The following is a 995622-nucleotide window of genomic DNA, read 5'->3' on the forward strand; positions in this document are numbered from 1 at the left end:
GTGCATTTGGAATTATTTCAAAAGAAAAAAAAATTTCCCTGTACATTTTGAGTAAGATAACTTTTGTTATCTTTAGAAGTCTTCAGTAATTATTTTAATTGATTTCTAAATATTCTACATGGACGGGATAACTTCAAGGCAAGATCAAGTCTTTTGCCTCTCTGTTGTTAAAATGATAGTGTTATATGTCAGGAAAAGGAAAAATAAATAAGAACTAAATAGGAAAGAACCGGGCAAAGGTCTTAAAGGGACAATTTGCTGACTGTAAAGTATTCTAAACTCTTAGTTATCTTTAAACTCTTTAGTAGTCAAAGAAACTCTTTTTTATTGATACATAATAGATGTACATATTTTTGGATACATGTGATAATTTAATACATTCATATAATTTGTAAAGATCCAATCAGTGGAATTGGGATATCCATTACCTTAAATATTTGTCTATTCTTTATGCTAGAAACATTTGAATTATTCTCTTCTAGCTCTTTTGAAATATACAATATATTATTATTGAAATGGTTTGGATCTGTTTCCCCACCTAATCTCATGTCAAATTGTAATCCCGTGTTGGAGGCAGGGCCTGGTGGGAGGTGATTGGAACATGGGGGTGGTTTCTCATGAATGGTTTAGCACCATCCCCCTTGATACTGTCCTAGAGATAGTGAGTGAGTTCTCACAAGATGTGGTCACTTAAAAGTATGTAGCAGCTCCCCCACCCCTCACTCTTGCTGCTGCTTCTTACATGTAAGACGCCTGCTCCTTACATGATTGGAAGTTTCCTGAGGCCTCCCCAGAAGCAGAAGCTGCCATGCTTCCTGTACTGTCTGCAGAACTGTGAGCCAATTAAACCTCTTTTCTTTATAAATTACCCAGTCTCAGGTATTTATTTACAGTAATGTGAGAATGGACTAAGGCAATTATAAACTATAATCCCCCTAGTGATAGATCAAACACTAGGTCTTATTTTTTATCAAACTGTGTATTTGTACCCACTAATCAATCAAAGATGCTCTTTAGTACTCAAGAAAATGCAAATCAAAACATATATGTCGGGCGTACATTTACAATTATATACACACGTGTACATATATGGCCATGGTTTCAATATCCCCTGCAAAACTCATGTGAAACTTAATTGCCAGGCCAGGCCCAGTGGCTCATGCCTGTAATCCCAGTACTTTGGGAGGCCAAGGTGGGAGGATAGCTTGAGTCCAGGAGTTCAAGACCAGCCTGAACAACATAATGAGACTCTGCCTCTACCAAGTTTTTTTTTTTTAAATTAGCCAAGCATTGTGGCATGCACCTGTAGTCCCAGTTACTTGGAAGGCGGAAATGGAGGGATCACTTGAGCCCAGGAAGTCGAAGCCAAAGTGAGCCAAGATCACATGACTGCACTCCAGCCTGGGTGACAGAGCGAGACCCTGTCAAAAAAAAAAAAAAAAAAAAAGGAAAGGAAAGGGAGGGGAGGGGAGGAGAAGAGAAGAGAGGGAAAAAAAAAAGGAAGGAAGGAACGAAGGAAAGGAGGGATGGAGGGAGGGAGAGAGGGAGGGAATTTAATCACCATTCTAATAGTGTTGAGAAGGGGGGGCCTTCAAGAGGTGATTAGGTCATGAGGGCTCCACCCTCATAAATAGATTAATGTCATTATAGTGGAAATGGGTTAGTTATCTCGAAAGTGGGCTCCTAATGAAAGAACGAGTTCAGCCCAATTTCTTATCTTTGTCTGGTGCACACTGTTTCTCACCATGTGGATGCCTTCGACTATGCTATGACACAGCAGAAGGCCCTCACCAAATGTGCCCTTTCGATCCTGGACCTCCTAGACTCCAGAACTGTGAACGAAATAGACTTCTATTATTTATAGATTACCCAGTCTGTGGTATTCTGTTATAGCAACAGAAAACAAACTAAGACATATACATGCAAACTGATGTGTATACGTATATTTATATAGAAAACATGATAAAATGAAAATATCACTCCTGTAATCCACTAGTGGAAGTGTAATTCTGGAAAGAAATTAGTGAAAGTATGAAGTCTTACCAATCATTTCACTCTAGAAATCCATCCAGAAAATATATACAAAAGATATGAGTTACGTCCTCAATAAAGTTATTCATTGCAGCATTACTTATTATAGCAAAAACTGAAAACAAGCATCTAACAATAATAGATAAGTATTTCTGAGTTATGATATATACGTAGATGGAATATTATACATCTAAGAAAGTGATATTATAAAGGAATCTAAAATAATATGGAAGGCTGGGCACAGTGGCTCATGCCTGTAATCCCAGCACTTTGGGAGGCTGAGACGGGTGGATCACCTGAGGTCAGGCATTTGAGACCAGCCTGAGCAACATGGTGAAACCCCATCTCTACTAAAAATACAAAAAAATAGCCAGGCATGGTGCCGGGCGCCTGTAATCCCAGCTACTCAGGAGGCTGAGGGAGGAGAATCGCTTGAACCCGGGAGGCAGAGGTTGCAGTGAGCTGAGATCAAGCCACTGCACTCCAGCCTGGGTGACAAGAGGAAAACTCTGTCTCAATAAATAAATAAATAAATAAATAAATAAATAAATAAATAAATAAAATAATATGGGAAAAAAGACTCTTGGAATAATATTAATTTTTAAAAATACATTACCAAATTAGTGAAAATTAGTGGAAAATGGAAAAATACATCCCAAATATGTGAAAAATGCATATATTATACATACGTTCATTATTTTTAAAGATTTGAAGAAATACCACAAATGTTAGCAGTAATTGGGATCAAAGATTAGGGCTATATTTCTTTTCTCTTTCTACATTTCTTTACATTCCACTTTTTACAAATATGTGCATAATTTTAATGGCTAGAACAAGAAAAGTACTCGTTTATTGCAAAGACAGCCAAGTCTCTCCTTCCCGGGATTTCTGTCTCTTCCACACCATGCCTGCCAGCACTACGTTAACGCTAGGCCCTGATCAGCCTTCCCCTTGCTCCTTCCGGTGCCTTTTGAGAGCTGAAATTGTAAAATATTAATCAGATGTTCTGCTTTTAGCATACTAAAATTCTGAGCAGCTATCCAGAGAGTTGGATTGTGTTATCACTGGTACATTTTTCTGTTTTGCCTGTTTTATAATCTGAGCAATATGTACAATTCATAACTTCAGCTTAGCTGTGTAGTCTGTTGACAATTCCCACAATAATATCACTTAGCTGCTCTTGTCTTTCATCCTCACCCACCTCTCTCCTCTGAGCTCCACTTGTAGATATTTAAATAGTCCCCTGAATGCCTTCTTTACTTATGTCCTTACTATGCCACTACACTATTCTCTCCAAACTATGACTGATTTATTCATTTATTCAGTTATTGAACTTCAACACATTTTTTATTATGGAGTACCATGTGTAAGGCACTGGAGGCACAAAGATACAAAAAAAGTAAAATCTCCTTGTCTTCTGTAAGTATACAATCTGGTGGGAAGTCAAAGAAACAAGCAAACAATCACAATATTCTAACACTATTGTTTCAGTGGAGGGCTGTGTAAACATCAGTCTGAGCACTGAAGCCTTCCCTAATGGGGAGTCAGGAGAAGCTTTGCCAATGAAGTCAGATTTCAACTGACTTTAAAAAAGGGGGCAGTTTGCAAGATAGACAGTCAGGCTACAAACAAAAGAAACAGCATGTTTGAAAACAAGTAGGTCAGATTGTACTAGAAGCCCAAATGGGAGCAAGGGAGGATAGAGGGGCAGGAAACATTAGGAAAGAAAGAAGAGGTCACCTCATAAAAGCATATCTCGTATTTTTTCACTATTCTTTTCTTGTCATTAATCCCACCCCATCCCAGTAGTGGCCTGGGGCAACCAGAATATGTTACTTTAAAGCTGTTCCAGCCCAACACAGAAGAAATGAGACACAGCAGTTAAGAGTCAGCTGCCAGAAGTTTCCTGATCATTGACAGGCTTGGACATCTTACTCCTGCCCACTCACCCACCTGATGTATAAGAAGCATGCCATGACACTATTTCCAAAATGCCATCCTTTGCAGTGTGCCATCTAAGCAAACAATTGTTTCCCCCACTTTTACTCTGTTATCTAGTCCTGGAATATGTTTTTTTTAAGCCCATTGATTCCATAACCTACTAATTTTTAAAGCACCAATGAAATCTCGATTCTTTATTCTTAGCTACCTTATTATTTATTACTAGTAGAATAAGTTACATGGCATCTCTGAACTTCAGTTTCTTCAACTGCAAAACAGACGCGATAGGCTGGACACAGTGACTCACGCCTATTATCTCAGCAACTCGGGAGGCCAAGGGAGCAGGATCACTTGAGGCCAGGAGTTCGAGGTTACAGTGAACTATGACTGTGCCATTGCACTCAACAGAGTGAGAGCCTGTCTCAAAACAACAACAATAAACAAAACAAAACAAAGAACCAAGCTGCACAAACAGGATTACATCCCAGAGGAAAATAAAGATTTTTTAATAGATAATAATAATATTTACAATTGGGAATTATAGCTAGAGGCAGTGAGTACAGCCTAAGTTCTGAATAAAAGCTGTAGCTAGAATTATAATAGTTATTACTACTATTAGTATTATTATCACTATTCAGTGCCCTCTTCATAAATACTAACCCTCACAAGTTATGACACTGGAAATACTGAAAAATCATGCTAACCTGTTTTTGTTGTTAAAATTTTGGTTCATTTCTTGTCCACAATCCACATAAGTCATCTTCCCAAAACCTATTTGCTCCACACACCTGAGATTTATTGAGTTGACGCTGCTACCTCACATTGTGCTCTGTGGGTATGATTTTCTATCTTAGAATTTCTTCGTATCACATTGTTCTCTGTGAGTATAATTTTATATCTTAGAATTTCTTCTCCATCTCAGGATTTGGTTTAAAATGTTCTCGATTAATCATTTTGCCAAATATATGAATCATCTATAAATTTCGGATTTATACCTGTACTCTCTCAGAAAACAGAAAATCTGGCGTTATGTAGTTCAAACAACCAAACCAAATTAAACCAGACAATGCAAATGCTGAAGATGATCTTTCTCTATATCAAATATTAATATCCGTTCTTATCAAAGAAACGGAATAAGTGAAACGGATGTTATCTGGTCACTTATTACTGCTATATGTTTTTCAGCCTATGAGAACAATTCAAGAATCTCTTGGGAAATTCAAAACCACGTTCAGTTGTATCTTGAATTTAAATTGTGCCAAGACTTTATCTATAGAGGTGATATTTTCAAGCAATTTAAACATTCTCACGTTCAAAGCTCTTCTCTACATTTGATGAGTCACTCACAAATACTTACGTTCCAGATCAGTGGATAGTGACAGAGAGCCAGATCATTACAAAAAGTGAGGCTCCTTATACCTCTGTTCTGTTGCAGCTGACGAACACTTCACCATCATGCTCAGCAACCAGATGTCAAAAAACAACATCTGATAGAGTTTTCTGTACTGAGCAGACTACAGTCTTGGTTACTGAACCAAAAATATTTGAACATAAATAGCTAGTTAAAATTTACATAATTACTCCTTCAGTGTTTAGTGACTGGCAAAGGTAAAGAACAAATGAAATAGCTTTGGAATAATAAATTCTTCATCAATTTTTTGACCAAACTCAACATGAACTATTTAGTTGGAATGACTTTGCAGAGATTATATAAATTGCAGGCAGCCTGCAAATAGATAACTTCACTTAGCCACTGGCTGTAACGTATGGGAGGGAGGTGGTAATAATATTTTTATTTATAACTGAAATGAAGGAATGAATAACAATAAAGATTTTCATAATCTGTGAAACATTTCTAGAATGTAGGAAACCTGGTCTTGCAGCTCTCTACGTTCCTTTCTAGCAAATCACATGGGAGGAATCCCTTAGAAAAGGCCACTGTACAAACATATTTGAATTAATGAATTAATAAGGCTTTAGTTACCATTAAAGATGTACAAAGAATCAAAACATAAAGAACTACAAATTGTTCTGTTCTGTTCAAAGGTGAGTTGGAGATGAGGTGGAAGGTACAACGTCTTTAAGAAGTGCCTCAGATGGACCTGATTTATAGCCTAAGGTATTTTTCAATTCATATTCAGGTGCTATATCCAGCCAGACTTAAGCCATGCTTGTGTGTTGAAAACTCAGTCCTATGCTTTTCCTATGACTGGCACCTACACCTCATGGGTACCAATCAGAGGACTTTTTTCTTTCTTTTTTTTTGATGGAGTCTTGCTCTGTCACCCAGGCTGGAGTGCAGTGGTACGATCTTGGTCACTGCAACCTCTGCCTCCCGGGTCCAAGAGATTCTCCTTGAGTAGCTGGGACTACAGGTGCATGCCCGGCCCGGTTAATTTTTCTATTTTTAGTAGAGACGGGGTTTCACCATGTTAGCCAGGATGGTCTCTATCTCCTGACCTCGTGATTTGCCCGCCTTGGCCTCCCAAAATGCTGGGATTACAGGTGTGAGCCACTGTGCCCGGTCAGAGGACTTTTTTCTAATCATCTATCCTGCCCAGGAAACTTTCTGTCTTGCTTTGGGCCACGATCCAGAGCAAGTTGATGCTTCCCTCTAAGAGTTTAAGGTCCTTATAATTCTGTTCCAGTCTCTGACTAGCCTCATAGTCCACCCTGCTCAGAGCAGCAGCTGCCAAAATTTCAGGCAAAATGTTTCCAAATTTAGGAAGCAGTCCTTGAAAATTCGATGTATTTCAATGACAGCAAATGCTACAGCCTGTTTACCTCTTGGTGGAAAAAGAACGAGATAGCTTGATAAATAGTCAGCTCTTATATTTACATCAATTGTACCTTTCCAAATAATACTGTACTGTTGATGCCTAGGATAGGATTTATGCTGTAAATTCAATTTACAGGCTGAAGTGAGGCAAGTATTTACAATGTTTCACTGAAAACTTCCTTCTCCACCCCTACCCTATGACCAGGCCTATGCAAGTTAGTAAGCATGGAAGAGGCCAGTTATAAACCTTACTCATTCAATGATGGCCAATCGCAGGCTATCCCGTGTACACTAAACTGGGTTTGAGCAGTTGAACAACAGTCGTTCATTTGTTCATTCATTCATTGCTCATTCATTCAATATTTATGGAATGCCTATTTATTATATGAGAGTTATTTCAAACAAATATTTAGAAGAAAAGGTAAAATAATCCTTTAAATTTGTTTAGACCATAAGATCCCATTTAATTCCCTGCTAAACACTGTATTTACTGTTTGATCAACTCAGCCAAAAAGTTGGAAAATTATCTGTGATCAAATAAACCACCTATGAAACTCCGTATTTTTTTTTATCATACTTTAAGTTTTAGGGTACATGTGCACAACGTGCAGGTTAGTTACATATGTATACATGTGCCATGTTGGTGTGCTGCACCTATTAACTCGTCATTTAACATTAGGTATATCTCCTAATGCTATCCCTCCCCCCTCCCCCCACTCGACAACAGGCCCCGGACACATGGACACAGGAAGGGAAACTCCATATTTTTTTACTACAACTGCCTGAAATAACCCCATTAAGTATTAAACTAGTGGGCCTTATGCATTATTCTACGAGAAGAATAAACAGACACATGCAAATCTACCCCACTGGTATATGTGAATATGTTCACCCTTGCGTGAGTTTATTAAAGGCAAAGTGGTTCCTGGATCTCAATATAAAGACAGAGACCACGGAGGACTCCATTTCCAACAGTGTGACGGTTAAAAACCCAGAGAACTCTTTCTCTAAAAACAACTAAGAGGCTAGTTAAATTACTAAAAGCTTATTTTAAGATTTATCAAATGGAAAACAAAAATGGTAAGAAATATCCAGAGGCCAAAAATTAAGTGGAAACAGGAATTCAGAGACATGAGCCACTCACTAGAGCCAGATTTTGTCCTGAGGCATGTCAACACTGGTGAACTTGAGCTTCATTTGTCATGGCCTCTGGGGGACTGGGGGCAGAAGATAAAGCCAGGGCCCTTCAAAGGCAAGGAATCCCATAGAAGACCCCACCACATGAAGCTGACTATCCAACAGCTACAGCCCCAGGGAAAGAGTGAATTTCAAATAAACCCACATACCTCCCCACGCCAAGCACAACAAAAAACAGTGCCTGCTGAATTTCAGTGCTGAGTGGTAAGGAAAAAGTTTGCCCTTAAAAGTCCTTAACTACAAGCCAAAGCCAGCCTTCACAGAATTTTGTAACCCAAATTCACACTTCCTTAATGGCCTGTAAACCCTCACCAAAGAATTTTATGTAAAGTAGTATTTGGTTGGAGTTTCCAGAAGTGCCCAGAGAAAGGCAAAGAATTGCCTCAGATAAAGTACCCCAAAAATTGAGTCCATAGTCAAAAACAATAAAACATATAAGGAAATAACAAATAGAAAATTAGATCCAAGTAGATCAGATGTTGGAATTAACAGACATATAAAATACTAGCTAAATTTATTATATAGTATGAAATAAAAAACCTGGAGACAAGTGAAAAGGAAAAGTTATTTCTAAATGATCAAGAAAATTTGTTAAAGAACAAAATAGAACTTGTATCTACTTTTGGCAATGATAAATGTAGAAGGAATGACATAATAGTTAAAATATAATTGATTAGAAACCATAGGAAAAATAGTTGATTTTGGCAAGAATCATCAACGGATGTTAAAATTATTACATAAAATTTTGATAAATTACAAGACATTTACATAGTCTAAACATTTCTTTCCAATGATTACTTATTAATTGTATAGGAAAAAATGGAAAACTTTACAGTGGAAAAAATCGTATAACACCATCTTAACCAGGTAAACAAAAGTAACCAGGTAAAAAAAAAGCCTCAATAATAACAGAAACTGACATTTTGATATTAGGCACTGAGAAGGGAATGATGTAACTTACCTAACATTTCCATTAAAAATGCAACTGGGCCAGGCGCAGTGGCTCACGCCTGTAATCCCAGCACTTTGGGAGGCTGAGGCAGGTGGATCACAAGGTCAGGAGATCGAGAGGAGATCGAGACCATCCTGGCCAACATGGTGAAACCCCGTCTCTACTAAAAATACAAAAATTAGCTGGGTGTGGTGGCGCGTGCCTCTAGTCCCAGCTACTCGGGAGGCTGAGGCAGGAGAATCGCTTGAACTCAGGAGGCAGAGGTTGCAGTAAGCCTACTGCACCACTGCACTCCAGCCTGGTGACAAAGTGAGATTCCGTCTCAAAAAAAAAAGCAACTGTATCCACATTGAAGGGTATTTCACAGAAACAACTGCCCTGTACTTTCAGAGATGTCACTATTATAAAAGACAAGGTCAGGTGCGGTGGCTCACACCTGTAATCCCAGAACTTTGGGAGGCCAAGGTGGGTGGATCACGAGATCAAGAGATCGAGACCATCCTGGCCAACATAGTGAAACCCCATCTCTACTAAAAATACAAAAAATTAGCCGGGTGTGGTGGCGAGTACCTGTAGTCCCAGCTACTCAGGAGGCTGAGGCAGGAGAATCACTTGAACCCGGGAGGCGGAGGTTGCAGTGAGCCAAGATTGCACCACTGCACTCCAGCCTGGGCGACAGAGTGAGACTCCATCTCAAAAAAAAAAAAAAAAAAAAAAAAAAGACAAAAAAACTGAGAAAGTGTTCCAGATTAAAGGAAACTAATGAGATGTGTGACCCTAGATTGGATCTGGAAACAGGGAAATAATGTTGCTATAAAAGACATTATTGGAACAACTGTTGAAATTTGAAAATAAAATATATAGTAAATAATAGTGTTATATCAATATAAAATTTCATTACTGTGATAATTACATACCCTGGGATATTCTTGGGTAAAATGTCACAATATCTGCAACTTACTTTCAAATGGCCCAAAACAGAATAGATATGTTGAAGAAGAAAATAAAATGAGAAATGCCATAGCAGACAACAAAAAGTATTTTGAATCTATAGCAGTAAATACAGTATGCTTCTGGCAGAACAGAAAACAGACAAAAGGAACAGAATAAAGAGGACTCCAAAAAAGATCCTCACTCATATAGATAGATGTAATCAGGATGTATGGCAAATATGGCACTACCAGTCCATGTGGAAAGGGTGCTTTTAAAAAAAAAATGATTCTACAATAGTTGTTACTCACATGGAGGAGGAGGGATGGAACTCTCACATAATGCAAAGTCAATTCCAAAGAAACTGATGTGAAAATGTTTGGGGGAAATGTAAAATAAAGCAAAACTATAAAACCTATATAAAAAGAATAGGTCACATTCTTTATATGTGACCATTGGAATCAAAAAGGATTTCTTAATGCAAGAAGTTCAAACAATAAAGGAAATATGGATAACTTTAAGAACATTATAATCATGATCTTTCATTCATCAAAAGACTCTTATAGAAGAACGTGAACAGGCAAGTTATGAAAACGTGAAGATTAATTCAATATATAAGGAAACACTAAAAATAAAAGAGAAAAAAACCCAATGGAAAATGGCCCAAAGATTTGAACAGAAACTTGAAAGGGTAATAACTAAAAAGATACTCAACTTCATTAGTGATCAATTAATACAAAATAAAGCACTATCAATTACCATTGTAAATTTATGAGGCTAAAAATAATTTATATCTGGTTATCAAGAGTTGAAACGACATGCAGCAACAGGGATTCTTTTTTGGCACGATCTCAGCTCACGCAACCTCCACCTCCCAGGTTCAAGCAACTCTCCTGCCTCAGCTTCTTGAGTAGCTGGGATTACAGGTGTGCGCCACCATGCCCAGCTAAATTTTTTTGTACTTTTAGTAGAGACGGGGTTTCACCATATTGGCCAGGCTGGTCTCGAACTCCTGATCTTGTGATCAGCCCACCTTGGCCTCCCAAAGTGCTGGGATTATGGCGGTGAGCCACCGCACCCAGCCGCAACTGGGATTCTTCTACACTGCTGCTAGTAGTAGTTAAAATCACCTCACAAAATAATTTGGCATTTATCCATCCAGATGCATATCTATGACCCTTCAATTCCACTCAATCCAAAAAACATGGATAAGAATATACCTATCACTGTTCAATAACTATAAACACACACACACACACACACACACACACCATCAACAGTAGAATGAATCCATAAATGGTGATGTATTCATACAATGGAATACTACACAAATAAAAATGAATGGAATACAGTTATGTGCAAGAGCAAGGATAAATCTCAATAACATAATGTTAAGCAAAACTTAAAAGCATATTGAAAATTAAAAGCTCAGTTTGGTTTCTTTTATATAAGGTTCAAAAACATTGAAAACTGAATAATTTATGTAAGATGGAAGGGAAAGGTACAGAATTAGTAAAGATAAGTAAAAAGCCTTCAAAATTTCTAATAACTTAAGTACACAGTATAGTTAAATAGCCTGGCCTCACTGAACCCATAACCAGGAGTCCAAGCCAAAATGAAAGGCCTGGTGTTGGGTGATAAGGACAGGGTTGTGTGCATACAGGGAGAAGTGCTTAGAAGTAGTGCCTGGAGGAAAATAAATCAGGAAATGACAGTCAGTGGAATAAGTTTTGTAGTAGAAGATGAGAAAATTAGTCTAAGGGAAAATGGGAAGCAAGGAGAGTACATAATACAATTTCTTTTAAAGGGCTTTGCATGTGGTTGATATGATTTGGCCTTTTGCTCCTTCTCTAGATTTATCTCCTACCACTGCTCCTCTTGCACTTCCTAATTCAAGCTGCTTCCAACCACTAGTGGTTGTCTAAAAAGGCCCTGTGGATTCTTTCCTCAGTGCCTTTGCATGTACTCTGTCCTGTGCCATGGATGTCCTTCCCATCCCTCACTCAGCCTTCAAGAGTCAGCCTCAGCCTCCCTTTGTGAAGCCTCGAGGGACCCCCTTTCTGCCTTGTGATCCACCTCCATGGGAAGGCCTGGATCTCTGGACCACTGGAGAAAACATCTTCCTTGTTTTCTTATTTTTCACTCATCTATAACACAAACTTCCTCAGCAAGGAGACCTTGCCTATTTCACTTTAACAATCCCAGTGCCCAGTACAATGTATAGCTCATAATACATACTTCAAAAATATGAATTGATGAAACAAATTGAATTTCATGAAGATTTAAGATGACCAGTAAACAAAATAGTAGGTCCTGTATGTTCACCAACCCCAGACAAAAGACTAAAGCAAAGTGTCATCCTACTAAAAGATCAAATAAATATATTAAGCATTTACTATGGAATAGCACTAGAAAGAAAATTTCTCTACATTCTCACATCCAACGCACGGTCCAACCTTAAATGTAAAGCAGATCTTCCTCCAGCTCCCTGTTGCCCTCCACCCCACGTAGAGTCATCTTTCTGCCAGAACAGGCCTTTCATGTGAGTCTTAATTCATCTTACAAATGCAGCATGAGCTCAGCTATCATAATGCTTCTGTGTTTTGTCGGCCCCATATTTTGCTCTATATTTAAGCAAACACAGAATAATGACCAAATATATGTGTGTAATTGTCATTTTATTCTAAAGCACTACTTGTAGCTGAATTTTATTGAAGGGTTTTAGTGATTATGATCTGACGTTAAGAAAATGACAATTCCCCTAGGTTCTCAAACAGGTTTTCCTAAACAAAACAGGTTTTCTAGTAGGTTTTCCTAAATAAAAAGGCAAATTTTATTTTAGACTGAATACTGCTTAGGGCAGACTCTTTACAAATCTTCTAGGGGAACTAAGGAGTTTATTTAAAGTATTTAAGTACTAATAATGTAGTAGAAGAATTAAACTCAGAGTGGTTTCAACGTATAAAACAGCAATGAATGGAGATAAGTTAGCAAATGACAGACTTTAGCTTAAAGTAAGGAATAACTGTCCTACAATTAAAGCTGTCTAGCAACAGAAGGGGCTGAATTCCAAAGCAGAAAATTTATCAAGAGTCATAAAAAGAAATATTCCCGTAAATTGTATGTCTTCAAGATATTACTTCATTAATGATCATGGCATTTCGAAATATGTAACAAAGCCATAGGTCTCCTTTTTGTAGATGAAGAAATTGACAGGCTTAAATGATTTGCCCAGGGTCACATATTGATTGATGTAAGTCTGATGTTCTCTTTGTAATATTTCTTTATTGTCTTAGGAAATAATAAGCTTCCTGCAATTGCAGGTGATGTTACTTATGCGATTCAACTCTTGATCTTCTAAGCAAAATTCAAGATTTTTATTATCTGAGAGTTGGCCTTCTTGGAACCTTTTAATAGATAAGGCTTTTATAGTTCTGCAAATTCTTAGCATGGCACTTTAATTAGTTTCAACCAATTTTGCATTGAAAAAGTTAGATGATAATGATTAGCCTGCAAATTGGTAGATCTTCTGTCACAAGTGTTAAAACGTTAAATGTCAATATGTTATTACAAATACAGTGGCAACCAAGGAAATAAATGTCAAAGTTTTCATTATTTTGTTTGAGAGTTTCAGTAGTACCAACCAATGGTATCTGCAGTTAATACCTCAATCTTTTTGTTAAGAAAAAAGTACTAGCATTGAACCACAGAACAAAATCAGATACACATTTCCCTCAGCTCCCTGAAGTTAACAGGGCACTCTTTCTTCCATAGAAGGGTCACAATTCCAAATTAAGTTAGCATTACAAATCTATGGAGATGGGGAAACTAAGATCCTTAAGGAGGAAAAAGGGGGAAAATAAATAGTCAATTTAAAGAATAAAATTACAAATAATCAACCAGGCGTGGTGGCTCATACCTGTAATCCCAGCACTTTGGGAGGCCGAGGCGGGCGGATCACGAGGTCAGGAGATCGAGACCATTCTGGCTAACATGGTGAAACCCCATCTCTACTAAAAATACAAAAAAAATTAGCTGGGCATGGTGGCGGCCACCTGTAGTCTCAGCTACTTGCGAGGCTGAGGCAGGAGAATGGCGTAAACCCGGGAGGTGGAGCTTGCAGTGAGCCACTCCACTCCAGCCTGGGCGACAGAGCAAGACAGTCTGTCTTGCTCAAAACAAAAAAACAAAAATAAAAAACAATCAATCAATAAATAATAAATAGTCTTTTCTTCCTTAGTAATAAAAGAAATAGAAAATGAAATTACAGCAAAATACAATGACTTTTACATATCAAACTGAAAGGTTTTAACAACATACAAACACTCCAGGCTGGTGACGATGCAATGAAACTAGAGCTCCGTGGTAGGTGGCCTCTCAGATTGTCCCTAGTGATTCCTGCCTCCTTGAATTCATGCCTTGTGTAATCCTCACCCTCATGAGTGAACTGGACTTAGTAACTTGCTACTAACAAACAAAATAGAGCAGAAGTGGGAGATGTCATTTCCAAAGTTACCTACAAAAATAAATAAATAAATAAATAACCCATGACTTTCATGTTGCTTCCTCTCTCCTACTGTCTCCCCTGCTCCCTCTGAGAGAAGCAGCTGCCATGTTCTGAGCTGGCCTATGGAGAAACCAATGTGGCAAGGACCAGGTATCTCCGGCCAACAACCAGCGAGGACCTGAGGTATGCCAACAGTGACCTGAATGAGCTCAGAAGCAAATTCTGCCTCAGTGGAGCCCTGAGATAATTCTCCGGCCAAGAACCAGCGAGGACCTGAGGTATGCCAACAGTGACCCGAATGAGCTCAGAAGCAAATCCTGCCTCAGTGGAGCCTTGAGATAATTCACCACTGGCAGACACCTTGATTGCAGTCCTATGAGAGACCCTGAACCAGAGGAATTGAGTTAAGCCACGGCCAGATACCTGACCCATTAATAAATGCTTATTATTTTAAGCTCAATTTGGGGGTAATTTTTGTACACAGCAAAAGACAACCAAAGACAACTAATACATATTGTTAGTATGTATTCTAGATTCTGGAAAGTTAGTGTGAAAGTATGCATCAAGAGGCTTTTAGAAAATTAATTATTTTTACCCAATAATTCTACATCTAAGATTCTTTTATAAAGAAATAAAGCAGAATGCAATGAAAGATTATTTGCAAAAAAAAACCCAAAATTATCTTGATAGTAAATCTTAAAACCATTGCTTATAATAGTTAAAACTTGGAAATAAACGAACTTGGAAACAAACCAATGTCTCAAAATCTCGGACTACATAAAAATACCAACAAGATTTTTTTAAAGGAGACAATTCTGAAAAAGAAGAGTAACGAGGGATCACCAGTCCTACCAGATGACAAACCATATTTAAAAGTTACAATAACTGAAACAGGAAGTATTGGCACATGAATAGATGAATAAATGGGTCAGGACACTCCAAAGATAGACACAAATATATACAGAAATTTGAGATGATAAATATGATACTCAAAACAAGCAAGAAAAGATGGATTTTTTAATGTATATGTATACTACAGTCAAACTAAGTCGCCATTTGAGAAAAAAATATTTTAACCAGTGCTTCCAATTTTAGCCAAAGTAAAATAAAACAAAGAATGAAAAATAGAAGACAAATAAAAGTTTTTCTATATAATTTTAGAAGGAAGAAGGTATTTCCACAGAAAACAAAATCTAAACTCCACACAAGAAAATGCTGATAAATTTGATGACACAAAAACTTTAAGAATACCTTCATGGCACGCCAGGTGAGGCTGGGGGAGAACATCATTAATATTAAAAACACTCATTACAAAATGGAAAGGAAAAAACAATTTGCAAGCACATTAGAGTCAAAAGGCTATGTTCTTTACTTTAAAAGGTGCCTAAAAGTAAATGTTAAAAATATGACAGAAAATATAGAAAAATGGCTAAGAGATTGAGGAGTGAATACAAAGAAAATGAAATTAAAATAGTTTTTAAACATAGGAAGAGATGTTCAAACTCTTTCATAATGAGAAATGCAAATTAAATGATATAACAAGTATCGCCTATTGGAATGACAAGGTCCAAAGTGTTTGATAGTATGAGTGTGTGGGAAAGCAGACAGTTTGAAACTTTGGTGATGGAAGTATTCATTGCTACAACCTCTCTGGAGAGCAATCAATCAAATTTACAAATGCACATTCTCTGACCCTGCATTCTGCTTCTAGAACTTTCTCTTACAAATACACTCACATGTGGATAAAATTATATCATTCAGGGATATTCAGTGCCCCATTTTAAATAACGAAACATTTAAAACAACTTAAATAGGCATCAATAGAACACTAAACACCTTCAGGGACTACAACACAACAGAACACTGCACAGCCTCTAAAAAGAACAAAGTAGCTCTACATATGCTGATATAGGATGACTACATGATATATTGGCAAATTAAAATAAATGTAGAATTGTGTGAAAACGCTATCACTGTGTCCAACAAAGAGAATATATATACTATGCACATACCAGCATATAATTTATCAGTGATTGCAAAAAAAAATTAATGGTTATATCTGGATGGAGAAATTACTAATGGTTTTTATTTTCTTCCTAAATCTTTTCTCAATTTCTACATTTTCAAAAATAACCATATGTAACATTCACAATGAAAGAAAAAAACTTTAAAATACCCATATACATATTAGAAAATATTCGTGCTAAACATGTTCAGTTGACTCGGGACAGGGAGTCCCTGTTTGTAAAAAGGAGTCTCGCTCTGTCGCCCAGGCTGGAGTGCAGTGGCGCGATCTCAGCTCACTGCAAGCTCCGCCTCCTGGGTTCACACCATTCTCCTGCCTCAGCCTCCCGCGTAGGTGCGACTACAGGCACCCCCACCACGCCTAGCTAATTTTTTGTATCTTTAGTAGAGACGAGGTTTCACTCTGTTAGCCAGCATGGACTCCATCTCCTGACCTCGTGATGCACCCGCCTCGCCCTCCCAAAGTGCTAGTATTATAGGCATGAGCCACCTCGCTCAGCCCCGTTTGTTTTTTAAAGGTTCTCACGACTGAGCATTTTCTTCATGTCGTCATAAAAAATGAACAATATATTGACTTTCACAAATGTCATAGAAAATTGATAAGGACAGGGAAATGGAAGAAAAGGTATAATCAATCTTCCAGGTATAACAGTTTGCTTTTCTGTTAAAGTGTCTTTTCCAAAAGCAATTACTAAGGATGGAGTGAAACTTGCACCAAAAGAAAAACAAACAAGTCAACATAAACCTTCCTACGCTTTCGGAAGTTAAACCACCTTAGACTGGGCACGTAATTTTCTCTCCCTTTGGAAACAGAGTGCACGACAGAACTGTGTATTTTGTGGTTTGTGATTTAAGGTCCATGCTAAATGCAAAAATATTTACTAAGTTCAATCTGCCAACAATGCAAAAAAAATCTATTGGTCAATGTATAAAATGAAATGGTACACTATTCCTCATGTTTATAAAGGTATTGAAATACACGTATTTATAGAAACACCTCTCAATTTGGCATCCTGCACTGATAAACTGATCTTTCTCTGCAGGATCCTTTTTTTTTTTTTTTTTGAGATGGAGTTTTGCTCTTGTTACCTAGGCTGGAGTGCAATGGCACGATCTCCGCTCACGGCAACCTCCGCCTCCTGGGTTCAAGCGATTCTCCTGCCTCAGCCTCCCGAGTAGCTGGGACTACAAGCGCCTGCCACCATGCCCAGCTAATTTTTTGTATTTGTAGTTAAGACGGGGTTTCAGTATGTTGAGCAAGCTGGTCTTGAACTCCTGACCTCAGGTGACCCACCTGCCTCAGCCTCCCAAAGTGCTGGTGTGTCCGGAATTGGTTCCTTCTGGTGTGTTCTCGGTCTCGCTGACTCCAAGAATGAAGCTGTGGACCCACACAGTGAATGTTACAGTTTCTTAAAGATGGTGTGTCCGGAGTTTGTTCCTTCAGATGTTCAGATGTGTCTGGAGTTTCTTCCTTCTAGTGGGTTCGTGGTCTTGCCGACTTCAGGAGTAAAGCCGCAAACCTTCACAGTGAGTGTTCCAGCTTGTAAAGATACTGAGGACCCAAACATGACCAGCAGCAAGATTCATTGCAAAGAGCAAAAGAAATAACCTTCCAGAGTTTGGAAGGGGACCAGAACGAGTGACCGCCGCCGACTCGGGTGGCCAGGTTTTATTCCCTTATTTGGCCCCACCCACATCCTGCTGATGGGTCCATTTTACAGAGCACTGATTGGTCCATTTTACAGAGTGCTGATTGGTCCATTTTTACAGAGTGCTGATTAGTGCATTTACAAACCTTTAGCTAGACACAGAGCACTGATTGGTGTGTTTTTACAGAGTGCTGATTGGTGTCTTTACAAACCTTTAGCTAGACACAGAGCGTTCATTGGTGCATTTACAATCCTTTAGCTAGACAGAAAAGTTCTTCAAGTCCCCACCAGACCCAGAAGCCCAGCTGGCTTCACCTCTCACTGGGATTACAGGCGTGAGCCACCTAACGGCCCCAGGATCCTATCTTAAGGTTAGTGTAGGAGGGGGGTTCAGGAAGGCAGGTGCCACAGGCAGAAAGGTCTGTGTTTTGTGGTAGTGATAGGATTGATCAATTTTACTGATGCATGGGGAGAAGAGAGAGAAAGTCAGGAGAACCCGGGTGTAAAATGCACAGGATTTGGCATAGCAAAGGAGGGATACTAGATAAACTGAAATGAATTGAAGGGCTGTGGGCAGGGATTGCCCCAAATCATGTTTGGGACTCTGAGAAATGATTGCTTCCCAGAATAATCCCAACCCATCTGCACATACACTGGTGGGAGAGGGAGTGCTCAGCTTTTTTTAGGTAGGTAGAAGGCCAGAGCCCAGCTTCTTCTGAGTTAAGAGAGGTTTCCAATGTCATACCCCAAATGTCCAAAGTAGAGTCTGGCAGCCCATATTTTGGGAAAGCTTCCTATCTGATTCTGAGTTATGAGGACTGTCATCCACTATTTAAGAATGGCTTCTCAGCCAGGCATGGTGGCTCACGCCTGTAATCCTAGCACTCTGGGAGGCCGAGGCCGGTGGATTACCTGAGGTCGGGAGTTCAAGACCAGCCTGGCCAATATGGTGAAACCCTGTCTCTACTAAAAATACAAAAAACTAGCTGGGTGCGGTGGCTGCAGAGTGAGACTTTGTCTCAAAAAAAAAAAAAAATGATTTCTCTACCATATCTTAATCAGAATGACTCTTGTATTGTTCACCTCATTCTTTTCATTCTTTTCTTAGTCTTTGAGGGTGTTATGTTTCAGACCAATGCATTGCTCTGATAGTCTAAAACATGGAGAACCATCTGAAATTTTTCACTGGCCAATATTGTATAAATAGTTGCTAAAGAATTAAATCATGATTATCAAAAGACAAATTTCAGTAATATATCACTCAATTAAACCTAAACAAAAGGTAGGATGGATGAGCAATCAATATTTGTACTCCTTTTTTTCTATCAACTACAGTTTTCAAGTAGGAAAATCAGTATGTGATTTTATTCTGAGTCACCAAGGAAGTAGAATAACAAATTGTCATAAATGAAAGGGAACCTAAAAGTCATTTAGTTGAACATCCCTTCTAATTCCTAAGTCTCTACTACAGCTCCACTCATAGGTGATATTCTGAGCTAGTACATTCCAGAAAACAGGAATTTATTAGTTAATGCAGCAAGTAGAAAATATAAGCCTGCAGATGAAAAACAAAATTATAAACACTTACATGGAAGCAATTTCAGACCCAGAAAATTACAAGGCTGAAGATTCGCTCATGTTTTCCTGATGTTAATTTGACGTGTGATTTTAGGGTTTGCCTACACATAAGGGTAGCATCAAAGCACTAAGACTATCCACACAGAATGGGGCTTCCTTGAAATCTTGCCCTCACACTTAGGCAGAAATAGCATAATCACTATGAACTTCACAGATGAGAAACAGTTCTAAAGTTGGCCGCTCTTAGATAAAAGCTCACATGCTTATTGCACTATATGTCTCTTGAAAAAGAGAGAGAAATGGGCAAAGGGTGGGTCTGTGCTGGCCATTACAACAATTTAGTAGATTAAACTAAGGCAGATCCTTGCAGCAATAAAGGTGGCGATGGCCCTCCCTGATAACCCCAGTGTTTGGGCCAGGGTAAAGCAGGTGAACCTGTATTGAGAGAAATATCCTTAGTAGATATTAAATTTTATGCTTCCTAAACTACAAATATCTCGAGAGGCCAAGAGAACAGTTCACCCAAGGTAGAGGCTGTTAGTTGTGCATCTCTGCCACTTACACAGTTTCTACACAATCCAGTAAAGATGCACAAAGAAAAAATCAGTCCTAAAGTCAGGTTTTTAGATAGACAGTCCTTGACTTGCAAATTTTCAACTTAATGATGGAGTAAAAGTGATATACTTTCAATATATTATTCAACATATTACATGAGATATTCAACACTTTGTTATAAAATAGGCTTTGTATTAAATGATTTTGCCCAACTGTAGGCTAATGTAAGTGGTCTGAACACACTTAAAGCAGGTTAGGCTAGGCTGTGAAGTTCAGTAAGTTATGTGTATTAAATGCATTTTCAAATTACGATCTTTTGAACTTAACGGTGGGTAATTCAGGACAGACTCCCATCATAAGCAAGGAACATCTGTATAATTCTTAGTTGTTTAAAGTTGACTGTAACCACATGGCCTTTCTCCTGTATACAATAAGACAAGTCTGGTGTTAGGCAAATTACTTAACCTCTCTCTCTCTCTCCTCAGGTTCTTCCCATGGAAATTATGATCTAAAAACATGACACAGTGTTTCTTCCCCATGGTAATTTTTTTTTTTTTTTTTTTTTTTGAGACGGAGTCTCACTCTGTCGCCCAGGCTGGAGCGCAGTAGCGTGATCTCAGCTCACTGCAAGCTCTGCCTCCCAGCTTCATGCCATTCTCCTGCCTCAGCCTCCCAAGTAGCTGGGACTACAGGCATCGGCCACCACGCCCAGCTAAGTTTTTGTAGAGACGGGGTTTCACCATATTAGCCAGGATGGTCTCAATCTCCTGACCTCGTGATCCTCCCGCCTTGGCTTCCCAAAGTGCTGGGATTACAGGCGTAAGCCACCACACCCGGCCCCCATGGTGAAAAATTTTAATGGCTCCACACTAACCAGACAAAAAAAAAAAAAAAAAAAGCACAGACAACCGAGTTCAAAACTGGTTTTCCCTTCCATTCATTCTCAATTTACTCTTCTAGCTGAGACTACTTATCCCCTGACAATGACTTGAGCTTTTATACCTTCAGCCATCTGAAATTCTTTTTTTTTTTTTTTTTTTTTTTTGAGATAGAGTCTCACTCTGTCACCTAGGCTGGAGTGCAGTGGCATAATCTCGGCTCACTGCAACCTCCACCTCCTGGGTTTAAGCGATTCTCCTGCCTCAGCCTCCTGAATAGTTGGGATTACAGGTGTGCTCCACCATGCCTGGCTAATTTTGTATTTTTAGTGGAGGCAGGGTTTCACCATGTTAGTCAGGCTGGTCTCGAATTCCTGACCTCAGGTGATCATCCCGTCTTAGCCTCCCAAAGTTCTGGGATTACAGGCATAAGCCACCATGCCTGGCCAGCCACCTGAAATTCAATCCCTTCCCCATGCACACTTTTTTTTCTTGTTAGAGAGATGGGGCCTTGCTGTGTTGTCCAGGCTGGTCTCAAACTCCTAGCCTCAAGTGATCTTCCTGTCTCAGCCTCCCAAAATGCTGGAATTACAGGTGTAAGCCACCACTCCCATGCACACTTTAACTCTGCCTATTGATTCTTTGAATGTAGCTGAAGTTTTCTAATTTTTTTTTTTTATTTTGAGATGGAGTTTCGCTCTTGTTGCCCAGGCTGGAGTGTGGTGGCACGATCTCAGCTCACTGCAACCTCCACCCCCAGGGTTCAAGTGATTCTCCTGCCTCAGCCTCCCGAGTAACTGGGATTGCAGGTGACCGCCACCATGCCTGGCTATTTTTTTTGTATTTTTAGTAAAGATGGGGTTTCACCGTATTGGCCAGGCTGGTCTTGAAGTCCCAATCTCGTGATCCACCTGCCTCAGCCTCCCAAAGTGCTGGGATTACAGGCATGAGCCACAGCGCCTGGCCAAAGTTTTCTATTTCTGAGCTCATTGTTCTATGGCATTTTCCTGGCCCTTGTGAGGAGCTGCCTAGTACCAATACAGGCTGCACAGGTGACTCCATCCTCCCAATGAGGCTGTTTACTACTTGAGTTAAGGCATGTTCCTTAGGGTCTAGTGTTACCAAATAAAATTCAACTAGTTGTCCAGTTAAATTTGAATTTCAGATAAACAACAATTTTTTAGTGTAAGTTTGTCCTGTGCAATATTTCAATTTCAAGTTCATTCAGGGTAAAGGTTGTCAGCTGAGTTGTACATCTGGCACCCACACAGTTTCTATACAATCTAAAAAAAAGTTTCCATGCAGTATTTAGAACACACACTAAAAAGTTATTGTTTCTCTAAAAGTCACTTAAACTGGGTCACCTGTGCTTTTATTTGCTAAATCCAGCAACTCTACTTGGGACACCTGTATCACTTTAAATGCTCAGAACAGAACTTCACGATACTGAGTGCTCAAAGTGTATGTTGATTAGTTGAGCGACTGTAATTTAATCTAGACAAACTTGAAGACGGCTATTACAGAATACAGTGTTTCCAGCACTCAGCCTTTGGTGCCTCCTTGTTCCAAGGGATCAACCGTCAATTCATCTGACACCTCTTCTGAGTTAGCAGGATAACCCGGAGTCTGACCTAGGCTGGGTTAGTTTTCAAGCAGTTGCAGTGGGGCATGGAAGTTGGAAGGATTGATTCAATGCTGAGACCCAAGGAAACAAGTTCCAGACCCAAGGCAAGGCAGGATCCACAGCACCAAGTGTGGATGAGAAGGGAAGGGTCTATAGCAGAAGGGTGGGCATGACTGAGAGAGTGCGTTCAGGGGTTGCCATGGAAGAGGTCCTGATGCAAGAGCATGTGACTGAGATAATCTCACAAAGCAGCTGTAGCCACACGGATAGCACTGAGCCCATTTGGACAAAACCCTTCCTCCCGTTTACTAAAGCAATCTTCTACATATTTACCTTGACTGTTCTCTGTGTCTTCCTTTAGACTGTTCTGTGTTAGCTTTCTCCTGAGAATGAAATAGTTGTGTCTTTCTAAATTTGTGCCACACCAAAGACAGAGGTGGGAAAAGAGATTCATGATCTTTAAAAGAATACCAAGGTGGTAATGCTTCCAAGGTGGTAATGCTCTAAACAGACGCAAAGTTTCCTATAGCAAACATGTAGAGGGAGGCACAATCAGAAAGTCTGCGGCACCCTGTAGGAGAATGGCAGGAGGTCTTGAAGGGAAGTCACAAATGGAGGAGGTGGCCACACAGGTGCTTTTTAGACCAGCCTTTTGTTTGTTTGTTTGTTTGTTTTTTGAGATGGAGTCTGGCTCTGTCCCCCAGGCTGGAGTGCAGTGGCACGATCTTGGCTCACTGCAAGCTCCGCCTCCTGGATTCATGCTATTCTCCTGCCTCAGCCTCCCGAGTAGCTGGGACTACAGGCGTCCACCACCACACTCCACTAATTTTTTGTATTTTTAGTGGAGACAGGGTTTCACCATGTTAGCCAGGATGGTCTCGATCTCCTGACCTTGTGATCCACCTGCCTTGGCCTCCCAGAGTGCTGGGATTACAGGTGTAAGCCACCACACCCAGACTTTTTGTTTGTTTGTTTGTTTGTTTTTGGACACATAGTCTTGCTCTGTTTCCCAGGCTGGAGTGCAGTGGCACAATCTTGGCTCACTGCAACCTCCACCTTCTGGATTCATGCAATTCTCCTGCCTCAACCTCTCGAGTAGCTGGGATTACAGGTGCTCACCACCACACCTGGCTAATTTTTGTACTTTTAGTAGAGATGGGGTTTTGCTATGTTGGCCAGGCTGGTCTCAAACTCTCGGCCTCAAGTGATCCACCCACCTTGGCCTCTCAAAGTGCTGGGATTACGTGAGCCACCACACCCAGCCTTAGAGCAGCCTTTTAAGTGTCACCTTCCCCATGAGATTCCTGAAGCCCTTCCAGCAGTACTCTATGGTTGCTTCATCCTCAGCGATGTGCTGACTCACTGGATATTTTCTCTGGGTTTTCACCAAGTAAACCAAAACCACTGGTAAAGAGCCAATGGGCCACAGAACAGTGTTGCTGCCTGGCTGACGGATTGGCCCTCCAGAGTCAGTGGTGCAGCAGGTATTGCCTGGACCTGCATCAAACCCATCTGGGCCAAGAATAAAGGTACTTAGCCTTTTTGCATCTCACCCTCAAAATCTACAAAACCTTCTTATGTGGGGGTGCTGCCTGTTGAATAAAATAATTTTTTTTTGAAACCGAGTCTTGCTTTGTTACCCAGGCTGGAATGCAGTAGTGTGATCTTGGCTCACTGCAACCTCCGCCTCCTGGGTTCAAGCGATTCTCCTGCCTCAGCCTCCCTAGTAGCTGGGACTACAGGTGCACACCACCACGCCCAGCTACTTTTTGTATTTTTAGTAGTGACAGGGTTTCACCATGTTGGCCAGGATGGTCTCGATCTCTTGACCTCTTGATCTGCCTGCCTCGGCCTCCGAAAGTGCTGGGATTACAGGTGTGAGCCCCCATGCCCAGCCCTGAATAAAAAAAATTAACATATTAAAACATAATAACTCCATGAATGTTGCCCTAGCCTCTACAACAATTTGACAATTTCTGGAGATGGAGGGGCATGTCCATCTTTAATACTGAAAGACTCTAAATATGGACAATTAATAAATAGGAATCATCTTATAAAAATAATTTCTTATGGAAAAGTAAAAGTGAAGGAAGACATAGGAAAATCTAAGAAGCATGCATGAATTAGCAGATCCAGATGACACACAAGGTAAAGTATTAATAAAACTGACAGATGCGTCCACAGGGTCCTTTCTCATTTTGCCTCAAAGACTTCTGTGAAACTGCAATGATGGGTGGAGTGCTGAAGTGTTAAATCTTTATATCTTAATGAAGACCTGGGAGATAGAGTGATCAGTAACTTAATGAGATTTTCTGGATGTTTCTAACCTGAGAGATGTTGCAAATACCAGTAAGCAAAGGTAAAATAACGCAAGTATATTTATATAAAATAAGCTTGGAAACACAGGTAAGACACAGCTGTATAAAATTCAATGTAAAAATGCTAACTCTTTCAACTGAGATATTCACCATGCCCAAGGGACTGGAAGAAATAGGAAACTAATAATGATAAAAAGCACCAAGGGGCAAACAAGAAGAGCAGATTAGAAAGAAGTTTATATTATGAGCTAGGCCAGGGAGGAAAACAAATGCCACTGTTTGGGTACATATACAAAATTCTGTTATTCCTCTGAGCAAAGAAATAGTGAGAATCTAATGAGATTTCTCTGAGGATGATGCACCAGATTTGGGGCTTCAGAAGGCCACAAAGTCATGTCTGAAGTGAAGGGAGCGCGTGACAAGGAGTAGTAAGAGGAACGCTAATTCTCCGAGAAACAAGAAAGAGTAGCTGAGTGGCTCATAAGAAATGGGAGGCTCATAATATTAGTCCATAAGTATGTGCAAATGATGTGTAATGGGGGATTGCAATTTGTCTGAACAGAAATTAAGAAAAGAAGGGATTTTTAAGAAAGAGGAATAAAGTGCAATAACCTGGCAAACCCATGAAGAGTGAAGCCATGAATCTACAGCTGCCCAGGGAGCAACAGCAAGTCCATGTCTCTAGGCCTTTAGCACCAGCTGGGATGAGATGCTAGACTGTGTCCTTCCTCCGGTGATAACAGCCTGTTGGTGTAATAGACCAAACGACCATAGAGCTCTTCTGAAGCAGAGTTTATGATAGGAAGAAACATATATCCTGCTCTCAGAGGAAACATCTCTCAAATAAGAATAAGGCTGAAATCCTGGTTCCCTGCAGTTATTACGTGTCCCAACACCCAGTTTCAGCAGCAACCCAGATCCCACGGCAATTCAGCTTAATACGTGACACTTCCACTAATGAAGAGGACATGTGGCTTCAACACATTTCTTCTACTTAGAAAGTTTCTGACAAAGGTCAAGTGATGTAGGAGAGTTAGTGATGTGTTCCAGGACTCCAGAAAAAGGAATAGTTGCATTACTAAAAAATGAATTAACTGCTAACTATTATAATGTCAAAAGTACCAGAATTATAAAAGTTATAGCTGAGAGTCTTGGGGTATAGGGAGAAAAGGGCAGGGATTCCATTACATTCGAGAAGTGAGAGGCAGGGTCTTTCTGTAGTCAGGCAGGACAGACTGGAGTAAAGGGAACTCAATAAATGAGTGCAAGAAGGAAGGAAAGTAGAAAAGCAAAGGGGAAAAAAGGAGGGAAGAATAAAGGACCTGTACTCTGATTCTGTGACATTTACTGGAAGCTCCCAAAGACTGCAGTGAGTAGAGCCAAGGGCCTCACTGGAATTCTGACCTAGAGGATCCAACGGTGCTTGAACTGTCTGCAGAAGAATAGATCATTGTAAGGACCTTACAGTTACCCCCAATGGGAAAAGTGACCTCAAGTATTTCGTAGTAAAATCATGCACTCTTCGTTAAATAACTAATTCTCATTTCAAGAAACAGCTCTTGACTTGCTATTTAGCCCTGGGAGAGACTGGACGACTTATCATAGGAAATCAGGCGACATGGAAACTAGGTATTATTTGCTTTCAACAATCCATAAATACAGGTGTGCCTAGGAGCACTCCATTTTCAAGTGGACATAGTATTTATGAAATCAGGCTTGAGGATGTCCTGAAGGCATAAGTCAGTGGTTCACACTCATGGTGTATCCACTGCAGAAGTCGTACTCTTACAGGCTATGTTATGACCTCTCCATCTACAGACTTAAAGTTTGGCGAGAAGTTTGCTACGGCCAGTTGACCAACAGGACATTTTAAGCCTGACTTACAGATACTTCTATCTAACCTGCTGGCACCAGATGTAGACTGCTGCAGCGAGTGGAACTTTAAGCAGTTCTTCCTCTGGGCCACTTGCCGAGAAGCAGAGAAAACCTAAAATAAGAATTTATATCAATTCACGGGCAGTGATTAGTAGTTCCACTAGATTGTCAAGAACTTGAAAGGGTCTGGGCACTGTGACTCAAGCCTGTAATCCCAGTACTTTGGGAGGTCAACGCAGGAGGATCACTTGAGGTTGGGAGTTCAAGACTAACCTGGGCAGCATAGCAAGACCCCATCTCTAAAATAATTTTTTTTAATTTTATAAAAACTAAAATTAGCCAGGCATGGTGGTGTGGGCCTGTAGTCCCAGCTACTCGGGAAACTGAGGCAGAAAGATTGCCTAAACCCAGGAGTTCAAGGCTACAGTGAGTTATTATCATACCACTGCACCCCAGCTTGGGCAAGAGCATGAAACCTTGTCTCTAAAAAAGAGAGAAAGAGAACAAAAACTTGAAAGGATCAAGTTCCTTGGAGGATTTTGGAATAAGATATTTGAGAAAGAGCTGTATGTACGTGGATTTATCACAATGGACCCACCATGAAGTGATATTTTTTGTTCCATATGAATGATGACCCAAAAGCTCCCACTGGGAAGGAAGCTTTCTATAAACAGTTATTTGTTCGTCTCTTTCCCCTGCCAACCCATGCTTGCTAATTAGGTTCATGAACAGGATGACTGTGAAGATAGGAATGGAGGTTATGCAGCAGCATAGACTTCCTCTCACCAAGGCTGACACTGTTGCATATCTGTGGGTCCTACTAGCTAGTAGCAGAGACCAACACTAAGTCCTGTCTATGGTACCATATCACAGGGGAACAGCCAGATACCTGGCGCTCTGATTTCCTTATATTCATTCTATCATGGAGGGAGAAGGTATTGGTGATTACTTTGCCCTCACTTATTTTGGATTCAGATTTACTACCCTTGATCACAATGTCTCTGGTAGCTTCTTTATCCCTGGACTTACCGAATGCTATAGTCACCATCATTATATAATACATACATAGGCTGGGCGCGGTGGCTCACGCCTGTAATCCCAGCACTTTGGGGGGCCAAGGCGGGCGGATCACGAGGTCAGGAGATCAAGACCATCCTGGCTAACATGGTGAAACCCCGTCTGTACTGAAAATACAAAAAAATTAGCCGGGCGTAGTGGCGGGCGCCTGTAGTCCCAGCTACTCAGGAGGCTGAGGCACGAGAATGGCGTGAACCCGGGAGGCGGAGCTTACAGTGAGCCGAGATCGCGCCACTGTACTCCAGCCTGGGTGACAGAGCGAGACTCCGTCTCAAAAAAAAAAAAAAAAAAAGAACTATAAAATACATACATACATACTATTGCTTCTAATTGAGGAACTCACTTTGCAGTGAAATAAACATGACAGTGGGCCAATGCCCATGAGATTTCTCATGGACACTGAGGAATTGAGTCAGGGTCTCACTCTGTTGTTCAGGCTGGAGTGCAGTGGTGTGATCATAGCTCACTGCAACCTGGAACATCTGGATTCGGGCAATCCTCCAGTTTTACTACGTACGCCACCCCACCCAGAAGCAGCTGACCTCACAAAACAGTGGGATGGCCTATTGAAGACTCAGTTTAGATACCTGTTTGTGAGATTGAGGTGCTCTCCAACAAGATACAAATATACTCTGAACCAGAAACCGATATGTGTGGGTGGTTGTCTTCTCCGCTAGTCAAAATATATGGATATATTCAAACCAAGAGGTAGAAGGCAGGAACACCTCTATTACTCTTAACAAGTCATCTCAAAATGTCTGCTTCCCATCTCGTCCACATGAGCTCAGATGATTCAGAGGGAGTGTTCCTCAGGAACCCAACAATAGCAACATTGAATTGGAAGCTGCGACATCTCATCTGGGGCTCGTCAGGAGGAAAGGCAAAAAACGAGTATTAGGGTGCTGAGTAGGATGAGTAATCCTGATTGTCAAGGGCAAGCAGTGTTATTGTTTCAGTATGGGGACAGTTTCCCTGAGGGACTTTATTATAGTTCCATATTCAGTGGTAAAATATACTAGAAGACAACAGCAACCCACACAGATAGGTTTTAGAACCCTCAGGGATACAGACGGAAAATGCTGATAAAGGATGCTGACCAGCTGAGGTGGCTGAAGACAAAGAAAAAGTATCAACTATGGCCTTGGGGTTAGTTCTAGAAATAAGGAATACAGTTTTGTAGGCTTGCAGCCCTGATATTTATTTATGAGACTCTTTTCTCTTATTTCCTCTTCCTTTCTCCTACTCTTTTATATATGGTGCTGTCACAGAAGTAAGCTTTAGAATTTAGTCCAGAATATTGAAGAATGACCTAATGGAACCAGAGATGCTGGTTCTGGGGCTAGATATAGTAACTGTTGTGCCTTGACCACATACCACCTGGATGAGGGGCGCTAACATTACTAGACAGGTACATTTTTTATTGTTTAATGTTAATAAGGGGAAAAGACAATATGTTAACATTGTACAGCCAAGTGGGCTACAGCGAACAACCATTATTCTTTGTGTTCTCCAACATCTGCACACTGTTACGATGGCTGGAGATACCCCAACTTTATAAGACTGACCTCACCGCTCACGAGTGAAACTGAAAATGCCGGACACTCACTTCCCAGATTCCCCCTCAGACTTTGGGAAGGTGGCTTGAAGAAGCAGGGATTGCAAAGAAGCTATTCTGGTGAGAGTAACAGCAGGCATGGAAGCTGCACTTGGCTTCCAGAGGCGGCAGCAGGTATGAATCTATCAGTAGCACCCATTGTTCAACATTGGTACGGTAGTATTAGGTTGCTGCAAAAGTAATTGCAGTTTTGGCCATTGCTTTCAATTGACCGTTGCCTTCAATGGCCAAAACTGCAATTACTTTTGCACCAACCTAATAACACTATCTTCACAGGCTGTGTTCTGATGCATAATGTGAGCACTGTGCTGGCTACAGAACCTCCAAGCCTGGATTTCCAGACTTATCAGAGATTCTGAGTCACCACCATATTTCAGCAAATCCCCTTTCTGCTTCAATTAATAAGAGTTGGTTTCTTTTGCTTGTAACTTAAAACCGTGACTGATGCTTTCAGGTTCTGGAGGAAGTAAGATTTTATAATTCTCAAATCCGGTAAGGACTAACTTTCAACATCTTCAGTTGAAACAACCTTTGTTCATTCTCTTCATTACTTCATTGATTTTGTTCATTCAGTCATTCAGTCATTTAGTTGTTCATTCATTCATTCAGCAAATACTTACTGAACCTTTACTCTGTGCCAATTGGCAAAAACAGACATGGTCCCTCCTCTCATGTACATGTAGTTTAGTAGGCAATAATCATACAAATAAATGTAAAGGTGCAACTGTGATAACTGTTCAGCAAAGAGCCATAATATAGGGAGAATTAATCATCATCAAATCCAGGGAAGACTTCTTTGAGCAACTGATGACTGAGCTGGAATCTGAAAAAAGAGTGAAAATTAGCTATGTGACAGGGCAGGAGTGAAAGATGTTTCAGACAAAGGAAATAGTATGAGCAAAGGCTCTATAGCAAGTTGAGCAAAGTGTCTTTGAAGAACTGAAATAAATTTACTATGGCTACAAATAAGAGAGCAGAGGGAAGCAGGCTGTGAAGAAACAAGTTTGTGGAGTCGGTGGAGACCATAACATGGCAAGCTTTGTAGCCCGTATTAAGGATGTTCTCCTTTATCTAAAAGAAGTAATGAATCATGGTAGTATTTTAAGTGGTAGCTGGGGAGGTGGGAGAAATGTAACATGCTCTGCCTGCATGTAAAATGTTTTGGAGAGGAGCAAGAGTAAATACAGGGAGACCGGTCAGGGGATCCCAGTAGCCCAAGCAAGAGGTGATGAAGCCTGGACTCAGAAGCAACAAGTAAGTGGCAGATGAGAGGATGGATGGGAATCATATTTGGAAGTTAACATTTTCAGGATTTGTGGTTGATCAAGTGTGGAAAGTGAAAGAGACAGAACAGTTGCAGTCACCATTCACCAAAACAGGAAAACACCAGAAAAGGACCAAAAAGGAAGAGAACTGTCTTTGGAGAGAATCATGGCTATTTCTTCTAATGTACTATACTCCTCAGCCAATCACCTCAGAATAAACAGATTTTATTTTCAGTGATCAAAAGTAGAATCAGGCTCTGACCTCAAAAATATCTGCCCTCTGCTCACAGATGCCTAGTCTTTTTACAGTAATGAAAGGCCAAAGCCTGAGTCAGCACACTCCACAATTAGAGATAGTGTTGTATTCAGTTTCCTAGAGCTGACAATGTTGCCACAGACCAGGGAGCTTAAAACAAGAGAAATGTATTCCTTCACAATTCTGAAGACTGGAAGTCCAAAATCAGAGTGTCAGTAGGGCCATGTCCCCTCCAAAAGCTCTCAGAGTGAATCTCTTTCGGCCTCTTCCAGCTTCTGGTGGCTCCTGGTGTTCCTTGGCTTCTGGTAGCATAACTCTAATCTGCCTCCTTCTTCACATGGCCTTCTTTCTGTATGTCTCTGTGTCTCCTCCTTTCTCACCTTTTATATGAACAGTCATTGAATTTAGGGCCCATCCTGAAGCCAGAGTGATCTCATCTTGAAATTCTTAATCTCACTATACCTGTAAAACCCTATTTTGAATTGCGGTCATATTCACAAGTACTAGGGGTTAGGATTTGGACATATCTTTTGGGGGCCACTATTCAACCCACTGCAGATGTAAAATGTTAACAGGTTGCTTAGATACACGTAGACGAGTTTTACCTGAAACAGCATTTCTCAGAGTGTGTAAGACAAACATTAGTTCCTCAAGATGCTCAAAAAAATTGTTACCATGGTCAAAGCTTGGAAAACACTGAACACTCTATACCCTTCTTATGATTCCTAATTTACATACACACATTAAAGTTTCTGAAAAGTCCTGCAGTAATGAAACCCATTCAAGTTGCTCAACCCAGAACTTTACAATCTTATTTGATGCATAATCTTTTCCTTTTGGTGACAAAGCACCCGCCCACTGATATCTGAAACACTGTCCAAGGGCCATACTCACAGTATGCTAAGATACCATCAGTTAGCAATCAGTGATAAATAGTTTGGGGTTCTGGATTCTTCTCAGTTTTGGTGAGGAAGAAAAATGAAAGAAGGTCTTAAACATTGAAGGCTGGGGAGGGAATGACCACTGGATTCAGGAGGGAGTGAGTGCTGGGGTTGACTGGGCAGAATGTTAGCAAGTAACAGAAAGGTGTGACTGGTGGCTCAAAAGAAATTTTGCTCAAAGAATTTTTTGTTCACCTCACACTGTGAGGAGACAACACAAGCTGGGAAACAGGTTTTTGGTTGATTGCTTGGACTTTTTATTTGTTGGGTATTTCAAGTCAAGTAAAAGCACGTACAGGCAACTTTGTGATTTATAGTCGTTTTTGTTTTGTATTTTCTCAAGCATGATGATTTCCTTGTAAAAGGGCATGTTTCCCATGGGTTTTATTAATCGAAGTGCCACTGTAACTACATTTCTGTCATCCTGAATTCCCCCTGTAGTTGCTGTGAAAAGCAGTCATCTTTTTTCCCTTAGTTTCTCCATTACTGAATAAATGTAACAGAGCAATGTCTTGGTCAATGAGAATCCTGATGCTTCATGAGCTATAAACCTATGCGTGAGCTATAAACCTATATATCCCTGCCTTGCAGCCGATGTGAGCAAGCAAGCCCAAGCTATCAGGAGATCTGGTCACTCCCCAAGCAGCCAAGATCAGACTGGGGGCCAAGGTTCCAGAGAAAACACAATTCTCTCATCCACCGTGATTCCTTCCTTGGCCCCTTTGATTCTTGCACTTCATGTGGGGCTGTGGCCCCACCTCCTGTGCCGTGCATTGTCTGGGCAAAAAGGACACAGAAGATCTCTAAGCCTCTGGTATCATTTCTTCTTTTGCCACACCAAAGCTAGGGCTTAACTTCCTTTTTCTGGGCTTACTGTCAACTATCTGGGAAGAAAAATGTGTGTTCTTCACTCTTCATTTGCTAAGAGCTTCTTTCTTCTCCTCAGTGGGCCAGCTGACTGAGCCGGCAGTCAACAGATGGAGGTACAGGCCCCTCCACTATATTCTTTATGCACTTCCGGATTTTAGCCAGCACTGCTGGGCATTAAGGTCTGTGTTGGGTCATGTGGGCGGATCCTTCATGAATGGTTTGGTGTTGTTCGCCCAGTCACGAATGAGTTCTTGCTCTTTTAGTTCCTGGGAAAACCCATTGCTAAAAAGAACCTGGCCCCTCCCTCCTCTCTCTCTTGCCTCCTTTCTTGACATGTGATCTGCACCTGTCAAGAGTAGAAGTTTCCTGAGTCCCATGCCAGAGTGGATGCTGGCACCATGCTTCTTGCACAGCCTGCAGAACATGAGCCAAATCAACCTGTTTTCTTTATAAATTATCCAGCCTGAGGTATTTCTTTATAGCAACATAAAAGGACTAAGACATGTGTGTCCCAGCAAGCTTAAATACACTATGTCAGGGTTTCCCAGTGTGGAGGTCCTGTACCATTGAAGAGACACAAGCTAATTGTATTTGATACAAGAATAAACATATTTTATGAGTTATAAATTCATCTTATGTGCATTGGGGTGCTGGGGCAGGGAGAGGGAACAACCAGCACACAAAGTCTGTGATTCCATGAATGTGATTGTTTGGAATAGGCCTAACTTTTTAAAGTAAATTTAAAGTTTGTATTTAATGAAAAACATTAATAGTAATACAGGTGGTACATCTCTGGGTTAGTTTTTGCCTGACTGAGATTCAGGAAGGACCACAACGCCATATCCTAGTGGCCACCACAGAATCTTAGCCTGAGAGGCACGTTAGTGGCAGCCCACAGAGCAGGACTCCCTTCTCCAACCTGCTTTGACAAATGGATTCTACCCTGAGTTCAATCACTGTCAACGTAGGAGAAATGCTGGTGGAGAGACTTTTCCATCACAGACAAATCCTTATGGAAGAAGGATTGGCAATGCTTTTTTTTTTTAAGAAAAAAAATTAAAAATAAGCCAAATTACCCTAAAGCAGGAGCCAAGGTTGACAAATATCAGGTCCTAGGGAAAAACAGCAAAAGATTTCATTTCGGAAGTTGTAACTTCAGAGAGTAACAGTAACAATCCAATGATTCAAATTCATAGAACCTTTGCTTCAGAACACTTCTGAGCAACTTAGAAAGAATAGCCACAGTGCCCAATTGTCCATGAATAGAATAGCCCTTGCCTCTTCCTTTAAACATCTCTACTTTGTTTTTTCCTGAACATATCCCCCAACACAAACACACACACACACACACACACACACACACTTTGCACATGTGCTATACATGCTGTCGCTCAGGGGCTCTGAGGACAGCAGGAACAATGGGCTCCTTCCTGTTTGTCCCCAACTGTCCCCACAGGCCCCAGGCTCTCCCCACCTGTAGATTTTTCCACCCTTCTGTCAGTGTGAGCCTCCTTTAAAACAAACAACACTTTCAGCTGATCATAAGGTCAAGAGATCGAGACCATCCTGGCGAACAACGTGAAACCCCGTCTCTACTAAAAATACAAAAATTAGCTGGGCATGGTGGCGTGTGCCTGTAGTCCCAGCTACACAGGAGGCTGAGGCAGGAGAATCGCTTGAACCCAGGAGGCAGAAGTTGCAGTGAGCCGAGATCACACCACTGCACTCCAGCCTGACAACAGAGCGAGACTCCATCTCAAAAAAAAAGAAAAACATTACTCATGTATGCCCACAAGGAAACTTTTGATGGATTTTTGTTACCCAAAGGGCAAAGTTATTTATCTATTCACTGAACATTTATTAAATGTGTAGCATTTGCCAGACAATGCTAAGCAGCCTCCTCACTGCTTAGACCTACTTGGTAAAGGGTAAGCATCAGTGTAGAAGCAACTTGGAGTTGAGTAGAACTTCATGCCTAAGAGGCTACTCGGCACTTGTTGAGAATATTCTTCTTGTTCTTACCTTCCTGGAAAATTTCTATGCAACTTTCAAGAAACAATGTTATCTGTCCTGTGATACCTTTTTGAATTCATCAGATTATGTGTTTTTATCTTCTCCAACAATATATTAGCTCAAAATAAGAACTTTGCATTCTCATCTATATATTCCAGTATCTAGAACACAGTGAGCATGAACTTATTTCCTGAATATGTAAAGTGCTAAAAGAATAAAATGCAATCCAAAACTCAACAAATACTTTAGTAACTAAACATTGTGTGGGGTTAGTCCTTCCTGCTATATAATCACATCAATTTTGAAGTAATCATATTTGCCCAGGTAAAACAAAAAAAGAAGGCCAGGGCTTGAGCTCAGGATAGACATAAAAATGGGATCAAGGGAAGAGCCATGAGTTTGGAAAAAGCAAACATACTCAATCAGAAGGGATGTGTTAAACACTTACACAAGGGAGTATACAAAGAAGCACATCTTCCCTGAGGATGTAGCAGTTCAGTCATTTGGACATTCATTCAAACATTAAATGATGTTTTATGGAATGTTCACTAATTATAATTACTTCAACATCATGTTCAATAGACTATTAGGAAACTTCTAATTCATTTGTTCCGTTAAAAGAAAAACTTTAGACAAATTAAATTTATAGAGTTTAATAGAGCAAAAAACAATTCGCGAATCAGGCAGCCACCAGAACCAGAAGTTCAGAGCAACTACAGGGCTACCACATGGTCCAATAACATTACGGGACAGAAAAAAGAAGGTGACCTACGGAAAACGGAAGCAAGGTACAGAAACAGCCAGATTAGTTATAGCTGGGTGTTTGCCTTATTTGAACCTGGTGTGAACAGTTGGCTACCTGTAATTGGCTGAAACTTGGCTACTTGTTACAAAAGAGGAGGTTACAGTCTGTTTACACATCAAGTTAGGTTACAGCCCACTATGTATGCAGAAACCATTAAGCCAAACTTAAAATACAAAGGGAGGTAGCTTTGAACCAAACTTAATACCTTATTAATTCATTTAATGTTTGATCATGTACCTTCTTTGAGTCTTGATCTAGATGCTGGAAATAGAGGTGACTCAGACAGACAAGGTCCCTACTATTAATACTTTGGAATTCACATAATCTTATGAGTAGCTGTGAACAGATATCTAAACAAGACCAGTATCTAAAACTAGAGACAAGGTGTGGTGGAGTGGAGAAGGGAAGAAAGAAAAAGGAAAGGGAAGGGAGGGGAAATACTCGATGACCATGAACACTATGCACAGAATTGAAAAGAGAAAGTGAAAGGGAGTGACCAGTAGCTATTTTTCATGGATCATCAAGGAGGGGCTCGCTAAGGTCTGAGTGACAATAAGGAGCAGCCAAGGGTGATCCTGAGCATTCCAGGGAATACCTAGCACAGGACGGTAATTCCTAAAATAAAAATAAAAAGCACAATTTAACAACAAAACATACACAAAGAGAAAAACATAAAGTTGCTTAAATTTCTAATGACCAGCCAAGCTTGGTGGCTCAAGCCTGTAATCCCAGCACTTTGGGAGGCCAAGGCAGGCAGATCACCTGAGGTCAGGAGTTCAAGACCAGCCTGGCCAACACGGCGAAACCCCTGTCTGTACTAAAAATACAAAAATTAGCTGGGCATGGTGGTGCATGCCTATAATCCCAGCTACTCGGGAGGCTGAGGTAGGAGAATCCCTGGAACCCAAGAGGCAGAGGTTGCAGTGAGCTGAGATCACACAACTGCACTCCAGCCTGGGTGACAGAGTGAGACTCTATCTCAAAACAAAACAAAACAAAACAAAACAAATTATGACTATAATTTCAGACTTCATTTGAAATTCCAAATTAAAAATCTCATTGCTTAGTGATGTAAAAATTTTAATTGAAAAAAATTCTACAATGAGCATTGTAAAACAATGAAAAAAAAGGGTAAGGAATCTTTTGTTATTTAAAGTAACCTAGTCTGGCCAAAATATGCTACCTTTAAAGGAAACCATAACTTAAACCTTGAAATGTTTATTTCCCTACCATTGTCTCAGTCTGCAAAAAATTGAAACTTCCCTTTGGACTGATTACCAGCAGGCTACTGAAATCCTGATCCAAGACTAAAGTGAACAATTACAAATCCTAGCCAAGTTTGTAGAACCCCAGGCTTTCTTCATAGATGACATCTGGTGAGCTTACATTGTCTCATCAATCATCACAACATCTATTAGACTACAAAAATCATCATAGATAAAGTTTCCAATTCCATAAACAGATAATCAGAAGCACTGAATAGCCAAGTTAATGGCTGACTTATAATCACTGATTAAGACATTGGCAAATCCTTGAAGAAAATCCCGGCACTGAGCCACAACCCTCTATTTCACCCTATATACCCACAGCTTTGCTCTAAATACAAACCAGACTGCATTAGACGTAACTCCAGTGTGCTCCGCTCCTTGCTTTGTTCCAAGCAAGATGTTGTACAAATGGGATAGTGAGGGTTACAGAGATTTGGGTCTATGTTGTTCTTTCACCATCCTGGACATTTTGGTGCAATAAAACCAATTAAATTGAAATGCCACAGGATCTCTGTAGCTCAGTTTCATATGTTTTTAACAACCTCCATTCACAGAAGTCATTTTCCTTCAAATGTAGGAAAACAAGATTGGGTTAACTTCAAAGGAACTTAAAGTAGTAAATGCAGAGTGCTGAATTTCTTATTACAAACAAGCTCTAAACCTAGACCATGAGTGATGGCGGACTTGGGAATACAAAGCTGGAAACTGGAGGGTGAGAAATTAAAAGCAAGATCAGTAACAACTTGGAAATTAGCTAAATTCAAGAGGTTCAGAAACTTGGCTAAAAAGGCTGAGAGTACAATCATGTATCCACAGAAACATGGGTCCCATAAGTCAAAAGAACATGAGTCAAAACCCTGTGGATTAGTCATGAGTTGAGGACCTCATGAAGTCTGGAGTGTCAGATATCCAAACAGCACACCCTAGTACTAGCAACAGGGAGTCTTGGAAATGGAGGTGACAGCTATCTCAAACAGTTTCATAAATATGTCCCATAGGAACAGTTGTCTCATTATTTATATTTTGTCTTAGAATAACAACTTGAGAATTTTTGCTAAAAGGTGACAAAATGAATGCACATTTACTTGGTTCCTTTGCCAGAAACTCACTGAAATGAATAACCACCACCAAAAACAGAGCCAGAGAACCATCACTCATGGTGAAACTAGAGAATGGTGAAAACGGCATAAAAGACACCATAATGAATATCTGTTCATGCCAAAATTCAGGACAAGTTAAAGATGCGTGGAAACCAACATCTGACTCCACACCCCATAGGAAGAATGTCAATTTCCCTTACAAAAAGCAAGAGCCCTAAAGTGCCCACACCAAAATTCTATGGATGTGAAAATGGGAGCAGGAGTTGTGAACAGTCAGTAGGAGGAGCTACAACAATCAACTCAACAAATATTTATTGAACTGTACATGCTAAGAGGAGTGGCTGCAAGACAGGGAAATGAAATCATGCTTCTTTTTTTTTGTCTTACTATCTATTCATTAAAAATCCTTGAGATGAGGACAGACAATAAATGGAAGCCTATACATTTGCTTGGCTAAATTAAATGAACTCTAATCAGCAAACAAAAGGTCTTGAAACTGAGTCCCAGGGTTACCACTCACCCAGACTCCTGCCAGAGTGAACCACAGACCTAAAGTGGGAAATGGACAGAAGCTGAGGGGTGATGGGCCGCAGAACAGAGGATCCATCATATGTAATTACAAAGAATGTGAAGACACTACACCTAAAATAAGATTCCTTATTTTGTCCGTCTGTCCCTCAAACACATGAAGGACTAAACAGAGTTTAACTTTCCACCTTAGAGTCCAGTAGCACAATTTTAAAGTTTGCAAATTTATCTGGAGAAGAATACATTCAAGGGAAAGACAATTCCACTCTCCACGTCTTGAGTAAATAACAGGCCAGACAGAAGTGCCTGCATTCAGACAGACAGAATAAATAAGATGAAGTTTCCAACGTGGCACCTATGCAGAGTTCATACCAAAACAAAAACAAACAAAAAAAAAGGAGGAGTTGGTGTAAGGAAAAAAAAAAAGACTCCACTAAACAAATAGGAGATAAAGACTATTGGAATATTGGAAGAACAGTTATTCCAAGAACAGTGCCTCATAATACAGAACTCATTTATATATTAGAACTTCTCAAAGTATTGGAAAAATCAGAGAAGACAAAGACTTTACAAAAATTGACATCAAAGAAGATTCAGATTCATGATGCATCTGGAACTGGTGGGTTCTTGGTCTCAATGACTTCAAGAATGAAGCCGCGGACCCTCGCAGTGAGTGTTACAGTTCTCAAAGATGGTGTGTCCGGAGTTTGTTCCTTCAGATGTTCAGATGTGTCCAGAGTTTCTTCCTTCTGGTGGGTTCGTGGTCTCGCTGGCTTCAGGAGTGAAGCTGCAGACCGTCGCGGTGAGTGTTACAGCTCTTAAAGGCAGCTCATCTGGAGTTGTTCGTCTCTCCAAGTGGGTTCGTGGTCTTGCTGGCTTCAGGAGTGAAGCTGCAGACCTTCCCGGTGACTGTTACAGCTCTTAAAGGCGGCACTCACCCAAAGAGTGAGCAGCAACAAGATTGATTGCAAAGAGTAAAAGAACAAAGCTTCCACAGAGAGGAAGGGGACCTGCGGGTTGCCACTGCTGGCTCAGGCAGCCTGCTTTTATTCTCTTATCTGACCCCACCCATATCCTACTGATTGGTCCATTTTACAGAGAGCTGATTGGTCCATTTTGACAGGGTGCTGATGGGTGCATTTACAGTCCCTGAGCTAGACACAGAGTGCTGATTGGTGCATTTACAATCCCCTAGCTAGACATAAAAGTTCTCCAAGTCCCCACTAGATTAGCTAGACACAGAGCACTGATTGGTGCGTTTACAAACCTTGAGCTAGACACAGAGAGCTGATTGGTGCATTTACAAACCTTGAGCTAGACACAAAGTGCTGATTCGTGCATTTACAATCCTCCAGCTAGACAAAAAAGTTCTCCAAGTCCCCACCAGATTAGCTAGATACAGAGTGCTGACTGGTGCATCCACGAACCCCGAGCTAGACACAGAGTGCTGATTGGTGCATTTACAATCCTCCAGCTAGACATAAAAGTTCTCCAAGTCCCCATCCAACTCAGGAGCCCAGCTGGCTTAGCCTAGTGGATCCTGTGCTGGGGCTGTGGGCAGAGCTGCCCACCAGTCCCACGCAGCACGCCTGCACTCCTCAGCCCTTGGGTGGTCGATGGGACTGGGTGCCACAGAGCAGGGGGTGGCGCCCGTCGGGGAGACTCGGGCTGCGTGGGAGCCCATGGGGGTGGGGGGACTCGGGCATGGCAAGCTGCAGGTCCCGAGCCCTGCCCCGCAGGGAGGTGGCTGAGGCCCAGCGAGAATTCGAGCGGGGCACGGGCGGGCCAGCAATGCTGGGGAAGCTGGCGCATCTGGGTGCTAAGCTGCTGACCTGGGTGCTAAGCCTCTCACTGCCCGGGGCCAAGTGGCGCCGGCCAGCCACTCCAAGTGCAGGGCCTGCAGAGCCCATGCCCACCCAGAACTCGCAGTGGCCTGCAAGCACCGGGCAGCCCCGGTTCCCGCCCATGCCTCTCCCTCCACACCTCCCTGCAAGCAGAGGGAGCCAGCTCCGGCCTTGGCCAGCCCAGAGAGGGGCTCCCACAGTGCAGCAGCAGGCCGAAGGGCTCCTCAAGCACGGCCAGAGTGGACGCTGAGGCCGAGGAGGCACCGAGAGCAAGCGAGGGCTGCTAGGATGTTGTCACCTCTCAATGAGATCAACTAAGAGGTAAAACAATAGAAGAAAATGAAAAGGAAAAAAATAAGATTAATAAAAACATTACATGGTGAAAACCACAATGATGGCAGCAAGAAGTCAAAATTAGCAAAAATAGTCAGTGATATGAAGGACTGGGTAGAGGAGAAACAGAATGCAAAAGGAAAAGTAAAATGTATAAAAGTGATTAGAGATAAAGATGATAGGCATGAAATAAAGATAATGGACATCTAACATCTGAATTGCAGTCCTAGAGAAAAAAGTAGTGTCAGTGAAAAGGAAAAAAATATAGAGTGATAATAGAAAACCATTTTTCTGAAATAAAAGAAGATAGGAATGCACATATTGAAAGGGCTCACACTATACAAGTAAAATTATTAGCAAACCATTGAAACAGAAATATAGTCAAGCTATTGAATGTCAAAGAAAAAGTCTGTAAGTAATTAAACAGAAGAAACAGAATCTACAAAAGAAGAAAAAATCAAGCTAAACTCATACATTTCAGCAATATTAAATGCCAGAAGACAATGGAATAATGTCTACAGATTGAGGGGAAAAAAATACATTATGAACTTTGAGAATCGTAATGTTCAGCTTTTGTGGTCTATCCTGTAATCAGTCTTTGTAAATATTCCATGAACTTTTTTAAAAAGACAAAAAGTGCTCTCTAAAGGTACTGTGGAACATTTTTGAATGAGTATATAATACATAGTAAAGGAAATCTTAATATAATTTTTAACAGAAATAGCACAAAACAAATTTCCTGATTATAATTAGTGCAATAAAATTAGAAATCCAAAACAGAGGTAGAAATTAAAAACGCAGATTCTTGCAAATTTTTGAGACAGATTCTTCTATATAACTTGTGGGTCAAAGTGTGAATCAAAGTGCAACAGCAGAGAAATTAGAAACCATGAGCATGAAGGCAACGTTTACTAAAACCTAAGGGGAAAACTAACACTGCAGGCAAAGAAAATCTATGGCCTGAAACACTTATATGTTACCGAACAAATATGAATAAAACGACTGGGACATTTGAGTTGGAAAAATTAAAAAGTGTACATAAAAACAGAATTTAAATCCATTTTAAATGAATGGATACACTCAGTAATATGAATGAATTAAAAAATACATGTTGGGCCGGGTGCAGTGGCTCATCCCTGTTATCCCAGCACTTTGGGAGGCCAAGGTGGGTGGATTGACTGAGTTCAGGAGTTCGAGACCAGCCTGGGCAACGTGGTGAAACCACGTCTCTACTAAAATACAAAAAATTAGCCGGGCATGGTAGCATGCCCCTGTAGGCCCAGCTACTCAGGAGGCTGAGGCACGAGAATTGCTTGAACCCGGGAGGTGGAGGTTGCAATGATACAAGATCGTGCCACTGCACTCCAACCTCAGTAACTGAGTGAGACTCTGTCTCAAAAAAAAAAAAAAAAATGTTGAGCAAAATAAGCCAGACACCCCCACCCCCCGCCACCCACACACACATTATAATGTAATGTAATTCCACTTATTAGAAGCTTAAGAACAGTCTGTTCTAATTTACGGCCATAGAAATCAGCAGAGGGATTATCTTTTAGGGTGAGGTTAAATGGTATTAATAGGAAAAAGGCACAAAGGGACTTTCAGGAAGTAATGAACAGCTCTATAACTTGACCTGGGTGGTGACCACAAGGGTAAACCTGAAGGTAAAAATTCATTAGGCTCCACACTTAAGCAGTGTGCATGTTACATTGGTAAATGATACTGCAACTTGAGGAAAAACTTTTAATTAAAAAAATAGTAATTAATGAATTGGAAAACAAAAAAGAAGTGATTGATAAATACAAGAGCTAGTCCTGTGGGAGGTGGGGGTGGGGTAGGGGCATAAATAAATAAACTAAATACACCACTATGCTACCAAAGATCTGTAAAAAGAGATAAAACACAAATACACAAATTTAAGAATGAGAAAGATAAGTGATAACTGATACAAGGAAAACTAAGATAATTTTAAAGTGCATATATTTTCTTTCTAAAAATGTCGAAACCCTCAAAAAATTAGAAAAAAAAAAAAACTAAAACTAAAACATGAAATTCCAAACAAGAATTTGTGTGTATGTGTTTGAATAAACACACACACAAACAAGTAAGAACCCAAATTTCTGCCATAAATTTCCAGAAGAAAAGAGGCAAAATGCTGGTATGGTGTGGCATGGTGCAGTGGGACCTTTAGTCCACATCACAAGAGGTGAGAGGGAGTTCAGGTGCAAGATAGGTTGAGAAGTTACACTAATAGCCCCAGTTCACAGACAAGCGAACTGAGTGACCGAGAAGACGACATTCCCTGGAAAGACTTGAACAAACTAATTCTGAGGGGAAGAAGCCCTGGCCAACTTTCTCTAGGCTCCCAGCGAGGTGGGAGGAATGCAGCTACCATCTCCACAGGCCAGGTGAAACGCAGACAGGGAAGGTGTATTTATTACTTCCACCTAGACTTAATCATCCCCAGCAAGGAACAAGGACTCAGCAGGGTTGAAACAGATGAGAAAATTAATGAAATGAGATCGTCTGAGAGAATAGTAAGCCAGGGGAGAGAAGGAATATTGCAAGGCCCCAGGCAAGTTCTCTTCACCCACTCACACCCCACCTAAGGCCAGAAAACAAGTAGTACCTAAGGTTGCCAGATTTCGCTAATAAAATCACAGGATTTCCAGTTGCATTTGGACACACTTATACTAAAAAAGGACTCACTGTTTTTCTGAAATTCAATTTTAAGTCACATGAATAGCCTCAATTCACAGAGAAGTGGACTGAGTGACTGCAAGATGACAGTATCATGACAGGGTATCTGTCTACCCTAATAAGACCAGAAGCTGAGAGATGGCCTTATTGTTTCCCGTTTGTGATCAGAGAGAGTGGGAAAGGCTTTGGGGAAGAGAGGGGTGGGTGAAAATGTGGATACAGGGGGTCCTCCTCTCTTACAGAAACTCTAAGGTATCATTAGAAAATAATAATAAAATGAGATAAAACTTAAAAACGGATGGCCTAATAATAAAATAAAATGAAATGAAACTTAAAAACAGGATGGCCTTAGACCTCTCCACAGAAATATTCACTACCAGAAGATATTAACAATATATGCAAAGTTCTGCGGGAATGTGAAAATCAAGAACCTATCCAGGAAGAGGTTGATTAATTATAATGTTCTCAACATGAAAGAACTCAGGGAGTTCAGCACCCACAAGACTTTCTTGCAAATTCTCCTGAACAGTGCAAACAAGGCAACTGAGATGAATAAAGAAGGCTTGTTAAAAGGACGACTGGTAAGTACTGAAAGCATTAAATTATGGTAATACAGCTAAAGCAAACTGGAAAATGAGTAAAGAATAGAAATTAAGCAAAATAAATATAATGTAAAACAACATAAAGCTAATAGAAAATGAGATAAAAAGAAATTATTTAAATGTTATCAATCAATTCCATCTATAAGTTGAGTAAAAAGTAAGTAAAAGTAAATGTAATAAATCAAACCTTCCTTTCATCATGCCATTGTTTTTCTTGAACAATATAGGGCTCTTTTAGAAATTAATACTTTACAAAAACAAAACTTTACCTAAATTTCTAAATTGCCTACAGTTTCAGTTATTTCAGTTATTTATTTTCATTTTTGTAAAATTAATTTTGTTACTTTTTATTTAAAATATATATTAATACAATTTAAAAATAAAAACAGAATTTAGTTTGACTCCATGTTTGCAAAATTCATTCCATCTAATGTTCTACTTGTTCAATCAACAAATATCATTACTTGAGCACTTACTATGTTCCGGGAACAGTTTTTTATACACACACAGAAAAACAATACACACACATACAGAAAAACAATACATACACATCAAAAAATATCTGGTATGTCCATCTAATATTAATGACAGTTATTTTTGAATGAGTGATAGAATTTAGAATGTTTCTCTTTTGTTTTTCTTTCTTTTTTTTTTTTGAGACAGAGTCTCACTCTGTCACCCAGGCTGGAGTGCAGTGGCACAATATCGGCTCACTGCAAGCTCTGCCTTCCAGGTTCACGCTATTCTCCTGCCTCAGCCTCCCGAGTAGCTGAGACTACAGGCTCCCACCACCATGCCTGGCTAATTTTTTGTATTTTTAGTAGAGACAGGGTTTCACCATGTTAGGCAGGATGGTCTCTATCTCCTGACCTCGTGATCCGCCCACCTCGGCCTCCCAAAGTGCTGGGATTACAGGCATGAGCCACCACACCCAGCCTTGTTTTTCTTTCAAACTTGAATTACTTATAAGAAATAGTAATCATTTTTATAAAAACAATACATTATCAAAGAAAATGGAGAAAGGAAGAAACAACACTTAATTTTTAAAAGCCAGCATATCATATATCAAAACCTGAAAAGGAATGCACCAAAAAAAACGCAAATTTCATTTATAAATATTAGAAAAACCAATGAAAATATAAACTAAGAAGGTTAGAGAGTATAGTGAAAGAATTACATGCTACAACAAAATAGCTTCATTCCAAGAATGACAAAATAGTCAATACATATTAATAGATTCATCACAGTAAGCATAAAGGAGATAAATCACATAGTCTTCCTGTGAGATACTAAAAGACATTTTACAAAATGCGTCATCTTTTATGGCCTAATCACCTCTCAAAGGTCTCACTTAGTACCATTACCTTGAGGTTTAAGTTCCAACATATGAATTTTGGAGTTATACATGCATTCGAACCATAGATCATCAGAAGTGAGAAAGATCAAGTACAAGAAGTCAGGATGATGGCTTTCCCTTTCTGTCTCACTCAATGCAAACTGCAATGTCCCTATTGTGATCTACAAGGCCCTATATGCCCTGCACTTCCATCCCCATTAACACCTTGACTTGTCTCCTCCTACCCTTCCTTCCATTCCTCTGTGAGCCACACTCACCTCCTTGCTCTTCCTTAAATCTGTCAGGGACATTTGCATCTCACATTCCTTTGCGCTTGCTACCTTGGCCCAGAATTTCCTTCCCACGTTACCATCTCATTGCAGATGTCACTACCTTACCTAAAGTTGTCCCATCACACCTCAACACTGCCTATTCCCCTTCCTTGCTTTACTCCATTACACTTATCACAATCTAATGTATACATCTTACTTAAACATATACAGCTCTTTTCTTGCTTATTCTCTCTCTCTCCCAGTAGCACATAAGTTCCTGAGAGCAACGATTTTTGTTTCTTTTGTTTAGTGCTATAACCCTAGCAACTAGAACAGTGCTTTGTACATAGTAGGTGATCAACAAGTATTTGCTGAGTGAATGAAGGAGAGAGAGATGAGTAAGGAAAAGAGTGAACAAAGAAATACACAGAGCCCTAAAGGCTTTGCTGAAACTGGGGAAGACCTAGCTTAATTTCAAAATAAGATAATATCCTTTTAATGAAACATATACTTTTACATAAAAGTTTAGCATCCTTCAAAATATCCTATTTTTGAGAAATATGTCCATTAAAAGTGAAGAAATTTCTATACGACATTTAAAAACCTCCCCAGGAATGTTTAATTTTAGCTATTTCACTCTCAGCCTTCATCCACCTCTCTGAGCCATGCCTTAAAAATACTTTTCCCAGGAGTCTCATGTAGTTTTAAATGAAGTACACAAGTTCCAATAAGAATTAGAACTGCAAGCAAAATCTAAACTTAGAGTGTAGAAGTTTTTATTTTAATTGTTAAAGTATACATCCAATATCATTTTTTTTAAAATCCAGGTTTATCTAATGCATCCAGTCTAACATGAGGAGATATCCAAAGAATGTTCAAATATAGATCTATAAGATTAAATAACCTAATGAATTTGTTTTAAAATTCAAGGCTGTTCCCAAGCAAGAGAAAAAATGTGGTAGATTCACACATGGAAAATATGCAAAGGAGACCACAGTTAACTAAAGTTTAATGCTAGTTATCTTCCAGTGTTCTCATAACTGCATGTACATTAAAAGCTGATCCACATGTTTAAGAGCAACACAGAAATAAGCTAACTTTTCCTCATTAGAAGAATGGATAAACTGTGGGCTTTTCGTGCAATGGAATAATAAGCACCAGCTAAAAATGAAAGAACTGAAAAGCTAAAACACAATTTCCCTCTTCTCATTTCCTTCTTCTCCTCTCCTCCACTCCTCTTCACTCCATTCATTTTCCTCTCTAATCCCCACCCTTCTCCTGCTTTTCCCTCCCTTCATTTCCCTTCCATCCCCTTCCCTACTTTTGGATCACAACCCTTCATTCCCTTCTTGGACTATTCAGTGTAAAAGTCATTAGGTGACACCAAGCAGAATGCCCAACTACCCTTCACACTAGTGATAGGAGTCCACACTGTTTGGCATAGGGTGTCAGACTCTGAGCAGGGCAAGGAGAGCTTTAGCCCAGTAGATTCCTATTGATCTTCAAATTCCAATCCAGAAGTCACCTCCTCCAGGAAGTCTTCCTTCACGAACCAAACACAGGAAGAATTAATATTCCCTGAGCTCCCAGGACATTTTGCACTTGCCTCTAATCATGCACTTTTATTAAAGTGAGTTGTTTAAGCTGGTTCTTTCTGCTGCTGAATGGTGAGTGCTTCAAGAACAGTTAACATATAGAATACATTTATATCTTCAGATCCTATAATGTTTTGAATTTGTAAAATGGAGTTGAATAAGAGAGAAGTTGTGGTGGAAGCATGGTATATGCTTACCACATGGTTGTATATGTCAAATTTTTCCAACTTGTAACTCACATAACTATATAATATTCAATACACTTTCTCAAATTACTTGTATCTCCAGGCAATTATTTGCCCCACTGGACCTTGTGCCCTCAGTGGAGAATCACGGTACAAGAGAGCCTTAGTAACAGGGCCTGGGCTTGGAGGGGTATCCCCTGAACCCATTCCACCCCAGTCATCTCGGAAACCAGCAGATCCTCTGGAAAGACAGAAGTTATCATTATAACCAAAAAGAGCATCTCATTAAATCTTCTAACTCTTTAAAAACTGAGCAATCTGTCACAACTAACCCTAAGTGATCAGGGAAGTAACCATTCCTCTTCAGCATCAGCAACAGTTCCTTGGTTTTAAGCAATCCAAACTGACTCTGGATATTTCAGCCATAATCCATGTAAACCCAGGAAGGACAGAAATCAGTGTAGCCCAAGGGATCACTGTCTAAAACACATAGACTATCTTTTTAAGGCAATTCCATTGGAATAACAACTTCCTTCTAATAATGTGTCCCTCCCGTCAAGGTACAAATTTCCTAGAGAAGTCAGCTAGTCCTAGTTTGGGGCATGAGGACACCCACAGGCCATGTATGTAAGACACTGCTATTGACAATCCCACTAGACCACATGGAAGAGGGAGGCATAGCTCCCCATAGGAAAAAAAAAAATGAGATGAAGAAAATGAGAATTGGATGAGCAAAACCAGTTGTCTACTGCAACCCTTCTGTTCTGAGCAGACTGCTACAATGTTGCAGCAGTATGAGGACCAAGAGAATTTGCGACTAGACCATCCTAGGGAATCTACACCAGAGGAAGGGATTTCCAAGCAGCACACTGGCCCCAGGAGACCATCAGCCCAGATAAACAGAGTCCCAGAGCAAAGCAGCAACGTCTCCTCACATGGAAGGCATCTTGGAAGCAACGGCGTGACATGGACTAGCCCAGGAGCACAAAGGAGCAAAAGAGCTGATCTGTGAGAACATAGAAGACTTCTTCTGAGAACTCTAAGAAATACATAAAAAGTAGAAAGCTTTAAAAGTGGGCTGAGGTCCACCTGTGAGTCAAGCAACAGCCAACGAGCTCATGAAATTCAGGAACTAATGTTGACGCATGTTTGACTGGGAAGACTTCAAGTGTCTCATTTTTTTTTTTTTTCTGTTCAAGAACAGAGGAAAGGGAACTTGATTCCAATGTCACACTTATTTATCCATGGCTCTTATAATAGAGCGTTGCATCTAATAAGTCAAGTAGTTCTCCCTATCCAAAAGATTTAGATATTTAAGCGTAACTGACTCCATGAAGAGAGCTGCCTCATTCCATGTCTCTCCCTCCTAAAGTATGAAGGAATAAAAATCAGATAATTCTCAAATTCAGAATCTTTCCTCACCCATACTGCCTATGAATATAATTTTCAAAGACATGCTACGTCCATAAGTCAACTCAAAAGGATGAATGGATAGACACTGCTATGAATCACCTACTAACCTCACGTTCTTGTCTTTCCTCAGTCATGCCCATACACACACACATTTTCCTATCTGCAAAACTTATTCAGGATGATTATCTACAGTAGGATGAAGAGAGAAAAAACATTTAAAAGTTATAAAAACTGCAAACAGGAAATGAATGAAAAGCAAGAGGTCACCACACGTGCACACATACACACAAACTCAGTTTGCCAAAATCATGGAGGTGTTGGTCACTGGGTTAGAGCATAATGGAATAAACATCAACCTTAGGTCTTTTCTGAACATCGGTTAATTTAGCTTCCTTTTTCTTGTCACCTGGGACCTTCTTGAATCTCCACGTGGCTGACCCCTAGCAAAATAGCCCCTACTGGGCAAGCATCTGGGGCAGTACTGCCAAAGACGGCTTCCCTCCACTGCTTTATTCAAGTCCTATCTTATTTTTAGAATGTATAGTAAATAAAATTCTCATATTGCAGATGAGAGGTTGTTCCAAATAAGCCACTGGCAAATGAATGATCCATTGTTTCTTGCTTCCGCCCCAAAACATTTGGGTAGACCAGTTAGAGAATGTGCTTAACATGGCTGTTTCTATAACCAGTCATATCATATACCAACAACCTGTCAAACGTAAGAGAATGTGAACGTTTCTGAGCACTGTTTAATACTAGCTCCATGTTACTGAGAGGATCACATTAACTTCTAAAAATATTCTTCTATTTGATCCTGACTTTACTTAATTGGGAATCTTTTGTTCTGGTGAAGACCTTAAACTCCGTTTCAACTCTATATTTAGGTTTCACTGTTTACAAAAACTTAGCTTCTATGTTTGGGGCAGCTAAATATTTGCCATAAGATTATCTGCAGATTATCTATCTGCAGATCAGAATCTAGTTTTTCCAGGCTTTAAAAAGATCATGGCTTCCGACATGAATACTTATGGAAGATCAGTTCTCAAGCCTTCTAGATATCAACCTGTGGAACCCTTGAGAACCAAGGAAAGCCAATTTAAAAAATGAAAATTAGAATTTAAATCACATAAAAACCTAAGGGTTTCCTCATGCGGAGTTAACAACAAAACAAATAGCAAGTCACTGCGTTCATAAGTTCTGGGAAAAAATAATGAAAGATATTCTACACGTTTTATATTGTTTTGTATCTTTTTTATTGCTGTAGCTTTGAGTACTAAGCAACTTTGGATAATATCTTCAATAAAAGTACATGTAGCCCATGAAAGCACTAATAGTCTATGTATTTAAAAAGCAACATTTCATAAGAAACACGCAGTTCCATTAGATGCAGCACACTCTTTGGGACCTTTATGCTTTCCAGCAGGATTCTGAAATAATTGTGGGCCTGTTAGTGTTTGTAGTTTCACCAAATAAGGCTCGGCTGTCTCATAATTATTACTCAGGGGGTTTGATGGGCTCATATAGAATTTGTTGTATTCTAACACACACATAAGAAACTCATTTTAAATCGTCAATAAATACAAATACAAAATTTTGCATTGTACAATACAGAAAAAAAAAACCCCTCCTTACAAAGGAATACAAAAGAGACAAGGGTTGCTAGGCAACTGCCTAGCACAGGCCTTAGCATTTAAAGTAACAAACTACACTGCTGCCACCACCTGAAGGGTCTGGCTTTCAGCAACGAAAGAACACTGACAGGAAGGAGTTGAAGTACAGCTCAGAACAACCACCATTCTCCCAAAATTGTATGTGAGCATATTTTACCAATTATAATACGTTGATTTACAAAATAAGTAAAATAAACCTTATTTGGAATGCATCCAACTTTTAAAATTCACCTGGATTTATCTTCTGCGTTCTCAAAAAGATGGACTATGCACAAGCTTTTCTTTAAATAGAGTCAATGGTAGGGAAAATGCCTCCAAGGTGAATTTGTCTCCAGTGCCCTTCAACTTTGTCACCTCTCTTCAGTGTGCGCTAGACCCCCAGACATCCAATATCTGAGGGCGGTTTTATAGGATTAAATTGTTTCAAAAATACAATAACATCTTGGTGAGAATTAATTCAGCCGTCTGGTGTCCTGTAAAATTTCTGCCCCTTAAAAGAGGACAGCTGAGAGAACAGCATGAAGAGGAAACTTCAAAGGGTTGAATTTCAGACAGAACAGCCCCTGGATGAGGAGAACAGAGTTTGCCAGACCACCACCCATGACCCCATCAAAAGCCCAGCACTGCTGACATAAGGATTACAATCCTTTAGATCTACGATGCGGAGGAGTGTATAGTTAAGCACACAGTCTTGAGTTAAGCTGCCTAGTTGAAGTGCTGGTTCTACCACTTACTAACCTTGTAACCTTTAGTGAGATGCTTAAATTGCCTAAGCTTCACTTTCCTCATTTCTAAAAAGGGGATTTAAAAAAAAAAAAAAAAAAAAACTTCCCTACCATAATGGTGTTCACGTGTTCATTGAAATAACGTATGTAAAGGCCTTTGCTTAGTGTTTGGCATGTAATAGATACAGAATAATGCTTATATTCTTCATAGTATTATGAAGGTCAATAACAAATAATGCTCCATCTCATTTATTTAACTAAATACTCTCAGGATATTTATTAACTAAATATCTGTTGTAGGAATTTTTTGTTCCAGCATACAACGTAAACATATGCACAATTTAGGAATGAGTGCCACAGAGCAAGAACATAGAAATGGAGTTGGATCAATGTGATAAAAGGCCATTGAATACAGACCTAAACTTTTTAATCATCCTGCATTGCCTGGGGCCATGTTATTACAACAACAGAGACATAGATAAATGGCCCAAAAAACAGTGTGGTCTGTGTATCTTGATCTTCTCTGAGTTCCTTGTATTCACACATGGGATTATGTACACGTAAGTCACCACAGAATTTCAGATATTGAAGCTACCATCTAAAGAAAGAATACATGTAGAACCACAAAGAAAATGTCATCTATATAAAATAAAAAGACACACTGGAGCTCGAAGTGTCTCTAAGGGCTCAGCCACAAGATCTCATACACCCTAATTCCAGCTATGTCATTGGAGTGCTTGGTGACACACCTCTGCTCTCTTGTGCGTCACAACAGCTTCCTGCTTCAAGCAGCTTCCTTGTGTACTCACAGCTTCTGTTTCATGACATTAACTCTGTGTGCCTCATGATGGCCTCGATGGCCCCTTCTTCACAGTGACTTTTACTCTCTCCCAAGGACAATGATAATGCACACTTTGTTACCCAGTTTAAATCCCAAAACAGAGATTCAAACTACAGCCAAAAGATGAAAAGAGCTGCAGTGGGCACTGAGCTGTGCCACCCAGATCCCTTTCAGAAATGAAGAGATTTCCGCCCTAGCCCCTGGGAGTGCTGCTGGCAGATAGCCCCCAGCTGTCAGCCCCCTACAGAGAGGTTGCTTCAGCTGAAGAGAGCTGCCTCATCCAAAGTCATGTCCCCCTCCAGGGCAGCTGGAACTGACTGAGAAAGAGGATAAAGGCCCAGTCCTGTTGTCCCAACTCAGGACACCTCTGAAGGGTCATCTCAGCTGTAGGACCTGCTGTGGTATCTGCTCAGCCCTGAATTGAGACTACATCACCATTCAACTTCTCCCTCTGCCCACTCCTGCTCCTATCCCTTCCTGCTACTCTCTTCCCCTCCCTTTCCCTCCTCTCTTCTTGCATAGATGTTGATCTCAACAGCACTCCTGATAAACTTCCTATACACTGATCTCCCTCGCAGAGTTAGCTTCCCTGGAGCCCAATCAGGGACAGAAGCATGCCCCAGAGGTTTATGCATCGTATCATTAAGCCAAGCCATACAGGTGGTCACCAACCAGATGAAATACTGGCTACCCTAGATAAAAGTGCCCACTCCTAATCCAATAAGCTATGGCCAGGAAGATATGTTGTATGCTAGAAAACACCATTTTAGGGCAGTACAGGTTCTAGGCTGTGTGCGGCTCTGAGGGGATGGCATTTTGATACGTCTGGTACATTCTTTTATCAATCCCAGACAGATAACCCACAGGTTTGTCTCTTTCTTTCCATAATCTGGAAAGCAATCTGCATCTTTTTCTCTTCAAAGCTGTCACCACCTCCTCTGCTTCTTGGAGATCCTGGCCTACGCAAGAACTTGGAGTGAAAACACCTCCTTAATTTTGCTATCTAAAAATATTCACTCTTGAATACTGCTAATCATGACAGGAAAACAGAAAGGAGATATGTAAAATAGCAAACATAATTAATACATTAAAAAGAGTTGCTAAAGAGATTTGTTTTAGAAATTCAAGCTTTTGCATTAATTAAAGATATTCCATAATACTTATAATATTTTTTAAAAATCTCTGCCTCCTCACATTAGTAATGACTGTAGCTTTGTTAAGAACAAAGCCTTTATCATTTTGTTAAAAATGATGTGTGCTCATTATAAAAATTAAACTGACATAGAAAAGTCTAACAAAGAAAAAAGTTATCTAAAATCCTACTTCCTAAAAATAGCCAGAATCAACATTATGTGAATATTATTCTAGTTGACTGTCTATTCATATATTCAGAAAGGTAGATCAACTTTCATTAAAATTAAATCATTACATAAATGCTATTTTAAATTTAAAAATTCTTTAATTTTATTTAACTACAAAAAAACTGAAGCAAAATTGAAGTGATTCCTGAATATTAAAGGAATATTTCTCCACTGTAAGTATTTCCTAAAAGATCACTCTTACCTCTCCCTCCCCCTCCCCCTCCCCCTTCCCCTCTCCCTCTCCCCATGGTCTCGCTCTCCCTCTCTTTCCACGGTCTCCCTCTGATGCCTAGCCAAATCTGGACTGTACTACTGCCATCTCCGCTCACTGCAACCTCCCTGCCTGATTCTCCTGCCTCAGCCTGCCCAGTGCCTGCGATTGCGGGTGCGCGCCGCCACGCCTGACTGGTTTTCGTGTTTTTTTGGTGGAGACAGGGTTTCGCTGTGTTGGCCAGGCTGGTCTCCAGCTCCTAGCCGCGAGTGGCCTGCCAGCCTTGGCCTCCCGGGGTGCCGGTATTGCAGACGGAGTCTCGTTCACTCAGTGCTCAGTGTTGCCCAGGCTGCAGTGCAGTGGCGTGATCTCGGCTCGCTACAACCTCCACCTCCCAGCCGCCTGCCTTGGCCTCCCAAAGTCCCGAGATTGCAGCCTTTGCCCGGCCGCCACCCCGTCTGGGAAGTGTGGAGCGTCTCTGCCTGGCTGCCAATCGTCTGGGATGTGAGGAGCCCCTCTGCCCGGCTGCCCAGTCTAGGAAGTGAGGAGCGCCTCTTCCCAGCCGCCACCCCATCTAGGAAGTGAGGAGCGTCTCTGCCCGGCCGCCCATCGTCTGAGATGTGGGGAGCGCCTCTGCCCCGCTGCCCCGTCTGGGATGTGAGGAGCGCCTCTGCCCGGCCGCCCCGTCTGAGAAGTGAGGAGCCCCTCCGCCCAGCAGCCGCCCTGTCTGGGAAGTGAGGAGCCCCTCCACCTGGCAGCCACCCCGTCTGGGAAGTGAGGAGCCCCTCTGCCCGGCCGCCATCCCGTCTGGGAGGTGTACCCAACAGCTCATTGAGAACGGGCCATGATGACGATGGTGGTTTTGTCCAATAGAAAAGAGGGAAATGTGGGGAAAAGACAGAGAAATCAGATTGTTGCTGTGTCTGCATGGAAGGAAGCAGACATAGGAGACTCCATTTTGTTCTGTACTAAGATAAATTCTTCTGCCTTGGGATGCTGTTGATCTGTGACCTTGCCCCCAACCCGGTGCTCTCTGAAACATGTGCTGTGTCCACTCAGGGTTAAATGGATTAAGGGCGGTGCAAGATGTGCTTTGTTAAACAGATGCTTGAAGGCAGCATGCTGGTTAAGAGTCATCACCACTCCCTAATCTCAAGTACCCAGGGACACAAACACTGCGGAAGGCCGCAGGGTCCTCTGCCTAGGAAAACCAGAGACCTTTGTTCACTTGTTTATCTGCTGACCTTCCCTCCACTATTGTCCTATGACCCTGCCAAATCCCCCTCTGCGAGAAACACCCAAGAATGATCAATTAAAAAAAAAAAAAAAGAAAGAAAAAAAAGAAAAAAAAAAATTACTTGCCAAAACCCAAAAAAAAAAAAAAAAAGAGATCACTCTTAGGTCAAAAGGTGATCATGAAAAGCTATAAGTTGAAATTATTTTAATTACATTTCAACTTAAGATGCTTCCAGTGCACTGGGTACCTGCTAGAAAAACGTGAGGAAGGAAGCAGATCACATCAGCTTCCCCCACCCTCCCCACCCTTTGATTCAGGTTATATCATTATTTTTACATTATCAAGTATGGCAGAAACTGCTTGGTCTTCGTCAATCTCTGTTTTCTCCTTTTTTCAGTTATAATACAAGTTTTGGCTGAGCATAAGACTCCCCTGATAAAGATTACATTTCCCTGCCTCCTTTGTAGTTCGGTGTAGCCATCTGACCAAATCTGGGCAAGGAAATGTTGGAGAAGGAATGGATGCAATTTCCAGATTGTGCCTTCAAAGAGAAGAACCGTACCCTTGCCTCTGTCCCCTTCCCACCTTTCTCCAGGCTAAGACACAGACACAACAGTGACAGCTAAAGCATCCATGTGGGTACATAAGATGAAAGCCATATGCTGATGATGGCAGGACAGCAAAGTCACAGACGTCCGGGTCCCCAGTGCCCTTGACATCCAAACCAGTCCTGGATTGTCTATGCAGACTGTGATATAGGAATGAAATATATTTCTACTTCATTCGTGCCAATTTATTTTTAGGTTTCTTTTTATAGAATCCTAACTGCACCTTGACTAATATCTCAACTAATATATCAACAGACTATATAATTATTGTGTACACTGAAATGATAATTCCTAGAGTTAATTTGTCTGAGTTCAATATTTAAAAGCATTCAATGTTCCCTGACAATGCCTTTTACCAGGGTGTCCCTATTCCTGAATTCTTGGTGATTTCTTCTTTTGTTTTTCTTTGGTTGGTTGGCTTGGTGGCATATTAGTTTCCTATTGCTACTATAACAAATTACCCCAAACTTAGTACTTAAAACAACACAAATTTATTATCTTATGGTTCTGTATGTCGTAATTGCAAAATAGATTTTACTGGGCTAAAATCAAGTTGTTGGCAGGGCGACATTCCTTCAGGGGCTCTGGAAGAGAATCTATTTCCTTGCCTTTTCCAGCTTCTGAGATAGGAGGTGGACTCGGACACCAGACCAGATTGAGGACTAGCTAAAACAGGGTGGGGGCAGAGGCTTTCCAATCATACACATCCACAAGTGTGCCATGTCAATTTACTGTTGCCATGGCAGCACTCAAAGTTACTGCCCCTTTCCATAGCAATGACCCAGTGGCCCAAAAGTTACTACCCCTTCCCTAGAAAGTTCTGCACAAACCACTCCTTAATCTACATGCAATTAAAAGTGGGTACAAATATGGCTGCAGAACTCCCTAAGCTGCTACTCTCTGCCTATGGGGCAGCCCTGCTCTGCAGGAGCAGTCATAGAGCTGTAACACTGCCTCTTAACTAAAGCTGTTTTCTTCTATTTCTGGCTTGCCCTTCAATTCTTTCCCGAGCAAGGCCAAGAAGCCTTGTAGGCTAAGTTCCACTTTGGGGCTCACCTGCCCAGCATCACCCCTACAGGCTGCCTGCATTCCTTTGCTCATGGCCCCTTCCTCCATGCTCAAAGCCAGCAGTGTAGTATCTTCAAGTATCTCTCTGATTCTGACCCTCCTGTCTCCTACTTTTGCTGATAAGGACCCTTGTAACTACACTGGGATCACCAGGATAATCCATAGTAGTCTCCCCATCTCAAGATCCTTAATTGTGTCTGCAAAGTCTCCCCTGCCATATAAGGTAATATATTCACTGGTTCTGAGGATTAGAATGTGGATATCTTTACAGAGGGGAGGGGATGGATAGTATTCTTCCTACCAGAGGGGGGTTGATTTTGTTCTATTTCTCTAATTTCATTAAATTTTGTTTTGTTGTTTTTGGAAAAGGGTTCATGAGTGCTTCATTGCCTGAAGTATTTGGTACAATATTGAGAATGCATGTTTCCTTTATACTTGAACAACAACTCACCTGAAAATTATAATATGAAATCATTTTGTTTCCAATGTGTTACTTAGTGTTACACTGAAAAACCTTGAGGGCAACATGTTACGTTTTTCTTTGTATGTGAAGCTCTTTTTTCTGCCTCCAGGCCTAAAGAAGTCTTTTATTTTTATTTTTATTTTTTATTTTTTGAGATGGAGTCTAGCTCTGTCCCCCGGGCTGGATGCAGTGGTGCCATCTTGGCTCACTGCAAGCTCCGCCTCCTGGGTTCACGCCATTCTCCTGACTCAGCCTCCTGAGTAGCTGGGACCACAGGCGCCCGCCACCACGCCCGGCTAAATTTTTTTTGTACTTTTAGTAGAGACGGGGTTTCGCCGTGTTAGCCAGGATGGTTTCCATCTCCTGACCTCGTGATCCACCCGCCTCGGCCTCCCAAAGTGTTGGGATTACAGGCGTGAGCCACCGTGCCTGGCCAAGAAGTCTCTCTTTATCCCTCAAATTACACCTAATCAGCATATGGCTTGATGTCAACTGCTTTTTACTTTCACCTAAGATGCAGTAGCCTTTTCCAGTATACTTATTCACTTCTTTCTTTGTTTCAGGGAATTTTCTTCTATTATATAAATCTCTGAATACTTTTTCAATTCCATCTGTTGGATTATGTATTTCAGGGTCATCAGTTATCTTTACATTGGATTGTCTTTGTCTATTCACCATGTCTATTACTTTATATTCAATTACTTCAATATCATATTTTTCACCTGCATTCATTATCTAAAGCCTTTTCTGTATATTAGCATGTTTATTTTCACCTATGCTATCTGTTCCCTGATTTTCAAATCACCTTGTTGGTTCTGTCATGTGTTGGTCTGATCCTTAATTTGTCTTATTTACTCTGTGGCATCCTCATTACTATCTGTCATCTCTTCCCTGAGACACCATGTGATTGTCACCTTTATGAAGTTGCTAAATAATGCAGAGCACTTGTGAGGAATTTTCTTTTGTTCTGGGTCATTGTCATGGTGCCTCCCAGACTGGATTATTGTTACTTTTTATTTTTGTTCATACTTGTGTTTATTGCAGCTAGAGTATGTTTCCATCTTTGTGTTGACATTTCTCCTCATGATACTATGCTCAATCTGAGCTGCTCTATCCCAGTAATTTTTCTCTGATATAGTGGGGTTACCTCCCTTTTACGACTGTGCCTAACACCTGTTTGTTTTCTCTTCTCAGCTACAATTAGAGAGTTGGACATCTCATGTTCAGTCATAGACTGAGTCACAGCAGGATGGAGTGAGTATAAGAAAAGAAGGAGGTCAGCTGATGCTATGTACGGGCTCTGGAAGAACACATGGGCTCCATTTTTCTTCTGAGAGTATTTGCTCCATCCATGTGGGAAAGGTAGTGAAGGTGGTGGCTCACACCTGTAATCCCAGCACTTTGGGAGGCTGAGGCAGGTGGATCACTTGAGGTTCAGGAGTTTGAGACCAGCCTGGCCAACATGGTGAAACCCCGTCTCTACTAAAAATACAAAAAAAAAAAAAAAATTAGCCAGGCATGGTGGCATGCACCTGTAATCCCAGCTCTCAGGAGGCTGAGGCAGGAGAACTGCTTGAACTCAGGAGGCAGAGTTTGCAGTGAGCCGATATCATGCCATTGCACTCCAGCCTGGGCGACAAAGTGAGACTTTGTCTCAAAAAGAAAAAAAAAAAGGAATAGATCTGGATTTTATGAGACCTACAATTTATACAATTTGATGGGTTTTCTGTAAGAAAAAGAATACAAGTTATGGTCCAAATTCTACATACATTTTTATTCAGAATGAAAAAGGAAACCAAAACATTATGAGTATTAAAAGACTAGCAAAACCCACAAAACTATTCCGGAAGAATAGTTAGCTAACTGCCTACACATTTCTATAATACTTTTTTTCTATATTTATGGACACAATCTTTCATTTACTCCTTAACATGACAATTTTTGTAAAATCATTTTTAGTAGGGAGACTAGAGATAATTTAGTGTCTACTGGCATATTTACCAAAATATGCTTACATTGTTATTAGTTTTATTGCTGAGAATTTCTTTTTTTTTGAGATCGCTCTGTCACCCGGGTTGGAGTGCAGTGGTGCGACCTTGGCTCACTGCAGTTTCCACCTCCCAGGTTCAAGCAATTCTTCTGCCTCAGCCTCCCAAGTAGCTGGGACTACCTGCGCACACCACCACACCCAGCTAATTTTTGTATTTTTAGTACAACAGGGTTTCACCATCTTGGCCAGGTTGGTCTTGAACTCCTGACCTTGTGATCTGCCTGCCTCGGCCTCCCAAAGTGCTGGGATTACAGGCGTGAGCCACTGCGCCCAGCCAAATTTCTTTAATCATCACAATGTTTTCTTGGTGTGGTCATATAAGCTTTGGGAATTATCAAATTTGGGGTTCTCTGCCATTTTTCTTTCATATGTAAACTATCATATTTGAATCTTTTTCCATGTTCTAACTTCTGGTTCCAAACTTTTCAAACCTTGTTTCTCCTCTAGCACCCACAAATTTCCACTGCCAGGTACAACAGGACACTTTCGTATCATTATACAGCCTCTGGCTCTGCAGTTGCTTAAAATGACTCCAGTTGAGCTTACACAGCAGAAAGTAGTGTTCCTGGAGGCAACTTCTACACCAGGAGGGCTAATAACAATTTCAATATTCATGGATGAAATTGTGAGCCACTTCAATATATCCTACTAAATCCACTCTAACTATATCCGCAGCTCAACATTCCCTTAGCTAGTTCCCAAAAACTGTTGTTGGCCGCTCTATTGCCAGCACAAGGGAAAGCTATAATGGAAAAAGCAGCTCTCTTAACTGATTGAAGTTAAAATAGTTTCCTTTCACAAATTTTACAAAAACACATGATGATGTGAAAACACTGTGCTAAGGCCCCTCTCACAGCATTAGAAAGGGCCTGGGCAAGTCAGAGTCTCTGAAGCTCAAGCTTTTTATCTTTACTGTAATCTGCGTCTGCATGAATGGGCATCCTCAGGTCTTACGGTGTCTCTCCAATGCATGTGAACCCCTGGGCCATTCCCTTCCTTGTATTTCATCCTCATTCTAATACCTCGAGTCAGAGGAGGGAAAAGATAAATCCGCTTATTTGGTTTCTTTCCAGATTTGGAGGTAATAGACATTGCTGCTATAATGTAAGTATGTTTTTCTGATAAACTTTATATTCTGCAAAATTATGCTTCAAAAATTAGAGACTTTATGGGAAAAAATAAAGTTGGAACAGATCACTCAAAACCTGCACAACTTTGTAACCAGAGCATTAACACAAACAATCCCAATCCAAATAAAAATACTAGCACAGTTAAATATCCACTGGCATTTATTGGGAGACAATTCTCCCTGGATTCCTCACTTTCTACATGGTTCAGACTTTCTGAGCAAGGGGCACTGACAAGTTTTGTTCAAGGATAATTGAATAGCAACCTTAAAACAGAGAACATCTCCTTCTCCAAAGGCATTCCAGAATAGTCAAGGTTTGCTTCCTTCCCAGAGGATAGTTCCTTAGTTCCAGGGTTATGAGGAATAGCTCTCCAGAGGGAAGAATGGCCAGATCACCAGCAACCCTAATAAAAGCTAGAGTCTCCTAAGTTCAGGGTTTGTCTTCTATAATGAAAACCCAAGGCATGCACAGGCAGAATCTGGCCCTCATTCACATCTCCCTGTGGGAAATTAAAATGTGGGGAACTGATGCAAGATGCTACTCTGACTACTATGCTATGAATAATAAACCATTTGTGTCTCTGGCTCAAGTGCCTTATGAGATATAGAGATAGAGAGAGACAGAGATAACAATAGAGATAGAGATACATAGATATATCTCCTATGTATGGCAAACTAACTTATTAGCTTACAAGTAGGGTAAAATCTCAGACTATTCACCATTTCTGACTTAATACTAGTTTAACATCATTGCACCCAACATCATAGTTATCCACACTCTTGGATCTTGGGAATTTCTCTTTGCCCTTGAGATCTGGGTCCTTAAGAGACCAACTGCACCAAATTTAAAAACGTAATCCAGTGTATAGCCTTTTTCAATAATCAATTTTAACACAGAAGGTAATATCTTTACACCTTCTTCATCTCACTCACAGCTTTACCAAAAAGCTTCATGTTTTAGGAAACACAGCAGTTCCTAAAGCCACTAAACTAGCTATTATTTGCATTCGAAGACACATTTACGGGCCAGGCGCAGTGGCTCACGCCTGTAATCCCAGCACTTTGGGAGGCCGAGGCGGGCAGATCACCTGAGGTCAGGAGTTCGAGACCAGCCTGACCAACATAGAGAAACCCCGTCTCTACTGAAAATAGAAAAATTAGCTGAGTGTGGTGGTGCATGCCTGTAATCCTAGCTACTCAGGAGGCTGAAGCAGGAGAATCGCTTGAACTCGGGAGGTGGAGGTTGCTGTGAGCCGAGATCACACCATTGCACTCCAGCCTGGGCAACAGAGCTAGACTAAAAAAAAAAAAAGACACAGTTACAAGACTTGAAACTCTTTTCTTATGGTTTTTATGTAATGCCTCAATTTTCTCTTTAATTGTGAAAAAGTATGCCCCTGGTCATTTCAAAATATTAACAAGTTGAGAGGAAAATCACACATGAACTAAAAAAAATTCTATCATTCTATATTAACAGATTCATATTTGAAAAACTAGTCTTATAGGCCAGGCACGGTGGCTCACACCTGTAATCCCAGCACTTTGGGAGGCCGAGGCAGGTGGATCACGAGGTCAGGAGTTCAAGACCAGCCCGGCCAAGATGGTGAAACCCCAAAAACTACAAAAAAATTAGCTGGGCACAGTGGCAGGCACCTGTAATCCCAGCTACTCAGGAGGCTGAGGGAGGAGAATCACTTGAAACTGGCAGCAGAGGTTGCAGTGAGCCAAGATGGCGCCACTGCACTCTAGCCTGGGCGACAGAGTAAGACTCCGTCTCAAAAAAAAAAAAAAAAGAAAAGAAAAGAAAAACTAGTCTTATAACAAAGAACATTGTGTTAGGAATAAGTCTCAGGTTTTTGGATAGGCTCTTTTTGGGGGGTATGGAGGTAGAATTATCATGATGTAGTTCTCTCTCATGTTTCAAAAATAATTTTTCAGTAGTTAGTCATGATGTAATATAGTACAACATGAATAACAACAGGCTAAAAATTAGGACACCCTGCCTTTATTCTATTAATACTTTTTGCCAAGTATTAAGTGGGTAGTTGAAAGATCTCAATGAATGTCCATGGGCCTCAGATGTCCATCTGTAACATCTTTGAAGTTCTGTTATGAATTGAATGTTTGTTTTTCCCCCAAATTTTTATACTGAATTCCTAAGCACAAATATGATGGTATTTGGAAATGAGGGCTTTAGCGGGTAATTAGGACTAGATGAGGCCATGAGAGAAGGAACCTCATGATGAGATTGGTGCCTTTATAAGGAGAGATCCCAGAGAGCTTGTTCTCATTCTCTCTTCACTATGTGAAGACAGAGTTAAAAAACAGCCGTCTGCAAGCCAAGAAGAGAGGCCTCAACAGAACATGAGCGTGTTGTCATCCTGATCTTGGACTCCAAAGTTGTGAGAAAATAAATTTCTGTTATTTAAGCTACCCAACCTATGGTATTTTGTTATGGTAGCCCAAGTTGACTAATAAGTTCTTCCCAGTTTGAAAAGTCTATGATCCAAGGAAAGACAGCGCAAACATATTTTCCCCTAGTCCTTCCCCTAAGTACAGCTAAAGATCCTGGAGGTCATAAAACAAACATGAGAAGACCTGAAAGATGGAGAAAAGCAGGTAGACAAGATAGAGACCTCATACCTGAGGAATGTTACTCAGTGGTGAGTTCCCTCACTTTTCTTCTTGCCTCATACATACCCAGATTGGGTACTGAGAAGCTAGCAACCCAGAAATGCCAATGGGCACAGACAAATACGTCAGTTCCCCACAGACCAAAAAAAAAAAAAAATCACCCCAAGAAAAGCCTGCTACCTTTCTCTAGCCAAAAGATCAGGAAAGAGGCAACCCAGCAATACAGAAAATAAAACTTTCAGATAATAACTGTTCTACTGCTCAACAGCAGAATCAAGAGGATAGAGGAAAGAATCAGTGAACTTGAAGATAGACAATAGAAATTATCAAATCTGAACAATAGAGATAATATAGGAAAACAAAATAAAGGAACAGAGACTCCAGGAACTCTTAAACTAAAAAATAAAAAAAAAAATCTAACATTTGTATCACAGGAGAAAGAGAACGGACTAAAAAGTATTCAAAGAAATAACGGACGAGAATTTCCCAAATTTGGCAAAGAATATAAACCTACATATTTAAGAAACTGTATTAAATGCAAACAGGATACATCCAAAGACATACATCATAGTCAAACTTCTGAAAACTAAAAACAAAGAGAAATTTTGAAAACAGTGAGAGAGAAATAACACTTTATTTAGAGGGGTAAAACACTTCAAATGACAGCAGAAATCTCATCACAGAGACCAAAAGGAAATACACAACATTTTTCAAATGCTGAAAAAAAAACCTGTCAATTCCTAATCTTATATCCAGCAAAAATATCCATTGGGGTGAAGGAAAAATCAAAGAATTCTCAGATTAGAAAAACTAAGAGAATTTGTTGGAAGCAGGCCTGTCTTAACAGAATATTTAAAGGTTTTTAAACAGAAAGAAAACAATAAAAAAGGAACCTTGAAACATCAGGAAAGAAAAAAACATGGTAAGCAAAAATATGGGTTAAAACAACAGATTTTTTTTCTCCTTTTGGGTTTTCTAAATTATGTTTGATGAATAAAGCAAAAATTATAACACTGATGTGATTCTCAATGTATATAGAGAAAACATTTCAATTATAAGTGGAAGAGAGTATAGAAACATAAAGAGAGCTAAGGTTTCCATGAATCACTCAAACTGGTAAAATGCTGACAGTAGTAATCCAAGATAAATTATGTCAATGCAAATTAACACCTGTAGAACTACTTAAAAAGTAATACAAAGAAATACACTCAAAAACACTAAAGATAAACCAGAATATAATTTTTTCAAAAAGTTCAAGTAACCCACAAGAATGCAGAAAAAGAAAACAAAAACAAAAAAAGAGAAATGAAACAAAAAATAAAATTTCAGACTTAAACCCCAACATATGAATATTATACTTACTGTAAATTATCTAAATACACCAACTAAAAGACACAGATTGGCAGAGTAGATTAAAAATATGACCCAACTATATGCTGTCTACAAAAAAACTCATATCAAATACAATGATATAGGCAGGTTGAAAATAAAAGTACGGAAAAAGACATAGTATATGAAATTTAATCAAAAGAAAAAAGAAGTGGCTATATTAATATCAGGAAATGTAGACCTTGGAACAAAGAAAATTATCAGACACAGAGAGAGACATTATTATGTAATGATAAATAGATCAATACTCCAAGAAGACATAGCAATCTTAAATGTGTAAGCAACCAAACCACAGAGCTGGAAAATAATTGAGTTAAAGTTGACAGAAGTAAAAGCAGAAACAGACAAATCTACATTTATAGTTAGAGAATACAACAACCATCTCTCAAAAGTGGATAGAACAGGGACCAGGCACGATGGCTCATGCCTGTAATCCCAGCACTTTGGGAGGCCGAGGCAGGTGGATCACGAGGTCAGGAGATCGAGACCATCCTGGCTAACACGGTGAAACCCCGTCTCTACTTAAAAAAATACAAAAAATTAGCCGGGCTTGGTGGCGGGCGCCTGTAGTCCCAGCTACTCAGGAGGCTGAGGCAGGAGAATGGCGTGAACCCAGGAGGTGGAGCTTGCAGTGAGACGAGATCATGCCACTGCACTCCAGCCTGGGCGACACAGTGACACTCTGTGTCAAAAAAAGAAAAAAGTAGATAGAACAACGATATAAAAACCATCAAGGATACAGAAGAACTCAACAACACAATCAGCCGACAGGATCTAAATGGCATTTGTAGAACATTTTACTGACAACTGAATACGCATCCTCTTCAAGGACCCATACAACATATACCAAGATAGCCAAAATTCTGGATCATAATCCCATTTCTCAAGTCAATGTCCTCTCCCTTGACTCACAGATAGGCAATCAAAGAATGTATGCAACACACGTTTTCAAGCAACCTCTCTTCATTCAAACTTAGACAGGGATGTCATATATATTGAGGCTTTAAAACATTCTAGTCACCAGATCCCGTACAGTAGAAGAGAAGAAAAGGTAGAGGGGACTCAAATAAACCTCCTCAAAAGATACAACAACACCTGTATTCACTCTAAAATTCCATGACTTGTTCAGGAAAGCAGTGGGATTAAACAGAATCTTAAATCCAAACCTTGTAAATGGCACTGACCAGAGCTATTGGGACCGTGAAGTCCCCACAGAGGACTTACTCCTCTGTGTTCAGGACCAGGACTGATCAAACATGAAAATTCAAGTGACTGTTGCTATAATTAGATTAACCAATGAATTTTATTGTAAAGAATGAGCTTGAACCTATCACTAAGAAAGAGGCAAATTATTCTCTTTCAAACATGCATTAATTCTAGGATAGCATTTAGAAAATTACCCCATCCGATGTACTAAATGACACCCAAATTGCCCAGAAGAGTTATTATATTTTCCCAAAGTGAGCGATGTATTCTTTTCTAACCAGTTGCATCAAGTCCAATTAGAAGCAGAGTATAACTTCTGAAATATTTAAAATAGGTCAGTATGATGAAAGCCAGCTGAGTAATTTATAGGCATTTTGTAAAATACTGGTAATATTCCATCAAGATAAGTTAAACTGCCATTTGGAGAGTAATTTTCATTATATATAAAGATATAATCTGTACCTTTTTGTCTTCACTGACTCTCCACAAAGAGGCTTTGTGCATGTGTGTTACTGTCTGAATTGGACAGAAATGTATCAGTCATATCCGAAGTGTTTTGTTGAATTATTCTGTGTCATCTTTTTTTCTTTCAATGTGTTTTCTCCATATTATTCATATGCTATGACATTGTAGAGCAAGTACATCAGCACTCTTTTCCTCTTATGTAAATTACTAAGTAATCAAAATACAAACAGTGCTCTCGGGAGACAAATCTAGATCATAAATCAAGCTTTCTCCCTGATTTTACCTAAAGTGCAATATGAATTCATAACAAATGCATTCCACTGGGAGTTAAGCAACAAGAATGCAAACTCAGTTTATCTGAGGCCTCAGTTTCCCATTGCAGAATGTGAGTTTAGAGATCATTCTTTTTTCTGTCTCATCAGGAATCTGTGCAGCTTAAATAGACTCATACATGAAGTACTTTGGGTCCCGTGCATTGGGAGGATAATGTAGAAATCTGTAGTCAAATTATTTATGATCATAATTTTATCGTCTTTCATCCAATAAGGCCTTTACAAACCTTAATCAGTTCCCTTAAACTCCTGTGGATAAGTTGCTTCTTGTTCATTTCACAAGTTAAATTCAGACAATGGGAAGTTGAGTGGTTTGCTCCAATTGTGTAACCCCCCAGAATTAGAGCAAAGCATTCCTGGTACCCATTGCTATGAGGGAGGAAGCAACATCAGAGCATCCGTGGGCCTTCTGAGCAGTCTCACTGTGTAGGAGCCTTAATGTGTGGTTGGGCTATGTGCCTCTGCTACAGGGAGACAGAAAGGTTCTTTTTTTTTTTTTTTTTTAATACACTTTAAGTTCTGGGATAGGATACATGTGCAGAAGGTGCAGGGATTTTTGTTTGTTTGGTTGGTTTTGTTTTTGTTTTTTTTGAGATGGAGTTTCACTCTTGTTGCCCAGGCTGGCCTGCAATGGCGTGACCTCAGCTCACTGCAACGTCCACCACCTCAGTTCAAGGGATTCTCCTGCCTCAGGCTCCCAAGTAGCTGGGATTACAGGCACCTGCCACCAAGTCCGGCTAATTTTTTGTATTTTTAGTAAAGACCAGGTTTCACCATTTTGGTCAGTCTGGTCTCAAACTCCTGACCTCAGATGATCCACCCAACTCAGCCTCCCAAAGTGCTGAAATTACAGGCGTGAGCCACTGTGCCCGGCCAGAACATGCAGGTTTGTTACATAGGTATACAAGTGCCACAGTGGTTTGCTGCACCATCAACCCATCATCTACATCAGGTAGTTCTCCTAATTCTATCCCTCCCCTAGCCCCCAACCCCACCGACAGGCCCCGGTGTCTGATGTTCCCCTCCCTGTATCCGTGTGTTCTCACTGTTCACCTCCCACTTATGAGTGAGAACATGCAGTGTATGGTTTTCTGTTCCTGTGTTAGTTTGCTGAGAATGATGGTTTGTAGCTTCATCCATGTCCCTGCAAAGGACATGAACTCATCCTTTTTATGGCTGCATAGAATTCCATGGTGTATATGTGCCACATTTTCTTTATCCAGTCTATCATTGATGGGCACTGGGTTGGTTCCAAGTCTTTGCTATTGTGAACAGTGCTGCAGTAAACATACGTGTGCACGCGTCTTTATAGTAGAATGATTTATAATCCTTTGGGTATATACCCAGTAATGGGATTGCCGGGTCAAATCCTTGACCTGGTTCTGATTATAGATCCTTGAGTAATCGCCACACTGTCTTCCACAACGGTTGAACTAATTTACACTCCCACCAACAGTGTAAAAGCATTCCTATTTCTCCACATCCTCTCCAGCATCTGTTGTTCTGACTTTTTTTTTTTTTTTGAGACAGAATCTCACTCTGTCACCCAGGCTGGAGTGCTGTGGGGTGATCTCAGCTCACTGCAACCTCCACCTACTGGGTTCAAGCAATTCCCTGCCTCAGCCTCCCAAGTAGATGGGATTACTGGCGCCCACCACCATGCCCAGCTCATTTTTGTATTTTTAGTAGAGACAGGGTTTCACCATCTTGGTCAGGCTGGTCTTGAACTCCAGACCTCATGATCCACCTGCCTCGGCCTCCCAAAGTCCTGGGATTATAGGTATGAGACACCGCACCCGGACCTGACTTTTTAATGATTGCCATTCTAACTGGCATGAGGTGGTATCTCACTGTGGTTTTGATTTGCATTTCTCTAATGACCAGTGATGATGAGCTTTTTTTTCATGTTTGTTTGGCCGCATAAATGTCTTCTTTTGAGAAGTGTCTGATCATAACCTTCGCCCACTTTTTGATGGGGTTGTTTTTTTCTTTTAAATTTGTTTAACTTCTTTGTAGATTCTGGACATTAGCCCTTTGTCAGATGGATAGATTGCAAAAATTTTCTCCCATTCTGTAGGTTGCCTGTTAACTCTGATGATAGTTTCTTTTGCTGTGCAGAAGCTCTTTAGTTTAATTAGATCCCATTTGTCAATTTTGCTTTTGTTGCCATTGCTTTGGGTGTTTTACTTATGAAGTCTTTGCCCATGCCTATGTCCTGAATGGTATTGCCTAGGTTTTCTTCTAGGGTTTTTATGGTTTCAGGTCTTACGTTTAAGTCTGTAATCCATCTTGTGTTAATTTTTTTTTTTTTTTTTTTTTTGAGATGGAGTCTGCTCTGTCGCCCAGGCTGGAATGCAGTGGTACTGTCTCGGCTCACTGCAACCTCCGCCTCCCGGGTTCATGCCATTCTCCTGCCTCAGCCTCCCGAGTACCTGGGACTACAGGTGCCCGCCACCACGTCCAGCTAATTTTTTGTATTTTTAGTAGAGATGGGGTTTCACCGTGTTAGCCAGGATGGTCTCGATCTCCTGACCTAGTGATCCTCCCGCCTCGGCCTCCCAAAGTGCTGGGATTACAGGCGTGAGCCACCACGCCCGGCCTCTTGTGTTAATGTTTTTAATAAAGTGTAAAGAAGGGGTCCAGTTTCAGATTTCTGCATATGGCTAGCCAGTTTTCACAACACCATTTATTAAATAGGGAATCCTTTCCCCATTGCTTGTTTTTGTCAGGTTTGCCAAAGATCAGTTGGCTGTAGACGTGTGGCATTATTTCTGAGACCTCAGACTGGGAATTTTTCAATTGGTAAAAGAAGAGAGAGAAAGAGAACACTGAACAGCAGGATCAAAATAATAATCTCGGTTTTTAATAGGAAAGTGAACTTAAGATTTTACCTTCTATTGCCCCTGCTTGAAATCTTGCCCAGGGGAAAGTGCCTCCTTCTGACTAGCTGGCACATGTGCTTTGTTTTAACAGCTTGACTCAAACATTCTCCCCTTTCCACACTCCCTCTAACAAAACACTGTATAAAAGAAGCTACTACTGGAATGAGGCATGTATGATTCCTAGCTGAATGGTTAAATATTGACTAACTGGATCTGTAAGAAGAAAAAATGTACTATTTCTTCCCTGCATTTTGGGATTCTCATTTACAGTGGGAGGAATTCTAGTGAGTTGCTACTAAGGAGTGAAATGGGATGCTGTTTCTGGTTTATTTGCTGTTCTCTCTGCTGCCTATTGCATGCATGAGTTGTGGGCCTTTACACAGTTGGGTAGTGTAAAAAGAGTGAAATCAACACAAGCAGTAAAACAACAGTAGCCCTCAAACCATTTCCCTCTTGCTTTATGTTTTTTGTGTATGTGTTTATTTTCTTGCTTTTATTTTCTATTCTTTGGCAACACAAGAAACAGGAAGACTGATAGGAAGTATTAAACTTTGTAAAGCTTCAAAAGAAGCTACAATTTCGTTTATATGTAACTTGCTATTTTTTCAGTAACCCAGGCACTGAGAAGTACAGGATTTGGAAATGAGACAGAGAACAGGGAAAGCAGAAAGATCTCCCTATCATCATCCTTTTTTGTGCTACATATTAGGCCATTCTCACATAGCTATAAAGAAATACCTAAGATCATGTAATTTATAAGATAAGAGGTTTAATTGGTTCACAGTTCTTCCGGCTGTACAGGAAGCATAGCAGCATCTGCTCCTGGGGAGGCCTCAGGGACCTTTTGTTCATGGTGGAAGGCAAAGCCGGAGAAGGCATCTCCACATTGCTGGAGCGGGCGGAAAAGAAGAGGAAGGAAGTGCTACACAGATGTTTTGTTTTTTGTTTTTGAGACAGGATCTCGTTCTATTGCCCAGGCTGGAGTGCAGTGGCATGACCTCGGCTCACTGCAAACTCCATGTACCCGGTTCAAGCAATTCTCCTGCCTCTGCCTCCCAAGTAGCTGGGGCTACAGGTGCCCACCATCATGCCTGGCTAATTTTTGTATTTTTTTTCAGTAGAGACGGGGTTTCACCATATTGGCCAGGTTGGTCGAACTCCTGACCTCAGGTGATCTGCCCACTTCGGCCTCCCAAAGTACTGGGATTACAGGCTTGAGCCACCATGCCACAGGTTTGTTTGTTTGTTTGTTTGTTTGAGACGGAGTCTTGCTCTGTTGCCCAGGCTGGAGTGCAGTGGCGCCATCTCGGCTCACTGCAAGCTCCGCCTCCCAAGTTCATGCCATTCTCCTGCCTCAGCCTCCGGAGTAGCTGGGACTATAGGCATGTGCCACCACAGCCGGCTAATTTTTTGTATTTTTAGTAGAGACAGGGTTTCCCGCATTAGCCAGGATGGTCTCGATATCCTGACCTTGTGATCCACCCGCCTCAGCCTCCCAAAGTGCTGGAATTATGGGTGTGAGCCACTGTGCCCAGCCACTGCGCCACAGTTTTAAACAATCAAATCTCATGAACTCACTCACTATTGTGAGAACAGTACCAAGAGGGAAATCCACCCCCATTCATCTAATCACCTTCCTTCCACCAGGCCCCAACTCCAACACAGGATTACCTTTCAATATGAGATTTAGGCTTGGACAACATCCAAACTATATCACTCCACCTTGGCTCATCCCAAATCCCATGTCCTTTTCACATTGCAAAATACATTCATGCCTTCCCACTAATCCCCAAAGTCTTAACTCATTCCAGCATCTACTGAAAAGTCCAAAGACTCATTTGAGACATGACAAGTTCCTTCCACCTATAAGCCTGTAAAATAAAAAACATGTTAGTTATGTCCAAGATCCAATGAGGGTACAGGCATTGGGTAGTTATTTCTGTTCCAACAGGGACAAATCAGCCAAAAGAAAGGGGCTACAGACCCCTCACGAGTCCAAAACCCAGCAAGGCAGTGACTAAATCTTAAAGCTCCAAAATAATCTCCTGACTCTATGCTCCATATCCAGGGCACACCGATACAAGGGGTGGGCTCCCAAGGCCTTGAACAACTCTACGTCACCTAGTGGTCTTTTTCTACCTGCCCTGGTTGCTGAAGACAAAGGATATAATCTCTTGGCAGCTCTATGGCCCTGCCCACTGCCTGCGAAACCTGAATACTTAACCAGGAGACCCTCGGGCAAGTTTGCTTCCTCTCTATAGTACCACAGCTGATGCGCTCTTGAAAGTGCCACCTCCTGGCTGGATGCTAACCAACACAAAACCAGTGCACTAAACAAGAGTACAACCAAGGACCCTCACAGAGTCCACTTCACTCCCTTGCTACCTCCACAGGAGCAGATGCTGTTATCCACGGCCAAAAGGCCTGAGGACAAATCAGATCACAGGAATCTTTGCTCAACACTCCCCAGTACCAGCCCAGAGCCTGATAGCTCTGCTGAATGGCTAGACTCAGAAGAGCAAAAACAATCACTACAGTTTGGCTCTCAGGAAGCCCCATTCCTAGGAAAAGGGGAAGAATACTACATTAAGAAAGCACCTTGTTGGACAAAAAAATCTGAACAGCAGCCCTTGAGTCCCAGGATCTTACCCTCTGACATAGTCTATCCAAATGAGAAGGAACCAGAAAAACAATTCTCGTAATATGACAAAACAAAGTTCTTTAACACCCCCATGAGATCACACTGGGTCACCAGCAATGGATGCAAACCAAGAAGAAATCTCTGAATTGCGAGAAAAAGAATTCAGAAGGTCAATTGTTAAGCATATCAAGAAGGCATCAAGAAAGGTGAAATCCAACTTAAAGAAATCAAAAACATGATACAGGATACAAAGGGAAAATCTTCAGTGAAATAGATAACAAAAAACAATCACAATTTCTGGAAGTCAAGGACACAGAGAAATGTAAAATGCTCAGAAAGTCTCAGCAATAGAATCGAATAAGCAGAAGAAAGGACTTCAGAGCTCAAAGACAAGGCTTTTGAATTAACCCAACCCATCAAAGAGAAATAAAAAAGGATTAAAAAAAAAATGAACAAAGGCTCCAAGAAGTTTGGGACTATGTTAAGCATCCAACCTACGAATAATTGGTGTTGCCAAGGAAGAAGAGAAATCTAAAATCTGGAAAACATATTTGAGGGAATAATTGAAGAAAACCTCCCAGGCCTTCCTAGAGATCTAGAAATCCAAATACAAGAAGCTCAAAGAACACCTGGGAAATTCATGGCAAAAAGATCATCACCAAGGCACATAGTCGTCAGGTTATCTAAGGTCAAGATGAAAAGGAAAGAATCTTAACAGCTGTGAGGCAAAAGCATCAAGTAACCTATAAGGGAAAACCTATCAAAGTAACAGCATATTTCTCGGCAGAAAACCTACAAGCTAGAAGGGATTGGGGTCCTATTTTTAGCCTCCTTAAACAAACATTTTTTGTATCCAGCAAAACTAAGCTTCATAAATGAATGAAAGATACAGTCTTTTCCAGACAAACAAATGCTGAGAAAATTTGCCATTACCAGGCCAGCACTACCAGAACAGCTAAAAGGAGCTCTAAATCTTGGCTGGGCGCAGTGGCTCACGCCTGTAATCCCAGCAGTGTGGAAGGCCTAGGTGGGCGGATCATAAGGTCAGGAGATCAAGACCACAGTGAAACCCCGTCTCTACTAAAAATACAAAAAATTAACCAGGCGTGGTGGCAGGCACCTGTAGTCCCAGCTACTCCAGAGGCTGAAGCAGGAGAATGGTGTGAACCCGGGAGGCAGAGCTTGCAGTGAGCCAAGATTGCACCACTGCACTCCAGCCTGGGCAACAGAGTGAGACTCTGTCTCAAAAAAAAAAAAAAAAAAGGAGTTCTAAATATTGAAGCAAATCTTGAAATACACCAAAATAGAACCTCCTTAAAGCATAAATCTCACAGGACCTATACAACAATAACAAAATTTTTTAAAAAGGTATTAAGGCAATAAATAGAATAGTACCTCACATCTCAATACTAACATTGAATGTAAATGGAATAAATGCTCCACCTAAAAGATACAGAATGGTAGAATGGATAAGAATTCATCAACCAAGTTTCTGCTGTCTTCAGGAGACTTATGTACTCACATAAGGGACTCACATATACTTAAGGTAAAGGGGTGGAAAAAGATATTCCATGCAAATGAATACCAAAATACCAAAAGTGAGCAGGAGTAGCTATTCTTATATCAGACAAAACAAACTTTAAAGCAACAGCAGTTAAAAAAAGACAAAGAGGAACATTATACAATGATAAAAGGACTAGTCCAACAGGAAAATATCACAATCCTAAACACATATGCACCTAACACTGGAGTTCCCAAATTTATAAAACAATTGCTAATGGACCTAAGAAATGAGATAGATGGCAACACAATAATAGTGGGGGACTTTAATCCTCCACTGACAGCACTAGTCAGGTCATCAAGCCAGGAAGTCAACAAAAAAAACAGTGAACTTAAACTATGCCCTAGAATAAATGGACTTAACAGATATTTACAGAACATTCTACCCAACAACTGCAGAATATATATTCTATTCATCAGCACATGAAGCATTCTCCAAGATAGACTATATGACAGGCCACAAAACAAGTCTCAATAAATTTAAGAAAATTGAAATTATTTCAAGTATTCTCTCAGACCACAGTGGAATAAAATTGGAAATAATTCCAAAAGGAACTCTAAAAACCACACAAATACATGGAAATTAAATAACCTGCTCCTGAATAATCACTGGGTCAACAATGAAATCAAGATGGAAATTTAGGCCGGGCTGGGTGGCTCACGCCTATAATCCCAGCACTTTGGGAGGCCAAGGCAGGCGGATCACCAGGTCAGGAGATCAAGACCATCCTGGCTAACACGGTGAAACCCTGTCTCTACTAAAAATACAAAAAATTAGCTGGGCATGGTGGCGGGCACCTGTAGTCCCAGCTACTCGGGAGGCTGAGGCAGGAGAATGGCATGAACCTGGGAGGCAGAGCTTGCAGTGAGCCGAGATTGCACCACTGCACTCCAGCCTGGGTGACAGAGCAAGACTCCATCTCAAAAAAAAAAAAAAAAAAAAAAAAGGTGGAAATTTAAAAATTCTTTGAACTGAACAATTGAACAATAATAGTGACAAAACTATCAAAACCTCTGGGATACAGCAAAAGTGGTACTAAGAGGAAAGTTCATAGCATTAAATGCCTACATTAAAAAGTGTGAAAGAGCACAAATAGACGATCTAAGGTCACACACCTCATGGGACTGCAGAAACAAGAATAATCCAAACCCAAACCCAGCAGAAGAAAGAAAATAACAAAGATCAGAGCAGAACTAAAAGCAATTGAAACAAACAAAAAATACACAAGATAAATGAAGCAAAAAGCTGGTTCTTTGAAAAGATAAACAAAATTGATTAGTGAGATTAACCCAGAAAAGAAAAGATTCAAATAAGCTCAATTAGAAATGAAACGGGAGATACTACTACTGACACCACAGAAATACAAGATTATCCAAGGCCACCATGAACACCTTTATGCACATAAACTAGAAAACCTAGAGGAGATGGATAAATTGGAAATATACAACCCCCCTAGATTAAACCAGGAAGATATAGAAACTCTGAACAGATCGATAATAAGCAGCAAGATTGAAATAGTAATTTTAAAACTGCCAACAACAACAAAAAATCCTGGGCCAGATGGATTCACAGCTGAATTCCATCAGGCATTCGAAGAAGGAATGGTACCAATCCTACTTACACTATTCCACAAGATAGAGAAAAAGGGAATCCTTACTAAATCATTCTATGAAGCCAGCATCACCCTACTACCAAAACCAGGGATGGATATAACAAAAAAAGAAAACTACAGACCAATATCCCTGATGAACATAGATACAAAAATCCTCAATAAAATACTAGCTAACCAAATCCACCAGCATATCAAAAAGATAATCCACCATGATCAAGTGGGCTTCCACAGATGCAGGGATGGTTTAACATAAGTAAGTCAATAAATGTGATACACCACATAAACAGAATTAAAAACAAAAATCACATGATTCTCTCAGTAGCTGCAGAAAAAACATTTGAAAAAATCCAGCATCCTTTTATGATTAAAGCCCTCACCAAAATTGGCATAGAAGGGACAACCTTAAGGTAATAGACATCTAGGACATATTTACAGCCAACATGTAAACTGAATGGGGGAAAATTTAAAGCATTCCCCATGAGAACTGGAACAAGACAAAGATGCTCAGTTTCACCACTTCTATTCAACATAGTACTGGAAGTTCTAGCCAGAACAATCAGACAAGAGAAAGGAATCATAGGCATCCAAATTGGTAAATAGGAAGTCAAACTGTTGCTGTTTGCTGATGACATGATCATATGCCTATAAAACCCTAAAGACTCATCCGAAACGCTCCTAGAACTGGTAAATGAATTCAGTAAAGTTTCAGGATACAAAATTAATGCACACAAATCAATAGCTCTGCTATACACCAATGGTGACTAAGCTGAGAGTCAAATCAAGAACTCAACCACTTTTACAACAGCTGTAAAACAACAACAACAACAACAAAAAAGTAGGACTATACCTAACCAAGGAGGTGAAAGATCTCTACACTGCAGAAAGAAATTATAGACAACACAAATGGAAACACATCCCATGCTTATGGATGGGTAGAATCAATATTGTGACAATGACCATACTGTCAAAAGCAATCTACAAATTCAATGCAATTCCCATCAAAATACCACCATCATTCTTCACAGAACTAGAAAAAACAATCCTAAAATTCATATGGAACCAAAAAAGAGCCCACATAGCCAAAGCAAGACTAAGCAAAAAGATTAAACATGGAGGCATCACATTACCTGACTTCAAACTATACTGTAAGGCCATAGTCACTGAAACAGCATGGTACTGGTATAAAAATAGGCACACAGACCAATGGAACAGAATAGAGAACCCAGAAATAAAGTCAAATACTTATAGCTAACTGATCTTCAGCAAATCAAACAAAAACATAAAGTGGGGAAAGGACACCCTATTCAACAAATGGTGCTGGGATAATTGACAAGCCTCATGTAGAAGAATGAAACTGGATCCTCATCTTTCACCTTATACAAAAATCAACTCAAGATGGATCAAAGACTTAAACCTAAGACCTGAAACCATAACAAATCTAGAAGATGACATTGGAAAAACCCCTCTAGACATTGGCTTAGGCAAGACTTTATGACATAGAACGCAAAAGAAAATGCAACAGAAACAAAGGTAAATAGATGGGACTTAATTAAACTAAAAAGCTTCTGCACTGCAAAAGAAACAGCAGAATCAACAGACAACCCAAAGAGTGGGAGAAAAATCTTCACAATGTATACATCTGAAAAAGGACTAGTATCCAGAATCTACAAAGAACTCAAACAAATCAGCAAGAAAAAAAATCAAACAATACCATCAAAAAGTGGGCTAAGGACATGAATAGACAATTCTCAAAAGAAGACACACAAATGGACAACAAGCATATGGAAAAATGCTCAACATCACTGATTATCAGGGAAATGCAAATCAAAACTGCAAGGTGATACCACCTCACTCCTGCAAGAATGGCCATATTCAAAAAATCAAAAACTAATAGATGTTGGCATGGATGTGGTAAAAAGGGAACACTTTTGCACTGTGGGTGTGAATGTAAACTAGAACAACCACTGTGGAAAACAGTGTAGACATTCCTTAAAGAACTAAAAGTAGATCTTCCATTTGATCCAGCAATCCCACCATTAGGTATCAACCTAAAGGAAAAGAAGCCATTATACAAAAAAGATACTTGCACACACACGTTTATAGCAGCACAATTCATAATTGCAAAAATATGGAACTAGCCCAAATGCCTACCAATCAACAAGTGGATAAAGAAAATGTGATATATATATATATATATATAGAGAGAGAGAGAGAGAGAGAGAGAGAGAGAGAATTATATCCTAAGTGAAGTAACTCAGGAATGGAAAACCAAACATCGCGTGTTCTCTCTCACAATCGGGAGCTTAGCTATGAGGATGCAATGTCTTGCTTTAAGAAATAAGTCCATACAATGGACTTTGGGGACTAGGGGGAAAGGGTGGAAGGGGGGTGATGGATAAAAGACTACACATTAGGTACGTGTACACTGCTTGGGTTATGGATGCATCAAAATCTCAGAAATTACCACTAAAGAACTTATTTATGTAACCAAACACCACCTACTTCCCAAAAACCTTTTGAAAAACAATGTTTTTAATACACTGAAAAGATTTTTAAAAAGGCAGCGACAGACGAGAATCAATTTCTTGGTTTTGTTATTGTACTATAATTACTATAATAAGATATCAGCATTATTGGAAGCAGGATGAAGGGTATACAAGGCCTTACTCCCCTTTTCTTGTCATCTTGTGAATCTATAATTAGTTAAAAATGAACTGTTTTGAAAAAGTCTATAGTAGTCTCTATATCTCTCTAACGCTATGCTAGTAGAGTAGCCAGTAGATATATGTGGCTATTGAGCATTTGAGATGTCTTTTAAGTGTGAAATATATACCATATTTAGTATGACAAAAGAATAAAATAATTTTTGTATTGATTGCATACTGAAATTATAATGTTTTGGGTATATTTTGTTAAATAAAATATATTATTAAAATTTTAAAAATAAAAATATATCATGGGAATGGTTGTATAACCTTGTGAATATACCAAAAATCACTGAATTATATACTTTTAAAAAGGTGAATTTTTATGGTATTATATTACAGTTTTGCAGTAGGGACCCTTTTTATCATCTTTTAAGATAGGTCAATATTAGTTTTTCTCTCATAATATTGTTGTGATAATAAACTTAAATTATTCAAGCAAAGCACATTAACACAGTTACCAGCACATAGTACAGGCATATTTCTAAGGTTATGAGGGTTCCATTCCAGACCACCCCAATAAAGCAAATACCTCGGCTGGGCATGGTAGCTCACGTCTGTAATCCCAGCACTTTGGGAGGCCGAGGCAGGCAGATCACCTGAGGTCAGGGGTTCGAGACCAGCCTGACCAACATGGCAAAACCCTGTCTCTACTAAAAATACAAAAATTAGCCAGGCGTGGTGGCAGGCGTCTGTAATCCCAACTACTCAGGAGGCTGAGGCAGGAGAATTGCTTGAACCCGGGAGGCGGAGGTGGAGGTTGCGGTGAGCCAAGATCGCGTCACTGCACTCCAGCCTGGGTGACAGAGCAAGAATCTGTCTCCAAAAAAAAAAAAAAAAAAAGCTACAGATAAATGAAGTTCTCAATCGTGTCTTGAATCCATCAGTGTTGCAGTGAACACATGCCACTTAATGGTATGTCGATCATGAAACAAAGATCTGTCATGATGAAGTGAAAATGGAAGGAACTGTGAATATTCAATGAGCTGGTTGCTGAAATTTAAGAAAAAACATGGCAAAATTTTTTTCAATTTGTGGTGATTAAGCATCAGCTGATTACAAAGCAGCAGAAAAATTTATTGATGAGTTTGCCAAGGTTGTTGCTGATGAAAATCTGACACCAAAACAAGTCTATAGTGTTGATGAAACATCACCATTTTGGCATTATTGCCCCAGAAAGACACTTGACTACACTTGAGGAGATAGTCAATAGAGGAATTAAGGATGCCAACAATAGAATAACTGTGCTGGGATGTACTAATGCAGCAGGCACACATAAGTGCAAACTTGCTGTTAGGCAAAAGCTTGCATTCTCATTGTTTTTGAAGAGTGAATTTCTCACCAGCCCATTTTTACACTAGCAAAAAAGCATGGATCGCCAGGGACATCTTTTCTGATTGGTTTTACAAACATTTTGCTGGTGCTCACTACAGGGAAGCTGGAGTAAATGACAACTACGAGACTGTTATTCCTTGACAACCGCTCTGCTCATCCTCCAGCTGAAATTCTCATCAAAAAATAGTGTGTATGCCATGTACTTTTCCCCAAATGTGACTTCACTCATTCAGTCATGTGACCAGGGTATCCTTAAATCAATAAAGAGTAAATATAAAAACACTTTCTTGAACAGCATGCTAGCAGCAGTGAACAGAGGCATGAATGTGGAAGGTTTTCAAAAGGAGTTTAGCATGAAGGATGCCATGTATGCTATTGCCAACTGTTGGTACATAGTTCTAACTGAAGACACAGTTGTGCATACCTGGCACAACCTCTGGCCTGCAGCTATGTTCAGTGATAATGATGAACAAGGTGGTGATTTTGAAGGATCCTGTATGTCAAGTGAGATAAAATAATGTCTATCCTCCTTACATATGCAAAAAATAGACCCTCACAGTGTGTCAGTGAGCTGGAGGACATGGAGATCAAAGAAGCTTTTTTTTGTTTTCCTGTTTTGTTTTTGTTTTTTTGAGATGGAGTTTCACTCTTGTTGCCCAGGCTGGAGTGCAATGGCGTGACCTCGGCTCACTGCAACCTCCACCTCCCGGGTTCAAGCAATTCCTCTGCCCCAGCCTCCCAAATAGCTGGGATTACAGGCACGCGCCACCATGCTCGACTAATTTTTTGTATTTTAGTAGAGACGGGGTTTCACCATGTTGGCCAAGATGGTCTCGATCTCCTGATCTCATGATCCTCCCAGCCTCCCAAAGTGCTGGGATTACAGGTGTGAGCCACCGTGCCTGGCCAATCAAAGAAGTTTTTAACATCAATAATGAAGCCCCACATGTTCATTCGCTGATGGTAAAATAACTGAATTAGTTTTGGGGTTTTTTCTTGTTTTTTTTTGGTGACAGAGTCTCACTCTCACCCAGGCTAGAGTACAGTGGTGTGATCTCGGCTCGCTGCAACCTCCACCTCCTGGGTTCAAGTGATTCTCCTGCCTCTGCCTCCTGAGTAGCTGGAATTACAGGCGGCCACCACCACGCCCAGCTACTTTTTGTATTTTTAGTAGAGTCGGGGTTTTGCCATGTTGGCCAGGCTGGTCTTGAACTCCTGACCTTAGGTGATCTGTCCACCTCAGCCTTCCAAAGTGCTGAGATTATAGGCATGAGTCACCACGCCCGGCCTGAAATAGTTTTGAATCAAGTGATCATAACAGTGATGATGAAGATTACATTAACACTGCAGAAAAAGTGCCTATAGACAACATGGTTAAAATGTGTGATGGGCTTATTGAAGGACTAGAGCAGTGTTTGTTCATAACAGACCAAGAAATAATGTCAGTTCATAAAATCAAAGGAGACTTTCAAGACAAAAATGTTGTTAATGAGGCAGATGACTTTGGAGGAATATTTTTAAAAGACATCCAGCAGAATGCCTTCTCATCCCTAGAGGACTCACTTCCTGGTCTTTCAACTGATTCTGATGTTTCCTCTTACAAAGAAAAAAAAACAGTATATAGTAACTATTTAATCAAAACATAGCATCATAGGTGGAGACTGAAAGCCTGTCACTTGTTATTGCTGATTTTTAATAGCAGATTACTGGTATTCTAGTGATGCTACCGGGCTGCTTACCTACCCTGAACACATTTTTTCACTGTATTAATGATATATCATACTTTTTATGGTTAAGTACTTATATGTGAATAAGTGTGAGAAAATGATTGCTTATCAGTAGCATATAAATTCAGAGTCAGGAATTATGGTGAGGCCAAACAACCACATATCGTCCAAAAGGGTTGCATTCTGATGGATCGATGCACACACACTTTGTTTCATGCATGAAATTATTTAAAATATTATATAAAATTACCTTCAAGATATGTATATATGATACATATAAAACACAAATAAACATTATGTTTAGACTTGGGTCCTGTCCCCAAGATATCATATTATATTAATATATATGCAAGTATCTGAAACTATCCAAAATCTAAAACAATCTACTCCCAAGCATTTCAGATAAGGGATATTCAACCTGTGTAACAAGTGTGCAGTGGGTTCTTATCTAACTTTCACATCTCCCCCACTATAACCCAGCATTTGACCCTAAGCAGTGGGATGCTAAGTTCAAGTCGAGTCTGCAACTTCTTCTACAATTCTCTTGCTTATCTTGTTCCACAAATGGAATGACCAGATTTAGTAGGTAATGATAAAGGAAATGCCATTAAATTTGAATTTCAGACAAACAACTAATGATTTTTTACCATATTATGTCTCAAATGTTACATTTAGTATATTTATTTATATTATATTTAGTATAAATGTCTCAAGTGTTATATTTAGTATATTTAGTTTTATTTAGCACATACATAATTATGCAACATTTATCACATACTTATACTAAAGAAATTATTTGTTGTTTATTTAAATTTAGCTGAGTGTCCTATATTTTATCTGGCAACCCTACTCCCATGAGGTCTGCACTAGGCTGGAAGGCCACCTTCTGGCCTCATATCCCTTATTATGAAGACTTAGTAAGTGCTCATGTTCAAAACACAACCACAGGGTACTACATATTTATTGACAGATTTCTACTGGAGCCTTGACCCCACTCCAATATGGTTAAAATGTCAATTGCCAAAAACAAACCTATAGTCTTTAAGAATATAGTAAATATTAAACATACAATTGTGTAAACATAATAAATCTATCTGGAATTTAATATTCAAAAGCAGCTCATTACTATTCAGTTTGGTATTTTCCCATTCTTTTAGAAATTTTATTCAATCAGGAGGTTTCTCACCTTTTTAGCAAATGTTTCAACACTGTGAACCTCAGAGACAGGTGAGAATCTGAATTTTTTTCACAGCAAGCAATTGTCTCATGTCAGTCATGGACTACTCGAATCATAAATTATCCTATTGTCTTTAATCTCAAAAGTATCACTAACAGGACTAGCTACATAATTAGCAGAACCCGGCCCATAATGAAAATGCATTAGGAATTTCAAGATGGTGAGAGCAGAGCACTAAGCCAGGCACACGGTGCTCAGTGCAACTTTACAGGTAACATGCCCAGGAAGCAGCCGTGACCACAGAAATTACAAAAGCTAAACTAGGTCAACACTTTGGGAGTGCGGTTATTGGCATTCCTCTTTCCCCATGCCAAGTGTTGAAATCATCTGATAAATTGTACTTATTTTTTCTTGATCTCATTTGATGGTTTCACCTAATCCCCAAGACCCTACAAAAAGACTGAGTGTGGCCGGGCGCGGTGGCTCACGCCTGTAATCCCAGCACTTTGGGAGGCCGAGGAGGGTGGATCACGAAGTCAGGAGATCAAGATCATCCTGGCTAACACGGTGAAACCCGGTGTCTACTAAAAATACAAAAAATTAGCCGGGCATAGTGGCCGGCGCCTGTAGTCCCAGCTACTCCGAAGGCTGAGGCAGGAGAATGGCGTGAACCCGGGAGGCGGAGCTTGCAGCGAGCAGAGATCCGGCCACTGCACTCCAGCCAGGGGAAAAAAAAAAAAAGATTGGGTGACATGGGTTTCCTCTGGCGGAGGAACTGGGTGGCTGTGGGACAGAGATGAGAGGAAGATGTTTACTGTATGTCCTTTTGCGCCTTGTGTGTTTTGAACCATGTGATGTGAATATATCATCTAGTCAAAAATGAATACATACATTTAAAGAGAGGTTTGGAGTCTCAGATCACATCCAGATGAACAAACCATAGATATTTTGAATGTACAATGGAGGTCACCATTTCTGTGTTTTACTTTTCAGTTTTTCATGGAGTATGCCTCAGTGGGAAGATAGTCATAAAATATTCTAGGATGCCTTTAATCATGAACAATCATAAAATATTCCAAGATGCCTTTAGCGAAATTTAAAGGATAGGTTGTATAAGGTAAAACTATTTCTGTGCTTCACAAATTGCTTTAACCCATAATGCAGGGTACGTTTTCAGTTTGAGATTATTGCGAATTATGGGACAGAACATCGTTCTCATTTTGATCTAGCAGTTCAGGGCCTAATTCAAGTTCAACATTCATAACCGTTGGGGCCATCTGGGCCACATTTCTGTGTTTCTAACGCTTTCCCTTAGGTTTAAACTCTTATCTTAATCAGGATTTATTTTTCATGATTCCATTTTGATTTGTCTTTTTATTTTCTTCTTTTATTTTATGATTCTTTTAAATCATAAGAACTACTTCATGGAATGAGGTGGACTATTCTCAGTATTTATTCCAGAAAGTAACCAGGAATATAGGAGAATACACTTGAAAGGTTTTGTACTTTTTTCTACAGTATTATCTGGTCCTTTTTGGGTCTTAAAGAGTAGCTCACTAAACAAAGAAGTAGAATACTGAATTAAGAATATGACTACATTCACTGAAAAACTGATTGCTGTGTAATCTTAGGAACAAACTTCAAACCAAGCTACATATTAATCATGAGACAAAAGTTAGTCATAATGCATAAACTTCTAACCTTCTACTAACTGTGAGGGGCAGAGCCTGGGCTAGAACCCAGTATGTCCTGAAGTTAAGCAAAGTTAAGGACATACTGGAACCCAGTATATCCTGAAGTTAAGGAAAGGCAGATGAGAGAAGTGATGTGGGAGCCAGAACCAAAGACAGGCAGAAAAGATAGACTTGGGAGGAGGCCACAATCCATATTAGGATTAGCATGTTGGAATATTATCCAGATTAGGATTTTGCCATAATCCAGATTAATACCAACATTTTAGAATACTATTAGTACCAACTATAAATCACACCAGCACTTACTTTCTATTTATAACATTGTGAATAATTGCAAAAAAAACTTAGGAACAATTGAAATGACCAAACATAAGTGACAGATGGTAAACTATCTATCCAAAGAACAGAATGTTATGCAACCACTAAAAATAACTATTTTTAAAAGTATGATGAGCCAGGCACAGCACTATGGGTGGCTGAGGCAGGAGGAGCATTTGAGGCCAGGTGTTCAACACCAGCCTGAGCAACATAATAAGAGCTTGTTTCTAAAAACAAATAAAACAAAACAAACAAAACAAAAACATTATTTAATTAGCTTGGAGTGGTGGCATACCCCTGTAGTTTCAGCTACTTGGGAGGCTGAGGCAGAAAGATTGCTTGAGCCCAGGAGTTCAAGGCTGCAATGAGCTATGATTGTGCTGCTGCACTCCAGCCTGAGAAACAGGGCAAGATCCAAGACCCTGCCTCTAAGTATATATATATATATACTTATTATATATTATATATATAAACATATATAATATATATACTTATTATATATTATATATATAAACATATATAATATAAATACTTATTATATATTATATATAAACATATATTATATATATACTTATTATATATTACTATATATATAAAAGCTGCACAAAGCAGATGCATATATATAATGATATGGTTAAATTTTCAAATATAATGCTGAGTAAGCAAAGAGAGTATAATTTTGTTAAATTGATCCAGGGAAGAGGTGTTAAGGGAGGTAATAATTATGTGTGTTTACATACACAGTCAGATTGTAATTTTATTTTCTTTTTTATAACTTCTTCTAGTTGCAAACATTTTACAGTAAATATCTATTATATCTTAAAGCTAGGAAAATTATTTTTTAAGGTTTTCCAATACAAAATCCTTGACTACAATAAGTCTGCCAGTGTGCAGGCATCCTTCCTGAATCACAGGTCCATTCTGGTCCCTCAAGGTAGAGATAAGAACTAAACTCCTAATGCTTGACAATATAATGCACACAGAAGATGTGTCTCAGAGATCTATAGAAACATGACATCAAAATCAAGGCAACATATATGAAAGCACTTCTTAAAATCAGCAATGTAGGTGAATATCAGATACATTTAAAAAAAAAAAGCAAACTGACCAAATTGAACATGTTATAATTGTCAGTAATGTATTCTCATACAAATGTCTTTTAAAAAGAACATTGGTGAATAAGGGCATCTTTTGTAAACCAGGGCCTTCAGATGTTCTCTTTAGTCACTAGATTCTACATAAAAAGGACTGGAAGAGCTTTTGCAGCAACTTTGCATTATGTGGGTAACACTAGCAGCAGCCTGTCACTTCCTGCAGCACCCAGTTCAGTGACCATATTGAAAGTCCGACCTAGATTTTCTGAACATCAATGAGCAAGAGCCTCAGTGGTACAAAAGCAACAAATACAAGTTTACAAACATTCCTCATCCTTTTGCTCTATGGAAATAACATTTTCTACTTGGGACTTCAAACCCAGCGACTCAACTGAAATTCTCACCCCATGTAAGCTGGTCACACCTTCAAACAAATAATGTATACTGATCACGGCTACCTGCCCAATAATGTGATGAACACAGATGCTCGTTTAATGTAAACATACAGTGAAGAGAAGTAGCAAGAGCAAGTGTCTGCCATGTGCTGGGCAGAGCCTTGGCTCTGGAGTCTGGGTGCTGCTGGTATCTCCTAGTACCCCAATGAGGCAATTGCTCCCACACATGGTTTGGACCGTGAGGGTTTCCATAGCATTTGTAAACTGTCATGGCACAGGTGGGAGTGTAGCAGTGAGGACGACCAGGACACTCTCATCACCATCTTGGTTTTGGTGGGTTTTAGCTGGCTTCTTTACTGCTTCCACAGCCTCTCAGAATCAACATGCAGTTTTCTCTGAGGTCTTTCCTTCTTTTAAAAACACGCTTTCACTCTCAAAACAGCAGAGAATGAAACTGTGGTTGTGTTTATATGCTTGAATACAATTATTTCTGCCTCAGGAAACTTTTCAGTATATTTAATTCCTAAGTATCGCTTTGAATGAGGAAGTACATAAATGAATGAATTTATGAATGAATGAACAAATACATGAATATGAAACTGGGGTCTATAAGAGAGCCAGGGCACTTATTCATCCAAGGGCAGATGGCCTGAGAGAGTAGAGCTGCACAAAACAGATGCAAAGAAAGGGTGAAGGTGAGTGCATGGCTTCTCAGCCACCCACTTCCCCACAGCCTGTGGCCCCTAGAGACTAGGCTTTGGGTGTGGACCTCAAAGAATGACAAGCAACAGAATGAATGTATGACTGCAGATTTTCCTGGAGCAAGTCTTGGCCATAGATCAATAATAATAACAACAGCCAGGCATGGTGATTCTTGCCTGTAATCCCATTGTTACCAGAAAGGGGTGCCGATCTGGACCTCAAGAGAGAGTCCTTAGATCTTGATCAAGAAATAATTCAAGGACAGTCCATACAGTAAAGTGAAAGCAAGTTGATTAGGAAATTAAAGGAGTAAAAGAATGGCTACTCCAAAGAAAGCAAGTTGATTAGGAAAGTAAAGGAATAAAAGAATGGCTACTCCATAGAGCAGCCCAGAGGGCTGCTGGTTGCCCATTTTTATGGTTATTTCCTGATTATATGAGAAACAAGGGGTGGATTCTTCATGTCTCCCCTTTTTAGACCATATAGGGTAACTTACTGAGGTTTCCATGGCATTTGTAAACTGTCATGTGCCGGTGGGAGTTTGGCAGTGAGGATGACCAAGACACTCTCATCACCATCTTGGTTTGGGTGGGTTTCAGCCGGCTTCTTTACTGCAACCTGTTTTATCAGCAAGGTCTTTATGACCTATATCTTGTGCTGACCTCCTGTCTCATCCTATGACTTAGAATGCCTAACCTCTTGGAATGCAGCCCAGTAGGTTTCAGCCTCATTTTACCCAGCTCCTATTCAAGATGAAGTTGCTCTGGTTCCAACGCCTCTGACCCCAGCACTTTGGAAAGCTGAGGCAGGTGGATCACTTGAGCCCAGGAGTTCAAGACCAGCCTGGGCAACATGGCAAAACCCCGCTTCTACTAAAAACACAAAAAATTAGCCAGGCAGGTGGTGCCTGGTGCCAGTAGTCCCAGCTACCTGGGAGGCTGAAGTGGGAGGATCACCTAAGCCTGGGAAGTCAAGGCTGCAGTAAGCCCTGATCGTGCCATTGCACTCCAGCCTGGGCAACAGAGTGAGACCCTATCTCAAAAAAATTAAAAAATTAAAAATTGTTAGGCTGACTTGAAGTCTTTATAAGAAGAGAGAGTTGGGCCTTGCTGGGCCGCTGGCCCCTCAGCGCTGCCCCAGGCCCTGCCACCACCACCGCCTGCCCCCTGCCAGAGCGGGGTTACCATCACACACGTGCCCACGCCTGCCCGGGGTGTGCACTTCCGCTGCATTTCCTCGGCCGCAGCCCACACAGGTAGTGGAACCGGTGGAAGGAGAGGGGCGGGACTTCTCCAGGTCAAGGCCAGGCCTCTTCCGTGCTCGGTGCTATGTTCCTGTTCCGCGGGGTGGCGGGTCCTGGGAGGGAGAAGCCCAGACCCAATGGACACTGACATTGTCTCTCGCTGTTCCCAGCCTTTTCCAGGCGTGTGACTTAATCCATTTCCACAGCCGACCTTTTCTCCGTGAGTTCCTCAGCCAGGACTGCTGCCATGCCGGTGACTGTTACCCATCCAACCGTCACGACCACCGTGAGGTCCCCCACCGTCGTAGGGTCCTCTAGGTCCCTGATCCAGCCCCTGGGCCTCCTCCGCCTGCTGCAGCTGGTGTCCACCTGCGTGGCCTTCTCACTGGTGGCCAGCGCAAGCGCCTGGAAGGGGCCTGTGGGTAACTGGTCCATGTTCACCTAGTGTTTCTGCTTTGCCATGACCCTGGTCATCCTCCTCGTGGAGCTGGGCGGCTCCCAGGCCCGCTTCCCCTTGTTTTGGCGCAACTTCCACATCACCTTCGCCTGCTATGCGGCCCTCTTGTGCCTCTCGGCCTCTATCATCTACCCCACCACCTACGTGCAGTTCCTGTCCCACGACCGTTCCCGCGACCACGCCATCGCCGCCACAGTCTTCTCTGGCATCGCCTGTGTGGCTTACGCCACCGAAGTAACCTGGACCCGGGCCCGGCCCGGCGAGATCACTGACTACATGGCCTCCGAGCCGGGGCTGCTGAAGATGCTGGAGACCTTCGTGGCCTGCCTCATCTTCGTGTTCATCAGTAGCCCCTACGTGTACCACAACTGGCCGGCCCTGGAGTGGTGCGTGGCGGTGTACGCCCTCTGCTTCGTCCTGACGGCCCTCACTATCCTGCTGAGCCTGGGGCACTGCACCAACATGCTGCCCATCCGCTTCCCCAGTTTCCTGTTGGGGCTGGCCTTGCTGTCCGTCCTCCTCTATGCCACTGCCCTTGTCCTCTGGCCCCTCTACCAGTGCAACGAGAAGTATGGTGTCCACCCCTGGCAGACGAGAGATGTGAGCTGCAGCGACAGAAACCCTTACCTTGTGTGTATCTGGGACCGCCGACTGGCTGGCTGTGACCAACCTGACGGCCGTCAACTTCCTGGCCTATGTGGGCGACCTGGTGTACTCTGCCCACCTGGTTTTTGTCAAGGTCTAAGAATCCCAAAGGGCCCCGTTTGCCTCTCCAACCTCTTCATCCTGCCCCCCCGCCCGAGTTTTCTTTATTGAGTATTCATTTCCTGTGTTTTCCTCTTCCCTATCTCCCCTCCTCCCCCTTTTTCTTTCCTTCCCAATTCATCGCACTCTTTCCCAGTTGTCTGATGTATGTTCTTCCCTTTCCTCTGCTGTTTCCTTCCTGTTTTGTTCTGTTGCCCACAACCTGTTTTCACCCCTAAGCTGCTTCTCTTTTTCCACTCTCTCTTTTGTTTCCTTCCTCTCATCTCTTTTCTAGGTTTCCTGTTGGTTTTCTTATCTGCCTATTTCCCGACCATCTTCTCCTATTTCCTGGGGAGCCCTGAGGCTTTTCTTCCGCCCCCACCCACCTCCAGCGGTGATGAGCTCCACACCTCCACACCCATTGCAGCTGTGGCGCCACGTCCTCCCAAGGGGCCTTCTGCCCGCCCTCGCCCTAGCTGTGCCTTAAGTCAGTGTGTACTTGTGTGTGTTTGGGGGAGTGGGAATTGGGCCCCGTTTCTCCCAGTGGAGGAAGGTGTGCTGTGCACCTCCCCTTTAAATTAAAAAATATTTATGTATCTCTGGAGGTCAATAATCTCCAGTGAGCAGGAGGCTTTAAGCGCAGACCCTGGGTCCCTAGACCTCGCCTAGCACTCTGCCTTGCCAGAGATTGGCTCCAGAATTTGTGCCAGACTTACAGAAAACCCACCGCCTAGAGGCCATCTTAAAGGAAGCAATGGATGGATCCCTTTCATCCCAACTGTTCTTCGCGGTATCAAAAAAAAAAAAAAAAAGTCAGGCAAAGAACCATAGGATCTTGAAGACAACTGTTTGAAGTATTTTTGAGGGACAGTGATGTGGCCTTCCAGCCTCAGTGTTAAAAATAACATTTAACACTGTGTCCTTTTAACACAGTGTCCTTCAGAGCGTGTGGAAAGAGATAATAAGTAAATAAATAAATAAACAACATGTCCTGCTTTGGCAGAGAGGAGAAAATGGCCACTTCCGCCCTTCAAGGCAGTATCAGCTTGGGTTTTTTTTCTTTCTTTTCTTTTTCCTGGTCATGAGGGCAGAAATTACTGGGTGGCCTTTAAAAAAAAAAAAAAAGAAGAAGTAGTTTCGGCCCGGCAGGGTGGCTTACACCTGTAATCCCAGCACTTTGGGAGGCCAAGGTGGGTGGATCACTTGAGGTCAGAAGTTCGAGATCAGCCTGGGCAACATGGCAAAAATTCGTCTCTACTAAAAATACAAAAATTAGCCCAGCGTGGTGGCGGGCGCCTATAGTCCCAGCTACTCAGGAGGCTTAGGCAGGAGACTCGCTTGAACCCAGGAGGCAGAGGTTGCAGTGAGCCAAGATCACCCCACTGCACTCCAGCGTGGGCAACAGAGCCAGACCCCATCTCAAAGAAAAAAAAAAAAAAAATGACCGGTCACGGTGCCTCATGCCTGTAATCCCAGCACTTTGGGAGGCCAAGGCAGGTGCATCACCTGAGGTCAGGAGTTCGAGACCAGCCTGGCCAACGTGGTGAAACCCTGTCTCTACTAAAAATACAAAAATTAGCCAGGCATGGTGGTGGGTACCTGTAATCCCAGCTACCCGGGAGGCTGAGGGACGAGAGTCGCTTGAACCTGGGAGGCAGAGGTTGCAGTGAGCCAAGATCATGCCATTGCACTCCAGCCTGGGCAACAAGAGTGAAACTCAGTCTCAAAAAAAAAAAAAAAAAAAAAAAAAAGGAGGTTTCTTTTTTTCTATTGTGAGCTGATGGGAAGGTGAGGATTGCTGCTGCCCTAGCTGGAGGAATGGCTTTGCTTGAGTGTGTGGTGCACATGCCCGGGTGTTGCTGTGTGCTAGTTGCTTCTTGCTGCTGCTTCCTGCTTCTCTGGGACTCACGTGCATAGTGCGACATATATAAATGTGTATGTGTGTGTATATATATATATATATTTTTTTAATTCCCTGGAACTTTTGGTTCCCATCAGCTCCTGCTGTTAATCATAGAAAAGAAGGCTTGCCCCTTCCCACACACCCACACCCATAATTTTTTTTAATATCAATATAAAGGTAAAAGCAGGAAAAAAGAATAATATAACAATAGTGATGGCCATAGTTTTAGTAATAATAGGTAACATTTTTGAGTGATTACCATGTTCCAGGCACTAAATTAAGCTCATTTCCTCAATCATCTCAACCAAGCTTCATTATAATCAATTAAAAGGTACTATTATTAGCTCCATGGTACAGATCAAAATTCTGGCACAGAGAACATATTTAGCCTAAACTACACAGCTAGTCTTATGCTATGCATATAGTAATTAAATTACAAGGTGCCAATTATATTTTACATTTTATAAGGAATTAGATTGTATCAGTGTGGTCAATGTTTCTCAACCCAGCTGCACATGAACACCACCTAGCATCCTTCACACTAGGAGTTCTGTGCAATGATTCTTACATGTCAACTTAAAGGACTTCTATTCAGCAGTGCTCAGATGATTCTGGGTCCTAACCTTAGTGCTGAGGCAGGACTACCCTTGAGGGAGTCAGCCAGGCCCTTGGGTCACAGACACACTGGTCAAGTAACTGACAGGCATTGGAGACCACCCCTTACTTGCATATAGACTCACAGCCCAGCTAACACCAAAACTGCCCTCCTCTCCAGCTCTATGTTGTTAGAAACCTCAGATACAAAATTGTGATGTTTATTTCTTCAAATTATCTAAATAATGTTTACATTGAAAAATAAGGGAAATGCCACCAAAAGTTTGAATAAAAAGACTGCAGTATAATAGAAATTTCCTTCCAGGGAAAACACACTGAAATAATTCATAGACTGTGAAAGCTGGTAAAACATGCATAGATCATCCAGTCTAATGCTCTCAATCCTGGCTGCACAGTAAGATCATTTGGAGAAGCTATTAAATAATACAACTGCCAGCTCCCACCCCCACAATGTCCGATTTAATCGATCTGGGGCAGTACCTGAAAATTGGTACTTTTAAAAGCTCTCGAGGGGATTTTTAATTTTTCAGCCATCATGGGGGAGCACTGATTTAGCCCAGCCCCTCACTACCTGTAAAATGGCTTGCCTGAGGCCACCTAGAATGTCATGGGCAGGGCCACATATATCTCTGTAGTCTTCTTTGAATCTATATTGAATCAGAACTATCGTTTCTTTCCGAAAATACTCAAAAAATCTTCTTAGAAAAAGTGCTAGCTATAAGACAATCAAAATCAAACATGATTACAAATATATATACTAATACCTAACATACCACAATTTTGACTTTTCAGTGAGTCAGTGTGTTAATTGTAATTGCTCATTAAAGGTGTTCTATTTTCCTTGCTTCAGTTATAGAGAGTGTGAAATCTTTCAGAGAAACCACATGGAAAGGTGATTGTCCAGATGCTGGCTAATGGGCAATGTCTTTGACCACATAGGGTTACATGCTCTGTGTGATGCTCTGAAAACCATTGCAGTTAATGAGCTGATCCAAATTGTGCTCATTTTCCAGCAACCCCAATAAGCTTGTATCCTGGGAGACAGAATGTGTTTCTGGTCACTCATTCTAACCCAAGAAATCAAGGAAAATAACAGACTTCCACAGAAGCTAGACTGACCAGGCGATACTGTGACCGGGCAAGCATGGGCTTTTGACAGTAAATCCCGGAGAGGAACAGAGAGATGCAGATACTTGATCATTCTTTGCCTATAAACACAATGGTTACATACCCCCAAATCTGACCGTGAGTATATGTTTCAGGCAACTAAAATAAATATTTCTGTTTGTAAGCTAGAGAAAATAAAATATCAAGAGCTAAATCCTACATGAGCTTACTGTCTTCAGTCAGCCACATAGAAATAGGTCAGTTTTGTGTGGAAAATGTTTCAGACAAATTAAGAATATTAAAAACAGTGAAGTTAAAGGTAATGTTTAATTTTACTTTCCAGACCACAAATTTTTAAGGCTTCTAGCCCAACCATTTATGCAAAGTGCTAATTAAAAATGTTATCTGTATATTAAAGGGGTTTCTTGTATAGTGTTAGAAACCAGTGCATTCAGCAAACGTGGATTGAGCGTTTACGACGTGACTTATTGAAAATATTATATAGCAGGATGCCAACTGGGAAATTAATTTGTGCTTTTTTTGTTCCCAGTTGCTGTAGATCTATCTGAAAGGAAGGAATCAAGCCTCTGTGTTCCTGAAGTCAGGTCCTTTTCACTCCCAAAAACACAGGTTCATTTGTGGTGGATCTGAGGCTAGCTGCTCTGGGTTATCTAGTGCTTCCTGAAGCCCTAGTTTTGAAAGAAGAAGCAGGATGAATTTTTCTGTATTGGGGAGACTGGAAGGGGAGAATTAGGCTTTGCTCCACTAGATAATGCAGGATTGTGAATAAGGACAAGGTTTGCAGATTCTGCAGCAGCTCAGGGGCAGGGTCTTAAAGGTGTCAGGCACTTAAAGGGTACAGGGCAGGACATCAGGAGCCCAGTCTGGGGACCTACCCAAGATGCTCTCATGTGGAGTTTCTGCAGAACGTGAGCAAGGACCTGGATCTGGAGATGTGGAATAGCAATGTTGGGCCCGTAAATGGGACCACAAATGGACCCAGCATCTGAGCCACAGCATCATGTGACCATAAGAATAACAGCCATAATTGCAACCCTGGATGAGACCAGGGATTTGCCCCACTCAAGAACTGAGAGGCTGCAGGACCATTTTATAAGGATGACACAAGCCTACAGCATGACTGTACAAAACAACGTTGGACGTCTTTAAAAATGATTAATATTGGATTTTTCACTGGTTTGCACATGTGGGAGCTAATACCAGTTCTCATAAAATCCTTCTCAAGAAAGATAAAATTATTCCCTGAATGTCAGGAAAAAAATTGGTATCTATTACATATGTGTAAGAAGCTTTATTAACAAATAATTTGTGTCACTAAATCACATGAATGTAACGCAATTATATTTTTTCAGCCATAATCTAATTCAGATGTTTTGTGACAATGCAAGGAAAAAAAATGGATGTCTGGGTGGATATCATTAAAGACTCTTCTCCACATAAATCCCTACCTCTCATTGAATTAGAAAAGGATTTCCTGAGATCTTGCTAAAAAAATCTAAAAGGTAGTTAGTTTAAATCTGAACACTCTCTCATACACAATCTCATTTATTTATTCTTTCAACAAATATATGTATTACATTCCCACTGCCTGGTAGGCATATCTGTATTCAATTCTTCTTTGACGCTGGGCTGTGCAGTTATTGGAGTTACAATAGAGAGAAAGAGAAAGATGGTTGCTTTCCTCATGGAGCTTTTAGTTAAGTGAAAGAACAAGAAAACTTATCAAAAAACTAAAATAAAATGTGGTAGGTACCATAACGGGAGAAGTACGTGTTCTGTATTAGCAAATAGCAGAACATAATTTAGATGAGGGTGGTATCTCAAGGAAGTGATAAACTGAGAGTAAAATGATAGGAAGAGTCAGCCAGGCGACCATTGCATAAGTTACAGCTTCTCACTATCTCTTCCACTACCAAATTGAGAACATGTTGTGAATTTCAGCGTTATAAGATCCTTCAAATCCAGGTAAGCATCCATATCAAGAATGTATTTGAAACTAGGGAATTGTCCAATAGGATAAAAGAGGGGATGCTGCCTCATCCAGAGCCCAAGCTCTCTATTAGCCATGCTGCCCTCTGTGTCACTTCCCTCAAGAAAGACCCTCCACTTGAGCTATGAATCACATCCTCTCTGGCCATCTCAAGGCTTTACTTCTTGAATTCTCCTATCTCTCATACCTCAACAATGCCTCCTCTCTACTGGGTCATTCCCTTTGGTGGCACACATGTCATAACAACATACCCATGTTTGTTTTTTTTAAAAGAAGAGGAAAAGAAAGCAAAACAACCTCCTTTGTCCATAGGTAGACACACACACACGCGCGTGATACCCTGCTACCACCTCACTTCGCTGCCCCCTTTCACAGCAAAACTCCTTGGAAAAGTGCTATGTATTTACCACCCACACTTCCTCATTCCCTCTCCAACGACTTTAATCAGGCTTTCTACTCCTCCACTCCATGGAAATGCCTCTTACCAAATCAGCAATTATCTCCTTTTTTCCAAAGCCAGTGACAGTTCTCAGTCCTCATCTTCCTCATCCTCTTGGCCGCATTTGATGTGCTTCTCTACACTCTCCTTGAAACACTTTCTACATCAAGTTCCGACACCCAAACCTTCCCCTGGTTTGGCACTCTTCGGTCTCAGGCTGGCTCTGCCTTCTCTACAAATCTATGAATGCTGGGATGTCCCCAGGGCTCAGTCCTCAGGTCTCACCTCCTTTCAATCTAACCTTACTCCCTCAGAGGTCCCATGCACTTCTTGGGTGCAAATCACATTCACACACTGATGACTCTCAAGTTTCTATGTCAGGATTACTCCTCTCCCACAAACTCCAGATTCCTCAAACCTCCTGCCTCCTTCACAGCCCTTCTGTAAAGTGAGTGGCCAAAACAGAACTGTTGATTTCCCCTATGCTGTAAATCTACCCCCCTTTCAACTAACCATCTACATACTCCTAAATCTCCTTTGCCTTGCCACACCTTTTATTTTTCCATAGCACTTATCACCATCTAACATAGTGTATGATTTTATTTATTTAACTCATTATTCATTGTCTACCTCCAATAAAATGTAAGTTCCACAAGGGCAGAGATCTTTGTTTCATTAGCTGTTATATCCTAAGAGCCTAAAGAATTGTCTTATATATAGTAGACTCTCAAATATTAAGTATATGAACTAATGAGAGGTAAGTGGCTTGCCTAAGGCAGTACACATTGCATTATGTAAGAATATATCCAGGGATTTCTATATATTACAAAGATGTAAATCAACACAAATTTAAGACTCTGACTGAGGCCCTAGAGAAAGGCAGAGATAAAAGAAAGGAGTATGAGTCCTTAAAAGCTACCCTCCTGCTGACCAAGAACAACCACACTGCTGTTATATGAATAAAAAATAAAATTCCATTTGGTCAAGCCTCTGAAATTTTGGAATTTATTTGTTACAGAAACTAGCTAATACACATTTGAACATGAAATTTTTTAGCATGAAATGAGTTCATGTGCTTTGGGGGAATTTACATTATTCATTCAACAAACATGTTGAGCTCTTGCTGTGGGCCAAGAATTCTGATGGGCATAGGGGGTTCAAAGATGAGTAATAGAAAATCATTTCCCTTCAGGAAACCCAAAATTTACAATATCATGCTGCAAGTTTTATTTCAGAGGAAAGGAAAAGGGGCTGTTTCAGCCCAGAGGAAAAAGCCTAATTCTGTCAGGCAGAGAAGAGACGAATCAAAACAGGGGATGTGACATTTGGACTCAGTTTTGAATTGTGAGCATGATGAAGAATGAAAAAAGAAAATATGTCACTTTTGTAAAATGTTACTTGACAAATTTGATTCCAAATTATTTGGCCTTTTCACTCTGTACAACTGCTCTTAGAGTTTCATTAAATACAATTCATATTCACTTCAGAGGTGAAATTGAACTTTAATGTAGATATATCACTCAGATAGGGATATAATATTTTTCTGCTTGATAGTACAGTGGTAACATAAGGCAATAGAAAATATCAAAGTGCAAAAGACTGTCCCTCATTATTGATATTTTCCAAATAGTTAATTTACCCCAAAAGATAAATAAAAACCCTTTTTAACCATCAAAGACAGCACCACTGGGTATTTCACAATCCTTTACACTGGCTAGGTGATAAGCTGCACTGTTTTATGGGTCTTACAGTATTTGAAATCTATGAACCAGAAAGACCTTTTGTCTTCCAAATGTCCTATGACATTTGTTTTAATGATGTTTACAAAGGTTTTCCTAACGAAAACCGTTGTATGCTTTCAAGAACTAGTTAATTTCAACATTTATTAAGTAATTGCTTTTACTTAAAGACTGATTAAGATTCAATGAGGACAAATACTACGTAATACACCAAGTAAGGAAGAAGTTTCTGCAAACACATATGGGATAATAGCTGGAAGTGGTCCAGCAGACATCCCATGGAGTGGTGTGTATAGCAAAAACAAATCTATCTCATTATATCTGGCACTGATTAGATCCTTTGTTAATATGTCTTACCTTGTTTTCCTTTTTACAAATAAGAGAAATATATGGAACTTAAAGTGAGGGCCAAAGAAAACATAAGTATAATGATTATAATGACATAAATCCCTTTTGAGAGACCTTTTTCTCTCACAAATATTTTTATATTTGCCATCTCATTTGTTTTTCATACAACTTGGAAAAAAATATTAGAAGATGGAGGTAAAAATATTTCCTAAACCTATTTTTTTTTTTTTTTTTTTGCGACGGAGTCTCACTCTGTTGCCCAGGCTGGAGTGCAGTGGTGCCATCTTGGCTCACTGCAACCTCCGCCTCCCGGGTTCAAGCTATTCCACCGCCTCAGCCTCATGAGTAGCTGTGATTACAGGCACATGCCACCACGACCGGCTATTTTTTTGTATTTTTAGTAGAGAGAGGGTTTCACTGTGTTAGCCAAGATGGTCTCGATCTCCTGACCTCGTGATCTGCCCACCTTGTCCTCCCAAGGTGCTGGGATTACAGATGTGAGCCACTGCGCCAAGCCGCCTAATTTTTTTTAAGTCCAACTCTCAGTCACATTCCAGTTTCCAAAATCAGAATCAAGCATTATCTCTTCCTTCCACTGGTATAAACACTGGACTGGACACTTTGGGGATAGGAGGATCTGCAAATACAGAGATGAAGCATATTCTCTCCTTCACTATGCTTGTAGTTTAGTGGGGAGAGTCAGAAAAAAACATACGCAAAACAGCACATTTTGGCTTGCATTATTCTTTTATATCCTAAAAGAGGAGACAATGTTCCCATTTCAGTGAATCAACATCCACCCCTTTGAACAAGCCATAAATTCAGGAATCTTCCCTCATTATTCCCTCTCCCTTACCAGATCCAGTCCATCAAGTCCCGTCAATTTTACTTTCTAAATATTTTTCACGTTCTTTCCATCACCATTGCCATAGCCTGAGTTCAAGCTGCCATTATCTCCCATAGGCATGAATTGCACTGCCTCCTAAATAGCCTCCCTGCTTCCATTCTGAGCCTACCCAATGTTCTCTGCACACTGCAGGTGGAGTGATGTGGTAAAAATACAAATCTAGTCATAGGTTTTCCCACTCAAACCACTTCAGGAACTTTACATTAGCCTTATGGTAAGGTGCAAAATTCCTTAATTTAGACCACAAGGCCTTGCTTGATCTAGCCCCTGCCTAACTCTCCACTCCCATGATCTGCCACTGTATCGCTTTGCTCTCTTGTCACTTTGGTCTTCCTTCAGATCATCGGACATTCCTCAGTCCTTCACACTTCCTAGATTTTCCCTTGTTCTTCCCTTTACCAAGAATGCTCCATCCCCTCCCTATCTTCACATTGTAGCCCAAACGTCACTTAGGTAGGGAAGACTTTGTTCACTTTTTAGACACAATCGGTTCTTCTTAATGCTCATCACAACTCATAGCTAGGTATTTATTGTGTCACTATTTAAATCTGTCTCCCGCTTCCATCCTGTTCCCACTGCACTGTAAGCTCTATGAGGGCAGGGACAATGTCTTTGTTGCTTACTTTGTATCCCTGTAGCCTAGCACATTGCCTAGCACATGCTAGGAGCTCCGTAAATATACAGTGAATGAGCAAAAAGATGACTATATGAATGAAGGAATACTGAAATAAAGATTTCACGAAAGAGGTCACCCTGGAAATGAGCACTGAGGGGGAAATAAGATTGCAATAGTCAGAAAAGGGTAGGGAGGAACTTCCATGCTCTAAGAACTGTGAGAAACAAAGACAAAGAGACAAGAAGTCATAAAGCAGGAGAGGGAATCATGAAGAATCCATACTTATTTAATTGAATGTATACAGTAACGGAATATTAGCCCAGAAAGATGTACATTCATCACGAAGATCCTAGAATGCAGGATAAAAAATAGTATTTAATTACATAGTGATTCATTACCATTTTATGAGCAAGAAGTGACATGTGCGAAGTGAAATTTGGGCAGTATTCTATGCTTGTTCATAAAGAGTGTAAGCCAATTAAAACCATAAACTAATATTACCACAGAGAACAAAGTTATTTTTAAAAGCTATTAACATCATACATTTGAAAAATAATAAAGATACTGACATGTCCTTGGTAGATAAGAGATTTCTAAGAATGAAATTCATGGATAAAGATGATGGATTGAAGCAACCCAATTTATAACACAGAATCCCCCAAAACCTGAGGAATTGGCAGCACCAGGTACTTATAGAAACAGAGTTAAAAATAAGAGGTACGTTGGTTCACACCCATAATCCCAGCACTTTGGGAGGCTAAGGTGGAAGGATCATTTGAGCCCAGAGTTTGAGACCAGCTTGGGTAACATAGGGAGACCTCGTCTCTACAAAAATTTAAAAATTTAGCCAGGGATGGTGCTGCATGCCTGTAGTACCAGCTACTTGGAAGGCTGACATGGAAGGATTGCTTGAGCCGTGGAGTTCCAGGCTGCAGAGAGCTGGGATCATGCCATGGCACTCCAGCCTGGGTGTGAAAGAGAGACCCTGTCTCTAAAAAAAGAAAAGCTGGGTGCGGTGGCTCACACCTGTAATCCCAGCACTTTGGGGGTCCGAGGCGGGCAGATTGCCTGAACTCAGGAGTTTGAGACCAGCCTGGACAACATGGTGAAACTCCATCTCTACTAGAATACAAAATATTAGCCAGGCGTAGCAGCATGCACCTATAGTCCCAGCTACCTGGGAGGCTGAGGCAGGAGAATTGCTTGAACCCAGGAGGCAGAGGTTGCAGTGAGCCGAGGTTGCAGTGAGCCAAGGTTGCACCACTGCACTCCAGCCTAGGCAACAGAGCGAGAATCTGTCCTCTGTGTCAAAAGAAAAAGACTGGTTGGAAGTCTGTTGTTTGAGAAATAGTTCACTAAAACCCCTCCTTCCTTGCAAACAAGAGTTTTATTCTCTAAAAAAATAAAATACAGGGTCTCCACACTGAGGAGTATGTAGCACAGATAAGGAAAAGAATGTGATTTATGGAAAATGAAGGCGGGAGTATGAAATTAGGGTTTACATGTCCAGTGCTAAGATTTCCAGCTCCCTTCTCCAATTTGGATCCCAGAATTCTAGCAATACACATAAATTTTCTAGACAGGAGATGAAAAGATTCTTTTAGGGTGAATTTGACCAGCTCAAAAGGAAAAACTGATACTGGAAGATATGCAAAGGCCCAGCCAAATCATCCTGTGGTGCATCCCATAAATGACAACCAACAACCATCCACTAAGACCAGTAAGACTTTCTCTTCTTTTCTTTCTTTTGAGACAGAATCTTACTCTGTCACCCAAGCTGGAGTGCAGTGGTGCAATCTGTACTCACTGCAGCCTCCACCTCCTGGGCTCAAGCGATCCTTCCACCTCAGCCTCCCAAGTAACTGGGAGTCAAGGCACATGCCACCACACCCAGCTAATTTTTGTATTTTTTGGAAGAGACGGGGGTCTTCAAAACCCCGGCTTCGGGCAATCCTCCTGCCTCGGCCTCCCAAAGTGCTGGGATTATAGGCATGAGCCACCATGCCAGGCTTTGTGCAGATTTTCTATACAAGTCTAATTCCCTACTCTCACACAGGAGAATCACCAGACACATGAGGAAAGTAACTAAGCTGAATGACAGAAACCAAAATTTAATCAACTGATTAAGAAAAGCAAGTTGGGGGAATGAACTCTTGAGGGAACATGGGGAATAAAACTAATATTGATTAACTTAGAGAAATAGAAGGGGATATTATATCCATGAAACAAAAACAGAATGCTATTAAAACAAAATAAAGAGAAGAGACAAAATAAAGCATTAAAAATCCAAGGGTAGAAATGAAAAACTCAGTAGACACATTGGAAAATAACAGTGGAGAAGTCTCCCAGAGAGGAGAGCAAAAAGAGAGCTGAAAACCAGGAGAGGAACAACAGCAACATCAGAGAGCCAGCGCAGGAGATTCACCAGCCAAATAGTAGAGTTTCCAGCAGAATAGAGAGAATGGAGGGGAGGAAACCATTAAAGGAATGATTCAAGAAAATAGCCCAGAGCTAGAGGACATGTTTTTCTAGACTTTAAAGGCTTAATTCACGTGGCCAGCACAAATAATAAAAATAGATGAGGACTAAACTCCGATTTTTTATCTTACCCAAATTCCTACCTAAGGGGTCTAGGGAGTCATGCTCTACAAACCATAAGTTCTCATCAGATGGGTTTTATTTGACCTTATATATCATGACTTATACTTTTCAATCTGACTCTGGCATAACATTATAAGACAAGCAAAAAAATATTTAACCCCAAAATATATTCCCTTGCCATACCTTAAAATTGCCCTGCAAAGTCTCTTGTGGGAAAAATCCACATTCTATAGAGAATCCCCTTCCTCCTTTCTTTTCCTTCCTTCCTTCCCAGATCCAGGAGATAATCAACTAAGAACCCTGTTAAGTCCGATAGCAAACAATTTACAACCTGCTCTCTCTAAAGTCGGCTACCTAAGAGTTTCCTCTGCACAATAAAACTTAGTCTCCACAATCCTTTTTCTTTAACCTGAACATTCCCATTGATCCCAAGTCTTTAGACAACATCAACCAATTGTCAACCAGGAAATGTTTAAATTTACCTATAGCCTGGAAGCCCCCCCAACCTGCCCTGCTTTGAGTTGTCCCACCTTTCTAAACCAAACCAATGTATTTCTTTTTTCTTTTTTTTTTTTAATTGTACTTTAAGTTCTGGGGTACATGTACAGAACATGCAGGTTTGTTACATAGGTATACACATGCCGTGGTGGTTTGCTGCACCTATCAACCTGTCATCTACATTAGGTATTTCTCCTAATGCTACCCCTCCCCCAGGATCCCACCCCCCAACAGGCCCCATTGTGTGATGCCCCCACTCTATGTCCATGTGGTCTCATTATTCAACTCCCACTTATGAGTGAGAACATGCAGTGTTTGGTTTTCTGTTATTGTGTTAGTTTGCTGAGGAGGATGGTTGCCAGCTTCATCCGTGTCCCTGCAAAGGACAAGAACTCATCCTTTTTTATGGCTGCATAGTATTCCATGGTGTATATGTGCCACATTTTCTTTATCCAGTCTTCAATCCGAAGGTCACGAACATCAAAAATGAACCAATGTGTTTCTTAAATGTATTTGATTGATGTCTCATGCCTTCCTAAAATACATAAAACCAAGCTATACCCCAACCACCTTGGGCATATGTCCTCAGGACCTCCTGAGGGCTGTGTCACAGGCGATGGTCACTCATAGTTGGCTCAGAATAAATCTCTTCAAATATTTTACAGAGTTTGACATTTTTCATCAACATAGATGTCACTGTACAATTTCAGGATATTCAGAGAGAAGAGAAAATCTTACAGGTTTCCAAGGCGGTAGAGGAGAGAAAAACACGGTTTACATACAAAGTTTTGGGAGCCAGAATGACTTAGTTTTTTAACATTAACCATAAAAAGCAGAAAATAACGCATTTAAAAATCTAGGGGAAAACTATTCTAGAATTCTACCTTCAGTCAAAAGTTATCAATCAAGTATGAGGGTAGAAGAAAAACATTCTCTTCTGAAAGTCTCAAAAAATTTGCCTCGAAGAATCTTTCACTGGAATCTTGTGACTCTACCAGAAATGAAAGTGTTATAAAGAGTCAAACTCAGTAAAATATCGGAAGAGGTTTACTCTGAGTTAAATATGAGTGACCATGGCCTGTGACACAGCCCTCAGGAGATCCTGAGAACATTTGCCCAAAATGGTAAGGGTGAAGCTTGCTTTTCTACATTTTAGGAAGACATGAGACATCAATCAAATACATTTAAGATATACATTGGTTTGGTCCAGAAAGGTGGGACAACTTGAAGAGGGGCAAGGACTTCCAGGCTATAGGTAGATTTTTAAATGTTCTGATTGACAATTGGTTGATTTATTATCAATAGAAAGCAATGTCTTAGTTGCATAAAAGTTTTATCATGCACATGAAGCTTCCAGGTAGCAGGCTTCAGAGAGAAAAGATTGTAAATGTTTCTTATCAGATTTAAGGTCTGCGTTGCTGCTAAAGGCTGGTGGGCTTTTGCTGAATTCCAAGAGGTAGGAGGGCATAATGAGGTGTGTCCAACCCCCCCACCCCCTGCCACCGCCCCACCTTCTTGTCATGGCTTGAACCAGTCTTTCAGGTTAAATTTGGAGGGCCCTGGCCTAGTGGAGGAAGTCCATTCAGATGGTTGGGGGGCCTTCAAATTTTATTTTTGGTTTACAGAGTCAACCAAGAAAGAAGACATGGGATACAGGAAAAGGTTCTACAAAGTAGGCCTAAGAATCAACAGGGAAAGGAAAATCCCAAGATAGGATGTTAGCTGTACACCAGCTACAGAGGCAACCAGTCCAGACTGCAGCAGGCCAGAACAAGCCAAAAGATTCTAGGAGAGCATTTATTCAAGAAGATAACATCAATAAATTATCTGACACACCTAACTAAAGAATTGAGAAGAGACTTGGAAAAATGTAGAAGAGTTTGGGTTTGAATTAATGATGTGTATGTCTATAGGAAGCAAAGAAACTACACACACAAACAAAAAGCATAATTATTAAATCCAAACAAATTTTAAATCATGAAGGAAAATGCAAACTGTGTGCCTCAATTGTAAACAGTCATAATACTGTAAGACTGAGTAATGCTTTAGCCTAAGTTATAACACAGTGGGAGAAAGGATGAGAAAGGAGGTAAGGAAAGTGGTGAAAGAGAATAAAATCCTTATTTTCCTAGTGAGAATTCAATAAATCATGCCGAAATATAAAAAATCAATACCTAGAAATATGAACCTGTTATGTAGATGTATGATGATATATACCAAATGGAACAGTGAAAGGAACTTACAGTGGTTGCCTGTAGAGAAGAGGAAATGAAGGGTGAGGGACACTTTTGTTTTAACTGTGTGTATGTAAAAGTTTCATAAAAATAAAAACTAAATAAAAGACTATTTTAATTTAAAAAATCAACAGATCAAGGATGAGGGAGAGACGTGCATGAGAAAAAGAGAAACAGAGACTGATCTATAAATAACTTATAAGTTTCATATTTAAATGTCTAGGAAGATAAGGAATTCCAAAGGAAAGTTTGAATTTAAAGAGAATAACAATTACAATTTTAAAAGTAAAGCATTTATCACAACAAACAACTATCTAGAGACACAAAATCATGGAGAGCCACTCTCTGTACCCACAAAACTTTAAGGTTGCAAGGGCCCTTAGAGATCAACTTGCTTCTGTTTCCTGAATTTTTTCTAGGATACTCTTTGCAAGGGCTGTACATGCTCTATTTGAACACCTATAGTGACTGAGCGTTCGCCATGTACTGAGGCCCCACTCTCTACTTGAGCTTAATTCTCTTTTTTTTTTTTTTGAGATGGAGTTTTGCTCTCGTCACCCAGGCAGGAGTGCAATGGCGCAATCTCAGCTCACTGCAACCTCTGCCTCCCAGGTTCAAGCAATTATCCAGCCTCAGCCTCCCGAGTAGCTGGGATTACAGGTATGTGCCACCACACCCGGTTAATTTTTGTATTTTTAGTAGAGATGCGGTCTTGTCATGTCAGCCAGGTTAGTCTTGAACTCCCGACCTCAAGTGATCTGCCTGCATCAGCCTCCCATAGTGCTGGGATTACAGGCATGAGCCAGTGGCCCGGCTAAGGTTCTCAAATTCTTCTCTTTTCTTTTTTTTTTTTTTCTTTTGCTCTATGGCCCAGGCTGGGTGCAGTGGTACAATCTTGGCTGACTGCAACCTCCACCTCCCAGGTTTAAGTGATTCTCCCACCTCAGCCTCCTGAGTAGCTGGGACTACAGGCACACACCACCACTCCTGGCTAATTTTTGTATTTTTAGTAGAGATGGGTGTCACCATGTTGGCCAAGATGGTCTTGATCTCTTGACCTCGTGATCCACCCGTCTCGGCCTCCCAAAGTGCTGGGATTACAGGCGTGAGCCACTGCGCCTGGCCTCTAATTCTTTTTTTTTTTTTTTTTTTGAGACAGAGTTTCACTCTTGTTGCCCAGGCTGGAGTGCAATGGCATGATCTCGGCTCACTGCAACCTCCACCTCCTGGGTTCAAGCGATTCTCCTGCCTCCCAAGTAGCTGGGATTACAGGCATGTGCCACCATGCCCGGCTAATTTTTGTATTTTAGTAGAGACACAGTTTCTCCATGTTGGTCAGGCTGGTCTCGAACTCCCGAGAGTGCTGGGATTACAGGCGTGAACCACCGTGCCCGGCCTGCTTCTCAAATTCTTAAATGGGACTTCCTTAGGTAAAGCCAAATCTGCATACCAGGCACTGTCTCTTGTGCTACCCTGCAGTTCTTGACTCTCTTCTTTTGCTTAAAATACTGCAGATCTGCCCTAAGTATTCTCAGTGCTTTTAATAACTACCAAAATGTTGCCTGTTTTTCTCTCTGGACTCTTACTTGTATCAGAGAACCCAACATTTTAGTAAAAGAATCTAAATATTTAAATATAAGTAAAAGTGAATGTATAGTAAATGATATCCATTCATTCCTGGCTAGTGAAACGAACTGGAATAAATGACTTCCAGAGATTCCTTCCATTCTTCTTAAACAAACACAGGAGTGTTTCCTGGACTGGGATCACTATGTAAGGTACAATAACAGGGATGAAGCAGGCAGGGGAAGGCTAAAGGAAGGGATAAGAAGGGCTCTGCCTCCATGCCTTGCTATCTTCGGCCCTTCTGAAGTCAGCAGTTGTCATGAGGCTTGACTCAAAATCTGTTTCTAAGAGATGGAGTTCAAATTAAAGCCAAGTACCGCAGTGTTGTTTCCAGAATAATTTGAGTCTTCAAGCTGTACTAAGTGCCTTTTTGCCTCTACACATGAAAATTACTACATTTTTCAGTTTGTTTCTATTTGAAGGAAGATGGTTTAGATGATTATAGAGGAGTAGCTGGTCAATTCTACCCAAATTCCACTCGTGATTTCTATGTTGAAATTCCAAAAGTCTCTTTTAGATAATTTATGTTCCTCTAAGATAGTTTTTTTTTTTTTACAATAATAAAAGCCCTCAAATTTCCCAGAGGCAAAAAAAAAAAATTATACTCAATGTGAGATCTTAGAGCTTAGCTCTTGACAGAGGCCTATCCGTTTCACATGATCGAGAGATATTCTCCAGTAGTTCTCTGTGGGTGACTGAAAACTGTATAAGAGTGGTGAAACACATATTCTTTTCCTGGACTTGATTTTTTTTTTCTTTTTTTTTTTTTGAGATGGAGTTTTGCTCTTGTTGCCCAGGCTGGAGTGCAATGGTGTGATCTCGGCTCACCGCAACCTCCGCCTCCTGGATTCAAGCAATTCTCCTGTCTCAGCCTCCTGAGTAGCTGGGATTACAGGCATGCACCACCACACCTGGCTAATTTTTTGGTGTTTTTAGTAGAGAAGAGGTTTCACCATGTTGGTCAGGCTGGTCTTGAACTCCTGACCTCAGATGATTCGCCCGCCTCAGCCTCCCAAAGTGATTACAGGCATGAGTCACTGCACCCAGCCTGGACTTGATTTTTTACCAGTGTCAAAAGCAAAATAATTTCTCAAAATTTGTTATTTGAAAAATTCTAATTTTTCTGGTATCCATTTTCTTAAATTTCATTTTTATTTATTTACTCATCGAATATTGATTGTTCATCTACTACGTGATCTGCCCTGTTCTGCCTACAGGGGATGCAGCAGTGAACAAGACAGAAAAAGTTCCCTGGAGCTCACATTTTAGGGATGGGAGGACAGATAATGAGATTTATATTTATCTTATTCCACTATATAAAGAAAAGAAAACAGGGTGATGTCCTAGACAGTGACTGTTAGGAGTGGTGGCTGATTACACAGGGTAGTCAGAAAAGCCTTCTCGGTGGAGATATTAGAAGTGAAAACCAAGTATCAAGAAAAAATTCAGCAGCATAAAAGATCCGGGGAAAGAATAACCAGGCAGAGGAAAAAGCAAGTGCTAAGGCCTAAGAGAGTCTGTACATGAACGTGATTACGCTACAAGAGTGTACTCAGGGGGATTTTAATGTCTTTAGTGATAGTGGATGCCCTCTTGCATCTGATCACTCGGCTGAGTTCTCATAGACTAAAGCATTCATTCCCCCAGTTGCCAGACTATTGCAGCTGATGTCTTTTAGCTGAATCCCACTCCAGGAATTGCCCAGAGCCTAAGACAGTCTCTCCACTTCCCTGGAAGCAGACCACATCCAGTGACTGGCCACAGAGTTATAAAAATTCAACCCCTTGCAAGAGTCATCCAAGTCCTTAGTGCCCCATGGGCTGGCTTGATTCTTCTGTCTTGATTGCAGCACAGCCCACCTCCTCTCTCTGCCCAGTCCTGCTTTCTTCACTGCCCTACAGGTATTGATTTTGAGAGCAATTCTCCACAGATTTCCATCTCAGCATCTCTTTCCCTGGGGCATCCAGCTTAAAACCAAGGTTGATCAATTTAGTCACTTATAAACATTAAACTATGACAGCAGGCCTAAGCAACAAAGCAAGACCCCATCTCTACCGAAAAAGAAAAAAAAAATTATCTGAGTGTGGTGTCACACACCTATAGTCCAGATACTCAGGAGGCCAAGGCGGGAGGATAGCTTGAGCCCAGGAGTTTGAGGCTGCAGTGAGCCATGATTGCATCACTGCACCCCAGGCTGCACAACAGAGCAAGAGTCTGTATCAAAAAAATAAAACAGCAGCACCATCACCAAATTTAGAAATCATTTAAGAGTGCCAGTGTTTTGGCTGGGTGCAGTGGCTCACGCCTGTAATCTCAGCACTTTGGGAGGCCAAGGCAGGCAGATCACGAGGTCAGGAGATCGAGACCATCCTGGCTAACACAGTGAAACCCCCTACTAAAAATACAAAAAAATAGCCAGGCGTGGTGGTGGGCGCTTGTAGTCTCAGCTACTCGGGAGGCTAAGGCAGGAGAATGGCGTGAACCTGGGAGGCAGAGCTTGCAGTGAGACGAGATCGAGCCACTGCACTCCAGCCTGGGCAACAGAGCAAGACTCCATCTCAAAAAAAAAAAAAAAAAAGAGTGCCAGTGTTTTTAATCCATTTGTAATTAAAGATAATATGACATGAAGTCCTAATTGGTGTCCATTCTTTTAGTTTTGTCACTCTAAAATCTGTCCCCACACTGTTGAGTATTGCTTCCTAACCACAAATCTGATCATGGCAATCCTTTGCTAAAGCCCTTCAGTGGCACTCAGTGGCCTTGAAGACAATGGCCGAGCTCCATGGTCCACAGGTCTCTTCACAACCTAACATCTGCCTTCCTGTGTACCCCTTCCACTGACCTGATTCAACCCTGGACCCATGGCATTTGAGTTATGCTGTTTCACATCCTCTTGCCTGCCTTTGAACCTGTAGTTTTCTCTGCTTAGCAAATCCCTTTTTATTCTTTAACGCCACCTTTTCTGAAAGCCTTCCTTAGCCCTCATACCCAGAGTTCCTAACACCCTCTTGTGCCTCTACTCTATACTGTGCACTTTTTATTGTTGTACATATCATCATAAACATCTGCCCATTTCTGCTGCTCAACTGCACTATCGTTTCCTTGAAGTCAGGGACTATGTCCTATTTAATATCGCCCCCTTCAGTGCCAAGCCCTTCGGAGACACTCAAAAAGCCTGCCTCACCCTGATTTCATCAGGAAAATAGTATAGACAAGACACAAAACATATTTTTAAAACTGATGCCTCACTAGCAACCATTTTACAATTATGAAATCCATCATAGTAGAAAGGTTACCTTTCACTAGGCCCTAATAAAGGAGGGTCTATTAGTCCATTTTCACACTGCTGATAAAGACATACCCAAAACTGGGAACAAAAAAAGATTTAATTGGACTTACAGTTCCACATGGCTGAGGAGGCCTCAGAATCATGGTGGGAGGCAAAAGGCACTTCTTACGTGGTGGCAGCAAGAGAAAAATGAGGAAGAAGCAAAAGCAGAAACCCCTGATAAACACATCAGAGCTCGTGAGACTTATTCACTATCACGAGAATAGCACGGGAAAGACCAGCCCCCATGATTCACTTACCTCTTCCTGGGTCCCTCCCACAATACGTGGGAATTCTGGGAGATACAATTCAAGTTGAGATTTGTGTGGGAACCCAGCCAAACCGTATCAGAGGGGCAGATGTACAATGTTTGTATTGTAAATGTAGCTGCCGGGCCCCAATCTCCGCCAAGTCTCAGAGGTCTACAATCTTAAGGACTCCCACAGACTACTACATTTTCATACTCACCCACTTCAGTTAAACCCTCTAATTAGCAGTTTCCACTCTGTTAACAACTTGTCATGAGTATTTATTTGTCTTCCGGTTGACTTAAAATGAGAGAAAACACAATTGGCACATCAGAGCAACACCTGAGTGAACTGCTTATGTTCACAAGTGTGAAAGCTACCAAAGCCATCCATGAATTGAAGAAGAACTCTTGGTTTGCCAATTAACAGAGAACAAGAGTATGCTTCCAGAAACCTTCCTGGGGGGTGCTGCATTTTAAAATTGACCATTGAGAACAGCAATGATGAGCTCAACAAGAGATATAATCTTACCCTCCTGACAATTTGTGTTCAGAAGGGACAGTGTTCTAGCAGAAAAGTCAGTGACTTTCAAGTTAGAATACTTGTGTTTCAATTCTCTTAAGAGCATGTGGCCTTCAGGAAGATATTTAACTTCGCTTAGCTTGACTCTCCTCATTTGTAATACAGAATTATCTGTAACTCACACCATCCTTGTGAGAATTAAATAAATAAGGTCATATGTGAGAAAGTGCCTAGTCTAGGCTCTTGCCTGATTAAGGTTTGAATAACTCTTCACTCAAAGCAACAAGTGTTTTCACCAAATGCATTTTCCTTATGTTGTAAAACCCAAGCACAGCAAATCAGAAGAAATTGATTCTTATGGATTAATATCATCATTCAAACTCACCGGCATGAGTTTAAGATATGTTGATTTTGAATTTCTCATGTCAATCTTCTATATAATCAGAAAATCACTTTAAGAAGCTAAGACAAACTGCCAACCATATATACGAGGCTGAAATACATTTGATTTTTTTCCCTAAATAAGCTGTTTGAAGAATGACACCTAGATAGTAAAAAAGAAAATCAACCCCTCTGCAAAATTAGTAGCTTTATATACCTTTTCATCCCAGAAAATACCTAAGCAGATTAAAAGCTTTCTACACTTCTGAAAAGCCCATTTTGGTCTCACCACCTGTGTTCTAAATTGTACAATAATGGAATTTTAAAAGGTTGTGATAGTAAATCTCTCCAATCAACGTATTATAAAACCAACCCCACCAAAAATTTACCTCCCCAGCACAGTATGGAAAACCAACTGCTCAGATCTGAGAAATGTAAAATGTTGAGCTTATTTTTTTAATCATGTTACTCATTGATTGTAAGGTTGGTAATACTTAGACACAATGCTTGAATTGAGAAAAAAATAATCTACAAGCTTTTGTGTCTTTTGGTATGCAAAATGATAAGTCCTGTCAAGTAGACTAGAGGATAAAGCAAATCTTTATTAAATAAAAAAAAACTATTAATCGGCCTTTGGTGTAGCCCTGCTTGATGCAAATTATATTACTTGTCAAGACTTTTGTTTAGTCACAAATAAAAGGTTTAGCGGATAAAGGTTTGGCCTTTCGCTACAGGTTTTCTGCCAAACTGTGACCTGAAATGAATGAATTGGTATTGAGTGGGGCCTCCTGACTCTGTAATTTAATGCTGACAGTAATTAGCTAACAAGGTGGTGTTATAATGAAAGCCCAGGGCATGGTGTTTATGTGATTTTACACAGCTGCAATAGATGGCACCTCCTTTTTCCATCTTTTTCATTTACTACCTCTGAAAAAGAAGAAGGTGCAAGTCATAAAAGATACAAGCTGCTTGACTCTGATAAATCTCTGGACAGTGAAGACCTTGGCTTTAAATTAGCTGTCAGGCTTCAGCCATCTTACTCACTAGCTCACTCTGGAGTTAGCAACAGTGCAAAGAGATTATAAATGGATGCCTATGTCTTGATTAATACCCTCTTTAGTAAACAGACTTTACACATAGAGCTGTGGCATAGCAGATGCCCTGTTATAAAGGTTAATCTTCACTTCAATAGCACATTCAAGACATCATGCTTTTTCACAGTTCTTCTCTTTTCTTTTTGAATTTCAAATTCTCTTAGAATAAATGAGAAAGAGGAAAACTAATAGCAGAATCAGGATCTATTGTTAGAAACTTCCTGTGTAAATAAAGGATCATTCCTGAACATCTGACTGTTTCACAGGACAAAGGAAATCCTCTGTACGAGTCCAAATTGAAGACTTTCCTCCTTGGCCCGTAAAAAAAAATTGCTTTAACAAGGAAGGCCCACACATAAGTGACCCCTCTGTGCTTCTAGCTTGGGATAATTAGCTTGATGGAATGGAGCATCAGGCTGGAAAAGAGGTTTTGCATCAAGTAGTCTAATGTTAGGTGCCAGCAAGTAATCCAACTTTATAACCAAACATTGAGAATCCATTAGGGGGCCTGTCCTTTTCTAACTGCTGCCCATCTTTGTGTTGCCTGAATGTCACTTCGTTACACAGGAAAAAGATGGGGAGAAATGAGCATGCAAAAAGATAGAGGCAAAAAGAGTGTGCTAATACATTTTTACTTTATCCAAAGGTTTAGTTCCAGAAGAAATGTTGATATGAGATTTTCATCACGTCAATGAATCCCAATGAATTGGAAGCAAATCTTCCTTTCATGTGTTTATTGACATTGTCATTTACTCAGCTTTATAAAGTGTTTTGTTGACGTAAATTAGATCTTTGTTTACTCTATTCCAGACAGGAACAAAAATAAAATTCTCTCATAAAAACAAGTCTTTAATTACTTTGCTATCCTAGAAAGTAAGCAATTCTGCCTAAGATTAGTAGGTTACATTAGTCCATTTCCAAAAGGAAAATCATAACAAAGCAGAAAGAATGTGCAGAAAATTGGTTAGGAATTCCAATTAATTCTAGTTAGTTTTTCAGTCGTTTTATTCTATATACAGATAGTGTTTGCATAATTTAATTTGGATTTTCAGAACACTAATCCTCCCCATGTTTAAATGAAATAGACAAATACACATCCCCAAGATTGAGGGATTATATGGCCATTTGCCACTGTTCACCTCCAATTACTGCATGTTCTTACTCTGTATCATCTTTCTTCTTCTGAAGTAAAATCCTGCTGTAGTAAAGAGACTTCTAATGTAATCTGAGTGAAATCAGTGGTCAGTTGATAGAAAGATTCATGGTGCCCCAACTACCCGCTTGTCTTTATCGCTAAGAACTCAGAGAGGAACGATTATCCCCAATGAAAGAACCATAAGAACCAGAAACTGGCAAGCAAAAAATACCATGGGAACTCTCCTTCCTTGGGAAAATAGGGACCACTGGGGTTAAGCAAGGTCTAAGAATGTGGAGCAAAAAGGGCATATTTTAGGACCTGGGGAGCAAAGAGCCCAGTCCTGGTTCCAGTCCTCTTACTATAGCAGAGTTGCAGACCCTGCTTAAGCAAACAAAATACCACCTATATGGGATTTGAGAAACAAGATCAACCAAAAGCAGAACAAAGTGTTAAGAAGAAAAAGAGATAATACTTCTTTTGAAGAAAAATTAGGATATGTCTTTTTAAGAGTTAAGAGTATTTGTGTTGGTTGGTTGGTTGGTTGGTTGGTTGGTTGGTTGGTTGGTTGGTTGGCTGGCTGGCTGGTTGGTTTAAATGTATCCATAGCACCAAGATGCTTTATGCCTGGGAAGTTGAAGCACTTTACACCATATAAACAGGGAACATCCCAGAAAGGGTGACAGTTGCCTGAGTGTCCTTTCTATAAAATTTCATATCCAAAGTTGGTGATAGGATAAACTTTGCATTTTGGACAGAAAAGCACTGGCACAAAACAGAAATAAGGTAGTGCCTTTGAAAAGAAATGTTTTATATATTGTGATAAACTGAATAATAGCCCACAAAGATATTCAGGTCCTAATTCCTGCAACCTGTTCAAGTTTCGTTAAATGGCAGAAGGAACTTTACAGATATGATTCAGTTGAGAATCTTATAATAGAGAGATTAGCCTGGATTATGCAGGTGGGCCCTAAATGTAACCATAAATTTACTTATAATAGGAAGGTGGAGGGAGATTTGACAACACAAGAGGAGAAGGAAATTCGATGACAGAAGCCAGAGATTGGAATGATGTGAAGAAGAGGTGAAGTCAAGGAATGCAGGCAGCAACCAAAAGCTAGAAAAGCAAGGAAACGCATTCCTCCCTCACTACCACCACTCCAGAACCTCCAGAAAACCCAGCTAGGGCCACACTTAGACTTTAGCCCAGTGAAGCTAATCTCAGACTTTTGGCCTCTGCAATGGTAAGAAAATAAATGTGTGTTGCTTTAAGCCACTAAGTTTCTGGTAATATGTTACAGCATCAATAAGAAACTAACACAAAAATGTTCTGGGTTTAAGTTAATATGAGGCAGCCAAAGACGTAAGAAAGGTAAAATATAAAAATAAGCAAAAATATAGTAGTAAACTCTCTAGTATTTTAAAGAATGAATCTCAACTTCTAAAGCGCATCCACCCAAGGCTAAATTTACCAGAAGTGGATGGCTTCATGTAAGAAAACAGTACAACATTCCTAGTGTTATTTCATCTGATTTGTAGTTGGTTAAAATCTATAATGTTTATTTTGATCAGTACTTCTATTTTTTTTTTTGAAACAGGATCTCCCTCTGTCACCTAGGCTGGAGAGTGGTAGCAGGATCATAGATCACTGCAGCTTTAAACTGCTGGGCCCCAGTGATCCTCCCACCTCAGCCTCCTGAGTAACTAGGACTACCAGCACTTGCCACTACCCCGCACTCTTTTTATTTTATTTATTTATTTTGAGACAGAGTCTCGCTCTGTTGCCCAGGCTGGAGTGCAGTGGCGCGATCTTGGCTCACTGCAAGCTCCACCTCCCGAGTTCACACCATTCTCCTGCCTCAGCCTCCCTAGTAGCTGGGATTACAGGCGTCCGCTGCCACCACGCCTGGCTAATTTTTTGTATTTTTAGTAGAGACGGGGTTTCACTGTGTTAGCCAGGATGATCTCGATCTCCTGACCTCGTGATCTGCCCGCCTCGGCCTCCCAAAGTGTCATTTTATTTTTTTTTTTTGGTTGAAACAGGATCTTGCTATGTTGCTCAGGCTGATATCCAACTCTGGGCCTCAAGCCTCGGCCTCCCAATATGCTGGGATTACCAGCGTGAGCCACTGTGCCTGGCCAGTGCTTTCATTTCTGAAGTCATGTTATACTAGCTACCGCTTAGAATTATTTTAGCACTCTCCTGTATTCTCATACTGCAGGGGCGAGAAGTTTGGGAGCCACATTAACTCAGAATCCCTTGCCGGTAGGATTTCAGTTGAGATTCCACCAAAGCGAAGACTTACAGGAGATTTAAAAGGCAGAAGGGAATGGAATCTCTTCTTCCTTCCACAGAAGTTCAGACTTGGGAGCAATGCCAACAGCAGCTTCCTTTTTGGGTCTTGTGGTCTGCAGTCAGGCTTCAGCTGAATGGGGGCAGCACCTGCCTACAATTTCCTAGTTTGTAGGAGGACCTCTGCCTTCTGCTTTCTCTTCTTCTGGTCTTTCCTACAATTTTGTAAGCACCCTGCAAAACATTATTTTCTCCTCAAAAATCCTGGAAATGCCTAGGATGATTTATATTTTTCTCATTGAACTCTGATTCTTACAAATAACAGGCTGGGTGCGGTGGCTCACACCTGTAATCCCAGCTCTTTGGGAGGCCGAGGCGGGCAGATCACTTGAGGTCAGGGGTTTGAAACCAGCCTGGCCAACATGGTGAAACCCCATCTCTACTAAAAATACAAAAAAATCAGCTGGGTGTGGTGGCGGGCACCTGTAATCCCAGCTACTAGGAAGACTGAGGCATAAGACTCGCTTGAACCCAGGAGGTGGAGGTTGCCGTGAGCTGAGATGGCACCACTGCACTTCAGCCTGGGTTACAGAGAGGGACTCCATCTCAAAAAAGAAAAAACAAACAAACAAACAAAGCAAAACAAAAAAAACCAAAACAATGTTATTGAGACATAATATAAAGTTCACCTTTTTAAAGAATATAATTCAGAAGTTGTTAGTATTATATTCACAGAATTATGCAACTGTCACACTATCTAATTTCAAAACATCATCACCATTAAAAGGAACTTTGTTGTTCCTTTGATTACTCATTAGTAATCATTACCCATTCCACTTTATCCCAGCTCCTGGTAAACACTAATCTACTTTCAGTCTTAATGGATTTGCCTATTCTGGACATTTTCGTAAATGAATTATATAATAGGTACACTTTTGTGATTCGTTTTTTTTAATTCAGCATAACATTTTAAAAATTAATCCATGATGCAGCAAACATCAGTGCTTCACTTTTTGTTATTGCCAAATAATATGTGGTCATATGGATATACCACATTTTGGTTATTTGTTAATCAATTGGTGGATATTTGAGTTGCTTCCATTTTTCAGCTATTGTGAGTAATGCTGCTATGAACATTGGCATTCAGGTTTTTTTACAGACATGTGTTTTCAGTTCTCTTAGGTGTATACCCACTTAAGAGTAGATTGCTGAATCGTATGTTAGCTGTAAGTTTAACATATTGAGGAACTGTTAACCTATTTTCCAAAATGGTTACACCATTGTACAATCCTATCAGCACTATATGAGGGTTATAATTTCTACAGATCACTGCCAACACTTACAATTTTCTTTTTTCTTTTTTTTTTTTTAACAGGGTCTTGCACTGTCACCCAGGCTGGAGTGCAGTGGCACAATCTCGGCTCACTGCAAGCTCCGCCTCCCGGGTTCATGCCATTCTCCTGTCTCAGCCTCCCAAGTAGCTGGGACTACAGGCACCCACCACCACGCCCGGCTAACTTTTTCTATTTTTCAGTAGAGACGGGATTTCACCATGTTAGCCAGGATGGTCTCAATCTCCTGACCTCATGATCCACCAGCCTTGGCCTCCCAAAGTGCTGGGATTACAGGCGTGAGCCACTGCGCCCGGCCAACACTTACTATTTTCAAACTAGTGGGTTGGAAGTAGTATCTCATTGTGATTTTGATTTGCATTTCCTTAATGACTAATGATGTTGAACATCTTTTCATGCACTCATTGTGCATTTCTATATATTCTTTGGAGAAATTTGTTTCTCTAAATTCCCTGCCCATTTTTTTGTTTCATTTATTTAACTTCAGTTATTTTATCTTGAATTGTAGGAGATAATTTTATATTCATTATCAAATCTATGGTCCAGTGTCATATAGTTTATATAAGTTGTAAATATTTTCTTCATTCTGTGGGTTGTGGTCAGTTTCTAAATGGTGCCCTTTGAAGCACAAAAGTTTTTAATTTTGATGAAGTTCAATGTGTCTGTTTTTCTCTTTTGTTATTTTTGTTTTGGAGTCATATCTAAGAAACCATCACTTGTTCGAAGGACACAAAGATTTACCCCTGTGATTTCTTCTAAGAATTTTATAGTTTTAGCTCTTATATTTAGGTCTTTGATCCATTTTGAATTAATTTTTAAATATGGTGTGATGTGGGGGTACAACTTCATTCTTTTGCATGTGGATATCTAGCTATCACAGCAGCATTTGTTGAAGACTGTTCCTTCTACTACTGATTTGTATTGGTACCCTTGTCAAAAATTTGACCATAAAAATAAAAGTTTATTTTTGGATTCTCAAACTATTTCACTGACCTATCTATTTAAATGGCAGTGTCATGGCACCGTGATTATTATAGCATTGTAGTAAATTTTGAAATCAAGTAGTTTGAGTCACCCAACGTAGTTGTTTTTCAAGACTGTTTTGCTTATTCTGGGTCTTCTACACTTTCATGTGAATTTTAGGATTATCTTTCAAATTTCTGCACAAGAGCCAGCTGAGATTTTGTTAAGCATTACACTGAATCTGTAAATCAGTTTAGGGAGTATTGCCATTTTTAAAAAGTTAAGTCTTTCGATCAATCAATGTGGGATGTCTTTCCATTTATTTAGGTCTTCCTTCATTAATTTCTTTCAAGAATGCTTTTGTGGTTTTCAGCATACAAAGCCTACGCTTCTTGTATTAAAGATTTTTCCTAAGTATTTTATCCTTTTTGATGCTATTTTAAATGGAATTCTTTTCTTTTGTTTTAATATTGTTCATTGCTGGTGTATAGAAATACAATTGATTTAGGTAGATTGATATTGTAACTTAAAACCTTGCTAGATTTGTTAACTCTGATAGCATTTTTTTTAACTTTGAGGTTCAGGAGTACATATGCAGGTTTATTATATTTTTTAAATTGCATATCACGGGGGTTTAGTGTACAAAGTGTTTTGTCATACAGGTAATTAGCATAGCACCCAACAGGTAGTTTATCAGTCCTCTTCCTCTTCCCATCCTCCACCCCAGGTAGGCTCTGGTGTCTGTTCCCTTCTTTGTGTCCATGTATACTCAATGTTTAGCTCCTACTTATAAGGAGAACATGTGGTATTTGGTTTTCTGTTCCTGCATTAGTTCATTTAAGATAGTGGCCTCCAGATCCATTCATGTTGAGGCAAAGGATATAATCTTATTGCTTGTTATAGCTGTGTAGTATTCCATGGTGTATATGTACCACATTTTCTTTATCCAGTCTACTGTTGATGAGCATTCAGGTTGGTTCCATGTCTTTGTTATAGTGAATAGTGCTACAACAAACATACAAGTGCACGTGTCTGTAAGGTAGAATGATTTCTATTCCTTTGGGTATATATCCAATAACGGGATTCCTGGGTCAAATGGTAGTTGTGTTTTGAGGAATTGCCACACTGCTTTCCACAATGGCTAAACTAATTTACATTCCCACCAGCAGTGTATAAGCATTGTCTTTTCACTGCAACCTCACCAGTGTCTGATATTTTTCAACTTTTTAGTAATAGCCATTCTAACTGGTATAAGATGGTATCTCATTGTGGTTTTGATTTACATTTCTCTAATGATCAGCGATATTGAGCTTTTTTTAATATGCTTGTTGGCATTGTGTATGTCTTCTTTTGAAAAGTGTCTGTGTCTGTGTTTTTTGTACACTTTTTAATGGAGTTGTTGGGTTTTTGCTGGTTAATTTGTTTAAGTTCCTTATAGATTCTTGACGTTAGATCTTTGTCAAATGGGTAGTTTGGAAATATTTTTCCCCAGTCTGTAGGTTGTCTGTTTACTCTGTTGATAGTTTCCTTTGCTGTGCAGAAGCTGTCTCGTTTATGTAGGTCCAATTTGTCAATTCTGTTTTGTTACAATTGCTTTTGGCATCTTCGTGACGAAATCTTTGCCAAGGCCTATGCCAGAATGGTATTCCCTAGGTTTTCTTCTAGAATTTTTACAGTTTTAGGTTTTACATTTAAGCCTTTAATCTATGTTGAGCTGATTTTTGTGTATGGTATGTGGAAGGGGTCCAGCTTCATATCTTCTACATATGGCTAACCAGTTAACCCAGCACAATTTTTTGAATAGGGAGTCCTTTCCTCATTGGTTGTTTTTGTCAACCTTATTAAAGATCAGATGGTCATAGGTGTGTGGCCTTATTTCTGGGCTGTCTATTCTGCTACATTTGTGTATGTGTCTTTTTTCTACTAGTACCATGCTGTTTGGGTTGCTGTAGATTTGTAGAATAGTTTGAAGTTGAGTAACACGATGTTCCCTGTTTTGTTCTTTTTGCTTAGGATCACTATGTGAGCTCATTTTTGGTTCCATATGAATTTTAAAATCTTTTTCTTTCTAATTCTGGCAAGAATGTCATTGGTAGTTTGATAGGAGTAACACTGAGTCTGCAAATCGATTTGGGCAGTATAGCCACTTTAACAATATTGATTTTTCCTATCCATGAGCATGGAATGTTTCTCCATTTGTTTGTGTCACCTGATTTCATTGAGCAGTGTTTTGTAATTCTCATTTTACAGATCTTTCACCTCCCTGATTAGCTGTATTCCTCGGTATTTTATTCTTTTTGTGGCTATTGTGAATAGGATTGCATTCTTGATTTGGCTCTCAGCTTGGATGTTGTTGATATATAGAAATGCTACTGATTTTTTACATCAGTTTTGTATCTTGAAACATTGCTAAAGTTGTTTATCAGACCTAGGAGCTTTTGGCCCGGGACTATGGAGTTTTCTACATATAGAATCATATCATCTGTAAACAGAGATAGTTTGATTTCTTCTCTTCTTATTTGGATGCCTTTTCTTTCTTTCTCTTGACTGATTGCTCTGGATAGGACTTCTAGTACTACTTTGAATAGGAGTGGTAAGAATGGGCACCTTTTTCTTGTTCTGTTTCTCAAGGGGAATGGTTTCAGCTTTTGTTCATTCAGCATAATGTTGGATATGGATTTGTCATAAACTGCTCTTATTATTTTGAGGTATGTTTCTTCAATGCCTAATTTGTTGACAGTTTTTAACATGAAGGGATGTTGAATATTATTGAAAGCCTTTTCTGCATCTATTAAAATGATTATGTGGTTTTTGTTTTTACTTCTGTTTATGTAATTAATCACATTTATTGATTTAGGTATGTTGAACCAAACTTGCATTCCAGGGAAAAAGCCTACTTGACTGTGGTGGATTCGCTTTTTGATGTGCTGCAGGATTTGGTTTGCTAGAATTCTGTTGAGGAACTTTGTATTTATATTTATCAAGAATATTGATCTCTAGTTTTTTTTTGTGTGTTGCAGCCAGATTTTGGTGTCAGGATGATGCTATGCTGGCCTCATAGAATGAGTTAGGGAGGAGTCCCTCCTCAAATTTTTGGAATAGTTTCAGTAGGAATAATACAAGCTCTTTTGTTGTTGTTGTTGTTGTTGTTGTTTTATTTTTATTTATTTTTTTATTATACTTTAAGTTTTAGGGTACACGTGCACAATGTGCAGGTTAGTTACATATGTATACATGTGCCATGTTGGTATGCTGCACCCATTAACTTGTCATTTAACATTAGGTATATCTCCTAATGCTATCCCTCCCCCCTCCCCCCACCCCACAACAGGCCCCGGTGTGTGATGTTCCCCTTCCTGTGCCCATGTGTTCTCACTGTTCAATTCCCACCTACGAGTGAAAACATGCGGTGTTTGGTTTTTTGCATGTCCAATAATGATAGACTGGATTAAGAAAACGTGGCACATATACACCATGGAATACTATGCAGCCATAAAAAATGGTGAGTTCATGTCCTTTGTAGGGATGTGGATGAAGCTGGGAACCATCATTCTCAGCAAACTGTCACAAGGACAAAATACCAGCTCTTTTTTATACACCAAGTAGAATTCAGCAGTGAATCTCTCTGGTCCTGGGCTTCACCTGGCTCATAGACCTTTTATTACTGATTCCATTTTGGACCTCATTATTGGTCTTTCCAAGGATTCAACTTTTTCCTGGTTCAATCTTGGGAGGTTATACATTTCCAGGAATTTATCCATTTCTTCTAGGTTTTCTAGTTTGTGTGCACGGAGGTGTTCGTAATAATCTATGAGAGTTTTCATATTTCTGTAGGTTCAGTAGTAATGTCCCCTTTGTCATTCTGACTATGTTTATTTGGATCTTCTCTCTTTTTTCTTTATTGGTCTAGCTAGTGGTCTATCAATATTATTTATCCTTTCAAAAAGACAGCTCCCAGGTTTATTGATCTTTTTTATGGTTTTTTTGCACCTCAATTTCCTTCAGTTAGCTCTGATTTTGGTTATTTATTGTTATCTGCTAGATTTAGGGTTGGTTTTCTCTTGTTTATGTGTGATATTAGGTTGTTAATTTGCAATCTTTCTGACTTTTGGATGTGGGCATTTAGCACTATAACCTTCCCTCATAACACTGCTTTAGCTGTGTCTCAGAAACTCTGGTATGTTGCAGCCTTTTCTCATTTGTTTCAAAGCATTTCTTGATTTCTGCCTTAATTTCTTTGTTTGCCCAAAAGTCATTCAGGAGGAGGTTGTTTAATTTCCATGTAATTGTAGAGGTTTGAGCTATTTTCCTATTATTGATTTCTTTTCTTTTCTTTTTTTTTTTTTTTCTTAGACAGAGTCTCGCTCTGGCACCCAGGCTGGAGTGCAGTGGCACCATCTTGCCTCACTGCAAGCTCTGCCTCCCAGGTTCACACCATTCTCCTGCCTTAGCCTCCCAAGTAGCTGGGACTACAGGCGCCCGCCACCATGCCCAGCTAATTTTTTGTATTTTTAGTAGAGACGGGGTTTCACTGTGTTAGCCAGGATGGTCTTGATTTCCTGACCTCGTGATCCACCCTCCTCAGCTTCCCAAAGTGCTGGGATTACAGGCGTGAGCCACCGTGCCCAGCCTGATTTCTATTTTTATTGTGCTATGGTCCAAGAGTATGTTTGGTATGATTTTTTTTTTAATTTGCTGAGGATTGTTTTGTGGCTGATATGTGGACAATTGTACAGTATATTCCATGTGCAATGAGAAGAATGTATGTGCTATTGTTTTGGGGTGGAGAGTTCTCTAGATGTCTATTAGGCCCATTTGGTCAAGTGTCGAGTTTAGGTCCCAAATATCTCTGTTGGTTTTCTGCCTTGATAATCGTATAATACTATCTGTAGGGTGTTGAAGTCTCCCACTATTATTGTGTGGTTGTATAAGTTTCTTTGTATGTCTCTAAGAACTTGCTTTATGAATCTGGATGCTCCTGTGTGGGGTACATATATATTTAGGATAGTTAAGTCTTCTTTTTGAATTTAACCTTTTACCATTTTGTAGTACCCTTCTTTGTCTTTTTTCACTGTGGTTGGTTTAAAATCTATATTGTCTGAAAGCAGAAAAGCAACCTCTGCTCTTTTCTGATTTCTGTTTACTTGGTAAATTTTTCTCTATCCCTTTACTTTGAGCCTATGGGTGTTATTGTATGTGTCACAGCATAGAGTTGTGTCTTGCTTCTTTATCCAACTTGCCACTCTGTGCCTTTTAATTGGGGTATTTAGCCTGTTTACATTCAAGGTTATTGTTGATATGTGCAGATTTGATCCTGTCTTCCTGTTATTATCTGATTGTTATATAGATTTGATGGCATATTTGGTCTGGTGGTAACAAATTCCCTTAGCATTTGCTTGTCTGAAAAGGATCCTATTTCTCCCTCACTTGTAAAGTTTACTTTATCTGGAAATGAAATTCTTGAGATGAATTTCTTTCCTTTAAGAATACTGAATATAGGCCCCTAATCTCTTCAGGATTGTAGGATTTCTATTGAGAGGTCCACTGTTAGCATGATGGGGTTCCCTTTGTATGTGACTTGCCCCTTCTCTCTAGCTGCCTTTAACATTTTTTCTTTCACATCAACCTTGGAGAACCTAGTAACTATGTGTCTTGAGGATGGTCATCTTGTATAGTATCTCTCAGGGGTTCTCTGCATTTCCTGAATTTGAACGTTGGCCTTTCAAGCAAGGTTGGGGAAATTTTCATGGACAAGATCCTGAAATACGTTTACCAAGTTGCTTGCTTTCTCTCTTTCTCTTTCAGGGATAGCAATGAATCATAGAGTTGGTCTCTTTACATAATCCCATATTTCTTAGAGGTTTTATTCATTCTACTTTATGGTTTTTTTTCTATATTTTTGTCTGACTGAGTTGTTTCAAACAACTGGTCTTCATGCTCCAAGATTCTTTCCTCAGCTTCGTTGATTCTGCTATTAGTATTTGCAATTGTGTGATGAATTTTTTTTTTTTTTTTTTTTTTTTTTTGAGATGGAGTCTCACTCTGTCACCCAGGCTGGAGTGCAGTGGCGTGATCTCGGCCCACTGCAAGCTCTGCCTCCCTGGTTCACACTGTTCTCCTGCCTCAGCCTCCTGAGTAGCTGGGACTACAGGCGCCCACCACAATACCCAGCTAATTTTTTATGCTTTTAGTAGACATGGGGTTCCACCATGTTAGCCAGGGTGGTATCAATCTCCTGACCTCGTGATCTGCCTGCCCCGGCCTCCCAAAGTGCTGGGATTACAGGCGTAAGCTACTGTGCCCCGCCTGTATTATGAAATTTTTGAAGTGAGCTTTTCAGCTCGATTATGTCAGTTTGGTTCTTTCTTAAAATGACCATTTCATTTTTCATCACCTGTATAATTTTATTGTATTCCTTAGCCTCCTTGGATTGGGTTTCAACTTTCTCCTGAATGTAGACGCTCTTTGTTCCTGTCCATATTCTGAACTCTATTTCTGTCATTCCAACCATTTCATCCTGGTTAAAAACCATTGCTGGGAAATTTGCATGGTTGTTTGGAGACAAGAAAGCACTCTGGCTTTTGGAGTCATTAGAGTTCTTGCACTGGTTCTTTCTCATCTGTGTTGGATTATGTTCCTTCAATCTTCGAAGTTGCTGTCCTTTGGATAGATTGTTTTTCGCTTTTATCTTCTTTGATGCCCTTGGAAGTTTGATTGTGGTATAAGGTGGGTTCAGTTGACTGCATTCATTTCTGGAAGACTTTAGTAGGCCAAGGTCCAGCTCAGCACTCCTGGTCTGTGTACTCTAACTCTGTGGGCTGATACCAGGCCTCCAGCTTTGTTCTGTGGACCCTCACGGTTAGGAACCTGCTACGCTGGAGGGGCTCAGGTGTTCCTGGTCTGCTAGCCACAATACTATGAAGGGTGGTGCCAGCCAAAGCACTTCATCAGGGTGGTGGCAGTGGCATCCATGCTCACTCACATGTGCCCACAGCCATGGAAGCATGGCAGGGTGCATGTGCATTGCCAGGGATGGGGAACCAGCAGAAACAGGACCGTGGTGTTCGTGCATGTGCTTGCGCCAGTGACTGGGCACAGGTGGAAGTGATTGCTGGTGTCCATACTTGCACTTGCAATAGCAGTGGTGGCAGTCTAGGCAAGGCACTAGAGGGTGCAGGCTGCTGGCCTCTGTGCGCATGTTCACAGAGGCAGCAGTGGCAGTGTTGGTGGGGAACAGACTGCCAGCCTCCATGAGCACATTTAAGCCAGTGATAGTGTTGGTGTAGGAGAGCAGGGCTGCTGGAACCTGTGTGTGCATTTACACTATTGGTGTTGTCATTGCAAAGGCAGTGGACACGGACCCTGGTGTCTGTGCACTCATTTACACCAACAGCAGTGGTGTGGAGTTGCTGGTGGAGCCGTGGAGTTGCTGACATCCATGAGTGCCCATGTGTCAGTGGAATGTAAGCAGGTTGCATTCATGCCAGCAGCAGTGGTGGAACAGAACGCATGTGCACATGCATGTCAGCGGGGGAGGAAAGAAGAGATCAGCCTGTGTACATGCTCCAGCAAAGCAGTAAGGAGGTGGCCATGGGCAAGCATGTGCTGGCAAAGCAGCACAGCGGAGGCTGCAGTGGGAGGAGGGTGCAGGTGGGCTGGTGCATGTTGATGGAGATTGCTCTGCTGGAGCTCTCTGATGATCAGGCAGAGTCTTCCAGCAAAAGAGCTATAATGAGGGCACCCAGGAAGCACCCTGGTTGGGCAGCTGAGGCTGGGCTTTCTGCGAGCATGGCCAGGCTGGGGCCCTGAGAATGGCCTGGGCACTCAGATAGGACTGGATTTATCTCACCAGAGAGCTTGTCCTGCTCTCTCTAGGTCAGACAGTCACCCTGTGGCCAAAGTGTCCTAGAGAAGCATGGCAAGCCTTGGAAGATGGGTGTCCCTGGCCATGTTCCACTGCAGACATTCCCTCACCAAAACCTCTGGGCTCCACGCAGCCTGGAGTCCTGCTCCTACCACCTCTTTAAGCGGCTCTCTTTGCCAGCTCAAGTGTCCATGCCAGCTCAAGTGCCAGTCAAGTTCCAGAGGTCTGTGGCAAGAGTTGGCCATTCCTGGACTATTCAACTCACTCCTTCCCCAGAAGTCGCTGAGAGCCCAGAATGAGTCCCGGTGATCAGTAGCTCTGTGCAGGGTTCCCAGCTTCCTCCTCCTTCAGCCCAGTGTCTGCATCCTCCCTCTGTCCAGTCTCAATGCATTCCCTTCGAAGATCTGCTTAGAGTGTGCCAATGCCAGTCTTCCCAATGTCCTAGTCTCTCGGTGGCAAATGTTTTTGCTGGCTGTGTCCAGTCCACCATCTTGGCTCGAAATTATGATAGTATTTTAGTGGATTTTTTAAGATTATCTATACATGCCTTCTGTGAATAGGGAGAGTTTTATTTCTTCCTTTTCGATCTGGATGCCTTTCATTTATAATTCTTGCCAGTTACCCTGTCTATAACTGAGAGTCCAACGCTGAATTAAAGTGATAAGAGCAGACATACTTAATGCTGTTCCCAACTGTAGGGGGAATCATTCATCATTTTGCCATCAAAATATAATGTTTGCCAGGAATGGTGGTGCATGCCCTGGGCAACATAGACCCATCCTAAAAAGTAAAAAAAAAAAAAAAAAAGGTAAAAATACAAAATCGGTGTTACTGGGCCAAATCAAGGTGTTAACAGGGCCATGCTTGCTCTAGCGACTCTAGAGGAGAATCCATCCGCTGCATCTTCCAGCTTATGGTGGCTGCCAGCATTTTCCTTTTTCTCTTGTGACTGCATCATTCAAATCTCTGCCTCCATGGTCATATTACCTTTTCTCTTCTGTCTGTTTACCCCGCTCTTTTATGAAGACACTTACGATTGCATTTAAGGCCATGCAAATAATCCAGGATCATCTCTCCATATCAAGATGGTTGATTTAATAACACCTCAAAGACTGCCATGTGAGGTAATATTTACAGGTTCCAGGAATTCAGATGTGAATTTTTTTGAGGAGCTATTTTTTCACAAATTTTGGAAGAATTTGTGAAGCAGTATTCATTCTTTTTTTTCAACATTTGGTAAAATTCACCGGTGAAGCAATCTGGAGAGAGCTCCAGCAAGCTTTTCTTTATGGCAAGTTTTAAAATGACATATCCAATCTGTTTACTTATTACATGTCTTTTCTAGTTTTCAATTTCTTCTTGAGTCAATTCAGTGGATTGTGACTTTTTGTAATTTTATTCATTGTATCTAAGTTACCTAATTTTTGTTATATGGTCATTTGTGTATTCCCTTATAATCTTTTGTATTTCTTTAAGGTCAAAGTGATTTCCTCTCTTTCATTTCTGATTTTAGTAATTTGAATTTTATTTCTTTTTTTCTTGATCAACCTAGCTAAGGGTTGTCAATTTTCTTGATGGCATAAAAAAACAAACTTCCTTTTCATTAATTTTTGTATTGCTTGTCTGTTTTCTATTTATTTATTTCTACTCTGATCTTTATTATTTATTTTACTGGTGCTCTTTATTTCTTCATATGGATTCAAGTTACTCTACAACGTCCTTTCATTTCAGTTGAAAGACTCCCTTCAGTATTTTTAGTGGGGCAGTTCTGCTAGTAACAAACTCTCTCCATTTTTATTTATTCTTAGAATGCCTTAATTTCTTCTTCATTTTGAAAGGATAGTTTTGTCAAATATTGTATTCTTGGTTGATAGTCTTTTAATTTCAGCACTTTGAATACATTAAACCTCTGCCTTCTGGCCTCCCTGGTTTCTGCGGAGAAATTAGCTGTTAACCAAATTGAAATTTTTTGTATGTGATGAGTTGGTTCTGTCTTCTTTCTATATTCTGTCTTCTTGCTTATCCCTCAACAGTTTGATTAGGATGTGTCTAGATATGTATCTCTTTGAGTTTGTTTTACTTGGAGTTTGTTAAGCTTTTTGGATGTTATATTAGTCCATTTTCACACTGCTGATAAAGACATACCCAAGACTGGGCAGTTTACAAAGGAAAGAGGTTTAATGGGGAACTCACAGTTCCACATGGCTGGCAAAGCCTCACAATCATGGTGGAAGGCAAGGAGGAGCAAGTCACATCTTACATGGATAATGGCAGGCAAAAAGAGAGCGTGTGTAGGAAAACACCCGTTTTTAACCTTATCAGAACTTGTGAGATCCATTCACTATCATGAGAACAGCATGGGAAAAACCTACCTCTATGATTCAATCATCCCCCATCAGGTCCCTCTCACAACACATAGGAATTACAGGAGCTAAAGATGAGATTTGGGTGGGGACACAGAGCCAAACCATATGAAATGTGTAGATTAATTATTTTCAGCCAATGTGGGAAGCTTTGAACGTTATTTCCTCAAACATTCTTTCACCCTCTTTCACTTTCTCCCCTCCATCTGGGAATCCCATTATGCATTTGTTGACATATTTCATGGTGTCCTTCTGTCTCTGAGGCTCATTGTTCTTTTTTCTTTTTGTCAAACTAGAAAACCTCAATTGATCTATCTTCAAGTGAAAAGAGGCTGAGAATAGAGCAAGTTAAAATACCACAAAGCTCACTGTTTTACCAAGATTTAGTCACTTTTCTTGAATAACTGCTCATCAAATGTTCACATCCTAATTAATTTCCAAATTTCTGAAAATATTGATTTTGACCATTTTTGCCAACATTCTCATTGCTTCTACAGAGAAGTTGATTTTCCAGGATTATTACTCCACTATTTTGGAAGTGCAATCTTAGATCATATTCTATTAAAGGAGCATCTGTCTTCTTCCTGACTTTAAGTTACATCACCATGCCCTCTCCTATTCTCTTTGGCATACGAAGTATCAAGCCCTGCTACCCCTTAGCAGATCTCTGATATTTTGGGCTTTAAAAATTTTACTGTAACAGGTATGGAAAGAGCAAGTCAAACACACTCAGTTTTTATCTTTCTTTTTTCTCAGCAATTAGAAAGTAAATATAGAGAGAAAAGAAAGAAGGAAAAGCTAAATTCAGATAGTCTTTCTTTGCTATAGACTTGGGATTTTTTTAATGAAAATTTGTCCAAAAGACAGTTCTGTTTGCATTACTGATTTTCTGTTATCAAGCCCAAAACTGTAATTGGATCAAACATTGTATCTATAATTATACGTAATATATATAACATAAATAGTAAGCATGTGTAGGGTTAAACTGTAACATACCTAAAGACATGATGAAATTGAGGGGAAAAAATATAATAAGATAGATTCCAATGACATGAAAATTGAGTATTTTACATTTTGCATCAGTTAAAGAATAAACTATAGCAGTAAGCCTAACAGTTTGATGTTGCCTATCTATATCTTATCACATCCATGACAGCATTGTTTAATTTATTGCATACTTGTATAACCTTATTTTTATGAATCTGTATTCTATATAGTATCCTCTTAAACTTGTACAGTATAAAACACTGTGTTTCTCTGTGTGTCAGCACCACCAAGAGCTAGAAAAGACAGCCTTTCCTGACATTTGATTATTCACTAAGACTAATATGGCATGTGATATGGACAAACAAAGGCAGGCTGAGTTCATTCCACATCACCTTTCAAGACAGAACAAAGAATCTGCCTTTTTTTAATCAGCTGATGAAATATGGTATGATCATCACTGAGGAATATGAAAGAAGCAAAATGATGCTATCTTAGCATTCTGAATCTTTACCTAGATGAATACATGAATATAGCTGCGAGGAGGAAACAGATACCAGCTCTGTAGTTAAACCTAACTACAGGTTAAAATTAAAGATATCTTGGATAAACAATATAAAACATGGCTAATGATTGCTTATTATAATCACTTATACAACTTTAAAATGTTCGTAGGAAATGTCATTAAATATCCTCTCAATTTGTGCTTCTATCTGCTAAATATATGGCTTATTTGTCTTTTTAGGTCTTCTACTTATTCACAGTTTTTTCCATTTATAGCTGATTTGTTACTTTTCGAAATTTCAAATCATAAATTTATTTGGACACTGTAAGGTGTGCAATACTCTGCTAGATGGTCCACAAAGGAAAATATAAGTTAGAGCTTCTCTCATCAAGCAAACTAAAATCTCAATGTAGAGGGACAATATTGGCAGTGGGAAATAAGAAACATTTATTCTGTGTTTTAACGCTTACACAAAAATCTTAGGATGTTGGTTCAGGACATTTGCGTACCCTCCCCCTCAAAAAAGAAAAAAAGAAAACCGTTGGCATGTTTCTCTCCCTAATCTCTAAGAGTGACCTTTTGTCTGATTTTCAAATATAGTCATGGTAAGTTAATCATTCTTGAATATGTATTTTAGATAATAGTAATTAAAATACATGTATTTAGTTTCTAAACATAACATTCCCTCAAATACTCTCAGAAAATACTTATGAAGTCACTAAAAAAAGAAAAAACTCCAGGCCCAAGGAGAACATTTCTGAAAGCAGTGGCACAGAGATGAAAAGTCCTTTGTAAGTGTTGATTGGTAGAATGAAATTTCACTTATAGTATGAACTTTTTTCCTGGTACCTAAGAAAGCTGAAGAAATATTTACATGCAGACAAGTAAGATCTTTAGAACCAGACATTATTTAAATAAAGTGTATCTACAAATAAAATACAAAACATTTTATTTGCTTATTGACATATTAGGTGAAACTATAATGACATAAGAGAACCAGAAAAATGTTAAGATGAAAAAGAAATAAAAGATGACAACAAAAAATATTTATAGAGGAGGTGACATTAGCAAGATGGCATAGTAGGGAGCCCTAGACCCTCCTCCCCCCAAAAAACATACTGACTCAGCAACAAATTCACTTTCTGAAAAGTTTACAAATTCCCTTTCTGAAAAATTCAAAAACTAATTGAAAGGCTACTGCACCCCAGGTAAATGCAAAACCAGACTCTAAAGTTGGTAGGGAGATTTGGGACACCCTCTCACCAGAATCCCTAACCCTGGCACAGTGCTATATGATCTGGAAGAGACTACCTAGCCCCAGCTTCCCTCAGAGTAAAAAAAGAAATCATGTAACTGAAGAACACAATAACTGAACTAAAAATTTTACTAGAAGGGTTCAACATCAGATTAGATCAAGCAGAAGAAATGATAGAAAACTCACATACAGGTAATTGGAAGTAGCTTAGTTAAAGGAACAAAAAGAAGAAGGAATTTAATAACTATCAGAAACTACTATGAACACCTCTATGCACACAAACTGGAAAACCTAGAAGAGAAGGATAAATTCCTGGACACATACACCCTCCCAAGACTGAGCCAGGAAGAAATTGATTCCCTGAACAGACCAATAATGAGCTCCAAAATTGAGTCAGTAATAAATAGCCTACCAACCAAAAAAAGAAAGCCCAGGACAGATGGATTCACAGCTGATTTCTATCAGATGTACAAAGAAGAGCTGGTACCACTCCTACTGAAACTATTCCAAAAAATTGAGGAGGAGGGACTCCTCCCCAACTCATTCTATGAGGCTGGCATTATTCTGATACCAAAATCTGGCAGAGATACAACACATACAGAAAACTTCAGGACAATATCCTTGATAAACATTGATGCAATAATCCTCAACAAAATACTTGTAAACAGAATCTAGCAACACATCAAAAAGAGTATCCACTGTAGATATGGTTTGGCTGTGTCCCCACCCAGATCTCAGTTTGAATTGTATCTCCCAGAATTTCCACATGCATGTTGTGGGAGGGACCCAGGGAAAGGTAATTGAATCACAGGGGTTGGTCTTTCCTGTGCTACTCTTGTGATAGTGAATAAGTCTCATGAGATCTGATGAGTTTATGAGGGGTTTCCACTTTTGCTTCTTCCTCATTTTCTCTTGCTGCCACCATGTAAGAAGTATCTTTCACCTCCCACCATGATTCTGAGGCCTTCCCAGCCATGTGGAACTGTAAGTCCAATTAAACCTCTTTTTCTTCCCAGTCTCAGGTATGTCTTTATCAGCAGCATGAACACAGATTAATACAGTAAATTGGTACCAGTAGAGTGGGGCATTGGTGAAAGAGACCCAAAAATGTGGAAGCAACATTGGAATTGGGTAACAGGCATAGGATGGAAAAGTTTGGGGGGCTCGGAAGAAGACAGGAAAATGTGGGAAAGTTTGGAACCTCCTAGAGACTTGTTGAATGGCATTAACAAAAATGTTGATAGTGATATGAACAATAAGGTCCAGGCTGAGATGGTCTCAGATGGAGATGAGGAACTTCTTGGGAAATGGAGCAAAGATGACTCTTGTTATGTTTTAGCAAAGAGACTGGCAGCATTTTGCCTCTGCCCTAGAGATTTGTGGGACTCTGAACATGAGAGAGATGATTTAGGGTATCTAGCAGAAGAAATTTTTAAGCAGCAAAGCATTCAAAAGGTGACTTGGGTGCTGTTAAAAGTATTCCATTTTAAAAGGGAAACAGAGCATGAAAGTTCAGAAAATTTGCAACTTGATGCTGTAGAAAAGAAAAACCCATTTTTTGAGGAGAAATTCAAGCTGGCTGCATAAATTTGCATAAGTAGCAAGAAGCGTAATGTTAATCCCCAAGACCATGGGGAAATGTCTCCAGGCCATGTCAGAGACTTTCATGGCAGCTGCCACCATAACAGGCCGGGAGGCCTTGGAGGAAAAAGTGGTTTCATGGGCCAGGCCCTTGGTCCTGGTGCTGTGTGCAGCCTAGGGACTTGGTGCTCTGTGTCTCAGCCACTCCAGCCATGGCTGAAAGGGGCCAACATGGAGCTCAGGCTGTGGCTTCAGAGGGTGGAAGCCCCAGACCTTGGCAGCTTCCATGTGGTGTTGAGCCTGTGGGTGCACAGAAGTCAATAATTGATATTTGGGAACCTCTCCCTAGATTTCATAAGATATATGGAAACACCTGGATGCCCAGGTAGAAATTTGCTGCAGCGGTGGGGCCCTTGTGAAGAACCTCTGCTGGGGCAGTGTGGAAGGGAAATGTGAGGTCAGAGTCCCCACACAGAATCTCTACTGGGGCACTGCCTAGTGGAGCTGTGAGAAGAGGGCCACCATCTTCCAGAAACCAAAATGGTAGATCCACTGACAGCTTGCACTGTACGCCTGGAAAAGCTGCAGACACTCAGCGCCAACCCATGAAAGCAGCCAGGAGGGAGGTTGTACCCTGCAAAGCCACAAGGGCGGAGCTGCCCATGACCATGAGAGCCCACTTTTTGCATCAGCATGACCTGGATGTGAGACCTGAGTCAAAGATCATTTTGGAGCTCTAAAATTTGACTGCTCTGCTGGATTTTGGACTTGCATGGGGCCTCTAACCCCTTTGTTTTGAACTTGCATGGGGCCTATAACCCCTGTGTTTTGGCCAATTTTTCCCATTTGGAATGGCTGTATTTACCTAATACCTGTACCCCCATTGCATCTAAGAAGTAACTAACTTGCTTTTGATTTCACAGGCTCATAGGCAGGAGAGACCTGCCTTGTCTCAGATGAGACTTTGGACTGTGGACTTTTGGGTTAATGCTGAAATGAGTTAAGACTTTGGGGGACTGTTGGGAAGGCATGATTTGTTTTGAAATATGAGGACATGAGATTTGGAGGGTCCAGGGGTGGGATGATATGGTTTGGCTGTGTCCCCACCAAAATCTCAACTTGAATTGTATCTCCCAGAATTTCCACATGTTGTGGGAGAGACCCAGGGAGAGGTAATTGAATCATGGGGGACAGTCTTTCCCATGCTATTCTCATGATAGCGAATAAGTCTCTTGAGATCTGATGGGTTTATCTGGGGTTTCTGCTTTTGGTTCTTCCTCATTTTCTCTTGCTGCCACCATGTAAGAAGTGTCTTTCACCTCCCACCATGATTCTGAGGCCTCCCCAGCCATGTGGATCTGTAAGTCCAATTAAGCCTCTTCGCAGTCTCGGGTATGTCTTTATCAGCAGCATAAAAACAGACTGATACAACTGTGATCAAGTAGGCTTCATTTCTGTGATGCAAGACTGTTTCAACATATGCAAATCAATAAATAGATAAAAAGAACTAAAGACAAAAACCACATGATTATCCAACAGATGCAGAAAAGGCTTTCAATAAAATTCAACATCGCTTTATGTTAAAAATCTCAATAATCTAGGTATTGAAGGAACATACTGCAAAATAATAACAGTCATCTATGACACACTCATAGCCACCATTACACTGAATAGGGAAAAGCTGGAAGCGTTCCCCCAGAATTCCAGCACACGACAAGGATGCCCTCTCTCACCACTCCTATTCAACATAGTATTAGAAGTCCTGGCCAGAGAAATCAGGCAAGAGAAAGAAATAAAGTACGTCCAAACAGGAAGAGAGGAAGTCAAATTATCCCTGTTTGCAGATGATATAATTCTATATCTAGAAAACCCCATAGTCTCGACCCAAACCTCCTTCAGCTGATAAACAACTTCAGCAAAATTTCAGGATAAAAAAAATCAATGTACAAAAATCACTAGCATTCCTGTACATCAATAACAGCCAAGCCGAAGACCAAATCAGGAACAAAATCCCATTCAAAATTGCTACAAAAAGAATAAAATATCTAGAAATATAGCTAACCAGAGAAGTAAAAGAGCTCTACAATAAGAATTACAAAACACTGCTCAGAGAAATCAGAGAAGACCCAAACAAATGGAGAAACATGTCATGCTCATGGATAGGAAGAATCAATATCATTAAAATCGCCATACTGCCCAAAGCAATTTACAGATTCAATGCTATTCTTATCAAACTACCAGTGACATTCTTCACAGAACTAGAAAAACTATTTAAAAATTCTTATGGAACCATAAAAAGAGCCAAGGCCCTAAGCAAAAAGAAGAAAGCTGGAGGCATCACATTACCTGACTTCATGCTGTACTATAAGGCTACAGTAACCAAAACACCATGGTACTGGTACAATACAGACACATAAATCAATGGAACAGAATAGGGAGCCCAGAAATAAAGCCAAACATGTACAACCATCTAGATTTTGACAAAACTGACAAAAACAAGCAATGAGGAAAGGACTCTCTATTCAATAAATCGTGCTGGGACAACTGGCTAACCATATGCAGGAGATTGAAACTGGACTCCTTCCTTACATCATATACAAAAATCAACTCAAGATAGATTAAAGACTTAAATGTAAAACTGAAAACTATAAAAACCCTGGAAGACAACCAAGGCAATATACCGTCCTGAACATAAGGACAGGCAAAAATTTTATCATGAAGATGCCAAAGCAATCGCAACAAAAGCAAACATTGACAAATGTGATCTATTAAACTTAAAACCTGGCCGGGCATGGTGGCTCATGCCTGTAATCCCAGCACTTTGGGAGGCAGAGATGGGCGGATCCCGAGGTCAGGAGTTCGAGACCAGCTTGACCAACACGGAGAAATTCGTCTGTACTAAAAATACACAATTACCTGGGTGTGGTGGCACATGCCTGTAATCCCAGCTGCTTGGGAGGCTGAGGCAGGAGAATCATTTGAACTCAGGAGGCAGAGGTTGCAGTGAGCTAAGACTGTGCCATTGCACTCCAGCCTGGGCAACAAGAGTGAAACTCCGTCTCAAAAAACAAACAAACAAAAAAAAGCGTAAAAGCTTCTGCACAACAAAGTAAACTATCAACAGAGTAGATAGCCTACAGAATGGGGAAAAATATTTGCAAACTATGCATCCGACAAAGGTCAGCATCTGTCCAGCATCTATGAGGAACTTAAGCAAATTTACCAAAGAAAAACAAATAAACCCATTAAAAAGCAGGCAAAGGACATGAACAGATACTTTTCTAAAGAAAACATACATGTGGTCAACAAGCATATGAAAAAAAAGCTCAATATCACTGATCATTAGAGAAACACAAATCAAAACCACAATGAGATACCATCTCACACCAGTCAGAATGGCTATTACTAAAATGTCAAAAAATAACAGATGCTGGTGAGGTTGCAGAGAAAAAGGAACACCTACACACTGTTGTTGGGAGTATAAATTAGTTCAATCATTGTGAAAAGCAGTGTGGCAAATCCTTGAAGAGCTAAAAACAGAACTATCATTTGACCCAGCGATCTGATTACTGGGTATATACCCAGAGGAATATAAATCATTCTACCATAAAGACACATGCATGTGAATATTCATTGTAGCACTATTCACAATAGCAAAGACATGGAATCAACCTAAATGCCCATCAATAACAGATTGGATAAAGAAAATGTGGTACATATACACCATGGAATACTATGCAGCCATAAAAAAGAACGAGATAATGTCTTTTGCAGGAACATGGATGGAGTTGGAGGCCATCATCCTCAACAAACTAATGGCTGGAACAGAAAACAAATACTGCATGTTCTCATTTATAAGTGGGAGCTAAATTATGAGAACACATAGACACAAAGAAGGGAACAACAGATACTGGGGCCTACTTGAGGGTGGAGGTTAGGAAGAGGGAGAGGAGCAGAAAATATAACTATTAGGTAATAGACTTAGTACTTGGGTGACTAAATAATCTGTACATCAAACCTCCTAACATGAGTTTACCTATATAAAAAACTTGCACATGTATCCTTGAACCTAAAATAAACATCAAAAAAGGAAAAAACAATGAATTTAAAAGAGTAGAGAAAACTTAAGGGACTTATAGTACAGCATCGAGCAGACCAATATACACATTATGGAAGTTTGAGAAGGAGAACAGAGAAAGCATATTTAAAAAATAATGGCTGAATACTTCCCAAATCTGAGGAAGAAATGAGCACCCAGATCCAAGGACCCCAAAGGACACCAAATAAGAGAAACCCAAAAAATTCACACCAAGACACTTTGTAATCAAATTGTTAAAATCTAAGACAAAGAGAAATTTTTGAAAGCAGCAAGAGAAAAGTATCTTGTCACATAAGAGGAAATCCCCAAAAGACTATCAGTGACTTTTTCATAGAAACCTTGCAAGCCAGACGAAAGTGGAGTGATGTATTCAAAGTGCTAAAAGAAGAAAACCTGCCAGCTTGGTGCAATAGCACACACCTGTAGTCCCAGCTACATGGGAGGCCTAGGTGGGAGAATTGTTTAAGCCCAGGAGTTAAAGACCAACCTGGGCAACATAGCAAGACAGCATCTCATAAATAAATAAATACTGTCTGCCAACCAAGAATACTATACCCAGCAAAACTATAATTCAAAAATGAAGAAGAGGCTGGGCACAGTGGCTCATGCCTGTAATCCCAGCACTTTGGGAGGCCGTGGTGGGCAGATCACTTGAGGTCAGGAGTTCGTGATCAGCCTGGTCAACATGGTGAAACCCCGTCTCTACTAAAAATACGAAAATTAGCCGGGCGTAGTGGCAAGCACCTGTAATCCCAGCTACTCGGGAGGCTGAGGTGCGAGAATTGTTTGAACCTGGAAGGCAGAGGTTGCAGTGAGCCAAGATTGTGCCACTGCACTCCAGCCTGGGCGACAAAGCAAGACCTTGTCTCAAAAAAAAAAAAAGAAAGAGAGATGAAGACTTTCTTAGGCAAACAAAATCTGTAAATGTTTATCACTAATAGACTGCCTTGCAAGAAATTCTACTGGGAGTTCTTCAAGTTAAAATGGAAGAATACTAAACAACAACATAACAGCATGACAAAGAATAAGACTCTTTGGTAAAGGTAAATATATAGACAAACAGAATACTGTATTACTGTAATGGTGGTAGGTAAATCATGTCTAATTCTACCATAAAAGTTAAAAGACAAAACTGTTTAAAAAATATATAACTAGAATTATCTTAAAAGATGCCCAATGTGAATAGATGTAAATTATAACTATAATAACATAAAATGAGGAGGAAGATATTAACGTGTAGAATTTTTATATGCAATTGAATTTGTTATTAGCTTAAAATAGACTGTTATAACTAATAGACTGTTATTAGCTTAAAATAAACTGTGGTTATCTTACCCAAAGGTAACCACAAAGTCTATAGAAGTTACACAAAAGAAAAAGAGAATAAAAGAATAAAATAAAAGCATTTCAATACAAAACTCAATACAACACAAAGGAAGACAACAAAAGATAAAAAGACAGACCAAAGAACTATAAGATTCAGAGAAAACTAACAAAAGCAAAACTAAATCCTTCCCTTTCATAATTACTTTAAATATAGATAGATTACACATCTCAATAAAAATAAATAGTGACTAAATTAATTTAAAAACAAGACACCAAAAATATTTGGAAACCAAAAAACACACTCTTGAACAGCCATTTGGACAAATAAAATTTTTTTTAAATTACAAAATACTTCAAGAGAAATGCAAACAAAAATATAACACAACAAATCTTATAAAATTCAGCAAAAGCTGTATTAAATAAACACCTATATTTAAAAAGAAGAAATATCTCAAATGAACAACCTAACTTTCCACGTAAAGGAGTTAGAAAAAGTAGAACAAATTAAGCCTGAAGTTAGCAGAAGGAAAGAAATAATAACAATTACAGCAGACATAAACAAAAAAGAAAATGGGGGTAAACAAATTTTTAAAACCAACAAAACAAACATTTGGGCTTCTGAAAAGATAAAATCAACAAACCATTAGCTAAACTAAGTAGGGAAAAAGGGTGAAAACTCAAATATAATCAGAAACAAAGGAGAAAACATTACAACTGCTGCCACAAAATGAAAACGATCATAAGAGACTACTATCAAAAATTACATGCTAGCAAACTGGATAACCTAGAAAAAAACGGATAAATTTCTAAAAACACACCTAACCTAACCTAACCTAAGACTTAATCTTAAAGAAGTACAAAGAGAACAGACTTGTAACTAACATAGAAATTAAACAGTAATCAATAATCTACCAACAAAAACAGGCCAGGACCAAATGCCTTTACTGGTGAATTCTATTAAACATTTAAAGAAGAATTAATGACAATTCTTCCCAAACTCTTCCAAAAAATTGAAGAGGAGGGAACATTTCTAAATTCATTTTAAGAGGCCATTATTACTTTGATAGCAAAGCCAGACAAAAATATCACAAGAAAAGAAAACTGCAGATCAATATCCCTGATGATTATAGTTGCAAAAATCCTCCACAAAATACTAACAAGCCAAATCCATCAGAACATCAAAAGGATCATACACTATGACCAAATGAGATTTATCCATGAAATATAAGGATGACTCAACATACAAAAATTAGTTAATGTGATACACCATAATCACAGAATAAGGAATAAAAGTTACACAATAATCTCAATAGATGCAGAATAAGCATTTGACAAAATCTGATATCATTTATTGATTACAAAAAGAAAAGTCTCAACAAACTAGGAACAGAAAAAAGTGCCTCAACATAATAAAGGCCATATATGACAAAACCACAGCTAACATTACATTCAACAGTGAAAGCCTGAAAGCTCTTCCTTTATGATAAGGAACAATGCAAGAATGCCCATTCTTGCCACTTAGTACTGGAAGGTCTAGACAAAGCAACTGCAAACAAATAATAAAAGGTATACAAATCAGAATGGAGGAAGAAAATTGTCGCAATCGCAGATGGGATATTCTTTTATCTAGAAAATCCTAAAGACTCCATAAACATTGTTAGAACTCATAAATGAATTCAGTAAAGTTTCAGGATACAAAACCAACATACAAAAATCAGTTGTGTGTCTATTCACTAACAATGAACTATCTGAAAAAGAAATTAGGAAAACAATCTCATTTACGATAGCATCAAAAAGAATAAAATACTTAGAAATAAGTTTAGTGAAACAGGTTGAAGACTTGTAAACCAAAAACTAAAAAACACTGATGGAAGAAATTAAAGAAGACACAAATAAATGGAAGGATATCCTGTGTTCATTAATTGGAACCTTTAGTATTTTTTAAATGTCTCTATTTCCCAAAGCGTTCTAAAGACTCAATGCAACTTCTACCAAAATTCCTATAGCATTTTTACAGAAACAGAAAAATATATTCTTTTTTTTTTTTTTTTAGACAGAGTTTCGCTCTGTCGCCCAGGCTGGAGTGCAGTGGCACAATCTTGGCTCACTGCAAGCTCCACCTCCCGGGTTCATGCCATTCTCCTGCCTCAGCCTCCTGAGTAGCTAGGACTACAGGCGCCCGCCACCATGCCCAGCTAATTTTTTGTATTTTTAGTAGAGACAGGGTTTCACCGTGTTAGTCAGGATGGTCTCAATCTCCTGACCTTGTGATGTGCCCGCCTCGGCCTCCCAAAGTGCTGAAATTACAGGCGTGAGCCACCACACCCAGCAGAAAAAGATATTCTAAAATTCATATGGAACCATAAAAGACAATGAATAGCCAAATGAATCCAGAGAAGGAAGAACAAAGTTAGAGGCATCAAATGTACTAATTTCAAAATATATTACAAAACTACAGTAATCAAAACAGTATGTTACTGGCATAAAGACAGATAGGTTAATGAAACAGAAAGGGACCAAAAATATACCCACTCATATGCAGTCAAGCAATCTTCAACAAACCAATAACGAATAATGAGATTGAAGTCACAATTAAAATCTCCCATCAAAGAAAATCCCAGGGCCTGATGGCTTCACTGCTGAATGCTACCAAACATTTAAAGAAGAACTAATACCAATCCTACTGAAACTCTTCAAAAAATCTGAAGAGAAGAGAATATTGCCAAACTCTTGCTACAAGGTCGACATTACTCTGATACCAAAACCAGATAAGGGCAGAACAAACAAAAAAAAGAAAACTAAAGGCCAATATCACTGATGAACATAGATGCAAAACTCCTCAACAAAATACTAGCAAATGAAATTCAACAACACATTAAAAAGATCAATCACCAGGGTCAAGTGGGATTCATTCCATGGATGCAAGTCTAGTTCAATGTATGTAAATCAATAAAATCAATAAACATGATACATCAGATTAACAGAATCAACAAGAAAAACCATATGATTATTTTAATAGATGCTGAAAAAGCATTTGATAAAATTTAACATACCTCTATGATAAAAACCCTCATCAAAATGAGTATAGAATAAACATACTTCAAAATAACAAAGAACACATATGACAAACCCACATCTAACATCATATAAATGGGGGAAAATGAAGGTCCTTCCTCTAAGGGCTAGAACAAAACAAGGATGCTCACTCTCACCACTATTACTCAACATAATAGTGGAAGTCCTGACCAGAGCAATTAGATAAAAGAAAAACATAAAGGGCATCCAAACTGTAAAGAAAGAAGAGAAATTAGCCTTGTTTGAAGATAATATGATCTTATGCCCAGAAAAACTAGAAACTCTACCAAAAAACTCTTAGAGCTGATAAACAAATTCAGAAAAGTAGCAGGATACAAAATCAACATGCAAGAATCAGTAGCATTAAATACACCAACAGTGAACAATCTGCAAAAGAAATTAAGAAAGCAATTAGATTTCCAATAGCTACCAAAAAATAAATTACCCATGAATCAATCTAATAAAAAAGTAAAAGATCTATACAGTAAGAACTATAAAACAGATTTTTTAAATGAAGAAGAAAAAAATTGAAAGATAATCCATTCTCATGGGAGGAGAAGAATTAATATTGATAAGTGACAATACTACCCAAAGCCATTTACAGATTCAATGCTATCCCTGTCAAAATACCAATGACATTCTTCACAGAAATAGAAATAAAAGCTGTACAATTGATGTGAAACCACAAAACACCTCGAATTGCCAAAGCAATACTGAGCAAAAAGAACAAAGCTGGAGGCATCACACTACCTGACTTCAAAATTTATTACAAAGCTAAAGTAACCAAAACAGCATGTTACTGGTATAAAACAGGCACATAGACCAATGGAACAAAATAGAGAACCTGGATACAAATCCATGCATTTACAGCCAACTCATCTTCAACAAAAGCACCAAGAGTATACAATGCGGCAAAGATAATCTTCTCAATAGTGATGGAAAAACTGGAGAATTATATGCAGAAGAAAGGAACTAGACCCCATTTCTCATTATTCATAAAAATCAAATCAAAATGGACTAAAGACTTAAACCTGAGACCTGAAACTCTGAAACTACTAGACGAAAACATTGGGGAAACACTCCAGGACATTGGCCTGGGCAAAGATTTTTTGTATAAGACTTCAAAATCATAGACAACAAAAGCAAAAATAAACAAATAGGATTATATTAAATTAAAAAGCTTCTGCATTGCTAAGGAGACATTCAACAAAGTGAAGCGACAACCCACAAAATGGGAGAAAATATTTACAAATGATCCATCTGACAAGAAACTAATAACCAGAATATATAAGGAGCTCAAACAATTCAATCACAAAAAACAAATAATCTAATTTTAAAACGGGCAAAAGATCTGAACAGACATTTCTTAAAAGAAGATATACAAATGGCCAACAGGTATAAGAAAAATGCTCAGCATCACTAACCATCAAATGCAAATCTAAGCCGCAATGAGATATCTTACCCCAGTTAAAATGGCTTGTATAAAAAACAAACAAACAAAAAACAGGCAATAACAGATGCTGGCAAGGATGTGGAGAAGGAGCATCCTCATACGTTGTTGGTGGAAATGTAAATTAATAGAGCCACTATGGAGAACAGTATGGAAATTCCTCAAAAAACTAAAAATAGAACTACCACATGAACCAGCAATTCCACTGCTCGGTATATACTCGAAAGGAAATCAGTATATCGAAGGAACATCTACATTCCCATGTTTATTGCAGCATGATTCACAATAGCCAAGATACAGAATCAACCTAAGTGCCCGGCAACAGGTGAATGAATAAAGAAAAGGTGGTGTATGTACATCCATATGACAACATGGATGAACCTGGAGGATATTATGTTAAATGAAATCAGCCAAGCACAGAGAGACAAATATTGCATGTTCTTAGTCATATGTGGGAGCTAAAAAAGGGGATCTCATGAAGACAGAGAGTAGAATGGTGGTAATCAAAGTCTAGGAAGGGTATGGAGGAGGGAGGAATTAAAGGAATTTTTTAAAAAGAATATAAATACATTTATTACCACTGAACTGTATACTTAAAACAATAAAGATGGCGAATTTTATATATATTTTGACCTCAATAAAAAGTCCAATTTTAAAAAAATCATGTACATTATACATTTATTCATTTCTCAAATAATTATTGAGTACCTCCTCTGTGCCATGTACAGTTCTGCATTCTAGAGATAGGCTCACAGAGCAAAATCACTGCGTGCAGGATGATGCTTACATTTCAGTGGAGGGAACAGATTAAAAGCAAATAAATACACACCATAAGGCCAGATGGTGAAAAAAGAAAAGCAATGCAAAGGAATGGTAGTAGAAGAGCAAGTGGTGCTATTTGCCAGGAAAGACCTCTAGTTTTTTGCCATCTGAGTCTAACCCAACCCTTTATTTGGGAAGTGCCAAGGTCAAACAATATAACTCCTTCTCAGTTCGTTTCTATCAACCTTGCAACAAGGGTACAAAAAAAAATCTCCCAAACTCCCCAGCTGAGTATAACCAGTATAATCTTGAGTATAATCTTGAATACTTAGCCTTGCCAGTTAAAGCCAGCCAATTTTTGCAAAATATGCAATCTTTATCCCAAAGCCAGGTTGGGGAACCAAGAAGAAAGATTAAAGACATGGTCACACCCTTTGAGTATCATCAGGTGCTGCCCAGCATACTCCTCACTCCTATATGACACTTTTTATTTCTCCAGCTTGCTTAAAAGACTAGGTGGCTTTATATAGATACAGAATAGAGGTAGAAAAACAGCCTGCGATTCAATATATGTCTTATAAACTATTCTGTTGTTTTGTCTTACCTGTTTACAATACACTATTTATTTATTTATATTTGTACAAGACTTCCCGTAATACACTTTAGTCCAGGCTTTCGTGGTGTGAGAACTTAATATATAGAAATAAAACTCAATATTTTGATATATTCAATTATATAGAAATGTTTTCACCCCCCAAAACGTGCCCTGGGAGAAATACAAGATTCTGCGAGCTACACTGTTTATATCTTTGTTTGTCAGAGCCACTTGTAAGCTGCAAAATAATCCTTACTCTTTTCTTGCTATCTCTTAACATGGATGAAAATCTAGCATATGACGTATATCTTCCACCAAGGAACAAATAATCCCAGAAGGCAGAAAGTCTTTGGTTTTATTTGCATCTATCTAAATTGACTTATGCAGAATTTGTGTTCCCTCCCACCATTTTAATAAGTGTTTACATACTATCACTCCCCAAAGACTCAGCTGATAAAATTCTGTCTTGGAACTAATTATACTTCAAGACAGTCCTACTCTCCACGGATATACTTGAGACAGAAACTTCCAATCCTGATATTTAAAATGAATTCAGAGCTCCTTCTTGTGGATTCCATATGTAAATGCTACTACTTCCTAAACAATGATCAATTCACTAGGGAAAAAATAACCTAAGTGGTACCATTCTTTGTAAAAATATTCTCAGATTTAGGAAACATAAGTGTGTAAAATTGGCATCTCTGCCTAGTGTATAAACTTTACTGGCTAAATGAATGCTCATTCATGTATTTAATTTCAGATTCGATCCTGTTGTTGGGTTGTTTTCTTGCTGTTTCAATATTCAGTGAATACTTTCGCATATGCTACCGCTTTGAATACTGTGGGGTTCTGAGACTCAATGAATATGCAGCACCACCACTCGTGAAGAGTAACATAATGTGTTATGGTATCGTCCCTACTTTTTATTTTAAAGGATTTTCTATCTTGGTGTGAAATGCTGTACATAACAACCAGGACTTAGGGATGCATGCAGGGGCTGCTTCCTGGGCCAGTTGCCAGTGCAGCCGCCCAGGGATTCCCATTCATAACAGCCTCTCGTTTGGGGTTTAATGCGCTGCAGTCTTTGTCTTAAAATTCTTACCAATGTTATCTTCAAATTCGTCTTTTTGTAAGTAAAGTCTGATGGGACAATCGAGCATGTGCCAGAGGACTTGAAGCCTTGGCTCCAGAGCAGTCCTGCCTCCCACTGCCTTTCTGGGACAGACTCTGGCCTGCCAGGCTCCTATCTCCAGGGTGCTCTGAGCTCCACCCAACCCTCCATTTCCATTCCCATCACCACTCAGCTAGTGCTGCCACCCTCCACCTGCAGTGGAGGCCTGGGTATGGGCATGAGGAGCCTTCAGAGTCATGCATATGAGAACGCACTTGCCCATATGTCAGGGAGGGACATGGCAGTGGCCAGGTCCTCTTTCTGGGCTGGCAGCTCCACAGCACACTTAGTAGGAGACGTGGTGGGGGGCTAGGCTTTTGCCTAACCCAATCCAGGTACCTTATGTATCACGGTGAGGAGGTTGCAATCCCTTGGGGATCACCTGTCCACTGTTGGTTAAAGCAAATGTTCCAGAGGAAAGGGAAACAGATTTTTCTCAGTGGTTTGGCGCTAGTGGGAGGGGGACCCCGGCAGCTGGTGGGCACAAGCATAAGTCACAGGATGGCGTCCCTCAAGTGTCTCCGTGCCTGAGGCAGTACAACATGAAGTAGCAAATAAAAGACACTGTGACAGACCAAGAGAGATTGTGGAAGAAAAGGGAAAGTTTTTTATTTTTAAACAAGGGCCCTGCATTTTCATCTTACACTGGGTTCAGCAAGTTGTGTAACCAGCCTTGATTATATGCTTTCGCCAAACTTTTCCCAAAATTCTGTATCTTTTTCCTGTCAAATTATTTTTCTAATTGGATGTAGAGAAGCTGTTATAGATTACAAATGTATGAAAAGAATGATTCATTACTGGCCAGTCCAGAGGATGTGGTCTATAACTCAACCCCACAAGATAAAACTCTAGCTTCTGAGATCACCTTTGTAGCTTTGATAAAATATTTCATGGGCTAGAACCAGTTGCACATAAAGAACCCACCATGCAAGCACGTGTAGGTACCTTAATTCTTTTCTGAGATGTTTGCAATTGTGAATCCTCATCTGTATGTAACAGAAGTGTTAGCACTGACTGGGGATATGCCAGTTGGTTGAGGCTTAATAGCCCACATTTTCTAAATAATTAAGAATGAGGCAGGGTGCAGTGGCTCACGCCTGTAATCCCAGCACTTTGGGAGGCCAAGGCGGGTGGATCACCTGAGGTCGGGAGTTCGAGACCAGCCTGACCAACATGGAGAAACCCCATCTATACTAAAAATACAAAATTAGCGGGCGTAGTGGCACATGCCTGTAATCCCAGCTACCCAAGAGGCTGAGGCAGGAGAATCACTTGACCCTGGGAGGGGGAGGTTGCGGTGAGCCGAGATCGCTCCATTGCACTCTAGCCTGGGCAACAAGAACAAAACTCTGTCTCAAAAAAAAAAAAAAAAAAAAAAGAATGAGCTATAAAAGGTATGGAATAAAATCCAGGATATGAGGTGATGTTTTTAAAGCATTAAAGAAGGGAAATAGTGGAGAAAGACTGAAGCATGGCTTTCAGATGGAATAAGGAACAGACTTCCAGGAGGTGCAGAGAGAATAAGAAAACATATCTTGGGATATGAGAACAAAATTATATTGACAAAATGCTGACTGCATCTGAAGCATTGATGAGGAGGAAAACAGGGAGGCACTGAGATTCAGGGATTAAAATGGCATAATCTCAGTGACAAGTTGGCTGATATTGCATTTAGTATTGAATTAAAAGAAAAAAAGATTAATGAGAAAATGGTGATTGGCACAACTCTAACCTAATGTGAAAAGATAGAAACTTTAACCCATAATAGAAAATTAGTTTCATGGTCTATAGCCATAGATAGATAGATAGATGATAGATAGACGATAGATAGGATGAATAGATGATAGATAGATGATAGATAGGATGAACAGATAGATGATAAATAGGATAGATGGAGATAGATATAGATAGAGATAGAGATGATAGATAGATAGATAGATAGATACATAGATAGATAGATAGATAGATAGATAGATAGATAGATAGATAGACAGATAGATAGAACCAGGGACTAGATAACTAACTTGGAAAGGTACTAACTTGGCAACATAGAATAAGAGACGGAAAACTCTTTTCTGAGTTTCTGATCAATTCTGATCAATGTAATGCAGAATTTCAAGGACTGAGCAAGAAGAGTGGAGTAAGTATGTTACCAGTAACTCTGAGGTGCATTATTAGAAGAGCAAGTGTCTCAGAGACTGAGGAGAGAAGCTGCAAAGAAAAATAAAGGTAATGCTTGAAGGGGCAGAAACATGCCTAGAGCATGAGCCATTAGTGGAGCAGAAGGAGAGAGTTCAGGGCCCTAGCAGGAAACCTGGTGATTTTCCACATGCAAATGAACCACGGTTCACAGGAGGCCCCTACATTACAATACGCTCAAGCTTGCCCTAAGTGTTCATGCCTGGATTTCTCCAGCAATAAATCCTTCTGGATGAAGGGCACTGACCCCACACCCAGAAGCTCTAACTTTCTCACTGGTGAACTGTACAAAATGAGAACTTGGCACCATAAGCTTTTTTTTGAAAACAGAGAGACAATCACATTTAACAAATAAATAAATTATTAATGTCTTTACAAGATCAAGAAAAAGTAACGCAGTGTTTTCTACCAAGTAGACAAATCATAAAGCTCCCTTCTTTCCTCCGTCAACTCCCCTAAGTTTTTAACTGGCATTTTTAGCAAGAAAGAGAGAGAACCAAGAGAACACATTGATCATAGAAATCTTTGCCGAGGTTCATAGTTAAATTGGAATGAGATGTGGGCAATGTTTAATGAAACACATGTTTAAAGTTATAGTCACAGATAATTGTTGCAATGTCTATCAGAAGTATGTCTACCAAGACAACATTTACTGATGATTCTACAATATTCCAGTAATTTGAAGTTAATAGTGTAATTGATTATGGCCTGGTTTTCTCAGTGTCCTTTTATATTTTTAGGATATTGTCTTATACAATCATGCATTGCTTATCAACAGCGATATGTTTTGAGAACTGTGTTGTTAGGCTATTTCATCATTGTGTGAACACCATAGAATGCAACAAACCTAGATGGTATAGCCTACTACATGCTTGGGCTATGTGGTATAAACTATTGCTCCTAGGCTACATAACTGTACAGCATGTTACTCTACTGAATGCTGTAGGCATTTGTAACACACTGGCAAGTATTTGTGTATCTAAATATATCTAAACATAGAAAATGTGCAGTATAAATTATAAAAGATTTAAAAATACTACCCCTGTGTAGGGCACTTACCACGCATGGAGCTTGTAGGACTGGAAGTTGTTCTGGGTGAGTCAGTGACTGGAGAATGAATGTGAAGCGCTAGGACATTACTGTACACTACCGTAGACTTTATAAACACGGTATACTTAGGCTACACTGAATTTATTTACTTATCTATTTATTTATTTATTTATTTATTTATTTATTTATTTATTTATTTTTGAGATGGAGATTCGCTCTTGTTGCCCGGGCTGGAGTGCAATGGCGCGATCTTGGCTCACCTCAACCTCCGCCTCCTGGGTTCAAGCGATTCTCCTGCCTCAGCCTCCCGAGTAGGTGGGATTACAGGCATGTGCCACCATGCAGGGCTAATTTTGTATTTTTAGTAGAAACGGGGTTTCTCTACGTTGGTCAGGCTGGTCTTGAACTCCCAACCTCAAGTGATCCGGCCACCTCGGCCTCCCAAAGTGCTGGGATTACAGGCGTGAGTCACTACTCCTGGCCGCTACACTGAATTTATAAAAACATTTTTTCAGGCTGGACGCGGTGGCTCATGCCTGTAATCCCAGCACTTTGGGAGGCTGAGGCGGGTGGATCACGAGGTCAGGAGATCAAGACCATCCTGGCTAACACAGTGAAACGCCGTCTCTACTAAAAACACAAAAAATTAGCCTAGCGTGGTGGTGGGTGCGTGTAGTCCCAGCCCTCGGGAGGCTGAGGCAGGAGAATGATGTGAACCCAGGAGGTGGAGCTTGCAGTGAGGCGAGATGGTGCCACTGCACTCCAGCCTGGGTGACAGAGCGAGACTCTGTCTCAAAAAAAAAAAACAAAAAAACAAAAAAACCGTTTCTCAATAATAAATTAACCTTAGCTTACTGTAATTTTTTAACTTTATAAAATTTTTAATTTTTATAACTTTTTGACTCATTTGTAATAACAGCTTAATATACAAACATATTGTACAGCAGTATTCTATAAGTATTTTTGCATTCAAGAAAAAAATTTACTTTTAAAATTTTTTCTTAAAAAATTAGCCGAGCATGGTGGCTCACACCTGTAATCCCAGCACTTTGGGAGGCTGAAGCGGGAGGATCACCCGATGTCTGGAGTTTGAGACCAGCCTGGCGAACATGGTGAAACCCCATCTCTACTAAAAATACAAAAATTAGCTGGGTGTGGTGGTGGGCACGTGTAATCCCAGCTACTTGGGAGGCTGAGGCATGAGAATCGCTTGGCAGAGGTTGCAGTGAGCCAAGATCACACCGCTGCACTCCAGCCTGGGTGACAGAGTGAGACTCTGTCTCAAGAAAAATAAAAACATAAAAATAAATAAATTTTTTTCTTAAGAAATAAAATATAAGCTCACACATTAGTCTAGGCCTGTCATCACTAAGCAATAGGTATGCTTCAGCTCCATCATAATCTTATGAGACCACCATCATATATGTGGTCCGTTGATGACTGAAACATCTTTATGCAGGGCGTGACTGTATTTTACTGGACAAACTTTTGACTCTATTACTGGTATAAATTTTTTTTGATGTTTCTTAAATGTTTCTTAGCTTCTTGAAGTTACCTGGACCTGTAAGTTAATGGAGAGGTTAACTTCAGTCTAGCCCCTCAAACTTTAAATTGCTTTAGGGGAAGTGAATACTAAGAAATAAGATTCCTGCCTTTTTAGTTCAATTCTCAATCTCATTTGCTACAGAAAGTTGAAAGTCAACTGCTCTGCATTTAAAAAGATTTTGCTGATAAATTTAGAAATCCTGAATATTGTCTTATTTGAAATAATCACCTTCTAAATTCACTCCTGTAGCTAAATGGGAGAATCATCACAGATTCTATTCAAGGTCATCTACCCTCTAGGTCAGTCATACCCTTGGATAGCACCTTCCAAAGGATGCTACATTTTTTTTTAAGGAAGAGAAGCAATGCTTAGCTTAGCCAGAATGTTCTATCTCAAAATATGACTTAGAGCAAATTTTCTGAACATTTTTCTATTATGTATCTCTATGGTGGTTTGGTGTGAAACTTATGAACCCTTGTCAGAATGATATTTTCAATTGCATAAAGTAATGTACAAGATTAGAAAGGAAACAATTACACTGAAATATGGTAGTCAAATCATTTCTAAACTACTATAGAATAACGCATTTTTCTATTTATTAACATATTAATAAGAAAATTCAGCAAAGAACCAGACCATCATAACTTTAAAGTATGATTAACAGGAAAGATATTTCGAGATGCTGCAAGAAATGTAATATGTCATGTAAATGTCTATGATTTCTGTTGATGTTAAAAGCACTGGTACTAATAATACTTCCACGGTGTATTGTCTACATTCACAACCAAAGGAAATGCTGGATATCAATTAGATGTAATTCTTCCACTCAAAGCTGCTGGACCCCTGTTTCTATCCATGAACACTCAAGGGATTCATGGACGAGGTTAAGAACTCCTAATTAGAGGAATTTAACAGCTTAAAGAAAGGGGGCTGTGTGTGGTGCTTTGGGAAGCCAAGTCAGGAAGATTGCCTGACCCCAGGAGTTTGAGGCTGCCGTGAGTTATGATCATATCACTGCACGGCAGCCGGGGCAACAGAGCAAGACCCTGTACCTAAAAATAGAAAAATAAAAAGAGCTTAAAGAAAAAAATGCAATATTAGCTCATCATTAGTGTACATTTCCTAGTACTTAAATAACTGTAGTGACTTTGGTGCTGATATGTATAATTGCTGCTTTTAATACAAGTATAGAATTATCCTTTACATTCAAGCCTCTGAATTCTCCATATGTTCATTACTTTAGTGATTTGTAGATTCTGTTATAATGAAACTATAAAGTAAATTCTATTCTTTTTTTCACCCAGGCTGGAGTGCAGTGGTGCAATCTTGGCTCACTGCAGCCTCCACCTCCTGGGCTCAAGTGATCCTCCCACCTCAGCCTCCCAAAGTGCTGGGATTACAGGTGTGAGCCACTGCACCTAGCCCGAAGAGAATTCTATATGTAGCATGCTCATCTTGAATTAGTTCCAAGGATTCTTCCAAGGATATTCCAAGGTAGATCTAGAACATGATACTGATGAAAATATGACAAGGAGGCTTCCATGTTGCTGCTCCACTAAGCCAGATCTTCTCCTAATTGCATAATGTGTAATGTTTAGACTTTCCCAGATTAGTGGTTGATTTCCTGGAAAAACTTTGTAAACACCAAATAGTCAATAAATTGCCATCTACAAAGCAGGAAATTTCAAATCCACACCAAATACAATTTCATTCTCATAAACACCAGAGTTTTTTCTGAAAGGAGCTCAGTTTTCAAATATAACATGTAGTTCACAATAGTTTACGCACATAATTTACTAGATGACTGCTAATTGATTGCCTTACTCATTTATTTTGCAAGGAGTTTATCATAAATCTTAATAATGACAATTTACTTCCTCACGCTAGACCAAGTTACATCATTAATCAAGCTGCTACAGTTTGAAATGAAAAACAAAATATTTCAGTAAGCAGTTAACACAGAAGACAATTTCAGTGTATTGTTTTCATTATGATCACTTATGTAATAGTACCACCTAGTGGATTCTCAGCCATAACACAGGAAACTAACAAATTCTAAGCTCTGATTTAGGGAAAGTGTACGTTTCTTTTAAAAAGGTTTTGTTGTATGTTTATTTAGTAGACTTCTTACACCCTCACCAAAAGTATCTGGGCCAGGGGCAGTGGCACATGCCTGTAATCATAAGACTTTGGGAGGCCAAGGTGGGTGGATCGCTTGAGCTCAAGGGTTCAAGACCAGCTTGGGCAATATGGTGAAACTGTCTCTACAAAAAATATAAAATATATCTGGACGTGGTGGCACACTCCTGTAGTCCCAGCTACTCGGGAGGCTGAGGTGGAAGGATCTCTTGAGCCTGGGAGACAGAGGTTGCAGTGAGCCAAGATTGCACCACTGCACGCCAGCCTGGGTGACACAGCAAGACCCTGTCTCAAAAAAAAAAAAAAAAAAAAGTATGTGGGTAGACATAACCAACAAAAGACATGAAGGTAACTAGAAAACACATTGCTTACCACACCATGAAGTTTTATTTTATAAGACAGAGATGGCTAGTCTGAGGAATACAAAGCAAATATATAGTTATTAAGTCTTATTAAATTTCTGTTGTCCACACTGCAGCATGAGTATTCCAAAAGAGCAACATGCTAACACTGATGACTGCATAACACTAGCCAGATAAGGCTACAGATATGTTCAGGAGACAGTAAGTTATTGAGCAACCAGTATGACATGTATTGTCCTAGGAAGATAAATATGAATAAGATAAATTGTATGACCTCAAGGAGTTCAAAATATCATTGGAACACCAAATAAAAAATTACAAACCAGTGTGACCAAAGAGGTATAGAAAAGCTATACTGTTAGCATAGAGGATGATAATACAGATTAGCTCCCTAGCAGAGGATCAAGTAAGGCCTCCTAGAGGAGTAACAGAAAACTTGACTCAAAGTGGCTTTAGCAATAATACTTCACATAACAAGAAGTCCCAACATACAAAAGCCCCAGGCTAGGTTAATCTGGCAATTAATTCAGCATTAATTTCACGATGTTATCAAAAGTGAAATATGAAGGAAGATGCCAGTAGGTGCTGTCCACCCTGGTAGAAAATGATATTTTTATCACTGACATTGTTCAGAATGCCTGGCATATGGTGATCATCAAAACCAGATAGACTTTAGTCAATTTTATTATTGTTTTTAAATTCTCTACAGACAATCCAGCCTTTTTTTCTTTTTGCCTTTATTGTGTAGTATCCCATAGTAAGGAAGAAAAATCGATGAAAGTAATCTTTCTTTTAACTAAAGGAAGAGAGAGAGGGAACAGAGTACAGTAATCACTAATTGATGGTGCCTATTTTACATATCCTGCTGGACAGAAATGCAAGGAAACCTTATCATAGCAACAGAGAGAGTCCCCCTTTGGTGACCCAACTGTCACTCTGTGAGTCTGTTTCCTGGGAGGATCTCTCTTGTCCCCTGTCCACCTGGACTTCTGGTTTTACTCTCCAAGATGATATTTTTATCCACTGTCTTCCTAACTACATGTAATGGGGTGAGATGAATGCCTTCTTGAGCACTACACATCTTTAGCAGACTAATGCATCCTGATTCAATTACTGGTCAAGAAACATAATTGATAATGTTTGGCTTAATGAAACAGATGGCCATTTACAGCAATGCGTATAACACCTCACAAATTGGAATTTAATAGAAGGGGGAAAGGAATAAGGAATGGGTTACAGTAGGCAAGTAGATAAATAGTGTCTGCTACAGTCATTCTGTGGAGGATATTTTAAGGGTAAGCTTGTATTTTTTATGCATAGATTCATGGAAACCAAGTAGGGTTTATTCTGGAAATGCACAGTGTGTTACAACTCACCATATTAAAATATCTACGCAGGAAACTTATATGACAACTATCCTAAATGCTGAAATAGAAATAGGTAGATATTTCCAAAATACATTATATAGTGATGTATTTATATTTATTATATGTTATACTATTTAAATATTATACTTATAGTTCTATTTCAATCCCAAATCCAACATGTCAGGACTAAAGGCAATCCTATTAGAGTCAGGAATAATGCCAGAAAGGCCTAATAGTGTGAAACAAAAACAAACAGAAAATAAAAATAAGACAGGGAGGGTACCTGTCCAGGAATCTATCAGAATGTAACAAGGTTCATTTGGGGGACTGTTTCTCCAGGGCAAGCACCACAGTGCTCATTCTCTACCCATTGAACAGATTGTAGATTCCAACTAGAGATGCAAGGATTTATTTTTGGTGCTGTACAGGTTTGGCAACCCCTTGTATATGAACTGCCTTTAACTTAGCTGATGCATCTACAACCAGAACCAGGTATCCTCAGGAACCTGGGGGTACTGAAGCCATCAGGAAAGCCGAGTCCTTGGCTCCAAAACATGCAAAGAGAGGGTGATTAGATGCTTTTCCCTTTACCTCTGAGATGCCTTTAATACCTGGTTTACTTCTTCCATGCATACACCACTTTCACTTAAAAATGGATGTTTCTTGAGCCAGCCACTTTGTTGGGGTTCTCATTCGGGATTCATCAAATGATAAGGAAAACAGAGCTTAAGCACGCATGACCTGCCTATGTTACTCTATGTCTACCAGCCCCCATTAAAAAGCAAGGAATACTCTCTGAAATGAGGTGGTGGTGCCAGGAAAGTGCTACTAACAAATTCCAAAGGGCATCATTGCCTCATGGCCACATGTTTTTCCCATGGGTTCTGTTCTATAAAATGCCATCACTGAAACATGCTGTCTAGGTGACTGGCCACAGTCTGAAGGAGTCTGTACCGATCATTAGAGAGTTTCTAAGGCATGTTGCTGGTCACAGTGGATGCCTTTCCAGTAATCTAATGGCTGGGCTGAGGAGAATCCCTACATGAGGTAAGAAGCACATCCAAAATACTGAAAAAGTTTACCACAGGCACTGCAAAATTTGGGTTTTGGGGAGGCTTTTCAGCCAAAACTCAGACAGTTGACTATTTATCTAGGACAGATAGTATGCTGTCCCTATCTCTAACAATAAGAATTATGCCGTTCTTGTAATGGTAGCAAGACAGCTCTGGTAAGGTTTGATTGTTTCCTGTGTCTCAGCCTATTCAATGGTGAAAAATCAAGAGAGATTTAAAGTTGTTTTAAGGCGCATATTGAATATGAGTTGTAATCCAAGTCCCGTGAAGTCAAACAGTGTCTGATCGTAAGGATGCAGTAGAATCTGAAGAAAACATTAGTATGTCCACCAGCATGAGCCAGGCTCCCCAGTCCACCCAATGGACTCTGTAATTATTATATCTGGCAGTGCAGGGACAAGGAGGACTGCTGCAGCAAAGAGCTTGAGGCAACCCACAATGAGGCATCAAATACCATTGGCTTTTTCACCAGCCACCTAGTGGTGCTGTAGGGTGGAAGAGTCTCTTTAAGCATGCCTGTCTCTACTAGTTTCTTGTTCAGTGTATGGACCCCTTTTCATCCTTTGGCCCAACCTGGTATCCTACACTGCTTTACTGATACCTCATGACTGAGCTGGGAAAGCCTGGTGAGTCTCCGGTTGCCCATTTGTCCTACTACCACTGTTCTAATCATAGCATTTCCTTATTAGGAGCATCCCTTACAATCAAAAGAAGATTTACATAAATGATTCCAACCACAATCTACTTAGGAAAAAGAAAAAAAACGAATAAGACAAGGATTTTCGCTATGCTCATTAGTTTTTAATATTGTTTTAGTAGGTATTAGCAAATTCAATTAGACAGGAGAGAAAGTAAAAGAGTCATTTAATTATAAATGATATAATTGTAATACTTGGAGAACCAAAAAGGTTAAAAGAAACATCACAAACAATAAAATAATTCTCTAAAGTGGGTAGGCTCAAAACTAATGTATAGTTATTAATAGCCTTCAACGGTCAAACAGCCAATTAGCAGATATATTGGAAAGAAAGAGATCATTTAAAACAATAACAGAAGAGATTATTTATGTAGAAACAAATCTAAGAACTGTATTGGGCCGGGAGCAGTGGCTCATGCCTGTAATCCCAGCACTTTGTGAGGCCGAGGCGGGTAGATTGCTTGAGGTCAGGAGTTCGAGACCAGACCGGCCAACGTGGTGAAACCCCATCTCTACTAAAATACAAAAATTAGCAGGGCACGATGGCTAGTGTCTGTAATCCCAGCTACTAGGGAGACTGAGGCAGGAGAATTGTTTGAACCCAGGAGGTGGAGGTTGCAGTGAGCCAAGATAGCATCACTGCACTCCAGCCTGGGCAACAGAGTAAGACTCTCATCTCAAAAAAAAAAAAAAGAACTGTAATAAAAATATACAAAAACTATAAAATGTTCATTGAGGTTAAAAAGACTTAAACATATGGAAAAATATCACGTGCTTGGCTTGGAAGACAAAGCATCATAAAGATGTCAAGTATTTATAAATTAACCTAAATTTAGCATACTCTCAACTTTAAATTCCAAAAGGATTTTTAAACAAGCAGATTCTAAACCACATTGAAAAGTAAGTATGAAAATGAAGAGAAATGAGCAAAAATTTGACCTATCAAGCTGGAACACTATGCAACCATAAAAAGAATGCAAGAGGCTATTTATATACTCATATGGAATTATCTTCCAAGATATATCATTAAGAAGGAAAAACAGGGGTCAAAGTGGTATCATATTGTGCTGCCAGGGGAATACATAGAAAAACTATTCTATTAAAACATATCAAAAAATGGTTAGCTTTTAGTAGGGAAACTCGGTATCTGAGGAGTAAAACTGAAGTATGACTATGAACATTGAGAATATTCTGTTCGTTTAATGGAGTGTTGTCTGTCTTCTTAGTTTCAAAGCATAGTCCAACAATGTTTGAGTAAAGTCCAACAATGGTTGAGTAACTAGGTCTCACCTCTTTATTTACTTATTTATTTTTATTTTTATTTATTTATTTATTTTTTTGAGATGGAGTCTCACTCTGTTACCCAGGCTGGAGGGCAGTGGCGCTATCTCGGCTCACTGCAAGCTCCACCCCCTGGGTTCACGCCATTCTCCTGCCTCAGCCTCCCAAGTAGCTGAGACTACGGGCGCCCAGCTAATTTTCTGCATTTTTAGTAGAGACAGGGTTTCACCATGTTAGCCAGGATGGTCTCGATCTCCTGACCTTGTGATCCGCCCGCCTTGGCCTCCCAAAGTTCTGGGATTACAAGTGTGAGCCACCGCCCCCGGCCCTCATCTCTTTTTTAACAGCAACAAAAACAAATCTGGATCATTAAAGACAGATCATCTAGTTCATTAGAGATAGATGATCATCTAGATCATTAAAGACAGATCACCTATTTCATTCAAAAGTCTCAAATTACACATAACTCCAAAATCATATCCTCCCTTTAAAGACAGTCATTTGGCACTCCCGCAGATACAGTATTTTTGTGTATGAATAGTCAGGGAAGGCAAACAAAAAATATATGTTAAACAAATCAAGTCCTAAAGTGTTTCAAGGAATACATTTTTGCTTTTTAAAAACTAATACATTATCCTAGTTTTCACAGTTGCTTTATTGTTTTTTCCTAGTTTATTGAATATCTAACTTACTTATTTTGATTTTTCCAAGCATTTGATACTATGAATTTTCTGCTGTGTGCAGCTTCAGACATACTCCCTAACATTATTTTTTTATAGAGATAGGGTCTCACTATGTTGCCCAAGCTAGTGTCAAACTCCTGGGCTCAAGTGATCATCCCACCTCAGCCACCCAAAGTGCTGGGATTACAGGAGAGAAACACCACGCCCAGCCAATTCCCTGACTTTTGATGTTAGTTTTCTCATAGTTTAAATATGTAGACTATAATAGAAGTTTGAATATTTCTTTGACCCAAGCTCAAAAACTTACTTTATGACATAAAATACACATAATTTAATATTTCCTTTGAATTAATTATAATATTAGATTTATACCTGTAATGCAGGTCTGAAGAACAAGGGACATATGTATGTATCATCAAATCTTACCTTATTGAAAAAGTTTCTGATCACTGCTGATTTGTCAATATCTGCATCTATTTAATGAAGTCAGTTTGGGCTGGGTGTGTTAGCTCACACCTGTAATCCCAAATTTTGGGAGGCTGAGGCAGGAAGTCACTTGAGTTCAGGAGTTCACGACCAGCCAGGACAACATGGAGAGCCCCTCATCTCTACAAAATTAAAAAGGTAAAAAAATTAGCCAGGCATGATGATGTTCACCTGTAGTCCCAGATACTCTGGAGGCTGAGGCAAGAGGATCACTTGAACCTAGGAGATTGAGGCTGCAGTGAGCCATGTTCACACCACTGCACTCTGGCCTAAGTAACAGAGACAGACCATGTCTCAAAAAAAAAAGTCAGTTTTGACATATAGGGGGCTGAATCCTGAATCTCTAGGGTGGTGTAACATGGCTGATTTCTGCAAAATTACTAAATAAAATTACTAAATAAATTACTAAATAAAATTACTTTTATTACTAAATAAAAGATTTACTAAATAAAAGAATAAAACAATTATATCATGAGTAATGATCCTACCCCTCAGGCAATCTTCTTTACTACTCTGGTTTTCACAGTTTTTGACCTGACAGCATCATTATAAACATCATCTATTATTTATAAATCATTCACACAATGGACCACAGAGGATTCTTTGTCACAGCCTCTCACTTTTTATCTTCACTGCATTTAGCTTATTGATGGAATGCAAAGAAGCAGTAGCCCTAACCATTCCAGGAATCCATGCAGGGGTGTTCTGCATGAACACTTACTCCAAAAGCTTTTTATTCTTTTATCAACAGAGGATGACTTGTCACAGAGATGACACTTAAACAAAATAGCCTCCAGATTTCACTTAATAAATGAATTTTAACATAACTCCATAGGCAAGAAAATAATTTAGATGTTATTTCTAATATTACATTGCCATGCTGGGCTGTATTTCTGAATTAATTTCTTTTTAAACAGCATGTCAGAGTCCAAATAATAGTGATGCAGGATTTTTCTCAGCCCTTTTGCCAGGCTTGCAGCAGGGGGCACCCTGTCTACTCGGTCCACTGGGCCATGTTTGGCTTGCACTATGGCCCACGGCTCCCATGGCTGCTGTGACAGCGCAGCCTGCATTCAGTGGTCTCCAATTCTCGTCCAACATCCAAGAAGAATGAGGTCACACTGACAATTGAAGGGTGATGAGGGCAGATAATTTTATTGAGCGATGAAACAGCTCTCAGTGGAGAGGAGAGGGGAAGTTCAGGTTGTCTCTCTCTCCTGCCTGAAGGCAGGCAGTCCCCACCCCTGCCCAAAGATGGACAGTTTCAAAGTGTGGCTGAGTTCAGGGTTTTCATAGGCACAGAATGGGGAGGGCGTGCTGACTGATTTGTGAGTATGTAAAAAATGTTAAAACTAAGGAACCACTCAAAGGTGGTCACAATAGTGTAAAAAAAAATTATGGAAGGGTAGGTATATGTAAAATAGATGAAAGGCAGGGCTCAATCAGAGGAAAGTGCACCAAATAGGAAGATAGGTTCTCAATCCAGTCTGTGGATTTAACTTGTGGCATGACTTTCAGGCTTTAAACTGTCTTTGACTTGGAGGTGGGGTTTCACTAGGGACTCATCCCTATCTGCCTAAGCATTTTTCTGCTTCCTACCTCTATCATTCCCTCCTCTGAAGAGGTACATCTAACTTCCATTAGGATAAGAACGATGACCAATTTTAACTACTTCATGCTGACAGGGGCTGTTATTTTGGGAAAACAGCAGTCAGATATCCTTCAGAGGCCTATCTAAAAGTCCCTGGTAAATAGGAGCCATCATCCAAGGCTCTGGTTGCATGAACATTGGAGTTTGATGGCCTGAAAGCAAGACGAGACAAACAGGGTTATTAGAAGACATGGATTAAAATGGAACAAGCGGATAAGGACAGCTCAAAAATCCCCAGGCTGTTGACATGCTGTATTAATAGTTATGCCTGCTAAGATTTGGGTGCATGGGAATTTGCTTTGGTTAGTTAGCTGATTTGGTCTTATTTTCCCAAAAAAGAAACCTCCTGTTATGGGCACCCTATTTACTCCTATCACCTGGCAAGATTTGCAAGATAATTGCCCAGAACTAGAATATTTGATTCAGATTTTTACATTACCCATTCCTTCTGTTCCTTCTGAGCTGCAGGTGGAGATCACTGGTTGGTTCACATGAATAAGCAGGGTTAGTCTAAAATGTACATGAAAACTTAAAAACAACTGATGTGACTAGAATTTAATGACAAAAGTATAAGTTTTGAAACATAATTTTCTCTCTACAGTCCTCATTTTTGTTTAAAACAAATCATGATAGGACTGATTTGCTTGCAAAATAAACTTTAGTCTTATACTTGGCCTGATTATTTGCATAAAGTGCAGCAAAAATAATTATTTTCATATAGGCTTTTTAAATGGGCTCTGATGGAACTCTGTTCCATAAGGAATCTCAGACAAGACTTTTTAAAGCCAAGCCCAGACATGGGTTTGTATCCTCAAATACCTTTGAGTTTCCAAATTCCTCTCTTGTTGGGGTCCCAAGATAACTTGGGGCTCCTAAGCCTGTTAGAAAGTTACATTCTTTACTCACCACAGGTTAGCAACCCTGTACAGGAACTGTGTAGACAAGATATGAGGCCAGTTTTCCCAAGGGGCTTTTATTGGCTCTGCTAGTAAAGCTTGGTTCCTTAAAGGGAAGCACATCCTTCTAGTTGAAGCCTTAGTAAAACAACCAGTCTTTCCAATTGCATCCTGTTGCAAGAGAAAATGGATTCTTATTGCACTTATGCAAGCAATTATATCATCGTAAGTTAAGAATACTCACAAATAGTTTCCAAATTCTAGAGAAACCAGGCAGAGAGAAACAAATATGCTCCAAATTTTGTTCACAGGAGTATACTTTACCCAATTGTTAAATACTGTAGCTAGCTCAGAAGAAAAGTTTCCTTGACTCTCAAAAACAAAACAAGGTTCAGCAATGTTTTAGGCAAAAAGTTAAAAAAAGATTACTTCAGTTCTCTGTTAGTTCAGTTCATTCAGTTAACTCTTTTCTGCTTGATACTCATGAACATTTCATCTCTTCATGAGTCTTGGACATTTTTCCTTTATTCCAATGCCACAATCTCCAAAGACATCAGGAACCTGAATTTAAGACCTGTCAAAGTTCTATAGCTGATTATAAACCATCTTTTGAAAAGGATCAAAACAAGACAAAAAAAACATGATTGACAAATTCAGTTATTTCTGTGGTTTACAATAACTTAACATAGTAACCTTAATTATGATTAGATAGCATATACTTAGACATTAGAATTTTAGAAATCCCATAAAATTTTGGAACATATATTAGTATTATTCACTAAAATATAACCTGAAGAAGATTAAACATTATTTTTATTCTGACAATCCCGTGTAACTAAATATGTAAAATAATCCTGTTTACCTCTCTGTTAGATGCTTCAGGAGCCCTCTGTAGCATTCAAAATTCAGGAGTCAGAAAAGACAGTTTCAAAGCTGAAATTTGATTTTGGGAAGCCTATGAAATATGTTAAAGGTGAAAACACTTGATATAATGAAATAGAATTCCAGGTTACCATAAGTCATTTATTTAGCAAAAAAGATGACTCAAATTTTTTTTTTTTGCAGTTGCAAGATTTAATAGAGTGAAAACAGAGCTCCCATAAAATGGGAGGGGACCCAATGGCTCGAATGCCTCGGTTTATATCCCGATCATTGTCCCTCCCCCGTGCTCTCGGGTGATAGACAATTGGCTATTTCTTTACCTTCTGTTTTAGCCTAATTAGCATTTTAGTGAGCTCTCTTTACTACCTGACTGGTCAAGTGTGAGCTAAGTTGCAAGCCCTGTGTTTAAAGGTGGATGTGGTCACCTTCCCAGCTAGGCTTAGGGATTCTTAGTCGGCCTAGGAAATCCAGGTAGTCCTGTCTCTCAGTCCCCCCTCTCAACAGGAAAACCCAAGTGCTGTTGGGGAGGTTGGCCGACAACCGCTTTAACTGCTTCTTGCTGAATTGGGGCATAGTAGGGGTTGTGCAGTTGAGATTTCCTCAGGAAGGGTGCCTTTGATGTCATCAACATTGGAGCATGGGTTAGCAGGCCAGTCCAGGGGTCTGCAGTAGATCTTAGTTGTGGACTGCATTGTGGCTCCATTTGAAGAACCATTTGTAGTTTTACAGCTTCGATTCTGGAAGAGACAAACTTAACAAAGAGGTTAAAGATACAGGGATTGAAATGTGTGGCTGCAGTGCAGGGGATTATTTCTTTGGCACACTTCACAGGCTCTGACTATCTGCTTGATAGTTTTGAAAAGGCCTGGTCCTGTAAATAATGATTTGGCTATCTGATGGGTGCTATCAATGCCTAAGTGAAAGGTTTGGTGAAGGGTTTTAAGTAATTTCCATTGGTTAGCTGCAGTCAAAAGTATTTTCCCTTCTTCTGTGGCTAGCCATCCTGAGGGGAGGAAACTATGTCCTTGTGAAGTTCCCCATCCTATTTCTCCTGCTGAGTACTGGGGCTTGGTTTCCCAGAGGGGATTACCCCACACTAGGGGTCCTTCTATAAGCATTTCTAATGGAGGGTCCCGCCTTGTGGCTCTTTTGGCTTCAATATCCGTTTGGTGGTTCCCTTCTATTTCCCTTTCCTTTCCCTTCTGATGACCCCAGCAGTGTAAGACTGCCACCTCTTTAGGTTTCTGTACAGCCAATAATAATCTCCTAATGGCTTCTTGATGTTTGATAGGTGTTCCCTCGGAAGTTAGGAATTCCCTTTCTCTCCATATTGCTGCATGGGCATGGAGGACTAGGTAAGCATACTTAGAGTCTGTATATATATTTACCCTTTTTCCTTCTCCTAATTCTAGTGCCTGAGTGAGGGCTATTAGTTCTGCCAGCTAAGCGCTAGTTCCTGGAGTGAGGGGATTACTTTCAGGTATTCCATTATCACTGACCATTACATACCCCACTTTTTGAAGTCCTTTTTCTACAAAGGAACTTCTATCAGTATACAATTTGAGGTCGGGATCAGTCAAGGGAACCTCTAGAAGATCTCCTTGAGCGGTGCAGGTTTGAGCAATTACTTGTTGACAGTTATGTTCTGTTTTTTCTTCATTGCCTGGAAAAAATGTGGCTGGATTAAGAGTTGCACAAGTGTGCAGTCGCAGCACTGGTCCTTCAACTAATAGAGCCTGATATTTAAGCAAATCGTTGTCTGACAGCCACAAGTCTCCTTTAGCAGTGAGTATGCCGTTCACATCATGAGATGTCCACACAGTAAGATCTCTTCCCTGTATCATTTTAACTGCTTCAGATACTAAGACTGCTACTGCTGCCACTACCAGTAAACAATGAGGCCAACCCTTTGTCACTACATCAGTTTCCTTACTCAAGTATGCCACGGGTTGCAAGCTGGTCCCTCAGACCTGTGTAAGGACTCCTAGAGCTATTCCTGTTTTTCTGTGACATATAAAGGTCTAGCACTGTTGGCAAGCTTAACACTGGGGTTTGGGTTAGGGCCTTCTTTAGGGCCTGGAAAGCCACTTCTGCTTCAGGTATCCATCTTACTAAATGGGTATTGGCTTTCTGAGTTTTCTTAATTAGTGTATATAATGGCCTGGCTATTTCGCTGTACCTGGGAATCCATATTCGGCAGAAGCCTTTTATGCCAAGGAACCCTCTTAGTTGCTTTAGTGTTTTGGGATGAGGATAAGCCAGTATAGGCTAGATAGGTTTCTTACTGAAGGCCCTGGTGCCTTTGGATAATTTTAGCCCTAAGTATTTAACCTGCTGTGAGCAGAGCTGAGCCTTTGGTTTGGAAACCTTGTAGCCACAGGTGGTGAGGAAATTTAAGAGTGCTTGGGTGGGGCTGGGTGCAGTGGCTCATGCCTGTAATCCCAGCACTTTGGGAGGCTGAGATGGGCAGATCACAAGGTCAGGAGATTGAGACCATCCTGGCTAACACGGTGAAACCCGTCTCTACTAAAAATACAAAAAATTAGCTGGGCGTGGTGGCAGGCGCCTGTAGTCCCAGCTACTTGGGAGGCTGAAGCAGGAGAATAGCATGAACCCATGAGGCGGAGCTTGCAGTGAGCCAAGATTGCACCACTGCACTCCAGCCTGGGTGACAGAGCAAGACTCCATCCCAAAAAAAAAAAAAAAGAGCGCTTGGGTGGCTTGATGGCACAAGGTTTCTGAATGGGCAACTAAAAGTATATCATCCACGTGCCGAAGGACAAGAGTGTCCAGGTATGAGAACCAGCTCAAATCTTGGGCTAATGCATGGCCAAATAGATGGGGGCTACCCCTGAACCCATGGGGTAAAACAGTCCAGGTGATTTGAGACGTTGGGTTCGAAGGATCTTCAAAGGCAAACAAGAATGGAGAGTCAGGATGTACAGAGATGAAAGGCATCCTTAAGGTCCAGGACTGTAAACCACTGTGCTTCCTCTGGTATTTGGGAAAGCAGAGTATAAGGGTTAGGTACAGCTGGGTATAGAGGGACAACGGCCTCATTGATAATCCTGAGATCTTGCACTAACCTCCACTGTCTGTTGGGTTTCTGTACTTCTAAAATTGGAATATTGCAGGGGCTATTTCATGGTTCGTGGTTTACTAGGCCTTGGGCTTTTAGGTCCTTAACAATCTTTTGGAGTCCTTGTTGGGCCTCGGATCTAAGGGGGTACTGCCTTTGGTAGGGAAAGGAGGTGGAATCCTTTAGATTAACTTGAACAGGACGGGCATTCTTTGCTCGTTCATATTGTTCTTCTGTTGCCCAGACTTCAGGATTAATTCCTTCCTCAAGCAGGGGACAACAAATGGGTGTTCCTTCTCCTATATTCAGGTGTATAATGGCCCCTGCTTTTGCTAGAATGTCTCTCCCTCACAAGGGAGTGGGGCTTTCAGGCATAATTAGAAGAGCATGTGAAAAGAGTAAAGTTCCCCAGTCACAACTTAGTGGCTGGGTATCTAATGACTGGCTGTCCTAGGACCCCTCAGATAGTGAAAGATCTGGAGGACAGTTGTCTGGGACAGGAGAGTAACACTCAGAAGGCCGTGCCAGTGTCCAGGAGACAGTTAACCTCCTGGCCCTCAATGGTCACGCATACCTGGGGCTCTGTGAGGGTGATGGCATGGGCTGGCACTTGCTCCGGGCACCCTCAGTCCTGCTGCTGGATCAGCTGGTTAGTGGCTTCTGACTCATAGGACTTTCGTCTGCTGGGGCAGTGGGCCTTCCAGTGATTCCCTTGACATAAGGGGCATGGACGAGGGGGCAGCTTATTTCTATTTGGACAATCTTTTTTAAAGTGTCCTTGTAGACCACACTGGAAGCAAGCCCCATTAGGCATTCAATTTGCCCAGCCTTTCCATGTTCCAGAGCCTCCAAAGTCTGCTTGCCTGAGGGCCATGACTAAAGTGGTGGCGTTTTTTGATCCCATTTGTCCCGTTCCGCCTGCTCTTCCTCATCTCTGTTATAAAAAACTGAGGTTGCCAAGTTCAACACGGTTTCTAAGTTTTGCTCTCGGCCTAAGGCAGACTTTTGAAGTTTTTTTCTAATGTCTGCAGCTGACTGAGAGATAAACTTATCCTTTAAGATTAGTTGGCCTTCAATAGAGTCAGGTGACAGAGAGGTATGTTACTTCCTTAGTCTCTCCAGAAAGGCAATAGGAATTTCTTCCTTTCCCTGTGTTATAGTGGACATCATTGAATAATTCATAGGCTTCTTCCTAGTTTTCCTTAGTCCTTCTAGCATACAAGTTAGCAAATGTCTGTGGCACCAATCTCCATGTTCTGATTCTGCATCCCAGTGAGGGTCTACACTGGGAACTGCCTGCTGGTCTGTGGGGAATTGTTCTCTTTCCTCTGTTGTCATCCTATCATTGACCTGACTGAGATGCCAGAGATCGCCAAACTCTCATTTGGGGTTAGTGTCTGATTTAGCAGTAACATTATATCTCTCTATGTCAGATCAAAGGATTGTGCTAACCCTTGTAAAATGTCAATATAGCCATCAGGGTTACCTGAGAATTTACCTAGGTCTATTTTAATTTGCTTCAAGTCTGAGAGGGAAAAAGGTACATACACTCTGGCTGGGCTGAATTCTCCAGAATACATCTTAGGGGTGTTTTTGCCTTGAGGGGAACATTTCCCATCTGAAAAAAGAACATAGAGATGCCAGCACCCCTAGTCATTTTCTGATAAGCATTAGTCCTAGAGCATCCTCTGTGGTCCTAATGCTTATTATTCCTTTCCAGGGTGTGTAACCACCCATGGACTTCTTCTTATTAGATTAGTTACACTCACCGATGTAGCAGTCCTGCACCTGTATTCCCACCTTTCTTGACCACAAAGAAAGGGGTCTGGGCTGCTGGATTCTAGTGGACCTTTACCAGCATGCCCAACATTGCCTTTGAGCTCAAGGGTGAGTTCTAGAGATGGGCTGGGTTCCTGGGTATTTCATAATAACCCAGTTGCCCCATCAAGATGCATTCCTACAAACAACAGTTCTTATGCAAATTCATTTCAGAGAGGGTATGGGTAACCTTTTGAGTCAGGATTGAGATAGAGTTTTTTGATTCTGTAAGTACTTTAAGGCTTGGCTGAGTGCAAACAGCTCGCAGGTTTGAGCAGACCAATTATTAGGCAATTTTCTTAACTCTGCTTCTACAAAAGTTTCCCTCAATGATTGAATGCCCATTGTGGGTTTTTTCTCAATCACCTGGGAGGAACCATCTATTGTCCTGTCCTGAAGGGAGTTCCTCCTAGGTCTGGTCGGACCTTTGTATGGTAATTAAGATTTAAATCCGCTGTTAGGAAATCTACTGGGTTAAGGGAATTTTCAGTGGTTAATGTTAAATTATCTTTCTCTAACAGAATAGCCCCATACTTTAAGATTTTTTAGTTAGTAAGCTATCTTTTTGCTTTTTTGACTTAGGATAGTTCTGAACTGGTGAGGTGTGCTCACAATGAGGTTTCCTCTAAAGGCTAATTTTCTACTTTCTTCTGTTAGCAAAGCAGTTGCCGCTACAGGTTGAATGCATTTGGGCACCCGTGGGTTCCTGGGTTAAGGATTTTTTATAGGAAGGCTATTAGTTGTCAGTGGCCTCAGTGCTTTCAGGCTATGCCCTTATTTACACTGACAACAAAGTGGTATTGGAGTGTTATAGGGTCACGGAGAAAACCTTCAGTTATCAATTATAGGTTTTAACTTTACCCTGGCTTTTAAAGAAATAAGGTACACTGTTTTTTTCTTCACTACTTTTATCTTTCTCTTTCTCTCTTACTTTTTCCTTTCTGTCTTTGTAGATGGATTTTTGGAAACACAGTGGAAGGACATTCGCTCATTGCCCCATTTGCCACTATAGGAATATGCGTCTCCCTTTTATTTACTCAATTTGCTTTCATCCTGATTATGTTGTTGTAGAACCAGTTCCAGTTGTTAAAGTACTGGGTTATCAATTCTAAGGCCCCGGCAAGGGCGGTGGGGAACGGGTCCCACATAACTGCCCATGTTGAGAGCTGTATGCCTAAATTGGGAGGGACACCAGGGATAAGACTCCCTGGGTTCATAGCCTAGGGGCCTAAGGGTGCAGCATAGATCTTCCTTAGAACCCTTTGGAAATACAACCTGCTGTAATACTTGGGAGAGGAAGTGAAAGTCTGAAGCATCATGATTTAGGAGGCAGGGATCAGAGGAAGTAGATTCAGAGGTAAGGAGAATTTTGGGGCTACACTTTCAAGAAATTTGTGGTCAGGACCCAGAAGGTATGGGTCAGAAAGAAAGGCTGGGGCACACGCATGGGCTACTGTTGAGTAGACTTCTGGCTGTGCCATAATCTCAACCGGCTAATGCTGGGAGTTCCAGATGACAGCTTTCTGCCTCTAGTCTGCCCTCAGCTTCCCCAGGAAAATTGAAAGTGCAAGCTGGTTCCAGGCAGACCATGCTTCCAACGCAGAAGGGTTGGGGGTTGTTAGAAAGCCCTTTCCCAGACAGCCTCACACCTGAGTCTTAAGTCTGGTGGCCATGCTAATCGTCTTTAACTGGCCAACAGGTGCCTGGTATTTTCCTCCAATTCTAAGGAAGGATAGGACAGGATAGCAAGCGAAAGGGTCCAATATTACTCACCGCTTTGGAGGTCCCTTCATGGTCACCAAAATGTTACCGGTTGGGGTGGGGGCTTGTTCTTAGAGCTCCCAAGATGGTGGCAGCCGCTCTCAAGATGGCAGCAAGCCTCTTGTTCTCTGACCTGGGGTTTGGCCTCACAGATTCCAAGGAATGGAATCTGGGCCATGCAGTGTTATAGCTCTGTTAGACGCTGTGGGTCACAGAAGATAACCGTGGAACCCAGCAACTAGTGTTCAGCTCGATTAGGATGAACCCGGGCACTTAGCCGTGCAGGAACAATGGCAAGTCTTTAGCCCAGTCCGGGGTGGTGAAAGGAGCCAGGCACATTCCTCAGCCCCGGGCTCAAAACAAACAAGCCCAGTACAAACACATCCCATCTTCCCATCTCACCACATATCGCCATATATCTCTCAAACTTCCTGAGCCCAGTACAAACACCACCAGGAAAGTCTCCAATAAGGGGACAGCCGTTCAAAGTTTTACTGAAAAAGTGGGAACCAAAAGAATTCCTTTGTTCCCCTGTAACTCTCAGGCTATAAAAAGCAAACACTCGCACTGTTCAGGGCCCTCTTGTATGCTGTGGAATGGAGGGACCAGGTTCGAACTTGTAGTAAAGATCCTTGCTGCTTGGCTTTGACTCTGGACTCTGGTGGTCTTCTTTGGGGAACAAATGGTCTGGGCATAACAGTGGCAATGGGCGCCTCGCTGGATCAGGAGCACAGCAGACACCCTGCCAGATCTGGAGGGGTGAAAGTCAGCAGCGGGTCTGTGATGGCGGCAAACAGCAGTGGTAGATGGCGAGTGAAAGCTCAGCTCAAGCTATAACAAACACGGACCAGAAGAGTGTGCAGTTGCAAGATTTAATACAGTGAAAACAGAGCTCCCATAAAATGGGAGGGGACCCAAAGGGGGTTGCCCTAATTAAGCTGACTTTCAACCATAACACTCTTTCAAAAAAATATCCTTCTAAATCCCTTATTACTCAACTTTAGCCACACCAAGTGGCCAATATTTCTGGCTTTTAAACTTTGCCAAAAGTAACTTCATAGGTGAAACCAACAAGCCTCAACTAAGGCTATGACTTAACCGTGAGTGTACAAGGTATTTTCAAACAGGTGGTAAGCAGTTTTTACAAAATCTAGAATCTTTAAAGGTAACTCAGAGAAAGGAAGATTTAAGAAAGGAAGCTATTATGGAAGTTGTTCATGGAGGGGAAGAGAATCAGCAAATGGTAAAAGTCACACAGATTTTAACCAGAAAGTACTCATTCCCTAAGCCAGGATTGAACCTGGGCCACCACTGTAAAATGGCAGAGACCAAAAAAGTATTGCCATATGGTTACAAGGTCAAGCTCCCAAGTACGTAAAAGAAAACGGAGACCTCATCCCACTTTTTTTTCTTCAGAGACCTATAGCAAAATTAGTTACTGACCAGTTTGTCAGGCTGACTTGAACAATGGGCATAATTATGGGGTTCTAGACCCACATTTTTTTTTATTATACTTTAAGTTTTAGGGTACATGTGCATAATGTGCAGGTTAGTTACATATGTATACATGTGACATGCTGGTGTGCTGCACCCACTAACTCGTCATCTAGCATTAGGTATATCTCCCAGTGCTATCCCTCCCCCCTCCCCCCACCCCACAACAGTCCCCAGAGTGTGATGTTCCCCTTCCTGTGTCCATGTGTTCTCATTGTTCAATTCCCACCTATGAGTGAGAATATGCGGTGTTTGGTTTTTTGTTCTTGCGATAGTTTACTGAGAATGATGATTTCCATCTTCATCCATGTCCCCACAAAGGACATGAACTCATCATTTTTTATGGCTGCATAGTATTCCATGGTGTATATGTGCCACATTTTCTTAATCCAGTCTATCATTGTTGGATATTTGGGCCTAGACCCACATTTTATCCTAAGGTACCCCTCTTTCTGATAGAAAGATACAGAAAGAGAAATTCTTAGCACAAAGTATCACAGATTCTCTATAGCTTAAGACTCACCTCACAAATCCTTTTTCCATTAATCACAACGTTTCAGAGTATATAAACAGTGATTTTTATCATTCATTCAAACAGTTTGCACAGAGAGAGAGAAAAGCCAGAAGTCTGACGGGTAAAAAACTTGTACTCGTTTCCCAGCATGTCAGGCTTCTGGGTTCCCTTCCCCCGAGCTATGAAGCCCTTTGACCCTGGAGTTCTGTAAAGAGGGAGCAGACAAATAGGTTATTTGCATACTGTAAACATTGTCCTTCCTCAAGAGATTGCTCAGTTAGAGTTTTCCCAGTTCATTATTTTTTTTAAGTCAAGTGATTTAAGGTTTGTGGAAATTAAACTTTTCACAGAGGGGAATGTGAGTTATAATGTCTTCCCAGTTCATTTTTTTTAAGCCAAGTGGTTTAGTGCAGAAATTAAACTTTTCACAGAGGGAAATGTCCTGTGGTATGGAGACATGATTATTCATCCATGAAGAGAGGACAGAGGAGGAAACAGGAAGAAGAAGGTTGATTTTCTCTTTTCAAAGGACTCCCAGTGATTCAGGATGCATTGGAGAGACATACAGACTGAAGATGGTTGGTTACCCATCTGGAAAGAGGAGAAAAAGGTGCCCCTTAGGTCTTCTCTCTTCCTAGCAAATACCCAGGGTATGTGAGGGAGAGAAAAAAAGGTATCCCCTTTTTTCTTCTGTCCTTATATCCCCAAGTCCCAGCAACCTTGGCAGTTGCTGCCCATGGGTGCCAATGTGGCTTTCATCCATGTAACAGGGAGGCCTAGAGGGTAGGAATTATCTGCACCCACCTACGTGCTAGCCTATCATCCCTGCTGTCAGTAACTTCATCTATGCCATGCATACAGGCATGACCTCCATCCATGAAATGAGGGGTGCCTAATTGGCAGGAATTAGTCAGGCTCACCTACGCTGTGCCCCTTAGCTTCCATTGTTGCCTGCCTCTGGATCCCTCAGATCCAATTTTCCTTTCTAAGGCTTCAACCTAAAGCTTGGAATTGAGTTTGGGACAAAAAGATGCCTCAGGAGGATGCATGGACTCATAAAGTTAAGTCCCAGGTGGCCCTCTCCAAACTTGCAGCCAGCAGCCAGTGGGAGCACTCCTCTGTTGCTTCCTTATTACAAGCAGAGTGCTAAGGTGAAGCTGTGGAACCAGGTTGTCCTCAAACAATGGAGAGAAAGGGGACCTAGCCTAATAAGATGCCTTCTCAAAGGAAAAAAAAAATCTCTTGCATAGAAAAGCTCCCTGTATTTACAGGGCTATGTTAACTCCTAACATGGTGGAGAAAAGAAACAAAACAGCTTAAGTGCAGGGAGGAGAAGGTGCCTGGGGGAGTAAGCCTCTTGCTCTTCTGCAAATGGGATCCTTCAACAGGGAAAAAGCTCTTAATTGCTGCCTCTTCCCCATTTCTAAGAATGGACAGAAACTCCATTGTTCTGAATTACATTTTTGATGACTGGGCCAAGTGCCCAGTCTACCCAGTAATATTTCTGTAGTATGCAACAACACACTTAACATTATAAAAGAGAGGTAGGAGCCATCATCACCATGAAAGAAAGAAAGAATATACCATAGGAAAGACTGGAGGTCTTGGCCAACAACCTATCGGGTGGTCAGAGACTGGAGTCAATCCAGGGGCCTTTGGATAACATTGAGGTGTAGCCTCAACCAGATGCCTTCAGTTGCCCCAGGACTTCCTTCCATTCCTACGCAATGGTTAGACCTCCGTGAAAGGAAACAAAGCCACCATTCCCAACACCTGGGATGACAGGTTGGTGGAGGTAGCAGGGTCCACATTCAGTCACCCTTCCAACAAATCCCGGACAAGCCCTCAGATACAATGCAGGATTTTTCTCAGCCTTTTTGCCAGGCTCACAGCAGAGGGTGCCCCATCTACTCAGCCTACTGGGTCACGTCTGGCTTGCACTCCAGCCCACAGCTCCCGTGGCCATCACAACTAAGCACTTAGTACCCATGTTCAGTGGATCCCAAATTTTTGTCCTGCATCCAAGAAGAATGAGGTCACACTGACAATTGAAGGGTGATGAGGGTGGAGAATTTTATTGAGGAATGAAACAGCTCTCAGCGGAGAGGGGATGGGAAGGTCAGGTCATCTCTGACCTCTCGCCTGAAGGTGGGCAGCAGTCTCCCCACTACCCAGAAGTGGGCAGTTTCACAGTGTGACTGAGTTCGGGGTTTTTATAGGCACAGAATGGGGAGTGTGTGCTGATTGGTTTGTGAGTATGGAGAAAAGGTTAAAACAAAGGCCTCGCTCAAAGATGGGCATAACAGTGTCAAAAAACAGTTAGGGAAGGGTAGGTATAAGTAAAATAGGTGAAGTGGGGAGATCAATCAGAGGAAAGTGCACCAAACAGGAAAACAGGTTCTCAATCCAGTTCATGGATTTAACTTGTAGCTTGGCTTTCAGGCTCTAAACTGTATTTGACTTGAAGGTGGGGTTTCATTGGGGACCTGCCCTTATCTACCTAGGCATTTTTCTGCCTCCTGCATCTATCAATACCTTGACTTATGGGTTAAATTGATGAGGTAACACTGACAGACAAGATAGTGCCAGATAAATAGATAAATAATGATTGGGCCAGGCATGATAGTTCACACCTGTAAGCCCAGCACTTTAGGATGCCAAGGCAAGAGGATCACTTGAGCCTAGGAGTTCAAGATAAGCCTGAGCAACATAGCAAGACCCCCATTTCTACAGAAAAAAAATCAAAAAATTAGCCTGGCATGGTGGCATGCACCTGTAGTCCCAGCTACTAGGGAAGCTGAGGAAAGAGGATTGCTTGAGCCCAGAGGTTCAAAGTTGCAGTGAGCTATGATCACAACACTGCACTCCAGCCTGGGAAATAGAGTGAGACCCTGTCTCAAAAATGAATAAATAAATATTGATTGATTGATTGGGGAGACAGAAAGAGAGAGAAATTAGATTAGATAGATAGATGATAGATAGATAGATGATAGATAGATAGGTAGATAGACAGATAGATGATAGATAGATAGATAGATAGATAGATAGATAGATAGATAGATAGACAGACAGACAGACAGACAGACAGACAGACAGACAGGTAATTACCAGATCCCAGCAGGGTATCTTCTCACTGGGCTCTGAAACTGTTTAGTATGGAACAGCTTTGAAATCCTCAGATCAGCCTGTGACTCTCAATTCTCATCAGAGTTCCAAAAATACTTCTTCCTCTATTAAAATATTAGCTTACTCTAAGTAGCAGCTACACATATGGTTATAATTTCCAACTATTGAAATTTTGCATTTGTAAAAGGGCATTCTTGGCACCCTAAGCACCTCCTTTGCCTCACTTCTGTGCCAGCCCTGTTGCTGGGCTACAAAGGGATTGGGTGAAGTTCAGAGCTGTAATAACATGGACATTAACAAATTTCCCACCTGGTATTCACAGTCCAGTGAAGCCTGCTCATGTCAGTTATATTTTATAGAAATACATAAAATTCATCCATGTAAAAATAGTCAAATCCTTTCAAAGCCCTTTAATAATCTGCAAGTCTCACCAACTAGGCCCTGGATTGCCAGCCACTGCTCAGCATTGAAAATGATGTGTAAGAAAAAACTCAAAAGAATATTATCTGTAGCTCTGTGTTTTGCTGATAACTTCTTGGTAGCTGCATCTAGTATTCAAATTCAGGCTTTGCTTTGAAATAGTAAAGTCTCACAAGAAGAAAATAAACAAACAAAATAAACTAAGTAGCTCAGAAGATAATATTTCCTCACAAAATAGCTCAAAAATAGTCATTTTCTACAGAATCACTTCTCCCCCAGAACTGTGAGTATGCTCTGATATTATCAGAAGGAATCTGAACTCAGTTGAATAGGATGTTACCTCTCGTTCTGTTCAGATGTTATTAATAAGGATAACAGCTATCATATTCAGTATATACATTTTTTAAACAAATGCACTTAACAATGTATGTTTATTGTCTCTTACCCTCCTGATAACCTTGTAATGAAGTTAATATTCCCTTTCCACAGCTGAGGAAGCTGATGCCTAGGAAGGTTAAGTGACCTGCCAGAGGAGACAGAGTTAGAAAATGGCAGCACTACCATCACATTGAGTTGTGTCCAGTACCAAAGCTCTGTCAATTTTGCTACACCTTCCAGTCTGGTAAAGGCAGGGACCCTACAGTTCTTGTCCAAGTGTCTCCTATGACAGATGGACACATCCCCATGGGGCTTTTAAGAATTTGAAGAAACACCAAAATATTTGCAGGAAAGTGAAACAAATAGTACCAGAGGCAACACACATAGAGGTGATCATGTTTCTTGCCACACTTCTCCATGATAGATCATCATCAGTCAAATTATTCCAGGCCATAATTGAAATTTGATATAACATAGATTATAATTAACTTGAAATGCTTTAGCTAATAACCTGCACCTTTCTCGCACTCAAATATGAATCACAGAATACAGAAGAATGAAAGTAACTGTGGTAGAGGTACAACATTGAATACACTCTAAATTATCATTAATGTTAAAGCAAATCATTTGTAAGCTTTAATAGTTTATTTCTAGAAATCAATTTCTTGTGACATACTTCACAACTAATTGTGATATATCTCTCTGTCAACACCACAGTTAGGAACTACTCATGTGGCATACAGTAGGTACTCAAATTTTAATTTTTTGGATGAAAGCTATAATTTTCCTTAAATTAATGTAAGTATTGAGATCAAGCATGTGAGTAGCAAAGATTGCCTCCTTGACCAAACCATAGTCAAGCTCTTCTGAGCAATCTTTTTCACTAGGCCCAATTTTGGGTTCCTTTGGACTTCTTTGTGGAGTCCAGTTCTAGTAAAATTCCTGCCAAGTCATTTTAGCCAGAATCCCCCATTCATGATATCTGATCATCCTCAGTATCTATCAAGTTTCTCAACCTCTACCAACCACCATGTGATGTCTGATCATCCTGGCCTGTCTTCAGCAAGAATCCTGTTAGGTTGATTTAGCCATAAACCATCCTTCTCTTGATGTTTCCTCTTAGTAATTTTCCATCCAATGGACTCCACCCTGCTCCTTCACTCCAAATTCCCACTTTTCCTTTCTATATTCAAAGGTGAGCCCGGTCTCTCTACCATACTGCAAAACGTGATTGAAATGGTCCCTGTACCTATCTTGATGGTCCTCTACAAAGTCTACTTCCCCATGTTTTAACAAGTGTCATGAATAATTTTTTAAACTTTTAAGTTCAGGGGTACAGGTACAGGATGCACAGGTTTGTTACATAGGTAAACGCGTGTCATGGGGGTTTGTTATACAGATTATTTCATCACCCAGGTATTAATCCTAGTATCTACCAGTTATTTATTTTTCTTCTTTAACATGAGAAAGGGAGAAATCAAAAGAGGGAGTAAATAAGTGACTTTGTCATCTAGTCAATGACTCAATATCTCCAAGGACAGGGACTTTACTACCTCTTTAGGTGGCCCATTATAATATTAGAAACTTACTTAGATTTTGAGCCGAAAGCTTTTTCCCTAAAACTGCCACCCACTCAATGGTGCATGTTCTATTTCCTGCAACCACACAGAACTACTTCACTCCTACTTACATGTGACAGTACTAAAAATATTTGAAGAAAGTTATCACATTCCTTCTCTCTAGGCTAAACATTGTCATTTCTTTCAACCATATCTCCCACAGTGTAATTTTTTTAATCACATTATCCTGGTTACTCTCCATTTTTCTTGCTCTTGTTTCCTTTCCTTTAATGCTTCCTCCACATTTCTTCGAATTCTTCCTGTGAGTGTTGACTTCTGTATCCTTGACTACTCATTAAGAGTGTCTTTTTCATTCTATGGAGCAAAACAACTCAAAATTCTGTTCTAGTGTTATCGTTTGCCTGTTGGCTTTTGATATTGCTGCTGTCATCCTAAAGTGGTGATTTTCAATCTGTGTTCCTGAAAACTGGAGAACTCAGCAGAAGCACCTCCAGGTAGTTGAGGAGGAGCTAAGAGCTGGGAGTGGAAACCTCCCACATCTCTGCTTCAGCTAGAGCAACTATACTTTTATCCACCTCTATATCCAGCTTCTGCATGGAATTGCATTTGAAAGATTGTTCTGGAAAAAAAAATTACAGTTTTCACAGCATCACCTTAGAATAGAGGTGGAATAGTACAAGGATGTGCAGAAGACAGCAGGATTCCTTGAAGCCAAAGAGGTTACCATAGATTTATTCGGGCAGGAATACTTTGTCCTAGGAACTCAGCTTCTTCTAAGCAGTCTACCAACTTGAGATCAAATTTTCAATTGCATTCAGATGGTGTTGCTTCTGTTCTTAATAGCACAGACACGTTCATCTTCCCCACTAAAATGAGCTCCTGCCTGGCATGACTGTGTGTAGCCAGCTCAGTCTACTTAATTGGCATTGGGAGCACAAAATGGGGCAATTCCGTGGTATATGGGAATGGAATGTCCTCAAATTCAGAATATGTGATGCTGTATTTCCATTCCCAAAGGATGGGATGAAGGTCAATGGCCAGTTTCTCCTAGGTAAGGATAGAGTCATTATTTGGAGGCATAATTAAGAACCATGTCCATGCAAGGGTTTAGGAAATTGGTCCTCAATTTTAACCACACATTAGAATCTCCAGGGGAATTTAAATAATATCAGCGCCCAGGCATTATGCTGAGAGACTCTAATTTAATTAATTTTGGGTAGGACCCTGGCATCAGTATTTTTTAATCTCCCCAGGTGATTTTGACATGTAGTCAGAGCTGAGAACCTCTCATTTAAGATAAAACTAATTGAACATGATTTAAACAGGAAACCATTTGTTCAGGTATGGAAAGGCAGTGGAACTAATGGTTGAAGTGACTGAGGGATTTAATGAGTCTGAAGAGATTATTCTGCGGTGAGCAGGAAGGGAAGCAAGTACCAGGAAGTAATTGTTTCATTTAGCATTTCTCTTGGGCTTCAGAATGATATATTTGCATATTGGAAGGATATGTTTATGGTACTCTCAATATGCACCTCAGAAAGATTTTTAAACCATCTCTTGCAGGCATAGACAAAAGGCCAGCCACAACCAGAGGCTTGCTAGCCAATTGTTGTCTTAACCATAGTAGAATCAAGGAAGGATTTGAGTCCAGGGAACTGAGACAAGGGAAAGCAGAACAGACTCCATCAAACTTCTCTCACTCTCTCTCTCTCTCTTTTTTTTTTTTTTTAATAGAGACAAGGTCTCGCTCTGCTACCCAGCTGGAGTGCAGTGGTGCAATCATAGTTCACTATAGCCTCGAACTTCTGGGCTCAAGCAATCCTACCACCTCAGCCTCCCAAATAGCTAGGACTACAGGCACGAAGCACTGCATCCAGCTAATTTCTTATTTTTGTAGAGACAAAATAAGAAACAGCCTATGTTGCTCAGGCTGTTCTTGAGGTCCTGGGCTCAAGCAATCTTACCACCTCAGCTTCCCAAGATGCTGGGATTACAGCTGTGTGTCACCACACAGAGCTCAAACTTCTCTCTTGTTTGTACTCTCAACTCCCTGGACCCTTATCTTTCCTTTTTTTAAACTGTATTTGTTGAGTTTGTATGTATCAGGTCAGATGTATTGAGTACAGAAAATAAAAAAGTGAAGACATTAACTTACGGCTTGATTGCCAGTATGAGAGCTGATAGTCTAGCTTTTCCTTCCTTCTCATTCAAGTTTTTTAAGCAGCATATTACATTCCATCTGTCAGCTTTCCCACCTCCAATTCAGATCAATCTTCCATCCTTTCCATTGCCCTATAACTTGTAAAGTTTTAATCACCCAATGGGTTCTTCCTGTCCACTGCACAGACAAAATCAACTCACTGAGACCAAGGCATTGCAGTAAAGAGTTTAATTAATTCAAGTCCACCCATGTGGCAGATGGAATTATTACTCAAACTAGTCTCCCCAAAGGCTTGAAGGTTAGGATTTCTATGGCAATTTCATGAGCAGGGGGCTAGGGAATGGATGCTTCTGATGGGTTGAGGATGAAATAATAAGAGTGTGGAAAATGGTCCTCATGCACTGGGTCCACCTCTGGGTGGGACCACAGTACAGTTGAGTCTGGGTGGAGTCAGTCTGAAAAACATCTTTAAAAAAACCAATCAGGCCTGGCGAGGTGGCTCATACTTGTAATTCCAGCACTTTTGGAGGCTGAGGCAGGTGGATCACCTGAGGTCGGGAGCCTAACCAACATGGAGAAACCAGCCTAACCAACAGGGAGAAACATCATCTCTACTAAAAATAGAAAATTAGCCAGATGTTGTGGTGCATGCCTCTAATTACAGCTACTCGGGAGGCTGAGGCAGGAGAATCACTTGAACCCGGGAGGCGGAGGTTGCAGTGAGCCAAAATCGTGCCATTGCACTCCACCCTGGGCAACAAGAGTGAAACTCCATCTCAAAAAAAACACAAACAAACAAAGAAAAAAACCAATCTTGGGTTCTACAATAGTGATGTTACCTATAAGAACAATTGGGGAAGTCACAAATCTTGTGACCTCCTGCCACAACTCCTGAGCATTTAGGGATTATAGAAACTACACCTACAATGAATGTGTCAATCAAATTAAAATTAAAATACATATAACTGTTGAAGAAATGGTTTTCTAGGAAAAAAATAGAGTAAAATATTTTATATCTTTTTTTTTTTTTTTTTTTTTTTTGAGACAGGGTCTCACTCTGTTACCCAGGCTGGAGTGCAGTGGTGTGATCATAGCTCACTGCAGCCTTGAACTCCTGGACTCAAGCAATCCTCCTACCTCAGCCTCCCAAGTAATTGGAACTACAGGCATGCACCACCATATCCAGTTTATTTGTGTTATTTTTTGTAGAGATGGGATCTCACTATGTTGCCCAGGCTGGTCTCAAACTCCTGGGCTCAAGCAATCCTCCCACCTCGGCCTCCCAAATTGCTGAGATTACAGGCATGATGAGCCACTGCGCCTGGCCAGGTTTTATATCTTTTTAATGAGAAAAAGAATTACAGGTCAATGAGATGCTTAAGACAGAGTTTGAATCTCTTCCGTTTTTCCTGAGTCTGATATAACAATCAACATCCTTTATAGTCAGTACTTCTGGGAGAAACCCAAAAAAGAAGCAGGAAGAGAGGATATTTAGAATTTATTTCTTAAGATATAATAAGAACAAGAGCAATACATAGAGCAGTCTCTATGTGTATTTGCATAGAGAGTATGGCTCATCAGCTGAAAGAAACTCAGACAGTATAACAAACTTTCCTTGCATTTCTCAAGGTACTTTATAGAAAATCCACTCATAACTCAAAACAAAATTTCTTAAATCCTTTTTTTTTATTCTTCCCAATTTTTTCACACCTCCCCACCAAGAAAACTGTCTCTCTCCAGCAGCTAGCTAGGTACGCACCCCCCTACACATCTTCATCGCTTCCTCCCACTCATCTCTTAGTTTCCCAACTTACTATTTTCCCTCTTCTCTAATCTTTCTTGTCTTATACCTATCCACTAGTTTTTCAAATTCCAGATACTTTTTTTTAGACACAGGGTCTTACTATGTTGCTCAGGCTGGTCTCAAACTCCTGGGCTCAAGCAATCCTCCCACCTTGGCTTCCCAAAATGCTGGGATTATAGGTGTGTGCCATCACACCCAGCCCCAGATAATTTTAAAATCCTGGAATCACACTGGTAGAGACAGAACTCTCCTTAGACACTAAAAAGAGGAGAGAATCTGTGTAAATGAATATAAAATTACCTTTAGTTAGTAAAAGGGTGGGAGAACTCATTCTTTATGAATAAATCTTGTTTCCACCACATTCATTTATATAGTATGTAGCTGAATGGGAACTCATCCACACCATATGCCCACTGACTTCTAAGTCTGGAGGGAGGCAAAGCAACTCAGATTCAGAGTTCTCTGTCTCCTCCATAAAAGTAAACTGCCTCTAACATATCTCTTCCACAGCATACATAGCACCAAGAATACTCTAAGGAAGTCCCTTCAATGTTTCCAGCAAAAGTCAAAATAGAGGATGACTTCTGGAATGCCAGTGGAGTGAGGATTTTGCCAGGACTACTCCCCCTAAAAACCAAACATTATAAGCATGCAACAATTTAATGTCTCTTCAAATTTCCCTAAGGAAGGGCATACAGCAAATGAAGAAATATACTAAACATTGGTAAGAACAGCAAGAATCTATGGCATTTAACCCATGACCCACTCCCTCCCTCACCCCCTGAGCTCAACTTAAGGAAAGTTTCAATCTGGGTAGGTGAGGCTAAGAACACAGGGCTCCCTGTCTCTCGAGTTCCCAGTCAGAAGCTATGAAATCTTGCCAGGAGAGTCATGTTGCTAGCATTGCTCATCCCCCAACTTCGAGCTTCCTGTGACAGAGGCTAAATTCTAGGTGAATATAGCCAAGACAGTGAGGGCTCCCTGCCTCCACCCAGCTTCCACACAAAGGGTGGAGGGTCTACCCCAGTCTGGTATAGCAGGCCAAAAACACTGAAGGCCTAATAACCCTCACTGATATGGTTTGGCTGTATCACCACCCAAATTTCACCTTGAATTGTAATAATACCCAAGTGTCAAGGAGAGGGCCAGATGAGATAACTGAATCATGGGGGCAGTTTCCCCCATACTGTTCTCATGGTATTGAATAAGTCTCAGAATATCTGATGGTTTTACAAATGGGAGTTCCTCTGCATAAGGGTGACACCAGTCTGGGGTTGGACAGGTAGTTGCTGGGTAGGTGTCCTTGAAGAATTATTACTTTGTGTTTAAGATTATCATGACCTTTGTATAAGGTTGTGGTTTTTGCAGAGTCTTTTGTAATAGTTTTTATCAAGCATTTATGCATGAGAACCGTACCTTCATGGCGTTCCTCAGCTCTATTTGTCAGATTGTTTGTTTTGTTTTGTTTTTAACACAAGGAATTCATTCCATTTTTATTCTAATAACCTTCACATGTAACTCACACACAGGAAAAAAAAGGCAGGCAGCAAAAAAAATGCCTGTGACAAAATTCAGATATAATAGATAAGGACTTCATATGAGCCATTATAAATATGTTCAAAGAACTAAAGAAAACTATGCTTCAACCAGTAACGGAAGGTAGGATGCCACTGTCTCATGAAATAAAAAATATCAATAAAGAGATATAAATTATTTTTAAAGGACCAAATGGAACATCTGGAGTTGAAGAATGCAATAACTGAAATAAAAAATTCACCAACAAAGCTCCACAATAGATCCAAACTAGCCGAAGAAACAGTGACTGTGTAGATAGATTAATAGAGATTCTGCAGTGAAAAAAAAAGACAAAGAGATTAAATAATGGTGCAAAATGAACAGAGCCTCAGAGAAATATAGGACATTATTAAGAGCAACAAATACACATAATGAGAATGCCAGAGGAGAAGAGAAAGAAAAAGGAGCAGAAAAAATATGTGAAGAAATAATGGCTGAAAACTTCTCAAAATTGATAAAAAACATAAATCTACATATCCAAAAAGTTCAAAACCTCCAACAATAAATGCAAAGAATAAATGCAAAGAGACACACTTCATAGTAAAATGTTGACAGCCAGAGATAAAGGGTACATCTTGAAAGCAGAAAGAAAAAACTACTTATAAAGCAGTGTTCTCCAACCTTTTCAGCACCAGAGACCAGTTTCATGGAAGACAATTTTTCCACAGACTGGGAGTGGGGGTTGGGGGTGGGAGTGGCAGGGGTGGTTTTGGGATAAAACTGTTCCACCTTCAATCATCAGGCATTAGATTCTCATAAGGAGTGTGCAACCTAGATCCCTCACATGTGTGGTGCACAATAGGGCAGGTGCTCCAATAAGAATCTAATGCCACCACTGATCTGACAGGAGGTGGAGCTCAGGCGGTCATGCTTACTCACCTGTCACTCACTTCCTGCTGTGCAGCCTGATTCTTAACGGATCATGGACAGGTATTGCTTGGCTACCCAGGGGTTGAGGAGCCCTGTTATAAAGTACAAGGGAACCCTAATAAGATTAACAGCTGACTCCTCATCAGAAACAATGGAGGCCAGAAACAATCATGTGATTCATTTAAATTGCTGAAAGAGTAAAACTTTTAATAAGGATGATATATCCCACAAAACCATCTTTTAAAAATAAAGGCAAAAGAGGCCGGGCATGGTGGCTCACACCTGTAATCCCAGCACTTTGGGAGGCTGGGGCAGGCGGATCACCTGAGGTCAGGAGTTCGAGACCAGCCTGACCAACATGGAGAAACCCTGTCTCTACTAAAAATACAAAAAAATTAGCTGGGTGTGGTGGCACATGCCTGTATTCCCAGCTACCTGGGAGGCTGAGGCAGGAGAATCGCTTGAACCCGGGAGGTGGAGCTTGTGGTGAGCCAAGATTGCATGCCATTGCACTCCAGCCTGGGTAACAAGAGTGAAACTCCATCTCAAAAAATACATAAATAAAAAAAATAAAAAATAAATAAATAAAGGCAAAAGAAAGACATTCCGAAGAAAACAAAAACTGAAATAACTTGTTGCTAGTAGACTAACTTTACAAGAAACACTAAAGGAAGCTCTTCAGGCTGAAAGCAAGTGATCTCAGACAATAATTAGAATGCACAGAAATAAACAAAGAGCACCAATAAAGGTAATTTTGTAATTACAGAAGATAGCAAAAATGCATTTTTTCTCCTTTCATGTCTTAACTTATTGGAAAAGCAAATGTACAAAACAGTATGTATCTTTTTGCATAATCAGGCCTACGACATATGCCAATGTAAAGTGTCTTAAAATAACAGAACAAAGGAGGGGATGGAAGAGAAGCTGTATTGGAAAAAAGGAAATAATACCAGATGGTAACTTGAATCAACAGGAACAGAGAAAGAGACCAGAAATGTTGTAAGTAAGAAAGGTAATATAACACCATCTATAAATATATTGTTGCTGTCCTTTATTCTAGCAGCTTCTTTAAAATACACAAAATTATACAAAGTAATAATTATAACAACGTATTCTTGGTCTTGTAACATATAACTAGAACATGTATAACAATAATACCACAAATAAGAGAAGCAGGACTAGAAATATATAGGAGTAATGTTTCAATATCTCACTGGACTTAAGTTAGTGTAAATCTAAAGTACAATTGACCCTTGAACAACACAGGTTTGAACTGCACAGGTCAACTTATATGTGGATTTTCCTATACCTCTGCTTCCTCCACTTCCAACCTGAAGACAACAAGAATGAAGACCTTTATGATGATCCACTCAATGAATAGCAAATATATTTTCTCTTCCTTATGATTTTCTTAATAAAATTTTCTTTCACCTAGCTTACTTTAAGAATACAGTATATAATAAATGTAACATACAAAATATATGTTAATTGACTGTTTATGTTATCCATAAAGCTTCAGTTCAACAGTAAGCTCTTAGTTGAATCTGGGGGGAGTCAAAAGTTATACATGGATTTTCAACTGCACTGTGGGGGTGGCTCCCCAAACCCCACATCATTCAAGGTCAACTGTAGATACCATTGAGTTATGATGTGCATGGTAAGCCCTAGAGCAACCACTGAGAAAATAAATGTAGTGAAAAAAATCATTAAAGGAATTAAGTTTTTCCACTAGAAAATATTCACTTAGTACAAATGAAAGCAACAAAGGGTAGAAGAACAAAACAGCCATGAGACATATAGAAAACAAAAAGTTAAATGACAGACATTAATTTAATTGTATCAATAATAATATTAAATATAAATGATGAAACAATCAAACTAAAAGACAGAAATTATCACACTGGATTAAAAAAATAAGATCCTATCATATGCTGTCTACAGATGCAAACTTTTGAAGGAAAGATACAAATGGGTTGAAAATAAAAAGATAAAAAGGATATATCATGAAAAGGGCATGTAAAAACTCTTGAACATGGCCGGATGTGGTGGCTCACACCTGTAATCCCCGCATTTTGGAAGGCTGAGGTGGGCAGATCACTTGAGGCCAGAGTTCCAGACCAGCCTAGCCAACATGGTGAAACCCTGTCTTTACTAAAAATACAAAAAAATTAGCCAGGCATGGCAGTGCACGCCTGTAGTCCCAGCTACTCAGGAGGCTGAGGTGAGAGGATTACTTGAGCCCCGGAGACAGGGTGCAGTGAGCCAAGATTTCTCCACTGCACTCCAGCCTGGGCAACAGAGCGAGACTCTGTCTCAAAACAACAACAACAACAACAACAACAACAACAACAACAACAACAACAACAACAAACAACTCTTGAACAAGGAGATTTGATGAGTTTCACAGGGAGGTGCTGGGGGTGGCCTGTCCAGAGAACATGGAAACTCAGTGTTCCTCTCCCCTACACCTTGCATCTCTTCCATCTGATTGGTCCTGAGTTGTATCCTTTATAATAAACCAGTCAATGTAAGCAAAGCATTTCTCTGAGTTCAGTAAATGTAAAGCATTTCCCTAAGCCATTCTGTCAAACACAGAAGTGGGTCATGGGAGCCCTTAATTCATAGCTAGTAAGCCCTCAAGTTGTGGAATCTGATGCTAACTCCAAGTATATAGGGTCAGAATTAAATTAAATTGTAAGATACCCAATTGATGTTCAGAGAGTTGGAGAAGTGCTTGGTGCAGAAAAAAAAATTCACGCATCTGGTATCCAAAGTGTTGGCTGAAAGTGTAGAGAAACAGAGCGTGTTTTGCTCAACCACGGACAATTGGAGACAAATACTGCACCTTCAGCACTACATAGAACAGTTATGCAGAAGACGAACAAGAAAACAGAAGACTTGAACAACACTGTAAACCAACTAGACCTAGAGACATCTATTCAACACTTCACCCCAAAACAGCAGAATACACATTTTCCTGAAACACAGAACATTCTCCAGAGGAGACCATATGTTAGGCTATAAAACACATTCCAATAAATTGAATAGGACTGGAATCATATATGTTATCAGATCACAATGGAATGAAATTAGAAGTTAGTAACAGAAAAAAATTGGCAAATTTATAAATATGTGAAAATTGCACAACATACTACTAAATAATCAATGAGACAGAGAAGAAACCACAAGCAAAATTAGATAATAAAATGAATGAATAAAAAGACATAATGCACCAAAACTAATGCAATGTAGCTAAATCAATTGTAGGAGCCAAGGGAAAAACTTCCCTTTCACCCTCTGAAGTTTTGCTGAAAAGTCAACTACTCGCAAAAGGCAGATTAATTAGAGAAAAGGCATACAAATGTATTAACGTGTTTACAGAAAGAACCACAGAGTGATCACCCATCCACCAACAGAGTTCAGAAGCTTATATACCATTTTGAGGTTACAGAAAGAATGGGGCTTGGATCCTGGCAAAACAGATCATGGGAGAGAGGAGAAAAAGAATTCTGTTGAGGGGCAATAAAGAGGAACAGAGATTAACTGGTACATAATTCTCTTTGGATTTGAATGACCCTGGGAGAAAGACATTATCTTGTGAAAGGGTCTGTTCAGATCTTGCTTCATGCTTGGTCTTACAGGGAGAAGAAAAAACTGGTTTTTCATTTGTTTGTTTGTTTGTTTGATATGGGGTCTCACTCTGTCACCCAGGCTACATTGCAGTCACATGAACACGGCTAACTGCAGCCTTAGCCCCCTGAACTCAAGTGATCCTCCCTCCTCAGCCTCCCAAGTAGCTGAGACCACAGGTGTGCACCACCACACTTGACTAATTTTTAAACTTTTTTTATAGAGACAGGGTCTCACTATGTTGCTTGGGCTGGTCTTGAACTCCTGGGCTGTAACAATCCTCTCACCTTAGTCTCCCAAAGTGTTGGGATTACAGGTGTGAGCCACCACACCCAGCCAAAACCATTGTTTTTGTTGTTGTTAGTCAGGATTTGGGGCAGATAAAGGAGCTCTGGAGAACAACTTCCTCAAGGCTTTGTGAGAGTAGGTGGTAGGGGGAGGTCAGAGAGACCATAAGCCTTCTTCTTCATTTCAGCATGTCAAAGCATCACATTTTGGGGCATAGTTTTTGAGCCCCAACACAATACTCAAAGGGAAATTTTAAGCTGTAGACATCTATATTAACAGAGAAGAATAATAATCTAAACTTGCAGCTTAAGACACTGGAAGAAGGTCAGGCATGGTGGCTCTCGCCTGTAATCCCAGCACTTTGGGAGGCCAAGACAAGAGGATCACTTGAGGTCAGGAGTTCGAAACCAGCCTGGTCAATATGGTGAAACCCCGTCTCTACTAAAAATACAAAAATTAGCCAGGCATAGTGGCACATGCCTGTAGTCCCAGCTACTTGGGAGGCTGAGGCAGGAGAATAGCTTGAACCTGGGAGGCAGAGGTTGCAGTGAGCCGAGATTGCACCACTGCACTCCAGCCTGGGCAACAGAGTGAGACTCTATCTCAAAAAAAATAAATAAATAAAATTTTAAAAAAAACTTGGAAGAAGAAGAACAAATTAAATTGGGAGCAAACAGAAGAAAGAAAATACTAAAGGTGAAGGCAAAAAAAAAAAAAAGAAAAAATAGAGAACAACAGAGAAAATCAAAGAAGCCAAAAATTAGTTATTTGAAAAGATAAAGAAAATGGAATTTTAGCTGCACTGACAAAAAATTAAGAGTGAGAAAACACTCAAAATTTTAAAATCAATAATAAAAGAGGGAACATAACGATCACCTTATAGAAATCGTAAGAGTTATAGGTGACTACCATAAAAAACAGTATGCCAACAAATTAGATAACGTAGAAGAAATAAAATTTTCTTTAATATATACATATATTTTTTGTAGAGACAGGGTCTCACTATGCCACCCAGGCTGGTCTCAAACTCCTGGCCTCAAGCAATCCTCCTGCCTCAGCTTCCCAAGCACTGGGATTATGAAAAAATTCTTTAAAAGACACAAGTTGTTGTGGCCGGGCTCAGTGGCTCACGCCTGTAATCCCAGCACTTTGGGAGGCCAAGGTGGGCAGATCACTTGAGGTCAGGAGTTCTAGACCAGCCTGACGAACATGGTGAAACCCCATCTGTACTAAAAATACAAAAATTAGCCGTGTGTTGTGATAGGCACCTGTAATCCCAGCTACTCTGGAGGCTGAGGGATGAGAATCACTGGAACCCAGGAGGTGGATGTTGCAGTGAGCTGAGATTGTGCTCTGAAGCACAAATCCCATTCTGCCTTGAGGCCAGGGCCCAGTCTTTTGCATGAAGGGTTGGTCAGTCATCGTCTTTGTGCTGTCTGTAGGAGGAAGTAGGGGCTAAGTGGGCCAAGGCAATGCTCTGCCAAGCCCATGTTCTGGAGAAAGGGGGTAGCAGTGAACACTAAGCAGCCAGCACTCACTGTAGCAGGGGCCTGGGCGGGCATGGTTAAAGGTACTGCACTATTTGTTCAGGAATTAATATCTCTTAAGAAATGGCTGCCACCCTTTCAGTGATTACGTACCAAGCACTGTACTCAAAAATGGGCTTAGATTTTCTCATTTAATCCCCACAACACCATGGAGAGATAAACAACTTTTTTCCTCCTTTTGCAGATGAAGAAACTAAAGCTAAGTAACCTTAAATAATGTTTGATATTACAGATAATAGGCCAGGTGAGATGGTTCACGCCTGTAATCCCAGCACTTTGGGAGGCCAACGTGGGAGGATCACCTGAGGTCAGGAGTTCAAGACCAACCTGGCCAACATGGTGAAACTGCATCTCTACTAAAAATACAAAAATTAGCTGAGTGCAGTGGCAGGCACTTGTAATCCCAGCTACTTGGGAGGCTGAGGCAGGAGAATCACTTGAACCTGGGAGACAGAGATTGCAGTGAACTGAGATCATGCCTCTGTACTCCAGGCCTGGGAGACAAACGGAGACTCCGTCTCAGAAAAAAAAAAGAAATTACAGATAATAAGAGGCAGAGCCTGGACGAGAATCTAAGGTGATTTACTCTAATGTCCAAGCTGTGAACCACCATTTGGTCATTATAATGAGTCTATAAGTTTCATATCCCCTATCTACAAATAAGGTTTTATCAGATCCATTAATGTACCTGTACTTATGTAACTGGTATGTACTAGACATTGATGACACACAGATCATTAAAATGGCACGATAAAACATATGTTACACCTGACCCATTTCACTGAGTGACAGAGCAAGATCCTGTAACAAAAAAAAAAAAAAAAAAAAGACGACAAATTCACAGAGTTCTAAAAGAAGCATAGATGAAAGATATGGATTGGTTTGGTACCAGTAAGGATGATTTCAGCTGCAAATAATAGAAAACCTAATTTTACCTGGTTTCAACAATAATTGAATTATTGATTCAATTATTCAGTTGATTTATTGTCTTACATATCAAGTAGTCTTGAGGAATGACATTTCCAGGGCGATTAAGTCAGTAACTCAATGTTAGTTTCAAAGTTCCAATTATTTCCATCTTTCTGTTCTTCCATTTCAGCCGTTTGGCCTTTCTCTTAGGCATGTCCCCTCATGATCACAAGAGGACTGCCATAGCTCTACATGTCACCTCCTCACCAATAACATCCACAAACTAGAAAAGAGATATTTTTCTTAGGCTCTCTCAAAAAGAAAAAAAGACACATTTATTCAGTGCCATGATCAGACTGTTACATTTAGCAATCAACAGCATGGATGCAAATTTTAAAAAATCTACATTAAAACCCTTTGTTGGAATGCTTTACACTTTCCACAGAACAGAAACTAAAATAACCTGTTATACAATTAGTCACAAATACAGTCCTCAAGTTTTTTGCCCATACACATGAGTATTTGTCTAAAACATGTCTTCTTTGTAGCAGCTAGGTCCTGCCACCACTGCATTTGGCTGAGTTCACAATCTGTTGTAACCCGTAGCTTCCCTGTCACTTCTCTAGCTCTCCTCTCCTGCTAAACTTTGTTTCCTGGCAGTAATTAAAATTTTCTGACACTGCCATAGCTACTACTGCTACTAGAATGGCCATATCCACCTTGGTTTTGTGGTTTGGCACATTATTGGCCTCCACCACCATAGGGGCCAGAGCTTCTGCTTGCAAAGTTTCCTCCCTTCAAGGGTCCAAAATTTGAAGACTGATTGTTATAATTGCCAAATCACTGTAGCTTTTACCACCTCCAAAATTGCTTCCATCATTACCAAATCCATTATAGCCATCCCCACTGCTGCCATATTCAACACCACCACGGCTGCCACTAAAGCCACCACAACCACTGAAGTTTCCTACATGACCAAATTTGTCATTCCCACCAAAACCACCTCCACAACCACCACAAAAGTTTCCAAAACGACTTTGACCTCTTTGGCTGGTGAAGCACTAGCCATCTCTTGCTTTGACAGGGCTTTCCTAACTTTACAGCTGTGGCCATTCATAGTATGGTATTTTTGAATGCCAATCTTATCTACGGACTCATGGTTGTCAAAGGTTGCAAAGGCAAAGCCCCTTTTCCTGCCACTGCCTCGGTCAGTCATGATTTCAATCACTTCAATTTTTCCATACTACTCAAAATAATTTCTTAGGTGATTTCTTCAGTGTCTTCTTTAATGCTGCCAGCATATATCTTTTTCACAGTTAAGTGGGCACCTGGTCTTTGAGAATCTTCTCCTGAGACAGCTCTTTGGTTCCACAACTCTTCCATCCACCTTGTGTGGCCTTGCATTCATGGCTGCAACCACCTCCTCCACAGTGGCATATGTGACAAACCCAAAGCCCCTGGAGCACTTGGTGTTTGGATCTCTCATGACCACACAGTCCATGAGCATTCCCCATTGCTCAGAATGGCTCCTCAGGCTCTCATCAGTTGTTTCAAAGCTCAGCTCTCCAATAAAGAGCTTCTGCAGCTGTTCGGGCTCTTTTGGAGACTCTGAGTTTGACATGAGGGCAGTGGGAAGAGAGACTTTAATGATGCTTCCTCGGTGGTGTCCACAGGCAGAAAGCTAAGCTTCCTTTTTAAGGTAAGAAACACTTTCCCAGAACCTCCCAGCAGATTTCCCTTGTGTTAGTAATTAGAATTACATCACATGATTATTTCTAACACAGTCACTGGCAAGGGAAACAGAATTATTACAATTGGCTTAAATCAGTCAAGATTCAACCCCTAGGTCCAGGAAGAGGCCCCTGCCACTTCCGATGCATGGCACCACTAAAAATATCAGAGTGTTGTTAAGTGGAAAGAAGAGAGGATATGGGGAGGCAGCTGAGTTCTGCCATGGTGTGAAACAAGGAAGATGCCCTAGATAAGGCAATCCTTGAGCTAAATTTTAACATGCTAGTAGAGATACGCCAGATTAAGTGAACATAGGAAGGAGCGGCTTGAGGAGCAGGCAGGGCTAGAGAGGGGCATTCTAGACAAGGAGACAACATGAACAGAAGCATAAAGGCTAAGGAGAGAGTGAAAAACTATAAGCTATTTGCTGAGTTATAAAATGAAAAAAGATGAGATTATTGAGCTAGCAAGTCAAGTCAACTAGGTTTGTCTGTCTGCAAGCAGAATTGTATTAAACTAGAAGAGATAGGTCAAACCTTCTTTGGATTTTCGTCAGACAGATTTTCAACAAATGGCCAGTTTCCCTAAGATATCAAAATGAAAAATTTAAAAACTCACAAGTTCAGATAATAGCTTTAAAACAACCCTCCTGTTCTTCCAAAGCACCTCCTTTTACCCATCTAGTAGCCAAATTTCCACATTCTCCCTCTCTTTCTCTCCTTTAGGCAGCACAGGTATGCAAGACAGGGCCCAGATCTTTCAATAACCTGTGGACACTGGACTGACCACTTCTTGGAGTGGCTTGGGATAAAGTGGAAGGTCTTGCCATAAGACATCCCATTATGTGTGAGGCTCTTTTCCTTGAAAGCATTTTTCACGTAAGCTTTCCTGGCATACCTGTATGTTCTCTTACTTTCACTGAATATATATGACTGGGAAATTGGAAATAGCTTAGAGAAATTGAAAAGGGAGACATGAGGCTGCCTACTAGTAGAATCGAGGCCCTTTCCTAACTGACTTTCTCCTCCTACTGGGCAACCTTTGGACTCATGGTGCTCTTATGGAATCATACCTGACCTAAAATTCATGATTTCAAGAGTGATCTCCAACTGCCCTCCCCACAACACCTATGTAATCTAATAATTTGGGCTTTGACTGTAATCACAAATTCTCTCCCTCTATTGGCACCCACTATGGTCTGAATGTGTCTCCAAAAATTCATGTTGAAACTTCATTGCCAAAAGAGGTGGGGCTGGCCGGGCATGGTGGCTCATGCCTGTAATACCAACACTTTGGGAGGATGAGGTGGGCAGATCATTTGAGGTCAGGAATTCAAGACCAGCCTGGCCAACATGGCAAAACCCCGTCTCCACTAAAAATACAAAAATTAGCCAGGGGTGGTGTGGGTGCCTGTAATTCCAGCTACTTGGGGCGCTGAGGCAGAAGAATCACTTGAACTCGGGAGGCAGAAGTTGCAGTGAGCTGATAGGGTGCCACTGCACTCCAGCCTGGGTAACAGAGCAAGACTCCATCTAAAAAAAAAAAAAAGAAAAGAAAAAAGAAAAGAGGTGGAGCCTCTAGGGGGTGATTAAGGCATGACAGCAGAGCCCTCATGGATCGTATTAGGGCCCTTATTTTAAAAAACTTGAGGAAGTGGATTTGCTGTTTTCCATTCTTTCACCATGTAAGGACACCTAGGCAGGGTCATCTATGAGGAATGAGCCCTCACCAGACACCAAACCTGCTAGTGCCTTGATCTTAGACTTCCCAGCCTCCAGGACTGTGAGAAAATAAATTTCTGTTCTTTGTAAATTACCCAGTCTCAGGCATTTTGTTCTAGAAGCACAAATGGACTAAGACAGGACCATAGCTATGAACACCATTCCATAAACTGCCTAATAGAAAACTGCATGATTCTCACACCAGGATCTATGAAGACAGAGTGCAGCCAGGGTCCACAAATGCACATCCTCTGTGTTCCTGCTCCTGAACCTGGGGAGGAGTCTCTAACCAACTGTAGATGGTGAAAGATCTGTTTAATATTGAGTCTACATGTCACCTTATCATCTTATATACGTTCAATGCTCCACAAAGCCAAAAACTATTTATCAGACATGGTATGAAAAAGATCAATTTTCTGTCCTATACTAGTTAGGCAGTCCCATCTGTAGGGATAAAAGGAATGAAGGGCCTGGGAATAGGCCATGTTATTACACAAGGTGCCCAAATAAAAGGAACTTGGTTTATGAAGTGCTGACAAGAAGTGACTGAGTAGCACAAAGACAGAAGAACTCTTTCTGGTTGGGGTGATCAGGAATCACTGTTTTGGCTATGGTAAGGATGACTAATCTTGGGATTCTGAGTCAAAACGCCATTTACACCAATAATAATAATATGCTGAAACTAATTAATACTTTATTCCAAGTCGCTCCAGGCATCTAAATAATAGGAAAGATCGATTTTTAAAATTATTTCCAAATTCCCCACAAGAGAAGTAAAAACCTATAATCACTGAAAATTTCTAATTTAATAAGAACAGAAAGCAGATGAAAACACGTTTATAGCTCATGTCTGCCAAAGAGAATTAACTACTATGCACTTTAAAACTCTTCTTTCACTGGGAGATTAGGTGCAATAAAGCCCAGCACATCTTGTCTCAACCATGAAATAAAATGATCACCTGCTTATCTATCATTTACTTCACACAGAGGGCTCGCACCAATAAAACTGAAATTTTATAGAGCTATGAAGGAAGACAAAATCCATAAAACATTCCATACACTTTTATAGCTTAAAGATGCCTCTCAGAAAGGTGAACCACATATTTACAAACAAGCCTACCTTATTGTCGTTTCTTTCTTCAGACTGCCTTTTTTCACAGTATAGTAATTCCCCAGGTATTCGGAGGTCAGATTCCAGCAGCTCTTTAGGTATCTGAGCATGATCATTGTGATTGGAATTTTCTTATTAGGAGGAAAATATTCTCAGCACTGTTGTCTAATGTCTGCTGAGCAGAGGCAGCCCTGAGCTGAGAGTAGGTAAAATTGCCACACCGAGGGAATCTCTTTGAATCTGCTGTGATTCTGGAGGCTGCCCGATTCAAAACAATAAAAATAAAAATGTTTTAAATTGCCAAACCCCCTACTCACTGAAGCAGGAGAAAAAGAGATAGGAAGAGAGATCATAAGGAAGAGTTGGGAGGTTTTTCTTCCCAAACAGACAAGCAGCCTCTCTTCTGGAACCAGCACGCACTTCGGGGCCTTCTTTTGCTGAATCTTTGATCTTTTGGCCTCTGAACTGTGTCTGTTCAATTCTATGGAAATGTATTTAACAACACTATAATCCAGGCATTGGAGAGATAATGAGGCCCCTCAGGAGCTTATTGAGTGGTAGAGAAACAGACAAGCAAACAGATGATTCCAATGCAGTCTGTTATGAGTCAAATAGAAACAGGCACCAGCTGTGGTGGAGGATGGGGATGAGGTTAACCGTGTTAGAGAGTGAAGGGGTTGTGGAGATATTATGGAAGGGTTCTCAGAAGAGCTGATGCTTCAACATAATTGAATTGATGTATTATGATTTGTTAAATACTAACATTTCATATCTATTAATGAGATTAAAATATATATAGACTACTTAATTTAAAAAAAACATAATGCCTGTTTTCTCATAAAATCATATAAGAAAATACTACCTACATGAAACCACACACCTTGACCCTATTGTCATCATGGAGAGGTCTCTGATTACTTCTTTTATCCCTTCAAAGGATTCCTGCCCTGGAGGGGAGAGAGATCAGAAAATGCAATTAGAATAATGTGGGAGATAAAATAAAGTTCCAGGTAACAAGAAGAAAGGAAGGAGAATATACTTTTTCGTGACTTCAGACTTTCCATCTGCAGCAGCATAAGCTGGAGAAACGAAGATGATTTCACTTAAAACCAAGATGAAACATTTAACTATGACACGGAACTGGAAAGCATCTTTGGTTATCTGAAAATGATGAGAAAAGCTAGGGGAATGGCATTAAATTTTATACAAGGACAAAGAAAGGACTAGCTGCTGACTGGGTACAGTGGCTCATGTCTGTAATTTCATCACTTTGTGAGGCCAAAGGGGGAGGATTGTTTGAGGCCAGGAGTTCCAGATAGGCCTGGTCAACATAATGAGACCCTGTCTTTATTTAAAAATTAAAATTAAAAGAACTAGTGCCACAGAATAATAAAAGGGGAATAGTAAACATGATTAAATTGCCTCATAAACTCCAAAGCAGTGCTTGTTCAACATAAGAAATGCAGGCTAAGTCAAGGAGAAGGAGAAGGTGAAGGAGGGGAAGAGGGAAGAAAAAGGAGGAGGTGGTGGAGGAGGAGGAGGAGGAGAAGGAGAAGACATAACATAATGACACTATGCTAAGTGAAATAAGCCAGACGCAAAAGGAGAAATAGTGTATAATTCCACTTATGTGAGTATGATGGTTAAATATTTTGTTTACCTTTTGTTTTTGTAGAGACGGGTCTCACTATTATTGCCCAGGCTGGTCTCAAACTCCTGGACTCAAGTAATCCTTCTGCCTCAGCCTCCTGAGTCACAGGGATTACAGGATGAGGATGATTAATTGTATATGTTGACCTCAGTTCTTCCCCGGGTCTCCAGCCTGCTGGCCTTGCCATTCCTGAAAATAAATCAATCTCTCTCTCTCTCAATCAATCTCTGTCTCTATATGTGTATGTGTGTGTGTATAATGTATGTGTACACACACATGCACACACACACACGTGCACACACACACGCATCCTATTGGTTCTGTTTCTCTAGAAAACCCTAACTACTATAATGAGGTACCTAGAGTGGTCAAAATCAAGGAGACAGAATGTTAAACAGTGATTGCCAATGGCTAGGGGATGGGGGAATACAGAGTTATTGTTTAGTGGTCAGAGTTTCAGTTTTGCAAAATGAAAAGAGTTCTAGGGATGCATAGTAGTGATGGCAGCACAACAATATTAATGTACTTAATGCCACTGAACTGTACACTTAAAAATGGTTAAGGCAGTAAATTTTATATTACATGCATTTTACCACAATTTAAAAAACAAACAAACAAAAGACACACATACACACACACAAAAAAAAAAACAGATGAGAGGACATTGTTATACTTAAGTACATGAAGCCAGAGACTGGAACAGACTACCAAAAGCAGAACAGGGAATGAGAAAAGACCCACAACCCAGTCATATAATTATGAAATTCCAGAACACCAAGGTTACAGAGAAGGGTATGAAAGCTTTCAGAAAGAAAAAAACGTAAACATGTAAAACGTCATTTATAAAGGTTTGAAAAAAACACAGAAAAAAACAGAGAAACAGAGAGACTTAGTATCCATGAAACAACATGGATCCAAAGGTGTGACAAAAAATATTCCCAGAGGATGGCTGTACAACAGGCTGAGAATGCCCACTTTCACCACTGTTATTCAACAAAGTACTGGAAGTCCTAGCTAGAGCAATCAGACAAGAGAAAGAAAGAAAGGGCATCCAAACTGGAAAGGAAGAAGTCTAATGATCCTTGTTTACAAAGAACATAATCTTATATTTGGAAAAACCTAAGGACTCCACAAAAAAACTTAGAACTGATAATAAATTCAGTAAAGTTACAAGATACAAAATCAACATACTAAAATCCGTATCATTTCTATATGCCAACAGTGAACGATCTGAAAAAGAATCAAAAAAGCAATCTTATTTATAATAACCACAAATAAAATTAATACCTAGGAAGCAAGCAAAGAAATGAAAGATTTCTACAATGAAATTCATAAAACATTGATGAAAGAAATTGAAGAGGACACAAAAAAATGAAAGATATTCTATGTTCATGGATTGGAAGAATCAATATTGTTAAAATGTCCATACCACCCAAATAAATCTACAGATTCAATACAATCCCTATCAAAATACCAATGACATTCTCCACAGAAATAGAAAAAACAATCCTTAACTCTAGCCAGGGACCCGCCTTTCTCCTTCCAGCACTTCCCGCCCCCTCCTGTATCATTTTTACCATAAAAAAAAATGCAAAAAGAAAATGTGAACAAATTCAGATTACTATTATAACATATGAATATAATAATCTAATTTTTAAAAGCGTATCATAAAAGGAAATTACATAGAAACTACTCTAACAGTAGTCTACGTGTAGTGAAGCATAAGCAAGTAGAGCTAGTATGGAATCATGGAAAAAACACAGACATGGGGAGTTCTGGTTCCAGCTTTGAGTCTGCATCTGAGTGATCTTGGACATGTCAATGACCTCTTATGGGTTCCATTTTCTTCCACTGAATCACTAAGGAGTTGTGCTTGATCAGCACTTGCCCAAGAATGATGAAATGTGAGCCCCACAAAATTATACATTGGGGGGAAAAATGAATTTGTGGTCCAATCACCTTGGGAAGCAAAACATTGCCTCTTGGACACCACAATCTATATTAGCATTTTAAATGCTATATGGATATGTGAAATATTATAATAAATAAAACTTTATGTGTTTAACCTGCCCCATAAATCTATCAGGCCAGGTTTTCTCCTCATCATTTTTTTCCTTTGAACTGATTGGCAGTTCCCTGAATCATTGTTTTGTGGAAAACATAGGTTATTAGTCTGTTCTAGCACCGCTATAAAGAAGTTCCTGAAACTGGGTAATTTATTTAAAAAAAAAAAGGTTTAATTGGCTCACCATTCTGTAGGCTGTACAGGCTTCTGCTTCTGGGGAGGCCTTATGAAACTTACGATCATGGCAAAAGGCAAAGGGGAAGCTGGCATGTCTAATATGGCAGGAGCGAGAGGAAAACAGAGTGAAAGGGAAGGTGCTACACACTTTCAAACAACCAGATCTCATGAGTACTCTAACACAGGACAGCACTAGGGGGATGGTGCTTAAGCATTAGACACCACCCACCAATTCAATCACTTCCCAGGCACCTCTTTCTACACTGGGGATTACAATTCAACATGAGATTTGGGTGGGGACAGACAGCCAAAGCATACCAATAGGGAAACACTAACCTAAAATAATTTCTAAGATAAACATTCTAAGATTCTTTCATTATACAAGACTCCACAGCAATACCCATACAATGGCCCTTGGATCAAACAGTGATAGATTTGGGAAATGCATATATTTACATCATTTATTTCCATTATTCCTTTTTTCAGTGCTACGAAATAACTTCACAAGAAGTCATTTAATATTAGATTATGAATGTCATTTCAGAAATAAAATTCTCATAAAATGAAATGATAGTTTCAAAGCACAGCTTGGATCTAGAATTATTTCCACTTAGAAATAATTCTAAAATAGAATTATTATATCTACAACTTTTTCTATGACATAAACTACATAACAGATAAATGTCTTATCTTCTTATAAAATGAATAAACACACACAGAGAGAGACACTGACTCAACCCACCCTTACTAAGCAAATAGCAAATCTTCCTCTTTTGACAGAAGCAAATCTGGACAAGGAAAATGTAATGTATTATTTCATAACTAGAAACTAATTTTCTTATGAATTTATGAAAAGAGCTGGTGAGAGCCTCTGTACGTCAATGCCACAACACGGAAAACACTTCTCCTTAGGAGCAGAGAAGAAAGAACCTGATTAAAATGCAGTTGATAAGAACTGTCCATCATACATCATACAGAGCTGAGAGGAGCTCTTGCTTTAATGTCCTGGCAAACTGTGGGAGCAGATGCTGTCATTGGCTCAGGGGAGTCATCGAGGAAACATTAATATAAAAGAGCAGTTTTGCAGGAATGTTTAAAGGCCTTGCTGTAGCAGAGGGAGAATGGGTCTTCAAAGCATATCTACCAAGATAAGACACGAGGGAGAAGTCTGGATTTATAACAGTCATCAGCCGTAGAAGAAGCCGGAGACCTTGACATCATTAGCAACAACTCTGTGTAGATTTTTCCTCTGTGGGAGGTATTTATAGGTGAATTTTCAGTCATTATTCCCAGTTCTTCCAATTAAGGTTACATGAAAAATCTAACCTGCCAGTATTAACATTCTATGGAGGCTTGTCTTCCTGAAATCAGCACCATAGCCAAGGTAGAAAAAAAAAGTATTTCTGTGTAGACCAATTTAAAAATAAATTGCCATCTGCCATCAGCAGGGAAACTTCACTGGCCACATAACAAAGACACTATTCCAAGGCCATTGTTGAGTATCTGCTGCAGTATAGAATTAAAAAACTAAGTGTCCCCATAGGCTATGGACCCATAATTATTTAAACAAAATACAGATATTTTCTACTTCATTAGGGCTTAGTCAACTAATCTTTTGTTTTCTCTAGATTCATAGGCACACAATTTACTTGAAAATGATACTTTCTCTAAATTTTATCTTTCTAGTTAAAAATAACAATAATGTAATCCAGTCTTCAGTAGATATTAGAATACACCAATCTGGGCTGGGCATGGTGGCTCCTGCCTATAATCCCAGCACCTTGGGAGGCTGAGGCGGGCAGATCATCTGAGGTCAGGAGTACAAGACCAACCTGGCCAACATGGTGAAACCCCATCTCTACTAAAAATACAAAAATTAGCTGGGCATGGTGGCACAGGCCTGTAGTCCCAGTTACTCACGAGGCTGAGGCAGGAGAATCACTTGAACCCAGAAGGCAGGGGTTGCAGTGAGCCAAGATCGCACCACTGCACTCCAGCCTGGGCAACAGAGTGAGACTCCATCTCAAAAAAAGAAAAAAAAAAATAGGATAGACCTATCTGATGAGCCATCATGCAGCTACAAACATGTCAAGCAGGAAAGAAAATTGTTAAGATTTTTAGCAAGTAAACACTAAAATCTAAAGATCAGAAAAATGAAAAGCATGCAGCTAAGCTTTCTTCATGTGAGTTAATTGCATTTTCCCATCTTATACCAATGTATCACATGGGCTACCATTGGTAAATTGACATAAGAATTTATTCCTGCTATTGGCTGAGGCTTCAAAGTAAAGGGAATTCCAAGATCACAAAGCTCCTTTATCCATGATCTAATTGGAATGAGCATATATGTAGGGTTAAAATTACCTGTGGTTAGCTATCTAGGGAGATTGGGGGTATTTAGATTTTTTACATTGAATTTTAAAGTGAATTATATGTCAAAAGAGACAGGAGATAAACTATTTTCTGTATATTTTTAGAATTTGTTGTATTTTATAATGTTCAAATAATTTGGTCCTTTGTGAAGGGGACCAAAATATGACACTTCAAAATATGCCATTGTGTCATAAAAATTATTTTGAGATGAAGGTATTTTAGCTCTGGAAATCCTTTATCTGCCCAAAAGTAGAGCCTCCCAAAATAACTAATTGTCATAAATCCTCTCTCCAGAAGCAACTCTAATCTCAGAGACTAGGAGTGAGTTTGACACCACATCTAAACAGACATTGACACAAGATTCAGATCTCTTATCTATTCTCCATAGAGCTCATTTATGCTGCTAAAAAGTTATTTGTTTTCCCATAGTGCCTTTCTATTCCTCCCCTTTATCTATTAAAATGGTATATAAGCCCCAAATTCTAACCACCCCTTTGAGTTACTCAGCACTGAACACTCTCATGTGTATGTACTTTGCAAGAATAAATAAACTCGGTTTTTTTCTCTTGGTAATCTGTCTTTTGTCAATTTCATTCACAAGCCCCCAGTTACTAACCCTGAGTGAGTAAAGGAAAAGTTTTTTCCTCTTCTATAGTTCTCAGACAGAGGCCTAATTTGTTTTGGTACACACAGAGCTTTCTACTCAACAATATGAACACAAACAGATCTAAAAACCCATAACTTCTTTCGTATGTCCAGGCCTCAAATCCTTCCTTCTATTGGCCTCATTATTGGTAACATATGGCCTTCAATAACTGTTTAGAGTCTCCGATTTAAAAAATTTTAAAAATTCAAAATGATGATAGCCGCCTCTGGTGCCAAAGTTGAGGCACAATTTACCTAGGAATAGATTGTCTTGTTATGTGAGCTATCTCTTGAATGGCAGCTCATTTAGTGATGCAGGTATAAGGCAGACATACAGCCATTGTCCCGGGAGAAGATGTAACAGAATCCTGTGGGTGTGATAAAGGAGCCTCCACCTAAGACCCCTTTGAACGCACTACTCAAAAGGAGAAATTGACCACTTTGCTTAAGGATCCCAAGACCCGAAGGGGTTGGGGGAGGTGTGGATACTGAAGCCTCATTTGACCCAGGTGGACCTGGGTGGCTTAAACAGTAGTCCACTAGTTTAAAAAGATGTCACGAGCCTCAAAGTGAAACAACTGCAAGGAAACAGGGAGTTTCGGCTGGTAGCATGGGCTCAACTGAAAGGCAAAGTGTGGAGGTTGACTCTTTGAGCATGTAAACGTAACCTTGGAGCCCAACTCCAGGTCATCAATAGCAGCTTTTGCCAGGATCTGTGCCAGGAAGGGTATCAGTGAAATAATGTACAAGAGTTCATCCGGCTGTCCAAGATATTCAGTAGCGTAACTGAGTGACAGCATCCAAAGCAACCATCAACTATTGGGCTGATTGGACTTCCCACCTTGCGCTCTGCCTGATGTGTGGAAGCACTCAAGCTTCAGTCCAAAGATTCTTGGGCAACTGGGAAGAGCAGAAGAAAATCAAAGTGGGAGATATTTAAGTTCTTGCCAAGTAAGGTGTGTGGAGATGAAAATATGAAGTGATTTTTCCCCGAAGCTGGTGAAACAGGTCATATCAAATACACAAAGAAAATCATTTAAGTCATTAGAGCTAATAAAAGTATATCTCACAATTGTTTATTTAAATGAGATTGTTAATTATTTTTAAATGATGAAGTCTAGCAGTCATACAACTGCCCCCTCCATTCACACAAGAAGGGGAAAAGGTTAACTGATTTAAGAAAAACAACTCATAAATATATCTTTTCTTTTTAGGAATATAGAGATGTCAATTTCAACATTATTATCAGAACAAAAAGAACAAGTAAGAAAACTAATCAGAATTACATGTTTCTCTTTGAAGGTTATTTTCCTGGGATATAGCACCATTTTCTAAAGTCTGCAATTTTACAAGTTCTCTTTGTTTAAATTTTGCTTTCAAGGGCAGATTAACATAAGCAAGAAACAAGTTAGAAACAGTTATAAATATTCACAGGAATCTCTTTTATTGCACAGAAAAGCAAGATTAGGAGTCTAATGAATGTTTCTAGTGCTTTATCAAATTACATTATTCAAATGCTTTCAATGATACAGAAAGTACTCTCACCCAAAAGCTACAAAACAGAGAAGATCTCTCTTTCTCTTCATCCTGAGCCTCTTTCCTTAAATAGAAATATTTGTACTCACTAGAAATGTAAGCAAAAAGAAGGTTGTAGAGGTCAATTTTGTTGTTAAAAAGGGGGTGAGAAATGAATGAAATTTTACTTGGTAACAGTGGAAAAAAGGGGAATATAGTGTAGGGGAGAAAAAAAAACTTTTCCTCTACCTCCTTAGGTTTAGTAACAGATCTGTAAATTGAACTGACAAAATACAAGTTAACAGGAGAAAAGGTATACAGATTTATTGATGTTAATATTTTTATATGCACAGGGGCTTCACAGAAAAGAAGTGAAAACCCAAAGAAGGAGTTAAGACTCAAGGTTTATATACCATTTTAGCCAAGGGCAATAATCATGGAGAAATGATGAGTCAAAGGAAAAGAGGTTTGGGCTTCTAGGGCCAATAAATGTGGAAAAGTGACTAGGAAATATATGGGGGAGACTAGTGGAAGATAGGGGTTATTTTAGTAAGATTTGTTTATGCAGACTCATCTCAGTGCCAGCTGTCTCATCTTCAATGATAAGGCCTGCTCCCCTCAACCTGGTACAAGAGATGGGGGATATTTACGCCCTGCTTTTAGGCAGTAAAAGGGAGGGCAGAGAGTTCTTGTGTTTGCTGTATCTCAACTGCCTTCAGCTCAAAATCAATATGCCAAAGTGTCATATTTAGGGTGGCATATTCTGATACCTTTCAATACCATTAATCTTTCAATTTACTAGGTTAGAAATTTTAAAATTACTTTAGGTGACATGCAAATTAGATAACCCATAAAAATATGGGTACCTGGCCTCTAAGTATTTTGAGTGAAAGATCATAGGCAGAGAGACAGAGAATCCACTACTGGGATTTTATTTCATTAGTACTACCCAAGTTATCGTTGTTGTTTTTTGACTTTTATATGAAGAAAAAGATATAAGAGAAAGTTGTGAGTATAATTAACCTTTATTAGTTCTGCATAATAACCAGAACTATCACAAAAGACTCTACAAATACCACAACCTGGCGCAAAAAAATAATTCTGCAGGCCGAGCGCATTGGCTCACGCCTGTAATCCCAGCACTTTGGGAGGCCAAAGCAGGTGGATCACCTGAGGTCAAGAGTTAGAGAACAGCCTGGCCAACATGGTGAAACCTCATGTCTACTAAAAATACAAAAATTAGCTGGGTGTGGTGGTAGGCACCTATAATCCCAGTGCCACTTGGGAGGCTGGGCCAGGAGAGTCGCTTGAACCTGGGGGCAGAGATTGCAGCAAGCTGAGATTGCACCATTGCACTCTAGCCTGGCAACAAGAACAAAACTCCATCTCACAAAAAAAAAAAACAAAAAAAACAAAAAACTTCTGCAAGGACATCTGCCCAGGAACTGCCTGCCAACTTCAGACTGGCCCCCACTTGTTGTTGATCATTGTAACCAATAATCAATGTTAATTATCACAAAACAATCATTTAATCATTCTCACTTTTCCTTTAAAACTTTATCTTCCTTTACCTCCCTGAATACGCATATAGTTTCATATAGCACACATATTCCCATTACAGTGCCCATTCCTAAATGAGTATCATTTTCTTTTTTTTTTTTTTTTTTTTTTTGAGATGGAGTCTCACTCTGTCGCCCAGGCTAGAGTGCAGTGGCCCGATCTGGGCTCACTGCAAGCTCTGCCTCCCGGGTTCACACCACTCTCCTGCCTCAGCCTCCCGAGTAGCTGGGACTACAGGCACCCGCCACCATGCCTGGCCAATTTTTTTTTTTGTATTTTTAGTAGAGAATTTTTAGTAGAGACTGGGTTTCACCGTGTTAGCCAGGATGGTCTCAATCTCCTGATCTCTGCCCGCCTCGGCCTCCCAAAGTACTGGGTTTACAAGCATGAATCACCGCACCTGGCCAATATCATTTTATTTTAGAGAGTCTTTCTATGTATGTTATTTAGGTTGACATCCCCATTATCAACATTCCCCACCAGAATAGCACATTTATTACAATTGATGAACCTACTCAAAGAACTTTTTAACTGGCACATTTTTTAAACAAGTAATTGGCCAACTGAATTGTCCATGTTATTCAAGAGGAATAACTCTTACTACAAATTTCTATCTTAGGAAGGCTTAGTAATGGCACCCTGAGTAAATATAAAACAATAACTCTGGCCGGGTGTGGTGGCTCACACCTGTAATCCCAGCACTTTGGGAGGCTGAGGAGGGCGAATCATGAGGTCAGGAGATCAAGACCATCCTGGCTAACACAGTGAAACTCCATCTCTACTAAAAATACAAAAACAAAATTAGCCGAGCATGGTGGCCTGTGCCTGTAGTCCCAGCTACTCGGGAGGCTGAGGCTGGAGAATGGCGTGGACCTGGGAGGTGGAGGTTGCAGTGAGCCAAGATCGCGCCACTGCACTCCAGCCTGGGTGATAGAGTGAGACTCCATCTGAAACAAACAAACAAACAAAACAAAACAAAAACCAATAACTCGTTGAGCTTCAATTTCTTAACTGTAAAAAGGAGCCATGTTTTTCTTACTCATATACACAGTTTATAGAAAAGAATTGTAAGCTTTTTTTTTTTAAACATATCTGGAAAATAATAAAAACATTTACTGAGAGCTTACTATATGCCAGGCACTGTTCTAAATACATTGCATAGATTGCCTCATTCAATCCTCAAAACAACACTATGAAGTAGATTCTATTATGGCAGCAATTGTACAGATGAGGAGGCTGAGGCATGAAACAATCTTCTAAATTTCCTAAAATCACACAGATAATAGATGAGACAGCCAGGGAGTCTGTTGCTAGAACCCAGTCTTTTAACCACTCTATTATACATAAAAAGAGAACAGTTAATACTACTCTGCTTTTAGGAACTTCACATGTAGAAATAAAGAAAAGTCATATTTTGCATACTGCTGTTAATTGTGGTTTAGAGCTTGGTACATACTTAGTAAAAGGTATAACGATGAAATTCCTGATATTTAATTCCTTTATTCATTAAACATCTATTGAACACTAACATTGTGCCTGACCCTGTTCTAAGTATTTAGAATGGTGAACAGGCACTTGATATTATAAGCTATCAGGGAAGTAAAAATTAAAACCACAAAGAGATAAAATCATGACCACCTACCAGAATGGCAAACATGAAGAAGACAATCACGAGAGCTGACAAGGATGTAGAACAACTGGAATTTTCATTTACTCCTAGTAGGGGTGTAAAATGCTACAACTTCTTTAGGAAATTCAGTAGTCAAAAAAATTAAACAGGGCCAGGTATGGTGGCTCAAACCTGTAATCCCAGCACTTTGAGGCAGCAGGATCGCTTGAGTCCAAGAGTTTGAGATCAGCCTAAGCAACACAGGGAGACACCATCTCTACAAAAATTTTTTTAAAATGGCTAGGCATGGTAGTGTGCATCTATAGTCCCAGCTACTTGGGAAGCTGAGGTGGGGAGATTGCTTGTGCCCAGGAGGTCAAGCAGTGAGCTGTGATGGTGCTACTGACTGCACTTGAGCCTAGGTGACAGAGTGAAACCCTGTCTCAAAAAAAAAAAAAAAAAAAAAAAAATTAAACATAGCCTGTGACCTTATAGCCCTACTTATAGGTAATTATCTAAAAGAAATGAAGATATAAAAATAATAGATGTAGATCCACCCGCAAAGACTTATACAAAAATATTAATAGTATAGCATACATACCGAAAAGTGCACGTCATAAATGTAAAGATTGATGCATTTTCAGAGAATGACAATGTAAACAACACTAAGATCAAGAGAAAGAACAATACAACCATTCTCAGAAATCCCATATTTCTTCTCTTCTCAATTACTAGCCCCCCAATGGTTACCTATCTTGACTTCAATGATGATAAACTAGTTTTGCCTGTTAATGATTATATAAATGGAATCATACACTTCTGTATCTTGCTTTTGTTATTCAACTTTATGTTTGCGAAACTCATCAATATTGTTGTATAAAGTTGTGGTTTGTTCATTCTCATTTACGTAGAGTATTATTCCAATGTGTAGGTGCATATTTGGCCGTTTTCCAGAGTAACTGTTCACAGAGCAGAGGGAATACTCACGACTGTGCGATACAGAGTCTGAGCTGACACAGGTATTAAGGGAACCAAAATGCCATCATGCCTACCACAGTTTAGCATGGGAGCATATGGAGACCAAAGAATAAAGGAAGTTATCAATCAAGTCCATCTCACCGTTAGTCACATAGACACACTCTCTGCTCTTTTCCCCAGCCCCTAAATGTATGATAGCCACCCTAAGGATGGCTATACTCAGTAGCTGAAAAAATGCCTCCCATTGGCTCTCTGACCATTAGACAACAGCCTTTCTGGTGGGAAAGGCACAGAAGAAGCCTCTGAAACTGCCACCTTGACCTTTGGCTTCACCCTCTAGGAGATTCTTCCTTTTCTGTCACCCTCCTTGGCTACACTTGAAGTGGAATTGGATAGAAGCTCCTCCTTGAGTACTAAGAAGCTTTCTCAGGCTACTTCCTGCCCATAGCAGGTTGATGACCCAGGGTCATTGTTAGGTCTCAGTTAGTCACGGGCTTCTGGTTGACCATGTGGTTCTTTTGCCAGATCACTCCTTTATTTTTTTAATTTTTTATGTATTTCGCTTTTTCTTTTTTTTTTTTTTTTTGAGATGGAATTGCTCTTCTTGCCCAGGCTGGAGTGCAATGGCACTATCTCGGCTCACTGCAACCTCTGCCTCCCAGGTTAAGCGATTGTCCTGCCTCAGCCTCCCAAGTAGCTGAAACTACAGGCACACACCACCACACCCGGCTAATTTTGTATTTTCAGTAGACACGGGGTTTCACCACGTTGGCCAGGCTGGGCTCAAACTCCTAACCTCAGGTGATCCGCCCACCTTGGCCTCCCAAAGTGCTGGGATTACAGGCATGAGCCACCACCCCTGGCCTATGTATTTATTTTTATTAGAGACAGGGTCTTGTCCTATCACCCAGGCTGGAGTACAGTGACACAATCTTGGCTCACTGCAGCCTCGACCTTCTGGGCTAAAGCAATCCTCCCACCTCAGCCTCCCAAGTAGCTAGAACTACAGGGGTACCCACCATGGACAGCTTTTTTTTTTGCGGTGGGGTGGGGGAGGGTGGTCTTTCTATGTTGCCCAGGCTTGTCTCAAACTCCTGGCCTCAGGTAATTCTCCTTGAGGGATTGCTCAAAGTTGGATTACAAGTGTGAGCCACCATGCCCAGCTTATCAACTCCTTTAAACAAGCCCCTTATGTTCTGACTCCTGTCAGTTCTACGTCCCTAGGTTTTATTTTTCTCCTTAGACAGGGTACTCAGAATGCCTACGTATTTGCTTTCTTTCTTTTTTTTTTTTGTGGCGGAGTCTTGCTCTGTCACGCAGGCTGGGGTGCAGTGGCGCCATCTCGGCTCACTGCAAGCTCCGCCTCCCGGGTTCGTGCCATTCTCCTGCCTCAGCCTCTCGAGTAGGTGGAACTACAGGCGCCTGCCACCATGCCTGGCTAATTTTTTGTATTTTTAGTAGAGATGGCGTTTCACCGTGTTCGCCAGGATGGTCTTGATCTCCTGACCTCGTGATCTGCCTGCCTCGGCCTCCCAAAATGCTGGGATTACAGGCGTGAGCCACCGCACCCGGCCCTGTATTTGCTTTCTTACATTCAAAATGCTCTCTCACAAATTAATTGTGCATACCTGCTGTTTATAAGGCTGCACAGGGATTGCCTCACATTTAATCTCTTTTTTCTGAGTCACTAAAGGTATTTATTTACTGGGCTGGACAAATTTGGCCAGACGCTTACTCTGAAACATCTTATTTCATTCAGTTGTTTTAATATCAGTGGGTTTGACCCTTGACACAAAGCTTAGTTTTAATCAGCTTTTGTTATTCGGAAGCCTTCTTAGTATTAGCTTTTTCTAGTTGAAGTTGAAAAGCCATTGCTTCTTCCAAGAATAAGTCCCTGAATTTCATAATTGTCTGTCCTCCTTTTAATTCCTGATTCCAAACATAGTAATTATTTTCTGAGTTCATCTCTTTCTAATAATGTCTGGCAAATACATCCAATAGAAACCCACATAAGCTTCTAATATTCTATTTTTCCATCTTGTCGTCTAAAGCTAAACTTTATTAGATATACGATACTTCTCCCAAGTTTTTGCAGGAGATAGTTTTATCCACTGTTTCACCACTGCATATCATGGATTACCATCCTTCCAGCCTCTAAACCTTACCCACACCCTAATATTTTGGATCCTCTCCACTGCCAACCTTTATAAAATATCATTTTATGATATTAAGTCCCACCCTTATGGAGGTAACTCACAGATTTACAGACCTTGCCACTCAATTCCAGACTTTTATCCAATGGCTTTTTTTTTTCTTTGAAACAGGGTCTTGCCCTGTCACCCAGGCTGGAGTGCCATGGCGCGATCTTGGCTCACTGCAACCTCCACCTCCCGGGTCCATTCTCCCACCTCAGCCTCTTGAGTAGCTGAGACTACAGGTGTGTGCCACCACACCCAGCTAATCTTTGCATTTTTTGTGGAGATAGGGTTTCTTCATGTTTCCCAAGCTGGTCTCAAACTCCTGGGCTCAAGCAATCCACCTGCCTTAGCCTCCCAAAGTGCTTGGATTACAGGTGTGAGCCACCGTACCTGGCCCTAGTTGGTTATTTGATAGCTCCATTTGAATTTCTCAAAGAAATGTTTCAAAATGCTTCCACATATCCAAAATTCATCTCATGATCTAGTTCCACAGATCTGTTCCATGGCTCTACGTAGCAACTAAAAGGCATCACCCTCCATTCAGTCACATAAAAGTCATCCTAGAGGGTCATTCTTCATACTCAATCTTGCTCAGTCATCATATCCAAGTGATGTCAGTGTCACCGTGATGTTGTACAAGCTTGTCAATGGCAAAAAGTGACCTAGAAGAATCTTCAGACTTTAAATGTATAAAAGGATTAAATGCAAACCTTAATTGTGATCCTGTAGTACATAGAACTTTTTAATGTGAAAAAGAAATGTACATGCATGTCATGCAGTATTTTTGTTTCCCCAAAATCTGTTATTTTATTGATAGAGTATCTTATGATCAATTGTACAACCAATTCAATGCAATCAAAGAAGTATTTTTACATACAGAAACCCCCCCGATAAAAAACAATAAACAACAACAATAATGCACACACAAAAAGTGAGAATCAGAAACTATGGATTCGGGTGTTGAAAACAGCCCACTTGTCCCATAGAAATGATATTTAAGGCTTTTTGAATAAACATAGAAATTGACCCTCCTGGTGCTTAAAACTTGAAACTTACACATCTGAGTTCCTTCCTCAGGAACTGAAACCCATCAGCTCTCCAGATCCAGACAACGAGGCACCAAATTCTTTACTCATCATGATTGCTTCCTAACCCTAATTCCTCCCCCTATGTAGCTACATCACTTCCTCCACTATATAAAGGCCCCCAATTTTAGTCAGTCAGAGAATGATCTTACATCTCCTTGGCTGCAGCAACCGATTAAAGCCTTCTTCCCTGTCAATACTTGTTGTCTCAGTGACTGGCTTTCTGTGTGGCAAGTAATGGGACCTAGATTGAACCCCTGGCATTTCAATAACAGTATCAGTTCATCACCTCTCATGGACTGAAGCAGGTCAGTTCACACAAACCAGAAACTCTCTTTCCTAAGTAACTATACTGCCCAAGACATATTAGCCTGATGAACAATTAACAGATGGTGAATTACCCCAAACAAATTATCAGTCTTCAGACAGTCCTCATTAGTGAATCCTGGAGTCAATCTGTTCCCATCTATTAGCTTGGTTCCTGACATCACTTCTGGAGTAACTGTGGTGCCCATCCTACCGACATTTTCATCCATAGTTTTCCCATTTCCAAGGCCACTACAATAACATGAGCCTTTTCTCCCTGATTATCACCTCCCCCTACCCCCTTCCAGGCCTTTGGGTCATCAAAGGCTTCCTTGTAGTCTAAATGTCTGTCATACACCTATAGTGGTAACTTTTTTTTTTCCTATAGTTCTTTATCCTCAATTTTCCTTCTTCATGAATCAGGCCCGGTTTTCCTTTGAACTAGGCTGAAAGTCCACTTAAATGTCATTGCCTTATAATATGCTCAGAATCCTTCCTCTGTAAAAATAAGTCATTTAAAATCTAAGCTGTTGGAACTTTAAAATATCTGAGCCTTAAGGGAATGTGATTATGGTACCTGAGTCAACATAAGCAGGCAGCTGTCACCTAGGCCAATGTGATTTTTACTTCTCTGTTATAGATTAACTTTTTTCCTTACCTACGTTGTTTTGTAAAAGACAATAATTAACTGAAGGGCACCAGAGAAGACCCCTATTGATCCTCATTACAGATTATCTTTTCTTCTTCTTTTCTTACACAAAGACTTCATGACTATCACATTGTCTAAGATGGAGGGTTAAACACACTCTTTTAAATTAGAAAGGAAAAGAAAAACAAACAGTACAGAAAAGAAAACAAACTGTAACTAATTAAATTGTTGTGGTGAGGGTAGGTGTTGACCCCAAGGGGAGGAGAGTAGAACTGCTTTGCAACTGTCCAAGCATACTCACGCAGGCCTGGCTGGGGTTTCAAGGCTTGCATGACAAAGGTGTTAGTGTTGTTATCTATACTAACATCTTTCAGTACAGCATTTAAGTGGACAGTGTCCTATAAAGTAAATAATGAGTTATAGGATAAAAAGCGCAATTCCCAGTTTTAAAAGTAAAGATTTGAAAACATTAATTTAGGGACTTGTAGCCCACAAAAATATTAGGATTTAATCTAAATTGCAGAAAAAAAGAAAAACTTAAGAACATCTAGCAACAGGTATCCTATAGTTTTTCAAACATCATTTTTCTCTCTCCAGTTTTTCATTTTTACTAAAGACAAATAATGGAAACACCAACTTGCTTTATTATACTTGGCCTGATTATTTGTATAAGTGTAGCAAGAATAATTATTTTTCATATGGGCTTTTTAAACTGGCTTTGATGGAACTCTGTTCCATAAGGAATTTCAGATAAGACTGTTTTAAGCTGAGCCCAGCCATGGGTTTGTACACTTAAATACCTACAAGTTGGGTAAATTCTTCTGAAAGTCCCAAGATAATCTGGGGCTCCCGGGCCTGTTAGAAAGTGACATTCTTTACTTACCACAAGTCAGGACGAAACCACCTTTGCAAAATTACGACTGAGACAGTGAAAGAGATCTAACTTAACCAACTGCATCTTGCTTCTAACTCCAAGCTATCCTTGTTTATTCCTGCACTTAGGCTGAACTAACTTTGGGAAAAACTTATAGTTTATAGTTTAAACAAAGATGGTAATAGCCCTTTCCCAAAGCAAACCTCCTTCTTGCCTGGGGACTACATTGCCTTTGTAGGACTAACATTAGCCACAAGATTAGAAATTATGGTTTAGGAGTCATGCAACTGGAGGCTACAAGATTCTGACCCTCCCTAAACAGCTCCTAAGATCAGTGCTTGAGACATTTTTCAGACCCTGCACTTGATGGATCAGTTGGCACCACCCAGATCAATAAACCGGCTGATCTGATCTTGTGGCTCCAACCCAGGAACTGACTCAGCACAAGAAGACAGCTTTGATTCCCTGTGATTTCACTTCTGACCAATAACCACTCTTGGCTCACTGGCTTCCCCCCACTCACAAAGTTATCCTTAAATGCTCAGGGAGACTGATTTGAGTAATAATAAAACTCCAGTCTCCTGCACAGCTGGCTCTGCATGAATTACTCTTTCTCTATTGAAATTCCCGTCTTGATGAATCGACTCTGTCTAGGCAGTGGGCAAGGTGAATCCCTTGGGTGGTTACAAGGATTCCTGTACAGGGACTGTGTAGACAAGGTATGAGGCCAGTTTTCCCAAGGAACGTTTATTGGCTCTATAAGTCAGGTTTGATTCCTTAAAGGAAAGCATGCCATTCCAGTAAAAGCCTTGGTGAAACAACCAGTTTCTTCAAAAGGAAACATTCTTAATGCACTTATGCAAATAACTATATTGCCATAAGTTAAGAATACTCACAAATAGTTTCCAAATTGTGGAGAAATCAGATAGAGAGAAACAGATATGCTCCAAATTTTATTCACAGGAGTATGTTTTACTCAATTGTCAAAAGCAGTAAATAGCTCAAAAGAAAAGTGTTCTTGGCTCTGGAAAACAAAAAGGAACAGCAATGTTTTAAGCAAAAAGTCAAAACAAAGATTACTTCAGTTTTTTATTAGTTTAGTCCATTCAATTAACTCGTGTTGTGTTTGATATTCATGATCACTTCAGCTATCCATGACAGTCCTGAAAGTTTCTTATTTTATTCTAATGTCATAACCTCCAAAGTTATCAGAAACTTGCATTCAAGAGCACCTGCAAAAGTTTTATACCTGATTATAAAACCGTCCTTCTGAAGAGAACCAAAATGAGACAACAGTTGTCTGTGGATGACAAAAACATTTTAGGGCAGCCACAAAGGCACAATTGACAAGGAAATGTATTACCTCTGTGGCACAAAAGAATTTAACATAACAATTATAATTATTACTGATAACATATACTGAGGCGTACCAGAATTATAGGAATCTTATACAATTCTGAAACAGATACTAATAACATATATGTATGAGCATAACCCAAAATTAAACACCATTTTATATTTGACAATTTACTGCATGATTTTAATACATTAAATAAGATGAATATGTCTTTTTGGACTTAGGGGACCCAATTATTATGTTAATAACTTAGAATTTGGTCTTGGAAGGTTTGTCAAATATCAAAGGTTTAAAACACTGGATATCACAAAATGGAATCCAAAATCACCATAAGTCATTTATTTAGCCAAAACGATAACTCAAAAGTTTTAAAAGAGACAACCCTTTACTCTGCTAGATGGGAGACTCAGTTTTCCAAACAAGACCCAATAAGATAGCATAAAGCTAACTGAATCTGTCTCTTCTCTCTCCAATTCCCACATTTTTTGTAATTTACTTAAAAGGCAAACAAAAATCTTTCAGCATTTCTTAGTATTACATAAAAATCTTTTTTTTTAAAAAAAAGAAGAAACCAACTTTTATGTTTACCTTAGTGCATCTTAAATGCAAAAGCTAGTTTTAAAAACATATTTTATAATCTATCCAGTTTTAATTAGTTTGACCATAAGGTAAGATTTTTGTAAACTTTTTTTAGAATGCTTTACAATTTTTTTATTAACCAGCAAATTAATTTTCTAATAAAACCCTGTTATTTGGACATATGGGCCCAGATTCTGACCCCGCATCAGTGTGCTTTTATTCTAATGTTTAACCTATGGAAAAAAAATTAGTCACCATTGTATCTTAGCCAACTAGCTTATATCCACAGAACTTTTTGTACAAGAGCAGTCCTCTATGACCCCTCTTTAATTCTCTTAAGCCTTAAGTTTTGTCCCATTACTCTTTTAGGGTAAGAAATCTATAAAACCCTCTGACAAAATTACATTTCCTTTAACAGAAACTATATTCTCATGCCGTCTTATAATTTTTTTTTACCAAAAATACATTTTACTTTTCTTATACACCCTGTATGTAAAACTGGTTTTCTTAGTAGTCTTAATTACATGTTACAATGTTGACTCTTAGCAAATTTTATTTTTGGTGAAATACCTGATAAGTAAGCAATTTTACTCCACATGTCCCCAGGCCTTATCTAGAATTTAATGCTTCAAAGTAGATAAATTGAACAATTTTCAAAAGTCAAAGAAGCAGTTTATGACCTTAAAGCATTTAGCGAATTTGGTATTTGACCTTAATTTAGACCAAATGTCCAAATTTTGAAGACATTTTTATTTTACCAATCATCTTTAAAGCTGTCTTTATTTCCAAATGATTACTAAAGTCACGTGAATAAAAAGGCATTGTTCTAAAGTTTCTATTTTTCTGAAAAAAATATTATTTAAGCGCTTATTTTTCTAAGCCAATTAATCAGATTTCTTCTATATAAACATCACACACACAACACATATAAATACACAGACAGACAGACAGAAGATCCAGCAGTTGTAAGATCTTCCTTTTGCCAGTTTCTTAATTGGATTACTGACTTCAGAGTGGAGCCCTTGGAGGAACAGAACCAGGAAAGCTTGCAGTTTCTAGGACCTAATAAGCAGGCACAGCAGGAAGGCAAAAACAAATCCCCAAAATTAAGGGTGCCATTTTATACTGGATCATGGATCCCCAAAAAGGAGGGGAATACTATGGGAGAAGATAGTGTTGTGCTTCTACCATGCATTTTATTGCAAGGCAACTCAAAGACAGTCAGCCCATTTTGTAATCACCTCATCCCCCATGGGAGTCTTATCTCTCAGTTGGGGGGATTGGGATGTTTCCATATCTTCCAGGTGGCCAAGAGCATGCTTCTCTGATCCAAGTGTGCAAAGAGCGAAGTATTTCTCCATAACTGCCTCAGCCATCCCTTAAAGTATATTTTCTACCTAGTTATTATACACCAAGGCTAAAATGCAAAGTAATTTGATACCCCCAAATGTCAAAATCATCAGCTAATGCAATGCAAAGTAATTTTTGATACCCCCAAAAGTCAAAACCATCAGCTAACACAGTGCAAAAGAGAACAGAGCCTTAGATTTTGAGAGGGATTTATTTTCTTTCAATTCCTGGGGTTTCATGGGAAAACAGAAGTTTTTCCCAGAATGGGGTCCATGGTACCTCCTGTTTTTCCCCAGGCAGCCCAGGCTGTTAGTAATTATCTTATGTTTTCTCATGTGGGCATCAACAGTGGCAAGAAGACAAAATGAAGAAAAACAGGTTAGTTGACTGATAAGAAAAACTTTTTTCCCTTTTTTTTTAGAAGAAAAACATGATTCAAGAAAAGGAAAAAAGTCTTTTAAATATATATAGCTTGAATATCCATTTTTAATTAAGCCAATTTTAACCACAGAGTTCTTTTGTTAAAAAATTCTTTTTTAAATCTCTTATTACCAGACTCTAGCCAGGACAGCCAATATTTCCGGCCTTTGAATTCCACCCCAGGTAACCTCCCACATGAAATAGTAAGTCTTAACTAAGGTTATAACTTAACCATTAACGCATAAGGTGTTTTAAAGAGATGGTAAGCAGTTTCTTTTTTTTCTCTTTTTCTTTTTTTTTTAACAAGATTTAGAATCTTCCCAAGGTTAGTTCAGAGAAAGGAAAATTCAAGACAGGAAATCAGAAGCTATCCATGGGGAGAGGGAGGGAACCTCCATACATGGCAAAGTTACACAAATAACAAACCAGAAAGGAATCATTCGGAAGCCAAGAATTGAACCTGGGCCACCGCTGTCAAAAGATAAAGCCTTAGCTACTAAACTACACAGCACTGAGCATTGTTTCTCCCAGAAGAAGTCTACAGCAGCCAATTTCAAGCTTGCAAAGACTTTTAACTGCTCAAGGTAATTTTTAGGGCTGTGACATGAACCCCAAAATTCCTGTCCTCTGGATGGTGGAGACCAAGATAAAGTATCCCCACATGGTCACAATGTTAACTTCTTAAGGACACAAAACAAGACAAATTTCATCTGGTATTGGTTTCAGGGACTCGCAGCAAAGTCTGTAACGGACCAGCCTGCCAGGCTGGCTTGAAAAGTTGGCTTACAGGGGTCCTAAGCCCACGTTCTATCCTGTGATACCCTCCTCTCCATTACAGAAAGACAAATTGTTGGCACAAAGTGCACCAGATTTGCTATAGCCTATGACTAGTCTCACAAATCCTTTTTTTACTATTAATAAAACCCTTGCAGAGGAGACACAGTGATGTTTATCATTTACGATCACCCGACATGCAGAGAAAGAAAGAGAAAGAGAGGCAGGCCAGAAACTTGACTGATAAGAATTTCTTACCCTTTTTGCTGGTATACCAGGTTTCTGGGTCCCCTTTCTCTGCAGCTTCCAGAAGAATGGAGAGGCTTTTGATGGCCCTGTTCCCTGTGCCATAGCTGTCGGCGACCAAGCCCCATTACAAAAGAAAATCATCCTTTTCTGTTTTACGAAACCATCAGCAAAAGCTTCTCAATTATGCAAGATGCTGACCGATGAGCTGCATAGGGAACCAAATTAACATTTTCCATCCCAGCAGAAGCAAAATACACATAACACAATGGACACTGGTCACCTCGCTCAGCACCCAACATCAACCTGGCAATGCTGAAACTTTTTCCCATTGGTCCCTGTTGTCTTTGATCCACTCAAGGTGGGGAGGGGTGACCTCCAATCCGGAATTCAATGGGTTGTTCTGGGCAAGATGAAGAGCAGTTACCCTCAATCAGGCCTGTTAAACTTCTTTTGGGACTCACTGAATGTGACCAGATAGATAAGGAGGGTTCTCTGAGTTAGGCCTGCTAGACTTCCATCAGCAATTCCTTCAGAAATATTCTCCACATATACAAACACATACACAAAGACAAGATGGACAGAAGGCCTTCCAAATCAAGATCCCTAACCAAGAATTCCAGAGTATACCTTCCCAACTATCCTCCTATTCTCCATGTGAGAAATCTCCCCGAAATCTTCCTGATTGAGGAGAAGTCTCCTCAACCAATACCCTTCCTATTATTTACGGAGAGCCAACCAAGGCCTTTCAGGAGCCAAACCAGGACAGACACCCCATGGTGGAGCAACAGACACCCTGTGCAATGAGGCTACAGACAGACACTCCACCATGGGGCGAGAGAACCAGTCAGGAGAAGGAAGGAGGCATTGGCAGTGCCTAGGATACTCACCAACCCAGACACCCTGCAATCGGCCTACAGAGAGACACCCCATGATGGGGATACAGTTATGGGACGTCTCCCCAGGACTACTTCTCTATTGCAATTAGATCCTTGCATGTTGGGTTGGCAGCACCCCATCAGAAGAAACAGGACCAGAGTTAGCCTCCAGTCCAAGAGAACTAGGTGGCTGCTTGGGCTGGCCTCTGAATCCACCGCTGGAGAGGGGGCTGCTGAACCATGGGCAGACCCACAAGGGCAATTCCAGACGAGCCCCCAAATTTGTAACTGCCCAGTGGGTTCACCTTGCCTGCTGTCTAGACACTGGCAGTTTATCAAGACAGGGGAATTGCAATAGAGAAAGAGTAATTCACGCAGAGTTGACTGTGCAGGACACAGGAGTTTTATTATTACTTAAATCAGTCTCCCCAAAAACTCTGGGATCAGGGTTTAAAAGGATAATTTGGTGGGTAGAGGGCCAAAGAATTGGGAGTGCTGATTGGTTGGTTCGGGGATGAAGTCACAGGGAGTCAAAGCTGTTCTCTTATGCTGAGTTGAGAGACAGGACTAGCTGGATTTCCTAGGCTGACTAAGACTTCCTAAGCCTAGCTGAGGAAGGTGACTGCACCTACCTTTAAAACACAGGGCTTGTAACTCAGTTCACACCTGACCAATAAGGTAGTAAGCAGGGCTCACTAAAATACAAATTAGGCTAAAAGCAGGAGGTAAAGAAATAGTCAAATCATGTATCGCCTGAGAGCACAGGGGGAGGGACAATGATCGGGATATAAACCCAGGCATTGGAGCAGGGAGGGGCAACCCCTTTTAGGTCCCCTCCCATTGTATGGGAGCACTGTTTTCACTCTATTAAATCTTGCAACGGCACACTCTTCTGGTCCATGTTTGTTAGAGCTCAAGCTGAGCTTTCACTCACTATCCACCACTGCTGTTTGCTGCTGTCGCAGACCCACCGTTGACTTCCACCCCTCCGGATCCAGCAGGGTGTCCCCTGCGCTCCTGATCCAGTGAGGCGCCCATTGCCGCTCCCAATTGGGCTAAAGGTTCGCCATTGTACCTGTGCAGCTAAGTGCCCGGGTTCATCCTAATCGAGCTGAACACTAGTCGCTGGGTTCCACGGTTCTCTTCTGTGACCCACGGCTTCTAACAGAGCTATAACACTCACCGCAAGGGCCAAGGTTCCATTCCTTGGAATCTGTGAAGCCAAGAATCCCAGGTCAGAGAACGAAAGGACTGCCCCATCTTGGGAGCAGCTGCCACCATCTTGGGAGTGGCCCCCACCATCTTGGGAGCTTGAAGAACAAAGACCATCCCGTAACAGAGTCAGTTCCTGGGTGGGGGCCACAGAACTGGTTGGCAGGTCCAGGTGGGACCATCTGGTTGTTAGAAATGCAAAACCTTGAAAAGACATCTTAAAAGGCGATATTAGGTTCACAACAGTGATGTTACCTCTAACAGTAATTGGGGAAGTTGTGAATCTTATGGCCTCTGGAATAATGGCTGGTAATATTTAGAATTCCAGCCCCTCTCATTCTACCTTGGTGGCTGGTGGCCTTTCATTCATTTTACAAGAACAGTTTAGCTTTTGGGAAGGGCTATTGCCAAGACCAGCTCGGTCGGGGAGACCTTAACCCAGAGGCGCTAGAGGAATTAAAGACACACACACAGAAATATAGAGGTGTGAAGTGGGAAGTCAGGGGTCTCACAGCCTTCAGAGCTGAGAGCCCCGAACAGAGATTTACTCACGTATTTATTAACAGCAAGCCAGTCATTAGCATTGTTTCCATAGATATTTGATTAACTAAAAGTATCCCTTATGGGAAATGAAGGGATGGGCCAAAATAAAGGGATGGGTATGGCTAGTTATCTGCAGCAGGAGCATGTCCTTAAGGCACAGATCGCTCACTCTATTGTTTGCGGTTTAAGAACGCCTTTAAGCGGTTTTCTGCCCCAGGCGGGCCAGGTGTTCCTTGCCCTCATTCCGGTAAACCCACAACCTTCCAGCGTGGGCATTATGGCCATCATGCACATATCACAGTACTGCAGATATTTTGTTTATGGCCAGTTTTGGGGCCAGTTTATGGCCAGATTTTGGGGAGCCTGTTCCCAACAGGCTATTACTTAAACTATACACTAAATTCCTTCCCAAAGCTAGTTTGGCCTACATCCAGGAATGGACAAGGACAGTTTAAAGGTTACAAGCAAGATGGAGTTGGTTAGGTCTGATGTCTCTCACTTTCATAATTTCCTTAGTTATAATTTTGCAAAGGCAGTTTCAAAACTGTTTCAGGGGTGTGTGTGTGTGTGTGTTCCTAAGTGTACTGAGACATGATGTAAAATGAGTTTCTTATTGATTGGCATGAGCTTTTCAAACAATGTAAGAATTGGTCTAGATCAGTGGTTCCTAAATTATGGTCCCTGGCCCAGCAGCATTAGAAATACCTGGGACCTGGTGATCATTAGAATTGCAAATTTGGAGGCTTTATCCTGGACCTACTGAACAGGGACAGGGCCTGGAAATCTATGTTTTAAAAAATGTCCAAGAAACTCTGATGCACACCAATGTTAGAAAACCACTGGAATCTAGGTAATTTAGCCTTTCTCAATCACAGGAGAGATTGGAGCTTTAGAGAAAATTATTTCAGTGACTCTTGTCATTTCTCCCAAGTAGAAAGCTGGCATTTTAGAAGATACTGGGAAATAAGTTAGTTATTACATACAATGGATGCCTTAGGGCAGGAGGGCTTAATTCTCTCTTAGGAGTGGTTGAGAAGGGAAAAATCTAGAATGATCCCCCAAGGTTTTCTTCAGAGTAAATTTGCATGATGTCAACAAAAATAGTCAAACTCTGTAAAATATTTAAAGAGATTTATTCTGAGCCAAATAGGGGTGACCATGGCCTATGATACTGAGAACATGAGATCCTGAGAACATGTGCCCAAGGTGGTTGGGGTGAAGCTTGATGTTATACATTTTAGGGAGACATGAGACTTCAATCAAATACATTTAAGACACACATTGGTTTGGTCCACAAAGGTGGGACAACTTGAAGGGGGAATAGGGGGTGGTAGGGGTGCTTCCAGGTTATAGGTAGATTTAAAATTTTTCTGGTTGACAATTGGTTGAGTTTATCTAAAGACCTGGGATCAATATAGAAAGGAAATATCAGAGTTAAGGTAATGTACTGTGGAGACCAAAGTTATTATTAGGCAGATGAAGCCTTCAGGTAGCAGGCTTCAGAAAGAATAGATTGTAAATGCTTCTTATTAGACTTAAGGTCTGTGTTGATGTTAATGCTGGAGGGTATAATGAGGCATGTCCAACCCCCACATCCCATCATGGCCTGAACCAGTCTCTCAAGTTAAATTTTAAGAGCACGCTGGCTGAGGAGGAAGCTCATTCAGATGGCTGGGAGGTCTTAGAATTTTATTTTTGGTTTATAGAGACTTAACCCAAGTTTTCCAAAACATAAAGTAATCTAGCCAAGGATTTGAAAAAAAATCGTTTTGGCTTAAAATGTATTTTCTTATCTCTATTGTGATTACAAACAATGATCCTATTGTTATAATGAAGAATTTAAATATATAACTGTTACTAAGAGTTGGAAATTATGATTTGCTGAGGACATTCAAAATCAGCCTCTAGTTCATTTATCTAATCATAATGGTCATATTTGCAAACTCTCTCTAGGACAGTGATTCACAGCCGCTATTCTGATTTAACCCTGTTTTGTTCCCAGTACACCCCTAATCAGTAGCATCTCTCATCACAATGCTGTGATTCTCATGGGGACTAGGGGGGCTGTAGAGCATGAAAAGTCTCATTGAGGATTCTAATGCACCCCCTCCCCCACATAGACACCAAAAAGAATCTCTGCACTAGGATAAAACACAAAGTTGCTAAGAACAATCTAAGTCAGCAGAGAATATATCATCCTCCCAGAATAGCCAAGTTTTAAATAGGCATTGACTGAGTTCCAGGATGATCCAAGAGCTCAGAGCATAATTCATTATTGTATACTTATTTATTCGCTGCAAAGAACCACTATTCTTTCAGAAGAGAGCAAAATCTAGTTATGAAAAAAGGAAAATTTTCTTGTCAATCAACTAATCAATATTTTTTTATGGCTGCTGGATAGGCATCAGTGTATTAGGCACTATGTAGGACATGGGTGGGTTGAAACCGCCTTTGCAAAAATTGTATCAGTGAGAAAATTGTGGCAGTGGGGGAGATCTGATCTAGCCAACTCCCCTCCTGCCTTTAGCCTTCAAGCAATCGAGCTGCCTTTAATTATTACTAGACTAGCTTTGGGAGACATTTAGTTTATGGTTTAAATGATAATAGCCCTTCCCCAAAACTCAAGTGCCTTTGTAAAGCTAATGAGAGGCCACCAGGCTAGCAGGAGGGGAGGAGCCTGAATTCTGCTAAGGTGTAGACATAAATGATTGCCAGTCTTTATTCTGGAGGTAACAAGATATACAACTTCCCCAATTACTCCTGCAAATAACATATCTATTGTAGAATCTAAGATTGGCCTTCTGAGATATCTTTTCAGGGTTTTTACATGTCTGACATCTACGCCTCTGGCTCCAACCTGGACCTGCCCACTGCTCCTGTGGCCCCACCCAGAAGGGTTTCAGCATGCAGAAGGATCATTTCCAAAAACCCTATGATTGCATCCACCATCCAATCAGCAGCCACCCCCACCACTTCCCCCAGACTATCTTTGAAAAGCACTAGTCCCTGAAATCCCAGCTCTCACGAATTCAACTCCATTGCAATGTCCCTGCCTTGATAAGTCAGCTCTATCTGGGCAGCAGGCAAGAAGAACCCATTAGGTGGTTACAGTTTTACAACCACTGGAGAAAAAAGATCACAACACATGAAATAAGCAACATAAAAATAAAACAGTAATAAATGATAAATTATGAAAGACTACTTATGAAGCTATCTGAAGTGGTACTAAGAAATACAGATTCCAGCCAGGCACGGTGGCTCACGCCTGTAATCCCCAACACTTTGGGAGGCTAGGGCGGGCCGATCACTTGGGCCCAGAAGTTCAAGACCAGTCTGGGCACAAGGTGAGACCCCCATCTCTACCAGAAAAAAAAAAAAAAAATTAGCTGGGCATGGTGGCGTGTACCTGTGGTCTCAGCTACTCGGGAGGCCTGAGGTGGAGGGATCACTTCAGCCTGGGAGGCAGAGGTTGCAGTGAGCTGAGATTGCCCCACTGTACTCCAGCCTGGGCAACAGAGCCAGACCCCGTCTCAGAAAAAAAAAAAAAAGAAAGAAAGAGAGAGAGAAAGAAAAAAAAGAAAAGAAATATAAAAACCCCACCCCATAACTGCTGTGCTACGTCAGAATGCCATAATATCAGAAATGCTGACATAGACTCATCAGAGGCAGGGCCTGGGAATCTGCATTTAAGTCTGCCAGGTTGTTATGCTACTCAATCAAGTTAAGCACCGCTACCTCAGAAATGCAGAAGAGACGAAAATTAATTTTAACCAGTACTATCAGAGAACAACTTTTTTGTGGAGCAGTGAAGCTGAGATGGGGCCTGAGTGAAACCACCTTTGCAAAATTATAAAGAATGAGCGAAATCTAACAGGGCTAACTCCATCTTGCTTCTAACCTCACAGGCTAAATTGCTTTTTTATTTATTCTAGCACAGAGGCCAAGATAACTATGAGAGGAATTTAGTTTATAGTTAAACTTGGAGGCAAGGGAAACTAACTCCCCCCTGCCTCTGCCTTATCCTACCATGCCCACACACACTATCCAGAGATTGAAGCCACATTCTTAAGACACGGGTAAAATTATGGTAGGGGCTTGAACTTTGCTAAAGAATAGGCATAGTTAGGCCGGGCGCGGTGGCTCACGCCTGTAATCCCAGCACTTTGGGAGGCCGAGGCGGGTGGATCACGAGGTCAGGAGATCGAGACCATCCTGGCTAACACAATGAAACCCCGTCTCTACTAAAAATACAAAAACTTAGCCGGGCGTGGTGGTGGGCGCCTGTAGTCCCAGCTACTTGGGAGGCTGAGGCAGGAGAATGGCGTGAACCCGGGAGGCGGAGCTTGCAGTGAGCCGAGATGGCGCCACTGAACTCCAGCCTGGGCGACAGAGCGAGACTCCATCTAAAAAAAAAAAAAAAGAAAAATTGGCATAAACAATTACCTGCCATTGCTTCATGGGCTTTCCTACAAGTTGCTAACTGACCCAGAGACACGTAACTGGGGCCACAACATTTATAACTTCCTCTACTACTCCTATAACCTTACTATTATGAAACCTAAAGAACTGGGTCACTGAGATATTTTTTAGATTCAGCACTTCAGTACCACCTGGTCCTGAGAACAGACTAAGCTGCATGAAGACAGTTACAGACACTGTTGTGATTTCACCCCAGCCAATCAATTGTTTCAGGTCCCCAGCCCCCTGTCAGTCAAAGTACCCTTTAAAACCTTAGCCTCTGAATTATCAGGGAGACAGATCTGAGAAATTTCTCCCTGTTATTGCTTGGCCAGACCTACGATTACTAAACTCTTACTTTGCTGCAATACCAGTTCTCACTGGTTCTTTTAGGGCAGCAGGCAAGAAGAACTAGTCGGCCTGTGATATGAGGACAGGGTAAGACGTGAACCAAGTAGTTGACAGAGCAGAGGGTTTATGTGTGTGCTCACCTGAAGCTGCCTGTGCCAAAATGCTAAGGAAGGCTTGGGAGGAGAGAATGAGTGCCCAAGGCAGTTAGAGAAGGCTTCTCCCAAACTGAGTCTCAAAGACTGAGCAGGAGGAATCTGCCAGGCAGAGAATGAGGGAAACAGGATTCCAGGCAAAGTTTGTACAAAAGTATAGAGGCATGAAAGGGCAAGTTATGTTAAGTGACCAGGAGGAGTTCCATGAGACTGGAATAGGCAGAGAAAGGAGGAGAGGCCCATGGGAGACAGGGTAGAAAAAGTGATAGACCTGCTTAAGAAGTAAAAGACTAAACAAGGTTGGAAATCCCAAACCATAATGCAGGGCAAATAAATGCCTGGATGTTCACACATATGACATAATGTGTGACTTACAGGGTCCAGAAAACAGAGGGAACTGGTAGATCCATACCCCATGTTGAACGGGCAACCTGCTCAACCCAAGCCAATCATTGCCTTTATGGGCAATGAGTTTCCTCCAATGCTGCCAAATCAGCAGATGTTTTCTCCCCCAGAAAAGCCAGACACTCAGATTTTTAAAATAAAATCTCCAAACTTTTAAATGTAAGCTCAGTTCTTTAACTTATTAAACAAGCCAAACAAAATACAACACTTGGTCTGGTGTGAAGGCTAGTTTATTACCTCTAGGCTACAGTCTAATAAGCTCTTACTGCATCCAAATTAGATGGGTTTCTATCTGGTTCACTGTGTGCCTGATTGCAGAACATGGCAACTAGGCTGAAGCTTTGTTGGGAGAACAACAGAAATCAAATTTGGAGCTTTTATTCTGGAAAGATCTGGATATATCTGTGTGTGTGTTTTTGTATATATATACACATTTGTGTGTGTGAATGTGTGTGTGTGTATATATATATATACACACACACACACCACTTCCTTTGTTTAGTTTAAACACAGGCAAGATGTTGTTCTCAAACTTTGTAATATTCTCTAAAAATTGCCAGGGCTCAGAAACTATACTAACATAGCCAGAGGAATGATTTGAAAAAGCAGCATTCTTTAGTAATATAAAGTATTTGAGACCATACAAGATTTAATTCTACATGCTAACTTAAAAAAAAAAAGAGTTGTGCTTTCACTGTGCGAGCTGAAAAGGACTTTATTTAGCAACATACACAAACTTGCATTTCTGAGCAACACCAGTAAATCTATGATCTTTCTATTTTCTCCTTGCTGGAGGGTCATTCTAAAGATAAATTCATTAAAAATGGAAAATGCTGCTATTTTTCAGACAGTGTTCTTTTATTTTTGATAGAAAGTTATTTGTTTTAGATGCCTATTTAATCATCTCTTAGAAACCAATCCATGACAAATCTTATATTTTGAGCTTATACCTACCTCTTTTCCATGATAAAAAATTACTTCTAAAGATGCTAGAAGTAACTTTCTTAAAGATGTCAGCTGCATAAATTTTTAATTACTATATAATTAAAAACCTTCTAATAATTTTTAAGGTTATGACTTATAAAACATGTTCCTCTGGAAACTGAAATCAGTTTTCAATTTTCCCATTTACATTTCTTTCACAAGTGAAAAAAATAATTTGTCTTTATTCTTTTCAAGAAGAGCTAGAAAAGGCTGATCTTTAAGATCATTCATTGTTTCTAATCTCCAGGAAAGGCAGTGTGGTATGGACCCCCCTCCCCCGAAAACTATCTGCATCATAATCGTTGGAACATGAGAGTATGGAAAAAGGGACTTTGCAGGTGTGGTTAAATTGAAGATCTTGAGGTTGGGAGATTATTCTGGATTATCTGGCACAAGGATGGGGGTCCTTGTAAGTAAAAGAGGGAGGTAGGAAGGTAAGAGGGCATGACTACCATGTAGCAGGGGTCGGAGTGGTGTTGCTGGTCTTGATGAAGGAGGGGGAGTCACAAGCCAAAGAAGGTGGGTGGCCTCTAGAAACCAAAACAGGGAAGAAAACAGATTCTCTCCTAGAGATTCCAGAAGAAATGCAAACCTGCCCATTTTTGCCAGGTGAGATCCATTTCAGGTGTCTGACCTCCAGAGCTGTAAGATAATAAATCTGTCTTGTTTTAAGCCTCTAAATTTGTGGTAATCTGTAGCAGCAGCAGTTAAGAATATGGACAGTAACCAGACTCCCTCAAAGATGGGACACTAGAAAAGCTTTATTTTATATTTTATTTTATCTATAGAAAACAGAAAAGTGATTTATTCCAAAAGATGGCAGAAATGAGAAATTCATACTAAAAATATACCTTGGGCCGGATGTGGTGGCTCATGACGGGGCGCAGTGGCCAAGGTGGGCGGATTGCTTGAGCCCAAGATTTTGAGACCAGCCTGGGCAACATGACAAAACCGTCTCTACCAAAAAATTAAAAAACTTAGCCAGGCATGGTGGCCAGCGGCTGTAGTCCTAGCTACTTGGGAGGCTGAGGCAGGAGGATCACTTGAGCCCAGGAGGTTGAGGCTACGAGATCACCACTGCACTTCAGGGGGAGCGACAGAGCAAAACTCTGTTTAAAAAGGAAGAAAGAAAAAAAAAAGAACACATAATTTGGTGTAATTCTGTTGGGAGAGCTCTTTCCTCTGAACGTCCTCTCCTACTGACTGCCCCACTGGAGTCTTGTCAGGCAGTACGTTCTAAATAGTTCACTGACTCCCATGTTATGAGAAGGCAGGAGCCATCTACAAATCCACAAATTCCAAGGACATAATAACACATTTCTCAGAAGAAAAGCATCTTCTCTCTCAAAAGAGTGCATTATCATTTTGAGGAGTTGGCACAGTTTAGGTTAAGTAGGCACATAATTCATTAAAGCATAAAAAAGTTGAAGAAAAAAATGCTGCATTGTGTTAGACATTCAAATGTGGTGTGAATGTTTAAGGCAGCTGATGCCCAAAATAAGCAAGTCAAGAAAAGTGGTGTGGTTTGGATTTTGCATCTAGAAGGAATTCTTTTCTCATGACTGCTAAGACTGAGCACTGTAAAGCCTGTCTTGCTCAAGGCCAATGACACTTCGGATACCAGATGATTTCATGTTTCAACTGCAGTCTGAAGAGAGGGTTGAGTTGGCCAGGATTGCAATCAGCCAAAAGAGACAGCAACAAACTGAACAGGTCACCAACATGGTAATGATAACTCCCTAGTTAGGACCCTTAGGGATGAACCAAGGCATGAAGAAACCAGTGAAGCCCTAAAACACGCTCATTGCAATGAGAGGTATGGTGAGGCCCTGATATGCCATGCTTACCGCTGGTCTGCCAGCCCCTGCCCCTCTGCCTCACTTGGGTCCCACCTGGAAGTCATTTTTAATTAATTTTTTTTTTAACAGAGACAGAGTCTTGCTATGTTGCTCAAGCTGGTCTTGAACCCCTGGCTTCAAGTAATCCTCCTGCCTCAGCCTCCCAAAGTGCTGGGATTGCAGGTCTGAACTACCGCGCCAGACCCTAGAAGGGTTTTAAGTTGGTATTTTATATTCTTTTTTGAGAAAGAATCTAGAATCAAAGTCATCAGTAAAACGGCGTGTGCTGGCACTTGTGGGTGTGCCTTCTCACAAGAGTACCCTTAAGCAATTATTCAGCCTCTAGGTGAACACCTTCTAGACAGGAAGCTCATCATCTCTCAACGATACCTAAGTCACTTTAAGACTACTCTTAGAGTGTTAGAAAATTCTTTCTTATACTGATCTGATGCAAAAACCAGAGCTTCCTCACTTCCAAATCATTGTTCCTTTCATTCTAGTAAACTCAGTTTCAAAGAGGTCTTCAGATATCAGGTTCCATTATAAACATAAATAATTTCTAAATAAAATGCAAAAGATTCCTCGTAGATCCCATTAAAATGATGACAATTTTTTTTCTTTCTTTCTGAGCCTGCCTGGTAGGGAACACAATTTTGTTTAAGTAGTATTTAAAAGCTTTTTTTAATTGCAGAGAAAGCCATTGTAGAATTACTTTAAACCATAATATATAAAAATTTCATATCAGCAATCCTTCATTTAAGCTAACGATGTGAATTAGAAAGAAAATACTATTCCTGCAAAAGCTGGATTTTTTTTAAAGAAAGAAAGGGAATACTAATACTTTTAGGGAAGTCATCACTCGTTCATTCACTAATATTGAACACAATATTATATTCAATATTAGTTCAATATTGAACACAGCTTACATCAAAAGTGAGTCAAGAATGAAACTCTTTTTCTTTCAAAATTGATTTTTGTATTAGGCATGACTTTGTTTAGCACCTTCAACAACCCTATGAGGAAAATAATTATTCCATTATTATAAGGTAATTATGTACAATATATACAAGTTTAAACAAATTCAACTAGCTAAATTTTCCTCTTTTCACATCCTGCGTATAAATCCTTATTTGACTAGTCAAATAAGAAGGAATATGGATTTAGATATACCTCAATCTCAAAATCTAGTTTCATACTTACAGGCATTAAGATTGCTGAAGATTATTAAGCCACTCAGCCTTAGTGTCCTCATCTGTAGAATGTGACTAATATTCACACAGCCTTATGGTGACTGCATCATAATGGGCCATATCAAGTGCACATGGTAAGTGCAGAAAACCTACCCCCACTTCAGATGATGCAAAATAAGGAAACTGAAAAAGGTACTACTGGACGGGCGCGGTGGCTCACGCCTGGAATCCCAGCACTTTGGGAGGCCAAGGCGGGCGGACCACAAGGTCAGAAGATCGAGACCATCCTGGCTAACATGGTGAAACCCCGTCTCTACTAAAAATACAAAAAATTAGCTGGGTGTGGTGGTGAACGCCTGTGGTCCCAGCTACTTGGGAGGCTGAGGCAGAATAATGGCGTGAACCCGCGAGGCGGAGCTTGCAGTGAGCGGAGATCGCGCCACTGCACTCCAGCCTGAGCGACAGAGCAAGGCTACGTCTCATTAAAAAAAAAAAAAAAAAAAGAAAAAGGTACTACTAAGGATAGGAACATCTATCCATCAGACACAAAAATGCTTGAGAACTATAGAATAAAATCAACAGGTATCAATATGAAAACTCTTTAATTAAATGCCTACACGATTTAACAGTATGCCAACTTAGGTTAAATATAGTTTTCTAAATACGCCATCACTTTGAAAACATTTCTCATTTTTCAGTAATTTCTAAGCACACCCTCAGTAACTGCCAAGATATCACAACACATCCACATCGTGAACTCAGTGTTTCACCCGGGCAAATAATGTCAAAAGTAATGACAGTACAGCCAAAAATTTTATTCACTGTCTAAACTACGTGGATTTAAAAATATTCTATTCTATTTGCTATGGAGTGAAGCTCACCTTCTCCTTAAAATAACATGCTTAGTGTCTGGGAAGGGCTTTAGACATCAGATAGAGAATGCATGAGGGAAAACGACCCAACTTTCTGAACATCCATAGTCTACGGAAAGTTGGCTCATCCCTAACCCTGAAATAAAGCTACTGCAGCCACGAGGAAATCAAATGGCACGCTATCTGCCGTCTGCACTTGGCCCGCACCCGCGTCCTGAAGACGGGAGCGCAAGAATTCTCCCTTTCTCCACGACCTGCAAGCTAAGGCTAGCACATGCCGGCACCCTACGAAGAGCCACGCGATCTCCTGTCTGGGATGCAGAGACTCGGTTTCACAGCCGACTCCACACGAGCCCCGAGACTCTCCAAGCTCCTTCACGGCCCGCCGCGCCCCCTACATTCGCACATGCGTACACCCAATAAAGAGAGCCGAGAGCGCTCCCCTTCGCGTGGTCGCCACGCCCAGCTGCCACGCAGCCGGTCCTCCTGCCCTTCTCTGGGCGGCTGACTTCACTATCCAGTAACGCGCATGTGCAAAACTGCGGGCCTTGTAATTCTTTAGTGGGCAGGGGTGGGGCGGTCGGTGGGACCAAGTTTCTTGCGCACGCTCCGGACATGCGCAGTGCGGGAGCTGAGGCGCCAGCTGTCGATTTGGAAGTTCCGGGGAAGTCGCGCATGCGCGAGTGTACGCGTTGCCGGCGAAGAGGGGAGCCTGACGACTCGGAAATTTGAATACCACAGTAGCATGGAGTGTGACCTCATGGAGACTGACATCTTGGAGTCGTTGGAAGATCTAGGGTAAGACTGTCAGGGCACGGGTCTCCCAAGCCCCACGCTGCCGGCCCCCTGGGAACACCTCCTGCGCCCCAGTCTGAGACACCTGCCTCTCCACGCCGCACCCCGTGGCTCCTGGCTGTCGCTTCCCTTTGGCCCCGGCACCCCCAATGCCACGTCCACTGTCTGCACTGCTAGCTCGGGGTCCCCCAATCCCAACACCCCTAGGCCTGCCCAGTGCTCCCTGCAGGCGAGCTACCCGCAGCGTTTGTCAGTCATGCGTGTCATTGTCTGGGCTCTGGTTCTCGCCACCCCCACTCCCCGAGCTTCTCTCCTCGCTTCATCCTCCTGCCCTACCCCTTAACCCCTCAACTCTAAAGGTTGCCAAAGTTGATTCTGCTTTCCTACTTGTTCTCCAGATTTCCTACTCCCATCTTGAGCCCCTCCTCCTACCCCACCCCAGTTCTCTCAAAATTTCTCCTTTGCCCAGTCATCTCTGCATGCACCCAGGCTTCGCTAAGCCACTTGTATGGGCGCTGCATCTGTTCCGCTGGCCAGCTCACTTGTGCATCTAACCTATCACCACGTCCCTGGGAACCACCAGCAGTTTGCTTTGACTCTGTGATACTCTGCCTCGTTGAGCCCCATTAGACCAGGGTCGTCTTCACCCACGAAGAACCTGCGTATTTGTTTTGCATTTTGTCTCTCCTTCTCCTGATAGTTATTCAACCATAATTCATCAGTATCTAGAAGCTGGAAATAGGGTTTGTTATCTCACTGGGTCACCCAGATCAGTGTACTCTATTAAACTTGAGAACGTGGACCCTCTTGGGCTAAATGTGGTTCCAGAAACAAATTGTATGGTTAGATACTTACCTACAGGTACGGTATCAAAACAAAGTACAGATTTAGCTAGCTGTATTTCTAAGTAACAAGTTCTTTATCAAAATTTTCTCTCAGGTTTTTCCATGACAAGGAAACCTTTGAGAGAAACCTTTCTTTAGGAAAAAACACCTTGAGGATTCCCAAAGTCTGCCTATTTGAATAATTTACTACCCTAGTAGAAATTTTTAGGAACGAAGTAGTCTTGCTTATCATCTCTCTTTGTCACAGTGAAATACTATTGTTCTTTTCTTGGAAACTTGCTCTAAATTTTTATAAATATTCCAGACTTTAGGGGGCTTCTTTCTTTCATTAGGGCATATGTTAAAGTCATTCAGCAAAATAGTCTCTTTAGTTGACATCTCAGACTGAATCGCTTGTTCACACATGAAACCATTCATTCATTAGGACTTTTTTAGGAACAGTTGCTTTGTGGCAGTGTTGGGCCCTTAGGGTACAAGGTGAGGTGGAAGAGGGGTTCACAGGATACTGGGAAAATATGCTGTGAGGAGCCCTGAGGAGGGTCCCTTTACTGGGAAAGGAAATGAAATCCTAGAAGCTTCTTTCTGGAATAAGTGACACTATAGTACTGTAGTGGAATGAGTGGAATGAAAGAAAGGGGGTAGACCTTATTAAATGTAGTCTTTCTGCATGGATAGTGGTCACTTAAGAATTGGCCACGGATGCTGTTTCTTCCCATTATTGTCTTTTTTTTCACCCTCCTTTTTTTAACTTTTTATTCTTTTGGGTACTGTACAAGTAATTGTTACTGTAGTAATTGTAATCACATAACTACTTGAGATAGAGTGTAATGTAAACCATGGATTTTCTGAAAACTGTTATAAATTTTAACCTTAACTACTTAGTTTGGTGGCATTCAAACATTAAAAGTCAGCCTTAATTAATTGAAATGTACTTTTAAAGGATTCACGGAGAAATACTAGAATTGAATGACTACCTTTTCTATTTATTTATTTATTAAGAGATGAGGTCTCGCTCTGGTGACCAGGCTGGTCTCGAACTCCTAGCCTCAAGCGATCCTCCCACGTCAGGCTCCGGAGTAGCTGGGACTACAGGTGTATGCCATTGATCCCGGCAAATGACTATCTTTTATCTCTTACCTGGCACACAGTAGGAATTCAGTAACTACTTGTTGAATAAACTAATGAAGTCTAAATGTGAAACTCAAGGAGAAACTTTTAGGCCTAGTCTTTTGATTTCAGTGTCTAATAGTACATAGTTTATAAATCTAGATGCCAGACTACATGTGATCTCATTTTTTTATGTATGATTTGTTTTCATTTTGTTGCATATACTGTGTAAACCTATAATCATATTTTAAAGGGATTGAGAACTGTCATTTCTCTAACATACCTGTAGTTCTCAACATTATATTATCTTTTTTTTTTTCTTTTTGATGCGGAGTCTTGCTCTGTCGCCCAGGCTGGAGTGCAGTAGTGCGATCTCGGCTAACTGCAAGCTCTGCCTCCCGGATTCAAGCCATTCTCCTGCCTCAGCCTCCTGAGTAGCTGAGACTACAGGCGCCCTCCACCATGCCTGGCTAATTTTTTTGTATTTTTATTAGAGATGGGGTTTCATCGTGTTAGCCGGGATCGTCTTGATCTCCTGACCTCGTGATCCGCCTGCCTCGGCCTCCCAAAGTGCTGGGATTACAGGCGTGAGCCACCACGCCTGGCCTAAACATTGTATTATCTTAAGCATATTTATTGTATCATCTTAAGTAAGCATTATTATCAATATTTAAGAGAATGTAAAGCAATCTGAATAATATGTATTTAAGATTACTTGGAGTGACAGAAATCTTATATTTTAGAATATTGGTGATTGGAGTTCGTTATGGCTGTCATCTTTTATGAATGTTTGAACATTTTTAAATTTTAAAAAATTATATTGGAATCACTTACAAAGGATTAGGATTCAGATGCACCAGTTCATTAACTGCCAATATTTATTAAGCTAACCTGACGTTTCTTTGGTACTAGAATGTCTTACTAGTCTTAACTGGCATTAAATTTATAAAAATGATATAAATGGTTAACCGGAAAGTTTTTACTTTTAAAGGGAGTCATTAAAAACCTAACTAAGCCTGGGCAACATAGTAAGACCCCTGGCTATTTTATAAAAAATAAAAAAAAAGCCAGGTTTGGTGGCTTGTACCTTCACTGCACTTCAGCCTAGGTGACAGTGCAAGACCTCATCTCAAAATAAAAACATAATCTAGTTGTTTTCTGGAAAATTTTTAGAAAAGATAACCTAAGTTTTATTTCTGAAATAAGTTACAGTATAATTAGCTATTACTTGTTAATTTGCTTTTAATACTCAATTCAATTACAGTAAGAAAATCTTTTTACAATGGAAGCTTTTAGTAAATGTACGGAAGTTGACATAATTTAGTAGTATATGCAATTCTGTTAGATATTCACCTACATTTTGAAAGGTTGAAATGCAGCTACCATTTAGCTGCTTTTTGTAATGGTTCAGTATAGTTCTAAATTATGTTTATGTTTGTCCATTTAAAATAAAGATAAGTATTAACTTATCTTTATTAAATTATTGCTTATATAAATAAGACATAGATATGTTTTATCTGTACTATATTAGGTATGATTGTATTTTCTTCTGAAATGTAATTTCTTGCTCACCAGTTACAAGGGCCCATTGTTGGAAGATGGAGCGCTCTCTCAGGCAGTCTCTGCTGGAGCCAGTTCCCCCGAGTTTACCAAACTCTGTGCTTGGCTGGTGTCTGAATTAAGAGTGCTCTGTAAACTAGAGGAAAACGTGCAAGCAACTAACAGTAAGTAAACATTCACTTTTAGGTACAAAGTATAAAAATAACATTGAGGTATTGTCAACTGAACATTATCAATACTAAAGCTGAAAGTTGCAAGTTTTTGTAAATGTAAAAAATTTGTAAAGAAGCCAAGATTTTTTTTCCCTCCGTTGTTTTTAGAGGTGATTCAGAAGTTGAAATACCAGAATAAAGTCATGTAACTTAAAAATTCGTGGAGGCTGAAAAGACCCTATTACTGGGATACAGAGAAATGGAGACCACAAGCATAGAATGTATGAACTTCCTATATTTTGTAAGATGTTAAATGTAAGATCCTAGATTGATAGCTAGAACTAGATACTGGGATATTTTTCTTTTAGGATTACCAGATTATTATTCTGTTATGCTTGGGGAGAAAGAGAACACTTTGTTAAGACATTTTGTTTATCATAAGAATGCGTCGTTAGATACATCACAGTGAGATCCAGGACAATCAAATTTATGGATCTGAGAGCTGTTCTGCATTTACCAATTTTGTTTCCACTGTTGCACTAGTTTGTCGACACTGCAAAAGAGGCAAAAGCTTGGAACCTACCACTCTACCATCTGGTTCCTTCCTGCTGTAGGTAAACCTATAATAGGAGACCAAGGAAAATACTCACCTGTTAACCCACCCTTATGGAGAGCTATATGTATAATTCCTTTTTTTCCACATAATCACATTTTGAAGAGCTCACCTTCTTGCATGCTAGTGTGTGTGTGTGTGTATATATATGTGTGTATGTATATGTGTGTATATATATGTGTATATATATGTGTGTGTATGTGTGTGTGTGTGTGTGTATATATATATATATATATATATATATATATATATATATATTTTTTTTTTTTTTTTTTTTTTACTTTATGTTCCGGGATACATGTGTAGAACATGCAGGTTTGTTACATAGGGATACGTGTGCCATGGTGGTTTGCTACACCTATTGACCTGTCCTCTGAGTTCCCTCTCCTCGCCCTCTAACCCACAACAGGCCCGGGTGTGTGTTGTCCATGTGTTCTCATTTTTTAACTCCCACTTAGTGGTGAGAACATGTGGTGTTTTTTTTTCTGTTCCTGTGTTAGTTTGTGGAGGATGATGGCTTGCATGCTAGTATATTTAATGTGTACGTGTTAGTTGCATTCAGTTCTAATTATTAAGGAGAGTATAGTGTAACAGTAACGATAGCAACAGCTTACATTTATTGCATACTCACTGTGTTCTAAACACTTGATATGTGTTAGCTCATTAAACCTCAGGGCAACCCTATGAGGCAGGTTTCATTACTGTTATACCTTTAACAAGAAAGCCCAGAGAATTTAAATACATTGCCTGAGGTCATACAACCTGTAGGGGTGAAGCCTGGTTTCAACCCCAGAACAGTAGTCAAGTTCTGAGCCAGTGTGCTTGAACACTGTGCTATACTGCCTCTTGACCAGATGTTTCAGAGACTGTAGGAACCTTTGAAAACACCAGTACTAGATGATACCTCTTTTTAACCTGGAGCCCCTTTTTCTCAAATGAAACATGATACAGAAGCTAACATGTAAAACAGGTTAGAAGGTATTCTAACAAAGTAGAGACGAGGTACCTTTAGCCCAGCTCTTTCCTCCTCATCCTCCCAGCTGCCTCTAAAAGAGCTCTTTGGAACTAAAGGGCTCACAGATCACAGTTTGCAAAATATTCATAATGTAGGCTTCCTGTATAACAGATTAGAAAATGGACTCAGGTGATCAAGTGACTCTCTCAGAGTTTGTTAATTTCTTCCCCTTTGTGATAGTGAATAGAGAACAATCAAAATAATGAAGAAAGAGCTTTGTTTTTCCTTTGGTTCACCCAGTGAACTCTATACCTTTTTTTATATGCTGTGGGAATATAAGACTGTAAGTCATGTTTGCTGTCTTCAAATTTTTTCTAATTGAGAATGTTAGGCACAAATTAAACAACTGGAGATAAGTACAGTCCTTTCGTTTGTTTGTTTTTAGACAAGATTTCACTCTGTCACCCAGGCTGGAGTGCAGTGGCATGATCTGGGCTCACTGCAACCTCTGCTTCCCAGGTTCAAGCAATTCTCCAGGTCAGCCTCCGTAGTAGCTGGGACTACAGGCATGTGCCACGACAACTGGCTAATTTTTGTTATTTTTCTTAGAGACGGGGTTTTGCCACTTTACTTAGGCTGTTCTCAAATTCCTGAACTCAAACCATCCACTCGTTTCGGCCTTCCAAAGTGCTGGAATTACAGGCATGAGCCACCATGCCCGGCCAAGTACAGTACTTAAATGCTGAACCACTTTGTGGTTCACAGAGAGAGGAAATCAGCAAGTACGAGGGTAAAGTTTCAGCCAAGTACAAGGAAGGTTTCTTCAAGGAGCAAGGCCACTGGGCTTTGATGGATGGGTGGGATTTGCTAGAGGGGAAGAGAGTAGAGGACATATCTGTCACAGGGAATAACTTAAATGAAGGCACAGAGTGGAAATAAGACTGGCTATTCATGGGACAGTGAGGAGACTGGCCTGGCACACACAGGAAATATTTGTGGAGGGAAAGTAGGTGATTATAGCTGAATATGCTGGGAAGAACAAACCTAAGCAGCTATGAAGAATCTTGAAAAGCAGACAGAAAAAAATCAGATTGGATGAGGGAGAAATTAGGGAACCATTAAAGACTCCCAAATAAGAGAATGACCTAATGAACACTGAGAAAGAAAATTTTAGATTGGGAGCAGTGGCTCATGCCTGTAGTAATCCCAGCACTTGAAGACACCAAGGTGGGAAGATAACTTGAGGCCAGGAGTTTGACACTAACCTAGACAACATACTGAGACCTAGTCTCTACAAAAAAATTTTCTAAATATTAGCCAGGCATGGTAGCGTACACCTGTAGGCCCAGCTATTCCAGAGAGTTAAACAGGAGGATCCTTCAAGCCCAGGGGTTTGAGGTTACAGTAAGCCCTGATCACACCACTGCACTCCAGCCTAGGCCTCAGAGACCTTATCTCAAAAAAGAAAAAAAAAGAAGAAACTTTGCAGTGGTGTAAGAAAGGATAAATTAGAAGGGGAAAAAACTCAAGTTATGAAAATCCTATTAACAATTTCAATTATATATAATAATTGTTATGCTAATGGAAAAATAATCACTATCATTAAATAAGATTATTTTAATTCTTAAAAGGTCCGAGTGAAGCTGAAGAATTCCAGCTTGAGGTGAGTGGGCTACTAGGGGAGATGAACTGCCCGTATCTTTCACTGACATCTGGAGATGTGACCAAGCGCCTTCTCATTCAGAAGAACTGCCTCCTCTTGCTCAGTAAGTTCATGGCTACTAGAATATAGCTATCACTTTCTGTTTATGTTTTCCATGACTAATAAACTGACCATGGTTTTTTGTTTGTTTATTTCATTATGGATATAATTCAAAATTCATTTTAAAATAAAACTTTCTTAAATTTCCAATTTAGGAGCTGAGGGTAGATGTGTGCACTGGTAGCATTATTGTTTTTGTAACTGATACTCTTTCAATATTTCAGCCTCAGTGGTACTCAGGCTGTTGTGCTTCTCCTAATGTGATCACTGGTAGTTTTGGAGTGTTGCTCAAGTGTGTGATCATTAAACTTGCATTTTAGACTAGAAGCACATTTTTAAGTATACTAGGAAGATAGTATGGAAATAATGGAGATTTTGTTTAGAAATTAATTTCTTTGAGGAGAGTAAGCATTTATAATAGTAGACACAGTTAATGGTTAATGTAATTTAAAGTATTTTGTCTTGTTGCTATTTCTTTGTGGTTGGGTAATTTGGGATTTTGGTTTTGTTTGTAAATATTCTGGAATAATACTTGCATTGTTCTGGTACTTATTCTGAGAAATGAATTTTTATGAAAAGTTCTTTCCTTCCATGTTTTTTACATACTTACTACTGTTTTGTCTCTTCACACTGAAAAACAGTAAGTAGATTCAAAAATTTTATTGCCTTCTATAAACTTTCCAATAAATACAACCTATAGTCTTAACTCAGAATTTATGTAGCATTCTGAAGCACATTTACATTAAGCTTTGGTTAACTGGCTATTATAGTTCTCATTATGACAGACAATTCAGAGGATTTTTAAAATCTTTGTCTTTACAACTCTATTATGGTTTCTGAAAAAATTATATAACTTCAGTTTTTAAGGTTCTGTTAAAAAAAAAAAAAAGTGTTCATAGCCATTATACTTAGGCACTAAGTTATTCCAGAATCACTTTTGTAACTTCCCCTTTGTCTGTCAAATGATTGTTATTGTGGGAATGTGGACGTAAGGTTAGGTGTTGCTTTAGATACTGATATTGCTGCTGGTAGTTCTTACATATTCATTTAATATTCTTCATATTGTATAATTTCTGTAACTTATTCAATAGTAGTATACTCAGCTGATTCTTCCTTTATAGCATTGCTTATCCTTTACCAATATTTGGCACTTAGAATATGTTATCTACATAGGAAGATAATAGCTGTGTGGAATGCTTACTAATGACCCTGAATAGCTAATTCTTCCAGAGAGCTCAGAGTTTGGCCTTTTTAGCACTGATACTTAATACAAACCACTTGAATGTAAGTATAAAATGCCTTTCACACTTTTCTGTTTCTTAAGCAGACTTAAGTGAACATTATTTTGGACTCAGGGTCATAATTCTAGACTTTATTTTAATGTGCTATCATCACCTCAAATGCTTTTCAAGAATATACAACTATTTGCTCTTCAATTAAATGACTAAATCATCTAGAGGTCACTCACTTTTTATATTCTTCATACATACATATATACACACTGTTTCCCTCTTTATCTTTGCTTCTGCCGATTCTCCCTTTCTAAAGTATTCTCCCCAGTTTGTAACCTCTCTTTCATTCTAGCATTTACCTACATGTACTCATTTTCGACTTGGTCTATGTAAATATTTCTCATCTTTTGAAGTATCAGTTGTCACATCTGGATGCTATAATTTTACTTTTCCAGCACCCTTACCTCACTAACTTGAATCTTTTATCACATTGTATTTTAGGGGGGAAAACAAACCAGCCTCATTAGAATTGTTGGCAAAATAGAATAGCCTTTGAGTGAGAGGCTGAAAAGCTCTCATGTATCAGATTAAGGACTCTGTTTGGCTCTTCATTGGCCTTTTATGGTTCTCAGAGTGTTACCCTTACGTAAATTAAGTAAGATGTCTGAGTTCCTAATAGATGAAGAACTATTCATCTTTTATTTTTGCATATATTCTTTATTCCTAACTAGATTATCGGAAGAGATCATCTTTTTGATGTTTTAAAAAATGTTATCTTCAGTGCCTTTCCCAGTGCTTTGAACATACTGATTACGATTAAAGTTTTTTCATGATAATTATATTGGCAACCTAATTTTGTGAATACCTGAACTATGTTATCCCAAATTTACAGAACCAATATATTAAATCATATAGTATATGATTTTCTAGAACAAGAGTTGGCAAACTTTTTCTAAAAGGGCCAGATAGTAAATATTTTTGGCTTTGTGGCCCTAAGTTCTCTGTCACAACTACATACCTTTGCTGTTACAGCATGAAAGCAGCCATAGACAATATATAAATGAGTGAGTGTGGCAGTGTCCTAATGAAACCTTATGTACAAAAACAGTGGTTGTTGTCTTAACAGTGGGGTTTTACTGTTTTGACGTTTTAACTCATAAATACAGTTTGCTGTATGGAACATGTTAAGATTTTACAGTGTCAAATCCATTTAGAATGACCTTTCCAGAAACAGCTGCATTTATTGTTTTAGAACAGGAGTTGGCAGCCTTTCAGAAATGATTTGCCAAAATTATGGCCTCTGTCCTTCTAGCATTACATTTTGGGTATAGGAAATTTGATACACAAGTTGACTTTTTTCTACTTCTAATAGGACCTGAGGGCCTTGAAAATATCTTTTCCCAAAACTGGTTTCGTTATATTGTCAGAAGAATCTCACTTTGTCACATAACCAGAAATCCTAAGATTCAAATGATTCTTAATCATCTTTTATAAAAATGGAAATGTCCTTGGGAATGTTAAAGGAATGAGATTGAATATTTATACCTTCAACTGAATTACCTGAAACAGATTGCAGCCCCCATTATACCAGGCTGAAATCAGCACACAAGGGGATGATACTGACACAAAGGGAACGATGCCAAGAAGTGCTTTGAAGGTTTTATTGTTGTTTTGAAGGGAATGGGGTGAGGAAAGTAGGGGGAAGGGAGTCCTGAGAAGAATATAGATGAAAGAGGGCTCTCTTTGATTAGCCAGAGGGCAACATAAGATTTGGAGACCATGGGAAAGGAACTCTGGGGTGCCTTCCTGCTTCTCCTGTGAGTTAAGCTTTGACTTCTTATAAATGTTGTTTCACACCTCTTCTGGACAGGCTCCTAATTACTGGGAGACAAGAGAGCAAGGTAGTTGTGTCATTGATGCTCACAAGTAGTGAGAAGTAAAAAAAAAAAAATTAATTGTCATTAAAAATTGGTCACCTGCCATCTTTTGCAAAATTTTTAACAGATGCCAACCCCTGTTCTGGAGGTTCCTTAATACCAGAATTCAAGAATCCAAATTTTTAGATGTTACTTACCTCGATCCTTCGGTTTCAAAGAGAATCGCTTATTTTAAAATTAACATTTAAACATTATATATCGCTTAAATAACTGAATTACATAACCAGTTTATTTCTTATTTCATTTGCAGGTAAAAGTAGTTTTTCTTTCTTGTTTTTATCCATTCTTGCAGCTTTAACAGTTACATATCAATAGGTCTATATAGTTGTGACTCCAGACTTATGACTATAACTATAGCTGTATCTCATTTTGAAATCTTATTTTGTTTACTTCAGCATACCTCATCTCAGAACTAGAAGCTGCCAGAATGCTCTGTGTGAATGCTCCTCCAAAAAAAGCTCAAGAAGGAGGCGGTAGTGAGGTCTTTCAAGAGTTGAAAGGCATATGTATTGCTCTAGGAATGTCCAAACCTCCAGCCAATATAACTATGTTCCAATTCTTCAGCGGGATTGAAAAAAAAGTAAGACCTTTAGTACCAAATTGTAGTGTATTAAAGGCATAGTCCTACATTTGTTTGAAATGAAGCAATTAATTTAATTTCTCTTAATGGGAACCTAATGTGCATATATTATTAAGTAATTGTTACGAAATGAGTTTTGGGTTTTAAATCCTAGATGCCTTAAAGATAAATTAGTATTTTAGTATTTTCCTAAAAACATGTTAGCGTGTTTCTTTTTCAAAAAGGAAACTTTACACTGGTTTGTAAGCTAAAGTAAGCTAGATATAATGTAAAAAGGATTAAGATTTCAGTCCTTTTAAAAATTATTTTATCATTGAACTTTGATACAGTCAATTTAAGTTCTTTATCACTAAATGTTACCACCCTCCTCTCCATTGACTGGACAGAAAGGATATTAATATTTTTGTTTTTTAATCCAGTCACTTCAAACCTCATGCTTCAATTGACAAAATAGATTTGTTGACTGCTAACATAATCTAGTATGTGAAAAGAAATTAGAATTATTTTTATACCACACATTATCAGTTAAGATTTTCTATATAATTAATTAGGAACAAGCAATTTTAACAAAAATGAGTAGAAGAGAACGGTATTTGTTATAGCACAGTTATTCCCTATACGCTTATCTGCTGGACTCTTAAGAATTGGTACATTTGCATTGTGGGGTAGACCAGCACCATGATGCACAAATTTGGCTGAACTCTACAGGGGAGCAGCAGTGTTTCCATAGTCCATATTTTCCTGTGTGTTCATTCATCCATTCAGCAAATGTTCATTGAGTGCCTACTGTTGTCAGGCACTGTTCTAGGTGCAATGAAGGACTTCTGTAGGCGTGAGGAGTGGGACCAGTATGTGTCTTTATCTTGTGGGTCTTTTACATTTGCATTTCAAAACATCCTCCACCTTTGCCTCTGTCAGGAATCTTCTTTTGATGGCAAGATATGATGGGAATTGGGAAGATGAGGATGTTTTACTTTTAGAGTTTTTATTCATTTATTTATGTTTTTGTGTCAGTTAAAGGAAACATTAGCAAAAGTTCCACCTAATCATGTGGGAAAGCCTTTACTGAAGAAGCCAATGGGACCAGCCCACTGGGTGAGTAGTAATCATCTTGAGTAAACTTTGTAAAGAACTATAGAGTTTGTGATTTTCATGTCAACACTTACATTTTGTGCTTTTTAAATTATGTTTTCTTATACATAGTTTTCTGGTTGAACACCCTTAGAATCATTTTGTGAATCTCAGGATTTCTGCAGAATAATTTTATTTGTGTAAGATTAGAAGCACTTTTCTCATACTTTGTAAATATTTCACACAGCTGATAAAAGTAAACTGAAATTAAGTATGGTGCATGTTTCTCGTTGCCAAATGGATTGCCTTCAAGCCAAAAACTTCACTGGGCTGAGCTTCACACAGTAAATTATGGGAAAGATAAATAAGAATTGTGTACTTCACATACTCTTCATTATGTTTTGCGAATCAGCTTTTTGTCACCTATCATTTCATTAATTGTTAGTATATTACATGGAATAAGAACTTTTGACTGTTAAATGGCCGGGATCTCAGTTATGAATGACACAGACGTAGTTTTTGCCCTTTTGGGACAGAGAATCAAGCAGATTTAAACTCTAACTAGTCTTTTTAATTTTGCTTCAGGAAAAGATAGAAGCAATTAACCAAGCCATAGCCAATGAATATGAAGTCCGGAGAAAGCTGCTAATAAAACGTTTGGATGTCACTGTACAATCCTTTGGCTGGTCTGACAGAGCTAAGGTACACATTAAATAATTTAAAAGAGCAGACTATTTATAGACATGATCCCTGAACATCTAAACAATTTAGCTACTTGGCAACTATGGGAGAAGTACATAGAAGACACACATAGGGATTTTTCCTTAGTGAGTTATTGAGTAGTGGCTCTTTCAACTATTCAGCAATGACGAAAACATTTATTTTTCAATTTTCTATTTTTTAACAAATCTGAATTTTACAGTTCTTATTGGAGAGAGAAGTTCTTATTGTGAGAGAAATGGAGTTATTCTGAAAATTACTAAAATAATAAATTGATTTCAAATTACTTGTCTACTTTAAACAATTTAATTTGCTAATAGAAGTTAGAAATATTGGATTTGGTATGATTTTATAGACAATTGGAGAATTTGGTAAGACTTAAGTTTTTTTTCAGCTAAATGAGACAATCCAGGTAAAGACCTTGGTCATTCAGCAGATAGTTATTACCTCATAGAAACCAAAGATAGGAAAATTAAAAAGCAAAATTGTTGAAATAGCTTTATATTCTTATATTTAAATAGAAAATGAGTATGTTTGATCTGAGACCAATGATGGGGGAACCTTTTTATCACGTTGGCCTCATAACCCTAAAGGGGCACCTTCCCACTCCACCCCTGCCTCCACAGTCCCTGTCACTCCTTGTTGTGTCAACAAGTCTGGCAGCTGTACTTTTAAGGTAGTTCTTGACTATGTAGGAGCAGTAGTGAGTATATAACTTTTCCTACCATCTAGAGCCTAGTAAATATCATTATCAGATATTTTGGAGACCTTTAACTTATTTAATATGTGTTTCTTATGTCATTTTGAAAATTGACATTTCTCTTTGAACACTTTTCTTTCAACAGAGCCAGACAGAAAAATTAGCCAAGGTTTACCAGCCAAAACGTTCAGTCTTATCCCCTAAAAGTACTATTTCTGTTGCCCATCTTTTGGCTGCAAGGCAGGACTTGTCAAAGATTTTAAGGACAAGCAGCGGCTCTATAAGAGAAAAGACTGCCTGTGCCATCAATAAGGTGATTAGAATACCTTTAATTTTTTCCAAATGCATTTATTTCTGTTCATAAAATAAAAGTTTAAAATATCTTTCCTATTCTGTAGGTGTTGATGGGCAGGGTGCCTGACAGAGGTGGTAGACCCAATGAAATCGAACCTCCACCCCCAGAGATGCCACCGTGGCAGAAGAGGCAAGATGGCCCCCAGCAGCAAACAGGAGGCCGAGGAGGAGGGAGAGGTGGCTATGAACATTCCTCATACGGAGGACGAGGAGGTCATGAACAAGGAGGCGGGAGAGGTGGACGTGGTGGCTATGACCATGGTGGCCGAGGGGGAGGAAGAGGAAATAAGCATCAAGGAGGCTGGACAGATGGAGGGAGTGGTGGAGGAGGTGGCTTCCAAGATGGTGGTTATCGAGATTCAGGTTTCCAGCCAGGTGGCTATCATGGTGGCCACAGCAGTGGTGGCTATCAAGGCGGAGGTTATGGTGGCTTCCAAACATCTTCTTCATATACAGGAAGTGGATACCAGGGTGGTGGCTACCAGCAGGACAATAGATACCAAGATGGCGGGCACCATGGTGATCGTGGTGGTGGTCGTGGAGGGCGAGGTGGTCGTGGAGGCCGAGGTGGTCGTGCAGGCCAGGGAGGAGGCTGGGGAGGAAGAGGGAGCCAGAATTATCACCAAGGGGGTCAATTTGAACAGCATTTCCAGCATGGAGGTTATCAGTATAATCATTCTGGATTTGGACAGGGAAGACATTATACTAGTTGAGGCTACCGAACCTTACATTTTGCTAGAGCTCAAGTAATAGAAACTTAGTTTCAGAATCCTGAATTCAGCACCTATTTTGAATTAATGTGAGACCACAGGTGGCAGGCAGATTCCTGCTTGGCATATGCATTTGTAGGTCTTCATTCAATTCTGTTAGATTTTTTTATTGGACTTACATAATGCCGTTTATTTGAGAAACACATAACATCTCTCCTTTCTATGAAAAATTTTTTAAAAGGTGATTAAAATTGCCTTTAATTGACCAGTAGACTAATTCCACAGTCAGAACATGCATACTTTTTTGAAGAAATTACTTGAATAAGTAGTTTTCATGTTTTCAATATGCAGTTTTGAAAATGAGGATTCACCTAGACTTTTTTAGATTTACTACTAGGAAACCTTCCTCATATGAATAACCATTTATATGTGTTTTGCTTAAAGTATTCCAATGCCTATTTTCCAAGCACAGTTCTGCCCCTGGTTGACTTTTATGCCACGTGTGCTTCATGATGGAACTTTTAGGTCAGTTCCTATTAAATGAGCTCTTCTGCAGATAGCACATTCAGTAGCCTTATTTTGTTGATGGAATACTGTATCATATGCTCAACTCTGAAAACCGTGAACACGGCCAAAATCCATAAAGATTATAAAAGCAAACTAAGTTGTGAACCTATAGTACATGTAGGCATTTAGTTAAGTATAGCAATTCAAACTGACCTGCATCCATCCAAAACAAATTCCTCCTTCAACCTTATTTTTACTTGAAATTTGCTAGAAGAAATAGCAAACCGAAATTTGTTTTATGCATGAGTTAATACCACTGGCTCAGCAAATACAAGTTAGTTTGCTTTAAGCAGGTAACTTTTTTTGTAATGGAAGAAATGCACTACAAAGTTAAGACAGATTTTTGCTAAGTGCAGGAGGCCCTTTATTATTGCTGCAGAAAACAAAAGCCTGGCTGAGTTGATGTTTTACATTCTCCCTTACTGAAATCTACATGACATGATGCTTCTTGCTGGGTTTTTGTACATGTAAACATTGTCAAGCTGTGAAAGAAAATGGCTGGAGGTGTGCTTTGTGTGAAAGGTGAGCAATAAAGTATCTGTTAAGTTCTCTCTTTGGTTTGAGTTTTATTTTAGCTACTGAATTATTCTGGACTCTTGCGTCAAGCTAATGAGCTAAGGCTTTTGTTCCCAAAGATTCTTGAGTATTTCCTTAAAACCTAATTTTAGTGAAAGGTGACTTTTATCCTAAAACCTTAAATAAATGGAAAAATGGCTCTTTCCAGGTTTTCCTTTTATAATAATATAGCTAGAAACCGTCACCACTCATCTCTGGCCACTGGGTGTAGCTGTTGCTACACATACTAGGCAAAAATGTTTTTAGGGTTTTTTTGTTATTTGCTTCTCCATTCTTCCTAAGATTGGGGGACTTTTTTTAAAAAAGGAAGTAACTGAAAATATAAATATGTTTATCAAAAGAGAAATTGTATTTCCTTTCTACTAAATTGGGCTTTTTTAAAGAATCAACTCATGTCATGCCATTTAAAATAATCTACTTGCTCCTGAGATAAGCACATTCTTCTGATAACTAAAACCATCTTTGAAAACCCATGTTGATCCTTTTAACTTTACCTGTTTATTTTTCAGCTAACATTTACAATTATTTTAAAATGTTCAAATTTGAAGACAATTTCAAGTGTTTTATCATTAAAGTAAGTTAAGGTTTTAAGTTGTCTTGAATGTTGTGTTGGTTTCTTTAAACTGTTAAGTAATTATGTTTATATAGGATTTCCTATTAAAATTGTCAAGGTTTCATATTTTAAATGTATCATATCTTAGGATGTATTTATATTTAGTATTTGCTTTGATCTGTTTTGTAGCCTCAGACTCCACAATATAGCTAATGAATACAGGTTTCATTCTTTTGAAAAATATTTTGACTTATCTTTATGGTTAATAGATTGCTTTTTCGAATATAAGCATGTAAGAACACAAATGATACATTTCTCCCTGACAGTTCTGAAATCTGCAGCTCCTGCTTCAAACTGGATTTTCCCCCAACATTTTTATTTTTTAAAAAACTTCTGTGTTCAGGGGTACATGTGAAGGTTTGTTATACAGGTAAACTTGTATGCGGTTTGTTGTACAGACTATTTCATCATCCAGGTATTAAGCCCAACACCCGAAGGTTATCTTTTCTGTTCCTCTAGTTCCTCCCACCCTCCACCGTCAAGTAGACCCCTATCTGTTGTTTCCCTCTTTTGTGTTCATGGGTCCTCATCATTTAGCTCCCACTTATAAGTGAGAATATGTGGTATTTGGTTTTCTGTTCCTGTGTCAGTTTCCTAAGGATAATGGCCTCCAGTTCCAGCCTTGTTCCTGCAAAAGACAGGATCTCATTCTTTTTTATGGCTATATGGTATTTTATGGTGTGTACATGTACCACATTTTCTTTATCCAGTTGGTCATCGATGGGCATTTAGGTTGATTCCGTGTCTTTCCTATTGTGAATAGTGCTGCAGTGAATATATGCGTGCATGTGTCTTTATGGTAGAATGATTTATATTCCTCTGGATGTATATACCCAGTAATGGGATTGCTGGGTCGAATGGTAGTTCTGCTTTTAGCTCTTTGAAGAATCGCCATACTGATTTCCACAACGGTTGAACTAATTTGCACTCCCACCAACAGTGTATAAGTGTTCCCTTTTCTCTGGAACCTAACCAGTGTTTGCTGTTCCTCCCCCGCCCCTCCCCATTCTGAAACCATAAAAGAATTGAGTTTTTTCTCTTGAACATAGATCAAGTTCTCTAGAAACAGGATATTTCAAACCACCAGTTAGTTTTATTGTTATATTAAAGTTCTTAGGTTTTGTATAGAGAGTATCTTTTGATCTTATATGCATTCTTAACCTTAACTTGTAAATAATGATTTACTGGAATAGGGCATATGAGAATTTCTTGGAGAAACAAGCGAAAAATATTAGGAGAGAATTTTTAACATGAAATCTTAAACTGTTATCTCTTAAAATGGATACAGTGAGACAGAGAGTACCTTTAGTTAATGTTCTGTTTCCTCCTACTACTAGGAACTAGAAATAGGATGTCAGTATTCTCTATGAAAACTATTAAAGGTGTACCACTATCATTTTTACTTCTTGCTCTAGATCCAAACTAATCTAGTGTCCAACTGTGGCAGACATAGAATAGACAAATTCTTGCTGAGGGGGAAGGCATTTGAATCATTTCTATATATACTTAATTGATTTCCCAGTGCCCAGATTACCTCCATCCTTAGACTTAAATATTTTTAGGTTGTGCCCATTGTATCTTTCTGGATACTTTGTCTACCTATATTACATCCTTTTGAAAATAGTTTTTAAATATGTTTATATTATTTAATCATACCCCCGCCTCCCACTTTAGGTAATTTGGATAGCATTTGATCCATTTGTTTTTTAACAGAGAGGGTTACCTAAATAAAATTTAGGTATTTATTTGTATTTTACCTAAGTAAAAAAATGAGTTTACCTAAATAAAAAAGTACATTCATCACAGAATACTTAGCATTTTATGACTTCTTATTTTCCTGTTTTTCTTGTTTTTCTCATTCTTCATTATCATGGTAATAACTAGAAATGCTTTTTTTTTTCCTGTGGTTTCCATATTTGTATACACTAATGTATTCCTAGGGTTCAAATCACTGATTCAAACAGGTATGCATGTCAGTGTTTGAACTCACTTTCCCCTTGCACAATTTTAGTCACCTGCAGATGTGTGGTTATAAGTTGGAGTAAACATAACTGTTGGTATGAGAACTTCCACAGTAAATCATTCCCTGCCCACTAAATGTAATAAAGAGGCCGGGGGCAGAAATAGATAGGGAAGAAAAAAAAAATGTTTCCTAGGAATTTGGGTCGGGGAGAAAAAAATCTCTTAAAATGATCGGTATTTGTTAAATTGAGTTATAATTTTTTCAAGAAGAAAAAAGGCCTGGCCAGGCACGGTGACTCAGCCTGTAATCCCAGCATTTTGGGAGGCCAAGGTGGGCGGATCATCTGAGGTCGGAGTTCAAGACCAGCCTGGCCAACATGGTGAAACCCCATCTCTACTGAAAATGCAAAACTTAGCTGTGTTTGGTGGCGGACGCCTGTAATCCCAGCTACTTGGGAGGCTGGGGCAGGAGAATGGCTTGAACCCGGGAGGCAGAGGTTGCAGTGAGCCGAGATTGCACCTCTGCTCTCCAGCCTGGGCAACAGAGGGAAACTCCATCTCTGGGGGGGAAAAAAAAAAAAAGAAAGGCCTGTAGTTCAGTTCAATAAAAATGAGTGTCTGCTATATTCTAGCACTGTGCTGGGCTGAGGTAGAAAGTCCATGCCTTGAGAAATGTCTCAGCATGGACTGAGTGACAGAGCCAGAAACATAGGTAATTGTAGCATAAATAATAATGAAAATTACGTGTGGGTACTAGGAGAGCATGGTGTTTCCGTATTGCTTATATGGGGTGGAAATTGGCAGAAATTGGAAAGATTGCAGGGGTCAGGTAATAGAGGGCTCTCCATGCTGTCCTGAGTAACTTGGAGCTACTTTGTGTACGGGTAGTATACCAATAACACGGCATATTCAAGTTTGGCTCTGTGTAAATTATTGGCTCAAGAGTAGGGGATAGACTCGAGGAGGGCAAAGATTGGAATCAGAAGTGTAGAGCTTAAACTAATGTGGTAGATATAGTAAGGGTATAGAAGGGGCAGATTTGAGAATTATGTCGGAGGCAAATATTATAGGAGTGTATTAGAACAAGAAATGTAGTATGAACCTTGGTTTTTGGTTTTTTTGGTTTGTGATTGAGTAGATGATGAGCTACCAATTGAAATCGAAATTAGAAGAAGGGGGAAAGGTCTGCTGGGGGAAATGATTTCAGTCTGAAACTCCAGAAAATGCCTGGAGATAGAAGTCTGGGAATGATCAACATCCACTGATTTTTGCATTGAAACATTTCATCAGAAAAATGATTCCAAATTAAACCATCCAAAAAGGGAGGAAAGGGGCAGTGGACCAAGGATGGAATCTTAAGGATTAATCAGTTAAGGGATAGATGGAGCAGGGTCACAGAGTAAGAGGGACACCTAGAGAACAGTGTTGCGGAAGCTTGGGGTTGGTAGTAAGAATGGTAATTTATTACTGTTATTACTGTTTATTGAGAGCAACATGAGTACTACTATTAACCCTCTTTTCACATGTAAAGAGTATGAAGCCAGGATAGTTGAGAAGACTTGCCCATATCCATATAGTTAGTAAGCGGGGGAGCTGGAATAAACCTAGGGCCATCTGGCTCCAGAGCTCAGTAATGCACAATTCCAGATGCTACAGAGAAATTCAACGAACTAGAGTTGAAAAATAGCCGTATGTCTTGCGGCGTTTTTGTGTTGGTGTTGTTTTCTTGTGGCATTTTCAAGAGCAGTTTCAGAATAAAAATGAGACCAGTTTTCTGGAGTTTAAGGAAAGAATGAGAAAATAAACCATAAATTTAGATTATAGTTGACCCTGAACAACAGATCCATTTATATGAGAAAGTTTTTCAACCAAATGCCACTGGAAAATACAGTATTCACAGGATGTAAAGACCTCCGTATAGGGAGGGGCTGATTTTTCATATATGTGGGTTCCACAGGGCTGACTGTGGACTTGACTATGTGTGCATATTGGTATGTGCATTAGTTCAGGGGTCCTGGAACTAATCTCCTGTATACCAAGGGACCACTGTAGTTCTAGAAGCTTCACTGAGAAAGGACTGAGTAAAATAACAGTGTAACATTTAGTGGAATGAAGTGATGTACTCTGAAAGGTTACAAAAAGCCAGGGAAGTCTTAAAGAAAATGTAATTGAAAATCTTTAAGAACCCAAAAGTATCAATAATAGAATTATTTAGGGGTTCACATATCTAGTACTCTCTCTTTATTTATTGGTTTATAAATGAATAAATGCATGAATGACAGGCCTAGACTAGAGTGATCATAGCTCACTGCAGCCTCGACCTCCCAAGCTCAAGTGATCCTCCCACCTCAGCCTTCCGAGTAGCTGGGTCTACAGGTGGGCACCACCACACCCGGCTAAGTTTTTTCATTTTTCATAAAGCCAGGGCCTCGCCATGTTGCCCAGGCTGGTCTCAAACTCCTGGGCTGATGCGATCCTCCCACCTTGGCCTCCCGAAGTGCTGGAATTACAGGTGTGAGCCACAGCGCCTGGCTTCTTACTTTTATTTATGAGGCATTTACAAAATGGTCGAGATAACAGGCTTATTTTGCAAAATGTATGAAAAGTACTATCAAGTCCTCAGAACAGGTAAGTTTATTCCCAGTTATGCAAAATTTCCAGCACTTATCAAGGCCTTAGTCAACACCAGCTGTAGTATCTCTCAAGGTTTAACTGCTTCAGAATTGTTTCTTTTCCAATAGAAACCAATTTATGTGATATGGTGTGGAAGATGATCAATCACAAGTTAACTACACGAATGTCTAACTACAGAGAAATTTGCTTCATTCTAACCCTCAATTAGTAGAAATTAGTGAAAAATTTTCTAATGAAACAAACAAAAAGTAAATTACAACCTAAAAGGATGAGCCAGGGCTTTTTAGAAAATCTTATTTGTAATGATAATGAAATGTAATAAATTTAAATTTTGTGGTGCCACTCTTTTAAGGTTAACACCTTATCAAGTTATTTAAGTGCTTACTCTGGAAAAAATACAAGTAATGGAAAGCATTTTTCCCCTAGATACCTACTGTATAACAAACTAGGGCAATGAAATTTGTACCTATGTTAAAATTTGAGAGCAATGGGTGGATGCAACAAATACTTGACTAACAATTCATGTAAATTACCAGGAAGCAGTCTGGTACACTAGCCACGTAATGTTGAGCAAGTTATTTAACCCATCATATTCCAATCTCTAAAGTGAAGTAATTCCCACCTTCTTAGAAGAGCTGGGAGGATTAAATGTGATGATCCGTATAAAATACCACAATGTATAGCACATAATATACACTCAGTGTTTACTATCAATACAGAGGTAACTAATATTCAGGAACTTCCTAAGCACAATCTTAGGGAGAAATCTCTTTACTCCTCCTGGTTCAGATTTGGAACAAATGTTGCAGAGAAGGGCATAGCACTCAATTGTTTCCCCTTCCTACAACTTGAAAACAGCCTAAGATATCCTGAGTACCCAGACATAAAGAATCTATGTTGGGCAATTGGCTATGCATCTTTTTGCTTTTTTTTTTTTTTTTAAACTACAACATGATGTTCAAATTTGCTTTTGTATTCTAGCTTTTTCTCTAATAAATGGTTTTTCATAGTATTCAGTGTGTGACTATGTAGAATAAAGCTGCTCTGTAAGTGCATTGTTAAGGACAACAAAGGGAGTGAGCTGAAGATTGGGCGACTTCGCTCATTGGCTCATGTTACAGATTTTTTTCTTCTTTTTTTGAGACAGAGTCTCGCTCTGTCACCCAGGCCGGAGTGCAGTGGTGCTATCTTGTCTCACTGCAACCTCTGCCTCCCGGGTTCAAGAGATTCTCCTGCCTCAGCCTCCCGAGGAGCTGGGACTACAGGCACATGCCACCACGCCGGCTAACTTTTTGTGTTTTAGTAGGGACAGTTTTTCACTGTGTTGCTAGGATGATCTCGATCTCCTGGTGTAGTGATCCACCCGTGTCGGCCTCCCAAAGCGCTGTGATTATAGGCGTGAGCCACCATGCCCAGCCACAATTCTTTTTATGTCCCTTTAGAACATTCCCTCTCATTGGTCACACTTTTATTTTCCCATCAAAAACAAAATAGGCTGGGTGCAGTGGGTCATACCTGTAATCCCCGCACTTTGAGAGGCCAAGGTTGGAGGATCACTTGAGGGCAGGAGTTCAAGACCAGCCCAGCCAACATAGCAAGACCCCATCTCTAAAAAAAAAAAAAAAAATTTTTTTTTTTTTTAAATTAGCCAGGCATGGTGGCACATGCCTGTAGGCAGGAGGATTGCTTAGGCCCAGGAGTTTGAGGCTGCAGTGAGCTATGATTGTGCCACTGCACTCCAGCCTTGGCAACAGTGAGAACTTGTCTCTAAAAAATAAAAACACGGCCGGGAGCGGTGGCTTACCTGTAATTCCAGCACTTTGGGAGGCTGAGGCAGGCGGTTCACCTGAGGTAGGAGTTCGAGACCAGCCTGGGCAACATGGCGAAACCCTATCTCTACTAGAAATAAAAAAATTAGCCGGGCATGGTGGTGTGCACCTGTAATCACAGCTATTTGGGAGGCTGAGGCAGGAGAATCGCTTGAACCCGGGAAGGGGAGGTTTCAGTGAGCCAAGATCAGGCGGCTGCACTCCAGCCTGGTTAACAGCGAGACTCCATCTCAGAAAAATAAAAATAAAAAATAAAAACACAATAAAAAGATAGAATGATGCCTATGATTTAGCATAGTGTTTTCCAAAATGGAGTAAGGAATAGTGCATGAAGTCACTGCAAGAGATGTGCTGCTAAGTCAAGTAAATTTAAGCAAGGGAATCGGTTTCTAGATCATCTTCCACAGTTACTTTTTCCCAAAACTAGCTGAGAAAACAGCTTTTCCCAATTTACATAAAGAAGGCATTCTAACCCTTTAAATCCTTTTGTATTGTATGTATTTCCCTTAAGGATCAAATTGACCTGTCTGGGGATATTCTGAATTCAGACCAACTAAAACAATATAGGTTAGTGATATGGGTTGTTTTCAATATAACCAAAATATTTTATGAAATCCAAATCTATTAAGATAAACTAGATAAAATAGGTAAACTGATATATGACTTCTTTCACATTCAGTGACCTCTATGCAATAAGCTAGTTAAAATCTATGCTATCAAATCATCATGAAATATTTATTCCAATCACAGTCAATGCTCGTTTCATCTTATTGCGAACAATAAACATTTAAATTTATGATGAAATATTTTGTATATAAACTTTAAAACAATCAGGTAAGCACAAGGGCTTAAAGACCACTAATTTGGTAAATGCCTTTATGTGTGTCTGAGGGATACTTCATTATAATGCACTGTCCCAGACCAGAGAGGGGTTTCTCTGAATATGGTATACCAGATCAACCTTTTTCAAACTATAAGCTCTGCCATTTTCTGTGATAGAACACCACCTTCGAAGTCATTTTAGCTACAGGAAAAATAAGAGTGATGGAAAGAGGATTGTATTAGGAGTTTTTAAAGGCTTCTTGTCTCAGTTCTGCTAATAACTAGTTCTGGGTTTTTCTATTTCATTAAGTGATTATCAAAAGGATAGCTGCACATTCTGCTGCAGTCAGTCCTCACATTTGTCATTGTTACCTTGCCTCCCTTTGTTCCTCTGTGACATAGACCCTAAGGAGGATCCATACCATTCTGTTACTATTATTATTAATATTATTATTTAATTTTTTTTGAGATGGAGTTTCACTCTTGTTGCCCAGGCTGGAGTGCACTGGTGTGACCCCGGCTCACTGCAGCCTCCACCTCCTTGGTTCAAGTGATTATCCTGCCTCAGTCTCCCGAGTAGCTGGGATTACAGGTGCCCGCCACCATGCCTGGCTAATGTTTGTATTTTTAGTAGAGACAGGGTTTCACCATGTTGGCCAGGCTGGTCTTGAACTCCTGACCTCAAGTGATCTGCCCACCTCAGCCTCCAAAAGTGCTGGGATTACAGGCATGAGCCACCACACCCAGCCATATTATTATTTAATTTTTAAATGGTTATTCATAGTTCAGAATTCAAAATGAAAAAAAAAGTTATTCAATGAGCTCATCTTCTCACTTTTGCCCCTCAGCCACACAGTTCCCCTCTCAAACACAATAATTTATTAGGTATGTGGTGTTGTCCTCTCTCAGAGTTGTTTTAAACATATAAAGGGAATAGATATATTCATTATTTCCCTCATTTGTATACTGATGATGACATATAATACATAATGTTTTACATCTTGGTTGTTTTTAAAAAATTTATCTTGGAGACTTCCTATCAATTTATATAGAGTTTCATCTTTGTTTAAAACATCTGAATGGTATTACATTGTATGGATATAACTATTTAACTAGGTCTATATTAATAGATTTTTGGTTATTTCCAGTTATTTCCAATCCTGAACAATACCCTTGTGAAAAACCTTGTTTACTTGTAATTTCTCTTATGTCCAAATATAGCTTGAGAGATCACAAGTAAAAGCATGGATTCCGGACACAGACTGCTGGGGTTCGAACCCTGGCTCTACTTATGAGGTGTGTGTCTCTGGGCCTGTTACTTAACTTCTCTGCCTCAGTTTCCTCATCAGTAAGAACTTTAAGGTTAGTGCAAAGATTTGGTGACACGCCCTGTGTAAACTACTTAGAACAGTGGCTGACATAAGCTGTAACTAGTAGTTACTGCTATTACTACTATCGTTATTGTCATTCTCATTTTCTTTAGGACAAATTCCCATATATGGACTTACTAGGTCAAAAAGAAAGAACGTTCCTAATCTTTATGGATGGCCAAAATGGTCTCCATCAAGGATATACAAATTTACATTCCCAGTAGTGATGTATGAATAGAATGTCTGTTTCTCGCACTTGTGCCAAGAGAGTATTCACATTTTTTTAGTCAGATGAGTGAAACTGTTATCACAGTGTAGTTTTGTTGTTTTGTTTGTTTTTAAACAGAGTCTCACTCTGTCACCAGGCTGGAGTGCAGTGGCGCAATCAGGGCTCACTGCAGCCTCGACCTCCCCAGGCTCAGGTGATCCTGCTGCTTCAGCTTCCCAAGTAGCTGTGCACCACCACGCCCAGCTAATTTTGTATTTTTGATAGAAATGGAGTTTTGCCACCAGCCTGCTGCCCAGGCTGGTCTCAAACTCCTGGACTCAAGCCATCCGCCCACCTCGGCCTCCCAAAGTGTTAGGATTATAGGCGTGAGCCACCACTACCAGCCCACAGTGTGGTTTTAAGTTGCACTTCTTCTTTGTGAGGGATGTGATGTGGTTTTATGAATCCCTTGGATTTATTTTGGATTGTCCACTTAATTCATTTGCCCATTTTATTTGAAACCAGGACATTAGATTTCTTATGAATTTGTAGCTCTTTATATATTAGGTAAGTTAGCTCTGTGTTAGTGATAGGATTTGAAAATGTTTTAAAATATTTTTGTCTATTTTTCCCTTAACTTTTGGTACAATAAGCCAATCAGACCTTTTATATCGCAGATTTTTGTCAGTCTTCTTTCTTATGGCTTCTGGGAACTGTGTCACACTTAGAAAGGCTTCCCCTGTCCAAGACAGTAATTAAAAATAATTTTCATGCTGTTCATTTCTATGGTTCTATTCCTTTCCATTTAAATTACTCATTCATTTGGAATTATCGTGGTATAAGTTTTCTGTTTTTTGTTTTTTTGAGGTACAAATTCAAATTTATTTTAAGATTGCTACCCAATTGTCTCAAATCGTTCATTGAGTAATATTGTTTTCTGAAATGTTATGAGATGCCCACTTTAGCATATGTTTAATTACTATATTGCTGCTTCTGTTTCTGGACTTGCTGTTCTATCTATGCAGGCATCTGTAATACACTATTTTACTTGTTGAGACTTTATGTTTTAATATCTGGCAGGGCTAATTAATCCTCATTACTCTTGTTCAGATATTTCCTAGCTATTTGTGTTTGGATTTCCTCCATGCATTTTAAAATCAATTTGATAATGCCAAAAACAAAATCTTCTTAGTGTTTTTGGGGAATCACAGTATTAAATTCAAAGGTTAACTTGAAGAGAACTGAAATCTTCATGATGATTTCTTCCTAAGAACTTGAAGCCTTTCCATTCCTTTTAGTCTTCTTTTGTGTCTCTCGTGAACATTTTAAAATTTTCTTCATATAGCTTGCTTGTTTCTTAAGTTTATTCCTTGACATTTTGTCTATTTTTGTCACTGGTCTTTTATTTATGCTTTCTAACTGATTGCTGTCTATATTATGAAAACTATTGGTCTATTAATTTAATGCACAGCTACCTTGTTGATTTTTCTTACTGTTTGTAGTAAGTTTTCAGTTGATTTTCTTGGGTTTCTAGGTATAGGATTATATTACAGTAATAATTTTGCCTACTTTTAAATATACATCTATTTTCTTGTTTATTTATTTGTAGTGTCTAGTACCTCCAAGGCAATGTTAGATAATCATGATGACAAGCCTTGTTATCTTAGACAAGTTCTTAGTATAAATGCTTGCATTATTCCCTCATTAACAGTCTGGGGTGGAGCATGGTAGCTCATGCCTGTAATGCCAGCACTTTGGGAGGCCAAGACAGGCGGAGCCCAGGAGTTAGAGACCAGCCTGGGCAACATGGCGAAATCCTGTCTCTACCAAAAAAGATACAAAAATTAGCTAGGGCATGGTACAGGCACCCGTAGTCTCAGTTACTCAGGAAACTGAGGTGGAAGGATTGCTTGAGCCCAGGAGGCAGACGTTGCAGTCAGCTGAGATCATGCCACTGCACTCCAGCTTGGGCAACAAAACGACACTCTGAAAAAAAAAATTTTTTTTGTAAGGGATCATGATGGTTTTGGGGTTGAAATAGATATATTTTAATCACTTTTAGAAATTTTTATTTTGACTTTTAAGAATTTTTAAATCAAAATATATGCTGAATTCTGTCAAACATTTATTTAGTATTTATTATGATCATATAGTTTTATTTTTATATTATTAGCATACTTATATTCATAAATATATGAATATTGAGCCATTCTTGAATTTCTACTAAGAATTTTCATATTTTTACTGTATTTACAGCATTCTGATTTGCCTTGATATTCAGAAATGAGATTATTCCAGTTCTCTTAATTTGGACAATTCTTACTGGGTTTTGGTATCAATGTTATCTTTTCTTTTTGTTGTTGTTATTGTCGTTTTATTTTTTATTTTATTTGTTTCTTCACAAACAGTCCTATTGCAGAATAATGTTATATTCCCTTCATTTAAAAGCTTCTAGAAGTTTTTTCTTTGTGTTTTAAAACAATGTAAGTTACACTGAAATTATCTACACTTTAAAAATTCAATAAAATTTTTCTGAGCCCGATGATAATTTTGGACAATAGCTCTTCAATAACTGTACTTTTTTTTTTTAATTCTTTTTTTTTTTTTTTTTTTGAGACGGAGTCTTGCTCTGTAGCCCAGGCTGGAGTGCAGTGGCGCAGTCTCGGCTCACTGCAAGCTCTGCCTCCCGGGTTCATGCCATTCTCCTGCCTCAGCCTCCCGAGTAGCTGGGACTACAGGCGCCCACCACCACGCGCGGCTAATTTTTTGTGTTTTTAGTAGAGACGGGGTTTCACCATGTTAGCCAGGATGGTCTCAATCTCCTGACCTCGTGATCCACCCGCCTTGGCCTCCCAAAGTGCTGGGATTACAGGCGTGAGCCACCATGTCTGGCCTTTTTTTTTTTTTTAATTCTTAGATCAGTTTTTGTAAATTATATTTTCCTAGAAAATTATTCACTTGTGGTTTTTATTTATTTTTTGGCTTGGATTTGAGAAGTTTAGCCATTTATTTGTACTCTTTCTTGTCTATGAACGTATTTAAGACTAAAACTTTTTCTCTGAGTAGTGCTGAGGCTGAATCTTGTAGTTATTCTGATCTGTATTTTCATGATCATTTGCTAGACTTTGATTTCCTCTCTTATTCAAGAGTTCTTTAGAAGAGGTAGGTTTTGTGTTGTTTTGTTTTCATTTCTGAACTTTAGCTACTTCACTTTTCTAGTTTTGCTATCAAGTTCTAATTTTATGGCATTACAGCATAATTTTCCTCTGTATTATTTCGCAGGATTGAAACTTGATATTTCTCTTGTGGCCTAATCTGTGGTCAATTTTTGTGGCTGTCTTACTGAAGATGGAACAGGAGATGTATCTTTGTTTTCAAAGGACAGAGTTCACTATGTACATTTATCAATTGTAGCATCATGGTTTAGAGTACAGACTCTGGAGCCAGATTGATGAGAACCAAACGTCAGATTCACTACTGTGATCTTATGCAAATTACTTCATTTCTCTGTGCCTCATTTTCTTCATCCATAAAATGGCTAATGGCTATAATAATAGCATCTACCTCTTAGGGTGTTGAGAGGACTCAATGCATTAATATGTGCAAAATATCTTGAACAGTGTCTGGAATGGAATAAATACTATATATGTTTTAGCTGTTGTAAGTATTTAGATCTACCTTGTTAATTAGTTCTAGAGCAGCATCACCGTCTTAATTGAAATATAATACAGGCCACACATTCAATTTCAAGTTTAAAATAACTGTGTTAAGGAAGTTTTTTAAAAGTGAAATTTTATTTAACCCATTATATAAAAACCATTATTTTACATATATCAATAGAAAAAATTATTAACAACTTATTTACCTTCTTTGTTTTGTGCTATTTGAAATCTGGCATATTTTGTACTTATGGCACCTGTCAATTTGGACTAGTCATATTTCAAGTGCTCGTTAGCCACATGTACCTAGTGGTTACCGTGTTGAATGCCACAGGTCTAAGCGCCTTATTTTTTGTGTACTTGGTACTTGGTTATATCATGAGCTGAGTGAGAGGATAATACATATTTTATACCACTAATATATTTCTGTGTATCTTTGAATCATCTATTCTTTTTGTTCTGTAAATGATGATGCTCTATAATTTGCTACAAAGATATTCATAATTATATTTTGATTGTGATCTGTATCCATTAGCATTAAAATGGGCCTACTTTTGTCTCCTTTTTTTTTTTTGAGACGGAGTTTCTCGCTCTGTCGCCCAGGCTGGAGTGCAGTGGCGCAGTCTCGGCTCACTGCAAGCTCTGCCTCCTGGGTTCACGCCATTCTCCTGCCTCAGCCTCCCGAGTAGCTGGGACTACAGGCACCTGCCACCACGCCCGGCTAATTTTTTTGTATTTTTAGTGCAGACGGGGTTTCACCGTGTTAGCCAGGATGGTCTCGATCTCCTGACCTCGTGATCCACCTGCCTTGGCCTCCCAAAGTGCTGGGATTACAGGTGTGAGCCACCGCACCGGGTCCATTTTTGTCTCTTTTTGTGCTTTTTTTTTTTTTTTTTTGAGACAGAATTTTGCTCTTGTTGCCCAGGCTGGAATGCCATGGCATGATCTCAGTTCACCACAACCTCCACCTCCCGGGTTCAAGTGATTCTCCTGCCTCAGCCTCCCCAGTAGCTAGGATTACAGGCACGTGCCAGCTCGCCTGGCTAATTTTGTATTTTTAGTAGAGATGGGGTTTCTCCATGTTGGTCAGGCTGGTCTCAAACTCCCGACCTCAGGTGAGCCGCCTGCCTCGGCCTGCCAAAGTGCTGGAATTACAGGCGTGAGCCACCGCGCCCAGCCTTTTTTTGTGCCTTTTGCCTTGAATTTAATTTTGTGTGATACTATATTTATGATCAATGTTTTCTTTCTGCTTGCATTTGTTTGGTATATATTTGCCCATTTAAAAAAGTTTTCAGCCACCTGAATCACTTTACAGCAGGTCTCTTGTGCACAGCATAGAATTGGGGTTTTTTGGTGGTGGTGGTATCAGTCTGAGTACCCTTTAAAAAAAAGTGAGTTTAGCCCATTTATATAACAGATGTTTGAACTTAGTTCTCTTATATTAAGTTCTGTTTTCTGTTTTTATAACTTTTAACTTTCATATAGAGTCTCTTTGCTTTGGTTTTTTCCATTTACTCTGATATTTAGGAAGACTTAAAATTTTGCTGTAATGTGGACCTTTATAACTATGTAGAATTGCCTTCACCTTACACTTCTTTAGAAAGAATTACAAAAAAAAAAAAAAAAAAAAAGGGACCTAAAACCTGGAAATAAGGCAGAAGATGGCTGTATGTCCTCGGGTGTCATTCTGCAGCAGTGTCTGACAAGCCTGCTTGAGAGCCATCTGTCTTTCTAGAAGCAGTTCTCAAGTTCAGTACCCAACTAGCATCATCCGCGCCAGCGTCACCTGGGAACTTAGAAATGCAAGTTCTCAGGCCCCACCCCAGACCAACAGAATCAGAAACTGTGAATGAGGCCCAGCAATCTGTGCTTTAACAAACCTTCAGGTGACTCTGATGCATGGACAGTGGTTCTCAGCCAGTAGCAATTTTGTCACCTAGGGGACATTTGGAAATGTCTGAAGACATTCTTAGTTATAAAGGAAGTGCTAATGGTATCTAGAAGGCAGAGGCCAGGGATGCTGTTAAATACCCTACAGTGCACAGGACAGCCCCCTTCCCACTTCCCAACAAAGAATTCTCTGTCCCCAAATGTCAATAGTACAGAGATATAGGAACCTTCTTTAGAGGAATGTATTTTTGTTTCATTTACTATTTACTATGGATTAGGGCTTGGTTTCTAACTTCCAGAAAATGGGTAAGATACAACAGATTTTTATCGGGTAGAGGTGTAAATTATTTCTATCTAGTAGAGAAGATAACCTCAAAGATTATGGTTTAATTGCCTTGTAGGATATTATATTCATGTGTGCTGTGTAGCAAAATACCCTAATACCTAATAATATAAAACAATAAGCATTTATTATTACCATGATTTCTGTGAGTCAGGAATTCATTAAGTAGCTTTAATTCTTGGAAAAACAATTTTCATATGCTCTGTAGCAATTTTGTTTTCTGGTGAGTTTTCTGACATCTGTTTAACTGTCCCTTTTTTTTTCTTCTCATATCCCCTTGGTTTTGGTTTTACCTCTGTTTTAATTTTGAGCTTTTATTCAAAATCTGTGGGAAGTTCCTGTAGGGAAGGAACCAGAGTAGAGTTCAGGCCAGGTGAAATTTCTCTTATTATCCTAGGTTTTGAGTGTGAGTTCAACTAGTCTTAACATCTTGCTGGGCACTGGCAACTATGGGATTTTTTGTTTTTTTTTATCATAAAGAGCCTCTGGCATTCTGCTGTCACAGAGACAGATTGCTTCTAGCAAATATTTCTTGTCAGTGTGCCCTGGCTCTCCTGCTTCTCAGAACCAAACAGGCCCAGGAAGCTCCTGCCACCAGCTAATATATCCTTGTTTCTTCCGTTGTTGTAAATGAAGATTGAGGATTTGCACTTCAGAGTGTGCCCTTCTCTCTGAGCGGGATATTTGCTGCCGCCGGGTGTGTGTGTGTGCGTGTGTGTGTGTGTGCGTGTGTGTGTGTGTGTAAGATATTTGCTGCCGCCTGGTGTGTGTGTATGTGTTTTGAGGCAAAGCCTCACTCTAGGCTGGGGTGCAGTGGTGTGATCTTGGCTCACTTGCAACCTCTGCCTCCTGGGTTCAAGCGATTCTCCTGCCTCAGCCTCCTGAGTAACTGGGATTACAAGTGCATGCTGCCATGCCTAGCTAATTTTTCTATTTTTACTAGAGACGGGGTTTCACCATGTTGACCAGGCTGGTCTTGAACTCCTGGCCTCAAGTGATCCACCCACCTTGGCCTCCCAATGTGCTGGGATTACAGGCATGAGCCACCGCACCCGGCCTATACTCCATATTTAAATCTTTCCAGTTGTCCCCCAAATACCTGCTTTACTTTCCTTTTCTTTTTGTTTTTTTTTTTTTTAATCCAGACGGTGTCTCGCTCTGTTGCCCAGGCTGGAGTGCAGTGGTACAATCATAGCCCGCTGCAGCCTTGAACTCCTGTGTTTAAGTAGTCTTCCTGCCTCAGCCTCTCAAAGCACTGGGACCATAGGCGTGAGCCACTGCTTTCTTCAAAATTTGACCCAGAATCCAATCAAGGTTTGTAACATTGCATTTCACTGTTGTGTTTCATTCAATCTTTTCTGATCCAAAATTGCCCTTTCCCTCCTTTTTCTGTTGGTGATATTTTATTTTTGAAGTGTTCAGGCCAGTTGCTTTGTAGAATACTCCAAGTAATTCCTTCTTCATGCTCCTGTGGATAAACTGCATGTCACTTAGATTCTGAATGGGTATGAATTCCAACGTGATATGCTAGTAACATTTTTGAAAGACAAGATAAAGTAATCATTTTTGTTTGAGGTCTGAGTGCTCTCTAGACTTAGGCCAGCAGGTTTTGGATGCAGCCAGGAGGAAGCCATTTCCTGATTAAGCCTTAAATTCCAAGTAGTTTTCTATACTTACCCACCTTCAATAGTTGTAAAATACATTCCAGTTATCAAGTAAATGCTTTTTATTTTAAAAAGTAATGTTGGTTTTCCTCCTGTCTCCCTGTGTAAACTAATAAATTCTTTTAAGAGGCAACCTTTGTTGCCCCTTTGTTGTTCAAGTGTTTGTAGTACTGTATATTATTCATGGTGACTGGCAGTAATGCCCGATATACATGGCGGTTATTGGTGGGTTAGCCAATACTTGGGTGGTACCCAAATTTGCTTCCCCATGAAAGAACAGAGAATAGTTTAAATTAGAATGCTAGCTTTGGGTGCTGATGGTGAAGTCAAGAACTTTTTCTCTGATTTGCCCTTGGAAGGAGGTCTTCGTTTCCGGTTTACAAGACTGGTGTATTGGCCTATACTACAAGGGCAGGCTCATTTGAGTATTTTGTGTTCGATTAGGGAGATGACTGGTATTAGGATTAGGATTGTTGTGAAGTATAGTACGGACGCTACTTGTCCGATGATGATGAAGGGGTAGCTTACTGGCTGCCCCCCGATTCAGGTTAGGGTGAGGAGGTCTGCGATTAGGAATCAATAAAGTAATTGGCTTAATGGGCGGAATATTATGCTTTGTTGTTTGGACATGTGGAGAATAGGAATTACTGCTAGGATGAGAATAGATAGTAGTAGGGCTAAGATGCCTCCCAATTTACTGGGGATGGATCGGAGGATTGCGTAGGCAAATAGGAAGTATCATTCGGGTTTGATGTGGGGTGGGGTGTTTAGGGGGTTAGCTAAGGCGTAGTTGTCTGGGTCTCCCAGGAGGTCTGGTGAGAACAGTGCTAGTGCTATTAGGGTGAGAAGAAAGAGGAATAGGCCTAGGATATCTTTGATTGTGTAGTAGGGGTGGAAGGTGATTTTGTCAGAGTGGGAGGGGATGCCTAGAGGGTTGTTTGATCCTGTTTCGTGTAGAAATAGGAGGTGGAGAGTTGTTAAGGCTGTGATAATGAAGGGTAAGATGAAGTGAAAAGTAAAGAGTCGTGTAAGGGTAGGGCTATCTACTGAGTAGCCGCCTCAAACTCATTGGACTAGGTCTGTTCCGATGTATGGGATGGCGGATAGTAAGTTTGTGATTACTGTGGCTCCTCAGAAGGATATTTGGCCTCATGGGAGGACATAGCCTATGAAGGCTGTTGCCATGGTTGTGAGTAGGAGGATGATGCCGATGTTTCAGGTTTCTCGGTAGAGAAATGAGCCGTAATACAGGCCTCGGCCGATGTGCAGAAAGAGGCAGATGAAGAACATTGAGGCGCCGTTAGCGTGGAGGTAGCGGATGATTCAGCCATAGTTTACATCTCGGGCGATGTGAGCGATTGATGAGAAGGCGGTTGAGGCGTCTGGTGAGTAGTGTATGGCTAGGAATAGTCCTGTGGTGATTTGAAGGATTAAGCAGGCACCAAGGAGTGAGCCGAAGTTTCATCATGTAGAGATGTTGGATGGGGTGGGGAGGTCGATAAATGAGTGGTTGATTAGTTTTGCTAGTGGGTTAGTTTTGCGTATCGGGGTCATTGGTGTTCTTGTAGTTGAAATACAGCGATGGTTTTTCATATCATTGGTCGCGGTTGTGGTCCGTGCGAGAATAATGACATATGCTTTATTTCTATTGAGTGTGGGTTTAGTAATGGGGTTTGAAGGATTTTCTTCTAAGCCTTCCCCTATTTACGGAGGTTTAATGTTGATTGTTAGTGGTGTGGTTGGGTGTGCTATTATTTTAAATTATGGGGGAGGTTATATGGGTTTAATGGTTTTTTAAATTTATTTAGGGGGGATGATGGTTGTTTTTGGGTACACTACAGCGATGGCTATTGAGGAGTATCCTGAGGCGTGGGGGTCAGGGGTTGAGGTCTTGGTGAGTGTCCTAGTGGGGTTAGCAATGGAGGTGGGGCTGGTGTTGTGGGTGAAAGAGTATGATGGGGTGGTGGTTGTGGTGAATTTTAATAGTGTGGGAAGTTGAATGATTTATGAAGGGGAGGGTCCAGGGTTGATTCTGGAGGATCCTATTGGTGCGGGGGCTTTGTATGACTATGGGCGTTGATTGGTAGTGGTTACTGGTTGAACATTATTTGTTGGTGTATATATTGTGATTGAGATTGCTCGGGGTAATAGATTATGTGACTAGGAGAAGGGTTATGAGGAGTGGGAAGAAGAAAGAGAGGAAGTACAGTTTGATCATACCTTTTTGGGTGGAGGTAGTGATGGAGGCTGAGACTTGGTGTTGTGAGATTGTCTTAGGTAGCAGCTTTTCTAGTCAAATTAGGTCTAGGAGGAGCAGGGGTAGATTTTGACTTGTGAGAAGGCCTAGATAGGGAATTGTGCAGTGTATGACATTGGGATAAAATCCGAGTATGTTGGAGAAGTAAAATGTGTGTAGTGGGTGTTTTATTTTGAGTTTGTTGGTTAGGTAGTTGAGGTCTAGGGCTGTTAGGAGTCCTAGGAAAGTGATGCCTAGAGCTGTGAATTTTAAGTAAAGTGGGATTGTCATCTGGGGTACGGATGTGGGGAGAATATTGTTGGTGATGAGGAACCCTGCGAATAGGCTTCCAATTGTTAGGCGTTTAATGGGATTTAATAGGGTGGGGTTGTTTTCGTTGATGTTGGTGAGGGTTGGGAAGCGAGGTTGACCTGTCAGGGTGAGAAGGATTATTCGAGTGCTGTAGGCGCTCGTTAGGGAGGTGGCGATGAGAGTAATAGATAGGGCTCAGGCGTTTGTGTATGATATGTTTGCGGTCTCGATGATGAGGTCTTTGGAGTAGAAACCTGTGAGAAAGGGTATTCCTACTAGTGCCAGGCTGCCAATGGTGAGGGAAGTTGAAGTGAGGGGTATGGTTTTGAGTAGACCTCCTATTTTCCGGATATCTTGTTCATTATTAAGGTTGTGGATGATGGATCCGGAGCATATAAATAATATGGCTTTGAAGAAAGCGTGGGTGCAGATGTGTAGGAATGCCAGATGCGGTTGGCCGATGCCAATTGTGGCTACTATGAGTCCTAATTGGCAGGGGGGGTGGGGGGGGGTTGAGGATTGTGCTTGCTTGTAAGCATGGGGGAGGTTTTGATGTGCGGGGGGTTTTGTATGTACTGTAGGTGTTCAAGTTGTTGTTGTTCTGTTGTTGTAAATGAAGATTGAGGATTTGCACTTCAGAGTGTGCCCTTCTCTCTGAGCGGGATATTTGCTGCCGCCGGGTGTGTGTGTGTGCGTGTGTGTGTGTGTGTAAGATATTTGCTGCCGCCTGGTGTGTGTGTATGTGTGTTTTGAGGCAAAGCCTCACTCTAGGCTGGGGTGCAGTGGTGTGATCTTGGCTCACTTGCAACCTCTGCCTCCCGGGTTCAAGCGATTCTCCTGCCTCAGCCTCCTGAGTAACTGGGATTACAAGTGCATGCTGCCATGCCTAGCTAATTTTTCTATTTTTACTAGAGACGGGGTTTCACCATGTTGACCAGGCTGGTCTTGAACTCCTGGCCTCAAGTGATCCACCCACCTTGGCCTCCCAATGTGCTGGGATTACAGGCATGAGCCACCGCACCCGGCCTATACTCCATATTTAAATCTTTCCAGTTGTCCCCCAAATACCTGCTTTCCTTTCCTTTTCTTTTCTTTTTTTTTTTTTAATCCAGACAGTGTCTCGCTCTGTTGCCCAGGCTGGAGTGCAGTGGTACAATCATAGCCCGCTGCAGCCTTGAACTCCTGTGTTTAAGTAGTCTTCCTGCCTCAGCCTCTCAAAGCACTGGGACCATAGGCGTGAGCCACTGCTTTCTTCAAAATTTGACCCAGAATCCAATCAAGGTTTGTAACATTGCATTTCACTGTTGTGTTTCATTCAATCTTTTCTGATCCAAAATTGCCCTTTCCCTCCTTTTTCTGTTGGTGATATTTTATTTTTGAAGTGTTCAGGCCAGTTGCTTTGTAGAATACTCCAAGTAATTCCTTCTTCATGCTCCTGTGGATAAACTGCATGTCACTTAGATTCTGAACGGGTATGAATTCCAACGTGATATGCTAGTAACATTTTTGAAAGACAAGATAAAGTAATCATTTTTGTCTGAGGTCTGAGTGCTCTCTAGACTTAGGCCAGCAGGTTTTGGATGCAGCCAGGAGGAAGCCATTTCCTGATTAAGCCTTAAATTCCAAGTAGTTTTCTATACTTACCCACCTTCAATAGTTGTAAAATACATTCCAGTTATCAAGTAAATGCTTTTTATTTTAAAAAGTAATGTTGGTTTTCCTCCTGTCTCCCTGTGTAAACTAATAAATTCTTTTAAGAGGCAACCTTTGTTGCCCCTTTGTTGTTCAAGTGTTTGTAGTACTGTATATTATTCATGGTGACTGGCAGTAATGCCCGATATACATGGCGGTTATTGGTGGGTTAGCCAATACTTGGGTGGTACCCAAATTTGCTTCCCCATGAAAGAACAGAGAATAGTTTAAATTAGAATGCTAGCTTTGGGTGCTGATGGTGAAGTCAAGAACTTTTTCTCTGATTTGCCCTTGGAAGGAGGTCTTCGTTTCCGGTTTACAAGACTGGTGTATTGGCCTATACTACAAGGGCAGGCTCATTTGAGTATTTTGTGTTCGATTAGGGAGATGACTGGTATTAGGATTAGGATTGTTGTGAAGTATAGTACGGACGCTACTTGTCCGATGATGATGAAGGGGTAGCTTACTGGCTGCCCCCCGATTCAGGTTAGGGTGAGGAGGTCTGCGATTAGGAATCAATAAAGTAATTGGCTTAATGGGCGGAATATTATGCTTTGTTGTTTGAACATGTGGAGAATAGGAATTACTGCTAGGATGAGAATAGATAGTAGTAGGGCTAAGATGCCTCCCAATTTACTGGGGATGGATCGGAGAATTGCGTAGGCAAATAGGAAGTATCATTCGGGTTTGATGTGGGGTGGGGTGTTTAGGGGGTTAGCTAAGGCGTAGTTGTCTGGGTCTCCCAGGAGGTCTGGTGAGAACAGTGCTAGTGCTATTAGGGTGAGAAGAAAGAGGAATAGGCCTAGGATATCTTTGATTGTGTAGTAGGGGTGGAAGGTGATTTTGTCAGAGTGGGAGGGGATGCCTAGAGGGTTGTTTGATCCTGTTTCGTGTAGAAATAGGAGGTGGAGAGTTGTTAAGGCTGTGATAATGAAGGGTAAGATGAAGTGAAAAGTAAAGAGTCGTGTAAGGGTAGGGCTATCTACTGAGTAGCCGCCTCAAACTCATTGGACTAGGTCTGTTCCGATGTATGGGATGGCGGATAGTAAGTTTGTGATTACTGTGGCTCCTCAGAAGGATATTTGGCCTCATGGGAGGACATAGCCTATGAAGGCTGTTGCCATGGTTGTGAGTAGGAGGATGATGCCGATGTTTCAGGTTTCTCGGTAGAGAAATGAGCCGTAATACAGGCCTCGGCCGATGTGCAGAAAGAGGCAGATGAAGAACATTGAGGCGCCGTTAGCGTGGAGGTAGCGGATGATTCAGCCATAGTTTACATCTCGGGCGATGTGAGCGATTGATGAGAAGGCGGTTGAGGCGTCTGGTGAGTAGTGTATGGCTAGGAATAGTCCTGTGGTGATTTGAAGGATTAAGCAGGCACCAAGGAGTGAGCCGAAGTTTCATCATGTAGAGATGTTGGATGGGGTGGGGAGGTCGATAAATGAGTGGTTGATTAGTTTTGCTAGTGGGTTAGTTTTGCGTATCGGGGTCATTGGTGTTCTTGTAGTTGAAATACAGCGATGGTTTTTCATATCATTGGTCGCGGTTGTGGTCCGTGCGAGAATAATGACATATGCTTTATTTCTATTGAGTGTGGGTTTAGTAATGGGGTTTGTGGGATTTTCTTCTAAGCCTTCCCCTATTTACGGAGGTTTAATGTTGATTGTTAGTGGTGTGGTTGGGTGTGCTATTATTTTAAATTATGGGGGAGGTTATATGGGTTTAATGGTTTTTTAAATTTATTTAGGGGGGATGATGGTTGTTTTTGGGTACACTACAGCGATGGCTATTGAGGAGTATCCTGAGGCGTGGGGGTCAGGGGTTGAGGTCTTGGTGAGTGTCCTAGTGGGGTTAGCAATGGAGGTGGGGCTGGTGTTGTGGGTGAAAGAGTATGATGGGGTGGTGGTTGTGGTGAATTTTAATAGTGTGGGAAGTTGAATGATTTATGAAGGGGAGGGTCCAGGGTTGATTCTGGAGGATCCTATTGGTGCGGGGGCTTTGTATGACTATGGGCGTTGATTGGTAGTGGTTACTGGTTGAACATTATTTGTTGGTGTATATATTGTGATTGAGATTGCTCGGGGTAATAGATTATGTGACTAGGAGAAGGGTTATGAGGAGTGGGAAGAAGAAAGAGAGGAAGTACAGTTTGATCATACCTTTTTGGGTGGAGGTAGTGATGGAGGCTGAGACTTGGTGTTGTGAGATTGTCTTAGGTAGCAGCTTTTCTAGTCAAATTAGGTCTAGGAGGAGCAGGGGTAGATTTTGACTTGTGAGAAGGCCTAGATAGGGAATTGTGCAGTGTATGACATTGGGATAAAATCCGAGTATGTTGGAGAAGTAAAATGTGTGTAGTGGGTGTTTTATTTTGAGTTTGTTGGTTAGGTAGTTGAGGTCTAGGGCTGTTAGGAGTCCTAGGAAAGTGATGCCTAGAGCTGTGAATTTTAAGTAAAGTGGGATTGTCATCTGGGGTACGGATGTGGGGAGAATATTGTTGGTGATGAGGAACCCTGCGAATAGGCTTCCAATTGTTAGGCGTTTAATGGGATTTAATAGGGTGGGGTTGTTTTCGTTGATGTTGGTGAGGGTTGGGAAGCGAGGTTGACCTGTCAGGGTGAGAAGGATTATTCGAGTGCTGTAGGCGCTCGTTAGGGAGGTGGCGATGAGAGTAATAGATAGGGCTCAGGCGTTTGTGTATGATATGTTTGCGGTCTCGATGATGAGGTCTTTGGAGTAGAAACCTGTGAGAAAGGGTATTCCTACTAGTGCCAGGCTGCCAATGGTGAGGGAAGTTGAAGTGAGGGGTATGGTTTTGAGTAGACCTCCTATTTTCCGGATATCTTGTTCATTATTAAGGTTGTGGATGATGGATCCGGAGCATATAAATAATATGGCTTTGAAGAAAGCGTGGGTGCAGATGTGTAGGAATGCCAGATGCGGTTGGCCGATGCCAATTGTGGCTACTATGAGTCCTAATTGGCAGGGGGGGTGGGGGGGGGTTGAGGATTGTGCTTGCTTGTAAGCATGGGGGAGGTTTTGATGTGCGGGGGGTTTTGTATGTACTGTAGGTGTTCAAGTTGTTGTTGTTCTGTTGTTGTAAATGAAGATTGAGGATTTGCACTTCAGAGTGTGCCCTTCTCTCTGAGCGGGATATTTGCTGCCGCCGGGTGTGTGTGTGTGCGTGTGTGTGTGTGTGTAAGATATTTGCTGCCGCCTGGTGTGTGTGTATGTGTGTTTTGAGGCAAAGCCTCACTCTAGGCTGGGGTGCAGTGGTGTGATCTTGGCTCACTTGCAACCTCTGCCTCCCGGGTTCAAGCGATTCTCCTGCCTCAGCCTCCTGAGTAACTGGGATTACAAGTGCATGCTGCCATGCCTAGCTAATTTTTCTATTTTTACTAGAGACGGGGTTTCACCATGTTGACCAGGCTGGTCTTGAACTCCTGGCCTCAAGTGATCCACCCACCTTGGCCTCCCAATGTGCTGGGATTACAGGCATGAGCCACCGCACCCGGCCTATACTCCATATTTAAATCTTTCCAGTTGTCCCCCAAATACCTGCTTTCCTTTCCTTTTCTTTTCTTTTTTTTTTTTTAATCCAGACAGTGTCTCGCTCTGTTGCCCAGGCTGGAGTGCAGTGGTACAATCATAGCCCGCTGCAGCCTTGAACTCCTGTGTTTAAGTAGTCTTCCTGCCTCAGCCTCTCAAAGCACTGGGACCATAGGCGTGAGCCACTGCTTTCTTCAAAATTTGACCCAGAATCCAATCAAGGTTTGTAACATTGCATTTCACTGTTGTGTTTCATTCAATCTTTTCTGATCCAAAATTGCCCTTTCCCTCCTTTTTCTGTTGGTGATATTTTATTTTTGAAGTGTTCAGGCCAGTTGCTTTGTAGAATACTCCAAGTAATTCCTTCTTCATGCTCCTGTGGATAAACTGCATGTCACTTAGATTCTGAACGGGTATGAATTCCAACGTGATATGCTAGTAACATTTTTGAAAGACAAGATAAAGTAATCATTTTTGTCTGAGGTCTGAGTGCTCTCTAGACTTAGGCCAGCAGGTTTTGGATGCAGCCAGGAGGAAGCCATTTCCTGATTAAGCCTTAAATTCCAAGTAGTTTTCTATACTTACCCACCTTCAATAGTTGTAAAATACATTCCAGTTATCAAGTAAATGCTTTTTATTTTAAAAAGTAATGTTGGTTTTCCTCCTGTCTCCCTGTGTAAACTAATAAATTCTTTTAAGAGGCAACCTTTGTTGCCCCTTTGTTGTTCAAGTGTTTGTAGTACTGTATATTATTCATGGTGACTGGCAGTAATGCCCGATATACATGGCGGTTATTGGTGGGTTAGCCAATACTTGGGTGGTACCCAAATTTGCTTCCCCATGAAAGAACAGAGAATAGTTTAAATTAGAATGCTAGCTTTGGGTGCTGATGGTGAAGTCAAGAACTTTTTCTCTGATTTGCCCTTGGAAGGAGGTCTTCGTTTCCGGTTTACAAGACTGGTGTATTGGCCTATACTACAAGGGCAGGCTCATTTGAGTATTTTGTGTTCGATTAGGGAGATGACTGGTATTAGGATTAGGATTGTTGTGAAGTATAGTACGGACGCTACTTGTCCGATGATGATGAAGGGGTAGCTTACTGGCTGCCCCCCGATTCAGGTTAGGGTGAGGAGGTCTGCGATTAGGAATCAATAAAGTAATTGGCTTAATGGGCGGAATATTATGCTTTGTTGTTTGAACATGTGGAGAATAGGAATTACTGCTAGGATGAGAATAGATAGTAGTAGGGCTAAGATGCCTCCCAATTTACTGGGGATGGATCGGAGAATTGCGTAGGCAAATAGGAAGTATCATTCGGGTTTGATGTGGGGTGGGGTGTTTAGGGGGTTAGCTAAGGCGTAGTTGTCTGGGTCTCCCAGGAGGTCTGGTGAGAACAGTGCTAGTGCTATTAGGGTGAGAAGAAAGAGGAATAGGCCTAGGATATCTTTGATTGTGTAGTAGGGGTGGAAGGTGATTTTGTCAGAGTGGGAGGGGATGCCTAGAGGGTTGTTTGATCCTGTTTCGTGTAGAAATAGGAGGTGGAGAGTTGTTAAGGCTGTGATAATGAAGGGTAAGATGAAGTGAAAAGTAAAGAGTCGTGTAAGGGTAGGGCTATCTACTGAGTAGCCGCCTCAAACTCATTGGACTAGGTCTGTTCCGATGTATGGGATGGCGGATAGTAAGTTTGTGATTACTGTGGCTCCTCAGAAGGATATTTGGCCTCATGGGAGGACATAGCCTATGAAGGCTGTTGCCATGGTTGTGAGTAGGAGGATGATGCCGATGTTTCAGGTTTCTCGGTAGAGAAATGAGCCGTAATACAGGCCTCGGCCGATGTGCAGAAAGAGGCAGATGAAGAACATTGAGGCGCCGTTAGCGTGGAGGTAGCGGATGATTCAGCCATAGTTTACATCTCGGGCGATGTGAGCGATTGATGAGAAGGCGGTTGAGGCGTCTGGTGAGTAGTGTATGGCTAGGAATAGTCCTGTGGTGATTTGAAGGATTAAGCAGGCACCAAGGAGTGAGCCGAAGTTTCATCATGTAGAGATGTTGGATGGGGTGGGGAGGTCGATAAATGAGTGGTTGATTAGTTTTGCTAGTGGGTTAGTTTTGCGTATCGGGGTCATTGGTGTTCTTGTAGTTGAAATACAGCGATGGTTTTTCATATCATTGGTCGCGGTTGTGGTCCGTGCGAGAATAATGACATATGCTTTATTTCTATTGAGTGTGGGTTTAGTAATGGGGTTTGTGGGATTTTCTTCTAAGCCTTCCCCTATTTACGGAGGTTTAGTGTTGATTGTTAGTGGTGTGGTTGGGTGTGCTATTATTTTAAATTATGGGGGAGGTTATATGGGTTTAATGGTTTTTTAAATTTATTTAGGGGGGATGATGGTTGTTTTTGGGTACACTACAGCGATGGCTATTGAGGAGTATCCTGAGGCGTGGGGGTCAGGGGTTGAGGTCTTGGTGAGTGTCCTAGTGGGGTTATCAATGGAGGTGGGGCTGGTGTTGTGGGTGAAAGAGTATGATGGGGTGGTGGTTGTGGTGAATTTTAATAGTGTGGGAAGTTGAATGATTTATGAAGGGGAGGGTCCAGGGTTGATTCGGGAGGATCCTATTGGTGCGGGGGCTTTGTATGACTATGGGCGTTGATTGGTAGTGGTTACTGGTTGAACATTATTTGTTGGTGTATATATTGTGATTGAGATTGCTCGGGGTAATAGATTATGTGACTAGGAGAAGGGTTATGAGGAGTGGGAAGAAGAAAGAGAGGAAGTACAGTTTGATCATACCTTTTTGGGTGGAGGTAGTGATGGAGGCTGAGACTTGGTGTTGTGAGATTGTCTTAGGTAGCAGCTTTTCTAGTCAAATTAGGTCTAGGAGGAGCAGGGGTAGATTTTGACTTGTGAGAAGGCCTAGATAGGGAATTGTGCAGTGTATGACATTGGGATAAAATCCGAGTATGTTGGAGAAGTAAAATGTGTGTAGTGGGTGTTTTATTTTGAGTTTGTTGGTTAGGTAGTTGAGGTCTAGGGCTGTTAGGAGTCCTAGGAAAGTGATGCCTAGAGCTGTGAATTTTAAGTAAAGTGGGATTGTCATCTGGGGTACGGATGTGGGGAGAATATTGTTGGTGATGAGGAACCCTGCGAATAGGCTTCCAATTGTTAGGCGTTTAATGGGATTTAATAGGGTGGGGTTGTTTTCGTTGATGTTGGTGAGGGTTGGGAAGCGAGGTTGACCTGTCAGGGTGAGAAGGATTATTCGAGTGCTGTAGGCGCTCGTTAGGGAGGTGGCGATGAGAGTAATAGATAGGGCTCAGGCGTTTGTGTATGATATGTTTGCGGTCTCGATGATGAGGTCTTTGGAGTAGAAACCTGTGAGAAAGGATATTCCTACTAGTGCCAGGCTGCCAATGGTGAGGGAAGTTGAAGTGAGGGGTGTGGTTTTGAGTAGACCTCCTATTTTCCGGATATCTTGTTCGTTATTAAGGTTGTGGATGATGGATCCGGAGCATATAAATAATATGGCTTTGAAGAAAGCGTGGGTGCAGATGTGTAGGAATTCCAGATGCGGTTGGCCGATGCCAATTGTGGCTACTATGAGTCCTAATTGGGGGGGGGGGGTTGAGGATTGTGCTTGCTTGTAAGCATGGGGGAGGTTTTGATGTGCGGGGGGTTTTGTATGTACTGTAGGTGTTCAAGTTGTTGTTGTTCTGTTGTTGTAAATGAAGATTGAGGATTTGCACTTCAGAGTGTGCCCTTCTCTCTGAGCGGGATATTTGCTGCCGCCGGGTGTGTGTGTGTGCGTGTGTGTGTGTGTGTAAGATATTTGCTGCCGCCTGGTGTGTGTGTATGTGTGTTTTGAGGCAAAGCCTCACTCTAGGCTGGGGTGCAGTGGTGTGATCTTGGCTCACTTGCAACCTCTGCCTCCCGGGTTCAAGCGATTCTCCTGCCTCAGCCTCCTGAGTAACTGGGATTACAAGTGCATGCTGCCATGCCTAGCTAATTTTTCTATTTTTACTAGAGACGGGGTTTCACCATGTTGACCAGGCTGGTCTTGAACTCCTGGCCTCAAGTGATCCACCCACCTTGGCCTCCCAATGTGCTGGGATTACAGGCATGAGCCACCGCACCCGGCCTATACTCCATATTTAAATCTTTCCAGTTGTCCCCCAAATACCTGCTTTCCTTTCCTTTTCTTTTCTTTTTTTTTTTTTAATCCAGATAGTGTCTCGCTCTGTTGCCCAGGCTGGAGTGCAGTGGTACAATCATAGCCCGCTGCAGCCTTGAACTCCTGTGTTTAAGTAGTCTTCCTGCCTCAGCCTCTCAAAGCACTGGGACCATAGGCGTGAGCCACTGCTTTCTTCAAAATTTGACCCAGAATCCAATCAAGGTTTGTAACATTGCATTTCACTGTTGTGTTTCATTCAATCTTTTCTGATCCAAAATTGCCCTTTCCCTCCTTTTTCTGTTGGTGATATTTTATTTTTGAAGTGTTCAGGCCAGTTGCTTTGTAGAATACTCCAAGTAATTCCTTCTTCATGCTCCTGTGGACAAACTGCATGTCACTTAGATTCTGAACGGGTATGAATTCCAACGTGATATGCTAGTAACATTTTTGAAAGACAAGATAAAGTAATCATTTTTGTCTGAGGTCTGAGTGCTCTCTAGACTTAGGCCAGCAGGTTTTGGATGCAGCCAGGAGGAAGCCATTTCCTGATTAAGCCTTAAATTCCAAGTAGTTTTCTATACTTACCCACCTTCAATAGTTGTAAAATACATTCCAGTTATCAAGTAAATGCTTTTTATTTTAAAAAGTAATGTTGGTTTTCCTCCTGTCTCCCTGTGTAAACTAATAAATTCTTTTAAGAGGCAACCTTTGTTGCCCCTTTGTTGTTCAAGTGTTTGTAGTACTGTATATTATTCATGGTGACTGGCAGTAATGCCCGATATACATGGCGGTTATTGGTGGGTTAGCCAATACTTGGGTGGTACCCAAATTTGCTTCCCCATGAAAGAACAGAGAATAGTTTAAATTAGAATGCTAGCTTTGGGTGCTGATGGTGAAGTCAAGAACTTTTTCTCTGATTTGCCCTTGGAAGGAGGTCTTCGTTTCCGGTTTACAAGACTGGTGTATTGGCCTATACTACAAGGGCAGGCTCATTTGAGTATTTTGTGTTCGATTAGGGAGATGACTGGTATTAGGATTAGGATTGTTGTGAAGTATAGTACGGACGCTACTTGTCCGATGATGATGAAGGGGTAGCTTACTGGCTGCCCCCCGATTCAGGTTAGGGTGAGGAGGTCTGCGATTAGGAATCAATAAAGTAATTGGCTTAATGGGCGGAATATTATGCTTTGTTGTTTGGACATGTGGAGAATAGGAATTACTGCTAGGATGAGAATAGATAGTAGTAGGGCTAAGATGCCTCCCAATTTACTGGGGATGGATCGGAGAATTGCGTAGGCAAATAGGAAGTATCATTCGGGTTTGATGTGGGGTGGGGTGTTTAGGGGGTTAGCTAAGGCGTAGTTGTCTGGGTCTCCCAGGAGGTCTGGTGAGAACAGTGCTAGTGCTATTAGGGTGAGAAGAAAGAGGAATAGGCCTAGGATATCTTTGATTGTGTAGTAGGGGTGGAAGGTGATTTTGTCAGAGTGGGAGGGGATGCCTAGAGGGTTGTTTGATCCTGTTTCGTGTAGAAATAGGAGGTGGAGAGTTGTTAAGGCTGTGATAATGAAGGGTAAGATGAAGTGAAAAGTAAAGAGTCGTGTAAGGGTAGGGCTATCTACTGAGTAGCCGCCTCAAACTCATTGGACTAGGTCTGTTCCGATGTATGGGATGGCGGATAGTAAGTTTGTGATTACTGTGGCTCCTCAGAAGGATATTTGGCCTCATGGGAGGACATAGCCTATGAAGGCTGTTGCCATGGTTGTGAGTAGGAGGATGATGCCGATGTTTCAGGTTTCTCGGTAGAGAAATGAGCCGTAATACAGGCCTCGGCCGATGTGCAGAAAGAGGCAGATGAAGAACATTGAGGCGCCGTTAGCGTGGAGGTAGCGGATGATTCAGCCATAGTTTACATCTCGGGCGATGTGAGCGATTGATGAGAAGGCGGTTGAGGCGTCTGGTGAGTAGTGTATGGCTAGGAATAGTCCTGTGGTGATTTGAAGGATTAAGCAGGCACCAAGGAGTGAGCCGAAGTTTCATCATGTAGAGATGTTGGATGGGGTGGGGAGGTCGATAAATGAGTGGTTGATTAGTTTTGCTAGTGGGTTAGTTTTGCGTATCGGGGTCATTGGTGTTCTTGTAGTTGAAATACAGCGATGGTTTTTCATATCATTGGTCGCGGTTGTGGTCCGTGCGAGAATAATGACATATGCTTTATTTCTATTGAGTGTGGGTTTAGTAATGGGGTTTGTGGGATTTTCTTCTAAGCCTTCCCCTATTTACGGAGGTTTAGTGTTGATTGTTAGTGGTGTGGTTGGGTGTGCTATTATTTTAAATTATGGGGGAGGTTATATGGGTTTAATGGTTTTTTAAATTTATTTAGGGGGGATGATGGTTGTTTTTGGGTACACTACAGCGATGGCTATTGAGGAGTATCCTGAGGCGTGGGGGTCAGGGGTTGAGGTCTTGGTGAGTGTCCTAGTGGGGTTATCAATGGAGGTGGGGCTGGTGTTGTGGGTGAAAGAGTATGATGGGGTGGTGGTTGTGGTGAATTTTAATAGTGTGGGAAGTTGAATGATTTATGAAGGGGAGGGTCCAGGGTTGATTCGGGAGGATCCTATTGGTGCGGGGGCTTTGTATGACTATGGGCGTTGATTGGTAGTGGTTACTGGTTGAACATTATTTGTTGGTGTATATATTGTGATTGAGATTGCTCGGGGTAATAGATTATGTGACTAGGAGAAGGGTTATGAGGAGTGGGAAGAAGAAAGAGAGGAAGTACAGTTTGATCATACCTTTTTGGGTGGAGGTAGTGATGGAGGCTGAGACTTGGTGTTGTGAGATTGTCTTAGGTAGCAGCTTTTCTAGTCAAATTAGGTCTAGGAGGAGCAGGGGTAGATTTTGACTTGTGAGAAGGCCTAGATAGGGAATTGTGCAGTGTATGACATTGGGATAAAATCCGAGTATGTTGGAGAAGTAAAATGTGTGTAGTGGGTGTTTTATTTTGAGTTTGTTGGTTAGGTAGTTGAGGTCTAGGGCTGTTAGGAGTCCTAGGAAAGTGATGCCTAGAGCTGTGAATTTTAAGTAAAGTGGGATTGTCATCTGGGGTACGGATGTGGGGAGAATATTGTTGGTGATGAGGAACCCTGCGAATAGGCTTCCAATTGTTAGGCGTTTAATGGGATTTAATAGGGTGGGGTTGTTTTCGTTGATGTTGGTGAGGGTTGGGAAGCGAGGTTGACCTGTCAGGGTGAGAAGGATTATTCGAGTGCTGTAGGCGCTCGTTAGGGAGGTGGCGATGAGAGTAATAGATAGGGCTCAGGCGTTTGTGTATGATATGTTTGCGGTCTCGATGATGAGGTCTTTGGAGTAGAAACCTGTGAGAAAGGGTATTCCTACTAGTGCCAGGCTGCCAATGGTGAGGGAAGTTGAAGTGAGGGGTATGGTTTTGAGTAGACCTCCTATTTTCCGGATATCTTGTTCATTATTAAGGTTGTGGATGATGGATCCGGAGCATATAAATAATATGGCTTTGAAGAAAGCGTGGGTGCAGATGTGTAGGAATGCCAGATGCGGTTGGCCGATGCCAATTGTGGCTACTATGAGTCCTAATTGGGGGGGGGGGGTTGAGGATTGTGCTTGCTTGTAAGCATGGGGGAGGTTTTGATGTGCGGGGGGTTTTGTATGTACTGTAGGTGTTCAAGTTGTTGTTGTTCTGTTGTTGTAAATGAAGATTGAGGATTTGCACTTCAGAGTGTGCCCTTCTCTCTGAGCGGGATATTTGCTGCCGCCGGGTGTGTGTGTGTGCGTGTGTGTGTGTGTGTAAGATATTTGCTGCCGCCTGGTGTGTGTGTATGTGTGTTTTGAGGCAAAGCCTCACTCTAGGCTGGGGTGCAGTGGTGTGATCTTGGCTCACTTGCAACCTCTGCCTCCCGGGTTCAAGCGATTCTCCTGCCTCAGCCTCCTGAGTAACTGGGATTACAAGTGCATGCTGCCATGCCTAGCTAATTTTTCTATTTTTACTAGAGACGGGGTTTCACCATGTTGACCAGGCTGGTCTTGAACTCCTGGCCTCAAGTGATCCACCCACCTTGGCCTCCCAATGTGCTGGGATTACAGGCATGAGCCACCGCACCCGGCCTATACTCCATATTTAAATCTTTCCAGTTGTCCCCCAAATACCTGCTTTCCTTTCCTTTTCTTTTCTTTTTTTTTTTTTAATCCAGACAGTGTCTCGCTCTGTTGCCCAGGCTGGAGTGCAGTGGTACAATCATAGCCCGCTGCAGCCTTGAACTCCTGTGTTTAAGTAGTCTTCCTGCCTCAGCCTCTCAAAGCACTGGGACCATAGGCGTGAGCCACTGCTTTCTTCAAAATTTGACCCAGAATCCAATCAAGGTTTGTAACATTGCATTTCACTGTTGTGTTTCATTCAATCTTTTCTGATCCAAAATTGCCCTTTCCCTCCTTTTTCTGTTGGTGATATTTTATTTTTGAAGTGTTCAGGCCAGTTGCTTTGTAGAATACTCCAAGTAATTCCTTCTTCATGCTCCTGTGGATAAACTGCATGTCACTTAGATTCTGAACGGGTATGAATTCCAACGTGATATGCTAGTAACATTTTTGAAAGACAAGATAAAGTAATCATTTTTGTCTGAGGTCTGAGTGCTCTCTAGACTTAGGCCAGCAGGTTTTGGATGCAGCCAGGAGGAAGCCATTTCCTGATTAAGCCTTAAATTCCAAGTAGTTTTCTATACTTACCCACCTTCAATAGTTGTAAAATACATTCCAGTTATCAAGTAAATGCTTTTTATTTTAAAAAGTAATGTTGGTTTTCCTCCTGTCTCCCTGTGTAAACTAATAAATTCTTTTAAGAGGCAACCTTTGTTGCCCCTTTGTTGTTCAAGTGTTTGTAGTACTGTATATTATTCATGGTGACTGGCAGTAATGCCCGATATACATGGCGGTTATTGGTGGGTTAGCCAATACTTGGGTGGTACCCAAATTTGCTTCCCCATGAAAGAACAGAGAATAGTTTAAATTAGAATGCTAGCTTTGGGTGCTGATGGTGAAGTCAAGAACTTTTTCTCTGATTTGCCCTTGGAAGGAGGTCTTCGTTTCCGGTTTACAAGACTGGTGTATTGGCCTATACTACAAGGGCAGGCTCATTTGAGTATTTTGTTTTCGATTAGGGAGATGACTGGTATTAGGATTAGGATTGTTGTGAAGTATAGTACGGACGCTACTTGTCCGATGATGATGAAGGGGTAGCTTACTGGCTGCCCCCCGATTCAGGTTAGGGTGAGGAGGTCTGCGATTAGGAATCAATAAAGTAATTGGCTTAATGGGCGGAATATTATGCTTTGTTGTTTGAACATGTGGAGAATAGGAATTACTGCTAGGATGAGAATAGATAGTAGTAGGGCTAAGATGCCTCCCAATTTACTGGGGATGGATCGGAGAATTGCGTAGGCAAATAGGAAGTATCATTCGGGTTTGATGTGGGGTGGGGTGTTTAGGGGGTTAGCTAAGGCGTAGTTGTCTGGGTCTCCCAGGAGGTCTGGTGAGAACAGTGCTAGTGCTATTAGGGTGAGAAGAAAGAGGAATAGGCCTAGGATATCTTTGATTGTGTAGTAGGGGTGGAAGGTGATTTTGTCAGAGTGGGAGGGGATGCCTAGAGGGTTGTTTGATCCTGTTTCGTGTAGAAATAGGAGGTGGAGAGTTGTTAAGGCTGTGATAATGAAGGGTAAGATGAAGTGAAAAGTAAAGAGTCGTGTAAGGGTAGGGCTATCTACTGAGTAGCCGCCTCAAACTCATTGGACTAGGTCTGTTCCGATGTATGGGATGGCGGATAGTAAGTTTGTGATTACTGTGGCTCCTCAGAAGGATATTTGGCCTCATGGGAGGACATAGCCTATGAAGGCTGTTGCCATGGTTGTGAGTAGGAGGATGATGCCGATGTTTCAGGTTTCTCGGTAGAGAAATGAGCCGTAATACAGGCCTCGGCCGATGTGCAGAAAGAGGCAGATGAAGAACATTGAGGCGCCGTTAGCGTGGAGGTAGCGGATGATTCAGCCATAGTTTACATCTCGGGCGATGTGAGCGATTGATGAGAAGGCGGTTGAGGCGTCTGGTGAGTAGTGTATGGCTAGGAATAGTCCTGTGGTGATTTGAAGGATTAAGCAGGCACCAAGGAGTGAGCCGAAGTTTCATCATGTAGAGATGTTGGATGGGGTGGGGAGGTCGATAAATGAGTGGTTGATTAGTTTTGCTAGTGGGTTAGTTTTGCATATCGGGGTCATTGGTGTTCTTGTAGTTGAAATACAGCGATGGTTTTTCATATCATTGGTCGCGGTTGTGGTCCGTGCGAGAATAATGACATATGCTTTATTTCTATTGAGTGTGGGTTTAGTAATGGGGTTTGAGGGATTTTCTTCTAAGCCTTCCCCTATTTACGGAGGTTTAATGTTGATTGTTAGTGGTGTGGTTGGGTGTGCTATTATTTTAAATTATGGGGGAGGTTATATGGGTTTAATGGTTTTTTAAATTTATTTAGGGGGGATGATGGTTGTTTTTGGGTACACTACAGCGATGGCTATTGAGGAGTATCCTGAGGCGTGGGGGTCAGGGGTTGAGGTCTTGGTGAGTGTCCTAGTGGGGTTAGCAATGGAGGTGGGGCTGGTGTTGTGGGTGAAAGAGTATGATGGGGTGGTGGTTGTGGTGAATTTTAATAGTGTGGGAAGTTGAATGATTTATGAAGGGGAGGGTCCAGGGTTGATTCGGGAGGATCCTATTGGTGCGGGGGCTTTGTATGACTATGGGCGTTGATTGGTAGTGGTTACTGGTTGAACATTATTTGTTGGTGTATATATTGTGATTGAGATTGCTCGGGGTAATAGATTATGTGACTAGGAGAAGGGTTATGAGGAGTGGGAAGAAGAAAGAGAGGAAGTACAGTTTGATCATACCTTTTTGGGTGGAGGTAGTGATGGAGGCTGAGACTTGGTGTTGTGAGATTGTCTTAGGTAGCAGCTTTTCTAGTCAAATTAGGTCTAGGAGGAGCAGGGGTAGATTTTGACTTGTGAGAAGGCCTAGATAGGGAATTGTGCAGTGTATGACATTGGGATAAAATCCGAGTATGTTGGAGAAGTAAAATGTGTGTAGTGGGTGTTTTATTTTGAGTTTGTTGGTTAGGTAGTTGAGGTCTAGGGCTGTTAGGAGTCCTAGGAAAGTGATGCCTAGAGCTGTGAATTTTAAGTAAAGTGGGATTGTCATCTGGGGTACGGATGTGGGGAGAATATTGTTGGTGATGAGGAACCCTGCGAATAGGCTTCCAATTGTTAGGCGTTTAATGGGATTTAATAGGGTGGGGTTGTTTTCGTTGATGTTGGTGAGGGTTGGGAAGCGAGGTTGACCTGTCAGGGTGAGAAGGATTATTCGAGTGCTGTAGGCGCTCGTTAGGGAGGTGGCGATGAGAGTAATAGATAGGGCTCAGGCGTTTGTGTATGATATGTTTGCGGTCTCGATGATGAGGTCTTTGGAGTAGAAACCTGTGAGAAAGGGTATTCCTACTAGTGCCAGGCTGCCAATGGTGAGGGAAGTTGAAGTGAGGGGTATGGTTTTGAGTAGACCTCCTATTTTCCGGATATCTTGTTCATTATTAAGGTTGTGGATGATGGATCCGGAGCATATAAATAATATGGCTTTGAAGAAAGCGTGGGTGCAGATGTGTAGGAATGCCAGATGCGGTTGGCCGATGCCAATTGTGGCTACTATGAGTCCTAATTGGGGGGGGGGGGTTGAGGATTGTGCTTGCTTGTAAGCATGGGGGAGGTTTTGATGTGCGGGGGGTTTTGTATGTACTGTAGGTGTTCAAGTTGTTGTTGTTCTGTTGTTGTAAATGAAGATTGAGGATTTGCACTTCAGAGTGTGCCCTTCTCTCTGAGCGGGATATTTGCTGCCGCCGGGTGTGTGTGTGTGCGTGTGTGTGTGTGTGTAAGATATTTGCTGCCGCCTGGTGTGTGTGTATGTGTGTTTTGAGGCAAAGCCTCACTCTAGGCTGGGGTGCAGTGGTGTGATCTTGGCTCACTTGCAACCTCTGCCTCCCGGGTTCAAGCGATTCTCCTGCCTCAGCCTCCTGAGTAACTGGGATTACAAGTGCATGCTGCCATGCCTAGCTAATTTTTCTATTTTTACTAGAGACGGGGTTTCACCATGTTGACCAGGCTGGTCTTGAACTCCTGGCCTCAAGTGATCCACCCACCTTGGCCTCCCAATGTGCTGGGATTACAGGCATGAGCCACCGCACCCGGCCTATACTCCATATTTAAATCTTTCCAGTTGTCCCCCAAATACCTGCTTTCCTTTCCTTTTCTTTTCTTTTTTTTTTTTTAATCCAGACAGTGTCTCGCTCTGTTGCCCAGGCTGGAGTGCAGTGGTACAATCATAGCCCGCTGCAGCCTTGAACTCCTGTGTTTAAGTAGTCTTCCTGCCTCAGCCTCTCAAAGCACTGGGACCATAGGCGTGAGCCACTGCTTTCTTCAAAATTTGACCCAGAATCCAATCAAGGTTTGTAACATTGCATTTCACTGTTGTGTTTCATTCAATCTTTTCTGATCCAAAATTGCCCTTTCCCTCCTTTTTCTGTTGGTGATATTTTATTTTTGAAGTGTTCAGGCCAGTTGCTTTGTAGAATACTCCAAGTAATTCCTTCTTCATGCTCCTGTGGATAAACTGCATGTCACTTAGATTCTGAACGGGTATGAATTCCAACGTGATATGCTAGTAACATTTTTGAAAGACAAGATAAAGTAATCATTTTTGTCTGAGGTCTGAGTGCTCTCTAGACTTAGGCCAGCAGGTTTTGGATGCAGCCAGGAGGAAGCCATTTCCTGATTAAGCCTTAAATTCCAAGTAGTTTTCTATACTTACCCACCTTCAATAGTTGTAAAATACATTCCAGTTATCAAGTAAATGCTTTTTATTTTAAAAAGTAATGTTGGTTTTCCTCCTGTCTCCCTGTGTAAACTAATAAATTCTTTTAAGAGGCAACCTTTGTTGCCCCTTTGTTGTTCAAGTGTTTGTAGTACTGTATATTATTCATGGTGACTGGCAGTAATGCCCGATATACATGGCGGTTATTGGTGGGTTAGCCAATACTTGGGTGGTACCCAAATTTGCTTCCCCATGAAAGAACAGAGAATAGTTTAAATTAGAATGCTAGCTTTGGGTGCTGATGGTGAAGTCAAGAACTTTTTCTCTGATTTGCCCTTGGAAGGAGGTCTTCGTTTCCGGTTTACAAGACTGGTGTATTGGCCTATACTACAAGGGCAGGCTCATTTGAGTATTTTGTTTTCGATTAGGGAGATGACTGGTATTAGGATTAGGATTGTTGTGAAGTATAGTACGGACGCTACTTGTCTGATGATGATGAAGGGGTAGCTTACTGGCTGCCCCCCGATTCAGGTTAGGGTGAGGAGGTCTGCGATTAGGAATCAATAAAGTAATTGGCTTAATGGGCGGAATATTATGCTTTGTTGTTTGGACATGTGGAGAATAGGAATTACTGCTAGGATGAGAATAGATAGTAGTAGGGCTAAGATGCCTCCCAATTTACTGGGGATGGATCGGAGGATTGCGTAGGCAAATAGGAAGTATCATTCGGGTTTGATGTGGGGTGGGGTGTTTAGGGGGTTAGCTAAGGCGTAGTTGTCTGGGTCTCCCAGGAGGTCTGGTGAGAACAGTGCTAGTGCTATTAGGGTGAGAAGAAAGAGGAATAGGCCTAGGATATCTTTGATTGTGTCGTAGGGGTGGAAGGTGATTTTGTCAGAGTGGGAGGGGATGCCTAGAGGGTTGTTTGATCCTGTTTCGTGTAGAAATAGGAGGTGGAGAGTTGTTAAGGCTGTGATAATGAAGGGTAAGATGAAGTGAAAAGTAAAGAGTCGTGTAAGGGTAGGGCTATCTACTGAGTAGCCGCCTCAAACTCATTGGACTAGGTCTGTTCCGATGTATGGGATGGCGGATAGTAAGTTTGTGATTACTGTGGCTCCTCAGAAGGATATTTGGCCTCATGGGAGGACATAGCCTATGAAGGCTGTTGCCATGGTTGTGAGTAGGAGGATGATGCCGATGTTTCAGGTTTCTCGGTAGAGAAATGAGCCGTAATACAGGCCTCGGCCGATGTGCAGAAAGAGGCAGATGAAGAACATTGAGGCGCCGTTAGCGTGGAGGTAGCGGATGATTCAGCCATAGTTTACATCTCGGGCGATGTGAGCGATTGATGAGAAGGCGGTTGAGGCGTCTGGTGAGTAGCGTATGGCTAGGAATAGTCCTGTGGTGATTTGAAGGATTAAGCAGGCACCAAGGAGTGAGCCGAAGTTTCATCATGTAGAGATGTTGGATGGGGTGGGGAGGTCGATAAATGAGTGGTTGATTAGTTTTGCTAGTGGGTTAGTTTTGCGTATCGGGGTCATTGGTGTTCTTGTAGTTGAAATACAGCGATGGTTTTTCATATCATTGGTCGCGGTTGTGGTCCGTGCGAGAATAATGACATATGCTTTATTTCTATAGAGTGTGGGTTTAGTAATGGGGTTTGTGGGATTTTCTTCTAAGCCTTCCCCTATTTACGGAGGTTTAGTGTTGATTGTTAGTGGTGTGGTTGGGTGTGCTATTATTTTAAATTATGGGGGAGGTTATATGGGTTTAATGGTTTTTTTAATTTATTTAGGGGGGATGATGGTTGTTTTTGGGTACACTACAGCGATGGCTATTGAGGAGTATCCTGAGGCGTGGGGGTCAGGGGTTGAGGTCTTGGTGAGTGTCCTAGTGGGGTTAGCAATGGAGGTGGGGCTGGTGTTGTGGGTGAAAGAGTATGATGGGGTGGTGGTTGTGGTGAATTTTAATAGTGTGGGAAGTTGAATGATTTATGAAGGGGAGGGTCCAGGGTTGATTCGGGAGGATCCTATTGGTGCGGGGGCTTTGTATGACTATGGGCGTTGATTGGTAGTGGTTACTGGTTGAACATTATTTGTTGGTGTATATATTGTGATTGAGATTGCTCGGGGTAATAGATTATGTGACTAGGAGAAGGGTTATGAGGAGTGGGAAGAAGAAAGAGAGGAAGTACAGTTTGATCATACCTTTTTGGGTGGAGGTAGTGATGGAGGCTGAGACTTGGTGTTGTGAGATTGTCTTAGGTAGCAGCTTTTCTAGTCAAATTAGGTCTAGGAGGAGCAGGGGTAGATTTTGACTTGTGAGAAGGCCTAGATAGGGAATTGTGCAGTGTATGACATTGGGATAAAATCCGAGTATGTTGGAGAAGTAAAATGTGTGTAGTGGGTGTTTTATTTTGAGTTTGTTGGTTAGGTAGTTGAGGTCTAGGGCTGTTAGGAGTCCTAGGAAAGTGATGCCTAGAGCTGTGAATTTTAAGTAAAGTGGGATTGTCATCTGGGGTACGGATGTGGGGAGAATATTGTTGGTGATGAGGAACCCTGCGAATAGGCTTCCAATTGTTAGGCGTTTAATGGGATTTAATAGGGTGGGGTTGTTTTCGTTGATGTTGGTGAGGGTTGGGAAGCGAGGTTGACCTGTCAGGGTGAGAAGGATTATTCGAGTGCTGTAGGCGCTCGTTAGGGAGGTGGCGATGAGAGTAATAGATAGGGCTCAGGCGTTTGTGTATGATATGTTTGCGGTCTCGATGATGAGGTCTTTGGAGTAGAAACCTGTGAGAAAGGATATTCCTACTAGTGCCAGGCTGCCAATGGTGAGGGAAGTTGAAGTGAGGGGTGTGGTTTTGAGTAGACCTCCTATTTTCCGGATATCTTGTTCATTATTAAGGTTGTGGATGATGGATCCGGAGCATATAAATAATATGGCTTTGAAGAAAACGTGGGTGCAGATGTGTAGGAATTCCAGATGCGGTTGGCCGATGCCAATTGTGGCTACTATGAGTCCTAATTGGGGGGGAGGGTTGAGGATTGTGCTTGCTTGTAAGCATGGGGGAGGTTTTGATGTGCGGGGGGTTTTGTATGTACTGTAGGTGTTCAAGTTGTTGTTGTTCTGTTGTTGTAAATGAAGATTGAGGATTTGCACTTCAGAGTGTGCCCTTCTCTCTGAGTGGGATATTTGCTGCCGCCGGGTGTGTGTGTGTGCGTGTGTGTGTGTAAGATATTTGCTGCCGCCTGGTGTGTGTGTGTGTGTGTTTTGAGGCAAAGCCTCACTCTAGGCTGGGGTGCAGTGGTGTGATCTTGGCTCACTTGCAACCTCTGCCTCCCGGGTTCAAGCGATTCTCCTGCCTCAGCCTCCTGAGTAACTGGGATTACAAGTGCATGCTGCCATGCCTAGCTAATTTTTCTATTTTTACTAGAGACGGGGTTTCACCATGTTGACCAGGCTGGTCTTGAACTCCTGGCCTCAAGTGATCCACCCACCTTGGCCTCCCAATGTGCTGGGATTACAGGCATGAGCCACCGCACCCGGCCTATACTCCATATTTAAATCTTTCCAGTTGTCCCCCAAATACCTGCTTTCCTTTCCTTTTCTTTTTTTTTTTTTTTTTAATCCAGACAGTGTCTCGCTCTGTTGCCCAGGCTGGAGTGCAGTGGTACAATCATAGCCCGCTGCAGCCTTGAACTCCTGTGTTTAAGTAGTCTTCCTGCCTCAGCCTCTCAAAGCACTGGGACCATAGGCGTGAGCCACTGCTTTCTTCAAAATTTGACCCAGAATCCAATCAAGGTTTGTAACATTGCATTTCACTGTTGTGTTTCATTCAATCTTTTCTGATCCAAAATTGCCCTTTCCCTCCTTTTTCTGTTGGTGATATTTTATTTTTGAAGTGTTCAGGCCAGTTGCTTTGTAGAATACTCCAAGTAATTCCTTCTTCATGCTCCTGTGGATAAACTGCATGTCACTTAGATTCTGAACGGGTATGAATTCCAACGTGATATGCTAGTAACATTTTTGAAAGACAAGATAAAGTAATCATTTTTGTCTGAGGTCTGAGTGCTCTCTAGACTTAGGCCAGCAGGTTTTGGATGCAGCCAGGAGGAAGCCATTTCCTGATTAAGCCTTAAATTCCAAGTAGTTTTCTATACTTACGCACCTTCAATAGTTGTAAAATACATTCCAGTTATCAAGTAAATGCTTTTTATTTTAAATAGTAATGTTGGTTTTCCTCCTGTCTCCCTGTGTAAGCTAATACATTCTTTTAAGAGGCAACCTTTTGAATATATTTATATTTTATCCCATTTATGTATACCCAATATATGGATTTTTCTCTAACCTCATTTACATTTTACTCATTTGGTTTCTTAATCTTGCAGGCCTGTTTTCAAACAGGACAAGACTAGTCAGTGTTACAATTAAACCAGAACTAATCCTACACACACATAGTGCCAGAAATAAGAAAATCTCTTTTGACTATTTTCATTAATACTTCTGTTTAATCTTTTTTTTTTTTTTTTTTTTTTTTTTTTACAGAGTCTTGCTCTTTTGCCCAGGCTGCAGTGCAGTGGCGCCATCTCAGCTCACTGCGAGCTCTGCCTCCTGGGTTCACGCCATTCTCCTGCCTCAGCCTCCCAAATAGCTTGGACTACAGGTGTGCAGCACCATGCCCGGTTAATTTTTTTTTGTATTTTATTACAGACAGGGTTTCACCGTGTTAGCCAGGATGATCTCGATCTCCTGACCTTGTGATCTACCCGCCTCTGCCTCCCAAAGTGCTGGGATTACAGGCATGAGCCACCATAAATCTTTTTTTAACAGAAAATTTAGTTAAATATTGGGTTTAGAGCCTCCAAATATACAGCCATATAATATAGAGAAAATCTGGGCTCTTGAGACAGTTTTAGAGAAGAATCCTGCTTAATTGTAAAATTATAATAACATAAGGTCTTTACAAATACTTTTACATATATTATCTGACTTGATCTTTACCAAAACTCTATGAGGTAGTTGAAGAGGGTGGTGAAATCTCTTTTTTTCAAATGAAGAAATTGAGGGCTCAAATAGATGTACCTGACTTGCCCAGGATTCCATGACTGTAAGCAGCCAAGATGAGATTTCAGTCTGGTTGGGAATTGCATGCTAAAAGTACACTTCTGTGGTACAGTTTCACTGAATTGATCTCCTCAGTCATTCTAGAGCTTTATATGTTTTGGGAAAATTCACATATTTATCTTAGGAATAATTAAGCTTCCTACCATCAATAACAGTTTGACGTTCTCTTCTGCAGAAGTCCTGCCTTCATTTTTAAATTGCAAACTCCTCTGTCCATCGTAGAAACTTACCATGAAAATCTGGGCACATTATTGCTTCAAGGGATATCCACTCAACACAAGGGTTCAAATAACCAATCATGGCTCCTGTGGTTTAGGCAGGTCTGAGAAAGCATCAGTCAATTTGTAGATGCTCCAATGAAGATGCAATTGAAGCATTTAATAAATCCTGCCTTCATACCTCATTTTCATTGTTCAGAAGAGTTTACTTTTGTTTTTCCTTTCAATTTTCAGGGCGACAGTGATCATCAGACCGGCAAAATGAAGGTGAGGAGTCAATTGTGATTGTTCTTTTTGCCCCATCGTGGATTTGCCTATTTTGTTTATTTTACTGATGATGGGAAATTGATAGATTGGAAACATCAGAGTCACTGGTTGTCAGTAAATGATATAATCAATCATAATTATAAGGCAGTTTTGTTATAGACTTAAATTAGTCTTCAGCAAAGTAATAATGGGGGGGTGTGCGTGTGTGTGTGTATGTGTGTGTATACAGTAAGTCAGTCCTCACTTAACATGGTCTGTAGATTCTTGGAAATAGCAACTTTAAGTCAAATGAAGTGTTCAAACTGGTCCTCCACAAGGTAATATCATTCAATTTCCTTTCGTTACAACGTTGATAAGAAAAAAAGTTGGTCTTGTTATAGTTGTTTCAAGACCAACTTCAAGTTGTTAAAGTAGCAGTTTCCAAGAATCTATGGACAAATGAGGACTTACTGTGTATATACACACACAATATACAGGCCCATATGTAATTTAGATATGTATATACATAGTTACTTGTTCTTTTTTGTTTATTTTTTACTCAAGTTACATTTAATATCTTTATCACAGGAAGGCTGACAATATAAAACTTCCTATGTATGAAAACTCAAAAATAACCAAAGTGGCAAGTGAATAATTCCTTTGAGAAGCAAAAGAACAGTACAATGTTTATTAACGTTTCTTCCTGAATTTTCTTCAATTTTTTTAAACACACAAAAAGCTTTTCTGTACTTAGATTGCTGTTTGCTGTTTTTAATGTTGTTAACATGCATATCATTGCATTTATGGATAGTAGTAGATAGTGTAATATACATGAAACCAACATCTAGGGATGGCTGCCTTCTGAGTGCTTTACAGATGGCACGTTCTCTTATTATCCAGCTTAATCACATCTCCTTCAACTGATAACTTCACATCATCTGCAGTATTTCCAATCTGTAAATCTGGTTCGCACAAGTTGGTTTTAGTGTATTTGGAACCATATTTTAAATCACTGGAACTACTTTGCCTTAATGCCCATGGGCTGTCAGCTCCCAAGGGCTAAGACCAAGTTTTTCTTAACTTTGTGCATATAGCGTGGGACCTGCCCAGAACAGGTACTCAACAATTTTGCTGAGCAGAACTGTCCTCAATGGAGAAAAGAAAGGAGAAAGGCTTTACTGAAGACTGCCCCAAATACAAACAAACAAATTCCATTTTAAATGGAATATATACACTTTAGCCCCCAAATGCAGACCAGTGCACCTCTGTGTAGTTTCCGACTAGTCACCTGGTAATAGATCATTCCTGTCATTCACGGGCTCAGTCCCAGCTCTATTTTTCAGTATCTTGAATCAAGTTCTCTCTCCTCTAATCAATCATGGAAGAAATAGACCCATAACTAGTTATTTTGGGTAAATGGGAGCTATTTAAAAGAAGATTGATATTTTAAAAGCTTAAATGAAATGTTAATCAAATATGATTTATGATTATTTTCTTTCTATGAGTATTCTTTAATTGTGGAAGGCAGTTTCTTAGGAAGAGAACAAGGGTTCTGTTTTACAACCAAAAGTTTGGTGGTGGTTTTTTTTCACAAAATTCTTGAGTTTAAAAAAATTGATGGTTGTTTTGCATTTCACCTAGTAGCTTATTCAATGGTTTGTTTTTCTGCTAAATGTTGTTAACCTTCAAAACTTGAATTAATTTCTTAATTTCTATTTCTACTTCAGGAATCTTAAGAAAGATGGCTTAACCCAGTCAGAAGGGACAAGCATAATTTTCTTCCATGGCTATTGTAAGTAAGTATTAGGAGAGCTTTCACGACCATGCTATAGCTTCCTAGTGACGCAGAATTGGTAAGACTTGTGTGATATATACATGTGTGACTTGTTACATATCATAGCAACTGTATAGTGGGAACAATGTAAACAGTTTCTCCTTGCAGTTGACCATCATTAGAAGAATCACTGCATTCCAGTGTCTGATGAGCTTTCTTGTCCTCAGGAAAATGTTAAGTTCTGGTCCCATCCAAAAAGCACACCAAGAAAAACAAAACAAAACAAAACAAAACAAGAAAAACAAAAAATGAAAAAAAACCCCTCTAAATAAACTCCTTGTTAACTGTTCCCTGCCACAGCACACACAAAAGTTTATAAAAATATTGAAAGGATAGTCTCACAAAAAAAGCAAAGTCTGAGTTTACAGACTGAGTATCAAGTACATGCAAAAAAGCTTTCATTTCACCCGTATATAAATGGTCTAGAGAAAGATACATGAGAAAAGTACTGACTACATAACACAGTCTTTGTGGCACTTAACTAGGGGTAGGGGAGGAGGAAATAAATAGTTCATAGTTAGGGTCAATTCTTTGTCCCATAGTCCAAACATGGAGATCCCACAGTGTCCCAAGGCAGTAAACATCCAGGTATCTTTCCAGATAACTTCCTGAGAGTCAGAGCTTTCTTCAGAGTTTCTCGTCTTTCCCCTTCCGAAAGCCATTATTATTGCCTTCAGTTTCCGCAGCCTGAAGTCAGCCATCCTGAAACACAAATTGGAACCTATTGCATGGCTGGATCTCATGTAACAAAATAAGAGTGTTCCTAGAAAGCAGTTTTTCAGATGACTTTGAGGGAACATCTGAAATGATCAGTACCTTGTAGTCTCAGGATTTAGTGGGAATTAGGAGATCATGTAAGTAGCTGGGTGCAGTGGCTCACACCTATAATCCCAGAGCTTTGGGAGGCTGAGGTGGGAGGATCACTTGAGGCCAGGAGTTCAAGACCAGCTTGGTAAATATAGCAAGACCAAGTCGCTACAAAAAAATAAATAAAAACCAGCTGGGTATGGTGGCACATGCCTGCAGTCCCAGCTACTTGGGAGGCTGAGATGGGAGGATCACTTGAGCCCAGGAGTTCGAGGCTGTGGTGAGCTATGACTGTACCACTGCAGTCCTGCCAGGGGGACAGTGAGATCTTGTCTCAGAAAAAAAAAAAAAAGAGAGAGAGAGATCATGTAGTTCACCCAGCATATGAACTCTTAAAGACTCCAATATGGAGTCCAACTAGGATGTTGACCTTAAAGGGTGTACCACAAATCATTAGTCCCTTGAAATGGTCCTTGTTAAAAGGTTTCCCTCTTAGAAATCCACAGTGTAAATTAGTGCAAGAGGGCACTGAGAAAAATCTGTAAATCTACATATGTATATGTACATATGTATGACTATGTATATTACATATATTCATAAACATATTCCATTTTATTTAGTCAGCATTTCCCAACCCTTTTATGATAAGTATTTGTTGACTAAATTTAATTTAGTAGAAGATAAAGGAAAACAAAAGAAGAAGTTTAAAGGAAATACATGTATTCTTACTGCCAAGAGAGTAATCTTGAACTGTTTTGACATGTAGTGGTCATTGGGGAGATGACATACACTGCCATAGAAAATGTTCGTACCCTTATATTTTAAAACGAGCGTAAATCCTGGAACTCCGTTGGAGGAAATACACAGATTACAAACACAAGTACCTTTTCTGTGTTCTACAGTCTTTAACTACAGGACTCACAAACACCATCTAATACGAAATAATAAATGTGTAGGTCAGTGCTCCTAATGCCATTTATTGGTCTTGCCCGGCAAAAAAAAAAAAAAAAAAAATCTTAAAAAATTTGCAAACTCCTTTGTCTACATATTCAACCACTGGGTATAATTTTGTCATTTTTTTTCCCCTTCTTCCTTATTCCCTAAACAGAGCAAACATCTCATTTGTTACTGATTTGAATGGTACTGGAACTGTATATCATACATATGCATTTCATATAAGAGCATACTTCCTTCATTAATTAGCACAGATGAAATTAAATACTTGTGGTCAGTGAACCATCCCTGTGCTTTAAGAGATAAAAACACAGCTGGGCGTGATGGCTTACGTCTGTAATCCTAGCACTTTGGGAGTTTGAGACCAGCCTGGCCAGCATGGTGAAACCCTGTCTCTATTGAAAATGCAAAAATTAGCCGGGCATGGTGGTGCATGCCTGCAGTCCCAGCTACTCGGGAGGCTGAGGCAGGAGAATCGCTTGAACCTGGGAGGCAGAGGTTGCAGTGAGCTAAGATTGTGCCACTGCACTCCAGCCTGGGTGACAGAGTGAGACTCCGTTTCAAAGAAAAAAAGAAAAAAAAAAAGAAAAGAGATAAGAACACAGAAAGGATAAGAGAACATTTGAATATAAAAGTTCAATTTCCAGGAAACAAAATTAAATTTTTTTAAAAACCCAGATGCTTGTTTATATTTCCTTATAGAGATTAATGATCAAGATATCTTACCTATTTGACTGTCTTACACCCAAAAGGCTGTGAATTTCTCCTAACTCAGAAGCACAGTTTTTAAGTAACTTGAACTGTGAGAGGCCAATAGTAATGAGCTCATGGTCAATTTCACTATTTGTTAAACAAAAGCAGGTTCTCCTCTGAATTCAGAGATGCCCATGAGGTGGGCGCCATCCTGAGCACTCTGGTAGGCGTCCTACCATCTACCTGGAGAAGCTCTTTTTCTGACATTCCAGGGGCAGCTACAGCACCCACGGAAACAGCCTCTGCAGGCTGAATTAGTGTACGGGGTGACTAGACAGGGAATCCAGAAAATCTTCTTGCACAATGATTCTTTGCTTTTTTGGATCACATACCCCCAGGAGAATCTGTTTGTTTAATGCATGGACTCCTCTTCCCAGAAGTGACCATATGTCCATGTATATTTTACACAGAGTATAAAGTACTGTCATGAACACCCTAAAGCCATTAAATAGACCTCGGGTTAAGAGCTGTTGGCACCTAATCATGATCTTTCTCTTACTCTCGTTTATATTCCCAGCTTGAACTGTGCTAGGCCAGTAAAAGAAGTAGGGGGATAGGACTGATACAGTTGTCAAGATGATCAGTGGGGGAAATGTTAAAAATAAAGTGGGCATTGCAAATCTATAGAGACAGAAAATAAATTAGTTGGCTGGGGTGAGTTGGGGGAGAATGACTGCTCGTGGGTGTAGGATTTCTTTTTGGAATAATGAAAATGTTCTAAAATTAGATTGTAGTGATGGTTGCACAACTTTGTGAGTATACTAAAAGCATACTGAAAGTATACTAAATTGCATACTTTTAAATGGGTCAGTTTCATGACATATGAATTACATCTCAAAGCTGTTTTTAAAAGTGGATGTCATAGAAACAAAAAAAGTGTTTCAGCAGAAACTTACAATAAACCTTGTATGACCAGAGATAATGGGTGGCCTCCTTATGCACTGCCTTCAGTGAGGAAGGAACTAGGGGGATTTCTGGCTAAAGGTCATTGGAGTTTTTCTCATCACGGGAAATGTATGGAGATGTGTGTTTAGGTCTCCTGAAGAGTGGAATGTGGAGGACCACCCATAAGACTAAAGAGCACTGGCTTGATCCAGTAGGATCTCTGCCTAACCCAATATTCTGTTTATGAGAACAATTCGACAGGGTGGCAATGGCTGTCCTCCATGACATTGCTTTAAATGTTAGGAATATCATGCCAATTTTCTCAAATCCTTTCTCTTAATACACTGTAGACTGTTAACTAATAAATTTATCTAACTCCATCTTGAATCAATTTCTGTGTCAGCATACTCTAACAAATTCCATCTGCATCCTACTTTGCTTTGCATGATTTTGCTCATGCGGCGGCAGAGCCTGGTTTAGAGATCCTCAAGGGCCTCGTATCTCTGAATCTCGCCACCCCCTTTTCCATGATGCTGTCAAAAGCTTCTTTTGAGCAGAATGAAAAGTTTCCAATTCTCCTTTATCTAAAAGTCTTTTGCTTCTACTGCCTTTCTTGAGTCTGGGCCCTGGTTCTAGCTTGGAAAACCAAGCTGATCTGTATCGTGTACTGGTAGTTTGGATATATAGTCATGGGTTTCTGGGGCATCATTTCAGTATGCACACATGACAGCCTTCACTAGGTTTCAGAACTTGATCTGGTCCAATTTTTTTAAATCATGATACTGAGATCCATAAAGAAGAAACATATGTCCAGGGTCACATAGCTAGGCAGTGGCAAGACTAAAAGTGATACATGTCTTCATTCCCAACCATTCTGCTTTCAGAACTACCAGGCTGCCCCCCAGACCCTCTGTAAGGCTCATCTCAGCACTTTCAGCCTCCTTCTTCTGGTTTTCTTTGTGGGTTGACCTAGCACTTACCTCACCATCCTGTCTGGTCTCTTCTTCTTCATCCTGGTCAAGTTCAAACTCTGTGCCCCGGTCTACAACATCCACACCAGCATGTACCCTGGGCTTCTCATTTTCCCATTTGGCAAAGCCTTTGTCCTTTGCTGCTTTGTCATGGAACTTGGATTTCATTTTAGGGAAAGTGTGGGACCCTGAGTCCCCCCAGCCAGCCTCTGACCAGACAGGTTCAGTCTGGGTGGCCTGGCTGGTGGTGGCCCTCTGTAGCCTCACAGAGATCTTGCGAGAAGAGCCTGTAACCAGTGTGATGGCTCTGCTGTCTAAATCCCTGTGTCCAGCAGTGACTCCAGGGAACTCAAACACCTCATCCTGCGCTGGAAGTGAAAAAGGATAGTGATTATTTGACATCTGACTGCCTGATAGCAAAGCATCAAGGTTAGTGCAAACAGCACGAGTCTGGCATGCAACGTTCTAGAGGAACCGACAAGGGACAGAACTCAATTAGCTGCAGGCAAGTTACATGTTCCTGAGACTAGAAAGCAGAGAGAAGCAAGGATGATTCAAGGGTTTAGCCACTGCTGCTCACCCTAAAGAAGGCCTTAGTGTTTAGAGTGACTGACCAGGTTTAGACCCAGAACCTAAATGAGGTCCAAGTGTGAGGAGGCAAGCAGAAAGAGACCATGGCAGCAAAGAAAGCAGAGGGCATTACCTGGGGGCAGCGAGGGGCTTCCAGGCAGTGACCCATGACCACTGCTCAAGGAGGGCGCCCGGGCAAATCTCCTGCAGGCCAGAACCAGGAGGTCTTTGCACTGTTTGTGACAATTGGCTCCACAGTCTGAAAAATTCCAAAGGTGTTGCAGATGATTAGTGTGTCTGATGTTGATTGAGTTTCCAGGCTGGCACTTGATTTGTCAGCCCTCCCATCCCCCACTCCAGTTTCTGCGTTGAATTTCAGAGTTGAGCTCAGGCCCATGGGGTGTGTCTAGGATCTGGAAAGGGGCCATTGGTCTGCACTTGCCTTCCTGAGGTTCCGAAAGTTCTCTTAGATTTGCTCAGCTTGGTTCTGTATGCAACTGAGGACCTAATGAGCAATTGTACCTAGGGAGTAAATAGAGTCCAGCCTGAGAGGTCAGTTGCCTTTGCCCAAAACTAAATGCAAATCAAATGGGGTTGAGAGTCTTTCCCAGGCTTAGACGGAATCCCCACAAAGAGAGCCTAAGCCAGCATTAGGGCAAGAAGCCTCAGCTTCTAGTCTCTCCCAGGCCAACTGCCTCTGATCATTTACTGTGAGGTGTTCCTCCATTCAGCACTTGTCTGGATTTTTTTTTTTTTTTTCGAGATGGAGTCTCGCTCTATTGCCCAGGCTGGAGTGCAGTGGCAGGATCTCGGCTCACTGCAAGCTCCGCCTCCTGGGTTCACGCCATTCTCCTGCCTCAGCCTCCCAAGTAGCTGGGACTACAGGTGCCCACCACCACACCCGGCTAATTTTTTGTATTTTTTAGTAGAGACGGGGTTTCACCATGTTAGCCAGGATGGTCTCGATCTCCTGACCTCGTGATCCACCCACCTCAGCCTCCCAAAGTGCTGGGATTACAGGTGTGAGCCACCGTGCCCGGCCTTGTCTGGATTTTTTTACTCTTCTTCATTTTCCAAAACCTTTCAGGGCCAGTGATTATATCTTCTGCTTCCAACAGAACACAAGATGGGCATATGCTCAGTAAATATGTTCTATATTTGCTTATGGCTTTGAAACAGCGTGCAGCAGAGTCTGTGAAATTGCCCATTAGGATGTTTTAGATAAGACAGTAGAATGTTAATTACTACTTGGGGTAGAAAAATGTGGCCACTTCAGATGGTGGTTCACAATTATTTCCTATGATGAGGGTCCTGCACTTCACTGAGAATCATTGAATAGAGATGATCATTTCTCTACCATCAAGGAGGACCTTTCTAACTATTTCTAGTACCCATTTTCCCCTAAGTGACCTTGTTTCAAATAGTCTTAATGACATATTCAATCTATTTTAATTCGTTTTTTTTTCACTTTATGTGCCATTAAGAAAATACAAGAGATAATCCAAAGGTGTAATAGATTTTCATCTTTATAAAATTGCATGTATGTGTGTGTGTGTGTGTGTGTGTGTGTGTGTGTGTATTTTAGGGTATGAGGATAGAAACCAGAATAAAACTAATGACTCACTGCTGGGCAATAAGATCTTGCAGTATCTTTGCTGCTTGAAAGTAAAAATCTAAGTTAGACCAAGGCAAGTGATAGAGAAGCACTAATGGGAAGGTCCCTCTGAGCACTAAACAGTGGCTTCCATTGAGATTTGGGAAGCTTTTTGTTCATGCAAAATGAGGACGAAATACTGGAAAACGACTGGAGAAAAAAGGCATCCCTGGGGAACAACATTCATCTGAAGGTATTCTGTGATTAAGATGTTTCTTTTTGTAGTTTTATTATATTTTTTCAAAAGCATTATAAGATTCTTAGAAGAACCATATAAACTGTCCACATAAAGTGTCCGACAACTTCTTAAACAACAGTAATGTATACTTGATCATATATGTACAAGTAGCAACACATTCCTAAATGCTTAGTATACATGCATATTGCATTTGTCAAATATATCTGATTCAATTGTTTATAAACTTAATTAAATGGGAAAGATAGAGGAACGCATTCATTGAAAAGGACAAAATTACGTTTTAAGTTTTCTCCTCGTTTTTTGTCACCATCTATGTGATTTAGTAGAGAAAGGAATAGCTAAGTGTGAGTGGGAAGAAGTGCCTGTGCATTAGAGAAATAGTGTGTAGGTGTTTTTCTTTGAAGGAAGAAGTTCTTATATTCAGTATTTTAGCTAGGCTTGTCCCACTCAGAATTCCCACCTTAACTGGATGCTGCTGATTCCAAAGAACTAGATTTATGTGTGTTGATAAGAGTGGTTTGTAACAAGCTATAAAATTCCAATTTTAGCTCTCCAAAACTCCAGAAACTCCTCCTCAGAGGCAATCATTCTCAGTTGCCATTGACCCAAAAGACTGAAATTCTGAATAATGGCAAGAGCTTTTGTAGTTTAACCAGACAAATTTGATTCTTACCCAAAATGTCACATTTTAAAAATTGTAACAAAATAACATTGATTTACCTTTGCATTTGTATCCTTGCTTGATTATGCCCCAGAGCTGTAACAAAAGACAAAGGAATGTCAGGGAATCTGAGGATAGATCTGGAAGGAAAACAAGGCCACTGAAAAGGAAGTCCTGGAAAGCTTCAGGACTGGCCAGGCACAAACAGGATGTAGCCACTCTTAACACCCTTCCTGCCAGATAGAAGAACCCTCTCCCGGCCCCTTCCAGCTGTGGTGATAACATGAGTTTCGTTTCCCTTTTCTTTCTGAGAGCCAACTGGGAGCCGGGATGGGAAACTACTAAAGTTTGATGCACCAGACTTTGGCCTGTTGCGCTCTCAGCAAAATGTACAGAGGAGATGGCCACTTGGTCTTTGGGAGCCCCTGGCTCCCTCTTTTTAATGACACTAGCTGCTCTTAGTGCCCACTACAGGAAATGAAACAATGGAAGAAGCGCACCTCATGTGAAAGCATTTGGATTTTGCTAGGCTATTTTCTGAGTAGTATTTGTCCCGTGGAAAAATACAGAAGAGGAAATGATCTTAGTTATTCATGTCTTCATTCTCCACATTTGCTCTATGTTTGGCCTGTGCCAGGGTTGTAGGAGATGTCGAAAAAGCTCAGATTCTGCCAAGCAAGGAGTCTGTGACATCCTCGTGGTTAACAAGTAGGAAGTGACAAATCCCTGAGGGGAGATGTGAGGGCCTGCAGTTCCACGAGGGAGCGTTTGCCCAGGGGGTTCAGGGACATCCTGGTGATGGTGTCTTCGCTCTCCAGACAGACTCCTTCTAAACACCATAAAGAAGAGACCCTGGCCGGGCACGGTGGCTCACACCTGTAATCCCAGCACTTTTGGAGGCCGAGAAGAGCAGATCACGAGGTCAGGAGATCGAGACCATCCTGGCTAACATGGTGAAACCCCGTCTCTACTAAAAATACAAAAAAAATTAGCTGGTCATGGTGGTGGGCGCCTGTGGTCCCAGCTACTTGGGAGGCTGAGGCAGGAGAATGGCATGAACTCAGGAGGCGGAGCTTGCAGTGAGCTAAGACTGCACCACTGCACTCCAGCCTGGGCAACAGAGCAAGAGTCCATCCCAAAAAAAAGAGAAGAGGGCCTTGCCATGCCCTTCTGTGCCTCCCCACACCTCTTGCATGGGGTGACAGATTCACCAGAGGCATACAGTATGGGTAATTAAATGGGCTTAGCTCAAGTTGGAGAAGAACTATTGCTAACCTTTTCGTGTTTGGGTTAGGTGGCTATTATCTACTTAATAAAATAATGTTGAAAAAGCAGGGCCCACTGGGACTGACGGGGGTGCCGTTCACAATGTTCACAATGTATTATAAGTGAGCAATGCCCCCACATGTGGGCAGCATGGCCCGCTCTTCCAGAAGAGTAAGTCACAGCCAATGTGAAGCGACTCGAGAGTACACGAAGACTGCTCCTTACTTCTTTTTGACAAGGAACTTCCACAAGTAGAAAACTCAAGGATTCCTTTGAGCCTTAACAGCTATTTGGTCCTTCGGAATACATATTAAAATGCAAATGTCAGCCGGGCGCGGTGGCTCACGCCTGTAATCCCAGCACTTTGGGAGGACGAGGCGGGCGGATCATGAGCTCAAGAGATCAAGACCATCCTGGCCAACATGGTGAAACCCCATCACTACTAAAAATACAAAAATTAGCTGGGCGTGGTGGTGTGTGCCTGTAGTCCCAGCTATTCAGGAGACTGAGGCAGGAGAATCACTTGAACCCGGGAGGTAGAGGTTGCAGTGAGCCAAGATCACACCACTGCAGGCGACAGAGAGAGATTCTATCTCAAAGAAAAAAAAATAATAATAAATAAATAAAATGCAAATGTCTCCTAGGACAGAGCAGTATTTTGTCTTAGGGACAGGAAGGATTATCTGACAATTAAGTAGAAGCAAGCATGGCTGGAAGAGAGAGGGGCATGATCCAGAAAAGGGCAGTGGTGGCCAGGATCATCACAGCTTGATCTTTATGATAATATAGTTTGCTTCTCTTTTGTAAAAGGTGAATGTGATGATCCAGGAAGTTAGATAATTTGCAATCTCCCACAACCTGGAAATTCTTTCTCCAGAGCCCTTGGTAATGATAATAGCAATAATAATGATGATAGTTAACATTTCTTGAACTCTTGCTATGTGAAAGGCACAGTTAGGCTCTTTATACATATTAGCTTATTTAATTGCTCATGATGTCCTTATGGTGTAGATAATAATATTTTTCTTATTTTTACAGATGAGGAGACTGACCTACAGAGAGGTAAAGTCCCTTGGCAAGGTCTCATAGCTAGTGAGGGAAAGAAGAATGTGTCACTTGAGGGAAAGACAAGAAGCCATTGCTCCTGCATACTCTTGTGTGAGCAAAGGCACTGAGGTGGGACAAGAAAGGATAAGATTTAAGAAAAGACATCCTAATATCCAGATATGTTACATTATTAGCATTGCTGCAGGAACTGCTGAAAAAGATACAGTCAAGCAAGGGTGCTGGGGGTGGGGGGGTGGAGAGGTAGGTTTGCTAATGCTTACTTAATAGCCAGGAACAAACAGTAGCTAGGAAGAGGCACTGGGTCAGTGTGCCTGCCAAGAACAGTAGAGGATGAACTCATGTGGATGGGTATGCGGGAGTATTTCCCACAGTCCTTTGATCTGAGACCACCGGCTGCTGTCATATTTGGAGTAATTGTGGTGTAAGGCGCACTGGACTGAGAGTCAGGAGACTTGGGTGTGACTCATGGTTTTGCTGCTAATGATCTGTGTGACCTTGGGGGAAGTCACTTAACTTCTCCAGACCTCAGTTTCTTCATCTACAAAATAAGGGAATTACTAACACTCTTTCAGTTCTGGAATTCTAATTCTAAAGTAAATCTTCTGCAGAGCAAGTCTGTTTGTCTTCCTTAAACTTAAAATGGAATTTATTTTAAAAGCAGATGGTTCCGGCACTGGAACCATTCTCCCACAATTCCTTTCAATGACACATCTATAGAGCTATAGTTATAAATTCCTTTGAAAACCAATGGGCTTTTTGACATGAGTGTCAGTAAAGATCAAATCAAATCGTACCAATAAAATTAAATATATTTTAAAAACAAAAACAGCTGTAAAAATTTTAAATGAGTTAATTTCAATTAAACTCTCAAAGTATCAAGGAATACATAAAAAATGTGTACTCTGAGCCGTGTAACGTGCAACGTGTCTAATAGTATTTTATCATGCAACAACATTGTGGGTAAGTATTAACTCCCTTTTACAGATAGAAATAGACCCAAAGATGGTGAATAACTTGGTCAAGGACATAGAGTTAGCAAGGGCAAAACTTTAACCCAGGGTTCCAGACTCCAGGTCCAGAGCTTTCTACTTCATCACAGCTGCATCAAGAATGTAGCACCAGCAGGTCTGCTCCAATGAGTCAGGGAGACAGGTGTGGAATTTCCAAGAAAGTCTACCTTGCTGCTCCTACAGAATCAGGGCCTCTGTAAAAGGGAGGGACAGGACAGAAGGACTAGAGAGCAGAGATAAGACCTTGAGTTTGTTTCTCATTTGTTTGTTTGTTTGTTTGTTTGTTTTTGAGATGGAGTCTTGCTCTGTCACCCAGGCTGGAGTGCAGTGGTGCCATCTTGGCTCGCTGCAAGCTCCGCCTCCTGGGTTCACGCCATTCTCCTGCCTCAGCCTCCGGAGTAGCTGGGACTGCAGGCGCCCACCACCACACCCTGCTAATTTTTTGTATTTTTAGTAGAGACAGGATTTCACCGTGTTAGCCAGGATGGTCTCGATCTCCTGATCTCATGATCCACCCGCCTTGGCCTCCCAAAATGCTGGGATTATAGGTGTGAGCCACCGCGCCTGGCCGAGTTTTTTATTATTATATTTAGCGATGGCAGTGGCAGGTGTCTCTTTATATTGCCCAGGCTGGAGTCGAACTCTTGGGCTCAAGCTATCCCCCTGCCTCAGCCTCCTGAGTACCTGGGACTACAGGTCCATGCCACAGCACCTGGGACCTTGAGATTTGATAAGGGTCTTCTGACTCTCACAGCCCACCAAAAGACAGATGCATCATCCTGACTTTTGGCTGAGCCATACCATGGCCCAGCAGCCTGACCTTTTGTTTACTGGGTCCCACTCTGTAGGAGCGTGTTATGCACGGCCCCATCCCACATCAGAATTTTCAGGTCTAGGTATTTCCAAAAATTTCCATCAGAATAGAGAAACATGAAAAAGGAGACCATTTTGTTTTGTTTTGAGACTGAGTCTCGCTCTGTCACCCAGGCTGCAGTGCAGTGGCATGATCTTGGCCCACTGCAACCTCTGCCTCCCAGGTTCAAATGATTCTCCTGCCTCAGCCTCCTGAGAAGCTAGGATTACAGGCACCTGCCACCACGCCCTGCTAATTTTTGTATTTTTGGTAGAGACGTGTTTTCACCATGTTGGCCAGGTTGGTCTCAAACTCCTGACCTCAGGTGATCTGCTTGCCTTGGCCTTCCAAATTTCTGGGATTACACACATGAGCCACCGCGCCTGGCCAACCATTTGTTTTATGATAAAATGGTCTGGTCATGCAATCCCAGTGGAGATACTAAAGAAGAACTTCACCTTCTCTGCAGTGAATAAAGAGAACTAGTTAGACTGGCTTTCCCCTGTGTCACATCAGCTGCTATGACCACCTGGGGCCGTCTTTGAGGAAACGGCTGCCTCTTATTTACCCATTCTCAGAGGAGTGTGTGCTTGAACACAGACTCCTGCATTGGGCTCCTGAAAGCCAGTTCTTTGAGCATGGGATGGGAAAAATGTAATTTCTGGTAGCGTATAATATCGGCAACAAATTCAGTATGGGTCAACGAGTCAACAGGAGGACATGGCTGCCAAATAAAGCTAACATGACTGAGCTCTGGCATCTAGAAAAAGGGGCGATTGTCATACTCCTCTGGGTGCTGGGCCTCCCTCACCTGGAATACCACATTTCCCATTTTATTTAACTTGGATTATCAACTGGAGACATTCAGGGCCCAGGAGTTTCTGTTAAGGCCAGGATCAAAAACTGACCTTGGTTCCCAAAGAATTATCAAAGGTGGGGGAAGGAAGCATGCAGTCTTCATTTGTTGCAGTGGTGTAGGTGAAGCACAGGGCTGACAGTCAGTACACCTGTGTCGGAGTCCAAGCTCTGGTAATGATTAGCTGTGCAATCCTCAGGAACCTGGGTTATCCTCTTTGAACCTCTATCTTCATAAGCAAGATGGTGAAAGTAAAATGCCCTCTTCAAGGGCTTGCTATGAGGATTAGTTACCATAATGTCTATGGAAGTACTTTGTTACCATCAAGCATTGAGTAAATGTTATTTATTATTATAACCAGCTTCTCTCCAAAAAGATTTTTTCTTCCTTTTTGAGTTGTGAATTATTGAACCATGCCATGATGGATTTCTGGTCACTAATACCACATGAAATGAAAACTGGAACGAACTCGCTAAGATAAATGCACCTCTTAATTGCAACCACTTATGAATATTAGTGATGAATGCCAGGGCTCATTGGGCTGACACTTTTCCCTGGCAGGGATTAATAAACAAAACCACTGTCTTGAGTTAACAGCCCTCACCAGCCTTCCCTGTTTTTGCTAGCCCTGCATTCCTAGAAAATAACTAAACCTTGCCTTTGGTGTTTAATCTTTAATTTCAGGGAGCCATCACATTTTACTTCTGATTCAAAGCAGACAGTGAACTTTATTTAGTGTATCATTTTCCTACTTTTTCAGAATGCTACACAAATAACTGCATACATAAGAAAACAACGGAAAACAGACTTACAAATCCCGCACAGTGTTCGCAGAAGGTTGGCTTGAGATAGGTCATCTCCTGAAAATTATGGATAAATCCTGGTCCCATTTTACAGTGTAGTTGGGATTTAGCTCTCAGGAAGTAAGCCATCATTTCATCTTTACTAATTAGGCCATCCCTGTTAAGAGAATCAAAGAAGGGAGGGAATCTTTAAATAACAGGTTGCTAAGTAGTTGCCACACTTTAATCACCCACCTCCCAAACCTTTGTGGCCAAAAGCAGTTGAGGAATATTCACTTCTCTATTACATCTCAGAGAAGGAGCAAACCTCAAAAGGCACCTTCAGGTGTTCAAAGCCTTTTTCAGTAAGCAGAAAATTGTGTATGTGTGCACCCTGCATGTGTGTGTGTGTGCAGGAGCATATTCATGTAAGCGCACATGTGGCCTGTGCACCGCAGCACAGAAAGTCTTTATTATGAAAAGCAGCTTCCTGAAGGACATCTTTCTAGTCCTTGCCTAGCTGTAAGGTTGCAAGAATTAGGATGATGGAGAAAGGCAGAGAACTGTATAACTGGGCTGACCATTCTCAAATTCATTCAGCTTGATGCTGTCCGGGCTCCTTGGTGATATTTTCACTCATATCTTAGTGGCTCATAGCCCATTCACTGCGACTGGCTGGGAGCAATTCTTCCAGATCTACTCCACACAGAACAAACCTCTGGTCCTTCCCACCTTCCTACCCCTACTCACCACATACGCTGACTTCTTGTTTATCAAAAATGATCAAATTGGCCAGGTGCGGTGGCTCATGCCTGTAATCCTAGCACTTTGGGAGGCCAAGGTGGGCGGATCACTTGAGGTCAGGAGTTCAAGACCAGCCTGACCAACATGGTGAGACCCCATCTCTACCAAAAACACAAAAATTAGCTGGACGTGGTGGTGTGTGCCTATAATCCCAGCTACTCAGGAGGCTGAGTCACGGAGGCAGAGATTGCAGTGAGCCGAGATCACACCACTGCACTCCAGCCTGGGCAACAGAGCGAGACTCTTGTCTCAAATAATAATAATAATAATAATAATAATAATAATAATTGGATCCACTTGACACAGGTGAGCTCTATCTTGCTTCTTTGTCCATTAGCATGTGCTGGCGATCACACCTTTCCTTTCCAGTTCAGAACTCTTTTCTACCTCCTATGTCCTCTCTTGGGACTCCTCTCTCAGAGGAAGAGTTGTGCCATCCAGCACTCTCCAGCCTCCCCGGGACTCTCCTCCTTCCAGGTTATGCTCAGTCTCTTCCCCTGTTTCTTCCTCTGTTCACAAATACGCTCAGGACTTTCCTAGCTGAAAAATCCCCTTCTTCAGTCCTGCTGCCATCTCCAACAGATGTCTTTTCTCTCTACCTTCTTTTACTCCGGAAGTTTTCAAAAAGAGAAATCATTAGGTTCTTTTATCATTTCCTCCAGGTACTGTTTATGCCACTTGGGTTTCTAACCCTACAAATCTGTCACCAAGAACATCCTCAGTGGCCTTTTCTCATTGGCAGGAGGTAACACGGAGACATGTTTCCTTCTTTTGGCGCTCTCCCCTTAGGCACCCTGGAATTGCATGCCACCCCGCTTCTCCTCCTTCCTCTCCAGCTCCCCCTTCTCCAGCTCACCTGCAGGGCCCTCTGACTCCTTTCAATGCCTGCATGTAGGAGGGGAGTCCCTGAAGGCTCATTCCTCAGGCCCTGAGCTCACCTCCCTCTAAGAGTTCCCACCAGAGTTTGCTCACAAGATCGAGACTCCAGCTTACAGTGGGGCTGAAGACTTAATCTCCATCTCCGGCCCTGACTGTTGTCCTGAATTTTTGCACCGCATCTTTGACAACTTGCTAGACCTCTCTTCCTGATGATCCACTCTCTGTCTCAATCAACGGATCTAAGTCCAACTTCATCTCTTTCTTCCGTGTAATCCCTGCCCAGGCTTCCCTATTACTGTTTGCTGTGCCACAATTTTCCCCCAGGCTTGAGAGTTTAAGATCCCTTTCTTACCTCCTATGCAAAATAACTTTGATTTTTGTACTTTATAAGTATTATTAAAGTTATTTTGCATAGGAGGCAAAAAAAAAAAAAAGGATTCTAAATTCTCAAGCTTGCAGGGAAATTTGGCACAGCCTAGCACCTAACAGTTATTTTTTCTGCTCCTCCAAACATCCGCCATCAAGGAGGCACCAGCGTCTAGTATTCCCTTCTTTGTGTTCTTGAGTTCTCATCATTTAGCTCTCACTTAGAAGTGAGAACCTGTGGTATTTGGTTTTCTGTTCCTGCGTTAGTTTGCTAGGGATGATAGCCTCCACTTCCATCCGCATTCCTGCAAAACACATGATCTCATTCTCTTTTTTTTTTTTTTTTTTTTTTCCTGAGACAGAGATTCGCTCTTGTTACCCAGGCTGGAGTGCAATGGCGCGATCTTGGCTCACCACAACCTCTGCCTCTTGGGTTCAAGTGATTCTCCTGCCTCAGCCTCCGACATGTGTCACCACACCCGGCTAATTTTTGTATTTTCAGTAGAGATGGGGTTTCTCCATGTTGGTCAGACTGGTCTCGAGCTCCCGACTCAGGTGATCCGCCTGCCTGAGCCTCCCAAAGTGCTGGGATTACAGGCATGAGCCACCGTGCCTGGCAATCTCGTTCTTTTTTATGGCTGCATAATAGTCCATGATGTATATGTACCACATTTTCTTTATCCAATCTGTTATTGATGGGCATTTAGGTTGATTACATGACTTTGATATTTGAATAGTGCTGCAATGAACACTCATATGCCTGTGTCTTTACTGTAGAATGATTTCTATTCCTCTGGGTATATACCCAGTAATGGGATTGCTGGGTTGAAGTGTAGTTCTGTTTTTAGCTGCTTGAGGAATCGCCATACTGCTTTCCACAATGGTTGAATGAATTATACTCCCACCAACAGTGTATAAGTGTTCCCTTTCCTCTGCAACTTCACTAGCATCTGTTATTTTTTGACTTTCTTTTTTTTTTTTTTGAGACGGAGTCTTGCTCTGTCGTCCAGGCTGGAGTGCAGTGGTGCGATCTTGGCTCACTGCAAGCTCCGCCTCGTGGGTTCACGCCATTCTCCTGCCTCAGCCTCCCGAGTAGCTGGGACTACAGGGGCCCGCCACCACGCCTGGCTAATTTTTTGTATTTTTAGTAGAGACAGAGTTTCACCGTGTTAGCCAGGATGGTCTTGATCTCCTGACCTCATGATCCACCCACCTCAGCCTCCCAAAGTTCTGGGATTACAGGCATGGGCCACAGAGCCCAGCCAATTTTTTGACTTTCTAGTAATAGCCATTCTTGGCTGGGCACGGTGGCTCACGCCTGGAATCCCAGAACTTTGGGAGGCCAAGGCAGGTGGATCACCTGAGTTCAGGAGTTCAAGAACAGCCTGGCCAACATGATGAAACCTCGTTTCTACTGAAAAAAAAGAAAAAACAATTGCCTGGCGTGGTGGTGCATGCCTATAACCAGCTACTCAGGAGGCTCAGGCATGAGAATCACTTGAACCCAGGAGGCAGAGGTTGCAATAAGCCGAGATTGTGCCACTGCACTCCAGCTTGGGCAAAAGAGCGAGACTCTGTCTCAAAGAAAAGTAATAATAATAATAATAGCCATTCTGACTGGTGTGAGGTGACATCTCATCGTAGTTTTGATTTGCATTTCTCTAATTATCAGTGATATTGAGCTTTTTTTCATATGCTTATTGTCCACATGTATGTCTTCTTTACAGAAGTGTCTATTCGTTCCTTTGCCTACTCAAAGGAATGGGCGCAGATTTCATAATGAAGAGGCCAAAAACAATCTTTATTATATATATGATAAATGAATTTATGAATGCATTGTCCCACAAATTTATTACATCATTTGGTACATAAATTTGTCTAACAGTGCATTAGCTCATCTCCCCTCCTAGGGACTCACAGTGTAACACACCAGCCTATTAAAAGCTTGGGAAGTCACACAGTAAAGACACCTATTTAATGAGATTTAACCCTGTGTTTCTCACATGTGACTAGTTAGTTCCTTTTTCAAAAGTACTAATTAATAGCTACTTCTGTGGAACATCGTTTGCAAAACAGTACCTTAGAGAAAACATCTTTTTGAGACTTTCTAGTATTAACCACTCAAAACTTTAGTGTCATGTAAGCAAGATATGAATAGTCCAAACCTTCATTCATAGAAAACAATTCTATAGATATCAATAAGTAGAGATAAGGATGATATAGAGATAGAGATAGACACAGATATTTACTAGGACAATCTCAATTATGTCTCTAGAACCAACAGATAAAAGAAATGAAGACTAGGAAGTTATTTTAAGTCAATGTCCTATTTACATGTCACTAATAGTAACAAACTAAGCAAAGAAGTGGGTAGTTAGCAGGCAATTTAAATTTTACTTTGTAAAGGAAGTTAATGTTTCTAATTAAATTTATTTTAAAAGTATTCTTTGTTCCGGGTATATAATGAAGATGAATTTAAGATTTTAAGTTATGTTAATGTGTCAAGACTTTCCTTGGTGTGTTGAATTACAGATTTTATTTTTTAAATTCAATTAAAAAAAATAGTTAGAGACAAGGTTCCCACTATGTTGCCCAGGCTGGTCTCAAACTCCTGTCTTCAAATAATCCTACTATCTCAGCCTCCCACAGTGCTGGCATTACAGGTGTGAGGTATCGCACCCGGCTCCAGATTTCGTTTTTTAAGAATTCTCATACCAGCAAAAATATTAGAGAATTTTAATGTAATTTAATTTGCCCATTTTACCAAAACAAAATCCAGCATTTCCTTACAGGTGATTTTTAAATTAGGAACTAATCTCATACTATTAACAATTAATCAAATTATTAATGCCAGGATTTCTCAGCAGTTTTTTTTTCAAATCATTATTTTCTTTTAATGAGTTGGGTTTTAGTCTCTAAAGCGATTTAATTTTTAGGAATCATTTGACGCTAAAAAGCAATATATTTTTTCTTTATCAAGACAACCTTTGATCAATCAAAGAAAAAACAAAGCATGAATGCTTCTTGGCTGTCTGCAGCGATCGTCTGCTTTAATGAAGACTATAAGTAAGTTTTATTTTTTTTTTTGAGACAGAGTCTCGCTCAGTCACCCAGACTGGGGTGCAATGGTGCTATCTCAGCTCACTGCAACCTCTGCCTCCCAGGCTCAAGCAATTCTCCCGCCTCAGCCACCCAAGTAGCTGGGATTACAGGCCTGTGCCACCATGCCCAGTGAATTTTTGTATTTTTAGTAGAGACAGAGTTTCGCCATGTTGGCCAGGCTGGTCTTTAACTCCTGGCCTCAAGTGATCTGCCTGCCTCAGCCTCCCAAAGTGCTGGGATTACAGGCATGAGCCACCATGCCTGGCCAAAATTTTTTTAAAATCTTCATGAGTTTTAAGATTGCTTCCAGGTCCACTAATTTTGAGGACTCTCCCAGGTTAGATCTAACACTATTTCTCCTCTACTCTTTTTTGGTGGAGATTTTTTGAGGTCGAGAGCTAAGCAATAGAAGCAATATAGCAAATGGAGTGCTTGGATCATTTACAAATGTGCACTTGTGTTCAACACTGACAACATGGTCTTCCCTGTGATTCCATTCAGGTCATGTTCATACACACCAAGAAAATAATCAGTGACAAATTAAACCTGGCTCATCAAAGCACTAGGGTTGAAGCTGTCAAGATGTAAATTACAAGTTTCCCTTCTCTCCTCTGATAATAAATTTCTGCTTTAGGATAGTTGCATTAAAATAAAACAAAATTAAAACTTACTGATCTTTGTCCAGAACACAGAAGGAATCCAAGAAGGGAAAATTGGCAGCTATACTTTCAAAGTCCTCTTGGGAAATGTACCCATCATGGTCGTGATCATAGTTTCTAAATACAGACTGCAAAGGAAAGATAAGTATTTATTGAATGACTATGAGGCAGGCTCTGAACTTGTTATTGCGAAAGCAATGATAACTAGCATATGATCCTTTCTATCAAGGAGCTTAGAATCTAGTGAAAGATAACTAAGTCAAGAAGCCTTTATAATATAACAAGACAAGTGGTTTGCTGAGGATAAAAACAGAGTAGTGGTTGGATGTGGTGGCTCACACCTGTAATCCCAGCACTTTGAGAGTTGGAGGCAGAGGTGGGAAGATCACTTGAGTCCAAGAGTTTGAGACCAGCCTGAGCAACATAGAGAGACCTCATTGCTAAAAAAAAATTTTTTAAATTAGCTGGGCACGGTGGTGCATGCCTAGAGTCCCAGCCACTTGTGAGGCTGAGGCAGGAGGCTTACTCAGCCCAGGAGTTTGAGGTTACAACGAGCCAAGATCACACCACTGCACTCTAGCCTGGGCAACAGAGTAAGGCATCATCTCTAAAAAATAAATTTTAAATAAAATTAAAAATAAAACTTCGGCTGGGCGTAGTGGCTCACGCCTGCAATCCCAGCACTTTAGCACTTTAGGAGGCTGAAGCAGGTGGATCACCTGAGGTCAGGAATTCAAGACCACCCTGACCAACAGGATGAAACCCCATCGCTACTAAAAATAAAATAAAATAAAAAATTAGCTGGGCATGGTGGCATATGCCTGCAATCCCAGCTACTCAGGGGGCTGAGGCACGAGAATCGCTTGAACCTGGGAGGAGGAGGTTGCAGTGAGCCAAGATGGCGCCATTGCACTCCAGCCTGGGCAACAATAGCAAAACTCTGTCTCAATAAATACATAAATAAAATAGAGTGATATTGGTGGGGGGGGGGGGGGGGAAGAGGAAGTGGATTAAGAAAGGTTTCCTGGGAAAAGCAAGGTTTAAACTGAAACCTCAGGGTTGAGTAGAAATTGGCTTAGTGAACTTACAAATTCCAATACCATGACAATAGAAAATAAAGTTTTAAGGTGTTATCTCAAAAATTAAAGCATACATTTAATGCAGTTCCAATCAAAATCCCAGTAGGGATTTATTTTAAATGAACAAATTGATTACAAAGTTCAAATCAAAGTGGGTATGTTGAAAACAGGCTAAAAATTATTTTAAATGAAGAGTAATGAGGGGGAACATGCCCTTTCAGAAATCAAATATTCTACACAGCTACATTAATCAAAACAACATGATACAAATTACCACAGAGAGTGGAGTCCTGAAACAAACCCATGTATATATAGGAATTTATCAAAAAGTATCTTTTAAAATCCACAGAGAAATTATGGATTATCCAATAACTGCTGTTGAGTTAAATGACTAATAATCTTACAAAATAAATTACCTCCAAACTAAATTCTAGATGTATTATATATTATTTATTTTTCTTTTTAGAGACAGGATCTCACTCTGTTGCTACAGTGCAGTGGCATGATCATAGCTCACTACAGCCTCAAACTCCTAGAATCAAACTCCATCCTCCTGCATCAGCCTCCCAAAGTGCTGGGATTATAGGCATGAGCCACTGCACTAGTGTATTATATAGTTTAATGCAAAAAAACCCAAAGCTATAAAAGTACCAAAGATAAATAGATGAAAATATTTTTCATGTTTCGTAATCTTTGTGTGAAAAAGGCCTTTTTTGGCATGACATCAATGTCAGAAGCCATAAAGAAAAATATTTTATTTAATAAAATGCAAAAAAATTGAACCAAAAAAGCTTAATTAACAAATTTTAAGATAAATGTCAAACAGAGCAAGTTATTTGCAGCATATATGAGAGCAAAGACACAAAAGTCAAACAGGCAATCACCAAATAAAAATACAAATGGTCAGTACATCCATGGAAAGTTATTCAGCTCAGCTAATCATTACAGAAACATTAATGAAGCTTTTTTTCACCTCTCAGATTAAATAAAATCTTAAAATACTGTAATCGATCATCTTCTAGGGTATGAGACAACAGGTACTCTTGTATCAAGTTAGTGACGTAAATAGCCACAATATTTTTGGAGGACAATCAGGAATTTTAAGTGCCTACTCTCTGACACAGCAATTCCACTTCTAGGAATCTGTCCTAAAGAAATAATTGAACAAAGTTGCATAAGATACACATGTATATATGTATGTAGTATATGTGTGTTTATACATACGTAGAGATAGAGAATAAAGTCATATTAGATAATCTACAAATTATCAGTGGTTATCCTTGGAGAATAGAATTACCAAGACCTGAAAGTAAAGCTTTTTATTTTCTATAATTTATGTAATGCTTTAATATTTTTGATGATTCTATCTTCCTTTGTAATCAGAGAAGAATAAAAAAAGTTTCCCATTGCCCTCTGCAAAATTAGGTTTTCAAAAAAATTTGTAAGTTCTTTCTGCAAACACATGTATACAAATTTATATTTGATTTTGATTCCAGTTTTAATTAATCTCCAGTTTTAATTAATTCCCAGTAGTTTCTGTCTATTCTATCTATCGATATTGCCCTGTGTTGCAAGTATTTCGGGAAGTAGGTAAGGTATAAATGAATGAATTAATTAAAAATGTGACTAAAATGAGCCCATCTCAAGCTTTTTCATAGGTAACAGAATTGTGCAAAATCAGAAAACATTACCTTTTTTTTAAATTCCAGTATCATTACTTAGCCATAATAAAAATAGCTTAAAAGTTAACTATTTTGGAATGCCTACTATTTATAGCTTAACATCCATATTTATACCACAAGTAGAAGATTTTTTGCGGAGTAAAATTCATCATAAAATCCTGGTCTTTTATTTGACTGAACCAATGGTAAGGAATTTGGAGAAAAGCGGAGAGAGAGAAGGTAAGGAAGACAGAATGAGACAGAGAGAGAGAGAGAAATTCCCCAGACACACACACACACACACACACACACACACACACACACACACACACACAGAGAGAGAGAGAGAGAGAGAGAGACAGAGAGAGAGAGAGAGAGAGAAATTCCCCATGTGGACTGAGGAAGTCAGTATGTAGAATGAGACTGGGAGAGGGAACAGCTCTGCCTTCCATTTCCTGGCTTCAGACATTCCTGAGCTGCAACTCAGTCCTTGCATTCCCTGGGGACCCCTGGATCCTTTTCTCACCTTCCCCAGCTCCAAGCTGGGTCTGTTACTACCACGGGCTCCACTGGACCTTATCTCCTTCTCAGCCCTTCCCTCACTAATATTCCCCTTGGCACCACCATTTTCCTGCCTGCCTCACACGCTCCGCAAAATTTTTCTTTCAGCACCTCCTAGTTTTCTGAGTTATCCAAGATGTAAGACATTCTTTCTTTTTCTTTAAATATCTTCTCCCAGCAAAAAGCACATTCTATCCCAAAGACTCAATTCTGTTGCACCAGCAGATGTACCTACCAATCCATTAAAGTAGACATTTAATTCAGGATCGCAGTTTCCTGTACCCGAGATGTTTCCGTGTTCCCCCAACGGCACTTCTACTCTTTTTTCTTTTCTTTTCTTTTCTTTTTTTTTTTTTCAGACGGAGTCTCACTCTGTCGCCCAGGCTGGAGTGCAGTGGCGCGATCTCACCTCACTGCAAGCTCTGCTTCCCGGGTTCACTCCATTCTCCTGCCTCAGCCTCCTGAGTAGCTGAGACTGCAGGCGCCCGCCATCGCGCCCGGCTAATTTTTTGTATTTTTAGTAGGGACGGCGTTTCACCGTGGTCTTCATCTCCTGACCTCGTGATCCGCCCCCCTCGGCCTCCCAAAGTGCTGGGATTACAGGCGTGAGCCACCGCGCCTGGCCCTACTCTTTTTTCTACACGGAAAACTCTGACAGAGCCTTGTCCTACATTAGGTGATTTTTCTAATCTCAATAACATCGGGCTGCTGTGTCATAAAATTCCAAAACTATACAAAAGGAGAAACTATCCAACTTACAGGATTTCTTTCCTGCCCTTGGGTAATCAATTTATTGGGCATCTTAGTGGGACCTATGTGGGTTTTTCATGAGTGATTCTAATCCCCAATCCCTTGAGCTGTTGACAATGACAGAGGTGGCAAATGCCTGAGAAAGAGAGGAGCTGGAAGTAGCTGAGAGTATCTGGGCAAGAGAGACAACAAAGGGAAAAGGGCCTTTCTGATCGACTCTCCCCAGGACCCAATGCCTGGTAGGACTAAGTGCCTGCTAAATTGTTCCTACCTGCCAGAGGGTTGTTTTCAGGGGTTCCATCAGATTCCTGGACAATCGCAGAACATTCTGGAAAGAGAAAGGGTCTTCTAGTGCCCTCTCTTTATTCTCCCTCAACCACTTACCTCCACTAATTTCCTTATGTGCTTGTTGATGACCGTGGGGTCTGGCTTTGGCATCACCCCTAATGCCCACTCCAGGGGTACCACAGGCTTGTTGGGTGTCGTAGGGGAGGTAGGCTGCTGATAAAAAAAAACCCACATATTTTTCAACTTTATTATTATTATTATTTTGAGACAGGGTCTGGCTCTGTCGCCCAGGCTGGAGTGCAGTGGTGTAATTTCGGCTCACTGCAATTTCTGCCTCCTGGGCTCAAGCCATCCTTCCACCTCAGCCTCCCAAATATCTAGGACTACAGGTGTGTGCCACCACGCCCAGCTAATTTTTGTATTTTTAGTACAAATGGGGTTTCACCATGTTGCACAGGCTGGTCTCTAACTCCTGGGCTCAAGCAATTCTCCGGCCTCAGCCTCCCAAAGTGCCGGGATTATAGGCATGAGCTACCACGCCTGGCCATATTTTTCAACGTTAACTGGGGCCTTGAACAACTAGGACCAGGGACACTGAGAAGAATGAATAAGTTTTGTATACTCATAATACCAGTAGAAACTTACATTTATATAGCTATTAAATGCTTATAAAACAAGCATCTTATGTTAATGGAATCTAATCTGTAACTAAATGCATGTTTAGATACTGCCTTTTGTTTAACAGCAACTTAAATTCTATTATTTTATTTTTATTATTTATTTATTTATTTATTTATTTATTTATTTTTTGAGACAGAGTCTCTCTCTGTCACCCAGGCTGGAGTGCAGTGGCATGATCTTGGCTCACTGAAACCTCTGCCTCCCAAGTTCAAGCGATTCTTGTGCCTCAGCCTCCCAAGTAGCTGGTATTACAGATACCCACTATCAAGCCCAGCTAATTTTTGTAATTTTAGTAGAGACGAGTTTCCACCATGTTGGCCAGGCTGGTCTCGAACTCCTGACCTCAGGTGATCCACCTGCCTTGGCCTCCCAAAGTGCTGGGATTACAGGTGGGAGTCACCACATCCAGACTAAATTCTACTATTTTAAATGGGAAAAAAGCAATGCGCTCCCAGTCCATCCAAAAATCCTATCCGAGTTCTCTAAATATCACTAAAACTTTTATATAACAATCCATCATGGATTTTTGTGTAATACAGGATACAAAAACACCAGTTATCTAATTCTCTAATACTTAGTGATCAGTTATGGTGCATGCAGCAAATGGGTACCAGTGGGTGGCCAAGTTTATGTCCTTACGTCTGCACCTTGCTCAATACGCTTAAGCACTTCTGACTGTTCTGCCAATCATTAGGTCTCTCTGGCCCTCTTTGGTGAACTTTCTTTCTCCACAGATTTTTCTGCATTCTTACAAGACATTTGCATATAAAATTGTGGGGAAGATGGTAGCATAATGCATAACATGCTTGGACAACACAAGCACAGAACACAATCCTTTCAGGAGACCAGCCAAGACTGGTGTTCACTTTATATCCTCTCCCTGAAACCTTCATAAAATGTCAACATTTTTGCTGGTGCACACATGCAAATCTATTTTTTTCTATCTTTTCTTTTTAATTTATATTTATAGAGGCTGGGTACAGTGGCTCACACCTGTAATCCCAGCACTTTGGGAAGCTGAGGCAGGTGGATCACCTGAGGCCAGGAGTTTGAGACCAGCCTGGCCAACATGGTGAAACTCCCTCTCTACTAAAAATACAAAAAAATTAGCCGGATGTGGTGGCACATGCCTGTAGTCCAAGCTAGTTGGGAGGGTGAGGCAGGAGAATTGCCTGAGCCAGGGAGGTGGAGGTTGCAGTGAGCTGAGATTGCCATGGCACTCCAGCCTGGGAGACACAGCAAGACTCTGTTTCAAAAAAAAAAATTACATTTATAGATACATATACTTGTGTGTGTGTGTGTGTGTGTGGGTGTGTGTGTGTGTATTTTAGAGACAGGGTCTCACTATGTTGCACAGGCTGGAGTGCAGTGGTTATTCACAGGCACCATGTATATATATATACATATCTCCTATTAGTTCTGTCCCTCTAAGAGAACCCTAATACAATTATCTTCCCACTCCATCCCCTTTCCAGCTCCCCATCCTACTAAGAGCCACCTCTATCATTCAATAAAACCTCTGCATTCACCATCCTTCAAGTCCATGTGACCTGATTCTTCTTAGATGCCAGACAAGGACTCAGGTACCAAGAAGGTAGGGTGTAAAAGGCTGTCACCCTGACTCTCCACTGAGCTGGTTAAGACTTAGCCATCCATGGACAGCAACTGCTAAAAGAGCATTAACTGTAACACACCCCTAGATGCTGTCTTGGGGCCAGAGCCCAAAAGCACTCTCCCCGGCCCCCACGCCTGCACCCACTTGTCTGTATGTTCCCCTCCAGCAAAGGGCTTGAATGTGGCCACATCTCTGTCGCAAGTCTCAGTGAAGGGATCCAGGGAACTCTCCCATCTCAACAGGACATGTCAAATAGGCTGACACTCCACTTAGAGAAGAGACAGAAAGAGACTGGGAAATGTCTTGTGTTAGATTCGTAGGATTTTAGCACTTAGAAGGGACTTTCAAAAGCTTCTACTCTTACAACAAATAAAAAGACTTTTCTATGTTTGATGGAAATATCTCCTAAAATTGGAAAAAAAAAAGATCCTGAAAATAAACTAAAGTAAAACTAAAGGCACACAAGGCAGGCAAGTGTGGTAAAATGGCCATTCCTATGTTGTTTCTGAGATGAGGGATGGTAGAAACATCACTGGGATGGAAGACAGGCCTGACACTGAATCCCAGCTCTCCAACTTAGCAGCTGTTTGATCCGAGTGAGATACCTACTCTCACCAGACCTAGTTTTCTTTCTTTTTTCTTTGTCATTTTTTTTTCTTAATTTTTTTTTGAGATGGAGTCTTGCTCTGTTGCCCAGCCTGGAGTGCAGTGGCGTGATCTCAGCTCACTGCAACCTCTGCCTCCCGGATTCGAGTGATCCTCCCGCCTCAGCCTCCTAAGTAGCTGGAACTACAGGCACATGCCAGCATACCCGGCTAATTTTTGTATTTTTAGTAGAGACAAGGTTCTCCATGTTGGCCAGGCTGGTCTCAAACTCCTGACCTCAAGTGATCTGCCTGCCTCGGCCTCCCAAAGTGCTGGGATTACAGGTGTGAGCCACTGCGCCTGGCCCAGACCTAGTTTTCTTAACGGAGTTAATAAGATAACCTGTGTATGATGCTCTGCCAGGCATTCAACAGCTGGAAGCAATTCTGGTGCCTAATTGGTGTCAAGAGGTGGAAATTCTGTATGCACACATACAATAGGGCTTAACACACCATGGCCAGGTTCATCATGACAAAACTATGGAATTAGGGAGGGGCTTACAAATTCCTTTTTGGTTTTCAATAGCTTTGGCTTTCTTGCTAGCTTTCTTACTCTTGCTAGCTTTAAAGAGTCTGGGTCCTCACTCCTACCATTGCATGTGCCATATCATCCCGCGTGGCTCTGTTCTGCAGTATTTTCAGGAGATGAGCCTCTAGGGACTGGCAGGAAGGAGAACATGCTCATGGAAGCATATGCACTATTTTAAGAACAGATGCTACCAGGTCAACTGACTCAGGCTCAAGTGCATGCCCTGCCAGGGCCAGAGGACGGCTCTCACTGCCATTCTGTCTCTTTCGGTCTGAGGGTTCAGAATCACAGTAGGTATTAATAAACTTAGGGGGCATAGTCACTGCCAATATGTTATAGAGTTCAGCTGGTAAGGATGAGATCTTTATAAGAGAACTGATCTCAAGATGTGATTATAAGAAGCAAGCATAAGCATTTTATCTTCAACATGCAAGCCTCAACCTCATTATAAATTTTAAACTCATCCAGGCATTTTGTATTAGTGCAAAGCATATCTAAAATATAGTCCATCCACTAAAACCAATGAGTGGTGTATATTCAATAATGCAATTTCTTCAATCTCATTATATAATGTTTATTTACTAAGCGTTTGCCATCTGTTAAGTGAGACACCATCCAATGTGACATCCAAATTCTGAGTTGAATCAATGGTTAGTAGAGAAATTTGTAAATTATGATCGAGATGTTTAAAATTTTAAATCTAATTTTATGTTGAATGGAGCTTTTTTAAAGCCTGAAACAGTCTAAATGATCTTTAACATTAAGATGAATTATTACTCCTTTCCTTTCTTTTTGGTCCTAGGTGTATTGAGTTCTTAGCAGGAACACAACAAATAGAAGATCAATTATAAAACAGAGTAATGAGAATGATGTTCTTCCTCTTTATTAGCCTCTGGTATGAAGACGTAATTCTCAAACTGACAGGGCTAAGCCGTCCCATTGATAAAATGGGAATAATGGCCGGGCGCGGTGACTCACACCTGTAATCCTAGCCTGTAATCACGCCTGTAATCCAAGCCTGTAATGGCCACGGCAAGCGGATCATGAAGTCAGTAGTTCGAGACCAGCCTGGGCCAACATAGTGAAATCCCCATCTCTACTAAAAATACAAAAAAAAAAAAAAAAAAAAAAAAATTGCTGGGTGTGGCAGTGTGCACCTATAATCCTAGCTAGTTGGGAGGCTGAAGCAGGAGAATCACATGAACCCAGGAGGCGGAGGTTTCAGTGAGCCGAGATCGCACCATTGCACTCCAGCCCGGGCAACAGTGCAAGACTCCGCCTCAAAAAAAAAAAAAAAAAGAATAATGTCAATTTTTAAAATTCTTCCATTTTAGAACATAAAGCAGCATTGTAATAGCCAATTACTGTACATGACAAAAAATAGTGATTGGTACTGATTCTTGGAGAGAAAATAATACCTACCGATTTAGAATTTCTAGGCTCCAGCACCAGTGACAGTTTGTAAATATCATCTTCAGTGTGATAGAGGTCCAGGGAGAGCTACAACAAAATTAGAAGGGATAAAAATGTCGGATTACATTTATCTATTTATTTACGTTGCTGACTTTTTTTTCAAATTGAATGTTTTAAGTTCACTGTCTAATAATTTGAGTAAATGCAGAACAATAAAAAGACAGCACGCAGAGATGGAAAATGAAATTTAAAAGAGAAAACGTTAATCCTGGTTAATCGTCAGTATTGACGAGAACCATCAACTCAATTCCTCAGCAATATTTACTGAGCAGCTCCCAGGTGCTCAGTGCTGAGTCACGGATGAGGGATATCTGATGTTTCCAGGCTGGAAGTGGGGACAGATGCAAACAATAAGACTTGTAAATGTAATAAATGCTGCCTTTGAAGTTTGATTAAAGAACTGTTGAAATAAAGGAGCAGTTAACTAGGTTCCTATTATTTGAGAGCATTGTGCTAAGTCCTAGTGAGGCAAGCTGATATAAAATAATTTCTTGCCCTCAAGGCCCTGATAATTTATTTGAATAAACAGGGCCTGAACCTAAAAAGATGTGTTCGTAGCAATAAAACAGCACATGCTGAGTGTGAAGTAGTTGCTCCACTTTAAGTGCTCCAGGAACCGGTCAGAAATCAGGGAGGCAGCATAGTAAATACACGAGGGCAGAGGCTGTGTGGTCAGGCAGGGCTGGGTTCAAGCATGCAGCCTGCCACTGGCTAGCTCTGTAACCTTTAGCAAGTAATTTCCTCTCTGACACTCAGTTTCTGCATCTGGAAAATGGAAATGATCATAAAAGTCCCTACTGAGTTGGATTTGTGTCAGGACCAAATGAAATAATGCATGTAAAGTATTTCACACAGGACCTGGTACACAATAAAATCTCAAGAAGTGTTATTTTATAGTGTTAATGTTACTGTTATTATTGCATTTGTTATTAGTTATATTATTACTGTGCATAGGGGCCCCGGAGACAGAAATGATCATGACGGATTCATGGAGGTCCTTGTGAATTGGGACTTAACCAGGAGGATTGGGACTTAATTTGCACAAAAGAGAGTGGAAGATCATTGTAGGCAAGGACAACAACACAGATCCAGGTGGGAGAACATGGATAAACTCTGTAAAGCCTTACAATGCATGTTTCCACTCACCTAAAACAGAAGTCATGAGGCTTAAAATAAGCCTGAACCATTCTCACCTAGTCCTTTAAAGCTAGGACACTCAATGAATCACATCACTTCCCTGGCCATGAACATAACCAGTGCGGGCTCCCTTCTTTGACCATGTAGGAATGAAAAGTTTTCTTTAACATATTTTATCTAACATGTGTATGAGGTGGAGTATGGGGGAAAAGAAATAAGGAGGAAGCCAGAGAAAACTCAGAGGTGAAGATGTTTTCAAAGATTCCTTTTCCTGTTCTACTTCCTTTAAAAAAGAAGTTGGTGTCATAAAATTTCATTTTCAAATCATTCATTCAACAAATACTTATCAGTAATCTAGTATGTGCCAGGGACTGTTCTAGTCACTGTTCTAGCAGCTGCTTGAATATAACATTTAAATTAAGGACTTCATAATCAGGTCACATTTCTTTTACCTGCACTTTGTCACAAAGTTTTTTTTCTAAACAAAATAAAAATGACTTAACTGTAAAATCTCCCCAGTATCATTTCAAGATCATGACAATCCTGCTTACAAAGAAGAGACATCGTATTTACCTTCCCCTGAACAGTAATCACTCCCACCTCCCAGGCTCTGCCTTTTTACAGGAAAGGAAACATCCGCATGTCACCAACAAATGCCTTTGGGAGCCATACCATTATATAAAAGAGCCAAGTAGGATGTGTAAAAGGTACATTTTGATAGAAACGTCTTATTTGGAAAACAGAGTCTTTGCAGATGTAATTTATTTAGGGATCTTTCCCCTTAGCGCCACAATAAAAAAAAAAATGTGTGATGATAAGTGGGACCTGACACCACTCTCTGTTAGGGAGGTCACAGGGAGAGGTTTGGTTTGTGATGAACATCACTGCTCAGTGATGACAAATTGCTGTCAGCCTAACGTTGGACCTTGAGTTGCCAAGTCTTCTGATTTGTTAAGAGAAGCCAGAAATCTGGAGTTTTAGATAAACTATCCCAATTTTCAAACACTGGGAACTAACAACGACAAAATTTTAGGATTCCGTATGGGCCAAATAAAATACATCAGCCGTGGGCAGTTGCCTACTATTTTGTAATTCCCACAACAGACAACTGTGCCAGGCTCTAAGCCTCATGAAAGTGGGCAGCACATCTGTCTTTTGCACCTCTGTACCCCCAGTCCCAGCTTGAAGCCTCGCACTGTGAAGGTTACATAAATAAAGAGAGAAAACCAAGTGACTCCTTCCTTCTGAATTCCCTGTTATCAGGAGTTAGTCCAGACTTGGAGGAGCATGTTCCCTTCCTCCTGACTCAGCTTCCAAGTCCTGTGATGACTGGCACCAGCATCTGCTGGAGATGAGATGACAGAAGCACTACCACAGCCAACCAAGAATCCAAATAAGCCACACAGTAAGGCGGGGAGATGCTCTCTCAAGAGAAACAGAACACCCTTCGGTATTTCCATGTGTCAAGTGGATAACTGGCTCAGTGATGGAAATGTTTTGGTAGTCTCCAAATACTTGCTCTCTGCTTATTAGTAGTGTGAGCCTGGGCATGCAGTTAACCTTCCTGAGTCTCAGTCTCCTGATCTGTGAAATGGGAATCATAAATAATAGCTGCCTCCAAGAACGATGGTGAAGATGAAATGAGCTAATGGGTGTCTGACTAAGGTTTGTTTAGAAGGTCACAAATGCAGGGTTTGGCTTCCAGTCAATGCACGAGTCAAATGCCACTGTGCTTATCCGTGAATGTAAAGCTGCCCTCGGGGTTACTCCTAGCATCTCTTCTTTCCCAGCCATGATTCTACTTCCTCTCTCAGATCTCCTCCGGGCTTTACGGACCTGCCCAAAGGGTGATCTGTTCTACTTTCTACACAACTTTTTTATAATATGGGCTGCTCGTCAATGGAATTGCAAGAACATTTGCTCTTGTCAAACATATTTTGAGCCTGGCTGTTTTTTTCTGACAAATGTTCTGATCCACTGTTCCAAGTTGTTGCATTTACCAACCTATCCTTTCAGCAAAGTTGGTTGCAGATTCAGTCTTCATTAGGATCTACATTGGCTTGACTGTTTATCATAAAATAAAACACACCTGGACATCAGACTGCCTCTACTCACCATTTTTGAAACTCTTCTTATTCTTCTTCTTTTTTAAAAATGAGACTAAAATTAAAAATACAGGGGCTTTCCAGTTATTTGCATGTACTCAAAATGGTAAAAGTAACTGATAGGGCTAAAAATACCATGAAAAGATTCAAACTATTTCATACCCCACGCAACAGAAGCATCAGCTTTTAAAACTCCTGGTTATGTGAATTGGGATGTAAGACAAATGTCCTCTCCAGATATTCCCTGAAAGGAGGAACAATACAAATCCCAACAGTTTGGTGGCATGGTCCTCCTTCCCTCAACATGCCTGGTGCCGTATTCAAGGGGCCAAGGATACAATGACAAAAATGACAAACATAGCCCCCACCCTCACAGATTTTGTCCTGTAATTACTTCCTTTACTGCACGTCATGAAGAGGGGGAGAGAGCAGTATTAATTAATTTTTACAGATGTGAAATAAATGAGCTGTCAGCAGTGTGCCCACATGAGAGAGCAAATGTCCATTTGAGGGGAACCCGGCCCAGGCTGGGATGCAGAAGTTTGCTCCCTGTCCTTTGTAAATCTCAGTTTCTTCTTTTGTTAAAAAAAAAAGGAAGGGGCAGGGGTGATGTTACACTCACAGCTCTGCCCAGGCTGCATTGCAGGGTATGTGTGAGAATTTACTGAGGAAATGTATGTGAAAAGTGCTGTGAAAATTGTAATTAACTATTACAGAAAGTTAAAGCACTGCCCTACAGCCTACCACACGGAGTAGGCATTTCATAATTGCTGATGAACATAAGGGTTCTCTTTTTCTGTCCTCCAGGGCTGTCCATCATATATAGGCGACCTCAGCTGGAGCCATGTTTAGATGAAAACAATCACTTCAGGAGAAAATTTAGAGTCCTGCGGCAAAATGAATCACCCCTTCCAATGCTGGCATGTGGATGCCTTCGCATGCATTGGGGCAGCTGTGGTCAGCCATATGGGTCTAATCCAGATATGTGTGTGCTTCCTAAAATGGCCGCTGGGCTCTAGTGACCACAAGATGGAAGCCTCCTCAGTCCTCATGTTGAGGAGATTAATCCTCAGGAGTCAGGAAGAAGGAATGTATACTGCTATGCACTAAACTTTCTTCTTGGCTGTGGGGACAGAGAAAGGATCTTGACTAGAAGTTTGGTGACTCATACACAGGATTGTGCTATTGTGATGAGCTATTGGGCTGGTACTACAGAATCAAGTTGACTCTTGGTTCCTTATTCTTAAGGCTCCACTGGTTCTTACATCTAGAATCCTAGAAGTTTAGAGCTGGAAAAGACCTCACAAATGAGCATAAAACCCTTGTTTAAAAAAAGCCAAAGTCAAGGCTGTTAGCAAGGAGACAAAACCAAGCAACTGCTGAGGGAAGGCTGAAAGCAAGGTCTCACATCTAGGATTTTGCCACTACACTATGCTACCCAACACTGCAGTTACTAAATACAGTGCTTGATGGCTTCTAAGTTTTCCTTCAATATGAGAGACAGAGAGAAAGATTCCTCCCCAGCAAAAAGGAATTTTTTTCTTAGCCTTTATTTCTAGAGTTCAGATGTTTTTCATTTGTACTCCTGAAATTTTTTTTTTTTTTTTTTGAGATGGTGTCTCGCTCTGTCGCCCAGTGCAGTGGCACCATCTCGGCTCGCTGCAAGCTCCACCTCCCGGATTCACACCATTCTCCTGCCTCAGCCTCCCAAATAGCTGGGACTACAGGCACCCGCCACCATGCCAAGCTAATTTTTTTGTATTTTTAGTAGAGATGGCGTTTCACCGTGTTAGCCAGGATGGTCTCGATCTCCTGACCTTGTGATCTGCCCGCCTCGGCCTCCCAAAGTGCTGGAATTACAGGCTTCAGCCACCACGCCCGGCCAGTACTCCTGAAATTTTATTGAAAATCCTTCAACGTTTCTCTAAATATCTTTGTCATAACATTGCTTGTTTCATTTATAACTCAAATTAATTTCCCTACCCCATTATTATCTTTTAGCTCTATGAGAAATTGCCCACGGGTAGGCACCTGCTCTCTGAAGTTATGCTTGACATCGTGGACAGCTTGGACACAGACACTGGAAGCCTAGGCTCCACATGGAGACTGGTCTGCAGACATCACCTGTGGCTGTAGGTCTGCAGTCTGACTGGGGCTGCAACTCTGGTCACTTATTCATGGAAACAGATTTACATGGCAAATCATTAATAAATGCAGGTGCTTGGATTATTGTGAGTTGTGTTCCCTGCCCCCAGTAGAGAAAGTCTGTATATTTACTATTTGTCACAAAAACTCAACTTTAAGAGATCTGTGTTTCTGTGTGTTGGCCACTTCTGCTTTATTTGAAGGGTATAGCTGCATTATTGCCTACACTTAGGGGTTTATTCTTTGGTAAACAATTACATGGTCTAGGAACATTTGTGAGGAGGGTGAGAAACCACACTCCTATTCCAATGCAGCAGACCTAGGGGATTTAGGCTCTCAGAAATTAAGAGGAGTTATTGGTTTCATTTTCCACAGCCATACAAGGAAAACAGTTAATTCAGTATTGCAGCTGAGTTTCAGATGCTACAGTGTTATAAACCCAAACAGGGAAGTTGCCCCTCTACTTTTGTTTAAGGAAGGGCGAGTGAATTTTGTTATGCCTCTTCTTCCCACAAAGAAGCAGCCAGTGGGAAATGTTCTCTTCTATACACCTGTTGTGTCTAAAAGTTCTAGGATGTGGAGACCAGCTAAACATGTGTGCCACAAATGCCAAAAAACTATGAGTGGTAGGTGAACTTCTTTTGTCTAAGCCACATCATTCCTAAATACAGCACGCAGTTCATTTATTGAGTTCCCAAATATGCCACGAACTGTGAGAGGTGCTAGGGATATGATATGTAAGGCAGGTAAACAGAAAAAAAATCAAATAAAGAGTGATACCTCCTATAGTTAAGGAAAATATAAAGTGCCAGGGTGACGTGACAGATGCATGACTGCTTTGGAGGGGGAGAGAGAATACTCCAGAAAGACAGGCTTTTGAAACTGAACTTGCCACATGGATGGATTGGGATGGGATTCTCCAAGCAAGTCCAAAGGCCAGGAAGCAGAAGACAGCATTTCATGGGGTGGAAAGTACAAGAAGTTCAATATTTCTCAAAGGCTGGTAAAATGGGGGATAGGGTGATGGCAAAGAAGGTCGGAGACTGAGTCTTCAAGAACCTCGAATGCCAGACTGTAGACTACATCCTGGAGGTTTGGGAGGTTCATAATGGGAACAGGGGGATCACAGATAAGGTCCTTGCATTACTCCAGGCTTCAGCCAAAGCAGTGCAGTGAGGATAAAGAGGAGCAGATGACTGGAGGACATACAGAAGGATGTGATAAGTTGGATGAATGTAGTGAAGGAGAGTGAGGGCTGAGGCACAGTCTGGAGGAGCCTAAGAACTCCAGAAGTGGAGTCATATGGCAGAGACTGGGCTCCTCTGAACAAAGGTAGATTTCTTTGCCCCAAGATTTGCTGGTTATGGAAAATATTAATCAGGGCTCCTTTTCCCTTGTTCTATGAGATTTCCTCTCATCTATTGACTCTGAAACCAATTTTCCCCCAGAATGAATTGCTGGCACACATCTTCCTGTGTCTCCTGGAAAGAAAGGTGCAGAAGAGTTATTGAGCCCAAACTTGGCTCCTTGGAACTCACCGTGAGCAGGTTGATCAAATCCATGTTGGGTTCTAAGTGGTGAGAGGCATTCTGCAGGGAGACTAGTTCACTCAGGGTAACGGAGAGCTGGTGCATTTTCACAATGTTCACTTTGTTCTCCTCTGTCCAGTCTGGGAAAATGACATGGACAGCTATCAAGTCTTTCAAGTGTACTCCAAGGATGGGGATTTTGAAGCCATCGCAGTCGGCAAAGGCCTTGCGGTAATTGCAGTAATTGCCGTTGGAGGAGACCAACTCTGTCATTTCATTCCAGTTCTGGGAACAGATGGAAAAGTAGAATTTTCAAACAACTTTCCCTCCTGCACACCCCCAGGCCCTGCAATGTGTGGCTAGGAAATTCCTCAGCTACTGAGAAAAGTATCACTTGCACCAATGTTGCTGCAGGGAAATATGAATCAGGAAAAAGAAAGTTAGAAAAAGTACTAGGCCTGGCTATGCATTGAGCAGCCTGTTCCATTTTGCTATAAAATGGAAATAGCCTACACGTCTGCCTACCTACTAGGGATGTTGGGATATTAAATGGCATCATGTATACTTAAGTGTTTGGAAATTTATGAAAATATTACTGTCCGCAAATTCAAGCATGTCGAATATTAAAATTGTTTCGTTGTTCCAAGAAAGTTGCATTCCAGATATTACTCGAGGTTAATCTGGGACAGTATGGGGTAGAGAAAGTTGCAATGCGATGTGACATAGCTGTGGTTCTATATTCTGCCTAACTAGAAGGGTGACCTTGAGCAAGTCACTTCACTTTTTTGGGCCTCAATTTCTTTCTCTGTAAGTAAGAGAAGTTCCAATACATAATTTTAAAAGATGCACTGGTAGTTCTCCAAGCCTCTATAAACTTCTATCAGATTCTTATTCTTCACAACATTTAAAATTTGTTTTTGCTTTTTACTTGAGATCTGGTACAAAGCTAAAAGAAAATGAAACACCTATTACCTAATAAGTTCCATTATACTTGGAATGAGTACAGAGTTTGAGGTCAAACAACGGTACTTCTGTGGCTTACTTCCTGTTGTTTATATGGACAAGTTATCATTGGTTGCTTCACAACAACCAGACCTTTCTAGTAGACCCCAATTTTGATTAGTCTGCTCTCTCCAAAGGAGCCCTTGTGACTCAGACAGAGTCTGTTTCCATTTCCAGAACCAGGAATGGGTTTTGATTTATCATCAGAGTAATCGCATCCTTCTAGTTTGTGATTGGTTCAGGAACTCAGGGTTAAGCCAATCAGTACATTGTATTACTCTGGCAACTGTTATTGGTCCAGGGATGGACCTAAGACCTGAGTTGGCTCAAAAGGTCTTTAATTCTGTGGGTGAAGAATTGAAGTGAGAAGTCTTCCCTATCTTCAACTTTCATGAACAAGGGAACGTAATTTTTCGATTGCTACAGACAGCCCAATTAGGAGAGAAACAGTTTGATGAAACAAACAAAAAAACAAAACTCTCTGATACTCAGAGGCAGGCAGAGCACCTGAGTCAGAGGTCTGATCAGACCGTGCCTGCTCTGTCTCTGGACTTCCAGGTATGTCTCCCAGGCTGGAGTGCAGTGCTATGATCCTGGCTCACTGCAGCCTCAAACTCCTGGGCTCAAGAGATCATTCCACCTCAGCCTCCCAAATAGCTGGGACTACAGGCACACACTGCCACACCTGGCTAATTTTTTTTTTTTTTTTTTTTTGTAGAGACACGATCTAGCTATGTTACCCAGGCTGGTGTCGAACTCCTGGCTTCAAGCAATCCTCCCACCTCCACCTCCCAAAGTGCTGAGATTACAGGTGTGAGCCACCACGCCTGATGGACAATACATTTGCTTATTGTTTAATTGCTGTAGAAGTTTTTTTCTTTTTCTTTTAAACTCACAGCTAAAAGTGTCCTTATTGAAGTAGCAAAGTGCACTCTTATATGAGAATCTTTTCATAAGGATGAAATGCTCCTTTTTGCTCAAGAAGAAAAACGACTATCATGTCGTGAAAATAAATGTGGCAGAAACGCTCAGTTTGGAAAATGATCACTGTTTTTAATATATATATGTATTTTCATGACAATTCAGTTATAAATCTGAGGATTTCTATACAAGGCCTATGTCTTCCCCTTTCTATCTTCTGATGTGCCCAACACAGTGTTATGAATAGAGTAGTCATTCAATGACTTTATTTCAGGAGGTAGGGTAGGAACTATTTCTGTCTTATTTACCTTGTGTATCACAATGCCTATCACATAGCAGGACCAAATAGATACATGTTGAATATTTACCACTACAATATGTTGGGTTTTTGTTTTTTGTTTTTTGTTTTTTTGTTTTTTTTTTTGTGAGACGGAGTCTCGCTCTGTCTCCCAGGCTGGAATGCAGTGGCGTGATCTTGGCTCACTGCAAGCTCCGCCTCCCGGGTTCACGCCATTCTCCTGCCTCAGCTTCCCCAGTAACTGGGACTACAGGCACCCGCCACCACACCTGGCTATTTTTTTTTTGTATTTTTAGTAGAGACGGGGTTTCACCGTGTTAGCCAGGACGGTATAGATCTCCTGACCTTGTGATCTGCCCGCCTCGGCCTCCCAAAGTGCTGGGATTACAGGCATGAGCCACCGTGCCCAGCCACCACTACAATATTCTAATGGTATGTCAAAGCATTCTTCCTAGGACACTTACCATCACCTCCAACCTGTTTTTCCAGGTGGACTCAGCTGGTGTGATTATTCCCTTTCTACTTTGTCCCCAAGTATAACCTACCACTGGTTTAAGAGGAAAACTTTCCCACTCTGAGTGACATTTGTTAGGCGTATACTAAACCTGAACAATTTACAAATGCATTTTTTTACTTTTGATTAGGATCAAATCTACTATACCTTTGTAACTTCTGAAGAAAGATGAGAATGGGTCTCTTTGAGGCGTGAAATGGAACTATGACTGAGGCCTCCCACCACTGCCATCAGGGTGTTAAAATTTTTGAGCTGAAGGAGCTTCTGCAATAAAAATGCATCAATGCTTTTTAAGGATTTTCAAATTATTCTAAACTTTCTGAATTACAAGTAAATTTATGCACAATTTTAATAACAAGAAGCTAAGGAAAACATTACATCGATTTAAAATGAAGCACAAATAGAATCAGAGAAATATATCTATTATTTCACAGAAAAATAGCTACATTAAATGCTTCTAAGCATTGCTTTCTGAAAGCAATCTTCTTGCATGACAAAAATACGATTTGTTCATTAGACATCAGCGAGTAGTTTAGTTGTCCGATGCCCTTATACTGTGAACGCCACATTTCCTCAATGACTTTTCTCAACAGAGTGAACGAACATCTAGAACTCAAGAACCCAGTCTGATTACCAGACATACCTTTGCAACATTGATAAACTTTGTGATGACTTCTGCCCTTTGCTGGGGGGTTGGTTTGCTAAGAACCATCAACTGGACCCACTTAGAGATTCCATTAAATAAAGCAATCGATCTTTCCAAGGTTGGATTATTCTCCAGGCAGCCATGGATGACATAGCTTTGGTAATCAGTGAACTAGGAAAGGAAGATTCAGAGACTCTGAATTATAATAGAGCCTTTTTAAAATCAAAAATTAGAATATTGCATAGAAAAGGTGAGATATTGTTTCATAACAACACAATTTCTTTTATTTCACATTTACAATGGCATCCTAAAAGTTTGAATATACATGTGTCTTTAAAATGTTATTTTGCTGCTTTTCAAACCCCACTACTCACCCCACGCACAGACACCCACTACTACACATCACAGCTTTGGTGGGAGGAGAAAGAGGCAAGATTCAAAGCTTATTCCAATGAGTTCAAAATTTAATAGGTGATAAGATTCACCTGTGGCACTTGGTAAAATGCTGGTTCCTGGGAACACTCCAGGTGTAAATGATCACTATCTTCAGAAGAAAAACCCAAGAATCTCCTTTTTTTTTTTTTTAACCAAGTCTTGCTCTATTGCCAGGCTGGAGTGCAGTGGCGCGATCTCGGCTGACTGCAATCTCCGCCTCCCAGTTTCAAGCAATTCTCCTGCCTCAGCCTCCTGAGTAGCTGGGACTACAGGTGCAAGCTGCCACACCTGGCTAAATTTTTTAGTATTTTTAGTAGAGATGGGGTTTCACCACGTTGGCCAGGATGTTCTCGATCTCTTGACCTCATGATCTGCCCACCTTGGCCTCCCAAAGTGCTGGGATTAAAGGCGCACCCGGCCAAGAATCTCCATTTTTAACACACTGCTGGTGATTCCAATCAGGCAAGTTAAAGATATAATGGTATACAATAAAGACGAGGAAATGAACGTAAATATAATGATTTCAAGTTAGCATCAGTTGTAAAGTTGTTTCAAGAAAAAGAAGACAGAAGAAAAAAAAATCAGTTGAAGTAAGGCTGCTCTTTAGCAAGGCAAATACATTTTCAGAATGTTAGCGTGGATGTCAAAAAATACATACGAGCTTTCTATCATATAAACAGTGCAGGGGACTCCCTCCCATGGCCTGCCTGTGGGGAATTGTTAAGGTCCTCTCCAAGTAGGATTACTTAGTGAAAGAATCAGTCTTTCAGAAATTCATGCTTCTAACCAAGACAGTCTTCTTTGCAAGCAATAATGTAATTCATTCTCTGACACCTTGGAAAAGGAGGAGGAGCGACTTCCCCAGAGCTTGGCGAGACAAAGCAAAGTGGCTGGCTGATTGTGAACCAATGGGGAAAATGTTATCATAACGGGAGGATAGAGAGCAGGAGGCTAAGAAATCACAGGCCAGAGAAAGAAAAGGGGGAGTTAGAGAAGGAATGAGGCTCCATCAAGATGAGTAGGAAAGAAAATTTAATTCAGGATCTCTATCTCTGGGAAAGAAACAACCTGATGTTGAGATTCTCCTTAAAGTCTACAATTCCTATTTTCAACCTACACCCATAATTAGCCATTTATACAAATCCGAACCTAACTAAATATTTTTTCCCAAAAACGAAGGGCCTAGCAAAACATGTTCACTTGGGAGAAGTCAATGGAGCTAAATCAACCTTGAATGGTTAAATCTCCACTGACTGTTTAGAAAAATCACGCTTTAATCCTATGAAAGGAGACATTGAAAATAGCGACAGAAATATAGCTCCTGAGCCATAAAATAAAGACAGGATAATATTTATCTTTGGTTAAAAGGGATTGTTCCTGTGAATTAAGGGCACTTTTCCAGCAGAGCACAGTGATAGAAGCTGCCAACACTTCAGAGTATGAAAATGCAGCTCTTGGGAAAGTTGGCATGGTGGTTGTTATCCTTGGAAGAATAAATGTCAAGTTTCTTACTGAGATCCTTCTAAAAGATTTATGCTCCAGAAAAGTGAGGTGCTCAGCCAATTCAATGGGCTCCAGATGGTCAAACAGCAGACAGGCTTTTCCTTTCTTGGATACTTTTTTCCTCTGTGTGACTCTTCTCATCCAGTCATAGGAAGGACTATAAAAGAAGAGTGAGTCCGGTCAATGTGTTGAAAGCCCATTTCACTCAATGGAAGTTATTAACCTACTGACTCTGCAACTCTTGGCTTGCTTCCAGGGACTTGTGCAAAATACATGCCCTGTCTTTCATACTGGAAGAGAAAACCACTGACCAATTGCCAACAGAACGTAAACTTGGAGTTGTTTTTCCAGACAGAGTAGGTTTTGCACTGATCCATCCAGAATTTCTCACTTAGTGTCTTTGTGACCAGCAATGTCTGGATCGTACAGGAAAGGTCGGGGCTAGTATATAAATTTGGGAGTTTATCAGGATATAGGTGGTGATTTAAGACACATGGAAACCACTAGAAGCTGTGGTTCTCATACTTTAGTATAACATGAACTATCTGAAAAGCTTGTTATAAAGACAGAGGCCTGGGCCTCGCTGCCAGAGGTTCTGACTTATTAGGAATGATCCTGAATAATATGTATTTTCACCAAACATCCCTTATAATTCCTGGATCATTCACTATTGATTACTATTGAAGAAGTATTCAATAGTAATCGACAGTGGAAAACAGAGTAGACTATGAATACGTAACACACAAGAACAGACATTTGCAAGATGGATAGCCATATTTAGGATCATCAAATAGTCTTCCCTGTGCAAAGTTACCTAGTTGATATGAAAGTGGCCTAATTGCACCAGTTACCTAATAACTGAGCTAACCAGCTCCTGGCACATCTATGGTCAACCACCATAAGGTTGTTGTTCTGAGGCCAACCTCAGCAGCACCATGGTACAGAGCTTCTCAAGCTTGCATGTGAATCACTTGGGGATCTTTAAAGTGCAGATTCCAATTCAGGTTTAAGGTGGGGCCTAGAGGCTGCATTCCTAATGAGCTCCCAGGTAACGCCAATGCTGCTGGTCTGCAGACCACACTTTAATCAGTGAAGGTGTAAGAGACATTAAGTAGATTCAGACTCAGTAACTAATACTGAGCATCTATTGCATGCCAAATCCTTTCATGTGCTATCTTGTGTCCTTATTGAATGTTCATAATAATCCCATGAGAAAGGTATCGTCCACATTTTACAAATAAAAAAAACTGAAGCTTGGAGAGATGAGCTGTGTCCCGTATGGCTTGCGCTCACTGCAGCAAGGCTTTCCTCACAGAAGCAAACCTGGATTCAGGAGTGGGATGGACTCAGAACAAGTGGGGTGATCACTACTTCCTCCCCTAAGTGGTGGACTTATTGGGTGTGAAAGACGTCGGTGCCACTCTTACATGCTGGATATGTCGATGAGGCTGACATGTTTTTCATATCCTAGTTGACTAGCTACTTCCCGAAATTCCTCAGTCATATGAATCAAACCAAGATCCAAATTAAACTCTGCAGGAAACTTCAGAATCCAGTACCTGAAAGGCATCAAATATTTTTGGCAGCTGAAAGATTGCAAGTTGGTTATCTATGGAAACGATTGTACCGTTTTACAGACTACGTTTAACACCAAGTCCAGGACCATCCAGGACCATACTTCAAATTAGCCATCTTCTGTCTCCAAACCCCCATCCATCACATGGAGCCTCTCTCTGCCCTCCTTCAATGTAAAACCGCTCCCACTCATAGCCTCTCTTTCAGTTGAGAGGAAACCCTTCCTTCAATTCGTGGTGAGTAGATGGGAATGGGTGTGGTGAGGGAGTAGAAGAAAATAAATCCACCCTTTCTAAGAGCTCCTTTCATTCCGTAATCACATTTACTACTACTTGATCTCTAGTCCAAAAGATAGTTCCCCCCACCCCACCCAACAGAGGAGAGCCAATTTTAACAAAGTTGGTGGGAGGGGTATCAGAGTAGAGTCTGTTGTCAAACTAGGTCTGCAGCTTGGGGAAAGGGAAATTGTCCACGATTCCAGAACTAGAAACTACAACCATGCCAGAACCAGAAACTACAAGAAATTAAATTTGTAAATATATTTACCTCATGAAGTAGCAGATCTTTAATCGAAATTCATTGCAGCTTTCTCCAGTGGCATTTCGATACGTAAACCAGTTAAAGAAAAAAATCCTTGCACCTCCTTTCCTTTGCACACCCCTGCAGCTGTGCCCTCAATGCATACCAATTCCCAATAAGAGGACCATGCTGGGGACATTTGGGGTTATATAGACACTCAAATACGGAGAGAAGTGGCCTCTGATGACTTCAACACTGAACAATTGAGACTTGATTTATTATAGCTCTGGAATGCATTTTTTTGGTCTGAAGAAGAAGCCACTTACAGGATTAGTTTTGCCTTCCTCCACACTTATTAACCAATAACTGCCAACTGTAATTACAAATAGACTGGCAACTACACATAATTAAAGTTGATAGTACAGAGAAACACTACATTGTTTTGAGACGGAGTCTCGCTCTGTTGCCCAGGCTGGAGTGCAATGGCACCATCTCGGTTCACTGCAAGCTCCGCCTCCCGGGTTCACACCATTCTCCTGCCTCAGCCTCCCAAGTAGTGGGAGCCCGCCAACATGCCTGGCTAATTTTTTGTATTTTTAGTAGAGACGGGGCTTCACCGTGTTAGCCAGGATGGTCTTGATCTCCTGACCTTGTGATCCGCCCGCCTCAGCCTCCCAAAGTGCTGGGATTATAGGTTTGAACCACCGCACCTGGCTGAGAAACACTATTTTAACCAAAAAGATTTTGTATTTAGGATTAATGCCTTATACAGTTATGCACCACATAACAACGTTTCAGTCAATGAAGGACTGCATATATGACAGTGGTCCAGTAAGATTATAGTGGGATTGAAAAATTCCTATTGCCTGGTGACATGGTAGCCAGCATAATGTTGTAACCCAATGCATTACTCATGTGTTTGTAGTGATGGTGGTGTAAACAAACCTGCTGTTGTGTGAGTCATATAAAAGTCTAGTGTGCACAGTTATGTGTAGTATATGATACTTGAGAATAAATGACTGTTATTGGTTTATGTATTTACTATATTATTTTTTGTTGTAATTTTAGAGTACTCCTTTTACTTATGTAAAAAAAAAATTAAAAAGTTAACTGTAAAACAGCCTCAGCAGGTTCTTCAGGACCTATTCCAGAAAAAGGGATTGTTAACATAGGAGATGACCAGCTCCATGCCTGTTACTGCTCCTGCAGACCTTCCAGTGGAACAAGAGATAGGGAAGACAGTGATATTGATGATCCTGAGCCTGTGTAAACCTAAACCTAGGCTAATGCATGTGTTTTTGTCTTTGCTTTTAACAAAAAAAGTTTAAAAAGTAAAAAAAAAATTTAAATAAAGTTTGTAGAATAAAGATATTAAGAAAGAAAATATTTTTTACAGCAGTGCAATATATTTGTGTTTTAAGGTGTTATTACAAAAGGACTAAAAAGTTTTTAAAGGTTTATAAAGTATAAAAGTTACAGTAAGCTAAGGTTAATTTATTATTGAGGAAAGAAAAATATTTTTATAATTTGGTGTAGCCTAAGTGTATAGTGTCTATAAAGTCTACAATATTGTACACTACTGTCGTAGGCCTTCACATTCACTCTCCACTGACTCACTGACTCACCCTGAGCGGCTTCCAGTCTTGCAAGCTCCATTCATGATAAGCACCCTATACAGGTGTACCACTTTTTATCTTTTATACCATATTTTTACTGCACCTTTTCTATGTTTAGATACACAAATACCCACCATTGTGTTACAATTGCCTATAGAATTCAGTACAGCGACATGCTGTACAGGTTTGTAGTCCAGGACCAATAGGCTGCATCATATAGCCTAGGTGTGTAGTAGGCTACAGCATCTAGGCTTGTGTGAGTGCACTCTATGATGTTTGCATAATCATGAAATCATCGAATGATGAATTTCTTAGAACGTATCCCCGTCGTTATGCTATGTGTAACTGTATGGGTACTCTAATTTCTTCTTTAATATTTGAAAATGTCGTTTTCAGGTATATTAATACTCAAGTTGTGTTATTTACTTGTAAGTGTATTTATTCATATTCTTTTTAACAAATATTTATTGAGCTTGTGTATATGCCAGGCACTGTGGATATAGCATGAGCAAGGAATCCAAAGGGAGGAAAGTTTATAGAAATGTCGATTCACAGGCAGTCTTCAACTTTCCACATTAAACGTTACTATGCCTAAATATCCCTTTTTATTTGTGTTTCATGCATTGGTGGCCATGCTAAGGGTGAGAATGCTGTTGGTGGGTACATTCTTTGGACAATGTCTAGGTTGTCAGGAATATGGCCAGACTGAGTCAATGCCCTCCATTCTTACCTATTTTCTACACCTCAACAGTGGAGTCATATGACCCTTGGACCACTGGGACCTAGGATCTTGCTCACTTCCACAGACCTTATAGACTGTATAATATCCTTTTCTGCTCTGAGGTTGTGAGGAGGATGAAGAGAAGAAGTAGAAAGTGGAGGAAGCTTGAACTTAACAGGTGGACACCCTACTGGCTCCAGAAGCCTTGGCAGGCCCTAATAACACTCGATGGTGCCTCTCCCTCTAAGGCTGCACCTCTCTCTCTAAGGCTCCCCCTCCCTGTAGGGGTTCTCACTCATCTCCAGGGCCTCATGGGCTTGAAGAAGGCAGAGACTGCAGGAACTGACATTAGAGATTGTATAATAAGCATTGGCTCTCAGGGAATAGAACCTTTTACAAATGGGAGACTGCATTTTCAGTCATTTGGCTTTCAACCACTTTTCTGGACTGCATTATGTAGAGAACTGGTAGACTGCTAAAAGCCTTCATTATGGAATGGTGTTTCTAACCATGTGGGATTTTTTGTTTTCATTTCAGAAGAAAATCTAAAATTAGTATCAGTCAACAAATTATAATAAGTCTGCTAGAATGTTCATTGTGTCTTGGCAGCAAGTGGAGATGTGAAAACTAAATTGATGTTTGTGCCCAAGTAAGAGCATATTATTTTGGCTGTATTTCCATACGATTAAGCTGCATCCTCTATGCCCACCATTTTGTCATCCCAGAAGAAACAAATCTGGTCTTGAATCATTGTTAAATATTCTCTCATTGTTCTAATAACAGAAATGTTTAAGACAAGTTAGAAACATCCAGCCTACAGTTCCTGCTTCATTTTACATCTTAGTGATTATTTTCAAGTACAGTCAAAACATCCAGATGGAGAGTCAACTATCTGGTCTATCATCCAGATGTGTTTCGTCTAGACATCTACGTATATCCACAAAACAGCTGGATAACCAAAGACTATTTATTCATCTTAATTTACTGGCTTTGGATAGACACTCTATCTAAATACAGAGCTTGATTTATGATTGTAAAAATTACACAGTAGTTGAAAAGATATATGCAGAGAAGTTTTCCTGCCAATTCAGTGGAAGATAAATACCATCGGTGCATCAGTAGAACTATTCTTGGCAAATAACTATTATCCAGCTCTCCATTGTCATCTGTTAGAAAAATAAAACAAGAAGTGAGGAGATAATAGTGCTATTCTTTACTTTTTCTAACATCAGTAGAGACGCAGTAGTGTCATATGTCAAAAACTTTTCATAGACAAATGATCTTTTATTTTATTTCTTTTTAAGATGGAGTCTTGCTCTGTCACCCAGGCTGGAGTGCACTGGCATGATCTCGGCTCACTGCAACCTCCACCTCCCGGGTTCAAACATTTTCCTGCCTCAGCCTCCTGAGTAGCTGGGACTACAGGTGCCTGCCACCATGCCTGGCAAATTTTTCTATTTTTAGTAGAGACGGGGTTTCACCATATTGGTCAGGCTGGTCTTGAACTCCCGACCTCATGATCTGCCCACCTCAGCCTCCCAAAGTGCTGGGATTACGGGTGTGAGCCACTGCGCCTGGCCGACCAGTGATCTTTTACCTCCTACTTCGGCTAGTATTTCCTTGCAAGTAAAGGTGGGTGGGTCTTACCCTTCCTCTGGTCTACAGTTGACAGTTTTAATAAAATTCAGGACAATCAGTTAAATTTGAATTTAAGAGAAACAATGATAAATTTCTGTATTGTAAGTATGTCCCAGGCATTATTTAGGTCATACTAACACTAAAAATGTTTGTCAGAAATTCAAATGTAACTGGTCATCCTGTATTTTATCTGGCAACCCTGCACTGGTTTAACTCTGGTGTCTATAGTAATCAATTTAATAAATAACTACTCCCATGTGGGTTGACTTTCTTTGTGCAACGGATAACCCAAAATGCTGAGGTGGATACGAAAACAACAACACAAGGAGCATACAGCTGAAAAGTGTATAATCTAGTAGCAGATATGACGTGTATGAATGTAGAATGTAGTCAATTGTGCTACTCACATTCGTCTGAGTCAAAAGACTGAGTCAAAAGACCAAGAAACAATTACAGAGGCATATGCCATGTGCTATAAGGAATTACAATGGGATATGGGATGGGGGAAGAGGCAAGCAGCATTCCTGACCAAGAAGACTAGGAATGGTACTATGAACATCTGAGAGGGCCCTGAAGCAGAATTTCAGTGAAGGGAATATGACCAATGGATGGTGGTAGAAAGGTGCAGAGAATGTTCCAGAAACATTAAGTAGACAGTTTGACTGGGGTATGAGCTGTGGGTAGTAAAGGGAAAGAAATATGGAGGGCAGTGAAGCTGGAGAGACAGACCCGGGTCCATCCGAAAGGCCTTAAATACCAAGGTACAGAGACTGAACTCTGTTCTGCAAGCAACTTGCCTCTGAATAGAGGAAAGTGAGAGCATCGAGAGATCCAAAAGAGATGAAAGGAGAAAAGGCTCGTACCAAACATCTCAATGCAAGTGCGCAGCAGTTCATCTAATGTTGCTGCTTTCCCAAGGCCACTTGATCCCATGGTTATTTAGCCGTTGTCAAAAAACTAGAGACATTTTCAGCATCAGATAGACCATCTCCATAATCATGCAAGTCAGCGATGTTAGTGCCTAGTGGTGACCTCTCCTTAGTTGTACTTCAAGAAAACTCTAAAAAAAAAAAAAAAAGAGAAAGTTATTAGACTAGAGTTCAGACCCCATTAGAGCATCACTTTCCTACCTGAAAAGATAATGACTTCCATTGACTGTATCTTTGTACAAGAAAAGTATCATAGTGACTGAGATTACATCAACCTTTTATGATGCCAAAATACCTGCTAAGCTGTTCCCAGGGATGGATGCTGCTTGGAGACCATGGAGATGTTCCCTGTTATATACCATCCCACTTCACTGCTGAAATTTTTTAATGCAATGTTTTATACTTTCCTTATATCCTTTTTTTTGTCTGTTTTTGTTCTTGTTTTTGAGACAGAGTCTCACTTTATCACCCAGGCTGGAGTGCAGGAGTGCAGTAGTGCGATCTCGGCTCACAGCAGCCTCGACCTCCCGGGTTCAAGCAATTCTCCCACTTCTGACCCCCAAGTAGCTGGGACTACAGACACACACCACCACTCCTGGTTATTTTTTGGGTTTTTTTTTTTTTTTGTAGAGATAGGGTTTTGCCATGTTGCCCAGGCTGGTCTTGAACTCCTGAGTTCAAGCAATCTACCTACCTCAGCCTTTCAAAGTGCTAGGACTACAGGTGTGAGCCACTGTGCCCGGCCACCTTTCCTCATGTTCTTAAGTGATAAGATATTCAAGAATATTATGAATGTTACTTGGTTTAATATTAATAAAAGAATATGTAAGGAAAAAATTTTTAGAAGCAAATATATTTATAAACATCCTCAATGATTACATAAATATTCAACAACTGTAACAGATTCTACTTGCCTAAGAGTAAGATTATTCTTTGTAGTGGTAAAAATACTACTGTTAATTTATTGAACACCCACATTATGTACTATGCACCATTCCGAATGCTTTGTGTGTATTATTGAACTTGACCTTCACAACAATGCTGTAAGGTAGTAATTATTATTCCCAGTTTACAGATGAGGTGATGGGATTCACAGTGATTTAGCAACTTACCCAAAACCATGCAATTATTAAGGCCTAGAATCAGGACTCCACTATAAAATAAAGCTTCTGTGTTCCCTTTCTTCTTATTACTTCTACAAGCATGGATATCACAAACCATCATAGTTTTGCCTGCTAATCTAGTGTAAAGGGTATCACTCCTCCACATCATCTCAGAAAGAAGATGTAAGACAGATTATCTGTTACAGAGACAGAAGGAAAATGTGGGGATGACAGCTATCCCATTTGCCAGCACTGTCATGTGGAAAACGTGATTGGCAATAGCCTCTTATAGTTGCTTATACTCAAAAGCATCGCTGCTGGATAGACATCATCACTTTATTTTACAGAGCAGGTCCTTGATGCCAGGTCCCCACAGGACTTGGAGCAGGAGCGAGGCTGTCATGTTGTAAGACATTTATCCACTTTAGACATTTTAGTAGGTAAATGCAGCCATTGAGGATTCATCTCGTGAGCTGTTTAAAGTCAATGTCTATTTTACTCTTGAACTTTATTTATTCAACTGGCAATCATTGAGCACCTGACCTATGCCAGGAACTTGGTTAGGCATTGAGGCTGCCAAGATGAACAAATCATTGTCCCATTCTTACCTTCAACAGGCTCATAGTCAACTTCAGAAAACAAACATGTGAATGAATAGGAAAAAATACCTAATGTCCATATGTATGGTTGTATTAGTTCAGTGAGACCACTGGAGTGACATTGGAATGAGTCTGTTCACCAGGCACATAACTCTGGGGAAAAAATGTTTGCCCTCTATTAATTCAGTGAAAGAACCAGATTCTTGTGCTGAAGGTACTACCACTCTTAGAACATAAAATAAAGGGTTATTTCAAGTGTTCAATAAAAACAGCAGAAACGCTGGATCAAACGCTTTCCCAATTCTGCTGCTCAAATGATTTGTGAAAGCAGATTATTAAAGTCATCTGGAACTAAGTTTTTTATATCTTTTAACAAAGTTACCTTATCTGTAAGGCCTTTCCTGACCTATTTAAAACAACGCACCTCTCAGCTCTCACCCACCTCTCACTTGGCATGTCCTACCGCCCTTCCTGGATTTATTTTTCTTCATAACACTTAACACCATCTGACAAACTATATATTTTACTTGTTTATTTGTTTATAAATCTCTATAGTGCCATAAACATAAGCTCCAAGATTGTAGAGATTTTTGTGTTTGTTCTCTGGTATACTCCTTAACACCTAAGGTTTTGCTTCTCACATAAAAGATACTCAAAAATTATTCACTAAATTAATAAACGAGTGGATTAATAGGTGAGGAAATGAATATCATGAAACTTGTCAGAGGTTTGTCATTGAATATGAGTGTATTTATGTGAGTGTGTATAGATACCATACATTTTTAAGAGACTTTTTGAAGTTTGTTTACTAAATCAGCTTCAAGTAAACATCACTGGGACAAAAATTTCTGCCAGTTTTCTAAACTTAATAGAATCTGCCTGTATTCATCATTAGAACTTGCCTTTTCCAAGACATTCTGGGGCAGAACTTCTCTGATTCCTCTAATGTAAACTCTATCAGTACCCTTAAAAGTCAAGATTGAACAATTAACAAGTTTGATTACCTTCATGTGTATACAGACATTTTTTTTTAAGCCTGTTACTCACGGAACAGTAGACATATTACTTAGAACAAATAGGCCTAGACTAAACTGGTTTCTCAATTCAAAACCAAAATTACTCAGCTGAGCTGTCTGGGGAAGGTGTTCACATCCCCATAAGGGGTTAGAGATAACCTGGAACCAAAGACTCATCACCATGTTTAGGGTTATATTTCTGATCTGCCAAGAAACTGGCACACGACAGGCCAGGTGGGCCGGGCTATCAGGTTACAATCTGTTTCTGCAATCAGTAGATGTGTCTGAGTCTCTGCTCCATCTTCTGTCACCTGCACATTTACCTGAGATCTCATTTCCTATGTGTGGACATTATTGTGTCTACAACTGCCTTTTTCAAAATAAGGCTTCTTTATCACAAAAGCAATATACACTTATTATTTAAAATAGGACATTAAAGAAAAAGTTATCCCTAATCTCATCATCCAAAGATAACTCCTATTAACATCATAGCACGTTTCTTTTAGTTTCTCTAGGCATATTTAATTTTTATTAGAATTCTTACATAATTTATGACAATTTAAGGAAATACTTACCTGTTGTTTCCATACAGATAGAGTTCCAAATCTGAAAGAATTTTAAGGGCAGTTAGCGTCATTGGGAAATGCACGGAAGAAGCAGTCTGTAGAACTGGTTTATTCAACCTGAATGATAAGTATTTTGGAGAACCTGACAAAAGAACAGAAAGAAACCCCCATATAGAATTAGATCATGATAACCCCAAAGAATCCACATTGTGTTAAAGCATTTTCAAAAACTTTGAGTTATAGGTGGTATTTGAGATTTTGTCTAAACTTCACCCACAACATCAATTAACAAGAGCAAATATTCAAAACAGTTATTTGGTAACACAATTTTTTTTTAAATCAAGTAAGCTTTTTGCAGCCTATTAAAAACCCACATATGCGACAAAACCAAGTTCTATACACATAGTATAAACCACTATTTCATGCAAATATACTTATATCAGTGGATTACTCATTAAGAATTTCCAAACATTGACTTTGAAATGTTAGTAAATCCTTAAAACAATCTGTGGTCGTGATCACTAAACTCTGACCCTAAATCACTACTGATTATCTCAACATGAATGTCAATGTTATTTTAGAGCAGGTTGTTTAGTCTCCCAATGGGGACTTAAGAACTTGCTGTTTGTTTAGGACTTGCTGTAGTGTTGATAGGTACTCTCCAGCGGCCATGAAAATTATTGTTCTCCAGCATATACATTTTCTCCCAAGTCTGAAAGGGACACAATAAGCCACATTTCTCCAGGGGTTTGAATTATTTCTAAAAGAAAAGTGTTATTTTTAAAGGGCAATAGAGTTTTGTTGGGTGTGATTTCAAAGGCTACTATATGTTCTTGTAGCAAAAGGACGTTCATTAACATGACTTGTGAAGCCTCTATTGTCAAAAAACATCCTTCTGAGGTTGCCTAGGACACTAAGAACAGTGCTCCCAATTTTAGAAATAATAAAAGGTAGCCAATTCCATGTAACTGTTCATTAACAGATATAAATGAGCATACCAGGCTCTTGACTCAGAACCTCTCCATTAAAAAAACAACTGGGTTTCAACATTAGGTAACTGAATGGGGAAAGTCTGACTTATCTCTGAGTAAAATGCCATAATGCTGCGTACTTTACTAGACTGTTTAAAGACTTAGTGAGGTCACATAAAGTGAATCCATCACGGAGCCTGCAGAACGCTGAGTGCTCAGGGAAAGGGTCTCCTTTTACCTGCACTACTTCTTCCCCTCCCATATTAAAAGTCTTTTAAGTTGAGGCCTGAAGTAGAGGACCAATTTGTAGAAGCGAAAGGGAGAGAGGTGTTCATTTAGAGAAGAGAAAAGATATTCGAAGAAAAAATACGATGACACTGGAGCACCTATTAGGGGGCCAAGCAGCCTCACCAGCAAGGGACTCCAATTCTCAAAGGCTCTCAAGCCAAAGTTAGGTCATGACTGTCAGAGATGTTGTAGACTAAATTCCCAGACGGTATCTAGGAAGTATGCCAAAATGACAGGGAAGCTTTCTCTTGGCTCTAGAATTGCAGGATTTATAAGGTGAAATATTGTAACTAGTAAGTATTCAACAAATCGTTTTGAAATGATGTCGGCCACATTAGAACTTTCAACAATTGTCTTGTCTATCACATTATCTCTATTCCAAGATAAAAGAATTTCTTGAAGATCCTTCCCTGCCAATGGCAGTTATTATCTTTATGCATAAATGACTACATAAATATCTTTACATTCATATGACCTCCATATGGAGACAAAGAGGTTTCTCTAAATGACTAATCCTTCATGAATACAAGTGGTAATTGTTACAAACCTTGAAGTCTTAAAGATTAATGCAAAAGATGTCAGCATTCATTGTTCTGGAAATATGCAAACTTAATTTCTCTTTATCACCACAGACATGAGATTTTTTTTAAAAGTGCTGTGATTATATTACCTGATACTCCATAGGAGAATTAAGATTGAGGTTAGTAAATGAAATAATAAAAACTCTGAAAGACAATTAATTTATTTGATAAATACTTACTGAGGATCTACTAGACACCAGACACTGAACAGAATACTAGAGTGGCTGGTAGAAGGGGTTGGTGTTGGGGAAGCGAAGGATAAATGGATAAGCAAGACAGATACAATCCTTGCCTCTATAGTCTAGCAAAGAATTAAAGGAACAATGACAATAAAATATCTTATGGAGCACAGAGCAGGTAGGGAGGGGCACTAATTTAGTCTAGAAGCCTGAGGAGTTTTAGCTTAGTAATGAAGATGGCAATTATGAGAAATCGAAAAGACATTTAGAATGACTAAAGTGTTATGGCAAGAGATGAGACTAAAACGTCAGTGGAAGTAGCTCATGACAGTATTATAAGCTTTAGTAAGGAGTATATCCTTTATTCAAAGGGCAACGGGAAGCCATTGTTTGAAAGGAGAATGGCATGATCATATCTGGATTTTTTTTTTTTTTTGAGATGGTCTTGCTCTGTTGCCCAGGCTGGAGTGCAGTGGCATGATCTCAGCTCACTGCAACCTCCGCCTCCCAGGCTCAAGTGATTCTCCCACCTCAGCCTCCCAAGTAGCTGGGATTACAAGCATGTGCCACCACACCTGGCTAATTTTTGTATTTTTAGTAGAAACGGACATTTCCCCAAGTTGGCCAGGCTGGTCTCGAACTCCTGACCTCAAGTGATCCACCCACCTCAGCCTCCCCAAGTGCTGGGATTACACGCATGAGCCACAACACCCTGCCTGATTTTCTTATTATTTCATTTCCAATGGTATCTTAACGTCCTCTTCACCATATCAAGCAAACCTAGGTGAAATGGGAGCTAGGATCTGTGCCCTGGTGAGGACACCACCTAACAAATGCCAGCCTTGCTTTAGTTCTGAGGCTCAGACTTATGGAAAGTGTAACTAGACCATAACAATAGAAACTCATAATTGCTTCTTGAATGCAGGGGAGATTTGCCACAAACATTGTTCCAGAAGTTTTCTGAAGTAATTTTAGAAACATGACATGGGTAGATGATACAATAGCCCAAAAAGCAAGGAACACTAAACTTCCTCTCAAAAACAACAACAACAACAACAATAAAAAACAAACAAATACCTCCAGGAGAAGAAAAACATCAGCCTTCTACTCTTGACAGAAATAATCCTGATAATTCTGGTTCCTTTCTTCTCTTTTCACAATGGCTTTTGTACATTTTCTCCTCTCAATAAACCTCAGAACGGTATCCATCATACCTTCTGGCAGATGACCGTGTCTCCTTTTTAGAGTAAATGGAAGTTGCCAGGCAGAAACTTCCTTGATTTCCTTCCATAAAAATGAGAAATTTACCCACATGGACGCCCTTTTTGGGGGTCTCTCCTGCTATTGCATTGAAAGAAGTGGCCCTCTTCTTTATCCAAGGTCAATCCCTCCACCTGTGCATGGATCCCTTACTCTTGTCCTCCCAGGGACCACATTACGTGAATTAACTTCTCACTCTTCTGCCTCTTCCTCCAATATTTTTTTTCCTGCTAATTCTTAGCACTTAAAGATGCCCAGGTCTTAACTCAGAAGTCTGTAATGGATATCTAGAAGTTAACTCAAAATTTCCCCTTGATATGATCAAGGGAAATCATTTAAAACAAAATTTCTCCTTGGAATCTCAGGCATCTCTAAATCAATACTGCCAAAGTGAACTCATCATTTTCCTCCCACAAACTTGTTTCTCCTCCCCTCCACTCTCAATTTCTCAATCGCAGGGGAATGGCACCATCAGCCAACCAAATATCTAGCTAGAAATCTGGGAATTATCCTTGATTCTGATCATTCCCCATAGACAATGGATCAGTAAATCTTTCTGAATCTATTTTCAAAAGAAATTCTGCCACCAACCACTTCTTTCCCTTCTCCATGGACACATGCTGGTTTAGACAACCATCATCTCTTGCCTGAATGATTTTAACCAATTACTAACTGGTTTCCCCATCCTCAGTATAGGTCTTTACTATAATCTATTCTCCATTCTGCAGCTGAAAGAATCTTTTAAAAATCCAGATATGGGCCAGGCACGGTGGCTCACGCCTGTAATCCCAGCACTTTGGGAGGCTGCGGTGGGTGGATCACTTGAGGTAAGGAGTTCGAGACCAGCCTGGCCAACATGGTGAAACCCCATCTCTAATAAAAATACAAGAAGTAGCCAGGCGTGGTGGCACGTGCCTGTAATCCCAGCTGCTTGGGAGGCTGAGGCAGGAGAATCGCCTGAACCTGGGAGGTGGAGGTTGCAGGGAGTCGAGATCCTGCTACTGCACTCCTGCCTGGGCAACAGACAGAGACTCCGTCTCAAGAAAATCATTTCTCTCCCGTCCTTTGACTTGATCCAAAATATTACATTCTGGTAACTACCACCTGAGCCACCTTTCTTATGATCCCCACCTTCCCCACTAGGCTTTCTGCATCTCTGCCCCACCACTCACACTCTCCAATGCTCTCATTAACTGAGTCTTGCTCTGTCACCCAGGCTGGAGCGCAGTGGTGTGATCTCGGCTCACTTCAACCTCTGCCCCCCAGTTTCAAGCAATTCTCCTACCTCAGCCTTCCGAGTACCTGGGATTATAGGCACACACCATCATGCCCGGCTAATTTTTGTATTTTTAGTAGAGATGGGGTTTCACCACATTGGCCAGGATGGTCTGAACTCCTGACCTCAAGTGATCTGCCCACCTTGGCCTCCCAAAGTGCTGGGATTACATGTGTGAGCCACTGTGCCTGGCCTCAGTTGACTATATTTGAAATTATTTGTTTATTTCTGCATTGGTCTTGTTTCTGTTTAAATTTTCCTTCTCATTCCTTTTAAGTTCACTCTTCTGTTCTTTGAATTTTTCTTTTTATTTTATTTTCTTCAATCAGGTGTTCTTCCCAGTGTGCTCCACCAAAGTCATACTGTCATCACTGTCAAACTTGTTTCTATCACAAACCTACTGGGATAGTATGAATATAAGAAATGGGCCTGGTGCTTATGGCAAAGTTCATTCATTGTAAATGGATCACAACTGATGACATGAAGACTAAAATCCCCCATAATTATGGATGGTGAGGCAGTATCTCCAAAGGTTATTTAACAATGACAGTAGGAAGGAGCCACGCTTAATACTGTAATTTTCAACTCTAAAATAATTTTTTTGTCCTTCTTGCATTGGATGTGTTTATTTAATGTGATAATAGGATTTTCCTAGATTTAAAAATTTTTTTTGTCTGTCTGTTTTATCCTGAAAAGAGATTTCACTAAGTTAATGGGGAATTAATAATCAACATTGTGCTGGATTTTAGAAAATGAAGTAATAACAGCATCTAAAAATACCATTTGTTGGTGGCAATGTAATGTGACAGATATAATGTTGGGAAAATTGCCTATATTATCTTTCAATCTTTTAACACCCCGAAAGCTAAGGTCTTATTATCTCCATTTCATGGATAAGGAAATTGAGGCCTAAAGAAGTTAAATTACTTGTCCAGTATCATGTTACTAGTTAAGTTGCAAAGCCAAGTCCAACTCCAAAAATTTATGTTTTTCTACTACCCACAAAAATTTCAGCTGTTGTTAAGGCCTGCCCATTAGATCAGTTTCTAGACATTGTCTAGAACAAAGGTTTGTTATTCTCTGTGTTTGGCTGGTAAGCATTCTATCACTGGCCCTATTGTCTGAAAATGAATAACGTTCACTATTACAGCAAGCTTGGCAACTCAGGGAATCACTGGTACCAAGTACTGAACAGAAGTCAATAACCAGCTCAGAGCTCATCTCACAAGGCCTTGTTGCATTTTCTGCTAACAAGTAACAAGGCTTAACTGCATTTTATTTATGTTTTCTTGGTTACTGGTATTGAATATTGGCAACCAAACCAACATATTTACAGCTACCTGACATAAGTTGAACAAGAAATGAGAATCTTAGAGAAGCTTTAGTAATAAATACCATGAAATTCCAAAGTCCCACCAAGGGGGTATTTTCCTAGCATTTGGCTGCAGCCGAACATAGCAGGGAAATGATATATATACATGCTAGACACCTGCAGCTGTATGGCTTCCAGATGGACACATTCAGCCACATTGAAGGATTATGACTTACTATGGCAACTCGAGTGTTCACTTTCTAAATAATGCCTCAAAGTTAAGACCCAGAACTAGGAAACTTGAGCCTCAGAAGTTAAAATTTTAAACTTTGGGAAAATCATTTTTTTAAAGATCAATATTTTCTTCTCTCAAAAATACCAATATTGTATTCCAAAGAATCCTGTTGGCATGGTGGCTCACGCCTGTAATCCCAGCACTTTGAGAGGCTGAGGTGGGCGGATCACCTGAGGTCAGGAGTTCGAGACCAGCCTGACCAACATGGAGAAACCCCGTCTCTACTAAAATACAAAATTAGCCGGGAGTGGTGGCTCATGCCAGTAATCCCAGCCACTCAGGAGGCTGAGGCAGGAGAATTGCTTGAGCCCGGGAGGCAGAGGTTGTGGTGAGCCAAGATCGCGCCATTGCACTCCAGCCTGGGTAACAAGAGCAAAACTCCATCTCAAAAAAAAAAAAAAAAAAAAAATCCTGTCTGCGGTCCTAATGCTCTGGAAGTACCTGGTCTCAAATTACCTGAAATAAAGTCACATTCCTTTACTCCTTTGTTGTTCCACTTAATTCTGAGTGGATTTGATGCTGATAATAATGGTGGTGGTGGTGGTGGTGGTGGTGGTGATGATGATGATGATATGGAGGAGGAGGAAGAGGAGGAATCATTTAGGTGCTCTTCATGTTGGTCACAGTGTTGATATTTTTCCCCAACAAACTCTGGGAGGCCAGGCTCCTCCCATACAATCCAACAATAACTAAAATGTGGCTAAATCTTGCTTTTTACTTAATTCTCACCAAAAAATGCAATGAGGTCTTGTGAGATGAGCTCTGAGCTGGTTATTGACTTCTGTTTAGTACTTGGTGCCAATACCAACGTGCTCTGCCTCATGTGCTCACTATGAACAGGAAGGAATTTTTAACAACTGCATAAGTAAAATTCTTAGGGATCATCCCACTGCATCCTGATAACAATCTCCAAGGATAGAATCTACACAAAAGAGGCTCCAAGGGAATGAAGACATTACATGGAAAGCCTCTAAAAAGCAAGAGAATGTGAACAGAAGGCACAGCCTGGACTACAAAATCTCTCCTAAACCACCATCACTCTAGGCTAGCAGTGGAAGCTGACTGTCGCTAAAAACAAGGGAAAGGATTTGAAAACAAGAATTTTAAGTTGCTACAGAGGAATGCAGCAAGAAGCACCAACATAATGAAAGACTGTCTTTAAATGGACCTCCAGGTTTTCAGAGAAAGGCATTAGTTTGGTTGGGCACAAAAGCCAACGTTTATTGTCTATTAAACGTTAAGCACAATGTTTATAGCAATAGGCTGGAGGTGTAGAGAGCCCATTCTCAGCAGCATACAATCCCATGGGGGAGACATAATATAAATCAGTTATTATAAACCAATGAGTCCATTAAGTCTGGTGACAGAGACAGATGCCCAGGGCATTGCGGGAGCACAGAAATGGGACCAAATTCCACCCAAGGAGATCTAGGAGGCCTTCTTGACAGGAAAGATACTAAGCTTTATGGGTCACAAAATTACAATAGAAAATACAGGCTAAGTCCAATAGTGTCAGACAGTAAGGTGGTTGGAAATATCTGAACATGATTCCAGAATTAGGCATAGGATAGACATATGCAATTTGCACTCCAGAAATTTATCACTACGTGAAAAATGAATAAGAATACACATGAGACAACAATATTTAGATTAAAAGCTGATGACAGAGAAAATGATTGGGGTCAGGTAGGGATATATTGAGTTCTGAACCACCTTTGGATTTTTTTAAAGGCACAAATAAATGAAAGGATTGCAAAAAGCATAGGGGTTGCACAATGCTGCTTTATTTTTATTATTAATTTTATTATCCAGTTTCACTATTGACAGTGATAAGCTTTAATAAATAGATTTCCTTTACCATTTAGACACTAACTTTGTATATATAGATACTGAAGATGTAATATGAATTTCTCTTTTCTAAGAGAAACTGTACTATGTTATCATCTAAGTGAAGACATTTTGCTCCTATTTAGAAAGCCATGTGTTTATAGTACTCTTTTATGGGATGGTAACGTCTCAGTTTGAAATTACTTCTGAAATCAGGGATTTGGAGCTAGACTTTTTATTGGAATCAATTAACGGTAAAGTACAGGAACCAAAAAAAAAAGTGTGTTTAAAATTATTTCTGTGCTCTCAAATAAAGTTACACAGCTTGAGGCCCATAATTAGAAGGCTCCACTTAATGACTTTGTCATTCCCTTTTGTTTCAGATGTTTTTCCTGCAGCAAATGGTCCTTCTTTTCTCTAAAAGAAAAACAAATCTCAAGAGCCAACGATATGTCTTCCTCCCATCTAAGACATCAACTAATTTCACCTTATTCCTGAAATGAAATCACAGTCCATACCTACAAAAAAAGAAAATATAACTGACTAGAAAATTTATGTAGTATCTTAGGTCCCATTTAACTTCTCTGAGGCTCACTTTCATCATCTCTGACTTGAGATAAATACTACGACTCTGCCCTCCTTATCAGAACAAAAAAAATTCATTTCAAAAATGTTTTAAGAGCATAAATCACAGTGAGAAAAAAGGAAGTCCTAAAATTGTGAAATGTTCCCAACTAAATTTGTAAAGTGGTTGAAATTTAGAATATATATTTTCCATTAGAACAATATTACAAATGGATTAATAACAGATTTACGTATGGGAAACAGTCTGTCAAAATGCTAAAAGAGAACTTTGGGAGTTCTTAAGAATTTTAGAGGTTGATAGACTGGTTTGCTACCATGCCAGATTAGCTTTCAGAAATGCCACAACTCTGAGAAACTAGGGTTTCTGATGGGTATTTTGGACTCATTAGTGGATCTAGAGAGACAGAGAATGAGAAAGAAAGAGGGAGAAGAAGCTAGCTTTTCATAAAGTAAAGGTTAAAGAGTTAGAGGAAGGCTGGGCATGGTGGCTCACACCTGTAATCCCAGCACTTTGGGAGGCCAAGGCGAGTGCATCACCTGAGGTCAGGAGTTCGGGATCAGCCTGAACAATATGGTGAAACCCTGTCTCTAATAAAAATACAAAAAAATTAGCTGGGTGTGGTGGTGCGTGCCTGTAGTCTCAGCTACTTGGGAGGCTGAGGCAGGAGAATCCCTTGAACCCGGGAGGCGGAGGTTGTAGTGAGCAGTGAGCCAAGATTCTGCCACTGCACTCCAGCCTAGGCAACAGGGCAGCAGAGAGAAATTCCATCTCAAAAAAAAAAAAAAAAAAGAAAGAAAAAAAGAAAGAGAGTTAAAAGAGACCAAGGAATGGGAATAAGGATGTTGTTGGTAGGTTGTAAAAGGAGGAATTAATCAATTGTAATTTACTAAAGTGTGAGCAAATTAAGACAAATGAAGGGAAGCCCAGAGTGAACTAATTTCCCTTGACCTACCATATGAAGGTATCTGCACCCCCCAACCCCCACCCACCTCCACACGCAGAAACAGCACCATGCCTTTCTTCTCTCTTCACCAGTTCCTTGGTGTAACTGTCTAGAGTTCATGCGTCTTACCACTTCTCCTTCCTCTAGCTTGTAACTCCCCTTGTATTTCCTCTACATAAATAAATGTGAGGTGTCTTCTGGCCAAAACCAAACACTAACAAACAAACAAAATTTAGCAACCCTCTAGTGGCCATCTCTCCCATCCCTCACAGCCAAGTAGAATTTGCTGGTTCTATTTGATCCTCTCTTCAGACCACCCAAATCAAGCTCTGTCTAACTCCCCTTCTACTTCCTGCCCTCATACTCTATTCAAACTACTCTGGCAAAAGTCATTACACCCGCTAAGCTCTCTTCATTGTTTTCTTATGCTAAGGCTTAGCCACAGTGTAGTACTTCTTGACCACACCCTCCCTTAAATTCTCCTTTTGGTTGGTTTTCCTGGCAACATCTCTTCCCTGGTTTTTCTTTTATGCCTCTGGTCATACCTCATCGTCTCATCTGCAGACTCCTTTCCTACTGCTGGCCTCTAAACTGCCAACGGTTCTCATGTCTCCATGCTGAACTCATCCACAGAAGTGGCTTCAGCTACCACCTCTACGTTGATGACTCCAAACCAGAGACCAGCTACACGCAAACTGCAGAGGAAGGGAGTAGGGTTTGGAGACAGGTGGACTTGGGATTGCATCCTAGCTCTTCTACTTACTAGCATGTGACTTTGGACAAGTTTTACTTAACATTTGGGTAAGTTTTCGTATCTCACCCTCATCCATCGCTAGTGGAAATGTATAATGGCACAGTCACTTTGGAAATGAGTTAGGTAGATCCTCAAAAACTTAAACATAGAGTTATCATATGATCTAGCAAATTCATTCCTAGGTACATACCCAAGAGAATTGAAAAATGTTCATAGCAGTATTATTCATAATTTCCCCAAAGTGAAAACAACCCAAATGTCTATCAATCGACAAATGGATAAACAAAATGAAGTATATCTCCATACAATGGAATATTATTTAATGATGAAAAGGAACAAGGTACTGATACATGCTACAATATAGATGAACCTTGAAAACGTTATACTAAGTGAAAGAGGCCAGACATAGAAGGCCACATATTGTGCAACTCCATTTATAGAAAATATGTAGAATAGGCAAATCTATAGCAACAGAAAGGAGATTAGTGGTTGCCAGGCACTGAGGGAAGGCAGGAATGGGAATTGACTGCAGTGGGTTCACCGTTTCTTTTTGGAGTGATAAAATTGCTGTCCAATTTGATAGTGCTAGTTGTTAAAGAACCTTGTGAATACACTAAATACCATTGAACTGTGTACTTTATTTTATTTATTTATTTTTTTGAGATGGAGTCTTGCTCCGTTGCCAGGCTGGAGTGCAGTGGTGCGATCTTGGCTCACTGCAACCTCCGCCTCCCAGGTTCAAGCTATTCTCCTGCCTCAGCCACCTGAGTAGCTGGGATTACAGGTGCGCGCCACCATGTCAGGCTACTTTTCGTATTTTTATTAGAGATGGGGTTTCACCATGTTGGCCAGGCTGGTCTCAAACTCCTGACCTTGTGATCCGCCTGCCTTGGCCTCCCAAAGTGCTGGGATTACAGGCGTGAGCCACCGCACCCACCTCCTTCTCACTTTTTTAACCTGCTATATCTCCTATATTTCCCTCCTTGGTCTATGGCTCAACCTGCCTCCCAGTATTCCATGCCAGAAACTTGGGACTCACCCTAGATTTCCTAGCACTCTCTTTTGCCATCCCTCATGCCCAAGTCTGATCACCTATTTCCCAGTTGTTTCTTCTCCTCGCCCACTGCCCTTCATCTCCACCGCCTGTCCTGGGTTCAAGCTGTCGTCCCGTTTCCCCTGGCCCACCGCAATGGCTCACTTCTCAGACTTCTATATTGGTTCTCAGTTCCTGTTTACCTCCCCTCTCTCCTGGGCCCAAATCAATCTTTCCAGATTATCAGATTGATTGCGGAACTCCTGTCTCCAAAATTCTTCCACATTTCCCTGTGGTCTTACATAAATAGAAAGTCCTTTCCATGGCATACAAAGCCTGCCCCCTGCATTCCCTCCCTCCTCTTTCCTCTCTTTACTCCGGCACATGTGATACTGCTGTGAAAGGGAACTCTGGTTTCACAGACCCCATGCTTTGCACACATTATTTCTTTATTTTTTTGAATGTCTCTCCTCTCCCAATAGTTACGCTTGGCAATCCCCTACTCCCTTTTCCAGAATTCTCCTCTTCCCTCCTCACCCTTCCAGGTGGATTTTGGCACTCAGCGTACTGACTTCCTTTAGCTTTGTAAAATTTATGTTACTGAATGGTTCTGTCGGTCTCTCCACTGGCTTAAGAATAAAACTGTATTTTTTCTATCCCCTAGCCCAGAAGTATGCCTGATATCTTTATATGACTACTTTTCTCTGCCATCATATTCTTTTGACATGGTCTGTACACTTCAAATTGGTTTCTTCTTTAATTTTCTTCTCTAATCTTATCCTCTCTCTCTCTTTTTTTTTTGGATTTGATATTTTAATGGGGCATGTAATTCTCTGAGTATAGCTCAAGACACAGGTGATTTGATCCAAATCAGTTGACCCTTACAAGTGATTTGGGTCAAATCATTTATGTAAATATTTCAGATTTTTTAAATGCCGAGATTTTGCTACTTGATTAACATTGTGCATTGAGATACCAAAAACTGGTTTTGGTTTTGTTTTGTTTTGAGATGGGGGTCTCACTCCATTGCCCAGGCTGGAGTGCAGTGGCGTGATCTTGGCACACTGCAACCTCCACCTCCTGGGTTCAAGCAATTCTCCCACCTCACCTTTCGAGTAGCTGGGACTACATGTGCGCACCACCACACCCAGCTAATTTTTGTATTTTTGGTAGATATGGGGTTTCACCATGTTGCCCAGGCTGGTCTCGAACTCCTGAGCTCAGGCGATCTGCCCACCTCGGTCTCCCAAAGTGCTGAGATTAAGCCACCGCACCTGGCCAAAAACTGGGGTTTCAATCACTGTATAGAGTGAGGATTAGGTGTCTGGACAAAGCCAAGGAGACAGGTGGTTCGCCTTAGGGAGGGACTCACTGTCCAGGATTGGGCTAGGACCAGGGATGGGGTGAATCTTAGGAGAGGAACAGAGGTCAGAAATGGGAGGGGGTTGGGGATGAGTCTAACCTTATTCTTGTCTTGATGTTTCTCTTTTGATTATTGAATACATTTATTTCTTTTATATTAACAGGCTCATAATGGAATTTCAAGATATGCTTCCCAATTTTTAGTATTACAGATTGTTAAAGAGGATAAAATTACAGTGAATACTTCTCCAGTCACTTTCTTGTCTGTTGAATAAACACTTATTTCTGTGCCAGACACTATGATTAACACCATGGCGGAGGTACAAGCATATGTCAGGCACAGATTGTGATCTCGGAGGCTTGAGGATCTAGAGAGGGGGCACACATGGACAGAAGTTATGATCAGGGGCATTATGAAAGTGTTGTGAGAGAGGTAAAAACAAGGTGACTCATAGAACCGAGCTGTGCCTAGCCGCACAAGCAGGGATGCACTGGGCAGAGAGAAGAAGGAGAACGCTGCACACAGAGAAAATGGCACTGAAGAAGGCAGGAAGGCATGGAAAATCAGGAATGCTCACAGGATGGTGAGGTCTTCAAGTTGGGATTAAAGTATATATTTGTTCATTCTTTCACTCAAAACCATTTTGAAGGGGAGAGAGGGACTATCATGTTCTGAACATCATAATGAAAGCTTCTGTGAAAGCCCACGTGACATAACCCAACATAGTCCTTCCTTGCTGGCCTTACACATTTTACTCGTTCTTTACTGAGTTCTTTTCTAAGTACAATGTAATGGTAAAGAGCATGGACTCTAGAGCCAGACCACTGGGATCAAATTCAACTCTTGAACTTTCTAACTGTGTGGTTTGGGGGCAAGTTATTTAATTTACTGTGTGTCTATCTTTATCTGTATGATAGAATAATAATAATGTCTGTGTTGTAGGGTTGTTATGAGAACTAAGCAAGTTAATAACAGGCAAAGTGCTTATTAACTGACACATAGTATTCCCTCAATGAGTGTTAGCTGCTGTTATTATTTTCTTGGTAAGGGACCAAAAAGTGCCCTCTACTGAGGGATGCAATGATTCCTATTTCTGTCACTCCTCTCAAATTCATAAGCCACATACATTTTACCTACATATACCCATTTTGCAAAGAAAGGAAAGAAAGAGAGAAGGGAGAAAGGAAAGAAGGGCTGGAGAAAGGGAGGGGAAAAAGGCAGTGTAGGCTAGAAATCTGTATCATGAAATGAGAACTAGTTTAAATCCCATTTCTTCTATGACTTAGTCCATATTTTCTTAAATGAAAATTCTATAATATGCTTCTTACTCTGTATTATTCATTATTTTGGTAGATTAAAACTAGCTATCTCTGGGCATACCACCCAAACCATTCAATGATATCTTTATTGATCAATTTACAATCTAATTTTTAAGAAGTATTTATTAAACACACACAGAAAGTACTCAAGGGAATACAAAGACACATATCTTCCTGCAAAGAGGTTAAAGAGCAGGAGATTTCAGTAGATACATTTAGAAATGTCAGTAATAGACCAATGAATCTTGAATGGGATCCAAGTCTGGACATTGCATTTATTCTTCTGTAGAATGAAAATAAATGCATGTCAGGTGATTAATGTCCCTAAAACAATTTGGGGGAGTAGATATTACACAAAAACATTTCCACCAGAAGTTTTGCTAACAGATCTACTAGTCATAATAAGGATGCTGAAGAGTTGAAATAGTAAGTGAAACCAAGCTGGGACTAAAATTAAAAAGAGAACCTCATCAGCTTCTGTGGTAATTTGTGGGGATTTCACAAGTCTGCAAGTTCACAGTTTTAGAACCTTGCCAATCTTTATCTCACCACAATATCTCATTTCTACTGGCTTCTTTTCAAACTTTGTTTCTCATCTCCAGTTCAGGAAACAGAGCATGTATATATTTATTTATCTTAGCACCCTTTAACTATTAATCATGCAAAACTTGAAAGTATTCACCAAGCATTTAGGTAAAAAGATACTTCTTTACTACTAAATGCAACACAAAATATTTTATTGTATTATTAAAACAGAAAAATACAAATTAAAATGTACAAATCTCACATTAACTTATTACTACGTACTTGAATTGGGAGAAAAAGAAAAAAGCTACCATTAATCAATGAGTAGGAAAAAAATGCTGAAATATCTAAAGCTGTATTTGCACTTGAAATGTCAAGAAATACTCAAGACCCAAAACGTATTGCTTTCATGCATCTAAAGCAATGTGATGGGAGTACGGGTTTGTTTTTTTTGTTGGTTTGTTTTGTTTTGTTTTTAAGATAAGTTCTCACTCTGTCACCCAGGCTGGAGTGAAGTGGTGCAATCTTGGCTCACTGCAACCTCTGCCTCCTGGATTCAAGTGATTCTCCCATCTCAGCCTTCTGAGTAGTTGGGACTACAGGCATGCGCCGCCACACCTTGCTAATTTTTGTATTTTTTGGTAGAGACAGGATTTCACCATGTTGCCCCGGCTGGTCTTGAACTCCTAACCTCAAGTGATCCACCCACCTCAGCCTCTCAAAGTGCTGGGATTACAGGTGTGAGCCACTGTGCCCAGCCCAAACATTTATTTTTTGACAACTAGAAAATTCCTCATGTCATCTAGATATATCCAGATCTCCATATCTTTGTTGTAACATAGGCCCTATCTGAATCATTCTAATGAATTCTTTATTAAGGACCATATTCACAGCAAGATGACTATAGATGCCATAAGCCTGACATCAGCAATATCTTACTTCAGTGTGCTGTGGATCCTAAAGTAAAATCACGCATTCTGTATTAACCCAAGAACTCTGGCTCTGATGTTATAGGAATGAAATGCAAGAGCAGAGTTCCTGTCCACACACTATAAATATTGTCCTCAAATGCCTTGCTTTTTAAACTTTTTTCTCTTTATCTGATAAAGCCTATTTAAAGACATACAAATAGTGAACCATGAATCTTTGTCCTTTCTCCAAATCGAAGATGGTGCAAGCTAATAAGTTCTACCTCACTCAGCAACTACAGGTTATAAACAGATTTAGCCCCTAGATGTATATTTTTTGTTAGGCCCATACAGGATTGGCTCTTACAAAGCTTCAAAAATTTTGAATTAATTGTGAAAATGTACAAATCTGAACCTTTACTTTAAAAATCCAGTTTTCTAGATTCTTGTGGAAAAATTGGTTCTCCTCATTTTAGGGCTGCATCCCCATGAGGCAACATTTGGATGGAGCTGAGCAGCAACTGACTGACTCCCAGTTCCCCAAAGTCCCTCCTACCTTCGGCTGTCTCCCCAAATTGAGACCAAGTGACATTACCATTTACCATCCCACTAGGTGCCTTTTCTCTTTCAGTAGATTTAAGAGGAAAGTGAACTATCACTTGTTTCAAACGGAGAAAGAATTGTTCTTTTTTTATTTTAAGAGATGAAGTCTCATTATGTTTCCCTGACTGGTCTCAGATTCCTGGGCTCAAGCAGTCCTTCTGCCTCAGCCTCCCAGAGTGCTGGGATTACGAGCATGAGGCACCATGCCTCGTCCAGAATTTTTCTTATTCCTAATTCATTTCACTCATTACATCATTATAATATCTTCCTGGTCCTGTAAACCAGGGGTCCCCAACCCCTGGGCCATGGCCTGGTTCATGGCCTGTTAGGAACCAAGCTGCCCGGCAGGAGGTGAATGCGGGTGAGGGAACATTACTGCCTGAGCTCTCCCTCCTGTCAGATGAGCTGCAGCGTTAGATTCTCACAGGACCACAAACCCTATTGTGAACTACACAAACAATGAATCTAAGTTATGTGCTCCTTATGAAAATCGAATTACTGCCTGATGATCTGAGGTGGAACAGTTTCATCCCAAAACCGTCTTCCCAACCCCCACCCCCTGCCCTGTCCGTGGAAAAACAGTCTTCCACGAAATCTATCCCTTGTGCCAAAAGTGTTAGGGATTGCTGCCGTAGACATCTGCACTTACAAGCCCTACCTCAGACTCACTGGGCTACCTACTGACACCACAGAGGCAAAAGCTAAGGAGGATCTTTCAAAGTGCAGATCTTTGGAATGTTACTGTTTGTGGAGTGGACAAGGAAGAATGACAAGACAGTTACTATGCTTACTTAAGCCTTCTGACACATGTTTACTTTAAACGTAATTTCAAATTGCAAGACAAATTTCACCTCTTGCCTGAACAAGAAAGTACGTTTGGAGATTTCTGCAGCATTTGTCAAGCTTGGTTAGTCTAAGACATTAGCATTTATTTCCACTTGTAATATCCTCTAAATGTCTAGATTGCCTTCAAGTTTTAGAGTTTCCTCAGATTTCTGGTTTATTCTTTTATATTAATAGAAAAAGTTCTCAAAATCAGCAAAATAGTCATTAATGATTTCTAAAGAGCATGGGACTGGGTGCCAATGCCCCCTCAATACTTTACTTTGTAAAGATTTAGAGAAACTAGAATGTACGCTGGGCTACCTGAGAAAAAAATATGTACCTATTCGTGCTTAGAGGCAAACATTTTCAGATTCCACACACTATAGTGAGTATACAGTTTCACTCTCTCCCACTTCCTCTCTAGGTTGGTTTGGATTTGTTGACTACGAGTCACAGCTTACTTTTCCATGTCAGACTCAAGGAAATCACAGATATTCATCACTGTAGACCCTTCAGGATAATTTCCTGTAGGATAATTTCTAGCCCTTAGAATGAGTCACTTGTATAATTAGTGACTATACAAGTTGAACTGGTACTCTACTTTTGTTGTTGTTTATTACTCTAAAAAGGAAAACCAGAAACCAGGGAAGGGTTATTTACTGATCAGTGCAGCTGCGAGCCTTGGTCTCTAAGCACCTGGTTTCATCATCTTGGTCATTCACGTCTTCTGATAGTGTTTTTAGTCTACTCACAGAAAACCGTAGCTCCAACAGAGAAAGAGGTTGTGCTAGTAGGCGACACAGAATATTTCCACTTTTCAAGGGGAATTTTTACTTAGTTGCCAGTTTAACTACCTCATTCTATAAAGGAGAGCCCCAAGGCCAAAATGATAAGGTGATTTGCCTAAGTTGTAAATAGTGAGTTAGTAAAAGAAAGGAAAATATTCCATCATAGTGAGCTTCTATAGAATACAGACTCATACTGGGGTCTCTAAGACATAAAAAGTATATGAGGCAGTAGGCTGATTTTGAACTAATGCATTTGCTTTAAAAACATCTGGGTTTTCTGACACGAAGCCACCCTTTGGCCATTTTGATATGGAGAAATGAAACAGCTATATGCTATCACCAGTCACGGAATTTCTTCTCACTGGCCTGATTTTGAGGGCACCTATTTTTTTTAATTTTGTAAAGATTATTTCAATCTGGTCATCTCTCCTTGTCAAAAGATTTTTTTTTTTTTATTCATTCAGGAGCTTGGTCTAAAACGATAGCAGGGATTTCAATAAAAAGCTCTAATCCCTGGCTGTTGGGTGCCGGGCATCTCAAGCAGGTCTGGATGTCTGTGAGATGGGTGAAGGTGACTTGGTGGAGGTGAGCTTGAGAAGGTGGAGTCTGGGAACTCTAAATGGGTCTTGGCACAAACCATTGGTTCTCTGGCTCCAACACTTGGGTCCTGACACTGTTCATTTACTCCTGCCACATTGAATCCCACAGATTTTGCTGGTTTCTTTTAGCCACTCAAACCTTGGCTTCTCTTTTTAACTCTTCCAGAAAAGACTTTCAAGTACTCCTCTGCCCAGTCCAGACTCACTCTGACAGCACCACTAGGGACTCTGCCCCTGCTCTCCCAGGTGTTGGACCAGCTAGTCTGCATACCACAGCTCTCACTGTTGTCCCCAGATTCTACCCACATCAGACAATGGCAGCTTTCTCAAGAAGGATAGGGATGGGATAAGTGGATTTGTCTGGAGCAAATGCTTCCCACATTGTCAGTTGTTTAGGGCTCAGGTAGCTCCAATCTTAGCCGTGGGGAGATACTTGCCTATTTTACTAAATGGATGACTGTGTCTAGGAGGATGCATGCCTCTTATAAATAGCTTGAAAGAAAATTCAAAGAGGCCCCTTGGTTCTGATAGACAACCTGCCCAGTGAAATGAACACCTAAAGAAGAGGTACACACTCAGCATGATGGCACATCATTCTTCTGGATGACCTTTATACTTCACCCTGTCACTGCAGACTCATGAAGCCTGGGCAGAGCGAGCCAGGCGTGGTACTACTGGCTGACCTACTTCGGTGCACCAAGGCTCCCATACGCGTCCCCAGAACATTTGCTCACTAGAATGTTCCCCTCCCCATCCTGATGCCTCCATGGATCGGTAAGCATGAGCACAGCTACATTACGGGCCAGGGCAGCTTCCAGGGTAGAGGCCTGTCTTAACAAGCTGGTATAACAAAACACCATAGACTGGATGGCTTAAATAACAGAAATTTATTTCTCACAGCTCTGGAGGCTGAGAAGTCCCTGTGAGGACTCTCTTTCTGGCTTGCAGATGGCCACCTTCTTCCTGTGTTCTCACATGGCACAGAAAGAGAAGTCTGGTGTCCCTTCCTCTTATAAGGACACCAGCCCTATCAGAAATTACAGCCCCACTCTTGTGACCTTGTTTAACCGTAATTACCTCCTTATAGGCTCTATCTTCAAACACAGTCATATTGGGGGTTAGAGCTTCAACATATGGATGCTGGGGGTACAAAATTCAGTCCACATCTAGGCCCTCAACCAAGGATTGTAGATCTATACAACCCTGAAATCACACACAGAATTTTGTGTATTTGTGTCCATGGGCTTCTTTCTGGGGTAAAGGCCCATAGCCTTCCTTGGGGGCTCGAAGCAGGTCTGTAATAAAAGTTTCATAACCTCTTCTCAAACACACAAAGGTCAATTGCCCCAGAGGATTTCTGAAGAAGACAAAGGGAAATCAAAATTCCTGAGGTTCTACCACTCGATGTCATTTTTTATTACATTAAAGCAAATGGACTTGCCCAATGCAAAAGGAGAAGAAAAATAACTTCACCTCCTGATTCTCACCATCAGTTGTTTGGAGTCACAAAAATTTAAGATACTGAAATTTTCATCTCCTCCCAAGATTCCATGAGCAACCTCAGGCTGAACATTCAATTCTGAAAACAGGTTTTCTCTTTTGCAGAAGTATCTATGATCCTGTCCAGGTCTAGATCTACTACTCCTGACTCCTGCCCATGAAGTTGCTTCCTACTCCACTTTGTTCACCCCCGTTACCCTTCAGCACCTTGGCCAGATGCCAGAAAGTCCATTGTGCCCTAGCCTAGGCCTCAGCCAGGGGCTGCTGTGCTGTGCTGTGCTGTCCACCAGCCTCACCTGGCACCTCTCAGTGCAGGGCAGCTGAGAGATGGCTGCGAGGCTGCATAGACAATTATATAATTCTAGCCACATCACAAAAACACTATCCAATGGTAGCCTTCAAATAAAACTTATAACAATGAGGACTGATGATATTTTGTTGGCTCACAAACCACAAGAGTTCAGATGCAAACGCAATGCAGTCCCCAGACTAAGGAAACTGATAATACATGCAATCTCTACACCATCTTGTGTGCAATTTTGTATGTAGTTAATGTCTTTCTCCACAGGATATTAAAAAGCAATTACCTTTGTCCTTTAAAATGATTTGGCAAATAATAGCATTATTTCTATGTTATAAATAAATAAGTTGGAATACAAAAAGATTAAGTATTAATACATTTCCAATTGATTAATCAATCTATCCATCAACCAGTAAGCAGTTATTAAATAGTATCTTGTTTCTTTTTTTTTTTCTGGGTGACACTTAAGTTTTACTTTTTTTATTTTTAATTTTTTTGAGACACAGTCTCGCTCTGTTGCCTCAGGCTGGGGTGTAGTGGCACGATCTTGGCTCACTGCATCCTCTGCCTCCCAGGTTCAAGTGAGTCTCCTGCCTCAGCCCCCCAAATAGCTGGGACAATAGGCAATGCACCACCACGCCCAGCTAATTTTTGTATTTTTAGTAGAGACGAGGTTTCCCTATGTTGGCCAGGCTGGTCTCAAACTCCCGGCCTCAAGCAATCCGCCTGCCTCGGCCTCCCAAAGTGCTGGGATTACAGGCATGAACCACCGTGCCTGGTCTAAATGTTATCTTTTAATCTAATAAAAGTGTAACTCTGACAACAAAAACAGCTAACTCTTACCTTGTCACAGAAAAAAATGTATCTGTTTTAGGCCCAGTATCCAAATCATTCTTTACTGGCTCAACAAATATGTCTCTACCTTCCAGACATTATGCCAGGGCCTGGGTATCTGGCAGTGAACTAAACAGGCCAGATGAGAAACTCTATGTGTGGATCTTGAGTTGCAGTTACATATACAATTTGGAGCTCCAGGGAAAGATCTGAGATGCAATTTACAATTGGGAGTTATCACCAGGTGAACAGCATTTAGCACCATGGCAATGGCTCAGATCGCTCTGGAAGAAAGTATAAAGAGGCAGGACAAGAGGACCCACTCTTAAGCCTTGGGCTTTCCAACATCTAGAGGTCAGAGAGGGGAGGAGGAGCAGGCAAAGCATCTTGTGGAGCTCCTGTCAGAGAAAGAGAAGGAAAACTTAAAAGCATGCTGTGCCATGAGGCCAGGGATAGAATGGAAGCTGAAGCTGTCAATCATGTTGAATGCTACTGCAAAGTTAAATAAGAGGAGAAAGGGAAATGATCTGCTTTTTTAGAACTTAACACAAGGAGGTCACTGGTGACCTTGACAAAGGTAGTTTTACAGAACTGTGGGCAGAGGCTAGGTTGGTGTGAGTGCAAGAGTAAATGAGAGGTAAAGAAACAAAGATAACGTGTGTAGAATATGAGCTCAACAAGTTTGTTTAGAATTGCAGTGAAGAGAAGTTGGCAGAGGTTGTGGCAAGCAAAGGATATTTTTAAAAGATGAGAGTTACTGAAGCAGACCTATGCACTGATGAGGAGAACATAGTAGAGGAAGCTGAAAACTCAGAAGGAAGAGAAGATAACCAAAGGGAAGAAAATGGGTTCCAGTTATAATATGAAAGAAGGAAGAAGAACATGGTTACAAACATGGATAATAGTTATAATTAGTAAGGGGAACATGAGAAAGAATCACATAAATCAGAGATATACAGTCATCAGGTTGGCAGCAAGAGTGTATCAAATCAGCCTGCTCTGATGCCCTCAGTTCTCTTTTCCTGAGTTTTTGAAGACGAAAAAAGCCAGAAACAGAGAAATGAAGTTCCAAAGTCCCAGGATCAACTGTCCCATGAATTATGACCTAAAGATCCCTTGTTCTGTCCTCATCAACAATTTGTCAACTGGGAGCAGTGGCTCACACCTGTAATCTCTGCACTTCGGGAGGCTGAGGCGGGAGGAGTGCTTGAGCTCACAAGTTCAAGACCAGTCTGGCCAACATGGTGAAACCCCCTTCTCTACAAATGATACAAAAATTAGTCGGGTGTGGTGGTGCCTGCCTGTAGTCCCAGCAATTTGGGAGGTAGAGAGGTCACAGTGAGCCGAGATTGCACCACTGCACTCCAGCCTGGGCAATAGAGCCAGATCTTGCCAAAAAAATAAAAAATAAAAATAAAACCCACAAAAAAATCTAAAGAAACAACAATGTGTCCCTCATTGCTTTGAATATTTTCTGCTGACTAAATATCAGTATCCTTGCCTGCCAACATTTGATCTTTTGGACACCAAAGAGTGCTGTCAGCCTGTGTTGTGAACCATTCAACTTGGCTTTTCATTCTGAAGGACTGGCCATTTGACATCTCATCCCCACCCTGACGCCGATGCAGCAGTATTTCTGCAAGTGTATTAGGCCATCATCACTTACTGCTCAGCAGCAGACAAGCAAAAATGTTGCATGTAACTCATCTAAAGTGTCTTTGAAGGCATGTTTGCGTGAGATTTTTAATTGTTTCACATAGATCGGGATTTCTCAACCTTGGTACTACTGACATATTTGGTTGGATAACTGATTGTCATGCAGGGCTGTCGTGAGCATTTTGGGATGTTTAGCAGCATCGTTGGTCTCTACTAACTAGATGCCAGTAATACTCCACTGCCACTCCCAGTGTAGACTACCAAAAATGTCCCCAGACATTGCCAAATGTCCTTCGGAAGGCAAAATCACTCTCATTTGAGAACCACTGATATAGACTGATGCCATAACATCAAAATGGAAACCAAAAAAAAAATCAGTCAAACCCCTAAAATCTTTTCTAGTATCAGAATGTCTGTTTCTTGTGTAGGCAAATGCCTGGCTATTTGACTGAGTTTTTCAGTTTCCAAATGAATACTCGATATCTTCATCAACAAAAAACATTTGAATGAACATGTCTTTTAGACATCATCTCAACTTGATTTTTAATTCTTGAACCAATCAGCAAAATTTAACATGTCAGAATTTGACATAATTGAGAACATTTTAAAGCTTTCTAGGTCCAAATGTATTCCCCGCCTGACTAACTGGTGGATTTTGGCCCTTGTTTTATTCCTGTGTTAATCATTTTCAGTTGTGTTTTATTTTTGCTTTTTGTCATCAGCTACTTTAATCCTCTTCTGGAGGAAGTCAGAGGATAAATATGAACACAGGCATTTTTTTTCCATTGCGTATGGAGAGTTCTTTTTTTGTGAGAGCATTTTACCTCCTTTCCTACGGCCCAACTACTTGGTCCCATTGAGCCTTGAGCAATCTCACAATGACTTGATATAGAAAGCATTACCTTTTTACTAATAAAGCATCTTCTATGTTCCATTATTACTATTCAGAGTTGTTAGAGGTAAGGAGTGATGCTCAATGAGAAACTATTAGAAGTAATTTGTTCTAGTACCAGCTCTGTCAGTTACTGGCAAAAAGCTTGCATTTCTAGGTGTCAGTTTCTTTACATTCAAATTCAATTAACACTTATTGAGAGAAACATGCTTTGCCAGGACAATACTTGATAGTTACTCAAAGGCTGTTTTGTAGTAGGATGTGGCTGCTCTGTAGGGCAACAACTTTTGAAAATCAAGAGGTTCTCAGTTTCTTGCTTTCATAAATAATCGAGTAAGAATCAGCCATGAATTGTGTTAATCTTTCTTGAATCATGGCTTTTCCCATTGAGAAAATAAATGTATAAGTTTAATCTCTCTTGTATGAAATATAAGTTCTGCAATAACTAACTCTAGTTGGTAATATACATATATACATGATAAAATGTTTAGCAATGAAGTGTACTGCTGTCTGCAACTATGTTGCCCAGGCTGGTCTCGGAATTCCCGAGCTCAAGTGATCCTCCTGCTTCAGCCTCTCAAAGCGCTAGAATTACAAGCATGAGCCACCATGGCTGGCATTAATGGCTTTCTTAAGGTGCAGCAATCAGAATTATTCCAAATGCTCTGAGTCTCAAAGTTTTGCTGTTTTCTTGAGATGAGGTCTCACTATGTTGCCCAAACTGGCTTCAAACTTCTGGACTCCAGCAATCCTCCTGCCTCAGCCTTCCGAGTAGCTAGGACTACAGGTGGAAATCTCAAACTTTTGTTTGAGGGTAATAGGAAGATATTTTTTGATTTGTTTCCTGTAGTCTCTGTATAATGCTGAACCAGGCTAACTGCTTTTCAAGGAATCCTTTCCCTATATAGGCTAATGGCATATTCATATGCTGATTATTCAAATTAAAACCTCCAAAACTTCTTTAACTCCCTCCTTTCCTGCATACCCAAATACAATTAATCTCAAGAACTATCAACTTTACCTTTTAAACATTTTGAAAATTCTTCCACCCTCTCTATTATCATTGTCTTGGTTCAAACCTATCTTTGAAGTCTTCTTTTGGTATTTGGTATTTTTCTTTCTCTGATCTGTCCTCCTTATTGCCTTCAGAAATTTTTTTCCAGAATGCAAATGTATTCATGTCATCCCTCTACTTGACAAACTACAATAATAGTTAAGAATTATTATTAATTATTTTGGATGTCTGAATGACGTGAACTTTTTAAGAGAACTTATCTTTTAGAAACACATACTAAAATATTTACAGATGGAATGATGAAATATCTGGGATTTACTTCAAAGCTAATATGGGAAGGGGAGAACATCGGTAGGGATATATAAATTAAATAAGAATGACCATGAATTGAAAATTGTTAAAGTTAGATAATAAATGGGGGTTAATTATCATTTATTTTGTCTATCTTTATATATGGTTGAAATTTGCCATATATAAATCGGTTCTCAAAAATACTGACATGCTTCAGAAGGGCAAACACTACTGTTAATCACCCAGAACCACCTTATCTTTGCTCCTTTTCTCCTGTCCCTCTTCCAACATGTAATCTATGATTCAGCTCTATCAAGTTACACATTAGTCCTGGAATGCACTGTTTCAAATATAGTCTTTTTCTACTTGAACAATGACTTTTTATCCTTTTATACCCAGCTTAAATGTCACCAACCCAAGGGAATCATCCCTGATTCATCCTGATATAGTTAGTTATCTCCTTTCTCTGAATTCCCACAGAACATTTTGGAAACATTCTCTTTTACAGAATATACATTTACGTACTGTAAGATGATTATTGTAACCTTTTAAAAATATTGATCTATTTAACTAAACAGTAAAATCCTATGGGATAAATTCTATATTCTTCATGTTTGTGCAATATGCAGCACAAAAGCATATGTTTAGAAATACCAAGTGAGGACAGGCGCGGTGGCTCACACCTGTAATCCCAACACTTTGGGAGGCCGAGGTGGGCAGATCACTTGAGGTCAGGAGTTCAAGACCAGCCTGGCCAATATGGCAAAACCTCATTTCTACTAAAACAAAATACAAAAATTAGCTGGGTTTGGTGGTGGGCACCTGTAATCCCAGTTACTCAGGAGGCTGAGGCAGGAGAATTGCTTGAACTAGGAGACAGAGGTAGCAGTGAGCCAAGATTGTGCCACTATACCCCAGACTAGGTGACAGAGTGAGACTCTCTCTCTCTAAAAAAAAAAAAAAAAAAAAAAAAAGAAAGAAAGAAAAGAAATACCAAGTGAATCATCTTGTATGAAAATATGTCCTGGATGTTGTCCCTTACTTTTGTTACCTACATGGAAATCCTGTATTCTACTAGACTGTACTTCCTGAAGTTTTGGTTGAGAAAAATTTCTAAAACTGGCGATTAAAGCTCAAAACAATTTTCCAAATATATTAGCCTCTCTTCCACAAGTTAGATGTGAGATGGTGTTCCAAATAGTTGCAGAATTTTGTGCATGACACATGTCTCAGTCATCTTTGTAGCTGAAAAAGACAAACCTTCAATTGTTACGTAATAAATCCACCATCATTGGCTTAAGTCAACCAAAGTTCCCGCAAATTCCAAAGAGAGGTTGAAAGCAATATTCCTTCTAAAAACATAAAGAATTAAAACAGCATGAGATATTTTACACTGGTTCTGCTTCAAGGTCTGCTTGGCCCTTTTATCTATCTGTAATCATGGCCCCAAGAAACATTTCATGGGAATGAATATGATTGTCCCTCTTGGTGCCAATATTATGTCACTTCTTATAAAAACCAAATATATTTTAAAGCAAACTGTCACTGCTAGTTAATCAGCTAGTCCAACAGTCAAGATCTTTTTCATACCTGTCACCATCTGAGATAGTATAATGATTTTTGGGTGTTGCCAAAGGCTTAGCTCTGCAGTAGCACCCTGCCAAAGATGCAGAGCAGCACAGTTGAGAGAACACCTCAATAATAAAAACTGAGTGTGTTCTGGGTAGAAGCTAAAAGAAGACTGCAGGGTGCAATCACAAATCCAGAGTCCAGGGATATTTGTCCTACAGCATCCTTCTAATAGAAATGGGTATGTATTAGGCATGACAATGACATAATGTCAATTGCATGACAAGGACAGCAGAATCTCACCTCCACAGAATGGCTTCCCTTTTCATAGAGTTTTGTTGTTGTTTTGAGACGGAGTTTCACTCTTGTTGCCCAGGCTGGAGTGCAATGGCGCAATCTTGGCTCATCGCAACCTCTGCCTCCTGGGTTCAAGTGATTCTCCTGCCTCAGCCTTCCAAGTAGTTGGAATTATAGGCATGCACCACCACACTTGGCTAATTTTGTATTTTTAGTAGAGACTGGGTTTCTCCTTGTTGGTCAGGCTGTTCTCAAACTCCCGACCTCAGGTGATCCGCCTGCCTCAGCCTCCCAAAGTGCTGGGATTACAGGCGTGAGCCACCGCACCCGGCCAAGGGCATCAGCTTTAACACAGACATAGTGAGAGACAGTGTGATTGGATGAAAAAGGCACCTACTTTGTTTCCAGGCAGACTAGGACTAGACTCTTACTCACTGGCTTGTGACCTTCTACAAGGTATATGACTTCTCTAAAATTTATTTTTCTCTTCTGCAAGAGTGCTAATGCTGTCTACCTCTGAGTGATGTGAAAATAAGCGTTATTTTATTTCCTCTCTCAATAGCAGACACAATTTAAATGCCTACAAGAGAAGGAAAGTAGAAAGAGATGGATTAATTTCAGAATCAAGAGTGACTGGAGAGAGAAATGGATTACAGAGAAATCTCCAGCACCACCATTCTACCATAAAAAAAAAAATGATCTCTAAAGCATCGTGTCAACTCATATGATTTTGAACGGCAAGCATTCCATGCATAAATGGAATACTTTCTACTTTTAAAAAACAGAACTGAAAGCTGAGCAGAATTCAAAGTTCAGTCAAATTGAACTCATGGTATGAGTTTTCCAGAACCAAATATGGAGATTATACCCAATTCTTATTTAAAACTGTTTAAAATTCTTGAGTAGTTTATGAGCTCCAGAAATCTATATTAACTTGAGACTTGAAGAGATTCATCCCTGACAGTCACAAGCAAGTTGTTAGAGTGTGGCCAGAAAAGAACATTTCTTCTTTACTCCTTTCATTCCAGGTCTAGGGAGTTCTGTAAAAGCAACCCATGTGTGCACATTCCTAGGAAAGAATTCCTCCTGGTATCTTCCCTAACTTAATTTAGGTAAAAGACTCCAAGGAAACTTGGTTCAGCCAAATTTGAATTGCTGGATGGAGAGGAAATTTTTACTTTCTCAAAACAAAACAGAGAAGTGACTAAGCCAATTTTTTTTTTAATGGAGTCTGATTCCATCACAGATTGATCACCTCTCTGTCTGAGTTCTTCCATAGCTTGTCGCTCCTCCTTTTGGTCAATTCATTAACTATTAAGGTCTCTAGCATAGTACAAACACCCCAGATGGGAAAAGGACAAGCAATTAAAACTGCATACATACACTCAAATGTGGTTATTTGTCTGTGATTTTGAAACAATTCAACAACAGAAAAGTAGTGACCAGGCCGGGCGCAGTGGCTCACACCTGTAATCCCAGCACTTTGGGGGGCCGAGGAGGGCGGATCACTTAAGGTCAGGAATTCAAGACCAGCCTGGTCAACATGGCAAAACCCCGTCTCTACTAAAAATACAAAAATTAGCCAGGCATGGTGGCAGGTGCCTATAGTCGCAGCTACTCAGGAGGCTGAGGCAGGAGAATCACTTGAACCCGGGAGATGGAGGTGGCAGTGAACTGAGATTGTGCCACTGCACTCCAGCCTGGGTGAAAGAGTGAGAATCCATCTCAAAAAAAAAAAAGATAGTGGCTAAAACATGCCTCTGGGATTAGATATGAATTTAACTTTTTTCCATATTTTTTCCCCAAGTTACTAGTTCTCTGTCAAAGTTGCAGCTGGAACATATTAAGAGTTGAAACTCTGAGAACACTTATAATACTTTAGCAAATCAATGGCATAATGATCTTTCCAAGGGGCTTAGAACCTATTGTGGGGTGGAGATCGATCCACCTGAACCAACAAAGATAAGGCAGCATTTGACAAATAGGGAAGACTTCAGAAAATAAAATTACCAATCTATTCAAATAGAAACTTAAAAGATGGGATATCTACAACCACAGAAATCATTTATACATTGAGTTGAATTCTCCATTTACAATAGGGGCATCAAGGTTTCTATTACCCTACATTCTATAGACCATAATCCAGGAAGGTATACTTTTAACTTATGATTTCATATTCTTTTTTTTTAAATTATAGTTGTTCCCTTTTGTCCTCTTGAAAGGTGAAGAAATTTCTGATTATTACAGTAATCACTAAAGAAAAATGCTCAAGTCAGCTCAGACATTAAACATTTTTCAGAATATTTTTTAATTCAAAGACGGCTACCTTTCACATTCATACTCAGAAAAAGTTACTTTAGAAAGAAACACTATAAGAGAGACTCTTGTCACAAAGCTGTCCACATGTTTTTCCCCTACCTCTAAGCCCTGGCCATGACAATATGCACTGTAAAATCATCAGGCAACATGCACTGCCATTTTTATGATCTTGGCAACATTCTGATGATGCTGTCATACAATGAACTGAATTGCCATATTGGGAAACTGACAGATAGTGAAGCGTCCCCATTATTCTAGCAAGTTAAGACTCTCTCAGTTGTGGGCAGATAATCGTGCAGAGGGAAATGATCACAGTGGACACTATTCATGGTAGTTAGAATGCACAATACCTCCACAGGAATAAAGGTGCTATACTCAGGCAGAACTTTCAAGAATGCCAATGGTTTTGTTGGGCAAGGAGTGTGCACACTGAAGAGCAGACTGCAGTTTTCATACCTCAGGAAACAACCAAATTGTCTCTAAAAGCTGAATGTTACATCATGCCATAGTTGGTATAACTCCAACTTGACTACATGAGTCTTCAAGACAGAAAAATGATCACTAAGTTCCTTTAAAAACATTACCCTAAGCTGCGGCCCGGCACGGTGGCTCACGCCTGTAATCCAAGCACTTTGGGAGGCCCAGGCGGGCAGATCACGAGGTCAGGAGATCGAGACCATCCTGGCTAACACAGTGAAACCCTGTCTCTACTAAAAATACAAAAAAATTAGCCCGGCATGGTGGCGGGCACCTATAGTCCCAGCTACTCGGGAGGCTGAGGCAGGAGAATGGCGTGAACCTGGGAGGCGGAGCTTGCAGTGAGCCGAGATCGTGCCACTGCACTCCAGCCTGGGCGACAAAGCGAGACTCCATCTCAAAAAAAAAAAAAAAAAACATTACCCTAAGCTAGCCAGGCACAGTGGCTCATGCCTATAATCCCAGCACTTTGGGAAGCCAAGGTGGGTGGATCACCTGAGGTCAGGAGTTCGAGACCAGCCTGGCCAACATGGTGAAAACCCGTCTCTACTAAAAATACAAAAATTAGCTGGGTGTGGTGGTGCACGCCTGTAGTCCCAGCTACTCAGGAGGCTGAGGCAAGAGAATCGCTTGAACCTGGGAGGCAGAGGTTGCAGTGAGCCAAGATTGTGCCACTGCACTCCAGCTTGGGTGACAGAGTGGGACTCCGTCTGAAAAAACAAACAAACAAAATTATCCTAAGCAAATACGGTGTCTGAAGACTAAGCTGACCCTGTTTCCAAAGTCAAATGTCCATAGGCTTTGGAAATATCATGAGTGGCATGTCACAAATCGGTTATCCAGTCACTCTTTGCCTATCTGAAGAGAATACAAATTACACAACTTTTTATCACCAAAGATAATTCCACAGATTATGTAAGTGCATGGTCATGAAATAGTTGAAATTGGTCTTTCTTTGAAAGATAGCATAACTAGGCCAGGCGCAGTGGCTCATGCCTGTAATCCCAGCACTTTGGGAGGCCGAGGTGGGTGGATCATCAGGTCAGGAGATCGAGACCATCCTGCTAACATGATGAAACCCCGTCTCTACTAAAAATACAAAAAAATTAGCCAGGCGTGGTGGCAGGCGCCTGTAGTCCCAGCTACTCAGGAGGCTGAGGCAGAAGAATGGCGTGAACGCGGAGCTTGCAGTGAGCCGAGATCGTGCCACTGCACTCCAGCCTGGGCGACAGAGTGAAACTCCATCTGAAAAACAAAAACAAAACAAAAGAAAGATAGCATAACTAACAGAAAAAGCCTGGCACTTGGAGTCAGTAGACAAGAGATATAGTTGAGCTCTGACAGTTACTTTTCCCATGACCATAGACAAGTCACTCATTTTCTCTCATCCTCTATTTCCTCTTTGAAAACAATGGTGATGATACCCTCCCTCTTTCATGGGATTATGGCAAGGTACAAGAAAGTGCCTTATGCCAGCATATATAAATGCAGCGGTTCGACTTCTCAATACCAAAGATGAGCTCAAAGATCAAAGCACAGCGACTCTACACACCACAGACTGTGAAGCTATAATAATCACCTGAAACAGCAAAAAAATCCAAAGACTTCAAATCCCATAGAGCAGTGGAAACATGACACAGGAGCTGTTAACTCCAGGGACTATAAGTGAGCAATCAATACCAAGGGAAAGGAGGATCCAGGAAAGTTAACTTTTTGGAAGCAGATGTCTTTGAAACACACAACTGGGCAAAAACAAAGAAACAAAATAGGCATTGTATCACAGAATGTGTTTCCTTATTGTAAAAGGACCCCAAAACGAATCAAGCATTTTATTTTCTTTCAAATCAGCTCCAGAGTATGACTTGTGGACTCTGTCGTGATTCTGAGTCCACTTCACGTGTACCCATATAACACCCCCTGTACAAAGCCAATTTCTACGGAAGTGAGCAATTCCTAGCAAGGATTGGAGGCAATTCCCAGTGGTTGTGGTCTAGCAAACCACATCACTGACTACTACTGAGTTGGGCTTAGTTTTAGAGGCAGCAGGCAGGTGGCATTAAAGATTAAAAATTCTTCTTTCATGCGGGCTGGGCGCAGTGGCTCACGCCTGTAATCCCAGCACTTTGGGAGGCCGAGGCAGGTGGATCACCAGGTCAGGAGATTGAGAGCATCCTGGCTAATACAGTGAAACCCCGTCTCTACTAAAAATACAAAAAAATTAGCCGGGCATGGTGGCGGGCACCTGTAGTCCCAGCTACTCGGGAGGCTGAGGCAGGAGAATGGTGTGAATCCTGGAGGCGGACCTTGCAGTGAGCCGAGATCGCACCACTGCACTCCAGCCTGGGCGACAGAGCGAGACTCTGTCTCAAAAAAAAAAAAAAATTCCTCTTTCATGCTATAAATAGCTTGATCTTCAAAATGTGTAATCTTGCCAGAACGACCTTGCAGAAACACTGATAACTTCCTCAGAAATATCCACACATGGCATACTTGCTTGATTTTCCTCCTGATTAATCAAAGGTCCCCTGCTGATTACATACTACCTGGTGCTCTTTCCCATTATCTCCAACCCTAATTTTGACACTTAACCTAAAGTGGAGGAATGTGGACAGCCAAATGACATTTTTAAAAGGATTCAGGAGGCAGGTTTCTTAAGGGCTCTGCATGTCTGATGACCCAGAAAATCCACAGGTTTATGGCCCACCCGTGACACAGTCAGAGCTTTAGATATGCAACTGGTGTGTGGAGAAGTATGACTCAGGGTAAATGGCAGGTGCAGGCAGCGAAGAAAAGCATACCTCTCCTCCCTCACCACTGCCAGCTAGTCCCCTGCCCTGTGACCCACCCCTTACACCCACAGCTCAAAAAAACAGAGCAGAGTGGCAGAGTGCATGGTTTCTATTCATCAACAACCTACTCAGACAACCAACCTTCCAGGCTGAGCAAAGGGGATGGGTCTGATAATAGCTTTATCAACACTAAGCCAGCTATTTGGGGTGGGGCATGGGTGGAGTGGCTGTCCTCCAAAGGAAAGGAGTGACAGGAAAACTGGAGGGAAAGGCCAGAAGGGGCATGGGAGCCGTGTGCTGGAGGTTAATAACAAAGTTCCCAGTTGCTGTTCTTACCAACATCAAGACCGTCACTGAACTATTTTCAAAGAGAAAAACATGCCACAAGCCAGTGATCCTATAGAGAGAGCTTGGGCTTGGACGGTCACAGGGGGAAACCTAGCCCTTCCTGTCATGGAGAGCTCAAAAAGGGCATAACACACATTGTGTGTGTAATCATATTGTGCTGGAAATACTCTCATTTGCATGTTGTGAGTTTTTACATTTAAATGTGTGGGATTCCACTTTTATTTTTTAATGTATACAGGTTCTACAGTCAGATCCAGGTGTCCCTCCTGTCTGTGTTACATATGGTCAAGTAACTAAGGGTGTCCCTCCTGTCTGTGTTACGTATGGTCAAGAACCTCAGTTTCCTATCTATAGAACTGGAATAATAATATATAACACATAGAGTTATTGTGAGGAGACTATGAAAATAAATACACTTGTTTAGCACATCATTTGGCAGAGTAAGTGCACAATAAACGTAAGGGATTGTTATTAGCGTTGAAATTATGATGGAAGCCTTGAGCTCTCTCTTCTGGCTCTGCACCGTAACTCCGATAAATTTGCTACAGTTTCCTCATCTTTGAAATGAAAGAGTTAAATCGCACATTCTATCATTCCTATCTAGGTCAAAAAGTCTTTGAGTCAATGGATGTACTATCTGCAAGTAAAATCATTATTTTTTATTATTTTGCTATTAATATTTTGAAAAGTCATGGGTTTTTCAAAAGAGTCTGTTGGCTCTCAAAAATACAGCAGTTGGATAATTCAACTGCTCCCATTTAGACATTCCATTTTATTATGGGAGGCTCGATGATTCCAGAGACACAATTTCACCAGAGGGTTCTCTTCCACTATCAACCTGTGGAAAATCTGAAACTATACCAGGAACAAACTCCCTAAAGAATGACTCAGGAGGAACCCCCTCCCCCAGCAGTCAGACAGGGAAGTCACAGACCACATGGCCGCGGGCTGACCCAAGGACCTCACACAAATGCCACACCGAGGAACAGAGAAGTTGGGACTATTTTTCCTCATTGGCCACTCTACATTTTGTGGATTCTTCCACATTTGAAGGAAAAGAAGGTGGAGAACTTCTCAATGTCAGACTAGCCATTTGTTTAGACAGGGCATCCGAAACTGCTTCCATCAGAGAACATTGGTTGGTGCGGTACTCAAGACCCACCGTGTTGAGGGAAACTCGATCGCAGAAGTGCCGTGCCCTGGGTCATTTTTAATCCATTCTCCACAAACAACAAAGGATGGTAAGGGTGGGGAGAGAACAGTGTTCCCTCATGGCAGGGGGCAGAGGGCGAAAGAAAACCGTATAGCTTGAGCCTGTACGAGAATCCATTTGTCACACGAGGAAACAAGCGCACTCCAGGTTGTCCTAGGCTTATCACAAGCAAAACAACTATTTGGTGAGACTTCAGATAAAAACAGCCCCTCTCTGCCCACCCTCCTCAAGATCCATGCAATCTCCAGAAACAGGAACGTTTGGTTATCTCCCTGCAGCCTCTGATTCAAAGACCTCTCACTTTCAGAGCTTTACGTCATCAGTTTAGAGCTCTGCCCTCTCTCTTTTCCCCTTTTGCCTTTCCTCTGAAGCATTCTGTCTGGTGACTACTAAGGAAGGACAAAAGTCACCGAACAACAGCTCAGTTCCAGCATGGTGCCTGCTTTGCTGCTCGCCCAAGAGCAAGCACCATTACTGCTGAATGAACCTGAGAAGGAGCCGGTCCTCTCCGTAATTTGGATGCCAGGCCTCCCAGAGTTGATCATCAGCTGCAGGCAGCACTTTCCCAGTCAGGTCATAAACAAGGAAGAAACAGCCTGAGTATCACAAAAACACTAAAATAAGGAAGACCAGGGGCAACTGAACAGTTTAAAGTAATGAAGGTGAAGGAAGACCAGGGGTAACTGAACATTTTAAAGTAATGAAGGTGAATTAGCTTGTTGGGGGGAAAAAAAGTCGCTATAAAATACAGATTTCAATTAGTTGGAAACCATGCAAGAAATCTAAATATGATTTCTAATGTGAATCTAAATATTATTTTGTCAGTCTTCTATACTGCAGACAGTTCTACACAGTTAAATGAGATATTCTCAAAAATAGAATAGGAAAAATCAAATCAGCCATACAATAAATTCACAAGTTACTTTAAACAACTACGTTTTCAGGTTTCAGTGGTAGAAACAGATTAAAATCAAATCTAGTCATCAACTCACTTCAATGAAGTCTCTACTTCATAACCTGAATCTTGACTTTGAACCTAAACACCATGGACTAGAAAAATCTTGAACACTGGGAAACAAACTTTCTGTTTCCTAGACAGGAATGAAGCCATATGCCCCATTCATCCGCAAAGTTACAAGACACCGTTGCCGAAAATAACAGGTTCTAAAAAAGGGCTGTGAAAACGCCAATGGCTGTTAACAGGTACAAATAAAATATCTCCTTCTATCGTGTCAGAGGGAAACCAAAATCAAAATAAAAAGTTGTTGGTGGCTTGCAACACCCCCCCCCCCCCCCCCCCCACACACACACACACGGAGAGGGAATGAAAGAGAGAGAGAGAGAGGAAAGTTCTCCAGTTACTTACTAGGGTGGTTTTGTCGTGGTATTTTTCACATCAGCACTCTGCCTGTCCAGCTGCCAAGTGCCGGAGCACGCCGAGAGCAGCTGTTTCCTTCAAGCTGGGGCTCTGAGTCTTAACCAGTCACATGTACCTCCTGATAAATACCGCCCGCCACCGTGCCAGGAGGTCAGAAACTGAAGATCATTCTTCTCCTCACTCGCAAACCACCTCATAACCCCTGAGTTGGCTCAGCCATCTCATGAGCATGCAGAGCGGGATATTCCACAATTTGTTTTCCTTTAGTGACAAAAGCCAAACAGCTGATAAGTCACATTGAAGGGCAGGTCACTGCAAGTGGAAAGTTAAATGTGTTTGCGTGTGTGTGTGTGCAGAGGGGGAGACTGGCAGGCTCCATGCTCTCTCATCTCACTCAAGTTTTCACTGGGGCTCTCGAACAGCAAGAGAAAGGATCACCAACTCGCACAGCAGGTGGAAGTTGCTCCGTGTTAACCCCGGAGTACAACTGTTTGGTTTCGTTTTCTCAGAATCTCAGGCTCCAGTTTGTTAGACGAGCCACAAGCCTGACTAGGTGGCTGGTGCTGGGGAAGGCAGACCCTCACTCACCATCTAAGAATGCTTAGGTTGGACTTCAAAGGCCGGGGCTGCTAAGCCAAGGGACGCTGAGGGGCAAATATGGGAGGGGTTAATGAAGACTATCAAAGGCAGCTTTATCTGAAGAGCTCTTGGAAGTGATTTCAGGTAGCTTTAGACCAAACTTCCGCATTGTTATCTGTGAACTGCATCGAGCAGTTGAGATTATCAGCCAGAGAGTGTGAATGCAAACAGAAATTATCACCAAGTTGACAACGCACTTTACAGACGCACTACTGCCCCCTTTGGTGTGCTGGGAACTTGGAGCAAACTGCCGTTTTCTGTGCTGCTCGCAAACGTGGCAAACCATCCCTGATGTTTTGTTGAATTCATATGTCTCACCTGAGCTGATGTTCCCACCCTTCCCTTTTCATCCTCCCTTCCAAGGAAAGGCCTTGAAGTATCTGACTTTGCCTAGTGTCTGACCTTGGATGTCTGACTTCTTGGTATAGTAAGGGTGACACCTCCCCTAATCAGTGTCTGAGCCTGCCCTTCAGGTAGAGATATGACATAGAGGCAGCCTATTTGGCAAAGTGAACATCCAGAAAAGATGGTTGAAGTCCCCCAGGGGATTTCTGAACCATAATGTGCCTGTTAAACTATTAACCCTGATTTTTAACACATAATATCTTACTCAATGTAAGAGCCTGTGTGAGTAATCTTTTATATTTAGGCTTTGTCTCATAATTATTTACAGTGTTAATCAAACCAGAAATTTCCTCCATATAGAGGATACAGTGTTTTCCAGAATAAGAGAAAAAGACAAAAAACCCTCAGTCTCACCATACTGTCAGGGCAGTAATTTGTTGTCAACTTGTGAGAGCCCAAAGAGCAAATGGGAGAATTTTGTAAGCACCAAAACAAATCCCTTCCTCAGCATTTTAAGTTAGTAACAGAAATAAACTTCAGATATAAAAATGCAATGCATAAAATACACATTTCCCTCACAGGCATTTTTGTTTACGTGTTGATGTGACAATCTTCAATTAGAAACAGAAAAAAAGGCCTACTGAGGATTTGAAACATTATTTTGATTTACTTACCCCCTTGTATTTACAGTAATAGAAACTTCTGTGATCTGATGGCATCCATCAATCACTTTGTTTACCATTGACTGGGTTAATTATTCTGATGATCCATTGCATGCCACATAAAGAAACAGGGACTTCTAGAAACTCTTCAATGCCCAACAGCGACAACAGCCTCAGGAAAGTTAAGTTGTATTAGTCCATTCTTGCATTGCTATAAATACTTGAGACTGGGTAATTTATAAAGAAAAGAGGTTTAATTGGTTCATGGCTCTGCAGGCTATGGAGGAAGCATGATACTGGCATCTGTTCGGCTTCTGGGGAGGCCTCATGAAACTTAGTGGGAGCAGATGAGTCACATGGCCAGAGCAGGAGCAAGACAGAGAGGGGGCACTTCTAAATGACCAGTGCTTGCCAGAACTCACTATCGGCTGGGTGTTGTGGCTCATGCCTATAATCCCAGCACTTTGGGAGGCTGAGGAGGGTGAATCACCTGAGGTCAGGAGTTTGAGACCAGCCTGGCCAACATGGCAAAACCCTGTCTCTACTAAAAATACAAAAATTAGCCGGGCATGGTGGTGTGCTTGAACCTGGGAGGCAGAGGTTGCAGTGAGCCAAGATCAAGACCGCACCACTGCACTGCACTCCAGTCTGGGCAACAGAGTGAGACTCTGTCTTAAAATAAACAAATAAATAAAAGAACTCACTCACTATCATGAGAACAGCACTAAGAGGATGGTACCAAACCATTAATGAGAAATCTGCCCCTATGATCCAATCACCTCCCACCAGGCTCCACCTCCAACACTGGAAATTACATCTCAACATGAGATTTGGGTGGGCACAACATCCAAACTACATCATAAGTGTAAAGCAGGAGTCCCCAGCCCCCATGCCGTGGACAGGTACCTGTCCATGGTCTGTTAGGGGCCAGGCTGCACAGCAGGAGGTGAGCAGCAGTCAAGGGAGCATGACCATCTGAGCTCTGCCTCCCGTCAGATCAGCTGTGGCATTAGATTCCCATAGGAGCATGAACACTATTGTGAACTGTGCATGCGAGGGATCTACACTGCATGCTCCTTATGAGAGTCTAATGCCTGATGATCTGAGGTGGAACAGTTTCATCCTGAAATCATCTCCATCCCCTCCTTCCCAGTCCATGGAAAAATTGTCTTCCATGAAACTGGTCCCTGGTGCCAAATACATTAGGGACCACTGGTGTAGAGTTCTTTTCTAGTTCTATAGCCAGGAGAGGAAGGGATGGATCCTAAATCCTCCCTATGAAGCAAACTGTTAACACAGAGGCCAAGACCCAGGACCCTTTCAGTCAGAGTCCAGGAGTGTGACTAAAGGTTCTACAATGACACAGCCTTGCAAAGAAATGAGGGAGATCCCATCTTTCTGCCCACACTCCCTACCAGTTCCAAGCATTGCCTTCGACTCAAGAAGAGGTGCCCTCTTCCTGTCAAGAGGCTACCTCCTACCTCTGCTTTGTGTCTCACCCTGTGTCTCCCACCTGCTTAGGACTCTCGACAACAACCACGCCATCTCTTGCTCTCAGCGTGTGCTCCTCATTAGCTAAACATGCTCACGTTCTCACATTGTCTTTATATCCTAACAACAGTCTTTCTGATTTTTTGCTTTTTTTTTTTTTTTTTTTTTTTTTTTTTGAGACGGAGTCTGACTGTGTTGCCCGGGCTGGAGTGTGGTGGCATGATCTTGGCTCACTGCAAGCTCCGCCTCCCAGGTTCAACCCATTCTCCTGCCTCAGCCTCCTGAGTGGCTGGGACTACAGGCACCCGCCACCACACCCGGCTAATTTTTTGTATTTTTAGTAGAGACATGTATTTTTAGTAGTAACATGGGGTTTCACCATGTTAGCCAGGACGGTCTCGATCTCCTGACCTCATGATCTGCCCGCCTTAGCCTCCCAAAGTGCTGGGATTACAGGCGTGAGCCACCGCCCCCAGCCAGCCTTGCTCTTTTAATTACTGCCCTAACTCCTGCATTCCCTCCACAACTAAACTCCTGAAAAAATACTTGTCTTCACCATCTCACATCCCATTTAGTCTCAACCTCCTTGTGGCTTGGCTTTTTTTCCCTCACTTCATTGAAACTGCTCTTTCCAAGTCCCCAAAGACCAAAGGCAACCGACACTTTTTGCTTTTGTTTTTTTTTTTTGAGACGGAGTCTTGCTCTGTCACCAAAGTGCTGGGATTATAGGCGTGACCCACCGCGCCCAGCAATTTTCATGTTTTTAGTAGAGACGGGGTTTCACCATGTTGGCCAGGATGGTCTCGAACACCTGACCTCGTGATCTGCCCGCCTCAGCCTCCCAAAGTGCTGGGATTACAGGCGTGAGCCATCTTACTTGGCCTTTTGGCTCTATTTGTCCCAACTGACTTGAAAAGCTCTCCCATGGCGTCTATAAAATTTTACTACTACCTCCTTCATCCTCGGGTCTGGACTTCTCTTCTGGTATCTGCCCCTTAGGTGTGAAAATCGTCTCTTCTCATCTTGCACTCTTACCGCCCCTCATATGTTCTGATTTATTACTGAAGGTCTGCAGTGATTTCCTAATTAATCACCTTGCCTCCAAAAAGCCTGTCTCTGCTCTCAATGTATGTTTTACACGCTAGGACTGAAAGCCTCTCCCGGCCATCGTAGGCAACTTTGCATTCCCAGAACCTTCAGGGCTTCACTCCCACTCTAGCTGCCTGCTGCTTTTGTACATTTCGCTGCGGTTGCATTTCTTTCTGTATTATAATTAGGTCTACATATGTCTGTGTTCCATCCAAACTTTATCAATCTAAGACAAAGCTTATGACTTACTCATTTTATACCCTGCAATGCCTAATACAATGCCTGGCATGTATGAGACACATGGTGGAAACAATCCTCGATGAATAAATGAATAATTAAAGAGAAGGACCTTCTGTCTAGCCCATTAAGGAAAAAATATAAGAAAAGTTTGCAAAACTTGATTTTATATTAGGCTACCAAAAAAAAATTGTAAGTAATTTCTTTCCAAAAGAAATTGGCCATATTCTGTGATCACACTGTAATAAAACTATACATTAATTACAAAAGTGTAAGTCAAAAAGACCCCAAGCTCTTGGGGAAACTTTAGAGTTCTTAAAAAAAAAATCATTGATTGGAGAATAAATTAAAAACACAATTACAGAATGAATGCTTAGAAGGTTTCAGTGATGAGAATACCACATATCAAATATTGGGAGACATAGCCAAAATAATAATTAGAAGCAAACTGACCCAGGAAGAAGTCAAAAAACAACAGATCAGTAACCATGGAAAAATGTAAAAGTTAATAAGGAATTATTTCCAAAAAAAGCTCTTAGTTCAGATTACTTACACAACCAAGTTCTAACTGAGCTTCAAGCAGAATTAACTCCTATGGTATATGAAGTGTTCAAGTGGACAAAAGTAACAGAAAGCTAACATAATACCCTGTCTTAAAAAAAAACTGATAAAGCATAATAAAGAAAATCACAGACTAACTTTATACGTAAACATAGGTTGCCCTAAAGATGTAAAAAATAAGGCTGGGAATAGTGACTCACCCCGGTAACCCCAGTGCTTTGGGAGGCCAAGGTGGCAGGATCACTTGAAGCCAGGAGTTTGAGATCAGCAGGGGCAACATAGCAAGACCCCATCTCTACCAAAAAAAAAAAAAATAGCCCAGTGTGATGGCAGATGCCTATAGTCCTACCAACCTGGGAGGCTGAGGCAGGAGGATCACTTGAGCCTAGGGGTTCAAAGCTGCAGTAAGCTATGATCACACCACTGCACTCCAGACTGGGCAACAGAGAAAAACTTTTGGATTGCCACAATAATCTTGAAAAATCATTCGATAAAATTCAATATCAATTTTTTAATTAATAAAACAAAATTAAAAGACTGATTCTTAACATGATACTCATGTTAATTCAAATCTCAAATCAAACATAGGCATCATACTTAATGGTAAAATACTGGAAGTATTAATGTTAAAATCAGAAACAAGAAAAGCATGCTCATTATCACTACCATCCATTTAGCACTGTTCTAGACATTTGAGCCACTGCAACCAGGCAAGAAAAAGAAACTAAAGAAGAATTTTATGAGAAAAATGGAGACAAAAGTATTCAACCTGCAGATTGAGTAATATTCATTTTCTCAATAGAACAAACTAAAATTTGCTTCTAAATAATTAAAAAGTGAGGTGAACAGTTACAAATAAATATACAAAATAAGTACACAAAATTAATTGTTCTGGCCACAGAACAATTATATGGAAATACATGAAATTTTCCATATAACCCACAAAAACTTAGAAAACATAATAGAAAATAATTCTTGGCCGGGCGTGGTGGCTCACACCCATAATCCCAGCACTTTGGGAGGCTGAGGAGGGTGGATCACAAGGTCAGGAGATCGAGACTATCCTGGCTAACATGGTGAAACCCTGTCTCTACCAAAAATACAAAAAATTAGCCGGGCATGGTGGCAGGCACCTGTAGTCCCAGCTACTCGGGAGGCTGAGGCAGGAAAATGGCGTGAACCCGTCAGGCGGAGCTTGCAGTGAGCTGAGATCGCGCCACTGCACTCCAGCCTGGGCAACAGAGCGAGACTCCATCTCAAAAAAAAAAATTCTTAGTTATAGTATTATTTATAATAGCAACAACAACATTTCTAGGAATAAAAAAAGTGAATAACCTATTTAAAAATGTAACTTTACTGAGAAAATTAAAAACAGTTTGATACATTTCTGTATTGGAAAGTTTTTCTGTATTGGAAAACTTAACATTGTAAATATATTAATTCTCCCTCAAATTAATTTATAAATATAATCAAATTTTGCTTAAAATCCCAAAGAAATTTTTCAAACAGGTCAAAAATCCTAAAGTTTATTTTAAAGAATAAAAAACTGAGAATGGTAAAGAAAATTTTAGAAAAGAACCACAAGGGAGATATTAGGTACTAAATAGGCTAAAAATAATGTGAATTTAAAGTTTGGTACTAGTGCCAAAAGAACTAGAGCAATGGAACAGAGCCAAAAGCCCAGAAATACACATAGAAGAACTACAGTAAAATGTTTATTATATTTGTTCAATATGGTTTTTAAACCCAGTGGAAAAAGAATAAACTATTCAATAACAGGCTAAATCACTACTATTCAGAAAAATAAAGATGCAATCATTACTTCATGCCATACACAAAGTAAAAGCATGTTAGACTAAAGAGTTAAACATAAAAACGCTGTACAGCAGCACGGTGGCTCATGCCTGTAAACCCAGCACTTTGGGAGGCCGAGGTGGGCAGATCATCTAAGGTCAGGAGTTTGAGACCAGCCTGGGCAACATGGTGAAACCCCTTCTCTACCAAAAATATAAAAAATTAGCTCGGCATGGTGGCCCATATCTGTAGTCTCAGCTATAGGGAGGCTGAGGCAGGAGAATCACCTGAGCCCAGGAGGTGGAGGTTGCAGTGAGTCAAGATCGCGCCACTGCACTCAGCCTGGGTAACAGAATGAGACTCCATGTCAAAAAAAAAAAAAAAATCACATACAAACTTGAAGAGAATCACGTGATTGGTTTTATAATCTTAAAATTGTTTTAATCATGATTAAATACTTTTGTCCTGAAAATGTTTCAATCACAGTCACAACAGAAGGAGCTATGAAGATAAAAGTTCAATATTTAAACCATAAAATATAAAACTTATATATGTAAAATATAATCCAACTGTAATCAAAATCAACCTACAAATAATAAAATGAGATTAAAAAGTGAAATACGTATGGTAAAGGGTTAATAGTCTTAACATATAAATAGCATTTACAATTAACAACTGGATATTAATAAATAGTTCACAAGGGAAGAAATATAAATGACCAATATACACATGAAAAAGTCAGCTTCCCTAAAAAAGGAGTATAAATTAAACAATGATAAGATACAATTTATTATCTATAAACTTGACGAAGATGAAAAAATGAAAATTCTCAATGTTGGCAGGAGGTTTGGAAAATGGCACCTTCATACTCTACCAGAAAGAATATAAATCGCACAACATAGGAGGAAGATAATTTTGTAATGTATATCAAAAGCTTTTTAAAATGTGAATACCCTTTAATTCAGCAGTTCCTGTTCTAGAAATATATCCTAAGAAAAGAATATGGATTGCATATGTATAAGGATATTTCACGCAGCATTACTTATACTAAGAAAATATTAGAAAAACATCTATGTGCCAAAAGTAGTTGAATAAATTAGAACATATTCATAAGATATGGCACTATGCAATTATAAAATAATGTTGAAGTGGCTGGGTACAGTGGTTCACACCTGTAATCCCAGCATTTTGGGAGGCCGAGGCAGGTGGATCACGAGGTCAGGAGATCAAGACCATCCTGGCCCACATGGTGAAACCCTGTCTGTACTAAAAATACAAAAATTGTCCCGGCATGGTGACGTGCGCCTGTAGTCCCAGCTACTCAGGAGGCTGAGGCAGGAGAATCGCTTGAACCTGGGAAGCAGAGGTTGCAGTGAGCCAAGATCATGCCACTGCACTCCAGCCTGGGCAACAGAGCGAGACTCCGTCTCAAAAAAAAAAAAAAAATGTTGAAGCATATTAGTAACATGGAAAAATATTCAGCATCGATTAAGTGAGATATAAAAGTTACAAAAGTTTATTCAGTACAATCCCATTTTTCTAAGAAAATATGTGAATATATTAAAAATCTGAAACATTATATATCAAATTTTTAATAGTGATTATTTCTGGGAGTTGGGGGGTCACATATATTTCCTCCTCCTTTATGCTTATCAGCATTTATCTACTGTTTCTATAATAACTATTTATTAGTTCATTTTTTAATGAGATCTTTTGAAAATAAGAAAAGAGATACTGGACTTACAAAGACACTTAAGTACTTCAATCATCTACACAAAGAGAAAAAAACAAATCATCTACACTAAGAGAGAAAGAAAGAAAGAAAGAAAAAGCCTCACCATCCATTAGAAAAACCAGTCACTTTTTCCCAAGTCTTGCTTCTTTAACTTTCTGGTCAATATTTGACAGCAAATCTCTGAAAGGTTTCAAGGATACAGGAAGAGGGCGGAAGTGTGGTCTTGCCTGAGCACCTCTTATTCTGTTTCTCAGGGAGGTCCCAATGGGCCTTTGTGCCTATCTGAGCCACCGCCTTAGGTAGAAATTCCCAAAAGGTACGAATCTCATATAGGCACTGTCAGATAGTACAACTTCCCCTGCTAGCAGCTCCCTCCTGAAGCTGTGGGTCCATTTGCCCTACACCAAATTCCACACAAGCTGCGTCAAGTTGGGACGCAAAACCTGCTGTTAATTTGAAGCACTAACACATACCACGTCTCATCCCATCTCTGCCTTCCTTTCCTTTCAGGAGACTTTGTATGCAACATTCTCTCATATTCCTCCAGCTCAGTAAATTCTGTCTTGTGCAATCTCTTTTTCAGACACATACACTTTTTTGATACCTTCTCTTTTTTTCTTACAACACTTGTCTAAAAATCATGGGAGATTTCTCTACCCTTCTTGTTCTTCCCTTTGAACTGTGTGTGGGCCTGGGTAAGCACCCAGTCACAGTCAGTTCATTATAAGAGTTGTGCTAGCTACATGCCTGTAACAAATAAAAAGAAAGAAAAATTTTTGAAAGCATCAGAGAGTAGAGTTTGCAACCTCTGAAGCTCCTGAATCAAACAAACCAATATCAATAACTGAAAAAAAATAGTGTCTGTGTTCAATGTGCATTGCCTTTAGGAATTCACCAAAGTACCTGAAATCTCTCTGGGAGAAAAGAGGAACATGTAGAAAGGCATATATAAATAATCATAATTATTATATATAATACCAAGTAGAATTTATTAATATATATATAGTTAGTATGTTACTAATATATAATAAGCTAACACCTGTGCAAAACACTCATTTAATCCTCATAGTAATGATCTAAGGAGATGCTATTATTACCCCTAGATGACTTTTTGTGAGGTTAACTAGCCTGCCCACAACTACTGAGCAGCAAAGAGGGATGTAAACCCAGGTCTGTCTGACTTCAAACCCTGAGCATTTACCTCCCCAGAATGACTTAGCAGCCATAGAAGTTTTCCTAGACTTGCTCATCCTCTTCTAATTAAACCCGGGTCACGGAAAACTTTTAAAATTATGTTTATAGTATACTGTAGTCTATTAAGTGTGCAACAGCATTATGTCTGTTTCCCCTGCATCTGCAGTTACCTCCTCCGCTGAAATCTTTTTTTTTTTTTGATACAGAGTTTCCCTCTTGTTGCCCAGACTGCAGTGCAATGGCACAGTCTCAGCTGATTGCAACCTCCACCTCCCAGGTTCAACTGATTCTCCTGCCTCAGCCTCCTGAGTAGCTGGGACTACAGGCACCCACCACCATGCCCGGCCAATTTTTGTATTTTTAGTAGAGACAGGGTTTCACCATGTTGGTCAGGCTGGTCTCGAATTCCTGACCTCAGGTGATCTGTCCGCCTCAGCCTCCCAAGGTGCTGGGATTACAGGCCTGAGCCACCATGCCCAGCCCCCTCCACTGAAATCTTAAACCCCTCAAAGTCGTCCATGAGGGTTGGGGTAAACTTCTTTCAAACTCCTATTAATGTCAATAATTGGATCTCCTCCCATGAATCACGAATGTTCCTAATGGCACCTAGCATAGTGAATCCTTTCCAGAAGGATTTCAATTTATTCTGCTCCTTTCAATTTACTCTGGTCACATCCATCAGATGAATCACTATCTATGGTAGCTATAGCCTTACAAAATGTGTCTCTTAAACAATAAAACTTGAAAGTTGGAATTACTTCTTGATCCATGAGCTGCAGAATGGATGTTGTGTTAGCAGGCATAAAAACAACATTCATCTCTTTGTACATCTACACTAGAGCTCTTGGGTGACCAGCTACAATGTCAATGAGCAGTAAGAAGGAATCCTTCCTTTTTTTTTTTTTTTTTTTTTTGAGCAGTAAGTCTCAACAGTGGGGTTAAAATATTCAGTATACCAGGCTATAAACAGATGTGCTGTTATCCAGGCTTTGTTGTTCCATTTATAGAGCAAAAGCAGAATAGATTTAGCATGATTCTTAAGGGCCCTAGGATTTTCAGATTGGCAAATGAGCATTGGCTTCAACTTAAAGTCACCAGCTGCATTAGCCCCTAACAAGAGTCAGCCTGTCCTTTGATGCTTTGAAGCCAGACATGGACTTCTTTCTAGCTATGAAAGTCCTAGATGACATCTTCTTCCAATTTAAGGCTGGTTCAACTACGTGGAAAATCTGTTGTATAATGTAGCTACCTTCATCAGTGATCTTAGCTAGCACTTGTGGATAACTTGCTGCAGTTTCTCCATCAGCACTTACTATTTCATTTTGTACTTTACTTAATAACATGTTCATTTATTTATTTTTGACACAGGGTCTTGCTCTGTTGCCCAGGCTGGAGTGCAGTGGTGTGATCATAGCTCATTGTAGCTTCAAACTCTTGGGTTCAAGCGATCCTCCCTCTTCGGCCTTCCACCTTGTACTTTTATGTTATGGAGATAGTGTCATTCCTTAAGCCTTATCAACAAACCTCTGCTAGCTTTAAATTTTTCATCTGTGGCTTCCTCCCCTCTCTCAGCCTTCCGAGAATTGAAGAGAATTAGGACTTTGCTCCAGATTAAGCTTTGGCTGAAGGGAATATTGTGGCTGGTTTGATCTGCTGTCCAGACCACTAAAACTTTCTTCATATCAGCAATAAGGCTGTTTTGCTTTCTTGTCATTCATGTATTCATTGGAGTAGCACTTTTAATTTCCTTAAAGAACTTTTCCTTTGTAGTCACAATTTGGCTGTTTGGCACAAGAGGCTTGGCTTTCAGCACACCTTCCTCACTAGGCTTTATCATGTCTAGCTTTTGATCTAAAGTAAGAAAATTGTGACTCTTTCTCTCACTTGAACACTTAGAAGCCATTGTAAGATTATTAACTGGCCTAATTTTAATACTGTTGTGTCTCAGGGAATAGGAAGGCCTGAGGAAAGGAAGAGAGGTGGGGAAATGGCCAGTTGGTAGAGCAGTCAGAATATGCATAGCATTTATTGATTAAGTTTGCCAGCCAATATGGGTGTGTTTTGGAATGCCCCAAAACACTTACAATAGTAACATCAAAGATCACAGATCACAGGCTGGGTATGGTGGCTCACATGTTTAATACTTGGAGAGGCCTAGGTAGGAGAATTGCTGGGGCCCAAGAGTTCGAGACTAACCTGGGCAACATAGTGAAACCCCATCTCTTCAAAATGTAAGAAAAGAAATCAGCTTGGTGTGGCGGCATGTGCCTGTAATCCCAGCTATTCGGGTAGCTAAGGTGGGAGGATCACTTGAGCAGGGGAAATCAAGGCTGCAGTGAGCTGTGATTGGCCACTGCACTCCAGCCTGGGCGACAGAGCAAGACCCTATCTTTTTTTTTTTTTTAAAAAAAGATCACTGACCACAGATCACCAAAATAGACATAAAATATAATAATAATTTAAGGCCAGGCACGGTGGTTCACACCTGTAATCCCAGCGCTTTGGGAGGCTGAGGTGGGTAGATTGCCTGAGCTCAGGAGTTCAAGACCAGCCTGGGCAACATGGTAAGACCCCGACTCTACTAAAATACAAAAAATTAGCCAGGTGTGGTGGCATGTCCCTATAATCCCAGCTACTTGGGAGTCTGAGACAGGAGAACCACTTGAACCCAGGAGGCGGAGGTTGCAGTGAGCCAAGATAGCGCCACTGCACTCCAGCCTGGACAACAGAGCAAAACTCCATCTAATAATAATAATAATAATTTAAAAGTTTGAATATTGCAAGAATTACTAAAATGAGAAATGAAGTGAACACATGCTAATGGAAAAATGGCCCTAGTAGACTTGCTTGATGCAGGGTTGCCTTAAACTTTCAATTTGTAAAAAAACATAGTATCTGTGAAGTGTAATAGAGCACAGCATGGTAAAATGAGGTATGCACATGTACAAATAAAAAGAATGAAAGGGCTGGGCACGGTGGCTCATGCCTATAATCCCAGCACTTCAGGAGGCCAAGGCAGGCGGATCACGAGGTCAGGAGTTCGAGACCAGCCTGGCCAACATGGTGAAACCACATTTCTACTAAAAATACAAAAAAATAGCCAGGTGTGGCAGCAGGCACCTGTAATCCCAGCTTACTTGGGAGGCTGAGGCAGGAGAATCGCTTGAACCTGGGAGGCAGAGGTTGCAGTGAGCCAAGATTGCACCATTGTACTCTAGCCCGGGCGATAGTGCGAGACTCTGTCTCAAAAAAAAAAAAAAAAAAAAAAAGAATGAAGGAGCAGACAGCCTCTACCAGAGGAGGGCTGCCGGAGGCCTCTACACCCCAGCCTCTGTGGGCCCCCTTTCTTCAGCATCCTGGAGAAACTCCCAGATTTCCAGACAAATTGGTACAGATTAACAATCATCTTCCCCTTTCAGTTCTCTTTCTTTTCTCTGTCTTTTAGCTCTTCTCTTTTCTTTCTTTTTATTAAACTTCATTCACTTTTTAAAACATACTAGCTTTAGCATAAACGCATTTATTATAATTCACTTGAATTTACCTTTATGGCAGTGTTTCTCTCTTAACATTCTCTGTCCATCTAATCATCTTCTATAAACTAGCCTAGATTTCTAGCTGAAGCTGGATTCAGTAAAACCTGAGAAGGAAAATTTAGCGTTCATGCCACAAAACACCTTGTTTAGCATAATTACTTACATACAGCTTTCTCCCCCAGTTATTTTTATTCCAAAACTATTTGATTTGACAGCAAGTTTCATTCATTTTTGAGGCTCTCACTCCTATAAACGCAGATGAGTGGTAAAGTTAATCTGAATCTAGATCTTCTGAAATGCCACTGTTGATTCTAGGATTCTTTTCATTCTTGAAAAGAATTTCTTATAGTAAAATAAATAAATAAATAAAAATCCTGAGGCAACCTCTGCATTTTTCTGAGAATCATTTTAGTGTGCAGAGAATACTATAAGGAGAATTTTCAGAATTATGATTTCCTTTCTATTCAAGCATTAGTATAGTTGCTATTTCAAAGCAGAACTACAAAGCTGATTCAGGGATAAATGACACAAAGTAAATATTTAAATTCTTTTTCTTGAAATGTGTGATAGCTTAATGCATGAGGTGGGGGTGCAATTTGGTCTTCGTGAGAATCACAGGAAAAGTGCAGTTAGAAACTCTACATCTGGCCGGCGCAGTGGCTCACGCCTATAATCCCAGTACTTTGGGAGGCTGAGGCGGGTGACTCACCTGAGGTCAGGAGTTTGAAACCAGCCTGACCAATATGGTGAAACCCCATCTCTACTAAAAATACAAATCTAGCCGGGCTATGGTGGCGGCTGCATGTAATTCCAGCTACTTGGGAGGCTGAGGCAGGAGAATCTCTTGAACCCGGGAGGTTAGGTTGCAGTGAGCCAATCGCACCACTGTACTCCAGCCTGGCCAACAGAGCGAGACTCTGTCTTAAAAAAAAAAAAAAAGAAAAACAAAAAAAGAGTCTACATCGTCTTGTTCTCAAATGCGAACTCTAGGCTTCTTCTGCCTCTTCTCATCTTTGCATCACAACCTCACTCTAAATCAACAATCAACACAGGCCTCCTTTTGAGTCCACTAAGCTGTTCTGGGTTCACATGGCAGCCCACTAGCACTGGCTGGAGAATGATGCTCACTTTCTTTCTTCATTTGTTTTTTTTTTCCTCTTTCCAAATGAATGAATTTTTACATCATGGCTGTAATTATAAAATAGCCATGTTAATTTGATACCAAATCCATCTGCTCAACATTGTGCATAATTCTAAACAATGTCAATGTTCCAGTTAATCGCTTTTGCTCTTCACTTTAATTACCAGATTATCCAAACCCAGCTAGCTAACTACAAGTCCTGTTTTCCAGCCTTAGTGCCAAACCCCTTGCTCAAGTTTTAATTCAACCATCACAGCCTCTTGGTTATAACCTCGTGAGGCCTGGGCTTTTAACCTCATTTCCATTATTCCATGCCTTTTCTGAAGTATCACTCCCTTTGTCATACATTTCTTAAATAGCACCATGATTTACTTACACTGTATTTGCTCAATCTTTTGGCTGCAGTCTCGGTATTACTTATAACTTCGTGTGTAGAAAACTTTTGGATAAAATATTCTTATGGCTTCCTGGGAATCCATAGCAGAGTAAGAATCTGCTGAGGAATGAGGATCTAACATTATTGCTACAAGATTTCTTATTTGTAGATCATAAGGCATAAACTAAGAAAGCACTTTCAGAAACGCATTTTAAAAAGTGGTAGGAGCTGGGCACATTGGCTCACGCCTGTAATCCCAGCACTTTGGGAGGCCAAGGCAGGTGGATCACTTGAGCTTGGGAGTTCAAGACCAGCCTGGCCAACATGGCGAAACCCCGCCTCTACTAAAAATACAAAAATTAGCTGAGTGTCGTGACGGCACCTGTAAGTCCAGCTACTCAGGAGGCTGAGGCAGGAGAATCACTTGAACCCGGGAGGTGGAGGCTGCCGTGAACAGAGATCGTGCCACTGCACTCCAGCCTAGGTGACAGAGAAAGACTGTCTCAAAAAATAAAATAAAATAGTGGTAGGGAAATTTCCAGTTTTCCCTAACGTTTTAATTTAAAAAAGGAGTCTTCTCAAAGCTCATCTTTGTGATTGCCAGTCTCATGAATAAAAAGTAATAGATAAGTTTAGGTTGGGGTAAAACTTCTCAAATTGAGAGGCAAGGGATTGGAAGTGAGGGATGGGTGTTGATTCCTTAATATAGACCATCAGCGGTATAAAGCTCAATAAATCTTCTTGCTTGATGGAAATAAACACATGACAGTGAGAAATCAATGCAGAGGAGCATGGATTGCAACACTTGAAAACTATCAACCTAAGCAGTGAAGTTTGATAGGTATTTGAATTCCTGTAAATCCTTTTAGACTTACATACTAATGGCCAGAATACTCACATTATCACATTGAAGGACAGTCTTGTTTCCTTTTATAAAATAAGATGAGCAGGACTCCTGTGTGTGTGATTTATGTTATAAGATACTTAAATCTGGCTGGGTGTGGTGGCTCACGTCCATAATCCTAGCACTTGGGGAGGCTGAGGCAGGCTGACTGCCTGAGCTCAGGGGTTCAAGACCAGCCTAGGCAACAAGGTGAAACTCTGACTCTATTAAAATACAAAAAATTAGCTGGGCATGGCAGCTTGTGCCTGCAGTCCCAGCTACTCAGGAGGCTGAGGCAGGAGAATTGCTTGAACATGGGAGGTGAAAGTTGCAGTGAGCCGAGATCGCGCCATTGCACTCCAGCCTGCGTGACAGAGCAAGACTCTGTCTCAAAAAAAAAAAAAAAAAAAAAAAATTTATATCTAAAAAACAATACATGCCCACTGTAGCAAGTTGAAGAGTACAGACATATACATAAGGAAAAATGTAATAACCCTCTTTCCTATCCATTCTCATTTCACTGAGATAACACACATCTTTCTCTATCCTGTATCAAAATGCAATATAAGATAGAAAAAGGTATCTCCTACATATATATGTATGGGGTTCTATTTTCAAATATAACTTTCAAAACTCCACTACTCTGTAAATTGATTTTTCCCTTAATAATGTATCATGGCCATTTATATTGGCTCCAAAGTCAATCATATAGATTGGATTTATTCTTTTTAATAGTTGCATTCTACTCCACAGTATAGTTATATCATAGTTTATTCATTATCTGAATATTTGAAATGTTCCCAGTTTTTACTTCTATGAACAGTGTTGCACTAAACATCCTGGTACATGTATCTTTAGTTGCTAGTGCTTTTATTTCCATTGTATAAGTTCCAAAATTGGGAGTATTGGCATTGCAAAGTTATTCATTTACAATTGACAAAGATTCTTTCCTTGACCGAACTCTAGCCAGGCTCCTCTGAGCTCTCTTCTCAACTAGGCCTCAATCCTGGCCTACAAAGACTTGAACAAACTCTAATATGGAGTTTGGAGAGAACTGGAGAGAACTCAAGGCTGCCAAAAAAATTTATTGCTTGCTCCAGTCAACACCAGAGGATAAGGCCTCTGTCCCCCAGTCTCTCTGGAAAGACAGAATCCTAACTTTAGCAACTTTCAGCTAGCAGACACAGCTGGCTTCATTGCATTTACACTGAACAACCCTTCGTAATTTTTCACTTTCCTGACTCTACTGAAGCCCTCCTTGTCCCCTCACCACTCCCTTATTCTCCCTTAAAAATGCCCAGTCACTTCTGTACAAATCAAAGTTGAGCTCAGTTCACACTAGACTGTTTTCCCTATTATAATAGTTATAACTGATTAAAATCTGTCCTTACCACTTTAATTAGTGTTTGGCTTTGTTTACCTTTAATGCTCTATATTTCCAGTTATTTTTCCAAAAATGAACTAAAGGCAATGCAAAGTTATAGACTTAAAAAGTCTTGGCTGGGTGCGGTGGCTCACGCCTGTAATCCCAGCACTTTGGGAGGCTGAGGCAGGCGGATCATGAAGTCAGGAGATCGAGACCATCCTGGCTAACACAGTGAAACCCTATCTCTACTAAAAATACAAAAAATTAGCAGGGCGTGGTGGCGGGCGCCTGTAGTCCCAGCTACTTGGGAGGCTGAGGCAGGAGAATGGCTTGAACCCGGGAGGCAGAGCTTGCAGTGAGCCGAGACTGTGCCACTGCACTCCAGCCTGGGCAACAGAGCGACAGAGCGAGACTCCATCTCAAAAAAAAAAAAAAAAGTCTGAGAAATGTCCACTTTGAGGATCAAGATTGTAATATGAGAGGCATTAAAATTTATTTCAGCATTATATCCCACCAGGCATATTTATGAAATCATTTATGTTAAAAATGTTAGCTTTTTTCATGTAGAATCATAATTTTTTAAAAAAATATCTTAAATCTGATTAAAATTTGTCAAAGTTAAAAGTTAGAGTCTATTCACCCCCAGTTAGTCCTTATTATCTGCACATACCACAATTTCGATGAACTCTAAAGATCACTGAAGCCATGGAATCAACTGCCGAGTGGGTAAAAACAATTTTTTTTAATGAGCAAATGTGAACTGATGTGCTATTAAGGAGAAAAATGTTAAGGCTGGACTAAAAATACTTTGTTATACTTTCACAGCATGCAATGGTGCTGGTGGAAAAAGGGTCAGTTACCTTCTCACTTGTTTCTACCTTATTTTCTGCACTGTGGCCTTGGTAATTGAAGAGCCAGCTCTTCCACATACCGTCTGAGGCAGGAATAGGGTCCACTATCTAAACAGGGACAAGGGGCACCCAGTGTCTACAGCTACACTCCTCCTGGTATGGAATTTTATCTGTACCCACCTCTTCTGAATTACATGGCTTCACCACATAGTTTGATTTGGGGCTTTGTAGTGAGAGGTTGCAATATATCTGTCTATATTTTTAATAGCATATATATTCCATGTTACTGTTAACTGATATGGCTACACCAGCCAACACGCTCTAAAACACAAACAACTGAGCACAAGTTTCCCTGCTGCACAGAAAAAAATCATAAATTATATTCAACATAAATTAAGGGAAAATTATTCACATTGCCAAAGCATTCTTTGTTTTAGAAAGCTACTCATTAAAGGATTACAAGAAATGTGTGCACCCCTGGTGCACTAAAAATGGCATTCAACCAACCAAAATTCAACTCATACGATTCAAGAACACATTTATTAAGTAAAATAAACATAAGTCCGATTTTGGACCCAACTTACTGGCCCAGATGGTCTGTATCCTTTCTTTCAGAACAAAAAAAAGTGGGCAAGCAGTTCCTAGCTGCCTGTGATAGACAGCTATTTCACAACCTCCCCAGGGTGCACAAAAGTCACCTGCTATAAATAGCTCCTCAGCACTCACGTCAGAGTCCTCAGTTTAAGGGCCAGGTGAAAATATAAATTGCCTGAAATATGTCCCCTGCATTCTAATTCCATAGGCGACTATTTGCTGAAAATTCTCAGTAATCCTCCTGACAATTTCACTATAAATATACTTAAAAACTTTTTTAAACCATTTTCTGAACTAGTAGGAGAGGTAGTGTGGTGAGGGGTAAGAACGCTGCCCACCAGGAACAGGAAACCAGGATTCTCGTTCCCCAATCAGTCACGTAAGAGCCAAGTAAGTCACTTAAGCCTTTAAGAATAAAATTTCTCATTTGTGAAAAGGAAATGATAATACCCAACTCAAAGGGTGGCAGTGAGGGTTGCAAATAATGCATTCCGCATCAGGATTTTATCTTATAAAAATGACATGACATTTGTAATATCAAAAAAAAAAAGGAAGGAAGGAACCTAAAAAAAAGAGGCGATTCATCAAAACAATCTTAATGCATTCACTCAAAGCTGTATACATCATGTAGCCATGAAAAAGATGTAATGGAAAGATGGTCTTGATGTAGTAAGTTTAAAAAGTGGGCTGAAAAAAACACTACGCATTTAGCCCCATTTTTATTACAATAAAGCATGTTTTCAAATGCACATAAAATATCTGCAGTGACAACAAACCATAAACATATATCCACTTTGAAGAAAAAAAGAGGGTTCCAGGTCTTTTTTAAAAAAATGACTAATTTTAGTTGAGTATATTCATTTATAACAAACTTGGATTATGTCTATAATTAAAAATTTAAAACAATGAAGAAAACAATGGGAAATAATTAGCGTGAAGAAAGCACTTAGCGGTCGGGCATGGCAGCTCACACCTGTAACCCCAGTACTTTGGGAGGCCGAAGCGGGTGGAACACTTGAGGCCAGGAGTTTAAGACCAGCCTGGCCAACATAAGGAAACCCCATCTCTATCCACACCTGTAATCTTAGCTACTTGGGAGGCTGAGGCACAAGAATCGCTTAAACCTGGGAGGCAGAGGCTGCAGTGAGCTAAGATAGGCCACTGCACTTCAGCCTAGGTGACAGAGCCAGACTCCATCTCAAAAAAAAAAAAAAAAAGAAAGCACTTAGCACAATGCCTAGTAGACTTTGACGAATGGTGATTATCATAGTTACTTTTGTGTAGAAGCTACAGAACTCTTTAAGTAAAACAAGTTTATATAAAACTAGCAGACCTTGGTAACGTGCAACCAGTTATGCCTGTGTGTGAATTGGATTAATTATTTTTAGAAAAATGAATTTTTAAAAAATCGTGGTGATTATCTCATGGGTATATAAATATGTCAAGACCTCAAACTGTGTACTTTAAATATGTGTGGATTATCATATGTCAATTATACCTTAACAAACTTGTTTAAAACAGAGTGGAACTAAAATTTTCAACAGGAGTAAGATGGAAGACTGAGATCAGAATTTAAAGTTCCTAAGGTCTTTATGCTATTCAGAAGACTGAATATATTAATATTAGACTTTGTTAAATCAAGTATATATTTTAAAGTTGCAAGTACCACCACTAAAACAAAAGATATAGATTATGTAAGCAATTGAGGGGAAAAATTGGAATAAAGAAAATTTGAAATATCCAAAAGAAGTCAAGAAAGAAAGAATGATAAATCGAAAATTAAAAATAACATTAATATCTCAATAATCACAGTGTAGATGGTCTAAACTCACCATTAAAATGTAAAGACTATCATTAAATAACAAACGAAAAGATAGATCCATTTTTACTCAGTTCAATTCCACAGGTGTAGGGCTATATGTGTGTAGTAAGAGGATCAAATACCTCTCCCCAACTCAACTTCTTTTAACTGCTTTTCTGAAGCCTTGAAATTAATTGAAGGAAAGTTCTTTATACCAAAAATAACAAAGGAAAGTAACTTTGGTGGGAAGAGGAGAGGGTGGGAGAAATGGAAAGGGGACAAAGAGAACTGGCAAAGAAAAATAATGTTTCCATGCCATAATTTCAGCAAAAGGGTAAATTAAATGCACGTGAAATTGTCTGATATCCAGCTGGTTTATTGAAAATGATGTATCACTTGCTACCTAAAATGAGACACTCGGGGCAGGGTGGGGCAAACCTCTGGGACCTCCTAGCTGCTCTTCCCCCCAGGAGGTGTCATGGTGAAGATTCCTTTCCTGAATAGTGGAGCTAGAACTCCTTTAAGGAATTTGAACTAAACCAGGCCAGATGATACAATTCATTGGTTCTTTCATACAGTCTGCAAAACTTGGTTAGATGGTTTTAATCAATCTTATCGGGAAAACAGATGGAAAGTCCTTCCCAGAAGTTAATCCTTCAGTCTTATTCCAAAAGTAGGCCACATGGCTCCTCGGGCGGTCTGCATTTGGCAGCACTTTCCCAGTCTCCATCGATTTTACACGTGTTGGGACTGATGTTGAGGGAATTGTGGGTGAGATACTAGGAAACTATGGACATTAATGAGGTTCATTGCCTGTAAGCAGCATCTCTCCAGATATCATTCCCAGCCCAGTTATCTACGAATTTGTGATCCCATCCTGATCACTGGGATGATAAAATAAAAATTGCACAGGACTAAGAATCAAAAGATGTGGCTTCTTATCCAGCCCTGACTTAATCCACTCAAGGGACAGTAACTGAGTCCAGAACATTACTACTATGAGTTCACCTCAATGATCAAGCAACAAGATGAGAATGGCAATATTTGTTTCATGAATTTCTTAAGAAGAATTGAAATAATATAGAAAAATCTTCTTTGAAAAACCATAATATATGGTAAAATGGACTTTTTTCTTACATTCATAAGACTGTTTTAAGCTTTCATGGATCTTTGCCTACATGACATCATCTCCTATAGAAGAGGGTGAGAAGCTATAGTTGACATCTATGACACTGTTTTCCTGACATTCCCACTCTCCTCCATCACCACATTCAACCACCCCTTATGCACCCCCTACCTTGGCCCAGATGAGCATGTGACTCAAACTGAGCCAATCATAGTCCCTCTCTTTTTTTGGCCACATTTGAGTATTCCAGGAATAAGCATGTGATTGAGGTGGATGATTCCCTAATCAAATGACTCCCTTCCCCAAATTTTTAGGACATAGAACCAGAAAATCCTTTTTCTGTGGCAAATATACAAGGTATAAAACCTACAACCTATTAGCAGTTATATTTTCTGAGGGAGAACTTTTCAGTTAATATTCCAGTTTCAAGTGTAATATGTCTGCCTTTAGGTGGCCCTGGTCCAGAGACCAGGGTCCCCCAGCCTAAACACCCTATATTTTACCCTGTTGAGAGAATAAACTTCCAGCCTTCTGCTATGATGAGAGATGGGTGATCTCCCACTTGGGCAAAAACCCTTTGATCTCTTCTTAATGGGGTTTCAAAAGGAAACAAAGGTAGATAATGTGTGTGTTAAGCCCGTCTTCAGCTGGAAGCTCAAAATCTTTATAATACACTCATTGCTTTTTATAATATTCTTAATCCATTTTGATGTCACTGGCCCTACCTACTGCCATGCCTACCCCAGACCCTCTACCTTGGTCACATCTTTCCAGTCTTATGCTCTATATTTAAAACCATCCCTTCTCCCATAAAAATTCTCCTTTCCTTAGTTACAGGGTTACATCAAACAGAGAAAAGTACAGATGCATTGATGTGTCATATCAAAGTAACAGAAATTGACTCACTCCTCTCTGGACTATGTATGGCTTTTTAAAAAATAACTTTACTTAAAAAGTAGAAGAAGAAGACAGTGAAAATACAGCCATCTCAATCCACAGAGACAACTTAAAAAGAAACCAAACCTGCTGACACCTTGATCTTGAACTTGACATCAGTGTCAAATCAAAGTAACAAGAATTGACTCACTCCTCTCTGGACTATGTATGGCTTTTAAAAAAATAACTTTTACTTAAAAGAAGAAGATGACTGTGAAAAACACAGCCATCTCAATCCACAGAGACAACTTCAAGAGAAACCAAACCTGCTGACACCTTGATTTTGAGCTTCAGCCTCCAGGATAGTGAAAAATAAATTTCTCTTGTTTAAGCCAAAAAAAACCCCCACTTTTATTGATTTGTATGTGTGTAATTTCAAAAATCATAAATGTTTATCATAAAAAACTTTTAAAGTATAGAAAAGTATAAAGGAGAAAAATAAGATCAATTTTAATTACATCTTTTATAATATTATTTTGGCATATACGTGTGATAATCTGCAGATGGCCTCCCAAGATCCTTACATATCCTCATGTAGTCCTTGCTCATGCTGAATCAGGACTGACCCTGCGTGACCAACAGGATACATGAAAAGTGATGACGTATGACTTCCAAGGCAAGGTCATAAAAAACCTTGCATCTTTCATCTTGGTTTCTTGAATCTCTCACTCTGAAAGAAGCCAGTCAGATGCCACCTTATAAGGGTATTCAATAAGCCCCATGGAGAAGTCCACGAAGAAAGGAACTGAAGTCTCAGCTAACAGCCAGCACCAACATGCCAGCCATATAAGTGAGCCACCTCAAAAGCAGACCTCAGCAAGATGGTGGAATAGTATTTTCCAGCACATATCCCCTTACAGAAACACCAATTTGAACAACTATCCATGCATGAATGTACCTTCTCAAGAACTAAAGAATCCCAGTTGAGATCAAAAACCCTTTGATCTCATCTTAACGGGGTTTCAAAAGGAAACAAAGGTAGATAATGTGTGTGTTAAGCCCATCTTCAGCTGGAAGCTCAAAATCTTTATAATACACTCATTGCTTTTTAAAATATTCTTAATCCATTTTGATGTCTCTGGCCCTTGGGGCCCAAATACTGCCATGCCTACCCCAGTACAGAAATAAGAAAAGGCACATTGAAGAGGGTGAGAAAGAGTGTCATATTACTCATATCATCCCTCCCCCAAGGGGTGCACAGCACAGAGAAAGATACCTTCCCTGTGGGGGAAGGAGAGTGAACTGAACACCCTACTTTGCTATGGACCACAGCATCGGGCCTAGTTCAGTGAAATCCAGTGCCAGAGCAGCCCTCATGATCCCAGGCTCTAGGCTAGCACCTGTGGATAAGGGCATCCAGGGCTACCCTAATGCTGGGCCAGCCCCTATGGCCCCAGGCTGCAAGCAGGCCTCTATAGCATCAGGCTTCAGCTCCATTCAAGCACCACACCAATACAACAGCACTAGGCTCTACACCCAGAGGCATGTCTGCCACAGCAGCTCAACCTCTAGGCCAACCCCTGCAGACACAGGCTTTAGACAAGTCCCAGTAACCAGGCTAGCCCTTGTGTGGACTCAGGCTCCAGGCCCATCCTAGAACAAAGTGGGCCTCTATGAACTCAGGCTCAAGGTCCATCTTATGGACAGGTTGGCCCCCATGAACCTAGACTTCAGGCCAGCCCCTGCAAACACAGGATCCAGATTCACTCCCATGAACCCAGAATCGAGGCCCACCCCAGGAGATCCAAGCTCCAGGCCTTCCTGCCTGCTGACTCAGGCACCAAGGCAATTTGCCTGAGAATACAGGAGCAAGCCTGCCCTCAGATTCCACCAAACAACCCACCCAGAATCTCTAGATAGACTGACTGGTGAGAGCTTTCCAAAGCCAATATGTAAAAGGTAGAACAAGTGCTTACTTCTTCATATGCACAGACATCAATATATAGCCACATAGATAGTGAACAATAAGGGAAACACCACCACCAAACAACAAAATTAAGTAACTGACCCTAAATAAATGGAGATCTATGAACTGCCTGTCAGAGAATTCAAAATAATCATCTTAACAGAGCTCAGTGAGCTATAAGAGAATACAGATAACTAAATCAAATCATGAAAACAATATGAAAGCAAAATAGGGGATTCGATGAGGGTATAGAAACCATAAAAAAGAACAAGGCAGAAATTCTGTATCTAAAGAACATAGTGATGGAACTGAAAATTCCATAGAGAGCTTCAACAGTAGCCTCAATCAAGCAGAAAAAAGAATCAGTGAGCTCAAAGACAGATCATTTGAAATATTCAGCCAGAGAAACAACAACAACAACAAAGAAGAAGTAAGAATGAAAAAAGCCTATAGGATTTATGAAACAATATCAAGCAATCCAATATATACATTAGAGGATTCACAAAAGTAGCAAAGAAAGGAAAAAGAGCAGAATGCTTAGGTAAAGAAATAATGATAAGAAACTTCCCAAATCTGGAGAGGCAAGTGAGCATCCAGATCTATGAAGCCCAAATAGCCCCAAGCAGATTAAATATAGAGATCTTCACCAAGACACATTACAATCAAATTCTCAAAAGACAAAGAAAAAACTTTGAAAGCAGCAGTAAATGAAATCAAACCCTTATGTTACATACAAAAATGAACTTAAAATAGATTAAAACTTAAACTCAAAATAGATTAAAAACTTAAACTTAACACCTGAAAACTATAAAACTACTACAAGAAAAGATAGGGGAATATCTTCTTGTCATTGATCTGGGCAATGATTTCTTAGATATGACTCCAAAAGCACAGGCAACAAAAGTAAACACAGAGAGTTGAGATTGCGTCAAACAAAAATGCTTCTGCACAGCAAATAATCAACAGAATGTAGAGACAGCCTGTGGGATGGCAGAAAATATTTGCAAACTATGTATTATATCTGATAAGGGACCAATATCCAAAATATGTAAGGAACTCAAAGCAACTCAATAGCAATAAAACAAATAATTCAAATTTTAAAACGGATAAAGGACCTGAAGAGGTATTTCTCAAAAGAAGAAATACAAATGGCCAATAGGTATATGAAAAAATGCTCAGCTGGGCACGGTGGCTCACACCTGTAATCCCAGCACTTTGGGAGGCTGAGGCGGGCAGATCACGAGGTCAGGAGTTGGAGACCATCCTGGTCAGGAGATCGAGACCATCCTGGCTAATACGGTGAAGCCCTGTCTCTACTAAAAATACAGAAACAAAATTAGCCAGGCGTGGTGGCAGGCGCCTGTAGTCCCAGCTACTCAGAAGGCTGAGGCAGGAGAATGCTGTGAACCTGGGAGGTGGAGTTTGCAGTGAGCCGAGATCGTGCCACTACACTCCAGCCTGGGCAAATGAGCAAGACTCTGTCTCAAAAAAAAAAAAAAAAAAAAAAGAAAGAAAGAAAAAGAAAAAGAAAGAAAAGAAAAAAGAAAAAAACATTTAAAATAGAACTATCATATACTTCAGCAATCCCACTTCTGAGTATTTATCCAAAGAAAATGAAATCAGCATGTCAAAGAGATACCTACACTCCATGTTCATTGTGGCATTATTTATAATAGCCAAGATGTGGAATCAGCCTAAGCATCCATTGACAGTTGAATGGATAAAGAAAATGTGGTATATACAATGGAGTGCTATTTAGCCTTAAAGAATAAGAAAATTCTGTAATTTGCAACAACATGGATAAACCTGGAGACTATTACGGTAAGTGAAATAAGCCAGACACAGAAAGACAAGTTCTGCAGGATCTCATTTTTTGTGAAATCTAAAAAAGGTGAACTCAGTAACAGAGAGTAGAATGAGGGTTGCAAGGGGCTGGGAAGAGGTGAGAACGAGGCGGTTTTGATCAAAGGGTACGAAATTTCAGTTTGACAAGATGTATGAGTTCTGTTTGTACAGCATAGTGACTACAGTTAATATTGTATTGTATACTTGAAAATTGCTAAGAGAATGTGTCTTAAATGTTCTCACCACAAAAATAATGATTGGTATATGAGGTGATAAGTATGTTAAATAGCAGATTTGATCTTTTTGTAATGTATACATATATCAAAACATCATCTTTTACATCATAAATATATACAATTTTAGTTTGTCAATATCTTAATAAAGCTTGGGGGCTGGAAATAACGATAAGAAAAATAAATCTCTAGTCCCTATTGAGTCTTCCGAAGACTCTAGTCCCAAGTGACAACTGACTGCAACCTCACAAATGAAACTCCTTAATCTGACCTTCTCCTGAATTTCTGGCCCAAAGAAATCATGTGAGGTAATAAATGATTACAGTTGTTTAAAGGCACTTAGTTTTGGAAGATTTGTTACACAGAAATAAGTAATAAAATATCTTTCTTATCTTTACTAAAATGCATAATGGTCAAATATACAAAAGTTTGCATTTTGTATTTGCTATATATCATAAATATTTTCACTGTATTAAATATTCCTTTTTTTTTTTTGGAGACGGAGTCTCATACTATCACCAGGCTGGAGTGCAGTGGTGTAATCTCGGCTCACTGCAACCTCTGCCTCTCAGGTTCAAGTAATTCTCCTGCCTCAGCCTCCCTAGCAGTGGGACTACAGGCAAGCACTACCATGCCCAGCTAATTTTTGTATTTTTAGTAGAGATGAGGTTTCACCATGTTGGCCAGAATGGTCTCAATCTCCTGACCTCATGGTCTGCCCCCCTCGGCCTCCCAAAGTGCTGGGATTACAGGCATGAGCCACCACGCCCGGCCTAAATATTATTAAATATTCCAATGTCATGAAATATTCTGTTGTATGTCATCAAACATGGTTTTTTCTAGATTCCTGCACAATATTCTATGCTATCTACATAGTATAATGTATTATGTCTTAAAAGTAGATGTATGAAAAAGTAATGTCTCAATTGCAATGATGAAAGGTTGGTTGAGAAAAAACATATATGCATATATATGCAAGGTAACTCTGCATACTTTGTTAATACTTTCATTCATTCATTCACCAAATTTAAGACTAGGAAGTTGGTATGTGTCATGCACCTGATCTTATGTCTGGTAATCTGGGAGAGGTAGAAATGATGAAGACATTGTTTAAGGTCTCAATCACACTTGCACAGCACTTGGCTTTTGTCTAAACCTACCTAAAGCCCCAAACAGAGAGTAATCATGTTATACCTGGTATGCATAATTTGAAAAACATGTCTAATCTCTACCACATGTAAATTTGTGTCCTAATGAATCTCATTACAACAAATGATACAAAATATTACTTAAACATTTATTATATGTAAGGTTATATCTGGTTCCCAGAGGGATTTCTTTAAAATAGGTTTATTGAAACATAATTCACATACCATACAATTCACTGGTTTTGCTATATTATATAGTTAATTTTTAAATTGTAATAAAATATATATAACATAAATTTGCTATTTTGACCATTTTTACGTGTACTATTCAGTGGTATTAATTACATTCACAGTGTTGTGCAATCATCACCACTATTTGCAAAACTTTTTTATCACACCAAACAGAAACTTTACAACTATTAAGAAATAACTCTCTATTCTCCCTTTCCCCCCACCCCCAGCCACCTCTAATCTACTTTCTGTTTCTATGGATCTGCATATTGTAGATATTTCACATAAGTGGAATCATATAATATTTGTTCTTTTGTGTCTGGATTATTTCACTTAGCATGATGTTTTCAAGGTACATTCATATTTTAGCATATATGAGAACTTCATTCCTTTTTATGGCTGAATAATTTCCCATTGCATGTCTATGCCACATTTTGTTTATCTCTTCATCTGTTGATAGACATGTGGGTTGTGTCTGGTTGTGTCTGCCTTTCAGCTATTATAAATAATGCTGCTATGAACATTAGTGTACCACAGAGAGATTTTTTTTAAAGCACAAAATAAGGCCTAGACATGAAGGAATTTATAATTAGGTTGTTGAGAGAAGAAACTCTTGGAAAATTAACCACAGAGGCAAATAGTAGTTGAATAAATTAAAGAAACACCACCAGACATGGGATTAAATATATAAGAAAGTATTTATATAGTATTACAGTATATAAATGTTATATTCTGAAGAGGGCAAATTCATTCAAGACTGGTGACAGCTTCATCATCAAATGAGGAAGAAGAAAAACGTTGTTCACTTCATAATTTACAAAGTTTCTGACATCACAGTTTCAGTGGGGTTGAAAACATGTGATCGGATTTTGTGTTTAAAATCTGAAAGAGAATTGAGAAAATAAAGGTGGTATGTGATGGAATACTCACTGAGAATTTTGGCAGTGAAATCAGAGAATCCAAATGGGTCATCAGAGGGGTGCCGCAGGTTCAGGTAGATTGGGTGTAGTTTCCATGGCAAAGAAGAGATATGGATGTTTTAAAAGAAAATATCCTAGAAACAAAAGAAATTGAGAGAAGACATTGAAGAAGGATGCATTCATTGAAGGTGAGGAGACAGTTTCAGATAGAAAACACAGACGTGGGCCGGGTGCGGTGGCTCACGCCTGTAATCCCAGGACTTTGGGAGGCCAAGGCGGTCGAATCACTTGATATCAGGAGTTCAAGGCCAATATGGTGAAACCTCGTCTCTACTAATACAAAAAATTAGCCAGGCATGGTGGTGCACGCCTGTAATCACAGGTACTCAGGAGGCTGAGGCAGGAGAATGACTTGAATTCAGGAGGCGAAGGTTGCAGTGAGCCAAGATCGGACCACTGCACTCCATCCTGGGTGACCGAGTGAAACTCTGTCTCAAAAAAAAAAAAAAAAATGTGCACACTCCAAGGTTGGGGCACCTCTTTGAGTAGCATGTGGCACAACTACCCTATGTTTTCTCTTTGTCTTTGTAGTTGTAAAGTTTCTGTTTGGTGTGATAAAAAAGTTTTGCAAATACTTTGTCTTTACCAGAGAAACAGCCTTACTTCCCAGCAGAAGAAATAAGAGAGTGTTCCAGAACAGTCTGTCTCCCTGGCCCAGCCTCCTCCTGTTCCTTGGGCTACATACATAATCTCAACTCATTTGTAGGTCCCTGATTCTCACTGTTTTGTGAAATCAACCAGTGGAACCACTCAACTCAGATTTCTTGACCTTCCCTGAAGGCCCATTCATGCCTGACTTGGTCACTGCTTCCCCGTCTTTTTCTTTTTTTTTTTTGAGACGGAGTCTCGCTCTGTCGCCCAGGCTGGAGTGTAGGTTCACGCCATTCTCCTGCCTCAGCCTCCCGAGTAGCTGTGACTACAGGCACCCGCCACCAACACCTGGCTAATTTTTTGTATTTTTAGCAGAGACGGGGTTTCACCGCGTTAGCCAGGATGGTTTCCATCTCCTGACCTCGTAATGCACCCGCCTCGGCCTCCCAAAGTGCTGGGATTACAGGCGTGAGCCACCGCACCCGGCCCAGTCCTTCCTCATTTTCTAGTGATATTTTTTTTTAATGGTAGTCTCTGCAGGATCCAACAGTTAATGGCACTCACCAAGAGATTTTTCTTTAACTGACTCGGAAATTTGTATGTGCAATTTGAATGTGAAATTGGACACATTCCCTCCCTTCCTCTTCCCCATCCTAGAGGCTGTTGAGGATCATTTCTTGAGGCTCAGTCTCTAGTCTTCCTCACCCTTTCTCCCAGGAGAACCGGACAATCATGCACAATTCTCATGTGCCTGCATATTTAATTCTAACCATTCTCTTCACTTTCCTCTCTTCTACTTCTTAGCCAAGTGTTACTTCACAAAAATCTCACCCTATTTGGGAACCAAAAAAAAAAAATCCAAAAAATTTCCAAAAAAAATTGCCCTACTTGGGCCGGGTGTGGGTGGCTCACGCCTGTAATCCCAGCACTTTGGGAGGCCGAGGCGGGTGGATCATGAGGTCAGGAGATCGAGACCATCCTGGCTAACATGGTGAAACTCCATCTCCACTAAAAATACAAACAAATTAGCCCGGCGTGGTGGCGGGTGCCTGTAGTCCCAGCTACTCGGGAGGTTGAGGCAGGAGAAACGTGAACCCAAGGGGCGGAGCTTGCAGTGAGCCAAGATTGCACCACTGCACTCCAGCCTGGGTGACAGAGCGAGACTCCGTCTCAAAAACAAAACAAACAAACAAACGAACAAAATTACCCTATTTGGGAACCAACAAAAAAGTATGGCTACACATTAACAGCAGCGCTAGTCGTACTTTGTCCTTCAGGAAAAGGCAAGCACAAAGTTTAAAGTAAAATTAGACATAAAAGCCTAAAAAAGGTCTCTCTACCTAAGGGTCACTTAGATAAGGCAGTCCCCTTTAAAAAAAAGAATTCCATCTACTTCCTCAGTTTTCTTTGGTAAATTTGCTTTTCCTCCAATATTAAGAAACAAGATAAATATGATTTATCTCTTATGCTTGTCCCTGACTCTAGTACAGCACCTGGCACTTCCTGGATTTTTTACTAGTGTTTGTTGCTTTGAAATCAAGGTGGTTTTGTTGATCCAGTATATACTTTTTCTGTTTGGTTAATTAACATATTAATATATTAATGTGATATAATTATTAGCATATTAATATACGATATAATGTATTAATGTAGAAATAATACATTAATAGATTTCATTGAATAATTTCAAATGCATACATATTTAGAATAAATAATATATTATAAATACATTGTAATAATTTCGTTGTAGATACGTGGCATTTTAGGTGCAGTATGCAGTCACTATTTATAACTTTGTTTCTATGGGGAAAATGTAAAGTGAATTCAGAGGGCCAAGAAAATTATTAAAAACAAACTTTTGGACCATTACCAATTTGTAAATCATGCAATGAATGGTCATTATTTATATATGTCTTTAACTTTTATTTTGATTTCAGAATTTTCTGACTGGTTAAACTCTAGTTTCATAACCAAACCCTCATGGAATAAGACAAGAACCAAAAATATGATCATTCCAGTTGGCTGCAACTCATTGCCAGGATTTCAGAGACCTATGTTTCCAGGTCTCTGCCATTGGTGGGGCCATAAGAACCTACAGTGTCTTCTGATTTTATCCACTTCCACCACTTCTATTTTTGTATCTCCGTATTTAGCACACAGAAGCTATCTTTATCACCCCAGCTGACTGGCATGAGAGTCCCCAAGGCATAGTAGTTATAGAAGATTATTATAGCATACTTCCTATCCTTCAAATAAGACAATGCAAAATGCAGAAAAGACATCAGCAAGTGGTCACAATGTTGGAAGTATGTGCGTGTGTGCATGTGCACTTGCGTGTGTTTCCATTGCTAAAGATTTATTTCTTTGTACTAAGTTGTAGGCACTATTAGGAGCATAATGTATATAATGGTTTTTGGAACTCGATTTTAGGCTGTGTAATTGAATCTATTCCTATACCTAAATTCACTTGAAAACATTATGATAAAGTCTTACAAGCATATCATCCAGATTTCAAATTTGGATAATGTTTAAAAAAAAAAAAAACTTCTATTGCCCTAATTCTCAACTGAGGAATCCATAGTTACCCAGCCCAGGTGAAGAGCTGAATCATTCTAATAAGCCAAATCTCCAAAACTGCCAGTCCTTGGCTTGCTATTCAACTATTCAATTTTACTTGATATAGAATGTTCAGCTCAATGTTTCAGAATGGAGATGACTGTGAGTACAGAAAAGGTAGCAATATCTCATAGTCTAAATTTCACATTATTTATGTAGCTGTGGGTGGCACCGTAGCTCTTCTGTTTAGATTTGCACTGTCTTATACAGTAGCCACTAGGCACCTGAAGCTATCAACTTGAAATGAGGCTAGTCTGAGTTGAGACATGCAGTAAGCATAAAATACACACTGGGTTTCAATGACTTATTACAACAAGGGAATATAAAATTTTTATTAGTGGTTTTTTATATTGGGTGCATGTTGAAATGTTATCTTGGATATATTTGGTTAAGTCAACTATATTATTATTATTATTTTAGAAAGGGTCTTGCTGTTGCCCATGCTGGAGTGCAGTGAGTGGTGCAATCATAGTTCACTGCATCCTCGAACTACTGGGCTCAAGCAATCCTCTCACCTCAGTCCCCTGAGTAGCTAGGACTACAGGCATGCACCACCATGCCCAGCTAATGTTTAAAATTTTTTTTGTAGAGACAGGGTCTTGCCATGCTGCCCAGGCTGTTCTTGAAATCCTGACCTCAAGCAATCCTCCCACCTTTGCCTCCCAAAACACTGGGATTACAGGTGTAAGGCACTATCCCCCACTCCTTAAACTATGATATTAAAATTCATTTTGTCTGTTTCTTTTTATTTTTTTAAATGTGGTCACTAGAAAATGTAAAATGAACTATGTAGGTCACATTAGTGGCTCACATTTTATTTATATTTTATTTTTTATTTTACTTTATTTTTTTAATTTTTTTGAGACAGGGTCTCACTTTGTTGCCCTGGCTGGAGTGCAGTGGTGTGATCATAGCTCACTGTAGACTTGAACAACTGGGCTCAAAAAATGTTGCCAACTCAGCCTCCTGAATATCTAGGACTATAAGCACGTACCACCATGCCCAGCTATTTTTTTTTTTTTAAAGACAGGATCTCACTATGTTGCCCAGGCTGGTCACCGGGGTTCAAGTGATCTTCCAGCCTCTGCCACCCAAATTGTTGGGATTACAGGTATGTATTTCTACAGGACTGTGCTGTAGGGTGTTCCATAATAAATAGTAAGAGCAGTAAGTAAAACTGCTGGAACTGGAAGTCAGAGCTGCTGCCGAATTTTACTCCACATCAGGCTAACCAGAGAAGAGTATGACTTGGAGTGATGTAACAGCCCACACATGTTTAGTTTCCCCATCCAAAGAATTCTAGTAATACCCAACAAGACAACTATGAACACAGGCTGCTAAGAGAAATAAATAAATGTTACCACAGCATAATACCTGCCTTACTTAACTGTTTCCTAATTGATAACACATCCCTCATTTTCATCTAAGGGATGTGCCCATTTCATGGCATGGAAATTAGATATTGAATCATTAATTCACTTGTTTTGAGCTTTTGTTGTTTTATTCTCCTGCCCATTGCTATTAAAATGAAGACTAGGGACAATTTAAAAAATAGAAACATGAATTTGCTATTTATAAATGTAATAGAAAGAAACACTTTTAAGATTCTATGTCTGGGCAACAGGGAGTTATTCAGAGGCAAGAAAAGTCACAGCAATATCGCTGTGCATTTTACTAGCTATGTGCACAGGGAGGCGTTCACACTGACCCTGAATATTAATAAACATAAAAAGTTCAGCACCAAATCCCTGTTGTGGGATTACCGGATTACTGAATTAAAAACACATTGGAAGTCATTGCTGCCAGCAAAGAATTGTGTAACTGCTGGTAAAAAAGAAAAAAAAAAAGCAATAGTGATTTCTGTAGGAGAACAAAACAATAATATCTTTGTAATGTTCTAAAATCGCTTCATGAATAAAGCTGAGACGGGCTCCCCTGCATTTCCCAGTTTGATTTACTGACCATCTTGTCTGCCCATAATTGTTTTCTGCCATTCATTTCCTCCAATTGTCAATTATTACTAAAACAATTATGAAAAAAGTGCATGTCTTTGTTTCCTGTTGCTGATGAATGCAGTGAAGTCATAGAACAGGCCAGTGCATCATAATCTTTTCCATTACAATGGATTATGCTGTCACAAACAGGATATAGCCCTTTACTTGGAGGAGAGGCCGTCAATGGCAATGAATTAGCATGAACATATTGTCAGCCATGACAGCAAGAAATCAGAACAGAGACTTAGCTCTGTACATTTTGAAAACATACTGGGTTTTGTTCCTGATTATCAAAGTAGTACATGCTTATTTATCCTGGAGACAAAGTAGAAAATCAAAATCACCATTACCCCACCAACCAGAAATTTTTTTTCGAGACGTAGTCTCGCTCTGTCACCCAGGCTGGAGTGCAGCGGCGCGATCTTGGCTCACTGCAACCTCCGCCTCTTGGATTCAAGCAATTCTCCTGGCTTAGCCTCCTGAGTAGCTGGGACTACAGGCACATGCCATCACGCCTGGCTAAGTTTTGTATTTTTAGTAGAGACGGAGTTTCACCATATTGGCCAGGCTAAGAAATTTCTATTGTTAACAGTTGGTGTATGACTTTTTAGCTCTTACTTCTTTTTTCATATGTACATATATATTTTTTAAACAAATGGGGTCACACTATATATATAATTTTGTAGACTTCTTACATTCACTGAATGTAAGTGTAAATGTTCACTTAACATTTACTATGAATAGTTTCCAATGTCATTAAATATTATAATGTAATTTAATGTCTATAAAATTTCATATTGTGGAATGTTATTTAATAATTCCCTTTATATTTAGGTTAGTTACAAAATGTATCTGTTATGAATACAGTCTTTTACACATGCATTATTGTCTGAATTTATGATGTTTTTAAGAATAGATCCCTAAAAGATAAGACTTTTTGCTTTTTACTAAAAAATATATTGTGTATTTTGAAGTAAATATTTAGAATCAAAGATCTAGGAAATCTTAATAAAAAGGCACGTATGTGCATTGAAAGTTTAGTAGCCAAACATATGTGCCTGCCTAAAATGGTAAACAGGTGAAGTATTTTTAATGATTAGAAAGTTTAAGATAAATCTAAAACTGTTCTATTCATAATGCCTTTCAGGCCAACAAGCTGTAAGGGTGTATGTAATTCCATGGAGTCTTCTTCCAGAATTTCCTAGCACAACTAGCCTTCTTGAATTTGCTATTTAGAGATTCCTAAGGAGCTTGCTTCTAGTGCCTGGCTCTGCTGTCTCTGGGCTGAGCGTTGTTTTCTGGTATTGCCACTAGAGAGCAGCCAGGGACAAGGAGAGGAGGTTGACACCTTTGGTCTTTTCTCTTCAGCATAACCTTTTTCTAAAAATTGCACGATCTAATTTATATGTGGAATATTGTTTAAACCCTAAAACACAGAGATACAGAATGAAACAGTGGCCACTAAGGGTGGGAGGAGGGGGGAAAGGGAAATGGGGACATATAGGTCAAAGGATACAAAATAGCAGACCCTAAAGAACAAGTTTGGAGGCTGGGCGCCGTGGCTCACGCCTGTAATCGCAGCACTTCAGGAGGCCGAGGCAGGAGGATCACTTGAGGTCAGGAGTTCAAGACCAACTTGGCAACATGGTGAAACCCTGTTTCTACTAGAAAATACAAAAATTAGTGGGTGCAGTGGCGTGTTCCTGCAGTCCTAGCTATTTGGGAGGCCGAGGCACAAGGATCACTTGAGCCCTGGAGGTGGAGGCTGCAGCAAGCCGAGGTTGTGCCACTGCATTCCAGCCTGGGTGATAAAGGGGGACCTTGTCTTGAAGAAGAAAAAAAAAAAAAAACAAGTTTGGAGATCTAATGTCCAACCTCAAGATGAAATTTAATAAAATTGTATTGTATTCGGGATTTTTGTAAAATAAGTATGTTTTAGCCACACATGTCATACAAAAAAAGTAACTATATGAGATTATAGATTCTTCATCATAATCTTTATTTCACCAGATGACCAAGGGAAAATTTAAATGAGCCACTAAGGGGAAAAGCGATTCAGGAGGTTAATAAATAAGGAAAACCTCTGGGTATAAATGATTTCCATTTTCTCAGACAGAGTAACCAAAAGATGGAGAATTCTACGAGGGCCATCAAAGTTACGAACAATAGAAGACCTGGAACCTGGCTAAAAACTGGGTTCTAGCATGAGCAACTGGCACCCTTAGCTCTTTGCAGATGGAGAAAGTGAATCTAGAGCCAGAGGCTCAACATTCTGTATATGAGTCTCAGTTGTGAGGGCTTTGGCCCCTACACATGGTGGTTCAATTTTCCATCTGCCTCTCGTTAATGATGTGATCATGGACATGTTACTTAATCTCTCTGACCTCACTTTTCTCAACTACAAAATGTGGCTGGCAATGGAACCTGCCGATAGATGGTTGCAGAGGCAAAAGGAGATAATGGAGATAAAAGGCTTGACATAGAGTAAGTGCTTAATAAATGTTGTCGTTTTTATTTCCAGTTCTCACCTCCCTCCTAAGCTGTTTTCCATTCTCAGCTGTTCGCTTACTATTTCTATCTGACTATTCCATCATTCCCTCAAATTTCCTGTGTTTGAAACCAAAATCCTCATCCCTCACACTAACTCCCTGACCTGCTGCTGTCTCTTTGGCCATTTCTTTGAATGGAGCCATAAAACATAACATCCTCTTGAACACATTCTCTCCTCCTATAACCATACCCAATTAGTTTGCAAAATGCGTCAATTTGTTCTCAGATGTGTCTCCATTGGGCTTCTTTCTCTCTGTCTTCATCAGAACCCAGGCCTCGGCGCCCTGATCTCTCCCCCAGCAAGTTCTGCCTCCAACCGGCAGAACTTATGCACGCCATTTCCCTTTTCAGAACTTCTCATCGGCCCCAGGTGTCTTTAAATTCTTGACTCCTTAGTTCACCATTAAAGTCCCACCACCTTCTGAACCCAGCCTCCTCCAGGCGCTTCTTTCCTGCTCCATAGGCTCATTCCCTCTGCTGCTGTCAAGCTGGCTGACTCTCAGTTCCCTTGAAGAGTTGCCAGATTTGGGAAATCAGAATACAGGGCCCCCAGCTAAGTGTGAGTTTCTGATAAACAGCAAATACTATTTTCGTATAAGTAGGTCCCATGCACTAAGTCTCATACACAGTCATGCAGTAGGGCACACTTAGACTAAAAAAGTGTTTGTTGTTTATCTGAAATTCACATTGAACTGGGCATCCTGTATTTCATCTGACAGCCCTATTCCTTGGGCGCAGGAAGGCCATTCCTGTCTCTGCTCATGCTCACAGCTCCATTCTTATCTTAGATGTCCTCATCTCCCTCATCCATCAGCTCTCCTCCCGCTTACCAAGACCCAACTCAGCCTCAGGCCTCCATGAAGCCCGTCTGGATCAGGTCTTCCTTAGGTGGCACTCATTATCTACATCATTAATTTGGCTCCACATATAGGATGCTTTGTGTCCTGTATACTTCCCTTTTTTCAACTTAACATTGAGTTTTTCAAGGATAGAGATTATATTGTAAGTTAGAAAACTTAATAAATAGGTGTTCATGGTGTGGTGCTGCTTGTAGACCTGTAATACAGGATGAGACAGTAGGAGAAAAGTCTCCAAAAGCCAGCTGTCTGAATTTAAGGTGCCTGTAAATACACAAGAATCATCGTGCAATACCCCTCTACCACACCCAGCATCAGGCCAGATGGCAGGTGGGTGTAGTTTCCAATCTGAAGAAGAAGACGACCTTGGCATGCTTCTCCCACATCCCTCTTCAACACATCTCCCAAGTTGTACATTGTATTTGGTGACATCTAAATTTCTTGCTGCTTCATATGGTCTCTTCAGTAACCTGATTTTACTTGTATTTAAATGTGAAGGCCAGGGTTGGCTCTATTATGTAAACTGTAAACACATGGTGATTGTAGGAGCTACTCTGGAAATAAGGCAATACATTTCTATGTAATTAATTAAAAAGCTAAAAAATTGATAATTTTTTTCAAAATTAGCTAACTCTAACTTAAAATGTTCTCAGCAACTTGTAGATACATAAAACAATCTGTAGAACTACTGTAGAACTATTAAGCAATTTCTAAGAACTGTATTTTAAATACCTGGCATTTCATGAATACGATTTTTTTTTTTTTTTTTTTGGCGATGGGGTCTCACTCCATTGCCCAGGCTGGAGGGCAGTGGCGTGATCCCGGCTCACTGCAACCTCCACCTCCTGGGTTCAAGCGATTCTTCTGCCTCAGCCTCCCAAGTAGCAAGGATTACAGGCATGTGCCACCACGCCCAGCTAATTTTGTATATTTAGTAGAGATGGGGTTTCACCCTGTTAGCCAGGCTGATCTCAAACTCCCAACCTCAGGTGATCCACCCGCCTCGGTCTCCCAAAGTGCTGGGATTACAGGCGTGAGCCACCACGCCTGGCCCCACGAATACATTTATAAATCTATGGTCATCTGGAAACCAATGACCAGCAATGAGCCTTTTACAAGTGAAAAAATATATTCTTGAAATAATACATCTAACTCATAATTTTATCTTTCTTAAACCTTACATACAGTTAAAACATTTTCATTCTCATAATGTAAACATGTGAATGTGTCAAATGTGAACGTTGTTTTGAAACTCTAAGGGAAATGAGTTCAACATGATCAGAAATCAGAATTGCTGTAAGCAACATTGCTGTAATTAGAGCCATGTGGCGTGGCAATTAATTAAGTCACCTTAGATTCCACTCTGTGGAAGATCTAAAGTGGACTCAGAACTGACTTTGCAGCACTGGAGTGTCCTGAAAATAAATGCTGAGGGTTTGTTTGTTTCTTCAGATCTATCATATTTATTCAGATTAATTTCATTTCCCTCTCTTTTTTTTTTTAACCACTTAAGTTCAGCTAAGAAATCATGCTCTTTCTATTCAAACATATTATACTTTCTAACAGTTTCCATGGAATTTTCTAATCAGTAAAAAATAACCCTTAAATTCTCCCAGGAAAGAAGACGGCCAGTGGGATCCACACTGAGCCTGAGCCGAGTCATGGCCTCCTGTGCCAGTTCTAGCTGGTTCTGCTTTTCTGGCTTCCAGCTTTGCTATCTTCTTGGGACAGATTCTAAACATCCCTATCTCAAACAGGGATAGGGCAAAAGAAATAACAGCCACACATTTCCTTCTGCTCTTCCTTTTCAATAATCCACCAGAACCGTATTCCTCTGTTAGTCATTGTGGTAACATTAATCAAGTTACTCCAAGACACAAATGTGGTTATTATCAGCAGCGGATGCAAATATGGTGCATCATTTAAGCAAATGTGCTTGTTTAATGGCAAAGAATGTTAAAAGAATTTGGAATGTCCCTAGTAGCTTTCCAAGTTTTTGTGGGCAACATCAACTGTTCTTGGATTTAATCCATTTCCTTTCAACCTTACCATTTCCAAACCCAGTGACATTTTTCAAGGTACTCAAAACATAATGAACGAATGTTTGGAAATCATAATTTAAATCTACATAACTACTATGAACACTTTCTATCACTGGAAACTATTCAGTGCTGTTTTTTGTGGTTCTAGAAGATTCTCCATTTTCTGAAAAATGAATGTTCAAGACAAAAAACCTGTATTAAAATTTTTTTATCTTTGCTTAATTTTATACAAAATTTAAATTTTATATATAACTTTTATACAATTGTCCATTTCTGCTTGAAGGCCTATTTATTAAAAGTATTCTAAACTATTATTCATCAAATAAATTGTAGGTGGATTATTAATCAGCAATTTGAAAAGGGCAGACAAGCAGACAAATATCAAAAATATATTTTTAAAGGTGATCATCAATGAAATTATTTATACTATCTAAACCCCTGATAATAATGAAACTGAAGAGAGTTCGTAAAGTTATTGTCAAGAAACAACTTTTTAAAATATTTATTGTAAAAACCTGAAGATGTCATAACCAAGGTTGATTTCTACATTTCTTCAGAGATATGAGCAAAGCATATTGAAAAGTTACATGAGCATCGGACCTCAAATCATATCCATTGTCTGTGGCTAATATCCATAGTTCATGAAGTGCATTAAGACGCAACAACAGACAGATTTTTAAATGACACTTACCTTTGCAGAACTGCAATAATGTTCATCTCTATAGTGAATCGTCTTTTTCTTTCCACTTCATCACCTCTAGCAAGTTTCTCTTCAACGTGCCTAAACACCTAGAATTCCTGTTCTGTCTTCTAAAATGCTGTCATCACCTCCATTGCCCAAATCTAGTTCAAAAGTGAGGAGAGAAAAAAAATTGAAATTTGCAAGCTGTTTATGCCTAACAACAACATTGAAGCTGCTAAGCTTTGAGCTCAATGAATTAAAGGTTGTTTGGCTAAATGGCAGGCAGACTTCCTCCTATTCTTTCCGAACTTAGTTTTCCTGCCTCCAGTGGAGCTTTTTCCTTTCCTGGGCTATAAATAGGCTGGTGGTAAGAGTACTGAGGAAAGAAGAAGGCAGGAAATGTATTTGATTTCAGAAAGCAGCCTTAGGTATATGAGTGCATGTGTGCTTCTTTCAAATGAATACCAACAAACAAACTAAAAATTTGGCCTCAAATAATTCAGCTTTGGTCTGTGCAGCATAGTCAACATTTTCTTTAATTTCCTATGGTCTCAGTTTTACTATAAGTTGTCATATCCTATAGACACTTAAATATGGTTGATTCTTCAAGGTGGGAGTGTATGTCTGGAATGAAGGGACAGTTTAATTTGTGACATACATATTTTTTCCCTTTCAAATATTATACTGTGTATGCCATGCTTTAAAAACATTAATTTTAAAGACAATTTTTAAAACTGTTATTACTTAAGGTTCTTCATATAATTCTATTAGATGTCTATGTATTGATTTGTTATCTAACAGTCATCTATTTATCTGTCACCTCCCTCCCTTACTCTGTCATTCTACACTTACTGTCTGTCAACAGTGTTTGTTTTAGCCACCCAGTAAGTGTTTGTTTTAGCTGCTCTTTACGTGAGTAACACTTTGAGAAGAAGCACAAGGAATTTCTCCATAGGAGGGGCTACTTAAAGAGTGGTCCAAGGACCGGCCAGGCGCGGTGGCTCACGCCTATAATCCCAGCATTTTGGGAGGCCGAGGCGGACGAATCACGAGGTCAAGAGATGGAGACCATCCTGGCCAACATGGTGAAACCCTGACTCTACTAAAAATACAAAAATTAGCTGGGCATGGTGGCATGCACCTGCAATCCCAGCTACTTGGGAGGCTGAGGCAGGAGAATGGCGTGAACCCAGGAGGCGGAGGTTGCAGTGGGCTGAGATTGTGCCGCTGCACTCTAGCCCGGCAACAGAGCGAGACTCCGTCTAAAAAAATTTAAAAAATTAAAAAAAAAAAAAGACAAAAAAAAGTGGTCCAAGGACCAGTAGCATCAGCAACCCTGGATCAGAATCTCTGGGGCTGGGGCTCAGACGATTAAATTCAGGTGATTCTGATGCTCACTAAATAGGAGAAACATGGATCTACATAATTACTTTGTGTGCATGTTTATTAATATCCCTTCAAAAAGGAATTTAAGAGTAGATTTTTTTTAACGTAAGAATCAGAAAATAATGTGTATGCTTTTTATGCTGGTAACCTCCATCTAGATGACTAGAAGAGTTTTTAGATCTAATGTTAAGAAGACACACTAATTTCCTAATTACTTGGAGAAGCTACCTAATGTGAGGCAAAAGCAGTGGAAAAAACAAAAGGATAGTATTTAAGAGAGAGACAACAGCACTCACACATGGTGAAGAGTCATCCTACATATAGATAAATTCTAAGCAAATTTTACTAACAGCTATATCTGAAAATTATAAGTTGTCTGAAACAAAACCAAAGTAAACAGTGATGAAGCTTCTAATGGAAATACAATGTCCCAGCCCCCACTTGTTTTGTTTGTTTGTTTGAGACAGAGTCTTGCTCTGTCACCCAGGCTGGAGTGCAGTGGCGCTATGTTGGCTCACTGCAACCTCCGCCTCCCAGGTTCAAGCAATTCTCCTGCCTCAGCCTCCCAAGTAGCTGGGATTACAGGCATGTGCCACCACGCCTGGCTAATTTCTGTATTTTTAGTAGATATGGAGTTTCACCATGTTGGCCAGGCTGGTCCTGAACTCCTGACCTCAGGTGATCCACCCGCCTCGGCCTCCCCAAGTGCTGGGATTACAGGTGTGAGCCACCGTGCCTGGCCCCCAGCCCCTATTTTTGTTTAGTGATTTGATTATTGTTTTGAAACCCAGCCATTTCTTGTCCATGCTTGGGTTTCATACTAGGCCCCCGTATAATAGAAGCAATAGGTTGAACAATGAGCTCAAGCCAGAGCTGATAAGGAAAAAGTAAGGGTGTCCACATCCTAAGTACAGATTGGGAGGAAAATGTTTCTTCAGAGAGAAAGAGAGAGACAGAATGGGGGGGGAGAGAGAAAAAAAGAAAAAGAGAGGTGAATGACTTCCTTGTAATAGCAGAAAGGAAGAAGGAAGTCCATGGTGCTCAGGATATAACAGCTGCAGTGTATTGAAAGAGCTAGAAAGTACATGAGTTGACTTTGGCAAGAAAATGGCTGGCAATGGGGTAATATGTTTTTGAGAGCAAACCGTGCTCCCATGTGAGAAGAATGAATGCTTCTAAGAAACTCCAAGTACATTTACTAGGCTTCTTTCATTGTCCTCTGGAAATATTCCTTCTATTTTTTGTGGGGAAGTATTTTACTTGGCAAAAAGAACAACGTCACAGAACTCCCCGTATTGCCCATCTCTAGAAATGAATCATTCAAACATCTACGGGAACAACAAGGCTCTGTATTCTTAATCTAAAATTAATGACAGACTCTCTCAAAAGGCATAGTGGGAAAAAGTCAAAGGCCTTGTTAGGAAAGATAATGTGTGACATTCTTCAATTATTTTGGTTCTGTCAGTGGAGGAAAATACAGTTTTTAAAATTGAAGTCCCTTAAAAAGTTTTCAATATATAAAATCTAGAGAAAACCTAAGCAAAAGTTCTCAAAGAAAACGCAAAAAAGAGTCTGCATATTATTGCTTAACTGAGATGAATGCACTTATGCATCTGAGCCTGTATGTCCCATAGGTATTTTTAATAATAGCTTATCTTTATCCCCAAAGTGCAGAAGCTCTAGATAATGACCAAATTGTGGGCTATGAACTGTGTTCCTTTGACTTGAATTGTTGCATCATACTAATGAAAATAAGTCAAAACTGCTAGAATAACCACTCAAAAGAACACAGGTTAAGGATGGCTCTGTAAATCACAGCAGGAATAATGAAAAGGTGGTTGAAAGTTAGGAAGGACTTCTCCATCTTAAAAATAAAATATAAGAGTTACCAACTCTTTGAAAGAGCTAGAAGACTTAGTGGGATAGAAAAAAAGCTTTTCCATTAATTTAATTGAAGCTGATTTGTGTTCATCAGTAGTTTATTTAGACTGATTCTCAGCAAACATAATGTTAAAGTTACCTTGCAAAGTACAAAACTCTTGGCACAAATAAAACAGTGCACAATATCTCCCAAGAGAAGCCCAGCCTTGGTAAAGTTCAGTTGGAAAATCTAAACCAGACTGCCTCCCCTGCACTAGACTTTGGTTTCTGTTGGTATTCTGTCACTCTGCCATGCACCTAAAATAAAACAGCACGAGTTTTTGTGGAACAACAACAACAAAAAAGACAACTTGAGACTTGCCGATAATAAAGTCTAGAGCTCGTTCAGTTTTGTTGAAGCTAAAATCTGATGTCATAATAACTAAAGGAAATTCTAATTGGTGTTATGGTAAAAGTTTTCCTACTAATTCTGAAACATAGACTCTCATTTTGCTGTTTCTGCTAGTTGTATATTCCTTTGGGAAATGCCTTTGGACTCAACGCTAAGGTTGTTTGTGAAGCTTTGGAGGCAAAGAAGAGGCAAAACCATCACTGGGAGTAAAATACACAGGAAACAAAACAGACCGTGGTAGAGACAGCTCATGGCACCCATCTGAAGGCAAAAGGAACTGCCATGGGCGCCGACAGCACGCGCACCTAAATATTAGCTGATTGTGTGCAGTATTTGTAAGGAAGGAGGGAAGAAACGAGGGGAGAGAGCAGGGCAATGGAACTGATTTATCCAACAACAATTAAACTTTTCATTTTGGCAGTCACTGTAGTCGAGTAAAAAGCCAAGCAGTAGGTTGGTTACTGAGTTAATAGTCTATACAGGTTCCTTACTTATACAATAGATTAGTTCAAACTCACAATGGGGTCAATATACTCCATACTCCCCTGAAACACATAATTACACAATTGAGTTTATATTAAGACTGGCAAGGTGAACACAACCATCAGCTTTATAATTCTAACAAATTGTAGGGTGCAAATTCACACTGGTTAGATGAAGCAAGTTAAAAACAACTGAGTATTCAGAATGACCAAGAAAATCTCTCTTCGTTGCTGCCACTGAAGAAGCCAGCTGCCTATGAAGAAGACCACTTGGTAAAGAACTGAGGGTAGCTTCCCTCCAACAGCCACCAAGAAACTGAAGCCCTTTAGTTTGACAGCCGGCAAGGAACTGAACGTTGCCAATAACCACATGAGCTTGGAAGCACATCATTCCCCAGTCGAGCCTCAGATGACCAAAGTTCCAGCTAATACCTTCTTGCAGCCTTTTAAGACCATGAGGCAGTGACCCAGCTAATCCATGTCTGGCTAAGCCAGCTATAGGAGAGGAGCTCCTATCAAGATGATTTGCAGTCTTATGTAAGGTAATCATGTACATGTGATCCTGGACACTCAAGTCACCTTTGTTGCATTCAGCTGGCTAGAAGCAAGTCACAAGTCCTTCCTGTGATCAGGTGAGGGATCAAGGCTGTGACTACCAAGAGTGGGATTGTGAGGGCCCCGTGTTTTCTGTCTGACACAATGGATGACTGACCTAGAAAGAAGAAAGTAGACATTATACAGACCATCCTGGCTAACACAGTGGAACCCCATCTCTACTAAAAATACAAAAAATTAGCTGGGCGTGGTGATGGGCACCTGTAGTCTACCTGGGAGGCTGAGGCAGGAGAATGGTGTGAACCCGGGAGGCGGAGCTTGCAGTGAGCTGAGATCGCGCCACTGCACTCCAGCCTGAGCGACAGAGAGAGACTCCGTCTCAAAAAAACAAGCAAACAAACAAACAAAAAAGAAAGTAGACATCATACACCAGGTGGTTAATATAGGACAGTTAGGGACAGTGCTACCCAAAGGTAAAATAGACAAAACAACTTAAGTTTTCTTCTTTCACACCAGTGGGAAGTGCACTGCCTTGAGAAAGATCAGGGCATCTCTCTACCGTTACACACGCTTGAGCAACTCAGGGACCTAAATGTCCTCATGCTCTATCTTTGAGGTCCTTTCAGTGCTAAGCTTCTGTGACCTCAGACCTTCCTTTCCAAGCCTCTCAAGACATTTTGGAATGCCACAAATTCTGGCTGTATTCATACAAAGTGCTGTGATAACCAGTGTGTCACTGTTGACATCTTTATAGAACAATACTGAGGAGAAAGAAAACATTTAATAGATCAGTCCTCTAGAGAAGTTAAAAGTCAAATCCATTACGGTGTTACCCTCTGATCCAATTTTTGATTTTCCATTTGTTTATATTTCTAAAGCATGATGTCATATAAAAAATACACAAGACAAAACCACTATAAACTTCACTTTTTACAGGCAAATTTGGGGCTAAAAATTATGTTCTATGTGGGGAGCAGACTACATTTCACATCCAAGTAATATTGAGTACATCAAGAAGTTACTTTGGCAGTGTAAACTCACACCCTCAGGATTAGAAAGGGCTTTCAAAGTCATCTTTTTAGCCACCTATCTGACAGGCAAATATCTTCCAGAACATGAAGAACAAATTATCTTATTATTTCTAAGTAGAAACAGATAGACTGTCATTATACTTCCTTGTGATGTCATAAATGTAAATGACTCTGTTAAAAATAAAATTATGAATTTAATCTACATAGGGCAAATCCAAACGCTTGCTCAATATATCAGTGAGCTCTTTCTTCAGGCAAAACATTAAGTTCTAAAGTGTATGGAATTTTAAACATATATTCACAGTTATTCTTCTGTGGACAGACTACACAATGACATTATAAATATTCTCTAATACCTCATTAAGAACACAGATTAAAAGCTGTAAATCAGGATGAAACTAGGCAGGCTTAATTTCCATTTAGAGGCTGAAGAGAACGAAAAGTTTAAGAAGGAAATGACTTTTTAGAGCTATATGAGATCAGAGCATCTAAGAGTCTAGATTTAAAACACTAAGCACTAAAGTCACATTCTTGGAACTCGTATCATGTTGTAGCTCCTTAATATACAGCTTGCTCAAATATCAAGTATTAATGTGCAATTAATTCTGAAAGAAACCACATGCTACAAATTGTATTTTATTTGGACAATGAGGCCAGCACAATTCTTTTTTATAAACTGTATTTTTTCAACCCCATGTAAGTCCCTACTAAGTACAAAGCTCTGAGCTTGAGCCATAAGAAAAGAAATAAAATTAAACATTTGGCCTTTCCCCCCAAAAGAAGCATACTTTCTAAAGCAGAATTTCTCAAGTCATGGTCCAATGACAGCCTGTATAAGAGTAATGTAGAGAGGGCCGGGCATGGTGGCTCATGCCTGTAATCCCAGCACTTGGGGAGGCCAAGGCGGGTGGATCACAAGGTCAGGAGATCAAGACCATCGTGGCCAACATGGTGATACCTTGTCTCTACTAAAATACAAAAAATTAGCTGGGTGTGGTGGTGTGCATCCGTAATCCCAGCTACTTGGGAGGCTGAGGCAGAAGAATCACTGGAACCCAGGAAGTGGAGGTTGCAGGCAGCTGAGATCGTGCCACCATACTCCAGCCTAGGTGACAGAGTGAGACTCCGTCTCAAGAAGAAGAAAAAAAAAAGTAATGTAGGGAGTTTATTGAACGTGGAGATTTCTGAGCACAGTACTCTAGACTAGGTGACAAAGCGAGACTCCACCTCAAGAAAAAAAAAAAAAGAGTAATGTAGAGAGTTTATTGAACATGCAGAATTCTGAGCCTCGGCACCAGAAGATTGCTGGTTTAGTACGTCTAGGGTAAGCCTTGGAATACGCATTTATAATAAGCCTGTGATTCTTATTGTACACTGAAGTTTGAGAGCCAATTATAAGGTGTCATTGGGGTGACCTAGAGGTAAAAACACATCTTTTAAACTAATACAACAGAGTACCCAAAGGAAGAGGTTATGCAAGTATTGAGTGAATTCTGATTATAGCTGTAGCCAACATCAAGGTTCCATATTGGAATACACGTTATGGTGTAAACTTTCTTAGAGTCTGTTCTAATTTGTCCTAATAGTAGCAAATTTATTTTGAGTTTCCTAGAAAAGGTCTGAATGGAGGGACCATTTCTCTTCCCGAGTGCATTAAAATTTTTTTTTGCATTTTAAAAATTGTGGTAAAATATACCTAACATAAAATGTACTATTTTAATCATTTCTAAGTATACAGTTCAGTAGTGTTAAATATATTCACATTGTTGTGAAGCAGATATCTGGGACTTTTTTTTTTCATCTTGTAAAAATGAAACTCAATATCCTTGAAACAACAATTCCTCTTTTTTCCCTCCCTGTAGCTGCTGACAACCACCATTCTACTTTTTGTTTGTATGATGAATGGCCCATTTAAAAAACCCAATACATGACAACGTGTCAGGTACGCGAAAAAGGAAGAAGAACTGAGTATAAACATCAAAATCAGGGGGTTTGGTTTAAGAAATGAGATCAGGTCGGGCACGGTGGCTCACACCTGTAATCCCAGCACTTTGGGAGGCCGAGGCGGGTGGATCACGAGGTCAGGAAATCGAGACCATCCTGGCTAACACAGTGAAACCCAGTCTCTACTAAAAATACAAAAAAAAAAAAAAAAAAAATTAGCCAGGCATGGTGGCGGGGGCCTGCAGTCCCAGCTACTCAGGAGGCTGAGGCAGGAGAATGGCGTGAACCCGGGAGGCGGAGCTTGCAGTGAGCCGAGATTGTGCCACTGCACTCCAGCCTGGGCAACAGAACGAGAATCCGTCTCAAAAAAAAAAAAAAAAAAAAGAGATCATAAAGCCGAAAGGGGTAAAGCAAAGACACTTGGATGTATAAGTAGAGGTGTTTTTCAGAAATGAGTTGATACAGTTTGATCATCTGGCTATGGGAAGTGGGTATCAGGTAGATGTGTTTTCTAAAGCCAGGATATGAACTACAGGTCACTACCAGATATCAGATCGAATTCCTATATCGTTGATGGATTGTGATTAAAGTAGATGGGAAGTAGGTCAGGGGATAAAGATTAGGGATTATAAAAGGTATTTACCACCACCAAAATTTGTTGCAGATTTGGGAAGTGGGTATACCTATGATAATCCCATCATGATAGTTAACTAGGATTGGATTGGTTGAGGCAGCCCTTCGGGCATTGTGGATTTGGGCACACATATCATAAATATTATGTATTGAAAGGCATCTTACAACCAGGTGCTGTGGCTCACGCCTGTAATCCCAGCACTTTGGGAGGCCGAGGCAGGCGGATCACGAGGTCAGGAGATAGAGACCATCCTGGCTAACATGGTGAAACCCCGTCTCTACTAAAAATACAAAAAATTAGCCGGGCGTGGTGGCCAGCGCCTGTAATCCCAGCTACTCGGGAGGCTGAGGCAGGAGAATGGCATGAACCGGAAGGCGGAGCTTGCAGTGAGCCGAGATCGTGCCACTGCACTCCAGCCTGGGCGACAGAGCGAGACTCCGTCTCAAAAAAAAAAAAGCATCTTACAAATGCCAAATCCAGAGCCATTGGAAGTTCTGGAGGGCCACAGTTAATACTTTGGATGGGCCACAGTGACCCAACAGGATTGAGGAGATGGCCTGAAAGAGTTCAAGAAGTTTGATGAAGGTGTCTCCCAAGGTATCAAACTAAGCAATCTGGTGGACGAGACATCTCTTTTACTGTGTATGCTAGGGTGGAACCTCAGCCAAGTCATGCAATACGAAAGCAAGCATGGAAAAAGTAGAAAGAACATGTGTTTTGGAGTCAAATCTGGCTTGAAATTAAACTGCCTCTTACCATCTGGGTGACCTTTAAACCATCTTAATATTATATTAATTTCCTCATCTATACTACATATTAAAACAGTACCTATGTTTTAGCATTAAAGGTAACTATTCAATATACCAGCACAATTGCTAGCCCAAGAGCTTTCAGTAAGTTGTTGTAATGGTTATAACTACGATGATGACAATTGGTCTCCCGCTCTTGCTATCAGAATAGCATGCCAAGCGGTTCCTATTATTCTGTTATTCTGATGTGCAGGATAGGAGACTTTTTCAGCTACTTTAGCTATCTAGCCCATAATGTATGTGGAATTCAAAGATGGGGCTTGGGGGCAGGCTTATTTCTGCTTTGTTTTAAATGATGCAGACCGAGTCATCATAAGGAATCTGGTCCTTTGAGGTGGTACATTTGTACCTTGAACATGGTTTTAACTATTATCATATTTAATTAAATCTATGGTCTCATTATTTAATGTGCCCTTACAAATGAAAACAAAAACTTTGGGTGCGGCTTGAGGCAACGGGTCCAAGGATGTTAGTCATTCTCAGGCTGGCTCTGTTCATAGTCAAGAGATGGTCATGGCAGCTCCAACCACCCCTCCTCTCACATTCAAATCTAGTATTGAAGAGAGAACACCACATTTCCAGAAGGGCCAGCCAAAGTCTAACTGGCTTTGACTGGATTAAGTTCTGATTGACTACTTAGGCTGGGGCACGTGCTTCACTGCTGGAGTCAAGAGTTGAGAAGGAATGTTGGCAGGTGTCCAGGGCAGGAGGACTGAAAATGAGAGAAGAGTGAAGTCCCTATGGCTCTAGTCAGCAACCTGCCAATCCCTTGCTGCTTCTGATCCTGCATCTGTACAGACTTAAGGTGCTGCACAGTTTTGCTCACAGAACAATAGGGAATATTGCCTTATGTTTTGTGTCCTCAAAAGACCATCATGGTTCCCCAGAATGAAGGGAGTTAGTACAAAAGGTAGTAAGATTTTTACTTCTGGGAACCCAAATCCCCAGAACCTGTCCCTACCCATGAAAAATTATAACGGAGACCCTAATGTGATTCAAGATAACTGACATGATCAAGGATCAGCTTTGTGTGTGTGTGTGCGTGTGTGTGTGTGTGTGTGTGTGTGTGTGTGTGTGTCTCGCTCTGTCACCCAGGTTGGAGTGCAGTGGTGCAATCTCGGCTCACTGCAAGCTCTGCCTCCTGGGTTCACACCATTCTCCTGCCTCAGCCTCCCGAGTAGCTGGGTCTACAGGCGCCCGCCACCACATCCAGCTAATTATTTGTATTTTTAGTAGAGATGGGGTTTCACTGTGTTAGCCAGGATGGTCTCGATCTCCTGACCTCGTGAACCGCCTGCCTCAGCCTCCCAAAGTGCTGGGATTACAGGCGTAAGCCACCACACCCAGCCAAGGATCAGCTTCTTTTAGTAGTAGACAGAGGGTTAGATGTCAAGAGTGAGGTAGTTTTTTTAAATGAAATGAATCAGTCACAATTCATGGCTGCAAGGGACAAGACATCCCAAATTAACTGGCTTATATGAGAAAGGGGAATTTTATGAACTCATTAACTAAACTTTAGGAGAACAAAGGTGGAGGAGCATTAGGATGTCTGGAGCCAACACAGAGCACCATCATGACTCATTTCCTCTAGCTTTCATCTCTACTTCACACTCAGACTGGATTCTTCATGAGACTAGAAATGGGTCTCTTCTGGACTCACAACCACACAGCCTTCACAGAGAGGAATGGGGCCCCCTCACTCCACCTCCAGTGAGAAAACTCTTAAGGCAGGACTCAGATTGGGTTGGGTAATATGCCCAGCTCTTGTAACAATCACTGTGACCAGAAGTAATACAACTGGCCCAGCCCACATCTCTTGACCATGACCAAAGTCAAAGAGGCTGCGTGTGGGAGAGGAAGGTAGGAAGGGTCTGGACAGACAAAGAAATGGAGATCTAGAATGTGCTTCCCACTCCTATCCAGATACCAAAGGCACTGATTCTAAAGATGAGGGAAAAGCCTAGATCAAGGTAAGCCAAAATAAAGATGAAGAACTTACAGTTCTCAGAATTCTGGTCTGGTGGTTAGCCAAAGATCGCTCTTCTCCCTTTTGTTGTATGGTTAGCAGGACATGAAAAGTGGGAAATTGGCACCAAAGTTCTGGGCCTAGAAAACCTCAGGAATTAGCTGATGACAAACAGGGAGCTTCTTCTTCAGATCTGGGGATAACAAGGCTAGAATCTTTAGCTGCCCTTGCTAAACATAAATTAGCTCAGGTATTCCACTTCTGTTTTTCTAAAAAGATATTTTTCAGGGTTAGTCTATGGAAGATGCTATTGCAAATTGGATGGAGAACACACATGCCAAGAGTTCATATGATTTAGGGCCAAACACCAGTTTTCTCAAAATAGGGGCAACATGAAGATGTCTATATTCTCTAGAAAAAAATATTTAATTTTGGATGTTATTTAAATAATGACAGTCTTTATAAAGAATTAATATACAGGCCGGGCGTGGTGGCTCATGCCTGTAATCCCAGCACTTTGGGAGGTCGAGGCACATGGATCACGAGGTCAGGAGTTCAAGACCAGCCTGGCTAACACACAGTGAAATCCCATCTCTACTAAAAATACAAAAATTAGCCAGGTGTGGTGGCATGTGCCTGTAGTCCCAGCTACTCAGGAGGCTGAGGCTGGAGGACCACTTGAACCTGGGAGGTGGAGGCTGCAGTGAGCCAAGATCATGCCACTGACTCCAGCCTGGGTGACAGAGCGAGACTCTGCCTCAAAAAAAAAAAAAAAAAAAAAAAAAAAAGAATTAATGGCCAGGCATGGTGGCTCACGCCTGTAATCCCAGCACTTTGGGAGGCCGAGGTGGGTAGATCATGAGATCAGGAGATCGAGACCATCCTGGCTAACACGGTGAAACCAGGTCTCTACTAAAAATACCAAAAAAAAAAAAAATTAGCCGGGCGTGGTGGCAGGTGGCTGTAGTCCCAGCTACTTGGGAGGCTGAGGCAGGAGAATGGCGTGAACCTGGGAGGCAGAGCTTGCAGTGAGCCCAGATTGCGCCACTGCACTCCAGCCTGGGCGACAGAGCGAGACTCCGTCTCAAAAAAAAAAAAAAAGCATTAATATACAAATATTTGGATCATCTGATCACCACCTTTTAACCAAATGTTGTCATGTGATTTGAGAGAATAAATTTATGTAAGTAAATAAGTAGAGGACACATTTGTACCCAGAAAATGAATCAGTGGAGAACTATACGAACCAAAATTTATAATATTTAGAAGACAGAACAGTGATTAAAGAAGCAAGACAGACTTTGAAGAAAGTGCACCACAGCAGACAGTGCAACTCATATGAGTGCAGGACAATTTAATCTTAAAAAATGTCATCTGTCACCTTAAATTAATGCTATTCATTTAAATATATTCATTTCACTGTTTCATTTGCATGTAATTGGTATTTGTTTTGGTTTGTACTTGCAAAAGAACAATAAACATAGGGAGTTCATGTTTTATGTTTGAATATGTAAGTAACAATAAAAAGGAATAGTTCAGCACTGGGAAGTCACAAGGAGAATTTTTAGGCTGAATGTTTGTAATGGGATGACTATGGTACCCCAAAATTCATGTTCATCTACAACCTCAGAATATGACTCTATTTGGAAATAGAATATTTGCAGATGTAATTAGTTGAGGATCTGAAGTAGAAGTTATACTAGATTTAAGGTGGGACCTAAATCCAATTACTGGTGTTCTTATGAGAAGAGGAGAGGGCACACGGATATACACAGAAAAGAAGGCCACGTAAAGACAAAGGAAAAGACTGGAGTGATGTGGCTACACTTCAAGGAACATCAAGGAATACCTGGAGCCGCCATAAGTTAGAAAGAGGCAAGGAAGGATTCTCCTGTAGGACCTTTAAAGGGAGCACAGTCCTGCCAACATCTTGATTTCAGACTTCTGGCCTTCAATATTGTGAGAACACATTTCTGCTGAGTTAAGGCATCCAGTTTGTGGTCATTTGTCACCACTGCCCTAGCCCTATGGCAGTTCCTAACAACTACACAATCAAGGTTTACAGGTTGCCAAGAAAGAGATGCCCTCAGCTCTGTGGAAAGCACGATGGGGTTTAAGGTCAGTTGACTCCCAGTAAAGCAGAATCTTCTTTTTATCCAGTAGGCCACACACCTATTATTTGTATATATTTTTAAAAGTATGAGCATGTGAAAAACATTTGGAAACTCCTCACAATAGTTCTCTGCAAGCACGGTATCATGCAGGTCCATGAGTTTTCACAGTATACCACTTACTGGCATTCACAAAACTGCAGGGACAATGCAAAGGCCACACTCATTATCAGACAGAGAGACACACCTACGATGTGACTTTTTTTTTTTTTTTTTTTTTTGAGACGGAATCTCGCTCTGTCGCCCAGGCTGGAGTGCAGTAGTGCGATCTCGGCTCACTGCAAGCTCCGCCTCCCGGGTTCACGCCATTCTCCTGCCTCAGCCTCCAGAGTAGCTGGGACTATAGGCGCCCGCCACCACGCCCAGCTAATTTTTTTTTTTTTTTTTTTTTTTTTGTATTTTTAGTAGAGACGGGGTTTCGCCCTGTTAGCCAGGATGGTCTCCATTTCCTGACCTCGTGATCCACCCACCTCGGCCTCCCAAAGTGCTGGGATTACAGGCGTGAGCCACCGTGCCCGGCCCGATGTGACTTTTCATTTATTGCTGTGGCTTTTTGCCTCTGTCTTTGTTCAGGCTGCTATAATAAAATATCAAAATCTGGGTAGCTTATAAACAACAAAAGTTTATTTCTCACACTCCTAGAGGCTAGGAAGGGGATGCCTACAGATTTGGTGTCTGGTGAGGGCCTGCTTTCTCATAGATGGAACCTTCCTGCTGCATCTTCACATGGTGGAAGGGACAAGGCAGCTCCTTGGGGCCTCTTTTATAAATGCACTAATCCCATTCATGAGGGTAGAGGCCTCAGGACCTCATCACGTCCCAAAGTCCCCACCTTCTAATCCCATCACTTTCGTGATTAGGTTTCAACATATGAATCTGAGGGAGACACAACCATTCAGACCATAGGTCACCTCAAGATTTAGACCATGTTCCCTGCCTTCTAAAGATACAATTTCATGTATCTGTGGACCAGGTGCCAAAGAGTAGTTACAGGCATCAGGGATAAGACAATGGATACAAGTGTGGAGAAGAATTATCTTAGATGCAGTGGGTGGATGGGAAGAGTTGTTGTTCGTATTCATTATAAAGAACATTGGTTCTTCCAGGGGGGAGGTGGAGAGTCTTATTAACAGTCAACACAAGTTGTGTCAGTGGAATTGTGGAAGTCTTAGGCTCAAAAATCAAGCACACTCATGCAGCAAAAACATGCCTCCTAACTGCTGTGTAACATTGTGAGGATGCTCTCCTGGTGCACATCATCTCCATGATGCAAGCCTCCCAGAAATAATTGCTAAGGATCTCAAGGTTAATAAGGAGCAGGAATGTGGTAAGGATCTCAGGGTTGATAAGGAGCAGGAATGTGGTAAGGATCTCAAAGTTGTTAGGAACAGGAAAGGCAGGGAAGTATATGGAGGTCTGAGGTCTGTACGTTTGCTAATAGATCATTAGGCTTCTTTAGCCATGGCTTGATTTTTTTTTTTTTTTCTTGAGACGGAGTCTCACTCTGTCGCCCAGTCTGGAGTGCAGTGGTGCGATCTCGGCTCACTGCAACCTCCACCTCCCAGGTTCGAGCTATTCTCCTGCTTCAGCCTCCCAAGTAGCTGGGATTACATCACCACGCCTGGCTTATTTTTGTATTTTTAGTAGAGACGGGATTTCCCCATGTTGGCCAGGCTGGTCTCGAACTCCTGACCTCAGGTGATCCGCCCGCCTCGGCCTCCTAAAGTGCTGGGATTACAGGAGTGAGCCACCGCACCTGGCCACCATGGCTTGATTTTTAAAACATCATAGTGGCCCAAATAATGGCACCAATAGGTGACCTGTGTAGGCTTTTGGCACCCATGACATCCACTGGCCTCCACCCCTGAAGTTATCCCAAATAAACATACACTCAAAGTAAAATAGGATTTGTGTTATATGAAAGCAGCTTCCAGGCAAACTCCTTAGCTCCTCTTCCCAACCCACTTGTTACTCCCAAGCCATATACAGAAATCTGGTGCTACCACTCCTACCTCTAATTCTATCATGGCTCAAACCTGTAGGAAGGCACCAGTTGCTCTGATCTTCATGAATGGAGCCTGATCAGCCTCATTTTCCCAGTAGTGGATGTTTGCTGCTCAGGCCAGACCCCATATTTGATGTGATATGCCCCAGCATAATACATGGACAGTTATGTGCCCTCCTGGAGGTGCCAGCAGAGAGTGGCGACTATAACCAGCTGCAGTGGCTTGCGGTCTGCCCCAGAGCTTTGTAGATTTGACATGGAAATTAACTCTTCAGGCAACAATCCTAAAAGGTCTTCCTGGGACCAGTCAGGAAGCACCGATGATTCTATCTCTGATCCTGGACCAGCATGAGGACTGTAGTGTCCAGGCTGAATGTCCCTTCTTTCTGTTGTTTTACATATTCATGTGCAGGAAGGAGAGCATGCCACATAGTATAGTCAGGAATCCTGCCTGTTTGAAAGAGTATAATTCTAGATATGAGAAAAACAATGGTTCAGAGTTTCCCACAAACCCTAAGCCAGAGGTGCCGCTTGTGGTTTTCAAAGTGCTTGCAAATTCTTTGACACCCTTCCCATCAAATAGTAGAGTTTATGTTCCCTCCTCTTGAACTTGGGTGGGCTTTTGTAACCGCCTTGATGAACAGAATGTGGCAGAAGTGAGGATAATTCTGAGTGAAGTTAGACATACAGCTTCTCCTGGCTTCTCTGGGGAGAACTGCTCTGGGGGGCATGGGCTTCCATGTACAAATCAAGATACTCTGAAAAGGACCACTTGGAGAGTCTAAATAAGTAGACCGATACCTAAGGAGCCCCAGTTGTTCCTATCCCCTGCTTCTGGAGTCTTCCCATCCCAGGTGCCAGAGCTTTCAAGATGACCCCAGCCTCATACACCACATGACTACAGCCTCATGAGAGACCTCAACCCAGCTCAGCCAACCTGCTTCCTAATTTCCGATGCCTTGAAACCATAAAAGACAACAACTGCTTGTTCTCGTTTCAAGCCTTTACAATTTAGGGTGATTTGCTATGAAACATTAAATAACAAGACCACAGCCTGAGTAAATGAAGCTGCTGAAGGGAGCCCAAGAGAAACTCGGAATTACCTCCAAATTTCTCTGAAGAAAGGATTCGAGGTAAGGAAAAGATCTGCAGCTGCTTGTAAGGCAGATCATCTGTCTTCACCATGCTGAAAGAGCAAGGTGGACTCCTGCTTGAAGAGCACTGTAATTTACTCATGCAGTAATGTGGAATCAGGAATGGAAAGTGATAGTAACAATTTGCTTACAATTGCCAGGGCAAGGGCAGAGACTTGGAGAACACAGTGGGAAATGAATGGTAAATATGTCATTCTCTACTGGAGGCAGCAGTGGGAAGTACTTAGCTGGGGAGGAGTGGGAGCTGGCTAAGGTCAGAAACAGAATTGGGTTACAATGGGCCAGAATAAGAGTGAGGCTTACAGCATTATTATCTTTCAAATTCAAATACACTTCTATACCTCGCTTTGGGTTGCTGGGACAGAAACTGCAAACGACATTTCTATTTTTCCAGCCAGATACCTTTCAGGCTCTTTAGGGGGTGGTAGAGGGAGCCTGCAAGGCTGGAGGAAGAAGAGAGAATTTGCTGCCTCCTGTCTACTTCTTATTCCTGTGATGTCACCTGAGCAAAGCTTCTTCATATGGGCAGAGGCACGGCCTTCTCACAGCAGCAGCTGAATCTACTTTTCAATTTTGTCCCATTTATAAAACACGCTCCTTTGTACCCACTCAGAGACATTAGCCCCAGCCAGCCAGTACCAACTCCTCAGAAAACTTGAGTCTCCAAGACTCCTACTCTACGTTTCCAAGTTTAATAATTCCAATCTCTTCCCTCTTTTCCCTCAGTTGAAAGGGTGGTAGCTGATGACTGCAGTTGCCACTTACCTCTGTGATACTTTAGAGATCTTTTTTCCCTTCTCAGTTACCTAGCTAATGGCTTTTTACCTAGTTGCAATTCTTCATATTAAAATTTTCCTTTTCCTTTACCTGGTGTGGCTTCTTTCTGCTGAATGGATCCTGACTAATAAAAGGTATTTCTTCCAAAGAAAAATCTATGATGGCAACTGAGGTTGGGGGTAACTGAAGGTTCAAATAGCAGGGAGATCAAGTTCAAATACCAAATGCAAAGACCACAGACAGAATTTGAAAGAGTGACCACAAAGTTAGGAGGTTGAAGGTGGGCAGAGACATAAGCAAAATAAGAGTAGGACTGGAACAAGATAGAAGGCTTAGGGTGATTGCTATGAAGGTGGAAATTATCAACCCATCCACCTACCCTCTACCCTCCCCCAGTCAGTAGGATGGGTAAAGCCGACTTAAAAACCTCAGGCAAGGCCAGGCGCGGTGGCTCACGCCTGTAATCCCAGCACTTTGGGAGGCCAAGGTGGGCAGATCATGAGGTCAGGACGTTGAGACCATCCTGGCTAACATGGTAAAACTCTGTCTCTACTAAAAATACAAAAAATTAGCCAGGCGTGGTGGCATGCGCCTGTAGTCCCAGCTACTCGGGAGGCTGAGGCAGGAGAATCACTTGAACCTGGGAGGTGGAGGTTGCAGTGAGCCGAGATCGTGCCACCGCACTCAAGCCTGGGCGATAAAGCGAGTCTCTGCCTCAAAAAAAATAAAACAAAAATCTCAGGCAAAAGTGGACATTAGTTGTCTAGATTTGGGGTTGATGAGGGTTTTTTACTGGAGGTGGGAGTCGTTTTGTTTTGTTTTGAGACAAGGTCTCACTTTGTCACCAGGTTGGAGTGCAGTGGTACGATCTCTGCTCACTCCAGCCTCACCCTCCTGGGCTTAGGTGATCCTTCCACCTCAGCCTCCCGGGTAACTGGGATGACAGTCACATGCCACCATGCTTGGCTAATTTTTAAAATGTTTCGTACAGATGGGGTCTTGCTATGTTGCCGAGACTTGCCTTGAACTTGTGAGCTCAAGTGATCAAGTTCTAAGAGCAGCTTATAATATGATTTTTAATGCATGTTGTCTATGATCATAGAGTGAGATAGACATGGAAAGAAAGAGGGCCTTTTCTGCCTTGTGCCTTTTTCCATGTCTATTCTAAGGACCAGGATTGCCTTGAGACCAACACTGGGAGAGCCCTGACTCAGTATCCACAGATACTCTATCTGCACATTGCAGAGCACTAAGCCAGTCCGCCTTCTCAGCTCCAGACGAGTCAATTTCATGGACTTTCAGCATCTCTGTGTGGATGTTTTCAGGCACCTCAAACTCACCATGCTCAAGGATGGATCTAATCTCTTTTTTCATTCAGATTTCCCCCCTGCCGCCACCATGGAAAGCAGGTAGGAAACACTGGATTTCTTCAATGTAGCCCCCCAAAACAGAAACCTGGTTGCCTTTTCTTTTTTTTTTTTTTGAGATGGAGTCTCATTCTGTCACTCAGGCTGGAGTTCAGTGGTGTGATCTCGGCTCACTGCAACCTCTGCCTCCTAGGTTCAAGCGATTCTCCTGCCTCAGCCTCCTGAGTAGCTGGGATTGCAGGCGCCCACCACCTAATTTTTGTATTTTTAGTAGAGACAGGGGTTCACCATGTTGGCCAGGCTGGTCTTGAACTCCTGACCTCAAGTGATCCGCCTGCCTCGGCCTCCCAAAATGCTGGGATTACAGGCATGGGCCACCACGCCTGGCCCTGGTGACCTCTTAGCATCTTCCCTTTTTGCTTCTTCTGGCTTCAAACTATTTGAAATACTCTGTGTGACACATCAGTGAACAAAATGAAGTCTTGTTGCCTAGTTGGGAAAAATGGAAAATCAGCAAAAGGTAAATCTGGGAAAGACTTTTTATTTAAATTATCTCTCTTTGAAGGGACTCATGAAAAATTGAGAAAATAGGGAGCGGTACTGGTCATGAGGAACGCGGGGAGGGAATCCTGAAATCTCCAGCTCTGATTTGCACAGAAGGTTTGAGAATAAAGAGCTCCAAGAGCTGTTTGACTCATGTTGCCCAATCCTGAAATCCAGAAGTCCCCTGGCAGGAAACCCTCTGGAGACGACAGACTAAACCATCCTGCCATTGTCAGCCTCACAAGGGGCTCAGCAACTCAGCAAAAGGAAGCTGTTTTTTTGTATTGCACTTTTTTTTGTCTTAAAGAGATATCCTTCTTAATAGTTACATTAATATCTTGAATAAAGATGGAGAGTGTATGTCAACTTGGAAGAGACAGCAACCATACTGGAAGTCAGAATCAGAATCTCAAAACATCTTAACATAAGGCTAAAAGTAAGGGACCAACAACAGAAGAGAAATTAATAGGAGCAAAGGTAAAATTTTGTACTGAGGTTCAAAAAGCCACTTGTAGAAGTGCAGAATGGGGAGATGTGGCTGAACAGGGCCCATACTTTTCAAGCTTGTTCTTGATGTTCTCTCAGTCAGGGTATGCTAACTGTTATAATGACAGTGCCCAAGTCCCAGTGATTTCAAGATATCCTGTGGAGAAAAAAGTGTGGAAGGGGCCAGGCACAGTGACTTATTCCTGAAATCTCAGGACTTTGGGAGGCCAAGATGGCCAAGCGTGAGCCCAGGAGTTCAAGACTAGCCTGGGGAACATAGCGAGAACTTGCCTGTACTAAAAATAAAAATAAAAATAAATCAGCCGGTCATGGTGGCGTGTACCTGTAGTCCTAGCTGCTCGGGAGGCTGAGGTGGGAGGATCACCAGAACGCAGGAGGTTAAGGCTGCAGTGTGCTATTGTCGTGCCACTGCACTCCAGCCTGGGTGTCAAAGTGAGATTCTGTCTCAAAAAAAGTGTGGAAGGGATAACAGTGCTGGCTCAATTGATTGCTTCCTGTAAGACTGGACATTTCCATTAACATGTGCCCAGCAAAGGGATTTTTAGATAATATTATCTAATTTTAACTAAGTTAACCCTCATATTGGAAAAATTGGCTTTAAAAATATTTCTGTAAAAAAATAGGTGAAAGAAAGACAACAGTAAAATAAACCTAAAGAAAATGGCAGAGCAAACCCTTCTACTCTAAATATAAATTCTAAATCAGCCACAATATGAGGTTAAAAAAAAAGAATGGTAGGATAATTAGACCAGCAGGTAGTCCCTTCAAATCCAAAGTTATCAAGAAGACCATTTAAATTATGAATTTATATCCACTGCCATTAATGATAAAATTCTTCCTAGTTGGCTGGCATGTTATGTCTTAAGATGTTAACTAGTAATAATATAAAGTTATTATGATTAACGAGATATTTGAAAGCCAAACATTCAAAATGGAAGAAAAATTTCGCAGCTTTTTGAGAAATTTCACAAAACCTACTAATAATTGCTCAGAAACTTCTTTTGAGGTTTTTTGTTTTACAGTTAAGAAACAAAAGCCACAAACCATTGGGGTCTCTGGTTCTCCCTGCCACAACAAAAAATGTTGAAATAATTATAAAACAAAAGGCCAAAAACTAAAATTCACTCTTTTGTCAGCAATTTTTTTGGAAGTCACATAGTAAACATTACGGAAGATATGAAGAAACAACTTAGTATTGGCCATGCATTTGGGTGAAAGTATAGGTATTTCTATCATGTCTCAGCTTATGGCATTTTTTGGATTCTATTTCAATAGTTACATTCTTGAAGAACTGCTTTTTTTTTTTCTTTCTTTTTTTTTTTTTTTGAGACAGAGTTTTGCTCTTGTCGCCCAGCTGGAGTGCAATGGCGCAATCTTGGCTCACTGCAACCTCCGCCTCCTGGGTTCAAGTGATTCTCCTGCCTCAGCCTCCTGAGTAGCTGGGATTACAGTCACCCACCACTAGGCCCAGCTAATTTTTGTGTTTTTAGTAGAGATGGTGTTTCACCATGTTGGCCAGGCTGGTCTTGAACTGCTGACCTCAGGTGATCCACCCGCCTTGGCCTCCCAATGTGCTGGGATTACAGGCGTGAGCCACCGTGCCTGGCCAAAGAACTGCTTTTTAATGAAGCACTTTAAAGAAAAAATCATACTGGAAAATCAGACTAAAGAATATCTCAATGATAAATAATTTTTTTTAAAAAAACAATATTTTATCAGAAAACTTTTAAAGTATAACCACTGAATTTATAAGAATAAAAGGTATTCCTGCAGAGGAACAACAAAATTTCCAGAAACCTTGACAGAGATATTCATCTCAGTGGTGTTCATCCAATGTGTCATTCAATGGGGAGCTAATGCACCAAGAAATTGATGCTGGAATGTGCATAATACTCTTGATATCAACAATGCAATTCGTTTCAAAGAAAACCTGTAAGCAGCAGAACTTTAGAAGGTTATAATGAGATAGAAAGTCTTTGAGACTGTATCATAATCCTTCTTCTTCTTCTACCCAATATTGATTTTCTTCTCTTCTCTTCTAGGGGTATTTTCCCAAGAACACTCCCTAATTCGATCCCTACGTGCTAATCTCCATCTCACAGTCTGCTTTCCAGAAGACCCACTTGCAATGGTGGCAGGAATGGTCCAAGAAAGCACATGCCCATGTGAGATTCTGCAGCTGCCAACCACCGGCCAGCTAGCAGTGAGAACCCAGATAACCAAGGTGTCCTTGAAAAAGTGACAGTTAATGTGACACCCGAAGGGGCATTTAGTCAGACCAAGGAGTATTGGTAGGAAGAAGAGAAGTATTCCAAGCAAGAACCAACTGTGGCCAAGTCCCAAAGGGATAAAGAGTGACTTACAATCACGGAATTAAAAGAAATTTCTTGCGACTATGTGTCGGGTTATTAGAGGGAGACAGCAAGAGGGCACACAGCCCAAGATGAGGCTGAGGAGGCAAGCAGGGGACATGCAGATTTATCTGGAAGAGGCCAGGCACAGTGGCTCACACCTATAATCCCAGCACTTTGGGAGGCTGAGGTGGGTGGATCACCTGAGGTCAGGAGTTCGAGACCAGTCTGGCCAACGTGGTGAAACCCCATCTCTTACTAAAAATACAAAAATTAGCTGGATGCAGTGGCATGCGACTGTAATCCCAGCTACTCGGGAGGCTGAGGCTGGAGAAACACATGAACCCAGGAGGTGGAGGTTGTAGTGAGCCAAGATTGTGCCACTGCATTACACTCCAGCCTGGGCAACAGAGTGAGACTCCATCTCAAAAAAAAAAAAAAAAAAAAAAAAAAAAAAAAAAGATTTATCTGGAAGACAATGGAAGGGGAGATGAGGCGAAGGGAGTGGGGAGTGAGTGACTTTCAGAGTGTGAGTTGGACAACTAGACAAGGCAGAGATTATCTAAACTCCGTGGAAGCAGGAGCCTTGTCTGTGCTGCTATATTCCCAATGCACAGCACTAGTCTGGTAGGTCTTCCATAAATATTTGTTGAGTAAATGAATGAATGCGTAGATGAATAAGCTGGGAAGTTGAGATGATAAATTCACTTTTGGACACAGAATTTTTTTTTTTTTTTTTGAGATGGAGTCTAGCTCTGTTGCCCAGGCTGGAGTGCAGTGGTGCGATCTTGGCTCACTGTAACCTCCACCTCTTGGGTTCATGCCACTCTCCTGCGTCAGCCTCCTGAGTAGCTGGGACTACAGGCGCCCACCACCACGCCTGGCTAATGTTTTGTACTTTTAGTAGAGACGGGGTTTCACCATGTTAGCCAGGATGGTCTCGATCTCCTGACCTCGTGATCTGCCCGCCTTGGCTTCCCAAAGTGCTGGGATTACAGGCATGAGCCACCGCGCCCGGCCTTGGTCATAGAGAATTTTGAGTGCCCGTGGGTCCTCTTTTGAAAGTGTACAGTGGGGATTATACAACCTTTTGTTCAATTCTGAAGATAACCAGTGAAAAAATAACTCCTGTGTCCTTATTTTGAGACCATTATTCTCCCCCCACATTTAGAAGTTTGAAGTCCCCATAAGACCTGTGTAATCAATACCTAATCACCTTGAACCAAATGTGATTTTAAAAATGAGAGTGGCTGAGTATTGATCTTAACTAATGGAGAAACTGCCTGACTCTTGTGATCATCCAAATCCCTTTATCTTGTTTTAACCATAATGCACATAATTATCTTTTTTTTTTCTTATTTTTAAATTTTGGAACTTGAGCCTAACATGTCATATGCATATCACATTAAGGTGTTCTGGTCAAAGTTAACTGTAAAAGTATGGCACTTTTAAATGGACAAAAAAGGCTAGCTAATGGGTAGAAGGAAAATGAAAGAATAGACGGGAATCCAAGGATTTTTACTGCCATCCAGTGGTGGAGCTCTCAGGCAAATATGATGTAAAGCCCCCAGTCAGTCTTCATGTTTTCCACTGCCAAGTCCCAAATGCATTCATTCAAGCTTAGTGACTAACTTGCAATGCTAGCCTACCATACAAGTTTGTATTGTGTTTTCTTGATTTTGAAAGTAATTGGTTGGTCCTCTTGTGATCCTGAAGAAGATCATAGCCTTCCATAAGCAGCCAGTTTAAGAGTTACATGGGCTGGGCGCAGTGGCTCACACCTGTAAACTTTGGGAGGCCAAGGCGGGTGGATCACCTGAGGTCGGGAGTTCAAGACCAGCCTGACCAACATGGGCAAACCCCGTCTCTACAAAATATACAAAATTAGCCAGGCGTGGTGGCGCATGCCTGTAATTCCAGCTACTCGGGGGGCTGAGGCAGCTGAATTTCTTCAACCTGGGAGGCAGAGGTCGTGGTGAGCCGAGATCATGCCATTGCACTCCAGCCTGGGCAACAAGAGTGAAACTGTCTCAAAAAAAAAAAAAAAAGAGTTACTTGTACTTGATGAGGGGAGAATCTGACTCATTAATGCCCTCATGTTGCCAGCACACTCAACCCCTTCTTGCTTTCCCAAGCCCACCGCATATTCACACCCTTATGGAGAGTGAATCTCACAGATTCACCTTTAAGTCCCAACTGGCCATTTCCAAGTTATTTTTTATCTGTGATTTTATAACTGTTGGCTCCTAGATGGACAGCTTAGAACCCATGGAAACAAAAAAAGGAATGGAAGAAACCCTAACTCACTGACATTAAACAAGCAAGCGCCTTTGCCAACCTGCTGGAGAAAAATAAATAAAATTGTTATCACCAGATTTAGTCTAAAAGAAAAATAATCGGCCCAAGCATAGCATGCATGTTTTACAAACTGCACTTTTTTGGCCTTGACAAACACCATCCAGTTTACCCAAAGTCCATAAAAGGTTAATGTTTTCTACTTTTGAAATGCACATATACTGTTCTCTGTGTGCTAATGATGTGGCCTCTTAACCAGGGTTTGATTTTTCTGTGCCCATCCACCAATTTGCTCAAAGTCGTGGTCTCAGGCAGTGACGTCATTCCTTGACACTAAAAACAAACACCATCCAGATCTCTGTTTACTTTCTCCTGCAGGTTTATGTCCATCGAAGCAGTGCCGATGGGAAAGGGCACAGAGACCACAGGGTTTTGCTTGTACCCAGTGGTTTAAGCAGCTGGTTCCCAGGGACTGGCCCAGACCAAAACAAAACAAAACAAAAAAATAAATTCCAGAGAATGCTATGCAAAGTACATAAAATTCTTAAGAATGTGAAGATGAAGGCACACAGTTGGCATCCAGTATAAGGTCAATATCTATATTTAGTCTACATCTATATCTATATTTACTTATTTACTGAAATATAAGGCTTGCCAATTTTACAAGGAAATTCTGGGGGAAAAAAAATCAAAGTAGTTTTCTTCCCACTTGTTTTAAACATTGTTTTTTGTTTTTTGTTTTTTGAGGCGGAGTCTCACTCTGTCGCCCAGGCTGGAGTGCAGTGGCGCGATCTCTGCTCAGTGCAAGCTCCGCCACCCAGGTTCACGCCATTCTCCTGCCTCAGCCTCCTGAGTAGCTGGGACTACAGGTGCCTGCCACCACACCCAGCTAATTTTTTGTATTTTTAGTAGAGATGGGGTTTCACGGTATTAGCTAGGATGGTCTCGATCTCCTGACCTCGTGATCCACCCACCTCTGCCTTTAAACAGTTTTTTAAGTGATTCTACAGATACAGGTGTCCAGATGAAAACCGCTGGTTATGGTTACGTAGCAATGTTCTACTAATTCTACAAATAAATAATATCATGTGGTTAAAAATAAATATTTCGGTCGGGTGTGGTGGCTCACACCTGTAACCCTAGCACTTTGGGAGGTTGAGGCGGGTGGATCACCTGAGGTCAGGAGTTGGAGACCAGCCTGGCCAACATGGCAAAACCCTGTCTCTACTAAAATAACAAAAATTAGCTGGACGTGGTGGCGCACACCTGTAATCCCAGCTACTTGGGATACTGAGGCAGGAGAATCGCTTGAACCCGGGAGGTGGAGGTTGCAGTGAACCGAGATTGCACCAATGCACTCCAGCCTGGGTGACAGAGTGAGACTCTGAAAAAGAAAGGGAATGGAAGGGAAGGGAAGGGAGAGAGGGACAGAGGGAGAGAGGGAGAGAAGGAGAGAAGGAGAGGAGGAGACAAAGATTTCAGTATCTGTGACTTTTGGCACTGAGTAGACTATAAAACAAAATGAATTTATTGGTAAATGAAATCCTATCTCCTACATAGAATACTATAGAGATATCAATACAATCTTCCAACAAATAATGGAAAGCAAAAGTAAATAACTTGAAATAAATTTGAATAAACTTTCATAAACACTAATAGAAATGAACTAGCAAAACGGTATGTGAACAATATTCTTTTTTTTTTTTTTGAGGTGGAGTTTTGCTCTTGTCACCCAGGCTGAAGTGCAATGGCATGATCTCGGCTCCATGCAACCTTCGCCTCCAAGGTTCAAGCAATTCTTCTGCCTCAGCCTCCCTAGTAGCTGGGATTACAGGCCCCCGCCACCATACCTGGCCAATTTTTGTATTTTTGGTAGAGGTGGGGTTTCACCATGTTGGCCAGGCTGGCCAGGCTGGTCTTGAACTCCCAACTTCAGGTGATCCACCCACCTCGGCCTCCCAAAGTGCTGGGATTACAGGCGTGAGCCACTGCACCTGGCCAACAATTTTCTATACAATAGCCAAAGTACCTGAAACCAAAGGCGTCAGTAAAAACTTGGGACAAAGCATCCAGCAAGAAAACAATGTGAAGGATGCCTATTTCAAGCTAATACACATAGTAAAAGTAAATATTTTACTATTAGTGTATGATAAACACAGAAAAATTAATGGATTCTAATACAATTGGACTCTTACACTACAGCAGTGCTTCCATTGGCTCACTGGACAACATCCACTTGCTATGCTCTGCCACTAGAGAATCTCACTATTGCTATTGTCTTCCTGTTTTCTACTTCTCCCTCCCTCATCCCCTCTCCAGGTTGTTGAGGGTTTTGTCTTCAATGTAGGCACATTGCATGTGGTGTGGGGTGGCTAAGCTGCCAGAATAAATGAAATAACTTTGCTCTTCCTATATGCTAGGATACTGCATTTGTCTGTCCAGTGTCTCTGAACTGAATGTTTCCTAGGCTAATTCCACTGGAAATATGTTTAACTCATGGTTTTAATTTTGCACCAAGGTATGCACTTGGAGTTACATACTGCTTAAGATAAATCAAATTATAATTTCCGGTAATTGGCTAACTTAATTTCCTGGCTAAATGGGGAATAATAAAATATCTTATTATCTCAATAAATCTATGAAAATTTTTGATAATCCTGAGAGGCCTGGGTTTCTGGGATGACCCACTGGGTAGTGCTGTCAAGCACAGGCCAGTTCAGGCATGTTTCAAAGGCAGAGGTTTATTCTTGAGTTATAATTGGTTTCTGTGGGCAACAAAGGCAAAAGGAATTTTTTCTTTAGCTGCAAAAAAAAAAAAAAAAAAAAAAAAAAACCCTCGATAAAGCTCAACACTTACATTCACATTAAGCCCATTAGCAAATTAGGGATGAAAGGAACATTCTTTACCCTAGAAAAGGTATACATAAAAACATTTAAGCATGCATTATATTTAATACAGCAACAGTAAAAGGATTTTCTTTAAAATCAGTATACCTGCTATCATCACTCTATAATTCAATATTGCCCTGTAAGTTTTAACTAGTTTAATAGGCATGAAAATTTAAAATATGAAGACTGGAAAGGAAGAAACAAAATTGCCATTCACAGAATCCCCAAATAATCTTAGGATAAATTATATGAATTGAGAAGAGCATTTAGCAAGGTTGTGATCAGTATCTAAAAGTCAATTGTATTTCAATACACCAGAAACAAATATCAAACAGAAATCTTTAAAAATATAACATTTCCAACAGCAACAAAATACTTAGAATAAATCTACTAAAATATTAGTAAAAACCTCTATGAAGAAAATTATAAATATTTATGACAAATATTAAGTGAAATCTAAATCAATGTCATGGACCAGAAGACTCAATATTGTAAAGATGTTATTTTCCCCCAAACTATCTATAGAATCAATATAATTCTAATAAAAATCCCAACAGGGTTTTGTTTTTAACTTAAACAGATCCTAAATTTATAAAAAGCAATGGGTTTAAGAGAATGAAAAGAGAAGCCACAGACTGGGAGAAAATCTTTGTAAAACATGTATCTGGTAAAAGATATATGGAAAATATACAAAGAACTCCTAAAACCCAATAATAAGAAAATAAACAACCCAATTAAAAAAATGGACAGAAGACTTGAAAAGAGACAGTACTTCACCAAGGAAGATATACAGATGGCAGATAAGCAATGAAAAGATGTTCTACATCATACGTCATTAGCGAGTTGCAAATTAAAACAATGAGATACACTACACACCTATTAGAATGGCTAAAATCCGAAACACTGACACCAACAAATGCTGACAAAGATATGGAGCAACAGGAACGCTCATTCATTCTTAGTGGGAATGCAAAATGGTACAGCCACTCAGGAAGACATTTTAGCAGCTTCTTACAAAACTAAACATATTCTTACTATACAATCCAGCAGCTGTATGTACGTCTTAGTATTTACCCAAATAAGCTGAAAACTTACATCTACACAAGAACCTACACACAGATGTTTAGAATAACCTTATTCTTCATTGCCAAAGCTTGGAAGCAACAAAGATGTTCTTCAGTAGGTGAGTGGATAAATACACTGTGGTACATCTATAAAAGGAATATTATTCAGCACTAAAAAGAAATGATCTATTAAGCCATGAAAAGAAACAGAGGAACCTTAAGTGCACATTGTTAAGTGAAAAAAGCCAATCTGAAAAGGCTACATACTATATAATTCCAACCATATTTTTTGGGCAAGACTATGGAGACAGTAAAAAGATCAGTGGTTGCCAGGGGTTCGGGTGGTGGGGAAGTGAGGGAGGGTCAGATGAATCGGTGGGAGCACAGGGATTTGTAGGGCACTGAAACTGTTGTGTATGATATATTGATGAATACGTGTAATTATACATTTGTCAAAACCCATAGATGTGTAACACAAAGAACCTTAGTGTAAACTATAAACTTTAATTAATAATAAGCATCAACAGAGGCTCATCCATTGTAACAAATGTGTTACACTAACGTAAGATATTAATGAGGGAACCTGCAGGCAGGAGTGGGGGTGACGGGCTATATGAGAGCTGTTTATACTTTCCCCTCAATTTTTCTATACGTGTAAAACTACTCAAAAAATAAAGTCTGCTAATTAATTATTTAAAAATCAAAGAGTGAGCATACTCCTAAAAAAAAGGTAGAGGAATTTGCCTTATCAGAAATGAAGACTTATAAAAATGCCATAATAATGAAAACAGTATAACATTGATGCACAGATAGAAAAAACGTGATGGAATTGGACACAGAGCTCGGAAACAGACCTATGCATGGATGAAAATTTATCTACAGCACAACTGTCTCTGCAGATCAGAAAGGGAAAGGATGACTACTGAATAAAATGAAGTGTTCCACCCATAGGTTTACACCCTAAAATAATGCTTCCCAATGTTTTTCACGGATTGGCAAAACATCTGTTTCACAGGATGTCTCTTTGGCAGACTGGGATTAACGGGAGGGGATTTGAGGCCTTTAAGTGGAGCTTAGTTTAAAAAAATTAAATTTTCTTTATATAATACTTGTAAAACTAAGATTATATAGTAGGTATAAAATTAAATATTGAATAATTTTATAACGCTTCCTAATAAAGTATTTTTAAAGTGTTATTGAGAAACTTGAGCTTACATCTGCAAACTTTTAAGTAGGTTTTATCTTTGAAATGACTACCGGCAGTTCCTGATCGAGACTTTTAATTTAATCTCTCGGATTTCTAATAGTCACCATCAGTGAAAAATTTGCACAAATGCAGGCTAAAACTTCTAAATTTTTAAAAGATCACTCAAATTTAAGACATTTAAAATTGCATTTAAAGAAGCTCTTCTTTTTTTATGTTGGCAAAAGTAAAGTTGAAATTTCTTGTCAAAATGCCAGTGGATTTAGAATCCAATCTATCTTTTTTCATGTCAAGTCTTTCAAATGTTGAAGCTGTAATTCACAGAATGCCCCTGCGTTGTTAGAGCAGTTACCACCTGTTTTTATGCATCTGTGGAATGTCCATTTGGAACACCCAGCTCTGCAGAGGATGGCTATGGCCCAAGGGTTTCATTAAGCCATTCTAAGGTAGCAAATCATTAATGTGATCACAGTTAACTAGGATTAAGAAATCAAGCTGGGAAAGATTATTTGATTTAAAAAAAAAAAGAATTTGACGTTTTTGACACAGTAAGGATTTCAGAGTTCACATTACTGACCGAAAAAAAAAAGTGACAAGATAGAAAGAGACTTGTTCGAGCTAGCCATGGAAGAGACAGAAATTAGGGCCCAGGTAGGTGCTCTGAGATGCCAAGTCCAGTGCTATTTCTGGAAGACCAGACATACATCCTTTGACAAAAAGGAAGGAGCACGTGAAGTGGCTGTGTGGTTCTTTTTTTTTTTCCTAATGAACTTTAAGCCCATACAATTCCAATTACTTCATCTTCTCCTTAAGAGTTCTACATCCCCGGTGGGGCGCGGTGGCTCACACCTGTAATCCCAGCACCTTGGGAGGTTGAGGTGGGTGGATCACAAGGTCAGGAAATTGAGACCATCCTGGCTAACACGCTGAAATCCCGTCTCTACTAAAAATACAAAAAACTAGCCGGGCGTGGTGACGGGTGCCTGTAGTCCCAGCTACTCGGGAGGCTGAGGCAGGAGAATTGCGTGAACCCGGGAGGCAGAGCTTGCAGTGAGCCCAGATCCCCGCCACTGCACTCCAGCCTGGGCGACAGGGCGAGACTCCGTCTCAAAAAAAAAAAAAAAACGGAACAGTTCTACATCCCCACGCCCTCCAGGGTAGAATCAGCTAGTTCTGCTTTGTTTCCATAACACTGAATTCTAGGTTGTATTAATTACTATACTTACCTCATTGCCTTGTGGTTAGTCCCATCTGTCTTCTGAGCTAGCTATGGGGTCAAAGATGACTAGTTATTCATTTCCATATTCCCAGGGCTGGCACAACGCCTGGTACAAAATAAGCATTTAACAAATGCTTATAGAATAAATGAAATAACAGCAACTCCTTTTCACTATTAAAATCTTAGCAGAGGCTAATTAGTGCCTACCCAGTTCTCTTACGTGGGAAAGTTCTGTACGAACCATTTTCCCCTTTCAGCCTCTTTCTTCTCTGTTCCCTCTCTATCCTTGAGAGGCTGCGCAGCTTGGTGAGTACGCAACGCCCCCAGGAACCCACGTGCTAGGAACTTCTTGGTCTTAAAGGAAAGATGCTGAAATTGAACCCAGCTGGGCATGTTCCCCAAAGCCCAGCCGCTTGCCATTTCCTTAGGAGCATCTCATTATCCTTTTTTGCTTTTGCTCTTTGGGCCTCTGCAAATGGTGAGAGGAAAAGGGCTGTTTTTTCTTCCAAGAGCAGGACATTCCAGGTGGGGCTTAGGAGCAACATGACATCCTGTTCTGTATGTGCCTTAGAAGGGTCTGAGATTTTTATAGTTTAAGGTAACCTGCAGAGAACTATTAACGTCACAAGGGAAGGAACCAGGGAGGACAATTCTTATGGAGAGGAAGAGAGAAGTTTGCTTACTGATAGTAGAAAAAATATTCATCATTCAAAGAAATGTCTGGGAATGGGGCTGAAAAAGTTGAGATGACTAAAGGTTGAGGGAGAACTTTAAAGACATCTTAGTAGGAAGGAAAACTTTACCCTGGCCCATAAACATCACATGATAAGGCTTCTTTGAGAGCATAACCTACCACTCCCGCCGGGTTCTCTTTCTGCTCTAGCCACACTGATTTTACTGGGCCTGAAGTTCCCCAAACATTCTCACCTCTTCTTTTGGTAATGGCCAACCCATACTCTTTTTTTTTTGAGACAAAGTCTTGCTCTTGTCCCCCAGGCTGGAATGTGATGACATGATCTCTGCTCACTGCAACCTCTGCCTCCTGGGTTCAAGTGATTCTCCTGCCTCAGGCTCCCGAGTAGCTGGGATTACAGGCGCCTGCCCCCATGCCCGGCTAATTTTTGTACTTTTAGTAGAGATGGGGCTTCACCATGTTGGCCAGGCTGTTCTTGAACTCCTGACGTCAGGTGATCCACCGGCCTCAGCCTCCCGAAGTGCTGGGATTACAGGCGTGAGCCACCACTCCCGGCCCATGGCAAAGCCATAATCTTAAAGGCAGTGAAAGCCTTTAAGTGAAAGTCCGAGGACCCTCACATTCCTGTGATGATTGTAAATGTTTTATCCTAACTCGGGGATCTTTTTTCCCTGAGAACTGTCTTCTGTCTTATCAGAATGTGATTTATTGCTGCACTTTGCAGATGATGCCTTCCCTATTCCCTTTTTCTCATAATTGCAATTACCCATCACTTTGATTTTGGTCTTTGGCAACCATCTCTATTTTCTTCTTCTTGCCAAAGATTTCAGCAGCAAATAATAGGTGCTTTAGGACATATTTAAGTCATTCTTCTTTGAAATTTGGAGAGTATTAGCAACATAGAATTTTAGTGCTGCAAGTAATTAGAACAATCCATAAATCTATGGTTATGGTCTTGTAGATGAGGGGGAAAAAAATCCTTGTTCCTCTGCCCTTCTGAATTCTCCACTGGGGCCTTTGTAACAAAAGACAGATTTAAAAGTGAAAAACAAATAGAAGTGTATTAACACGTGTATCTCATATACATGGAAGGCTTAGAATTTGGGCTTAAATACCATCTCCAGCTAAAATAAAGGAAGAAAGCTATGGAGGAGGCAAGTTATGAGAAGGTGGACAGGGAAAGTATGGTAAACAACTGTAAGGCTTATTATGCAAGTTTAAGTCCCAGAGCGATCATCTTTCTGATACAGAGAAGGAGAGATATCCTCACAAATGGAAATTTTCTTTATACATTTCCCTTATTAAAAAAAAGCATCCTATGCTGTTTTCAGAGCCTCTACTGTCTGCTGTTTCTGAAAATAATCAGATCAAAATAATCATTGTGCCGACCAGGCGCAGTGGCTCACGCCTGTAATCCCAGCACTTTGGGAGGCTGAGCCGGGTAGATCACGAGGTCAAGAGATCGAGACCATCCTGGCCAACATGGTGAAACCCCGTCTCTACTAAAAATACAAAAATTAGCCGGGCGTGGTGGCGGACGCCTGTAGTCCCAGCTACTCAGGAGGCTGAGGCAGAAGAATTGCTTGAACCCGGGAAGCGGAGGTTGCAGTGAGCCAAGATCATGCCACTGCACTCCAGCCTGGTGATGGAGCAAGACTCCGTCTCAAAAAGAAAAAAAAAAAATCATTGTGCCAAAAAAGCATATTTAGAGTAGCATAGTCTGGTCGGCTACAGGTTGCCTCCACAAAGTAGTACATGAAACACTGACATATATGTTAACTAAGGCTGGTGACTCAAATGAAATATTCATGAGCCTCATTTCTTATACCTATTTCTGGCAACATGGAGTCATTAAGATTTACCAGAATTAAAGTACAATTTTAGAGTAAGAAAGTCTCTGTGTGAAAACACTAAAGCTAAATTATGATATGCTTTTGTATCTATAAACTTTTTTTTTGAGAGTGAGTCTTGCTGTGTTGCCAGGCTGGAGTGCAGTGGCACAATCTCAGCTCACTGCAACCTCTGCCTCCCAGGTTCAAGTGATTCTCCTGCCTCAGCCTCCTGAGTAGCTGGGACTACAGGCACGTGCCACCACACCCGGCTAATTTTTTGTATTTTTTTAGTTGAGACGGGGTTTCACCGTGTTGGCCAGGATGGTCTCGATCTCCTGACCTCATGATCCCCCCGCCTTGGCCTCCCAAAGTGCTGGGATTACAGGCGCGAGCCACTGCGCCCAGCCTCTGTAAACTTTTTAAATAGAAATATGAAGTTGTACAAAAGAACTTTGATATATTTAAGGGTTTATTTTGCTAGATTAGTACTTGCTGCTCATTTCAACTAGCATGGCAAATTTCAAGAACATAACTTCAAACTACATAGGTTTAAATTAGATGGCCAGATTTAGTTTTTTTTGGAATGACATTTGATTTTATGACAAATGAATAAAATATTACTGATAGTATTTTACAGTACGGAGACCAGTTCCATGGGTGTGCAGAAGAAGAGAAATGGTTCTTAATTGGGTATAAGATGCTTAAATGCAGCTGGAAAATACATGTCAAATGAATGACTAGACTACATCTTACCATGTGCCTGTCTCTTCATGACCAATGAATTAGGACCACTGTCACAGAATCCTAGACCTCGTGTGAAGGCCACTGACATTAAGCCTAAAATTGCAGTAACTTCTGAAAGGAGCTAAAAGAATCTTAGACACCACAAAAAGAAAACCGTTTTTCTAGGGTTGTGAAACAAACTTTATGCAACAAAACTTACTTAAAAATAGTCACATTTAAAGCTATGTATTTTTGACTGGGCGTGGTGGCTCACACCTGTAATCCCAGCACTTTGGGAGGGTGAGGAGGGGTGCATCATTTGAGGTCAGGAATTCAAGACCAGCCTGGCCAATATGGTGAAACACTGTCTCTACTAAAAATACAATAATCAGCTGGGCGTGGTGGCTCATGCCTGTTATTCCAGCTACTCGAGAGGCTGACGGGAGAGAATCGCTTGAACCTGTGAGGCAGAGGTTGCAGTGAGCCGAGATCATGCCACTGCACTCCAGCCTGGGCGACAGGGCGTAACTCCGTCTCAAAAAAATAAAAAATTAGATAAATAAATAAATAAAGCAAGCTATGTATTTTCATTATGTACAGGCATCTCCTGCTTAATATAAGTAATCTGTAAAAATGAAAATTTGCTGTGTGAAAATGCTAATAGAATTCATGATACACCTCAGTCAAATCCCTTAATTTCCTACAAAGACAATGGAAATGCAATAAAACTATCATGTTAGACTGTAAGATGCTTAAAGCATCTCTTAGTATCAAAGTTGCTTTGTGTGCAATAGTATCTTCTCTTCCATATTTGTTTTTCTCACACATATGTGGCTGTCTTCTGTACAGTTTTAGACACTTGCTGTACTTTTTTGGGACTTGCACAACACTAGGTAAAAACAAGGTCTAGACGTGGAAGGCACTACGAAAATGCATTAAAAGCACATGCTGGAAAGTGGAAACAGCTGGAAACTGGTCACACATTTCCCCTAGACAAACATCAGCTACAAGATGTTGCAAGAGACAGGTAAGATATGAAGCTTTGAGACTGTATTAGCTTTCTATCACTGCAAATTCAGTAGCTTCAAACAATACAAATTTGTTATCTTCAGTTCTATAGGCTGGAAGTTGACCTCAGCTTCCCGAGTAGCTTGGATTACAGGTGTGCACCACTATGCCCAACTAATTTATGTTATTTTTTGTAGAGATGGGGTTGCACCATGTTGCTTAGGCTGGTCTCAAACTCTTGGGCTGAAGCGATCCACCCGCCTTGGCCTTCCAAAGTGCTGGGATTACAGGTGTGAGCCACCATGACTGGCCTCCTTCTACTTTTAAGGTCTTCTTCCTTTTGGAAGAAATCACCAAATGATCTGGGTGGGCCCAGTGTAATCACAATGAAATCACCCTTGTGTTTACATTGGGCCCACCCACATAATCCAGGATAATCTTCCTATTAAGGCCAGGTGAATAGCAGCTTATCTATAACCTTCCTTCCCCTTTGCCATGGAAGGTAACATACCCACAGGTTCTGAGGATTAGGACACGCAAATCTTTGGGGTGTCATTATTCTGCCTACTGTAGTTATTTATTTAGTTATTTTTGAGACAGAGTTTTGCTCTTGTTGCCCAGGCTGGAGTGCAATGGCACGACCTCAGCTCACTGCAACCTCTGACTCCCCGGTTCAAGCGATTCTCCTGCCTCAGCCACCTGAGTAGCTAGGATTACAGGCTCCTGCCACCATGCCTGGCTAATTTTCTCTCTCTTCTTTTTTTTTTTTTTTTTTTTTAGTAGAGATGGGGTTTCACCACATTGGCCAGGTTGGTCTCGAATTCCTGACCTCAGGTGATCCACCCACCTCAGCCTCTCAAAGTGCTGGGCTTACAGGTGTGAGTCACTGCGCCAGGCCTACTGTAGTTATTAAAATGCAAAACCTTTCAGAAAAAATGTTACGTGGGCAGATATTTCTGCTGGATAGTTTGTTTTTAAAAACTCAGATGCTTTTTCAAGTTAAAGTGAATTTCAGCTAAAGTATGAAACAATGAAACAATGGCATTACTGTGGTTGTATAAGCAGGGACTGGAACTGTGAAAGCTATTATATTCATTTTTCCTATGATATGTATTTTAGTTTGCTAGGGCTGCCATAACAAAGTACCAAAAACTGGGCGGCTTAAACAACAGAAATTTATTTTCTGTCAAATCTGGAGTCTAGCCGTTGGTTGGAGTTCAAAGTTTCGGCAGGGTTGATTTGTTCTGAGGCCTGTCTCCTTGGCTTGCAGATGGCCATTGTCTCCCTGTGTCTTCACTTCTTTCCTGTGTATCTGTGTCCTAATCTCTTCTTGTAAATGTTACAGGTAGTTAGACAAGCATAAGCGGGGCAGGAGAGGGTTCTTCCCCCACCTACTAGGAATGTCAGGTGGTGGTTCAGCAGTGACCACATTGCCTCTCTAAAAGTGATCAACTGGCAGCCGAGGCCGGTGGTGGGGGCGGGGCATTTCCTGATGGTCCACACCTGCTGCACTGAAGTGTTAATTAAATGCAGGCACCAAAGAGATGCAACTTCCTGGGCATGCACATTAAGGACAAAATGGTGGAGTATGACCTTCCAGGGGCACACCACCAGGAAAGGGAAGAAAGCCTCAGATGGGCATATGTACAGCTTCCTCAACACTGTGTGTGCTCACTTCCCAAGTATAAGGAGGGCGCTGTGTGTGCCGGCAGCCCACCCTAAGGAAGAATCATGGAAAGGGGCCAGCCTGTATAATCCTAGCTAGGTCAAGGTTAAACACTGCACTTGGCCTTCAGGTGCCCACTTGGGTCTCTTCCAAGTGAACTTTCCTTTCCTTCCTGCTCTAAAGCCTTTTTAAATAAACTTCCATTTCTGCTCTGAAACTTGCCTGATCTCTTTTTCTGCCTTATACCCCTCAGTCAAATTCTTTCTTCTGAGGAGGCAAGAACTGAGGTTGCTGCAGACCTATACGGATTCGTCACCAGTAACTCAGATACCTTGTATGGGTGACACAAGGACAGCAGTCATATTGGATTAGGGCCATCCCAATGACCTCATTATCCTTAATTACCTCATTAAAGATCCGATCTCCAAATCTAGTCACTTTCTGAAGTATCAGAGGTTAAAATTCCCACATATGAATGTTAGGGGAAACAATTTAGCCCATAACAAGATCTAACAAATTTAATGATTAACTTGTAAAAGACACTACATTAACAGAAGACCACTGGTAAAGATAAAAGTGGGGAGAGTGGGATACAACTTATACACATGTACTCATTGACAATTACTCTCAGGTAGAATTTTTTCTACAAAAATGGTGATTTATTTCACTTTAACATACAATGGTAGATATATTGGGGATCATCAAATTTTTAAAAATTTTTGTTGGGCTTACTTTACATATTACAATACTAACGTAAGCTTATAAACTCTTCCATTTCAATGAAGGAAAGGGATCCAATTAACACCTGCTAGCAGCTTGGCTAAGAATGGACATTAAAATCAGACAAAACACTGAAAATATAAAGTACTCTTCTCCAAATGTGTATACAAAGTTTTGGAACAAAATCACTGCCTGCTCCACAGGACAGACAATTTGAATTTCAGAAATGCCCCAGGCCGGGAATTGCATAACCCTGTGTAACAATACTTATAATACAACTTAACAATATTTTATCGAAGACTTTTTCATTTGAGATTTTTAAAAAACTGAAGTAAAAGAAAAACAGTAGCCAAGGAACTGCACAACCAAAAAATGAAAATTATATAAAATATTTCCACCACTATTTAAATGCCAAATTTAATCAAGCAATAGTAAAAAAACAAAACAACATAATAATACAACCTTCTGTTTAAAATAACAGCACTGTTCCACCTCTCTTCCATTGAATTTTACATATGAACAGACTATATATACTGGTTTTTTAGAGAAATGTCCATTTGGTCTGCCACACCTGTCGGGCTCATCCTAAATCCTCTCATTGTCTTCAGAGGACTTGCAACTCCATGCTGTTTCTATATTTCCAGCCTTCCGGGGTAGGTGCAATGTCTCAAGTATAATACATTTCTCCCTTTTCCTTTACACAGTGCAGAGTATATGGGCTTAGGTTATGTAGATTCTGTTTCACTCCAGGTCACTGTCTTTCTCTAAATTCAAGGCGGTATTCAACGGAGTGCAGTAGTTTGGCTTGTCAGAAGGCACGTAGCCTGGCAGACACAAACACTTGTAGGAACCATCGGTGTTAATGCACTTGGCATTCTTGCAGAGAGACATCCGGTTGTTCAACTCATCACATTCATTTACATCTGCAATAAGTCAAGCCATGCAGGTCAACAATCTTTGATATTGCTCTGTGAGGACACATAACCTGAGGCTTACCTGAGGCCCTTCCCCCGACCACCCCAAGGAAGCTTTCTCGTCATTGCTTCAATCACAGACAAGACGAAGGTGACTTTTTTGAGATCTTAAAGAGGTAGATTATCAGGGAGGTTCTAGAACTTCTTTCACTGTTATCTAGCAAAACATGAGCATTTTGTGAGCTTGACATTTTCTAGTAGAACCTCAAGGAAGTTAGAGGAACTATATTACTTCCAAATTCCTTCCCATAGGTATGGAGGAACTGCTAGATTTGTCAAGAGGAACCAGATACCTACGCACAGGCCTCTCCATACAGCCCGTCTAAAGCCTTCCGTAACATTCGCAGACCTCTTTCTACATGAGACCCATTTAGGCTCTCACTCACTTGAAACATCTGTTAAGAAGCTAGGTTACCTATTTTACAGACACACCATGGATTAAAACTAACAAAAGCAAAGTGGGCAAAAGGACTGCTTCAAGATGGAGAAGAGGCCAGGCGTGGTGGCTCACGCCTGTAATCCCAGCACTTTGGGAGGCCAAGGTGCGCGGATCACGAGGTCAGGAGATTGAGACCATCCTGGCTAACACGGTGAAATCCCGTCTCTACTAAAAATACAAAAAAAAAAAAAAAAAATTAGCCAGGTGTGGTGGCGGGTGCCTGTAGTCCCAGCTACTCAGGAGGCTGAGGCAGAATTGCTTGAACCTGGGAGGCAGAAGTTGTAGTGAGTCAAGATCACCCCACTGCACTCCAGCCTGGGCGAAAAGAGTAAAACTCCATCTCAAAAAAAAAAAAAAAAAAAAAAAAGAATTGTGGTAAAATACACAGAACATATTTACCATTTTAACCATTTTTAAGTATATAGTCCAGTGGCATTAAGTATATTCATACCGTACTTAATGTACATCTCCAGAACTTTTCTCATCTTCCCAAACTGAAACTCAGCAAATCTATCTTAAATGTTCTCTACTAACTGAGATACAGGGTGTCAGGAAAAAATCAATGTCCCATAAAACACACGTCATTCTTACCGACACAGGTCATCTTGGCCGTATCCAAGTGATACCCATCAAAGCAATCACAGGTGTAACCTTCCTGGACCCTCACACAGCGACCATTTTCACATCCATTGAGGATGCCGCATTCCTCAGCCTGTAACTCCTCAAAGCTATTTAGAAAACCTGGAAAGAAAAGGGCAAAAGCTAAGTTAGACCTTCTCAACTTCCTATATCATTTTTTAAATGATATTTAGATGATGGTTCATTTTCCAAATAGACACATAAATGTCCATATATATTTCAGACATCTTAAAGTTAGCATTAGAAATACTGAATGTTGCTGTGTAAAATAGCATAAAAATAAAAAGTTCTGTATATTTTGTGCAGAGTAGCCTCATTTTGAATTCTGATATTCTATGTTAAAATCACATAAAATGAGAAAGCAAGTATGGTTTTTGTTTTTCCTCTTAATTATTAAAAGTGTTCATCCAAAGTTCCAAACTTCCTGAGTTTGCAGTAGGGCAAATGTCAGACTCTCAGGACAGAACCAACAGAATTCACTATCGGAGTCTAGTAAGCATTTGCTAAGAAGGTCCGTAAGAGTGTGAGGCAATACGTTTTCAGCCGGCGTTTGTAAGACCAGAGAGAAGCAGGCTGGCTCTGCCATGTGTTTGTTTGCTCTGGCTACGGAATGAGCCTTACAAAAGGGCTCCCAGGGGATCAAAGGAAAAATTCAGTAAAAGGGCCTCAAAACATCCTGATAAATGAGAAAGAACATCATACTTGTGTTTAGAAAACCCAAAGTCTGGGCTCATGCCTATAATCCCAGCACTTTGGGAGGCTGAGGCGGGCAGATCGCCTGAGGCCAGGAGTTCGAGACCAGCGTGGCCAACATGGTGAAACCCTGTCTCTACTAAAAATACAGAAAATTAGCCGGGCATGGTGGTGGACACCTGTAATCCCAGCTACTTGGGAGGCTGAGGCAGAAGAATCGCTTGAGCCTGAGAGGTGGAGGATGCAGTGTGCTGAGATCGCGGCCACTGTCCAGCCTGAGCAACAGAGCAGGACTCTGTCAAAAAAACAAAAGACAAAAAACCAAAAAACAAAACAACAAAACACACACACACACCAAAAAAAAAACAGAACTAAAAGTCTTTTTTTAAGGAAACAAAGAAACTCTTGTTTGGCTCTTTTTATAGTTCAGATCTCTTGAAACCAAGTCAGAGCTAGACTTCAGAGTTTTTGTGATATAAAAACAATTTAGCCAGGCATCAAGAGTGTTTAGCTCTCATTTTGCAGAGGAAAGTTCTAAACATAAATCCACAGTGACCCAACACACTGTCATGTGGCCTCTCATCTCCTGTCTCTTCCCAATAGTACCACAAAGTAGCTTCAAAAAAATATATATATATATGGCTAGAACTTTCTATCTGGCCTTTGAAGTAATTCTCCAGTGGAACTGCAGGGGGCAGCAAAATATCATTGCTTATGGAGGGCAATAAGGTCTAACTCGGAGGAATTGGACAAGGATATGGAGTTTGGTCTCTGATCACCAAAAAGCAACCAACTTAGCCAGCTTTTTTTTTTTTTTTCTAAACAAGGAAATAAAGACTTACTTGTTACTTCTCTTAACTACAACAGAAAAGAAGTTTCAACAATGACTAAAGTGCCTGAGGTCAACATGAAGACAAATTTGGTCAGAGTTTCTCTTACATTCTAAGATTAGGTGCCCTGAGGGGAGATAGGTGAAGAAGAAACTTTAGAGCATGCCCTTCAGAGAAGAAAGTGGGTTTTAGAGATGACCGAAAAATATACAATAAGTGAATCTTAAATTATCTGTTTGGGTAAGAACAATAAACTGGTATTGGGGGACTTGAGTTCCCATTCCCATTTCCCTATGTGTACATTGTAAACTTGGGCAGAAAGCTTATTTTTCTCACGTATGAAGTAAAAGCACTGAATTTTAGGATCTCTAAAGCCCCACTCAGTTACAGGTTTATTTTGTGGAAATGAACCATGGGATTTGAATCAGAGGAACTCGGTCTTCTGCTCATGCCTGTGACCCTGGCCAAGTCACTTGATTTTGTTGAAACCAGGTTCCTCATTTAAAAATAGAGAAACGATGCTATGTAGAATGGCAGACCCAACATTGAACACAATGCCTGCACTCAGTAGAAGTATTTTGTAATGAATGAACACTTTTCTACCTTGTAAAGATTAAATGAGATTTGGCATAAGTTTGGGGGATAAAAAAGAAAATATGGCACATATACACCATGGAATACTAGGCAGCCATAAAAAAGAATGAGATAATGTCTTTTGCAGGAACATGGATGGAGCTGGAGGCCTATCATCCTTAGCAAACTAACGCAGGAACAGAAAACCAAATACCACATGTTCTCACTTGTAAGTGGCAGCTAAATGATAAGAACTTACGAATACAAAGAAGGAAACAGCAATTACTTTCTTCACAGAATTGGAAAAAACTACTTTAAAGTTCATATGGAACCAAAAAAGAGCCTGCATTGCCAAGACAATCCTAAGCCAAAAGAACAAAGCTGGAGGCATCATGCTACCTGACTTCAAACTATACTACAAGGCTACAGTAACCAAAACAGCATGGTGCTGGTACCAAAACAGAGATACAGACCAATGGAACGGAACAGAGCCCTCAGAAATAATACCACACATCTACAACCATCTGATCTTTGACAAATCTGACAAAAACAAGAAATGGGGAAAGGATTTCCTATTTAATAAATGGTGCTGGGAAAACTGGCTAGCCATATGTAGAAAGCTGAAACTGGATCCCTTCCTTACAAAATTATACAAAAATTAATTCAAGATGGATTAAAGACTTAAATGTTAGACCTAAAACCATAAAAACCCTAGAAGAAAACCTAGGCAATACCATTCAGGACATAGGCATGGGCAAGAACTTCATGTCTAAAACACCAAAAGCAATGGCAACAAAAACCAAAATTGACAAATGGGATCTAATTAGACTAAAAAGCTTCTGCAGAGCAAAAGAAACTACCATCAGAGTGAACAGGCAACCTACAGAATGGGAGAAAATTTTTACAATCTACCCATCTGACAAAAGGGCTAATGTCCAGAATCTACAAAGAACTTAGACAAATTTACAAGAAAAAAAATCAAACAACCCCATCAAAAAGTTGGCGAAGGATATGAACAGACACTTCTCAAAAGAAGACATTTATGCAGCCAAAAGACACATGAAAAAATGCTCATCATCACTGGCCATCAGAGAAATGCAAATCAAAACCATAATGAGATACCATCTCACACCAATTACAATGGCGATCATTAAAAAGTCAGGAAACAACAGGTGCTGGAGAGGATGTGGAGAAATAGGAACACTTTTACACTGTTGGTGGGACTGTAAACTAGTTCAACCATTGTGGAAGACAGTGTGGCGATTCCTCAAGGATCTAGAACTAGAAATACCATTTGACTCAGTCATCCCATTACTGGGTATATACCCAAAGGTTTATAAATCATGCTGCTATAAAGACACATGCACATGTATGCTTACTGTGGCACTATTCACAATAGCAAAGACTTGGAACCAACCCAAATGTCCATCAATAATAGACTGGATTAAGAAAATGTGGCACATATACACCATGGAATACTATGCAGCCATAAAAAATGATGAGTTCATGTCCTTTGTAGGGACATGGATGAAGCTGGAAACCATCATTCTCAGCAAACTGTCGCAAGGACAGAAAACCAAACACCACATATTCTCACTCACAGGTGGGAATTGAACAATGAGAACACTTGGACACAGGATGGGGAACATCACACACCAGGGCCCGTCGCGGGGTCGGGGGAGGGGGGAGGGATAGCATTAGGAGATATACCTAATGTAAATGATGAGTTAATGGGTGCAGCACACTGACATGACACATGTATACATATGTAACAAACCTGCACGTTGTGCACATGTACCCTAAAACTTAAAGTATAATTAAAAAAATTTAAAAAAAGAACTTACTCATATAACCAAATACCACAAAAAAAAAAAAAAAAAAGAGGGAAACAACAGACACTAGTGGAGGGTGGGAGGAGGGAGAGAAGCAGAAAAGGTAACTATTGGGTACTGCGCTTCACACCTAGGTGATGTAATAATCTGTACCACTAACCCCCATGACATGTTACCTATGTAACAAACCTTTATATGTACCCCTGAACCTAAAAGTTAAAAAAATTTGTACCATAAAAAAAAAATCGAGTAATACATCCATGGCAGGCCCATTTTAAAACTTTAAAGGAGAACAAGAGTCCCAGCTACTCAGGAGGCTGAGGCAGGAGAATCTCCTCAGCTCATGGGGTGAAGACCAGCCTGGGCAATATAGTGAGACCCCAATTTAAAAAAAAAAAAAAGTGACACCACATACTCAAAGCCAGTTAAGAAACACACAAAATAAAGACTTAATCTACGACAATATTTTCAGATCCCATGTATCACAGCAAAATGATTTCTACTTCATAGCTAATACCTTTTTTATTATTACAGAAATGAAAACATAAAAAGTAAAACTTGAAACTCCCCACACATCAGGCAGGCTCCCCAAAATACTTCTGCAGGACTCTAAAACAGGTCAGGACACTACAGTCTCTGGTCCAAATCTGGCCTGCTACCTATTTTTGTAAATAAACACAGCCACGCCCATTTGCTGCTGTGCTATCTAGGGCTGCTTTTGTGAAACTACAGTAGCGTTGAACACCTACAACAGAAACCACATGACATGCAAAGCCTACAAATTTTACCATCTGGGCTCGGTGCGGTGTCTCACACCTGTAATCCCAGCACTTTGGAAGGCCAAGGCAGGTGGATCACAAGGTTAGGAGTTCAAGACCACCCTGGCCAACATGGTGAAACTCCATCTCTACTAAAAATGCAAAAATTAGTCTGGCATGGTGGTGCATGCCTATAATACCAGGGCTACTCAGGAGGCTGAGGTAGGACAATCACTTGAACCCAGGAAGTGGAGGTTGCAGTGAGCCAAGATTGCACCGTTGCACTCCAGCCTATGCAACAGAGGAAGACTCTGTCTCAAAAAAGAAAAAAAAAATACTACCTGGCCCTTATAAAGGGCAAATGTTTGCCTATTCTCTGCTCAAGCAAATTCCAGTTTTAGAAGTACTGCTCTCCCTAAAGGTAACAGAGATGGTGAACCATAAAGGCGATAAGAAACCTCACTCAGCCTCCGTCTATGTTACTATCTACCCAACACGATCATTTTTGCAGCAGGCTCCAAAAGCCCTTGCTGGAGGTCAGAAAACTGGCTGGGAAGGGGGAAATATTTCTCTGCAACTTGTAAGAAATGTAAAGGCCATTACATCGTCCAAGCTGGAGGTCTTGGAACTGCATCTCAATTTCCTATGTTGCTAAATAAGAGACTGATGTGACACCAACATGTTTATTTCTTAACATGTGTAGTAAATTAAAAAAAGAGCTTTAAAGCAATGCCAGCATTAAAAAGAAGGTACATAAGCCAGACATTTCAACATGAAAATTCCTGGAATCCAAACTATAATGCCATAGAGGCTTCTGACTTTTAGACTCTCAGGACCCATCAGTGCCTGGGATTTTGGTTCTCCATTTGTCCTGGGGTTACTGAGGTTTCAATGCTTTCCATGATCCCAGGCTCTTGCTTACATCTAAGAACAGAGTTATTGAGGAGGTCTAGGGAGGAAAGCTGTAAGCCACGGGATTGTCAGAGTTGCATATAGACTTAACCTGGTATTCCTGATTTATGGGGCAAGCTGGGCTTTCTTTCAACCTTAATAATTCTTCTCCCTTCCTTTTTTCTTAAGTAAACGTTTACTGACCCGTAACATATACAGAGAAGCATCAAACCCTAAGTGCACAGTCTTGTAGCTATGAGTGCATTCTGGTCCATTTCATAAAGAGCTGCATGGTTATGTGCTGTGGATGAAAAGAAGGAGTGTTATTCATCTATGGTGTTAGGAGTCAGGATAGTGGTTACCCTAGGGAGGGGGGTGGGAAAGGGCACCAGGGGCCTTCTGGAGGCTGGCACTGCTCCTGGCCTGGGTGGGAGTTACACAGGCGTGTGTTAATCAGCCTAGCTGGATTAATAGAATGTTCTTATCATGGACATTTTAAAACATTTTTAATTCTACCAGATGATCAATACACTACATCCTTCAAAAAAAAAAGGTGGGGGGAAGGAAGGACAAGGAGGGAATGAAGAAGGGAGAGAAAGGGAAAAGAGAAAGAGAAGGGAAGGAAAAAAAAAATAAAAGCTCTTGATGCAGAACTGAAATAGATCCTAAATTCAACTAGAAATCTCATGCTGTTGCCCCAGAACTGGGTCCTGGCTAGGATGCTTCGTGCACAGGTGACAGGGCCCAGGACAGAAAAAAGCTTTACTGCATTTTTCTCTAAAGTCCTAAGTCAAACTCCTTGGTCCGCAGCAATTACCTATCTTAAAAATGTGGTGCAGGCCAGGCATGGTGGCTCACACCTATAAGCACTTTGGGAGGCCGAGGCGGATGAATCACTTGAGTCCAGGAGTTCGAGACCAGCCTGGACAACATGGTGAAACCCCCCATCTCTACGCAAAAAATACAAAAATTAGCTGCACATAGTGGCACGTGCCTGTAGTCCCAGCTTCTCGGGAGACTGGGGTGGGAGGATCGCTTGAGCCCAGGAGGCAGAGTTGCAGTGAGCTGTGATCATGGCACTGCACTCCAGCCTGGGCAACAGAGCGAGACCCTATTTCAAAAAAAAAAATTTGTGGTGAAGCTACACATGTGAGGATGGCCCCTCTATGAGCTGTGGATGAGGCTCTCAAAATGGGCGTTTTCCTGTTCTCGTTCTTGAAGTGAGACTATCTACTATCTACTAATATTTCATTGTGGACCTCCTGCTGTTTCAGACTTCAAATTGTCTGTATTTGAAAAGTCTGATTTGAGCTTGTGTGTTTGTAGGCTTCCTCACACAGCATTTACGTTCTAAAGGGGATCACAATTTGCAGATACACACTCCCACCTCCCCCATGAAAGCTGTGCTCACTAATCCAGGAAAAGTTGGCACACATTATTTCTTACTCCATAAATCCCCTCACCAATGTATTCTAAAAAGTCATTTCTGACCAAAAGGGCAATTCTTTTCTTACCTCCTACTCTAAAACACTTATAATAATGATCAACTTGTACAGTTAACATTTGCATTTCCCTGTAGGAAAAAAAGGCTGCAATACAACCGGGCTCTCATGGAAACCTTGGCCCTCAAACTAGTCCACCGCTTAAAGAGAAGAGAAATGATTTTGTTATAGAAATTATAATGATAGGCAGGGCACGGTGACTCATGCCTGTAATCCCAGCACTTTGGGAGGCCAAGATGGGTGGATTACAAGGTCAGGAGTTCAAGACCAGCCTGACCAACATGGTGAAACCCAGTCTCTACTAACAATACAAAATTTAGCTGGGCGTGGTGGTGCGTGCCTGCAATCCCAGCTACTTGGGAGGCTGAGGCAGCAGAATCGCTTGAATCCGGGAGGTGGAGGTTGCAGTGAGCTGAGATCATGCCACTGCACTCCAGCCTGGGTGACACAGCGAGACTCCATCTCAAAACTTTAAGAAAAGTAAATATAACAGTACCCCCACCAGCAAGACTATTCATCAAATGCAATGGTTCTTTTTGTTTGTTTTGTTTTGAGATAGGGTCTCACTCTGTTGCCCAGGCTGGAGTGCAGTGGTGTGATCTCGGCTCACGAATGATGCAGTGGTTCTTAGACTCACCCATGCAGAAGGACTGCCCTTGTGAAACAAAGATGGCTGGGTCCCACCCTAGACTTTCTGACCAGCAGGTCTGGGGTGGGACCAGAAATGCTGCATTGCTAACAAGTTGCCATTACATTTTGAGGACCACTGATTAATCTTCAACCACAACTTAGTATCAAAGGAACAAGGTTATTTTGCTTACGGTCTTGGATGAAGTAGGGATCGGCTTCTGGAGTATACTGTTCACTGAAGTCAACCAAGGCGTCCCGTCCATATGGCTGCCGGCGTCCCGTCACGGGGATGTTACACAGCTGAGCATAGTCATCTAAGGAGTAGACAAGCAGCATGAGGCCCCATCACCGTTAGCTCGCACCTGCCCCACCCCCTTGCAGCTCAGAGCAACGGGAATCTGCCAGCACACCCTTCCACGTGTGTCTCCATCTCCTGCGTACCACTGAGCCTGGAAAGTGTCTGAATATCTTTTGATGGGAATTTTATACATCCACGTACAACGACTGCTGTATAGCATAATTAAGGTTCCAAATTGAAGATCAAAAATATTAGCTTAACAGTGGGTAGACCACATCCCAGAGCAGTAAAGGGCTGAAAAAATGGAGCTCTTTTTTCTGAGGGCTTTCTCTCAAAGAGAATCTGAGAGTGCTTCAGGCCTTTTGGAAGGATGGCTTTATCTAAACCCATCAAGAGTTATCATCAAAAACATTTTTAAAGTAGAAAGTAGTCATTCTGACGGAGAGGTGCTTTTTCGCTCTCTAGAGACAGGAATAAATATATCTCTGGTGTCCAAAAATGATACAGCACCAGGAAAGGATGCTGCTTAAATTTAGTAGCCACGGTTGTAACTCTACAGTCTCTATGGATAGCATTATAGCTATGCTGAGAGTCATAATAATCATGATAATAAGAACAGCCGTGGTAGTGGTAATAACAACAGCTACCAGTCATATAATGCTTGCTCTATGCCAGATACTGTTCTAAGCACTTAATACACATCAATGCACTAAAACACGCACACCATCCTATGTTCTACCATCTCCATTTTACCAGTGAGGAAACAAAAGCACAGAGAGGTTACATGACAGCTGCCATGTGGCGGAACCTGATCTGAAGTCAGAAATGAAGCTCCAGAGTGCACAGTTTTCACATTTGTCTCTCCTGCAATGATCTCAGCTCCTTTGGAATTCCTGTCCTTACCATCTCTGTACCCCAGCTAGACCCATCTGTGGTTTTCACTTCCTGAGGCCATATTGCCGTTCCACACTGGGTCAGCCCCATGGCCCCCTGACTCCTAGACTCCCCTTTACTCCTCCCCCAAGGACCCACCAGTGCACGGGATTTTGGTTCTCCATTTGTCCTGGGGTTACTGAGGTTTCAATGCTTTTCATGATCCCAGGCTCTTGTCTACATTTAAGAACAGAGTTATTGAGAAGGTCTAGGGAGGAAAGCTGTAGAAAGGACAGCCTCATGTTCTGAGTATGTTCCACAAAATACACTTTCCAAAGATACATCTAGCAGTTGGTGAAATTCTGGGGCTCCACGGATGTCAACAGCTCTGTTAGGACTGTGAGGTGCAGGCAGGCTACAGGCCCCAGGACCAGATGGACATGAGTGGGGCAGTCACACAAGGCAATGGCCACACTTGCCTAGAATTTTCCTCTATTGTCACGCAAGGCAATGGCCACACTTGCCTGGAATTTTCCTCTATTGTCGCGCAAGGCAATGGCCACGTTTGCCTGGAATTTTCGTCTATTGTGTTTATTCTTGCAACATACCAAAAAAAAAAAAAAAAACCCACCAAGGCAATACTGTGAACCCTGAAGGCTTTCTTTTATCAGCTCCTACTTAAATGACTGGAGGAATGAGGGTGACGAATCAAAGGTGTGTGTGTATGCATGTGCACACGTGCACACACACATTCTGAGAACTGCCCAAAGCAAGCGTAAGGCCAGAAAAGACCTTGAACCACTGGATAGGGTAGGATTCTGGCTGCCCCTGTCTAAAATTCTCCTTATGTGGAAGCATTCCAGGAACAACATCCAGACTCCAGGCGTCCCAGCACTTTTGCATGAAACCATTCTGTGTGAAATATTAATTTCATTAAGGAAATAGCCGAACCTGGAAAAAGATTCTTGACTCAAAAGAAAGGAACTACTTCAAACAGAGAGAGCACAAATGGCTGTCAGTTCTGCTTAAAGTTTGAAAATGCAGAATTAAGGATTTCTTTGCGAGAGCAAGATTGCTGAAATGTCTACAAGTTTCAAGAGCTGAGGTCATCTTCTCCCATTATTTTTATATACATTTGTTGTACAACTGAAAGAGAGACTTGTTCCATATTTTATATTGAAGCCACAGTTTTCATCTAGAGGAGATGTTAAAAATGAATTAATTCTGGTACTTATTTTTAAAGAAAGGGTCGGCCAGGCACAGTGGCTCATGACGCAGGCCAAGGTGGGTGGATCACGAGATCAAGAGATGGAGACCATCCTGGCCAACATGGTGAAACCCTGTCTCTACTAAAAATACAAAATTAGCTGGGCATGGTGGCACGTACCTATAGTCCCAGCTACTCAGGAGGCTGAGGCAGGAGAATCGCTTGAACCTAGGAGGCAGAGGTTGCAGTGAGCCGAAATTGCACCACTGCACTCCAGCCTGGGTGACAGAGCGAGACTCCGTCTCAAAAAAAAAAAAAAAAAAAAAGGGTCTCTCTCTGCCACCCATGCTGGAATGCAGTGGCACCATTGTGGTATCGTGGTTCACTGCAGCCTGAAACTCCTGGGCTCAAGCGATCCTTTCACCTCAGCCTCCTGAGCAGTTGGAACTACAGGCATGAGCTACCAAACCTGGCTAATTTCTGTTATTTTTTGTAGAGACAGGGTCTCACAATGTTGCCCAAGCTGGTCTTAACTTCTAGGCTCAAGCGATCCTATCACCTTGGCCTCCCTAAGTGCTGGGATTACAGGTGTGAGCTGCCGTGCTTGGCCAAGGTACTTATTTTATAAAGTGAAATCCAGAGGTGGCTGAGCATCCTGCTGATGCCTGTTGGCTGTCAGAGAAGCCTTGCTGAGACTTGAGGTCCAGGGATGTCGAATGCCATGATCAGGGGCTGGCCAGGGAAGCCACCTTCAATCCATTGCACTCCCCTAGACATGCTTCCTCCACCAAAGAAATGAGATGGGCTTGAGTCTCTAAGCTGTCACTCTACAGCAACGCCAGAGGAAAGGACTGAAGGTGAGGGTGAAGAGGAAGGGCAGGCTCCTGTTCCTATGCAATGTTTAGGAACAGCTCCCTGCAAAAGGTGGACCTGAACTGAAACTAGGTAGGTACGTAGGAATTATGTTGCAGAATTTTGGATTAATTTTTAAAAGCACGTACCCAAAGGCATCAAGAAAGAAAACTAAGTTGTTTTTTGGAACTACCAAATGGTTCCTAAAGAAGTCTTCTGACTAGACCGAGGCTAGGGAAGCGGGCAGTGGAGGGTAATGGGTTGGGGGAGGTACTTCTGGGATATTCCACGTCCTCCTTCCTTTCCTTTCTTCCCCTGCCATGCGTTTTTTCCTCTTAAAATGCTAGAGCGTGTTGCCCTTTGCTGCTTCACTTTTCTCTAACACATTCACATTCCAAGCTCCAAGACAGTTTTGGTCAGTGATCAAAACATCCTTTCTGCACCATATCTTCTCTTTTGTATCTGAAGATGTGCTAAAGTCCCATCATCACCAGGAAATGTATTTTGAGTTATTTTTCTGGGAGCCTGCACAGGTCTGTCCTAATTCATCCACGCCGCCCTTCCCATCTGCCCTGATTCTTGGCCAGGATCGTGGGGTAATGGGAAGAACATGGGCTTCAGAGGTGGAAGCTGAGGCTCAAGTCCTGATTGCACCACTTACTTCCCAGCTTAGCAGTTTTGGGCAAGCCTCAGTTTCCACATCTGTAACACAGGAACAAGAATTCTTGTTTGTCTACATCTGTGTTACTGACATGTAAAAAAAAGAGATAATGTTGTGAAACTATTTTAAAAATTTGAAGCACCAAGAAAATGGAGAATCCAATTTTTTCCTGTGGGTGACATCACTAAGTCCCTAGTGAACATTTGGAAATAAATGAAGTTTTTTTTTAAAGACAGTATTATAATGAGTGAGTGATTTACATTTTAATGTTAACAAAACGTAAAAGCAGTGATCAACAGGCAAATAATTGTGCAGTAAAGAGCAATGGAAGAACGGTCCACAGGTGTTTTTAAATCTTGTTTCAAGACTATTTGGAGTTTTTAAATAGGTAGAGGGAAACTAGCTCAGTAAATAGAGAAGTCTTCCTAGACTTCCTCTCAAACAAGGCACAAAACTGTTGACTGCCTTGGTAAATTTAATTACTTGGTTGCACAGTGATAAAGTATGAACAATAGTACATTTTAACATTAGATCATCAGAACTCAAAGTACAGGGGAAAAACTGATGTCCAAGAATTTTTAATATAGGCCTAAATCAGAAATGTCTTACATAGAGAATAAGTTAATAGAAGAGAGTAGGTTTATAGAAGTGGATTTCACCATCTTTCAGGAAAGCAATGGAAATATCAGGAAATATTTTAATGTCTTGGGCAAGTCATCCTCTTTAGGATCTCGGTACAGGCAAACTTCTAGCATGTGCTGGGCCTCTGGGCACCCCAAGCCACAAGCAGAACCCATTACAGCTTGGAGGTGCTTGGCCTTGGTTATCTCGATGACTAGGTCACTGCTACAGTCCAGCTTGGGGGACTGCATGAACTGTGGTTGGCTGAGAGTACAGAGCCCAAGAATAGCAGATCCCTAAATTATTTCCATAACTTCCCAAAAGAAACTCTTGGCTGCTACTTTATCCAGCTCAACATGTGGAGATGAACACATTTTCTGTCCTTAGAATCTTTCTCTTTCTCCAAAATACCCCTGACTTATGTGCACCAAGAACAATAGTCACCTCCTTGTCTGGGGCTTGGTGCAGAGGAAAAGTTTTTGCTTAGCAGGGCTTGCCCTGAGAGGTGCACTTTAGAGGCAATCCCATTTGAGACCCCATACAATGTGTCCATCTGGAATCTAGCCAAATACCAATGTGAAATGAACAGGAAATGGAAACAGTCACACCTCAAAGACCCTCCCCGACCCACTGCATTCCCCATGCCCCAAACGCAAATGCTTAGCTCTTGATCAAAGCTATGAAAGATACATAAGGGATGCTATGGGACGCTGTCGCTAAGTGGTCTAAACAAGATCCAGGCCATTGATCACACTAATTTCCCTGGCATGGCTGATTCATATGACAAATGCTGTTGCTTTTCATCTTAAATTGAAAAAAGAAAAGGTTTAAAAATTATCCCCTGGAGCCTGTGGGTGTGGGGCCCCTGCTGTTGGCAGCAATGGAAGGAACATTACCATATCCTTACTATAAGAAATCTCCATTCTTGATGACAGACACATGTGCAGGGCAGTCTGGACAGTCACATGTCACAATGCTACCCTGGCATGTGAGGAGACCAGGAGGTAAAGTTTTAGTTCTGACTGAGGCAAATTAAATTCAGCTGTTTTTAGAAATGATAGAGACGTTGCAATTTCGTTTTGCACACATCAGGGCTAAAAATGCAACGCTCTGAAGTTCGAACTGTGTTATTTTCAAATATAAGAGAAACAAGGACCAATTCTCATGCATTAAGAAAAACAGGTCAGGGCTGGGCGCAGTGGCTCATGCCTGTAATCCCAGCACTTTGGGAGGCTGAGGTGGGCAGATCACTTGAGCCCAGGAGTTTGAGACCAGCCTGGGCAACATGGTGAAACTCTGTCTCCACAAAAAAAAATTCAAAAATTAGCTGGGCATAGCGGCACACTGAGGCTAGAGGATCATCTGAGCCCAGGTAAGTCCAGGTTGCAGTGAGCTGTGATTGTGCCACTGCACTCCAGCCTGAGCAGAGTGAGACCCTATCTAAAAAAAAAGAAAGAAAAAAAAAGAGAAAAAGAAGCAGAAAAGTGGGTCACATGCTACTACAATTTCTAGACCAGGTATTTTTCTTACAGGTTTAAACATGGATTAACGACAATGGTGTTTAAAACACACAACTAGGAAACAGAGGGAGGAGATAAAGAGAATGAAATGACTGTCTCCTCCAGTGACTGATAAGCCAGCATTGTAACAGACACTTTTTTTTTCCCCCTGAGACGGAGTCTCGCTCTGTCACCCAGGATGGAGTGCAGTGGTGCAATCTCGGTTCACTGCAATCTCCACCTTCCAGATTCGAGTGATTCTCCTGCCTCAGCCTCCAGAGTAGCTGGGACTACAGATGTGCGCCACCATGCCTGGCTAATTTTGTATTTTTAGTAGAGACGGGGTTTCAGTATGTTGGCCAGGCTGGTCTTGAGCTCCTGACCTCGTGATCTGCCTGCCTCGGCCTCCCAAAGTGCTGGGATTACAGGCATGAGCCACTGCGCCCAGCCAATGGGCACTTTTCTTTAAATGAAATTAGTAAAAGTTATGAAATTAGAAAAACGTTGGCCATTTACAGAACATTCCACTCTGTACCAGTAAAGAACGGTGGAAGAGAGACCTCCTTGGGTACTGCCACAATACTGTGAGACTGGATGTCTGCCTGGGTGTCTGTCCTGCTCTTTATCCCGGAATACATTACTGCTTACAGTCTCTGGTGAATAGGCAGCAACACTCCTTCCCTAAAACTAAAATATGTGGTGTTGTGATGCAAAACTGGATACACTGCAAACACCTGGAATCCAAAGACTTGGGTTCTAGTCCTTGTTTCTCCACTTCCTAGTTTCTTGGTCTGGACATGGTTCTTTTAGCCTTAGTTTCTCCATTTATTGCACGGAATTAAGGTACTCTTTGCCTTAGCTCTATTAAAAGTGACTCATTCATTGCTTCATTATGGACAGGGTGGGGCTTGAGAGTATGGAAAGATGTAATGATAGTCAATCAGGGCACATGCAATAATTTATCAGGATCACAGAGACGATGACTAAAGTCATCCTGGAAGAGCTGGGAAAGGCTTCAGCTTGAAAACACCATCTGTAGCCAGGAGGTTAACCAGGTAGAAGAGGAAGGAAGGTAACTCAGAGAGAGTCATAAGCATGTATAATAGGTAAGAAAGCATTAGGGAAGCTAGACTGGGCACCGTGGCTCACGCCTATAATCCCAGCACTTTGGGAGCCCGAGGCGGGTGGATCACCTACAGTCAGGAGTTCGAGAGCAGCCTGAACAATATGGTGAAACCCCGTCTCTACCAAAAATATAAAAATTAGCCAGGCATGGTGGCGTGCACCTGTAGTCCCAGCTACCTGGGAGGCTGAGACAGGAGAATTGCTTGAACTCGGGAGGCGGAGGTTGCAGTGAACCGAGATCGCACCACTGCACTCCAGCCTGGGCAACAGAGCGAGAATCTCTCTCACAAAAAAAAAAAAAAAAAAAAAAAAAAAAAGCAGTAGGGAGCTAACTGCTGTAGATGCAAGCTACTGAACAATTAAAAACAAGAGAGTTAGCTAACATGCACTATTAAGTTCCTATGCACCAGACGCTACTTTTGCATACACTATTTCATTTAAAACTCAGAACTCTATGAAATAATTGTAATTAGCTCCTTTTGTTTCCAATAAGAAAACTACACTTTTTAATAGCAAAACTTGCCTTGCCCAAGGTCAGGTGAGGGATTTGAACCCAAAGTGGTCTATCTGCCAAACCATGTTCTTTCTACTCCCCAGCTGTCCTTTTGAAACCCTGGGAAAAAAATTATTAAATACACTCCCTAGACCTTAAGCATCAGGTAAGCACTTAGTTCAGCAATAAGCATTTGTGACTAAAATTCCAGGGAGAGTAATAACCATGAATGCTGATGAGCTCAGCTCCACCAGGGGCAGCTCCATCATTAGCAGGATTTATGTTTATTGAATTTGCTCGATTTATTAGGTGAAAGAGATCAAATTGCTTAATGTTCAATTAAATTGTACTTGTCGAGGACAGGGAAGTAATGAAGTCTAAAGTCTTGGCAAGGTTTATATTCTGTGGGACTCCTGTAAATGTTAATACTCTAAGGAGACTCACGGGCCATAGACCAACCACGTTCTCCCCACTCCCAACCTTCACCTAATGTTACCCTTCTCATTTTAGTTACTCCCAGAGTTTCCCAACAGACTGCTGTTTATTTAGCAAGACAAAATGAAAAAAGAGATTTGTTGGGTAGAAATGCCAAAAAAATAGTGGTTCCTTTGCATTTCAAAACCTGGATTCAAACATTTATACTATTGTAATAGTATTAAATTATGCCACACACAATAACCTTAAAATAATGATTGCCAATGTATCTGGGGCATAGGAAATATATTAAGTCTTACATCCAGGCAATTTCAGAGGAAATCAGGAATGAGGCTTCTAAAATTGATAAGAGACAAGACTGAACAACACAATAAACAAAGAGGCAAATGAAAAGAGTGTTCAACATGTTAAATTTCCAAACTGATCTACTTCATATTTTTTCAGCTGCAAGGACAGGTAAACCACTTCATTTCCCCTTTCCTGCTCTTTAAACACCACTCTGAAGCAACAATCTGACAAGCTGAAATTTTTTTTTTAAGTTATACATACAAAGAACTTTTTTTTCTTCATTAACCAAGTAAGAATTGTTTAAAAACAGGAACTAAGCATGTGCTTAAGAATAAAGGGGAGGTTGCATTACATCGTCAACGTAGTAAATGCCACTAAATTGTTCATTTTAGAGTGCTTAATTTCATGTTCTGTGAAGTTCACTGCAATTTTTAAAAAGTCAAGAGAAACAAAAAATACAAGAGGGGAAAATATTTAATATGTTAACTCTGGAATTCAACTAACTTTAACTGGCAAAATGAGGCAATAAGACTAGATGATCTCGAAGGTCCTTTCTAGCTTGCATATTCTATGATTTTAAACAGAAAACATTCATTTTTTTTTTAAAGACGGAGTTTCACTCTTGTCCCCCAAGCTAGAGTGCAATGGCGTGATCTCAGCTCACAGCAGGCTCCGTTTCCTGGGTTCAAGTGATTCTCCTGCCTCAGAAGGCGTGTGCCATCACGCCCAGCTGATTTTTTTTTTTTTTTTGTATTTTTTTAGTAGAAACAGAGTTTCACCACGTTGGCCAGGCTGGTCTCAAACTCCTGACCTCAGGTGATCCACCCGCTTTGACCTCCCAAAGTGCTGGGATTACAGGTGTGAGCCACTGCATCCGGCCTGAGCAGAAAACATTCTTATCACTGGCTGCAAAACTCTTGGAAAGACAATTTGTCTTTGAAACCTGTGGCTGTAATATAAGGTAATCACCACTAGATGACGCTGTTACCTGCAGGTGGTGCCCATCTAGATATTTTCAGAATGATGACAAACATGTAATTTAACAAACTGTAAGCGTGGACATCTAATCTTCCCATGTATTATTTTGCTGAGGAAACTGAAGTTTACAGAAATTTTATGATATTCCAAAGGTCAAGTCAGGATAAATTTTGTTTTCTTTTACTAAAAGTAATAAGCTATTAAATTATAAAGAAAATTGTGTTTTAACGTATTTTAATCTTGCTTAGTTTTTTAAAGCTTCATAGCAGAGAAAGCTCTTCTAATATTTAAAACTCTCTTAATATTCAGAAGTTCAGATCTCAAGGTTCTGAATAACAAAGATATACCACTATCCATTAACATTATTGGAAGAGCAAGTTCTAGATAATCAATGTAATATGAAAATAACACTAAACATAGTCAATGACTAGTCATGAAAATCTATTTCATTCAATAACAGGAAGTAAGACATCACTGCAAAGTAAAAGATGGACTATCTTGAAATCCTGATTCTGTTTTATGATTTCTTTGTATTCTGCCATTTACTTCAATCTGAGATGACCCTCCTCTTTCCTTCCCCTCTGGATCTGTTCACTATCAGATACAGTCCTAGCAACTTCTGCTTCTGGCAGTGATTTCTTTGGAAGGGGCTCACAGATTACCACATGAATGCATTAAAAGTAATGGCAGGGCCGGGCACGGTGGCTCATGCCTATGAATCCCAGCACTCTGGGAGGCCGAGGTGGGTGGATCACAAGGTCAGGAGATTGAGACCATCCTGGCTAACAGGGTGAAACCCTGTCTCTAATAAAAATACAAAAAATTAGCTGGGCATGGTGGCAGGCACCTGTAGTCCCAGCTCCTCGGGAGGCTGAGGCAGGAGAACTGCTTGAACCTGGGAGGCGGAGCTTGCAGTAAGCCAAGACTGCACCACTGCACTCCAGCCTGGGCAACAGAATGAGACTCTGTCTTGGAAAAAGAAAAAAAAAAAAAAAAAAAAAAGCAATGGCAAAAACTGCAATTACTTTTGCGCCAACCTAGTATTTTCTTGAAATGAGCAGTGTACAACCAGCACAACTGCTCAAAACGGCTCAGCCTACCACTGAGACTTGAAGCCCAGAAGGAAGCATAAAGAAGGCTTTGTTGTGTCAGAAGCCCTCCCAATGAGCTAATGTTTTGTAATCTGCTTCTTTCTTAAGGTAGTGGCTACTGATGCTGAGCAAAACAATTACTTTCTAGCTTCTGCTCCCTGCAGATTTGTAAATACAAGAACCTGGTCATTCTAAGAACTTTCTAGATGTTTTTCTCCCAATCATAAGGGGCACAATCTGTCTGCGGCATAAAAGGAGAATAAAATTTACTTCAACCCTCCTCTGCCCGGCTTGCCTGCTCTGGCCATGAGGTCACTGTTTAACAGACATGGGAAGCCAGCAGCTTTGTTCTAGCCATAGTTGTATTATTAGGTTCATTAAAAAGAGGTCAAAAGAAATTCAAACGTTAGTTGAATTCAAAACCTCAAACTTAGAACAGTGCTTAAGCAATTATGCACAGCGATTTTCTCAAAGTCAGACTCATCACAGTTCATGCTTCTTAGAGTATGCTTCAACTAGCCCTATTTTCAAAAGGAAAAAAAGAAGAGCAAATTTTATTTAAAAGATGTGAAAGTATGCTGGGCGTGGTGACTCACGCCTGTAATCCTAGTATTTTGGGAGGCTGAGGCGGGTGGATTGTCTGAGCTCAGGAGTTCGAGACCAGCCTGGGCAACATGGTGAAACCCCATCCCTACTAAAATAATAATAAAAAAAATTAGCCAGGTGTGGTGGTGTGAGCCTGTAGTCCCAGCTACTCGGGAGGCTGTGGCAGGTGAATCGCTTGAACCCAGGAGGCAGAAGTTTCAGTGAGCCGAGATCGTGCCAGTGCACTCCAGCCTGGGCAACAGAGTGAGACTCTGTCTCCAAAACAACAAACAAACAAAAAAAACCACATATATATATGAAAGTAAAATGTTCACTAGAACAAATCATTTAGTATCATACTGAATGGGCGATTCTAGAAAACTGAATGCCTATTCATAATCTCTGATTTCACAGGAGAAAGGTAAAACTGCTAAGACTTTTACTTTTGAGAAAAATTTGATTGCTTGTTGATATGGTTTGACTTTGTGTCCCCACCCAAATCTCATCTTGAATTGTAATCCCGACCTGGTGGGAGGTGACTGGATCATGGGGGCAGTTTCCCCCACGCTGTTCTCATGATAGTGAGGGAGTTCTCAGGAGAGTTGATGGTTTCAAGTGTGGCACTTCCTCGCTCTTTCTCTCTTTCTGTCCTGTCGCCAGGTAAGAAGTGTCTGGCTTTGCCTTCTGCCACGATTATAAGTCTCCTGAGGCCTCCCCAGCCATGAAGAACTGTTCTTTATAAATTACCCAGTCTCAGGTAGTATCTTTATAGTAGTGTAAAAACAGACTGATACACTTGTTAACTAAAAATAAGTGTTGCTTTTTAGGATCAGATTGTTTACATGCATGCCTGAATTTCTCTCCTTTCGCTCAAACTAGAAAGATTTTAATAGGACATCAGTAAGATTATTATCATAATGAAATTTATTTTCTATTCAGAGTATTTTTTATAACAGAGAGTGGCCAAATACTTTCCTAGCACTTCCATGCAGTATAGCTCTTAGGAAAAGTGCCATGAATACAACTGACACTCCAAGGCTCAAGCTGTACAAGAAGTAAAATTTCAGAAGTGCTCATGTCACCAATGAGTAACCCATTAATCAAACTTCTCTCGCCTTGAACTGTTCTCTAATGGCTGGTGAGGACACTGAGGCAATAGCTTCAATCAGCTTTCAAAACAGAGAGTTCATGCTACAGTGCAGTCTAGCAAGGTCCACTGGTCCTCCCTGGTCGGCGTTCCAAATGCTTGCTGACTCACCCGCAATCCAGGGATTTGGGGTTTGGGAATGGCAGCTTGTTCCAGGACACTCCTCCAGAGTTCTGTCTTCAGCAGTTTAGCAAGAAATGAAGGAGTAAGTTTTCCCCTCTATCAGGGTTTTAAAAAATTTTATTTTAACTATTCTCACCTTGAGGCAAACCATGTTTGCTTTTCTTCTGCTTTCAACGACTACAATAGGATCATAACTGGAATGTGGCTTCCTTGCCCATTGCTTTCTTTCCTTCCAATGCACCTGCCCAAACATGGTTATTTTTTAAAAACACACAATTTAGCGTCTAGTATTTTTCCTCTTATGTATGTACTGTCCCTGCTTTTTGTACCTGGCTTCTCTGCCATTCATTCCTGCTTATTTAGCCCCTTTCACAAATCCAGTACCTCTTCCACAGTTTAGTAAAGGAGGCCCTGACCATCCATAAAAGCCCCATCCTGCTGGCAGCTATTGATCTACTAGGGAATCTCAGTGGGGTGAGGATATCCCCTTAGGAGAAGGCATCTGATTCCTACGGGAGGGCATGTATAGTTGGATAAAAGGTCCTATTTATTTTTTCTGTCCTATTATTCCCTTGAAAGTCACTGCAATGGAAGATACTGATTATAAAAACACACACATGAGAAACACCTGGGATGCCGTTAGCACGGAAGCAAGAAGAAGGTGCTCCGCATGCTATGGTGGGCAGGGCAGACTCATTACTGAGAGGATGCAGGTCCCAAGTCCTGGTTTTCATTCTCTCATTTCCAACTGGCAATCAGGGTCCCGAATTTCTTCAGCCACTAACCTTAGCTGGCCTAACACAGTAATTCTGCTACAGAAATAAGTTAATTAAGCTTAGAATGTTAACACTTTCTGTGACACGTCTTAGGGTGAGGGCTTTTTCTTGTTACTGTATATGTGTTAGTGCCTAAGAGGATCATATAATCAGAGAACCTGACAGGCCTTGCAATTTCAACTCAAAACTGAATTTAGATTTTGGATTTTAAGTTGAATGAGGATTAGGAGAATTTGATTAGGTTGGTAAACATTATTTAAATTTATTAGGGAATTCAATTTGTTGTGTTTTAAGTTTGGTTTATTAGATTTATAAGAGCTAATTAAATATTTATGAGGAAAATGCTTATTAGGATTGTGAGATGGAGACCAAAGTGTTCAAAATTTTAATTAATAGAATTTATATGTAGAAATAACTTTTAAGTTTAATCCGTTCTTTGAGACATATAAACAGTCAACAAATAAAATTGATCTTATTTTATAGAAGGTTATTGGACTTATAAATAGGATGATAAAATGTGAAAGTTGAAATCAAATTCTTAGGAATATCTAGGTTTTAACATTTAAAAATTGAGTACATTGAATGTTCATTAAAACCCAACATAGGCCGGGTGCAGTGACTGACGCCTGTAATCCCAGCACTTTGGGAGGCTGAGGCGGGCGGATCACGAGGTCAGGAGATTGAGGCCATCCTGGCTAACACGGTGAAACCCCGTCTCTACTAAAAAAAAAAAAAAAAATACAAAAAAATTAGCCGGGCGTGGTGGCGGGCGCCTGTGGTCCCAGCTACTCGGGAGGCTGAGGCAGGAGAATGGCGTGAACCTGGGAGGCAGAGCTTGCAGTGAGCCGAGATCGCGCCACTGCACTCCAGCCTGGGCGACAGAGCGAGACTCCGACTCAAAACAAACAAACAAACAAACAACTCAACATAATGGTCCTTTGTGTGCAGAAAGCCTCTCTTTGACTTCCTAACTTACACTGTAGGAGCCTGGCCGGGCACAGGTGGAGCTTCTCTGCAAGTACACAGGGGTATTCGGGTCTGTGCAATTCCCTGAACACCCTCCTATCCCTCATTGTCTTTGATTCTTGGCCCCTTTCAAAGAGACTTCTAGCACTGGATAACCAGGGAGCAGTGCATGATAAACGTTGACTCATTTCCTAGAACTGGATTTGATTCATAATAATTGCTAACGCCTTTGGCTATGGCGCATTTACTGTAGGCCAATCCTCTCCCGTGCATTATCACATTTAACCCTCATGAGCATGTAAGAGCCATGCATGGATATGGAAGAAATCACTAGGATTTCAAGTGAGGAAATTAACATACAGATCACATTACATCAAAGAGCTACTTTCAATTTGAATTCACTAATGAATTTTATTTTGCAATAATCTTTTGAGAGTAGTAAAAGTATTTTCAACCTTTCTTTGGGAGGGGTGAGAGAAAGCTTTCTAAATAAATACAGGAGTCCTTTCTTTTTTCTTTTTTGGGAAGGAGTCTTGCTCTGTTGCCCAGGCTGCAGTGCAGTGGCACAATCTTGGCTCACTGCAACCGCCACCTCCCGGGTTCAAGCGATTCTTCTGCCTCAGCCTCCAGAGTAGCTGGGACTACAGGCACACGCCACCACACCCAGGTAATTTTTGTATTTTTAGTAGAGATGAGGTTTCACCATATTGGCCAGGCTGGTCTCGAACTCCTGACCTCGGGATCTGCCCGCCTTGGCCTCCCAAGTGCTGAGGTTACAGGCGTGAGCCACTGTGCCGGGCCAAGAGTCCTTTCAATGAGGAACAACATAACTGGCTTACTGGCCATTTCATATAACATCCATTCAATCTAGTTCCATGGATACCAAGAGTTCAGTCCCACAGAACTGGAACACTTGCCTGTTTTATAGATATTCTCTGTGCCCGCATGACGGCCACTCGATTTCCTTTTGTATCTTTCTAGTTTGATTTTAATTTTCCATTGTAAGTGACTAGCTGTTACTGTTTCTTTAATTATAATGTTCAGGATCTATGATTGAAAGGATAAATGCTTTCATAGTGATTGTATTAATTATCATAACCTCACGAAGAGGTCTCAACTTTGGATAAAGGAGGTTGAAGTAATGTGCCCAGTGCAATGTCACAGAGCCAGGACCAAAAGCAGAAAGAGATCCCTGGATTGCCTAAACCAAAGGCAGTGACCACTCATTGTTTCACAAGTAGGGTGTTCCAAAGTGATTATTAACATTCTTTGGAAACATATTTCTTGGAAAAGCCTTTAAACCGTGACTGCTGACAGGCCTTTTGCAACTATGGCCCAGTTACAATATTTTTTCAAGTTTAGTCCATGAGTCAAATCCCTGTCTTCCTTCACACCTCCAAGGGCATTACGAAACTTCTTGCCCTGAGATCTCTGGGAGCGTCTAAGAGCCATGCACAGATAAGGAAGAAATCACTAGCCGAATTGTTTGAAGACATTCCAAATTCTTTACTTTTGCAAAATGATATGAATAATTGGGTAGGTTAGATATTAGGAAGGATTGAAAAATTTTCTGTCACAGCAAGTGGTGAATTTATTAAAGTATCATTTGCAGATTTAAAATACGTAATATTTAGGAATAAGTTATACTAATTATGCATTTCATTAAATACAACTTTACACCTGTTCCAGAATTGTTTGCCTAGTACATAGTAGGCATTCAATAAATAATAAAATAAAGAACATGTAAGTAATTTAACTAAAACTGAAAACAGGTAAATTATAAATAATTTAGATTTCATTTCAGATCATTTACTTATCTCTTCTTATAAACCACAAGCTGTATATAATTTATATACAGTAATGATAATTCTTCCTAGCATTATTTAAAGGAGTATGAATAACTCTGACAAATATCTTCTATTCCCCTATAGCACAGTCTACCTTTCTCAAAGGAAGTTGGATACATACTGACATTGCTTTGACTCAACAGATCCTCACTAAGTGCCTATTCACATCATGCCTTTGTGCTTTATTCTTTTATTCAATAGGCATTAAACAAAATCCATTTGCTCTTTCATCAGTCCCAGAACTAGAATTTTTGATTCAGATGTGTAAGTCTGTCTCTTCAAACTGCTCTCTTAGCAACACTGAGAGGACCATGCCTCTGTATGTTGATCAATGTTCGTGTTTTATTAAACTTTGTTAACATTTTTCAATTTATTTTGTGGCACCTTCTGTTTCCTCTGGGACCTCATGTTTTAAAACCATCTTTCTACACCTGAGTAGTCAAGAGATTACCTGTGCTGTAGTACATTACATCGCCAATAGGTGGCATTCTCCCAACACACTAGTTGTCCCGTTTATCAAGTCTTTGTTCCGTTTACTTACAATGTCTAATTACTTTAACAATTTACTTATCAGAAATCTAATTATTTTAACAATATAAAAAGACTCTGGGATCCCTGGGTACTTCAGATTCAAATGTTCAAATATGTATAATTTTCTTTCATTTGCAGATCAACGGATTTTGATTTCCATGAGATAATGGCACCCTCTATCTTGTGATTCTTACGTACATTTTCCAGAACATTTAAGCTTATGTTATCTTTTTTCAGATGAAGTCTTGCTCTGTTGTCCAAACTAGAGTGCAGTGGCACGATCTTCGCTCACTGCAACCTCCGCCTCCTGGGTTCAAGCAATTCTTGTGCCTCAGTCTCCAGAGTAGCTGGCATTGCAGGCATGCACCACCATGCCTGGCTAATTTAGTAGAGATGGGGTTTCATCACGTTGGCCAGGCCGGTCTCAAACTCCTGACCTTAAGTGATCTGCCCACCTCTGCCTCCCAAAGTGCTGGGATTACAGGTGTGAGCCACCACACCCGGCGATTAAGCTTATACTTTTAAGAGTAGCAAAAAATAAAAACATTAAAAAATCATTTTAGATTAAGTGATAGGCATCACTAAAAGTTTTATTTACTGAGAATTATTGACTTGCTTTAGTTCATTAGTCCATTGAATATATAGTTTTTTGTTATTCCTGCCAATGTGTCTGTGGCTACAGATTTGATGACACATTGCCTCTTATTATGCTCATTGTTAGCTCTAAAATCAGTTTTTCTTTTAGCACACAATGTGTCAGACAATTTTAAAATCTCAGCTTTAATTCTTCACTTTGTTACTTTTCTATTCTAAGGGAGACTATTTAAGATGTGCTTTGGGATCATGGAAAGAGACTCGAGTAACACTGAAGAGGTTAGAACGTAGATTCTGGAGCAAGGGTGCCTGGATTTGAATCTTCCACTTACTGGTACGTGACCACTGACAGGCATCTTAAGCTTGCTGTGCCTCAGATCCTCTGTCAGAAAAAGGAGGGGTAGTATTCTCCCTTATCCACTGGGGATATGTTCCAAGACCCCCAGTGGATGCCTTAAACTGCAGGTAGTACTCAACCTTATATATACGATCGATTTCTATCAGATAATGGAGCTGCTACTAAGTGACTAATGGGCAAGTAGCATACACAGTATGGACACCATGGACAAAGGGATGGTCCACGTGCTGGGTGGGACACCACCAGATTTCATCACACTACTCAGAACTGCATGCAATTTAAAACTTATGAGTTGTTTATTTTTGGAATTTTCCCCTTAATATTTCGGACCGTGGTTGACTGTGGGTAACTGAAACCAGATAAGGCAGAGGACTACTGTAACTGTACACCTAAGATGGCTTGGCAAGTTAAATATCTCAATAGATGGAAAACATGTTGAAAATGCCAGGCATTGTGCTACGTATATGTTAGTTTTCATTTTTATTATCACTTAGAAAAACCAAGCAACAGAAAATCTATATCCAATAAACTCCATATCCAACCAAAGGCCTCAAAGTTCTGATAACTCTATGACTTTCTTCTCTCACGGCACTAGAAATTCTCAGCAAGATCAAACAATGACCACTCTGTCTTCATTTATGAAATGGATACAATGGCTCGTTTTTCCTGACTTGGTTTCCCAAACAGCTCTGTCTCTCAGAGGCTGACGTGACATCACAATAAAGACCACAAATTTGAGGATCCTCCCAAAACAGTTTAGCCACCCAAATCATTTTAAGAGTGGGCAGGATCAGCGGGTACTGTGAAAGGGGAAGGAGAAGAGGAGTCAGGGGCTGCAATGCGGCAAGGAAGGCCTCCAGAAGTCTGAATGGGGAGACAGTCAGTCAATGATACACCCATGGTGAAGGAAAAATCAGGAACTTCCTCCTAGTGCAGTCTGCGGTCTGGCCTCTGTAGTGGAGCATTGAAATGGGATCCTAAGCAGCCCCAGAAATGTATGAATTCTACAATTATGCAATTCTCCTTATGTAAAGCTCCCCTGACACAATCCATCACACTCATTTCCCCTGCATGTGGTACCAATATGCAAGATGCCATCTAACTTCAGAGAACACTATTTAAGCAGCCACTCCTACACCTACCAGTACTCTCAGATGTAGTTGCTGCTTTAGCAAGAATTAGTGCCCGTGACCTATTGGACCAGAAGTGTGAAAGCTCGCTCTGGAGCCAAAGCTTTACTTTACACTGCACTTTAATGCTTAAAGCTGATGACAAGTGGTGCGATTTATTTCTTAAATTCCTCCAGCACTGATTCCATCAGTAACGAATTGTTCCCCAAAGCAGTACTGCACTCCTAAGGAAAATGGGATGCATGATGTCTGACAGGCTGGGATTAGTCCAGTGCTTAGATGAAGAGATAGACAATGTGGTCCTTCTCAACGATAAAGATATCCGGGAACAGTATATTTAAAAGGTTCAATGGCAGAAACTATGAACAAACTAGTTTTAAAATTCACATATTCTTTGCTTCCTTTATGATAGATAACTACCAGCATTAACGTAGGTTTTAACAAAATAAAGTTAGATGCTATTAGATGGCTCTAGAGCTTTGCTTCCTCCTCAGAGGAAGCAGCAGCAGCAACAGCTTGGGACTTATCAGAAATGCAGAATCCTGTGTCTCCCGCCCCGCCCCATCTTTTGCAAGTGAGAAACCAGAATCTGTTTTTTGATAAGCTCCCCCAGGTAACTGACATGCCCATTAACGTTTACGAAGCAGTGGTCTAGAACAGAAAGTCTTACATTAAGAACAATTATTTCTGCATTTGTCTACGCTTAATTTGTGTTCACATGCTATTAGGTAACTGTAGATTTTATAAGATCCTTTGGATTTTAATTACATTTGAAAATGCATTTGATCTGAGACGCCTATTAGTGGCAGCCATAGTTGTTAGTATCTTCTGAAAACTTACCATGTGTCAAACACTATTTGAAGTGTTCATGTATTATTTAATTCTCACAACCACCCTGAAAGGCAGATATTATTTTCACATGAGAAACTGAGGTACAGAGAGAGAAAATTAACAAGGTCATGGGGATAAGAAGTTGCCAAACCAGGATGCAAAGGCAGGGCAACCTGGTTCTAGGGCACATGTGCTAACCCTGATGCCTTGGGGCTCCTCTTAGTTCACTCCACTCCAGCAAACATGGGCTTTGCAACAAGAGATGGTTTTGTGTAAATGTGACTACACGATTAGGTGCCAGTGAAGGGAATGCCAACTAATCATAGGACCTGTGGAAAAGTTTAATTTCACTGTGTACTTCTCTCTGTATTCAGAATAGATGATCCATAAGCCTAGTTCTAGGTCCGTAATTTTGGTAGTATAAAAGAAAAGTTCCCCTGTGTCTACCAAATACAAAAAATTATTTTTGTGTGTGTGGTGGTGCGCGCCTGTAATAGGCGGGAGAATCTCTTGAACCTGGGAGGTGGAGGTTGCACTGAGCTGAGATCGCGCCACTGCACTTCAGCCTGGGTGACAGAGCGAGACTCTGTCAAAAAATAAAAAAAGTTCCTTTGGGGCTGCCTCCCTAATTCCTATATACTCCAACAGATACATTTCAAAAGCAGTTTTCAACATGCGTTTCCTGGAACCCTGGGGTCCTTCACAGGGGCCTCAAGAGCCTAAGTAGTTGTTCTCGCCAACCAGCCCACCCAGCATCTTTAATGTCAATGAATTTGTATGCTGGAAGTTAAAATTACAATACAGTGAACAAAAAAACTACCATTGTTTTAAAAAGTAATGGATTGGAAAGCACTGATTTTGGTTTGGCTGACCATGTACACTAGAGATTCTTCTTGGACATTTTATCATAATAACTGTGGATATACAAACTAGAAACAGTATAGCAATGAAGCTAATCTTTTTTTTTAAAATTTGGCATGTGGTATCTTTTTTCCCCTGATATTCTGTATTTTTCCAAAAATATTATATAATATATACTTCATATGTATTTGTTCTAATCTACTTTTTAAAATGTTTTTCGAAAACTTTAGTTGAAAACAATTTATGCAATATTCTGAAATCCATATTTTTAGAATAGATTTAATATTTAAAATAAAATTCATTTTTAGAATATTGCTATATTATTCAAAAATTCATTTCTCATAACAAAATACTTGAAGGTTTTTAAACCTAGTCAATTAAATTGAGTGTAAATTTTTACAATATTTTGGGGGAATAATTTTATTTATCTATTTGAGACAGGGTCTGGCTCTGCTGCCCAGGATGGAGTGCAGTGGTGCGATCTTGGCCCACTGCAACCTCTGCCTCCCGGGCTGAAGCCATCCTCCCACCTCAACCTCCCAAGTAGCTAGGACTACAGGTGTGTACCACCACGCTCGGCTAATTTTTGTATGTTTTGTAGAGATGGGGTTTCACCATGTTGCCCAGGCTGGTCTCAAACTCCTGAGCTCAGGCAATCCACCCACCTCGGCCTCCCAACGTGCTGGGACTACAGGCGTAAGCCATGGTGCCAGCCAGAATAATATCATAAATTTAAAATGTACACACTTAGCCTGGTATTTTTGTCAAAATTTTCTTACTAAGCCATTCCTGCAGATGCATACATGGAGGTTCATTGCAGCACTGTTTATGGGTACCTACCCAGAGGGAATGAAGTCATTATATCCAAAAGATACCTGCATTTGTGTGTTTACTGTAGCACTACTCACAATAGCAAAGAGATAGAATCAACCTAAGTATCCACCAATGGAGGAATGGATAAAGACATTCCCCTTGGGTAGGTACCCAGCTAGTGGGATCGCCGGGTAGTTCTATTTTTAGTTCTTTGAGAAATCTCCATACTGTTTTCCATAAAGGCTGTACTAATTTAAATTCAAATGATGTAACTTCTTCTTTTTTTGAGACAGAGTCTCGCTCTGTTGCCCAGGCTGGAGTGCAGTGGCGTGATCTCGGCTCACTGCAACCTCCACCTCCCAGGTTCAAGCTATTCTCCTGCCTCAGCCTCCTGAGTAGCTGAGATTACAGGCATGCGCCACCAAGCCCAGCTATTTTTTTTGTATTTTTTAGTAGAGACAGGGTTTCACTGTGTTAGCCAGTATGGTCTTGATCTTTCCTGACCTCATGATCCGCCCGCCTCGGCCTCCCAAAGTGCTGTGATTACAGGCATGAGCCACCACGCACGGCCAAAAGATGGTAATTTTTAACAGCTGCATGGAATCTGTTTTATAGATGTACATGATTTATTTAGCCACCTCTTGTGCTGGGCATTTGTTTTTCTTCCTCCCCTAACCTTTCCCTGCCCCATCTTGCCCCAGTCCTGATTTTCCTTTTATAAACAATGCTGCAATGAACCTCCACATATGCACCTGTAGGAATGCCTCAGTAAGAAAATTTCTTTATCCATGTAATACCACTAAGCCGTAACCAAGAATAAAATCGTGTGTTTTACAGCAACATGGGCAGAACTGGAGGTCACTATCCTAATTGAAATTACTCAGAAGTAGAAAGTCAAATACTGAACGTTCTCACTTATAAATGGTAGCTAAACAATGGGTACACATGGACATATGGAATGGAGTAATATACACTGGAGACTCCAAAATGTGGGAGTCTGGAAGTGGGGTAAGGGTTGAAAAATTACCTATTGGGCACAGTGTTCGCTATTCTTGTTATGGGTACACGAAAAACACAGACTTTATTTACCACTATGGAATACTTGCAGGTAAGAAATCTACACTTGCACCCCTAAATATATCAATATAAAAAAATTTTAAGTTCTAACTTTCATCGATTTTAAGAGATCCTAGCTTGTAAAATGTATCTTGATATAATAGATGTTAAAAATTGGGGAAAATAACCTGTGGACATTGTTATACGTCATAATTATCAGATGACCCCAATCTCAGGGATGCTGAAGTGCAAAATAAAAAGCAAAGTGTAGCTTAGATTGATGATATAGACTTCAGTTATAAATACTCTGTTGGATATAAATATATTAATATACAGCAATAACTAATATAAATATATAATGATAATTAATATATAGGAAAATGCTAGGATGATAAAAACCCAACTGTCAAAACTGAGTGTCTTCAAGGAGCAGAGTTCAACTGTGATGGGGTAGGTGGAGGGGAATATAACCTCTTTGACTATTTTAATACTTTAGGAGGAATACATGTGATTTTTGGAAAAAAATTAGACAATATAAAACCACTGCATAAATAAAAAAGATTTGAGGTAGTATAGCATTGTGAGAAAATGACTCAAAAGCCTCACTGAACTCACATTAACTTAGTGATTTCACTTTTATCTCCCCGTGGCATCTGCTTCCAGGGCCCAAAACAACCAGTAAAGCTAGTAATTACCCCCTGCTCTACCTACATCCTCCCAGCACTTGCAACAACCCAACAGGACAGATGTAGACACCTCCGTTTTACAAATGAGCTGTACAGGGTGAAGTTATTTTCCCCTTGTCATGCAGCTGCTATGGCAGTGCTGGATTCCAGACTCAGTGCCAACTGGCCCCAGACCTGCCCTCTTTCCAATTCTGGGCTGCTATCATTGCCATCTAGTGCTTTGTGTATTTGCTCTTTATCCTTGGCTATTCATTTCCTTCTTACGGGAATTCCCAATTATTTTCTCTTTCATGCTACATTGGTTTTAAGTTATTTCTAAGCTGCAAAGCTAATTTTCTAAAGAGCTTGAAAGAAATATTCTAATTGAATTAACTAAAAATTAATGCATTTCCTCTTTTCAAGCAATTTTTCCCCTCTCGACCATTCTGAGAATATATTCATAATAAACTCCTTTGCTTTCTACTTGCACATGATCTTTCTAGCTTTAACAAGTCAACTTTACAAAAGGATATACTGGACACTTCCGAGTGCTTTCCTTTAATGAGAAGCTGCTATGATGGTAAAAAAGGGAAATTAGCAATCAGTGCACAACTCAACGGTCACCAAACAGCCTAGCCAGGAAGCACAAAGCCAGCACCTTCCAGGCCTCCTCCAAACTGGGAGAGGGGATGAAACTGGGAGCTTAGCCTGTCTCATCTTTTCCATTTGACCAAAGGTTTAAACCCAGATAGATCTAGAACTTGAAAGGAAAGGAGATTTGTTGAAATACTTCTTCGATTACTTTCTGTACTTTTCCCTTTTTGTTCTAACCCGTTTCTTATATCTCCACATACAGAGATTGACATGAAAATTTGGACTTTGACCTAGAATGATTTTCTACCGTCTCTAATACACATTTTGGTCTAAGTAGAAACTGTTAGGAATGAGAAGAATTGTAGTAAAAAATGAACTGCCAGGAAATATAAATTCTAAGCCTATGCCACTGATTGCTAAGTTATGTTTTTTTGGATCATTTATCATTCATTGGGGTAATGGAATGAGAGTTTCAAAAATTAACGACCCGGTCGGGAGTAGAGGTAAACCAGGAGCCAAATGTTTATGCAATTCTGCCCTACACACACACACACACACACACATACACACACACACACACACACACACACACACACGATGAAAGTAAGATATCAGGAGTGAAGGCAGAGATACAGAAGAGAAATGTCAGGCTACAAAGGAGGTGAGATGAACTTGTCCCCAAAGGCCTCCTGTAGAAGGAATTGGATATGGGCTCACCTGAATCCTTCATGGGGCAGAGGGCACACTGCATGCCCCAGGCCTCTCCATACAGACAGCAGCACTCAGTGTATGTTGTCTGCTTGCCCACAAGAGGCCGGCTACACACGTACTCATCACTCAGATGTTCCCAGCACAAATCTTGGTAGACATCAGTTTCTTCTATTTGTTCTGAAAGCGAAGACATAGTTCCATGAAAATCGCACAGTTATTCCTATTTATAAACACTGTGTTGGAAGCCAGCAAGTCTCAAAGTTTCCATCTCTATTTCTAAGAGTGACTTCCAAGTAAAAGTCTGAATCCAGTCTGGTCTTTCAGTGGATCAATTCTCTGTCATCTCCAACTGGGTGTCATTCCATCAGCTGAAATTCCAGCTGCCCATCCGGTCCCGACACAATAGTTCCCTATAGCTTCCTACTTTTATATAAAATGCCCACTATCTTGCCTGTCCTTCATAAGCCATCAGGCTTCTCACTCTCCTAATCTTCATTTTTTCATTTACTCCTGTCAAACCCTACCATTTCTTTCCATGTAACAGCTATTGGATTCATGCCTTCTTATCCATTTAAATCTGCCAAAGCCCTGGACTAGTAACCCTTCATCCTAGAGTCTTTAATTCCTACCTTTCAATTGACTTCATCCAAAGCAGTCTCCTGAGGCGAATGACAGATTATGCCAATTATCAGCGGCTTTTTGCCAATTATCAGTAGCATCAGGGAGAACAGGAGTTTGTCAGTGGACTTCAGGGCTCTCCACCACCCTGTTGAACTCCACCCTCTGTTCTGCTGAGCCTTATCCACATCCTCCACTCCGCTGAGTGCACCTAATTATCTTTCCCTGAATTACATTTCCCTCAGCTGCCTCTGCAGGTTAGGGATGATGAACCCTAAGCCATGGAACAACCCTGCCATCTGCTCAGCCACTCCATAGTCCATACTTAATGAGTATGTCCAGGCTATTAAATCTCCTACATACTGATGATATGCATCTTATTATTATTTCTGTAAGTATCTCATTTTAGTTATTTCAAAATACCCAAGGAATCCATTTTTCTATTTTCCAATAGTTCACATTTTAGTTAAAAGGAAAATCTTATGATAGTTATTTGGACACAGGTTTGCATCTCCTGGAAACATACCGTTTGACTCAGCCGGTCGTATACATCTTTTTTCTGACGCATCCAGGACCATGGGGTGAGTACAGAAGCAGTTGTAAGAGCCCTCTGTATTAACACACTGGCCATCAATACAACTACTGGGGTCTTGACATTCATCCATATCTTAAGAGCAAAAAAAAGTATTACTAAAGAAAATCAGCCATCAGTTGTACCTCATACACTTACCAAACTTTACACATTGCTATATTTAGTCCAGATTCCAGGGGCTGCCAAATTTTAATTAACCACACATTATCATCCAAAAGAGAGTGGCTCTGTCTATAAAAATGTAAGCTGCTCTGACTGAAAAACAACATTGCTGCTGCTGCTGCTGACATTAAATAAGGAAAGAAAACATCCATGAACAGGATATGCTTAGAAATTTAAGATTAAATGGCTCTTTATGATAACTTTTAAAATTATTTCCTTTTGCTATGTTTTTCTGCCTAGTGTATATGGTTTTCTGCTTAAGCATTAAAGTCTGGGTCAGTATTTAAAATGGCTCTCACTTGCATGGTATGAGTGATGAAACAGGAGGCTCCACAGACCAAAAGAACACTTCAGTTATACCAGTGGCCTGAATCATAATTCCACAGTGAATATTAACTCTTTGTTTGAAATACATTCAAACAGTAGTATGGAGGTGGTTTTTTCTTTTTATTTTCTTAAATTGTGCTTAAGAAAAAGATCCCTAAAACATTTACACATCTTTTCAACATATGATTTCGATTCAAGGAAATTGTTTTTACTACATAGCATAGTTATTTTTTCCATCTGTATATTTTCACAGTACACCATACTATATCCCCTTAAAGCTTACCAAAGCACTGCAGTTTCACAGGATCATAGTACGTCCCTTGCTTACAGTAGCATTCATACCCAGGCCGAGTGTTCAAACAGAAACCATTTTTGCAGATTTCTTGTCCAAAAAGTAGGCATTCATCTGCATCTATGGGGAAAAAAATTGAGAAATACAAAAAGGAGTTAGGTTTGATCTTTCAATTAAAAAGAGTCTAACCAGATTTGGGGCTTTAAGTTAGATATTATAATATTTACATTCCAAAGAATCCTATACAAACAGCAATATAACCTTCTTAAAATAAGGCCTAATTGGCAGGCATAAAAACATAAACAGATGTAGTTTGTCTGTGATATTTGAGAAGCAATGCCCAAAACATTATAGGAGAAGTGTATTTGTAAATATGGTTTCTGAGATGCTACCTCATATTTGATGAAATGGTCTATGGTTCCACAGTGGCATCAACAAAAGGATATATACCTTTTAAGAAATGTGTTCTGTAATGTATATTCTGGCCCATTCACTAGTTGAGATGTAGAAAGTTTCCAATAAAGTTTGGTGGAACTTGAATGCAAGTCTTTCTTGAGGATAAAAGAAAGCACAAGTTGCTGAGGGGGTTAGCAGACCCATTCCCCCACAGAATTAATAGCTTTTGCTATCTCAGTTTACTCAATGATAAATCGGAGACAATAGGAACACCTACCTAATAAGAGTGGAAGGATGAAATGAGATAATCCATGGATAGGACTCAGTATATGCTCTGGCATAAGCAGATACTCAAAAGTGTTATCTATTGCTTTTACTGCTATTATTAGCATTAGTTCTAGCATTTTAGAGCTAATGTCATCTAGTCCTCATTTTACAACCTGAAGACTCCATAGATGACTTGCTTAAAGTTAACACAGATGGAAAATGGCAAAGTCAAGCCTAGAACATATGGCTGGTTGGATCTGAATCCAATCTTCTTCCAACCATTTACAGCACTGCTAAAATAGGAAGACGAGGAATTCATTTTCATATAAAAGAGAAGATGAATTTATGGTGAAATCAAAGCTCTGTACCTTAATATGAAGTGAGATTTAACTACATCCCTGCAAAAACATAGTAATGTATATTTGTGAATTTGGAAACCATTCAACACATATTATAAACCAAATCTTCTCATTATTTAATTGGACCAAATCATAGATGTATTTAAAAGAACACAAATGGAATTTCTTATCCAGCTACTGAATTATACCATATTATTCAAACACTAGTTTTCCAAAAATGGACAATAAAAATGATTTTACAGTGTGTTTCCCAGCTACTTAGCAGTCCTCAGTATTAAACTATAAAGGAAAAAAAATCACTTTGTATACAAAAGGTAATATCTCTATCATGAAAATGTCAAAAGTGAGTGGTTAATGAGGAAATATTCATACATGTGGATATTCACCAAAATTAAAAGGCCGCACATTTATTTTAGAATTATATAACAGTAGCATCAAATACATAAAACATGTCTACTTTGGTTGTCTTCTCTTCCATTTCTCACTGTGAACTTGTGCACACTGGTAAAAGGCCCCACAACAGTAGGATAAAGTCTAAAAATACAAGAACCTTAGCTTTGTTGATGACCATAAAGACAAACAGTGGTCAAATTTATATGATCATAATTGATATGATTTCTATTAAGCATCTAGAATAAAATACTTAGTAAGTATCTACTAGGTACAGAATTTGTTAAGTACTTTCAGATATATATCTTATTTAATCACTATAACCTTTGAGAAATTATTCCTATCTCAGGGATGAAGAGACAGAAACTCAGAAGTTCACCTCCCAATGTCTGCCTCCGAGCATCATACAGTTTGTGTTCTGACTGCAAGTCCATGGGGACTTTCTTTTAATGGTAGAATTAAGGACTTTGTAATCAGTTTTCATGACTAAAAAGAACTCTAATTCTGTGAAACCTAAGCCATGTTTTCACTTGAATATCTGACATGTTACACAATGTGCTGAAAATTTGTTTCCACTTGATTCTGACCTTTATAGTTCTCACCACCAGCTTCAGAAGATGATTCTCCAGCAGGCACAAAACCTTTCCCTTTGGGACACATTTCAGTGAACTCAGCTGATTTTAGAAGAGACAAAACCAAGAAAAGAAATAAGTTGAAAAAAAAAAAAGATTCAACATCTTCCATGAATGCATGTTTCAAATTCAGTTTTGCTTTCTCAGACTCAGTAACTTTAAGGCAATTCCAGCAAATAAATTTAGTACAATCTCAAAAAATGATGGATTAAGTGCAAAGAAATCTAATGACTTCATAGGTTTTCTTACACTTTTTAATTTAAAAAACCTCCAAGTTCACTAATATTTTCTTACTCATGCTTTACTTGAAATTATAACTATTATTTTTCCACTACTGTGATGCATAGTATCTTAAAGGTTTAGTAAGAATCAATTACACAAAATCATAGCTTCAATACACAAGCTTTAGTTACGAATAATGCTGTATCATTGTCAGCAACAAAGACTGATTTTAATTTTAAAGTGGAATAAAACTGAATTAACTTTCTGCCAACATATCACACAGAACCTGACTGTCACAGTACACGCTGATGAAGAGAAGTTCAAGGATTCATATTAAGATGGGATGCAGGTGCTGGCTCTAGCCCTGAATGAAACTCACTATAAGGTAAGTCGCCTTGAGTTGGCTGTGGGAGTGAGTGTTATCATTTCAAGGCCCAGGGACACCATGTGACCAAACACAAGTGTGACTCTACCACTAAGCGGATTCTTACCAGTTCCCAAGACCGGGCAGGGGAAGATTTCGCAGTTATCTCCCCATCCCGCGCCTGATGTACAGCAGCATTCTTGTTTCGTGACATTGGGGGCCAACACATTATCACAGAGACTGGCGTCATTGAGATTATAGTAGCATTCTTTCTTTTCTTCTTTGGGTTGATCTACATCTACATCTAAATCTAAACGGAGTAGAGAAAGTAGAGTGACAATAGGAGACATCAGAACTACCTAAGACAACAAGTAGAGAATGCAATGGGTGAAAGAGTTACCGTGTCAATAGCATTTGCTTTATAGAAAATGCTTTCCACTTTCAGTGTCAGATTCTTCCACTTTGAGATAAAAATGCACTTGAATCCTTAGTTTTGGTGGAATTCTAACATACCCCAAGAGTGTAAATCTGTCAAAACCATTTCCTTTTATGTGAACCAATTATTTTATTCTTGTAGATTTGGCTGTGAGTAGAGTTTCCATATCTCCTTTTCTTGCCAAACATAGGGCCATTTGTTACTGAGCTATAACACCTACTTAAATCAATAAAAATTTTCCCAAATACTTGACCAGGGGTCTGAGCCCACACATAATATTTAACCCTTAGGTAGTTATTGGAATCAACCATGCTCCCAATCTTTTCTGAAGACTGCACAGAAGATAACTAGGAAAATACTGTCGTAACCTGCAGCCTATTAAATAACCTTTCATCACTGAAAAATCTAACTACTTAAATTGTTGCAAATATATGACTGAATGACATAATGAGTGCCAGCTAAGCCTCAGGGTAGAATTTCAAATCTGGGTTCTAGTCCCAGCTCAAGTGTGTCCTAGAGGAAAACATATTCTAACAGATTCAGCTTAACCCTCTGTGTGATAAAACATGAACAAGGCGATATGAAAGAATACAAACGATAAGAACAAAATCCACCCACTTTCAGAAAATAATGAAATTGATTGAATTCAATCAGATACGAAATCTAGTCTGTGCTTTTAAAAAATGATCACTATTTTGTGACTAGACTTGGAAAGTAGTCACATCCCTTCTCTCCTGTATACTATGGAGTTCGAATTACTGCCTATGATCCAGTTTGAATGTATTAACTGTTTTTATTTAATGCCACATCAAATAAGAAGCTGACTACTGTCATAATAATTACTTAGATTAATTCTAATGAAATATTGCCACTAGAACTCTACTATTTCCAGATTCTTGGACTCAAACTGTAAGGTCAAAAGGAAGACATTTACTGGTGAGGATAAGAGTTTAATGTCCACACATACTTACACTTACCTTTGTTTTGAAGTTAGTAGATAATTATATTAGCAGGGAAATTAAATAAATTATTTTTACAATAGCTTCCTATATGTTTATTTTTGCAGGGCCTAGTTGACAATGGAAATTTTATTAATATATTAAATAGTAAACATGTTTCTAAAATATAAACTCATAAAATTCTATCAGAAAAGCTACTGCCCTTTCTCTTTCCTCTTCTGGCATTAAAAGCAAGCAAAACAGCAAACAAACCTCTGAAATATACACTCCTCTCAGAACACAGAGTATCAGTGAGAATATAAAGATCCCTCATCCAGTTGATTCTGGCCAATTCTCTGATTATTTTGTCTTTGACAGATTTCAGCTTGGACTGTAAGTTAGCATTAATAGCTGATGACAAATGCAAACCTAGAACAAGTGTCCAGGAAAAACTCAAATGCTGATTTCTATGCAGCAGTTTACTAAGTGGTTTTAAATCATTTCCTTGTGTGTGAAATTGGGTAAAACCTGCCACTTCCCTCATCTGGTCTAGCTTGCTTCAAGTGTGCAGAGGACTGAAATTCACTTTGCGTACTCTTAACGGAAGGGATCTTCGTTAGAAGGGCCTCCAAGCTCTTAGACATGGAATTACTTAGGAAAACTAAGAGTACGTATTTTAAATTGTTATTAAATCAATTATGAACCCTATAGAAAATTTTAGAATCTCTCCCTCAACATGGTGAATAAATTGTCAGCCTGTTACTACTACCAGTTCTGCTCAATTATTTTATTCAGCTGGTCCAAAAATGTAGCTAGCTATTAATAAATAATAGTGAGAAATACAAATCAAAAAAGCAACAGGGTTTTGGTAATCGGGTTTATTCTATGGTTTGTGCTAAAAGAAGCCTCAAATTTTTTTCCCTCATGTACAAAGTTGTAACTATGTCATGGTGTTTATTACAAAATGGAATACTTTGTAATAAGGCCTCAGTGAAGATTATACTAACAGGTAATTAGAAACTATAGGCTTCTCGAGTCCAAAGCATGTCAAAATTTATAAATATACATAAATTTAAAATTTGAAATATATTTAAATATAATTTTATGTATTTTAAACACACACACATATATATGGACAAATACATATATGGTAAACATTGTTTTGTTTACTAAAATGTTTGTTACACTCACATCATACAAACTAAGAAATAAAACAATCTTTGCCTTTTTGGAGAAAGAAACAGATTATTTCCCATAAGGGAAATAATCAATAATGTAATTATAATTATTTTTTACACTGGTTGTTATAAGTTTTGGTCTTATTTTCTAAGACATTTGAAAGTTCAATGTTTATACAGCTGAAACTGAGGGTTAGTCAAGCCCTCATCTGTGTTTGGAAAGAAATGCAAATTATTTTCTAAAAACTAGTCCACAAAGGTCATTCTGGGAAAAGCTACAATTTCCCTATCTTCCTAGTCTTTAAGTAATTAACTTCCTAGAGCATTTTTCTATTGGGATAAAACTCTGGTCAGTAAATATGTGATAATGTAATTTCTTAAAGAAACTCTTACATGAGTTTAGTTCACTGCTGCCAGGGGTGGAGGGTTTCTATATTGGAAACTAATTTTAAAAGATCAAATCAATAGCTATAGAAAGTGGCAAGCATTAAAAAATGAATACTCCTTTTCTTAAAGATATTTTGAGTAAGATTAGCTGTACTACATATCTCACGCCACAGACTTCTAAAAAATATATTACTCCTCCTTCAGTATTTTCAGATTAAGTTTTCAATTTGCATTAAGAGGCTGGCTTCACATTTGCGTAAAAAGATCAAGTTTTTCATATTTCATTCTAGTGGTGTGTCCGGTAACAACAAGAAAGTTCGGTTTTGGACATTTTCTATGTTTTTTTCTGTAGGAACTTTTACAGAGGCCTTTTCATGTGATCCAGAGAGTGAACTATATGAGATAGAAGGTGCTGGTAAATACAGCATCCTCACTTCCCGGAAGAGAAAACTAATGTCGGTTCCAAGTGGCCTATGTCTACTACTTTCCCCAAAACCCTTCTTTGGAGCTCAGGTTCTTATCTCACATAGCATGGGTTTATTCTGCTTTGCCCTTTATTCTCTGCGTTTTTTTCATCTTTGAGATAAATGGGAAGAGGGCCGCAGATAATCTCTGCTGCTTGGGGGTTCAGCAACAAGGCCACAAATAGTGCAATCATGTCCCCTGGCTCTGAATAGGAAGGAGTAGGTTTGAGCTGAAGGCACCACCTATACCAAGCCCTGTCTGGGAGCTCCTTCTCTCTTGGTTCATCAGCCTAAAGAGGGTGTGGGCCATTTGCTTGTAGGGCCGTTTCCATCTTTAGTGTTTCCCCATACATGTCTAATCTTAGGAATTACTGTTGGGGTGAGAAAATCTACAACATGTAGTTGGTCAAAGTGGACATGAGCTTTTAAAATGGGCTCTCCCTTTCCATTTACAACGTGTTCTGAAGGTTTTTATGAGCTAATCTTCTCTGTACCTTTTTGTAACAGTCAGAATTATTACAATGACCCAAGAGTAACACTGCTAATACACATGAGTAAATAGTTACCCCCAAAGAAACGCTGCCTATAGTCCTGAAAAGAGATCAATGGATAAAACTGTGTGTGTGATGATGTTCAGTAAATTACTTTCAGCAGAATTACCCAGGACACTTTTTATTTCCTTTTTTATTTTAAAAATGCTACAGGCATTAATGTTTTAATGAGAAAGAATTCTGTAATATTTCAAGGAGATGTCAAGGAAAACTCAGAAATTCATATGCCTTGTTTCGAGTTTTCTCACACAAGAACTCGGAAAATGAGAAATGTGTTTTGTTTTTTTGTTTTTTTTGAGACAGACTCACTCTGTTGCCCAGGCTGGAGTGCAGTGGTGCGATCCTGGCTCACTGCAAGCTCTGCCTCCCGGGTTCACACTATTCTCCTGCCTCAGCCTCCTGAGTAGCTGGGACTACAGGTGCCTGCCACCATGCCCGGCGAATTTTTTGTATTTTTAGTAGAGACAGGGTTTCACCGTGTTAGCCAGGATGGTCTTGATCTCCTGACCTCGTGATCCACCTGCCTCAGCCTCCCAAAGTGCTGGGATTACAGGCATGAGTCACCTCGCCCGGCAGACATTTCTTATCTTAAAGCTTGAAACTTAACATCTGTTTTATCTGAGTTCCTTTCTCAGGAAATGACTTTCAGGCCTCTCAAAGTATCAAAGAACTGAAACTCACCAGATCACCACATCCTGACAACCAGATGCTGACCCGATTCATCACGATTGCTTCCCTGTCCCTCCCTTGCTCCTGTTTTCTTACACATTGTTACATTTCTTCCCTGTTACATAAACCCCTAGTTTTAGTCCATCAGGGAGATGGATCTGAGACTGAGCTACCATCTCCTTGGCTGTAGCACCCAATTAGAGCCTTCTTCCTTGGAAATACTTGTGGTCTCGGTGATTGGTTTTCTGTGCAGTGAGCTGCAGAACCTAGACCAAACCCCTGGTGTTCGGTAACAGAAAGTGGATAACTTCAGATGGTAAAACATGCTAAAGTAGTCAAAGTGAAGTTTAGAAAAAAAAGCACAAGAATAAAAACACTCTAAAAGAGGATCTCTCCACATAGTTCTTGCTCTTAAAGAGATCTTAAGGAGTGAACTGGAGGCTTCACTCCCAGGACACACATGCACACCTAGGCCTCACTGCAGAGGGATGGGTAGACAAGGCTATCAGGGAAGGCTGCCTGGTGGAGCTGACATCTAGTGAAGGCATTACAAGAGAATGGAGAAAATGAGCCTGGGACAGTGAGAGGGTGAGGAGAAGAAAAAGTCGGGGATATTACTCTAGAGTGGAAAAGCAGGGAGAAGAAAAATGAGCAGAAATGGATGAATGAAGGGGCTCCTGGAAGCCAAATAAAGTACAGTGGGCCCAGCCCTCTGTATCCATGGGATTCACATCTGTGAATTCAATCAATTGCAGATCAAAAATATTTGAAAAAATAAAAAGCATACAAAAACAAATAATACAAATAAAACAACAGTATAGTGTAACAATTTACATGTCATTTATATAGTATTATGTTATTATGAGTCATCTAGAGATGATTCAATGTATACAGGAGGATGTGCATACGTTATATGTAAATACTACGCCGTGTTCTATCAGGGACTTGAGCATCTGTGGATTTTGGTATCAGTGGGGGCCCTGGAACTAAGCCCCCTTAAATACCAAGGGATAGCTGTACTGCAGAGAAAGAAAAATGAGAGAATAGTACACTGAGATGAGTCAGAATAGGAAGCACATATGGAGATGGGGGAACGAGCAGATGACACACAACACAAACCCATAACATTCCTGACACTCAGGCATCGTGAGGGCCTGCGAGGATAAACGCATGAGTAAAGCACATCCAAAGTGACACACAAAGTGTATGGAAACGTTTAAAAGGAAATGTACAAACCACTCCTCGTCAGGTTTAGTTTATAGCAAGTTCTAGGATCCAAAATGCATTTCTAATGCAACAGTGTGAGTATATCTTGTAGTATTAAGAAGATAAAATGAGACCAGCCTCGGCAACATAGTGAGACCTCGTCCTACAAAAAATTTTTAAAAACGAGCTGTGCATGGTGGCGTGGGCCTGTAATCCTAGCTACTCAGGAGGCTGAGGTGGGAGGATCACTTAAGCCCAGCAGGTTAAGGCTGCAGTGAACCATGATTGTACACTACACTCCAGCCTGGGCAACAAAGCGAGATCCTGTCTCAAAAAAATAAAAATAAATGAAGATACAATGGTGTGTGTCTGTGTGTGTGTGTGTGTGTGTGTGTGTGTATAGTTTTAGTTTGTCACTTTGATTGATATGTCAGTTCATTAAAACACTGACATCTCTTTTCAGAAACTCAGATATGACTTTAGGTACTATCTATAGCAAGCAGAAAATCTTATAAAAGCAGTTTAGCTTTTATACCAAAAAGATGATACCTTCTCATTGTCATCGCTGGATGTGGGAAGAAACTTGACTAGATATTTTTTTTTTAAGCAAATGAATGTATTTTCCTCAGCCTTACCTACATTTATGGTATAGATTCATTACAAAAACACAATACGACCTCAGGAGTTTTATGGCCTTTTACAATATTTGCATTATAAATACTGTGGTCTTACTTTCTTTAATATTTTTTTCCTACCAAAAGTCTTGTTTTTCCAATCAGAAATAATTTTTATAAGTCTTTCAATGTTAAATTTATTTAACAGATTAACTAAACACATTTTAAAAAACAGACTCTGCCAAATATAACAGTTGACTGATTGTTACATGTGGTTTCCTGCCTTTAAAAAATGTGTACATGCACGGCCGGGTGCGGTGGCTCACTCCTGTAATCCCAGCACTTTGGGAGGCTGAGGTGGGAGGATCACGAGGTCAGGAGATCAAGACCATCCTGGCTAACATGGTGAAACCCCGTCTCTACTAAAAATACAAAAAATTAGCCGGGCATGGTGGCGGGAGCCTGTAGTCCCAGCTACTCGGGGGGCTGAGGCAGGAGAATGGCGTGAACCTGGGAGGCAGAGCTTGCAGTGAGTCAAGATGGCGCCACTGCACTCCAGCCTGGGTGACAGAGCGAGACTCAGTCTCAAAAAAAAAAAAAAAAAAAAATGTGTACATGCACAAAACCTGTAGCGTACCTGTCTAGGAAGGGAACAAGGATGCTGTTTGAGTTCAATTGTCAGAACTACCAAGATGAGTTGTATTCTGTGTTCCTTGACAGTGGGGAGATGTTCTTTTTTTCTTTTAATTTAACCTCTTCTAATTTAACTCAAGCAATCTGAAGCAGCACTTCCTACACGGAAGTGTGAATAGACATTTCCTCACTTAAGTGTGCCCCTATTAAACCTTTAAAAAAATGAAAAATTATTTTTATTCTGTAGAAGTAGCTAGGAATGGGAGGGATGGCTTATGAAAGGGACATGTGCTTCTAATGTGGAGAGGCAATTTATTCAACAGTTACTGAGTGTCTACCATCCATCAGGCGCCGTGCTAAGCAGTGAGCTGTTTTGCAGTGGATGCAGAGAGAATAAGATGCAGAGACTGTTAGCCACAAAAGCAAGGCGTGTTGAGAGCAGAGAGGCAGAATCCTGTAATTCCATCTTGGGGATTTGGGGAATGTGTGACAACTCGGTGACAGTCAAGCAGACTTTTAAAAAGGCTTGAGAGATATTTCAGGAGAGGCTAACAAGAAGACGGGCACAGTGGCTCACGCCTGTAATCCCAGAACTTTGGAAGGACGAGGCAGGCAGATCACTTGAGGTCAGTAGTTCAAGACCAGGCTGGTCAACATGGCAAAACCCTGTCTCTACTAAAAATACAAAAATTAGGTGGGCATGGTGGCACAGGCCTGTAATCCTAGCTACTAGGGAGGCGGAGGCACAAGAATCACTTGAACTCAGAAGGTGGAGGTTGTGATGAGCCAAGATCACGCCACTGCACTCCAGCCTGGGCAATGGAGCAAGACTCTGTCTCAAAAAAAAAAAAAAAAAAAAAAAGAAAGGCTTACAAGGGGAAGGGCACAGCAGGCAGAAGAGTTAGTAGTGGCAAAGTCAACATCTTGGGAAAGCATAATTATTTGGGGTAACCATGAGCAGGGCATGGGCTTCGATGTAGGTATGAGGAGTATAGGACAGAAAGCTAAACAATCCATTTACATTACAGAAGATAAAGGGTATTGCTGCCCTGCTAATGCATTTGGACTTCATGCTATAAAGCAGTGGTAAGCAGTTGAAAGACTGAACGATTTAAACCGGTATCTATGTTTTGAAAACATTAACTCTGGCAGCAGTGTGGAGCAGGAATTGATGAGAGAGGCGAGGAGAGAAGGTAGGAGGCTACTGCAATGATCCAGGTAAGTGATGCTGAAAGACTGACCCAGGGAAGCAGCATCCGGAACAGGGAGAGATTTGAAGGACACCCTGGAGGTAGAACTGGCAGGATATTATGATGGACTGCTTGGATGACGAATGGGGAGACAAAAAAAGTATGACTTCAGAATTTCTAGTATCGATGTCTAGCAATTAATAAATAGACACAGTTGGGTGCAGTGGCTCACGCCTGTAATCGCAGCACTTTGGGAGGCCGAGGCAGGTGGATCACAAGGTCAGGAGTTCGAGATCAGCCTGACCAACATGGTGAAATCCCGTCTCTACTAAAAATACAAAAATTAGCCGAGCGTGGTGGTATGCTCCTATAATCCCAGCTACCCAGGAGGCTGAGGCAGGAGAATCACTTGAACTCGGGAGGCAGAGGTTGCAGTGAGCCAAGATCACGCCACTGCACTCCAGCCTGGGTGACAGAGCAAGACTCCATCTCAAAAATAAATAAAAATAAATAAATAAATAAATAAACAGACACAAGGAGAGGAAATGGTGATTAATTTAGGTTTGAATAACTGTCAGCCAGAGAGGCTTACAAGACACCCTGGAAGAAAAAGTCCAATAGGCAGCTGGAAATAGGAGCATGACACTCAGAACAGAGGTGGGGGCAGAAGATATTTACTTAGCAGGCAACGTCATATAAGTAATGGTTGACTCCAAAGCAGATGAAATATCCCAGGGGAATAACATAAATAAGAAGACAGCTAAGCATGTAACTGCCTGGGATGTTATTATTTAAGGAACGGACAGGAGAAGAAGAACCTGAGAATGAGACAGGAAAAGACTAGTCCAAGATGCAGGAGGATGCAGGGAACAGTAATGTCATGAAATCAATCACAGGGCAAAGACGGGGGAAAAGATGAAAAACCACTGTCAAATGTTTCAGAAGACGACTCTGGGATGAGACTAAGGAGTTTAGCATATAGAAGCTCACTGACGGCTCACTTAGATGAAAAGTCAGAGGGCCTGATTTCAGTGCACTGAAGGTCAAATGGAAGACGGTTCTGTTGAGACAGGGGAATATGGATGTCCTTTCAGAGTCCAGAGGTCAACATGGTGACAGATATTGGATGGTGATACTGCAGGGGACTTTTTAAAAATTTATTTTTGTATTTGCCAATTTTCTATGATTAATGCGTATTATCTTAATAATGAAAAACAAAATAAGAAAAGCCAATTTTGAGAAGAATTTGATGTCTTGTTGTCCTCAGCCCTAAAATTAGAAATGGTGAAGTGAGAAGATCCTGAGTTGGGTTCCTGGACCAATTCTGCCATTCATTAGCTATATAACCTTAAGAATGACATTTCAGATGTTTCTCTGGGCCTCAGTGTCTTTACCTATAAATAAAAAAGTTGAGCTGGAAAATCACTAAGGTGGTTTCTAAATGCAGAAGTCTAGGATATAGCTCATGATGTGGGAATAAGATGTATTAGCGAAATGTATTAGCGAAAACTGATATTTAAAGAAATCCTATGATAAATTATTGAGTAAAGTGAAGAATTACTTTATAATATAACTAACCACCCCAACCTATATGCTTTATACTTCCCGATTTTGTTTGCTTTTCTTAAAGTGGAGAATACCTGTATGGATTATAATATATGTATTTTTTCATTGTATTCTTTTCATTATACCTTCTGTTTTAAGAATAAGATGTAGTTCCTACCACAGAATTTCCTCTGTACACCAATCAAGGAAAAGAACAGCATTTTGTGGGTAAGGTCTGAAGGCTGCAGTTGCCAAGATTAAATATTTACTGCTTCCCTTAGAGTGCCCAAAGACATAAAGTTTTTATTGAGCAATTATCACAGGCACTAAGGAAATAATAGCATCAGACTATATTTCATATCCATACCTTCTTAAATGTGATGAGTGGCCTGGTATGGACATTTTTTAGTTACTTCTTTTTCAGATGCTTTTAGGCAATGCACAGCAATGTAAATTAGTGGCCAAAGGCCCAGGCAGTAAAAAACATTAAGGCAGACCTAAAAAATATATATGTGGGAAGCAAGAAAGTTTAGAAATAAAAACCCTAGGACATTAGAGTTCCAAAGTACCTTAAAGGTTCATCTGGGGCAATACCCTGCAGGAAGTGGGTGCTCTTCTGCCAGTGGGTATCCCACCTGTTCTTGGATGCCTCCGCGGGAAGCACTCCAGTATTTTGTGGGGCAGCTTTTTGCTGACTAGCTCTTGTTAGTTATTGGAAAGCTCTTCTGGATACTGACCTGAAATCTGCCTTCCTAATATCCTACCCCATAACCCTAGTTCTGCCTTCAGTATGATACCACATCAGATTATCATGCTACTGCTCATTGTTGGAATATAGATTGTCCTGGGGGAGTTTTACAGCTGAATAAAAATGTGATAGCCTATACTGGAAATTTATCTTTCCCTTCCTAAGTACTTTTCAGGACGGATGAGCTCTCAGCTTCAGTATATTATGCATATAATGAAATTAATTTGAATCCTAGTCTAAAAACTTTTATTTAAATTTGGTTTAAAATGTTTTGGTCTGTGGAATAGCAGATTCTTTTATTGGACAGGGTACAAACTCTCTTAACTGGCCTACATTTAACCAACTTGTTGTGTTAACTGATGTTTTCTTGCCCTCTGTAAAATATCATTGCTGATGCTCATGGAAGGGAGAATGCTCAGAGCCAGACGGCTATTCTTGCAGAGGTCCACACACTTCTGCTCCTACAGGCTGCGTAGTACACAAACCAAGACTCACCGAGGTATATACTCAAACATTCTGTGTCCAGTGTATTGATTACTGTACTTACATAATTTAAATAAATATTACATCAACCAGTACAATATGAATGTAACTAGAAGAGCTGTTTCTAGGGCAAGTTAAAGCTTCAGAAAGATTAGATAAAGTTGATTCAGTAAAAGAAATGCTATCAAATTAGGTGTGGACAAGACAAGTGTAAAAAATTGAGAAAAACTGTAAAAATTTAGAGGGATTTTACATTCATTTGTTTTGAAAAAGGCTTTAGATTCTCACTCCCTTCTACAAAGAAAGTGTAAGTAATACATAACAGATGGGGTTTATGCAGGATAGCCACACAAACTCCACAAACGAACCTCTACACAAAAAAAAGACCACACAGCCTTTCTCTTCAAAGATTGGTGTATGAATGTACTTTTTTTTTTTTTTCTTTTGAGACAGAATCTGGCTCTGTCGCTCAGGCTGGAGTGCAGTGGTGTGATCTTGGCTCACTGCAACCTTGCCTCATGTGTTCAAGTGATTCCCATGCCTCTGCCTTACTGATTACAAGCATATGCCACCACGCCCGGCTAATTTTTGTATTTTTAGTAGAGACAGGTTTTCACCTTGTTGGCCAGGCTGGTCTAGAACTCCTGGCCTCAAGTGATCTGCCTGCCTCGGCCTCCCAAAGTGTTGGGATTACAGGCGTGAGCCACCGCACCTGGACAAATGTACTTATATCCTTTGAGTTAAAAATTAAATTTAGAAGATGTTACCTTTTTATGATTTCTAGTTTTGAATCACTTTTGTCAAATAACTGATCAATTATTGACTCTGATGAAATCAGACAGAAGGCTTCTGCTGAAGTTTATGGCTAAACTCAGTCTCTCAGGATACTGCTAGAAAATTTTTTAAAAATGAAGACTGTCATAAGACAGTTTTAAGACTCCATATAATCAAAGTTCACCATCAACTATACAAATTGAGGCATGATAAAAGTAAAAGCTGCCAGGAGCTATACAAATGAATAAGCTCAATTAGTTATTGGTTCGGTCCAACAATTACCTTTTTATGTATTCTCACTCTCCCTTCCTCTACAGAGTGTGATGATTGGAATATCCTGTATTTTTTCACTTAACATTGTATCACATACATTTATCTTTATCATGACTATCTAAGCATCACCTAGACCATTTAATGGCTATATATTATGATATATGAATTAATTCATTCAAAATGACACTATAGGTGAGGTGCTACCCTATGGAACCAAACAAAAATAAGAAAAAGACAGTTAGTTAACCAATTCTGTTAGTGGCCAACCAGATTTTTTTGTTTTTTGGTTTGTTTTTTGCTATTGTAGATCCAATTAAAATGAAAAGTCTCTTCTTTATGGAATATGTATTGTTGTGGTGGTCACTTGAATGAAGAGAAATCCTCCCACCAGTAATAACCTGTCTCTTCTCTTTCACAAGGTTTTTGAATTACAGTCTGTTCATTTAATTCTATACCCTTCACCTTTCTATATTTAATAACTGAGGAAATATGTGTGGGTGAAAATATTTTCATATTTCATTTCCTATTACTTGCAAAGATAGCTATTTTACACAGAACAAGTGTACCCTCCAGAGGAGTAGTGAAAGCTATTATGGAAGCATGGATAAAACTGACTGAGAAAGAAAAAAAATGGTCTATGTTTCATTTTACTTGGCTCTCAAAGGACCATTTGGGCCTTTGCTTTCCCTAAAATACAACCAAGCTATAGCTACATGGCACAAACTTAAAAGGGTGATTGGGAAGTTGATTAATTTATCTGGAAAACAGTCCAACTCTCTATTTCAGTTTGCACAGTGACGACACAGCCTAAATCAAATTTTAAGCGAATGCAAACATAGCTACTCTCTAGGCCAAATTCTGGAAAAACACCTTAAGAATTCCAAGTGGAAGTCTTTGTAGATCCTAAGAGGCCTATATGTTGCTTTTAATTTAGAGAAGTGTCAAGACACATTTCTCTAAGGGCCAAGAACGTATGGAGGATTATGCAACTTAATGAGATGGTGCCATATTAAATCCTGAGCTGATAGCTCTCTAAGTTTTAAGCAATCCCCAGCAAATGTCCTCATCATTTTGGATCCTTTACCTTACTGGAGGCATCTCTGGTTTGGATAGAACATTAGAGGCCATCTAGCCCAAAGAGTCATCACCCACATCTTAATTCCACTGACAAGGCAGGCACAGAAGATCATGGAAGCTTCCAGAGACAGCACTGTGTCAGGACATCTGGCTGCTTCTTATCTCACTCCCAGCGTTTATCCCAAAACTGTGTGGGTGCAGGTCTTTGAGAAGAGCCTGTCATTCCCTTGCACAGTGTCACTGGGACTTACCTGTGGAGGTCCGGGAGCGGCACTGCCCAGTCATGGGGCTGTACTCTTGGTTTTCATCAGCACACACGCACAGGAAGGACCCTTCCACGTTTTCACAGAAGGCTTCACCACACACCCCACTGAGCAGTTCACATTCATTCACATCTGGAAAAGGGAGCACAGACCAAGTGAGATGTGTGCCTCATTCATGACAGCTCTCTATTTTACCAGCTGTGCCAGGGCTAATAGTGTCTTGCTGAAAAGAAGGCGATCCCCAGAGAGCAGTCAAACCCCTTCTGCTCTTTTAGGGAAGGGGCTCTTTAAGGTAGAGCTGTCAGATTTGGTCTGTACGAAAGGACTATGAAAATTCAAGACAATTCCCAATTTAGGTTTTTTTTTTTTTTTTTTGAGACGGAGTCTCGCTCTGTCGCCCAGGCTGGAGTGCAGTAGCGCGATCTCGGCTCACCGCAAGCTCTGCCTCCCGGGTTCACGCCATTCTCCTGCCTCAGCCTCCTGAGTAGCTGGGACCACAGGTGCCTGCCACCACGCCCCGCTAATTTGTTTTGTATTTTAAGTAGCAACAGGGTTTCACCGTGTTAGGCAGGATGGTCTCGATCTCCTGACCTCGTGATCCGCCCACCTCGGCCTCCAAAAGTGCTGGGATTACAGGCACGAGCCACTGCGCCCGGCCAATTCCCAATTTAGTTTTAAAAGATACTCTGGAATTGTACTGCAAAACTAGTATGTGCCCACTGAACATCTAGTTTTATCATTCCTGACTTTTCAACATAATGAAGTCTTAAATGACCCAACACTCTACCCTCAGTTCTTTTTTTTTTTTGAGACGGAGTCTCATTCTGTCACCCAGGCTGGAGTGCAGTGCCGTGATCTCAGCTCACTTGCAACCTCTGTCTCCCGGGTTCAAGTGATTCTCCTGAGTCAGCCTCCTGAGTAGCTGGAATTATAGGCACGTACCACCATGCATGGCTAATTTTTGTATTTTTAGTAGAGACAGGATTTCACCATGTTGGCCAGGATGGTCATGAACTCCTGACCTCAAGTGATCCGCCTGCCTCGGCCTCCCAAAGTGCTGGGATTACAGACGTGAGCCACCACGCCTGGCCTACTCTCAGTTCTTAATTCAAGCAAAGTTAGAATCACTGACACTTCAGTAACCACAGAATTAAGTTCACTTAAAAAGCTTTTAAAATATACTTAAATATCTGAAAATACAGTTCTCTGGTAGCCAAAGCATCCATAATTATCAATAGAATTCAGATTACATATTCCTTTGAGAAATGAAGGAAAGACCCCTACAGATACTCACCAGGCTACATTAATCATTCATGTGAAACAAATTGGTCCAATAACTAATCACTGATCTCATGACACCTTTTCAAATTCTGTTGATGTTCCACTGTGTAATTTCTATTTTGCTAAATGTTTTTCTTCTGTACTTAAATATACATAATTAAAATACAGTGAAAGAATCTCAGTGACAAGAACACTTTATTCAACATTTTGCAAGTACACAGCCCTAAAGAAAGGCTAATTTTATGTTTGATGTTGTCCAATAGTGCTTTTTACCCTCTTTCCTCCTGCAATATTTTATTCATGGGTATCTAATTCAGTAAAGCACCTGACTTAAAGTCTGAAATGCTCACGTCTTATGCATTAAACATGTACAAACATTAGCTTTCATGAGCATACTTTGAGATGGCTTAATCATTAAAAATTTGAGCAATTATCTAAATCATTCCAAAAAAAAAAATCGTCCTTTCACCTGGTATACCCAGTTAATTGGACAAAAAGCTTATATATCTTGACTTATTTGGATAATTACCTCAGTTTTCCATTTCATTTATATATAAAGAGATATAAATCCAATGAACTGGTTTCACTTGTGAAAAATACCATAACATAAAGCAGAGTTGAAATATTTAATCAACCCAGACAGTCATATTGAGACCAGAAAAACTTAAGAAATTGCCAGTTCACATTGATCAATTTTAGGTAAATATCCAGTGGAACTTTGTACTTTCCAACATGTATTATTGACAAGGCTAATAAACTCTATCCCATCAGACTGCAATAATTCAATCAAGAAATATTTCCTAGCTTACTTCGGTGGAGCAGGCCTGTACGGCCTATATGTGGGGTAACAATGATGAGCCAGCAGTCCCAACTCCTGCCTTCATGGAGCTTACAGTCGAGTTAGGGAAATTAACAAAATAATCATACACGCTTCAGTGAGTGTGAGGAGTGAAAAGTTCAGAGCTCAGTGAAAGCATGGAACAGCAGACCTTAAATGTGGGGGTGGGTTAGAGAAATGATACTGGAGCAAATAGCTGAAGGATGAGTAGGTGATAATGGGGCAGGTGCTGACTCATCCCTGTAGCTCTTCAGAACACCCAGTGTGAAGTGTGTATCATAGGTGCTTAGTAAATATTTTTGAAATAATAAATACAAATACAAATAAAATGACATTTGTTGAGTTCACCAAAATGATAACAAATATTCCTTCTCTAAGGGTGGTGTTTTGTGTGCCAAGCTGAAATGTCAGCATGGGTTTGGTGTGCTCATCTGGCTGGTTAGAAATGAACATTAAGCAGGGGCTCTGGAGCTATGTGGACTCCAGATAGCTGACATGGTTTCCAGGTATGGTTCAACATCTGATATTTAAACAGTTGGTAGTTAAACAAAATTTACTGAGCACCTATAATAAGCCAAGCATCGTGCCCTGCCCAGGGAGAAGCGAGAAAGTTTTCAATCATATAGAGGTCATAGCCTTGCAGAAGGGGTCTGCAGGTGGTATACCCATTATTAAATTATTCCCCCAAAGGTTGTTAAGTGCTATAATAGAATTTGCTGAAGGTGCTCTGGAAGCAGAGGTCACAGCTCAGCTTGAGAGTGAGGAATGGAGCAGGGATGGTGTCTGGAAGGTGACACTGAACCTCAGTCTTCAAGAACGAGTGAGAAAAATCCAGGGCTCAGGGAAGGAGAGGTCAGGAGGATATTCCCAGCAGGAGTGAACAACAGTCAAATAATTGCACAGTGACATGGGCAACCACAACCAGTCTGATGTTGCTGGAAACAACAGGTGAAGAAGGAAGTGGTAAAGTTAAGATGAAAAGTAGGGGCCACATCACAAGACCCATCTGGTGAAAATATTATCCAAATGTCAAACAACTGTATTTTGGTGGAAAGGTGGCCAAAGCAGGAGTTTGAACTAAGATTAGGATAGTCTTAGCTTTATTATTAAATAACTATGTCTTGTTGTGAATAATTCTTGAATAATTGTCTATGTTTTTGACTAGCTACTGCTTATGCATGAAACCGCATCATTGCTTTGTAAATAATCTTTTGTTGAGAATTAACTGAATTTCATAATTCCACAAAAGCAGTTATTATTTAAGTGATGTTATCATTAAACCTTAAAAATCTTGTTTTCCAAGTTTAATATGGATGGCAAATGAACTAATGTTTTAATTGCAAATTTTCAAACCAAATAGGCAATAGACTCCTCAAGTTCCATCTGCCATGTAGTGAACATGGCTATTTTTCTCTAAGAATAAAGAAAAAGAAAAGTCTTGCTATCTATAAAGTCTTGAATTTGATAACCTTTCTTCTCTTTCCCGTTTAATTGCTCTAATTGCAAATATGTTTCATAATGAGTTTGACGTGAAGAAATCACATCTTGCCAGACAACGAAATACAAATTATTTTCTGTGTGAGCATTTGTTGGACTGTATTCCAGGACATATGATGATATTCAAGATTCCTTCCAGCCCTGTCAATCCCGGAACAGACTGAGGAAATACAGTTGCACAATTCAAAGCATCCTTTTACAGGTATCATTCCTGGACACTGAAGCTCCTGGCAATACTTTGCCTTAAATGCACTGTCTAAGGGGGTGCATTTCAAAGACAGACAATCTATACCACACACCAGACTCTATTTCCTGTGCTGAAGGGAGTCTAGAGTTCTGCATACTCAGTTAAGAGTTTAAACAGATGTTCTTGTTAAAATTCATTTAAATGTAAAGTCATACTTTTATATTTCTTAATGTCCCTAACAATTTCAGAAGCCATAGGATTTTTTTTTTTTTTTGAGACAGGGTCTTTCTCTGTTGCCCAAGCTGGCGTGCAGTGGCATGATCACGGCTTATTGCAGCCTCAAACTCCTGGGCACGTGAGATCCTCCCACCTCAGCCTCCCAAGTAGTTGGGACTACAGGCATCCACCATCAAGCTTGGCTAATTTTTTTTTTAAATTTTTATTCATAGAGAAAAGATCTCACCATGCTACCCAGGCTGGTCTCAAACTCCTGGTCTCAAGCAATTCTCCAACCTTGGCCTCCCAAAGTGCTGGGGTTACAACTGTGAGCCATGCACCCGGCCAACATAGGATATTTTTGCACATCCTCAAATTGTATGACAAAATCAAATTATGATAAAGCTCTACCCAAATTACCTGCTTAAAAGCTCCTGTTGTTCACTGTGATTTCTTTTCCCTAGGGACATGTGAAACACGTTGGGAAAAAATCTAAAAACTCACCCACACACCCTTGCCCATCCTGTGGGGCTTGAAAGCCCTGATAACAGAGGCAGCGGAAGGAGCCAGCTGTATTGTCACAAAACCCGTGACTGTCACAAACAGTGTTGTTTACACATTCATCAATATCTGCAAAAAAGACATGGAACATCAGACACAAAACAAACACAGGCTGACAAACACCAGATATTAATGGATAAACAGAGGCACTCAACACATCCTGATTAGTGTGTGATGATGAGATGAACATGTTTACACAGAAAACAGCTTTTAAAACATTTTACATATAAATAAAATGTTTTGATGAAAATGGTTTAACAGCCAAAATGTTGCGTTCTATGAAAAAAACATTTAGTACTCTTCCTTAGGAAATGTTTTTAGACTGAAATGATGGCTGCAAGTGCCACGCCCAGTATTACCTAAATGTTCTCAACTCTTTATTTCCAAGGAACCTTATATTCCTACAGAGAAAACATGTGAAAATATTGTCACTTGTTTTAGTCGCAGTAAATGCTAATAGTATTTGCATCTGATAGTTACAGGTGGAAATGAGCAATAGTTTACTTAACCTTGTGGATAACCTTGATCCAGACTACACAACATCCTCAGGAAGTCAAGAGAGAGTCTGATGAAGTCAGCAGGGTAGCCAGTCAGTCCCAGTGCCAAAAGAAAAGATTTTATGCCACCAATTTACAGCCACTCAAGGTCCTAACCGTCCAGGCTGCTCCAGCTGATTGGCTGACTTGCCAATTCATTTTGTTCTCCATAAACCTGATGAGAGTGATCTTCTGCCTTTTTTTCTCATTAATAAAAATGTTCTTATAAAAGTGATGCCTCAATTGCAAAGTTACAACAGACTTTTAGATAGAATTCTTCTTTATTCTTACGGTTACTAATTTCCTTCTCCGTTCTTTCCTTCCCGTTCTCCTTGGGCACTGCCACATCTATACCACCCATCACCTGGTACTCTGCTCTCTCTGCCCCTGGACTTAACAGTCATGCCACATGCAAGCTTTTGGAGAAACAATTAAGAAAATGTTAATGACAGCATCCAAATATATGTGAAGAAGATTGCACTTTTATGTTCAAATAATGAAATCAGGTAACAACTGTTAAAGAAAATGACAAGTTCAAGTTCACTTAACAGAGTTTAGTTTGGGGAGAGTTACTGTTAATAAAATTGAGCATTTTCTTTTATTATTTATATATATATATATATATATATATATATATATATATATATATATATTTCTTTTTTTTTTTTCTTTGAGTGAGACGGAGTCTCACTCTGTCGCCCAGGCTGGAGTGCAGTGGAGCAATCTTGGCTCACTGCAAGCTCCGCCTCCCGGGTTCAAGCCATTCTCCTGCCTCAGCCTCCTGAGTAGCTGGGACTACAGGCACTCGCCACCATGCCTGGCTAATTTTTTGTATTTTTAGTAGAGACGGTGTTTCACCATGTTAGCCAGGATGGTCTCAATCTCCTGACCTTGTGATCTGCCCTCCGCAGCCTTCCAAAGTGCTGGGATTACAGGCTTGAGCCACCGCGCCTGGCCGCATTTTCTCTTTTAAACTTATTTTCTCAACTCAAAACAAACAAACAAAAAACCTACATCCCTTCTCCTTTCTGGGTGGGGCTCCTTCTCCCGCCCTGACCAGTCTCTGCCTCAAGGTCCCACCTGCTCATCCTTCTCCAACATCTTCAGTTATTCCTCCCCTGGATCCTACCCTCACTGCCTTCAAAAATGTTAAAATTGCTTGAAAATAGTTTTCATGATCATATCATCACCCACTGTGCTTTTCTTCTCCTTGGGCACTGCCACATCTCACACCAGCCACGCCTGGTACTCTGCTCTCTCTGCCCTGGACTTAACAGTCACACCAAAATGTAAGTTTTTGGAGAAACAATTAAGAAAATGTAATGACAGCATCCAAATATATGTGAAGATTGTACTTTTATGTTCAAATAATGAAATCAGATAACAAATGCTAAAGTAAATGACAAGTTCAATTTCACTTGACAGAATTTAGTTTGGGGGGAATTAAACTTTTTGTATCACTGCAAAATGTCACAAAGGATTGTCTGTACTCATTGTCTTTATTTCCTCTTACAGTCTACCTGTAAATGGAAATAATAGTATCAATATGAATAATATTAATAATATTGGTAAGTTCCTACAATTACAGTGAGCATTAAACAAAATAACACGTACAAAGTGCTTTGAAGACTGCCTGGCATGTAACGTAGGGAGGCATCCAATATAGTACATGTCAACTTTATTATTATTACTACTATTCCTCTTCCTCCTCCTCCTCCTCAATGACCTAGAATCTTACTTCCTAACTCTTTATGCCACTGAGACTCCTATGAGAAAAAGCACCAATGACCAGCTCATCATTAAATCTCATGATCATCTTCCGGTCAGTCACCCCTGACCTCCGAGTCTGGCTGAATGCCCACTCCTTGAACACTCTCTTCCCACGTTCAGTGACGGAATATTCTTCTTCTTCTGCCTTGAGCTTGTCCTTGCCCTTTGGCAGCCTGAAGGTGGGTGTCTGCCAAGGCTCCTGCCCTGCCTGAAATCTGCTGTATGCTCAGCACTCCTCTCCTCCACCCTTCCCACACTCTCCCAGTTTCAATGACCATGCTCGTTGGGATAAATCCCCCATCCTCCTCTCCAGCCAAGATTCTTCTCCGGAGCATTTTTTTTTTTTTTTTTTTTTTTTTTTTTTTTTTTGAGACGGAGTCTCGCTCTGTCGCCCAGGCTGGAGTGCAGGGGCGCGATCTCTGCTCACTGCAAACTCCACCTATTGGGTTCACGCCATTCTCCTGCCTCAGCCTCCTGAGTAGCTGGGACTACAGGCACTCGCCACCACGCCTGGCTAATTTTTTTGTATTTTTAGTAGAGACGGGGTGCAAGCACATTTCTTAATCATTTCCATTGGATCTTCTGCTATGAACTTAAACTTATCAAGCCTAAAGCTGTATTCACTGTCTTCCTACTAAACTCCATTTCCTGACCTTGGTGACTTGAATTAAAAAATCAATGAAGCCCAGCGCGGTGGCTCATGCCTGTAATCCCAGCACTTTGGGAGGCCGAGGCAGGCAGATCACCTGAGGTCAGGAGTTCAAGACCAGCCTGACCAACTTGGAGAAACCCCGTCTCTACTAAAAATACAAAATTAGCCGGGCGTGGTGGTGCATGACTGTAATCCCAGCTACTTGGGAGGCTGAGGCAGGAGAATTGCTTGAACCTGGGAGGCAGAGGTTGCAGTGGGCCGAGATCACGCCATTGCACTCCAGACTGGGCAACAAGAGCGAAACTCCGTCTCAAAAAAAAAAAAAAAAGGACAAATCAATGAAATTATTTCCAATCTAAAAAATGAATCTCCCTTACAACACTAAACACAAAAAAGGCACTCAATAAATCTGTTCTGATTGATTTTCAATGTCAGCATGAGGCTGAGATCACAATTTATTTACTGATCACAACTTGAGGAGGAACTGCATCGCGTCACCAAATCACTTAACACAGGCCACTGCTAATGGTAGGCTTTCTGAGATGGGCGTACATCAAAGAGATTATTTATGTTATTCATTGAACCACAGGATTTAAGGGCTGGAAAGAAACTTGGAAATACTTCAATTACCATTTACATACTGATGATTTCCCAGTCTCTCTCAAAAATTTACCTCTGTCCTTTAGAACCACTTATCTAATACCTATTGGATATATTCATAATAAACGAATTTATTATCACTCCCCTCCTCATCTCAACTCCATTTCTCCTATTTCCTTCATCAGCAAATCCAATCTGTCACCCAAGCCAGAAATCTTAATATCACCCTTCCCTTTCTCCTATTCTCTGTCCTTCCCTGTCATGCCGTCTTTACTATCTTTCCTGATACTCATACTCTTGGTGGGTCATCTTCCCATCTCCAGTCTTGCCTCCCTCCCTCTATCCATTCTCCACCTAAAACTGCCAATGTGCTCTCTGCAAAATGCAAACTCACCAGTACCATTCCCTTGCTCAGAGTGTTCAGAATCTCCTCTTGGCTAAAGGGTAACCACACTCCTTAGTAGGGCATGGAGCACCCTTCCTCATCTGCCTCCTGCCTATATGTCTGGCCACAGTTTCCAGACAACCTCCTTCCCAATTTGCACTCTGGCTCAATTAGCATACTAGAGGTCTTTGAAAACCTATGGTCTTTAATTTTTCATGGACTTGGTGCATACTCCTTCCGTCTCTGGAATCTCCATGCCACTCCTTCCGTCTCTGGAATCTCCATGCCACCCCTTTCCCCTGGACTTACTTAGAAATGCCTCTTGGCCCTTCAGGAGTCAGCCCAAGGGACACCTCCTCTGCAGCACCTCCTTTAACTACTCCACAAGCAGATCTCAGGACCTCTCCTCTCCAGTCCCAGAGCATTTTGTGCCACTGCTGTGCTTATCGAGGGCTCTTTCTCAGGGTGAGGAACCTTTAACTTAACCTCACCAGCAACTTATTTCCCTACTAAAATGAGTGGAAGGACAGCAAAGGAGGAGAAAGAGAAGGTATGTACTAGAAACCTGGTGGCTTTTCAGTCCAGATTCTTGAAGGAAAATCTCTTGCTTTCCTTTTTATTAATTCTATGCAATTATAGCAGATGATGATTTCTTGTTACTGTGCACAGGAACCAAATAATTGACCTGAAGGTGAACAAGCCCCAAGCCGGTTATGAATTACTGGGCGTCTTGCAGTCTCAGACTTACTGTAACAGTGATTAACCGAGAAAGTTTAGATGAGCAATATTTTGGATTTGAATGAATAGGAAAAAATAACGTGGAATGCCTGCTGGAAACTAGCTCTTCAGCAACTAATATTTTATAAAAATGATATAATGTAACTCTCAGCAGTTTCATGTTTTCAACAATGAGGTGAGGTAATAGCTTAATAAGAGGACAACATTTGTTTCACTTTAATGACCTCTACAAGAAAAAACATTATTTCATTAGAATTTTCTTTGATGATGTGAGCTCTCTGAGATATTTTTCCATTGTTAGTCCTGTATATACATACAATGAAAAGAACTGCTACAAATATGAGTAATTCTAGAGAAATAAAGCTAAATGTTAAGAAAATTTATTACATTAGAGTAGAAGTCCCAGCAAGACTAAATGAACAAGTGAAAGTCATCCTTTTTTGCTAAAGTTGAATTTGGAAGATGAAACTATATTTTGAATCATCCAAATATCATATGTTTTCACTTAATGAAGGGTGATTCTGTTAAAACTACCAAGCAATTTTGCTTAGTGATCTGTAAGGGCCATGCATGATATCATTGGTAATACTATCCAATGGGTTAGTGATTACAGGCGTGATTTGTCTAGTGATCAATTGTCAATTGTCAATCCAGAAAAATCAGGTGTGGTATTACAAAAGTTGCTGATTCATCACAGAAGTGTTGCTATTTACACTTTACTGAAGAAGGTAGATATAAATATTGATATTTCAATGGAAATAAAGTCAAGAAAGAATTATACAAACCAAGGAGAATCGATCCCTGAGGTGAATTTCCCAATAAAAAATTACGTAAATGTCAGAAAGAAAAATAGAACATAGTTCTGGGTGACGGGAACTGCCAGTGGCTCATTTAAAAAGTAGCAATGTTGTCAATGACTAATAGACCCACGCTTTTGAGGGTCTTTATTGATCTACTTGGCAGATCCATTTTCCTTGTCCAGATGCTTTTTACTTAAGACATTTTCTCAATGAACCAAAAGTTTTTAAAAACCTACTGATTGCATTCAGGGAGTCTACATACTAGAGTAGAACTCGAACCCATGCACTCCTGAATTCTCAAATAAAGGTGTAAGTCCAGACACCTGCGTCACCTTCTCATTTACGTAAAGTGAACTATGAAATAAATAACAAGTATGGAAAGAAGGCAGGGTTTTCTAAAAGAGGTTGGGGTCATGTAAATCTTGTTTAAGAACCAGAAAATTAAAATTGTTTTAATTTTAAGAACTCAACACAAAAATTCATAACAAATCTCAATGGTTCCATTAGGTGTCTTGTATTACATGCAGAAAAGTCTATGTGTATCTGTATATATTCTGAAAATGATGTATATTGGAAAGAAAGGGGTATTTGTGTCTATTTCATTAGTAAAATGATTTGGTGTTCTTTTTTCAGATATATTCTTCAGTTTTTGGTTTTACATTTTTAGGAAAGTGCTTCTTCCTAGTTTCTTAACATCTCCTTCTCTTATTTTGTTGACTTCCTTCTTCCTTATTCTGAGCAAAACGTACTCATCTATTAGGGGAAGCAGCTCACTAATAAGCTTTCCTTCTGCTGCCAGGACGCTCCAGAGAAGTGGATAGTGGGAATGGGAGTGTCATTTTTTGGTAATGGATAATTCACAGGAAAATCTCCAAAGCTACTGAGAGTTGTGAAGAAACGGCCTTCCTGTCTTAGAACATTTTTAGATGAATCATATGGTCCATTTTGACTTAAAGGAAACCTGAAGATTATCCAGTTCAATCTCTTCATTTTAATAACCAGAAAACTGAAGGCTAGAAAGGGGAAGTGACTTGCCTCAAGGTTACATAGTCAGTTAGCGGGAGAGCTGGCAGAGGAACAGGGCCTGGTCACAGAAGAATCCTCTGAATCTGTCTGTGGCTCTAGCCATCACATTCTCTTACCTGTCACCATGATGATAGTTAAAAAAGGTTAGTCCTAGATGGTGAAGAGAACTAACCAAACTGTGAGCCCAACAAGCACACTGGAGTTTGCCCACTACGAAGATGGAGGTCAGAACACACCATCTGTTACTCTTTGACTCATCACCTACTGGCTTCCAGTTTTATCAAGTCTTCTTATCCTTAAATAAGACTTAGGCATCTCTGTCCTTTAATACAAGAAATATCATCATACTTGAAATCTAGATACTAGAGCTACTGTGGGCCACGAAGAGGATATTTTTGTAGGAGACCCTTGGAAGAAAGCACATCAGGCAGCCATGGTTGCAAGTCTCAGGAGGTCCCAGGACTTAGACAGGACCATGTCTAGCATCGGTGCTCCTGGAACTCTTCATAAGAAGAAAATGGCCCACTATTTTAGCTCAGAGCTTCTTAACCAACTGAAATTGGTTAAGTATTTGGTGCCAGAATCTTAGGAAAACAGATCCAAAGAAAAGGGGCTTACAGTGGAAATGCAGCCCTCACACTCCTTTCTGAAAGGAATGGAAGCCGGCTTGGAGAGAGTAAATCTCAGCCAAGAAGTGGGAGTGAAAGATGTTAAACCAGCTGAATAGCTGCCCAAAAGAATTTTAAAATGGCATGGCTGCTGGCCCACAAGCGATTAAGGTCTCTCTCACAGCACAGGAGGGAAGCCAGCATTAAGCGGAAGATGAGCACAAGGCCTAAAGAAAGAAAATAAAATTTAGCCAATAGGAAATTAAAAACTGGATTGGGAGATGGTCCAGGCAATACAATAGGATATGGAAAGATCCTTTTAAAAAAGGTCCACTGAGGTCTGGCAACATCGACAAGGCTGGGGAATATAGCCCATATGTGTTATGGAAAATAACTTTATCCTAGGAGATGGGAATAGGCCAGAAACAGCAGACGACGTCCCTGGGCCGAGTCTGACTACCATGCTATCCCTTGACAGAGAAGGGCAGGAAAAAAACACGGGGACCTTGATGGTCACAAGTCTGTTTTGAAAGCTAGCAGCCTAAGATAAGCAATAAGAAATGACATAGGTAACAAATTATTTGAAATTCAACTTTCCCATAATTACCTTCTAGAAAAGAAGGCTGGCCAATGAGACATCTTTTTTTTTTTTCTTTTTTTTCCAGCATGGAGATGTACTACTTTCAAAAAATTTACTTACTTACTTATTTATTTTAGAGACAGGGTCTCACTCTGTTGCCCACACTAGAGAGCAGTGCCATGCTCTCACTGTGAGAGAGAGTGCCATGGCTCTCACAGTGAGCCATAGCTCACTGCAGCCTCAACTTCCTAGGCTCAAGCAATCCTCCTACCTCAGCCTCTCAAATAGCTTGGGACCACAGGTGTGTGCTGCCATGCCTGGCATTTTTTTTTTTTTAATTTTTAGTAGAGATGAGGTCTCATTATGTTGCCCAGGCTGATCTCAAAGTCCTCGGCTCAAGCGATCCTCCCACTTCGGCCAATCAATGCTGGGATTATAGATATGAGCCACCATGCCCAGTCTACTTAAATTATTCTGTAAAAATTACCCAGACAAGCCTCAATCCTATATTCCAGAGAAACTAAACCAACACTGCTCCATTTTTGTCAACCACTATGTAGACAACAGGTATTCACCATCTACAGTTAAAGATATCCTGTTGGAAACCATCCTAAAAATCACATATATCATCCTAGTTACCCAAAAATGTGGGAGTCATCTTTGATTACTGCTCCACATCCAGTCACCACATTCTTCTGATTTTATCTTTCGGTTATATCTCCAGTCTCTCCTTTCCTCTCCAGCCTTATTCAAGGACACACTATCTTTCACTCGAATTCCTGCAATGGCTTCCAAACTGAGTTTTGTGCTTTCAGACACTCATTAAAGACCCCAAATTCATCTCCCACAATGACAGAATAATTTACCTAATGAAACAGTCCAATCAAATAGTTCTCTGCTTAAACCTCTTCAGTTTTCTTCCATGGGTAATGGCATAGAGGCCTTTGCCACGTGCTATCTGTGCTTGTCCATCTGGCCTCTGCCCCTGCATCACCTTCTTTCCCTCTCTGTTGGATCATTCCATATTTCTTATTCCTTTTTAACAGCCAAGGTTCTTGACTTATCTACGCATGCTGTGTTTACTCCATCAGTTCTCATTCATTCTTGAGTGGCTCCTGAATTCAAGATTCCACTGAAACAGCACCTGATAAGGTCACCATTTTGTAAAACCCAAAGAATTCTTCTTGTCCTCTTAGTAGAGCTCTCAGTTGTATTCAATGCTGTTGACCACTCTCTCCTTGAAGAACTCTTTTCCCTTGGATTCTACAGTACCATATCCTCTGTTTCCTCTTACTCCCTGGACTCCTCCTACAGGGTCTCTTTTACTTGACCCCTAAATGTTGGCGTTTCGCAGAGCTTAGTCCTAGACCTTCTTTTTTTCTCATTCTATAATCTCTCTTGGTGGTCTCATCCATTCTGATGGCTTCAAGTGCGGTCTAGATCTGGTGACTTCCAGTTTTTATCTCCAGACTAGACTTCTCTTCTGAACATTAGAATTAACTTGATCCAATTCCCTATGGGACACACCCACATGGATATTTCACAGGCAACTCTAATTTAATATAACCAACTCACACTCTTGATCTTTACAAAAAAATTGCTTCTTTTTTTACCATGTCAGCAAATAGTGTCACCAAATACCAACTTGTTGAAGCCAGGACCTATGACCTTTCTTCAACAGTTCTTCTCCTCCATGTCCTACATCGGGTTCAACTCTATGTTCTAATCTAGCACTAGGCTCTATCTCCAGAGCATTTTTGGAGTCATTCATTTCTCTCCATCATGTTGCCACTGCTCTAGCCTGAGCTACCAATATGTCTGGCCTGAGCTATTATAACAATATCCTAGAAGATATCCTGAGTTTTCTCCTGCTCCTCTAATCCCATTGCCAAAAAGCAACCTGGAAAACAAAAACACTGTACTTAAAAAATATAAATTACTGAATTAAATCAAATAGAAGACTCCACTCATTAAAAAGAACAAATTATTTTCTGAACCACTAAGAAAGAAAAAAAAACTCTACAAATTAAACTATTTTGCACTGCTTTTTAAAAATCACTTCAACTGTAGGAAGTGCCCCAGTATTAAAGGTGAAAAAATGTGCATCTTTTTAGAAAGATGAAATATAGTATATCATTGTTCTGCTCCGAATCTATCAGTCTATTTCAGTTACACTTAGAATAACACCCAAACTCTTTACATTTCCTGTGGGAAGTTGCAAATGCTGTACCTGCCTCCCTAGCCCTACCCTTGCTGAGCCTCTCTCTCCCATCCAAGTACTAATGAGGCCCGACCCTGCTCAGCTTTCAAGATCAGATGAGAGGTGTATTTAGGGTGGGATCGCTGTAGACTACGCCTCCTCTCTCAGAACCAGGCATGGCCTTTTCCACTCCCTTGAGTGCACCAAGTTCTCTGTCTCAGAGGCTTTGCCCTGAGCTCAGCTCAAACGCTGTTTCTTTAGAGAGATCCTTCAGTCAAAACAGTCTTCCCTCCTCCTCCCTCTCATTAATCCTATACAAAAAACGTTAGCTGGGCGTGGTGGTGGGTGCCTGTAATCCCAGCTACTTGGGAGGCTGAGGCAGGAGAATGGCGTGAACCTGGGAGGTGGAGCTTGCAGTGAGCCCAGATAGCACCACTGCACTCCAGCCTGGGCGACAGAGCAAGACTCCGTCTAAAAAAAAAAAAATTAAATAAATAAAGTATATAATTTCATTTTTAAATACTAAAAACTATTAAGAAATATGTCAAATATTAACATTAATTAACACTGGTTGATAGATAAATGATTTTTTTCTTTATATTTCTCAGAATTTTCTAAATTTTCTATAATGAGAGTGTCTCTCTCTCTCTTTTTTTTTTTTTTTTTTTGTAGATGGTGTCTCACTACATCAACCAGGCTGGCCTGGCCTCAAACTCCTAAGCTCAAATGATCCTCCCACCTCAGCCTCCCAAGTAGCTGTAACTACAGGTACCCACCACCACACCTGGCTTATGTTACTCTTAAAATCAGAAAAATCACATACTTGCAATCTACTATTTGAGGATACTTAAATAAGTATTTTGATTATTTTACTTGTGTATAAATATATATTCCACCCTAACAGGAATAAACATTTGAGTGAAATACAACTGTACAAACAAAAATAAAATACCTATTCATAAATATTTTTAAAATATTGAAAACTTGCAACATTTTATTTTTTCTGAATGAAAATAAAATCTTGTTTTAAGATGAAGTGTTTTGCTTGAAATTATATTATGTAAGATAAAATGCTACTGATAATTATTAATTAATAGTATACACATATTTAAGTTAGGAGGTCACTGCAATTCTCAACAATGGCAATTACAAACAAGCAAATAAAACCAAAAACTCTCAAAACAAAAAAATACACATAAAACCCTTTAAAATGCTTTTTAATCTAGCCGAGTTTTCTTACATACATATAGTTTTCTTACATACTCCTCAGTCATTTATATAGTAAGCAGACAAAAAATTGGTAGGGATATAGATGATTTTAACAACGCAACTTACAAACTGGCCCTAATTGACATATAGGTCAAGCTGCATAATATAAATTGTTTTCAAGCAGACAAGGACTATTTACTAAAATTGATAATATTCTGTGCCATAACAAATTTCAAGGATTGAAGTCATTTAGAGTATATTCTCTGGCCATAGTGGTTTTAAGGTAGAAACCAGTAACAAAAAGTTAACCAGAAAATACCCAAACATCTGGATATTAAGTGAAATACTTCTAAATAATTCATTGGTCAAAGGAAAAAAATGACAACGAACTTTAGAAATATTTTATGTAAATAACAAAATACAACATATCAAAACTTATGGCTGCAGATAAAGCCATTCTTAGAAAGAAATATATACCTATAAATACAAATATTAGAAGATTGATAATCTAATGATTTAAAGATCTACTTCAAGTAGTTAGAAATAAAGACAATTTAAACCCCAAAGTGTAAATATAAAAAATATAGAAAAAATAATAAATATAAAAGCAAAAATTAATAAAATAGAAAACAAAGGAAACAAATCCACAAAAGTTGTTTCTTTGAAATGACTAATAGCCCTAGGAAAACTGATCAAGAGCGAAACATAAGCACAAATTACTGAAATTTTAAAAAAGATCACTACATATATACAGAGAAGAGGATATTATAAATAATTTTGTGCAAATAAAAACGAAATTTTACCCAAATGGATAAATTCCTTGGAAAACAAAACTTACTGAAACTGACGTGAAAAGTCAAAAGCCTGAATATTATTTTATCTATTAATGAAATCTTAACTGCAATTTAAAAATCTTTATAATGCATAGGCACAAAAAAGGAAACAAAAACAAACATTCCAGGCACAAATGACTTTACTGGTGAATTCTTCAAGGATTTTTTTTTTTTTTTTTTTGAGACCATGATAGAGAAAACCTGAGTCCAGAAGAGCAAAGCAAAAAAAAAATAGATACTGTCTGGGTCCCTGTATTACAGACCTGTATTATCAGCCCTAGATTACTGAAGCTTAGACTGCTATAAGGAAAACAAATTTTTATCTTGTTTTAAAATCCAGTCAATGTAATTCACCACATTAACAGAATAAAGAAGAAAATAATATAATTATTTCAACAGATGCAGAAAAACCATCTGTTAAAATTCAAAACCAAGCATGATAAAGAACATTAGCAAACCAGATATATAAGGGAACTTCTCTATCTGATAAAGAATATCTATTAAGAAAAAAAAAACCTATGGCAAGCATCATATTAAATGTCTTTGCTGCTGATATCAGGAAAGAGACAAGCAAGCTGTCACCACTTCTAGTCAACATTGCAGTAGAGGTCCTAGACAGTACAGTAAGACATGAAAAGGAAATAAAAGTATGCTTACCAGAAGAGAAGGAATAAAACTAGCATTACTTATACAACATAATTGTATATGTAGGAGATGCAAAGAAATCTGCATATAAACTGCTAGAATTAACAAGCAGATTTAGCAAGGTCATGGATACAAGTTCAATGTACAAAAATCAAATTTAGCTCTATATACTGGTAACAAACAATTATAAGGGTAAAAAAATTTTAATACCATTCACAACCACATGCAAATATTGAAGACCTAGGAATAAGTCTTAAATAGGCTGTGCAAGACTTTATACAAAAATCTCCAACAAAACACTAAGACAAATGAAAGAAACCCTAATAAAGGGGTGTGTTGTATTCACAGATTAGATGACTAAATACTGTAAAATGCCAAACCTCCCCAAATTGATCTATTGATTCAACCCAATTACAATCAAAATCCCAGCAGAGTTTTGTAAAAATTGATCACCTGATTATAAAATTTATATAGAAATGCAAAGGGCCAAGAATAGCTGTGACAATCTCAAGAACAGAATTGAAGAAGTTAGAACTGACAGCACAAAACATTAAAATTTATTATAAAGCTACTGTAACTAGGACAATGTACAAATGGTACAAAGACAGATAAACCTATTAAATAATATGAATAATGCAGAAATATATTCATATATATCTGACTCTATGGTTAATAAAAAAAATTCGTATTAGTGGGAAAAAGGCACTCTTTTCAATAAATAGTGATGACCTAATTTGATGTCCATTTAGGAAATGAAGAAATCTTGACCCCTATTTCTCACCATATGCAAAAAAACTTCAGGGGCCTTACAAATCCAAATTTAAAATGTGAAACAATAAAGCTTTCAGAAGACAACATAACAGTACCTTAATGACTTTAGGGTTTGCAAAGATTCTGGACATAAAAAATACTGATCTGAAATAAAACAATTAAAACACTGGACTTCATTAAAATTAACAACTTGAGTTCACCTGAAGTTGCCATTAAAATAGTTGTTTTGAGCACTTCAGTTAGAAGAAGTTTCTTATGCAGAATTAGATAACAGAAACAATATCCAAAGGGCCAATAAAGGTATGATAAGTTGTTAAAGATATATCTTCACAAGGGAAACACAAATTGAGACCATAATGAGATACCTTTACTCAGTATGGCTAAACCTTAAGAGGAATGACAATACCAATTATTGATGATAATGTGGATCTGAGACTCTTAACCCTTTGCTGGTAGCAGTGTAAACTGGTACTCTGAAAAACTGGCTATATATATGCGAGTGAAACATACATACATTCTATGACCCAGAAATTACACTTCTTAGTGATATCCAACAGAAATTAGTGATTATGCCCACGAAAAGTCATGTTCAAGAATACTCACAGGAAGTTTATTCACAACAGCCTCACATAGGAAGCAAGCCAAATGACCATCAACAGTAGAATGGATACATAATGTAGTATACAATGAAATACTATATAGCAATGAAAATAAATGGACTACTACACATGACAAGACAAACGAAGCTTACAAATGCAATGTTGAATAAAAGAAGCCAGACACAAAGGAGTACGTATTATGATTACATGTAGCTAATGTTCAAAAGCAGGTGATATGGTTTGGCTGTGTCCCCACCCAAAATCTTACCTTGAATTGTAATCCCCATAATCCCCATGTGTCAAGGGCAGAACTAGGTGGAGGCAAGTGGATCATGGGAGCGGTTTCCCCAATGCTGTTCTCATGATAGTGAGTAAGTCTCATGAGATCTGATGATTTTTTAAGTGTCTGGCATTTTCCCTGCTTGCGCTCACTCCATCCTGCCGCCCTGTGAAGAAGGTACCTGGTCCTCCTTTGCCTCCCACCATGACTGTAAGTTTCCTGAGGCCTCCCCAGCAATGAACTGTGAATTAATTAAACCTCTTTCCTTTATAAATTACTCAGTCTTGGGTATTTCTTCCTAGCAGTGTTCTAGCAGAGAACAGACTAATACACCAGGCAGAACGAATCTACAGTAATGAAGTCAGGATAGTGGTAAGTGCTGTGTATGAGTATTGGATATGAGGGTGGGGAATAATCACGAGGAAGTTTGAGGGAGGTTCAGGGGGCTGGTTACCAGGTATGCTCACTATAAATGCTTGTCAAGCGGTGGCCTTATGATTTAGGCACTTTTCTACATGCATTTTATTTTTATTTTATTGACTGATTGATTGATTGATTGATTGATTGATTGAGACAGAGTCTCACTCTTGTTGCCCAAGCTAGAGTGCAGTGGCGCGATCTCGGCTCACTGCAACCTTCACCTTCAGGTTTCAAGTAATTCTCCTGCCTCAGCCTCCCAAGTAGCTGAGATTACAGGCGTGTGCCACCATGCCTGGCTAATTTTTGTATTTTTAGTAGAGACGGGTTTTACCATGTTGGTCAGGGTGGTCTCGAACTGCTGACCTCGGATCCACCCACCTCAGCCTCCCAAAGTGCTGGGATTACAGGCGTGAGTCACTGCACCTGGCCCTCTACATGCATTTTAAACACCAACTTGAATGTTTACTGAAAAAAAAAAAAGAGATAACCCACACTGCTGCATTTCCTGGTTAGAGACTCTCTTACCACTTCAAAAGCTAACTTTGCTTTTCTATTTCCCATGGGTTACAGGTATTGTGGCATATATATTAGACTGAAATATTAAGGCACTCTGAGTAGTCATCTTGACCACCACTTCCTATCTGCTTATTGGAAGACATTCTAATACCCTATAACTTATTTTTCTCCAACTGCAAAATGAAGTCAAGCTACTTTTTTTAAAATAGGAATATAAGCAAAAACAAGAAACATATGTAATTTAATATATCTTTCCTTAAAAACTCAACTCCATTTGTACATGACCCACTCTATGTCATGGGAGTTATTTGAATCCTCTGTCTTCAGTATTCTACTGTTCTTTAGTCTTGTAGAAGGTGATGGAGAATTATTATGGCATTAAAAAAATCATTTTCTTAGAAGTATAACAGCATTATTATATATTCAGAACAGAATGCAATCCTAATAATAATTCTAAGACATCAGGCTTTGGAATTATGAATGTTTTAAAAAATAATAGAAGACGGAAGTAAGACCTATTTCATGTTCAAAAGATAGGTCATAGTTTACTGTAAAGCATTCATAAGGAGACACTGGGTCTGGATCAGTCCAGGTCTCCAGGGCCCTCACTGGACTCACCCCCTTCCCAGAGTCTATCTGAACCACTGAGAGTGGGCTCCAAGGCCTGGTTCCTTTCCTCACTCCACATGTCCTTTCAAACATTTAAAAATAAACAGCAAATGTTTTTTTACAGAGGGGTAAAATACAAAATGCATTTTTAAACATCTTGATTTTTTTGAACACCCAAGAGTCCTAAGAATTATTAAAGTATTTAAATTATATCAGCCAGGTGCAATGGCTCATGTCTGTAATCCTAGCACTTTGGGAGGCTGACGTGGTTAGGAGTTTGAGAACAGCCTGGCCAACATGGTGAAACCCTTCCCTACTAAGAAAATAACAAAAGTTAGCCAGGTGTGGTGGCACGTGCCTGTAATCCCAGCTACTGGGGAGGCTGAGGCAGGAGAATCGCTTGAACCCAGGAGGCGGAGGCAGCAATGACCTGAGATTGCACCACTGCACTCCAGCCTGAGTAACAGAGCGAGACTCCGCCTCCAAAAAATAAATAAATAAATAAATTATATCCCTCATTCTCATTTTCAGTAGGCCTTGAAGACAAAAAAGCAGGGTAAATGTATAGAAGATTCTCTCTTTATCATCCCAAATAAGGTCAAGAATGAATATCCTCATGACCGAAGTCAGTTTAGATTAAGTGTTTTTTTTAAATCCAATAAAAGTATGCCAGCATTTACATTTCGAACTGTATCAACAAGCTCATTCAGTGAATGACCAGGAAAATGGGGAAAGTAGTTTGTTTCAAACAGTTTTCCTCATTGAGGGAGCTCACAAAGCTCAGGTTTTGTATCTGGAAAGGACATTTATGTCATTAACAGCTTTGCAAACACGCAGTTTGTGCTGGGCATGTATCTTCCCCACTCCATGAATGGAGAAACGGGGTGGAGTTGAGAGGTGCTGCGTGAGAAAGCCATTGTGTGTGCCAGATGTTTGTTCAATTATAATAAAACCTTGATATTATACATGAAAATTCAAAACTGAGTATCTGGGACATTTTAAAGCAATATTCTGAATTAGATTGAAAAGTAGTATATATTTAATGAAACACAAAACACTGTTTTTTTAACAAAAGCAAAAACTATTAACACTATAAGTCATCCGTGATTCTTCATAGAAAAAGAGAACCAAAGTATATTTCTAAATTTAAAGACATTTTCTTCCTATTTCTTTCTACCATGGGCTGACAGTGTTATAAAACAGAAAAAGTGTATGAGGAAGGTTTGAATTTGTTATAGAAAAGAAATACTTCTAAAATTTTTAAAGGAAAAAAAAGAAGAAAGCCCCCAAAATCCACCTTTCTACACCTGTAGGTAAAGAATTACAGTTTACTATGATATAAGGAACAATCTCAAAAAAGTGGAGTGTTTTAGCTCCATTATAAATAAATTCCACGATGTTCAGAAACAGTTCTTTAGATATTAAGGGAAAATCTTAACTTCATTTGTAAATTTCTTCCAATTACTCACAAAAGATAAATGTGAAATACACATTTTGTTTTACACTGTTCTAAGTTTTTAAAAGGCTCTATTACTTTGTCTTTACATAATTATATATAACCACTGGATAGTCTCAGAATTAATGTAATAGTTTTACATATTTATATCTGGGATTAAGAAAAATAAATGTCTTCTAAATTTAGATCCATGCTGTACACTTTCTCTTTTCATATAGCTTTTCTTACACTAAAAGGTGCTGCCAGTGAGGACTGGGAGAAAGCCCTACAGACAGGCCAAACATATCAAACCCCAGATTCATCTTTTTGACACTTAGGCCTCAGAGGCAACATAAAATCAGCCAAAAAATTCTCACTTTTTTCTATATTTTCTAATTTTTCTCTTTCTATATTCAAATAGGAGGCCAAGAAAGATCAGTTATAAAACCACAGAAAATACACAGTGTACCTCTAGAAATAAGAGCTCCAATGCTCAAATGCAAACAAGCATCAGTGCTGGCTGTCAGCTTACTAGCCCTTGATACAGGGAATGACTTAAAGCTGGAACTACTTCATGGGTGAATGGAAAAGAGTCATATGAAACTCTCAGGGAAAACAAAGGGTGAAGAATTAAAGCAAATTATATATAAATGAATTACTACACTATATTCTATATGATTTAAAATAAATATGGGGTTTAGAAATAGAGGCCAGGTGCAGTGGCTCACGCCTGTAATCTCAGCACTTTGGGAGGCCGAGGTGGGTGGACTACAAGGTCAGAAGATAGAGACCATCCCGGCTAACAGAGTGAAACCCTGTCTCTACTAAAAACAAACAAAAAAAATTAGTCAGGTGTGGTGGCACAGGCCTGTAGTCCCAGCTACTCAGGAGGGTGAGGCCGGAGAATCACTTGAACCCAGGAGGCGGAGGTTGCAGTGAGCCGAGATCACGCTACTGCACTCCAGCCTGGGTGACAGAAGGAGACTCCGTTTCAAAAAAAAAAAAAAAAAAAAAAAAAAGATAGAATACAGTAATTCATCAATATCAGGACATGAACTTGGAAATACCATACAATTTCATTCACAAATACGTATTTAATCTGCATGTTATATATGTTGTAAGCATTGACAATATAAAAATAAAATAGTTGTTAAATGTTTCCCTTCTTTTAGATGCTCACATAATAAGGAAACCAATGACAATACAATCATTCCTTTTCATTGGTGGAGGATGTGTTCCAAAATCCCCCATGGGTGCCTGGAACCACAAATAGTACTGAACCATATATATACTAAGTTTTTTTCCGTATATATATATACATACATACATACATATGATAAAGTTTAATTTATAAATTACGCACAGTAAGAATTAATAGTAATAATAAAACGGCAATTATAACAATATACTGTCACAAAAGTTATGTGATTGTAGTCTCTCTCAAAATACTTTAATATTTGTAGGCTGTGGTTGACCATGGTAACTAAAACCACATGAAGTAAAACTGCAGATAAGGAAGGACTGCTGTAACTAAGGTACCAGTATAAGAAATGCTAAAACAGTAACAATAGCTCACATTCATTGAGTATGTTCTACGGGCTACTCCATTCTCGGCGGATACTTGCCAACACACATCAACTCCATGTAGGTGCTATTATTATCCTTACTATACAGAGAGGGAACTGAAGCACTCACCAAGTTCACACAGCTTAGAAGTGCTGGAACAAGAGTTCAAGCCCATGTAGCCAAACTCACCAGCATAACTTCTTAGCCACTACTACACCCAGTAGTTATGCAGGGTGTGCATTAGAGAATTAAGTCTTCAAAAAATAGGGAAGGCTTCACAGAAGTGTACATCACATTCAGTTTGGAGTAATCTTATTAAGAATGTTTCCTAGTAGTCCAGGATGAGCTACAGACTGTCCCTTCCTCCTTTGATTCATTTGCCAAATACGTATTGTGCCCCAACTAATTACAGATGGTCTCCAAATTAGGATAGTTCCACTTATGATTCTTTGTTTGTTTGTTTGTTTGTTTGTTTGTTTTGAGACGGAGTCTTGCTCTGTCACCCAGGCTGAAATGCAATGGTGTGATCTCAGCTCACTCGCCTCCCGGGCTCATGCGATTCTCCTTCCTCAGCCTCGCAAGTAGCTGGACTATAGGTGTGTGCCACCACATCTGGGTAATTTTTTGCATTTTTAGTAGAGATGGGGTTTCACCATGTTGGCCATGCTGGTCTTGAACTCCCGACCTCAGGTGATCTGCCTGCTTCGGCCTCCCAAAGTGCTGGGATTACAGGTGTGAGCTACCGCGCCTGGTCGAATTTTTTACTTTATGAAGGTACAGGAGCAATATGTATTCAGTAGAAACTGTACTTCGAGTTCCCATACAAACATTCTGTTCACTTTCAGTACAATAAATTACATGAGATATTCAACACTTTATTATAAAATCGGGTTTTTTTGTACTAGATGGTTTTGCCTAACTATAGGCTAGCGTAAGTGTTCTGAGCACGTTTAGAACGTGCTAGAAGCAGGCTAGGCTAAGCTATAATGTTCGGTAGGTTAGGTGTATTTGATGCATTTTTGACTTTCCATTTATGAGGACATAACCCTATCATAAACTGAGTAGCATCTGTATTCCCAATGGCATACAGAGCTGTAAAAAATACAGAAAACAATCCCGATTTCACTGGCCTTAAAGTCTAGCAATGGAGTGTGACAAAGAACAATAAACAAGGTAAAGAAGTAGAATAAGGTGGTAAAGAAATAAAAAAAGCAAAAGAAAAAAGAACAGGAAGTGAATTAATTCATTCATTACACGGTGAGTGAATCTGAGAAAGAACCGTCAGAAACCGGTTCACTAAGGAAACAGCATTTAAATACGGACCTACAGGAGGCAAGAGGTAACAATCTTGTACTATACTTCTCATTCGTATAATAAATGCCCTCATTCTAAGCTGTTTGTTGCAGCCAAAATTAAACCAATTAATACTTAACCTACTTACAGATTTATTGTGAAGATTAAATGAGAAGACAGGTGCAATGCACTTAGCATAGTGCCTGGCTTGTAATAAGAACTCAGTGAATGCTATTATACATTATTCTTGCTACTGTTTTAATAAAATCATGCAATCAGATATATAACGTATCTCCAGTCCACTCATAGTGGGAGACCAAGATAGTTGCTTAATATTCTATCAGATGTCTAAAAAGTAACTGTTTCTGGAATATGTGTATGAAGCATTACAGTTTAGGTCTCAAGTACAAAAACACTGCTTACAATAACCTTCCATGATCTAAAAAGGACTCGGGTTGTTGACATCAAAGGAGGCAGATGTAGGACGCCCAGCACCCAGAGCATGAGTGGATGTCAGTATACGGTATGCAAGGTCAGCTAGCCTAGTCACAGACTTCACTTTCTGGCAGTCTTCTGCCTATTTTTTGGCTGCAAGGAAAGTGTTTACTTCTCCTTCTATGAACAGATGATTTCCATAGCTCTGGGGTTTCAAAAGGTCAGCAGTGATAAAAAAAAAAAATAAGGCTTAGGAAGAGATCTCGAATTTTTTGCTACTATTATGAATTTCTTTATACAAATGTTGATATATGGAAGACAATCAAGCAATGCATGGAAAATCTGCATTTCAAGTCCAAAAGCAACTCATTCCAGAAAAATTTCCTCAGCTTTCTCCCTAATGATTTAAACATTCATTTTCACTCACTTCTGCAGAAGTACATTCACAGGAAGAGTGAGTGTGAACAGTAGCTTTTATAGCTGGAAGCCACTTTCTTTCTTTACCTAGAATGTTGTATGATCCTTTTTCTTTTTACACATGGAAGAGAGTGGATTCTGTTGTTAAAATTCTCTCTACTAAGAAATACTAAAATCATCATCTCTTAGTACAGTTTTCAGTTTCAGACCCGAAAACTCCTAAAAACCTGAAAATCTTGGGCTAAGCACACCACATGTAATACATTACTGCGTCAGAGTTCTTCAGCGTCCCACTTGGCTGAGTCATTTTCAAAAACATTTTCTATTTGGTGACAGATATAAAGTTCTATATCCATGCCACAAAACCACCAACTGCCTTGGGGCACTGTCCACGGCTTTATGCTTTCATTCTCCCCCGTTCATAGAAAATGTACCTAGAAGTGCGAAAACAAACCCCACTTCTGCTCCCAATTTGTTACTTTTTTGATTTGGCAATGTCTGGTTCCCAATGAATACAAAATTAGCCTGAGAGTTTGAATCCATCTTCTCTCGGTTCTGATATCACTACTCGCAGTACACGTCAACGCATTGGCAATTTTTACCGGTTTCCATTTCAGATGAATGTGTAAGCAAGGAGTGATTTATAGTAAATACCCAAGAAGGTTATGGGGTTAGAGTCTCTATAGATGTTTAGCAATAGGACTTGATTCCTGAATACTTTGGGTATACTGTGGGAGTCAGAGTTCAGGCTAGATGTGACAAGAAGCCCTCTTCCAATCTTGCAGTGCTCAATTTTTCAATCAAATAGTAGAATCGTTTTTGAAAACTAGGAGGAGAAGCTGCTGATCCCATACTCAGTCCAGGGTATTATTTTGAAAAGTGAGAAATAATATCACCATCATCATCCAAGAGAAGAAAATACAGGAGTGGAATATAGAATTATTAATAAAATGAAAGGTTTTCATTTTTCCTTTCCAATAAAAAAATGGTAATGCCAAAAATATGTCTGAGTTTTCAAAAAGACTTTAAGAGCAGTTTTAGGTTCCCAATAAGATTACACAGAGAGTTTTCATTTATATCCTGTCTCCCTCACACCAGCCCCCAGCATCTACCACTGCCAGTCTCCCGCACCAGACTGGTACACACAGTTGTTATGACTGATGAACTCTTACATCATTATCATCCAAAGTCCATAGTTTACATCAAGGGTTTACAACTCTTGGCGTTGTACTTTATCTGATTTTCTATTCTTGTCTGGACAATAGAATTCATGTTGACAGCTGCAAGAAAGTCCTCGGCTGCCATCTCATGCTCCCTTACCTATTTATTGATGGGCTTTTATCACTTCGCCAGTAGAAGACCAGTTTGAACATGACAGGCACTTCATATGGCTTCATTTCTTCACTCAGAAAATTTCAGTATTTCTTTCACTTACAGAAGCAGAATAGCCGATTCTGACCACCTCAGTTAGCATCAAAGCAGCTTTCCACTTCTTTCTCTACCCTTCAGGTCCCCCATATTGTGCTCTACCTTTTCTTTTTTTTTTTTTCTTCACAGAGTTTATCACGCTTTTTTTTTCTTTTTGAGGCAGTCTTGCTCTGTCACCAGGGTGGAGTGCAGTGGTGTGACCTTGGCTCACTGCAACCTCCAATTCCCATGTTCAAGCAATTCATGTGCATCAGCCTCCTGAGTAGCTGGAATTACAGGCGTGTACCGCCACAACCAGCTAATTTTTGTATTTTTAGTAGAGACAGGGTTTCACCATGTTGGCCAAGCTGGCCTCGAACTCCTGACCTCAAGTGATCCACCCGCCTCAGCCTCCCAAAGTGCTTGGGATCACAGGTGTGAGCTACCATGCCCAGCCTTTATCACACTTTCTAACATCTTAGTTATCTATTAGTTATTGCCTCCAAGTAAGTGGGGTTCTTTTGTTGTTCTTCACTGACAAGGCCCCAGTACCTAGAACAGTGGATGGCACACAGGTAGACACTTAATAAATATCTGTCAAATGAAGGAATGAATGAGGATGCTTTCTAAAAGACAATACTTCAGGGAGTGATTTTGGCCATGGTTTGGAGGCCTAATTAGCCATGACTAACCAAGCCTGGCCAACACCAGACGGAAAGGTGCCAGGTCCTATAAGCTGCTGGTGCTCCCTCTGTGTGGCTGGGCTCCTTGGGGTCCCTGCTAGTTGAACATGGCCGCTGTATCATGTGAACAGGATAGAGTTCACAGGGAGCCTAGAGATGGGGGTTGTGCCGGACTCCACGGCAGTCACACAAGCCCTTGCTCAGCCTGGGCACACGACTGGGAGAGCGCAGTTGTTCCTGGCCAAGTGCAGCAAGGAAGGAGGCATGGAAAAGAGGTGACACAAAGTCAGAGATCAGGAGGTTTTTCCCCATGGGCCACGGGGACAGACATGGTGACCCCTAGGAATCTGATTACCGTAAGTTTCCCTAATTTTCTCCCACACACATTCTACTGATGATGAAGAGACCGAATCTCAAATCAGCTTACGAATGCAATGATAAGGATTTTTTTTTTCTTTTGAGATGTAGTTTCACTCTTGTTGCCCAGGCTGGAGTGCAATGGCACAATCTCGGCTCACTACAACCTCTGCCTCCTGGGTACAAGTGATTCTCCTGCCACAGCCTCATGAGTAGCTGGGATGACAGGTGCCTGCCACCACGCCCAGCTAATTTTTGTATTTTTAGTAGAGACGGGGTTTCACCATGTTGGCCAGGCTGGTCTCGAACTCCTGACCTCAGGTGATCCACCTGCCTTGGCCTCCCAAAGTGCTGGGATTACAGGCGTGAACCACTGTGCCTGGTCAGATTTTTTGTTTTAAGAGACAGGGTCTGGCTCTGTCACGCAGGCTGGAGTACAGCGGCGCAACCATAGCTCACTGCAGCCTTGAACTCCTGGGCTCAAGCGATCCTTCCGCCTCAGTCCCCTGAGTAGCTGGGACTATAGACATGAGCTACCATGTCCAGCTAATTAAAAAAATTTTTTCTTTGTAGAGACAGAGTCTTGCTATGTTGCCCAGGCTTGATGATGAATATTTTTCATGTGAATTAAAATTCCACAATAAAAAAGGGCAGAAATAAAAAGGCAAAAGAATTATGATTTTTTGCTAAACAAATGGATATGATCAAATGGACCATAAAACAATGAGCTGAGTGAAAGAAAACGTTTCCTTTGTTTTAATACACAAGATAAAAGCTCTGGCTATAGCGTGGAAGGAAGGTGGCAGGAGGAGATGAACTATAACTGAGAGAGGAAAGGGAAGTGTAGCAGAAGTCAATCAGAAGAGTCCTGTTCCCCTGCAATTTCCTGACATCTAAGTCTGGGATTTGAAAAAAATATCCTGTGTATTATATTATATATGACACGTTACACTCTGCACTTATTTATATCCAGAAAGGGCAACTATGCTATGTTATAAACACTTAATGTATCCTACACATACCATTGGCTTCTTTATCCCCAATTCCCCTAGTGGAATGTCGGCTTCATGTAGGCAAGAACTGTATGTTTTACCCTTGGATCAGGGCCTGGAACCAGATAGGAACTCAGTAAATACCGGTTACGTGAGTGAATAAATGACAAATAGCTGCCCACCCACCACCTACTTCCCACTTTACTTGAACTGTGAATTACACCATTCTTTACCTTACATGGGAGAACCATGGTGTTTCTCCTTCCTCTCCCAGCTATCTATCCCAGAGTACCATATACAGGTTGAGTATCCCTTATCCAAAATGCTTAGGGCTAGAAGTATTTCATATTTGGGATTTTTTTTGGGGGGGTGGTGGTAATTTTGGAATGTGTACATTATTCTTACCTATTGAGCATCCCTAATCCAAAAATCTAAAATCTGCAATGCTCAATGAGCATTTCCTTTGAGCATCATATCTGCACTCATAAAGTTTTAGAATGTGGAGTGCTTTAGATTTTGGATTTTCAGATGAGGAATACTCAACCTATACATGTAAGGGAAAAGAAGGAGCCAGTGGTGCCATTTTTATTGCTATAGAAGCTGCCATGCTACACTTAAGACAATTCATGTTGACAGAGTTTGCCTCTTCATGGTGGTTCATTAACTACGACCAGATGCTGACACTTCTCCAAGTCATGGGAAACTTCTCCTTCCTTCAGCTATGTGGGAGTTATTTAGCCCTGCTTAGACCCGGGCAGGTCAGCCTTGGTGTCAACGAGGCTTCAGCTCCTCAAACAGAACCTCAGAAGAAAATCAGTAAATGGGCATGAGATAAGAATGCCAGCCACTTCTCAGTGTTAATTCAAGTACTATGTACAACTGCTCCATTGCTAAATTTCAATCACACATCAGCCTCACTGCTGAATACTGATCACATGAGCTGGCTTTGTCCTGCAGCACAGCCAGAGGTAGAAATCAGGACATAGCACTACTGCCATAAGTTTCAGAGTGAGTCTAACAAAGGGAAATTTGGACCAATTTAGAATATTGGATTAAGCCCATAAAAAATAAAATTCATGCAGAACTTATTCCAGAAAGAGAATAACATGCATAATAATTATGGAGAGTTCTAGTTATACTACCATGTATAATACCAACATAATATTCTAACTTGTATTTCATTACTTATAAAATTGTCCAGGTTCTGGAGTCAAGGCAATAAAGACCAAGTGTCACAAAGAGTATACTCAATGAGTACAGTAATTTATAAAGCATTACAAGTTTTCTAAAACCACATTTTTAAATTCAAGTCTTTGCCAAGTAAATGACCAACAAAATTAGAGCTGCAACTAAATTACAGTGATTATGCAACTCTCAAGTTGCAGAAATCTGTGTTAAAAAAGTATAGAATTAAATCATTAGTAAGTGCAAAAGACAAAATAAATGTGAATATATTTATGTTTAGTATATTCTTTTGGAACAACAGCTTTGACTAGTGAGCACTTGAGGTCACTTATTTTTTTTTTCTGAATATAATTTTGCATGGCACAACCATCAGTAGTTATACCACAGACCATTTCTTAGGAAGCAAGCCTTTACCATCCATGATTTAGAGCTAGGCAAAGAAGCAAACCTGCATCCTTCTAGAGTTTAGGAATTCTGCAAATCTGTTTCCTCAGTGACTCGGATGGGCTTGCACCCTATGCCTCAAGCTGAGGAATATTGTAATCTCTGCAGAAGAATGTATGCATTCATGGAGTGTCTTTTCTAAAAGCTCTGGTCTCAAAGCTCCAAATATAAAATTTACATAAAACTTGAATCACTGAAGCATGGATTTCTTCTAAATCTCTCATCACCCACATTATTATGATGCTTTCTTCCATTTCCCAACTTCCTATCCCTTCCAAACCCCTCAATCTGTTTGCTCAATCCACCCTGAACTCTCTCTCTCCCAGTTCTAGTCAAATCTGGCATCCATGTTTTGTCTGCTCAGCAGGAGAGTAATTTCAACAATCTTCTGCTCTTTATAAGATCAGTTTATTCCTCCCAATATAATAATTAGTTTCAGATGAACCTGGTTGTTGGCACTCGGCTTGGTTCCATTCTGGTACTAGCAAGGAGAGCAGATATTTCCTGTTGCACTATTTTTTAGAGCAAAGAATCTGGGCACTATGTTAGACCCAGAACAAAACTTTTGCAATTTACTTCTTTAAAATATAGCTGAGTTTCAATAATCTAGATTCTCAAAAGAGATCAACTGAAATTATGATTATGGGAATCTTTTCAGTTTACTTTTAAAATGGTTCAGGTAAATTATTCCTCCATTTAGCAAGCTATAATAGGTCATCAAGAACACAAATCTTATGAAAATAACCAGTGCTGTATTCTTGCAAACATATAGAGGTTGCAAGTAGGAAGCCAAGAGCATTATCTTAACATCTTACAACTTAATTAGCTTTTAGGAGATAATAAATACTGGTAGGTAAGTAAATATACTGCCTTGGAAATAAGGATATTAGGGGAAGAATTCTAGAAGATCTGTTCACAGTGATACAGAAAAATCAAGCAAGACATTCTTTTTTTCTTTTTTAGACGGAGTGTTGCTCTTGTCGCCCAGGCTGGAGTGCAATGGTGCAATCTCGGCTCACGGCAGCCTCTGCCTCCTGGGTTACAGCGATTCTCCTGCCTCAGCCTCCCAAGTAGCTGGGATCACAGACACCCACCACCACACCTGGCTAATTTTTGTATATTTAGTAGAGATGAGGTTTCACTATGTTGGCCAGGCTGGTCTTCAACTCCTGGTCTCAAGTGATCCACCTGCCTGGGCCTCCAAAAGTGCTGGTGTGAGCCACCGCACCCAGCCGCAAGACATTTTTTACACACAGAATGATCAAGACGATCTACATGAAGCACAATCAAAAGAAGCAGAGTCCCAGGGGAAAGGGAAGTTGCCACAGTTTTCCTTTAGGTCTCCTACATGTCTCCTATCAGTCCCTGCACATTTCCACTCATTAATTCAGTACCAGTCGTGGAGCCATCTGTGAGTGTTTTTATCATCATAACCTTAGGTTATCCTGTTCGTAAATCCCACCAACCCCTGAGCTATGCTTTCAGGTATGGTTTACTTTGATGCACACATGCTTTGAGGCTCTGAATTATGCAGTACCTCTTAGTGTCTTCAAGTCTTTGTATAAGTGAAAGCAATCTCCTCTCTCTTTTATCACACAATATGATTTCGTATGGTTTATCTTACCTTCACACGTACGGCCATCTGCAGAGATTGAGAAACCCTGTTGGCAGACACAATGGAAAGAACCCTCTGTGTTTAGGCACTCCCCTTGAGGACCACAGAGCCCTGGATGTTCACATTCATTAATATCTGTAATTTAAAATAGAGTCTTAAAAACTTGAAAAAAAATCGGTTTCATTCCCATATACTATCAAACAGATGGTAAAGAAATTTATTATGACATGGCTGGACATTTATTTAGTGGAACAACTATACCATTTGTCCATAAATCAACCACAGGACAAGCTGAGTTATGAGAGAGAAACTATTTAGGTTGAGTTAGGAAATAGCCAATGTACAATCATTTTTGACCTGCAAAAAAAGCAATTTCATAGGTTCGACCCAAAGCTACCCTTATTTTAGACATATGGGGCTTGAGGAATACTCCACAACTCTGAGAGATGCTCTTCATTGGTGAGAATGCTGTGTCCTTCTTTGCCCTCTCCCATTGCCATGCACACAGCTGTTATAGTCTGTAGTACCTTGTTACATTCCTGCCTATCCATCCCCAGGATGTGGGCTTCTTCAGGGCAAGGCTAGACATGTCTTATTTATAGTATTTGGCTCATAAATGGCACTTCACAAATGTCTGCTGAATATACAAATGAAATAGACCCCAATCTATAACTCATTGGAAATGGGTAATAGAAATAAAATACAAGTAAAAGAAGGCCTATTTAGTTATTTTAGAGACAGGGTCTCACTCTTTTGCCCAGGCTGCAGTGCAGTGCATGATCATGGCTCACTGCAGTCTCAAACTCCGGGGCACAAGTAATCCTCTCTCCTCAGCCTCTCGAGTGGCTGGCACTAAGGTACTGGCCCCATGCCTGGCAAATTTTTTAAATTTTTGGCAGAGATGGGGTCTCACTATGATGCCCAGGCTGGTCTGGAACTCCTGGCCTCAAATGATCCTCCTGTCTTCGCCTTCCAAAGTGCTGCAGTTACAGAGGTGAGCCACCATGCTTGGCCGAGAAGGCCTTTTAGACCATGAAAATTCGTATTTGCATGGTTTCCGATGATGAAATCAGCGAATAAGGGCTCAGTGCAGTGCCTACCACACAATGAAGCGTCAAAAAGCAGTAACTACTATTAAGAAGACTCATGAACAGATCATGCCATACACTTGTGTTGTCGACTTTATGCTCAGCTTGTCCTCAGTGTAATTGTGCTCCCCGTGGCCAGGGTCAAGGGCTACTTCCAAACACTGATAACACATGGACTGTTTACTATAAGTAAAAGGCTCTTTCAAACCAGTTCTAATTATATTGGCTAACAGTGCCCAAGATGACAACATAAAGCGCCTAGAGAAAGTTTCACCTGTTCACAATGGTTCTGATACATGCAACTGCCTAATTGTTTTACTCATCTGTGTCCCTCATTACACTGATGGCTCCTTGATAAATGATCTCAGTTGAAAAGCTCTGAGTTCCTGACTCCTATTGGGTACATTGCAGGGTCTTATGAATGTTTGTCCACCACAAAATTTCTCAGTTATTTTCCTTCTCCGCTAACTGAATGGTGGACTGGTAAAGGTTCTTGTAGTTAATTGGGGGTCATAAAAATGATCACATGTCCTTAGCAGCAGCATTCAGGAGGCATAGCTCCACTAAGGTCGTTTTCCTATCTTCCCCAAGTCTCGTAGGCCCTCCCTTTATCTCTTACAAAAGAGGTCTTCAGTACAGGAACCCACATGAATACTGCAAAGCTTAATAAGAACAGGGAAAAGGTACAGAATATATGTTCTTCCTATTGGCTGCTACAACACGCTTAGCCACTGACCCAGTGGTCCTCAATAAAGTCATCCCTTTCCCTACAGCCAGAATCTCCTGAAGCTCTTCTTTTTGACTTGTTGATCTTCCCGTGCAACAGAAATTCTGGCAATTATTGGTTTAAACGTCTTCCTTTATTAATCTTGAACTCTTTAGCCTTCCATCTGCAACATAATTCAGATTATTTGGCCTGCCCATCGCTGAATAAAAATAAGAAACCCAACAGGAATTACTCATACTTTCTTAACAATTCTCCTATTCTTGTTACTGTCACTAGTTTTTAGATATTTCAAGGAAGGCCAATGAATCATTTTCTACTTATGTATTTCTCAATATGATTTTACTCTGTGAAATTCTTTACTTCTTTGATAAAATCTCTGATATTGTCTATGTTTGTTCTCTACCTATTGGTAATATCTTAGATTGGCCATCCTTTTTGAAGTTTGACCTCCTTTTGGTCCTCAGATCCACTCTTTATTTCCAACCTGCTGCCCAAGAATTACCTCTGTCTGAGGAAGAAGGTGGCATGAAGTTCCACTGGCTTGGGGATCAAGCTCAGGACCTATATCCATCTTATTAAGCCCTAATAGCTACCTGAGACCCCTCTTCTTATTTTATCCTATGCCTCAGTGTGGCCCTTTAAAAACTACCTGCTTTGCAACTTTGCATAGGGAATAATGTGCACAAAGTTTTTGCATCAAAAAAGTCACTGATTAACACAAATAATTGTCTAAAAAGTTTGATGACAGGAACTGAAGATGAATTCCTAGACTTTTTTTTTTCCAGGAAACTGCTAAGAAAGAACAACATGAATATTTGGAACTAGGGAAACATATGCATTCAATTTGGATTGTACTTATTGAGGCATTTCTAAACTATGCTGCTAGTAACTTCGAGCTGAAAGCCAGACTATATTTAAGTTGGGTTTCTTTCATGGGTCCGCAATTCCACAGAAATTCATAATTTGGCATGCGTAAATCAAAACATGAAACTGAACTGCATTCTGAATCTCAAATGTATCCTGCCACATTTCTAAAGAGACTATTAACATGGAATTTCCATACTGTCTGTATATCATCATTAGTTTTGTATGGGAAAGAAAATCTTAAACATGCTTCCAACTGAAAATGCCTTACTGAATATAGAAGTATTTTCAGAACATTAGGTAAGGTTTAAAGTTTATGCCTATCACACACTGTTATTCAAACATGTCCATGGTTATTAGCATTGCCATCAATTACATTTTCAGAATTTAAACAAACTCTGAAATCTACACCTCTCTACAGAATGCTGACATGATCAAGGGATTAGAGAGAAGTAGGCTACTGACTTCAGGCAGAGTGAAAGATCACAAAACTGCCTCTAGTGAAAGAGCAAAAAGGGATAATTCAAAACGAGGTGAGTATATATATGCCATCATATACAGCTTCTAACAGGAGGTGGTGGGTGATAAAACAGATTCACAGACACTATTCTTTAAACAGTACTAAGACCTACTTCAGAAATGCTTCTCATTTATTTGGATTTACATTTTTCAGACATATTAACTTATTCTGGAAAATAGGAATAAATGTGACAGAGAATGAAGTCAATTTAATAATGATTGATAGTCAATAAAACTCTGTATGTTTGGAGTAGTCACATATTTGAGAGGTGATATCAAACCACAGACACAAATTTAATATATTGAGAGAATGAAGTAGTGCAATTAATGAATCAGATAACTAAATTAGTTCCGTGTGACTGAACTCTAGAAGTTAAATTTATGCAATATGAAATCTTGGTCCATTTTTATTAAGATTTGGTTTTGCCTGTATTTGGCCAAAACAAATTGTGACGAGAAGAATTAGAAAAGAAAATATACTTTTAAGCCAAAAAGCCTATAATAAAAACAAGATTCAGGGTTTGGTTTCCTTTTTTTTTTTTTTTTTTTTCCATCTCTTGGTATTTTTATATAAATCAAGATTCATTTTGTTAAAAGGTAATAGTCCCAAAGTGGAAATATTCTCACATATATTTATAATTCAAATATTCCTTCTCTTTTGCATTAAATCCAAGCACATTTAATTTCTGCATTGGAAAAAATTGAATTTCACCTTATTGCATGAGGATGGCAAATAAATACATGATCTCAAATGAGGTACATGGTATATTTAAATCTTGGGATTTTAAAAATATCTGTCTTGGGTACACATCAAGTGCAGGAAGGTGTATATTTAAATCTTGGGATCAGTAAAGGAATTAATTTTTAAAAACCTTGTGGCAAAGGTCCGTGTTTTTCATATCTCTGACACATGGCTGGGTGTGACTGGTAATATAGATATATAATTCCAGTGCCACTATCTTAGAGAGTAGATACCATCTTCTCCTACAAGAAGACTGTTATTTGGGACATGTGAGATGAGATATAATTTACGGCAATCCAGAATTTTTAAAAAATCATACATATTCAGTAATAGTGGGTAAAAAGTAACTCCAACAATTTTTTTTATTTATTTGTGCTTTGGGATACACTACACAGTTCCATAACGGTAGATAAACAATAAGAAAAAAATAACATTTATTGGGTATCAGAAATAAACAGATATAAAGGTAAAATAAGTGTGAATTTTCCATGGAAAATATAAACATGGGTTTACTAACACTAGTAAATAGAGGAAAGCTTGTGGGGCAAGTCAGGTATAGCTAAAAATGTTGGGATACAGAATCTAGAGAATTTAATTTTTTTAGCTATAGTGTTGAAATGACTCAATGGGCTACCTTGTGAGAGAAATCACTTAATTTCACTTTCTTCTTTCTTTGGGCTATAAATGTAACAATAATTGGTATGGCAATGTAGGGAAGAGTAGTGGGAAAAGACCCTGGGTTCAAATCTCAACTTTACCACTCATTAGAGAGCAGCATACTCACTAACTTCTCGGAGCCTCAGTTACCCATGCACAAAATGAATACAAGAAAAGCTACCTCTGAAGGTGCTGTAAGAATTCGAAGAGATACCAAGATACCCACAGTACTCAGCACAATGAAGAAGCTCAGTTACAGCTGCTGTGATTGTTATTATTAGTACCTGTGTTGTGTTGCTGTGTTTTCATTAGTACCCTTCATGCACTGTACAGTTTGGAAGATTAAACATGACAGCACATTGAAAAAATATAATATCCTCTTCTTCATGATTTTGACCAAATTATTAGTGAGGCTTTTTAGGAAGAGAAAAAGCAATGGTGAGCCAGGTGCAGTGGCTCATGCCTGTAATCCCAGCACTTTTGGAGGCCAAAGCGGGGGGGATCACGAGGTCAGGAGTTCAACACCAGCCTGGCCAAGGTGGTGAAACCCCGTCTCCAATAAAAACACAAAAATTTGCCGGGTGTGGTGGCAGGTACCTGTAACCCCAGCTACTCAGGAAGCTGAGGCAGGAGAATTGCTTGAACCTGGGAGGTGGAGGTTGCAGTGAGCCGAGATCATACCACTGCACTCCAACCTGGGTGACAAGAGTGAGACTCTGTCTCAAAAAAAAAAAAAAAAAAAAAAAAAGCAATGGCGGGCACTGGATAAAAATAGAGTCAGAAAAGGACAGATAAATACTACCTATGAGACAAAATAAAATATGCCCATAAAAGATGCTATAAAGATAATTTAGAACCCAGTAGCAAGGTTACAGCATGGAATAAACAGTAAAGTACAGGTGACCTCAGCATGGAAGCACGCAGTGAGGACACGGCTCTTACTCATGTGAGTTTCAGTTGACACTATGCTGGACAAAGCAACACCTTCCTGCACTTGATGTGGACCCAAGACAGCTATTTTAATATCAAAAATTGACATAGATTATTTACATATAAATCACATGGCAAAACCACAGACTATCATCTGGAAACATGGCAGAATTGAAGAATTACGTAAATAATGACTGGGGAAAAAAGAGCAAGAAATACCTTGACATGTTTTATTGTCATCTAGCTGAAATCCATCCGGACAAGTACAATCATAGGACCCTGCAGTATTAATGCAGTCTCCTCTCTGGCAAACACTCTTGTCCTCCAAGCATTCGTTGATATCTAAAAACCAATTTAAAAATTTTTAAAGACTAACTAAATCACATATCGGAAAATTAGACATTTCTCTTACATGTAAAGGTACACTATTTTACATCATTTATAATACATAATTTTAAATACAGGACAACTTTTTAATTTTTTTTTTTTTTTTTTTGAGACGGAGTCTTGCTGTCACCCATGCTGGAGTACAGTGGCGCTATCTTGGCTCACTGCAACCTCTGCCTCCCAGGTTCAAGTGATTCTCATGCCTCAGCCTCCCGAGTAGTTGGGATTATAGGCGCCCACCACCACGCCCAACTAATTTTTGTATTTTTAGCGGAGATGGGGTTTCACCATGTTGGCCAGCCTGGTCTTCAACTCCGGACCTCAACTGATCTGCCCCCCTCAGCCTCCCAAAGTGTTGAGATTACAGACATGAGCCACCACACCTGGCCAAGAAATGGAACACATCAAATGAAATTAAACGGAAGAGGAAAAGTCAAAGTTCTGTAGCAAATAATAATTTACTTGATTATATTGTTGGTGATGATAAAGACTTAAAATATTTCAAAAATATTTATTAAGTATATCTTGAGCAACACTTGATCTATTTATACAAGCTTCTGTATTATGCATTATAGAAAAAAATTTAAAAGTTTTCAGCATGGTCTTTGTCCCCAAGAGAAATGTTTGTTCAAAGAAACAAACTATATTGTATTATTAATAATAAAATAAACAAATGATATTGTATTATTAAACATAAAATATTACATTGTTTTATAAGTCCAAACCAATGTAACATAAGAATTGTCACAAAATATAATTATCTGACAAAGTAGTAGCATCAACTTTAGGGGTCATATGCATTTAGACAAAGAATATCATAAAGTTTAAAATAAAACTTTTGTGTAACAGAAGCATATCTGTAAATTTACTTATAGTAAATTTCACAGTAGGGTAGAATATGGGGGAGTCGGAAGAAGAGGGACTTTTGAACAGGAGAACAGCAAGATCAAAAACCTAGTTTAAGTCACTTATTCAGCAGCTGTAACAAACAGGTTTGAGGTAGCCTGGATTTTAAAAAATATTTAAAAATGTTTAAAAAAATTCATAGCAAACGTGCAACTAAAAGTGGTATACTTAACCAATAACGAGTTTTGACTGTGAGAATGAAAGACAATTAATGGCCTCCCTTCACCGCATGAATGTGAGCAGATCTTTCTCAAGGGCTGCTGATTACCATGTTTACCCCTAGTCAAAGCTCATTATTCCTAATGTACTCCATGAGCCCTCTTCTGTTGTGAATGTGAGGATTTAAGTTATTAGCAACGAAGAAAGCTAAGAAACAAAACCTTCTTTGTTTTCTCAGAATTTGGCATTTTATGGCATTTCTTGCAAATAATTGTAATTGCTGCCAAAATATGAGAGATTCCAGGAAGAAGTGAATATGGAGACTGTTGCCATCTGTCTAATACGCCCGGCTGTCTGGTTCAAGTACGGTGATACCAAATTTCATTTTTGTCCTAGAATCCAATCAACCAATTAACAGGCTCCTGTGCTATTCACAGGGCAAACAAAAGAGAAATAAGAGAGTGCCTTATCACTTCTTTCTATCAAATAAAACCACGTTATTTTAATGACTGTTCACCCAGAATTAAAATGCTTCCGGGTACTGACCCTAAAACATGAAACATAGGTGATGTGAATTTGTCTCAACTAAGGCAGGTTCTCAACTTTTTCTTTAATGTGTTTTTCTAGCTTTACTGAAGTATAATGTACATAAAATAAATTGATCTACTTAAGAGTCAGCTCAATGAGTTTTGACAAATGTATACACATCCTTGTGACCACCATCCCAGTCAAGGAACAGGCATTTCCATCCCCAACACACTCCCTCTCACTCCTTTTGTGCTTTGGGGCTTCTTCCTCTCGGCATAATAGTTTTGAGATTCACCCAAGTTGCTGTGTGTATCAGTAGTTCTCTGGTCTTTATTGCTGGGTAGAATTCCATTGGATGAATGCACCATAATTTGTTTACTCATTCACCTTTTGATAAGCATTTTGGGTTGTTTCCATTTGGGCCATTGTGAATAAGGTTTCTATAAATATTTCTAAAATCATAAGTCTTTGTGTGAACATATGATTTTACCTTTTTTGAGTAAATACCCAGGAAAAGGATGCATGGGTCATGGAATTAGGTTATATTTAAGTTTTGAACAACTGTTATCTAAAGTGGCTGTAGCAATTACATTCCCACAGGAAACGTATGAGAACTCCGATTGTTCCACATTTACTCTGACAGCTCTACAACTATTTTAATGGGTGTAAAGTAGACAATCAGTTTTGTTTTGTTTTGTTTTTGAGATGGAGTCTCGCTCTGTTGCCAGGCTGGAGTGCAGCGGTGTATCTCGGCTCACTGCAACCTCCGCCTCCCGGGTTCAAGCAATTCTCCTGCCTCAGCCTCCCAAGTAGCTGGGACTACAGGCGCCCACCACCACGCCCAACTGATTTTTGTATTTTTAGTAGAGACGGGGTTTCACCATGTTGGCCAAGACGGTCTCGATCCCTTGACCTTGTGATCCGCCCGCCTTGGCCTCCCACAGTGCTGGGATTACAGGTGTGAGCCACTGCACCCGACTGACAATCAGTTTTTCCATTAACCTTTCTTTCTTTGCTTTGTAGGAAATGGAGATAATGAAGCGAGGAGAAGCATATTTGATCAGTGACATTAAATAAAAAAGATCATAAGAGAATCCTGGGAATATGAATTTCTACAAGAAAAAACACTTCATAACCTAGATGTCTGCCTCAGCATAATGGAAGCATGTTGCTCTGTTCATGCTGGTTTTTGTTTTTTGTTTTTTTTGAGACTGAGTTTTGCTCTATCACCCAGGCCGGAGTACAGTGGCGTGATCTTGACTCACTGCAACTATTGCCTCCCAGGTTCAAGCAATTCTCCTGCCTCAGCCTCCCCAGTAGCTGGGATTACAGGCGCCTGCCACCATGGCCGGCTAATTTTTGTATTTTTAGTAGAGATGGGGTTTTACCATGTTAGCCAGGCTGGTCTCGAACTCCTGACCTCAAGTGATTCACCCGCCTTGGCCTCCCAAAGTGCTGGGATTACAGGCGTGAGCCACCATGCCCGGCTCTGTTCATGCTACTTTAAAGCAATTTGATTCTCATTTATTTTCCAAAATCTAAGACAAATAATGAATGTGAGGGAAAAGAGCATTATTTTAAGTGTTTATAAATAATTATACACATTAGAAAGCTGAGCATATGTTAGGGTTAGGTTTAGTTTAAATTTTTTTTTTGCAAGGCCTTTATCTGTCTTCAAAGCAATAAAAAGGTTGAACATTAAGAGAACACAACATGGTACTATTTCGTACCACCACCTGGGGTAGCGCGAAAATATATATTTTTCCTAGAAGTAGAGTAACAGGTTTTAAGGGCAGGAACAGTGAATCACTGTCATCTTTCTACCAAGACTGAGCTTGCTGAGGTCACCAACTACTTCCAGCTTGCTAAAAATCCCATGGTTAACTTTTGGATCTTCTGTTACCTAGCAATAACATTTGACACAATCCATCACTCCCTCCTCCTTGAAACACTTTCTTCTCTTGGATTCTGGGTTTTCTCCTTCTTCACTTGCCACTTTTTCCTCAATCTCCTTTGCTGGTTCTTACCCATTTCCTCACTTCTGAATGTTGGAGGACCCGGGATTTATCTCTCTTCTAGCTATACTCATTCCCAATCAATTTCATGGCCTAGAACTCACCCCTAAATTCCAAGTGCACAGATACAATTGCCTTTCAGATATCTTCCTTCAAATATTCATCTTGGGCATCGAAAGTGGAAAGTGCTCACGTGGTGCCCCTCAGGTCTCCACACAGCTAGTTCCTTGGGCATCCGCACCTGCTATTCCCTTGAACTGAATGCTCTACCCATAAATGATTAAGTGTTATCATCCCAGCGAGGCCTCTACTTGCCTCTTTATTTAAAATCACCACCCTTCCTCAACACTCCCCATATACCCCACTCTATTTTCTCTGTAAAACTTATTGCCATTTAACAAACTATATAGTTTACTTATTTATCATATATATATATATTTTGAGACAGTCTTGCTCTGTTGCCCAGGCTGGAGTGCAATGGCGTGATCTCGGCTCATTGCAACCTCTGCCTCCTGGGTTCGAGTGATTTTTCTGCCTCAGCCTCCTGAGTAGCTGGGACTACAGGCACACGCCACCACGCCCAGATAATTTTTCTTTTTTTTGTGTATTTTTAGTAGAGACGAGGTTTCACCATGTTGGCTAAGATGGTCTCGATCTCCTGACCTCGTGATCCACCTGCCTCGGAACTCCCAAAGTGCTGGGATTATAGGCGTGAGCCACTGCACCCAGCCATTTATTGTATTTTTTCATTATCTCCCACACTACAATGTAAGCTACAAAAGGGAAGAAATTTCTGTTTGGTTTATTGCCCTATGCCTAGAACAGTGTCTGGCACAAGCTCCACACTAAATAAATATTTGAACGAATACATAAGTGAATGTATGAATGACTCTGATTTGGAAAGAAATACCAGAAAGAAATACTATCCCACCTTTCCACCTTTTTAAAATTTTGTCCACAAATAAATGACTAAGAGCAAAGGGCACAGAGGGAAAGGGAAAGACACTGTAAGTAGTGAGTCATCTTCTCAGCTTTGTAAAGGACTGTAGGGAGCAACCTTAGTGAGGGATTGGGGAAAGGTTAAGGTAGACACGAGATTAAAGACTGTGCTTGGAGGGAACGAGTCACAGGCAGAGCCTTTGAAAGCTGAGATGCTCCAGACCCCTAAGAATGAGGACAATTGAGGCACATTCATTATCACAGAATGACTAGCTACCAAGCATGCTGGAGTCAGTAGCGCACAGAAGCAGGCACAACACTTGGGATTCTGACTCTACGAGGAGGCCAGCAGGATGACAGGAAAATAAGAAAACAAGGTCTTTGCCAGAGCTATTAGGGGAAAATTACACATGTAAACATAAAAGCCAACCAGAAAGATGGCTCTTCCTTGCACAGCTGTCAGAGGCATGTGAACAGTCACGGCTTAGTTAATTATGGCTAAATATCACTGGGGAGGGTCGGAAACATTGCTAGTTGGGAATTAGCAGGCTGAGGTGCTAACATAGTTTCAAAGGGTGCTCTAAATTAGTTGGATGGACTCCAGTCCTATTTATAACCCAGTACACTAGAGAAACTAGTCCTGACTTTAAAAGGGCCTGATTATATATTCCAAAAGAAGCTTTCTTACGGAACATAATCATACCTTATATACATTAATAATGAAGAACGAGTTTGCTAAAAGCTTTTGTTTGACTTTTCATGCAATGGATGTTTTTGGAATAAAAACCTTAGACTTCTGTTAAAATGCTTACACATTAAAAGAGACAAAGCGAGGAACATGCCCTCCAATGAACATCAGTTACCCAAGACTTAATCAATGGTGCAATTCCTTCTTGGCTTGGCCAGGAATCAGGACAGAGGAGATGCTGATGGTCAGTTTACATTTTTAGTGCCCTAGCACAGGGGTCCTCAATCCCTGGGCCATGGACCAGTACGGGTCCGTGGCCTGTTAGGAACCGGGCGGCACTGCAGGAGGTGAGCAGCAGGGAGCGAGCATTACCGCCCGAGCTCCATCTCCTGACAGATCAGCAGCTGGATTCGATTCTCATAGGAGGGCAAACACTCGTGTGAACAGCGCATGTGAGGGATCTAGGTTGCATGCTCCTTATGAGAATCTAACTAATGCAGGCCAGGCGCGGTGGCTCACGCCTGTAATCCCAGCACTTTGGGAGGCCGAGATGGGCGGATCACAAGGTCAGGAGATCAAGACCATCCAGGTTAACACGGTGAAACCTCGTCTCTACTAAAAATACAAAAAAATTAGCCGGGCGTGGTGGCAGGCGCTTATAGTCCCAGCTACTCAGGAGGCTGAGGCAGGAGAATGGTGTGAACCCGGGAGGCGAAGCTTGCAGTGAGCTCAGATCGCGCCACTGCCCTCAGCCTGGGTGACAGAGCGAGACTCCGTCTCAAAAAAAAAAAAAAAGAGACTCTAACTAATGCCTGATGATCTGAGGTGGGACAGTTTCATCCTGAAACCAACCCCTCAACCCCATCCAGGGAAAAACTGGCTTCCACGACACTGGTCCCTGTGTGCCAAAAAAGTTGGGGACCACTGCCCTAGAATATACCTTACCAGTTACTTAGTTCTAGAATAGATTCTTCCATAAATGTCTCCCTCCAACACCACCAAACCTCCCACCTTGGGATGCCACTATCTAGAATCATTATCATTTACCCATATATTAGAGAGTTCCTAAAACACAACTTTTTCATACATAGTCATATCTTATATTATCACTTATCTGACCTATTTCTCAATAGGGGTGTGTGTGCGTGTGTGTGTGTGTTTGTGTGTATGTATGTGTGTGTGTGTGTGTGTGTGTGTATAAAAATATTAGCTGGGCGCCACCACGCCCAGCTAATATTTGTATTTTTTTAGTAGAGACGGGGTTTCAGCATGTTGGCCAGGCTGTTCTCGACCTCCTGACCTCAGGTGATCCGCCCGCCTCGGCCTCCCAAAGTGCTGGAACTACAGGCATGAGCCACCACATCTGGCCTCAATAGGCATATTGATTACAACTTTTCACTGGTGTTACTAACTCTTTGAGGAACATGATCACCTTAGGATAAAATCTTAGAAGTTGATTTACTGATTCATTAACAGTAGACACTTTAAGGCCTTTAAAACGCTGCCAAAATTGCCTTCCCAAGGGTTGGGTCATTTACACTCCCAGCAGCGGGAGGATATGGGGCTCAGCCACTTGTGACTGCTTGTGCCAAGTTCTCTGGTCAGAAATGTAGATGCTGTAAATGACAACAGATCTTTCCCAATCAACCGGACTGGTAGTGAAAAAGGATCCGGGGCTGCTGAAATGTGTGTGTCATGAAACCATTCACCAAAAGGCTCATCCACTTCTCTCAAAGGTGGGGTTTAGACCCTCCTTCAAAAACTTGGACCCTGCATGGGAGACACAACCCCGCCAACATGCATATTTCTGGTTTCACAACTGACAGGCTCTAAATGCAGCGAAGCCTCAGGTGGGCTGGGAAAAAGCTTGTTACTTAGGTGGACAATGAACGCAAAGAAAGGTCACAAGTGACAGACTGGTGGTAAAAGTGAAAAAGAAGCCCACTGGGAGAAGATATTCCCCGCTCCATAAGCAGGCCTGGTTCAGTCACCCAACCACTGCAGAGAGCTTCTTAGTCAAACAAGTAGTGAAAGTGGTTGATGACTGCACGATACTGGACATGTGGGATATCTTTCAGAAATATTTTATGCAAAAAGCCAAAAACTGAATTCATGTTTGGCTCTGAAAAACCTTCTAATCACCTGGAAAATTAAGTTGTATTTACTTATTTGGAACATTTAGAAGTTGGTTCTGCATAAATAAGGTGTTACAGTTCAGAACTACATACCCAGGATAAACCATCTATAGCTGGTAAAGTTAAACTGATTCCTTTATGCCTTTGGCTGGCACAAGTCTAAAAGACAGCTCCAAGCAGTGCAAAGATAATCTGGACTCTACTCCCTTCTTTGAATTATTTGTGTGACCCCGGGGAAGACACTTTGCAGGGACCTAATGTCTTCACTATGAAATCAAGAGATGAGGTTCAAAGATCAAGCCTGAGATGATGCCCAGATTTCCCTCCGATCTGGGCATTTTATGATTCTGAAATCAGGAGCAATTCTTACCTTCACAGTGGTCTCCAAGCCCAGATGCTCTGTAACCCTGGTCACACACACATTGAAAAGAGCCCTCAGTGTTCCTGCACTGCCCATGAGCACAGAGATGACGGTGCTGGCATTCATCAATGTCTATGAGCAAGAGAATACAAAGAAACTGTAGAAGTGGTGCTTCAAAAACATTTTCAATCAGTCTCAATTGGATCAGTGTAAATTCTAGAAAGACAATGTTGATACAAGTAATGACCATCATGTATTGTCGCTTTTGTAATACTATCTCAGGAGACTTTTTTGCTTCTCAAATATTCAGAGTATACATGAAGACGTGGATATTGCTTCTTTATGAAACAATGGCCTTATACAGTGTGGATTCTGTTCTTAAATAAGAAATGGTGTTTCCTCTCAAGAACTCTGGACACTTGTGGTTGACACAGGTGAGATCATAATATCTTCAAGTTCAGGAAGCACATACTTATTGGGAAGTGAAGTATTTCTGTGTGAAATTCAATGAAATGTTTCTTTAAAAAGTCTAAGGTCAACCCTAGCAAATCCAGAATCCTCACTATCACCTGTAGGAACAGAACATATTTTGCAAACTTTATCTCTAAGGGGGACATTACTACAGTTTTATTGAGAAGTCTTCTTTAGCGATTTTTTTAAAAGACAAGATTTTTCAACGTTAAATACAAAAATTAAGGTTATTAACATTCCACAGCATAAAGCAGCCCGATATAATGACTTTCTAATTGCTGAAATCCAAGTATATAAAACCTTTAAATTAATTTACATGTTTAAATGGAAATTACCTTCTGTAGTAAAGAATTACAGAGAGAGCAATAATTTTTCTTCTTAATACTAATGCCTAGCCATTGATAGCTAATGCCATAGGTTTTCAAATTTAACTGTCTTCAATCTCGTTTTATTGACTTTCCTAACTTATGTTTAAGTCCTGGCTTTCTGGCACTATAATGCAATTATCTGGGTACTTTTTAAAAGGTAAACTCACTTGATTGAGTGTACCTTTTTCAGACCAGGTGCTTTAAGCTGAAGTTTCAGTAGTTCATGTTACTACCCTCTTACCTTCACACTGGTCTTTAGCTGCCGACAGCTGGTACCCCTGTCCACAGGTGCACCTGAAGGAGCCCTCGGTATTTCTGCACTGCCCGTTTACGCATAGATTCCCTTGCTGACATTCATCAATATCTGCAAACACAACAATGGCAATTTTTCTGAAAAAGAGACTACCCAGGAGAATGCAGTGCTCCCTGCAATGCATTCTGGTGTTAGTGTAACAAAAATAATAGTACTTCTTATGTCTGGCACTACACACTTTAGTGTGTATCACTCCACCCATGCTGTTGTATCAACCTCAGTATACTGATCTATAGAATAGAAATAACTAAAAATAGATAATAAATCAATAAGCTACTTATAATAATCATACTCCTCACCATCAGTGTCTTGGAATACAACATGAAATATTTTAGAGTTGCAAACAGAAGGCAGAACCTGATGCAATATAATGTCGCTCAGACAGTTTGTAGACCTGTTTAGTTGCATGAAAGAAGTCAGAAGTAAAACTCGACTAGGAATTTGAAAAACAAAACCAAAAACATAAGCAGTTATGGAAGGAAACAGATAATTCTACTTTGTCTAGAAGTTGAACTATAAGGCCAAACAGTTGTATAAAGAACTCTGGCTCATTTTCAAAGTAACAAGGAAAGCCAAGAGAAATGGTAGTATTATGATGACTGCTGAATACCAAAGGAGAAAGTGGTAAGTGAGGATTTTTAAACATGCTTTGACAAGATAAAACCACTAACTGAGAAAGAAGATAATTCTTAATAAGTGTCCTAGAAAATGTCATGTATACGAAGTTATACAACTGAAGTAAAGGACTGGCTTCATCAATAACTTGAACACGTCTGGTAAGAGTAGAGTCTTCCAGATGTTTTTGTTTGGCCATTATATTGGTCTGACCTAAGCAGATAATTCTGTCTTGCCTTGTCAGTGCAAATACAGCCTCAGAATGTTCTGCTGAATGGCTAGCCAACTTATAAGAATTTTTGATTATTAAAACATGGTAGGTACAACTGATCTTCATCACCTACATGACAGGTTTGTTGTGAAGATTACCGAAGGGAATAGATATAAAACACTTTAGCCCTATACTCACAGGAGGAGAAAGGAGCCCTAATCTAAAGGGAGTAATAAATAAAATAGGGGGACTTGTTTTTTTAAAAACCATGTCCTATAGAGATCAATGTATGACTGTTGTTTTCTTCAAATTTTCTTATTTAAAATGCATCTAAAAGTGTCTGCCAGGAAAACGCAATTAACTGTATAGGCCTTTCACTCAAGTATTATTGACAATTACCTGTTTCTCCTGAGCAAAACTTTTTTTTTTTTTTTTTTGAGACAGAGTCTCGCTCTGTTGCTAAGCTGGAGTGCAGTGGTGCTATCTCGGCTCACTGCAACCTCCGTCTCCCGGGTTCAAGCGATTCTCCTCTCTCAGCCTCCCGCCCAGCTCATTTTTGTATTTTTAGTAGAGAGGGAGTTTCACCATGTTGGCCAGGATGGTCTTGATCTCTTGACCTCATGATCCGCCTGCCTCGTTCTCCCAAAGTGCTAAGATTACAGGCGTTAGCCACCACACCTGGCCGCAAAGTTTCATTTCTTAACCTCTAATGGGGCATTAACTTTTAAAATGTATCCAGATATAAGCAAGGTATCAGGTTATCCCTTCCTGAAATAGTTGAAATTGCTACTGAAATATTGAAATAGTTTCCTGAAATAGCTCACACAAAGTATTAATGTAATTGGAGTTCAAAAATTTGTTTCTTATTTTATTTAATATTTCATAGCAATTACTTTAGTTGATTAAAAACTTTTGTTTTACCAATTGTGTTCTTGGTCTCTTTGATTTATAAATAATCCCTGGCTGCCAATATTGTCTGTCTGTAGAGAAATTAAACAAGGTAACTTTCATTTTAAAGATTATTTTATACCTTTCAAACACTCTAAGTCTCTTAGCTTTAGGAATGGTTGCCAGCAAAGATCAGCCTATGTCACTATTTTCTTTTAGCACATTCTATAAAATACTTGAGATGTCAGTTCACGAACTGAAGACCAACAATAGTTCTTGTAGCTGGCTGGATCTCACACAACATCTGACAACATTTTTAGTGCTTTGGAATCTTTTTGACTTTCTCATAGAAGACAACAAATTAAGCATTCCCATGTGAAGATGTCTGCAACAGAGATAGACCCTCCATTCCAAGGACTGTCAGGCTATGCCAGACATCTTACGTAACTGACTCATTTATGTTGCTAAGAATGTCAGGAGTAATTCATGACAAGTAATGACACATACACTTGGAATAACTTGAGGCAACACAGTTATCTTGAACAAGGTGATCTTTGGATCTTTAAAATGACCAAGGGAACAAAGATAGATTAATTCTAGGGATAAAAATATTTTTCTTTTCTAATGAGGGATAACATTTCCGAGCCAAAAGAAAGCTTTCTAATAAAATAGGAATGCTGCACAAATGTCTTCTTTCGTGCCAAGAATATCACACCCCCCCTGACATGTGAATGTACACCTGACATTATGTGAGGACCAGAGCCTTTCACCTCTGTGTTCTTCTTCCCAAAAACCCATGACCCCAGTTTAATCATGAGAAAAACATCAGATGGATCCAGAGTGGGGAAAAGCTACAGGATTCTGGCCTATACTCTTTAAGACAGATAAGATCATGAAAACTAGGGCAAGATTCATTGGGGAGACAAGACAACTAAATTCAGTGTAGTATCCTGGATTGGATCCTGGAACAGAAAGAGGACGTGACTGGAAAAACTTGTGAAATCCAAATAAAGTCTAGTGTTTAGTTTTTTGTTTTTGTTTTGTTTTGTTTTGAAAAGGCAGGGCCGGGCGTAATGGCTGATGCTTGTAATACCAGCACTTTGGGAAGCCGAGGTAGGCGGATCACAAGGTCAGGAGACCATCCTGGCTAACATGGTGAAACCCCATCTCTACTAAAAATACAAAAATTAGCCAGGTGTGATGGCATGTGCCTGTAGTCCCAGCTGCCCAGGAGGCTGAGGCAGAAGAATCACTTGAACCTGGGAGGCGGAGGTTGCAGTGAGCCGAGATCGCACCACTGCACTCCAGCCTGGGCGACAGAGCGAGACTCCATCTCAATAAATAAATAAATAAATAAATAAATAAATAAATAAAATAAATAAATAAAGCAGTATATTAGATCCTAGCTCTGACGTGTAGAAGCTGTGTGAGCTTTCTCATCTGCAAAAAAAAGGGAACAATAATGCTTCCTACTAGAGCTGATATGAGGATTGCATGAAATAATACAGGGACAGAGATCATGTGGGAAGAATGAGTTAATGCATCCCAGGCTGTAATGGGAAGACGCCACTAGAATCAGAGTAGAGGTCAAGGTTAAATGCCAAGTGGAAGTAATAGCCCTTTCTCACCTCTAAACTTTGGCATATGCTGTTTCCTCTGCCTGCCAAGTTTTACTCCCCTTTGTATTCAATACTTCAAGACTAAGTTCAAATAGCAATACCTTTGTGAAGCTTTCCCAGACGCACACAAGCAGAGTTAGCCACACACTTCTTGGCTTTAACGAAACTTTGTTTATGCCTCCAATTTAGCAAACACCACCACCACCATGTCATGCTCTGCCCCTGCATTAACTCATTCTCTCTACATGATCTCTGTCCCTGTATTATTTCCTGCAATCCTCATATCAACTCTAGCAGGTACCATTATTGTTCCCTTTTATTTGCAGATGAGAAAAGTAAGGCTTAGTGAAGTAAGATACCGTAACTTATCCAAGCTCACACAGCTTCTACGCATCAGGACTAGCATCCGATATGCTGCCTTTAAAAAAAAAAAAAAAAACTAAATACTAGACTTTAGACATTATATATATATTATAATCTTGGATATTAGATTGCTGTTAGTTGTCTTGTCTCCCCAACCAATCTTTCCCAGGCTCACCTGGGATGGCAACAGCCAAGAGCAAGACAGTGGTAATGAGCCATTCATTCAACATGTTCTACTTTGAGCATCCCATTAGAGAGTCTGATCCCCTAACTTTAGGGATGACACAATGTCTGGAAACCTGAGATTATTCACCCAAGGTCATACCATGAACCACTGGAAGAGCCACATCAGGTAAGCAGTGAGGAAGAAGATGAATATGAAAGGCAGGATAATTTTGAACAAGTACTTGGGTCCAAGTACTGCCCTGTGAAGATTCTTCACAGGGCAGTTGTGACATTGATTTGGATAGGTCAGAGAATGCTAGCTGAAGAATGCAACTGTGACAAGTAAGTTTGGACTATGAAAGAGGAGGACAGATTACAAGAGTTTTTATGAACAAGCAGATGAAAAAAATTAGGCAGATTAGGATGAAAGAAGATAAAATGGCAGGATATGAAAATAAACTAGATATAGCAATCAAAGATTAACCATGACTCCTAAGGCTTGAGATCCTCATCCACCATTGATCCAGTGTATGTGGGAAGAAATAATACCTTTCAGATGCTTCTCATATTTAATTTGGTCTGAGGAGATGCCTGGCTTAAGGAATCAGTAGGAAACTGTGGATGTGAGCCAAAAGAGAAGGGACCAGGAGAAATGGAGGTGTGCCCACGTTGTGCCCACGTTGGATGTTCCACTAGGAGTGGCCAAGATCCACTGTTGCTCTGTTGTATTATGGGAGCAAGGCATCAAATCCAGATGCCTGCATGTTCCCTACTGCCAGTGGAAGAGGCCTCAATTCTTACAGGATACCAGGGTATTCATTTACTACTTGCCTACCATAGTGAGAAATTAATTATCACCCTAGATCCTTCACTTACATCAAGACACTTAAGAAGAAAATTTTTACTTATTTCCTCTTTTACCCTTTGCTAGAACATACTTTTAGATGTAAAAGTAAGCAGAAAAGAAAAAAATCCACAGATTTGGCCATAAGAAAAAGTTTTTTAAAAATCATAAAAAAGAAAAATTAGGGAAGCCTTGGAGAAATTACAACAGTGTACCACCAAAAATGTATACGTAATGTACACATATTTATTATTATTATTATTATTATTATCACTGAGACTCTATTTTGAGTCTTGCTCTGTCACTCAGGCTGGTGTGCAGTGGCACGATCTCAGTTCACTGCAACCTCTGCTTCTCAGGTTCAAGTGATTCTTGTGTCTCAGCCTCCTAAGTAGCTGGGATTACATGCGCATGCCACCAAGCCCGGCTAATTTTTGCATTTTTAGTACAGACAGGGTTTCACTATGTTGGCCAAGTTGGTCTCGAACTCCTGACTTCAGGTGATCCATCTGCCTTGGGCCTCCCAAAGTGCTGTGTCCGGCCACATGCACATACGTTTATATATGTATTACATATATAAAGAGTTCGTATACATTGATTAAACAAATAAAAAGCCTGATAAATGAGAAATGATATTAACAGAAATTTTAAAAACAAATATAAATGTTAAGTATATAAAATAAATGTTTAAAAATTAGAAGTGTTCAGAGAATCGCTAAAGGGAATGAACATATAAAAAAAATTAAACCTTTTTAGAATTAAAATAAATATATATTTGAAATGAGAATGTTCTCCTGTAAAAATAGTAAAAAGACCATGATACAATATATGTATCAAAACATCACTGTGTGCCCCATAAATATGTACAATATGGACAATTATTACATGCCAATTAAAAAAAAAACCAAATAGTAAAAAAATTCAGAACATTTTTGCCAGGCGTGGTGGCTCATGCCTGTAATCCCAGCACTTTGGGAGGCTGAGGCGGGTGGATCAAAAGGTCAGGAGTTCGAGACCAGCCTGACCAATATGGTGAAACCTCATCTCTACTAAAAATACAAAAATTAACTGGGCATGATGGCGGGTGCCTGTAGTCCCAGCTACTCAGGAGGCTGAGGCAGGAGAATCGCTTGAACCTGGGAGGCGGAGGTTGCAGTGAGCCAAGATCGTACTACTGCACTCTAGCCTGGGTGACAGAGCGAGACTCTGTCTCCAAAAAAAACAAACAAAAAAAATTTACCCAATAATTCCACTTTTATGAATAAGGAAATAATTCTAAAGTTCAGACAAAAGTTTATTTTTAAAAGAGACCTAGCCAGGTGTGGTGGCTCACGCCTGTAATCTCAGCAATTTGGGAGGCCAAGGTGGGCAGATCACCCGAGGTCAGGCATTCAAGACCAGCCTACCCAACATGGTGAAACCCTGTCTCTACTAAAAATACAAAAATTAGCTGGGCATGGTGGGAGGCACCTGTAATCCCAGCTACTCAGGAGGCTGAGGCAGGAGAATCGCTAGAACCCAGGAGGCAGGGGTTGCAGTGAGTCGAGATCACGCCACAGCACTCCAGCCTGGGGGAGAGAGCAAGACTCCATCTCAAAAAAACACCCAAAACAAAGAAACAAACAAACAAAAATTAGTCGGGCGTGGTGGCGTGCGCCTGTAATCCCAGCTACTCGGGAGGCTGAGGCAGGAGAATCACTTGAACTTGGAGGGTGGAGGTTGCAATGAGCCAAGATCATGCCACTGCACTCTAGTCTGGGCAACACAGTGAGACTTCAGCTCAAAAAAAAAAAAAAAAAAAAAAAAAAAAAAGGCCTGTACCAGTTTTGTTCACTAATGAGAAGCTGAAAATTTTTTGTTTGTTCAATACCTAAAGAAGAGCAAGAAAACTGTGATATAGGAATATACTAGAATATTGTGCAGCCTCGAAAAATAACGTTTGAAAAAAAGTTACGAATGGAATGTAAAACACTTATGGTAGGTACACTATTAAATGGCAAAAAGCAAGATATAAAATTCTACATAGAACAACATCTTTATATACACTATCCATGAAATATGAATATTCATTAATGACATTATGTAAGATTGTTACTTTTCTTTTTTCTCTATTTGCTAAATTTTCTAAAATGAGTGTATATTGGTTTCTTTAATATCAATTTTATTCAGAAATAATTCACATGCTATACAATTCTATTTAAAATGTACAGTTCAATGGTTTTTAATATATTCACAGAGTTGTGCAACTGTGTGTATTGCTTTTATAATGAGAAAAAAAATTTAGATGAACAGATCTGCGGCTCACAGACACTCTCTAAAAATACATTGTTTCCCTTTATGTAAATAGATATGCTCTGTATTTAACCACAGCAAGGAGCCACTTTCAGCCAAGCCAACCAATATGTGCTCTAAGTCGTTCGGTCAAAATAAACACAGGTAGCAGGGTTCCCTTTTCTAAGGCTAATTGCTCTAATCTATATTTAAATGAAGTTTAAATAAAAATGGGAAACTTGATCACAGCATTTACCTTTACAGTGCTTGTGGTCCGGAGTCCGGGTATAGCCTTTGTGGCATGAACACATGTAGGAGCCTTCAAGGTTGGAACAATCACCATTTGTGCAGACGTTTGGTTCCAGGCACTCGTCCACATCTTGAAGAATGTTGCGTAATGGAAAGAACAAAAAAAGAAGAAAAAGAAAACATGGATAAAGTTAAATTTGGTTAGAAATGGAAACAGTAGACCTTCAGAAGACCAGGCAGATTCTTAAAGATAAACTTTTAAATTAGCCCAAAGTAGAAAAAGCAGCTTGTCGTGAGCTAAATGGATGATGGTTCTATACTTTAACTTACCTTCTGAAAGTAACTTGGAACCAAATATGCTCTATGAATAAATTCAAGAAGTAAAGATAGCTTGTTGTAGGGGGGAGGAAGGAAGAGACGGGAGATTTAGTGCAACATCTCTACAAGAAAGAATTTTCCAAAGAACCAAAGATGGGTTGAGGTCTATTTTGGAAACTGATGAATTCAATAGGATGGGAGAGTTCACAAAAGCAAAAGATATGACTCATGACCCAGAGAAATCACAGAGAAGTTTTAACAGAAAGGTGAAAAAGAGTCCAATAAAAAGCTCTAAAATGGCAGTGAATCCATATGATAAAAACCAAGTAATCTAAGGGACAAACAAGCCTACTGGGCAGTTTGAAGGTAGGGCACAGGCTGAAGAGGTAGATAATAATAATAGCACCTAATCTTTATCAAGCACTTGCTACATGTGGGCATTAAAAGCTTTACATACATCATCTCATTTAATCCGAACAAAATCCTTATGGGCCAACCATTTTATGGAGGAAGGAACTGAAGCTTAGAGAAGTTCAATAACCAGCCCAACGCCACATAGAAAATGGTGGTTCTGAGATTTGAACCCAAGCCTATCCTTTTAACCTGACTGTAAGTTTCTGTCACAGGCAAAGTTAAATCTAGCGATAGAAACAGTTAAAGAAAGAGAGAATGTATGAATTGATGTTTGTTTTTATTATTTGCTAACACAGCATTTATATTGAAAATAATCATCTAAAATTTACTTCATTAAAAAATATTAAGTTCCTACTACATATTACTATTTTTCAAAAATAAATAAACATGTAAGTTCCGTGCTCCATTTGAATGGCCCTGGGTAGGTCCACTGTATGTCGCAGTGACAGACACTAGTGAGGTATCAATAAGCAAAAACTTAAAGAGGAAAAACTTAAATCACAAAATGCTAAAACTACACATACAATAACACAATTAGGCTTAATCTTATAGGGGTCTATAACATAATCAAAGCATCTTAAGCCTAAGCCAGGCAAACAAGGAGGAAAAGACACATGACAGCATCTGTTTCACTTTTCAATGCTCACTACACCACGAAAGCAGCAAAGCTTTCTACCCTCTTAAGGCAGTCACCAGCACACTGACAATACAAATGCAGAGTCTAGATTGCATGCATTTGCATTGTATTAAGACTGTATTCTTTCTTACAGTGGAATGCAGAAACGGAGTTGTACTAAAATGTGGCAAACACATATCTGTGAGTGTGCACACGGGTGTGTTCCCTGCGCATACTGAGAAGAGCCAAGGAAATGGCACCGCCTAGGTGCTCTGCGTTGCTTTCACAAAATATCACTAATTATGGTGAACTGACTCTAGTCCACGACAACAAAAATAGCACTTCCAGACTGACTCATTAACCACCCTTTCCTTGGTTGTGGGAATCCACTTCTGTAAACACTGAAGGCAAACAACTTGAAAGAAGAAGCCAAGCATTGGAGCCAAAGTAAATAATGGGAATGAGCCTAGACACCAGGCATAGAAATTCCAGACAGCAACAGGAAAATGTCATGTTTAGTATCTGGTTTTGTTTCAAAAATGTTAACAAGCTCAGAAATGTATGGATTGCTCTCTTTAATTATTCATGCACCAGGGAAAGTGATTTATAAGGCTGTAGAATCTAACAGCAAAATCAATTTCTAAGACCATACTTTCTCTAGGTAAAGTAAATTAACAGACACTGCAGATTACCATTTAGGAGATACTTATAAAACTTCTATTTTTCTAGGCTACTCATGATTAATGATGAAGCAGAATGCCTTGAAATATCTAGGGTAGCCTGATGTGTTTATTCTTTCTTTACTTATTATAGACATAATTGCATGGAACCAGAATTCTGTCAAGCCAATCACCGTAGATAGAACAGTTTGAACTGAAAGTACATTGCCTTAATGAGACTATGCTCCTGAGAAAATAGCAAGACAGTAAAATATCACCAAAGAATCTCTACAAAGAAGGAAGGTCTCCAGAGAGCAACCACACGTAAAAACACTTGGTGGATGCAAATGGTGTAAAATTAATTCAGCATTGTATCGTTGGCCCAGATTTCTCTCCTAAACTGTAGAAGCATGCATCCAGCTGGTAAGTCTACTGGACATCTCCTTGATGTCCCCCAGGTACCTCTGAGTCTTTATGGCCAAAACTGACCCCTCCTCTGTCTTTTCTTTATGTTGTTTTTCATACCAATATCTAATACCATTATCTACTCAAATGCCCAAGTCAGAAACCTGAGTCCTTATTTTTACTCTCCCTCTTTCCTCACATTGTTATTGCCCAGGCATACCAATCTGCCTTTCAAATATCTCTCAAATCACCTACTTTCATTCTTTCTCACCCGAGTTACTGCCACAGTCTTTTAATTTGTTTTTCTAAGACTTGGCTTCTCTAATCCATTATCCAGCTTGCAGACAGAATAAACTTTTTTCTAAAATACAAATCTGATAAATGGTGTTGGCTCCTCTACTTTAAAAACCTTCAATGACTTTCAGTGTTCTTCAGTTTAGTCAAGGACACAAACTTGTGGGGCCCTGGGTGGTAATGATAGCAGAAGGCTTGGCCCCCAGAGTCCTAGCTTCCAACCCTTGGGAAGATCTCCCATCAATGCCATAAGAAGTGCTATGCTTTGAGAATGGTTTGTCCCTGCTAAAACTCATGTTGAGGCTTGGTTGTCAAGGTGGCAGCATAGGGAAGTCGTGCTTTTAAGAGGTGATTAGTTCATTAAGATAGATGAATGTCTTTCTCTCGAGACTGGGTTAGTTCTTGTGGGAATGAAATTGTTCCCAAGAGAGTGGACTGTTATAAAGTGAGGTTGCCTCTGTGTTTTGCTCTCTTTGCATGCACTTGCTTCACCTGCCACTTCTCCAGCATATTAAGACACAGCACAAGGCTCTCACCAGAAGTGGCCATCTGATCTTGAATTTGCCAGTCTCCAGAACCATGAGCTAAATAAATAAACCTCTCTTCTTCATAAATGACCTAGTCTCAAGGTGTTCTGTTACAGCAACACAAAATGGGTTATGAAGGAAGCAGGTGGTGCCTACCCACCCCACCATCCACCCCATGGTTGCCTTTTCCCTGAAGCAGAGGGAGATGATTATGCCTCTGGTTTTCACGGTAGAGCTCAAAATTTGTCTTACTCTAAGATATGGTCTTACAGAATATTCATAATACCCAAATTCTTCCAGTGCATATACATAATGAGTTCAACAGGCCTTTGCGTTTTATCTGTTAGGAAATATAATAAAAAACAGTGTTGATAAAAAAATTGGTTCTAGCCAGGTGTGGTGGCTCTTGTCTATAATCCTAGAAACTCAGGAGGCTGAGGTGGGAGGACTGCTTGAGGACAAGAGTTTGAGACCAGTCTGGCCACCACAGCAAGCCCCTGTCTGCACACACAAAAATTTTTTTTAAATTAGCTGAGTGTGGTGGTGCGTGCCTGTAGTCCCAGCTACTTGGGAGGCTGAGGCAGGAGAATCACTGGAGCCCAGGAGTTAGAGACTGCAGTGAGCTGTGATCATGCTGCTGTACTCCAGCCTGGACAAGACCTTGACACTTTAAAAAATAAAAAAAGAAAGAAAAGAAAAATGGATTCTAAATCTCAAATAATTTACCAATGGGCTTTTGAGACATAACAATTTGGCATTTGCCACTCAATGAATTAATTAAACCTCCCAGGGTAAGAAACTTGCCGAGGTATCAGGTCAGACTTGGTAGGCAGATAGTTCAAAGACGTATGCATCCATCTTACTATCCTATCACGCAATCCAAATTGATCCTTCTCATCTACAGTGCCCAGAGAGACTCTAACAAGTACATTGTTGAAAACTAGATGTGCCATGCCCACAGGATTTCCTGGTCTACTCATCTAATCACTGTATCAGGAAAGGCAGTCAGGACAGTCTAGCATGATTTATCCTTAACGAATCCTGACTGGTTCTTATAATCATCACTTCCTTTTAAAAATGTTTCATCTCATCATTTGAATCATGCATTCTACAGTTCTTTGTCAAGATTAGCATGAAGCTCAGTGGTCAGTAATTCCCAGACTCCACCTTCTTTTCTTTTTTCTTTTTTTTTTTTTTTGAGACAGAGTCTCACTCTGTCACCCAGGCTGGAGTGCAGTGGTGCGATCTCGGCTCACTGCAACTTCTGCTTCCTGGGTTCAAGCGATTCTCCTGCCTCAGCCTCCTGAGTAGCTGGGAGTACAGGTGCCCGCCAGCACACCCGGCTAATCTTTTGTATTTTTAATAGAGACGGGGTTTCACTGTGTTAGCCAGGATGGTCTCGATCTCCTGACCTTGTGATCTGCCCGCCTCGGCCTCCCAAAGTGCTGAGATTACAGGCGTGAGCCACCGCAACTGGCCTCCACCTTCTTTTCTTTTTGCGGGGAAATGAGAACATTACTCTCTCCGTATCCTCTGGTAACTGTCAATTCTCCACAATTTCACAGAGATGACTCCCAGCTGGCCAGTAATCCCACCTGGCTCATTGTCTCATTGCCTTGGGGTGTAATTCATATGGGTGAAGAACCTTTTAAAATTTAAAATTTCCCTTCCTAATATCCTGGGAACATACCAGACTGTCTCAAGCCCCTCCCTGGTGGGCATAACCCACCACGTACAGAGGGTATTCAGTGGCTGATGTCACCCAGTCATGTTCTCCCCAGCCTGTGCTCACTTACATTTCATGTAGCAGCTGCTTGGGGTTGGCTAGAATTTGTCCCGGAGCAGTAATTTACCTGTGTTACTTCCTGTACTTTCAATGAGATGAGTATGTCAACATAGCCAATTATTTCTCTAAGGCTATCCAAACTCAATTTGTTCCTTAATCACCAATACAGGCTTCAGGGAGTGAGTAACACTTGAGATAGTGATAAAGCATCTTATTCTAGCACTACAGCTACATGAAAACACAGGATTACCCCCTACCCCAAATGTGTCATTACTCCAGCGATTCCTCAACTATTCTTCACACATAATCTTTTATACTAAAGAAGATGGAAGAACATATTTGGCAGAAAAGCAAGCACGGCAAAACGAGAGACAGATGTTGGTCCAGCCAGTGTGATGAAACCACCTCAACTGCATTTGAGGTATAGTAGATCCTCAGAATCTCACACCCCCTCTGTCAATTCTGATGAAGTTAAAATATGTGGTAGTAGCAGCAGAGCTGCTGACAAACATTTGTTACATAATCCTCAAAGAATCATCACGGCTTTGCAGAACTGGAGAAGAACCAATGAATGCTATGCACATCCTACATAAAGAGCCAAGGATGATCTCAGAAAAATCCAATCACTAATCCCACCAAATTATTGGCTTCCTACCTCACCTTTCCAAAGGAGCATTTTATCTTTCAGCAAAACTCAACTGCCACTACATATGGTGCAGACTTGCTGTCTCAAACTCTAGAATCCCCAAGCCATTGTTACTGCTGCTTGCAAGGGATGATTCCAGCCCATGTGGCTTTCTCCTTTCTATGCTCTTTTATTTTCCTTATTGTCTTCATTATATTGTTTTGTTCTTTAGTTTTCTTACGTGTACACGAAGGGTACATGAGACACTGTACAGAACAAAACACTGGATTTAGAGATAAAAGATCAGAGGTCACATCCTAGTTCTGATATTTATTACCTATAACCTTTAGTTAGCCCATTCGCTTGTTTGGGAACCTATTTCCACACTTGTACTACAGAGATGACTACTGTGAGGATCAAATGATGCCATCATGTCAAAACCTTCATAAACTATATAATGAGAAGGATTTTGTTATAATAATTAATGTTCCCACAAACCATGCTGCCTGCTTTCAAAAGTTGTTGTTGTTGTTGTTGTTTTTATTTTATTTTTATTATACTTTAAGTTTTAGGGTACATGTGCACAATGTGCAGGTTTGTTACATATGTATACATGTGCCATGTTGGTGTGCTGCACCCATTAACTCTTCATTTAACATTAGGTATATCTCCTAATGCTATCCCTTCCCCCTCCCCCCACCCCACAACAGGTCCTGGTGTGTGATGTTCCCCTTCCTGTGTCTGTGTTCTCATTGTTCAATTCCCACCTATGAGTGAGAACATGCAGTGTTTGGTTTTTTGTCCTTGCGATAGTTTGCTGAGAATGATGGTTTCCAGCTTCATCCCTGTCCCTACAAAGGACATTAACTCATCATTTTTTATGGCTGCATAGTATTCCACGGTGTATATATGCCACGTTTTCTTAATCCAGTCTATCATTGTTGGACATTTGGGTGGGTGTTTTTATAATTGCCAATCTTCTCTGGCATATAGATACACAGACAACAGCTCAATAAATAGCTTAGTGATTGATTAGAAGCATCCTTTAGCATATAATAATTTAGGGATAAGGCTAATGTTTGCACATAAAATATGAAAAAGGTACATGTTGTACTCAGTTGCAATCTTCTATAAAACAAATACCTGCTGTACCAAGTCTTCAATTTTGGATTAGTCTATGAATATTCATATAAGCCATGAAAGTTAACACTGAATCTTCAAATCTGAAAATAAATCCTAGTGTGAAAAGAACTTCTAGAACAATGAGTTCTCCATGTTTTCTGTCCAAGTTTATTCTTCAAGTTCTCTGTGCCAGGTCTTGGTTAAGACTGTAGCTAATCAGTTGTCAAGTAGATTGAATGATACTAAATTCTTCAAATACCCAAGACCTACATTCACAGAGTTTAAATGGGAGTCAGAAAGTCATTCTCAACTTAATCAGGGGTTAAAAAAGAAAGATGACACTGACAAAATCTCAGAATTTTGTGTTACCGGGTCTCAGGTTCTATCACAAACTGAACTACAAAGCAAGACAACTCCCAAAAGGCTAGCTGCATATATCCAATAGGTGGCATATTCTGCCTTGTGAAGGTGAGCAGAGACAATAAAGTACAGGAATGGAAATAGCAGCATTATTATAGATGCCTGAACATTTGTTAGGAATCACTAATGACCCTACAGAGAAGTATCATGGCTCCCAAGAAGTATATTCCAGCTAAGTAAGAACACTAAGAAGTTGGAAGGAGTCAACAGACATATCACCCTGAACGTGCCCGATCTAGTCTGACCCTGGAAGCTAAGCAGGGTGGGCCCAGTTAGTATTTGGATGGGAGATATTGAACAGGAACCACAAAATTATTCACATTCATAAAAGAATGCTCCAAAAGGCCAGGTGCGGTGGCTCACGCCTGTAATCCCAGCACTTTGGGAGTCTGAGGCAGGTGGATCACAAGGTCAGGAGTTCGAGAACAGCCTGACCAACATGGTGAAACCCCATCTCTACTAAAAATACAAAAATTAGCCGGGCATAATGGCATGCAGCTGTAATCCCAGCAACTCAGGAGGCTGAGGCAGGAGAATTGCTTGAACTCGGGAGGTGGAGGTTGCAGTGAGCCGAGATCGCGCCATTGCACTCCAGCCTGGGCAACAGAGGGAGACTCCGTCTCAAAAAAAAAAAAAAAAAAAAGAAAGAAAGAAAGAAAAGAGAATGCTCCAATGACATATGAAGAATTAAAAAACTATATGACATGAGCTTCAAAAAGCCAAAGAGAATATAGTTATATAGAAGAATGTGACCCAGGCACAGTGGCTTATGCCTGTAATCCCAGCACTTTCGGGGACTGAGATGGGTGGATCACCTGAGGTCAGGAGTTTGAGGCTAGCCTGGCCAACATGGTGAAACCCCATCTCTACTAAAAATACAAAAATTAGCCAAGCGTGGTGGCGGGCACCTGTAATCCCAGCTACTCGGGAGGCTGACGCAGGAGAATCGCTTGAACCCTGGAGGCGGAGGTTGCAGTGAGCCGAGATCACGCCATTGCACTCCAGCCTGGGCGACAAGAGTGAGACTCCATCTCAAAAAAAAAAAAAAGAATGTGATACATAATTTACCAAGTACCAGTTATTACTGCACCTCTTATGTTTGAGGACAAGAGCAGTATAGAGGAGGGTAATAGTTGGGGAAAAAGGGTTGTAGCATGGTTGGGGTTCCACCATATGTCAGATGCCTACTAGGTGCTTCGTATTGCTTACTTCATTCTGGCAAGAAAGCTTAAACAGCAAGTATTTCAATCCCCATTTTACAGATAATAAAACTAAGCTTCAGAGAGGTCATGTAGCCCAAACTCTGTCTAAATTCAGGGAACTAAGATCTCTACATTAGCAATATCAAATGTACCTTTAAATAATTAAATATTAGAGAGTTTCCTTGGGGGATGGCTCTCATCGGGTTTCAATCAGGCCAGCTCTCCACAAGTCAAGAAGAACCTGTAAATTGAGTACCTGACAGGCTGGCTTCCCTTAAGAAAGGACTTGGTTGAAATAGCCATTTGGAACTGGCCAGAACCCAGAGTGATGAAATAGTCATTAAAGGTGGGGATCGAGTGGGCAGCAACTCTAGGCTGAATGTCAGGTCCAAGGAATACAGTGCCGAATGACGAACGTGACTCTCTAGAGAAGAATGAAATCCACGACTTGAAAGAAGAAGCTACGTTAACAGAAGAGCCAACAAGAGTTGCCAAAAAGCATTAGGGATGATGTGTGTTAGGTACAGTCTGAAATGATAGATATTTGAAGTGGATAATAAACTATTGAGGATGAGGGATTGTATGACCTGAGCTAAACACCAGGGAAAAAATGCAGTCCCTCAGACAACACCTGCTAACATTTTGCCTATTTCTGCCCAAAACAATTTCTGCTCTAATTTATAAATCAAGGAGAAGCATCAATCAGTAAGATCCAGCTTACATGGCATGAATACAAAGAGGCCATTAACGGTTTCACCAAGTTCATCACTCAGTCTGTGAAAGAAGCAGAAAGTGTAACTGGTATAAAATCCCTGCAGAATATAGGGGTTGAATAGCAATGCTTAATGAAGTCGTTCAATAGAGAGTCAAATCAACGTGAAGATAGACCAGTTTAGAAAAAAAACTATAAGCATAATGCGAAATTTAAGAAATGTTATATAAAACATTGTTCATGTTTGATTATAACAATGTAAAAACATGTACTCAGTGAGAGGAGAGTTAGAAAAAAAGACACTAACATTTATGGAACACGGCAGCCCTGTGAGATAGACATTATCATCTCTACAGATGGCAACTAATAAATGACAAATGTAGGATTCTTCACCAAAATGATGTGATTGCAGGAAACTTTTTAATGACCGGGCACGGTGGCTCACGCCTGTAATCCCAGCACTTTGGAAGGCCGAGGTGGGTGGATCACGAGGTCAGGAGATCCAGACCATCCTGGCTAACACGGTGAAACCCCGTCTCTACTAAAAATACAAAAAATTAGCTGGGCGTGGTGGCGGGCGCCTGTAGTCCCAGTTACTCGGGAGGCTGAGGCAGGAGAATGGCATGAATCCGGGAGGTAGAGGTTGCAGTGAGCTGAGATGGCGCCACTGCACTTCAGCCTGGACGAAAGAGCGAGACTCCGTCTCAAAAAAAAAAAAAAAAAAAAAGTCTTTAATATTATCACGGAGAATTTTCATTAACCATTGGGGCAAAAAATTCATCAATATATCCTATATTATCGGAACTAAAAGGATATAATCACAGGTAACAGTCAGAGACAAAACAAATGACTAGCCAGGAAGGGCATGTTAATAACTTACAATTGACTATCCTGACCACCAAGGGATCTCTAAAGACTCTGAATCTCTTACTTTTCTTCGCGTCATGCGTCACATCTGACATCCTATATATTGTACTTGCTTATGTGTTTATTTGTAAGCACGATGTAAGCACTACAGTATAACTACAATGAAGGGAGAAAAACTTTATTTTCTTCACTCTCTTTTTTTTTTTTTTTTTTTTGAGATGGAGTCTTGCTCTGTCGCCAGGCTGGAGTGCAGTGGCGCAATCTCGGCTCACTGCAACCTCCGCCTCCCAGGTTCAAACGATTCTCCTGCCTCAGCCTACTGGGTGGCTGGGATTATAGGTGCGTGCCACCACACCCAGCTAATTTTTGTATTTTTAGTAGAGACAGGGTTTCACCATGTTGGCCAGGATGGTCTCCATCTCTTGACCTCATGATCCACCCATCTTGGCCTCCCAAAGTGCTGGGATTACAGGCGTGAGCCACCATGCCTGGCCTATTTTAGTCACTCTCAATCCCCAGTGTTCTGGAAAAATACCTGGCACAAGGTAGACACTCAGTATTTGTTAAATGAATGAATATATATCCAGTTATGTTAGTGATGAGCTCAACTCAAAACTAGGCTTAAGACAAGACTGCACCTTCTGAAAGGTATTTTAGAGTACCAGAAGTACAAAGCTAGGGCTGGGCAGTCATTAACATGGTCAGAGTTTAGCAGAAAATTCCAACCCACCCATTGGCTCAATGTAAGTAGAAAGGCATGCTGCAATATCTGCTTTTTGTCACAGTCAACTTCTCGACATTTGAAAGCTCTACTACTATAAAAAATTAAGATGGAAAATCTATTTCAGTATAACCTGCAAAGGCCCTCATGAGAAATTTAGAAGAGCTGCAAGTCCAATATGAACAATGGATGGAACTGCAATTAAATCTTGAGGGAGTGGCTTCATCTGTAGATTATGTAGAGCCTAAAATTTTACCCAAAGCAGAAAGATAAAGGACACTGCCTCCATTTAACAATAGGAAATACATGACCTCAGCAATGCAAAAACAAAACAAGGGGCTAAATGTGGGACTTTGGCTGAATTGAGAAATGCAGTGATCTAATATTTCTGCTTATGATTCTACTCATCTGGTTGACAAAAGTAAAATTAGTTTTAAATGAGGTGCTGTGCTTCTATCATAAAGTTTATATATATATATATATATATATATATATATACACACACATATAGGAGAATTCATTTAGTATTATTTATATTGAAGAATAATCACTTGCCAATTTGATCAGTCACATTCCACTAATAAATTCATGAATCAGGGCTGCGTTTATACTACTATTATGAATTGTAGTTATTTAAGGTAGAGTTCCGGCTCTGCTCCTGGATTATTTATCAGGATGTGAAAATGAGAATACGCATGGAAACTTGATAGGCAAGTATGAAATTTATGCCAAATGGGAAAACTGAAACCATATATATTAATACTTTTTGGTCAGCACCAGTTACAAAAACAATTGCTTATCAAATAAAAAACTAATGAATAAAAATCTTTTCTTCAAAGATTACATCTCACAACTCCATCGGCAGAGACTCTTGGGCTAGGGATGGGCCTAGGGGCTCAGGACATGGAGCTCTCCGTACCAGCTACAGAGTCTGAGCTGATGCTGCTTGGTGATGAGACTAAAGCTTTAAAACTGAGAGTACTTCTGCAACCCCCATTAAAACACCTAAATGTCTTCCCAGGGCTATGAGAATGAAGACTGTCAGTTTTAACAGGACTAAGAGGGCTTTAAATTTTTCAGTGGTCTGTCCTCTCATCTTGCAGCAAATCTTCCTGTGTTCTCTGGCCTTCAGCTACACTGGCCTTCTGCTCTCTTCTTCCACGAGCCTCTTGCATATGCTGTTTACTGTGCCTGAAATGTCCTCCCTCCCACCCCCTCACCAGTTGAACCTCAACTCAAGAATTTTCCTAAGGGCAGCTCGTTCTACCATATGCTCTCACAGCATCATAGAACCCTCCTTTCTAGTGCTTGTCTCAAATCTGTGAGTTTGCATTTATCTGTGAGATGTTTGAGTGCATGTCAGTCTCCCCCACCAGACAGTAAGTACCAAAAGGAAGGGGTCATATCAGTTTTTCCTCTCAATATATCCCAGAACTTAGTACAACTCTGGGGATATACAGTAAGTTTTGCCTTTTGTTTCATATTTTAGAGACAGGGTCTCACTGTCACTCGGGCTGGAGAGCAGTGGCACAATCATAGCTCACTGAAACCTCGAACTCCTGGACTCAAGAGATCCTCCCACCTCAGCCTTCAAGTAGCTGAGATTACAGGCACACACCACAAAGCCCAGGTAAGTTTTTTTAATGTTTTGTAGAGATGAGGTCTTGCTATGCTGCCCAGGCTGGTGTCAAACTCCTGGCCTCAAGTGATCCTCATGCCTCGGCCTTCCAAAGTTCTGGGATTACAGGCATGAGCCACCATGCATAGCCTATAGTAAGTTCTTAAGCATTTGAGGGAGAAAGGAAAGAAGGAATGAATGAATGAAAAGTTTAACTCACATATTCAGAGTTTTGGTATGGAGTGGAAAAGAGTTCAAGTTTTAGGGAAAAAGATTACATGGTAGACACAAATGAAAACCATTAAGGGGCAGAGCTAACTACAGCACGGGTAATTAGAATCAAAGCAAATATATTACTCTGTCTTCCTCAGTGCCTAAAGCACTACCTTTGCTACTTCTGTTGCAAATTTGTGTGTGCCTGTTACCTAATTCTACTTGTCTGTGGTAGATGCTTCTTCTCTCTTTTTAAGTGTTTTGCTCTCCATCTCTCTTCCTTCCTGTAGACCTTACTATCTTATTTGGACTTGGATATTTATCTCATTAGGAATAACAGTTTGTTTCAATCCTAATTGTTTTCCCCATCTAGAATCTTACATCCTTCATGCTAAGTCATTTTCTTATTTTCTCAATAGTTAAAAGTTACTGGGAACTTTTCTTAGAATGATGTAAGATTTCATTTTTTCATTGTGAAAGAGGGCTCCATTGGCATTACACCACTCTATCAGAAAATGGGCCATGCAGAAGAAACAAACCTTTGATAAGTACACTATAGTACCTACCAAGGCACTGTCCATTCCAGCCTCGGAATCCTTCTGTGCAGGGAACGCACTGGTAAGATCCAGGAGAATTCACACACTGCTCATCTGGACAAGTACTTGGATTCAAACATTCATCAATATCTGAAAAATCAAAAAGCTAGGTCGTGAACATTTTATCAGAATACCAAAGCAAAATCTTACTTTGTGATGAAGGCAGCGGGGGAAGCATGTTATATCTACATTTCAGTGGGAAAAACAATAATTGGGTAAGTGAGACATTGGGTCTATACTTAAATACATGGCAATAATGCATGGTCAAGCATACCTGGATTAAAATATTTGCATACATTCCAAGGAAGAACCTGGCCCCAAATCTTCAACTAGCAGGACCTGGCCTCTCCACTCTGGGAGTTGGCAGCTCCTTTAGGGCCAATTTCTGGACATGAAACCTTTCAAGTAATAGCACAGCTTTCCAGAAAGAAATACAAGGAATGGGGGTGAGTGTGAGGAAGCCATGTGTCCACCCAGCTAGAGGTTCTCTCTGCAGACATTGGATGCTCTAGGGAAATTCTCACTTTGGCTTCATGGGCCCAAAACATCCTAGGTTGGAATAATTTAAAACCTTTCATATGACAGGAATTCCTTGGAGGTGGAAAAAAAAAAAAAACACGAGGAGAGGGTGAACTCATCACATACTTCCAAGCCTTTCCAGAAAACATGTTGATATGACCATATGGTAATATTTTCTGGTAAAAATACACCTTACTTTTCATATTCATAGCTAACTGAAGTTATATTAATCATCATTCTTTCCAATTTGGGGAGAAAAAAATCACCTAAAATATGGTTAAGTCTGTGCGGAGATAACCACGACAGCTTGAGGCATTTTTAAAAACTGTCGAACAATAAAACGAGGAAAAAGATATAAGACAGAGTTCAACAGTTTAAAATAAGTGTTAACACCATGGCTTCTAGCTGCATTTGAAATAAGTGTTTTTTCTGAGGTGGATCTTGAATTTATATGAGTGGATTTAATGTTTAAGTATCCCAATACACAATGTATATATGACCTTTAATCGTACTTAAAATATAAACGGATTTTCAGGACATAAACTAGAGAAACAAAAAAAGAAACATATATAATGGGTCCACTAAATATCCATGGGTATGTGATGTCTACATTCTAGTAAATACTTAAAAATTATCTCCCATTGCATATCATTAGACATGTGAAAAGATACTTAAAATGAAAAAGTTAAAGATGATATTAACAAAATAAGCACCAGGTCAGTGTTGTAATTTTTTTTCTATCAGTAAAAATTCTTGCCAATGGCCAATGACACATAGTGGTTTTTTTAGGTCAGATGTTCTGGGACTTCTTGTTCTACAAAAAGATGATGCTTGCCAGTTTCATTTTCCAAATAGCATTACATTCTCCTCTGGATGGGATATTTCAAAAAATAGAACTACAACTGCTAAATCAGAGAATGCCATTGAGACAGGCTAGCCCAATAAATAAGGTGCAGTGTTGAGCAATACAAGATAACGTCCCTGAATTTCTAGCTGCTCTCACCTCTGCTTTTCCCCTCTTCTATAAATTAGGAACTACCTGCCTTATAATACCTTAACAGAATAAAGTAAGGATGCATGAGATAATGTCTGTAAACTACAATAGACTCCTTGGAGACTGGTGCTATTTGAAAGCAACTTCGTTAGTGACAGCTGAGAAAATCTTCTGTGAGCCAGAAGCCCAGGGATGTTTGGTTCTAGTCCATGATGAAATTTGAAAACAGCCGCGTTGCTTGGCTCCTTCTTCTTTTCAAGACTTTTCATGGGGATAGAATTATATATTATTTACTCAGGGAACGCTAGTCATCTTTCTCCCAAATAATTTTCATATATTGAATATCACCGAATATTCTCCTACAAGCTTCTAATTTAAGTACATAATTTTCCAATTTATTTTCTATTCCTTTCCATCCTATTACTTAAGTATCTTATATTTCCATTCTTGACCCGTGTGTAGAACTTAAGAATCAGTATTTGGGCCGGGTGCGGTAGCTCACACTTGTAATCCCAGCACTTTGGGAGGCTGAGGCTGGCAGATCACGAGGTCAGGAGATCGAGACCATCCTGGCTAACACGGTGACACCCTGTCTCTACTAAAAATAGAAAAAAAAATTAGCCGGGCATGATGGCGGTCACCTGTAGTCCCAGCTACTCAGGAGGCTGAGGCAGGAGAATGATGTGAACCCGGGAGGCGGAGCTTGCAGTGAGCTGAGATCGCACCACTGCACTCCAGCCTGGGCGACAGAGCAAGACTGTCTTTAAAAAAAAAAATGAAAGAAAGGAAAGAAAGGAAGAGAGAGAGGGAGAGGGAGAGAGAGAGAGAGAGAGAGAAAGAAAGAAAGGGAAAAAAATCAGTATTTGACTTCTTTGTTGGGGGTTGGGGGATACTGCTCTGCACATAAATGCTTGTCAAATAAACACCCCATTTTTTTAAAGCACTCCCCGCAAATACAGAGGTGCTTGAGATCTATACAAACACAAAAGGAGTCAGGGATGGGGGAGATTTAAAGAAACTATAACTTCTTGAAAACTAACAAAGTGACAGGCATCATACAAGATATGGCAACATGAAGTTATTTTCATGAAAACCTGGAAAGTTAACTTCATGGTTCCTATTTTACAGATGATGTACTACGTTTCAAAGGGGGCAAAGTCAGTGGCTGCAGGTCAGGCAGTTACTGTGGGCGTGGTGAGCTGCTCCCACGCTGCATCTCTTCAGCAGAGGAGAGTTCCCTGGAAGAGCAGCGTGGGGACACTTTACACCTGTGCTTGTTCTGTAGCCTCGTGGCCCTCGGGGAGGGCACAAGACTCCATGCTGATCAGAGATCCGGCAACATAAAACACTCCCACTTCTCTCTAGATTAGAACCCAAGGGGCGGAGGCAAGACACCAGCAGGAGGGGCAAGTGTAGGCTGCCAAAAAATGTCTAATTAGCTCTCCCTCCAGGCCTGGGTCATTAGAGCGGTGAAGAAAACCAACATGCAGAAGCCAGGGGACAGCTGAGGGCTGGCTGTGCCAACCTAGTCCATCCTGCCCCACCTAACAGAGCCCAGATCTATTAGGCTCTGCTGACAGCCAGGCAGGGAACCCCAAGGAACCAGCACCATGCTCCCGTGCCCTCACAGATCCCGTGTTCCTTCACCCTCATATTTCCATGGCAGGTTTTTAGCAGAAGGTCAGTGTATTTCTTCATGAAAATAATTGCAAAAAAAGTGCCATAGTGTTTTGTTTTGTTTTGCTTTGTTTTTTGGAGACAAGGTTTTTCTCTGTCACCTGGGCTGGAGTGCAGTGGCATGATCTCGGCTCACTGCAACCTCTGCCTCCCAGGTTCAAGTGATTCTTGTTCCTCAGCCTCCCAGGCAGCTGGGATTACAGGCGTGCGCCACCATATCCAGCTAATTTTTGTATTTTTAGGGGAGAGGGAGTTTCAGCATGTTGGCCAGGCTGGTCTCAAACTCCTGGCCTCAAGTGATCCACCCGCTTCAACCTCCCAAAGCACTGGGATTGCAGGCATGAGCCACCGTGCCTGGCCTCACTACGGTGGTTTCAAAAAGAACCAGAGCAACTTGGACACAAATGTGAACAGAAATATGAAAAGGATAATAATTGTGACCATGCTATAAATACTTTTTATAACATTTTTATAATGAGAGAAAGCTCATTGCTGTGGTCAATAATGAGGAAATTTTATTAAGCACAGTTGGAATCTGACCAAAGTTTGTCAGACCATGCTTCTTGGGGAGTCTGTGAGAAAGTATCAGAACACATGTAAAAGAAAGCAGTGGAGACAAAGGAATGTAAGTAGGTGAAAAGGTCAAAAACAAAAAATCAACACTGGTTACACCTGCAGCATGTTCCCAGATGAATGGTCCGCACTCTGTAATTAAGTCTGTGTTTGTACTAAATATGATGCAATTAATCATTCTATGGTGATTTCATTCCAAATACCAGAAAGGCAGATATTGAGGTGAAAAATAATGAGAGCATGAAGATGGAAAATAATCCCAAAAGAGCCAGTGAAAGGAAGAGGCAAAGAGCCTGTGAATCTAGGAAGCAGAAAGAGCTTGGATAAACTGGTGTCACGCATTGAGTGTGGGAAGGAAACAAGAACCAGGCAAGGTGCCTACCAACCCTGCACATCACGGTCATGTGTGCTGAACACTCTCAGCTGACTCACCCTCACAACGGCCTCTCTGAGTCATGCGGTACCCGCTGTCGCAGTATTCACACCGGAAGGCCCCCACAGTATTGACACAGTGCCCCTCCCCACAGACGTCTGGCCTCAGGCATTCGTCAACATCTACGAAGAGCAGATAGCATTGCTGAGTTTTGTGTTCCAAATATTGTTTCAAACCTCTCCCATCTCCCAGCTTAGCTCAAATATAGTGACGAAGTAACTGATTTCTTTTTTTTTTTTTTTTTTTTGAGATGGAGTTTTGCTCTTGTTGCCCAGGCTGGAGTGCAATGGTGTGATCTCGGCTCACTGCAACCTCCACCTCCTGGGTTTAAGCAATTCTCCTGCCTCAGCCTCCCAAGTAGCTGGGATTACAGGCATGCGCCACCACGCCTGGCTAATTCTGTATTTTTAGTAGAGACAGGGTTTCTCCAAGTTGGTCAGGCTGGTCTCAAACTCCCGACCTCAGGTGATCCGCCAGCCTCGGCCTCCCAAAGTGCTGGGATTACAGGTGTGAGCCACGGCGCCTGGCCAGTAACTGATTTCTACTTTCCCTTTGATTTGTTTGACACACATCAAAATCACCCAGTTTTGATTCATGCAGGGTGGTCCAAAAGTAACATTTAATGTATCTTGTCTATGCACATATATGACACTCTTTCTTCAAAAATGTTAGGGGAAAAAAATCCATTTTTATATCACCTGGGATCTAGCAGACTGCTGTCATGATAATTGTTTAATAAAAAATTCTGGGTTGTCTGGATAAGCACTGAACTGATGATAGTCTTAGGGGATCTAAAAACTCAGATCTAAGAATTTGTCATCAGGAAGAATGCTGCCATTACCTATGCAGTTAGTACCCTCCTCACTGGCCATAAATCCTGCTGGGCAAATGCACAAGAAACTTCCCTCGGTGTTTTCACAGCGTCCCTGGGAGCAGAGGTGTTGGACCTGAGTACACTCATCAATATCTGTTAACAAAAATACATATAAAAATATTAGTTCTGTGTAGCAAGAACTTAGTTTCCCTGTTCTGTAAAATACCATCATACTATTCCCTGGGTACCACCCAACCTTTATAACTGAGGACAACAGCAAAAGGAGACACGATCTTTCTCCTCGCGTACTTGAAGGATTGTTCCTGGAAGAGAGAAGCAGGCTACTGTGTATCACTTCAAAGCCTAAAACTACAAAACCATGACACTGGTGTTTCAAAGAGGCAGATTTCAGGTCAACACAGAAGGGTTCTCCTGATAACGAGACACATCCAAGCAATGGAATTTGCTGTCAGTAGGGAGTCAGAAATGCCATAAAAGAGACTCTTCCTCCGTGCATGTGGGTGGAGTTGGATTAGGTCATCTCTGTTGCCTTTCCAACTTAATATTCTAGGTTCTGAAAGTGACACATATAATGTATGCAAATGACAGGGAAATAGCCAAATTATGGACCAGGTGGCTGTCTCCTTTCTCCCCCATACACACACACCAAACAGCAAAATTCACATATACTAAAGAAGTATTAATTAGATATGTTCCTTTGTTGCTTCCTATTGGCCTCATAATTTAGTGCTGAATTTTCTTTTTCTTAAAAAAAAAGAGAAATTAAATTTAGAGTCACATTAAAATGATTTATTTAACTCTACTGCATATCTTTCTGAGATACTTTTTTTTTTCCCAAAAGGAGCATATATGCGTTCCCTAAATTTCTAAATTGACTGACACCTTCAGGCCAGCATATATGGATTTTCAATTTTAAAATCCCTTTAAAAAATCCAGTCTTATGTACATAAATGAATGTAATTCTTTACTGCAGTATACATTAATGTTAATTTGTTTTTGCTAAATACATGTTTTTAGGTAGCTGTTTCTGTAATTCATATTTTGTTTACTTTATCCAAAAAGTTTTTGGAAATTATTTCACCTTTATGTAAATGTATTACATTTGCGAGGTAAACAAATGTTGAACAAAGAGGTAAGAGAATTCCAGTTGTTTAGCAAACCTTTTTTTGAGCTCCCTTAGCTAAGGGATAAACTTTCAAAAAATTAAACCAGTAACATTTTCCCAAAATGGTTAAGTTGGTTTAAGAAAAAAATGTTCTTAATGTGCAAATGTTTGATATTTAATAATTTAGTCAATTAAAATTGTCTCTTACCCACACATTTCCTCTGTTGTTCACTGAACTTGTAGCCCTCGTAGCATATACAGGTATATCTCACTGGTAGGTTAATGCAGTGTCCTGCTCCACAGATATCAGGGTTCACAGTACATTCATTGATTTCTTTAAAAGTAAATAAAATAATGTGAAAAAACCCACAGAAACGAACAGATTTCACTGCTACTTGCAAAGTATTACTTTGTGTTTCCTGACCAACTAGCAAATTATTGCCAGCTCTGCATTTAGAAGACAAAGGTGACCTCTGACATCAAGTATAAAAAATTCATGTGATTACTTTATAATGGATTAGTTAGTCCTATCCAAGGCCATCAATAGTTCCTAGTGAAACCATTTTTAAGATGAACTGAAGTGAGTAGAAACTCAGAAAACGCCATGTTGTAAGCTGTAAGAAAATCAATTATTAATAAAACAGCTTCCAAAATGGCCTATTAATGAGTTTCTATTCACTGTAGTTCATCTTAGATGATAGAGTTTGAATCACCAATAGGTAAGAGATTTCTTATCTATTGATAAGAAACACATTGTAACTTTCCGTTCTTTAGCAGGCCATATTTGAGTTTCAACAAATATATCCAGTCTTCTCCAAAATTCATCATTAACCCCCCCAAAGACCTCCCACTTCTGAACAAAGAAAAACTTCTTGGTGTATCTTACTCTTATTTGCCAATTTCAACATGAACATATTTTATTTCTAGTGGTAAAGTAGAATCTTTTCCCAAATCTTTTCTGCTAAATTCCTCCCTTACTCCCTTACTGAGCCCTGTGTAAGACTGGCTTCTTCTATATATCCTGTACAGATTAGCCCTGTTCAAGTCCTCAGTCTACTCACAGACATACACTACAGTGGAGGGAGGGTCTTAGGAGTCCATGGTCAGGTGGAGTCCATCAAAAAAAACCCAAGGACTCAAAGGGGGCCTTCTGAGATTAATTACTCCTTTAAGATTTTCTGTTTCCAATGACCTTTGTAAGAAGGTTTAATGGCCTAGTGAAGGTGGCACAGCTGGTGGTTAGAAGCACTGGCTTGAAGACAGTGCAGGCACAAATGCTGCTGCCCTTTACAGTTCTGCAGAATGGGGCAAGTGACCTCGCCATTCTACGCCTCACTTTTCTGCATGTGTAAAATGGAAATAATCAGAGTTCCAACTTCAAAGCATGAGAATGAAAGAGATACTCTAAATAATGCATGTAGCCAATGCCTGGCATATTATATGTGCTCAATAAAAGTTACCATTATTGTTCATATTGAAGTCATTTAAGAATATATTTAAAAACCAACACATTTATACCAATACTACCTTGGGCTATTATCTGTCATCATATAGTAAACAAGGCTCAAAAGAGAGGCTGGTATGAATGAGGCCAAGCGACCCTCCAAGGTAAATAGTTTGACGCCTCTGAGCATGACAACCTAGGAGCACAGCTTTGTTAGAGAGGTCTGTGGTTTGAATGAGAAGAAAAGCAGGTGGGCTATTCTCGCTAATAACACACTGTCTATTCTGCAGTAAAAGGATGTGGAAAACAGTGCTTTAACACAGATTCACTATGGAAATGACCTAAACTGGGGTTGAGGTTGCTCTCCGAAACCAAAACCACATGCTTCATTTTTCATAAAGTATTCACTGTGCTGTGACTTTGAGACTACTCATGCAAGTCATTTGAAAAAGGAAGCATATGAACTTCAGCATTTTACACAAAGTCACCTGGATGTATGAGAAATGTATGCACACCCCATGTATTTACAAATTACTTATACCTTTTGTGAGTCTAGTTATGTTAATTCACTTTCAGGAAGATACATTTGTTTATAGTGAAAATATTATCAAATTATAGGAAAAATAATTCAAAAGGCTAAAAACATGGGTAATTAATATGACTGCCTAAACTTAAGTGACTGGCAATAATAACACAAAACAATGAATTATGCATACAGCACAGCATATAATCATTAACAAGATAGGAAAATGCTTATTTGTTAAAAAAACACAGTGAGGCACAAATTATAATATAGAATATAATCTCCATTATACTACAATACACACAGAAAAGAAGGTTGGAGGGAAGTAGATCCAAGTTTTATGGTTTTTAGGATTAGCGTTTTCTTCATTTTTTTGGTACTTTTTAAAATTTTTACACTAAGCATGTCTTGGCACTTTCATAATCTGAAAAGTCTTCCTTAAAAATATAACTTGTATGTACCTAAAATCTGAAGGTAAAAGGTAATCTTCACCAGGTTATACTCATAGACTTTCAGGTAAGAATTCTCTTCTGTTTATAGGAATTTTTTAGTGAAACAGCATGAGATGCACACGACTCTATATTATACATAGAAGCTTCCTTTGCAAGTTATTGGTGTTTAGACTTCTTGGGTTTTTTCCCAGGTGGTTATTGACCTATCTTTATACTCATCTCTGAAATTTTCATAAAGCAGAAAGACATGTTGACCATATTTGCAAAAAAAAAAAATTAGAAGGTGAATTAATATATTCAGGGCAAGGGTTCAGAACAAATTAAGAGGCTATAAATCTGGGGTTTTCATGAAAAGCTTGATGAGTAGTCACTAACCCACTCCCACAATACCAATTTGGTGATTACCAAATATTTGTCATTTGGCAGGGACAGCCTTAGAATGGAACTTCTTTATATGTGTGAACAAGTCTTCAAATATATGTGATGCTTAATTAAAATGTGATATATTCCTACGCCACAAATTGCCAACATAGCTAAAGTGTTTCTTCTCAAAAGTCAGCTCTGAGGTAGGAGAAATAGTGAAGAATTATAACTCTTTAGTCTTAGGAATAAAATGAGTAATAATGGCCTTTCCCACCAATCCAATATCTTAGATAGAAGCTAGGAGGTTGGAATTTGATAAAAAATGTTTGTTGATTTTTAGTTGATTACCTCATACATAAGTATACAGAGACGTGGCTTGCAAACACTGAACATGTCTGTCAGGACCACGTTACATGTAAGAAAATGTTAGGCTGACACCACTAGAGGGTACTAAGAGATACATCAAAGGAAAGAGGGACACTTTCTGAAACATACTTGATTTCTACTTCGTCCCATTTTTACACAAGTGATTAATTAATGTAACTGTCATCAGTTTGACCTCAGAGATCCCTTCCATCCTTTGCCAGGCAGGATTCCATTCTTTTTTTTTTTTTTTTTTTTTTTTTTTGAGACGGAGTCTTGCTCTGTCACCCAGGCTGGAGTGCTGTGGCACGATCTTGGCTCAGTGCAAGCTCTGCCTCCCGGGTTCACGCCATTCTCCTGCCTCAGCCTCCCAAGTAGCTGGGACTACAGGTGCCCGCCACCACGCCCGGCTAATTTTTTTGTATTTTTAGTAGAGACGGGGTTTCATCGTGTTAACCAGGATGGTCTCCATCTCTTGACCTCATGATCCACCCACATCAGCCTCCCCAAGTGCTGGGATTACAGGCGCGAGCCAAGGATTCCACTCTTGTAGGCAGACAGAAAACAACCATCACACCTTCAAAACACCCCTGTCTGCTTTCTGTTCACTACTTATCAAAAAGTTGAACATCAGTGGCTGTGTGCAGTGGCTCACGTCTGTAATCCCAGCACTTTGGGAGGCCGAGGAGGGAGGATCACTTGAGGCAAGGTCAGGAGTTTGAGGCCAGCCGGGACATGGTGAAACCCCATCCTTACTAAAAATAGAAAAAATTAGCCAGGTGTGGTGGTGGGCACCTGTAGTCCCAGCTATTCGGGAGGCTGAGGCAGGAGAATCGCTTGAACCCTGAGTGACAGGGCGAGACTCTGCCTCAAAAAAAAAAAAAGTTGAATATCAGGTAAAAAAATAAATTACTGGTACTTACACTTTAAAACATATAAAACAAGTCTCCCCCATATCTCCCCTGTGTTTTCTCTCCTTTTCTAATAGGTTTTCATTCCTGAGCACATAGACAGTACACAAGTCCTGAGAATGTTGTCTTAAAGAACAGGAAAAGTGTTCTGCATTTTCTGTTTTTTAGTGCAAAGACAAGATGCTTTATATTTTTCCTAAGTGGTCACTCACACATCAGCATGCAAACCTTTTCCCATTGAGTAGATCAGTTCATGTAGAAGAATATGATTCTTTGAGTAAACTGTGTCAATATAAACTCTAGAAACTGGGCTCTGTCTGATACACCAGAGTCAAGCCTCACACAGACAGCACTCATTTCTTGTGTCAGGGGTATGTACGCTGGTGAATGGGAATGTCTTCTCTTTTTAGCATGCTTGGCTTTCTTGGCTTTGCAGAGAGATGATTAAGTGAGTGCTCCCCACTGGACTCTCTCACATGTCCTTCATAATGCCACCTGGTTCACAGGACAGCCCTACTCTTCCCTACTATAACTGCTCCCTGAAAACCTCGTCTTCACCAGGTCAAGGACCTTATTCTATTTCTTTTGCTGGAGTCCATCTAGAATACGGAAAAAGGGCCATGACAGAAAGCCAGTGATGGAAAACCAAATACTCTATTTATACCAGCAACAAGGCCAATGGTAGATTTAACAGTGTGGTATTTTTACTCTATTTTCTAAAATTAAATGAAACAGAAAGCTTTTAGCAAAATATGAAAATGACTATACTGACTTTTAGCTTTTTTCTTCATCATGTGATTCCCTGAATGAATGAATGAATGAATGAATGGAGTCTGGAAATACTAAAGCATGATGATTTCACATGGAAATAAAAGAGTTCATTTTCTATCCGCATACACAGTTTATTGAGGCAGTAATGACACTGGTAATATGCTTGAGGGACAAACATTTTTGGGTCAGTTCTGAGTTCTGGAAAAGATCTGATGAGCAAATAGTTTTTTTAAATGTCTGGGCCATGATAATTACAGAGGTTTCCACAAGGCAGTTAACTCAGTCAAAGAATAATTTCTGGCCAGTCTGCAAGAGCCATGGAGAAAGCTTGGGAAGAGCCAGAGGAAGGCATCAAATGTTAACTCATGGAAAGGTTTACAAAAATGCCCTGGCTTCCTAACTGCCCCACAGTGAGCATAGATTGTCCCACAACAATTGAAACAGATGTTTCCACTTTGTAAATATCTGCCAGAGAAATAAAAGTTTGATTTTTCCAACCTATCCTTTAGCTATTAAGACACTATGCTAAATCAAGAATTTATATGCTGAAACATATAATTCACTTGAAAATGGTATGCCAATAATGTTGCGAGCCACCAAGTCAGCTGTTAAGAGTGAAAAACATCACACGTATTTCCTGCAGATATGTGGCTCACTTTATAATTATCACATGTCAAAGTGTGTTTAGCTAAATCTGAAAAGGCTACTTCCAATTTCACCATCGTAAAGATATAATCACTAAACAATGTGGAGCTGATGGTATTCATTTTAGACTCTTACGTATTATTCTATCCCTGTCTTCAATCATGGGAGAAACTAACAGTAACAAATAATATTTACCTCCTCTGTGTTTTAGAGACAAAAACATTATTATGCAATATTCCTGAGAGAACTGATGAGATTGCTCCTTAAATCTGTGTTTGGCTCCCATATGAAACCAATGGGAACATACACATTTTGATTTAAATTATATTTGATACAAAACAGTCTTCTTGTGATAATGCAGATCACTATGTATAGTGTAGCTCTAAAGTTGCAAACCACTTCATTTCAAAGACTATTTATACTGTTCCCCCTATGGATTCTTTCAGAAATATTCTTTTACTACAGAAAATGGAAGTACCTACAACTGTTGCATGAAAAGAAAATCTGCATCACTTGTTTCCTGGAAGGATATATTCATGCTTCAAACATGTGACAGCAGATGTCAGCCCTGTATTTCTGCCAAACTCAAATTAAGCTTCTAACAAGTTGTGTTTTAACAACTTCCTATAGCAAGGCTACTTGCATTGTTTTTTTAACCAGCTCTGCAGTTCAGTTGAAGCTGAGTAACTTCAATTTGTTACCCTTCACACAGCTACATTTAAATGTTGAAACTGCATTTATCTAACTGAACTTAACCTCTACAAAGCTAGTTTGAAAGAGGTTTGTCCATTTAAGTCAGCCATGCCCATTCAAAACTAGAGTTTATCTTCACATTGAAAAAATGGAAATGCAGTACTTTGAAAGAACTAGTGAATTACAATATGTCTTATTGCATTTTTTTCTTTTTAACATTACTATAAACAATTAGAAGATCCTTGCTGTCCAAAATAGTGTATTATTTGCTTGTATACTTTGCAGCACAAAGCAGTCTCTTATCAGTGTGCTCAATAAAGTGGGTAGATACATACATGACCTCAGAATAGAGAATAACAATTTTAGCCATGGCCATTAAAAAAAATCACCATCATTTTGTCACAGGATCCTTGGGGTATCACTTTGCCAGCCAGAACCTCTGTGGCTGGTGGCATCTTTGCCCAAGTTTTGCTTGCACCCACTGAGCTTGTTCTACCCACTCAGCCCAGCAGGCTGTGCTTGGCCTGTGCTGCCAGCCCAGATCCCACACTTGCCAAGGGCAAGCCAGGTGTGGAGCAGTGAGGGGTGTGTGAGCAAGCAAGCATGGGGTCCAGCCACTACACACAGCCAGGCATCCCACCTGCTGTGGCAGACTGGGCAGCTCCAGGTGCTGGCACAGGTGTAGGCTTCATGTGAGGCTGCGGCTGGACCAGATATACTGCCAGTAACTTCTGCTGCAGGCACCAGCATCTGGAGATGGTGGACACAGTGCTGCCAGAAAGCTCGGAGACGCCAGAAACCACACAGCACCAAAGAGGCTGTTACAGCCCTGGCTTGGGGAGCCCCTAGGTTTGGGCTCCCCAAAGGGCCACAGCTCTTCTCCCCTTCTCGGCACCCTCAACATGGTGAGCGGGGGGGGGGGGGGGGTGTATTTCAGCCCCATTTGTGTCATAGCTCTTTCGGTACCACCATTTGGTGGGTTCTGAGTTCTTGTCCCACATCCAGGAAGAATGAGGTATACAGAAAACTGGAGGGTGAGCAAGGTGGAGAGGAGCTTCATTGAGTGACATGACAGCTCTCAGGACACCCACAGTGGGTAGCTCCTTTCTGTGGGCAGGTCATCCTGAAAAGCTGAGGAGACCCGAAGTGGGTAGCTCCTTCTCACAGCTGGTACTCCTGACATCTGTGTGACTTTGGCTGAGTCCAGGGTTTTTACGGGCTCAGAATGGAGGAAGTGTGTGCTGATTGGTCCATGGGTGATCATGGAGGGCCTAGAAAAACACCATCTGATTGGCCAAACTGTTATTGATGAAGTCTTCACTCTGGACCGTGGACTACACCTGGAACTGGCAGCCTGGCCCCCAGGCTTCAGGCCATTCCTGGCTTGAAGGTGGGGTTTCACTGAGGACTCACCCCTTTCCACCCAGGAACCTGTCTGCCTCCCTCCATCAACATGTTGTCCACACACCCAGGCTATTCATGCTGAGGGGCACCTGCAAGCCCACAATGAGCTACCCTCAGCTTCCCTCCCATGCTTATTGGTGCCCAATGTCCAGAGGGGGCCAAGGTGACAGGGGACTGGCATGTCAGCACTGACCCAAGCACATGCACACCTGGCTAGGTCGCAATAGCACTTGGGCTTGGCCACAACTTTGCTCCACCCTGGAGCAGGCGCTGGCAGCGGGGAGAGGCCAAGGAGTGACAGCAGGCACTTCTGAGCCTGTGGGGAAAGAGGGGCTTCCCAGCCCCTGAGAGTGCAGGGATGTCTAGATCTGCAGCCGTGGCTAGGTGACTGCAGCTGCACCCTGAAGGGCGAGGCTCCTGTTCTACTGACTCACTAAGTGGCCAAAAGCTTAACATATGAGAACATTTCTATTAGAAAGGAACCATAAAATGTTTCTGAGGAGGGAATATTCTAAAGGAGGCTCCAAACTCTTCCATCTAGCTCCTATAACACATTGTCAACCTCATCCTGCAGTGTGGTATCATAAATTCAGTTAAAGTTGATGATAATGCCCCTTAGTGACATTTTTGCTGACTCTAAAAATAACTGTTGAGTTTAGAAAATATGGAAAATAAAAAAATCTAAAATAAAACACTTAAATCTCTCAGATCCCACTAAAAAAAAACCACTGCTAATATCTAGTGTATTTTCTCCCAGCATTTTCTCAGTGTATATATGTCTTTAAAAAAAGTGGTATAATACTCTATACCATTCAGTTTTTTATCCTGCATCTTAAATTTAGCAATATTGTATGACTACTTCCTGCTATATTTCAATAAAAATTATTCTTCAAAAATACTATATTTGGTGGCAACATAATGTTCCAATGTATAGATGTAACATAATTATCTATTTCCCTGTAGTTGAACATACAGTTATTTCTATTTATTCTGTATTATACATTGTCTGTGATAGGTAACCACTCATATAAACTCCTACCCACAGCCTTTGGGAACATTATTTCCTTAGACAAGATGTCTTAAAATAGAATTACTGGGTCAAAAGTTCTGAATAGTTCTAAAGTTTTTTATACATATTGCCAATTTGTGCTTTATACTCTGTGAAGGTTAATTTCATGAGTCAACTGGACTGGGCTAAGGGACGTCCAGATAACTGATTACATATTTCTGGGTGTGTCTGTGAGGGTGTTTCTGGAAGAAAAAGGCCTTTGAATTGTTAGACTGTGTAAAGAAGATCACCCTCAGCAGCGTGGGTGGGTATCCTATCTACTGGGGGCTGTGCTCAAACACAACAAAAAGGCTGAGGAAGGCAATCTGCTCTACTCCAGCTGGGACATCCATCTTCTCCTGCCCTCAGACGCTGGTATGCCCAGTATCCAGGCCTTCAGACTCAGACTGGGACTTATGCTATCAACTCCCCTGCTTCTCAGGCCTTTGGGTTTGCACTGGAACTACAACACCAGCTTTCCTTGGCCTGGAATTTCTCAGCCTTCAGAATGGTGTGAGCCAATCCCTCACAATAAAGCTCTTTCTACATCTGGATATATCCTGTTGGTTCTGTCTCTCTGGAGAACCCCAACACATACTCTCTTCAGCAATGTGAGAGAGTCTCAATCTCACCCTAATAAAAAATTTGATCGAGTTTTACATACTAATTTGATAGGAATAAGGTATTATCCTAGGTTAGTTTGCCTTTCTTTGATTACCAGGAAAGTAGAAATTTTCTGTTATATGCTTCTTGGTATTGTTTTTTCCTACAAATTATCTGATTATATTATTTTTTCCATTTCTCTATTGTTAGTATTTTTCCTATTGATTTATAAGAGCTCAATACACATTAAGGATATGGACATTTAGAATTCTGCATTTGTTTCAAAATATAAAACATTTTATACTATTTCACTCATGATTAAAATAATATGTTTATTATACAGAACTTTGAAAATAAAAATATATTAAAGAACATAATTATCCATGATCCTGTATTAACTGGTGAGAACAGAACACTGATGCATTTTCTTTCTTTTTCTGTGTTTGTAGAAATTTTAAAAGTAAAATGGTAATCATTACATTGTATTCTTTTTTTTTTTTTTTTTTTTTGAGACGGAGTCTCGCTCTGTCCCCCAGGCTGGAGTGCAGTGGCGCAATCTTGGCTCACTGCAAGCTCTGCCTCCTGAGTTCACGCCATTCTCCCGCCTCAGCCTTCTAAGTAGCTGGGACTACAGATGCCTGCCACCACGCCCAGCTAATTTTTCTGTATTTTTAGTAGAGATGGGGTTTCACCGTGTTAGCCAGGATGGTCTCAATCTCCTGACCTAGTGATCTGCCCACCTCGACCTCCTAAAGTGCTGGGATTACAGGCATGAACCACCGCACCCAGTCCTTTTTTTTTTTTCCTTTTTTTAGACGGAGTCTCGTTCTGTCACCAGGCTGGAGTGCAGTGGCGTGATCTTGGCTCACTGCGATCTCCGCCTCCTGGGTTCAAGCGATTCCCCTGCCTCAGCCTCCCAAGTAGCTGGGACTACAGGTGCGCACCACCACACCTGGCTAATTTTTTGTATTTTTAGTAGAGACGGGGTTTCGCCATGTTGGCCAGGATGGTCTCAATCTCTTGACCTTGTGATCTGCCTGCCTTGGCCTCCCAAAGTGCTGGGATTATAGGCATGAGCCACCGCACCCAGCCTGTATTCTGTATTTATTAACAAAGATTATGCCATATTTCCTCATGATATTAACTACTCTTTTCAAACATTATTTTAATACTATGTGATATTCTATTTCATATATACTATAATTTATTTCCACATACTCCTCCTTTTTAACTGTATTTAGATGATTTCCAAATATTTGCTAGTATGGCTAACCCTGCCATGAGCAAGCTTATATAATGGATACTACATTTAAAATGAAGCTCAGCCCCACGTCTCCTCCATGTGATATATAATGTAAAAATACTGCACCAACCTGTCACTTGAGTAGGAGCAATCACTTGGCTGGCACTAGACGTAGAAGCTTCAGGAGCTACTTCAACAGGCACAGGAGGTGATGTTTTTTCAATCACTACTATATGAGGAAGTAGAGGATAAAAAGAAAATTAAAGCCTGTTATGTGCATTGAGATCCCACTTCAAAATGCAAGCATAATTTAGTCTAGCAATATATCACAGCATTTGTCAGATACAAAGAACTGTTCTATGTCCCAAGGCTCTGGGTTCAACATTTAGCAAGAATATCTGAGAGTGATGCGGAAGCCAAGAAAAATGATCGTTCATCAAATGATAACCTTCAATAATGTCTGAATAGTATATACCACTCCTGATCACAGAAAACAGTAAAAAAACCCTATCTTTCCCACTACAATACTTACAATGCTGTAATTATGCTAACATTATATAAGTATATTACTATACTTAACACTGAACTTCAGTTATGAAGTCTAGTAATTTACTACACAAAATCAAAGACAAAAATTTCCCGTGTTACGTTTTTATTCAGAATACTCTGACAAACAGCACAGATCAACACAGGCTACCTGGAAACTGTGGATGCAGATGAATAGTGGAAATGCCTGGAGACAGCTGGGGTTGACCAGGCTCAAGTTTGGTTTTCTCTTGATCCAATGAAGGTATTTCCTGGATGGTTGTATTTTAAAAGAGAATAAGAAAAAAAAAGAATTGAAAGTGGAAATTATTTTTAGTTTCCCACATATTACTATTTTTATGTAATTAATTATATTCTTAGAAAGGCAAAGAAATATCATAGGACCTTACATGTATAACTGTGTGAAATTACAAAAAAAAAAAAAAAGAACCTTTGATGTGGTGCTACTATGGGAAGCCCTAAATTTTTCCCAGTGGTGCTAATCCACGCACGTATCTTCAGCCATTTCCCTGAGGCCCAAAGTCTGACCTTGTAAGTAAATGTCTTGGCCCAGGGGTCCATATTTGGTCTGCAACAGGGCAAAACTAACCCCCAACGAGGACTATTGCCTCATTCACATGTGGCTCTGCCCCACTAAGATGACCAGCCACAGTTTGCAGATTAAATAATGGATATAGCAGATGTGCCATAACAAAGAACACATGGTAAGTTAAAGTATTTTAAACCAGTCAGTCACTATGGCCTTCTTTAACCTCACGTCTGATAACTTTACAACTCCAGCTCTCTGAACAGTGGTAGCCAGGCAGAGCAACAGAAATGTGCTGGCTTGGAGAAAGATTTGGGGCTTCATCACACATTTTGGTGCCCACGCTTGTCCCCTGGACCTCAAGCAAAGAAGCAGTCCATCATCCATGGCTCAGCTTCCATTTACAACTGTGCAGGGCTCAGGCAGACTGAACAATTAGCCTAGTTAAGGATCTGTGACTTCACTCACACCAGATGGGACCAGGGAGCTCATATCATCACTACATTCAAGTACTCATCGAGTTACTTGGTTCTGTCCTCTTCCAGAAAGCTTACTCCTCTGACCTCTGTTAACCTCTTATCCTCTTCTCCTGGCTTCAAGTATCACCTCTTTTCTGCTTTTTCTAAGATAGTCTGCCTGGATATCTCATCATAAATCCAACTTTGCAAGCATAAATGCTTACAGGGTAAGTCCATTTAGATATCCCACAGATACCTCCAGCCTACCCTTCCAAAACCATCCAGGCTCTCATTCCAACTTCATTTCTGCCAGTGCCACAGTCATTAATCTGTCCCATCCAGGTTTAAAGTCACCTTTTAGTCCTCCCTCTTTCATTTTTCATTGCAAGCCCTGTCCATTGACACTTTTTTCTTACAGTTGTTCACCCTTTTTCATATCCATAGATCCCACCACCCTAGGCTGGACTCACTCTCATTTTCAGTTTATTGTAATAATCTAACTGGCTTCCTCTTTCTTCTTAACTTGAGTAGACCCACCAAAATTCAGCTCCTACAAATACTGAGCACTTAATAGTTTTTCCCACATTTCCTCTGTCTTCTTAAAACTAGCTTTCTATTACTTACTAGAGATGACCTCAACCAGTCTCAATTGCACCCCGTTCCCTGCAGCCATGGCCAATGCCAACAAGGAACAGACCAGGATCAGGTGTTAATCCACTACTGCAGTTTACAGAATTTCCCCCATCACCGTGAGGCAGCAGACTTCCTAATCGACACCACTTCTGCGTTTAACAAATAGGGTCCAGTCGAGAAGCAGGGTATTTCCCCGCTGATTACAATGGCAGTTTGGTACTCTAAGCCTTCCAAAGCAGTCCCTAATTCGGTTTCTGACCAAGTCTTTCATGACCCTTGCTGTCCCCTCCACCACACCTTTGCACATCTCTGGGCATCCTCTCTTTTCTTCATCCATCACATAACATCATGAGACTTTTTAAAGTACCAAGACAACAAAGGCTGTGATTGCATTTTTCGTACTATCTCCTCCCCAAATAAAATGCAGTAAAAGTATACAAGAAAATTTTGGGGGTTTCTTTTAGATTTTTAATGAGAGTTATTAAATTCAATCATAAAGACAGAAGAACTGAGTCGTGATGAGGCTGCCAGGCTGCTGGCTGGCCCACCTACAAGTTAAATAATTACTTCCATACATCAACCAGAACTAAATTCAAAATCAACAAAATTGCGAACTACTCGCTGTGACTGATCTTTAGAGATGCTAAGAGCTTCAAAAGTACACACAAAGTATGCATATCTGTTATGCTTTTTTTGGTCTCAAAATACTATAACCTCTTTCTGGACGAGTGCTATCACTCCAAAATTGTAAGTCTCTTTTTCTTATGTTATGACATATATGTTACTCTATCCCATAATTATAAGATAAAGATTTAGAATACTATTTAAAATAATTTATGTATGTATTGCCTCATCTAAATTCTAATAATGCATTCTTGTCAGCTTAAAGAATGGTACATAAATGTATAAATATTTAATAATTACCTAATTTTCATGTAATTATTATGCAGAAGGAGATAAAAAGAAAATTAAAGCCTGTTACATGCATTGAGATCCCATTTCAAAATGCAACGACAATTTAGTCTAGCAATATATCATAGTAGTTCTCTGACATAAAGTTCATTCATTTAATGAAAATGGATGTTTTCATTAAAGAAAGAAAGCCGGATTCAGAGAGGGAACAATATTACATAAATAGGACTTAGATCCAGCAAATGTTTACACTTCCTACTAAAATGTCTCACAATTCATAGCCCCCATCTATGCCCAAAAGCCAATAGACTGACTTTTCAAAAAGCAACATTCTAGTATTTGATTGTAACTTTTAAATGTAAGTTCTGTTCTTACTCAAACTCAATTCAAACATGTATGTTAAATTTTAGTTGAATTAAGAAGTACCTCACTAACTATATATGTACTCTAAGAATACATGATTATCTAAGCATGTCACAGCCTTTCTTTCACAGATGCTCCAGGCCATCGGGTGACATTGAATTCTATTTATGCCCTTGATTCCCATTAGTTTCTCATTTTCTTCTCACGAGAATTGAAGCTTCATGAAAGTAGAGATTTTTGTCCTATTTGTTCTCTATTGTTTTCCTAACACTGAGAAGAGTCCCAATCTATAACAATGGCTCAATAAATTTTTTTTGAATAACTGAATGCTATATTAACTCAAACCAAATGATGCATAACAGAGATGTTACTATATTTAAGTCTAAAAAATCCATACATATTCTAATAGAAAATCACTTTGAGGGTTGAAAAAAAAAAGACTTGCAAACAATGAATAAATTACCTTTTCAGGGGGTGCAGTTGCCACTAAAACCAGAAAAGAAAAAGGGTATTAGTACAATTTAAGACAATTCAGTCTATTATATTTCAATTCTTAAAAAACAGTAGAAGTCCATTATCTCTGCAAAAGGATTAAGAATCAAACTAAAGCAAATGCAGAATTAGGATCATCTGCCATTTTAGGGAATTTTACACATGACTAACAGAGAACTCTCAGTGCTGTTACTCCTCAACTACTGGAGCACATGGAGAAGATGTGAACAAGTCTTTCAAACTCTTTCAGAATTAAAATTAAAAGAAGAAGGCAATACTTTCTGGTACATCATTTTATGCCTTATCTCCATTATGTGGAACTTTCCATATGTTAGAAAACAAACATTTTCATTAATTGGTTAAAGGTTTATCCTTATGGTATATAATGTTTGAAATGCTTTCTGGTGTCAGTGTTAAAAAAGAATGTCACTTATTTCAGTAAGAGACATGACACCATGTGCTGCATTCTCGATGTATTCCAATCTTTAATGAAGCCCCGTGAATATTTTCAAAAAGATATGCTAACTAAATTATGAAAAAGAATCTCACAAGCCAGGAAGAGCCAATTAGAGATCAGCATCAATATACTGAACAAATTATACATTACACAATCATAAACGTTATTGTGAGGGTGTTGGTGACGCCTTTGTATTTTTAAAGACTTGCTTTTCATTAATCAGTCCTTCATATTAGTTCTAAAGCCCTGGATCAACATTCACCAGGATTTTTCTCATAAGTCAATCAATGTCTCCTGTAAAAACATTAGTTTACAGGTTGGGCAGGAGCATTAAATCCTGAAAGCAATCAGGGTACCAGACAAAGTAAAATCATTGCTGCAATATTCTTGGGGTTGGAGAAAGTCAATAACCTATTCTGCCTAACCTACCACGAAGAAGGTCTTGAGGCAAAATCTGGAACTACGGCCCATTTCCTCCTGCCTGTGCAAACAATGAACAGTTGCAAACATCTGGTCATGATACTAAGTGTCCAGGGGCAAACTGATTAATACTGTTGATTCCAGCTGAGGTTTTGCCTGTTCTGCCTCACCAAGGAAGAAATGCAGTGAGTGAAAGCATAGAATCAAATAGGCCAGAACACACAAACGTTCAGAGCTCAGAAAAAAAGCCTGCCTCACCAAGAAGGCGGCTATGGCAAACTCCCAACACAAAACTAGCCTGGGCACTCTATCTCCTCAACAGCACCCAAAAATGGCCCCCTGAATTCTGACCTAAGAATCAACTGTGAAAAGCCAACAGGAGCTTTATTAGAGAAAATACGTCTATTCCATACAAATCTAAAAGGTTTGTTCCTTCTGAGGTGAACATTTTTGTAAGCAAGATATGTGAAGTATCAGATATTGCTGGGTTTATATCAAGAGATAGGGATGACCCCACATCCTGAATACCAGAGAGAGAGTCAAAGTCCATTGTCTCTAGACTCCCTCTCAAGTATAAGGCCTTAAACTATTTCCTTGGGAAAAGGTGCTCCGTGGTCACAGGTCCCATTACATGTTCTCTATATGACATCTGGCAAGTCATGTCCCCTCTCTAGGTCTCAGGTTTCTCAGAGGGTAAATGGAAGAACCACACTAGGTGATCACCAGATCTCTTCAACTGACAATCTCTTAGCTTCCTTCATTTCATCCTCCATTATCCTTGACTGCCCATTAGACCTTAATGCTTTAACTTTTTGAAAGTCTGTGGATTCCACTTCATAAATAAATAGTTGTTAAATGGCCTTCTAGACAAGAGATGAAATTAGGGCTATTCCCTGAAGGATCTAAATCACTCTCCAGATATAAATGCCAAGATAAAGCAGCCCCCAAACATCAGGACAACATTCTGAAATTAACATGGAATATTGTTATCTGCTAGGTACATATTATTCTATAGCAGTGGCTAAACATTTTACAATACACAGGGCAGCCTCCAATCAAATAATTCTCCACTCTAAAATGCCAATAGTGCTTAGGCTGAGAAACTCTGTTCTAGAGGGTTATAAACAGGGTAATCAAAGCAAAGACACACAGATAGATGTCTAGAGTCCATGATCCATTACCGCTCTCACCTTCTGGCTCCGCCACTCCTGGCCCGTGTTCCCGGGAGAAGGTCAGGGCCTCCACTGGCTCTTCCTTGGCTGGGAGAGGTGGAGGATGAGTACTTTTAGCAACAGGTTGAGTGTTCTTTGGCTTGACAAATACAGGTCCTTTACCTACATGGTGATGGATTGGCCTGCGTCTATGAACGCCAGAAACCGTATAACCCATTCCACCAGGACAGATTTCCTTAAAAGCAGCTAGATTTGGGATGGGAAAATATTCCTTTTAAAAATCTAACAGTGCAAACTTATACAGAGGAAAATATCATGATGAATAGCTCTTAATAAATCATCACTAATATAGTTACATTTTAAAACTTCAAAAACAGGTGCAAAATGTAAGCAAATTGCTCGAATTTCTGATACACTTGCATATTTAAAGAAAAAAATCCAACTTTTTTTTTACTAAACATTTTTCCATCTGTTAATTCCTTATCCTACCAAATCAGAATATACATATTATATATAGCATATACTTAGCATATATTTTATATATCATATTATTTACATAGTCATCCCTCAGTATCCATGAGGGATTAGTTCTAGGATACCCCCTGTGGATACCAAAATCTGCAATGCTCAAGTCCCTTATATAAAATTGCATAGTATGATCAGCCCTCCATATCCAGTTCTGCATCCACAGATTCAACCAACCAATTGGGTTGAATCCACTGATGCATAACCATGGATACAGAGGGTAACTATATATATATATATATATATATATATATATATATATATATATATATATATAGTTAGCCCTCCATCCCATATATATCAGCAACCAATTAGAAAATACTATATATCATATTAGGTTATATATTAGGAGATATTTTATATATAGAAGACACTATATGTATTATATATCTCATGTTGCATGTATATGTGTTATCAGCAAAAATCAGACTTTTTTTCCCGCTTTGATGTAATTTCATTAGTTATTAACAAAGAACTCAGTGACATTTGTCTAAGTTAGATGAAGAGCCATAAGGTTAAAAAAAAAATCACTATTCAGGGAAATGAGATGCTGAAATCCTCACAGTTTGCTTCCAGTTGAAGAACACAAAGGGCTCCACCAAAATGCCATGTATCAGCTGGTTAAGAGGATGTAGATTACGGAGGACGGAAAAGGGGAAATGTTTCTGAAGGGGAGAATCTCGGGATAGTGAGAAGGAGTCTAGAGAGTGAGACATGCTGGAGATGATAGGTAGAAATCAAGAAAGAAGGGAAATGCCAAATCAAGATGCAGCTATTTTCAAGTAAAGGAACAACAACTGGGCAAAAGCCTGGCCGTGACCAGCTCATTTAATTACCCAGAGGCCAAGGAGATATTCTGTGCCCTGGAATCACTATCACTGCCAGAAAAAAAGCGGTTTTGTATTCTTTAAAAAAAAAAAAAGAAGTAGACTCAGCACATGTGATTTGCTAACCTCCACGGCATAATCCCCATGAATAGTGAAGGGGAAAGGCAAGGGGGAGAAGAGGGGTAAGGCAGTGTGTGGCCTTCAGAGGAAAAATCCACCTAATCCCTTTGGTGTTGGTGTTGGAGGCAAATTACCAAATGTAGACACCAAGGAGCTTATGGTTAACTTTTTTATTTCTACTTTTAAAATTGAATATAAAATAAGTCATTTCTCACTTTCACTGAACAAGAGTTCTTCTATTGAATGTCTGGGACCTAAAATTAGTTCTCAAGAAAAAGGAAACTCTAAAAATACTGCTTATAGTACGCTAAAATCCTGTTTTTCTAAGGATCACACACTAAATGGTAGAACCTCATTCTTATGTTTAACTAGGAAAAACAATTTTTACTTGGAAACATGTTTCCAGAAGAAAACATGACTTTAAAAACCAAGTTTAAAGAATTAACAAACTAAATATTTTTAGTGAAAATCACCATATAACCAAATCTTAAGTGCAAAAATTTTATCATGAATATTATTTTCAAATTTACTGATAGTACTAGAGAGGAGTATCCCTGAGTTCCAGTCACCATCTCAATTTATGCTTCATGTAAGGATTATAAAGCTATCAAAATTGAGCTTCCACTTGTACCCCTGAACTTAAAAGCTAAACATTTAAAAAATTTAAAAAAATTAAAAACACATTATACAGACACAAAATAATACACATAATAAATTCACAAACTGAAAGCTTTAAAAACTGAACTTCAAGAGAAACGTGTCTATAAATTATAAAGATTACTTGATTATTAATTTTTAATAATGAGTGGATCCATCCCTGTAATCCCAGCACTTTGGGAGGCTGAGGCCGGCAGACCACGAGGTCAGGAGATCAATTAACACAGTCAAACTCCGTCTCTACTAAAAATACAAAAAGAAAATTAGCCAGGCGTGGTGGTGGGTGCCTGTAGTCCCAGCTACTTGGGAGGCTGAGGCAGGAGAATGGTGTGAACCTGGGAGGCGGAGCTTGCAGTGAGCCAAGATCACACAACTGCACTCCAGCCTCGGCAACAAAGCGAGACTCCATCTCAAAAAAAAAAAAAAAAAAAAAAAAAGTGCATCGGATGGCACAAGAGCAAGAGCACAAGAGGGTACTAGGATCTTTTGGAGGCCTAAAATTATCTAGTCTACCAACATACCATCAATGTTGTATTATCCTTTGCCTTAACACAGTTCTTTCTGGTTCTAACCATGAACAAAGGTGAGTCATGATACTTACATTTAAATCTTGTCTGCTATGGTGAAAGTTACAGCTTTAAGACACTACATGGCCCTGTGAGAGTTAAGACACTTTCCTAGGTGGAAAGCATCTTATCAAACATGCAATTGAGTAGACTATCTAATGTCCACCCCAAGTAAGTGACATTGAAGCCATTCCTTGTTAATATCAGGTCTAATGCTTTCAGGTTACATTTCTTTCTCTTCCACTTAACTCTACTTGATCCTACTTGAGAAGTTGGTGGTTCATTGGTAGAAGGTATTTAAAGAGATAAATTTGCCTTCTCAGGGCATAAGGCAATTATGTACCAAATTGAAGGATAAAGAATAATCTACTTCTTAATACTCAACTCCCACAGAAGTTTTCAGGAGTTTTGGCAAGTTCTGTCCTAAGTTATTAATCTTCATAGCGTAAATTCAATCATGAATATAATTTCCTCTATTTCCAATTAAAGAAATTAAGCACAATACTCAATAAATGAGTAAATGAGTCAACTTGCACAAAGTCTAGTTACTGTGAATTGATGAGCAGCCAATCATTAGGAAAGCACATGGCCCAGCAGAGCCTTCTGGTCTCTCTACACTTAAATATCAGACTCAGAGTCCTAGAAATTGAAGATAAAATATAATGGCTTTTCTTAATATTCAAAAGGAAGTCTGATATCACACAGAAATGGGAAAATCTCTTTACACATAATTTTTTCCCACTGATTCAACATTGTAAGTGTACAGTTTCTACAAAAGTGATTAAATATTTACAATGTATTATTAAAAATTAAAGTCAGAAACCACAAATGACCCAAGTTGCCAAAGTTGTCCCGTGTACTCATGTGGCTGGGAATCTATGTGCGCATACAGCTGGGCATGTCTTACCTGTGCCTGGAAGGGGACATTTCTCACAGTGTGGGCCCCAGGCCTTGCCCACACTACAACAGCAGAGCTGCTTGGTGAGGTGAACAGACAGAGGGTGCATACACTGTCTTCCAGAACTGACAAGTCGGTAACAGGGCCCTTTCTCTTCCGAGATCACAGGGGGATCAGCTGAAGCAGAGAGATAAAGCCCGACATTACATGAGAAACCAAAACTACACTGGCTTTCCAAATGATAGTAAAATGAACCCTAAGGTATGAATTAAAAACCATACTTCAGGATAAATCTGTCTAGATTTAGAGCATCACCTTTCTTGAAGAAAAATCAGTTTACCATATGAGTTTTAGAGTCAGGGCACCAAAAGTCGCGACAGTGATTGTCCCTGTCCCTCTCTGGTCTCTTCTTCCATTTTAGCAAGCATGCAATTAGGTATGTGTGCGTAATGAAGAGAAACATTTCAACAAAAACCCACCTTTCCAAATAAACCTAGTCACCTACTGCCAAAATCACTACCTAGTTTTCTATATTTAACCACAGTAGAGATAACTCTAGGGCAGCATTTAGTGAATAATCAGGCACTTTGGAGAATTAGGAACATGGCTGATGCTGCAAGCCAGCCTCTGCTCTTCTCATCCCAGGGAGGTAAGAGCTTGCAGGGCCCATCAGGTCTCACCCTACGCCAGTGAACATGAATGGGAGGCAGAAAGTGGTTTCTGATTTGGAGTGCCACACAAGGCCCCTGTTCTAGCCAGACAGTACACCAGAGAAGGAAGAGACGATGTGCTCGGCTCCTCGGAAAACACTGCACAAGTATACAAGGCTATAGCCATCCAATACCTAAACTTTAATCCTCATCTTCTGCTATACGTTCAGTAGATAAGAGTTCATCAACCTAACAGCTAAATACTCTGCTAGGCACACATGGCAAATATGAAAATCAGCAAAACACAGCCCTGCCTTCAGGAAGTTCATCTTCTAATGCAAATATGGATGGAGTGTATTCTACAGAACCAGGTCCAGGTCAGGTCAAAGTTGCTGAATAAGTTTGGTGTCCCCCCGCCGCCCATTCCCCAAACCCAACCAAAGCTCTTCTCTGTCATATCGCCATACAAATGAGGTTTTCTGACTTGCCTTTCCCTTACCCAATTCCTCTAGCATCTTTTTTTTTTTTTTTTTTTTGAGACTGAGTCTCACTCTGTTGCCGAGGCCAGAGTGCAGTGGCGCAATCTCAGCTCACTGCAAGCTCCACCTCCCGGGTTCACGCCATTCTCCCGCCTCAGCCTCCTGAGTAGCTGGGACTACAGGCACCCGCTACCACACCCGGCTAATTTTGTTCTTTGTATTTTTAGTAGAGACAGGGTTTCACCGTGTTAGCCAGGATGTTCTCGATCTCCTGACCTCGTGATCCACACGCCTCGGCCTCCCAAAGTGCTGGGATTACAGGCGTGAGCCACCGCGCCCCGCCTCCTCTAGCATCTCTTTTAGGGGAGGACTTCCTGAAGATGTTATCTGTGGTGCTGTTTGGGTGGGGCACTTTGGCTTTGATTCTGGCCACATGCAGTAGTGTAGTCTCCATAAGATTTCTTCAGTTGTAAATAGCATCAGTGGTGTCTCTGATTTCTTCAGTGCCTTAGGATGCAGTTGTTAGTAGATTCTGTGCAAAATTTTGCCGAGGATGAGGCTACCAGGTGGGCCAGTCCTCAGCCCCAGTAGTAGCAGAGGTGGGCCAAGTGTGTTTGTCTTTAGGCCCGAGGGCAGCGTACACTGGCATTGGTGTTAGTGGGTCCAAGTGGGCCAATTCTTGGGTCTCTACGTGGCTTGCTTAGGTGCCAGCAGTGATAGCAGTTAGCCAGGCAGGTTCTCAGGTCCCTGGGCAGTGGGTGTAGCATAGGTGATGGCAGCAGCAGTGGTGAGACAACCCTCTGCTTCTCATGCAGTCCATGCTGGTGTTGGCAGCTGGGCAGGCCAGTCCCCAGGCCCACAGGTGGTATATACAGGTGAGTGCCAGCTGTGATGGTAGTGGTACGTTGGGTGGGCCTGACCTGAGGCCCCTGAGAGGAGTGCTCAGGTGCCAATGGTGGTGGTACCTGCTTAAGACTCAGAAGGTGTGTGTGGGACCCAGCATGCATGAGCTCCCTCTCAGCAGCAATTCCATCACGAGGTCTCTAGGCAGCTCCCTATGTTAGTCTCAGAGTCTGTGAGGGCCGAAGGGCTCTCCTGTGGCTAGGATTGCAGGAATTCACATGGGAATGTGGATCACTGGAGGTCTCTCATTTACCCTTCCCTCACACTGGGGAGCCTCCCCAGGCTCCCAGCTAATCCTGGCTGAGCAGGCTGCCTTGGTTCCCTCTCCTTCCCCGCCTTAGGTGTTTCCTGTGACTTCTCTGTTGAACCTCAGTGTTCTCTGTTAGATGATCTGTTCAAAGTGTGATTATCTACTTGATATTTTGGTTCTTCTTTGTGGAGGGGGTGAGCACCAGATGCCTCTAGTCAACCATCTTAAAGCCTCTCCCAAACCTAAATTTTACTGATGCTTTCATGATTCACATTTTCTTTAATCTACAACTATTTGAAGCCAAAACTGTTCATTTATGCCACATATACCTGACGGGGTGTGCCATTTAAAACTGCCCCTATTTTAGGACCTAAATTGCCTGTTGTTCTTTTTGTCATTTCAAATGACTTGCATTCTGTTTATTAAACATCTCTAGTATTTTCACACTCCGGTCAATATGATGCGTAAACCCAGAAACAATATGCTACCCAGAATGATGTAAGATTGGTGTTTTTATTGTCTGAATATCTTTAACCTCAGACTGGAAGATTAATTGTAAAGGATAACACATTAGTGTACTACGTTTATTATTTAAAATATGGTACATGTGATTATATATTCTACTGAGTCATAAGGTTTTATGCTGTACTAAAGAAAACTAGAAATACCAAAAGATTTCTAAGGGATAGGGGAAGCAGCTGTAGAATCGAATAAAACTGAGGAGTGATAATTAAGGGTGCCTGTAGGCTCTTACATGTTTGTACACTGAAACAGTACTTTGTCAGATCCTATTTTGTGCAGGATGTGTTACTAAAATTACGGCAAAAAGATTCTGATACTTTATATAAAGGAAAAAGCACTTCAGAAGCATAAACCCTATCGAAAATGCCACATCCACCAGGAAAGTAATTTTTTTGCTCTTGGCTACAGACATAAGACAAATTTTCAAACTGGTAACAAGCATATAGCTCTGTACCCAAGTATAGTACCGAATCATAACCATACAGCCCATGGTGATGGCAATTCAATTACAAAATGAGTAAAAAGCTAAGATACTATTATTTGGGTTCCTCAGTGATATATTAAGCAACTTATATTTAATTATGGCCTTAATTATAGGATTGTATAATAAACTCACATTATACTTTCAAAGACATACTACTCTAATGTATTAACCCATTTATGCTGGAGGTTGTAAATGTGTGTGTGTGTGTGTGTGTGTGTGTGTGTGAAAAATCAGACCTACTGAGATGACCTTGAGCAGGATATAAATAACTCCCACAAGCTCAGCATTCCAATAATGGAACACCAGGCATAAATGGGTTAAAATGTGAATGACAAATATTAAGCAGATATTAATTAATCTGGTACTTAGAAGAAGTTGAAAAGTAGGCAGGATTTCAGAAAAGAGCAAGGGTTTAAAAGTCTAGCTAACCTTACTAGTCTGCAATCACTCCCATCCACATCTGTAATATCCTTAATCATTTCTTGGATGAAATTCCACATTAGCATTTAATCCTTTTACAGCTTAGTATCTATGGGGATGGGTGTTAGGATACAGGTCTAGGAAGCAAGTAAAGCTGCTATGAGGAGTCTGAGAGGCAGCTTACCTAGGGCAGTAAGAACCACTGGGCACTCTGGGAAATGTGTCATTAAAAACCATTTCATGGCTGGGCGCGGTGGCTCACGCCTGTAATCCCACCACTTTGGGAGGCAGAGGTGGGCGGATCACGTGAGGTTAGGAGTTCGAGACCAGCCTGGCCAACATGGTGAAACCCCATCTCTACTAAAAATACAAAAATTAGCTGGGTGTGGTGGCGCACGCCTGTAATCCCAGCTACTCAGGAGGCTGAGGCAGGAGAATCACTTGAACCCAGGAGGTGGAGGTTGCAGTAAGCTGAGATTCCACCACTGCACTCCAGCCTGGGCAGCAGATCAAGACTCCCTCTCAAAAAAAAAAAAAATTCGTGGAGAACCAAAATAAAAGAAACAATAATTCAAGGCCATTGCAATTAGGTCACCTCTTCTATAGTGTGGCAGGTGAGATTAAAATATCAGTTCTCCTTAAATAAATGACTTACTCCTCCTGGCATTTCAGACTGTTTTCCATGTCCTGATTAAAGGTTCAGCTTGTGGAGTGAGACAGATCCAGTTTCAAATCTGGGCTCTACCCTTTATGGGCTGTATGACTGTTGGAAATATCCCTAACCCCTCTACGCCTTAATTCCTTCATTTCTAAATTAGGAAAAATAACAGAACAAATCCAATAGAGATCTAGTAAGTATTATATGGGATAATTCACATAAAGTGCTTAGCACAGTGCCTGGCATTTACGAAGTTTGCAATAAAAATTATTATTGTCATGGTTTTCGTTTACTGTAATTATCTGGGAGCAAGCAGCTTGTACAGATCTTTCTCACCTCCGGGCCACGGTGCCATGAGACCTCCAAGTGAGGGAGGCTAGGGGCCTAACCTGAGATGGCCACAGAGGAGGTACAAAGAAAAGAACGGGCATAAGATAAATTATGAAGACTAAATGTCATCCTTTGAAACCAAAAGATACAAAAGAGTCCAAGATGACACAGGCTCCCAGCCGGGGTGCTCTGGAGAAAATGTTACCATGGGCAAAAAATATCAAGTCTGGAAGGAAAGCCCATATTAACGGAAAAGCTGGAAAGCTAGCAGTAATTAACCCATTTGGCTTTGCCAAAAAGGATACAAAACTACGCCACTCAATATGTTAGGCACTAGCCACATGTTGCTCCTTGGATAAAATTTAAATAAAAGTAAAAATTCAATTCCTCAGTTACACAGGCCATACATGACTAGTGGCTGCTGTATGAGGTGGCACAGATAGAGAATATTTCCATCATCTCAGATAGTTCTATTGGACAGTGTTAATTAGCTTGAGCGTCAGCAAACTTTTTCTGTCAAGCATCAGATAATAAGTATTTTAGGCTTTGTGGGCCATACGATTTCTGTTGTAACTTCTCAACTCTGTCTTTGTAATACAAAAGCAGCATTAGACAATAAGTAAATGAATGGACATGGCTGTGTTCCAATAAAACTTTATTTTCAAAAACAAACAGATTTTTTTCCCATGGGCTATAATTTGCCAACCCCTGATCTAGAACCCTAAAATTGGAGGCACAAATCCTGTTTTAAATCTCAACTCTCAGCTACTAGCTGTGTGAGAAGCTACTTAAACTTTCCTAGCTTTAGTTCCCCAATGTATAAGATAAGCGTGGTATGTTTCTCATAAAGATGCTCAGGAAATTACAAATGAATGATGTACTTAATTAAGACTGGCTTTTAAAAGGCATTTGCCCTTTCTCTCATGACTTCCAGGACTACGGCAGAAGTTCCTGAGCACATCTCTCTAACCCTCCATTTCTGTCAACTAGCTCCAAGTTGATGGGTAAAGAATACTACAAAAAGGCAAAAGCCCAGGCTCAGAATTCTTTTATCTAGGCCTTTTTACTGAACCTATGGACACACTCTCAGCAGCACTCATCCTGGAGCTCTGAAGTTCCTGCAGGAGTTCAGAAAGCCAGAAAGTCTTCCTACTTGGATTGCAAAGATGATACTTTTCTTGAATTTGCTCTGAAAAGTCCTTGAATTTCCACCTTTCCCCATAAATCAGGTAGCAACAGGTCTGGAGAATGCTCCTACACCATCCTAAGCCTCAAACATAGAGGTCAGAGGCAGCAAATGCCAGCATTTGCCTACTTTCTTCCTTTTAGCTTGGCTAAGCCAAGGCAAGCGGCAAGGAGAGAAAGTGAAATTGTTGCAACCTTTGGCTGCAGTCAAGGAATTCTGGGGGGTTCATCTCAGTTCAGTGCATTCAAGAAGAGAAAGTGCTTCCCGTTGTTCCTTGGCCATAACCATGTGCAGGAGTTCAGAGAGTCAGCCACACCTTGTATGCTCTGGATATGGCCTAAATTCATGCTGTCTTAGCAAATGTTGTCATTTGTCCTCCATTTGCCTGCAGGCTTCATCCCTGGCTGGTTTTCTCTCTCTCCAGAGCAAACATTTAGCAACCACTGTGTTGAGTGCCTGTGTGTGTGTCTGTGTGTGTGTCTGTGTGTGCGTGTGCGTGTGTGTGATCTCCAGTCCCCTCCTGCTACTTCCCTGTGACTACCAAAAATACCATTATCTTTTCATTTATTTCCTTTACTCTGTAAGTATCACCCTCTTCCCTAATTCCTTCTGTCTTCAGACTTCCCCCATCAAGCTCTTCACAGAATTCACCTGAAAATCAGACTGGACTGGTTCAAATCGCAAATCCTAAAGGAACTCTACATGTCTCTGTGATGTTACATGTGGTAAATTCAGAGGAAAGAGAAATAAATATTCTCACTCAACACTGGTAAAGAGCCCAGGTTTTCACTTCAAACTCTCAACTGGAACACTTAACTAGCAACAAACGTCTCTTAATACTTATCAGTTCAGCTGTTGTAGCTGAACCATAAAATTGAATTATTTATTTTTCAAATAAGAATGGATGGTTGTTTAATAAGTTCAGAATTATTTGGGCAATGACAGGGAAAATAAATGCTAAGGAAATGTGCAAGTGTTTCAAAAATCTCATTGGCAAATTTCTACAATCTTATTAAAACCTGGATGTCTGCCCTCAACTCTAGACATCAGATCTAGTCAAAGTTTCACAGAGCGTTTTGTGACTAGTTCTGCAAGTTTACCTAATCAGCAACCTTCAATATAAGAATTGTAACCAGACTACAAGTCAAATTATAAAAGGGTGGAAAAAGCATTCACAACAAACTCTATATCCAAACTCTACAATCTTTACGTTTAAATTATAAAATGGTTTAACATATTTATTCATGTGATTCAAATCAGCCAAAAATGATCCCCTAAGTTATCTGGATGTCATCAACAATGTGATTTTTGGCCTGAAATTTCCAAATCCTTGCATCAGTTTCAAAGGTAATTTGTGTGCAAATGTAATTTTATGGTCTAATTTTACCACCCGTTAGGAAAGCCTTATAATTAGGTGTCTGTCTGCTTCATGATCAGAACTGTTTGTAAAAGAACATAGAAAAGAGGACTTACGTGTAAAACTTCCTAATCTGCAGTTGACAGTTTTTAAAGGAAAAGAGTAGTAATTAGTGATACCATTTCAAAAGACTCAACAAACTCACCTAAAAGTAATAAATAAGACTGTCATTTTTATTTTACTACATTTGTCTTTATTTTATCACCTCTACATATCTCATCTTAGGGCAAAGAGTTAAGAGAGATAAGCTTCGTTAAAAATGAATGGCAGTAAACTCATGAAGAACATGTCAACCAAATGGCAAATTTCAAACTAGACAAGAAAGATGCAGCTCATTATATACCAAAGCCACATTAAAAAATAAATAAAAGTGGCCGGGCATGGTGGCTCACACCTATAATCCCAGCACTTTGGGAGGCTGAGGCGGGTGGATCACCTGAGGTCATGAGTTCAAGACCAGCCTGACCAATATGGCAAAACCCTGTCTCTACTAAAAATACAAAAAAATAGCTGGGCGTGGTGGCACATGCCCATAATCCCAGCTACTTGGGAGGCTGAGGTAGGAGAATCATTTGAACCTGGGAGGCAGAGGTGGCAATGAGTGGAGATCACACCATTGCACTCCAGCCTGGGTGACAAAAGTGAAACTCTGTCTCAAAAATAAATAGATCGATAGACAGATAGACAGATAGATAGATAAAAACAAAAACTTGCAGGAAAGAAACTAATACACAGTTGCTCTTAAAATTATCCTAATAGTTTTCTGCCATGCAGCCATTTAAACTGTATATAATCTTTAAAAATCTGCAGTGCTACAAGGCCCATGTCTATAGTCATGCTACTCAGCAGGCTGAACAGTGATCACTTGAGTCCAGGATTTGAGTCCAGCCTAGGCAACATAGCAAGACCCCATCTCCTTAAAAAAAATCTTGCAGTGCTTACCTATAATAATGGGCATGATTACTTTAAAAATAAGACATTCTTAAAAATCTCAAATCTGCATTTGAGAACTTTACACCTAAAATGCATTCCTCTCTAATGGCATATGATCTGTAGTGATTACATGGATTAATTTACACGGAGAGTGAGTATCTCTTTGGTGAAACTCTATTTCAGAACCAATATTAGAACATGTGGTTTAATGAAGGATTTTTACCCTTATCAGAAACAAGGGAAAATCTCAGAAACATTTTTAAGGCAAAACAGTATAATTTAGGGTCATTTTGGTGGGTTTAAAGAACAAGACAATATCTGAAATTAGAACTGAATTAGAAAATCTAAAACACAGGGCCTTGGTAACTATTTTCCAGACTCTTCCAATTGAGAAAGAAGTGAAACCTCATTAAATTAGAGTCCGGTGACTCAGAATTTGGAATAATTAAAGGCAGAAGCTGGGACACAGTTTAATACAACCTAAAGAATGCTTAAAATACCGTATTTATGAAGGAAAAACTTACTGTCATCTCTCAGGTACCAAAAAAGTTTGATATGTCCATTTTAATTCTCTCTTTTCTTTTCATCAAAGCATATTTCCTCGGTGTGCTTAGTCTCTATTCAGAGTTTTAGCTATTATATTTTTATCAACACAATAAAAATGCATTTTAGAGAAGGTTCCATGATATCAATTTATTTTACTACATCAGGCAGGCCCCCTGCTTGTTATTTTAATTAATGAGGTTTTCCCGTATATTTACAAGCACTCAGTTGGCCACTGAGTATTTCCGTTCTTTTGGAAAAACCCCAAAGACAATTAATCCAAAACAGGAATAAAAAGTGATTATTACTTACGAACACAACTTGAAAAGGTAGGATCCGGCCCAAATCCTATTTTGCAGGTACATCGATAGCTGCCCATGGTATTCAAACACTCACCATTAGGGCATACACCTTGTAGCTGACATTCATTAATATCTGCAGGAAAACACAATTCTTTAGAAGGAGTGGTCAAGCCCCATTGAGCAGATTCTGGCTATACATTGCATTCACTTCCTTTTTCACTATAGTAATCTTTCAGTTATAGTGAAAAAAGGATGTAGCAGGTGTGAATAATCTTAAATCAGTTAATGTTTATTGAACATTTACAATTTATATAGCAAATATTTATTACATACCTACTACATGCCAGGTGCTAAGGATTTACTAGTGAAAAAAACTGATAAAAATTCTGGCCTTCACAGAGCTTTTGCTTTAGTGTTAGTTTATGTTAGGCATTATGGAGCATATAGGTAAGGCAAAGACTCTCACTCTAGAAGCGCTGACAGTCTAACTGTACATATGAATATTTGAAAAACTAAAGAAGTGAAAAGCAGTCCAAGTCATCACAAGAAAGAACTGTCATAAACTTTTAGAAGTTAAATTATGAAATTGCCTATACAGACAGTAAAAGCCACAGAAGGAAGCTGGAGGTGGGGCAGACTGTGGCACTGAGGAGGAGGTAAGGCTTTAGAGTGCTGATGTCTGGGCAGGAGCTGGATGGATGGGCGAGGAAGGGAAGGAATGACTTGTGTGGGAAACCCTGGAGCTTGAGCACAGAGTGTGGCCAGTGGATGGAGGCTCAGGAAATAATGAGTCAAACCACTGGCTGGAAAAGAAGATTCAGGAAGGTAAATAGTTGGAAACAGAGCTGGTACAATTCAGGCTGCATTTGGATTCAGTTTCATTGAGAACAGGGAGCTATACTAAAGGTTTCTGAGCAGGAGAAGAAAGACTCAAAGACAGACTCTAGGAAAATTCACCTGGCCAACACATGGCTTGTTGAGAAGAGATTAAAAGTCTGATCACTTGAAGGGGTCATGCAAGTATGAGGTTGGTAACAGCCAGGCTGGTGACAGTGAGAACAATCAGGAAGATAACGAATGGACAAATCTTTTTTTTTTTTTTTTTTAAGAACAACTGAAAATGCATAGTGCTTGACTGGACTACACACCATGAGAAAGTAAGAGAAAGGAGTCAAGGATGTCTGGGAGGCTCCTAATCTAAGAAAAAAGGAAAAAAAAATCACAGCTGGTTTTGCGGAAGGAGTCCTGAGGAAGAAAGAAGGCAGGAAGGAGTTCAGTTTTATAGTTCAAGGTCACATTGGGATACCCAAGTAGAAATACCCAGTAGCAGCAGAAGATTCAGAAATACAGTGAAAGAGGGAATCACTGCTACAAATAGACACTTAAGATACTCTGCATATGGAGATCCAGGGGGAAATCAAAGCGATTTGAAAGAGGAGGGGTATAAATGAAGTGATTTTACAAAGAAAGATTATATAGTCACTTGCAAAGGTAATTAATTGAAAATCAAAAAGTTGGATACAATGGTAGCAAAACATTACTATCAGGATCATCACATAAAAAGAAAATACAGCCCTCAATCATTATTTAAGCAAATATTAACATTATTTGAACATCAATATTTCATGTTCTAAGTAGGCATCGTGATCTATGCGCACATATTTTACTCAGAGCATGCAATTTTTAAGTTAATTTCAGTGATAAAATATGATACCTTCCGTGACATTCAAATGATAAGTTAATGCATATTTGCTGTATAAATTCTATGGTGTTCCAACTTGCATGTAGCTGGAAACTGGTACAGCTAGATGACACCTGGTACGGCACACAGTACAGCACCTGACCATCTCATTATTTATTGAAGTGTGTGTTGTTCTGTAATGCACTTTTATGTACAGCATGTAACTGAAACTATTCTCCCGTAACTCATTCTTTTTAAGAAAACCACCATGAAGGACCAGGAAGAGTGCCAAGTCCAGTTGGAGCTTACATGGTACAAGTGAAGCCCTATTATATGTCCCAAGTAAAACCTCAAGTTTGGGTAACCAGCCAGTTGTGGTCAAGAAGCCTGGACAAAATTTCCACTCTTCTATTTCCCCTCATATCCTCACTAGGGTATGATTATTAGAATTCCTCTTCCCCTGAATGGCCTGTATTCCTGTTCATTGGCTGCACCACTACACATTCCATGATAAGATTGAGGACCCAGAATTTTCCCTTGCTAGGTGGTTTCTATAACAGCACCATCTCAGCCTTGCGGCTGGCTGCCAGGTTAATGTAGAGGTTTCCCCCCAGACTCATAAATACCTAATTTACAACCAATGCCTAGTACTCTCTTCCAATACCCCTTCTTTGACTCTCCACACTGCTCACTGCCTTGACTCTGATGCCATGGGAATGGAGGACAGGAATTCAGATGGAAGAAAACAAACAAAATGACCAAGCAAACCTATCAGGTATAGACAGGAAGAAACAGAAACATCCACAAAGAAGAAGAATCGTGTAAGACTCTTCCTGTTATGACTGTTTTAATCAGCTTGTGCCACTGGCACTGGCACCAACACTTCCCCTAATTTTGGCCCGAAGAACCCAGGAAGCCTGGGCCTTCCTTTGTGACACATTCTCACAGCTTCCAGAAAAACTGTTTCCTTCAACTGCCTTGGTTCATCTATTTTTTTATATTTCCTGAGCTACTACAAATTACAGATTAGATTTCTGTTTCCTATATTTAACGTATATACACTAGAATATATCAATCTTAAGTATACAACTAGATGAATTTTTGCATATCCACTTTGGTGCAACCACCACCCAGATTGTGATTAAGAACGTTTCTGGCCGGGCGCAGTGGCTCACGCCTGTAATCCCAGCACTTTGGGAGGCCGAGGTGGGCAGATCACGAGGTCAGGAGATCGAGACCATCCTGGCTAATACAGTAAAACCCCGTCTCTACTAAAAATACAAAAAGTTAGCCGGGCGTGGTGGCAGGCGCCTGCAGTCCCAGCTACTCAGGAGGCTGAAGCAGGAGAATGGCGTGAACCTGAGAGGCGGAGCTTGCAGTGAGCCGAGATCACGCCACTGCACTCCAGCCTCGGCGACAGAGCAAGACTTTGTCTCAAAAAAAAAAAAAAAAGAACGTTTCCATCACCTCAGAAGGTTCTTTGTGCCCCTTCCCAGCCAACAAACAACTTACCCCCATAATTTTAACATAGGACTTCAGAAATTAATAAATTAATAAGACATTTCTAATTATTAAGAAACAGGAGCAACTGTCTAAGTGATTTTCCCGGACAGGTAGTCACAAGCTTTCTAAATTAAAGTAAAGGATGTCGGAGACTCACAAACACGTTAAGAACAAAGCATTGGTTGAACTGAACGCATTGTATCTGGATGAGAGAAGAACATTCCAAGTGAAGACATCATCAGGCCAAAGTTTAACAACTGTTTGGAACGTGATAGGTGAATGGTAAACCAGAATTCTATTTAGACTTAATAACTGTATGGAACGTGATGGGTGAATGGTAAACCGTAATTCTATTCAGACTTAACAATTGTATGGAACGTGATGGGTGAATGGTAAACCAGAATTCTATTTAGACTTCATTGCCTAAAGCTATCTTCTTTCTTTAATCAAATAAAACCTGATTACAATATTTGTCATTTTATAAATAGCTTATTTTTGAAGGAATAAATTCAAATAACAATATAGTGTTTCAGGAGTCTCATATTTTTATTTATTTATTTATTTATTTAAGATGGAGTCTTACTCTGTCACACAGGTTGGAGTACAGTAGCACAATCTCAGGTCGCTGCAACCTTCGCCTCCCAGGTTCAAGCGATTCTCCTGCCTCAGCCTCCTGAGTTGCTGGGATTACAGGCACATGCCACCACGCCCGGCTAATTTTTTTTTTTTTGTATTTTTAGTAGACACAGGGTTTCACCATGTTGGCCAGGCTGGTCTTGAACTCCTGACCTCAAGTGATCCGCCCACCTCGGCCTCCCAAAGTGCTCAGCCTCCCAAAGTGTGTGAGCCACTGCATCCGGCCAAGTCTCATATTTTAAAGGGTCAACAAACCTTCCTTAACAGATTCTAACTAAATCAAAAGCATTTTAATATTTAGTTTGAAAAATACATGAATTTATTCCTTGTTCTCCCTCTATAGATGACAAATTTCTCTGGAAAACTGTGGAAGTCTGTCCTTTGAAGAAGTGGTATAACCACTGCATACAGAACAACTTCCTGAGTTAAAGAATGAAGGCCAAAATAAATGGCTGAAGGGGCTCAGCACCCACATACAGCCAGTCACCATTCCCTATCCCCACATCTGAGCTTTTGTGTTCAGGCAGGCAGTCTAGAAGTTTACAGAAACAGAAATTAGGAAAGAAATTCATACGGACCCATGTGCTCCTCTAGAGTAGGCAAAATCCATGAAGCTACTACAGCTAACATGAAGGAGCTTTACATACTTTTCCACTTACTTAAAACATTTACAGGTATGTCTGCCTGTATAGCCTACCACATACTTCAGCTCACAGATGAAGTTCAGGGACACAAAACTGCTTTTCTTCTAAAACTGCTCTTCTTCTAAAATGGTCAAATACTGGCAATGTCCTATGGTTCAAACTAATACAACAGAAATAAGAGGGCTGGGCTTCTATTAATCAGGTAGTAGAAGAATATAGAGTAATCAGGTATACATGCCTAACAAGAGACTCCCTATGAACAACCCAGCATAAAACAGCCTAAGTATTTCAGTACATGGGAATGATGCGATAAGGTGACGATGAAGTGAGGACCTTCATCTTCCTTCTACCTCATCAGGATTCTTTACATTTCTATAGCACACCATATTTCATTGGAACTTCATAACAATTCTGGATGGTGCGCAGTACAAGAATAATTATTCCATTTTACAGAGATAATTTTGTCCAAGGCCATATTTCTAAAAAGGATGAAGCGGATGGGGGAAAATAATAGGAGGAATATTCCACTAAGATCTAGCTTTTGGTCCAACTAGGACAAAATGTTATGTTACTCAGAGCAAGTCTCTGAGTTTCTCTTGATCTCAGTGTCCTCTCCTGTAACACAGAGGGGCTGAACTATATTATCCCCAAGGTTACTTGTAGTTTAAATATTCTCTGACTTCAAAACAATCTGCCAGTTGCCAGGGCTGAAAATGCCAGGGAATAAAGAAAGTATGACATTTGGTGCATAATATATTACGAACAGCACAAGTGCCCTTCTGGGAAATAAATATATTTTTATGCATCTCTTCTCCTACAGGAAAGTATGTATGTTTAACAAAGTGAGTAAGAATTTACTGTCTTCTTAGTGACGCAAGTTTATACAGGAAATGAGGCATGTCCAACAGGAGTCAGGACAAGGTAAGAACAGGACATGAGCATCTTTCTACTGTGTGAAAATATGAAGCTTTCTGGAGATTCATCTGTGTGTGTTCAGCTTTTGCTAGTAAATATAAATTCCATGATAGAATTCCATTAGCAGTATGCCTTCCACTTGAAAGCAGAAAAATACCTCTTAATACAAATACTTTTCCCAGACAGACTATTAAGTTATTTAATAAGGATCACTTACTTTAAGTACAGGAGTTCACTTTAAGACAATATATATATTTCTTAAACTTCCAAAGAACAACTTTGCACTGGGTAGACATACCACGAACGAACATGAAGATATTCTATAGGGTACACACAGGCTTAGACACTTTTAAGGGAACTAATCTATAGATCTTCAGCCTTCAGATGTTTCTTTTTGAAGTCATCTGCCTAAGAATATATTTGCCAATCTTCCTTCCCTATCTTCCCCTTTCCTCAGGGCCTTCTTGTTCTTGACCAAGTCAAGGCATACCTCTTGTCAATCCAGAATCTTTCTAGGCCTTTCTAAGAACACTGTCTTGAAAGGTAAAATTCTCACAGGCACAGAATAAATGAACAATTCACAAATATATCAACCCCAGGATAGAGTCACAGAAAAAGTAATGAGTCCGATTTGTTTCATAAGAAGATCTGGCTTTACCAATTAGGTTAAATGGCAGAGACTGTTTATCAATGGCATGAACCAATTCTGCAGCTCCAAAGTTTTGATGAAATTATTTAATGCACACATACAATATAAATGTGCCAGAAATTAACCTATTGTATCCACTTGACTTTTTAATGAAAATGTAGATGTCAGCTTAAAGATATGTGAACACATAACTTTTTCAAAATTATTCTAGGAGATTAAGAAAAAAAAATTTGAAAACCAGTGTTCTAGAGCAATTTTACCCAAGGTATTTTACACAAAACACAGACTTTGTGAGACCTCTGCTAAAAGAGGGGTTCTGCAGCCAAATATATTTGAGAAATACTGCCTATTCTATATACATAAGCATATTTAAAACCCGAGGAGTCCTTTGGCAAAATCTCTTGTTTTTCTGTGTTTAACTTGGTTTTTCTGCACATTTGGCTGTGGGACCCTTTCTAACATACAATCTATTAACATCCTTCTGAACTGGTCATCTGTGGAAACATTTTTGTGAAATGCTGCTCTCTGGGGCCAGCTTCAAAGACTATTGTATGAGTCTCTTCGTGATTATATTTGCTTCTATCTAGGCCCCACTGCCGTTAAAAGCCTACCCACCACCCTGTAACTGTCCCATGATTATAAAATGACCATCCACCATAGGATGGATTCAATCACTGGACTCACTGAAAAAAGTCAAACCGCTGTGGCAGCAACTCCTTTCCTTCCAATTCTTCTGTCTTCGGGGTAACATGATAAAGGAATTATCAGAGCCCAGAGAACAGCTTGTATTTATTTCTTGACACATGTGTGCTACACATGGACGATGTTGCTAGCAACACACACTTATGCTGTTGGTCTTGGATTCATGACTGTAGTCTACAGATATTACATTAACTTCTCCTTGAAATATTCACAGTAACATGAATCCATCATGGGCTTTCTTCATCACTCATAATACAGTAGGCATCTTCCCATTCATTTTATAGCCACAGAGATTAAGGTCAAAGAGCTATTGAAAAATACAATGTGCTAATGACTCACTTCACCACTGTCTTTCCTGAGGAAGAGTTAATAAAATAAACAGACATTTCCTTTTTGAATCCTATCCCAGCATAGTAAGAGGACACACCAGAAAAATAATTCTAAAATGCACAGGAATGGGTCCCAATTTGATTTGCAAATGCTGAAATAGGGTGCTCAGGTCCAGATCAAAAACTGTTTAAATTCTTACTGAAAATACTGTGCATATTTAAACTAGAAAGTGCAGCAGTAGTTCTAAGAGGATGACCAGAACAGTTAACACCTTCAAATCAGTAAATTATCTATCAGTTCCCACTGAGCCATTGACCATTGTAAAACATGATCTGGCATCAAACTAAGTACATGACAGTTTCTGAGATTAAATGAAAATACAATAGAAAATTATGATTAACCTCTGGCAGGCTAAACAAAAGGAATATTAAACATTTCTAAGTGTTTTGAAGAACTGAATTATCAAGTCTGGTTGACCGCAGTCTTAGTTCTTACCTGTTGGTTTTCTACTATTATTTCCAAAACATATATCAAGAACGATATATTCTAAGTTTCATCTTTTTTTAAAATTATATTTAAGTTCTTGGATACACGTGCAGAATGTGCAGGTCTGTTACCTAGGTATAAAAGTGCCATAGTGGTTTGCTGCACCCATCAACCCGCCATCTACGTTAGGTATTTCTCCTAATGCTATCCCTCCCCTAGCCCCCCACCTCCCAACAGGCCCCAGTGTGTGATGTTCCCCTCCCTGTGTCCATGTAATCTCACTGTTCAACTCCCACTTATGAGTGAGAACATGTGGTGTTTGGTTTTCTGCTTCTGTGTTAGTTTGCTAAGAATGATGGTTTCCAGCTTCAGCCATGTCCCTGCAGAGGACATGAACTCATCCTTTTTTATGGCTGCATAGTATTCCATGGTGTATATGTGCCACATTTTCTTCATCCAGTCTATCATTGATGGGCATTTGGGTTGGTTCCAAGTCTTTGCTATTGTGAACAGTGCTGCAATAAACATATGTGTGCATGTGTCTTTATAGTAGAATGATTGATAATCCTTTGGGTATATACCCAGTAATGGGATTGCTGGGTCAAATGGTATTTCTGGATCCAGATCCTTAAAGAATCACCACACTGTCTTCCACAATGGTTGAACCAATTTACACTCCCACCAACAGTGTAAAAGCGTTCCTATTTCTCCATATCCTCTCCACTTGCATCTGTTGTTTCCTGACTTTTTAATGATCGCCATTCTAACTGACATGAGATGGTATCTCATTGTGGTTTTGATTTGCATTTCTCTAATGACCAGTGATGATGAGCTTTTTTTCATGTTTGTTGGCTGCATAAATGTCTTCTTTTGAGAAGTGTCTGTTCATATCCTTCACCTACTTTTTGATGGAGTTGTTTGATTTTTTTCCATGTAAATTTGTTTAAGTTCTTTGTAGATTCTGGATATTAGCCCTTTGTCAGATGGATAGACTGCAAAAATGTTCCCCCATTCTGTAGGTTGCCTGTTTGCAGTGATGATAGTTTCTTTTGCTGTGCAGAAGCTCTTTAGTTTAATTAGCTCCCATTTGTCAATTTTGGCTTTTTTTGCCATTGCTTTTGGTGTTTTAATCATGAAGTCTTTGCCCATGCCTATGTCCTGAATGGTATTGCCTACGTTTTCTTCTAGGGTTTTTATGGTTTTAGGTCTTACATTTAAGTCTTTCGTCCATCTTGAGTTAATTTTTGTATAAGGTATGAGGAAGGGGTCCAGTTTCCGTTTTCTGCATATACAGTTACTGTAGCCTTGTAGTATAGTTTGAAGTCAGGTAGTGTGATGCCTCCAGTTTTGTCCTTTTTGCTTAGGATTGTCTTGGTTATACAGGCTCTTTTTTGGTTCCATATGAAATTTAAAGTAGTTTTTTCTAATTCTGTGAAGAAAGTCAATGGTGGCTTGATGGGGATAGCATCGAATCTATAAATTACTTTGGGTAGTATGGCCATTTTCACGATATTGATGCTTCCTATCCAGGAGCATGGAATGTTTTTCCATTTGTTTGTGTCCTCTCTTATTTCTTTGAGCAGTGGTTTGTAGTTCTCCTTGAAGAGGTCCTTCACATCCCTTGTAAGTTGTATTCCTAGGTATTTTATTCTCTTTGTAGCAATTGTGACTGGGAGTTCACTCATGATTTGGCTCTCTGTCTGTCTATTATTGGTGTATAGGAATGCTTGTGTCTACAGCCATACCACCCTGAATGTGCCCGATCTCGTCTAAGTTTCATCTTTATGCCCACATCACTCTCTTATATATTCCCAAAAACCTTCTAGAAAGAAATAAACATAGCAACTCACTTATGATAATGCAACTGAAGGCAACTTTAGAGACAAAGCTGTAACTTTGGGGCAATGGGGCCTAAGCAGAGAAGTCAGAGAAGAACAAGATGGAAGAGGGGAAAAGGTGTTTAAATAAAAACATCAATGGATATTTTCACTTTATAAGGCAGAATTCTAAAAATAAAAATTGTGCTGGCCATATACTGTTGAGTGAAAGAAGCCAGACACTAAAGAAAACACTTACTGAATTATTTGAAAGTTCATAAGATAAAATTGATCTGAAGTTGAAAGGATAGTGATAAGCTCTAGAAAAGAGGGAGCTACACACATACACACACAGACACACACACACCACTACTTATCTCACAAGGTTGTCTCCAATGCACTTAACACAATGGCTCCACTGAATAGTCATTCAACAAAAGTTAGCATAAACAAATAAAAAATAAAAATAAAAAAACAAGTTAGCAAAATATATAAATAAGTAGATTGAAAAGTTGTGTAAGGCAATCATGAACAAAAAGTAAATTTACTAATATTAGAAAAAGGAAAATTATCACATTCTTATGCAAACAATATCATAAGCAGAAAAGCTCCATGGGTCAGAAGCTACCATTATAATCTAGCTCTAGACCAACGGCCCCAAACTCCAAGCGGAAATTTCCATATAATTGCTAGATAGAAAAAGGAAAAGGGTGGGGAGGATGAAAATAAACTTCTGATTCAAAGTGAGCTTATCAACCCAATTAAAAATTTTAATGCTTGTTTGCTAAGAAACTAATTGAAGCCAATGATTTGAACACAAATATTCTCTAGATGAGAATAATTTTACGAAATGGTCTTACCAAGATTCTTTAAGGATTTTTAGCATGCCTTAACCAGTTAAATGAATACTTAAAGAATATAAAACAAGAACAGGTAGCTATGAACAATAATTTATTAGAAACCTTGGAAATGAAAAACAGTCTTAAAATTAAAAATGTAACAAATGAGATAAAGCCTAGATGGGCATAGTAAAGCAGAAATTAGAAAATTGGAAAATGGAACTGAGATAACCATTCAAAATGCAGCAAAAAAGAGAATAAAAAGACAAAAGATTTTTTAAGAACCATGAAAAACACACTCCAACTTTTGTTTAATGAGAGTTTCAGCAGAAAAGCATGGTGGAAAGTGATATTTGAAGACATAATAAATGAACACTTTTCAAATTTGAGGAAAGACATGAGTTTTCAGATTGACATTACACTGAGTAAAATAAAGATAAATCTAAATATAGACACATAATGATAAAACTACAGAACATAAAGAATTAGGAGATTATCTCAAAAGAGAGAAACACATTATCTACAAAGGAAGAGGTGTCAAAACACAGAAGTCAGAAGACTTTGGTATAATGTAGTCAAGCACCACTAGAAAACAACTATCAACCTGGAATTGTACACACGAGTAGTCTCATTATAAAATGAGTGCAAAATAAAGATATTTTCAGACACACAAAGTATATACTTTAGTGACCCTCACTAAAGGATCTGTTAAAGAATATCACCTCAAAATACAGATTAACCAGATAAAAATACAAGATAGCAGTCAAATTTGAATTTCAAATAAATAACTTGAGATGTACTTACTTTAAAAACGTATTTGTTGTTTATCTGAAATTCAAATTTAACTGGGTGTTCTGGATTTTATTTGGCAAATCCTCCCCAAAAGAAGAAACAAATGCAGGAAACAAGCACAGGATACAAGAAATACTGCCATCAGAAAAATGACAGTAAATTCATTTGACTATTAGCTATATGAGGGAAAAAGGCTTTATTTCCATTAGGTACACCTTTGACAATACCTGTAAAATAATGACTCTGGTCTAAGCCACAAATCCATTTTCTTTCAAATATCCAAGAGGTTGCCATAATGGCCTTTCAGTGTTCCATCGACAAAGATGCTCTCCTTGATCAAACTCTAGTCAGGCTCCTCTGAACCCTCTTCTCAACTAGCTCTGACTTCATGTATGCTTCTGTATTTGTCTCTGCATTGTCCAGTTTTAGCTAATATCCTGTTAAGTTAGTTTAGCCAGAATCCCCCATGCTGGATATCTGATTGGGTTCCTCATCTTCCACCAACCCCTAGGTAATGTCTGGTCACCCTGATCTGCCTTCAGCAAGAATACCCTCCTAGGTTGGTTGAGCCAGAATCCCCCCTTACCCCTCATGTGTCCTCTTAGTAATTTTTCATCCACTGATATCACACTCTCACCCTCACTCCTTGGTGATACATTTTTACTTTTCCTTATTTTCAGAGTTGAGCCCAATCTCTCTCCCCTACCCCAAAACTCCACTGCAGTAGTTCTCATACCTGTTACAACAGTTACCTGAATAAAATCTGTCTTACTGTTCTTTAACAAATGTTATAAACAATATTTTTCTTTAACATTATGTTAAAAGCAGAACAAATCCAATAAGTGTTTTCCCAGCACGTATCACAAAGCCCATAATTAATCGCACGCAAATGGTGCGATTAATTATAAGAGCTTTGCCTTAAGATTCTCAATCATTTCACCTCATTCTACATGTCTGTTTTAATCCAGCACTATGCTACAAGACACATTCTTTTCTCCAGCCAGGCAGGCTTTCTTGGGGGTCTCACCTGCACTTTCTAGTGCTCGTTTATCTAGTGTTCTCAAAGCATTCAAAGACCAATCTGCCTTTACCTGTTCACAGTACTGCAGTTCACACTCAGTATTTTTTTGGTAATCATTAAGAGGTCTGAAATGCAAGCTACAGTCCAGACAAGCGCTTTGTAGCCAAAAAGTCCTTATGCAGAATATTGATCAAGACTGTGGAGTCTCATTTAATAACAGACATGCCCCCTGAAAACAGGTACATTATCTCTTCTTTTGTCCAAACAAAATGTGATTTCAGATGCACTCTGAGGAACTTTTTATCTAAAAGGAGCCTAGGCTGAAAGTTTTGGTAATGAGTATTCTTGTGCCTCAATGCATCGGTTTCATAAATTTATTTTATTAAAGCAGAACGAGTATAATAAAACGATGCTGAAAGAAAGTTATGTGGCTAGCTCTTTCCTATTTCCCTTAATGGGCTCATAGGGAGCCAGCTAAAATTCAGCTAATTCGAAGAGTAAATAAAGCACATTGCATCTTGCTCATTCAAAGTGATTTCATTACACTAAATTCTAAGGGCAGGAACAATGTCTTACCCATCATTCATCACACATACTTTCAGTCTATAGCTAGGAGTGCCCCAGCGATTAATGTTTGTGGAATACTGAGTCATTTAAAAAGTCTTCGAGATGATCTATGAAAAACGAATATACATACACTGAATTATAAAAGTGTAGATGTCTTTTAATTACATTCAGCACGTGCTGAGGTACTGTGGTATTGCCCACAGTACGTGCTAAAAATGTAGCAAATAATACTAAGTTGATTTTATCCTTGTAAACTGAAACTGGTAAGTGACTTTGGTATGTCAAAAGAGATACTTGCTTTTAATAAAATCACTCAACAGACTGATTCCCCAAGTACTTTCAGAACCAAATTCTATTTTTGAAACTTAGATTTACATCTAACTTTTTAAGAACCCACTTATGGCAAAATATGGACAAAAGAAAGTACTCAGTATTTCCACTCAGGGAAGGACTGAGTATTAAAGAAAAGCAGCATGGACGTAGGAGCTCTTAGTATTATTTCATTTAATTCTAGTTCTACATCAGACCTTTATAGCATAATAATCAAATGACAAATGCTGCTCCAGATCCATCAGAGCATATAACTGTATTGTTTGTTATGATAAATGAAGCAAATTATAACAATTCCATAATGCTGAGAGTAGCAAGGCTGTTTTGGAGCTCCGTGTGTGTATATGTAATAAATCATTCCTTTGAAAAGATAATTGCAGCACCACTAGAGAGGAGGAAAAAAAACAACTTTGAAGGCAATTATTTGAAAGCTCCTCAAATTAACATGTATACAGCTGGTTCTTTGTTACTGAGTGCACATTAGTAAAAGTTGTTTCAGGACATTAGTTCACTTAGTTGAAGGAAATAATGTAATTCTAGTTATTAACCACTTTAATTTTAAAAGTGCTCTGTAAACTGAGAAGACATTAGACTGTAAGAACAATGTGGAAGGCACAAGCAATTAGATGCTAAATGGGCTCCTTTTGAAAACCTTTAGGAAAACAAAATCAAAAAGCTTCAAGGTTCTAGGAAAACTGAATGTACATATGTAATGTGAGCAAGTTCGATTTCATTTTACTGACCATCAATATCACAAAGGGAGTGAAATTAAGCCCTTCTCTCAATAGTAATTTCAATAGATTTACTGAATGAAATCATATTATGAGTCAAATGCCTTTGTAATGTAATTTAGCAGTGCCTCCTTGAGGACCCATGAAATAGAATTTTATGTGTTACTTCACTTTAGAATCATTGCCAAAAAGTATAACACTGCTTTACAAATATCCTCCAGAGACCTAAGCCAGGATTTGGTGTTACCAGTAGACCATCAGTGAATTGACTAAGGCGGAACCATCTAATATGCTCAGTATGAACAAAGTTTGCTGAGGGTCAGTCAGCCGTACCGACAGAGGAAAATGCAAAAAAACTCATGCAATTACTTGAATAAGTCTCCATTCTAACACACAAAATAGATAGCAAGTGATTACTTGCAAATGTGCACTTCTATCACTTCTAAAGTGGTATTTTTATTAATATAAATTGTTCAAAACATTAATCAGCCAGTAGAAGAAATGTACTGTACAACTTTCTCTCCCTCCCTCTCTCCTTCCTTCCTCCCTTCCTTCTTTCTTTTTAGAGACAGGGTCTCACTTTGTTGCCCAGGCTTCAGTGCAGTGGCACAATCATAGCTCACTGCAGCCTCGAACTCCTGGACTCAAGCAACCCTTCTGCCTCAGCTTCTCAGTAGCTGGGATTACAGGCATGCACCACCACACCCAGCAAATTTTTATTTTATTTTTTTTGTAGAGACAGGGTCTTGCTTTGTTGCCCAGGCTGGTTTTAAACTCCTAGCCTCAAGCAATCCTTCTGCCTCAGCCTCCCAAAGTGCTGGGAATACAGGCATGAGCCATTACATCTGGCTGATAACCATCACTTTTTAATGAAATAAAACAAAATTAATATTGATTGCTTTGACTTCTATTAGCTCTCACAACAGATGGCATATCTTCTAATTAGCTAGTATCTGCATTAGTGATACTTTACAAAATATAAACAAATATATAATTGGTAAAGGTGGCCATAGGTGGTATGAGAGTATAACCCTGGTTAGGGCCGGGTACAGTGGCTCACACCCGTAATCCCAGCACTTTCAGAGGCTGAGGTGGGTGAATCAGAAGGTTGGGAGATCAAAACCATCCTGGCAAACATGGTGAAACCCTGTCTCTACTAAAAATACAAAAAATTAGCCGGGCGTGGTGGCGCGCGCTTGTAGTCCCAGCTACTTGGGAGGCTGAGGCAGGGGAATCGCTTGAACCCAGGAGGCGGAGATTGCAGTGAGCCGAGATTGCACCACTGCACTCCAGCCTGGCGACAGAGTGAGACTCCATCTCAAAAAAAAAAAAAAAAAAAAAAAAGAGTATAACCCTGGTTGGGCTTATTAACTATCTTTGTGACCCTGGGAAAGTTATTTACTTTCTCTGTGTCTCAATGTCTAATTGGGACTAATAATGCCCAAATCTCATAGGATTGTTTTGAAGATTAAACCAAGCACATAGCATATGGACTAACCCATAGTAAATGATCAATAAAGGTTAGTTCCCTTTCCCTAAAGCAGAACAAGATGGTTGATAGCATAAGTTCTGGCCTCATTCTACCTTGGTTTAATTCCTACATGTAGCACTTACTAGCAATATGCTGCACAAATGACTTAGCCTCTCTAGGTCTCAATTTCTCCTGTAAAATGGGGTATAACAGTGCCTACTTTAAAAAGAAAACTTAAAGGCTAATGGAGATAACTGATATAAAGTGCTTATTAAACAAAGCATCTGGCACACAGTAAATTTAGTTATTAAAATCAAATTAATTCATTATTTATTTCCCTCTTTCTAAGTTTATGACTTCTGGGCTTACAAACATAGTTTATCATGAATGACTACAAATATGTTGGTTTTATCTGTAAGTCATTGGTACTGGACCAAATAAAATAAAGCTATAATAAGAGCTTCTTGGCCGGGCGTGGTGGCTCATGCCTGTAATCCCAGCACTTTGGGAGGCCAAGGCGGGCGGATCACGAGGTCAGGAGATCAAGACTTTCCTGGCCAACATGGTGAAACCCCGCCTCTACTAAAAATACAAAAAAAGTAGCCAGGCATGGCGGCGCGTGCCTGTAGTCCCAGCTACTCAGGAGGCTGAGGCAGGAGAATTGCTTGAATCTGGGAGGCAGAGGCTGCAGTGAGCCAAGATTGTGCCACTGCACTCCAGCCTGGCGACAGAGTGAGACTCTGTCAAAAAAAAAAAAAAAAAAGAGGTTTTTATCTCATCAATAACAAATGAACCCTTTCTTTATCCACATCAAATCTATTTTTTAAAAATTGGGCCTCTGGGTTCACAAAAGTGAGTAAGACTGGGTCCTTGATGTCTGAGAAATCAGCCTGTCAGGAAAAGAAAGAGGTGAACAACAACATATAATGTGAATAAATAATTCCAACACAGAGTAAGAGGAAATCCTACTACTGTCTGGGAGACTCTCATGGTGGTTTTCACTAAGGGTGTGGCATGGGGCATAAGCAGGGGACTGATCTTCAGGCCAAAAAGAGGAGCTACTTGGAGGCAAGATTTCTATATTTTCTGTTTAGAGGTACTATGTTAACTCTAAATAGGCTATGAAAACCTAAACTGTTAAATTCCTGATTGCTCTAGGAATTATAATATAAATGGTCTATCAGTTACTACATACATTATAATTCCTAGAGTAATCCCTTTAAAATAATACAAAAAGGCCAGGCACAGTGGCTTACACCTGTGATCCCAGCACTTTTGGAGGTGGAGACGGGTGATTTGCTTGAGGCCAGGAATTCGAGACCAGCCTGGCCAACATGGTGAAACCCCATCTCTACTAAAAATACAAAAATTAGTCAGGTGTGTTGGTGCTACTCAGCTACTCAGGAGGCTGAAGCAGGAGAATCACCTGAACCCAGGAGGCGGAGGTTGCAGTGAGCTGAGATCATGCCACTGCACTCCAGTCTGGGCAACAAACAAGACTCCGTCTCAAAAAAAGAAAAAAAAAAAGGTAAAATGATGCAAAAACATATTGGTAAAAAGCCAATAGATAAAATGGAATTCTAAGGAAAGGGAAAGAAAAGAACAAAAAAATTCCTGATCAGACAAAGATGTTTAGATAGACCTAAATCTAACCACATCAATAATTATGAGGTAGGAGATCAGCAGGACTTATTTTCTGAGCACTAATCATGACCCTGCTAATCAAAATAGGCTGTAGCAGAAAAAATGGCCAGAACCAACTGAGGGCCATGAAGGCAACCTCTAGTCGCCCTCACTGCTCATTAGCATAAAGACACTCCTACCAGCACTATGACAGTTTACAAATGCCATGACAGTGACCCAGAAGTTATCTTACATGGTTCCAAGAACTCCCCACTTATTTTCTAGAAAATTCGAAATAACCTGCCCCTTAATTAGCATATTATTAAGAGTGAGTATTAAATATAGCTAGCCAGCAATTTACAGGGACTGCTGCTCCAGATGGCTACTGTTGCTGTATGCTGCTGCTACTATGCTGGGCCACCCCACCTGTGCGATAGCCCTGATCTGTCTATGGAGCAGCCATTCTGCTGTACCTGCTACTCTAATAAACTTGCTTTCTTTCACTGCTGGCTCAGCCTTGAATTCTTTCCTGAGCAGAGCCAAAAACCCTCTCAGGCTAGGCCCCAATTTTGGGGTATGCCAGGATCAATTACTTTAGATTATACTGCAGTAAACACCCCTATTAAGAGGCAGAGATATCAGAATGTAGAAAAGAAGCAAGACTCAACTACATGTTGTCTATAAGACACCCACTGTAAAGGTAAAAAAACACAGACTGAAATTTGCCAGAGGTGAAAGAAAAAAATCCATTCCATAATCGTAGCAGGCAATTTTAACACCTCTCTCAACAACTGATAGAACAAGAACAATTTCACAAGTATTTGCATATTAAGCAATACATTTCTAAATAATCCATGGGTCAATAACAAAATCAGAATAATTTTTAAAAATTGAACTTATTATTGCAGCACCAGTCATAATAGCCAAGATACGGAATCAACCTAGGTGTCCAAAAATACATGAATGGATAAAGAAAATGTGGTGTATATACAAAACAGAATATTAATCAGTAATAAAAATGAATGAAATCCTGTCATTGAGTTGGAGGACATTATGTTAAGTGAAATCAGCCAGGAACAGAAAGTTAAACACCACATACTCTCACTCATAAGTGGAAGCAAAAAAAAGTTGATCTCACCGAAGTAAAAAGTAGAACAGAAGATAACTAGAGGCTGGGAAGGGTAGAGGGAAGGTGAAGGTAAAGACAGATTTGTTAAAAGATACAAAATGACAGCTGATATCGTTTGGCTGTATCCCCACCCAAATCTCATCTTGAATTCCCACATGTCGTGGGAGGGACCTGGTAGGAGGTAATGAATCATGGGGACAAGTCTTTCCCTTGCTGTTCTTGTGGTAGTGAGTAAGTTTCACGAGATCTGATGGTTTTAAATATAGGTATTCCCCTGCACAAGTTCTCTTTTGCCTGCTGCCATCCATGTAAGATGTGACTTGATCCTCCTTGGCTTCCACCATGATTGTGAGGCTTCCCCAGCCATGTGGAACTGTAAGTCCAGTTAAATCTCTTTCTTTTGTAAAATGCCCAGTCTCGGGTATGTCTTTTTCAGCAGTGTGAAAACGGACTAATACAACAGTTAAATAGGAAGAATAAGTTCTAGTGTTTTGTAGTTATATAGTTTCAAATAGGTAGAAGGAAGATACACTGAATGTTCCAATTATAAATGTTCAAGATGATGGATTTGCTAAATACCTTGATCTGATCACTATACATTTTAAGTATCAAAACATCACTACATACCCCATAAATATGTACAATTATTATATGCTGATAAAAAATAAAAGGAAATTTTTTTAAAACTTGAACTTAAAGATAAGAAAATGACACAAAATTAAGGGACACAGTTAAAGTCAGAATCTAGACTGATAGAAATTTACAGCCTTTTATTTACATTTCAGAAAAAGAAGAAAGGCTGACATCAATGACCTAAGTATGCATCTAAAGAAATTAGAAATAGTAGCAATTGAACAAAAAGGTAGAGGAAAAGAAAACAAAGATCAGAAATTAGTGAAATAGACAAATGTTTTCAACAAAGCAAATAACTGATTCTTTGGGGGAAAAATTGGTAACATTGATAAACCACTGGCAAGCCTAATTCAAGAAAAACAAATATAGCACAAGTAGCAATATAACTAAAAGGGATGGGGGTTGCTATATAAATTAAAAAGAAAAGAGGATATTAGGAAAACATTTCATATTAATACATTTGACATTTTGGATAAAATGACACTTTCTAAGGTAATACAGATTACTAAAACTGACACAAAGTAGTAATGCGAAATCTGAATAATAGTATAGCTATTAATTTGCTCCATAACTGAAACACTTTCTAAAAGAAAACTTCAGGACCAAATGTCTTCTCCTGTGAATTACGCTAAATATGTAAGGAAGAAATAACACCATAAAACTATCTAAGAGAGAGTAAGCCTTCTGTCTTCAAATATCTATGAATGGTAAAAAATGGCAAACAAATAAACACACCATACCAAGAGAACATATGTATATTTTATCCATTTGACATTAAGAGAAATTAGGAGCATCTGACATTCTGGAAAATGTATCTAACAATTAGCTATGCAGGATTGGATTAGTGAAGGATAAATAAGGACCCTCCTCTGTCCTCTAGTTTAACGGAACAACTACAAGAAAGCCTTTTCTGCAGAATAGAGTTCCCCAACAACCTTGTAATGAAATGTCTTTGGAAGTACTGAGCTTCCTGTCCATAGAGGTGATCTGATAGCTTCTTAATAACTATTGGCCAGGGATATGATAAGAGTATTTTTACCCTGAACAGCATATAAGGTTAGATGGCCCATAGGCACATTCCAGTTCTATGATGCTATCATTACCGTCAGTCCCCTGGGACAGAGACTGTGCATGAGAAGAAAGGAATTACATCTCAGCCTTTCACATAAGTTTTAGCCCCTCGACACCGAGTTTCCTGAAGTGTCCCCTGTTATTAGGTATGTCTTGTTTTGTAGGACAGTTAATCATTTAGTGGCCCGTTTACAAACATTTTAAGGCGTGTTTATAGGGCAGCCATAATATTTCTCTTCAGTCTGTACTTCTGCGTGCTAAACACACTCATGTTTCTAGGTCCTTCACAAACTTGGTTGACTTTATTAACCAAAAGACAATAATGAACACTGAACACCCAAACCCCAAATCAGTCTGAGGGGCACAGTGTACAAGGTTGTTACTTCCACTGCCCTGTTCATTCCATTTCTACTAATGCATCCTACAGATGTGCTAAGGCTATAGACTTTTATCCAAATCTATAAAACAATAACTTGGTTTATATTGTAAAATATGCATCTTAAAATCTATTCATTATTTAATTTAACCTACTCGTTCATCCATCTAATTAATTCAATGATACCTTAAATTCTGACTCTAAAATAATGTAGATTAATCCACTATTCCCATGTTACTAAGTTTAGCAGATGTTTCTCAAAATGTGTCATGGGTGTCCTCTCCTTAAGTGGTTAATTCTAATTTTCTCAACATTCTGTGACACAGGATGAGGGCTTACAATATTTTTAAGACAAAGTCTTTCAAAGACAGACTGTATGTGCATTTCTAAATAAATTCTTTTATGTTACCAAAGACTCTACAGATGCACTATAGACAATTGAGAAAATTCTCAGATAAAAAATCAAGATATTCCTTTGGCATGAGCCATTTGAATAGGGTGATAGACAATCTACTTGAGAAAATTCTCAGGTAATCAAGATATTCCTTTCACATGAGCCATCTGAATAGGGGGTTAACCTATACTCTGTAACATGACCTTAATCTACTCTATCCTAAATACATATGCTGGTGAAGGATACAGAGCCTCAGAACACAAATCAGAAGACATGTGCCATGTTCTCAACACGGCTTTTGGTTCTATCAGACTCTGGGAGGCTCTCTGCTTTCTCAGTTTCAATGTATACATATTTCCAAGTTACTAATAACAACATCTTCATCCTAGACATGTAAAGGGAAATTAGAAGCATTGGTCTTCCCATAAAGTAACTAAAACAAAATATGATATCATATATGGGTACTAAACTAGGCCTTGATAAACTCAAGTTATAATCTCAGCTCTATGCTGCCACAAGAAAGTCACTTAACCTCTCTGGGCTTGAGTTTTCTCATTTATAAAGTAGACACTGGACCAGACAATCTCCTAGCTTCCCCCTGCTTGTACAACTTTGCTGTACTGTTCAACATAAACCAAACAAAAGTACTCAGGGCATTTCACACTTAGCTACATAGCTTTTCTTATTGCCTAGGCAAAATGTGTTTACTCTGATATCTAGTTCCTGAGATGACCAACAACATTTTGATGAGAGGAGAAAAGGGAACTCTGTTGCCCAACCATGCATTGGCAATGAAGTAGAACTGCTAAGTACCTGTGGGTGCCTGCAAGCACATGTGTGCACACGCCCATGAAAGGATATGAGGTGACTAGCATGGAAACCACAGTGTGCTCTCTAATGTGATCCAAACTCTTTTAAATTCTATCCAAACTCTTTTAGATTAAAAACTTGCATCAAGTTTCAGTGGTAGTAAAGCAATTCCAATAACCATATTTTAAACTTATTTCCTTACATTTCCTTAGCCAAAAGGAGTGAACACGAGGTGGTTCACTGTGACAGGCTGGGCGAATGAGCAAGCCGTGGCAAACAACTGAAGTTTCGAAAAAGCCAAAACAACTGTTGAGTCCACATCAATGAATTCAGTTAGTCTTACCTTGGCAAAAGGTGTTGTTAACCCGCTTATAACCTGGTAGGCATTCCATCATTTGGTTGTATCCATGATAAGCTGTAAGGGAAGAAATGCTTTGTTACATACTTAAATTCTTACAATCTTAGACTATTGAAAGTGATATCTGAAGCCATTTAAGGCATCAGCAAACTTACTTATTCATTTATTAATATAAGAAACCAATACCAATGTATATCGCCATAATTTCTTTCCCATTCTGCTTATTTTTCAGGATACTTCTTATTTTGCAATAAAGTCCCAAGAAATTATCAGTAAATCTTTATTATGTTAACTGAAACAATCCTAAGATTGTTGTACATTTTCTTCAAATTAGTGATTACATATTTCCATCACAAAGGATCTATTCCTCCCCATTGATGTGCTTCAGGTTTTGGATTTTCTTATCCATTGTAGGTAGGGTTACTACACGTCCTGGAACATTCTGGGTGATGTCTGTTATTCCAGCAAAGTTAATTAACAGTACTTTACTCCCCAAAGTGTCCCACTTTAGGCAATAAATTATACACTCATCCTAATTGCTGGATCAGGTATCCCAGTCATGAGATGATTCTCACTATTATGAACCGGAGAAGAATAGGCAGGTGATGAGAGGAAGTCAGGAAATTAAAAGGGCTACACTCAGAATATGCAAACAATACAAATGTTGCAATCACCAACTTCTCAACAAAACCCTATTTCCTGAGATTCTGATACTCTAGAGTGAGACTTGAGAGAGCACCTGGCATAGCGGATGCAGCCAAAGTTCTGGGATGTGGCAGAAGTGGGTTTCAAATCCTCTTCCTATCAATAGCTGTGACCTTGGGAAACAAGCCTCTTGGGTTTCACACAGAAATTCTATACAATGAGGGTAATTCCCATCTACTGAGCAGGGAAGAATTCTTCTGCAGTTTAGAGATAATTCATGAAAAATGCCTACCACAGGGCCTAAGTGTGATAAGCACTCCCAAAGTGTCAAATGCCATTGCTATGTCCTGCAGTAAGGAATTCTTCTATTAAGAGGCTACTGTGCAACAGAAAACAAGCTATAATCAAAATGGGATGAAAGATTAGACCACTAAAAAAGACTTGAAAGAGGAGTAAAAGGGGAAAGTAGAAAATAAAAAGGGAAATTTTCTCTTAAAAAATAAAATTATTTCAGCCTCCCCATATGCTCTTTATCTGTCACCACTAAAGGAACAGGGTGAATATGTACTGGGGTGTCCCTCTTCTTCAATTCTTTTCTTTGCTGTATTTCCCCTCTCTTCAGATTCCCCCGAATGCCTAAAAGAGAAGATCAGAGTGAGGCATCTGGGAAAGGCAAATTAAAAGAGGGGAGATATGGGCGTGTGGCAGTCCCTCCATTCAGCTCCTTGGCCTCAGGTCTGTCTTGTCCCATAGACCTCTAGAGCAGGCTTCCTGCAGAGATTGTGGGATCTCTGGCTGCAAATTCCTCAAAGTCAAAAGAGATGGATATGAACTTGTTTTAGAAGTTTCAGCAGTCATCTACTTCAAGGCAGAGAGCCAGACCAGGCAATCTCTTACAGTCCTCCTCAGCTTAGGATTTCATGTTCATTTTCTTCTCAAAAGTTTTAAAGGACAAGTGACTTGTTCATGCTAGGCACATTTCTAATGGGTCACAAACTATTTAATGAAATCATTTGCAGATTTAAAATTAAGTTTTCACAGCAAAAAAATGATCATCAATGAAAGGTCTCTCTGTATGTGGCTAAACAAAAACTTCAAATGTTAAATAAAAGCCACTTGAAAACTAAAGTTTGAACTAGTTTGAGTGAAAAAAAAAAGAGGTGTGGAACACAAAACCATAGCGTAGAAAGCCAAGGAAAGTCTGCTTCCTTCCAAACTGAATATGATTTAGAGAGGAGTCCCAACCAAGGAAAGGAAAACTTTTTAAATGACACAGGAAGAATGTGACCCTGAGTGTGTTTCTTGGGAGTGAGTCACTTAAGAGGACACAAACAGAATAAATGTCAAGATGTTAACAGTTTACTTCATTCATAGTCCACATGGCCCTTCCTGAAGTGAAGGCAGTCTCTTCAATTTTATACATTAAATGAGCCAACATATGGATTTTTTTCAACAACATTTAGTTAAAAGTGACAGCAACTTTGCACTTTCACATTCAACTAAGTCCTTATCAAGATTAAAATATAGAGCTCACAAACCACAGACATCAGTGAACTCATCTTAGATAAAAATGACGCAATTCTAGACAAAAATGACAAAAGGTCAAGAGTGGAAGTTAGGGATTAAAAAAAAAATAAAAGGACAATAGGACTCCCTTTACCTTTAATGTCTATCACATCCCTGCTACTCTGGGGTTTGGACACAAGAGAAGAGAAGCAGCTAAGCAAAAGATACACAAAGAAGGGGGTAAATGAAAAAGAAAAATAAGATGGGGAAGGTATTTAATATTAGAGAACATAGACTTAGGACCAAAACAAAGTTCTATGAACCTAACTTCCCTCATCCTTAATCCTTAGACCAAACAGTGGAAAACATATCATCCTCCTCAATATTCCTACAGACAGACAGACATGGTAAACAAAGAGGCAGGTTTAAAAAAAAAAGATGGCAACGCCTTTTCAATGTTTTAGGTATAGATTCCTGCTTAATGAGCTGTAAGACTCAATAGCAAATGAAAGAGCTGGGAGTCGAACTCAGGTCTACCTAACTTCAAACATTAAAATTTTTAAATCAAACCAAATGTATCATAGCTATCCCTTTGGTCAGGTTGCCAAAATAATTTTAAGCAAATAGATCTTCCAGTGAGGATGAACCATCACACTCAACCTACTTCCTGGAAATTTGCATTGCAAATGATCATTGAATCAGCTTAGAACATCTGCTTGGAAAATTCTCTCAGTACTGAAAATGTCCTTATTTACATGGATTATTTTTGTAAATGAAGAATTCATTAATTATGAGGAACTTCGGTGGGCATTTCCACAAGTTAGTCTTCTAAAAAGAGATGAGTAGTATCAACAAAATAAATAAAATTACTTGCTTTAGGCATTTAGAAAATCTGTAAGTTTGTGAGACAAAGAAGTCCAAATGAGAGACAATTACTTAAAATGAATTGTTATACTGGTAGAAGAACAAATAATGTAAGAAAGAGATATGGAATACTAATGCCCAGATGGCAAATCCTAGATTGAATATAGAGGTTTAAAAGGCATTTGAGAATACAATCAAATCAACAGATAAGAGGAGTAAACAAAAATTATTCATTTAAAGCAAATGAGAAATTTCTTGCAGTATAAAGAATAAAAAAAATTATAAAAACTTCAGTTATATGAGGCAAAGAAAGATGACTGACAAAAATATCACTTGCTCTCTTGGCAAAAACATGATGAATACGGGTCAGAAAGCTCAACTTAAACCCAGTCACCTCTGTCTCTAAAAACTATTTATGGCCAGGCGCAGTGGCTCACGCCTGTAATCCCAGCACTTTGGGAAGCAGAGGCAGGCAGATCACCTGAGGTTAGGAGTTGGAGACCAGCCTGGCCAACATGGTGAAACCCCATCTCTACTGAAAATACAAAAATTAGCTGGGCATGTTGGCAATTGTCTGTAACCCTAGCTACTTGGGAGGCTGAAGCAGGAGAATCACTTGAACCCAAGAGGCGGAGGCTGCAATGAGCCGAGGTTGTCCCACTGTGCTCCAGCCTGGGCGACAATAGTGAAATTCCATCTCAAAAAGAAAAAAAAGTATTTATTAGAAATCAGTTATTCAGAGTTAATACTACATTGAAAAACTAAAGGTACAAATTATTGTCAGGAAGAGAGTATTAAAGAGGTGTAAACCTGATTTATTCAAATCAACATGTTCTGAACAATAAAAGCAAATCAAAGCCTGGGGGTGTTAATATAGATTAATGTTGCTGAGGTCTGTGACAGCATAAAACCAGTGTTAGAAAAAATGGGAAAGAATTGTGTCCTAGTGATTATAAATTTCTCTTTTACAAATCAACAACCAATTATTTCTCCATTTTAGCTTTCCTTTTAATGAAATTTGAAAACCGATAATATAACAAAAACTACAACATAAGTTGTGGATATTAATAAAAATCTCATTTAAGGAATTTAAACCTAGGAAATAACAACTGTACTTTTTATAGGGTTTGAAACATTTATTTACCATTTTAAAAGAGATCTTATTTTCTCTTCCCCTGAGACAAAAAGTCCATTTTAACTCATTACCACTTAAGACTTTTTTTCCCCATAAGTAATCCAACTAAAGAGGATAATTAATAACTGTGCTTATTACAAAATAATTGACATGAAAACTTTTTCAGACTTGCAAATTTTCTGGAAATGCACATCATAGTACTACATTCTAGAATTCAGTAGGAGAGTTCTTTGAAAGTCTAATATTGCCTCATGATTAAATGAGTAATCATAAAAAACAGATATGCTACATTAACCTGCAAAGGAGTGAGGAAACATTACTTACATGGTTTCTTGGGGCATTTCTGGCATTTGTTAAAGCCCCAGGAGGTACCCACAGTTCCACAGCAGTCCTCTTGCTTTGAAAGGCCAGGGAGCGCTTTGCCACACTGCAATGATTAGGTGTGAAATATGAAGGTTAATTGAGTGCAGGATGCCCAGCCCCAGAGCACTGCTGTTCCTCACAGCCACGCTATAAACCAGTTCCCTTGTTATCGACACAATTAGAAAGGAAAAAAACTATAAAACTTGGAAAGAAAATACCTGGACAGAAATCAATACAACACAAAAACGAACAAGTACATTTCCAAATGGGAGCACCTTGATGTTTTTCTAGTCTAAGAAAATCTGTCACTGCTCAGAGTACTTCATAAAACTTACGTTTCCAATGCCTTTTTTTCTTAATAAGAGCCTCATAGTGTGTAAGATCAATATAGGCTTTTTAGATTTTAGTTGTATCTGTCTGTTTAAATCTCTTGTGTGGACCATCAGGGAACATAACTCTAAGGGTATGGCATGTGTGTAAAATGTGAGAAGATGGCACAGGTCCCACCTACAAGAGGCTTCTGGTCTTCCTATAACCCCAAGGCCTGGGCACAGACAGGACAGAAGAAACAATTACTGGCTGGGCCAAATCAGCTCTAGCAGAGACGAAGGCTCCAGGCAGCCAAGTGTTCTGACCCAGGGAGGTCAGCCAAGCTAGGAAGATGCCAGCATGTTTAAGCGAGACCAGCTTGAGCAGGCAGAAGAGTAGGATTTAGAGGCTACTGGTGCAACACTGGTTGTCCAGTGTTAAGACCAGGTAAGACTCCTGGTCAACCACAGGAAGTGAGAAAAAGCTGAGACGCAGGGGCCTGAAGTTAGACCACCTCAATGGGGTGAGGAAGTGCCTAAGAAAACAGATCCTGCTCTGTGGACCCATCCAAAGGCCAGCCTGAGGGGAGGACCAGCTGACTCTCCACCCCTGCTATGCAGGCTAACACACCCCACATTTTTGTCTCCTGTGCAAACACAGAGCATCCAAGGAGTTATTCTGCCTTCCTCTGCCTCAGCCTCTACAAAAATCCTCCCAACAGTTTCCAGAGTTGTCTTTCCAAAGACAAATCTGGTCACATTACCGATTAAAAACTTTCACTGACTCTCCATTGTCTGAAAACGGCACACTCTAGAATGATCTATAAGGTCCTTCCTATTCCCGCCTAAGGCAATCTCTTGTCCCCATCCACCTCTATCCTGCAGACATACCAAAGGGCTCTTTATTTTCTGAACAAATCATGTCCTTCCAAAAGGAGCATGTCTGGCTGGAACACCCTCCCCTTTTTTCTTTCCCAGAATAAACTTTATTCAACCCGTGAGATGTATTAATAGCTCTGAAGAACCATCACTATGAAACCTCCCCTATCTCCTTAATTCCAATGAGTTCCTCCCTCCTTTTTACCCCACAGCACTGTCTATACAGTCTACTGCCTCTGCGATGCATTTTTGTTAAATGCCTATGTATCTTATGTTTATATTCCAGTACACAGTACACATTGCAAATGCTCAGGAAACACTGCATGAAGAAAGGAACAAACAACCTAGGGAACTAAGGAACAAGCTAGTTGTAGGCCATCCAGGCAAGCAATGGCTATGTGAAAACCAATGGAGGGGTCAGGCATGGTGGCTCACACCTGTAATCCCAGCACTTTGGGAGGCCGAGGCGGGCAGATCACGAGGTCAGGAGATCGAGACCATTCTGGCCAACATGGTGAAACCCCGTCTCTACTAAAATACAAAAAATTAGCCGGGCGTGGTGGTGCGTGCCTCTAGTCCCAGCTACTCAGGAGGCTGAGGCAGGGGAATCGCTTGAACCCAGGAGGCAGAGATTGCAGTGAGCCGAGATTGCACCACTGCACTCCAGCCTGGCGACAGAGCGAGACTCTATCTCAAAAAAAAAAAAAAAAGAAAAGAAAACCAATGGAAGTTCAGCATCCATACCCCAGGCTAGTGAGCAGAGTGTGGTGACAGAAGGTCCAGGCAGGTGGTGGCCCTCAGAAGGACAGCAAGTAGTAGACACCAGTCACCTGGCAGGCCTCCAGGGGCAGCGTTCCTTTTCTGCCAGGTCCAAGCATGCAACATTCTGACTGAGGCGCTGAGTAACTACATATCCAAATTGTAAAACAAGACCAAACCACAGAAGGCTCAGCTAAGTTTTAGTTACATCATAGCTTTGATGTTCTAAGGTTTTATTATTTTTAATGATTTCAACAGGATGCTGTGTGCTCTCCAACAGCAGTATATGATAGTGATTAAAAATGTGACTCAGGAGTTAGAGAGGCCTGAGTATGAATTCTGACTGTAGGACTTCTTACACGCATTATCTTAGACATTTTCCTACCCATAACGTAGAGTGCATAATAGTATCTTTCTCCTAGGGTCATGAAACATGAAAGAAAAAAGGCATGTGCAATGCTGAACATTATAGCTGAGCACTTACATGTGTCAGCTATCATTACCATTATCATTATTATTATTATTATAGATAAAAGCTCCCTACTCCAGATGTCCCATTTGAGGCCCCAAATGTTTGTCGGATTCCCCAGGGAGTAGAAGGTGTGTGAGTGGAGTAGACTGTAAATGGTCCTGTCAATCAAACAGGTTAGTCTAATTGCCCTCTCGAAAGTACCAGACTCCCTAAGAAATGACCCTACGAGACAAAATGAATTTCCCTAATATAAAAGCAGGTGTTAAAGACATTTTGAGTTAAGCAAAAGTAGGCATACCAAAACAATTGCTTTTTTTTTTTTTTTAGATGAACTTGAAAAAACACGTAATTCTGGGGAAGGCACTGAAAAAAGCCCTAGTGTAAGTCAGTAAAGCCCAAGACCATCACATCTCATGAAACCGGGGCAGTAACTCCTGCAGACACGTGACACGCATTCCTTGAGATAAGGAAACTCTCTTATAAAACAACACAACTGGATAAACAATGAGTGACGTTGTGTGCCAGATACCAACACAATGACCTGGGGAAGTCTGTTTGAAGACAGGGCTCTCAGTGAAGTGTTTAACCACGTGCAGTGAGGGAAAGTCCCCAAGGTTGGAACAGCGGCAGGGCCACAGATGAACAGTCTCAGACACGGGGGAAGACTGGACCAAAAAAAGAGTGATAAAGTGGTAGGTGGGTAGGTAGTCACAGAGATGGCAAAACAAATATGCACAGGCACGTACACGCAGAGTGGGGAGAAGAAGAGGGAGAGACAGCCAACGTGAGAACAAACGGGAACCTTAGAGAAGACAGGCACATATTTCGGGCTGGAATCAGGTAGTTTCCATACTCCTTGAGCTTAATCACAAAACGTGTAACCCTAAAACATGAAGGACTGAAGGGAGGAAAGGCGAACAATGACCCAGGCCTAAGACTGGGAACAAAATGATTCTGTAAAAACACAGAGGTCCCCACTGTTGCAACCTGGCTGCCAAAGCATGCTTAGGGTTTATTTCCAGTTTTATAAAATTTATGTAAGACACCAGTTCACATCATATGCAGATCATTCTCGTACTGGACTCTTTAGGTTCATCTCCTAATCAAGCAAAACACTCAACATTTGCTGATTTTATATGCTCAAAATGTTAGTAGCAGTTAAAATCCAATTTTCACCTTGGATTCCCAGAATGTTTTATTTGGTAGGGCAAAAATAAATCATTTTTTCTCAACCGGGCCTCCAGAAAGGTACAAGGTTTTCATTACATGATTCAGGCCGCTTTATCCCATGGCTTTGTTTTTGCAGGTCCACAGCCAAGAGCAGCATAAGCCATCCAAATTGTTTAAATAAATGGTAGTGTAGGTGGTACCACAACACTGTGTGTGTCTTGAAACTGGGTCTGCACAGTATAAGAATAAGCTACAAGAGATGAAGTCACAGTTATAACAAGACTCAAAGTTCTACATATGCCCTTCAGTTATTTAACTATGAAGAGGTTTCGATGTGCAGCCAGAAACTCTATCTGAGAGATCTTTGTGGCCATACTCAGGGCTCTCGCCCAAGAGACCACTGAACACCATAGGGTCTCACCTGGATGTAGGAAATGCCTACAGGAAAAGAAGGTAGAGGAAAGATCTTCTCTCTCCCACACCAAAAGGCCACACTGAAGAGAATCACATGGAATAGGATGAGATCAGCATTCAGAAAATCCTTGTCTATGACTGTTAGGTTCTGCTTTCTGTTGAGATGTAATCACACGGATATAGGCTCACGCTAACTACATTTTTACGCACAGATTGAGGTGATCTTTTACAAGTTAAAAACACAAATGGAATTCCTCCTTTGTAAATTATTCACTACATCAACATGGAAAGCCTTATCATTTCAGGATGTGTCTTACGAATAAGTAATCCTGGAGAAATGCGCTAAATTTACAACCCAATATTTAGCTAAGTCAAATCCGAAACAAAAATCCTATCGGGTCAAACAAGCTACAGTGCCTCAAAAAGCTCACACAACCTTGGGCTGCAGATTAAGGGACACTACAACCCTACACAGCTGTCCCAGGATTCAGCCCATGCATGACCTAGATGAAGCAGTTCAAGCAGAGAAATGAAAGTTCTGGCAACCAGGTCCTGTAAGGATCAACTGAGGAAAGGCGGAACAGTGAGACTACGTGCAGACATGATGGCAGTGTTCAGACACCCTGAGCAAGAGGAAGCCTGTTGCACGATGAAGGTCCAGGCTGAGGATCTCTGATCTAAAACGCTTGGGACTAGAAGTATTTTAGATGTTAGTTATTTTCAGATTTTAGAATATTTGAAAATACTTACCAGTTGAGCATCCCAAATCCAGAAATACAAAATCTAAATTGTTCCAACGAGCATTTCCTTGGAGAGTTATGTTGGTGCTCAAAACATTTTGGATTCTGGAGCATTTTGGATTTCAGATTGTTGGATTTGGGATGCTTAACTTGTATTGGCAGGACTAAAGGCTACAAATCATAGAAAGAGTGGATTCAACCTCATTAAGCAGAAGATCTTTTCAACAGTTAATGCTCCTTAACAGTGGAAGATGCTGACTTCACTAGGAGCTGACCATGGAAACCCATCTCTCAGGGATGCCCAGGATATGAAGCAGATGACCTTTACGATTTCTGCAAGGTCTAAGGTTCTGTGGTCACTACATACTGATAGGTTACATTATCCCATCTAGGAAATATAAGTTACTACACACCACAGCAAAACTCAAGTGTTTCTGCTGCTCTCACATCTATAATAGGACTGCGTCTAGGCAGACGGCCTCCTAACCACCTCCTTTTGTCTTATCTCCTCCTCCCTCATTTCCACATCTCTAGAGTTGCTCATGCTGCCTGGGCCTCTAACTACAGGACTTACACAAATAAGGCAAAAGGAAGAAAAACAAGTAAAGCTACTCCCAGCCTTGATTCAGCAGTGCACTGGTCATGATTCCTGGAACATTGAGTGCATGAAAATAACTTTTCAACCCTTCCTATGTGCACATCTGTATGAACACTGTGATGCAGAAGGTAAGGCTATTCAAGAATCATTACAATTATTCCACAAATATCCATGTTACTACATTTACAACACAAAATTATTATAAGCAATAGTGAAAAAAACCTTTAATTTTGAAGCTAGTTGTCAAAAATTACAGATTTTGACATTTAGTAATGTATGTATCTAAATCTTGGCCTGACTGGGAACACATATCTTCAGACTTTAATCTCATTTTTGAGGTAATACTGTAGCACTTCCCTGATATTCAAAGTTGGGCTGTGATCACAGTCACTTTTACATCTGCCTATCAATGTGAGAGGAAAGATAGTTCAAAACTTATTTGGTAACCAAGGATTACAATTTTTGTCAATTAAAAACTCCCCACTGGAGTTGCTTCAGAGGCTGAATGATGATTTGAAGAGACTGTGATAGATGGTGGAATATGGTTTCATAAGGTTTTATAAGATTTAATTTTCACGTATTAAAATCGCTGGTACCTATAGTGCCTACAACGTACCCTCATTCCAAGAGTGTTTGCTGCACTGTGCAGAGTCCTGGGGAAGGAGGATCCAGCAGTGGTGGTAAGAAAAGAGTGCTGGACTGGAGTCATTAGACTTGGATTGAAATCCCAGATACTTCTTACTAGCAGTGAGAAGTTCAGCAAATCATCCAACCTCTCTGAGCCAGTAATCCCAACCCCAAAGGATTGTGAGATTAAATGATGCTTGTCCAATCCCAGATACTGGGACTCCATCAACCCCTGTGTGGGGATTAGAAAAGGGCAGCTGTAGGATGTGACCTGCACCAGGACATGGAGTTGGATGAGCAGAGCATGGGCTGGACTCCAGGCCCCAATCATCCTCCTCAACTGGTGTCTGGTGTGGGTAAAACCTACAACCAGCATTAAAGTACTAGCCATTTGATAAACTCTCAGGACACATTTATTAAAAGTATTCAACTTTTAATAGTTAAAAGACATTTAACTATTAAAAGGGCCACTCCATAAAGACAGCCACATGTCAGGAACCTATTACTTAATCTTACTATTTAAAACACTAAAAAATGATAAACTGAAATACTCTTATGAATTGTCTTCATTACATGTATATAACTCATTTTATTATGCTATGAAGGACTATTATACAATAAAGTATAAAATATTTTAAGTTTCAGTAGAGAACATCTTTTAGAGCCAAAGGAGTAAATAAACAAAACCCAAAACGTTAAAGTGATACAGGTTTCAAAAAATACTTGTAGAGATTGCACTGAGGGAAAACATGAAATAAAACAGAAGTCTGATTCATTGTAACTCTTGCAAGAGTAAGTAGGACTGTGTTTAGGCAAGAACTGAAACAAGGAAGTGACTCAATGGCTCTACTGGGGAGAGAGATTCCAAAGAAATGGAACAGCTCTAGCTAAGCATAACACCAACCACCAGCTGGGAGAAGAGCCAGTGGCAACGGAGGAGGGTAAAGACAGGGGAAGGCAGGTCAATACGAAGGAACAAAGAGTGGGTGTGCAGAGTCAGAGAACATGTGGAGCTAAACCATGGAGGGTTTTCCAAATTTGAGATTAGATGTACAGTTGGATATAAAAATCAACCAGGAAACAGGGGAAAAGAAGCATCATAGTTCCTTTTCTCAAAGCAAAAAAGTTTATATTGCTTCCAATTAAATAATTAGCATCTTTGAAACAATGGTAAGTACAGAAAGACTGATGAGGATGAAGAGGAGGAAAAGGAGAAAGAGATAAGCGTTTTTATAAAGGTAAAGTGTTCTATATCTAGTACTTCCCCTGAAATGTAAAAAAGAATTACCAGGATAAAGTATATCATTCACAGGGAGGAAAAGGAAGAAACTATATTGGAGATAAACATAATCAGGAATAACAAGAGGACAAAAATTTGAAATTAGATGATTGGAGGCCCATTGACTGTACTTTTTCTCAAACAAACAGCAGAAAGGAGTTAAGTTCAGCACGAATAATATCTTATCTCAACAAATGCTGTCCAGCCACAGTAAAAAGACTTCTGAACACAAAGCTAACTCCCAGATATCTACTTGCCTTGCAGCATTAGCACATTATGAACAGGAAACAGACTTTTCTGCACAACCACATTCCCCTTGAACTCAGTGAAACGCAATGTAAGTATGACCCATAACTGGGTAAATGGCAAGAGGGCAGCTTTTGAAAATAGAAAAACATTCACATCCTCACTTTACCAATTACCACCTCCATGACTATAGGCAAAACTCTCAACGTCTCTCTGACTATCTCGTCTTCTATAAAATGGAACTAGAGACATCCGTTTTTCATGGAGCTCTTGAGTGGACTGAGACAACACATGTGAGACGGACTGTATGTGAGACAGCCATATGGCCAAGCCCCACTGGGCTTGTATTAGATCTCTTCCCCCAGGCTCCTCCTTTAAAAACCTGGGCTTATTTAACAAAAGAGCAATTAATGTAGTAGTTATTCGATATACAATATCCCAGATTCAGCCTACAGATAAGAGATGTATAAAATAAACACGTAAGTTAGATATAGAAATAAAAGAAAAAGACATTCTTAAGATCTTGCTAAAAATATTCAGGTTTTCTCAAAAGTGCTCTGGCTAGTAAAGAAATACTCAGTGAATTAATGCTGTGGAGGGCATGTCATTGTATAGATTTCATTTCAACTCTGCTTAAGAAGCACAACATGGTATCACGGAATTCCAATAATTCAACTTGTAAATATTGACGTTCAAGCGGCAGATGATTTCACTTTGGGGACATCACGATGGTACTTGTCATGGTGCCATGTTTTGGTGCCAGAGAACCAAGACCATGAAGCAACAGCAATGGAGCTCACTGTGCTCCTTCCCCTCAAGGATCCATGGCCCAATCACAAAACACCACACAGCATGCGACTCTCTAACTAAGTCAGGTCCCAGAGAATATAGCTGTCCTTTCAGGTTTAGATAGCAATGGTTTCTTGTGAATCCTCCATCCCTAGAAGAAATGGCCTAAGAGTCAGGGTGCAATAGTAGAAAGACTGGCCAGGTGCGGTGGCTCACACCTGTAATCCCAGTACTTTGGGAGGCCAAGGCAGGCGGGTCACTTGAGGTCAGGAGTTCAAAACCAGCCTGGCCAACATGGTGAAACCCGGTCTCTACTAAAAACACACACAAAAAATAGCCAAGTTTGGTGGCAGGCGCCTGTAATCCCAGCTACTTGGGAGGCTGAGGCAGGAGAATTGCTTGAACCTGGGAGGCAGAGCTTGCAGTCAGCCGAGATCGCGCCACTGCACTCCAGCCTGGGAGACAGAGCGAGACTCCATCTCAAAAAAAAAAAAAAAAAAATAGTAGCAAGACTGGACTAGACACTAAAATCTTCAGTTTTACTCCCCACCTCCCAGACAAACTCAACTGCAAACTGATTTACCTCTCTGGATGTTAGTTGCATCAACCCATAAAATTGTAAGGACAGACTACTTGCTAATACTCATTTAAGTGCCCAAGTTCTATGATTTTATGAAAGCTCCAGGGCAGGGCTGAGGGCAGCCAAGCAGCTATGTGGCAGGGCAATCCTATGAAGGTCGGTGTTCCTCAGGTGCCCCCTGCCTGCCAGGTTGATACATTAGATTCCATGCTGCCACAGCCTGCCTGGTGGTATCCTCATACCCTGACCTGGGCCAACTTAATCAAGGATAACCATAATAACGGGCTGCCTTTTCCTCACCCTACGTCATGCCAGCCCTTTCCTGCTAACCTGTACACACAAAGGGCAGCTCTACCTTCCTGAGAACAGTTATGGCTCTTAAATGGCTCGATTCTAGATTATACTGGGTAGCTATAATGAGTAATTATCAATAGGCAAGATCTCAGAAATGATTCAAGATGGTCATGGAAATGCAAATCTTGGGTGTACTGGGCTGTGACCATTATAAAGTCACATTATAATCCATCAACCTACACTGTACAGGTATGTCCCATAAATTATTCCACCCATGCAGGTGCCATCCTCACCTCCATCCACATTCAGAAGCACATTACTCTAACATTCTGGCACAAAGCCTTGGGGTATTCTAGTAAACAAAAGCTACACCATCAATACTATGAATCTGGATGAGGAATGTTAATCCTATTTTTTTTGGAAATCTTGAACTTCTTTTCATAAGAATCGGAATGAAGTCCCCTATGGGAAAAGTACTGACTGCATGTAACAGGTTGTTGGATCAATCCAAACTTCGTCTTTCCTCTTCTTTGCTCCTGTTAAACTGTCTTTTCACTATGATATAAACACATCTCCACTCTGGAAAAGTGACTCCTGACAATGTTCTGAGCAAAACGGTGTTCTTCTAGCCCCTGAATCAACTATGGCTCCAAATTAAACTAGAAAATCTCATGAACACTCTTTAGTGTCCCAGTACTAGATCATTAAATATGCTTATTTCTATACAACAAAAAGTAAAAAGTTCTAAATCTCTAATCCCTATCGCTAGTGCAACTAGAGCAACATATTTGATCAACTTGTTCTAAGGGTCGTTGTTATAAAGAGCACTGTACAATGCAGAACTGGCTGGGTAACAGGCATTGTCTCATAAGAAGAGGAAAATGCATAAATACTTCCAGATTTTCTAAGAGAACTTGTAAAAAAAATTTGCTTTGGCTTGAGCAGAACATTCTTTACAGGCAAGGTTTTTTTCTTTCTTTCTTTCTTTTTTTTTTTTTTTTAAGTCCACTCAGCTTTCTTTTATTAGAGTAATTAAAACAATGTTAGGCATTTGGGGAATCTGATACAACTATAATCCTCTGATATTTCAGGCTATTGATTTTACAAAGTATCTACTGTGACTAGAGCATTAACTGCTGGAAATGTATCCACATTGATTTCTGACAGTGTATTTGTTTAAAACCTGCTGAAGCCAAACCATGGGCTTCAAGGAATTCCAGACAACTACTTTAGTTTATGAAACGGTATTTTAAAAGTTACACTAAGGCAAAAATGGTTTTTAAAGTCACATAAGAAGGAAAAAAAACCCTCTTAAGCATGAAACTTATGATTCTACTTGACATCTTTTCTAAAGAAAAGACAGAATTTGCGCTGCCTATTTTCTCCACTTCTACAATGATTTGAACATTTCAGCAGTCAAGTCTTCTTCCAGGCTGTGATATGTGTGTTTTGCTCTTAAGTTGCAAAAAGAAAATTTAAGTACAGTATTATCATGATTATATTCTGACATCATAATTCCTGTTAGCCTTTCCTTGGGGCAAAACAACACAAATCATGTGATAAATCCTAGTACTAGATGGTGAGTAGATCGAATTTATTTTAAGTTTAATTACTAGGAATGTGTCTAAAAAGAAAGACTCATGTTGAGAGAGGGAATAAAGATGTGCATATAGCCATGATTACTATGACCATAGCAACCTGGTCACCCCCAAAATGATGAAAATGATGAACATAAATACCTATCTTCTCCAATTCTTCTTCTTTTTTTTTTTTGAAATGGAGTCTCGCTCTGTCGCCCAGGCTGGAGTGCAGTGGCACAATCTTGGCTCACTGCAAGCTCCGCCTCCCAGGTTCATGCCATTCTCCTGCCTCAGCCTCCCGAGTAGCTGGGACTACAAGTGCCTGCCACCACGCCCGGCTAATTTTTTGTATTTTTAGTAGAGATGGGGTTTCACCGTGTTGGCCAGGATGGTCTCGATCTCCTAACCTCGCGATCCGCCCACCTCGGCCTCCCAAAGTGCTGGGATTACAGGCGTGAGCCACTGTGCCTAGCCTCCAACGCTTATTTCTACAACCATATTAAGATAAATCTTCTATATTAAGCTTCATGTCTATAAAGAGATAATCAAAGGAACCAAAAACATTTTAGGCCTCATAGCACTATATGAGATTGTAATGCATGCCTCATTTGGTTAAGCTTTCAGTTTTTTCTGTGTCTCTTCCAAGTACACAGAACTCAAAACTAATAATTACCTGTGGTTTGGTTGCAAGTCATGTAGAAAAACTGAAAGCCACAAATAACACTAACAGGTTCATTTAGATCCCTGGGTGCAGGGAACCATGTCTGTCTTGTCCACTGCCCTGACTCTTCTGGCAGAAACATCCATTGTTCCCCAAAGAGCCACTTGTTTCCCCACATTGCCCAGCTCCAAAACTATCTGTTAGATTGCCATAACAAAATACCGTAGACTGGGTGGTTTAAACAATAGATTTTTTTTTTATTTCCTCACAGTTCTGGAGGCTGGAAACCCAAGATTATGGTACCAACATGGTGGATTTTTGGTGAGGCCCCTCCTCCTAGCTTGTGGGTGGCTGCCATCTGGCTGTGTGCTCGCATGGACTCTTCTTTGTGCAAGTGTGTGGGGAAAGCAACAGAGAGGTCAAGCTCACCCGTCCTATCACATCAGGGCCCTGCCCTTATGATCTCACTTAACCTTAGTTATCTCCTTTTATCTGTCTCCAAATACAGCTGCATTGGGGTATGGGGCTTCAACATATGAATTTGGGGATGGGAGGCAAAATTCCATCCATAGCACTAACAGGTATGGACATGGGACTCATTCTGAACAGGGGGCTATGGGAAAGGGAATGAGTGTGGTCCTCTGCAGAACCTCTCATTCCCTGCTGTAGGAATTAAGGAAGCCATATATTCTGGATAACATGGCAGTAACATAATGGGACCACTATCAACCCAAGTCCCTGAAATATACAGAGCAGAGTCCACTGCTCACCTCTAACATGTCTAATGCACACAAAATGTAAACTTTGTTGTGCTAATGTGTTAGTGAAGCACACCCTAGACTAACCTAATATATTTACCCACAATTCATCTGTGCCTAGTTCTAAGATCAATTCATAAGTGATCCTGGCCTTATAAAAAGCGCAAGCTGGTGAGGAAGAGAAACGAGGCACAAAAGCAACAACTTTAAAATATTTAAATTTAAAATTGTCTGATTAGATTCTAAATGCAATAAAGATTTAAGGAACAGAGAGAAGTGTGGGTTGAAGAAGTACTAAAAAGCTTTTCAGAGAAACTGATACTAAAGACGAGTCTTCCAAGTCAGTAGAATTTGAGACACAAGTATAGGTTATTCATTCACTCTGTTGGACATTGATCTGTCCATATGGCCTGTGCATATGTCAGCACCAGTGGTGTCTAAGATTGCAGAAAAGAGCAAAGATGTAGAAATCATCATAGAGGTTTGGAGGGCTCAAAGACACCTTGGTAGTCTCCTTAGCCAATCCAATTATTTGAAAAATGAAGAAACTGAGGGCCAAGATATGATGAATTTGCTAAAATGGAAAGAGAGCTATTGTCTTGGAAATACCAACACAAGCTAGTCCCAATCTCTGAGCCTCAAATTTCACATAAATAAATGGGAGACATAAATGTCTACTTTTCATGTTTCTCCTGATTGTTTTGAAGGTCAAATCAGCTATCAGTTTTCTAAAAATGCATTGTCTTATGAAGAGGCTTGCCCCATGGCCAGGTATGGTGGCACACACCGATACTCTTAGCTACTTGGGAGGCTGAGGCAGGAGGATCACTTGAGCCCGAGAGTTTGAGGTTGCAGCATGCTATGATCCTGCCACTGCACTCCAGCTTGGGCAACAGAGTGAGACCCTATCTCTTAAAAAAAGAAAAAGAAAAAAAAAAAGAGGCTTATCTTGAAGCCACAGAACGTTAAGACCATATTCTTTAACAGCTCCGTTAGAGCTTGCAGATTCTAAACCAGTCTTCCGCAAAGTGATCATCTTGGAGGCATTGCTCTCTTTGTTTAAAATATTTAGAAATATACAAAATATTTTGAATTTTAGAATGTTCTTCAAGGCTAGAGACATACTTTAAATATTCTCAATGGTGGCAAATCTTGTTCACAGACATGTCCAAGCTATTTGCCCAACGGCAGTGTCACTAGAGTAAATACACAGTCTCATACAGTGACCTTGTTGAAATAGAACATTCAATTCTATATATAAATTATTTTATTTAAGAAAGGAGACAGAAGAGGGAAAAAAATGGAAGGATGAGAAAGGAAAAAAACAGTACCATCATGGTCTTAGAGAAGGTTCAGGGAAGAACTCTGTCCTCTTCAATATACGGCAAAAAATGTTGCTTCTCTCACTACAACTTTATGGGGCAGATTTCAGAGGACTGATTTTTTTAGTAAACCAGATGATTCCTCTTCATTTTAGCAAATCTCAATTCTGAGGGATAGCACAGAGCCACATCAGACCATCAGAGCCCAGAAATACCAGCTATAAATCCTGAAACCATTTCTTAAAATGTATAGAGCCAAAATCAACCATCAATTCAAGCCATCGCCTCTTAAAACTATTTCCAACATGCTCAGAACTGTCATCTTCAAACACAGTGACCATAAAATCTTACCACTTTGCCAGTATCAGAAGTAGCTCAACAATGCTTCCACTCTGAGCTGCTCCATAATTATTATTTTCAATGCTTATTCCTATGTAGGAACAGGAGTCTAATTATTAATAGGTATATTATTTTATAGAGCCCTAGAGGTATAAAATATGGTAATTTGATATTCCACGTCATGATAAAGGCATTTTAATTGCCAATAAAATGAAAAAAAATATGAGAGGAGGGGCTTAGGGAGAACCAATGAAGAAACACAGACTTGCTTCTCTTAAACAGGTCAGGGCAGGTGGACACTTAAAGCTGACAGCCTCTTTGGTTCCCAGAAGACATCTACCCGGGTAAAGACCGGATACTGGGCCACAGGAAGGGTAACGTCTGGGTCACAACCCATTCTCTGAAGTTCTAAGAATCTATATTTCGATGATCCTAATGTCCCAGCCCTACATTCTCAATCCAAGTAAAACGAGCAGTTCTCCTCTCCACTGGCAGGAGCCCAGTGACATGCAGACATATTCTCTCTCACATGCGGTGTTTTTCCTCTTTGGATCTTACCCGTCTTTACTGATCTTTCTTGACTCCAGGCTAGAGGGCCCCTGCACGAAAGTCAATCTGGCAGAGGTTGCTGGAACAAGACCAGCTAACACTTAAAAGTTCCAGCACCTATCAGTGAGATGTGTAGGACACCTTCAGTGATACCTTCAGCTGTTGACGCAGGTAAGGTTTGGCACGGATGGCTACAGAGAGCAGCCATTTTAGAGCCACAAGAGACAACCAGACTCAGTAACACTCAATTAAATATTTCTTAGATTATGCCAAAGGAGTACTTGAGTGGGACACTGAAGAAAAGCCCACATGGCATAGGAAGTGCCTGGTGTTAATGACTTATTCCACCTCAAGGAAGCCAAGCTTCAATAAATGCAATCAGCACACACTCCAACTGAGCTCTCTGCTCAGCAAGAAGACAGATGTCTAGTAGCCTCAGCCTCACCATCCCCAGTCACTGCCCAGCAGCTCCTCCAAAAGAAGGCAGGCTGCTGCACTGGTCCAAGATCACCTGGGAGGGCCCTATCCATAAGGGCATGTGGCCTTAGGCGATGGGGAGGAAGAGAGAGCCACAATTCACCTCTGCCCTCTGCTGACCCAGCCTGGCTCAGTTCCCCTTCCACATAAGTAAGATGTTTTATAACCATTTTTTTCTTTAGACTTCTAATCTATTTACATAGTTTATGGACTCAGTTTAGGGAATAACCAGTGTGAAAAGTGTTACAATAATTCTGGCATTACTTCTGTCAGGATAAAACTAGGTTTGTTTGTTTTTTAATCATAGATTTAGGCTTCATCCCAATAATATTCACGTTGCCAGGACAGGAGAGATACTGCGGAAATTCAAGAGCGGGTTTCTGAGCAGAACTCAATGTCTCAGCTCCCCTAAATGAACACCATTTCTCATCACTGAGAAAAGATTTCCAAAGATGCAGATTTCTCATCTGCATCGACCCAACCATCTACCCATCTTTTTCTCCCACGTGGAGTTGGCAGGCATCACATCTATTTCCCCAGCTTCTTATTGGCTTTTGTCCAGTGGAAACCAAGAAATATTTTTCTTTATTCAAAGTCCTGTGACAAAAGTATTGAAACTCTTTTTAAAAAAAGTAATTTCAGCCATGCAATTAGGATACTTTCCACTTCAATGAGCTCATATTTTCCTGTTAATTTCTCCATTAAGCTTATTATCTTAAGTTTGTTTAAACAAAAGCTAAGTATATCTATTTGGCCCTTTAGAATGGTGTGTGTGTGTGTGTGTGTGTGTGTGTGTGTCTGTGTGTCTGTGTGTGTGTTCCAGTGCTAAGCTTTAGAGCTTAGGATGTTACTGAACGTATCTGCCAAAAGAGACCTATCTTCAATTAAATAATCTTGTTCTCCAATGGTCCATTCTGTTTCCATTTTTCCTGTCCAAAGAGAACTGCTGGAACAACTTATGGCATCTCTAATAGAATCCCAAACAGTTCTTGTGTCACTTTAACCCAATTTTGCCCTAGGGCTTATTATTTATATGACCAATAATTAAAGGAAAAAAGAGTTTTCCCAATGATTTCAGGATTCCACATCAACTACCGGTCCTTTCCTTTCTTCCTAATCCATGTAAAGTTTATTTTCTTCTGTAGAATACGTATAAAGACCTTAATCTTAAAGTTTGTTTCTTTTTTTCTTCTTCTTCTTCTTTTTTTTATTCTTATTACACTTTAAGTTTTAGGGTACATGTGCACAATGTGCAGGTTAGTTACATATGTATACATGTGCCATGCTGCTGTGCTGCAACCATTAACTCGTCATTTAACATTAGGTATATCTCCTAATGCTATCCCTCCCCACTCCCCCCACCCCACAACAGTCCCCAGAGTGTGATGTTCCCCTTCCTGTGTCCATGTGTTCTCATTGTTCAATTCCCACCTATGAGTGAGAATATGCGGTGTTTGGTTTTCTGTTCTTGCGATAGTTTACTGAGAATGATGATTTCCAATTTCATCCATGTCCCTACAAAGGACATGAACTCATCATTTTTTATGGCTGCACAGTATTCCATGGTGTATATGTGCCACATTTTCTTAATCCAGTCTATCATTGTTGGACATTTGGGTTGGTTCCAAGTCTTTGCTATTGTGAATAGTGCCGCAATAAAAATACGTGTGCATGTGTCTTTATAGCAGCATGATTTATAGTCCTTTGGGTATATACCCAGTAATGGGATGGCTGGGTCAAATGGTATTTCTAGTTCTAGATCCCTTAGGAATTGCCACACTGACTTCCACAATGGTTGAACTAGTTTACAGTCCCACCAACAGTGTAAAAGCTTTCCTGTTTCTCCACATCCTCTCCAGCACCTGTTGTTTCCTGACTTTTTAATGATTGCCATTCTAACTGGTATCGGATGGTATCTCATGGTGGTTTTGATTTGCATTTCTCTGATGGCCAGTGATGATGAGCATTTTTTCATGTGTCTTTTGGCTGCATAAATGTCTTCTTTTGAGAAGTGTCTGTTCATATCCTTCGCCCACTTTTTGATGTGGTTGTCTGTTTTTTTCTTGTAAATTTGTTTGAGTTCATTGTAGATTCTGGATATTAGCCCTTTGTCAGATGAGTAGGTTGCAAAAATTTTCTCCCATTTTGTAGGTTGCCTGTTCACTCTGATGGTAGTTTCTTTTGCTGTGCAGAAGCTCTTTAGTTTAATTAGATCCCATTTGTCAGTTCTGGCTTTTGTTGCCATTGCTTTTGGTGTTTTAGACATGAAGTCCTTGCCCATGCCTATGTCCTGAATGGTAATGCCTAGGTTTTCTTCTAGGGTTTCTATGGTTTTAGGTCTAACGTTTAAGTCTTTAATTCATCTTGAATTAATTTTTGTATAAGGTGTAAGGAAGGGATCCAGTTTCAGCTTTCTACATATGGCTAGCCAGTTTTCCCAGCACCATTTATTAAATAGGGAATCCTTTCCCCATTGCTTGTTTTTCTCAGGTTTGTCAAAGATCAGATAGTTGTAGATATGCGGCGTTATTTCTGAGGGCTCTGTTCTGTTCCATTTATCTATATCTCTGTTTTGGTACCAGTACCGCACTGTTTTGGTTACTGTAGCCTTGTAGTATAGTTTGAAGTCAGGTAGCGTGATGCCTCCAGCTTTGTGCTTTTGGCTTAGGATTCGCTTCGCGATGCGGGCTCCTTTTTGGTTCCATATGAACTTTAGAGTAGTTTTTTCCAATTCTGTGAAGAAAGTCATTGGTAGCTTGATGGGGATGGCATTGAATCTATACATTACCTTGGGCGGTATGGTCATTTTCACGATATTGATTCTTCCTACCCATGAGCATGGAATGTTCTTCCATTTGTTTGTATCCTCTTTTATTTCACTGAGCAGTGGTTTGTAGTTCTCCTTGAAGAGGTCCTTCACGTCCTTTGTAAGTTGGATTCCTAAGTATTTTATTCTCTTGGAAGCAATTGTGAATGGGAGTTCACTCATGATTTGGCTCTCTGTTTGTCTGTTATTGGTGTATAAGAATGCTTGTGATTTTTGTGCATTGATTTTGTATCCTGAGACTTTGCTGAAGTTGCTTATCAGCTTAAGGAGATTTTGGGCTGAGACAATGGGGTTTTCTAGATATACAATCATGTCATCTGCCAACAGGGACAATTTGACTTCCTCTTTTCCTAACTGAATACCCTTTATTTCCTTCTCCTGCCTAATTGCCCTGGCCACAACTTCCAACACTATGTTGAATAGGAGTGGTGAGAGAGTGCATCCCTGTCTTGCGCCAGTTTTCAAAGGGAATGCTTCCAGTTTTTGCCCATTCAGTATGATATTGGCTGTGGGTTTGTCATAGGTAGCTCTTATTATTTTGAGATACATCCCATCAATACCTAACTTATTGAGAGTTTTTAGCATGAAGGGTTGCTGAATTTTGTCAAAGACATCTACAGAACTCTCCACCCCAAATCAACAGAATACACATTTTTTTAGCACCACACCACACCTATTCCAAAATTGACCACATAGTTGGAAGTAAAGCTCTCCTCAGCAAATGTAAAAGAACAGAAATTATAACAAACTGTCTCTCAGACCACAGTGCAATCAACCTAGAACTCAGGATTAAGAAACTCACTCAAAACTGCTCAACTACATGGAAACTGAACAACCTGCTCCTGAATGACTACTGGGTACATAACAAAATGAAGGCAGAAATAAAGATGTTCTTTGAAACCAACGAGAACAAAGACACAACATACCAGAATCTCTGGGACACATTCAAAGCAGTGTGTAGAGGGAAATTTATAGCACTAAATGCCCACAAGAGAAAGCAGGAAAGATCCAAAATTGACACCCTAACATCACAATTAAAAGAACTAGAAAAGCAAGAGCAAACACATTCAAAAGCTAGCAGAAGGCAAGAAATAACTAAAATCAGAGCAGAACTCAAAGAAATAGAGACACAAAAAACCCTTCAAAAAATTAATGAATCCAGGAGCTGGTTTTTTGAAAGGATCAACAAAATTGATAGACCGCTAGCAAGACTAATAAAGAAAAAAAGAGAGGAGAATCAAATAGATGCAATAAAAAATGATAAAGGGGATATCACCACCGATCCCACAGAAATACAAACTACCATCAGAGAATACTACAAACACCTCTACGCAAATACACTAGAAAATCTAGAAGAAATGGATAAATTCCTCGACACATACACTCTTCCAAGACTAAACCAGGAAGAAGTTGAATCTCTGAATAGACCAATAACAGGATCTGAAATGGTGGCAATAGTCAATAGCTTACCAACCAAAAAGAGTCCAGGACCAGATGGATTCACAGCCGAATTCTACCAGAGGTACAAGGAGGAACTGGTACCATTCCTTCTGAAACTATTCCAGTCAATAGCAAAAGAGGGAATCCTCCCTAACTCATTTTATGAGGCCAGCATCATCCTGATACCAAAGCCGGGCAGAGACACAACCAAAAAAGAGAATTTTAGACCAATATCCTTGATGAACATTGATGTAAAAATCCTCAATAAAATACTGGCAAACCGAATCCAGCAGCACATCAAAAAGCTTATCCACCATGATCAAGTGGGCTTCATCCCTGGGATGCAAGGCTGGTTCAATATACGCAAATCAATAAATGTAATTCAGCATATAAACAGAACCAAAGACAAAAACCACATGATTATCTCAGTAGATGCAGAAAAGTTTGTTTCTTATGGTTTTTAAAATATTTTCTAAGAGTTTTATAGTTGCAAACTATAAAAGTGGGTTCATGTGTTATTTGATCATCTTTATCTGTGTTAGAGTGCTGTACTTAAAACATATGCTGTATAAATCAAGGTTTTCCAGAGTCCTGGAAAACCTGCTTTTTAATTAACTCAGGTATTTATAAGTGAAATTTTCTGATCTTTCAGAATTTTGAAACAGGAAATCTTAAAGCACCTGAATTTTTTGTCTCCCCTTATAACGCTTCTGTCTGATTACGAGGCAGGTTCCTGGGTTCAACAAAGAGCACAGGCTTGTGCAACGAGGCAATGGGCAGGTTCAGCATGGAAGCTGGACCCTGAACTCTATACTGTGATTCTAAATGCTTCCCATACAAGGCCTTTTCATACCATCTGGCATAACTAGGTCACTACATGTTTGTTCCCCGCAACTGGGCAATCAATAAAACATGTTTGAAACAATCAAAAAGTCAGATGCCAAATAAGCTTTGAATTTAGGTCACTGTTAAGAGAACCAATTTAAAAACAAAGGACACCCTTATACAATTTATTTTTATGTAAAAAAGATGAACATATTTAATGTTCCTATGATGCAAAAATAAATTGGAGGGGTATTTTCTGAAACTTGGCCTCTCCTCAGAGATGATAACTACCACAGAAATGTTTGGGTTTGAAGCCTGTGAAAAGTGAGATTACCCTGAAGCGGCTGGTGATTGTAACCACTGGAATTGTCATTCTAACAGTCAGTGAGCAAACTCTTGCGAATGTTTTCACATATATGTAGACTACCACAATTTACTCCAGGTAGCACAGAAACCTAACTCTGCCAAAATTAGGACCTGCCAACTACTTCATACTTGATTTATATTCAAGAAAACCACTCCTGTCTGTCACCCTATATAGTTCTATGAGATCAATTTCTGTTCTTTGAATATAGGAGATTTAGTGATGCCTGTAGAGACTGCCTATATAGACAGCCTAATTCACATAAACACCAATGATTTATTTGATTGTTAAACATATTTTTAGAACTCTGAAATACTAAACATAACTTTTTACAAAAACAAAACAATAGAAATGTTTTTTTCCCTACAGGTTGGCATTCTCTGTCAAGGTGAGAAAACATTACAGAAACCTTTAACTCCATTATTCCCGCTCTTTTCTCATTATAATGCAATCCAGAGAAATGTCCTCTGTGGTCATGAATTTAACTATCATCAGCAAATCTATTCACTGATCACTGAATTTTCTCCATTAATTCTCTAGCATTCCATCTCTAAAACAGCCTGGACTTCCTTGACTGATAATTAAGAGTACACCCTTCCTAATATTAATCAAGGATGAGGCTGCTTGTAACAAAGATGTCATTGCTCATCTTCTCACAATCCTCCCTGCTAAGGGTCAAGAAATCAACTCTGGTGAGCATTTATTTATTTAGCATTTATTTATTTAGAAGAAAATTCAGAATAGTTCATTTCTTCATGATCCTTGTCTTCACAACAGCCTGTAACGCAATCCTGATGCTTGATTCCTCACAAAATCCCCTATAGTCATCTCCTTTTTTTTCAACTTGACTTCTTAGATTGGCCCTTGGTCATTTCACAAGGCCAATTTCTCTTCCTTGGCCTCATGTCACCTCACACTCACCCAACACTCCCATTAAACAGTTAAAAACTTTGTTTGTTTCTAAAAGTCTCTAAATGTATTACAGTGAAAGCTTTTAAATTCGGCTTTAAAATATACTATTCTATTTATAAGTCTAGGAAATTTTAATATTTTCCCCCTTCTTTCTAAAACATTTTCAAATATACTGAGATATTCAAAGGATAATACAATGATCACCTGCATATGAACCGCTCAAGAGTCAAGTTTGTGCTACTTGTGTGTAAAATACCTCTGAAACTATGGGCAATATCTCCGACATGTTGTGGGTTCAGTTCCTGACCACTGCAATAAAGTTATTATCACAATAAAGCGACTCACATGAATTTGTCAGTTTCCCAGTGCAAATAAAAGTCATGTTTACACTATACTGTCGTCTATTACGTTTGCAGTAGCGCTATGCTTTAAAGTACATACCTTAATTTTAAAACACTTTATTGCTTTAAAAATGCTAATAATCATCTGAGCCTTCTGTGAATCATAACCTTTTTGCTGGTGGAGGGTCTTGCCTTGATGTTGATGACTGTCAACCAATCAGGATGGGGGTTCCTGAGGGTTGGGGTGGCTGTGGCAATTTCTTAAAATAAGACAACAGTGAAGTCTGCAGCTTTGCCTGACTCTTCCTTTTACTAAATATTTCTCTGTAGTAAGTGATACTGTTTGATAGCATTTGACCCATGCTAGAACTGCTTTCAAAATGAGTCAGTCCTCTTAAGTCCTGCTAATGCTTTATCAATTAAATTTATAGCGTATTCTAAATCCATTGTTGTCATTTCACAATGTTCACAGCATCTACACAAGGAGTCGATTTCATCTCATGAAAGCACTTTCTTTGCTCATTCATAAGCAGCAGCTCCTCATCCATTCAAGTTTGAAGATGAGATTGCAGCAGTTTGGTCATATCTTCAGGATCCACTTCTAACTTGAGTTCTCTTGCTATTTCCACCATATCTGTAGTGACTTCCTCCACTGAAATTTTGTACCCCTCAAAGTCATCCATAAGGGTTGGATTTGACTTTTTCCAGTATCTAATTTAATCAAATATCCTTAATGCTGATATTTTGACCTCCTCCCATGTATCACGAATGTTCCTAATGGCATCTAGAATGGCAAACTCTTTCCAGAAAGCTTTTTATTTACTTTGCCCAGATCCATCAGAGGAATCATGATCTATGGCAGTGATAGCCTTAAAAAATGTATTTCTTAAATAATAAGACTTGAAAGTCCAAACGACTCCTTGATCCATGGGCTACAGAATGGATGTTGTCATTGCAGCCATGAAAACAACATTCATCTTTTTGTACATCTCCATTAGAGCTCTTGAGTGACCAGGTACATTGTCAATGAGCAGTAATATTTTGAAAGGAATCTTTTCTTCTGAGCATCAGGTCTCAATAGTGGTCTTAAAACCTTCAGTAAACCAAACTGCAAACACATGTGCCATCATCCAGGCTTTGCTATTCTCTTTATATAGCACAGGCAGAGTAGATTTAACATAGTTCTTAAGGGCCACAGAATTTTCAGAACAGCCTATGAGCACTGGCTGCAACTTAAAGTCACCAGCTGCATTAGCCCCTAACAAGAGAGCCAGGCTGTCCTCTGAAGCCAAGCAATGACTTTCTCTCTAGTTATGAAAGTCCTAAATGGCATCTTCTTCAGGTATAAGGCTGCTTAGTGTAGCCACCTTTATCAGTGATCTTCTGGACAACTTGCTGCAGCTTCTACATCAGCACTTGCTGCTTCTCCTTGTACTTTTATGGTATGCAGATGGCTTCTTTCTTTAAACCTTATGAACCAACCGCTACTAGCTTCAGATTTTTCTTCTGCAACTTCCTGACCTCTTCAAGCCTTCAGAGAATTGAAGAAAGTTAGGTCCTTGTTCTGGATTGAACTTTGGCTGAAGAGAATGTTGTGGCTGGTTCTAGACCTCTCTCAAACATTCTCCGTATTAGCAACAGAGCTGTTTTACTTTCTTATCATTCATGTACTCTCTGGAGTAGCACTTTTAATTTCCTTCAAGAACTTTTCCTTTGAATTCACAACTTGGCTAACCGATGCAAAGGCCTAGCTTTTGGCTTATTTTGGCTTTCAACATGCCCTCCTCACTAAGGTTAATCATTTTTAGCTTTTGATTTAAAGTGAGAGATGTGGCCGGGCTCGGTGGCTCACGTCTGTAACCCCAGCACTTTGGGAGGCCGAGGAGGGTGGATCACGAGGTCAGGAGATCGAGACCACCCTGGCTAACACGGTGAAACCCCGTCTCTAATAAAAATACAAAAATTACCCGGGCGTGGTGGCGGGTGCCTGTTGTCTCAGCTACTCTGGAGGCTGAGGCAGGAGAATGGCGTGAACCCGGGAGGCAGACCTTGCAGTGAGCCAGGATCGTGCCACTGCACTCCAGCCTGGGTAACAGAGCAAGAACTCTGTCTCAAAAATAAATAAATAAATAAATAAATAAATAAATAAATAAAAATAAAGTGAGAGATGTGTGACTCCTTCTTCCACTTGAACATTTAAAGGCCATTGTAGTATTATCAATTAGCCTAATTTCAATATTGTTGTGTTTCAGCCAATAGGGATGCCTGAAGACAGGGAGAGAGATGGGGGAATGGCCAGTTGGTAGAGCAGTCAGAGAATACACATGTATCAATTAAGTTTGCCATCTTATATGGTTGTGGTTTGTGATGCCCCAAAACAATTACAATAGTAACAAAAATCACTTATCACACATCACCATAACAGATACAACAATGAAAAGGTCTTGAAATATTGCAAAAATTAGCAACATGTGACAGAGACACAAAGTGAGAGCATGCTGTCAGAAAAACTTGCTTGCCTATAAGCAGGGCTGCCATAACCTTCATTCAATTAGTAAAAGACACAATATCTATCTACAAAGAGCGGAAGTGAGGTGCAGTAAAAGAAAGTGTGCCTGTAAACTACGAACATCATGGAATTTCACCCCTAAAACTTTCAGCATTCATCTATTAAGAATAAGGACATTTTCCTGCTGGGTGCGGTGGCTCATGCCTGTAATCCCAGCATTTTGGGAGGCCAAGGCGGGTGGATCACCTGAGGTCAGGAGTTCTAAACCAGCCTGGGCAACACGGCGAAACCCCGTCTCTACTAAAAATACAAAAATTAGCTGGGTGTGGTGGTGCACACCTGTAATTCCAGCCACTCGGGAGGCTGAGGCAGGAGAATCCCTTGAACCAGGGAGGCAGAGGTTGCAGTGTCACCTCTGCTCCACTGCACTCCAGCTTGGGCCACAGAGTGAGAGACTCCATCTCAAAACAAACAAACAAAAAAGAATAAGGATATTTTCCTACATAATCCCAATACTATTACCACACATAAGAAAACTAGTAATTCCAAAATATCATCTAACGACATTTCCTATGGTTTGAATGTGTCCCCCTACGTTCATGTGTTAGAAACTTAATCCCCTGAAAGCGACAGTGTTAGGAGTATGGGACCTAATAAGAGGGTCTTCCCTCATGACTGCATTAATGTCATTATCTTGGGAGTGGGTTAGTTATCACCAGAGTGGACTTGTTATAAAAGCAAGTTCAGCCCCCCCTTGCTCTCTTGTGTTCTCCTGTCCTTCTGCTATGGGGTGACTTAGTAAGAAGGCCCTGGTCACACGCTGGCATCTTGATATTGAACTTCACAGCCTCTAAAACAGTGAGAAATAAATGTCTTTTCTTTATAGATTACCCAGTCTGTGGCACTCCGTTATAACAACACAAAATGGACTAAGACAGAGCTCATGTTCAAATTTCCCCAACTATTCCCAAAATATCTCTTAGATCTGGCTTTTTTTTAAAAAATCAAGATTTAATTAAGGTGAATATATTACACTTATTTTTTGTGTCTCTTTCTACAAACATCATCTCACTTTCTTTTATACTCTGATTTTTTTTTTTAAGAAACCAGGCAATAATGCCCTACACTGTCAATGTCTGATTGTTTTTTCTGTCTGAGTGTGATGTGTTTAACTTGTTTCTTTACCCTTGGTATTCCCTGTAAACTTGGGGTTAAGTCTAAGGGTTTGATTAGATTCAGGTTAGATATATTTGGCAAGAACACTTCATGGGTAATTCTGCACTCTATACTGTCTCACAGCAGGAGGCACATAAGGTCAGGCTGCCCCACTATTAATGACGCTGAGTTGATCACTTAGTCAAAGGGGCTTCCTGACACGCTGACCTTGCCAGCAAGTCATTTATACTGCACTATGCCTCAGATGTAAAAGGCTTAATATTTGTGCAATAGCCTGCCAAGAATCCCAAGCTATTTCACTTCTCTGATCTCTTCTGACAACTCTTCCTTGCCCATTTCTTGTACCGTTCTCTTTCCTCTGTTTAATTACTCTCCCTTTGTGCTCTGTGAGCTTGGTTTCCTCATCAATCATCCATTTTCCTCCACCCTCCAAACAGTTCTGAGATTCTACTCTACAAATCTTTCCTGAATTTAAATACGTTGATCACAATTCATCTTGGTTTTCATTCCCAAGTTTACTACCTAATTATTAGAATGTGCCACAGAAACAAGGGCTATCTCTGCCAAATTTATTTTGTATATGACCTCTCATAGCAACATATAAACATAGATGTTTATTGGTAACTACTGCATTGAAAGTCTCAATGTTTGACATTTGCAATTAGTAAGACGGCTCCACTGAGCAAAGCAACAGTGAGCATTTATCCAGGGTTTTGTTTTTGTTTTGGATTATCTGCCATTTAAAATCTACCTATACCTCCTGGCTATAGCTATGTTTGCAAACCAACCACAGCAAGAAAGCACAAATGTTTTCAAAATCCTTCGTAGGATAGTAGGATACACCTACACACTATGATTATTTGTCAGTAATGTATTTTTTAAATGCCTGGTTCACCCTAATTGCACAAATTAATTGGGCAGTCTTTAGCATCCAGCAACATTCCTCATGAACAGGAAGACCAATAAATATATGCTGAGAATGCTTTCCAAAAAATAGGTCTTATTTTGAAGCTGTGTATGAGTGAGTACACATGCAAAATGAATTAAGAATTGAGATCACTGTTTGGATCTTTTAGACCAAAAGTCAGAGATGTATGCAGATAAGACAAAAGTATTCCAGAGTTTTAATTATTTGGGTAACTCCATCAATTAGCCAATTCATTTGAATTGTATACTCTAGGCTTACAAGTCAATAGTATCTTTTCATCTTTTCTTGTTAGCAATCACCTAATATTATACAAGAATAACAAGTTTGTTATGCCTCATTTTCTTGCTTTTTATCATCTGTGTTCCAACTTGGAAACGGGGAGAAAGGTACTGGGCACACAATTTTAAAAAGATCTGCTTTTTCCTTTCTCCATGACCAACCTAAGCTGGAATGAATAAACAATGCAAATGGCACGAAATTTGTCCTCCCTCTCCAAGACTAGTTCAGTGCAAAGCTGTGAAGTGTATAAAGTTTATCTTCAGCCCCACTGTCCTTATCAAAATCTACCCTTAGCATAAACATTGTCTTTACTTTTAAGCTAAATTTAAATTGATGTGCCTTCTCCCAAAAGCATTTGCAAAACTGGGGAATGAAAAGCCACGTTAGGTCCCCTGTAGTCGCATTTCAGGTGTCCACAGGCCAATGAGGGCTGTGTTTGTGGGATCGATGCTGTCCCCTATCTTACTGAAAGCACATGATATAAAAACAGTCATAGTAGATGGCTGCTTAAGTTTGACTCTATCTTGATAAATATTCTCTAAGCTAATATTTGCATCGTTCTATAATATTTGCAAAGCAGGGCTCACATTATCTTGATTAATCTTAACAAAGTCTCATGAGCCCCACGTCTTATCTCCACTTCGCAGATAAGGAAGCCACTTCCCTCCTACCGAGTGCTGGGCTCACAGCTCTAATCAAGGTCTTACAACTCCACAAGGATGCTCTTTCCATTCCCACATGCTGCCTTCCTTTCAGGTCTACAATCTCCCCTCCTTCTCCTAGAAGAAAGGTGACAATCCTACCATTGACTTAGTACCTACAAGTGTTTCCCAGGTTTCTAAAGCAGTGACAATTAGTTCTATTACTCCCAAGTATTTCACGCGCATATACACACACACACGATATATTTTTAATATTCAAGACATCGCAGAGGAATAATAATAAATGTATCTCATCTAGTCTTCTCATGAGGGGTTTAACCCATAACCAAAAGACAGGAGGGAAACCACAGAACGAAGCCTCCATCGTTACCACATAATGGAGTGGAGGAACCAACGCTTTTAGGCTGTCTTCACTACGCACATTCAATGATGAGTTTTAAAGAAAATTTTGTCTTTCTCTCACTTTATGATATAAATATAGGCCTAAAGTTACACTTCAAACAACTCATGCACTACACCTTGCAAGTTATGAATTTTTTTTTCTTTCTTTTGAGACAGAGTCTCACTCCTGTCACCCAGGCTGGAGTGCAGTGGTGTGATCTTGACTCACTACAACCTCCATCTCCCAGGCTCCAGTGATTCTCCTGCCTCAGCCTCCCAAGTAGCTGGGATTTCAGGCGCCTGACACCACGCTGGGCTAATTTTTGTATTTTTAGTAGAGACAGGGTTTCATCATGTTGGCCAGGCTGGTCTCGAACTCCTGACCTCAGGTAATCCACCTGCCTCGGCCTCCCAAAGTGGCAGGATTATAGGCATGAGCCACAGCACCCGGCCTGAATTTTTATAAGAAAATAAAAGATAACATGAAATATTACTTCCTGTCAAAGATGACATGAATTATTATTGCACAATGAATTCAAAACTCATGAACAAAACTATTGCAAAAGGCAAAAATATTTACAAGCATCTTTGCAGAATATATATTCTGTACCATATCTCACGCCTGACACATTTTATACACAGATCATCCTAACTGAAAAAATAGAAACAGGTAATCATGGACTTCCTGAAACATTTCTGGAAGCCAGGCACGGTAGCTCATGCCTGTAATCCCAGCACTGTGGGAGGACGAGGCAGGCAGACCACTTCAGGTCAGGAGTTTGAGACCAACCTGGCCAACGTGGTGAAACCCCATCTCTACTAAAATTATAAACATTAGCTGAGAGCGGTGGCACGTGCCTATAATCCCAGCTACTTGGGAGGCTAAGGCAGGAGAATCACTTGAAGCTGGGAGGTGGAGGTTGCAGTGAGCCAAGATCGTGCCACTGCACTCCAGCCTGGGCAACAGAGTGAGACTCCAACTCAATCAATCAATCAATCAATCAATCAATCAATAAACAAATAAATAAATGTATTCTGTACATCAGGAACTGGCAAGCTTTTTCTGTAAAAAGACACACAGTAAATATTTTAGGTTCCACAGACCATATGATCTCACTGGAACTATTTAATTGTGCAGTCATCGCATGAAAATGGGCATAGACAGTATGTAAATGAATAAGTGTGGCAATGAGTGTGGCAATAAAACTTTATTTACAAAAATATGGCCACAAGTCATAGTTTGTCAAAGCCTTTTTTTAAAAAAAGCATTTTTATCAAGTCTGGCTTTCTTGTTAAAATGATACCATATCTGTAAGACATTACTAAAGCAGGCTCGGTGATGATGTTTACCTGTGACCCAATGGTTTCCTGGAAGCACCGGCCAAGCTGTGTCTTAGCAGCCACGGGGTAGACGTGAGGAATGACCTGCTGGTGGGAGTATGTGGAATGTATGGTCTGGGTCTTCTGGACAGGGAGCCCTTGGTACGAGACTTGGGATTGGCCTGGTTGAGCTTCTTTTGTCTTCTGGCCTGTTGGGCCATCAATTCTTGAAACCTGATGTATCTGGACGGAAGCCTCAGGCGGATGTTTCACATGGATATTGACTATGTTAGGAGGAAATTTCACTAAAACAGATTGGGAGGAAAACTTGTTAGTCCTGAATAACTAACAGGCAAATCAAAAGTTTTAAAACATGAAAGTAAATTTTATAAACACGCATGCACGTGTAGCATTTTGCTGCATAGCCATCAAAATTCTTTTTTTTTTTTTTTTTTTTTTTTTGAGATGGAGTTTCGCTCTGGTCACCCAGGCTGATGTGCAATGGCTCGATCTCAGCTCATTGCAACCTCAACCTCTGCATCCCAGGTTCAAGCGATTCTCCTGCCTCAGCCTCCCGAGTACCTGGGAATACAGGTGCCCACCATCATGCCCGGCTAATTTTTGTATTTTTAGTAGAGACGGGGTTTCACCACGTTGGCCAGGCTGGTCTTAAACTCTTGACCTCAGGTGATCCGCCTGCCTTGGCCTCCCAAAGTGCTGGGATTACAGGCGTGAGCCACCGCGCCCAGCCAGCCATCACAATTCTTAAGGGCACAGGCAAAATAAAAATTAAGCCTGAATTTATATTTTTTTAAAATTTGCAATTATAGAGAGAAATTAAAACTTTTAACAGTAATACATTCATGAGACTAAAATATTCTTTTCCACAGTCATAAAGCTGTGAAATTCATGCTGCTTGTTCTAAGTAGGTAAATTTTATCAAATGTTAATCAGAAAGATCAAGCATTTGATTATTTTTGAATTTCTCATAAAATTTCTGTCATAAAAATTGTAGGATTTACATTTTTCTATTAAGAGAAAACCCAGTTTTATAAGGCACAATTCTCTTACCCTTAAATAATACAGTACCTGTTATTTTTGTGCTTCTTGTGACATACACACACACAAAATACCAAAGTGCATTATTTTATATCTATAACAAGCTACTTTCCGTAGCTTTCAAACAAAATCTCATCTCCTGATGCAAGGACTCAGGTTTTAAAGAATTAGAGCCATAAACTTCTATGATTCCCTTTTTAAAAGTGTGCATTTATAAAAATGCCAGGTTTAAAAGGATGAATTCGTCATAGAATTTTTGAGCTCCAAGTGACCTAGTTTACTTTCCTCTACAGATGAACAAATTGAAGTCCAGTGAGGTTAAATGATTGTTTACAACTAAAACCAAGCATTCTTCAATTTCGAAGTTCACCAGCAAGTACTGTGCAATCCATTAGCTTATTAATGCTGTAAGGGCCAGAACACTGTCTTGCTCATCTTTCTATTTCCCAGGCCTTGTCAGAACAGTGCCATGCACATTAATTAGCTCTTGGTGGTAAGAATCACTAGAGAAGAATGGGCTCCTTTTTATTTTCTTATTTCCTAGACACTAATTCTCTATGGCCTAGAAAGTACTGCAGCTACATACCTGGGCCCACATTCTGTCTCTACTGCCATTTCTCAGGCCACAAATCATGTACTCCTTTCTGTTTCAATACCAGCCCTGGCCACCCGCAGATCCTTGACTTCTGTGTGGGTTTGGCAGGTTAACAGAGGTCTGGCAAATGGGCAGAATGAAAAAAGCTTACCTTTGACTCCTTGCTGGCTAGTCACGGTCAGAGGCAAGGTATGTGTTGAATGGATGACATGCGTCCCCAACGCCTTGCCTGGCTGCTGGGAATGCTGATAAAGTTTAGGCACGCTGGCACCATGGACTGGGATCTGACAAAGTTTTCCTGTGAAATTTGGAGGGCACTGACATTTGTCCCTTGAACTGCACTGGCCACCATTCATACATGGAAGATGGCAAATTACTAAAAGGGAAAAGAGAAAACATGGAGAGTTGGTTAGTCTCTCAGAGGCTAAGTAACGATCAACCAACAAAACCTGCAAAACATACAGCCCATTATAGGCATCAGAGTCCCATGACCTTTAGAAATGGTAAACAGAGGAGTAAACTCACTATGCCAAAAGTAGTCTCCGTTATTGACTACCTTTTTCTTTCCATCTTAAGTCATTTAACTCTTTAATAGCTTGTAATTATTCTCCCTCCAACAATGGAAAGAAAAGTTCATAGGAAAAGAGTGTGTATATACAGTAGCCACTCAGGATGATTGTCTATCACCATGCCATTTTAAGTACCATTTGCAATCCATAATTATTTCATTAACTGACTCCCTAGATGATAAACTCCTCGAGAACAAGGGGTATGTATGGCCTGGCAGTGTGTATGGCCTGGTAACCTTAACATCCTTGGCACCTAGAAAAATGTCTGGCATACAATGGAGATTAAATAAGTATTTGCTCACCTCATTCTCCATGATGTGATTACACATTGCATGCCTGTATCAAAACATCTCCTGTACCCCATAAATATATATACCTACTATGTACTCACAAAAATTAAAAATTAAATATATTTGCTCAAAAAATAAATCAGTAATAAAAATAATATTTGTTGCAAATTTTCTCTATTTAACACACTAAATGCCAGCCAGAACAAATAAGTAGAATAGTTTGAATCATACTTTATAGGAATTTGCAATCTTGTGTAACAAGATCTCAGTGAAGTCCAAAATTAGTTTGGAATTAACTTATTTAGAATACTGAAAGATAACAGGACAGACTGGGCAAATAATTTTAAGAGGAGTTATAACTCTGGCTATTTTAGCTTATGGTCAACCTCTTTATCACTAATGAATTCTTCCTATCAGCCTTTAAACATCACAGATTTCCAGCAGCTTGAACAATATTATAATAAAAGCCCCTCAGCTCCATTTCCTTCCAGCTTCTACCCTCTTTAAATCGTCTCCTCCATAACTAAACTTTCCACCATAATTGTTTGTTGACTTCTCAATGCGCTACAATCTATCTTGGGCTGGTTTATGTTTTCCCATTCCCTGTCCCTCCTCTACACAGAAACTATTCTTGCTAGGGTCATGAATGGTTTCCACATTTCTAAACCCAATGGATGGATTTCAGTCTTCCCTTGGTTTCCATGACACCTCACTCACCTATTTTGCTCCTTCCTCCTGCCTGATCCATCTTAACATTCTTTGCAGACTCTGCTCTCTTTACTTGTTCTTTATATACTGATGTGTGTTAAGGTTTGGTCTTGAAGTCTTCTTCACTGACTCTACACACTCTTTCTCTATGATTTCATCCTATCATATACTGATGTCACCCAAATTTTTATTTTCTGGTCAAAGCTTTCTTCCGAGCTTCAAATTGTCTACAACTACATGTCACCATGTACATATTTCATAGGCACCTCAAATTCAAAATGTCCAAAATTGAACTCATCGTCTTCCCTCCAATACCTCCATCCACCAAGTGATCCTTAAGAAACACCTGGGTGCTGTCCCCTCATTTTATCTACTCAAACATCTGGTCCTGGAAGTCCTCCCTCCTGAACATTCACCAAAGATGTCAACTTTTTGCCCATTACAGGGATCCTCTGCAATCTCATCACACTTAGCAATCTTACCTCATTCTCTACAATACAGCTACATGGAACTTAATTCAGTTCCTCAGTGTGCTCTCACCCTTCCAGAGCTTTATCCACACTGAGTCCTCTGCCTGGAACATTCTTTCCATCTGGCCTCCATCAACTACCTGATTCCTACATATCTTTCAGACTCTGCCTGAACCTCACTTCTAGAAGCATTCCCATTGCCCCTCATCTAGGCTTGACACCTACCTTCTTGCTGCCACAAATCTGATTCACTATCCATCATTCCATGCATCTTATTGCATTACAACTGACTGACTACTTCTCTGTATGCCTCACTCAACCAGAGCTCTGTGAGGTCAGGAAGTTACCTTGTTATGTTTTACTGCTAGCACATAGCCCAATGTCTAGAAGAAATGCTAAAAAAAAAAAAAAAACACAGAAAATACTGAATGAGGGAAGGGACAGATTTATACCTATCACTCTGTCAAATGCCATTCCTCATGGTATAGAAGATTCAGTCCCTGCCCATCTAGGACTTAGAAGCTAAATGGAGAAATTAAATAACACATAACTAAAAATATAGATCAGCAAATAAGCGGTAACTGGAAAGTATGAAATATAAATCCTTTGGAACTGCAGAGGAGAAAAGACATTTCTAGGAAGTTAAAATAGACTTCACAGGAGAGATCATTTAGGATAAGTTTTTGAAACTGGTCAAGATTCAGACAACATCAGAAAGTGCATTTTAGGAAGACAATGCGTAGAAAGGAGAGGTGGTGGGCATATTTGGGAGATAATGAGTAAACCTATGTTGCTGAAACCTCAGGTTCTAGAGGGAAGGGAAGAGATCAGGTGATAAATTCGAAGAAGGAGGCTTGTGTTAGACAAAGAAAGTTATTACAGGCTTGATAAGGGCTTTGGGTTTTATTCCGTTATCAGTAAGTTATTTTGGAGGCTTCAAGCAGAGGATTAAGTAAAGCTGCAAGAGTGTTCCAGGAAGATTACTCCAGTGATGGCATGCGGGATTAGCTGGAAAGGAGAGAGAGTAGAATAGGAAAGTCAGTGAGGAAACTATTATAACAATTGAAATTCAAGTTGAAAAACATATAATTAGGATGATGGCAACAGGAACTGAAAGAAACATGCAGTAACGTAAGGCTGGAGGGAAAATCAGTAGAACTTGATGATGGGACACAGGAGGAAAAGAGCAGGCCAAGGAAGAGGGGAGAAAGTGGAGGAGGGAGGAGAGAGTTGGAAAAATTACAAAGGTGACAACCCAGAAACTTTCTTCAGGGCGTAGGCTGCATGCAGATCAAGTCAAAACTCCCCATGCTGGATGGGGTCTGAAAAATACTTTCATTAGTGCCCAAACTACTCTGTGAGGTCTTGGGTAAGAAAAGAGAAAGTCAAAGCTGACTCCAAGGTTGAATCAATGACTTTGAAACTCTCAGTTCAATTCTGAATTGATTTTCTGCACCACAGTTTGGCTACACTGGACAGGCTCAGTGTGTAATGGGTAAAGCAAAGGGAGCTAGGCCCAGCTTTAAATGTACTACAAAGAATTTATAACTGGAATACAGGCACTCCTCACTTGGTATGGTTCCAATACGCATGAATTTCCGTTACCGTAGTTTTGTTAAATAATACCAGTCCCCCAACAACGTGGTTCAGACTTCACTTACCAAGGTATATTAACTGAGTAACTGCATCAAATACAAACTTCACTGCTAGCTCTTTGGTTTGCAAATCATGATGTGAATAACAGATGTGTATCACGACCAATGACCAATCATGTCACTTCTCTGAAAGCCTGTTGGTGATTGGTCCCTGCACATCCGGTATTCAGTTCAGGAACAAACAGCAAAGCAGGTAGTTCTGCCATCTCCTCATCTCAGAGGGATAAAAATCACAGGACATTTTACAAAAGTGGATAATCGAAAGACAGTATGAGCCAACAAAAAAGAAAGTATAGCAAAGAAATACAAAGTGACAACACTGGAAGTGAAATTGGAAGGTGGCTGTAATGAACAGGATGAAGATTCCCAAAGGAATTAACATTAAAGGAACTCTCAGGTATTTCACAACTTTGGATCAGCTTCCCACGTTTTGTACAAATTCAAAAAGGAGTACGACAGTACACAAAAGAAAAGAAATACTCTATATCATCAGTTATACAATGAAAAGCAAACATGTTGAAATTATTCCCAAGTTTTACTCAAAGAAATGAAACATTTAACTCTCAATGTTTCTAACATTTTAAATTATCAAGTACTAAATAAATATTAGCTGTACTATTTTTTTCATTTCCCTATATATTAATAACCTACACTAAAACATTTTTAATGCTTTGGCAAAAATTTCTTAAGGTCATAGAACTCATCATTTTTAAATTGATTTTTAAGATGCAAAGTGAGGGCTCCCTATAATCAATCTATACTAGAATACAATGTGTGTGTATGTGTACACATACATACATATATGTGTGTGTGTGTGTTATCTCACCATCTTTTCTTCTTTTTTTTTTTGAGACGGGGTCTCACTCTGTCACCCAGGCTGGAGTGCAGTGGCGCCATCTCGGCTCACTGCAAGCTCCGCCTCCTGGGTTCGTGCCATTCTCCTGCCTCAGCCTCCCGAGTAGCTGGGACTACAGGCACCTGCCACCACACCTGGCTAATTTTTTGTATTTTTAGTAGAGATGGGGTTTCACCGTGTTAGCCAGGATGGTTTCGATCTCCTGACTTCGTCATCCGCCCACCTCGGCCTCCCAAAGTGCTGAGATTACAGGTGTGAGCCACTGCGCCCGGCCAACACCACCTTCTTTTAAACAAAGAAACAGTAACCAATTGACTTTTACAAGGTATTCCCAATATCAGCAGTAGACTTTGAACTCTATCATGAACTTAGTTTCATTTAAATCTACCTCTAACCCCCTGAGATAACCTCCACACAGTTGTTTCAAGGACTATACTAGCATACGTGGATACAGCAATAATCCCTAAACTCCAACAACCCTGTATCTCTCTGGTTATAAAGGAAATGGTTTCTGCTTGACTTATTTCAACCAATAAAAGTCCAGTATTTATAACCCTTTATGAATAATAAATAAAATATCTATTCTCCAGTTCTAGCATTTCTAAAATCTAAATGACAATATAAAGCTCTTTGTCTCAGCTCAATATGTATTGAACCCTTTGCGGCAGGCAGTCTTTTTATACCTAATAGTCATTTACATCACAGAAACAAATTGAAAATACACCTACAAACTTTAGGATTCAACTATGAATAGTTTCCTTCTGTTTCAAAAGTTCATGCCACTCTCAAAACATCATCTAGTGATGTATCATCTGTGCTTCCCAAGTTCTATAAAACCTCAGATCATCAAGAGGAAAAGAGTACGTTATCATTAAGGTTGACTTGAGATGCTTGTGGTACGCTGGTTACAAGGCTAGCCATGGGGCATATATTTTAGAAAATATTACAGGAAGGTGAACTGTAGAATGCTGGCTGAGACATTCCATAACCTTGTTAGCTTGACACTTTGCTGGTCATCACCATAATTCACTATATTGCATCAGAGAGTCACCTGGGAACTACTGCAATTAACAAGAGGTAGGCCTTCAGCCTGTTACTCCAGAAAGTGTAATTTTGTGACGGTCACTCAAAGTATCTCACGGTACAACTGTAAAAGGTCAAAATGAGCAAAAGGATCCATGCTGGAAGAACAACAAGCTGGAGGTTTTAAATAAGTCAGGCGTTTCAGTTGTATTCCACCATTCACTTTGGTCTGTAAAACAACTTGCAGTACTCAAGTAATTGGGCTGACAGAATAATATTCACATTCTGTGCTACGAATTGGAACCTTGTTTAGGTAAACAAATATTCATGACTTGTATATAAATGCGGGCAAACTGAATTTTCTAAAAATTTATACCATAAAAAGGCAGACCCTGCCTCTTTCTTTCCTGTTATCTTAGCTGACTATAAAAATACTTCGGCTGCTGGTTCCCAAAAGGCACTCTAAGAATGTTCTTGACCTTCCTGCAGCAGGGTCCTGGCCACTCCACCCGTTCCCTGGCTTTCTGTGCCAGCAGACAGACCATTTCAAGTTATCGTGGCAAAGGCAGAGCAGGGAAAACAAACCTCCATCTGAAGGAAAACCTGTATCTGTCCTTTTGCAGAACAGACACACACATGATTTTGATTTGACTTTCCCACTTGTCTCTGATTAGAATAATATTCCCTTAAAGGCCTTCAGCATTTTTGTTGATATCCCTTGCAGGGCTGGTTGGTGATGGGTAGCAATATTTTTAGAAAGTTAAGTTACCACATTATTTCTCCACCCATTCTGCTTTAGGATAACAAATATGTTATATAATAATTACATGCTGCAGCAAACCATTGCTCACTTTAAGAACCTATGCTACTTAGGCTGGGCACGGTGACTCACACCTGTAATCCCAGCACTTTGGGAGGCCCAGGCAGGCAGATCACTTGAGGCCAGGAGTTCAAGACCAGCCTGGTCAACAAGGCATACCCCCGTCTCTACTTTAAAAAATACCAAAAATTAGCCAGACATGGTGGCATGTACCTGTAGTCCCAGATACTTGGGAGGCTGAGACATGAGAATCACTTGAACGCAGGAGGCAGGGGTTGCAGTGAGCTGAGATTGCACCACTGCACTCCAGCCTCAGTGACAGAGTGAGACCGTGTCAAAAAAAAAAAAACTATGCCACGCTACACAAAACCAAACCTATATGCTTGCCTTTTCATTCAGTATGCATCACCAAGGGGAAAAAAGAAAGGCTGGACTCCAAGAAGACAGTTACCTTCTTCTAAAGCTAGAACAGAGGAACCAGGAAGGCCTAGTCCTACACATGACCAAGAAAGAAGAATGTGGACTGGTTTTGTCCCTATGGAATGTGGAGATTTACAGTTGTTGTGTTCTAAAACTGCCTATCTTCAATTCTTAATTATCTGTCTGTTAACTTATACTGACTCGGACTCCATCAAAAAACCAGAGTTAGGGTGATCCAGAACAACCTGTCCAAGGAAGTGAGATTTAAGCTGAACCTAAAGGGGGAAGAATACAGCAAGGTGAAAAGTTGGCAGAAGAGTGTTTACAGAAGAACAAATAACATGAGCGAAGATCTTGAGGTGAGGTGTTTTAGAAAGGCTCCAAAACTGAGAGGGAGCTGATGTGGCTGGAGTGTAAGAGGCAGGGAGAAAGGGAGACAAGCTGGGTTTCGGAGACAAGCTGGGTTTCTGATACAGACACAGGCCCGATTCCTGTTCATTTCCATATGGATATAAGGCAGTCTGTAAAAGTAGACAGAGTTAAACACAAAGAATATAAATGATAGATTAAAACTTAGGACCCAGGCAGATCTGAATCACAGGAGACAGAACCGGGGAAAAACAAGGATAGCTACAGGATCTTCTATTGGATATGCTTTCAATGTGCACTGGACACTTGGCTTTGGGTTTTTAAACCTTATTTTACATTTTTAAATAACCCATTAGCCAGATTCTAATTAAATTTCTAAAAGTTTTAACTTAAAACTCACTAAATATATAATCATTATGAAGGTACGGGGATTTTCTTTTACATATGAGAGAAGAGACTAGTATTCTCCATAATACATGCAAAAGACACAACAGAGTTCCAAAGAGAAAATGCTTTAAAAAAGTTAAAGATGTACCCAGCACTCCCCATCAGTGAGCATCTCTTTGGTTTTTTTTTTAAGAATATATGCATTTATTTGACATCAGATGTAAAAATACATTATCGTTTCATTCTTTTATAATGAAGGTGTTTTCTATTTTATATATCACAAGAACTAAAAGACTTCACGAATATTCATAGTAACCATTAGTTTTAAACTCTAGATGAGGGGTTTCCAATCTTTTGGCTTCCCTGAGCCACACTGGAAGAAGAACTGTCATGAGTCACACATTAAATACACTAACACTTATGATAGCTGATGAGCTTTAAAAAAAATCACAGAAAGATCTCATGTTTTAAGAAAGTTTGCAAATTTGTGTTGGGCCGCATTCAAAGCCATCCTGAGCCACATGCACCCCATGGGCTGGGGTTGGACAAGCCTGCTCTAGACAAAGAGGTGACTTTTTAAAAACAGCAAATAAAAGCATGCTGCGGGCCAGGCATGGTGGCTCATGCCCGAAATCCCAGCACTGTAGGAGGCCAAGGTGGGAGGATCACTTGAAGCCAGGAGTTTGAGACCAGCTTTGGCAACACAGTAAGACCCCATCTCTAAATAAGAAAAAGAAAAAAGGAAAATAAAGCTTGCCAGAAGATGTAGAAACATACTAATTAATACCTACAAAAATGTTGGGGGTGGACAGACATCATTACAAGGAAGTTCCTCCACAGGATCTACCAAGACTATTATCATCAACAAACCAACATGGTGGTGAGATACCATTCAAGCATCACTGACTTTAAAGACTATTTTAACCATTGGTTTAGTTCATTCAAGCAAATAGGACATTACTCTTTTTGTTACCCGCTTTGAAAATTAATAAGACCATTTTCATTCCATCCGCACCTATCAAATACCAGGTATATCAAGCTAATGTTAAAGGAAACGCAGATTTCAACAAGTACAAAAGATCAACCTTAATGCAAACAACAATTCCAAAAATACCACAAATTTTTAATGCTGGTGGGCATTAGTAAATGCTTCAATACCGTGTTCTGTTTATAACCCAGGAGATACGAAGCGCTATCACACACACCAGATGAGATGAGGCCATTCATCATCTCAACTTTGTTTATAGCTTCCTGTTCATTTATCATCAACCTCGCCATTGCTGTGCGCTATCTATTTTGATCTAGTTTTATACCTTGCATAACCTAAGGAGCTCCATATATTAGGCATGTCATAAAATTCCACTTCACAGTCTTCATCACAGATGCTGTCATTGTCGCTCTCTCCTAATGATTCCTAAACCTCAAGGCTCTGTCCCCCTTAGGAAAAACGCAGCAACATTTGTTGGCTGCAGAAACACCAAACACCTCGAGATTGAGGCCTCCTTCGGCAACAATCTTAAAAGACTTCAAAATCACTATGTAGACTACAGTGTCTCCATGTGCAAAAATGAGGTGGCTGAGGGACACAATCCACAGGTTCCTTTCCATCCCTGTAATTCAGCAGGCTGGGGAGCAGCCCTTGGGGATCATCAGAAACACTTGCAGGGGGTGCAGAGGGTTGCAGGTAAGCAAGCAAGGGCTTTCGGCTAGCGTAATGTGATTTGATCATTACATTATCTATACCCACAAATTTGTAAAGCCTAGAGGAGTGTTCAGATTACAGTTTAATCACTACAGTTTACATTTGCATTCTTTTCTTACTACATAGCCTTCATACTGGTATGCACCATGTATTGCTACAGAGCCTTAATGATTGATTTTAGTAGCTATATAATATTCCGTTGGCAGATGGTAAATTATATAGCCATTCCTCTACTGCGCTTAGCTTGTCTGCATTTCTTTCTTTCTTTCTTTTTTTGAGACAAGGTCTCACTCTGTCACCCAGGCTGGAATGTAGTAGTGTGATCTTGGCTCACCGCAATGTCCATCTCCCAAGTTCAAGCCATTCTCCTGCCTCAGCATCCCAAGTAGCTGAGATTACAGGCACCCACCACCACTCCTGGCTAATTTTTGTATTTTTAGTACATACAAAAATTATGTACTAAACAGGGTTTCACCATGTTGGCCAGGCTGGTCTCGAACTCCTGACCTCAAGTGATCTGCCCACTTCAGCCCTGCAAAGTGCTGGGATTACATGTGTGAGCCACCACGCTCAGCCTTGTCTGCATTTTTTAACTATTAGAGATAAAGCTCCAAAGAACATCCTCCACAAGCACAAAGTTTTATTCTTAGTAATTATTTTCTCATGCATTCAGTTAACATTTACGAATTGCTTAGTATGCAAGGCAATGTGCTAGGAGATATAGCGAACGAGAAAATATAACATGAGTCGATTACACTAACGTAACTGTCTCATCATGGGGAGAATACAGAGCATAGAAATTAAGAGCAACAGCCTGGAATCAGACCTCCAGGAGTTTGAATCCCAACTTCATTATTTCTTACTGGCAGGACATTGGGTAAGTTATTTAATGTTTTTCTACCCCACTTCTTCACCTGTAAAATGAGAAAAATAATTGTATCCAGCTCATATGGCTGTTGTGTGACCTGAATGAATTCATATATTCACAGTACACAGAACTCAGCACATAGCAGGCACTCAGCAGACGTTAGCCATCCTCATCAACTTCGTAATTATTATGGCAGGGCGCAATGAGAACATATAAAAGGGAAAGCAAACCAGCATATCAGCAACAAAAGGGATGTGCAAGGTGTCGAAATCACTATGACTTGAAAATTAACCATCCCAAAGCATACATAACAGCTTTGGGATGGTTAAGCACAGTGGCTCATGCCTGCTCATGCCTGCCATCACCACATCTTGGGAAGCTGGTCAGGTCGTGCACTATACTGTAGATTATTTCGTTCACCACTTTCTCTAGAATCTAGTGCTGGGCTGTTGAATTTCTGAGTATATCAACAGATGAATTTCCAAAAAGAATATGTCAATCAATAACATCAATAGCACTATATTAATATATTAAATTAACATGTTGTCAGCCAGGCATGGTGGCTCACGCCTGTAATCTCAGCACTTTCGGAGGGTGAGGCAGGCAGATGACAAAGTCAGGAGATTGAGACCATCCTGGCCAACATGGTGAAACCCCGTCTCTACTAAAAATACAAAAAATTAGCCGGGCGTGGTGGCAGGCGCCTGTAGTCCCAGCTACTCAGAAGGCTGAGGCAGGACAATGGTGTGAACCCGGAAGGCGGAGCTTGCAGTGAACAGAGATCCCACCACTGCACTCCAGCCTGAGCGACAGAGCGAGACTCCATCTCAGAAAATAAATAAATAAATAGATTAATTAATTAACATGTCAAAATTGGATTTTATTTCTTTTTATTTATTTTCTATTTTTTTATTTTATTATTATTATACTTTAAGAATAGGGTACATGTGCACAATGTGCAGGTTAGTTACATATGTATACATGTGCCATGCTGGTGTGCTGCAACCATTAACTCGTCATTTAGCATTAGGTATATCTCCTAACGCTATCCCTCCCCACTCCCCCCACCCCACAACAGTCCCCAGAGTGTGATGTTCCCCTTCCTGTGTCCACGTGTTCTCATTGTTCAATTCCCACCTATGAGTGAGAATATGCGGTGTTTGGTTTTTTGTCCTGTTTATCGACGACATGATTGTATATCTAGAAAACCCCACTGTCTCAGCCCAAAATCTCCTTAAGCTGATAAGCAACTTCAGCAAAGTCTCAGGATACAAAATCGATGTATAAAAATCACAAGCATTCTTATACACGAATAACAGACAAACAGAGAGCCAAATCATGAGTGAACTCCCATTCACAATTGCTTCCAAGATCACCTGGGAGGGCCCTATCCATAAGGGCATGTGGCCTTAGGCGATGGGGAGGAAGAGAGAGCCACAATTCACCTCTGCCCTCTGCTGACCCAGCCTGGCTCAGTTCCCCTTCCACATAAGTAAGATGTTTTATAACCATTTTTTTCTTTAGACTTCTAATCTATTTACATAGTTTATGGACTCAGTTTAGGGAATAACCAGTGTGAAAAGTGTTACAATAATTCTGGCATTACTTCTGTCAGGATAAAACTAGGTTTGTTTGTTTTTTAATCATAGATTTAGGCTTCATCCCAATAATATTCACGTTGCCAGGACAGGAGAGATACTGCGGAAATTCAAGAGCGGGTTTCTGAGCAGAACTCAATGTCTCAGCTCCCCTAAATGAACACCATTTCTCATCACTGAGAAAAGATTTCCAAAGTGCCCATCTCATCTGCATCGACCCAACCATCTACCCATCTTTTTCTCCCACGTGGAGTTGGCAGGCATCACATCTATTTCCCCAGCTTCTTATTGGCTTTTGTCCAGTGGAAACCAAGAAATATTTTTCTTTATTCAAAGTCCTGTGACAAAAGTATTGAAACTCTTTTTTAAAAAAGTAATTTCAGCCACGCAATTAGGATACTTTCCACTTCAATGAGCTCATATTTTCCTGTTAATTTCTCCATTAAGCTTATTATCTTAAGTTTGTTTAAACAAAAGCTAAGTATATCTATTTGGCCCTTTAGAATGGTGTGTGTGTGTGTGTGTGTGTGTGTGTGTGTGTGTGTGTGTGTGTGTGTGTGTGTGTGTCTGTGTGTCTGTGTGTCTGTGTGTGTGTTCCAGTGCTAAGCTTTAGAGCTTAGGATGTTACTGAACGTATCTGCCAAAAGAGACCTATCTTCAATTAAATAATCTTGTTCTCCAATGGTCCATTCTGTTTCCATTTTTCCTGTCCAAAGAGAACTGCTGGAACAACTTATGGCATCTCCAATAGAATCCCAAACAGTTCTTGTGTCACTTTAACCCAATTTTGCCCTAGGGCTTATTATTTATATGACCAATAATTAAAGGAAAAAAGAGTTTTCCCAATGATTTCAGGATTCCACATCAACTACCGGTCCTTTCCTTTCTTCCTAATCCATGTAAAGTTTATTTTCTTCTGTAGAATATGTATAAAGCCCTTAATCTTAAAGTTTGTTTCTTTTTTTCTTCTTCTTCTTTTTTTTATTCTTATTACACTTTAAGTTTTAGGGTACATGTGCACAATGTGCAGGTTAGTTACATATGTATACATGTGCCATGCTGGTGTGCTGCAACCATTAACTCGTCATTTAACATTAGGTATATCTCCTAATGCTATCCCTCCCCACTCCCCCCACCCCACAACAGTCCCCAGAGTGTGATGTTCCCCTTCCTGTGTCCATGTGTTCTCATTGTTCAATTCCCACCTATGAGTGAGAATATGCGGTGTTTGGTTTTCTGTTCTTGCGATAGTTTACTGAGAATGATGATTTCCAATTTCATCCATGTCCCTACAAAGGACATGAACTCATCATTTTTTATGGCTGCACAGTATTCCATGGTGTATATGTGCCACATTTTCTTAATCCAGTCTATCATTGTTGGACATTTAGGTTGGTTCCAAGTCTTTGCTATTGTGAATAGTGCCGCAATAAAAATACGTGTGCATGTGTCTTTATAGCAGCATGATTTATAGTCCTTTGGGTATATACCCAGTAATGGGATGGCTGGGTCAAATGGTATTTCTAGTTCTAGATCCCTTAGGAATTGCCACACTGACTTCCACAATGGTTGAACTAGTTTACAGTCCCACCAACAGTGTAAAAGCTTTCCTGTTTCTCCACATCCTCTCCAGCACCTGTTGTTTCCTGACTTTTTAATGATTGCCATTCTAACTGGTATCGGATGGTATCTCATTGTGGTTTTGATTTGCATTTCTCTGATGGCCAGTGATGATGAGCATTTTTTCATGTGTCTTTTGGCTGCATAAATGTCTTCTTTGGAGAAGTGTCTGTTCATATCCTTCGCCCACTTTTTGAGGTGGTTGTCTGTTTTTTTCTTGTAAATTTGTTTGAGTTCATTGTAGATTCTGGATATTAGCCCTTTGTCAGATGAGTAGGTTGCAAAAATTTTCTCCCATTTTGTAGGTTGCCTGTTCACTCTGATGGTAGTTTCTTTTGCTGTGCAGAAGCTCTTTAGTTTAATTAGATCCCATTTGTCAATTCTGGCTTTTGTTGCCATTGCTTTTGGTGTTTTAGACATGAAGTCCTTGCCCATGCCTATGTCCTGAATGGTAATGCCTAGGTTTTCTTCTAGGGTTTTTATGGTTTTAGGTCTAATGTTTAAGTCTTTAATTCATCTTGAATTAATTTTTGTATAAGGTGTAAGGAAGGGATCCAATTTCAGCTTTCTACATATGGCTAGCCAGTTTTCCCAGCACCATTTATTAAATAGGGAATCCTTTCCCCATTGCTTGTTTTTCTCAGGTTTGTCAAAGATCAGATGGTTGTAGATATGTGGCGTTATTTCTGAGGGCTCTGTTCTGTTCCATTTATCTATATCTCTGTTTTGGTACCAGTACCATGCTGTTTTGGTTACTGTAGCCTTGTAGTATAGTTTGAAGTCAGGTAGTGTGATGCCTCCAGCTTTGTGCTTTTGGCTTAGGATTCACTTGGCGATGCGGGCTCTTTTTTGCTTCCATATGAACTTTCGAGTAGTTTTTTCCAATTCTGTGAAGAAAGTCATTGGTAGCTTGATGGGGATGGCATTGAATCTATACATTACCTTGGGCAGTATGGTCATTTTCACGATATTGATTCTTCCTACCCATGAGCATGGAATGTTCTTCCATTTGTTTGTATCCTCTTTTATTTCATTGAGCAGTGGTTTGTAGTTCTCCTTGAAGAGGTCCTTCACATCCCTTGTAAGTTGGATTCCTAAGTATTTTATTCTCTTGGAAGCAATTGTGAATGGGAGTTCACTCATGATTTGGCTCTCTGTTTGTCTGTTATTGGTGTATAAGAATGCTTGTGATTTTTGTGCATTGATTTTGTATCCTGAGACTTTGCTGAAGTTGCTTATCAGCTTAAGGAGATTTTTGGCTGAGACAATGGGGTTTTCTAGATATACAATCATGTCGTCTGCAAACAGGGACAATTTGACTTCCTCTTTTCCTAATTGAATACCCTTTATTTCCTTCTCCTGCCTAATTGCCCTGGCCACAACTTCCAACACTATGTTGAACAGGAGTGGTGAGAGAGGGCATCCCTGTCTTCTGCCAGTTTTCAAAGGGAATGCTTCCAGTTTTTGCCCATTCAGTATGATATTGGCTGTGGGTTTGTCATAGATAGCTCTTATTATTTTGAGATATGTCCCATCAATACCTAATTTATTGAGAGTTCTTAGCATGAAGGGTTGTTGAATTTTGTCAAAGGCCTTTTCTGCATCTATTGAGATAATCATGTGGTTTTTGTTTTTGGTTCTGTTTATATGCTGGATTACATTTATTGATTTGCGTATATTGAACCAGCCTTGCATCCCAGGGATGAAGCCCACTTGGTCATGGTGGATAAGCTTTTTGATGTGCTGCTGGATTCGGTTTGCCAGTATTTTATTGAGGATTTTTACATCAATGTTCATCAAGGATATTGGTCTAAAATTCTCTTTTTTGGTTGTGTCTCTGCCCGGCTTTGGTATCAGGATGATGCTGGCCTCATAAAATGAGTTAGGGAGGATTCCCTCTTTTTCCATTGATTGGAATAGTTTCAGAAGGAATGGTACCAATTCCTCCTTGTACCTCTGGCAGAATTCGGCTGTGAATCCATCTGGTCCTGGACTCTTTCTGGTTGGTAAGCTATTGACTATTGCCACAATTTCAGAGCCTGTTATTGGTCTATTCAGAGATTCAACTTCTTCCTGGTTTAGTCTTGGAAGAGTGTATGTGTCAAGGAATTTATCCATTTCTTCTAGATTTTATAGTTTATTTGTGTAGAGGTGTTTGTAGTATTCTCTGATGGTAGTTTGTATTTCTGTGGGATCAGTGGTGATATCCCCTTTATCATTTTTTGTTGCATCTATTTGATTCTTCTCTCTTTTCTTCTTTATTAGTCTTGCTAGCGGTCTATCAATTTTGTTGATCCTTTCAAAAAACCAGCTCCTGGATTCATTAATTTTTGAAGGGTTTTTTGTGTCTCTATGTCCTTCAGTTCTACTCTGATTTTAGTTATTTCTTGCCTTCTGCTAGCTTTTGAATGTGTTTGCTCTTGCTTTTCTAGTTCTTTTAATTGTGATGTTAGGGTGTCAGTTTTGGATCTTTCCTGCTTTCTCTTGTGGGCATTTAGTGCTATAAATTTCCCTCTACACACTGCTTTGAATGTGTCCCAGAGATTCTGGTATGTTGTGTCTTTGTTCTTGTTGGTTTCAAAGAACATCTTTATTTCTGCCTTCATTTCGTTATGTACCCAGTAGTCATTCAGGAGCAGGTTGTTCAGTTTCCATGTAGTTGAGTGGTTTTGAGAGAGTTTCTTAATCCTGAGTTCTAGTCTGATTGCACTGTGGTCTGAGAGACAGTTTGTTATAATTTCTGTTCTTTTACATTTGCTGAGGAGAGCTTTACTTCCAAGTATGTGTTCAATTTTGGAATAGGTGTTGTGCAGTGCTAAAAAAATGTATATTCTGTTGATTTGGGGTGGAGAGTTCTGTAGATGTCTATTAGGTCTGCTTGGTGCAGAGCTGAGTTCAATTCCTGGGTATCCTTGTTAACTTTCTGTCTCGCTGATCTGTCTAATGTTGACAGTGGGGTGTTAAAGTCTCCCATTATTATTGTGTGGGAGTCTAAGTCTCTTTGTAGGTCACTCAGGACTTGCTTTATGAAACTGGGTGCTCCTGTATTGGGTGCATATATATTTAGGATAGTTAGCTCTTCTTTTTGAATTGATCCCTTTACCATTATGTAATGGCCTTCTTTGTCTCTTTTGATCTTTGTTGGTTTAAAGTCTGTTTTATCAGAGACTAGGATTGCAACTCCTGCCATTTTTTGTTTTCCATTTGCTTGGTAGATCTTCTTCCATCCTTTTATTTTGAGCCTATGTGTGTCTCTGCACGTGAGATGGGTTTCCTAAACACAGCACGCTGATGGGTCTTGACTCTTTATCCAATTTGCCAGTCTGTGTCTTTTAATTGGAGCATTTAGTCCATTTACATTTAAAGTTAATATTGTTATGTGTGAATTTGATCCTGTCATTTTGATGTTAGCTGGTTATTTTGCTCGTTAGTTGATGCAGTTTCTTCCTAGCCTCGATGGTCTTTACAATTTGGCATGATTTTGCAGTGGCTGGTACTGGTTGTTCCTTTCCATGTTTAGTGCTTCCTTCAAGAGCTCTTTTAGGGCAGGCCTGGTGGTGACAAAATCTCTCAGCATTTGCTTGTCTGTAAAGTATTTTATTTCTCCTTCACTTATGAAGCTTAGTTTGGCTGGATATGAAATTCTGGGTTGAAAATTCTTTTCTTTAAGAATGTTGAATATTGGCCCCCACTCTCTTCTGGCTTGTAGAGTTTCTGCCGAGAGATCTGCTGTTAGTCTGATGGGCTTCCCTTTGTGGGTAAGCCGACCTTTCTCTCTGGCTGCCCTTAACATTTTTTCCTTCATTTCAACTTTGGTGAATCTGACAATTGTGTCTTGGAGTTGCTCTCCTCGAGGAGTATCTTTGTGGCATTCTCTGTATTTCCTGAATCTGAATGTTGGCCTGCTTTGCTAGATTGGGGAAGTTCTCCTGGATAATGTCCTGCAGAGTGTTTTCCAACTTGGTTCCATTCTCCCCGTCACTTTCAGGTACACCAATCAGACGCAGATTTGGTCTTTTCACACAGTCCCATATTTCTTGGAGGCTTTGTTCGTTTCTTTTTATTCTTTTTTCTCTAAACTTCCCTTCTCGCTTCATTTCATTCGTTTCATCTTCCATCACTGATACCCTTTCTTCCAGTTGATCGCATCGGCTCTTGAGGCTTCTGCATTCTTCACATAGTTCTTGAGACTTGGCTTTCAGCTCCATCAGCTCCTTTAAGCACTTCTCTGTATTGGTTATTCTAGTTATACATTCGTCTAAATTTTTTTCGAAGTTTTCAACTTCTTTGCCTTTGGTTTGAATTTCCTCCTGTAGCTTGGAGTAGTTTGATCGTCTGAAGCCTTCTTCTCTCAACTCATCAAAGTCATTCTCCGTCCAGCTTTGTTCCATTGCTGGTGAGGAACTGCGTTCCTTTGGAGGAGGAGAGGTGCTCTGCTTTTTAGAGTTTCCATGTTTTCTGCTCTGTTTTTTCCCCATCTTTGTGGTTTTATCTACATTTGGTCTTTGATGATGGTGATGTACAGATGGGTTTTTGGTGTGGATGTCCTTTCTGTTTGTTAGTTTTCCTTCTAGCAGACAGGACCCTCAGCTGCAGGTCTGTTGGAGTTTGCTAGAGGTCCACTCCAGACCCTGTTTGCCTGGGTACCAGCAGCGGTGGCTGCAGAACAGAGGATTTTCGTGAACCGCGAATGCTGCTGTCTGATAGTTCCTCTCGAAGTTTTGTCTCAGAGGAGTACCCAGCCGTGTGAGGTGTCAGTCTGCCCCTACTGGGGAGTGCCTCCCAGTTAGGCTGCTCGGGGGTCAGGGGTCAGGGACCCACTTGAGGAGGCAGTCTGCCCGTTCTCAGATCTCCAGCTGCATTCTGGGAGAACCACACTGCTCTCTTCAAAGCTGTCAGACAGGGACATTTAAGTCTGCAGAGGTTACTGCTGTCTTTTTGTTTGTCTGTGCCCTGCCCCCAGAGGTGGAGCCTACAGAGGCAGGCAGGCCTCCTTGAGCTGTGGTGGGCTCCACCCAGTTGGAGCTTCCCAGCTGCTTTGTTTACCTAAGCAAGCCTGGGCAATGGCAGGCACCCCTCCCCCAGCCTGGCTGCCGCCTTGCAGTTTGATCTCAGACTGCTGTGCTAGCAATCAGTGAGACTCTGTGGGCGTAGGACCCTCTGAGCCAGGTGTGGGATATAATCTCCTGGTGCGCCATTTTTTAAGCCCGTCGGAAAAGCGTAGTATTAGGGTGGGAGTGACCCGATTTTCCAGGTGCCGTCTGTCACCCCTTTCTTTGACTAGGAAAGGGAACTCCCTGACCCCTTGTGCTTCCCGAGTGAGGCAATGCCTTGCCCTGCTTCAGCTCGAGCACGGTGCGCTGCACCCACTGTCCTGCGCCCACTGTCTGGCACTCCCTAGTGAGATGAACCCGGTACCTCAGATGTAAATGCAGAAATCACCCGTCTTCTGCGTCGCTCATGCTGGGAGCTGTAGATTGGAGCTGTTCCTATTCGGCCATCTTGGCTGCTTCCCCTGGATTTTATTTCTAAATATTTTTACCAATTTACTAGTTTCAAGGTAACTTCTGAGCTGTGAATATTTTTCCTACTATCTGATTATATTACCACAATGCTGATTTTGCATGTCTTTACTAAAGATTTTGAACATTTCCCCACATATCTGTTTACTGCTTTTATTTCTCCTTGTTTGAACTATCTTTTTATGCATATCTCTTAGAATGTTAATGATTTTTAAATTACTCTCGTGTTGGTTTTTATGGATCATAAACTTTAAGATTCTATTTGTCTTATTGATGAAAACGTCTCTGTCAATCTATTTCCTGTTTATTTTAGTTTGTCTGGATTATACAAATTTTGTTTGCTGCTTTTCTGTAATTAAGTTTATAAGTGCTATTCTCTATTATATGTTCTATGGTTTCAATTCTTAAAAAGCTATTACCCCTCCAAGTATCTGATAAGTAATCTATTTCATGCTGGTATTTTATTTTCTTCTCTTTCTTGCTTAATTATTTAACTCATTCCATCTGAAGCTTTTACCCAGTGTATTAAGTACAGATTGTAACAAATTTTGCTTTCAACTGTTATCTAAATATCTTAATATTAGTTATTAAATAAAACTTCCTTTCCTATTTTCTAAAGATAAGCAGCTATTTTGAACAGAAGGCTTCAGAGGGGGAGAGAGACATAATGTGCTGGAAAAGAAAAATAAAATGTGGCAGTTTTGGGTGGAGTTAGGAATGGAAGAACAGAGGAAGAATGCAAGCTAAAGAAGGGCATGGAGACCTTCTAGGACTCACACAAAAGCAGAGAAACGTTCCCCATGGGACATGAAAGAAGAAACACACTGGGCAATAAAATGAAATGGGGTCTATAAAATTCCAGCAAATGCCAAAAGGAATAAATTCTGGGTGGACAATGTTTGGGAACCACTACTATAAACAAAAATCTGCAAGGCCCGACTACAACTCCTTTTTATTCCCACCCTCCATGGATCATTACTTTCCCATGGCTCCCCCCTAACTCTGCTGCCACAGCCAAGGCCTCTTTTTTCTATGCTGGTCTTTTATTTCTTTTAAAGGGCACGGATCCCTTTTAGTCCTCTCTTCTGGGTAGCAAACTGTCACTGACAGCATATAGGTAGGCGAGACGATGCAGCACAAGGTGTCAAAATCACTATGACTTGGAAATTAACCATCCCAAAGCATACATAATAGCCTGTGTAGCTGTGGGAGAGATGGACATTTAAGCAGCTCAGCCTCAGATCTTTCTAGATACCTCAACTGGAAAACCCTTAGGCAGGAAAACAGGCTCCTGATGCCTTTTTTTTTCTTTTAACATGCTAAAAAGGCCAGGTGGACTGTGACCTTTAAATCTCCATGTAACACAAAAACATCCAGGGAAAACTAGTTTTAGAGGACTCCTGGCCTCTGGTGGGTACACAATCCCAAATACTGATTGGTCTCAAATGGCTCTTCAGAAATACTAAATATTAAAAATTTGTAAGACAACATCACAAGTTTCATTTTTATAATCTGATAGATTAAAAATCCAGATTGCTTATTTTACACAACACCCATTTTCTTTTTTTTTTCTTTTTTTTTTTTTTTTTTTGAGACAAAAATAGGGTCTCACTTTGTCACTTTGTCCCTCAGGCTAGAGTGCAGTGGTAGCATCATCATAGTTCACTGCAGCCTCAAACTCCTGGGTTCAAGTGATCCTCCTGCCTCAGCCTCTGAAGTAGCTAGGACTACAGGCATGTGCCACTAAGCCTGGCTAATTTTCTTTTTTTATTTTTGTAGAGATGTGTCACACTATGTTGCCCAGGCTGGTCTCAAATTCCTGGCCTCAAGCAATCCTCCCGCCTCAGCTTCCCAAGATGTGGAGATGGCAGGCATGAGCCACTGTGCTCAGCCTCCATTTTCTGTTCTTACAACTATGCACAGAGTGATAGGAATGCCTAACAGGGGCTAGATGGTGGTTTTTAGATATTATCATAAACTTCGATGGTAGCAAAAAGGTCCTCAAATAGTTTCTAACTGGATCATTCCCTCTAAGATACAGACTCATTTGAGCTGAAAACCACACCCATCAATTTCCTGCTTAACTAATTCAGAGATTCTCTATACCACCAGTGGAAGAAATCTAAACCGAATCACGGCAGAAGGGCTCTTCTTGATCTAGTTCTTGCAACCTATCCAGTCTCATCTCTCTCTGCTGCTGTCATCATGTTCTTTTTAGTCTCAGTCATCCTGAACACTTGGACTCTTCTGACCACTCCACATTCCTCCACACACGGTTCTATACAGCCTCTTTCCTCTTCATCCCAACCTACCTCCCCACCTTACTACTTCCACCCACACCTCTGCTTAAGCATGACCTCTTTCCTAAGGCCATTCTTGAAGATGCCAGGGCAAAGCTGGAAGCTCCCACTCCCTGCCACATGCTCTTAAAGCAACAAATCCATGTGTGCAGGACAGACAGAATTCTAATTGTCTGGGTTCACATCTGACTGCTCCAAAAGCATATGAGTTCCAGAAAGAAAGAAACAGTTTTTGGACCTTATCTTTTTCAGTTGCTCATCCCTAGAGCTTAGCAAAATGCTTAATACATGGTCGGTACCTAACACATGTTTGGTTTTTTTTTTTTTGAATGAATGAACAAATGAGGCTTTTATGAAACTTTTTTTAATTGGGAAGTCGTTTGAATGCCAAATTCCTGATTTTTATAATTTGCTTTCCAAAGTTTTAATGTTGTCTTGCCTAGCCCTAAATCAGCAGTCAATATTATATTAGAGATTCACTTTTATTGATTCTTTCCAAATTATTCATCTTAATTTTCATGCAAATAATTCTTTTTTTGGCACTCACTTTTTAATCAATTTACATAACATTTAATTAAATAATGCAATTTCAGGCAGGGACAAAAGAACTGACTCTTAGTAGAAACAAAACTCAGATCTGGGTGGTCTCATGTGTAGGGTCAACCCCGGAGTAGCTATCAGCCAGGAGTATTCGGCACACCATGGGCATCAGTCAGCATATTTTTAAAAGGGAGTAGAGGGTGTTGGTTAATTTGGAAAGTCAGTTACATGGAGGTAATTTTGGAGTTTCTACTGCACACTGCTTAAAATCACACAGCAGAGCTTTCCAGAATCAAATGCTAACGCTATTCAGGGCCACGTCATTCATTATTGACTGATGAGATGAGCCAACATGTCTCCTTCCATTTAACTTAAATAACTTGATATGTCAAGTTCAGGTTATTAAAATATGCCTATTCATTCCTCAGGGCTCCATATATACTTCCTGAATCTGGAACATTCCATTAAATCAAGACAATATGTATCAAAACTGACTTCCTTAAGATAATTCTTTCTAAACCTCAGTATTGGCCCATGAGTATGTTTCTAATTAACTCTCTTGAGATGTAGCTCAGAATTAGACTAAGTTGACATTTGAAACATCCTTGTGTACACGCTAATACTCAGTTACCACAATAAAACAATTGGAGGTCTAGATTCTGTACAGGATAAGAATCAGAGACATGGAAGAAAAGTAAATTAAAACTACCATCATTAATAAGGACTAGAAACATTTCTAAATCCTCCTGGCAATTCTCCTAAATAAACCAAGTATCATCAGAGAAACTACTTGGGTATACAAAGAAGAATTTCAGCAACTTTTCCCTAGTATTCCTCCCGTTTCTCTTTCTCCTTTCCTTTTATGGCTAGATACTGAAGTTAAGGCAACCCTATGAGGTTTTAATTCAGAATTAAAATGTACCATACATTTTATATGTACTTTTTTTAACCGATATATAATGAAATATTTTTACAAAATACAATCACTTATCTAATTCTTATAAACTAATAAATTTAGCAAATTGATTTCAACATAAAGTTGTATAATTTATAGCAGATCTGATCCAAACAAGAAAAAAAAAACCATACATTGCTCATAGAGGGGTGTGTATCTACTTTTAAAGTTAGGCTATGATGGAAGAGGTAACTTCCAAAACTGAATTAGAAACTTGAAAAGCTAATGGGGAAAGAAGAATGCATTTTACACCTTTAATTCTACTAATAGGCTCAATACCATCAAAGCTGGAAACCTACCAGCTTTTAAATCCTTATTTTCACAAGCCATTTGGAATAAAGCATTTTCACCAATTCACTTCTAAAACTGTACTCCTTCTCTTCATGGAACTGATGCATTTAAGCAAACTTTACTAGGTGATTCACATTATCTAAGTCCATTATATTCATTAAGAAAGAGACTCTGCTAAAATAATGATAATAATAATAATGATGATGATAAATTCCTGGGTACAACAAAATCACCTTTTCCACAGAGAGTTTACTGTACAAGTTTAAAGTCTAGTGTATCAGACGGTCCCCATACTGGGAGACAAGAGATCTCAGTTCCGTTGTAGGTCTGCACCACAAAGCTAAATAACCTTGAGCAATTCAGTGCAGCTCTCTGCAACTTGCTTTTCTAGTTGGTAAAATGAAAGGCCTGATATATAATTGCTTTCTCAGTTCTAAGTTTTTATGGTCCTATAATCTATTAAATTTTAAAGAATATTCCTTATGAACCATAAACATCAAAGTCTAGATTCTTCTCTGTCCCATAACCAGATGCCAATTGTAGCTAAGTACTACTGCTTCTCTCTCTTCAGCGTCTCGCCTATTTCTTTCTCTCCATTCTTCAATGCCTTTGTCCAAGTTCAAGCTATTATATCATTCACAGACTACAGCAGAGCCTTCTCAATAGTCCCTCTCCCTCTTTTCATAATCCCTCCAATATGCTTTCTTCATACCATAGCCAGGAGGGACATTCTGATATGCATATTCAACCAATCAGTTCACTTCCCTACAGAATTTTTCTATGACTCTCCATTTAGATCACGAAACTGAATGATCTGTGATTCTGGAACATACCACACTCCCTATCCTGGATGTATACTAATGCACATGCCATCCTCCTGGCTAGATTCTGAAAGAATTCCTCTTCCCACTCTTCCTTCTTTCGATTTTGGGGCCCACCACCACTCTTATGTACTTGCTTTAAGTGAGGCCTCCTTTTGACTGCTCCCTGAAAGTTCAGGTGGACCTGCTTCTCAGTACCCATTTGCACAAATATGCATCATAAGGAAACTGTCTGTATACAAACTTCAAAGGTATGTATCTTCTCATCAATACCTAGAAAACTGCTGGGAATGCCCTAAGTAGGTGACATATGAATGTCAATCGTTGGAATGAACCTCAGTGGAGCCAAATCTCCAGCCTCCTGACAGAGGCCAAAAGACTCAAAGTTAAACTTTCTCTGGGTTTATACACGGATCAATTAAGAGTATTTTTCCCAGTAGAGCTTTTTGGGTCATTTTTTATTCCAAATGACATCAAAATAAGAAATGATGCTTTTTTCTGTAATCAGAAATATTTATTTGTAGATCTTGCATAAAGTCAAAGCATAGACTAAAAGACTATAAATAAGCATTAGCAAGAAATGCCCACATCCTAAACACATCTTAAGAAAATAATATATACCCAATATCATTAATGCTCTTTTGGTTCCTGGTATGGGAACCAAACTTCAGATTTATTCATAGTTGGGCCATTATTCTTAATTTTTTTTTTTTTTTTTTTTTTTTTCCTGAGAGGAAGTCTTGCTCTGTCACCCAGGCTGGAGTGCAGTGGCGCAATCTCAGCTCACTGCAACCTCCGCCTCCCAGGTTCAGGCAATTCTCCTGCCTCAGCCTCCCAAGCAGCTGGGATTACAGGCATGCACCACCACACCCAGCTAATTTTTGTATTTTTAGTAGAGACGGGGTTTCACCATGTTGGCCAGGCTGGTCTCGAACTCCTGAACTCATGATCTGCCCACCTCAGCCTCCCAAAGTGCTGGGATTACAGGCATGAACCACTGCACCCGGCCCATTATTCTTAATCTTAATGAACAAGTCAACTTAATAATCATTGTTCTTATAGTGACTGTGCACCCTGACTTTTACTAGACATATTGAGAGAAAAAAAATAAGAATCAATACACCTGTTTTCTCTGAGCATCTTTTCTGGATAGAGCACTATGATAAAAAGGAGAGACATGAAATAAGCTTTTTTCCATAAAATTATGACCCAGTTAATGATATAGCCATTCCAGTCTATTTCTGAAACAATTATCAAATCTTTATTAACTAGAAATCAATGATTTTCACATAGGTTAATTTATTTTCTTTTTCTCCCCGAAACCTTATATGTTTTATTTGAAAGTCCTAAAATCTAGGTGCTGCTTCTTTTATTTATACAAATCTATGAATACACATAAAATTCTGTTACATATATATAACACACAATGATCAAGTCGGGGTATTTAGGGTGTCCAGCAACTAAGTGTAATGCATTTTTGGTAACTATAGTCACTCTACTCTGCTATCATACATGCAATTTATTCCTTCTACCTAATAATCGCATGTTTGTATCCTTTAAGCCATTTTTCATCATCCTACCCCACTCACTCTTGCTTCCAGTGCTTTTTCTACCATAAGATCATGGCAATTATCAAAAGATTGAACAGTTCTGCCACCTTAGTCACAGTCTCCAATTGTCTTACCACGTTTAATATCATGTCCAGAATAATTTTAAGGCCATGTTTTGTACTCTTGCCATCATTTCTAGCATACTGGAATATTACCAATGTCAAGTGACAATTTAAAGCCTCTTAAAGGCCGGGTGTGGTGGTTCACACCTGTAATCGCAGCAGTTTGGGAGGCCTTGGCAAGTGGATCACTTGAGCCTAGGAGTTCAGGACCAGCCTAGGCAACATGGCAAAACCCTGTTTCTGTAAAAAATACAATTAGCCAGGCGTGGTGGCATGCACCTGTAGTCCCAGCCACCTGGGAGGCTGACGTGGGAGGATTGCTTGAGCCCAGGGGGCAGAAGTTGCAGTGAGCCGAGATCAGGCCACTGCACTGTAGCCTGGGTGATGGAGTGAGGCCCTGTCTCAATAAATAAATCAATAAAGCCAGCCTCTTAAAGCTTACTATTTCTCAGATCTAAAAGGAACACTTTCTTACTCTCTTTCCCAAAGCCCTTTGCCTTTGCTTCTAACACATACCCGTGCAATGTCTGCTGGCCTTGGATTTAATGACAAGGGTTCCTGTCTGTATCTGGCAGGTCTTTTCTGAAACCTTCCTACAAAATTCAATTAATTATTCACTTATATTGTTTATTCCCTTTAATGAAAAGAACAAGAAACAATAATAAATTATGTCATTAATCCCCTTCTTAAATATGAAGCTTCTACTATCACTGGATAAGAAAGGGTATACATATGAATAAACTTACAGCTTATTCATCATCTTCATGAGTGATTTATGCTTAGATCTTCCATCTGCTCATGAGCTGATCAATAACCAGGCAGGTGAAAGAGAGTGAATCTTACTCGTCAAGGATATGTGTAATCAACAGGAAAGCTTAAATTTGATTTGAGGACAAGAACAAACTTTCTGCTTTCACCATTAGCATAAAAATGTTCAGAGTTGTTATGATTAAAATGGAAAATTCTGGTTTTCATAGCCTAATACCCCATGCCCAGAGATTGAGAGGATTTCCTAAGTAATTATTAGATATATAGTCATGACATCCATTCAGAATTCCTAAAGCAAACAAGAAAAATAATGATTAAGGAAGAACTAATTTTTATTTTTAAGGTATTGACCACTATCACTGTGGCATTTCTTATGTATAAACCTATTCACATATATATGAACAAATACAAATCTATTAAATAAACATGCAAAATTTTAAAAACTTCACCCTTTATTCTGGTACCTTAGATTCAACACTTCAGCCACAAAAAGGTAGTTAAGATGATACAACTGTCTCCCTCCAAATTTGCTCTTTTGAGGAAGACAAAACACAGAAATTATTTATCTATGGCTGTCACTCTATTCTAAAATTGATGAGTGTCAAGTAAGTTCCTCAGCATGTGCTTCTCAAGCTCGTGTGAAGCTATCACAAAATGCTAGCAAGCATGCTCACTTCTGGCAAGTCACTTGGTTCCCATCTGAAAGAAACAATTCAAAAGCCATGGGGGATAAATACAGAGTTAAATGAGAACTGTATTTCTCATTTATTTACTCACTAACCAAATGATTCATAATTCCTAAGACTGATCATCAATAAAAGCGATCATGAATGTTTATAGTCTAAAATGCAGGTTCTTTAATATGCCCAAAATAAACCTGTTGAAAAGTTTCCACTTTCTTGGTTAATAAATTAAAATATATTAATCTTTTGCAGCTAACAATTTAGGACACAAAAGTGAAGAAAATAACATATCTACTTTAACGCTAATATTAACATTCTCTATTCATTCATGTGCTCATTTGTTTGCAGAAGGTAAGAACAGCAAATTCTCTATAAAGAAGCTTCCTGGCCGGGCGTGGTGGCTCACGCCTGTAGTCCCAACACTTTGGAAGGCTGAGGCAGGTGGATCACGAGGTCAGGAGTTAAAGACCAGCCTGGCCAAGATGGTGAAACCCCGTCTGTACTGAAAACACAAAAAAATTAGCTGGGTGTGGTGGCGGGCACCTGTAATCCCAGCTACTTGGGAGGCTGAGGCAGAGAACTGCTTGAACCTGGGAGGTGGAGGTTGGGAGGTTGCACAGAGCTGAGATCATGTCACCGCACTCCAGCCTGGGAGACAGGGCAAGACTCCATCTCAAAAAAAAAAAAAAAAAAAAGGAAAAAAAAAAGCTTCCTATTTAACCTCTATGTAAGGGAAAGATACTAACAATTGTTGGATTTCTATTTTACAGGGTATTATAGCTATTATGTCATCTACTCTTTATAGCCATCCTGTGAATGACATCGCTTTACACCAAGTTACAGAAGAAAACTGAGATTCTGAGACATGTAGTATTCTTCTCAAAGCACACTATTAATAAATGGCAGAGTCAATACTCAAAGTCTACCATGCTATCTCCAAAGTGTACACATTGTCCCAATAACTTCTGGAGTGGTCAAGAGGGGCAAGAAAGACCCAGTCTTCATTGAGATAACTGCTGGACTGCTGGCAACAACCATGACAGCAGCATCTATAGGGTAGGTGCTGCACTCTCCTCTCCTCTAACAAAAATTATTAACCTATCATAGCTCTTGCTGGGCCTAGATGTCATCTCTGAGTTCTCAGCATACTGTGCTGGTCAGCAACAGACAGAGTGGGTACATAAAATAAAACCTGCCTTCTATCCCTGAGTTAAGAACCACAATGACCAGTAATAATGAGGCAGAAATAACTGCAACTAATCACAAGGCCCAAATACCTAGTTGATAGCACTTGTCTATAATATCTAGTGACTCTCAACAGAGCTGAAAAAGCCTCTTTCTATAGTAGGTCAACCTACCTGTGCTGAATTTCCATACTGATTAATTTATTACACTAGTCATTATTAGAAGAACAAAATAGAGAGATGTGGTACCTCATCTGCAGAAGCTTAGAAGCTAGCCAGAGGAAACCAAACTTACACAGGCATTCAAGCTCCTGGAAGGGCCACCCAAGGACGCTGACACAATCAATCAAAACATTCCCTTGGAAGCAGCGTTGCTCTAACCACATGAATGACCTGCTCAAAAGCAGTCCAAGGCACTTGGATTCCATTAAATTCAAGTTTTGCGATTCATCCACCAACAATTAAAAGGGGCAAGTCTCCTCAAGCCCCTAATAAATTTTCTCTTTGTGGCTACAGAAATGGAAATTGTCCATAATCGTTATTTTTACAGTTGAATTCTTTCTCTGGATTGAATATTCTATTTAAATTTGAGGCCAGGCGCGGTGGCTCATACCTGTTATCCTAGCACTTTGGGAGGCCGACGTGGGCGGACCACTTGAGGTCAGGAGTTCAAGACCAGCCTAGCCAACACGGTGAAACCCCATCTCTACCAAAAATACAGAAATTAGCCAGGTGTGGTGGCAGGTGCCTATAATCCCAGCTCGAGCGGCTGAGGCTGAAAAATTGCTTGAGCCCGGGAGGCGGAGGTTGCAGTGAGCAGAGACTGCGCCACTGCACTCCAGCCTGGGCAACAGAGCAAGACTCCATCTCAAAAATAAATAAAATAAAATAAAATGAATTTGCTAGGCCTCAGTTTTCTAATCAGTATACGGAAATAATATACCCATTGGTCTTGGGATGCAGAAAAATAGCTAGCATGTGACAATGGCTAAAACTAAATTGAGTACACAGAAGGTACTCAGTGAACATTACTTTTCCTTTCCTTCCAGCTCTGAATCAAATCTTTCTCCATACTTTTAATCTGGGAATTCTTCTCTAATAATCCTGAAGATGATCACATAGGAAACTAAAGAAGCCTAAATGGGACCACCCATAGATCCAAGAGGCAGAGAAATAAGCAGCTTCACTAGGTTTGGGGAGGGTGGGGGTTAGAGGCACAATCACTAGACTTTCTGAATATTATTTGAAAGTATTATTTTAAGAGTTGAATGAATTGGACACAAAGAATAAGAAATAGAAGAGATGGAGAACAGAAATTCTTTTCTGGAAGTGGAGGCAGTGATGTTACCTTTAAAACGTGCTAGACAGGAAGTGTAAGAGGTGACAGCTTTTTGATAACTCAAACTCAAGAGCTCAGTGAAGTGGCTGCTGGATTGGCTGGGCCTTGACTTTATAAGCAAGCACTCAAGGTTCGAAGGGACTATTACCACTAAGTCATCTGTATGCTGAAAGGACCCATATTTTTCATTACTTGTGATAGGACGCTCTTGAGTTGCGGAGCCACAGCAGCAAGTATACTGCTCACTTAGGAGAGGGAAGCAAGCAAAATGTAGCTGTCACCACCCAGGCCACAGCTTGCTAGGCAGGTACTTTGTTCCCTCACTCACAGAAGCACACACAGGGCTGAGATTAGGCAGACCCTAGGCCCCCTGCATTCCCACGTCATTGCATCCTGCCTGGCCATGAGACACAGAATCACGATAGGTATTTTCATCTCACCTTAACTGAGCTCTCCAAAGAACTGTGTTTCCTATTGCATGGTTAGAATGTGCTGGACTGAGAATGTGTCAACAGTATCACAGAAAAGAAAGAAGGTACACTCTGTGCATCATTTTGAACTTTTTTGTCATCACAGCTACCTAACATGTACGTATACTGCTATCTATTTAAAGGATCGGGGTTAGGGGAAAAGGGAGAGGAGTGGAGAAGCCAGTGATCTGCAGTGTTTAAAAGTTATTGCCAAGAGACTTGAGTTTATATTTTAAATTCCAGGAAGTCAAAGTGTTCTGGGTAATACATATGAATCACTGGAAAGAAATCTTCCATTTTCTGGCTAGAAGGTGCCTCCTTCGACAACCACAATGTCAATGAATCATAGGTCCTTTATTACTCTACTTCCTTTGCATGATCCAAGAGCCTGTTATTCAGGACCCCCTCCAGGAATTAACCAGGGAACTATAAGTCACCCCTATTTGGCTTCATCTGGGATGCCCTGTCTCAATTCTTTCTCTAGATTAATTCCAAAAAGTGGCACAGAAATGCGATGTCCATCATTATCAGGCCCTGCAGAAGCTCCGGTGGGCAGTAAGTAGCCTTCTGTGGCTGGGATGGGAGGGCCTGTCAGTGCCCCAGAATATTTCTTCTATGTAACTACTTGCATTTGAAATTCTTAATCCCTGGATATTTGGGTTTGATAGTCTCTCAATCTCTATCTGAAGTTTACACAACACAATGTATTCATTCTTTTGTTGAACAAAGGTTTACAAAATGACTGAGGAATACTCTGTTTTATGCATATATATTCTCTCTCTTTTTTTTTTTTTTTTTTTTTTTTTTGAGACAAGAGTTTCACTCTTGTTGCCCAGGCTGGAGTGCAATGGCACAATCTTGGCTTGCTGCAATCACCGCCTCTCAGGTTCAAGCGACTCTCCTGACTCAGCCTCCCAAGTAGCTGGGATTATAGGCGTATGCCACCATGGCTGGCTAATTTTTGTATTTTTAGTAGGGTTTCCCCATGTTGGCCATGCTGGTCTCAAACTCCTGACCTCAGATGATCCACATGCCTTGGCTTCCCAAAGTGCTGGGATTACAGGCATGACCCACTGCATGTGGCCTATATTTTCTCTTGACTATGGTCATTCCAGCTTTTCCCAGTAACCCAGTGATTCTCACCTTCACCTTATTTGGGTGGGCACAGGTCAGTGAGAAAAAGATACTGGCTTTTCAGCTGGGGCAAGATCTCTCTCTGATGCTCCTCGTACACATGCAAACTGCATTAGAAATCTCCAGTACAGTACCATCATCCTATAGATGGCCAATTTTAAAATGTTCTGGATATAAAAATCTTGCAAAAACCATCTCACTTGGAAATGCAATGGGAGTCAGAAGCCTGGGTCTACATCTGAGCGTTGCCACCAGCTATGACCTTGAAGTCATAACTTCCCTGTCTGGGTCTCAATTTTCTGATCTATAAAATGAAAAGAATGAATGAGATGCTCTCCAAGCTACTTTCAGCTCTAAGGGCTTCCCATTCACTTCTCAAAACAGTTCCCTACTGATTTCTACAAAATGCTTACTCCTCCTGCACGCAGGATCCTTTGGTACATCAGCTTTCAACTGTTCAGAAACATGCCAATGACAGTAAATGAGCCACTGAAATGAGGTTTTCCTTCCTTAACTGCTTACAGCCTTCAAAGCTCTTAATCCTCATCCGTGCATTAGCCACATTTCAATTCTAAACATCTAAAATAATCACAGACAATAACAAGTCTCTAGGTTCTAAACACCTTTGACGTTTGACTTACACGATTTTCAGCATCTCTACATTTAAGATTAAAGTAGATATTAAATTTCCAAGGCCAAGAACTCTAGAAAGGCGGAAAATTATGTCTGCCTCCCCTGCATGCCTGGAGTCCAAACAAAACCTCTGCTCTTCAGTCACCAATATAATGGCCAAGTGTGTAAAATCTGTCATTTGCAGACCTGTCAAGTTTGTAAATTTCTTCACGAAAACCCCAAATAATAAATCGAATGGAATCAAAGTTCTTTGAATTCTCTTAAAATTCATTAAGTATATATATAGTAAGATAATCGGTTTGACTCAGACTTGAAATTATAGCTAAATGACATAAAAATATTGAAGTACTAGGCAATGCTATCAATTTATAATATTTGATGTTTAATATACTCAAGAAATTAAGTACACACTGGTTACATGTGTTAATACCAATGTCTTCTATTTTATAATATGTTAAAATATGTTCAATTGTTACAGTTATATAGTTGTATAGTTATATAGTTATATAGTTGCATTTTGATGTAATCAAATATATGAAGTATGGTAAGCAAGCAAATAACAGTAACAACAATAATACTTATATATGGACATTATTCTGCAGATCACATAGCCTTTTTGCAAACCATGCTGTCATTTAACCCTCACAACATCTTATGAGGCAGGTATTATCCTTCCCATTCTACAGGTGAGGAGGAAATAGTTGCACAAGTACAATACAAAACTCAGACCAAGACCCAAGATTCAGTGAACAACTTGAGTCAGATGCGACGGAAGAAAGTACTCGGCGGATCTGTCCAAGCCAAAGAGAAGTAAGATGGATCTCACAAGCATGACGAATATGGTCTTTTCCCTGAGAATTCCCTTGAAGCTTAATGTCAACCCCAGCACAGAGTTAGCTATGAGACAACATCACACATAAGGTGAAAGCACAACCCTGGGATTCTGAAGGATCTGGGTTCAAAACCTAGCTGTGCTACCTGCTTGCTCTGTGGTCTTGGCCAAGGGACTTAACCTCTTCGGGCCTTAGTTTCCTCACCTTTAAAATGATTATACATCCTGATCACGCAGGGCTCTGTCTCAAGGCTAAGATATAATATGTGCAAGGTACCTAAACAGTGCTGGGCATACGGAAGAGACTCGATAGTGGTAGTTGTTATTAATTTAAGATTTCTGATCCTCTCCAATACATCTATGTGCTAGCAGTCATCAATAAAATTCAGGGCTTACTCTGGTTTTCCTTGGTTTGCTGTCTAGGACTGAAGGGAAGTATCACAGCTGATTAAAGGAAGAAGAATTTGGTACCTTTATTTGATTAAAAAACGTTATCAAAAATCAATTTCTCTATCAATTGTATGAAGTGAGAAGCAGCATATTTACAAATATGACTACATAAAATAATATAAAATTTTTGTATGGCCTAAAAAGAAATAAACAAGTAAATAGCAAAAACACCATAAGCAAAGTTGAAACACCAAAAGTGCAGTGGGAGAGGAAAACAGGCAAAGGAGAAAAGTTTTTAGACCAATGCTTCTCAATCAGGGGTGGTTTTGTCCCCAGAGACTTCTTGGTGGTGGTGAGATGGGGGGTTGCTACTTGAATCTAATAGGTAAAGACCAAAGATGCTACAAACATCCTACAACGCACAGGACAAACCTTCAAAACAAAGAATTATCCACCCAAATGTGAATAACACTGAGGTGGAGAAACTCTGTTTTAGGCACATGAAAAGAAACTTAATCTCATGCACAAGCAAAATTCAACTTAAACTCCAATCTGTCAGAGAAGCAGAGTTCAAAGTGTTTAATAATCTGTATTAGAGGCTGGGCGTGGTGGCTCACGCCTGTAATCCCAGCACTTTGGGAGGCCAAGGCAGGCAGACCATGAGGTCGGGAGTTCAAGAGTAGCCTGGCCAATATGGTGAAACCCTATCTCTTCTAAAAATACAAAAATTAGCCAGGCATGGTGGCACGCGCCTGTAGTTCCAATCTTGAGTGAGATTCTGTCTCAAAATAATAATAATAATGATAATAATCTGTATTAGAAAGGGTATGGTGATACAGACAAGTTCATATATTGCTGGGAAAACTAATTAGTTCAACTTTTTGTTTTGTTTTGTTTTGAGATGGAGTCTCACTCTGTAGCCCAGGCTGGAGTACAATGGCATGATCTCGGCTCACTGCGTCCTCCACCGCCCAGGTTCAAGTGATTCTCCTGACTCAGCCTCCCAAGTCGCTGGACTTACAGGCACCCACCACCAAGCACAGGTAATTTTTGTATTTTTAGTAGAGATGGGATTTCACTGTGTTGGTCAGGCTGGTTTCGAACTCCTGACGTCAAGTGATCCTCCCACCTCGCTCTCCCAAAGTGCTAGGATTGTAAGTGTGAACCACCGCGCCCAGCCTAGTTCAACTTTTATGGCAGATAATTTGGCAAATATTTATTCAAATTAAATAAGCACATACCCTTTGATGCAGCAATTTTGTTTCTAAGAATTTATCCTAGATATTCACAAATGTATACTAAGACTTTCATTATTCACTGTCGCTTGGATGATAACAGCAAAAGTAGAAAGGTCAACTGCCCAACAATTCAGTCCAGTTCAATAAGTTATATTATATGCCAGGATGGAATATGCAGCCTTTATAAAGAACAAGGCAGATTTATTTGTGCTGATAAGGACTGCTAACTGAACAACGCATGGTACAATACAATAAATAAAATATTCTAGCAGTTTCAAGGATATATATACACATATGCCAGTACATTCAGATTCCGGGAGAAGACAGAAATGGGAAAGAGTATTACTCACTGGGAAGGAGAAATGAGTGTTTGGAATACAAAAATGGGAAGAAAACTGACTCTTCACTCTACAGTAGGTCCTCTTGTCCCTTTTAAATTTTGCACTATATGTTACATATTCGAAAAACCTAATTCCATTTTTTTAAAGATGCCATACAGATCAACCTAAAAAAAATCTACCTACAGGCCTAGCTAATGTAATTTTGGTATGAGTCAAGGGCCAGTCAGGAAAGAAAGGCACATTCAAGTGGTGCAAAATTTAATACAGTTTAATAAAGAGACTCTTGACAAAGGTACAGGAAGAGTTCTGGGAAACCCACAGCAAGAACCCCGGGGTTGCAAAAGCAAAGAACTGGCACAGAGAAGTGCCTCCTGACAGCGCTGTGGCCTGAGGTAGAGGAACATAAACCACCTTCAGGGACCCTGCAGGAGGGGGCTGGGGGAATAAAACCCCAACTTTTCCTCCACCCCCCAGTTTCCTAAAGGAAATCGGTGCCACTGATGCCGCCTCTGGGGACACGGAGCCGGGTGGATCTCTGGCACAAGTGCCACTCAAGGCTGTATTTTGACTGCTAAAGAATGCTCACATGTCTGGCCTTTTCTTTAATTCCATGTGAAGAAAAAATTCAAGATGCTATTAATCTAGATAAATTCAGAATTCACTCAGAATTTACCAGGAATTGGCAAGAGATAAATGAATTCAAATATGTATTAGGAAACTACCTTTTCGTTTATTATAAAAATGATTTTCCTTAAGTTTAAAGTTGGCTTTTGACTTTTTCCCCACAGTGAGGCAATTTAGACCCTTCATGGCTCAGATTTTTAATGTGAATGATCCATTTGTTATCATTTGTAGCAGGACTCCAGCACATTCTAAGGCTTGCAGGCTCTCATTTCAGTTTTCTTTTTAAAAAAGCTAAACTAAAAACTTGTCCTCTGCAGCCTTATTGGCCCAACCTGACTCCATCCTTTCATCCTGCTCCAAACAAGCTGTGCTTCCTTCAGGCCACCATGGAGTCATTCTGTTTCTAGCCAAACTCTTCTAAGAACTTTGATTTTAAAAACCAAGCAAGGAAAATACAGAGTCACTTACAAGTTTTTGAAATCTTTCAGGCCTTAACTTTTCTGATGAAACTTGTCAAGCTGATGACACATCACCACACAATGTATCACTGGAGTTGTACAAAATCATCCTTTGATTCAAAGTGGAAAACAGAGCCCAAAAAAGTACAAAGGGGAACATACTGTACCTCCTTGGAAAGCACAGTAAATATTTTCAGAGTAAAACATCAGAAAGATAGCCTCATCTCATTTACACTCCAGCATTCTCTGCGTAGATATGTTTCATATTCAACAAAATGATAGAATTTTAGGGCTGCAAAGGATCTTGAGCATCTACTTCCTGAACTCCTCCTTTTTAGAGAAGAAGAAATTAAGACTTAAAAATTTGAGTCTTGTCCAAGTAGCAGCACCAGTATTAAAACTCAGGTCTCCCGAAAGATTCACCATCATTTATCAGCTAGAGATAATACTGTAGTTAAGTATTTAGCTTGTTAAATGGAAATCCCAGGTTTTTCTTGAAAAATCAACTATGACAAACCAATTCAAAATTGGACAAAGGACTTGAACAGACATTTCTCCAAAGAAGATATACAAATGGCTAATAAGCTCACGAAGAGGCCAGCATCATCAATCATTAGGGGAATGCAAATCAAAACCATGAGACACCACTTCATACCCACTAGTATGGCTATTACTTTATTAAAAAATGGGAAAATATCTTTTTTCGTATAATGACTTCTTTTCCTCTGGGTTGATACCCAGTAGTGGGATTGCTGGATCAAATGGTAGTTCTACTTTTAGTTCTTTAAGGAATCTCCACACTGTTTTCTATAGTGGCTATACTAGTTTGCATTCCCACCAGCAGTGTACAAGTGTTCCCTGTTCACCACATCCACGACAACATCTACTGTTTTTTGATTTTTTAATTATGGTCATTCTTGCAGGAGTGGGTGGTATCGCATTGTAGTTTTGATTTGCATTTCCCTGATCATTAGTGATGCTGAGTACTTTTTCATGTTTGTTGGCCATCTGTATATCATCTTTTGAGAATTGTCCATTCACGTCCTTAGCCAACTTTTTGATGGGATTGTTTGTTTTTTTCTTACTGCTTTTTTGAGTTCCTTGTAGATTCTGGATATTAGTCCTTTGTCAGATGTATAGAGTGTGAAGATTTTCTCCCACTCTGTGGGTTGTCTATTCACTCTGCTGACTGTTCCTTTTGCCATGCAAAAGTTCTTTAGTTTAATTAAGTCGCAGCTATTTATCTTTGTTTTTATTGCATTTGCTTTCGGGTTCTTAGTCACAAAATTCTTGCCTAAGCCAATGTCTAGAAGGGTTTTTCCAACTTGCACACGCATGTTTATAGCAGCACAAGTTACAACTGCAAAATTGTGGAACCAACCCAAATGTCCATCAATCAATGAGTGGATAAAGAAACTGTGATACACACACACACACACACACACAATGGAATACTACTCAGCCATAAAAAGGATGGAATTAATGGCATTTGCTGCATAGATGAGACTGGAGACTATTATTCTATGTGAAGCGACACAGGAATGGAAAACCAAACATCGTATGTTCTCACTGATATGTGGGAGCTAAGCTATGAGGACACAAAGGCATAAGAATAATACAATGGACTTTAGGGACTTAGAGGGAAGGGTGGGAGTGGGGCAAGGGATGAAAGACTACAAATAGGGTACAGAATATGCTGCTCGGGTGATGGGTGCACCAAAATCTCACAAATCACCATAAGGAACTTACTCGTGCAACCAAATACCACCTGTACCCCAATAACCCATGGGAAGAAAAATAAAATAAAATACAAAAAAAACGGTAAGCTGAAGCACAATAAAAGAATGGGAAAATAAGTGTTGTCAAGGATGTAGAGAAACTGGAACCCTCACACACTGCTGGTGGGAATGTAAAATGGCACAGCCTCTGGGGAAAACACTTTGGCAGCTCCTCAAAATGTTAAACAGAGAATTATCACCTGACCCAGAAATTCCACTTCTAGGTATATGCACCAAAAAATTCAAAGCAGGAACTCAAACAGATACTTATACATCAGGGCTCATAGCAACATTATTTTCAATAGCAAAAAGGTAGAAACAACCTAAATATATACATCGACAGATGAATGCATAAACAAAAGGTAGTGTATGCAAATAACGGAACTGCATTCAGCCTTAAAAAGAAAACATGCTACAGTATGGATGAACCTTGAAAACACAGTAAGTGAGACCAGGTGTGGTGGTTCACGCCTGTAATCCCAGCACTTTGGGAGGCTGAGGCAGGTGGATCACTTGAGGTCAGGAGTTTGAGACCAGCCTGGCCAACATGGTGAAACCGTGCCTCTACTAAAAATATTTTTAAAAATTAGCCAGGCATGGTGGCGCATGCCTGTAATCCCAGCTACTTGGGAGGCTGAGGCAAGAGAATCGTTTGAACCTGGGAGGCGGAGGTTGCAGTGGGCCAACCTCCGCCTCCCAGGTGGAGGTTGCCACTGCACTCCAGCCTGGGCAATAGAGCGAGACTCTGTCTCAAAAAAAAAAAAAAAAAAAAAGGAAAAGAAAAAGAAAAAAGAAAAGAAAAGAAAGCAAAGTAAGTGAAATAAGCTCGTCACAAAAGGACAAATAGTAAGTCTCTAAAATACTCAAATTCATAGAGACAGAAAGTAGAACAGGGGTGACCAGAGGCTAGGGGAGAAAGGAATGAGGAATTTTTACTTAATGGGTATAGTTTCTGTTAGAGATGATGAAAAGTTATCACTACATGGATAGTGATGATGGCTGAACAAAATTATGAATATACTCAATGCCATTAAAACATACACTTAAAAAGAGCTTAAATAATAAATTTTGTATTATGTATATTTTACAACTAAAAAATGATACAATTGGGGAAAAAATCAGTCATGTAAATTATGGGTTTGGGGGTCTCATGAAGATAAGCAATAAAATATAACCCCCCTACACACCGAGGGAATTAAGAACAGGCATTTCATTCAAGTAAAAAAGCACAAAAGAAATAACTGTGAAAATTCCAAGTTTCCCAGGCAAGATGACCAAAACATAACAGAAGACTGCTATATGACTTTATATGCAGGTGAGGGCAATGTCTTTTACTTGCTCCCTAGGGCCATTTCTTGGTCCAAAAGTGAATGCTTTAAAAACATGATACACTTTGTTGTCCAGCTGACCTAGAGTGTTTTGGCCCCAAAGAGGTTTTTCTTTTTTCAATGAGTTAAATAATATGTCAGACTTTTAATGCTTGAATAGTTTTTTCTTTCAAACTTGGCAAAATGATCCTTCAAAAGGCATGTGTAAAGATGTTTGGGTTAGAAATAACAAACCCATACCCTCCCAAGGTGTTATGTTTATTTGAAAGTGTGATGATGCTATCGTTCAAATAAACACACTCAGAATTCCCTCCTTTTCCAACAGCCATAGCTCAGACACATTGCAAATGAGCATCCACAGTAGCAATGGTCAGTGCTGAAAAGCAGTTTCTGTTATACGATCACTTCTGAGACGTGCAAAAAAACGCCTCCTGTGCTAAATGGTTTCCCATTTGTCATTTCTTGTTTCAGTTTCCAGAGAATCTTCAGAATGAAGGCCCATCACATCCCAAACCATCTCAATCCTTGCACCCTTTGAAATCCAATGTGATCATCTCATAGAAATTATCAAATGTAAATCAAGCCTCTAGGAGCCTGGGTCCAGTTGACTAGGTCAACACATGTGCAAGGACAGTTGAAAGGCAAGCTGTGGGTTTGCTGTGGCACCATCATCAAAGGAAGACATTTGTGACAGAAGGCTAGAGATTTCATCTACAGAACAATCTTGAGATTAAGAGGGAGGGTTTTCCAAGGACCTGGACAAAATAGGAAACAGGATCTAAGATGTTGTCTGATAGGAAAGAATGGCAATGCTTAGAGCAGGCCTTCTCAACTTTGTTGCTAATGACATTTTGGGCCCAAATTATTACCTGCCATGGGAGCTCTCTCTCTCTTTTTTTTTTTTTTTTTTTTTTTGTGAGTGAGACGGAGTCTCGCTCTTTTGCCCAGGCTGGAGTACAGTGGCACGATCTCGGCTCACTGCAAGCTCCGCCTCCCGGGTTCACGCCATTCTCCTGCCTCAGCCTCCAGAGTAGCTGGGACTGCAGGCGCCTGCCACCACGCCCAGCTAATTTTTTCTATATTTTAGTAGAGACGGGGTTTCACTGTGTTAGCCAGAATGGTCTCGATCTCCTGACCTCGTGATCCGCCTACCTCGACCTCCCAAAGTGCTGGTATTACAGGCATGAGCCACCGCGCCCGGCCCATGGGAGCTCTCTTGTACATTGTAGGACACACACAGCATCCCTGGCCTCCACCCACTATATGCCAGGAGCACCCCCAAATTTGGATAACCAAAAATGTTTGCTGGCATTGCCAAATGTGTCTCTTAGGTGGGGGTGCAAAACTGCCCCAGTTGAGAACTATTTGACAGACAAACAGTTTTTCCACTTCACTTCTGCATTATGAGTGTGAACCAAATATTTCAGAGTAACAGAGTGAGCTAAGTGAGCACCCAGCTAAGGATATGCCTGATGGGTGCAAGTGAAATAAGAGAATTGGAGATGGGGAATAAGAGAAAGAAGCTAGGTATTAGTAGACCGTGTGGGAAAGAGGAGAGGCCAGAGTGAGGTGAAGGAAATGTAATGAGGTTTTGATGACACACAGAAGGGAAAGTTGCAATTTTGTGATACCAGTGAATGAATTCATCTTCACTCTATTTTATTTTCTATTAATTCAACTCTGTGCTCAAAGTACTCTCAAGTATCATGTTCATAAGTCAAAATCTGGACAATTCAGGTAGGCAAGTTCAGCATAGAGAACATATGTTATCAGCATAGAGAACACATGTTATCAGAAAGAATGATGGCTACATGACAGGTTTAAACTAATTGATGCCATTCAATTAATTCAAGTGTAGCTTCTCTTGTCTCAAATTAAAGATGGTATCCTCAAATATCATCAAAATGCTTAACATCAATCCCAAGTAGGGCTTAACAAGAATAAGGATGGACCTATGCAAATATATCTCCCCTTCCACCTTCCTGGAAAGACAACGAAATATCTGTCCTATTACTAGTAAACCAAGAGTATCATCCTTGCATATAAGACCACCACACTATTGGCAGCTGGTAATGTTTTGTTGAGATATTGTGCAGACTATGGAATTGAACTCCTGTTATGGGATTTGGGCTACATCCCAAAGCTGAAGACAAAAGGCAGTATCTGTCATTTCACTTCCTGGGATGCTGGCTGTGCTTGCAGAAGCCAAGTCTGCTCCACTGAAGCAAAAAAGGTGAAAATTCTTTGGAGGGCTTGACACATATCCCTTGTAATTTAGGGTACATGTGAACAAAAATACTTTCTCACCATCCCCTGAAAAATTCTGAAGACAAGGCAGACTGGAGTGAGCTGAAACGGTAGGATGAATTAAGAAGGCAGCCTGCCCTCCCGGCATTTCATATGGCAATCATGCATAAGTTTTCCACAGGCTTAAGCCATCCTGGTAGGACTCTGCCTGAGACGCTGCCTCGCAGAATGAGGAAACCTCAGCCCTAACAGGAGCAGGACCTGAGGTAGGAGATTTGAAAAAGGTTAACATATTTGATGATATGGTTGAGTCTCTTTTGGCATTTATAAATCATTTCCTAATATAGTATCAGGCTCATTTAAGAGCTCGATAATAAACATCATTAATTGATGACATATCTTTATCAGAGTGGATTAATAATAGTTTAGACCTTTACAACTCACAGAGTGATCCACAGGTGGGCAGCACAGCATCCTCAGAGCATGTGGTAGAAATGCAGAATCTCAGGCTCTACCCAGAATTCTGATTCTGAATCAGAATCTGCATTTAATAAGATCCACAATGACTCCTATGGACATTAAAGGGTAATAAGCACTGGTTTAGACTATTGGTTCTCCACCAAAGCTAAGTATAACAATTGCCTACATTATTTGTTTTCAAAATACACATATCCAAAGCACACTGAGAAATTCTGATTTAGAGACCCTGGGGTGCAGGCTGGGCATCTGTACCTTTTGAGCATTCCTAGATTCTGTTGTATAATATTATCAGTACTGAGAATCTCTGATTTAGGGATTGAAGAAGGCAGGCATTTGAAGTCACATTTCTGAGTTACTAATTATATCCTACCCTGTAAACATTTTTACACAGGTGAATCCACTTCTCCTTCCAGGGGCTTCATTAAGTCACTGACAACCTCTAGCAAAACACACAATTAGCTACAACTTCACCTCTGTAATGATATAGTTTGGATTTGTGTTCCCACCCAAATCTCATATAAAATTGTAATCCCCAGTGTAATCCCCAGGCCCAGGAGGGGCCTGGTGGGAGGTGACTGGATCATGGGGGCGAACTTTCCCTTGCTGTTCTTGTGACAATGAGTTCTCACAAGATCTGGTTGTTTAAAAGTGTGTAGCATCTCCCATTTCACTCTCTCCTCCTTCTCCAACCATGTAAGATGTGCCTGCTTCCCCTTTGCCTTCCACCATGATTGTAAGCTTCCTGAGGCCTCCCCACCCATGCTTCCTGTACAGCTTGCAGAACTGTGAGTTCCTTAAACCTCTTCTTTGAAACCTACCCAGTCTCAGGTAGATTTAACAGCAATGCAAGAATGGACTAATACATGTGATCAATGAGGAATCCGTTCAAAACAATTAAAGAGAATAAAAATGGCATACTGAATAGGGACATGCAAAGCAAGACAGGCTGGAAAGACAATGGAGGCTTCCACCCTCCACTCTGCCCATGTCTGCCTCGGCTATGTCTGTGTGACTCAACATTGACTTCTCATAGGGGCTTGTTATTTGTGAATGAAAATGAAAGGAACCATTCACAAGCCACCATCAAATTGTTAGGTTTTCTTGTCTAGATTTTGTCTTGAGAGTAAGAAGAGCAGTGCCTGATTTAAATCAAGCCCCGAGAACTTAGTGGCTGTTGCTGCTGCATCCACAAATACTTCAAACTCAGCCACCACTGCAGCAGATCAAATTTCAAATAACCAGCTGAAATAGAGCCCAAACTCCTACATCCCAACCCGATTTCTAGGATAGACTATTACGTAAATTGGACACTATTAGTCCTTTTAGTGCTTTTAAGAGTTAATTTCCTTAAATGAGATCCTTCAGAAGTCTAAAATTTTCAAGTAACTGCCAGGTAAAAAGAAGAAATACTTCTTCTGGCACAAAATGGTCCAAAATATGATAGACTTTGACAGAAGGGAAATGATAATTACTGTATGAACAGCAGAGTCAGTAGGCTTTTACCAAATAAGGTTATGATTTCTGCAGTGAGTGTATTTCAATAAAGGGATATTTTCAGCCTTTAGACTTTAGCTTCTTTTTGGAAAATGGTATAATACAAAGGAAATTTTGTTGAATACTTATTCATCTATTTACCAAGTACACAATTTTGGCATTAATGTTATTTTTTTTCATTTCCACACAGCGTCATGGTTTTTTGGGCACGCTATGGGATTCTCAGATGTTTCTAATTACCCTCTGTGTACACCCAATAAAACAGCTGGCTCAAGATGTTATTAATACAAGAAGATCCAGAGGACTCATAAATCACCCTTTCTTCAGAAAAGAACAATGCAGTGGCGAAAAGTGACATATTCTAATCTTGCTAAATAAGACTTTAGCTAAGAATGCTCTAGGATACTTCCTAACTTGCCAGGAGAAGGGCAGTGGTCTGCTTTCCTCACTGTAGTAAAATCTAATGACAAGTTTTCCTTTTACCTCTTCTAGGGAGAATCTGATGAAAATTAGGCTGAATCTCTACACTAGGAAAACTTATAAAGTCCCCATAATCCAGACCAATTCTTATTGAAGCTGATGGGCATCTGAATGAAGTTTGGTCTCAGAGTGACGAAATCTCTCAGTATTGCATAAAGTTTTTTTTTTTTCTCCCCAACCAAACCTTAGGAAAAGCCAACACTCAGTCATGCCAGTCTTTCAGTAAGTATTGCATGAGTCTAAATTCAAGATAATGAGGTTGAACAGTAAACCATTCCTTAGGCCCATACCCTTCAACTAAATAGAAAATCAAGTTTTAATAAGTATATCAATGACAGTATTACATTAAATTGGCAATGGAAGGGCATCTGACTCTTCTTATTTTCTTTCTTTATAATATAAATTTGGAGAATGAATCTTAAAATGCTCACTAACTTTATCCTTCTCCATTTGATAGTTATTTTATTTTCCTGGACTGCTTAGCATGAAGATGACTATGTGGCTGACCTCAAAAACATTTTCACATCATTTGTGATGTTAGTCCAGGAAGCTTTCCAACAATAGACAAATTAATTATTCTTTCTCCACCTGGAAATACATATTTACATACACACATATAAACACCTCTTGATAGTTAGAAGTTGGTACAAATACTTGACTTTTATACTACAGATGCAAAATTGAGATCAACTCATATGCCAATAAATGTTGCAGGTATATATACTGCATCGCATAAATGTGATTACAAATATCTATTTTAAGTCCAGCTTCCTTAAATTTACTCTAACCTAGGAGCCCAGAGGTAAGTTACACAACCAACAGCAAACTGAACAGCACAAAGTAGGATCAAATGTTATAATCATACATCACTGGAGATGCCCCCGTCTATTCAAGATGATTACTTTTCCTCCTGACCACAGCTTTTGGTTCCAAAATGTATTACACTGTTTAAATGCTTTTACCCTTGCCAGAAGGCTTGGCAACATGCAACAGCTTCCTGTGTAAGCAAGTGAACTCAAGAAGAAGCATGATCCAAGGCAGAGAGGACATGGTGCTACAATATTGTCTTGGCCATATGATATTGAAGCCTGATATTATTTTTGTGCAAGGTCTAACCTACCCACAGCAAGCTTAAGTGTAAACAAGTACAGAACCTTCTGTGCGCTCCTACCAGAGCACCAAAGTGAAGGGGTAAAGAAATTGTCCTTCTATATCCTTCTTGATGCTATTGTGCTGTTAGGATCAGTAAATAAAGCAACCACTGTCTCTGGGGTGCACAGGGAGCACCAAGCTCCAGGAGACATAAGCACACTCTCTCTCAATGCCTCTACCCCACAGCACACGAGATGGAGTTTGAGAATTAAGAAAAGGACTTATCATCTTCAGAAAGAGACAAAGGTCTTCCAGTCAATCCAAGGAGTCCATATGCACCTTCAGTCTGCCCCTTCTTGTGAGCCTCAGAATAGCCCTCCAAGGAAGGTTAGGATATCATATGATTTGTTTTACATGCAGGGAAGTCAAGAATGAGAGAGGTGAGATTACCAACCCAGGGTCCTGGAGCCAGTCAATATACCTGAAGCTAGACAACCAAGTGTCAAATGACATAGTAATGACTAGAGGTATAATAGGAAAGAAAAAAAAAAAAAAACAGCTTGAAACGGAACTTAAGGTTCTTCCGTAAAAGACTGTCAGTATTTACATGGATGCAAGAGCGGGAGCAGGAATTCTGTGCAGCAGGAACAGCTGTACTAAAGATATGGAAATCTAATTGCACTTTGCCCATGAGTAGAAAGTACAGTGAAGTCAGTGTTAAAAACTTAAAGCTCCATGTAAATTGCTACCAGGGTGTCCTTTTTCATGCATCTTGCGGTCAGTGGAATATCCTATTTCCTATGCCCCTAAACTCTAACATAGTCTTCTCAGTTAATTATTTTACTTCTGTGATTTTACTTGCCTGAGAACTAATGATGAAGCTGTATCAGGTAAATTCTGTGTACACCTCACAGCCCAGGCAGCCGCATAAACAATTTATTGTCAACAAAAATGCATTCAGCATCTCCAAAGCGAGGCACTGTGCTGGCACTGGAGGTGCCAAGATGGAGTGGACCCAATCAGACCCAACAAGTCTTTGTTCCCAATCAGTTTAGGGTGTAGTGGAAGAAACAGGCATGTCAACAAATAAGGGAAATGAGGCTCTGTAGCATGATCGTCACTTGGCTGAGTCTTGAAAAAGAAGTGGGTGATTGCCCAAGCAGACTGGGTAGGGAAATGTACCCTCCAGGCAGAGAGAGCAGTGTGCACAGAGACACAGGAGCACAAGACACCCCGGAGCACTTGGGGACCTTTGGTATCCCTGGAGGCTCAGTTTGGCAGAAGTAGAGGATTGGGGTGGAAGAAGGGGCACGGCCAAAGTGAATGCCGTGGAGCCAGGCAGCAGGGCCCTGCATGCTATGCTAAGCAGTTTAGACTTTTCCAAAGATCACTCCGTATGCTCAAGCCGACAGCCTAGGAAAGAATACACACTTTGTGACATTGTGTTACAGACTCCAAGGAATTTTGAAAGGTTATTTATTCCAGGCTGGCCTAGCACAACCCTTTCAAGGAGCCCCATCCACTCCCACGATACAGGCCAGGCATGGCTTAAAAGGAGCAATCTATCACATGTGCCTTTCTCACAGATCTGGCAAACCACGGACCCCTCTTTTAGTTAAGCTTAATTTTTAAAAAACTGTCCTGGCTACAGACATATGTTCTTATACAACCACTCTGCCCCCCGCCCCACCGCCCTTCTCTGCCTCAGTTGTCTTCATCTTCAACCAAAAGGACCTTATTCTCTCCTGATTCTGGCTCTTAAGGTCAACCTATTGCCCTTCTTGTTCCAAGTAACCCATGGAATCACCTTTCCACGCACCCCTTCCTCTACCCAGGGTCCTCCTGCCCTCTGCCCACCACCACCACGCACCCTCTACACCACTCACAAGCAAGAACCAATTTTATTTCCCTTAATTAAAAGCAAGCTCCATACCAAACTCATCTGATCTGCCCTCCATAAAAGAATGCTGAAGAAAGGGCCATGCGGCAAGGTGGCTCACGCCTGTAATCCCAGCACTTTGGGAGGCCGAGGCGGGCGGATCACGAGGTCAGGAGATCGAGACCATCCTGGCTAACACAGTGAAACCCCATCTCTACTGAAAATGCAAAAAAAAAAAAAATTAGCCGGGCGTGGTGGTGGGCGCCTGTGATCCCAGCTGCTTGGGAGGCTGAGGCATGAGAATGGCGTGAACCCGGGAGGCGGAGCTTGCAGTGAGCCGAGATCCCGCCACTGCACTCCAGCCTGGGAGACAGAGTTAGACTCCGTCTAAAAAAAAGAATGCTGAAGAAAGGTGACACTACTTTCTTGATAACCTTTTTAAAATCTAAGACCTTTACTTTTTATTATAAATCACCAAGACTCCTGCAAGAATTCCAGGACTGTATCCTTTTTTTCACCCAAAGAACAAGAATTGGTTGCCTCTTTCCTCTGTGTATAAGGCTCTTTATCTGCAGATATTAATTTGATTCCCTGATACAAAGCAGGCCGATGAAACCAAACTCAAGATGGGAGATAGGCAAAGTCTGGAAGAATGCTCCAAATGTCAGCCTTTTGGGGGGGTGCTCCACGGTTTAGACAAAATAAAAAGCAGGGTCAGAGTCTGATGACAATGCAAGCGATGTTTCCTCACAACACTCATCACCATTTCATCAGGTCCCTGCTCCAATGTTATCTCATCAGACAGCCCTGCATGCCCTGAGCTCTCTAAAATAGCAACCACGCCTTCCACCAACACTCCCCATTCTCCATCCCCCTTCTCAGCTTTGTTTTCCCTCAGAGTGTCTATCACTTCCTGACATTAGTTCATATACGTTTCTTACAGTATATTTTTGGTAATATCTATTTGACAGTAGTGTACACATATACTATATTTTTAAAATGTGTTTTTATAATTGTGGTAAAATACATGTAATATGTACCATCTTTACTATTCTTAAGTGCTGTGGTTCAGTAGTGCTAAGTACATTCACATTATTCTGTATCAAATCTCCAGAACTTTTTCATTTTGCAAAATTGAAACTCTATACCCATTAAACAACTCCCCATTCCACCCATGTGACCCCTGGCAACCACCATTCTACTTTCTCTTTGAACTTGACTACTTTAGGCATCTCATATAAATGGACTCATACTGTATTTGGTTTTTTGTGACTGGTTTATTTGACTTAGCATCTTTGAGGTTCATCCACGTTGTAGCCACACTGTTTCTGTAATGCTAGAGGAGGGCAAGGACTTTTATTTAGTGCACTGCTATTGCCTGAACCCATACCTGGCACATAGTATGTGCTCAATAAATGCATGTTAAATGAATAACTGTTCCTAATACTAGCCTTTTAAAGGTGGTCTACAGCTTAAATAAAATAAAAAGGAAAAGACCGGGCGTGGTGGCTCACGCCTGTAATCCCTTTGGGAGGCTGAGGTGGGTGGATCACTTGGGGTCAGGAGTTCAAGACCAGCCTGGCCAACATAGTGAAACCCCGTCTCTACAGAAAATACAAAAAATTAGCCAGGCATGGTGGCAGGTGCCTGTAATCCCAGCTACTCGAGAGGCTGAGGCAGGAGAATCACTTGAACCCAGAAGGCAGAGGTTGCAGTGAGCTGAGATGGCGGCACTGCACTCCAGCCTGGGCAACAAGAGCAAAACTCTATCTCAAAAAAAAAAAAAATTAATTAATTAATAAAATAAATAAATAAAAGGAAAATGCTCTACATTATGACATTTATTCAGTATTAGAAAATAAAATTCTTTGATATAGCTAAATGTATGTGGAAGTGGTTTCTTTGATAAGTTCTTAGGCATTCTAAATTGCCTGGAGGAAAAGCAACCACTTTCTTTTAGTATTGTATTGAAACATCTTTTAAAACCTGAGATATACCTGCACAATGTATTAATGGGAAAATACATTCTCCAGTGAAAGGGAGACACGATGGATTTTCATTGGTTTCTGTGTGAGACAAACATTAAGGAGTCCAAACAATGACGAATGGCAAAGGATGAGAAACTCAGTGACTGAACTAAGTTTCCAGAAAAAACTCTATATGCTTGCCCCTCTTAAGCAGTTATGTCAGTTTATTTAATGCCTTAACGAGAGAAAATTTTCTTCCCTCCTTGTGAGGAGAACCTACACAGTCAGCTTAGCAGCACGAACTGCTTCTGTTCTTCATCCCAGCACCACAGTATTAGGTCGGTTTTGTGAAATCTCCAAGGAGATTTTCAGTGCAGAGCATCAGACAAGCCCCAGAACAGCTACAGGATGCCAGAGGTTGTCATTCATTCAGAAACTTATTTAGCCTCTTAAAACATGAGTTTCCTAGCTAAAAAACTGAAAGCACTTCTCTCTTCTTCAAAATGACAAGTATCAACTTCTTTCAGAGAACTTCAGTAAATTCTCAAAGAGTAAAATCCAAATGCCTAAGCTTGAAATTCAAGCTGTTCCACAGCCTTGCACCAATCTGCCTTCCCAACTTGTCATCTACGATTATTACTTTTCATGTGTCCCACATTTAAGTGAAACTATTCCCAATTCCCAGAAACCACCTCTGCTTTCACATCTCCATGCCCAATTCTAGGGGGGTAAATTCTTCTTTCCCATGTCTACTTTGCTTCTCTCTTCCCTCTACTCCCCCATGCATCTTTACTTTGGAACTTACCAATGTTTCAAGTTCCACGTCTCCCTTCAGTCCACAATCAGGCCATCTGCATTTATCTACTCAGCCCCTCACCATGAGACAACACGCTTGCTAGACAGGGACAGCAAGGTGAACTAAACATAAAAGCTGCATGCCATCTCTTTTCTCTCTAAGCATCCTCCCTCAGCTAGAAGTGGTATTTCCCTTCTCTGGGCGCCTGCTAGCAGCTCTCTACCTTAATTTAGGGTTATTTACATATACCCTTCATCTCCTCCTCAAAGTATAAGCTGTTAGAAGGCAGCTTTATGATTTGCTTATCTTAGAAAATCTACTACCATGTTTTATACATGGTCACTTAATATATGGTCATAGGAGGCAACATGGGAGAGCCAGAGGTATTGTGACTCTAGGATAAGAAAACCTGGCTGAAACAACCTTTAATCAAGCCAGTAAAGCAACAGTGCTCATATTTGCCAATTATGGATACTACCATATGCCTAAGAGGCAGTAAGCATCAAATGAAATAATGTATGAGAACATACTTTTTAAATGGTCCAATGTTTTTTATAATTATTCAATTGGTGCGAATAGAACATGAGTCTTTAGATTCACATAAACCAAATGTGTTATTTTGACCATCATGACTGCTTTTCAATGTCTCCATAAATAAGTTATACCAAGTGACAGTATTACTGTGTTTGAAATATTCTAGTTGTGACATGAATTTATATGTTCTTCTTGTCAGAGGAACTTAAGGCTTTATAAACAATTTAAAAATCCCAGAAGGTCATCTGCATTTTAGCCCTATAAAATGTTAAGAATCCTTTAAAACAACAACGGTGAACCTGCAGCCCACCCAACAAGGGATAGGTTTCCATTTTTAAAAAGGCAGGGGTGGGGCAAACAGCAAGGCTGAGCTCAAAAAAAAAAAAAAAAGTCATTATCATTAGAAACCTGCTTCATAGGAAGTACCATTTAAAGTAACTATTCTGTTAAACCATACCAAAATCACTATCCATAAAAATGGGCTCTTCTAGAATCTCAGAGTGCTTCCTTTGGATACCATATTCATTTGGGCCTCACTTTTAGAGTTGCATTAAGCGGAAGTTATACTTATTATTTCTCCCACTGAATACTCAAGAACAGAGACTGCATGCTCAATAGTCATGCGAAAATACCTGCTGCCTTTCACACCTGGAAAGCCCAGACTCACCCTCATCACAGACCAGAAGACCAACACAGAAGCAGCATGAAGGAAGGAAGGAATTATCCCACAAGCCTGTAAAAGAACAACCTCCACATATCTATTAGGACCTGCACTGTGTGGAGGAGGTGAGCTGGGCCCAAAGAGCACATAGAGCCAATGTTACTCCAGGATTCAGCCCCGGTATGCTGGACTCTCAGTTGCTTTCTCTCTCTCTGTTATCCCAGCCAGCCTTCCCACAAGACACAACTCCATGAGGTCCTTCACCTTGTCCCTCCTATACATCATGGTCAGACTCCAGGTAGGTAAGAAAACAGATGGCATAAGGATATCTAGGTTCTATGCATAGCTAACTGACTTGCCAAGAAACTAAAGCAAGCTCACTTAATTAACACTCTGAACCTAGGTTTCCGTATTGAAAAAATGGCGATGATCATGTCTGTTCCACATCCTCAAACAAACAAACAAAAACTGTAAATCACCATGCAAATGTTGGAAATTATTTCTGTTATTCTGATTATCAAAACTAATTATGAAGTCCATATAATTTTCCCTGGATTATGTTGACTCCTTAGAGAATGGCACTCAAGCCAAATTCAGCCCAACAAATGTTTTTGTAACACAGCCACACCTATTCTTGTTCATATTGTCTCTGGCTGCTTTCACACGATGATGGCAGGGTTGAGTAGCTGTAACAGAAACTGTATGGCCCACAAAGTCTAAAACATATTTTATACTATCTGGCCCTTTACAAAAAGAGTTTGCCAGCCCTCACCTTTAAGTACCAACAAATATTAGAGATCAAAGGGAGTAGCTGACAAGTGACAGTAAATTTTGAATTTTTCCCAAACTTTAAACTATTTTCCAAATATGTCTTTTTTGTCAAAAGATTTAGTATTCTATAAACAAGTACAAAGAGAGAAGAAAAAAATCAGAAAACCACTTTTTGCAATAATAAAATTACACTAAACCAGTAAAGTCCCAAAAAGATATATGCATAAACATTTCTGAATTTTTCTGTATTTTCGAAGGATCACAGTATATAAGTTCTACAAAATTACTATTCTTTAAGAAAGAAATATCATAAAAATTGTCCCTCAAACTATCCAATATTTGAAATAAAACGTAAACAGGAGAGGGAAATAGCTCAGAATATAAATGAAATGTTTCCCACAATTTCCAATGTGAAACTATTTATTACTATGGATCCTTCTCACCCCATCCTCTACTTTTCAAAAAATTAAACTGCTCTGCCAATCCTATATGGAGAGTGGAGTTCTGCTTTTGAAATGCTTTTGTAAATAATTTTGCTTCATTTTGCATTTTGAGTAGGCTATGTATATTCTGTTCCTAAACATCTGGTTCAGTGCCAGAAAGGAAAGTGTGTGGTGTGTTTCAACAAGTAGACTTCCTCTGTTTCTCAAAGCCTTCAAAATATTTAGTTTCAAAATGAATACACTGGAAGCCAAAAAATTACCACCCATTTGATTATTTTGTCATTGCTACTGTAAAGATTTACAATAAACACAAGGAGGGAAAGGAGCAGTGAGTAAGGAAGGCAACCAAGAAAGATAAAGTGGTGAAAAGCCATCAGACTCATGACAGTCTACTGGAATTGCCTTTTCTTTTCCCCTCCTTGTCTGTGGCCCTCCAAAAAAAAATTTTTTTTAAGCCAGAAGATAGTATTACTTATTGCTGATAAAAAGTCATATGATCTTAGAGATGGACTAAATTTTAGAGGTCATTAAATACAATCCCATTTATTTTATGAATGAGAAAAACTGAGGCCCAGAAATATTAACTGGCATGCCCTACAGATTAGCTAGTTAGTGGCAGGACCAGGACCAGAATCCAGTTTCCTGATCATCAGTTCACTTCCCATTAGACTTGGCTCCCTGCCCTGCAAAGCATAATGTGCCATTTGGCACCTAACGGCTAAATTCTTTTAAAAACTATGCCCAGAGTACCCCTATCATAGCCAGGAAACTCACAATGCCCTTTTAAATCATATCTATGGGCACATATTTTTTCCAAGTACAGACGATCAAAAATATGCTTTGACCTCCTAAGGATTAGGAGTCACAATAAAACAGCAGAATAATCAAAGATCTAATAAGAACTTCAAGCTGTCCCTTTATTTTGTCTTGATGTAAATCAGTTTGACACAGACACCCCTTCTCCTACCACCCCCCCAGACACACACTTCCAAGACTAAACAGCAATATTCCATAAAAAGACCAGATCTAGCCAGTGTTATTATCTGTCTGACATTTGGGTTATTCTTGTGAGTAACTCAGAAAGTAACGTGGGTGTCTGCGATTATTTGAGTACACATGGCAAACCATAATTGGTCAAAAAATAATAAAAGACATTTTTCTGCGACAAAAATACTGTATTGCATGACAACATGGCAACATGACAGCATTCCGTGGACCACAATCCTTTCTCCATTTGCAAAAAAGTAAAAAACAAAAATTCAAAATGAACCAACAAGGCTTTCTTGCAGACAGCAACTACTAGTTCATATTTAAATTAACTTAAAGGAGTACTGAGAGTAATCTACCAGTCTGTCTTCCCCAAATCCACGTAAAAAAGGAGTACTGAGAGTAATCTACCAGTCTGTCTTCCCCAAATCCACGTTATATATCAATTTATATTCAGTCTTGTGAGACGGAGCAGAAACGTGGCAAAAGATGCAACTCTGTATCCTTTTCTACAACCAAGTACAGGTTTTTGACAATTCTCGGAGTTTTGTTTTAGAGCTTGGCTATTTTTGAAGTAAAAACTTCAAATTTCATCACCACCTTCCAAAATTTATTACATGAGTCAAATCTAAGACAAATTCCACTTATCACTGGGCTGATAAAATTTGAAGCTTATCAGCACAAGTCATGCCTTAGGGTCTAAATCTAAAACCTACTCTCTTCTCTTCTACTGTATATATTCCCATTACCACATGGCTGTGTAAATGCTAAGCAATAAGGGAAAATATTCTAGTTGCCATTCCCCTAAGAAACCAAAAATCAGGTTAAAAATTATTCCGAAAGCAATTTAAAAGATCCCATGAAAGAAACATATTCGTACTCATAGACAGACACCCATTGAAGCAGACAGCAGTGTGATGGAGGGGGTGTCTAAATGCTACAATCTCATAAAACTCGACTCAGTAAGGACAGTTAGGGACCGTGGAGGAACTCACCCACTCGGAAGTTCGTGGCCGTCAGGGTGTCGGCAGCATGACCATTCTCACTAATGAGAGTGGTGGTGTTCCCCTTCTCACAGCTGTTCTGACAGCTGCCCTTGGTGCAGGTCACTTTACAGATGCTCGGAGTAAAGACCACCTTGATGCGGCCAGTGTGGTTACTCACTAGGAGCGGAGGCAGGGAGAAAAAGAACAACAAACACATCAGCTTAGTATCCATGAACTTGCCTTGGAAGGTTTAAAAAAACAGAAAAAAAGAAAAGAAAGGAGCAAGAGGGGAAAAGAGAGAGCCCACAACCCGACAGGTTTAAGGAAAGAGGGAAGCCTTCAGTGCTCGCTGCTCTGTATTCAGTGGTGTCTCTGAAACAGGAGTAGGAAGCTTAGCAAACAGAACTCTGGGATGCACTCCAAAACCACATTTGAAGTCGAGTCACTGGAGTGGGATTACTAACCACAATGCTGCACTTTATTCACGGGCAGACAAAGAGCAATACCGAGGGCACGACAGATTAAAGAGCCAACCCTGACAGGCAGATGTAATGCAAAGGGGTTGGCCGTGCACCTAGCAGTGAATAAACTCTTGTGTCCTCAACTTGCATACTTTCCCTGTTTCTCCACTTATTAAGTCACTATTTGCAGCCCGACCCCTGGAAATGTTTTAGGCATGCGGCATGTCTGAAAACATCTGTCTCAAATCTCCTGGCACTCTCGGCTGAAGTGATCAAATGCTGTGACGCAGCTGCGGGAGCCCATTTCTTTTTCACAACTCCAGGGCACTATTTCTCCATAAGAATTTAGGCAACATATATTTTGTTTTCCTGTGAACAGGGCCCATCTTTAAAGGGGTAAGCCAGGTCACAGGGATAAAGGGTTGCCTCCCTAAAAATAACACCCTGGGGCTCTCACTGTCTCTATTCATAGACCACCTGGAGTAGCCACTGGGGATGGAGCTTTCTTTCATTCGCGTGGCCTTCTCTTAAAAACCAAATGCTATCACCTGACCACACAGCCGAGGCTATGTGGTATCACAAAATAAGCCCTAGACTAAAAGTATATCCTGGTTTACAATCCCAGCTCAACCACGGTGTGACTCTGGACATGCCATTTCACTTTTTTCCAAAACTTGAGAGAATTGAAACTGGTATTTTCTACACACTTCTAACTTTCAACGTCTCTATCAGAGGTCAGCAAGCTACAGTTCAGGGACCCAATCCAGCTTGCTGCCTGCTTTTGTAAATAAAGCTTTACTGGAACACAGCCACCCTCATTCATTTCTGTACTGTCTATGGCTGCTTTTGTGCTATGATGGCAGAACTGCACTGTCTCTGTGCAGTTCTGCTTCACCCAGACCTGCCCTTCACTGCCGGATCGCAACATGAAGTCTCTGGCAAATTCCAAGACACATTGCTACATCTGCGATAGGCCCCTAGCCAGGTCCTTCCTCTTTCCAGGAGACTAGGCAGAAAGCAAAGATGGTAGCAGTAGCTGAAGAGAGCCAGTCATCTGTCAGGCTTTAAGGCCGTCAAGAAGCAGTGCCCTTCTGACGCCACTCCATGACTGGAGTGGCCAAAGGGGAGAGAGGCTCTGGGCCAGCCTTTTTTATACCATCTTTGTCCACCAGAAAAGCTTGTCTCTCTTTATACTGCTTTGGTTTGGCTAGTATTATATTTTCAGAAAATCATCCCAAGATGCCTCTATAAGACCCTCAACAAATTAAAATTGTGGTCATAAGCTGAGCTTGGAAACAAAGAACTTTAACCAAAGAAGCCATTCCAATTTCAGGGTTGGAATGGGGCGCCAGAGGTTTTCTAATGCAACCATCTCTCATTCACTGTTTGCATTCCACGTATCAAGTGGTCGTGTAACCTTTACTTCAAAATCTCTAGTGACGGGCAGCTCATTACCCACAAAAGCACATGATAGTTATGGCAGTTCCCAGCAAGTACTATTTTTTATTGAGCTGAAATCTGGCCTCACAGTAACTTGCACACATTAATCCTAATTTGGTTCCCCATGGCCTCACAATCTAATGCCTCTTCCACATGACAGCCCTTCAAATAAGTTATCTTTGAGATAAATGCCACTTAATCAAAGAAAGCTAAAATTAGGACTTGAACCCATCAGCTGGGTTGGTCATCTCACTTAGAAGAAGAAAAATTATTCCTCTGGAGGAGAAAGCCCTCCATTCTTTTCAAATGGTTTTCCAAGACAGTTTCTCCTTCACCGGTGGTTCTAACCCTGGAGGATCAAGACATGTTGTCTGAAATGGCAAGATGTCCTAGTGGCCAAGCAGACCTTCTGGCACCTTGCAAAATGACATCCAATAGGATGCTACTATCAGTCAATACTTTAAATCGAGGGCTAGCAAACTTTTTCTACAAAGGGCCAAATTGTAACTATATTAGGATTGTAGGCGAAAAGGACTCTATTCCTATTCAACTCTGTGGACCCGCTTAGCTGGAAAGCAGCCTGTCAAAAACAATATGTAAATGAGTGGGCATGGCTGTGTTCCAATCAAACTTTACTTAAACACTTCAGTAACCCCTCCTTTAAATGCTTACAGGACATTTTAAAGTTATCTGGGAGTCTACCTTAGGAATTCAAAAAAAACACAACGGAATCCTGATTTCACCAGCAGAGAAAATTCACCTAGTTTGATTTGTTTTTTCACAGTAGCACAAACAAATCAGCTTATAATCTAAGTTGTCGGACAATGCTTACAAATATCTTGAGGATACTTTGTGTGTTCAAGTGTGTGAAACCCAAGAAAAAAAGAGACAACATTTTCCTACTTCAAAAGAATATAAACTCCTACTTTTTCTGGCTCCTGGTACAATCATGAAATTAGAATCCGTGTGCCAACTATTTTGTCTTCTCTGGCATTAACTTGTAGCACCAGCAGCTGCCACACAGATGCTCACACAGTCACCTAAATTATGCTCACTCACTTAGGCAAACTGAGACATCCAAAGAAAGCAAGCACTTAATCATTATTCCCATTTCACCTCCCAGCTACAGTAGTCACTTTATAAGCACTGGAGATTCTCCGGGCCTATTGTTATTAAAAACTTCTTATATTTCTTTGCCAAAAAAAAAAATTTTTTGGCTTGGAATCATCTGGATTTTCAAAAGGCAGAGACGGTTTCATATGACTTAATTCTGATTTTTACAATGTTCACATCTTCTTGGGAGCAGAAGCTATATTTTATTTCATATAAAAATAAAAATGCTTGTGTTTTACAAGCATTCTGCTATAAAGTAATCTAATTCTAAAACAGACACTTGTATTCTAAGCGGGTCCTCCCATCTCCATGAAGCACTTACTTCTTCATTATAATTAGCTTTAGGTTTTCATGCCAATCTTCTCAAAATTGGTAGTGAAAATGCACTACTGCTTTTGACACTAGATTATTATCCAGAGCTCTAACAGGATCTCCATAAATGCTGGATGGATTAGAAAATATGTTCTCCCATCTCTACTCCTTGAAAATCATTCCCACATATTTAGGGTATAGTGTAAAAAGTTTAAGTTTTAAAGTTCATCAAACAGAGATCCATGCTCTGAGCTTCAAATTCCTCACATGTGACACGCTGAAGGCAATACCACTCACCTTTCAAGAATTTAGTAGGAATTCACTAACAGTGGACACAAGCTCTCCCGCAAAAGCCATTTGGTCTATCAGAAGCATCTTCTTTGCATGTCTTGAATAAGGTAATATTCAAGGACTCCTGATGCCTTGCAGAGAGTAGGCACCCAATAATTGTGGAATAGACAAAGTAACCCGAAGCATGGGGCAAGGGTGACTGTCGGATCCCACAGAGATCCAAGACTCACAGGATGCTGGAGGTCATTTTGGTCTAAGGTCCTGCTGCACCAGTGAGAAAACAAGCTCAGGACTAACCAGAGGCAGAAGACCATCCCGAGTGGCACCTACCAGGTGATTAGGAATTATAAGTCTGAGAAGCAAAAATTAGGCCAGTCAGGAGTTAACAGGGAAACCACTGGCACAGCTTCTGTGCTTGGTCCTTTGGAGGAAAAAAAATGCAATTTTTAGATCCCTTTAGGTGAATCAGCCCCCAAAATCTTAAGCAAGCACTTTAAAACTTTGGGTTTTAGAGGCCTTGGCTAGAGGCACAGATTGCCTGGAGCCATGCAGCACCTCCATTGGGCCTCCTAGTCAGTCAAGACACTCAAGAGTCAACATCCTGTCTGCAGCGTCTGCCAGACCCTGTGCAAATTTATACCTCCAAGAAGAGGCACTGGCACTCGGTTTAAAACAAACCACAGATATTCAGAGTGAATGGTGAATGGGATGGAAGTGAAGCCGATACCCCTCCTCCCATGATAAAAAGCTTTCATTTCTGCTTCAGGGTTGTTAACAATAGAGAAAAATATAAAAATGTGAAAACTGTGCTTGACAAACAGACATCAGTCTAAAAAAGGGCACAGTTGCCTTGTTCGGTCATCAGACCAAGATGTGACCAAAAGCAAAGAAATAAATATAACAAGTTCAAGACTCACATCAGATGTCATGAACAAATACAGTCTCCTCAGCATTTGTCCAGAATGCCGCAACAGCACATTAGCATGCATCCAACTTAAACAATGGGGACCAACCAGCACAGGCAATATCCTCTGGGAAGAAGCAACCTCTCTGTGGTTTAAAGCCACCACCCAGTTTAAAGAGACCTACAGGCTGATTCAATACACAAGTCACGTGTACCCTCTTCAGGGTGTGAGAGAGACTGAGCTAACAGTTCATTCTCCCACTTGCAGTCCATCGCTTACCCGAAGGCCAAGAATTCTTTGAAGGACAAATCATAAAAATATTAAATAATGCTTAGAATAACAGGACTTTATTGTTCAGCTCTCCAGGCTTGCTTAACTCCTCCTGGACTATTAAAATAATGCCCATAGACTGCTCTGTGTTCCTCAAGAAAGGTGCTATGTAAATAAAAATTAATATCAAATCTATTACTTCACCAGGCAGCCCCAGTCCTGGAAAACCCTCCAAGAAGGAAACTCAGATGAGATCACTAGTACTGATGTGGGCAGTTCCACAGGTAAGAATCCAGAGTAATCTTTCAGCTCCATCTCTTGAGTTACTGAGGCAGGAGTAACTAAAGAAAGAGGCAGAGAGAAACAATTGCTACAACAGTGATAGAAATCCAAGTCTCAGATCAAGAAAAAGCATAAGTCATTATGGGTTGGAAACCTTGCCATCTTTACAAAAGACATTTTTCCCCTAAAAATTTACCCGAAAAAATAGCCAATAATATTTTTTAAAAGTAAAACCATTTTAATTAAATATGTTAAAGAGAATAACTGAATAAGCAATAGGAAATAGCAATTTCTGAAGTACTTTTGAAAAGAAAAACAGAAAATTACTTGCTACTAAAATTTCACAACATATTATGCAAGAATCATCTTGACACATGATGGAAACTTCTAACTTTATAGATAAAATCTGCGTAAGATATTTAATTTTTCAAAGAGACACCGTGGGACAGCCTGGTGTGGTTCTGGGTCCACTAGAACTGAGGTGTGTGCCCTGTTGCTGCCTCTGGTTACTGGAATGCCAACAGCAAGTGCTGTCGCCTCTGCCGTGGACTGCAGTCCGGAGCCTGTCCTGAACTTTTCTGGGTGTTCCGCATCCCTAAACTGAAGAAGTATGCCTGGACAGTTGAACCCCTTCAGGATCTATAATGTTAAAGAAAAATATTTTACAAAAAAGGACAGACCATGAACATGTCAAAAAGCCATGGATTTGTTTTGCTCGTTCTCCACTTTTATTACCAACTGTATTTTCTTTTCCCAATCATTGGCTCCAGAACCATACCAGGCTGTTCCAGGTGTCTCTTTCCAGGTGTCTCTGTTCCAGGCTGTTCCAGGTGTCTCTTTCAAAATGACTTTTAAAACTCACCTGTCTAGAACACATCTAGAAATCCCTCATCTAGAACACATCTGGAAATCCCTTCTCTGCTCCTAATTCTGAATGTTAAGAGAACCTACCAGCATTGCCCCATCCAGAAGAGATAGTAGTATTTGAAATGCTGTGACTGAGAGTTGAAGAAACACAACCTCCAAGAAGAAAGGTCTTGAATCCGTTCATAAAAAGGAGGAAAAAAGAAAGGGGGAGCAAGAGCTCAATGTACCCAATCTCCTAATTCTGAATTGAGAATGTAATCCACAGCCACAATCTAGAATCCTGACAGTCATGGGAGCCATACTTGTTGAGGGTTCAATGAGTTTGCCCTGGGTTTTTGGGAATTAGAGAGAGTGAAGGGCATCACAGTTCAAGATGTTACTCTAAGAGTCTGTCTCCCAAGGGGGAAAGCCATTTAAAAGATACATTTTTTCAGAAATGAAAAATAGCTACCTCCCTCAAAGATTCTATGCCAGTCTTCGCAGCAGCACAGCTTTAAATTCCACACCATGGCCATGTGGCTGGAGGACCCGGATGTGCAGATGTGCAACTGACAAGAAGACTGACTTCACTGCTCTCTGTAAACAGAATAAGGAGCAGAGCAATCAACACACTTACCTGTCTTCCATCTCTACTACGCATGCAATCTGCCTAATTTGCATAGGCTCTTTATAACCACAGTGGGTTACATATGCTTCACATGACTCAAATTTTCTGTCCCTTAATTTTGGAACATAGTTAGGTTTTATTTATCCCCACATTTGTTGTTTTTCAAAGAGCAAGTAAATGGAGGCATTTGACCATTTCTATAAATAACACCTATCTGTATGTGGAGAAGCAAGTTTGACTAAATGATAAGATATCTACTGGGCTATTTGTTTACCAAGGAACACATTTGATGGCTTACTCACAAGCTAAACAGGGGGCCATTCCTCTCGAGGGTCCCAAATTATCTCTACCACACACTTTGAAAATTAGGATCCTATATCATTGTTATGACAAATATTTCTGACAAAATCAAACTCCCTTAAAGGAAATAAGCCCCTTTCCTACCTAGGTCCAACCTAGCCTCACCTCCCACCACATCTCCATGTAAAGCCAGGGCCTGAGCCAAGCCACGCTGTCCACAGGTCCCCACTCAGACACCTCACTCATGCAGTTTCCTTTCCCTAAAAACCTTTTCCTCTTCTTCCCCACATTCCACCCTTTTGACTCAACTAAAATACTCCTTCCCTCCATGATTTTCACTGACCTAGGCACAACCAAATGTTTCAACCCTCCATTGTCTCTTGACTCTTTGCAGACACTTCTATGGATATTTCTCCACTTTTCCCACCTTCCTTTGGCCTCAGCCAGGCCAAAGAAAATAGTCTATATTCTTATCCTCCTTTTCTATCTATAACAAATGTTCCACCTGGTGATTCTCTTTTTAGGACTGGAAGAGAGAATGTGGTAAGAGGGGAGTGTCATGGGAATGGAATACGGGGGTTGGAAATGAAGAGGCCTGGTATGAACTGAGGCTGAGAATCCATGGGAAGACGGACAATGGGAAGGGAAAGCAACAGGAAGGGCAGACAATGGGAAAGGCAGAGAAATGACTTTTACTCAAACAACTAATAGCTGGAAGTCACAAAACTTTAAAGGAGTTGAATGCCTCAGGCTTCTACCACCTTCATAAAGAGGGCTTGGGAATTTTCTTCCGACACCGAGGCAGACATAGTGAAGGAAATGACTTATTACACTTCACGAAATTTAAATTCTGCATAAAAGAAAAAAAAAGAGTCAAAAGACAAAGCAAAGAAGAAAACCAAAACCTCCTGGGCTCTGAACACACATTCTGAGTCACTGGAGCTGCCAGGCCAGAAGTAGATGTCTTGATGTGCCTCTAAGGGATTCCAATTCTTTCACACAAGCAATAAAAATCCAAAGCAAACAAAAATAAAATTATAACTTGAATGCATTATATTTTAAGAAGCACCAAGGAAGTCAAAGATAGGAACATTTTTGCAATGGCCAAAACAGCTCTCAAGTTTGATGGATTCAATGGAGACAAAAATCTGTTGAAGCACTTAGTTGTATAGAAAATTGGCATTTTAAAATCTCTAAATTAATTTAGAATTAGAGTCTCAGAGAATCCAAGCTTGCGGAATACTGATTCTGTCATTTACTTCATTTTTTTTTTTTTTTCCCAATACAAACTTCTCTCTGGCTCAGTTTTTAAATGACTGCATCCAACGGCCCCAACTACTCCCCCTACGGGACTACGGCCAAACTCAATAGATCTCATCATTAGGAAAGATTTCAGCCTCAATATCCTTTTCTCAAAATCATCATATATAGCTAGCTATGCTCCAATATTATGTGATAAATAAAATTGAAAAACAATTAGTTGCCAATAAAAAAATTACTGATGTATAGTTGTACACTGTAAGTTTTCCAGCTGTCAGCTAATTCTTTTTAGGTTGCCCATTTTCAGCTTCCTCATTTCCTTTGACTCTCATCAAAAGAGTGCCCCTTCTATTGAACACTGTGATGGTTTTAAAATATGTCCACAAATTCCCTGATACTTCTATCTTTAAGAGGTGAAATCTAAAAGTCTAATCTCCCTTGGACATGGGCTGGTTTTTGTGAACCTTGTCTAAGAACAAACCAGATATGCTGGCTAATGCCTGTAATCCCTGCACTTTGGGAGGCTGAGGGGGAGGATTGCTTGAGTTCAGGAGATCGAGACTAACCCTGGCAACATAGCAAGACCCTGTTTCTAAAAAATAAATAAATAAATAACAGAAAAAAAAATGGAATGATGCTTTGCAACTTCAGAGACTACATCATAAAAGACACTGTGGCTTCTGTCGTGGTCTGTCTCTGTTGGATCACTCACTCTCGGGGAAGCCAACTCCCATGCTACGGGAATACTCAAGCAGTCTAAGGAGACACTCACTCATGGGGCAAAGAACTGAAATCTCCTGCCAACAGTCACATGAGTGAACCCCCTTGAAAGTATCTTCTAGGCCCAGTCAAGCCTTCAGATAACTGCAGCTCTTACTGATATCCTGGTTGCAATTTCATGAAAGAAACTGAGCCAGAACCAACCAACTGAGGTCCCTCTAAATTCCTGAACCACAGAAACTCTAAGGTAATGTTTGTGGCTTTAAATCACTACAGTTTGGAGTAATTTTTTTTTTTTTTTTTGAGACAGAGTCTTGCTCTGTTGCCCAGGCTGGAGTGCAGTAGCACCATCTCGGCTCACTGCAACCTCCACCTCCCAGGTTCAACTGATTCTCCTGCCTCAGCCTCCCGAGCAGCTGGGACTACAGGCACCTGCCACCACGCCCAGCTAATTTTTCTATTCTTAGTAGAGATGGGGTTTCACTATATTGGCCAGGCTGGTCTCGAAGCCCTGACCTCGTGATCCACCCGCCTCAGCCTCCCAAAGTCCTGGGATTACAAGCGTGAGCCACCGTGCCCGGCCAGTTTGGAGTAATTTTTTATGCAGCAACTGATAACTAACATAAACATACACACACATAACACGTTCTTCTTCCCTTCTGCTTTTTTTTGGCCCAGATTCTGAGAACAACAGAAATTATGGACGATACTAAACGCACAAAAGCACTGTATACATGAATGGCAGACTTGAGAAACAAGGACTGAGTGCCTACCAGGCTACAGAGAGCAAATACACATGACAATCATGTAAGCTGCAATCATATCCATTCTGCCAGCAAGGAAACCAGAGATGTTCATCAGAAGCTTGACCACTGTCATTCTGCTAGGGAACAGTGAAGCTGGGATTTTAATGCAAGCCCTTGTTCTTTCTTTCCTCAATATGCCCCAATGCCTCTCCTACACTTGTAATGAGCATTACTATGAAAAATATATGACACTTAGGAATGTGAATGCTACACGCTTGGGAAATTAGGATGAGGGAGAGAGAAACAAGCATAGATTGAGCACCTATGTGATGTGTTCTGCAGTATGCGAGATATATAGACTTCATCTCACTTCATTCTCACAACAGTCCTACAGAACAAGTCTTAAGATCTTTCTCTGGAAGACAAAGAAACTGATAATAAGAAGTTCAAAGGGAAAGAATACAAAACCACCCACAGGTTCTACCCTTTAGGATGTTGAAATCCAGAGCGCCTAAAAACACACTCAGAATAATGCCATCCAACCTATCTATCTCACAAGACTGTGGCAGGGGCCATGTGAAATAATTTGTATGGATATAATTTATAGGCTGTAAAACTCTATGCAAATCAAAGAAAAAATACTTACACATGGTCAGTTTTAACTGGAGCAACTGTTAGAAAAGCTCAAACCAGTAGTGACATTTAAACCATGATATACTACAAAGCAAAATCTATAACCACTTCTAAATCTAGGAAAATTCTCATCTTAAGATGTTTGCTTTCAGATCATAACTATTATTAAAGACTCTAGAATAAAGCAAGATTCTACTGTGGACTTTGGTTCCACCATAATTTCCACATACAACCTGATTGTTTGACTTTGTTTGACAGGTATCATAATGAACATCAACCAGCTGTAGGAACCCACTTATTAGAAAGGTTTACCCTGCATTTGAATAATTTTTTTTTTTTTTTTTTGAGACGGAGTCTTGTTCTATCACCCAAGCTGGAGTGCAGTGGCACAATCTTGGCTCACTGCAACCTCCGCCTTCTGGGTTCAAGTGATTCTCCTGCCTCAGCCTCCCAAGTAGCTGGGATTACAGACATGTACCACCATGCCCGGCTAAGTTTTGTATTTTTAGTAGAGACGGGGGTTTCACCATGTCGGCCAGGCTGGTCTTGAACTCCTGACCTGAAGTGATCTGCCCGCCTTGGCCTTCTAAAGTGCTTGGATTACAGGCGTGAGCCACCGTACCTGGCCGCATTTGAGTAATTTTTGTTAAGCTAAACACCTCTTGTTAGCAGCTCTATAGTCACATAACAAATTTTTAAAACTTGTTATTGTGTTAAAAGTCTTACATATAATACAATTTTAAATATCTAAAATATAGTCAAATCTTGACTTTGCACTTGCCTAAAGATAACTTACACAAAGAGCTAAAGTGGTACTTTTTTTCAATGAATAAGATTGATTTCTGTAATTTTAAATTCAATTTTTGGTTCCTAACTTAAGGAATGCATTTTAAGTAGTAGTCAAGTAATATACAAGTATTATAATGTAACATACTTAATTAATGCATATAAAGTGCTTAGTACCATGGTTGGCATGCAGAAAGCGCTAAATAGATGAGGAGGAGGAGGGTGGAACTTACCTCATGTCTTTGCTGGGACAAAGAAGCCTATGTCCAAATTTCCTAACTACCTGATCTTCGATAACAAGAATACAATTTACAATGCCTTCAGCACATCTGTTTGTATTTTCTTGCTCAGAGTATATGTTCTTAAGGTATATTAAGGTGTGGTTTGGAAACTGGGATCTCTGACAAGAAACACCATGAATCACTTTCTCCATTAATAGTCTTTGAAAAACCCCTTCAAAGAGAGGCATCTAATTTTGCTAGATTTCCATGTTCAAGACATGGCAGAGCATGCCTGCTATGTACTTACACACATACTGCATTGTGGTTGCCAGAAAATCCATACCAAAAAAAAAAAAAGATGAATGAACAGGAGGCATGATAAGATTCCAGGAATCTTACTGAAAAGGTTTCCCAATCCACACTCACTGACTGAAGGTGGACATTCTCCATTCCATGTGGGCAAGAATCCCCCAGACCTGAGAATGTTTCTGTTAAAAATTCCAGTGGAAGCTTAGACATGAATACAGCAATACCATCAGGTCCTAGTAACCTGCAGGCCAGGCAGAACAATTCTCCAAGTGTTGCAGGGGTCTCAGGGAACTGATGGAACTGACCCACCCACTCCTCTTTCTATGTGGAAAGAGGGAATGTGGACAGGACTAAGAGCTATAAAGGGAGTGAGGAAAAGTTGAGCAGCTGGGTTTTCCCTCTCTAGAAGTCAGGCTTTGGTGCTTTGTGTAATCAGGACATGCAGCTGTTAGAGAGCAGAGTAGAAATAGAACTTGTATTAGCTGAGGTCTCTTGCCTACAAAACAAGGGGGTGCACATTATCTCAAGCAACAGGATGTTCAACTGCGGTTGTGTACAGCAAGGAGATAGACGTCTCAAGAGAACCCAGAACGCAGAACCAGCTGGCCATATAAGCCAAACCTCATGGAGGCTAAGACACAGTTCAGTAACTGAAAAGATGTTCAGCATCAACAGCACTTGTAGCAACCCCATTATATGCTGCCCCATCCCTACTCCCCTTCAGAAATGCTGTTGAACTTCATTCTTGTACCCAACATTAACGTGGTAGGATTGGCTACTTCTCTGGCTACTTCTGTTTCTTTTTGGTATTATACTTCTGTTCCAGATACTTACTGTTCAATTCTAACTTAGGAATTCCTTAAGAGAGATTCTGATTAATCTAATTTCGTCAACATCATTCCTGTTTGGGAAAGTGCCTCTGCCAGGCCACCTTACAGGCAGCTGCCCAGCCTCAGATTGGTTTTGAGTCAAGTGCCCACCTGCTTTCCAGTCCACTGTGGCCAGAAGGTGAGGTCACCCATAATATCACTTTTACCAAAAGGTAACCTGTCTGATTACAATAGTTATCATCTGTTCTAAGACTAATGATTGATTTGTCCAGATCGTTTTAAAAAGTAAATCTGCCCTGCTAAAATGGTAATCTAGGAAAAACAACAGATTTCAAGGGAGTTGGCATGTCAGCAGACCAGATGCATTGCCTTTTTCATGGTAGAAGAAGGAAGAGAGGAAATACACAATTCCTCTTGAAGCTCCCACTCAGAACCCATAGACTCGTTCCACCCACACTCGATTGGTCAAAGCAAGTCACATGGCCAAGCCCAGAGTCAAGGGGACATGCAAAATCCACTATACCCACAGGAAGCCATGACAAGATGTGTGTGTGGAGGGGGGCAGGGTGGGGGGAAGAACTAGAAAGAACTATGCATATATTATACGATCTACCATGTTTATTATTTATTCTCGGATGAATAAAATGTTAGGGGAGAAAGTCAAATTGGTGAGAGAATCATTCTTAACAAAACTATATCCACCACCTTCTCTCTACTATAAAGACTAACTAAAGTGCTTTTCATTAAATTTCCACAGTTACCAAAACCAAAACAACAACAAAAAAAACTCTTTGGACCAGAAAGCATGTACCTAACTGAATCAGAAAAGGTCAGTAGAGTATTTTTGACTGATGAATAAAGGAAAAAATATAAATCAAAAGATTTTGTTTGGGGGAGGATTACGCTGTAACCTTCTAAAGTAAAGCAGATGCGTGCTCCAGCCAGCTCCTCCATGGAATGTAAGCTGAAAGCGTGGGAGGAAGAGCTCTTGGTTTCTGCTGGATATGAGTGAAGCAGTTGCACTCATGAGATGCACCTGTAGCCATTAAGGGGTGTTGGTTAAACAAGGAGCCCAGCTGCTGGTTGCCTGTGCTTCCAGGCCTCGTTAGGGAAGAGCACTCAATCCCACACAAGAAGCCCAGATACCATCAACACAGGCACGACCACCGCCCTTTCACCTGCTCTCCGGATGCTTTTCTTTCTCTCGCCAAAGCTTTCTAAATCTGTTTATAGGATACAAGGACTTACAAGTAATTATGATGTTTTTCACAAAACACTGCATATTTGAAATATTTTCATTCAGTAAGAAAAAAAGCTAGAACCTTGGAAAAGCAAACTTGTGAAGTGCAGTTTGGGCTACAAGAATTTTTCTTAATGGATCTTCCTGTATGGATAATGTAAGAAACTAAAAAAAAAAAAAAAAAAAAAAAAAGACTTTACAAAATTTATTTCCACTGAAGAAAATCAGACTAATTAGAAAGTTTTCCAACAGAACTAAAAGAAAATGTATTTAAGTGGTCAGAAAGTGGATCTAATGAGAAATAACGATGATAATCACCAAAGTTAGTTCCATGCGAATTATATTTACTCAGGGAGAGATTTGGGAATTATTTTTCCTGACTTGCATACCATGCTAAATATTAAGAAACTGCATGTAAGTCTGAGTAGTCAACCACGTACTAATGAAGTTTTGTAGTCTTTTAATAGCATAGTACTTTGCTTAATAAAGATGATGTTTAATTGTGAAAAAAATTACTTTAAAAAATACACATACAACACTGCTGGTGGGAGTATAAATTAGTTCAATCATTGTGGAAAGCAGTTTGGCAATTCCTCAAAGAGCTAAAAGCAGAACTACCATTCAAACCAGCAATCCCATTACTGGATATATACCCAGAGGAATAGAAATCGTTCTACCTTAAAGACACATGCACGTGAATGAATGTTCATTGCAGCACTATTCACGATAGCAAAGACATGGAATCACCCTAAATGCTCATCAATAACAGACTGGATAAAGAAAATATGGTACATATATGCCATGAAATACTATGCAGCCATAAAAAAGAATGAGATCATGTCTTCTGCAGAAACATATATGGAGCTGGAGGCTATTATCCTTAGCAAACTATGCAGGAACAGAAAACCGAATACCACATGTTCTCACACTTGTAAGTGGGAGCTAAATGATAAGAACTTATGAACACAAAGAAGGGAACAACAGACCCTGGGGTCTACTTTAAGTGGGAGGGTAAAAGGAGGGAGAAGGGCGGAAAAGATAACTACTGTACTTGGCTTAATACCTGGGTGATGAAATAATCTGTACAACAAAACCCCGTGACACGTGTTTACCTATGTAACAAACTTTCACATGTACCCCTAAACCTAAAAGTTAAAAAAAACACACATATATACTTGATTGAATATATGTGTGTATATATACACACAGCCATCATATATATATATACATGTACGTATTTCTTGATTTAAAGTTTGCTTGTCAGAAGAATTAATATAACCATACTGCAATTACCTCTTAGGAAAGAAAGTTGTTCTCCAGTCATGTATTAACTTCTACCTCCTTTGCATGGGAATGAAAAGAAATTAGTGCAGCCAGAGTAGGGTTAATATTCAGGAGATATTCAAAAACAAACAATGCAGAACTAAAATCACAGAAAATAACACAAAGCCCTTTCTAAGAAATGTCACATATAAAATATAAGAAAGGTATTTACGGGCCAGGTGCAGTGCTCTCGCCTATAATCCCAGCACTTTGGGAGGCCAAGGCGGGTGGATCACGAGGTCGGGAGATCAAGACCATCCTGGCTAATATGGTGAAACCCCGCCTCTACTAAAAATACAAAAAAATTAGCCAGGCGTGGTGGCAGGCGCCTGTAGTCCCAGCTACTCGGGAAGCTGAGGCAGAAGAATGGCATGAACCCGGGAGACAGAGCTTGCAGTAAGCCAAGATCGCACCACTGCACTCCAGCCTGGGTGACAGTGCGAGACTCCATCTCAAAAAAAAAAAAGAAAGAAAGAAAGGTATTTATGGATCCTTACGTCAAAGTGGGGATGGACTTACTCCAATGCAGTCATTTTCAACATCAAGGGGACTCTTCTATAAGGAATCTAATTCATGAGAAGACAAAGCATTCTACTTTAAGTCCCTGGGAAACATCTCATGAGCAGTATTTTGCGTGGGCCTATTTTATTTTGAATCAAAGCTACCATTTCTGTTCTAATAATGATTAATTTCCTCAAAATTCTTTCCCAATCCAGAAGTAAAATCAACTAAAACCCTCAATTTCTGGCAAAGATATCCTAAGGCTGAGGAGGCACCATCTCTTTTCTTTTTCTTTGGTTTACAGTTTCCCCACATGCAAACAATAAATTCATTTGTATTACCTTTCCCTAGGGGGGAAAAAAAAATCAGTCTGACTCCAGAATATTCTGGAGCCATACAGTATTGATTTCTTAAAATCAGTCTCAACACCCAGAAATGTCCTTGAATTTGCTTGTTTCTTATAAACTCTTGGGCCCTTGGAACTAAAATCTTTCTCTGGCAGTGAAGGCTGCTCATTGAGGAATTTAAACTACATGATCCTTCACCCTAGAAGGTTTTTCTTCTTTGCTGTTTTCATATTGCTGGATAAGCTTCTTGGAAATATTTATAACCAATCCATATCTACTGTTTCACAGCTATCTTAAACTTCGTGTGGCCTATCAGGGGGCAAAGAGAATAATCATGTTCGTATGGCTTCCCTGAACTGGAATGTTATCAAATAGCTCTCAGATATACCAGCCTCCCCTCCACGCCCTAACCCAGGATAACGTGCATGGCAAGACTGCTCATGAACTTTTCTTTGCAATAGATCATATCCTGTCCTTGAATGAAATCTGGATTCCCAAGGATACCAGCTCAGCAGAACCCTGTTCATCCAGTTCATCCACATTCACCAGAATGCCTTCTCAGGTGTCAGTCTGTACACGGTTATAATGTTGTTTTCTGTCCAGGCTTTCAAACCAAAAAACTTGCCAGAAATCATTGAAAAGCAGATGCCTTTCTTTCAGGAATCTTTAGTACTAACATCCACATGATCATACAGCTGGGAAACTGGCTCAAGGTTCCCGATTCCGATACAGAATTGTGCATGGGACAAGTAGCTTAAGGAACTCGCTGATTTTGCAAGGAAAAAGCACAAAGTTTTATCATTATTCCTTCTTTAAAACAGTTTGTTTTCACACCTAATATTCCTCTTAAATGCTTACGCAGTTTTTGCTGGTTTTCATCAGCTCTTGTAAGGTCATTCACAGCTGGTCCAACTTCCACTGCCTTTTAGTACCCACTGGGTTGGTGTAAGCCAATCCCAAAGACACTTTTTTTTTTTTTTCACACAAGTTAAAGGTAGTCTTCATGCAGGGAGGGCTTTCAATGCTGCAGAACATGTTCTCTGGAAGTCTTCTCTCCCAAGGACCCACTTGGTCCATCTGCAAAGCTCTGCCCTGTAAGGCTCCCAATCAACCTGTCAGGACCTATCAGCGAGGATGTCTCAGAGGAGCAGAGCTGCCCAAACCCTGGATTTCTCCTGCTGCTGCTTCTGTTCTCTCTTCACATGAGTGTGATACCATCCATATCCTAAACTTCAACATCCACATTAAGGCCACAACAGTTCTCAGGACCAGACTCTTCCTCAACAGCATTTTCAAATGGCTCCTCCTCTGAAGATCTCCAGATTGCAATTCATCCCATGCATAAGAATGTTGCTCCAATTCCCCTCATCTATACTTACTATATGTGCCTTTATCCAGTTGCCACCCCAAGGATTTTCCCGTCTTTTGCAGCATCCATCCCATAATGGGTGCTCTCAACTACGCCAGGGACACCTCCCATAAGCATTCTGTAACTGGCACTAGGCATCCAGAGCCTTTAAGCAATGTTCTTGCCCACCTCCCTGAAGTGGCTGGCATAAGCAGACCTGTCCATGTTAAATATTGCCTATCTCCTAACATTCAGCTTTGTTTTGCCAAAGCAAAAATCTTGAATGTCTCCTCTAAGTCTCTGCCAAACCACTCTGCTCTCTCACTCAGGGCAACCAGGAAGACCCAGACAATCTTACGGGTAACCTCTTTGTGGTATCAGACTGCAACCATAAAGAATCTTCGCTCCAGACACGAGAACTTCCTTTTTCAAGGGGAGACATAACCATTTATCATCAAACCCCGAGATGTTTTCGTAACTTGCCATGCTTCTTGATGTCAGTATGAACTGAAGCCTGAAGGCTAATGCTACAAGGAAGATATTCAACCATAGTATTAATAAAAGTTAAAAAGAAGAGGCCTCGTGTGTCCAAAGCATCCATACTTCTCTTAGTGTGGAACTATGGACTGCGATCAGGACAGAACTGGGATTCAGGAGTTCAGGCCACAAAGCTGCTACTATGAAAACAACAGACTCTACATCTGTCTCAGACCAGAGCTCAGGAGACCTGGGGAGCTGTTCTATCTTCAAATGGAGGTGCCAGATTTCAGTCAGCCCGTGATTGATGGCTGGGAGTCAAGCTGCCCCAGCCTGTTGCAAAGACTGAGAGATGGCAGCACAGACCAGAACTCAGGGCTAAGATGTCTCCTGTGGTGCCAGTGCAGGTGGGAATTACATTTTCTTCTGTCAGAAGTCACTTAATAGGGACCCTGTGCATGCTTCTTCACTTCTATGGTTGCTTATTTAAACAAAAAAGGTTAGGTTTAACACTTTAAGTAAAAAGTGGGCTTGACCTCACTTTTCCTTTCCTTTTTTTTTTTTTTTTTGCAATTTAATGGTACTATATGTTTGGAAATGCCAGTCATTTCTCTGTCTCTCTCCCCCATGTTAGTACATCAGATGACAACTAGACAATTTTTTTAAGAGCCTGAGTTATATCTGTTTAAAGATTTTTAAGAAGTTACCATATAAAACATGACATCTGCCTTTCCTGAAATTGTTTACACTTTAAGTAAACAGTGGGCTTGTCCTTACTTTTCTTTTTTTGCAATTTAACAGTACTGTGTTTGCAAATGCCAGTCATTTCTCTATCTCTTTCTCCCCCACATTAGCACATCAGGAGATAAATTGGTACATTTTTTTAAGAGCCTGAGCTATATCTGTTTAAAGACCTTTAAGAAGTTACTGTATAAAACATGACATCTGCCATGCCTAAAATGTAAAATTTCTGCTTTGTTGAATTTAAAGAACTAAAACTTTAGATGACTTTGAAATATAAGTAACCTATTTAAAACCTAAGCCCATCTTGAGAGAACAACTGGAATTAGCAACGAGAAATCCAATTTAGAGAAGTTCAAATTTCTAAATCGTTCCAAATATTAAAGTTATGTAGTAGAAAAAGGGACTAAGGAGGCAAATGCTTAAATTGGAGCTTCCCTAATCTTTTAGTTCTTCTTTGCACAGTCTGGAAACCAGTTGTCTAGGGAACCATGTCAGTTACATGGCCATTGCTGCTCATCCTAAAGATCTCCTTTATAAGTAGCTCTACAATCTATCTTAGTAAGTCCTTTGGTGTCTTATAACCCTGATGATAAATACACCTCTTTCCACCATAGACTGTACTTAAAATATTATTTGCTGGCTTTAATATTATAAAGCATTCCATATCATTTTTACTACGACAGCACATAGTATGATGTAGACACTTATTATACCCTCAAGGACTTTTTCTAGCAGGTTATGTCAAACTAATCTCTTTTTGTGTGAGTTACTTGGGTTTGCTCCTGAACATGTGCTATTCTAATCTTGACTGACCATTTTTATAAGATGGTCTTCCAAATGTTATGTCATTTCCATTTTCTTCCTCTGGGTTAAAAAAAATTACTAAACTAAACACAATAGAATTTGGTTTACATGCTGAATTCTTTCCTACAAGTCACCAATGAAAACACTGTATAAAGCAGACCCCCATCCCTACCCCACACCATCCCTAGACTTCTGAGAGCTTATGAGCTCAATTCCTTGGAGCTGAAACTGAGTCTCATAACTACCTACTTGGCAATAATTTTTCATAAATATTTGTTATTTTAAATTGAGATATGATTCACATGCCACAGAATTCACCCTTAAGTGTATAATTCAGTTTTTTTATTTTTAGTGTTTTCAGGTTGTGCAACCAGCATGACCACCTAATTCTAGAACATTTTCATCACCCCAAAAGAAACCTCTTACCTATAAATAACTATTCCCTATTCCCACTCTCCCCTGTCCCTGGCAACCGCTAATCTTCTTTCTGTGTCTGTGGATTTGCCTACTCTGGACATCTTATAGAAATGGACTCATATAGCATGTAATCTGGATTCTTTTGTGTCTGGATTCTTTCACTTGGCTTGTTTTCAAAGTTCATCCATATTGTAGCATGTATCAATCTTATTCCTTTTTATGGCTGAGTAATACTCCTACATTGTGTGTGTGTGTGTGTGTATATGTGTGTGTGTGTACATATATGTGTGTATATATATATTTGTGTATATGTGTGTGTATGTATGTGCATGTGTATATATATATATATATATATATATATATATATATATATATCTCAGTTTGTTTATCCCTTCATCAGTTGATGGACATTTGGGGTTGTTCCCACTCTCTTGGCTATTACAAATAATGTTGCTATGAACATTCATGTACAAGTTTTTGTGCGAACATATGTTTTCAATTCTTTTGGATATATAGCTAGGTGTGGAATTGCTGGGTTATGTGATAACTCTATATTTAACTTTTTTGAGAAACTCATGCAGTATCTTAATGTGATACTGTGTTGTGATATGGCTGGGACTGCTTCATCCCATAAAAATATTTCCACCAATATCAAAAGGTTTTCTATAAGCAACCAGGAGTAACATCCCATTCCTTTCCCAATTGCTGTGTGGCCCATTATTCTAAAATTAAAAGAAACTAGACTTATCTAACACAAGCAGCTTCCTGGTAGTTCATGCTTTTCTGGGTGCCTTCAAACTAAGTGGAAATGTATCCGAGAATTGTCATGCTCTGGAGGGTGGGTTGGTGGGGACACTGAGAATGAAGGACAGCTGCTAGAGGCAGGGCCTCTTGGGCTGCTTTTGTCACGTTCCAGGCACCAAACAATCAGGTCCAATATCTAGATGTTTTCAGTGGATTGAGAGACTGTGAGTCTCTAGATCAAGAATTGGCAAACTATAGCCCATGAGCCAAATCCAGCCACCTGATCTACAACCTGAGAGGTAAGAATGATATTTACACGTTTAATAGATACATTTTAAATAGCTATATAAATATCTACCTAAGATCCTCGATTTGCCTATTGGCTAACAAAGTCTAAAGTACTCCCTAAAAGTTTGCCAATCCCTGCTCTAGATGATACTGATGCAAATTAAATTCTTTTAAGGCCAACAAATAAAGCAGAACACCACAAGTTATTAATTTATCACTAGAGATATCCTTTACCGGCCAGGCATGGTGGCTCACGCCTGTAATCCCAGCACTTGGCAAGGCCAAAGTGGGTGGATCAGTTGAGGTCAGGAGTTCGAGACTAGCCTGGCCAACATGGTGAAACCCTATCTCTACTAAAAATACAAAAACTAGCTGGGCAGTAGTGGCGCACACCTGTAATCCCAGCTACCCGGAAGGCTGAGGCAGGAGAATCGCTTGAGCCTGGGAGGCAGAGATTGTGGTGAGCTGAGATCATGCCACTGCACTCCATTATTCATAATAGCCAAGAGAGTGGGAACAACCCCAAATGTCCATCAACTGATGAATGGATAAACAAACTGAGATATATATCTCTATACAATGTGGGAGTATTACTCAGCCATAAAAAGGAATAAGATACTGATACGTGCTACAACACGGATGAACTCTGAAAAGAAGCTGGAAAAAAAAAGAGATATCCTTTACCAATGACCAGAGAACACCAAACATAGGATGTCAAGTTACCTAGAAAGTGACTAAGAAGACTGGAAAATATACAGAATCAAATTAGGAAAAGTAGTGTGTACACACTGGACAGGGATGGTGAATTGTATTATCAAAACTCTGGGAAAATCCCATAAAATAGTCATCCCTCCCAAAAGAAAGCACCTCACTAGCAACTTGGTTAGTTTCTCTCTATCTATAATGTTTTATCTGGAGAGTGCTGCGTTTGACACATTAATGTATTTTACTCTACTAAATCCATCACCTCCATCCTCATCTCTTTCCTGCTTATTCAAAACAATTGTTCTTTTTCTCTTACCAAGTGTCGAGAGCAAATCCTTATTCCCTTGGGCTTGTAGACTACTGTCTCCTATTATGAGCTAAGAGTTGCACAGTGCTTAGAGCTCAAGGTATGCATTATTATTATTGCTCTTGTAATATATCAATATTAAACATACCAACTGGTCATTACTGTAGACCCCCTTTTTAATCACTTTTAAAGGGAGAAGATAACACTTGTTATTGCCAACCTCTAGTTTTCAACCGCTTCTCTAGTTCTCATAGCTTCTCAAAACTAATGGCAGTGGACTACAATGACACACCTCACTTCTTCAATTTCACTCCAAGATACATCGTGCTCAAATGATCTTAGTATCTTCTATTTTTCTAAAGAATCAGAGCTATCAGCTTCTGTTTGACCTTCAAATCTTTCAGCACAATAAAAAATGAATGTTTGCATTTGATCTCTTCTGTAAATATGAAAATCAAGATGCTATAAAAGCTTCTGCTTTTCCTCAGACTTCTCTGACTAACTGTTCCTTTCTTTCTGTTCCATGTAAGGCTTCTTTGGAGCCTCCTCTTTTACCTACCACAGAACAGGAGTATGCAGAGACAGTATGTTTAGATCCTTCCTACTACTTGTACCTCCTTTCCAGTTTTAATCATCTTTTGTGGTTCTTACTCCATTTTGCCATTTCAGTATCCTTCATGGTCCTGCCAAATTATCTCTTTTAAAAACTTTCCAACTAGCCCTCCAGCTCTCGGTAGAGCTCTGGCCTCAGCAAAAATAGCCACATCTCCCTTCTTGTCTTTCCTACATGCTTAACTCTTTCAGTTAATTCCTGAGCTTCTTTCTGAACAACAGCCATCTTTTAGGGGGTTTGAGCAGAGAACACCATCACTGTGATAATGTATATTAGTCTACATTCTTTTACTAGCTCCTTACTATGTAGAAAATATATTTAAACAGGATGAGTGGGAAAGATATGGACAGAACAGATAAGAAACTTATCTTCACATTCTTCTAAAATATAATTTCATCTTTCAGAACACAGTTCAACCAAGATTTGAGAGTTTAAAATACACATATACACACAAGGGTGGAAATACACACACAGTGGGAATTTTCATTCCAATAACAAATCACAGAAAACAAATCAAAACCACAGTCTAGTCTCTAGTCTTAATACCAGTGTTCTCTAACCATCTTTTCCTGGTACCTCCAGATAATTCAGAATTCTCTTATCAGTATAATCATAAACTTTAAAAACTCTCTTCCCATCACACTCTGATTTGGGAGATCTTTTAAAAAAAATTTTCGTCTATATAAAACTCCAAGGAAATAAGAAGTACATCTTTACTTAATTTTTAAAATTAGTATTAGAAAAATATTACACATATACTCAAGAAACATTCACTTAAGAGAAACGGTTCTTTAAGTACTAATATCGAAGGATTTTTAAGAATCAAATAGATGCATCTATTCTTTTGCAAATGACTTAGAAGTGATTTTTTCCTAATGATCTAAATGGTTTCTGTATTCTTCCCTAAGATCCGCAGGGCTCACTTTCCTCAACATCCCAATAAACCATACCAAACTATTGTTCTGGGGTCTAGCCACCAGTCACTGAGCAGGACTTTCTCAAAAGACAAAAAGTGGATGGACAAATCTGCTGTTAGATACTCTTTTTGTTAAATGACCAATTCTGAGGGAAGAGTCAATCACTTTAGATTCAGTACAGAAACGGGGAGGTGGAGTGGGTGTAGGGAACCAAAGCCACAACAAATATGGACTTCACTAGTGCCAAACAGTAGTAAAAACTGTATCTCAACTCTTCATACTATTCCCAGTGGTGAAAGATGGTCCTTTTCCCACCTCACAACTGGCATTCTCTTTCATTACCTATGGTGCAGGCAATCAGTCAACATGTGACAGGGCAGGAAGCTGCTGGAACGAGAGCGTGTCTAGCTCTCGCCTTTGGATGGGCTGCGCCTTACTCCAGAACGTTTTCTCCAGATGCTGCCAGCAGACACTCTGTAATACCTAAACCACAAATCATCACATTCCCCACCCTTTGAGCCAGGCCTTGTCCTTGAGCTTCCCACATAGCGAGATATTAACCAAGCTGGCCACTGATACAACAGCGCTTTACAAATTCAGAGAAATCTGCCACGCCAGCTGCTTGATACACTAAAAACTAGGTGAGTCTTATAATGTAAAAATATCCACTGTAGGAGAACCTCAGAGAGCTATGCAGGACATTTCAGACGTTTCTCAAGGCACAAGTCCTGGCTAGCTTACTAAAGAAAATATTTCATCAATGTAAACATGTCAGACATATGACTGGACCCAAAATTACAGCAAATATGTCTTAGACATGAAGCCATCTTGCAGAAACAGAATGACAGGCAGGTCACTTCAGATTCATTTCCAAAACCCAGGAAAAACTGCTTTTCCTCAGAAGAAGGAAACCATGCTAAATTTCTGCTGTCTGGTTGCTTCAGGAACCAATGTGGATTTTTTAATGACTCTTGAATTTTATTTACTGTGACACATTAAAGCCGTCTACACTGAACAAAGTGTTTCCAATCTCTGATACGATAACTTAGGAAAATGGTTGATAAGACTATACTCACGCTGAAAAGGTGCCGCAACTTGATCCTGCACATATCTTAAAGGGAAAGAACCTTCAGTGGACTGCTCTCCTGAAATCCCCTTCTGGGCTGGAAAGTACTTGGGCTTGAGCACGTATTCCTGGGTCTGGCCATGGTGAATCATCACACTCTGGGAAGAAAGAGGAGTCACTCTGGGAAGAAACAAAATAAAGAGAAGGAATTAAATAATGGGCTTTTAAAAGTCAGCTAATAAGGAAAGGGTAAGAGACGAGTTAAATGTAGAAAGAAGCATCAATTCCAAGAAAGGCTCATTTTTTTTCCTTCAAATACTGTCGCTGACCACTCATGACATAAAAGGAGGTAAATGATGGCTTACCCTCAGAAGCATCCTTCACGAAAAAGATCCTGCCTGTCTAGTTAAGAAGCGTGATGATAAATAGGTCATCACAGGTAACTTTTATCAGAGGATTCAGAGCACAACTGCCATAAGCCTTCACACAAAAACATGGCATTTATATTTAAGAAAATGATGGTGCATGACTGTAGTCCTAGCTACTCAGGAGGCTGAGATGGGAGGATCGCTTGAGCCCAGGAGTTTGAGGCTGGAGTGAACTATGACTGCACCACTGCACTCCGGCCTGGATGACAAGAGAGAGACCCCATCTCTAAAAAGGGAAAAAAGACAAAGATATTTACACAGACAGGTATATATTTAGTAAGCGTGCAGCACTGGAAATGGGAAGGGGGGAAATAGCGAAGAAAGTACAGGAAGGGAATTATGCAAGAAATCCCCATGTTGTATTAGTTAAGCAAAATCAATCATAAACAATTAAAGCCTGTATGATACAGTGGGACCTTCTAACTCTGCCTAATGCTAAAGGTTAGCTGGTTAATCTCTTTAAGCCTCAGTTACCTAATCTGTACTGCAGAATCTCTGCGACACTGAGCTGAGAAAAAAGTGGTTGTAAAAGTCTGAACAAATGCAAACTAAAAACATAATAATGTTAATTTCCTTTTGAAATATAAATTACGATGCCGCTTTAGGGAAACGATTTTTTATGCTGTGTCTCATAATAATATAAATTGTACTATTTGAGTTAAATGTTTTATAATTATACTCTCATTATCTTTTTAATAGCACGAGTCAAGACTTCTGGGAACTTCTGAACATGATTACTATGTGCTAACCCTCCTGGCCTAACCCTAGTTTTCTGTGACAGTTCTCTTCCACTGCATCTAATTCATATTTTAAAATAAGCCTCTGCCCAGATTCAGTTATTCCCTGAGGAACAGGAATGAAAAATATAAAGAAGATATACCAACTAATTCCAGAATATGCAAAATTGCTACTGAAATTGTTAGGACAGTGCAGTTTTGCAGCAAGCTGAGCTTTTAGAAGGGAACATGCTCTCTAATGTAATCTGACCCAAAATACCGACCCTAAGGAGGGACTGACTATCTGAACAAGGGGAAGAAATGACGCCATGGCAGTCAGTGCAAAAGGCAAATTGTCGAGCCTCCCAAAACACCACCATACAATGTCTCATATCAAAAGCAGTAAAAGAAACTTGAATAGTCTCACTCTATCAGGTTCATTCTCATTGGAGCTGGTGAATGAGCTATTCTGTGGGAAAAGGCATTCATGAGAGATAAAAGAATAGAAGAGGCTAGAATTAGGCTGCTTCCCTCTTAGTCAGTAATCTGGATCTACCCCTTTAAACCCTGTGGTCTCAGGAAAGCCTGGAAAATCTATTTTGGGCCTGGATTTTCCCAGATGCAATACCACACAAGGGCACTCCCTTTGTCACCAGACTAATGACTAAATTACTAAAAGCCTGAGGCTTAACATTGTGAACACTTTTGTTTTGATGATGTAAGTGTTGTTTTGACATCAAGTGTGTTTGGTTGGGATAGAGCAGCAAGTGAAACAGCTGGACACATCTGGTAGTGACTGATAAGAACCACAAGTCTCTTCTATCAGCCTCTTGGAAAGAGGAATCCTCCGCATCTCGGAAGCAATTTGCCCTCCGGCCATGCTGCCACCCTGTCACCATGCTACTCTGACCCACTGAGAGATGTACAGGCTAGCTCCTATTCAGGAAAGGAAAACCCAGTTTTCCAGGAGACCTTAGGCTACTGCACCTAATTCGTGCCCCAACCACAGCCAGAAAAGTAAGAGTATGGGGTCTGCCTCCTACTTGAGGTTGTCTCTTGTCCCCCCTCTGAATTGAGGAAGCAGAGGACAAGAAACGAGCTGAAAGCATACATGTGGACGGGCCCTTTTTCCCTGAATGTAACAGAAATGTAATAAACTAGGTAAAACCAAGCTGTACTAGGTCTAGAACTTAAGTTAACAGCCCTCAGCCATCACTAACTTAAGGAAATCAGTAGTTAAGTGCCACCACTGTCTACATATTCCTCAAGTTACAAACACATTGCAAATATGGAGCTACACACAGCTGCCCCCACTCCCTTACCTTCTTCCGCTTCCCCCCATGAGGTGCGTGCACAGGTACCCCACAGGCTGATGCCCCTCTGCCCCACAGCCCCACAGAGACAGAAGCAAGGCCATGGACAGGACCCCTGCTGAGGCAAGTAGAGGAAACTGTCCCATTACTCATCCTACAAGCATTATATGAAATCACTATCCTACACTCTCTTCCTCACTTTCTCCTTCATGGTTGGTGTCCACTGTTTCCTCTAATTTCATTATTCACAGTTATTTCCACTTCAGACCACGTTGCAGTCTTACAAATACATACCCTCTTTACTTCTTCCTTTCCTTCTGTTACCCCGAGTATTTCAGGAAAAAGTCTCTCTCCATTTAAATTGGGATTTCCTCCTCCCTTCCCTCCTCTCAGAAAAAAAAGTTTTACTATCACCAGTGAACATCAAATTAGTCATAGCAATGTAACCGTAATTTTTCAAAGTGGGGGACTAAACTTTTAAAGAGAAAATTAGATTACAAACTGCAGGGATTCTGGTTCAAAGTGGTTGGCGGGGGCACCCATATATTTCCCCTTCCTCCAAAGATACCCTTAAAGTTACAGGTAAGAAATTAAAAAGATATAAATCCAGGGTTCATATCTAGCTGTTATGCAATTGTACAGCCACACTAGTGGTTTAAAATATTTAAATACTCTGTACTGATGAAGAGCTACTATCCCAATGCCCAAAGGGCCCCTCCACTGGTGGATCTCCCTGTCCCATCCACTGGGCCCCCTAAGACATCTCCTCAATCCTATAAAGAGTTAACATTTGACAAAGCTGGAGAACTCAGGGTCTCTGCTCCAGCATCCCTTCTGATTGATCCAGACCTGTTCTACACAGCTTAATAAATATGTTTCATATCATCCATTAATAAACACACAAGAGACATTTCAACAAATCTGTAAGAGATTCAAAGTGCACCGAGAAACCCTGACTGTTGTAACAGGGTGAAGCAAGCCATGACCTTAAAAAATATTTTTCTAACTTCTTTCACCTCAACCCACAGTAAAAAGTACATTTTACATGGAGATCGAATACATATCTACATATATGTCTGTGTTTTGGTATAACTAAAACAAATTTTACAAGACAGTGTTTACCCTTACGATGTGCAGGGCACCCTGACGTGTTCTCTTCTAAGCTATTCTTTTCATATAATCTTAAGCCACTACATGTATTTCATGACTTCATGAGTTCCCTAATGGGTTACAACCCGGTAGTTCAAGTACACTGGTCAGGAGTCACTCTGAACGAGTACAGACACAGAGGAAGCAGTTGTCACAGGGGACCACACAAAGGTTTGGAATACTTAAGCCAAGTAAAGTAAAGGGTGAAAATGAGAAGTAGGGCTGAATAGTGTTATCTCAATTGAAAGCCTATATATGAAGACAACTGTTTTCCCCAACTCAAGCAAGGGAGAAGAAGTCAATGCCTGACTTCAAAGCTTCAAAGGACAGGCTGACTTTTGTTGGTGGCTGATGACTTTAAGTTGAAGCCAATGCTCATTTACCATTCCAAAAATCCTAGGGCTCTTGAGAATTATGCTAAATCTACTCTGCCTGTGCTCCACAACAACATAGCCTGGATGACAGCACATGCGTTTGCAGCATGGTTTACTAAATATTTTAACCCTACTGTTAAGACCTACTTTTCACGAAAAAAAAAAAAAAAGATTTCCTTTCAAAATAGTACTGCTCATTGACAATCCACCTGGTCACCCAAGAGCTCTGAATGAGATGTATAAAAAAGTTAACTTTTTTGGTGCCTGCTAACACAACATCCATTCTGTAGCCCATAAATAAAGCAGTGATTTTGACTTTCAAGTCTTCCTATCTAAGAAATGCATTGCTTAAGGCTCCAGCTGCCATAGATAGTGATTCCTCTGATGGATCTGGGCAAAGTAAATTGAAAAACATCTGGAAAGGATTTGCCATTCTATATGCCATTAGAACATTTGTGATTCATGGGAGGAGGTCCAAATATCAACATTAATAAGAATTTGTAAGAAGATGATTCCAACGCTCATGGATGACCCAAAGGTCAAACGTTCAAGACTTCAGTGGAAGTCACTGCAGATGTGGTGGAAATAGCAGCAAGAGAATGAAAGTTACAAGTGGAGCCTGAAGAAGTGACCGGACTGCTATAATCTCATGATCAGACTTGAAGGGATGAAGAACTGCTTCTTACAGATGAGCAAAGAAACATGGTTTCTTGAGATGGAATCTGCTCCTACTGAAGATGCTGTGAACATTGTTGAAATGACAACCAGGGATTTCTAATATTACATAAACTTAGTTGATAAAGCAGCAGCAGGATTTGAGAGGACTGACTTTCATTTTGGAAGCAGTTCTATTGTGCGTAAAATGCTATCAAACAGCATTGCATGCCACAGAGAAATCTTTCATGAAAGGAAGAGTCAATTGATGTGGCAAACTTCATTGTTGTCTTATTTTACAAAACTGCCAAAGTCACCCCAACCTTCAGCACCCACCACCTTGATCAGTCAGCAGACACCAACATCAAGGCAAGACTCTCTACCAGCAAAAAGATTATGGGTCTGGGCTCAAGTCTGTAGTCCCAACACTTTGGGAGGCCGAAGCGGGTGGATCACCTGAGGTCGCAAGTTCAAGACCAGCCTAGCCAACATGACAAAACCCCATCTTTACTAAAAATACAAAAATTAGCCAGGTGTGGTGCCACCTGTAACCCCAGCTACTCGGGAGCCTGAGGCACGAGAATCACTTCAACCCAGGAGGTGGAGGTTGCAATGAGCCAAGATCATGCCAATGCACTCCAGCCTGGGCAACAGAGTGACTCTGTCTCAAAAAAAAAAAAGCAGAAGATCACATATGATTTGAAGTCTCAGATGATCATTAGCATTTTCGAGCAGTAAGGTATTTTTACATTTTAATTTAAAAATTGAAATTATTAAACAATTAATGTACATTGTTTTTTAGACATAATGCTATTACACACTTAATAGACTAAGGTATAGTGTAAACATAACTTTTACATGTACTTGGAAACCAAAATATTCATGTGACTTGCTTTACTGGGATACTCACTTTCTTGTGATGGTCTGTATGTGAATCCTCAGTATTTCCCAGTGTGCCTATGATGACTTTGGGAGAAAGGCTGGTGGACAGGGGGTGAAGTAAATAAGCTAAGTCTTCCTCTACTAGAGCAAGACATTTTAGAAAACATCTAAAGTGAATAAATCAAGAAGGGGCCATAATGGAGGTAACTATAAGAAGAACTAACAGGACTTGAGGATCAAATCAGCAAAGGGGTGGGGACAGCCAGGGAAGGATTCCAGCAACTTGAAGGTTTCAAGCCCACTGGAAGGATATTTTTGGTTCAAAGCCGAGGGGAAAAGTAAGTGCAATGAGGCGTGCTGAGTCATGTCTGTCAGAAGAAAGGGCCACTCTATGAGAGGGCAAGAATGATTATGTTAGTTTAGAAACAGAAATGCGGGGTGGATCTCTAAGGAGAGGTTAGGGAAAAGCCTCTGAGTTTAGGAATAGTGACATTCTAGGAGAGGCCAACATCTTCAAATGCAAAAATGTTTCAGGAAAAACAACAGGGAGACACACAGTCTTGGAGGATACTCACACTTAATGGTAGGGACATAAAGAGAATATAGGAGGCCAAAAAGTCAGAAGAGGAGAAAAACAAGGATCGAGTCAGTTCAAAAATGGTAAGTGGAAGAAAGTTTCTAGGAGGAAGGAGGAGAGGACCACCTGCAAATTACTGCAGAAAACCAAAGGAATAAGAAATTAGGAAAGGCCGCTGGGTTTGGTTGAAGGTCACTAATCTAAACCAACAAGGGCCAGAGAAATCAATAGTGTGGTGTTAGGAATGGTAGGAGCCAAAATATGACTGCATATTATGTGATGGGGAGATACTAGTGACACACAGAAAAGAAAGAACAAGAGAAACAGGCCAGAGGCTGGGGTCTGGCTGGCCATCTAAAGACTTGAATCTGAGGAAACCTCTGTATCTTTGTAAGCAGCAGGGAAACAATCGCATAAAACTGCTTTCCTTAAAAGAAAGAATTAGTCACACACTGTTTACACTGCTGCCTTCCTAGTGGCAATTTTTGGCGCACAGACAGACTAAACTTTTCCATATTTCTACTAAATCCATTATTTGACCTGCAGAGAGGGTGGGAGGATCTGGCAGAACACAAGGCCCTTTCCAGTTAAGAAAAGGGCTTTGGACCTCACAGAAAGGAACCCCCAATAGGCCACAAAAAGTTTCCCACAGAAGTCCAGTCCAACACAATCTAACCCGTTCCCCTGTGTTGAGGGTCCTTAGTTTTATAATCAGGAGTAAGAAAAAGCAGAAGAGGAAACAGAGATTCAGGAGGAAGGTGCAGTGGTCACCTTCAGGCTGCCAGGGCAAGTTCTTCTTCACAAAATTCAAGTGATCAATTGCACCCCGCCTGCCTTCAAGTTGTTGAGAAGGATGGGTGAATGCTACTCAACAAGCAGGATGGGCATTCAAGTAAATTAAAGTGTCAGCTATGATTTGATGCAGAAAACCTCTTCCCTCTGGAGAGTGCTCAAGGGCAATATGCACATAGGGAATGGCAAAGAATAAGCAAACCATTAGGAAGATGCCACATGGCAGCATAACACACACACACACACACACACACACACACACACACACACATAAACGGAGACAAGGATTTATGGTCCATGACCCCATCCATATGGAATTACCTATCAGACCAAAACAGAATTAGGAGGTAACAGGCTGCTAATGAAGAGACTAAAGGGAAGCACATGCAGACAATGCAAACAGCATACAGACTACGCACACAGTGCATACAGCACACAAACTATGCATACAGACAGTGCATACAGCATAGACTATGCGTACAGACAATGTATACGGCATACAGGCTATGCATACAGACAATGCATACAGCATAAAGACTGTGTATACAACATAGAGACTGTGCATACAGACAGCGCATACAGCATACAGACTATATATACAACATAGAGACTGCATACAGACAGTGCATACAGCATACAGACTATGCATACAGACTGTGTATACAACATAGAGATTGTGCATACAGACAGTGCACACAGCATAGGGACTCTGCATACAAACAGTGCATACAGCATACAGATTATGCATACAGACAGTGCATACAACATACAGACTATGCATACAGACAATGCATACAGCATACAGACTGTGTATACAACATAGAGACTGTGCATACAGACAGTGCATACAGCATACAGACTATGCCGACAATGAATACAGCATACAGACTGTGCATACACAGTGCATACAGCATACAGACAGTGCATACAGAGCATTACAGATTGTGCATACTGACAGTGCATACAGCATACAGACTGCATACAGACAGTGCGTACAGCTTACAGACAGTGCATACAACATATAGACTGTGCATTCAGCATACAGACTGTGCATACAGACAGTGCATACAGACAGTGCATACAAACAGCATATACAGACTGCCAGTAAAGAATATGGGAAAACCAGAGTATGCCAGAAAAACACAGCAAAAGTAAAATGAAACAAGCAAACACAAAGTCATGAAAATGGGAGAAATGAAAATATAAGAGAAAGACCAATAAAAATTGTCTTAGACTAAATGAGATGAAACAGACAAAAGGGATTGAGAAATTAAAATGAAAGAAGGTAGATATTTGAGGGAAAAAATATAGAAAATAAGGGATTTTTAGTAATGGTCATTAATAAACATGATCAACACAACCAAGTAATTCCAAATCTTCCTTTACCAGTGGTTCTTAACCAGGGGCTGTATTTGCTTCTCAGGGACACTTGGCAATGTCTGGAGACATTTTTAAGTGTCAAGACTTAGAGATGGCAGACTGGCATCTAGTGGGGAAAAGCCAGGGATGACACTAAATATCCTATAATGCACAGGACAGCCCCCCACCCCAACAGAAAAAGTATCTGGCCCAATATATCAATAGTTCCATGGTTGAAAACTAGTGCTCTAAACATGGGCTACTATCACCAAACTATTATAACAGATATGAATGAAGAGCCAATGACAGACAGGTTTACAGAGATGATGGGGCCAGGCACACAGAAATTTCGACCCTGGAGAAGGAGGAGATCAAAACTGCACAACCTCCAAATGTGTCCTCTGGATGCCCCATTAGGCCAGAGAGGTGGCCCTATACTCAAGTTGCCTGGACACAAGACATATCCTCTTCTCTTCTATGTTTAATTGTCAAAGCTACATGCTAAAAAAGCAGATATCCTATCTGCAAAGGATGAGGTAACTGTGTTCAAAAATTCTGAAAAGCACAGTACACCGAAATCATCAAAACCTTGAACTGAGTAAGTTATTTAACAAGCAACCATTGAAAGAAATATTGTTAATAACTAAAGTCCTGAGTTTCTCAAAAAACGAGCTACTACATTTGGTTACTGAGGAGAGCTTATCTAAAACCAAATTAAAAAGAAATTGTAGCCATCTCCTATTTATCTAAACTAACAAGGGCCAGAGAAAACCTAACTAATACAATCCAAAAAAAAAAATCAAAATGTAAACAGTTGAATAATTAAGGCTCCTAGCCTATTGGGGAAATGCCAATCACGAGACTTTTTAACTGAATTCTAAGAACCAAATCTGAGCTCTACCACTTATCATGGGAAGGAAGGGAAGAATTACCTCAACTCCCTCATAGTGATATAAGGGTAATAACATTGCCTCACAAAGTTAATGCAAAAACGATGAGGATGAGTGATTTCTTTTTATGATGGGTGAAAATATCTAGCACAATACCTGATATTCGATTCTTTCACTCCTCTTCCAATAACGACAAAACAAAAACAGAATTTCATCGCTCTGATAATATTAGATTTCTATTCAAAGACTGCCTAAGTGTACAGTTAAGAAAAAAGCAAAGCTTACTTTCTAAAGTCTCATTAAATATAAGCTTCACTTAAAATTTTTTTTGAAGTTATTTGTAAACAATGAGCTCAGAATTTGCAAAGCCCCATTCAGCAATCCTAGGGTCAGCTGTTCACACTCTTTAATACCTAATGAATTTGTAAGAGTCAAGGAACCTAGCACTACAAGCACTGTGAAAAATCAGTTTTGCAGCTCTTCAAAAAGCTATTAAGCACAGAATTACCATATAATTTGGCAATTCTTCTCCTAAGCACTGAAAGCAGGGTCTCAAACATACTTATGTTCCACTGTTCACTGCAGCATTATTCATAACAGCCAAAAGGCAGAATCTACAACCCAAATGTCCTGGGACAAAGGAACAAACAAAATGTGGTTTGTCCATGCAATGGAATATTATCTAATCCTAAAAAGAAATGAAACTCTAACACAGGCTACAACACAGATGAACCTTGAAAACATCATGCTAAGCGAAATAAGACAGACATAAAAGGACAAATGCTGTATGATTTGATTCCACTTCTATGAGGTCTCTGAAATAGGCAAATTTATAGACAGAAAATAGAGTAGAGGTTATCACCAGGGGTTGGGGGAGAGAGAGAGAGAATTACTGTTTAATAGGTAGAGTTTCTCCTTGGGGTGATGAAAAGTTCTGGAAACAGTAGTGATGGTTGCACAGCACGGTGCATGTACTTCCATGAACTGTACAATGAAAATGGTTAAGATGGCAAGTTTTACATTACATATACTTTACAAAAATTTTTTAAAAACTACATAAAAAAGGCAATTATACCCTAGATTCCTTGAAAAAAAAAAGTCAGGTACCACAGTGAATGAGGGAAAAAGAAGCTGGGTTTCTTGCCCCCCCTGCCCCCATCCTTCATATTTCTGGATGACACAGTGTCAAGTCTTGTTCATCTCAGCCAATTTCAAATATGTCTTTATCCCCTTTTAGGTAACCATTTGAGATGCCAATTCTGGAGTAGCAGCTAGGTATATACTTCTATCCCACGTTATCAACTTCATTTTTACTCCTCCTGCACTCTCGCACTCTTCACTTAGCTGTTCCCAGGAACCACAGCATGAGCTGTCAGCCTCTGTAGCCGGAACATGTTATGCTCTCCAGTGATGCTCCTCTTATCGCATTGTGAGGAATTAACATCCAGTTTGCCAGATGTCAGACATAACCTTTATCCACTTTCCTGGGAGAACTTTCCTGCCTAATTTTGCTCACTCCCCAGATTATTCTCCCACTGCATTGCTGTAGCGGTTGATTTACATGATTGTTTTATTCAACTCTCCACCTCGCACCCTAATGGAAGCAAGAGACAGTCATGGATTTTGGTTTCGGATGCTAATTTTATCTATTCCCCCTTGTGACCTTTAAGCCTAGAAGAATGGAAAAGGTAGTGGGAAGATGTCAGAGAAGCTGTTCTTTCACAATTTTCCCTCTTACTAGCCAGCACCTTCCTGACACTAAAGCACTATGAGAGGCACCCACAGAGTCAAGGATAAACCCAATGGGTAGGAGGACCCAAGCACCTACTTCTCCAGGACAGGCATCCACGTGGCACATGGTGCTCAACACAGGGGAAGAATAAACAGTACTACACGGGATCTGGGAAACTCAAATCATCCATCTGCCCATGCCGCTGAATCTCTGAGAGCCCTAACTCAAATGTTACCAAATTCCTCTAAGTCTCAGTCTCTTCATTTATGAAGTATAGGACTCTATGAGATATCTCTATAGTCCTCCAGCTTTCAGAGTTCAACTAGCACATCAAGAACTGTAGCTCCAAAACTGTTTTCCAGCCACACCAAAAAAAATATTTCATACGGGAAAATTTTTTAAATGTAATATACAAGTAGATATCTGTTCAAATTAGGAAGAGAATCTCTCAGGGTTTTATTTTCCCACATTCAAGCTAAATAAAATAAACTAAATAAAAAGGGGAAATTCTTTCAATTTTTAAGGTGAATGCAAGAAACTCTGTTTTTCTCAAATGGCCTTGTTTTTTTTCTATTACGATTGCTGCTAAACTAGGTCACCTAAGTAATAAATATTGAAAGCATTTAACCAAATTCAAACATCTGTTCCAATCCCCTTTTAGGGCTTGATCCAGCTGAAACAAAATACCTACTGCCCTACAGGACCTGCAAGATCCTCTAACACTGCTGAAAATGTTGGAGGGTTTTTTTCCCCTAAAGCCAACATATCTGGAGAAAAAAATATATGGCTTATTTCAATATGTCTGGAGCACAAGTACAAAATTATATGAGAAGCTGCAAAATCTGAACAAGTAAATCTTCTTATACTAGAACAGCAGGACTCATAGCCAAACTTCAGTTGGGTATGTACCCAATTTAAGCCCCAACTTGGTAGGTCTGTTCAGAGAACATGGTGAAGGTAGTGCCTCTACAGTTCCCATATACACCAGGAGAGCCTTGCTCTGAGGCTAGTTGCCCTACTTTGCATTGGAATTTCTAAGCAAATAATGCAAGTTTGACTTTCGGAAAAAATATATTGACTTTATAAAGTAAAAATCATTTGTGGGCCAGGCGCGGTGGCTCACACCTGTAATCTCAGCACTTTGGAAGGCCAAGGTGGGCGGATCACCTGAGGTCAGAAGTTCGAGACCAGCCTGGCCAACAGGTGAAACACCGTCTCTACTTAAAAAAAAAAATACAAAATTCACTGGGCATGGTGGCATGCACCTGTAGTCCAAGCTGCTCAGGAGGCTGAGGCAGGGGAATCACTAGAACTCAGGAGGCAGAAGTTGCAGTGAGCCGAGATCGCATCACTGCACTCAGCCTGGGCAACAGAGTGAGACTCTGTCTCAGAAAAAAATCATTTATATATAAAAAGGCACCATGAAGTTAATAGTTAAATAATACATTTGAAAAATATCTGCAATGCACATGAAAAATTAGGGCATAAGATACAGAAGTTTCCCACAAAGTGATAACAAGACAAATTGGTGATTCAATGCAAATAAAACAAAGCCCAATAGGAAAATGGACAAAGGACATGAATAAGCAATTCACTAAATAAATCTAAATGACTGTGATATATGAAACAATGCCCACCCGCACCAGTACTGAGGAAAAGGCAAACATAACGAGATTACATTTGCACTCACCTTGCTAATTAATTAGCAAATAATTTTTCTTAAAAGAACTATTGTCATGGGGATATAAAGTGGGGGGAGAAGTATACTCTGGAATCCCTAATAGAAACAAGAATTGTAACAGACTTTGGAAACCAATCTGTAAAAAGTTAAATCAAAAACTGATGTACTCATTGACCTACTAATCACATTCTTTAAGAAATAATAGTCTAGCATGTAAGGATATATATTTAACATGGTTATTAAATGACTGTTTATAACAGCAAAAAGAAAAACTACCAGAAACTAAATATTCATTAACAGAAGATTCATTCAATAAATCAGCACATTTACAAAATGGAGTGCTATATAACCACTAAAAATGAATCCTGTCAATGCTAGGGAGGAACTTCTATGCTGTATTTTAAGTGAGAAAATCAAGGTGTAGAAACATTAACATACTATATCCTTATTGTTTATTAAGCACTAAAAAAGTTAAAGATAATTATATAGACAGAAGAAAAACACAAGTTATCCACCACATTATTAATACTACTTATTTGTGAAGGAGAGTGGTACCATTATAAAGTGGGAAAAGCTAAAAAACAAAATAAAGTTGAATTTTAACAATCTCTATGATTTTTTAAAAAACATGGTATTCCAATGGCATAAAATAATATGTGTATTTCATACATAAATGCATAAACAGATGATCAGAAACAAAATAACTCCAATGATCTTGCTTGATTGTCACTGCAGTGGTCTTCAAACTAGGCACCATACCCAAACAGTACAAAATACAATGCTGGGATACAAGAGAAAAATACTAGAACTTTACATATTGACTTTTATTTTATCTGTAGTTATGTTATTTCATCCACTTGAACTATTTTTAGGATGCTTTATATTATTAATATATTGCCTTAAAAGATGCATATATAGGGTAATATTGAAACATTTTAGCTGATAAACATACGCAATTTAAAAGTTTAGAGACCACAGTGGATACATTAAAGCAGAATAATTTTTAACATCAAGACTCCTTCAAGAAAGTTTTGATTACAGAATCTATAGGCAAATATGATTCTATAGAATCTGTAGGCATATATGATTCTATAGAAAAAATGACTAGAGCCATTGTTTCTACTAGGATTGGGTTTATCAGTATCTTCCTCTCCCTTCCATCCCCACTCCTTCTACCCTATAAGAGTCACCAAGTTATCAGAGCAGGACTTCTCAGATAGAAAACCACCACCACCACCTGCTATCACTTTCTCTTTTTTTAGTTTTGATTTGTTTTAAAGAGATGAGGGTCTCACTACGTTGCCTAGGCTGGCCTTGAACTCCTGGCCTCAAGTTATCCTCCTGCCTCAGCCTTCTGAGTAGCTAGAACTAAAATCATGCACCACTGTGCTCAGCTACTTTCTGTCACTCTCATATGTGATCTACCTACACCCATCACCACCAATTCCTTTCCATTCTCTTACAAGTGGATTTTCACAACATCATCTGCTAAATTCTTCTCCCAAATAATCCTGTGAGAATGACTCTAAGAATGAACCAACATACACTTTAAAAACTCTGAAAACTACAAAGCACCATTAAAATTGCCACCAATGATCCTGTTGTCATTCTTGTCAGGATAATAGGTTGGCAGAACTCACAATTCTTGAGATCCCAATAGCATTTGTTGCAAAACTCTTACATTTTTACATATATTACATCTATGTTTGTAATAAACCCCACATCACTCTATTATATTGAGTTCCCATCTGGTGTCCTTCTCCTTAAGCCTAAAGAAATTCCTTCAGAAATTCTTGCTGTAGAGATGTACTACAACAAATTGTCTCTATTTTCATTTTTATGAAAATATCTTATTTCACCTTCATTTTTGGAGGATTTTTCTTTGGATACAGAATTCTGAGTATAGATAGTTTATTTTCTAGCACTTTAAAAATGTCATTCCACCATTTTATGACCTGCTTTGTACCTGATGAGAAGTGATCATTTGTACTATTGTTCCAATCTATGTAATATGTCTTATGACTCTGGCTGCTCTCAAGATTTTCCTTTATCTTTGGTTTTTAGTTGTTTTATTATGCAGTGCCCAGGTGTGGTTTCCTTTTTATTAATCTTGCCTGGGGTTTACTGAGCTTCTTTGATCTCTAAATTTATGTTTTTCACCTAATCTGCAAGACTGTCTAATACTATCTCTTTAAACATTTTTCTTGTTACATTTGCTCTCTTCTTACCTTCTGAGACTACAATTACATATATGTTAAATTACATGACATTACTCCAACAGCACTGAGATTTTATTCATTTTTCTTTAATAATTTTTCTCTCTGTTTTCTAGATTAAATAATTAATATTGATCTATCTTCAAGGCCACTTACCCTTTCAAACTTCCACCTGTTTTTTAATGTTTTCTATTTTTCTATTAAAAACTCCCCCATCTTTTGTTTCATTAAGATCATAATTTAAGTCCTTGGGCATATTTTTATATATGCTTTTTAAGTCTTGTGCACTAATTCCAACATCTTCAGTCATCTTAGAGCTGTTTTCTACTGACTGTTTTATCTCTTGTCTATGAGTCAAATTTCCTCTTCTTCTCATGGTTATTATTAGGTACAGGATATCATGAATATTATGTTGTGGAGACTCTCTATCTTACTCTAAATAATGTTAATTATTTTGTTGCCCAGGCAGTTACTTGGCTAGATTCAAACTTCAAATTATCTTTCCTCTATAGTGTGCAATAGCTCAGTTCTTTCAGCTTTCCAGCTGTTGCTTTTCACTAGGAACTTTGGAGTCTCCCCAGGATCAGCCAAGAAATTTGGGAAGAGTTTATGTATAGATGTTTGGGGGTCCCTTCTTTCTTTAGTTAACTTCCCTCCAATTTCAGTCTGCTTTTTATTGCCCTCAAATGCCTTCAAATAGTTCACTTTATATTTTGTTCAGAGTTTATAATTATCTGTAGTGCCATTAGTCTGATAAGAAAAATTTGCCCCATCTATATCTTAAAAACACATTTCCTTTATTCAAGATCACTATTGTTATACACTGATATATATTTTCTTGCTTTAAAAAAAGCACAGAATAAAACCATTCTTTGTTAATTTTTAAGTAATTAGACTACAAAAGGGGCAGTAAAGTTCTTAGTTTTTGGTTTCATAGCAACAGTTTACTTACACTAGAAAAACTATATAGTGTATAAATTTGGAAATAATTCCATCTCATTATGCATATTTACATTTGGTAATGGAGTTATTTTTAAAGTGAGGAGAAATATGTTCTCATTAGAGGAATGGGTAAATGCAACTTTTTTTTCATTTGGAAGATGGCATTACCTTGCACATTATCTCAGAAAGCCATTGGGTTTATAACCATGTGCAGTGCAACTCATGAAAGCAGTCTGTTTGCCAAGGCCAAGGGGATTCATCACATCTCTGGCAACTGGGGAATCTGTAACCTCTAACACTGAATAATAAAATAGCATTATTATGTGGTACTCACAGAGTACTGCAAGCCAATTACAGTAAATGACTTTATGTAATTCCCCAGACCTTATCTGTAACTCATGTGATAATGGTCTAGTACTCTACATTCTTGAAGGAGGCCAGTTGTAACTTCACCGACGAAAAGCAGTGTTCAGACAGCTAAAAGAGACTTAGGAAATCACCTAGTCCAGTCTCCTCATTCTACAGGTGAGGAAACTGATTGCAAAAGAAATTAAATAACTCATGCAACATCAAAAAATTAAGTAAATGTCAACAATGGCAGAAACAAGTCTAGAGACAACTGCTTGTTCCAATATCTTACATTAGGTCTCCTAGATACAGCAAAAATTTAAAATTAAAAAAAAAAGTATCAGAGATAAAAATCTTAAGGGAAGAAGGAAACTGAAACAGAAATCCCCTAAATTTTGACTCTGTCACTGTTTTGCATGATTGGGCTAATTTAACCTTCTTACGTCATCAAAGAAGAGATACAAAATAAATTTATTCCAAACAAGTTGTTTTGCAGAACTATTAATAAAAAAATTGTAAATAGTCTGCAAATATGAAAAACTCTAAAAGCTTTATTGAAAGTTATATATCATTAACTTACATTACTAACCCACTACCTTGTATTGCCAGAACCCATTTATCCTGTTAAAATCTCTTTTTACGTCTTTAAGTTTCACATTAAATTACTTATGTAGGACCCAGGAGATACTAAGTTCTAAGTCCCACTTTGTTGAAATGTTAAAAAGAAAATAAAAAGAACTAGTTATGTCCACATTTCTAAAACATATTGCTATCATGAGATTTCTTATGAATGCCAAGGCAAGTTTTGAGATGATGATGATGATGATGATAATCATCATCATTACTGTATATGACTCTAATAGTTCTCAGTGGAATTCAATTAGCTGGCTTCTGATAACTGTAGCTTCACAATTATGGTTTCTCTTTGCAAGAAATCATTGTTATTTTTAAACCAAAGAAACAAGAGTAATTTCTCTTTATATATACACTCATATATGTATATACACATGTGCGTACATATATACATATGTTATATTCATTGCCTAGGGTCTTAAGAATGAAATCAAGAGAACAATTTGGAAACATTTACACTGGCAAATGCGGAGCCCATGAAGGTAAAACACTAAAAATGTTTTGAGCAGGCGTATCCTAGTTGCCAAAAAAAGAAAAAAAAACTGCCAAGAGAATGTTTCAAAATCCTTGAATTGTTCCAATTGTGTAATTTTTTTTCAACTGTTTCCACCAGGCAGTAAATAAAATCCCATTAGAATCCGTGAACAACAGGCTATCTCACTGAATAGGAGGGAGAGCAGGGGAAAACAATATGGAGCGGAAAGAGGGGCAAGCCAAAAAACGTTTGCATTTAACCATCTTAACCACTGTAAATCAAATCTTTTATTTTACTCACTTATTTCCCTTTGAAAATACATGTCAGTGAAACAAAACCTTCATTCAAATATACCAGGGACTGCTTAGAATGTTATGAACAAAATGCTAGTTTGTTCAAAGATACATTCCACTTCAGAAAATGTCTGCTGGAGTTCGTGTGGGTGCCACATGGTCTTCTAATAGAGTGGATGCTCTGTGGGGTGGTCTCTTACTCCCTGGGTTCCCTCCCCTCCACCTGTGACAGAAATGAAAGGAATTTATGAAACTATAAGTGACTGAAACATTCCCCCTAAAAGGAAGGAGTGCAGGTCTATGAATCAGTTCCTTGAGGGCAGGTGGGATTTGTATAATAAAGAACAAAATATACTAGCAGAAAATAGGTCCAGGCAGGTTGGGAGGGTGGGGAAGAGAGGTGGTAAGAAGAATTTGAGAATTTAGGGTCATGGAAATGGGGACTTTTTGGAGGCAGCTGCTGTATGCAGAGTTCGAGAGCAATGGGGAGAGAGGATTTCAAGTTCTTCTGTGGGATCCAGGAGCTCCTCAAACACTCCTTCCATTTAAACTAAAACTGAAGATAAATTACTGATGTTCTCTCTAAGACTAAAATTCCACCTATGAAACATCCTTCCAGTATTTATTCCTTCCAAGAAAAAACATTCATCCTATTGTTTGTATATAATACAGAAGATGAGAGAACGGGATAAAAATCAGAAGGCAGGGAGTGAGGAATAACCCAGAAGGCTTAATGTCTGGAGTCGTCAACACCTATTTGATGGGAGTCTATATTGTAATTCTAAACCTTCCTTTTTTGCTTCAAAGCCCAGGCTGAAAGGTTTGTGAGTTTTACAAGTTCTAACACAAGACTATCTTTTCAATAAACTTGGTATTTTAAAAAGAACTTTATCATGGCATGCCACAGACTGTCAAAGACAGACAGAACTCAATAAAGAATAGATCCTTTACATATGGATAACTAGTAAATGGACGGGATCTGAGTGAGCAGGGTCTCTGGGTGCCTTGGAATTCTGTGACAAACTGTGTGTGTGTGTGTGTGTGTGCGTGCGCACATGCACGCACAGCACAAGGTGTGTTTTTGGCAGATTGTTAAAGGGGTCCATATTTTTTTAACGGCAAAGAACTATAGAACAAGATTACCTACTACTACAATTTGTAGTAGGTAATTTCCCTCACAATCTGTAGATGAAAAACTCAAGATGTAAAAAGGCTACTCTCCACAGTCACACAGCTAGAGGTGCCCCATGCCTGGCCAGTGCTGTCTCTTGAGCTGGGGGTAATGTGAGGACTCCCTCCCAGGGCAACAGGGGAGGCCCCAATCAGGGAACATCAGAATGAAAATTCACTCTGAAAGTGGAACTCCAAACAGCATCAAGAAAAGCTCAGAAAGTTTCCCTGGAAGAGCTCAGGAGGCAGATTATGAAACTGGACTAAAGACTGGGAAATCCAGACCCAAGAGACACAAATACGACAGATGCTCTGAGAACACAGAACTTCCTTCAGGCGATTAGTCAGAGGATTCGGCACCAAGTACAGGGGATTCTTGCCACCATCCTTGAGTATATTACAATTCAGCATTATACTCTGGTAAAAGCAATGCTTAATTTCCACCTAGAAGTGTTCATAAGCAGCATTTATTCAGCTAAGACTTACTGATTAACTACCATGTGCCAAGGATACAAAGATAAAAGAGAGAGCAGAGAGTAGTGAAGAGAGCACAGATGTTGACCTTGGACCGCCTTACGTAGGAACCTCAGGTCTTCTACTCATGGGCTGAGTATCCTCAGGCACTATTTACTCATCTTTGGCTTAGTTGCTTCATCATTAAAACAGAGAGAGACCAGAACTCCAAGGGTCTCTATTACTACTAGTATTAACACAATATCTATGCTTAAGCTGCTCATAGACCAGAGAGAACTAGGAACAATTAACTACTTACAGCCCCACAGGACCAGAGGCTACCAGAAATATAGAAAGTGTCCATGGGAGGAGACGACACACTCCCCATGACCACCAATGAGAGTCATGCAAACATACATTGCATGCACACACATACATACACACACGTAGACACACATTAAGTACAGGGCAAACCTCCATTCATACAGCTTTCTGGACATGGACAGGGAGGCTCCACAAAAGTGCTGCTACCCAGAGGCATAGCAATCCTAGATGGTTCTTAAGTACAATTAGAGCAGCATGGGGCATGAAGAAGTCTGTGCACACTTTGGAAGCCAAGCCTGACTCAAGCAGCATCCTCTCAGGTCATGCATTACTGCAAATCTGTATTTCCACATTCTGCCCCAACTGCTAGCCAAGGGGAGGGAAAACTGACTCAACGAGGTAATCCTTTTAAACCCAACTCTACCAGCAAGTGCCTTCCCTCTCCTTGCAGAGCTATATGAAATGGCGTTGAGTTATATTTCATTGCTATTTTATTATAGTTGGACTTTAGAGTTAAGGTCAGAATTCTCTCTGTATGCTATCTCACTAAAAGCACCCCACCACCTCAACCCCTCCTTTGAAGACAGCAAAGATCATCAACAGGGTAACGTGACCTATTCTAGCCTCCCTACCCCCTAGTTACACAACCACGGACAAATCACTTAAACTTTCCAAGCCTGTTTCCCTATCTCTAAAATGGGAACCATAATAGTAGCTACCTCATGACATTGTGATGAGAATGAAATGGGTAATTCACGAACAGCATTTAGTACTGTGCCCAATACACACTCGGCATTCAGTAAATGTCATCAATTTTCACAAGAAACTACACTTGAGATAGCACTCAAGAGTTAAGAGCAATGTCACAAGCGCGAAGACAGATTCGGCATACCATACATCAGATCCCCATCATGAGAATATCAGTCCACCAAAGGCAACACCTGTGATCCCACCAAGTGAGTTACTGATGTGCCATGAAATGTCCAGGAAAAAGGGCCAACTTTCAAGCCAATGATAATAAACACAAAGAATATCTTCAAAGTCTTTCCCACTCCCTCCAATTACCCAAATATGAAACATTTCACCATGTCTGAAAGACAGAGTAAATGAAACAATGGAATTACCCTAATTTTCCAACTCTCTTCTGCTGCAGAAATTAATAATATTCTTCCAGAGAAAACAGAAACTCTTTTTAAATGTAAAAGTCTAGTAGGTCTAAAATGCGGGTTAAATGTATATAAAACACGTAACATCAACTAGGTTTCATTTCAATAAATATCAGCAAACTGATCAAATGTATTTTAATCAAGTGTATTTTGATCAAACTATAGACAAGTTGTTCCATTCTTGTGTGGCTGTTGTAACTTTATCAAGTAATAGTGCTGGTTCAGTAAAGCAATGCTTCATTTGGTATATGTTTACTGCACTGTTTGAAAAGCAAATGGTATCTTTTTAAAAATATATAAACATATTGGTGAAAAGTGTCCCTGATATTGACAGAAATCATCAGTTTTTAAAAACAAAAGTAATTTACGTCAGGAACCATAGCATAAAGAAATAAGAAAATTCACTTATGTGCTACATATTAATAGACTTTAGTTAGTAATATCTGATTCAACATGAGATGTGTATAATGACACAATTTTTATCTGGCTCAATATTTTAATATAGCTTTATGAGTGACTAGGACAGGGTTTCTCAGCCTCAACACTATTGGCACTTAGTGCCAGGTAATTCTCTGTTGTAGGGGGCTATCTTGTGCACTGCAGGATGCATTGGCAGCATTGGTGGCCTCTGCCCACTAGATGCCAGTAGGACCCTCCCCCAAGCCATGACAACTAATGATGTCTCCAGACATTGCCACATGTCACATGGAGGGCAATATCACCCTATACTCAAGTATCGCTGACTCTACTGTTTCCTTCTCAATTTGATCTAAAAGGCACTAATGAGAACGGAAAATAAATGTTCTATGCTGCTTTTATGTGCTCTGCTAGGTATGTCATCTCCAATCTCATATTTTGTCCCCACTATGAAAAAATCCAAGCTTTTCCCACTTTGTCATACATTTTCTTTTCTTCTTTTCTTTTTCTTTTTTTCTTTTTTTTTTTTTTTGAGACTGAGTCTTACTCTATCACCCAGGCTGGAGTGCAGTCGTGCAATCTTGGCTCACTGCAACCTTTACCTCCCGGGTTCAAGCGATTCTCCTGCCTCAGCCTCCCGAGTAGCTGGGATTACAGGCACCTGCCACCACACCTGGCTAATTTTTGTATTTTTAGTAGACACAGGGTTTCAACATGTTGGCCAGGCTGGTCTCAAACTCCTGATCTCAAGTGATCTGCCCACCTCGGCCTCCCAAAGTGCTGGGATTACAAGCATGAGCCCTGTACCCAGCCTGTCACGCATTTTCAATGCACAACTATTTTTAAATTATATAGTATTTTAAATGATATATTCTTGTCATCTTGGCCATGATCAAATAGCATACAAGTCCCCAATTTTTGAATTTTACTTTCACTCATTTGTCACTAATAAAGATCTACATTCATTTCTTGCTACCTTTATGTACCTGTTCATTAATTCACTCAACAAATATATATTAAGTCCCTACTGTACACTGTTCTAAGCCAAGGGATCCAGTAATAAACAAGATGGACTAAGACCTTACCCTCATGAAGCTTACAGTCTAGGGAGACATTTCCAAACAGAGCAGAATACATGCAGGCGTCAGCATGTGCAAATCAAGAATGTGCCTAAGCATTTTCTACTTCAGGACTCTGTCTCCAAGAACACACTGGTCCTTTTTTTTTTTTTTTTTTTTTTTTTTTTTGAGATGGAGTCTCACCCTGTCACCAAGGCTGAAGTGCAGTGGCATGATCTCAGCTCACTGCAACCTCCGCCTCCCGGGTTCAAGTGATTCTCCTGCCTCAGCCTCCAGAGTAGCTGGGATTACAGGCATGTGCCACCATGCCTAGCTGATTTTTGTATCTTAAGTAGAAATGGGGTTTCGCCATGTTGGCCAGGCTGGTCTCGAACTTCCAACCTCGTGATCCACCCACCTTGGCCTCCCAAAGTGCTGGGATTACAGGCGTGAGCCACCGCGCCCGGCTCACTGTCCATATTTAACAAGAGACTTCTTTGGCATTATTCCATGCCATAAAAGCAATCACTTCAAATCCCTATTTGTAAAACTTTGTATTATAGCACTTGACATGCCTGGTGCTTTCCAGGAATTTTACCAAAGTGAATGCCTAAAGACTGAAGTTTACTATTTCAGCATCAAATTTTTAAAAATTCATTTTAACTATATGTAATAGAATTTTTTCCTGTGTACCAGACAACATCAGTCCAAGTCCTAATCTTTACTCTGACACCATACATTGTATGTTTAAGTCACATCCAATTTTTGGAGGTCTTTAACTTCTTAAAATAGTAATTAGAACATGATGGTATGGCTCATAAAGTAAACTCATTTCCATTTCTGAAAACTCGAGAAATGCACTTAACAAATAATTAAAGGAAAGCAAATTCTGCTTGGATAAACTCCATCGGCACTTTATAAACAATGTGACTTATATTTCTGGTCAGCTTTCTGAAAGATGGTTTGAGACACAGCTATCATTTACATTCTGTTTCTTCCATGATTGAAGCTGGGGGCAGGACAGAGGGTGGGAGTGGTAAGTGATCTGAAGTCAAGAAAATCAGAGATTTCTGGCCTCAGGTCTAAGACTGATTTATTCTGTGTTACACAATAAATTCCCTCATCATAAAACAAAATAATTCCCTCATCTTAAAGTAGAATGTACAACCTATTCCTTAAGTCTGTTTGGAGAAGCAAAGGAAACCATTATTTTGAGAGGAGTTTGAAAATGCTGAAAGTGCGACAGTGGTAAAGGTAAATAGAACATAAGTGAGGCTAGGTGCAGTGACTCACGCCTGTAATCCCAACACTTTGGGAGGTGGAGGCGGAAGAATTCCTTGAGGCCAGGAGTTCAAGATTAGCCTGGGAGACAGAGTGAAAGCACACCTCTACAGAACATTTTTTTAAAGTAGCCAGGCACTAACTGTAGTCCGAGATACTCGTGAGGCTGAGGTGGGAAGATCACTGGAGCCCAGGAGCCATGATCATGCCACTGCACTCCAGCCTAGGTGACAGAGAAAGACCCTTTCTCCAAAAAAAAAAAAAAAAAAAAAAAAAAAAAAAAAAAAAAAAAAAAGCATAAAGGGACAGCCTGGTGCTTCTGTGTCCAGAATCCGAAATGCTGGTAAAATTGGACACCAAAGAAGACTCTAAGAATAATCTCTGTGATCAAGTGCCCACACTGGGTGAATCTGTATTTACAACCACGGAAGCTAAAACACAATGCAAATATCCACAAGATGGGGATATTCTTCCACCAAAAAAAATAAATAAATATATAAATAAAAAGACAATGTGTTAGTCTATTTTCCTTTGCCAAAAGTTAAGAGATGGCAGGTGGCCCAACGAGAAAAGGAAGTGAAAATGACTTTACTGAGCCAACAGAAATCACGCTTCTTAATGCTCCTTGTGAATTAAAACTTGCCAATAAAGCCAGTAGAGATAACAATTGTATTAAAGATAAAAATAGTTAAAGGATTACATCACTAAGCTTATACAAAGCCTACCGTGTGGTGCTGCCCAGAAGTCTTACAGCTGAACCCTGTGTTCACTAGTTGCAATAAAGAAATAAATGAGAACACGACACACTAGTATCAAAGACTTATTCACCGCAGTTTCGGGTCTCATGTATGTCGCCATAACCACAAGGTCATAAGCCTGAGGAAGTCAATGGCAAGCTCCATTATTTCCCCTCCTGAGCCTGCTGCTGCTACACTCCTTAGAGCAGGCACCAAATGGATTCTGGAATTGGTGTTAAGTCATGCTACGCTGACCTCTGATGAAGGACCCCTGTTCCGGTAACTAAATTTCTGCCTCTCTCCTGAGATGTATTCCCATCTTGCAACTCTATTAACTGGGTACCCACCCGGTAGCCTGAGCTGAGGTCTCTTTCTTGAACTTACCTGGTACCTCCATTTTCAGCCTTGTTCTTGCTGTCTCCTCACTCAGGAGCTGATCTGTACCTGAATGCCAAGCAGTTGCGTCCCATGACTTACTAATGGTTCCCTTCCATGCTAATGTGGTACCTACTTCACAGTGGGTGAATACACACACAGCACTTAGAGCAACGCCTGACATGTAGTAAGAGCTAACAATAACTGTAGCTTTGAGATTATCACTGATGTTCTAACTCCTGGATGTTCAGTCCACCTGTTGGGATCCCATTACTCCAAGATGGACCATCTGCATGGTGCTATTTCACCAGACTCCCAATGCACTATGGATTGATTCCACATGCTGCCTGCCAGACCAGACTTCTTCCTGTAATTACAACTGAGTCTGTCACCTCCCAGAACCCACCACACCCAGTGGCCAGAACATGCCAAACCACGTCCATACAACACAGGGCCAAAAAGTCTAAAATGTGGTTTATCTTCCCAACCCAGCATCATAGCTAAGAACACAGAATTTGGAGTTAGAGGGTGGGTTGAATCCTGGCCCCCTTGCCTCTTATGTAAGCATATGATCTCATGCAAGTGACTTCAATACTCTAAATCTCAGTGTTGCATCCATAAAAAGAGGATAATAATAAATGTGTCACAGGGTTATTCTCAGGATGAATAAGATAATGTAGGTACAATGCTTGACACACAAAAAGCACTCAACACACAGTAATTGCTACTGTTACTTGCATTATTATTCCTAAGGCAAGGATGCATGTGATATGAAATACATCTGAAGGGGAAAATGTTTCAGAACCTAGAACCAAAATTCTACTTCTGGAAACCTGTCCTGAAGGTAAACTTGAGCAGATGTGCCCAGATGTGTCCAGAGAAGGTGTTCACTATTTCTCATAATAAGAAAAATGTTCATTAGATCAGAGTTTGGGCAGTGTATTAACTTCCCAGGGCTGCTCTAACAAATTGCCATAAACTAGGTGGCTTAAAACAACAGAAATGTATTCTCTCTCGGGTATGGAGACCACAAGTCTGAAATCCAGGGACCAGCAGAGCCACACTCCCTCTGGCAGCTCTAAAAGAGAATCATCCCTTGCCTCTTCCAGCTTCTAGGGGCTCCAGCCATTTCTCGGCTTGTGGCTGCATTACTCCAATCTCTAGCTCTATCCTCACAAGATCTCCTCTCCCTGTGTCTTCTCTTCTGTGTCTTCTAAGGGCACTTGCCACTGGATTTAGAACCCACATGGTTACATCAGGATGATCTCATATTTAGATCCTTAATTTTCCAATAAGATCTCATTCACAGGTTTGAGGATTAAGATGTGGACATATCTTTTTGGGGGATGAGGGTTATCATTCAACCCCCAAAGGCTGGAAACCAAAAACATCCAGCTGTTTCTCACAGAAACCTGGTGAAACAAACTGGATCATGGTGGACTCTACCCCGCAGCTGTGGGACGGACCGAGCTGGACTGACTGGCAAAAGGGAACAGCAGAGTCAAGGGTGTCAGGTGGTACAATCTGAACAATGAGAACAAACAAATCATGTGTGTTTAAAAGCAATGTGTGCCTGTTTGTGCACAGGAGTTTTTTATAAGAATAAACAGGAAACTCTTGTCAATGGTGGTTTTCAGAGAGTGGGATGTGGTAAGGAGACGGACTGTAAGGGATGTAACCTTGCTTTGTATGTTACACCCCTCTGAACAGTTTGATTTTTTGATCCACTTGCCTGCAGGCTCTCCAACAGAGTTCCCTAAAGCCCAGTGACTGCTATCACCCGGGATCCCTAAGAGGTCCTCTGCATGAACTGCTACAGAAGCAATGAGGATACAGAAGCCTCCAGGATGCCTCCCACCAGTAGCACCTTCCCAACCCCCAGAACTCTGTCTGCTTCATGGTCCCTTTCACAACTTCAAAGCCTCTTTCCTCCCTGTCTCCCCAAGAAAGGGCCAATCTGAACTAATTAGGTAATCAGACTCAGCTGAAAATTTAAAAGCAAAAATGCCTATCTGGGCACACACAAAAAAATCTGATACATGTATGTGCTGCAAATGCAGACTCATCAAGTTTCAGCAAGAAACTTTCCGTGTTTTTTTATCCCACAAAAGCCTTCTTTGTCTGCTATTTTCTTAAAAGTCACAAAGAGAGCCTTAGAGATCTGCAGCTTACCCTTTAAATGGAATGGGAAAGTATTTCCAGACATCAGATTCCTCCACCTGTAATGCAAATTTAATTAACACTCGGCAAGGTCTCCCCAAGTTAACCAGTTATTACCAGTCGGGGGGCCCCAACCTTATTAGAGTAGCTTCCTCTTTCAGAGTATCCAATGTCCTTTCAGGTCAAAAAACCCATTAGGAATGTTGGCTTCCTCAATTTGACAGTGCGTCAGGTGGTCATGAAATGAAAGAATGTTCCCTTCGTGAATAACCTTCTGTAACTTCCTTTTTCAGTCACTGATCGTTTCTTGACCTCTAGAGCTTGCCATTCAAATGGTGACATTCTGCAATGAGAACAGCTCTGCCTTAAGGTAACATATAAGTAAGAGTTTGGTAATATGGCTTCCTGTTGGGAGTTCTATGAACTAAAGCCTTGGGTGAGGTCCACAGGGCACGAGCTGTACTAACCATTGTTCTCTAAGTTAAGGACCTACTGCAGCACCAGAAATCACCCCTGCAGGGACCATGCTAGGAGCCTCCCCCGGGGTCTCCCTGAATCCAGATTCTCCCCTCTCCTGTTTGCCTCCCATTGCCACACAGGAGAAACACAACCCTCATCACATGTCACTCCCCAGCTCAGGGTCACTCAAGGCTTCCTGTTACCTTCCCAGTGAAGCCTGGACTCCTCAATTTTGATGTCTAAGACTCGCCTCAACTGAGATCCATCCTGTGGAGGACACATTTTTTGAGAAATGATCTAATTTTTTTTTCTTTCTGGTACATTCCCCTTCTTTCCTCCTCAATCAGGATAGGAACAGGTCCTTATGTTCATTGATCTTGAGAGAAGGGTATGACCTAAAAGCAGCAGAACTAGCCTACAAATGATCCTGACTAAGCCTAAGCACAGATGGGAAATGGTTCTCATGTGTAGAGCAAGTAACCTGCTACCAGAACTACCAAGTTCCACCAGACTAGAAAGAGACCTGCAGCAAGCAGGACGGAGAAGAGATGGGTTTCTGGGTTCACAAGCAGAGCTGCTGGGGAAGGGACAAGACCCCAACAAGGGAAGGGTGGTTTGTGGTGGAGCTTGGCAGGCAGCAGCCTCACAAAGCTTCCCACACAGCAAAGAGCCCAAGGGCCTGGAGAACTGGGAGGTTTTCTGTCTCAGGAGTACCTTGCATTAGCCACCAGTGAGGACCAGATGCCCACCCAGTGACCGGCAAAGGCAAGATCCCAGGACCAGGACACAAGGCAGAGAGGAGATGACCTCAAAAGAAGAATAAAGAGATGCCTCCTACAGCATGGTCAGAAATGAGCCTGAAATATAAACGGAGTTATGATCAAAAAGTGAGTAGGCTGAGCGTGGTGGTTCACGCCTGTAATCCCGGCACTTTGGGAGGCTGTGGCAGGCGGATCACGAGGTCAGGAGATCGAGACCATCCTGGCTAACATGGTGAAACCCCATCTCTACTAAAAATATAAAACAATTAGCCAGGCGTGCTGGCGGGCACCTGCAGTCCCAGCTACTCAGGAGGCTGAGGCAGGTGGAGCTTGCAGTGAGCCGAGATCGCACCTGCACTCTGGCCTGGGTAACAGAGCGAGACTCCTTCTCAAAAAAAAAAAAAAAAAAAAAAAAAAAGTGAGTCATACTTTAGCCACGGTTAACTTTGTGGACTGAAATTCATCCCCACTATGCTACCTGTCCTAGTCTGTTTGTGCTGCTATAACAATACTACAGACTAGGTAATTTATAATGAGCAGAAGTTGACTGGCTCACAGTTCTGGAGGCTGAGAAGTCCAAGATCAAGGGGCTGACATGTGGTAAGGGCCTTTTTGCTGCAACAATCTCATGGCAGAAAAGCAAAGAGAGGGCAAGAGGGAGAGAAAAGGGGGCTGAGCTTATTCTTCTAAGAGGAACCCACTCCTGCAATAGTGTCATTAATCCATTCATGAGGACGAAACCCTCACGGCCTAATCACCTCTTAAAGATCCCACCTCTTAAGACTGCTGCAGTGGCAATTGTATTAGTCTGTTCTCATGCTGCTAATACAGACATACCCAAGACTGGGTAATTTATAAAAGAAAAAAAGTTTAATTGACTCAAGTTCCGCATGGCTGGGGAGGCCTCAGGAAACTTAACAATCGTGGTGGCGGAAGGGGAAGCAAAAACATCCTTCTTCACATGGCAGCAGGAAGAGAAGTGCCGAGCACAGAGGGGAAAAGCCCTTTATAAAACCATCAGATGGTGTGAGAACTCAGTATCATAAGAAAAGCATGAGGGTAACCGCCCCCATGATTCAATTACCTCCCACCAGGTCCCTCCCACGACATATGGGGACTATGGGAACTGCAATTCAAGGTGAGATTTGGGTGGGGACACAGCCAAACCATATCAGCAATTTAATTTCACCATGAGTTTGGGAGAAGACAAACATTTAAACCACAGCACTACCTTTTCAGCCTTCTCTCTTACCACTCCCCTGTTTAGAACCAACGTGCTAACAAGTCCAGGTCCTTTCAACATTACAGAGCCCGAGATTTCCTACCCTGATGGATTGAGCACGGAATTCCCTCCACAACTACTGCCCTTCTCACATTTCTACCCAATTACTCTGACCCATCCTTCAATTCCTAGATCAAATACCACTTTACATATGTGTGTGTGCATATGTGTATGCTCGTGTGTGTCCATACATGTGGGCACATGTGTGTATATGTATATCTGTGTATAGGTATTGATGGAGTTTAGGACAGGCTACCCCAAAATATGGCACCTTGACATTTAAAAAAACAGCAGAAGCAGGAAGGTCACTCTCACCTTCCCTGGCCCTTCTCCCCTGAAGCAGGTCCTAAAATCTTCATTCCAGAGGCATCCTCCCTATACCCAGAGGAGAGAAACATTCTGATCCTCAAAGACACTGAGACACCAAGAAGAACTGAACAAAGGGGCTTTGCTAAGTTCCCCCCAGTATATTACTATTAGATCATACCCTCTTTGTCCAATCATACTTCCACACAAAAGTTCACTCTTCATCTAATCTAAGCATAAAATATAAAGGTTTCCCTGTTTCTTTGGGTCTTCACTTCTGAAAGCTCCCATGTCAAATGAAACTTATATTAAATAAATCTGTATGCTTTTCTCTTATTAACCTGTCTTTTATTATAGATGCCTCAGCCACGAACCTTGCAATGGGTAAGGAAAATACTTTTTCTCCTCTACCATATATGCATATATGTGTGTGTATATACGCATGATATATGTTATACATTGATGTGTGTATTGAAAGTACATGAAGAAAGTGTATGTATGTGCAAGATTTATCCCAGGACAAAATCTTTAAGTGCATCCAGTATAACTTTTTCAGCTGAGATCCCAGTACACAGTGCCTCAGTAACTATTCAGGGAATAAATGGGAAAAATTAAATACGTGAACAAATTAGTAAAGAAAAAAACTGCTTTCAAAGATTGCTATGTCAGTTATTTGAAATAGAACAGTCTTTCACAGAGACAGTGCTATCTATAAAATACAATATAATATACAATAATATGAATGCATACTTTTTTAAAGATTTGACAAATAGAAATATTAGATTCTCTTTATCTTGAACACAGATATTATAAAAAGAAGAACATTAGACTTAAGTAGGCAACAGACAAACAGATAAAGACATAGAAGATTTAAGCAGGACTCTAGGGCCTTTTCAAGGGCTTAAACAAATGGGGACATTGGTTCTAGTTTAAAACATGTGGTCTGGGATGGGCGTGGTGGCTCATGCCCGTAATCTCAGCACTTTGGGAAGCCAAGGCAGGCAGATCACTTGAGGTCAGGAATTTGAGACCAGCCTGGCCAACATGGTGAAACCCCCATCTCAACTAAACATAGAAAAATTAGCCAGGCATGGTGGCACACACCTGTAAGCCCAGCTACTCAAGAGGCTGAGGCAGCAGAATCACTTGAACTCGGGAGGCAGAGGTTGCAGTGAGCCAAGATCATACCACTGCACTCCAGCCTGGGTGACAGAGGGGGACTCTGTCTCAAAAAAACAAAACAAAACAAAACAAAAAAGTGGTCTCTGCCTTCTTAACACAGTAATATCATTTATATTCTTTTCATTGCTGCTAGTCATAGTTAAATTTTTTAGTCTACATTTGGAACACAGAGAAAGAAAGAATAGCAAGTCAAAAGGAGTAAAGAAGCATACGGATTAAGAAGAACATATGTACATATGAAAAGAAAAGGCAATCTGTTGGAAAATTAACTGTGTTGCAAATGTGTAAACAGAAGAAAAACAGACAGGTTTCCTAAGAAGCCAGAAAGGAGGTGGCAGGGTGATGGCCCGAGGTGGCTCCATCAGTCCAGGACAGCCTTGTCACCTTTAGAGGGTGCAGGACCAGAACTGGGAGAAGTCTGCAGTGCCACAGAAAGCAGGGTGCAACTGGTTATTTAGAAAAATGGGTCCTTCACAGAAGGAAAAATGGGTCCTTCTATTACTACCACAAGTTTCAGAAGGTTCAGATCTTATCATATGGTAAAAATGGAAACGCCTGAATAACCACCACTAATCTCACACACACCCTATTAACATTGGATTTCCTAATATTAATTCTGTATTAATTCTCCAAATTGCCTAGCTTTTTAAGCTCTATGATCAGTTTGAATAAATGAATTGCTATATCCCATCTGCTGGTGTTGTTTTAGTGCAATACAGCTGGAAACATCCAGAAAGCTTCTTCCATCCCCATGTGTGTGCTCCCATTTCACTGTGATACTCTCCATCACAGCACGTACTGTCCTGTCCTGCGATTCTGCCTTATTCATTTGTTTTCTCCACTAGAATGTTTCATCCTTGAGGACTAAGACCTTCATTTATTCATCTTTGGATCTCCTGTGCCTGATGCAAAGTGTTTAATTAATATTGTTAAATAAACAGTATTACAACACTAGTCGGAATATATGAATGGCAAAACAAAGAAAATAAAATTAACAGGATAAAAAGAAATATTACCATATTGGCCAACATGGTGAAACCCCGTCTCTACTACCAATACAAAAATTAGCTGGGCGTGGTGGTGTGCGCCTGTAATCCCAGCTACTCGGGAGGCTGAGGTAGGAGAATCGCTTGAACCAGTGAGGCGGAGCTTGCAGTGAGCCGAGATCGTGCCACTGCACTCCAGCCTGGCAACAGAGCGAGACTCTGTCTCAAAAAAAAAAAAAGAAAAGAAAAGAGAAGAGGAGAAAAGAAAAATTATTCTATCCCAATACCACAGGAGGGCAAAGGTAATCACCTTGTTGAGCTGGCTATGTAATATAGACTCCAGCTTAGTGATATGCTACTCTTAAATTTCTACTTTTAAAGACAAATATACATTAAAGAATTTCATTAAAATTAACTCAAGCTTACCTGTGGTTAAGCTGTGACTATAAAATCTGACTGGATTATAAATACCCCTATTGTATGCTTCTTATTTGAATTAAAGATAATCGTCCATATAAACAATGTTTACTGTTCCCCAAACTTTTTCCTGATAATTATTCCCACAATTATTCCTCTCACACAGTAAAAACACAGGTAATCAAGATAAGCTTGGCTTTAATATCAGTGGTTCTGGTCACATTATTATTCACTCTTCTAACAGCACAGCTAATTTTAGGTAAGGTCTAACTGCTTCAAAATTCATAGTTAGTTGTTGGCACTGTGGGCCAGTGCTAACTGGATACCTGCTTCACTAAAATTCTGTCAACTCCACCCTCCAGAATATTTATTTGTGAGGTCAGAGACACACAGCCTTCCCATTTCCTTCAGAGAAAATACTGGTTGTGTTCCCAACACTTAACATCACTTAATAATACTGGCTCTGTGATTAACACCAAGTTCATGCTGTTACAACAGCAGTTATCACATTTCATGATTAATGAAGGGTCTCAACCGTCTCCAAAGGCATCAGTGACAAATAAATTGTCTCCAAAATTTATGCATCTAGATGTGACCTCCCTCCAGGCTCCAAGCAATTGCAACTGCATACTGGCCTCTCTTCCTGAATGAACATGCTGTAAGCCACTCAACCTCAAAATCTACAAGGGTGAGTTCACCCGCTTCACCACTTCCCCTCCTGTTTGGATCCTGCTTTCAGTGAACTGATACCCAAGCTGCCGACCTTTTGTTTGCCTAAACCTCACTGTTTACACCCACCAAGATGTTGCAAAAGTAATCTTGTTCAAAAGCGAACACAATTTTTGTTATTACAATTTCAACAGGATTTTTCTTTAACAATATAATGTTTGAGAGTTTTGGGGTTTTTTTGTAAATAAAAGTAAAAAACAACAATGCTTTTTGATACGGTTTGGATCTGTGTCCCCACCCAAATCTCATGTCGAATTATAATCCCCAATATTGGAGGTGGGGCCTGTTCGGGGGTGCCTGGATCATGGGGGTGGATTCTTCATAAATGATTTAGCACCATCCCCTTGGTGCTGTCTTGTGACAGAGTTTTCACAAGATCTGGTTGTTTAAAAGTATGTGACACCTCACCCCCATCTCTCTTCCTCCTGCTCTGGCCATGTGAAGATGCTTGCTCCGACTTTGCCTTCTGCCATGAGTAAAAGCTCCCTGAGGCCTCCCCAGAAGCAGATGCTGCCATACTTCCTGTACACCCTGCAGAACCTTGAGCCAATTAAACATCTTGGTAAATTACCCAGTCTCTGGTATTTATTTATAGCAGGGCAAGAACAGACTAATACGCTTTTCCAAAAGCAAATCAGTAAATGGAGAAAGCTTTGTATCCCCCTTAGTAATTCCTTGGAATCCCAGTTATAGCTGGACTCAAGGAAATAATTTCAAAGCAGCAGTACAACAACTTTCCCATCGATTAGCATAGCACCGCCCTGGTTGTCAGTGTGTGAAGCTTATATGGAACATTCTCCATAGCCATGTGGCCCTCTTACACTATCACAGCTGACGGTGTCCTCTTTTAGAGCTCACGACTTGTCTTCCCTATAAAACAGCAATATCACCTCTCTAGCCCTAGAAGTATATCTCAACTGGCAGAGGAGGAGAGACGAAAATTCATCTTTCCTAATCACTTACAGTCAAAACACGTATGAGAAATAAAAATAAAATTCTAAGCCCCTCGCCTCACTGAACAGATGCCCTCTTGGCCAAAGGAATGCCACAGACCTCTTGGAAGTTGAAGTCACAGCCATAAAAAGATGAGACATTAGGGCTGGGCGCGGTGGCTCATGCCTGTAATCCCAGTACTTTGGGAGGCCGAGGCGGGTAGAACACGAGGTCAAGAGATTGAGACCATCCTGGCCAACATGGCGAAACCCTGTCTCTACTAAAAATACAAAAACTAGCTGGGCGTGGTGGTGCGGGCCTGTAATCCCAGCTACTTGGGAGGCTGAGGTAGTAGAATCACTCGAACCCGGGAGGCAGAGGTTGCAGTGAGCTGAGATCACGCCACTGCACTCCAGCCTGGGCGACAAGAGTGAAACTCCATCTCAAAAAAAAAAAAAGGATGGGAAATTAGGACATAATTCATGATACCCCCTCCCTCGCTAACAGTCATTAGGTTTTCTTCCCTAAGGGCTAAACAGAAAGCAGCATTTCCAAAAGACTACTAGCTTGTCTTCCCAGGTACAGAACAAAGACAAGATGAGATTAATCCTTCCTTCACCTCTCCTTGAGACCTCTCCTTCCTCTCTTCTCTTCTTCTTCAAATGGTCACTTTCTCTTACATAAAATGTAGATCTAACTAAAGTCTCACAAGTACATAATCAATTGCCCCATTGCCATACCCTACCTTCTTTTTTAAGGAAAATGTGTAAATACTAAACCTCCTATGAACCTCTTTGGAAAAAACCAGTCACAGATTCTTCCGTAAGTCACATTTTTCCCTGGTGAGCTCCCGATCCTGCTCAATAAACCTCAATGATTTGAGACTTATACCTCATTCACTCATTTTGGTTGTCACATACAACTCCAAACATACCTTAATATTCCTTTTTACTGTTGCACATGGGCAATAATAACTTCAACAGCTCAAAGAGGTTTAATTTATTACTAAGAAATCAGAAACTTTTGGTGTCTACTCTTGCATGCAAATAATAGCTGAACAACATATATATCATAGCCTGAAAAGAGGACCTAATGTCTAGAAAAATAAAGAAGCACATTTATATTGATTAGGAAAAAAAACACCCTTAGAAGAATTTGCCTGCTAAAGCATTTCACTTACAAGTACCTGGAAGTGACTTTTATCAGAATAGCATCGTGTGCTAAAAAGTGTGGATTATATCACTTGCTTAGAGTATTAAATTTAATAACCCTCACTGACAAAAACATAACACCCAGTAAAGTAGGTAAATTGGTAACAGGCAGTTGGGTAACTTCAAAATCAGATGTTGGTTCAAACACGCATAAGGCCATTTTAACGGTTCAATTTTACAGCCCATCATTCTTGCATCTTGCCAAGAAAGTGGGAAGGAATTTTTTATAAACATAATTCCAGCATAACTCTCATAGCTGAATAATGTCAATTTCTTTGATAGGACCAACAAATAGATGGTTTTTGCAGCTATCTCAAGATATTTTAAATTACAATAGGAGTAACTTTATTGTATTTCAAAATTTGAAGTTTAAATATTGGAATGTCAAGTTAGTAATAAATCAAAATGTATACCTAAGGTTTACCTTTTAGAAAATGTTGCCCCCCAAAAAATATTTTTAAATCATGTATCAAATTTCAATTATCCACAGGTCACCAAAATCCTGCAATGTGAGGATCATACACAATATTTGAATCAAAGCTAATTTTTCCTTGACATCTTAAGTCATTGTGTATAAAGTTAGCCTCTTGAGGAGCTAGAATTACAGGTGTCTAAGAAAGGTTTTAGAGATGCTCAGCAGTTGGCTCTCTCCAGCCCCATCTATCCGTTATCTGAAATTTTACCACCACAACATCTTTTTTTCTTTTATCCATTTTTTGTTTTGTTTTGTTTTGTTTTTTGAGACGGAGTCTCACTTTGTCACGCAGGCTGGAGTGCAGTGGTGTGATCTCAGCTCACTGCAACCTCTGCCTCCCAGATTCAAATGATTCTCCTGCCTCAGCCTCCCAAGTAGCTGGGATTACAGGCAGGTGCCATCATGCCCATCTAACGTGTTTTTTTGTTGGTTTTTTTTTTTTTGAGATGGAGTCTCGCTCTGTTGCCCAGGCTGGAGTGCAGTGGTGCGATCTCGGCTCACTGCGACCTCCGCCTCCTCGGTTCACACCATTCTCCTGCCTCAGCCTCCCGACTAGCAGGGACTACAGGCGACTGCCACCACGCCTGGCTGATTTTTTGTATTTTTAGTAGAGACAGGGTTTCACCGTGTTAGCCAGGATGGTCTCGATCTCCTGACCTCATGATTTGCCTGCCTCGGCCTCCCAAAGTGCTGGGATTACAGGCGTGAGCCACTGTGCCCAGCCCTAATTTTTGTATTTTTAGTAGAGACAGGGTTTTCGTTGGCGAGGCTGGTCTCGAACTCTTGACCTCAAGTGATCCACCCACCTTGGCCTCCCAAAGTGCTCGGGTTACAGGTGTGAGCCACCATGCCCGGCCTTTTTTTTGACCCTTCTTAAGGCAGGTATCACCAGCTCTTTCAGTATCTCTACCCTAGTACAGGGCCTAGAGAAAGTAACTGAGTCAGTTGAAACTGCTAGAGGAAGAAGTGAAAAAGGCCATGACAAGAGACGGGAGACTGATGAGAAGAAAATGGTGGCAAATAATCATCGCTGCTGCACTTGGGCAGATCAGCCCTGGTTTGCAGCTACGTCTCTTTTCTATCAATTCTTAAATGTTAATGAAGTGCCAGCTTATATTTAGTTCAGGACAACATATACGTTAAATCTACTTTTTAGAATTCTGTGAAGCCAAATATAATCAACATCTCAATTATACAGTTTCGGATGATCTGCACTTCGACTTCAGACCATTAACCCACAACAGAAATAAAATGTGCAGAATGCTACTACTTGGCCAACCAAAACTAACGGAAAAAGTGGCAAAATGACTTATACATGTATATCACCTTACAATTTGCCAAGTAGTTTCACATCTCCTGCTTGAATACTGAACTCAGCAAAAATGGAAAACTCACGGTGGCTCACACCTGCAATCCCAGCACTTTGGGAGGCCGAGGCGGGTGGGTCACCTGAGGTCAGGAGTTTGAGACCAGCCTGGCCAACATGGTGAAACCCTGTCTCTACTAAAAATACAAAAATTAGCCGGGCATGGTGACAGGCACCTGTAATCCCAGCTACTCAGGAGGCTAAGGCACAAGAATCGCCTGAATCTGGGAGGCGGAGGTTACAGTTAGCTAAGATTGTGTCACTGCACTCCAGGATAGGCAACAGAGCAAGATTCTGTCCAAAAAAAAAAAGAAAGAAAGAAAGAAGAAAAACTGATGTTTCAGCGCAACTTTGGAGACTGAATAAAATTTAATTATTTCCAAACTTCAAAACCAGTTAATAAGGGAAGAAGAAAGAAAAACTAAGAAAAATAAATGTATGATAGGTTTCTTCAAAAAGCGTTGCAGTTCTCATAATACCTTGACTTTGTTTGGCTCGAGATGAAAACTGTAAAAAGGGGTGATTTCCTATTTAAATACAATATTGAAAGTGCACACAAGATAAACTTCCTCTGGTCATTTCTGGATTATTATCAAAGCACAGAGTCCTTTATAGTCAAAGAAAAATCTGTTGATACGTACATGGTAAAAAAAACAAAAACAAAAACAAAAAAAAACACTGTGACATCATTCTATGATTAAATACAAAAGAATGAGGAAAGGCTGGTAATTCAAACTTCCTTCATGGTAAAAAATGTCTGCAATTCTTTCCTTCTAGCTCTCTGCACCTTCTCATCTCCTATTCACTCCTCAAACCATGCAATCAGGTTATACATCATTTTTCTACAACTACTGAACTGGCCAAGATTAAGATTAACAATGACCACATGAATGCCAACCGAAACACCATGTTCAGTGGTCACGTTGCCCGGCTCTGTGGAGGGCAACACTACTGACTACTCCCCCCAGGGGTGTCATTGGTGCTAATCAAATATCTCCAGACTTCTACTCTCGGGACACATGACAGGAGTACATATCCTCACCCCCTCTGAAGTGGTGGTAGACCATATGACATAATTTGGCCAATGAAATGTGAATGGAAATTACATAGGCTGAAGTTTTAAGAGCTAATACATGCTTCTCCATAACTTTTTCCCTCTGCCATGGCAACCAACAATGTTTCTGAGAGTACTTGTGTGATACTATGACATATATATTAATATACCGGTTTTCAAACACAGTTTCTGGCTCATAACTCCCATAGTCCTTATCACCTCATGTTGGGGCACTTTTAGGCCTCAAAAAACAAATCTCTCTCTCACTGACCTTCTGCCTTCCTTTCACCTGCACTTTTTTCTCCCCAAGGAAGGCCTTAGAAACTAAAAACATACTCGGATATCCCCCTGCCTTTCTGTCCTGAAACTGACCGTGAACAAATTCGAGGACCTTCCTTGTCTGATTGCAGGTCCTAAGGCCCCTGTTTCAGGAGTGCTGCCCCAGACCCTGGAGGAAGGAATGCTGCACAGAGAGGCTGAGAAGAATCTGGACAGGCCTTGGTAGGTTTCCCCACTCCATGCTTCAATCATGCCTATCCAACGAAGTCTCCATAAAAGGCCGAAGAGGACTGGGTTCAGAGAGCTTCAGATAGCTGAACATGTGGAGGTGCCTGGAGGGTGGTGCATCCCGGGAGGACATAGAAGATCTGCGCCCCTTCCCCTAAACCTCTCCCTAAGCACCTCTTTGTCTGTATCCTTTGCAATATCCTTTATAATAAACTGGTAAACCTGTGTTTCCATGAGTTCTGTGAGCCGATCTAGCAAATTAGTCAAACCCAAACAGCAGATCATGGGAACCCCAACTTGACGCTGGTTGGTCAGAAGTTCCAGAGGCTCAGACTTGCAACTGGTATCTGAAATGGGGGGCAGTCTCATGGGACTGAGCCCTGAACCTGTGGGATCCGATGCTGTCTCCAGGTAGACAGTGTCAGAATTCAACTAAAGGACATTCAGTTGGTGTGCACTGCAGAACTGACTGCTTGCTTGCTGGTGGGCAGAAATCCCCACACATCCGGTGTCAGATTTGCTTTGTGAGAGTATAGTGGGGAAAGCACAGTTGGAGTTTTTCCACATTCAAGCTGCTTTGTCAGCTTAGGTCCCACAGTGAAAATGACATAAAGAAGAAACCCCAAATGACCTGTGATGAACATGTCCCACGTGTGATGATATGGCACAAAGCCCAAAACAGCCTGTAATTACTATCTGCATGAGGAAGAAATAAATCTTTGTTATTTCAAGCCCCTCAGATTATGACTTGTTGTTATGACATCATAACCTAGCCTATACTTGAATTCTATCCTCCTTCCATTAGCTTGTGGACCACACCCTTCTGATTCCTTGATTCCCTTCCCCTGTTCCTGCTCCAAAATCCATTCTGCAGCCACCTCCTAGATGCTGTGCAAGGCAGCCTCTAAGATGGCACCCAATGATCCCACTGCCTGGTAGTCCAGATTCTTGCAGAATCCTGTCCCCTAGAGTATAAGGCAGATCAAGGGACTCATTTCTAATGAATAAAATACGACAAACGTGATGGCACATCACTTCTGAGATTGCGTTTACAAAAAGACTGTAGCTTCTACTTTGTCCACATTCTCATTCACTGTGAGGAAGGCAAGCTAGCTGTCCTATGGAGAGGCCCAGGTAGTGAGGTATGAATGAGGCCTTCCGCCAAAAGCCGTGAGGAACCAAGACCTACCCAAAACCACGTGAGTGAGCTTGGAAGTGGCCTTAACGACTCACTCTTTGTTCCCATTGCTTATCTAGTCAGGGACTGCACATAGTGGCCCTCAACCCTGGCCATAAAGAACTCTGGAAAAATCTTTACTCTGCAAGCTCCACCCAGATTTGCCGAACCCACTATGAGTGGCTGTGGCAAGATCATGTGTGATTAAAGAATAAAAAGTCCACAGGTGTTTCTTATACATCTAGCAAGGGTGAGAACCACTGCTTTAGAGAATCACTCAGCCCAGCAATTGGATGATGAGGAAATGCCCAGAGAAATGAACTGACTGGGCCAAGATCTCATAGCTTGTGGCCAACGTGGAGTTTTGACCTTATTCCCCTGACTACTAGACAGGTGTTACTCCCCCATGCCACAGTGCCTTCTCTACTGGGGTCTCCTCTGAGCTCAACACTCTAAGAAAACATACAAGAAAGGCACAGCCCTGCCTTCAAGGAGCTGCCTGCACAGGATCTACAAATTAGAAGGAAAGAAGCCCGTTAGAACATGCCTCTCCCATAAGCTGTAAGCAGCAAAGAATGGAATAGGGGTTCCAGTTCTTGTAAATTAGGTGTGGCCCTTGGGCTTCTGGGAAGTTTCCAATGTGGGCTGGCAAGTCTAGGCATTCTCTTGGCACAAAATCACTGAACAGTAAAGAGGTATCCGCTTAGGTGAGTGACTGGGCAGACATTACTTAAGAAACTTAAAGGACTTCTTTAAGCAAATCCCAGCCACAGTTGAAGTGATGGCCTGTGGCCACCAGCCATGGCTAGCCACCCACCGCCTGACAGCAGCTCAGAGGTTTCGCCATCCCAGACAGGCATGCCGCCCCAGTTATTTTACCCTTCACTTAGGGCCACCGTCACCTTGCCATGGCCCTAAGCAAACTATCCTTGGCAAAGCAACAACAGCTCCAGATGGAGAAATGACACACTATTCCAACAAACTTTTCAAAGGAAAAAAAAATAGATATTTCTGAGTTTGTTTTTTTGTGGGCAGCTGGAAAAGAAAATAAATCCACCAAATACCAACACCTCTCCAAAAAGTGTGTTGCCAGGACCATGATGACTGGTGTTAAGAATGCGAGTTTCCGGCAGAGAGAATGTGACACATCGCTGAGTCAAAGGCAGGCCCAGCCCTGGCTGAAAACCTTTGTCAGAACTGGGTTATGCTTTCACTGTAAGAAGTTTAAAAGGAGGGCAATGGTGAAGTCACATCCATGAGTCACTTTCCCACATGCTATGCTCACTTTTCAACAGGATCAACAGACCAAGTACCCACAGGGTCTCCCTCAGACTGTGAGCTGTTGAGAGCTCTTCGGGGAATACCGTCTTCCATTCTAAGTCATAAGCACTGTGCCCACCCACTCCCTATAAATAACCCAGAGAAATTAAGATTGCACAAAATGGTGAAGACAGTAAGCATTTGTGGATGAAAATGGGGGAAAGGGAGAATGAAGAGGCAAAAATCAAAACTGCATGATGTTCATTCTTGTTCTCTTCAACTTTGTTTTGTGAGCAGATAACTGGTCTGGATGCAGACGTCTGTACTAGGAACCTGAGTCTATGAGGCTTGAGAATAATCTTGACTGACAACTTCCAGGCTGTGCTGCACACACACCAAGGGTTTCAAGGTCAACAGGTAACACTGACCTGCCCTCTGTTCACCCCAGAGATGCCTTAGCAAACAGCAAAAACTCTGGGGCAGGCAGCTCAGACTTGTTTGTTGCCTTCCTAGGAGACAACACTACCTTCTAGATCAAAATGGATCATAAGTGGGAATGACAAGAATGGGTGCTTCATCTGCAGAAATTTGGGAACTGAGGGACTAGATATTCCCATGCACAGGAGGAAGAGGTGCAGACTAGAGGGAGAGGGTGTGGGTATGAATGGAGTGGGGCGGGGAGGGAGGCATCAGCGCACAGAGCCAGGGGCATCTTTCTCCTCAGTCCAGGCTCTCGGAAGTCTGGCTTTGAGTGGGGCCATCATCTCAGGGTACCAGGGATACCTAACAAGTACACGGAGAGGAATCAACAGTCATGTATTGTGCTCAACCCTCTCCCAGACAACCTAACACAATTTCAGAACAAGAGTAAACTTTAAGTAAGCTTAACTTTCGGAGCAAAATATTCTGAGCCCCAAACAAAATTTCCTTTACTGCTGTTGGGTTTTGAAACTGACATTTATTGAGGCACAAAAACATTCATTCTCTGATCTAAATGGTTAGAATAGTTAAACATGGATATGAATCAGGGGTTAGCAAACTTTTTCAATAAAGACCCATATAGTATATATTTTAGTTGTGGGCCAAAAGGCAATATTGAGGGTATCATAGAGGGTACTTAATGAGAGAAAACAATTTCACACACATTTTTCATTGACAAAATTCAAAACATAATATTAATAACAAAGTATAATTATTTGTATATAAGCCTCCTAATGTGAAGAATGATATTCTTTTGGTAGAGGGATGACAATTTGCTTAATTGGGACTCAAAGTTAGTATTCCTTAAGATCAAAATCAACTGCAAATATTATTAAAATAATAAAAAGATCAGTGGTTGCCAAGGATTAGGGGAGAAGAATGAATAGGTGGAGCATAGAGGATTTTTAGAGCAGTGAAAATACTCTGTAGGATGCTGTAATGGCAGATACATGCCATTATTCATTTGTCCAAACCCACAGAATGTACAACATCAAGAGTCAGCAATATAAACTATGGACGATGATGATGAGTCAATGTAGGTTCATCATTTATAACAAATTACCCCTCTGGTGTGGGAGTGGTAATAGATAATGGAAGAAGCTGTGCACATTTGGGGGCAGGGAGTATACGGACTATATATCTATTTCCCTTCATTTTGGCTGTGAATCTAAAAATTATCAAAAAATAATGTTTATTGTTCAAAAAAAAAACTAAACATGCAACTGCTACATGACTTAGTAACTGCACTCCTGGGCATTTATTCAAGAGAAATAAAAACATATGTTTACACCCTCCCCCCACCCCACAAAAAAAGAATCGCAAATGTTACTCTGCTAATGCTAATCTCTAATGAGATTTTACATATTTCATCTCTGAAAATGTCTTTTTACACACCTATTTGTGTATGGAAGAAAAACTGTTATCCAGGAGCATATGATTTTATTTAAGCATATTCATTACTTGGATGGCATTTAAAATTTTTTATTATATTCTTCTCCTGATATCCTCCTTTTAGTATGTTGCTACATTTCAGATTCTTCACTTGCAATTAAAGTTAAGTGGAAGCTCTTCAACTGCACAGTTAAATAGATTTTGAATTATGGAAATTTCCCTTCTACTTGCATTGTGGTCCAAAAGCACTGCTGGTACAGCTGTCCCCTGGTATCCATGGGAGATTAGTTCCAGGACCTCCCTCAGATTCCAAAAACTGTGGATATTCCAGTCCCTAATATAAAATGTCATAGTATTTGCTTATAATCTATGCATATCCTCTTGTATATTTTAAATAATCTCTAGATTACTCATAATACCTAATACAATGTAAATGCTATGTAAATAGTTGTTATACTGTATTGTTTAGAGAATAATGATCAAAAAGTGTCTGTGAATGTTCAGTACAGATGCCATTTGTTTCTCCCAGATATGTTTGATTCAAAGTTGGTTAAAATCACAGATGCAGAACTCATGGATATGGAAGGTCAACAGTACTTAGTTGAGCTAAGAAAATGTATCTGCTACAACTGGTATGCAAACAGAGATCTCATTTCTTATTTTCACTTTTGACAGCATAAGAAGTGTATAAAGCATCTTAATATTACTAGTGATTAAAACAATGTTAGGTGGCATCTAAGTGACTTTACTTCAATATTGTTTCACATGTAAGCACTGTTTTGCCTTATAGTTTTATGTTGAATTCATTATCAACTCTGCAGCTAAAGCTAATTTCCAAAGCCATTCAGTCTTCAATAATAGTAGCTAAAGTCAATTTACCCTGTTCAGAAAAAAATAAATCTTAGCCCTCAGACAGGGTCTCATTCTGTAGCCCAGGGTGGAGGGCAGTGGCATGATCACAGCTCACTGCAGCCTCGACCTCCTGGGCTCAAGGAATCCTCCTGCCTCAGCCTCTAGAGTAGCTGGGACTATAGGCATGCCACCATGCCTGGCTTTTTTTAAATTTTTTTATTTTTTGTAGAAATGGGTTCTGTCTGGTTTGCCCAGGCTGGTCTCGAACTCCTGGACTCAGGCAATCCTCTCATCTCAGCCTCCAAAAGTGCTCAAGGCTTAGAAGAGTCTTAAACAATTTTGTTTCCTCTGAACACATTTCTTCAGCTGCTGCAATCAAGCATGATTTAATTAACTCACCATCAATAAATGGCTTTCCTGGCTTGGATAACAAAGGAGTCACTTGGAAATTTACCTTGTTTGCAGCTGAATTTTCTTTTTTGTGTAAAGAAATTCTGCTATAATGAAACATTTGATTTTAAATTTTCTAACTTTTCACCACTGCATTTCTGGGAGTTGAAAATATTGTGATAAGTGATTAGTCTGGTAATGTCAGCATACCGTATATTCTTTTAGCACAGTTATAGTCTCATTACATAATAAACACAATGCTTTGCCATCTAATTTAATAACAAAATAATCCATACTCCACTATGCCTTTAAAGTATGACATTCAAAGTCTACTTTTCTGCTCTTCTGACATCAAGGATTTACACTGATAAAAAATTTTAAAAAGTCACTGTAAGTTAATACACATGCCACTAAAAACACTGACAATTTGTTTTTTTTTGTTTGTTTGTTTGTTTTTTTTGAGACGGAGTCTTGCTTTGTCGCCCAGGCTGGAGTGCAGTGGCGCGATCTCGGCTCACTGCAAGTTCCACCTCCCGGGTTCACGCCATTCTCCTGCCTCAGCCTCCCGAGTAGCTGGGACTACAGGCGCGCACTACCACGCCCGGCTAATTTTTTGTATTTTTAGTAGAGACGGGGTTTCACCGTGTTAGCCAGGATGGTCTCGATCTCCTGACCTCGTGATCCGCCCGACTCGGCCTCCCAAAGTGCTGGGATTACAGGCATGAGCCACCGCGCCCGGCCAAACACTGACAATTTCTAAGTTTAAAATAATTAAATGTGGTAACTGTGATTTTTGGGGTGCCAAGCAGCAGTGAAAAGTGATCACAGAGCTACATGCAGTCTCCGTCACAACTCAACTCTGCCATTACAGGAAGAAAGCAGCTATAGACAACATATAAACAAGTGAGTATGGCTGTGATTCAATACAATTGTATGATATTAGGGCCAAAAACCATATAGAAAAAATTAATAGATAAGACTACATAAAATTTAAAATCTTCTGCATAGCAAATACATATAAACAGAATAAAAGAAAAATAGGGAAAATATTGATTATAGGTTGGTATATAGATAGATATCAGAAAGTTCACAGTATTATATAAAGAGTTCAACAAGAAAAATATACATGATCTAATAGAAAACTGGCCTGAAAATAGGAGGAAAAAAACGCAAACAGCCATAAACTACTACTGTTTAACCTCACTGTTATTTAAAACAGATTATTTTCATCTGTCAGACTGATAAAAAGAATGACACAGAAACTGAAAATATAAATAATCCTATATCTAGTGAAGTAAATTTTTTCAAAAACTTTCTCATAAATAAAAGACCAAGACCAAATGTTCACCAGTTAATTCTAACAAATATTTAAGAAAGATAGAAAACCTATCTTATAAAAACTCTTCAAAGTATACAGGAAGAAGAAACACCTCCCAACTTGTTTTTGGAGGCCATCATAACCATGATACCAAACCCTCACAGACCAATATTCCTCATCAACATACATGGAAAAATTCTTTAAAAGGGTCCACAAATCGAATTCATAATATAGAAAAAGGCTAATACATCCTGACAAAGTGGGATTTTTTTTTTTTTTTCTGTAGAGAAACAGGGTGACAAGGTCTTACTCTTGTCACCCAGGCTGGAGAGCAGTGACATGATCATCACTGTAACCTCAAACTCCTGAGCTCAAGTAATCCTCCCACAACTGCCTCCTGAGTAGCTTGGGCTACAGGCATGCACCACCACACCCAGCTAATATTTTTATTTTTTGTAGAGATGGAGTCTCATTGTGTTACCCAGGATGGTCTCAAACTAATGGCCTCAAGTGATCTTCCTGCCTCAGCCTTCCAAAGCTGGGATTACAGGTATAACCACCATGCCGCGCCTCAAGTGGAATTTATCCTAGTAACGCAAGGTTGGTTTAACATTTAAAACTTAATTGATTTAATTAACCATACTGACAGAATAAAGGAATAAAAAATAATCGTATTTTTATTGATGATCACACTACATACAGAAAATGCATTTGGCAAATACAACAAGCCTTCATGATAAAAGAAAACACTCAGCAAATTAGTAATATAAGATAATTTCCTCATTTTAGACCCCGTTTCTACAATGATTATTTTGTTAATGTGTTACACTGATTGGTAAAATAACATACTTTCACCCTAAAACCTAGAACAAAAGGCAAAGATGACCACTCTCACCACTCCTGTTCTACATTACACTAGCAGTCCTGGCTAGTAAAATATAGCAAAAGGGGAGAAGCATAAATACTGGAAAGACACAATACTAACTGTATTTGACATGACATGACTAAGAAGAAAATCCCAACAATACAAGTTGGGAAAAAATTACCCATGTGCCTTCTGTGTTTCTGCATATCTTTATCAGCTTTTCTTCTGGCCTGTCTTTTCAAGAATGTTTATATAGTACACAGTCTTGGAAAACAGATAGTATCTCCTTCTGTGGCAAAGGAAAGATTTGTTTGCTATCCAGGGAAATGAAAATAACATCTCCCTCTGGCACAAAGATTAGGCAAAGTTGGCTAGCAGCCCCTTTTAAAGAATGCTATTTCCTAAGCTCAGGGTTCCTCAACTGCGACACAAACCTACTACATGAGTAACATCGACCTGGGCTACTCTGCATTACCCCATGAAGCTTAGGGAGTGTGGAGACCCAATCTGAACATGAAGCTCATGCTGCCTGCTATGCCATGAGTAATAAAGTTCTTTATCTCTTACCCAGGATTCTCCTGTCTTCTGTCAGCATCCATGAAACTGTGTGAGGCTAACTTTTTAGCCTGCAAGCAAGATAAAATCTCAAACCTTTCACAGTTCTTGACAATGTGAGTTTGAGGTTACCAGACTAATGTGAGAATTTTGAAATTTTGGAGGCTGCAAGGTCACTAAATATAAATTAAACGTATTTCTATATATTAGCAGAAAACTCAATTTAAAGTTATATTACATTTATGTAAGTGTAAACAATATACAATACTTAGAGGCTGGGTGCAGTGGCTCACGCCTGTAATCCTAGCACTTTGGGAGGCCAAGGCGGGTAAATCATGAGGTCAGGAGTTTGAGACCAGCCTGGCCCAATATGGTGAAACCCCGTCTCAACTAAAATTACAAAAATTAGCCAGGCATGGTGGCGGGTGCCTGTAGTCTCAGCTACTCAGGAGGCTGAGGCAGGAGAGTCACTGGAACCTGGGAGGCGGAGGTTGCAGTGAGCCAAGGTCATGCCATTGCACTCTAGCCTGGGCGACAGAGCGAGACTCCATCTCAAAAAAAAAAAAAAGAAAAGAATATACAATACTTAGAAATATATTTAACAAAACATCTTCAGAAATCTCTATACTGAAAACTATAAAACATATATAAATGTAGAGATATACCATATTCATGGATTGAAAAAATAAATATTGTTAAGGCATCAATTGTCCCAAAATTGAGCTATGGCAGCAGTTTTCAAACCCTTCATTCTCAGGACTCCTTGAAACTCTTAAAAACAACTGAGGATCCCAAAAAACTTTTAATATTTATGTAGTTTATAGCTATCAAAATTTACCAGAGAAGGAATTTAAAATTAAAAAATGTTAAAATATTAATTCATTTAAAATTAACAAGCCCATTAAATGTTAAAATAATTTTTATTTTTCCTAAAATAAAATGTATTAAGCTTTGCGCTGTTTTACACTTTTGCAAATATCATTAATGTTTATCATAAAAGAAGAGAGCCTGATTTGCCTATCTGCTTCTGCATTCAATCTGCTGCAATATCACACATTATGTGTTCTCTGGAAAACTCCATTGTACTCCTGAGACAATGAGTGTGAAAGCAAATAATGCCTAAGTATTATTATGAAAATAGTTTTCACCAGGTGTTCCAGATTCAAGACAATGCAAATCGTAATCACATCAGACTTAAAAAAAAAAAAAAGAAACTGACAAACTAATTCTATAATTCGAACAGCAATATGAAGAGCCTATAAATGTCAAAAAGTGGTTTTGAAAATGCAGAACAAAATTGAGGGCTTACACAACTTGATTTGAAGACTTACTTTTGAAGCTACAGTATTCAAGACAGCGTGGGACAGGAGTCCCCCCTTATCTGTGGTTTGCTTTCTGCTGTTTCAGTTACCCATGGTTTCAGTCTCATAACATTAAATGGACATAAACAATTCAGAAGTTTAAAATTCCGGAATTAAACAATTCGTAAGTTTTAAATTCCAGAAGTAAAGAATTCATGATTTAAATTCTGAGTAGTGTGAAATCTGTCCTGCTGTGCCCCACCTGGGACATGACTCACACCTTCTTCCAGCATATCCACACTGCATATACTACCCACACATTCGTCACTTAGTAGCTATCTTGGTTATCAGATAAGAAAATCATAGCATAGAGGGTTTTGTACTATCCACAGTTTCAGGCATCCATTGGGGGTCTTGGAACATATCCTCTCATGGATAAGGAGGCGATTACCGTACTAGCATAAGGATCAACAGCAGATCAACAGAATAGCTGGAAACTCCCAAATAGACTCACATATATATGGTCAACTGATTTTTTGATAAAAGGTGCCAAAGCATTCCAATGGAGAAAAGAAACTCTTTTCAACAAATGATCCTGAACAACTAGATATCAGTATAAAGAAAAAAAATGAAGCATCCTGGATTCTCACCTTACACTACACTCAAGTGAACTCAAAGTTAATCCTAGACCTAAACACAGAAGCTAAAACAACAAAGCTCTAGAAGAAATCATAGGAAAATATCTTTATAATTTGAGAGTAGGCAAAGATTTATTGAGCGACACACAGAAATCAATAATCATACAAAATCAGACTTCATCAAAATTAAAAACTGCTCACCAAAAGACACTGTTAAGAAAACTAACACAGTAAGAGGAAAAAAATGCTGTGTGTGTGTGTGTGTATGAGACAGAGAGATAAAAGATTGGTATCCAGGATATATACTAATAAAAAATTCCAACTCATTAAGAAAAAAAGCTGATTAATAAATGAGCAATATATTCAATAGACATTTCACAAAGGAGAATATACAGATCGTTAATGTGTACATTAAAAGCTATTCGATATCATTAGTCATCAGGGAAATGCAAATTAAAAACATAATGAGATACCACTATACACTCAGAAGAATGATTAACATGAAGAAGACTGACAATTCTATACTGTAAGCCCAGATATGGTGCAACCAGAACTTTCATCCACTCCTAATAGAAAAGTTAAAATGATAAACCGCTTTGGAAAAAACATCTGAGAGTTTCTTATAAAACTAACCCCATACCTACCTTATACACAGAAATTCTACTCCTAGGTACTTACCCAACAGAACTGAAAGCATATGTCCACAGGAAAACTTTCACAAGAATGATCATGGCAGCTTTATCTATAATAGCCCCAAACTAGAAACAACCCAGGTGTTCATCAACAGATGACTGGACAAACAAATTGCCATATATTTATACAATGGAATACTACCTAACAAGAAAAAGGAATGAACTGCTTATTCATGCGACAGCATTAACACATTCTACAAATAGTATGGTAAGTAAAAAGCCTTCTACAAAAGGGTACACATTGTATAATCTCACATGAAGTTTCTAGAATAGTGAAAAGTATGGTGAAAAAAATCAGAAGAGTGGTTGTCTCTGGGGTAGGACTGAGAAAACTGATGAGATAACTTAGATACTGGCCAAGTCCTCTACCTTGATAGAGTTTTGGATTACATAAGAACACATTTCTCAAAATTCAAAGGGTGCATGTAAGATTTGTACATTTCAGTACACTGCAAATTTTACCTTAAAAATAACACTATAAGCAAATACTGACCTCCAGTTAATGACATGCATGACAAAAGTGTTTATAGGTAAACATATACTCATGATGTGTGCATCTTAGTCTGAAAGGCATTAAGAAAATAGGGTGGATTAATGGATGGACCAGTATCATCCATCCATCTTGTAATATGTAAGATTTTTAAAACCCACCATATTTGGTTAGAAAAAAGAAGTCTTTCCTAAATATAGACTGAATTATCTTCCATAAATACTTCAATTGCCTTATCCATAATCATCCCTTAAAGTTAAAGGAATGTGTCCTACCAACTCCAGTTTCTACAATTCAGTACCAGGCAAAACATCCTTGTTATTGGTCTATGATCTGATATAATCAAATACATGGTTACAATTAGTTTTCAGTTTTGATTCATATAATTGTTTGCAAGAGCTATTTCAGAAAAAAAAGTAATATAATTTTTAATTTTTGAAAAGGCTGCCAAACAAGAAAATTTCAATCACTATAACATGAGTTTTTTAAAAACATAAACCTTGTACTATTTTTTGTTTGAAAACCAGTGGCCCTTCTGATCCCCTCATTTTTCTTTGAATAAGAAAATAATTCATGCTCTGGTCACTTTGCTGTTAAAGACCACAGTTAGCCATGACAAATGCATTTCTTTACACACACACACACACACACACACACACACACACACACAGATCTGAATTTAAAATTCAGTACAACGAACGGTATTAAAAGTTCCCTCCCTGCCTCCCTCCATATCTCACCTACCCACATATATCATACACACACATCCCCCCCAAACATACACACACATACACACACACACACCCCAAGATGATTTCAGCACAGCCCAAATTAAGATACAAACCTAAATGGCAAAATAATTGTACCATTATACTTTGGGCTTAAATTGTCCTCCATAATAATCAAAAGCCACATGTTACTAAAATCAAAAGAAACTTACCTTGAATGCAAATACCCCTACAGATACGTCAATTATCTGTGTGTATTCTAGGACTCCAGTGAGTTTTTTAAAGATAGGGGGAAATTAAAAGGAAAAGGATCCATAACACAACTGTCATTTAGCCTCTCCACATTTATTTCCTCTCAACCCACTTCTAACACAATTTTGGAATCCTAAACTCTCATCCCAGCCTGCAACAGAGAGTAAGCTAACTTAAATAATCCCTGGTTTTAGCACTTGAACAGTAGAAGGGTAAAATATGTGGGAGTGAAATGGAGTCTACAGTTTAAAAATAGGTCCATGTGCACAGTCCAAGGTCAGCCTCCAAGAGACAAGCTATGAAAAAAATCTTTGACATTGCCTGAACCAACAACATGTAGAAGAACTTGGATTTCTTATTCCAAACTTCTCTTAGCTATTTTCTTTAAGAACTGAGTAAAAGGCCAGTCTTCTTGCCAGAGGTCTAGAAATAGCTTGTCTTCCTATTTGCCACAGACGTATCTAAAGTCTAGAAGGCATTTCTCTGTTGTTTTAGGGATGTGTCTGGTTTTTTTCTCAGACATTCATGCCATTTCTCTTTGTCAGCTAAAAAGCTTTTATGCTCAAAATTTCACTTCAGAGTTAGTTTGAAAAGTCTATTATAATTATTTCCTGGAAAAAAGTCTCCCTCTTGCAAAGTCATCTTATGGTTCCCTTAAATGACATGTATTTGGTATTTGAACATGTATGTATCTGTAACTGAATCTGACCCCCTGTATTTCCACCTCTTCAGGCCCAGACTTCTTAAACACAAGCCTCTCAAATCCAAAGGCTAACACTGAGAGCGTCTGGCTCCATTGTTTTAATCCTATAGAGGTTCTCTGCTTTTTATCCAAATTTTCCAGATCAGCCCTTCCACTGGGCACCACGGACATGGCAAGCCTAAACCAAAAAAGGAGTCTCTTTTAAGGTGTTTGAAATTAGATCCCTAGGCTTGCTTGAAGTTTCCATGTTCGTTCTTTTGATTTATGGGTCTCATTACTGGGGAAGGCTGAAATATCTCTTCTTTTTCTCCCTTAGTGGCTTCAAAGCACTGTACGCTTGATTACCCAAGTACATTAAAACTAATTTAAATCATCATCATAAGCACTAATGTGTTCAACAAACCAGAAAAGACCTTGGAATCCAAAATATATGGTCACATTTTATACTTAATAGGACACAAAGTAACAAATCCATCAACAAAGTGGTATAGCTTTTTATGGGCACAGGCAAAAAACACTTCTTAAATGTTGCATTGCCTAGTGCTGCCTTTTAAAGGTGAAATTCACATCATCCTTTTCCTTCTGCTCCTGTAAGACAAACTTAATTTAATGAAGATCACTTGTAAGGATAACTTCAAGCGGCAGTAAATGTGTATGGCTGTGAAAATAACAAGATAAATGCCCACATTTGCATAAACCCGAGCTAAAATTATAAGACAGCATCACACATTTTCCAACCTCTCCTGCAGCATTGCCATTTCAACACGTGCAGGTCATATTCAGCACTTCTGTAGCTTAAATGGCAATGCTTTTTCTCCTGTGACATTTATAGTAAGGTACCATTCTCAAAAGAAGAATAAACACATTGAACTAGTACCAGTGAAACAGAATTTCTGGAATCAAACGTATAATCAAAAAACTTGAGAGAAATTGCTGATCTCTGTTGAAAGCTGTATCAAAATATGAAATTCACTAAAGTATTTTTTAACATGCCATTGATAGCAGCTATCAATTTAAAACACAAATGTAAGAAAATACACAAAATTTATCTTGATCTTCCTGCATATTTATCATTATAAATTGGTGATTCCATATCTGGAAAATACTTCAGAATATTAATTCGTGAAAAGAAGGGGGGAAAAAGGGGAAAACAGGAAGACCCAACTGTTTGATTCAGAGGAAGGTACTACGTTTAGACGTTATTAGATGAGTTTTGATCCTGGCTTCGATTAGGCAAATCACTTAAACATTGGAAGCTTTAGTTTCTCATCTGTAAAACAAAGGAGGTGGGGTAGTAGACTTCTAATTTTCTTTTAGCCTCTAAGAACCTATAGTCAGTGGTCTTTTGCAAAATTAGTTGAAATAATAATGTAATTAATAATTGAATTTTAATGCTAACATAATTCTATTACTCAATGTTTATTACTTTTATAAATATTAATGAATTTCTATATACTTCATCATAGCTATTATTAGTCTACAAGAGTTTTAGAAAGACCATGAAATGCTTCTCATTAACTGTTAAATGGCCTGCAATGAATTGAGAAGTCCCAGTTTATCCCAGGCCAAAGTAATTGGAAACCAAAGAGAGAAGCACTCCTAGGTTTCTTACTTTTATGATTAGGTAGAGCACAGAGGATTTTTAAGACAGTGATATTGAGAGGTGACAGCGTGCTGGCAGCCCTCGCAGCCCTCGCTCGCTCTTGGCACCTCCTCGGCCTTGGCGCCCATTCTGGCCATGCTTGAGGAGCCCTTCAGCCCGCTGCTGCACCACGGGAGCCATTCTCTGAGCTGGCCGAGGCCGGAGCTGCCTCCCTCGGCTTGCGGGGAGGTGTGGAGGGAGAGGCATGGGCGGGAACTGGGGCTGCACGTGGCACTTGCAGGCCAGCTAGAGTTCCCGGTGGGCGTGGGCTTGGCGGCCCCGCACTCAGAGCTGCCGGCCAGCCCTGCCGGCCCCGGGCAGTGAGGGGCTTAGCACCCGGGCCAGCAGCTGCAGAGGGTGCACCGGGTCCCCCAGCAGTGCTGGCCCACCAGCTCTGTGCTTGATTTCTCGCCAGGCCTTAGCTGCCTCCCTGTGGGGCAGGGCTCGGTACCTGCAGCCCACCATGCCTGAGTCTCCCCCACCCCACCGTGGGCTCCTGTGCGGCCTGAGCCTCCCCGATGAGCGCTGCCCCCTGCTCCACGGCGCCCAGTCCCATCGACTGCCCAAGGGCTGAGGAGCGCAGGCGCACGGTGCGGGACTGGCAGGCAGCTCCACCTGTGGCCCCAGTGGGAGACCCACGGGGTGAAGCCAGCTGGGCTCCTGAGTCTAGTGGGGACTTAGAGAAACTTTATGTCTAGTAAGGGATTGTAAATACACCAATGAGCACTGTGTATCTAGCTCAAGGTTTGTAAACACACCAATCAGCACCCTGTGTCTAGCTCAGGATTTGTGGATGCACCAATCAGCACTCTGTATCTAGCTAATCTGGTGGGTACTTGGATCATTATGTCTAGCTAAGGGATTGTGAATGCACCAATCAGCACTCTGTCTCTAGCTCAAGGTTTGTAAATGCACCAATCAGCACTCTGTGTCTAGCTCATGGTTTGTAAATACACCAATCGACACTCTGTATCTAGCTAATCTAGTGGGGATGTGGAGAACTTTTGTGTCTAGCTCAGGGATTGTAAACGCACCAATCAGCACCCTGTCAAAATGGACCAATCGGCTCTCTGTAAAACAGACCAATTGGCTCTCTGTAAAATGGACCAATTGGCAGGATGTGGGTGGGGCCAGATAAGAGAATAAAAGGAGGCTGCCTGAGCCAGCAGTGGCAACCCGCTCGGGTCCCCTTCCACACTGTGGAAGCTTTGTTCTTTTGCTCTTTGCAATAAATCTTGCTGCTGCTCACTGTTTGGGTCCACACTGCCTTTATGAGCTGTAACACTCACCACGAAGGTCTGCATCTTCACTCCTGAGCCAGCGAGACCACAAACCCAGAAGGAAGAAACTCCAAACACATCTGAACATCAGAAGGAACAAACTCCGGACACGCCACCTTTAAGAACTATAACACTCACTGCGAGGGTCTGCGGCTTCATTCTTGAAGTCAGTGAGACCAAGAACCCGCCAAATCTGGACACATTTTTGCAACCACGAAGGGACAAGAAGAAGACGCGCATCATCCCTCATTACCTCCAGCTGGCAATTCGCAACAACAAGGAACTAAACAAGGTGCTGGGCAAAGTCACCATCGCCCAGGGCGGCGTTTTGCCTAACATCCAGGCCATTCTGTTACCAAAGAAAACCGAAAGCCACAAAGCCAAAAGCAAATAAATGCAAACAAAACAAAACAAAACCGCAGGCGGTTTTGTCTTTCAGATGGGAAACACTCAGGCCTCACAGGCTCACCCTTGAAATGCATCCTAAGCCATTGGGACCAATTTGACCCACAAACCCTGAAAAAGAGGGGGCTCATTTTTTTCTGCGCTACGGCTTGGCCCCAATATTCTCTCTCTGATGGGGAAAAACGGCCACCTGAGGGAAGTACAAATTACAATACTATCATCCTGCAGCTTGACCTTTTCTGTGAGAGGGAAGGCAAATGGAGTGAAATACCTTATGTCCAAGCTTTCTTTTCATTGAGGGAGAATACACAACTATGCAAAGCTTACAAGTTACATCCCACAGGAGGACTTCTCAGCTTACCCCCATATCCTAGCCTCCCTATAGCTCCCCTTCCTATTAATGATAATCTTCCTCTCATCTCCCCTGCCCAGAAGGAAATAAGCAAAGAAATCTCCAAAGGACCACAAAAACCCCCGGGCTATGGGTTATGTCCCCTTCAAGCTGTAGGTGGAGGGGAATTTGGCCCTACCCACGTACATGTCCCCTTCTCCCGCTCTGATTTAAAGCAGAGGAAGGCAGACCTGGGGAAGTTTTCAGATGATCCTGATAGGTACATAGATGTCCTACAGGGTCTAGGGCAAACCTCTGACCTCACTTGGAGAGATGTCATGCTACTGTTAGATCAAACCCTGGCCTTTAACAAAAAGAATGCGGCTTTAGCTGCAGCCCAAGAGTTTGGAGATACCTGGTATCTTAGTCAAGTAAATGATAGAATGACAGCCAAAGAAAGGGACAAATTCCCTACTGGTCAGCAAGCCATCCCCAGTATGGATCCCCACTGGGACCTTGACTCAGATCATGGGGACTGGAGTTGTAAACATCTGTTGACCTGTGTTCTAGAAGGACTAAGGAGAATTAGAAAAAAAGCCCATGAATTATTCAAATGATGTCCACCATAACTCAGGGAAAGGAAGAAAATTCTTCTGCCTTCCTCAAGTGGCTATGGGAGGCCATAAGAAAATATACTCCCCTGTCACCCGAATCACTCGAGGGTCAATTGATTCTAAAAGATAAGTTTAATACCCAATCAGCCACAGATATCAGGAGAAAGCTCCAAAGGCAAGCCCTGGGACCTGAACAAAATCTAGAGGCATTATTAAACCTGGCAACCTCGGGGTTCTATAATAAGGACCAAGAGGAACAGGCCCAAAAGGAAAAGCGAGATCAGAGAAAGGCTGCAGCCTTAGTCATGGCCCTCAGACAAACAAACCTCGGTGGTTCAGAGAGGACAGAAAATGGAGCAGGCCAAGCAATGTGGTTTACTAGGACACCTTAAAAAAGACTGTCCAGTGAGAAAAAGCTGCCCCCTCGTTCATGTCCACTATGCCGAGGCAATCACTGGAAGGTGCACTGCCCCAGAGGATGAAGATTCCCTGGGTCAGAAGCCCCCAACCAGATGATCCAACAACAGGACTGAGGGTGCCTGGGGCAAGCACCGGCTCATGTCATCACCCTCACTGAGCCCCGGGTACATTTAACTACTGAGGGCCAGGAAATTGACTCCCTCCTGGACACTGGTGCGGCCTTCTCAGTGTTAATCTCCTGTCCTGGACGACTGTCCTCAAGGTCCGTTACCACCCAAGGAATCCTGGGACAGCCTGTAACCAGGTATTTCTCACACCTCCTCAGTTGTAATTGGGAGACTTTGCTCTTTTCACATGCCTTTCTTGTTATGCCTGTAAGTCCCACACCTTATTAGGGAGGGATATATTAGCCAAGGCTGGAGCTATTATCTACATGAATATGGGGAACAAGTTACCCATTTGTTGTCCCCTACTTGAGGAGGGAATCAACCCTGAAGTCTGGGCATTGGAAGGACAATTTGGAAGGCCAAAAAATGCCCGCCCAGTCCAAATCAGGTTAAAAGATCCCACCATTTTTCCTTATCAAAGGCAATATCCCTTAAGGCCTGAAGCTCATAAAGGATTACAGAATATTGTTAAACATTTGAAAGCTCAAGGCTGAGTAAGGAAATGCAGCAGTCCCTGCAACACCCCAATTGTAGGAGTACAAAAACCGAACGGTCAGTGGAGACTAGTGCAAGATCTTAGACTCATCAATGAGGCAGTAATTCCTCTATATCCAGTTGTACCCAACCCCTATACCCTGGTCTCTCAAATACCAGAGGAAACAGAATGGTTCACAGTTCTGGACTTTGAGGATCCTTCTTCTGTATTCTCCTGCACTCTGACTCCCAGTTCCTTTTTGCCTTTGAGGATCCCACAGATCACACGTCCCAACTTATGTGGATGGTCTTGCCCCAGGGGTTTAGGGATAGCCCTCACCTGTTATTTGGTCAGGCACTGGCCCAAGATCTAGGCCACTTCTCAAGTCCAGGCACTCTGGTCCTTCAATATGTGGATGATTTAATTTTGGCTACCAGTTTGGAAGCCTCGTGCCAGCAGGCTACTCTAGATCTCTTGAACTTTCTAGCTAATCAAGGGTACAAGGTGTCTAGGTCGAAGGCCCAGCTTTGCCTACAGCAGGTCAAATATCTAGGCCTAATCTTAGCCAGAGGGACCAGGGCCCTCAGCAAGGAATGAATACAGCCTATACTGGCTTATCCTTGCCCTAAGACATTAAAACAGTTTGTGGGGGTTCCTTGGAATTACCGGCTTTTGCCGACTATGGATCCCCGGATACAGCAAAATAGCCAGGCCCCTCTATACTCTAATCAAGGAAACCCAGACGGCAAATACTCGCCTAGTAGAATGGGCACCGAGGCCGAGGAAGCACCGAGAGCAAGCGAGGGCTGCGAGGACTGCCAGCACACTGTCACCTTTCAATAATACTCATTATGATACTATAATGATAGATAGATGTCATTATACATTTGTCCAAACCCACAGAACGTACAAAACCAAGGGTGAACCCTAGGACTTTGGGGAATAATGATGTGTCAATGTAGGTTCATCATTTGTAGCAAATGTACCACTCTGGAAGGAGATGTTGATAATGGGAGAAACTATGCCTATGGGAGGGGGAGAGGTGTTGCAGGGGCCAGGGTATATAGGAAGTCTGGACCTTCCTCTTCAATTTTGCTGTGAACCTAAAACTGCCCTTAAAAATTGAAATCTTTTAGGCCAGGTGCGTTGGCTTACGCCTGTAATTCCAGCACTTTGGGAGGCCGAGGCAGGCAGATCACTTGAGGTCAGGAGTTCAAGACCAGCCTGACCAACAGAGTGAAACCCCGTCTCGATTAAAAATGCAAAAATTAGCTGGGTGTGGTGGTATGCGCCTGTAATCCTACTCGGGAGGCTGACGCAAGAGAATCGCTTACACCCAGAAGGCAGAGGTTGCAGTGAACCGAGATCACACCACTGCACTCCAGCCTGGGTGACAGAGTGAGACTCCGTCTCAAAAAAAAAGCCTGTTTTAAAAACTATATTTTGATCCGGGAGTCAACCTGAAAGAGCTTACAATGACTAAAGATAGAGCAATTTGAGCAAGAAAATAATAATATAACCTGAAGAATAAAACAAATGAGGCTAAGGTACTATAACTAAATGATTAAATAAATACATGGGTGAAAAGGGAGAAATCCTCCATACAGAAAACTTACAAATAGTATATGAAGATACATTCTCCTCAATAAACCAATTTCCCTTAGCATCACACTTTCTTCTTTACTTGGGCCTCTATCTTGGCTCTACGCATTTTCTTTTAGACAATAAGATTATTGCCAACAAAATATGTAGTTGCCAAATAGTAAATCCAGTCCCTAGACTCACATGTAACACTAGATTTTAATTATTTGGGTTTTTAAAAAAATCCATTTCTCTTAGCGTTCAATAATAGGGGTTTGGTCTGGTTCCTATTTTCCCATTTACTTATAGAGATGATGTTTAAATATGTTTAAATAATCTAATTCAGTCTTAGCTAGGTATGAACAATATTAAAATTGTTTTACCATTTTAAAAAGTAAACATTAGAGGACACCTCTTCAAAGAATCACTGCATCACTAAATATTTTTTCCAAATACCGCACACCCAAGTATTTGGCAATCGGTAAACTTTGGAATGAGAGAGCTCATGGGTTTTTCCCATAGCAATGGTCGAATGACGTGGCCCTCCACCGGACACCCAGAAAGCTGCCCTAGTCCTGGCTAAAGTCTCAAAACTCTGGACAGGAAAGTACATCGAAGTCCTTACCAGCCTTTCCACCCAAGGCACAGCTATGAGACCAGGCTGTAACCCTAAAAGTCAATGACTATAAAACTGGACTGAGACATGCAATGCTGACTCCCAGCTTTGCACACACATCTGTTTAAAATTCAAATGGCTTGTGCAAACCATGGATCGGTATTCAAATAAAACTTTTAAAGAGACTGTACTCATTTAAAAAGGAAATGAAAGTATGTGCCTATGTCTTTGGGTTCTACATTTCCTGGGGAGAGTTGATAGGCCTTCTAGGACTTAGATGGTAGTAAGCCTAGCAGATTGAGCAAGATGTAGAAGCAGACACAAAGTGGCTTTGAATGAGTCACCAACATCTCAGGGCCCTCTCCACAACACATGAGGCCAGCTCTGCAAACCCAGAGCAGCTTTGCTTCACACTTCACACAACTTGGCAACACGAGCACTGGGAACCCAAGAGCAGCCTCAAGGGCAACTGAGCCATCAGAAACAAAATCCAGCTCTGAATGGCACTCCGGGGCCGTGCAAATATTTAACAGGCACATCTAGAGAATTCTCAGTCTCAATTAGGAGAGGACCACCACAGTCAGAATGAAGGGGGCTGCCTAACTGCCTCTCAAGTCTCGGGCAATCCTCACTCAGTAATATTGCAGAGGACTACAGTTTTTTGTGTGTGTTTTTTTTTCTTATTTTAGAAACACGATCTTGCTCTGAAACCCAGGTTGGAGTTAAAGTGGCATAATCACAGCTCACTGCAGCCTCAAACTCCTGGACTCAAGTAATCCCCCCACCTCAGTCTCCCAAGTAGCTAGAACAACAGGCACACACCACCACACCCAGCTAATTTTTGTATTTTTTGTAGAGACTGGGTCTGCCTATGTTGACCAGGCTGGTCTCGAACTCTTGGCCTCAAATGATTCTCTTCCTTCAGCCTCCTAAAGTGCTGTGATCACAGGCACAAGCCACCACAATGGGCGGGGACTATAGTTTTTACAGCACTTCCTTCTGCCCCAACTCATGGAGCTTCACAATCATGGTGTGAAGAATTACCATGCTCATTTTCTGGCTGAGGAAACCTCAAGAGTTTCAGGCCGGGCGCGGTGGCTCACGCCTATAATCCCAGCACTTTGGGAGGCCAAGGTGGGTGGATCACAAGGTCAGGAGTTCGAGACCAGTCTGGCGAAACCCCGTCTCTACTAAAAATATAAAAATTAGCTGGGCATGGTGATGCCCGCCTGTAATCCCAGCTACTCAGGAGGCTGAGGCAGGAGAATCACTTGAACCCAGGAGGCGGAGGTTGCAGTGAGCCGAGATCACGCCATTGCACTCCAGCCTGGGCAACAGAGCGAGACTCAGTCTCAAAAAAAAAAAAAAAAAAAAAAAAAAGAGTTTCAATAATTTGCCAGGATCATAAAGCCAGAATGGAATAAAGAGGAAACCTGAACCCAAATGTTCTGTTTCCAGGCCCAGGACTCTTAGACACTATCTGTAGCAGAGTAATACTTCAAAATTAATGAAGTTTTGAAGTACTACTCTGCTTTAAACTTAAGGATCCTCTCCTATTTTTTTTAAAGCAGAGTTCTGTATGTTTTTAAATACTCCATAATAGTTCATTAATTTGAGCATTTTTTTGGTGTCTAATGTACAGGTGAGTTGTGTGTACTCTTTCTTGGAATCTGAAATTTCTCCACATGGAGAAAGATTCCGATCCTACTTTTTACCTTTTGACATCTACTCAAAGAATAGAAGTTCCTCTACCTGTTAGGTCCTATAGATACATCTCAACCCACATTGTCACCTGAATGTGCTACAGATAGTGTCTAAGAGTCCTGGGCTTGGAAACAGAACATTCCTCAACCCCTCAGAAACCAGGATGATTTTATTAAAAGGTTCTCAGCAGGTTTTTGTCTGTAGACCAATGGCCACCTATTTGGATCATACACCATTCTAGGGGGGAAAAAAGAAAAAAAAAGAAAAAAACGCTTACGCCTATAATCCCAGCACTTTGGGAGGCCAAGGCAGGAAGATCGCTTGAGGCCGGGAGTTCGAGACCAACCTAGGCAACAAAACAAGATGCTGGCTCTACACAAAATTTGTAAAAATTGGCTGGGCACAGTGGCCCACACCTATAGTTCCAGCTACTCAGGAGGATGAGGTGGGAGGATCACTTGAGCCCAGGAGTCCCAGGCTGCAGTGAGCTGTGATCACACCACTGCACTCCAGGCTGAGCAACAAAGCAAGACTCTGTCTCATTCAAAACAAAAAAAAAGAAAAAAAAAAAGCCTAACCTCCAAAATATACATTATTTACAAATTATATGCATGTTCTATATCAGGATTAGAGAATCTCAAAGTTCCTTCTAGCTTTGCTGTAACACTTCTGATTGAGTATATATTCTAAAACTACACTGTCTATATAATACGTACATCACAAAACATACTCAAAAACAGAAATTTGGAAGACTGAGATAAAGATGAAATTTAAATTTTTTTAAATAGTTTTCCTTTATTAACGCTTTTTATCACTAAAAATGTTTCTTAGTGACTGCGGCATGATTGAATGGGTTTCACTTTTTTAATCTTGGTTTAACACTTACTGATACGGCAATATCATTTTAAGAGGTCTCATTTTAAGTCCAGTATATGTTAATATTTAGTTTTAGTGTCCGGCCTAGCTCAAAAGAGATATCTGAAAAAAACACATTGATGCAAATGGAAGAAATGTACTTACAAAGTCATAATACTCATATTTCAATCTCATACACTAACTACTCAAAAGCTTTTTGGCTAAAATTAGTAACTTTCCATTTTCCCCAATGTCATTTCATTGGTCTTACAAACTTCTTGGAAAATGTTACATTTTGACAAATTTTTATTGGGTTTTAAACTCTCCGGAAGATTTTAGTTTGTTTCCAATATTTTTAAGTATGCAAATATGAGTTAACATGTAACGCACACCTACTGTTTTTAGGAATGAAAATCATGTCACAATGGAACTATTTCTATACATTTATTTTACAAGTGCTCTCTGTGTAGCACCAGATCACCAGATTTTTTTTAAAGGTTACTTTCTTATTCATTGTTAATGTATCACCTCTACTTTGAAAGGACAGATTATGAGTATTAACTTTTAAATTATCTGCAGGGCAACAAGACCACTCATAGCTAAATATCATGCAGAAGGCCAACAATTTCAAAATGTTTGTCTTTTGTAAAAAACATTCTTAACTCACATTCAACAGTTCCTTTAAGATATCTGCTCATTAGCATCTGTGGTATTAGAGATTATCAGCATCATTCTCAATCTCATTATTAAATACTGTAAGATTTTTTGACTATTTAATATCCTATCATCTGTAAGTCTACCTAATCAGGTAGAGATAATCCTCTCTGAAGAGTCAGCCCCTGTCAACAGAGCACACACGCTTCCCTCGAAATGTCCAGCTGTGAGCAAGGCTGCAGATCTTCTGGCATCTGGACCACAGGAAGGACCAGGGTCAGTCTGGATGTCGACTATTATACAGGTTGATTTCTATTTTTAGACAGAAGTAAACATAAGTACAACATCTATTCTTTTTTTTCTTCTTGCAGCCTTAGTGGAATGTCTCATGCTCCTCTGAGTGTAAGTACTTTGCTGTGGAAAGCAATGCTATTAGGCATCAATGTGCCTGGTCAACATTTAACTTTAATAACCACTTCTAATCCAGTCACCTGTTTTTCTCTACTATTAGAAGACAACAGGATTATTCCTCTCCAAGAGAAATTTGAAGGATTTTTACTGCACTCCCAGAATCCTCTGAAGGTTCTGGATGTCTTTCCTGCTAGCACTCAGCCAGTACTCTAAGGAATGGGTTCAGTTACAGTCACACAGCTCCTTGTACTAAATGAGTGCTCTTCATCTCTTTCCATGAAGACTAGTCACTGCCTGAAATCCTCCTCTGCTTCTGAATGTCTGTTTTATTCTTATCCTTACAACAGATCTCTGAATCAACCACTCCAAAATGGTGTCAGGTAACAACACAATGCCTGCAACAACGCTAAGGCTCTTAATTTATGCAAGGTTCATCCCTTGTGGTTTAAAAAAAAACTTTTTCCATCTCACATGCAAAGACACACATAGGCTCAAAATAAAGGGATGGAGGAATATTTACCAAGCAAATAGAAAGCAAAAAAAAAAAGCAGGGGTTGCAATCCTAGTCTCTGATAAAACAGACTTTAAGCCAACAAAGATCAAAAAAGACAAAGAAGGGCATTACATAATGGTAAAGGGATCAATGCAACAAGAAGAGCTAACTATCCTAAATATATATGCACCCAATACAGGAGCACCCAGATTCATAAAGCAAGTTCTTAGAGACCTAAAAGAGACTTAGACTCTCACACAATAATAGTGGGAGACTTTAACAACCCACTGTCAATATTAGTCAGATCAACGAGACAGAAAATTAACAAGGACATTCAGGACTTGAACTCAGCTCTGGACCAAGCAGATCTAACAGACGTCTACAGAACTCTCCACCCCAAATCAACAGAATATACAATCTTCTCAGCACCACATCGCACTTATTCTAAAACTGACCACATAACTGGAGGTAAAACACTCCTCAGCAAATGCAAAAGAACGGAAATCATAACAAACAGTCTCTCAGGCCACAGTGCAATCAAATTAGAACTCAGGATTAAGAAACTCACTCAAAACCGCACAACTACATGGAAACTGAACAACCTGCTCCTGAACTGACTACCGGGTACATAACGAAATTAAGGCAGAAATAAGTAAGTTCTTTGAAACCAATGAGAACAAAGACACAACGTACCAGAATCTCTGGGACACATTTAAAGCAGTGTGTACAGCGAAATTTCTAGCACTAAATGCCCACAAGAGAAAGCAGGAAAGATCTAAAATCAACACCCTAACATCACAATTAAAAGAATTAGAGAAGCAAGAGCAAACACATTCAAAAGCTAGCAGAAGACAAGAAATAACTTAATATCAGAGCAGAACTGAAGGAGATAGAGACACAAAAAACCCTTCAAAAAAATCAATGAATCCAGGAGCTGGTTTTTGGAAAAGATTAACAAAATTGATATACAACTAGCCAGACTAATAAAGAAGAAAAGAGAGAAGAATCAAATAGACACAACAAAAAATGATAAAAGGGATATCACCAATGATCCCAAAGAAATACAAACTACCATCAGAGAATACTATTTGACTTCCTCTATGCAAATAAACTAGAAAATCTAGAAGAAATATGAATTCCTGGACACATACACCCTCCCAAGACTAAACCAGGAAGAAGTCAAATCCCTGAATAGACCAATAACAAGTTCTGAAATTGAGGTGGTAATTAATAGCCTACCAACCAAAAAAAGTCCAGGATCAGACAGATTCACAGCCGAATTCTACCAGAGGTACAAAAAGGAGCTGGTACCATTCCTTCTGAAACTATTCCAAACAATAGAAAAAGAGGGACACCTCCCTAACTCATTTTATGAGGCCAGCATCATCCTGATACCAAAACCTGCCAGAGACACAAAAAAAAGAAAATTTCAGGCCAATATCCCTGATGAACATCAATGCAAAAATCCTCCATAAAATACTGGCAAACTGAATCCAGCAGCACATCAAAAAGCTTATCCACCACAATCAAGTCGGCTTCATCCCCGGGATGCAAGGCTGGTTCAACATATGCAAATCAATAAACGTAATCCATCACATAAACAGAACCAATGACAAAAACCACATAATTATCTCAATAGATGCAGAAAAGGCCTTCGACAAAATTCGACACTCCTTCATGCTAAAAACTCTCAATAAACTAAGTATTGATGGAAAGTATCTCCAAATAATAAGAGCTATTTATGACAAACCCACAGCCAATATCATACTGAATGGGCAAAAACTGGAAGCATTCCCTTTGAAAACCAGCACAAGACAAGAATGCCCTCTCTCATCACTCCTATTCAACATAGTATTGGAAGTTCTGGCCAGTGAAATCAGGCAAGAGAAAGAAAGAAAGGGTATTCAAATAGGAAGAGAGAAGTCAAATTGTCTCCATTTGCAGATGACATGATTGTATATTTAGAAAATCCCATCGTCTCAGCCCAAAATCTCCTTAAGCTGATAAGCAACTTCAGCAAAATTCTCAGAAAACAAATTCGATGTGCAAAAATCACAAGCATCCCTATACACCAATAATAGACAAACAGAGAGCCAAATCATGAGTGAACTCCCATTCAAAATTGCTAAAAAGGGAATAAAATACCTAGGAATACAACTTAAAAGGGATGTGAAGGACCTCTTCAAGGAGAACTACAAACCACTGCTCAAGGAAATAAGAGAGGACACAAACAAATGGCAAAAACATTCCATGCTCATGGGCAGGAAGAATCAGTATCGTGAAAATGGCCATACTGCCCAAAGTAATTTATAGATTCAATGCTATCCCCATCAAGTACCACTGACTTTCTTCACAGAATTAGAAAAAACTACTTTAAATTTCATATGGAAACAAAAAACAGCCCACATAGTCAAGATAATCCTAAGCAAAAAGAACAAAGCTGGAGGCATCATGCTACCTGACTTCAAACTATACTACAAGGCTACAGAAACCAAAACAGCATGGTACTGGTACCAAAACAGACATACAGACCAATGGAACAGAACAAAAGTCTCAGAAATAATGCCACGTATCTACAACTATCTGATCTTTGACAAATCTGACAAAAACAAGCATGGGGAAAGGATTCCCTATTTAATAAATAGTGTTGGGAAAACTGGCTAGCCATATGCAGAAAACGGAAACTGGACCCCTTCCTTACACCTTATACAAAAATTAACTCAAGATGGACTAAAGACTTAAATGTAAGACCTAAAACCATAAAAACCCTAGAAGAAAACCTAGGCAATACCATTCAGGACATAGGCATGGGCAAAGACTTCATGATTAAAACACCAAAAGCGATGGCAACAGAAGCCAAAATTGACAAATGGGATCTAATTAAACGAAAGAGCTTCTGCACAGCAAAAGAAACTATCATCAGAGTGAACAGGCAACCTACAGAATGGGAGAAAAATTTTGCAGTCTATCCATCTGACAAGGGCTAATATCCAGAATTTACAAAGAACTTAAACAAATTTACATGAAAAAAAACCAAACAACCCCATCAAAAAGTGGGCAAAGGATATGAACAGACACTTCTCTAAAGAAGACATTCATGTGGCCAACACACATGAAAAAAAGCTCATCATCACTGGCCATTAGAGAAATGCAAATCAAAACCACAATGAGATACCATCTCATCCCAGTTAGAATGGCAATCATTAAAAACTCAGGAAACAACAGATGCTGGAGAGGATGTGGAGAAACAGGAACATTTTCACACTGTTGGTGGGAATGTAAATTAGTTAAACCATTGTGGAAGACAGTGTGGCAATTCCTCAAGGATCTAGAACCAGAATTACCATTTGACCCAGCCATCCCATTACTGGGTATATACCCAAAGGATTATAAATCATTCTACTATAAAGACACATGCACACGTGTTTATTGCAGCACTGTTCACAATAGCAAGGACTTGGAATCAACCCAAATGCTCATCAATGATAGACTGGATAAAGAAAATGTGGCACATATACACCATGGAATACTATGCAGCCATAAAAAAGATGAGTTCATGTCCTTTGCAGGGACATGGCTGAAGCTAGGAACCATCATTCTCAGCAAACTAACACAGGAACAGAAAACCAAACACCACATGTTCTCACTCGTAAGTGGGAGTTGAACAATGAGAACACATGGACACAGGGAGGGGAACATCACACACCAGGGCCTGTCAGCAGTTAGGGGGCTAGGGGAGGGATAGCATTAGGAGAAATACCTAATGTAGATGACAGGTTGATGGGTGCAGCAAACCACCATGGCATGTGTATACCTGCCATGTTCTGCACATGTATCCCAGAACTTAAAGTATAATTTAAAAAAAATACTTTTTCCTTTAACAACTCTATTTCATAAAAGGTCTAAATGCTTTCCTTTTGAACATTTTTAAAGCCTTTTGAAGAAAAAAAAAAACGAACAGAAATCTATACTGTGGATATAGAGTCTAAGAGTCAGTGGAATCACCTGACCCACTGCCTCCCTTTCCTTGAATAGGGCAAGCCTGCCTTCTCCACCCTCTACAAGGGCTCTCCTAGCTATCCCTTCCTTTTTGCTTAAGCCCTCCCTCTTCATGGCTATGTGATTGCATTAACTATTTAAACACCGTCTCTCATTTTAGTCTCTTCCCTTCTCTATGCCTGGTCCTCCACCGTCTGGTCCTCCACCACCAGATAAATTTCCCAAAATGTTATTTCACCTGTGTTGCATTCTCATCCTCACTTATGGCTACTCCCCTAATAGGAATACTTCATGTAAAACATGCTCAGCCAAATTCCTTCTTCTACTTCCTCCTCCTCTGAGCAATTGCTTACAGATTTCCTCTCCTCTTGGTCCATCAAATACTACCTTTCCATCCACAGCTAAAACCGGCCATTCTAGCCTGAAACACTCTCTCCCTCCACCACTCTCCTCTGGACTTCATGGTCTGCGCATGTGGCTCCTGTCTTCTCAAAAAGATCATAGCTTACACTCTACTGTCTTCTCCAATATATAGCATGGCAAGATGCATATATTAGACCTAGCCTATAAATTTTGATTTTTATTAAACACAATAATATATGATTTTTTATAATTATAGTTACATAATCAGGAACATATTATCTGAGGTGGTTCTTTTAATAAGTAAAAAAAAAAATTCTTGACCAATTATTATAGACTCATTATGTCAGGAAGAGAATCAAAGCTGTTATATACAAGAGTTGAAAAGGCTCTGGGCTCAATCCCACTACTTTAATGTATACCTAATTTCATCTGACGCAGGACTTCCTGCCATAATGTTTTCAAGCTGAGACATGGAACATTTGCTGTGCCATCACTGTAGTGAATTTGCCAAGCTCACCCTCTAGAACAGCGGTTCACAGCCGTTTGGGGATTATAGGCCTCCCTGAGGCTGAGAAGAGCTCTGTAACCATTCCCCATAAAAATACTCATGGACACAAACTGTGTAGACAGTGCTGGGGTGCAGGTAGTCAGATGCCCAGAAGGCCTTAAACCATAGGCCTGGCTGTTTTTTTTCCCAATGGCACAGGGCCTGCAAGTCAGAGACAGGAGGCAGGGAGTGTTTTAGCTTTATATAGACTCCTTCCCAAAATAGTTTTTACATAATCAGCCAAATATTTTTTTTTTAAATACCAATTTATTAGCGTAACAACATAAATGTCAAAAATTGCCGCCTATTGTAAATATCTAGGCATAGATCAAGGCATTCTTACCTTTCCTAAAAGTATCTGCTTAGATCAGTCTGGATGACAAAATAATGTGACCTCATCTTCAGTGACAGAAACCTCCCATTGGTCTGGTCTCCTCCAATTTTGGGCTGAAAAGGATGGGAATTGGGCCTTGCAGTGTTTTTTGTTGTTGTTGTCCAATTGCTTTTCTCATCAGAGTAAACCATCCCTTTGGCATGTCTAATCCTTCCAGCTTCCACTGGCAACCAAAAGAATCCCTGTTTTCCCTTTTAGACTGAAGATCAAAGTCCCTCCTGAGCTTTTTGGCTCCTATTTCTCTCCCTTTGCTCTGTCCTCCTGTTTCAAAACCACACTGAGGAAAAGCACACAAAAAACCTCACCCTCATCACTCTTGCCCCAGTCGGGATCAAAGTCCATTTTAATTTTCCCTGGCAACCACTCCTAGAGCATGTTGTTTGAAGCATTTTATAAACTGTTTATATCAAATGTACTTGAAACCTAATTAACAAATTCCTGAAAATAAAATTCTGTTAAAAGTTAGTCATATCAACAAATAAGAAAATAAATAGCCCAATTAAAAACATGGGCTAAAGGTCCACTTCACCAAAGAAGATCTACGGATGGCAAGTACGCATATGCAAAGATAGATACTCAAAAGCATGTGAAAAGATTGATCACTAGAAAAATTCACATTAAAAGCACAATGAGCTACAACTATACACCTATTAGAATGGCACAAAGAAAAAACTGACAATACTAAGTGCTGATGAGGATGTGGAGCAACTAAAACTTTCATACACGGCTGGTAAGAAAACAAAATGGCATAGTCACTATAGCAAACAGTTTGGTAGTATCCTGTAAAGGATACACATACCATTATCACTCTCAGCTACCTCAGCTCTTCAAATAAATGCAACTAGATGCATCTGGTACATATCTTTATCATTATAATTATATATGTGTGTGAGCAAGAGAGAGACAGAGGGAGAGACTGAGACTTCCAGTAAACTGTGGGTTATTTAAGGGTGACTATCCTGCCTTATTTATCTGTTTATGCCCTAATACAAAGGTTGACACATAGCAGGTGTTCATTAAGAGTTTGCAGAATAAATAAAGGAATGAACGCTATTTATCATGTGCTCCATTCCAGATTAGGCACTGGGAATACAGAAAAGACACAATCTGGGCCAGGCACAGTGGCTCACGCCTATAATCCCAGCACTTTGGGATGCAGAGGCAGGTGGATCACAAGGTCAGGAGTTCGAGAACAGCCTGGCCAATATGGTGAAACCCTATCTCTACTAAAATACAAAAATTAGCTGGGCATGGTGGCGGGCACCTGTAGTCCCAGCTACTCGGGAGGCTGAGGCAGAAGAATCGCTTGAACCCAGGAGGCGGAGGTTGCAGTGAGCCGAGATCATGCCACTGCACTCCAGCCTGGGCGACACAGCGAGACTCCGTCTCAAAAAAAAAAAAAAAAAGAAAGAAAAAGAAAAGACACAGTCTGTATCTTTAGATAGCCATCTAGCTAGAAAAAATAAATAAACAAATAATAAAGAGGCCTGACCCAGACAAGACAGCGAGCAACACAAGACTCTACTCGGTGGGCTATGTGGTATGGTGGTAAAGACCTCTTAATCATTCTTTGAGGTCAGACAGGCTTGGGTTCAAGTCTAATTCTCACTTACTAGCTGTCATTTTGGCAGGTTACTTGACTTTTCTAAAACTAATTTTCCAGATCTATAAAAGGAAGGTATTAACGGTGGGGTAGTTGTGAGGCAGTCTGACAGTCAGCTGGTAGGTACCAGCACAGTGTGACCACTGTAAAATTGTCAGACTTCTTCCATAGCAAATGGTAAAGAGCTGCTACCCTGAGTCTCCCAGGTGTCATTATCATCCCACCAAACCTCCCTCAGACCTCCCCACCACACAGCACAAGCACTAAGGGAATAACCTCCAGAAAAGCAAGTGATCCTGCACTGCAGCCGGCTCTGTTCCAACTGCTCTATGCCTGTGCTGCCCAGTAAATAGTTCAATCATCTGAATGTCTCCTGTTACAAATCATGCATGCAAAATACCTGACATTACCATTCAAGGGAGGATTTCACAGGCAGGAACACAAAGTGTGGAGCAGAAAAGGAGCAGGAAGAGGGAAGAGACAGTGAGGCGTGGATTGGAGAGCAGTGACATATGTGGTTGAGCAGGCAGTAGATGAACGTGTTTACCAAGGGCTTTGAAATGAGTTTAGGTTCTGTGGAGTAGGAAAAGGCACATCCCTCTTCTTGGAACTCCCAGATCACCTGCTGCAAAGCTCCTCTCATTACCTTTATTACAAAGAAATATTATTCTATGCATGTACACATATGCGCAGAATGCAGGTACGTCTTCCACTGACCTGTGAGCTCTTTAACCACAAGGAAGGGTCTTCTAATCGTCAAGTGTGTTGGCAGACAGCGCTCTCAGGAGCTTGAGTTTCTGATACCCACTGCTCCAAGCATCTGGGTCTACACTCACAGTTGGATGCCCTGTGAATTCTCTCTGAGCAGCCCCCTCCTGCTTTCAGGATCTCACTAACTACTGATTACTGCCTCCTATAATCAGGACCCAGGATCTCAAACCACTGCTTACCCTTCAAGTAACTCTTGCTCATTTTTCTTCCATGCCAAGGAATGAAATCTCTATGGGCCTCCATGCCCTACTCTACCTAGCCTTCCCCAACCACTCTCAGATTCCAAAACCTGTCCCATTTGATCTCTCTTTTCTGGCTGCTCCTTGATTCCTCCCCTGCACACCTGAGATTTTACACCTACTCTCCTTCCTCATTTTGGTGCAGTCCCAATCTAAATCACACACAAAACCAAGCTTCGTCATCTAAAACCTCAACCGTAAGCAACCATTATCAGCTTTCCCTTGCCCAGAACCTGCCTTTCCGAACCCATTATCACTCCAGTACTGACCCTGTTATAATAAACTGATGGTTATCAAATTCCAACTCAGATTCCTGAAAAAGAAATACAGGGTAAAAAAAAATGTTTAATTCCATTCACTCCCTCAATTTAATTTAATTGACTATGATTATATTATTATGGCCCCCCACAAACACAACATATAATTTCTCAATGATTTAGACAAGTCTGGGATTAGAACTGGTCAGCCAAAAATATAGCTGATTTTAATTTTGCTTACAAAAGATATTTTACTTGGTGTCTCGATATATTTGGCAATGCCCTGTAGGCTGCCAAGTTATAGGTGGCCACTGCAAGGGATGAGTCTAAAGCAGAATTAAAGATGATAAATGTAGTATAAGAGGTAAGAAGGACACTCAAGATGGATACAATACTGTTTCCCCTTATAGCTACCAAAGCTACCAAAATTCATTCAGGAGTATTTACAGCTTAAAAAATATATACAGGTGGGGTTTCTCTCTCCAACAACTCTCCTTTGTAAGAACAATTATGGGTTTTGGTTTTTTTTTTTTTTGTCCTGTCAGATGCTACTGGAGTAAAAGCAACAACTACGCATTTGCCCCTTTCCTACCCCTAAATTACTATCCATTTACTCTTCCTAGAATGATAATGAACAGAACTTCAATTTTCTCTCATCAAACCCTCAAAGAGAAGAGTGGGATTATAACACACAAAGGCCAATTTAACCTCTGAACACACTAATCAGTACTCTTCGAGTACATGTTTGTGAGAGCTAGAGACTGCCCAAATGAAACTACTGAGCAAAATGAAGAACCAGGAGATGAGATTTCACAACTAGGCTGGGGACAAAAAGACAAAGGGCAGGAACTGGAGGCAGAGCCCTGAGCACAGATGTCCCAGGCAGGTGCCCAGAGGCAGAGATGCGAGAAGCAGCCCCAGAGGATCCTACACATCTCCCAGGCTCACTGGCCACTGGTTAGATGAGGCTCTGGCAAAAAAAAGACATTTTCCTAAGACTTCTCATGTCATAAATGACAAGGAAAAGAACATCTGAGTCTTTCCAAAGACTCAAGCGTATAGTCATTCAACAGTGCTATGGGTTCCTTGCAGCACAGGAAACTTTATGGTCTAGCCTCCAAATATTTTCTACTTCTCAGAACTCGAACTCTTTAAAATAAATTAACTAGGATCTCTACTTCTGGCAAAGAGAGGATAAGATGTCCAGAGAAAATTTGCCAGGATAAAACAACTAAGATTGCTGGACAAAATATAAAATATGGCTGAGATGTCAAGAAAGTAAGAGAAATCTTCACAGGCCAGGAACGACCAGAGAGCATGAATCCAGGGAAATGAGTTGGCTCCAGAACAGGAATTTTCCCTGGAGGGGCATCTGCCATTTCTGGATGCCTAGATTACAGGTTTTAACACGCTTCATGGGGCACGGAGACAAAGCTTGGTGCTGCATAAGGTAAAAGATTAGATCAGAAACCCTCATGTTAAAACTTTCTGCAGGGGAAACCAAAAAACCAAACACTGCACTGCTGAGAGAACAGGAGGAGTCACATCTGTCTTAGTTTGGGCTTTGGGTAAACACGAAAACAAGCAACAGCATAAACCTCAGATGAGAATTCCTAACCCACAAGTTCACCTTTATGTTGGTTTGGCATTCAAATTAAAAAGTATCTGAGTGATCAAAACAATAATAACCCCAACATTTAATTAAAAGCAACTTGAATGGGTAGTACCCCACTAGAAGACTTGTTAAAAGCAGACACAAGTGCTCTCCTCTGTAGGAATCCTCCTTAAAACAGGATCTTGGCCAGGCGCAGTGGCTCATGCCCTGTAAGCCCAGCACCTTGGGAGGCCAAGGCAGGGGGACTGCTTGAGTTCGGGAGTTGAAGACCAACCTAGGCAACATAATGACACCTCATCTCTCCAAAAAATTTTAAAAATTAGCTGGGTATGGTGGTACACACCTGTAGCTCCAGTTACTTGGGTAGCTGAAGTGGGAGAATTGCTTAAGCCCAGCAGGTCAAGGCTGCAGTGAGCCATGGTCATGCCATGGCACTCTAGCCTGAGCGACAGAGTGAGGCCCTTTCTCAAAAAAATAAATAAAATAAAAACTATATCTTCAGGAATTCTAGAAATAAAATTCCAATGAATACTCACAATCAGAAATCACAAAATGAACAAGGAAACAAGCCAGAATCAGAGGAAAAATAAAAGTGTCAAATCAGTCCAGTAACAACTGTAGATTATTAAGACTGCAACTATAAGATATACAATGTATATTTAATATGTAGAAAGATGTCAAAAATATGACTAAATAATAAGACAACATACACTAAGGAAATTTGAAAAGAGTCAAATAGAACTTTCAGAGATTAAAAAATAAATAACACTTGAAAAGATGACAGTGGGTATAACAGAACTAAATAGAAGATTAATAAACTAGAAGAAATCAGCCAGAACCCAGCACAAGAGACACAGACGATTATTATACCTTCCAAGACTTACTACACAATTACAGCACTTTCAGTAGCATGGCACTGACTTAAGGATACTCAAAAGACCAACACAGTAGGATAGAGGATGGAGAAACAGACTTACATATTTAGAAACTTGAATGAAACAAATATGATATGGTAGTTTTTTATAATTTTTTTTTTATGAGAGGGACAGGGGGAGAATTAGTCAATAAATAGTGCTAAGACAATAACTCAGCCATATGGAAAAAAAATCATACATACTCAAAAATCATTTCCAGGTACATTACAGGAAATGTGAAAGAAAAAGCTTTTAGAAGAAAATCTAGAAAAATATAGCAATGAGATAGAAATGGATCCCGTTCTATGAAGAAAGCATGATCAATGTAACTACTCTGGACAAGAGGTTTTTAAGCATTTTTTGACGAGTTCACTGTAAGAAAGGCATTTTACATAGCAGTGTGTGTTCCAAAAACAAAAGTTTCATGAAACAACACCTACCCTTAATATGAGGGAAGCATTTTGATATTTTTCTATTGCATGCTAAAAAAACTTTTTAAACTATGCAACAGAAGACTTGTAGAAAAATGTTCATCACGAGGCTGGGCACAGTGTCTCATGCCTATAATCCCAGCACTTTGGGAGGACAAGGTGGGTGGATCAACTGAGGTCAGGAGTACAAGACCAGACTGGCCAACATGGTGAAACCCCATCTCTACTAAAAATACAAAACTTAGCCAGACATGGTGGTGCACACCTGTAATCCCAGCTACTTGGGAGGCTAAGGCAGGAGAATAGCTTGAACCCAGGAGGCGGAGGTTGCAGTGAGCTGAGATTGCCCCACTGCACTCCAGCCTGGGTGACAGAGTGAGACTCCGTCTCAAAAAAAGAAAAAAAAAATGTTCATCATGACCCTGTTGTAACAGCAAAACACTAAAAACAACCCAGTGTTCATTATCAGTAGAAATGATAAATTGTAGTATACTGACATAATGGGATGCTATAAAAAGCAAAAGAATCCCCAGCTTTAATCAGTGGTTCTCAAAGTGCGGACCCCTCCAGCAGCATTCAGCATTGGCATCACCTGCGAGTTTGTCAGCCACCCAAATTCTCCACCCCTCCCCAGACCCACCAAATCGGAAACTCTGAGGTGGGGCCCAACAAGCCGTATTTTATTTACCAAGCCCTCCGCCGGCGATTCTGATTCATGCTCCAGTTTGAGAGCCACTGTTATAGAAGAATGTCAAAAACACCTTGAGCAAGAAAAGCAAGTCTCAGAAGAATACAAACAATATGACATTTGTCTAAAAGTCAAAAACTAAACAGCACAGTATCCAGATATACCTAAAAATGTGGTAACATTATAAAGAAAAGCAGGAAATAACTGATATAAATTATTTTCTGGGAAAAAAGGACAAAGGAATTAACAAGGACCATGTAAGAGCCTCCAAGATAATGACAACAGTGTTTTTATTTCTTCAGCTACGTGGTGGGTACAACAGTTTGGGTTTTTTCTTTTTACTATCCTTTAAAATATGTGTGTTGTAAATTATAATCATTATGAACGATCTCTTTTCTAAAAAGAAAAAATGCTGAACTGAGGTTGAGAATGTCAAGTCGTGAACGTAGAATTATATTCCATGTGAACTCAATTCTAACAAACGGCCTACAAAAAATTGAATATTTGTAGACTATTAAATGTTTACAGTGATTTGATATGCTTTTGCATTCTTCATTCTTCCGAATTTCTCACAATGCATAAAACCCAAAAAGATTTTTTTATCTAGAAAGTATGAACAAATACAATAGACTATAAAATAATTTGGTGTCCACCTCACCATCACTCCCATTTCAGGCTTGGTCTCCTTTCCGGATTTAAAATTCAAATCCTGACTACACAGTTTAGCCTATGAAAAGATAATGGTCTTCCATTCTGGTCTGAAAATGTGTTTTTCCTCTCTAAATTTTCAAAACACTTTCATGGAACTCTACGCAGTTTTGCTTACTTCTCATCTCCATATCAAGGTATATAGTCAGTTAGAATTTTTTAAATTAAAAGCAATTTATGTGTCATTTAGAACTAAGTAAAACTACACAAGAAAATATCTTATAAATCATACAAGGACTGCTTTAAGAAACTCATTTGTTTCTAATTTATTTTCTCCATTAGCAACGTGTTGCTAAAATCACAAGAGAATAGAGCATTGCTCATGAATTAATTCCTATCCATCAGCAACAAGGGGAACCAAGGGTCGGCTACAGCATCCAAAGAAAGGCAATTATGCACAATGAGCAAAGAAGGTGGTTCGAGGTTGCACTGCCAAGAAATGACATATTCCAGTGGAGTCAAACCCCCCTCTTCAAATTTTGGCATTCTGTGGTATAAAAATAAAACTGAAGAACATTGAAAAGCAAAGCTTGCCACCTGCTGCCCACTGGCGTAATCGTAAATGTTCAAATTGCATCCATTTTTTTTTTATTTAAACTCTTCTACTAATTGATTGGCATGGATATTTCCATATTGCGTATTTATTCATTTTCACCAGTCTGAGAGGAAATGTCAGCCCCCCAAATTTTTAACCAGATGCTATTTCAAACCCTATACATAATCAGCTATAACCAGTGCACCTCTAACCAGAAAGCAAAACCAACTTCCAAATGGTTATACATGTTGTGTACTGTATATAATAAATCCACCAAAATGCAGTTGTGTTCATTATAGTATCCAGACCAGGGAAGAATTCCTTTGAAAATGTGCCAGCTCTGTCCTATGCTTCTAGGCCTGCCATCATTCTAGATGATATGGAATACAAAACCCATTTTCTGATCCTTATAGATTTTAAAATCCAAACATTAATAGCTTAACTGCCTTCAGCTAGTTTATAAATAGTTGATATACATTCACACTACAAAATTTTAAGTAGAAGCCCAGCTAAAATGCCTCAAAGATCAGCTTTAAACATTTAAACTTAAATACCTTAATTATATTAATACCGACAAGTGTTTTCATGGGTTCTCAAAATGTTTTCATTTATTTATTTATTTATTTATTTTTGAGACGGAGTCTCGCTCTGTCGCCCAGGCTGGAGTGCAGTGGCGCGATCTCGGCTCACTGCAAGCTCCGCCTCCCGGGTTCACGCCATTCTCCTGCCTCAGCCTCCCGCGTAGCTGGGACTACAGGCGCCCGCCACCACGCCCGGCTAATTTTTTGTATTTTTTAGTAGAGACGGGGTTTCACTGTGTTAGCCAGGATGGTCTCGATCTCCTGACCTCGTGATCCGCCCGCCTCGGCCTCCCAAAGTGCTGGGATTACAGGCGTGAGCCACCGCGCCCGGCCTCTCAAAATGTTTTCAATATTCTTTTTCATTTGAACTTATTCTAAAGAAGTCTGAGAAATAAATGCATTTTAGCCTTTTTTTTTTTTTTAGAACAACAATCCTTCAAGTCTCGTCTCTTTCTTCTAACTCTGTAGATTTGCGTATCCACGCCATCATTCCCTCAAAAACAATCCAGAACGCTGCTAAGGAGAAAGTGAAACTTTGAATTAAAGAAGAAAATGCCATCTGAGAGAAAGATGCCCTAACAGCCAGTCACAAACCCAATTAGGACGGTGAATGGTGCAAACACGACTCCATCTGCTCTCCTGTCCCCCAGGGAGCCGGGGAGGGGGTTAGGGCTGTGGCCTCTTGAGAGGCTTATGGCAAACAGTCTCATCACATCACATCGATAACTCCTGAGGCCCTTTGAAATACAACTTTAAAGGCTTCTGCCTGCTGAAACTGTCCATATGCAAAATAGCACCAAAGCTAGTTGAAGTTTTTTCGTTGTCTGGGAACTACTATAAAGCAGACAATAAAAAATAATTCATTTTCAAGACAGATGGCACCATAATGTTGCACTATTTTCTAGTGTGCATTTTTTCCTAAACACTAGAGGCAGCGTCTCCATACAAAAGAAAGTCCATCCAGCTGCAGCCAGTTAGCTTTCAGATTGCTGTTTCTGTAGAACATCACACACATTAAAAAAAAAAAAAAAGTCCCTTTTTTCCCCACCATAGTCAGCTCAACCCTTTCTTCTAAAACTCTATAGGAGCTATTATTTCATGCACTATTATTGTCAGTGTTTCTGATCTCTTTCCCGCTTGCATCTGATTGTTCACACCTGAGAACACCTAGAAGTGGTTTGTACTTGCAAGGTTAAAGTTTAGTTAGATCTTCCTACATTCTGTCTGCAATTCAGAAGGGTGCCTGGTGCACACAGGTAATGATACAGTAAGTTAATCCTTTAATTAATTAAATCCAGGCCCATTAACACCAGAACTGGGCTTTGACTGAACAGATAAAATATTTGACTTAATATCAACAGAGGGGACAGTATTACATGTTTTGTCCTATAAAAATATAGCTCTCTACTAAAAATGAAAAAAAACCCCACTTATACTAGAAATGATGGAAGAAACATTCCAGTTATCAATTATTTATTGAAACTAAAGAATATTTAGTTTGGCTGCTAGCACGCTGCCTGGCACACAGTAAATATTCAATAAATGCATGTTAATTTGAAAGTCCCAATCATTTCTTTTGGTTTCTTGTCAAAGACTTCCTAATGGAGCTTGATCAAATCCTTGTTTTTCATGAACATCCTAAATTATTTGAACATAAAGCTGAGCTTGATCAAATCCTTTTTTTTATGAACATCCTAAATTAATCTGAACATAAAGCTGATATGGATATGTAAGTTTTTTAAAAGAAGCATAGCATTTCCTCACTAGGTATGAAAAGCATTTCTGATTCTGTGAAAGGCAATCACCATTATTTTTATCAAACAGCATGTTACTACACTACTTCACAAAGCAAATCACAAAAACTTGCCTAGCAACTTTAGACCTTAATAGCTAAATTAAATGAATGTAAGTCTGAAACAAAAACTGCTTTATTAATAGTATCAAATACATATGCAATTTTTGTGTCATACTGTTACTTATTTTATATTATTTTAAATAATAACTAATGAGAATGCAGTCCAGCTAGGAAGACATTTACAGCCTAACAACCTGTTGGTTATTATACATCTGTGTGTGATTACCCAAGGTTCCTTTCCAGTTCACCAAAACAGGATAATCAAGATGCAAGACTTCTGTCACCTAAAGGAGGAGGAATATAGGTGAGTGGATCACTCCTAGTGTAGCAAGAAAAACACAAAGATACACGGAAGTTGATATCAATAGGGGTAGAGATAACAAAAAGTAGTTATGGCAAAGCTGTAAAGCCAACAAAGATAAAGGTAGAAAACTCTTGAACATTTGAAACAGGAAAAAAGACCTTGATTATTCTACAGAGCATGATGTGTTAGTTTGATCAACACAGAAGGAAATCAAATCTGGTTTTGATTATGGGTTGATGAATTTGAGTCTAGGGATAGAGTGGAATAAGGAACAGGAAGCCTTCAACGACATCCCCTACTTTCCTCTTCCTAAAGAGGATAAGATTACATATCATTCCATTTAACATAGGTAGAGAGAGAGATCAACATTAGACTACACATAATTCCTTAACCTGAATCCAAACGAATTATTTTCTTGACTGGCAGTCTGAATACTTCCTGTTTTAAAGGGAATCAGATCCCTCTCCTCTCAAGTCCCTGTGCAAGACAGACACTCCACAGGGCCAGCTCCTCTAGGCCTCCCTCTTTCTCATCTGCCCAGCAGCCAGCCTCCCAGGCCTTCCCTCACACTCTCTTAGCACCCCACCTGACCTGGCTTTCCAGGGTGAGCCTGACACTTCTTCAGCGACTATCAGAGCCATCTTCATATTCCTCAGAGCCCCACACAGAGCTCCTCTGTCTGACTGTCAAGGCTTTCCATAATTGGACCTGCCCACCCAATCTCATTTCCTGCTATTCTTCAATCCCCACAAAGAGATCAATTCCCCAACAGGAGAATCATTCCCACCCTATCGTCCACCTGTTATTTATTTAAAGGCCAGACTCTCCTTCACTTTTCCAAGTCCTTCCAACTCTGGTCAATGTTCCTTTACTCCAGTCCTCCAGCCCCTGCCAATCTCCCCCTTCCTTACTCACCACCATTAGAATTTATACTATGCACCACATAGTTTAGCAGCTTATTAGGTATTATGCTATGTTATTCACTATTTTGCAGACACATTAGCCTGATCCCTCCAATTGGAGTACCTAGAACAGTAGTTGGTATGTGGATGGCACTCAGTAAATATCTGCTGATGGAATGAATGAATCAACTATTGAGAATCTGTGTTCTGGGAGCCAGGAGGACTGAGATTCTATCTTCGCTATAGTGAACCAGAGATAACGCAACCAGTTAGAAATGCACAGAGAACTTGGAAAGTTATAGATGGTTCAGTAGTATATTACGATTTATGTCTGTGTAAGTCAATAAGCCTCTCAGAAGACCAAAGAATTCTGAAATGAATTACCCAGTCAATGAGTAACAGATTGTATTCTTGTCCTCATGGACAAGGGGGGATTTTTTACAATCCAATTTAAGACGTTTCTTCCAAATTTGAGCATTAAAAAAATCAGAGTACTAATAATATTTTTTGCATAAAAGTACCTTCCCTTGGAGAATTCTTAAATATTTGATAAAAACAATCTTTAATATGAAAAGAGCTCTTAGAAATTAAAGAAAATTATAAGCACATGTAACAGAAAAGGGTGTGAAGATGTTAATTATCCACATAAAAAATATGAAGGACTTATAAAAATGTGGAAAATGTTCAACCTCACTAAAAAAAACTAAGAAACACAAAATTACTTCATAAGGTGATAAGATCACACTTCATAAGACCATTCAAAGCCACTAAGACTTCATAGACAGCAATTTATTTATTAAAGACTCATTTGACAGAAGCCGCATTTAGTCTGCTTAAAATATTAAAGGAAAATAATCTAATAAACATAATGCCACTGACTTACATATTTACTTTCACATAAAAGTCACTAAATTAAATTAATACAAAGCAGCACGGCAACGAAGAAATTAATCAAGGAGACTGTGAAGTGTTTCAACTTTATGTAAAGCATTTCAAATATGCACACTAAATTTTCCAACTGTTTAGACTCACAGGTCACCTTTCAAGACGTTAAAGCAATTAAGGTGTGAAATGCCTGCCTCATTACACGGAAATGGTTTTTTCTGAATTTTTTTTAGCTCCTTCAAAACAGCTTCATTAAGCCAGGAGATAAATAGGAGCCACAGGAATGAAAGAGGAATGGAGAGGGAGAGAAAAGAGCTTCACAAATGGGGCAGGGGAAAATGGTTGCTTGTGCCCAGGGAGTAAGGAATGGGAATTGGGAGAGTGTTTCCTTTCAAATTTCTTTTCTTGGAGTGAAGTGCATCCTAATGTCAAAATGTCTATGTCTTCTTCCCGTCTGAGTTAAGAACATCCTTCCTAGAAATATAATTAGGAAGGATTAGCTGCTGCATAAAGAGGCTTTGAACAAATTAAGGAAGACTGATGCCTCACTTCGAATGCTGTCCATCAAACCTCCAAATACCAGCACTTGGCAAAACACCAACGTCAGGCAAAGAAACAAAAGGCAGTGCTCTGAAAGCACTGAAACTCTCTGAAAGAGAGTTTTTTTAAAAATAAATTCTGTGTCTACAGTAGACAGTCCAGCTAATTCTAAAGATTTGGGAACAGCTCTCTATATTGGTAACTGACTATAATGAATAGGTTGTCACATTTCCTTCATGAAACAGAATATGTTTTAGGTGAATCTTTATTGTTTTGAAAATAAACAATTTCTGGTCAAACAACAGTGGTTTACTTGAGAATTCATAAAATAACTACAATTTTTCACTTCTTTATGCCTTTTATTTGAATTTGGGGCTTCAAAAATACTGTGCAAAGTATTTTTCCATTATTTTGTTAAGCGGAGTCAGACACTGACATGTAAACGATGCAAGGAGAACATGGAACAAAAGGTCAGGAAGCCTGGGTTCAAGTCACGACTCTGCTGCAGCCCTGGTGAGTGACCGTGGGCCAGGCATTCAGACACTTGCAGTTATAAAACTTTACGGTTTGTACTGGTTGAAAATTCTGGAAAGTTGGAAGGGAAAGTTGTCCCTAATTTTTGTTCTCTTTTTCATTATGCTCAAATAATAACTTTCTTTTTTTTTCCTTCTTTTGAGATGGAGTCTCACTCTGTTGCCCATGCTGGAGCGCAGTGGCACAATCTCAGCCCACTGCAACCTCCACCTCTCGGGTTCAAGAGATTCCCCTGCCTCTGCCTCCTGAGTAGCTGGGATTACAGGCACGCACCACCACGCCCAAATAATTTTTGTATTTTTAGTAGAGACGGGGTTTCACCATGTTGGCCAGGCTGTTCTTGCACTCCTGACCTCAGGTGATCCACCTGCCTCAGCCTCCCAAAGTGCTGTGATGACAGGTGTGGGCCATCACGCCCGGACAAATAATAACTAGCAAGTGCCCAGGATAAATTCTATTCAAAGATACTAATATTGATTAAATATTTCTTCTGTGTTTTGGTGAGAGCTAACTCCAATTACTCACACTACTCTAGAACTGTATGATCTCTAAGTGAAAAATAATGAAAGTTTGTCTGAATGTCCCTGTTTGCTTTCTACCAGCACTTGAGCCAAACTTGTGTCAAGGTTCATATCAATATTTAATTGAATACTCATGAGTACTAGAAAATTTCAAGCCCATAAACTGGATTTATAGTACCAGTTTCAGTAATTTTCCCAAGAGGCTGGCTGCCTGGGCTTTGCCGTCAGCCTTTTCTTTGTTAACATGCCTTATGTCTATCACAGCCATTCTAAGTGCAAGGAGCAAGAAGATTCAACACTGCAAGGTCAAGAACATAAGACACAGAAAATTAAATATGGTCTGATCAATGAAAACCCTTATGACATCCAGAGATATACAAGAAGTGGGTCCCATCATTTGCTACAAGTACCATAAAGAATGGGATGCCATAGCTGAACTACTTACTGGCCTGGGATGGTGACCAGGATGATTAAGTAAAGTTTTGCTAATTCCAATCAGTGACTTTTTGAATTGGTTTCCTGGGATACAGCCGGGATTACAGGCGCTCGCCACCATGCCCAGCTAATTTTTGTATTTTTAGTAGAGACAGGGTTTCACCATGTTGACCAGGCTGGTCTTCAACTCCTGACCTCATGATCTGCCCACCTCAGCCTCCCAAAGTGCAGGGATTACAAGTGTGAGCCACCACGCCAGGCCTCTCACATGGTTTTGAAGAGATTAAATGAGACAACACTCAAAAAGTACTCAGAATTGTGTCTGGCACAGAATAATTGGTCATATTAACTATTATTATTACATAGCACCAAAACATTATCCTGATTTATTTCAATTGTATTAGGGAGCAAACTCTATCCCAACACCTCCCATTTTTAGATACAAACTTTGAGTTTCCACCAGACCCAGCGGTGTGAGCAGAAGTGTGAGGCAGTGACCTCCCCAACTCTGTCCTTGTCTCTCCCACCTCCATGCCATGGTCTACTCTTCTTCTGAACTCAGTCACAGGAGGAAAAAATTAAGAGCTGCTGACTTCCAGCTCCTCAACACACTACCTCACCTCACCATTTTCCCCATGTGTCTGTTTTTCTCAAACAACAAAATAGGTCTGACCAATAGCTAATGATATGATCAAACTTTACATGGTTTTCATGGATTAGGAAGTCCTTCTCAAACTACCACACTGCTATATCCAGTTGGGTTTGGTGATTATTTCAAAAAGGTCTTCTTGTAGAATTTCTTTTTCTTTTTTCTGAGATGGAGTCTGGCTCTGTCGCCAGACTGGAGTGCAGTGGTGCGATCTCAGCTCACTGCAACCTCCACCTCCCGGGTTCAAGCGATTCTCCTGCCTCTGCCTCCTGAGTAGCTGGGACTACAGGCGCATGCCACCACGCCTCGCTAATTTTTGTATTTTTTTTAGTACAGAAGGGGTTTCACCATGTTGCCCAGGATGGTCTTGATCTCTTGACCTCATGATCCAGCTGCCTAGGCCTCCAAAAGTGCTGGGATTACAGATGTGAGCCACTGCGCCCGGCCTTCTTCTAGAATTTTCACATATACATACCTATACAGCACTATTAAGAACCAAAAAATGGTCAAAGGGTATAAAATGTTAGTTATGTGGGATGAGTAAGTTACAGAGATCTAACAAAGAGCATGGTGACTATAGTAAATAATACTGTATACTGTATACTGGTAATTTGCTAAGAGAGTAGACCTTCAACATTCTCACCACAAACCAAAAATGGTAACTATGTGGGATGAGACATATGTTAATTAGCTTGATTGTGGTAATCGTTTTACAATGTGTACATATTTTAAAATATCATGTATACTGTAATACATACAATTTTTATTTGTCAATTATACCTTAGTCAAGCTGGGATAAAAAGAGCCAAAAATTGAAAAAAATCCAAACATCCATCAAGAGCAGAATAAATAATGAATTGTGGTATACTCACATGATGTGGTAAGCACTGGTGGTATAATACAAATGAGCAAGCTATAGTCACACAACTGCATAGATGAATCTCAGACATAACACTGAGTGAAAAAAAACACACCGTATTATTTACATACAGTTCAAACACAGGCAGAACTGATCTCTGGCATTAGAAGTTAAGAGAGTAGCTCCCTCTGGTGAGGAGGAAGATGGCTGAGTCTAAGAACAAGGGGCTTTGTGGTGCTGGAAATGTTCTATTTAATGTTGATGGCACTTACATGAATATGATGTCACTTTGGGATCATCACTAGACTGTACACTTTTGACTTTTGTACTTTTCTGTATGGAATTTCAATTTAACATCCATCTTTTTAAGTTTAAATAAATGTGTATAACACGATAAAATCAGTGATTGGTTCAAATTTTTAGTTCTCATCCCATTCCCCAGGTGTCATGAATTGAGCACTGAGCACCTTGGAGTGAGTTCCTTTTGTTCAACTTTGGTTCACTGCCTTTTTTTTCCACATAATAAAGTAGGATCAAAACCTTCAACTACCTCATAGACTTGTTGGGCAGACCACATACCATAAGGAATGGAAAATACTCTGCAAAATGTTCAGGGCTTTACAAAGGCAAATGCTATTATTCCAAGAGAGAAGGGTATGTCCTGCAATGTAAGCATTCGTGAAACAATCCATAGACAAGGATTTAGACATTATTAACACTTATTTTCTCTAGGCAAAACTCTAAATATATATATTAAGCAAACATTGATTGGAGCCTTTCTGTGTACCTCTGTGGACAAAGAGATCAAAGACTGTGTTGTGTCATGACAATGGTAAGTACAGGAAAGCACACGAGAGAAACCTGGGAGAGAGTTGGTGGGGTTGAGGTGGGGGTTCAATATTGAGCAAGGTCCCCTCCTACAGTCTGAGAGATCGTTTAAGGAAATCATCCGTTTGAGTGCTGACCAGTTCCTTGGATCCTTTAATAAGTTCAGACAAGGTCCCAGTAATAACTATCAGTACTGCAATAAGCTTGAACTCTTTCCCCAAAGTGTTTAACTATTGGCATAGCTTTATAATGGGATTTTTTTTCCTTTACTACAAATAAAGGGAATGAGCTTACGTTTTATTGTTACTGTTGTCAATTAGGAGGTGGCATACTTCAAGGAATATCCCAGAAGTTCTTCCATCCTTGGAGATATCATAGCATTAGGTTTTTGAAGACTCAGGACCACACTCAGGACCATAAGAAACTTCATCTTTTTATTACTCTTTATTACAGAAAATTTCAAAAATATAAAAAGAATTTTGTAAGAAACCCCTATGTACCCATCATCAAGCTTCAATAATTACCACCTCAAGCCAACCTTATTACCTCTATACCTCAACCCACTGGATTATTCTGAATAAAATCTCATATATCATATCATTTCATCTGTAAATACTTTAACATGATTCTCCTCCTTATGGACATAACTACAATGCCATCATCACAGCTCCCAAAATCAACAATCATTCATTTATATCATCAAATTTCCAATCAATGTTAGCATGTTCATGATTGTCCTATAAATCGTCACTGTTATCTTTTTCTTTTATTAGCAGTTTGTTTGAAACAGGATAGAAACATAATCAAAATACTGTGATTGGTTAATGTGTTTCTTAAGCCTTGTTTAAGCTACGAGGTGTCCTTCCATTACTTTTTTCTCTATTTTGTGTCTTTTTGGAATTGCTTTGTTGAAATCTTAGTCAGTAGCTTGGTTTTCAAGCAACCTTTAGAGCTTTATATTACCTTATATTACCATTAATCTTCATATTTATCAAGTTCTAATTAAATCATATCCTAAATATGGTTATTTTTAAATATGTCCACGAATTCCTTGATATTTCTCCATTTAAGCAGTGCAGCATACTTCTACCCCCTCTGAGTGAGGACTAGACTTAGCAACTCACTACTAATCAGTACAATAAGGTAAGCGTGAAGGTGTGGCATCCTTAAGACCAAGACCATAAAGGCACTGTGGCCTTCTCCTCGCTCTCCCTAATCTAGGATCACTCACTCTGGGAGAAGCTTATGGCCACACTGTGAGGACACTCAGGCTGCTCTACAGAGAGGTCCACATAGAGAGGAAGTGACGCTTTCTGCCAACAGCCAGTGCCAGGGCTAAGGCCTCCTGCCAACAGCCATGAAAGTGAGCCATCTTGGCAGTGGATTCCCCAGCCCCAGTCGAGCCTTCAGATGACTGCCACCCCTGCTGACTGCTCGGCTGTAGCCCCTGGATTCCTGACACAGACTGTCAGTCAATAAATGCATGTTATTTTAGGTTGCTAAGTTTTGGGGTGATTTGTTACACAGCCAAAGAAAACTAATATGCCAGGCTACCTAGCCTCACATCATTGCCTCCCCTGGATACACCCTTCTCCTCCAGTTGTATGTATCTGAATCCAACCATCTTTTCACGGACACCTTCTCTAAGGAGCCATCCCTGGACTCCCCTGCACTAACACTCCAAAATCTGGAAACAACTGCTCTTTCCTTTGATTTCCTAAGGAACTTTATTTGTATTTGGTTCTAAATCAAGTTGCCTAAAACCAATTCAGCCAAAGGTAAAACCAATTCATCTAATCCCCACCTGCCTAAAATATGTGCTTTTAACACTACAATTTTACCAAACTAGCTGTTCCTCAAACATCTCAGGCACACTCCTGCCTCAAAGCCTCTGCCTCACCCCTACATATCTGCAGGGTTCATGCCCTTATCGCAGGCCTTTACTTAAATGCCTCTCAGTAGGGTCTTCCCTGGCAGCCTATTTAAAACTGCCACACCCCTCACTCTTCCCCACCACACACCAACCCAGCATGTCCTATCTGCTAATGCAGTTTTATTTTCTCCACAGCACTTATGAATATCTAATGTGTATTTTAATTATGTCATTTATCAACTGTCTCTCCCTCTCTAAACTGTAAGTTCCAAGAAAGCAGACATTTTATTTAGCTGCCTAGTGTTATCCTTAGCTCCCAGAACTGTGCCCTCATACATAAAATATGCTCCATAAAAACTTGTTGAATAAGTGATCAAGATGATAGCACTTCATGTGACACACAATGAATGTTACACTAAACATTTTGGCATGTTAGACATATTTATGTATATAGTTGAATACTTTAAGGAGGCTTAATCAATCTCCTCCTTTACTGGTTAAACACAAAACCTGAAATATCCTAAAATAGGCAATCTGAAAGATAACTTAAGGATTGTAACATTTCTCAAAAGTAGCCAAAATGGGCCTATCACATGTGATTCCTTGGCCATTTGATTAAACTGACTCACTGTGATTATGTCACAACCTAAATTAATCAAAGGGCTAATTGTATAGCTTTGTATAGTTTCCTTTGTATAGCTCATTTGTCATTTCAAAATCTCCTTAAGAGCAGGACTGGATCTTGTACATCTTAATCTTCTCTGCAGGGACTAGATAATGGGGCAATCTATACAGTTTATTAATATCAGGATTGATGGCACCCAAGGCCATCTCTTCTCATCTCTTCTCTTTACTTAAAAGCGCACCAGTAGGCACACCCATATATACATGCCTATAACAATGCTACCATAAAAAAGCATCTTCATTCAGCAGATGAAGTCTCCAAAGCAAACTGCCTAATGACTTTATTTTACCAAAGCTGAGTCAGAGCTGAAACCTTAGCCTCCTCTTTGACTCACAACATTCTTGTCTAAATTACACCACGGCTACCAAAAGGAAGGAAAAAAAATAGACTGTTCCTTTATCTGACATCCGACATATGGTTCTCACTAACAATCTATATATATACATCATAGAGGGTCAAATTCTAACAGTGGATGGTGATATTCAAGATGAATAATGTTGCTTGTAAATTACAGTTTATGTAAGTCATAATGCTAGAAAAAACTAATTGCAATTCACAGTAATCTGACTCTTGATCGCCAAAGCATAGTTCAACACAGAATTGTTTTTTGTTTTTAATATCCAAAACAATGTTGGAAGGGAGATGTCTAGCTATGATATAATCAAAGCTTTATATCGTTCCAAGGACACACAGTTATATTCATGTTCTGGCACACACAAAAAAAGCACTACTATCCTTTAGAGAAAAAGTTAGCAAACTACAGTTCATGGGCCAAATCCAGCCCACAGCCTGCTTTCATATGGCCCACAAGTTAAGGATAACTTTTATGTTTTTTAATGGTTGAGAAAAAAATTAAAAAAAGAATAATACTTCATGACCTGTGAAATTTATATGAAATTCAAATTTCAATGTCCATAAAGTTTTATTAGAACACAGTCACACTCATTAATTCATACACTGTCTATGGCTGCTTTTGTGCTACAATGGCAGAACTGAGTAGATGCAACAGAAACCGTATGTCCCACAAAGCTAAAAATATTTACTATCTGCCCCTTTACAGAAAATTTTTGCCAACTCCTTCCTTCAGGGCATGGATGCTGAAACGTGACTGCCTCTGTTTAAATTGTAATACTGTCACTTACTAACTGTGGGACCTTGAACAAATTATTTAACCACTCTGTACCTCAGTCTTCTCATCTGTAAAATGGGTTTAATAATGTTACCTTCCTTATAGGGTCCTTGTGAGCTGTAAGTGAACAATACACAATAAGCATTTAAAAGAGTACCTGGCACATAGTAAGCCCTTACTAAGTATTAGCTATACCTATCTTACCTTTGCTTCTTGTTGAGGGCTGCAGAATGTGTTTTCCAACAGCAAAGTAGCATTTCAAACTAGTCCCTAAATCTAGCTACCACAATAGAACTGAAGTATTATGAGACAAGAAGAAATTAGAGAAAAATGAAGAAAAACAGGAAAAAAAAAAGAGGATTGAGGAGGGAATAGGAGAAAAGAAAAAGACCACACTCAGAAGAAACAGTAGGTGGTCTATTCGAAGGGGAAGTAAAAATAAGGATAATTTCATCTATAGCAACAGACTGAATAACTTCTGTGGGCTGACTGGATACTAATCACCATATGGAAGCTGTCTCTACAGAGGGAAGAAGCATTCTAAATTCCAAGCAAGTGACTTACAAATGAACTGCTACGTCAAGCCCATTTTTAAGTTGGGAACTTCCTGTATTTTACATTCCTAGACAAATGACAAGTGATAGTTGCAGTACATTCTGCATCTTATTATCCATATAGAATAGCTCATTAAGAGGAGACAATTTGTTTAAGGACCCGGTGCAGCTGAGTGGCTGCTTGTAATGCAACTCAGAGAATGGGGTAATCTTTCTTCTCTGAGTTCTCATTTTGTTCAGAATAGCACTTACTTCCTAACACTAAGAAAAAAAAACCTTGTTCCCATAAATAGAAAACAAGCTCATTCACCAAAAATGGACCCACACGGCAACTGGGAGATAAACATGGTGTTAACAGAAGGTACACTTAACCTGCTACTGAGGTTGATAAATTCTCTGTTTGCAAGGACTCCCTTTCATTTGAGTAGTTTCTCTGTGCAAGCTGAGTTCTTACCTTTTCCAGATAACTTTAAAAATAACACTGTTTCTTGTTTTAAATTATTATTTCAAAACTCTATAAAGCAGCTCCCCCCTCAAAAACAGAATTTTTAAACTAACAACTTTATCACAAATAACTATTTTTATCATTCCCTTCCAGTCTTGATCCCTATAACCCTCATGGTTGCCATGGGTTGTACTTATGGTAAATTTTCCTGCAGAGGCTAAATACACACACCAAATATTTTTAAGAGATTCCATGTGTAAAGCCTAACGTGTAAAGCCTTAAGAAAGGAAAGAAAAACATTATTATCCAAGTGATTTCTGCAAATTGTGCAGGAAAGGGACAGTGATTGAAAGCAAGGCATCCAAGAGAGTAATTAAGATGATCCTTAGCTAAATGAAAGTTCGAAACACTCACTGAGAATGTATCTGCTGGGGGAGTCCCACTGAAGGCTTCGGCTTGAGGGTCAAGGTCATCTGGGCCACAGGGCTGACTCTTGGTAGAGTGTCTGCCTTCTTAGATGAAGTATGCTTTGCTGCTTGCTCAGGAGGGCCCCACGAGGAAGCAGCCCCAGGACTCTGCCCTCCAAAGACTGGTGACGAGGTATCCTGGGCAGCTATTGTTTCACAGGCTTTGCCCTTGGTCCCTGGTTTACACACACAGAGTTGTGGCCGGAGACACATCCCTCCATTCTGACATGGCGGAACACAGCTAGCTGCAGAAAGAAAACAGAAGGCACAGCTTTGAAGAACAACATTGTAGACTTCCTAATTTTTCCAAAGGGTTAACAGTAGCATCAGGTTGCTTGTTCTCCAATAAAAAACCACACAAATACTCATAAGGAGGAAGGTGGGGCAGTTGGGCGGAGGAGGGGGAAGAGAGCTAATATTAATGGCTTCCTATGTGACAGGCACTGTTCTAAAATATATAAACAAATGTAATCCCCCAGCAACGTGTTTTGTAGATATTTTATTGTGCCCACTTTACAGATGAGAAAACAGAAACAGAGATTAAGTGATTTGTTAAACATCATATAATTATTACTCAGGAGAAGAGCTCGGATTTGAAACCAAGTGAGCCAGCTCCAAAGCTATCATTCTTAACCATTTTACTGTGTCTGCCTCCCAGAAATGCATCAGAAAATCCAGGAAAAATTGTAAGAAAATGCTCTGCCATTATTTTAAAGTTATGTTCTGTGGCTTAAATTTAAATATACGCTTAACTTAAAATTTAATTTAAAATTTTTTAAGCCTAAATTTTTTGCCAAGACTTGGCAGAAAACAAAAGTTCAGTCCAATCCCCAACCCCAAAAAGTGCTCTCCTACAGACCTCATGTTGCATAGGCTATCAGATCTTCGAGAGACTGTGTCAGCAATTTAGTCCAATCTTTGACATATGAGAAAACGAGAAAACCAAGGGCAGAAAGGTTGTCGCCCAAAATACACCTGCTAGTTTGTATAAAAATCCAGTGTGCTAGGCACCATTCCTAATTTAATAATGAAAGGCAACCAAAAAGAAACAACTTCTTCATCTCCTATTTGCAAGGATGTATGTACTCTGAATCACCACACTCATGACCAAACAGAGTTTTAAAGTTATCAGGCGAGGCACAGTGGCTCATGCCTGTAAGCCCATCACTTTAGGAGGTCATGGTGGGAGAATCGCTTGAGCCCAGGAGTTTGAGATTAGCCTCAGCAACATAGTAAGACCCTGTCTCCACCAAAAAAAAAAAAAAAAAAAAAAAAATATATATATATATATATATATATATATAATTAGCTGGGCATGGTGGCACGCACCTGTAGTCCCAGCTACTCAGGAGGCTCTTGAGCTCAGGAGATCGAGGCTGCAGTGACCGTGATCACAGCACTACACTCCAGCCTAAGCAACAGAATGTAACCCAATCTCAAAATTAAAAATTTAAAAAGAGAAGTTATCAGGGCTGTGGGTAATTGGTAAAGTAGGTTTTATGATAGGCAAGGTCCCTTAGAAGTTTAGATGCTACTGGCTGGGCACAGTGGCTCACGCCTGTAATCCTAGCACTTTGGGAGACGGAGCCCGGCAGATCACTTGAGGTCAGGAGTTCGAGACCAGCCTGGTCAAAATAGTGAAACCTCATCTCTACTAAAAATACAAAAATTAGCCGAGTGTGGTGGCAGGGGCCTGTAATCCCAATTCTCGGAAGGCTGAGGTAGGAGAATCATGTGAACCCAGAGGACAGAGGTTACAGTGAGCCGAGATGGTGCCACGCATTGCAGCCTGGACGACAGAGGGAAACTCTGTCTCAAAAAAAAAAAAAAGAAGTGTACATGCTACTGACTTAAGTTTTATTATGTAATGTCATAAGCTTATGGCCATGATTCCTTCAGTCCCTTCTTTATTTGTTCAAATACATTTACTATGCTGCCCTGTTGCTGTCAGCTCACCTTTTACATAAACTGTTGGTCCTGAGGCAGATCACATTATCAAGTCTCCCATAAAGTTCAAAACAAGCTTCAATCCACAAAGCAATTACAAAATAGACAAGCAAAACGAACAACAGGAGACTCAGTTATGAAGATCCAAAAGACCAAGCCCTAAAAGCCTCTAAACCTATTGATTTTCTATAAAAGAGACAAAATACTTTTCCCATCTTTCTACAATATGATGCCTATTCGTTACAGCAAGTAATGATTTTTCTAAAATGGCCCTTGGGTGTCAGAATACCAAGCTGACAAATTTTCAGAAAGTTGGGAAGGATTCTCTAAAAGAAAAAAAAAATGGAGCCAGCTCCCTAGGTGACCTTGGAGTAAGCCACTTAACCCTGGCCTCTGCACTTGTGTGTGTTTGGGGGTTATGAGGAGGGCAGCAGCGATTTGTTCTAAAATGGTCTCCACAATATGAGAATAAAGGCTGTTCCCACACTCTGCTTCTAGAATTCTAATTCAAAAGCTCTGTGTTTCTAGAATTCAGAATTCTAACTATCAGAGTTTCCTGACCAACTGAGCAAACTTTGTTGCTATATCTGAGATGCTGTCCTGGGTCCCTGCTCAGCCATGGTTATTTCTGGAATGTCACAGGAATGGGAATGGGATCCACCCAAGAGAACAGAAGTGGCCACAGCAAGGACTGAGCTGGGCTTTCAAAGCTGTGCCTCGGCCTGAGCTCACCACCCAGGCCCTTTCATGTGTGCCTTCTCATCATGCTTTCAATTAGAAACATGTTTCTTTTTAACATCTGAGAATGATTTCCGCTTCTCCTCCCGCCCAAGGTACACTGCAAATGTCTTTTCTACCAGGAAGGCTGTTTGGTGCAAAAGCTGGCACCTAGGTGGAGGCCAAGGACTGACATCCTCCAATGTACCACCAAGAATGAGCCGCAAGAACCTGTTTTAAGGAAGACATGGATGGTTAGCATTTTTTCTTAACTCTTCAAATTTTTCATGTGGTAGGGTAAGGGGGGTAGGGAGACAGTCATAAAAGATTAAAAAAAAAACTTTGAACTTACAAATATTTTCTACCGGAAGAAATGTAAAGAACGTGTTATATAATATTATGGCTATGTATATAATACCTCCCCTTGTAGTACATTTTAAAAGGACAATTAGGAGAATGAAAAGACAATTTTCTCTTCTACCTACCCTACCTAGACTCAGACAGGTGTCCCCTAGACCACGGAGATGAGGAGGGGCTGGATTGAACTGGAGGAGGACAGATTCCCTAACTCCCAAGAGAAGCCCGTCATCTGACATAAAAAGCAAAACTTGTACTTTGGGAGGCCGAGGTGGGCGGATCACAAGGTCAGGAGATTGAGACCATCCTGGCTAACACGGTGAAACCCTGTCTCTATTAAAAATACAAAAAATTAGCCAGGCGTAGTGACGGGTGCCTTTAGTCCCAGCTACTCGGGAGGCTGAGGCAGAAGAATGGTGTGAACCCAGGAGGCGGAGCTTGCAGTGAGCCGAGATAGCGCCACTGCACTCCAGCCCGGGCTACAGAGCAAGACTCCGTCTCAAAAAGAAAAAAAAAAACAAAAAACTCATGTCCTTCTATCACATTTATCAAGCCCTTTTTCCTACAATATTTGGACCCGTGCAGTAGCAGTTCTTACATGGCAGCAAGCATCAGTGGTTCTCACAGTATGGTGCCCAGGCCAGCAGTATCATCTGGGAAAACTTTGAAACTACATATCCTTGGGCTACCCCAAGCCTGCTAAATCTGAAACTGGAGCCCAGCAATCAGTGACTGCCCTCCAAGCGACGTCGATGCACACTCAGGTTTGAGAATCACTGACACACAACATTTGGAAACAGGTCTTCCAGCAGCAAGTTTCTGAGGACTTATATTTTTATACTTGCAAGCTTTCATGCTATAATTGCTTTTAGGCTACTGAATTCTTGGCTATGATAAAAGTGTTTTATCTTGCCATTTTTATTGCAATTTTAGATGTCATATTCCATGTCTATACATTGCCAAAAGTCTACACATTTGTCCCCATCTACTTCATGGCCAATGCAAAAATTCATAGCATTTACGTGAAAACTTATTATAACTAAGGTGTTGGACTATGTGGAATATTATAAATATTGTCACAGAAGTACCTTTTATTTTTATTTATTTATTTTTTGAGACATAGTCTTACTCTGTCACCCAGGCTGGAGTGCAGTGGCACGATCTTGACTCACTGCAACTTCTGTCCCTCATATTCAAGCAATTCTCCTGCCTCAGCCTCCCAAGTAGCTGGGATTACAGGCATGCACGCCCAGCTAATTTTTGTATTTTTAGTAGAGATAGGGTTTCGCCATGTTGGCCAGGCTGGCCTTGAACTCCTGACCTCAGGTGATCCACCCGCTTCAGCCTCCCAAAGTGCTAGGACTGCAGGCATGAGCCACTGCCCCCAGCCAGCCAGAAGTACTTTTTAATTTAATTTTATTTTTTTCCCATCAGTTGATTGCTTTTTCCTGGCCAGCACTGTGCTGTGGTTCAGCTCAATGAGTGGAGGCTGAGTGGAGGCTATATCTAGATCTTATCAGTGGATTAGGCGGTGGTTCTCAGGCTCGGCTGTACATTAGAATCACCTGGAGAACTTTTAAAACTCCCCAAACCCAGGCCTAACTCCAAACAGATTAAATCAGAATCTCTAGGCGGGGGAGGGCTCCAGGCTTCAGTACTTTTTTAACTCCCCAGGTGACTGAAATATACAGCCAAGTCTGAAAAGTAGTGGGTTAGGAACAAAAACCTAATCCAGGCTTGCAGACAGACTACTCTTCTAAAACGCTACTCTTTGAATCATTTTTTTCCCTTTCATTCAAAAACTTTCCACACATTTTAGCTGACCAAGGGTAAATGTTAAGGCCATCTACATCTAACCCAAACCCCCTTTTCCACCCTCACTTCTCACTGGTCTACCCCTGCAGAAGCTCACCCATCCTCCGGGATTCCCACCTCCTTGTCTCTGCACAGAGGGAGCCCTATGCAGGAGCACTGGCCCCTCAATCCAATGAGAACAATTAAAACCTCCAATGCTTCAAGCCCACCCTTCTCCCACCCTTCTGTATGAAGTCTCTCCCAAATGTCCACTGACAGGGTTTGGTATGAGTCCTACCAAATCTCCTGTTGAATTATAATCCCCAGAGTTGGAGGTGGGGCCTGGCGGGAGGTGACTGGACTATGGGGCAGAGTTCTCATTAATGGGTTAGCACCATCCCATCCATGCTGTTCTTGCAATAGTGAGTGAGTGGGTGATTCTGAGATCTGGTTGTTCAAAAGTGTGTGGCACCTCCCCACTCTCTCGCTTCCTCCTCCTCTGGTCATGTGATGTGCCTTGCTCCCCATTTGCCTCATGCCATGATTGGAAGTTTCCCGAGGCCTCCCCAGAAGCACAAGCTGCCATGCTTACTGTACAGCCTGCAGAACCATGAGCCAGTTAAACCTCTTTTCTTTATAAATCGCCCAGTCTCAGGCATTTCTTTATAGCAGTGTGAGAAGTGACTAACAGACCCACCCACCCAGCCCTATCACGACCTTTGTACCATCTGGCTCTTGTCCACTGTCATCATTCACATTCCACATGCTAGTCAACTTCTTACAGTTCTCTCCTATTTGCCAACTAGGTTATAAGCTGTGAGGTCAGTTAAGTGGCTTATGCAGAACTTTCTGTAGCCTGGGATAGGAACCTAAACTTGGTTGACTGACTGATATAAACATAGAGCCACTACTTTCCAAATGATGCTGGGGGATTTAAGGACGTCTATAAAGGAAAGATGGCCAATGGTCTCTTAATTCATTACATGATAACATCTACACTTGCAGACTTGATTTGCGATTTATTCAATCAAGCAGTCTCCAATCCTTCAAAGCAGATGTTTTTCCATCAAAATTAAATTCAAGTAAACTCTGCAAAGACACAAAGTCTGTAGTGACATTTAACCTTATGTTATAGTTACAGATAGAAACAGGTTCAGAAACCAGATCCAATGTGTTGTAGAGGAACTCTGAAGAGTAGTGACAGTGAAGCAAACTGGTCAAGGTCAAAGAGAAGAGAACCTCACAAGGGGCATAACATTTAGGAGGTTATTGTAGGCACTTAGGAGATTGAGTCCAGCCTGTGCAACATAGCAAGACCCCATCTCTTAAAAAAAAAAAAGTGGCCAAAACTGCCACCAAGACAGCGATAAACTCAGATAGTGGGCTTGCAGAAAGCCCACTGACATCAAGATCTAGGTGAGCAGGTTAAGCAACAAAACCCTACACCATCCTGGCTACCAGGTTGGTCTTCTGAAAATACTTTCATCATTTGAAACAGTCAAAATTGAGTTAATTCTCAATCTGTGCGCCAAGTACTAAAGAGTCTCAGATGTCTTTCACATTCGTATCTACTCCAGTTTGACAAGCTGATCCTAGAGTTCTTTAAAAGTTCAGTGATTGTATTTTTAGGAAGTAACCCATGCCCTGAAGCTCAGCTTCTACTGCTTTTAATTCTAAAAAAGTAACCCTTAGTTATATTTAAAACTTGTCTCAGTCCACACAGTGCAAACAGTGTGACTCTCTGCCCCTTGCCTTTCTCTCCAAACAAGTTGCAGCATGTCTACCGCATGTGTCCTGGGGAGAAATGTGAGTCTAACTGTGTCTTCTGTGATCAGAGACAGCAGGTGAGAAATTGCTCTGCTGTGTATGTCTTCACAGTAATTCCCAGCTGCCCTTTGAAGTCATTCAATAACACTAAGTGATATCAGATCACAAGAAATATAGCATGAGGTCACACATTTTAGTCTACTCTGTTTGCTTGCTCCTTGTACCAAATCCAAATAAATGCTGTTGTTTCGTTGTAAATGTCTCTGGGTTAGCCTCCTCCAAAATCCCTAAAGAGAAAAAAAATTAGCATAACATCCCAATGCCTTTTCTATCCAGTCTTCTGGAATAACGAAGAATTCCACATAACGAAATTTTCTAAATACGTGAACCATGCCCATCAATCACCAATATATTTAATAAATCTTTACAGGTCTTTCATCCTTACGAAAATCTATTTGAAACCTGTGAGGGATGGGTGTTTGCTTTCATTGTTCTCTCTCTTCCCTCTGAGTCAGACCATCAAGTCACACAAGCATTCTTTCCACCCTATTTTCCTACCCTATTTGCCTTTCTAATCTTACGAGTAACAACTTCACCAACCAGATAGTTGAGCATAGCAAAAACTAAAGGGACTACAAGTCACAAAGGCTGGGTACAGAATCTCATGTTTCATTCAGGAGTTTAATGCCTTTATGTCAAGTACACAGCCCCAGAATTCCCAGCTCCCCGAGAGCTGTGTTCTGGAAGCTTGAAGTTTTCTAAACCTAAGCTCAGCAGGAGTGGTTGTTAACCATGTGATGTAATTTAAAATAGGTGGTCAGCTGGGCCCAAACACACTCTTCCCAATACCGTCAATAGTTGTAAAAGCACTCACAGAATATAACGTAATTCAATCACAAGTCATGTAATACAAAACAACCAGCAGTTTTCCTGGATTGTTTCTGATCTTATTACTGCCATGTATAACTTTTTTTAATCACAGGCATTCAATAAAAAAAAGAAAAAGTTAAAATATCTATCTACAGTTTAGTGTATATAAGCATTTAACATTAATTAAAATAGCAAAAGGGAAAAAATAACCCAGAAAAAAAATTTTTCTGAAAATGCTATTATATTAAAAAAATTAATAAAAGTTGCCTTTAACAAAGGAAGACCAAAATCAAAAAATGAAAAAAAGAACAGAAATAGATAATTTAGACAGAGGGAAATGAAATTAGTAAATAAACTTACAGGGTGATGTCCAAATTAACAAAGTCATCAAAAGAAATGAACACTAAAACAAGGAGATACATCACGGCTAATTTTTTAGAAAATATAAATATTAGTACTAAGTGCTGCAAAGGAGGTAAGGAATATGGTACAAGCCTTTTTAGAAAGCAGTTTAACAATATGTTTCAAATATTTCAGTAGCCTCATTTTTAGAAATTTATTCTAATAATCAAAAAAAGGAAATAACTGGGCATACATATATGTAGGTGTCCACAGCAGTGCTATTTGTGCCAAGAAAAAATTTAAAAGAACCATAAAGGTTGAGTAGAATATGGTATTAACAGCCATTCAAAATTAGAACTATAAAGTGATACTACCAGCTTTTAAAGCATTGATAATGTGAATTAAAACACGTTATTTCATTATTCACTGCCATTCATTCCTTAAGCACCTTCTCTAATAGTATAGTTTTACTTTGTGCATTCATGCTAGTATATATGTAGGATGAGTACATATTTTTGACAAATCTTGGGTTTTACAGACTGTAAACTATTATGCACATACATTGTTATAACTGTTATCTTTAGAGTTCATTCAAAGGAAGACAATACCTTTCTAAATAATCTTTAAATTTGTTTTAATCCCATCCATGTTATCTTTATTCATCCAATTGAGCCCCCTCTTAAATGCCTGCATTGTGCCAAGAACTGCAGACAAAAGATGGAGACAAATTTTCTTGCTCTCAAGTAGATCAGAGTCCAATAGGAAAGACACAAGTACAGAAAAAGAATCACCATACAGCTACGTGTCATAATAACAAAGGTGTAGAAAGAGGAACATGGCGGCCTTAATTGGACAATTGGCAAATATTTGTGAGTTATTATATTCAAGGGACCATAAAGAATACAAAGAATTCTTAGAAATGGTTTGTTTCCTTGAGGAGCTACTACCGAGCCTAAGACAGAAAATCAAAAAATGTGACTACACACCTCCTTGCCCAAGCTCATCTACTGATGAGCAGACAGGTACAAGAGGGAGCTATGCTCTGGGGTCACAGAGATTTGAGTGTGAAGCCCCCCCACCCCATCCCAGCTCTGTGCCCTTGGGCAAGTGGCCAAGTTTGACTCATGCCTTATTCATTCAACAAAACACTGAGTGACAATTCTATGCTCAGTTTTGCACCAGGCACTGTCATACGCCCTGTGGCTAGAACTGGAAACAGAGATGATGTTTTTACATCATCTCTGCCCCTTGGCATTCACAACCCAGCCAGGGAGACCCCACAGGGAAAGTAATTATAACTATTACCAGTCTTTCGGAAAGAGAAGAGGAGTGTCTGATGGGGGGTGATCACAGTGGGGGTCAGGGAGTTAGGAAAGACCTCCCTGAGACCATGAATTTAACCAGGAGACCTGAAATCGGAGAGAAATAGATAACACACGGACCAGGCCAAATGTTAGTGTTAAAACCTGCCACAGAGCAGCAAAATGGGAATAGACCCCACTGATTCAGGATTTATGTTTCATAAGCGATCAGGTTTGGGAGGATAAATTATAATATATTCTTAAATATATGTGTCTAGTATGCAGGTCCAGTATGATTTAGTATAACCACCAGAGACATCATCCTGCAAATCAGGAACAAAACACTAATGCCCACTGTACTAGCTTGCTAGGCTGCCATAACAAAGTACCACAGAGTCAGGGGCTTAAATAACAGAGATTTATTCTTTCACAATTCTGGGAGCTAAAAGTCAAAGGTCAACGCATCAGCAGAGTTGGCCTCATTCTGGCTTGTAGATGGCCGTCTTCTCCCTGTGACTTCACTCGGTCTTCCCTCTGTGTCTGTCTCTGTGTCCAAATTGCCTCTTCTTATAAGAACATCAGTCATACTGGATTAAGGCCCACACTAATGACCTCACTTTAACTTAATTACCTCTTTTAAAGATTCTAATTTCAAATACACTCACATTCTGAGATACTGGGGATTAGGACTTCTATAGAAGAATTTTGGGGAAACAAAATTCAGCCCATAAGCCCTACCATCACCTCTGTAACAATGCTTTTCTGGATGTTCTAGTCAATTCAAAAATACATGGAGGGGAGCTGTATAGTGAGACAAACCCACTCCTACATGCCAAGAGGAGTGTACACTGGTACAGACTTTCTGTAAATGACTGGCCATATTTTAGGATTAAGCCCTAAAAATAATCATCCTGTTGTGTCTTGTCATTCCTAATCTAGGGAATTTTGTATGCAAATATGTCCACTGCAGTATCACAACCAATATAGTGGTAAAAGTTAGAACCATCCCACCCATAAAACAAGTAAAGAATGGATTAGGCCGGGCGTGGTGGCTCACCCCTGTAATCCCAGCACTTTGGGAGGTCGAGGCAGGCAGATCATGGGGTCAAGAGATCGAGACCATCCTGGCCAACATGGTGAAACCCCGTCTCTACTAAAAATACAAAAGTTAGCTGGGTGTGGTGGCACGCACTTGTAGTCCCAGCTACTCGGGAGGCTGAGGCAGAAGAATCACTTGAACCCAGGAGGCAGAGGTTGCAGTGAGACAAGATCAAGCCACTGCACTCCAGCCTGGTGACAGAGCAAGACTCCATCTCAAAAAAAAAAAAAGGATTAAATTCCTAGAATGTGATACAGTCATCAAAAACAATGTTCAAAAAGTTTTTTTTAATTGATACATATTTGTACATGTTTATGGGGTCCATGTGATATCTTGTTACCTGCAGAGAATGTGTGATGATCAAGTCAGCATATTTAGGGCATCCATCACCCCGAATATTTATCATTTCTATGTGTTGGGAACATTTCAAGTCCTCTCTCCTAGCTATTTTGAAATATACAATACATTGTTGTTAACTTTAGCCACCTACTCTGCTATCAAACTCAGAATTTCTTTCTTCTATCTAACTGTATGTTTGTGCTCATTAACCAATTTCTCTTCATCCCCCCCACACACCCATGCACTCTTCCTAGCCAGCCTGTGATTGAAAAAGATTTTTAATGACACGGGATAATGCTTATGATGTAATGCTACTTCCTCTTGAATTCCCTTCAATCAGCCTTGTGCATCCACTTTTCCGCTTTTCCACGGAATCTGTTCTTGTCCAAGTCATCAGTGGCCTCCAGGCCGCTAAATCCAGTGGGAGTTCTTGGTCCTCTCCATTCCTGACCAACAGCCATGCTGGCCACAGAGGCCTGGTCCCTCCTCCTCCCCATGTCCCCCATGGCAGCTGAGCCACCACGCCCTGCCAGCCTTCTCCCACTTCACTGCCATCCTCTGCTCTGTCTCCTGTCTCCTCCTTCTCTCCCCACCCTCCAAATGTCAAAATTTCCCAGGGCCTCCTTGATCCTTGGACCCTTCTCCTGGCAATCTAATTCAGTGCCCGAACTTAGATGTCTGGCCTTGTCCTCTTATTGGAACTCCAGATTTCCACATCCAACGGTCTCTTCGACACCTCCATGTGGGTATCTAACAGGCTTCTCAAACTTAGCATGTCTTGTGTCCCCTCCATCCACCCCAAACTCTAAGACCTGCTCCTTCCTGGCATTCACTGCCTTAAAAAGGACGGCCATTCACAAGGTTGCTCACCAAGTGTATTAGTTTACTATGACTGCCATAACGAAGTATCACAAAATGAGAAATTTACTACCAGCAGAAATTTACTACCTCTCAGTTCTGGAGGCTGGAAATCTGAAATCAAGATGTCAGTAAGACTGGTTCCTCCTGAGGACTGAAAGATAATCTATTCATCCTTCTCTCCTAGATTCTGGTAGTCTCAAGCGTTCTTTGGCTTAACAGATGTCCTTATTGCTATATCTTCACATCTTCCCTCTATATATGCTTATGCTGAAATATTCCCTTTTCATAAAGACATCAGTCCACTGGATTACGTCACACATACACACTCTCTAGTATGGCCTCATCTTAAATTATTACATCTGCAATGACCCTATGTCCAAAGAAGCTCACATTCTGAGGTACCGGGGGTTAGGACTTCACGTGAATCAGGGAAGGGCAATATTTCAGCCCACAACACCAAGTTATCACTATATGTGACTCTTCTGTTTTTATCATAACACACATTCAATCCAGCTCCAAATCCTGTTAGCTCTACTTTAAAGACATCCTGAATCTGACCATTTTTCTCACCACCTCCCCGCAAACCCTTCTCCCAGCCACCTTATCCCCTGCAGTCTATTCTCACCAGAGCAACCAGAAGGAATCTGTTAGAACCAAACCCAGATGACATTACTCCTCTGCCTCAAACCCTCCAAAGGCTTCCACCTCACTCAATGAAATGCAAAGCCCTTATTTTTACAGTCTGCAAACCTCTGCCATCTCTCCCATGTCATTTCCTTGCACTCCCTTGAGTGCCACACTCCGGTCACCCTTGCTTGCTTGCTGGTCCCCAGACACACCAAGCCTGCTTCCATCACAGGGCCTTGCACTGGCTGTGTCCCCACCTGTCATGTCCTTCACCAGACAGTCACAGGCTCCCTTCCTAAAATCACTCAGCCTTCTCTGGGGCTGCCCTTCCCAAAACAGCAGCCCCTGTGCCTCTATCCTCCTACCCTGCCTTGTTTTTCTTCAAAGCACTTTTCCCTACCTGACATCATATTGCATATTTATCTGGTCATTGTCCACTTCTTCCAATAAAGTATAAGCTCCACAGGGAGAAAGACTATTTTAGTTGCTGCTTTTGCCCTGCGCCTAGAAGATAATCAGTAAGTAATCGTGGAAGGAGTAAATGCATGAATGAGGGCTGGAAGGCAAATAGATTTAAATGCTAACATGAATCATCTACCTATAAGTGGTGAAATTACACGCAGTGTTAATTTTTTGTTTATACCATATTATACTTTCCAGATTTTCTAAAAGTCTGTTATTACTTTTATTGCTTGGCAAAAATCAATAATATTTTTTAAAAAGAAATGTTAATTCACTTAAGGGCTAGTTTAAACATACTTAAATTTTTAAGGGCTGTAATTTCTACAATCTAAACAATATGTGAGACAGAGTACTATTCACTCGACTATATGATAAATGTACTATGTTGGAACTTACATTATTTTTACTTTGAAACTTATTCTTAACATACTATGAATGGTTCATATGACTAGCACTATTATCAACACATATAATCTGTTTGAAAAGTTGACTTTTATTTTCATCAGCCAAAAATGTTAAACAAGAAAAGCTTTTTCGAAAACTGGGGCAATAAAAAATAAGCTTTATAAAACAGAAATGACTGCCAACTTGCAAATCAACATCTGAAACTTGGTTTCAAATAAAGGGAAAAAAAAGACTAAGAAAACATAACTTACTTTGATTAGCGAGTGTCATATAGTGGCTAAAAGCCAGAGTCCACTGAAGCCAGACAGTCAAAACCAAGCCCCAGCTCAACACTGACTAGCTGTGTGGCCTTGTTTCTATTATCTTTTTACATCTCAATTTTTTTATCTGTAAATGGAAATAATACAAAGAGCGCTTATATGTAGATTAATTAATACATGCAAAGCACTTAGGGACAGTTCCTGGTTCAGAGTAGCACCAGACAGATGTCAATTATTATTATCCTATGCACCAAATTCATCCCCCACACGCTCCAAAATAACCTTCAAAGAAGCTCTTGAGAGGCAAGTCACATTTGTATATGGGATAGAATTTTCTTTCTAGTATTGAAATTTTACATTAACCTAAAACAGCCTTTCTCATTGAGTCAAGCACAATATGCTACCATTTTGTTCTTTCTTTCTCACATTTAACCATTCAGCGTAAAACAGTGATAGCGGCAAAATGACAGCCAGCAGCATTAAGCTAAAATAAAATGCTACATGAGTGTTCTCACGCTCAAGGCTCATATTTCCAAACTGTTCTTAACTGAGTAAAAGCTACAATGAATGAGACAGAGTCTTTTAAAATTACCATTTGATTTATTTTGACAGCATTCCTTCAGGTGAATTAGTAGCATTATGTGACTAAGGATGGAACAGCCTAGAAGAAATGCAATCCAAGCCATGCCATAGATTTTTGATGCTAAAATGAAAACCCTTTCAAGGCCGGGCATGATGGCTCACGCCTGTAATCCCAGCACTTTGAGAAGCCGAGGCGGGCGGATCACTTGAGGTCAGGAGTTCGAGACCTACTTGGGAGGCTGAGGCAAGAGAATCACTTGAACCCAGAAGGCAGAGGTTGCAGTAAGCCAAGATCGTGCCACTGCCCTCCAGCCTGGGCGACAGAGTGAGACTCCGTCTCAAAAAACCACCCCTTTCAAATGTCACTGATGCCCAAGTATCATTGCAGAACACAAACATTCGCAGGCTGTGGATACAGCCCCTGCTACAGAGACCACAGTAATTAGACTTTGACATGCCAAAAGGGAGCAGCAGTTGAAGCCTCACTGTGAAATATAAGGCCATTCCTCTCCATGGAAGGAAGCTAGACAGTAGATGATGCATTTGCAAACAAAACACATGATGCATCTGGCTACTAGCTCTCTTACTGTGAAAATGTGGTATAACTATTTTCAGAAATTAAGCTGAAACAGAATTGTGGACTTTAAGGGCTCATCAGGGAATAGCTGAAAGGAACAAGCAAAGCTCTGTTTTCCAAGCAGTAACATATAAAATTTAAAAATGTTCAATAGGTTTTCTCGGGTCAGGCATGGTGGTTCACACCTGTAACCCCAGCACTTTGGGAGATCAAGATGGGCAGATCACTTGAAGTCAGGAGTTTGAGACCAGCCTGGCCAACATGGTGAAATCCCGTCTCTAATAAAATACAAAAATTAGCCGGGTGTGGTGGCTAGGTGCCTGGACTCCCAGCTACTTGGGAGGCTGAAGCAGGAGAATCACTTGAACTGGGAGGCGGAGGGTGCAGTGAGCCAAGGTCGCGCCACTGCACTCCAGCCTGGGTGATAGAGCAAGACTCTGTCTCAAAAAAAAAAAAAAAAAAAAAAAAGGCTTTCTTATTTCTGACATTCTGAATGGAGAAATTATTCTAGTAAATATATTCCCCCTCCTATAATCTCTGATCCCAGTGAGACTCAGAGTATGTCAGAAGTAAGCAAATAATGTGTAATCACTAAACAAATATAAATTTAAATAATCATTAAGAGCAGGCCAGGTGCAGTGGCTCACGCCTGTAATCTCAGCACTCTGGGAGGCTGAGATGAGCAGGTCACTTGAGGTAGGGAGTTTGAGACCAAGCCACAATCTCTTAAATACTATGTATTCCTAGTACTGATTTTTAAAATTTTTCTTAGATTTCTTCCCAGTATATTTGTCATCACTGGCTCACACAATGATTAGGGACAGGCTTCTGTGGAGTGAGAATGAGGAAGAAAGAGAAAAAAGACCATTGTGGTTCTTCGCGGTAGCTAGTCTCTAAAGATGACCTCAAATGATTCTACCCCTCCCTACCACTTTATGCTGCTACTCCCATCAAAAGGCAGAGCTGGCCGGGCACAGTGGCTCATGCCTGTAATCCTAACACTCTGGGAGGTCAAGGCAGGCAGATCACCTGAGGTCGGGAGTTCGAGAGCAGCCTGCCCAACATGGTGAAACTCCATCTCTACTAAAAATACAAAAATTAGCCAGGCATGTTGGCGGGCGCCTGTAAGCCCAGCTACTTGGGAGGCTGAGGGACGAGAATTGCTTGAGCCTGGGAAGCGGAGGTTGCAGTGAGCCAAGATTGTGCCACAGCACTCCAGCCAGAAACAGACTGTCTCAAAAAAAAAAAAAAAAAAAGGTAGAGCTTATGTTCCCTCTCTCTTGAATCTGAGCTGGACTTGTCACTGTTCTGAAAGTGACATGCAGAAGTCCCATACTAAGACCTGAGAGCCCAGGCATCAGGAAGCTCAGGCAGCAGCACTTCTTCCTTCTTGGGACCTAGCCATCATGTAATGGAGAAGCCCAAGCAACCATGTGGAAAGGTGCACCTGGAAGAAAACTGAGGTCCCCAGCCAACAACCCCAGCTAAGCTCCCAACTAGCAGCCAGTGCCACCTTGCCAGTGATATGAGTGTGCCACCTTGGAGGTAAATCCTCTGCTCTCAGTCAAGCCGTCCACGCTGATACATGGAGCAGAGACAAGTTGTCCCTACTGAGCCCTATCCAATTTAAATTGCAAAACCATAAGCAAATAAATGGTTGTGTTGGTTTTAGGTATTTTGTCATCTTGCAGGAATAACTGAATCTTCCCAAAGAGTCACCTCACTTCATTCCAGGGCTTCTGCTAATTCCACCATGCTGAGCCTGCTGCATTAACTCTCATAGCTGTGGCTGTATGAACAAGTCGTCAAAATAAAAATCCGCACAGATATGGTTAATAACTTCATGAATCCTGTGATGCAGGGAGAAGACCCAGCATAGGCCTCCATATCCATGCATTTTCAAGCACTAAATACTATCAAATACAAATGCAAAGCCAGCTTTCCAATGATTTCCTGGCCAAGTTACCAGGTACAGAAAAATACTCATCTTTGATAACACTAGCCACAATAAATACTATTTTACAAATTTTATGTTTATATATATATATATATATATATATATATATATATATATATATATTCCTTTTTTTTGAGACTGAGGCTCACTCTGTCACACAGGCTGAAGTGCAGTGGCACAATGTTGGCTCACTGCAACCTCCACCTCCCAGATTCAAGTGATTCTCCTGCCTCAGCCTCCTGAGTAGCTGGGATTACAGTCACGCACCAACAAGCCTGGCTAATTTTTTGTATTTTTAGTAGAGACAGGATTTCACCATCTCCTGACCTCAAGAGATCTGCCCACCTGAGCCTCCCAAAGTGCTGAGATTATAGGTGTGAGCCACCGCACCCGGCCAATTTTACCATAATTTTTAAAATAATATACAAAAAAATTGACTTATATACGTTAAGGGAATTGTATGGTATGTGGATTATATCTCAATAAAGCTGTTTAAAAAAAAAATCGCCATGCCCATATAAGGGGATTCCATCAAACAGCTTATCATAAAGCCCACAGAACTCTATGAGAACAAATACAAACTGGCCAAAGTGTGGCCAAAGCTTAAGTCACTGACTGTCAGGATGGGCAGGACCTTACCCTAGGATTAAAACTCATCTACAATCTCTCTGCACAAGTTAAGTAGCTCCAACAAGGATCTCTACCTGCAAACAGCCCAGTGAAGTTGGAACAGCTCCATCTTTAAAAGACTTTACCTTATCAAACCTAAGTAACAATCAGCGAGGCAGACTCTCTTTAAAAAAAACAACAAAAAAAGATATTTATTAAGGAATGGGCATTGCAATGGGAATCCATGTGAGTGTATTCAGGGAGATAAAGGAAAACAAGGGCTTTTCAAGGAAAAATAAGGATGGCTATATAAGTTGTTTTGAGACAATTATCCTTGGGTACAGGGATCAGTAACAATGGTGGCATCAACCCAACGTTGGACAGGCAGTTGCTGGGCAGATGTCCTTGCAGAAATATGTTTTTGTGTGTAAGACTGCCACAGCCTTTGTGCAAGGTTGTGGTTTTTGCAGAGGTTTTTGTGACAGTTCTTGTTATCAGGCACATATGTGTGAGAACCTTCTTTTCGTGGCCTCTCCCAGCTATATTTGTCAGGGTTTTGACACAAGTGACATTCTGATTCTTACAACTTTCATGCCTTGTACCAAGTTAAAATGGATGCCCAGAGCTATACTCACTGCCTCCCCTTTCCACAAGGTTGGAAGGAAGCTCTATCACCCTGCCTGTGACTTCTTTTCTTCTGACTCAATATACCCATTCCTGCAGTTACTCCTCATGTGGACAGCGCTTCAAGTTCTGCCGTCACCTGGTTGCACAGCTCTGCATACACTACAGCATGCCCCAGCACTGGCGACAAGCATAACCTTCAGTTGGAATGCATAGGTTTATAGGTTTAAATCTGACTTCCATCACTAACTGGCTGCATGACCTTTAGCAAGTTATTTAACCCTCTTAAGCCTCAACTGCAACATCTATAAATTGGGAATGGTTGAAAGAAGCCTCATTTGGAGGGGGAGCAAAGCAGGGAGTGAAGTTAGTTCCTAAGATGAAAATCACTTACAGTCAAAATTACTCTTGCAAATCTCCTCAGTAGGACCAACATACTGGCTCTCAAAATGTCTCTCTACATTTGAGCAGGTCGTTTTGTTTAAACACAATCTCTTTGCCTCTGCCAAGCACATGTCGTCATTCAAGTACATTCAATGTTTCTATGATACGACCCCATTTTAACAGAACCCACCTCAATGTCAGGCAACCAGTACAAAGTCTAGAACTCAGGAAGCCTGCCAACATTGCTAGCTTTTATTATTCTACATATTGTAAGGGAAGGACAAAATCAAATGCGATGTTTCCAAAGTGGTCAGCCTAGGCCAGGCACGGTCGCTTACGCCTGTAATCCCAGCAGTTTGGGAGGCTGAGGTAGGCAGATCACCTGAGGTCAGGAGTTCAAGATCAGCCTGGCCAACACAGTGAAACCCCGCATGTACTAAAAATACAAAAATTAGCCAGGCATAGTGGCATGAACCTGTAGTCCCAGCTACTTGGGAGACTGAGGCATGAGAATCGTTTGAACCAGGGAGCCAGAGGTTGCAGTGAGCCAAGATCACATCACTGCACTCCAGCCTGGGCGACAGAGTGAGACCCCTTTTTTAAAAAACAAAACAAAACAAAACAAAAAAACCAAAGTGCTCAGCCCAGTGCTAGAAATGTTTTTTCAGGGCATCATGCCCAGGACCTTTTTATGTTTTTGATTGTCTGCTACTTCCTTCAGCAGGCAGGATAAAGAGAGCTGGAAAATCCACCCACAAGGGCACTGTGGAGAAGCGACGCTGGGCCTGACCTTCCAGGGTACTCCCAGACAATGCCTAGCAGCATCTGTGCTCACACTCACCTGGAAGTATTTATCCTAAAGCAGCCAGCCAGCCTCACACACACAAAAGGAGAAAGTGGTTTTACCTGTCCTTACCCACCCAACATAACACACACATTTTCTTTCCACCGTCTCACAGATGCTCACTCCACCACCTGCACAAATGTAACCACCTTATTAACTCACCCCTTGCATTTGTTCAAGGGTAGTTAATAAAGTCACTCAGGTGTACTGCTGAAAATTGAAGTTAAATATTTTCCACCACAGAGCTGAACCATTACAGAGGTTAAAAAACTCAAAGGCTATTTTTTTAATATAACAATTATTATAGTCATTTGCCTGGTCAAAACATTTCAATAACTGAGGGGACATGTCCAGGAGGATTTCCCAACAGTGACTGGTGTTGTATTTGATCAAAGCTTTGAAGGCCTCTGACCTAGACAGCAGTGACCATGAGCATGTGTTTGCTGTTTGCTTGGCCACTGACAGGACACCTCTGCCTTGCCACCATGCCAGCCTTCTGCAAGCGTATAAGACTGAAAGGATGGGAATCTCTACAAAGATGGGAGTTTCTATAACAGGACACTTTTTCCTCTTACTATTTGTTTCAGGGAAGACAAAATATTTGCCTTTATGGTAACCAATGTTCAGCAATGACTTGTCACATTCTAATCAAGCCCTGGCAATAAGAAGCTACTGTCAGATCCTTGTCATTGCCAACCATTCTGGCAGGGCCTATACGATGAGCAGCATGGGGACCATACTATGCAATGCACTGTCCTGCAGAAACAATGTCATAAATGGCTGTTAGCTGGGCAGGTGAGTCCAGCAAAACCTAGTTAGTGCAGAGCAGGACTGGGCCATAATCCCAACTGACACTGATTTCTTCACTCCAGCACTTCTTCTCCTCATATATTTTAACACCAAAGGAGGAACTACTCAGTGAGAAAACACCTAACAGGAGAATTGGACCCAAGCTGTATCCAACATTATTTAATCTTAAGGCAGTTGTTCTAGGTGTGGTCACTGGACCAGCAGCATCAGTCCCACCTGGAATCTTTCTAGAAATGCAAGTTCTCACGTCCCACCTCAGACCCACGGAATCAGAAACTCTGGGTTTGGGGCTGAGCAATCTGTGCTTCAACAAGCTCTCCAGATGATTCTGGTGCAGAAAAATATTTGAAAGCCACAGTCATATTTGAGACTCACTGTCTTGAGGTACTATGATTTGTACAAAGCACATTTCTGGTGTGACCAGCATTCTTTCAGTAGTAAAGGAATTTGGTAATTGGGGCAAATGGCAGAGCCAGGCAATCCCACAATGTGAATGGAGTCAGGGTCATTGTGGATAGTTAGCATCATGGGCCAGGTATGAGGCAGCTCAGGGACTAAAGGTCAGTGTGTCAGGAAGGACAGGTGGTCACAAGGGCGAGAGGCTGTCCTGAACTGTGGCTCAAAAGGAGAACACTGCCAACTTTAAAGAGGCCCTTATCAATGAACAGCTATGACTTGTTTTCAAAATTTGGAAAAAAAAATCCTCTTTTCAAATGCAATTGTACACTGAAGCTTAATACATGAAGCAGATGAAGCGGGGTGAGTGTTTGAACCCCCCCTCTTGTCAACAACCTTGGTTCTCCTCTTACCTCTCCCCCTTGGTAGCCTCCAATATACTTTGGGGGAATCCTAAGGGTTTCTGAGAACACAGTTTGAAAAACCCAGAGTACTTATTAAACATGCATTATACTGAACCCCTATTAACCTCAACAGAAATGGCAAAAGAAGAGATCTGGAGGCAGCAAATGAGGCATGAGGTTTTATTGGGCGCTTACAGACAGGAGACAGTCCAGTGGCGGCGGGCTGCACAGGAGACCGCCTTACACACAGTCCAGTGGGAGGGGCTGGACAAGATAATTGCAAGGCCCAGTGGCAGTGTGCTGGGCAGGAAACCTGCGACCACTTGCAAACAGCATGCAGTTTACATAGCATTTTCACTTAGCACCCTTCCCCCAACAACCTCCACCTCCACCTGGCAACCTCCATTTAACCCAAAACCAAAGGTCTCAATCCCATGCACGGCTCATGCTCCATGGGATGAGCGTGGGGCTCAGATGTCCCTCACAGACAAGGAATGAATCCTGGATTCCGTAGCTCGGTATACACATTCAGGTGCATCTGCCATATAGGGTCATTCTAAGGGTAGGCTTAAGTTATTGCTTTCAGATATGTTTACACTACAACATTCTGATTCCTGGGCCTCGCCAGTCCTACTGAATTAGAAGAGCTGGGGCAAGGCCTGGAGCCCTGTACTTTTTAGTTTCTCCAAGTAATTCTGAGAATCAGCCAGATCACAGCCTTTGAGTAGTGTTTGTCTCAGAGCAGGACCCTAGACTTTCACATAAGAAGAATTTGGGAGAACTTGTTAACAATGCAAATTCCTGGGTCCTTCCCAAGCCCTACTGATACTGGCTCTCTGGAGTAGAGCCCAGGAATCTGCATTGTGAAGGTGACTGACTCTTACGTACATCAGGTGTGAGAAGCACTGTGGCCTGGTGCCAGATACCGCATTCCATCCCTCCAACACACACAACGCTGTTGTCTGTGCCTCCCTCGATCTCTCACACACACACAACCCTGAAAATATAAAGAGAACTTTTCCCTCTGGATCTTTTTTTTTTAGACAGAGTCTCACTCTGTCGCCCAGGCTAGAGTGCAGTGGTGTGATCTTGGCGCCACCATGCCCAGCTAATTTGTATATTTTTAGTAGAGACGGGGTTTCACCACATTGGCCAGGCTGGTCTTGAACTCCTGACCTCATGATCCACCCACCTCGGCCTCCCAAAATGCTGGGATTACAGGCGTGAGCCACCGCGCCCAGCCGCCTCTGGATCTTTTTGAGGCAGGGAGACTTGAGCCTTCCCTCCTGGAGCCTGGGTGTGGGGTCACATTCTGGGATGGTGGAAGAGCAGAAAGGAGGAAGGAGAAAGCAGTGTTGGGAGTCCTGACCCCTTTTCAGAGTCTTATCCTTTAGGTGTGAAAATTGGGCTCCAATCTAGGCACCAACTCTTAGACCAGGGGTCTCCACACACCATGTCTAGGCCTCGCCCAACCTCATAGATTCTGTCTTAATCACCTTGGATGGAGGCAAGGCCTTGGTATCTTTTTAAGGCATCTCGGGTTAAAATGCACATCCCGGAAAGAAAACGACTATCTAGAGTGCAGCTTCTCAAATGTGAATATGCACAGATCTCACTAAAATGCAGATACTGATTCAGGTGGGGCCGGAAACCCTGCACTTCTAACAAGCCCCCAGATGCTGCTGATGATGCTGGTCCACAGCTCACATTTTGAATCACAAGGATCTAGTGGTTCTCAAACTTTAGGAAGCAACAGAATCACAGGGAGGCTTGTTAAAACTTTGCAGGACCCATCCCTAAGTTTCTAGTAAGTCTGGGTGGGGCCTCATAAGTTGTATTTCTAACAAGTTCTCAGGTGATGCTGACGGTCCAGGAACTACCTTTTAGAACCACTGGTCCAGACCATGTTCTTAGCCCAGGCTGCTATAACAAAATACCAGGAACTGAGTGGCTAATAACAGAAATTTACTGCTTACAGATCTGGAGGCTGTGGATGTGAGGGCAGGGTGCCAGCATAGTCAGGTTCTGGTGAGGGATGCCTTCTGGGTTGCAAACTGCTAACATCACTTTGTATCCTCACATGGGAGAGAACAGAGTGGGGAGGCAAGCTCTTGTATGACTCTCCATCAATTTCAGTCATGAGGGCTCCACCTGCAGTACCTCACCTAACGCAAATTATCTCCCAAAGGCCCACCTCCTAATACCATCACATGGGTAGGGTTTCAACATAGAAATTTTGCAGTTCATAACATTCAGTTATATGTTTTTTGCAACACAAACATTCAGTTCATAACAACCTTTTTTTTTTTTTTTTTTTTTTTTTTTTAAGATGGAGTCTCACTCTGTTGCCAGGCTGGAGTGCAGTGGCGATCTTGGCTCACTGCAACCTCCGACTCCCGGGTTCAAGCGATTCTCCTGCCTCAGCCTCCCGAGTAGCTGGGATTACAGGCGTCCGCCACCATGCCCAGCTAATTTTTGTATTTTTAGTAGAGACAGGGTTTCACCATGTTGGCCAGGATGGTCTCGATCTCCTGACCCCATGATCTGCCCACCTCGGCCTCCCAGAGTGCTGGGATTACAGGCATGAGCCACCGTGCTCAGCCAACAACCATGGTTTTTAAATATTAGTGTACATTAAAATGGCTTGGGGAGCTTTCAAAAACAGAGGTCGCCAGGCCTGATCCATTTGATTATTAGGTCTGGGGAGGAGTCCAAGAGTTATAATTCAATAAGCTTTTCAAGGTACTAGTATGGTCCATTAATCCAGGAACCATGCTCAAATCTAGAGTTTATATCCTGCAAATGCAATAAGCCTTTCTGGTACTGATAACAAACTTTACTGGAAACAGTCTGAACATCATAAACGTACTTCACAAAGAAACCTACAACACTTTCTCATAAATCAGTACCAGGTCCAACATAAGGAGGCAAGAACAAGGACACTTGGAACCAGAAAAGTTGCCAGTAACTGCTGGGTTCCTGGAATATGGTCTCTGGGTGGGGCTCCTGCTATGGTCGAAATGTTCGTGTTCTCCACAACTAGAATTGTGTTCTCCACAATTCATTCAAGTAAAACTAGAGCAAAGCTAAGCTGGTCTGCACATCTGCTGGGTCCAGCTACATCCTGAGGGTGTCACAGCTTTGGAGTTGTCCTGGCTCTTCAACTCCTGATACCCTCTGAACCCACCTGGTAAGGCAGGGGAATGAAGGCACAGGATCCCGACCATCCCACCATCCCAAGAGCATTTAGCTTGGTTAGGCACCCCAGGGGAAGCCACTCTCCATTTGATTCAGGAATAGCATGTGTGTGTGGTTTTCTTTTGTTTTGTTTTTTAAAGACAGGGTCTCACTCTGTTGGCCAGGCTGGAATGGCATAATCATAGCTCACTATAGCCTCAAACTCCCAGGCTTAAGTGATCCTCCTGCCTCAGCCTCCTGGGAAGCTAGGACTACAGGCATGCCCTACTATGCCTTGCAAATTTTTTTATTTTTTGTAGAGACAGGATCTTGTTTTGTTGCCCAGCTGGTCTCAAACTCTTGGCCTCAAGCAATCCTCCCACCTCAGCCTCCCAAAGCGCTGAGATTACAGAAGTGAGCCAACACACCTGGCCACGTGAGTTCTGATTGGCATCAGCATGGAGATTAAGTTCCATCCAGGCCGGGTGCAGTGGCTCACACCTGTAATCCCAGCACCTTGGGAGGCCGAGGTGGGCAGATCACTTGAGGTCAGGAATTCGAGACCAGCCTGGGCAACATGGTGAAACCCTGTCTCTACTAAAAATAAAAAATTAGCCAGGCATGGTGGTGTGCACCTGTAATCCCAGCTACTCGGGAGGCTGAGGCATGAGAATCGCTTGGACCCAGAAGGCGGACACTGCAGTGAGCCAAGATTATGCCATAGCACTCCAGCCTGGGCGACAGAGCGAGACTCTGTCTCAAAACAAAACAAAACAAAACAAAGTTCCACCCATACCACCCCTGGGCAGTGCGGGAGGCAGTGTGGCATAGTAGGAACTGCGCGAGACTGGCCTGTGTGTACATTTCTGCTCTGCCCCTTGCAAGTTAGACAGTCAACCTTGGACTACACATAAACCTCTGGAGCCTCAGTTTCCTGATCTGTGTAATGTGGGTGATAATAACTCTTCATGGGTTTGTTGTGCAAGTTCCTTGAAAACTCTGAAGTGCCATGCAGATATTATTGTGAAGCTCCACGTGCCTCTAGTAGCCAAGTAGACAACAGCAGCAACCACTCTACTTTGTACATAGTAGATGTCTGCTCTTATCACCACTGCATCCCCAGCATCTAGCACAGCTCTGAGTACACAGTAGGCGTAAAAAACTATTTATTAAATAAATGAACAGTGTCATGGGCTGAATGTTTGCGTCCACTCTCCCAAAATTCATATGTTGAAATCCTAACCCCCAATATGACAATATTAGAAGGTGGGGCCTTTGGAGGGTGATTAGGTCATAAGGATGAAGCCCTTATGAATGGAGTTAGTGCCCTCATAAAAGAGGTCCTAGAGAGACTCCTTGCCCCTTCCACCACGTGAAGTTATAAACAAAAAGATGGCCGTCTAGGAAGCAGGCCTTCACCAGACACTGAAGCAGCTGGCACCCTGATCTTGACTTCCCAGCCTCCAAAACTGTGAGAAATATTTCTGCTGTTTATAAGCCACCCAGTTTATGGTATTTTGTTATAGCATCCTGAATACACTAAGAGAGTTCCAAACATAATCCATCAAGTTAGAAAAGAAAGACAAGGCCATAAAAGATGTTCTTGGTAACTATATCGATATGTATATAGGAAATACATATCGATATGTACAGGAAAGCAACATAGCATGGTAGTTAATCCCACAGGTGTAAGATTACGAAGACTCAGGTTAGGACTAGGGTTAAACTCAATAGACCTAGATTTCCTCATCTATAAAAGAGGGAAAATGATACCTCCTTTAGAGGCTGCTGAGTGGGCAAGAGATAATGTATGTAATGTTCTTAGGCTGACACACAGTAAAATCATGTGGTGTTTTTTTTTGTTCGTTTGTTTGTTTTGAGACAGAGTCTCACTCTGTTGCCCAGGCTGGAGTGCAGTGGCACAATCTTGGCTCTCTGCAAGCTCGGCCTCCTGGATTCACGCCATTCTCCCACCTCAGCCTCCTGAGTAGCTGGGGCTACAGGCGCCTGCCACCACGCCCGGCTAATTTTTTTTGTTTTTGTTTTTGTATTTTTAGTAGAGATGGGGTTTCACCATGTTAGCTAGGATGGTCTCGATCTCCTGACCTCGTGATCCGCCCGCCTCGGCCTCCCAAAGTGTTGGGATTACAGGCGTGAGCCACCGTGCCCGGCCAAATCATGTGTTCTTATAAGTATCACTAGAGCCATTAAATCTTTGAGTTGGACACAACCACAATGATTAGCCTTCAACCAAGACAGAAAAGTCAAAGACCAGTAGCACAGCATCACCTGGACACGTGTGAGAAATGCAGACTCTAAGCTCCACCCCGGGTTTTCTAAGCCAGAATGTGCACTTGACCCCCAGGAGATTCCTATGCACATTAGTTCGAGAGGCACTGCCCTACAGCATCTCCACCGGCTGTGGAGCACTCTGGTGGTTTTCAACCTTGCTATGAGTAACAGTCATCTGAAGAGCTTTTTTTTTTTTTTTTTTTTTTTTGGAGACAGGGTCTCACACTGTTGCCAGGCTGGAGTGCAATGGTGTGATCATAGCTCACTGCAGCTTTAAACTTCTCAGCTCAAGTGATTCTCTTACCTTAGCCTCCCAAGCAGCTGGGACTACAGGTATGTACTACCACACCTAGCTAAGTATTTTTTAAAAGATGGGGTTTCTCTATGTTGTCCAGGTTGGTCTTGAACTTCTGACCTCAAGCAATCTTCCCACCTCAGCCTCCTGAGTTATTGGAGTTATAGGCATGAGCCACCAGGCCCAGCTGAAGAGCTTTAAAAGAAAATACCAATGCAAGATCTCCCATGAATTTCATTCAATTGGTTTGGGATGTAGCCTGAGAACTGGAATTTTTTAAACTTTTCCCAAGAGATTCTTATACGGAGCAAGGTTAAGAATCACTAATGTGGCCGGGCGTAGTGGCTCACGCCTGTAATCCCAGCACTTTGGGAGGGCGAGGTGGGTGGATTATCTGAAGTCAGGAGTTCGAGAACAGCCTGACCAACATGGAGAAACCCCGTCTCTATTAAAAATACAAAGATTATCCAGGCATGGTGGCACATGCCTGTAATCCCAGCTATTTGGGAGGCTAAGGCAGGAGAATCGCCTGAACCTGGGAGGCAGAGGTTGCTGTGAGCCGAGATCGCACCATTGCACTCCAGCCTGGGCAACAAGAGTGAAACTCTATCCCAAAAAAAAAGATTCACTAATATTAGATAAGCGTGCAGACTCTGAGGTTAACAGATGGTATAATCTTGGTTCTACCACTTACTGGCTGCGTCACCTTGGGCAGGTTACTTAATCCCTTGGTGCCTCCGTTTCCTGATCTGTAAAATTAGCATAATAATAGTACCTATCTCATAAAGACACTAAGAGGATGAAATGAGACACATTCCATAGAAAACACACTTAGTGCCAGGCACACCATCAGTCCTCAGTGAATGTTAACTCTTGCTAACTCGAGTGGGTGGATATTTAGGTTCTACGTAAAGACCTCTGATGACAAGGGTTTCACCCTTCATGTTTTAGCACTCTCCTCTGTAGGACACTTGTTAGAAAGATCTGCTAATAAATGACGAGGGCACTACAATAATCACTTGGATCTGACCACTCTTTCCCACAGTCAAGCTCTGTAATGAATGGTCCCTGAATAACCCCCGACACACACACACACACACACACACACACACACGCTCCTAACTGAAGTCCCCTCTTTGGACCATCCACTTGTAAATGAGCCCAGAGGTCCTGGGCCTGGGATAAACAGGTAACTTCAAGTAGCAGGAATGCCCAACATCAAGCCACAGGCTCTGCCTCAAATGAGCCATGTGCCATGTGACCCTGAGCTGGTTCCAATGGCCTAGGCCTCAGTTTCCTCATCTGTTACACAAGCGGGTCAGGCCAGGTGATCCCTGACCCCCAGCACTTCCCTTCTTGGGTTCCCTGGGTTCACAGCACCAGGAAGAGCCACTCACCAAAGACGGAGTCCTGTTTTCCCCACACGGTCTTCAGTAAAACAAAAGCCCACTCAATACAGCCAACGTGTGGGTTACACTTCTATGGTCTCCTACTGACTACCCAGTAAACTAAAATTTAACAATAGGCTTTTTCTAAAAATCTTCTAAACATAGACACAATCTCTGGGAGAGCAAGGATTTCCTGAGGGTCTTTCTGAGGAAACTAACAGGACCAAATAATAGATGGTGTTTGGATTGAACTTGTATATATGAGAGAGAGAGAGTGTGTGTGCATATGTGTGTGTATAAAAACAATGTGAAGATTGTTTTCAGTTTTTTCCTGAGAACTCTAAGATACTGGGAATCATCTGTCAGGCTGTCTCCACCAATTTTCCCTTCCCCATGTCTCTTGAATTCTTTCCTTTCTTTGCTTTTACGCCAGCCCTGGTTGGGTGCTGGCTGCTTTCCACGTACCCACGCCAAAGTGCAGGCTCTACATGATCAAGGACCCTCCCTTGCTTGCACGTGCCTGCATTCCTAGCACACCGTTTGGATCCTGACCCTCCTCATGCTGCATATTCCACCTCCCTGGCTCACTCCTAAGGCCCAGCATCCCCCCGCTGCCAGCTGCTGTGGGCTCTCTCCATCTGCAGGCCCACCAGCACCTCAACGCACCCGATACCAAACTCACCACTCTTGCCTAACCCTCCTTCCCCAACAAAAACTTGGGGTGACTTCTCCTCTTCCTCCTGCCCAGTACATTAAATCTGCTTCCAGTTCTGCCGACTCCAGCTTCCCCACTGATGCCAGCCCTGTTTCCCACTCCCTACTCCCACTCCAGCACTGCCACGCACACCTTCCCTTCCCGCTGGAGGAGCATCTCTCACAGGTCTTCCTCCACGCGCCACCCTGAACCCCCTGCAGGATCTCCTCCTGAGGCCTATCACATTCAGCAATAACAACTGTCACTGATCTCCTCTGCTGTGTACCAGGCAGAGTGCTGGATTCTTCCCTTACATGTCCTGGAATCCTTAGAATGGACACAAATCTCCATTGTCAGACTAAGATGCTAAAGCTCTGTGGCAATACTTGGATCCAAATCCAGGTCTGTGCTCCTGCAATGGAATCCTAGTACCAAAACACAAATAACTGAGGCAGAGAGATCAAGCCTGTCTGAGCTCTGGGATCAACCTACCATCTAATCCTTCATTTCTCTGCAAGCATCCTACATGCTGAGCAAATAAGATACTCCCCTTCTTTTGGACAAACTCATGTTTTCCATCCCTGGGCTTTTGTCCACACTGGTTTCTTCCTGGAATGCCCTTCTCCCGTCTCAACCTGCAAAAATATCCTACCTGCCTATCTCCCTTCCCTCCTGATGCTGAAGCTCTTCTAGCACAGCTGAGTTTGACATCACTCTTTCTCCTTTGAACCCCAATGGCACTGGGTTTCTCTGTTGTATCAATCTGTGTGCTTTTCCAATGCATTTCACGTGGCAGCATACATTTGGATGGCAGGAACCAAGTCATCTTGTGTTCCTACCTCTCCCACCCAGGCCCTGAGGACAGTACAGTGCCTTGCATGTAACTGATTCTCAACTTGTTGAATTGAGCAGATATCGTAAGATCTTATCGGAGAGAAGCACACTGAGAAAACACAAATTCTGACAAAAGTCAGAATTTATATGCAACAAAGAATTCCCTATAAGCAGGAGGACTGTTTTTGTGTCATCTACAAGTGGAGACCAATAATACCAGCAAATGAGTAGAAGTGTTAAGGAATCACATTTAAGCTCAATAAAACCAATTTCATTTTTAATCATTAAAGTTGTCTCTGAAAGAAAAGGATTGGTCATGAGGGAGTGAGTTTTTTGTCCCTACAAAGATTCAAGTGCAGGCTAAGTTGCCTGTGGCAGAGGCACCCAGAGGACTCCTGGGTTGCAACAGGGCTGGAGGAGCTAGATTAGATGACTGACTTCCTAGGTCATTTCCAAACAGAATTCTAAAGCCATCCCTCTTTATTTTGAGAACGCCCACTGAAGATGGCTAGCATGTTCTGTCATGTTACAACAACTGAAAACAGTTGACTGAAACTTTACCCATGTCACTTAACCAAGCATCAATGTATCACTCAACTGTGAAGTTCCGCAAGAATAAAAGGTCAAAGAAGTCCATGAGTTCATCCTCTGATCTCAAACCCTGATTTTTATCATGAAAGCCTATGTGTGATTTTTAAAACATGTTCCAAACCTGTCCAAAGCTAGCTTTATATTTAGATAGTTCAGACAGCAATTATTTTGCCAAATTTAGGGAAAAGTTAAACAACTATATTTCCAGAAAAAGTATTCAAGTCATTAGAATCATGACAGTTTATTTACAAGTAAGAACAATAGTGTGTAATGAGCCAAAAAGTATGATTAATCCAATTCTGGCCACCTAAGATCCATTTTTAAAATGTACTGGCTTGAATCCTCTGTAGTTGCAGGTATTAATGTGGGCAAATATTTATTAAAAGAGAAACATATAAGATCATATCTTCTGTTTAGTAACTTTTTGCAAAAAGTTATATGATATGAGATAAAAAGCAAAATGAGTAACAAACTCAAACAAAGGAAAATCGGCACTTTCTTCTCCTCAAGCCATAATGTTGTCATTACACTTTCCAAACTTTGCTACAGCTCTCTCTATTAACTGTGTAATCCTACTTTGAGCCAGGGGGAGTAGCTATTATAATCTTTGAAAGTAAACTGTTTATCTGTGAGAGATGAACCGTCCACTGAGAGCCAATGCCACATGCTTGTCCAGAGAAAAGACAGCATCCAACAGCCTACACAGTCAAAGGAACTGAGTAATTTCTTCATGGAAAACTTTTACATCCACCATGATGTGTCAATTTTCTCCCACCAAGATGAAAATGCTGTGCAGACAGGTAGACTCATAATACCAAACTGAGTCATAAAAATTACTAATGACACATATAACTTTTCCCCACACAGCTGTTTTGCACTACTGTGCAAAACAGGTAATCTGAAGATCGCTCCCACACACACATACTCATTTATTTAACAGTTTATCAAACATTCATTAGAAAGTATATGAAAAGCATCCAAATTTATGAAAATGTGGTTAATCACCCAGGTACAGTCACTCTGAAATCAGTTTTCATGTAAACAACGTAAGTAAATACTAAAGAATAATATCACTCCAACCCAACAGTCTGAAGTTTTGTGAAACTCACCCAGTGTGTTTCTAAGTGCATTTTACATGGAACTCCATTAGTACTTTACAGAAAAGTTAATGCAACTAACATTACATTAAAAAAATTAATACCCCATGCTTTGCTTCAATGTAATTTGAGATAAACAGTCATCACTATGTTGACATTTGAAAATTAAATGTGAGCTCTAGAAGTGCTCCAGTCCTGCAAAATGCCCAGAGACCATGACGATATCCAGTAGACAAGAGAGTTTACGAGCTTATTGGCCAGAGGCCTCTGTCAATTGCATATGCATGGAATATCGATAGAGGACAATAAGCATCAGATCATAAAGCAGCTCCCGAAATGGTGAAATGCAAGACTTACACTTGGTTGCCGCTATTCCTTTTTTAAAGCCTGGGTCTTGCTCTGTCACCCAGGCTGGAGCACAGTGGCATGACCATAGCCCACTGCAGCCTCAAACTCCTGGGCTCAAGCGGTCCTCCCGCCTCAGCCTTCCAAGTAGCTGAAATTACAGGTGCTATTATTCTTGCTTGGAAATTAATAATAGCTAACAACTACCTAGTGCTAGGTAAATGCCAGGTTCCGGTCTACTGCCTCACAGATATTAATGTATTTAGTTACCTACTACCTTTGCCGTAGGTACCATATTACCCCCATTTACCACTGAGGATGCTAAGGCACAGAGAGGTCATATAGCTAGTAAGTGGCAGAGCTAAAATGTGAACCCAAGTTCGCTCCCTTGACCATTACGCTATTTGATCTTTCAAAGGTAAGCACAGAGTCCTTGATGATGGCATGTCTACAATGCAACTGGTTCCTCAGAATCTATACAACTGACAAGTCCCTGCACTGAAAGGAGAAAGGGACTTGTTCCCCAGACACCTCTATGACTAGCACACTCTGTCCCTGGGCTTTTCCTTGTCCACATTACCACAGTGCTATTCCAAGTAGAATTTGATCCACGGGTCAGAGTAAAGCATATACTGGAAAAACTGTAAAAGACTTTGAAACAGACCCAAAAAAAGGTCTAACTCACCCTTCCAAGTTACCTCTGCCTTTCACTACCTTTGAGTAATATACACCATGTAAGATGTAGAAAACTGATAATTATGCAAATGATTTGTGACTATAAAATGGAAATTAATTGTATCTTTGGAATCCAATGTGGTTATTGCCCTATAGATAAACCCATTTTGCATCTATTTATAAATTCATTTCGGCATTCCTTTGAATGTGTTGAAACATCTCACTGGTTCCCACATTAATTAATAAGTTAAAATCTCACACATGTTCATTTTATATCTGTCTGAGTCATAATCATATCCTTATTTTAAAATTGTCTTCTAACATGGATTTCTGAGAAGAATTTCAATCTAGAGTTCAATAACGGACTCAGTTATAGCAATGTTCCAATGCTTTGTTGTCATCATTTCAGGGCCAAACACCACCTTTCTGGAATGAACTTATCGTCTGAATCTTGGTCCAAAATGTGCCGTCATTTTGGAATTCAAAGTTTGATCGTGGCACAAAAATATTAAATTCTGTTCTGAGAAATAGAAAAAAAAGAGGTCTAAGCATTTAGGATAAATCATGCAATATTATCCCCAAAACAAAGACAGGATATAACTACTCAAGTGCCATTTTGTTTATTCTTAATCCTATATGGATAATTACATTCCTATCAAGAAAGGCAGTACAAACAATGTTAACATCACTGCAGCATTCAGTAAATTCTCAGATGAGGGTGTGGACCTCTGCTTAGTGGACCTCTGCAGCATGTGGAAGGTGGGAAAGGCTGATCCTGAAGGGCGTTCACACTTCTAAATACTGGGGAATTGAGGAAATAAGTCTCGTGCTTGTTACTCATATTCAACCAACAATTTCCATGAGGTGTGAACTATAAGAATAGATTATTGTTCTTCTAAAACTTAAAAATTACTCGTGCCTCACTCAGTCTAGAGATTTCCCAATGAAATACATCATCTCAGGTAGTAACTGCACCATTAGCTGATTATCTCAGAATTAAAGAGCTGGCTCCATATAACCTGAATCCTAGGGTTCCTATGGCTCTTTAGGAGCTCAGTGTGGTAGAAATGGCATGGGCTACTGCCATCTTGAAAGTCTCACCTGACTCCCCAGAGTTTAAACCAGAAAACTGTAGCAGGTGCAATATCATGCTAAACACGAGAACCAAAGCAAATAACAAAGGTCCACCTCAAAAGAGTGTACAATTTTCCTGTGGCTGTTTTAAGAATTTATGATAAACTGATTGGCTTTAAACAACAGAAACTTATTCTCTCGCAGTTCTGGAGGCTTAGAAGTCCAAAATCCATATTACTGGGATGAAATCAAGGTTTCAGCAGGGCCACAATCCCTCTGAATACCCCTAGGGAGAAGCTGTTCCTTGCTTCTTCCAGGTACACTACAGGTGTCTGCCAGCATTCTTTGGCTTGTGGCTGCGACACTCCAATCTTTGCCCCCATCTTCACAATGCCTTTACCACCTCTGTGGGTACCTCAAATCTCTATCTCTCTTATAAGGATGCCTTATAAAGCTACCTGGATAATCCAGGAAAATCTCCTCATCTCAAGATCCTTAACCTAATCACATCTTCAAAGTATTTGTGCCATAAGGTATCATTCATAGGCTCCAGGCATTAGGAGCTGGTCTTTCAGGGAACCATTATTCTAGTTCTCCATTGTAAATATGGCTAGAGGTATTCTGGAGGAGTATGTAATGCATGGATGTGGCACAGCAGTGACCTTTGTTTCCTGAAAGCCCTGAAACCAATATTAACAATAACAACAGTGTGTATTTCCTAAGCACCTACTTTAGATATTAGACCAAGCATCTTACAAGTTCCCACTAACTATTTGGGAATTATAAGATTCTCACATTACAGATGACAAAACTGAAGCTAAGTTTTGGGTAACATAATTGCCCAAGATCACAAAGTGGGTGGCAGGGAAATGGCTCCAGAGCTCCTTCTACCTCCCAGAGGCAGGAAACTGATGGAAAGCTTCCTGCTTGTCATCTCCTCACTAACTACAAGAATTCCTAAAACCTGGCCCAGGATGACTATAGGCTGGCCCAGCTGATGCAACCCCCTCAATACATGAACAGCAAGCAAGGACAGCCACCCTAACCTATAGGCCAGAAGTCCCAAGGGTCTTCCTTTCCTTCCTCTCCATCTGCCCCCACTCTAAGATATCATCCCCACTTCACCGTTCCCCTTTTTCTATACTCATTCAACTATCTGTCATCAGAAACCACATCTTCTGCAACTATACCCACCCCATCCAATCATATACCCACTTGCTCTCATCACAAGATGGGTGATGTGGGGCTACTTTTCCATCTCCCACCTCCCCAGCTATAGCTGATGCTGATCTAACTTTCTGTCCATCCAGCATCCCTTCCTTGGGGGACCTTCCCCTCCCATTCCACAATGCACCCACACAGTCCATAAGAGCTACATGGGGCTAGCCCTGCCTTCCCATCACACCCCCATCGCCACAACCCTAGCCAGTCAGAGCAACACAAACCACTGGCCACGTGACTGGTTCAGGGATGGGAACATGACCCAATCTTGGCCAATCACCCATCAGAGTTCTCTCTGGGACTGTCACTAAAGCCCTGAAAACAGGTTCAGAATTTTGCCTTACTCTGAGATCATTAGGTCTAAAGACGATGAAGGTTTGGAGTTGTTGGTGTCATTTTGATGTCACATGGAGAAAATCCATCTGAGAATGAAGACAAATGGAGATCACCAGGGCTGAGACTTGTTGAGAGAGACAGGATCCTGATCAGGGCCAGCTTCATGAGACTGCAATCTGTGCAGTCCCACAGGTGCTGTGCTTAGAAGGGCCCTGTGCTTGATTTAACATTCTGCTGTCATCATCTTGAAATTTGTTTGTTTCTGTTTTTGTTTTTACAAGAGATCCCATGTCTTCCTTGTGCACTGAGCCCTGCAAATGATGTAGCCAGTTCAGGTCACGGTATCACCATTTGAACCCCTGGAGAGCCAATCAGGCTTAATGTCAGCATAAACCTTAGGATTCCCAGTTACCTGCCAATAAACAACCTCTTTTATTTAAGTCAGTCTGTGTATCATCCACTTACAACCAAAGGATCTGCCTGCACACCACTGCCTCTAAGTCCACCACTCCCTCTCCCACCACACCTTGCACACATCCATTCCCCTCAGCCCTGGTTGCCTCTGCATTCACCTCTAGTCCATCCATTTCCTCACCAACATCATCCTAGGAGTCCTGGACTGGTCCTCTGCCCTGGCTGCTGAGAGCCCGGATTTCCCAGACTAAAGATGAATCAAATGTAATCATCTATGTTTACAACACTCATCTAATTGATCCAACAGGGTCAGAAAGACACGGAGATTTATTTGTTCATTCATTCAAAGAAATATTTATTGAGTACTTACCATGTACGAGGCACAGGAGAGATAAAAGGAACATTTTTTGTACTTGCAATTGATAGGAAAAAAACACCCTTAGAAACCCTCAAATAAGCGATGTCCTTCCTTCAGAAACAGACAGGCAGATAAGCTTATAGGTGTGAGAAGGGAGGAAAGAAGCCAATCAGAAGCCGGATACAGAAGGGGTGAAAGAACACTCAGATCTTCCCTGAGGTTTCCAGAAGAAAAGAAGGGGTTAAAAAGGAGCAAATGTAAAACCAAGAAGTTTCCTGGAGGGTTACACAGGGCCCCATCCATCACTGAGAGTGCCCGCTGCCACCCCTCAACATCTTCCATGTTGACATGTACCTACTACATGGTAGGTACTCAATAAATATTATTTGAATCAATGAACAAATGAATCTCTCATGTATTTCTAACCCTGTTGGATCAATTAGGTGAGTTTGTAAACACAGATGACTGCATTTGATTCATCTGTAGTCTGGGAAATCCAGAATCTCAGCAGCCAGGTCAGAGGGCTCACTGTCCCTTAGACACATCTCCAGGCTTGGTAGCTGGGCTCTAAACTAGGGCAAGCACTATCTGCGGCCTTTGTACTGAGTTCCTCTAGGAGACAGAAGAGTGCTGTCTTTGGGTCTGACTCCTGCTGTGAGAATTTATCCTCTCTAAACCTCAGTTTCCTCATCGATAAAATGGAGGTTAAAATGATAGCCAATCATGGGCTTACTGTAGCGATTACCTGAAGTAATCCATGTAGAGCTGTCAGCCCAGAGCCTGGCACATCAAGAGCTCAGTAGACAGTACCATGTCACTCAGCAAAGGAAAACCCATGTTCCAACCCACCAATTGATAAAGATCTAATGGGACATCACTTGTTCAAAGGTAGGGGGTTCTCCTGTGTTCCGGGGGAAAACAGATTTGATCTCCTATGTTTTTAATACTAGTAGTTATATCAATCCTAGTTTAGCAATATTAAAATAAGATGCCTTATCCAAAATATAAGTCTAATGATAGTCAATATTTACATAGCACTTTCTTTCAAGTAAATTTAAAATTTGTCTTACATGTTATCAAGCCCTAGAGAAAAAATGACCATAACTGGTTTTTTGTGTTTTTTTTTTTTTTTTTTTTTGAAACAGAGTCTCACTCTTCTCCCTCAGGCTGGAGTTCAGTGGCGCAATCTCAGCTCACTGCAACCTCCGCCTCCTGGGTTCAAGCGATTCTCCTGCCTCAGCTTTCTAAGTAGCTGGGATTACAGGCGTGCGCCACCATGCCCAGCTAATTTTTTTTTTTTTTTTTTTAGTAGAGATGGGAGAGATGGGGTTTCACCATGTTGGCCAGGCTGGTCTCGAACCCCTGACCTCAGGTGATCCATCCGCCTCAGCCTCCAAAGTGCTGGGATTACAGGCGTGAGCCACCGCGCCTGGCCCAGAATTGTTTTTAACTCTTTTTGTACAAAAGGGCAATCAGAGCCGACAGAAACTGGAAAGTCACTTCTTTTCTTTTGAGCTTTACTTTTCTCCTCTGTAAAATGGGAGTCTGAGTTTCAGTTCTCTCGTCCTGACCCCACAGGTCCAGGTCAAGCTGCTGCTACAGGTGCAGCTGAGTTAAAACATGCCAGAGAGATTGCTCTCCTATTTTTGAAAAACCATCAGGAAAGGAGATTTCACAAGATCAGATGGCCCTTTAAAGCCATGTGTTTTACTAGCAAGCTGGGTGATGAAAACTATCAGAAGGAAAGATGAAAGGAGAAGCTGAAATTTATTCAGATGGAAAAAAAGAGAGACTTGGCCAAAACCACTTGTAGTATCAGAAGTCGAATGAGATGATCACTAGCAATAAAATGGAAACAGACAGTCTTGTGCTGTCAAAACTCTAAGTTGTGTGTGGAGCCACTCTACCCCTGACACCTTATCACACGGTAGGTAATTTCCAAAAAAAGTCATTCTTAAAGAGTGTTCTTGGGGGACCTCCCTTGAGTGCTCCAAAAAGTTAAAAACATTACAAATGTACAGTGTCATCTTCATAATCTCAAAACCCTCTCAATGGGAAAAAAATGCCTTAAAACAAGTGTCTTAGATGAAAATTATGCAGTACAGTTTTAACAATCTGGCTTTATGTTCCAAAGATCTAACTTAAGACTTGAATAAAAGGAAGGATTATCAGAGGATGCTTTAGAGAATGTATTAGAGTCCATTTTCATACTGCTATGAAGAAACACCCAAGACTGGGTCATCTATAAAGAGAAAGAGGTTTAATTGACTTACAGTTCCACATGGCTGGGGAGGCCTCAGAATCATGGCAGAGGGCAAAGGAGGAGCAAAGGCCCATTTTACATGGTGTCAGGCATGAGAGTGTGTGCAGGGGAACTGCCCTTTATAAAACCATCAGATCTCCTGAGACTTATTCACTGTCACGAGAACAGCACAGGAAAATCCTGCCCCTGTGATTCAATTACTTCCCACCAGGTCCCTCCTACGACACAAGGGGATTACTGGGAGTTACAATTCAAGATACGACTTGGGTGGGGACACAGACAAACCATATCATTCCACCCCTGGCCCCTCCCAAATCTCATGTCCTCATGTTTCAAAGCCAATCATGCCTTCCCAACAGTCCCCCAAAGTCTTAACTCATTTCAGCATTAACTCAAAAGTCCACAGTCCAAAGTCTCATCTGAGACAAGGCAAGTCCCTTCTACCTATGAGCCTGTAAAATCACAAGCAAATTAGTTACTTCCTAGATACAATGAGGGTACAGGCATTGGGTAAATACACCCATTTCAAATGGGAGAAATTAGCCAAAACAAAGGGCCTACAACGCTCCATGCAAGTCTGAAATCCAATAGGACAGTCATTAAACCTTGAAGTTCCAAAATGATCTCCTTTGACTCTATGTTTCACATCTAGGTCAGACTGATACAAGAGATGGGCTCCCACAGCCATGGGCAGCTCCGCCCCTGTGGCTTTGCAGGATAGAGCCCCACTCCTGGCTGCTTTCATGAGCTGGCATTGAGTGTCTGCAGCTTTTCTCCAGGCACATGGTGCAAGCTGTTGGTGGATCTACCATTCTGGGGTCTGGAGAACAGTGGCCCTCTTCTCACAGCTCCACTAGGCAATGCCCCAGTGGTGACTCTGTGTGGGGGCTCCAACCCCACATTTCCCTTCTGCACTGCCGTAACAGAGGTTCTCCATGAGGGCCCTGCCCCTGCAGCAAACTTCTTCCTGGACATCCAGGCGTTTCCATACATCCTTTGAAATCTAGGCGGAGGTTCCCAAACCTCAATTCTTGACTTCTGTGCACCCACAGGCTCAACATCATGTGGAAGCTGCCAAGGCTCAGGGCTTGCACCCTCTGAAGCCATGGCCCGAGCTGTATCTTGACCCTTTTCAGCCACAGCTGGAGCACTGGAGCTCAAGGCACCAAGTCCTTAGCCTGCATACAGCAGGGGAGTCCTGGACCTAGCCCAAGAAACCATTTTTCCCTCCAGACCTGTGATGGGAGGAGCTGCCATGAAAGTCTCTGACATGTCCTGGAGACATTTTCCCCACTGTCTTGGTGATTAACTGTCTTGGTGATTAAGCCCACTGTCTTGGGCTCCTTGTTACTTACACAAATTTCTGCAGCAGGCTTGAGTTTCTCCCCCAGAAAATTGGTTTTTCTTTTCTATTTCATCATCAGGCTGCAAATTTTCCAAACTTTTATATTCTGCCTCCTCTTGAACAGTTTGCCACTTAGAAGTTTCTTCCACCAGATACCCCAAATCATCTCTCTCAAGCTCAAAGTTCCACAGATCTCTAGGGCAAAAGCAAAATGCCACCAGTCTCTTTTTTAAGTGTAACAAGAATCACCTTTGCTCCAGCTCCCAACAAGTTCCTCATCTCTATCTGAGACCACCTCAGCCTGGACTTTATTGTCCCTATCACTATTAGCATTTTGGTCAAAGCCATTCAACAAGTCTCTAGAAGTTCCAAACTTTCCCACATTTTCCTGTCTTCTGAGCCCTCCAAACTGTTCCAACCTTTGCCTGTTACCCAATTCCAAAGTTGCTTCCACATTTTCGGGTATCTTTAGAGCAGCACCCCACTCTACTGGTACCAATTTACTGTATTAGTCCATTTTCATACTGCTATGAAGAAATACTCAAGACTGGATAATTTATAAAACAGGTTTAATGGACTCACAGTTCCACATGGCTGGGGAGGCAAAGGAGGAGCAAAAGCATGTCTTACATGGCAGCAGACATGAAAGCATGTGCAGGGGAACTGCCCTTTCTAAAACCATCAGATCTTGTGAGACTTTTTCACTATCATGAGAACAGCACAGGAAAAACTCACCCCCATGATTCAACTACCTTCCACCAGGTCCCTCCCATGACACACGGGAATTATGAGAGCTACAATTCAAGATGAGATTTGGGTGGGGACATGGCCAAACCATATCAGAGAGCTTATGTTTGTAGTTTTATTGTTCTAAAAATAAAATGTGAGCTTCTACTTTCCAGTCCTGCATGTAAGGAGCTTGGAAGTCATCATTCCATCTTAACAAGTAAAAAGCTGAACAAACTGAAAAATCATCAACTCTGTATAGATCTATCAGAAAAGTGAGGTAACAAAGCAAAAGTGAGATCACAAAGCTGCCCCAAAATTGGACAAACAGACAGGCAAATACAGAGAAATACAATTTATTGGAACAGAAACACCTGAGCACAAACCTTCATGGGAACCAATACCAAGTACAACATATCCAGCTACCAAGAAAAATTATAAGTTAAACTAAACAACAAAAATACACAATTAAAGAATGAAGCACACCTAAAAGATCTAGAAAATGGCCTCAATCGGGCAAATCTAAGAGTTACTGACCTTAAAGAGGAGGTAGAGAGAGAGACTGGGGTAGAAAGTTTACTCAAAGGAATAATAACAGAGAAATTTCCCAAACCTAGAGAAAAATATCCATATTCAAGTACAAGAAGGTTACAGAACACCAAGCAGATTTAACCCAAAGATGACCTCAAAGGGTTGAATAATCAAATTCCCAAAGATCAAGGATAAAGAAAAGATCCTAAAAGCAGCAAGAGAAAAGAAACAAGTAACATACAACGGAGCTCAATACATATGGCAGCAGGCTTTTCACTGGAAACCTTACAGGCCAGGAGAGAGTGTCATGGACATATTTAAAGTCCTGAAAGAAAATCACTATTACCCTAGAAGAGTATCTATGGCAAAAATATCCTTCAAACATGAAGGAGAAATAAAGACTTTCCCAGAAAAACAAAAGCTGATTTCATCAACACCAGACTGGTCCTGTAAGAAGTGCTAAAACGGAGTCCTTCAATCTGAAAGAAAATGACATTAAGGAGCAATATGAAATCATCTGAAGGTACAAAACTCATTAGTAATATTAAGTACATAGAATGTTATAACACTGTAATTGTGGTGTGTAAACTACTAATATTTTCAGAAGAAAGAAGATGAACTAGTCAAAAATAATAACTACAACTTTTCAAGACATACACAGTACAGTAAGATATAAATAGAAACAACAAAAAGTTAAAAAGCAGGTAGATAAAGTTATTAGTTTTCTTTTTACTTGCTTGAAAGTTAAAGTTATTAGTTTTCTTTTTACTTGTTTGTTGGTATAAGTTTCTTTATGCAATCAGTGTTAGGTTGTCATCAGTTTAAAATAATGTTTATAAGACAGTATCTGCAAGCCTCATAGTTACCTCAAATCTAAAAACATGCAACAGATACACAAAAAATAAAAAGTGAGAAATTACAACATACCAACAGAGAAAACTGCCTTCACTAAAACAAAAACAGAAAGAAAAGAAAGAAGAAAGAGAAGGCCAGAAAACAAATAACAAAATTGTAAGAGTAAGTCCTTACTTAACAATAACAACACCAAATGTAAATGGACTAAACTCTCCATCAAAAGACAAAGAGTGGTTAAATGCATTTTAAAAAACTAACAGTATGTTGCCTATAAGAAACACACTTCATCTACAAAGACACAGACTGAAAATAAAGAGATGGAAAAAGATATTCCATACCAATGGAAACCAAAATAGAGGAGAAATAGTTATACTTGTATCAGACAAAATAGATTTCAAGACAAATATTATAAAAAGAGAAAAGAAAAGTCATTATATAGGGATATACAGCAAGAGAATATAACAACTGTAAACATATATGCATCCAACTTTGGAGCACCCAGATATATAAAGCAAATATTAGTAGAGCTAAACAGAGAGCTAGACCCTAACAAAATAATAGCTGAAAACTTTAACACTGCACACTTTCAGCAACAGACACATCATCCAGACAGAAAATCAACACAGAAATCATGGACTTAATGTATACAATAGACCAAATGGACCTAACAGATATTTACAGAACATTTCATCCAATGGCTACAGAATATACATTCTTCTCCTCAGCTCATGGACCATTCTCAAGGATGAACCATATCTTATGCCACAAAACAACTCTTAAAACATTTCAAAAAACTGAAATTATATTAAGTATTTTCTCTGAACACAATAGAATAAAACCAGAAATCAATTCAAAAGGAATTTTGGAAACTATACAAACACATGGAAATTAAACATTATGCTCCTGAATGATCAGAGGGCCAATGAATAAGTTAAGAAGGAATTTTTTTAAATTATTGAAACAAATGATAATGGAAATACAACATACTATACCTATGGGATACAGCAAAAGCAGTACTAAAAGGAAAATTTATAGCTATGAGCACATCAAAAAAGTAGAAAAACTTTAAATAAACAACCTAATGCTGCATCATAAAGAACTAGAAAGCAAGAGCAAACTAAACCCAAAATTAGTAGAACAAAAGAAATAATAAAGATCAGAGCAGAAATAAATGAAATTTAAATGAAAAAAATATATATATAAAAGATCAATGAAATGAAAAGTTGGTTTCTTGAAAAGATAAACAAAATCAATAAATCTCTGACCAAACTAAGAAAAAAGAGAGGAGATCCAAATAAATAAAATCAAAGATGAAAAAAACTACATAACAATTGATAACACAGAAATTCAAAGGATTAGAGGCTAGTATGAGCAACTATATGCCAATAAATTAGAAAACCTAGGAGAAATGGATCAACTCCCAGACACATACAACCTACCAAGATTGAATCATGAAGAAATTCAAAACCTGAACAGACCGAGTAATGATATCAACACTGTAATAAAAAGTCTCCCAGGAAGGAAAAGCCCAGGACCCAGTGGCTTCACTGCTGAATTTTACCAAACATTTAAAGAAGAACTAATACCAATCCTACTCAAACTATTCCAAAAGATAGAGGAGGAGGGAATACTTCTAAACTCATTCTATGAGGCTGGTATATGATACCAAAACCAAAGACACATGCAAAAAAAAAAATTTTTTTTAAACTACAGGCCAATATCCTTAATAAACATTAATGCAAAAATCCTAGACAAAATACTAACAAACCAAATTCAACAACACATTAAAAAGATCATTCATCATGACCAAGTGGGACTTATCCCGGGGTTGCAAGGATGGTTCAACATATGCAAATCAATGTGCTACATCATATCAACAGAATGAAGGACAAAAACCATGTGATCATGTCAATTGGTGCTGAAAAAACATTTGATAAAATTCAACATCCCTTCATGTAAAAAAGCACTCAAACAACTGGGTATAGAAAAAAACATACCTGAGTACAATAAAAGCCAAAAAGTCTGTATGACAGACCCACACTAGTATCATGATGAATGGGGAAAAGATCTGGAACAAGACAAGGAGGCCCACTTTTATACTGTTATTTAACATAGTACTGGGAGTTCTAGCTACAGCAATCAGACAAGAGAAAGAAATAAAGGGCATCCAAATCGAAAAGGAAGAAGTCAAATTATCCTTGTTTGCAGATGATATGATCTTATTTTTGGAAAAACTTAAAAACTCCACCAAAAAACTATTCGAACTAATAAAACAAATTCAGTAAAGTTGCAGGATATAAAAATCAACATACGGAAATCAGTAACATTTCTATATGCTAATAGTGAACAATTTGAAAAAGAAATCAAGAAAGTAATCCCAATTACAATAGTTACAAATAAAATACCTGGGAATTAACCCAAGCAGTGAAAGATCTCTACAATGAAAACTACAAAACATTGATGCAAGAAACTGAAGAGGGAAACAAACTGAACACTGATCCTACAAGCTGATCATCCATGAACCTAAAACTACTCTGGGATCCATCAAGGCAGCAAGGGGACACAGAGAGCAAAGAGGAGTGAAGCTGCGCAGGAGCCTATCTGGAGTCAACACAGACCCATGAGAAGCTCCCCAACAAGGGAGTGGTGAGTGAGAGCCCCTCAGGGGATTCACACTTTCCACAAGGACCTGTGCAGGACTGGGAATGGGAGAATCCTTCTAAGCCCCTGCACACCCAACCATGCTTCTAAACTGAAGCGGAGAGCCACCTGGAGATTTTCCAGAGGCAACCCTCAAGTCCAAGGACACCTATACAAGCCTTGGACCCCAGAAAAAACTGGCACCAGTGCCATAACCCCAGTAGAGGCCACAGTCAGTGTGCCTGGAAGCAATAAGATTGCTCCAGCCGCCCTCACCCCGCCCTTGCTAGACAAGGCTCAGTGCCAACTTCCCGCCCAGCGGTCCTGTTTCTGCCTGAATTCAGCCAGCAGCCACAGCCTCCTGCTGTACTGGGAAACACCCAGACGGCAGGGAAGGTGACTCCACTCTCCCAGTCGGCTCATAGCCAGGTGGGCCACGCCTGCTAGAGCTTCCAACCCAGCAGTCCTGCTTCTGCCTGAACTCAGCAGGCAGACTCAACCTCCTGTTGTCCTGGGAAACACCTGGACAGCAGGGGAGGCCACTCCACCCACCCCCAAAGCTGGTAGCCAGGCAGGCCATGCCTGCTAGAGCTTCCAGTCCACTGGTCCTTCTTCTATCTGAATTCTGCCAAGGGGCACAATGTCCTTTTGCCCCAGGATAACACCCAGACAGCAGGACAGGCATCTCCACCCACCTCCACCACTGGTAGGCAGAGGGGCCATGCATGCTAGAGCTTCCAGCTGAGTGGTCCCACTTCTGTCTGAACTCTGCAGGCAGGCGCAACCCCATATTCCCCCAGGAAGCACCCAGACAGCACTTTAGGTGACCTCACTCACCGTCACGGCTCCTAGCCAAGCGGAGCTTGCTTGTTTGCTGTACCCAAGCAGGGAGGAGCCCTCACTTTCAGGTCAGTGAGAGAAGTAAGATGCCTGGGTTCACAGGCTGGTGGAGGACCGGAGTGTGCCTCCCTCCACAGGAAACAGCAAGGATATGGCCTATGTGCCAACCGTGGCCCCTGCCTGAGGGATCCTCATGAACCAGAACTCCTAACAAAAGAAATGCAAGCACAGAGCCAGTGATTGGAGGGGCCTCCTCCAAGGCACCAAAACAAACTAGGTAAGGGAGTCATCTCTCTAACCCCCAACATAGAGCACTCCTACCCACTGTGCTAAAACAAAAAAGCTTTGCAGTACAGTAAGAGCCTATCTGCTGGCTAACATTCTTAAATGGTGCCTACTGGCTCACAGCCCAAAATACAATGGTAAAATATTTTGCCAGGATATAGTGCCTACGAAAACTTAATGCAAAGGCTCCTACTGGCACCCCACCCCAACCAACACATGTGCACCCCACTGCGCCACTGTAGCTTCTGGCACACACAAGCCAGCATGGATCCCACTGCCACTGCCCTGAGGAAAGGTGTTGGCTGGCACCCCCAATCAGAGTACTGAGGTCAGTGGACCAGGAACACCTTGGCCCCTTCAGCACACCAGGTTCCTAACCCAAAGGTGTCAAGGAACAAAGCTGGGGGCCCCATACCAGCCCCACAGAATTAGAGCACACAGTGTAGTAGTCAACTGAACCTAGTCAACTGAACCCACTTTAGACCACAATCAAACCCCCAATGGCAGCAAAGAAGATAAAAGCAAAAAAACTCATTCAGAGGACAGCAATTTCAAAGATTAAAGGAATATCAGCCCACACAGATGAGAAAGAAACAGCACAAGAACTCTGGCAGTTCAAAAAGCTAGAGTGTCTTCTTACCTCCAAATAACCACACAAGTTCCCCAGCAATGGTCCTTAACTAGGATGAAATGGCTGAAATGACAGACATAGAATTCTGAAAATGGATAGGAACAAAGATCGTGGAGATTCAGGAGAAAGTTGAAACTCAATCAATGGAATCTGAGGAATACAATAAAATAACACAGAAGCCAAAGGATAAAATGGTCATCTTAAGAAATAACCAAACTCATCTGATAGAGCTGAAAAACTCACAACAAGAATTTCACGATATCATAACAAGTATTAACAGCAGAATTAACCAAGCTAAGGAAAGAATCTCAGAGCCTGAACACCGATTCTCTGAATTAACCCAGTCAGACAAAAAAAAAAAAAAAAGAATGAATGAAACCTCCAACAAATATGGGATTATGTGAAGGGACCAAATCTATGACTCATGGGCATCCCTGAAAGAAAGAGTGAGAAAGTAAACACCTTGAAAAATATATTTAAGGATATCATTCACTTCACAAACATTTCCCTAACCTCACTAGACAGACCAACACTCAAATTCAGGAAATACATAGAACCCCTGTTGGATACTATATGAGACAATCATCCCCAAGATACACACTCATCACATTCACCCAGATCAACATAAAATAAATAATATTAAAGACAGCCAGAGAGAAGGGGCAGGTCACCTACAAAGGGAACCCCACCAGACTAACAGCATACCTGTCAGCAAATACTGTCTAAGCCAGAAGAGACTGGGGGCCAAAATATAGCATTCTTAAAGAAAAGAAACTTCAACCAAGAGTTTTATATCCAGCCAAACTATGCATCATAAGCACAGAAGAAATAAGACCCTTTTCAGATAAGCAAATGCTAAAGGAATTTGTTACCACCAGACCAGCCTTACAAGAGGTCCTTAAGGGAGTGCTAAATACAGAAATGAAAAACCATTACTGGTCACAACAAAAACACACTTAAGTACACAGATTATTGACACTATAAAGCAACGACAAAATCAAGTCTGCATAATAACCAGCTAACAACATGGTGACAAGATCAAATCCAGACGTCAGTATTAACCTTGAATGTAAATGGGTTAAACGTCTCAGTTAAAAGGCACAGCGTACGAAGTCAGATAAAGAAGTAAGAACCAACTGTATACTGTCTTCAAGATACCTACCCATTTCACATAAAATGACATCCGTAGACTAAAAGTAAAGGGATGGAGAAAAATCTACTAAGCAAACACAAAACAAAAAGAAGCAGAGATTGCTATTCTAATTTTAAACAAAACAGACTTTAAACCAACAACAATCAGAAAAGACAAAGAGCAATACCCTAAAAGCATAAACAACCAAAGCAAAAATGGAAAACTGGGATCACATCAAGTTAAAAAGCTTCCACACAGCAAAGGAAACAGTGAAGAAACAACCCACAGAATGGGAGAAAATATTTGTAAGCTACCTATCTGATAAGTGATTAATAACAAGACTATGTAAGGAGCTCAAACAACTCTATAGAAAAAATACTAATAATCCCATCAAAAATGGGCAAAAGACTTGAACAGACATTTCTCAAAAGAAGACATACAAATTCCAACAGGCAAATGAACATCACTGATCATCAGAGAAATGCTAATCAAAACTACAATGAGATATCATCTCACCCCAGTTAAAATGGCTTATATGAAAAAACAGACAATAACAAATGCTGACAAGGATGTAGAGAAAAGGGAACCTTCATACGCTGTTCATGGAACGTAAGTTAGCACAACCACTAAGGAGAACAGTTTGGAGGTTCCTCAAAAAACTAAAAATTGAGCTACAATATGATCCAGCAATCCCATTTCTGGGTATACACCCAAAAGAAAGAAAATCAGTATACCAAAGAGATATTTGCACTCCTATGTTTGAAGCAGCACTATTTACAATAGCCAACATTTGGAAGCAACATAAGTGTCCATCAACAGATGAATGGATAAAGAGAATGTGGTACGTGTACACAATGGAGTACTATTCAGCCATAAAAAAGAATAAAATCCAGTCATTTGCAACTACAAGGATGGAACTGGAAGTCATTATGTTAAGTGACATGAAATAAGCCAGGCACAAAAAGACAAATATCACATGTTCTCAGTTATTTGTGGTGTCTAAAAATCAAAACAATTGAACTCATGGACATAGAGAGTAGAACGATGGTCACCAGAGGCTGAGAAGGGTAGTGAGGGGCTGGAGGGGAAGTTGGGATGGTTCAGGGGTACAAAAAAAATAGAAAGAATGAATAAGACCTATTGTTTGATAGCACAATAGGGTGATTTTGGTCTATGATAACCTGATTGTACATTTTTAAATGGCTTAAGGAATGTAGTTAAGATTGTTTGTAACTCAGATAAGGGGGTCCTTGTAGGGAAAGATGCCCCAATCTCCATGATGTGCTTTTTTGATACAGGCATTGCATGCCTATATCATGGCATCTTCTGTGCCCTGGGAATATGTATACCTACTGTGTACCCACAAAAATTAAAAACAAAAATATAAAAAGACAAGAGCATTACATAATGGACACAAAAGAGCATTACATACTGGTAAAGGGTTTAATTCAACAAGAAGACTTAATTATACTAAGTATATATGCACCTAACAAAGGAGCACCCAGATTCATAAAACAAGTTATTGGAGACCTACAAAGAGACTTAGATAATGACACAATAATAGCAAGGAACTTCAACACCCACTGACAGTATTAGACAGATCATCAGGGCAAAAAACTAACAAAGACATTCAGGAGCTAAACTCAACACTTGAACAAGTAGACCTAACAGACATCTACAGAAGTCTCAACAACAAAAAAAATAGAATAGACATTCTTTTCATCTTCACATGGCACATACTCTAAAATTGACCACACAATCAGCCATAAAACAATTCTCAACAAATTCAAAAAAACCAAAATAATACCAACCACCCTTGGACCCACAACACAATAAAAACAGAAATTAACACTAAGAAGATCCCTCAAAACCATTTGTATTAGTCTGTTCTCACTCCACTATAACAATACTACCTGAGACTGGGTAACGTACAAACAAAGAAGGTTTAATTGACTTATAGCTCCACATGACTGAGTAGGCCTCAGGAAACTTACAATTAGAAAGTGAAGGGGAAGCAAGGCACATCTTACATGGCAGCAGGAGAGAGAGTGTGCAGGGGAAACTGCCACTTTTAAAACCATCAGATCTCATGAGAACTCCCTCACTATCACAAGAACAGCATGGGGGAAACCATCCCCATGATCCAGTCACCTCCCACCAGGTCCCTCCCTCTACATGTGGAGATTACAATTTGGGATGAGATTTGGGTGAGGACACAGAGCCAAACCATATCACCATACAACTACATAAAAATTAAATAACCTGCTCCTGAATGACTTCTGGATAAACATGAAATTAAGTCAGAAATCAAGAAATTAATACAACATACCAGAATCTCTGGGGCATAGCTAAAGCAGTATTAAAATGAAAGTTTATAGCACTAACTGCCCACATCAAAAAAATAGATCTCAAATTAACAACCTAACATTATACCTAGAAGAACTAGAAAAACAAGAGGAAATCAACCCCAAAGCTAGCAGAAGACAGGAAATAACCAAAACCAGAGCTGAACTGAATCTAACCGAGAAGGAAAAAAACACAAAAGATCAATGAAACCAGAAGTTGGTTCTATGAAAGAATAAATTAGATTGATAGGCCACTGCTAGACTAAGAAAAAAAAAGAGAAGATCCAAATGAATACAATCAGAAATGATAAAGAAGATATTACCACTGAACCCACTGAAAAAAAAAAAACAAAAAACTCAGAGACTCTTGCAAACACTTCTATGCACACAAACTAGAAAACCTACAAGAAATAGATACATTCCTGGAAAGTACAACCTCCTAAGATTGAACTAGGAAGAAACTGGAACCCTGAACAGACCAAAAACGAGTTCTGAAATTCAATCAGTAATAAAAAGACTAGCAACCAGAAAAAGTCCAACACCAGAGAGATTCACAGCCAAATTCTACCAGACATATAAAGAAGAGGTTGTACCATTCCTACTGAAACTATTCCAAAAAATTGAGAAGGAACTCCTCCCTAACTCATTCTACAAGGCCAGCATCATTCTGATCCCAAAACTTGGCAGAGACACACAAACAGAAACCAAACAAAAAAAGCTTCAGGCCAATATCCTTGATGAACACAGATACAAAAATCCTCAACAAAATACTAGCAAACTAAATCCAGCAGCACATCAAAAATTTAATCTACCACAATCAAGTAGGCTTTATCGCTGGGATGTAAGGCTGGTCTTACATTCACACATCAATAAATGTGATCTATCACATAAAGAGGGGTAAAAACAAAAACCACATGATTATCTCAATAGATGCAGAAAAGGCTTTTGATAACAATCAATATCCTTCACGTTTGAAAAAAAAACCCTCAATAAACTAGGCATTGAATAACTTTTCTCAAAATAATAAGGGCCATCTATGACAAACCCACAGCCAACATAATACTGAATGGGCAAAAGCTGGAAGCATACCCTTGAGAACTAGAACAAGACAAGGATGCCCACTCTCATCACTCCTATTCAATATACTACTGGAAGTCTTAGCCAGAGCAATCAGGCAGGAGAAAGAAAGAAAAGGCATTCCACTGGAAGAGGGGAAGTCAAACTATCTCTATTTGCAGACAATATGATTTTATATCTAGAAAACCCCAAAGTTTCTGACCAAAAACTCCTAGATGTGATAAATAACTTGAGCGAAGTTTCAGGATACAGTATCAATGTATAACAATCAGAAGCATTTCTATACACCAACAACATCCAAGCCGAGTGCCACATCAAGAATGCAATCCCATTTACAAAAGACACACACACACACACACACACACAAAAATACCTAGGAATACAGCTAACCAGGGAGATAAAAGATCTCTACAACAAGAATTGAAAAACACTGCTGAAAGAAATAACAATTGACACAAACAAATGGAAAAAAAAATCCATGCTCATGGACAGGAAGAATCAATATTATTAAAATGATCATACTGCCCAAAGCAATTTACAGGTTCAATGCTATTATCAACTAACAATGACATTCTTCACAGAGTTAGAAAAAACTATGTTAGAGTTCATATGGAACAAAAAAAAGAGCCCAAACAACCAAGGCAATCCTAATCAAAAAGAACAAAGCTGAAGGTATCACATCACCTGACTTGGAACTACACTACAAGGCTACAGTAACCAAAACAGCATGGTACTTTTATAAAAAGACACATAGACCAATGGACCAGAATAGAGAACCCAGACATAAAGCCACACACCTACCACCATCTGATCTTCAACAAAGTCAACAAAAACAAGCAATGGAGAAAAGACTCCTTATTCAATAAATGGTGCCGAGGTAACTAGCTAGCCACATGCAGAAGATTGAAACTGAACCCCTTCCTTACACCATATACAAAAAAATCAACTTAAGATGGACTAAATACTTAAACATAAAACCTAAAACTATAAAAACCCTGGAAGATAACCATGAAAGATAACATAGGCCCTGGAAAAGATTTCATGACAAAGATGCCAAAGGCAAATGCAACAAAAACAAAAAATGACAAATGGAACCTAATTAAACTAAAGAGCTTCTGCACAGCAAAGGAAACTATCAACACAGTAAACAGACAACTCACAGAATGGAAGAAAATATTTGCAAACTATGCATCTGACAAAGGTCTAGTATCCAGAATTTACAAGGAACTTAAATTAACAAGCAAAACACAAACAATCCCATTAAAGAATGGGCAAAGGAAATGAACAGACATTTTTTAAAAGAAGATATAAATGCAGCAACAATCATGAAAAATGCTCACCATCATTAATCATTAGAGAAATACAAATCAAAACCACAATGTGATACCATCTTGCACCAGTCAGAATGGCTATTGTTAAAGTCAAAAAATAACAGATGCCAGTGAAGCTGCAGAAAAAAAGGGAATGTTTATACACTGTAGGTGGGAATGTAAATTAGTTCAGCCACTGTGGAAATCAGTTGGCAATCTCTCAAAGAACTTAAAACAGAGCTATCTTTTCACCCAGCAATCCCATTATTGGGTATATACCCAGAATATATATCATTCTAACATAAAGACACATGCATGCATATGTTCATCACAGCACTATTCATGATAGCAAATGCATGGAACCAACCTACATGTCCATCAACAGTAGATTAGATAGGAAAAAATGTGGTACATATATACCATGGAATATTACACAGCCATAAAAAAGAATGAGATCATGTCCTTTGCAACAACATGGATGGAGCTGGTGGCCATTATCCTAAGTGAACTAATACAGTAACAGAAAACCAGATACTGCATGTTCTTACTTACAAGTGGGAGCTAAACATCAAGTACACATGGACATAAAGAAGAGAACAAAAACTGGGCCTACATGAGGGTCGAGATAGAAAAAGGTGAGGATCAAAAAACTACCTATCAGGTACTGTGCTTATTCCTCAGGTGATGAAATAATCTGGCACATCAAACCACCACAACACACAATTTACCTATATAACAAACCTGCACATGTGCCCCTGAAATGAAAATAAAACTTTGAAAATTAAAACACACACACACACACACACACACACAGGCCAGGTGCCATGGCTCACACCTGTAATCTCAGCACTTTGGGAGGCCAGTGCAGATGGATCACTTGAGGTCAGGAGTTCCAGACCAGCCTGGCCAACATGGTGAAACCCCATCTCTACTAAAAATACAAAAATTAGCCAGGCATGGTGGCGCTCACCTGTAATCCCAGCTACTTGGGAGGCCGAGGCAGGGGAATTGCTTGAGCCTTGCTTGAGCCCAGGAGGCAGAGGTTGCAGTGAGCCGAGATTGCCCACTGCACTCCAGCCTGGGTGACAGAGCGAGACACCGCCTCAAAAAAAAAAAAAAAAAATACACACACACAAAAGAAAAAAATCAGCCAGGTGTGGTGGCACACACCTACAGTCCCAGCTACTTGGGAGGCTGAGTTGGGAGGATCACTTGAGCCCAGGAGGTGGAAGTTGCAGTGAGATGAGACTGCACCACTGCACACCAGCCTGGGCAACAGAGCAAGACCCTGTCTTAAAAAAAAAAAAAAAGGCAGAAAAAAAGAGTAGAAGACAAAAAGGGGAACAAAAAACAAGGGCAATGAATAGAAAACAGTAACAAATACAGTAGCTATTAATCCAACTGTATCAATAATCACTTTAAACATCAATGGTCTCAATACACCAATTAAAAGGCAGAGACTGTCAGAGTGGATCAAAAAACAAAACCCAACAATATGTTGTCTACAAAAAGCTACTTTCAATATAAAGATTGATATAAATGAAAAGTAAGGGATGAAAAAATAAATATCATGCTAACATTAATCAAAAGAAAGCAGAAATAGCTATGCTAGTTTCACAGAGAGCTGGTGTCAGAGCAAGGAAAATTATCAGGCATAAAGGGGAGCATTACATATAATAAAAGTGTCAATTCTCCAAGAAAACATAACCAATCCTTAATGTGTATGCACCTAATGACAGAGCACCAAATACATAAGGCAAAAACCGATAGCTAACCAGGCATGGTGGCTCACGCCTGTAATCCTTACACTTTGGGAGGCCAAGGCAGGCAGATCACCTGATAAGGAGTTCAAGACCAGTATGGCCAACATGGTGAAACCCTATCTCTACCAAAAAATACAAAAATTAGTCAGGCATGGTGGCATCCACCTGTAGTCCCAGCACTCAGAAGGCTGAGGCACAAGAATCACCTGAAACCAGGAGGAAGAGGTTGCAGTGAGTAGAGATTGCACCACTGCACTCCACCCTGTCTCAAAAACAAACAAACAAACTGATAGAAATGCAAGGAATAATAGATGAATCCATAATTACAGTTGGATACTTCAATACTCCTTTATCACAAAATGAACAGATCCAGCATGCAGAAAATCAGTAAGGACATAGTTGGAATTCAACGTGACCATCAACTAGCTGAAAATAACTGACATGTATTTACTACTTCATCCAACGACAGCAGAATATACATTTTATTCATGATTACATAGAACATTCACCAAAACAAACCACATTCTGGGTCATAAAACACATCTTAACAAATTTAAAAGAGTAAAAATCATATAATATCCATTCTCAGGTCATAATGGAATTAAACTAGAAATTTATAACAATAACTGGAACAATCCCAAAATACTTGGAGACACAGCAACATAATTCTAAACAAAGCATAGGTCAAAGAGGAAATCTCAAGAGAAATTTTAAAATATTTTAGACCTAAATGAAAATTAAAATACAACTTAATGGAATTTGCAGGATACAGTGAAAGCAGTGTTTAGAGGGAAATTCATAACAATGAATGCATATATTTAAAAATAAGAAAGATCTAAAATTAATAATCTAAGCTTCCACCATGGGAAACTAGAAAAAGAGCAGCAAATTAAATCCAAAGTAAGCAGTGGAAAAGAAATAATGAAAATTAGAGCAGAAATCGATGAAACTGAAAATAGAAAGTAAACAAAAGAAATAAATGAAACCAAAAGCTAGCTCTTTGAAATCATCAATATAATCGATAAGCCTCTAACCAGGCTAACTAAGAAAAAAAGAAGACACAAACTACTAATGTCAGAAATGAAAGCAGGAACATCATTATAGATCCTATGAACGTTAAAGGAATAATAAAGGAATATTATGAATTCTATGCCCACAAATTCAATAATCTAAATGAAATGGATCAATTCCTTAAAAGACATAATCTGCCAAAACTCGAGAAATTGAATCAATAATAAATAACCTTTCAAAACAGAAAACAGCAAGCCAGGATGGGTTCAATTCCAGGAAACATTTCAGGGAGAAAGTATACTAATTCTCTACAATCTCTCTCAGAAGATAGAAGAGAATATGCTTCCTAACTCATTCTGAGGCCAGCATTACCCTAATACCAAAATCAGGCAAAGACATTACAGGAACAGGAAACTACAGACAAGTATCTCTCATGAACACAGATACGAAAATCCTCAACAAAATATTAGCAAATTTGAATGCAACAATGAATAAAAACAATTATACACAACCAAATGGGATTTATCCCAGGTATGCAAGATTGGTCTAACATTCAAATATCAACATAATCCATCACATCAACAACCTAAAGAAGAAAAATCACATGATCATATCAATAGATACAGAAAAAGCATTCAACAAAATCCAACACTCACTTATGATAAGAACTCTCAGTAAACCAGGAATAGAAGGGAATTTCCCTAACTTGACAAAGAACATCTATAAAAAACATACAGCTAACATCATACTTAATGGTGAGCAACTAGTTTTCCTGCTAAGATCATGAATAAGGCAAGAATATTCTCTCTCATCACTCCTTTTCAATAGTACTGGAAGTCCTAGCTAATAAAATAAAACAAGATATAACACCAAAGGCACAATCCATGAAAGAAAGAATTGATAAGCTGGACTTCATTAAAATAAAAAACTTCTGTTCTGAGAAAGACACTGAGAAGAATGAAAAGACACAGAGTGGAAGAAAATATTTTCAAGAGACACGTCTGATAAAGGAACATTATCCAAAATATGCAAAGAACCTTAAAACTCAACAATAAGGAAACAAACAACTTGATTAAAAAATGGGCAAAAGACCTGAACAAATACCTTACCAAAAAAAGCTCAAGTACCTCAGGCTTATAAAAAGATGTTCAACATCATATGTTATTTATTAGGGAACTGCAAATTACAACAAGATTAAAACCACTACATAACTATTAGAATGGCCAAAATCCAAAACACTGATGACAACAATAAATGCTGATGAGGAAGTGGAACAATAGGAACTCTCATTTGTTGCTGGTGGGACTGCAAAATAGTATAACCATTGTGGAAGACAGTTTCAGTTTCCACTTCTTACCAAACTAAACATACTCTTACTATACGGTTCAGGAATCACACTCCTTGGTATTTACACAAAAGTGTAGAAAACTTACGTCCACACAAAATCCTGTACAAAAATGTTTACAGCAGCTCTATTCATAATTGCCAGAACTTGGAAGTGACAAAGATGTCCTTCAGCACATGATGGATAAATAAACTATGGTACATCCAGACAATGGAATATTATTCAGTATTAAAAAGACACGTGCTATCAAGCCATGAAAAGACATGGAGGAACTTTAAGTGGCTATTACTAAGTGAAAGAAGCCAATCTGAAAAGACTACCTACAGTATGATCTCAACTATTTGTCATTCTGGAAGAGGCAAAACTATGGAGACAGTAAAAGGATCAGTGGTTGTCAGGGTTTAGACAGGAAGGAGGGATGAGTAGGCAGGGCACAGAGGATTTTTAGGGCAGTGAAACTATTCTGTATGATACTGTAGATGTATGTTATTATATATTTGCCAAAACCCAAGGAATATACAACACCAAGAGTGAACCCTAATATAAACTATGGACATTGGGTGATAATATAGGGGTTCATCGATTGTAACAGGACAGGGACAGGATTTTGATGGTGGGAGAGGTTGTGCGTATGTGGGGTCAAAGGTATATAGGAATTCTGTACTTTCTGTTCAATTTTGCTCTGAACCTAAAACTTCTCTCAAAAGTCTATTTAAATACACTATTTAATAACTCCACTGTCCACTTTGACCATGGAGCTATTGCTTTAATCTGTAACTTTGTCTTCATTATTCTATGGTTTTTCCCAACTGAGACTGAAGGAGTAAGGACTAAAGTTAGTTTCTGTTTTTTGTTTTTTTTATTAAGATAGTCTTGCTCTGTTGCCAGGCTGGAGTGCAATGGCGCGATCTCAGCTCACTGCAACCTCCACCTCCCTGGTTCAAGCGATTCTCCTGCCTCAGCCTCCCGAGTAGCTGGGACTACAGGCGCACGCCACCACACCCAGCTAATTTTTATATTTTTAGTAGAGACGGGGTTTCACCATGTTGGCCAGAAGATCTCGAGCTCTTGACCTCATGATCCGCCCACCTCAGCCTCCCAAAGTGCTAGTTTTTTAAGTATTAAAAAAATTTTTGACATTAAAAAATATTTTTGACATAAATTTTTTTTAATGTTACAAATACTTTCTAATTTACTTTTTAGGTAATTCCTCAAATTTGAATTTTCTCAAAATTTTAACACCATTTCTTAGAACTGTGGCCTTTATATGATATTTAAACATTTGGATGCTTCATCAAAAGTTAACATATTTGGAAATAGCTACATGCTACTGGCACTGGGAAGAAAAAAAAATCTATTTACTTTTAAGGAGGCATAGCTATTACTACAATAACTGATGATTTTAATAAGTTTCCCCTGGAGAAAAAATGCCTGTCTACCTGGAGAGAAACAAGTATTTTTTAAAAGACCTGATTTTTATACAACATTCAAGTGACATGTCTTTGCATTTATTTATTTTGTGGAAAGAAAAGAAAAGATACATAATGGGGAAAACAGTCCCTATTTCACAGGACAAGCAAACCAGCTCCTTTTTCAGCTCCTTCTACAAAGGGCCCTAGTCTTATAATAGGCAATTCCTTTCCTAAATACACATCTAATAAAAAAAGTGTATCATTGCTGAAATTCTCAACTGGGCTGTTTCCAAACATATGATGCATTCCTCCAGCAAATTCCAGGATGGAGTCAGCATGACCCCAAGGAACAACTGAGCAGCACAGCCCTGTCTCCTCTGCATCTGAGCTTCTTGATCTTGACACGAGGAAGCACAATCCCTGCCAATTCCAAGAGTATGCTCTAGACAAGAGCTTGTTCTTCATTTCACTTTCAAATTATTTTAGAAACAAGTAATGGCACCTATTTCTAAAATAAAATGCTGCTCCTTCGTTACTTTTATTAATTTTGCAATATCTTTCTCATCATTCTTCGCTTTTGATATCTTGTATTCCAGCATATGTATTTTAAACTCAGGGCCCTCAAGCTTCAGTGTGGATCAGTCAGATGGGTGCTTGTGAAAATAAGGGCCAAGGGGTCTACTACCAGGGGTTCCAATTTGGTAGGTCTGTGGGAAAGTCCCACAACCTGCATTTGTTACGCATCCCACAGGGGTTCTGTTGTAGGAGGTCCTGGAACCACACCTTGATAAATGTGGCTTTGAAGAATATGAAGAAGTGTGGTTTAGGCATCTTTTATGTTAAGGAACAGAACAGAATTAGGAAGACCTAAAGGTACAAAACACATTTATAGGTATATTCACTGAATGAAAACTGGTTTCTTTGCCGCTCCTCAGTGAGCATACAGTATAGAATGTGTATTAATGTGCATGGTGGCCAGGTGCAGTGGCTCACACCTGTAATCCCAGCACTTTGGGAGGCCAAGGTTAGAGGATCACTTGAAGTCAGGAGTTCAAGACCAGCCTGGGCAAAACAGCAAGACCCCACCTCTACAAAAAAGTTTAAAAAAAAAATTGCTGGGCATGGTGGCATGCACCTGTAGTCCTAGCTACTCAGGGGGCTGAGGCAGGAGGATCGCTTGAGCCCAGGAGTGCAAGATCACAGTGAGCTATGATCACGCCACTACTCTCCAGCCTGGGTTACAGAGTGAGACCTTGTCTCTGAATAACAATTAATAATAACAGTAACAACATACACAGCTACATCTTATCCGATTCCAAGGTTCCCATCTGAGACTGGGGAAAATGATCCATTCCACTGGGCTTTATACCATACAAACTCATCCTTAGGCAGAAATGAAGGGGGAAAGGATAAATGAAGCCTCTACTCTCAAGGCCTGGAGCCCAAAAGAGCTGATTTCCCTGTCCCCCTCATCACACCACAAGTGATCACAGTAGGGTGGGGGGATGTGGAAAGGGAGGAGGAGATGGGTTCTGCTAGAGCAGTGGTTCTCAAGCCACAGCTGTATTAGGATCCCCAAGAGGCCTGGTTAAAACACAGATGGCTGGCCCCATCCCAGAGTTCCTGGTTTAACAGGGCTGGAGAGTTTGCATTTCTAACAAGTTCCCAGGCGGAGCTGACGCCCCATTCCAGGGTCTATACTTTGAGAGCCACGAGGCTAAGTGTCTGTGAAGTGCCATTCAAGCACTCTGTATTAAAGGAAGAAATGGGGAAATTTTGCCAGAGAAAAGAGCCTCTAACACTCAAAACAGAGCATTCCAAACTTACACAGGGACATTTGTTGTAATATACATTCTCGTAAAACAAAAAGAACCATTTAATAACATAATCTCAGTATTCATTGATTTAAATGGATTTCAGCTGGTCTTCCACTCAGAAACAAACGTAACTTGCAATGCTTACTAATCAAGAAACCTTACTGAGGGTCTATTGTATATAAAGAGAACTGCTGTGTAGGCCAATCTCCTAAATGGATGAAAAAGTAAAACAAAAACAGTCTCTACCTTTAATTTACTTATTGTCTGTATTATTTCACCTTCAATTACTATGAAATTTTGGACTAACTTAACATAACCTTTTCACTATCTCAAAATAAAAGAAACAGGGCTGTCTTGAAAGAATTCTTGTCTTTGCACGAACCCTACTTTTAGGAGAATAAAAAAAATTCCAGGGAGGGTAGAATTAAAGTGGAGATGTAGGTATTTTTGTTTATTTTCAAACCAACTTCTAGGAGGTGTACCAGAGACACTGTTGGTAAACTCGATGGTCAATATAAACATCAGAGACACCAATTCTTTAGTTACCAAAAACTCATTGAAAATGGGTGCATTTTATGCATTCCATTTTTCAAGACAAGAAATGCACCAACACATTATTAAAAAAATGTGTACAAACTGGTCATAAAAACCTTATTAATAAGGTCACCTTATGTTTATATGGCCCTTCTGTGAAGCATTGAAGGATTTTTTTTTTTTTTTTTTTTGAGACGGAGTTTCGCTCTTGTTGCCCAGGCTGGAGTGCAATGGCACAATCTTGATTCACTGCAACCTCCACCTCCTGGTTCAAGTGATTCCCCTGCCTCAACCTCCCAAGTATCTGGGATTACCGGCGCCCACCACCATGCCCGGCTAATTTTTGTATTTTTAGTAGAGACGGGGTTTCACTATGTTGGCCAGTCTGGTCTCGAACTCCTGACCTCAGGAGATCCGCCAGTCTCAGCCTCCCAAAGTGCTGGGATTACAGGCATGAGCCACCACACCCGGCCCCTTTTGTGAAGCACTGTGATGAGCCTCATTTGACTTGATCTTTACCACAAAATGGCAGGCGGAGTCAATGACTAACTCAACTTGTAAATTAGATGTTGAGGTGGGGGGATGAACAAAACCTCAGAACAGCATACAAATGTTCCAAAAATATTTAACTCCCACTTTAACACATCCTATCAGCTCTCTGTAGATTTTCTATGATCATCAAAATAAAATTTTTAATCAATTTTTAAAGGATTGAACATTTTTTAAAATTTAGTACCATGTAAGGATCCCCATTAATTTGACTTTTAACACAACAGTGACCAGTGACTTGGCTTTCTTCACCCTCACACTTTCAGCCTAAACCGCAGCCTCGCAGCTCCCTGCTGAAGGTCTTGCCTTTCCATGAGAGCTCGGCAGAGGCCCGGAGGTCCAATCAGCACGGGGCTGGTCTGGCAATCTGGGCATCAGGCAGGTGGTCAGGCTATGAGAATAATTTGTGTGTGGACTTGGGTACTTCACTGTTCCACGTGCAGTTTTTCTCATCAATAAAAAATAGCAATCAAAGTGATCTAATGAATTTTCTACGTAAGATATTTTTCCATGCCTTAAAAAATACTAAATCCTTTATTTTCTTTAATTTCTTAGTAATAAAATACTCTTGCATACACTCGTGTTTCATAGTACTTGTGTTGACTGTGCTTGTGTTGTACAGTCCCCTCTTGTTATCTTATCTGTGGCCTCACACAGCCTATAAGACTTGACTTGGGATCCAACCCTATCTTATATCACCTATTACAGCAGCCCTCACTGACAACCCAACGATAATGACCTATGTTCCCACAACAAGCCAGGCCTATCCCCACTCCAAGGCCTTTGTGCTAGCCATTCTGTTGGCCTAAAATACTCTTCTCTCAGACCCTTTCATATCACACAGGCCTCACATGTCACTTCCTATAGAGACCTTCTTTTAGCCCTCTCCCCACCTCCAGTTCCAGCTCCTGTCACTCTCTAGCCTGTGACCCTGTTTTAGTTTTTTCAAGTACATGGTACTTGGGGATCTAAAATTAGAGGGAAAAAAAATCATACAACATTCATTTTACTTAGTCCCAAATCTCTATCAGATGATGATATTGAGCAGAAAGATTCTAAAATTGGCAGGGAGAAAGAAAAAGTCATCTTAACACCTTCCGTGTACCAAAACCTACTATATAGGAGCTTGGTGAAAGTACAACAAATCAATCCATTCATTCATTCATTCATTCATTCATTCATTCCATAAAGGGGTACATGCTTACCAGGTACTGAAGACAAAAAGATGGCTATAGTATAATCCCTACCCTCATAGAGCTCACATTCAAGCAGGAATGCCAGACAATATATAAATGTCTATGATGCAATGTGACAAGCATTCAGAGCAAAGAGGATGTGTATGCCTGATATTCACAACAACAACATGAATGAAGTTGTGTGATGAGGGTACTCTTCCCATCTGAAGGTTGAGAAAAGTCTCAGAGGAGTTCATTAATCTGCTTGAAGTTTCACAGCCAATGAAGAGGCAGGAGTATCCTCACCCTTGAATCATTGTAGTAAATGATTTATGAAGGTGAAGTGATAAGTCTCGGCTCATTTAAATAGCTTTTACAATAATCATATTTTGAAGATGCTAAGTGTTAACTGTCTACTCGCTATGGTGTGAACATGAAATGCATACGGGAGGATGGAGACTCTACATTTTAATTAAAAATAGCAATAATAGGCTAGGTGTGGTGGCTCACACCTGTAATCCCAGTACTCTGGGAGACCAAGGCAGGTAGATTACCCGAGGTCAGGAGTTCAAGACCAGCCTGGCCAAAGTGGTGAAACCCCATCTCTACTAAAAATACAAAAATTAGCCAGGTGTGGTGGCAGGTGCCTGTAATCCCAGCTACTCTGGTGGCTGAGGCAGAAGAATCGCTGGAACCCAGGAGGCGGAGGCTGCAGTGAGCTGAGATCACGCCACTGCACTAGAGCCTGGGCGAGAAAGCAAGACTCCATCTCAAAAAAAAAAAAAAAAAAAAAATATATATATATATATATACACATACATATATATACATATACATACACACACACACACACACACACACACATATATACAGCAATAATAAAATGAAGTTCATGAAAGATTAAAAGCCACATTGGAATTGTCTGGTAATTCTACAAAGAAATAAAAACATGTTTAAATTTACAAAGACAAAAGATCCTTATCCTTCTATTTTCCTTACTTTATTATCATATTTTCCATTGGTGGCTTCTTACTGGTAGCATGCTATCTCCTCCATAAAAATTCCCTCTAACTGCATTATCTAAATCCCTCTGAAGAGTCGCCTCCAGCCACTCGGTTTTCACCTCTAAATAACTGATCTCATCAGTTCAGTAAAGTTGGCCACATCAACTTCAGATAGCAACACCTTCCTCCAATTCATCTTCCCATCCACTGACCAAATTCATCTTTCCTTTGGCCCAGCAGAACCAAGAGCATGTATTAAAAAACCAGCCCATCCATCTTCTAGTTTACAAAACACAACATTTTCAAACTGTTTACTTATGTCCATGCCAACAATATTACTCAAATGTGGTGGAGTAAAAAAGCCACAGGGAATAGTGTAGTTGGCCAAGAGCAGCATTTGGGGATCTAAAATTACAGGGAAAATCATACAACATTCATTTTACTTAGTCCCAAATCTCTATCAGATGATGATGTTGAACAGAAAGATTCTAAAATTGGCAAGGAGAAAGGAAAAGTCATCTCAAAGTTTGGGCCATGCCAGAGCAGCCTTACAGAGCAAAGGCAGGAGGAAACAGAGTAACGTGCTGTGCCCTTGAAAAAGCTGTCATAATCAGCAGTGTCTGCTGGGCAAGGAAAAGTACAGAGAGAAAATGCAGGAAAGAAAAACAAGTGGAAATTATTGCCAAAAGGTGAGAGTAAACGAAGAAAAGAAAAAGAATTCTTTCTATAGTATTTAGAGGACAGCATTAGCAACATCGCAAAATCAGAAATGCTAGTGCGACTCAACTCTATTCTACTCCTAGGTAGCATTTGTACTGTGGCACTTGTACTGTGGCAAAGCAAGGGACCTGCTTCCCAGGAGCTCAACACTGAAGGGACAGATGCCTCTTCTACCTGGCTCAGCCATACCCAGAGCCAACTAAGAGTGAAATCAGAGTGCTTAGGGAGCATCAAATAGAATCTGCTTAGGGAGCACCAAACAGGATCAGCCCCCAAGGATCTTAGAAGAGGGGCATGGAAGAAGCAGTGGTGCCCAGGAGGAAGTGGTCCTGAGCAGACAAATGAAAGGTGCTGAGAGCTCATTTTTGTCAACTACTGTGCAGGGGCCCTGCTCTCTATGCGCTTTTAATGTATTACCTAATGCAGCCCCGTAGCAAGCCCCTGGATGATGACAGAGACCATTATTATTCCTATTTTGTGAATGGAGTTAACTTAGCTCTGCTTCAGGTCTCAAGCTTGACTGTCCGAGATTACACAGTGAGAAAGTATTAAGGTCAATTAGGAGCTCCGTATTCTAATTCCAAAGACTGAACTTCCAACCACTGAGCCATACTGCCTGTCATTCAGGACAAACCAAACTGAGACCAAGTAAGGGGAGGAAGAGGAGAAAGGCAACAAAAGCAGGTAAGATAGAAGGGAGAGGAAAGGAGTAAGCAGTGGCACTTCCTTCTTATAACCACACAGTCTTGGGTCTCAATGGCAATGTATGCACAGAATTGCAGTATCCAATGGACTGTGTCTACATGACGTGCTCAATCCATAACAGGCAGGAAAAATTAACAGACACACATCAGTATATACATATATAGGCAGACCTCATTTTATTTTGCTTCACTTTACTGCACTTCGCAAACACTGTGTTTCTTACAAATGGAAGGTTTGTAACAACCTTGCATGCAACAAGTCTACTGGCAATATTTTCCCAACAGCAAGTGCTCACTTTCTGTCTCTGTATCACATTCTGGAAATTCTCATAATATTTCACACTTTTTCATTTTTAACGTATCTGTTACAGTGATATGTGATCGGTGATCTTTCATGTTACCATTGTAATTGTTTTGGGGCACCACAAATTGTACCCAATATGAGACAGAAAACTTAACTGAGAAATGTTGTGTGTGTTCTGACTGCTCCACCGACCAGCCGTTCCCTCATCTCTCTCCCTTTCCCTGGGCTTCCCTATTCCCTGAGACACAACAATATTGAAATCAGGCTAATTAATAACCCTACAATGGCCTCTAAGAGCTCAAGTGAAAGGAAGACTCACAGATCTCTCACTTTAAATAAAAAGCTAAGTGAGGAAGGCATGTAGAAAGCCAAGATAGGCCAAGAGCTAGACCTCTTACACCAGCTAGCCAAGTTGTGAATGCAAAGAAAAAGTTCTTGAAGAAAACTGAGGAGAAGTCAATTCCTGGCCTCAATGTTTCAAAGGATGGGCTGACTCTCCTTTTAGGGGCTAACACAGCTGGTGACTTTAAGTTGAAGCCAAAGCTAATTTACCATTCTAAAAATCTCAGGGCCTTAAGAATTATGCTAAATCTGCTTTGCCTGTGCTCTGTAAATGGAACAACAAAGACTGGATGACAGTCTGTGTGTTTACAGCATGGTTAACTGAATGTTTTAACCCCACTGTTGAGACCTATTGCTCAGAAAGGTTCTTTTCAAAATATTACTCCTCACTGACTATGCACCTGGTCACCTATAAGCTGTGATGGAGATGTACATGGAGATTAACGTCATTTTCATGCCTGCTAAAACATCATCCATTCTGTAGTCCATGGGTCAAAGAGTAATTTCAACTTTCAAGTCTTCTTATTTGAGAAACACATTTCATAAGGCTATAGCTGTCATAGATAGTGATTCCTCTGATGGATTTGGGCAAAGTAAATCGAAAACCTTCTGGAAAGGATTCACCGTTCTAGATGCCATTAAGAACATTCATGATTTACAGGAGGAGATTAAAGTATCCACATTAACAGGAGTTTGGAAGAAGCTGATTCCAGCCCTCATGGATGACTTGGAGGAGTTCAAGACTTCAGTGGAGGAAGTCACTGCAGAGGTAGTGGAAATAGCAAGAGAATTAAAAGTGGAGCCTGAAGATGGGACTGAATTGCTGCAATCTCATGTTCGAACTTGAACAGATGAGGAGCTGCTTCTTATGAATGAGCAAAGAAGGTGGTTTCTTGAGATGGAATCTACTCCTGGCGAAGATGCTGTGAGCATTGTTGAAATGACAACAAAGAATTTATAATTTTATATAAACATAGATGATAAGGCAGCAGTAGGGTTTGAGAAGACCGACTCCAATTTTGAAAGAAGCTATACAGTAGGTCAAATGCTATCAAATAGCACTGTATGCTACAGAAAGCGTTCATGAAAGGAAGAGTCAATTAGTGCAGCAAACTTCATCATTTTCTTATTTTAAAGAAAGTGTCACAGCCACCCCAACTTTCAGCAACCATCCATATCAAGGCAAGACCTTCCACTAGCAAAAAGACAATGACTCACTCAAGGCTCACTTGATCATTCCATTTTTTAGTAACAAAATATTTTTAATTAAGGTATACACTTGCCTTTTTAGACATAATGCTATTATTGTACACTTAATAGTCTACAATATAGTATAAACATGACTTTTACATGTACTGGGAAACCAAAAAATTTGTGACTCACTTTATTGAGATATTTGCTGGAACTGAACCCTCCATATCTGAGGTATGCTTGGAAATACAGCCCTGATGTATTTTTCCATAAGTACGAAAACAACCAATTTGTGTCACACCAACAAATTACGTAATATTTTCTCTCCACTAAGAAAGCAGGAAACCATTAGTAAAACATGCATTTAGAGAAAGATAAGACCATAGTTTCTCCTTTATGTATAAATCATTGTACTTAACTACCACATCAGGGAGCTTTTAAAAACATGACCCTGATGGGCAGCTTCTATGTTTGTGTGTACTTTAAAAATTTTGTAATTAAAAAAAAATTTATGGAAAAAAACACCCAAATGTTCCAAAAAATCTTTTTTAAAAGGCACTCTATGTAATCACTGATGCAGCAACAATTTTGCAAATTTCCAGCTCTCGCAAAAATATACATATATATAACTTTAAAAATTTTGTAATTAAAAAAAATTAGTGGAAGAAAACACCCAAGTGTTCCAAAGTGTTTAAATCTTTTTTAAAAGGCACTCTACATAATCACTGATGCAGCAACAATTGTGCAAATTTCCAGCTCTCCCAAAAATACACATACATACTTCAAACATTCAACTAACTAAAGAAAAACTGGATGTAAAAACTGCATGTGCAGCAATCTTTGACTGTATATACATTCTTCAAATCCGAGCTATCCCAGTGTTTAGAGGGTTCCTGCCTTGCTTGAGAGGTTTCTCTAAATTGCTAAGCGTTGAGGTTGGCCTTTAAATTCCCACATAAAGGGTCATAAATATTGCCCAGGACTGAGTTCCTTCCAGATCAGTTTCTCAAACTGTGGGCCACCTCCATCAGCATAATTTGGGATGCTTGTTAAAAACCCCAAAGATTTTGATTCAATTTGTTGAATTTAACAACTTTTAACATTTTAACAAACCCTTCCAGTGGTCCCGCTGGACATTCATGTGTAAGAAACACCAACCTAGAATCTCTTTAAAAGAGCCCCAGTAAAAATGGCCAGAGGCATCACCAAAATTACCTGTGGCCAATTCCTCATCTCTCCTAACACCCCCTGGAGCAGCCAGAGCTGCTGCAGTAGAAAAGTAACCAAATTAGATCCACAGTCACAGATGGTGTCGCAGGGGCCCAGTCAAAGCCCCGCCCACCCATCCTTGGGTCAGCTGCTAGGGTTCCCAAGTGCCCCAGGAATGAGCCAACTCTGAATAGCCCATCTCTCCAACCTATGTGCAAGGCATCCACAGGCTTACATCATGAATTGAATTGTACTCCCCCTACAAAAAAAAAAAAAAAAGTGTTGAAGTCCTAACCCCAAGTACCTCAGAATGTGACCACCGTTGGAGATAGGTTCTTTACAGTGGTAATCAAGTTAAAATGAGATCACTGGTGCACTGGTGGGGGGGGGGGGGGGGGGGGGTGGAGGCGCTAATACAATATGACTGATGTCCTTATAAAAAGGGGAAATTTGGACACAGAGACAGACACACACAGAAGACAATGTATAAAGACACAGGGAAGAGACGGCCATCTACAGGCCAAGGAGAGAGGCCTAGAACTGCCTTCAGAAGGAAGTAACCCTATCAACACCTTGACATTGGACTTCTGGACTGCAGAACTGTGAGACAATACATTTCTATCGTTCTAAGTCACCCAGCTTGTGGAACTTGTTACAGAAGCCCGAGAAAACTCACATAGCTTGGAAAATCATGATGTGAAGTTAGGCAGTGGAAGCCAATCCAGATAACTGAGGACTGTCAGGACAGTTTTCAGACCAAAACCTCAAGAAAGAATGTCACAGCACTGGATGTCCAGGAAGCCCAGGGCAGTAGGAAGAGCCACAAGATCTGCAGTGGCATCTGAGCACTGCCCCACTGTCTGGAATAGGATTAATAAAGCATGCCTGCCTCAATGACACTACAGGGTGTGAAGATCAAGAAAATGCTCTCTGTAAGCTCCACAGCACCGCACAAGTTACCCCCACCCCATCGGCATCTCCTCTCTGCTGGACCTGATTTTGGTCCGTATTAAAAGGGTGGTGACATAGCCCTCACACTCCAAGTCGCCTCTGTTCATTGCTAGGAAGGACTGGGAAGCAAAATCTGCACTTTAGGAAAATTTAATTTGAGCTCTCGAACATGTTTGAGTATGTCTGAAATATCCAAGACAACAAATAAGAGGGTCAGAAACAGCAAAACCCTGTGGTTGTCAAAGGTCTTTTCAACAAGTCAGGCTTCCTAAGGGCCCAGGGTTCACTGGGCAGCAAAAACTTCGAATAAGCAGAGCAGGCAGGGGGCGGGCGGCATCCTCAGCAGGCCCATGGGCTGGAGGAGGGCTTCGTCATGAAGGTTTAAGCACTATTACAGTGTTACGGTTCCTAAATGTGGATTTTTAACTAGTCTCGAGAACACATATTTGACCTAGTGTGAACTTGACCTCTGGGTTCCTCTCTCTTCACCGAGGTTGTCTGTGTCACATGACAAGATTCTCCAGCTGACCCTCCCACATGGGGGCCGGGGTGGCCCTCCTAGCAGTTGCCATGGTAAACCTCACTGCAGATCTATTGGCAAAGCAGCTACCAATGGCCATAGCAGGCATACAAAAAAATATACAATCACTCTGGGCTCGACTCCCAAGTTTGGCAAGCACGATGCCAAGCCAAGAGGGATGGGGGACAGCCTGAGGCAGTTCTCTAGGTCACCTGAACTCCAGCCACATCACACCCTCCTGGATGATGCCATCCACCACTGCATCTCTGAGCACCAAGGGTGCATGTGACTCTGTCTCCTTTGCATATAATTTAAGGAAAATGTCTAGAGTTGGGTTTTTTCCCCCAAAGTAGCATGGGCTGAATGCCAATGGAAAAGCAATGGAATATCGATTTTCTGTTTCTTGCTAAGGAGAGAACAAGTCATTTGATGTGCCATGAGTTAAGTGAGTAAAAACAGACCTGCACTCCCTACAGCTGGCTGTGTTTCTCCTCTATTCATAGAACCTGGCACATGGTAAAAGCTAAACAGTAAATGAAAGAACCGTCCATGCGTGTATGGAAGGCCTGCAATGTGCCAGGCACCCGCTTTGGATTCGTATCTGCCATCATCTCTCTTCCCTCTACCCCATAACCCTGCCAGCCCAGCCTCACTCTCCTCTCTTTCATTCTTTTGTATTGCCTATTCCCATGTCCAGTCTTCTCATTAAAGCTGAGCCTACCGGCAATGTCTCTGTCTGTCCTGCACTTACCCTGAGACGGGGGCAAAAAGACTGGAAGAACCAATGCAGGGCATGGCGGGAGGTTCAGTTTGGGCACAGAAAAAAAAACTACAAAAATGATAGGAGGCAAAAATGTTACACATCAGGGGTTTAATGCCCCACTTGGAAGACAAAGTCCCTAACCCACAAAACCTTCCTTTAAATGTTAATTCCTTGGAAAGAGCACAAATGTGGTCCATCTCTCCATCTCTTTTGTCCAAAACAGGTAAGGCTATCAAGAGTCATCCAATATTAACTAAAATGACACATCCCACACGATAATTTCAATTCCTAGGGATCCACATACAAAGGGTGTCTGGAAAAGCAACATTAACACGCAACCAGGCGTCTCTACATAGTGACTGGGCAGCTACAGCCTAGAGGACCACTTTGGTGAGTGCACATATCCATTCTTTGCCCTTGTGTGGGTCTGCCGCTTGCTTGTTCACATCTCTCTGATTTGCAATTTAAGGTTCACTAAATCTTTAGTCTTCAGAAGCATTTGATCATGGTCCATTTAAATTAGGTTTCAATCAACTAAAAACAATCCAGGCTTGCTCAAAGGGATACCTTATTTTCTTCACTGGATTAGGCAAATACTGAACAACATGAACACTTCCAACCGCTTACACAGAAATTTTTTTCGCATCAATTGGACATGACCTATATAAACTCAAATTCTTCATTATCTTCAACATGTAATGACAATTAGAAGACATCCTGGGTTATACATTTAAATGTCTATGAATATTTTATGACGACTATTATAAGGGGGAACTTCATGTGGGCGTATCATTGGCTTTTGTATTCTTATGTGTAATAAACCATACCCAATTGTAATTGTTCAATCTCCGCATAATAAGGAAGTGAGAGGAGGAAACCACAAACAGAAGAAAGCCAAATCATCGATAAAGGAGATAGAATTTACTTGGCTTGATCCAATACTAATCTCTAATATTAATCTTTCTGGTTTCACCAAGGCTTTCATACCCATTTTTTTCATCTTAATACCTGCAACCATCCTATAAAGAAGGCAAGGTTTTAGCACAGTCATTTCTGAGTGGGAAAATACAGGCCAGACAGGTCAAGTGAACTCCCCGAGGCCACACAGCTAGCGAGGGCTGCAGCATTTGAATTTAGGTCTTCTGACCCCAAAGCCGGGGGTCTTTCCTGGTATCACACTACTCAGCCATGGACACAAGGTTTATAGCATCAGCAGGAGCCCCAGTGGTCCCATCTGAAGGCAGAAGGCTCTCTCAGCTCTCTGGATCTCCCAGACACATGCAAAGTAAGTCCCCTATTTTAAATATCCATCTCAGAGATACATTATTTTGGATCGCACGCTGACCTACCCCAGCATGCCTTTTAAAAACACAATTATTTCTGAAGAGAGCTGTGAATTAAGTTTCTAGCATTTGTACCTAAATTCATTTGTTAAACTGGGAAGTACAGGAAGGTTAATCTTCTGAATGCTGAAAACCACAGAAAAGGAAAGTGATGTCACATTGCTTAGATGCTGGTACTGTCCAAGGGCTACCTCCTAGAAGCCAGCAGGAAAACTTAAGCCAAATGCTGGAAGCATTGGTTGTAGGTACCGTAAGATTAAACCAACATAGCAACTTCCTCTAGAGCCCTGTAAGTAACTTCAACACTGATTTTTCTGACCAGCAGTCTTCTGTGATCTCTCTCTGGATTACCAGGGGGCAAACCCAGCTAAACCTAGGCACACACTTCTTTGCCTCTCTTGCCTGCAGAAGCAGGAAGCCATGAAGTGATTCCCCAAGATCTGGAACATCTTGGGATCTTCTAGAACATCTTTGGATCCCCGAATTCCCTAAGCAACCTGAAAATGGGGGCCTATCCTCTTTTCAGAGACAGCACTCAATTGCATCATTTGCCAAGCAAACTTATTAAAGCCTTTGAGCATTCTCTCCAACAGGCATCAAGGAGCTTCTGCCTATCTGTAAAATCCTGCTCTGAATTCTTTTCTTTTCTTGAGATGGAGTCTCTCTGCATCGCCCAGCACAATCTCTGCTCACTGCAATCTCCCCTACCCAGGTACAGGCAATTCTCTTGACTCAGACTCCTGAGTAGCCGGGATTACAATTACAGGCATGCGCCACCATGTCTGGGTAATTTTTTTTTTTTTTTTTTTTTTTTTTGAGACAGAGTCATTGTCACCCAGGCTGGAGTGCAGTGAAGCGATCTCGGCTCACTGCAACCTTCACCTCCCGGGTTCAAGCAATTCTCCTGCCTTAGCCTCCCCAGTAGCTGGGATTACAGGCACACACCACCACACCTGGCTAATTTTTTGTATTTTTAGTAGAGATGGGGTTTTGCCATGCTGCCCAGGCTGGTCTCAAACTCCTGGCCTCAAGTGATCCACCCACCTTGGCCTCCCAAAGTGCCGGGATTACAGGCATGAGTCACCGCACCAGGCCCTATTCCGTATTTTTAACCTTTACTCAGCAATATCCCATTGCAATGGTGCTGTTAACAGATGAGTTATCTCCATGTTACAGGCAAACCATATCACAGCAGGTTTTGGACAGAATGAGTTACTGAGGGGAGAGAGGGCATGTCATTTGGCCTGAGCAATGCTAAATTCTAAACAAATGTTAACACATTTCTGACAAGTATAATTTAAGAAGTTACAAAATGAAAAATTATAACTTAATCTAAAATGCCTAGAACCCTGAGCATTTCTGATCTAGTGGTTTGAGTTCAATAGTCAGAAGGCTGTTCATGTCTGCAATTACTGCTTGATCATAAGACATCATAAAACCTGTGGACATTCCCCTTTTTACAAAAGTAAGGCCATTATGCCAAAGCCCTTCTGTTTCCTTCAGGATTGAAGACATTTTCAACAAACAAGGTCACTAGATTGACTGTATCCGAAATTTTTAAAATTCATCCACCTGTAGTTTAAAATCCAAGCAGCAGAAATTTTGGACAATTCCAATCCACATGGGAATGCCTCAATCTCTATGCAAAGAACAACTAAGAATGCTTCACTTTTTCTGAGGGGGAAGGTAAGACTCCTTTATGTCCAATGAGCACCCGATAGCATCAATTCGTCAAGAAGAGCCTCAAAATACATCTTAACCTGATCTTTAATTTCACAATGCATAGGAGAAAAATTTTCCAGTGTTCTGAAATCTATATGCATCATTAACACATTTTTTAAAAAACACTGCTGGGCATGCATGTGAACTGCAGAAGCACTGCAGAGAACCCCATCCATCAGTTCTGAAGAGCAGCAGAGAAGTGCATTCTAGAAAACCATCAGGCCTCAAGGATGAAGGATTCTGGTTGCTGTTTTCAGGAAGCTATAAAAACTTTGATGTTGTACTCCAGAATAGGGCCCTCTACTCCCCAAGCCCCTCCTGCCATCACCGTAAAGAATGTCTTTCATTTGTTGGTATCATGTTCAAATTAATTACACTGGTTCTGCCATATGGCATATCCTCAAATGGAAATTTTTTTCCTAGCTCCTGATTCACAGATGTGCCAGAATGATGAATATCTCTGTTGAGTTCAGAGAAGTCTTGGATGCACAGCACGGTTCTGTACAATGTATTGCTGCTGGCATTGATACTAACATTACCCTGACCCAGCCCTTCCTAGGTGGTAATGAAGCCTGGGTGGATTGTATTTCAGACTTCAACTTCCCCCGAGCCCTTTCAAGTGGCCCTTGTGAGATGCCCCCATGTGGACACCTCCCCCCACTTTGCCTACTGTGCAGGGCCACTGTGAACATGGCAACTTACGTTTGGTGCACCTCTGGGAGCCAGGGGCCTTACTCCAGCCATGACAGCACCGCCCTCCACAGACATTGACCCTGAAACAAAGCAAGATCGCTGAGTCCAGCAGCAGAAAGACCCCCTTCCCAAGAACCCAAGCTTCCAGCATGTTCCAGAAAGGCCAGCCTCCAGCTTCTGCAACCCTCTGGATGAGAGAGAGTCCTAACAGGTACCCTGGATGCCCAACCCAAAGCTGCCCAAGCAGAGGGGCAAGGCCCATACATGTATCAGGGAATGCTGGGAGAACCAAAAAGCCTGCATAAACCTAGGGCTATACAAGAAGGGAGAACAGGGCCCAACAAATGGTTTTCTTACCCCCAAATTACAGTAGAGCCAAATTTATTTTTTCTATTATCTGGGCCAACATTTTAAATTGGAAATGAGTTTCAGAGAGAACTGTCCAAAAAGGAGTGAGGGCACATGGCCTGGAATCACCCCTGAAAAAAACATGCCAACTAAGCAAAACAAGTTTTCCCCTACACCCCAACCTGAGATGAATTCCCACAAAGGGAAGACACTATGAGCGCCCAATAACAGAAACATTCCAACCAAAACTTTTATCAATACCAAGACACCCCACCCCAGGAAAGCAGACCCCACAGGTGCAGCGAAGTCCAAGCCCATGATTTCTCTGATGCTGCAAAGTTCCAGGCCACAGAACAGGAGCTGGATCTTTATGGCTAGCCCGCCCTCGAAACATTTTTTTCATTAGCTAAACCAAAATTAAAACTCAGTTGCAGAGTTTAATTGATGCTGAGGGATTAAACTGTAGTGACCTCAAGTTTACGCCCATCTTCTAGAAGCAGTTGGGTTTGCGCGCAGAAGGTTACGCCCCAGGCAGAAATGCCTTTTGTGTTTACCCGCAGCTCGGTAACAATGCACTCGGAGTTTCACGTCAGTAAAAGTTCCTGGGTTTCCCCGCACTCCCCTCTTCCCGCGGCGCCCAGCGCAGGCGGAGGCGGGGAGAGAAAGCCGACCCACCGCGCGCGACCGCCCTGGCCACCGCGGGGCTCCGAGTGGCCCTGACCCCGCAGGTCCCTCCGCGGGCGGTGCGCGCGAGGCGGGCGGGCGGAAGGGGGTGTGGGCTTACCCCTGCAGCTGCTGCTTCTGGTGAACCTGCAGCCTAGAGCCTCCGCCGCTCTGGGTCTCCTGCGGCACCTTGGAGCGTACAACTTGCCTGCCTTGTTTGGTGAACGGGGCGGCTGCCGGGTGGCCGCCGGGCTTGGGGTGGAGCTGCCCGCCGGGGGCCGCGGGACGCGCAGGCTCCGGCGGCGGCGGCGGTCTGAGCCCCTGCAGGGCCGCGCCGCCCGGCTTGCTCGTGCGCCGGGTCCTCTCCGAGGGAACCCCGGGGGAGGCACGGCTGGGGGCGCCGGCAGCCGCCGAGCTGCGGCTGTACCTGGCGTTGAGCGCGACGTTGAATGTCCGCGAACGCGGGGGCCCGCTCAGGGGCAAGGCGCCGGCTGCCAGGCCGGGGCCCGGGTGCACCACGTAGGTGATCCTCCGCACCCGGCCGTGCGCCGAGGACGCGAGCAGCCCTGCCCAGAGCAGGAGCCCCCACCTGAGCCAGGCCCCCGCCATCGCGGGCCCCAGCGGGCGCGACCGGCCGCGCGCGGTCCGGCCCCCTCCCCTGGCCGTGCGGCTCGCCTTTCCCCGCGCGTTCAGGCTCCCCCGAGAGCTGCCGAGAGCCCGGGAAAGGCGGGAGGAGACCAAGTCGGTAGCGAGGGAGGAGGCTCTGCGGGCAGCTGAGCGGCCCCAGACCCCGGCCGATTGTGGCTGGGAGCAGGAGGAGGGCGTGGGGGTGGGGAGCGCGGAGCCCGGGGAGCGGGGAGGGGCGAGGGGAGCGGGCCGCGCAAGGTGAGGGTCCGCGCGCCCGGCCGGGGGGTGCAGCGCGCGCCGCAGCGGGGCCCGGCAAGGGTGGCCGAGAGCGAGCGAGAGCGAGCGGGACACTCCGAGGCAGCCCCGGCGGCGAAGTCTTTTAAAAGTTTCTCTCCCGTGGCCCCGAGTGTCAGACCTGAGCAGCCAATCTCCGGCAGACGTGACGTCAGGCGGCAGATCCTAATTGGGGAAGGCGTGCAAGGAGCCCGAAGGCGCGCCGCCACCCTCCACATCCACTGGGGTTGCCCCCGTGGGTCGCCGAGGCGGAGGTCCCCACGCCCCGGTCCCGTGTCCCGGGAGAGGACAAAGCGCTCAGCAAAGTTACTGAACGGTCCTGTCCTTTCAGAAGCCCCATGCGTTTGATATTGTTTGGAAGCCTCGGCGTTTTCTTATCCGTGTTTGCTGTGATACTTGCTGCGGGGTTGAATTCAGATACCAAATCGGGCCCCAGAAAGGGCTGTCGGGGCGCGCTGAGGTCTCCATCGGAAACCGTTTAGGTGGCTCCCTGTGGGGCTGTAAAGTCCCCGTGGCTGCTTCTCGGTGTGCAGCCTCTGGTACCCTACTTCTCGCTTGGCAGGGATGGGAGTGCAGGGCGGGCAGCAGAGGGCGCCCGCATGGGACGGGGAGAACCGCCCAGGGACAACCGCAGAGACAGCCCTGTCCCTGGGCCTTTAGGGTAGGACTAGAGTTCAGGATCCCTGAAAACCCTAAGCCATTATTGTTTTTAATAAAGGCGAATCAGTTCACCGGACCATAATCCGACCGGGTCACCCAACTTGGAGATGACCTGACCCATTAAGAGAGATGGCAGAATGTTCCAGGGATAGAGTCTGGGGGGGTCATAGTGCTCTTTGGGGAAAACCATGAAATAATGACATATTTACTTTTAGCATTTGAATTCAAAACAATGTCGCATGATTTTATTATGTGAATGCAATAGAAAGTCCACAGTCATAGCAGTCTTCTTCTTTTTTTTTTTTTTAAGCCTTTAACTTAAGAATGATGGTGTGTTTCCAAGGCTTTGGTTGTTCTAGTTCTTATTTACTTGTGGCTTATCCTTTTGTTTTGTTGCCTGCATGCATTGGCTAGTAGACAATTGGTAGCAGGTGACAATGGTTTAAGAAGCATTAATGGAAAAATCATTTAACCCTAAGGAAACTTAACCCATTAATTTTTTTTTTTTTTCTGCACATTGGAGAAAGACCTCCAATATTTGATTTGGCAGGCAGGGCCTCAGTCCAGCTGCCTGAACACTAGCTGCTTGTGAGAACACAGTTTGAGAGGCACTGTCATGGAATAAATAGCGCCGGACTGGAGGGAAGAGCCCTCAGGTCCAGTCCTAACACTGCCATTAGTAAGCTGAAGGACCACAGGCAGCTCACCTCTCCTTCTGAACCTCCACTTCCTCCTCTGTCACAGAGGAATTGGATGAAAAGTCCCTGCCAGCCCTAGCAGTCTGTGTCTCTAAGAACATCCAGAGTCCTTCTGGACAGGTTCATTCTAGGTCAGCCCCTGAGCCAGGCCAAAGTGAACTAGCTGAGAAGATTGAGGATTGAGGTGAGTCACAAGGCTACCTCCCAGGTTGGTTCGAAGGTAATGAGTTACCTCAATTGATTGTTCACAGTCAGTTACGGATCCAATTCCTTGTTCTACTCTTTCCCGTCTTCTTGATACTGTACTTGACTAGTCTTAAGAAAAGTTTAAAGAAAAAAAAAAAAAGAAGAAGCTGTCTCTCAGCACCAGGTTCTGTATGAAGGATACAACAGAAGCTAATATCCACCCCATCTCTGAAGGAGGCACTGAGGCTGTGGAAATACAAAGGATCACAAGGCATAAAGCTCTTGTCTTTAAGAAACTTCGTGTCTTGTTAGGGAGAGAAGATGTAAATGAAAGCTTAAAAATGATAACAACTTAATGAAGCAACACTTTGAGATCATGATAGACCTCTCACAAGGGAGGACCTGATTTGTATGATGCCTGTATCACAGTACAGCCCACAATTCTTTGTCATCTTATGGAAAATTCACCAACATGTAGGGAAAATACTTCCTACCTGCAACTCAGATCAGTTCACAGAGCTCTTACCTCTCAGGTAGGGATGATGTAACAGCAGATGAAATGGTTGGAGGTGGGGAGGAGGGTGATTAGCATAGCTACAACATTCTGCAGAGCCAGGACAGGAGAGGAGAGATGTCAGACAGGGGAAAGCTCAGGAAAGAGTAAAGGACAGCATCCCCAACAGGACCAGCCTCTACCTGTCTTCAGTGGCGGTCACTCCCAGTCCCCAGATGGACAGATGGCAAGCATTAAAGCTGCTTTTGGGCAATAAGTGGCAGCTACCTGTGGAGGGCACAGCCTGGATGGGGACTCTAGGGGGCTGGGCTCTACCTGCTGCTTTACTTCTGTATTAGTATGTTCTCATGCTGCTAATACGTACCCGAGACTGGTTAATTTCTAAAGGAAAGAAGTTTAATTGACTCACAGTTCCGCAGGGCTGCTGAGGCCTCAGGAAACTTACAATCATGGCAGAAGGGGAAGGCAAACACGTCCTTCTTCACATGGCGGCAGCAAGGAGAAGTGCCGAAGCAAAAGAGGGGAAAGCCCCTTAAAAAACCATCTGATCTCCTGAGAGCTCACTGTCAGGAGAACAGCATGAGGGTAACCGCCCCCATGATTTAATTACCTCCCACCGGCTCCCTCCCACGACACGTGGATTACAATCCAAGACGAGATTTGGGAAGGGACGCAGCCAAACCATATCAACTTCCCGTGGAAACTTGAGCAAGTCATTTCACCTCTCTGAGCCTCAGTTTCCAGAAGGCCTGGGACTCTGCCTGAGATCCTAGTGTTTGGGGGAGAAATGACCTTAACCATGCCCTTTGGCTCTGCAGAAAAATGTTTTTTAACCATTAAAAAATGCAGAATGCAGTTTTCCTCTCAACCCACAGCAATGGAGAGGTGGGCATTTCACACCAATCTTTAACCCAGTTACAACCTGCCTTATGACAGATTTGGATATATCACAATCAGATCATCTCTGAAACAAAAGCACAGGAAAAAAAAAAAAAACTTCTAGTGTGAGGCTCAGCACTGTGGCTCACACCTGTAATCCCAGCACTTTGGGAGGCCAAGGCAGGCAGATTGCTTGAGGTCAGGAGTTTGAGACCAGCCTGGGCAACATGGTGAAACCCCAACTCTGAAAAAAATAAAAATAGGCCAGATGCAGTGGCTCACACCTGTAATCCCAGCACTTTGGGAGGCCAAGGCAGGCAGATTACTTGAGGTCAGGAGTTTGAGAACAGCCTGGCCAACATGGTGAAACCTCGTCTCTACTAAAAATACAAAAATTAGCCGGGCATGGTAGCACATGCCTGTAATCCCAGCTACTCGGGAGGCTAAAGCAGGAGAATCACTTGAACCCTGCAGGTGGAAGTTGCAGTGAGCCAAGATTGTGTCACTGTACTCCAGCCTGGGCAACAAAGCGAGACTCCATCTCAAAAAAATAATAAGACTAAAACTAAAAAAAAAATTTTTAAATACAAAAATAAATCTCTAGTGTGAATGTTAACCCCATCCATCTACGCATTAGTGTACATGTGTGTATACACACAATTAATATGGAAATATACACATGAGCAAGCAGCCCCACTCTGTAGTTGGGAGACTCCAGCAAAATCACAGTTTTCCACATAAGTCTCTTGCTATTTACGTAACTAGCAAGATAATCCTTGAAAAACCTGTTATGCACCCCATGTACTATCATCTGAGATGGTCACTCATCCCAAACACTGAACTCACTATTATTCTGAAGGTGAAAGCCCAGTTTCTGTCAGCCATGAGGATGGGCCTTTGCCAATTCTAGAGCCAGTTTAATGCTATGGATGCTGGACTCAAACCCCCCTAGAGTTCAAGGTCCATTTATATTGGCAGTACACAACTTCCTGGTTCAAAAAACAAGCCTTTAAAGATCTCATAAAACTTCTTGGACTTCAGATGGTTTTTACAAAACAATACTCAGATGAGCTAAGTGTAAATGAATCAGAAAAGAGGATTATGTTTCCCATAAAAACTCATGAGTTTGAGGATTAGGAGAAGAAAGAAAGGCTGGCAAATGCCAAAACATTTTAAAGCGCTTTGAGACCATTAGTCAAACTCAAAGCACGGCCACGTTCCCTCATCTTTACACTTTATGAGTTTTGTAATTGAAAATCTTTTCCTACATTTAAGATCAGCTACAAATCAAATTTAGTGGCTGCCTATGATCAGAAGAGCATCCACCAATGTTTTCTTCCAGGCAAGCATTTCATGGAGCTCCTTTTAGTCCTCTTTTAGTTTCATCAAGAAATTCTTAGAAAGAAAATGGGAGGGGAGAAGGAAAAGAAATGAGAAGCCAATAGGCTGTAGATAAAAGGAAGAGAGACAGAGAAAGAGCAAGTGCAAGAGAGAGACTGAGGGAAAGGAAAGTGAGAGGAGAGGAAGCAGGAGAGAGAGGGTGAGAAGGGAAAGACAGAAAGAAAAGCAGAAAGATGGATAGAGGCAAAGAAAGAAGAGGAATGAATGGAGAAAGGGGGAAGGAAGCAGAAAGCAATGAATGAGAAAGGGAGCAGACAGAGATATAGATGGAGAAAATGAAAAAATGAAAGGAGAGAATTTTAAACAGAATCTACGGCTCCATTTCCTCAGGCTGCTCATTAGGATTCTGGCAGCCTTTTCTGAACATCAGCTAGCTGTAACCTGAACATCAGTTTGTCCAGATTTGGGCTAGAATTAAATCTGCAACCTTATTAGGTGCTAGCACAGTGTGGCTGGCTGCCCCACACCTCACACAAAGTGGTAGGGACAGGAAGTCTCGTGTTCTCCTACACAAGCAGCAGGCCAAGAATGGAATCTTCACCTCATGACTGCCCAAAAATAGGTAGCTTATTCACTCACACAGTCCTGTTTTGTATTTTTAACCATTTCATCAAAAGGTAGGGGTGGGGGGCCAGGCGTGGTGGCTCACACCTGTAATCCCAACACTTTGGGAGGCGGAGGCGGGTGGATCATTTGAGGTCAGGAGTTCAAGACCAGCCTGGCCAACATGGTGAAACCCTGTCTCTACTAAAAAAAAATAAAATAAAATAGAAAAATTAGGCCGGATGTTGTGGTGGGCGCCTGTCATCCCAGCTACTTGAGAGGCTGAAGCAGGAGAATCACTCGAACCTGGGAGGCAGGGGTTGCAGTGAGTCGAGATCTCACCACTGCACTCCAGCCTGGGTGACAGAGCAAGACTCCATATCAAAAAAAAAAAAAGTAGGGGTGAGGGAGTTTAGAAATGTGTGACCTCCTCCACCTATGACTCTACTTCCATGAGAAAAAAACATGAAGCTTTACAAATGCAGAATTAAAGCAGAGGCTCATGTGGGCTCATGTGATGAAAATGTTAGTGTCTGTCTACCAAGCTGTGTGAGCAAGGTAGAAACAGGTCTGCTTTGCAGAAAAAGATAACGTACCCCCAGGAATAGAGCAACAAGTAGAACTGAGGTTTATCCCAGCGTTTCCCTTCCCTTCCCTTTTGTTTTCATATAACAAACATTTGTTGAACAACTATAGGGTCCTCAGCTAGCTTCCATAGAAACTTACAGCAAATTCAGAACAGATTTCCATTTTAGATGGAGAAGTTAGAATTAATATGTTGTTAGATTGCAACCCAAAGTTGCCCCTGGACCAGCAAGTGCCCTTGTGCTCGCCCTCAGTGCCTGGCCATGGCAATACAGACCCTGTCCACTGGGAGCCGACAGCCTCCTGGTGTAAATAGATCCTGAACAAATCATCGTATGTGAAGCAGGTATTAAAAAGCAATTACAGGCCAGGCACGGTGGCTCACGCCTGTAATCCCAGCACTTTGGGAGGCCGAGGTGGGCGGATCACAAGGTCAGGAGTTTGAGACCAGCCTGGCCAACATGGTGAAACCCTGTCTCTACTAAAACTGCAAAAATTAGCCAGGCATGGTGGTGGGCGCCTGTAATCCCAGCTACTCGGGAGGCTGAGGCAGGAGAATCGTTTGAACCCGGGAGGCGGAGGTTGTAGTGAGTCGAGATCATGCCATTGCACTCCAGCCTGGGTGACAGGGCGAGACTCTATCTCAAAAAAAAAAAAAAAAAAAAAGGAACTACAGGGTGGGATACAAGACCCATCAGAGGAAAATGGGTCAGGGGCATGGTCTGCCTTGCTACAAATTTAGAGGTGTCAATCAACAAAAAGGGAACTCACAGAAAATAAAGTTTTCCTTTCTTCTCCTCACTTGCCTTACATAATCAAGATGAGTATCACACCGTGGGGACTCCTAAAGACAGCAAAATGGCTCTCTGCAGCTAGCCAAAATGTGTCAATTAATTTAGCTTTCACTGAGATTTGTTATGCTCATTTATTCAGAACTTTTGAACATTAAACATGAAACTACATGATAATTAAATAGCTGTCAACACAATTTTATTTACACTTGTCATTCACACCCTCCAAACCTCATCAGGCCACTGGTTGGCCTGCATTCAATGAGGCATAAAGGAAATATGTTCCTGCTCTCAAGGAGTTTGCATCTTGAAAAAAACTCTTGGACGCACACCAAAATGAGATGCACCTCAACAGAGAAATCTATGAAATACTTGCCTTTGGATCACCAAAAGGCCTCCAAATTTTATTTTACTTTGGTATTTCAGTTTCAAACACTTCTTTGACGTTCCATTCAGTCATTGGAACTTCCCTGCTTAAATTTCAGTTCAAAGGTGCCCTGTATATATATATATATATATGATATATATCATATATATGATATATATGATATATATCATATATATGATATATATCATATATATGATATATATGATATATATGATATATATGATATATATGATATATATGATATATATGATATATATGATATATATCATATATATGATATATATGATATATATTATATATATATTATATGATATATATGATATATATTATATATATATTATAATATGATATATATTATATATATTATAATATGATATATATTATATATATTATAATATATGATATATATTATATATATTATAATATGATATATATTATATATATTATAATATATGATATATATTATATATATTATAATATAATATATATTATATATTATAATATAATATATATTATATATTATAATATATGATATATATTATATATATTGAGACGGAGTCTCACTCTGTCTGCCAGCCTGGAGTGCAGTGGCAGAATCTCGGCTCACTGCAACCTCCACCTCTTGGGTTCAAGTGATTCTCCTGCCTCAGCCACCCAAGTAGCTGGAACTACAGGCACACACCACCGTGACTGGCTAATTTTTGTATTTTTAGTAGAGACGAGGTTTCACCATGTTGGCCAGGCTGGTCTCCAACTCCTGACCTCAGATGATCCACCCACCTCAGCGTCCCAAAGTGCTCGGATTACAGGCATGAGCCACCACGCCTGGCCTAGAATTGCTTCTTTACTTAAATTTCAGGGAGTTATTAAAATTGTTATATCGTTTGTCTACATTAGAAGTTTCACCCAATAGCACTAGAACATGATGCTGCCTGAGTTTAACACTTGATCCTAATTTTTTTCCCAATAATCTTTCTGTCTGCCTTCAAACTGAGAAAGACATTATATAGTGACCAAAGCAATCTACAAACAGAAGAAAACTAGGAGAAAAAATACTATTCCACTTCTACATATCAATTCCTGGCCTTGTCTGCTCTTCTAAAACCTAAGGCCCATCACAGATTGCCTCCTTCTTAATTTTTCAACCTAATCTTGGGCTACATCCTCAAATAAACCTTCTGTTCCGACTACATTTATCTACGTATTTAGGTTGGTGCAAAAGTAATTGCGGTTTTTGCCATTACTTTGCAAAACCTCAATTACTTTTGCACCAACCTCATATTTTTCTTCTCACTCTTTAGAAGGAAAAAAAAAAGACCCTGATCAGTCACTAGTCTGTGGAAATATGACACCCAAATTCCTGCTTCCAAGCCTCCCTTCATATCATTCTGAAATTCTCTCACCTCCTCAACTAAGTCTTCCTTCTCCTTCAATTAGAATTTGAGATCCTTTCATCCATGAAGCCCTTTGAAATGCCTTTAACTTCAGTTTACTCTCTCTTCTAAACTCTTATGTATATTATCCATTCTCTTATGACCATTGAACACACAATCCATGTTTTGTAATAGACATAGAATACTTCTAGCAGGGGAAGACTTTTTTCTCCTTGGTCATCATGAGATAAACCAGAATTAAGGCAGGTCTTGGTTAATAATGCCTGAGGTTTGGTTAGGGACATTCTGACCTGTCTTTAGCCGTTTTCAGGCAGCATTTTGCTGAGCAATGGAGTTTGCTTAAATTTTACCCTAACCTGAATTAAGTTGCTTTAACCAAATCAACCAGTGACCCTAGGGGGAGTGAGGGGAGTTTCCTAATCCTAAATTAATGGTTTAAAAAGTTCTGTAGAAAGAATCCTGTTATATTTGTGTCTAAACACTGTAATATTTACAGAATTATGTCATTAAAATAGTGCTTTTAAAACATCTCTCTTTTGTTGTCCTCTCAACTTCCCGTTTCTGGAGACCAGGACATAGTCTGAGAATTGCAACTAGTACAAATCATCACAATGTGGATAAACTGAGCAATATACAGAAGTCCCTCTCACCACCAAAGAAACATTAGCTATACAAGGCATGAGCTGTCTTTCTAAACAGAGAGGGGAGACCAGTAAAACCAGCCCAGTGTCTGTGATTCCTCCAGGTTTCCCGGTTTTAAAGCCCAGGTTTAAAAAGCTACTGCTGAGACGGATCGGGTTACATCTCCCAGCTACCAGAGAACCTTACACTTAACCCTTCCCAATCCTCGACCTGGATGTTGCACTCCCATTTCACTTCCTAGAAAGGGTATTGTCTATCTGTGTATGTCTCCCTATGTTCTATTCCTTACATACGAGCAACTGGCCAAAGCCCCAGGTGAAGCTTCCTGTGGCCACACTACGTTCCATGCTTCAGCCTCATCTCTCTGGAGTCATGCCTGTGCTGAGGACAGAGACCTTGCGTGTCACGTCCTCCGTGCCTAACACGGTGTGCAATTCATAGTGAAGGTTCAGTGTTTGTTAAATGAATGATTGTGTACCTTCTGATGCCTACGTCACAATAAGAAAGCTGCTGACTATTTTTTTGTTGTTGTTTATCATGAGCATAAACTGTGCCCAAGATCCTTAAGTTGTCAAGGGTCTGGAGATTGATTAATTAATTCATTCATCCATTGACTCATTCGTTCATTTGTACACCATTCCCTAGACGTTTTTGAGGGCCAGTTGTTTTTTAATGAACCAAGAATGAGGATGAGAAATTACTTAATGGGTATAACATATACTATTCAGGTGATGGCCACACTAAAAGCCCAGACTCCACCACTACCCGATATACCCATGTAACAAAACTGCAGTTTTGCCCCTTAAATTTATACAAATAAAAAACAGGCTGGGCACAGTGGCTCAGGTCTGTAATCCCGGCATTTTGGGAGGCCAAGGCAGGTGGATCGCTTGAGCTCAGGAGTTCAAGACCAGCCTGGGCAACATGGTGAAACCCCATCTCTACCAAAAATACAAAAAGTTAGCCGGGTGTACTGGGAGGCTAAGGTGGGAGGATCACCTGAGCCTGCGAGGTTGAGGCTGCAGTGAGCTGTAATCACACCACCACCACTCCAGCCTGGGTGACAGAGTGAGACCCTATCTCAAAAACAACAACAAAGAATGGGGAAAGGATTTTAGACATTTTTATTTAGGGATCTAATATTCCTGACTAAATCCAAGGATTCTCTCCGAAAATCTTCTCTTCAGAAGGCATGGTGTAAAGAGATGGATAGGTAGAATCTCTTCCTATAATCCTCTTGCAGCTAATTGCCAGACAATTTACATGAGCACATATAACAGTATCTGTAAAAAGTAAATACATGATCCTGGATATTTGTGTACCAGAAGGGAGTGAAATGCATGGTTAAGGGCACAAATTTTGGTATCAAACAACCTGGGCTCAGTTCCAAGTTCTGCTTCTAAGTATGGGAGTGAATTTAGGGGCATAAGGCCCATGTTCTGGAAGAATCTAGGAAACAGCCGGATGGGCATTAAGGAATTAAACTCTTGAATCCCCCTTGAACAATCACTTCTATGAGGGAATGCTTCTGAGTACTCAGTGCTGCCCTGAGAGCCACTTCTCAGCTGGAAGCAGTTGGAAACAGATAATCTCAGCCTTAGATTCTAAGGGGTCTGTCAAGACTGCCATTTTATGTTATCTCTTCAAGGTTCAGCATGCGGAATAATTTCTCAGCCATCATGAAGTGTTTCCTGGTAGCCAGCTCAGGCTCTACAGATTTACCACCCTAACTCTTCCAGTAAAAGAAAGCCATTTTCAGAAAAACAGAACTTCCTCCAGAGGTTTTATAGCCAAAGGTACCAAAAACTGATGTGTCTCTTGTGTTTTTCACTTGGTGGAGAGAAGCCACAGGGTTGCAATTTCAGATACGCTCATCTCTAGAAAATAGAACTTGTCTGGGAGGGGATTTAGAGCAAAGATGGAGGAGGAGGCCTCGATTTTACAAAGAAGGATGGTGGGAAGAAGAGAAGGGAAGAAAATCATTCATAATCATTCACTGAGCACTTACAAAGGCCCATCAGTGGCATGGGGGGTGGGGGGGGGGAGTCTGCACCTGCCATCACAGAAGGAGGCTGCTGTTTAAATGTTTGTCTTCATGACTGTTGACAAAAAGAGTCAAATTATAAAATATTTGAAGAGATTTATTCTGAGCCAAATATTAGGACCATGACACAGCCCCAGTGGCCCTGAGAACATGTGCCAAAGGTAGTGGGGATGCAGCCTGGTTTTATACATTTTAGGGAGACATAAGACATCAATCAATACAGGTAAGGTGTAGATGGGTTCAGTCTGGAAAGGTGGGACAACACAAAGTGGGGTGGGGCAGGGGGTTTTCAGGTCATAGGTGGATTCAAAGATTTTCTGATACAGATGAAGCCTCCAGGTAGCAGGCTTCAGAGAAAATAGATTGTAAATGTTTCTTATTAGACTTAAAAAGATGCCAGACTCAGGTAATTATCTCCTGGATCAAAGAAAAGACCTGGAAAGGGAAGGGGATTCTCTACAGAATGTAGATTTTCCCCACAAGAGACGGCTTTGCAGGGCCATTTCAGAATATGTAAAAAAAATATACTTCAGTTTCTTTCAGGGTCTGCTATCTGTCACGTTGGTATCTTATTACTGCAAAGAGTCAGTTTTGTCAGTCTTAAGTCTCTGTTTTAATGTTTGTTGGTTTGTTTGCTTTTGAGACAGAGTTTCACTCTTGTTGCCCAGGCTGGAATGCAATGGCTCAATCTTGGCTCACTGCAACCTCCACCTCCCAGGTTCAAGCGATTCTCTTGCCTCAGGCCTCCCGAGTAGCTGGGATTATAGGCGTGCACCACCATGACTGGCTAATTTTGAATTTTTAGTAGAGATGGGGTTTTGCCATGTTGGTCACGCTGGTCTCGAACTCCTGATCTCAGGCAATCCAACCGCCTTGGCCTCCCAAAGTGCTGGGATTACAGGTGTGAGCCACCATACCTGGCCTGTTTTAATGTTGATGCTGGTCAGTTGTGCCTGGATTCCTAAGGAAGGATGGTACAATGAGATGTATCTGACTGCCCCCTTCCCATCATGGCCTGAACTAGTTTTTCAGATTAACTTTGGAATGTCCTTGGCTGGGAGAAGGGGTCCATTCAGTTGGTTGGGGGACTTAGAATTTTATCTTTGATCTATATGACTAAAAATTGACATTCTGTGATTTAATAAACCACACACTTCTGCAAGCTTAAATTTTGCTACCTGTAAAATGGAAATAATACCTAAAACAGGATTCGGCAAGCTTTTTCTGAAAAGGACTAGATAGTAAATATTTTCAACTTTGTGGGTCATGCAGTGTCTGTCACAACAACTCAGCTGTGCAGTTACAGCATGAAAGTAGCCATAGACAATGCATAAGGCATAGGCGTGGGCAGATTTGGTCTGCAGGCCGTAGCTTGTCATTCCCTAGTCTAATCCCCTGTTTTAATACATAGGGCACTGTGAAGATTAAATGAGCAAATCCAAGTAACGTATTTTAGTGCAGCATGCGGCAGGTAAGTGCTTAATAAATATTAGCTATTATCATGGTTGTGATCTTAGTCTCCCCCATCTATAAGGGCTAACTGTGTTCACTTTAGTGAGTGAGGTAGTCCTTGGTGTTCCTCAGGAGATAGTCCAGCCTTCTCTCTCTTGGGCACATGGTGAATGTCACTGATTGGGTTTTTGGAGAAGAACCCTGAGATGGAGTTTAGTGTACAGGATGCTTATTAATGAGCATCCTTGGGAACAATCCCTGTGGAAAGGAAAAGAGGAAAGCAGGATTGGGCAGAGGGAGAAGTCAAGTTGCCAAACAACAGGCTGAGCCAAATCCCAAAATTGTCCCACATCAGGCTGAAAGGGCTGGGCCTTTCTACCCACACAGGAAGCATTCCCTGGATGTGGGCTGCCCTGGGAAGCATATGGCCCTGGGTGAGTAGCTCTGCACTTCTAGGCACTCCTTGGAGGAGCCAACAGATGAAGCTTGTCTGTGACAACATGCCCAGAAACCCAAGCAATAAGCTAGTGGGAGAGAAAGATGTGACCAACTCTGACTGTGAACTGCACACAGAAATAACACTTCACTTGCAGACCAAGCATTTAATTGTTGTTTAAAGACCCCCCAAAGCTCCTTTCCCCTGTAGTGACCAGTGATTTCAAGATGGTGCCTGCTCGATGAGCCTGGGCCCCAGAGGAATGACAGTGAGGAGAACCCCTCATTAACCTGTGCGATGGAATGTAGTATGAGCAAAACTTAAATCTGAGTTCTTAAAAGCCACTGAGATTTGGGGGTCGTTCGTTACTGCAGTATTGTTAGCTTTCTACTGTGTGTCATCAGTAGCAGCATAGGAAGCTACATTGGATGTATTTAAATGATTTGAAGACGAGATACCTTATGATCTTAAAAAATCAAGAAACTGGTTTCAAATCATCATCATCACTTCCAGCAGTGACATCATAGCTAACGTTAGCACTTACATGAATTTGTTACTGGAAAGGAGTCCTGATCCAGACCTGAAGAGAGAGCTCTTGGACCTCGAACAAGAAAGAATTCAGGGCAAGTCCATAGAGTAAAGTGAAAGCAAGTTTATTCGAGAAATAAACAGAAGAATGGCTACCCTATAGGCAGAGACGTGGCATGGGCTGCTTGACTAAATACAGTTATTTCTCGACTATATGCTAAACAAGGGGTGGATTATTCATAAGCTTGCCGGGGGAAAGGGGTGGAGATTTCTTGGAACTGAGAGTCCCTCCCCTTTTTAGACTATGTAGGGTAACTCCCAAACATTGCCATGGCATTTGTAAATTGTCACAGTACTGGTGGGAGTGTCTTTTAGTATGCTAATACATTAATAATTCACATATAATGAGCAGTAAGGACAACTAGAGGTCACTTTCATCGCCATCTTGGTTTTGGTGGGTTTTGGTGGGCTTTCTTATGACATCCCGTTTTATCAGCAGGGCCTTTGTGACCTGTATCTTGTGCTGATCTCATATCTCATCCTGTGACTAAGAATGCCTAGTCTCCTGGGAATGCAGCCCAGCAGGTCTCAGTCTCATTTTACCCCTATTTAAGATGGAATTGCTATGGTTCAAATGCCTCTGACAAATTCACTAATGCTCAAACAACCTATGGATGACACAGTTATTATTATTTTCTCCATTTTAGAGATGAAACAACTGATGCTTAAAGAGATTTATTAACTTGTACAAGGCCAGGGGTGTGCAATCTATAGCCTGAAGTTCAAATCCAGCTAAGTGCCTGCTTTTGTAAATAAAGTTTTATTGGAACACAGCCATGCCCATTCATTACACATTACATAATTATGGCTGTTTTCGTGATACAGTGGCTGAGTTGAGTAGTTGCATATGGCTTGCAAAGCTCAAAATACAGTCGGCCCTCCGTATGTGAGGGTTCCACATTTGTCGATTCAACCAACCAAGGATCAAAAATGTTTGAAAACAAAAATAAAAAAGCAATACAGTAAAAATAATATAAATTAAAAACAATACAACACAATAACTCTTTGCATAGCATTTATATTGTATTAGGTATTATAAGTAATCTGGAGATGATTTAAAGTATATGAGAGGATGTGCATAGGTTATATGCAAATACTAGGCCATTTTATATCATCGACTTGAGCATCCATGGATGTTGTTATCCACGGGGTGTCCTGGAATGAATCCCCTATGCATATTGAGGGACAACTGTACTTACCATCCAGCCCTTTACAGAAAAAGTTTGCCCACCCTCACCTCTAGCAGTAGTAAGCGGCAGAGCCTGATTCCAAACCCAGGTTGTCTGACTCCAGAGACAACACTCATAACTCAGATATAAATAAACATTAGGTAGGCTTGGAACCCTGTTGGAATGTTATGAAACTTTTCTATTTCCATTTTCCTAATCATGTGTTTTTTTTCATTTAAAAATTTCCTGATGTTTACTTCCAGCAATATGACAGACTCTATATCCTGAAAATTCTCCCCCAAAAAGCACCTTTAAAATGCTGGATAAAATGAGTAGCTAACTTGGCAAGAAATTAAAGTATCTTAATCCCCAGAGGCCAAAAATGAAGTTGGAAGCCAGAATTCAGAATGAGCATGGTAAATATTCACTGGAGCAGGCATCAGACCCTGAGGGCATTTGCCAGTGTTTTGTAAATTAGAGCTTTCAGTTTTTACATCCGTGTCGGGGGAAGGGGGACAGGAGAGGCAGGCGACAAAGCAGTGCAGTGTCAGCATGGAGACTTTGGAATGAGTCCCGAAAGGCCCACATTCCCAATAAAATAGTGAATTAGAAAATGTTGGCCATGCAAAGGAAATAGCAAAGAAAATTTTGCATCTTAGCCTTGATTTTGGTTGGAAGAAAAAATAAAAGTTCCTACCCCCTACCAGAAATTATAAAAAATCACCAGTCAGGCCTCAAGCCTGGGTTCAAATTCACTCTGTGTACCTATTCTGAAACTATATTTTAAACAAACAAACCAAAAAAAAAAAAAAATTAAAATGATGAGGCACTTGGCAAAGGTAAACACAAATAGAAGGAATGTTCTCCAATTCAAGCCTCATAAAATTCTCACAGCTAGTGCCTCAACAAAAATGAGCTCACAATTTTTAAAAAAATCACAAGACCACCCATGTAGTAAGACATCATCAGACAGGGTTAAAAACATCAAACAGTAGAATCAGACATTCAGGCTTTGGGTTGGAATTATCACGTAGAGCAAGGTTAGCAAACTTTTCTCTAAAAGCCCAGATAGTATACATTTTAGGCTTTGCAAGCCATGCAGTCTCTGTCACAAAGATTCAGCCTTGCTATTCTACTGTAAAAGCAGCCATGGGCAGTATGCAAATGAATGGGCTTGCCTGTGTTTTAATAAAACTATATTTACGAAAACCGAGAGTGTGCCAGAAAACCATACCTTATAAATAAATATGTTTTCAATATTTAAAAAAACTTTAAAACATGAGCAAGGAACAAAATACTCTTATAAACATCAAAAAAGATTAACTTCTGTAAGTAAAATAGTTGAATTTTAAAATTCAACATGAGTTGACTAACGAATTAGAAATGAAATGTATAATTAATAAATTGAAAGTTGGATGAGACAAAACTACTTAGAACATAGTTCAGAGAGAGAAAGAGAAGGATATCATGATATAGACATGAAAGTTTAAGAAGTGTTCACATTCATCTAATGAAAGTTCCAGAAAGAGTGACTAGAGAAAATGAGATGGAAACAATATTCAATAATTTGTATGGTTCCTTATATTTAGGAAGTACAAAAAATTCTAAAAAATATTCACACCCAGACTTATCCTGGTGAAATGAAAGAACATTAAAGACAAATTTAATAGCTTAAAAACAGCTAGAGAAAAAGACAGCTTTCCTGTTTTACATCTAACTTCATATGAACAGAGCAGAAACCAAAAGATTACAAGATGTCTTCAAAGTGCTAGGAAAAATGTTTCAATTTACAGTTGGATACCCAGTAAAACTTATCTTTCATGAGGATGCAATAGAATATATTTAGGTGAACAAAAGCCAAGATAATTTACTCTGGACAGATTCTTAGTAAAGGAACTTCTTGAGGATATATATACCTTGGAAAGAAGGATATATATACTTCTCCAGAAAGGAGATGTGAACTGTAAGTTTTAAGAAAGATAACCATGTGATCAAAGACATTTGTAGTCACATGGATACATCTAAATAAATATCAGCACTAATAAATCTAATTTGTAAAGTTGTAAAAGTCAGAGGTTGGGAGAGATGAGCTTCTAAAGCAGAGGTCATAGTCTATTTCTTAAAATGGTAAATATATGAATGTATGTGTGTGTGTGTGTGTGCGCGTGCGCACGCAAACATGCATATACAAACATGCATGTTGTAAACTTTTCTATATATGATACATTTCACAAGACTTTTTAATAGAAATAAAATACTGGACAATACTAGCTTATAAGCTGAGAAAGAGTTAAAATACTCTAGGTTTTAGAAGGAGGGTGAATCTAATTAATAACTTTAACTATTAAAAAGTTAGAATCTATACATTCCAAAATATTGGAGGAGAAAAAAATGGAGTAGGAATTTCATCAAATAGAAAGTGTAAAAAGATGGTGAAAATAAATCCAAATATATCAATGATCATAATTAAATAAAAAAGAATTACACTTGTCAGCTAAAAGATAGTTAATTTTTAAAAATCCAACCATATTCTTCTTACAAGAAACACATGTAAAACAGAAGTACACCAAATGTTTGAGAGTAGAATAATGGCAAAAGCTACATTAAGGGAAGTGAATTTTTCCAACAAGCAAAATAATAACTTCCTGTTTGCTTTCAGAAGTAACCACTGAATCCTCATACAAAGGATATGTTAGTTTCATATATCATAATGAAGCTAGAAAAGAAATAAATGTAAAGAGAGAAATCAGCGAAAAAAACTTAGGTTAAGGATTAATATTCTCTGACAAATCTAAAAATCTGAAAAAGCAGTTCCATCAGTGCTATACCCATGGAATTCAAACAAGCATTGATGGAAACCTAGGGCTGAATGGTATGAGTCAAGAATAACTGTATCATTTCTCAAATTTGGGTCACATTTCTTAATAATGGAGTTTACAAAATAAAATTAGATCACATTTCAAAATAACTTGCATTTGGAGACAAAAGATGCTGTGATCACTTTCAATTGTATTAATATTGCTCTTTGAAATGAATGAGACATTAAACACAAAGATTCTAAGAAAAAGTAAATACAAAAATAATTTTGAAGTATGAACGAATTTGACTACTTTTAAGATTCAGGAACAAATATTTATGTATAAAGGTGGACAATTGCTGCATTAAAATAGAGGAAGGGCTAAAATGTGAAGCTTATGAATAATGAAATGATTTTATAGTTATTTTAGTGGCATGGGGAAATGTCCATGATATAATTAGTTAGCAAACAAAACCATATATGAAACTGTATATTAACAATAAAAATATGTTTAAATGTCATCAAATGTGTCTAGAAACAGGATTGGGAAGAAAAACAACAGAATACTAAGAGTGGTGGGGAAATGAGTGATTTGTATTTTCTACTTTATATTGTATTTTCCAAGTCTTTTTTTTTTTTAACAATGACCACTTTAATAATCAGAAAACAGAATAATTGTATTTTCAATCTTTAGTATTTTGTGTGTTTACATATATTATGGTCCAGAATCCCAGTGAATGAAGATGTGAAAAATGAATTCTAGAAAGATGAAACATGACAAGACTTTAAAAGAATGTTTTAAGAGACAGAGAAATTGCTAGCCTAATTGGTAGGTAACTTGATATAAAGTTAACTTCTTCACTTCAGGTCTCAAGAATGTGCAGCAGAGTGAGTCCCAGAGGTTGCTATGGCAATGGAGGTAAACCTGATTAGGTCGGCATTCACTCTGCTTTCTAAGGTAAGGCCAGGGGAAAGAACATAGGATTCTTTTTTCTTTTATTTTTTAGATGGAGTCTCACTCTGTCACCCAGGCTGGAGTGCCATGAGGCAATCTTGGCTCACTGCAACCTCCGCCTCCTGGGTTCAAGTGATTCTCCTGCCTTAGCCTCCCAAGTAGCTGGGTCTACGGGCACCCGCCCCACCATGCCCAGCTAATTTTGTATTTTAGTAGAGACAGGGTTTCACCATGTTGGCCAGGCTGGTCTGAAACTCCCAACCTCAGGCGATCCACCCACCTTGGCCTCCCAAAGTGCTGGGATCACAGGCGTGAGCCACCGCGCCCCGCCTAGGATTCTTGAATCAGACAAATCCCCACTCTGTGCCTCTGTCATCTTTCCTCTCCCTTCTCTTCTCCCTCATTTGTCCCTCTTGCCTCCCCAGTTCTCTCCTTTTCCCATCTTTTCCTCGCTACCTCTTAGCCTCCGCTGCACTTGACACCATCAGACTGTGTTCTTCCTGAATGCCCTCCTTTCTGGGCCTCCATAGGGTGCTGCATTTTCCTGAGTGCCTTCCTCACCAGAAGTTCTGGAGGGCATCATTTCTGGATTCATCATTTCTGACTGTACCCTTAGTGCTCAGGACCTGTCCATGGGAGGTGCCAAAAAATATTTGTTGACCAAATGAATGCATGCATGAATGAGTGAATGAAGACAATTCCTCAGTCTCTTTAGTGGGCTCCTCTTCATCTGCTCACCCTTCACTGAGGACATTCTCCAAGATTTCGTGCTTAGTTGCTTTTTCTTTTCATTCTGTACTTTTGTCCTGGATGACCTCTCTTCCCTTTGCCTTAGGTAACATTCAGGTGAAAATTATCCCCAACTTTTCAACTCTACCGCATCTATTTTTCACGTCTATATTTCCACTGCTTTCAGTTGGACCCATGCTCACCCCATATTCAACTTGTCAAAAACCTCATCCTTTTCTTCCCCATCTTTCTTCCTCTTAAGAGCTCCACCTCCATTGATAGTACCACCATCTCCTCAACATCTGGATTTAAGCTCAGAGGACCCTTTTACTCTCCTCCTGCCCTCCCTGACTCCTGTCTACTGAGCACAGCCATACTCTGGAAGTTCATCCTTTCTTTCAATTCCATCCCCACTACCCCTGTGTCACTTCTCACCAAGATCATCACCAAACCCTGGGACGTTTTCTTGCTTTGAATCTGCACTTCCCATGACTGCTGGGTTTCCTAAACCACAGAACTCCTCATTGTCCCATCATGCTCAAAAACACTTTCTGTTTCTCATTGCCTCCAAAATAAAGCCCAGGCACACAGGCTCCTTGCAGTCTCGTTTGATCTATCTTTCCTGCTTCATCACCCTTCCCCATAGCCCCCACTCTGCCATCTTCAATCTGTCTGTCTCTATCATCTCCATCTCCAGCCCCATCTCCCTCTTCGTCTCTGTCTCTAAGAGCCTTGCCAGGTTTCTGCAGCCAACAGTCCCTTCATGCTGCCTCCATGACCACTGACATTTCTCGCCTGCCCGGATGCCATCTCTCACTGCTGTCTTCTCAAACTGCTTCTCCTCCTCCAGGGCCCGTATCAAGTATCACCTCTTCTGAGCAGCCTTTTCCCAAACCTTCAGTCAGGATTGAGGGTGCTCTCCTCTGTAGTCTGGTAGCATCTGACGGTGCCTCCATGAGAGCACAGCCCACAGCTGTCAGGTGCAGGTGGGTGGGCAGAGGGAGACAGTGAGGTGCTCCTGAAGAACTTGAGCACAGGGATAGAATGTTTCTCCTCTAGAGTGAGCTCATAAAACAATGTGTCATGGGAGAGAACAAAGTGCCTGCTAGCTCAAAGGAACAATGCCTTTGACTAGCAACAGCTGTAGCCTGTAGCCAATGACGTTAAGGAAGCTGCAGAAAGGCTGTGTTAACAGAAGCAGGGCTGTTAGAGGAAGGCCAGAGTCAAAGAAGCACATTCTTGCATTTTCCAATCTTTTCCAGGGGAGGAATGCTGATGGGGGTGGGGAGGTTGGATTTCAGGCACTGGAGTGGTGGTGTCCAGCAAGGGACAGGGCTAGTTTCTCCTCTCGTCTTACCTTGACCTGAACAAACTATCCTGGGGGCCCCCTGCTGTCTAGTCGTGCTCATCAGAAAGTCTCAGTGTAAGTAGCCACACTTGAATGTGCGCTGCATCATGTAGAAAGGGCGGCTCTCTAGAAATTATTCTAGTCCCCGAAAGGACTATTCCACCCCACATGTTCATTTCTAGCCTACAAGTCAGTCTGTGGTTTGGGCATCTTCAGTCCATCACAAACTCTGTGGTCATGCCCAAGTCTAGTTTCTGGGCCTGCAAGTCATGGAAATGCCCCTGGGAGGCAGCCATCCAGCTGTCCCCCTCAGCAGCCAGGGACTGCCACCCTATTCAAGATGCTACAGCCAAGAATTAGAGTTAACTGTGCCCAGCAGTGTCCTCCCACAAGACCACAGGTTCGCAGGCTTTTTCTGTAGAGGGCCATCCAGTCAAATATTTTAGGTTTTGTGGGTGATAAAGTCTCTACCTACTTAACTTTGCCCTTATAGTGGGTGCTCAGCAGCCATAGACAATATGTAATCAAACAAGCGTGTCTGGATTCCAGTAAAACATTATTTACAAAAATAGGTGGTGAGCCAGATTGGCCCACAAGCCATAGTTTGGCAAACCCTGCAGCAGGTCATGAGTTCTTGACAGTAGTGACTGAGTATTTCCTCCTTGGATCCACTCATATATGCCTAGGGCATATTACATCCTCACTGTGTCTGTAGAATTGGACTGAATGCTTTTCTCCTAAATGGCCCACAGGGCTTTGCATAGTAGTGATCACGGTGAACAGAGAACCATCCCATCTGAAGGAACCTTAGAGGTACCCTCCTTGTCAGCAAAGAGATCCTTCTGTTGTATCCTTGACTCATGACATCTAGTTAGCATCCTTCTGCGATGCCTCTGCCTTTGTGTGATCATCCATTTACTCGCCTGATAGCTATCAGGGACTGTTAGCATGTCCAACCCACGTGTGATGAACTGGAAGAATGATCCATCCCTCTTGTGTTGACTGCCTTCCAAGAGCTACTCAGTAAATACTTGCTATACAACTGATTATACTAGTAAGCTAATTTTGTGAGCCAATTTTGGCAGAAGCTGTTTGTTTTCTGCAGAAATTTTAAGCAACCAAAATAAGGATCTGAAGCAGAGAAAACATATTATCTACTAAAAGCATGCAGTGGGCCCTTCAGTGGCTGTAAACTCAGCTGTGATACCACCTGCCTTCTGCCAGCTGGGATGCAGGCTGCAGCATTGCCCAAGAGTCAGTGGGCAAATGGTGCTCCTCCCAGCTTGGCTACTCGGATCCAGGGATCTCACAGAAGCCTGGCAAGGCTGACGGCTCTCAGGGGGCCTGTGTGGGTTCTTTCCAGTGCACACATTCACTCTGGAGCAAGCCTCAGCATGTGGACCGGGGAGAGAGACTCCCTTTGGACAGTGAGCTGCTGAAGAACAGAGACTGAGAATTAATTATATTTGAATCCTAAGCAGATAAAAGAATTCTGAGGACACGGCAGGTGCTCAACAAAATTCCCGTGTGTTTCCGCAAGGAGCATTTCTTTCTTTTTTTTTTCAATGAGACAGAGTCTCACTCTGTCACCCAGGCTGGAGTGTAGTGGTGCAATCTCCACTCACCGCAGCCTCCGCCTCCTGGGTTCAAATGATTCTTCTGCCTCAGTCTCCCAAGTAGCTGGGACTACATATGCATGCCACCATGCCCGGTTAATTTTTGTATTTTTAGTAGACAGGGTTTCGCCATATTGGCCAGGCTGGTCTCAAACTCCCGACTTCAGGTGATCCACCCGCCTCGGCCTTGCAAAGTGCTGGGATTACAGATGTGAGCCACCACACCTGGCCTTTGGGGAGCATTTCGGTATCCCTGTTACCTGATGCCTCTCACTGAGTCTGGCCTTGGCAGAGCCACCCTAACAGGGGCTGTGCTCGATCCCAGAATGTCTTCTTCATAATACCAATTCTGCACTTTTCTATAACACTTTAAAATTTGCAAAGTGCTTTCACATGGCCTTTCTCTTTCTCTTTTTAAATTCACACTGAAATCTTATCTAGGACAACTATTTCACACGTCTCCAGGCCTCACCAACTTGTGAGCTCCCATTACAATGAAGCCTCCACCTGTAGACCTACAAGCCCTCAATAGCCCTGATCCCCCCACACCCTCATCACTTGAAGTCTCCTTTATTGCCTTCTAGGTGTCCTAGAAGCTGTCTCAGATTGGCTCATGAATAAGTACACACACCCCTCTACTCTCCGGATCCTCAGAGTTGCTCACTCATGGCCTCCAAGCCATTTGAGAGCAGCACTTTGCTGCTGGTGTTTCTCCTGAGCCCTTAGGGTGCAACAGATTTTTGGTGGAATGGGCAACAGTGGCTCTGCTCATCTTCAGGTGAGACTTCTGTCACCTAGACTTCTTTTTTTTTTTTTTTTTTTTGAGATGGAGTTTCACTCTTGTTGCCCAGGCTGGAGTGCAATACCACGATCTTGGCTTACCACAACCTCCTGGGTTCAAGCAATTCTCCTGCCTCAGCCTCCTGAGTAGCTGGGATTATAGGCAAGCACCACCATGCTTGGCTAATTTTGTATTTTTAATAGAGACGGGGTTTCTCCATGTTTGTCAGGCTGGTCTCGAACTCCCAACGTCAGATGATCCACCTGCTTCAGCCTCCCAAAGTGTAGGGATTAGAGGAGTGAGCCACCGTGCCCAGCTAATTTTGTATTTTTAGTACAGACGGGGTTTCTCCATGTTGGTCAGGCTGGTCTTGAACTCCCGACCTCAAGTGATCCGCCTGCCTCAGCCTCCCAAAGTACAGGGATAACAGGCATGAGCCACCTGGCTACCTAGGCTTCAAGGCTATGCTGTCCTCCAATCCGTACTTCATTAGGCCAGAGGTGGGGGAGTCAGGAACAGGGAAACTTATGCCCAGGATAAGGGACAAGGCATGGGACACAGTTGTCATACCACCCTTCCATTTTCCTCCTGCCATCTCTTGGCTCCCTACATTTAAAGACACCTATTATAGAAACTCCCCTTTCTCCTCCAGTGAAAAAAGAAAATTCCTCATACATATTATCACATTCACACAAATGGCTTGAGAGAAGGGTCACTTGTGCACACATCTAATTTCTGCTAAGCTTCAGCCAGCCCTGCTATCTAGGCATTATCTTCCCATTTTATGGCTAATAAAATCGAGATTTACAGCCCATATAAACAAGTGAATAGGAGAAATGGGGCTTGACCCACTTGAAGCCCTCCTCCTTTCATCTACCACAACTAAACAGCTTAACAGTCAGCCTCATCTCCTCATTGAATGAGATGTGGTCCATCTTCTATGTTTTAAAATGCCAAGGCAAAACTCTGGCCCGTTCCTGATTCCTCCTTCCTCCTCCCATGCATGGTTATCTGGCAGAGTCAAGAAGTAGAATGACAGTTCATTAGCTTCAAGAAAAAGTCACTGCCATAGCCCGTTAATGCAACAGAGTATTTTCTTTGTAAAAGTGATTTTGGCAGAAGCTGGTTGTTTGGTGTAGAAATATTAAGCAACTAAAATAAGGACCCTGATTGCATTTCCAAACAAGTAAAAGCTGCCTCTGTTTAGCTCATGCTTCTCTCTAAAAAGTGGAAATTTTTATATCAAAAGTAAGTCTCTGCAGCTCCGTCCTCCTCTCAATGTAATCCTTGCCCTTTGGAGCCTCCACCTAGTGCCAGAGGGTAGACCACTAAATAGAAAAAATAAATGTAAACCATTGGAAATGAAAAGTTCATCATTCAAAGCATTACATTCAAGCCATTGTCTCGAATGTTTGGGGTAACTCTCGTTTTTAGTTTAGGAAAGAAAATCTGAAACAGAACAATTACATCACAAATGGAACATTTATATAGTTACTGGGATAGAAAAATATTCAGTGAAGAGAAAGGCTGCATGATTTCAATGAGATCCAGGTGGAAGAGTCCTTTCAACAAATGTCTGCACACCAGCCCATAAAAATGATGGAAAAGGCATAAGACAAGAATAAAAGCGACAAAGTGCCAGGTGCTTATCCCCACTAAACCCACATCCTCTCGGAATTTGTCCTTTTCAGCTGCTCCTGCCTTTCACTTTCCTCTCTCCAAAGGGCTGGATTTTGTGCCTTCTGGGTTATTTTGCTCATTGTCCTCCTCTCCTTCCCCACAAGGCAACAGAAGTGACTCCTGGTCCAGAGCTAGGGAGGGCAGCAGGGAGAATGAAATAACCAATACAACTAGTAACAGTAACAGCAGCAACTTGTGAAGGCCTCATTGAGCACCAAGTGCAGGACTGGATGCTGTCTGTGGATTATCGTGTTTCATTATGACAGTTCTATAGTGTGGGTTCTATAATTGTTGCTGATATGGTTTGGCTATGTCCCCACCCACATCTCATCTTGAATTCCCACATGTTGTGGGAGGGACCAGGTGGGAGGTAATTGAATCATAGGGGCAGGTCCTTCCCATGCTGTTTTTTGTGATAGTGGATAAGTCTCACAAGATCTGATGGTTTTAAAAAGAGGTGTTCCCCTGCACAAGTTCTCTCTATTGCTGCCGCCACGTGAGACCTGCCTTTCGCCTTCCACCATGATTGTGAGGCCTCCCCAGCCACATGGAACTGTAAGTCCAATAAACCTCTTTTATTTTGTAAATTGCCCAGTCTCAGGTATGTCTTTATCAGCAGCATGAAAACAGACTAATACAGTTGCTATTTTATAATTGGGGAAAATGAGACTTAGAAAGGTTGACTATCCTGCCCATCACACAGCTAGTTAGTGGCAGAACTAGCTCTCAAACTTAATCTGACTCTAAAGTAATCACCCTTGCCAGTAGCCCACACACCTCTCCACAATACCTATTAATTATGGATACAATTTATTGTACTTATTTTCCTCCTTTATCTTTCCTCAAAATAAACACTAAAAGTAGATGCCATTTGGCCAGGAACAGTGGCTCATGCCTGTAATCCTAGCACTTTGGGAGGCCAAGGCAGGCGGATTGCTTGAGGCCAGGAATTCGAGACAAACCTGGCCAATGTGGTGAAACCTCATCTCTACTAAAAATATAAGAATTAGCCAGGTGTGGTGGTGCATGCCTGTAATCCCAGCTTCTTGGGAGGCTGAGGCATGAGAATTGCTTGAGCCTGGTGGCAGAGGTTACATTGAGCCAAGATCATGTCACTGCACTCCAGTCTGGGCAAAGAGCAAGACTCAGTCTCAAAAAAAAAAATTGCCAAGCACCGTGGCTCATGCCTATAATCCCAACACTTTGGGAGACCAAGGCGGGTGGATTGCCTGAGGTCAGGAGTTTGAGACCACCCTGGCAAACATGGTGAAACCTCGTCTCTACTAAAGACACAAAAATTAGCCAGGCATGGTGGTGGGCGCCTGTAATGCCAGCTACTCAGGAGGCTGAGGCAGGAGAATAGCTTGAACCCAGGAGGCAGAGGTTGCAGTGAGCCGAGACCACTGCACTCCAGCCTAAGCAACAAGAGTGAAACTCTGTCTCAAAAAAAAAAAAAAAGTAGGTGTCATTTATTTATTTTATCCATTTCATAGATGGGGAAACATTGATACATCAGTTGAACATATATGCCAGGAAATATGTGTGTGAATATGTGTGTGTGTGTGCGCAAATATCTGTGTGCATTACTAGGATTACTATCCATATTTTATACATGGGGTCCCTGAGATTCAAAATGATTAAATAACTCAACTGGTTGGAAGGTAGCAAAATTTGGATGTGAACCCAAATCTGCCTTTATCTAGTTTCGACTGCTTATACCATACTGCCTACAAACAGGCCTTTGAATAAGCCTTAAACTACAGCCCAGGAGTACATGCAACGTCCCAGATCTGCATCCTCAGGTACAGTGTCTGGGGCAAGGTGGGGCAGGCATGAATGCGAGAGAGAACTCCTGGGGTGACAAAGGAGGTGAGGGTGGGAGTGGTGGGGTGAGGCCACAGGCCTGGGCGACTTGGAGATGAAGCTGCCTGCTTCCCTGAGGTCCTGGAAGAAGCCACCAGGGCAGGCAGTGCAGGAAATGGGGATTGTTTAGGTGGGACACAATCCTGCAGGAAGAAAAGAGGCAGTGATAGAGAACAATGGCAAGGGGCTTCCTCCTAGTCTCAGGGGAGCCAAAGGGGCAGAATGGTTTGTCTGATGGAAAGAAGGGAAGGGAAGGCCAAATCCTGCAGACCTCTCCCCTCCCCAAAGCCCCCTCTCCCTCTTCCAATCCCACCTGCTTCCAAGAACCGCCTTCTCCCTTGCTCACAGCCCCTTCCCCTACTCCAAGGAAAAAGGAGACACTTAATTTTGTACCACAAAGGGCATTGCTTTGCAGTCGGCATGGGGTCACTTCTACAAGTTGTGTTCCTGTATCTATGCTTCTCATATGGTTCTTCATCAGAATCACATGGTCAGCTAAATTGAGATTTAGAAATCATTTTCCTGCCAGTTTGTGCGGGGTATCTTCTATATCTATAACACCCCCGGTTCCTGGGGTGACCACCAGTTACTGTGATGATCAGCTAGCAGAGGAGCAGGCAAAGTCCAAGAGAAATACCTTTCCATACACAAGAGTATTTGCTCAATGAAAAAATTAGGGCCAGGTGTGGTGGCTCACGCCTGTAATCCCAGCAATCTGGGAGGCCTAGGGCGGGTGGTTCACCTGAGGTCAGGAGTTTGAGTCCAGCCTGGCCCACATGGTGAAACCCTGTCTCTACTAAAAACAATACAAAAATTAGCCAGGCGTGGTGGTGCATGCCTGTAATCCCAGCTAGTTGGGAGGCTGAGGCAGGAGAATCACTTGAACCTGGGAGGTGGAGGTTGCAGTGAGCCGAGATCGCACCGCTGTACTCCAGCCTGGGTGACAGAGTGAGATTCTGTCTCGAAAAAAAAAAAAAATTTAAGGAAGACTTTTTCTTTTTGAGATGGAGTCTCGCTCTGTCACCCAGGCTGGAGTGCAGTGGCGTGATCTTGGTTCACTGCAAACTCTGCTTCCTGGGTTCAAGCAATTCTCTGCCTCAGCCACCTGAGTAGCTGGGATTACAGGCACCCGCCACCACGCCCAGCTAATTTTTGTATTTTTAGTAGAGATAGGGTTTCACCATGCTGGCCAGGCGGGTCTTGAACTCCTGACCTCGTGATCCACCCGCCTCGGCCTCCCAAAGTACTGGGATTACAGGCGTGAGCCAACGCATCCAGCCAAGGGAGAATTTTAAAGGGATGGAACACTAGAAAATTAGAGGGAAAAATCTTCTCAGGGGATAAGGGAGAATGAGAGTCAAACGTGAGAAGAATGGGATACCGGGGAAACTGCTGGAGTCTTGTAGATGGTACTCATATGTCAGTTTTCGTTAAAACTGAGAGAAACTCATCAAAAAAAAAAATCCCTTAAACACGAAAATATCTCTGACACTGAGTCACAGAGGATGAGATGCAAAGAAAGAAATTAACTTATGTTAACATAAGAAGCACAGCCATTCTCACATAGATGTGATGGGACTCCTGCCTGAAATACAGCAATAGAAAGAGTCATTGTTTTGAGAGAGGCAGGAAGAAGCAGCCTTATATGTGAAAAGAGGATGCAAAAAGATGGCCCGTTTCTGTACAGAAAGTTACTCAGTAAGAACGGAAGCAGCCGGGAATTACGGGCAAAACATAAACAGGATTCCTTCGAGGGTGAGGGCTTAGGTTGGGTGCCCAGGCATGGAGGAGTCTTCCTGAAAGCAGACCACATAACTACAAGCAAGCAGTCATAGGGATAGGAACTTGAACTATCTTTATGTCTGTTGGAGGTCATATTTTGCTAAAGTAGAGCAGCTTATAAAAATTTTGAGACATTCCTAGCTAACAATTTCAGCTCTCAGATCAAAGGAGAAACTGGTATTCTGCATGCAATTTTAACCAAAGAGAAAGAACTGGTTTCTATATGGAAATTATAGAGACCTTGGGAGAATGTGACCATGTCTTTTGGGAGTCCATAATAGCAAAGAAAGAGAGCATTACATAAATTCCAAGGCAATGGAATAACGAACAATCCTGTAAATAGGGAAAGGATAAGTAAACTTATAAGCCAGTGTGGCCACTCAGAAAACTCTCATGAACTCATTTTCTTTTTTTAAAGACATGTTCACAAGCAATAATAAGGGACCCATATTCAAGACCAACACAAAAAAAAAAAAAAAAAGAAGAGAGAAGGCTTTTAGGAAGGCTAAAGCCTTAGCTAGTGGGAAATCTCAGAAACAAGTGAGATTAAAAAGGTGTTCCATGATAGATTCAGTTCAGAGAGAATGGGGTGGGAGAGAAGGAAGGAAGGAAGGGAGGAAGCAGGGAGGGAGGGAGGGAGGGAAGGAAGAAGGGAAGGGGGAGGGAGGAAGAAAAGAAGGAAAGAAGGAAGGAGGGAAGGGAGGGAAGGAAGGAGGGAAGGGGGAGGGAGGAAGGAAAGAAGGAAAGAAGGAAGGAGGGAAAGAAGGAAAGGAAAGAGAGAGGGAGGGAGGGAAGTAGAGCAGGAAGGAAGGAGGAAGGGAGGGAGGAAGGAGGAAAGGAAAGAAGGAGAAAGGAGAGAAGAAGGAAAGAAGGAAGGAGGGAAGGTAAGAAGGAGAGAGGGAGGGAAGGAAGGAGGGAGGGAGGGAAGGAGGAGAGAACAAAAGATGAAAGATTAAAGAAGGGAAGAAGAAGGAAGAGGATAAGGAAGAGAAGATGAAGAAGGAAGTGAAGGTCCAAGAAGATGGTGAAATGTTAACAGGTGACAAAAAGTACAAACTACCAAATACTCAAATTCCATCTTCTGGAGCGAGGAGAATGGATTCTGATTTCTAACTGTGCAGCAAAGTAGATGATGAAAAGGGAAAAATGGAGCCTACAGTAAGTTAGAGAACAAGGAAAAATCTAGGTATGTTTTAAAATAAAATATATAAAATTTAGGCAAGATTTTAAATCTCTGGGTCCAAACAAATTATATTCCAGAGTACAAAAGAAATTTGCAGATAGAATCACAGAGCCACTAGCGGTAAGTTTGAGAAATCATGGAGAGTGGGAAAAACGCCAGAAACCTTGGGGAATGTTCTGTTTTGCAATATACGTTGGGGGAAAAAAAACCCAAAAACAATAGATCCTGGAAACTGCAGACCATAAATCTGATGGGATTCTAATCAAGGAGAATGAGTGCTATTAGACCTTGCAGCTGTCAGAACACTTTTTTTTTTTTTTTTTTTTTGTGAGATGGATTCTCGCTCTGTCGCCCAGGTTGGAGTGCAGTGGCGCTATCTCCGCTCACTGCAAGCTCCGCCTCTCGGGTTTATAACATTCTCCTGTCTCAGCCTCCTGAATAGCTGGGACTACAGGCGCCTGCCACCACACCCGGCTAATTTTTTTGTATTTTTAGTAGAGATGGGGTTTCACCGTGTTAGCCAGGATGGTCTCGATCTCCTGACCTCCTGATCCGCCCACCTCGGCCTCCCAAAGTGCTGGGATTACAGGCATGAGCCACCACGCTGGCTTTTCTATTTTGTTGTTGTTGTTGTTGTTAGTGAAGGATGTTGTCAAACTAGAGTCTTCCACCAGAGAGTGATTACTGCCATGAGAGTGATTACTGCCATGAGAAAGTCAGAAACCATGCCATACAAAGGAAGGTTGAGCGGTATAAATAGCACAGATGTAAGATGCCTAAGAAGGGTATCAAAGATCTGGCCACACATGGTGGCTCACACCTGTAATCCCAGCACATTGAGAGGCCGAGGCGTGTGGATCACCTGAGGTCAGGAGTTCGAAACCAGCCTGGCCAACATGGTGAAACCCCATCTCTACTAAAATTACAAAAAAATTAGCTGGGCGTGGTGGTGGGTGCCTATAATCCCAGCTACTTGGGAGGCTGAGGCAGGAGAATTGCTTGAACCTGGGAGGTGGAGGTTGCAGTGAGGTGAGCCAGGATCACACCATCACACTCCAGTCTGGGCAACAAGAGCAAAACTCTGTCTCAAAAAAAAAAAGGGTATCAAAGATCTGAAATGTGATCATGTATATGAAGCTGCAGAATTATTGTATGTTGCCTTAGAATTGGAATCAATAGTAGAAACAGAATTAGAACCAACTGTAGAAATTTTAAGTAAGCAGATTTTTTTTCCTCAGTATTTGAAAGGATTTTCTGTTCGTTCATTCATTCAACAAATTTATTGAGCACTTCCTTTGTGCCAAACACTGCACTAGGCACTGAGGGTGCATGATAGATAGGGTTCCTACTTTCATGAGATTTACAGTATTACAGGGGAAAACAAATAATAAACAAGTAAATAAGCAACATAATCACAGATGGTAGCAGAAACCAGGAAGGAAAGAATAGGGAATGAATAGAGAATAGCAGGAAGTGTCTACTTTTAAAATGGCGAGGGATGACTGGGTGAGATGGCTCACACTTGTAATCCCAGCACTTTGGGAGGCCGAGGTGGGCAGATCACCTGAGGTCAGGAGTTCAAGACCAGCCTGGCCAACATGGTGAAACCCTATCTCTACTAAAAATACAAACATTAGCTGGGTGTGGTGGTGCATGTCTATAATCCCAGCTTCTCGGAGGCTGAGGCAGGAGAATCGCTTGAACCTGGGTGGCAGAGATTGCAATGAACCAAGATGGCACCATTGCAGTCCAGCCTGGGCAACAAGAGTGAAACTCTGTCTCAAAAAATATAAATAAAATAAAATAAAATGGTGAGGAAAAACCTCTCTGAGGAGGTGACATTTGTGCCAAAACCTACATGCAACAAGGGTGGGGTTATGTAACACTTTGGGTCAGAGAGATCAACAGGTGCAAAGGCCCTGGCACTGGAAAGAGTTTGACTTGTTCCCAGAACCGAAAGGAACCAGGATCAGAGATGTGGTGAGCAAGAAAGGGGGAAAGTGAGATTATGAGATAAGGTTGAAGAGAGACACAGGAAGCAGGGAATAAGATGTTGCCATCCTAAGGAATTTAGGATGTCTTCTAAGAGATGTGGGAAGCCACCCAAAGTTTTGAGAAGAAAAGTCAAATGATCTGATGGATGCGTTTTGATGATCATTCCAGCTGCTCTGTGATCAAGGATCAGTGAGGGACCAGAGGGGAAGCAGGGAGCGTATTTCGGAGGCTACTGTAGTTTCCAGATGACAGATGGCAGTGCAGGCAATCTCCAACTTACAATAGGTCGACTTGCAATTTTTCAGCTCTATGGTGGTGCAAAAGCAATACACATTCAGTAGAAACCGTACTTCAAGTACCCATACAACCATTCTGTTTTTCACTTTCAGTACAGTATTCAATAAATTACATGAGATATTTGACACCTTATTATAAAATAGGCTTTGTATTAGATGACTTTGCCCAACTATAGATTAATGTAAGGTGGGCTAAGCTAACCTATGATGTTCAGTAGGTTAGAGGTATCGAATGCATTTTCAACTTAAGATATTTTCAATTTGTGATGGGTGTATCAGGAGAAAACACCATCATAAATCGAGGAGCAACTGTAGTGAAAATTAAGGGCGTAGAGTTGAGTTACAGAGTTAATTGAAAATGCTTTTGAGATACCAGAGAAAGAATTTACTGATGAGTTGAATATGGAGTTTGAGAGATTAGAAGAAAAATGACTCAAGGATCCAAAAATGGACTTGGATGACAGGCCCTGAATGGCCACACCTGAGAGGACACTGCAAAAGGGAACCTGGGACTAGGCTGACAGAATGGGCTGGAAAAACTAAGGTTGCATTTGATTCAGGGATGACAACAGAACTCCTGAAAATATGTGTCAAGCACCTTCTTGGTGCTGCAGATCTACAAAACCTCCAAAGAACAGGCCTTTGATTTGACACAATTCTTTTTTTTTTTTTTTTTTTTGAGACAGAGTCTCACTCTGTTGCCCAGGCTGGAGTGCAGTGGCATGATCTCGGCTCACTGCAACCTCCGCCTCCCAGGTTCAAACAATTCTCCTGGCCAGGCACAGTGGCTCATGCCTGTAATCCCAGTACTTTGGAAGGCTGAGGTGGGTGGATCACGAGGTCAGGAGATCGAGACCATCCTGGCTAACACAATGAAACCCCGTCTCTACTAAAAATACAAAAAATTAGCCAGGCGTGGTGGCAGGTGCCTGTAGTCCTAGCTACTCGGGAGGCTGAGGCAGGAGAATGGTGTGAACCTGGGAGGTGGAGCTTGCAGTGAGCCAAGATGGCGCCACTGTACTCCAGCCTGGGTGACAGAGCGAGACTCCGCTCAAAAAAAAAAAAAATTATCCTGCCTCAGCCTCCCAAGTAACTGGGATTATAGGCATGTGCCACCATGCCCAGCTGATTTTTGTATTTGTAGTAGAGACGGGGGTCTCACCATAACATGTTGACCAGCCTGGTCTTGAACTCCTGACCTCAGGTGATCTGCCTGCCTCGGCCTCCGAAAGTGCTGGGATTACAGGCATGAGCCACCATGCCCGGCCAATTTGGCACAATTCTTAAACTGCAAGTGGTTATAGAAACTTACAGTGCTCCCAGTGGCAAAGTTGTATATATACTTCACTATATATAAATAAAGATAGATAGATAGATAGATAGATAGATAGATAGATAGATAGATAGATAGATGATAGATCACACACACACACACACACACACACACACACAGCTTATAAAATTGTGGACCTTTTCTCATTACTTAAAATATAGAAGGCACCCATGATTCCAATGCACATAATACACATTAATACCCAACAGACACAAATACCACACATTTTACTCAAGACAGCACAACATTCTCATCTCATTATATCATCAGAAGAAAACTATCCCTTAAAAGACAAGTTTTTGAAATTCAATGACCTTAAGACGTTTCCATGTCAGAATGGATTTCAAAAATGAATCTCTACCACTCCTAATAATATCACTTTCCATTATGAAAAAATTCCTGCCCTCAAATATCATAAATATTGAGTCCTAATAGCAGAACACATGAGGATTTAACCATGGCAAGAATTTTTGTTAGAATATATTGATCTTAAACAGATAACCAGGCCCAAACCACAGACAACTGTTAAGTCTAACTCTGTTGTGTTGTCGGCCACTGTATCCTATATGATACTGGCAATAATTAAACATAGGATTTAAACTCCAAATCACAAACAGCTTACACTCAGCTGCACCACTCAAGCTATAACTAGGCCACACAAAATATCACTGACTCAATTAAGTGTACGTGGGAAGCTCACCCTGGGTCCTTTTCTCAACATTAAATTGATTTTACATTTAATTTTCTTTGTGGTAAGAAAAAAAAGAGGAGCAAGAAATAAGCAGCAATGTTGGCCGGCAGGTGTGGTTTTGCATATTTCTTATTCAGAGACCTAGCCTGCGGTTTCAGTTCTGATGGGGTGTTTTGTCTAACTGTCTGGGCTGCAACGTGTGTCGTCCCACAATTTGTCACACCGTAAGAGTTGCATATTTGGGGACAGAGATGGCACATAACATATGGCAAAATGTGCTAACCTTGCCAATCAAGATCTTTGGCCGCGGGTAATTTCTTAAACTGAATGTCATGAACTCATCAGAATTCTGGTGCCCATTGAGGAATGGGTGAAAACCTCTACCAGCCAGAGTCAGCCTGGAAGACACGCTTGTTAAAACCCACAAAATGTAAATGGCTAAAGAGTTTTCATACGGTAGCAACTTTTTGAATGATTCTTTGGAGAAAACAATGTCTGGAAAAGAAAGATTTTACCACCAGATGCAGGTTTCAGCGGAAAAAACCTTAATGTTAGGATGTCTTAAAAAATATCTACTATTGATTTTTTTCCCATTCAACATTTGTTTTATGCAGTTGTGCTGGTGAAATGTCTTTAGAGAAAATTGCACAGTTTACAGGATAATGGAGTCAGCCAGTTGAACCAAGCCTTGCAGACAATGCAGGGTCGATTGATTAAGCATGCTCTCATCAGAATGATTCCATGCGGTCAGGAGTAGGCATCTGGGGAGCTTCTCTTTTTAAAAATCATACTACTGGCATTCTGCTTATTTTTATCCACAAGAGAAAAGTAATTACGAGCTTTTGAGTAAACAGGAGAGAGAAGCCACACAAAAATATGGGCCCGCCAACGCGGAGAAGCAATGGAGAAGAGAATTGCGGGAGATTAATGTTGGGGACAGAAAGGGAAGGCTAGAAATGTTGAAGGGCAAGTCAGAAAACCTTCCAAAATAATTTTTAAAAAGATATTCAGGCCAGGCGCAGTGGCTCACACCTATAATCCCATCACTTTGGGAGGGTGAGGTGGGCAGATCACTTGAAGTCAGGAGTTTGAGACCAGCCTGGCCAACATGGTGAAATCCTGTCTCCACTAAAAATACAAAAATTAGCCGGGAGTGGTGCTGGGTGCCTTTAATCCCAGCTTCTTGGGAGTCTGAGGTAGGAGAATCGCTTAAACCTAAGAGACAGAGGCTGCAGTAAGCAGAGATAGTGCCACTGCACTCCAGTCTGGGTGACAGAGCAAGACTGTGTCTCAAAAAAAAAAAAAAAAAGATATTCAGAGTATGGTAAAGGGGAGGATGGAAGAAAAACCACCTGGGCCCCTCTGGGAGCTCTTTCTTACTGAGTCATAAAACCCTTCTGGTTTTCCCTTCTCTGGAACCACTGTCCACAATCTAGAAAAAACGTGTTCTTATTTCCAGTTTTGGAAAAATAACCATGAAAATAATGTTAGGGTAGTTTTAATACAAAAGAGAGGAAATTTTCATTGCAGCAAATTAATCTGGATATTGGAGAAATGGCCGAATGCTAAGATAGTGGTGAACCAGCAGTGACAATTGTGTCCCCAAAAGTACTACTCCTTGTTTTTGGTCCCAGCTGCCTGCACATGTGCTTTGGTCTTACATAGGAATGGTTAAGAATGGGTTTGCTTTAGAGTTCATTCAATGGAACAAATATCTATTGCATATTTACTATGGCCTTCCTGCAGATTTAGGGATGTGGCATGGGCAGATTTTCTAAGGCAGCGCCAGGACTTTGATCTTCCAGGGGCCCTGGCATCTGTTCTTGTCATCTGCACATTCATACGCACGTAGCAAGGCAAACAGCAAGACCAAGGAACAGCAATCTGAATCCCCAATGAGTTGTATGGTTCGCCTAAGCTAACAGAGTTGAGATTTCCGCTTATTGCAATGATAGCATCTCGCTAACGCAAGCCAAGAGGCAATCAACTCATTTGGATTATAAAATATTCTATATGCTGCTAAACAGAGAATACTGTTTTAGAGATGAATCCTAAATTTCCTAGGCTTGCTGGACTTTGTTTGCAGTATTATGGGCCAAATTATGACAGTTCTCAGCCCCTACATGGAACGTTCACCAGCATCTCCTCAAAGGTTCTCCCCAGTTAACAAAAGGGTGCCAGGGTAGTTGCAGCTTCTGGTGCTCAGGAACAAGCCCACCCTTCCTCTCCTGCTCAAGTTTAGTGCCACCATGAGGTGCTGGCGGCCACTGTGAGAGCCTTGCCCTGCAATGCCTGGCTTTCCTCTGTAGCAGCATCTCTGAGATTTCAGAATGCCAGCGCTATTCCGTGGATCAGGGAGGCTAGCATGGCCCACAGGCCAAATCTTGCACGATGGGCTAAGAAGCCACTTGCTCAACCCCAAGCCTCCAAGATGTTTCATGAACACAGATCCTGTGGCTTTTGTCCTAAGCTATTTCGTGGGGGGGGCATGTGCTTTCCAGCTTGCCAGCCTGCCCAATCCACTCTGTTTCATTCCTCTCTGGCCCCCATAGGCCATTCATTTGTGAGCCCTCCATTCAACCAGTGGATTGGCTGCCGGTGAAACTGCAAGTACTGTAGCAAGTTACGGAGAAGGGGAATGGTTTGGGGGAGGTAGGGGATGTCTACTACCCCCTAAGGTCCCACTCTGGGAAGTCATCTTCACCATGGAAACATTCCCCTCCCAGACTCTGGAAAGACCGATGGTTCACTCTGGGTAAGAGTCATGGGGTTAAAGATGATGTCCATCTAGATGGGAAGGGGATGTAGGTTGGGAGACCATGGTTCTGTGTCTGTCTCTGTCATTCACTGGCTGTCTTACCTGTAGTGGTCACCCCACCTCTCTAGGCCTTGTCAATAGAATCAGGGTCTCACCCAGCAGGTGTCTGAGTTCTTTTTGAGCTCTCAATGTTCTAAGGATGTGATACTGTGATAAAAAATTGAGTCAGTTTTCTATCTTTTGATGAGAAAGCTTTATACTTGTCAATAAAGGAATCATTATTATCTAAGTCAGGAAAGTTTTTACAGCATTTAAAATATATACAAAAACCCAAGAGAAGTGAAAACATGACCACAGACCACATAAAAATTTGTTCATGAATGCTTATATCAGCATTCTTCATAAGAGCCCAAAATGTGGAAATAACCCAAAAATGTCCATCAATTGATGAATGGATGAACAAAATGTGGTATAATCATACAATGAAATGTATATATATATATATATATATATATTTTCCTTTAAGTTAGACTTGCTTTAGACAATGTAGTATTATTTGGCAATAAAAGGGAATAAAGGATTGGTACATACTACAACATGTGTGAACCTTGAAAACAGTATGCTAAGGAAAGAAGCCAGACACACACACAAACACACTCGCACACACACACACAAGGCCACATACTGTATGATTCTATTTATATGAAATGTCCAGAATTGGCAAATCCATAGAGACAGAAAATAGATTCGTGGTTGCCAAGGGCTGTGGGGAGTGGTGAATAGGGAGTGGGTGCTAATGTGTAAGAAGTTTTCTGGGCTGGGTGCAGAGGTGCACGTCTGTAATCCCAGCACTTTGGGAGGATGAGACAGGTGGGCCTGGGCAAGATGGGGAAACTCTGTCTCTATAAAAAATACTAAAATTAGCTGTATGTGGTGGTGCACACTGATAATCCCAGCTATTGGTGGGGGAAGCAGGCTCTTGGAGGGAGGTGGAAGGATAGCTTCAGTCCGGGAGGCCAAGGCTGCAACAAGCCAAGACCATGCTACTGCACTGCAGCCTGGGTGACAGAGAGAGATCCAGATCCTGTCTCAAAAAAAAAAGTTTTCTTTTATTTAATTGTCTAGTGTGAATATGTCACATTGTGTTTATCAATCATCAGTTGATGGACAATTGGGTTGTTTTTGCTTTTGGGTTATTATTAATAATGCCGCTATGACCATTCATGTATGTTTTTGTATAAACATATGCCTTCAATTCTCTTGGGTATATACCTAGGAGTGGAGCTGGGTCATATGGTAACTTTGTGTTTAACTTGTAGAGGTACTGTGAAACTGTTTTCCAAAGTGGCTGCACAATTTTATATTCCCTCTAACAATATATGAAGGTTCCAATCTCCACAGCCATGCCAACGCTTGTTATTTTCCATTTAAAAGAAATTTATTATAGCATCCTAGTGAGTGTGAAGTGGTATCTAATGTGGTTTTGATTTTTACTTCCCTGATGGCTAATTATGTAGAGCATCTTTTCATGTGTGTATTGGCCATTCGTATATTAGAGAAGTGTCTATTCACATGTTTTGACCACTTTTAAGTTGAGCTATTTGTCTCTTTACTGTTGAATAGTAAGAATCCTTCATATATTTTAGATACTAGACCCTTACCCAATATAAGATTTGCATATATTTTCTCCCATTCTGTAGGTTGTTTTTTTACTTTCTTGATAGTCTCTTTCGACACACAAAAATGTTTAATTTTGATGAAGTCTGATTTTTCTCTCTTTTTTTAGTTGTTTGTGCTTTCAACATCATAACTAAAAAACCATTGCCAGCCAGGTGAGTCGCTCACGCCTGTAATCCCAGCACTTTGGGAGGCTGAGGCAGGCAGATTACTTGAGGTCAGGAGTTCAAGACCAGCATGTCCAACATGGTGAAACTCCATCTTGACTAAAAATAAAAAAATTGGTTGGGTGTGGTGGCCCACACCTGTGGTCCCAGCCACTCAGGAGACTGAGGCAGGAGAATCGCTTGAACCCGGGAGGCAGAGGTTGCAGGGAGCCCACATCACACCACTGCACTCCAGCCTGGGTGACAGAGCAAGATTCTGTCTCAAAACAAAAACAAAAACAAAATTGCTAAATCCAAGGTCGCAAAGATATATACCTGTTTGCTTCTAAGGGTTTTACACTTTTAGCTTTTACACTTGGGTCTTTTGATCCATTCTAATTCTTGTATATGGTGTGAGGTAGGGTTCCAGATTCATTTGTTTGCCTGTGGATAAGAAGTTGTACCAGCACCAATTGTTGAAAAGAAACATTCTTATCCTATTGAATGGGCTTGATATTCTAGTTGAAAATCAATTACCATAAATGTGTGGGTTTATTTTTGGAATCTCAATTCTGCTCCATTAGTCTCTATGCCTAGTCTCTGCCAGCACTACACTGCCTTGTTTACTTAAGCTTTGTATTAAGTTTTGAAATCAGGAAGTATGAATCTTCAATTTTGTTCATTTTCAAGATTGTTTTGGTTATTCTGGGTTAAAAACTTTCAATACTCCTTCCATCCACTTTGAGAAACTGTGTTCTCTCTCTGAGATGCCCTATAAAGAAGTAAAGAGACCAAACAATAATGACATTATTCCAGACTATTCTGTACTTTACCTGTATAACCTTGCTTCTCTGACTTGGGTAAACTGCTCAGTCTGAAAGTACAAAAGAATATATATATCTCTCTCTCTCTCTCTTTCTCCCTCTCCCTCTCCATTTCACTACATATCCCCATTGACTCGTACAATATTTCCCCATCTGTAAAACCCAGAATCCATGTCCATATAAACATGGTAAAAGGCACCTATGTTCCCTTTCTGCCAATGTCATGCTTCCTGTACACATTCTGTGATAATTCTAAAAAGGCTAGAATCCCTTCGAGTCTTGTATTTCTCATAAAGAACAAGTTTAGGCCTTGGGCCAACTATTTCCACTTGGGTTTAATGTCTATGAGAAGTTTAACTCTTTCTAGAGAATCAAAATAGCACACAGCAGTTTCAAAGTGAAAATAAGAAAATCAGGTGCTAATTTGAGAGTCAGAGGTGATGTACATTTCTGAAAATAAATTAGTTGTTTCTTTATCCACATTTGAAATCAAATGGAAATAAAGGACTTAAACTATCTGTTCTTCACAGATAAAATGCTGTATGGTCATGACCCTGGGAATAATCCTATGTTTGACTTGGGTGCTTTGCAGAATCTAAAAAATAGAAATGTATGGTTCTGTCTGTGAGTTGATCCTGGAGTCAGCACCTCAGCCCTTTTTGTTCTGATCAATACATGTCATTAAACTAGATACAACAAGGGTTTTCAAAAATGTTACAGGAAAGCCTAAGGCAGCATGAACAATCTGGCACTATCAGGGCCACAAGAAGCACCCAGCTGCTCTCTCAAAGTTGAAGAGCTATACTGGGGACAATCGATTTGGTTCTAAGGGCCTTTTCTGCTTTAATTGGCTTTCCTAGAACGTGCCTGAAGGTCCCTGTAACAGCAGCCACACAAGAGAAAAGCATGAGCCCAGGCGAACCTGCTGCTTCAACTGCTCCCTCAATCCCACCCTCTTCAATTGAGGAGCTGCCCTCCACTAAAGGAAGACATCAAGTCCTGGAGGCAAGGAAGGCCTGTATTTAAAGAGGCACTGACTTTAGGCAGCTATGACTCCTCTATCCCTTTATCCTCTATAACAGAAACAACTCTCAAGAAATTCTCTGAAATGAAAATAACCTCAGCTGAGGAACTTCAGTTTGGAGAGACTGGATGTGTTCAGTTTAGGACAGAAAATGTTGTGAGATACCACAAATCTATGAACCCATAACTGGCTTGCATGGGATAAAAAGTAGCACGCTTTAACTTCTAAACATATTCTTCAAATACCAGGCCAAGTTCAAACAGAAACTAACATGAGATGGGGAATTTAATATTATTACCTAATCCTGGAAAGTAAAATGAAACAGACAACAATATTACAGTTGCAACCCTAGCTGTAAGGTTAGGACCGATTTAGAGGGAAAAAATGTATATTTTTAGATTCTATTTCACAGGATATCCAATAATATGGCAAACATTGGGATCAGATTTGATGACAAATAATGCTGGCCATGAGAAGCAACAGGTGGCATGATGCTAAACATGTTTTGGGTGTGTCTCATTATTAAAATATTCTAGAATAGCAAAGAGAGGTCAATGGAGGTGTCAGCCCTGTGCTGGTTCCCAGTAGCTATGGAAGTCCTTGAGTTTGCTGTTCTGTGCCCATTTAAACCTTTCTGCCTAAGTTTCTTTCCTTTTTCTTTTTTTTTCTGAGACAGAGTCTTGCTCTGTCACCCAAGCTTGGGTGCAGTGGTGCGATTTCTGCTCACTGCAACCTCTGCCTCCCGGGTTCAAGCAATTATCCTGCCTCAGCATCTTAAGTAGCTAGGATAACAGGTGCATGCTACCACACCCGGATAATTTTTTATTGTTGTTGTTGAGACAGAGTTTTGCTCTTGTTGCCCAGGCCAGAGTGCAATGGTGAAATCTCGGCTCACCGCAACCTCTGCCTCCCGGGCTCAAGCAATTCTCCTGCCTCAGCCTCCCAAGTAGCTGGGATTACAGGTCTGTGCCACCATGCCTGGCTAATTTTTTTTTTTTTTTTTTGTATTTTTAGTAGAGACGGGGCTTCTCCATGTTGGTCAGGCTGGTCTTGAACTCCTGACCTCAGGTGATCCGCCTGCCTTGGCCTCCCAAAGTGCTGGGATTACAGGCGTGAGCCACCAAGCCCAGCCAATTTTTGTATTTTTAGTAGAGACAGGGTTTCACCATGTTGGCCAGACCAGGCTGGTCTCGAACTCCTGACCTTGTGATCCACTCATCTCAACCTCCCAAAGTGCTGGGATTACAGGCGTGAGCCACCGTGCCCCGCCGCAAGTTTCTTTCGAAGATCCCCTTTCTTCCTCCCCACTTTGACCATCCCACAATGCCTCCTGAGGTGTGTGAGTGGATCTCCCTCAGAGACAGCAACCCCGTCAGCGTTTCGTCCTCTTCCCTCCTCGACTTCAGCCTGAGCTTTCCCAGAGAAATTTTTCCTCAGGAGTTTGCCTTTCTCTATCCCATTGAAAATCACACTCCTGGAGAGAAGATCAGAGGAGCATGACCCTGTAAAAATCAGTCTGCTTGGGAATTACTTTTGACTCTGGGCAGGGATCACGACAGGGTCCAAAATAGCAGCTTATTCCTCTCTCCGGGGAAAACATAAGCCTGAAATGGTCTGACACCACACAAAGGGTTTAACTCAAACATAAACCAAGAGCAGCCTAACAACCACAGATTTGTGATAATGTTACAAAGAGAACGTTCTAGAACCTCTCTCCAAACCACTGACACTTTGTGATGGGACTTATAAGGCTTAAACACAGGTCTGTTAAAACACACAGATTTTAAGGTTAAACAAGCAAACAATGGAAGTGGAATCTGAATTGAATTTTTAAAAAAACACACAAGGAAGGCTTAGAGCTGTGCTCATTAACCAGCACCACTGTGGCCACTAGCCATATGTGGTTGTTGCACACTTAAAATGTAGCCCGTGTGACTGAGGAACTGAGTTTTAAATGTTACTTAATATCAATTAATTTAAATGTAAATTTAAAAATGGAAGCAGTGTAAAATATTTTTCTGGTAGACACAACTTTATTGCTCTGGTGGGACTTGATTTTAACTGTTGTATCAGGTAAGATATTAGTGTTGTAGCGTACATGTTATTAGCACATGTGTTATTTCTGGTATTCATTATTAACTTTGAAAATATTGATTACATGTTAAAATATAATATTTTGCATATATTGGGTTAGGTAAAGCATATTGTTAAAATTAATTTCACCTGTTTATTTTTCTTTTTTGACATGGGATCTTACTGTGTTGCTCAATCTGAAATCAAACTCCTGGGCTCAAGCAATTCTCCTGCCTTAGCCTCCCTAGTAGCTGAGACTATAGGTAAACTTTGGAATATGACAAATCTAAATTCAAATCCTGATCCCAAGCATTACTAGCTGTGTGACCTGGAACAAGTTTCTTAACACCTCTGAGCTTCAGTTTCCTCATCTCTAGAATGGAGTGACAACTGTACTGTCCTCACAGAGACATTGGTAGGATAATAAGAGAAAGCTGTGAAAAGGTGATCAATATATTTCAGCTAATAAGCTCCCAAGCCTCCTTCTTCCTGGCCTTGTATCATGTCTGTGGTTTTATGATAATGTCAAGGCTTCTTCTGGTGTCTGTGTTAGTGTAGCAGCTACGAACCTGGCCTCTGAAGTCACAGTACCACGATTCAAATTCCAGTTTTACCTCTTGTTAGCTGTGCAATCGAAGACAAGTTGTTTAACCTTTGAAGCCACTGTTTTCTCATCTGTTGAGAGAGAGACAGAGACAGAGAAAATGAAAAGACTCTCTTTCCCAGGATGCTTGTGGGGATGATGGGACAGATTCAGAGGCTGAGTTTATGAACTCTTTCAGGGGCTGTTAGCCTGCATATAAATGCAGGTAAAAACTAAGAAAGATGGTTAATAAAATTGCAACAAAATCATGATCTTTTTCAGCCTCTTTCCCTACCTCTACCCTACCCCACCCTGAGGAAATCTGCTGGGACCCCAAACCCCTCACACCTTTTGTGAATGCCCAAAGGCGTCTCATGGGCCCCTCCCAGCTGCCTCCAGAGAATCCTCTCCTCGTCACTGAAGTTCTGCTTAGGTCTCCCTGGCTGCACTATTCCCTGGTCCACTCTGATGGCCCTGTGGGGCTTGCTGTGGTGAAGCCAGTCTTTCTCCCATGCCAGTTATGCTGAGCTGGCGGAAATGCCCTCCACGTGCCAGCACTGTGGTCTGTAACTTGGCCACAGATTACCTGCTGAGCTTCAATTTTCTCCCCTGTAAAATGGGGCAATAACTGTGTCACCCTCATAGAGACGTTGGGAGGATGAATTAGCTAAAGCTGCAAACACGTGACCACGTGGGCCTGGCCCTTCCAGTCCTTCCACTGACAGCCTCTTGCTTCACTCTGGTCTCCCACTTTCGAAATCCTCCCCACCCTCGCCCTGCTGAGGACCACAGTCCTGGGGTCAGACTGCTTGGCCATACTCCTCACCAGCTTTGAACGGGGGATTTTAGGGGAGGGGACAATGTCTTGAGCAGTCATCAACTCTGTGTGTCCATCTTCTTATCTCCTGTGAGGTTCTCTGGGCACTGGGCAGAGAGTCCCAGAGAGGGGTTCCAGCCCTACTCAAAGACCCCTCCAGACTGCTACTTCTCCCTCAGCCCTCATCCCCATCTAGCTCCCATGACCTCCCAAGTCCCTCTGCAACTGTTTTCTAATTCATCCTTCTCTTCCCACTGCACTGCCTCAGTTCAGACCCTCAACATCTCTCCCTGGAATGAAGTTCCTCTTGTAACTGGTGCCTGCTTTCAGTTTTGCCCTAATCTGATCCATCCTCCCATCTACCATCCACGCAACCGCGCATCTGCCATCGTTCCCCTGCTTGAAACCCTTCAGTTCCCACCCCACCCCTAAGCTCCTTAACATGGCTTGCAAGCCCCTCTGGGCTCTGCTTGTCACTTCCCTGGCTCTTTCCTCTTTCAGGGAGCTTTGCCTGGAGAGATACGACACACACAGTGAGCTGTTTCCCACCTCCATGCCTCGGCTCACCCTGTCCCGCCGCCTGGAATGCCTGTCCCTTGTCCCTGCTGCCTTTCTTTGCTGGACCTGCTCTAATTCCACTTCTCTTTACAACAAACCTATGTGTGTCTATTTCTTTTTCTTAGCCATGAATTCCCTTAGGTAGAGCATTGCATTCTATTCATATTTATATCTCATAACGCAGTCGCTGCCAGAAGGTAAATGTGTGTTGAATAAATGGGGGTCGGGAGGCACATGATAACTTTAAATGAGCATGACAGGGTGGGATTTTCCTCCCTTCTCACCCTCCTCTGCCCTGCGTCCCCACCCTTTGCTGGGAAAATATCTTTTGCACAATGAAGCAGAGGCAGCTGTTAGCATAGTAACTCATGGATGCACTGCTATGAAAAGTGGTTAACATTTGCAGGATAAATGTAGTTTGGGCTGTGGGGAGTTTCTCTGGGAAGAAACTAAATAATCTACTCCTGCCTCTGACTGAAAGGCATTAGCTGTGAACCCGGGGTCCTGGGAAGAGTGGGTCCAATGGGCAGAGGGGACTGGGGCTGACGGGACACAGACAGAAGAAAACTTCATTAGCCTCCAGAGTGGGCTCTAATATGGACTGGCAGTGACATGGCAGAAAAGGAAGCAAGTATCTGTCCCTGTCCTCACCTTTAACAAAGTCATCTCACATAAATAAGAGTTCATTTAAAAATAAATAAATAGTAAAACAAAAGGTAGGTGATTGAGAGAAGGGATACCCCAGTCTCCATGATGTGATTATTACACACTGCAGACCTGTATCAAAACATCTCATGTACTCCACAAATATATACACCTACAGGGTACACACAAAAAACTTAAAAAAAAAAATTGGCTGGGTGCAGTGGCTCACACCTGCAATCCCAACACTTGGAGGCAGAGGCAGGAGGATTGCTTGAGCCCAAGAGTTTGAGACCAGCCTGGGCAACATGGTGAAACCCGCCTCTACAAAAAATATAAAAATTAGTCGGGTGTGGTGGTGCACACCTGTAGTCCCAGCTACTCAGGAGGCTGAGGCAGGAGGATTTCTTGAGCCTGGGAGGAAGAGACTACATAAGTCAAGATGGCGCCACTGCACTCCAGCCTGGGCAACAGCACAAGACTTTGTATCAAAAATAATTTTTTAAAATTAAATAATAAATATTCCCCCCAAAAAAACCATAGTTGATATTTGTAGTTTAAAATGACAGAATTGTCTTCTGGAGTTATATAGAAAGTAAAGGTTTTCTTACCATCCATCCATCTAAGAGACTGCATGCAGTTACATTCCTATTGACACCATTAACCTCCAGGTCAGAATTCAGATGCCCAAGTCCCAGTCTCCCCACTTGCAAAAACAGCAAGGCTTATAACTTTACCATAGGTCAACTCAACGAACGAAAGCACCATAGTATAGTGGCGAGGACAACAGAGTAAGAAACAGATTCTAATGTGAACTCTGCCAATAATCTGCAATGTGACCTTTTTCTAAGTTAAAACTTTCCCAGATGTCAGTTTTTTGTATATGTTCAATGGGGCTATTACTACTTGTTATACTGAGTTCAGAGGGATGTTGAAGAGACAAAATGAGGCACTAGATTCAAAAGCCCATCAAAAAGGTTAGACGCTGTGCATATTCAGATACTGGTTTTTTTTGACCCATTGATTAAATAACTAATGTTTGAAAGCTTTATTTGTTCCATGGGCTGTAGAGTAGGTGCCTAACTGAGGCAGGTACCTATGTGTTGGTAGAGGGACAAAGGGGAGGTGGCATGGGGGAGAAGCAAGAGGAGGGAATGTGGAAATGAGAAAGATGTGTCCTTTGTCACAGGAGAGATGAAAGTACATAGAGCAATAAGTCTCATGCAGAGGGTGTTAAGCACCAAAGAAAACAGGTAAAGTATTTCTAGAGGAGGGATTACTTCTCTTCACGGAGATCACTGTCATTCACAACCAGCCACACTAAGCTCCTGGGGGGTTAGTGGAGGCACATGGATTTGGGGTAGTCAGCTCTATTCTCTATAGGTTTTTTTTTATTTTATTTTATTTCCTCTATAGGTTTTATTCTGATGTACATCAGATCCAAAGTTAGATTAACTGAGTGAGATGGTATTACAGCTGTTTAGAGAACACTGTAGCCAAAAGGTCTGATTCCATAAGAAATAAACCCACCTGTCAAGAAGAAAGCAAGCAACAGCAAGCTCATCACAGACACACGAGACACCATCCAAGTGACTTTCAGCGATCCTTTTCCAGCCTGAGCTTAAACATACACCTGCATAAAGAGAAAAATGGAGAATGAGTCCAAGGGCTTGGAGCTGAAGGGAACAAAGAAAGGTCATTTGGGAAAATTGCAGCAGCTGTTTTCAAAATGGCCTGAGCTTTTTCTCTGTACCCAAGGGAATATGGTACTGAAAGCGAGTCTCTTCTTCTCCCATTACTGGGTGTTCACTAAGCCTCAACAGCATCCACAGTCCTTTGGGACTAACCTGGGGCTTATGTGGAGACAAGAAGTGGAAAAGTTTCCCTGTAATCCCACCACAAATACTTCCTCTGACTCCAACGGGCTCTCACAGTAATTTCAGCTATGGGGCTTCTCACCATTTCTTTGTGATCAAGAGCTCAGTCCAGGCTCTGACATTTTGGTCAGGAACGTTTGTCCCTTAAATTCCTCCCTGAGTTTTCCTTTGCTCCCTTCCTTTCCTTTCTACCTAGTCTCTGAAGGCTGCATTACAAATGCTCCCTCTTGGGTGTGCTTGGGACTATTTATGAGTCCCACACATCCTTTGATTGTCTGTCAGTCAAGCTATTAACAAGGACTGATACATTATAAATGTCAACTGTGGGAATAAAGCTGAACACATCTATAGCCCTTCTCGGCGTTCCTTCAGTTATTTTGAGGAAACACTCTTATTCTAAAGTGGTGTGTCAGCTGGGATCTGGCCTCCCATGTGGCTTTTGAAGCATGCCCTTTGGGTCTGTGTTACTCTCTTCCATTCTCACTTATATTGTCTGTTTCACAATACCTTGTCTCTAGAAGAGTATCTAGAAAACTGGTAGTGGTTGCACACACACCAAAATCCCAGACTTTTAATTCAGATTTTAAAAATAGTCTCATTGTTTGCTGTGTATATTAGTTTACTTTACCTACTGTGACAAATTACCACAATCTTGGTGGCTTCAAATAACACACTTTTATTCTCCAATAGTTCTGGGGGTCAGAATGTAAAATCAGTTACATTAGCCCAAGATCATGGCATCGGTAGGGCTGCACTCCTTCTGGAGGCTTTTGGGGAGAATCCTTTTTCTTATCTTTTGAGCTTCCAGAGATGTACTCTTTGCATTCCTTGGCTTGTGGCCCCTTCCTCCATCTTCAAAGCCAATATCTCAGCCTCTTGCCTTAATGTCCCCTTTCCTTATACGGTGTCAAGTATCCCTCTGCCTCTCTCTTATAAGGTCATTTGTGATTGCATTTAGATCCCACTAAGTTAATCTAGGATGCTCTCTCCATCGAAAATTCCTTGACTTAATCACATCTACAAAGCCTCTTTTGACACATTAAGTTAGTATTCACAGGTGTTAGGGATTAGGACCTGGATAGCTTTGGTGGCCACTATTCAGTCTACTACACTGTGGCAAATGCGCAGTAATTTACAGCATTTACCTTCTGCTGGGGATCTGAAACACTGCTCAGGAAATATGCTACCCCCCTTGGTTCTCGCTGGCATAGTATGGATTTAGGATAACCCACTGTCTTAGTCTGTTTTGTGCTGCTATAACAGAATACCTGAGACTGGGTAATTTATAATGAACAGAAATTGACTGGCTCACAATTCTGGAAGCTGGGAAGTCCAAGAGGGGCCGGCATCCGGAGAGGGGCTTCTTGCTGTGCCATCCCAAGGTGGAAGGGCAAAAGAGAGAGAGATAAAAGGGGGCCAAACACACCATTTTATAACAAACCCATTTCCATGATAACGGTATTAACCCATTTCTGCCTGAGGTTGCAATTTTTTGAATTTTTGCAATCAGACCTTGAGCAGTAGATATAAATAACTCCCACATGCTTAGTGTTCCAATAATAGAACACTAGGCATAAATGGGTTTTAATCCATTTACTTCCCCCTTATGGCCTAATCACCTCTCATTAGGCCCCAACTCCCAACAATGCTGCCTGAGTATTAAGTTTCCAACATGCAGATTTTAGGAGGCATTCAAACCATAGCACCTACCATCATGCAGTTAGGGAAAAATGGGTTAAAAAAATCTAAGCATCATTAGTGCAGAAAACCTTTTTGTGTTAATTATGATGAGGCATCACTAAAAACAACAATAAAAAAGAACAAAACCCTTCCACTTAAGCAGCTCCAGATTCTAGGTTTGCAATCTCTGGGAGAAGTAGATGGAAGTGTTCCAGGAGAAAAGACCACTCTCCAGGCCCACTCTTAACATATTTACAAGGCCAGTACAAGAGAACAAATGAAGGCCGGCATAGCATATGTCTAGAATGTTTAAAACATAAGCCAAGCTATCATAATATTAAATAAAATATGTTCTTTCCTTCTACTTTGGCCAATAGACCTTCACAATGACCCGAAAGCTGTATTTGAACTTAAAAATTTGGGATTTCCCATGTTTTAGCAGGGAATTTTGAGGTTACATATGAACAGCCATCCATAGCTTCTGGCCCCTGGTTATTCCTCTCTTCTCTTCCCATCTTTCTATCCAGCACTTCCAGGGGCTTATAGTCATGTGTGAACCTGGCAACCCACACATCTGAAGCTCCATCTTCAACCCCCATAAAGAGCTGTTTCTTGGCCAACTGTCAGGGCTAGGGGTTAGTTCAGCAGCAGCACTGTCTGCCCTTATACAGGCAGACCAAAGAAAGAGGACTCAGCAGGCCCTTGAAGAGCTAATTCATTCCTCTTTCAGGGTCAGTTGGGCAGAGAATTCAGAATTCTAAGAAGGCAGATCATGAACTAGAACAGTACTTATCTGGTGAAAAATGATTTTTTTAAAAAGTTCACTCTACTGTGGATCCACATTTTTGTAAAATATAATTTAAATATTTCAGCAGTGTTAAATTGCCATAGAAAGTACCACTTACTCTCACTTTCTATACTTAGCTCATCCTGGACCAGCAGTAAACAGATCAAACTTTGCGTGCCATTAGACTAGAAGATGAGGCATGGGTGAATTCGTGTTCTAGGCTGCATCTCAAATCACCACCAACTTAATGGCTTACATCAACACATGTCCATTATCTCATGATTTCCTTGGGTCAAGAGTCTGAGTGTGGCTTAACTGGTTCCTCTGCTCAGGGTCTCACTGGACTGCAGACAAGGTGTCAACCAGGGCTGCAGTTTCATCTGAGGTTCAGAGTCCTCTTTCAAGCTCACATGGTCATTGGCAGAATTCATTTCCTTGTGGCTATAGAACTAATGGCAACTTGATTCTTCAAGACCAGCAGACTCTCTCTTTTCATGAAGGGTTCAGCCCTCTTTTAAAGGATTTCACCTTACTAAGTAAGGTCCATCCAGGACAATCTTTTTTTGTTAACTTATAGTTAACTGATGAGAAATGATAATTATATCTGCAAATCCCTCCACTTTTGCCATATAATGTAACCTAATCATGGAGTGTGATTTATAGGTCACACCCCCACTCAAAGAGGGGGAAGATAGAGAGTGCGTGAATCTTGGGTGCCATCTTAGAATTCCTTCTACCACAGTGGGCTTAAGGGGGGCACATCCCTTTAGCCCGTGGACTCCTCTTCTCATAGAGAGAAAAAGTCTAGAGTATGACCCTCTAAAGCTCAGGCAAAGGGCAGAGATCCCTCATGACACAGTCTCAGAGAGATACTGCACCCTCCCTAACAGTTTAGGATTGGATCTGTGTCAACATCTCCTTCACGTAGCCCAGACTCCAATGCTAAAATATACTCCTTCCAAGGACTTCTCGCTGCATTTCTTCTAACATTTCCTGCCTTTGCCTAACCATAGTAGTTACTTTTGAACAAACAGGATTTTCTTTTTTCATTCCTATTTTTTTTTTATTTCTTGAGACAGGGTCTCGCTCTGTCCCCAAAGCTGAAGTGGCTGGAGTACTGTGGTGTAGATATGGCTCACTGCAGTTTCAACCTCCTGGGCACAAGCAATCCTCCATCTCAGCCTCCCAAACAGCTGGGACCACAGGCATGTGCTACCACAACTGGCTAATTTTTAATTTTTTTGTAAAGACAGGATCTCACTATGTTGCCCAAGCTGATCTTGAACTCCTGGGCTCAAACAATCCTCCCAACTTGGCCTCCCAAAGTGATTCACAGGCATAAGCCACTATGTCTGGCCCAAACAGAAAGGATTTTCACAACTGTATTACATCTATATTTTATAATTCTGGGGTTACAAATAGTTGTTTGCTTGGAGACTTATCATTCATATTCCTCTTTGGAGGTCTTCCAAAGAGTTATACAGGCCTGCCTATACACATCACTGAAGACATTCTTGTTATGTTATCAGTAAGCGCCAGAAAGCTCCAATTCCCTCTCTATCAGAGGGTGAGAGTTCATCTTGGCTACCTTGTTTATATTCGTAGAGATTACTTCAGGATCAGTCTGTGACCATCATTCTGATTCAAAGCATGGTAACTCTGCTATACATCCATGAGATTCTAATGCAAAATGACCGATTAATTAAACAAGCTAACAGAAGATTACACATTCAAGTGAGTTTCAGCCTTCAACATAGCTCCCTTGGGAGACCATACTCTTACACTAATGAGGCTGCAATTGCATAAATCATTTTTGGAATTCCTCTTTGGGAAGAATCTTCAAAAGCTTGTGGCCTACGCTTTTTAATAACCCAGTGGTAACAAATCTTCATCCACTAATAGTGAATTCGATTTTTGGCAACAATGATATCATTTGAATCCAAAGTTCCTGATCGATTTGTAGGTGATCTAGCTGAATTATCAAAACACCATGTATTAGTCAGGATTCCCTGGAGAAACAGAACAAATAGAATAATTATGGATACATAAGAGGAGATGTACTATGGGAACTGGCTCACACAATTATGGAAGCCAAGAAGTCCCATGATGCTGGTTCTCCAGTTTGCAAATGGCATATCATGGGACTTCCTGGCCTCCATAATTTTGTGAGCCAATTCTCATGGTTCAGTCCAAATCCAAAGGCCTGAGAACTACGGGAGCCAATGGTGTAACTCCCAGTTTGAGGCAAGAGGGCTCCGGTATAAGTCCTAGAATCCAAAGGCACAAGAGCCAGGAGCTCTAATGTCCAAGGGCAGGAGAAGATGGACATCTAGCTCAAGAAAAAGAGAGAGAATTCGCCCCGCTCTGCCTTTTTATTCTATTTGGGCCCTTGATGGATTTGCTGATACCCGCCCACACTGGTGAGAGGTAATCTTTACTCAATCTACTAATTCAAATGCTAATATCTTCTGAAAATACCCTTCCAGATACACCCACAAATAATTTTTTTTTCATTTTCTGGGTATCCCTTACCACAGCCAAATTGACACATAAAATTAGCCATCACAGGGACATGTAAAAGTGCTTCTCCCAAATTGCTCAAACTGTTTATACATGCACTCCCAAAGAATGTGCAATGACAGAATTGTTGTAAATAAGATCATAGCCTACCAAAGTGACTTCCTTGAAGAACAACTTGCTATTAGTGCACTGTTAAGTTTCAAAGGGAATATCACATGTATACCTATGAAATAGAAAGTGGAAATTTTTTGTGACCAATTACCATTAAATAAAATAAATTGAGACTCAGAGAATGTGTTTTCACAAGATCTCACAGTTAGTAGATGGCAGAGCCAAATTTATGCTCAAGTCTTCAAACCCAAGGCTCTTACCATTAACCCAGGAAGGGCAATTATGTACCACTTCTGTTGCCATGGACCCTAGCCATGTTCATGGCAGACCATGCTCATAGATGACTCTTTCCTGCTGAGCTATATTCTACCTTAAAATCCCCAATGCAACTCTCTAGGGAGTGAAACCAGTGAAGCAGGGTTGATACTCAATTTCTTTTTGCCTGTTGAAGAGAACTGCACTCATTTGAGTGCATAATTTCTGGTATATTTGTTCAAAAATCAGAGTCCTTTCTTGATAGCCACATAATATCCAAGTTAATGTCTTTAGCTCTTGGTAATTGTTCCAGGCCATGGAACCTTAGGATTAATTGGTAAATAGCAGATCTATGTGTTCTCAATCATTCATATTCCTCTTTGGAGATCTTTCAAAGAGTTATACAAGCCTGCCTATACACATCACTGAAGACATTCTTGTCTCCTAAAACTGTCTAATTATGACTTTAGTTGGTTCACTGAGGAGCTACAGCCCAGCATAAAATCAAGAACAAATGAAATGGAGTAACTATATGGCTTTTGGAAATTACAGGCCATGTCTGTTTCCATATTTACCAGTTTATTTAAATTAAGTTGTCCCTCCACCAGCTTTATTAAGGTATAATTGACAAATAACTATTGTATATGTTTATGGTGTGCAACCTGATGTTCTTACATATACATTGTGAAATGATTATATCAAGCTAATAACATAGCTGTCACCTCACATACTTATCCTTTTTTTGTGGTTGGAACATTTAAGATCTATTCTCTTAGCAATTTTCAAGTATACAAAACATTATCATTAACTATAGTCACCATGGTATACAATAAATCTCCAAAACTTATTTATTCTGTCTAATTGAAACTTTGTACCCTTTGACCAACATCTCCCCACCCCCACTCTACCACCCCACCACTCCCCAGCCCCTAGCAACCACCATTCTACTCTCTGCCTCTATGAGTTTGACTTTTGTAGATTCCACATATAAATGAGATCGTGCAGTATTTATCTTTCTGTGCCTGGCTTATTTTACTTAGCATAATATCTTCCAGGTTAATCCGTGTTGTCACAGATGACAGGATTTCCTTCTTTTCAAAGGCTGAATAGTATTCCACTGTGTGCCTATGCTACGTTTTCTTTATTTACTCATCCATCAGTGGACACTTGGGATGATTCCATATCTTGGCTATTGTGAATAATGCGGCCATGAACATGATAGGTTAGATATCTCTGTAAGATGCTGATTTCAGTTCCTCTGGACATATACCCAGAAGTCTGCTCATAGGTGAAGGTACTAATCTGGATCATATGGTAGTTATATTTTTAATTTTTTGAGGAACCTCCACACTGGTTTTCATAATGGCTATGAGTTTTTGAAAGTTGAATTTAGTAAAGCAATCTGATAGCTTTGTTGATGCTATCTTCCTGAGGCCTCAATTGAAACTGATTTGCATTTGACTGCTAACTTTTATTTTGACTTCAGCTTTTAACAACAAATTAGTGTTTCTTTAAGGGTGTGTGGGGACTCCTGCATTAGAACCACCGAAGGAATTTTTTTAAAATATCCTAGATATTGTCTGATGTCTGATAGTATTTCCCAGAAATACTACATTTTTAGCATGTTCTTTGTATGATATAAGACTGCTTAAGACCCACTCAAGGTTCTATTTCCAATTAAAATGTAGACAGTTGTAAAAGACCGTTACTCAAGCCAAGGGAAAAATATCTGTCTGTCTGTCTACTTTTTAAAGCCAGTGAACAATGAAAAGGAGGATATGTGAACTAAATTCCTAAGAATACTGGACACAGGGGGAAAAAGCAATTGGAAAATTTAAAGACAAGTGAATAGAAATTATCTTAACAGAAGCACAGAGAAGAAAAAGATTAAAAATAAAAATATTAATTTGGGGGGACAATATCAAATAGTCTAATATACATAGAATTGGAGTCTCAGAAAGCAAGGACAAAGAAAATTGGATAAAATAAATGTTGAAAGGTATATAATCCTAGCATTTTGGGAGGGTAAGGTGAGCCGATTGCTTGTGTCCAGGAGTTTGAGACCATCCTGGGCAATATAATGATACCTCGTCTCTATAAAAAATAAAAAATTAGCCAGGCATGGTGGTGTGTGGTCTTAGCTACTCAGGAGGCTGAGGCAAGAGGATTACTTGAGACTGGGAGGTCAAGGCTGCAGTGAGTTGTGGCAAAAACAAAACTCACTGTATTCTAACCTGGGACAGAACTGTGGCCCTGTCTCCAAAAACAAACAAAAAAAAAAGTCAAAGAAAAAAATACACTTTATATTTGGGAGAAAGAGGGGGTTTGGAATGTGGGAGGAGAGACATGGATGACAACTGACTTTTCATCAGAAATAATAGAATTCAGAAGAGAGTAAAACCATATCATTGAAATGGTTTTTTGTTTGTTTGTTTTTATTTTTTGAGACGGAGTCTCACTCTGTCACCAGGCTGGAGTACAGTGGCACAATCTCAGCCACTGCAACTTCTGCCTCCTGGGTTCAAGCAATTCTCCCACCTCAGCCTCCTGAGTAGCTGGGACTACAGGCACACACCGCCATGCCGGCTAATTTTTTTTTTTTTTTTTGTATTTTAGTAGAGACGAGTTTCACCATGTTGCCCAGGCTGGTCTCAATCTCCTGAGCTCAGGCAATCCATCCGCCTTGGCTTCCCAAAGTGCTAGGATTACAAGCGTGAGCCACCACGCCTGGCCAAGTGTTTTAAAAATACATAACAATTATCAACCTAGAATTCTACATCCTGTGAAAATAAACTTCAGAATGAGGGGGAAATAAAGACACTTTTAATGGGAAAAAAAAAAAAAGCTCAGAGAATGTGTTACCAACAGACCCAAACTACAAGAAATGGGCCATTTTGTTTATATGTTTATATCACTAAAATCTCTAGAGGTTTTTTCAGCTAAAGGGAAGTTATCCCAGATGGAAGCCAGATTTCAGATGGAATCTACAGGAAGGAATGAAAAGCACTAAAAAAGGTAAATATGTGGGTAAATATAAAAAACTAGTTTTTATTTTTTTAATTTTGAAAAGATGTTTGAGTGTTTAGATAAAAATAATAGCAAGTGTTGTGGGGTTTATAACATACGTAGAAGTGAAACACATAACAAAATAGCACAAAGGGATAAAGGCTGTAAATGGAATTATAGTGTTTTAAGTCATGATTCTGTCCATGAAGTACTATAATATTTATTCAATGTAGACAATGATAAATTAACGTTGCATATTGAAATCACTAGAGCCATCATTATTTTTAAAAAAAAACCCAAAGAGACATAGGTAAGAAGCAATAAAGAAGATAAAAAGAATATGAAAATAATCTAAGAGAAGGCAGTCAAGAAGGAACAAAGAAAGAAAAAACACATGGAAAACAAAGCAACATGATTCATAAACTCACACCATCAGAAATTACATCAATCAAATGTAAGAGATTAAACACTGAAATTAGAAAGTATAGATTTTTAGACTGGATTAAAAAGTGACAGCCATCAATGTGCTATGTAAAAGACGTGCAATTTATTCTGATGTTTTGGGTGGGAATTTGTTCAAGTCTTTATCTTCACTTACTTTGTATTCTTATTTTCTCTTTTCTACTTGTTCTATCATTACTGAGAGAAGAGTATTGAAATCTCCAACGAAAACTCTTACTCTATTCTCCTTTCAGTTCTATCAGTTTTTGTCGTGTATATTTCAAAGCTCCATTATTAAGTACATACACATTAGGATTGTTGTCTTCTTAATGAAATTACGCCTTTATTATTATGAAATGTCCTCTTTATCTATGATCATATTCCTTGTTATGAACTCTACTTTGTATCTACTCCAGCTTTCTCTTGATTATTGCTTGATTGGTATATGTATCTCCATCTTTTATTTTAATCTATCTGTATCTTTATATTTAAAGTGGTTTCTTGTATAGACAGCATACACTGAATATTGCTTTTTTTTTTTTTTTTGAGATGGAGTCTTGCTCTGTCACCCAGGCTAGAGTGCAATGGTGAGATCTTGGCTCACTGCAGCCTCCACCTCCCAGGTTCAAGAGATTCTCCTTCTTCAACCTCCTAGGGTAGCTAAGATTACAGGCACATGTCCTGCCACACCCAGCTAAGTTTTGTATTTTTAGTAGAGACAGGGTTTTACCATGTTGGCCAGTCTGGTCTCAAACTCCTGACCTCAAGTGATCTGCCCGCCTTGGCCTCCCAAAGTGCTGGGATTACAGGCATGAGCCACCACATCCAGCCTGGATATTGTATTTTTAAAATTCTCTGACAATATCTGGCTTTTAATTGCAGTGTTTAGACCACTTACAATGAACATATTTATATGGTTGAGCATACATTCATCATTTTGCTGTTTGTTTTCTATTTTCTCATTTGCTTTTTGTTTTCCATGTCTTTTTTATTGTTGTTGTTGCTGCCCTAGCAGCCCAATTAATTTTTGACAAACTTTAAATTTTAGAATAGTTTTAGATTTACAGAAAAGAAAATATAGTACAGAAAGTTCCTGAATATTCCATTCTTGGTTTCTCTTATTAACATCTCACATTCATATGGCATATTTATCAAAACTAAAAAATATTGATGTGTTCTTAATTACAGTCCTTAGTTAATTCAAATTTCTTTAGTTTTAACCAAGCATCTCTCTTCTGCCCCAGGATTTCATCCAGGATACAATGTTACATTTAGTTGTCATGTCTACTTAAGCTCCTCTTGGCTGTGACAGTTTCTCAGAATTTCCTTATTTTTGATGACCTTAATAGTTTTGAGAAATACTGGTCAGGTGTCAGGCATTTTATAGAATATTCTTCACTTTGAGTTTGTCTGGCATTTTTCTCATGGCTAGATAGGGGTTATGGGTTTTTGGAAGGAAGACCACTGAGATAAAGTACCATTCTCATGGCATCACCTGAAGGGTACCTAACTATCAAGTTGACTTATCACTATTGATATTAACTTGATCTTCTGATTGAGGTATTGTTTATCAGACTTCTCCACTGTAAAGTTACTCTTTTCTCCCTTCTTTCCATCCTGGACTCTTTGGAAAGAAGTCATTATATGCAGCCCCCACTTAAGGGGTAAGAATATCTTCCACCTCCTTGATAGGGGAGTATCTACATAAATTATTTGGAATTCTTCTGCAACGGAGATTTATCTCTTCTCCCCCATTTATTTATTCATACAATCATGTATTTCTGTTAGGTGGATTAACATTTATTTTATACTTTGGGTTATCAGCCAGTACTACATTATTTACTTTATTGCTCAAATTGTTCAAGCTTTGGCCATTAGTAACCTTTTCAGTTGGCTCTTGCATCCCTCTGACATACCCCTATCTTTTTTACCCCAGCACTTCCTTGCTTTCTGGCACTACAGTTTCCTTTTGTATGTTATTAGTGCAGCCCTAGAATCAGCCATTTCTCCAGTGATTCCTGGTTTCTTTTACTAGAGAATGGTATTAGAAACCAAGATCTGGGTGCTGGGGTGCTCATTACTATTGGGGTGTTGTGATTTCTAGGCCCTTTTAGCTGACAGAGCAATAAAATGTATATATCTATACATACTAATCCATGAATCGATACATATTGCAAATATCTGTTTGTAGCCATCTGTAGCTATATTAAGCTAAATTTGTGAGTTCATTCTGATGTCTCTAACTCTAATCCAGTACCACATGGATCATTCTAACCTTCCTCCCTTAAGAGCACTTCTTGTGAAATGTTATTTCCTGTCCTGGTCACTTCCTCCCTCCTTCCCCTACATCATCCTGAGAGGTGACAATGTGCTAGCAGCCCTCGCTCACTCTCAGCACCTCCTCGGCCTCGGCATCCAATCTGGCCATGCTTGAGGAGCCCTTCAGCCCGCTGCTGCACTGTGGGAGCCCCTCTCTGGGCTGGCCGAGGCTGGAGCCGGCTCCCTCTGCTTGCAGAGAAGGGTAGAGAGAGAGGCACAGGCGGGAACCAGGACTGCGCACAGCACTCACTGGCCAGCACGAGTTCTGGATGGGCGTGGGCTCAGTGGGCCCGCACTTGAAGCGGCCGGCCGGTGCCGCTGGTCCCAGGCAGTGAGGAGCTTAGCACCCGGGCCAGCAGCTGCGGAGGGTGTGCCAGGTCTCCCAGCACTGCTGGCCGGCCCGCGCCAAGCTCAAATTCTTGCTGGGCCTCAGACGCCTTCCTGCAGGGCAGGGCTCGGGACCTGCAGCCCGCCATGCCCAACCCCCCCCCCCCGCAGTGGGTTCCTGAATGGCCCGAGCCTCCCCGACAGGCGCCGCCCCGTGCTCCACGGTGCCTGGTCCCATCAACCGCCCAAGGACTGAGGAGTGCGGGTGCATGGTGTGGGACTGGCAGGCAGCTCCACCCGTGGCCCCAGCGCGGGATCCACTAGGGGAAGCCAGCTGGGCTCCTCAGTGGGGTGGGGACTTGGAGAACTTTTATGTCTAGCTAAAGGATTGTAAAGGCACCAATCAGCACTCTGTGTCTAGCTCAAGGTTTGTAAACACACCAATCAGCACCCTGTGCCTAGCTCAAGGTTTGTAAATGCACCAATCAGTGCTCTGTGTCTAGCTAATCTAGTGGGGACTTGGAGAACTTTTACCTCTAGCTAGAGGATTGTAAATACACCAATCAGCACTCTGTGTCTACCTCAGGGATTGTAAATGCACCAATCAGCACCCTGTCAAAATGGGCCAATCAGCAGGATGTGGGTGGGGTCAGATAAGGGAATAAAAGCAGGCTGCCTGAGCTAGCAGTGGCAACCTGCTTGGGTCCCCTTCCACACCATGGAAGCTTTGTTCTTTCGCTCTTTGCAATAAATCTTGCTGCTGCTCACTCTTTGGGTCCACACTGTCTTTATGAGATGTGACACTCACCGCGACGGTCTGCAGCTTCACTCCTGAAGCCAGTGAGACCACGAACCCACCGGGAGGAATGAACAACTCCAGACAGGGGGAACGAGCAACTCCAGACGCGCCGCCTTAGGAGCTGTAACACTCACCGCGACGGTCTGCAGCTTCACTCCTGAAGCCAGCGAGACCACGAACCCACCAGAAGGAAGAAACTCTGAACACGTCTGAACTTCAGAAGGAACATACTCCGGATACACTATCTTTAAGAACTGTAACACTCACCATGAGGGTCCGCAGCTTTATTCTTGAAGTCAGTGAGACCAAGAACCCACAAATTCCAGACACAATCCCACCTAGAAATAGTTTTTATAAGTCCTCCATTTCTGAGCCAATATTGTACATTTGCTCAATAAAGTCACTCTCCAGCTATGAAGTCTCTGCTTAAAAATTGTGTTAGAATGTGGAAGATCTGCAATGAGAAGCATCGGGTGGCTGCTGTGTTGACTTCTGGCTCTACTATCTGTCTATAAAGTGAATCTTAGCAGGCATTTAGCTGCTCCATGTGTTAGTTTCTCCACCTGTAAAAGGGGCATATAGTTGACCTGTTCTCTCATTAAGTTTTTGTGGGAATCAAATATATTATGGGAATAAAAATAAGTTTGTAAATAAAAAGCACTGAGAATAGATAAGGAATTATAGTAACCTTTGGCCAAGTTGTTCCTAATCCTGTGCCTGATGTTGTGAGGAAAGAATAAACAATGTCTCACTTCTTCCTCAAAATGAGGTACCTTTTATTATTCCCATTTTACAAGTGAGGAAACTGAGGCTTATAGAAGTCAAAAACTTAGTAAGTGGTAGCAGTGATAATGAACAGTCAACAATTCCTGAGGGCTTACTATGGGCCTGGCACTGTTCTAAGCACTTTACATGTATTGATTCATTTAATTCTCACAACAACCTGATGAAGCAGGTTTCTATTATCCCCATTTTACAGAAGAGGAAATTGAGGCACAGAAAGGGTTCTACAGGCTGGGCTTGGTGGCTCATGCCTGTAAATCGCAACAATTTGGGAGGCTGAGGCAGGTTGATCACTTTAGCCAAGGAGTCCAAGATCAGCTGGGCAATGTGGCAAAACCCCATCTCTAAAAAAAAAATAATAATACAGAAAATTAGCCAAGCGTGGTGGTGCATGCCTGTAGTCCCAGCTACTTGTGAGGCTGAGGTGGGAGAATCACCTGAGTCTGGGAGGTCGAGGTTGCAATGAGCTGAGATCACACCACTGCACTCCAGCCTGGGCGACAAGAGTGAGACCCTGTCTCAAAACAAACAACAACAAAAAAGATTCTACAGCTAGTAAATGATATAGTTGGCACTGTAACCCAGATCTCTCTCTGTCTCTTTCTGGGTCTTTTTAAACTATTAAACTGCCCACACCATGACTCATTCATTTGACAGATATTTATTGAGAATATACAGTGTGTTATTCATTGGTCTAATCACTGCAGATCCAGTAGTGAATAAGAAAAAAAAAATCCTGCTGTCATAATGCTTATATTAACAAATATAAAGGTACGGCATGATGGCATGCACCTGTAATACTGCCTACTGAGGAGGCTGAAGTGGGAGGATCCCATGAGGCCAAGAGTTGGAGACTGCTGTGAGCTGTAATTGTGCTACTCCACTCCAGTCTGGGCAACAGAATGAAACCCCGTATCTTAAAAAATAAAAATAAAAAGGCTGGGCACAGTGGCCCACACCTATAATCCCAGCACTTGGAGAGTCTGGAGGATTGCTTGAGGCCAAGAGTTCAAGATCAGCCTGGGCAACATGGCAAGACCCCACTGTGATCCCAGTTACTCGGGAGGCTGAGGCAGGAGGATTGCTTGAGCCCAGGAAGTCAAGGCTGCAGTGACCCGAGATGGTTCCACTGCACTCCAGCCTGGGCAACAGAGCGAGAACTTGTGTCAAGGAAAAAATAAAACCAACCAACCAAACAAAAACAAATATAAGGCAATAATGCTATTGCTCTTGCCTTAACTTGGAAAACATGTGTCTCTGCTTAGAGTACCCTCTTTCATTTACGATCACTTAAGATTTTGATTCTTCTTTGAAGGGGTTATGCCAGCAGTAATCTGTGGAGTGCGGTATTGCTCTCACTTGATTTGCTGGTTTGTTTTATGCCAGATGTCGGAAAAAGGTGACTGAAGGTAGGCACGTCCTCCTCAAGAGCTGGGGTTAACCTATTCACAACTATACATTCCTTTCTTACTTTTCCAGTACCTCTCAGTCTTTTCAACCTCTGCTGTCCTCACTGGCAGCTAGTTCCAGCACCTCCTCATTGAGAAGAATCAGTACTCCCTAATGAACATACACACGTCCAGGCAAGGCGGGGCCAAACAGACCACAAGACTCTGTTGTGAATGGATGTGATGCTCAGAGCTGCTGCAGGATGAAGCCCACAAAGAGAAGAGGACAAATCCAGAAGCCACAGAGAAGTGGAACCAGAAGCCCAGTGTGCCTTGGGTGAAGCACGGCTACTTAAGCATTTGTTATGCAAGATAATAAATCTCCTCTTGGCTTAACCACTCTGGAGTTGGATCTGCAGTTACTTGCAACTGAAAGCATCCTCACTGATACAGCATTCCAAAGGCCCCTTTGTTCTTAAGAACATGTGTGCCTGGGAATCTCTGCTATAAACTATTCCATTTCCAAGAAGGATTCTTCTACAAGCCAATGAAATTCTCACTCTTTGTGGTCGAATGCCCTCTGTCTGCCCTTTTCTTTTCTTAGCTTTATTTCCTTAAGGGACTACTCAAAGACACTTGGTATGCTGAAATAACTCTAGCATTACCAAAAGCATTTAGTAAAGCTACGTGATGCTGACTGGAGACACTTGAAGAGAAAACAATGCTTTGAATAAAAGCATGTTTTCTAGTGTCGATGAATAACACATAAATAGGACCCACTTAGCCATCTATCCCCACTGTGTTATTCATCTTCCGGCTGCTTTGGTGAGTGCCAAAATGCTTCTGGGAGCTTTCTGAGCACTTCTTTCCTTTCCATTCCTTTCCTTGATTACATTCAAAAGGTCTAAAAACAAACAGGCATGTTAATTACTAAGGGTTATTATTTTCTTCAAAGCCTCGAAGCTCTAAAGAATCAACACTATTTATTTTCTGAATTCACTCACCACAGTTTCAAACCAGCCAACGTGGAGACAATCTTCAGTACTTGCTGAAAATGTGCTTTCACTGTAAGCTTCAGTGCCCTGGAGCAGTGCTGTGAGATCCTTCTATGAGCTCTAGGCAGCAATTAAGTCTATTTCAAAAGATGTGCAGGTAAGATTGCTTAGGAGTAGGAAGTCCAGTCAATTCCAAAAATAATATAATGTTGAAATTTTCCTTGCTTACCCCAGGAGGAAAATGTTCTCTGCTTTGTCAATTCTATAAATTACATTTTTTCATTTTTGGAATGGTAGGTCCAGAAAGCACAGAAAATAATAAAAACAATACCTATATAGTAGCCATAATGATTTAACAAGTGCTAACATTTGGCCATATTTGCATCACATGTAATTAATGATGGATATCACTATTTGACTCATAAAATGAATTGTTCCATTAAACTAGTCCCCTTTCCATTTTTCTCTTTAAGACACATTTATAATTAAACCTTTAAATTCTGAGCCTTTTGCAACCATGATTTCAGAATAGAAGAGTAGGGGCCAGGAATAGACCATAAATGCTCCAAATGGGACTTCAACAAACCTTCATTGCTACCTGGAGTTGGGTCATGGCTGGTGAGAGTCTATGTGGGATATTCACATGGGACAGTTAGAAGATATAAATGTTCTGTAAGCACCAAAGTTGTTAGATCTGAATATCTTGAGCTTCATGGAGATTAAAATTCTAAAGATACTCAGGTCTGTGTTTTGTTGATTTCGTTCAATGCACGCATATTCTGACGTTTCATTTTACAATGATCTTCATTTTATTTTGATTTTTTACTATTTTACAAACTGACATCAACTCTTTATTTTAAAAAAACCTTTTTTATAACAAAAAAGATAAGTTTTTTCCATAATAATAAAAAGTTGGAATATAGGCCAGGCACACTGGCTCACGCCTATAATCCCAGCACTTTGGGAGGCCAAGGCGGGTGGTTCACTGAGGTCAGTAGTCTGAGACCAGCCTGGCCATCATGGCGAAACCTCGTCTCTCCTAAAAAAAAAAAAAAAAAAAAAAAAAAATTATATATATATATATATACATATATACACACACACAAAAAAATTGGCCGGGCATGGTGGTGCATGTCTGTAGTCCCAGCTACTTCGGAGGCTGAGGCAGGAGGATCACTTGAACCTGGGAGGTGGAGGTTGCAGTGAGCTGAAATTGCACCACTGCCCTCCAGCTTGGGTGACAGAGCAAGACTCCATCTCAAAAAAGTTGGAATATATACAACGGGTGAGGCTGTCCAAAACCTGCCCCATAAAGTAAGAAAAATTTTGACAATTAACAAAGATTCATTTTTCAAAGACCTATTAATCACAGATTAATTAAACAATTATCACTTAAAAGGTACCTACAGAATTTTCACCTCAATCTTTTATCGCAAAAACAGTGGAAATCTATAGTCCAGAGACCTTCTTTAATAATGAGCCACTGATAAACACAATATATATATATATAATTCATATAACATTTCTTTCATGTTGTAAATTTTTTTCAAGCATTATACAATAATGAATTTGCAACAGGCTTTCAATATTATTTACAAGATTTCATTCCAGTAGGAGTTTTCACATGACTTTGAAAGTAATTGTTAAAATTGAGAACTTTTCTGTATTTTCCATACTACTTGGGATCCAGTCAGGTGTGATTCTCCTGTTTATAGGGTCCATCTTGTGTGCATGATCATGCGTCTATGAAAGGATATGGGAAAAACAAAGGCATTCCCATATCTCATACATTCACAGAGCTTCTCTCCAGAATGAGATATTTTAAGTCAGCAAATGCAACTAAAAGAACTAAATGGGCCAGGCGTGGTGACTCATGCCTGTAATCCCAGCACTTTGGGAGGCTGAGACGGGTAGATTATCTGAGGTCAGGAGTTCAAGACCAGCCTGACTAATGTGGTGAAACTCCATCTCTAATAAAAATATAAAAATTATCCAGGCATGGTGATATGTGCCTGTAGTCCCAGCTACTTGGGAGGCTGAGACAGGAGAATTGCTTGAACCCAGGAAGCAGGGGTTGCAGTGAGCTGAGATTGTGCCACTGTACTCCAGCCTGGGTGAGAGAGCAAGACTCCGTTTCAAGAAAACAAAATCAAGCAAACAAAAGAACTAAATGCCTGACCACATTTCTTATACTGTAAGGCTTTTCTTCAGTGTGAGTCCTTTCACTTTTTCAAATCATGTTTCTTACAGTTATAGGTTTTCTTTCTCCAGTTTGATTGCTTTCATATCTTTGAGGAAAACTGGGAAAATTAAATATTTTCCCATATTTCTTACATTTATAGTTTTTCTCCACTATGAGTTCTTTCATGTTTGCAATGGTAACTGGAACAGCCTAAAGCTTTACCACATTTTTTTTAATACTTTAAGTTCTAGGGTACATGGGCACAACGTGCAGGTTTGTTACATATGTATACATGTGCCATGTTGGTGTGCTGCACCCATAAACTTGTCATTTACATTAGGCATTTCTCCTAATGCTACCCCTCCCCCCTCCCCCACCCCATGACAGGCCCCGGTGTGTGATGTTCCCCATCCTGTGTCCAAGTGTTCTGATTGTTCAATTCCCACCTTTGAGTGAGAACATGCAGTGTTTGGTTTCCTGTCCTTGCGATAGTTTGCTCACAATGATGGTTTCCAGCTTCATCCATGTCCCTACAAAGGACATGAGCTCATCATTTTATGGCTGCATAGTATTCCATGGTATATATGTGCCACATTTTCTTAATCCAGTCTATCATTGACGGACATTTGGGTTGGTTCCAAGTCTTTGCTATTGTGATTAGTGCCGCAATAAACATACGTGTGCATGTGTCTTTATAGCAGCATGATTTATAATCCTTTGGGTATATATCCAGTAATGGGATGGTTGGGTCAAATGGTATTTCTAGTTCTAGATCCTTGAGGAATCACCACACTGTCTTCCACAATGGTTGAACTAGTTTACACTCCCACAACTGTGTAAAAGTGTTCCTATTTCTCCACTTCCTCTCTAGCACCTGTTGTTTCCTGACTTTTTAATGATTGCCATTCTAACTGGTGTGAGATGGTATCTCATTTTTGTTTTGATTTGCATTTCTCTGATGGCCAGTGAGTTTTTCTCCAGGATGATTTGGATCTTCATTTTAAATGATATTTATACACAATTTGAATTGCAGAAATTTAAAACGAAACTATCTCTTCTCCTACATAATCAACCCACACAGTCACATCTAATCATTGCAGGGCTTAAACGACTTTTTCCAAATATGAACATAATAAAGTCGCCACAGCTCCCATGCCAGCCATATAGTCCTGTTGAAATGTTTTAGGGCATTTATAGATTTTTGTTGCTTTTCTCTGGTTTACAATCATCCTAGAATAAAAGCAAAGTTCAAAAGAGGGTAAAGTACAATATGTTGACAGATACAGGCATTCCTAGCAAGAGCTGGTCTCTGTAATAGTCTACATGCCTAGCCAGAAGAGTGCAAACCAACAATTGCTTATTGATCCCAGCAAAATCGTGCATCTTTCTCTCTTTGGGCATACATATTGTATCTTGGAGAAGCTCGAAAAATCAGAAATCGAGTTATGGAAATAGATAATGGTGATGGTTAAACAATATCATGAAAGTGCTTAATGCCAGTGAGTTGTACAGTTAAAAGTGGCAAAAATGGTAAATGTTATGTATATTTTACCACAATAAAAAATTCTTTAGATTAGAAACATTAAAATATCTAAAGAATAGTTGAATAGTAGGTCAAGTGAAGTTTAAAAAAAACTAACCATTTATATGGCTTTTGGGCAAACAGCACTTTCGGAGTTGACAAGGTCAAGTTTCCAAGTACCATGGGTAGTTCTATTTCTCAGACACTCTGTGGATTGAGGCTGCCTCATGCTTTTTGCTTTCTCCACCAGGAAAAGAGCAAGCTCTCTGATGATTAAAACAGTCAGTGATTCCGAATTTACAATATGGTTTTCCTCTGCCTCTGGACAGGACCCTCTCTGCTATCTTCTCCTGTCTGGCCATCTCCAGTCAGTCATCTGATCTCCTAAGTCCACATGGCATTATGTGATATTAAGAAATACAATTTTAATCTGTGTTAATTCATCCTTGTTTACTTTGAAATGCTTTTTCCTACTGGCATATTGTGTAGATTGGGTAACTGTGGAAAAGCCTTAATAAACTGTATGTGGATTTTGTTAAACATTTAGCATCTGTTTTCCAAAATCCACTAGTGAAGGACTCAGAAAAGCTAATAAGGTGACCAGTTCATTTTATGACAGGGTCCTGTCACCTAAGAACTGTGTGCTGTATGTGCCCCAGAAATAGCTGACTCTAACCAAATAGAAAAACAAGCCATCCGCATTTTTCCTTGCCATGGCCTTAGTTTACAACCAGCCAATATACGATGAAAGTTTATGCTCCTTTTCCACATAAGTTATTTTTCCAACTAAAAATTGTTCCCAGCTGTTCTGACCCAGATGTGTTGGCAGTCCGTACTGTGAGGGCCTTTTTACAGGTGATGAAGTCCTCAGACAATAAAGTTTACACGACTTGTATACAGCTGGTCTCCAATACAACTTTGGACCTGCAACACCCTTTCCCCCACCAGAAAAAAAGCAGCGGTTTCCTGACACTTCACTCGGGGCACAGTTCAAAGGGGATTTCAGTGCTGTAGGCCCAAACTTGTGTAGGCCCTGGACTTAGGAAGGAAAAGTAAGACAAATTACCCAGTTTTCCTCTTCCCCTGGAGAATTCAGCCTGCTGTAACTGAAAATAGCTCCAGCAAGAAAATGACCAGAAATTGTCCCCGGGATTTGGCTTCCAGGAGAGGTTAGCTGGGATGTCTGAACACGCCCACTGAGTTGCCATCCGTCTTTTAGCTCCACATTGTCTCATTTTTATCTGCAGCCTCACCCTTTCCTTTACATTTAAATGAAAGGTCATTTTTAGTACATAGAGGTTGTTTGTAAAATTAGTGCAAGATGATGTTTCATCAGGAAGTTGTAGGATAAGCAGAGCAATGGATCACAATTGGGGTGACTGTACATCCAGGTTTTCTCAAGACAGTCCCAGGCAGTTGACGTCTATCGGGCACTTCATTTTTAGAAAAACATTAAAACAGGAATTCGACAAGCTGGGATGGGTTTAGTAGCCCTCTCCTTGGCATTCTCAGTTGCCACCAGTCTTGAACAACAGTGATGAGACCTGGGCAGTAAACTGAGTTCTCACTTTAACTCCTGATAAAAATCTAAGGATGACCAGCTATAATACCCTTCTCTCTTTTCTCAACCATTCCCTGATAAGGTGCAATTAACACGGTCTCTGAAAGACAGCTGGATAAATTACAGTGTGTCCAGTTACAAGTTTCCAGGGACTCAGTGGCGTTGGGAGATGTACTGACCCTGCTGCCAGCCACCTTTCACTAGTGCCTGCTGTAGCCTGGGAGGTCCATGAAGCTGCCTGGCCACATGTCAGCAGGGTCAGTGGGAAATGTGCGAAAGTATAGTTTAGGTGAAGTGAAATATGTGCAGGAAATGGAGGCTGAGTACATTACAGAGCACAGAAACCGTAGTTTGAATGTTCTTGTGTACAGTGGTTTTGTCACTTACTTTACAATTTATCTACAACCTTTATTTATTGCATTGTTTGGTAACATACATTTCTTTTGCAATAAACCCCTTGGCAGCAATCAATCAGCTTGAAAAGGTCAAAGCACATTTTTAGTGAAAAATTAAAATATTAGGTTGTAGATGAATGTGTAACTTGCAAAAAATATTTGTTGATATCTAGCATCCACTGCTGGGATGTCATAATGATAACACTGGCCACCTGAAAACCAGAAAACACTAATTTTCTGAAGAAGCATCAGAATTTACTTCAAAAGTCAGTAGTTACCTTAAGTAGATCATGCCCAAAGATTATTATAACACACACAGCTGCATGAGGTGTGTTTTATTATTCTGTGAAGCTTAATTTTTCACACAGATGCAATAACTGTTCTAAAATAATTTCATTCATTTTCCACTGCCAATTTTCTGGTGCATGCCTGAAACATTAAGTATTAGCTGCAAATGAGTCTCCTTTAGCAGAATGAGTACTGTGTAAACAGTGACATGACACCAGTTTTATTTCAATTTGATTGAATATATTTATGTTATAAATATGTAACATAATGTTTTGAAGTGATATATGAAGTGATTACTACAGTCAAGTCAATTAATGTATCTATCATCTCACAGTTATCCTTCTTTGTGTCTGTGGTAAGAGCATGTAAAATCTACTCATAGAAAATTTCCAGCATGTAGTACAATATTATTAGCTACAATCATTATGATGTACTTCCACTCTCTAGATTTATTCATCCTATTAACACAGAACTGCAGCTCTGTGCCCTTTGATCTACAGCTCTCCATTCTGCACCCCCTGCGCCCACTTCACCTCTAGTAACTGTCAATCTACTGTTTCTATGTAGTCAACTTTTAAAAAATATTCCATGTATAGAAGAGATCACGCACATTTTTCTTTCTGTGTCTGCCTTATTTCACTTAGCATCCATGCTGTCATCAGTGGAAAGATCTTCTTTTTTAAAGTCGAATAATATTGCATTGTATTGATCTATAGAGAGAGATACAGATACCACAGTTTCTTTATCCATTCCTCCATTGGATAGACATTTGGGTTGATTCCATATCTTGGCTATTGTGAATAATGCTGCAATGAACAAGGGAGTGCAGATATCTCGATGAGGTGTTGACTTCATTTCTTTGGTTATTTGTGTGTTTTGTTGGTTTGTTTCCTTTTTTTCTTTTTCTTTTTTTTTTTTTTTTGAGACGGAATTTCACTCTGTCACCCAGGCTGGAGTCCAGTGGCACAATCTCAGCTCACTGCAACCTCCGTCTCCTCGGTTCAAGCGATTCTCCTGCCTCAGCCTCCTAAGTAGCTGGAATTACAGGCATACACCGCCACACCTGGCTAATTTTTGTATTTTTAGTAGACGGGGGTTTCACCATGTTGGCCAGGCTGGTCTTGAACTTCTGACCTCCAGTGATCTGCCCGCCTCGGCCTCCCAAAGTGCTGGGATTACAGGCGTGAGCCATTGCACCCAGCCTGACTTCATCTCTTTGGATAAATACCTGGCAGAGGGATTGCTGGGCCATATGATAGTCCTATTTTTAATTTTTTGCAGAACCTCCATGCTGTTTTCAGTAATGACTGTACTAATTTATATTCCCACCAACAGCGTACAAGGGTTCCCTTTCCTCCACACCCTCACCAACACACATTATCTCATCTTTTTAATTATAGCCATGCTAACAGGTTTGACACCAGTTTATATCAGGGTCATCAGCTGCTTCCAATGAGAAATCAGTCCATTGTAATAATAGTTCTTTTAAAAAATGAATGTATTAAATAAAATTAAAATTTTGGAAAGTTCATTCTGTTTTTACCTTTGGATAAAAAATCTGTCATCATTTTGACCACTATCATAAATCCAGTTTCAAAGTTTCATCATTGAAGAGAAAGTTTGCCGTTGAGGTAATAAGTTTTAGTGGCCAGAATCCTGGGGGAAACAGTATTCTTACTAAATCAAAAGCCTGTGGAGCAGAAATGTACTTGGACTGCAGTGGAATGTGTATAATTAGCACATTGTACAAACAAGCTGTAGTGGCCTGCCAATGGAAATGAAAGCTGAATTGTCAAATTTTTATACACACACACACGGATCACAAAATTCTCCCTGCTGCCTACCCATTGACTTAGAAATAGCAAAGCCTTTATGATAAACTACTTTATAAAAATCACCCTAAATGTTCTACAATGCTCCGAATTTTGGTTGCATTTTGTTCAAAATAATTTGGAAGTTTTTAACCCTTTCCCCGTTTGCCCCGAGAATACTTGCCGGCAGCGCTTGCAACTGCAGCGTTTACCCTGAGATAACTTTGCCACGAAACATTTTGCTTTTATTATTACTTTCGCGCTGCTCGAGTATATCAACTTTGGAAACAAAAGATATCATTTTATTTACAGTATCCAATTTTAGTAGTGGTATTTCCATTTACAAAATGTAATTCTCAATCACTGAAAATGTCAAATCTTAGAAAATGTAGCACTCCTATGCCTGATGTTAACATTGTTCTCAAACAGTTATTGGCCAAAGAGTCATTTGATGAATCTGATTTTTCCGAGATAGGCAATTCTGATGTTAGTTCTGTTTAGAAGTAACTCCAAGAACCAGTTTTTATATTTTATTTTCACATTGAAAATCAGTCAGATTTGCTTTAGCCTCAAAGAGTGTGTTTATGTAAAATTAAATGAGCACTGGCAGCAAGCTGCACTTTTTTTTTTCTAAACGGGAATTAATGTATTGAGCAAATGGGTTCTTTTTAAACCTTCAGCTTTTGAGCTTGAAAATTTTAGAGAATTACAATTACTGAAAACCAAATTGATAAATAGGCAGAATCAGCTACATAATTGGCAGGACCTAGAGTAAAACTGAAATTGTAGGATCCCTTGGTCAAAAATTAAGAATTGGCTGGTGTGGTGGCTCACATCTGTAATCCCAGCCCTTTGGGAGGCCGAGGAGGGTGGATCACTTGAGGTGAGGAGTTTGAGACCAGCCTGGCCAACACGGTGAAACTCCATCTCTACTAAAAATACAAAAATTAGCCAGGTGTTGTGGTAGGCACCTGTAGTCTCAGCTACTTGGGAGGCTGAGGCAGGAGAATCACTTGTACCTGGGAGGCAGAGGTTGCAGTGAGCTGAGATCACGCCACTGTACTCCAGCCTGGGCGACAGAGAGATACTCTGTCCCCTAAATAAATAAAATTAAGAATTTCAAGATGGTGGCAGCAGAACATGAAACCCATTGTGGGGTCCTTCTAAGCACTGGGTTCCGTGTGACTGCGTGGTTCATAAGCCCATCAAGCCAGCTCTGCAAAGGAAGACACTGGAATGTGTCCCTCAAAGCTAGCAGGGGAGGGGGGTTAATGACAGCTCTAATAAAGTACAAATTTGGAAATGCTATAATTGTGCACTGGACTCTCTCAATTTGTGAGAAGAATATTTTGATGGAGCCTCTATTTTTATTTGGATTTAGATTCTGTCCCAGAATAGAATGTAATTGAGAAGGTTTACAATTTTGAACCACCTAAATTTGGTGAACCATTCAAAATAATCATAAATAGAGACAACCTATTTGACAAGTTGTATCAATGAAAGGCTCTCTGAATAGAGGTCAAAAGTACCTAAGAGAATATTTAAGCTAGATTCGTCACACATTTAATTTTTTTTTTTTTTTTTTTTTTTTTTTTTTTTTTTTGAGATGGAGTTTTGCTCTGTCGCCCAGGCTGGAGTGCAGTGGCGCTATCTCAGCTCACTGCAAGCTCCGCCTCCCAGGTTCATGCCATTCTCCTGTCTCAGCCTCCTGAGTAGCTGGGACTACAGGCACCTGCCACCACACCCGGCGAATTTTTTTGTATTTTTAATAGAGACAGGGTTTCACCATGTTAGCCAGGATGGTCTCAATCTCCTGACCTCATGATCTGCCCGCCTTGGCCTCCCAAAGTGCTGGGATTATAGGCTTGAGCCACCATGCTTGGTCACACATTTAATATTTTTAAAAATTAGAATTGAGAATGGTCTTTATTTAGCAGAATAGTTTTCAACTTACAAGGCACCATCACTTCTATAGGGAAATTTTTTCAATTAAATATATTGTGGTTTTATATATAAGGAAGAATCAATTGCAAGTATTCATTTCAAAGTTTTTAAGCCCCAAATGCAGATAATTTTATGAAAAAAAGTTAGAAATAGTAAAACTACTAAAAAATACACTCTGCAGAAAAATACCATGACAGATAGACCAAGAAATTAAAATATGTAAAATGTATCGAGTTATTATTTTAAATTTTTAAATTTTCAGGTAACATAAGTTTTCAAATTTGCTTTAATGAACACAAATATATGCCATTTTCTTTTTAAAAAATAATTTTGGCTAGGCGTGGTGGCTCATGCCTGTAATCCCAGCACTCTGGGAGGCAGAGGCAGGAGGATCACCTGAGGTCAGGACTTCAAGACCAGCCTGGCCAACATAGTGAAACCCTGTCTCTACTAAAAATACAAAAAGTAGCTGGGCATGGTGGCGAGCGCCTGTAGTCCCTCCCAGCTACTTGGGAGGCTGAGGCAGGAGACGCACTTGAACCTGGGAGGCGGAGGCTGCAGTGAGCCGAGATGGTGCCATCGCACACCAGCCTGGGCAACAGAACAAGACTCTGTCTCAAAAAATAATAATAATAATAATAATTTCAACTTTTATTTTAGATTAAGGGTTACATGTGAAGGTTTGTTACATGGATATACTGTGTGACACTGAGGTCTGGGGCACAAATTATCCTGTCACCCATGTAGTGAGTGTAGTACCCGATAGTTCTTTAGCCCTTGTCCCCTCCCCATCTCTCCCCTCTGAAAGTCTCCAGTGTCTATTTTTCCCATCTTTATGTCCATATGTACCCAATATTTGGCTCCCACTTATAAGTGGGAACATGCAGAATTTGATTTTCTATTCCTGCATTAATTCACTCAGGATGATGGTGTCCAGCTTCATCTATGTTGCTGCAAAGGACATGATTTCATTCTTTTTTTGTGGCTATGTAGTATTCCATGGTATATAGGTACCACATTTTCTTTATCCACCCACTGTTGATGGGCACATAGATTGATTCCATGTCTTTGCTACTGTGAATAGTGCTGTGATTAACATATATGTGTCTTTTTTGTGGAATGATTTATTTTCCTTTGGATATATGCCCAGTAATGGGATTGCAGGGTTGAATGGTAGTTCTGTTTTCAGTTCTTTGAGAAATCTCCAAACTGCTTTCCACGGTGCCTGAACTAATTTACATTCCCACCAACAGTGTATAAGCATTTTCTTCCCCTAGCAGCCTTGTCAGCATCTGTTATTTTTTGTCTTTCTATTTCTTTTTTAGTTTTTTTTTTTTTTTTTTTGAGATGGAGTTTCACTCGTCACCCAGGCTGGAGTGCAGTGACGCAATCTCAGCTCACTACAACCTCTGCCTCCTCGGTTCAGGTGATTCTCCTGCCTCAGTCTCCTTAGTAGCTGGAATTACAGGCGTGTACCACCATGCCAAGCTAATTTTTGTATTTTTAGTAGAGACAGGATTTCACCATGTTGGCCAGACTGGTCTTGAACTCCTGACCTCAGGTGATTCACCCACCTCGGCCTCCCAAAGTGCTGGCATTACAGGCATGAGCCACCACACCTGGCCCTGTTTTTTGTCTTTTTAATAATAGCCATTCTGATGGTGTGAGATGGTATCTCATTGTGGTTTTGATTTGCATTTCTCTAATGATTAGTGATGAACTTTTTTATGTTTGTTGTCCACTTGTCTGTATTCTTTTGAGAAGTGTCTGTTCATGTCCTTTGCCCACTATTTAATGGGGTTGTTTTTTGCTTTAAGTTCCTTATAAATTCTGGATATTAGACCTTTGTTGGATGCATAGTTGGCAAATATTTTCTCCAGTTCTGTGGGTTGTCTGTTTATGCTGTTGATGGTTCCTTTGGCTGCACAAAACCTCTTTCGTTTAATTAGGTTCCTCTTATCAATTTTTGTTTTTGTTGCAATTGTTGTTGAGGACTTAATCATAAATTCTTCGCCAAGGCCAATGTCCAGAATGGCATTTCCTGGGTTTTCTTCTAAAGTTTTTATGGTTTGAGGTCTTACATTTACATCATCAATCCATTTTAAGTTAATTTTTCTGTATGGTGAAAGGTTGGGGTTCAGTTTCATTCTTCTGCATATGGCTAGCTAGTTATCCCAACATCATTTGTTACATAGGGAGTCCTTTTCCCATTGCTTATTTTTGTCAACTTTGTCAAAGATCAGATGGTTATAGGTGTGCAGCTTTATTTCTGGGCTCTCTAATCTGTTCCATTGGTTTATGTGTCTGTTTTTGTACAAGTACCATGCTCTTTTGGTTCTTGTAGTCTGATAGCATAGTTTGAAGTCAGGTAATGTCATACCTCTGTCGTTGTTCTTTTTGCTTAGGATTATCTTGGCTATTTAGGTTCTTTTTTGGTTCCATATGAATTTTGTGGTAGTTTTTTTCTAATTCTGTGAAAAGTGACATTGGTCGTTTGATAGGAATAGCATTGAATGTGTAGACTGCTTTGGGCAGTATGGCCATTTTAACAATATTGATTCTTCCTATCCATGAGCATGGAATATTTAGATATTTGTTTGTGTCATCTCTGATTTCTTTCAGCAGTGTTTTGTAGTTCTCCTTGTAGAGATCTTTCATTTCCTTGGTTAGATGTATTTCTAGGTATTTTATCTTTTTTGTGGGACTGTGTTCTTGATTTGGCTCTCAGCTTGAACATTATTTGTGTATAGAAAGTGCAGCTGATTTTTTGTACATCGTTGTATCCTGAAACGTTATTGAAATCGTTTATCAGGTCTAGGAGCCTTTTGGTGGAGTCTTTAGGGTTTTCTAGATATAGGATCATATTGTCAGTGAAGAAAGATAATTTATCTTCTTCTTTTCCTATTTGGATGCCTTTTTTTCCTTTCTCTTGCCTGATTACTCTGGCTAGGACTTCCTGCTATTTTTTCTTTGAAAGTATTTTATCTTTGAAAATAGTTTTTGAATAGAACTATTTTATAGGTCCACTAATATAAACCAATTTATTGGTCAAGAAATAAATCTTTTAGAAAAGTTAACATTCTAATTTTTCTGCCCTCCTTAACTGTCAAAGTATCTTGATTTAGATAACATATGGTTACCCTAATAATGTTAATAATAGCCAACATTTATCAAGCATTTGTTGTGAGCCCAGCACTTTGCAGGTATTAGCTCATCTGACTCATAAAACAAGCCTATGAGGGCAGTAACGTTAGTATCAACCAACTTATGAGATGAGAAAAGTGTACCTTTAGGTGGTTTGGCCACTTATCTAAGGTCATGTGGCTTCACAAGCCTCTAAACTCAGGCCTTGTCTGACTCTCAGACCGGGACATTTTAACTGATCCAGTAGATAAGTTCACCATCGATTCTGATTTAAAAAGGAAAATTGCCCAGTGATGTTTCTAGGAATGAGCCCAGATCTCTGATGTAACCATCAGAAACCTGCTGCCTCCAAACATGACTAATTTGTGGTGCTCGCCATGGCTGATGAGCTATCTTCGCATCCTGGCACTGCTAATAAGGGGTCACAGAAAAGTCTGTTCAGTCTCCAACAGTTATTAATCACCAACTCTATTTGTGCAAGTCCCTGTGGGGTTACAAAGGGACAACAGATCTTGCTCCTGCTCCCCAGACTTTTCCTTGAGTGAGGAAGTAAGTGGTGACATGTGCCACTTAAGTCCCCCCAGGGTAATGTCACCTTCCTCCATCTTGCAGGGGCTCTCCTCTGGCTGAGAAACAGACAGAGAGGCAGACAGAGGGAGAGACGTAGACAGTGACCTGCAGCATGAGGTCTTATACCTTTGTCACAGATACGACACTATGTGCTAATGAAGACATCTACCCTATAATACCCAGCATGAATGTCAGAGAAAGACAAAAAGTGTTTATCAACCCTTCTGGCAGAAAAATCCACCCCCTCCCCTTTTCTTAGAAACAGGGTCTTGCTCTGTCACCTAGGCTACTGTGCAGTTGTATGATTATAGCTGAGTACAGCCTCAAACTCCTGGGCTCAAGTGATCCTCCTGCCTCAGTCTCCCAAGTAGCTGGGACTGTAGGTGTGTGCCCCAATGCCCAGCTACTTTTTAAATTTTCTGTAGAGATGAGGTTTCGCTATGTTGCCCAGGCTGGTTTCAAACTCCGGTCAAATGATCCTTCCGTTGCAGCCTCCCAAAGTGCTGGGATTACAGGCATGAGCCACTGTGGCCGGCTGAAAATTCTTGGATGTTATCATTTCACTATTAGTATGTGCTGTGGACTGTATCTTATAAACAAATAAAGGCGCATAGTTGCTTGAATAACTGGCTAAAGGAATTTGCTCCAGAGAGACTAACAAATCAGGAAAACTCATGAAAACTTATTCCATTCCAAAACTCATGATGTTGCCCAGAAGAGATGTGCTTTACTCTAGCATGTAAGATCTTTTCCTTAGAAAAGGGATCATGACATCATGATGTTTATAGATTACACCAAATCAAATTTAAATCAGTCCATAGGTATGATACATCTACTAAGTACTCAATTTGGTGCTTTCAAAATTCCCTTATTTACTCTATCACAAATTGGCCATGTATTGAGAGAAGGCACAAAATGGAACCTTCTGGTTGGAGGATTAGCCTCTCTTCTTTGGTATCCCCCAGTGGCCTTAGCTCAGAGCCTTCTGGTAGATGTCCAACTATTACTAAATAAACACAATTACTGCATATTTCTGATACCAACTCGTCCTTGGCAGTCTGAGAAGGGATTTCTTGAAAAGTCATTAAAAGTCTGATTTCAGAACTCATTTCTAGGCAGTCCTTATATAGGGGAGGATTGCACACAATGGGGTTCTTTTATAGAGCTGGCAAAGAGAAATTTAGGAAATTCCCATCAGCAGCTATAAAGAAGAGTGAGACCCATTGCTTTTTTTTCCCCCTCCTCTAAAATAGCTCTTCCTAAAGATGTAAATAGATCCCTTCTAATGCCCTAAAACAGAAAAAGAAACAGCTTTTTGTGGAGTTATCAAGCCATTCAGTTGCCTGGGTTTAACATGGCTAACATGTGGGGAGGATGAAAAATCTATGATCAATTGTCTCCCCATTTGAGTCCTCCTTCCTCAAAGCCATCATGGTAATAATGACTGCAGTAGCAGCTGTGACTTGCTCCCAGGTTCCTGTTCAGTACTAAGGCGCCCAGCCTCCAGCTGCTGGGAGCATTAGATGCCAAAGGCTCACGGTTCTGTGTCTTCAGGTCTTGCGCTCAGCTGAAGGGAGCTGACCTGCTCCAGATTTCATCCCTCCCCAAGAGCAGCCCACAATACAACAGCTGGTTGGTGCCGGGGTACAGAGGCCTGGACAATTTTGGAGGGCCATCCCAGCTCCCTGGAGCATCTTCAGAGGCCTTGTGTGGCAACTGCATCATAGTTCAACTTCTCCCTCTGTCAAATCCTGTGTCCCTCCCAGCTCACAGGTGTTGATCCTGCAAGCACTTTCCAAAAAAATGACCTGCATACACTTCTCCATCTCAGAGTCGGCTTCCTGGGCAAACTGACTTAAGACATTGAACATGAACAGGAAACCTGGGACGTCCCAGGATCTTCATATGCTTCATATCTAATCTGCTCAGCATCTCTACAAAGTGGGAGTCATTAACTGTGTTTTACAGATAAAACTGAAGCTCAGAGAGGTTGCATTCCTTGCCTAAAATCACACAGCCCCTGGGCTGTCAAGTCAATATTTGCAGAAGGCCTCTCTAGTCCTTCAGCCTTAAATTCCACACAATTTGCTACATGCATGGCACTACACTAGACTCCATTGATTCTAATCACATATACTTTATATAAAGTATAACTTTCACTAAAATAAGGAAAAACAGTATTTTAAAGACTAATGGGCCGGGGGTGGTAGCTCACACCTGTAATCCCAGCACTTTGGGAGGCAGAGGCAGATGGATCACTTGAGGCCAGGAGTTCCAGACCAACCTGGCCAGCATGGTGAAACCTTGTCTCTACTAAAAATACAAAAATTAGCCGGGCGTGGTTTTGCATGCCTGTAATTCCAGCTACTTGGGAGGCTGAGGCAGGAGAATCGCTTGAACCTTGGGAGGCAGAGGTTGCAGTGAGCTGAGATCGTGCCATGCACTCCAGCCTGGGTGACAGAGTGAAACTCTGTCAAACACACGCACACACACACACACACACACACACAAAAGACTAATGGAACACATCTACAAAGGGGTAGCACAAGAGAGTTTCTTTGTGGCAATAGAACAAATAAGGTCTATAGTTTAGTTAATAGTATTGTACTAATGCCAGTTTCCTGGTTTGGATAATGTGCTATGATCATGAAAGACATTATCACTGGGGAAAGTTCAGTGACAAATATAAAGGAAATTACTCACTGTACTATTTTCGCACCTTCTTTTGAGTGTCAGATTTCAAAATAATATGTTAAAAAGTTTAAAACAAAAAAGGAATAACACATCAGAGATCCTGATGTCTTAAGAAAAATAATCTTCAAAAGGGATTTTAAAAGGTATTTCACAATAATTGCCAAAGAATAATATTAGTTATCAATAAATACTTAACATCAAGGCTTTTCTATGATTACTGAAGGTTAAGAGAGTCTTTTTCCCTGTAGACTAAAGATGTGAGATTTTGGTGACTCTGAAGTTTCCTTCCTACTTGCAGTTTCAAATAAAGACATGCTGGACAATAACCCTGCCCATCTCCTAAAAAAGCGGAAGAGAATACACTAGTTACCCTCCCCCTTTCACAACTGCTTCCCAACATGGGCTTCTTTGTTTTGTTTTGATTTGATTTGTTTTGTGACGGAGTCTCGCTCTGTTGCCAGGCTGGAGTGCAATGGCGCGATCTCGGCTCACTGCAACCTCTGCCTCCCCGGTTCAAGCAATTCTCCCTGCCTCAGCCTCCTGAGTAGCTGGGACTACAGGTACACGCCACTGCGCCCGGCTAATTTTTGTATTTTTAGTAGAGACAAGGTTTCATCATGTTGGCCAGGATGGTCTTGATCTCCTGACCTCATGATCCGCCTGCCTCAGCCTCCCAAAGTGCTGGGATTACAGGCGCGAGCCACTGCACCCGGCCCCAACATGGACTTCTAGGCAGAAGCAAAGATGTGAGTACAAGGGCTTGTAACGGGAGCCTGTCCCCACCATTCTCTCCTGTCAGCCTCCAAGGCACTAGCCTCTTCCCATGGGCTGGCTTTAACCTCCCACTACTGGAATTAAAATCCCTCCTGGACCCCCAAGCAAAGGGGCTGACCAAACAGCAGGTGTCATCCTCCCAAGGCTAAGGTCCAGGTATGCTCTCCTGGAAGTCAGCCCAGCTCCTCCCCAGGTTAATTCTTCTGTCAATCACAGTGGCACAGTATGTCTGAGGGGTGAAGTGCAGAATAGTAACTAGAGGGGAGGAAGATGGTGGATAGTATGGCATTGGTATTAGGAGGAGGACTGCCACAACCTGGAGAGGGGAATGTATGTACAAAGAGTGGAACAAAACTGGGTAATGATTTCTTGGATATGATAACAGAAGCAGAGGCAACAAAAGCAAAAATAGACAAATAGATATCAAACTAAAAAATCCTCTACACAGTGAAGGAAATAATTAAGACTGATGAGACAACCCATGGATTTGGAGAAAATATTTGCAACCATACATCTGATAAGAGGCTAATATCCAAAAAGGAACTCAGGGGTTAGGCGCAGTGGCTCACACCTGTAATCCTAGAACTTTGGGAGCCTGAGGCAGGAAGATTGCTTGAAGCCAAGAGTGCAAGACCAGCCTGGGCAATATAGCAAGACTGTCTATACAAAAAGTTTTTTAAAAAATCAGCTGCATGTTGTGGCATGTGTCTGTGGTCCCAGCTATTAGGAAGGCTGATGTGAGACGATTGTTTGAGCCCAGGAGGTCAAGGCTGCAGTGAGCTATGACCACACCACTGCACTCCAGCCTGGGTGACAGAGACCTTGGCTCTAAGAAAAATAAAACAAAACAAAACCCCCACAAAATATATAAGGAACTCAAACAAGTAAATAGTAAGAAAATTTAAAAACCAACTTTAAAATGGCAAAGGATCAGAACGACATTTCTCAAAACAAGATATACAAATGGCCAACAGATAAACAACAAGAAAAATGCTCAACATCTCTAATCATCAGGGAAATGCAAATTAAAATCACAATATTTCCTTACACCTGTTTAAATGGCTATTATCAAAAAGAAAAAAGTAAGTGTTGGCCGGGATGTAGAGAAAAGGGAACCCTGGTACACTGTTGGTAGGAATATAAATTAGTATGGCCATTTTGGTTATTTATTCATCTATCCATCTATTTGTAGAGATGGGGTCTCACTATGTTGCCCAGGCTAGATTCGAACCCCTGGCCTCAAGCAATCCTCTCACCTCAGCCTCCTAAGTAGCTGGGGTTACAGGCATGAGCTACCACATCCAGCTGGTGTAGCCATTTTGGAAAACAGTATGGAGTTTCCTTAAGAAGCTAAAAATAGAACTACCATATGATCCAGCAATCTCACTCTGGGTATATACCCAAAGGAATTGAAATCAGTATGTCAAAGAGATATATAGATCCTCATGCTCATTTCAGCATCATTCACAATAGCAAAGATATGAAAACAACCTATCAACAGATAAATGGATAAAGAAAATTTATATATACACATGATAGAATACTATCTGGCCTTAAAAAGGAGGAAATTCTGTCATTCATGGTAACATAGATAAACCTGGAGACCATTATGCTAAGCGAAATGAGCCAGGCACAAAAAGATAAATGCCAAATGATCTCACTTATCTGTGGAGTCTAAACAAGTTGTTAGAAACAGAATGGCAGTTACCAGAGGCAGTGAGGCTGGGCAGGGTTGAGGAAAGGGGAGATGTTAGTCAAAGGATACAAAGTTTCAGTTAGGAAGAATAAGTTCTGATCTTGCACAGTGAGGTGACCATAATCCATAATAATATATTGTATATTTCAAAATTGTTAAAAGAGTAGATTTTAAACATTCTCACCACAAAAGAATAAGTAGGTGAGGTGATGGCTGTGTTAATTAGGTTAATTTAATCTTGCTACAATGTAGAAATGTACATATCAAAACCACATTGTATCCCATAAATATATACAATTATTATTTGTCTCCTTAATTAATTATTTTAAAGAGTGCAAGGTAAGATTCTGGCTCAGTCCCATTCATGAATATCTCCATGTATCTCACCAGAAAAGTTTTTAAGTACAGGACACTTTTAAACTCATGGTGGCATTTATCTATTTTCTAAAATTTTAATTTGTATTTGAAAGTTCTACTTTGATCTTTGGCACCAAGTACTGACAATTATTTTTCTTGATGTGACAGGCTCTCTTTATTCATTTTTGAGGAAATCTCTACTAGATATCCAAGTCTGAATAACTATAGTCTGTCACTTCATCCTTCACGTAAAAATTGTGTCCCACAGAAAAGGCAGCTAATTCAGCTTGTAACTCATTCACACAGGTGTTTTTACCTGAGACATCCATCCTACTTCAGTATGCGGAAATGTTTCATGCATACTTCCTATTCCATTACACAGAATATTTAAAAATACATGTACATGCACTCAAGGGTCAAAATTTAACAATTTTTACTACCTCATCAAAGACATTCTTAAACGAAACTGGCTTTTCTTTTTCCTTTCTTTACAATGAGTACATGATGATGAAAGTCCAATGACTAGTAGTACAGTTTGGTGCCATTTGAATTTTTTTCTTTTTTTTTTTTTTTTTGAGACAGAGTCTTAACACTGTCACCCAGGCTGGAGTGCAATGGCACAATCTTGGCTCACTGCAACCTCTGCCTCCCGGGTTCATGTGATTCTCCTGCCTCAGCCTCCTAAGTAGCTGGGATTATGGATGCCTGCCACCTCGCCCGGCTAAGTTTTGTATTTTTAGTAGAGACAGGGTTTTGCCATGTTGGCCAGGCTGGTCTCAAAGTCCTAATGAGAGGTGAAGCCAGCTGGACTTCCTGGGTCGAGTGGAGACTTGGAGAACTTTTCTGTCTAGCTAAAGGATTGTAAATGCACCAGTCAGCACTCTGTAAAAACATACCAATCAGTGCTCTGTTTCTAGCTAAAGGATTGTAAACCCACTAATTAGCACTCTGTAAAAACCCACCAATCAGCACTCTGTGTCTAGCTAAAGGATTGTAAATACACTAATCAGCACTCTGTAAAATGGACCAATTAGCAGGACGTGGGTGGGGCCAAATAAGGGAAAAAAAGCTGGCCACCCAAGCCAGCAGCAGCAACCCTCTCGGGTCCCCTTCCATGCTGTGGAAGCTTTGTTCTTTTGCTATTCACAATAAATCTTGCTACTGCTCACTCTTTGGGTCCACACCACCTTTAAGAGCTGTAACACTCACCGTGAAGGTCCGCGGCTTCATTCTTGAAGTCAGCAAGACCAAGAACCCACCAGAAGGAATAAATTCCGGACATCCTAACTTCAGGTGATCCACCCACCTTGGCCTCCCAAAGTGCTGGGATTACAGGCGTGAGCCACCTCACCCGGCCAGGTGCCACTTCATTTATGCAAATGCAGTTACATTCATTCAGCAATGCTTTTGCATCATCAGTGCAAATGTCAACACAGTGAACAAGGCAAATCACCTCTTAGGGTTGTGCTCACCCTCCCAGGGGTGTGCTCACCCTCCCGGGGTGGTAGTGGTAATGTTCTGCTTTGTGATTGGTTGAATTCACTTTGCAACAATTCAAAAAGCCATACACTTGTTCACTTCTCTGCAGTATATTTTTTACTTTTATTAATTTTAAATTTTTATTTAAAATTTTATTTTAAAAGGGGTTTGTAGATCATACTTTGAGAACTGCTGTGGCACAACAATGAAAGCAGGGATGGGGATAGCATTTGCTTGGGAGAATGTGGGAAGGATGCCTGCAGGACTGGTCCATCCCTTTGAGCTGAGACAGGAAAGAGGAATGGAAATTTTCTGTGGGAATAAAAGGGAAGCTGATACACTGGGCAGAGGGAAGAGCATGTGCAAAGGCTTAGAGGCATGACAGACACAGGGTGCATAGGGAACCTCAGGGAAATCAATGTTCTTACTGCAAACAGCTCAGTGACCACCACAGCCCAGCCTCACACCTTCACAGTTCACCATCCAGGAATAAAAGTCCACTTATCAGCACTTAATTCGTGCCTGGCACGGTTCTACGCACTCATTTAATCTTTGAAATCACCCTATGGAGTAGATGCTGTTATTATCTCCTTTTACAGAAGAGGAAATTAACACAGGAAACAGAGAGGTGTAATAACTCATACCAGATCCCACTACCTAGTACGTGACACAGCCAGGATTGGACACAGATGGCCTGACTCCAATCTGCTATGATATACCCTTTCTCATAAGGAGGAGAGATACCTATCCAATTTCCCTTCCAATTTGGGAAATCCCAGTGGGCCCACCTAGGCCACATGCCAATCCCTGGGACCGATCCTGTCAGGGGACACATGCCCACCTCCACTGGGTACATATCCAACCATGGAAGACCACACCATGGACACTATACAACAAGAATGAAGGGTCTATAACAACACCCAGCAACATGGATGATGTGTGTCCCTAACATCATACATCCTGTACAACACAGTACATCCTGTGAGATTCCATTTACAACTTAAAGCTCAAAACCAAGCAAAGCGATTCTGTGCCATTCTAAGCCAGGACTGTGCTCACCCTCTGGGGGGTGGCAGTGGTAATTCTGTTTTGTGATTGGTCAAATTCACGTTGCAACAATTCAAAAAGCCATATACTTGTGCATTCTGCTGCAAGTATATTTTTTCACTTTTATTGACTTTTTAAATTTTATTAAGCCTGTGGTATAAAAAAATTAAAAGAGTGAATAAAAGAGTCATGAAGGGGTTGTATTTAGCCAGGGTGGCAAATGGGCTTCTCAGGGTGAATAAAGGATGTATGCTCCACATCCTAAGGCATAAGTGGAAGAATAATGAAAACCCAAGGATGACCGGGCATCATGTTTCAAATGGTTTTTAAAGAACATTTTTTCAAGTTTCACTCATTTGCATTACAAAGCAAAAGGAAATGACCAGAACACAGAAGTGCCAGCTTTTTCCAATTAGGCAGCTTGCTGGACTGCGGGGCTCCACCACCCCCTGCCACCCTGGGGATAGGTGGGCACTGGGCAGAGGGGGCAGAACGTGCTGAGCCCGATGCCTCCCTGTACCTATCACATTCCTGGGGGCTTTGCTGTGTTTTATAGGTTATAGATGATTTCTCAACCTTTTTAACCTATGTTCCCTTCTTTAGCAGCTGTAAATATCTCACACTTTAATGTTATGTGAAATTTCAAAATTAATTACATATTATGACAAAAAGCAAAGCCAGGCCCCAGGACAAAGTGCCGCTTTGTTTTCGAGCTGCCTGTGAGGCCCCCACCAAGGCCCCAGAGTGTGTGCTTGCCCTCCCCTCTCCTCCCCTGGCCCCCATGAGAAGCCTTGGTTTATAAATTACAAGCCTTTTCATTTCCTCCAGGTTTTTGATGAGAGATTTGGGGATGCAGCCACCAGGTGGACGCCATGCTAAGCATTTACGAGCTCGTGGTCTGACTTCCCAGAGGGATGGGGGACTAAGAAGCAGACGTACCTACTTTGTTTCTAATAAAACCCACAACTACAACTCCTTACTTTTTAACTAAGTATCATTTCATGGTAATAGCTACTATTTATTGGGTGCTTCCCCTGCGCCACACACAGTTTGAAATGCTTCCCACCCATTCCATAACTCAATTCTTACCACAACCCTATGAGGGAGAGAGTGTCATCATCTCTGCTTTATGGCCGAGGAAACCTATGCTCAAGAGTGATCGTGTGACCTGCCCAAGGTCTCACAAGGAGAAGGCGAGGATTCAGAATAGAGATCCCGGTTAGGCTGGCCCCAAAGTGCAGGTCCTTGAGAAGCAGGCCATGTAACTATTTGGCAGAGCCAGGATTTGAACCCTTGCTGTTCAAGTCCAGAGCCCCCACATGTTACACCACACCTCTAATTATTAGGACAATTGATGATTGCTTGGGCATGGGTTCTGCACGGGAGTCTTGAGCCTCACTGTCCAGGGCAGTGCCTGGTCCTCCAGGCTTACTGGGTCAAGCTGGAAATCTGACCTCAGAAGTGAGGTTAGAAGGGGCCAGGGCCACATTACGCAAATAAGCAGCCTGGCATGGCCATCCCAGGAGAGGAAAATAGGATGACCCCAAAATGGTCCAAGTAGATCATTAAGAGAAATATGGCCTAAGATGATGAAGAGGAACAAACGGTTATCCTATAAATAGACAACTCAAAATACATTCACGGGCATGCACACCCCTTATCCAGCTCCAAGAGAAGCTCAAAGCCAGCCCTCTTGACTCACACAAAGGCCAGGGGCCTCTGCTCCAGGAGGGCTGATGTGAAGATACAGCTGGTCTCCCAGAAATAAAGGGCCCCATAGAGTAACAGGGAACAAGCTGGCAGGACTTTTTGGAGCTGTGAAGAGCAGCTCTAGACGCCATCAGCCTGCGAGTGCCCGCCCCAAACGTGACATTCCTGCTTTCCTGCTGCCATTTTGGTCATCAGCCTCCCACCATAGACTATTACCTCGAGGTAATCCCCAGCCTCTTCCAGGCTGCAAACTGACTCCAAACACTGGGTCAGGATGGGCTCGAGGATCCATCACTTCTGGACGAGTATTCTTCCTTCCTTGACTTCTGCAGGGTCCCGAAGCTGCTCCTATAGGCCCCCTAATACAGAAGGGAGGCTTCTGGGACTCTTTCCCCTTTTCGGCATCCTCCCACTCCCCCATACATGGGGAAGCAGATTGTCCTGAGGGGTTGCTTACAACTTCTACACCCAGAAAGGCTGTCCACACACACCCTCCTGGGGAGAGGACCGCAGTTTCCATAAGTCAAATTAGAATCTAAGAAATAAATGCAAGTTTAATCATGTGCCAGCTTCCTGCCACATTTAGAGTGAGATTTACAGAAATAAGAACACTTAGACGCAATTGGGTCACTGTCTCACAGATCTTCCAGCTGTTATAAATCGCTGCCTAAAGTTAGCAAATGTGAGTAGTTCTAGCTCCTTGCTACTCAAAGGGTGGTCCCTGGACCGGCAGCATGAGCTTCACCTGGGAGTTGTTGAAAATGTGTACACTCTCTCAGGCCCCACCCAGACCTACAGATGCAGAATCCACATTTTTACAAAATCCTCAAGTGGTTTGTGCATACATTAAAGTTTGAGGGGCACTGCTCTCACTCACCCAGCATCCCTTGTTCCCGGCCAGAGTATTTTGCCAGACTGACACCAAAGGCTTTGTGAGATGCCAGAAGCCTCTGTGGCCACAGGTTTCCATCAACAGTCCTCTTCCTCCTGCACAGGGGGCCTGACCATTTCCTGCACACCGTGGAAGGTCCCATCTGCCTTCTCAGTCCCCTGCATTCCTCTTGTCCTCCCTGTATCTCCCGTCTCCCCCCATTCTACTCAAGACCTCCGTATTAGCGTCTCCGGTCATGCCCCACCCCCGACTCCCAACCTTAATAACTTTCAGGTTTACTCTTCCCCCACTGCTTGCTAAATGATGTCCAGGCTCGCTAACCTGAGATGTATTGATCAATTTGTTACTCCCTCTTCATCTCACTGTACTGTCCTCCCACGACCTGGACTCTATTACCCTTCTTGGCAGATTTTTGCTCACACATTTTGTCTGCCTTCAACACCTGACCACACATCTCTGCTGTTGCAAAGCTTTTGGGTCCTTCAACACTGGCTGAAATGCTTCCTCTAAGTGGCCTTTCCGGCAGAAGGTAATGTCCTTCTCGGCAGTGCCCGTGTTTTCTTCCTTGTAACACTTGTCCCTTTCCAACTCCTATTAGAACGGTTGGTATAGACACCTCCTGTCCCCTGCTACAGTGAACACATTTAAAGCAGGAATTACGGCTTATCCATCTTTGCTCCTAACAAAGATACTAACATACAGCAAGTCAAATCGCAAATTTGGGGCACGTCATGCAACCTCTCCCCTTGTTTTCCTATTTTGTGTATTTGTAAGAGTTATTCTTCCTGTAAAAAGTCAGATTTTACAGACTACCTTAATCCTGCCTCTGTCTTCAGAGATATAAACATAGTCACATGTGTCTTCTTTCTGCAAGAAGTGGCTGTTGTTTCCAAACAAGGGGCAGCTTTAAAAACTAGAAATGAGCTATCCGTGAAAACACTTTGCAAAGTCCTGTTTCATATCACAGAATGGACCCTGTGTTTTTATTCACCAGGAACTCTTCTCCCCTAGAGAAGGTGTAAGGTTATATTTTTGGAAGGGCATTTCTTGTCTTAAGACTCAGTTTGGCTCTGTTTATGGATTCTGTCATTCAGTTGTGATAAGAATTTTCTCAGAATCGTGATGCTACACCTCAAGTATTAAGACCATATTTAATGTATAGTTAATAAATTGCTTTTATGTAAAATATCAAAATTTATTTTATTTTTTGGAGACAGTCTCACTCTGTCGCCCAGGCTAGAGTGCAGTGGCACTATCTCAGCTGTGATAGCTGAGCTTGATTATCACCGCAACCTCTGCCTCCTGGGTCCAAACGATTCTCGTGCCTCAGCCTCCTGAGTAGCTGGGATTACAGGCATGCGCCACCATGCCCAGCTAATTTTTTGTGTTTTAGTAGAGACGGGGTTTCACCATGTTACCTAGGCTGGTCTGGAACTCCTGGCAATCTGCCCCCCTTTGCCTCCCAAACTGCTAGGATTACAGGTGTGAGCCACCACACCCGGCCTCAAAATTTCCTTAAACAGAGCTATCTTGGAAAATCTAGACTATCTAATGGCTGAACAGACATTCATAAATGGTTGCTGAATAATGAGTGAGTGAGAACAAGTCATTTCCCCTCAGTGCCGTGATGTGTTAATCCTCAGGTCTCCACTGTATGTAAGCTAAACAGTGAATTTTGAGATGAGACAAGCATGTAGTTTAAGACAAATGGCTTGATGAAAGCAGGAATTAAGAAGAGCGGTTGCTGGCCCAAGGAGACCACGTGACGTGACTCTGAAGTAATGAGGCTGGTTTCCCCATGTGGCTGGTGAATCCGTTTTGTTGCTGTGTAGTCACACATATTCCCATCAGGCCTCAGTGGCAAATGTGCTGACGGAGGACTCTGTTTCCCAGGCTGATTAAAGCCTGGCCAACATCTAAGCTGCCACTGAAAAACTCAGGCAATTAGGAAGCAGTGGAGTGTGTCCTTGGCAGGGAAGGAGAAGCACCTACCAGACTCAGCTGCAAAGGGAGTGGCGGATGGTGCAGGTGGGAGAAATGCAATCAGATTTCTCTCATTTTGGCCAAATTTGCCAAACCTAATTTGCAGCCTAAAATTGACGGTCTGGGGCCGGGTGCATTGGCTGTAATCCCAGCACTTTGGGAAGCCAAGGTGGGCAGGTCACTTGAGGTCAGGAGTTTGAGACCTACCTGGCCAACATGGTGAAACCCTGTCTCAACTAAAAATACAAAAATTAGCCGGGTGTGGTGGTGGGCACCTCTAATCCCAGCTACTCAGGAGGCTGAGGCAGGAGAATTGCTTGAACCCAGGAGGTGGAGGTTGCAGTGAGCCAAGATCATGCCACTGTACTCCAACCTGGGAGACAGCGCAAGACTCTGTCTTAAAAAAAAAAAAAAAAAAAGTCTTTTTTACCATGACCCCACTGAGGAAGCTTTTGTTTTGGGGCTGTGTAGCATAGAATTACCTGTGCAAGAAGGAAAGACAGCTGCTAGAACTACCTGACACAGGGATTATTGGTGCTTAGGTCTGTTCCTGCAGAACTGGGCTGAGCCCCGTTCCTGGCTTTGGAAAATGACTAAGTGAGCTGGACCATTCTCTGTGCCTTGTAAAGATCTCAGAACATGGGGGTGCCTCATCTGCTTGAACAGTCCTGTGGAAAACTTAGAAAAACCACAGTTAGTTCACAAGCATTAGCAGACAAAAATCAGATTTTCAAAATCACTACAGTCTTAATAAAATAACGAAGTGGAAAGTATTTGCTTTATCTTTTTTAAAGAGAAGTTACAATGCTTACTTCTCTTTTTAAACAATGTTGTAAGCTTTAGATATTATCTTAGCCGCAGTTCTCCTGGGAAAAGCCAATAAACAAAACGCCTGTGATATTTTGTCATTGGAAATTGAGCTAGAAAAACAAAACTCAAGCAGTTTTAGTGTTTGGTCACCGAACAGACTCTGGTTTTAATTATAAACACCAGCATTTTCGAAGATCTGTCTCTAGATGCCAAATGTATCCAGAGCTGAGGGTGGGCACCCTTGCAGAATTTACCATAAGAAGCCTGGACAAGTGAAACACCCAGCATGTCCTACCTATAACTGACTACTGTACTACCAAATGGAAGTTCTGGCTAATTAGTTTGGAATTGTTTCCCTTAAAGCCTTAATGGAATGAAAATCAGCTAAATTAACAGCTAGAGAAACAGTCACAACTAAATTACTTCCCACTGTTCCCAATTAAGTTGGAAACTTTGGGTGCAGTAACCACCAACATCACAAATTACGAATCTTTGCCGGAGATGAAGGCCTTCAGTTTTTCCTAGACCCATCAACAGCCTTTGCTAACAGAATTAGGTAACTGAATGTATGCAGAAAAATGGAGTAAAGTGAGCCATTTAAAAGCATTAATTGATTCAATGACACATTTCAGGCCAAAGGCTAGGTGCAGGTAAGACTTGAAATATGGGGCTCACATGGCAGACCTCCACATAAGAAGAAAGCAATGACTTGTTTATAATTTCCACTCCAAGCACACTTGAGGAATCATTGCCTTTTGAAATCAAAGAGAAAAACGATCAGACTGGCCAATCACGCTGAACCCTTTGGCTCTTCTGCCATTGTTGGTAGCTTTGGGTTACTGAGGTCAAACTAACTACGATGTCAATATTTACAAACCAGTTTCCAAAAACTGATTTGTAAATTAGGATTGCTCTCCAATCCCTAAGAGAGGCATCATCTTAAGGGAAAAGGACAGAACCTTTGCTCTAGTAAGTATATCTTGATGTCCATTAAAAGGCTATCAACAGACTGCAGTTAGTTTGTGATTTTGGTGGCTCTAATGCCCCCAACCCCATTCCTTCCCAATTTTGGTACCTGTCCAAAACTGTGCTATTGTAGTTGCATGGCTTTGGACTTGGGCTGACATTCCTATTAAAGATGCCCTGGAGGAGAGAAACTTGGCTGTTACTACCTATGAAGGACCTAAGCAGGCCTAGCACTATGGAAACTATAAAAGTGAGTGAGGTCAGTTTCTGAATCTGATTTTGCCATCCAGCCTGCCCCACGCATCTTTCAGTAAAGCTCCTTTATTCCCATCTTGAGTCCCAGGGCTTTGATGTATATCCTTCCTTTATCACATCATTGAAGATCTTTGGTTTTACAAAGATATAAGTGACTGATACAAGTTTGGTGTGTTAGTCCTCCAAAGGACTTTTGTATTTACCAAGATCCAAAGCCTGAACATGGAAAACCAAAGGAGTTTCAGGGAGCAGCCAGCGACATGCCCAAAACTGTTTGCTTTTTGTCTGTAAGTAGATTTTGCCCAGGTAGCCTTTGGGAGCTGGTCCCTAATGATGACCCCCAGTGAACACCTGGTATTCTCACTCTTGTGTAGTCCTGTGTAGTCCCACAGGGCTGGCCTGTGGAGAACATACTTTGTTTGATTTCAGTTCTTTTACACTTATTGAGGGTTGTCTTACCATCTAGTGAATGATTTATCCTGAAGAATGTTCCATGTATACTTGAGAATAATATATTCTGCTGTTGTTAAGTGTTCTATACATGTATGTTATATCTAACAGATGATAGTGTAGTTCAAGTCTGATATTTCCTCATTGGTTTTCTGTGTAGATGTTCTGGCCCATGATTTGATGTAATCAATAGAAGATGTGAAGACCTGACTAGAACAAAAAGGCCGAGTAAGAGGGAACTCCTTCTGCCTGAGTGTTCCAGCTGGGATATTGGTCTTTTCCTGCTGTTGAGCTTCAACTGAAACACTGGCTCTTGGGTCTCAAGCCTGCTGATGTTCAAATTGTAACTTACGTAATTTGACTCTCCTGGATCTCAGGCCTTTGGGCTCAAACTGGAACTACAGCATTGTCTCTCCTGGGTCTCCAGCTTGCTGACTGCCGATCTTGAAACTTTTCAGCTTCCCTAATCATGTGAGCCAATTCCTTGCAACACACACACACACACACACACACACACACACACATACACACACACACACATCCTATTGGTCCTGTTTCTCTTAAGAATCCTAATTCAGAAGGTGTTAGAGGGACATTCTGGGATTTTTGAACCAAATATTAAGATGGCATGGCACACAACAGGAAGCTGCATATCATAACACAGCAGTGACTATTGCACTTTTAGGAGTCCTGAGTGACCATGCCAGAAGTCTAGCTAGCCTGCTGACAGAGCACAAGGGGAAGAAGAAACCCCGCCATTGCATGGAGAAGGAAAAGACCCAAATATGCTGGTGTTCTAGTTGAGCCTCTAGATGACTCTGCCTATAGCTAATATCCCCTGGATCCAGATGTGCGTGAAAGTCTACCCCTGGACCCTATAGGTTCATGAATGGTCCCCACCAACCATATGTATAGGTAGATAAACCTGTGCTTTCCTTAAACAAGTCTTACTTGGCTTTCTTGTAACTTACAAGCAAGAGTCTTGCTCTTAATAGGATAAGTAAAGAACTGAAGTTATTTTGGAATTATTCTGT

The 995622-nt window shown here is 40.6% G+C and overlaps 3 protein-coding genes, 2 long non-coding RNA genes and 2 pseudogenes across 37 annotated transcripts; 3 read left to right on the top strand and 4 right to left on the bottom strand.

Annotated features, from left to right (window-relative positions):
• The first annotated feature begins 87344 nt into the window (after positions 1 to 87344).
• Positions 87345 to 88534, top strand: LOC101146574 (myeloid-associated differentiation marker-like; annotated as a pseudogene).
• A 135808-nt stretch (positions 88535 to 224342) lies between these two features.
• On the bottom strand, positions 224343 to 224587 carry LOC101146223 (V-type proton ATPase subunit e 1-like; annotated as a pseudogene).
• A 1851-nt stretch (positions 224588 to 226438) lies between these two features.
• FAM98A (family with sequence similarity 98 member A) lies at positions 226439 to 242855 on the top strand. Its single transcript, XM_004029085.4, has 8 exons — positions 226439 to 227444; positions 230969 to 231117; positions 234305 to 234439; positions 238000 to 238184; positions 239199 to 239279; positions 239841 to 239957; positions 240821 to 240988; positions 241074 to 242855. Exons 1-8 carry the CDS (start codon positions 227392 to 227394, stop codon positions 241740 to 241742), a joined length of 1557 nt encoding a protein of 518 aa, XP_004029134.1. The 5' UTR covers positions 226439 to 227391; the 3' UTR covers positions 241743 to 242855.
• A 29038-nt stretch (positions 242856 to 271893) lies between these two features.
• On the top strand, positions 271894 to 322027 carry LOC115933544 (uncharacterized). Of its 5 annotated transcripts, XR_010130129.1 has the most exons (9): positions 271894 to 272054; positions 276056 to 276224; positions 280226 to 280394; positions 284390 to 284558; positions 285303 to 285420; positions 286334 to 286366; positions 288073 to 288141; positions 317514 to 317651; positions 321803 to 322027. It is a non-coding gene; the product is annotated as an uncharacterized lncRNA (long non-coding RNA). The 5 variants fall into 5 exon arrangements; XR_010130126.1 differs by lacking the exon at positions 285303 to 285420; XR_010130128.1 differs by lacking the exon at positions 285303 to 285420 and having other exon boundaries at positions 288073 to 288137.
• On the bottom strand, positions 285680 to 445130 carry RASGRP3 (RAS guanyl releasing protein 3). Of its 11 annotated transcripts, none has more exons than XM_055378831.2 (20): positions 444852 to 445126; positions 414229 to 414380; positions 402838 to 402961; positions 339086 to 339218; positions 335727 to 335923; positions 334289 to 334391; positions 330916 to 330978; positions 330222 to 330353; positions 328804 to 328951; positions 326854 to 327027; positions 326358 to 326474; positions 323485 to 323760; positions 316509 to 316586; positions 311714 to 311827; positions 307291 to 307406; positions 301499 to 301646; positions 295693 to 295729; positions 293253 to 293378; positions 292559 to 292917; positions 285680 to 288881 (listed from the first exon to the last, which is right to left on the bottom strand). In XM_055378831.2, the coding sequence occupies exons 5-20, from the start codon at positions 335794 to 335796 to the stop codon at positions 288873 to 288875; spliced, it is 2070 nt and encodes a 689-aa protein (XP_055234806.2). In that variant the 5' UTR covers positions 335797 to 335923; positions 339086 to 339218; positions 402838 to 402961; positions 414229 to 414380; positions 444852 to 445126; the 3' UTR covers positions 285680 to 288872. The 11 variants fall into 11 exon arrangements, with proteins under 11 accessions (XP_055234806.2, XP_055234809.1, XP_055234805.2 ...); XM_055378826.2 differs by having other exon boundaries at positions 285681 to 288881; positions 311714 to 311830; positions 444852 to 445130; XM_055378834.2 differs by lacking the exon at positions 330222 to 330353 and having other exon boundaries at positions 311714 to 311830.
• Positions 445131 to 451404: 6274 nt separating this feature from the next.
• On the bottom strand, positions 451405 to 904194 carry LTBP1 (latent transforming growth factor beta binding protein 1). 17 transcript variants are annotated; one of them, XM_004029082.4, is made up of 34 exons: positions 903450 to 904194; positions 902327 to 902397; positions 830087 to 830384; positions 740036 to 740205; positions 715841 to 716008; positions 662510 to 662734; positions 660735 to 661009; positions 631861 to 631963; positions 627372 to 627443; positions 605889 to 606011; positions 596811 to 596978; positions 593227 to 593295; positions 591131 to 591153; positions 587927 to 588026; positions 587360 to 587458; positions 576975 to 577100; positions 575668 to 575793; positions 574826 to 574948; positions 570601 to 570720; positions 557523 to 557645; positions 550219 to 550341; positions 549148 to 549270; positions 541240 to 541362; positions 535503 to 535628; positions 507831 to 507956; positions 503296 to 503439; positions 490006 to 490188; positions 489248 to 489334; positions 487240 to 487368; positions 486402 to 486542; positions 485264 to 485434; positions 461440 to 461562; positions 453492 to 453641; positions 451405 to 452410 (listed from the first exon to the last, which is right to left on the bottom strand). In XM_004029082.4, exons 1-34 carry the CDS (start codon positions 903935 to 903937, stop codon positions 452229 to 452231), a joined length of 5001 nt encoding a protein of 1666 aa, XP_004029131.3. In that variant the 5' UTR covers positions 903938 to 904194; the 3' UTR covers positions 451405 to 452228. The 17 variants fall into 17 exon arrangements, with proteins under 17 accessions (XP_004029131.3, XP_004029132.2, XP_063552035.1 ...); XM_004029083.5 differs by having other exon boundaries at positions 593227 to 593454; XM_063695965.1 differs by having other exon boundaries at positions 587360 to 587455; positions 903450 to 904035.
• Positions 904195 to 905126: 932 nt separating this feature from the next.
• Positions 905127 to 924146, bottom strand: LOC109025788 (uncharacterized). 3 transcript variants are annotated; one of them, XR_010129813.1, is made up of 4 exons: positions 923887 to 924146; positions 923110 to 923201; positions 922828 to 922997; positions 905127 to 906039 (listed from the first exon to the last, which is right to left on the bottom strand). It is a non-coding gene; the product is annotated as an uncharacterized lncRNA (long non-coding RNA). The 3 variants fall into 3 exon arrangements; XR_010129814.1 differs by lacking the exon at positions 923110 to 923201; XR_010129815.1 differs by lacking the exons at positions 905127 to 906039; positions 923110 to 923201 and adding an exon at positions 914038 to 914213.
• Between the last annotated feature and the right edge of the window lie 71476 nt (positions 924147 to 995622).

The sequence above is a fragment of the Gorilla gorilla genome, chromosome 12 (assembly GCF_029281585.2).
Source record: "Gorilla gorilla gorilla isolate KB3781 chromosome 12, NHGRI_mGorGor1-v2.1_pri, whole genome shotgun sequence".
Classification (NCBI taxonomy): Eukaryota; Metazoa; Chordata; class Mammalia; order Primates; family Hominidae; genus Gorilla; species Gorilla gorilla.

What these genes read in the sequence shown, in the direction of transcription:
- LTBP1 (XM_004029083.5), bottom strand. Translation starts at nt 903,937, where the DNA reads ATGGCGGGGGCCTGGCTCAGGTGGGGGCTCCTGCTCTGGGCAGGGCTG. An exon ending in AGCTAAAGACCAGTGTGAAG is followed by an intron (nt 549,271 to 550,218) that starts GTAAGAGGGTAG and finishes TCTTGCTCATAG; the next exon opens with ACATTGATGAATGCCAGCAC. An exon ending in CTGCCCGGTCTTGGGAACTG is followed by an intron (nt 489,335 to 490,005) that starts GTAAGAATCCGC and finishes TTCTAAAATCAG; the next exon opens with CTGAGTTCACTGAAATGTGT.
- FAM98A (XM_004029085.4), top strand. Translation starts at nt 227,392, where the DNA reads ATGGAGTGTGACCTCATGGAGACTGACATCTTGGAGTCGTTGGAAGAT. An exon ending in GAGTCGTTGGAAGATCTAGG is followed by an intron (nt 227,445 to 230,968) that starts GTAAGACTGTCA and finishes CTTGCTCACCAG; the next exon opens with TTACAAGGGCCCATTGTTGG. An exon ending in GAACTGCCTCCTCTTGCTCA is followed by an intron (nt 234,440 to 237,999) that starts GTAAGTTCATGG and finishes TGTTTACTTCAG; the next exon opens with CATACCTCATCTCAGAACTA.
- RASGRP3 (XM_055378827.2), bottom strand. Translation starts at nt 335,796, where the DNA reads ATGGGATCAAGTGGCCTTGGGAAAGCAGCAACATTAGATGAACTGCTG. An exon ending in CTCATCGACATATCCAGCAT is followed by an intron (nt 328,952 to 330,221) that starts GTAAGAGTGGCA and finishes CTTCTTTTATAG; the next exon opens with TCCTTCCTATGACTGGATGA. An exon ending in ACATAAGGAAATTAGTGGAG is followed by an intron (nt 307,407 to 311,713) that starts GTAAGTGGTTGA and finishes TTTCCTTTGCAG; the next exon opens with TCTGTATTTAGAAACTATGA.